The 1,153,433-nt window shown below is 37.4% G+C and overlaps 2 protein-coding genes, 1 long non-coding RNA gene and 3 pseudogenes across 4 annotated transcripts, besides 29 other annotated features; 4 read left to right on the forward strand and 2 right to left on the reverse strand.

Annotated features, from left to right (window-relative positions):
- Positions 32,194-32,909: an enhancer, noted in NCBI's record as "H3K27ac hESC enhancer chrX:95939629-95940344 (GRCh37/hg19 assembly coordinates)". NCBI's record gives its function as "activates a minimal SCP1, AML or CMV promoter by ChIP-STARR-seq in naive and primed H9 embryonic stem cells {active_cell/tissue: H9 hESC(naive and primed)}" and the evidence as "EXISTENCE:reporter gene assay evidence [ECO:0000049][PMID:30033119]".
- DIAPH2 (diaphanous related formin 2) lies at positions 32,406-952,561 on the forward strand. 2 transcript variants are annotated; one of them, NM_006729.5, is made up of 27 exons: positions 32,406-32,754; positions 83,322-83,354; positions 86,150-86,326; positions 105,718-105,822; positions 229,143-229,282; positions 259,892-259,966; positions 260,047-260,116; positions 264,002-264,138; positions 266,073-266,181; positions 278,297-278,407; positions 284,797-284,915; positions 286,830-286,946; positions 289,582-289,700; positions 293,091-293,155; positions 296,499-296,603; positions 305,392-305,712; positions 312,657-312,771; positions 420,505-420,606; positions 422,731-422,825; positions 447,258-447,359; positions 462,290-462,529; positions 489,229-489,358; positions 595,279-595,403; positions 695,680-695,844; positions 731,473-731,608; positions 777,214-777,309; positions 946,817-952,561. In NM_006729.5, exons 1-27 carry the CDS (start codon positions 32,623-32,625, stop codon positions 946,879-946,881), a joined length of 3,306 nt encoding a protein of 1,101 aa, NP_006720.1. In that variant the 5' UTR covers positions 32,406-32,622; the 3' UTR covers positions 946,882-952,561. The 2 variants fall into 2 exon arrangements, with proteins under 2 accessions (NP_006720.1, NP_009293.1); NM_007309.4 differs by lacking the exon at positions 946,817-952,561 and adding an exon at positions 817,258-817,400.
- Positions 32,910-33,623: an enhancer, noted in NCBI's record as "H3K27ac hESC enhancer chrX:95940345-95941058 (GRCh37/hg19 assembly coordinates)". NCBI's record gives its function as "activates a minimal SCP1, AML or CMV promoter by ChIP-STARR-seq in naive and primed H9 embryonic stem cells {active_cell/tissue: H9 hESC(naive and primed)}" and the evidence as "EXISTENCE:reporter gene assay evidence [ECO:0000049][PMID:30033119]".
- Positions 78,530-79,078: an enhancer, noted in NCBI's record as "NANOG-H3K27ac hESC enhancer chrX:95985965-95986513 (GRCh37/hg19 assembly coordinates)". NCBI's record gives its function as "activates a minimal SCP1, AML or CMV promoter by ChIP-STARR-seq in naive H9 embryonic stem cells {active_cell/tissue: H9 hESC(naive)}" and the evidence as "EXISTENCE:reporter gene assay evidence [ECO:0000049][PMID:30033119]".
- Positions 112,563-112,612: a silencer, noted in NCBI's record as "silent region_20912". NCBI's record gives its function as "represses an Ori minimal core promoter by ATAC-STARR-seq in GM12878 lymphoblastoid cells {active_cell/tissue: GM12878}" and the evidence as "EXISTENCE:reporter gene assay evidence [ECO:0000049][PMID:35858748]".
- Positions 112,723-112,772: an enhancer, noted in NCBI's record as "active region_29796". NCBI's record gives its function as "activates an Ori minimal core promoter by ATAC-STARR-seq in GM12878 lymphoblastoid cells {active_cell/tissue: GM12878}" and the evidence as "EXISTENCE:reporter gene assay evidence [ECO:0000049][PMID:35858748]".
- Positions 162,747-163,247: an enhancer, noted in NCBI's record as "H3K27ac hESC enhancer chrX:96070182-96070682 (GRCh37/hg19 assembly coordinates)". NCBI's record gives its function as "activates a minimal SCP1, AML or CMV promoter by ChIP-STARR-seq in naive H9 embryonic stem cells {active_cell/tissue: H9 hESC(naive)}" and the evidence as "EXISTENCE:reporter gene assay evidence [ECO:0000049][PMID:30033119]".
- Positions 163,248-163,748: an enhancer, noted in NCBI's record as "H3K27ac hESC enhancer chrX:96070683-96071183 (GRCh37/hg19 assembly coordinates)". NCBI's record gives its function as "activates a minimal SCP1, AML or CMV promoter by ChIP-STARR-seq in naive H9 embryonic stem cells {active_cell/tissue: H9 hESC(naive)}" and the evidence as "EXISTENCE:reporter gene assay evidence [ECO:0000049][PMID:30033119]".
- Positions 183,318-183,547: an enhancer, noted in NCBI's record as "active region_29797". NCBI's record gives its function as "activates an Ori minimal core promoter by ATAC-STARR-seq in GM12878 lymphoblastoid cells {active_cell/tissue: GM12878}" and the evidence as "EXISTENCE:reporter gene assay evidence [ECO:0000049][PMID:35858748]".
- Positions 183,648-183,767: an enhancer, noted in NCBI's record as "active region_29798". NCBI's record gives its function as "activates an Ori minimal core promoter by ATAC-STARR-seq in GM12878 lymphoblastoid cells {active_cell/tissue: GM12878}" and the evidence as "EXISTENCE:reporter gene assay evidence [ECO:0000049][PMID:35858748]".
- Positions 231,472-233,031, forward strand: RPA4 (replication protein A4). Its single transcript, NM_013347.4, has one exon. The coding sequence runs from the start codon at positions 231,875-231,877 to the stop codon at positions 232,658-232,660; it is 786 nt and encodes a 261-aa protein (NP_037479.1). The 5' UTR covers positions 231,472-231,874; the 3' UTR covers positions 232,661-233,031.
- NDUFB5P2 (NADH:ubiquinone oxidoreductase subunit B5 pseudogene 2) lies at positions 301,203-301,759 on the reverse strand (annotated as a pseudogene).
- Positions 375,013-375,615: an enhancer, noted in NCBI's record as "OCT4-NANOG hESC enhancer chrX:96282448-96283050 (GRCh37/hg19 assembly coordinates)". NCBI's record gives its function as "activates a minimal SCP1, AML or CMV promoter by ChIP-STARR-seq in naive and primed H9 embryonic stem cells {active_cell/tissue: H9 hESC(naive and primed)}" and the evidence as "EXISTENCE:reporter gene assay evidence [ECO:0000049][PMID:30033119]".
- Positions 466,675-467,874: an enhancer, noted in NCBI's record as "MED14-independent group 3 enhancer chrX:96374110-96375309 (GRCh37/hg19 assembly coordinates)". NCBI's record gives its function as "activates an origin of replication core promoter dependent on BRD2, BRD4, P300/CBP and CDK7 cofactors, and independent of MED14, by STARR-seq in HCT116 cells {active_cell/tissue: HCT116}" and the evidence as "EXISTENCE:reporter gene assay evidence [ECO:0000049][PMID:35650434]".
- On the forward strand, positions 538,922-539,059 carry LOC124905287 (uncharacterized; annotated as a pseudogene).
- Positions 547,401-548,105: an enhancer, noted in NCBI's record as "H3K27ac-H3K4me1 hESC enhancer chrX:96454836-96455540 (GRCh37/hg19 assembly coordinates)". NCBI's record gives its function as "activates a minimal SCP1, AML or CMV promoter by ChIP-STARR-seq in naive H9 embryonic stem cells {active_cell/tissue: H9 hESC(naive)}" and the evidence as "EXISTENCE:reporter gene assay evidence [ECO:0000049][PMID:30033119]".
- Positions 548,106-548,810: an enhancer, noted in NCBI's record as "H3K27ac-H3K4me1 hESC enhancer chrX:96455541-96456245 (GRCh37/hg19 assembly coordinates)". NCBI's record gives its function as "activates a minimal SCP1, AML or CMV promoter by ChIP-STARR-seq in naive H9 embryonic stem cells {active_cell/tissue: H9 hESC(naive)}" and the evidence as "EXISTENCE:reporter gene assay evidence [ECO:0000049][PMID:30033119]".
- Positions 599,482-600,305: an enhancer, noted in NCBI's record as "OCT4-NANOG-H3K4me1 hESC enhancer chrX:96506917-96507740 (GRCh37/hg19 assembly coordinates)". NCBI's record gives its function as "activates a minimal SCP1, AML or CMV promoter by ChIP-STARR-seq in naive H9 embryonic stem cells {active_cell/tissue: H9 hESC(naive)}" and the evidence as "EXISTENCE:reporter gene assay evidence [ECO:0000049][PMID:30033119]".
- Positions 636,893-637,454: an enhancer, noted in NCBI's record as "H3K27ac-H3K4me1 hESC enhancer chrX:96544328-96544889 (GRCh37/hg19 assembly coordinates)". NCBI's record gives its function as "activates a minimal SCP1, AML or CMV promoter by ChIP-STARR-seq in naive H9 embryonic stem cells {active_cell/tissue: H9 hESC(naive)}" and the evidence as "EXISTENCE:reporter gene assay evidence [ECO:0000049][PMID:30033119]".
- Positions 637,455-638,015: an enhancer, noted in NCBI's record as "OCT4-NANOG-H3K27ac-H3K4me1 hESC enhancer chrX:96544890-96545450 (GRCh37/hg19 assembly coordinates)". NCBI's record gives its function as "activates a minimal SCP1, AML or CMV promoter by ChIP-STARR-seq in naive H9 embryonic stem cells {active_cell/tissue: H9 hESC(naive)}" and the evidence as "EXISTENCE:reporter gene assay evidence [ECO:0000049][PMID:30033119]".
- RN7SL74P (RNA, 7SL, cytoplasmic 74, pseudogene) lies at positions 688,610-688,908 on the forward strand (annotated as a pseudogene).
- Positions 689,108-689,609: an enhancer, noted in NCBI's record as "NANOG hESC enhancer chrX:96596543-96597044 (GRCh37/hg19 assembly coordinates)". NCBI's record gives its function as "activates a minimal SCP1, AML or CMV promoter by ChIP-STARR-seq in naive H9 embryonic stem cells {active_cell/tissue: H9 hESC(naive)}" and the evidence as "EXISTENCE:reporter gene assay evidence [ECO:0000049][PMID:30033119]".
- Positions 746,005-746,094: an enhancer, noted in NCBI's record as "active region_29799". NCBI's record gives its function as "activates an Ori minimal core promoter by ATAC-STARR-seq in GM12878 lymphoblastoid cells {active_cell/tissue: GM12878}" and the evidence as "EXISTENCE:reporter gene assay evidence [ECO:0000049][PMID:35858748]".
- Positions 829,951-830,620: an enhancer, noted in NCBI's record as "OCT4-NANOG hESC enhancer chrX:96737386-96738055 (GRCh37/hg19 assembly coordinates)". NCBI's record gives its function as "activates a minimal SCP1, AML or CMV promoter by ChIP-STARR-seq in primed H9 embryonic stem cells {active_cell/tissue: H9 hESC(primed)}" and the evidence as "EXISTENCE:reporter gene assay evidence [ECO:0000049][PMID:30033119]".
- Positions 851,768-852,637: an enhancer, noted in NCBI's record as "OCT4-NANOG hESC enhancer chrX:96759203-96760072 (GRCh37/hg19 assembly coordinates)". NCBI's record gives its function as "activates a minimal SCP1, AML or CMV promoter by ChIP-STARR-seq in naive and primed H9 embryonic stem cells {active_cell/tissue: H9 hESC(naive and primed)}" and the evidence as "EXISTENCE:reporter gene assay evidence [ECO:0000049][PMID:30033119]".
- Positions 875,928-912,099, reverse strand: DIAPH2-AS1 (DIAPH2 antisense RNA 1). The gene is made up of 3 exons (NR_125391.1): positions 911,944-912,099; positions 880,876-880,993; positions 875,928-876,630 (listed from the first exon to the last, which is right to left on the reverse strand). It is a non-coding gene; the product is annotated as a DIAPH2 antisense RNA 1 (long non-coding RNA).
- Positions 911,121-911,410: an enhancer, noted in NCBI's record as "active region_29800". NCBI's record gives its function as "activates an Ori minimal core promoter by ATAC-STARR-seq in GM12878 lymphoblastoid cells {active_cell/tissue: GM12878}" and the evidence as "EXISTENCE:reporter gene assay evidence [ECO:0000049][PMID:35858748]".
- Positions 930,823-931,471: an enhancer, noted in NCBI's record as "NANOG-H3K27ac-H3K4me1 hESC enhancer chrX:96838258-96838906 (GRCh37/hg19 assembly coordinates)". NCBI's record gives its function as "activates a minimal SCP1, AML or CMV promoter by ChIP-STARR-seq in naive and primed H9 embryonic stem cells {active_cell/tissue: H9 hESC(naive and primed)}" and the evidence as "EXISTENCE:reporter gene assay evidence [ECO:0000049][PMID:30033119]".
- Positions 931,472-932,119: an enhancer, noted in NCBI's record as "NANOG-H3K27ac-H3K4me1 hESC enhancer chrX:96838907-96839554 (GRCh37/hg19 assembly coordinates)". NCBI's record gives its function as "activates a minimal SCP1, AML or CMV promoter by ChIP-STARR-seq in naive and primed H9 embryonic stem cells {active_cell/tissue: H9 hESC(naive and primed)}" and the evidence as "EXISTENCE:reporter gene assay evidence [ECO:0000049][PMID:30033119]".
- Positions 944,606-945,107: an enhancer, noted in NCBI's record as "NANOG hESC enhancer chrX:96852041-96852542 (GRCh37/hg19 assembly coordinates)". NCBI's record gives its function as "activates a minimal SCP1, AML or CMV promoter by ChIP-STARR-seq in primed H9 embryonic stem cells {active_cell/tissue: H9 hESC(primed)}" and the evidence as "EXISTENCE:reporter gene assay evidence [ECO:0000049][PMID:30033119]".
- Positions 964,173-965,372: an enhancer, noted in NCBI's record as "P300/CBP strongly-dependent group 1 enhancer chrX:96871608-96872807 (GRCh37/hg19 assembly coordinates)". NCBI's record gives its function as "activates an origin of replication core promoter dependent on BRD2, BRD4, P300/CBP, MED14 and CDK7 cofactors, with strong dependence on P300/CBP, by STARR-seq in HCT116 cells {active_cell/tissue: HCT116}" and the evidence as "EXISTENCE:reporter gene assay evidence [ECO:0000049][PMID:35650434]".
- Positions 964,832-964,881: a silencer, noted in NCBI's record as "silent region_20913". NCBI's record gives its function as "represses an Ori minimal core promoter by ATAC-STARR-seq in GM12878 lymphoblastoid cells {active_cell/tissue: GM12878}" and the evidence as "EXISTENCE:reporter gene assay evidence [ECO:0000049][PMID:35858748]".
- Positions 986,789-987,417: an enhancer, noted in NCBI's record as "OCT4-NANOG-H3K27ac-H3K4me1 hESC enhancer chrX:96894224-96894852 (GRCh37/hg19 assembly coordinates)". NCBI's record gives its function as "activates a minimal SCP1, AML or CMV promoter by ChIP-STARR-seq in naive and primed H9 embryonic stem cells {active_cell/tissue: H9 hESC(naive and primed)}" and the evidence as "EXISTENCE:reporter gene assay evidence [ECO:0000049][PMID:30033119]".
- Positions 987,418-988,044: an enhancer, noted in NCBI's record as "OCT4-NANOG-H3K27ac-H3K4me1 hESC enhancer chrX:96894853-96895479 (GRCh37/hg19 assembly coordinates)". NCBI's record gives its function as "activates a minimal SCP1, AML or CMV promoter by ChIP-STARR-seq in naive H9 embryonic stem cells {active_cell/tissue: H9 hESC(naive)}" and the evidence as "EXISTENCE:reporter gene assay evidence [ECO:0000049][PMID:30033119]".
- Positions 1,150,760-1,151,260: an enhancer, noted in NCBI's record as "H3K4me1 hESC enhancer chrX:97058194-97058694 (GRCh37/hg19 assembly coordinates)". NCBI's record gives its function as "activates a minimal SCP1, AML or CMV promoter by ChIP-STARR-seq in naive H9 embryonic stem cells {active_cell/tissue: H9 hESC(naive)}" and the evidence as "EXISTENCE:reporter gene assay evidence [ECO:0000049][PMID:30033119]".

The following is a 1,153,433-nucleotide window of genomic DNA, read 5'->3' on the forward strand; positions in this document are numbered from 1 at the left end:
GAATCAGGCAATAAGTACTCTTTTAGTCTGGATTCTTTCACTCATAATTATTTTGAGATTCATTCATATTGTTGTGTGGATCCATAGTTCTTTCATTTTGGTTTCTGAGTAGTTGTCCACTGAATGGATATACAACCATGTGTTTATTCATTCACTTCTTTATGTATATTTGAGTTGTTTTCAGTTTTGTCTATTACAAATAAATCTGTTATGGACATTCATATACAAGTTTTTGTATGAACACATGCTTTCTTTTCTCTTGGGTAAACACATAGAGATGGAATGGCTGGATTGTATGGTAGGTGTATGCATAACTTTTGAAGAAACTACCAAACTGTTTTTCTGATGTGGTTGTACCTTTTTTTTATCGTTTTTCTTTTTTTCTTTCTTTTTTTTTTTTTTTTTGAGACAGAGTTTCACTCTTGTTGCCCAGGCTGGAGTGCAATGGTGTGATCTCGGCTCAGGCATGGCAACATTTGCCTCCCAGGTTCAGGCGATTCTCCTCCCTCTGCCTCCCAAGTAGCTGGGATTACAGGCATGCGCCACCACGCCCAGCTAATTTTTGTTTTTTTAGTAGAGACATGGTTTCTCCATGTTGGTCAAGCTGGTCTCAAACTCCCGACCTCAGGTGATCTGCCCACCTCAGCCTCCTAAGATTGTACCATTTTATGTTAATGTCAGCCGTGCATGAGAGTTTCAATTTCTCCATACCTTGCCACACTTGGTATGATCAATCTTTTTAATTTTAGTCATCCTAACAGGCATGTAATAGTATCTCATTGTAGTTTATTTTTTTATTGCCCAGACAACTAATCTTATTAAGCAGTTTTTCATGTGCTTACTAGTCATCCTAGTCATCCTTTTATCTTCTTTGGTAAAGTGTTTGTTCAAATACTTTTTCTATTGTCTCAGTGGTCTTAAGACCACCCTCAAGTTCGATAACTCACTAGGACTCACAAAACTCAATAGCAGATTTTATTCACGACTAACATTTGTTAAAGAAAAAGCGTACAGTGCGAGGACAAGGGTAACAAAATATCTGTTGGGTGGAGTCCAGAGTGGTCAGGCACAGGTTACCAATACTTTCCCACATGGGGTCTCAGAGGATATACTTTATCTCTGCTGTGAACTGTATGGGACAAACATATGTGAAGATTCTATATGAGGAAGGCCATTTAAGTCTCAGGATCTGAAGTTTCTATGGAAAGGTGGTCACACAGCACATTCTGCTCTGCAGCCAGCTGTAGCAGTCAAAACTCAAGACCCCAACATGAAATCAGGTTCACATCATCAATCTTGATTTAGTGCAAAGCAAGATGGTATAATATAGTACATTGCTCTAGGTGCATACAATAAAATCCTCAATCGTTAACATGAAGAATCAGCCAAATACCACATTCCCAGAGGTTGTCCAGTGATCAATAACAGCTCCAAGTTCTCTTGGAGGTGTGTGAGAACTGAGCAATGAGACCTACTGGGTCTCGTTAACTCTTTCCTCACACTCATTGTGTTATTGGACTGTGTGTTTACTTATTATTGAGTTTCAGGAGTTCTTTATATATTCTGGATACAATCCTTAAGGACTGTATGATTTCCAAGGATATTCTTCAGTCCTTGATTTGTCCTTTTATATTCTTAAGTGTCTTTTGTATAACAGAAGTTTTAAAAATTCCGATGAAGTCCAATTTAGTTTTTTCTTTTATGCATTGTGCTTTTGGTAATCATATCTAATAATTTTTTGCCAAATCCTTTTAGGTTTTTTTTTTTCTTTGAGGCAGAGTCTCACTCTGTTGCCCAGGCTGGAGTGCAGCGGTGCAATCTCGGCTCACTGCAACCTCAGCCTCCCGGGTTCAAGCGATTCTCCTGCCTCAGCCTCCCGAGTAGCTGGGATTACAGGCATGCACCACCATGCATGGCTAATTTTTGTATTTCTAGTAGAGACGGGGTTTCACTATGTTGGCTAGGCTGGTCTCGAACTCTTGACCTCAAGTGATCCGCCCACCTCAGCCTCCCAAAGTGCTGGGATTACAGGCATGAGCCACTGCACCCGGCCATAGTTTTAGGTTTTTACATTTAGGTCTGTGGTATTTTATGAGTAAAATTTTGTATATGGTTTGACTTGGAGTATTTTAAAGCAAATCTCTGATACCATATCTTTTCACTGAAGTCTTCAGTATATGTCTCAAGCACATGAGAAGCATTTTGAAAACATCATTCTAATACCTTTTTCATAATTATTTACTAGTATTCAGTACCCAACCTGTGTTTGAATTTCCCCAACGGCTCACAAATTATCTTTTCTTTCTTTGAATTAGGATGCAAACAAAATCACCATATTGCATTCTGTTTATTTGTTTCTTAAATCTCTAATCTATAACAGTGCCCTTCCCCCATATTCCCATGTCATTTAAAAAAATTAACTAGGTCTTTTGTGCCATGAAATTTCCCACATTCTAGATTTGGCTAATTTTATCTTTGTGGTGTTTTCAACATGTTTCTCTACTCTGAATTTTCAGTAATGCTTTTTTTTTTTATCTATTGATTTTGGATATTATATATTTACGCTGTGCTGTGAAAGATGAGGATCTGGCTAACAGACTACTCTTCCCTCTCAATAATTATCCATCCAATATCTTCAGAAGTTGAATAAAAATAAAAGATTTTTGAAGACTCAATATGTATACAAGTAAGATCTCACTTCATGTGGTTGATTGATAGGTTCTTGGAACTTTTGACTCTAAGGGAGATGGCATATAACAAAACCAATTTTGCCATAAGATAACTTACATAAACAAGAGTTAACTTCCTATGTCATGTTTCTGGTCACAAAAACAGCATCAGGATTGCAAAAAGAGAGGGCAAGATGGCAGAGCAGATGCAGACAAATGGAATAGCTCTCACAGAGGGACTGAGACAGCTGGCAACAGCTCTTCAGAGAAAAGACACCTAGAGTGGATGGAGGGAAGACACAGAAGCTGGGCTTAAGGAGGAGAAAGCTGGGAACCCTGCACAGGCTATGGTACACTGGGACTCATTTTTGAACCACAACAGCTCCCGGGAACAGGTGAGTTGAACTGGCAAGGAGCAACCGACTCCTTCCATGAGCCTCTGGAACCATCACAGGAGGGAACTCCTCCACCACGGCAGACACTTGACGTGGCAGAGAATGCTGCTTAGAGAAGTGGTGGGGCAGCAAGCCAGCTAATGTGGAGCCCAGAGGATTTGGGGCAGGAGTGTCTACAGTGGAGCACAGCCAAGGACGGCCATCACCCTAGGTTTAATTTGCCCCCATAAGAGACTTTAGCTCTAGGGGAATGGCCTGACCTGATCTCTGCAGGGCAGTCTTGCACAGCAGATAGGCCTGGTCTGACTTGAGTACCCTTTGGTCTGCTGGCCTCTACTGGGGCCCCAACCTGGCACACCTGCTTGCAGGGCAGTCTCGGGTGCCCTGGGGGCTCACAACATAGCTTCTGCGCTGCGGGAGGACGTGTCTGACTGGTGGAGAGCTCCAGCGAGGTGGCCCCTATAGCCACGCACCAGACCACACACTCTCTCCCCATATTGCAGCTTTCCCCAGGCCCACAGCAACTCCCCACACCACTTTGCTGGCTGCACGGTCAGGTTTGGCTTTACTTGCCCCAGAAGCACGCAGGAGTGCATTCCGCCCCCTCACTCCCGCCACTGACTGCCATTGCAGACCGACCCTTGACAGGCACCGAGCCAACAAGCCCTGCGCCGGCCAGCGCCTCACCCTTGCACTAACACTGTGCAGAGAATAGTGGATCCTCCCGCACCCTGAGCGATCACTCCTGCTTGCTGGGCACAGAGAAGGCACCCAGACCTGTGATGGCCAGTACTCTGCCCCCAAGCCAACACCACCTCCAGTGCAACCCCACATACAGTATCCAGAAGGGCCTCACCCCAACCCCTCACCAGCTGTGTTGCCACCGCCACTGTGGTGAATGCCTGCAGGGAGGCAGACACTCCTGTATCCAGCAGCACTCAGCTGCAGCTGCCGCACGTCGGCCCCACCCAGCGCAGTGGACTCCAAACCTCAAGGAGCCAGAGAACAAAGTCAGAGCCCAGTACAAGTCCTCCAGAGTTACAGCACATAGTCCGGGAGTTGGGAGCTAAGCATTGGACCCCTAAAATCTCCCAGAAACGAAGTCAGTCTGCTGAATCCACCTTATACCACAATCAAACCCACAAGGTCATCACATAGGATAAAAGAAAGAAAAAAAACCCATTCAAAGGTCAGCAAGCTCAAAGATTGAAAGTAGATAAGCCCACAAAGATGAGAAAGAATCAGCGCAAGAACACTGAAAACTCAGAAAGCCAGAGTACCTTCTTTCCTCCAAAAGACTGCATCTCCTCTACAGCAAGGGTTCGGAACTGGGCTGAGACAGCTGAAATGACAGAAATAGAATTCAGAATATGGATATGAAATGATCATTGAGCTACAGGAGTGCATTGAAACCCAATGCAAGGAAGCTAAGAATCATGATAAAACAATGCAGGAGCTGACAGACAAAATAGCCAGTATAGAAAAAAAAAACAAAAACAAACCTGACCTGATAGATCTGAAAAGCATAGTACAAGAATTTCATAATGCAATCACGAGTATTAATAGAAGAATAGACCAAGCAGAGGAAAGAATCTCAGAGCTTGAAGACTGACTTTCTGAAATAAGATAGGCAGAAAAGAATAGAGAAAAAAGAAATGAAAAGGAATGAACAAAACCTCCAAGAAATATGGGATTATGTAAAGAGACTGAATCTATGACTGATGGTGTTCCTGAAAGAGATGGGGAGAATGGAATCAATTTGGAAAACATATTTCAGGATATTATCCATGAGAACTTCCCCAACCTGACTAGAGAGGCCAACATTAAAATTCTGAAAATGCAGAGAACCCTAGTAAGATACTTCACAAGAAGATCATCCCTAAGACACATAATCATCAGATTCTCCAAGGTTAAAATGAAAAAACAAAATGTTAAAGGCAGCTAGAGAGAAAGGTCAGGTCACTTACAAAGGGAAGCCCAACAGACTAACAGCGGACATCTCAGCTGAAACCCTACAATACAGAAGAGATTGGGGGCCAATATTTAACATTCTTAAAAAAAAGAAATTCCAACCAAGAATTTCATGTGCAGCCAAAGTAAGCTTCATAAGCAAAGGAGAAATAAAATCCTTTTCAGAGAAGCAAATGCTGAGAGAATGTTTCCATCAGACATGTTTTACAAGAGTTTTTGAAGGAAGCACAGAATATGGAAAGGAAAGACCATTACCAGCCAATACAAAAACACACTGAAGTACACAGACCAGTGACACTATAAAGCAACCACATAAACAAGTCTGCAAAATAACCAGCTAGCATCATGATGACAGATCAAATTCACACATAGCAATACTAACCTTAAATGTAAATGGGCTAAATGCCCCAATTAAAACACACAGAGTGGCAAGGTGGATAAAGAACCAAGACCCATTGGCATGCTGTCTTCAAAACACCTATCTCGCATGCAATGACACACATAGGCTCAAAATAAATGGATGAAGAAAAATCGACCAAGCAAATGGAAAAAAGAAAAAAGCAGGGGTTGCAATCCTAGTTTCTGACAAAACAGACTTTAATCCAAGGAAGATAAAAAAAGACAAAGAAGGGTATTACATAATGGTAAAGGGTTCAATTCCACATGAAGATTTAACTATCCTAAATATATATACACCCAACACAGGAGCACCCACATTGATAAAGCAAGTTATGAGAGACCTTCAAAGAGACTTAGATGCCCACACAATAATAGTGGGAGATGTTAACATCCCACTGACAATGTTAGACAGATCATCGAGACAGAAAATTAACTAAGATATTCAGGATCTGAAATCAGCACTAGAGCAAATTGACCTGATAGATATCTACAGAACTCTCCACCCAAAAGCAACAGAATATACATTCTTCTCATTGCCACATGGCACATACAATAAAATTGATCACATAATTGGAAGTAAAATACTCCTCAGCAAATGCAAAAGAACTGAAATCACAACAAACAATCTCTTGGACCACAGCACAATTAAATTAGAAATCAAGACTAAGAAATTCACTCAAAACCATATAATTACATGGAAATTGAGTAACTTGCTCCTGAATGACTTTTGGGTAAATAATGAAAATAAGGGAGAAATCAAGAAGTTCTTTGAAACTAAGGAGAACAAAGATACAATGTACCAGAATCTGTGGGACACAGCTAAGACAGTGTTAAGAGGGAAATTTATATCATTACAGGCCTACATCTAAAAGTAAGAAAGATCAATTAACAATCTGACATCACAACTAAAAGAACTAGAGAACCAAGAGCAAACAAATCCCAAAGCTAGCAGAAGACAAGAAATAACCAAAATCAGAGCTGAACTGAAGGAGACTGAGACAAGAAAAAACATTCAAAAGACCAAAAATTCAGGATCTGGCTTTTTGAAAAATTTAATGAAATAGATAGACCACTAGCTAGACTAATAAAGAAGAAAGGAAGGAAGATTAAAATAAACACAATCAGAGATGACAAGGGGATATTACCACTGATCCCACAGAAATACAAACAAACATCAGAGAATATTATGAACACCTCTATGCACATAAACTAGAAAATCTAAAAGAAATAGATAAATTCCTGGACGCATACACCATCCTAAGACTGAACCAGGAAGAAATTGAATCCCTGAACAGACCTGTACTGAGTTCTGTAATTGAGGCAGTAATAAATAGCCTACCATCCAACCAAAGCCCAGGACCAGAAGGATTCACAGCTGAAGTCTACCAGATGTACAAAGAATAGCTGGTACCATTCCTACTGAAACTATTCCAAAAATTGAGAAGGAGGGACTTCTCCTTAACTCATTCTATGAAGCCAGCATCATCCTGATGCCAAAACCTGGTGAAGATACAAGAAAAAAAAAAAAAAAGAAAGAAAGAGAGAGAAAACTTCAGGCCAATATCCATGATGAACATCGATGCCAAAAATCCTCAATAAAATACTGGCAAACCAAATCCCACAGCATATCAAAAAGTTTATCCACCATGATCAGCTGGGCTTTATCACTGGGATGGTTGGTTCAACATATGCAAATTAATATATGTGATTCATCACATGAACAGAACTGAAGTAAAAAACCACATGATTATCTCAATAGATGCAAAAAAGGCTTTCAATAAAATTCAACATCCCTTTATGTTAAAAAGTCTCAATGCACTAGGCACTGAAGGAACATACCTCAAAATAATAAGAGCCATGTATAACAAACCCACAACCAGCGTCATACTGAATGGGCAAAAGCTGAAAGCATTTTCTTGACAACTGGCACAACACAAGGATGCCCTCTCTCACTGCTCCTATTCAACACAGTATGAAAGTCCTGGCCAGGGCAATCAGGCAAGAGAAAGAAATAAAGGGCATCCATATAGGAAGAGAGAAAGTCAAACTATCCCCATTTGTAGATAACATGATCCTGTATCTAGAAAACCCCATAGTAACAACCCAAATGCTTCTTAAGCTGATGAGCAATTTCAGCAAAATCTCAGGATACAAAAATCAATGTGCAAAAATCGCTAGCATTCCTGTACATCAACAATAGTCAAGCCGAGAGCCAAATCAAGAATGTAATACCATTCACAATTGCCACAAAAATAAAATATTTAGGAATACAGCTAACTAGAGAGGTGAAAGATCTCTACAAGGAGAACTACAAACCCTAGAAACCACTGCTCAAAGAAACCAGAGAGGACACAAGCAAATGGAAAATCATTCCATGCTCGTGGATAGGAAGAATCAATATCGTTAAAATGGCCCTACTGCCCAAAGCAATTTATAGATTCAGTGCTATTCCTATTAAACTACCATCGAAATTATTCGTAGAACTCAAAAATTATATTTTAAAATTCATATGGGGCTGGGTGCAGTGGCTCACGCCTGTAATTCCAGCACTTTGGGAGGCCAAGGCAGGCGGATCACCTGAGGTCAGGAGTTCGAGACCAGCCTGGCCAACATAATGAGACCCTGTCTCTACTAAAAATACAAAAATTGGCTGGGCATGGTGACATGTGCCTGCAATCCCAGCTACTCGGGAGGCTGAGGCAGGAGAACCGTGTGAACCGGGGAGGCAGAGGTTGCAGTGACCAAAGATCATGGATCTGTCTCAAAAAAATAAAAAATAAAATAAAATAAAATTCATAAGGAACCCAAAAAGAGCCCAAATAGCCAAGGCAATCCTAAACAAATAGAGCAAAGCTGGAAGCATCATGCTACCTGACTTCAAACTATACAACAGGGCTACAGTAACCAAAACAGCATGGTACTGGTACAAAAACAGACACATAAACCAATGGAACAGAATAGAGAACACAGAAATAAGGCCACACAACTACAGCTATCTGATCTTTGACAAACTTGACGAAAACAAGCAATGGGGAAAGAATTCCTTATTTAATAAATGGTGCTGAGAGAACTGGCTAGCCATATGCAAAAGATTGAAACTGGATCCCTTCCTTAAACCATACACAAAAGTTAACTCAAGATGGATTAAAGACTTAAACGTAAAACCCAAAACTATAAAAGCCCTGGAAAACAACCTAGGCAATACCATTCAGGACATGGGCACGGGCAAAGATTTCACGACAAAGACACCAAAAGCAATTGCAACAAAAGCAAAAATCGACAAATGGAATCTAATTAAATTAAGGAGCTTCTGCATAGCAAAAGAAACTATCAACAGAGTAAAGAGACAAACTACAGAATGGGAGAAAATTTTTGCAAACTATGCAACTGACAAAGGTTTAATATCCAGCACCCATAAGGAACTTAAGCAAATTTACAAGAAAAAGCAAACAAGCCCATTAAAAAGTGGGCAAAGGACATGAATAGACACTTTTTTTTTTTTGAGATGAAGTCTTGCTCTGTTGCCCAGGCTGGAGTGCAGTGGCGGAATCTCGGCTCATTGCAACCTCTGCCTCCCGGGTTCAAGCGATTCTTTTGCCTCAGCCTACTGAGTACTTGGTATTACAGGCACGCACCAACATGCCCTGCTAATTTTTGTATTTTTAGTAGAGACGGGGTTTCACCATGTTGGTCAGGCTGGTTTCGAACTTCTGACCTCGTGATCTGCCCACCTCGGCCTCCCAAAGTGCTGGGATTACAGGTGTGAACCACCATGCCCTGCTGAATAGACACTTTTCAAAAGAAGACATACATGCAGCCAACAATCATATGAAAAATGCTCAATATAACTGATCTTTAGAGAAATGCAAATCAAAACCACAATGTGATACCATGTCACACCAGCCAGAATGACTATTATTAAAAAGTAAAAAAAAAAAAAAAAGATGCTGGACAAAAACAGAATGCTTATACACTGTTGGCAGGAGTGTAAATTAATTCAACCATTGTGGAAGACAGTGTGGCGAAGGACCTAAGGACAGAAATACCACCTGACCCAGCAATCCCGTTACTGGGTATATATCCGAAGGAATATAAAGCATTCTATTAAAAAACACATGCACATGTATTTTCATTGCAGCACTATTCAAAATAGCAAGATATGGAATCAACCCAAATGCTCATCAATGATAGACTGGATAAAGAAAATGTGGTACATATATGCCGTGTAATACTATGCAGCCATAAAAAAGAATGAGACCATGTCCTTTGCAGGAACATGAATGGAGCTGGAGGACATTATCCTTAGCAAACTAACACAAGAACAGAAAACCAAATACCACATGTTCTCATTTATAAGCGGGAGCTAAATGATGAGAGCTTATGGACACATAGAAGGGAACAAAACACACTGGAGTCTATCAAAGGGTAGGTGGTGAAAGGAGGGAGAGGAGCAGGAAAAATAACTAATGGGTACTAGGCTTAGTATCTGGGTGATGAAATAATCTGTACAACAAACCCCGTGGCACAAGTTTACCTATGTAACAAACCTGCACATGTACCCCTGAACTTAAAATAGAAGTTAAAAAAATTACCAAATTTCTAAATAAAGACCCAAAATACTTCTTATAGTAAACATTGAAATAAATGTGAGCTACATACACATTTGAAAAAGAATAATGAGAACAAGATAATTACTCAGTTTTTGTTGAATCAGTGAGTGACAATGGTTGTAGTAGTGGGTTAATCAAGGAATAATGATTACAAAGCGAAAATTGGGGTGCACATTTGTAGTCTCAGTTATTTGGGAAGCTGAGGAGGGAGGATCACTTGAGCCTGGGAGGTCAAGGCTGCAGTGAGCTGTGATTGCACCACTGCACTCCAGCCTGTGCTACAGAGTGAGACTCTGTCTCAAAAAAAAAAAGGCAAAAATTGTCAGAAGCACCTGCTACTACCACACAGTTCAAAACAAAGAATAACAAATACAGTAGGCTCACTGAACACTTTCATAGTGCGTCATTTATTGTTGTGTATTTGTATGATTGTATTGTATAACTTACACATTTTTATTTTACAATCATTTGTATTCATTAATTCATTTTGCAACCCGCCTATTTCAGTTCAATGTTTCTGGTGGCCAGAGCTTCTCCCAGCAGCTCAGGGTGCAAAGTGGGAAGTGGACCCAGATAGGTCACCATCCCATCGCAGGGCACACTCACACACACTTCTCCACTCACACACACTGGTACAATTGAGACACACCAGTTAATCTAACATGCATATCTTTGCGATGTATCAGGAAACCAGAATACCCAGAGAAAGCCCACACAGACATGGGGAGAACATGCAAAGCCCACACAGACAGTGGCCCCAGCAAGGAAGCAATTTTTTTTTCTTATCAATGTTATAACAAGACAACATTGAGGCCGAGCATGGTGGCTCACGCCTGTAATCCCAGCACTTTGGGAGGCCGAGGCAGGCGGATCACGGGGTCAGGAGTTTGAGACCAGCCTGACCAACATGGTGAAACCCCATCTCTACTAAAAATACAAAAATTAGCCAGGCGTGGTGGTATGCGCCTATAATCCCAGCTACTCAGGAGGCTGAGCCAGGAGAATGGCTTGAACCCGGGAGGTGGATGTTGCAGTGAGACGAGATCATGCCACTGCACTCCAGCCTGGGCAATAGTGAGACTCCGTCAAAAACAAAAGACGACATTGAATAAAATGACCTTATTGAATGACTTGCTGTAATTAATTTGCCTTTTATCCAGTAAATCATTATTTAGTCTTGGCTGTACCATAAACTACCATATACAATAAACTACCTTTTATCGAAGGCAATAGCAGGGAGAGAGTAGAGAGTAGAGATTTTAGAAATATCTCAGAAGAATAACTGACAGCATTAAATAAATGAAGGAAGAGAGGACTGTAGAATGACTGCTTTGTTTCTGGCTTCAACAACAGTACCTAGTAGTACCATTTACCTAGATAGAGAATAGAAGAGGAGCAGATTTGGGGTAAGGGTTGGGAGCACAGGAAGTAAATAAGTTCAGTTTTGGACATTGACACATGGAATACCTATAAACAATCAAGTGGAAATGTCCAGTAGACCACTGGAAGTATGAATCTGGAGTTCAGGAACAATATGTGCTCTAGAGGTATAGATCTGATAATCATCACTTGTATGTGTTTTAGTTGAAGTCACGGGCATGGATGATATTGCACAGGGAATATGGAAAGAATGAAGAAAGAGGAAGACAACAAAACCTTGAGGAAGACTATGATTTAAGGAGACAGAAGCAAAAAATTAGTATAGTGTATGAGATGATCTGGGATAAATACATGAATGCAATACCCTAGTAACTCTAAATGAAATTGATCAATTTGGTGGGGAGAAGTTATCACAAAAAGTTTCACTTTGAGCCAGGTGTGGTGGCTTATGCCTATAACCTCAGCAATTTGGGGAGGCCTAGGCAGGATTGCTTGAGCCCAGGAGTGCAGACCAGCCTGAGCAATGTAACAAGACTCTGTCTCCTAAAAAAAAAAAAAAAAAGTTTTACTTTGATGTGTGTGTGTGTGTGTGTGTGTGTGTGTGTGTGTGTTTGTGTGTGTATAGGACTGCTTGAGTCCAGGAGTGGAGACCAGCCTGGGCAACATAACAAGACTGTCTCTTAAAAAAAAAAAAAAAAGGTTTTACTTTGGGGTGTGTGTGTGTGTGTGTGTGTGTGTGTATATATATACTTTTATATATACATATATACACATTGATAAAATATATACATTTTATATATATATATATATATATACTTTTTTTTTGAGACAGAGTCTCACTCTGCCACCCAGGCTGGAGTGCAATGGCGCAGTCTAGGCTCACTGCAACCTCTGCCTCTTGGGTTCAAGCGATTCTCCTGCCTCAGCCTCCCAAGTAGCTGGGACTACAGGCATGTGCCACCATGCCTGGCTAATTTTTGTATTTTTAGTAGAGACAGGGTTTCACCGTGTTGACCAGGCTTGTCTCGAACTCCTGACCTCAAGTGATCTGCCCATCTCAGCCACCCAAAGTGCTGGGATTACAGGCATGAGCCACCGTGCCTGGCCTGGGTATGTATATTTAAGGATGTATGAGAGTGTGGCCGATGGGATGAGGAGCAGAAAAAAACACAAACTTACCTGTCTCACAAGGAAAACAGAGGAATTCAAATGAGAACTCTCTCAACCATCCCCCACCCCATAAACTCAAATCCAGAACAGTGTTCCTTCAAGTGTGGTCCACAATTTCCTTCCATGAGAATCACGTAGGGGCTTTACCAAAATGAATATCATGTACTAAATGTTGCACAAACTAATTTACAGTGTGACCATGGAATGTGCAGCCAAAGTGGAGCAGAGATAAAAGGCTTTGGAGTTGATGAGGTCAAAGAATTGTGACCTTCAAGTTGCCAGTTTTAGCAAGAAGGCATAGTGGGAAAACTGGGGGGACAAGGAGGTTTTGCAAGAGGATAATTGACTAAATCTTTTTTCCCTTATTAAAAAGGAAAAATGAACCAGATAAGACTAAAAGTGGAGTAGTTTTCTCCTGAGCTGGTCCCAAGTCAACCAGACAGCACAAATAGTCACCTTGATGAAAAAGAAATAAACGATTTGATTGACTGGATGTGGTCATTAAAAAAACACCAAAAACAACAATGCACCCATGAATTACCCTGATTTTGTTTTCACTTTTCAGCTGGTTATCTGGCACTTTACACTCAGCCCTTCCTAATCAACTGATGGTACCTGAAGTCACTGAATGCTTATAGTCTTTTATTTGATCGATAATTAATTGATAAACGTTGTCCATGTTTCCCATAGTTTTTACTCTAAAAGGAGGAAACCTCGAGTCAAGTTACTGTCTACTCTTAAGTCAGAAAACGTTTCTATGTCCTCATAAAAAAGATAGATGACTATAAGTTTGGAAATACATCATTTGAAGTACATCCCAAACTAGATTTCTCTTGGGAATTAATTCGCCATATCTTTATGGAATCCCAGGCCTGTACTCTCAAACTAAATTTGATAGCTTAAGAATATTCTGCTATGGCTAGAAATGTTCTTCTTCTGATAAATTTGCTAATATGTTTCATTATTATGTTAAAGGAGCTATTTACATGGCTCTCTAGAGTTGGATATATCTTATTAGGAATAAACTATTGGACTTCAAAAGATTGTAACATATTATTTTGTTTTCAGAAAAACTGTTAATTTTCCTAGTCATTCCTTGTAACTTTTCCAGAAAAAAAAAAAACATAAAAAACAATTGCCTCCTTTGAAAAGAATATGATACCAGACCCTTCTTGTGATAAAATTAAGTCAATTCTAATATCAAAATTAAATATGAAGAATAATAAGATTTCTTAAAAGAACTAGCTCTTCTTTTTGTGTATTAATTAATTCTGTTGATCATTCATAGTTTTTTGTTTGTTTGAGACGGAGTCTCTCACTGTCGCCTGGGCTGGAGTGCAGTGGTGCGATCTCGGCTCACTACAACCTCTGCCTCCTGGATTCACGCCATTCTCCTGCCTCAGCCTCCTGAGTAGCTGGGATTAGAAGCATCCGCCACCACTCCTGGCTAATTTTTTGTATTTTTAGTAGAGACAGGGTTTCACTGTGTTGGCCAGGATGGTCTCGAACACCTGACCTCGTGATCCACCCCCGTCGGCCTCCCAAAGTGCTGGGATTACAGGCATGAGCCACCACACCTGGCCTTATCATTCATAGTTTTTTAAGATAAGGTTCCTGTCCCACATATTGTGCTAGTAAATTAATAATGCTGAAGAAGCAAATTATAGTCGCTAGTTAAAGAGAAATTAGAAGATGCTTTAGAAAGTATTAGAGGTGACTGGGAGCGATGGCTCACACCTGTAATCCTAGCACTTTGGGAGGCTGAGGTGGGCAGATCACAAGGTCAGGAGTTGGAGAACAGCCTGGCCAACATAGTGAAATCCCGTCTCTACTAAAAATACAAAAATTAGCTGGATGTGGTCGCACATGCCTGTAGTCCCAGCTACTCGGGAGGCTGAGGCAGGAGAATTGCTTGAACCCACGAGGCGGAGGTTGCAGTGAGCCTAGACCACACCATTGCACTCCAGCCTGGCGACAGAGCGAGACTCCATTTCAAAAAAAAAAAAAAAGTATTAGAGATAAGATGGGGAAATAAACTGTCATTTTTACTGTGATTCTACTCAGGAGCTGAGAGATTATGATGTTAAAAGGGGTGTGGGGGCAGTGTGGTGGCTCATACCTATAATCCTAGCACTTTGGGAGGCTGAGGCAGGAGGATCACTTGAGCCTAGTCCAGCCCTGGCAACATAGTGAGACTCCCATCTCTATAGAAAATTTTTAAAAATTAGCTGGACGTGGTGGTGTGCACCTATAGCCCCAGCTATTCAGGAGGCTGAGGTGGGCTGGATCCTGGAAGATCAAGGCCATAGTGTGCTGTGATGGCACCACTGTACTCCTGTCAGGGAGACAGAGTGAGACTCTGTGAATAAGGAACTGTCAGTATGTGCACAAATTTGTCTTAAGGAAAGACACTAAAGAAAAGAAAGACGCTGGGTCACTATAGTGTTATATTTTCTGTACAGGGGAAGAGACTCTAATATAGTATACATAAATATTCCCATAGGAGCATGAGAATTTTTTCAATCCTACGCTTACCAAAACAATCTTTTAGTGATTTTATTAGTTTGCTAGCTATTGTATTAGTTGCTAAGACAGCTATAACAAAGTACCACAGACTGTGTGGCTTAAGCAACATAAATTAATTTTCTCACAATTCTGGAGGCTAGAAGTCAGTCTGAAGTCCAGGCATCAGCAGGGTTGGTTTCTTCTGAGGCCTCTCTCATTGGCTTGCAGAGATGGCTGTCTCCTTCCTGTGTCTTCACTTGGTTTTCCTTTGTGTGTCTGTGTCCTAACTGCCTCTTATAAGAATAACAGTCATATTGGATTAGGGCCCACTCTAATGACCTCATTTTAACTTAATTACCTCTTTACCTTATCTCCAAATACAGTCATATTCTGAGATATGGGGGTTAGGACTTCAACATATCCATTTTGGGGGGCACAGTTCGGCCCAAAACAGTGATTATTTCAGGTTTCCAAATACATGAATACAAAGAACGTCTCCCGTAAGTATATATCATCTAGTATATATTTGTATTACTCCACTCTCACACTGTTATAAAGAACTACCTGAGACTGGCTAATTTATGAAGAAAAGAGGTTTAATTGGCTCACAGTTGTGCAGGCTGTACAGGAAGCATGGCTGGGGAGGCCTCAGGAAACTTACAATCATGGTGGAAGGGCAAAGGGGAAGCAAGCATGTCTTAACATGGTGGCAGGAGAGAGAGTGCCACACACTTTCAAATGACAAGATCTCGTGATAACTCACTCATGAGTACAGCAAGGGGGAAATTCATCCCCATGATCCAATCACCTCTCATCAGGCCCCTCCCCCGACATTGGGAATTATAATTCAACATGAGATTTGGGTGGGGATACAGAGCCAAACCATACCAACATTTAAAAATCAGTAACTATGAGTTACTTTTCTAAATGTCTTATCTACCTGGAGAATCAACATCTACTTGCTTAATATCTACCCTGTTCCAGGTACTGGTTTAGGTGCTCAGGCTGGAAAGACAAAGAAATACATTTCCTGCCCTTGAGAAGTTTGCACTCTAGAGAAGGAGAAATACCATAAACAACAAATACACTAAAATGTGCTAAGTATTATTAAAGAAGAAATGCAATGTTGAAGGAACAAATTCAGCTAGACCCATGGTGATGCAACCAAGGTAATAAAGGAATATATTAAGCCCCAGAATATTGCTTAATTAACACTACTGCATCAAGTATTGGAGCTTATTATTTTTAAGACTTAATGTACTCATTTGTTTAGTTTTTTGCCTGAAGTCTTAAAACCCAGTTGATGTAGATATCTTTAAAAACATTTTATAAAATGTTGTTTATATTTGTCAAAAAATTCAGTAGAAATACATGAATTTTGTCATTATAAAATGGTCATGACCATTTGTTTAGTTTTTTGCCTGAAGTCTTAAACCCAGTTGATGTAGATATCTTTAAAAATTATTTATAAAATGTTGTTTATATTTGTCAAAAAATTCAGTAGAAATATGTGAATTTTGTCATTATAAAATGGTCATGACCTTGCAGACTATGTTATTCAAATTAAAAATCAGTCTTGATAGGATACTATAAACTAATCATTAACAACAATGCTATATAGAATAACTCAGAAATCTAAGAGCAGTTCAACTATACAGAATTGTTTGCAAAGTTCTAGAACAATCCCTAATAATACATAAGAACCAGAGTAAAAAAGTGGTGAGATAACCCAATTTATAATGAAGTACTGTATCACTTAGATAGCAGATATCTATCTTATAAAAGTTATTCTGAAATTATGATACACTTCAAGAAGCATCCAGTCCATTCTAAAATTATTTTTCATAATACCACCATTTTTCCTGATAACCAAGAATAAAATGATCACCAGTCCCTACATACACCAGTGACTCTTCATTTTAGATCTCTTTTCTTTAGTCTTTCAAAGATGCTATTAGAAACATAAAGTCAGCAAATATCACCAAGAAAAAGTCAGAGACTCCTCTTTGGAGTTGTGTATTCAAAATGGTCCTCTAATATTTGTATAACAAATAAACAGAAATATGGCATGACAAATGCTTACAAAATCTATTTCATAAAGAAACCAGCTTTTGCTTCCTATAGATTTCTTCTTTCTCAGCTTTCATGAAATTAAATACACAACTGTGATTTAGCTTTAAAATTTTTCAAATGAGAAATTTGAACTAAATTATTTTTACGGTCCTTGTCAGGAACTTTGAAGGGTCTGAGATTTTATACTATGTACAAGTTAATAAGTTAGTCAGCCATATAGATGCTGGCAGAATACACAAGACTCTAGGGTCAGAGACAAAGAATAGTTTACTAATACGAGCAACGGCAGTAGCCAGAATGTCAGCATTTGTACCAGTTCCCTGAGCTCCTCTTCCCATAGTGTGACGCAAAGAAGGGCAGAAGATACCTGCATATGTAGTAGGGTACATTATAATAGAGGAATCCTGAATTTATCATTTATAATAGGCAGTAAGCTCTGGAAGGAAACTATCTCTGTTTCTCATGCCTGCTCACAATATATTCTTTAAAAATTGAGATATAATTCACATAACACTTTCCAAGTGTACAATTCAGTAGTTTTGAGTGTATTCACAAAGTTGTGCAACCATCACCACTCCTTAATGCTATAATTCCAAGCATTTTCTATTACCTGAGAAAAAAACCTCATACCCATGGTAGTTATTTCCAATTACCCCTTCTCTAACTCCCTAGGAATCACTAATCTATTTTTGTCTCTGTGGATGTGCCTGTTCTGGACATTTCATGTAAATGAAATCATACAATATGTGGCTTTTTGTGACTGGATTCTTTTGCTTAGCATAATATTTTCAAGGTTCATCAGATATTTATTGCCTGGATCCCTCTGTGCCTTGACCCACCTGCCTGACTGGATACTTTGGCACCAGCTACAGCCTACACAACAGCAGAGCCTGCTAAGCCTTTCTAAGTGAATGACCACCTTCTTGCTCTTCCACCACCACCTCAAGCCAAACTATATAGATGAGTTGGTTCCCAGGTCCTTATTTATTTATTTAATTTAATTTTGTTTTGTTTTGTTTTGAGACTGAGTCTTGCTCTGTTGCCTAGGCTGGAGTGCAGTGGCATGATCTTGGCTCACTGCAACCTCCGCCTCCCAGGTTCAAGCGATTCTCCTGCCTCAGCCTCCCGAGTAGCTGGAATTACAGGCACCCACCAGCACACCCAGTTAATTTTTGTAGTTTTAGTAGAGACAGGGTTTCACCATGTTGGCCAGGCTGGTCTTGAACTCCTGACCTCAAGTGATCTGCCTGCCTCAGCCTCCCAAAGTGCTGGGATTACAGGCGTGAGCCACCGCACCTGGTGCCAGGTCCTTGATCTTAAATACCTGGATCTCTACCAATCCTAGATAGTTTCCTCTCACAGACTTTGTGCTGCTGATAACCGTAAATTCTACTGGCAAGTATATTCAAATTATGACAAAGGCTAGTTTACAACCATTAAAACCATCTTAGTCAGATTTAAATGTATCTACTTTCTTATAGATCCATTGATTTATGTTAGTATTAGAAATTCCATGCCCATTTGAGGGCTATGAATGTGAAATAAGGTGGTTTCATAGACCACGCCCCACTGCTAAATATCAAAGGCCTGGCTTATTCTGAATGTCTTGTTTTTTTCAAGCACCCCCTCAGATAATTTTGGAATATCAATACCAATATATATATCCCTTCCCCTTGACCTCATTCCTACCCTTGGAGCGGCTTGTTCTTCTCTCTGGTAGTGTCAGGAGTGTCAGAGCTTCCCTAAACTATCAGAAGCAACTGATTCACCTCCTTTTACTTATCTACCACTGTTGTGCTTTGTTCTACTCTTGATGGTTCCTGCTGGTTTGAATTAGATTCATCTCTTAACACCATCCACCCCTGACTCTGTTTCTACCTTTGACTCAACATTTGGTCTCCCATTCCACTCCATTTATTGCTGCATTTTAAATGTGTAGTTTAGCCATTTTAAAACATCCACATGGAAGAATTGTTCTTGAGAAAGCAGTCAGAAGGATACTATTTGGTAAACTACTCCTTCAGTATTCCCCTCCTTAATTCAATTCTATCTCCACTTCTGGTATCATGTTTTTCTCTTCTCTGTCCTATAACCCTCCTGCTCATGACATGTTTTCTTCTATTTCAGTCATTTTCAAGTTTTAGTGGGCATCAGAATCAGCTGGTGGGCTTGTTAAGACACAGATTGCTGGATTTCACCACAGAGCTTTTGGTCTAGTAGACCTGGGTTGGTGCTCAAGAATTTTTATTTCTATCAGGTTTTCAAGTAATGCTGATGTTGTTGGTCTGGGGACCATAGTTAGAGAACCACTGTTCTAGTTCAACACTGTTCATATTGACAACCTGTATATTTCCATGGCTTGTCCTCTAGACCCTTTCCTGTGAATTGCCTTGATGTATAGAACTAGCTAATGTAGCTAAGAATTCTCACCTCTGATGGCCACATGGTGAACCCTCTGGATATGCCATAATCACCCAGAGGCAAGTCTCTAAATTAGAATCAATTATCATGGGTCACTCTAAAGTTATACATTTAATGTGCTGCTGTATTAGTTTATGTTCATGCTGCTGATAAAGACATACCCAAGACTGGGTAACATACAAAAGAAAGAGGTTTAATGGACTTACAGTTCCAAGTGGCTAGGGAGGCCTCACAATCATGGAGGAAGGTGAAAGGCATGTTTCATATGGCGGCAGACAAGAGAAGAGAGCTTATGCAGGGAAACTCCCCTTTTTAAAACCATCAGATCTCATGAGTCTTATTCGCTATCACGAGAACAGCACAGGAAAGACCTGCCACCATGATTCAATTACCTCCCACCAGGTCCCTCCCATAACACGTGGGAATTCAAGATGAGATTTGAGTGGGGACACGGCCAAACAATATCAGCTGCCTAGAGGAAAGAAGCTCAGAATCAAGATGTAGGATTTGTATGCTAAAGCTCTTGAAACGTATTTCCAAAGTGCAGCTCACTGCCCAAGTAAAGCTAGTTCTGCTTTCTAGAAGTAACAGAGAGGAAAAATAAATTTAGAAAGTGAAATGCAATCTACTCTCAAATAACCAAAATAAATGTAGTCTCTCATATTCATATTCTCTCTCTAGGTCATTATTAAAATAGGCATGTTTGTATGTGTACATATTAATGTGATAAATTAAGGGTTATCTTCATGTGTAGCTATCTGTGTGCTTTGTATATGACCTTTCATATATAAGCATATATCTAGGAAATTCTTAACTTACTGTAATTTGTATATTATAAGCCTCCAGCCCTTAAAGCAGACTTTCAGCACACAAATACAATTATGGCAGCCAGTCTACTTTCTGATACACTGCAATTACTGCTTTCCTTGGATCCTGGCTTCAATTTGGCTCCTTGGACTAGCCTCTACCCTATATAGTTCCTCTACCCTGTGTGTGGTCAGAGGTCAACACAGCAGAAACTTTCATGGAAACAGAGGGGTAGGGTTAGAACTACTATATCTGGCAGAAAGGGGAGAATAATGAACTAAGCTGAGTAAATGTGAGAGAGAGTAGGGAAGAGCGAAGTGGGAGGAGTATAAGAGAGAAAGAAACCACCAGACACACATGAAAGTCAACAGTGGGGACCCTCTGACGTTTTATTAAGCTGGTGAACTGTCTCTGAAAGGAATTTCAAAAGTGGAGTTCTGAGGAACGTTAGCTTGATTTTAATGTGGGTATGGTCTTCTAGGGGTACATTGTTTCCAAGAAGAAATCTGCTCTTCAGTTTCCTGATTTCCATCTTTAACGTCACCAAAGATCTCATTCTTTCTGACTTTTCTGGCTACCATGTCTTTAAAGTTAATCCATGGCTTTTGTGTTCTTGCACATGAATCCCATCTGAGATGTGTGAATTTTTCTCTCAGCATCCATCCATCCAATACCAAAAATGTTTCTCCTTCTAGATTATTTATCTGCCTTACATATCATGGTATCACCACTCTCCCTGTCACTCAGTACTGAAATCTCAGAATCTACCATGAGTAATAAACTCCAGTAGGCTCTTTCCTTGGATGGTTTATTTTCCTTGTCCACACTTCACATGAGTTCCCACAGACTTCTTTCTTTGATTCCCATAAACTCTACACTCTCCTTTGATGATCTCACCTACTCTCACATCTTCAACTAATACTGTTATGTATTAGGTTGCTGCAAAAGTAATGGCAGTTTTTGCCATAATGGTGGTGATGGTGTGAAGCAACAACATGGTGAGGGATTAAGCATTATTCTATGGATTTGGAATCAAACTCACCCCTGTGTGCCTTTGAATGGAGCCACTATTTTAATCAAAGTTTGGAGACATTTTGATGGTGTGAAATAATAACATGGTGAGGGATTAAAGGAGGAAAATTTTGATGCAGGCCGGGCCCAGGTGGGAGGATCAATTGAGCCCAGGGGTTTGAGACCAATCTAGGCAACAAAGCAAGACCCCATCTCTACAAAAAAAATTTGCCATAATGGCAAAAACTGCAATTGCTTTTGCACCAAGCTAATAATTCTTCATCTCCATCTCCAAACTTTCTCAGTAATGCCAGACCTAATTTCTAAAAACATCTACATTTGTGTATCTTGCAGGCACCTGAAGTGTTGCTTCATCTCTCTCTCTCTCTCTCTCTCTCTCTCTCTCTATCTCATCACATTTTTAAAAATGTATTTCTCTTCCTAGATTTCCAATCTGAATGTAATATAATCACTCCTCCTACTCAGTGTTTAAATCTCAGAATCCTCTTCCACTCTTCCCATTCTCCCATTGCCTATATTAGGTCACCAAATCCTGACAACTTTACCTATAAAATCTCTTCCCATCTTTCCATTCTCTTTCCTACTGCCCCAGATCCTAGTCTCATTATTGTATGTCTGTCATTGAAATATCTAACTACCCCTGGTCCCTTAAACCAGACCAACGTACATATGCATCTCATATCCACCAACATAAGGTCTGGATGCCTCTAGGCTGTTTACCATTCATTCTCTTTCCTTCCTTAAAACACCTTCTCACTTTGATCCTGGCTCCAATTTGTCAACTCTTGGGTCCACAAGCCAAGTCTAATGGAGACTTTAACCTTTTGCACTCTGTTTATTTTTGTTTTCGTTTTTTGACTCTTGGTTATTCTTAGCAGATTTTGTCTCAGCTCACCCTTCCAGGTCCTCCCTCTCTGGACTTCCCTGGATATCTACCCTAGGTCAGGTTCCTGTAACTGGCACCCAGGCTGAACTAACACATATTCCCCAATAGGAGAACGGCTTTTGAAAGGGCTTTCCTAATTCATCTCCCCACCTCCAGTTTCTCAATTTACAAACCATTCTACATACCAATGCCAGAGCATTTTTCCTAAAACATAGGTCTGATCATGTGTTTATCCTTTTCATTTTTTTCTGGTGACTCTCCACAGTCTATAGAATAAATTTGGAATTCATTATGGCATTCAAAATATTTCTGATGTGATGCCACTCTGCTTTTTCAGCTTTATCTCCCACTATACAATCACAACCCCTACTCTTTGGCTCCATTTAGACCACTAATCAAATTCAGCCCACATTTTCCTTTCTCTATGCTGCTGGGTTATACTGTCCCATCTGCCTGAATGCCCTTTTCTCTCACTTCCAACATTTGGGATCCTACTTACAATTAAAGGCTCAGATTTTCTATGAAACCTTCCCTGTTTTCTTTCTCCTGTATGTTTCTGTAATTCTTTTGCAGTTAGTTGCATACTTGTCAGTTGCCTTGACTAGATACTAAGCCTGTTGAGACCATGAATAGTATATCTTTCACTTATCTTTACTTAGCATAATGCCCTGGACATAGTTACTGCTAAATATTTGTTAATATTATTTAATTAAAATTAGATACATAAGTTCTAACATGCTAGATAAAATCTAATCTGCTTTATAATCCTACATCATAGTCATCAAAAATAGCTTAGAATAGAAAAAAACAATCTTCTAATAGTTCTATATTATTGTAGGGCCACATACAGGGCTATGGCTATGATAGAAAAGTATTATTCTATGGATTTGGAATCAAGCTCACCCTTGTGTGCCTTTGGATTTGGCCACCATTTTAATCAAAGTTTGGAGACATTTTGATGGTGTGAAGCAACAACATGGTGAGGGATTAAAGGAGTGAAATTTTGATGCAGGCCGGGGCCCAGGTGGGAGGATCAATTGAGCCCAAGAGTTTGAGACCAACCTGGGCAACAAAGCAAGACCCCATCTCTACCAAAAAAACTAAAAATTAGCTGCGTGTGGTGGTGGATGTCTGTAGTCCCAGCCACTCAGAAGGATGAGGCAGGAGGATGGTTGAGCCTGAGAGTCTGAGGATACAATGAGCTATGATCACACTACTGCACTCCAGCCTAGGTGACAGAGCGAGACCCTCTCTCAAAAAAAAAAAAAAAAAAAAGAATTAAAATGTTGATGCAAATCAGGGTTGGTTCATAGGGTTTAGAGGCAGGTCTGCCCTTATATCAGGTGGGAGGTGAAGCTGCTAATGTTGATGAGATGGCTGCTCAAGTTAGCCTGTTTTGAAGGCAGCAGAAGGCCAATGTTACAGGGGTATTTGAAAAAATAATAAGTACAATGAAAGCAGCAGCAAAATATATATTCTGGCATCTGTTTTTCAGGAAATCATCCAGTGACTGAAGTCTTTCTCAAAAATTTTCTTAAAAACTCATGTGCAAATTTCTTGAAAGAAGGCCTTCCAAATGAATCTAATGTCAATGTAGGTGTACCTTTTAGCTTATAATATGTTAGAATAGGAGACTTAAGAAACAAGTAAGTTAAGGCCTATGTATTCCCTGGTACTATACCAGGTAAAATATAATTTAATATAATTGGTTTCTGAATTGTTCTGTTTAATCAACTCCTAGGAGCTGTTCTGGTACATAATGTATACCTGACTAAATATGGTATTTGTGGTCATTTCTATAAAATGTCAGACATCAGGCCATGGATCAGGAGGAACTTCCTCTATTATATAATTGTATGGGAAATCAAACTCCCAAATCTCTGGCCTTTACCAGGAGACAGGGGGCAAGATTACATGTGTTCACATGAGAATATCAAAACTCTTTGGAATTGTACATAGGCACATTTTGGTCACTGTGTGCATGGCAGGGGAGGGGCTTAAACAACTGATTTGTATCTGTGTCCAAGAAACAGATAATAATGAGCAAACCAAAATTGATGTGGGCTGGATGAATCTTAAAAACATTATTCTCAGTGAAAGAAGCCAATTCCAAAAGACTACCATTGTATGATTCCATTTACATGAGACATCCAGAACAGGCAAATCTACAGACATAGATTAGTGGTTGCCTTGGGCAGTGCATGTGTTGGAGGGGGTGGTTTGGGATGACTGAGGGAGGAGTGACAGCTAAGGGGTAAATGGGGTGGTGATGGTCATACAGCTCTGTGAATATACTAAAAACCATTGAATTGAATTGTACACTTTAAAATAGTAGATTTTATGATATATGAATTATATCTGAATAAAGCTGTTAAAATTGATGTGGGAGAATATATAAAACATAAATAAGGCTGTTTTTAGGCTTATCTGACTAGCGATGCCCAGATATGAAAACATGTTATTTACAGATGTCAAACATGTGTTTCTCAATTTTCATGTAATTAATAATATTTTGAAAAGGTCGTAATAAACACAAACCACAAAATAAGAGACACTAGATTTTAATAGCATAATTTTAGTCTTGCTTTTGAACTCTATGAAAACTCTATTCTCTGAGTACTCATTACTATACCTATGTCTTAGTAACTTACAGGTTGGATAATTACCACTCATGATCTGTTAAGCCATTCTTGAAAATCACTTTGGGGCCTTGGTGAATGTAAGAAAGAAAAGTCTGTTGTTCTTTGTTAGAAGCAGATTTTCCAGATAACATTCAAAGAGTTGGTTTTCAGCATACTATATAAAACTATAGGAGGCGTAATATGTTTGAGGATTCTCAAAGTCTCTATTAGGCTTGACATTTTCCCCAAAAGGAGAAACTGGCACTGGTGTCTCTTAGACAGATTTTCTGGGGCTGTGCTTTAGCTGCCTGGCTTCTTGCCCCCAGCCCTATAATCATCATACCTGAGCCCAGTAACCTTTACCTCCAGGTAAGTGACCATTACTGGTTATTATCGTTTACAGGTTTTTTCTTGTTGTCTTCTTTTCCTCCATTGGAACCAATCCTGCTCCTATTCAGAGAGGATTTAAGGAGCAGTATTTCAGTAGTTTGGTGGCTTGGCATCAAGCGGACCTATCCCTGATGGTCCTATTTCGCTCTCACAGACCATTTGAAGAAACTGAGTATCTTGGGTACCAGTTTTATTTGTCTGTGTCTGCCTCCTTTCACAGACTTCATCTGATGTGCTGGTTCCTTTAGGACCAGTGCTCTGCCTTATTTGACACTCTCTTGACAGACCTCTTAAGGGATTAATCATTTGTTTTTGAATCCCAATCCCCATGACTGGATTGCTGCTCCATACTCTTTGAATCAACCTCTGACTATTGGCTGCCACCAGATTTTCTGGATTCTGTTTTGTCAGCCTGAAAGGACATCCATTGCTGGACTTTCAGAGTCCAGCAGTTTGCCTGCTTATGCCTACTGTTACGTCCCCACCCCCCTACTCCATGCTTTACCAGCTTGACCAGACTCTTCTTGCTGGTGACTAGAGGAACGTTCTTAGCTTTCCTGTCCTGCCCTAATTAGGTTTTTTTAGTTTCTAGGTACCAGGCTCCTTGATCTGGCTTTGCCTGTCAATAACAGGCACCTGCTGACATAGTATCTCCTTGTTTACCACTAGTTTTTTATTTCCTTGGAACAACATTTTGGTAATTCTTGTTTACTCTCTCTTTTCCTTTGTTTCCTGTATATAATCCGTGAGGAGGAACAGTTTATTCCTTTTAAACAGCTCTTGGATTCAACTGTTGCTATTCATTTCCTTTGGGGCCACTCCAGTTCCAATCCTCACAACTTTATCTAGTTTAAGCTGGGATTCAGTAGTGGTGCCTTAAAGGGTTGCCTCAGAGGATGAGAGGGGAAGCCAAGTGGACATGAGCAGTTCTCCACTCTCTCACTGATTTCAAACAGGTCATCTACATTTGTATCTGTTGGGGTTCTATGAAGAGTTTTATTTAGAAAAAAATCCTGTACTCGGCCGGGCGCGGTGGCTCACGCCTGTAACTCCAGCATTTTGGAAGGCTGAGGTGGGCAGGTCATCTGAGGTCAGGAGTTCAAGACCAGCCTGGCCAACATGGTGAAACCCTGTCCCTACTAAAGATACAAAAATTAGCCGAGCGTGGTGGCACATGCCTGTAATCCCAGCTACTCAGGAGACTGAGGCAGGAGAATCACTTGAACCCAGGAGGCAGAGGTTGCAGTGAACCGAGATTGCAACACTGGACTCCAGCCTGGGCGACAGAGCAAGACTCCATCTCAAAAAAAAAAAAAAAAAAAAAAAAAAGAATCCTGTACTAAAGGCAAAATAAGTTTGAAAATCAGTGTTCAAAGTTATTCTGCATACCATTGCCAAAGCAGCTCCCTGAAACATCTTTTGTTTTATAACTTCCCTGCTAAAGATCTGTATCAGTCACTATGTCTTGCATTCAAATGTGTTTACAAACTGGGAACACACTATGGGGATACGCATGTTTCCTACAATTATTCAACATCTATGTTCTCACCATTCTACTCAAGTGCCACTGGCCTCTCAACATTATTGGTCAGTATTGTTTCCACACCATTCCATATGTTGTCTTTTCCTTACTTCCTTTCTTTGCTTTGTCTATTCAAGTCTGATTTCTGCTTCATAGCTTAGCAGCTCAAGTCCTACCTCCTCCTTGAAAACTTTATCTATTCTAGGTCCCACCGATTTCACTCCTTCACCATATTATATTGAATTTAGAGTCAGTATCTCCAAGCTAGGCAGCTAATTTTCTCTTACTGTTTCACACCTTAGTTCTCCTGCTTATTTTCTCAAGATTTTAGGCCTAATGATGGCAGGGATTTTACATTTTACAGTCTGTTTCATTACAAGTGTTTGTGTACCACAAACAGCATATTAGCAATTGGCAAATAGAATAATGTCAAAATAATGTGGCAGTCCAGTTGATACATGTGTGTGAATTTTCATAGCACTTTCTTTTTTTGAGACAGGGTCTCACTCTGTCACCCAGGCTGGAGTGCAGTGGTGTGATCATAGTTCACTGCAGCCTCAATCTTCCGGGCTCAAGCCATCCTCCCACGTCAGCCTCCTGAGTAGCTGGGACTACAGGTGTGCACCACTAGGCCTGGCTAATTTTTTAATTTTTATTTTTAGTAGAGACAAGGTCTCACTACGTTGCCCAGGCTCGTTTCAAACCTGAGCTCAAGTGATCCTCCTGTCTTGGCTTCCCAAAGTGTTGGGATTACAGGCATGAGCCACTGTGCGTAGCCAGCACTTTGTTTTGAAGTGATCAGAAACAAACTTTCTCACAAATAAGAAGTCTTAGCAATATATGAAGACTTTTAAGAAAAAGTGAAGAATCCTGCACAAAGCTCTGCCTTCAGTATAAGTAGTGACTGGTTTAGTGGCTACAACCTCTAAGTTTTCAACAACATTAAACTATCTGGTGAAGCTGTGAGTCCCGTGCTAATGAAGCTGTGACGACCTTTCACCATGTGTTTTTAAAAAGCTGACTACTCCTCAATTAGATTTTTAATTCTGATGAAAATGGCATCTATTAAAAGTGAATGCCCTTGAGGATCCACATCAGGAAGGAGGAAGCATAAAGGCTACCAAGCATTGATGACTGTGATGCTGGGGGCAAAGGCCAGTGGAGATTTATCTGTGGTTTTTATTAGGATGGTTGTTTTCATTAGTGCTCTGACTATAAAGTTGCATTGGATTTAAGTGGTCTTTCCTAACCATATTTTCCCAGTAAGCCCTGCTATTTTAGGTGTGCAATTCTGCAAAACAGGAGATTCTTCAGTAAAGACAATATGACATTATAGTAGAATATCTGGCATTTTTTAGAAACATCTGCAGGACATCTAGTTTGGTGTTAACCATGTAGTATACCTGCTTAATACCTGGTAAATACCTGCTTATTCTTAGGAATCCTTTAATGCATAAACATTTTGCTGTGACCTTGGAGGTGGTTCTCATTTTTTTCAAATCCATGTTTCATCTATGAACGACACAGACTGTTCAGATGAGAATACACTGTAGACGGGAGACATAGAAACTCAGAGGGGTACTATCAGGATGGTCAGAAATCCTCAGGGGTAATAGATGGCTCTAAGGTCAGTTTGAAGACAGAACCCAGTAGCCTTTTATTGGTCTCCCCCAGGACTGGCTTTTAAATGCTGATTGGGTGCTACATTCATGAGAGTCCAGAGGGAGAGACCACAAGGTCAGTGGTTCTAACATACATTTAAGTTTTGATATCCCAATTGATGGTGGTAGCCTCCTTCTTTCTTCAGCATCAGAGAAGAGATGTTCCATCCACCAACCTATTTGTGTGACCCAGGAGGGTAAAAATAAAGGATTACAGATGCAGAGAGATCTGCTGTAGGACCACAATTGGTGAGGTGCTTGGTTCATAATCAGTGGACAAAGAGTCCTTACCGAGAGCAGTGGCTCCTTTCCTGTGTTAGTTTCTGCCAGGCCAATGACCCTGAAGCCTGAAGGAAAGGTTTTTGCTTGTTTTTAAACCACTGTTTACATTAACTAGAGCAAAATGCTGAAAAAAACATCAAGAATTAAGACGGGCCAAAATAACCACAATAAAGTCAAATGTAAGACATATCAGGGACAAACTTTCATTTTTTGCAGAAAAGATTATCAATCTTTTACATGTACTTCTAACTGGATATGACATGCAGATTAACCTGGCCTGAGGATGATGAAACCCAACCTTACATTCAAAATAATATCAATACATTTTCAAGTCTATTTATACGTTCTAAACAGAAGTAATTCATATTACAATGGCCTCCTTATTCTGCTTTTCCACTTTTTAGTTTTTATTTTTATGGAGACAGAGCCTCGCTCTGTCACCCAGGCTGGAGTGCAGTGGCATGATCTCGGCTCACTGCAACCTCTGCCTCCCGGGTTCAAGCCATTCTCCTGCCTCAAGCCTCCTGAGTAGCTGGGATTACAGGCACCTGCCACCATGCCCTGCTAATTTTTGTATTTTCAGTAGGGACTGGGTTTTTCCATGTTGGCCAGGCTGGTCTCGAACTCCTGACCTCAGGTGATCCACCCACCTCAGCCTCCCAAAGTGCTGGGATTACAGGCGTGAGCCACCGTGCCTGACCCCCTTCCACTTTTTAAACAACAGTAATGAAACTTATTAAGTAGGGGGCTTCAATCTGGAAACTCCTTATCTGTTCTGCTGCTTCTCCTGCCAACAGTCTCCCCAGCTCCCCACCAATTTCTTAACCACAGGGCTTCTGCACATGCTATTGTCATTTCCTTTGCCTGAATGCCCTTCACTGTCCTTATTTGCCTTGTAATTGCTTAATACATTTTTAATATCTTTCCCAAGGTTGGGCGCAGTGGCTCATGCCTGTAATCCCAGCACTTTGGGAGGCCAAGGCAGTCGGATCACCTGAGTTCGGGAGTTTGAGACCAGCCTGACCAATATGGAGAAACCCAATCTGTACTAAAAATACAAAATTAGCCAGGCGTGGTGGCACATGCCTGTAATCCCAGCTACTCGGGAGGCTGAGGCAGGAGAATCGCTTGAACCTGGGAGGCGGAGGTTGCCGTGAGCTGAGATTGCGCCATTGCACTCTAGCCTGGGCAATAAGAGTGAAACTATATATATCTTTCCCGATAGCATGAAAGCTCCCTAAGACCAAACCATGTCTGTCTTGTTCACCACTGTACTCATGATGCCTTGCACAGTACCTCACACTTAGTAGGCTGCCAACAAATGTTAACTTGAATCAGACCCTTAAGACTCAGCTCAAACATCATCTTCTTTGGGAAGGTGTCCCTGAGCCTCTGACACTCCGATAGTTACCTCTTTCATGTGCTTCAAAGGCTTCCTGTTCATATCTGTTATAGTGCAGTGCAGTTCTTTAATGGTCTGTCTCTCCCAGTAGGCTCTGAAGTTCTAAAAGGCGGAAACTGTGTCATCTTCATCCTTCTTACTCATGACACTCTGTATCACCTAGTGTACTCTAAGGAGCTGAAGAAATGTCTACTGGGCAGATTACTGAACCATGTTTGCGCTTGGAGGGCCCTCAGCTATGGACCACACCTATGGCACAAACAGGAATTACGCATTGGCTAAACAGGTCATGTCTTTCTGAAGCACCCATTTTGACTCAATTTTTCAGGAGAGGAGACATTTATATAAATTGTGTTTGTGTGTGTGTGTATGTAGTGAGTTGAATTCAAAATATACACTAAACTTTAAGTAAGTAAAACGGGAACTTCAACAAAGCAAAGTTACCATGGGGCTCCTTGAGCACCCTGTTTGGGAGCATGTATTCCCTCTTCTCTGCTGTCCTTTGGTAGCTTGCCACCTTAGGAGTAGAGAAGTCACACCTCCATGATTAAAAAGAAAGTCAGCCGGGCACGGTGGCTCACGCCTGTAATCCCAGCTCTTTGGGAGGCCAAGGCAGGCGGATCACCTAAGCTCAGGAGTTTGAGAGCAGCCTGACCAACACGGAGAAACCCCATCTCTACTAAAAATGCAGAATTAGCTGGGCGTGGTGGTGGGTCCCTGTAATCCCAGCTACTTGGGAGGCTGAGGCAGGAGAATCGCTTGAACCCGGGAGGTGGAGATTGCGGTGAGCTGAGATTGCACCTTTGCACTCCAGCCTGGGCAACAAGAGGGAAACTCTGTCTCAGAATTAAAAAAAAAAGAAAGTTAATGACAATGACAAAGCTAGAATTAAAGCTGTTTTCAGATATCTGGTGTTCTTTTCATTCTACTGCCCAAGTTAGCTGTCTCCTTGCACCTATAGCATGGTCAAATGCATCCTAATGCACTCTCAATAAATATGTTCAGATACAAATTCCATTCAGCATATTAAATTTAGGCCGAAGGGGAGAAGGTCAAAAGGAGTCATAGTCTGGAGATATCTTCAGTAATAGGTGTATGGCATGTTTATAGATTTCATATTTAAATTTACTTTATAGGTAGCTTTCCTAGCATATGTGCTCCTATTCTATGATGGTGGTTCATTCAAATCCTACCCACCCCGTCTAATGTTCTCAGTGTGTACCTTTACTTTTAAAGGGCATCATTTAAAGAGGATGGAAGAAATACAGTGTGGGTACTATATTTTGTCCTGAGGACAAAATGCTAGGTATGACGCAAGGACTTAAGACTATCGTCCCAACAGTGCCCTGCTGCTGCACAAAAACACCTAGCATTTGTCTAGGGATTTTCATTTACAACAAAGCTTTGACACACATGATCTTATTCACTCCCCACAACAACTCTAAACTAGTTCGGGAACCTGAAAATAGCACTCAATTCAATTGCTAGCTGTATGTAAGTGTTTTGGTTATAGAACCTAACAATCCCCTAGGGATTAAGCGGTGGGCGCCTGCTGCTTCAACAACCCTGCAGCAAGGGAATAAAGGAACAACTGTATTTCTTCGGTCACAACGTAATCACGACAACAGAAAGCACTCACTCTTTCCACTCTGACCCACACACAGTCTGTCGAGGCAATTAATCAGCACTCCCGGTGGTTTTCCTATAGGATGCCAGTTCCCTTGCCAATCAAGTCTTTCCACAGACTGTAGCAGGACCACACCCCCGGAGAGGCCTCAGGGAGGGAAGGTGCTGTGGCCCACAGAAGTGAAAGCTGATACTCAGGTTGACCCGCCAGTGAAACTTACAGGCGGATCTTCCCGGGCCTCAGTTTCCCCATCTCTAAAATGGGCTACCCTTCCTTTCTCTTGACTAGTTCCCTCCCTGTTCTCGCTGGGCCACTAGGAAGTGAAATCAGTGCCTAACCGCAGCTGAAAGTGCTCTGTTAGGCTCCAGTCACCGCGCCGGGCATGCTCAGTAGCTGGGGCCGGCTCGGCTGCGGGAGTAGGAAGCAGCTTTGCGCGCCCGGGCGGCCGATGCGGGCACTTTGAAGAATCACGTGTGTTGAGGCCCTCTTAAAGAGATAGGCACCTACTTTTCCCTCCACCCTAAACACCGCCCTGAGGGCGGCGGCGACCGTGGTAATTGCAACTGCTCAGGGGCAGGGCTTGCCCCAGCGCCGAGTAGTGGCAACGGCGTGGTTGCGTCGGGGGTGCCTGGGAGCCTGGAGTCCCGGGGGCCTGAAATCGGCAGCTTCCCGGGCAGACACTCTCTCCCTCAGGAAGAGGTGCCGCCGAGTCAGCGCGGGGCAGTGTGAGCGCCCCGAGGTGCTTTCTCAGTTGAGGAGAGGTGGGGTTACAGGGCACAGGTGACAGGGCCGGAGAAAGATGGAGCAGCCCGGGGCGGCGGCGTCGGGAGCGGGAGGCGGCAGCGAGGAACCCGGTGGGGGCCGGAGCAACAAGCGGAGCGCGGGGAACCGGGCCGCCAATGAAGAGGAAACGAAAAACAAACCCAAATTGGTGAGTGCTCCCGCAGCCCCCGCCGGCCTTAGGGACAGGGAGAGCCCCGGGATCCTCCTGCCATTGAACACGGGGGCACCCGGGGCCCCCTCCCAAGGATGACCGCGACCTCGCTGTGCAACTCGGGGAGCCGCTAAAGGAGTGGCCACGCCGAGGCGCGGAGACGGCGTGGGGGCGGAAGAGCACCCCCTTCTCTACTTAACCCCTTTCTCACTCTTGTCAGCCCGGGAGGCGGTGCGGGAAGGAGAAAGGCCCAGCCCCAACTTGGGGACACCCCGAGTACTGGGTAGGGCTGTTGTTTGTCTAACTTGTGGGCGCAAACCTTTGCGCGATTCCATTCTCCTCCCACTTCTTGTTAGTTGCTGTTTTGCCTCCTAACGCGTAGGGTCCGGGGCAGGGGAACCTCCCTCCTTTTTATTCCAAGTCCTTGGGAGCCCACCTACAGCTTCGCAAATCAAGAAGAACACTATTTATGCTCCCAGTCTTTCTACTTTACCAGAAATCTCAGGAAGAGGCGCCTACGTGCCTTTTTCCTCCTCCTTGCCTCTCTCCATGTGCTCTCCCAAGAAATGTTTCTTTGGAAGGGTGGGGGCGCGTGGGAGTTTGAGGCTGGGTGAGGTACCACCAACTGTCGAGTGTGTGTAATAGGCATAGTCATACAGTACTTCCACTTAGTTGATTAAGAACGCTCAAAAGCAGTAGGCACAAACTGTGCAAATCTCACCGTGCTGATAGTGTGAACCGATGGTAGCAGTCCATTTCCTGCCACTGAATGTGCAGAGGAATGAAATCGATGAGGCCTGGTATTGCATTGGGAAATACTGGAGTTTCCTCAGCTCATCAGAAGGGTTCCGCTTTTTGTAAACTTTCTAATTTGGGTGGTGTGAGGGGAAAGGGTTTTCCTGTACAAATTCAGCAGATACTCCTTAGAGCTGTATTCTTAGTCCAGATCCGAAGCACAAGCCACATGTTGAATGTATAGATTTCAGCTTTAACTACCAACTTGATTATAATAGACAAGGAGAGGGTGACATATAAATAAAGCCGTTTCTTATGGCATCTGGCCATTTGGTTTGGATCCAGTACAAAACTGTGGTTTAATCAGTGATTAAAAATTTAAGTAAAAAGTTAACTGATAGTTTCCACAAATGGTTTGGTACGTCTAGCAAGAATCTGCCACTTTTAAGAAGTATGCTTTCGAGAAAAAAAAAAACACTTATCTCTGTTAGTAGTAACACCTTGATTATATTCTTCTCTTCCCTTTAGCCATTTGTCCTGATTCATCTTTTATGTTTTACTTGCTTTGACAAGGTAACTAGATAGTTATGAGATCGTATCATTTTCAGTTCCTAGCTAACTTCACTGTTCCGGTTCCTAGCTAACTTCACTGTTCCGTGTTGAACATAGCTTGATACGGTAGAACAAGATTTGAATCCAAGAGTTTGTTAATATTAACATGAATTTTCTTTTTTTGCTCAAACATAACTTTTGAGCCTTACGTGATTTTACAAGCAGATGTGTCAGAGTTAACAAAAACAAATTTAGGAAGACATTGTGGCACATTTTAAGGCAAGCAAGTTGACCAAACAGTAAGATTTAGTAAGCTTTTCAGGAAAGAATTCATCTGGGATTCTTAGAAGTTTGCTAGTAAGATACAACTTTACTTAGATGAAATTTTTTTATTTTGAGTATTATGTTAATAATCTCTGAACTAGTCCTTAATTTGTGTGTGTATATGAGTGTAAAGGAGTTGTGGTATGGGATTATAAAAGAGAGCCATATGGTGATAGAAATTATTTGTGTAGGTGATCTTGGGGCATAGGGGTTCTTAAACTCCTGAAATTGTATGAAAATATTTGAGTGTATATGGGTACATTTATTTTTCTGGGCCCCATGGCTTTCATCAGTTTTTCAAAGGCATCCATTACCTATAGAAGAGTAAGAACTATGGCATTACAAAAGATAGAAAGTAAAGGAAAGAATAGTTGATTCCACTCTAAGTTACTGAGTAGGGAAGAAGGGGAAATGGCATTGACCACACAGGTGATTGATATTGAAACGAATTCTTCTAGTGGTAAAAAAGAAGTTAACTACTCAATGTCTACATAGATTAAAATTTCCGCTACAGAGGAAAATTAATTCAGTCGCTCCAGTATAATGGATTCATAAGGTATAAGGCTTGTGTAGTTTGGTTGTTTTCATTTAGTTCCTCAGAATTCTGGAAAAATGGAAATGGAACACATATTTTCTTTTCTTTTTTTTTTTTTGGGACGAAGTCTCGCTCTGTTGCCATGGCTGGAGTCCAGTGGCGCGATCTTGGCTCACTGCAACCTCTGCCTCCCGGGTTCAAGTGATTCTCCTGCCTCAGCCTCCTGAGTAGCTGGGATTACAGGCACGTGCCACCACACCCAGCTAATTTTTGTATTTTTAGTAGAGACGGGATTTCACCATGTTGGTCAGCCTGGAAAGCAGATTTTCTATAGAGAGGAACTGCTTTCATTTATATCCTCAACTTTTTAATGAGTATTAGTGAGAAATTTTTCAGAGTGGCATTTCAACACTATAATGATTTCTATTTAAGATTACTTAAATAAAAATTTAATGGAATTCACTTCAGTTTTTTTCATATAAGCATCCTCATAATGACCCTTTTGTTTTGATTCTTTTAAAATAAGGCATTCCTGTCTTGGACTCATCACATTTTGAATAATGCATTAGTAGTAGAGTTTTGGATTTTATGTAACTATTTTGGTTAGGCCCAGATTGCAACATGTCATCAAACAGCATGAATCTTAGATTAATTTGTAATTTGATGTCAACCATGGAATGCATTTTGTTAAATTGAGTAGAAGAGAAAGCTCTATAAATGTTGTGAAGGAACTACATCTTGAATCCTACTTATTTAAGGCAGTGACTTAACCATTAAGAGAGGCCAATGTTGATGCAGAACACCGCACCCCACACCACACGGTAGTGTAGAGTGACCTAACAGTATTTGATGTTTTTGCATTTTTGACTTTGTGTTCCTGCATAATTTCTGAAGCCTTTGGTTCTTCAAACAGTAAAGTCAAATTAGTTAATTTTTCTGGTTATTATGTAACTTCCTATTTGGTTATTTGTTTACAACTGGATAAATTATGTTTTTATTTATTTATTTATTTTGAGACGGAGTCTCGCTCTGTTGCCCAGGCTGGAGTGCAGTGGTGTGATCTCGGCCCACTGCAACCTCTGCCTCCTGGGTGCAAGCGATTCTCCTGCCTCAGCCTCCCTAGCAGCTGGGATTACAGGTGTGCACCACCAGGCCCAGCTAATCTTTTTTGTATTTTTGTAGAGACGGGGTTTCACCATATTGGCCAGGCTGGTCTTGAATTCTTGACCTCAAGTGATCCACCCACCTCCACCTCCCAAAGTGCTAGGATTACAGGCTTGAGCCACTGCACCCAGTCTTGATTTTTAATGATAAGGTATGAGCAACAATGATTTCATTTATGCAATACAGGTTTACTGAGTACCTACTGTGTGCTAGGCATAATTCTAAGGGTTGGTGATACAAAGATACTTGTAGTCTACTGAGACAGACAGGGAAGTTAATTAATGCTTAAAATGCAATGTGAGCCAGACGTGGTAGCTTGTGCCTATAATCCCAGCTACACAGGCTGCTAAGGCAGGAGGATTTCTTGAGCTCAGGAGTTTGAAGCTGCAGTGAGCTGTGACTATACCACTGTATTACAGCCTTGGCGACAGAGAACCCATCTCTTTAAGGAAAAAAAAAAAAGCAGTGTGATAAGTTGCTATAGGAATATGCATGGTTGGGGGTGGTCATGGAGAGGCATCTACGTAGAATTGCATGCTTGAGTAAGAAAAGGCTTATCGCAGTAGGTGACATTTGCAGCTGAAGGCTGAAGAAAATAGGTGAGGGAAAGGCATTCTAGGTTGAAAAAACAACATATACAAAGGTAAACAGATAAGGGAGCATATCCAATAAAGAAAGTTCACTTAGATGAATATGGCTGAAACAAAGGGTACACATGGTAGACTTGCTAGAAAAGAGACGGGGTCCGGATCATGATGGATCTTGTATGCCATGTTAGAGTTTCAACTTCTTTCTGAAAGTAGGGGTAACCCATTAAAGAGATTAAGGCGGAGAATGACCTGATCAGATTTGGGTTTCAGAAAAAAAAGTACTTTGGAGAATTTCTTGGAAAAGCATGCTAGAATGGAGGCAGGAAGACCATTTAGAAGGAGCAGAGTAGCATAAAAGAGTTTTTGATATTTGGAGACCTGGATTCCAGTTGCAGCTTATCCATTCATTCATTTACCAGCTCATCCATTTACTAGGTGTTTTTCTCTGCACCTCAGTTTCCTTCTGCCACCTCCCTTGCCTCTCCTTAGTACCACACACCCTGAACATCCCCACCAAATCTGAAATGGCCACCCCTTTCTCTTTTATAACTTTCACCCCCTTTCACAGCCCAGCTCATGTCTCAATATTCTCTCACTCTTCCATTAAACACCGATTACTTCAGTTTAGTGAGGGCTTTCCTTCTTCTGGACTCAATAACTGTCATGAGTCTGAATGTTACATGCTGATCTTGTCTCTGCAAATATTTTAAACTGCCTCTGGGAATGGGTCCCATTTTATGTCTATTCTTGAAAACCTGGCAGGCCGGTGCTTGGGTGCAAAACTATTCAGTAAATAATTATTAGCTGGGGATTTTTTTCCCCTATATACCAGGTATTTTGAGAGTGTAAATTGGTGAAAAGAGGCTTTTTAAAAAAATGTTTATTTGTATGTGCCTTTTTTTTTTTTAAAGTATATGTACTCCATCAATTGAACCTATCCATACATTCCTCTTTGTCTTTTCTCCAATTTTGAAACTCAGTAAACTTCTTCAGGGCTGTGAGAACTCTTCTACCCCCAGCTTGTTTGAATTCTTGTGATGTCAGAGCCTAAACTTCCAAGCATGGAAACAGTACCAACAACGATGAGCCAAGTAACATTTTACTCTTATTAGCAGGAGACTTCATATTATTGGCAAAAGAATATGGAACGGAGAGCCAAAAGACCTGGGTTCCAGTGTCCCATCTGTCTTTTATTTGCTTGTGATTTCTGATGAGCCATTTAGCACCAGAAGTTTGAGCTCTTTGATTAATGTTTGCCAGTTGGGGATAATGCTGCCTGCCTGATTTGCTTCACAAGGTGTTTTAGATAAAATACAGTAAGGAATGAGAAAGCATTAGGAAATTCTATATTGTTATACAAATATAGAGCATTTTTATTAACCCCTTATATTACTTGAATCAAATATGATTATGGTTGGATGGTTTAATGTCTTTCTTGCATTTTGACAGCACTAATGTTATTATTGTATAAAGTACCATAATATGGTTATATGTTGAAAGATTCCTTATTCTCTCCCCAATACCATTTGTCCCTTTGGAGGAATATGCATTCTATCCTTTTACTAAGATTTCATTCTGTTGAATGAATATAAGATGTGAGTCTAATTTTTTTCCATGATAATTTTTTGGAGGACTAGTCTACCCTTTTCTTTCATTGTGTCAATTTGAGGCATTAAAATTTTTTTAAACAAAACTTCCATTTGATATCTGTGACATTATGCCTTGTCAGGCAGCTTACTGCCTTTGTACAAATAAAGAAACTGAGTCACTGAAATGTTAAGAGGACTGCTTTAGAGATAAGTTTAAAAGCTACCTCCTCTATTGTAGAAATTATCCGTAGCACTGAGTCATTGTGCTTCAGGGACTCTGAAGGTGAAAAAGTTATTCAATTTTTCTTCTTTTGTTCCTTTTTGGAACAATTCTAATTGTAATCCACCTAGATATTATTAAGCTCTGGCAGTAGCAACATGTTACTGAAGTGAAATCATGTTCTTTTCCAACCTGCTTTCAAAGAACACTGTAAATAACAGCATACATAATATATGCTAATTTATATAAATCAGCACATCTGGTTAAATGTTACTGGGTACCACTAGCACTACAGGGGTTATTGTTGAAGACCCAACTCCAGTCTACCATGCAGAAGAAACCGGTTCCTTCTGCTGGATTTGGGGTGTTTGATACATTTTTTTCCCCTCAAGACAGGAGAAACTATGATGATGTCCAGGTAACTTAAAATATAGTTATTAGCTTGATATCCAAGTGGGCATGTTGTGGAAGACACCCATTGTGGGATACAGCTCAAAACTGATGCATTTAAAGAAAGATTAAGATATATTTTCACATAGCTATTTATTGTGAATGTCAGTAATGGAGAGAAATTAACTCATACTGATTTAAAACTTATTTTCCTCATCAGGTTGAGTCTGTTTCCAAATAATATACTCTGGCTGTAGCTTAAACAGACAACTGAATTCTGGTATTTAACTGACTTTGTGTGAGGTTACCTGGCAGGGAAAGGTATTGGTCCCTTTCTCATGAAAGAATGTAGAAAACAAAATTCTTACTTATCACCATTTGCACAGTCTTTGGTTTACTGAAGATTTTACTGTATTGCTTTAAGGAGAGTAAGCTACATTGCTACAAATACATACCAGCATATTGGCCACCAGCTGTATACAGTGTGGCCTATGAATGAGTGAGAAGCTTCTAGGTAGCTATTAAGGCAGGCCTAGGTAGGAATCCAACACTTTATTAGGAAGGAATTATTCCGAAATGGCTGTTGACTCAATCACCTGGCAGTTCTGGCACTCACCCAAGGGAGAAGAGATTTTGGGTACAATCCTTTTTAAAAAATCTATTTGTTGTTCTGTGATATCATAGACATCCAGGCTTTAAAAAGAAAGATCTGCTCAAAATTAAGAGGAATTTTAACCTACCCTTAATTCGTTGGTCTGTTATTAAGCTAAAAGTAAAAGAAATAAACTTTTAAACTTCATAATATGAGCCAGTTAATGAGACTTTTTTACAAAACTTAAACAAATTTTCAAACGTGCTAAAAAGTAGAATAGTACAATGAACCACCACCATCTATCCATTGCCCAGATATAAGTTATCTACATTTTGCAACATTTGCTTGATCCATCCTTTATTTTTCCCTTGCTAAAGTATTTTAGTGCAAATCTCAGATATCTTGTCATTTTACTCCTACATACTGTCACGTCTTTAAAAATTAAAATTAACATATTCCTTGGTATCATCCAGCATTCATTCCATAATCAAATATTACCAATTGCCTAAAAAAATTAGATTTTTGATCTAAGGTGTACCTAATTGATATACATGTCACTGAACTCCTTAAACAAATACAGCTTTAAATTACTGGTAAAATCTTATTCAGAGTTACTCCACATAAAGTGCTATCATAAAGCCTCAGCCCAAATTAAGTTCACTTCTGTCTTTAATTCTGTAGAAGTATCTGGAAAGGTTGACTATACAAGGGTGGATAGACTCCTTGGAACAGCTGTTATGTACCATCAAAAATAGAACAAATTAGTTTTGGCTTTACTCACTGGTTGGGCAATCACTAATTCTTCATTTTGCAATTTGTGAAGTGGGGTGGGGCTTATGTGTAAGAATTTTCCTTTCAGGGAAATGCTGTAGATAGTTAGGCAAAGGAAAATTATTCTTCATTTCTCTAGATAAAGCGTTCATATGACTCTTTGACATTCACACCCCACCACAACAACTAAGTTTATGTTACTGGCTCTAGTTTTATTTCAAAACAAATGCCGGTTTGGTCTATCTTTGTTTTTCAGCCCCTTTGATATAGTCTAGGTTGCTGAATCTGGATAATTGGGTGAGTAAACCTTTACATAGAAGTTATTCTTATTGAGATGTTTGTGGGCTTACAATTGAAAATCAGACTACACTAATGAGGTGATGGAGCTGGGGATGGGTGGAGTAGGTAAATATGAGAAATCAACTTGGGCAAATGGCCTAGACTCCACACAGATTTGCTAAAGAAATTGTGTAACTATTACTTTCCAGACAGCAGTTTAGTGCTGTTATTGTGCTGAGAGGCAATAGGCAAATAATTTCACTAGCTGTAGACTCAAGTAGATTTAGGCTAGTAATCTGTCTCCACTCTGCAACTTCTAGACTGACCATTTACTAACCCAGTCAGTTGGGTAGTTTTCCTCAAAACAGATAGATGAGTGATAATTGTTGGAGCCAGAGAGCTGGCATTTTCTTCTTTTGTTTGGCCCGGGAGGGAAAACTATGGAGGTGGTGTTTTATGTGCTCTGAAATCAATCACTGATAAAGTCTTAAATGCTTAGTAGTCTATTGTGCTGGCTGAAACTGTTTACAAAGATTCTATATGTAGATAGGAAGACCTTGTATAGGCTGTACACTTGCATTGTGAGCTTTAATAATGTATACGTATAACAGAGACCAGGTCGGTATGTATGGGTGGGCCCTGACCAAGGGTGTGAGACCACAGAGGTCACACCACTTACCAAATCATGTGCCAGTTACAAGACTATGTCTTCCTGGGGCTGCGTTTTCTGATTCACACAGAGGCACCATATGGGCTAGCTAATACATTTAAAGCCAGATGGATTTTAGTCTCATACCTGATAAGAAATTCAGCAAGGATTCCGGGCATGGTGGCTCACGCCTGTAGTCCCAGGACTTTGGGAGGCTGAGGCGGGTGGATCACCTGAGGTCAGAAGTTTGAGACCAGCCTGGCCAACATGGTGAAACCCCATCTCTACTAAAAATACAAAAATTAGCTGTGCATGATGGGAGACGCCTGTAATCCCAGCTACTCGGGAGGCTGAGGCAGAAGAATTGCTTGAACCCAGAAGGCAGAGGTTGCAGTGAGCCAAGATTGCACCATTGTACTCTAGCATGGGCAACAAGAGTGAAACTTCATTTTGAGTAGGGATTTCTTATTTGTCATTGGTTCTGAGAAAAGAATGTAAGATGTATATTTATGTAATATCCTACACCTGATTACTTTTGCTTTTGAATTATTGAAATCTTCAAATGTAGATGGCTGTGCCCTTGAGGGCCTAGGTTATAGTTCAGTATGTTCATTATCTTCCCCAACTTAAGGGTTGAGTTCTGTTATAGCTAATTGTAGATCAATTAGCTTAAGGCTCCTCCCTTTCTGCACTCCTTTCAGCAATTTTCTTGACATAATTGTTTCACAGAGTTTTATATGGTTACGCATTATCTAGGCTGCATTTTTTTTTTTTTTAGATGGAGTCTCACTCTGTCACCCAGGCTGGAGTGCAGTGGCCTGATCTCTGCTTACTGCAACCTCCGCCTCCCGGGTTCAAGCGATTCTTCTGCCTCAGCCTCCCGAGTACCTGGGATTACAAGCATGCACCACCACGCCCAGCTAATTTTTGTATTTTTAGTAGAGATGGGGTTTCCCAATGTTTCCCAGGCTAGTCTCAAACTCCTGACCTCAAGTGATCCGCCCTCCTGGGCCTCCCAAAGTGCTGGGATTACAGGCATGAGCTACCGCGCCTGGCTGCATTGTTTTTTGAAGTTTGTACCATGCTTATTTCCACTTTCATTGCTCACGATACAGGGCAGAACATATAGAAAGTTAAGATGGGTTAAAACAAATTTGGCAGAAGCATTTCCTCTGATAATATGCTCTGCAATCTAGTACCTCACATTACAAAATCAACGTTTTTCAGAAGAGTCAGTGTGTACATAAAATATTTGTGAGTGAAAATAAACTTCTTAGGGTGCCCTCAGCTTGTTTTTCATTGACATTGCATTAGTTTACATTATCTACCTCCCCACCCCCACTTTGGTTGACTAGCTAATGGTCTTTTTTTTTTTTTTTTTTGAGACAGAGTCTCGCTCTGTCGCCCGGGCTGAAGCACAGTGGCATGATTTCGGCTCACTGCAACCTCCACTTCTTGGGTTCAAAAGATTCTCCTGCCTCAGCCTCCTGAGTAGCTGGTATCACAGGTGTACATCACCCCACCCGGCTAATTTTTTGTGTGTTTTTAGTAGAGACAGGGTTTTGCCATTTTGGCCAGGCTGGTCCTGAACTCCTGGCCTCAAGTGATATGCCTGCCTCGGCCTCCCAAAGTGCTGGAGTTACAGGTATGAGCCACAACGCCTGGCGCTAATGGTCTTTAAACAAGCTGTTACAGGGAAGAATAAGTTTATGATTCAAAAATGGCCTGGATTTTATCCATGCTGGCAGTTTAGATTTTCACGTGTTTGTTTTACGAAAGTAGGGCTTCCCTGTATTCTCTTATCTCAAATTCTTAGGCTTCTTCATTACAGCCTATACTTGCTTCATCAAACTGCATTCAGATGGTCTTGTAAGTTCCCATGAGAGCAAAATCCTACATTTTAATATAAGCTGAGTTGGTCTGGGACAAAATACTAGATTTTAAATGGCCATTATCTCTGTATAAAATGGAGCTGAGGTATTAGTTGCACTTTACAGTAGGAACTGTGTAGGGCTCTGGGCCCAATTTTTCACATTCTTCCTATGGGTTCTGTTATAGCTAATTGTAGATCAAGATATGTTACAAATCCCTACTTTCAACCTCCTCTCTCCTCCTTAAATAATGTTACTACTTGCATGTTTATAACTCTGAAGGGCATCTTATTTCTTGTTGTTTTTACTGATTTCTGTGACTATTATCAATGGTGTATCCTATTGTCTGACCACGGAGATAACAGGCAGAAGGATGGCCATTGGATGTTAAATCGATTACTGAACATGACAGAGATTTATTTTAAAGCATTTCCTATCCTCACTCATCACCACGTAGTTATGAACTAGTCAAAACTTCATTTTGATCTTAGCACCACCACTTCATGTTTTTCAAGATGCCTACATTGTATTTTATGGAATCTAAATGTATTTAATATGCTATACAGAGTTGAAATAAGCTAAATAGGATATTTGATCCTATTAAGTGTTTTTTAGGAGTTTGTTTCTGGTTATTTAAAAAGGTTGGGCTGGGTGCAGTGGCTGATGCCTATAATCCTAGCACTTTGGGAGGCCAAGGCAGGAGGATTGCTTGAGCCCAGGAGGTTGAGGCTGCAGTGAGCTGTGATCGTACCACTGCATTCCAGCCTGGGTGACAGAGTGAGACCCTGACTCTAAAAGAAAAGAAAAATTTTAAAAAAAGATCCTGTAGAGATAAGCCGACTACTTTTTAAAAATGTGACTCTGGACAAGTCTTTTATTTTTCTTCTCTCTGGGTGTCAGTGTATTCTGTAAAATAAGGGAATCGAAATAGATGATCTACAAAGTTCCATTTAGCTCTGGCATACTGGGAGTCAAAGTTTATTGAAAGCTGTAATACATCTACCCTAACATAAATACAAGACCTCTGGATTCCAGTTAGACAAAAAGTTGGAATTAGGCTGAATGCTAAAGAGTGAATATCCCAGTTAACTTTATTGTCCTGTTTCTGGAGTCTAGGTTAGCCTAGTCTAGTGAAGGCCACATCAACGTTTCTTTTTAACTATGAATTGTACGGAAGGTAATGGTCTGAGCCCTAGGGAATGCTGGCTTCCTCTGCGTCATCCTGATTCTTGGGAGGATGCTTTGGTTCAGTGACCAAGTACAGTATGCAAGCCTTCCCAGAGATGATTCTCAATAGTACACAATATCATAGGTACCAGTTTTTGTTCTAAGTGCTTTGCGTGTATTTGTTAAGAACTGTGCAAGGTCTGGGATTTTCCCTTACTTACCTACCTGTTAACTGTTTAATGGATGATTGCAGAAGACCCAAAGGACAAAAGACAGTTTATTATTCATTGCAAAAGCAGTAGCCAGAATGTCAGCATGACATGCTGGTTCACTATGACCATAAGTCCCATCGTGGGTAGACCAGCATGATGGCCACAAACGGAGTCAGTGACATTGCAGGAGAGGAACTCTGAGCTTGGGGGTTTGCTACTTTTATAGCATTAAGAAGTCAGCTTGATCTTTGGGGTGGGGAGATATCACCTCATCCTCAAGGTTGTTTGCTACAAACACAGCCATGGGAAATGGCCCCAGTAAAATGCTGTCAGTGCCTTTTAGTCTTGGCATAGCCAGCAAGAATGGGCAGGGGATGCTCAGGGATTCATGGCAGATTGCCTCCTTCATCAGTTTTAACTAATTTCATCCTCACAGCAATCATTTTGTAGGTGAAGAAAACGTCTCCAAGCAGATGAGTAACTGGCCCGAGGACATGCAAAGGTGAATTTAGAATTGAAGACCAATGTGGGGCCAGATGTGGTGGCTCACACCTGTAATCCCAGCACTTTGGGCGGCCGAGGCAGGTGGATCACCAGAGGTCAGGAGTTCAAGACCAGCCTGGCCAACATGGTGGAACCCTGTCTCTACTGAAAATACAAAAATTAGCCAGGCATGGTGGCATGTACCTGTAATCCCAGCTACCTGGGAGGCCGAGGCAGGAGAATTGCTTGATCCCGGGAGGCAGAGGTTGCAGTGAGCCGAGATCCGCCACTGCACTTCAGCCTGGGCAACAGAGCGAGACTCTGTCTCAAAAAAATAAAATATTTTTAAAAATAAAATAGAATTCAAGACCAATGTGACTGTAAAATGTATGTTTTACACCACGATTTTCTATACTGCCTGAGAACCTCAAGGTAGCTCTAAATTGAAGACCTAGTGGTTCTCTAGACTGGTGATGGTGGGACCTAGCCTAGATTTGCACTCTGCTTATGTATAATTTAGAAGACAGAGTTCAGGGGCCATTCGTTTTAGTGCCATTGTCAAAAAAAAAAAAATTCTTTGAATCACTGCCATGAAGTAATGGGTCAGAAATGTGACCACTAAGAAAAAGCCAAGAGGACAAAAGTGATATGGCTGTGGATTTTAAGGCTACTTGAACACAGTTCTTAAAAATACCAGCCTGTGATAGCCCACCACTGGGGAAAAAAAAAATACCTGTCTAGCAGTCTGGCCTTTATTAACTAATTGCATGGCCAGCAGAAGGCCTGTGTACTTTACTACTGTTGCATATTGCATATGATTTTCTTGTTGTTTGTACGTCAGCCTTGCAGAGACTAGCTTCTGAAGAGGTTACATTGCAAGTTATACTGCCTACTTCATGTTTTAGCTTCTCTCTCTCCTCTATTGCCCACTTCCTTTCTGTTTGTGATCTTTTGCATGAAGTAAAAGTGCTTTGGAAAAATTAATGCTATCTCCTGTTAAACAAGTACACGATATGCATTGTTTCTTGTTTAGGGGAGTGCCAAGAACCACCTACCCTCTCCTGCTGCTTCCTGCGTGTGCTTTGCCTAAAGATTGGCTGCTATAAAAGTGTGGTATATTCAGCCAAGTGCTATCTTTTTAATTAGTTTGCAGAAAGTGTTGTGACAAACTATTTTTGTGTTGACTTGTGACGAGTAATAGACCCCTAAACTACGGGCGTTAAGTGCCAGACAATATGGAAGTGCATAATGTAGTTTGAGTTCTAGTCCCCTTAGTTTGATCCATCATCCTTCCCCAAAGAAAAAGCCCCTAATTTTTAAAAATGTGACAGGTAAAATAGATTACGAATATACCAGTATGTGTCTGGAGCCTGAAATTGGCCTATTTCTTATAATTACTAATCTTAAACTTTTTTTTTTTTTTTTTTAAGAGATGAGGTCTTGCTCTGTTGCCCAGACTGGAATGCAGTGGCATGATCATAGCTCACTGCAAACTCAAACTCCTGGGTTCAGGTTATCCTCCTCCCTTAGCATCCCAAGTAGCTGGTACTACAGGCATGTGCCACCATGCCCCACTAAATTTTTTTTTTTTTTCAGTAGAGACAGCATTTTGCTGTGTTGCCCAGGCTGGTCTGGAACTCCTGGCCTCAAGTGATCCTCCTGCCTCAACTCAGCCTCTCACTTGGATTATAGGAATGAGCCACCACACCTGGCTTGATTACCAATGTTAATGAGCTAATATTTCCATATTGGTTCTGTTCATACAACTGTGTACAACACAGCATGAAACTAGAAAGTGAAGGATATCTTAAGCTCTCATAATGATAGAGACATAACTGGGAAAGCTGATAATTAAGCAGACTAAGAATCTTAGTAAATTTTTGTTTTTCAAATACTTCTTATCAATTTTTACAAATTCATATTTTCTCTAAATATAGTCCTGGTTGTTGATGTTCTTTTGTTTTTCACTCCATCTAACCCAAAGGGCTTCGTGTTACGGATAAATATGTAAGGAAGGATATAGCATTCCCATGTCCCAAAAACTGTGTTGTTCTTTTTATTTAGACCAGTGATTTTCAGTGGGGGCTAATTTTACCTCCCAGGGAACATTTGGTAATGTCTGGAGACATTTTTGGTTCTCACAACTGGGGGAGGGTGCTACACTGGCATCTAGTGAATAGAGGCCTGGGTTGCTGTTCTCTATCCTACAATCATAGGACATTCTCTCCAGCACAAAGAATTATTCAGTCTAAAATGTCAAGGTTAAGAAACTCTGCTTTAGACCCTATAACATTTTGTATATTTAGTGTGAAAAACTTTTTGTATATTTAGTGTGAAAAATTTCTGTGGCTCCTCAGCTGTTCTTTACTTTCCATTCTCTCCTTTCCTCTCTATTCAGACAGGGTCAGCTAATCCCTGTCTTCATGGAAGCATGGTTTGTTTCATTGATTCCCGCCAATTTTATTTGCATTTTCTTCTTTTCTGCTACTGGAAATCTGGTGGACTGCACTGTTGTGAACTTTTTAGTTGTCAACTATACCTTTTATCACTTACCTCATTTCTGACATCTAAGGAAAATATTCATTTTCATCGTAGTGAGTTTAAAAGGCTCTTTTTCCATCTGTGGATTCTTTGATACTTCAACAACTTTTGATGCTGGTGACTTTTAACTCATCATCTATATGAATTTTATTTATTTATATATCATTTTGAGACAGGGTCTCCCTCTACTGCCCAGGCTAGAGTGCAGTGGCGCAATCATGGCTCACTGCAGCCTCGACCTCCCTGGCTCAAGCCATCCTCCCACCTCAGCCTCCTGAGTAGCTGGGACTACAGGCACATGCCATCATGCTCAGCTAATTTTTGTATTTTTCATAGAGATGTGGTTTCGCCATGTTGCCCAGGCTGGTCTTGAACCCCTGGGTTCAAGCGATCCACCCGTCTCAGCCTCCCAAAGTGATTACAGGCCTGAGCCATGCATCTGGCCTGAATTTTAGATTCTATGGTACAGTCTTCTCTGACAACTTCTGCCTCTTGATTTGCTGACTGCTAAAGTGCCAGCTTTGTTTGCCTTCCATCTCAAAACTTCTCACTGTTATCTGTTCTTCTCCACATACAATTGCAGGCAATCATATGCCTCTTCAAATACCACCTGGATGCAGATGCAGATGCAGATGATGCCAAACTTTTCTATCTACTTTGACATCTAAGTTTGATACTTTGTCATCATTTGCTGAGAGGCATCTCCTGACTGTGTTGCAGTTCTACTAAAAACTGCATAACACCTCAAATACTTCATAGTGGTGTTTTTAATATTTTTCCTTTTTACAGGAAAAATAAAAATTAACTTGATGCTCTCAACACACATACATACACATACACAGACACACATGGACACACACACACTGTTTATCAGGTTTACCTTTTCAAGCTAAGGTTTACTTGCTTCACTTATCACCAGACTGTATTATTCTGTTGTTAGTCACTGACTGACCTTTATGATTTCTGGTCCAGTTGAATGAAGGTTAACTTCCCTATTTGACCAGTGAAAGTCAGTGACTCCTTCTCATTCAACTCATCAGGTCCCACTGTATTTTTACATTTAGGGCTACTATTAGGCACCTAATTGTATCTTCTTCCTTTTTTAATTTGCTCCCCTTTTAAAAGTTGAAGCCGTTAGGTGTATTGTCTCATATGCCTGAAATAACCTCTTCTTTTTTCTGTTCTCAGTGAATCCTAAGTACTTTCTTTCTAGTTCTTTATATAACTCTTAAACCCTTTATTGCCTACTTGAAGGTGACATGATCATTTCATTCCCCTTCAATTTCCCATAGAGAGCCAGTTCATTTCTGCAGCATGCATGGCCATATTAACAATTGTCCTTATTATAAATGTATGTTATAGTGTTCATTCCAGACACATCAAATCTTTGTTATGTATGGGGCATCATGCTGAGGGTATAAACATAAGTATATACAGGTCTTACTCTTGAGGAGCTCATGGCCTAATGAGAAAAGGACAGATACATATAAAGTAGTAAATTCTATAATAAATAGGTATGAGGAGAACGCTCTTGGGAATGCCGCATACTGTGCTTGGTAGGGAGAGGAAAGACTTCACAGAGGTAACATTTGATTTGGGTCTTAGGGATGAAGAACAGCTTTGTAAGATTAAAAGGCAAGTTTTTTTTTTTAAGACTAGTCGAGTGCAGTAGTGAGAAGTGGGGAAAGAGTAGAACAAGGAGTTAGATCTGTAACTGACTGTGAACAATCATTCGAGATAACTTACTACCTTCAGACCAGCCAAGGCAAGCCATTCTTAATAGTGGGATTATCATGTATGCAAGTTTAGAGTTATGTAAAGGCACATATTTGTTTTAAGTGTCATTGATTTTAAAATATTAAGATCTTAGAGAGAAGGTTGTGACTGAACTTGTTTTATGACTGAACGTAGGTGATCATAGGAAATATTTTTCACCAACTCAGAAGTGGGATAGAGAGAGGGAACTAACGTTTAGTGAGCACCTACAGTATTTCAGGTGTTGTTCTAGGAGCTTTACATCACCATCTTAATTTTTTATTATAAACACGTAGGCATAGTTATTTCCCACATTTAACAAATATGGGAAACGAGTCTCAGAGAGGTTAATTGATTCTGATTCCAAAATACATGATATTTTATGATAGCATTCTGTCTTCTTCTTACAAGTAACAGGCTATATTTAAAATCTAGAAATGAGCTGTAATTTTCTATTTTTTACATAAATATGTTTTATTTTTCTCCTATCGCAGATCCTATTAGGAGTCTAATAAATGTATTTTAACACATTTCCTTTTTGTTGGATTACATTAGTTGAGAAATAATAGAGCTTGAGAAATTGGCTGGGAATTGTCCACAAACATCTAATTTGTAGCTGTATCTGGTTAGTTTTATTACTGATGATTTGGGCAAGCTCCTCAGTTGGTAATATTCTACCTCTGAAATTCTTCATGTTCAATAGTTAATCTAATTTAATAAATGTTTTGGAGAAGCTCACCTCAGTGCTGCGGTAAGCATTATCAGGGTTAAAGTAAAGAACTCCTACCCACTAGAAACATAGAGTTGGAGAATCTGATGTATACAAACCTGTGGTGCTGGGTGGAATGTGATAAGTGCTACTGTAGAAGGAAAAAGTGCTATGGGAGCACAAATCGTGTTAATTCCAAATGAAGTATTAGGGATGACTTCATGGAAAGATAGGCAATAGAAGAGAGTCTTAAAGTGCAGAGATTTTTTTTAAAACAGTTATTGTGATAGAATGGAGAAAGGGCATTGTCTGTAGTGAGAAAAATATGCATATCTCAGTCAGCACAGGCTGCTATAGCAAATTCCCATAGACTAGGTGGCATATGAACAACAGAAATTTATTACACACAGTTGTGGAGACTGGAAGTCCAAGATCAGGGTACCAGCTTGATAGAGTTCTGGTAAGGGCCCTCTTCCGAGTTGCAAACTGCTGACTTCTTGTGGTATCCTCACATGGTGGAGAATGGAGAGCGAAAGCAAACTCTCTTGTGAGTTTTACAGAGTCACTAATCCCATTCATGAAGGTTCTACCTTCATGACCTCATCTAATCCTTATTACCTCCCAGAGACCTCACCTCCTACTACCATCACATGGGGTGGGGGTTCAGTTTCACGGTATACATTTTAGGGGGAAACAGACATTCAGTCCATGACAACGCATAACTGCAAGAGAGCTAGGAAGTTAGGGCATGTTTGAGGAAAAATATGAGTTAGTCTAGTAAAGCCCAGATGTATGTATGAGAGTGGTGGAGGTCAGTCTGGATGGAGAGACTGCAGCTTGATTACATAAGCATTCAGTGCTCACCATAAACAATTTGGAATTCATTCTATAACCCATGTAGAGTATTTGAGCAGGAGATTGATGTGATCAGAGCTTACAATCATATCTTACTTTAGACATTTTACAGTTGGAAATATGAAGTCTAAAATCTTATGTCCAAACTTTCTGGTAATTGGCCTGTTTGTAGTATAAATATAAAGATATTTATTAATTCTGATACCTTTTGGCATGCTTTAATTTGACAGCTTTGAACTTGCAAAATTAAACATGTACTGTAAATAGTGTGTACTTTGATAACTTACTGTTTTACAGCAACTTAATTGGCCCTTGCTCCCAGCCTACTATTCTGTAGATCTGTGCCTCTAAGTCTAAAGATCTTGTTGTTGTTTTTTTCCTCCACAAATAGATCCTACTCTAAAGGTCAGGTAGCTTAGATTACAAGGCTGCTGCTGTCAAACTGAATGTGTTGGGTCTAGGCTGAATTACAGTCTTATAGTCCCTGGAATATTCCAAGAGAAGCTGCAAGATTTATGACATACAAAACTAGGTAAAGTTATCCTCACTAGATAAAGTTGTCCTCAATCAAGTGTTATCATGAATTTTTTTTCCGTTTGCATATATCAATCCCCTATGACAAAATGAGAAGAGATACATTGCTTACAACTGTGGCAAAGTAGTCTTAGGGCTATGATTTGAACTCAAGTCCCCTACTTAAGATAATTCACTTAAATAAGTGGAATTTTTATTAAGAGACTCCCTCCCTCCTTTTCTTTTCTTTTCTGTTTTGAGACAGGGTCTTGCTCTGTCATCAGGCTGGAATGCAATGTTGTGATCATGGCTTACTGCTGCCTCGGACTGTTGGGCTCAAGGGATCCCCCCACCTTAGCCTCCTGAGCAGCTAGGACTACAGGCATGTGTCACCATGCCTGGCTTTTTTTATGCAGTGGGTTGTAGCTATAGAAAGAGGACATTATTTCACAAGGTATAGGCTGGGAAAATGTTCAGGTTCCTTGTGGGGTTACAAAATTATTTTAAAAAGATATAGGTCTTTAGGACATGAATCATCTTTTGGTAGACTACTTTCTCATGAGGGATTTGTGATCCTGGCAAAATCCCTTTTGAGCCTTTGAAACATGAAGAGCATTAACTACAAATGAAGAAGACAGGAACTTCCTGAGTTATAAATACCTGGCCATATGAAAGGCCCTTGGGCAGGGGCTCCCCTGGTATGTTGAGTCAAAATATTGCCTGGCCTTTTTCTCCCCCTTGCTACTGATGTTGCCTTGGGAATTTGAGACCCAGTCACATCAGAGTACTCTTTGTTTATTTCTTTCTCAGTGACCTTCATAAATGTGATAGTGCTGGGAACAATCTTCTGAAGCATCTCTCTTACTTGCCCTACCATATGATTTTTTTGCCAAAAAGGTTGGGGCTGATAGGAGCTTTTACTCTGCTACTGGTCTCTCCTCCATTTTTGCTTAGTAGTGTGGAGCACATTTTCCCATGAACATTATTCCTGTATTTGATATGTATTGTAGTATAGTTCAGTTTCCTAATATGTTTAGTGCTTAAAGATATAGGTCATGAGATACAGGTACTTGTTATCAAGGAATTTACAATATTATAAGGAAAACAGCTGTATATAACCTCAGTATTCGGTAAGTTCCATATGAATGATTCAGATTTAGGAACAGGAAAGATTAATAATTTGGATTAAAATAGACTAGGAACTGAGTCACTGGGAACTTCTCTTCCTCCCTCCACGTACTTACTCCAAGGGAAGAATGCATTCAGAGTTCAAAACAGAGGGTTTTTTTTTTTTTTTTTTTTGAGGTGGAGTCTTGCTCTGTTGCCCAGGCTGGAGTGCAGTGGTGCGATCTTGGTTCACTACAACCTCCACCTCCCAGGTACAAGCAATTCTCCTGCCTCAGCCTCTTGAGTAGCTGGGATTACAGGCACATGCCACTACGCCCGGCTAATTTTTGTATTTTTAGTCGAGACAGGGTTTCACCATGTTGGTCAGGCTGGTCTTGAACTGACCTCATGATCCGCCCGCCTCGGCCTTCCAAAGTGCTGGGATTACAGGCGTGAGCCACTGTGCCTGGCCAAAACCGAGTTTTGAGGCTGCAGTGAGCTATGATCGTGCCACTGCATTCCAGCCTGGGCTACATAGTGAGACCTCAACTCTAAAAAATAAAAATTAAAAGAAAAAAGAAGTTTGTGGCATAGGTATTTCTTGTTTTAAGAAAATATATCAGCAGGAAATTTGAATTAAGGAAGCAGACAATTAATGGGCAATGATTGCTTTTACAAGAGTTAATACAGGGTTACCGCAGCCAACTCCTTTCTTCTTTTAAAATGTTTTATATGCCAAAAATAAATACTACTTTTAAAATAATTTTTTAAATAAACAAAATGTTTATGATTTTTTTAGAAGACCACCTTATATTTTAATGCTAATTATAACCATCTCCACACTATTGATCTGAAATGTGCAGTACATTGAAAAACGTAAAAGTATTTTCAATGCATTAGAAACATAGTTTCCATTTTCCCAAGCTTCTCATTCCCCTTAATCCTGTAGATTCCCTTTCTCACAGATTAAAGTAGCATTAGAATCACTTGCCTCAAGGCCACTGGGAAAGCTTGCAAAAAATATAGATACAGGAGTCCCAATGGACCTATTGAAACAGAATCCTTTGAGTGCAGGCCCTGGGAATCTGCATTAATAAGCTGCCTGCATGATTTTGTACTCTAAAGTTGGAGAACCACTAAACTTGTGCACAGTTTGCAAAATGGCAGCCCTGCAAGTCATACCTGGCCCATAGATTTGTTTGGTTTGGCTTTCAGTATTAGCAATGTGGTTTTTAAAATTTGATTTGTTTGCTAACTCTTAAGAATTGGGAGTTTGTACACATAAATCTAAATTCCTGGCTTCTCTTGAAACATCAGAGTAATTTTTACAGTACTAGGCTCATGTTCTCACATGGCTGGCAGCAATCCACTGTGTCTGAATAAGATCTGTCTTATTTGAATAGGCCATGTGCTCTTGAATTGGCCACAGACCACCCTCCTGCATTTCACCTGGGGTCCAGTGTTAATTGACATTTATTTTTCTATAGCTGGCCTGCATCACTCAATTATATCCCCTGCTTAGAATCCATATACATTTGAGTTTTTGACTCTGGATCTAGAGGTTAAGAACTACACAGAAACTATGGGAAAGAAGTGAGACTGGAAGCTGGGAGACCAGAGAGATTATAATAGTGGAGATAAGAAATGAACCATGGAACTACGGCAGTGGTACTAGGGATGGAGAAGAGGAGGAAGATTAGGATTTAGAAGCTACTAATTGAGTTGGGTTGGGGATCTGGATGGGAGAAGGAAGAATGAGTGTGGTGGAGTTGGGAGAGATGAAAGTAGGTGGGAAGATGAATTTGTTTCTGGATACAGTCACTTGAGGTGATCGTGGGACATCATTGCGAGGTACTGAAGTATAGCTTGCTATGGAGCAGAGACTCTACAGTGTTGGAGAGGATGACTCCTGGATGGAGCATATGACAGACTCCTGGGTGTATGTGTAGACTGAGAAAGCATATTCAGAAGCCTACCATCTTTTCCTAATGCAAGCTGAAAAAAAGTAGAGATCTATATGTACCCTATAAACATGTATGAATATTACATATCAGTGAATGTAGAGATCTACAAAATTGTGGCTAGCATAAATAGCATATCCTCAACTTTAACTAAAGTAGAAACACACACAGAATCTTTGGGTGGAGGTATATCCAAATCTCTGGAGGATAGGAGATTCTTATCCAAATTGTCAAAGATTATTAAAGGTTGACACATTGCAGGTGGGCACGGTGACTCAAGCCTGTAATCCCAGCACTTTGGGAGGCTGAGGCAGGCAGATCACTTGAGGTCAGGGGTTTGAGACCAGCCTGGCCAACATGATGAAACCCTGTCTCTACTTTTTGATTGATTGATTGATGGATTGATTGACTGATGGATTGATTGATTTAGAGACAGAGTCTCGCTCAGTTGCCCAGGCTGGAGTGCAGTGGCGTGATCTCGGCTCACTGCAACCTCTGCCTCCGGGGCTCAAGCGATTCTCATGCCTCAGTCTCCCAAGTAGCTGGGATTACAGGTGTCCGCCACCATGCCCAGCTAACGTTTTTGTATTTTTAGTAGAGACGGGGTTTCACCATGTTGGCCAGGCCGGTCTTGAACTCCTGGTCTCAGGTGATCTACCTGCCTCGGCCTCCCAAAGTGCTGGGATTATAGGTGTGAGCCACCATGCCTGGCCTTAGTAATTTTAATTTTTAGTACAAAAATTAACCTGATATGGTGGCATATGCCTGTAATCCCAGCTACTCTGGAGGTTGAGGCAGGAGAATCACTTGAACCTGGGAGGTGGAGGTTGCAGTGAGCCAAGATCACGCCATTGCACTCCAGCCTGGGAGACAGAGTGAGACTCTGTCTCAAAAAAATAAATAAGTAAAAGAATACATATGTACTCGTCTCAAAAGAAAAAAAAATGCTTGGCACATTGCTGTAGGGTATCACCAAGACACAATGATTTAATGACAACCACTTCTTTCTTGCAAGTGGTAATTTTGGTTTCTTTCTCCCTTTATCTCTTCTGCATTTTAAATTTTGCTCTGTGAGTATTCTTTAGTTCTGCGGATGCTAGGAGCATGCTGTATTCTAAAAAGTGTTTGCAAGGCATTTTTCTTTTTTTATATCTCCAAGAAAATGTTTCTTTGGGAACATGTTATGAATGGAGGTTAGGTTCCCAGGGTAGCTCATCTTTTTCAAATCCCACTTAATCTACATTGCAGATGAGCTGTTCTATTAATAGCATGTGTCTGAGCTCTGGGAGCAGACATGTGCCATGTGGTATAGAAACATTGAAGAAAGTCTCTTCCTCTTTTCTGACCATAGGCTAAATTTGGAAACTGGTAAATTTTATCTTTGGGATGCTCCAAATCCCTTTCTGTACCTCTTTTCCATATAATTGTACCCCTCCCCTCAGGTGACACCCATCCTCCTGTGACTCTTCCCCACCCCCCACCCAGATCATTTTTTTTTTTTTTTTGAGGTGGAGTCTGCTCTGTTGCCAGGCTGGAGTGCAGTGGCGTGATCTTGGCTCACTGCAACCTCCGCCTCCCGGGTTCAAGCAATTCTCTGCCTCAGCCTCCCAAATAGCTGGGATTACAGGCGCCTGCCACCGCGCCTGGCTAATTTTTGTATTTTTAGTAGAGATAGGGTTTCACCATCTTGGCCAGGCTGGTCTTGAACTCCTGACCTTGTGATCCACCTGCCTCAGTCTCCCAAAGTGCTGGGATTAGAGGCGTGAGCCACCGTGCCCGTCCCCCACCCCCTGCGACATCTTTCCCATTCCTCAGTGTACCTACCTCTTCCCAAACTTGATTTCTGTCACATCTCTGCTGAGTGTTAGAATGAACTAAGTTATGCAATTATTTTTGAATGTACTTTATTGTGATTTAAAAAATGATTATTAACATCCATTAATTGCTTGGTGAAATATCTGTCAAGTAGCACAATAAAGTGAATAAAGCCTGGCAGTGCAGTAGAATGTTCTGGGGAGGTAGGTAATCATATAAGCAGTCTTGCTTTGAGGTTCTCCCCTAGGGATAATTGTTTCTACTTTTCAAGTCTTGCCTTCATTCACATATAAGCCTATTTTTCAGAAGTTCTCTTTTTTCATGACTGCCTCTATGAGAGCAGCAGAGAGGCTTCCGGGGTTGAGGGTAGGCAAATAGGGCAAGAAGAGTGGCTGTATGGGATGGGACTTCCGTAAGTCTAGGACTGCCCATATGGCCTTTTGAATGAAGGGAATATTCCATAATGGCTTATTTTAAGCAGTAATTAACAAATGAAAAAAATTTCATATTTCTTCCCATAAATGGTAACATGTAATTTGTAAGCTTAGACAATTTGATCACTGAGGTAAATGATGAATATCATTAAAAGCATTGGTTCCTAATAATTTGTAAAGTACTTCGTTTCTGTTTGTTAATTTGCTTACCAAATCTGTCTATCAGTCACTTGCATTTGTTCCCAAACCTATATATGCCAGTGGTAATTGCTATTGTAACTATATTATTTAATTAAACATGCAATTTGATGAAATGTGTGAGGCAAAAGAAATCTTTCTATGAAAATTGAGAAGTCTTTTGCATAAATTGATAAAGGCGCTAAAAGGATTGCTACTGAATTAAGCATAGGTGAGGTAACTGAAAGCCTAGGAAAAAAATAACAAGTCCAAAAGGATTCATATGGCTTTGCAGGTGTCTCCAGTTTCTATCTTCTAAAGAAAATGAAACTACATATAGTAGAGAATGCATTAAGGGATGGTTTATGAAAGGAAGATGCTCTGATGTAGCTCTACATCAAAATATTGATAAATGTGTATTTTGATGTCATAAATTAAAATGTTGAAGGTAATGTTTGCTTTTAATGATTCCTCCATTACCAACTTTAAAAAAATTAACCACACACTGGACCTTATCATGTCTGTATAATACTTTACAGTAAAAGCTCGTTTTCCATGCTATGAAATGACGTTCTAGTTAACATTTCCCTTCTTTGCCATTTCTAGGTGTAGTGAAGGACCAGCATACCTTCGAATCAAAGTTTGTTGAATGATCATCGTAGTCAAACAGATTTTATTCTAATTATTTAGAATTTACTAATCACAAATTGTTGCTTTGTTATAACATTCTTTCCATGACAGATAAAGGCATTTATTGAATATGGTAATTTTATTTTGTGAACATGATAAAGTAGGGAATGATTTCAGTATATAGTGACTGAGTCCTTGCCATTAAAGATTTTTTCAAGTACGGTACTTATCCAGGGACATACTTTCTGGAACATTTGTGGTTCCTCTTAGGTAATCTTGAGGAATTCTATATATTTGTACCTTGACATTATCTTAGTACTCCTGCTGTTTTTAGTAGGATTTTTGTTTGGGAGGTTGCTAAGTATTATTTAGAAGTGAAATCTGATAAGGGGATTCTAAAACCTTTCTCCTACCACAATAGTTCTTTTCAAATGCAGATAAACTGTCATTCAGTGAGACTACCTAGGCTCAGCCTTCAGGGTAGGATGAATAAAGCAATATATTTGCTGGATTGACTTTTTGTCCAGGCTGTATCGAAAAAATAATGTACTTAGCCACTGACCATTTATGTCTTTTTAATGATTGTATGTATAGTAGTCAAATGGTTAGAATTTATATGCAGAAGGATATACCATATCACATTTTCATTGTAAATTGCTGCTTTACTCTCCTGTCTGCCACATTCTTTCTGGTGATTCTATATTTGTGTTGATTGCTTTTCATGGATAATAAAGAAATTTACATTTTTCTCTTTTTACTTTGTGTGGATTAATGCTCTAGATTTGAATGCCTAATGCTAGTCAATCTTTGGATCACATATGTAATACTCCTCCATAATAGCACCCCCCTCCACTCCCACCATATGATGAGGAGGGAAAATTTTTTCTAAATATTTTATTTTTATTTCAGTAGTTTTGGGGGAACGGGGGGTTTTTGGTTACATGGATAAGTTCTTTAGTGGTGATTTCTGAGATTTTGGTGCACTTGTCACCTGAGCAGTTTACACTGTACCCAATGTGTAGTCTTTTATCCCTCACCCTCCCTCCTGAAAATTCATTGCATCATTCTCATACCTTTGCATCCTCATAGCTTAGCACCCACTTATGAGTGAGAATAAATGATGTTTGGTTTTACATTGCTGAGTTACTTCACTTAGAATAATTGTCTCCAACACTCCACTCAGGTTGCTGCAAATGCCATTATTTCATTCCTTTTTATGGCTGAGTAGTATTCCATGTTGTATACATAACACATTTGCTTTATCCACTTGCTGGCTGATGGGCATTTAGGCTGGTTTCATATTTTTGCAGTTGCTAATTGTTCTGCTATAAACATGCATGTGCAAGTGTCCTTTTCATATAATGACTTCTTTTCCTTTGGGTAGTGGGATTGCTGGATTAAATGGTAGATCTACTTTTAGTTCTTTAAGGAATCTCCATACTGTTTTCCATAGTGGTTGTACTAGTTTACATTCCCACCAGCAGTATGTGAAAGTGTTCCCTTTTCACCACATCCATGCCAACATCTATTATTTTTTGATTTTTAGATTATGGCCATTCTTGCAGGAGTAAGGTGGTATCGCATTGTGGGTTTAATTTGCACTTCCTTGATAATTAGTGATGTTGAGCATTTTTTCATGTTTGTTGGCCATTTGCATATCTTCTTTTGAGAATTGTCTATTTATGTCCTTTGCCCACTTTTTGATGGGATTATTTGTTTTTTTCTTGCTGATTTGAGTTCCTTGTAGATGCTGGATGTCCTTTGTCAGATGCATGGGAGGAAAATTAACAACTGGTTAGAGTAATAGTTTTAGAATTTGTGTATATAGATTGCTGGTACAAAATGATTGAATGCCTATGTGTTATCCTGGCTGTATAGTGAATCAAATGGGTAAACTATTAGAGATAGTATATGAGGTAAAGACAACTTTTTTTTTTACTTTTTTTCATTTTCAGAAATAACTTGCTTTTTCTTTTAGCTCTGCTGTTGCTGTGTTTATCTATATTAGTTTTTAGATGTAACAGTCTATTCAAATGTCATAATATTTGTTAGAATTTTCTGTTCTTGCACAGGGTGGACTTTCTGTAGACAGTAGGTCTGTGGTAAAAAATAAATTTAAAAACCCCTGAACTTCTAAATGGGTGATATCCTTGGCAAACTAAAGTAATCACATGGCTAGATATTGAATTTTTAGAATATTGAACTGTACTAAATAAGCAGATTTATTACAAAGAGGTTGTAAAGGTAGAGTTAGGTTCTAATCTTAACTCCTCTGTGGCTTTAGCTACATCACTATGCTGGCTCTTCTTCATGTTTGTATCTGTCATCTTCTCTGTCATCATCATATATTGTTCTCCCCAGTTGTGTTTCATTTGACTTCATCACGCCTGCCAACCAGGTCCCTAATGTTATTTTTCAGATGTTTTATTCTCTGAAAAACGTTGTTGCTCCTTCTTTTGTGGATTTTTTATATAATTTTTTCATCCTTTTTTTTCTAGAGCTCTACCAGCTTGGCTTTTACTTCCCCTTTTATAATTTTTCTTAAAAAGATCTTTATTTTTATCAAAGTACCATATGTACATAATTAAAGTTAGGCATACAGAGGGCTTGCCATAAAAAGTAACAACTGATGCCCCACCCTTTCCTATTCCTAATGTTGCTCACCCTGTGGCAACCCTGTTAACTCTTTTGTTTTGTCTGGTAGTTTTCTCCTTATTTCTAAATAATATGCTTATAATGTTATGTATTACCTTATCTATTTTAGATATTATCTATTGCCTGCCTGCTATGATAGAAGAAGATTAATCTCACATCAATCTTCATCACCCTGTCCTTATCATCAACAATACAGTTATGATTTTTAGTTTCTCTCGTCTAAAGTAAACCTTCTTTGATCTTTTTTACATAATCTATGAAGAATAATACCTGTAGTCCATCTAGATTTGTTTGTTGCAAATTTTATGCATAGATCCTCTGGTCACTTTCTGATCATTGATTTGAAAAATTAAGTTCTATTTATTTTTTTCCACACTGGCGAAAGTTCTCAGGGAACTCAAAGATAGTTAAACATTTTAACTATCCCTCTTGATACTCTCTGCTTTTGAATTTACCAAGCAGAGGAGAGAGCAGGAGTCTCAATTTTTAGTGGTTCCCTATTTTCTTATGCTATTCGATCCCACTCATGATTTGTCTTGGAATTGGTCTGGCTATCTACTATGAAGAGTGGTATGGTGTATGTGCACAGATGTGCACATACACACTTATGTGCACAAGGCACGTACTAGTACATATTTCCAAACTCATGCATGTAAAAGAGATGATAAAGGGGACCTGGATTAACTCACAGCCTGAACTTGAGCTTGTTTTCTTGTGTACCTTTGTTCCTAATTTTTAAAAAATTTCCTTTATCTTGAGAATGTCTTCCCGAGGTTTTGCAATCAGTGATCTTTGTAGCAGTGTCAACCTAACCTCCTGCCTCAAGGATTGTGTGTGTGTGTTAGTGTGTTTTATTTTTTTTAAGATGAACTCTATTTTTTACAGCAGTTTTAGGTGCACAGCAAAATCAAGCAGAAAGCAGAGTTCTCATATTCCCTCTATTCCCACACACCCACAGGTTACCTGCTATTGACATCCTACACCACAGTGATACATTTGTTGCAGTCAAGGAACTTATGTTGACACATCATTCACCCAGAGTCCATAGTTCAGGTTCACTCTTGGTGTGCCTTGTGTGATTTTAGGCAAATACATAATGGCATGGATTTACCATTATAGTAGAACATACAGAGTAATTCCACTGCCATAAAAATCCTCTATTCACCACCTGTTTATTCTTCCCTCCCTTTAACTCCTGGCAACCACTGATCTTTTCCTGTCTCTATAGTTTTGCCTTTTCCAGAATGACATATAGTTGGAATGATAGAGTATGTAGCCTTTTCAGACTGGCTTCTTTCACTTAGTAATATGCATCTAAGGTTCCACCATGTTTTTTTCATGGCTGGATAGCTCATTTCTTTGTAGCACTGTATGATATTCCATTGTCTGAATGTACCACTGTTTATCCGTTCACCTACTGAAGGACATTTTGGTTGTTTCTAAATTACAGCAATTATGAATAAAGCTGCTATAAACATCCAAGTGCAGGTTTTTATGTGGACATAAGTTTTAACTCATTTGGGTAAATGAGTGCTATTGCTGGATCCTTTGGTAAGAGTATGTTTAGTTTTCTAAGACACTGCCAAACTGTGTTCCAAAGTAGATATATCAAGGATTTTTGCATAGGTTGTTCCTACAGCCTCCACTTTTTTTTCTAATTAGACTATACTCTTCCTTAGGACTTCTCAGCTCAGCAATCTCTCATTACCTCATTGATTTAGTAACTACCTGCCATTATATGCATTCATGGCACATGTATTGCTTCTTTATAGCACGTATCATAAGTTTGTGTGTGTGTTTTTTTTTTTTTTTTTTGAGATGGAGTTTTGCTCGTTGCCCAGGCTGGAGTGCAGTGGTGTGACCTCGGCTCACCGCAACCTACACCTCCCAGGTTCAAGCCATTCTTCTGCCTCAGCCTCCCGAGTAGCTGGGATTACAGGCATGCGCCACCACACCCGGCTAATTTTGTATTTTTAGTAGAGACTGGGTTTCTCCATGTTGGTCAGGTTGGTCTCGAACTCCTGACCTCGGGTCATCCATCTGCCTCAGCCTCCCAAAGTGCTGGGATTACAGGCATGAGCCATCGCGCCTGGCCTGTGTGTAATATGTTAATGTCTAGCTTCCTCATTAGTTTGTAAGCTCTATGAAAGCATGGATCATGTTTCATTTGTTGCTCAGCATTTTACCTCTAGCACTTAGCCTGGTGTCTGGCATTTTAGCAAGTATTTATTAAATATATGTTAAATGAGTGAATGAATGAGTAAATAAATAAATCAATAAATTGTATCAATGTTCTTTTTTTCCATAGTGATTGATAACTATGTTTTGATTTGGCAAGTTTATTTTGCTTGGAGAATTTTACCTATAAGATAGCAGAAAAGCTGGGCAAAATCACTTGAAACTTCATATCAGAAGAGACTAGACACAAAAGTTTTTCAAACCCCATTTTTTGTATATATGTGTCTGTGTGTGTACATATGATTGTGTATGTTTAAGTATTAAAAATGGTGTGTTTTCAAGTGAATTAATTTGTGATAGCTATTGACCTGGCAAGGAAAACATTAGGTAACTTTTTAAAAATTGTTATTATTAAGCAAGGGACATTTCTTGACTTCTCTTAAATGCCATGAATGATTAAATAGTGAATTAGAGAGTTCTGTATCTTTTAAAAAATTACTACACTAAAACTTTGCTTGCATTCTTATAGGATAAATGTATATTGCACACAAAATCACATGTATGATTTAAATCTTAGTGAAGACTTGCATGCAGCTTATTTCTGATAATCATTTGATTACTCCTCAGTCCAAATAAAAAAAAATCTAGGTAGCAAGGCATTTATTCACATCATTCATTTTTGTGCAACAAAATAGTCTTGCAGTTGACAGTGAACTTCAGAATGCAGGTTTTCAACTCAGGGCAATAATTATTAACATGAATATTCACCTTATGAATATTGACTATATGAATATGCAAGCTATTAATGGAGTCAAATGTCTTTGAAAGTCACACTCTAGGGACACTTGTTGCAATTCTTCACTCTTTATGGCTGGATTATATATGCTTTCCCGTGGCAGTATTGATTACACAGTGAAGATTTATTCTCTTTCACCATTGGAGTTACATAGTCCTAGTGAAGAGGAAGTGGGGCACATGCAAGATGTAATGTGCTGCTTTGCCTCATCTTTATTTCTATTTTAAGCTTCAATGACCTAGACTAGAGTATTTTACAAGAAATTTTATGTGTGATTAAGAGTGAGTCTTTTCATGTTTGTTTAATGATGAGAAACGATTAGGGTTTGAGGGAGTGACTGCTACCCAGTATGTATTTAAACATAGCCAAAAGTAGCAGTCTTATCATAGAAATATTTTCATAGACGTAATAGCATGAGAATAAGATGCATTTGTTGTCTTCTTTGCTTTTGGTTTAATCTTTTTTTTTTTTTTTCTTCTTGTCTTGCAGTATCCTTCCAAAACAAAAGGCATAACCTAACACTTTTATTGTGCTTTGAGTACCTCTCCTCTGGACCAGGTCAACCATACAACTCTTTCAGTCATCTGGTTAGGATAGAAAACTTATTTTGCCTTAGTGTTAACACATCTCAGATGACAACGGATAAACTGAGCCTTTAATATAATAAGTGCACAACATTTTGCAGATATGTTTAATCATTGTCCCTTCAATAGGGGTTTGGTTTTGATTTTGTTCTGATGCTGCTACCATTTTAAAAAATGCCTTTAGGATTGTTTGGGAACTGTATTCAGAATTAATTTTGTAAGAAACATGAGAAAGCTATTCTTATGGTCACATTAGTTTTGAGTCTAGGATATACTTGAGAGCCTGCAATAGTAATCAGAGTTTATTGTTTTTGAAAAGGAGCAAGTGATTTGAGTATGTACATTCTAGTGTATTAAAGAATGAATTCAATCCTTATATTATTTTCATACCTTATAATGGAGATAAGTTAGTTACTGATGTATAGTCTCTTATGTATTGTTTATTTCAGCAGCTTTATTATTTAAATATAATTGACATACAGTAAGCTGCACATACTTAATGTGTACAGTTTACTAAACTTTGCGTATGTGAAAACCACCCTCACAATCAAGACAGTGAACATATTCATCACCCTCAAAGGGGTTATACCTCTTGGTTACCTCCCGTCCCTCTCTTCCATCCCCAAACTGAGAATTAGTTTGCATTTTTGTCAGTTTTCTGGAAGAGTTGCCGTAGAATTGATGTTTACTAGAACACCCCAGTAAAGCCATAGTGTTGGGTCTTCTCTCATTGTTTATCAGTTTTATGGATCTTCAAAGAAGCAACTTTTGGTTTTATTTTTCTATATTTTGATATTTCATGATTTAAATTTTGACCCATTATTTCTTTTAGCTTGCTTACTTTGAGTTTCATTTGCTTTTCTTTTTCTATTTGCCTAAGGTGACAGCGAAGGTCATTGATTTGAGTACTTAAGAGCTTATTTTATAATATAGGCATTCATTGTTAGAAATTTCTCCCCAATTACTGCTTTTTGGTGTCCCACAAATCCTTATATTTTGTGATTTTAATTTTACTTAGTTTAAATATTTTCTAATTTCTCTTCTGATTTCTTCTTCTACCGATCGTTTACTTAGAAGTGCATTGTTTATTTTCCAATTATTTGGGGATTTTGTAGAAATCTTTTGGTTTTGATTTCTAAAGACTGCTGTGGTCAGAAAATATACTTTGTATGACTTGAATACTTTTACATTTATTGAGACTTTGTTTTATGGTAAATGTTCCATGTGCACTTGACAAAAAATATGTAGTCTTCTGTTGTTGGGTCGAGTCTTGTTCGGGGCCTCCATATCCCTGCTGATTTTCTGTCTGCTTGTTCTATCAATTATTGAGAGAAGAGCACTGAAGTCTGACTGTTACTGTGGATTTGTCTGTTTCTCCTTGTAGTTTTCTGTTTCTGCTTCGTGTATTTTGAAGCTCTGTTATTACAGGCATAACTGTTTAGGACTGTATATCCTCCCGATAATTGACCCCTTTGTCATTATGAAATGACCCTTTTTATACCAGGTGATTTTTTTTTTTTTTTGCTGTGAAATCCACTTTGCCTGATATTAATACAGCCACTCTAACCTTCTTTTGACTAGTGTTAGCATGGTTTATCTTTTATCCTTTTATATAACATGTCTTTCCCCCACCCGCTCTGGCTGCTTTTAATATTTGCTCTTTATCACACTGGCTTTCAGTAACTTAAGATGTGCCTTGGTGTACTTTTCTTCATATTTCTTGTGCTGGGGTTCTTTGGGCTTTTGGGAATCACTGGTTTATATGTTTTTTAATTTTTGTGGGTATATAGTATATATATATATATATATATATATATATATATATATATATATTCACATGAGATATTTTGATACAGGCATACAATGTATAATAATCACATTGGGGGAAATGGGCTAACCATCACCTCAAACATCCTTTGGTACAAACAATCCAATTATACTCTTTTGGTTTTTAAAAAATATACAATAAACTTGTTGACTGTAGTCACTTGATTGTGCTATCAAATACTAGATCTTAATTATTCAATCTAACTTTATTTTTGTACCAATTAACCATCCCCACACCTCACTCTCCAACTTCCCAGCCTCTGGTAAACATCATTCTACTGTCTATCTCCATGAGTTCAATTGTTATAATTTTTTTAGATCCCACAAATAAGTGAAAACATGCAACGTTTGCCTTTCTGTGCCTGGCTTTTTTTTCACTTAACATGTCCTTTAGTTCCATCTGTGCTGTTATAAATGACAAGATCTTGTTCTTTTTTATGGCTGGATAGTACTCCATTGTATATATGTACCACATTTTCTTTGTTTTTTTTTTTTTTTTTTTTTTTTTTTTTTTTTTTTTTATGGTGTCTCATTCTGTTGCCTAAGCTGGAGTGCAGTGGCATGATCTCAGCTAACTGCAACCTCTGCCTCCCACGTTCAAGCGATTCTCCTGCCTCAGCCTCCCAAGTAGCTGGGACTATAGGCGCGTGCCATCATACCCAGCTAATTTTTGTATTTTTAGTAAAGATGGGGTTTCACCATGTTGGCCAGGCTGGTCTTGAACTCCTGACCTCAGGTAATCCACCCGCCTCAGCCTCCCAAAATGCTGGGATTACAGGCGTGAGCCACTGTGCCCAGCCACCACGTTTTCTTTATCCATTCATCTGTTTATGGATACTTAGGTTGCTTCCAAATCTTGGCTGTTATGAATAGTGCCACAATAAACATGAGAGAGCAGATATCTCTTTTAATATACTTATTTTCTTTCTTTTGGGTATATACTCAGCTGTGGCATTGCTGGATCATATGGTACTTCTATTTTTAGTTTCTTGAGAAACTGCTAAATTATTCTCCGTAGCGGTTGTACTGATTTACATTCCCACCGACAGTGTACGAGGAATCCCTCTTTTCCACATCCTTGCCAGCATTTGTTATTGCCTGTCTTTTGGATAAAAGCAATTTTAACTGGGGGTAACATGATACCTCTGTAATTTTGATTTGCATTTCCGTGATCAATGATGTTAAGCACCTTTTCATATACCTGTTTGCCATTTGTATGTCTTCTTTTGAGAAAAGTCTATTCAGATCTTTTGTCCATTTTAAAATTGGATTATTAGATTTTTTTCTCTATATAGAGTTGTTTGAGCTACTTATATATTCTGGTTATTAATCCCTTGTCAGATGGGTAGTTTGCAAATATTTTCTCCTATACTGTGGGTTATCTCTTCACTTTGTTGATTGTTTCCTTTGCTGTGCAGAAGATTTTTTAATTTGATGTGATCTTATGTGTCCATTTTTGGTTTGGTTGCCTGTGCTTGTGGAATATTATGCAAGTAATCTTTGCCCGGTCCAATGTCCTAGAGGACCTTCCCCAATGTTTTCTTGTAACAGTTTCATAATTTGAGGTCTTAGATTTAAGTCTTGAATCCACTTTGATTTCATTTTTGTATATGGAGAGACACAGGGGTCTAGTTTCTTTCTTCTGCATATGGAGATCTAGTTTTCTCATTACATTTATTGAAGAAACTGTCCTTTACCCGATGTATGTTCTTGGCACCTTTGTTGAAAATGAGTTCACTGTAGATTTATGGACTTATTTCTGTGTTCTCTATTCCGTTCCATTGGTCTCTGTGTCTGTTTTTATGCCAGTACCATGCTGTTTTGGTTACTATAGCTCTATAGTATAATTCGAAGTCAGGTAATCTGATGCTTTCGGTTTTGTTCTTTTTTTCTCAGCATAGCTTTGGCTATTCTGTATCTTTTGTGGTTCTGTATAACAGTTACCATTTAAAAAAAATTTCTGTGAAGAATGTCATTGGTATTTTGATAGGGATGCATCAAAAACAAAAACAAAAGTAAAAAATGAAAACACAAAAACCAGTTTGTGACATGGTTAATTAAAGTGATCGGGATTTTTACAATTCTCTTTCACTTTTCTACCCTTCTACCTGAGCATCTGGTTAATCATGGCTGAACGTTAACCAACCCCTTCCAACTTTCTTGCTTAGACTCCAGGTATAACCTCTTGGATTCGGGTCAAAATTGCTTACTCAATAATTATCTTAACCTCAATCTGACAGTCTCCTTTTATTTTGCTTAATAGTTATTTGGCAATTCCTTTACTGAACTTCATTAGTCCTTAAAAACTGTGTACATATAGCTTCTTTCAGTTTCCAAACATTTTTCCTTCTAATTATTGTTTCTCTGGTCATGTGATGTATCTTTTCCTTGCCTGTTGTTTATTACAAAAATCTCTCCAGCCTTGGTCAAAATTCTATCCTTCTGGGCTCACATACCACAGGCTCCAGCTCAGGCACATATTGTATTTTTATTAAAAATATAGCATAGATACAGAATTTTGGTACTAACAAGAACAATACAGTTTATTACTTACACTCGAAGAGATTGAGAGCATACTTCTCAGTCTCTCTTCTAGGTTTTGCCTTGTCACATGATGCTTAAGGTATTTTCACCCTTGATTATTGGAAAAATTCAGCAAAACCTTATTAGAATACTTTAAATATATATAATACAGTTTGGGGATTATTTTATTAGCATAACTTTGTATGTTCTTTAAGCTAGAACATTCTCATTGGTCATGCTGGCAGGGAAAAGAGAAGCCAGAAGAAAATTCAAGTCACTGTTCCGTAAGAACAAATGTTAACATTTGGGCTGGATGGTCACATCAACATGGATTTTGACAGAAAATGTCCTGTCAATTTGATGGATTTTACTTGTGATAAATATACTTCCAGAGAGCTTGCAACAAACCACTCGGTTATAAATGGGTATTTCTGAAGTAATCCTTTCTGATTTGTTTTCAGTTCTAGTCCCTCCCCAATAAAACTGTACCCTAGAATGATGTAATTAAAACATATGAGATGTAGAGACTAGGAAACTTTTTAGTAACATGTTATACATGTGACCTCATTGTATACTGGTTTTCCTTGTCCTGATTCCATTCAGTAGGACTCTTAGGCCTGTGGTTCTACCTTCTTACTGGAACTGGAGGGAAGCTTCTGTTTGACCAAGCTAGGTCAAAGAAAATGAATTTTTTTGCTGTTGGCTGTCTCCAGAGTTTATCTTGAAATCATCAAGTACCTGAGGGATTAAGTTAATATACTCATTTTGCATGTTGCTGGAACTAAAATTAGGTAGAAGAAAGCAGAAACTGGGAAGTTTTTATGTTTGTTTAAAGATTTATTATGTATTATGGGTGTATCTAATCTTCTTGTCATGTAATTTAAATAAATAGGATAAATATTTTTAATGCAAATCCAAACTGAAAATTCACTTTGCAGAGATCATTAACATTTATTTCATGTCATTGTCCTTCTATAGTTTTAAAATGCAAATACCATGGGAAAATCTTCTGGTATATGCTCATGAGAGTGCATTTGTTGCTTACTGACTGTTTTATATTTTACAGTTGGCTAGTCAAGTGCTGACTAATGAACACAAAGCCTGTGTTTGAAAATAAATTTAACAGCTTTATACACAAGCTAAGTTTATGTAAAGTGATCTAGGAGACACATGACCTTTGTGCTCCATAGCCCTTGCTCAAATTCTGAAAGTAAACTATGTAAATGATCTAACATGTCAGGTCAAACAGTTTCAGTGGTTTTCAGCCAAGGGAACTATTGAATATGTTGAGGTGCTTCCCTCTACTATGATGGGTCATGCATCATACCATAGTACTCTGTTTGCTGTTTACCTTGTGAAGGTGTATTTGCTGCTGGAACCATGATGCTGCATACAGGACAGAGAACATTATATGGTTCTGTTTTTACCTCAGTATGCCTTGGTTTCCTAATCAGAAAAACGGGAATAATAATAATAGCTACATTACAGGTTTGTTTTAGGAATTAATTAAATCAGAGAACTAAAAACAATGCCTGGCACATAGAAGGTGCTCAGTGAATCATAAATAGTAGTACTAATAGTAGTGATGCTCTCTCTTTAGGTCTAGCTTTTCTTTTTTCTTTTTAATATACAAATTATAAATTAACAATTTCCTTTTAGGTATTCATGTCTACAATTTGGCATTTAAAGAGACTCTTGGCCGGGCACAGTGGCTCATGCCTGTAATCCCAGCACTTTGGGAGGCCAAGGAGGGCGGATCACCTGGGGTCAGGAGTTTGAGACCAGTCTGGCCAACATGGTGAAAGCCTGTCTCTACTAAAAGTACAAAAAATTAGCCGGGCGTGGTGGTGGGCGCCTGTGATCTCAGCTACTTGGGAGGCTGAGGCAGGAGAATTGCTTGAACCTGGGAGGTGGAGGTTGCAGTGAGTTGAGATTGCACCACTGCACTCCAACCTGGGCAGCAGAGCGAGACTCCGTCTTAGAAAAAAAAAAAGAGAGACTCTCATTCATTCATTCGTTCCCTCCTTCTCTCCTCTTTCTCTCTTCCCTTGTCCCTGTTTCCTTCCCTTCCTCTACTGTATTTCCTTGACTTGTTGCTGTCTAGCTGCAGCAGTGTAGGCAAACCAGGCAGGCTCTAATGGCTAAAAATTGGTTTGTTTGGGCTACATTTAAAATAATTGGATATGTAGCAATTTGAGGTGGGCTTTGAGCTAATGGGTCTTATGCTGCTGTGAAGAAGTAAACAACATAAGGCCAATATACAGAGGCCATCTTTAACCCATTTATGTAATATATACAAAACTATATAAGACCCACCTCCTGCCTTAGGAAATTCATACATTCTAGTGAGAAATTATCGCACTATGATAAATGCTAAAATCAAAGTTTGAACTAAGACCTTGGGAGTAATAAAAAATTCCACTTTTGTGGTGTTTCCAGGTTTTTTCAAGCATATTGTAGCTCAGGAAGCACTCTACATTGTTGGCTACTGGCGACTGACATTGCATCATAACTTTTAAGTTTTAAAACTGTGTCACCCTTTCAATATCTGTGGGTTACGTGTTCATATTCAGTTATGTTTGTAGCTTTGAGTCTACATACAGTCTCATTTCTGCATTTCATGTGAAAGAAAATGCCAGTCTTAGCACATTCTCTTATGCTATTAATGGAGAGGGGAAGAAGCCATTCTAGTTCCTTCCTAAAAAAAGTGATCACTGTTTAAAGCTCAAGTAGGTGGGTGCTTGTGTATAGTTCATGAAATTTGGGATACTCAGAGCTCAGTGAATACCTGAAAATGAAGAGACCTTTTAACCTGGTGGGTCAAGTTTGACTTAAGTTCTTGAACAAATTCACTGTAAGTACTCTAGAGGCAGTGTTTATGAGGGAATTTAGATGCCAGGATAATTTTTTTAAATAGAAGGAATAAATTGCCCCTTGTTTCCCAATTAAGACACCTAAGAAGCTTGATCTGTAATCATGTCTTCTGTGGTTACTCTCTGAAGTCTTATGTTGAAATAAGTGGCTGTCTCTCTTCTGTCCCTTTATGTACCATCACTGGTATAGCCAGTCCTGCCTATAGAAAGGAAAAATCAAGTTTTTTACACCTCGTGTTAGAATGGGTATTTTCTACAGAAACTGTTTCAAAGGAGAATGGAGTTGGAATACTACTTACTACCAGTGTGACTCTGAAGGTGTATTATAGATTTTTATAGGATTTTAATAAGGTTTTTTAAAGCTGATTTGCGAATTCAACCATCATTGAGAACTTTGTTTCTGTAAGAAAATGTAGTCGCAGAACTAACTCCATATGTTTCATCAGGGCTACGAAGGGCCCATGTATGTAGAAAACTTCAGTAGTATTGATTATGGCTACTAAATAGGTAATTTTGTTGAAAATAAGTTTAACATTATTAGCAAATAGAATGGTAATTGAAGAGAAGTTAATTTAGGAATTTTGTAAAAAACTTGGCTATGATTATGGTACTGACACAGTAATGTGGGGCCAGAACTTATGGTAACCCCATAAGAGTGATTCTATAATTTTTTTTTTTTTTTTTTTTTTTTTGAGACTGAGTCTCATTCTGTTGCCCGGGCTGGAGTGCAGTGGTGCGATCTCGGCTCACTGCAACCACTGCCTCCTGGGTTTAAGTGATTCTCCTGCCTCGGCCTCCCAAGTAGCTTGGATTACAGGCGCCCACCACCACGCATGGCTAATTTTTTTGTATTTTTAGCAGAGACGGGGTTTCACTATGTTGGTCAGGCTGGTCTTGAACTCCTGACCTCAAGTGATCCGCCCGCCTCCGCCTTCCAAAGTGTCGGGATTACAGGCGTGAGCCACCACGCTTGGCTAATTCTATAAATTTTTAAGCGTATCTTTATTTGTTTTTCAGTGATCTACTGACTGTAAATCATTCTGTCAGCTTCATAGTAACATTTAATTTCAACCTACCCAGTCCCTAATTGGCCAAACTGTTATAAAACCAAATTACGCAGCAGTGAGGAAAATAGAAACTTGAATGAATGCTATTAAAATAAGTTTAGACCATCTCAAATTTATCCTCATAATTCAGACTTTCTCTGTTTTCAAAGAAGACGTCTCATACACACTGAGTGTTATTGGCAGATTTGACATGGCTGGAGTCTTATGTGCAGAAATATAATATGTATCTGTCAGTGGTTTTCAGGAGCCCCTATGAAAGGGCTTGATTTTGCTGGTTTGAAGCCTTTGTTGGCATCAGCAAAGTCAAAGAGTTGTAGGCAAGGTTAACAGCCACTTCATATTTAATGGGTTTATGCAAACCGTGATCTATATATTGATTATATAAAATACATCACTGTTGTCTTAACATCCAGATGAAAAGGAAAAAAATGTTTTCTACATCAAAATCTTTAGACTTAAAAATCTCTGTGATTCATAATATTAATTAAAAGAGAAAATAAAAATCTGAATAATTTGCTTTGACCTGTGTATGTATAAGGGTCATTATAAGGGTTAGTGCTTGGGTTGCTTGTGAGTTTTCAGGCAAAGGGACATACAGCTCATCTTTTTTATATTGCAACTGATCAGTGATTAATACTTAAGAGGCTTCAGGGGCTAAGTATAGTTGCTGATTTATTTGCAGCTCTTACTCCACTTCAATTATTTAAATACAGCGAAGAGTCCGTCGTGAGAAACACAACAGAGTAGGAGAAATTTGAGATCTATCAGCATAAACAGATACAAGTGTTGCTTTGCCCCAAATCATAAAAAGTAAAAAAATTAAAACTACCTGTTAATTCATTGTGATATTATTTGTAAAACACAGTGACATAAATGATATTTTCCTACAATGTGTTATTTATTATTTTGACAATTTCTGTCACTATGTTGAGAAAGAATCTCTTATCCAAATTAAAACTAAGTAAAAAACTATTTAAGGAACATTATGAGACAAAAGGTTTTTTCAGTTATCACTACTCAGCATAGAATCTGAAGCCCATTGGGGGAAAAATGAAGTTTATAAAATTGAGTAATTTATAATATTAAATTTTTCCAAAAACACTTTTTAAATTTTCTGAAAATTATTTTTTGTTCACCATATAATCACATTCTGTTTAAGCTTCTACGTTTTAAATATTTGATATAATATTTAGTGATTTTTAAAGTTCTTCCTGTGTGAGTAAATGAGCTGTTTTTGTTTTCCATGTAGAGAAGTTTGTCTGCTTTCACTCTGGAAATGATTTCTTATGGGTTAACGCCTTTGGATACATGTGTTCCAAGAGCTAAACAACTGCTATACAAGTGAATTTTGAGACATGGCCCATTCCTGAATTGGGGATTGTTTGCAAATTCAAGACCATCAGTTAAAAGTACTAATAGTGAAGTTAACTTAAATCACTGTATGACTTTTATGTATTTTTTCCTACAAAAAATATAATAATACCTTATTCACAACTCAGGTATAATTTTCAGTTTTTGGCAATTTATACTCTTGAATTTTTAAAGCAGTGAATCATTTTGTTTTGTCAGATTAATTTTGCAACTACATCAGAAAACTAAATGATGTGGTTATTTGTAAAAGCTGCTTGAAGTAGACAGATAGCAAGTCATTGTGAGGTGAAGTATCTCCAGAGTGATAATCATAGCCATTTAGAGGTTATTTTTGCATTATAAAGATAGTAATCATAACAACAGATATTTAAATTACTCTATTTAATACAAACAGCAATCATATGTCTGGGTACATTGCTTCAATAACAAGCGTTATTTTAAACAAAATTATATATACTAACTGCCTTATCTATTTATATTGCTCCCATCCTAGGCTAAGCTTTTATCATCTTGCAACTGGATCACATTCTCTCTCTGTCGCTCTCTTCCTCTGTCTCTCTCCTCCCCCAGCCCCAATTCTGTCAATCATCACAGGTTTGAGTACTTACTATGTGCTAGAAATAGTGCAAAAACCTGAGGACACAGTGGGAATCGAGAAAAACCTGGTCCTTACTACATTGAGTTTACAGTATTGCACAGAAGACTGATATTGATAGGTAATTAGGATTTGATACGTGGAATGTGTTGCAGAAGGAACCATGGGAGACTATAACAGGATCAACTGTATCCTTAGCTGAGAGCAGAACAGTTGAGTAGAAGATGGCTAGATGATTAAGAAAGAGGTGAGGTGGGATGGAGCGGGTGCTGTAAGCAGAGCAAAGAGCACCTGGAAAGGCCGAGACTGAAAAAGAGCTGGAGCTCTAACCAGTATTGTTATACTGATGAAGACTGTTGCACACAGATTTCAGAATATAGATAGATGTTCTAGAGTGTGTGTTCTAGTCAGACCTGAATGCTAATCTGGACTGTGTAATTTATTATCTTTGTGATTTAGGCAAATGACTTAATGACTGTAAACCTTGATTTCCTGATGAGTAAAACAAGACAGTACCTTCTTGTACATAGGATTATTGTGAGGATTTAAACAAGGCAATGCCTGTAAAGCTCTTAGCATAGTGCCTATAAATGCTCAGTAAATGGTAGCTATTAGTTAGGTAGAATAGACCAAACTTGCTGATCTCTGCAAGCCGCCTTTTTAGCCTTTGATTCCTTCTTTAGTTTATTCTCAATATTACAGGTCCATAACCCTTTTCTGAAATTCTGAAATATGAATGCTCTGAAAACACTCTTATCATTTGGCCACAAGCCCCAACCTTCTTAAGGCCGTATAGGTACTCTTTATTTATCCTGTTTTGTGAAATATCCATGTTTTCCTTTTAAACTTGAATACATTTGAGTTAATGTGTTACCCCAGATCCTGCTTAGTGTGTTTTGTAAGATATGATACACCTAGCATATTCCTTTCTAAAACATGAAACATGCTGAGTTCCAAGACGTGTTTGGCTTGAAAGGTTTCAAATAAAAGATTGTACACGTGTGCCAACCCAAAGTCAGCTTTCTAAAATACCATTTTCTCCATGTCTGTCTTCAAATCAGAAAATCATAAGAACGCCTAGTGGTTTTCCAGTTTAGTTTTGACTATTCCTTGTGGTTTTCAAGACTGCCTCTAATCCACCCTACATATTCAAAATTTAATACCCTTGTACTTGAACCATTTGTTTCATAAGTCTGTTCTCTTCAACTTCCCTGAAGTAAAATGTTAATGCTGCTCCTTTTGTCTGACTTCCCTCTCTTTCTCTCTTTGTGGCTCTTCAGATCCCTACCCAACAATTAGGCCACAATTCTTTGTAGTTTCTCAATGAAGCTATATTTATCTATTTCTTCTCTGAATTCTTATTGTGCTTAAATGAATTTATTTAACAGTATTTGAGCAGATATTATGTGCCAGCTACTGTTCTAAGTGTCAGAGATCTGAAAGTGAATAAGACAGTTAAGGTCTCTACTGTTAGGGAACTTGTTTTCTAGAAAGTAGAAGACAACCTGTAATCCCAGCACTTTGGGAGGCTGAGGTGGATGGATCACGAGGTCAGAAGTTCGAGACCAGCCTGGCCAAGATGATGAAACCTGATCTCTACTAAAAATACAAAAATTAGCCGGGCATGATGGCGGGCACCTGTATCCAAGCTACTCGGGAGGCTGAGGCAGGGAATTGCTTGAATCCGGGAGGTGGAGGTTGCAGTGAGCCGAGATCGTGCCACTGCACTCCAGCCTGGGTGACAGAGGGAGACTCCGTCTCAAAAAAAAAAAAAGAAAAAAAAAAGTAGAACACAAATAAGTGAACAATATCATTTCAGATAACAGTTAATGCTGTCAAGATAAGACAGGAGGATAGTGCCTTGGGAGAAGCGACATACCTGAGAAACTCATAGTTTCGCATTTAGTTATTTTTGTTTTTATATGGTTAGTTTTTTTTTTTTGGTTTGACGGAGTCCCACTCTCTCGCCCAGGCTGGAATGTAATGGCATGATCTCGGTTCACTGCAACCTCTGCCTTCCAGGTTCAAGCAATTCTCCTGCCTCAGTCTCCCAAGTAGCTGGGATTACAGGTGCCCACCACTACACCCAGCTAATTTTTGTATTTTTAGTAGAGACGGGGGTTTCACCATGTTGGTCAGGCTGGTCTCGAATTCCTGACCTGAGGTGACCCACCCGCCTTGGCCTCCCAAAGTGCTGGTAGTACAGGTGTGAGCCACCAAGCCCAGCCTATATGGTTAGTTTTTACTCCCTGGTTAGACTGTAAATGCCTTAAGGGAAGAATCCTTAAACTTCTATGTGCCATAAAGTGTTGGGTATAAAATGGGTGCTTGATTAAGGTTTGGTTGAGAAATTTGTCCTTTTTTGACAGAGAAGGTAAAAATCTATTTATTAAATATAAAGCACTACTTGGCTAAATCATTGATCTAAGAGTATCTGTTATGTACAAAGTACTGTGTTGGTTTTGAAATTTTTGTATTTGTCTAAATCTAGCTTTTTCATTTCTATTGCTTTTTATTCATAGTCTAAGAAAGAAGAACTTTCATGTCTACACAACTTTTTTTTCCCATTTGAAATGCTTTAATATTGTGAACCCCATAAATTTGAGACAGGTCTCAGTTTAGAAAGTTTATTTTGCCAAGGTTGACAATGCGCTTGTGACACAGCCTCAGGAAGTCCTGATGACATGTGCCCAAGGTGGTCAGTGCACAGCTTGCTTTTATACATGTTAGGGAGACATGAGACATCAATCAATATGTAAGAAGTACATTAGTTCCATCCAGAAATGTGGAGACAACTCAAAGTAAGGCCTCCCTACTGGGGGCTTCCAGGTCACAGGTAGGTGAGAGTCAGATGGTTACATTCTTTTGAGTTTCTGGTAAGTCTTTTCAAAAGAGGCAATCAGAATATGCATTTGTCTCTGTGAGCAGAGGGATGACTTTGAATAGAATAAGAGGCGGTTCCCAGCTTGAAGAGGCCCAAGATATTTTCCTTTCACAGTATAAAGCAAACAAACATTCTTTCTATACCTGTAGAGGATGCTACTACTCTAAAAGCTGGATTATTCCTGCAATTGTTTCTGCTTAATTCAGGCACTAAGTGACTTCCTCCAATTCATTAGTGTGAACATTCTTAAAGACCTAAGTGGCAGACATATTTCCTGAACCATTTACCCTTAGTCCTGAAGCTGATCAGGTTTGTCACACACAGACTGCTATAGTCACCCCTCCTGGCAGTTCAAGATTGAGCTTTATGGCAAGACAATTCATTTAAGATTGAGCATAACTTGTTATGACAGATTTATCAAAATTATCCAGTGAAGTAACATAGACTTCTGCTTTGTGAAGAAAACTGAAACCCTATACTGTGATGTCATATTTGTTCTCTTATAGATAAATATTTTGTTCTTTATAAATTGAAAGAGCATCTTGAGAAGAGAATCTCAAAAGGATTTTTTTCTTGTCATAAAAATGGTGGAATGAATTTTGATTTGTAATAGCAAAGAACTCTGGTGGGTTAAAATTTGAGGCTTTTGAATTGACTGTACTTCTGAGATGGTGTGCTTATGGTCACAAAAATACAAAAGTATTGCTCTACTAAAATGATGAAATGGACAGTTCAAGATGTTAACAATGGCAAAGTAAGGTGGAGAACTGGAACTTCATATCTGTAACTTCATCTTCTCAACTACTAGGCTTTTGAGCTTTGAGGGCAGGGCCATATCTCTCTAAATCCCCAGTGCCTCACACACCACCACTTGATCTAGCATCTATTCTTAAGTGCTAATGGTGATAGAGGACTACAGTGCCTAAGATGAAGTGTAGGTGGCTGAAAATGACTCTTACTTTTAGAAAGGAGATGAAAGAATGATTGGGAGTAATTTTAAGTACACGCAGTAAATAGTTCAGTGATTGCAAAAGGAAAAATTTGTTTTCTAAAAGGTCATCTTAGACTCAAGCCTGTACTTTGAGCTTAGTTCTAAAAATAAAATTAGACATTGCTTTCTTGGTGAAATTAAACACAACTGAGAGGTACTCAACTAACAGAAAATCTTTATAATAAAGCATTTGAATGCCTGAACAGAATGTTCAGCTTGGTTACCAGGTGATTGGCCTTGAGTTGTTTGGATTGGCCTTACTGGTTTTTAAAGTTCAGGAGTGAGTATAGGGTCTGAAAAGTTGGAAGGCAGGCCTTTGAATAGTAACTACTTCCCTCTGTGACTGCTGCTTATCTGAATAGGGATTGGGCAGGGATGTCGTCCAGAGAAATCAAACCCTGAATCATTGGTTGATGTTGATTACCTTTCTCAAGGTCCATTCTGACTTGGAAAATATATGGAGATTATAATAGAGTATTACCATATCAGAACTCTCAGAAGCTTTATATTGTGATTGTTCTTTCATTCTTCTGATCTTCAACTAGAGTGTAACCTCCTTAAAGGAAGACAGCATGCTTACCTTGTTTACCACTGTATTCCCAGTGCCCAGTACTGAACAGTTTCACTTATGTCACTCGTGTCCATGTGAAGAGACCACCAAACAGGCTTTGTGTGAGCAACAAGGCTGTTTATTTCACCTGGGCGCAGGCGGGCTGAGTCCGAAAAGAGAGTCAGTGAAGGGAGGTAGGGGTGGGGCCGTTTTATAGGATTTGGGTAGGTAAAGGAAAACTACAGTCAAAGGGGGTTCTCTGGCGGGCAGGAGTGGGAGTCACAAGGTGCTCAGTGGGGGAACTTTTTGAGCCAGGATGAGCCAGGAGAAGGAATTTCACAAGGTAATGTCATCAGTTAAGGCAAGGACCAGCCATTTTCACTTCTTTTGTGGTGGAATGTCATCAGTTAAGGCAGGAACAGGCCATTTTCACTTCTTTTGTGATTCTTCAGTTACTTCGGGCCATCGGGGTGTATAGGTGCAGGTCACAGGGGATGCTATGGCTTAGCTTGGGTCCAGAGGCCTGACAAACAGATGCATAGTAGATGCTTAAATATTTGTTCAGCTGAAGTGAAGGTTGTTTTTTGTGTCCTATTGTACCTGCCATTCTTGGAACGCAAGAAACTTAAGGAAGGTAAAGAGTTGACCCTTCATCTCTATTGTAATGGCCAACTTAATTCATTTTCTTTAAGAGAGAAGAAAATAGTCAAATAGTGCGAATACGTTTTTGAGTTGGTGGTGAGACTTTTGAATTATATGCAACTTAGTTGTCCAATTTCTGTGGTAGTAGAGTAATTGCACGATGTTTATAAAACATTGTATTACCATGTAACATTAGCTATAAGAGAGTTGAATCTTTACATCTTGCTCTTTTTGTTAATTTCTGCCTGATTGAGAAAATTAAAACTTAATTTTCTTACAATAATGACTCTTGCATTGCAATCACAACTTCAGCATTAGAGTTTATAAGTAAGTCAGTCATTTCTCTTAGTCTTAAGGGGTTGAGACTCTGGAGTGATACTTTTATAGTTACACAATATTCATATAATACTGTGCTAAGTTATATTTAATATAGCTGATCATAAATGAAGTTTAATAAACTCTGATTGCTTGACTAATGCACAGTCTTATTGCTTTTCCAGAGTTGATTTTAATGAAAATATATGGTCACTATATTTATTGGTACAATATGCCCTCATTGTAATGAGCATGATCATTAGATTTGCATAATAAAAACTTACAAAAATGACTTTAATCAGTGCTTTTAATTCAGGGGTATGACTCTAATAAAGATTTTTGGGGGGGTCATTTTTGTTTCTGACTTTTTTTAACTCCATAGTAGCTCTGTAGTTTGTACACAGGAATGAAATCCATGTTTACTTGCATGTGGTGTGAGACAGATGCACCCATCCACATAAATGAATTTTGAGAGCTTGTCCCAGAAGACCATCATTATAAATGAAAAAAATTTTTTTGGTGTTTCTGTTGTTATTCTCAAGTCCTTTTATACCTTTCTTTTTTGACTAATATAGAAAGATAATTGTGTAGCAGAAATGATTTCGTTTTGTTTGCAGATCATTTAATTGTAACTTATACAATGATTTCAATGCATGTTTAATGTACAGTGGCTAAAAATTACCCCTTCTGAAATTCAGCCCTTCATATCTGCTTAAAGATTTTCCTTTTCGATAGACCATATTTGTTCTTTTTTCTGAACAGTTATAACGAAGAGCTTTAAATAGTATTATATTTATGAAAGCAGATTTTTACATGAGGGAAATCTGAGAAAATATTCGTATTAAATGTATGTGGTTATACAGGATATCCACTCTAGTTGAATGAAATTTACAAATCAAGAAATCAGGAGTGGGGTGTTTTTCTTTATGTTTCTCTATCACACGTAATTAGGATAATTTTTTACATAAGTATAATTTCCTATGTGCCTTCGGGTACTCTATCATTCTTGTAGATGCCTGTCAGGAAAAAAGAAAATTCTTTAAGAATAAAACAAAGCACAGTCCTTCTCCAGTATTATTTTTGACCAGGGGTCCACATTTGGTTTATCAACAACTAAACTTTCAATTCAAGGGCAGCTCTAGAATTAGAAATGTATATAGCAGAATGGACATTCCAAATCAAAGGGAACAGTAGGGGCACAAAGAGGACATCATGGGAGTATGCATTGGGAAGAGGATTTTAATTTTTGTTTTCTGTAGAATAGGGATCATAAGAGAAGAAGTAGAAGATAGCCCAGGGCTGAATCATACAGGGCTTTGAATTCCATATTAAGGATATTCATCTTTATTCTATAGGTCATCAGGAGGCATTGAATATTTATGAACAGGAGGGAGTATGATAGTCATTCATACTCTTTATTGAGCCTCAATGTGCCAAACACTGCTTTAGGCGTTAGGGTTACATCCCTAAACCAGATGGGCAAAAATCCCTGTCCTTGTGGAGCTTATATTTTTTGTTGGAAAAACAGACCAAGATAATGATAATTAAGTAAATTATAGACTATGTTAGAACGTGCTAAATCTTGTTCAGGAGTGCCAGGAATATGTGGAGGGAGGCAGATGTTTCCATTTGAAATAGGATGGCCAGGGTAGGCCTCACTGAGCAAAACCTTGAAAGCAGGAAGAGGGAGTAAGCCATATGGGCCATGGAGAAAGAGCATTCCAGGCAGAGAGAAGAGCCAGTGCATGTGGCTTATTGCCTCATTGGGGAGCCGTGAAGTGGTCAGTGTGACTGGAGCTGGGGGAATGAAGGGAGAGTAGTAGGAGATGAGGTCAGAGGGATATGGAGAGTGTATAGATCAGTAGGGCCTTGTAGGTCATTGTAATAACTTTGACTTGCACTAGGAGGGAAAATAGCCCTTGGAAAGTGTTGAGCCAAGGAGTGACATGACGTGACTTCAGTTTTCACAGTATCACTTTGTCAGCTGTGTTCAAAATTAACTGTAGGAGAGCAAAGGTGGAAGCAAGGAGATAGATTAGGAAGTCACTACAGAAATTTAGTTAAGAGCTGATGGTGGCTTGAACCACATCTTTGCAAATGGCAGAATGATTATCATGGGACTGGATAGCTGCTTGGCTATTGGAAATGAAGGAGAGGAAGGAGAACAAGATTTGGAAATCTTAAACCTAGACAAGTGGAATGCAGGTGGAGCCACTAACAAATGTTACCCTCTTGTTTGTAAAATGAGAGGCTTTGACTAGATTATCTTGAATTCCATCTAACTTGAATAGTTTCTACCTCTATACTCTGTGGTTTACTATAGATAAAAAGTATGTTAATTCCAAAGAAGAGTACTGAGGGGAAGGGAAGACTTCAGTCTCGTCCCATAGGACCAAGTGAAAATATTGCTAGCAATGCTTTTTTTCTTGTGTCTGTCTCCCATGATTAAACTGTCAACATGTATTCAATTGAGATACAGATTTGAAACATTTTAAACATATGTGTACCTTAATTTAGATAATTTGACTAAAGCAAAAAGTATTTTCCCTTCATTTACATTCTTGCTTTGGAGATATAGATGGGTTTCCAGCCTGGAGTTTATAACCCCAAAAGATGGGAAGAGAAGGAAAGCAGTAGTTGCATGAAGAACTGTATAATCTGTCTCAAAAACACATGTGGACAAGCGCACATAGGGATGGTAGCAGAATTAGTTCAGGCACTTTTGATACTTTGTCATTTTCTCTCTGATTTGGTATTGCAGGAAATCATGAAATTGGCCATTGTGTTTAAAACAGTTTTCTATAACCCACTAGAAAAATTAAGGAGAAAATACCTGGTAGAGAGAGTTGCAGGGTGAATTCATCCTTCTTAAAGTGGTTTCAGTTCTGATATAAATAATTCCCACTTTTTTCCTAGGCAGTAAAGATTGATTGGGGTTTGTGTCAGCAGGATGTGATGAAGACATGGTATAGAGATTAGAAGTTTAGATCCCTGAGGGAATCAGTGGATTAAAAGTAGAAAAGAAAAGAGTTATACATAGAATAGTATATTTGCCCCAGCTGATCTGGGGAGGATGGTCTTTAACAGCATTGGATTGGTGGTATTTGAAGACAATTTTCTGAGATCCAAGCAATTTTCATTCACTTAAAACTCATAATGGAATCCTCCCCACTGTGAGAAGACCCTATTTTTTTTTTAGTGTGCATGACCAAGTTGATATACATTATTCAGCTTCTGTTGTAAGAAATAAATGTATAGGATCTGGCAGAACATTTAATTCAATTTCTAACAGACAATTAAAAAAAATCTGGTTCTTTCCTAATCACACCCCTAATTGGCACTTCAACATATTTATAATAAAAACTATATTTCATGCTTATCATACATTATTGTAAGGTCTTGAACTATCCCGTGAATCATGGAACATAACTACATTATTAGGTATTGCTTTAGTATTGCTGTACTTAAATTCTTCAAATAATGTTGCTCATATATGTTCAATTTTATGTTCAAATAAGTTCAATTTTATTTAGAATATTTTAAAAATATTTCTAATTTATTTATAAGGATAGTTTTTAAAAATAAGTTCAATTTTATTTAGCATATTTATAAAAGTGTCCTTTAAATATCCATCAGGAATAACACAGTTCTTAGGCCAAGCTGTTTCATTATATTTCATTCTTGTTAAATGTGACATTTTTCCTATTGTACGTGGTGTTGTTTTTTAAATTTAGGTATCTTAGCTTGAGGATTCATTTCCAAACTTATATATAGCATGCCAGGGCTTATGATTTTGTTGTATCTTTTCTCACATTTCAGCACTGTGGTAGTGACGTCTGATTTAGATCTGATTTGGGACATTGGGAGCCGTATTTAAAAACAAATATATACACCTTTGCCAAACCTTCATTTTTAATCATTAAAAAGATTTTTTTCTTTAAAGAATGTATTGTTTATATGTTTGAACTTTCTGATTCTTTTTGACTGTTTACAGTTAATAAAAATGAAAATTATTAAATTATTTTATTGTTTGATCTATGAGTTTCTCTTATCTGATGGGTTTTTTTTGTTTGTTTCTTTTTGGTTTTAATAGAACATTCAAATAAAAACTTTGGCAGATGATGTGGTAAGGTGGTCTTAGCATGTTATTACATTACTTATGCATGTTGCCTTTTAATTAAAATGGGTGGACATAAAAGCATTGATATATGTAAGATACAAAATGTCTGGATATTTACAAAGTATAGTAGAATGGAATAATTGTCAATTCAGTGACTTCCTTTTCGAATATTAACACAAACAATTATATGAGATCCCAACAGAATTTTCATATCATCCTAATATTTACCTTAACCAAATGTTTTTTAAAATCTTGTGAATCTAGACTCTGGAAAACACAGATGCTTCCTTTTTTGATGGCCAAATAAATTGTGAATGTATTAAACATTAATATTGGAGGAAATTAATTTCCATTAGAAAGGAAATTAAGTTCACTGTTAGTCAGATGTGTGCTACTAAATTTAAAAACCAGTATTTTAAAGCTGAATTTGTCATAGTATATCTTTTTAAAAGTTATGGGCTCAAAATGTAAATATACCCTTTTATAGCTAAACTATAAAAAATGGTATTTTAAGCCTTGTCAGTTTTTTTTTTCCTATGTGAAATTACCTATTTACAAATAATTTAAAGTAGTGATAGTGCTCAAAGGAGATGAAGGTATGTGGCTTAACTACATTTTCTTTTTGAGACAGAGTCTCGCCCTGTCACCCAGGCTGGAGTGCAGTGGCGCGATCTCGGCTCACTGCAACCTCGCCTCACTGCAACCTCCACTTCCCTGGTTCAAGCAATTCCCCTGCCTCACCCTCCCAAGTAGCTGGGATTACAGGTGCCCACCACCACGCCTGGCCAAATTTTGTATTTTTAGTAGAGATGGGGTTTCACCGTCTTAGCCAGACTGGTCTCAAACTTTTCCTGGTGATCCACCCACCTCAGTTTCCCAAAGTGCTGGGATTACAGGCGTGAGCCACCGCACCCAGCCAACTACATTTTCTTACCAAGGTATAGCTGAAATCAAAAGCTAATTTTCTAGATAAACTGAAAGACACAGTGGAATATCAAATATATATGTTATTAATGCTACTCAGTAAAAAGGCTAGTACTGGAAAAGTAAATATTAAGTGATATGAAGGGAAAGGAGAAGAGATATGTTGATTTAATGGTCAGTTGCATATTTAAATGCTTTCATGTCCACCATATTTTTAGTGAAATTTGACTATTGGATATATCCTCAGCTTATTTTGGATTACTTAACTTTTTTCTTGAGTTGTTTGAAGATATACTATATAACTAAACCAACTTAATTTCCCTCAAAAAGTTAAAAGAAAATGTGAAAATATAGTTCAAGATGATTAGAAGAAATGAATCTTAAGTTAATGTGAAGACTGGGATAGGAACCAGGGGCTGTTGGATTTAGGAAAATCACCTTCTCTGTGAAATGAGGGGATTGGTTTAGATTATTTTTCAAGTTTCTTCTCAGCTCTAAAATACTATGATTTATATAATGTCTTTGTCAGCAACTGTGTACTCAAATTGCTTTTGTAATCCTAAATAAGCTGCTTAAAACTGCTCATATTTCTTTCAAAGTATACTTTTTGGTTTTAAAAAAGTGTTCTTTGAATTTAAAATAAAAGTTATGCTCATTAATGAGGAGTTCACATAATTTTACATAAGCTATGGTAATAACTTCTGTGATGCTCTTTGTATTGTTGAAGTAATTATATAAGGATTCTGGTTACATGGCGGTGAAGATATATTCTCCTGATATTTAACATATCTGCTTGTTTAATGTGAGCTTGATGGTATGCATGTGCTTCCTAACAGAAACCATAATAAAACTGAGTTGCATTCAGTTTTATGCACATTACTAACTTTTGATGTCCCATGTTTTGTGGTTTAAAATAGAATATCCTATTTACATGCAACTGAAGTCATTAACTCACTTTATGTGAAATAGCAAGCTAATTATTAGAGATTTTACATGGAATCAGTGGTTCGAAGTCAATATCCGTAAAATAGCAAGTTTTTCTTAATGATATTTGTAGGAATAAGAAATTTCTGTTTGTTACATTTCCAGTAAATGGAAAAGCCGATGTTTTTATCTTTGTTTTGCTTCCTCATTGGCCCAACATTTTAGGGAAGAAAATGCTGGGGGAAAATAATAATAGTAACAACAATAATAAATAGCAGCTAAGTGCAATAAACATATTAACTTATTTAAATTTCACAGTAACCCTATGGTGTAAGTAATATCATTATCCCTATTTCAGAGATGAGGAAACAGAGAGAGACCAAGTAAACTTTCACAAGGTTACTCAGCTAGTAAATGGCAGAGCTTGGACTGAAACCCAAGTAATCTGTCTTGAGTCCACGCTCTTAACCATTCTACTGCTACACTGACACATTATTCATTTATACTTGTCACAATTTTTGCAACTTTGAAGGAGAAAAACATTACCATAATTTTCTCTTAGAATTGGAAATCAGTAGCTCTTTTTCAGTTTCTTTCTCTTTTTTCATAGTTCTAAAGTTGCCACCAAAGACACACTCTCCCAGAAACAACCAACAGGACTTTGATCCGAGACTTTTTTTTTCACTTATTTACTGTGCAAAACAGAAATGACAAGGGACTAAGTTTTACTTTTGAAGAATACTTTTCACCCCCAGAGTTCTGAGGCTGAAGAGTACTTCAAGGTTTCAAAATAGTACAATCTCTAACTGGAGCTTGCTGCTTAAAATAGTATTTTGTCAGAAGACAATAATGATATGTATTATACTAAGTGCCGTTTTGATGTTTCAATTCTTCATGTTAGTAGTTCTTGATCTTTTTCTCAGGGCTTTTTATTTATTTATTTTTGTTTGCAGCGTGACCGAATTACAAGTTTTAGAAAATCTACTGTCAAAAAAGAAAAACCTCTTATTCAACATCCTATTGATTCTCAAGTCGCGATGAGTGAGTTTCCTGCAGCTCAGCCATTATATGATGAACGATCTTTGAATTTGTCAGAAAAGGAAGTATTGGATCTCTTTGAAAAAATGATGGTAAGTTATACCCCTAATTTTGATGTAATTTTAAAATGTGTGTGCCCAGAATAGCACTGAGTTTTAAGGAGGTGTGTTTGTATGGACAGTGTTTATATCACATAAAGAAGAGACCAGAAACTTGATATAACAAAACTATTTGCAAAAGTATCCTTTTTTTTTCTTTTTTCTTGGCAAAAATGTCCTTACCTGTCTATCTCTTCCACTGTGAGCTCCTAAAAGTAGAGGCAGTTTTATTTATCTTTGTTTTCTACTATTTAGTAGTCTCTAGGACATCGAGTCAGTTTTTCAGTTAACTGATTTGTGTGTCTGTTTCTACAAAGCAAAAGAGGCCTAGGTCCTCTGCTGAAAACATCACAAGGTCTCTTGTTGGGTATATGAAATAGACTTGGGAGGGTAGAGAGTAACAATAGAAGGGACAGAGAAATTAATTCATCCAAGTTTGTTCTATTAGCAACATTCACACAACCTACATTTTCTAGCATGTTTCCTGTGTTTTATAGCTTGTGGCCTAAATCACTGCCTATATTAGATAATGAATACCATATTTTGAGTATTCAGAAGTTTATGGCAGGAGAGGGGAGAGATGAGGAATTAAACCGTATTACATTGTTAATTTGACCAGAGAAGAACTAGAGATCTTGATTTGTGATTCATTCATTCAAAATTATATCCCACATGTTACTGTACATTTTTTGTGGTTGTCTATTTACCTGTAGTTGTCCACAGGAGTTTCAAAGGTCGCCTTACACCAAAATAAAAGGTTAAGGATCAGTGAAATCTAGACCCTACTGTGCCCACTGTGGAACATCTTGTCATCACCTCTCCTGCTACCCTCATGTTTATTTCTCTCCTGCACCTAGAAGAGTTAGTAGGCCTTGAATAAATATTTGTTGGTAGCTGTTGAATGAATCCAAACAAAATTTCCCTTTAAAATTTTCCTTGACTATTCCTTCCATCTAGCCACAACTGGCATTTTGGGTATTCCCCTGAAACGAGTCCTGACACTTTTACCCTTTTTCACTCTTCTTCCTGCTTCTGTGGTGCACCCTTTTTCCTGCTGCTCCTTTCGTGCTATCTTCTTTAAACCATCTTTCAACAACCTTTTCTCTTTTGAAGTCTGTTATTGCTGACCTTCCTTGATGATAGCACCTGGCTATGCTTTTGTCCTTTACCCTTGCTACTCATTTTGGTGATTTCAACTATTACGCTAATAGCCTTCAATACATTTTTTGCTCTTAGTTCCTTGTTTGCTAAACTCTGACTTTTGCATTTATATATTTAGCTAATTATAGGTATGACTGTACCTTGGACTGTGTCATCCTTTAGAATAATTCCACCTCTAAGAGCTTTAACTCTAAAATTTTCCTTAGAAGCTAAACAATTTACACTACCTTTCCAAGACCCTTAATTTTATAGAGCATGTATTGTGTAGTGGTTAAAAACCTGGACTTTGGGGTCATTCAGAATGTTTGTAGTGTTTCTTTCCTTTATCAAATAAGCTCTGTTGTGTCTTTAATTGCTAGTATTTTCTGATTACCTAGATACCCCTCAGTTTATCACCCTGGTGTCCTTAATCACTGAAAACAATGATGACAGCAACAAACACAGAAACATTCCTTGATACTATTAACACTTTTTATCTTTTTAAATCTTTCTTCTCTTTAAATAAAAATTATACTCATTGCTTTAAGCTGCTGACAATTTGGTTACTACCTTTTGCAGTATTGAAATAGTTCTCCGAGTTCATCAGTGGCATTGCTGTATTCAGTTTTTCTACACTGAGCATTACAGGGCTATCTTCCCTTCATTGATTATCTCATTCACTTCTAATTTCTTGCCAAATCCCATTGGTTTTGCTTTTGTAATAACTGTTACATTTGTGTCCTCAGATGTCCTCCAGCTGTTCTTGCCCTACTTTAGATGATAACCCTCTCTAGTTGTTTCTCATGGCTATTAAAATAGCCTCCCAACTGGTCTTCCTCCCATCCTCCAGGTTTTGCCTATTCCAATCCAGTATTGCCCTATGATTTGGACACAGAGTTCTTTTCTGAAGCCCCAGGTGGGCCTTTATGTTTTCAGAGAATCAGTTTATATGTCCCTACTCCGTTCCCTCAACTATGCCCCTAGATGCCTTTCACACCTTTGCTTTTCTGCTCCAACCTCAGAGCTCTTCCCCATCTTTATTCTCTGCTGATGACCTTGCTGCTTAATTTACGAGTAAATTGAAGCATTCAGAAGAGAACTTCCACAGGCTCCCCCCACCACATTTACCTTTTAGTATCTGCATTCATGTATCTGTCTTGCTACCTATCACCATAGATGAAATTTTCATGTCCGCATTCTTCTGCTTGTGTATAAATTTTCATTCCTTTCAGCTACTCACAGATATTGCTTCAATAATTTTTTCTTCTCTCTCCTACCATTCTGAGCAGCATGTAAACATGCGGTCCCATTTTTCAAAAGCCTTCTTTTGACCCTTTCTCTGTTGCTAGCTATCACTCCATTTATTTACTCTCCTTGGAAGCAAAGCACCTCACAATATAATTTTATTCATATGCACTGCTTCCAGTTTTAATCCTCTCACTTTCTCTTCTAAACTCACTCCAACCAGGTTTCCATCCCACCATTCTATCAAAACTGCTCTTATCAATGTCACCAGATATCTTCATGCTGCCAAATCCCATGGTCAATTCTCAGTTCTCATCTTAATTTTTTTTTTTTTTTTTTTGAGACAGGATCTCACTCTTTCACCCAGGCTGGAGTGCAGTGGCATAATTATGGCTTACTGCAGCCTCAATCTCCTGGGCTCAGGTGATCCTCCCACCTTAACCTCCCAAGTAACTGGGACCACAGGCATGCAGTGCACCACCATACCCAGCTAATCATTTTGTATTTTTTGGTAGAGACCAGGTCTTGCTACATTGTCCAGGCTGGTCTTGGACTCCTGAGCTCATGTGATCTGCCTGCCTTGGCCTCCCAAAGTGCTGGGATTACAGGCATGAGCCACCATGCCCAGTCTCTCATCTTAATTGACCTATCAGTAGCATTCTGTGCAGTTGATTATTCTCTCCAATTTGAAACACTTTTTATTTTTTTGTCTCCTCAACATTCATCTTGTTTTCCTCCTACCTCTCAGGCCACTCCTTTTCAGTCTTCTTTGCTCATTCCTCTTTATGTCCTGAACCTCTAAATCAAATTTACATTCAACTTAGTCCTCACATTTGAACTCCAGACTCATATATTAAACTTCATAACCAACATCTTTCCTTGGATGCACAATAGATCTCTCAAAATAACACAACCAAAACTGAACTGCTAATATTCCCCTCCAGACCTGCTCCTACAAAAGTCTTCCCTTTCTCAGTTGACGGTATCTCCATCCGTCCACCTAGGCCAAAAACTTTGGATTTGTCCTTCACTACCCTTTTCTCACATTCTACAGTCAAACCATTAGAAAATCTCATTAGCTTTTCCTTCAAAGTAAGGCACTTTCAACAGCTGACCATTTCTTACCCACCTCCACTGATACCACACTAGTTGAAGTCTCAGCTGGACCACTATAATAATGGTAGGATTATTAGGATTACCACAACCCCTAATTGATCTTCCTGCTTTCACTCATGACCCTCTATTCTTAGCACAGAAAGATTATTCATTTAAAATATGAACATCATGTCACTTGGCTCCTCAAATCTCCACCATGGTTCTCATGTCACTCAGTGAATAAAAGCCGATGTACTTGCAGTAGCTTATAAGATCCTATATGTTTTGACACCCACCACACCTTACCTTTTTGATATCTTCCTCTACTATTCTCTTTCCGCTAGCTCACAGCTTCAGTTGCACTCATGCCTTTTATTTTATTGTAGCTCTAAGGAACAATGATTCCTGTTAGTTTTTCTTTCTTTTTTTTTTTTTTGAGATGGAGTCTCACTCTGTCATCCAGGCTGGAGTGCAGTGGCGTGATCTTGGCTCACTGCAACCTCTGCCTCCCAGGTTCAAACGATTCTCGTGCCTCAGCTTCCCAAGTAGCTGGGATTACAGGTGCATGCCACCATGCCTGACTTATTTTTGTATTTTTAGTAGAGACGGGGTTTCACCGTGGCCAAGCTGGTCTCGAACTCCTGACCTCTGGTGATCCGCCTGCCTTGGCCTCCCAAAGCGTTGGGATTACAGGCATGAGCCACTGTGCCCAGCCGATTCCTGTTAGTTTTTAATTTTTAAATTTATGTACAACATTTACAGTGTTTTTAAACTTCGTACATTTCTATTTTGTGGTTTGAATATCATAATGTTTCATCAGAAAATTACTATTTCCTCTTTATGATTTTTTTTAAAAAAGGATTTGCTTGTTGGATTCATAAATGTGATTTAAAGAACTGTACAACTTTGTGCCACATTTTCTCAAATGGGAATTTTTTCTTCCATGGGAATTTTGAAATAGGATATTAAGAAAATATGTTTTTCAGGTACTATCATATTGTGTTATAATTTTATTTGATGGATCTCTTTTATGTTATGTGACCCACATAATCATTATAGACTTGTATATGCAGATATTAAAATCCTGTTTATATCTAGTAGTGGAATTGCTGGATCATATGGTAGTTCTGTTTTTAATTTTTAAAGGAACCTTCATACTATTTATCATAGTAGCTGTACTAATTTACATTTTTACCAACAGTGTATACAAGTCCCCTTTTCTCCACATCCTGGTCAACAGTTGTTATCTTTTGTCTTCAGTAATAGCCATTCTAAAAGATGTGAAGTCATATCTCATTGGTGTCTTAATTTGCATTATGTTAAGTGAAATAGGCTAGGCATAGAAAGACAAATAGCACATGATCTCATTCCTATGTGAAATCTAAAAATGTTGATTTCATAGAAGTCGAGAGTAGAATGGTGGTTACCAGGGGCTAGGGTAATTGGGCAGTGGGGAGAGGGGTAGGTTGAGGAGATAGTGGTCAAAGGATACAAAATTTCAGTTAGATAGAGGAATAACTTCAAGAGATCTATTATACAACATGGTGACTATTGTATTTTTGAAAAATGCTAAGAGTAGATGTAAAGTGTTCTCACCACAAAAATCACAACCATGTGAGGTAATGCACATATTAATTAGCTAGATTTAGTCATCCCACAGTGAGTATATACTTCAAAACATTGTGCTGTACATGCTAAATGCATACAATTTTATCTGTCAATTAAAAAAACTTATTTATAAATGGACATATATTATTTTTAAATAACAGTATAATATAATAGGATATCAGAGAAATATGGTTTGATTAAAAGTAACAACCAAAAGTTAAACTGAAAACTTTAAAGATTATCTCTCTACTTTGAGAGAAGTCTACTTATACCCTGAATATTGCGTATTTTCTATATTAGTTTGACGGTAATAACCTTACAGTGAACAAATTATTTTATGAATAACTATAGTTTTCATCTACTGTATACTTATGCCTAAGGCATGAAACTAAAACATTTAAGTGTATTATTTCAATTGATCCTTATGACAGTGCCACAAAGTAAGTAAGATTGTTATACCCCATTTTCAGATGAGGAAAGTGAAGCTTAGAGAGAGGCAAGAAAATTGGTTCATTAACTTGACTAAGCTAGTAAGTAGCTGAGCCGAAACTTAAATTTAGGTACATAAAAATCTAAAACATTGACTTTTTGTAACATCTGCCTTTAATAATGCTTCATTTAAACTAAATATAAAATTAGTACATTTTCCTTGCACACATAGTGAGGAGAAGTAGAAGGCAAATCAGAGGTACATTAGAGTGGTAGGTAAAGCCAGCCTGGGATGGATTATTTCCTACTGATAATGGAACATTGTCTGTAATTGCTTTTTATGGAGCATCAATTGAGAAGAATGAGTCCAAAAATCTAGCAATGGAAAACTGTTAAAAATGTCATTATCACAGTTGATTGGGAGAAAGCACTTAAGTCATTCTGTTTCTAAAACACGGAAGTAGACTTCCAGATATGAAATTTATCTTTTTTTATTTCACTCCTTGTGGGTGTCTTTCCTTGTACAAATAACGTAAAAGGTGTTCTTGTCGTATTTGATGGCTCTTATGACAATCTTCCTTCTTCTGGGTCTTTTGATGGTAGCTTTATTGTGCTGTTTCTCTTGATTGGCTTTTCTGACTTTAGAGAACTACAAAGGTTTAGACCATTTGGTTTCAATACTATATATGTATTTTAGGATAACATACTTTGAGGTGTAAAACTTTTTTTTTTTTTTTTGAGATGGAGTTTTGCTCTTGTTGCCCAGGCTGGAGTGCAATGGCGCGATCTTGGTTCATTGCAACCTCCACCTCCTGGGTTGAAGCGATTCTCCTGTCTCAGCCTCCCGAGTAGGTGGGATTACAGGCACGCGCCACCATGCCTGGCTAATTTTGGATTTTTATTAGAGACGGGTTTTCTCCATGTTGGTAAGGCTGATCTTGAACTCCTGACCTCAGGTGATCTGCCAGCCTCAGCCTCCCAAAGTGCTGGGATTACAGGCATGAGCCACCGTGCCCAGCCAAAACGTTTTAAATAATTGCAGCACATAGCATGAGATTATGCACAGTAATAATATATGAGACACTTGACAAGAAATAAATTACCTTACAATTTACTATTTAGAATTTCTGGGTAATGATGTATTGGTGAAACTTTTGGTTAAAAACTTAACAAAAGATAATATTCAAATATAATCCTTTCTTACTCTGAAAATTGAAACTCTTGTTATACCTGAGGATCACATCTATCAACAGCAGTTCTCATTGGATAGGCTTGTAGATGTAGATAATTGAGCTAAATCTAAAATTACTGCAGGATATGTTTTTTCTAAAAGAAGGTAGCTGTTTTTACTTAATTACTAATAGATCATTTCACAAATCACTTGATTCTTCATAGCTAAGAAAAATTGTGAAATGAGTCCAGTTAACTGAAAGATCTGAGTAGTCTGGTTTTACTAGTGTATTAGTAGACTACTAATGTCTCATTGACTCTGGCATCTATTCTGTGCATTGGTGCATCACTTTTCATATTGTGCTTATTCAATGATGCAATTTTAAAGGGACTTTCTAAGTAATGGTATCAATGGCTATTGCTGGCAAGTTTAAAGTTCCAAATTTGAAATAAATATTTATTTATTTTTTTGTTTAGAGACAGGACCTTGCTCTGTTGTCCAGGTTGTATCATGGGTCACAGCAGCCTCAAACTCCTCGGCTCAAGCCCTCCTCCCACTTGAGCCTCCCAAGTATCTGGGACTACAGGCATGTGCCAAATAAACGTGATTTTTTTGTTTATTTTTTGTGGAGATGAGGTTTTGCCATGTTGCCCAAGCTGGTCTCCAACTCCTAGGCTCAAGACATCCTCCTGCCTTGGCCTCCAAAGTGCTGGGATTATAGGTATGAGCCACGGCACCTGGCTTTGAAATTTCTTGATGATTGTTTATTTTATAGAATATAAGCTCTTTATTAAGAGAGTGTCTTTCATAGTTTGTAAAAGTGAATTTTGTATTTAGAGTATGGTTACCAACTACTAACTGAAAATTGAGAAGTGGTTCTTTTACTAAAGTTTTCAAGAATTAAAACCACTGCTTTTATAAGATTGATAAAATTACCTGCATGGGGTAAATCACACTTGCTCTTTAAGATTCTTGTCTCCCTCCCATACCCAGAGTCATGTTTTCAAATCTTCCACAAGTGGGTAAAGGTAGTAGGATGAAAACAATACTCCTTCCATGTTATTATTATTGGTAACTTTTTTTTTCTTTTGTTTTTTTTGTTTGTTTGTTTTTTCGAGATGGAGTCTTGCTGTGTCCATTAGGCTGTAGTGCAGTGGTGTGATCATGGCTCACTGTGGCCTTGACCTTCTGGGATCACACAATCCTCCCACCTCAGCATCCTGAGTAGCTGAGACTGTATGCACGTGCCACCATGCCTGCCTAATTGTTTTGTAGAGTGTGGGTCTTGCTATTTTGCCCAGGCTGATCTTGAACTCCTGGGCTCAAGCATTCCTACTGACTTGGCCTCCCAAAGTGCTGGGGGTTACACTGTACCCAGCCTATATTTAGTGACTTTTAAAGATGACTGAACTAAAGCGGTTCATATTCGTAACTCTTCTCATATTGATCAGAAGCATTTTATATTGCCTCTAATTAGGATTGGATGAAATATCTCCTCAATTCCACTTTAAATGTAAGGAAATTAATAATGCTGTAATTGAGTAACTCTTCAATATTTTAAGTTGTCATAACCTTTGAGCTTGCTGAGAATAACTGATCTGGTTTTTGTACATTGAGTATACTGCTTAGGGACTGTTAAATGCTTATTAGTGTTTTCATCTAGACTGAATTATGCAATTAGAGTTCTTTTTGGGGAGAGGGGTGTTGGGAGAGGGGAGATTTTCATTTTAAGATTAAAAAAGTAAACCCATAGAAATTTCTTGGGAGTTCATGTTGGAATTTGATTTCTATTAGCAGCACAAGGAACTCCCAAGTGGAGGTTCAGGTTGCATTGGCAACATATAGATACGTCAATAAGGACTGTGTTCTGATATAGGTAATTAAATAGTTTGTCTTATGCAAAAGATGAGGCTAGTAATGATTTATGATTAACCTCTAGCCATATTTCATTTCAACCTAATTTGTTAAAGGTAATGTTTAATATATGATTATACATGCAAATTTGATGTTTTACACTCTTTTCTATTCAGCAATTTATATTAATATACTTTGCATTTTTGTCATAATTTAATGATAATAGTTATATGCAATAAATACTAAATTATTCCATCTGCTAGAACTCTCATAAGTAATCCCAAACCTTTTAATTTTTGTTCTCTCACTTTTCTCTTTCATTAATTTAGAGAGAATAGTTGTGCTTGAACACCAGGTGTTATACATTAACCCAAGCATCCTTGTTCTCCACTGACTGCTATTATAGGTTTCTTTCTCACCCAACCCTAGTCTTTTAGAAGTTAGTTAGCTTGGATGAATCTTTTCATGCCCTCAGAATAAGTAATTTTAATTAATAGTTTAAGGTAGCACAAAATAAATTATTGGTAAACTAGGTCTTAAAATCTATAATAAGCCATGGAAATAGTTGTCAGAAATGATTAGAATCTCAGAAATTGTCTAGACAGCATAATATCCATAGGTTATATTTACATTTTCAATATCCTTACTCCATATCATTAGACGGAGATAATGCCAGAAGCATTTCTAGACAACATGTTTTATTTTCTTATAAAACTCCTATGACGAGCTTATAAAAGAGGAGCAAAACTTACCCAGTAAACAGATCTAAAAGGTAACTAAATCTGGGTCAATTTTTAATTTTATTGCCGAGCATGATTTTTTAAAAACTTGGCTCTGTTCTTGATTTGTACAGAGAAATGCTTTCAAAAATATTTCTTCTGTTTTGAAGGATTCTACTAGTATTTATTTGCATGAGTGTATTTAAGCAACTATTTATTCATATGTGCAATGTGCCAGGTAGGATGCTACATGTTGGAAGTGTAAAGATGAATGCAACACCTCCCTTACCCTCAGAGAGCTCAGTGTTTACTCAGGGAGAAAAGTACATAAATTATTTCCATAGCACTAGGATAGCTGTGAATAGGCTACTGTGGGAACTTAGCCCTGTGTAGGGGCTCAGGATGGAAGCAGAGAACACCACCTAAATACACTGTGAAACCCAGTGTTACTTCTGAATTATCCGTCTTTATTTTTTGGCATAAATGTTCTCAAAATTTGAACAGTTTAGTTCATCAAAGTCCCATGCCTTCCATATGCCCAATACTGTTTTAAGGTCTGAGAAGAGAGCAGTGAACAACTTAAAGAAAATCCCTGCCATCAAGGAGCTTATGTTCTGGCAAGGGTGATATACTGGAACATAAGGTGGAGTTATAAAAGAAAAGGAAAAGACAAATATCTGTGTCATGGTGAAGTTTATTTGACAACTCTCTACTGAATGCCAGATACTTTGTTAGGTACAGCAGACATAAAGATGTCAAAGGTACTATCCCTGCCACAAGGTTTTTATTTTGTATATCCTGCTGACTAAGAATGGTTTTATATTTTTAAATTGTTACCCAAAAAAAGACTGTTTCAGGGCACATGAAAGTTATATGAATTTCAGTGTCCACAAATAAAGTTTTGCTGAATGTATCCACGCCCATTTGTTTATGTATTGTCTATAGCTCCTTTGTGCTACAGTAGAGTTGAGTAGTTGAGACAAAGATTATATAGTTTGCAAAACCTAAAATATTTACTGTCTGGCAATTTACAGAAAAAGTTTGCCAACCTCTGGACTAGTCCAAGAGTCTCTAAACCTTTTATTTCCTACCCCATCAGAAAAAAAAAAAAAAAAAATATATATATATATATATATATGTTTGAGTAAGTAGCCCTAATATATTTTAAACATTATATACATGCATGTATGTACTAATATTAATATGTACATTACAAAATATACACAGTAAAAATGAGAAAAACATGAACAAGATTTTAAAATGATTTAAAATTAGTTTATTTCTTAATCATACAGAAGTCTTTGCTGTCATGATTAATAACTTTTTAGTGAGAACAGTGTCACTATGTCATTTTTTTATGTCTTGCTTAAAAATAGGCGGTAATTAGAAAGTTTAGCTCCAAGTTCATTTTATTTTGATATTTGGTTTAATTTCTCTCATAATTGAAACATAAATCTGACAAAGATTTGTAGGTCCAAATCGAACAAATGCACCATTAGCAACTTACTAAATTGTAGTATTAACTTTTATCAGACCAATCCATGAATCAAGCAAAGATTTCCTGCTGAACCATGACTAGTAAATTCCTGTCTTACTTGATGACAGCCAGTTATTCTTGCAACTAATCTGGGGTGTTGCATTTTTATATTTCTAAATAAATGGGTTTAAATTGGACTTTAATAAATGGGTCTTCAACAAGTGCCATTGGGAAGATGGGCTCTTTCCATTTTTTCTTCTACATTATTAATGTGTAGACCCTCATCCTCATGTTTGTGTACTCATGCCTGTTCCAGACAGTACATCTAACACCAGGAAGAAAGAGGAAGTAATTCAAGCAAGGGTGAAGGGGACTGACTTGGAAGTTGAGTCTGTTGGGACTGACTTGGAAGCTGGGTCTGTCTGTGTGGCTTTTCCAGTAAAGTAGGTTTGAAAAGGAGTTACTTTCTTACTAATTGTTAAAACGTCAAGGAATTTCTTCACTTTTTGTAAATGAAAAATGCCTAACTCATGCTATATTTCAAGTTTTTTTTTTTTTTTTTTTTTTTTGAGATGGAAACTCACTCTGTCACCCAGGCTGGAGTGCAGCTGCGCGATCTCTGCTCACTGCACCCTTTGCCTCCTGGGTTCAAGCGATTCTCTTGCCTCAGCCTCCTACGCCTGGCTAATGTTTGTATTTTTAGTAGAGATGGGGTTTTGCCATGTCGGCCAGGCTGGTCTCGAACTCCTGACCTCAGGTGATCCGCCCGCCTTGGCCTCCCAAAGTGCTGGGATTACAGGCATGACACTGTGCCTGGCTAATTTCGACAGTTTTAAAATACTTTATCTTGAAATAACCAGAAATATCTCTGGTTTTCATGTTAACTTCCTATTTCATTTCAAAATATTGTAAATATTTTATTGTATTTGAAATATCTTGCTTTTATTTAAAGAAGAACAATCTTCTTGACTCTGTAGTATTCTGTATACTTCAGTTTCAACTTCTTGCAATGGCCTTGAATTTTACGTGTAGGTTTACCTGACTCAGGAATCCTTCCCTCATAGTTTTTCCACAAAACCTCTTTTTATTAAATAAATCATTTATTTTGGTTATGTGTTTTCTCTGTTAAATTGTTCTAACGGTGACACAAAGAAAAGTAGTTTATATATGTCATTATGGAAACAATCTAGCAAATACTATAAGGTGAGGTGTTTTTAAAAAGGTTATATTTTTATCCAACTGTATAGTAAACCTCCTACACTAATTGCTTAAATACTTGCTTTAGCAAATTTTCAGTAATGATCTATACGTGTCTTCTGATACGTCAGTATTTGCTGACAAAGAAATGTACTTCAGCTTCCTGCCATGTTGTTTTGCATGGATTGTTTCAGCTGCTTTTACCAAGTGTTTCTCTAATGCCATGGTACCTTTTGTCAGTTGTTATTAAAGAAAATTCATGAGAAGCTTCTAAACACATATCATTAAGTTTACAAAGTATCACTAAGGTACTGGATTTGAGTATAACATTCTAATTATTGCGGAGAAAAATGACGAATGACTGAGAATTGAAGAATGAATGAATGAGAATACAAATGAATGAATAGGCAGCTGGTTCAACTTTTGACCTTCTCATTTGATCCTATTCTTATGGCTTCTCAGTAATAGCTTTAAGAATATAATGTTTGCTGAAGTGAAGGAATTTGTCTATAATAGGAAATTGTATCATGGCATATGAGAAGCATAAAAAAATGGTTTAGTATTTACAAATGTGGCTTTAAAAACATTATAGGCTGGGCGCGGTGGCTCAAGTCTGTAATTCCAGCACTTTGGGAGGCCGAGGCAGGCGGATCACGAGGTCAGGAGATCGAGACCATCCTGGCTAACACGGTGAAACCCAGTCTCTACTAAAAATACAAAAAATTAGCCGAGCGTGGTGGTGGGCGCCTGTAGTCTCAGCTACTCGGGAGGCTGAGGCAGGAGAATGGCGTGAACCCGGGAGGCGGAGCTTGCAGTGAGCCTAGATCTCGACACTGCACTCCAGCCTGGGTGGAAGAGCGAGACTCTGTCTCAAAAAAAATAATAATAATAATAAAGAAAAAATAATAAAAATAACATTATAAATGGTCAACTAGACTTCAGTGTTTTGTTTTTTTTTTTTTTTTTTTGAGACGAAGTCTCGCTCTGTCGCCCAGGCTGGAGTGCAGTGGCGGGATCTCGGCTCACTGCAAGCTCCGCCTCCCGGGTTCACGCCATTCTCCTGCCTCAGCCTCCCAAGTAGCTGGGACTACAGGCGCCCGCCACTACGCCCGGCTAATTTTTTGTATTTTTAGTAGAGACAGGGTTTCACCGTTTTAGCCGGGATGGTCTCGATCTCCTGACCTCGTGATCCGCCCGCCTCGGCCTCCCAAAGTGCTGGTATTACAGGCGTGAGCCACCGCGCCCGGCCGACTTCAGTGTTTTTTAAAATCACAAAATACTACATTTTTTCTCATGTATTATAGATATATCAAATGTTAAACATGCTAAAAGCTTGCTTTTGTTTTGAATACCATAAGAAATCAGTATGTTTAGAAATAGTTTCATATTCAATTACGCTGTTTAGAGTTAATATTGAATTATGAATATTGCTCTATTTAGCTTTATTATTGTATTATGGATCTGGAGTTAATGATTTGGAAGTGTTAGCTGCCTAATTAGTAGAATGTATCTTATTTCTATAGAATAAAATGAGTCATTATGGTCTTTTCACATGAATGATACTCATTTCCAATCAACCTATGCAGCAAATTTATAAGTATAAAAAACTGTTGCTGATTCTAAAGCAAGTTAATATATTTAAAGAAAAGGTCTTAAATATCACATTGGTTCAACAAATATTTATTAAATGTTTACTGCATTCCAGGAATTATGCTCTTTGCTAGGAGTACAAAGATAAGTAAGTTCCTATTTTCAGCTTCGAGTTTAGAAGAGATAGATTTATCACATAATTTCAATGTAAGTGACACATAAGGAATTAATATGGAAGACTAGGATAAGGGTAATTATTTTCAAATCAGGTGCTTTAGGAGAAGTCTTCCTGAAAAATTAGTGGTTGAGCACAGTCTTGAAGTATAATAGCCAGATGTGAATTTGGAGGGGGCAAGGATGGGCATTAACAGATGGAGAGGATGGTAAAGATGACCACATTTCAGGCAGGGAGAACAGCGCATCATGAGCAAAATAATGAGTGTGTAACAACACAGTTTATGTAGCAAAACTACAAACAACCTAACATTATTAAAACATAAGGGGTAAGATGAAAAGCGGTTAAAAGGCTGAGGTTGGGAGGTGATAACGCTAATAGCTAGCATTCTTTGAAAGCTAGTTAATATACACCAGGCTTGTCATGCATGATCACACCCAGTCTTGACAACATTCCTCTGAGGTGTATAATCTTACATTGCTCTTATTGTCCTGCCTGCCTCCCTACAAAATAATTCTGTGATGGCGTGATATCAGCAGTGTGTGCCATTAAAAACTGAATGGGTACACGGTAATGTAGAAATGTCACTGGAAGCAGAGAAACTCTCTACCTAGAGACTGCCAAAGGTGACGCCACCACACTCTTAGGCCAGGCTGTGAAGTATACAAATACAGACACTTAATCTTGTCACTGTTCCAGAGTTGATTCTACTTGGAGGTTGCGGATTGATGATAACCACATTTACAGGAGACTGAAATTTAACCAGAATTTTTTTAGGCAATAGAGACATAGCCCAGCATATGTGAGCAGAACATAGGGATTTTGATGAAAACAAAAACAATATGAGTCAGCAGAATGATGTACTTGGCCAGTAAGATAATAAAATCAAGAGGGTGAATTAACAGAGGTGTAAGTATTTCAAGGTGAGGGAGGTGGACATTCTTTCCTACCTTGCATTTGTTAAACCACAGAGTATTTGAGAGAGAGAGAGATGTGGACACCAACCCATGTTACATGAAGATAAGTTGAGTACTTTAGCCTGAAAGAAGGAATGTGGTCTTCAAATAACATTTATGTGGCTCTTGAATTAATTTCCTTCTGTCCAATCTGAGTTTTCTTCTTAGTTCGACTCTTATCTCTAGTCACTTAAATTACTTCAGCCCAAATTATTGAACATAAGAAAAATCCACTCTGGCAGGTTTAAATAGAATATAATTTTAGAGGATATTACGTAGTCTTGAATTAACAGAGTTGCAGAAACAGGCTCTAGATAACATTATAGGACTAACTTCCAGAACCACACAACTGAAATACAGTTCCAATTAAGGAGCTCTTATCCCAGAACTATTTGATCAAAATGTCTTAATGAAAAAGACACAGTTAATGCCATCAGTTCTGTAACAACATCACCTCTGTTGCCACCTACATCAGCAAAATGAATGGCCTATTCGTGGCCTGCTTCCTCACATAGTTCACTTCTAAATCTACACCTCCTATGCATGCATTTTATTGGTGGAGACTAAGCCACATGCCTGCACTCTAGTTAAAAGGGAGACTGACAAATGTAGTTTTTATGGATTCTACCTTTGTCAGGTGGGACTGACAATGTGAGGATGTATTAAATTGTAGAGGGTATGTTCAAGTGATGTTGAGCAGCAAAAAATGACACATGACCGCTAGAGTTTCCTGACCGGTCTCCTTCCTTCCAGTCAGATTTTTTTCATCCTTTGAGACCCACAACCTGGTGAAGACTTCTCTGACCTTTCCATCTGCCCTGTGTTTCCAAAGAATCTGATACATGCCTCAGTTAGAATTATTTGTTACTACTGGACCATAAATTATTTATTCAACAAACATATATAGCATTTACTAAGTATCAGGCATTGTTCTAAGTGCTTTATAAATAATATGTAATTTGAGTATAAAAACAGTCTACCAGATTAGACAGCCTAGCATAGTTTCTGGTGTGTAGTATGTGTTCAGTAAATAAGTGATTCAGAATTTTAAAAGAGAAGAAAAAAGGTCATGCCACCCACCTTAACACACATTATTTTGTTGTACATATTTCATGTCCAATCATTGAAGGAAAAATTTGGCAAAAATTAAACTACCCTAAGATGAGTGGGGCTGTCTGAGGACGTAGGGAGTACACTGTCAGTTGAAATAGATACATATGCTGGGTGTGGTGGCTCACGCTTGTAATCCCAGCACTTTGGGAGGCCGAGGCGGGTGGATCACTTGAGGCCAGGAGTTTGAGACCACCCCAGCCAACCTGGCAAAGCTCTGTCTCTAAAAATACAAAAAAATTAGCTGGGTGTGGTGGTGCGTGCCTGTAATCCCAGCTACTTGGGAGGCTGAGGCAGGAGAATCGCTTGAACTTGGGAAGCGGAGGTTGCAGTGAGCCAAGATCAGGCCACTGCACTCCAGCCTGGGCAACAGAGCAAGTCTCCACCTCAAAAAAAAAAAAAAAAAAAAAAAAAAAAAGGAAATAGATACAGAACATAGATGAGCATCTGTGGACCACATTATGAGTGCTATCCAACCTAGTTTCTGTGATTCTACTGTGATTCAACAATGCCAGAGCCTATGAGAGAGAGATGAAAAAGATGTCTTCTGCCTTCTAGTAAGTCATTAACAAGTAAAATATCCAAATGAGAAATAACATTAGATAGAAAAGTGGGGATAGGGACAGTGATCCAGATAATTAGGAAGAAAGGTCATGTATATATACACAAAATTTATAGGTATTGACTATGAATGAATCATCATAGGAGTTGCTGCAGTGGTTGCAAATATAGATTTTTGCTGTCAACAAAGTTATTATTCAATAGATAGATGCAATTTGTCTACTTTTGAGGATTGTCTTCCACATTCTCACATATGCATCTTTAAAATAACTTTGATGCCAGGCGTGGTGGCTCACGCCTGTAATCCCAGCACTTTGGGAGGTCGAGGTGGGTGGATCATGAGATCAGGAGATCGAGATCATCCTGGCTAATGCAGTGAAACCCTGTCTCTACTAAAAATACAAAAAATTAGCCGGGCATGGTGGCGGGCGCCTGTAGTCCCAGCTACTCGGGAGGCTGAGGGAGGAGAATCACTTGAACTTGGGAGGTGGAGCTTGCAGTGAGCCGAGATCGCGCCACTGCACTCCAGCCTGGGCGACAGAGGGAAACTCCATCTCAAAAAGTAAAATAAAATAAAATAACATTGATACTGTTCTTCGCCAATTAGTTTATTTACTTTATCAAAAAAAAAAATAGAATGCTCAGAATTTCTGTAAGAGTAAAGGGATAAAAATACTGATTTGTTTTCTTAAAAAATTTAGATATGATTCACATACCATAAAATTCACCCTTTTACAATGTGCTCTTTTTTTTGCTTTTTCTTTCTTTCTTCCTTTTTTTTTTTTGGAGACAGGGTCTTGCTCAGATTTCCAGGCTGGAGTGCAGTGACAGGAACACAGCTCACTGCAACCTCTACCTCCTGGTCTCAAGCGACCCTCCTGCCTCAGTCTCCCAAGTAGCTGGGACTGCTGGTGCACACCACCATGTCCAGGTAATTTTTTAAAAGTTTTTATAGAAGCGAGGTCTTGCTATGTTGCCCAGGCTGGTCTCAAACTCCTGGGCCCAAGTGATCCTCCTTCTTGGGCCTCCCAAAGTGCTAGGACTTTGGCGTGAGCCACTGTGCGTGGCCAAATTCATAATTTTTTTTTTGTATATTCAAAGAGTGTGAAACTAGCACAACAACTTTGAGAACAGTTGTATCACCCCATAAAGAAACACCATACCCATAATCAGTCAGAATCCAAACTCCCTCCTCTTCTCCCCTGGCCCTGGCAACCTCTAATTTATTTTTTGTCCCTATAAATTTGCCTATTTGGGACATTTAATATGAATAGAATCATAGAATATATGGTCTTTTATAATGCTTCTTTCACTTAGCATAATGTGATTTCAAGATTCATCCAGGTTATAGCATGTATCAGTACTTCATTCCTTTTTAGAGCTGAATAATATTTCATTGTATGATATGCCACATTTTGTTTATCCATTCGTCAATTGATGGATGTTTGGATTGTTTCTACTCCTTGGCTATTATCAATAATGCTGCTATGAACATTCGTGTGCAAGTTTTTGTATGGACATATGTTTTCATTTTGCTTAGGTATGTAAGCTGGGTCATATGGTAGATAAATCTGTTTAACTTTTGGAGGAACTGCCAGACTGTTTTCCAAAGTGGTTGTATCATTTCTCTTTCCCACCAGCAATGTGTGAGGGTTCCAATTTTTTCAATTCGTTGCCAACATTTATTATTTTCCTCTTTTTTTCTAGTTATCCTAGTAGAAGTGAAGTAGTATCTCACTGTGGTTTTGATTTGCATTTCCCCACAGATTAATGATGTTGAATATCTTTTCCTGTGCTTATTGGCCATTTATATATCTTTTTTTTTTTTTTTTTTTTTTTTGAGATGGAGTCTTGCTCTGTCACCCAGGCTGGAGTGCAGTGGTGTGATCTCAGCTCACTGCAAGCTCTGCCTCCTGGGTTTGCGCCATTCTCCTGCCTCAGCTTCCTGAGAAGCTGGGACTACAGGCACCCGCCACCACGCCTGGCTAATTTTTTGTATTTTTAGTAGAGATGGGGTTTCACCGTGTTAGCCAGGATGGTCTCGATCTCCTGACCTCGTGATCCACCCGCCTTGGCCTCCCAAAGTGCTGGGATTACAGGTGTGAGCCACCGTGCCTGGCCTGTATATCTTCTTTAGAAAAATGCCTATTCAAGTGTTTTGCTCATTTGTTACTGGACTCTTGTCTTTTTATTATTGAGTTGTAAAAGTTCTTTGTATATCTGGGTACACATCTATATCAGACATATGATTTGTAACCATTTTCACCTATTCTGTAGATTGACTTTTCATTTGGTGTTGCATTTTGAGGCACAGCCATTTCCAACTTGGTTTTGTGACCCTGTCAAGGGTGTCTTCATATGTCACAAGGATTACCATGAATTTCAAAATGAAGAAAAACAATTTGTCTAATCAAAGTGTTATAAGTGTATATATCACAAAATAAAGGTAGATTTCCAACTGAATTAAAGTTTATTGAACCTCAAAACAATGTGTTCTTGTAACTGAATACTTTTCCTTCTAATGAGTGACATTTATTACCGCAATACCGCTGTTTCTGCTTTTTTTTCTTTTCCAAATCCAACAACTTCTTGTGAACTTTCTTCAGTGACATATTATAGATATATAGACCCTGACAATTTGCAAATTGTATTTGCTTTCCCAGGTAATAATGATCCTAAGGGAGCATATGCCAAACAGCATTTTGTGTGTGTATTTGCTATCAAGATAAATAAAGAGCTTTGTTAGCATAGATACCATGTATATCTATGTTATAAACTGCCAATTTATTCTGTGGAATAGTTTTAAAAATATTTTTTTCTTTCTGCTCAGTAGTTGGCTAGGTAGAGATGTGAACCGTGAATACATGGTAGAATTTACACAAAACTGTGGTATCTAGAGTGAAAAATAATAGCGAAGTATCCCAAAAAAGGATTTTTGACATTAGTCACCACATGAATTAGTATTTTAAGACATAGAAATTATTAATGTTTACTAATCACTTTTGAAGCTCTTAAGTGGAAATTTATCAATGCCCACAGTAAATGTTATCTCTTACAGGAGGACATGAACCTTAACGAAGAGAAAAAAGCTCCTTTACGAAACAAAGACTTTACCACCAAACGTGAGATGGTTGTCCAGTATATTTCTGCCACTGCCAAATCTGTAAGTAGGGAGATTTTTCTAGCTCCAACAGAATGAGCAATGAGCTTAGCATCATTTTGCTTAAAAATAAACAAACCTCAGCTCTTCAGATTACCTCATTGTACTCATATAGACTGTTCAGAAGACAATTTATATATGTTATACATTTAGTATTAAGTATATATTTTTAAACTATTCATCATTAGAAATGGGACGTTTCCATTATTACAAGCAAGACAAAGGATACAAAGCTCTGAGGTAATCCAGTCCAGTCCTGAGCTTTTGTGTACATACTAAAAATCGACTGCATTTTGCAGATATTCCACCAAAATGTGGTTTGTTAGATGAAAATTTCGGATTTTGAAGAAGGTACAACTTAGTATAGTCACAGCTTAAGTTTACATTAAAGCTACATGTCTGGTGTCTACTTGCATGAAACTTTTAGCCATATTTTTTAATTCGCAGTTAGCTTTTTTCATAATTTTATATGATGCAAACTAAGCTGCCTCATAATTGCTATTGTATAGCTTCATTTAATGTAAAGGATGTCACCTAATAGGAGCTTTAATCAAATCTGTTTGTGAGTCCCAAGACTTGAAAGTAAAGTTCATTGAAAGGACTTGTTGTTATTAGGAAACTGTGTGTTTTAGTGGAGTATTTTGCTCTGTTCTCTTCCTAATGCACTTCCAAATATAGTCTTAAGCTTTGATTTTTTTTTTTTTGGTAAGAAAAAATTGTATTTTTGAAATAGCAAAATGCATCTTTTACATTTCTGTAAAGAAAAAGCTTTTAATACCTAGAGTTCATAAAATCACTGTATGTGTGTATATGTGTGTATATATATGTATACACACACAGTGATATTTTGTGTGTATACATATGCATGTACACACACATACACTATTTAGGTCATGTGTTTTAAATTTCATAAGTTGACCATTGCAGAAAACAAGTCTTCATTGAAAAAATATATTCTAAAGTTATTTGGCTATCCTATTAATGCTATTTCAGTACAGCAATTCCAGTGGCAATTACTAATGCATTTTGCCATGAATTCTACGATTGTATTGATTCTATATTGTACTTGAAACAAGCTAAATCTGAATGCTGAGCTATTTAAACATAACACATTGCAGCTCCGCCATAGCAGAGCAACAGCATGTTTTTAAATTTGCTTCTGGTATCCAAGGGCAGAAATATGTTTCAAGTGATAAGTGAAATTTGCCATGAGCGTCGTTTTCAATAGAATTAGGTGATGCATAGGGTTTTACTTTGAAATTCTGATGAATCTCTTCTCATTTTTGCACTCAAGTTATTGTTCACCATAAAATGCTTTAGGAAATGCAGGATGTACATTCAATGTTATTTTTCAAAGACCTAAAGGCTGATACACTAGTAAATCTATATGACTGAATCTGAGTGCAAAGTACAGATAATAACATATGAATAATCATGTGGTGGTTTTAATGATAAGATTTTGTTAGAGTCTCTGGCTCATTTGTTGTTGTTTGTGTAAGTGGGACTGAATATAATGATTATATGAAACTCTTATTCCTTGACCTTTTGAGTATTACATGATTTCTGTGCAGAACTTGTTTTCATTTATTCTCATATTATTTCCTCTTCAAGTGACCAAAGAAATGCACACTTCAAGTTATATACTGATTTTTCAGATTAAAATGCAAAAAATTGGATAAATATTAGATGAGCTCACTTGAACTGCATTATTCAAAAGATGGAAATTCAATGTTCCTCAAAAGACATGAAAATTCTATGTTTAAGGCATTAGCCTCAAAATCAGAACTACTTAAGGGCCCTTATTTGTTTCATTCAGTGTACATATGAGCACCTGAAATATGCACAGCACTCTGATAAGATTTCCAGGATTATACATATTTTTGCTAATATTTTTCGTGGGCCAGATACTATGATGGAAGAAAGCCTGTTGACAAGCATTTTTGAAGCTTTCTCATCTTGGAAAGACGTTAATTAGTACTATGTTTTCTATCATTAAAACCACAAAAATTAGTTATGTAATTTCCTTTTGAAGGTGAGAGGGTTGGCCTTCAGTGACAAACAATAATCTAACCTTTTTACCTTTTCATTATCACAGCACTAAAGTTTGCATTTAGAGTAGACATGATAGTTACCACTACTTTATGAAAATGCTTTCTAGTTAGTCACAGCTTTCATCTTGAGGTAGCAAAGTTAAGAGCTAGAGTCCCTGGTGGAGAAATGTTTTATAGTCACATGTAAAACATGTGAGAATTGTAGTGAAATTTAAACGTAAATCATACATTTTCCCCGTTTAACACCTGCATTAATCATTTTGTATGGGATCTAAAACCAGATTTTAGATAGAAATGTCTATCATGCTCCTGGGTTCTTGAGTAAGGACATAAAAGTAAAATGAAGCTATACACCAATATGTGGTCAAAACTCGTTTCTAAAGCAAACAAGAGTCTTTTGTCGTATAATTAACTTTGCTAAAATTAGCATGGAAAAGGAGACTATAAAGGAAACCATAAGATAATAATAAAAACTATTGCTTAGTTTTTTCTTCTCGAAGTCCCATAATAGAGAATGTTAAATTGTGTGAATGTTAAAGGAAAAAGTTTGAATAACTCTGTCCATGATGAATGAACTTTAAATAGAGGGATGGAGAAGAACCTTCTTTCTGCATTTTATCCTCCATTGTTCATTGTAGGAAGCGTAGTTATGGATCTGACGTAGGGTAATAGGAATATGTAGATAATTTGACCACAAATAACCTGGAAGAGTCTATATTTTCAAAACACCAGCATATGTTTTCAGAAAATGGAAAACCAAGCTTTGTTAATATTGCAAAAGTTGTCCTACCGATTGGTAATCCTGAAACAATATGTTGGTAATTTAGAGGGGATCTCACGGGCACTTAACAGCACATATAGACATTTATGAGGAAAAGTTATTCACCGAAGTCCCAACGTTAGTTTGTCAAATGCCAGTGTCATTCCTAGAATGTTAAGGGATTGGTTTATTTTGAATTTAAATCATAATCTTTGAAATTTTAAAATATGTAAAGTTATATTTTTTAAGACATGTGAACCATTGAGAGGCAGCATTGGTTTTTTTTTTTTTAATCTCAGTAGGAAATAATTTAAAATAGTGGTGCTAGCTACATCTGCAGATTTGTTAGACTGACCTGTATAATGAGTAGTTAAAAGTTGCAGTATATCTATATGTGTATGTGTATACATGTATTATGGTTTTGCTTTTGTCATTATCAGATACTCTTTCAGCTCTTTTCCAGGTATGATCTGGATATGATCAAACAGTTGAACCCAGACATGGCCAAAATATTTTCTCTTAGCTTCTGTTGGGTACTAAATCTTATCTATTGCCGTTTGTGCTTTAGCTAAATGCAGTTATTTTGCAATGCAAATGAATCATTAAATGGGCCATATTCTGGTTGTTTCACTGAGTATAGACCTGCTTTAATTGTTAACGCAGGCTCACATTCTTTTGTTAGTCTCATGTCTGTGCTAAATAAACAAGGGACAAATACGACCTCTGTCTTTTCGGTGGGAGGAAATAATTGAGGTCAATAGCATATCTTTTAATTCAGAAGACTGTTAATGGCACCAAAGAGGCTTTTATTCAACTAAATAATCACTGCTTGTAAATAGTCTACTGAATGAATATTTAAGAAAGCTGCTTCTGTATTCTGAGATTCATGGATTCTTCTGAAATAATTTACTTGGAAACTGTCATTATCTTTTTGTATTTTATGATATCCTTTTCAACATAGGATTCTTACTGGGGTTTCAGTTAAATTTGATTTTTATTTTTAAAGCACTAGCTGAAAAATAGAACACATTTTGATAATAACTGCTATCGGATTAATGGTTTTGTATTGTGGCTTAGCTGTTTTTTGGACACTGCTTGATATTCAAGTGTGGGAATCTGATAACAGTGATTTGATTTATATTTGGATTTTTGGATAAAATTATGTTTAGGACTATGAGTTTACTTCCTGCTTTCTTAAACACAATTCTGCCTCTCAGAAATTCTTTTATCACTTATCCATTAGGAAAGCTCAGTTGGAGCTGCAATTTTTGAACTATTTCCTCCTTCTGAACATGTGCATGTTTAGATGTAAAATGCTTCTTTGTCTTCACATTATGTAGAAAATTCTGATCTTATAATAGAAATGCTAGGATTACCTAGAAAACTAGAATAATAAGTAATCTATCTTTTTTATAATTTTCAAGTATAATATAAAACAGTATCGTACACCTTAAATTTATAACAATAAAAAATATTTGTTTTCAACCTAAAGTTTACTTCTGAACTTAATGCATGACTTTAAATGTAACATTTATATACTAAAATACCTTAATAGTATACCTGCCATAAGAAGGTGTACTATTTCAACCTTGATAGTATACCTGCCATAAGAAGGAAAGAAAAGAAAAGGCAATATTGGAAAAAACAAAATTTCTATTGATAATTTTTTCAGGGACTATGAGCTGGTAAAAAAATCTGATGCCTGATTACACTTAACATTGCATAACTTGATATTTAGATTATACTATATGAGAAGCCCATTATAGTACATTAAAAAAATCCTCAAATAGTAATTATCACTTATTTGAGAATCCTTATTCTGTAGACTTTACACATTTTTGAAACATAGTAGAAATTAATATTGATGTATCTATTTTAGCCTGTATATCTAAAGTATCAAAAATATAAATAGGGTTAGCTATTTACTAATTTACTAAACACTTAACCTCTGTGAAAAGCTTCTGACTACTAATATTGTTGCTGTTTGTTTTTTTTTTACACCATAACCACTCTTCGTTGACCACTGCATGCAGATAGTTGGAAGTAAAGTTACGGTGAGTACAAAAGATGTGTTTTACCCTTAGATATGAATTTGTGGTTTTGTAAATTGTGATTTTTGCTTGTAGTATTTTATATGTTTGGTTCTTTTGGTATATATTTTACCAAAGCAATGAGATGAATATTATGATCAGGTGATTAGAATTTAGCCTGGACAAGTATTTTTTCTGTGGTTTTTGGGAGATGTTTTAGAACTAGAATATGCTTGTATATTTTATCTTAGAAGTTTTCACCTTTTTTTTTGTTTTTGGAATTATGCCTGTGTCAGTCTTTATGATTCTGATGAAATTGTATGTTTTACCTCAATTTATCAGGAGGAGAATCCTAAAATGTTGGTTTATGCTAACAGGAATTCTTATTAAAATATGTCACTTTGATTTCAGTATGATTGAGCACATAGAGTAATGAAAACAACCCTTTCCATGCAGTCGGGAGGCCTGGGTGCTTGTCTTTGTTGTATGCTACTAATCAGCTTTTGCTACTTTGGGCAAGTCATGTAATTTCTCTGGGGCTCAATTATTAAATGGATAAATTGAAATGATTAGCTGAAATTATCTTTTAAGGTTCTTTCCATGGCTGTCATTTAAAGGTTTTATATTCAAGGCACTATATTTCAGTGCTATAATTACATGATACACTATTATATAACACGCCCAAAGTGGCCCGTACTGTGATTGAGAGCTGTTTGTAATTACCTTATCTTCATGACTAAGCACTCCCTAGAGAACAGGGTGGTAGGAAACATTATCTTTAACATCACCGAGTACTGAGGTATCTAGAATAGTGGATTTATTTGTTCATTTTGCTTTTAAAAATTGATTCCTTCTTTTCATTATCTTACTCTTCTTTTTTTTTTTTTTAAATTCACGAGACATCTAGGGGGAAAAGCCATCATCCTTTCAGGATAATTTTAAAAATCGAATATTTATTTAGTGCTTATTATATGCCAAGAATTATTCTAGGTGCACTGATGACTGGAAAATAAGAATGAGATAGGACCTAGTTGATATGTGTTGAAATAATCAAACCTTAAATTATGCATGCTGACTATAAATGTAATAGGAATTCATAAGTAGGAGAGAGAAGTAAGGTTGGAGTAATTAGAGAAAAATCTGTGTAAATTTCTGCACTTAAATTGGGCTTTCAGGGAATAATTAGTTATGATGGCTGGTGTTTGGCTAGGGAGGAGAGACTGTGGAGAAGCTCTCAGATTCTGGAAGTAATATTAAATGCAAAGGCCTGAAGAGAACCAAACCATGTGTGTGGAGGCAGAGAAGAAGGAAGTGAGAGATGAGGTTGACTTTGTTGAAACAAAGAATGTATATTGGAAAGAGTAAAAAATCAAGTTGAAGGATGGTCTTGAAGTCCAGGCGGCAAATTATAAATTAGTTTGAGCAAGGAGGTAACATGATGGAAGCAGTGTTTAAGAAAAATAAATTCGATAGGTGGATAGGCTGGATTAGGCTAATGGTTCTCAAACTGGAAAGTACATGAAAATGCAAATTTTGTCCTGCTCCAGGAAGATTGTGATTCAGGTGGCCTGGGATATGGCCAAGAAATTTGCATTTTTATCTAGCACCTCCAGAGATTCTGCTAAGGTAGTCTGAGAAGTATACTTCACACTTTAAGAAGTACTGGATTCTGATAGACTTATTCGGGAAGCTACCTAGGAGATTTTTGAGTGATTCAGTGAGGACTTGTATTAAAGTCCTCACTTTGAGGCTAGGTGGGGTTAAATAACGAGTTTGGGGAGATAAGAGATTTTTAGCTTATTTTAATAAGGGCTGGAAGCAGCCTGTATTTCTAGTCTTGGTACCAACTCTCTCCCCTAATTACCCACACTGTTACTTCCTTAGTTCAGACTGTCATCATTTAACACCCCTGTGATTGCTGTAGCCTACCAAGCAGTCTCCTTGTCTTCAGTCTCTCACCCACCCATGCATATTCTACACTGTTACCAGTTATCTTGCTCCAGCAGTACCCTCTTATCTGTGGTTTCATTTTCTGTTTCAGTTACCTGAGGTGCAGCACAATAATACATTTTGAGAGAGAGAGACCATATTCACATGTTTTTTTTTTTTTTTTTTTTTTGAGAAAGGGTCTCACTCTGTTGCCCAGGCTGGAGTGCAGTGGCATGATCTTGGCTCACTGCATCCTTGATCTCCCGGGCTCAAGCCATCCTCCCACCTTAGCCTCCAGAATAGCTGGGACTACAGGTGTGCACCACCATGCCCAGCTAATTTTTGTATTTTTTTGTAGAGATGGGGTTTTGCCATGTTGCCCAGGCTGGTCTCAAAGTCCTGAGCTCAAGCGATCCGCCTGCCCTGGCCTCTTAAAGTGCTGAGATTACAGGCGTGAGCCACCACGTCCGGTCCACATAATTCTATTATAGTATATTGTTATAATTTTTCTATTTTATTAGCTATTGTTAATTTCTTACTGTGCCTAATTTATAAATTAAGTGTTATAGGTTTATATGCATAGGAAAAAGCATACTATATTTAGAGTTTCAAAACTATCCACAGTTTTAGGCATCCACTGGGTGTCTTGGGGCGTACCTCCTGTGGATAAAGAGAGACTACTATATTTCCCTCCTCAAAACATTCAAATGGCTCCCTGTTGTCCTTTGTGATCTCATCCCTGCCTGCTTCTCTAGTTTCATCTCCAGCTTCGTTCTTACTGGTACCTGTCTTCTATCTGCATAGGAACACTTGGCAATTCCTTCATGCCTTATTCTTTAATACCTTTAAATCAAGCATGTTCTATTTTTTTGAGCTGGAATGCCGTTTTCTTCTTTAGTGTGTCCGCCAAGCTCCTAAATATCCATCAAGATTAAGCTTCCTGTCAGTCTTAGAAGAAGCTGTCCTAGGTAACTCCTTCCTTCCCATAGCACCATGTTTATAGCTCTATTGTTATATTTAACATATTTTATTATAATAAGTCATTTATATGTTCTTTTTCCACAATGTACACAGCTTCTGTGTTCAAGAAACTAGGTCTAACGGGGAAGACAGACAGGTAAACAGAATAAAGATAGGACCTGAAGATGCAATATGGTAAAATGGCAGGCCAGCAGGCTATATGTAGTGTATATATATATATATACACATATATATATATTTCCCAGAGTGTTTTGAAAAACAGTATAATGAGGTACGTGTTTTGATCCACAATGTAAACTATTTCATACCCATTGTCTTATCTGTGACCTCCTCACATTTGAGTTTGCAAATCCTGCTATAAAGGGAAGAAACTATAGGAATTAGCTTCTAGAGGAAATGATTAGGGGTTTGTTCTAGAGTTTAGGTGGGATGGTTGTCTTAAGGAAGAAATTTTTTTGTTTGTTTTTTTTTCTGCAACTAAAGGGAATAAGAAAACAATATGTAAGATCACTGGTGAAAACCAGGTACAAAAGGGCTTTTGCATCATGGTCTCAATCTTCAACAGATGGAGAGGTTTATTCATTGATAAAAAGGGCAGGTAGGAAATTTATAGAGGTGTTTCAAAAAGAAATTCTAGAATAATCACTTTAAGTATTGCATTTGCCCAGAGATTACGTACATTGGTCCAAAAATGAGTGATACGAAAGCTAGACTGAAATCCAACAGATGGAATATGTAATGAACTAGGAGGTCGGCATGGGCCTGTTTTGCGTTTGTCTAACCAATGTTGATTAGAAGCAGAAATGGAGGCATTTGAGGCCCTCCTGATCTTGAGCTACCATCAGTCTTTACTTTTCACTATCCTATATAAATTGTACTTTAAAAGTCAAGCCAGGAAACTGCCTGTTACCTGAACAAAACCACCCCCTTAGCCTCAGGCAGTATTGCTTCTGACTTTGCTCAAGGGATCTTTTTTGTATAGAATGTTTTCTTTCCTTTGTCAACATTCTAGCCATCCTCCACAGCTCTTCCATGAAGCCTGTCTTGATCTTGATCCGCTCTCCCATTTCCACCTACAGTAATATATCTGAACTCCTATAGCACTTTATTTTTAACTCTTAGGGAGTCACTCTTAACTTTATCTTATAGTTCCTATTTCTTTATATATTCCTTAAGGGCTTTCAGAATACTCCTATTTTACTTTATGCCTGTAGTAATTTATATCCTTAAATAATACTGTCTCACATACTATGAGTCTTTGTATATCCACGATACAGACTCTATGAAGGAAGGCAAATTTTAGTAGCAATCATGGGTTTAGAGGCAAATGGACCTGGTTTCAGATTCTGTCTCTGCTATCCAAGGTCACATACTAGCTGTGTGACCTTGGATAATTTACTTCTCTGAATCTCAGTCTTTTCATTGATAAAATGAAGAGAATAATACTAAATTTGTGATATTTTTGAAGTATATTGTTTATGTTTAATATATTTAACATGTAAAGAATCTTGCAAATAGTAGGTCTGAATTACATTTTTGTTAAATGTCTTGAATTCTACAAAATGCTTGATATGAAAGACATAAAACATAAAGACTACATGGTAAAATGAGATAAGACTGAGCTGCCTTTTTTGTTGTTGTTCAGTGTTCAAGATGTTTGCTATTTGAAGATTTAAAGGGAAAAATGGGATTTATTCTGGGTCAAGAATGGTGGGAAGGATTCAGCTGGATGCTGGAAGGAGAATGTTTTGCCTGTTTATTGGAAGCTATTTGTTATGTGGTGTGGATTATTGCTGGGCTTTGAGGAAAAAAGTAAAATCATATATGATCTCAAGTTAATATTGACAAGATTATTTTAAAGATTTAATAAAATAGTTGAGGATTTGGTATAGATACTGTCTGTGATGGGAAATGATAAAATATCTTTCTGGTAGATCTCTAGAAATAGCAAACAGAATTTGGAGTAGGGAAGAGATAAAACTGAATTACTTTTTTCAATGGCTTCTCGTTCTAAATAACTGTTGCAGAATTTTGTGAAGCAAAATAAATTGTTTTTATTATTTAGTAACAATGCATGAAACAGATTTAGAAAACAGCTAAAATGATTGATTTTATTTCACTACAAGCCAGGAATAATTTATCCACAGGTAGAAAAATAAGCATTCTTCTGTGACAAAAAGTAAGAATTGATATGATTACATATGATAGTTGGAAAATAGCAAACATTGTAATGACCAGACCTTATAATTTTAAATAAGAGGTAATTTAATAAGTTGGCAGCAGCAACGGCTTTTTGGGAAAGCATTTGTCTCGTCATCAGAAGAGTCTGAGTTTGAATCCTGATTCACTACTCATTCATTCCCTGTGAGCTTGTAAACCTCTCTAGACTCAGTTTCATTCCTTTCTTGAACACAAAGTTACTGGGTACTTATTAGTGCCAGGCATTATTCCAGGTGCTGGAATGATGAACCATACAGATAATGTCTTCATGGAACTTACATTCAAGATGGGGAAACAGACAATATGACACATATAAAATATAATGACAGGTAAGCGCTATTAGAGAAAGCAGAGAGTGATCAGGGTGTGGTATTTTAGATAGGCGAGCTCTTTGGGCAAATGACATTTGAAAGGAGACCTGAATGAAAATGGGAAGAGCCATGCAAATATCTAGGGAAGAGAGAACATCAAGTGCGAAGGCCTTGAGGCAGGAGTGTGCTTGGAGTATCTGAAGGAATAGCAGAGGTCACTGTGCATGGAGTGGGGTGAACAAGGGAAAGTATGGGGGTGTTTAATCCCAAGAGTTAGGGTGACTAAAAACATATGTTAAGCATAGTTAGTGGGTTGTTAATTTGGAAAGGTAAGTTCAGGTCATTTTAGGAGAGATATTTTGAAGAATTGTCACTTTAATAGCCAGCCAGGAGCCCTGGAAGGGTTTGAGCCGTGGAACGACAAAATCCAAGGTGTATTTGGGGAAGAGAAAGGTAGCAGTGGAAATTGGAGAGGTTAGACATAAGGGCAAGGAGATCAAGTTGGGGGTTGTTGCTGTAGTTTAAGTAATAAGGGTGCTGAACTGGAGTGTGGTTAGTAGGAACTAAATGGAGGATATAGATGAGAGACAGAGACTGTGGAAGTAAAATATCCCAGCCTCAGCAAATGATTTTAAAAGGGCAGAAGAGATGTATGAATCAATAATGACTGAAATTTCAAGCATGGGTGACCAAAATGACTTGAGCATTCATAGAGTAGTCAGGGACGAGACCGAGTTTGGAGTAAAAGAAGATTGAGTTCAGTTAGATATGTTAATCAGGGAGAAATTACTAGAATCACAATAGCAGGAGTAAAGGTATCACCATGCAAGAACATTTATTTAGCTCTTACAGCATTAGCAGTATAATTTTATAATTTGGTTCTCTGTTTCAAACTACTGCTTTTACCATTTTAAATGTACTCTCTGTATATTGCTGCTGAGACTATGTTGCTGATCATTCTAATAACATTTACCTGCTTAAAAGCTGAAGCCTGAATATCTTTACTAGGTATTGAAGGCCAAGTATACTTGTAGATGATTCAGTGGACCAAGACAGAGAAGAGTGAATCATTTTGGTGGCTTGTAGTATCATTTACCAGATAAACAATCTGACATAAAATTAAGAGGTCATATTTGTACCTTTTGCAATGTTCCTAATAATCTCAGTCAAAAAAACAAGCCCATAATAGTGAAGGTCAGATACAAATGCATGCTTCTTTGCCCTAATGGAGCATGGGAATCATGAGCACTAACTGAATGACTGTTGCAAGAGTTTTCTCAAAATAGAGCCAAATGAACTCCCACCCGCCAGCCGGCCCTCTTCCAGGCTGACAATGAAGGTAATACTGAGAGTAAGTTTCTGTTAAAAGTATAAACATGGCTGGGCGCCGTGGCTCACGCTTGTAACCCCAGCACTTTGGGAGGCTGAGGTGGGTGGATCACTTGAGGTCAGGAGTTCAAGACCAGCCTGGCCAACATGGTAAAACACCATTTCTACTAAAACTACAAAAATTAGCTGGGCCTGGTGGCAGGCCCCTGTAATCCCAGCTACTAGGGAGGCTGAGGCAGGAGAATTGCTTGAACCCGGGAGGCAGAGGTTGCAGTGAGCCGAGATGGTGCCACTGCACCCCAGCCTGGGTGACAGAGCGAGACTGTGTCTCAAAAAAAAAAAAAAAGGATAAACATATGATCAGGCTTAAAATAATAAATTTAGTGTTATCTATGTATTACTTACTATAAGCTGCCTGATAGTAATATACCTAAAATACCACCAAGTGTGGCAGCATGCTTTGTAGGCTGTTAAGCTGCTACTACATTAATAAATTGAAGTTTTATTAGTTTATTTATAGAATAGTATTTGATAATTACCTCACGTAATATTACACTTGTGTCAGGCCAATTATTTGAATATGTTCTGTGAAAAAAGATTAAATCTTATTTTTCCTTTTTTCTCCTTTTTATAATTGTGTAGTCCAGAAGGGGGAGACAAAACATTGATTATTGGAGGTTGAAGTAGCTGCTTCGTGATGATAAAACATTGTGTTCTTGTATTCCAATTTGATTTTTTTAAATGGGTTTAGAAATTGTAGGATAGTTGCTACTGTAAAATATTTAGTTTTATGGTGGTGATAATTTTGTTAAAAATCTAAATTCAGTCAGAATAAAAATAATGCCATTATTTTAAACTAGCATATATAAAATAGAAAAACTCATTTGGTGATCAGATGAAAATAAGACCTGAAACTATTTAATGATGGTATATTATAAGTGATCTTTTAAAAATAGCACAAACACTATTAAAGTACCAATTTCAGTCTTTTCTAATTTCACATTCATTATATGCAACGAGTAGCTACTTTCCCATTTCCTAATGTTTTAACACTGCAAGCTAACTTGTACATTATACTTATTTTGGATAGGGGTATCTGTATATGTTTTGAAAGGTTTTGTTATTTGAATTTCCCTTCATTTTTGGAACACTATCGTATCAGTTCCTTCCCTTCCCGTGCATTGTCATAAATTGCATTATTTCATCATGCCAGATTAAATTCATTGTTCAATGAATGCTGAAATATAGATTATGAAATATTAACAAGTCATCTTACCTTGGGCATTTGGAAATGTCTAAAAGACAGCATGAATGTTAGTATTATGTTTAGACATGTATTTTGAAAATTGATTATATTAATATTTATGAATAGGGGTCATTATGTTTTATAATCTATCCTGATATTAGAAATGAAAAGATGTATATTTCATGTATGATTTTGCATCACAAATTCATTAGCTGTGCATTTTGATTGTGATCATGTTGGATATTTCTATTGAGGATATTTTTCTGTGTGTATAATCAGGTAAAAGAATCAATTTAAAATCTGATGCTTGATATAAGACATTTAAGACTAGTATAGCCATTATTTTTTGTACTGGATTGGTTTATTTTACTAACAATGGAAAAAATTTTGATCATCTATGTAGAATGAGGTAATTATATGATGTCTTTTTTTGTGTGTTTTTGTTGTTAAGTAATATAGTCTCTACAATATATATCCTTTAAAAGCTCTGTATAAAATTTGCTGTTGCCATTATAAAACTTAAAGTGGCATAACAGAGGGATTTTTTTTATGAGGCAATGCTTCCTCTATCCAGATAGCCTTGTCGGCAGGGGAAAAAGAGGAAACAATCAGATTACAATCAATGTTTAGAAGTTACCTTAGGCTAGATGTAGTTGGCTCATGCCTGTAATCCCAGCACTTTAGGAGGGTGAGATGGGAGGATCACTTGAGCCCAGGAGTTCAAGATCAGCCTGGGCAACATGGCAAGACCCTGTCTCTACAAAAAAATAAAACAATTAGCTGGGTGTGGTGGCACACTCCTGTAGTCCAATCTCCTAGGGAGGTTGAGGTAGGAGAATCTCTTGAGCCTGGAAGTCAAGGCTGCAGTGAGCCGAGATGGCGCCACTGCCCTCAAGCCTGGGTGACACAGTTGAGACCCTGTCTCAAAAAAAAAAAGTTAGCTTAGCTACTGTATATAAAATTTTGGGCCCTTTTCTCATATATTTGATTCCATTTTTCATTTTAGTTAATCAAGTTTCTTCTGTCTGTTTATCTGTTCGGAAAGGACTGTTTGGTTGAACAAACATTAGTTCCTTTGAATAAGTAGAATAAGATAATCTTAAAAAGAAAAAGGCCGCCTTAGATTTATGAAGTGTTTCAGAGTGTTTAAAGCCCTTCATGTATTTCCTCACTTAAGCTACGTGTTATATGTATTTCTGTAGGTTCGTGCATCAGTTTTTCAGAAGACATTGCCTCCATCTCCAAATTCTTGGAGGCTAGTTAGAGTCTGGCCTTATCCCATGGAGATTTTTTTGGCTGAAAGCTATATGGACAGTCTTTTGAGTAGTTTGTACTGACCAAGGTATTTCCTGTCAGTGGTCCACTGATATTCATAACATTTAAAAATGATACATGATATTCATAACTTGTATTAATATCTAGTTTATATGCTTGTATGAAATGCTTTCTGGGTCTGCATTGCTAAATAATGGTGATGTGACCAGTGACATTTAGAGTAATTTTTTGTACTGTGGTCACCATAATTCGGATACCATGATTATTACATTAATTGCATGTGCTTTTATAGTTGCAGCCATAATTACCTATTAAAACAATATAGAAAAAAATGAACTTTAACAGCATCAAAGATATTAAAAGCATTTGGGTTCATTTTTTATGCTGATCTGTTTGTAAATTTTTAGTAACCTGTCATGGTTCTTTTCTTTAATGAATTTGTGATCTAAGGAGAAAATAACTGCTTGTGCAATGTAACTCTTGTGCTTGGAGAACATAACTGCTTTGTATATTTCTGGTAAATCATTTATTTTTATTGATGATTATGATGCTTTTTTGGCAGAGTGCTTATCCACTCAAAGAGCTGTTCTACGAAGTGTGATTGGTGTCTGTATCCAAGATATAACATGTATTCTATGTGTTTATATATGTCTCTCTATATCTATTTATCCATCTTTCTGTCTATCCTCCCAAAGTTAAATGAGCTTAAATAGGTTGCCTCTGTGTTAGAAAGCAGAGAAGTATTACTAGAGAACTGAGGCTCTTCCCCAAAATTATTTCAGATTTTCTTATTGTGTGGAGTGGTTTTGCTTGGAATGAGAAAAGCTATGTGTTACCGGCTGAATTGTTTCCCCCCCCCTCCCGCCCTCCCCAAATTTGTATGTTGAAACCCTAACATATCAGAATGTGACTGTGTTTAGAGATAGGGCTTTTAAAGTGTTAAGTTAAAAAAAAAAAGATGCCTTTAGTGTGAGCCCTAATCCAGTCTGACTGGTGTCCTGGTAAGAGGACATTTGGACACACAGAGAGGTGCCAGGGTTGTGTGCAGACACAGAGGAAAGGCCATTTGAAGACAGAGAGAAAAGATGACCATCTGTAAGCCAAGGAGGGAGGCCTCAGAAGAAACCAAACTTACTGACACTTTGGTCTTGGACTTTTAATGTCAAGAATGGGGAGAGGGGCCGGGTGATGTGGCTCATGCCTGTAATCACCAACACTTTGGGAGGCCGAGGCAGGCGGATCACTTGAGGTCAGGAGTTTGAGACCAGCCTGGGCAGCGTGGCAAAACCCCATCTCTACTAATAATATCAAAATTAGCTGGGTGTGGTGGCACATGCCTATAGTTCCAGCTACTCAGCAGGCTGGGGCACGAGAATCACTGGAACCAAGGCAGAGGTTGCAGTGAGCTGAGATCGCGCCTCTGCACTCCAACCTGGGCAACAGAGTAAGACTCTGTCTCAAAAAACAAACAAACAAAACACAAAACAAAACAAAAAAATAAAGGGACAACAAATTTACAAAAATAAACAAAACAACAAATTTCTGTTGTTTGTGTTCCAGTCTGTGGTATTTTATTATGGCAGCCCTAGCAAACTAATACAGTATGTAACAGTCATTTTGTTGTATTTAACACTGAATAATAGTGAACTTTTAGAGAACACTAAGTGCCAAGAACCGTGCTAGGCAAGCTTCATGTAAAACCTAATTTAATCCTCATAAGAATTATCACCCCCATTTTATAGATTAGGAAAGTGTGGCTTAGAAAAGTAGGTACATTGTTTGGGGTTACATAGTAAGTAAGTGGGAGAGCTGGGATTTGAATCCAGTCAGGCTGACTTCAGAGCTTGGCCTCTTAACCAATAACTAAGTAAGATTTGGTGGATTTCAGGCAGTTGTGGATAATAATTGACACCACAGGTGTTCATCCTCTCTAACACTGTTAATATTTAGTCTTTCACCATGTGCTAGTAGGCAATTCTTATTTTCTGCCAACTGGAGAATACCTACAGTCATACCTACAACACAGAGAGAACCTTGCCCATGGAAAAGCTGCTACATTACAGAGAATTAAAGACCTCTGTGCACGTGTTGCTCAATGGGCCAAAAATGACTCTGCCGATATGGTCTTTGTGGCTTTCATAGCAGATGTTCACGAACAGGTAACATCAATGCAGATAAACCATATACTCAGCAATTTAAATGTGAGGAAAAAGATACATAAATATTAGAAAGAATCCCATTTTTAGCAATGGCCTATAATTCTAAGCCATTTTTCCTGTGTCTGAAATAGATTAACCATTGTGCCTCTTCGAGTTTTTTTTCTATCTGTGTGTTCACCTTTCTTATGCACGCTTGCCTTTTATAATTAATTTCAATTAAACATTAGTTTTGTTTAAATAATACTGTGTAATTAAAATGCTTATGTGCTCTCAGAGGGCAAGGACCATGTCTTAATACACTTTAGACATTTTTAAATACACTAGGCTATAACAGCAATAAAATAATTAAACATCGTTTTGTTCAATCTCTACATATTCACAATTCCTCTGACACTGAACTGTGTATAAACTAAAATCAGAAAGCTGCTAGTTATTTTATAATGCTTCTCAAAACAGAAGTCCTCTTCCATTGGAAATGCAGTCTAGCATCTTAAAATCTTTTTTTTTCTTTCAAGAATAAAACTAAATTTCTTCTATTGTAATTTAGGTCCCTTGCCTCTTGGTAAGTTTTCTATTTCTGCTGAGGACCGTTGTTCATCATCACCCATGCAATCTCTCTTAGAGTACTCATAGGTTTAAGTGGTCCCTCAGCTGCTGCTTCTCCCACTTCCTTTAATTTTTCCATATAATACTGCCTTCTTTTTAATTGCTTTTAGAGTGTCTACAGTTTGGGGCCTCAGAAGTGGAAATGCTACTTGATAATACACCCAATCTAAATGTTCATTCTTATTTTACTCAACGTGTGCTTGTGTGTGTGTGTGTGTGTGTGTGTGTGTGTGTGTGTGTATACTTCCTCAGTTTTGGTGGTGCCTCTTCTATTGATGGTGATTGTTATTTTTTTGTTATACAGATGTGACTAAAATTGAGAGTTTTTTCTCCCCGTTCTCTTCGCATTATCTAGGAAACTCCAAAGATAGCTCTTCATCATACCAACTAGAAACATCTTGAGTGTTCACCTGGAGTTTTTCTCCAGTTGTTTTCGCTTATAGCTTGGTGTGCGAAGTTAATCATACCCGTAGGAAAACCACCACATGAAATGGATGCTTAGAGCGTACGTTAAAACACAGTGAAAATCATAATATTTGGGCTTTGAAGACCTGGGGGTTTAGGTCATGGCTCTCTCTCTTAATGGCTAAGTGATTGGGGGTAAAACACACTCAACCTTTCTGGAGCCTAAGTCTCTTTATCTGTACTTACTCTGTCATCCTAATAGAGTTACTGAATACTTTGTAAACTGTAAAACACAGTACACATTTAAATCATTATAGTAATCAGTTAAGGAAGTGATTCTCATGGTAATTCCTAATATATATATTTTTGAAGAATGTGTTGATCACAACTACTGCCACCTTTTAGTGACACATACATCAATGCATTTGTTCCTTTATTACTCAGTGTTAGTTTAGAAGCCAGTTATAGTTATAAACTTTGTAAAAGCTGACGTCTTCTAAGGTAGCCCCTAGGCTACAGACTACATGTAAAGTTACCCTTTTTATGAAAAGCCACAAGCAACTGTGAAGATTATCCCTAATCTTCCATCTAAATATGAAAATATTTGCATTTTAAGCTGCATAACCATGGTATCCTTTTCTTCTTTTCTTTTCTTTTCTTTCTGTGTTTTTGAGACAGAGTCTCACTCTGTCACCCAGGCTGGAGTGCAGTGGCGCAATCCCTGCTCACTGCACCCTCTGCCTCCTGGGTTCAAGTGATTCTCTTGTGTCAGCCTCCTGAGTAGCTGGGACTACAGGTGTGCGCCACCACACCTGGCTAATTTTTGTATTTTTAGTAGAGACGGGGTTTCACCATATCGGCCAGGCTGGTCTCGAACTCCTGACCTCAAGTGATCCGCCTGCCTTGGCCTCCCAACGTGCTGGGATTACAGGTGTGAGTCACCATGCCTGGCTGCTTTTCTTATTTCATTTGAACTCTTTTCTCCAGGTATATTATATATACTGTATAAATATTATTAAATTAAATATTATTATATATAGTATATAAATTTGGGGTTTAATGACTGTTTCTAAACTAAGATCACATGAACTCAGAAATGGTAAAGTAGTACTTTGAGATTTGTGGTAGTAAAGAATTTGACTTTTTTTCCTCCTAAGTTTACTAAATATTTCAATACAAAAGCCCATATTTCCTTAAAAGATATGATGTAAACCAACTATGCAATTTAAAGCAAATCATTTTTCAAGTTTGCTATTCTCATTATAAGAAGAGTTCAATACATTTTAGAAAATGTGAGAATGCAGTTAAGGAGAAGGAATCAAAACAATTGCCTATAAACTTTACATAAACTATTGTTAGTAATTTGGTATGTTTATATTTAATCGTTTGTCAGCTGTGTAGTTAAACTTTTAGAATTCTTTCTACCACTTTTTGTAGCTATACTTCCCTTTCAGAAATGAATTCCTATTTTATTATAAGGTACACTGATACAGATAATTTTGGTAGATGATAGCTTCTAATAGCAAAGTAGTATTTTAATAAATCCTGGCACCCTCACTTCATTTAATTATAGTCTGGTTACTGGAAATTCAGTATCTAGAAGCATTTTATGCCTTGAATAGTTGTGGCATAATTTTATCTTTAGTCATGTTTGAGTATGTCAGTAGTCATAGGCCATTTTTATGTGTTTTGCTGGATAGCTTTAAAAACCTAATGAAAAATGTTTATGATTTATCCCTTTATCGGATTAAAATTATACACAATTTGCTATCAAGATGTAAAACAACAGAATCTCAGTTTTCTCAGATTAGTAATTATAATGATACATTTTTCTTATTTTTGAGATGGGAATAATTTGGAAAAAATCTAGAGGTGTAGAGTGGATATGTAGTACTAGAAACATATCAACAAGTTTCAGGAAATCTTGTAAACCTCTATTTTCATTATTTTGGGATGGGGGGGTTCTATTGAATTACCATTGCAAATGAAGCAAGATCTTCATTTGGAAAATTTACTTGTATTAAACAGATGACTGGGCTGAAATGGCTGCTAAAACAATTTCATGCTTTTGTTTTTAATGTAGTCCAGTTATAAAATGTCACATCAGATTGTGTGTGAGTACACAAATGCATAATTTTAATTTTATTTCTGAGTTATCACATTTTAGGAAGTTGATTAAAATCACCCAGAATTTTTTCTAAGCTTTTTATATATAACAAATTAACTATTTGAAATGAGTTAAAACAAGATTGATATTTTGGCAGTAATACCTTTATTAAAGAAATTGATCAATTCTTCAGTAGTTACCCATTTTGTCCTTTTTTAAATTTTATTATTATTATACTTTAAGTTTTAGGGTACATGTGCACAGTGTGCAGGTTTGTTACATATGTATACATGTGCCATGTTGGTGTGCTGCACCCATTAACTTGTCATTTAGCATTAGGTATATCTCCTAATGCTATCCCTCCCCCCTCCCCCCACCTCACAACAGTCCCCAGTGTGTGATGTTCCCCTTCCTGTGTCCATGTGTTCTCATTGTTCAATTCCCACCTATGAGTGAGAACATGTGGTGTCTGGTTTTTTGTCCTTGCGATAGTTTGCTGAGAATGATGGTTTCCAGCTTTATCCATGTCCCTACAAAGGACGTGAACTCATCATTTTCCATTTTGTCCTTTTATTTTTGAATATGTAACTCACTGCCAAATTTTATTTGCTCTAATTTCTTATTTTAGAAATGTCAAGCCTACAGAATCATTGTAAGAATATTACAATGAATAGCCATAGACCTTTCACCCATATTTTAAAATTGTTAACATTATGTTATATTTGCTTTATCATTCTCTTTTAAAATTTTTTTTCTTTTTTTGCCTTTTCTGAGCCTTAGTTGCCTATTTGTAACACTTTACTCCTAAATACTTAAGCATGTCTCTCTTACGAACAGGGACTTTCTCCTATATAAACATAGTTTAATTACTAAATCAGGAAATTCATCACTATTATAATGTTGTTGCCTAATATAGAGCCCGTATTCAAATTTCTCCAACTATCCCAATAATGCCCTTTATAACTTCTTGTTTTCTAGAATCTAATCAAGGATTGCACATTACATTTATTTGTCATATCTTCCTAATCTTCTGTAGAACAAGTCCTAGACTTAAAAAAAAATTTCATTTCATTAACATTTTCAAGAGACCAAGACACTTATTTTGCAAAATGTTTCTCAGTGGATTGGTTTCATTGTTTCCCCATGATTAGATTCAGGGTAAACATTGTGGGCAAGGATGCTACACAGGTGATGTTCTTCCTCAGTACATCACATCAGGAGGCACAGGGATATCAGTTTGCTCCATTATTGATGATGTTACATGTGATCATTTGGTTGGAGAAGTATCTTCCCTATTTGTCTTTGTAATTAATAAGTGATATGTAGGATAATACTTTGAGATCATGTAAATAACCTATTTCTCTGAAACATTTCACATGGTTTTAAAATCTGTTGATGAGATTCTTGCCTGAATGAATTATAACTAGGATTGCTACAAAATAGTGATTTTTCTAATTCATTGTTACTTCTGTATTTATCATCTGGTATTCTTCTGTAAAGTAGAACTTTCCCTTACCTCTTTAACCTTCTTTGACTTTTTAAAAGAAATATCAGCATGGACTCACAGATTCTTTATTTAAATTCAATTAACTACCCTACCTTATTGATAGAAACTCTATAAAATCCATTCAATTGTTTACTGAAAATAACACATAAAATAAAGAAATCAAACAATTAACATCTGTTGGTTTTTACTTTATGAGGTAACTATACCCATACTAACTCATTAAGTCTCATCTAGAAGCAGTTCTACTTTTCCCCCTAGAAGAAAACATTAGACAGGTGCAGTGGAATTTGAAGTAATGAAATGTCTGATGTGATACATTTATTCACTGCATTTGTTATATTTAGGCCTTACTTATATTCATTGCTGCATAATCCTTCTGAATATCTTAAACATTAAAATCTACTTTTCTATCTTATCAGATACAAGTCTTACTTCAGATTGCTATTTGAATTAGAATGCCTTTAGCCATCTTCATTTTCAGGCTTCCATTGTTTAAAAAGTCATGATGGCTTATCCTTAACTGTTATCAAGCATGAATCTATAAATACCTACAAATGTGTTTTCTAAAAACAAAAAAATTATGGTGTTTACATATAGAAATGTATGTTGCCATAGTGTTCAATAATCCAGAGCAATGCTTTTCAGCCTATCTTCCTTGTAAAAAGCTGTTCACCTTAGGCTTTTGTAGCGGTGCTTTGTAAGTTCTACGTTTTTTTCCGATTCTGTTTTAGAACTCTATTTATTTTAAAAATTTACAAAAATAGCACCCATGTTCAAAGACCTCAAAATTAGTAACTTGTAAGACCAGATGAATTCATTTTTGTGTACACCCCAGAATGTAGTTTATCTTTGCATCTTTAATGGCAAGGTATTCTAAGACTGCAAGAGATGCTATTTTAACTGTTAAGATTTGTAGATACTTATTTGTGAAAATCTGGATTTTCTTTGTATGATACAACTAAAACAAAATGTGTAAATCATCTGGATGTTTTGTTTAATAGGACTGTAGCTCTTCTATAAAATGCCTGGTGTTAGATGTTAATGTTTATTCAAATAGTCTCATTGTTCTTTTCGATTAACTTATAAATCAATCCCCACTAATGGAACACTACTTTAATATGCTTGAAAAAATGTTTAGTCTTGGGGAAAAAAGCTTTAAAACTACTGATCTTACAGAAAATGTCCATTTCAATATGTAAATTTAGTATACCCATTATTTAAAATGTGTGTGTGTGTGCGTGACACTTTTAAATGCATTTGTATTTGCTATCATGGGACATTGAATCAGGGTTTTATTTTTTTATTTTTTGTTTTTTATTTTTAATTTTGAGATGGAGTCTTGCTCTGTTGCCCAGGCTGGAGTGCAGTGGCACGATCTAAGCTCACTGCAACCTCTGCCTTCTGGGTTCAAGCGATTCTCCTGCCTCAGCCTCCCAAGTAACTGGGACTATAAGTGTGTGCCACCATGCCTGGCTAATTTTTTTGTATTTTTAGTAGAGACGGGGTTTCACCATGTTAGCCAGGATAGTCTCGATCTCCTGACCTCGTGATCCGCCCGCCTCAGCCTCCCAAAGTGCTGGGATTACAGGCGTGAGCCACCATGCCCTGTCGAGTCAGGATTTTAAAACTAGCTCTCCCTGATCTTTTTTTTTTTCGATGAAGTCTCGCTTTGCACCCCCAGGCTGGAGTGCAGTGGCTCGATCTCACTCACTGCAACCTCCGCCTCCTGGGATCAAGCAATTCTCCTACCTCAGTGTCCTGAGTAGCTAGGATTATAGGCGCCCACCACCACACCCGACTAATTTTTGTATTTTTAGTAGAGACGGGGTTTTGCCATGTTGGTCAAGCTGGTCTCAAACTGCCGACCTCAGGCGATCTGCCTGCCTCTGGCCTCCCAAAGTGCTGGGATTACAGGAGTGAGCCACCGTGCCGGGCCTCTGATCTTTATAAAAATAAGATAAATGGTGAAAATTGGGAATTCTTACTGCTCTTATGTAAAAACAAGAATAATTTTAGTGGTCTGAATTGAAGGGTCATGAGAAGCAGCAGGTATACTAAGCTGTAAATCTGTGGGACTAAACTATAAATCGTGGACAAGTGGTCAAGCAGCCTTTAGGAAGGCAACAATATCATGGCAATACTCTATTTCTGAGCTGATGTTAGAGTTTGTATTGTCAATAAGATCATGGTAAAGTTTAACCACAAGTTTTGCAGCCTTTCATGTTTCCTCCATACTCGTGGAATATTACCCTTCCAACACAGACATTTCCCTTTTAATAGAGGGTTATCCTTATTACCTCCACCACATTCACTATCCATTTTATATCCATATCTTGATTTCTGCCCTTCTAATTAGTCTACTTTGAGTAATTAGGATAAAGCATTTCTGAAATTTCATTATATAAGCATTAATTACTGTCTCTTAGGTCTAAAATAATTTTTCGGTCACATTTTCTAATTGCCAAAATTATTCCTTGGATCGACATTCATACTATTTTTCTACAAACATTATATTACATAAATAAAAAGAAAAAGTTTATATATATATATAAGTATTTTATGGATGAAGGTAAAACATGAGATAATTTCCTTATGTATGGAACAACTAATATTAAATTAATTCTTTAAGGTTGTATTTATAGCTCTCTTATGCAAGGAGAATAACTTAAGCAAAATAGTACACCAGATAACTGTTATGTGGTAATAGAGAGATTGAATTAACACTAAAATGTGTTAAAACACATATATTTATAAAATAGACTTAAATTTCAAGAAATAAAATTAATACTGTTGAAAGAAGTGTAGAAATCATATAGTGACTTTAAAAGTACACAAGTTCCCCTCATTTCAAAGGTGTGAATCTTTTGTGACTTTTATACTAGTATTTAATACTATATAAACCTCACTGTTTATTCTAAATATTTTATTTTATTTTATTTTATTGTAGAGACAATGTCTCACTATGTCACTCAGGCTGGAGTGCAATGGCACAGTCTTGGTCACTGCAACCTCCACCTCCTGGGCTCAAGCTGCCCTCTCATCTCAGCCTCCTGAGTAGCTGGGACTACAGGTGCATGCCACCACACCCGGCCAATTGTTTTGTATTTTTGTTTGTTTGTTTGTTTGTTTGTTTGTTTTGAGACGGAGTCTCGCTCTGTCACCCAGGCTAGATGGGGTGCAGTGGCGCGATCTCGGCTCACTGCAAGCTCCGCCTCCGGGGTTCACGCCATTCTCCTGCCTCAGCCTCCCGAGTAGCTGGGACTACAGGTGCTCACCACCACACCCGGCTAATTTTTTGTATTTTTTTAGTAGAGACGGGGTTTCACCGTGTTATAACCAGGATGGTCTTGATCTCCTGACCTCGTGATCCGCCCGCCTCGGCCTCCCAAAGTGCTGGGATTACAGGCGTGAGCCACCGCGCCCGGCCTTGTTTTGTGTGTTTTGTAGAGATGGGGTTTCGCCATGTTGCCCAGGCTGGTCTCCAACTCCTGGGCTCAAGCGATCTGCCCTCCTCCGCCTCCCAAAGTACTGAGGTTACAGACATGAGCTGCTACTCCTGGCCAATATTTCTTATTTATTTATTTAAAATATTTAGTGAGTGCTTACAGAACGTGCCGGCTACTTTTCTAGGTACTGGGGTGGGGGCAGGGAGAAAAAGACCCCTGGGGTATATAGTCTACTTGGGTTAGTGTTAGAGTAGACCATTGATAAATGTATTTGTTTTGTAAGGGGATGGGGGAAGCCACATTTTCTAGTTTTCAATATACCTTTATAAATGGAGCATTTGCTTTGATAAAATTGCAATTCTGTTAACGTCTCTTAAAGTATTTTGTTTCTCCACAAGGGATTATTCAGTATTAATCATTCAATGCGTACGATCAGTGAAATCTTAGCAGGCCAAGGATAACTCTTGTGATACTCGTAAAACAACCAGAACAGATACCACTTTACAAATAAAGGACGGTGTGGGGATCTACTGTGGTGGTTAGAAAAGCCCTGAATATCTGATTTGTGACTAAAATGTGGAGAGGGAGGGGAAGAAAAAAGGGAGAACATGAGGGCCAGCCAGAGTTAAAGAAGACTCTGGAATTACATTTTTAATTGTTAAGTCATTGGTTTAACGACAAGAGAAAAAGGCATGTTCTGGCTGGTAACTGACTTCAGAAGCCTAGGGCTTCTTGGACAGAAGATACAAAGGAAAAAACTAAGAGACCAAGAAGGAAGAGAGTGAACATGATCGTTCATAGTGGTAACATCGATGGCTTGTAGATATTAAAGCCATCACTGGCAGATGCAAACTAGAGATGGTGGTAACAATTTTCTGATGGACTTTAGGAGTAGTGACCAAGCTAGTTGGATGGAGATAAATGTAATGAAGACATATGTAGAAGAGCTCTTTATTTCAGCAGGTCAAGGAGTAACCAGGCCCAAAGGGCAAGGTCACAAGGCATTGCCTCTGTGAGTTTTCAACATGCAGATGAGTGATGTCACCAGTTTGAGAAGCCTACTCACCCTCCTCCCAGTCTTGATTCTGAGGACAGATACTTGTAACTTGAAAAAGTTCTCTCCCTTCCTCCTTTGGGAATCACTCCTCTATTCTGTGGGTTTTCTGACTGTATAGAAAAATCTGCTGGTATCTTAAAATAACTGCTAAGGATATTGTGTGAATGTAGAACCTGTAACACACACTGTTCGGTCATTTGGCCCTAGTTACCATCCATCTGCATCTGAATATCCCAGGCATATCTATAGCAGATTGTAACATGTTCAGATCACTGGGAGGTATAATAGTACATTGTAGACAGACAGAGACATATTTTAACCTAAAATCTTAAAAATAGATGCATTGGAATGGATACTCTGATCTCCCCAGAATATTTTATTTTCCTAAAATGCCTCATTCTTTTCCGATCTTTAGGTAAGGAGGTATTTTGCTTTATCAATCTGCTTTCCAGCTGTTTGGGATTTAATATTCCACATAGATGCATGCATTTTCTTTGTAAATAATGACAAAGACAGATTACATAATTACAGGCATAAAATTATCTCATCTTGCTAAAAATAATACAGTAACAGGATTAGTATGTGTATCATCTGTATGAATTAACCATTTATTTTTATTAAAATACTAAGATCCATATTATGACCACCCTTATGTGTTCATTGTCTACTTGTTTGAATCAAGAAACATTCTGGCCTTTGATTTCTTGTAGTTATAGATATATGGAATTGGTAATGTTGATTGAAATATAACATAGTCCCTTTAGCTTCAGTACTTTAGGAAAAGGTTCCTCTGTCCACTATAACATTTCTCAAACCCATGTAAAAACAGTAGTGTAAATATAAGCATACACAATTAAATGAGTGAAGTAAAACTCATTGGTGTGACTATCAGGGCTTTAAAAAAGTGTGCAGTTTGAAAAAAAATGAAGGTGATTATATAGTAAAACAAACATCTGTCTCTTTCCTACTATCCCTGCACTATGTATAGGACTTGCTTAATTAGAAAGAAGAAGACATGATGGAATATGGTCCAAAAGTTTGAAGAACAGTGAGGGGCATCAGGGCCTGGATGATAAAGCTGGACTTCAGTGGATTCTGTGTTAACTGTCTAGATACTGAATTATTGTGTAGTAAATCATCAATGCAGAGTGGAAACCTTGGAAATGTTGGCTGGACCTTGACTACAGTTGGAGAATAGCAATTTCTGTAAGGCTGGCTGAATCATAGTCAGATCATCTCAGAAAAGATGAGCAGCAGTGGTTAAGAAGGCAATCTCTGGAGTCTGTCTGCCCAGGTCTGAATCGTGGCAGGCTGTCTAATCTTGCTTTTCTCATTTATAAAATGAGATGACAAAAATAGTATTTATTTCCAAGGTATGTTGTGAGGATTAAATGTCAGCCATTGCTATTGTTGTTGTTAGGAGGGGAGTTAAATGGATTTTGGTTTTGGACAGAAAAAATGGATTTGGTTTGTAAAAGTAATCAAATATAAGCAGAAATATCTGCTAAGCTATTGGAGAGACTGAATAGATACTAGGTGAAAGGGAAGAGTAAGAGTTGTTATTTTGTGAGTCCTTGTTTTTGTTTGTGGTTCTATCACAGAATACCTGAGGCTGGGTAATGTATAAAGAACAGAAATGTATTTTCTCACAGTTCTGGAGGCTAGGAAGTCCAAGATGAAGGTGATGGAATTTCGTGAGGGCTCTCTTGCTGCATCCTCTGGAGGGTGCCACGGACAATGCCATGTCCTCAACATGGTGAAAGGTGGAAGGGTAAAGAGACAAAAGGTGGCCAAACTTGCCTTTTTTTTTTTTTTTTTTTTTTGGAGACAGAGTTTCGCTCTTGTTGCCCAGGCACGATCTTGGCTCACTGCAATCTGCGCTCGCCTCCTGGGTTCAAGCGATTCTCCTGCCTCAGCCTCCTGAGTAGCTGGCATTACAGGTGCCTGCCACCATGCCCTGCTAGTTTTTTTTTTGTATTTTTAGTAGAGATGGGGTTTCATCATGTTGCCCAGGCTGGTCTCGAACTCCTGACCTCAGGTGATCCACCCGCCTTGGCCTCCCAAAGTGCTGGGATTACAGGCATAAGCCACCACTCCCGGCCCCGAATTTGCCCTTATATAATGGGATTAGCCTACCCAGTGGGACATAGCACCCAGAGCCGTATCACCTCCCAAAGTTCCTACCTCCTAATACCGCCACAATGGCAACCAAATTTCAACATGAGCTTTGGAGGGGACTAACATTCAAACTGTAGCAGTCCTTATATAGGAGCCACAACCCAAACCTTAGAAAATTTTGAGCTCCCTGGAGCAAATGGAAGAGCAGAGGAGAATGTCCTTGAGGACTACAGGGAACAAGTAGATGAGTAGGGTCAAGTAGAAACTTTCACAAGGTTAAGGACACCTGTGTATGTTTGAAGGTAGAGTTGGAGAAACCAAGGGAGGTAATCCAAAATGTGATTATACCCACAGGCCCTTTTCCACAGAAAGGTACTGAGAGTCCCCTGTTGCCATCAGTGAAACTTTACACTATTATGTAGTATTAAAGTTATTTAGTGCAGTAGTAGTCAAGAATTTGGCAGCTGAAATGAGCTAAATGCCCCCTTGATAACCTGTGAAGATGTTACTATCCTACTGTAAGTGCTCATCTGATTACCAGGGAGTCATGAAGGTACTGTGGAGAAAGGGGCTTCAGGTAATTAGAACTTGGAAGTAGCCATGTCTGTTGTGAAGAGCTGGGATTGTAAACACATTTTGCAACAGTATAAAAACTGATAACAAATATAATTTAGTTATTCTAAATGTAATTGTTACTACAGCGGAGATAACAGATGTATTTAGATCAGCTTCTGTTTGTGTAAAGAAAAATGTAAACTATTGATTCCAATTTAATGAGCACTCACAATGGTTATAGCTGTGTTATTTACATAGCTATGTAACAGAGGAAACAAATACCTAGAGAAGATAAATGAGAGAACCCCAAACTGAAACACCTCTCACTGGGCTTTACTTTCACTGCTGATGACACTAATCCTTTTACTTTACTCCAGCAATAATTTAATGTTTTGTTTTGCATACTAGAATCCTTCTAGTATTAGGAAGAATTCAAAAGGTAAGGGAGAACCCTTGTCAATACTATATAGGTAATTGCTAGTAAATTTTCTTTTAATATTGCCTATGCCAAATTTTAGAAAATGTAATAATCGAAGCTAGTATGCAAGCAGTAGCTTCTGTAATAAAATAACTTTATATTATGTACCGTGATGTAAACCTTATTGCTTGCTTTGATTTATATGCAAATATTTCTTTTTCTTATAGTTTATACTGCTTTCAGCTGCTATCTTAGTTTTTGTGCTCTAGACAGTCTCCATTTTTTCCGTGATTACCACAATAAAATAGGCAAGCAGGAAAAATTATGGCTACTTCCTGTCTAATTTTGTGTATTTGTTTCAGTAGCAGTACCAATCTTTTAGGCAACCAGTGTTGTCGATGCCATGAATTTACAGTAAACCTGTGGAATTCACGTATATAAAACATAGATGTCATGCTGGTGAATTCAACTTACAAGGCATGGAATAGAACTCTTGCAGTGAGGCTATTAGTTTCAGGTAATTTAAATCTCAGTGGGAACCAATAAATGGATTTTGAACTAATATATTTTTGAAGTCTTCAAAGATAGGAGAAGATTGTAATATTCTGAGTAAAGAAAAAAATCATGGGTGATTTTTTTAAGGTAAAGAGGTTTAAATTTAATGAAGTGATTAAAAGTAATTTCAAGCTTTATTTTCCCTCTATAAACATTGTTTTTAGTTGATTTAAAGGAAATTGGTTAAAAAATTAGGCTTCTTTTCAATATAATGCCAAATAGAACTAAACATATCTTTCAATGTTGAGAACTTTTTCTAATGGGAGGAATGTGAAATGACATATTTCTGAGGACCTACACAGAGCCTAATGTAATTTATTCACCAATCCCATTGTTGATTAGGATGGTAGACATTACTCTTTTCTCTTTTTTTTTTTTTTTTTTTTTTGAGACAGAGTCTCACTCTGTCCCTCAGACTGGAGTACAGTGGCATGATCTTGGCTTACTGCAACCTCCGCCTCCCGGGTTCAAACGATTCTCATGCCTCAGTCTCCTGAGTAGCTGGGATTATAGGCACCTGCCACTACGCCCAGCTAATTTTTTTCTTTTTTTTTTTTATTTTTTATTTTTAGTAGAGACGGGTTTCTCCATGTTGGCCAGGCTGGTCTCGAACTCCTGACCTCAGGTGATCTGCCCACCTTGGCCTCCCAAAATGTTGGGATTACAGACATAAGCCACCATGCCCGGCCCTAGAAATTAGTTTTAAAGGATATTTTACACTAGTTTTTCATCAGGAAAAGTATATCTTGATAAAATGTTTTTCTAATTTTAGAACTTAAAGGGAAATGTATAACTACATTAAAGTATAGGTAGTAGTAATAATCTTATAGCTAATTTTAAGACTCTGCCACTAAGGTGTTATAATTCTTAGCTCCTTCTCACACATTTGTTTTCTAACATAAATGATGTGTAACGGCAGAGATCATGAGTTACATGTTCCTCATTTGCCTTGTCATATCACCTAGTGCAAACTTCTCACACCTGTAACCTGGAATGATAATAATTTATTTACTTCTTTGTCTCTTTTAGGACACTGTGGGATATTTGAAGGTTAGAGCTTGGTTTCTATTTCTATGCCAGACAAATCTTACATAGGGTTTGATACTTAGTTGTTAGCCAGTAAAAATCTAGGACGGCTCCTACAAGAAACATTTAAAGGGTTTGGCAAGACCTAGGGCCAACCACCTCCCAACCCGTCCCCACCCTCCAAAATGTTTTGAGGAAAATTAACACCCCTATTATTATTAGGGAAGCATGCAAATTGTGTAAGTAAAATTATAAGTCAGAGAAAATCGAAATGTCCATGTGGAATAGTTAACATCTTTTTGTTTCTGTTATTTCAGGGACTGTCATATCCAAGAGGATAATTTGTTACTGTGTGCATGTTCTATTAGTACTGTAAGCCCCTTTATACAAAGGATGCGTTTAATTTTTATATTCCCATTATGTCTGTTACCTAGCATTGCCAAGAATACAATAGAGGCTCATTAAAATCTTGAATGTATGATCAGTGTATGTTGTTGCCAGCACACCCTCCCAACTCTCCCATTAGATGACAAGCAATTTGAGGGGAGCACCCAAGTATTTGTCATTTTTAAATTCTTCTCTCTTTCACACTCAACACAGTGCCACAGGTATAGTAGGCGTGTGTGTTGAAGGTTTTTAAGAGCATTCCCACTTTGGGGGATTTGTTAGAAGGACTCACAGGACTCAGAATATCATTTCACTAATGGCGAAGATTTATTACAGTGACATAGTAGAGATGCACAGCCAGATCATAGGGGAAAAGATACAGGCGGAGTTTGGAGGAATCTACTGGTGGGCTGCCTTATGCTGTGTCCCTCCCACGAGGGGTCACATAGAACACTCTTTTCCTTCAGCAGTGAAAATGCAGCAATATATGTGTGATGCACCTGCCCAAGGAAGCCCATTAGAGAGTCAGTGCCCAAGGTTTTTATTGGGGGCCGGTTATGTAGACACACTCTGTTTAGCATGTACCAAGATTTCAGACTCCCCAAAGTAAAGCAGATATTCAATATAGACTGCATTGTTTGTACAAACAGGCATAGTAAACCATCCTTATCAGCTAAGGAGCAGTGGGGACACTCCCCAAAATCCAGGTTCCCAGATACCAGCCAAGGGCCAACTTTGCATGCAAGCCTTTCTATAAATAGCAGTAGTAGGCTTGCTATGTCCACTTTTCTGCATAGCATGGCTTTGTATGAATACTGCTTTAGGCGGGAGAAGGAAACTGTATGGCATTTCTTTCAGTACTTAGTCTTAGGCTCAATTTGTTAGGGAGATTAAGGTTTCTTTTCTTTGTTAGAGGTGCTTCTAATGTCTTGGTTGTTTTAAGTGCCTGTTCGTCGACTTGCATCATTGCTGAATTCCTTTTTTGAACTTTATGAATGTACCAAACATACCTGATCCCCACTCCCCCAACTAGAGCTTGAAAGCTTGCTGAAAGTACAGGGCTTAAACTCCACGTCTCCTTGCAAATACAGTATCTAGGCATATTCTCTGTTGATTCCTGGTTTCAGGTAGTTGTTTGAGTTCCATATAATATTATGTTGGCTTTTATTCAGATCGTGCAATTTTCTTTATTTTGGTTGGTGGGCTGGGGTATTCATAGTGCAGGACCTAAGAAAGCAGTAAAGCAAAGAAAAAAGTGAGAATTCCAGAAAATCTGGGTATATTATTATAGTATCACATGTCCTAAAATGTTCAAAATTTAATTTCTTTTTTGTTTTTTGTTTTTTTTTTTTTGAGACAGAGTTTCGCTCTTGTTGCCCAGGCTGGAGTGCAATGGTGCGATCCCGGCTCACTGCAACCTCCGCCTCCTGGGTTCTAGTGATTCTCCTGCCTCAGCCTCCTGAGTAGCTGGGATTACAGGCATGTGCCACCACGCCCAGCTAATTTTTTGTATTTTTAGTAGAGACAGGGTTTCTCTATGTTGGTCAGGCTGGTCTCAAACTCCCAACCTCAGGTGATCCGCCTGCCTCGGCCTCCCAAAGTGCTGGAATTACAGGCATGAGCCACCATGCCTGGCTTCAAAATTTAATTGCTGAGCTGTTTAGATGAATCCCTGATAGCATCTCCATGGTGATTGTTAGAAAATCATCTTTGATTACTGCTTCATGTGTTTTTCTGTAATAACACATTTTCTGATTGTAAAGGTTTCTATCAATTGGTCATTACCTTGTTGCTTTTGGAAGAACAATTATGGCTGTTTTATATTCAACAGAGGCCCCCTTATCAGAAACAGTATTGTCTTCACTTTGCAAATAATTGCAGTATTGTCTTCATTTTTGCAAATAAAGAGGGAAAAAAAATCCTATGTATCTTAGAGAATTGTGGGTGTCAACTCAGGTTCTCACCCAGTTAATTGTACGTTTTGAAAATTTAAAAAAAATGAAAGGGCTATTGACAGTGAGATGTGACAGCTAACAGGAGAAGGAGGAACTATAAAAATATAGTAGTCTTCAGTTGTTTCACAGAGAGGAAAACAGGCCCAGGCTCTTCAGTGGTTTTGGAGGGCAGTGCTGTATGATTGCGCAGAATAGAAATTGATCTTGATGAGGTATTATCAAGAGGAGATTCAATGTACTCCTCATCAGTGCTGTCTGTGTGTAATATTTTCAAAAAGTTTTCATCGGGAATGGTTAGCTTTCTCCCCCCTTTTAGTTGTTATACTTAAAGAGATATCTTTGACGTACACAGCACACATTCATGGATCACTGATTATGCCTGATAAAGGACTCATTGTATTTTGCTCTCTTTATGAAAACTCATGGAAAAAAATAGGTATCTATAACTTATTTAGCACTTAGTATAATCAACAATGTTATGGGTACAACAACAGAGAACTACACCAAATGAAAGAGGGAGTTTCCAGAAATATTTAGTAAAGTTTGGAGCATGTTTTTCATGCTCACCATTTCCCCACATTAATATTTCTGAGATTAATTTCCAAAGAAAATAATTGGTCACCAAATATATTGTTTTAAAAAATGTTTCATGTTTTTGCTGAGGCAAAGAAGTCTTAACACTTTGTGGAGAAAGGGAAGGCAATTAATCATTGAAATAAGATAAAAGATACTTCAGCCACTTGGGAGGCTGAGGCATGAGGATTGCTTGAACCCAGGAATTGGAGGCTGCAGGGAGCTATGATCATGCCACTGTCCCCCAGCTTGGGTGACAGTGAGACTCCTTTTTTTTTTTTTTTTGAGACTCCTTAAAAAAAAGGATTAAAGATGCTTGAACCTTGGTGCCATCCCATGGGGAGGAAAAAACCCCTATTTTTCAGATTTCTGCAGTGCAGTTCTTTGGCTAGCTGGTAGTTGTACTTGATTAAGTAGAAGAGGGATGATGCTGGTTTTATTACATAATGGTCTATTTCTGTCCTAGCATGTTCGGTAGGCAAGCCTCCAATAACGTTTACTGACCACTTACTGTGCTTGCCAGGCAATGTGATAAATGTTTTTTTTTGGATGACCTCATTTAATTCTCACCGTAATCCTTTGGGGAGATCATTTTTATCTCCAGTTTAGGAGGCGGCTGAAATTCAGAGAAGTTAACTAACTTACCCAGGGTTAGTTGTGCCTGATGCTCAACCCTGATGTCTTAATTGCTATACTGTGCTGCTTCCTACCCAAATGTGCTCTTTGAGTTTCATGATATGGTATTTAGTAGGTTTGCCCCAGTCTCTACAGGGAAACAGGGAAGATTGTAGACGTAAGAATATACAAGAAATGCTAAGTGGCTCTTTATTCTTCTGAGAGTTTCTAGTAGGGGAATTTACCTATAATAAATGAAATATAGACCTATCATTCCTTACTTTTATGTTCCAAATTGTGAAACAGAATGTTGTTTTATGATATTTACAGATCTCTATATGGTTTTGTACAGTTATACTTCCTGGATTGTTTTGATACTTTCTTACAAGCAGTCCTTGATTGCTCCTTTTATAGACGGTTTATGTAACCTCCTGAACAAGAATGCATGGCCACCATAATGCTGGAGCTCTCCTTTGTTGTTTTTAGTGTCCTAGTGCTACCAAAGCTGGAATGGTGGTCCTCTGCTCCTGACAAACAACTCCATTTTCAGGGTTTCCTCTTGCCTCCATCCTTCCCTGCCAGCAGTTGCAAGGGGATTCAGAGCTTAGTACTTTTATTATTATGGGAGTATTTTTCAGGATAGCTTTACTGCTTAAGCATTTTATTTAAACTTACTTTTCTTGTGAAATATGTCCCAGAGGGTTTTATTTTTTATTTTTTGCCAACTGATTTACAAATAGACTTTAGAATACAAACCACTTATAAATTGGGACTGCTTGTATAACACATAGAGGTTTGAGGATACTTTTTCTATCAGATTAGATTGAATATTCTTATTAATTTGAATCCTGTGATAAATATGATATTGTGTATGCTGCAGTTAGTTTAACACTTCAGTTGCTATAAAAGCATAATTTCAATAGTATGTAAATTTAATGTAACTTTGGAGACTTAGAGTTGGTTTGTTCATTTTGATGTTAATTTATTTAAATTTTAGATATTTTAAAATAAGTTTGTGTAGGCCTGGTAATGTATTTTATTCCAATGTCATTATATTTTGAAATTAAAGTTACTTTAAAATAGGCTCCAAGGAGGTGTTAGTTAAATTACTAGTAATGCATTTGGATGCTCTGAAAAAAGTATACTTGTCAAGGAATAAACATAATGGGATGGCAGTAGAATCCCTTTATAATGCTGCTGTTACATGGACACTATCTGTTATGAGGACTGATTTTGCTATATCATTTTACTATATAGAGTAATAATTTCAAGAGCAATAAGTTTTTTAATTTTTTATTTTTTGAGACAGGGTCTCACTCTGTCGCCCAGGCTAGAGTGCAGTGGCGTGACCTCGGCTCACTGTATCCTCTGTCTCCCGGGTTCAAGCGATTCTCCTGCCTCAGCCTCCTGAGTAGCTGAGTAGCTGGGATTACGGGCATGCGCCACCACACCTGGCTAATTTTTGTATTTTTAGTAGAGACTGGGTTTCGCCATGCTGGCCAGCGTCGTCTCCAGCTCCTGATCACAGGTGATCTGCCCACCTCAGCCTCCCACAGTGCTGGGATTACAGGCACAAGTGACCGTGCCCGGCCCCCTTCCACTTTTTAAACAACAGAAATGAAACTTATTAAGTAGGGGCCTTCGATCTGGAGGCTGGGAAGTCCAAGGTCTATGTGCTAGCATATTCCTTTTTTGGTGAGGGCCCTTTTCCTGGCTTTCAGACTGTTCCCTTCTCACTGTATCCTCACATATTAGGAAGAGGAAGCTTTGGTGTTTCTTCCTCTTATAAGGGTGCTAATCCTATCTGGGGTTTCCACCCTCATGATGTCATCTAAACCTAATTACTTCCCAAAGATCCCACCTCCTAATACAATCACATTGCAGGTTGGACTTCAACATTTATTTTGCGGGGGACATAAACATAGTCCATAATTGGTGTTTTCATAAAAAGACCATATATCAAACAGTAGTGTGGTGCACAGTAAATAAGTGCCATGGGCGTTCAGATTAGAGAAAAACTATTGAGGTGAGACAGCTAGTAAGGTAGAAAGACAGACAATGTGTTGTTCATTTATGTATCTGGCTTAATCTGTTCAGGCTGCTATAACAAAATACCATACGTGGATTAGCTTATACACAACAGAAATTTATTGCTCAAAGTTCTGGAGGCCAGGAAGTCCAAGATCAGGATACTAACAGATTTGATGTATGGTGAGGACTTACTCTATGCTTCATAGATGGCACCATCTTACAACCTTCTTACCTGACAAAAGGGGCAAACAAGTTCCTTTGGGTCTCATTATGTGGCACTAATTCCATTCATGAAGGTTCCATCCTCATGAAATAGTTGCCTCCCCAACGGCCCTAACTCTTAATACTATTACATTGGGATTAGGTTTCAAAATAAATTTTGGGGAGACATAAACATTCAGACCATAGTAGTATTCTTAGTGCCGAGTACAATGCCTGAAACAAAGTAGGCATTCAAGAAAGGTATGCTAAATTGAAGAATTAAAAATCATGGAAATAGATATTTTGAATTGGCAGGCATCTTACAAATCAGGTAGTCCAAGTTGCCCAGACCATTTCAACTCCGCTAGGAACATTAAAATAACACAAAGCCATTTTACACTCATTAAATTGCCAAAAAAAAAAAAAAAGTCTGATAATACCAGCTCTCATTTTCTGCTCATGAGACTGTAAATAGGTAAAATCATGTTGGAGAGCAAATTGGCATCATTAACTGAAGTTAAAGATAACTCTATCCTGTGATATAACAAATCTCATTTAATATACAGACTCTAGAGAATGTCTCACCTATGTGATTGATTGTATTAGTTTTCTGGGGCTGCCATAACAAACTAACATAAACTCGGTTGCTTAAAAGCTTAGAAATTCATTGTCTCATAGTCCTGGAACCCAGAAATCTGAAATTAAGGTATCAGCTTCCCTCCCTGTGATGGCTCTAAGAAAGAATTCTTCCTTACCTCTTTCAGCTTTGGATGGATCCAGAGATTCCTTGGCTTCTGGCTGCATAACTCCAATCTTTTCTTCCAAATTCGTGTCATCTTCTGCTTTTCCTAGTGTAACTCTTCTCTGTATGTCTTTTATAAGTTTATTTGTCATTGGATTTAGAGCCCATTCAGATAATCTAGGATTGATCTCATTTTGAGATCCTTAATTATATTTGCAAAGATCCTTTTTCCAAGAAAAGTCACATTCACAGGTTCCATGAGTTTGAATATGGACATTTTTTTTGGTGGCCACCATTCAACCCACTATTTCAGCAAATATTTAAAGCAGTGGTCTGTACCAAAACTAACTATGACCTCCCTGTCATTTGTTCTGGTCTTCTAGTTCCTTGTAGGTCACAGGTTATCTCACTGCAACTTCAGTAATAAAAAAATTTGAGGGAAAAGTGATAGTAGCTTTATTTCATTACTTATATATTTCTTGAGACTAGTTTTATGGCCTGGCATATAGTCTATTCTGGTTAATGTTCCAGGTTAATGTTCCAGTTATGCTTGAAAAAAAAGGTATAGTCTATATTTGGTTAAAGCATTTCATAAACATCATTTAGATCAAGTCAGTTGGTAGTGATGTTCAAGTCTCCTATTTTTTTAAAAACTATTTTCTGTCTACTTATTCTACCAATTATTGAAGAGGCACAGCGAAATCCCCAATTATAATTATGGATTTATCTATTTTTAGTTCTATCAGTACATTTGCTTCTTGATTTTTGAAACACCATTATTATATACACATTGAAGATTATGTCTTCTTTATTAAATGATCATTACATAATCATAGATTGTACTTCTTTATCTTTGGTCATATTCGTTGTCCTGACTCTGTTGTGTAATTATTTACCTACTCTAGCTTTTTTATTATTATGATTTGTGTGATATATCATTTTGTATCCTTTTACATTTAACCCATTTTTATCTTTATATTAAAGTGAGTCAGGTAGACAGCATATATTTGGGTAATTTTTTAATGCTTTGTGAAAATGTCTGCCTTTTAATTGATATGGTTAATGCATTTACATTTCATGCAGTGGGCCCTTTGTGTCTGCAGTTTTCACATCTGGAGACACAACCAACGGAGAAATAGTGGATGCAGAACCTGTGGATATGGAGGGCTGACCATGAGGGACTTGAGCATGTGTGGATTTTGGTATCCAAGAGGGGTCCTGGAACAAAGCCCCCATGGATACCTAGGGATAACTGTATAATTATTAATATGACTGTATTTATTTCTAATTTCCTTTTTTTGTTTTTTATTTTTTTATTTTTAGTTTTGTTTTGTTTTGTTTTGTTTTGAGACGGAGTCTCACTGTATCACTCAGGCTGGAGTGCAGTGGCGTGATCTCAGCTCACTGTATCCTCTGTCTCCCGGGTTCAAGTGATTCCCCTGCCTCAGCCTCCCGAGTAGCTGGGATTACAGGTGCATGCCACTGCACCTGGCTAATTTTTGTATTTTTAGTAGAGACGGGGTTGCACCATGTTGGCTGGAATGGTCTCAAACTCCTGACCTCAGGTGATCCACCTGCCTGGGCCTCCCAAAGTGCTGGGATTACAGGCGTGAGCCACCACGCTGGCCTCTTATTTGTTTTCTATCCTATCTGTCCTTTGTTCCTTTAACTCTTTTTTTGCCACATTTGGATTGTGTGTCATTTTAACTATTCCACTTGATCTCATGTATTGGCATATTAGATATGGCTCTTTGTTTAGTTTTCAGTGGTTACTATAGAATTTATATTATGCATCTTAACTTATGACAGTCTAGCTTTATATAGTATTGTATACTTTTTCTATAAGCACCTTGCAATAGCATCCTTATGTTTGCACCCCCATCTTTTTTATTCTTCTCAGACATTTTACTTGTATATATGTTATAGGTCTGACCATACATCATATTAATTTTTTCTTTAAATAATTTGTTTTGGGGAAAAATAGACTGTAAACAATCTCTTATATATTCTCACACTCTATTTCACACACATTTCTGGCACTCTTCATTCCTTTATGTAGATCTCAGTTTCTATCTGATATTAATTTTCTTTAGCCTGAAGAATTTTCTTTAAGTATTTCTTATAGTGCAGGTTTTCTTGCATTGGATTTTGCACTGTATATTTTCAGATTATGTTTGTCTATAAATGTATTTATTTCACCTTCATTTTGGAAAGACATTTTCACAGGTTGCAGATTTCTAAGATGACAGATTTCTCTTTTTTTTTGGTTTGTTTTCTTTCAGAAATTTAAAGATTTCATCCATTGTCTTCTGAGTTCCATTTTTTTTTTCATTTAGAAAAGACATTTGGGCCAGGTGCAGTGGCTCACGCCTGTAATCCCAGCACTTTGGGAGGCCGAGGCAGGTGGATCACCGGGGGTCAGGAATTCGAGAGTAGCCTGACTAATATGGTGAAACCCCGTCTCTACTAAAAATACAAAAATTAGCAAGGCATGGTAGCACATGCCTGTAATCCCAGCTACTAGGGAGGCTGAGGCAGGAGAATCGCTTGAACTCGGGAGCCAGAGGTTGCAGTGAGCAGAGATCATGCCACTGCATTCCAGCCTGGGCAACAGAGCAAGACTCTGTCTCAAAAGAAAAAAATAAAAAGAGGTTTAATTGGCTCTGCAGAATGTATAAGAAGCATAGATACTTCTGCTTCTGTGGGGGTCCCAGGAAACTTTCAATCATGGCAGAAGGCAAAGGAGAAGCAGGTACTTCTTACATGGAAGGAGCAGGAGCAAGAGACGGAGGGGGAGGTGCCACACACTTTAAAAAAATTTACAACAGTCTTTTTTCTTTTTCTTCAATTTTTAAGTTAAAGGGTAGATGTACAGGATGTGCAGGATTGTTACATAGGTAAATGTGGAGTTGCATTGTTTTTGATAAGAAGTCACCAATCATTTTAAACTCTGTTCCCCTCTTTGTAACATGTCTGTCTTTCTGACTGCTATTAATATTGTTTTATCATTAGGTTTTGACAAAGTGATTATGATGTACTTTTGAGGTGTTTTTAATTTTTACAAATGTTTATAGTCAGCTCTCTGTATCTGCATCTGTGGGGTATTGGTGCAGGACCCCCTGCAAATACCAAATTCTGCAGATACTCAAGTCTCTTACATAAAATGGTGTGGTACATTTGGCTCTCCATATCTGCGGGTTTTGATCTGTAGTTGGTTGAATCTGTGGCTGTGAAACCTGCAGATATAGGGAGCCGACTGTATCTCGTTTGGGATTCTTTCCGTTCTTAAATTCGTTGGTTAGTAGTTTTCATCAAATCTGGAAAATTATGGGCCATTATTTCTTCAACTATTTGTTTTGATCTATCCCTTCAACATTTTGGAAATTTTTTCTGTAGTAGATCACTTTATATTGTCCATATGTCACTGAGGCTCTGATAGTTTTTTTAGCCTTTTTTTCCCTCTCTGTGCTTCAGATTGGTAGTTCTTTTTACCATTATCTTAATTTCACTCATCTTTTCTATTGAAGTGTCTAATCTGCTGGTAAGCCATACAGTGAAAATTTCATTTCAGATATGGTATTTTTTTCAGTTCTCGAGTCTCATTTGATTTCTTTTTTTTTGTAGTTTCATTTCTCTTATTTATGTTAATGTTTTGCTTTATATCTTGTATATAATACTAATATCTGTTTTAAAGTGCTTACCTGCTATTCCCATCATCTCTGTCATGTCTAGATTTATTTCCAGTAAGCAATCTTTTTCTGCTTCTTCAATTACCTAGTAATTTTTTGATAGGATGCTAGTTATTAGAATGCGACATTGTTGAATGTTGGAATTTGGTTGTCTTAAAAGAGTATTAGGCTTTGTTCTAGCAGGTAGTTAACTTACATGCAAATCAACTTGATCATATTAAGACTTGTTTTTAAACTTTGCATGAATCTAAAGTAGCATTTACTCTGGATATGGTTTAGTCCTACTTCTAACATGTGTCCTTTTTCTGATTTCCAAATGCTCAATGAAGTCTCTCCCCTCTGACTGATCAGAACTCAAATGTCTCTCGGTCCTGTGTGATCTTCAGTGGGTATTTATTCTTCTCTGGTAGTTCTTCTGATAGTTGTTCTGTGCCCATTCTCGTGGAGTCTCCTCTAAACTTGTACGGATTGATATTCAGCCAGACTCAACTAGACTCCACTGCAGATATCTGGAACTGTTTTTTTTTTTTTCTGTGGGGATTCCTCTTCTCTGGTAATGTGCCCTATAAATCCAAGCTGCCACTGCCTTCCTGATCTCCCATCTCTCTTTTTTCAGTTCTGTAAGCCTGCAGTACTCTGCATGGTTTGTCCCCTCCCTGCACTGTAATGTGTACTTCCACACACAAAGGCTGGGTGGCTATAGGGCTCACTTAATTTGTTTCCTTTCTCTCAGGGATCACAGCCCTTTGCAGCCTGTTGCCCAATGTCTAAAAACAGTTGTTTCATATATTTTGTCTGATTTTCTAGTTGTTTACAGATGGAGGTCTAGTCTAGTACCAGTTACTTCTTTATGGCCAGAAGCAGAAATCTCTAAATGTAGCTTTTATAGATGGATGAGGTGTGTTCGGTTGTCTTTCTTTAGTTAATAGGCCCTTGAATTTGTATTCATTTTTATCTTGGGCACTGCATTTTAAAAGTAACCTTTCTTGGCCGGGCGCAGTGGCTCACGCCTATAATCCCAGCACTTTGGGAGGCTGAGGCAGGCGGATCACGAGCTTAGAAGTTCGAGACCAGCCTGGCTAGCATGGTGAAACCCCGTCTCTATTAAAAATACAAAAATTAGCCGGGCATCGTGGCGCGTGCCTGTAGACCCAGCTACTCGGGAGGCCAAGGCAGGAGAATCACTTGAACCCAGGAGGCAGAGGTTGCAGTGAGCTGAGATTGCGCCATTGCACTCCAGCCTGGGTGACAGAGTGAGACTCCATCTCAAAAATAAAATAAAATGAAATAAACCTTTCTTAATTCTAGAAAATTTTACATATATTATTATATATAAGATTATATATAAAATATATAAATTACCATGGGTTAATCCTATAAGTTTAATCAGTAATGTAGTGATCCTTGTTGTTTCTACAAAATAATTCTTATATGTGTGAGAGACATTTACATGCTGAATTCGTAGGTAGTCTGTTTCAAGTAAAAGAAAACCATTACAATTGTGACCTACTTTTTTCCATTTGATTTTATTCACTAATAGCCATGTGTTTTGATAGTGTATAAAGCAACATTTTATTAGTTTCTCAAATCCCTTGCTATGCTCTTTTGCAGAATGAAATTTTTCACTATTTATGTCATACTGGAGAATATAGAATGTGAAAATATAATTGTCCACTTCTCTTAACTGCAATTATAGTCGAATAGTCTCACAAGATACATTTTTTTTTCCCCAGATGTAAGTGAAGCCTCTTTTGAGTTCAGAGCTAAAATTAAGGACTATTTTAGATTGAGTCCCCAGGACACTCAGTTTTTCATTCTAGGTAGCACTATCTCATTTTTACATTTCCTGTGTTGTCTCTGTAGATGGTTAGAAAAGCATACTTCATCAGAACGATGGGTTACTGCCAGCACCCCTCTGTGAGATGGTTATTAAAAGCATGTCCTTTCCTCTCCAATTCAGAGTGCAAGGTTTTCACTGATGTTATATACTTGAGCTCTTCTGACACAAGGGAGAGGATAGCTAAAACAGCTCTCAAAGCTGGGTTTATAGCCTTTCCTATCATTTGGCATTTCACTGAACTAGGTGAGGTGGTTCTTAATCTTTCTCTACCTCTCTATCATTAACATGGTTGATCGTCAGTGAGAGCTGCAGTCAAACAAAAATGGAAACTTTGTAATTTATGTATAGCTTTAAAAAGGCAAAGAAATGAAGGATTATTGCAGTTGGTGCAATCCCCGATACAATTAATATCAAATGCATATAAATCCTATTAGAGATCTGTCATGGGTGAAAAAGGAATATGAAAAATGCGTGACCTATCTTTATTAGATTCAGTTAGAGAGAGACCATACAGAGCTAAGGAGCTTTACGAACTGCATATTAATCATAACCAGTCTTCTGAGATAAACCTATTTCTTGTAACTTATCAAAGCCATACAGAAGATTAGTCATTCCCTTTGGTAAAGGAATGTTTTACATATTGTTCTGAGTTTTGAACATCACAGCTTTAAAAGCTGATTAACAGATATTTTAATACTAAAATATATCTCATTGAATTATATAGCTTAGGCAGCTATTATCCTGTAATGCTACCTCAATAGGGAGATGGGCTCTTTGTCAAAACCTCTGCATCATTGTTTTGTTGCATATTGAACAAGACACTCTAGGGAGTTGTATTAGAGACCAGACAAAAGAACTTTGCTACAGCAAGCAATCATTAAATCATGCAGAAATATTTCTTTCTTAAATCTTTACTTTAAGCAACAATTGGTAGATGCCAGCACCATTTTTTAAATGTCACTTTCAATTCCTGAAGTCTTTTATCTCTTTGAGAAGGAGGGGAATTAGCTTAAGGGGACGGTTAAGACCATCATGTTAATACACGGTATTACTAAAGATAGGGGATGTATTAACAGCTCTAATCTGACAAAGATAATTAAGATTGTATTTTAAAAATGTGAGAGAGGGTTTCATAAGATTATGAAACTTTTAGATAAAACATAAAGACTAACAGGTATAAAATGGATTTTGTATTACTGTCTCACAAAACTTAGAGATGTTGAGTGATATAAGCATTTAGTTTCTGACCTCCTGTTACCACTTCAGTGCCCAGAATTTATGTCATGTCAATAAAAATACAGAACCATCTCATGATGAAGATTTCTATACTTGATAATATATACCATTTTATATATTTGTTTTTATATTTCTAAAATAATAATCTTGTTTAAAAAGCTAAAAAATACTGAAGTATATGCATTAGAAATAAAATCTCCCCACCCTACATGGTAGAGGTACTACTATTAATAATTTGGTATATAATCCTTCTAAATATTTTTTAAAATACATTTATTGAAGGGATACATACACAGAAAAGTACACAAACCATAATATTACAGCTCAGTGAGTTATCTCAAAGTGAATGCACACATATAACCAATACCCAGTTCAAGAAATAGAACAATACTGTCTCTTCCCAATTCCTACTGTCCTTGTCCTCCCTAAAGACTTCCAGTAATTTGACTTGGAACAGTACAGTTTATTTCTGCCTATTTTTTGAGTTTTACATAAAATAAATCACAGAGTATCTACTTCTACCTATCTGGCTTCTTTCACCCAATCCCATGTTTGTGAGAATCATTCACAGGCCTGAGTATAACTATAGTTTTAAATTTTGTTCTTCTGTAGCTGGGGTTGGGCACCTTATTCTAATAAGCCGTAAATATTTTAGGCTTTGTGGGTCATATGGTCCCTGACACAGCTTTCGTAAAACAAAAACATCAATAGATGATATGCAAATGAATGTGATTTTGCTCTATTAAAACTTTATTTGTAAAAATAGGCTTCAGGCTAGATTTGGCCTATGGACTGTAGTTTGCCATACATGCAATAAATAAATAGAATACTCTAGTATACTGTAGTATTTCATTGTATGAATATATCACAATTAGCTGAGCCATTCAAATATTAGCAGACATTTGTGTTTTTGGTATGAATGCCCTTGGAATGTGGTTTTGTATAAATATGCATGCATTTCTGTTTGGTATATGGAATTGCCTCATGATAGGGTATATATATAGGGTAAACTTAAGTAGTATTGCCAAATGGTTTTCCAAGGTGGTTGTATTAGTCAGCGTTCTCCAGAGGGACAGAACTAATAGGATAGGTGTATACATGAAGGGGAGTTTATTAAGGAGTATTGACCCACATGATCACAAGGTGAAGTCCCGCAATAGGCCATCTGCAAGCTGAGGGGCAAGGAAGCCAGTCGGAGTCCCAAAACCTTTAAAGTCTGGAAGCTGACAGTGCGGCCTTCAGTCTATGGCTGAAGGCCTGGGGGCTGCTGGCAAATCACTAGTGTAAGTGCAAGAGTCCAAAAGCTGAAGAGCTTGGAGTCTTACATTCCAGGGCAGGGAGCATCCAGCACAGGAGACAGATGATGGCCGGACGACTCCGCCAGTCTACTCATTCCACCTTCCTCTGCCTGCTTCTATCCTAGCCACACTGGCAGCTGATTAGATGGTGCCCACCCAGATTGAGGGTGGGTCTGCCTCTCCCAGTCCACTGACTCAAATGTTAATCTCCTTTGGCAGCACCCTCACAGACACACCCAGGAACAGTACTTTGCATCCTTCAATCCAATCAAGCTGACACTCAATATTAACCATCATAATGGTAGATTAATTTACACCCCTACCAGTAGTTATACTCATCATCACTTGATATTGTCAATCTTATTAAAAGATGTTTTCTTTACTAACTTAGATTATACATAATAAATGATAATTTTATTTTTAAAATTAAAGAATGAGAGACCCTATATATCAATTTATGTTTGCCTGCTCAGAAAAATTCATACAGAAAATCTGATATGTTAGCCCCTAATTTAACCAATATGTTAAATCTTAACTAGCCTTTAATCTTAAAATGATAAAGAATCTCCACAGCGTATATTATGTAATTTATATACTGAACTGATTTTCATTCTCAACAGTTGCCTAGTAGTAACATTAGTGTAGCTATGCAGAACAAAGAAAGAATACCTAAGCCCTAGATAACAATTTCTGCACACATACTCTATTAATAGCACTTTCCAAAATTATCTACGATCTTTTTCTTAGAACTCAAATCCAAAGTCCTTTTTTCAAATGTAATCTTCAAACTTGTTTTGGCATTTGATACCACCTACTACCCATTCTTTCATAAAATTCCTGTGCTGGCTGGGTGCGGTGGCTCACGCCTGTAATCCCAGCACTTTGGGAGGCTGAGGCGGGCAGATCACAAGGTCAGGAGTCCGAGACTAGCCTGACCAACATGGTGAAACCCCGTCTCTACTAAAAATACAAAAAATTAGCCGGGCACGGTGGCACGCGCCTGTAATCCCAGCTACTCAGGAGGCTGAGGCAGGAGAATCGCTTGAACCCTGCAGGCGGAGGTTGCAGTGAACCGAGATTGCGCCACTGCACTCCAGCCTAGGTGACCGAAAAAAAAATTTCCTGTGCTTTCTACTTATCTGTACCCTGCTTCTCTGTTGTCTGTGTCCTAGTATCTCATCTCCCTGACCGGAATAATTTTGTCTGTTTCCTGAGTTTTTGTTCAAGGCTGTTTGTTCTTCTCCTATTAAAATTTGCCTGGCATCTTGAGTTCATATTATCAGCCTTATTTGGATGCTCCTAAATTTACATCTTCAATCCAGACTTCTCACCTGCCTAATGGCCTTATATTTTCAGATACCTAGAAGGTATCACCTTTTATCTCATTTTCTCAAATTTAAATATCCAAAGTAAAACTCAAAATGTTGATATTCATTTTCTCTCTCTGCCTCTGCCATCCTCTCTACCACCCTAAAGTCCCAACATTCCCCATTCTCCATTTAGCAAATAAAGATAGTAGAAAGAAGTGTTTTATTAAGCATTGATAAGTAGCAAAAGATAGAATAATTTCTATTGTTGGTTAAATGAAAGATAAGGGAAGGAATGACACATTTTATATAACGCTTATTAGGAAAGAAATGTGCTGTAGTCCAAGTAATATGAAATATTATTAATTTTAATATTCATTCACCAAACACCAATCATTTTACAGTGATAATTTGGGATAGTTAGGCAAGTTAATTTTGGAAAATAGTGCAAAAGTAGAGCTAGATCATTCTAATTGAACAATGATAATAGTTCAGTTCTTTTAGTGTTCCAAAAATAAAATAATAAATATATGCTAAAATTTAAAAATAATTTATTCAGCATAAATAAATGATAACTATCATCTTGAAAAAGTAATTGCTCTGGGTAGTAACAAAAAGCCTGTCTTTCCAGTGAGGCACTAATGTCCTCTGAATCTAAATGGAGTTATTTTCAAACTTTTGAGAAAAGCATATAATTTATCAGGGTGTCATTTTTAAATGTGGAAGCCCTTAATCTCATAAGGAATGAGGAGAGCCACTGAAATTCTTTAATATTCTCTAACATGCAAACAAAAAGTAGGGTAATACTGAGGTGAGTTCCCTGGTGATAACCCTGGCAACTTATTAGGGTTTAATATAGGCAAAATAATGGGAATGCCTAGATGTTCCAGGCATTATTCTAGCAGATTATCAGTACATTCTAGTAGGACAGATTAAAAAAATGTATGTATTCATGCATACATCCATATACATACACATATATATTTATACACACACACACATACACACACATATATATACACATACATATATAATCATAGGTGTAAGTGCTATCCCGAAAAGAAATAGAGCAGAGTAAGGAGTACCATGGGGTGGGTGTTGCAATTTTAAGTAGGATGATCAGGGTGGGCCTTGTGGAGAATGTGATACTTGAGCAAAGATGGGAACAAGGCAAGGTAGTGAGCCAAGAAGATATCTGGTATGGTTATATTTAGTAGGTTTTTTTTTACTTGTTTCTCACTTTACTCCTGAAAGGATTCAGTGCCTGCATTATTTAGGTGGTCAAAACTAAATAAAAACTTGATATATTAACATTTTATTCCTTTGGTAATATAGGGGGACCATGCTAAAGAGAACTTAGTCCACTCTGGGGAAGTGCTACGTCAAACTTTTGTTTGACTGTCAGAGCTCTCACTGGGGTACCTACCATGCTGCCACGGGGTGGAGTATTTCACTGTAATGTTTCTATACCTTATGAAATTGACTTAGATTGAAAATATCCCACCACTTTAGCCCCTGAGCCTGATTCTTTTTAAGTGCAGATTTTCTAATCTAAAAATCAAATAAGAGAGAATATGAGAAGGTTCAATGGAAAATCCTAGGTAATGTATAGCTGTGTAACAGTGACTCTTTGGAAACGTTTCTTCTGATGTTATTATCTATTGAGTGGAATAATGCTGATTATTTCTGGTTAGATAAAGGGGAAGGCAGATAAGACCTTAGGGTAGCCCATAAATCACATAGTATAGGAAATTACCTTTTCCAATTATGTAGAAGCTGCCCTTGTTGCTGACTTTCCCCATTATTCACCATCACTATAATTGGGAAAACCAGAAAGCTTGGCAAGAGAAATTTGAATAGCGAGCTCTTAGTTTGTTATGTTGCTGCTATCACTGGTATAAACACAGGTGTAGTTTTACAGGATGTTTGGTGATTATTCTATGCAGAAACCTAATAGTCGTGTCACAAATTTCTACCTCAGTATCCAGAATCCTATAATCTGTTTTGGGAATTTTCCTTTTACTTATATGTAATTTTACAGATAAATCCTCAGTTTTCTAGTATGGCATTTCACCACTGATGCTGAAATTAGAACATTGAGGGCTTGTAATTTGAAAATGTAAAGATTAGAAATTATATTTCATAGTCGGGTGTGGTGGCTCATGCCTGTAATCCCAGCACTTTGGGAGGCTGAGGTGGGCAGATAACCTGAGGTCGGGAGTTTGAGACCAGCCTGACTAACATGGAGAAACCCTGTCTCTACTAAAAATACAAAATTAGCTGGGAGTGGTGGCGCATGCCTGTAATCTCAGCTACTTGGGAGGCTGAGGCAGGAGAATCACTGAAACCTGGGAGGCGGAGGTTGCAGTGAGCTGAGATTGTGCCATTGCACTCCAGCCTGGGCAACAGTAGTGAAACTCCATCTCAAAAAAAAAAAAAAAAAAGAAACAAAGAAATTATATTTCATTTGTCCTGTCTATATATGATCCAATGTACTTTTGCTTTCTGGCTTCTGGTTTCTGCATTTTTTTTTTTTTTGAGACGGAGTCTCGCTCGGTCATCCAGGCTGGAGTGCAGTGGCGTGAGCTCAGCTCACTGCAAGCTCCGCCTCCCGGGTTCACGCCATTCTCCTGCCTCGGCCTCCCGAGTAGCTGGGACTACAGGCGCCCGACACCACGCCCATCTAATTTTTTGTATTTTCTTAGTAGAGACGGGGTTTCACCATGTTAGCCAGGGTGGTCTCGATCTCCTGACCTGGGGATCCACCCGCCTCAGCCTCCTGAAGTGTAGGGATTACAGGCGTGAGCCACCGCGCCTGGCCCTGGTTTCTGTTAAACTGGACATGCCACTTTAACATTAGCTCATTCTTTATTTGCTTAGCCAATTATATACATTTTTACCCTTGCAACAAAGAAGGATAGGCATAGATGTTCTGGACTTATTGTTGAAGGAGAATCCAGGTTAATAATCTGACTAGGCTAGTGGACAAATTTAAGTAAGGAAAGGAACATAGTTAACTATCATAGGTCTGATACACACGTTTCAGTGTTAAAGAGGAATCACTAATAGTCTATTATTCACAGATAAACTGAGGTACATGAAAATGTTAAAGAGTTTATTTTAGCAAATAAACTCTTGAATCCAGCAATCCCAGATGATAAGTGGCTCAGGAGTTCCACCCAAGAAACATGAGGTGAAGACTTTTGTCAGATGAATACAGAAGCAAGGCAAAGAAAATAGTTTGATTGGCTAACGTGGAGCGGTAGCCTTATTTGGATCATTCAAATGAAAAGTCCCCAGTTAGAGATTAGTTTCGAATTGATTACACTTAATTTTCGTTTTCCTAAAATGTGATTGTTACACTGAGTTGGGTTTCAGTTTGCTTACATAGGATCCCAGGATGCTGGGTCCCCTCAGTCTTATGGCCTCCTGATTAATTAATTTTAACACTAGGAAACTGGGAAACAGAATCTGGGACTGAAGAAGAGGGTCTGAGCTAAGAAAAAAGTCCTAAACAGAGGTCAGAGACACTAGGCAAAGGAAAAAGTGTGCCAGGAATTCAATAAACTTGGTGTGGAGCTAAAGCCTTTACAATTATGGGCTTTCCTACTGATAAGAGTAGATCACTGCAGGAAGGACACTCAGAGGACACCTGGTCTATGAGGCTATTGGGGAGGATGGAACTCCATCTACCACAAGTGAGATTTGGTATTGTAGAAATAGCAAAAAAAAAAAAAAAAAAAAAAAAAAAAAAAAAAAAAAAGTCTCCTTGTGATCCTTAAAAAAAGATTTGAGCCCTGTTTGAGGTTGATCTTTTATATGAATTAAAAGTAATTATATCTCAAAGAATCAGTGTAAAATGTATGTATTGTTTGGTTTCATGACCCTTTGTTATTACTTACCACTCTACCACTGCAGTTCCTAGGTACTTTAATTCAGTTGCCATCCTTCCCACTCTCTCTGAGCTCCATAATAGTGCTGATTTAACAAATACTCACTAAATAGACAAAACCCTACTTACCATTAATTATGAACTGAAATGAAGCATAAATGTGGAATAAATAAAGGATATAATGAGAAAATGTACAAAATGCTTCAAATGCACCAGTACCCATTATATATCACTCTAAAAATTAATCATTATATTAAAGTTATAGTGACAAAATGTTTTTTACTAAGCAGAAGTAAAATTTTTGTGCATTCTTTCTCTATCCCACCTCATATTTTGAATATATCTGCAAAGCTGGTTTAAATCTTGCTTAAAATTTTATGTTAAAAAATGTATGCACATCACATAAACATGGTAATGCTCAATTGTCCATTAAGGAAGACATTTCACATTTTCAACATGAATGCTTTTCTATTCTAAACATTTTTATTAAGCCATTTATTCAACCAGAGGCCTGCACAGTAAGCAATAGTGTAGTTGTTTTTCAACTAGTACTCTGTCAGGAACTTAGATAGAAATACCACATTGAGAAAAAAAGTCTTTAACAGAAATCTAAAAACAATCATTGGTGTTGGACTGTAAAATTAGTTTAGAGTTGGATTTTATGACTTTTTAAGGATACTACCTGTAAGTTCTTTTACTATTTTTACCATTTCTCTTAAATTTTCTTCTATTGATGGTTGTTTTAAATTACGTGATGCCAGAGATTGTATTTGTATCCTTTTTCTCCACTCGGAAATGCTTTTTATACTGCCTTGAATAGTACCATGTATTTATGTATTTTAAAGGTGTTTTAAGACATGCTTGGTAAAGATGTTATTAATTGCTTATGCATATTTCACTGATTGACATATACAATAAAATAGTAAATTATTAAACTTTTTAAACACCCAGCCACAAATATTGTTTCCTTGATATTGCATGACAACTTTGCATAGTGCTCTATTAAGTATTTAATATAAACAAGATATCTCTCTCTCCACCCACTTTTCCTCTCCGTCTTCTCTCCATTGCAACTTTTCTGGAAACTTCTTCCTAGTCCAGTAGTAGCTGGAAGAGAATTCCTCTTATTCCAAAAAAGTAATCTCCCTATTTCAAAGTACAAATAAATCAATATGTTTGCAGATCCCAGCTTCATATTGTATGGCGGTCTTTAAAAAAAAAATGTGGTTAAAAAAAAAAAAACATAACCTGAGATCTACCCTCTTAAGAATTTTTTAAGTGAATAGTACAATATTGTTAACGACAGATATAATGTTGTATAACAAATCTCCAGAACATTTACATCTTGCATGACTGAAACTTTATGCCCATTGCACCACAACTCTTTTTTTTTCTTTCTTTCTTTCTTTTTTTTTTTAATCATACTTTAAGTTCTAGGGTACATGTGCACAACGTGCAGGTTTGTTACACAGGTATACATGTGCCATGTTGGTTTGCTGCACCCATTAACTCATCATTTACATTAGGTATTTCTCCTAATGCTATAGCTCCCCCTGCTCCCCACCCCATGACAGGCCCCAGTGTGTGATGTGCCCCACCCTGTGTCCAAGTGTTCTCATTGTTCAATTCCCACCTATCAGTGAGAACATGCAGTGTTTGGTTTTCTGTCCTTGTGATTGTTTGCTCAGAATGATGGTTTCCAGCTTCATCCATGTCCCTGCAAAGAAGATGAACTCATCATTTTTTATGGCTGCATAGTATTCCATGGTGTATATGTGCCACATTTTCTTAATCCAATCTATCACAGATGGACATTTGGGTTGGTTCCAAGTCTTTGCTATTGTGAATAGTGCCACAATAAACATACATGTGCATGTGTCTTTATAGTAGCATGATTTATAATCCTTTGGGTATATACCCAGTAATGGGATGGCTGGGTCAAATGGTATTTCTAGTTCTAGATCCTTAAGGAATTGCCACACTGTCTTCCACAACGGTTGAACTAGTTTACACTCCCATCAACAGTGTAAAAGTGTTCCTATTTCTCCACATCCTCTCTAGCATCTGTTGTTTCCTGACTTTTTAATGATTGCCGTTCTAACTGGTGTGAGATGGTATCTCATTGTGGTTTTGATTTGCATTTCTCTGATGACCAGTGATGATGAGCATTTTTTCATGTGTCTGTTGGCTGCATAAATGTCTTCTTTTGAGAAGTGTCTGTTCATATCTTTCACCCACTTTTTGATGGGGTTGTTTGTTTTTTTCTTGTAAATTTGTTTGAGTTCTTTGTAGATTCTGGATATTAACCCTTTGTCAGATGGGTAGATTACAAAAATTTTCTCCCATCCTGTAGGTTGCCTGTTCACTCTGATGGGAGTTTCTTTTGCTGTGCAGAAGCTCTTTAGTTTAATTAGATCCCATTTGTCAATTTTGGCTTTTGTTGCCATTGCTTTTGGTGTTTTAGTCATGAGGTCCTTGCCCATGCCTATGTCCTGAATGGTATTGCCTAGGTTTTCTTCTAGGGTTTTTATGGTTTTAGGTCTAACGTTTAAGTCTTTAATCCATCTTGAATTAATTTTTGTATAAGGTGTAAGGGGGGAATCCAGTTTCAGCTTTCTACATATGGCTAGCCAGTTTTCCCAGCACCATTTATTAAATAGGGAATCCTTTCCCCATTTCTTGTTTTTGTCAGGTTTGTCAAAGATCAGATGGTTGCAGATGTGTGGTGTTATTTCTGAGGCTTCTGTTCTGTTCCACTGGTCTGTTTCTCTGTTTTGGTACCAGTACCATGCTGTTTTGGTTACTGTAGCCTTGTAGTATAGTTTGAAGTCAGGTAGTGTGATGCCTCCAGCTTTGTTCTTTTGGCTTAGGATTGTCTTGACAATGTGGGCTCTTTTTTGGTTCCATATGAACTTTAAAGTAGTATTTCCAATTCTGTGAAAAAAGTCATTGGTAGCTTGATGGAGATGGCTTTGAATCTATAAATTACCTTGGGCAGTATGGCCATTTTCATGATATTGATTCTTCCTATCCATGAGCATGGAATGTTCTTCCATTTCTTTGTGTCCTCTTTTATTTCATTGAGCGGTGGTTGGAGTTCTCCTTGAAGAGGTCCTTCACATCCCTTGTAAGTTGGATTCCTAGGTATTTTATTCTCTTTGAAGCAATTGTGAATGGGAGTTCACTCATGATTTGGCTCTCTGTTTGTCTGTTTTTGGTATATAGAAATGCTTGTGATTTTTGTACATTGATTTTGTATCCTGAGACTTTGCTGAAGTTGCTTATCAGCTTAAGGAGATTTTAGGCTGAGACAGTGGGGTTTTCTAAATATACAATCATGTCATCTGCAAACAGGGACAATTTGATTTCCTCTTTTCCTTATTGAATACCCTTTATTTCTTTCTCCTGCCTAATTGTTGTCCTGGCCAGAACTTCCAACACTATGTTGAATAGGAGTGGTGAGAGAGGGCATCCCTGTCTTGTGCCAGTTTTCAAAGGGAATGCTTCCAGTTTTTGCCCATTCAGTATGATATTGGCTGTGGGTTTCTCATAAATAGCTCTTATGATTTTGAGATACATTCTGTCAATATCTAGTTTATTGAGAGGTTTTAGGATGAAGGGCTGTTGAATTTTGTCAAAGGTCTTTTCTGCATGTATTGAGATAACCATGTGGTTTTTGTCTTTGGTTCTGTTTATATGCTGGATTACGTTTATTGATTTTCGTATGTTGAACCAGCCTTGCATCCCAGGATGAAGCCCACTTGATCATGGTGGATAAGCTTTTTGATGTGCAGCTGGATTCGGTTTGCCAGTATTTTATTGAGGATTTTTGCATCGATGTTCATCAGGGATATTGGTCTAAAATTCTCTTTTTTTGTTGTGTCTCTGCCAGGCTTTGGTATCAGGATGATGCTGGCGTCATAAAATGAGTTAGGGAGGATTCCCTCTGTTTCTATTGATTGGAATAGTTTCAGAAGGAATGGTACCAGCTCCTCCTTGTACCTCTGGTAGAATTCGGCTGTGAATCCATCTGATCCTGGACTTTTTTTGGTTGGTAAGCTATTAATTATTGCCTCAATTTCAGAGCCTGTTATTGGTCTATTCAGGGATTCAACTTCTTCCTGGTTTAGTCTTGGGAGGGTGTATGTGTTGAGGAATTTATCCATTTGTTTTAGATTTTCTAGTTTATTTGCATAGAGGTGTTTATAGTATTCTCTGATTATAGTTTGTATTTCTGTGGGATTGGTGCTGATATCCCCTTTATCATTTTTTATTGCATCTATTCAATTCTTCTCTCTTTTCTTCTTTATTAGTCTTGCTAGTGGTCTATCAGTTTTGTTGATCTTTTCAAAAACCATCTCTTGGATTCACTGATTTTTTTGAAGGGTATTTTGTGTCTTTATCTCCTTCAGTTGTGTTCTGATCTTAGTTATTTCTTGCCCTCTGCTAGCTTTTGAATTTGTTTACTCTCGCTTCTCTAGTTCTTTTAATTGTGATATTAGGGTGTCAATTTTAGATCTTTCCTGCTTTCTCTTGTGGGCATTTAGTGCTATAAATTTCCCTCTACACACTGCATTAAATGTGTCATAGAGATTCTGGTACACTGTGTCTTTGTTCTTATTGGTTTCAAAGAACATCTTTTTCTCTGCCTTCATTTTGTTATGTACCCAGTAGTCATTCAGGAGCAGGTTGTTCAGTTTCCATGTAGTTGTGTGGTTTTGAGTGAGTTTCTTAATCCTGTGTCCTAATTTGATTGCACTGTGGTCGGAGAGACAGTTTGTTGTGATTTCTGTTCTTTTACATTTGCTGAGGAGTGCTTTACTTCCAACTATGTGGTCAATTTTGGAATAAGTGTGATGTGGTGCTGAGAAGAATGTGTATTCTGTTGATTTGGGGTGGAGAGTTCTGTAGATGTCTATTAGGTCTGCTTGGTGCAGAGCTGAGTTTAAGTGCTGGATATCCTTGTTAACCTGCTGTCTCATTGATCTGTCTAATGTTGACAGGGGGGTGTTAAAATATCCCATTATTATTGTGTGGGAGTCTAAGTCTCTTTGTAAGTCTCTGAGGACTAGCTTTATGAATGTGGGTGCTCCTGTATTGGGCGCATATATATTTAGGATAGTTAGCTCTTCTTGTTGAATTGATCCCTTTACCATTATATAATGGCCTTCTTTGTCTCTTTTGATCTTTGTTGGTTTAAAGTCTGTTTTATCAGAGACTAGGATTGCAACTCCTCTTTTTTTTTTTGCTTTCCATTTGCTTGGTAGATCTTCCTCTGTCCCTTTATTTTAAGCCTATGTGTGTCTCTGCACGTGAGATGGGTTTCCTGAATACAGCACACTGATGGGTCTTGACTCTTTATCCAATTTGCCAGTCTGTGTCTTTTAATTGGAGCATTTAGCCCATTTACATTTAAGGTTATTATTGTTATGTGTGAATTTGATCCTGTCATTAAGATGTTAGGTGGTTATTTTGCCCATTAGTTGATGCAGTTTCTTCCTACCATCGATGGTCTTTACAATTTGGCATGTTTTTGCAGTGGCTGGTACTGGTTGTTCCTTTCCATGCTTAGTGCTTCCTTCAGGAGCTCTTGTAAGGCAGGCCTGGTGGTGACAAAATCCCTCAGCATTTGCTTGTCTGTAAAGGATTTTATTTGTCCTTCACTTATGAAGCTTAGTTCGGCTGGATATGAAATTCTGGGTTGAAAATTCTTTTCTTTAAGACTTTTGAATATTGGCCCCCTCTCTCTTCTGTCTTGTAGGATTTCTGCTGAAAGATCCACTGTCAGTCTGATGGGCTTCCCTTTGTGGGTAACCCAACCTTTCTCTCTGGCTGCCCTTAGCCTTTTTTCCTTCATTTCAACCTTGGTGAATCTGACAATTATGTGTCTTGGGGTTGCTCTTCTCAAGGAGTATCTTTGTGGTGTTCTCTGTGTTTCCTGAATTTGAATGTTGGCCTGACTTGCTAGTTTGGGGAAGTTCTCCTGGATAATATCCTTCAGAGTGTTTTCCAACTTGGTTCCATTCTCCCTGTCACTTTCAGGTACCCCAAACAAACGTAGATTTGGTCTTTTCACATATTCCCATATTTCTTGGAGGCTTTGTTCATTTCTTTTTACTCTTTTTTCTCTAAACTTCTCCTCTCGCTTTATTTCATTGATTTGATCTTCAATCACTGATACCCTTTCTTCCCCTTGATCGAATCATGTGTTGAAGCTTGTGCACGCGTCACGTAGTTCTTGTGCCATGGTTTTCAGCTCCATCAGGTCATTTAAGGTCTTCTCTACACTGTTTATTCTAGTCAGCCATTTGTCTAATCTTTTTTCTAGGTTTTTAGCTTCCTTGCAATGGGTTCAAACATCTTCCTTTAGCTCGGAGAAGTTGGTTATTACCGACCTTCTGAAGCCTACTTCTGTCAGCTCGTCAAAGTCATTCTCCATCCAGTTTTGTTCCGTTGCTGTCTAGGAGCTGCAATTCCTTGCAGGAGAAGAAGCGCTCTGGTTTTTAGAATTTGCAGCTTTTCTGCTCTGATTTCTTCTCATCTTTGTGGTTTTATCTACCTTTGGTCTTTGAAATGGGTGACCTCCAGATGGGGTTTTGGTGTGGATATCCTTTTTGTTGATGTTGATGCTATTCCTTTCTTTTTGTTAGTTTTCCTTCTAACAGTCAGGTCCCTCAGATGCAGGTCTGTTGGTGTTTGCTGGAGGTCCACTGCACACCCTGTTTGCCTGGGTATCACCAGCGGAGACTGCAGAACAGCCAATATTGCTGCCTGATCCTTCGTCTGGAAGCTTTGTCCTGGAGGGTCACCCGCCTGTATTAGGTGTCAGTTGGCCCCTACTCGGAGCTGTCTCCCAGTTAGGCTACACGGGGGTCAGGGACCCACTTGAGGAGGCAGTCTGTCTGTTCTCAGAGTTCAAACCTCCGTGCTGGGAGAACCACTGCTCTCTTCAGAGCTGTCAGACAGGGATGTTTAAGTCTGTAGAAGTTTCTGCTGCCTTTTGTTCAGCTATGCCCTGCCCCCCGAGGTGGGGGTCTACAGAGGCAGTGGGCCTTGCCGAGCTGCAGTGGGCTCTGCCCAGTTTGAGCTTCCCCAGCCGCTCTGTTTACCTACTCAAGCCTCAGCAATGGTGGATGCCTCTCCCCCTGCCAGGCTGCTGCCTCGCAGGTCGATCTGTGCTAGCAGTGAGCAAGGCTCCATGGACGTGGGACCCACCGAGCCAGGCGCGGGATATAATCTTCTCGTGTGCTGTTTGCTAAGACCATTGGGAAAGCACAGTATTTGGGCCAGAGTGTCCCGTTTTTTTAGGTATAGTCTGTCACAGCTTCCCTTGGCTAGGAATTGGAAATCCCCCTACCCCTTGCACTTCCCAGGTGAGGCGATGTCCCGCCCTGCTTCGTCTCGCCCTCCGTGGGCTGCACCCACTGCCCAAGCAGTCCCAATGAGATGAACCAGGTACCTCAGTTAGAAATGCAGAAATCACTGTCCTCTGTGTCGATCATGCTGGGAGCTGCAGACCGGAGCTGTTCCTATTCGGCCATCTTGGAGAGCTCTCTGTTTTTTTCTTTTTTTTGAGACAGAGTCTCTCTGTCGCCAGGCTGGAGTGCAGTGGCACTATCTGGGTTCACTGCTTCCTCCTCCTCCCACGTTCAAGCAATTCTCCTGCCTCAGCCTCCCAAGTAGCTGGGACTACAGGTGCACGCTGCCACATCCGGCTATTTTTTTTTGTTGTATTTTAGTGGAGACAGGGTTTCACCACGTTGCCCAGGCTGGTCTTGGAACTCCTGAGCTCAGGCAATGCGCCCACCTTGGCCTCCAGTAGTGCTAGGATTACAGGCGTGAGCCACCGCGCCTGGCCTGAACAACAACTCTTGTATTTCTCTCTCACCCCATCACCTGTCGACAACCACTTTGAGTTTTTTTTGATGAGTTTGACTACTTGAGGTATAAATGGACTCATGCAGTATTTGTCCTTAAGTGACTAGCTTATTTTAATTACCATAAAGTTAGCTATGTTCACTCATGCTTTAGCATATGATAGAGCTTCCTTATTTTTTATGACTCAATAATATTCCACCGTATGTATGTATGTATGTTTTCTTTATCCACTCATCCATCTATGGACATTTAGCTTGTTTTCTCCTCTTGGCTACAATGAATAATGCTGCAATGAACATGGGAGTGCAGATATCATTTGGAGATACTGACATAAATTCTTTTGGATCAATACCTAGAAGTGGGTATAAGGATAAAAGGGTCACCATCTTGCTGTTGTCATTCCCTTATTTGTCTGTCTTTTGCATCAGTATATGAAGTAATAGAAAATTAATTGAAGAAGGAGAGAGATGCATATGAAAAGATGCTCAACATCATTGATCATCAGAGAAATACATATTAAAATTACAATGAGGTATCATCTCACCCAAGTTAAAATGGCTTTTGTCTAAAAGACAGGCAATAACAAATGCTGGTGATGATATGGAGAAAAGGGAACCCTCATGCACTGTTGGTGGGAATGTAAATCAATACAACCACTATGGAAAGCAGTTTGGATGTTCCTCCAAAAATTTAAAATTGAGCTACCATATGATCCAGCAGTCCCACTGCTGGGTATATACCCAAAAGAAAGGAAATCAGTATATTGAAGGGATATGTGCACTCCTATGTTTGTTGAAGCACTATTTACAATAGTGAAGATTTGGAAGCAACATAAGTGTTCATGAACAGATGAATGCATAAAGAAAATGTGGTACATATACACAATGGAGTACTATTCAGCCATAAAAAGAATGAAATCCTGTCATTTGCAACAACATGGCAAGAACTGGAGGACATTATGTTAAGTGAAATAAGCCAGGCACAGATAGACAAACTTCCCATGTTCTCACTTATTTGTGGGAGCTAAAAAATCAAAGCATTTGGACTCAAGGATATGGAGAATAGAATGATGATTATCAGTGGCTGGGAAGCGTAGTGATGGGGAAGTGGGGATGGTTAATGTGTACAAAAAAATAGAATGAATAAGACCTAGTATTTGCTAGCACAATAGGGTGGCTATAGTAAAAAATAATTTAATTGTACATTTTAAAATAACTAAACTAACTAAACGTGTATAATTGGATTGTTTGTAACACAAAAGATAAATGCTTGAGGGGATAGCTAACCCATTTACCATGATGTGATTATTATGCACTGCACGCCCGTATCACCATATCTCATGTAGCTCATAAATATATACACCTACTATGTACCCACAGAAATTAAAAATTGAAAAATAGGCACACTTCCAGGATCAAAAAAAGAAGGAAAAAGATGGCTTAATTATTGTGAGTTTCCAAATCATCAGATAAATATGCCATATTTAAATGCAAACAATGTCATATTAACTTTTTATATATTGGAGGCTATTTTCTTTCGGGCTGCTATAACAAAGTTATGTTAATATGTCACCCACCATAGACTGGGTGGCATATTTAACAAAAGAAATTTATTTCTCACGGTTCTGGAGGCTGGAAGTCTGAGATCAGAGTGCCAAGGTGGTCGGGTTCTGGTGGTCTGGGTTGCAGACTGCTGACTTCTCTTTATATTTTCACATGGTAGAAGGAGGGCGAGAGAACTCTCTGGGGTCCCTAATAGGGGCGCTAATTCTATTCATGAGGTCTCTCCACCCTTGTGACCTCATTACCTCTCAAAGTTCCCCCCAATCACATTGGGGGTTAGGATTTCATCATAAGGATTTGGGGGCACACAGGCATTTAGCATTTTTGTAACAAAGGAAAACTATATACTGTATTCCCCTCTGAAAATTAGTGAAGTGTGTTAGCTGTTGAAACTTCTAAGAAGTCTTTGGTTTAACTTTCTTTCTTTTTTTTTTTTTTGCTTTTTTTGAGACGGAGTCTCGCTCTGTCGCCCAGGCTGGAGTGCAGTGGCGCGATCTCGGCTCACTGCAAGCTCCGCCTCGGTTCACGCCATTCTCCTGCCTCAGCCTCCCGAGTAGCTGGGACGGCAGGTGCCCGCCAAAACGCCCGGCTAAATTTTTTGTATTTTTAGTAGAGACGGGGTTTCACCGTGTTGGCCGGGATGGTCACGATCTCCTGACCTTGTGATCAGCCCACCTCGGCCTCCCAAAGTGTTGGGATTACAGGTGTGAGCCGCGGTGCCTGGTCAGTTTAACTTTCTTTAAACCCAGCATTTCTTAAATCTCTAGGATGATGCAAAAGTAATTGTGGTTTTTGCCATTAATGGCAAAACCATTACCCAGCAACCTCTTTTGGGGTTACCCAGGAACCTCTTTTGGGGTTGGGGGAATAGTATCCACTAAGTATCCACTTGTCTTCTGAGGCAAGGCACTGCTTTTCTACTGCCTACAGTTAGGTTAGTGCTGAATGGTATATTTAAGTATAAAGTAACCCCAGGTCACATATGGCTACTTAAATTTAATTAAAATTGATTAAAATTATTCAGATCATCAGTCACATTAGCCACATTTGAAGTGCTCAGTAGCTGCAAGTGGCTAGCGACTATTTTTATTGGACATATCCATAAGAAAGACACATATTGGGATCCGTTTTGTCACCTAACATCCCTACCCCCAAAGAATTTACTGATTTGTTATTTGTTTTTGTGATTTTACATTAACTGAATAATGTTACAAAACTAGTCTTAAAAAAAATCTGTTGCTGCTTTCAATATAACAATGTTGTATAGCAATGGTCCCCCAACTTTTTGGCACCAGTGGCCGATTTTGTGGAAGACAATTTTACCACGGGACGGGCGGGGTGCGGGGATGTGGGGATCGTTACAGGATGTAATTGTTCCACCTCAGATCATCAGGCATTAGTTAGATTCTCATAAGGAGTGCACAACCTAGATACTTTGCATGTGCAGTTCACAATAGGATTTATGCTCCTATGAGAATCTAATGCTGGTCTGACAGGAGGTGGAGCTCAGAGAGTAATGCTCATTGGCCCGCTGCTCACCTCCTGCTGTGAGGTATGGTTCCTAACAAGCCACAGTAGTGGTCTGTTGCCCAAGGGTTGGGGACCCTTGTTGTAGAGGACAGTGTGCACTGTTATTGTGTTTTTTGTATGAAAACTCCTATGAGCCCTTTTATTTGGTTCTAAAAGTTAGAAAATCCTTTGCTTCTTTGAAAAGTAACTGATTATATTTTTATTTCCTTTTATTTGGGCACCAGAAAACAGTTAAATCTTTGTCCTAACATTCTTTTTAATCTCATTCTATTCTGATTTATATTTTTTTCTATTCCTGTTTTCTCTCGATATTTGTTTTCATAGTTTTGCAAAATACTTCAAATTCCATAAGAGCAAATCAGGTATAACTGAACATTAGTGAATTACAGTCTTTTTTCACAATTCATCATAAGTGGTCAACATTCTTGGCTGTCCATTTTTGCAGGGCATTTGATAGTTGAGCCATTTTTCCATTACAAGTGTTTCTAGTATCAATGGTTAAGTTTTCTGTATTGTCTGTAAGCTGTTTCTTGCTCAGGTATCTTATAATCAATAGTACATGATACAGAATTCCTGAGAAGTAGGAATAGAAAATCTATTTGTAGTCTGTGTTTCTCCATAAGGCTTTAGAAGTAGACGAGACTAAGCAGCTTTGTTTCTAATTCAGTATTTGGAACTTATTGTATATTCATTCATTTACTCTTTCATTTATTCATTCATTCAGTAAATATTTGTTGAATGCCTGCTATGCACTGAGCACTTTTCTGGGTGCTGAAGATGTAGCAAGAAGACAAGAAGACAAAAAAAATTCCCTCCCTCAAGGAACTGACATTTTACTGAGATTAAGCTCAAATTCCAATTCATTAAACTCTTAATTTTTGAGATCATTAAAAGAAAAGATTGTCTCTTATTGGCATCTCCTCTCCACGTACACCGAAAGTTATTTCATTTCCATGGCCTTATTTGCTGTGGCAGTAAGAGAGATAAATAGGCCAAATCGAACTGGGAGGCAGGAGGAAGAACTCTTGTCCAACTTTCATTGTATTCAAGAATTCAAGAATATGAGTGAGAAAAGGCTGATAAGAAATATAGTTTGTTGATCCTAGGCTGAGTGCAATGGCTCACACCTGTAATCTCAGCAGTTTGGGAGGCCGAGGCAGGCGGATCATTTGAGGCCAGGAGTTCGAGACCAGCCTGGCCAATGTGGCGAAATCCCATCTCTACTGAAAATACAGAAATTATTTGGGCATGGCGGTGCACGCCTGTAGTCCCAGCTACTTGGGGGACCGAGGTGGGGGGATTGCTTGAGCTAGGGAGGCAGAGGTTGTAGTGAGCCAAGACTGTGCCACTGTACTCCAGCCTGGGTGACAGAGCGAGACTCTGTCTCAAAAAGAGAAAAGAAAAAAAGAAATACAGTTTGTTGATCCTAAAATATTTGGAGAGCAGATTTATGGTCAAAATAAGACATAGTCTCTGAGACCTACTCTGTTCTTAGAAGTAATCAGGAATATTTATAGTTGATTGGTTTTCAAAACAAAAATGCAAAGCAGTTAAATATATATTTGCTAAACTTATTGAACACTTAGTATATGACAGTGTTCTGAATGCTGAAGATAGATCAATGAACAAAACAACAAAACTCCCTGCCTTGGAGCTTGCAGTAAAGAGTAGAAACCATGAGAGCAAGTAATTGACTAAGGAAGCAAGACAGTGAGTGCTGTGGAGAGAAAGTGCTATAAAAAGAATTAAAATGGAAAGATGTGATAGTGATAGACTAACCCCTTTATAGCGATACTTAGAAAAGGCTTTCCTGATGTAGTGATTTGTAACCTGAAACCTGAATGATATGAAGAAACCAGCCACATGAAGATCAGGAGGAAGACCTTTCTAGGCTGAGGGAACAGTTAAACTAAAAGCCTTTAATATTGGAAAGAACTTGGTCTGGTGGCAAAACAATAAGAAAGCCAGTTTGGGTAGGAAGTAGTATGAGCGCCAAGTGATAGGAGAATCGATCACAGAGTGAGGGGGAGGCCAGATCAAGTAGAGCTGTTTACTTATGTTAACTGAACTAAAACTACTATTTGTCTTTAAAGTAAAATGCTTTCTGAGTAGCCAGTCCTGAGTACTTTCCAGCTGCTCATAAGCCAAAAGTCAATCACAATAGTTTAGGCTTCACTTAAACACAGGCAATCTAATGTTCCATTCTTTCATTTCATTTCATTATTTGTTTTATATTCTCCTTCACTCTTTTTTTTCTCCTGGTGAAGCAGCAGAACCCATTGACTTTTTGCTGTACTTTGGATTTCAGTCTCTGACTTCCTTGCACATGTGCACACAGAAGGAAAGAGCTGTGAAAGAGCTTCAGCCAAGGGGTTGGGAAGCAGGAGTCCAGAACTTTCTAGTTTGCTAGATGGATATGCAGTCAGTGATGATCACACCCATGTCTCACTGGTGATTGATTGAATCAACCATTTAACATTTTTGAGGTTATTTAAAAAGTTGGAAATAAAGTGAAATCTCTAAAGAATATACTAATATTTATAATTTTGATAATGAATTTTTTTTGTTCTTTTAAGTTACTTTATGGTTGAAATGCAGCTTTTCAGTCTTAAATCTCATATCAGTCACCTTCCCATAATTTTAAGACTGCAGTATTTATTTGGTTCTATTATATAACTTTTATGGCCTTTGAAAGTAAGAGAGTGAATGTAACTGATAGTTTTCTGTCACTTATACTGGTACTGGATCTGACTTTTAGCTCTTTTAAAAGTTATTTTCACTTTGGAAACACTTTAAAGATGCATTGAACTCTTTTTCTACAGCTCTATAATCCATTTTTATACACAAGACATAGTAGCATAAGGCTCCCACATACAAGGCTCACAACAGGCAAAATTCCATATGTCTGCTTCAGATTTGCCTGCTGAATACATTGTTGTGGCTGCTTCTAAAACATTAAAGACATACCTGCCAGGTTGTGGATTTTTTTTTTTGTCTTGACTTTTTGAAAGTTTCTGCACTATTTTTTCTTAGATTACATATAGAATATAAAGTACAGTTAAGTCCTATGAAAGATGAGAATCTTATAGACCTTCTGGCCACAAGAAACCATCAAATTTACATTAAACTCTACTTCTCTGTATTATCAATTTCTCTCAATAAAAATATGAAAATAATTATTATGGCATGATACAGTAAAACACAGGAATAGTGGATTTAGTTCCCTGAATACTGTATTCCTTTCTTCCTTCCCTTCCTAGTACCCACTGGCTTGCTGTTGGATTGTGCATGAAATTAAAAGAAACTTGAATACATTGTGCCCTGGAATTGTTTGAATGAAAGTGATTGCATTAATTCAAAGGTTTGGATGCCTTTAAGCATACGTTGTAAAATTTTTAACTGGAGAGATAGGTGAATTTTAAAAATTAGAGACATTTCAAATCAGTAAAATGTTACTAGAGCAGTAGACAAAGTGGGGGGAAAAGATAAATTGATTCCCTATATCATACCATTTACCAGAATAAGCTTCAGAACAATGAGTTATAAATATAAAACCATACACAAACTAGGCCTGAATATAGGTAATATTTACTTGAAATAAGAGCAGCTTTGTGAAAATAAAAACAAAAGTAGAAGATAAAAGAATATATTTTTGACTGTACACAAATGAAGAACTTTTATAAATCAAGAACATAGTATATACTATTAAAGGGCAAATGCCGATTTTATAACAATTTTAGACAATTTTGATAATGGATTAATAACTTTATGAGTATTCTTATATAGCAACATGAAACATGTGTATCCTAATAGAAATATGAACAAAGGTATTGAACATAGTATTCATAAAATATAAGTTACATATATGATGTGCATGGTGTATATGGTATGTATGAGTGGGCTTGTATGAATGTGGATGGCTGTGCATATATTCAGCCTAATTAGCAATAGAAGAAATGACTATTAAAAGAATACTGCAGTTTAATAGACAAAAAGGATCTAAAATAATGATCTGATATGTGAGGGTGCAGAGAAGCATGCACTCTCATTTCATGATGGTTGGTTTGTAGAATAGTACAACCTTTCTGGAGGGCAGTTTAGCAGAATGAAACATAAGCAATGAAAATATTTATATTCATGCCTAGCAATTCCATTTCTAGAAAATTGTCCTAATGAAGCAGATGTATAAAAAATATATCTGTAGTATTCACTTCAGAATTATTTCTAGTTGTGAAAAATTAGAGCATAAATGCCCAATAATAAAGGAATTTTAAAATAATTGTATGATAATTTAAATAATCTATATAATTATATGGGAGATGTTTATGATATAGTAAATGATAAAGCAGAATGTAAAAGATATGTACAGCCAATAGTATGACCCCAATTTTCTTTAAGAATATATTGCACATGGGAAAAATGATTAGACCAAGTGATAAAATATATTAACAGTACGTCTCTCTATGTGAGAAATTATGGTGATTTTTAAATTTTCTTCTCTTGCATTAACTCTGTTTTCCAAATTTTTAACAATGAACTTGTATTAGTTGTGAAATGAGGCAAAAGGAAAAAATGATAAAGGAGAAAGGGTTCAATTATATTATCTTTATTCTCTCAGTGTTGCAATTAATGATAGAATTAATAAGCCCTATTTTTGCCTTGTTTACCAACTTTGAGTTTAGCAACAGGAACTATTTGTATTCCATTATGTTTATAAAAGATGGAAATATATTTTCTGTTTTTTCTTGGTGGAAGGGGCAAAGTAAGCCACAGCAATTCTTTTAGTTAGCATTTCTTTTAGATATTCAAAAGGACAAGTATGTTATATACTCTTGATTTGATTAAAGGAAAACATATATAAAGAAATATAAAGGTATATATATAAATAAAGAAATATATATATAAAGAAAGATGTATAAAGAAAGAAAATAGATATATAAATATCTTCACCTTTCCCTCCACACTCTGATCATTCTAGTCACATCTGGTCTTAAACTTTAGACAGGACATCATATTAGTAATTTATTTTCACCACATCTGTAGGGGTCTTTTATTTGTAGATTCTATAGTGATAATTAATTTAATGGGAGTTAACATTTAGAAATAGATTTGTAGCCAGGTTTTGTGCTCTTTTAATGGGCTGGGAAGCTAAAAATAACGCCTTGTAAGGGAAACAATTGCAAACAGATGAAATTTAACTGAGCACCAGACATTCAGAGTTGAAGAGCACACATGGGGGAAATTGTATGTCCTTAAATTATCAACTTACTGGAAATGAAATGCTTTGGTACAGATGTGAAGAGTAAAACAAAAACAAGTCTGGTAGTTGGTTACATCTTCCCGTCTGCTCTTCGTATTACAAGTAGGAGTCCCACTGTCCAAGCTCATGACACTAAGCTCTTAAAAAAAAAAAACAAATAAATGCTTTACAATGTCAGCTTTAGATAATATATTCAGAAAGAGATGATAACATCATGTATAGTTGTAAGGGACAAATATGCTAGTTCAATTTATCTACAGATGTTCATTGGGATGCTTCCCCTCAAAGTGTTTTTGATTTTCTCAAAAGACCAATCTCAGGAGCTATTTAAGAAAATGTCATTTGATTTGCATATGTAAACAATCAGGTCTATGAACCATATGATTTTATCCCCTAATTATTTATGTAAGGGTTTAAAGTGAGCATACATCACCTATCACAAACCTATCCTGCAAATTAGCAAATGCATACACTAACAAAGACAATTGCTCTGCTTAGCTATATCTCTTAAGGTGAGACATTTAATCCCTTGGTAAGTGGTTGTTTATATGTAACTAAAATAAGCTTTTCCCTCCTTCACCAGTATTAATGTTTTTCTTTCTTTTTTTTTTTTTCTTTTTTGAGACAGAGTCTCACTCTGTCCCTGAGGCTGGAGTGCATTGGCGTGATCTCAGCTCTTTGCAACCTCCGACTCCCAGGTTCAAGTGATTCTCCTGCCTCAGCCTCCCGAGTAGCTGGGATTACAGGCGCATGCCACCACGCCTGGCTAATTTTTGTATTTTTTTTTTTTTTTAGTACATATGGGGTTTTGCTGTGTTAGCCAGGCTGATCTTGAACTGCTGACCTCAAGTGATCCACTGGCCTCGGCCTCCCAAAGTGCTGTGATTACAGGCATGAGCCACCATGCCTGGCCGTATTAATGTTTTTCTAATACTTCCTTAATCAGATAAAAATTTCAATTTGAAAAACTTGAAATATTGATGTAAATTGTTTGATTACTACATGTGTTTTCTTTTTTTTTTTTTTTTTTTTACTATTTTGCTAAAGAATATGGTTAGTTATAAGTTGATACTATGTATATCTTCATGGAGATTTTTAAGTAGGTTTTTTTATTGGCCCTGTTTATATGTGTAGGAAATTATGCTAAATCACAAAACTGGAAACAAGAGCTATTTCTTGCTGTGTAAGTCAGTTTATCAAAAATCTAGATAGCTGTAATAATCTTTTTTTCCTTGTTACATGAGAACATTCTGTATTCTCTATCCCTTAATAATGATTATTTTAAGTTATACTTGAATGTTCCACTGGCATTTTACACTTATTATATCTAATATGGACTTTGTAAGTTTTCGTTATTACCTACTCTAGTCACTCCTCATCTGCCTTCTATGTAGTCCTTATTACTGTTAACATCATCATTCACTCAGTTAAACAAATCTGGGTAACCTGTCCCTCATTCCTTCACTCTATTCTCCAGGGTCAACCACTCCTCCTTATCTATCAGTTCCTGAGTAGTTTCCTGAATCTTCACCTTCATCTTCTCTACATCCTATCTCTGAACTCATCCTCCAGAATGCCTTCAGAATTACTTTTATAAAGCTTAGTCTCCTCTCTACCACTTTTAAAAAATATAATTCTTTTAATTTTGTCCAGTGTTCAAATAAAACACTCCTAGAAAGAGTATTTCTTCATGAATTCCTTTTTCTTATATCACTATTTGGCTCATACTTTCACTGCATTTTTGTAATCCAAGTCCCCCTAACACAAAATGAGCTTAAAATATGGTTATTTTGGCCGGGTGTGGTGGCTCACGCCTGTAATCCCAGCAGTTTGGGAGGCCGAGGTGGGTGGATCACTCGAGGACAGGAATTCGAGACCAGCCTGGCCAAAATGGTGAAACCCCATTTCTACTAAAAATACAAAAATTAGCCAGGCGTGGTGGTGCATACGTGTAATCCCAGCTACTTGGGAGGCTGAGGCAGGAGAATCGCTTGAACCCAGGAGGCAGAGGTGGTAGTGATCTGAGATCACGCCACTGCATTCTAGCCTGGGCGACAGAACAAGGCTCTGTCTTTAAAAAAAAAAAGAAATGTGGTTTTAATGGTTAAAGCCATTAAAAAACCCTTAATTATATAAAGCAAATAATAATTACAATTAGGACATCAGAGAAAAATGCACTTTACTATCAGTTACCAATATGTGAATTACCACCCTTTTACGTTATCTGTGAGAGTCAAACTGTATACCACCATGTAAGTTGAATATGTGTACACTTTGCCTTGGGGAGGAGCTCTAGGCTGATGTTTCTAAATGGTGAGGAACACACCACACCTGATTTGTAAAGTCAGAGAAGGCTAGAGCTGGAATCGATCATTTAGTCCAAAACCCTCTTAAAATTTTTTAAAATTTATTTTATTTTTATTTTTTAGAGATGGTATCTTGCTATGTTGCCTAGGCTGGACTTAAACCCCTAGGCCCAAGTGGTCCTCCCATCTCAGCCTCCCAAGTAGCTAGGACTATAGGCTTATGCCATTGCACCTGGCTCAACACTCTTTTTTTAAAGAGGGAAAGGGCAGGGTCTTACCCAAGGTTATATATCTAGTTCTAGAGCTATATTGCTAGTTATAGATTACTTAAATGTACTATGTGAAATTTAATGTTTAAATTATTTGGTTGAAATTATTAAACATTTGAAACACAATTATTTTTAATGAAGTGACAAATATGTATTAAGTTTAAAATATTTTTTGAAACACATTCTTGTACTTGAACACATTTTCTTGATTAAATATTGGTATAAAGCAGGAAATGATCTATTAAAACAAAACATTCTTAGAAAACTTAGTAGCAGTTACTCCATATCAATAGTTGAGCCTAGATTAGATCATAGGTTTAAAGCATACTTCTGATATTATCTGTTATCTATCTAACACTTTGAAATGATCTGAATGTCTTATTGCAAAACACGGGGAAGATATTAGCTAAAGATTTAAAGAGAAAAAGCAAACCAAGGGCTGGAAAATGATTCTCTGAGTAGCAAATTGGCAGAGTTAAGGAGTTTATTGCAAAGAAAAAATTATTATGTCTATTATATAGCTATTAAACCATAGTCCAGGTGAAGAGAGCATGTTAGATTAAAAATAGCATTAGCACCCCAAAAGATCTGGAAGGCTACTTTTCAAAGGATAGCAAAACCAATTGTGTTACAGGGACAAACCTTACTTAGACCAATAAGTTATAATGCCTTTCAAACTTTTTGGTCTTAGGGGCCATTTACACTCTTAAAATTTTTGAGGACCCTGAGGAACTTTTTTGTGTGGTTCATATCTATTGTTATTTTCTGATTTGATTTAAATCTGAGAAAATTGTAAAACATAAGAACAGTCCATTTGCCGTCAGAGTGATGATGCCATTCCAGGTCATGAAGCCTCTGGAAAACACCACTGTACACTTGTGAGAACACAGGAGTGAAACAGACAAATAACTTTTTTTTGTTTTGGACCGAGTTTCACTCTGCTGCCCAGGCTGGTGTGCAGTGGCGCCATCTCGGCTTGCAGCTGGGACTACAGGTGCCCACTACCTCGCCCGGCTAATTTTTTGTGTTTTTAATAGACACGAGGTTTCACTATGTTGACCAGGCTGGTATCAAACTCCTGACCTCAGGTGATCCACCCACCTCGGCCTCCTAAAGTGCCGGGATTACAGGCGTGAGCCACCGCGCCCAGCCTCAAGTAACTTTTAGTCTTGTTACAACAATAGTTTTGAATTTACATACACCTCTGACAGGGTCCCAGGAATACCCTGGAATCCTTTGACCACATTTTGAGAGCTGCTGCTCTTCTCACGGAGGTCAGTGTATATGGACCCAGTAAGGACAGCAGTGAAGCCTGGGACAGGGATGAGAATGGGCCTGTATTACTAGAATTTTGTCATTTTCTCATCTCCTCTTCTCTTAATGGATCAGCTCATTCTCTCCTATTGGAGAGAGGCTTCTTGATTTGGCCGAAGTCTTAGTTATCAGCAGCAATGAGAGCAAACAGACTGGCTGGACAACAATTTCTGTGTTTCAATGCCAGTGCCTAGTGTGATGTTATTTGTCACATATGCATGTGGAAGATGTCTTGGCCAAATAACTTTGGGAAATTTTGCATGCTCTACACCTGTCCCCTCCCTTTGAAGAATCACAATGCACATTAACATATTAAATTATCTGAAATGTCCTATGGTAGAAAAATTAATTACCTTTATTGAACTCACTGTTTCCAAATCTTAGGTGATTTCAGAGCATTTATCATCATCCATGGATACTAGTGTCTCACAAAAGAGTTTAGAAAGTTGGATGTTATAAAATTTTTATTTCATTTTTACATTGTAGAATTTTCTACTCCCCTTTCAATACCAGGCAAATCGATGTGATTTCTGTGAATAAGTAAGCAAGCCATATACATTTATACAAATATGCATCATTTGATGGAAAGGCAGCACATTGTTGCCAGGGAAAATTGTATCTAAATGATGTTTAGATTTTTGTTTGGAATATAAATGGATAGATAAATGAAATTATTCCACTTATACTTTTAAAATGCCACTGACAGAAGAAAAAAAAACCCATATTATCTCAATATGTATTGTCAAAAAGTCCTTGATAAAATTTAGCATGCTTTCCGATTATAAAATTAATACAATAGGACAAGTACTTATTTCCTTAACTGGCTCTTTCTTGTTATTCAGGTCTCAGCTTAAGTATCACTTTGTCAAAGAAACCTTTCCTAACTTCCTGCATGAAGTAGCTCCCACTCCCTATTGTATTAGTCTGATAAAACTATATATTGCAAGCCAAATGGCACTGTTCTGTTTAATGCTAAAACACTTGAAGAATTCCCATGTGAAGAGCCAGACTAGGATGTTCACAATCACTAGTATTTTTTAGGCTTTTTTCCCCATTTTTTAGAGAGGAAGGGGGAGTGTGTATCTGCCAATGCAATTAAATAAGAGAGAGAAGGAAATAAAAAGATTTAGAAAGATATATGTAATTTTTTCACATTATGTGACTATCTGATAAAGTATGTAAAAATCAATAGCATTTACATATATATATGTATATATATATATATATATAAAACAAGGCAAATGATTGTGTGTGTGTGGTTTTTTTGTTTGTTTGTTTTTGAGATGGAGTCTCGCTCTGTCGCCCAGGCTAGATTACAATGGCACTATCTTGGCTCACTGCAACCTTCACCTCCTGGGTTCAAGTGAATCTCCTGTCTCAGCCTCCTGAATAAGTGGGATTGCAGGCGCCTGCCAAGATGCCCGGCTAATTTTTTGTATTTTTGGTAAAGACATGGTTTCACCATGTTGGCCAGGCTGGTCTCGAACTCCTGACCTCAGGCCATCCGCCTGCCTTGGCCTCTCAAATTGCTGGGATTATAGGCGGGAGCTACCATGCCAGGCCTAAATGATTGATAATGGAATAAAAAGTCCTATTTAGTATAGTAATAAGAGAGAGTCAATGACATACCAATATAATTTCAACAGAATTTTTCTTTTTCTTTTTTTTTTTTAAGAAATTGACAACATGATGTGTATTTTTATCTGGAAGTAAACATCTGGGAATAGCCAGGAAAAAACTGGAACGGAAGTGCACTGAAGGGGAACTAGTTCTACCAAATATATATATAAAAAAAGGTTAAAGTTATAGGATTAAAATAGTTTATTCTTGTTTATAACAGAGTCAAATAGTAGACCATAATATATGCAGGAATTTACTGTATGATAGATGAGGCATTTGAATTCAGTAAAGATCAGTTATTCAATCCAAAATTTAATTTGATAAAAGGATCATAAAGTTAAATATTACATTACAGGCTAAAAAATATATTTGCAACACATATGGCAAAGGGCTCATTATCTTAATATACAAAGATTTTTTACAAAATAAATATGAGTGGGCCAGGCGTGGTGGCTCACGCCTGTAATCCCAGCACTTTGGGAGGCCGAGGCGGGTGGATCACGAGGTCAGGAGATCGAGACCATCCTGGCTAACATGGTGAAACCCCGTCTCTACTAAAAATACAAAAAATTAGCCGGGCATGGTGGCGGGTGCCTGTAGTCCCAGCTACTTGGGAGGCTGAGGCAGGAGAATGACGTGAACCCAGGAGGCGGAGCTTGCAGTGAGCCGAGATCACGCCACTGCACTCTAGCCTGGGCGACAGAGCGAGACTCAGTCTCAAAAAAAAAAAAAAAAAAAAAAAAAAATGAGCAAATGAAAACCCCTATTAAAAAAGTGGCAGAGCCCCTGAAAAGGTAGTTCATAGCTACAGAAATACAAATAAGCAATAAAATGCATGAAAAAGGATTTAACTTCAAACAGAATTAAATAATTGGAGATGAAATCAGCAATGACATAACATTTGAAAAAAAAAGTAACAAATTAACAAAGTTTTAAAATGTTCGATAATGGTATAAGAGAGAATATGGAAAGAAAGCTCTTCCTTCTATTGACACAGTTTTTTTCTTTTGTCATCTTTTTGGAGGGGCATTTCGTGATATCTACCAAAATTGGGCCCAGCAGTTCCAGTTCTTGGCACGTATCCTACACGTAATCCTATACAAATATGTGAAGGTACATGTAAAAGAATATCAGATGAAATATTGCCCCTCAGTGAAAGACTGGTAAAATCTGCTGTTACTCTTCCCCTGGCTTAGTGTGCTCCAACCACAGTAGCTTTCTATCTCTTTATGGGACATACCCAGTCTTTTCCACCTTAAGACATTTGTACTAGCTATTCTTTCCTCTTGGGATGCCTTTTCCCTAGGTTTTTTACGTGACTTTTTTTTTCTTGTCATTCAGGTCTCAGCTTAAGTATCATTTCCTCAAGGAAGCCTTTCCTAACTTCCCACTACAAAGTAGCTCCCATTTCCCATCATAGTACTCTGTTTTATTGTCATCATAGTAGCTATTACTATTTAATATTGTCTTCTATGTTTACGTATTATCTGTTTCTCTAGAATATGGAAAGGCAGAATAACTTGGTAATTAAAAGCATTGACTCTGTAGCCATAGCTGGGTTCAAATTTTGGCTCTGCCATTTACAGTCTGTTGGCACTTGGGGACAATTCTAACTTAATCTCTAGTGCTTTCACTTTTTAAAAAAAATCTGTGCAACTGTGATTAAGAATAGAACCTACCTCACAAATTTGTGATAATAAAATGAACTTAACATTTAAAACACAGCACTATTGAGGACATGGTAGACACTCATAAAATACTTGTAGATCAATTGAATTAAATTATCATTTATTCATTTAAAAGAATATTATGAAACCATCTCAGTGAATGAGGTAGATCTGTATGTTCTGATATGAATTTTCTTCAAAATGTAGTGTGAGTGAAAATAGACTGTGAAGGTAACCTCAAAATCTGGGTCTTTAAACAACAGAGACTCATTTCTTGCTCATGTTACATATCTATTATGTGTCAGTGAGGGTCTCTGTCTCATGTTGTCCTCACTAGTGTCCTGGGCTCCACCATATGGCGAAAGGAAGTAGAATATTCAGAGTGGCATTTTAGATGCTTCCATCTAGAAGCACTACCCTCCACTTATCACATTGCATTGGCCAAAATAAGTCACATAGCCACACCTAACTTCAAGGAGTAGGAAAGTACGATCCTACTGTGACCTTCTAAGGAGGAGAACCAGAAATGTTGATGAACAGCAATTATTAATGAGAATGTAATAATTGAGAAAAAAGGTACAAAAGAGTAGGTATAAAGAGAGCCTATTTTTCAAAGATGTGTGTGTACTTGGATTTATATTATAAAAATGTATGGAACAATCTGCAAAACTAATAGTGGTCTGCTCTGGGAAATGGGATATTTACTTTTTACATTAAACCTTTTGTACTATTTGATATATTTTTCAATGTGGACATATATTACTTCCATAACTAAAAAAAAAATTGTCTCCCAACTGCCTCTCACATATACTTTGACAAAGTGCTATTGCAAATACTATTACAACTCAGTAAACATGGGATGGCTTATATTGAGAGAAGGAAACTGATTCACAATGAGAGAAAAGGGGCAGAAATAGATAGGTTATTTTCTGGGTAGAGAAGTACAGAGAGGGGCTCCTAAAAGACCAGTGGCAATACTAAAGTTCTTTATAAACTATCTAGTAGAGAGGATTGTGTGGTAGAAATTTACAAGCTTTCTAGTAACAAAGTTTCCTGGGTAGTTAAGTGCCAGACAGTAGGGGCAGACCACAAAAATATTTTTATATCATTTTGTATTTGGATAGAAGAAACATATTAAGGATAATATATTTCTGAATAGATATCAGTGATAAATTTGAAGATTCTGAACTATTGCAGAAGACTGGGAAAGTTCCCTGAAAGTCTCCATTTTTCCATGATTTCATAAAAGTTGCTGTTGGCAATGATTCCAGGGCTTTTCCCAACTTGGAAATTCTTAGTTTTCAAAGTACTTTAAAAGTAAGATATAAAATTATTTTAAGGGAAAATGATAAGATAATGTTTTATCCAACTCTGCTTGCCAAATTATTTTTAGATATATATGAATATTTGTGTATGATTTGCGAACAATGGAAGAAGTATTGATTTTAGATAAAAATCACTTCTGTTTTAGATTTTTGTTATTTGTAGTGACACCAGTGTGTGTGTGACACCAACACACACATACATACATACAACATAATTAGATATATGTACACCTAATTAGCTCCCTTGTTTTTACTTTTTTTAAAATTCCTTGGAAATGCCTACTTTTTACAGGGGAGGCACAAATATGGAAGTTCTGTATGGAGGCACAGATTTAGCTCTAAAGTATGTGGAATGGTAAATTGAAAGGATTTTGGAATTAAACATTTATTGAATCATCTCCAAAGTAGTATAAGATATTTGTATACAGAAAATGCTGTGAGAGAATTTGAAGCAAAATTTTCTATTATCCCTAATTGCTCTTTGTAATATATTTTAAATATTGATATTAAATATTTATTTTTAATTAGTGTGTATTTAAAACTATAGTTAAGGTAGGAAATTATGATTTAGTGTATTTTAAATATGTATTTTTATTCCTTTCCTCAGCCTTCTGTTAAAATGAGTTGCATAATGCTTACATTTTACATAGGAATGCAAACAGTCCTATTTTAAGTCTGGTCAGAATTTTTAAAGGATTAAATTCAGGTATTTAAAAAAATCATTACGTCATTATATAAAGACAAGTCTAGAAAAATCAGATAGATTCACAGGCCTTTTTACTTACTCAGTCTCATGACTTTTCTCAGGGGTTTATTTTATTTTATTTTATTTTTTGGGACTGAGTCTCACTCTATCACCCAGGCTGGAGTGCAGTGGCTCAATCTCGGCTCACGGTAACCTCTGCCTCCTGGGTTCAAGTGATTCTCTTGCCTCAGCCTCCCGAGTAGCTGGGACTACAGGTGTACACCACCATGTCTGGCTAAATTTTGTATTTTTAGTAGAGACAGGACTTCACCATGTTGTCCACTAGTCTCGAACTCTTAATCTCAAGTGATCTGCCCACCTCGCTCTCCCAAAGTGCTGGGATTACAGGTGTGAGCCACCACCACGCCCGGCCAGGGGTTTATTAACATATATACATACACCATGAGAACACTATATTTTGTATCTCACATTCTTGCATGATCATATTTAAGACAACAGGATTTGTTCAACATTCCTAGACACCTAGTATGTCAAGGAATGTTTCTACATAAGTATTATTTATTGAAATAAGCTGCATTTAGACTATGCTACTCACCATATAAAGGTTGACTATGCCTAATCCAAACATCTGAAATCTGCAATACTCCAAACCTAAAATGAAATACTCATTAGAATATTTCTGATTTGGGAATTTTGGGTTAGTGATGCTCAACTGGTGGGTATAAAGCAAATATTCCAGAATCCAAAAAAATCTGACATCTGAAGCAGTTCTGGTCCCAAGCATTTCTAACAGGGATACCCACACTGGACTCGGGTGGTAATCTGCAGCAGCTAGTGAGGTAGCATTCCTGCCAAACAATTTGAGATACATTTTGAAGTATTTGGAAATAGGTGTCATATTCTCCCTTTCCTGAGTTTCTAGTAATTATAAGCTTTTCACTTCAATAGTTACTCATGTATAATCAGTGAGTTTAAGAAAATTCCAGATATGGTAATTAGATACTAACACAATATGGTGAAAAATAGGAACTAATATACAAACTTGCAGATTCTTTATATATTTAATACAGATGGAAGTCCTTGTTTAAATTTTAATAGTATGATACATTAGGAGAAAAGGACATATTTGGTAAATCTATATCATATATAGTGTCAGATTTTACAGGATAACTTGTAAGGAAGGGATTTATGAGAAAAAAAATGTTAGCGGGGCCAAACAATGTAAATAAATACATGTTGGCAAATGTGCTCAGGAGTATTTTGTAAGGAAGGAGTTATAAACATTGCCTTTACCTTTTGATTGTATTTGCAAAACAATGATTCTTAATGGAAACTAAAATTTAAAGTGTTGAGCCATGAGTGCTCAACTTTCATTGCATACTCTGTCATAAAGCATGCTGGAAAGAAACAAAAACAAGCCTACTAGTTGATCAGTTATTTATTGAGTTTTTGTTATTTACTCAACACTACAATTAAGTGTGGAGAATACAGAAAGAAAGTGTAACATATCTTTATTTCAGTTAAAATTTTACTGTTTGACCTGCCGAGAGAGGTTAATTGGATAGTCAAATTGGACTTTAAAGGATCTTCCTGGGAGAAGACCAACAAGAACGGAATTTTAAAAAGTGGCAGTGAGGAAACTGGCTCAATCCAAACACAGGGCATGTCCTCAGCAAATAAGGGAATAACAACAAAACCAACAACAATAACAATGGTGCTTCACATTAATCGAATACTTATTACCTGCTGAACACTGTTTTGAAGTGCCTTTAGTTCATGAACTAATTTAATTCTCACAGTGCCTCCTTCCAAATAGAGGAAAAAGAGATCTCTCCCCTCTTCCATGGCTACCTGGGCTGACCCCAGGAGGGCATTAAAAGCACCTAAATATTCTTGGGTTGGATGGAAAATCCTTGTTTGGGATTTTAAAGACCTTTCCAAAAGAGGAGTCAGGGGCATTTTGTAATCAGCTTTCACCTTTCCCTACCCTGTCAGGCCTAATGCCAAATCGGAAGGAGGAGCTTTCTATATTTTATACATTGTAAACATTTATTGCCTTGGAAATATATTCTTATAAGATTTTGTTTTAGATTTTATGTTTAAAGGATTTTAAAAATTGAGTAGAGATTTGCTTTTATCACAAAGAATGCTATTTATGTACAAATGCAGTTATCTGTTTAACTACAAAAAATGAGTTCTCTGTGTTGTACATGGGAGGGTGATGTCCAAGTATCACACTTGACCACCAGTCTAGTTTTAATCTTTTTCTTTTACGTTTTTTGAGGCAGAGTCTCACTCCAGTTGCCCAGACTGGAGTGCAGTGATGTGATCATGGCTCACTGCAGCCTCAACTTCCCGGACTCAGGTGATTCTCCCATCTCAGCCACCCGAGTAGCTGAAACTATAGATGCACGCCACCACAGCTGGCTAATTTTTTGTATTTTTAGTAGAGACAGGGTTTCCCCATGTTGCCCAGGCTGTTCTCAAACTCCTGGGCTCAAGTGATCTGCCTGCCTCTGGCCTCTGTCACTGTGCCTAGCCAAGCATGGAATTTTTTTTTTTTCATAATTTACATAGGTTTTTGGAGAACAGGTGGTGTTTGGTTACATGTGTAAGTTCTTTAGTGGTGATTTTTAGTCATTTACCCCTCATCCCCCTCCCACCGTTTCTCCTAAGTCTCTTAACCACAGAGGTGGTAAGGGCCTTGAAGGCTAGGCAAGAATTTATGGCCAAGTCTTTGCCTTATAGGATTATATAATCTAATGATTTAGAGAACTTTTGTTATCTAGAGTTTAAGGTACTCATAAAATGCTGTTTGGTTATAGAATGAATTTTCTCTTGATAAATGACTGTACTCAAAGGCATATTGATTTCCATATAATTATATAGCTAGTTATACTCTATTTTATTAGCAAAACAGTCTTGAATTTTGCATAATTTAATGAATATAATTAATGACTAACTATTCTTCCTTCCTCTGATAGGCTAAGTAATCAGGCTGACCTAGCCCGATTCATTATACTCATTACAGAATAGAAAAAAGAAAAGCTGCAAAATAGTATTTTGCATGATGGCTCTATTTTTCTCAGTTTCCAATCTTAGGGACTTGACTAATTTCATTTTAAAGCAGTACAGGTATATATATATATATATATATATATATATATATTTTTTTTTTTTTTTTTTTTTTTTTTTTGAGACGGAGTCTCGCTCTGTCGCCCAGGCTGGAGTGCAGTGGCGCGATCTCGGCTCACTGCAAGCTCCGCCTCCCGGGTTCACGCCATTCTCCTGCCTCAGCCTCCCGAGTAGCTGGGACTACAGGCGCCCGCTACCACGCCCGGCTAATTTTTTGTATTTTTAGTAGAGACGGGGTTTCACCGTGTTAGCCAGGATGGTCTCGATCTCCTGACCTCGTGATCCGCCCGCCTCAGCCTCCCAAAGTGCTGGGATTACAGGCGTGAGCCACCGCGCCCGGCAGGTATATATTTAATACAAGGAATAGAGACATTCTAGCCAAAATAGTGGTGAAGTAAAATTCACGTGTAAAATATCCCTTTCCTTGCATGCTTCAAAGTAAAGTGGTGTCACTGGAAAGATATACACTGGTGTTTTAGATATTAGTTTTTAAAAATCATTTAATTATTAGGTAAGGGTGTTTTATTTTGTGAAATATGGATAAAAATCTGAAATATAAGTCATATTAGGTAATGACCAGTTCCCAAAGGAACCTTATAAAGAGCTTCATGGATGAATGAGTTTACATCTAATAAGATATAAACTCGCTGATAAGTGGCTTTCTCTCTCTCTTTCTCTGTCTCTCTGTCTGCCTCCTTCCCTCCCTCCCTTCCTCCCTCCCTCTCTCTCTCTCTCTCTCTCTCTCTCTCTGTGTGTGTGTGTGTGTGTGTGTGTGTGTGTGTAGTACTAGTAGTAGTAGAGAGCATAGTCAAGGAAATAACTACAAGATGAGATAGTGAAACCTTTTGTTTGATCAAAAAAAGCAACTCTTTGAGCAATTCAGCTCCACTGGGGCAGGAACTATGTTTTCTTTATTCCTCCCTCTGTGCCTAGAATTGGTAGATATTTAAAAGTTTTGATTGTATCATTGTAAGTAAAAGGGGGACTTGGATTTTGGTTATAAAAACGTTTATGCCACTTTCAGGAACAGATATATTGTATCATAATGCGATAATTCTTAATTGAAATGGCGGCCTTTTTGAACTCTTGTGGGCACATCAGAACTATTTTACTATATTTAGATTGTTCATGTGTGGCTTTTGGAACTTATTTCCCATCGTGTAAATACAGTGTATTCATCTGTTGATCCCCTACTTATTAGGCACCATGCCGCTACTCTTATAGATGTCATCTTATTTACCAGATATCTTCAGTATGTGTCTGAAAGCAGATATTTTAATCTCAGTTTTTCAAATTGGGAGATCGTGACTCAGAATTTAAGAATGCTGCCCAGTAAGTTGCTTGGCAGTAAGCTCTTGGGCTTACATTTGAACTCAGGTTGTGTTTGTCTTGAATATCCTTGATGGTCATAAATCTTTATCTTCTAAGAATGGAAATAATCTTTGAAAATAGCCAAAATTTTCTCCCTTAAATTTGATGAATAAGATGAGTGACTAAATTGATCAAATTCTGGCCTTAAAATATAAAGCAATGAGACGTGTTTTATTATTTGGGTGGTAAACTGTCCCTGAAGGTAATTTCTTCAGAATCAAAACAGGGATATTCAGCAATGTTTTCAGCAGTGGCAGCAGAACTATAGTAAGCATGTGGCCCCTGAGATAACTGTGATAGTCAATACACATTAGGAAGATTAACTTCTGTTTGTTATAAAACAAAACAGAATAGTTATTTTATAGTAACATTTTCATGATGCCAAAATAAATACTTTCATGTCATTATCTAATTGTATACATTGTTTTAAGAAATGTAAAGAAATACTGTATTAGTACAAAATTACACCATTTATGTTAGTGTGGAATGTTTGATCATTTTATTTCTAAGGGAAAATTACAAAACTGTTTAGTTCACCTCAGTTTCTATAATGCAGCCTCTAAAGTCTCATTTCTTTAACAGGGCCTTGTGGGTGTTCTAAAGGAATGATTGAAATGAAAAGAAATGAGAGAGTCAAACAGTGTACCGTAATAGATGAAATGGAAAGTAATTATGTTAATGTTGACTCATTATGAAGCTCTAACCATTTTTACCTGCTCATTTCTGTGTGGAAACCTGTGCAGCTGAGATGCTGAATAAGAAATTCTTGTACAAATGAGCCTAGAGGCATGTTTCTAGTATAGGAGCTAGGTCTATGCAGAATTATAATGAATTTCCCTAAGTCATTATTTAAATATGCTATCAGAGTAGGTGATTCTCCTGCCAGAAAATTTGGCTTCTAATGTTTATCATCAAATTTTTAGATGTATATTTGAATCTTCATTGCTGCATGTAATTCTCATTTGTTAATTAGAGAGAAAAAACCCTATATTCCACAATACATCTATATCATATATAGTGTCAGATTTTACAGGATAACCTGTAAGGAAGGGATTTATGAGAAAAAAATGTTAGCAGGGCCAAACAATGTAAATAAAAACATGTAAGTGCTTAAGAACGTGAGATTTGGAGTCAGATGGGCTAGATTGAAACCAAATCTGTCTGACTCCAAAACTGAAGCTTTTATTCATGGTCAGAAAATTTTGAAAGTGTCACTCCCCTAAATGCCTATACCATTCCCCCCATTGCGCTTAAATGTTTCTTTTTGCCAGTATTCTGTTTCTAAAGCATGCATTTTTCAGTCATAATGTATAATAAAGCTTAATGGTCTTGCCTCCTATGACTAAAATGTCCTGCCAGTATTCTGGAAATAAAATATTATAGAGAATCTCTCTGATTATGTTAAATTGCTAACGATGGCTTAATTACTTGTTAGAAAAATGGTACATTGTCATTTTTAATTTACAGACACTTAATTTTTTCCTATGCTAATAAGTGACTTCTAAAACAATTAAATCCCTGAAACAATTAAATACCTAATTTTTGTTAAATTATATTCAACATTAATTTAAGAGTTTAATTAAAGCTAAAGAACATTTTACCTCGGGCATGAACTTTTTCCCCTTTCTGTCAGATGTGAATGCTTTTAAGTAATAAACTTAAATTTCATGTTCTTAAAATTAATGTTGGTGCTTATAATGTTATTTTGTATTTGGTGGTTTTTAATGGCAGTCTTTTATGTTTGGAATTTCAATTTTTGTATTATTTCCTACAAAGATGCAAGAACTAGTTATACTTTACTTTTAACAGTGAAGTCTTGATAGCATAGAATTATTACACCAGAAGGAATGTAAAAATTTCATCTAGAGCAGAGCTGTCTAGAAGAAATATAATGCAAACCACATATGTAATTTAAAATTTTCTAGAAGCCACATTTAAAAAGTAAAAAGAAACAGGTGAAATTCATTTTAATAATTTATTTTATGTAATCCAATATATTTAGTACATTATCATTTTAATGTGTGATCAATATAAAATTAATGAGATATATCTTTTTATTAACTCTCCATAATATGATGTGTATTTTACATTTATAGCACATTTTAATTCCAACTAGCCACATTTCAAGTGATTGGTTGCCACATGTGACTAATGACTTCCATATTGGACAGTGCAGATCTAGAGTCTCGATTTATTTCCCATCCCTGTATCCCTGATGATATGGCACACTGTGAATAGTGCTATTGGCTTATCAAGTGGTGCATACTTCCCTAGTAAGGGATTATTGGAAAATCCAGGTGAGAGGAGCTGTCTTCTGTAGTTTTGGAGAGTAAATGCATTCAATATGATCCTGATCAGCCCATAACCTGGGGTAGGGGAGCTTACATTCTCCACTGGGAATCACTGATCTTATTTGACCTCTTTATATTCTGCAAGAGGAAATGAGGCCCACCTTCATTCCAGGGTCCATGTTCTGCAATAAGCTTGGCCCTCTTACATTTCTTTCTCTCTTGAAGTAGCCTTTTCCTGTGTTGTTTGTTCATTTTGGGATTTTTTTTTATTATTATTTTTGAGACGGAGTCTGGCTCTGTCGCCCAGGCTGGGGTGCAGTGGCGTGATCTCGGCTCACTGCAAGCTCTGCCTCCTGGGTTCACGCCATTCTCCTGCCTCAGCCTCCTGAGTAGCTGGGACTACAGACGCCCACCACCATGCCCAGCTAATTTTTTTTTTTGTATTTTTAGTAGAGACGGGGTTTCGCTGTGTTAGCCAGGATGGTCTCGATCTCCTGACCTTGTGATCTGCCCGCCTCGGCCTCCCAAAGTGCTGGGATTACAGGCGTGAGCCACCGTGCCCGGCCCATTTTGAGATGTTAATCAGTTTCCCTTCTCTTCTAGTTTTGGATATCTAATGGAAGATTATCACATATCATGAATGATAGTTCTGTTGATGCTATTTCTCTTATTAAATGTTCATTGCCATTATCTTCTTTAAATCTCTACCATTTAAGTCACACTGTTGAAGACTCAACTAATCAGAACCAATTGCCTTGCATTTTGAATGTGAACTGCCCATGAATTCTCTGGATTGAAAAATATTCTCCCTCCCCTCTATTGATTAGTAATGTGTTTTTTGTTCCTTTTCAACATATATTCTAAACGTTTATAGAGTCCTCTTCACTTTCATGCTTATGTTATCCTCTTATTAAATAAAGTAATGCCAAGCCCATCATGTGAGTGTTTCTTGGGAATTGAGAAATTTAGAATTGGGAAAATAGAGAAAGAACTCAGAAATCAAAGGAACCTGGCTCACTGTGTTCAATTTGTTCACATTTCAACCTCTTAAGTAATGAAATATCTTCTGAAATAATTGCCTTCTCCTCTCCATTCCCTTCCCACTTCCATATTTTTAGGCCACGACTTTTATAAGAGCCTCTCAGATTGCACTCCTTATGCCTTGAAAGTGCATCCAGAGTTGTCATTCTAAAAATAAATCTAATCATGTGTTCCTTTTTGTCTAGCAGTCATCCAGCATGGCAAGATCCCCAGGGTTCTTAGAAGCTTGGTTCCAAAACCTACCTTTCTACCAGCACTACCTATCATTTCCTTTTGTTCTGCTACCCATTCCCCACTAACCAGAACACCCAGCACTCTAGCCTGATTGTTATTCATAATTTCCCAATGCACTGTAAACTTTCTGTCATGCGTGTCCCTGTGAAGAGACCACCAAACAGACTTTGTGTGAGCAATAAAGCTTTTTAATCACCTAGGTGCAGGCGGGCTGAATCCGAAAAGAGAGTCAGCTAAAGGAGTTAGGGGTGGGGCAGTTTTATAGGATTTGGGTAGGTAGTGGAAAATTACAGTCAAAGGGGGTTGTTCTCTTGTGGGCAGGGGCGGGGATCACAAGGTGCTCAGTGGGGGAGCTTTTGAGCCAGGATGAGCCAGGAGAAGGAATTTCACAAGGTAGTGTCACCAGTTAAGGCAGGAACCGGCCATTTTAACTTTTGGGATTCTTCAGTTATTTCAGGCCATCTGGACGTATACATGCAGGCTTGGGCTCAGAGGCCTGACACTTTCCTGCCTCTGTTCATGATGTTCTTCCTTTACAGAATGCCCTCCTTCCCCAAGCTACACTAAAGGTCCAGTGCCATTTCTGTTGGTGTAATGTCCCTCCATAAAGAGTAATTAGAGTTACTCTTTTCTTTTTATTCTCCTAACACGTTTTCATTTACAGGTTTCTTGTTTTCCACTTTGTGTGGTAACTTCATGTCTCTTGCTTGTTTGATAGTAAACTCCTTGAGCTGGAAATAAACGTAGCTGGCATTTATTGAACATCTAGGTGCTAGACATCATGCTAGGTATGTTTCCTTTATATTTGCAACTCCAGCATCAGAATAGTTTATAGTAGATGTGCAGTAAATATCTGTGGAGTTATATGTTTGCATTTTTAAATATCCATTGGAATTCCTTTAGGAATCCTAACTTAGCATTTCCATAGGAGGAGGAAAATGCCATGTATAAAATACCTACTAGGTGCTTTACAAATATTATTTCATTTAGTATTGTCAATAACACTGCAGTTGGAGTATCCCCATTTTAGAGATGATTAAATGAAACTAAGTAAAGTGGTCTAATTACCCAACTCTTTCACCTAGTAAATGGCAGAACTATGATCTGAATCCAGGTATGACTGAAGAGTGTCTCCTTAGATTTGAAAGTACAGATGTAGAGTAAAGAAATATACTTTAGTGGGGGTAGGAGGTAACAGTCTTTGCTAACTAGATCAATTGATTCATGCAAAATGGGTATTAAGGTGCAGGCATTTCCATCTGATAGCCTTTACTTCCTTTTCCCAAGGTGCACTAGTTTAGTCATGTTACTTAATGTTTCCATTCACCTGTGTTGGTGAATACTAAATTTTGGGAAGGTTATTATTGGTAACATACTGATACAGTTTGGATGTGTGTCCTTGCTCATCTCATGTTGAAATGTAATTCCCATTGTTGGAGGTGGGGCCTGGTGGGATGTGATTGGATCATGGGAGCGTTTTTCTCATGAATGGTTTACCACCACCGCCCTGGTACTGTCCTTGAGATACTGAGTTCTGTGAGAGCTGGTTGTTTAAAAGTGTGTAGCACTCTCCGTGCCTTACTCTTTCTCCATGTGACATGCAAGCTCCTGGTTCGCCTTCCACCATGATTGTAAGCTTCCAGAGGCCTCCCAGAAGTAGATGCCAGTGCTTTATTTCCAGTACAGCCCGCAGAACTGTGAGCCAATTAAACATCTTTTCTTATAAATTACCCAGTTTTAGGTATTTCTTTATAGCAATGCAAGACTGACCTAATACATGTACACATGTGAAATTTCAGTTAGTAAGACATGACTGTGGAAGGGAAAACTCTTCTAAGTTAGTAAAAAGTCTGAATTATAGGACCTTTTCTTGAAAGTAGAGTGGTCGGGAGTAGGCCAGCATCATTGCTAGCATAGGACTGTTGTAGGAAAAGCTGGGTTCTTGTCACATGACCAGGAAAGGTTAGACTCACAGATACTTGGAAGGGCAAGACAAATGGAATTTATGGGGCGAAAAAAGAAAAAGAAAAAAACTTTAAGCAGTGCACTTAGGAAGCCTGTTAACTACTCTCGCCCCACTACACAGGAATTCAAGAGCCCAGCTCCTCCCTGCGGCAAAAGGCAGGAACTTCCTTGGCTCAACCCTGCTCTCCCAGTATGCATGCTGGTGGAAGATTATCCGTGGACCCTCCCCGTTATCTGCCTCCTGCATCTATCAGGACCTTAGGAAGCCTGTTTTACTGAATGTATGAAAGCTTTTAGTAATTAGCATATCAATTATTTGTCCATAAGAAGGGGCTTCACAAGTACTTGAGGGCATTTGAAAAGGAGTAGAAAACTAGCATAAATTGAGTGGCATAATTTATGAAATCCTCACCCTATGTGGTAGGTTACCAGAGATTTGTAAATAGAGGCTCTAAGAGGTTAAATCATTTGCTTAAATTACAAAGTAAATAAGTGGCGGAATAGCATCCAAATATACATTTTTCTGACTTCCCCAATGCACATACTCTTTCAGATATGCTAAAATGTAATTTCAATATTTTCTCTGTAATATTTGATACTCCATTAATTTCATTAACAAGCATATTTCATAAGTAGTACAAAGATGAATTTCAAAATAGCTCTAGCAATAGGCACCAAAAATCCACATTCATAATTCTTCACTATACATGCTAAATGAAAACATATTTTAACCATTTAAACCACCATCAATCAATTTTTTCTTTTTAGTTATGCATAAGCTTTACATAGGTAAAGTGGCTTATTTTTGTGTTAAACAAACATGCTTAAAAGCACAATTTAAAGGTAATATTCACTGTTATACCTTTAAAGTGAAATTAATATTCTTTACTAAGTCATTAGTTTACTTTTCCTTTATTTTTAGATCAAGTTTTTAATTCAGCTTCAGCCAAAAGGAGATAATATAAAAATAAATTCCATTTAAAAAATGGAAATAGTACAACTTTCATTGATTTATACACAGATTCTGAGGATCTAAATGCTTAATTGTTTTAATCAGTCCAATTTCCAAACCCATCGTAGTATATGGTGATACTTCCGTTTCATATATTTTTGTGGATAACGGTAAACCTGAATGAGTCTAGAAAATTTATATTCACACACAGAGTTTTCAGGGATATTTAGCATATTGCAGAGGAAGTGTTATTTCACGTCAATACACTAAACTTCTCTGAACCCCCCTATTCATCGAAAACACTGAACACCCCATTCATTACACAAGCTAGAGCTCTTAAGAGCTAGAAAGCTTTAACATTCTCCTTATAATTCAGTTATGGTTATGAAATATGAAAAATAATATTTTATGATTTATTTTAAAACACTTTGTTAAGGAAAATACATTTCTTCTTAGTCTATCATTAATCTGGCTTTACATATGGGCTGGTCTCACTTATCCTGGAGGCAGTTAATCATTAAACATTTTTAGTGGCAAAAGCCTTTCCTTATAGAAAGATTTTGTCTTCCTGTCATAAATTTCTCATTTTTCTTCCTGGATTTTTAAGCTAGAAAACACTGTAAATATTTTAAGGTTGCACTGCAATTTTTCTGCCATATTGAAATGATAGCTGTCTGACATCATTTTTCCTTCTTTATAAGTGGCATATTGTTTACTAGTTCATGACGTACGTCTTCAGAGATACTTAGGTACTCAACTCTATGCAAATATACACTGATTACCTTTGCCATAGACACTAGATGACTACTTGATTAAAATAACATTAAGACGACTAGCCAAAACCAAGACTAACTGCTAGTGAAAAGAAGCAGCTATCAGTTAATTGAAGAACATCTATATCTTTATTTCCCTTTAAGTATTTAGAAAGTCTTATTGATGAGGTACCATTTCCATATTCAAAAGACAGGGATCTGTTAACCTTTTAGTGAATGAGACAATTCATAATTTTTCCTTGTTTCTGTCTCTGTTAATCCTAACACACAATTACTCTATGTAGGGAAGCAGGAAACTCCATTTACAATGATTATTTGGGGTTAATTTCATTTAATGGCATTCTTGACAAAGATATGAATATGGCAAGAATATTTTTATATTTTACGTTTAACCTTTGTAATTTAATCTTTCTAATTTCATTTGATATAAAGCGTAAATGAAAGCAAAAACACCATTTATAGTTGAGTGTGAATTTTTTTCTTTTTTTGAAACCAGTCTCACTCTGTTACTCAGGCTGGAGTGCAGTGGCATGATCTTGGCTCACTGCAACCTCCGACTCCTGGGTTCAAGCGATTCACCTGCCTCAACCTCCTGAGTAGCTGGGATTACAGGCACATGCCACCACGCCCAGTTAATTTTTGTATTTTTTATTTATTTTTTATTTTTTAGCAGAGACAGGGTTTTACCATATTGGTCAGGCTGGTCTCGAACTCCTGACCTCAGGTGATCCACCCGTCTCGGCCTCCCAACCAAAGTGTTGGGATTACAGGTGTGAGCAGCTGCCTCCGGCCGAGCAATACATTTCTTTGTGTCTCTGCATTAGCGTTATACTTTTTTTTTTTTTTTTATATTGAGAGGGAGTTTCGCTCTTGTTGCCCAGGCTGGAGTGCAATGGTGCAATCTTGGCTCACTGCAACCTCCGCCTTCTGGGTTCAAACAATTCTCCTGCCTCAGCCTCCGGAGCAACTGGGATTACAGGCATGTACCACCACGCCCGGCTAATTTTGTATTTTTAGCAGAGACGGGGTTTCACCGTGTTAGCCAGGCTGGTCTCAAACTCCTGACCTCAGGTGATCCGCCCCCACTTGGCCTCCCAAAGTGCTGGGATTATAGGCATGAGCCACTGCTCCTGGCCTAGTGTTATACTTTAAATATTTTTATTTGAATACCTATAATTATGAAACCTGCAATATTAAGCATAGTTAAACTTTCAAATAAAGCAAATGTATAAATATATCCAATTCTATTCATATTCACTTAGTCCACTTTCTCATTTCACACATTTAACAAAGCAAGCAATGATAAAATATGCATGTCTTGAGTATTATAATTTGCATTTGAAACTGCAGAATCTTCTGGCTGAATGAATCAATAATGCAAATATCTTTCTAATTAGATATTTAGTGTTTTTTAGTTGTATTTTGTAAAATCTAAAGTTTTGTGTACAAAATAGTTTTTTTTTTTTTTTTTAAAGAAATCTGACAGATCTTTTGGTCCTGTGTTTCAAAGTACATTGTGAATTTTGACTGAAATCACAGTTGTCTTTGGTATACCAAAATTAAGTTCTGCATAGTACCTATTTTAGTGTTACAGTCAGTGTAACTGCTGGAATATTCAGGTCTAGTGGAATCAGTAATTATGTAAGCCTTTCTTGTTAGAGGATTTCTTGGCTTAGATACATCCCTTATATGTGCATTGCCCCTTATTGCCTTATTGTCATTCTAATTACTACCACTCCTTTGTCCCCATCCCCACCCCATGGCCTTCATTCTTTGTTGCTATCTTTGTGAGTAGAAAGACAAACTATAAGGAAAACTTGTATGTGAGCTGTGTGGGGGGAGCGGGTGAGTTACAGTTATTTCTAATATCTAAAGAGTTGTGTAGAAGAATTAGACTTGCTTGATGAAGGCACAAAAGGAATAAGTAGAACCAAGGAATAAGTTGCTGTGATAAAGGCATGAAATAATTGATAACCCAAGATGCCTCGATTTGGACCTGCTGCCTTAAGAGATACTGAGTTGAATGTTAAGGCAGTGAAGTGCAATGGAAGGAATCTGTGAGCTTGGAACCAGGCAGACCTGTATTTCAATTTTGGGTCTACTTCTTAAATAATAGCTGTGTGGTCATGAGCAAGTCACTAAGTGACAGAACCTTGGTTTCTTTATTTCTAAACTGGGAGATGATGCTTACCTTGCAGGTTGTTGTAAAAACTAAGACATGATGTGAGTAAAGCCCCTTGGCACAGTGCCTGTCATGTAATAGGTCTGTCTATTATTGTTGTTTTATTCATTTTTTGAGTGATCAAAGGTTGCTCTTTAAAAAAAAAAAACAACTCTAGGTTTAGTGGTACATGTGCAAGTTTGTTATATAGGTAAATTGCATGTTGAGGGATCTGGTATACAGATTATTTTGCCACCCAGGTAATAAGCAGAGGACCTGATAGGTAGTTTTTGATCCTCACCCTCCTCCTACCTGCCAACCTCAAGTAGGCCCCCTTGTCTGTTGTTCCCTTCCTTGTGTCAAAGACCACTCTTTAGAAATGATGTTGAAAGATTGTACAAGGTAGTGAACTAATATAATTTGTATTATCCCGTTTATCTTGTTGATATGATTCTATATTACTTTTAAAGATATATGGTTGACTGGTAATGAGCATTATCCCCTTCTCTTGTTATTGGTATACTGACTAGGTTAGTAATTCATTTTTATTTTTATCTTTAAAAATTATTATTATTATTTTTTTTAGAGACAAGGTATTGCTCTGTTGCCCAGGTCAGAGTGCAATGGCGCAATCATAGCTCACTACAGCCTCTACCTCCTGGGCTTGAGGGATCCTGCCATCTCAGCCTCCTGAATAGCCAGGAGAATAGGTGCACAACACCACAACCAGGCAATTTAAAAAATTTTTTTGTAGAGTTGGGGTCTCGCTTTGTTGCCAGGCTGATCTTGAACTCCTGGCTTCAAGCAATCCTCCCGCCATGGCCTCCCAAAGTGCTGGGATTACAGGCATGAGCTGTTGTGCCTGGCCAAGGTTAGTAATTCATGGAGAGAAAATGGGATTGATGCTTTGCTTTCCAGACTTCCACAGGCTTTTTAAGTGAAAATGCAAGTTGACATATGGGAATTTTAAAATTATCATTTTGTTATTGATTGCTATGCCAACCAATACTCTTTTGTTTGTTTCTTCCCTTACTAATTTAAGCTATTTGACCTGGAACTATAGTTCATGTAGATCTTGTGGGCATTTTCCAAGTCGTTATTTCTACAATGCCTATTAATATGTGTCTTCTATATCAAGCAATGGCACTTTTTTTGTTGAATAAATGGATACAGGGGTTGAGCTGTTCATAATTTGATGCATTTTCAGGCTGTTGTAAGTGAATTGACCATTTGCTCAAAATCAGTGAACATTAAGCTATTAAAGTAATTTTCATGTCTGCATTACTGATGTTTTTTTTGGAAAAAGTATGAAATTGAGGAGGATCATGATAAAATGCATTTATCTTTATTCTGCCTTTTTGAAGAGAATCTTAAAGGGCACAAGCCTGTTGGCAGAGATATTCTTAAGTGATAAATGATAATGACAAGAGTGGCGATGGTTTTTTCCATCACAGTTTTGGGGATCAAGGTGAGTCAGAGAGAATGATATCCTAAACCTTAGCTTCTTCATTAAATGACAACAAAACTGTCATTTGCTGATTTTTGGCCATCAGAAGTATTATCTAGATCATATTATCTATTTATAACTTTGGGATAATGGGTTTCTGATTTTATGTAATGTACTTCTCAGCCCTTTTATTTATTTTTTTATATAGCTTTGATTCTTTGAAGCTGGTATGTGAAGCACAAGCTTTATTTATTTACTTATTTAGAGACAGAGTCTCGCTCTGTTGCCCAGGCTGGAGTGCAATGGCCGGATCTTGGCTTACTGCAACCTCCGCCTCCCAGGTTCAGGCAATTCTCCTGTCTCAGCCTCCCAAGTAGCTGGGATTACAGGCATGTGCCACCACGCCCGGATAATTTTTATATTTTTAGTAGAGATGGGGTTTCGCCACGTTGACCAGGCTGATCTTGAACTCTTGACCTCAGGTGATCCACCCAGCTTGGCTTCCCAAAGTGCTGGGATTACAGGCTTGAGGCAATGTGCCTGGCCGAGCATTATTTTCAAAGTGTGCTCAACTGGAGTGCTTCTTTCTCCTAGGATGCCCACTATTTGTGTAGGGCCAATACTTAATGATTGTTTTTTCATGATTGCTATTAAAGATACTATTTTTGTTACCCACCCTGATGCTCGTGCTTCACATAACAGCTTCAAAGAATCAGCGAGCATTTGGAAATGTATAAAATGACTCCTGTCTTTTGTCAGGAGTAGAATATACTGATAAAATCCTTTCTCATGAATGATGAAGTTGCCAGAAATTTGGAATACTTTTGGACTGACAACAATTACATGATAAAATATTGTGAAAACTATTTGTGAATAAATAATGAACCAATACTACTTCTGTTCACTCAGAACAAACATAATACAGTGGTTCAGAAGAGCGTAGTAACCTTCATATTGCTTAATAGTTCAGTAAACTTTTAATGCCTCTGAAAATGCATAATAGTTCCTTAAGAAAGCATGGTAGGATAATCAGAAAAGACTTTTTTTTTTTAATTTGACACCAAAGGGATTCATATATGACATCTGTTCATTTTTTCCACTTCCCTTCTTCTAGTAAAATACCTAGAAATAATTATTCCTAGAGACCATGTGATATTTCCACCTTTAGTGTCTAGCCTGCAATTATTTCAACAAAGTCCTCTTGGTACAGTAAATAGTAAACCCCACTGGACCAAATCCTAATAGTATAGTATTGGCTGCCATAGTGTAACACACATGGTATGTTTACATTAAATTGGTCTCATGTCTTAAAAAGCATTTGTCTTTATATTTAGTATAGATACAATCTAGAGATAGATTAACTGGCTAGATGATGATGATAATAATAATAGCTAATCTTTATTGAGCACTTACTATGTGGCAAACATTGTTCTAAGTGTCTTATGTGTCTTAATTCACTTGTTATAACATCCCAAATGAAGTACGTAGTGTTTTTATTCCACTTTATAGAGACCTAAACTGAGGCACAGGGATTTAAGCAACTTTCCCAAGATTACACAGCTAGTTAAGTGGATGTAATCCAGGTAATTTGATTCAAGGGTCCATTCTCATAACCATTATGTGATACTGCTTCATAGCCATTGTGTGAGACTTTAAGAGATGCTGCAGTGCTTTCTCCTTTTTCACTACTTCACTATTTCTCGTTCATAGCCCTTTGTTCACAGGGAAAACATAGGAAGGGAAAAACTAGAAGCTCCTTGAGTTTCACCTGTTTATTCCAGATTTTTATCTCGTGGTGTCTCCCATTGTATAAACTGAGATCAGTAAGAACTGTTATTATGCCATATGTTTCTAATCATAGCAATTGCTTCATTCTCTGAGGCATACAACACATGAAATTATTGTCAGACATACTGATTTTATACGTTTACAAATGCTCGTTTAAATAGCCATTGAAATACAAACTTCAGTAAAGAGAGTAATGTTTGGTTTGCATGATGTCTGAATTCTAAGATTTGGCAATGGAGTAAAGATTTTGCCTAGATCTTATCTTTTTCCCCCCATTCTACAGTGAGGTACAATGATAATTGTTATCATAGTGATGACCCTGGGAGAGCATTAACATCTTTTGTTCCCTAGAATGTACTTATTGAAGCAGGAATGTGGATGATTATGTTTATGTTTGATTTTGTTTGTTTTTGAGACAGGGTCTTGCCCTGTCACCCAGGCTGGAGTACAGTGGTACCATCTGGGCGCACTGCAACCTCTGCCTCCCAGGTTTAAGCAATCCTGACACCTCAGCTTCTGGAGTAGCTGGGACTACAGGCGCATGCCACCATGCCAGGCTAATTTTTTGTATTTTTGGTAGAGACGGGGTTGCGTCACGTTGCCCAGGCTGGTCTTGAACTCCTGAACTCAAGTGATCTGCCCGCCTTGGCCCCCCAAAGTGCTGGGATTACAGGCGTGAGCCACCTTGCCTGGCCGGTTGCTTATGTTTTAGATGTACAGTTGTCCTTAGGTGTCTGTGGGGAATTGGTTCCAGAACCACCCCCCCTTGCCAAATCCCTTATATAACATGGTATAGTATTTGCATATAACCTGTGCACATCTTCTTGTATACTTTGAATTATTTCTAGATTACTTATAATACCAAATACAATGTAAGTGCTATGTGATTAGCAGCTATACTGTATTGTCTAGGGAATAATGACAAGGAAAAGAGTCTGTATATGTTCGGTACAGACAATCATCCATTTGTTTAAAAAATATTTTTGATCTGCAACTGGCTGAATCCATGGATGAGGAACCCACAGCCGCAGAGGGCTGACTGTATTTTTACTGACAAAAGTTTAAACATAAAAGCAATAACCAAAAAAGGTAGTTTAGTCACAAAAAGTTTAAAGTGAAAATTAAATTAACTACAACATACTGTAATTCATGCCAAACAGTTGTTCCTCCTAATCAATATTTGAATTTTGAAAGAGAAGTAATTGTATATATATTGTAAGAATTCCACTGTAGATGAGTCACAGAGCAGATTGATGATCGTATTTTTTTGCTATGGTAGTTAAAACTTTTTATTCAGATTTTTATTTAGTGCTAAATGAGTTCAAAATGTATATTACCTCTCTGGAAAAGCTCTTATGTTAGACTGTCAGCTATCTAGTCCATTTTATATTTTCAACTTGAAAAATGTTTAAAATGTTAATTTATTTCAATTAAAATTTAACAGGTTGAAATAAAATGAACATCAGATTTCTCTTTTGATTCACTCCAATTCAGAAAAACAACTTTTGAAATCTTACAATGTGGTAGGCACTGAACGTTTCAAAGACTGTTAGGAAATGGTTCCTGTGTTTTCAAGCTTTTTCCAGTGGCCAGTTGGTCACATTTATCAAATGTACTAAAACTATGTTTTTAGACATACTCTTTAATATATTCATGTGAAGTTTACAGAATTATGTTTGAACACAATCCTTTTTGTAGGTGTTCACAGTTTCTATGAGGTTTTACTTCACTGGTTTTCATGTTATCTTCATAATAGCATTTTAATGAATATTTATTTCTACCCAACTCCTTACTATTACAGCTGGAGGGAGCTGTGCTACAAAGAGAGCACTCTCTGTTGAGAGAAACTTGGAAAGTTGAGTTAACATATTGGCCTGGGTTGCTAATCCCAAAGAACAGGAAGTCTTAGGGCTAGAGTGAGGGAGGAGATTGGGTGGAAGGGGTATAGTCTGAAGTCTCCAAAGCTTAGAGCTCTGACAGCCTACAGTTTTATTTTGCCCTTCCAATCCATCCAATGTGACTCTTTTGACATTCTTAAAATAATTGAGAAAAAATTTCTGATATAGCTTGTAAATTCTGCTAATTGATCCTTTAGTAAATTGACCATTTGGCAAATAGTCTTTTCTGCGACTACATCAAGAGTCCCTGTTGTCAAAGAAATGCCTTAGCAAATGGAAGATATAAATAATACCTTTACCAAGTTACAGGTAAAAAGGTGCCCTATTAATTAAGTCTGATTTTCAAAATAACCCACTGAAGAGTACAGGGATTATTATCCCTAATTAATATCTGTATTTAATACTGGAAGATTCAGAGAGGCTAAGTGAGTTGCCCTCAGTTAAAAGATAATGAAAATGGAGGAATCAAGATTTGACTCAGGCATTCTGGCCAGTAAGTGTATTTCCATTATACCATTCTGAAGATAATCACTTTGTTTAAATAATTTCATTTTTCACATTTTGAGGGCTAGAGAGATGGGGACGGGAGATGAAGGAGTACTGAAGTTTGCTCACTTGATGACATGTTTATGTATACTTTTCCTGTACTTAGGAAATCAATTTCACAAGACATTGTTTTAAGAAATTTTAAGCCTGTTATTATAGACATGAATTAACTACACACTGTTAATTTAGAAATTATTGTTAGAGCAGTTATTATTTTTGTACATGACAGCATTAGAAAATAATGAAGTTCTAATATTTTGATTTTTATAGCTCACATCCCTATTCTGGGTCTCCTTTCCAAGTTTTCAAACTTAGCAGGACCACAGAATTTCTTGTTTTAGACTGCTAATTATCTTAAGACAAAAAGGGATCATCCTAGGTTCTGCTGGTTCTCACATTAAAGAGAAATTTCCATTTTCCATTAATGTATTCAAATACATTCACTTTAAAGATACCTATACTGTACTGCTAAAGAGATTACCCTCTATGTCTTATTCTCTATTTTAGGACTTCAGCTTTCAGAAACAGCTGTAAAACTTTCTTAAGCATTATGAATATAATATTTCTCAACTCATCTTAAAACACTTACTATTTACTATTTCTCTTATTAGATATGGCTTCTGAAATGGTTTAATTGCACTTCAAAACTATAGCATTTTATTGATTTTATTTTTTGAAAGCTGCTTTATGTTCTGTAGTGTTTAATGGAGGATAAGTTACTAGTCACATATGATACTGTGCATACGCTAGATTTAAATGTTTAGTGCTTACTTTTGACAACTACGTAAAGAAGATCTATATACTAGTTCTGGATTTATTTTTGAAATGGAAAATTGTGCTTTTAAAATTATTATGGGTAGCTTCAGTTTGTATCACAGTATACCAGCACCAATACATTACTGGTGTCATCTTACGTGATGTATGAAAATTTGAGGTACTAGAGTATTGGTAAAATGCTATTTACCCCTATATTCTTACTCATTTAAATCCAAAGCTAAGTCTTTCTACTGGTACTAAATATTTTACATCGCAATGGAAAATTTTAATAACGTTGTACAAAAATATATAGAGAAACTAACAAAAATCCAAATGACCTCATTCATCTTTTAAGCAGTTAAAGGCAGTGGAATAAAGTGTGCAAAATAATGACATGCAAGATGAAAACCACCTAAACCTTATTTTCCTTTCCTAGCCTAGCTTGTTCTATTATGGGTTTTATATGAACATACTTTGAAATGAAATCCATTAGTTGAAAAACAAAAATAAAATTCTTAACCAAGTGGCAGGCATATACAATAGTCCCCCCTTATCCACAGGGAATATGTTTGAAGACCCTCCAGTGGATGTCTGAAACCATGGATAGTACCTAACCCTTTATATACTCTCTCTCTCTTTCTCTCTCTCTGTAGTGTATATATATAAAAAACCAAGACTCTCTCTCTCTCTCATATATATATATATATATATATATATATATATATATATATATATCCATCTGATAGCCAAGGCAGCTACCAAATGACTAATGAGCAAGTAGCCTATACAGTGTGGATACACTGGACAAAGAGAGGATTTGTATGCCAGGTAAAAGAGTGTGGGACAGTGCAAGATTTCATCATGCTACTCTGAATGGTCCACAATTTAAAACACATGAGTTTTTTATTTCTGCAATTTTCCATTTAATATTTTTGGACCATGGTTGATTGCAGGTAACTAAAGCTGTGGAAGGGTAAACAAAACTATGGATAAGTGGGGGGCTACTGTAACATAATCTTTGGTTTTTAGGTATATCTCAGATGTATCTGAAATAAACATTGAGATACTGAATGAATATTTTATAGCAACCATCTTTTCTTTAAATCTAAGCATCCTTCTTAACTCTAAAATTATGAATCTAATTTGTGTTACATTTTATATTGCTAATTTCTTATTTTTTTATTTTATATTTTATGTTCAGTCCATCTTTCCGTTGCTTGGAATATTTTTCTGAGGTAATTAGAAATTTATATCTTCTCCTTAGATTTTTTTCTGAAGTCTTGTTACAGTGTGATGGTTTTTCTTCATTTAATTAATTAGAGAAACTATAGTATAACTAAATTCATGATTGAACACATTTTATACAAATTACAATTGAGAGCCGAGGGACTATCTTCAGCATTAAAAACTCAAACATTCCTAACTTTACTGTAATGCCCTTCAAATTAGGATTGGGTTTATTTAGCATATAAGAGCAAGGGCTATGCAGTACGTAAATACAATACGTACTAAAAAAATGTTTTGTTGCATATTCATTTATTTATTCATATATATTATTACAATTTTATTGAATTTTGTACAAACCAATGCAGCAATAAAAAACTATGGCTTAGTCTATATCCTCATGAAGATGAGGATAGACTAAGATATAAATATAGATATAGATATAAATATAAATATAGATATAAATATAGATATAAAACCAATATTCATTTTAATCATCCTAAGTGCTTAAAGAAAACATCCAGGAGATTAGAGGGACCTAGTTTGGGAGGACAGGGAAGGCTTCCCTGAGGAAGTGATATTTAAGCTGAATCTTTAAACATGAATAAGGATTAGATAAGCAAAGAGAATAGGAAATTTTTTTTAATATGGACAAATTAGAGCTTAATATTTTAAAAATATATAAATCTGAGATTGGATATTCCGAACTAACAATTCAAGTTATTTAAACATTGTGAGCTTTATAACAACATGGAAATAACAATATATGGCAGTTTTAGAACCTTGCTGAAAAATAACCTTGGTAAATCTAAATTTTATTTAAAATGAAGCTGTGTGGCACACATTGATTCAAACTGTCTGTAAATGGAGTATTGAGAAGGAATATGACAGCCAGCAAATGTCAATGGCGACTTTGATTAAGAACAGAATGTTGAAAAACAAATACCTAACAAAAACTAATCAATTAAAGTGTGTGTGGAGTGGAGGGAGGAATAGCTCAAAACACGAAAGATGTTTATAAGGAGCCACTATGATATCTAATTCTCCATGCCATTTAATAAGCAGACTAGCCATGACTGTGTACCTGACCTGTTGACCCCAATAACTCATTATTCAAGTGTTTACTAGATAATTTTCATCCAACAGCAAATTTCACTGTGCCTATTCTAGGTAACTGTATGCTGGGGCCCTCTGGGTGATAAAAGGTGTTTTATTAGCTGCTTCCAGACACCCCAGTTCTCACAAGGTTAAATAAATTGTATGCCTGCTAAATGAGTTAGCAGGAGATTTAAAAATAGAATTCAAGGTTTTTTTTTTTTTTTTCCTTTGTGCTTTCTTACTGTGGTTACACTATCTTTAAAGTTTGTGTTGGTTTTTCAGCAGCACAGGTCTAGATTAGTTGCATTTGTATACTTCCAAAGAGTTGCATATTTATTTGTCCTAATATATATATTTAAAAAAAAAGTTGTTCAGAGATAAAGGGTAAACACAATAAGCTTACTGATCATTCAAAACTGCCTGTACCTACTCATTTGCTCTTTCAGCAAGTGTTTATTGAGTATCTGTGGTGTGTGGTGTTGAAGGGTTATCCTTAGGAAACCCAAGAAAAAAAAATGTGGTCTTGGCCGGGCGCAATGGCTCATCCCTGTAATCCCAGCACTTGGGGAGGCCGAGGTGGGCGGATCACTTGAGGTCAGGAGTTTGAAACCAGCCTGGCCAACATGGTGAAACCCTGTCTCTACTAAAAATACAAAAAAATTAGCTGGACGTGTTGGCTGGCACCTGTAATCCCAGCTACTCGGGAGGCTGAGGCAAGAGAATCGCTTGAACCCGAGAGTCAGAGGTTGCAGTGAGCCGAGATCGATCCACTACACTTCAGGCTGGGAGACAGAGTGAGACTGCATCTTAAAAAAAAAGAAAAGTGGTGTTTGCACTTGAGGAGTTTTTGATATTACTAATGTTATGAAAGGTCTGCATATTCTCACAAGACATGAAGCTGAAAACGTAAAATATCCTTCTGAATTCTGGGGTTTTTTGTTTTAAATTAGGGAGATTTGGAAAATACCTGCTATAGTATTTCATTTCTGCTGTGTTCTATGTGAATATAATGTGAATGCTCACTGAATGTATATGCTATACCACTGGTTGAAACTTCTGCAAGTTTATTTTCACTTTTGAAGGTGTATATTATTTCCATTTTTACAGGAAAGAGGGAGTAAATACACTCAGGACTAATAGTTGCTTATTTACAAAAATGTTCAGAAATTACAAGTCATTACTTTAATAAAAAGTTTATCATAGTACTGAGTGTTTCAAAATATTATTTCTAGAGATATTGTTTATTTTCAGAGAAACAATCTGTTGAAATGTAGATTTCTAAAGTATTTTCTGCATTTGATATCAAGTGTCCATAGAAAAACGCAGTATCCTTTAGGGGTACCAAGCTAACTAATAAGTGTGTTTCACATACATTTCGAAAGTTATGTTGCTTTTATTATAAGTTGGAATTTTCTTCCCATTGGAATAACGAGCGTTTTCTTTAAAAAGGCTGTTAAAGAGAAAAAAACACTGACCCAGGAGTAGCCCAAACACCTGGATTGTGATGCTTTCAGCGATATAGCTGCATGAATTTCAACAGCACAGTCACCTAGCATGAATCTTGTTTTCTTTGTTGTTATCTGCCCTGCATGTCACACATGGTTGTTACGAGGATCAAATGACATAATATATGTGCAAATGCTTGTAAGTTACAACTTGTTGTATAATGTAAGGTACACCTATTTTCTGAAAGCTAAGCTATAAGTATTTTTTATCCAGTAGAGGGAGTCAACCATTTGCATGTTATAAAAACCAGATCTAAATTTCTTCTCCTCTTAAAATAATTTATTCTTAAATCAAAGTAAATATTTGGAGTAAAGTATATGTGTGTGAGAATTCATTTTTATTGATAGAACAGTGATAAAATATTTGATGAATACATGGGTATTTAATAATATATTACATATATTGACAAAACTCATTTGATTCCCTTGAAGTACACTTTTTTAATTTTGTATTCCAGGGTACTAGGTAAAATCATTCATGGTGGTCATTGGTTGTTTATGCTAGATATTGGACTATTTCAGCCTTGATGTCTACTGTGAACACTGATGTAGTGGCCAGTGGTGACAATAAAGTAAATTGACAACCATGAGTCAGAATTTTAGAACTTGGTTGAACCTTCCATGTGGCATGGCTGTAGATGAAATGAAGGCTCAAACAGATGTGGTGAAATGGCATTTTATCTGGCCTATTGACAATATCCAAGGAGTCTGCTCTGGTCATGAGAATGCAGCTGCATGTTCTTTCAGGCAGACCTTTGGCAGAATTGTGGTTCCAGGAGATCAGTCTGGTTTGGAGCAAAAATTCTTGCCAAGCTTTGGGATTCACCATGCAGGATGCTATATTCAATTCCTAGAGGGAAAGGTTAGCATAATGCCAAGTTAGCTAGTGTTCAAGTCAGGTTCCTGGCCCAGCAAGGGACGTTTACCCTAAGTACCTGGGACTCAAGACTTAGGACAGGAAAGATAAATCTAGATGTGACTTACAGGCAATACTGTGGATCCTAACTATTTTGAGTTCCCTTGTCATAATTGAGCCTGCAGACAGTAGGTGTCATTGCCTGGAAGCAGCCATTTGTGAGGCTGGAGGAACATACTAAGAAACACACAGCTGAAATGTGACAGATATGTCCGCTTCTCTCTGCTTCTTTTAACTGATGTGGGAATTTGATTGATACAACCAAGAAAAACTTGTTATTTTTGATACCTCTGAAGACAATCCCTGTATTAGAAATTTAAAAGCCTGGAGTCACATGTATTTGTGTCTCATGTTCCAATTGAAGGTTTGAATTTTGAAAGAGTTTAGGAGGAAGATAAGTCAATGGTTGACTATGTACCTAAATTTATTAAAATTTTAAATTAAATATTTAGTAAAGTGATGTGTTATCAATACCATTTCCTTATAACAATAGTAGCCAGTTTGAGAACATGATGAAAAAGGTCACATTCATAATAGTAAACAAGTATAAGCTGATTTTAATAAGCTTAATAGGAGGGTATATAACCTACATAAATCTACAGCACTTTGAGAGCTATAGAAAGCGACTAGAATAAATACGAAGACAGTGCAATTCTAGATGGATAAAGGCCATAAATATATAAAATTTCTCTTGTAAATTTATACATCTAACATAATTATAAATAAAAACAGGAATTTTAGTTGACTTTATTGAATTTAGCAAGATTATTATACAGATGGAAGAGGAAACTGGCAAGAATGTAAAATGCCATTTTGAGAACCATGGGCAATATTTTGGTGATGGGGGACTAATCCTATAAAAAGATGAAGGATTCACATTTTTAAAAAAGGGAGATATTATAATAGCACACACATTCATGTAAATAAGTGGGAATAGAAAGAAAGTTCAATAATAGATTCTTATTTATTTATTTATTTATTTATTTATTTATTTATTTATTTATTTTTTGAGAGGGAGTCTCACTGTGTTGCCCAGGCTGGAGTGCAGTGGTGCAGTCTTGGCTCACTGCAAGCTCCGCCTCCCAGGTTCATGCCATTCTCTTGCCTCAGCCTCCTGCATAGCTGGGACCACAGGCGCCCACCACCACGCCCGGCTAATTTTTTGTAGTTCTAGTAGAGACGGGGTTTCACCGTGTTAGGCAGGATGGTCTCGATCTCCTGACCTTGTGATCCGCCCGCCTCGGCCTCCCAAAGTGTTGGGATTACAGGCGTGAGCCACCATGCCCGCCCTAGATTATGTTTTTGCATATGTATATTATAAATATGAACTATGTTTTCTGTAAGGATAGAAAATAATGGGGAGGAAATATACATTCCAATACCATTCATTAAGTAATCTGCCTGTAAATCTGGCTCCATAACTCATATTGTGTACCAAAATCATAGACAGATTAAAAGTAAACATTGAAGTGAAAATATTGTAAGCTTTGAATTAATTGAAGTTACAAAAGGACAGATTTACAACTTTGAATAAATAAAAGCTAAACTGTATAGAATGCTGTAAAATATAAAACACTCAGAAAAATACCTGCAAGTTTATTACACACGGGATTAATATTGTTAGTATCCATGCACTGCATAGAATGTGATGGAAGCATCTAGGTTTGGATAGATAAATGTGCAAAAAAATAGACAATACGTATGAGTGGAAATAAAATTAGTAAAATGGGAAAAACTTTAACATACCAATTGAGAAATGCAAAATTTGAAAATGAGGTATCATTTTCCATCTTTTCAATTGGAAATCTTAAAATGGCATTGCCTAATACCATGAAATTTGTGCATTACTGTATTATGCTGGTAGCATTAAATCTGTTTGAAAAGAATTTGACGGAATATACCAATCCTTGTATCTATTGACCCCTGTGATTTAGTATTTTGGACAATTTACCCTAAGGAAATTATCCAAAAGAAGAAAAAAGTATTTATTTGCAGGATTGTTTATACTAATGGAAAATTGGGGTGGGCAGAAACCTTAATTCCAAGAGGGCAATGCTTAATTATGAGCCATACACTCAGGAGTATTATCAGGTAGACACTAGAATGACTTAGATATGCTGTGTAGAAAATGAAAACATTCCTCTGATACAGTGGTTAAAAGAAATTACACGTGTCATATGATGTATGCTTTCAGTTATGTACAATGTAATTATATAATCGTATGTTAGATGACAATGTGAAAACTAAGCTTCTAGTCTGGTGGGATTTTTAATGACTTATAAAAAATTCTCCCCGGACTTTATGGGGTAAAAGGAAAATGAGAATGGCAGAGATTTTTAAGGTTTTAATGTTATGAATGCTAAAGTATTCTGCTAAGTAAAAATGATAATAACTTTTATTGATCATGTTCTATGGACCAGGAACCATAGAGTGTTCTGCATTTATTCTTTCGTTCTGAAATGCTTGAAAACTGAAAAGGAGGTTTAGGCAGGATATACTTGTCTCCATAAGATAGAAGGGCTGTGATAGGATGGAACAATTTGAATAGTCCTTTTTCATTCCATTGGAGGTTAAAAAAATCTATTATCAGTAAAGTAAAAATTATAAGGAAACAGATCTTAATGCTAACAAAACAAAACAAAACAGCAACATACGTGTCCCTTTCTTTGCTTTCTCCACCTCAGGAAATTGACATTGCCGTACTTCCAGATGTCTAAACTAGAAACTTGTGTTTCATACTTGATTCCTTGCACTTCCTCATTCTCTACTTCCAATCTGTGACCACATTCTATCTATTCTAACTGCTAAAATATTTCTGAAACTCATCTGCTCCTTCCCATTACCCCTGTCACCTTTTTAGTTTAGGCCACCATCCTCATCACCTTGATTACAATAGCAGTCTCCTAACTGGTCTCTTTCCTTCCATCCTTACCCCCTTTCTTCTATTCGCTACACAAATCTAAACATGTCACTCACCAGCTTACAAAAATCCTCAGTGATTTCACTTCGCTGGATTAAGTCCAAACCCCTTAATGGGGCTTTCAAGGTCTTCATGACTTATATTTACTTCACCAGCATCTGCTCCCCAGCAAATAAATTCATTCTCCCTTTCCTGCTCCTTGTCCCTTTCCCCACCCCATCTCTCTCAGTCACACACATGCAAATGTACACACAAATACATGTACACCCCTACAGCCATACCGAACTTCTTCCATTTCCATGACTCTGTTTCATTCTCTCTCATCACTGAATCTTCCACGGTGCTGTGCCCTCCACCTGGAACACTCTCCGTTACTTGTCCAACCTCGCCTGAGCTTTCTCTTATGATCTCTTGTTCTTGCTTATCCTTCAGTTTTCATATTAGACATTCCTTCTCCTACAAAGGCTTTTTGGACATCTGGGTTGCATCCTCCTATGTGCTACCCTAATACCCCATTCCATACCCTTTATACTTACATTACTGAAAAATAAGGACCACCTGAGTAGCATTGTACCTTTGGTTTACTACCATATCCGTAGAGTTAGCAGAGTGTCTGGCACATAGTAGATGCGTGCTAAGTATTCATTGAATGAATTTGTATGGTTTGGGCCTGTGTTGTCAACTACTTAAGATTTATATTTTTAACTTCAAATTTGAGCACTGTCTTCTTGGTCATCATATTATTAACAACAAGCACAATGCCAAACACGGTACATTTTCAGTAATGATTGGAAATGAATGAGTAACTCAGTAAGTATTTGAATGAATGATCATTGTAATGGTGACACCTCACTGAGATTAATGAGCATTCATCCTTTCTTTAAGTTCCCTGAAGGGAACTTCATTTGTCTCTGTTTTACCTAACATAGTGTCTTACATGTAGTAGACACTCATTGGATAATTACCTTCAATTCCCAAGACTGACCACTATGTACAGAGTTCCAGCTAGTGCTGGCGTTAATTAGGTGATCTTGACCATATCTGGAATTTGAACTTGAGCTGGATTTCTCTGTATATTTGTGTATGTGTGCCTGTATGCATGGTCATGTCAACATATATTTTTTAAAGACATAGACTGGTTTTGTATTATGTATACAGTGACCATTAAAACAATGCCATCACACTACAACCAGTCAGAGTTCTCTTCTTGTTGTTGGTTGTTCATTTGTTTTACTGTGGTTGTTTTTGCCTTGGACTTTGAGAGAATCCTGGACTGTAAACTTTTAAGGCAAGGTTTAAGTCTTGTCCTAATCATTCACTGTGTAGTCAACAAGAAGGTGTTAGGACTTGAGAAAAAAAATTACCTGAAGGAAATATATATGAGAAACGCTTTATGGGGAAATTTTTTTGTCTTTTCTGCTTGACTGTAGAACTTCAGGTGTTGTGTAATACGTATTCTTTCACCTCCACTTCCCTCTGTAAATGTGCTTTACTCATAAATGTCTGTCTATAAAGATGTGTCCTGGGTCTTTAACAAGTAGGAGGTGGTACATACTTGAATAAACATCCTCTAAGTGGTTGAGGTTGAAAAGGTGCAAATCTTTCCTAGTTGAAGTAGGAGAGGCTGTACCTGCTTTGTTATGAGTCCTTTCTTTGTGTTCTCATTATTCCTTTTTTTTTTTTTTTTTGGTTCTACATTTTTTTCCTGTACTATTTTGTACAGCTCCTTTCTTATTTTTTTCTTTCACCTCTCAACTCTTTCATTATCACTCTTTTTTCATTTATTGAAACCATATATCCATGTTTTTTGAGTGACTTTGACCAGAACAGTTGGTTCAGCTTTCTTTTTAAAATAATATTTAATGTATTTCAATTATAAAAGTAACAATCTTTAATTTAGAAAATCTGAAAACAAAGGAAATTTTAAAGAAGAGAGTATGTATCTAAAATCCTCTTACTTAGGTATAATTATCATTAACATTGCTATAAATTACTATTTAGATTTTTTACCTAATTGAAATCATTCTGTACCTAGAGTTTTTTTTACCTAATTGAATTTTTTACCTAGTTGAAATCATTTTTTACCTAATTGAAACATTAGGTAAACATTTTTACCTAATTCAAATAATTCTGTACCTAGAGTTTTGTATCTCATTTTAAATAATATTGAGTCAAAGATGTATTTCCACATCATTAAAATACTTTAATAGGCCAGACACAGTGGCTCATGCCTGTAATCCCAGCACTTTGGGAGGCCAAGGCGGGCAGACTACTTGAGCCCAGAAGTTCGAGATCAGCCTGGGCAACATGGGGAAAGCCTGTCTCTCTTAAAAATACAAAAAATTAGCCGAGCATGGTGGTGCGCACCTATTGTTTTAGCTACTCCGGATGGGGAGGTGGGAGGATCGCTTGAGCCCAGGAGGTCAATGCTGCAGTGATATGTGATCACGCCATTGCACTCCAGCCTGGGAGACAGAGTGAGACCCTGTCTCAAAACAATTTTTAATGGCTGCATAATATTCCATTTTAAATAGATAAAGCTTACCTCTTTATTTCCCGATATTTGCACTGTTCAATGTATTTACAAGTTTCTCTGATATAAAAATGATGTCATGAATAACTTAGAACGTGAAGTCCTAGCTACAGTTCAGATTGTTTCCTGTGAAAGATTCCTAGAAGTAGCATTATCAGGTCAAAAATAAGTCATACTTTTTGAGGCACTTTTTTTTTTTTTTTTTTTAACCACATGGCTTTCCAGAAATGTTATGCCAAATCTGCTCATTGCTATCAGCATTGTAAAAGAATATCCATCTTACCCCATGGGTAGGGCTTTTTAGTTTCTTTAACGGTATTGTAGTTTCTTTAACAGAATATTAACAGAATACTGTTAAAAATGGATAAAAATGGATAACTGTGTGAACTGTTATCAAATTAATTAAACAAAGAATATTATTTGGCATACATATTTGAATCTTGTTCTGAAGGCAGTGGGTACATGGTGTGTTTTCTTACAATTGGAATGTCTTGTGTGTGTGTGCTGGGTTGTTATTCTCTGAAATTGCATTACTGTGTTAAATCCCCAAACTAAAGCAGTGAATTTTTTTGTAAGTTCTGTATCTTTGTGGCCTTGACAACTGAGCCAGTCCTTTGGAGAATAAGCAATCCTGGACTGCATTTTAGGACAATGAGAACTGCCAAAGTCATGAGAGAGAAAGACGAATGGATAGGACACTGAAGTAGAAATCAGATGCCCTAGGCTTTATTCCCACATCCATTTGTCATTGTGTATCATGGCCAAATTTGATTAAAGAACTTTCCCAATCTGTAAAACGGGGATAATATGTCTCACCTTACAGGGATGGTAAAGGGATTACTGAAATATTTTTTTCTAATTCATTTTGTGTTCTTCCAAAAGAGCTCTAATATTCAGAACCAAATACTGAAATCTATCCAAAATCTGAATGGTAGAAATTAACTATTATACTTTCAAGCATTTTAAACCCCAGTTTATTAAGAACCTAACCCCTTAGTGAAGAGGGACAGATAGTCAACAGAAGAATAAACAAAGAAAATACCAAATAGTAATGAGCCTCCAAAAGACTAAAACATTGAGTGTTCTTTTTTGTTAAGATGCCATTTTAACCCATTTATGCCAGAGGCTGCAGATTTTTTATGTGAACAATCAGACCTTGGCGATGACCTTGAGCAGTAGGATATAATAACTCCCACAAGCTTAGTGTTCCGATACTGGAACAGTAGGCATAAGTGGGTTAGTTGTGTGCTGCATCATATTGGTTGGCCAGAGAAGGCCTGTGCAAAGAGGGGATATTTGAATGATGGGAAGGAGACAACCATGTTCAAATTCAGGAAAGGGGCCCTCTAGGCAAAAAGAAGAACACATGCAAAGGTCCTAATGTGAGAATGGGTTTTGAGTGTTTGAGTGCCAGATAAGAGACCAGTTTGGAAGTTAGTAATTTGGGGCAGGGGAGGGCATCAGATGAAGTTGTAGAAAGAGGTAGGGGAAAAATTACCCAGGGCCTGGCAGGCCCCTGGAAGGAGTCCAAATAGTCCATAGTTTGGATCTCTCATACTTACTAGCTGTGTGACCTCAGATAAAGTTTTTTAACTTGTGTGAATTTTTGTTCCCATTTATAAAATGTGTGTGATTACTGCTTTTCAAGATTGTTTCTAAGGATTAGGATAATAAATTTAGTGAGTAGTACAGTGAATGGCACATAGTACACTCAAGAATTGGATATTGTTGATGATGATGTTTGGACAGGAAATAAATGTCCATTGTGTACCTAACTATGTGTCAGGCATAGGGCCAGACACTTTACATTTATTTATATTTAAATCCTCAAAACAATTCTATAAGATATAATGAAACTGGGAAAAATTGTTACTTGTACAGTTAAACAGTGGTCTTAAGTAGCAGACTACTGGATTCAAATCAAATTTTCATGACTCCAAAATTAGTTATCCCTCACTCCTGTATCATATCGAGGGAGTCAATCAGTTGTAATGTGTTGGTTGCTTTTGTATGTAAATATAATTTGTGACTAGACGTGCTTTTAGAGATGAGGCCAGTCTTTGACCTTACATGAACAGCTCTTGCCAGGTGGGAAGTTTGTGAATGTTCATATTCCTCTCAATGCTTAGGATCATGCCTCGTTCCTCCTAGAATTTCTTATTATATTCCTTGACTAAGTGGATCTGCATAACAATATTAATACTTGCCTGCAACATGCCCCAATTTTTAAAATAACCTAAGGAATATTCAGGTTTTTTGTTTTTGCAAGATTTCTTATTTTTCCCAAAGACATATTTCATATAGCAGTCTTTTCCTTTGAGAGTGTTTTGCCCTTAATTGTACTAGTTGGAAGTGTCAGAATAGTGCATTAACCTACTGAGCTCCAGATGGCTGACTTTTTTTTGTTATTTTATCTTGTCTTGTTTAAAGGAATATAGAATTGGCAGCAGAGCCCACTAACTGATGTCAGATTTGGTTAGCATAAATTGTATGTTTAATATCAAGTAAACATGCACTTAAAAATCATATGAGTTGTACTTTTTATTCTTTGCTGTACAAAATCTTCACTGAATATATTTGATAAGTTGAAAGGCTCATTCATTTTGTGAGAAAGTTTATGAGATTACTGATTATATTACTTATTGAAAATATTTAGTATCTATATCCTACTTTGGGTGTAGAAAAAAGAAATGAAGCCTTTTGGAGGTATGTGTGTGCATGTCTGTTGAATTGTTAGATTATACTAATTTTTTCTCTGAGAAGTAAATGACATGCTAGAATAGTAAATTGTATAATGTGGACCATGAAAAAGTATTATTTCTAAAATAATTGTTTTGAGGAAACAGAAATGTGTGTTTCCTTATATTCAAATTCACAACTTAGGTCCTTAGAGGTAAGAATGCTACCAGCAGAAACAGATGGTTGGTAATCTGTAAAAGTAATGCCATCATATTGGGTAATGCCATACTGCTGTTTCTATTGGCATAACCTCTAACTATGACATGATATATAGCACTTATGGGCCAGAACATTGTTTGTACTTTTATAAAAACCCTACAAAGTCTATACGCTCAAGTACTAGCTCAGTATTCTTATCAGGTTGGGTTTTTGTTTTGTTTTGTTTTGTTTTTTTTAGACGGAGTCTTGCTCTGTTGCCCAGGCTGGAGTGTAGTGGCATGATCTCGGCTCACTGCAACCTCCGCCACCCAGGTTCAAGCGATTCTCCTGCCTCAGCCTCCCAAGTAGCTGGGTTTACAGGCGCGTGCCACCATGCCCAACTTATTTTTTGTATTTTTAGTAGAGACAGGGTTTTACCACGTTGGCCAGGCTGGTCTCGAGCTCCTGACCTCAAGTGATCTGCCCGCCTCGGCCTCCCAAAGTGTTGAGATTACAAGCGTGAGCCACCGCACCTGGCCAGATTGTTCTTTCAAGTTAGGATAGGACTTTGGGGTAAGCAGTATTTCGTGATATTCACTGTATACCATTTTAGAACTGAAATTGGTTCATGCAGCAAAGATGAATTATTTATCACAAAAGGCTTGAATAACCTATACATGCATCACTGCTATAGAAAATAAACACATATGTTTGAGTTTGTTAGGTAAAATTAGTTTATTGAAATGAAATCCCCCAAAATCAACTTTCATATATTTTTTGAATTTATATATACTAATATAAACAAGTCATTCCTCTTTTAAATATTAACCAGAGGAGTATCCCACTAAGATACTATTTGATTTCAAATATGTCAGTGTTAACTTTAAATATTTTAATTATACTGTTTAACTACGTGGCAACATAGGGTACACACTATAGCAGCATCTCTTATACAACTTATCAAATATACATGTTAAATACAAAACCCATAAAATTTAAATTAACATTATTTTAAGTAATAAATCATTTGCTGACTCTAAATTGCCAATTACAATGTGAATATACTACAGTGCGGGCACTTTTGGGTTCTCTGTGCCTACCGTGCCGTAGGATAACCCAACTGTGCCACTAGTGTTCTCTGATCTATGGTTAAATTTTGATTGGTATAGCATGCTGCGATGTCATTTGGTCTTTATTTTGGTACATATGTGTTTTCACACTAAGGCCATCTCATTAGCCAGAGGTAATGAAAGTTGTACTTCCTGGTAACAGTGTGAATATATGGATGCTGAGACTAATTGGCAGGACTTGGTTATAAGGTAGTTATCTAGATGATCCAGCTTATGCCTAGCTTTATCATATTAAGAAATGAAACTTCAGAATTTTAACATTACCTTACCAGACTCAGGGATGATTAAAACTATGTTCAAGGATCCCAGTTTGAGTACCATTGCTGTGAGCTCCAGGTATATTGATCTAACAAATCCCCGAACATAGCATGTTGTATTATGACCCAATATTTATTGTAATTTCTAACTGAAATAGCCTTATCTACCTTTGGTGAACAGTTTTTACAGCTGGGCAGACCTTCTTCCCCCGCATAGAGTCAAGTCCTTTAACCTTCAAACTCCCTTATCACCCCCTATCTATTTTGAAGGCACATATCACATTGACAGTGGTCTGCATGTTGTTGCTTACCATACCTGAATAAGCTCTGCTGGGATGGTGAGGATATATCATCGCTTATCTCTGTACTCTCAGTGCCTGGAACCTCATGGGAACTCAATTCATGCTGACTGGTAATATTCTAATACAAAAATGATACCATATGCACAGTAAGAGATAGATGCCTTGTGTCTCTGTAGTCTATTTTGTGAAGAAACCGAGAATCTGTATAATCAATGTGTGTGCAGAGAATATAGTGAATGTGTGTGCAGAGAATATAGTGTCCAATTAAAATTTTATGCTTTAAAGAAGAAAAGCTTTTGCTTTAGTATGCATATAGTGGCATATTCCAAATCATAGATTCAACAGGGCAGGACCTTTGGGATCATCTAGCTCAGTGGGTTTAAAACCTTATTTTATTTAACATAAGAGCAGCTTATTCATAAAAAATCATATGTGGGATATGAATAAATTAGAAGATAAATGTGTAAATGCCCTCATTTTTGGGGGAGCAGAGACTTGGGAAGTCTCCCCAGGAGCCTTCCTTTTTTGCACATTCCCTACTCACCCTCCAAGGCAACCTGGAAAACACCTCAAGGAATTCCATGGACCCCTGTGAAAATAATAGTCTTCTCAGGCCGGACGTGGTAGCTCATGCCTGTAATCCCAGCACTTTGGGAGGCCGAGGTGGGTGGATCACAAGGTCAGGAGTTCGAGACCAGCCTGGCCAATATGGTGAAACCCCGACTCTACTAAAAATACAAAAATTAGCTGGGCGTGGTGGCGCACGCCTGGAGTCCCAGCTGCTCAGGAGGCTGAGGCAGGAGAATCACTTGAACCCAGGAGGCGCAGGTTGCAGTGAGCCGAGATTCCGCCACTGCACTCCATCTCAAAAATACTGCTACTACTACCACTACTACTACTACTACTACTACTACTACTACTACTAATACTAGTCTCCTACCTAAGGTAAGAATCCTTTTCCAGCATCTCAGACCTAGTGGCAGGTCTTTGCTTGAATAATTTAGGTGAACAGAAACTAATAACTTCATAACATGAGCAGTCAACTAGGCAATTGTTAACGAAAGTACTCACTAAATTAATGATAAAATAATGTATAATGGCACCAAACATTAGTTAAGTGCTTATTATATACCAGACCTTATGTTTGACCAGGATCCTTATTTCACCCTTATGACAAGCCTGAGGAGGGTAGATGCTTTATTGTTCCCATTTTGCCAATAAGGAACCTCAGGCCCAGGAAGTCAAGTAATCACTTGACTAAATTCATACAGCTATTAAGGTAAGGAATATTTCAGAAACTTTTGCCTGCTTTTCCCTTTTTGTTATAATCCTCCTTTGGAAGCAAATTATGCCCCTTTTTAAGATGGTTTTGTACTGTCCTCAGAGGGCGACTCTATAGCCTGGGTTCTAGCCTTGCTTCTGACAGTTAGATATAGTCTCAGACAAGACATGACTTCTCCGTGACTCAGTTTTCACAGCAGAAGAAAAAATGGTTTTAGTAATATTTTCCCTGTTGTTAGATTCAGATGAAATAGTATGCAGGAAAAGTTGTGAAAGCTGTTTTTGCTATAGAAGTTTAAGGTATCCTTTATTTATTTATTTTTTTTCTTGAGACAGAGTCTCGCTCTGTCACCCAGGCTAGAGTGCAGTGGCGTGATCTTGGCTCACTGCAAGCTCCACCTCCGGGGTTCACGCCATTCTCCTGCCTCAGCCTCCCGAGTAGCTGGGACTACAGACGCCCATCACCATGCCCAGCTAATTTTTTGTATTTTTTTTTTTTTTTTTTTAAGTAGAGATGGGGTTTCACCATATTGGTCAGGATGGTCTCGATCTCCCGACCTCGTGATCCGCCCGCCTCGGCCTCCCAAAGTGCTGGGATTACAGGCAATCCCATTCAGTGCTGGAGGCACACATCCATTTATTCATGTGACAATTAGTTACATTTCTTTTTATTTTTCCTTGTTTTCCTATCCTTTGGCCATTTTACTATTGATGCACTACCTCCCATCAGCAGGTAGACAAGGAACTGATAAAATTCAGTGTGTTCATTTTGTCTGATAGCACTTACTAAAATGTTTAGAAGGCTAGCGTTTTGAAAATAATAGGGTAATTTTTTGTTTTGTGGAAGGAATATTTCTTTATTTCATTTACAATGTATAGCTTCATTACCTACTTAAAATGCAGTTTATATCTAGGCTGTAGGATACATTTATAATCTGCAAAAGTATTATTAAACTTGCTTTGTTACACTGTCTAAAGTTACTCTTGGAATCGGATTTACAAAATGGTAAAGCAGAGAGGGAAACCATTTTATTTAAATACCTTCATAATCTTTGCCCCAACACAACAAATGTTGGTAAGTCTTACTGTTGTTCCTATCTTTAAACAGTACAATGAAGAGATTGCCTATGCGAAATACATTGGTTATCCTATTGCACATTATCATTGATCAAATCCTGCCCATTTTTTAAAGTCACTATTTACATACATGAACTTTCTTTATTTAAAATGGTAGTGGGCCGGGCGCAGTGGCTCATGCCTGTAATCCCAGCACTTTGGGAGGCCGAGGCGGGAGGATCATGAGGTCAGGAGATCAAGACCATCCTGGCTAACACGGTGAAACCCCGTCTCTACCAAAAATACAAAAAAAATTAGCCAGGCGTGGTGGCGGGTGCCTGTAGTCCCAGTTACTCGGGAGGCTGAGGCAGGAGAATGGTGTGAACCTGGTAGGCGGAGATTGCAGTGAGCCGAGATCGCGCCACCGTACTCCAGCCTGGGCGACAGAGCGAGACTCCGTCTCAAAAAAAAAAAAAAAAAAAAAAAAAGGTAGTGTACTTTTTCTTCTGTCCTAGGACAGTGGGTGGAGTAAATGCAGTGTAATTCCAAAATAGAGGTAACAGGCTACTAGAAGGGTTCTTACTCATTTTGTGCCATGGGCCCCTCTGAAAGTTGGTGAATTTATGGGGACCTTTTTAGAATCATATTTTTAGATGTAAAACACAAAAGACATAGGATTATAAAGGAAACCAATCATATTAAAATGTACTTATAAAATTGTTTTTAAAAATTATGACACATTCCAGAGACATAAACACATATGTTCACACAAAAACCTGTGCATGGATGTTCATAGTTTTATTCATAGTAGACAAAAACTGGAAACAGCCTAAATGTTCTTTAACGGGTGAGTGGTTAAATAAGCTGTATTATCCATACTATGGGATACTGTATGGCAATAAACAGGTATAAACTATTGATATACACAATAACTTGTGTGCCTTCCCAGGGCATTATGGTGAATGGAAGAAGTCCATGTGCCAAAAAGTTACATATAGTATGATTTCATGTAAATGACATTCCTTTTTTTATGGGTACATAGTAGGTGTATATACTTAAGGGGTACGTGAGATGTTTTGATACAGGCATACAATGCATAATAATCACATCAGGGTAAATGGTACAATCTTTAATTGTACAATAAATTATTGTTGACTATAGTCACCCTGTTGTGCTATCAAATGCCAGATCTTACCCATTCTGTTAAACTATACTTTTGTACCCATTAACTATCCCCATTTCCCCTCCCCACCCACTTCCCAGCCTCTGGCAAGTATCATTCTACTCTCTTATCTCCATGAGTTCAATTGTTTTAAATTTTTGCTCCCACAAATGAGAACATGAGATGTTTGTCTTTCTTTGCCTGGCTTATTTCACTTAACCTAATGTCCTTCAGTTCTATCCACGTTGTTGCAAATGACAGGATCTCATTCTTTTTTATGGCGGAATAGTACACCATTGTGTATATGTGCCACATTTTCTTTTTCTTTTTTTTTTTTTTTTGAGATGGAGTCTTGCTCTGTCACTCAGGCTGGAGTGCAGTGGTGTGATCTCGGCTCACTGCAACCTCCACCTCCCTGATTAAAGCAATTCCCCTGCCTCAGCCTCCCGAGTATCTGGGATTACAGGTGCACGCCACCACGCCCGGCTAATTTTTTTGTATTTTTAGTAGAGGCGGGGTTTAACCACGTTGGCCAGACTGGTCTTGAGCTCCTGACCTCAGGCAATCCACCTGCCTCGGCCTCCCAAAGTGCTGGGATTACAAGCATGAGCCACCACGCCTGGCCCCTGTGCCACATTTTCTTTATCCATTTGTCTGTAGATGGATACTTAGGTTGCTTCCAAATCTTGGCTATTGTGAATACTGCTGCAATAAATATGGGAGTGCAGATATCTCTTTGATATACTGATTCTTTCTTTTTGGCATATACCCAGCAGTGGGAATGCTGGACCAAATGGTAGCTCAATTGTTAGTTTTTTGAGGAAGCTCCATACTGTTTTCCATAGTGGCTATACTAGTTTACATTCCCACCAACAGTTTATGAGGGTTCCCTTTTCTCCACATCCTCGCCAGCATTTGTCATTGCCTTTCTTTTGGATGGATACAAGCCATTTTAACTGGGGTGAGATGATACCTCATTGTAGTTTTGATTTGCTTTTCTCCAACAATGCATGATGTTGAGCACCTTTTCATATACCTGTTTGTCCTTTGTATGTCTTCTTTTGAGACACGTCTACTGAGATCTTTTGTCCATTTAAAAAAATCAGATTATTAGTTTTTTTCCTGTTGAGTTGCTTGAGCTCCTTAAATATTTTGGTTATTAATCTCTTGTCAGATGTATGTATAGTTTGCAGATATGTTTTCCTATTCTGTTGTCTCTTTGTTGATTGTTTGCTTTGCAGAAGCTTTTGAACTTGATGTGATTCCATTTGTAAATGATACTTTTGAAAAAAAATGATAGAAGTGGAGAATAGGTTAGTGGTTGCTGGGGTGGAGGGTTGTGGGAAGGAGATGGGTGTGGTTATTGAAAGGCCAACTTGGGGGATCCTTGTGGTGATGGAACTGTTCCATATCTTGATTGTGGTGTTGGTATACCTGAATTTACACATGATAAAACTGCATAGAAATGCGTATATATATACACACACACACACACACACACACACACACACATATAAAAATATATATACACATGTATATATACACACACACATATATAACACACAAATAAGTACAAATAAAACTAGGGAAATTTGAATAAGATAGATGGGTTTTATCAATGTCAATATCCCAGTTGTGATATCATAATATAGATTACCAGGATGTTACCATTGGGGGAAAAGGGATCTCTGGGCATTATTTCTTAGAACTGCATGCATATTTCCAATATCTAAAAATAGTTTGATTAAAAAATTGAGACACAGTAATTGTAGTTCTTTACAATATTTGTTAAATAACAAGATAAAGTGGCAGGTTGTATAACTCAAGTAATTTTGAAGAAGTGATAAGCATAAATGATAGTTAAGGTATTTTCACAAGTGCACTATGTGTGGTATAACAGGAAAATAAATGTGACTTGGTGACCAAGTTGCAGGGGCTGCTAATACCACTGTAATCTGTTTCCTATATTCATAGTTGAAAGAAGTACTAGATTTAAGTAAGAGGTTACTGAAAATATGTTTTCCTTTCCAAATTCACATACCCCCTAAATTTAGACCCCAGGATAAGAACCCCTGACTTTATATCTTTTTACATTTCATTATCTGTTATATCTCAAAGGCCTCTGTCAAATAAAAGAGAAACATAATGTGTATTTGTTTTGCCTCAAATACCATGGATAATGATGGGGGCTCATAGAAAATACTAGTGGACACACTTCACAGTTTTAATGATTTACTTGCTATTACTCACCCATATGCCCATTGTTCACCAAAATTGCTTAACACTAGTTTTAAAAGAGAAGTATATGTGGATTTTAAGTATAGAATAAACTACACATTATTGATATGAAAAAGAAATATGTCAAATTGATTGCTTATTATCCAGATTGACTAATATTGACTATCATTAAATATTTTAATTTGCTTTCGCTAGGAAATCAGTTAATGATGGTTTAGCCTTCAATTGTCCGTATCTCTGAGAGTATCTAGATCAAATGAGGCTATTGTTTTATAAGAAAGGAAGGTTAGTGTTTTGGGATTAATGTTCTACTTTAAAATATCACCTTTTTGTTTCCTCTAATGTTAAAATCTAAAATTTTTTGAATATTTGAGTAATTATTTGAAATTATTATGAAGTATTTCCTCTATACTCTATTGGTTAAATATGTCTTTCATAACATAAGAAGTAACAATATGGACACAGAATTAAAAACTATGTTTAGAGTTTGTGTACTTGACATTTCTAATACAGGCTGAGCATCTCTAATCCAAAATCGAAAATGCTCCAAAATCCAAAACTTCTTGAGAACCAACATGATGCCACAAATGGAATATTCCACACCTGACCTCATGTGTTGAGTCACAGATAAAATGTGGCCAAAACTTTGTTTCATGCACAAAATTATTAAAATCATTGTATAAAATTATCTTCAGGCTATTTGTATGAGTTGCATATGCAACATAAATAAATAACATGTTTCAACTTGAGTCTTGTCCCCAAAATATCTCATTATGTATTTGTAAAGATTACAAAATTGGAGAAAATCAGAACTCTGAAACACTTCTGGTCCCAAGCATTTTGAATAAGGGATACTCAATCTGTAATACAAGTGCTCAAAAAATCATCTAAATATTTGTTCTGTGATGGTCTAAGAGTCTGTAATTTGGGAGTGAAATGCTTAATTGATATTTAGTAGACAGAAGCTTCAATAAGGGAACAATAAATGATTTCATCATATACAACCTTATACTTTTCTTTCATTAAACATTTTAGCTAATCATATTTTAGTAAACTTATTTAAATTTTTTTGGGAAAAATGGCACATATAATCTGAAGAATTATGATGCTTATACATTGCTGTAGAAAAGCTTTTATCACCCCTGCCCTATAATTTGCGGTATATTCTCTTGTTTTGCCTATTATTTTCATCCTCTGAAAATGCCTTAGTTAGAAACAGTGTTTCCTGCAATGGGAAATGACACAATATGAAGTTAACCTGATGACAGTAATTTTCTGTGTAGGTTTTTTTCTTATAGACTTCAATTGATAATATGTAGTATCTTTTACCCTACATTTTTTTGTGTGGTTAAAAAAAATAAATTAAAAAAAGACTTAAAGGTTAGACCTAAAACCATAAAACCCTAGAAGAAAACCTAGGCAATACCATTCAGGACATAGGCATGGGCAAGGACTTCATGTCTAAAACACCAAAAGCAATGGCAACAAAAGACAAAATTGACAAATGGGATCTAATTAAACTAAAGAGCTTCTGCACCGCAAAAGAAACTACCATCAGAGTGAACAGGCAACCTACAGAATGGGAGAAAATTTTTGCAATCTGCTCATCTGACAAAGGGCTAATATCCAGAATCTACAAAGAACTCAAACAAATTTACAAGAAAAAAACAACTCCATCAACAAGTGGGCAAAGGATATGAACAGACACTTCTCAAAAGAAGACATTTATGCAGCCAACAGACACATGAAAAAATGCTCACCATCACTGGCCATCAGAGAAATGCAAATCAAAACCACAATGAGATACCATCTCACACCAGTTAGAATGGCGATCATTAAAAAGTCAGGAAACAACAGGTGCTGGAGAGGATGTGGAGAAATAGGAACACTTTGACACTGTTGGTGGGACTGTAAACTGGTTCAACCACTGTGGAAGACAGTGTGGTGATTCCTCAGGGATCTAGAACTAGAAATACCATTTGACCCAGCCATCCCATTACTGGGTATATACCCAAAGGATTATAAATCATGCTACTATAAAGACACATGCACATGTATGTTTATTGTGGCACTATTCACAATAGCAAAGACCTGGAACCAACCCACATGTCCAACAATCATAGACTGGATTAAGGAAATGTGGCACATATACACAATGGAATACTATGCAGCCATAAAAAATGATGAGTTCATGTCCTTTGTAGGGACATGGATGAAGCTGGAAGCCATCATTCTCAGCAAACTATGGCAAGAACAAAAAACCAAACATCGCATGTTCTCACTCATAGGTGGGAATTGAACAATGAGAACACATGGACACAGGAAGGGCAACATCACACACCGGGGCCTGTTGTGGGGTTTGGGGAGGGGGGAGGGATAGCATTAGGAGATATATCTAATATAAATGATGGGTTAATGGGTGCAGCACACCAACATGGCACATGTATACATATGTAACAAACCTGCACGTTATGTACATTTACCCTAGAACTTAAAGTATAATAATAAAAAAATTTTTCAATGCAAATTGCATATTAAATTATTTTAAGTTTTATTATAAATTGATTTTAATATATTTTTTATATTTTTTGATACATAAATTACATAACTGTATTACTCTCCCAGTAAGAGATGGCTTTCTTACATAAATGGAGAGAAGCCATCTAAAGGTTCTGCACTATATAGCATTCTCTGTTCAAACCAAATATACCGCTATCAGAATAAATAAATAGATTCACTTGGATAGGGCACTTATTTTGTGTTTCCCTTTCCTCCTTGAACTCAAGGAACTGATGGTGATGAAAATGGCATTTTGATTTCTTATGTTTGAAAGTTATAGGAGCCTCTCCAAGAACAACAGTATGAACCTTTGTAGATATAATCCCAAATATGTTAATCTATAGCATTATATTTTCAGAGAACATGATGATAGATTAGAAACTTATTTGATTAAAATAGCCAAAGAAATGGACTTCATTAGGGTTTGTAAATCATGGTCAATAACACTAACAAAATTACTGTTTTCATGAAAATATTGCCCATCCTATTTGAAGATGACATCCCTGATACTAATTGCTATCTATGTGCATGCTGTATAGCTGAAAAGACCTGTGTACAATCAATAGTTCTGTCTAGTGTCTGCAGCAAGATACCTTTACAGCTAAGAACCATAAAGCCTTTTCCCAAGTTGTAAGTAAGTCTGTTTTTACATTAAAAAATGACAGACCATGCTCAGACTAAGTCCATCTAAACTCAGAAGTGATTATCTCCACTGCAAACTAGAAGTGTTCTTTCTTAGAATATTGCTTCTCTGCTGTTGATTTTAACATTTCATATCAGAGCAAGGGGAATCTGTGACTATTAAACTGGCCCAAACTACCTTTTGATTATTTGTGTACTGTCTTAAAATAATACAAGCCCAGTCACATTGACTAGTATCTCCATCCTAATGATTTTCAAATTAAGGAATGGCTTCAAATTAGGAAAGCTCTTTGTTCACCTAGGTTTGGAATAGCATGATGTATGCTAATTGCTAACTTTGTCTGCATTATTTTTTAAAGATCAAATGGGCACAGTGGTAATTTTCATTAATCTCATACAGAGCAGCTAATTAAAATTTCCATTATTACCCATCCATTATCTAGTTGTTTCCTTTGTTCAGTATCAGAACAGGATGTTAATAAGCCATTCTTGTCTTACAGCCCTATTAAGTATTATGAGAATTAATGTATTGCACTATTTTGTTTTTAGGTGATTTTAAAAATATTTTCTTGCACCATATTGATTATACTGAAGGTACTTTGACACCTTGACATTTTGTAATAGAGATTTCAGAATTAAATACTTGTTGCTTTAACGTTTTATTCAATATTGAGCAAAAGTAGTATATAGTAGAGACAGGAGCTATCCAAGGACCAGAATATTTGTTTTAGTCTCATACTCTTACTGATTATGTGAACTTAGGCAATTACTTGGATTCCTCATTTTTGTAATGAGGATATTAGAAGAACTGATCTTTAAGGGCCAGTCCAGCCTTAGCTTGCTATCATATTTTCATAATTTTCAAATATGAACTTATGTTAAAATCTCAAAGTCCTTCTAAGCTTGGTAAAAAGCATCTGTTCTATAAAGTTATATATTCTCTGTCATGCTCTAGTAGATTGTTTGCTTCCATTCCTTATAACCAGAGAGGATCCTAAATTTTATAATTTAAGCTTGTTTCTAAGACTTGGGTGGGGAGTGAGCCACAAAGTGATGGGCTGGCTCACTTGTCCACAAGGAGTACCTCGGCCATAACCATATGTCCCAATTAGACTAATCCTGTAGGGAATCAATTAGAAAAAGGGAACCAACATTTTCTCAGTAGATTATTCTGTGTCCATGAGATGCCCAATATAAAATACCTCTGAGCTGTCCTCAGCATACCATACAGTGTCTCAGTTTACCTGTTCTATATTCAGCATCTCTGAATATATTACAACTGAAAGTCTCAGAACTATAATATTCTGAAGCAAAACTAAGCTTAGAATCTTCAGCATGTTGAAACTCATCACTCATCTACCCTTTTGTTTATTCTCTATCCATCCATCCACCCAACCATCCATCCATTCATTCATTCAGGAAATATGTATTGAATGCTTACTTAAGCACTGTCTTAAGATCTGAGGATATAGTGGTGAACAAGGCAGGCAAGAATCCTGTCATAAGAGCTTATGTTTTAGCGCAGAAGACAGTAAACAACTAAATTACAAAAATAAATTTTCATAGAGGTAATACTGTAAATGATATTTAAAATGGTGTTGCGATGATAACTAGAATGTGGGGTGGGGAGAAGACTATGGAGCTGAGATTAAAATGATGGGAGCCAGCAATGGAGAGGTTGGGATAAGGGTCTTCAAGGCAGAGAAAACTGCAAAATACAAAGGTCACGCAACAGGGTTAAATTCCATATACAATCCTCTAGGGGAAGATTAGTGGTGCCTTTTTATATATTAATTTAGAAATAACTTTGAGGATTATATGAAAGCGGTATGTGACTACAGACTTGAAAATTTTAATTCGTTTTACTAGTAGTTTTCAGACTGGCACATGTAGTAAATAGATCCCTTGTTACTGATGAACTTTGTGTTGTTGTAGAAAGTGAGTTGGCCGAGCAAAAATAAAACTATAATTTTGAATTTGCAAAATTATGCTTTAAATATTTACTTGCTATTATTCCTTGTGAAATAATAGATGGATAAGGAAGTTACAGGAATATGGACATGATCTCTCGGTGATGGTTTTACTTACTGTGCCATTTAGGTGATGATGATTCATCCAGTATACTTTTTTATTTGTGGAGGAGACGGAGTCTTGCTCTGTGGCTCAGGCTGGAGTGCTGTGGCGGGATCTCAGCTCACTGCAACCTCCACCTCCCGGGTTCAAGCTATTCTCGTGTCTTAGCCTCACGAGTTGCTGGGATTACAGGCATGTGCCTCCATGCCAGCTAATTTTTGTATTTTTAGTAGAGATGGAGTTTCACCACATTGGCCAGGCTGATTTCGAACCCCTGACCTCAAGTGTTCCACCCGCCTCAGCCTCCCAAAGTGCTGGGATTCCAGGCATGAGCCACCGTCCCCGGCCCATCCAGTATATTTTTAACGTCTACTGTGTCTCATAACGAAGCAAGAAATACCAAGTCAGTGGCCATTATACAAAATATGGGAGCTCAAAGTATGAAATCGTATTCCTTGTTCTGCAGTTATTATGGAGAAGTTCAATAATAACACACTTTTATTGAAGCTCACTAAATTCATGACCGGTGTTAGTTATGTGGCATAGATGGAGTTCCCAATGTAGAAGTGAGACAGACACAAATAATGACCTCTACCACAATATTTTAAGTGCTATAATAATTATAATATTGCCACAGCGCTAAGGGAATAGAGTTCCCCTATATGTTATAAGCCTTTATCAGACTTTAAAAATTTAGCATCTAATGGGATTTTTGAAATTCAGAAATTAAGAATGATTAACACTTTCTACATTGAGGAGGCATTCTCAATAAAAACCCAAATAGTGTGAAATCATAGGGAACTCATTTCTCATTATTAACATTTTTTTAAATGTCATATCCTCTAATGATAATACCTCTACCCAATGGGGAAAAATTCCTTTCCTTATGATCTCCTTATAATATTATATTTCCTATGATAGTATATCCTTATGATGTTATTTTATAGTAAGTATCCTTAGATGCTTAGCAGAAACTGAGTGTAATTTTTATGAACCTGTAAAATGGGACTCAAGCTTGGAGTCTTAATTCAGGGATATACATTTACAGTATAGGAAAGGGGCAATTATGATTAGGTACGTCTAGAATGTGAAACTATCAGTTGTTAGTATAGTGAATGTGTTGACAATATTTTCCTCCCAGCCTTTTCCCTGAACTACTTATATAGTTATAGCAAGATGATGAAGTTAAGGAGCTGTGATGAGATGAGTTCTAGAAACAACTCCATCTATATTGAAAGTTAAGTTAAAAACTAGTCACTATCAGATAAATGTATTTAATGACTTTTTAAGATTAATCTACAACCTGAGAGTACCAGAAAGGAATAATTGGGAACTGGTGAATGCTTTCAACTGATTTGATTAATTAACATGCTAATTGGAGACTATATTGTTTTACATTTTAATAACTGTTTTCACTTATTTTTTTTAGAAAGGCTGATACTCTGATATCTTTCAATAGATTTGGGTTATGTATAATGGTATATATTAAATTTTATTTGCTGGATTTTGTGGAATTGAATATACATATCTTAACTAGGAAAATTAATAAGATGATTTTTGAATGCTTATCCTCTGGGTTAAGGAGGACTAGCTAATATTAATTCTAATGCCTGAATTGTAAATTTAAGCACCCCTGTCAATGACACTTTATGTAATTCAAGTTCATATTCTATTCAGGTCATGAGCACCAGCACTGTAATTTTTTTTTTAAATGAGGTTGAGGAAAATGTTGAGATATATACAACACAATTTTACTATATCAATTCTGTGATCAAGAATTTTTAAGTGTGTAGCACTCTGCACACATTTTTATATAACAAAATAAATATTCTATGCATTATTTTACTTAAATTTTTTTTGAAACATTGTCTAAAATGGTCTCTTTGTTTATTTTATAGGGTGGGCTGAAAAACAGCAAACATGAATGCACCCTGTCTTCACAAGAATATGTTCATGAATTACGATCGGGTATATCAGATGAGAAACTTCTTAATTGCCTAGAATCCCTCAGGGTTTCTTTAACCAGCAATCCGGTCAGGTAAGTCGTTCTTATCATTTCGGTATGATTCATACAATTTGTAGTGCATATAATTGTTTGGGAATATAATAAGTTTTGTTATTTAAACCTCAAGATTTCCTGACTAAAAATCTGATGTTAATAAAACAGCAGCATCTGATTGTGAAGTCGTAAACTTTTAAAAATATATTTAGTTAGTTGGATCTCTAGTAATGTACAATTTTAAGAATACAAATGTTAACATAGAGCCAGAAGTTAAATATCCACATTTACATGGAAATCTATTTGTGGGATCAGATAATTATTATATATTTATTTATAAAGCAAATTAAGTATATTTGCTCCATGATTTTATTCTTTTTTTTTTTTGTGAGACAGAGTCTTGCTCTGTTGCCCAGGCTGGAGTGCAGTGGCACGATCTTGGCTCACTGCAACCTCTGCCTCCCAGGTTCAAGCAATTCTTCTACCTCAGCCTCCTGAGTAGCTGGGACTACAGGCACGCACCATCATGCCTGGCTGATGTTTGTATTTTTAGTAGGGAAGGGGTTTCACCATATTGGCCAGGCTGGTCTCGAACTCTTGATCTCGTGATCCACCTGCCTTGGTCTTCTAAAGTGCTGGGATTACAGGTGTGAGCCACCGCGCCCGGCCGATTTTATTCTTTTAAAACTTGAAAGGTATATATAACTTTATGTTCTTCTATAAGTTTTAGATATACTCTTCACATATTTCTGTAATTTTGAGATAGCAAAAAGTGAATTATTTTAACCAGTAAAAGAAGTGAGAGCATTAATAAACTTCTCAAAACTCTACTAATTTAGGCTATTAACTAACTACAAAGGATTGTTATTAGGTTACTTGCCAATGGTGGATTCCAGTAACTGTGGTTCCTTTATTAAGCCTTTAAATCAATAACACCCAAAATAAAATGTTTTATAAAGAAAAATAAAATTTCAATAAAATATCAAAACATTCTTGGCCGGGCGTGGGGGCTCACACCTATAATCCCTGCACTTCAGGGGGCTGAGGCAAGTGGATCGCTTGAGTCCAGGAGTTCGAGACCAGCCTGGCCAACATGGTGAAACCCCGTCTCTACCAAAAATACAAAAAAGTCAGCCAGGTGTGGTGATGTGCGCCTGTGGTCCCAGGTATTCACGAGGCTGAGGTGGGAGGATCACCTCAGCCCGGGAGGTGGAGGTTGCAGTGAGCCCATATCCCGCCACTGCACTCCAACCTGGGAGACAGAGCGAGACCCTGTCTCCAAAAAAAAAAAAAAAAAAAAAAAACAAAAAAACAAAAATCCGGGATCTATTTATGTAACTACTAGAATCTTAAGTTCAGAATTTACTCCATAAGAGTATATAAAAAACTTACTGTGATTTTATCCATGTTTTTCCTAATATATAATAGGTCTAAGTCTTGTACTTTTCTGTCCTGTCCACAGAGCCTTGAAAATAATTTAGAGCTCAGTCATTCAGTTTGGATTTATGTATAAATTGAAATATATTAATTACTTATTTATAGTGCACTTGGCAAAATGCCCAGAAAATTACAATTTTAAAACAACAAAAAATTTTTTAAAAGCCAGTGTTAAGATGTGACTTATCTTAGAGTATGATAATCGTTGAAAGACGATTGTCTTGCCATTTCTTCCAAAATGCTCCTAGGTTTTTTGTTTTTTGTTTTTTGTTTTTTTTTTTGAGACGGAGTTTTGTTCTTGTCACCGAGGCTGGAGTGCAGTGGTGCTGTCTCGGTTCACTGCAACCTCTGCCTCCTGGGTTCAAGCGATTCTCCTGCCTCAGCCTCCCGAGTAGCTGGGATTACAAGCCTGCACCACCACGCCTGGCTAATTTTAGTATTTTTAGTAGAGACGGGATTTCACCACGTTGGCAGGCTAGTCTCGAACTCCTGACCTCAAGTAATCAACCTGCCTCAGCCTCCCAAAGTTCTGGGATTACAGGCGTGAGCCACTGCGCCCGGCCTGATGCTCCTAGTTTTAATGGTTTGAATGAACAGGGGACGTGAGTTCTTGAGAACAGTAACTACGGTGGTGCATTTTTCCCCCCTGCACGTAACGTACAGCACTCTACCGTTTTGCCAAGCACTTTGTGCTCCTAAAATTTCTGTTGCATTGTTGTTTGAATGAATGAATAAATGAGTCTTTTAAAAGTAATTGTAGAAGTTGCAGCATTAAGAAATAAAGAGGGGGGCTAGTAAAAATGCATTTTTATAGAGATGTTGGGAAAGGCTTGCTTGAAATTACACGTGGGACTTTTAATAGATAGGCGCTTTGACCAGCTAAGCAACAGGGCTCCCCTCGTGTGGGACTTTTAGAATGTAGCAACCACTGACACACAGGGAAGGATTATGCGATCAGGTGAGAAGGTGGCCGACCCTGACTGGCTGGAAGCAGATGCATTCTGGTAGTTGATTGGTCCACAGGTAGCGTGACGCTTGTCACGTCCTCAGCCTCCCAGCATTCAATCGTAGCCTTTCGGACAGCTCGAAGCCTTCTGTGGAGAGCTCGAAGCCTTCTGTGGAGAACTCAAAGCCGTCCGTGGAGCCCCAGACGAGCCAAAGCCCACCTTCTCCTCAGCCTGAGCTGTCTTGAAGATGAGTAAGAGTGGGTTTGGGAGCTATGGCAGCATTTCTGCTGCTGATGGAGCGAGTGGAGGCAGTGACCAACTGTGTGAGAGAGATGCAACTCCTGCTATTAAGACCCAAAGACCTAAGGTCCGAATTCAGGACGTTGTACCGTGTAATGTGAACCAGCTTCTCAGCTCTACTGTGTTTGACCCTGTGTTCAAGGTTAGGGGAATTATAGTTTCCCAGGTCTCCATCGTGGGGGTAATCAGAGGGGCAGAGAAGGCTTCAAATCACATTTGTTACAAAATTGATGATATGACCGCGAAACCAATCGAGGCCCGACAGTGGTTTGGTAGAGAGAAAGTCAAGCAGGTGACTCCATTGTCAGTCGGAGTATATGTCAAAGTGTTTGGTATCCTCAAATGTCCCACGGGAACAAAGAGCCTTGAGGTATTGAAAATTCATGTCCTAGAGGACATGAACGAGTTCACCGTGCATATTCTGGAAACGGTCAATGCACACATGATGCTGGATAAAGCCCGTCGTGATACCACTGTAGAAAGTGTGCCTGTGTCTCCATCAGAAGTGAATGATGCTGGGGATAACGATGAGAGTCACCGCAATTTCATCCAGGACGAAGTGCTGCGTTTGATTCATGAGTGTCCTCATCAGGAAGGGAAGAGCATCCATGAGCTCCGGGCTCAGCTCTGCGACCTTAGCGTCAAGGCCATCAAGGAAGCGATTGATTATCTGACCGTTGAGGGCCACATCTATCCCACTGTGGATCGGGAGCATTTTAAGTCTGCTGATTGAGGCAGGGAAAACATCCTTTCATTTTTCGAAGACCCTTGCATCCAGCTGTGAGTAATTTTGACCTGTTGACTTTTTAGGAAGTAGGACTAAAAAAAAAAATCTCAAGTGGCATTCTTTGTCAACTCGCTGCTTTTCTAACTGCTTTGAACTTTTCGGATTTTCTGTATTTGAAGCTCAGAGAGAGACGGTGATGGATAAATTGACAACTCTGTAGGATTTACTAGCAAGCTAATGGAAACATGATTTTCGGGGAAGAAAAACTACAGAAAATGTAGAAATTTATTATTTAATTGTGTTGGAGCTTCTTTTTCCAAAAGAAAAACTAGTTGCAGTCAGGGAGCCAGCGAAAAGACAAAAAAAAAAAAAAAAAAAAAAAAAGTCTTGCTTGTTTTTATGTTAGACTTATTTTCCGTGTTTGGATTTAGCTTATTATAATGATACTGTTATCTCTTGCTCAATATAGTATTTAGTATTTGATTAATTCAAATGAGCTGAAGATACTAATTTGTGAATTCTAATGCTCAGTTCAAACATTTATGTGTGATTTGCTCTTATTACTATGAATTTATGTTTTCTTAAAATAAGATTATACTGTGTTTAAATAAACCATTTTTGCCAGGTTATCTTTGAAATTTTTTAAAATGTGGTGAAGTTCAATGATTATTTCATATATGATGTGGTATTTGGATGAAATTACAATTTATTGTAGTTGTATGGTAAATGGATGCCAGAGTTTCTGTAAGTTTGATGTGCTGGTGTATTATTTATTTTACTAAATGCTCTGTTTTATGTATAAAAAGGTAATTTTTAGGACGTTAGGGAAACAGCTCATAGGAATATGAAACTTACTGAGTTTAACACAAATTTATTCAAATGTTTTATTAAAGTAGTTTACAAAATCTTAACTTTCCTGTGTGATTTTTTTTTCTAAGTACATTTGAAAAAGCCTTTTTGTTTTATATCCTTGAGGATTAATAGTTTCACTTATCCAGAATTTTTTCTTTTCTATATATAAAATACCCAGAACATATGCTATAGCCTAGTTCTAACAATACATTTTAGTGTAGATTATATAAATTATGTGAGACTTTTAAATAATTGACCATTAACGAAAGCCCTCAGTTACCTATACACTAAAGATGGTGTCTTTCAAGATGCTAATTTTTTTACATTAGAGGAAATAAAAAACATATACTTTTTAATGAATATATGTTATATTTTATATATGTATATTCATATATAATATACAAATAGAAGAACATTATTTGTCAAATTGAATCATGAAAACTGCAACAAAAAAAAAATCTCTTAAATGGAACATTGCCAGTACTCCGTACTTTCAGGAAAACTTTCAGAAAATGGCCTGTGTCAGTGGCCATTAGAAAAACCACTAATTCTTGCTTAAGCTTTGTGATGCATATTTTTCTTCCCCTTGAAAGTAAAGAAATTGTAAATGGCACTCTTGAAAAGCACAGATGAATAACATACTATAAACCTGTTACTTAAATTATCAGACATTTTGAAAATTCTGGTCTTCATAAACCTAAAATATTCGGAACCACTTTTTGTTGAAAAAGGTTACCTGTCCTAGGGAAAATCATACTGGGGGAGAGGCAACAAGGGGCATATATACTTGGAATTGTGGAGCTGAAAGAGTCTAGCAGATACAATATTCTTTTGTGACATTAAAATCTGATATTTATGAGTATAATTATAGGTCACTCCCATAATTGCTTGAGCTGATTCAGCTGGCCAGTGGATGCGTAGCCACTTGTTTTTCCTATACTAGGAGCATGCGGAGGGGGAAAAAAACTCTTTTTTTTTTGTTTGGGAGGCCAAACTGCTTTTGTCCCTGCAAACTGATACACTGAGATATGTACACCTGAATTTAAGGCAGAAGACCAACCTCTCTCCCATCCTGTGAGGGGAAATGTCCTCTATCTGTGTTCGTTGGGGTTTTTTTAGGCTTTTAAAATTACTCCTCCCAACGCTTATTCTTCTGAATGGAATCGTGTGCTTTAGTGGATTCTGCTGCAGGTAAGAGATAGCAGTGGAAAAATAGTAAGTAGGTCTAGATATAATGTCAGTGGAAATAAAACACTTTTAGGCAGAAAATCACTGGATTGTTTTATACATGTATATTTAGTCCATGTTAAAGGTAGCAGATTTTTAAAGTTCATTTTGAACACCCACCTGGCATGCATACTTTTTCAATTTTGTTTAGACTGGGAATGACTTGGCTAATATCCCCTTTCTCCAAGGTCCTGCCCTGATAGTTAGCCACACCTTTTGAGGATAAGATACAAATCCTGGGGACATACTATTGACTATTTTGGGCAGGGACATTTAAGCCTGAGGAACCTGAAAAACATAATTGATGATTATAATCCACCCAAGGTTTTTTCCTATGGCTCACAGGCTTACGAAATGTATGTATTTATATTGAGGTTGATTCTAAATTAACTATGAATAAATATATTTGAAAGTGTTTTCAAGGCCAATATAATAATCTTACTATGGTCATAATTATTAGTGATCATTTTGTTACTTTTACCTACTAAATTTAGTAATATTTGGAGTAGAAGCTGAAAAACATAAGTTCTTATATTTTTTCAATTTCTGTTTACTTTTTATAACAGCAATTTAAAAAATGTAACTAGCAAGAATTATGTTTGTTCCTGAAACCTTTATTGAGTTCCTACTATATGCATTTAAGTGTTAACTTTAATTTTGATAAGCTTAAATTTTATTGACTTCTGAAATGCTTATTAAAGATAGTAATAGTTAACATTTTAACATTTATTTAGTATTTATTATCTCCCAAGTACTGTTCTAAGAGTAGGAGTTGTGTGTATGTGTTGTGCGTGTGTGTATGTGTGTGTGTGTATGTGTGTGTGTGTATGTGTATGTATGATCCCTGTGATGCGTAGATTTACGTTTTCAGCTCAGACCTCTCTGTTTCTCTCTCTCTTTTTTTTTTTGAGACAGAGTCTTGCTCTTGTGGCCCAGGCTGGAGTGCAATGTCACAATCTCGGCTCACTGCAACCTCTGCCTCCCAGGTTCAAGTGATTCTCCTGCCTCAGCCTCCTGACTAGCTGGGATTACAGGTGCCCGCCACCATGCCTGGCTAATTTTTATATTTTTAGTAAAGACGGGGTTTCGCCATGTTGGCCAGGCTGGTCTCAAACTCCTGACCTCGTGATCCGCCTGCCTCGGCCTCCCAGAGTGCTGGGATTACAAGTGTGAGCCACCCACCTGGCCAGACCTCTCTTTTGAAATTGAGACTCCATCTCCAAATGTCTTATTGGATGACATATAGGCATTTTTAATACATTAAAAAATAATGAAAAATTATGTGTGATATGTGTTTTTTATATATATATATAACACAGATATATATCTCTATATATGTACACACAGATACATATATCTATATATATACATACAGATATATATATCTATATATATACACAGATATATATATCTATATATATACAGATATATATATCTATATATATCTATATATATACACAGATATATATATCTATATATATATTACCATGTATATACAGATATATATATATCTGTGTATATATTAGTATGTATATGGCATTTACTACCCCTGTGCAATGTTTTAAGACCTTTAAATGTACATATACAATCAGGATAACAGTATTGTTCGTATTTTGTAGATGAACTTGAGGCTCAGAGAGGTTAAGTAATTTGCGCCATATTAAAGTTGCATGCCCAGCAAGTGTCAGTGTTAAGATTTAAACCCAGGCTTTGTATCTCTCGAGAGCCTAGGCCTTTAACAACTGGTTTGTACAGTGTCACAATAAGGAAAGTCTATTAAAATAGTATTCTTTCACTGTTGTTAGTATTCTTTCACTGTCATCACATACTGAATATTTTGACTTTCTTTCATTAATATTTGTCTGATTTAAATGAAAAAGAAACTATGAAAACTTTCAGCAAATGTGTAGAAGATAATATAAAAACACCTTTGTACTCATCTATCAGCTTAAGAGACAAAACATTATTTTTTGCTGTGGTAGAGAACTTAGTTGAATAACTTGGGAGTTTTTTTATGATATCGTAATACCATTTGGGCCTATATTTTCATTGATTTAAAAGATCGTCTGAAATTCTACATTTTCTCTAAATCTATGCATGTAGTTTTTGCAATATAATATCTTAAGAATATATATCAGTGTATTGAAAAGCCTATTTTTTTTTCTGATCACATAGCTGTGTGTAAATTGGGACTTCTTTGCCCTATCCATTGTGGATGATACTTCTAGTAATTCTAACACCATCTCTATGATATTTATTCCAATTTGCCATCATGTGATAAATTACGAAAACAATTTTTTAACATTAAGAGTTAATTTCCTTTGGTAATACCTTAAATTGGAGAAGTTCAATAAATAGCACTTAATATTATGTGGTTTGTTTTTACATATCACATGGATAATCCTACAAAGGAATAACAAAACTAAATTCCCCTTGTCCATATGGGGCTTATATATATGGAGCTTACATTCCAGTACAGGAATTCAGACAATTTTTTTAAAGGTGTACATCAAATATCAGGTTGTAATATGAGCTGAGGAGGAGATGTTGCTATTTTATATTAGATGATCAGTGAAAGCCTCCCTGACTTTAATGACATTTGCACAGAGGTCTAAAGGAAGTATGGCAGTGACCTATGTTCACTGGAGGAGTAATGTTGTTAGAAACGGAAAACAGCAACAGCAAATACCAAAGATGGGAGCATGCTTGGCATGTTCTAGGAATGTCAAGGAGGCTAGCATGCTGGAAGCAGATAATGTAGAGCCTTATTGACCATTCAAAGGACTTTGGCTTTTACTTTGAGTGAGCTGGGACACTGTTAGAGAGTTTTGAGGAATGGAATGGCATGAGATGACCTACATTTTTAAAGGATAGCCCTGGGTGGAAGCAGGGAGAACATGTTGTACATTACTCAGGCAGAAGGTGCCACTGGCCACAGAGGTTTCTAGCTGGTGAAGTGACACCCCAGGATCCTGTGACAATATGATAAATCATTCTAGTTCTTGATCACTCCTCTGTGGTGACCTTGGTCCAGTCAATGGACCTCTTTGGTCCTCAGTTTCTTGATATGTAAATGGGATTGGAGCCTTCCAGCTCTAAGCCTCTGTGTTCTGTATTTTCTTTTGCTTAGTTTTAATCCTCTTACCTTTGCTATTGGAACTAGATTAGTGTTTAGGTATTATTTTGAAGAGTGAGAAGAATGTTCCTCTATAAGGCTAGAGGATTTCCTAATGTTTCATTATTTTTTGTATTTATAAATGTATTTAACCACCCCCAGACAGATATTTATAATTTCCTTTAAATACGGATGAAAGCAGTTCCTAAAACTCTGTTGCATAACTGTTTTTGAAACCTGGTGTTCATTAGAACCCACACCGTTGTCCTCTCGTGGGTAATTCTCCTCCCTACCACAGTTTTAATTGGTTTCTTTTTGTTCAGCCCCTCGTAAAATTTAAAAATATATATAAATAAGTGTACACACACACACATACGTATACATACTAACAGTTTTACCAAACATCCTCAAAACAGTCATTTTGGAATATTAAGTGGGGTCATGAATTTCAAATTCACATGGTATTTAATCACTCAGGTGATAAAGGCTCTAAGAAAGTCATTTTGGTATATTATTTTCTGCTAAAGCAAATACTTAAAAATCCCTTTTATAAGCCCTCATTAACTGGTCCTATCTCAGATCACTCTGTTACTGTACATTTCCCTCAACATTTATTTTTTACTATATACATTTACCTGTGTCTGTTTATACTCTGTAATAGTTTCATGCATGCATGTCTGTTTTTCTCATTTAGATTTTAGTCTCCTCTGGGGAAGGGACCCTCTTACCCTCTTATTTGTCTCGTGGTGGCTGGTACTGTGTAATTTATATATACTAATGTGTGATTTGATGTAGTTATTGACCCACCATCAATAAAAACCTATGCTTCTCCACCAGTGGGAATGAATTTGCATTAATCGGCACTATTTTGTGGCCATGCATTTTTAGCTGTAATCAGAAAAAGAATGAAGCTAACTTCTTCCACATAAGAATGAAACCTTGGTTTGAATCATATTCACAATCCACAGACAACATAGCATGCTTTACACAATAGCCTTGTTACAGTTGCATGGTGAATTAATGAAATTGAATGTTTACAACTCTATTTAACACTCTAAAAATCCATGTGCTTTGACCGTAAAGTAAATCCCAATCTGCCATCACAAATTGCATTAGACTTTGCACATACCATGGTCTATGTGTGATTTAGAATGAGGACTCTGTTATTTAGAGATTTTTGTTCATATCTCTTTACTAAAGTTTATGAAAGGAAGCAGTGCCTGCTGAGAAATGACCAATGAGTTTGGACAGTTTTATTCCCAGCCAATTCATTGCAAGATGTATAGGTATTTGGCAATACATTTTATGAAGATCCAAAGAAATACGTAGCAATAGATCATTGTCACTAAGGTTTCCCAGCACATGACAAAAACAGCAAATATTGCTTTGAAGAATAGTATCACAGAATTGTGATTGCCTAGAATTCTTGTTAGAGTTGTTGCTGAAATTGCCTCACAGCTTTAGGGGTATTTTACCCCACGAGGAAATTGTTTTTTCTGTTTGGTTGGGATCCACTTATCTGCCAAACTCATGGCATAGTGTCTGTATTCACATCCTATGATGATAGCTTCCTCAGCCAATATTTCCAAGCCAGTGAAAACATAAAATATCTTTTCAAGTTGATACATGTGCAGTTATTTGCATTACCTCTGGAATATTTGTGTTTATTTGATGCTATCTTCCCTTTAGATTTAAACATATTTTTCTAGTGTATTTACAAATGTGCATTTTAACATAATCATAATGAAAATAGATGGATCTTGACAACAATACAAATTAGGACTAGAAAGCACTTTCTGAATTGTAGGTCTTAATAAGTATTTAAACAACCTGTATTAAACTTATTAAAAGCTTGGCAAAGCGGCCAACAGTACTTAGAAAGTTAATATAAAGGTAGGTACAGATCAATACTCTTAGAACATTTTGCAGGGGACTAACTATGAAAGATGGAATAATAAGGATACTTTTTACAATGTAGAAATGTGAACACGGCTTAAAATTGTGAGCACATCTCATAAAGCAGCATTATGTGCGGTATTACTAAAGCAGGTTTTTAAATATTGGTATTTGGAACTTCTTTGCTTTCACTTTCAAATCCATAAATCATTTTAGAATAGCACTAGTATATTTATACATACAATACGAAATGGTAAACTCATTGCAGTTGTCAATTTATATGCCTTTTGTTAAAATCTTGGTCAACAATTCAAATTCGTATCAAGTATATTCAGGCTCATTTGACTAAGTTGATACCATATATATTAAGTGACATGGAAATTTTAATTATATACTATTAGCTTCAAAACATAATTCTGACTTCGGCACATGCAATGATATTACCTCTTAATAGAAGCAAAGTAGATTTATGTGTCATACATTATTTTAAAAAAGAATTAGGCACAGCAAATACTCGAGTTTTTGAAGTATTATTAGGAGAAAATGCTACAGGCATTAGGATAAATAGTGGTTCTTGTGTTGGATTTATTTTATTACTATGTAAGCTCCACCAAGGCAATACATTTTCTCGTTTAAATGATGTGTTTTAAACTAGAAAGCCAATTTTTATATAATAATCATCTAAAATAATTAGAAACATGTAACTGGTCATATAAAGGTATGTATAATCTAGCAGCAGAATCTAGGCACACTGATTATATGGATTTCTGAGTAGAAGCCTAACTTCCCTCTTAAAACACTTATATGCATTTTCTACTTATTCAAAATTAGTCTTGGGAAGAAAATGCTTATAAATATGTCATTTGAAATATATTTATTTCGAGTTATATGAACTAATTTAACTAAAGGTCTTGGGCACATACTAGAGTTTTAATACTTCTCTCATTATTTTGAGAATATTGTAAAAGTAGTTGCAGCTTAAAATAAAAGAAGCAGATATTCTACTTCCGTAAGACAAAGGTAAAAATGCCAAGCTCCAATTAAATGAGGAAAGGAGGTGGAACTTTTCCAAAAACTTAGGACAATGTCAGGTAATGATTTGAGTATAATGTAGATCCAAGTTTCTTTGTGTGGAGTGGAGAGGGGTCGGGGGGTGTTTATCAGGTAAACAGTTCTGTCTCTCAGTAAAAGTCTCTCAATAAAAAGAGAGACATAGCTGTTACCTGATAAACGACATTGCATCTCTTTTGTGTTGTTGTTTGTTTGTTTTTCAGGAGGGTCATTCTTCCTAATTCTGAACTCATTTTATTTTGTGGTTCTTTAAATGAGGGATATTGGACAACAACAGTAGAATGAGTCCTTGATAGTTTTCCATAAAGTACAGAAGATTTCTATGAATGTCCATTTCCTGCATTTAGCCAAAAAGTAAAAAAATCAAGGTTATGATATTTCTACAATGACCAGGAATAATAGTACTGGAATGCAGCTTTCTAGTAATCTAACCTGCTACCAAGGTGTACTTGAGAAATGCCCCTGAGGCTCTCCCCTTGGACTGTCTATCATCTCAGCTGGACTTTTGATAGAAGTTGGATAGCTGACAACTCACAATTAAGATGCCAGCTGGCACCTGGAGTGCAAGTAGTCTGTATAGTTGATTGAAAGAAGATCCATGTGCACTAGATAACAGTATTTGCTCTATGACCCCAGCTGTTCGACTGGTGGTAGATAATGGACAGCTAATTTGGGGAGATTTGCCACCTGGTCAGCAAAGCTGTAAGTGTATAGCCTCTCACACCAGGCAGTTTAAACCTGGAATCTTCTGTTAAGATGGAATCCATGAAGGCAGAATATAGAAGATAACATAATGTTATAGTACTTCTAAAAACTAAAACATCTTCAAATGAGACAGTTTTGGTGACCTCTTATATGAATATGAATTTCAAGCCTTTCATATACCCGAAATCAACCTACTCCTGTTAGGTCAGTTCTGCAGCATCCAGTGTTATTGAACATATGCAGATTGACTCTATTTCTATTTTGGAGGATATTGCCTGAGTACTGAGTACTGCTACAGTTTTTTTTTTTTTCTTTTATGTGGTACCATACTTCCCTTGATACCAGCTTCCAAAAGAATTTCCTGGAGATCATATCTTAAATTGGTACGTTCAACATTTATTCATCAAAAACTATTGAAGATTGGAGTGCTGTAGTTAAACACATTTTTAAAAATTGAGTTATAAATTTCCATATGTGAATTAATATCTGTCAAAGAATATCTTGAAGTGGATACAGCACTAAAACTATATTAAGTATTAATGAATTTTTCTTCGATATAGAGAATGCTTAAGAATTTTATAGTGCCTTTGAGGTTCGCATTATGAGCATTTATTAAGATGGTATAATACTTTAAGTGTAAGTGGTGTGGGACATCAAGCTGGGGGTATTCTCTGACCTTGTGATATGCTTTGGATCTTCAAAAACTTTTCTGTCAGTTTATGTGCTTGATGAGCAATGATGTTGCTTTCTCCTGGGAAGGAGATGGGTTATTATGTGGGTTTATCATTAATTTTGGTTTCTGTTACCATTTTTGTATTGTTTGCAAATTATAATGATTTATCTGTTGAAATCATGTGTCTTAATTTGCTGATGACCATAGTTTGATTCAAGTATTCACCTTATTGCATTTCACAATGTGCTTAGAAAGTTGGAATGATAAAAGTTAAGAATAAATCGCTATAGAGGAGTTCATTTGGGGAGCAGGAAAAAATCGCATATACAGATTAGTTTTTCTTAATTTTTTTTTTTTTTTTTTTTTTTTTTTTTAGTTTATTTGTTTGTTTTGAGATGGAGTCTGGCTCTGTTGCCCAGGCTGGAGTGTAGTGGCGCAATCTCGGCTCACTGCAACCTCTGCCTCCTGGGTTCAAGCGATTCTCCTGCCTCAGCCTTCCAAGTAGATGGGATTACTGGCGTGCGCCACCACACCTGGCTAATTTTTTCTATTTTTCGTAGAGATGGGGTTTCCCCGTGTTGGCCAGGCTGTTCTCAAACTCCCAACCTCAGGTAATCCACCTGCCTCGGCCTCCCAAAATACGGGGACTACAAGCGTGAGCCACTATGCCTGGTCCAGACTGGTTTTTAAAATACGTGACTGGAAAGTTCTGAATCATATTGATATAAAGGATATTAGATAAATGTGAATTATCAAATAGCACTGTGGAGATTACAAGCATTATGCTGGACACATACTGCAGAGGTCTATATAAGCATGATATTGGGCTTATTAATCTGTGAACTCACAGCTGATTTGGAATCACATAATAATGTTCCACTATTTAAAATAATAATCCTTAGTATATTCTTTGTCTTAGAAAACTCATCCATGCATTCAGGATCTTGGCTCTGATCCTTGTGTGTATGATTTAGCATCTTTGATATTCCTCGTATGTCACATTTGCTCATTTTTTCACTTGTGATATCTAAATGGCTTTTACATTTCCATTGGCAATAATCTAGCTCAGGCCTCACTCCATTTGGAGACAAAAATTGATAGAGGAAGTGATTGGTCTGGCAAAACATAGTTACTGGGTTTATTGAAAATTCAGTATAACCAAAGTGAATAAGGTAAAGTGCAAAAGGATAATGAAGTCAAGGAAGTTAGTAGGAAGCAACCCCAAAATGGCTGACCAATGTCTTTCATGTTGAGTATGGAAGCAAGGAAGGGTTACCAAGGACTGTTATTCCCAAATGAAAGGCGAGTGGCTTTATTTTTTCAAACTGATTCCTAATATTTGTGAAGTATTTTGTGTCAGACCAAATACCAACTAATAGTTACTACATTTTTTGAAGTGGGTATTTACAGGTATATATCATTGACATGTCTACAGCCAATAGTCATAAATTGTAATATGATAGGGCTCAGTATTTTATCTATTGGTACATGGAAAACAGAAAGAAAGTATATTTTTTGGACATCTCTGATGTTTTTATTATCTAAAGTATCCTGTGCCTTGATGATGCAACCCAAAATTAATAATTAAAAAGATGAAAACCACCTCATTGGTATTGTTTTTACTTCTACATATAACCATTGGTGATATTTTTAATATATTAACTTTTATCCAATATTTGTTCATGAAAGGAAAATAAAATCTTGTAACCTCTAATTAATGATTTTTATGTTGTTGATAATATAGTTTAATGAGAGTATATAAGAATTGAGAAGTGCTGGATTCTATTGTTTTACTATTAGGAAGCTCTGTATTCTAAGATAAGTCACTAACCTTCTTTAGTTTCTTCATCTACAAAATGGAGTAACTTATTTTATTTCACAACCAGAAAAGCTACTCTTATTGGTGTGAGTTCTTTCATGGAGGTTTGTTTGTAAATGAAGAAAAATCCATGTTTTTAATTAAAATTATTTGTTTGTTTTGGCTTTTAACTGTTCCAATTAAAAAGAGAGTCTTTGTTATTTTGAATAAGGCCAAAGTTATTTCAGCAATTAAGACGTGCTTTCTTTACAAAGCATTTATATGTTTGAAAAGCTTTAGCAAGGATAAATGCATATCTTTTAGGTGTAGCTATATTTCTAGAGTTTTCTGAAAATAGGTACAAGTCAGGTTGACAATAACAGAAGGCTGATATCTCTTAGGGACTTTATACTGCATTTAGTCCTACAAATGCTTTGTTTGTATGTCATGTATATATTTGTTATTTTTGTGTTGTTATTGCTTTAGATGGTTTATTTCACTATAATATAAGAAAAATAATAGCAGATTTGGCTTATTTTGTCTTGGATAAAAGCCTTAACAAGTTGTTTAGTGGGGGATTATTAAGGATTTTGAATATTCGTTGTATTTATGTTGGTCAAAGGATACAAAATTTCATTTAAACAGAAGGTGTAAGTTCAAGAGATTCATCGTACATCATGGCGACTGTAGTTAATACCAATATATTGTATACTTGAAAATTGCTAAGAGAAGAAATTTTTAAAAGATTATTTTTAAAATTTCAATAGTTTTGGGGGTACAGGTGGCTTTTGGTTACATGGATGAGTTCTATAGTGTTGAATTCTGAGATTTTAGTGCAGACATCACCCAAGCAGTGTACATTCATTGTACCCAATATGTAGTCTTTTATCTCTCACCCACCTCCCAACATCCGCCCACTTACTTTGAGTAATGATGGTATTTTGATGGAAGTTGCAATGAATTTATAGATAGCTTTTTTTTTTCAAACAGGTCTTAGTTTATTCCAAGTTTTACAAAGTCAAAGTTGCATAAGTCTTACAAAGTCAAAGTTGCATAAGTCTTACAAAATTAAAGTTGCAAAGTGAATAGTGAAGCAAATCAAGAAGATTTTTTTAGATCATATAAGAAAAGGTAGTAATCAAAAAGTAAAACCCAGTTGCTGAATTTAGGTTAGTTAATATAAGGCATGATTATGTAAAACTGACTGTAAAATTGAGATCCAGTTTTTAAAAATCCAAGTTATTTGTAGGCAAATGTTAAACAATTAAAAAAAATTTTTTTTCAATTTTTTTAAATTTTATTTTATTATTATTATACTTTAAGTTTTAGGGTACATGTGCACAATGTGCAGGTTAGTTACATATGTATACATGTGCCATGCTGGTGTGCTGCACCCATTAACTCGTCATTTAGCATTAGGTATATCTCCTAAAGCTATCCCTCCCCCCTCCCCCCACCCCACAACAGTCCCCAGAGTGTGATGTTCCCCTTCCTGTGTCCATGTGTTCTCATTGTTCAATTCCCACCTATGAGTGAGAATATGCAGTGTTTGGTTTTTTGTTCTTGCGATAGTTTACTGAGAATGATGATTTCCAATTTCATCCATGTCCCTACAAAGGACATGAACTCATCATTTTTTATGGCTGCATAGTATTCCATGGTGTATATGTGCCACATTTTCTTAATCCAGTCTATCATTGATGGACATTTGGGTTGGTTCCAAGTCTTTGCTATTGTGAATAGTGCCGCAATAAACATACGTGTGCATGTGTCTTTATAGCAGCATGATTTATAGTCCTTTGGGTATATACCCAGTAATGGGATGGCTGGGTCAAATGGTATTTCTAGTTCTAGATCCCTGAGGAATCGCCACACTGACTTCCGCAATGGTTGAACCAGTTTACAGTCCCACCAACAGTGTAAAAGTGTTCCTATTTCTCCACATCCTCTCCAGCACCTGTTGTTTCCTGACTTTTTAATGATTGCCATTCTAACTGGTGTGAGATGGTATCTCATTGTGGTTTTGATTTTCGTTTCTCTGATGGCCAGTGATGGTGAGCATTTATTCATGTGTCTTTTGGCTGCATAAATGTCTTCTTTTGAGAAGTGTCTGTTCATGTCCTTCGCCCACTTTTTGATGGGGTTGTTTGTTTTTTTTCTTGTAAATTTGTTTGAGTTCATTGTAGATTCTGGATATTAGCCCTTTGTCAGACGAGTAGGTTGCGAAAATTTTCTCCCATTTTGTAGGTTGCCTGTTCACTCTGATGGTAGTTCTTTTGCTGTGCAGAAGCTCTTTAGTTTAATTAGATCCCATTTGTCAATTTTGTCTTTTGTTGCCATTGCTTTTGGTGTTTTAGACACGAAGTCCTTGCCCATGCCTATGTCCTGAATGGTAATGCCTAGGTTTTCTTCTAGGGTTTTTATGGTTTTAGGTCTAACGTTTAAGTCTTTAATCCATCTTGAATTAATTTTTGTATAAGGTGTAAGGAAGGGATCCAGTTTCAGCTTTCTACATATGGCTAACCAGTTTTCCCAGCACCATTTATTAAATAGGGAATCCTTTCCCCATTGCTTGTTTTTCTCAGGTTTGTCAAAGATCAGATAGTTGTAGATATGCGGCATTATTTCCGAGGGCTCTGTTCTGTTCCGTTGATCTATATCTCTGTTTTGGTACCAGTACCATGCTCTTTTGGTTACTGTAGGCTTGTAGTATAGTTTGAAGTCAGGTAGCGTGATGCCTCCAGCTTTGTTCTTTTGGCTTAGGATTGACTTGGCGATGTGGGCTCTTTTTTGGTTCCATATGAACTTTAAAGTAGTTTTTTCCAATCCTGTGAAGAAAGTCATTGGTAGCTTGATGGGGATGGCATTGAATCTGTAAATTACCTTGGGCAGTATGGCCATTTTCACGATACTGATTCTTCCTACCCATGAGCATGGAATGTTCTTCCATTTGTTTGTATCCTCTTTTATTTCATTGAGCAGTGGTTTGTAGTTCTCCTTGAAGAGGTCCTTCACATCCCTTGTAAGTTGGATTCCTAGGTATTTTCTTCTCTTTGAGGCAATTGTGAATGGGAGTTCACTCATGATTTGGCTCTCTGTTCGTCTGTTTTTGGTGTATAAGAATGCTTGTGATTTTTGTACATTGATTTTGTATCCTGAGACTTTGCTGAAGTTGCTTATCAGCTTAAGGAGATTTTGGGCTGAGACAATGGGGTTTTCTAGATGTACAATCATGTCGTCTGCAAACAGGGACAATTTGATTTCCTCTTTTCCTAATTGAATACCCTTTATTTCCTTCTCCTGCCTAATTGCCCTGGCCAGAACTTCCAACACTATGTTGAATAGGAGTGGTGAGAGAGGGCATCCCTGTCTTGTGCCAGTTTTCAAAGGGAATGCTTCCAGTTTTTGCCCATTCAGTATGATATTGGCTGTGGGTTTGTCATAGATAGCTCTTATTGTTTTGAGATAAGTCCCATCAGTACCTAATTTATTGAGAGTTTTTAGCATGAAGTGTTGTTGAATTTTGTCAAAGGCCTTTTCTGCATCTATTGAGATAATCGTGGTTTTTGTCTTTGGTTCTGTTTATATGCTCGATTACATTTATTGACTTGCGTATATTGAACCAGCCTGTTTGGCAGCATGGTCATTTTCACAATATTGGTTCTACCCTTCCATGAGCATGGGATGTGGTTCCATGTGTTTGTGTTATCTGTGATTTCTTTCAGCAGTGTTTCGTAGTTTTCCTTATAGAGATATTTTGCCTCCTTGGTTAAGTATATTCCTGAGTGCTTTTTTGTTTGTTTATTTGTTTTCGTTTTGCAGCTGTTGTAAAGAGGGTCGAGTTCTTCATTTGACTGTCTGCTTGGTGCCACTGATTTGTGTACATTGATTTTGTAACCTGAGACTTTACTGAATTCATTTATCAGATCTAGGAGCCTTTTGGATGAGTCTTTAGGGTTTTCTTGGTATGCAATCATATCATCAGCAAACAGTAACAGTTTGATTTCCTCTTTTCCAATTTGGATGCTCTTTATTTCTTTCTCTTGCCTGATTGCTCTGGCTGGGGCTTCCAGTACTATGTTAAATAGAAATGGTGAAAGTAGGCATCCTTGTCTTGTTGCTTTCAACTTTTACCCATTCAGTATGATGTTGGCTTTGGGTTGGTCATATATGGCTTTTATTACTTTGAGGGAAGTCCCTTCTGTGCCTCGGTTCTTGAGGATTTTTATCATAAAGGGATGGTGGATTTTATCAAATGCTCTTTCTGCATCTATTGAGATGATGATATGGTTTTTGTTTTTAATTCTGTTTATGTGATTTATCACATCTATTGACTTGCTTATGCTAAACTATTCTTGCTAAACTATTCATCCCTGGGATGAAACCCACTTGATTCCGATATATTATGTTTTTGATATGCTGTTGGATTCAGTTAGCTAGTATTTTGTTGGGGATTTTTGCATCAATGTTCACCAGGGATATTGGTCTGCAGTTTTCTTTTTTGTTACGTCCTTTCCTAGTTTTGGTATTACGGTGATACTGGCTTCATAGAAGGATTCAGAGAGGATTCCCTCTTTCTCTTTTGGAATAGTTTCAGAAGGATTGGTAAAAAATTTTTCTTTGAATGTCTGGTAGAATTCAGTTGTGAGTCCATCTGGTCCTGGAGTTTTTCTTGTTGACAATTTTTTTTTATTACTGATTCTATTTCCTTGCTTGTTACTGGTCTGTTCAGAGTTTGTGTTTATTCCTGATTTAATCTAGGAGGGCTGTATGTTTCCAGGAATTTATCCATTTCCTCTAGATTTTCTAGTTTTCGTGTGTAAAGGTCTTCATAGTAGTCTTGAATGATCTTTTGTATTTCTGTGGTATCAGTTATAATGTCTCCAGTTTCATTTCTAATTGAGGTTATTTGCATCTTCTCTCTTCTTTCTTTAATTAATCTCGCTAATAGTCTATCAATTTTATCTTTTCAAAGAACCAGCTTTTTGTTTTTTTAATCTTTTGTATTTTTTTTTGTTGTTTGAATTTCATTTAGTTCTGCTCTGATCTTTGCTATTTCTTTTCTTCTTCTAGCTTTTTGGATTTTGTTTGTTCTTTTCTTTCTGTTTTTTTTTTTTTTTTTTTTTTTTTTTGAGACAAGGGCACCCAGGCTGGAGTACAGTGGTTCAATCTCGGCTCAGTGCTGCAACCTCCACCTCCCAGGTTCAAGCGATTCTAGTGCCTCAGCCTCCCAAGTAGCTGGGACTACAGGCATGCACCACCATGCCCAACTAATTTTTGTATTTTTAGTAGAGACAGGGTTTCACCATGTTGGCCAGGCTGGTCTCGAACTCCTGGCCTCAAGTGATCTGCCCGCCTTGGCCTCCGAAAGTTCTGGGATTACAGGTGTGAGCTACTGCGCCCGGCCTTTGTTTGTTCTTGTTTCTCTAGTTACTTGAGGTGTGACATTAGGTTGTCAATTTGTGCTCTTTCAGACTTTTTGATATAGACATTTAGCACTGTAAACTTTCCTCTTAGCACTGCTTTTGCCATATAACAGAGGTTTTGATAACGTGTGTCACTAGTACCATTCTTTTCAAATAAGTTTTAAATTTCCATCTTAGTTTCATTGTTAACCCAAAAATCATTCAAAACCAGACTAATTTCCATGTATTTGCATAGCTTTGAGGGTTCCTTTTGCAGTTGATTTCCAGTTTTATTCCATTGTGTTCTGAGAAGATGCTTGATCTGATTTTGAGTTTCTTAAATTTATTGAAACTTGTTTTGTGGTCTATCAGATGGTCTGTCTTGGAGAATATTCCATGTGCTGATGCGAAGAATGTATATTATGCAGTTGTTGGGAAGAATGTTCTGTAGATTTCTGTTAAGTACATTTGTTCTAGGATACAGTTTATGTCTATTGTTTCTTTGTTGACTTTCTGTCTTGATGGTCTGTCTCGTGCTGTCAGTGGAATATTGAACTCTCCCACTCACTATGTTGCTGTCTATTTCATTTCTTAGGTCTAGTAGTAATTGTTTTATAAATCTGGGAGCTCCAGTGTTAGGTGCATATAAATGCAGGATTGTAGTATCTTCTTGTTGGTCCTGAGAGAGGAGATTTTTAAGTGTTCTCATAACAAATAAAATCAAGTATGTGAGGTAATTCCTGCGTTAATTACTTTGATTTACCCATTTCACAGTGTATGCATGTGTCAAAACATCATGTTGTACAGTATAAATATATACCGTTTTTATTTGTCAATAAAAATAAATATAAATTTAAAAAAACACATATTTAACCATGGTTAAGAATGTATGTATGTGCACACTGAAGAACATATAATCTCCACGGTATCTTTCTCAGCATTAGGAGGAATGGATTTTAAAATATTATATAAAAACAAGAAAAGACTAAAGCAGTACCTGTTACAGATAACATTCTGAGGAAAAAGAACATTTGGACTTGCTAAAATGTTTTTGACATCTACATTGAGGACCCAAGAAAATGATTTTCTTTTTAGGTTTGGTTTCAGTTATCTTGTGCTAAAAATGTCTGTGAACATTAAATTTCTTTGATCTTTGTCTACGTAGCTATCACACTCTGTAATAAGTCTTTAATTATATGTTTTTGGCACTGCACCTGGTAGGTGAGAAGGACTGTTGCATTTCTGTTGTTCACTCATCAAATAGCAATTACCCTTCAACTCTCCTTACCCCTGTTACTGTGAAAAAAAAAAAAAATTCACCAATTTCTCTGCTGCCCACTAGAATCAGATAGTATAACATACAAACTGGTTTAGGAGAAAAGAATATGTACAGGTGGTATATGCTAATGCCTCTATGTTTCTTCATTGCATTCAAATAACTTCTTACTTTATTCATGACATAAACTTGGTATGAGCTCTGTTTCATTTGCAGGGCTTATGGATTGGGAATGTGATTTTTTGGAATACGTTTACTTTAACAAAATTCCACAAAACTAAATGAAATTGGACATCCTGTGGTGTGCATGATAGAATTTTAACTATATTACTTATCTTAGGAAAATAAACCAATACATTTTTCTTGTGGAAGTTAACATTTTATTATAAGTTTGACTGGTTATGTTACTAAGAAGGCATCTTTAATAAGTGTCCTAACATAATTATATCTACTATTTCAAACATCTGAAGAAGATAGAAAATGTGAGTAGCTTTTACTTGAATATTTGGAATACTCTTTCCCTTCGCTTCCCTTATTGACCGTAGATTGAAGAGTCTATTTTCATTGTCATTCAAATTTTTTGGTAATTTTTTCCTCATCATTACTTTGGAACAAGACCTTCTCTTATACTTTTCTACCAATAATGTTTAAAGGAAGGTGGGGAGGAAAATATTCTTGATTGTTAGCCTGTTAGGCATTCAGATAGATTTGGGCATAAGCCATTTCTTAGACTATCTCCAAAGTAACTTAGACAGCTTATGAAATTGATTTTAATAAATAAGGAACTTTTATCCTTTTAGAGAGTGTTTACTTATACTGTTGCCCTCAAGAGATTTTTATATGTAACTAGAGCATTTAAAATTATTTTGTAAATATGTAAGAGGAATTTGTCTTTATGCAATATAAACAGCTAGAAAGAATGCACATTTCCTACTTTGTAAGGAACTCCTAAAAATGGATGAGAGGCATGAAACATAGTAGGATTTTTGCAGTAAGACTGATAGAATAAACGCAGCCAGAGAGAAAGATGGAATGTCTTCTTTGGTGTTTCTAAGGCAATTGTAATCTATCACAACATTGAAGTCAAAACCACTCAGAGGTAGAACTGGTAAACTGATGCATTCAAACTTTCTATGAGTCACATGAAATAAATGATCAGTGACTGTCAGGCTTCGAAGGTTTATGCACAAATGTCTGAAAATGGTAGTGTTACGTCAAATAGATATTTTATAATTGGTCAGAGATATCTCATGGATTAATCTACTATGATGAATAGTTTCCAAGGACATTCAAATGCCCAAAGCTATTGTGTTTGCTTTCATGTAGAGAAACCTGAGTGGACGTATATGTTTTTATGGATCTAAGACCAAGTCAGTTGTAGTGTACACAAATCCACGTATATATTATACATGTTTATATATTTTTTAGTGGGTATATATATTGACAGTGAAACTGTTTATGATGTTTATTTAGCCGAACAAATTTTCCTTTTAAGATGCGGAAAATACTAAGGTTTACTTGGTTACTGTTTATGCAGATTTGATCCATGGACTGAATATGTGATACTGTTTATGTTGGGCTACATACTGGTTTTAATCACATGGAACTCTTTCTTTCCTTAAGTGTATGCAACTAAAATTTGGTTTTAGTTGCATTAAAAAACATTACAGTAGCAATATTGGTGTTTAAGTGAGATGTTTTCCTATTTTAAAAAAAACAAACCAAAACCCACCACTCAAGATAACATTTAAAGTCTCCTCAACCTTTTGAATTAGTTGTTTCACATGTTATAATTTTACCAAATTTCTGAATTCCCCCAAGAAACCCTGAACTATCATTCATTTTATTTGATGTTCCAGTGATTCAGGTTGTAGTTTGAGATTACACATGGGAATAGAACACCATTAGAGGGAAATAAAATCCTTTGTACAGAACACATAACCCTCTATACTAGCCTTTAGCACTGCACAAACAGTGATAAAGGGATGACATGACTAATATTGGACTCCTTCACATGAGACCAATTGCCTTTACAGCTTATGGGATTCAGTATAGAAGTTTCTAATTTTAGCTTTAACTCTTTTGAAAGAGATGTTAATTTGGATAATCTAATCATTGATGGACATGCAGTCACTATTTTCTATTATATCTTCATTGTATATAGCATACTGAACTCATCTGTTCATTACATCTTTGGTTTTACATTATATTTAAGTGAAATGTAACTAAATAATTCAGAGTCTGAATCTCAAATTTATGGGAGAAAGGTTGAGGTTTTGGGAAACTGTGAAATGTTGTCCTTTATAAGAATCTATGAGGGAGCACAGTCTTATTCCCTCCTTCAATAGGTACATTTATAGAAAATTTTCCTCGTTTTGCTTTGCCCTGAAGAGCTAGAGAGGGGAGAATCTTGCTTTCTCTTAGATTTAGGGTTAATTGAATCTTCTGATACCTTCATTAAATGTAAGATTTTCTTTCCTTTGATCATGCTGATCAGTATAAGTGGGTCCTTTAAAAATAATGACCTTAGAAGTTCTAAAGGCTTGAGATAGGTTTCTGTTTTAAAACTTCAATATATTTTTGATATAATTCTGTCAGGATTATACATGAACTAAAAATTCTCTCCCCCTCACCATTATAATTTCCATATCTATTCTGATGTGAATTGGCCAGCACTAAATACAATTAGAATTAAGTATACACAAAATTGGATAGTGACCAGTTAAAACACATGAGGTTGGCTGGGCGCGGTGGCTCACGCCTGTAATCCCAGCGCTTTGGGAGGCCGAAGCAGGCGGATCATGAGGTCAGGAGATCGAGACCATCCTGGCTAACACGATGAAACCCCATCTCCACTAAAAATACAAAAAATTAGCCGGGTGTGGCGGCAGGCGCCTGTAGTCCCAGCTACTCGGGAGGCTGAGGCAGGAGAATGGGGTGAACCCGGGAGGCGGAGCTTGCAGTCAGCCGAGATGGTGCCACTGCACTCCAGCCTGGGAGGCAGCGAGACTCCGTCTCAAAAAACAAAAAAAAGAGGTAATATGAGTACCAAATATTTAAATTATAAAGTCTGGCCTCAAACTCTTGGGCTCAAATGATGCCCCTGTTTCAGCCTCCCGAATAGCTGAGATGACAGGCATGACACTGTGCCCCAGTCTTATTTTTAAACAAGTCAATAGAGTAAGTTTAGTATAATTTTAGTCATCTGCATGTTTTGTAAAAATTAATATAATTTTCATTAAGTGATTAAAAGTTGTGTTAATACTGTGGAAAAGGATTCTTTAATTTATGCCTAAAATTCATACTGCATTTTGGACTAGAAGATTCAAACAACATTCAGATTTTTGGTTTTTAACATTTTCCAAAAATTTCTTAATGGCTTTATTGTGATGTTTTATATACATTATTTCATTTAATAGTCACAAAGACTTCATGGGGTATAGGTAGTATTCTCATCCCTATTTTGAAAATGCAAAAACAAGCTTAGAAAATTTACGTATATTATCAAAAGTAACACAACTAGAATATGTAGAGATGAGATTAGAACCTAGATCTGTTTTCCTCTAAAGCTTATGCATTTAGCCATGCAGCTATGTGGCCCCACAGCATAATCCAATGATGGATGATGGAATATTTTCTTTATTTTTGGGTGAACTTGGAAAAAAGTCTTTAATTTTTAGCTTTTTGAGCAGCGTAACAGATATTAGCCTCCCTGATAGATACAGCCAAACCTTTTTTACATAGGGTTGGAAGATGCTGTCTCACTGTGATTCAGACCTCTTGTTCCCAATATAAGCTTCCTGGCTTCCTTTTTAGTCTCCAGATATAATCTTGGCTGCTGGTTCACTCAAACATTAATCTTCCTGACTGGTCTATTGTTTTTGTTTGGGTGGTTCATTTGTTCCACTTGGTCTCCTGACATGTGACCACAAATGTCAACTTGGATGTGTAGCATGTTAAGACAGTTCTTTAACTTAGGTAACTTATAACACAAAATCACCAATATGTTAATACCTTAAAAAGTGAGATCGTGGACTTACATAGCCCATCCAAAAAGAAATAGTATAAGCTACATTTTGGCCCTATTCTTTCTGATAAACTACCTTACCTAAATGTTGACTGAAAATTTTAGCTGAAGTCTCCAGTTATCTGTCCTTAACAGTATTTTGTAGATTTCTTATGATGCTCAGGACTTTACTTATCCTATCTAAATAAATGAACTAAGCTGTTAAATAATGAAACGTATGTTTGTCTGTCTAGGCATAGATATGTAGATATAAACCGTTCTGTAACACCACTAATTCTTCTTAAGCAAGGTATTAGAGCTATTAGCTAGATGTTATAGAAAATTGTGTACCGGTCCTCTTTTAGTAATTTCTAAGGATGTGGTTGAAATAAGCATGTGCTTAAGAGTCAGATATGGATTTGAGGCCTAGAACTGCTACTTACTTGTTGAGTGATGTTTGGGAAGTCACTTAACTACTTTGCTTCTCAGTTTCTTTACCTAGAAACAATTTTCAGAATGGCTAAACTTAAAAAGACTGACAAGGATTTGGGGCAATTAGAACTGTGATATTTTGCTGAAGGAGTGCCAAATAGCCACTTTGGAAAGCAGTTTTTAAACCGTTAAACATCTACTTACCATAAGACCCAGCTGTTCCACTCCTAGATATTTTTTTAACAGAAATGAAAGCATGCTTACACAGATAACTTACATGTCAATGTTTGTATCAGCTCTATTCATAATCATCAAAACCTGGGGACAACTGAAATACTCATCAAATAATTAATAGATAAACAAATTGTGGTATATTCATACAGTAACAAGGAATGGAATACTAATACATGCAACGAAATGGTTGAATATCATAGTATTCATGCTAAGTAAAAGAAGCCAAACACAAAATTTGAAAACTGTACAATTCTTTTATAATTATATTCTGGCAAGCACAAAACTATAGGGACCCAAATCAGATAAGTAGTTGCCAGGATGCTGGGAGTAGGGAAAAGGGATTGACTGCAAAGGGGAATAAGGGAATATTTTAGGGTGATGAAAACGTTTTATATCTTATTTGTATTGGTGGTTACATGACTATACATTTGTTAAAATGATAAATTTTACTATATATAAATCATACCTCAGTAAAAAGGAAAGAAAAAATAACTCATGTTTGGGTTGGTTATGAAAATTATTAAGAGTAATTTTCCTCCGTTTTTCCTTCTGTTTGGTTCTTCATTATTCTCTGCCTGTTCTATGTCCCTCATAAATGTAAGGTCCATGAGAAATGTCAGTTTCTTATTTCAGGGCTGAGATAGTACAGAAAAATTTATGTCTTTGTCTGTAATCTCTGAGTAAGATTTTAAATCAGGTCATCAACTGTATTCTTATCATTCTAGATGTTCCAGTTAGTACTAAATAATTCAGAGCTGGAATTTGCATACTCCATGAAATATACCAAATATATCTGTTTCAACTGGATTCCTTTTTTTTGTTTGTTTGTTTTTTTTGAGACCGAGTCTTGCTCTGTGGCCCAGGCTGGAGTGCAGTGGCGCGATTTCAGCTCACTGCAACCTCCGTCTCCTGGGTTCACGCCATTCTCCTGCCTCAGCCTCTCCAAGCAGCTGGGACTACAGGCGCCCGCCACCACGCCCAGCTAATTTTTGGTATTTTTAGTAGAGTCAGGGTTTCACCGTGTTAGCCAGGATGGTCTCGATCTCCTGACCTCGTGATCCGCCCGCCTCGGCCTCCCAAAGTGCTGGGATTACAGGCGTGAGCCACCGCTCCCGGCCCTCAACTGGATTCCTGATCTGTGTTCTGCGGCACTGGGAGGGCACAGTATGGTTGGGAGGGCATGTAAAGCAGCCTTGAGTTCTGAGCCTGAGTCTTGCCTGAGAAAGGCTTCCCCTGCTTCTCAGCAATCCATTGTTCCCTGCCAGTGGTTCTCAAACTTGAGCAAGCATCAGATTCACCAGGAGAATTAGTTAAAACATACACTTCTATCTTCCTCCCAGCTACTGATTCAGTAGGTCTGAGGTAGGGCACAAGCATTTTGATTTCTAACAAGTTCCCAGATGATGTCAATGCTGCTGATTTGGAGTGCACACTTTGAGAACCCTTGATTTATGCTTACTTCTAGTGTTTCAATGTCAGAATTTCTGCCCACATGCTCACATACAGGAGCCAACATTTTGTTTTTAAACTGCCTCCTCATTTCATGACCACTTTTGTATTGGCTGAAATCAGTATACTCTATGTATATGAGAAAGGGAGGCTGGGGGAGGGGGGTGGAGGAGAAAGAGAGAAAGAGAAGCAGTAAAACAGTAAGTGCTTGGCTGGAGTTCACAAAGTGTTTGATGTCTGAAAGGCAGAGAAATGGTGGTGCTGGCAAGAGAAAAAGGAAACAAAGCTATGTCTAGCCACACCTCCTTCCTTTTAACCTCTTGCGCATCGTCATCGTTCGTAATTATTTTATCCCCTTAGCAACGGGCTCATTTCAGGCTCCCATTCTCTCTACTTTAAAAGTTTTAAAGACTCTTACTAGGCCTCCTCTGCCCATTGGCCTAAAATATTCTCATTTAAGACTTTTCCCTGTCTAGCTTGTAATAATAGGTCCTGCCTCCTCACACTTAAGTTGTATGATTGTATCTTATTTTTTTTAAGAAAAATAGTAATTTTCCCTGAATAAAACCAAAGTACCATAAACTGCATCATTTGAAACAGGGGATGTGTGGGCGACTGATTTCAATTGAACAAATATGAATCATGTTCTTGTGAATCATGCTTCCCTACACCAAGAAAGAAATAACCCTAATAATTTTAATAGCAGTAGACATAAAGAGAATATAAGTAAAATTCAGAATTTTAGAAACAATTTGTGGTAAATTTAAAGAAATCATGGATTATTTCATCTTCCCAAATACCAAAGCGGATATTGAGGACTATATATAAATTTGTTCAGAATTCCTATTATGTAAAGGTTATTGCAGGGTACAGTGTGCTGTAGTGATATCTGCTGATTTTTCTCTGTGATAAATTATATATTACATATTATTTAAGTATATTATACTTAAAGCTGATGTCCCTTTATCCCTCTACCACCACCTCACTGATTATCGAGGCTTTAGAGAAAATAGCTGGTTGCACTAGATGATTACATGCCTCAATTGGATAGTAGCTTGTTGCCAATTATCATTACAGTGCCATATTGATTTTTTTTCTTGTTTCCATTATGGAAATTAAAGCAGAATTTGTTTAAAATGAGCTTCTATGTATATTGTGGATGGCGATTGGTTCTGAATATGAGCTATTTTAAAAATATATTTTCTTCAGTGGTGTGATGTCTCTGATATTCCCTTAAAAATTTAGGTCTCTGCTTTGTTGATAAGATTTACCTTAGGTAGCTATGAAATGGATAAAGACTGGAATGGAATGGTTTAAATATAGACAGCATAGATGTTATTATTTCACATAAGTCTATATATTGATTTATGTTTATGATGTTCTTGGGTAGTATGAGATTGCTTATTCTATTAACCATACAGCCAGTAAATTTAATTAAATTTAAATTAGCAAATACTTACTTAGTGTTGGCTCTATTTAATATAAATATTTAGTGGCTATATATGAGCTACCTTGCTAAACACTATGAAACATAGAAATATTAATGAAATGATATAACTATCTTTAGAGAATTTACATGCCAAAGGGGTAGGTAAGACATGGCAAGAATCATTATGATTATGTCAAGCAGTAAGAGATAAATATTACATGGAGATTTTGAGGAAAAGGAACTCATTTGATCGGAGGAATTACAGGGGAAAACATTAATGACTTAAAACAGCCAATTTTAGTTTTAAATAGTTGGGAGAAATGGAGTTGAGGTTACTTTCTGGGAAGAAAGAATAAATGAGCTAACATGAGGAAGTGCAAGGTGGGCTCCAGCAATGATAATTTGTCTGATTTTATTGGCACATGTGTCTTAAGGCCTGAGGCTGGAAAGGTAGATTGAGGCTACATCAGAATGTTGAGCCAAATGATTTAAAATGTATTAAGTAGTCCAGGGAAAATTTTTGGACAGAAAACTTTGGTTGAGGGCAATTTAATCTGTCATTTTATAAAATGATTAAGAGAAAAGAATGAAGTTGGGGAATCACCAATTGGGAGTCTCCAGGCTTATTAAAGGAAAGATAACTAGGACTAAACCAGAATGTTAGCAGAGGCATTGGAAAGGAAGAAAGGGGCCATTTGGAGGAGGCATTCTAGAAGTAGAAGTAGAAGTAGAAGTAGAATATTTGTGAATAATGCTCTACATTAGCAGTGTTTCAGCCTTCTGCCACACAGGAGAATTTATGTCCAGCCAATCTCCTAAACCTGCGTACTCAGCTCCTGCCACATGGGTCTCCTCACAGTTCCTGGAACATTCTAAACACACTAGCTAATGCCTCATGACCCAATTTGCCCTTAATCCTTCTACTTGGAAAGTCCTCACTTTCAGAGTTCTGCTGAAATACCTAACCTTATCAAAGAATCTTTCCTGATCACACAATGAAAAATAGCAGCCTGCCACTCCTTTCATTCTATTTTCCAAGGTTTATTTTTCTTCATTGCATCAAAGCAATTATTACATTTATTATATAGTTAGTTATTTGTTCACTGTCTCCCTATCTCTAGATAGTAAAGTCCATGAGGCTAGTTGCTTAGTTTTGTTGCTTGTTATGTATCTCTCTCACCTAGAACATGCTTGGAACTTTGTAGACACTCGACAAATATTTGTTGACTGAATAAATAGAATAAATGCAAAGGTGAAAGAAATGGGTCATCAAATAATTATGCCAGTATTTCAAGTCTGAAGAATTAAAAGGGTAGTGATGTTATTAATAAAGTATCAAAGAGTGGAAGATAAGTTGACTTAGGGGTATGGAGACAGAGGAAGATGAATTCAGCTTGTGAATTCATGCTTAAGTATGTCATGCTGGTGAAACAACCAAGGCAGTGCTGTGTAATGGGCAATCTAAAATGTGGAGAAGTCTAGGATTGAGGCAAAGATCACTGAGTCATCCTCATAGAGTCAATACTTGAAGCAGTGGGAATTGAAAAAATAATGACAAGCAATATTGAGACAGAATTATCAGATTTGAAAATTAAAATTTTATTTTGGATATTTAATGTTTTAAAATTACTAACTTACTTATACATCTAATTTTTTGTTTATTTCTCAGCTGGGTTAACAACTTTGGCCATGAAGGTCTTGGACTCTTATTGGATGAGCTGGAAAAGCTTCTGGACAAAAAACAGTAAGAATAAACACTGAAATTAAAATCACCAAAGGGAAAATGTTTCAGCACAACATAATATACATTTTTCTTTTATTTAGGCAAGAAAATATTGACAAGAAGAATCAGTATAAACTTATTCAATGCCTCAAAGCATTTATGAATAATAAGGTAAGTAGTATTTATTTCTGCCCCTGTCACAAAAGGTGGGAACTTGCCCAACACTATGAAAGTATGAAATGAACAAAATATTTTTTTATTATTTTTTTTAATTTCCAGGGTACATGTATATAGGCGAACATGTGCCATGGTGGTTTGATGCACAAATCGACCCATCAACCTAAATAATAAACCCGGCATGCATTAACTCTTTTCCCTCATCATCTTCCCCACCCCGTACCTATTTTTTACTTATGTTTCTGCTGTACTAATTAATTGTAGACTAGTTATTACAGGCTTATAAATAATAAGTGTTTATAAAGTTTTACAGTGAGGTTAAATACACATTTGAAACCATATATAAAAGATAAATTTGATGTTTAATTTTCCAAAATGTGAGCTATTGTTAGTTTTCTCGATTTTTTTTTTTTTATTTCTATGCTGATATTTCATTTTAACCAAAGAAGTCCTCACAGCATCCAGAGGATTTCAGGGATGATATAACTTCTGTAGATCTAAATCTTTTAAAAAATGGAGCCCTATTCCAATGTTTCTTCTATTCAAATATATTGCTTTCATATAGGGAAGATAGATAAAACAGTACTTTCCATTGTCTATGCTGCTAATTTCCTCAGGAGGGTGAGCTAGTCAATGAAACAAACAAAAAAAATGATTGGAAAAAGTGTATTTGACTCTTGTCTATAATTTAGAAATGCTGTGTCTGATTCTTATTCTGTTTATTCCTCCAATAATTTCTTTCATGTGAACAGAGGTCTTTTTGATTTTATAGTATACTAAATGTTCAGAAAACATAACAAAAAGAAAGAAATGAACAAAATAGTGAGTGCTTGTTCAGTTTACAAAAGGGTCTTTATGATGTAAATCCTTATAATATTTAAGTAATACTTACATGAAAGTTATACTTTGCTTCACAAAATATTTATTGGTGGGTTTTTGAAATCATGCAAATGAATTAGTGTTGTTCCCAATTTTGGTAATAATGCTTTTTCTTTAATGGTAGTAGGAAAATTTAAATGTCGTTTGTTGAATATGTTTCCACACAGAGAATTTCTGTTCTATTGAAAAGGAAAATTATAGGGATGGGTTGACTTATTTGCTAAGAACATTGTAAGATTGAGATTTCTCTTTCTTTTATGTTTTATTAATGTCAGCAAGTTTACATACATATAAGACATCTCTGAAAAATTGCAGGGCTTTTTATGTATATGTATAATACTAGTTGTATTATAAGGGACCCTGTGAATTTTAGACAATAATTTTTCTTCTAAAAATAGACTTTACTCAGGTTATGAAGTTACAGTATTTTTTCTATAAACTATTTTTTTTACTGTCTTAGAAATGACCTCTTCATACCTATAGATAAAATACTATTGACTAATTCACTTAATTACCTAATTCCCTTTACATAGTATTTTAATAATCTCAAAATAGATAATAGAAATAATTACAACAACAAGTAGAAGTTTGCCAAATGTAAAATATGGCTATTAATAACCAATGCAATAAGATTATATATTAATCTATAGACAGTCTCAAGCATATGGAAATACATATAAGTATTTATATATTATACATACATGTATCAGCAAAGAATGTTACTGTATGAGCATATGCAATGAATGCTTGCTAGTGGACATGAGACTCCTGAATATGCTAGTTGTACTGTTTCTGGAAGTTTCTTACAGAAATATTCCCATCACTACTAGTACAGATTTTCTCAAAATCTGGGCTCTTAGTCTTTGGCTACAAAGTTAAACAGAATCTGATGCCCAACAAGGAAATAATGAGCATTGCTTCTTCACAGCTCAAGATAGATCTCTTTCGTCAATTGAGGGAAACAATGACATAATGGAAAGATAACACAGTTCTAGAATTCAGGAGATATATATAGTTCATGCTTTGTTCCTAATAAGTTGTGTGGCCTTTGGAAAATTACTTGACCTCTCTGAGTATCAGTCCCCTCATCTGTAAATTTAGCTATAGGACACTTTGTTCTAAATTCTTATTGACTCATGTTGTCAATTGTCGTGGCTTTTCAGGATGCTAAGTAATTTTAATCAGGACAGTCACTAGAGAGAGTCATAATAGTAAGATTCTTATAGAGCCCTTTTTTTTTTTAACAGAACATACTTTGATTTGTCAACATTTAGTTTCTTAAGAGTTTGGCAGTTTCGGAAAGCATAATGATTTGACTTAGATTATTCGAAATTGATGTTTTTAGTTAGGCCACGTTAATGTCTTGCACATAGGTGCTCAGAGCATGGATTAATGGATCTTTTGAATTATAGACATGTGAAACAATAGGCATAAAATATGCCTTCAGAATAGAAAATATGCAGTGATCTTTTCACTTCATGTTGGAATAAATTGTCCAGATCAAGGAATTAAGCTTTTATCCAAAATGACTTACACATCAAATTTTTTGGCCCCATGGAGTTTAGATTACCTACTTCAAAAACTCCTTTCTTTTATCCAATACATGTAACAATAGGATCATAAAAAGCAACCCATTGTTTCTTAACTTCCAGTACTATAATATTGCTCTGATGTTTGGATTAATGATTTTCCAGATATATTTTTCATGTCTTCTTTTTTATTTTTGATGTGTCTCTATATATTAAAAACTACTTATAAACATTAAGTAAAATTTTTAAAACCTAATGATTTCACTCTCAGTCTCAATGACTCATAAAGCTATTAAGTTTGGTAATTGCGTGGTCATTGTCTCTCAGTTTTGCAAATGTGTTTTTCACTAATATTCATTACTTTTAATCATCTACTGGCCACCTTTATACATACTTATCTATTTTGTTTTTGTTGCTTCTTTCAAGACTTGTTTCTTGCATTTTCTTTTTTTTTTTGGTCTTATCTCCATATATTTTCCTATTTATTATGACCTGTGATAAACTCACATTTAAGAGCTTTAGCTATGTTCCCCATCTGCCACTCGGAGTTCTTTTAGAAATTAAATTAGGGCTGATGGAACTATTCATATGGTTGGTAATTAACTGAAGTTTAGCTGAAATGGAAATTTTGCTCCGATGAAATATCCAATTTCACCATTAGACTGTAAAATGAAGCAAAAATATTTTATAAGAAATCTGAAAAATACTTTGTGGGACAAAGATAAAATAATATATTGCTTTCTTAATGTAATGAAAACTCAAGTTTTAGACTTTCATTAGAATTTCTTTACTTATTTATTAAGTGCGTGCATGCACACGCATGCACACACATATTCATGCTTAGAAAATAAATGAAAATGGTGTTTTCTCTCCTTAGTTGACTTGTGACACTTAATAAAACCCAGGTGCCATTTCTTTAGGTTCACAGCTTTTGTAGTGCAGCACAGCTGTCTGAATCAGGGAGGATAAGAGAGAGAAGGCATGGGAATATCCATACTGAGGCTTATACTGGCATATAGTATTCAAAAGAGCCTTTTAAAAAAAATTTCTCTTTTTCTTCACCTTAATTTTTCATACAAACATATTGGACAATTTAACCACGAATTCCAGACATCTCCAGGGAGACCCAGTGACATAAGTAGAATCTTACTTTAGAAAATCATATCAGTATGCGCTTTATATGTTATTCTTTGTTGAAGAAATACTGATTGTTCCCATATTTCTCCAAATTTATGGAATTTTTAGGGCAGGCTAATGGAGATATATCTGATCAAGGAGCAACAACTCCAAGATGCAGTGATTTCATATAAAAAACAAAGACAGATAACTGCATTTGAAGAATATTCATATAATTAGGTAGAACCTCATTGTGGGGGTATGGGTTTTTGGAAGATCATTGTACGTTGCTTTTTTAAATTAAAGATATATTCCATAGACATTCTGAATGAAGGTTTTTTTTTTTTTTTTTTAGTTTGGATTACAAAGGATTCTAGGAGATGAAAGAAGTCTTTTACTATTGGCAAGAGCAATTGACCCCAAACAACCCAACATGATGACTGAAATAGTAAAAATACTTTCTGCTATTTGCATTGTTGGAGAAGAGAACATGTAAGTATTGCTATATTATTATATTTGCTGCATGGAAAATGACACTTAAGAAATTAATAAGTCCTACTTTTGTTCTCTTTCTTTGGATAACTTTCATGAAAACAGTATTTTAGATAATTTTTGATTGAAATTTTTATCTTGCCTGTTTATATTTTGGCTTCTTTGTTGACATTATAGAAACTCAGTTTAAACAGATAAAATCCTAGTGGGAAATTCTTGAAAGTTGGATTCAAAGTGATTGAGCAGAATTTTGTTTTGCTGGAGGTACAGCAATCATTAGAAAGTGGACAAAAATCAGAGAGTTATTTTGGCAAATACACACACATACATACACAAATACTGTGCTGCATATCACACAATTTGAATAGATGCCTTTATTTTACATTATCTTATAATAGTATTTTACTTTATATGCCATGGTAAATGAAAATTATTTGTAAAGTGAAATAAACCCACCTGTTAGAAAAAAACGGTTGTTGATAATTATTCAAAGTGTATATGTGCCACCAAATGCAGCAAGTTGTTGCTGAACATGCATTTGATCACATCTTCTTATGGAAATAATATTGAATCAGAAGCAAACTTTCAGATTTGATGACATTAATAAGTCTAGTTTGTAATGAACCCTTGTGATAAAGAATCAAATATCTGCTAAGGACCCGAACCAAAATATTTCCTTGGAACACTTTGCGTGACAGTAATAATGTCAATTTGAGTCAGAACAGGACTATGCAAAGATTTAAGGATGTTGGAATATGTTGACTTTCTCATAACTGTTAGAGTAAAATGAGATGTTGCTTAGTGTTAGCTACTGTCCTCAGAAACCAAAAGACAAACACTAAACAAAAATATTATCATATTAAGTCTCACCTCAATGATAACAAACTGAGAATGAGATAACATATGTAAAAGCAAGGATCCTTAGGATTTTATTTTTTAAAAGTCAGTTTATACATGTGTAAGAAATATTTTTTAATCACTTAGATTTTCAATATTCATAAAATACAATGTAGTCCAGTATAACTGTTATGATTTAATTATAATTTCAGATATAATTTGATAAGAGTAGTATACTATATAGAGATTAATTTGTTTTAGGCATTGTGTGGAGATACCAATATTTTTGGTCAGGTTAATAAGTTTCTTGTGCTAGATAATTATACATTCTTCTTTAATCACCTGGGCTTTCCTTTTTAGAGTCTTTTTTCTTTTTCCATTGTCAAAAAATGTTGATTAAAAAAATTCTTTAAAAAATAATCACTCTTTCCAGAACTTTATTATAAAATTACAATCTGTTTATGCTCCAATAAACTGTTAACAATTATAGGTGTCATATTATGTTTAAGTGATATTAATGTTAACACATGAAATATCAAAACCTGAAAATTTAAATTTTAATGTTTATCACTTAAGTATTCTTTTTTTAATGTCACCCAGAAAAGTTACTTTCCTTAAGATTTTTAAAATCGAATTTTCCTTTTGATGCCCTAAAATTATTTAGAGCTATCAATATTTGCCTTAAAGAAATATACGGACAGGAACACAATTCCTATATTGTAATGGTCTTTCAGTTAGACTGGAGGAATCAGTTCAAGAAATCTATTTTATGTGATAGTGACTGTAGTTAATAACAGTGTGTTGTATACTCGAAATTTCCTAAGAGTGTATGTAGACTTTAATTGTTCGTACCACAAAAAAATGTAAGTAGGCGAGGCAATATATGTTAATTAGCTTGATTTAGCCATTCCAGTATGTATACATATTTGAAAACATACAATTTCCATCAAAAAAGCAAATGATAATTTTTAAAAATTCTAATGGTATATATAAACATCAAATACCAGAAAGAAAACAGGGAATACTGAAAGGACCGGTGCTCATAGTGTCTGTATAAGAAGTATTTCTCATTTCTGTTTCTTCTTTTTTCTCTACAGTCTAGATAAACTTTTAGGGGCTATAACAACAGCAGCAGAAAGAAATAACAGGGAACGATTTTCACCAATTGTGGAAGGTTTAGAAAATCAGGAAGCCTTGCAATTACAGGTGAGTTAGTTTTGTCTTAAATTGCTTCTAGAGTTATATTTAGAGTACTCATTTTGTATGACATCAACTCCATTTTAGCTGGCATTTAAGTAGTATGGAATGTAAAACTAAAATTTTTTCTGTTGCTAGTTTGTGAGAATTGCAATTTGTTTAAAATTAGGAAAAATACTTTTGAATTATTATAAATGTGGCAGTTATGGCTGTCATTGATATTTAGACAAGAATTTAGTAATTAATGTAATAAACCAGGGAAATTGAAGCCTCAGCAGTAACTAAGGTAAAAGGGCAAGCAGTTCAGCCAATGCCATTATCCTAACAAGTGTTAGTGAAGTCGGTGGGCTTGTAGAAATGTAAGACAATTAAACACATCTCTCTTTGTGCCATTCAGACAATATTCAAAGGTGTGACTCACCAGAATAGAAGGGATTGAATTGCAATTCTTAGGTTAGCGTTAATTTGATAGCCCTGTGTAGACACAACTTACTAAATGCCTCCTTTAGAAAATGACAAAACTCACTATCTTTACCTAGATGGTTTCAGGAAATGATCCATTTTATGAATAGCTCTGTTCTTGAGGGATGAGAATGCATATTTATTGGCTGAACTTATGGTATGAAGTCCTGCACTAAACATTTTAATTTGCATATATTATTTGATTTAATTCTCACAACAACCTAGATATGAAGGTATTGCTATAGTATCTTTGTTTTGCTTATGGGACGAATAAGTTGAATGAGATTAAATAACTGGTCTAACGTGACACAGTTTTTAAGTGTCACAGTCGGAATTTGATTCCAGGTTTTTGGTCTCTGCTAATCTCTCTTTTAGACAATGCATACCATTTAATGTACCATGGAAAATTCTCTGAATTTTTTTTTAGTTCTCATATTGTTGTTCAACAAAGAGAAGGTAGTTTCCACATTTAATTTTATCAAGCTACTTAGCATCGAATGTTTAACTCTTCAAATTTCTTGCTTGATGTGAAACAAACACAATTAATTTTTTATGTATTATGAAGTATTTTTTGTATTATGTATTTTATGTATTATGAAGTATTTGTATTTTTGTTTGCCAGAGTTTGAAACGGCATCAGATAGATGAATTGGCTTGTCTAAAGAGAATCTGTAATGTTACAAAATTGTAATACCTCTCCAAATGTTGAAGGATCTTTGTTAATCATGACTTCTACTCCAACTATATTGAAAATTTTGGATCAACTTTTATGGTGTACTTTTATGTCAAATGTATTATTTATTTATTTATTTATTTATTTATTTATTTATTAAGATGGAGTCTCACTCTGTTGCTCAGGCTGGAGTGCGATGGACGTGATCTCAGCTTGCGGCAACCTCTGCCTCCCAAAGCAATTCTCCCTGCCTCAGCCTCCCAAGTAGCTGGGATTACAGGCATGCACCACCAAGCCTGGCTAATTTTTTTATTTTTAGTAGAGATGGGGTTTTGCCATGTTGGCCAGGCTAGTTTTGAACTTCTGACCTCAGGTCATCCGCCCACTTTGGCCTCCCAAAGTGCTGGGATTATATTACATATTTTAAAGATTAGTATATTTTTTCCCAGTGTTTTTTAATAATACATTGTTTCTTATAAAATTTAATCTTGATAAAATTTTATACCTCTACTGAAAGGTTGAAAACTGCCTTTTTTAGATGACTTTGAAAGTTTTGTTCATGTTCCTGTGGTTGGGCTTACCTAACTAAATTTCACTGGTTTTTCAGATATATGTGTATGTTTGTACTTCTCTTCGAAAGTTTGTTGAGTAGGAATGAACTCTTTTATTTATATTCAAAGTTTTCATTACATTGATATATTTTTAAAATCTTCTTTAAATAAATTTTTAGCTACAACTCTGTGAGTTATGTATTATTACCTCTGGTTTACTGATCAGGGAATTGAATTGGTGGAAGGCACTCCAAAATCACCCAGCTGTGTAAGGGATAGAGCTGTAATTTGAACCCATGTCTTTGTGATGCCAGAATTTGAATACGGCATTGCCTATACTTTGAAGGGATGCCTCTGCCAATGAGTAGTTCACCCCAAACAATGAGATGGGAAAGACATTTGCTAGCCTTCAGGAAGCTGGACAGAATGGAATGATAAAGTGACAAATTGTTAACAAGTAACATATGGAAGAATCATAGATGTCTTGTTAAGTATTCAATAAATTGTTGAATACTGATTATAGATGCAAACATATGCAGACCACAATTTAAAATTTCACATTTTAATGAGCTACAAAATTAGTAATTTGTTATATACAAAAACTAGTACTCTCACAAGAATTGTGAAGTGAGTTTGTTTATTTAGACTATTTAATGTGAATGAAAAGATGTCCTCTAAAAGTTCAAAAATACATGCAGAATACAGAAACAAAAACCCAAAAGTTTAAATCTGTTGTTTAAAAAATATAATTAGTGTTGTATTTTAACAGAATGACTTTTCTATTTCTGTAGTATCCTGAGACTTCCCAAAATGTTATTACAGTCTCGGGAAGTAATTTTGTTAAAATACAGGACTAATTATTTTTTAAATAACAACTATATACATTTTCCCCCCTTTTTGGGGTTTTAAAAAAGGTTATTAACTTCTCACAGATTTTTTTTCCTAGCTTTTAAAGTGAAATTTTGTACCTATGATAGGATTTTCATTATCTTCAGGAGTTCAAGAAATAGGTGGAAGATAAATCGCATATCTTCATACACTCTCTCTTCATTGACTTTCCTTCAGCTTAGTAGCATTCTCCGGTCTCTTTTGCAAAGCACAGATTATACACCAGCAGCTTCTTTTGATCTGACTTAACCTTCTAACTAGCCTCTTGTCTCTCTTTTTCATTTTAAAGTCCATGCCTCTAGAATAATCCATATTTGTTTTCTATGTTTTCTAAATTACCTTTTACAACTCTATTACAGTTCTCAAAAAGATTTACAGTGAGTGACTAATTTCAAAATCCAATGGCCTCTTTCCAATCTTGATCACTTGGCACTGTTGATCACCTTCTTCCTTGAAAATTTTACTTCCCTTGACTTTCTAGGCACCATTCTCTCCTTTGTTCTCTACCTTTATGGTTTTTTTTTTTTTTTCTGTCTTCCTAATGTATTTCTCCTCCTCTTACTTCCTGGGTATTTTGTTCCCTATGTTCTATCCGTGGTCCTCTTTTAGTATCATTTTATGTACATACATTCATATGCACATACACGTATCTACATGTACATGTATATACATACAGACACATACTTTTTTAAACAATTTTGTCCATGAATGTTCTGAATTGCTTATCTAGTTTTACAATCCAACTGTGGTAGTGATTCTTCAGATTTATACATCCAGCTCAGTGACTGGTATCATAAAATTAAGAAATTAAAAATAACATTTACAACCCATATGCCGGACAGTGTTTAAAATACTTTAATATGTTATCCCATTTAAACCTCGCAGCAATTGATTGAGAGAGATAGAAGTATTATCCCCATTTTATAGATAATTAAACTGAGGCTCATAAAGGTTAAATAACTTCCCTAGGGTCACAGTGTGAATAGAAGGGAAAGCACAGATTATACACCAGGGAGTCTGGCTATAGATAACGTGCTTTAACTACTAAGCTGTAACTCCTTTTATATTAAAACTTAGCTTATATCTCTTTCTGTTAACCTGATTTTTCCTAAGTCTTCTCTTCTTCCTGTGTTTCCTATTTTCGGTTATAGAGGTATCATCTTCTACCCAATCTTTAATTTTCCTCAACACTTCTTTCTTTTTTGTCCCCTGCATTCATCATCAAGTCTTATTACAAAGTATAGTATTGACTGTGAATCTAACCCATTCTACTTCCACTGCCTTTATCTTCTCCCACCAATATTATTTCAACAATTTCCTAATTAGTACCCATACTGACATGTTTTCTCTCCAGACAATACCCTACACTATTGTCAGTTATCTGTAAAAAATGAGTCCAATTCTAATACATTATCATTCTTAAAAATCTATGCTCATGACCCATTGCTAACTTTTTCATTGTGGTCCTAACTTAATATTCTGGCCTTTGAGCCTGTCATTCTCCCAAATGTACCATATGTTTGCGCCATACTACATTTGGTGTTTCCCAGATATGCTGTAGACTTTTAAATGCTCTCAAACATTTTATCATGCGGAACACTTTGCCTGAAATACCTGTATTTCCCCACCTATATCTGTTTCTTCTGTGTCTTGCATAAGTCTGGGAAGGCTTCAGTAATGAGGTGATATTTTAACTAGGCCTCGAAGGACAAGTAAGCATTTTTCATAAATTATCTTTGCTGATAGAGAAGCAGTACTATGGTAGGATGAGAGGTGAAAAGGGCTTCCAGGAGGTAAAATAGAGGCCAGAATAGTCTGGCAGTCACTTCATAAAAAACAGTGAGGTAATACCAGCATCCAGTTGAAACTGCTTTCTAGATAGCCAGGTAGGAAAACCTAAGGTATACTGAGCATGAATAATGGTTTATAGAACGGGAAAGTAGTATAGTTAAAATACAATGATGTACTATCAAAACAGCCCCAGTCTTCACAGGCTGCTGTTAGTTTGAAAGGTGCCATGTTTTTACAATATTTCAATATATACAAAGAAGTGGAGTAGCATAATTTAATACATTTAAAAACTGTTTTCTAAGATGCTGAAAATAATAATGAACTCTGCACATTTTGTAATTAGATATGGTACACAAAAACAGAGCTGTAAATATGCCCTTTCCTGATGTGTGATAGCTTCACTTACCCAGTCCTCGCCTATTTAATAGATTTGTCCTTTGGAATACAACTGAGAACTAAAAAATAAAACAAAAATTAAATAAAACAATCTGAGCAGCCTACAAATGTCACCAGATCTATCAAGTAAGCCTCATGGTGAGAACGACTTTTTGGCCTTTAATGAGAGCCTATTTATTCTCTTTTCATATGTTATCTTTACGAACCCAATTATCTGTTTTACATCCACAGCAGACTAGAAGTGCAGGTTGGAAGGTTGGGAGAGAGTTTATTCCAGAATCGTACACTGGAATCATCAAGAAGTGACAACTGATAAGCTGGCAGCAGGGGAGGGGTAGATAGAAATGTAATAAAAGACTGAAACTGGAATGCAAATGATAACAATAGACTTCACAGAGCGCAGAGGCTAGTAGCCCTGCACACTTCAGTACCTCCCGAGATACTGAGTTACACCATACCTCACTAACTCACATATTTAGTGATGACCCTGACTCAACAGGAAATTGTTAAATTATATCTAGTTTATTTTGCGTAAGAATGTGGGAATTATATAATTCATTTCAGAGAGTGTCCCATGTGAAACAAGATGTTGATACTTAAATAGATAAACAGATATATGGAACTATCCTATGTGGCTTGATTCTTTCCACAGTGGTTCTTGAGTGTTGAGATTTTACTGCAAGCATACTTGTAAATTAGCCATTAATGTACTCAGACCATCACATATGAGGGAGTAGCTTTGGACAAAGTATTAATCATTTGTCAGTGAAAGTGCATTTATAAGAAAACAAGGCATCGAGGCTTATGAATATGGAGAAAATTTGTGGAAATTAGCATTTATAAAGTGTTGAATGACTGCTTGATATTACTTAGGAAACTTGTTCTATTTATTGACAGTTTTATATTATTGTCATTTAGAAAATAGATTACTATAATGGGAGGTTGTTTAGAGATATTTGTACAATGTAGTCATTTTTGGTATTGACACAAAACTAACTTCTGACTTAAAGAAGGATGCCTTTATTTTAAATCTGTTTCAACACTGAATAATTGTCAAACCTATCATTTTCAGTAATAGAGGGTTGCCAGTGACCTCCATGATATAAAAAGGAACAGGCTGCTTTTGAAGTCATTATATTAGCTTCCTCAGCACTATTTGGCACTATTGATCACTCCTTTATCAAAGCTCCCTCCTCCCTTGACTTCCATGATACTAAACTGTATTAGTCCATTCTCACATTGCTATAAAGAGCTACCTAAGGCTGGGTAATTTATAAAGAAAAGAGGTTTAATTGACTCACAGTTCCACAGGCTGTACAGGAAGCATGACTGGGGAGGCCTCAGGAAACGTACAATTGTAGTGGGAGGCGAAGGGGAAGCAGGAGGAAGAGAGAGAAGGGGAAGGTGCTGCACACTTGTAAACAACCAGATCTTATGAGAACTCACTGAGTATCACAAGAATAGCAAGGGGGAAGACCGCCCCCATGATCCAGTCACCTCCCATCATGCCCCTCCTCCAACACTGAGGATTACAGTTTGACATGAGATTTGAGTGGGGATACAAATCCAAACCATATCATAAGCTCTCCTTGTTTTTCCTTCACCTATGTTTCATTTAAATTCTCTTATTTCTATGCTTGACCCTTAAATTTGCAGATTCCTAGAGCTTGATCCTCAGTCCTTTGGTACTTTGCTTTTCTCATATTGATGATCCTTGGGCAATCGCATCTATCCTCACAGCTTCAATTAACTACCACTCATATGTGATGTCTTTATCTGATCTCTTCTCTTCCTCCCAACTCACAGACCCCATATGTTCAGCTGCCTCCTGACTAGATTTCAAATTCAATATTGTCCTTAAATATACTTATCTTCCTTTTAAAAAAAATCCTTCTCCCTACTCTAATCCTCTCTCCAGCCTTGACCTGCATTTCTCTTGTATTCCCAATCCTGGTTGACCTTAGTATTACCTACCAATTAGCATATAGCAGAAACATACTAGTCATCTTAGAATCTACCCTTACTCCATCTTCCATTCCATTAGTCACCAGATCCTATCAATTCTATATCCTTAATGTTATATTTCCCTTCCTCGACATGGTATCCTTCTCTCTCCACCCTCACTGCCATTTTTAATTTCAGAGCATTGTTACATCTCACTGTTTTATCCTTTCCCTATGTTCTATTCTTCATTATGGCCCCGTTTAAATTATCTTCCCCAATGTTGTCTTTCTGAAATGCTTTTCTCAGAAATGCACTTCAGAATGCTTAAAGTCCAGCATTGGCTTCCCATAGTTCACTGCTTAAAGTCCAACAATGGCTTCCCACAGTCTCCAGAATTGCAGTCTAGTCCTAGCCCAAACAAAATACTTCATCTGGCTGTTGCTTTCTCTTTCGCCTCATATTCCACCACCCTTCTACATATGTTTTTAGTCTAGTCATATTGTGCTTTGTTTCCTATAGATTTTATGCTGTTTTATACCTCTACCTTCATACCTTTGTACATGACTTCCGTTGGCTTGGAAAGTACTCCACTTCTCAATTAACTCGCTCTGTACATTCACATCTTTCTTCTCTCATACTTTGACTTAAATCATCTTTGTTCCTAACTCCTGCTGGGCTAGGATAAAGAAAGACCTTGTTAATGTCAACAGAGTACTTAATAAGGTCAAGTGTGGAACAGTGTCAATAAAATTTTAAATGTACAATTTGTCACAGATAATGGCAATATGGATAATCTGTCTGAGAATGCCCTGGAGTTGTCAATTATTGTACCCCATAGCTCTGTGAATTGTGATTAAATAGATAGATGTTTGTATAGTTTTCAAGCCTGTAAGTTAAAGTCAGTAAAAGGTTCTAGCATTTTTCCAGTAATTTTATGAAGATATTTGTGTTCAAATATTTCCCTTTCTCTGTCACTTAGGTAAACAACAACAACAAAAAAACTTAAATTTCTTTTTGTAATGCTATGTCTTATGCCAATAAAATTGGAAATTTTTAAATGTCATTCACTTACTATATTTTAATTATTTTATTTGGGACAGTTAAGTGTTACAAATAAACCCTAGGCATATACAGATGAGCTTTGCCTTTTGAAAGTTTATCATCTGTTTTATAATATTTCACCCTTTATACCATACCACCCCAGAATGAAGACAACAGCATCTGGTGACTAAAGAATGTAGATGATTATTGTAGAAATAAAATAAATTGTTATAGTAAAGGAAGGATCTTAATGTGGTAGAAAACTGATAATGATTCAGTGTAGTATATAATTATACATGACATAAATGATTGGATACTTTATCACATGCACAGAACTGGTAGTTTTTAACTATGTATGCTTATGTATTCATTTAATAGGATATATATGCATCTCATGTTGAAATCTTATGACATCACTGAATGAAAATGCAAATATAGAAACCAATTGTATTTACTAATTAAACATCAGAATTGTGGCCCTAGCATATGTATTAATAATGGAGAAAATTCACTGATTTTTTGTGACTTTAAAATTTTGATCCTCATGGAAGCTGTATTTGTAACAATAGATATGGCGGACCATTTTGAAACATAGCCATTATAAAGACACTAAGCAACAGAGCAACTCTGGATAATGGACTTTGTGATATTCAATTCAAGGGCATTTGTTTTCTTTCTAAGATCAGGAGAAATGATATCAAGCAAGATTTGTGCGATATAATGTGGTAGAAAAAATGCAAGGCTAAAGGTCAAGAGAGCTGAGTTCTAGTTGTATCATTGGGGCTTATTAGTTATGTGATCTTGGGCAAATCATCCAATCTTTCTAGGTTTTCAGTTTCTTTACTTTTAAATAGCATATTGGACCAGAGTATTTTATGTTCTGTCTAGCTTTAAAATCTCATGATTATTTTCTGTCTCTGGAGTTGAATTTTTTTTTTTTTTTTTTTTGGAAAGCAGATTGATTTTGCATTGTTAGAGGACAATAGAGTACACTCATCTCTTAAAGATTTATATACTTGGAAGTTGAGCATATGAATTTTGAAATTTTCATTATTCAGCAATGAGTTTTGTAGTTCTTTGAAGTGAAGGTTTCAGAGATTAGGCCAGATCTCTTTTTTTCTTTAAAATCTCCAGTGTAGTGCTATTCAATCAAACTTTCTCCCATGTTCTATATCCCTGCTATCCAATGTGGTAGCTACTAGCCACATGTGGCTGTTGAACACTGGAACAATGGCTAGTGAAACTGAGCAACTGAATTTTTAATTTTATTTAATTGTAATTAAATTAAACTGTGATAAGTAGCTCCCATATAGAATAGCACAGTACTGTAGAGCGTGTGTGTGCGTGTATGCATGTGTTCACATGCATATACATGCTGAGTGTGGAGTGGGGTGGCAGAAGTAAAGGAGAGGAGTGGTAGACCATTATTTTGGATGATGGGATGCCATTTATACTTTACTGCTCAGGATGTACATGAAGTGGAATTTAACCCACTCCAAGAACCATTTTCTACTTTTGCTTTTTTTCTGCATTACATTATATATTATGATAGTCACTATGTGTACTAGACAACATATTGTTTATATTATTGTATGTTTTTCTAATTAACCTATAGTTTTAAAGCTACATATCCCCAGTATATTAAGCATGTTGCACCAGTTAAATTTTATCATCTTACCCATCCTTAAAATCTTTTGTTGCGAGAATCTATAAATGGAGTTTATGAGACCTTTGGAATGTGCTGGAAATTATATTTGTAGTAAAATTATATCATTTATAGTCATGAGTTTCCTCCTTGCTGTGTGGCCTTATATAAAGTTATTCTATCTGCTTTGAGCCTCCACTTCATCATCTGTAAAATAAGGATAACAGTAATACTAATCTTGTGTGGTTTTTATGAAGATGAGATTAGATGGTGAATTATGTAAAGGACCTAATACATTGTCTAATAACTAATAATAATAATGGTGATAATAGTTTGGGATTTCGTATTTAGCTATGAATTCAGGATACACAGAATGGGTTTGTCATGTTTATAATTAAGTAGTAATATATTCTTCCCTTTAAGCTAATTTAAATTTAATTTTGTATTTGTAAATAGTGACAATTATTTCAGTTTTGAATTTGAGATATCGTTTCTATTCTCTGAAAAGGGCAGCACTTGTGTAACGGCATAAAGGAATAGCAAAAATTTAGATGACCTTTTTGTTTTCCACATTCATATTACAATATACATATTTCTGTAAAAGAATATTATTTTATCAGCTTATGTTGGAAAATGACATGATAGCATGTTTATTCATCTGTTATTTGTAATTAATTAAATATCTATTAGAATATGATATATAATAAATGGTACATTGTTAAGCCAGTACCTTTACCATTTTAAAACTGACTTCACAATATCTCCTAATTGTTGTGTACTATAGTCAATGGATGGAACGTCTTTGTTTTCATATTAAACTATATGTTCATACATTGTATGTAAAGTGAGTATTTAATATATTGAAACATTATTAAAGTTATATTGATACATTCATTAATTTTATTGACTTTTATTATCTTTATTGTCTCCTGATCTGAATACTTTTATTTGTATAAAGATACAATTGCAGGACTCATTAACTTGTTTCTTACAGAAATGTTCTCTTTACTTGTAGGGTATTAATACAAGCCATTAAGCTAGAATTTCTTCTGGCAAAAACAATCCTAACAGATGGCAACTTTTCTCTCTATTAATTTTGGATTGGACATGCACTTTGGCTTGTTTGGTCATGTCATAGTTGTAACATAACAAGAGTCATTCAAGCAAATACAATGATAATATAGCTGTGGACATGTACAGTATGCAAATTTATAGCCTAGCCTATCAAAACTATTTAAAGATTTACATGATTTCCTGTTGTAAATAGGAAGGTTAAGTAATCCATTAAAGCATAAGCTTCATACTAACTTATCTGGTATGTCTTTAAAGGTAATGCCAAATGTATGGCAAATATTTAGTCAGTTGCCTAAGTGTTTTATCTTGATACTTGAATGTTCATAGAAATTAGACTATATTGTTGTATCATTCAGATATCTGGTCATGTTAGAAACAACCTTAATCAGCCCTTTTAAAGCATGTAACTTTTGATTTTTGAACATAGATGTGAGGCAGATAGGCTAATCTCCCAAAAAGCAACTTAAATATATAAGATACAGATTCAAAAGTAAAGCATACCTTTTAATCTCTTCTCCCTATTTTGGAAAAAATAACTCTATCATAATAGATCTGTAGATGTCAAGTCAAAATACATTTGAAATATTTGTCTTTCGGTAATATATTTTTCCCATGCTAACTATTAATTTATTTGTGTCTGCTTCTATAAATACTTAGTATCTTTATATAATATGTTTTTTTCCGAGGATTCCCCTTGTAGTTTGCCCTTTGAGCACTCTTCTACTCATTGCATTCTTTAAAAATAAAAAAATAATAAATTTAAATGGCATCTTTTCAGTTAAACAATTAGCCAGTTACCTTAGATTTGAGCAGCATTTTCCAAAAATGCTACTTAGGAATAATTTATGGAATACCTGGCACTTAGCATTTTGTTGATTCCCTTCTAGATTAAAATTACCAGCAAATAAGTTCCTTTTTATAATAGGGAATCTCAAAATCAGAAGGTAAGAAAAGCAAAACTCATTTTTCGGTATCAATATATTTAATCAAATACTTTACTTGAAAACAAGCTCTTACATATGCTTTATTATGAAATGTGCATTAGTATTAGTCTCCCAGTGCCTTCTAATTGATCTTAATTCACTTCCATTATTTTTTCAAACCTAGTAAATTAATTCATCTTAATTATATATTTTAATACTTTATATATTTTGTACAAATCATCCCATTAAGAGGATGGAGAGAGTTTAAATCAATGTAATAATTTATCTAAGTTATCACTGTTCCCTGTTTAATATTAGGGTACTTTTATATCTTTGATTTATTTTAGAAGTGTTTATAACCCTGTAGAATTGAGGCCAAGTGTACTGTGAGGACCACTGGACATGAAAGATACATTTTGTGATCTTTTCAAAGGGCTCTGTCTGCCCACTTTTGCAATTTGGGTTTTTCAGAGGGAGTTTAATATTTCTTCATATTATTTTTAAAAGCATAACATACTTGGTCATCACATCTTTGTTAGAATTATTTTGGACATTATACACTTTGTCGTTAATTTTATTGTTTATAATTAAAGTCATAATCATTATACTTCTAGAAATATTTGCATTTCTTATTTTATCATTATGTGTGTATGCCTTTAGTGAATATATTATCTTAATGCATTATTTCATTAATTTAATGTGTTTTTTTAAAACAAAATTTGCTTTCTAATTGCAGGTGGCCTGCATGCAGTTTATAAATGCCCTTGTCACTTCTCCTTATGAGCTTGATTTTCGAATACATTTAAGGAATGAATTCCTCCGTTCAGGACTAAAAACAATGTTACCAGTAAGTTGAATGTATACATTTATTATGCTGATGAATTTTAAAATTTTTTTCACTTCCACAAAAGTACTTGAAGCAGAGTAAATAAATGTGCTTTGCTATTTTGTTTTGTAAAGCATTAGACATTTTGTAAGCTTTTTTGTATTCCAGTAATAGCATTCTCTACATACAAATGATGATTCAGAATTCAGCTAATAATGTACCCAGAAGCGATGTGTTTTTGTTTTTTGTTGTTTCCCTCAAGTCAAAAGGGACTTCTTTTCTTTGAATTTTGAATATTGAAAACATGAGACTTTTTTTTTGGAGTTTCAATTTTCATTTAAAATATTCTGCTTTCCTCTTTGATAACCTAGATTGATTTCATTGGTATTCAGGATAAGCATGCATAGAGTTTTGATTAGCATATGCTAGACACATTGCTTAAGAATGTTACTCTTGTTACAAGGCTATAGGAACTTTTCAGATCAAAAACAATTTGTTTCTTAAATTAAATGTGAATATTTGCTGTAATTATGATAGTGTTAAAAACATTTTTGGAATGATTTTGTATGCTGAATCTGAAATAAATGAGCACACTTATTTTTATAAATACAAATACAACTACTGTGGTTTTATATTTTATTAAGTATATTAACTGAAGAGTGACTATTGCAGACTATGGCATTGTTCAAGACAAGTAAAATTCTGCTAGTGTCTTTAAGCTACTCAGAATATACCTGAGAGACAAGAAGTAAAAGTAAGGAAGTGAGAAAAAAGCACTAAGGAGAGAAAAAAACAACAACAACAAATGTCATTGAATGTGCATGTGTGTGCGTGTGTGTGTGTGCCCATGTGTATGACCTAGTCTACCAGAAATACCCAAATTGGGGACATTTCCTGGTGAGGAATCAATATGTAGCATAAATTTGTAACATATGGTGGGATACTTTTAACTGAAACTAGTTGAAACCCATCATAATAAGTTGTGTGATTGGACCTGTTAAATCCATTTTAATAAGATGTATGATTGGGTCCACCTGGTTTTGGAAATTTCTATGTCAATCCCACCTGAAGCAGTTCTTTCATTCTTGACACTTAAAACCAAGGCATTGGTTGCAGAGAATCAAAGCAACATTTTAAGTGACCCATCTAGAGATTAACTGTGCAGTTAACTTAGGCATATTCACCAATTATAGTTAGTGTGACATGTGATTATTCTTGTTTTTTTTTTCACTAATTTTCTTTTCATCCAAAGCCTGTAGCCTTGGATAGCTAAAGATAATCGTATGGTCTTGATTGTAGTTTGCTTTTGAATTTCCTTCTTGTTGGTTTCCATGCTTGTTTTTACTGGGCTGGTTCTCTGTTTATAGTAGCATCTTTGAAGACTTGCTGGCTGCAAGGGCTCTGTAGCATCCTCTACTCGTTTATTAATATGCCATGTTTTCTGCCATAGTTGTTGCTCTTACTTTTCTCTCTTTCATTCCCCTCTATTTATAATTGAACATTCACTTTCTGCTTTATACTACTGAATGGCTAGTCAAGAGAACTGTGACTCTCATTTTAATTTATTTTAGTCCTCATTTTTCAGAAAAGGTATGGTATTGTAGCTCTTGTCCTTAACCTTTTGCACTTTTGTCTGGGTATATTAATCTCTGCTGGGCTCAGTGGCCTCATGTTATTCATTTGGTTACACAGACAGCTAAGATTATGTGTCTGTGTTTCTAAGCTACACTTTTCCATTGGCCATATAGCCCTATATAAAACTTTTTGTGGTACCATGTGCTTCTTAATTTATATATTCTTTTTTAAAATTAAAAATAATTTTTAATTATGGATATAAAATAGTTGTATATATTTGTGTGGTAAAATTTATATTTTGATACAAGAACATGGTGTGTAATGATCAAATCAGGGTGATTGGGATATCCATCACTTCAAGCATTCATCATTTCTTTGTGTTGGGAATATTCTAATCCTACCCTTATAGTTATTTTGTAATACAAATAATTATGAACTATAGTCACTCTATTGTGCTACTGAACACTAGATCTTATTACTTCTATCAAACTGTATTTTTGTATCCATTAACCATACCCTATTTTCCCCCACACCCTACTACCCTTTCTAACCTCTGGTATTCTTAATATATACTTCCAATTAGACTTTTCTTTATCACATCTCTTCAGTATGCCCTGCTTCTCAGATCTCAGTGATTCTTCAGCAAGATAAAAGTGGGAAGAGAAAGTTTTGGAATAGAACCTACAAGGATTCTCATAATTTTTTTTTCCTCTCTAAGACAGTAGAGCTAAATATGATTAAATATGACTCTGATTCTCAACTAAGAGGTTGGGCATGTCCCCCTAAAATCTTACTGTATTGAGGATAGGGCAGACATATTTGGTTGGGAAAAAAAAAATCCTCCGCAGGTATTTCTTTTCCTTTTCCTTTTCCTTTCCATTTCCCTTTTTCTTTTTTTCTCTTTTTCATTTTCCTTTTCCGTTTTCTTTTTCTTCTTTTCTTTCTTTTTTGAGACAGGGTCTTGCTCTGTCACTCAGGCTAGAGTGCAGTGGCACAATCACAGCTCGCTGCAGCCTCAATCTCCTGTGCTCAAGCAATCCTTCCACTGCAGCCTCTCAAGTAGCTGGGAATACAGGTGTGCCACCACACCCAGCTAATTTTTGTGTATATATATGTATATATATATGTGTGTGTATATATGTGTATATATATATGTGTGTGTGTATATATATATATATTTATATATTTTATATGTTTATATTTTTTTTATTTTATATTTATTTTTGAGACAGAGTCTTGCTCTGTCACCAGGCTGGAGTGCAGTGGCGTGATCTTGGCTCACTGCAACCTCTGCCTCCCGGGTTCAAGCGATTCTTGTGCCTCAACCTCCTGAGTAGCTGGGACTACAGGTGCGCGCCATCATGCCCGGCTAATTTTTTTTTTTTTTTTTTTGCATTTTTAGTAGAGATGGGGTTTCACCATGTTGGCCAGGATGGTCTCCATCTCCTGACCTTGTGATCCGCCTGCCTCGGCCTCCCAAACTGCTGGAATTACAGGTGTGAGCCACTGCGCCTGGCCTAATTTTTACATTTTCTATAGAGACAGGGTTTCGCCATGTTGGCCAGGTTGGTCTTGAACTCCTGGCCTCAAATGATCCACCCCAGCCTCCCAAAGTGCTGGGATCGCATATACAAGAGTAGAATCATTATTCAGGCAGATAGACCTTGAGAAGATTAGCGATCATATATTTAGAACCGTAGATTTCACTACTATTGTTTTAGTTTATCACAACTTGGGAGCAGGACAGAATGGTCATGGGTTAACATATACTACATACCTCACATGTCAACTACTATCTAACCTACTAATGAATGAAATATTTAAATTTAAACCACTGGAATTTATAGTAACATTACATATCCTTTACATATGCAGTGAAGCTTAATAATATGGTCATAGATTGTCTTTAAAATCCTTACGTTTTCTTCTATTTATTCTTTTTTTTATATCCAGTTCTAACAAGAATTCCCTAATATTCTAGAATACAGTATATTCAAAGCAGCAAATTAGATGTGACTAGGGCTAATATTAATTGTTGGTACATGGATGAAAAATTATATGTATCTAGAACCAGTATGAGTTGGGAAAAACTAGTTCTTAGTATTTCAGTAATCCTTGAGATCAACACTGTAGTAGAGTGAAACTTTTTTTCATAATAATTATCAGAATCTTCAAGACAACGAATTTTTAAATTATATTCTTTAAAAATTTATTTTCAAGGTTCCTCTCATCCCTATGGTTAAATTTAGATGTTGAAAAATAGTTTGTATTTCATTTATATGGAATTTCACGTCTGATAAATTTGCTTTAGTAATTTAGAATAAATGAGTTGTTACAAACTCTACAGTGAATTTTAAAATAGGATTTTTTTCTGTACTTAATTTACATTGATTTCTTCTGAAATTTTCCCCATTTGCCTTTTATTTAGTTAAATAAATTAAGAAAATATTAGTTAAATCAGATAAGCGAAGGAAAAACATAGTAAGAAATGGTGTTGGTAGGCAGTGGGCATACTTTTATCTCTTTAAAAGTCTGAGAAACTCTTTCTTGTTTTAAAGACTCAATTTTGGTTGTTTGACTGTTAATCAGCAGTGTACTGGCAATGGACTTTGATTTCCTTTGAAGTGCACTATGTTATAGAAAATTACATATTTCAGGAATTCTGCAAAAAATAATTTTAGATCTATACCGCATGTCTTTTTAAAAAATAACAAGCATAGAGTGTTTCACATAATTAATAACAGTGTGTTTCAGTAACTTTGTGATAGTTCACGTTTTAAAATATAAAACTTCAGTGATAGATTTCCATTTACTTTTATAGGATACCCATCTTATTATTTGTACTATGTAAAAATTTTTATTCAGTAAATGATTATTTTATCAAGAATTTATGAATATTTCAAGGCTTGACATTTTGCTGGAAGGAAGTTTCATAAAGATAAACATATATATGTGTATGTATATATGAATATATATTTACAGTAAGTTCTTAGTTAATGTCATTGATAGGATCTTGCGAACTGCACCTTGAATCAAAACCATATACAGTAGGTCCTTGAATAATGTCCTTTCATTATAACATTGATGAGAAAAGAAAATTGGTTTTGCTATACGTATTTTGCTTCAAGTTGCAGTTTCCAAGAACTACTGAGGACAATTAAATGAGGACTGACTTTGATAGGTCTGGAGCATTATTAATAAAGAATATTTATAAAATACTGCATTTACACATGTCTAAATTTTATATTGTGCTATATGTGCTCATATACTATGTATATTGTATAAATAATGTCTGGGCCTAATTAAGAACTAAATTGCACATTTAACCAGTTATTTTCACTGAAAGCATTTTAATTATGCTGACTGATTTTCATGTTTTGTAACGTTCTATGCTAATTAAATGGCAGTACTTAAATTTTTCTGTTTTTCTGAAATATTTGAAAGTGTTTAAGTTTTATGATGAATTTCTGAGAGAGAATATGTGGTGACAAGAATAAGACATACTGTAAAATGCGTGACAGGTTGTTTCTGCAGTGACCAGTGTATTGGGTTTGTCTGGCTTATGTAATTTTCTAAATAGAGTTCAGAAATCACCTGATAATATGACCCAGCAATGTTAGATGATTTTGCATTCTAATAAATTTCTTCATTCCATTTCAAACTGGAAAACTAGAGCTAAAGCAAGTTATTACTAAAAATGAAACCAAATATAAATACATTTACTTGTTATGTTTTATATGAAATTGTGTAGAAACTAATTATTTTCATATGCTCTGCAGGTAAATTTTCAATAAATTATTATGTATGTGAGTGTTAGAAAAAAAAGCATCTAGAAATTGCTGAAATTTGTTTGGCTTCAGTAATAGCCATTACATCTCTATAATAGTTCTATTGAATAAAGATAGAAACAAGAAATGTATCCCATTTTGTTTTATCGACCTAATTTGAAGTACACCATGCTTGCATTTCCTTTTAGAGTTCAAGCTCAGCTCTGAAAATCCTAGTCCCACTTTCGGTATCACCCTTGAGCATCCACAGTTGTGATTATCGATTTGGGTTTTGAAAGCTGCAACTTAATGGACACATATTAAAAGATATTCCAGGTGATATATATTGAGCCCAACAATCTCTAGTGTGGCATGCTTCTAAATTTTTTATACTATTATTATGAAAATTATCAGAGGTTTGTAATGCATGTGCTTATAATGTATTACAAAAACATAACTTTTATGCCCAAGTTGGTATTTTGTGATTTAGCTAAGCAAAAATATAAGGTGGGGGAGGAGGTTAGATGTACAGCTTAATAAAAAGTCCAAACGCCTTTTTGCTTTAAAATCACAAAATAGCTTTTAAAATAAATGTGTTTATACATCTTTTCAAGCCATACTTGGGACTGTTGTGCTTGAATATATCCTTGCATTTGTTCTTCATTAATACAATTGATTTGTATTTGCATTTTTTGCCAGAGGCATATGTGAATGTTCTGACTGCATGAGTTCTTTTGCAATCTTTGATTAGTGTGTTTAGTCAAAATGACAGCATTTAATTTGGGTTGTTAGCAATTAGTTTTTTTCTGTTGTAGAACTGATCGTTAATTTTTTAATGTGAATAATCAAAATGTAGGGCATGGAAAAAATGAAGTGAATGCAATGAGGTCCTTTTATGTTGAAACAGAAAAATTTAGCTACAATTACTTTCAGAAAACCAAGTGCCCGCATAAATATTTGAAATTGCTTCTGTGTTTATAAATGAATAATTGTGTTCTGCCCTTTATTACCTAAATATGCCGTTGTCAAACTGTTATTCATGTGTTAAATTTTATGTTTATATATTAGGATCTAAAAGAAAAAGAGAATGATGAGCTTGATATTCAGTTGAAAGTATTTGATGAAAACAAAGAAGATGACCTAACTGAATTATCACACCGTCTCAATGACATTCGAGCAGAAATGGAATATCCTTTGACAAACCACAAAACAATTTTGTTTGCATTGTGAGAAAGGGATTTGTGGGCGATTTTGTGGAACATTATTAGAGTTCTTGTCTGCCCTCCCAATTTATATCCATTTATTTATATTAGAACCTTACTATGATGCTGTCCTTGAGATTCATGTTGAGGAATTGTCAGGCTGTCTTGATGATTTACACAGAGTGTATTGAAATCTGCACAATGGCTCACAGTATTATAGATATACTCTACTCAGTGGTCTTGAATAAAGAATAGCATAAGGCAATATATCTTACATGTAAGGATTTTTTTGGGGAAAATTTCACTGCGTTCATATGTGACTATAGGTGAAATACTTATTCAGTTTATTAAATCAAGCTTCAGTGACTTAGAGATAAAAAGCAATTCAAATAAATGTCTTATTCTGTATTCAAATATTTGTGTTTCTTAACAATAACAAAAATGTTTAGATGCAATAGAATCTGAATATAGCAAAGCTATGTGGTAGAAGCATCTGAGTCAAATACAGCTAGCATATAACCTTCCGACGGCAGCAATTTTATATAAAATGATTTTAGATCTAAGAGATGGTTGTCACAGCATTGCTGGCCATTTGTTTCGCACCTGTTATGTTTCTTACTTAATGGATTCTGGTGAACCTGGGAAACATGTCAAAACCAAAGTGACCTTTGAGTTGGATTTTTTCTCAATGATGTTTTCTTCCCTTTCCTACTGCTTGCCCCCACTCCCCAAAGCTGGAAGTAATATTCCCCTCCTTGAAATACCCAAAGTACCTTGTTTGTTCTATTTTATTTATGTACACTTCTGTGCCCCTGTGAGATTGAGGGCAGAAATGTTATGTTTAATCTTTTTTCCTTCAATGCATCTATGAAAGTCTTACACATAGGTATTGGATAAATGTGTGTGCAATGAATAACAATGTTATTATTTTAAGGAATAATTTCTAGTAATTTTTATTCATCATTAGTGGTGCCAGTCTACTGTGGCTTCTATAATATTAAATGTTTTTCATATCAATTAATATCTTGCTTTACATAGATTCCTCTTATAATCAAACTTCACCATAAAACTATTTTTGGATGCATTGTGTAGCCATTTAAGGACCTCATGAGACTTTAGCACAACACTCTTATGTGGGGTCTAAGAAGTAAGCCATCGTATGCTTAATTCTACTTTGGAGAAAATGTTGACATTTCAGGTTATTTTAGGATATTGAATTACATCTTGTCTTTTATCTTTATTTTACCTTGGTTTTCCAGGTCCTCACTTTTATTACAAAAATGGATCCATTTGTGAAATCTGATTTCTAGTTTACTAAAAGCATCTAAATTTCTGCAACTCTATATCTTGTCTCTACTTTCCATTTTTTATCAAATAATGAAATACAAATGAATGCAAACAATAATAATTTCAGATTTAGTATTTCATCTGGATAACATAAAACTGATTTTGTGACCTCTTAGCAGTTTACAGCATGCTCATTTGCCTTCTATCTTATGTGGCAGTGAAAATAGAGTAGTAGTGATTTGCATGAATAATATAGGTCCTCTATCACAACTACAGGGAGATCAAAAGGAAACCATTTTCACTGATGGCATTGCTGTTCCAATGGTACCAGCTATAATCTGGACTTTAAAATATGTATAACGGATCATTTAAGATTTTGACAGTCAAATGGTCTTGGACATGCTCTTGAGGTCTGTCTCTCTAGTTAAAAGATCAAAATGATTCCATAGAATCATTACTTTATGCAGATGTTTAAATACTGGATCATAGAGTTGAAGGTTTAAAAACAGTAATGGAAGCAAGATTATAAGTCAATGTTTTAAAAAGTTAAACTCCTTTGTTATGAATGAGACTTCCATCAAGGATCTTTAATATTTTTCCTTTACTTTCTACTGATATGAATGAAGTCTACCATCTTCTATATAATATGCTGAAGGACACTGCTGCTGAAAATTACTTCTTATCTATTCTACAACATTTTTTGCTTATCAGAAATGATTATTATATCAGGTAAGAGGCAGTTCTGAGAGTACTATATTTATAATTTGAATCGGATATTAAAGGAAAATGAACAATGTAGTGGGGCCTAAGCAATATATGCATATGTGTGTGTATGTATATATATATGTATATATATATGTATGTATATATATATATGTATATATATATGTATGTATATATGTATATATATATATGTGTGTGTGTGTGTATATGTGTGTGTGTGTATATACACACACACACACATATACACACACACACACACACAGGGTATAAGAGTTTGACTCTTTAGGTAACATTTTTTTTTTTTTTGAGACGGAGTTTCGCTCTGTCGCCCAGGCTGGAGTGCAGTGGCGCGATCTCGACTCACTGCAAGCTCCGCCTCCCGGGTTCACGCCATTCTCCTGCCTCAGCCTCCCGTGTAGCTGGGACTACAGGCGCGCGCCACCATGCCCGGCTAATTTTTGTATTTTTAGTAGAGACGGGGTTTCACCGTGTTAGCCAGGATGGTCTCGATCTCCTGACCTCGTGATCCGCCCGTCTCGGCCTCCCAAAGTGCTGGGATTACAGGCGTGAGCCACCGCGCCCGGCCCAGGTAACATTTTTTAAAAGGTGTTCATTTTTTAAATTTGGCCAGAAGAGACAGATGCACTTGTAAAAATGGGGTACTCCAGCGACAGGACTTTGGTAGCAATGAACCCAACAGATTGCACTGGCCCTGCAATGAATTTTCTTTGCTAGATAGTGATATCACAGAAAAAGCACTGAAGATTCTGGGATAGAACTTTAAAGGTTTTATCTTGTGCATATTAAGTAAGGTTTTACTGTTATTTCTCTTTTTACAGTATTTATCTACTAATAAATGTGATCTTAACATCTAAGAAAATAAAAGTGCTAATATTTCAGTTTTATGTCTAGTAGTGTCATCCTTCAAAATAAATGAGTATGAAAATAACCATTAAAGTTAAAAGTTTTAGAATCTAGTTAACTGGGAATATATCGGAAAACCACAAAGTTATGAAAAGGCTTCTGAGTGACTGAAATTATCCACAGACTGGTGACCATGATGTTACATTTAACTGTTCAAGAGACTCTTAGTTGTTCTTCATACTCTGATTTGCGTGAAATTCTGACAACCTAGGTTCTTTGATTTCTCAAAACCTGCTTGATTAAATGGAAAAGGAAAGCTACCATGAGGTCAGCACAGTCTCAACAAAAATTACAACTGTAAAGCAGCATAGAGAACTATTATAGTTCAGACCAGTACAGTAATTTGTTGGGCATCGTGACATTACAGAGAGATAAAAAATGTTTAAAATATTAAATTGTGTGCTGTTTTTTAAGCAACAAGGCTGGTTATACGTTAAAAATTATTGTTGTATTTTTAATTAAGTTCTAACAAATTTAAAAGGGGTACTGTGCCCAAAGGTACTCAGTTACCTGGGGAACATCATTTATGTGAAAGTATCCATTTCTCAGCAACTATGAATAAATAAGAAGTTATCCTCATATGGCATGTTTTTCATCCTAAGAACATCCATGTGAGGCAGAAGTGTGACAAGCATTTTATTCCACTTAGGGATGATTAACCTGGCCCCAGCTGTGTTTTCCTTATTTAACCATTGACTAGACTGAGGTTATAATCCAATATTATTTACTCTAGACCCGAAGATGACTTGAAAAAAACCAGATTTGTAATATGTATTACTATTTATTCTTATTCTTGGGACCAGACCCATTACTAAAGACATAGAAGAGCAATTAGAGTCTATTTGGCTTCATTTACAAACTTTTAGTAGGTTGGCTATTTATCAGCACACTATATTTAGGGAAGTTTATATCATAATTTGTCTATAGTCGTACTTCTTACTACTGATTTTTCTCTGTTGAATTTATTATCCTTTGACAAATACTAAATCTTACCCAAATTTTAATGCAAAAGTGCCTTTTAAAAAATTTTGCAGTATGTGAGTGGTCATTTTTAAGGCCAGAATTACGCTGATGGATTACAGAATTAGGATATGTTTTAAAACCTCTGACACTTTAAACAAATTGAAGCAATAGCCATGCATATTAAGTGTGTATGCTTTTATAAAATGGGTCTTTTAAAATGTGTTGCATAAATAGATCCTTGGATAGTCTTGTAATATAAGTGGCTCTGTCCAGTTTTGTAAGCTGTTATAGCTATCTTGACTAAAAGTGCTGTAGTAAATTCAAGACATTGCTTGCCACGTAATGTGAAGAAACTCATCCCTTATTGAAATTGAGAACCTGTGGATGCGTAGAACCATTTCTGTATCCATGAATGTAGGACTAATGGCTCATTTGTTTTTATTAACTTTAGAAACAATAGCATAAGTAAATAGAAAAGGTTGATAAGTATCTTTCAACACAAGCATGAATCCCTGCAAACTAGATTATGAAGTCACTAGATGTAGTTGATTACATCACAATGGGTTTGGTACTGTAACACCCAGACCATCCTTAAGCTTAGGCATGCTTGTCCTAAGAAAGTGTAGTGGCTGCAGGATTTTTTAAAACAACTCCAGAAAAAAGACCTAGTTCTTCTAATATGTTGAATGTTTTCTAAAGCAAATTGATCTGCATGGTTAGAAAGGCATTCATGAGTACTTTCTCTCCTTTTCAGGCCACAATATTATAAAATAATTGAGGAATGTGTTTCACAGATAGTGCTACACTGCAGTGGTATGGATCCAGACTTCAAATACAGGCAAAGATTAGACATCGATTTAACTCATCTGATAGGTATGTATCATAATCCTCATTGTCCTCTGATTGTGTTTTGTGCCTTCTGTATTATAAGCACTTTTTAAGTGAAGAAGTTCAGTAAGAAGCTTCAGTTCTTACTGAACTTCTATTCATATCTGGTAAATCATTGTGTCTCTGGGCACTCAATTGCTGTAATTGTTAATTATAATGATCATGAGAGTTCTGCCTGTGTGATTAGAAATATTAACCTGTTTAATAAGTTCCAACACTCCTGGAGGTAGTTTAAGCTTAGTGTTCCACAAAAACCCATTACATTATTATAGATGAATGCATTACTATTTAGAAACATGACTCTGAAATCTTTTCATTTTATACTGGTACCTTAGTGGTCTTGTAGAAATCATGTATACAATGGGGTCTCATTATAGTTATGTTATTAATGCCCAAGTTTTAGAAAAGAAATACAGGCTCATTTCAATAGCTTGAGACCTTCTAAGGGTATCAAATGGATCAATTTATATTTTCATAGACCTTAGAGTTAGAAAGAATTTGAGGTGATCATATTCATCTCCTTAGATTGCTGAGGAAATGACTTTATATCATCCTAGACTGGTAGTTAGCAGTACTTTTCAGAACAACCTCTGAAGGATGATCTGAACCTTCCCTTGTGAAATGTGCTATGCTATCTAGCCTTATGGCTAAGCAGTCTTATTTATACTTAATTGGAATCACTATTGTTAAGGTTTAAGCATGAACTCATTTGTCTTATATTTAAAGAAAGAAAACAACTATTATATGCCAATTATATATTATTTTTGACTCCACAGCACAAGGCAGATACACAGTAACATTCAAAGATGGATAACTTATTATTTATGTATTATTTCTGTTTTAAATGTAATGCATACTTATTTCAGGCAATCCAGAGACTTACATAAGTGACAAACCACCAATCACATTCGTGATCGCTCCCTTTTCAGCTTGGTACATTTCCTTATATCTCTTTCTCTATGACCTATCTATCTCTCTGTATGCTGATTTTTCTTGGAACTTTATATTATGAGAGTTTTTCCACATTAACCTTCAAAATGTGACTTTTAATGTCTGTATAATATTCCATTTTGTGAAATACCATAGTCGTTGTAACCAGTCCTTTCTTTTTGTGCGTTCATAATTGCTTTTAGATTTTCACAGTTATAAATGAATGTGCTGTCAACATTCTTGTATATAAATGTTTGGCTTTTTCTCACTATTTCCTTAGGATTGATTTCTGTAAGTGAGGGTATGAACTTTCAAAAAGCCAAATGCTTTTCAGAAAGCTTGTGCCAATTTACCCAGAAGTGATTGTGAATTTTAGCCTCATTGCATATTTTTCAATGAGTTTGAAAAACAAGTTTATTTTGCATTTTGTTGAGGGAGTCATAAGGGACTATTTTCAAATATGTATATTAGCTTATAATCCATTATAGACCATAGTTAGGACACATACACTATTGTTGATTTTGATCTTATTAATCTTAAACATGGAGTCATTGTCACCTCTCACATAATAAACTATAGTTTTTTGAAGTATTTTATAGTTGAAAAATAATTGAATACCTATAAAAAATAATAATTTAGTCAAGTAGTATTCAGTATTCAACAGACGTTTGTTTTGTGTACTGTGTACCAGGTACTTATGATTCTTTACTATTAATCAAAAGTGTTGGGTGAGGAGAGACGAACGGATCAGGTGAGAGAGGATAGTCAGCATCATAAACCCATTGTGATGTTATCCACATGTCATCTCTGCGACTGTGAACAAATCATTTAACTTCTCTAGGTTTTAGTTTCCTCAACTTTAAAATTGAATAAGTCACATATATGAGTGGCTCTTAATATTTTATGTTCAAAATCCTTTGTGAGAAGTTGACAAATACTTGGAACTTTGATTAGAACACACATATGTTCATGTACACAAAAAATTATCAGGTGCTTCAAGAACTTCTAGGAAACCCATGGATCTGTATTTCAAGATGACTTGGACCTGAAGAGATTAGTCTCTTGTAATTTAACAATTCTTTGAGTCTGATATCTTTCATAAATCAGATCGTATCAGATCTCTGCCTGAAACTCTCTGATGCCTTTCCATTGAAATTTAAATTCTAAATCATTACCAGCCATGGCTAGGACAGCTTAGATTCGGCTGTTCTTTGACTTCGTCATTTCCTACTTTCCTCCTCAGTTGCTTTAAACAAACAAACAAACAAACCAGCTTTATTGAGGTACATTTGATGTAAGAAAAACTACCCATATTTAAGGTATACAATTTGATAAATTTTGCTATTAATATAGACACTTAAAACCATCATCAAAATCAAGATAATAATCCTGTTACCCCCTAACTGCATTGTCCTTTTAGTTCTTTCTTTCCATGTCTACCACATCTTCCCATCCTGGGATATTACTGATCTCTCTCTTACTAGTTACATTTTATAGTCTCTCTCATTAGTTGCATTTTTTAAAATTTTATAAAAATAGAAACATACAGCATATATACTTTTTGCCTGTCTTCTTGCCTTCAGCATAATTATTTTGAGATTCATTCATGTTGTTGTATTGCATGTATCAATAGTTCATTCCTTTATATTGCTGAGTAGTATTCCAGCTTATGGATATACCATAGTTTGTTTATGTATACACTTGTTGATGGCCATTTAGGTTCTTTCGAGTTTGGGATTACTATAAATAAAACTGCTGTGAATATTCACATAAATTCTGGGTACTGGTATATGTTTTTATTTCTTTTTGATAAATAAGTGTGGAATGGCTAGATACAGAATAGAGTTTATATATACATAAAATAATGAGAGATACAATATTGCCCAAAAGTTGTTTATATTCTGAAGTGTTTGATTTGACCTGAGAAGTTTGAAGTTAGTTTCCTTATGTACATGATACATTTTGCCCCAGATCAGAAGTTAAGTAAAAATCTTTTCATGAAGAAGCCTGAATTATCGAATGTTATTCTGTCTCTCTCTAGCTTTTTTGTAGGACAATTTTGAATCTTGCTAAGACTATTCATATCTTATTAATATTATTAAGGTTACACATGGAGTCTTTGCCACCTCTCCACCCATAATAAACCATAGGATTCTGAAGTGTTTTGTAGTTCAAAAATAATTGAATACCCATAAAAATAATTTAATGAAATATATTTTTAGATGCTTGGTTTTGTGCCTCCACAATACTATCAGTGAATTCAGTTTGTATGCTAAAGAAAGAATATATGATTTTTATGTTTTATGTATAGTATAGGTCAATTTCCATTTAATAAGGGTTGACATAAAAATGATAGTCTGCATTGCAGAGTTATAGGCTAGAAGACGTCTTTTGTCTAGTGATCTCATGCCATAATTTCGAATCACTTTTGTTTGATCTTAATAGATTCTTGTGTGAACAAGGCGAAAGTTGAAGAAAGTGAACAAAAAGCTGCAGAGTTTTCAAAGAAGGTAAGCTTATAAAATATTAGCCATAATCGTTAGGTTAATAATTTAATCACAGTAATACTCTACCTTCTTTATTAATATGAGGGCTTCTAAATGTTTCATTTATGTAGTACTTTATACTTTTGGGTTCAAACATAGCCGTGGAATATTGATTTATTTCCTTATAAGGTAAGGTTGCTATTGTTCCCTCATCATCATGTTTAATCCATTATGGAAGAAAAACACTAGCCACATTATACTAAAGTGATACATGAAATAAAATTACATTGCTGAAAGGGTATAGTTGGAAGCAATCAACCAAAATAAATTCTCCCTTTGCTTTCTTGCAGCTGTCGCTTGCAATAGGTAGCTCTTTGGAGAACTGTGAGATGTTTAGCTAGTCTTTTCTGTTGTGGTCTTTTATGTCAGTGCTATTGATAGTACCAACATGTTGCAGTGTTTTCTCTCTTTCTCACTCTCTTTCTCTCTGTTTAGACTTAGCTTCTTTGAATTTCATAATTATCATTTTGTAAGTGATGCTGCTACTTCATGTAGGCCTGGTGGAATTTGAGGATCCCTTTTCTTTCTGTGTTAATGTCTTAAATGCCTTTGAGTAAATGCCAGCTTTGTGAATATCCGAATTGTATTCAGATCTAAGCTTGTCTTTTCCTTGTTTCATGGAAGCATAGCTATAATTTTATTAGCTTCTACCACAAGTTTCTCTTTTTTTGTTCTAGAGCCTATTAAGCATTAGTATAGTATTTCTGTCCTGTTGTGTGCAGCCAGAAGGATTGAAGCACATGTCTAAAAGCTCTCCAGTTTTCAGCCTTCTCTCAGCAAGATAATGTGCTTACATATTGCTGTCTCTTCAAAGTTATGACTTACCTTGGAGATTAGATAATCACTTTTGCTATCACTCTAGAAATTATAGAGTATTACTGAAGAAGTTACTTCAGGGCATCTGAAGAAATATCTTTGCTCTTTTAGTTACTAGAATAGATTCTAAGAGCTTGAGCATAAAATGTTTGTGTGGAGCTGTCATTTTTATTGGTGAAAGAAAATGCATGCTTTTTGATTAATAGACCTTCATATTTCTAATGTTCTTGTTTTAAGTAGCACATTTAAAATTCCCTTTGAAAAACCTTAGAATCTCCTTAAGTTTTGGCTGGCACTGTGATTAGACACTGCAAGACTGGAGCAAATTGTGATTATCTGTCTGGTAAAGTTTTTTTGTGAGCATATATATTATGGAAAAAGGAGTCCTAAAGTAATAGAAAAGAAATTTCAGTGTTTGATGCTTTAGTGTCATCACCAACATTTAGAATGAAAACATGTATGGTCTCCCAGTGGTTAGCTACATGCATCCCCTTGTTCTGGGTCATTTTAAGAGGCAGTATAAAGTCATTTTTTAACAAGTACTAGAATGAGAGGCAGTAGTTGTGAGATCTGATCTCAGCTTTTCCACTAATTAGCTGTGACTTTGGGTAAGCCACTTACTCTCTTTAGATCTTAGTTTCTTCATCATTAAAAGGAAAGAATAAAATTAGCGGACTTGTAAGAAGACCTCTTCCAGCTCACATATTTCAGGCTTCTGTGATCCCCGTTTGCTGTGTTTGCAGATTAAGGTAATTTTAAATTAAAAGCAGAAACATTGTGTGCCTCTCCTCCAACATACTAATAAACCATTTTTAGAGGAAAAAATGTGTATAGTGTGCTTGTGTAGGTGCCATGATTTAGAAGCACATAGGAGAAGCTAACTTTAGGAGTGGGGATGGGAGTACAGATTGAGATAAATCTTAACACGGATAGTAGTAAAGGCAAACAAGCTCACATTGGAGGATATCCATCTTCTTAATGAAGTAGGAAAACGAGGTCATTGACTGAAGGATATATGGATCCTTCACTCCAAGGATCTGGGGTAGGTTTGAAATTTAAAGAAATTAGAGAATATTTGGGCCAGGATCTGTGGGACATTTTCCCGGGATTCAAGGAGAGATGAATAAAAGCATTTCAGGTTCGACCCAAACAGTATTATTATCCAGTTTGCTCACCCACTCTTCAGACTTAGATCAGAATGGCATTTTATAATTTCCAAAGGTCAAAGCTACTATGAGGATGAATATTTGTTAACAGTGAACATACTTTTGCATTGTTCCACAAACTCTTAAGATGGTTTTGGGCAGTAGATGTATCACTTTTAGAAACAGAAATAACATTGTTAGAATAATGTATAGACTTCTAAATTGACTTGAAACAACATTGACAATAAAGGGCAAATAAAATGTTCTATAGCCAGTCCCAGGCAGTATTCACTGGAAATATGCAGGCAGGTTTGTGCCTGCTTAGAGCCCTGTCTGAGGTAAGGGCTAAGGCAGGATACAGTGAATAAATATTAACCATTCAGTCTTTTTGGCTTAGCACCCCATATTTTAACCTCTAGTTTTTCCTCTCATAACATGCTATACAAATGTTTTGGTTAACCATCTGAATGAGACTGCTATTAGGGCATCCTACTGTCAGAGTTTGTGAAGTACTGCTTTATGGATTCTAGACAACTAAGATTGTAATAGAAACAATTCCAATTTGTATTAATATACGTACATTTGAGCATTCTAAAAGTGCAATTTCTTTTCAAGATTAAATATAGTTAAGGAGTTGAAACTGCTTGATGGTTTATTTTTAGATTTCATTTTCTAATTCATTAAACTTAAAAGTATGGGATGAGGCTGCACATGGTGGCTCACGCCTGTAATCCCAGCACTTTGGGAGGCCGAGGCAGGTGGATCTCCAGAGGTCAGGAGTTCAAGATCAGCCTGGCCAACATGGTGAAACCCATCTCTACTAAAAATACAAAAATTAGCCAGGTGTGGTGGTGCGCACCTGTAATCCTAGCTACTTGAGAGGCTGAGGCAGGAGAATTGCTTGAACCCAGGAGGTGGAGGTTGCAGTGAGCTGAGATCATGCCACTGCACTCCAGCCTGGGTGACACGAGTGAAACTCTGTCTCAAACGGTATGGGATGAAATATTTTTAAAATTATTAATTCTAAAATTGAATTTTCATTACCAAAACAATAAAAATGTTCATTATGTGTGAAGAGAGACTTTTCAGTCTACCTTTTTGTCTTTGTATTTTTTTTCAGAAGTGAAAATGTGTTTTCTTACCTTGGGTAGGGGGCATATTTCTTCTTTACTACCCCACCTCCACTTGGATACTTAATTGTTATGAAAATAATTACAAGCTGTGATTTTCTGAGTGATCTGGGAATTCAACTAAGTAAAAACCACTCCACTTATTTAATACATAATGTTCTTTAAAGCGTTCTGAAAACTATATTATTAACTGTACATTGATGGTGATCATTGCAGTTCGATGAAGAATTCACAGCTCGACAGGAAGCTCAAGCAGAGCTTCAAAAAAGAGATGAGAAAATCAAAGAACTTGAAGCAGAAATCCAGCAACTTCGAACCCAGGTAATGAAAGAAGATATAGACTTTGTGTCATGTCACAATGAGTTTGATGGTAGAAAATTATCTTGTTATATAGAAGGAAAAATGTGACCAGAAGCAGACTTTTTGGCAGTTTTACATTTTCATTGAAATAACTATACAGATTTTATATTCCAGGGCAATAAATCATTTTAATGCTTGGAAAAAAAATAAAGCATTAGTTGCTCAAATGGCCCTGAATATTTTTAATAGAATATATTACACAAGCAAAAGTGTTTTTGAGATGAAATTTTCGTGATGATTTGAAAAATTGGGTACATGCTATTTTCTTTCAAAAAGAATGTAGAAATAGTCATTAATTGTAATTATCCCAAAAGCTTCTTGAGATCTCTTTGAATCTCAAGTAAATTTCCACCTACATTTCCTATGGTGAAAAGCTCCCATATATACTTAAAATTTCAATTAGGGTGTCTAAACTTTCAAACTGATTGTGTATTCTCCTCAATATACTTTATGTCTTAAATTAATATTAAGAAATTGAAGATGGGCCAGGCATGGTGGCTCACGCCTATAATCCCAGCACTTTGGGAGGCGGAAGCGGGCAGATCACGAGGTCAGGAGATCAAGACCATCCTGACTAACAGTGTGAAACCCCGCCTCCACTAAAAATACAAAAAAAAAAAAAAAAAAAAAAATTAGCCGGGAGTGGTGGTGGGCTCCTGTAGTCCCAGCTACTCGGGAGGCTGAGGCAGGAGAATGGTGTGAAACCAGGAGGCAGAACTTGCAGTGAGCCGAGATCCCGCCACTGCACTCCAGCCTGGGTGACAGAGCGAGACTCCGTCTGAAAAAAAGAAAAAAAAAAAAAAAGAAGTTGAAGATGATGTCTTAACATAGTGGGTGCTCAGTAGATATTTGTTGATTGACTAGGTCTGTTTCCACCAGTCTAGTGAACGATTACTTCAAAAGTCACCAACAAACTCCATAATACCCAATCCGGGGGCCTTTTCCTACCCTTAGCCTGTATTACTTATCTCTAATATTTGATCATTTCTTTTCAATAAATTAATCTCTTTCTCTGTCTGTTTCCCTCCCTCTCTTTTTCTTGGACTTCTTTTTCTACATGTTTGAGAACTTAGTTTCTCCTTATTTTTTCATCCTCAAATGGTGACCTTCCACAATATTCTGTCCTCTGCTCTTTTCTTTTTTGTGTATATTTTTGCTGTACTGTTCCATTCAGTATCATACATTCACATATCCCCTTTTAGTAGGGGTCAAGTCTCTTGAGTTTGTCTTCTAGTTCCAGCTCGTGATTAGCTACCCCCATAGGATGGTCCTGTTGCATGTTGAAATCAAACCCAGTTTTGTGGTTTTGTCTCTTTCCTCAAACCAGTTTGTTGTCCATTTCCTGTTTAAATTTTACTACCAATTTTAAAGATGGTGAAGCTGGAGTTTTCTTTCCCTTTTCCCTGCCCCACCCACTGACAAATTAAGCTAGTCAGTTTTATGTCTGTTCTTTCTTCAACTCCACTCATACTACACCTCTTCGCATCAAACCCCAGAAACCTCCAGGTCCCCTCTCTTATGATGTCTCGCCTGGACTATTACAATTGTTGCCTAACTTTTCTCCCTCCTCAAATTCATCCTTTATGTCAGTGGCAAATTAATCTTCCTGAAACAATTCCCTGATTATTGTTACTCCAGCCTTTAATATGTTCACTTGTTGCCTGTTGCAGACAGGATTAAATAAAATCTCCTTACCAGGAATGTTAAGACCCTCTGGCATGAGTTTTTCCTCCTTTATCTCCCCTTTGCAGCCTAGGCTCTGACTGCTCCCCTAACTACAGCCTCTGTTGCAGCTAAGTCACCTTTCCTCCCTTCACATTTGGAAATTACTGTCTCCATACTTAACCCTTCTGCCAGCATTTCCCAGAGATTAGTTACAGAAATGGCAATAGGTTGTTCATGACGAAAGCATTCCATAGTCCAATAAATTGAGTACGCATGAAATTCTCATCTTAGAGATTCATAATACTCATTAGCATATTAAAGGTCCCAGATATTTTACACTGAAGAAACCTGCCTACCTCTTTTTCATATAGATTTCCCATACTCATTTGACCACAGCACCCTTTATCTCAGAGCACCCTTCAACATCTCCTGGAAATAGTGTTTTCATAGAGCTTAGTTGAGAAATGTTGGCATACATTATTCTCTGTAAGAAATTCCCTCCTTTGCTCATCTGTGTGTGTGAAATGTATCCTTTAAGGAGAAGCTCATTAAGACATCTTTTGGAAAGCTTCACCAAAAACTCCATTAGCGAATTTCTCCGAACTTTCATATCACTTTTCTAGACCACTCATGGGATATTTGTGTGCCTGCTCTATTTCTTCTGCTAGAGCATAGACACCTTGAGGACAGTGTGTTTCTTATTAAAGGCCCCACTGTACCTAGCACAGGCCTTTACCGCACAGTGAGTAGTTGCTTACTTATGGTTAAATTAACTGTAAAAAGTGCAGAATCACGAAGCATTCTCAACTCCTGGCCTCAAGCATTCCTCCTACCTTAGCCTCCCAAGGAGTAGCTGGGATTACAGGTGCAGGCACAGGGCTGTATACTTTCTAGTGTGCCCAAAATAATGTCAAATACTAAATTATTCATTTACCATATTCAATTTGCAATACGATGTGGTAGCCTAATTTAATTATTCAATTCCTAATTGTTCATGGGAGGGAAAGGAAAGGCTGATATGATTTGATTTTTAAAGGCTGGTAGCATTTAATATAAATATTTGAGATTCCTTATTAAATCTGTAAAATATATATTTAACTTGAGTAAAATTTTATTTAAATAATAGCATTTTGTGGTTGTATAAAATTCCCAAAATAAATGTGATCTAATAGAGGTGAAAAATTGACTGATGTTTACAAATGTATATTACTTTGAATTATGTTGTCCATTAATTAAAAAATGGGAAACGACACACATTTTGCCTTTCGAAGTATGAAAAATATCATGTCATACACAAAATTTGTAGGATAAATTACTAATTTTCTGAACCTTTAATTTTGCCACAATTACTTTTATCTCAGTTAAGACTATAAAATGAGACTGTTTTCCATAGTTTTGCTACTTTCAAAGTAAAATTAAAATAATTTTACATATTTTAATCTTGTCTTTCTTTCTAACCTCAGAGAGAAAATTGCATTCCAGGAGAGGATGGTTATTTGCTAAGTATAGAAACACTTTAGTTGTATGTATGTATATACATACATTAACATTCATCTATGTGAAAAAACTAGTGTGAGTGAATATTATGGGTAACCTTTCCATGATCTTGTCTACCTATGAGTGTTAGTTTTAATATTTTTGTAAATAGGTCAGTCCTTTCAACTGGTTGTTCCAAACATTTGCTTCAGCTTACTTTCTAAAGATATTTATGGCTGTGCACAGTGGCTCACGCCTGTAATCCCAGCACTTTGGGAGGCCGAGGCGGGCAGATCACGAGGTCAGGAGTTCTAGACCAGCCTGGCCAACATGGTGAATCCCCATCTCTACTAAAAATACAAAAAATTAGCCGGGAGTGGTGGCAGGCGCCTGTAATCCCAGCTACTCGGGAGGCTGGGGCAGGAGAATAGCTTGAAACCGGAAAGCAGAGGTTGCAGTGAGCTGAGATTGTGCCACTGCACTCCAGCCTGGGCAACAAGAGCAAAACTCTGTCTCAAAAATAAAATAAAATAAAATAAAATAAATGAAAAAGGTATTTATAAATTCAGTTAGAAGAACTAAATAATCCAAGTAGAACATTTATATTAATAATGGTGAGAGGGCTAGGCACAGTGGCTCTTGCCTTTAATACCAGCAATTTAGGAGACCAAGGTGGGAGGATTCCTTGAGCCCAGGAATTTGAGACTGTTCTGGGCCACATAGTGAGACCCCATCTTAAAAAAAAAAAAATTAGCCTGGGGTAGTGGTGCATGCCTGTAGTCCCAGTTAGTCAGGAGACTGAGATGGGAGGATCACTTGAGTCCTAGAGGTCAAGGCTGCAATGCACTATGATTTTGCCACTGTACTCCAGCCTGTGCAAGAGCGAGACTGTCTCTGAATGAATGAATGAATGGGTGAGGACAAAAAGGACACTATCCCAAGAAATTTAATTAGCTTTTTTTGTTGTTCACTGAAAATTTGTTTATTAAGTTGTTAATGTTTTACAGAGTTCGTTCAATATTTTATGGAACTTAAAATCCTGAGTTTCCCCTCAATAATACAGATGTCTGTAATACAGACATTTGTACAAACTACTACAATTACTGATGCCTTATATAATTAGACTTCTATAACTTCCATTTGTCAGGTAAATAAAACACCTCTCAAAGTTACCACAACTTTAGGAGTTCACAAATTCCTATTTCTGCAGTTTTTCATTAGTATATTTTAAACTTTCATAAAAGAGGAAACCAAAACCTCCAAATCAAAAGCCTTAATATGAACCAACATTGAGAAACAGAGTAATGTAAGAAGCTCTTTTATTCATCACGGAGAACAAAAATACAGAATATTTTTACTAATTTATTTTCCACTAAAGAGAATACACTTTGTATTTAGATAAATAAATGTTTATTTACTGGGAGTTGCTTTTGGAGAATGATCCATAATTGCCCTATCAATGGTCACATATTGATACCAGGGTCCATCTCTTCTCTTCCACATTAATCTTCGTACTTCCAGCTCCTTTATCTGCAGTTCAGCCTTTTCAGTTTCAGTGTGAAGGATAGCCATTGTTCTTTCGTAATTATTTTCAGGATCATCATAGAAAGTATGGACAATCCATCTCAATATAGGATGCTTATAATATGCCCATTGTTCTGGGATATAGCCTTCTGGAATTCCTACTAGTTCAGTTTCACCAATGAATACATTCACTAGAGTTTCTCCAATTGCCACTGGAATCCCTATAAACAAAATATAGAATTTCAGTAAATTAAAAAAACACCCATTGTAGAATCCAGAAGGTTTCATGATAAATAGTCTTTTTCCTATGATCTCCACTGTGTTAAACAGGAGTGACAGCTTTAACAAAGCCACGGGTGAGGAAGCCCCTGAATCCCAGTCGAGCGTCAAGGCACTGGCCAGACAGCTGTCACTGCAGTGACTGAGGCCTGTTGCAAAAAACTCATGGCTGCCTTGGCTGCCTTAATTAGTTTTAAACGTTTCATTCTGTTAATCTAATGTCGTATCTTGATTAAAACAGATGTGTGTTCATTGGTAGTGGTTTCATAAGAATGTTTATAATGAACAGCTCTACTTTTCATATATATTTATCTAGCAAAGTGAGCCATTGTGATCAGTACTGGTTTAAGGAAATGGATATAGATTAATCATCTCTAAAAAGAACATGATATGGATTGCAGTGTTCCCTTTCATCTGTTATCCATTGTCATTAGAGAATGAGCTTGAAGTTACTTTCTGATAGAAATGTTATATCCTCCTCATAATCCTATCTATTTGAATTAATTGTCCTCATTGTAAATGGCACCCATTCATGAAAAGACAGTCTTTTATATTGGGATGAGGATGGTATTAGATGTAAGAAGAACCACATTGAAATTCTAATCATGTTCAGACTCTGAAACTTTTGGTTAGTCATTTAACTTTTTCTGCAGCTAACAGTTTCCTCATCTTTAAGCAGTGAAATAAAGGTGAGATAATAATGCCCTATCTGTATTACAGGGTTATAATAAGGATCAAAAGAAATAATAAATGTAAAAATGTTGATAAGCATATATTACTATGGAAATGGATGCTATTTAGTATTTATTATTGGTGTTAGAAGCCAGCTAAGTTACTAGAGCCATGAAACAGACTCTTTGTATGAAGCTAATTAGCCCCCAAGGGAATTTAATCCATAACCTTGTATTTATTATCCCATATTCAAACCAACTAATCTAACTGGCCCAAGCCATACACTGTACTTCTTTTGTACATATATTTATAAAGAAAGTTAATTTTTCATTATTTTAGAGGAGTATTTCACAAAATCTTTGAGGATACTGTATTAGTCCGTTCTCACACTGCTATGAAGAAATACCTGAGACTGGGTAATTTATAAAGGGAAGAGGTTTAATTGACTTGCAGTTTTGCAGAGCTGGCGAGGCCTCAGGAAACTTACAATCATGGTGGAAGGGGAAGCAAACACATCCTTCTTCACATGGCAGCAGCAAGGAGAAGTGCCAAGCAAAAGGGGAAAAGCCTCTTAAAAAACCATCAGATCTTCGGAGAACTCAGAATTATCAATTATTCATTATTCATTATTCAATTATCTCCCCCTGGTCCCGCCCTTGACACGTGGGGATTATTACAATTCAAGGTGAGATTTAGATGGCGATGCAGAGCTAAACCATATCATTCCACCCTTAGCCCTTCCCAAATCTCATGTCCTCACATTTCAAAACACAATCATGCCCTTCCAACAGTTCCCCAAAGTCTTAACTCATTCCAGCATTAACCCAAAAGTCCAAGTCCAAAGTCTCATCTGAGACAAGTTATGTTCCTTCTGCCTATGAGCCTGTAAAATCAAAAGCTAGTCACTTCCTAGATACAATGGGGATACAGGCATTGGGTAAATACACCCATTTCAAATGGGAAAAATTGGCCAAAACAAAGGGACTGCAGGCCCCATGCAAGTCTAAAATCCAATAGGGCAGTCATTAAACCTCAGAGTTCCGAAATGATCTCCTTTGACTCCATGTCTCATATCCAAGACATGCTGATGCAAGAGGTGGGTTTCCACAACCTTGGGCAGCTTTGCCCCTGTGGCTTTGCAGGGTGCAGCCTCCCTGCTGATTGCTTTCACAAGTTGGTGTTGCGTGTTTGTGGCTTTTCCAGGTGCATGGTGCAAGCCATCAGTAGATCTGTCATTCTGGGGTCTGGAGGATGGTGGCCCTCTTCTCACAGCTCCACTAGGCAATGCCCCAGTGGGGACTCTGTGTGGGGGCTCCAACCCCACATTTCCCTTCTGCACTGCCCTAGCAGAGATTCTCCATAAGGGCTCCACCCCTGCAGCAAACTTCTGCCTGGACATCCAGGCGTTTTCATACATCCTCTAAAATCCAGGCAGAGGTTCCCAAACCTCAGTTCTTCACTTCTGTGTACCTGCAGGCTCAACACCGCTTGGAAGTTGCCAAAGCTTGGGGCTTGCACCCTCTAAGGCTATGTCTTGAAATGTACCATGACTCCTTTTATCCATGGCTGAAGTGGCTAGGATGCAGGGCACCAAAGAGACTGCACACAGCGGGAGGGCCCTGGACCTGGCACAGGAAACTATTTTTCTCTCCTAGGCCTCCAGGCCTGTGATAGGAGGGGCTGCCATGAAAGTCTCTGACATGCCCTGGAGACATTTTCCTCATTGTCTTGGTGATTAGCATTTGGCTCCTCATCACCTATGCAAATTTCTGCAGAGGGCTTGAATTTCTCCCCAGAAAACGGATTTTTCTTTACTACTGCATTGTCAGTCTGCAAATGTTTTTAAACTTTTATGCTCTCTTCCTCTTGAACGCTTTGCCACTTAGAAATTTTTTCTGCCAGATACCCTAAATCATCTCTCTCAAGTTCACAGTTCCACAGATCTTTAGGGCAGACAAAATGCCACCAGTCTCTTTGCATTGCAAGAGTGACCTTTATTCCAGTTCCCAACAAGTTTCACATCTCCATCTGAGACCACCTCATCCTGGACTTTATTGTTTATATCATTATCAGCATTTTGGTTAAAGCCATTCAACAAGTCTCTAGGAAGTTCCAAACTTTCCCACATTTTCCTGTCTACTTCTGAGCCCTCCAAACTATTCCAACCTCTGCCTGTTACCCAGTTCTAAAGTTGCTTCCACATTTTTGGGTTGCTTCCACATTTTTGCATATCTTTACAGAAGCACCCAACTATCCGGTGCCAATTTACTGTATTGTTGTTCTCACACAACTATGAAGAAATACCTGAGACTGGGTAACTTTTTTTTTATTTTATTATTTCTTTGAGACGGAGTCTCGCTCTGTCACCAAGGCTGGAGTGCAGTGGCGTGAGCTCAGCTCACTGCAACCTCTGCCTCCTGGGTTAAAACGATTCTCCTGCCTCAGCCTCTCGAGTAGCCGGGATTACAGGCACGTGTCACCATCCCCAGCTAATTTTTGTATTTTTAGTAGAGACAGGGTTTCGCCATGTTGGCCAGGCTGGTCTTGAACTCCTGACCTCAGGTAATTCACCTGCCTCGGTCTCCCAAAGTGTTAGGATTACAGGCGTGAGCCACCGCACCTGGCTGAGACTAGGTAATTTATAAAGGAAAGAGGTTTAATTTACTCAGTTCTGCAGGGTTGGGGAGGCCTCAGGAAACTTCCAATCATGGCCAAAGGGGAAGCAAAACACATCCTTCTTCACATCGCAGTAGCAAGGAGAAGGGCCAAGCAAAAAGGGAAAATCCCCGTATAAAACCTTCAGGTCTTGTGAGAGCTTGCTCATGATCACGATTTGGGTGGGAACACAGAGCCAAACCCTATCAGATACCAACTTTCCTAGCATTTGTGTGTTAACAGAAGTAGTCACTGTCCAGAATTTATAATGCTTATAAAAAATCTACACAGGCCTTTTTCATATACTGTTAAACCCTTAGATCTTGCTAAATATTTAGATATTTTAGTAATATCTAAAAAAGTATATATGATCTTAAAACATAAGATAAATAAACTACAAATATCTATTGATATATATTTCTTCAGTTTTTTCAATTATATTTTATAAGCATTTAAACTTGGATTATTTATATTTCAGGCACAAGTACTCTCAAGTTCATCAGGAATTCCAGGTCCTCCTGCAGCACCTCCATTGCCAGGTGTAGGGCCGCCTCCACCACCACCCGCGCCACCTCTACCCGGAGGAGCTCCTCTTCCTCCTCCACCACCTCCTTTACCTGGAATGATGGGGATACCACCACCACCCCCACCACCACTTTTATTTGGGGGACCTCCTCCACCACCACCCCTTGGAGGAGTTCCTCCTCCCCCAGGAATATCACTTAATCTACCTTATGGAATGAAGCAGAAAAAAATGTATAAACCTGAAGTGTCCATGAAGAGAATCAATTGGTCAAAGGTAATACTAAAACTAGAGTTTTTTTACTTTGTCTAGCTTTTGTTGATCATTGCTATGTGTACACATTGTATAATGTTTGAGAGTATGACTGCTGACTCTTTCCGTTCCTTTGTGGGTTCATCATTTTATGTCCATCTTTCAATTTAGGTTGTAGATAATTGGAAACTCTCCAGATAGTTTGACATTGTGAAGCAGGCAAAAGGAAAATCGAAGTGATGTAGAGAATAATATTTGAAATATACCAACAAATGACAAGCAATTTTGATTCTTTTAACATAGCTTTTCTTTAAAAATTTTTTATTGATATGTAATATTTGTACGTATTTATGGGGTACATATGATTTTTGCTACATGCATAGAATGTGTAATGATCAAGTCAGGGTATTTAGGATACCCATCACCTTTAACATTTGTCATTTGTTTGTGTTGAGAACATTCAGATCTTCTCTTCTAGTTATTTTGAAATATACAACATATTGTTAACTATGGTCACTTTACTGTGCTATCAAATGGTAGAACTTATTCCTTTTATCTAACTATATGTTCATACCCATTAACCTATCTCTCTTCACCCTCCCACCTCCCACACACACCCTTCCCAGTCTCTGGTAACTATCATTCTATTCTCTACCTTCATGATACTCACTTTTTAAGCTCCTATATATGAGTGAGAATATATGATATTTGTTTTTCTGTGTCCAGCTTTTTTCACTTAACATAGTGATCTCCAATTCCATACATATTGCTGCAAATGACAGGATTTCAGTCTTTTTTATAGTTGAATGGTATTCCATTATGTCTCAATACTATATTTTCTTTATCCATTCATCCGTTGATGGACACTTAGCTTGATTTCATATCTTGATTTCATATCTTTGCCATTGTGCCTAGTGCTGCAATAAACATGAGGGTGCAGGTATCTCTTTGATATACTGATTTCCTTTCCTTTGTATAAATACTCAGTGGTCAGATTACAGCATTATTGTATGGTAATCCTGTTATTTAGGAGCATTATTGTATGGTAATCCTATTATTTATATTTTTGAGAAATCTTTATAGTGTTTTCCATAATGGCTGTACTATTTACATTCCTAATAACAGTATATGAAAGTTCCCTTTTCTCCACATCTTTGCCAGCATTTTGTCTTTTTGATAATAGCTATTCTAACTGGCATAAGATGCCAGTAAGATACCTCACTGTGGTCTTGATTTGTATTTCCCTGGTGATTAATGATGTTGAGCACATTTTCATATATCTTGGCCATTTGTTTGTCTTCTTTTGAGAAATGTCTACTTAAATTATTTGTCTACTCTTTAATGTGATTATTTGTTTTGTTGCTATTGTTTGGGTTTCTTGTATTTTTTGGATATTAGTCCATTGTTGGATAGTTTGCAGATATTTTTTCCCATTCAACAGATTGTCTCTTTACTCTGTTAATTGTTCCCTTTTCTATGCGGAAGCGTTTTAGTTTAATATAATCTCACTTACCCATTTTTGTTTTTGTTTCCTGTGCTTTTCAGGTCTTAGCCACAAAATCTTTGCCTATATTAGTGTCCTGGAGCATTTGTCTTGTTTTCTTCTAGTAGTTTTATAGTCTCAGGTCTTATGCTTAAGTCTTTAATCAATGTTGAGTCCATTTTTATATATTGTGGGAGATATAGGTCAGGTTTAATTCTTTTGCAAATGGATGTCCAGTTTTCCTATCATCATTTATTGAAGAGGGTGTCCTTTCCCCATTGCATGTTCTTGGTACATTTGTGCCAAATCTGTTAGCTGTAAATATATGGATTTACTTCTGGGTTCTCTATTCTATTCCATTGGTGTATATATCTCTTTTTACATTAGTACCATGCTGTTTTGACTACTATAGCCTTGTAGTATATTTTGAAGTCAATGTCCTGCTTTGATCTTTTTGCTCAGGATTGCTTTGGCTATTCAGGCTCTTGTGTGGTTCCATATGAATTTTAGGATTATTTTTCCTATTTTTTGTGAAAAAATGTTAATGGTATTTTGATAGGGATTGCATTGAATCTGTAGATTGCTTTGAGTTGTATGGTCGTTTTAACAGTGTAAATTCCTTTATTCTATGAGCATTGTCTCTTTCCATTTGTTTGTGTCCTCTTTAATTTCTTTCATCAGTGTTTTGTAGTTTTTCTTATAAAGGTCTTTTACTTCTTTGGTTAAATTTATTCCTAGGTTTTTTATTTTTTTGTAGCTATTGTAAATGAGATTGCCTTTTTATTTTTTTTTCCAGCAAGTTTATTGTTCAGCTATAGAAACATTAATAAATTTTGTGTGTTGATTTTGTATCCTCCAACTTACTGAATTTATTAATTATATGAGTTTTTTGTGGGGTGTTTAGGTATCTCCAAATGTCAGATCATGTTGTCTGCAAAGAGGGACAATTTGATGTTGTCTTTTCCAATTTGGATGTCCTTTATTTCTTTGCTTGACTGATGGCTCTGGCTAGGACTTCCAGTACTATGTTGAATAGGAATGGTGAAAGTGAGCATCCTAGTCTTGTTCCAATTCTTAGAGGAAAGGCTTTCATGTTTTGTCCATTCAGTATGATGTTAGCAATGGCTTTGTCATATATGGCATTTATTATATGGAAGTATGTTCCCTCTCTGCCTAATTGTTGAGAGTTTTTATTGTGAAGGGATGTTACATTTTATCAAATGCTTTTTCTACATCTGTTGAGATAATTATATAGTTTTCATTTTTCATTCTTTTGCTGTGATGTATCACGTTTATTGAATGGCATATGTTAAACAATCCTGGCATTCATGGGGTATATCCCATTGATTATGATGTATTATCTTTTGGATGTGCTGTTGGATTCAGTTCCCTAGTATTTTGTTGAGGATGTTTATGCCTGTGTTCATCTGGGATATTCTTTAATTGTTGTGTCCTTGTTTGGTTTTCGTATTGGGGTAATGCTGGCCTCGTAGGATGAGTTAGGAAGAATTTCCTGCTCTTTAGTTTTTTGGAATAGTTTGACAAGAATTGGTGTTAGTTCTTTTTTACAAGTTTGGAAGAATTCATTAGTAAAGTCATTAGTCCTGGGGCTTTTCTTTACTGGGGGGACTTTCTTGGTAGATTGTATGTGTCCAGTAATTTATCCATTTCCTCTGGCTTTTCAGCTTGTTAATGTATAGTTGTCCATAGTAGTCTCTGATATCTTTTGTATTTCTGTGCTATCAGTTGTAAGGTCTCCTCTTCCATTTCTGATTCTGTTTATTTAGGTCTTTCTTTTTTTTTTTTTCTTTTCTTGGATAATCCAGCTAGTGGTTTATCAGTTTTATCTTTTCAAAAAAAAAAAACCTAACTTTTTGTTTTGTTGCTCTTTTGTATTATATTTTTAATCTCTGTCTGGCTCAGTTCTGCTCTGATCTTTATTATTTTTTTCCTTCTACTGATTTGGGGTTTGGTTTGTTCTTGCTTTTTTAGTTCCTTCAGGTGCAAAATTAAACTGTTTATTTGACATCTTTCCATTTTTTCGAAGTAGTTGTTTATTGCTATGAACATCCCTCTTAGCATTGCTTTCCACAGGTTTTGATATATTGTTTTTTTAATTTTCACTTACATTAATACATTTTTTAATTTTTTTCTTAATTTTTTAATTGACCCAGTGGTCATTCAGGAGCATGTTCTTTAAGTCTATGTACTTGCATAGTTTCTGAAATCTCTCTTATTATTGATGTCTAATTTTATCCCATTGTGGTCTGAGAAGATACTCGATATGATTTTGATTTTTAAAAATTTGTTGAGACTTGGTTTTTATAGTAGCATATGATCTATCCTTGAGAATGTTTCTTATGCTGATGGGAAGAGTGTTTATTCTGCAGCTGTTGGATAAAATGTTCTGTAAATGTCTTTTAGGCCTGTTTGTTCTAAAGTGCAGTTTAAATCCAATGTTTATTTGTTGATTTTCTGCCTAGATGATCTGTCTAATGCTGGGAGTAGGGTGTTGAAGTCCCCAACTATTACTATGTTAGAGTGTACCTTTCCCTTTAGATCTAATAATATTTTCTTTGTATATCTGGGTGCTCCAGTGTTGGGTACATATATATTTTGACATGTTACATCCTCTTGCTAAAGTGATGCCTTTCTATATATATATACATATATATATACATATATATATATACATATATATATACATATATATATACACATATATATATACATATATATATATACACATATATATATACACATATATATATACACATATATATACACATATATATACACATATATATATACACATATATATACATATATATATACATATATACACACACATATATATATACATATATATATACACACACACACACACACATATATATATATATATATATATATATACCTACTTTGTCTCTTTTTACTATTTTTGACTTAACATCTGTTTGATCTGATATACGTATATTTACTCCTCACTTTTGGTTACCATTTGCAATTTAATATCTTCTATTTTCAGCCTATGTGTGTCTTGCAGGTGAAATATGTTTCTTGTTGGAAGCATATAGTTGGGTCATGTTTTTTAGTACATTCAGCCAGTCTATATCTTCTAAGTGGGCAATTTAATTGGTTTACATTCAAGTTTATTATTGATAGGTGAGGAGTTATTCCTGTCATTTTGTTAATTGTTTTCTGTTCATTTTGTGTATCCGTTGTTTTTTTCTTTCTTTGTTATTGTTTATCCATGTGGTTTAGTAGTTTTCTGTAGTGTTAACATTTGAGTCCTTTCTCTTTCTCATTTGTGTATCTGCTCTACATGTGAGTTTTATACTTTCATGTGCTTTCATGATATATTCTCTTTCAGACACGTAGGACTTCCTTAAGCATTTCTTGTAGGGCTTGTCTAGTGGTGATGAATTCCCTCAGTTTTTGCGTGTTTGGGAAAGACATTATGTATTTCTCCTTCATTTTTGAGGGATAGATTTGTTGGGTATATACAACTGGCTTCTTTTTTTCTTTTTTTCTTTTGGCACTTTAAATATAGTGTCCCATTCTCTCTTGGCCTGTAGCCTCTCCAATATGCTGCACCACGTGTTCCTGGGATGTAGGACACCTTGTGGGCTAGAGTGCTGGGACCTGGTCTCATTGCTGGATCTAGCCAGTATCACACCACTGCAGTCATCTGGGTGGATGTGGGGAGATTTCAGTGGGCTCCAAGGATGTGGAGATAGAGTATCATTCATCCCCAGGGCAGGATGTAGTCTGGTTGGGTTTGGGCTCTCAATCTGTTACCATACTGCACCTGCTTTGGTCTTGGTGGCATGTGTGGGATCCAGTGTGAATGCTCATTCTAGAGCAATGCCATTGCACACACTGCAGCTCGCTTTGTATACTAAAGACTAGTTTCAGGGCCTGTGGAGGCTGAGTGGCTCTCCTATGGCTAGAATCTTCAGAGTTCACAGTGGGAATCTGGACCACTGGGGATATGTTATTTACCCTTTTCCCACATTGGGGGAGCGTCTCTGGGCTCCCAGCTAATCACAGCCAGGCTTGCTGCCTGGATTCCCGCTCCTTCCGTGCCTCAGGTGTTTTCTGTAACTTCCCTGCCAAATTCCAGTGTTTTTACATGTTGTGATTATCTACTCTCTTTTTTGGCCTTTTATGGAGGATATGAGTGCCACCTGCCTCCAGTCAGCTGAAGCCTATTCCCCATTTTTCTTGAATAAAATCCTTTTTATTATTGAGCCTTTTTATCTTACTTGTTTTTCTTAGTGAATGACTTTTTTTTTAATTTTACACTTTCAAATAGTGTGGAATAAGTGACAATATTCAATATTGATATACCTTAATTTTTTTTGATGTATGAAAATACTTTCTTCTGAATGTTGTTTGGCTTTATTATTATTAGAAAATAATATGTCTGTTTTAAAAGGTTATTATGTAGATTGACACAGTCCTCATTCACTGGGAACTAATTTTCTAATGAAAATCCATTTACCCAGACAACCATCTGGGGAAATGTGTCATCCAATAACATATTTACAGTATTAGACAGCATCTATGTAGTAAGTTGGTTTAAACAGAATGATGGTTAAATCATTTTTCAATCTTATGCATATATTTATGCTTTGCTCATAAGAGTAAACTTGGAGTAAATGGTTTTAGAATGTAGTTTTCTTTTTAAAAAATTAAGTACAATTCATCAAAATTCAAGATTACAAAGCTGTTGCCTAGTTATCTTCCTGTGTTAATGTAGTCGTATGCTTCCTAATTTTACAATTTAGTATACGGTGTAATGGTAGTTATACATCACAAAACTTCATGGTGTATTGGAAGATAAAGTTCTAATCTTGGGTAGTAGTTAAGACCACAGTCCTCTGGAGCACTTATCTAGGTTTAAAATCCCAGCTCTGCCATTTACTAATTTGGGCAGCCACTTAAACTTTCTTGGGCTGTGTTTCCTCATCTTTTAATGTAGAGATAATAACAGGTGAAAAAATTATTACGAGGATTAAATTAGTTAATATATGCAAATAACTTAAGACAGTACCTGACACAACGTAGGAGGCGTGTGTCAGCTATCATTATGGTTGCTACCTTAAACCTAATGAGTGAACAAGGGGAATTCACTTTTCTAAGTCTGAGTTTCCCTGTTTTAAAAAACCCAGGAACAAGAAGATTTTATGTGAGTTGGGGTTAGGATTTCCTAAGTTATTTTTAAGACTCCTTCCAGTAGAATAGTTTTTAAGGTGCAATTTGCTTTGTGGTCTATTTCTATTGTTCACCATTTCGTCACATAATTCTGAATTTCCCAATGAATATTTACTTTATAAGTATTATTTAGATACATCCTGAAATTGACTTAGAGGATAGAGGAATAAAGGAACTGTCATTCAACCTTGCTGAAAGTTAGTTCCTTGAAAATTTAAATATGAGGTTATAATTTAGAATCTATTCTTTGTTATTTTTGTTTCAGATTGAACCCACAGAATTATCTGAGAACTGTTTCTGGTTAAGAGTCAAAGAAGACAAGTTTGAGAATCCAGATCTCTTTGCCAAATTGGCATTGAATTTTGCTACTCAGATAAAAGGTACATTTTTAAAAATAAAATATAAGTTCCCGATTCAGGTACAATTTAATTTAGTGCTTTGCTAAAAATTTCTAGTAATGGGTATATGTATACTTTTCCCACACTGGACAGGGTGAAACATAAATAGATTGACATTTAACTATATTTTACCTAGTAAATAAAGAAGGAAATTTATTTTACCTTTGAATTTTATTATACATAAATGTTATTATTCTTCTGAAAATACAGGTTTTATTTTTATTGTTAAATATGTGTGTTGCACTGCTCCATTATAAAATAGTCGTTTTTACTGAGAAGCAGGGAAGATGAATCCGTTGATTCATCATGTAAGAGAAAATAATGTAAGAGAACACTAAAGTCTCAGAATTTTTCATGAAATTGAAATAAGATTGGTCCCATAGTCTTAAATAGTCTTTCCTGTCATGCTTGTATTACTTATCAATTTGGATTCCTAGGAAATGTTATAGTTTTTGCTATAATTAGATATTTTCTATTAATATCAAAATCCAGTACCTTATAAGTATTGTTTACTGATTTGATAATAGAGTGCTTTGTTTATGATTAGATCCTTTATTTATTTGCTTGTGAATTTCACAGATGATTTTGTTACTATACAGGTAGCTTCTCAATCTCATAATAGATCGTTATGGTTCATTAATTTTTGGTATTTTATTTCAACATGATTATTTCACTAATTATTGTAGAAGTGATAGTTTAGTTGAGGATATTACTTTTTGTCTGAATGAGTCCTTGCAGTTGAAAAATGGAAATAATCCATACTCTCATGCCCTTGGAATTAGCACCTTTATCATTCATTTGTCTGATTTGTCACATTATGCCTTAGAATATGAGAATATAAATTTTGGAAGATAGAGAGGTGTGAAAATTAGTTTCTTTTTTTTAGATTATGTACACTGGAGATTGTTGTGCTGTATTTGTTGTTCTTTGTAAATTGAAGTTCATATGCACACACAAATCTGGGGTGATTAGACTATTCTGAAGAATTTTGACATTTAAAAAAAGTTACTACTATTAGGCCTACCTTTCTTTTTTCTCATTTGATATCGCAGACCTCACATTTAAAGAATTTTTCAATGATTCAAGTGATTGCCATTTATTATAATCACTGTTTAACGTTAAAAAATTGCTTGTAGCAAAGTGTTCATGCTTATAGCAAATTATTCATATAGTAAAATAAGGTAGTTTAACAAATGTAAATCTCCCTTCAATCTCAGACTTACAGCATTTTGCCCAGATAAAATCATTAATTCTAATTTTTCACATTTTCTCCTAGAAATAGTCTATGCCTCTCAACACATATGTGCATTTATCATTTTTTGTTTTTTATTCCTTGCTGTTTTCACCAACTGTGCCTAAAGATTATTCTGTAGGTGCTTGTGTTTATCTACTGTGTTCTTTTTACATACTGCATAGAATTTTGTGTATGGGCCTATCTTAATTTAATTAATCCCATATCAATGGCTATTTAGATTAGTTCTAGTCTTTTGCTTGTTTAAGAAATGCTGTGGTGAACATGACTCCATATATGCTGTTTTTCACAAATTCTACAAGTAAAATTCCTGGATAAAATGCTGTGTACATTTACAAATTTTAAAGATAGTATGAAATTACATTCTGATGAGTTTGTATCAGTTTATAATGTCACAAAGAATATATATGAATATCTGTTTTCCCAAAATCTTTGCCCACCTCAGAGGTGAAAATGGTAAATCATTGTTGTTATAATTTTTGCTTTTTGAATATGGAGTGAGATTGAGCACATTTTCTTATATTCACAGGCAATTTTATTTTACTTTCATTTTAAAAAATAATTTTAACTCTTATTCTGTATTCAGGGGGTACATGTGCAGGATTGTTACATGGGTATGTTGCATGATTCTGAGGTTTGGGACGCAAATGATCCCATCATCCAGGTAGCAATGAGCATAGTACTTGACCATTAGTTTTTTAATCCTTGCCCTCTTCCCTCCCTCTGTTCTCTATTAGCCCCCAGTGTCTATTCCCATCTTTGTGTCCAAGAATACCCAGTATTTAGCTCCCACTTATAAGTGAGAACATGCAGTATTTAATTTTCTGTTCCTGCATTAATTTGCTTAGGATAATGGCCTCCAGCTGCATCCATGTTACTGCAAAGGATATCATTTTTTATTTTTATATTTATTTATTTATTCATTCATTCATTCATTCATTCATTCATTTATTCATTTTGAGACAGAGTTTCGGTCTTGTTGCCCAGGCTGGAGTGCAATGGCGCGATCTTGGCTCACTGCAACCTCCGCCTCCCGAGTTCAAGCAATTCTCCTACCTCAGCTTCCCGAGTATCTGGGATTACAGGCGCCCACCACCCTTAGCTAATTTTTGTATTTTTAGTAGAGACTGGGTTTCACCTTGTTGGCCAGGCTAGTCTCAAACTCCTGGCCTCAGGTAATCCACCCGCCTCGACCTCCCAAAGTGCTAGGATTACAGGCGTGACCCACCATGCCTGGCCAGGATATGATTTTTTTTTAATTACGGCTGCATAGTATTCCATGGTGTATATGTACCACATTTTCTTTATCCAGTCCATTGTTGATGGGCACCTAGGTTGATTCCTTGTCTTCGCTATTGTAAACAGTGCTGTGATGCACATAAAAGTGCATGTGTCTTTTGGGGGAAATGATTTCTTTTCTTTTGGATTTGAACCTAGTAATGTGATTGCTGAGTAGAATGGTAGTTCTGTTTTAAGTTATTTGAGAAGTCTCCGAACTGCTTTCTATAGTGGCTGAACTAATTTACATTCTTACCAACAGTATATAAGTGTTCTGTTTTCTCCACAGCCTTGCCAGCATCTGTTTGGGTTTTTTTTTTGGCTTTTTAGTAATAGCCATGCTGATTCGTGTGAGATGGTATCTTGTTGTGGTTTCAATTTTTCATTTCCCTGATGATTAGTGTTATGAGCATTTTTTCATGTTTGTCAGCCTCTTGTATGTCTTTTTATTTTTATTTTATTTATTTATTTATTTATTTTGTGACAGAGTTTCGCTCTTGCTGCCCAGGCTGGAATGCGATGGTGCAATCTCAGCTCACTGCAATCTCCGCCTCCTGGGTTCAAGTGATTCTCCTGCCTCAGACTCCCCAGTAGCTGGGATTACAGGTGCCCGCCACCATGCCCAGCTAATTTTTGTATTTTTAGTAGAGACGAGTTTTCACCATGTTGGCCAGGCTGGTCTCGAACTCCCGACCTCAGGTGATCCACCTGCCTCAGCCTTCCAAAGTGCTGGGATTACAGGCATGAGCCACCATGCCTGGCCCATATGTCTTCTTTTGAGAAGTGTCTGTTCATGTTCTTTGCCCACTTTTTAATGGGGTTATTTGTTTTTTTGGTTGTTGATTTCTTTAAGTTCCTTATAGATTCTGGGTATTAGACCTTTGTCAGATGCATAGTTTGTGAATATTTTCTTCCATTGTGCAGGTTGTCTGTTTATCCTGTTAATAGTTTATTTTGTTGTGCAGAAGCTCTTTAGTTTAATTAAGTTCGATTCATCAATTTTTGTTACAGTTGCTTTTGAGAACTTAGTCATGAGTTATTTCCCAAGGCAGATGTCCAGAATGGTGTTTCCTAGGTTTTCTTATAGGATTTTCATAGTTTGAGGTCTTACATTTAATTCTTTAATCCATTTTGACTTTTTGTGTATGGTAAAAGAGAGGCTTTCGGTTTTGTTCTTCTGCATATGGCTAGCCAGCTATCACAGTGCCATTTATTGAATAGGTAGTCCTTTCTCCATTGTTTATTTTTGTTTGACTTTGTCAAAATTCAGATGGCTGTAGGTGTGCAGCTTTATTTCTTGGTTCTCTTAGTCTGTTCCATTGGTCTATGTGTCTATTTTTGTACCAGTACCATGCTGTTTTGGTTACGGTAGCCTTGTAATATAGTTTGAAGGCAGGTAATGTGATGCCTCTGGCTTTCTGCTTTTCGCTTAGGATTGCTTTGGCTATTTGGGCTCTTTTCTGATTCCATGTGAATTTTAGAATAGTTTTTTTTTTCTAAGCCTGTGAAAAATGACATTGGTAGTTTGGTAGGAATAGTATTGAATCTGTAAATTGCTTTGGGCAGTATGACCTTTTTAATGATATTGACTCATCCAATTTATGAGCATGAGATGTTCTTCCATTTGTTTGTGTCATTCATTATTTCTTTTAGTAGTTTTTTGTGGCTCTCCTTGTAGAGATCTTTCACCTTCTTGATTAGATGTGTATGCCTAGGTATTTCATTTTTTTTTTTTTGGCCTATTGTAAATGATATTGTGTTCTTGTTTTGGCTCTCAGCTTGAGAGTTATTAGTATGTAGAAATGACACTAGCTTTTGTAAGTTGAGTTTGTATTTTGAAACTTTACTGAAATTTTTTATGTGTTCCAGGAACCTTTTGGCAGAGTCTTTAGTGCTTTCTAGGTATAGGATCATATCGTCTGTGAGGAGAAATAGTTTGACATCTTTTCCTATTTGGATATCTTTTATTTCTTTCTCTTGCCTGATTACTCATCCAAGGGCTTCCAGTACTATGTTTAATAGGAACGATGAGAGAGGGCATCCTTGTCTTATTCCAGTTCTCAAGGGGAGTGCTTCCAGCTTTCCTCCATTCAGTATGATGTTGGCTGTGGGCTTGTCATAGATAGCTCTTATTATTTTGAGGTGTACCTAGTTTCTTGTGGATTTTTATCGTGAAGGGATGCTGGATCTTATTGATGGCTTTTTCCATGTCTATGGAGATGATCATATGGTTTTTGTTTTTAATTCTGTTTATGTGATGAATCACACTTATTTATAGATGTTGATAAACATTGAATCCCAGAAATAAAGCCTACTTGATCTTGCCAGAGTAACTTTCTGATGTTGTGCTTGATTTGGTTTGCTGGTATTTTGTTGAGAATTTTTGTGTCTATGTTCATTAGAGATAGTGGCCTGCAGTTTTCATGTTCTGTTGTTTCTTTGCCAGGTTTTGCTATCAGGGTGATGCTGGCTTCATAGACTTATGGAGGAGTCCCTACTCTTCAATGTTTTGAAACAGTTTCAGTAGAATTGGTACCAGCTCTTCTTTCTATGTCTGGTAGACTTCAGCTGTGAAACTGTCTGTTCTGGGTGTTGTTGTTTGTTTGTTTGTTTGTTTGTTTTTGTCATTTTTTTTTAATTTAAATTACTGATTTAATTGTGGAACTCAATATTTGTCTGTTCCGGGTTTCAGCTTCTTCCCGATTCAATCTTGGGAGGTTGTGTGTTTCCAGGAATTTATCTATCTCCTCTATATTTTGTAGTTGGTTTGCACAGAAGTATACATAACAGTCTCTGAGGATCTTTTGTTTTTCTGCAGGATCATTTGTAATGTCACCTTTGTTGTTTCTTATTGTGCTTATTTGGATGGCCTCTTTTTTTCTTTTTTAATCTAGGTAGCGGTCCATTTATCTTGTTTATGCATTCAAAGAATCAACTTTTGGTTTAGTTAATTCTTTGTGTGGATTTTTGGGTATCAATGTCATTCCGTTCTTCTCTGGTTTTATTCATTTCCTATGCTAGCTTTTGCATTGATTTGCTCTTGTTTTTCTGCTTCCTCTAGGTGTGAAGCTAGATCTTTAATTTGAGATTTTTCTAACTTTTTCAGGTAGGCCTATAGTGCTATTAACTTCCCTTTTAATACTGCTTTTGCTGCATCCTCAAGATTTTGGTATGTTGTGTCTCTTTTCATTTATTCCAAAAAAATTTTTATTTTCTGTAAAGGCATAAAATTTCTTTTTCTGTAAACTTCCCCCTCCATTTCTTTGCATATTTTCTATTGAGCATTTACGCTTTTGATTATGGACTTATTTGAATTGAATGCTACAAGAATCATAGATTTTATAAAATTTTAGAGTTAGTCTGGATCTTAGAAGTTATTAAACACAGACTCTTTGTTTTACCAATGAAGAAACTGAAGTAAGAGACAATGAGGTAAGTGTAAAACCCATTAAAGATAGCGTGGTATAGTAGGAAAAGCCAGAGGAAATAAATTCACACATACTTGCATTCCAGCTGTGATACTTGTAACCTCGGAGACTGAATTTTCTCATACATAAAATGAATAGGCTAATGTTTACCTGGTAGTATTGTGAGAATTAAACAAGGTTATATATTTAAAGCACTCAGCACATTGGTATCCCTTTCATTTAACTTGATGCTCTGTGTGTGTGTGTATGTGTGTGTGTGTGGGTGTGGGTGTATGTGTGTGTGTGTCTTAGTTATTGATGCTTCAGTACAACTGTTAATTCAGCAAAATTTACTGCTCTTCTTTTCAGCACTTGGTAGAGCTAATCAGTCAGAATTGAAGCAATTCTTACTGCAGCTGCCAAAACCTAATCAAACCAAATCAAAACCAAACAAAATTCATACAAAACCTCTCATGTATGTATTGCTGAGAATGCTTTATTTTCATTCCTCTTAACGTTGATTCTTTGAATTTTCTCTTTCACGCTACTATGACTTCCCTAATTGTGGATATTTAAGTAGAAATCTGGACAGTATCACCTTTCAGAACCATTACTTTTACTAAAATTTACTTCTGAAAGGACATATACAGGATCAATTATGCATCATAGCCTATTTCAGACATGCACACCATAGCTAAAACAAATTTTAATGATACTAAACTGCCATTCTTTTGTAACACACAGTAACTATTGATTGATGTTACTGTAACTGCTGAAGTTCCTTGTCATTCGCAGTGCCTTGATTCATACTGTGGTCAATAGGTGGCAGGTTTAGTAAGAAATCAGCAGGAGGGTCTGCTTTCATGAAACTTAAACTTCACCGCCTGGGTTTTCTTTTCTCTAGGGCACCTTTTTCCCCCGGTTTGCTGTTCGTTGCAGCTCACTCAGCTGCATTCTGGAAGGAGCATCATTCCTGTTTTTGCTAATAGCTGTTTCAAAACCTCTTAGACCAGTGTTCTAAAACCTCTGATTATTTTTCACTACTGCAAGAACATAGGAGAGCTCATGCCTCTGTCCTCACTACGTGTACTGTAAAGCACTACAAGTCTATTTTTCAGGAACTTGTTTAAGAGCTAAATAGGAGCTTTAAAACACACTAGTTCTCATATCTATAATATTTAAATGTTTAAATATTTAATATGTGAAAGTAGCATAAAATTATACTTCCTATTTAAATTAGTTTTAGAGAAAATTATTTTTAATGTTTTATTTAAAAACAGATTATTTCTGTTGTAGGAAAGAATGGATGTCTTGTTTCATTTAGGTTAAGTTTGTAGAGTATCTATTATGTGTGAGGTTCTATACTAAATGGGAGGGAAAGAAATGAATAAGATCTTGTCCAGGCACCAGGGAACTCACAATCTACTGAGAGAGGTAGGAGGATGCCCAGTATACTTAGTCAAGTTGTAGTAAATGTTAGAGTAGATACTTTTTAAAAAGCTACTGGGGTACAAAAACAAATAATTAATTTTGAGTAGGGTCAATGGAGATCCTAGAGGTAGTATAATTAGAGTTGGGACTTGAAATTTTAATAGAATTTCTATAGGGAAAGAAGGAAGGAAAGACGGCATTCTAGCTAGAGAATACCATCAGTAAAATGTTAAAAGAAAAACTTGAGACAAATCAAATTTTACAGAATTCATTTGAGCAAGGAATCATTCATTAATTGGTCAGCATTCAGAACCAGCAGGATTTCAGTGTGAGCATCAACCTTTCATAGTATGAACATGGGAACAAAGTAGAAAAGTCATCTAATTGTCTACGGATAGTCATTTATCTCATTTGGGCGTGGTGTGATGAGACATTTGCCTTGTCTGGGAATAGGCTCATCCATTGGCTGCCTACAGTTGGCTGAAGTTTCGCTATTTGTGATTGGCTGAAGCTCAGCTGTTTAAAATATACAGTTGGCGTCTCATCTCTGTGTAGGCCTCTGCACCCATGGATTCAACCAGCCATGGACAGAAAATATTTGAAAAAAATTAAAAATATAATACGCTGAGCGTCGTGACTCATGCCTATAATCTCAGCACTTTGGGAGGCCAAGGTGGGAGGATCATTTGGACTCAGGACTTTGAGACCAGCCTGGGCAACATAGTGAGACCCCATCTCTGCAAAAAGTACAAAAATTAACTGGGTGTGGTGATATGCACCTGGAGTCCCAGTTACTTGAGAGACTGAAGTGGGAGGGTCACGTGAACCTGGGAAGTTGAGGCTGCAGTGAGCCGTGATCGTGCTCCTGCACTCCAGCCAGGATGGCAGAGTCTCAAAAGAAAGAAATGTAAAAAATACAGTATAACAACTATTTACATAGTATTTACATTAATAGCAGAAACTGCAATTCCTTTTGCATCAACATAATATTTAGGTATTATAACTAATCTAGAGATGATTTAAAGTATATAGGGGGATGTGCATAGCTTCTATATGAATACTATGCCATTTTATAGCAGGCATTTGAATATTTGCTTTTTTTTTTTTTTTTTTTTTTTTGAGATAGAGTTTCGCTCTTGTTGCCCAGGCTGGAGTGCAATGGCGTGATCTCAGCTCACCTCAACCTCCACCTCACGGGTTCAAGTGATTCTCCTGCCTCAGCCTCCTGAGTAGCTGGGATTACAGGCATGTGCCATCACGCCCGACTAATTTTGTATTTTTAGTAGAGACGGGGTTTCTCCATGTTGGTCAGGCTGGTCTCGAACTCCCGACCTCAGGTGATCCGCCCTCCTCATCCTCCCAAAGTGCTGGGATTACAGGCGTGTGCCACCGCACCCAGCCAAATATTTGTATATTTTGGTATCTGCAAGGGCTCCTGGAACCAATCCTCAGTTGATACTAAGGGATGACTATACTCTTTCTTTAGGTTTCCATTTGTTAAGTTGGAATGTAAAGTTTGGAGACAGTCTTGGGCCAATGATCTGCTGTTCATTTAATTTATTAATAAGGAGGGGTGAAATGCATACTGCCTTGAAGGCACGGGCAGTCAGCCTTGGGTCAGGACTCTGGAATGAAGAGACTTTGTGGCGTAGGTGGCAAGGAAACTTCACGCTGAAGAATTAGGGTTTTATTCTTTAAGCATTAGTGATTTAGTAATTTGGTGATTAGCCCTTGAATAGGCTTTTTGTGGACAGATAGGTGATGGGAATATATGGATAGGTGATGGGAATATATGGATAGGTGATAGATCATTGATTGTGAGTAAATATCAGTAGACTAGGTAAGATATGATGATATCCTGACTAGTATGAATTCTTAATCTGCATCTCTAAGGTCTATTCTAGTTCCCAAATCTTGTACCTTCATGCTTATGACATTTACGTTCTACTCACAAGCCATAATAATGTCATATTACAAAATATGTTTCAAAATACTCTCTGAATTCATGAAATATATATGTTAGAAACAGCTGGAGAATATCCTGTTAGTAGCTTTGAATATGTATCATATATGTAAGTGTTGGAATTTGTATATATGTTCTAGTTTTGTTTATTATTCAATTTGATGATATTTGGGGGCATAGAATCATCAAGGCTAGAATGGTAGTGTCACTCTCCTTTAAAAACTATAGTAATTATAGACAATAATGATATTATATAAGATTTAAAGTAATGATGGTTGATATTAACTAAATTTGAAATAATAATAAAATATGTAGCTTATAACTGCTAATTCTAATTAGAATTTCTAGGGTTCTCTAGAGGCTTCAGGAAGAACAAAGATAGTGTGGGTAGAAGTTGTAAGCAATTTCTTTGCTTTTAATGTTGCTTGGAGGAAATACAAGAAATAAACATAAGAGCTTAATAAAATTTAGCTTCTTTAATAATATATTTCTATAGTGAAATTTAGCTTTAATAATAACAGAAAATTGAGGTGTTATAAATATTTGAAATGCATATAAATGTCATTTTGCAGTGCTTGAAATATTGGACATAGCTTCAACCTTATGGTGTAACTGAGATTGAAGTTGTGTGTATGTAAAAGCACTTTTTCTTTAGGATCATATTTTAATGTGTGTTTCTTAGTCTAAGAATCAACTGGCTGCTTCTGAAGACACCCACCCTTGCTTGGTTGCTCAATACAGTCTTCTATATTTAGTGAACTAATGAAAAGACAAAAGAGTGGTAAAGTGTAATTCATCTTTGCCTTCATAATATAGAAATTCTTGCAATTGACTTGAAATTAATGAGATGTCAGTCTCAGAGTGCACAGCCCTTGTAAGATGGTGCTAACGTGTCCAGAGAGAGTTCGTGTCCTAACAAATAATTTGTCATCTTAATGGCACAACATGCATCCTTCTGTAGTATAAGCTTTAATGTATATGGTAACAAACCAGGAAGGCTTAATTCTTTCAGGCAGCAAACTAAAAACCATACTTAACTATCTTAGTGTGTTTGGGCTGCTATCACAAAATACCATAAATTGGGTAGCTTATAAACAACAGAAATTTATTTCTCACGCTTCTGGAGACTAAGAATCCAAGATCAAAATACTGGTATATTTGGTGTCTTTTGAGGGCCTACTTTCTGGATTATGGAGGGTAGCTTCTTTCTGTAACTTCACATGGTGGAAGTGGTGAGCTGTCTTTCTGAAGTCTTTGTTTTAAGGGCACTAATACAATCATGAAGGCTCTGCCCTCGTGACATAATCACTTCTCATAGGCCCCACCTCCTGATACCATCACCTTGTGTGTAGGTTGGAACATATGAATTTAAGGGGGACATAAACCTTCAGTCCATTGCAATACCTGTACATAATTTCTTTTCTTTCCCTCCCTCCCTCCTTCCCTCTCTCCCTCCCTCCCTCCCTCCCTTCCTTCCTTCTTTTCCACTCTGTAACCCAGGCTGGAGTGCACTGGCATGATTACAACTCACTGCGGCCTCGACCTCCCAGGGTCATGTGATCCTCCAACCTCAGCCTCCCTGGTAGCTGGGACTATAAGTGTGCACCACGATACCTGGCTAATTTTTTGTATTTTTTGTAGAAATAGGGTTTCACCAGGAGGCGGAGCTTGCAGTGAGCCAAGATCACGCCGCTGCACTCCAGCCTGGGCGACAGAGCGAGACTCCATCTCAAAGAAAAAAAAAAACAAGAAATAGGATTTCACCATGTTGCCCAGGGTGATCTCAAACTTCTGGGCTCAAGCAATCCACCTGCCTCGGCCTCCCAAAGTGCTAGGAATACAGGTGTAAGCCACTGTGTCCAGCCCATAATTTCATCATTTTAATTATATCTAAAGTTTTTTGGATTTCTAAATATAAATAATTGTTTTTGTATATCACTTTACCAAAGTGTTTTTTTTTTCATTATGGACATTTTAAGTGTTTCAACTTATGATGACACACATTAATTTCCAGTTGTCATTTTCTAGCATTAATCACCTATTTTATGTAAAAGAAGGAACAAGGGATGTTTCAGCCAGAGATACATGACGTTGTTTAAGTATAAGTCACCAATTGTAGAGAGAAAGAGAGTATCTTCTGCCTTCTAAGCAAATAGACTTCAAAATAGCTCCGTCTTTACATATTGACAATATGTGGTGAGTGTACTACTTCTATTAATATAATACCATCTCTACAACATCTAGTAACAGCAATAATAGTAATAATTATAATTAAAACAATAATAAATTTATTAAACATTATATCCCAAGAGCGATTATAATTATTTTAAATTCATATCATACCAACCTCATACCAACCCTAGGTACTTGTATTGTTGTTTTGTCGGTTAAGAAACTGAGACTCTGGGAGATTAAGCAATATTTTGTTTACATATCTAGTAAGTGGCAAAATGGTGATTTGAGCCCAAGTTTGTTCTTAATCTTAATCACTTCTGTATGCTGTAACAATGACTTTTAATGGCTTCTATGCCCTTAGTAATTTGTGCATTTTGTTGCACTGTTAACTGATCCCTTTTTCATATGGTTAATCATATAGTTCCACATATATTGTATTATCTTGTGAAATATGTAATCCTATTATCCTGGCACTAAAGATAGTTCTTCAGAGCTCAAACCAAAACTAGGAAGCTGTACGTTATCCATGGAAAGAAATAAGGTTCTTTCTATAATTTAGATTTTTTTAGGCATTTTCTATGTAGAATCTGTCAGTGGTAAAACGTTGCCGTGACTTGAAGTCTGTCTTTTCTAATAATGAGGGAAGGAATGTGGTCTTCATGTCATTAGGCATTTGGTAATGATATATTAATATAGTTGAGATGCATAAAGTAATGAAATCAATTTTTCACTTTGACTCTTTTGAAGGTAGCTTCATAACATTACAGACACCTTGTGTTATTTTAATATGACACTTTTAGCTATGAGTTAATGAGACTGCCTTTCCCCATTTCAGTGATTTTTGCTGATAAATATATAGATTAAGCACAATAACAAGTGTTCTGTTAATAGCATTTCTAAGTCATATAGCTTCTCATTCATATTTGGAATCATTATTCTAAGTTAATTAGTTTTTTTTCTTTTTTTTTTTTAAACAAAGTGTTGCTCTGTTGCCCAGGCTGGAGTGCAGTGGCATAATCTTGGCTCAGTGCAACCTCTGCCTCCCGGGTTCAAGCAGTTCTCCTGCCTCACCCACCCAAGTAGCTGGGATTATAGGTGCACACCACCATGCCTGGCTAATTTTTGTATTTTTAGTAGAGACGGCATTTCGCCATGTTGGCCAGGCTGGTCTCAAATTCCTGACCTCAGGTAATCCACCCACCTTAGCCTCCCAAGGTGCTGGGATTACAGGCGTGAGCCACCGCGCCTGGCCAGTAGATTAGTTTTATATTGGCAAATAGAAATTATTTACATTGAAATCCAGTGGGAAATTGTAACATTGCTGTATAAAACTACAAAGAGGTGTGCTTTGTTCTTACTGGATATTAATGGCAGTTAAACTAGTTCCAGAGTATATCTTGCATGATATAAGAAGAATAAGAGATTTGTCTGATTTAAGAAATTAATTTAGAGAGGTTCAAATCTGGTAGCTTTTCTGAAGCATTCTATACAGGTAATCTTCCATTTAGTCAATTAATCCTTGTTGGTGAGAAAAATTTAATGCATTCTTTTCAAACCGTATTTCAGTAATTTGTGTTCATTACTCAGTTTTGCCTAATTTAAGGATAGCCCCATTTATATTATTATTATTATTATCATTATTACAGTAATCACTAATGTTCTTTTTAGAACAATGCTTATCATCTTGTAAAGTAGGTGTGCTGATTGAGCAAGCTAAATTTTGTTATTAGGTGTCTGGCAAACACCTAATGGGAGATGTCCCAGGAAATTCAAAATTATAACAGAAAAATATCTCGTCTATTTTAATGCATGCTTCTAGGAATACAGCTGCACTTGAAAACAGATTCACATTTTGTGTATGACTATTATGTTGAAAGAACTTTAACTTTTTATTTTATTGTTGTGAATAATATTAATTATTAATTATTAATAAATATTAATATTAATTATGGCTGCATAACCCAATATCCCCAAATTTAGCAATTAATAGAACACTCATTTATTTTCTCACAGATTCAGGAATCTTGGCAGATCTCAGCTCAGTCCTCTGTTTCAAAGTTCCTCACAAGGCTGCATAGAAGATGTTGTCAGGGTTGTGGTCCTGTGTGAAGGCTTGACTGGTGAATGATTTGTTCCTAAGCTCATTCATATGATTGGCAGGATTCAGTTCCTCCAGAGTGATTGGACTGAGGGCCTTCATTCTTGGATGTTTGTTGTCCAGAACCCACCCTTGGTTCCTTGATCATGGACCTCTCAGTAGGGCAGCTCATAAAAGTCCATTTGCTTCATCAGAGTGAAAGCCAAGGAGTGAAGACAAAGAATGAAAGCAAGTCATTCATAAGGAAGTCACAGTCTTTTATAGCCTAATTTCGTCATTAATAACATGTAACTAGGTTCAACCCTTACACACTGATAGGGGAATTACTCAAGGGCATGACTACCAGGATGCAGGAAACATTTGGGAGTCATTTAAGAAGCTGCATACTCACATGGATATATACAATTTGATTTTAACAAATGTTATGATATCTCTTTCTTTGATGACTTCAACAGAATCCTAATTGGTCTTTCTGCCTTCTCTCCTGTTTTGTGATAATCATGGCATTCCCATGTTTGGAACATTTCACTGACTACCTCTTCAGGAGGAGATTGAAACTCCTTGTCATGTGTTTCAAGGTTATTTACCTTTTCACTCCCACTAAAATGTACTTAGACTGAACTCCTTTGTTCCTGGAACAGAGACACTTAAAAGACTTGGAGACTTCTCCCTGAACACAGTTTAATTTAACCAATTCTTCATTTGGCTTGTATTTAGATGACACTTCCATCAGAATGCAGCCTTCACAATTTACTATCGTCTTGACTCATTCACCTCCCTCATTAGACACTGAGCTTGCAGGAAGGAGGAAGCATTTCTGTTTACTATTGTTTTCTCGCATGTACCACAGCTTCTGGCAAATATAAGTATGTAACACACAAATGAGTTACAGTTATATATACTTAGTTTCATTGCACTAAGACAAGTACAATAAGGTATGAGTACTAACCCATAATTATTTAGTCACATAGTAATGAAACAGGAAATTTTCCCAGACTCCTTCACTGGCGGAAACTGGAATGAGGGCACTGGAGCTAGCCAGCTGTTTTGGCTGGCTGCAATTGCTTGGATCTGCTGCACTCCACACCTTGCAGGAGGGGGAGCACAGCTGAGTTGGTGCAGGAGCCAGGGTGAGTGCTTCTGAGTGTCAGCAGAAGCAAAACTCTGGTGCGGGCCCTGCAGCAGCATCTAGAGGGGAGTACCCACAACCCCCGAAGCCCCAGAAGGAGTGTTACAGGCAAAGCGCTTATAGCCATCTGCAGATGGCTTAAGTGTTTAACAGCTCAGTGGACCCTGTTCCTTTTCACGAGGGCAGAGAGTCAGTGTAACAGTCTTCTGTAACCTGAACTCTTGTCTGGCATCCAGGAAAAATCAGTTCACACAATTGAATTTAAGGATAGTAAATGTAGGGGATGTTATTGCCAATGGAAGTGGCTCTTAGCCGGAAGGAAAGCTGGGAAAGGGATGGAGCAGGAAGGTATTTGTCCCCTGAAGTCCAGCTGTTTCCAGCTGGACTCTTTTCTAAAGTCCTGCCAATCAAGCCGTCCCTCTGAAGTCAAGCTGCTTCTCTCCAACGTTCAGCTGCTTCTTCTCATCTCCCTTTCTCTGCTCTCAGCCAGTGGAACCTAGGGTTTTTATGGGTACAGGATGGGGGGCAGGGTGGGTCAGAGTTGGTTTTGGGAAAAGCAACACTCAAGTGGGAAAACGGGGATGAAAAGTTTTCACTGTGGGCCATGGTTCCAGGCTTGAAGGTGGAGCCCTCGCCAGGGACCCTGCCCTTTTCTGCCTAGAGCTTATCTGTCTCCTATCCCTATCAGTAGGAACTCACCATCTTTAGTAATTCATTCAGTGTGTGTGTGTATATATCTATGTATATGTATAGAATATGAACCTGTTTCTTGAAAAATCCTTCTCATTACTCATTAAATACCAGAGATCTATATAATTGAGTCTGGCTGTGGCAGTTTGCTAATGTTAATTTGTACACTTATGTTCCCGTGATTTAGTAATTCACTCCATTTGGGTGTTTTTAAAAAAATGTGTACATCAGGCCAGGTGCAGTGGTTCATGCCTGTAATCCCAGCACTTTGGGAGGCCAGGGTGGGTGGATCGCATGAGACCATGAGTTCAAGACCAGCCTGGGCAACATGGTGAAACCCCATCTCTACCAAAAAAAAAAAAAAAAAAAAAAAAATTGGCCAGGCATGGTGGCATGCACCTGTGGTCCCAACTACTTGGTAGACTGAGGTGGAAAAATCACCTGAACCCAGGGAGGTTGAGGCTGCAGTGAGCTGTGATCATGCCACTGCAATGTAGCCTTGATGACAGAGTGAACCCTATCTCGGGAAAAAAAAAAATTGTATACATAATCACATATTTTCTTTAAAGTTTTCAAATGTGAAACTTAGATTTTTTTTTGTTTCAAAAGTGGTTGTGGTTGATTTAGTCAATAAAGTTTTAAAATGTATGGTTGGCCCACTTAAATAAACAACTTTAGTGGGCTGACATATATGTCCATTTCTTGATTTGTTGTTTCATTCTAAGTAAAATTTTTAATTTCTTTTTGTCTGTTTAAAAAATAACTGAAATACAATAATAATCAATAGAATAACTATCAAAAGGTTTTATGAGAATGAAGATAAATATATATCACAGATTCAAAACAAACTGACAATTTCTGTAATTATATGTTAATATTTGTTGTGCCTTCACTATATGCCAGGTACTTTGTGAAGTTTTGACATGGATTATTACATTCAATTTTGTTTTCTACCCTATACAGTAGGTACTGTTATTGAAATCATTTTGCAGATGAGCAAAGTGGAGCTTGAAATCAAGCTCAAGCAGGGTGATTCCGTAGCCTACATGCTACATTACTTTGCTGTGTTTACGACATAAACAAAGACTTGGAAATTGAATGTATTAGCACAATCCTGAATCCACAGCTTGTGCTTTTAAACACTACTGGATCACTCTGTAGTATAACTGTGCCTATGGCTCTACTATCAAAAATCTCACTTCAAGATCCCTTTATCTGCCCCACAGGACAAGGGTAAGGGTATTAATACATGAATTTGTAACCTCTGAAGTACCTTATTCTTGCCTACCCGATTCTACCTAGTTTATGTAGAGTATTAATACATTTCTATTAATTGGACCCAGTAAAAATGTACCCACAAAAGACAGAACTGAATGACTCCATTTGCCCACTAAATGGTTTACAACATATTGAAACATGTCTCTCAATATAACACCAATCTAGAAAGAGTGAAAATATATTGAGGTTACTAACCACCCTAGATTAAGTTTTCCATTGTGTGCCTGGTCTGCCTTTGTTTTATCCATGGCCACATATTAATACTATTCTGATTTCCCCCTGCTTCCTGGCACTGTTTCCTCTTGTTCTTTGTCATCTGTTGATACTGGCTTAAGGATCATTGGATGGCTGTTAATTAAATTAATTTTGTAGGAGTCTAAGCAAAATATGTGATGCATTCAAATGGCAAGTACAACTACTGTGAATTAACAATAGTTCCTCCGTTAGAATGGCTTACTGAGAGCTGACTGTGCCTGGCTTCATGTGATAAGAATAAACTGATAACTTGCTTCTGGCAATGTGTTAGGAATGTGTTGTTTCCTAGCATGTAATTGCTTTTAATAGTAGGTAACAAAAAGTAACTACTCTGTGACATGTGATGCTATTAGGATATTTGTAATTTTCTTTGAAAAGAGAAGCTGGTGTGATTAGGTACCTTTTGTTCTGCTAACAGCAGTGATAAAGATGCTATCACTCCTCTCATAGGTTTTACTTACTATTTGCTCTTGCAGAATCAGATCACATCCCTATTAATTATTGGCATTTTGGTTCTATTTTACATGCTTTTGTTTTCTGAATGCTGACAATTTAAGCATTTTAATGATTGACTGCATTAGCAAATATTAATATAGCTGCATGATAGATCAGCATATGGTTCTGAAATCTTTGTAATATAGTGTATAGACATTCATTTTTAACATTTTCGTAATCCATTTCCGGGCATAAACTGAACACATACACAGACTCATCAGAAATTTCTTAGATTTGAGGCAGGGTTTTGGGACACAAGCGATTTTTAAATACTTCAGACTGCGGCAAAATTTAGCTAAGGGATTCCTTGTTTTTTAGCAGTTCCTGAGAAGACTTGCAATCAGCCATATTTTGGGGGGAGTGCGGGTTCACTTATATTCTATGAAAGCAATGGGATTTTTTTTCTTTAGTGTTTTCTACTTGAAGGTTTTTTGGTCTGCTAATGTTGTCTATTATCTTTATGTAATGATGATGCCACCCCCTCTAATTAGTAGAGCATAATACTGTTTTGATTTTTAGTAATAATGTTTTTTTAACTGATCATATCATCCATATTTGCTTAATATTTCCTGTAACTAGTGACACTTTTTTTATGATGACAAGGGGCTGGGATAGAGTTTGTGGCCATGGTGCAAAACAAAGCTGACTGACTCAGTAAGCATTGAATTCATGACCTTAGTGTTATCAGCATAGTGCTCTAACCAACTTAAACAATTGGCCACAGGTAAATAATATGTGATGACAAAAATAGCTAAAGTTTTCAGCCATTTTAAGCTGATAATATTTGCTTTCTGCAGTAGCAGTGCCTGAGGCAGCTTCATATTATAGCTCTCTTAAATTGTTTAATAATGAAGACTTTTGAACATGCTTTTTAAATTTAGTGCCTACCTATATCACAATATAACAATATATAATTGATCTTATATTTTTTTCAAAAGGCAAGTCAATAAGTTGTTGATTTTGTTATTTTTAGGGACACAACTAAATATATTTTAACTAAGGTTTATTGAGAGAGAGAGAGAATTACTTGTACAAAGTCTTTTCTGCATTGTATCAATATTATGGTGTCATTTGCATTTTGTTCCAGTGATAGTCTCCATTTCCTCCAACCCTCAGAGACATTAAGGCAATTATTTATTGTAATCAACTCTTTCCAATTTAATAACGTTTTTGAAAATACCATTATCACTTTCCTTGGTGGGCAGTTTATATTTGTGCCTCAGTGTTTATATATTGCATAATATTTCCCTGAAAATTATTACCAAGAACTAAGTTTAATTAATTAGGATGGACCCTAGTTAGAATCTAATAAAGTAGTGGTCTTAAGAGTTTGTTCTGGTTTTTATGAATTTTGCAAATGGTTATAAATGGGTAATCTCTTTTTATAATTTAGTATTTATGTGGTATATGTAGCTTCTTTCAGTTATCTGTTTTAATAGAGGGGAACAAATGTACAGAACTTTGAAGGTATATGTGGAAGGGAAAGGTAATTAAATGTTTTTATGGTAATATTATTTTTGTATTTTAGTATCTTTAGCTCAGATCTATTTATGTTCCCCTAGACTAGGAGTAAGAAGCAAAAGGAGTAGTGAGAACAATCAACCTCTGGTCAGATATTTAGGGATTGTTTAGAGATCTTTTCAAAGATCATCTGTACCTTTTGGCAGCAAAGCAAAAAATGGGCTCTAGGCCTTTGGGAAATTTGCTATGTAGGTCCATTCTTAGGCCGTAAGTTTCCTCTGGGCCATATGTTAAAGAAAACCCAGTTATCTCGTATTGAATTCCTTTACGGTCAAAAGAATTACTAGGGACTTATGCTATTGGGGGTGTAATTTTAAGTTGTGAAACTCTTTTTGTTGATTGTCTGAATTCATTATCTCCATTATTTGTCTCTTGCAGCAACAGTGATATTGCTGGTCAGGGTCCAATGTCTCAGGATTAATATGGTTAGAATTGCAACAAATATATATAAAATGAATTAATTCATAAGCTGTGCTAGATTTGTTTTGGTCTGTGGTCATTCTGTTGACTGGTTGTTGAGGGTTCTGCACGTTCCTTAGCCGCTGGGCAATGGCCAACCAGAAATATACATGTGAGCTGGAAATTCAGCTGTTTATTTAAACAGGAGCACAGATAGCATAGACAGAAAGGAGTTGATTCATATGGTATTTGTTATATACTGTACATTCTTCTGAACATTTTATATATATTAACCCATTTAATTAATTCTCATGGAAGAAAACCTGTACGACAATGTTGTTATCTTCAATTATATAGGGGAGATAACTGGGTCATGGGGAGATTAAGTGACTTAGCTAAAGGTTACAAGCGTAACAGATAAGAAAGCTGAGTTCCCACTCAGTGCTCTTAATTAGTATACAAACTGCCAGCTTCCAAATTCATTTACACGATGTCAGTTGTATAACTGGCAGTCTAGATTCCTTTTATATATTTATGAAGTATATACCATATTGTAGAACTGTAGTCTTATTTCACTGGCCTTATACATGCCCTGACGGGTCTAAAGCTTATCTGAGTACCAGGATGGGTGTGACAGCAGGGAAGAGAATTTGTCTGGATCAGTGATATAAGCTCCAGTAGAGTTTCTAGATTATCCACATTTCTGTCTCTCTGAGTTGCTTCTGAGTCTGAGTAGTATTACTCATTCTTGGCATCTAAGGGTTCTTTTTGTAGAATCAAGTCTTGAAGATGACATTTGCAATTTTGGAAGGACATGAGAAACCCTAACAGAAGTTGCTGCTGCTGTTTTAACCCCTCCAATTTTGTGTTTGTACCAAACACAAACATTTTTTCAGTCTTTCCTATTGATACGGCTATATAAACAGATATATTCCTTATATACTGTTATATAAGGAATGATTCAGAATTCCTTTATAAGCAATTGCTATGTTTTGCAAGTTTATTTCACTATCATGTAAAAGGCCGAGGATTCTAAACCAATATTACTGTCTTTCTTTTGATATGTGTATTGATCATTATTCCCTACCATCTACCCTTACTGAAAGGAGGGGCCATATGGGATTAGATTGTCAGTAATGTTTTTATATCTTCCTTGAGGCCTCTAGTTCATATGACTCTTAGAAATGCTGTAACCTAAGTACCTAAATTATATTATCATGCCTGTTATGTAAATATTAATGCTTTCCTAATAGTCTTTGAAGTGTGGGGTTTTGAGTTCCAAGGTCATTTTCAAACATCTCCTAAGAGGTGACTGTTAGCAGGGGCAGGCATGACAGCATGCTTCTTTGACTGAAAGGAATCGATATGTCAACTTATCAAAATATGTTTTTTTTAATGCTGTTTCAAACAGATTGCTTTTAAAAGGTCTTGAAAAAATATAAACCAATTAAAAGTTGTGGAAAGCTTAATTTTATAATAATTTTTGTCAAATTCGTTATTAAATTGAAATCATACTGTGTCACTTTTATTTTTTGCATGAAAAACACCTACTTATTTATAAGAATCATTTTATTTAATGCCTATCATACTGGCTCACTAAACGTTTGGTGTTCATAGGCTTTCTTTTCTAATTTTTTGCACTTTCCAGTTTTGAATTAGAGTCAGGGATTATATGAAATATTTTAAATTTGAGTAATCAAAAAGGAGGTTATATAAAAGGACTTTGATGCATGGAAATATTAACAATGTGCATGTATATTAATTGTTGAACATTATGAGTAATTAAACCTATCAATAGTTACTTAAAATTTGTTTGATTTTAATATTTCTGAACAAACTTTAGCCTGACCACTGCCATTGAGGAAGTTGACTTTAGGACCAACCAACTTTCCATGTAGGAAGTAACAGAGTTACCAGGACATTAGAGTTTGTGACATGACTGTTTATAGAATGTCAATATTTTACTTATCACATTGAAATTCATCACTGATATCTTTGTAGAGGAAATGAAAATATGCCCTGCTTTATTATTCATATTTACATAACAGAAATACAAGATTTAAGGCATAAATGTGTTAATAATGCCTTGACTCTTAAGGACATGTACCCTGAAATTAATAGGACTAAAGCAACCTCTTTCCCTTACCATGTAGAGATTGACAATTGGGGCACATGAAATATTAGACATCTCTTTGCCAGTCAAAATACACAATACTTTGATGTACTGATAACTTTTAATGAAGGCACCAGCTATGCGTTAAATAAACCATTCAATAGACTTAATACTAACCAATGTTCAGAATTTGCTGGTTGTGGAAAATACATTTTTCTAGAGGTATTTAATGCTAATCTCCTTTACTAAGCAGTGATTAAAGATTTTTTGAGACCAAATTTTAATCAAAGATAAAATTTTTTTTACAACCCTTTCAGGTAATATCATAAGCCTAAATTCAGTGTAACTGAACTTTAGAAAATAGTCCTTTTGCCTATTTCTTTCAGAAATACACACCTCCCTTCTCTCACCAGACCCAGACACCTGCATAATCAACATAGGGATAAATTTACTTTGTTTCACAAATCTTATATCAATTGATGTTTGGGTATTAGGAGCTACATTTCTGTGTATAGGTGTTAATAAGAAATGATGGCCTACATAGAGACTAATTTGCTGTAGAAATGAGATAACAGCATTATTCTAGCAATTCTTCCAAGCGGCCATTGAGGCTGTCCTCCTCATCTTATTTGCTCATTCAACAAATATGTATTGAATTTCTATCATATGCCATACACTACTAGTTTTTACAGAATGGTTATTACTCCATTAGACCTATGACCCATGGAATGAGTAACTCTGAATTCTCTGTGGTAGAAATGGATTTTGTTTATCTTGTTTTGCCATGCTAGTATCTCTTTCTTTCTGTATTTTAGGCCCTGCTTGCTTACTTAGACTCAAGATAACTATTTCTTCCTCCTCCTTTCAGGAATCTCCTAGGATCCAAATTTTGTTTTGTTGTTATTTAGAGATGCTTAAACTGATGTGTATTAACTGAATCATTGTGTACTATGATACACAGTGTTTTCCAAAGCCCTTCTGCTTATTGTCTTATTTCTAGCCTGTTTTTATCTGAGTCCTCTCATTGCTTTGTAAACTCAAATATCAATATGATCAAAAAGATCCAGTCAACTTTGGGGTCACTGTATCTTGAAGTTTAGAAATGGGAATAGAGAAGACAACAGTTGAGTATCCAATAAGAGAAAAACCAAGATAGTGATAAAAAGTATTCAGAGTAGTGGAATATGCTTGCCACCTCAGTAGGCATTTGGTTTATAGAATTACTAATTAATTTTTTGTTGGAGAAAACTGCTTATATTTTCTTGGAAATGTATTTTTTATTTTCAAGAAGTATGTAGCAAACAGTCTTTCCAGAAAGTATGGGTTCCTTAATAATGTTCAGTAAATTCATTATTCTATACATTCTTATATTTAGAAATATATATATATATTGAGGATCTGCTCTGTGCCAGATGCTAGTCTAGGCCTTGGGGGATATAGCTGTGATTAAGGCGATGTGATCTTGACTGTTTTAGAACTTAAAGTCTAACAGTAAAAATATAATAATAAACATGTAATTATATTACTGTGAGTTTCAGATAGTATTGGTGCTCTAAAGAAGATAAAATACAGTAATATGATGGGAAAGTACTTAGGTGGGGGCTTAAGTGTGATGGTTATGGAAAATAACTTTAAAAGCATATGAGTTGGGAAATTTGAAAAACATACCCTCAGAAGCAGAATCCAGCAGGACTTGTTGACGGATTGGATGCAGTACTTTTTTTTTTTAAAGCAAAGAATCAAGATCTCTTTTAGATTTGGGGCTTGAGCTGAACATAGTACTGTCCAATAAGTATCTTATTGTAGCCACTGAATCAGAAAAGGCTGAAGAGGATAGTGTTGACAGAAAAAGTGGTCAGAGGATTAAAACAATGTGATCATCTAGAAAAACCATCTGTGGATGTACTATACCAACATTTTCAAAGGTAAGAAATACAGTGAAGCTCGAATTAGTTTAGTGTTGGTACATGGAAATAAATTGTATGGCTTTATCATTAACCTTTGCTTCAACTCTAGGGATTTGTGCTTTGTTTGATTGGACTGTAGAGACAATCTTTACTTTTCTGTCTATGTTTAACTATTTAGTCAAATGAATATTGCACCTCTAAGTGTTTCTTTTGATTTACTGTAGGCTGAGGTCATACTGTGTACTAGGCGTGAATTAATTACAAATTGAACAACTTTGCTCTAGTGAAGAGAGAATTTTATTCTCATTCCAACTAAATCTATGATCCAAGAAAGATCTTTATATTCTTTGTGTGTCCGAGGGGGACTGAAAGTATACTCATAAAAACCTGTTCTGATTTTAAAAAAAGAAGAAATGACCTTCATTTCTTTTGGATCTTCTACTAAATGGCTTTAAAGCATCACATCACAAAGTCCTCTTCCCCATAGAAATAATATTCTCTATCCAGGAAATTTTAAAAGGTTTGCATTATCTTGTTCTTGTGGTTGATAGTAAATTTAGCATTTATTAATTATTGACAAACTGCCAAAATGGATCATACATATGTTACAAAAAATCTTTTGTATAAATTTCAAAGTATTCTTAATGTGGCTTTATTGTTATTTATGATAGATCACTAAGGTCTCTCTCACTTATTTCTTCGTGCTCCATTCTTAAGCAGCCATTTCTCTAGGAACTTAGTCCTACAGAATGAGTGGAATTGGTAAAGTAATTGTGATCGTTGATGATTTCCTCATCTTTTTAATCCAGAAAAGTTAGCAACAAACCTGAATTCTTAGTGGGTTGTCTGAGCTTTGCAACTTTATCCAGGACCATGGAAGAATATTCCAACTGTACTATTTTACTGTATTTCAGTTTGGCAGAGAGGTATTTTAGCACCATTATAATAACCTCATTTATGAAAGTGTTGGAGAATTGCATTCTATAAGATAATGTAGCTTCTCTGTATGATAATGTTTTCACACAGTGTATTAGTGCATGTGGAAGTATATTGGAATTGAGATTTGCTAACCTGCATCTAAGATAGCTTAGTTTATTTGATTAGTGAACTCCAAATAAATTATTTTGGAGGGCCCCTGGGAAGTATATAAGAAATTTAAAAACCAACTCCTTCAGACCACTAGTTTCCCTTCTGTTTATGATGTTTATCACTTCACATTTTTAATTAGTAAAGTATAAAATGAATCATACAATTATAGTAGTGGAGTTTTTTGTCTTCTAGAAGTGACATCGTAATAGTTATTTTAAAACATGTAGAGAGTCATGCATATGTATGTGGAAGGGTAATCAACATTGTTTTAATGTCTTATGCTAAGTTGCACATACAAACACATCTTTTAATTTATGGAAGTTACTTACATTTCTACATAAAATCTCAGCTGTTTGTACATGTCCCAGACTATACTGGATTCTGGTTTGCTCAGTTATTCCTTCCTTATTCTGAGAGTTTAGCAAAGGGAAAATGTCAACCTCACCCTAGAGAAAGTAGAGAGCTAAGCAGTAGAAAAAGCTATTTGTGCCAGGCTTGGAAGACCCCAGTCTTTCCATTTCTGCCTTTCAAAGAAGCTCTTTCTAGGGGCATAGTACTAAAGATTGAGCCAGGGCTTTTGTTCTGGTTATTCATTGCACAAGGGTGCCTTGCTGATGGTTTGATTAGGGGCTGAAATTTGACACGGGTTCTACTTGTCAAGCTGTGTAGCCACAGGCCTATTTCCAACTAGAGTGCGCATTTCCGATTTTCACAACAGTATCATATAGTCTGGAGACAGCCCAGGCAGGCCATAGTATAGACAGCCACTGCACCTGGCTCTTATTCTTCATAGCTCCCTCAAAGTGTTTTCTGCAATACTTCCTGCTCTGTGCTCCTCTACCCTGTTTTTTAAATTTTTTTTTCGAAAAAGTTTTGTTTGTTTTTTATTGATACGTAATAGTTACGCATATTTTGGGGGCTACATCTGATACTTTGATACCTGTATACAGTATATAGTGATCAAATAAAGGTAATTGGGATCTTTCTTTTTCTTCTGAGCCTTTTCTTTGCTGAGAGGAAGCTAATACCACTAAGGGTGCTTAATTATTTATCTTTGTTGGAATAAGGTAAATGTTACCTTGAAGAGTTATATTTGCTATCATTATCAATATCACTGGAGTCTGGAATATATCTTAGTACTTTCTCTCTTTTCTCAGTAACCCCTTCCTTCAAAATGCAGCATCTTAAATGGTAGTTTGTGTACTTTCTGACTTCTCAGTGAATGATGTAATTTTGTTCATTAAAAAAAAATTCAATTTAAATAAACTTGCAGGTGGAAGGTGGAAAATAAATCATGATAATGGCTCACACATAGCATTTACTCTGTGCTAAGCATTGTTGTAATTGTCTTACATGCATCAACTCATTTTATCTTCTCAATAATCCTTTGAGGTTACTTATTATTAGTCCCTCTTTTTTTTTTTTTGAGATGAAGTTTCGCTCTTGTTACCCAGGCTGGAGTGCAATGGCACGATCTCAGCTCACTGCAACCTCTGCCTCCCAGGTTCAAGTGATTCTCCTGCCTCAGCCTCCCAAGTAGCTGGGATTACAGATGCACGCCAACATGTCTCGCTAAATTTTTTTGTATTTTTTGTAGAGAAGGGGTTTCTCTATGTTGGCCAGGCTGGTCTCAAACTCCTGACCTCAGGTGATCCACCTGCCTCGCCCTCCCAAAGTGCTGGGATTACAGGCATGAGCCACCGTGCCTGGCCTATTAGTCCCATTTTATACCTGAGGAAAATAAGGCAAAGAGAAATTACATAACTTGCCCAAGATAACACAGATAATAAATGGGGACATAGTGATTGAAACCAAGGTATCCTGTTTTATGGTGTTTTTTTTTTTTTTTTTTACTATGTTATAATTTATGAATTTGCTAATTGCTTCAATATTATTTTCTCTTTAACTTTTCATCAAGCTTTACAGTAAATCATTGCTTATTTGTTTTCCTGCTATTCATTGAGGATAAAGTAGCATCACATCAGTAGCTTTAAGAGGTTTGCCGTTTAATCTGTATTGCTTTTAGAGGTTAGCACGTTATAAAAGCCCCATTTCCATAATGGATGACTGGAAAAACCAGGTTGCTGTATATATGTGAACACATATATAACTAACAGTTTGTTTTCTCTGTCTCTAAGCTTGTGGGGTGGTATAAACAAACTTCAGTGTACTTTAAGTGCAGTTACTGTGCTTCAACTCATAAGCATTTCTTTAGAAAGAACATATACTCTGAAATATCTAGCATGCATTGATGAAGTAATCAAAATCTTGATCTCTAATATCTTTTCAAAGGGTTTCCTTCACTGTCTCTTTCCCCTGGAATATATTATGCATCTCTAGGTGGTCAAACACATTGAGACCCATACCCTGACTAAATTTTCATAATCCCTGGGGTTCACAATTGTTATTTAAAGTTCATAGATGTATACTTCACAAGTATAGGGGAATATCCTTGATATGCATACTGCTAGACCACTCTCTAGCCTGAAATGTTAATATGATGATTATAGAGGAGTTGGATCCATTTAGAACTATTAGGAAGATTATTGACAGTAATATTTTGACTGGTTAGTTGGCATTAAACCTCAATAGAACTGTGAAAAGGTGATTGGGCAAAGGGCAGTGATAAAACCAAGATAATGAAAGCACATAACAAAAGAAGATTTACCCTTTGTCTTTTTAACACAAGCCATGTTATTTGTCATAGTCCCTTTAATACTTTAGTACTTGCTCCTAATTAAAAGTATTTCTGGAAAGAGATCTGGAACAGAGCTTTCCTGACAAAAATCAGATAATGGATGATGTTTTGTAATACTGAGCATATTATATCTCATACCAACATATTTCTTTCTCTTTTAAGCCACAGGCATGATATGGAATGACCTGCCCATTCTCTCCCTGCTACTTCCCCAAATAGTTTTCCTATTCCTTTTATTTAAGGTATTATTCCGATGTTTGTGTTAGCAGGCAATGTGCCTTTGCTTTGCATTTTGTATATCCAATTAATCCATGTGTGATGATCACAACTGATTACAGCTCAGGGAATAAGATGGGGTGATGATATGACTAATGCATACAGGTAGAATTAACAAGAGACTTTTCTAGAAGGTGTTCAAAGGGCAGAATAAAGAGACTATCTTTAAGTGGGGAATCAGTAAAGAAGTCTACAAACTTGCTTCTAGCTGAAAAGATGGTGTAAGTGTCAATTCTGTTGTGTTCTCTCTCTCCCAAAAGACCTGGTGGGATACAAACAAGTTACAATGACTTCATTCTAGAGAAAACATGGAATCCACTTTGTTTTGTTAAAAAGTTCTTGAATCAAAAATTTCAACAAAGTATTTACAAAAATAATATTCTGTGTCTTACTTTAAAACTGATGATATCAATATCACACCAGTGTGACAAGACACTCTGATTGTGGTCCACTGGAGAATGTTCCATGTTAATCCAGAGGAAGAATTACTTCTTGTCATAGGATTATTGGTGAAGAAGGCCAGTAGACCAATATCTTGACTTTTTGGGAGAGAGTTTTATACCTTAGGCCCTCTTGGCAGCTAGAGATACTAAGATGAATAAGATATGGTTTGCATCCTCGAAGAGGTCCTTATTTTCAAAAGAGAGGATGTGTATTAGTTCGTTCTCACACTGCTATAAAGACATATGTGAGACTGTCATTTATAAAGAAAAGAGGTTTAATCGGCTTATGGTTCTGTGGGCTGTACAGGCTTCTGCTTTGGGGAAGGCCTCAGGAAACTTATAATCATGGCAGAAGGCACAGTGGAAGCAAGCATATCTTGACATGGCTGGCAGGAAAGAGTGAAGGGGGAAGTGCTACACACTTTCAAACAACCAGATCTCGTGAGAACTCACTATCATGAGAATAGCAAGGGAGAAATCTGCCCCCATGATGCAGTCACCTCCCACCAGCTCCCTCCCCCAACACTGGGGATTACAATTTAAAATGAGATTTGGGTGGGGACTCAGAACGTAACTATATCAGGCAGATATATAAAGTAATTGCTATACTACAATGTGGTAACTTCTATAAAGAGGCATGGAGGAATAATATTATTAAAGAATAATTAAAGATGAATTGAGATGTTTGCAGAGAAAAATAATATTTGAACTGGGATTTCAGGGCTATGTAGATTTTTATTTCCAAAAAACAGAAGGGTCTTCAGGGCAGAAGAAACTACATGGACAAGGGTATGATAAAGTGTCACATCATGGGGAGTAAGGCATGGAATGTTTGGTTGGAGAATGTGGTATGAAGGACAGGAGGGAGGTACATTGGAGACAACTGGTAAAGGATCTTTTTACTGTAACCTATGGGTAACCTTAAATGTATTTTTAATCAGGGTTTTGTGATGGTATGATCAAATTGCATTTTAGAATGATTGCTTTTGGTAGGAAAGTTTAGGATTGATGGGAGAAAATTAGGAGTTTTTTAAACAAGTCTCAATTGGACACTGTAATGACTTGAACTAAAGCAGTAGAAGTGAGGATGTAAAGGGGGAGCTAAATATTTAGAAAGTGAACTTAACAGTTAATTAGTGACATATTAAACTTGGGGAAGTGAGAGACAAAGGGGAAGCAGAAGTCTAATATGATTCCCACGTGTCTTGCTCATGCAGCAAGTTGGATGACAGTGCTACTTACTGCGATGAGGATGAATGGGAAAAACAAAAGTTAAGCTTCAGACATAATACATTTGAGAAATAAGATAGTTAAGTGGCTATAGGCTACTGTCTTGTAGGCAGTCATGTGTAGAAAGTTTGTAGCTCAGAAGAATATATGGCTTTGAGGGAGAGGTTGGGAGTCCATCCACGTATGTATGGAATTTAAAACCATGAGAATGTATAAAATTACTGTATTAGTCCATTCTCACATTGGTATAAGGAAATACATGAGACAGGGTAATTTATAAAGGAAAGAGGTTTAATTGACTCACAGTTCAGCATGGCTGGGGAGGCCTCAGGAAACTTACAATCATGGCAGAAGGTGAAGGGGAAGCAAGGCACCTTCTTCACAAGGCAGCAGGAAGGAGAAGTGCCAAAAGAAGCAGGAAGAGCCCCTTATAAAACTATTCAGATGTCATGAGAACTCACTCACTGTCATGAGAACAGCATGGGTGAAACTGCCCCCATGATTCAATTACCTCTACTTGGTCTCTCAGTTGACACGTGGGGATTATGGGGATTACAATTCAAGATGAGATTTTGGTGAGGATACAAAGCCTAACCATATCAATTACCTGAAGAAGAACTGTAGAAAGAGAAAAATAAAGAGGGCCCAGGATTAATTGCTGAATGCTAACATTTGAAGGGCCAATGGGAGGAAGAGCAGCCAGCAAAGAAAATGCCAACAAAGAAGTGGCAAAATGAAGAACAATATGATATAATAAATGCCGGGAGAAGAAACTGTTTCAGGAAGAAAGGAGGGACTAGTTTCGTCGTGTAGATTATTGCTTAAAGTCAGATAAAGGCAGCAAATATATTTTAGGTTTGGCAGTATCAAGAATGTTATTGATCTTAATGCATTATTTTCTAACACTTAGTGTAGATGGAAGCCAGATTGGAATTCTTTGGAGTTTAGGACCATTGGAGGTATCTGTTGATGTCAGTCATTGAGATAATACAGGAGGAATGTAACGTTTGTTAAGAGAAAGAAAGAATGAATTGTTAAATCCTATTGAATATGATAAGCAGCTGGAGATGTTCAGCAACTAGCAAAGCATATGATCTGGAACTCACAGACCAGTCTGGGCTGAGGCTAAGGATTTTGAAGGTATTCAGTAGTTGAAGCCTCACTGGGTATTCTCAGCCACATTTCAAAATAAAATTGGGTCCAATTTATTATGGAAAATTGGCAAATTTTATTAATATATAATACCTTACAGCAGTACACACATCACAGTTTACAAAGGAGACAGTTGACAAATGAATGAAATGTGTTAGTTTAGCCCTCTCTAAAGATTAATTATTTGAATACACTCTAATATTGGTTAAGGCAGTTAATACCTGAAGAGTATATTTTCTTTTTTTTTTTCTCAGTTAAGTGGCTGTAGGCTACTGTCTTATAGGCAGTAATGTGTAGAAGATTGTAGCTCAGAAGAATATATGAAGAGTATATTTTCTGAGTCTGGGATCCTAGTTAATATTAAAAAAATGTGACATCAGGCATTCATATAAAATCCAAACCTAATCAAAGCAGATAGTCCTATTTAAATAACTAGGCTTGAAAAAAAGAAAGGGTTAACAACTCAAATCTTGAATTTGTTTCCATTGTATTTACACCCTAGATTTCTATGAAGTGCCACATTACATTATATGCTTATTTATCTCTACTCTTCACCTAGAGATAAAATACAGTCAGACAAATAGCTGAGAATCTGAAATTCAAAGCAGTTCTTTTGAAAGTTAATTCTCCAGTAAGTTTCTCCAGTAAGTTTCATCCTCAGATTGCTTCATTCACAATGGAGTATAATGGTTGGTTGGAAATGTGGAAATGACCATTTTTGATTTAAATTACTTTTGTCACACAGTTTTTGATACTAGCAAAGAAAACATTGAATATGATTGACCTAGTTAATTTTAATTTCATACAATTCATAAAAGTTATGTTAGTAATTTTACAGAGTAAAACCTTTATCCATTTATGCTTCTGAAAAATGACCTTGTAAAATGTCAGAATTGCCATGGTATGCTTTTGAAAAATACTTAATGATTTGTGCTTGATGCATTTAAACTCTTTATTGAAGGTCAAGGATTCTATTAGGGCATTTTTGTCAGTAAAATGTTGACAGAAATGAACTAGGTAGTTGAATTCTCACTGACAATACTGTCACAATTGTTAAGAAATTGTCTAATGATAAGGCCAGATTTTGCTCATTATTTTTCTTAGTAACTACCACTAGTTCATTAAATATTGCCTTAATTAGAGTGTGTGTTAAGTGTCAAAACTTAATGGTCACAGTCACAATCCTTATTTAATAGATACTTAGTTTGAATTGCTATAGTTATATTATTCTCAATGACTGTGTATATATGCCATGCATTTGGATGAGATGGAATTGTGTGGGTATTCCAAAAGCACTGATGATTATGTTGATTTCAGTGTATTTTTGATATTCGATATTGAGCTTAGATACCCACAGTTTGATCTGTGAAATCACATTCCAAACTAGTAAAGCCACAAAATAAAAGCAATGAAGTAAAGCTGGGATATATTCTTATTTTCTTATTTATAACTCTTTCCTATCACCTAATCAGTGCAGTATATTTTGCGAACAGTCAGATTTGTTGCCACCTAAAATAAGAGTTGCAGTTGTTTCATGGTGATAGTTTTTCTCACCTCTGACCTCGTTAAGGAGATGGTTATAAACACAATTGTTTTAAAGGCCTAATAAGACATGTGAATATAGTGTAAAAAAAATCTTGGGATTATCTCTTTTATTTATGTCAGTGATTACTTGAATGGAAAATTCCTAGGTTAGTCTGTACAAAGATCACATTCCTCTGTGTATTTTTGTTATCTATACTTAGAGGTGCACATATTTATGTTCTGTTGATATAGCATATTGAGAAATGTTTTTAAATGTATGCATCCTAGAGATGCTATCGTTGTAGTATCTAGGAGTTGTATAAGTATGGTGAAATTAGCCCTCAGAATTTTTTTGCCTCAGTGTGTAAGATAAGCTTGGATGGTATGTACAGCATCATTCCCCCATACATCGTGCTCCGTGGTAAAAATGACCTTTTAACTTAGGTTTTTGAATCACATTTAGCAAATTGATGCATATCCTATGACTCCTTGGGTTTTTGCCAAGATTTTTCATTGTAGTATTCAATTCTGTTAAACTTTGTATGGCATACAAGAGTCATGCGACTTCTGGTTACTAATGATTATAGATATGTCTCAGTCTCAAAGCTCTGAATACAACTGTTCTTCATCTTATGAGATTTTGTGAGTTTCATAGGTCTTATGGAAGACCTTAAGTCGTCATTGCCCTTTCTCTAGGCAGGACTGTATTCATACCTCCATCTCAGTAATCATCTTCATTTTGTTAAGAATCTTCAATGTCTTGTGTACTTTGTTGGATTTTCTCATTTCATCAGATGATTGTGATCACGATCATTTTGATTATATTAAATGTCACACTTTTAATATTCCTTATTTGAAAAGATATTTCAGTGGATAGCATAAACATTAAAGGTGAGGTGGTGAATTTAGTGCAAAATGTGTAAGGTAGGCAACCAGCTATCATTTGTATAATTCATGCTTTTGTTACAAATGCCATTGTCCACTAATGCTGACTTTTTATCAGCTTAAATTGTGGGAGGCTATATTCGTAGTTAATTGACAGAATTTTATAGAGGCAGCAAATGCTTTTTATTTAAAGGACATCCTTAGCTTCTATATCCTGTGATATAACTCGTGTATTTTGCCAGTCAGTAGAAGTAGTAATGCACTGAAGAAATGTATATATTGTACCTCAATAAAAATAGTAATTAATATTTACCTTTAACTTCTGTGGCATTTTTTAGGATATATTAATAAACTCCATGTCACTTATCACAAAATAAGGAGAAAAAATACCTAAAATCTATTTCATATTTTCTGTCATAGTTTACTGAGCAGATTTTTGAATTGGGGGGAGAAATGACAGTTGTATTAGAACAAACTCAATTTAATGATCCCTCTATTTTTCTTTCTATAAGAAAAAAAATGATAATGCTCAGTTTATGGAGGACACATTAATCATTTTTAGTTTGAAAAACTGGATTCTTTTCATATTATTAAAACTTTTTGATGTTGATTGAAGCCAAATACGTTTTTTAATTGTCTTTGATGATCAAAATGAGGGATTCATGTACCTGCATTTCTCTGCCAAACGTAGCCCTTTACTATAGAATATATATTAGTGAACTTCACTTGCTTTATTTGTTCTTTATGCTGATCTGCAGGAGGTCATTATAAAATGTGAACCAAAGACCCACTAGCAAATAGCGCTGGGTTAGAGAAGCAGGATTAGAGATGCAGGCTCTGGAGCCAGACTCGTTGGGTTCAAAACTCACTTAAACCACTTCGTAACTGGTCTGATCTTGGGTATGATGTCATATCTCAGTCTCTTCATCTATAAAATGGGGATAATAATAGTATGTACCCTTTAGGATTATTGACAATTGAGTTAATAATTGTAAAATGTTTAAAATGGTACCTGCTGCATATTACAGATGGTATTCGTTGTAATCGTTTTTATCACTGTCAATAATGTCCACTTATTATAGCAGCAGATATTTTTGAATCCAGGGATGTAGTCAATTCTTTGTCATCTGTCTTCAGGGACTGTGACCTACACCTTTGACAATTTTGACAGTATTACTACCTGCTCAGCTTCCCTATAGTGTCTGTGAGCTGGCTAGCAATTTAGTACACTGATCTTATTTGGTAGATGAGGAAACTGTGGGCCAGTAATAAATTTACTTATGGTTATAAAGCTGGTAATTAAGAGTCTAATTTCGATTGGCTGGGCACGGTGGCTCACACCTGTAATCCCAGCACTTTGGGAGGCCGAGGTGGGCATATCATGAGGTCAGGAGATCGAGACCACGGTGAAACCCCATCTCTACTAAAAATACAAAAAATTAGCCTGGCGTGGTGGCGGGCGCTGGTAGTCCAGCTACTCGGGAGGCTGAGGCAGGAGAATGGCGTGATCCCGGGAGGCGGAGCTTGCAGTGAGCTGAATTTGCACCACTGCACTCCAGCCTGGGTGAAAGAGTGAGACTGTCTCAAAAAAAAAAAAAAAAAAAAAAGAGTCTAATTTCGAATATAGCTCTTCTGATGACTTGTGTGGTAGTACTTGTACTTCATGGCTTAAGTGTGTCTATGTATTTTTCTTTCATTTTTGAATAATGAGTTCCTTCAGGGTAAGAACCATGAAGTAAATGTACAAAATGTTGGTACATGTATCCATTGTTTTTGGTTTTCCAGGGGGCTAAAATTAACACTGAAATGCAATTGATATAGTTTGGCTGTGTTCCCACCCAAATCTCATCTTGAAATGTAGCTCCCATAATCTCCATGTGTTGTGGGAGGGACCTGGTGGGAGGTAATTGAATCATAGAGGTGGTTTTTTTCCCATGCTGTTCTCATGATAGTGAATAAGTCTCACAAGAACTGACGCTTTTATAAAGAGCAGTTCCCATGCACATGCACTCTTGCTTGCTGCCGTGTAAGACATGCCTTTGCTCCTCTTTTGCCTTCCACCATGATTGTGAGGCCTCCCCAGCCATGTGGAACTGTGAGTCCATTAAATTTCTTTTTCTTTATAAATTAGCCAGTCTTGGGTATTTCTTCATAGCAGCATGAAAATGGACTGATACAACAATTTATGGAATTATCTTTCTATTGATATCTGTTATGAAACTATGTATTTATACACCTAAAATGTGATAAAAGTCACACTCGAGAATGGAAGAGAATAGGGTTAATGACAAACAAAAGAAAAAGACGCAGGCATTGGCTTTAACCACTGTGAGTACAAGACATAGGCTAAAAAAGAAATCAGTGATAGGAATACATTATTTCCCAATTGTCCACTTTCAAAGTAAAGGCCTGGCAATTGTGGAATTGAAATTTCTTTTATCTTCAGTAAACAGAGATGGCTAAAATTTTCACGACTCATTTAATCCCGCAGCTTTTAGCTAAATAGTGTTCATTCATCTCTCTTGATTCTTAATTTAGTGATTCAGATTTCCATAAACATGAGTTTCTGTAAAACATTTATAATATTTGCCCATGTGCCAGTAGTCCTAGCTACTCAAGAGGTTGAGATGGGTTGATCGCTTGAGCCCTGGAGTTCAAAACCAGCCTGAGCAACATAGCAAGATGCCACCCCCACATACAAATGAATACACACACACACACACACACACACACACACACGTATGTCTACTTTGAGTTTTGTAAAATTATATTTCCTTTAAATGAAAAATGTAGCACTAGTGATTATGAAAACAAAAATTAGTATTTTCCCAAAGATTAATCTGCCATTGTTATCCATCAGTTCACCATCTAAGCCCCATTGCTCTCAAATTCAATGTTCAGTGTGTTTGAACTGTACCCTTGCTTCAACCAGGCCAATTTGTTTTTTCTCACTTATCCACACTGTCACACTGTCAGCCCATGTGCCTGTCACATACCACTTCCCCAAATAAAATTTCTGATACATTTGACTCAACTAATCACTGAACTTACTCCTTTACAGTCTCCTTTATTTCTTCTAATTATTCCTGATACCAGCTTTGAGAATACTGAAGAGAGTTAACTATGCCTGAGTGGAGCCTTTCATTTTCTTAATATGCATTCCATTAACATGAGCATTTTGTTCCTAAATGCCCTTGAGTTACTTTTAAATGTTCCCTTTGGTGTCCTCAACCTGTTTCTAGCTTTTTGAAGGTAAGAAACAGGTCATCTGTTTGTTTTGTTCCCTTCACAACACCAGTGGGTGTTTTGTTCAAGCTATTTCCTGACTAACTTCCTCAGTGGGGAAATGTTCAGGGTATGCAAATTTATTTTCAATTAACTTACATAATACAAAACTGGGTAAATACAGGAGTTGAGGTGATTTATGATTGCTTTAAAACACAAAGCCAGTCCAGGTGCGGTGGCTCACGCCTGTAATCCCAGCACTTTGGGAGGCCAAGGCGGGTAGATCACGAGGTCAGGAGTTCAAGACCAGCCTGACCAACATAGTGAAACCCTGTCTCTACTAAAAATGCAAAAAAAATTAGCCAGGCGTGGTAGCAAGCGCCTGTAATCCCAGCTACTCGGGTGGCTGAGGCAGGAGAATCGATTGAACCTGGGAGGCGGAGGTTGCAGCGAGCCTAGATCACGCCACTGCACTCCAGCCCGGGCAACAATGTGAGACTCCACCTCAAAAACAAAACAAAACAAAACAAAACAATAAAACACAAAGCCAAGTGTATTTATTATTAGTATGGAGTGTATCAGTGTTGAATTCTCTCTGTATCTTTTTTTATTTTTTTATTTTTAACTCTAATGGAAGAAGATCCTAGAAACTTTAAGGATTGTAGATTATATCTGTAGCCTTGATTTTTTTTCCACTTTGCTTGACAAAGGTAATCCTATTTAGCAATGTATTTAAGTGCCTCTGCATTTGAAAGAATGTTGATTTTTCCAAATAGGGTACGATATTTTATGAAAGTTTTTTTTCTTGAAAACAGAATGAGCATCCCAAGATCAGACAGAGAAGTAATATATAGATATAATTAGCTTTTCTGTTTAAAAAAAAAGGTGATGGACAAATACTGTCTTGATAATTCAAGTCAATAATCCACAAATGTATATTAGTCTCAGTGGCTGAGAGTCTGTGAGTCTGTTGTCACTCAGTAGGTCAAATCTAATCCGTGTATCTATAGTCTCTTAAATACTCATTTGCACATTGGATTAACTGTGTGTATTTAAGCATTACATGTTTTTATATAGCTAAGCTTGAGTATATTATTAAAAGTTTTATCCCTTTACTTTGCAATGAAAAGAAGTGATAATTTGTAATGAATATATATATATATACATATATATGTTTGCATCAGTGTCATGTGGCCCATCCCTATATAGAGTGGAACACGTATGATCAAACTATCTGAGTGCAAAGCCTCAATTTCATTTACTGTTGTGACAACTAATGTTTAATGTTAGCAAAGCAACAGATAAAATTCACATTTTACTAAAGCAAGACCATATTGATTCATAGAAGACTTTAGTTGTTAATTCTTAGGTCAAGATCTAAGTATGTTTCCCTTTTCCTTATTATTTTTACTTGCTGTATCAGACTGACCACTTCTCAGTATATTATTAGTTATGAGATAGAAAAATGAATTATGTTCTAAGTTTTCTTAACATTTCTAATTCTTTTTAATTTTTATTTTCGTGGGTCCATAGTAGGTATAAGTATTTATAAAGTACATTAAATATTTTGATACAGGCATACCATGTGTAATAATGACATCAGGGTAAATGTGATATGCAACACCTCAAGTATGTATTCTTTTCTTTTTGTTATACACAATCTAATTATAATCTTTTAGTTATTTTAAAGTGTAAAATAAATTATTGTTGACTATACTCACCCTCTTGTGCTATCAAATACTAGATCTTACTTATTTCATCTAACTATACTTTTGTACCCATTAACTATGCCTTCTCACTAGACACCTACCTTTCCTAGCCTCTGCTAACCATCGTTCTACTATCTATCTCCATGACTTCAATTGTTTGAATTTTTGGCTCTCATGAATAAGTGAGAATATGTGAAGTTTCTCTTTCTGTGCCTGGCTTATTTCGCTCCACATAATGATCACCAGTTCCATTCATGTTGTTGCAACTGACAGGATCACATTCTTTTTTTTTTTTACTGGCTGAATAGTACTCCATCATGTATATTTACCACATTTTCTTTATTTATTCTTCTGTTGATGGACAGTTTGTTTTGTTCCAAATCTTAGCTATTGTAAACAGTGCTGCAACAAACATAGGAGTGCAGATATCTCTTTGATATACTGATTTCTTTTCTTTTGGGCATATACCCAGCAGTGAGATTGCTGGATCATATGGTAGCTCAATTTTTAGTTTTTTAGGAACCTTCAAACTGTTCTCCATAGAGGTTGTACTAATTTACTTTCCCACCAACAACAATATACAAGGCTTCCTTTTAATCCACATCCTCTCCAGCATTTGTTATTGCCTGTCTTTCAGATGAAAGCCATTTTGGCTGGGGTATGATAATATCTGATTATAGTTTTGATTGGCATTTCTCCGATGATCAATGATATTGAGCACCTTTTCATATCCCTGTTTGCTATTTGTATGTCTTCTTTTGAGAAACGTCTATCCAGATTTTTTGCCCATTGTTTGATTGGATTATTAGATTTTTTCCTATTGAAATGTTTGAGTTCCTTATATATTCTGGTTATTAATCTCTTGTCAGGTGGGCATTTCACAGATATTTCCTGCCATCCTGTGGGATGCTCTTTACTTTGCTGATTGTTTCATTTGCCTTGCAGAAGGTTTTTAACTTGATGTGATCCTTTTCGTCCATTTTTGCCTTAGTTGCCTGTGCTTTTAGGATATTACTCAAGAAATCTTTGCCTAGTCCAGTGTCCTAGACAGTTTTCCCAATTTTTTCTTGTAGTAGTTTCATAGTTTGAGGTCTTATAATCTATTTTGATTTTTATATATAGTGAGAGATAGGGGCTAGTTTCATTCTTCCACATATAGATATCCAGTTTTCCAAATACCATTTATTGAAGACATTGTCCTTTCCCCCAATGTATGTTCTTGGCATCTTTGTCAAAAATGAGTTCACTGTAGATGCATGGATTTCTTTCCAGGTTCTCTATTCTGTTCCATTTTTCTGTGTGCCTGTTTTTATGCCAGTACCATGGTGTTTTGGTTACTATAGATCTGTAGTATAATTTGAAGTCAGGTAATATGATTCTTCCAGTTTTGTTCTTTTTACTCAGGATGGTTTTGGCTATTCTCAGTCTTTTGTGGTTCCATAAAAGTTGTAGGATTTTTTTCTTGGTAGGTTGTATGTGTCTATATTTGTGAAGAATGTCACTGGAATTTTGATAGGGATCACATTGAATTTGTAGATTGCTTTGGGTAGCATAGGCATTTTAACAATATTGAATCTTCCAATCCATCAACATGGAATATATTTTAAATTTTTTTTGGTGTCCTCTTCAGTTTCCTTCATCGATCTTTTAGAGTTTTCATGGTAGAGATCTTTCAGTTCATTGGTTAATTCCTAGATATTTTATTTTATTTGTAGCTGTTGTAAATGGGACTACTTTCTTGACTTATTTTTCAGATTTTTCGCCATTGGCATATAGAAATGCCTCTGATTTTTGTCTGTTGATTTTGTGTCCTGCAACTTTACTGAACTTGTCAGCTCTTATAGTTTTTTGATTGAGTCATTAGGTTTTTCCAAATATAAAATTATATTAACTGCAAATGAGGCTAATTTGACTTCTTCCTTTCCAATTTGGAGGTCCTTTATTTCTTTCTGTTATTTAATTGCTCTAGCTAGGGCTTCCAGTATTATGTTGAATAACAGTGGTGAAAGCGGGCATCCTAGTTGTGTTACAGATCTTAGAGGAGAAGCTCTTAGTTTTTCCCCATTTTCAGTATGATGCTAGCTGTTGGTCTGTCATATAATAGCTCTTATTGTGTTGAAGTATGTTCCTTCTGTCTCTAGTTTTTTGTGGGTTTTTATCATGAAGGGATGTTGAATTTTATCAAATGCCTATTCAGCATCAATTGAAATAATAAGGCTTTTATCCTTTATTCTGTTGATATGTTACATCACATTGATTTGCACATGTTGAACCATCCTTGCATCCCCAGGATGAATCCCACTTGGTCGTGGTGAATGATTTTTCTAATGTATTGTTGAATTCGGTTTGCTGTTATTTTGCTGAGGATTTTTGCATCAATATTCATCAGACATATTGCCTGTAGTTTTCTTTTTTAATGTGTCCTAGTCTAGTTTTGGTAATATTGGCCTTATAGAATGAATTTGGAAGTATTCCCTCCTCCTCTATTTTTTTTTTTTTTGAATATTTTGAGTATGATTGGTATGAATTCTTCTTTAAATGTTTGGTAGAATTTAGCAGTGAAACCGTCTCTCGGATTTCTTTACTAGGAGACGTTTTATTTTGGCTTCAGTCTCATTACTTGTTTATTGGTCTGTTCAGGTTTTGGATTTCTTCATGATTCAATCTTGGTAGGTTGTATGTGTCTAGGAATTTTATTTTATTTTTTTGGGGACGGAGTCTCACTTCTGTTGCCCAGGCTGGAGTGCAGTGGCGTGATCTCGGCTCACTGCAAGCTCCGCCTCCCGGGTTCACGCCATTCTCCTGCCTCAGCCTCCTGAGTAGCTGGGACTACAGGCACCTGCCACCTTGCCCGGCTAATTTTTTGTATTTTTGGTAGAGATGGGGTTTCACCGTGTTAGCAAGGATGGTCTCGATCTCCTGACCTTGTGATCCACCTACCTCAGCCTCCCAAAGTGCTGGGATTACAGGCGTGAGCCACCACACCCAATCACTGATTTTAGTGGTTTGATCTTGCTTTCCTAGTTCATTAAAATGCCTTGTTATTTATTTGAAGTTTTTCTTTTTTTTTTTTTTTTTTTTGATGTAGGAGGTTATAGCTCTAAACTTCTTTGTAGTACTGCTTTTGTTGTATCCCATCAGTTTTGGTATGATGTGTTTTCATTTTCATTTGTTTCAGCAAATTTTTAAATTTTCTTCTTAATCTCTGTATTAACCAACTGGTCATTCAGGAGCATATTGTTCAATTTCCATGTTTTTGTATAGTTTCCAAAATTCCCTTTGTTATTGATTTCTAGTTTTATTCCATTATGGTCAAACATTCAAGTTTTTTTAACGTTTTAAGACGTGTTTTGTGGTATGTCCTTGAGAATGATCCATATGCTGAGGAAGAAAATGTGTATTCTGTGGTCCTTGCATGAAATGCTCTGTAAATATCTATTAGATCCATTTGGTCTATGGTGCAGATTAAATCTGATGTTTCTTTGTTGGTTTTCTGTCTGGAAGATCTGTCCAGTGCTGAAAGTGGAGTGTTGAAGTCTCTAGCTATTATTGCATAGGGTTCTATCTTTGTCTTTAGCTCTAATAATGTCTGTTTCACAAATCTGGGTGCTCCAGTGTTGGCTGCATATATATTTTGAATCGTTATATGCTCTTGCTGAAATGACTCCTTTAACATTTTATAATGACCTTGTCTCTCTCTTCTTACAGTTTTGAAATCTATTTTGTCTACTCCTGCTCTTTTTCCATTGGCATGGAATATCTTTTTCCATCCCTTTATTTTCTATGTGTGTCTTTATAGGTGAAGCGTGTTTCTTGAAAGCAACAATGCATTTTAATGAACTATAAAAGCAAGAGCTTTTTTTAAAAAACATTTAACCCCTCTATGTCTTTTGATTGGAGAATTTAGTGCACTTACATTCAATGTTATTATTGATAAGTAAGGACTTACTCCTACCATTTTGTTATATTTTTCTGGTTGTTTTGTGGTCTTCTCTTTCTTCTTTCCTTTCTTCCTGTCTTCCTTTTAGAGAAGATGATTGTCTCTGGTGGTGTGTTTTCATTTCTTGTTTTTTATTGTCTGTGTATCCTTTGTATGTTGTTTATTTGAGGTTGTCATGAGGCATGCAAATAATATCTTATAACTCATTATTTTGAACTGATGCTAACTAAACACTGGTTGCATAAACAAACAAGCAAAGAGAAAACTAATAAAAACTCTACACTTTAGCCTCATCCCCTTGCTTTTTAACTTTTTGTTTTTTCTCTTTATATCTTATTGTACTATGTCTTGAAAAATTGTTGTAGTTATTATTTTTGATCTGTTCATCTTTTAGTGTTTCTACTCAAGATATGAGTAGTTTACACACCACAATTACAGCGTTACAATATCCTGTGTTTTTTCTGTGTACTTACTATTACCGGTGAATTTTGCACCTTCAAATGATTTCTTCTTGCTCATTAATGTCCTTTTCTTTCTGATTGAAGAACTTTCTTTAGCATTTCTTGTTGATGAAATCCCTTAACTTTTGTTTATCTGGGAAAGTGTTTATTTGTCCTTCATGTTTGAAGGATATTTTCTCTGGATATACTATCTCGGATAATAGTTCTTTTTCTTCAGCACTGTATATATGTCATGCCACTCTCTCCTGCCTGTAAGGTTTCCACTGAGAAGTGTGCTGCCCGATTTATGGGAGCTCCATTGCATGTTATTTGTCTCCTTTCTTTTGATGATTTTAGGATCTATTCTTTATCTGTTACTTTTGGGAATTTGGTTGTTAAATGTCTTGAGGTAATCTTATTTGGGTTAAATCTATATTTATATTCTATATTTCTTGTATATTGGTATCTTTCTCTAGGTTTGGAAAGTTTTCTGATATTATCTATTTGACCTTTTAAGGCTGTTTTCTTTTTTTCTTTTTTTTTTTTTTTTTTTGAGATGGAGTCTTGCTCTGTCACCCACGCTGGAGTGCAGTGGCATGATCTTGGCTTGCTGCAAGCTCCGCCTCCCAGGTTCACGCCATTCTCCTGCCTCAGCCTCCTGAGTAGCTGGGACTACAGGCGCCTGCCACCACGCCCGGCTAATTTTTTGTATTTTTAGTAGAGATGGAGTTTCACCGTGTTAGCCAGGATGGTCTCAATTTCCTGACCTCATGATCCGCCTGCCTTGGCCTCCCAAAGTGCTGGGATTACAGATGTGAGCCACTGTGCCTGGCCTTAAGGCTGTTTTCTATATCTAGTAGGCATGCGTCATTCTATTTTATTCTTTTTTCTTTTGTCTCCTTTGTGTATTTTTAAATAGCCTGTTTTTAAGCTTACTAATTGTTTCTTCAGCTTTATCATTTCTGCTCTTAAGAGACTGATGCATTCTTCAGTATGACATTGCATTTTCTAACTTCAGAATTTCTGCTCGATTATTTGTAATTATTTATGTCTCTTTGTTAAATTTTTCTGCTGGGATTCCAAATTCCTTCTCTGTGTTATCTTGAATTTCATTGGATTTCCTCAAAACAGGTATTTTGAATTCTCCATCTGAAAGGTCACATACATATTTTCCTCTCCAGGTTTGGTCCCCGATGCCTTAATTCATTTATTGAGGATATGTTTTCCTTAATGGTCTTGATTCTTATGGATATTCCTTGGTGTCCGGGTGTTGATTAATTAAATATTTATTGTAGTCTTGGCACTCGGGGCTTGTTTGTACCCATCCTTCTTGGGAAGACTTTTCAGGTATTTGAAGGGACCTGACTATTGTGATCTAAGTTTTTGGTCACTGCAGTCGTATCTTCACTAGGGGCATCCCAAGCCCACTAATGCTGTGGCTTTTGCAGACTTGTAGGGGAACTGCCTTGGTGGTATTGGATAATATCTGGAAGAATTCTCTGTATTGTCAGGCAGAGACTCTTGTTCTTCTTCCTTACTGTCTCCTAAACAGTCTCTATTCTGTGTGCTGAGCTACCTGGAGCTGGGGAAGGGGTGATGTAAATGCTCCTGTGGCGACCACCACTGGGACTGCGCTGGGTCAGACCTGAAGGCAGCAGAACACTGGTTCTCATACAAGGCGTATGGTAAACACTGCCAGGCTATTGCCTGTGTTTGCTCAAGGCCCTAGGGTTCTACGGTTAGCATGTGCCAAAGCCAGCCAGGGTTGTCTTCTTCCCTTCAGGGCAGTGAGTACCCTTTGGCCTTGGGCTGATCCAAAGATGCCATCTGGGACCCAGGGCCTGGAGTTGGTAACCTTAGAAATCTGCCTAGTGCTTTTTTCTGAGAGCCGAGCTGGGTCCCAAGCCACAAGACAAAGTCTGTCCCACACTTCCCTCCCCTTTTCACAAGCAGAGGAGGTTCTCCGTGTGGCCATCACCACCCCAGGCCTGCAGCAAATACTGCTTGACTACTTTGATGTTCATTGAAGGCCGAAGGGCTCTTCAGGCAGCTTGCGGTGAATGCCTCCTGGCCTGGGACTCACCCTTCAGGTGAATGTGCTCCCCTCTGGCACAGGGCAGGTCCAGAAATGTCATCCAGGAGCCAAGGCCTGGAATCAGGGACCACAAGAGCCTGCTTGGTGTTCTACCCTGCTGTAGCAGAGCTGATACCTAAGCTATGAGGAAATTCACCCTTACTCTTCCCTCTGCTTTCCTCAAGCAAAACTAGTGTCTCCCTGTAGGCATCAAAGCTGTGAATGTATTGGGTCACACCTGAAGCCAGCATATCCCTGACTGTCATTCAAGGCCCACAGCTAGTATTTCCTGGCTACCACTGCTAACTACTTAGTCAGTGCCCAAGGGCTCTTTAGTAAGCAGGTGATGAATCCTGCCAGGAGTCTGTCTTTCCCTTCAAAGCAATGTGTTCCCTTCTGGACCAGGATATGTCTAGAAATGTCATCTGGTAGTTAGGGTCTGCAGTGGGGGCTTTAGGACTCTTCATGGTGCCCTGTCCTTCTGTGGCTGAGCTGGTATCCAAGTGGCAAAACAAAGTCCTCTTTACTCTTCCCTTTCCTCTCCTCAAGTGGAAGGAAGGGGTCTCTACCTAAGCTGTGGGCTGCACTGCCTGGGTGGTGGTGGGGGGCTGACACAAGCACTCCCTTGGCTGACCCTAATGGTATCTCACTAAGTTATATGCCCCCAACCAAGTCCACTGACTCCGTGCCCACCACACCAGGAGGAGTTGCCCAGGAATGGCAGTTCTTGTGGCCGAGACTGTGTTATAAGTTGATTTAGGACTGCAGAACACTTTAGCCTGTGGTGGTGAGGTTTGCAGTGAATCAGGTACAAATTGCTGGCATATGCCCTACCTCTCTTGGTTAGGGCTTATCTAAATGTTCCCTCTGTGGGCACTGGCTGAGTTCTACCCCATATTGCTTTCTGCTATGACATGTCAGCATTGGGTTACAATGCAAAGTCCCACAATCATTGTGCTCTCTCTTCCCAAAGTGCATAGAATCTGTCTCCATGCCATGTGGCCACTGCCAGGAGGTGTATGTTGGGGGTGGGGAGTGGTGGGATAGGGATGGGGGGGATGGTGTTGGTGATTCAAAATGGTCTTTCCTACCTTCTTCACTGCTTCTTTTCAGTGGTATGAATTTAAAACCAGGTACTATGATAGCTTACCTGATTTTTGGTTCTCATGAAGGTGATTTTTGTGTGGATGGTTGTTCAATTTGGTGTTCTTGTGGGGAGGATGATCACAGTAGACTTCTATTTGGCCACCTTGTTATGCTTGCCTCCTGTAATTCCTGTTTCAGTTTATTCATCCTGAAATTAAGAAGTAGAAGAGAAGAATGGCAGATAGTGGCTTTCCTAGAGGAAAATTTTATATGACGTTTCAGAACATTATTTTTATTGTTATGAAGGAAATTTAGTACTTGTAAAAATTATCATACTGAACAGTTTTAGATCAAACCTAGGTACAACTACGGTATGATCTAAGATGACATATAGATCTTTCCCATTGTACTTTTCCAATGCAAACCACACCTCTTTCCTGTCTTTATTTTTGTTTCTACATTTTCCTTTCCCTTTTATTTCCCGTTTCCAGGCTTCTCCCTATCTTCTCTTTTTCCTTTAGTCTGTTCTACACAAATGTGTGCTTAGCAGAAAATTACAACCTATACTGGAGAAGGAAACAATCTAAATCTTTATATCTTTCAAAAATTTACCCCACATAATATTATTCATGATCATGATGAAATTTTCAAATGGTTTTGTTTTACTTCAAAAAGGAAACTCAAGAAAAGAAGCAAACTCTTAATTAATTGCTGTAATTCCCATATTTGCCTACGTGTATATGTTCCTGTTATCCTTTTAAATTAAACACATGAATATGTGAATTACACTCAAAGTATTCTTCTCTGTAAAAATTACAGTAGTCATAACTATTTATAAATGATAACCTGAAGCCCAGTTACTTCATAGTCCTTTAAATTCCATTTGATAAGCATGTTGTGTATTGTTTAGTCCTTGCTCGCTTCATTTGTTCATCAGCCATTCATCCAAAAAAATTTTGAGGATCTGCCATACGTTATGTTCTGTTTGGGCTGGGCTAAGACAATGAATAAAATGAGATTCCTGAAGTGGAATTCACAGTCCAATTAGAGAAACTGGTGTGCAGATGAACCGATAAGTTATACTGTAGTGTGGTAAGTATTACAGTTGAGGTGCAAGAAAACTGCCCTGGGAATCTTAAATTTGCCTGTTAAGATCAACATTTGAGAATGTTTTACATTGGAAGCAATTTTGTTTTTCAAGAATGAAGAGGGATTTGTGGCCTGTTGCAGTGGCACATGCCTGTAATCCCAACACTTTGAGATTCCAAGGCGGGTGGATCACTTGAGGTCAGGAGTTTGAGACCAGCATGGCCAACATGGTGGTGAAACCCCATCTCTACTAAACACAAAAAAAATTAGCCGGGTGTGCTGGCACATGCCTGTGATACCAGCTACTTGGGAGGCTGAGGCACGAGAATCGCTGGACCCTGGGAGGTGGAGGTTGCAGTGAGCCGAGATCGCATCACTGCACTCCAGCCTGGTTGACAGAGCAAGACACTGTCTCAAAAAAAAAAAAAAAAAAAAAAAAAAAAGAGGGATTTGCTAGTTAGAGAAGATAGTAAAGGGTATTTCCAGCAGAGGGATTTATATATGCATGTAAGGCACTGTTAGAGAATGATGTTACAAAGTTGAGTAAGATGGTTCCTGTTTGGAAGGAACCCTTCTTGCCACTTGGGAGATGGACATGAAAACAATTAGCCACCACTCATTTTGGATAGTGATATTGTAGGTTAAGATTCTACAGGAACATAGGGAGATAGTATTTCTCAATTTGTCTCAACTGGAAAAGCTTTATAGGACATACAATCGTAGTGCTGAACAAAATAGTTCCTGAGGTGAATGACCTCAATGATCACAAGATAATAGCCACTAACATTTATTGGAAGGTTACTCTGTGCTAGCCACTGTTCTAAACACATTACATGCATTCTCTGATTTAATGTTCACAACCATCTGAAGTAGATACTATTATTGAAGCCTAGTTAAGGGAAAAAATGTTGAAGCTCCAGATGGTTAAATAACTCCTCTACTCTCTCATGGAAATGACAGAACTGGGTGTTGAGCTGGGACAGTTTGACTCTAGATTCTTTGTCCACATGTATATCCCATGAAAATGGAACTTATTAAATGGCATATTGTCATTTTATATAAAATTTGAACAGTTTTATCCTCACTTCCATTTGTCACCTCTTTAAGTACATTTCTCACTATTCTTCAGTGTACATTTTCTAATCCAAACTGACTAAATTGTACACTCTTTTCCAACGTTATCTTTGTAAACTTACTACCTCTGTGCATTTAATAGTAAACAACCTAAAATATCAAGTTCTTCAGTATTTTGAATAGTTAACTGTACACATTTCTTTATATGGGTGTGGGATTATAGAAAATTTAACATTTATTGACTGTCTCTCCTAGCAAAGGAACCATAGTGGGTGGTTCTTCATCACAACATTGGAAAATACATATTATTAAAGAATGTTATAGCTAAGAACAGTGCAAATAAACCATTTGTCCAAGTTCACACAGCAGAATCTACATCTACAGTTTCTTCACACCACTTTTTATATTCTTTTCCTTTGCATATCCCACCTCTCAAACTAACTGGAAGCCACAGGCAATCTTGCTGCCTCTCTCAACTTAGCTAAGTCTCTCCCTTGCTGTTGCTCTTGTTTGCCTGCTGATGCTGGAAGGTTCAGGCATCCACACTAATTCAGTAATTTAGAAATGTATTTAATTCAGTAATTAGGATTTCTTTAATGCCAGCACTTAGGCCTCAACTACTGAGGTATGGCGTGTTCACTGACAACCACATGAAGTGACAGCTGACAGCAAGGGAGAAGACAAAATACCTATAAAAAGCAGACAGAAAAACTATTAAATGACAGCAGACTGGGACCATGAGCCTTTCCTGGTATTCTCTCTGTGCATTTCTCTCCAACTGAAAACTGACAAGCAAGAGCAGAGCAGCTGTCCACCCCCTTTTCTCCATGACTATTTTCTGCTCATTGAACACAGAAAGAAAAAGTGGGGGAGGGAGAGTTATTTCTCCAGGCCTTTCAGTTTGCTCTGTGTTTAGTCCATGACTGCTTCTTTTTCCTTATAAAGATGGCTGTACAACAGACCAAGGCAATGCTCAGCTCTCAGCAACTTTGTTAACCAATTCAAGGTGGTTTCCCAAGGAGGCTTCCTTACGGCATCATTCTGTTCTTGCAGACTGCTTTTCTGCAGTGAACTCTTATTCATTCTGCCAGGTTCAAAGGCTACTTTTTCCCTGTTGCTTTCCCTGGTCAAATGGGTCTTCAAAAACAAATTCTGGAGATGAGATCTCTGACTAACATTAGGAAATCTTGGTGCACTTGCAGGGTGATGTTTGAGATAACAAATCTGGCACCTGGACATGGCACTGGAGTGGGAGAAGTTTGGGGCAGGGGCATGAGCTATATGACTGTTTTAGCAACCAAGAAGTAAGATAACTAAAACTTAGAAACTATTAATAGCTATGGACATACAAGGGAAGGAAGGCGGAATCAGTGAGCATTGATGTTGGAGTCAAAGGATTGACTGGCTGATAAGCCTAGGAAAGTAGAGAATGGCTCTGATGATAGAAAAATAGGAAAGAGCCTCTTTGTGATGCAGTGTATTATTTCTATCTTTCCCATGTTTATTTTCATGACACAGTGGGATGTATAAGTAGTGATGAGTTTTAAGCAACAGAAATATAAATATGGAAAGATGAGCTTTCTAAGATTGTCAGTGAGGAGAGAGGAACCAGAAATACATTATTGCACTATGGGGTTAATGACAAAAGAAGGAAGAGGTAGAAAAGAAGGGATGGTGATCATTGTTTAAGTAATAGTTCAGGAAGATGGATAATGGAAAGGAATTCGGGGGAAATTTACAGGCAAAGTGGGAATATCTGCGAACCAGGTTGTTGGGTCCTAAGGAGGGAATGTGATTTGTTTCTTGGCTTTGTTTCTTAGATTTTATTTTCGTAAAATTTGCCTTTTTGTTTTGGATTTCTGGAGTTAATACTTCTGTTGCGTACTTTTCTTTGCCTCTATTTCTCCTCATACTTGTTTTCCACTCTTCCTCATGAAACATAATGTTTTTATCTGTTTTTCCTAATCCCAGTATAAATCTTGGCATCCACCTTTACAACACCTTGAACCAGATAAATTCTACAGCTTCTACTGCTCTGAGAACTATAGACATTTGTCAGAAACTGCCTGTGAGAGACCATCAGCTTTTTTCAGAGTGGGTAGGAGAATCTGAAGCTCTAGTGTGGTGCTTAATGGCAATGAAAACGCGTCAGTGTGCTTGATTTGGAAACAGGCACTGCCACTTACTAGCTAAGTGACCTTAGGAAAGTTATCTAACCTCTTACATCTCAGGTTCCTTATCTGTTAAATAGGAAGGACAATAATATTACCTCATAGGGTTTTCATGATGGTAAAAATAAAGAAAATATTTAGTGGTCTAGTCCATGGTAAATGTTATATGAGTGTTTGGTGCCATTATTATTGTTATTGTGTTCTTGTTATTCTGATGTATCAGTATATAGAGTTAAAACATGTGTATCGCTTAGGAATATATCCAACTTTTAGACCTAATTTTATTTTTTAGTATATTTGAGAAAGTTATCCTTAAAGCAGTTGCTTTTATTTTAAAAATAAAATGTTTAATTCTGTCTCTGTAAAGAATGGATAATGATTACATGAAAACATATTTCAGAAAGAATGGGGATAAGTAGCATTGTTTAAATCTAAAAATTATATAAATAACATGAAAGATACATGGGGAAAAAATTAGGCTACATATAGTGTTACAGTCATCAAAATGTACCATATTTAGCTTAAAATATTCTGCAATACTAACTGTTATATGGGAACCAATTAAAAAGGCATTCTTGAGGATATTTCATTTCTTATCAGGTAAATAAATGCTCTGCCCTCCATAAATCTACCACTATTTCATTTTGGGGAAGGTCTTGTTTTGATTTTCATTGATGCACAATAAAAAGTGACTCAAGTCAATTGTTTCCATTGTCTTTCCTATGTGTATTCATTTGTCATTTATTCTTTAAGTGACCTGCCTTCTGACAATCCTTCCAAGCTTCTTATAGTAGCAAGTATCCAATATGCTGACCTTACATCAAAGTTACTTTTTCTATTGTTTGATGTTATTATCTGTGCTTAAAAAATGACTCGTGTAAATATGTGTCGGTGTACATGTTAACATGGCATTTTCTAAATTGGGTGGCTTTGTAACACATCTTCCTCAATTTAAGCAAATACTGCCTCAAAATATCTTTTAAAAAAGCCTCATGTATGGAGGTTGCAGTGAGCTGACATTGAGCCACTGCACTCCAGCCTGGGCGACAGAGCGAGACGCCATCTGAAAAAAAAAAAAAAAAAAAGCCTCATCTAGCAGTTTACAGCAGATGATCTGTGTAAGACAAAATTAATAGCTGTATCTGGAGTACTCTAAATGTGGATTTATACACTAACCTATATATTGATCAATTCCTCTATGCTTGCTTTGGTTTTGAGCAAATTATATTTAAATAAGTTTGTTGCTAGGAATGTCTTAAAAAGCTACTCACCCTTTTTGTTAGAAGTAAGTAAAATGATTATGTCAGGACCTGCCATTAACTTGGTATAGTACGAATATATCCTCAGAATACTGATAAAATGGTATGTCTTGAAACAAATCACAAACTGTCAATATGTTGGTGATGAATTTCTTCTGTTTTCATTTGGATCAGTAGGTGGGGCAGTTCACCAAGTGTGAGATCGACATTTAATGTTTTCATGAAATGCAAACCCATCAGTGGCTAATTTGTGAAAAATAGATGTTGGGCTTTTCTTAAGGCTAAATTGTTCCCATTTGTTTTAGAGAACAACTCACTTAGCCTATGAGTTTATGCAATTTGGCAGAAAGTGAAAACATATTTGGAAGTATTGAAAGTCACTCATTGTTGATCTTTTATATTGGAATGCCAAGGTTGCATCATCAGAGTGTCGTTATGAAAAAAATCAAATAAAATTAGAAGAAAGAATCAGCCTTCTTTATAAACAGAGAGATACTATATATTTTAGGCTACTGATCTTTACTGTGTCTGTATAAAACGTTGGTCATGTTGATGGAGTTTATGCTTTCTCTCTTCAGGTTCATTCTGACATGTCAGGATATGGAAAGTCCTTTTTTCCCCCCTTAATAGTTTGAGACTGTAGCCACTGTTTCCAGAATGGAGTGCTATTGATACCTTTGACAAGTTGCTTGCCACAAAGAAAATTGCTCAAAAGGAGCTGCCCAATTCTTAGCTGCTATGTATTTAACTGTTGTCACGGCTTCTGTTGTTTCCAAGCTGTCCCACCATAATGTAATTTGTTTTAATCTCTTAAAGTATATCATTGCTTACATCATTATGCCCATCTACTTTGTTTATAGCTGCCTCAGCTCATGCTGCAAGTCTTCATGGTTGTGTGATAAGAAAGAGAATATATCAGTTTCACGGAGAAACGTGGTGGTGGTCTAGTCTTGCTGGTTAATGTTGAATGTGACTATTTTTTAAATCCTTGGCACGACTGGCAGTCTGTGAGGTGTGTCACGGGCCTCCATCATGGTGGTGGGTATGAAGCTGTGCACTACTTCTGTTTTTAACACCTTCCTTGGAGCTGCCTGAAGAAAATTGCAGGAATTTTTTAGGCACATCTACTGGAAAGTGCTTATTTTAATATTTGTCAACATAATTACCAGAAAACATTAACCCTGAAGTGTGTCTCTCAATACAAACTTGATAATCACTAAATATTTTTAATATAGGCCTTTGAGGAAAACATCGTAAATATCATTAGTCTTATTTTTCTCTATGAATTTTATTTACTATACATTAGTTGTTTAGAATTATCTTTTTTCTCCTTTGTTTGATGGTAGTGAGAGAAGAACACTACTTTTTGGAAGATTATAAATAGTACATTAAGTGAAAGGTCATAAATACTGTAAAACTTCAATAAAGCACTGGGCAACAACATGAATTCACATATGCATTGAATGGGGAGGAAGAGTTAGGAAGTGACCCTCAAGAATTTGGGACCTTCTTTGTTCATTTTACAGTCATATATGTTCAATGTAAGTTCCACTGTCCTTGTTTTAATGCTTTCATGAGATGATATAGATAAATTGAAATATATGGTTTTTAACTAAATTCAAGATAACACAAGTCTCCATTTTATGTAATTTAATTTTTTAGACTCCACCTGTGATCTTATGGCGCAGCTCGATGGCAGTTGGAGGTGCAAGTGATTCCCAATAATGAATCACCTTTCAAATGTTTCAATGATGATGTGATAGAAAAGACAGCTGCAGTAGTGTGACTTAAAAAGAAATTACCTGACTGCCCTTTTTTCCCAATTACTGGCACAATCTTCATGAAATCCAAATAAACTTAATAGAAGGAGGAAAAGCCATGTGAGTGGAGCTGACCTGCCACAAATTAATTATACTTAGTACTTTGTGCCAGCATGGCATGGTGGAGAGCCAGGACTCGAGAGAAACACATAAATATAGCAGGATCTTAGTTGCCTAGGTGAGCAAGGAAATTGCTGCTTGCAAAACATGTTGGAAGTTATTAGTTAGCATAAGATGTTTTAGCATTTGCATTTATTAATCTGACTTATGCATTTAAAATATGTTTCTGTATTTTACAAGACCAGATCTGGAGGAGGCTAAATGCCCCAAGTTTCCTTTCACACCAACATCATATGCTCATATATATTCAGTTGATTAATTATTTTAAATAAAGTGCAGCTGTCTTGTCATGTTAACAGGCCTCTAATTTTATTTGCCTATTCATATGTGAAACAGGAGAGGCTAGCATCTTAAAAATTCAGTGTAAAAGTTTATATGTACATGTTTATTTTATAACATTTTGGGGTGATTTTTAAAAATTATTTTTCAGACATTGTCAAATAAGGTAGTAAAACAAGATTCAGGTATTATTGGTTCTTCATTTTTATTTTTATGAGAAGTACTGCATTTGCTTTGCTGCTATTGCGACAGCATTGCCAGTAGACCAACATATACCACATATACTTTTGCTTTTAAATCCTGCTTAAGATACATTGATTTTAATAGAGGAAATTAGTGATATATTAAAAACCCATGAGCTTAATTAGCCATTCACGAATGACTAGTGCTATATTCTATTTGTTATTGTTTTAATTAACAGACTACTTTTTAAAGAGCATTTTAGGTTTACTGGAAAATTGCATGGAAAGTCCTATGTATATGCTCATCTCCTCCCTGCTCTCCAGTTTCCCCTATTATTATCTTGTATTAGTGTGGTACATTTTTTACACAATAATCAATATTGGTACATTACTAAAGTCCATAGTTCAGAGTTTACTCTCTGTGTTATATAGTTCTATGTGTTTTGACACATCATGTATCTACCATTTTAGTATCTTACAGATGGGTTTCACTGCCCTAAAAATCTTCCGTGCCCTACCTATTCATGCCTTCATTCCTCCCTCCAAACCCCTGACAACCACTGGTCATTTTTCTGTCTTCATGGTTTTGCCTAAATCTTTCCGGATTCTTTCACTGAGCTTCTGCTTCTTTCACTGAGCATTTAAGGTTGTTCCATGTCTTCCAATGGCTTGAAATCTCATTTCTTTTATCGTTGAATAACATTCCACCGTGTGGATGTACCAGCACCTACCAAAGGACATCTTGGTTGCTTCTAAGTTTTAGTAATTATGAATAAAGCTGCCATAACCGTTTGTGCTCAGGTTTTTCCTGTGTGTGTGGATATAAGTTTTAAACTCATTTGGATAAATACTAAGGAGTATGACTGCTCAATCATGGTAAGAGTATGTTTATTTTTATATGGCTGGTGCTACTTTATCCCTATCCCTCCAGTTTTATTTTGTTTTGTTTTTTGATATCGGATTAATAGAATTGAACTAATCACAATCCCTTTGTTCTTAACCCACTCTTATCATTGATTTGAGGGTGACTTTTTATTTAATTAGTTATTTATGATAATATAGTAAGTACTTCTGACCTCACCACCCAATACAAAATCTAGATCCTTGACAATCACATATTTCTTAAGTGTGTGTACTCCTTTGCATATTCCTTGCCTCCCCTAACCTGAGGCCAGTGCTATTTTAGTTTTAAATTTAATAATGTTTCCATATATATATTCTACATATATGGATGGAATTCTAATATATATACGGAATATATATATTCTAAGAGTTCAATGATTATTTAAGACATACTTCTCTAGAATAATCATCCAAATAATTTAAAACAAGATTTTGCCTCTGAATATGTAATAGGCATTAATAGATTTTCACTTGGATTTTCTAACATTAGTTTTTATCCATTTTGATGCCATTCCTAGTATTAATGATAAATTTTTCATTGGCAATATAAAAAGAAAGTCTTCTGCTAAAAAAACTAAGGCTGTTAGTGAAGTTATAAAAATCACAAAAGACTAGGATTGTCGCATCATTATGTGAAACAGATCCTTGGGGGAATACATCAGATTGTAATGCCACGACTCCTGTATTTTAAATCTACCTGCACCCTAAAGCTAATGGCAATAATGCCATTTCAACTGAAACATCAACTGGATTAAAAAAAATCCTAAAGGACAAGGAAAATTCAAGCTCTTGGCTATGCAGTGCTGCAGTTGACCCATTCACTTCTCTGTTCAGGTAATCTAGTTAACACAGGCTTCAGTATCAATTCATTTTAACAAAGGATGGTTAATGTCATTGTTTGTAACATTTTCTAGTGAGAATAAACCTGAAGCATACTATATAAATAAGCCCTTGCTTGCGCTGACTCAGGAACACAATTCTTAATTTACTTAGTGCTCTCTGCAGCTACTTGTGTATGTGTGTGCATGTGTGTGTGCATGTAGGTATATCTTATGGAACTTGCTTCTAATTAACAATACATTAGTCCTCGCTACTTCTAATTAGCAATGCGGTAGCCCTGCCTTATCCACAGGGGGATATAAAACCCACAATGAAACTGCGGATAGTACCGAACTCTGTAAATACTATGTTTTTTTCAAATACGTATGTATTTACAACAAAGTTTAATTTGTAAATTAGCCATAGTAAGAAACTAACAGCTATAATAATAAAGTAGAACAATAAAAACAGTATGCCAGCATCACTACTCTTGTGCATTAGGGCCGTTATAAAATAGGGTTACTTGAACACTAGCATGTTACCTCTACAGTTGATTTGATAACCAAGACAACTACTAAGCGACTAATGGATGAGTAGCATACACATTGTGGATATGCTGGATGAAGGAATGATTTATGTTCCAGGCGGGATGGAGCAGGACACTGAGAGATTGTATCATGTTACTCAGAGTGGTACACAATTTAAAACTTATGAATTGTTTATTTCTGGATTTTTCCATTTAATATCTTTGGACTGCAGTTGACCATGGGTGACTGAAACTGTAGAAAATGAAACCATGGATAAGGAGGGACTATTATAGTTAACTTTTGGACATGTGGTGTTTGTAGTAGCAAGGTGATTTTGCAGTTGTACTCATTATCACCTACTGACAAATATTATTATATATAAGGAAGATTATTTAAGCCATCCAAGAGGAAGTTGCAAGTAAGATGGACATTACTCTTGGTTTCTTCAGATGTTCTTAACTCTTTGAGAAGTAAAAAGTCTGTCTTTACTCCAGAAGGTAAGATCTTGCTGGATGGGGACCATCTTTCATTCCTCTTAGTGTCCTTAGGGACTTATGCAAAGAAAGACTTTTTTTTTTCCTTTTTGAGAGGGGATCACACTCTGTCACCCAGGCTGGGGTGCAGTGGCACGATTACAGCTCACTGCAAGCCTTGACCTCCTGGGCTCAGGTGATCCTCGCACCTCAGTCTCCCGAGTAGCTGGGACTACAGGTGCATGCTACCACGCCCTGCTCCTTTTGGTAATTTTTATAGATTTGGGTTTCACCATGTCACACAGGCTGGTGTCGAACTCCTGGCCTCAAGAAATCCACCCGCCTTGGCTTCCCAAAGTGCTGAGATTATAGGCGTGAGCCACCAGCAAGAAAGTCTTAAGTATTATTGCTGTATGAATGGATGTTGAGAGCTTCGAGTAATGTGTTTAGACTTAATATTACAAAAGACTCTCCTAAAGAGCAAAGAATATAATGTGAATGACGTAAAGGTGTATAAATGAAATTAATAATTAATAAATTAATGAAAAGTATAATAATTTTGAAATATAAGGAATAGTTAATAAGTAGAATAGTAATAGAAATGATTAGGGAAAATAAGTCATTGGTTATTAATATGTGAGTACATTTGATAAAGAAACACGCTCTGAGGCTTGGTGAGTGGAATGTACTGTATGAATTTACACTATAGTTCCCATTCAGGAAACAGTGACTAAGCACTTCCTTTGTGCGGAGTACTTTCCCTTGTTCTGGGGTTACAAAGAGGAAATTATATGATTATTGTCATCAGGAATCTTATAGTATAATAGATCATCGTGCCTATAAAGAAACAGTCTAATAAAACAGTTGTTATAATGGAAGCATTTGCTAAGTGTCAAAGCAATGGGAATAACAGGGAAAGAAAACCTAAGTCTGCATTACTGGAGGTGAAGCTGTGAACTACTGATAGAGAGTAGGATCTATTACTGGACTGGGAATCAGAAGACCAATTTATAATCCCAGCTCTGTACTTTCTAGCCCTGACATCAAGCAAGTCAATTTACTTCTCTGAACCTTTTTCCTTCAATGTAAAGTAAGGATAATAATATTAGGTCTATCTAGTTTTAGGATTATATTCAGGATAATGAGTAACTGTGAAAATGGTTAGCCTATAAAATGCTATGTGCATTTGCATATAAGCTGCTTTCACTGTTGACAGTGTGTGGTGTTGTCCAACCTGACCACCTTTGTTTGGAAGATGGCGTGGTACTATTTTTCTTCTGGTAGGTGGAATAGTAAAAGTTCAGCTGTGAAGGTTAATTTTTGGGGAAGAAGACCTGCATTAATTCTCCAGGTAGATGTCTATACACAAATGTAAGCTTTTTATTTACAATGTAAGTTATTTACATTGTTAGCTTTTTCTCTGAAAATGTTTCAAAACTATTGATGAGCATTTTATTTTTAGTAAAGTTATTTCATTATAAAATTAATACTTAGTTGTGGAAAATCTGGAAATATCATTGGCAAATTTGGAAAAAAAAATTGTATACATCAAAAAATTATTGTCATCTGGAATTCTGACATCCCAAGATAATTATTTTTAACTTTTAAATAATATTCTCAAAATTCATCTCATCAGAGAGATTTATGTTCCTTAAAATGTTAGTATGTTGCTGGGCATGGTGGTTCACACCTGTAATTCCAGTGCTTTGGGAGGCTGAGGTAGGAGGATTGTTTCAGCTTAGGAATTCAAAACCAGCCTGGGCAACATAGGGAGACCCCATCTCTACAAAAACTTTAAAAATTAGCCAGGTGATGCACGTCTGTAGTCCTAGCTACTTGGGAGGCTGTGGCGGGAGGATTGCTTGAGGCCAGTAGTTCAAGGCTTCAGTGAGCTATGATCACACCACTGCACTCCAGCCTGGGTAAAAGAGTGAAACCCTGTTTCTTTATGTACTATAGGGATATGTTAAGTATTTGGCAATTACAAATTTTATTCACATCTAGACATTTATTTGATAATTTGGGTTTCTAACTCTTATTAGTAGTTTGAAATTATTTATTATAATGTTTTGTCATTGGAAATAATGCAGATTTTATTTTCAGACTTTAATTACTTTATCTTGGATATTAGACTTGCTATTCTTATTCTTTCTTTGTTTCTAATATTTTCTTTCTGTTTAACTTCATTCAAAATTTCATGGTTTGGGTATCATTCTGTACACCTATGAATTGATTTAGATTATTTTAAAGAGTATACCAATAATACTTACAAACACATATCTAGTGCTTGCTATGTACCAGACACTGCTCTAAGTGTTTAATGCACCTGGACTAATTCTAACAGTAACCCAATGAAAACTAATATTTTCCTCATTTTATAAATGAGAAAATCGAAGCGTAAAGAGCTTAAGTAAATTAACCAAGGTCACACAGCTAGTAAGTGGGAGAGCTAGAGTTCATACCCACACTGTCTGGATTCATAGCTCAGACTCAACTCTTTCATCATAATGCACCTCTTGACTTACAGGACATTTCGTTAGTGACAAGAATTTCCAAATGTGGCATTTCATTTTCTGTTCTAAGTATTTTTTAGGACAGTATATTGGAAGCAGATTTGCATTCATACCTATAGAAGTAAGAATGTAGTCATTAAGGGAAAAGATTATACCATGTTGCTATAAGAGATATTTTAGATTCCGTGTTTTCTTTGCAATTTACCTTTTACCTATATAAATAGTTCAAATACCTTATCTTAGCAGTGATGCTACACATAAAACATGTTTTATTAAAACATAGCTAAAGATGACAAACCTGCTTCAATATTACCAAAGAAAATCAGATTACATTTGGAATAAATAATCAACAGGCATTCAAAAATATGTAAGTACATAGTTCAGTCTTGCAAGTTATAGTCTATCTAAAAATATATAGGTAAGTAGTAGTCTGGGAAGAAATTATAGCCATCTGCAATACAGTGAGATGGATACTAGGGGTTTTCTTACATATCAACTCATGCAAGAAGATACTGATATTGTTTCTTTAGATTATATGGGCTAATCAAAGCAAATTAGAAAACTTTACACTTTTAATTTACATTTAAGGTATTTTACCTGGAAAAATATTTCGATTTTATGTGTAGATTTTGCTAAAAATATGATATTGCATTTAATGTTATCAGTTAATGTTACCAAACTCTTCTAAATGGAGAAATTCTGTGAGATCCCTGGTGTCTCTAAAACATTTGGTAATACCTTCAAATGAACATCCAGCGTATTCATATCTACACATATTCCAGAGCCAGTGTCTCTAAAACAGATAGGGATTCAGATCATTCCCACATCAGAGAAAGACATGCTTTAGTCTGTGTAGGTTAGGGAGGCAAGAGTCACCCTCTTTGTGTGTGTCAGTGATTTATCACTCTTCCACCCAAAAGAAGGCTTGTCCTCTTTCCCTCAACCCTGTTAGTGCTTGGGGGTTTGTGTTCAAACATAAATTTTGTCATAGCTATACTATAGTAGCAGACATGAATAGATTCACTTATATTTCCATTTATTTCTCCTGAGTATGATCTGATTAGAAGAGGTAAAGAAACAAAGCAACTAGCCAATATGAAAGGCATATCATTAAAGCCAGAATAAAATCTGACTGTTCTTGATTTCCATCTCAAAATAACTGATGTCTTTCCTAAGTTGAGAATGACCTGATCTGTTAAAAACAGATTAACTCATCAATTCTGACCAAATCTTCTTAAGAAGGCTAATAGGCTTCTGTTGACTAGACACCATTCCCTGTTTCATTTTTCTGATATCCTGGATGGGGGTCGGAGTGTTGTTATTCCTGAGAAAATCGATATATCACTGTATTGGAAACGTTTGCTTGTGGTAGCAACAGTCTTGATGTTTGATCATGTTAGGTTTTATGAAGTGTTGATAGATTTAGCTCCAGACTTAAGAGTTACCTACCCAGGCTGGGTGCGGTGGCTCACGCCTGTAATCCCAGCACTTTGGGAGGCCGAGGTGGGCGGATCACTTGAGGTCAGAAGTTTGAGACCAGCCTTGCCAACGTGGTGAAACCTGTCTCTACTAAAAATACAAATATTAGCTGGGTATGGTGGCATGCACCTGTAGTCCCAGCTACTCCTGAGGTTGAGACAGGAGAATCGTTTGAACTCGGGAGGCAGAGGTTGCAGTGAGCCGCGATTGAGCCACTGCACTCCAGCCTGGGTGACAAAGCAAGACTCTGTCTCACACACAAAAAAAGAGTTACAGCCGGGCGTGGTGGCTCAAGCCTGTAATCCCAGCACTTCGGGAGGCTGAGGCGGGCGGATCACGAGGTCAGGAAATTGAGACCATCCTGGCTAACACGGTGAAACCCCGTATCTACTAAAAATACAAAAAAAATAGCTGGGCGTGGTGGCGGGCCCCTGTAGTCCCAGCTACTCGGGAGGCTGAGGCAGGAGAATGGCGTGAACCCGGGAGGCGGAGCTTGCAATGGGCCGAGATCGCGCCACTGCACTCCAGCCTGGGCGACAGAGCAAGACTCCGTCTCAAAAACAAAACAAACAAACAAACAAACAAAAAAACAAAAAAAAAGTTACATACCCAGAGATCAATTGAGAATGCAATAATCTCTAAAATAAATCATTACTTTTTAGTAGTCTAGAAATCATGTGGTAATATTAATTTTTATAAGTGGTAGAACAGAGTAATAAACAGTTTCAGCCATCTTTCTCCTAAGTCTCAGTTAAGAGTTTCTCCTCCATTGTGAAAGCTGAAAATGGGAAAGAACCTATTCTTCCTGTCTAAATGTTGATATCCTTGGACTCTAGGATCCAGTAGAGACTTAGGTATCAACACCAAGTATGGCATTACCTTACAACACTCCAAACAGACCCTGATTCATAATAGTCTGTGCTCTTGCCTGAAAACTTTATATATGAACATGGATATGTTTATTTGAAGGTATGTTTAATATGGGCCATGAGGACATTATGGTTACCTAACTGAGGATAGAGATAATAAAAGCATTTTAGAATCATTGTAATCCAAACTTGAAAGTAGAAACTTCACTTTAAAAAGCAAGATAGTTTATATTTTGATAGTGCTCCCAAAAGTTGAAGATTGTTCTTATGGGGACTCATATTGTTGCATAGTTGTTAGTAAAATACCATTTATAATACAAGTTCTGTTGCCATTTGGTTAGGAAATAAAAAGTAACCAATGTAGTAAATGCTCAATAAATATATTTTGATTATTTGTTGAATGCATTAACATATAATTGTAAAAAAAGTAGAAAGCACAAATCTTAGATGGAAAGGATCATAGAACTGAAAACATAATATAATTATTTTGCAGTACATCTGAGTTATATTGTGATGTACTTTCCTAACCAAGTCCAAATTAATCAGGAGCTCTGGGAGAATCATCCCTAGAAACAATGCCTTTAAATAGAGGGTCAGAGGAATTTTCGTATTTCTGGATTTCAAACTGCAGGTGGCTCTCTTGATCTTTCAGTTCTGAATTTAGGTTAAAGACTGCTGTTCTGCCTTCTTCCTGTCCTTGTTACATCCAGACTATCAGACTTCCTGTTGAAACACTGATAATTGTCTTATTATTGGATTGTAAGCAACATCGCTTTTTCTCACATGTAGAAGATAGAGTTTTTTTTGTTTGTTTGTTTAACAAAATATATTGCTTGGCCTTCCTTTAAAATGGCTCTGATTTGCCTTTGCATGTCTTGTGTGAGGAGTTGCTAAGTATCAATGGCATTGTTGATAATGCTTGTAAAATAGCATATCAGTATTCTAGCATTATTTTAAAAGAACAAAAAACAGGTGATTCTAATCATTTTCCTTCCTCTCATTTTCTGGGTAGCATTGCTGTTTTATCTCATAATTTATTTTGTACACATCTGGTACTACAGGAATTTTAGGAGTCCCAAAATGAATATGAAAACCTGTTGATACAACTTTAGGTGGAAACCTAAGCCTTATCTGTCCTTTTATTCATTCTGATGGTTATTTTAAAGAAATTGCTGGATACCATTGAAGTATAGAGATACAAATATTTTTATAAATTATGTGCCGAAGTAAATTATAAATCACATGGCTTATAGTGTGGATTCTTAAATTATCAATCATATCACTTCATATTTTTATAAGCTGAATATCTAATTCTTTTGCAAAGTAAGTTACGTGCAACTGCTACCTTTTAAAATAATAGATAAATCTAAAATATGGTGGGTGATAAAGTGCTAAAAAGATACTTCTTAGCAATACTTAATTGTGTTACAACTGTAAGCACCAACAGCCAAAAGATTGTTTGCAATAAAGACCTTATACTAAGACATTCATCAAGTAATAAAATATAACCTCAAATGTCTAATTCTAAGTGATATGTGCCTTATAAATATACTTGTAGTAGTGCTACAAAAAAGGCACAGATACCAAACTGACCTTAAAAGTGGCACATGTGGCGTTACTGCAGCTGGGCTATTGTCTTGGAGATTCACAGAGGAGGCCTCCCAGGAATTATTTGTATGTTCCTTTTGTGTAAAGTTTTTGTCTGGAAAGTCGCTGTGCAAACAGTAGCTGTTCCATAGCACCTGCTTCTGTTGAGGGAGAGTGAGTCTTTTATTTAGAGAGCATCGGTAGCCATTTCATTCATTACTGCACAATGGACTTACATAAAGAGCAGCATTCCAATGACGCCAAAAGAAACCAGAGCTTCCAACACGCTGAGGCGCTTGTAAACATTGAGTCTCCCTATGTTTCTTTCTAAACTTTTCTTGCAATTACATCCAGGTCTTTATTTTGAGGAAAAAAATAATTGATTCAGAGCAATAATAGGAAAAGTTATAAACTGCAATTTTTAATTTAAAAAGCTGTATTATGTAAAATGCTGTGGCAATGTCATATATAAGCTTGGTCATTTACATAATTATTGCTTTAATCTTCTTAAGGTATTAGAAAATTAATTGCATTATAGAAATAAGGATGCCAAAATATTTCATAGAATTTTTTTTAATGGTCATGGAATTGTTTTCAGTGTGCCTATCTTCCTAACATTTAAATGATTTTATTATTTTCGTGGCCAATCATCTTCAATATGATGTCAATATCCAGTGCATCTGCTACTTTCCAGCCCTTTCATTGACCCCTGGCAGTGTGGTACCCATGTTTGTTACTCTACTGAAACTACTCTCTCTATTGCCTCTAGTTCCTACCTTCTAACCTTTTCTCTCAGCTATTATCATTCTTCATCTTTATGTTTGATAAGACCTTCCTGATACATCTTCTCTTGGTTTTGTTTTTGTTTTTCAAGAAACCTGTACCCATTAGCAGTCACTCCTCATCTTCCATCCTCAAACCCCTGCCCCTGTCAATCACTAACCTATTTTCTGTTTCTATGTATTTGTCTATTCTGGACATTTCATATAAATGGAATTACATAATCTGTGTTCTTTTTGTCTGGTTCCTTTCACTTAGCTTATGCTTCCAAGGTTCATCCGTGTTGTAGCATATATCAATACTTCATTCCTTTTTATGGCTGAGTAGTATTCGGTTGTATGATATACCACAGATGGTTTATCCGTTCATCAGTTGATGGACATCTGGGTTGTTTCCACCTTTTGGCTATTGCAAATAGTGCTGCTATTAGTGTTCCTGTACAAGTACTTGTTTGAATGTGTCTTTTGAATTCTACTGGGCATGTATCGGTATATATCTAGGAGTGGAATTGCTGGGTCATATAGTGATTCTGTGTTTAACATTCTGAGGAACTGTCAAACAGTTTTCCAAAGTAGCTGTACCATTTCACATTCCCACTAGCAATGTAAAAGGGTTCCAGTTTCTCCATATCCTTTGCAACACTTGGTATTGTCTGCTTTTAATGTTAGCCATCCTAATGAGTATGAGAATATTATGGTTTTATTTGCATTTCCCCAGTGGCTAATGATTTCGAGCAGCATTTCATTTATTTATTGCCTATTTGTATATCTACTTTGCAGAAATAGCTATTGAGATCCTTTACTTTTTTCTTTTTCTTTTTTTTTTTTTTTTAGTGAGACAGGATCTTGCTCTGCCACCCAGGCTGGAGTGCAGTGGCACAACCTTGGCTCACTGCAACCTCCACCTCCCAGGCTCAAGTGATCCTCCCATTTCAGCCTCCTGAGTAGCTGGAACTACAGGCACATGTCACCACACCTGGCTAATTTTTGTATTTTTTGTAGAGATAGGGTTTTACCATGTTGCCCAGGCTGGTCTCCAATTCCTGGGCTCAAGCTATCCACCTGCCTCAGCTTCCCCCTTTACTCATTTTTAATGGGGTCATCATTTTATCATTGAATTGTTGCAGATATCTCCCATTCTCTGGGTTGTGTTTTCATTTTCATGTTAGTGTCTTTTGAAACACAAAAGTTTTAACTTTTATTAAGCTAAATTGATCTGTTTTTTTAATTGTGCTTTTAATGTCATATTTAAAAAACTGTTGCCTAATCTAAGGTCACAAAAATTTATACCTCTGTTTTCCTCTAATAATTTCATTGTTTTACCTAACTTCATTTTTTTTCCATGTGGCTATCCAGCATCCCTGCACCATTTGTTGAGTCTATTCTATTTCATAATTGTCACCCTTATCCAAAATTCATTGACTGTAAGAGATTATTTCTGGATTTTTATTTTTATTCCATCAAACTGTATGTCTATCTTTATGGCAGTACCTCAATGTCTTGATTACTATAGCTTTATAGTAAGTTTTGAAATTGGCAGGTGTGTGTCCTCTACTTTTTTCTTCTTTTGATACATACTGACCTACTTAGTCTTCTGCTTTCTTATGATGATCAGCTTTTCTTCCCACTAGTTTGTGACTCAGGTTCCTTTTTAACATTCTTCAATGGTTTCCATCACACCAAGCACCGACCACCATTACCTTCTCTGATGGTTTCATATGATCCCATTTTCTTCACTTAGAAAAATATTCACAGAGTCACAAATCCTGTCTAATTAATTCATATTTATTAGATGAGGAATAAGAAATGGAGGAAAAAGTCAAAAATCTTAACACAGTTTTTAACCACCCCTGGGTTGCCCACTTAACATCATTCAAATCTGCAGCAAAACCATAGAGGAGACTAAGGTAGTAGGGATGGAGAAGAGAAATTTTTGAGAAATCCTCAAAAGGTATAATTAACGAGACTATTATTGATAGAGAAATAATTGGGTACTGGAGAGAACAGTAAAACAAGTCCATTTTGCTATATTTTGGCAAAAATTATAATCACAGCTATTTTCTTTTTTTTCTACTAATAATTGGATGGTTATGTTTAAGAACAGTATGACAAAATATCATTTTAGTTGAAAGTGCTAAAGGATGATACAAATATTTTTGATGGTTTTGTTATACTTACTAGTAATCTAATATGACAGTATTATGCGTACATGTACCATGCCTTCTCGTGGGATACAAGCTATATTTGGCAGCAGGGGGAAATAACAAATCACAAGAATAAAGAGCTCATATTTTTACATTCATATTTTCAGAATGACTTTAGTGTTTCCCCTTGTGTTTCCCATGTGTGTTTCAAATCACCTTATTCAATTTTGCTATCTCTGACTCAGATATAGTGTACTATACATATATAATCTGTCATCAGTTTCATTTTTAAGTGGAAAATTACATTAACCTCTGGATTTTCAGTGAAATGTTTTTCATGGCACTATGAAAACACAATAGTGTAAATTGTACCATGTTGACATAGCTAATTATTCAAAACTGGGTCATGGCTTAAATTGTAGTGAGTAGAAACATACGCTTAAAATAATTGTAAGCCAATAACTATACTTTAGAGACTTTGTGCCTTTACTTGTCATATTTTTGAGACTCGATTTGATTTCCTGTTTAGTTTAACAAATTATTTTACTCAGGGCTTTACAATATCTGTCCAGCTCATTAGTTGTTACTTCTTTTACCCTTTTTATACTTGTTCTGGCTTTTCAAGGCTCACTGATTAACCACCCTTTGCAGCATTTCTCAGCCCTGGTGTGTTAGCTGAAGTCATACTACTTAGGGAGATTTTAGGTATTTTCTGTAAGTGATGTCCATGGGTGACTTTAGGGGAGCCATTTATGTATGGAGGCCACTGGCTATTGGAGCCTGACAAGAGGTCTCCATAACTAGTTTTCATCAGAATGCAAAATGATAAAATTTTGAGGAATAACCTTAGGCATTCATTGGAACCTATGGGGCGGGAGGGGGGGGGACATCCTAAACTGTGATAATAAAATACAGAAAGTTGGAAAAATAATGGAAAAATCTATAATTCTATAAACTTTACAGCCTACCTCAATGCACAAAAGGTGTTTATTATAGTATAATGTATTCCCATCTTTTGTTCAAGCATCATTCCATCAAGGGAATGCCCACTGTATTTAATCTTGTTAACAGTATGTTAATTGCAAGTGCTAGTTGTTTTTCTGCTTTCTTTTGTCAATTCACATTTATTAAATGCATACTTATTTTCTAGGCACTGTGCTGAATGCTAGGGGTACATAAATAAGACTCTGTGTCCTCGGGGAATGCAAGGATAGTGGGGAAGATAGATAGGTAATCAATTATTATCATAACATGTGTAAATGCCAGAAAAGAGAAGAGTAGGATATTGCAGGACCACAGAGGGGAGAAGGCCACCGAACTCCGATGAAGGGAAGTAAGCAAGAATTCCCAGTAGATGTTGATGCCAGATCTGAATTTCAAAGTCAGAATGGGAATTAGCCAATTGAAAAAGGATTGCAATAGCAAAAAATTCTAGACACAATGAGAGTACACATTGAGGCATGTGTTAAGGTTTGAGAAACTGTGGTGTTTTCAAGAAACTCTAAGTTGTTTGGTGTAAGTGATAGGTAGTGTACTTTTAGGGAAAGTGGTAAGAAATCAGGGCATAAAGGGATGAAGTTACCTACTCACTAATGGCCTAGCTTGCAGTATTTAGGAGTTTAGATTTTATTCTAAAACTAACATGGAATGAGAATATGTTAAGCAGAGAAGTAACACTCTCAGATTAAATAATTATAAAGATCACTCTGATTATGGTCTGAGAGATGTTTGGGACCTGGTTGGGGATGGAGAAGGGGCCATTTGGTCTTGAGGCAGAGACTAGTCTGGAGCTTCTTGCAATATAAATTGAGGCAAGACATTGCACATGTCATAAAGTAGTGAGAATAAGAGCTTTGTACATATTCTATATAGAGAAAAAGTACAAAATTTGGTTTTAGAACTTGATAAGGGCTATTATTTTACATTACTCAAATTACTAAATTACGGTTCTATTTCCTGAATTTATCCTTGTCATTTTGATTGGAATTTTGAGTGTTGGTTAGGCAATTTAGTGCCAGATCTTTGAACTGATCAGTTTAATGCCACTAGATAGCTATTAATAATAATAGCCATTATCTGTAGGCTTTTTTCTATTCTAATTTCCCTAATTTTTAAGCTCTTGGGGGGCCAGTGTGTTACCTCATTCTTGTCTCTTTTTACATCTATTACTGCTATGCTCCGCTTAAAAAAGCACTCAAGTCCACAAATCTTAGTGTAAAGGAAGTATTTCAAAGAGATTATCTCAATTACAAAAGAACTTGCATAAGTTTCCTGGAATATTTTTAAGAGAGTATATTATGAAAACTTAATTTTATTTGCACCCTTTGCCTAAAGGATGTACTGCTTTGTTTCAGAGAGTCTGACTTATGTGACTAACTACTTTGGCTCTTTTAAGTTTTCAGTTTTCCTCGAATAATTCAGTATCTCTATTGGGATCATTAACTGTTTACTTCACACAACCATTTACTAAAGACCTGGTCTACTCAAAGGACTATAATTCTAAGTAAGACAGTATGATGCCCTTAAGGAACATGTGTAAACCATTGTATGGTATCCTTCCCAAGGGTTCTGGATTCTGTATTTTGAAAGTCTCAAATTCACTGCCAGCCATCTACAAAGAGGTTGCTTCTTTTTCTGGTAGAAAAACAATTCCTAATATGCTATAAAAATTTTGTTGAGAATATTTGATCTTCAGATATAGTTAGGTTTCCATAGATACATCTAGACTAGATATCCATTCCGTGTCAAGAAATGAAAATGTGAGATTTTTATGAGCAAGATTAGCAAACAATTAAAACCAGTTTCCAACTTTAAATATTTGAAATCCTCACATTCACAGTGTACTTTTTTTCCTAAGTAAGATAATAGCGTCAGAGATCAGAAAGATGCCAGATCTAATAAACTAAGTCAGCTGCATTAGAATGCTAGTAAATGTCCTTTTGAAAGGTCATCTCCATTAGTCCTTTTGTTGCTCTCCTTATAGGGTTTTTCCCCCTCTTTCTCTCTCTTCTTTTGAAAATGGTCATAGCTTACTTTAGCTAAATAGAGAATTTTATGAATTATTTAAAGTCTCTGTATTTAAACAAAACAAAGCAATAGAGAATGTCTAAATAGTATAACAACATAAGTAAACACTTTCTTTAAAGATGTTTGAAAGAAAAGAGCTGGAAAACCAAAGTTACTGTCACAAGGATTGGTAAATTCCCTCAGGATAAGTTACTTTGTGGTACATATCAGTAATTTCTTTTTAAAGAGTTGCTGGATCAGTGTAAATTTTCAAACTCTAAATAAAACTATATATGTTCCATCTATGTCTTGATGATGATAAAGTTATGAGTAGATATTAATTACAAGCATCCTCAAAAGAAAATATACACTGGTATAAAGGGCCAACATGATTTTAACTTGCTCTTTTGATGATGACTTCTAATACTTCATGTCTATGTTGTTCCAGTAATTAGCATGAAGGAACTGCCCTGCCAGCTGGGAATGTCTTAAAGCCATCTTCTTATTATCTTTTAAGTTATTGATAATGTAACAGAGATTTTGAATTTAAAATATATAAATTCTGAAATCATTTTTTTTTGTAGAGCAGACATTGTTAGTGTGTGCATTTTTTTTTTTACTGTGACACTGTTTTATGAATTAAACTTAATAAAGGCAAGTACTTGTATTACTGCTAAAAATGAAAACCAAAAGGATCCAGATATTGCCAGATAGGATTTGGTCAGAATTATTTGTTTATAGAAATTAGGATTTTAAAAAGTCAATGAAAAATATAAGTGTTCCAACAAGCATTGTAGTCCACTTTTATTATTATGTATGTAGATAATTAACAGTTTCAATCATATTGTGAGTAGAAACGTATGTATGATATAGAGTGATCTTTAAAATAATCTACATGGTATATACAGAACAGATTTTTTTTAATGTTGTTAGCCTAAGGTTCCAAAAAATAGGAAAGTGGAAATCAATGTGGAATTGTCAAGTCTGCAAAATATCTTTCCTTGGGATTGTACAGAACTCATTCTAAAAAAAAAAAAAGTCAAAAACTTCATCCTGCAGCAATGTTCTTTCATGACTTAGGACTAGAAGAAAGAGAGAAATCAGACTACCATCATGTAACGATTTAAAAATTAATCCATACTTGAGACCCCTGTACCACTGAGTTTTTTTTAACATAACCTCCTCTTTTCTCGTATAAAAAAACTAGATTCAGAACATTACAGTTGAGGAGGAATATATTACCATTGTAACTACTGAACACTCTCTATTACTTAATTTTTTTAAAAGTGTGTATGTGTGGATTGGATACAGTAATCTAGGAAAGTCTCTGTGTAACAGTGAGCATGGTATTTTTCTAGACATTGTTGGTCTCAGAGGTCCCCATTAAAAAGAATAAGAGTTGCTACTTCTCAAACCTTGTCAGATACTGGGCATATTACCTGCATGCACAATGGAGGGTTTGAGGATACCAGTCTACCTTTGTGATAACCTTGTTTATACACTTACAAAACATATCGGCTAGTGTATGCATTATTTCTACAACACTACCACAGCTTTGCTTGTAAGATTTTGTAAGAAATACACAAGAGGAAGGAATCATAGGCCTTGGATTCTGAAATGTCTAATTCAGTCACAGTGATGCAGTGCTCAAATGAACTATAGCAGATTTAATGAGCAATCCAGGACAGAGACACATGTACTGGACACACTAGGGAAAGAGATTACGTGTACAGGGGCTAATTAGCATGAAATATGAATACATTCATATAAGTAGTCTTGATCTATGGGACGCCTTCATTATTGGGAATGATTTTTGCATGAAGTTAATGAAGAGAAATTCAGGAGTTATGCTGTATAAAGAATTTTAAAATAGTATTTTAACTTTTTGATTCTGCAAAGTCTCAATTTCTGGAGCAAAAAAGAAATTGCATATCATGAAATAGTATGAGCAAATGAATGTGGATCTATTTTCTACAGTGTCTAAAATATAACAAGGTGGGGAACAGTAGCTATCCTTCATTTAACTGATTAATCAACAAATAGACTTCAATCTCTTGAATTAGATATGTACAAGATATTGAGTGTCAGTTTGATATTTTAAATAAGGGAATGTGGTCATAGTGTATTCCAGAATATATACCTCTAGCCAGATAGTTGAAAGGCTTGGATTCAGTTTGTTGGGTATTCTAAGCATCTTTACCAAAGAAATCAGTCTTGAAGCAGGATTTAGAGAAAGAATGGATTTCGACTGGACATGGTGCCTCATGCCTGTAATCCCAGCACTTTGGGAGGCTGAGATGGGCGGATTGCTTGAGCCCAGGAGTTTGAGGCCAGCCTGGGTTACATGGTGAGACCCTGTCTCTACAAGAAATAAAAAAATTAGCTGAGCATGGTGGCATGCGCCTGTTGTCCCAGCTACTTGAGAGGTAGAGGTGGGAGGATCCCCTGAGACCCTGTCTCCAAAAAAAAAAAAAGATTTCATTTGTTTTAAGTTTGGTTAAGGCTTATAGGAAAAGGAGCCAGAGAAGTGAGAAGAATAATATTTGAAAATAGACCAGGATTGTAATATTAATTTGAATATCAGATACTTTATTCCATTTAAACAACAGTTTTATTCTAATTTGAGGTTTGAAATTTAACATATGAAAACTTGGAATTTAAAAGAATTTTTGATAAATGTTAAATATTGGAAGTTTGAGAAATTAAGCTGATTTTTGCCACTGCCCTTCAAAAAAGTTCAACATTGTATTGCTTAAATATGTGGCTATATTTATGTAAAATACACAATTAATATTAATATTTTATTATTTCGTATCTGACTTCAATACATTTTTATGTGCTTCCTGTTTGTGGATATCTTAGAAACTGCTACAGAAGTCAATATTCTTAGAAAATTCAGTAATTCAGAGATGTGAAATTAGAACAATAACAGCTTAAGTGGTTTATAAACAAAGATTATTTGCAAGAAATAGAATATTTCTGTGTAAGTTCATTGGGTTATGTGCCATCTAGCAGAAAAATAGGCTGTGTATGGTGTTTATGTTCAGTGTTCTCATGGTTGCCCATGGTACTGAACTCACACCTTTATATGTGCAAAATGTGTGTAAGTGAAGCAAGGAGTTAGTGGAGCTGGTAATCAGAATAGAATAGGAATGGGAATAAATTTAGAAGTGACCATCATTCTCTCTGTCCCAGCTTTGAACAAGTCAAAATGCACATGATTTTGTACATTTCATTATCAGGGCACCTTTTGAGAGAGAGAGTCGATTGACAAAAGATGGGTCGTAAATCAGACTAATTCTTTGTGTGACTGCTCTTTGCTTTATGGGAACATGTTTGACTTTAGGGACATAAACTTCAGGGAGGTGCAATAGGTAGATGACAATCATTAAAATAGCAGAAGACACTTGCTGAGTGTTGAGCATTTAAATTGTGCTAAATAATGTGCTGGATGAGTTTACCTAAGTCTCCTCATTTAATGCTAGCAGATTCCTTGTAAGATATAGGTACTATTTTTTTTTAATCTCAGATTTATAGTTGAAGAAACAAAGGTTTAAGGAGATAAGTATTTTGCTTGAAGTTACACAACTTTTAAGTGGTAGATCCAGTATTCAAATCTGAATCATTCATACAATTGAATGTATACCTCATTTAATTTAGTAATATATTATTCTTAAACATTGAGAGTAACAAAAGTTCCTTTTGAATCCGTTTTTCTATTTAGCTAGGCAATAAGATGGCCTCATTTCATCTTTTGTGTACTTTACTGTAGTACAGCTGTGAGAAAATCATACTAGGCTTTCTGCTGGTTAGATCTCAGACATATATGTATATTTATCTCCTGCTGCCTGTCGAAGCACTTTTTGCTCTTGCAAATGCCTGTAATCTGGCCTGTATGTCCTCTGTCACTGTAGGTTCCACAAAATAGGGTCTCTTTCCTTCCTGCAAGCATTGCCTTGGGGGATATTTTCATGTTTCCTTTTGTGTTCATTCATGGCATGTATGTTCATTTTATACCATTTAGGAAGCATGAGAGATTTTAAAAAGGTCTCTTGAATTTATATGACGCAATTGCAATTTAGAAGTAACCATCATTCTCTCTGTCCCAGCTTTGAACAAGTCAAAATGCACCTTAACGTTTTATTCATTTTGCTATTCTTTCAGTGATGGTTTCCCTATGTCTGCGGTTTTTCGTTTTTTACTGTGTGTGTATCCTTATATTTTTATAAGTACTTTATTCTGGTATGTAGTATATACTATAACCTGCTTTTTGAATCTAATATTTATTCTTGGAACATAAACTAATATTCTGCAAATACATGATTTTATTGGCTCTATAAAACTCCCTTGTAAGAATATACTATGATTTATTATCATTATTTTTTAAATTTCAATAGCTTTAGGGTAAAATTGGTTTTGGATTACACGGATGAATTACATAGTAGTAAAGCCTGGGCTGTTAGTATATACATCACACAGATAGTGTATATTGTACACAATAGATACTTTTTCAGCCCTCATCCTTCTCCCAACCTACCCCCTTCTGAGTCTCCAGTGTCGATTATCCCAATCTGCATGCCCCTGTGTACCCATAGCTTAGCTCCTACTTATAAGTGACAACATGCAGTATTTGGTTTTCCTTTCCTGAATTACTTCACTTAGGATAGTGGCCTCCGGTTCCATCCAAATTGCTACAAGAAATGTTATCTTGTTCTTCTTTGTGGCTGAGTCGTATTCCATATACACACACACACACACCACATTTTCTTTATCTGCTCATCAGTTGATGGGCACTTAGGTTGGTTACATATCTTTGCAATTGTGAATTGTGCTGTGATAATCATACAAGTGCAGGTATCTTTTCGATATGACTTATTTTCCTTTGAGTAGATATCCAGTAGTAGGATTGTTGGATCAAATCATAGATCTTTTAGTTCTTTATGAAATCTCCATACTGTTTTCCATAGTCATTTTACTAATTTACATTCCCATCAGCAGTGTAAAAGTATTCCCTTTGTACCACATCCATGCCAGCATCTATTGTTTTTTGACTTTTTTTTTTTTTTTTTCTTGAGACGGAGTCTCTCTCAGTCACCCAGGCTGGAGTGCAGTGGCGTGATCTCGTCTCACTGCAACGTCTGTGTTTTTTGACTTTTTAATAATGGCCATTCTGACTGGGATAAGGTGGTTATCTCATTGTCGCTTTAATTTTCATTTTCCTAATGATTAGTGATGCTGAGCATTTCTTCATGTTTGTTGGCCATTTGTGTATCTTATTTTAAAAAATGCCTGTTCATGTGATTTGCCCACTTTTCAATAGGTTCATTCATTTTTTTCTTGCTGATTTATTTACTAAGATTTATTTATTTCCCTGTTGTTCAATATTTAGATTGTTTCAAATTATTTGATATTATTATGCCACATAGAATAGTCTTGTATATAAATCCTTTTGTAAATTTCTTATTGAAATTACTGGTGGAAGGATATGAGTTGTTTTGAACTCTTGTTATGTATTGCAAATTTGTTTCTGAAAGGCTTTCAAATTTAGATTCCTACCAGCCATATGTGAGTAGCAATCATTTAGAACACTCACAAATACTGAGTGTCATGATTTTAAAAAATATTATATTTGTTAAATTGATGGGTGAAAAACTGTATCTTATTGTTTTTATTTATATTTATTTGCTTACTCATGATGTTTAAATAGCTTTATTACATATTGACCATTCGTTTTCGTCTAATTTTTGTTCATATAGTTTTACTCATTTTTGTTTTACAAGTATAGTATGTTTCTTATTTCTTTAATTATATTTATATGTTTATATTAACCCATTATCACCATTTTTGCAGTTTGCAATTTTTTCCTGAAGTTTTCATTTGCATTTTAATTTTGTTTTAAAGTATTTTAAGATAACCTGTAGTTTTTTTGTGGTTGTGGTTGTTGTTAAAATTAGTGGGACCGTTGAAACTAGAATTTCCCTTTTAGATAAAAATTTTGCATTAGTTACTTCAGGGAAACAGAAGAGTATAATAATTGTGATAGGGACTCAAGAGAAATTATACAAGTGGTGCTATTCATTATCATTGGCTTCCATTCAAATGGAGCTGGATTTGTTATTTTCCTATTTCTCTTCCTGAGTCTCCATTTGTGACAGTCTCTTGGCAGGATTTCAGTCTACTTCTAACTTTTATACTTGTGGTTGGAGCCCAGCCAGCTTCTCCTGCTTTCTGGGAGGAGCTCACTCTCATCGTACATCTATTGACTTGCATGTCTTGTAATGGTAAAGCAATACGTGGAAGGTATTCAAGTTTCCTGAGACTAAAGTGGGTCATATCTCTGTCCCAAAACTGAATCATTTGAAATCTGAAAGTGACTTTAAAGATCATCGTTTAAAAATCTCACCATGTAGATGAGTCAAATCCAGAGACACTGCTTTTGCTTGCTTTCTCAGGCACACAGACTTCACTGAAGAGTAGTAAGCTTGATTGATTCTCTGACAGCTACATTATATTGTAGAGAACTTTGTTGTTATTGATCTCATTTACACATTTAATTCCTACTCTGTATGTGGGAATATAATATTTTACTGATTTAATAAACCAGGCATGATTTCTTATTGTGTGATTTATTGTGTGGTTCTTTTTTGTCACAAACTTTGTAGGTTGAGACTTGGCAAGTAACCTACCCTTGAGGGTTTTTTTTTTTTTTTCTCCCAGATGATGGTATGTGTGGTAGTCTCTCTAAGGCATTATTATGAAGACATTTATTAAATCTCGGTCTATTTGAGTGCCACCTAACGTCTAGATCTCTCAACAGTTTTGCCTAGCCATCATTTCTCAGCTTGGGATGGTGTAGAGAAACATATTATTCCCACCTGAGCTTATAGAACTGTAGCTAACATCATCAGATATCAGGGCTTTGAGCAAGCCTGCTTGTGGGTGGTTTATCTTTTCCAGTGATTTGAGACTTGTGTTGCATTGAATATACTTTGAATTTCACGTGTATCTCTGCTCTATTAGTCTGTATTTGGGTTGTTTTGAAGGATTTTTATTTTAATATGTAGACTGATACATTTTTGTATATGTTGCTGGAGGCGCTTTTGCACTGCTATGTTTTAGAAATCAAAATAATAAATAATGCATATGGTGTTCATTGTTTTTCTCCTCTGTCTTTTGATGACTATTAAGTTTCATTGGAAGTGTTAGTAACATTTCTTTATTTTTATTTTTACTATTTTAAAAATAATAGTAATAATAATAATAAACGTTTAGCTTTTTAGCCAGGTGTAGCATTTCCTAATTTGAAAATGTGCTATTCATTTTTTAAATAGACTATTTTGTAGAGCAGTTTTAGGCTTACAGAAAAAATTATGCAGAAATCTCAGAGTTCCCATATAATTTTCCTCTCCTTCAGAATTTCTCACATTATTAATATCTTGCATTAGGGTAGTACATTTTTTACTGTTGATGAAACAATATTAATAAATTATTATCCTTAAAGTCCATAGTTTATATCATGATTCAGCCTTTGTGTTATACAGTTTTATGGGTTTTAACAAATGTCTTGTCTACTATATACTGATATTTGACTTATCCTTTGATGACAGTGTAATCATTCCTTACATGGTTCATTCATTCATTTCCTCATTTCATATATTTTTTCCTGTAACTATTTATTGAGTACTTCTTGTGGTAGGCATTCTGACAGATGCTAAAGGAAATTGCCAACCTACGCACACCCGATGATGATGTTGAGGTCATTTGTGAGAAAAGGCTTTAAAAGGGAATAACCTTTGCTGACAGAATGGTATGATAATCAGAATGGTACTGATTACTGGCTTAAAATTTCTACTTGTGAAGTGTTTCAATTAAAATAGGAGTAGCATGTTCCAATTATGCTTCAGACATTTATTTGCAGAGAAGTGCAGTGTGGGAGCTATGTTAACTGGTGGCTGTACTGGGTATTTCTTTATCTCTTCCCTATTTTTTGTTTGTGATGAATATTTCTTTATATCTTCCCTGTTAGAAGCTGTCAGCGGTATTCAAAAAAAGCAGTATTTTTCCTTGGAACTAACTATTCTGGGACAGTGTAAGCCAATGGGAAATTTTGACTTAATGAATTTCCCATTGTAAACTTTCGGCATTAAATCTGTTGATAGGTGCAAAAAAATTGTAATATTTACATATCTTTGATGGGGAAAACAGGGTTGATTTCTTTTTACCTAAACCAAGCATTCCAAATAAATAAATACCAGTAGAAATGAAGAGTATAAATAGAAAACAATAGGAAGACTTAATAAGACTTAATTGAGTTAATTCATCTTTCTTTCTGGTTCTGTCATTCCTTTTCTCTTTAGTTGTAAGATTATACATTGACTAGCTAGCAGTGATGCCTTCAGGCTAGACATTAGTATACGTTTTTGGTAGGTTCTTATATAATCTGCCAACTATTACTCTTGCAGAGGTTATTTATTATTATTTTTTGTAACAGTTTAATTGAGAGTATATTATTTGAAGCTAGACTATCGGAGTTTAAATCCTGGCTGCCATGCCACCAGGGGCAGGTGTCTTAACCTCTCTAAATCTCAGTTTCATCTGTCATTATAATAATACTTTTTTAACATGGATGTTAGTATGATTAAATTGATGTACATGCAAACCAGTTCCATTAATCACTGCTTAGAATTTGTTGTGATGATTATATTGTAAGAGACCAAGTTGAAGTTCTTCTTGATCTATAAATGTATTTCTAATGTTTCTTAGATGAATTTGTTGAACATTAAAGAGATTTCCTTTCATGGCTAATGGCTGTGCTTTGAAAATTTTCATATTAAATGTAGAACTATAATCCTCTTTCTGTGTAGATTGTGAAGCTAGTACTTTATTTTCTTTCTCTCAGGCTTCTGATTTATGTTTTCATTGAGTGAATATCAGACCATTGCTAATGTCATAAAATAAAATCCAGAAAATAGATGAGTCACTCATTGAAAATAAAATCTGATCAGAAATCCTTTGACTGTGTTACATTTTAAGATAATGAATGCTTGGTTTTTGAGTTTTACTATCATACCAACTTTTCCCATGTGTGCATGTGTGTATACATGTGTATGCATATCAGAAAAACTGAAATACTATTTCTGCTCAATTCTATTTTGTGAAGTCAATCCAACTTTTATAGTCCCATAAATATCAAATAAATGAAATAATTATTGTCACTAAAGTGGAGAAACTATTGCTTCTTCTTATCTTGTTTATTTTGTTTGCTACTTAAATTGACATTGAGGCAAATTTTAAGTGAGTTTATGTTGTGAAACCCTGCTAAAATTTAGAACTCACTGTAGTTTGTTAAAATATGTAAAAATCCATTTTAAGTAAGTATGAAATCCATTGAAGATACTTTTATTTTTTAAGCAACCTTGGAGTGTAGATTTTAAAGAATACTTGTCTGGCAATATCCATAGCTTAAAATATGTAGACATGAATACCGATAGTTGAAAATTAACTTATTTAACCATTTGAAAATGAGATTTATTTTGTTTTATCCAGTGAAAAATACAAAACCAAGTAGACATTGTTTTTTGGTTAAAAAGGTCACAAATTTATGACTGTATATGTTACTGGGATTAGAAGTGTTTTCCCTATTGGTAGTTTATCAAGTGAGTGAATACCTTTCTGTGAATGTGAACAAGCTTCACCAATTTTAGCAGTTCAATTTTAGAGAAGCTGTGATGAGTTATTTTGCACAAAAGGCTTTATCTTTCAAACTGCTTTGCTATCTTTGCTTGACAGAGAGAGGATTTGATGACTTTTTCAAAACTCCCCTTTACTGCTTCACCTGAGTAATGTTTTAGTTGCCGTGTAATAAAAATGGAGCTGAGAATTGAAAGGCCAAAGCAGAGGGAGTTTTATAGCTTGGGATCTTTTAAGTTTCATGGATTTATTTTGTATTTATATCCTGGGGGGGATGTACATTCTGATATTGCTCAGTTTTTGTCTGTTGGGGAAGTCAGTTGTCCAAAATAGCACTGTATTTTCTAATATAAAAAGAGTAATGATTTGCCTTTTGTGAGGGATAATTTTAATGGTACATTGCAGAGATTTAGTTGGGGAGAAATTATAGGCATTATTTTAATATTTATAAAGTATTTTGAGGGCCATGCAAGAAGGCTGCATGTAAGTACACTACCAATAAAGTAACACCACTAATACAATTGAGATACTAAAAAAAGAAAAAATATATACTTACCATCTAGTGAGCAGAGACTTTCTTTCCCTAATTTGCATTTAGAAAGCTCTAAATTAAAATGCTAAAAGGAAGACAAACAATTTCAGCACATGCTGCTGGTTTTGTAAATACAACTTGCTGACTTGATATAATTTTAAATGAATACTCTTGACATTAAGACATCATGCTTTCTGATCATGTATTGGTAAGCCACAGAACAACAGAAATAAGCTTGAAATGGGCATAGTTTTTACCATAGTGTAACTTTAATTGCATGCTTTTATATCTTCAAATTAATTTTTGACATCGCTATACAGAAATAGACTTGTACAAAGAAAAATGAATAACTTGCTTATCTACAAGAGTGTCATTTTACTTGTGAACCATTGTAACAGGTTTTTTGTTTGAGCATACAACAAACAAAATATGTAATGTTGTTTTATCTTCCAAAAATACATTGCTGTATAATAAGAAATTGTCATTTTGCAATAAAAGAAAAATCCACCAAACTGGTATATATGTGATTTATTTTTTTTTTGGTCAAACCCTGTAAGTGACAAATTTGACATTTAATGCTATATTGTAAACTATCAGGTATCTTTTTTTCTTGCTTGTTAACATAGCTATTTCTCACGTTTTCTCTTCTTCAACTTCTTTCATGCCTCACCTCTAAATCCCCAAAGTACACACCACACAAACACTTAGAGAAACATAAACATGCACATGTTTGATGACCTACCTCATAATTCATTAACAAATCTAGAAGCACTCCATCAAGAGCCCCTTCATATTCCCTTGCAAAATCTATCAAATTGTCCTGTATCTTTATTGATATTATTTCCTGTTACCATGGACAGAAAGAGTCCCTGTACCTATGGAAGAGCAATCTGTCCACTTGTGCCCTGGTTCCCATTCCTCAGTGATTTAGCTCCTTTCTCCATGCCATATTTATTTTCTCCTTCTCAACTGGGGATCATTTTCAGCAGCATACTAACATGCTCTAGTGTCTCTTCTCTTGATAGAAAGAACCACTCTCGACCTCATAGCTCACTCCAACTATTCCCTATCTCTCTGCTTCTCAGAGAGCAAAGCCCCTTGAAAAATTTCTCTATTATTCTATTAGTCACTGTCTTACATTGTCATCTCACTCTCAGTCCCTTCCGATTGAACTTTCATGTTCATCATTCCACAGAGTCTACTCTTCTTAAGAACTCCAGTGACCTTCCATGTTTGTGGCTCAATTATTATTTTAACCTCTCAGCAGCATTTTATATATTTGACCATTCCCTCTTTCTTAAAGGAAACTATGATATTGGTTCTCATGACTTCATACTCTCCTGGGTTTCCTCCCTCACTAGCCCACTCTTTCTCAATTTGCTTTGTTCACTGCTTTAATTGGTTTTCACATATGTTTTGGAGATGGAACCAATAATACTTGCTGATGAATTGGATTTGTGCGATAAAAGACAAAAAGGAAGCAAGAAAGACTCCTAATTATTTGGCCTAAGCAACTAGTTGATGGTACCATTTATTGAGAAAGGAAAAACTTGGGTGGTGTCAGGGTCAGGGGTCAAGAATAGAGAGTTATGCCTTGGCCATCTTACATTTGAGATTTTTTTTCTAGACTGAAATCATGTTGGAAATGTTGTTTGGTAAGTAGTAACTAGTTAGAGTTGGAGTCTAGAATTCCAGGGATTAGTTATAGCTAGAGGTATCAATTTGAGATCATTAGCACATCGATGGTATTCACATAATACATCGGGTTGAAATTACTTTGTGAAAGAGTATACATGGAGAAGAGAAAAAATTACAGGATAGAAGCCCTGATGCATTCTATCATTTACAGGCCTAAGAAAGGAGGAAGATCCAGCAAAGCAAATTGAGGAAAGTATGACCAAAGAAAGTAGAACACTGTGAGTCATAGAACCAAAATAAGAAAATGTTCTCAGAAGGAGAGTACGATCAAATGAATCAAATGCTACTAAGAGTTTGAACTAGATGCCATGTTGGTGTGAGTTGAAGAATACAGTTGGAGGTGAGAGAGTATAAGCAGTTTGGCTAGACAATTCTTGAAAAGCTTGGCTCTGGAGGAGCATGGAGAAGGTGGTATGTGGGAAGGGTATGGTATTAGGGTATTTTAGGATTTTTTTTTTTTTTTTTTTTTTTGAGACAGAGTCTCTATAGGCCAGGCTGGATGGAGTGCAGTGGTGCAATCTTGGCTTACTGCAACCTCCACCTCCCGGGTTCAAGCGATTCTCGTGCCTCAGCCTCCTAAGTAGCTGGGACTACTACAGGTGCACACCCCCATTCCTGGCTAAATTTTGTATTTTTTGGAAGAGACAGGGTTTTGTCATGTTAGCCAAGCGGTCTCGAACTCCTGACCTCAGTTGATCTGCCTGCCTCGGCCTCCCAAAGTATTGGGATTACAGGCATGAGCCACCGTGCCCAGCCTATTTTATGTGGTTTTTTTTTTTTAATGGGAAATATGGAAGCATCTTTGAATGCTAATGAGAATAATAGTGTTGGAAAGAAAAAGTTGAAGTTGTAGGAGAGAGAGAAAATAAAAAGTGAAAGAAATAAAAGGGAGGAGTCCTAGATCTACAAGTGGAAGAACTTACCTTTGATAGGAGGATCCTTTTCTCCTTTGTAATGGGAAAGATGAAGATGGTGTAAATGCAAGTTTATTTGCTGGTGGCATGATTATGGGTGGGGAGGTGCCATTTGATAGTTTCTATTTTCTCATTAGTTAGGCAGCAGTGTCATCACCTAACAGTTTAGCAACAGTGTAGTATGGATTGATGTGAAGTGAATCATTTGAAAAAATGTGAAGTAATTATCGGTATAGTGTTGCTGTCATTGCTGGATAATAGAAAGTGTTCCCTTGAAATTGATTATTATTACTTTAGAGTGATATTACTCTTCCCAATTATGCTATTTTCTAAGAATGCCATACAAATGCAGGCCTGCAAAAACATATAGAAGCATTAAGGGGAAAGTGCATTAGATAATGATTACTAATGTCAAGGAATACATCTTGGACCATGGAATTTAAACTAGACAGGGAGGCAAGTGAGGACAGGAGAGGAATGATGGATGGTGGGTCAAAGAGCTGGTGGCTTCATTGACATTTAATAATTGGTTCAGCAGGGTTACTTGATCAACTAAACTGGACCTATAGAAAAAAAGATCATCAGTTATGGTGATTGAATTGAGATTTGGGAGGTTGTGTTACTTTCGGTGGTCGGGGTGTGATGATCACAGGATTGAATGGCAGAGGCTGAATTCAGGAAAAGATGGAGAAGTTAAACTGAGAGACTAGAATAGGTCTGATGCAGATGATGAAGTCACTGAAAACAACAGAAGTTAGAGTGAACAAAAAGACTGAGTCAGTTGCTACAGTCTTTAGTAAATGACAGGGGAGTGACTAGGAGATCTGAAGATTAAATGGAAAAGATGGAGTAGCTGAATTATGCTACCTAATACTTATTTCTGTCAACAGGATCATATGAAAATGAAATATTGGCAAACCAATTACTTTATAGAACGATGACTGAATGAAAATCACTTCATGCATTGTTAGAGATAGCCCAATGAAAATGGATTCCGTTGTGTTTATCTAGTTCAGATAGTACATTTAATGAGAACAGTTTAAGTGGAATGACATTTATGGTGGTTAGCCATGATTATAATGAATTTTTGAAGCGTAGTCAGTTAGGCATATATAGTACCCTTTATCTATAAATTCATGTTTTAAAATAAATATATATATATATAATTATAATCTGTGTTAAACACTTCAGATATACAAGTTAAAACAGCTTAAGGGATAAAATAGGCTTTTTTTTTTTTTTTTTTTTTTTTTTTGCTGTGTTCATAGTAACACTATATAAAGGATTTACTTGAAACATTTCAGTTTGCTCAAGTTAGCCAAGTATATACTTTGGCAGGTGACAAGGCTCAATAGGAGTCCTTGTGTTTTAAGTCTTGGTTCTCTGTGACCGTGTGACCTCAGTTCCATAAACCAAAAAATCAAATGGTTGTATTAGGTACTTTTAAGGGATCCTCTGACTTTGTTCTATGATTCTAACAAAAAGAAATTTGAAATATTTGTGTGGAAATTGTATCTTAGCTTTTATCATTGACATCATAATATTATGTGGTATATATCTCTGTACCCCCTTTATATAAGATTCTAAGCTATTGGTGATGGTGTGATTTAATACTTCCGGTTTTCCTTTTATTCTGTAATATAATTTAAATAGGTATTAAATAGGTATTCAAATGATTTCCTTTCAAGCAAGACCAGGAAAACAGCATAATATAGTACACTGAGAAACACCAAGAAAGACCAGTTATACATTACCTTGTATTTGTAAATCATTTCAAACCTACAGAAATTGCAAGATTAAGAATACTACAAAGAACACTTGTATATATCCTTTACCCTACTCAACTACTGTTAAGCTCCTTTTTCTCCTTCTCTCTTTCCCTCTTCCTTAACCCTCTTCCCTCTCTTTTCCTGCCTTCTTTCCTTCCAATCTCCATCTCCATCTCTATTTCTTCTTCAGCCTCATTTAATGTGGAACATTTCCACAGCCATTCTTTGTCTTTTATGACATCAACAATTTGAGAAATATAAATCTCCTTTTTAGAAACATAGCATTCCTTATGATTAGATTCAGGATATATGTTCTTAGCCAGAATTCAGCATAGGTGATACTATATGAGGTATACACCTGGAGGTACTCACTATCTGTCCACCTCTCATTGGAGAAGTCAGTTTTCGATTAAGGTATTATGTAATTTCTCTAGTGTCTAATTAACTCTTTTTTTCCTTGGAATTAATAAGCAGTCTGTAGGAAGACACTTTAAGACCATGCACATATCTTGCTCCTCATCAAAATGTTCCCCTAGGTTATCTAACATTTATCATAATGGTTGTAAAATGATACGTGGCCAATTACAGTACTCCTTCCACAAATAGCGGTTGGCACTCAGCATTCTACTGTAAGCAAGACCTCTCCTTTCTCATCTATTATTTTTACTTATTGATAGATTTATTATTAGTATGAACTTATAAATTCCCATTTTTCAATGGTTTATAGTTCGTTACTGCAATGCATTACTTGGTGCTAAATTTTTGCCAGATTTAGCCAGTGAGAGCTCCCTCAAGCTGTTCCTGTGAAATGCCTACATTTTTTTTTTTTAGCACTACCTTACTTTTTGACATACAAAGACATTTTAGTTTCATCTTGTAGCTACTCTCGCACAATCTTCTTTTTTAGTGGGAAATTGTACCTGGATGCTAGGTGTGTGCTCATTGCTACTGGAATGCAAGGAAAGGCAAGTTACTTTTAAGTTAACAGACAACAAACATTAAAAATGTAATTAGGGCATGACTTTTTAGCCATATCATAGGATTGTACTTTTATATATGTCTCATCGGTTTGATGCAGGTGAGAGGTAATTTTGAGCCCATATATAGTAGCCTAATTATAATTAATAATTTTAATTTTTTAAAGTAATAATGTGTGAGGTGAAGGAGTAGCAAATACTTACTTTCCCTAACATAAGAAAAATACCATTAATTGATCTAACGGCCATATATTCATACTCTAGTTGAGTTGCCTCAGTGACTCACTTAATAAAATAAGAAATTAAAATGTCAAATAGAATTCGACAAGAGATTTTAAGGAGAAAACAGAGTCTGTTTCTACCTCAGAAAGTTAGTTAAACAGTAGCTTCAATCATCTGCTATGGAGTACTACAGGTGAAGAAAACAATTCTTGATATTTGTTTATATTTTCAACTTTAAAAATCAGATTATGGGGTTTCATAGAGTTTACTCAAGGTGTGGTAGTTCTTTGATGTTTTTAAAAATATATCTTTATTGTAGTTGGGACATAATATTGAAGAAACTAATTTCTACATGTTCAATGAATTGAATAATTCAAAATTCAATTCAGAACTCATACACTCAGTGTTCTCCTTTATTTTGATATCACTCATGTTTATTTTAAATCCTTTTCTCTTCCTAAGCATCTAATTTTTTCCCTTCATTCTTGTATTACTTTATAAGTGATCTTATTACAAATAAGCATACACTGAGTCATTGCAACAGAAAAGTGCTTCATATACTGAGTTGCTTTCTGTTGCACTTGATATATTAATTGTGCACTTACTATATATGCAAGCACTGTGCAGGCAGCTCTATTTCTTTAAAAGTTACTTAAATTACTGGTGCTTCCAATGAAGCTGGTGGTAGGGTCTGTTCCCTATCTCCAAACTATTAGACCAGCTTGTCAGATGTATTACTCATTAGGTTGCTAAGGCGTAAAGTCAGAATTTCAGATTTATAACATGGTGACATTTGATGTTTTTCTTTTGTTTATTATCAGTGCTGTATCTGATGGTGGAAACAACTATACTTTTAAATCTTCTGTCTCAAAATGTATTCTTCCTAAAATTTCATATTTTTAACCATTAAATTTTCTCTAAAATATATCTTAGAATTGATGGTATACCTTTCCCCCCTTTATCATGACAGTGATGATCAAATCCTTGCTTTGTGAAATATTTTCTTGACATATTTGAACTGGGTAGTTTTTTTAAATAAGTGCTGTTTTTTGAGTCATCTTTTCCTTTTGTTGCCTTTTGCTTTATGAATAATCATGTATTCTCACTTGGTTCATTAAGTAGTAGTAGCATAATGATGAGAGTATATTAAAAGAATTTATTTTAGATTGACCCAATCTATGTGAGACATCAACAACACACAAATAATAGAACCACGTTTTTTTGTTTTTTTTTTTTTTTCCTCTTCTGGAAAGAAACTACTCTTACTACTAACATTGAAACTAGAGTCATCCTTGGACTTTATTCAAATGTGTCAGTTTTGGAAACCATACAAAGATGTTCGCTTTAGCTTAAGGGAACAGAAGAACTTTGTTATGCTCTTTGAGTGTTACATTAAACTAGATCATTGCCTGAGGAGCCTATTTAATATGTCCATCTGATTTATGATTTTTTTTGTAGTCCTTTTTCCTTTGATTTGTCTTATCTTTGGAAAAGTTGGCATTTATTTCTCTTTTATTTTTTACATGCTCTCAATGAATATCTATACATTCATTACTTTCAGAAATATTGCTTGCTGAACTTAAATTATTTGGAATATTGTGTTTTGAGTTTGCAATCACGGAGTGAAGGTGGTAACATTGTTTCTAGGTTTACAGAATGATTTTGTTAAAAGTATCACTTTCTGTAAATACCTTAGATACCATATAGAATTTAGCTTTTGGTCTTATATAATAGTTAGAACACTATAAATGTAAGTAAGTTTTTATTCTCATTGTTATTATTGATTCAAAGAGACTTTAAATTTCTACAGCAAATCACATTTTATCCCTTTCTGGACATCTACTATCATTAAGGTGATATCAAAGACTGAATAAAATATTTAAGTCATTAAGATTTTAATTCTTAATTATGCAATCTCCCTTGCCAGGGCTATTAACTTTTATAATACAGGGAGGGTAGAAATTCAGCAGAGACATTCATTTATTTTCTTTTATGAACAAGGCTGTATAGTTTGCATTTTTTCCAGGTGGTTTGGGGAATATTTAAATAGATCACACAGCTGCTGGCTTGGTGGGTTTGGGGGGTGTGTTTAGCAGATGCTTCCAGAATCTGGAATTTGAAGTATTCTTAATTTTATCTAGAGATGCAGATATCTATTCTCTGGTTTAATTTGTCAGGGGATGACTACTTCTTTGATGTCTTAGTGATATATAACTGTCTTGCTTTGTTTTTTTTTCTTTTTTTTTTTAATTGGCCACTCACCTCAAGCAATTTTAACAGCTCAGAGGATATATTTACTATAGCCTTTAATAATTAGATGGCTATTCCTATTAAATAGCTGAATGTATTTTTAAGGATAATGTGGGGTTCTTTAATTAGCTTGATAGTTTACCTATAAGAAGGAAAATGAAAACTGCAGCCAGCTGCATTTCCACAGCTCATTTCTGTGTAAGAAGCACGTATCTGGGCTAAAGAAGTATCACTTTCTTCATTTAATCTGAGATGAGACAACATGTGAAGAACTTGGAGCAATCTGATTTTTTGAAAATCTTTTCTCTCATTAGCTGTTTTGCTCAAAAATAAAAGCTGTCAAACAGCAGGAATTTGAGATGCTCATGATTGTGTTTATAGGCCTTCAATATAGTATTTACTGAATATAAGTGCTTGTTAAAGCCAATTTATCTGTTAATTCAAACAATTTATTGAACACCTATTATACAAAAGATACTTTGCTAAGTATTTTTGAGGACTATAGATGACTAAGCTAGACTTGGACCCTTACATGTAGGAGCTTAATGTTCAAGAATAAGACGTGTTCAACTATACCAAACATGAAAGTCCTAAAAGTGAAATAGAGATGAAGTGATACTGATTTACAAGGAATGAGAGCAGGGAAGACAAGGAGAGACATGGGCGTCATCATGGAAGCAGAGGTAATTGAGCTGTGCCTTTACAGCTGAGTAGATTTAGACATTTAATACTATGTTTGAGGGTGGGGGAAAGATATTTTCAGCAGAATAAATTGTATATTGAAAACCCTGGTGCTTCTAATGTCATATTCCCAGGCAATAGTAGGTATATAACATGTGGGTAGACTACAAGGTTCGTGTTGGAGATGGGGGAAGCAGGGGTACCTTTAGGGGAAATGGCAGAAAATGGTGTTAAAAAGGCAAGATTGAGCTGGATTATGAGGTCCCTTAAATGCTAGTCTAAGAAATTCAGACTTTAATTGTTAAGAAATTTGGAAGCATTGAGGGATCTTAGAAGCCAGACAGGAGCAGAGCTGTATTTAAGGAAGTCAAATGGAAGAGTATAAGATGAGAGGGCCTGAGAGTCTGAATAGGCATAATGCCTTTGGGAATGAAGATGAGAAGAATAAGAGCACAAATGCTGAGTTAGAATCTCTAGGAGTAGGGAATTTATTATTGTTGTGCAATAGGGTATAGGGAAGAGTTAAATATGATTTTATATTAAACATGCTTATTATTTCTTGTACATTTATCTGTGGGACTATTTTAGGGCCTAGCATGAGGGTTGATATCCTTCAGAGGAGATTTATGTTTGCTTTTGCTGGGTTGCAAAACCAACCTAGGCTGATGTTAATATTTTTGGCTTAAGGTTTTCTTTTTTTTAAAGACTCTTGAGGAGCTATGAATTCAGGCTGCATGAAGGCTGGCTTTGGACTAGGAAATTATCAGAGAAGATTTTTACTTTCTCCATCCAGCACCAAGGTTTGTTATGGGCAATTTTCTTTTCAGGCCCCATGAGAGATGAGCAAGTTTATTTCTAATTTACTGTTAAACTGAGGTGTGATCCTCTGGGGTTTGTAGGACCATTACCTATTACTCTTTCCACTTTGATTAGGCCCTAGGCTTGGTTTCTATTGCCCCATACTTGAGGCCTTGAAAACTGATGCTCAAGTTCATCTGGGTTCAGAATATTCACTCAAGGTCAAAGCTGACTCCACTGATATTTATCTCTCTAAGTTTATCTTTCACTTAGTTTTTGGCCTCCAGGTATTCCTTACTTTCTTGCCAGGTTATCTGTACGTTTTAAATTATTTTTTTAAATATTCATCATGTTCAGTTCTCTTCACAGGTAGTTGATATCAGGGTACATATTCTATCATACTTTCAGGAACAGAAATTAAGGTGACCCCTTCTTACATGGACATGTGACATCTCAGAATGACTTTATTCTTGTTATAGTTTCCTAAACATGAGATATTGGTACTAGAATACAGAAATTATGGTACCTGGCCTTTTCTGATGTAACTTAGTTTTTTATTAATACTCATTTTTAGAATAGGGAAACACGCTATTATAACTACCTATTGAAGAATCAGAGTGATTCAGGAGGTGATTTCATGGGCAAGAACTATGTTCTGTCGATAGTTCAAGTTTCCAGTCCCTCTTTCACACAATTCTTCCCTTCTCCATTCACAAAAGAAATACCTTAAAAGAGAAAAGTCTAAGAAAAAAATCAATACAGTCTACACAGATCATTATCTTATTAATGGACCTTTAGTAATGAATGTACATGTGCTTTGTGTGGATATATGTGATTTTTGATTTTTCAGTTCAGGACTAGAGGGCATTGAATGAAAGCTGCCTGCATGCAGTCACTTCAGGCTCTAGGATCACCCACAGTGGCTCTGCTTATCATATAGAGTGACTTGACATTGTAGGATTTTGCCATAGGAAAATCTGTCTTAGTTTTATCTGCCACCAGTAATGGGTTTTACCAGGGAAACACATATGTCAGCTGTTAAGTTTCATAGTAGTGATGGAAATTGAAAACATAATCATAGATTAGCCATTTTTAAGTGTAATATGCACCAATGAATGACTGTGACATCTTAAATGCATTTTGTTTATAGATATAGAGGTTGAAGGTCAATAACTGGAAAGGCTGGCCTTTAATTTGTTAGATTAGGATACAATTTAGTTTCTAACATGTATAATTTAAGAATTTTTACAGTTTGGCAATATAGTTCTTTCACTGAATTCAATAAGCTTTATTTTCATTGTCTACTATGTGTCAAATTGGTACTACTTTCTAGTGATATAACGATGATCAAGATATTGCTGATGGCTTTGAGTGACTCACACTTAATGGAGGAGCCAGATATCTAAACTAATGATAGTGCAGTATATTAAGTGCTACATCCAAGATAGGGAGAAAACTCTGTAGAGGCCCAGAGGAGGGAATAATTAATTCTGCTTGGAAGAGTTCAGGAAGGCATCTCAAAGGAGATGGCATTTTAGCCTAGCCAAATGTGTTCAGGTTGAGAAGGAATGGAATATAAAAAACATTCAACAAAGGTATTCCGCAAAGGTATACAGCCTTGGGATGTCCTGATTTTGTCTAATAGTGAGTAATCTGGTTTGGGTAGAGCATTGGGACACCAGGGTGCTATTAAGTTAATTTGGAGCCAGATTTTAAAAGGTACTAAATTCCCTACTTATTACTTAAGCTTTATCATCTACATAGGGAGAAAAAATAAGGATAAGTAATAATATCTTAACATTTTAAAAAGATAACCCCAGTAATGAATGTGTAGAAGAAATTGGAGTAAAGGGGAGGAAAAAAATGCAAAACAAAACAAAAATCGGAGTGACTACTGTAATTTCATAGCTCTTCTATACACCCTAATACATTGTTATAGCTGTTCATTTGTCCATCTGAAAGCAAAGACTGTGCTTTAATCTTTTCTTTCTTTTTAATTTTATTTATTTATTTATTTATTTATTTGTTTATTTTAGCGACAGGGTCTTATTCCGTCACCCAGGCCGCCATACCTGGCTAGTTTAATTTTTTTTTTTTTCACTTTTGTAAACATGAGGTCTTATTCTGTTGTCTGGGCTCAAAGGATCCTCCCGCCTCGGCCTCCCAAAGCGCTGGGATTACAGGTGTGAGCCACCACACCTGGCATTTAATCATTTTTGCATTTACATTGCTTGTATATGATCATGCGTGTTATAACTGTAGAATAAGTGAATTAATGAATGAAAGATCTAAGCAATAATTATTGAGGGCTCTAAACAGGGCAGTAGAAATTTAGGCAGAATTTTGCAGGTAGAGGGCAGGCTTAGGGAGAGAAGATTCAAAAATGGCTTGAACATTTCTTATTTCTATGCTATATATTTTGTTATGATGCCTTTCACTGGAGTAGGGAACAGACACAACACTTCTCAGGTAACTGAGAATGAGTTCATGTTGGAGCATATTTATTTGGAGGTCCTGTGGAAGAGATAAGAGTTGGATTTATGGGTCTGCAACCCAGAGGGAAAAACCTGGGCTGAAGATACAGATGCAAGAAACATAAGCACATAGATTAATGATTGAAGTCAGGGTAGTGGATTGCACAGGGCAAAAAATATAAAGTAAAAAGGCTAGAGCATGGGGACTTTGGGGTCACTAATATATAAGGAGTAGGTAGAAGTAGAGAATACAATATGGAAAACAGACTAGTCAGAAGCATAGGATTGTTTATCAGAGAAGTCTGGTCTTTGAAGTCATTGAGAAGAAAGTTTCAAGAAAAAAACTATTAGTAATTTAATAAATTCAGTAGCTTCCTATATCGATGTATATACATATAGGTAAATATGTAACATACTTATATTAATACAGAGTTGAATGATAGCAAGGTCACTCCTATCTGTTGTTATCAAATTTCAGATCTTAAACCAGTAGGACAATTTCTAGGAAGAACACTTCATGATTCATTTCTCAACTAAGAGAATAGTGCTCTTATTTTTCTAGTGATCAGCTTGAAGTAGTTTTTTTCATTATGTGTGTTTATGCCTTGCAGTTTCATTGATTACATACTTTAAAAGGTTTTAATGTGGCCAAGTATTGAGGATGTAGCTGTAAAAGCCTTTATGTGGTGGTAAACTCCAGCATTTAATAACTGCTAGAAATGCAACATCTTCTCTCTTATTGTATTTGACAGTTTTTTTGTTATTATTTTGATACTCTTTATTTTGCCAAGAGTTAACTCATTCCTAAAGGTATTTTATGCCAGGGAAATTTCATTCCACTTTGTATAGTAGGCTAGGTTTTATATTAACCTTTGAGTGTGCATTTTTACTGTGGATTATACATTACTGGAATTACTTAAGCAAAATTCATACTGAGATTCTTTATTTTAAAACTGATAATGACCATACGTATTAAAGGGCTAGCTCAGAAAACTGCCAGCAAATAATCATCTTTGCCTTTGGGAAATAATGAAGTCATTGCATCGTGCTTGAATTACCATAGACTATATCAGCAGATACACTCATTGATTCATTTCTGTTCTTTTTGTTAAACCAAATTTTTCTTTCATCGTTTTTAGTAATGTAATTTTCTATGTCTGGTATGCTTACCTGTAATTTGACAGAACCCCATTTCTTTGTATATCTCACTCTATTAGACTACATGTAGTGCAGTGTTTGTAGAGGGGGCCATTAACTAGGAATTGATATTTACAAAGGTGCCTATTAAGTGCCAGTCACTCTGCTTTGTTTTAAACATAGTTCACTTAATGAAATGATAGGCAAATATACTAAGGGAGGGAATTTGTTGTAGTGGAATGAATATGCATTGAAAGCATAGGTTTGATCTAGGTTTGAATCCCAGATCTAATAGTCATTTGGTGGACGAAGTCACTTCACGGGTCTGAGCCGAAGCTTTTGTATGGTAAAAATGGGATCCTATCTTGAAGAGTTATTATGATAATTAAATTGTTGAGAGATACAATCTAAGATATTCATTAAATAGAAGATATATAATAACATCATTGATAATTACTATTAGAAAGGAAATTAGACGTTTGCTTTGCTTTGAGTGCTATTACTAAATGATGAGTCGTATGTGGCAAAAGGAGATGTGGAACGTACAGGCAATCGCCTTTTAAATAAAACCTGAAACAAAAATTATTTGAAATGTTAGTTTGGCAGTTATGTTGGATTATATACGTTTCTTAAGGCTAGTGACTTGTTTCCTGGAATTCTTTCACTTCATAGGGTAACACCTTGCCCCCTACTAGGAACTTAACTATTTCTTTAATTTTATTACATTGAAGCTGCTTGAGGAAGCATGCTTTTTTCACTAAAAGGACCCAGCAAATTTCATTCTTTCATTGGAATATTTTCTCTTAATATGACTGCAAATGCAGTTAGTAAGTTGAAAAAGCCACCTGTTGTCGTATTGGCAGGCCACCTAACTGGTCTGTCTGTACTTGGTGTGCAGGGAAGCTTGAATAACTACCATTAGGCCTGCACAGTGTCAGATTTCACATACTCATGACACCGTAGGTAATTGGGTGACAGCCAGTTTATTTCAATCAGCTAATGTTATAGATAAATACTTCATATTTTAGGTTAGCCCTGATATCACAGAATGGAATAATGTTCTAATCCTCATTAGCAGTTTGTTATGCAGCAACTTTTTGTATGCCAATAAAAATGGCATAGGCTGCTGCTTCGGTGGCATTTCCCCTTGAACATGCCATTTTATTCATTTGTTGACTCAGATAGATGGAGTTGTCATGTTTCTTTGTTGGAAATGTTGACAGAACCTTGTGGGCTGTGCTTGTATAAACGTTTGGTTCTCTAAACAATAATTTTCAGTTTAGCTCTGTTGCTACTGCTACATGCTATTTTTCTCTTTCTGTCACATTGGGAAATTCTATTTTGTTGTCAGTAAAAAAAAAAAAGGTGTGGTACTTGCTTACTGTCTATGTAGACTTTATTTTGCTAGTTGATTTCATTAAAGAGTGATTCCAGGAAGCTTTGGGTCATTGTATCACCTTGTCTCATTCCATTATATGTATTGATGCAACATGGATCGTTGAACAGTATAATCTCTTTTGCACAGTTCCTATTGATTTTATCCAGTAAATCATTGTCTGCTGGGTTTGTTCTGAAATCATTTTGTGCATAAAAACTATTCGTGAATTTGACAATCAGGTGCCTTCTTGTAATAGATAAACTTACACAAAACTGGAATCCAGTCACTTTTTGTCTCCTTCACACTATATAGTTATCTTTCCTACTAAACTGATCAAGTGAGTGATCTCTATTCAGCAAATGTTTCTATTCCCTTTCTCATTTCTTGTAATATGGCTTCTCTTATCATTGCTCTTTTGAAATTGCTCTGTATGATCTGAAATGGCCTATTTTCTTCTGGTCTTTTTTTTTTTTTTTTTAAGTATTTAGACTATGCTTGACCTTCCTGCTACTTTTGACACTGTTGATTACTTTCTCTTATTGAAACATTTTCCTTTCTCACTTCTGGGACAATGAACTCCCCTGTTTCTCATACCTTTTTATTGTTCTTTTTGTCCTCTTAATTGGCTGTTCTGTCTTCTCTGGGCTCAACACTTCAGGCATCCTCACTACTTAGGCTTTAGTTACACCTTGAAGACAGAAGATCATCACTTTCACATTTATATTCCTGTACCCTCATTTTTCCACTCTAAAATTTCACATATTTTATTCTCATAATATTTCCTGAGCATCATTTTCTACATACCATGAGAGGAGGGATTGATGTGGGAGATAAAGTTGTACCGTGAATGTTCTCTTCCCTACAAGTTTATAACTTAGATAAGTCAATAAGATGCATACATGAAAATTAATTAAGTAGGGCAGCATGTGGAAAATACCTTTTCAGTGCTAAAGGTAGATGAAGAATGTAGTGGTAATTAGAGAAGATTTCATAGAGAAAGTGACATTTGACTTCGGTCTTAATGGATAGATAAAGGTTTGACAGCAAAAATGTGAAGGGAGATGAACTGAAAATATTTTACAGTCATTCAGGAGTCCTGTCATACTTTTGCTATCTTAGCTACTCTTGTCCTAGTAGACTATAGGCAAAAATCACTTAAAATTAGAAACTGTAATCTCTCCATCTATATTAGGCACACAGAATAACAGTGTACACAATAGCTCATGTCATATCCATAAGATGTTAAAAATGTGTATATTTTGGAGGCGGGACTTCAAGGATGATGCTACCTAGAAGTAACTATTTTATTTTCTGTACTCACTTATACCTATTACATCTTATGTGCTTCAGTTTTCTTTAAATAGTGCACCTGGTATCAGATATAATCTCTGCCTTTTTGAGTGTCTTATCAGATTCAGTTCCACGAAATCTAAGTGGAAAGCTAGATATATAGTTGACCCTTGAGTAACATGGAGATTGGGGTGCCGACCGCCCGCCATGCAGTTGAAAACTCGAGAATAACTTTTGACTCCCAAAAAACTTTACTAATAGTCTACTATTGACCAAAAGTCTTACAGGTAACATAAACAGTGGATTAACACGTTTTTGTACTTTATATTGTATTTTACATGTGTTACATACTGTATTCTTACAATAAAGTAGGACAGAGATGAAAACGTTGTGAAGAAAATTTTAAGACAGAGAAAATATATTTACTGTTCATTAAGTGGAAGTGGATCACCATAAAAGTCTTCATTCTTGTCATCTTCATGTTGAGTAGGCTGAGAAGGAAGGGGAAGAGGAGAGATTGGTCTTGCTGTCTAGGGTGGCAGAAGAGGAAGAAAATTTGTATAAGTGGACCCTTGGCTGTTCAAACCTATGATGTTCAAGGGTCAGCTGTATTCTGCCCTTTTTCATTCTTCTTCATGGATTGTCACAGCCAACTCTGGAATCTATGTTTTTTAACTGATATTTTAGTAAAATTTTCCATTAAGAAACAGGAATTTATTGTATCTTATAAGCCAGTTTGAATTTTTAATTTGATTTTATTACAACACTTTTGTTCCAAATTTTACGTATTTACTTCCTGCTCTGTCTCTGTAGTTATAACCAGTTCTTAAGTTCAGATTCAAAGCATTCTGCGCTAAAAGCAGAGGCACACTTTGGTGGCAGCCATGAGGGAAGCAACAATGATCCCCCACAGTGATAGGACTGAAGTGGCTGGGGTGAAGTAAAGGCCAGCCTAATGGCGAGCACAGCAGGTTTGAAATAGTTTGCTAGGAAAAAGAGTCAGCAGGTTGCTGTCCTGATCCAGTCAAATACATATGCTGTCTGCGACTATTAGCAGTTGCTTCTTACCTGGCTATTATCTTCAATAAGTTTCTAGTAAAACCTTCAATTTGTAGGATTTCTGATTTTTTTTTTTTAACATAAGGCAGATTTCATTCTATTCTTTATGAGATGTTTTTTATTTTGTATGGTAATAGCTCTATCCGCAGTCTACAGATTTCAGAAAACTAGTAAGAATCTTAGGGGCCATATATTGAGGATCCACCGTACATTTGAGTTTTGCTTTGCCTTCAGATTTAGTGTTTAATCTTAAACATTGCATTCATCTTATATATGCCTTTATAAACAGTATAGGACCCTCTATTATCTAACTCTTGGCTACAAAATTAATAAGAGGTGCACAGTGGGCAATTACCCATTATTTTACTATAAATGACTAGTCTTATGTTTTTGTTCTATATTGTTTGCAGTAATGTTATGAATGCTCTACAGCACTGAATATAGTATTAAACGGTAGTTCTCACAGAAGACGGAGTTTGTCATAGCTGAGCTGTTATCCAACAATTTTTTTTTTAAGTTCTTAAAAGCTTACAGTCCAAACTGTTTCTGGCATTTAGTTGAATAAATACCTCATGGAAATTCACTGTTAAACTGAAACTACCTAAGTATAATATATTTCATGATACACAAACGCACACGTGCGCATGCACACACACACACACGCAACAGTTGTGATTGTCAATATTAAAAGTAAACTCAATATTAAACTGAGTTTACTTTTTGGATAGGTTTCATAACAAGTTGACTCCATTTACTTTGATAAATAGGTTACATGTTAAAATCAGGTTTATTTTCATAGATAGTATCAACATGCTACTTGCTAACTGAAACGGACCTTGACGTAAAGCAGAGTATTAGACTCAGGAATGTGCACTTTCAGTAGAATATGGTTTCTGAGATCTGTTGCTCTAAGGCCCACAAGCTTTAAAATGACTACATGGTGTCCAAAAGCAATGAAACTAAGCTATGATGTGCTTGCTTAACATTTTGTCTAGCTCAGTTCTGGACTTTTATTAGATTGAATTTTCTCTCTTTTGAAGACTCCAGTTTTTAATTGAATAAAAATTTTTTTCACTTCCTATTTTGCATATTCCAAGTCTTTGCCTGCCTTGATTGTTTTCAGTGACCTGGCAGAATAGGTGTGTGTGTATAGCAAGCAAGAATACACTCATTTTTGGGCTGGACACAGTGGCTTACGCCTGTAATCCCAGCACTTTGGGAGGCTGAGGCAGGTGGATCACGAGGCCAGGAGTTCGAGACCAGCTTGACCAACATGGTGAAACCCCATCTCTACTAAAAAAAAAAAATACAAAAATTAGCTGGGCATGGTGGAGCACGCCTGTAATCCCAGCTACTCAGGAGGCTGACACAAGAGAATTGCTTGAACCCAGGAGGCAGAGGTTGCAGTAGGCCGAGATCGCACCACTGCACTCCAGCCTGGGCAACAGATTGAGACTCCGTCTCAAAAAAAAAAAAAAAAAAAAAACGCTCATTTTTAACTGCTTTTGATTTCCTTTTCAACAGCAGATTATTATTATTTTTTCTTTTCCCGTCTTCTCTACCCCTGTGACACCTGTACCTATAAAAGGGGAGAGAGGCAGTGGTATCTTATATTCATTTTAGTATTTATTATTTACATAAATAGTTTTAATTAATGCATTTTATGCATTCTTATTCTAACTTATTCTAAGAACTTATATATCCCTAGCACAGTGATAGATTTTACAAATATGTGCAAGATCCTTGCCCTCAATGATATATCTAGTTTGTAATTGATTTAAAAATTAACGGAGTGTACCTTGAGGATCCTTTGTTCTTTCATAAAATCTCATTATTTGTCATTCCTATGAGACCAATGGTTGACCAAGTATTGCCTTCAGTGTTAGATTCCAAGATTTGGAAGATATTATAAAGAGGGCTTTCATGGGTTACTGTTAACAATATTTGCACTTTTCTATTTGGGAAGTATTTATTGAGCTATTATAGAGTGTTGTGTTATGTACTACAGAGCAGATTTTCTAAACCTTGCTAATATTTGGAATTACCTGAGGAGCTCTTAAGAGGTACAGGTCCTGAGGCCCTACCTGCAGAGATTTCAGCATGCTAATTCAGTAGGTATGAGTGTGTTAGAATTCAGATCACAAGTAAATGAGAGAATAGGAGGGAAGGACAGGGAGATGGTGTCAGGCATTCTTCTGAGATGCTTGGTAGTATAACAGGATAATAGATTGAGGAGGAAGAGGGTAGTGAGTCTGTTCAGGAAACAAGAGAACTTAAAGCTTATTTGAATTTTATTCTCGTATGTCTTTTTACATTTCCAAAATGGTCTCAAATATTACTTTTCTGCTTTCAAATAGAATGTCACCAACAGACTAAACTTGACTTAAAAAAAGAAACAAGGAGCCAGGTGTGGTGGCTCATGCCTGTAATCCCAGCACTTTGGGAGGCTGAGGTGGGTGGATTACTTGAGGTCAGGAGTTCGAGACCAGCCTGGCCAACATGGTGAAACCCAGTCTCTACCAAAAATGAAAAAAAATAGCCAGGCATGGTGGCAGGCGCCTGTAATCCCAGCTACTCGGGAGGCTGAGGCAGGAGAATGGCTTGAACCTGGGAGGCAGGGGTTGCAGTGAGCTGAGATCATGCCACTCCTCTCCAGCCTGAGCAATAGAGGGAAACTCTGTCTCAAAAAAAAAAAAAAAAAAAGAAGGAAATGAAATCTTCAGGTCCTCCCTATCTTACTCTTCTCAGAATTATTCTAATGTTTTGATCACCTGCAACAGTATACACTGATGTGGTTTCTGAACTAAAGAAAATTACTGCTGAAAGATAAAATTGAAACCAGTTGGAATCCAAATGGGGAAAACAGGGACAGTCTAACTTGATGTTTCCCATTGAGCTCAGCCAGCAACAAACAAATTGAGAGACTCAGTAATATTTTTATGTGCATAGAATAAGAACTGTATTATATGAAATACAAAAGTCTGATTTATGTGTGTGTGTTTGTTTTTACAGAACTTGCTCTTCATTTTATTATAAACCAGTATGTCCCAAGTGAAACATTACCGAACACTGTAGCTGCTTATGAGCTCTCATTCAACCCCAATAAGGATGGGATGGTAGAAACTAATTTTTTAATTTTATTAAAGTTGAGCTGCGTTTTCAGTCATTTTACATGAAAACGTATGTGAGACTATATGGGGAATAAAATAAAGGACAGTTACAGTTTTTGATGAGATAATTGATCCCTGTAGGAATGACACATTCAAAAACCATGAGGAGTATAAATGTGTTTGATTATGTGTATCCTACTTGAAAAACAGAATGTCAACAATTATAGCAAGGAGCTTCTAGATCCTAATTTGCAGGGGTAGTGTTGAACATTTTCTCATATTTGCAAAAGTGGAAGCAAGTATAAATTGACCTCAGTTGCAGAAGGAAGGGGATAAGGAATCAGACATTTATTGAACATCTTGTTATGTCAGGGGTTTGGAAACTATGGTCTGCAGGCCAAATCTAGCTGACCAACTATTTTTGTAAACAAGATGTTATTGGAACACTTCCATCCTTATTTGTTTACTTAGTGTTTCTGGCTGCCTTCACAATACAATAGCAGAGTTGAGTTGTTGCAACAAACATGGTATAACTTGCAAAGCCTGAAATATTCACTATCTAGCCTTATAGAAAAAGTTCGCTGACCTTCTTTATGTTACTGGAGCTTTTACATGTATGTGCCATTTCTTTCTCACAACATTCCTATGAAGCAGGTGTCATCAGCACATGGTATAAATAATCTAAATTTCCTATACTTCAAACCTGACGAATACATTTTTAATACCCACATTTTCAAAGTCCTGAATCCCTACTTACATGATATCTAAAATTTGTCTCAACTGCTTTTCAAAGACTCTCCTGGTTGATTCTGGGAGTCTTTGGGAATGGAGGTGATCAGAAACTAATCAGCTAATGTTCTTTGGCTTTGGATTCTTCCTCTTGCCTATGCCTTCTGTGAGCATATAGCTCCACTCTACACAACCATTTTTTTTCATCTGGCAACTCCTCTGAGCCCTTGGATTCCTGACATAATCTCCAACCCTCTCACTCCAGTTCTTTGTACATAAGTTATATGGCTGGACTAGATAAGTATGGAACACATACCCCACCCCCCTCAACACCATTGTTCCATCTCTCGTCTCTAGTCTTTATCTTCCCCTGCAACCATAAAAAATTAATAACACCCAGCACCTCCTGCAGCAATCACCAACCATCAAATTCAGAATTATATTTCAGGCAAATAAGGATACCAAGCCATGTATAATGAGAAGAAACCACAGCTTTGAGTTAATATTCAGGAAGGCACAGCAAAACACTTTGATTAGGGCCACAAGGAAGAACTCTATGAGGAATATTAAAGTGCGGGGTTATGCTCAGCATCTCCACGGAAGTTTTTTATCTCAAATTATTTAGTAATAATATGTAGGAGGCAACTGTGAGTCTCCTAGTCTGAAAAGTCCTACATTGTCAATTTGAGATTATGGCTACAAATATTTCAGGGTGTTACTTTGTTGAGTCTTACTCAGCAAGGTTAATGTACGTAGCATTAAACTGAATTGTGTGTAGGATCTGCACCAAGCTGAGATGGACCATATCAAATCAGAAAAGCCTGTGTGTGATGAATGCCCAGACTGTATTCTCAACAAGAATTGTCCTATTGGCCTAGTGATACTGGTTTTTGTAGCATCGCAATTCCTACAGATATGCCTTTCTTAGTACTTTGTTTGATGCACTTAGCTCTTGGAGTTGATTGCTGGACTCACTGATTCGTGACAGGAATTCTGACATTTAAAATAACAGGAAGTTCTCTGAATAAATGGGATAGCCAGAAAAATGTCAGTTCGTACTTAGAAAGCCAGAGACAACCAGTGGGTAAAGTGACTGACTTGAGCTTGAATAAGGTAATTCATATAGGTTAAAGGTTAACAGGAAACCACCTTGACAACCTCATTTGTCAAATATAGTCATGTACCACAAAACGATGTTTTGGTCAACAATGGACCGCTTATATGATGATGATTCCATAAGATTATAATGGAGCTGAAAAATCCCAACTGCCTAGTGACATGTAGCCATTGTAACATTCTAGTGCAATGCATTACTCACATGTTTGTGGTGATGTTGTTGCAAACATACTGTGCTGCCAGTAATATATAAGTATAGCACGTACAATTGTGTACAGTACATAATACTTGGTAATAATAAACAACCATGTTACTGGTTTATGTATTTACCGTATTTTTCATTGTTATTTTAGAGTGTACTCTTGTTAAAAAAAAAAAAAGTTAACAGTAAAACAGCCTCAGGCAGGTCTTTCACATGGTATTCCAAAAGAAGTCATTGTTATCATAGGAGGTGACAGCTCCATGTGTGTTATTGCCCCTTGAAGACCTTCCAGTGGGACAAGATGTAGAGGTGGACGACAGTGATATTGATGATCTTGACCCTGTACAGGCCTAGGCTAATGTGTGTGTTTGTGTCTTAGTTTTTAACAGAAAGGTTTAAAAAGTAAAAATTTTAAAAAAGTTGAAACAGGAAAACGCTTACAGAATAAGGATATAGAGAAAATATTTTTGTACAGCTTTGCAATGTGTTTGTATTTTAAGTGTGATTACAAGAGTCAAAAGTTTAAAAAAAACAAAAAGTTTATAATTACTATAAGCTAAGTTTAAGTTATTATTGAAGAAAGAACATTTCTGTGAATTTGGTGTAGCCTATGTGTACAGCCTATGTCTATAGTGGTGTACAGTAATGTCTTAGGCCTTCACATTCATTCACCACTTACTCACTGACTCACCCAGAGTACTGTCCAGTTTTGTAAGCTACCTTCATGCTAAGTGCTGTATGCAGCTAAACCATTTTTTATCTTTTATATCATAATTTTACTGTACCATTTCTATGTTTAAATATGTTTAGATATACAAATACCATTTTGTTACAATTGCCTACAATATTCAGTACAGTAACATGCTGTACAGGTTTGTAGCCTAGGAGCAATAGGCTACTAACCTGTGAAGTAGGCTATACCATGTAGGTTTGTGTAAGTGAACCGTATAATGTTCGCATAATGACAAAATCATCTAAAGAAGAACTTCTCAGAATGTATCCACATCATTAAACAAGATGTAAGTGTACTACTTTGAGGTAAAGACCATACTTCAGTTTTGGTATTTAAGTTACCACTTCAAACAAGGGAAATTCTTCCCTAAAACCTCTAAGACAACTTTATTTGTCCTTCCTAAAATATGCATTACCTGCTGAGTTATTGAGGCCCATTTGAAAATACACAACATTAGCTATGCACGCTGTTAAACATAATGTTCTGGTGACATTTAGCAGTGTTCAGTAATTGGCTTAATGAACAGGTGTGCAAGTATATTAGTTATGCAGATGTTAATTTGCAGTAACATGTGCTTCCTGATTTGGGGTGTTCTTGTATAAACTACAACCAGTAAGATTTGTTCCTTAATTAGGAAATCACTACAAAGTATGTCTGTGTTATCCCTACCATTACAACCATTAGTCTTGTTTAATGTGCTCTGAACTTCAGAAACATTCTTAGTAATGCCATTCCTATTGCTTCAGGTACTATGCAGGTGTCAGAATGAAATCTACCTTTCTGTGGGATGCCTTGGTTAGTGTGCAGCTGTAGGCAACATGGAGAGGGGAAGCTTCGCAGCTGTAATATGTAGCATGTGCAAGGAGACAGAAATGGAATCTCTTCCTGCCTATTGCATCAGCTTTCCCTCCTAAGGTTTGGTGAACACATGTGTTATTCCTCACAAAACAGACTCGATAACAATTGAACACAAAATAGTGGTTCCTTACAAACAGATTCATCTTTACCAGCATTTTTAATTATTCTTTTCCATATTGTTTGTAATTCCTGTCTACACTTGGCCCTTGGGATTTCCAAGGTTAACAGTTTGTAAACTATAAAAATGGATAGGAATGTTTGTGAGATTTATTCATATGATTTTTATTTTTATGTCAAAAAATAGGAAATTACAAAGGCTAATTTAGCAAACGCCCATCTACCAGCCACCCAAAATGAACACATGTTAACATTTAGTCATATTTACTCCAGGTCTTTGCTTTTAAGGAAATAAAACATTAAAGTTAAAATGGAAGTTTCCAAGGTTCTACCTATTCCAGCATTAGATTCCTCCTCTTAGGCAACCACTGTCATTAACTGGTGAATATCTAGTCTATGTTTTTATAATTTTGCTACATATATACTCATCCATCAACAATACGCAAGATTAGTCTCCGTTTTATTTTTAATTTAGATGAAAATTATACTGCATGTACCATTTTCCATAGCTTTAATTTTTCCACTCAGCATTGTATTTGGCATCAATCCTTGTTGAAATATATAGCTGTAATACAATCACTGTAAATGCTGTGTGATATTACATTGTATTAATATGCCACAATTTATCCATTTCATAACCCCTGGGCACATGGGCTGTTTATAACTTTTCTACTGTTATAAACACTGTTGAAGTGAACATTTTTGTCTCCTTGACCACTTGACCTACAAGCAGAAATGTTGGGCTATGTTTATGACAAGCATACCTTCAAATATATTAGATGTTGATGCATGCGTTTTTTAAGTCATTGCTGAATATTTACTGTCAACCATTGGCATAATCAAATTCTTCTTCGTATCTTCATCAATACTTGGTATTGTGAGACTTAAAAAATTTTTCAATTTGATGACTGTTAATGGTATTTCTTCAGTTATTTTCATTTGCATTTCCCTGATCACTAGTGAAGTTGAGCATGTTTTCATTACTAGCTATATGACCTTGGGCATATGATCAAGTTTGTCCTTGATTTCCTCATTTGTAAAATGACAGTGGTTAATACCTATCATATAAAGTGGTATAAAAATTAATGCCAGATACAGAGCAGATATGTAATAAAAATTTGATTTTTGTGGTGCTTGTGAAGATTGTATTGGTGGTTACCAGTAGTAAAACTACTACTACTGCTGTTATTTTTGTTTTTTAATACTCTCATCTGTTGTGTATTGCATATGTATTTATCTATTGATCTAATCTTCTTTGCCCTTTTTTTCCATCAGGTTCATGTGATATTTCCAGAAATGCATAGATAAAGGTGATTCAGAATACAGTAGAAAATAACAAAAAAAATCATTAAACCTGTCACATGCAAAAACCAGAGTAGATTTCCCGTACCTTTCATTGCCATTCTTGCACTCATTTTAATATTATCAAGTCATTAATTGAAATTAAAATATTGTATATTTCAACCAATATGTTAAAAAATTATTTCCATGTAGCTGGAATCACCTCTGGAATTGTATCCACATGGATAAAATATGTATTTAAGTATATATGGATCACAATTCTTATATTTGTATGTTATATGTAAAAGAACAATTGGCATTTACTTGTTAAATATACAAATATGTATGCGTGAAGTTACATAAATATACAAATATGTATGCATGAAGTTACATAAATTTTCAGTGTGTTTGTTGACACTACTATTATTAGCTTTATTTACCCTGGCTTTGTATATAGTGTACTTTTTTGTTAGTTTGTTTTCCTGAGACGGAGTTTCTCTCTTGTTGTCCAGGCTGGAATGCAGTGGCGCAATCTTGGCACACTGCAACCTCCGCCTCCCGGGTTCAAGTGATTCTCCTGCCTCAGCCTCCTGAGTAGCTGGGATTACAGGCGCCCACCACCACGCCCGGCTAATTTTGTATTTTTTAGTAGAGACAGGATTTCACCATATTGGCCAGGCTGGTCTCGAACTCCTGACGTCAGGTGATCTGCCCGCCTCAGCCTCCCAAAGTGTTGAGATTACACCCAGCCTGTATGTAGTGTACTTAATAGGAAGGGACATCCTTTTAATTCTCCTCATATTTCTTATAATATGATGCAACACATAATGTGATGCTGATTCAAAGGTATGATGTTCCCTATATAGAACTATGCTTGCACTAAGAAAATGAGAATTTACTGAGTGGTATACATGTATTCATCTAAGCTATATTTTGTGGATATTTTATGGTACCTAAGCTATATATTTTATGGATTCTTTATAACATTTATAAAGAAAATTATAAATGTTAGGTACCTTTTGGGGATACTTCCATAATTAGTGGTTTACATATGACCATGCAGTATGAGTAGATATTTATGTGTTGTGTACCATTGTATGCTCATGCTAAGCTAATTCATAGTAGGTGCTCAAGAAATATTTGGTAGATTAATGAATGTGATTCTGGCCATAGAAATCAGTCTTTCTCACTGAAATTTTAAGATAAAGTAGTTATACAAATTTTACTGTGATTCATGGTTAGTTATCACTATGTAAATCATGCAATGTTGCCTATTTAAAATATCTTAATACTTGCTACAAATTATAATAACTTGTCACATGTTCTGTGTATCCACTGGGATATCAGAAATTAATAGGAGATTCCTGAACATTGCCTATATTAAATTGGGGAAAGAATATAACCATGTTTACTTTATTTATGCTGATGAGCATTTCTCAGTTGTAAAGGAATACATTTATAGTACAATTGCTTGTAAAAATCCATGTATTAAAGGAAATATAAGAATACTCAGTGGGCATTTTATCTTAGATAATGAGTATCTTGATGTTAACATATCTTTAATAATAATATAAATGTCTTCATTATTAGGATTATCTTCCTACAGACAGTATTTTATAATGTTTCATTATTATTCTATTAGCAGTGCCAATTTACACACTCAAATTAATTCAATATATTGGATTCAAACCCATTTGCAATATGTTTTTTCATTTGTACGGGGAAGGTCTCGTTTGACTGTGGGCCTCATTATGAACCTGAGGACCATAGGGCAATTGATGATAAAATCAATTCATGAAGTTTTTGTATCAAAACTTAAAAAAACTTTTTAGTTTCATCCAAGTAACTTCAAATAATTATAGAATTGCTATTTATTTAATGTTTTGTAACCATTAGAAACATACAGAATAAAAGTATCCTAGGATAAGTGACATTTTGAGGTCACTATGAAAGCAGGCAATTTTTAACATATGATGTGTTGAACACTATAGGGATATTTGATGTCTCATTGCTGTTCTTTGAATTCTCTATTTATCTAAGCCTGTGGTCATGATCCCTAAGGAATGCTTTTAAAACAAGAAGGCCAAAGGCAATAATAGCCACTGGTCTGTAATTATTTATCATGGCAAAAATATGATTAGTTCTGAAAGCCTGTCTAGTTAGAGAACTGTTCTAAACTTGTTTTTCTCTAGTGATTCTCAGAAAAGCAGTGCCCACTCATGGAACTCTTATCACTTTTCGAACCCAGGATTTAAGCCAAGTTATATAACACAAGGAAAATATGTTGAGATTCAAGAAAGAAAACTATGAACTATAGATATTTAGGGCATCTAATCTTAATTTTAAACAATTTGTTCACTTGAAAAGGGGAGAGGCTAGACCATATTTTAATTAAAAAATGCAAAAATATAAAGTCATTAAATGAGCATTATCTATTCCTGGGTTAGTCAGGATCCTGTTAGTTTGCAGAACCATCTTTATAGGTCCTTCATGGCACAACATGTTTTTCTTATATGTACTTGGCTAATTAGTCTCCCATAGTGAATTTTAAGGCATATTGAGATATTAGGAAAATTTTCTTGACTATTTCCTTGACTGGGTTCAAATTAGTGAATGATTCTAGAAGTAATTTCAATATGATTCAGATATTTCACATTTTATAGACAAAGGGAATGACTATTGGACTGTCATTTTCTTGTATACAATTGTCTTAAGCTGGAACTGGCTTGACAATTAGAATAAATTAAAATGTTGATTATTGCATATGAAAGACTCTATGCTCTTAGAAAGATCCTTTGAAGAATATTTGAGATATGTTTTAATGTATTTTAAAACATATTTGGAAATATATACAGATAAATATCAACATAAAATATATTCTTTTAATATATTTTAAGAGAAATACATTAAAAGTCACTTTTCTTCCAGTAGTAGCAGTGACTATTATGTTGAATCCACATGGCAAACTGCTTGCCATGTCTCATAAGATCATAATTTCTAAGTATAATTATCCATTCTCCTTAGACTGCACATAACTTTAGATTGGCCAGTCTGGTAAAATTTAGCACTGTTAGGAGTTTAGTTATCCAGGTAATTTATTTTATTAATATCTGGTATTTCTGTAGCATGCTCATTTAATTTTTCTGTATTTTGTACCATTAAAACAAAGGAAGTCTTAACGGACTTCCAGTATTTTGATGAATTCTGTAGAATGTTGCTTCCAAGATGGTAACATCTATGAACATATTGCCTAAGTAAAAGTGTACTGTGGTTTTATGTTGCTTTTTCTCTAAAAAAGAAAATCAATAATGCATTTGTGGTCTTTTTAACAAAGATTAGGTGAATTAAAATAATATCATTATTGCCTCAAAATGAAGTTATCTTTTTAACATTGATAAAGCAGCAGCATGATTATGGTCATATATGAACCAGTGATGTAATTTAGCAGCATGAATTTGGGGGCAAGGACCTAACACTCTACTTGACTGAAAAAGTACTAGCTTTACTTTTCTTATATTTTCTGATGGCCCCATTACTTACAACCCTGTTTTTATATTGGAAAAGGTAAACTGCCAACACTTGAGTACAATGGTAGCTGTAAAATTTCTATACCGGAGGGGTTTGGGGATTTAACTTAATGCTTTATTTTCATAGCAGACAGCCACATTGTTTTTTGGGCCGGCCTACTTGGGGAGTTGGCTGATGGAGGTTATGGAAGGCTAAAGCCACTCCTTGGCACTGCTACTCCTTACCCTTTCAGTCCTTTAAACTGTTTTTAATTATACTGTTACCTTCTAAAGAAAGCAAAGTAAATCTTCTGTTCTAAGGAAGCAAATAGTATTTTTCAAATAGCGAGGGATACAAAGCTAAATTACTCAAAAGAACACATTGCTGAGTCTGTTTAATTACATGTATGCAAATGGTGCTACTGTTGTACAAATTGCAAATGGTTCATAACTATTCTTCAAAACAGTCTCAGCAGGAATTTGTATATGGCAACCTGTTTAGCAGTTAAACTTACCTTAGGTGCTTTAAAGCAATTTCACTGAATTGTTTAAATTTTAGCATATTTTGAGAGAAATGCATGTCTTCCTTTTCCCTCAATTAGTTCAGATTAGTGAGGTTGTACTATATATTTAATTCCAGTACTGCTGTAGGTACCTGGTAAAGGAGTAATTAATGTTGCGTATTAGGTAAGAAGGAGCAATTGATTTTTGGTTCATTTGGCTTATCTTTTCTGCTTAAGTGCTGATATTTAATTTGTAGTGAAAACTCTAAACAACTCTGTATTTTTATGTTTATCCTCTTCCTTGAGCTAATGAAATCAACACATTTATTGATTTCAGAATGAGCTTTATTAATGTAGTTAATATGCCTTACTAATGTTATTCCGTGTACTTGGATTAGTACCCTTATTGTTTATGAATCAACATTTTTTCTTTCAGTTCAAAAGAACGCAGAAGCATTAGAAGAAAAGAAGACTGGGCCTACAAAGAAGAAAGTGAAAGAACTGAGAATTTTGGATCCCAAAACAGCTCAGAATCTGTGTATGTAATATTTTCTTCGTAGGATTGGTATAGGTAACGGTGAGAGGGGTGGGAGCTGTTTAATGTATTTAATGAAAGTTGTAACCTTTTTAAACAGGCATATTTAGCATCTTCTAGAAACAAAATCCTGTGTAAACATGATTTGGTTGCCTTTTTGTCACTTAGCCAGTAAGGAGAAAATTCTAATTCAACCTCTGTCAGGCCAGATGAAACTTGGGAATAGTAAAGATTTGGAAAGTAATGATAATAAAACACTGTTGGAGGACATAGTGAAACATAAGGCAGAATTGACAAAAAGTGATTTTTTTTTCCTTCTCTCTAGACCTGGGATTGATAGTTTTAGAGTATTCACTAGTTACATTGGAAAAATCCTTCTACTGCTATTCCTTTATGTCTGAAGTAATTGCGATGTGAGCTACTTAAATTGTTAACCTTAACTGCATTTAAAAACTGGTTAGTGAATCTTGAAGCCTTTAACAAACCAGTCAGCCATTAAGTATACCTTTTCTAAAGCAGATGGACAGTTAAACCCATCTTCATTTATGTAAGCCTTTAAGTTTTAACATACTCTTCCCTCTGTCTTGAAATCAGAATTTTTGGTCTGTCACTACAGTAGACTGTGTTTAGATTTTGCTGATACAAAAACACTATGCATCAGAGATTTCCACACATCAAGCATGTCTAATTGCACAAAGTAATACCATGGGAGCTTATTTTGTTAAGGAATGTGGTATAGGGAATCATTACAATAAACAAAACATCATTCTCATGTCAGTAGAAATGTTGCTTTCAGAGAAGCAGTTTATCAGTAGCTGTTGTGAATGTGTACATTGCTTATTTGATAGTACATTTTCAAAGTTGACGTTCAGTACTTTTCTTTAAAACACAGTAGGATCTCAATTGCTGGTTGATTTCTGTCAACATTATTCTTTTAGATTGTGGAGATCTCATTTGGTCTTATGTATAAGGTAATCATTTGTCTATAGAGTGAGGATTTTGTTTTCTTTTGGTATGGCTGAAGGCATATAGACCTTTTCATGAAAAAAAGAAAACAAAATTCTTAGAAGTGTTCAAGTTCTGCGTGCCGGGCGCGGTGGCTCACGCCTATAATCTCAGCACTTTGGGAGGCCGAGGCAGGTGGATCACCTGAGGTCAGGAATTCAAGACCAGCCTGGACAACATGGTGAAACCCCGCCTCTACTAAAAATACAAAATTAGCCGGGCGTGATGGCTCATGCCTGTAATCCCAGCTACTTGGGAGGCTGAGGCACGAGAATTTCTTGAACCCGGGAGGCAAAGTTTGCAGTGAGCCGAGATCGCACCATTGCACTACAGACTGGGCAACAAGAACGAAACTGTCTCAAAAAAAGAAAAAAAAGAAAAAAGAAATGTTCAAGTTCTGGTGATAAGAACACATCTGTGTTCTTTAAAAAATATGTTTAATGGAACATGTTGTTGCAAGTACCTTCTGAATAATTGTTAGCTATTCTAGGTTTAATTTGCTGAATTATTCCAATATGATATCATAGATTTCCATTTAAGAAAAAGTTGGCAGGGGAAATTGTGAGTCAATATATAAAGTAAGTAATAGTGTACCACAGGAATATAAGCAGGAATGCAGAGCACACTGATGATTTAGGCACTTTAATTTTTTTCTTATGTGGGAGAATTGCAGAGTAGATGGATATGATTTTTTATTTGGTTATTTTATTGTCTTTCCTGAGAAATACTGTGTTGGGTGCATCTGACAATCTCCACACTAAGTTCTTCATTGAATAAAAAGGTCAACTTGAAATAAAATCTCTTAAGTTTTCATGGGTCATTTTGTGTTATCATCCTAATCTAAAAGGCATAAGCATGTAGTCATGAATGCTATTAGTAGGAATTTTATTTTGTGTGTAAATATGCACTAGCTATAAACATTACAGCCCGAGAAAATATGCCATTTTGTCTAGATGGATAGAGTGAGTAGTCCATCAAATGGAACAACTTTTGTTTGTTCATAATTCTGTATATTAGTGACAAATTTCATATTTTGAGTCTATGAAATGAAAATCAGACGTTTATTAGGACTTTAACATGTTGATGCTGTTATACTTTTAATAAAATCAAATTTTATTTTAGCCATCTTTCTGGGATCATATCGCATGCCATATGAAGACATAAGAAACGTTATTCTGGAGGTTAATGAAGACATGCTGAGTGAGGCTTTAATTCAGGTAACTTGGATATTTTCCTTTTGAAATTCATTTTCACAGATTTTTTTGGACTATTCTCTTCTCAATGGAGTTGTAAGAAAATTCTCTTCTATAATTAGATTTTTAAAAAGACATTGAATAGTTTAATAAAATCAGGAATATCTAGCTGTGTTGATAGTAAGGGGACTCAGTATAGAAAATCTAGGTTCTAATTCTGTTTCTGCCACTTATAAGCTATATATCCGTTTCAGTATAAGCATATGCATATATAGACATATCATTGTCCATTATTCACTGTACATACAATTACATGTACTTCATCACCAAAATGGCTGCATTAAGTGTATATTGTTCTTACCATTTTATGGGTGAAAAACCTGAGGGGTCAAGAGGTTAAATAGCTTGCTGAAAATTAGTGGGTATTTAACATACCCATTGTTAAGTTGAGTATCTAACTTTTACCCAACTCTGTTTGGGTACATAACATGTATTGCTGATTATGGCTAGCACTTTCTGTATTTTTTATTTCATTGAATCCTACAGTAATCCTATGAGATAAGCACTATTATTCTCATTTTACAAATAAGGAAACTGAGGTTTAGAGAGATTGCCCAATTTCACAAAGCTTGTAAGTGGTGTAAGTTGCAAAGTACCAGAACTAGGATTCAAAACAATGTCTGTCTTGACTCTAAAGCTGTTATATTATTCTGCTTTCCATGAACAAACTGTTTAATCTTTCTAAACCTCTATTTTCTCATTTGAAATTACAGGGTCATTGTGAGGTTTTAACCAAATAAAGTGCTTTGTATGATAAAGGACTATACAGAGCTGACACATTATTTGAATTCTTGGTATGTCTGGCCCTGTCTGGTTTAATTTTTGAAAGGAATAACTGTAAAGATTTCTGTGGAAGGGTATAGTCATTGTAGTTTTTTCTGTTTTTCTTTATTTTGTTGTTTTTTGTTTTTGAGCCATGAGTTGGTTTTGAGTTTTAGAAAACATCAAATAGGGCCAGGCATGGTGACTCACGCCTGTAATCCCAACACTGTGGGAGGCTGAGGCAGGCAGATCACGAGGTCAGGAGATCGAGGCCATCCTGGCCAACATGGTGAAACCCCGTCTCTACTCAAAATACAGAAAAATTAGCTGAGTGTGGTGGTGCGCATCTGTAATCCCAGCTACTCAGGAGGCTGAGGCAGGAGAATCACTTGAACCTGGGAGGTGGAGAATGCACTCAGCCGAGCCCATGCCACTGCACTCTAGCCTGGAGACAGAGCGAGACTCTGTCTCAAAAAAAAATGAAACAAAACAAAACAAAACAAAAACATCAAATAGTTAAATAGCTTATGCTATAACTTTAACAATTTTGCCATATTCCCTGCAAACTCTAAATCTCAGAGAACCTGCATATATAATTTGAGCAAGTGATGTCTCTGTGGAAGCTCTTCTATTTTGGATTGTAGGCTTACATTAAAGTTTACCTCATATATATGTCTTAAATCTAGGCGTGATTTTTAAAAATAGGACTCAGGTGTAATAAGATGACCTATGTCATCTCTTCCTTGTTTTTAGACCTCCATTCCCTTTTCTAAGCCTTTATCTCTTTATCTTTTTCATGTATCTGTATATTTTACCCATATCCTGCTTTACCCACCAATTTTGTGCCTTCTGTTTGCTGAGGACTTTTTTAAAGCCAACTTGCTTTCCTTCTCAGTACCAGATACTCTGAAGTTTCTTCTCAATCCTTACCCTGTTTGATCAAAACCCATTTTCTTAGTTTTGCTTGTGGGAAGAAAACAGTTTAACATGTAGTATAATGTACATAATTGGAATTGTGCTACTTGGGTACGGGTGTAGGGCCTAAGTGGCGAGTAACTTACCTGAGTTATTAAGGTTAGTATTGCTTTTATCTAGACAAATCAAATGTCTGAGTATCTTCTGGTAAGGAGGATGGATGCTCCTGGGTAGAAATAATTACATGATTTTCTAGTCCCCAAGAGAGATGACTTCCCTCTGTCAGGAGAAAAGACTATAATCACTAGCACCTTTTTCTACCCCCAATTCCAGAACATTTGTTTCAGTGATGGAAAAGTAACATCAATTTGCCATTCATTTGAGCTGTTTACCATTTATGTCTAATTACCATGTAGCACATCGATAATGCATGGCATTAAATGTGTATCATCAGATTAACTTTGTTGTAAGTTCTATTTGATTACAGTGCTAAACTCCATCCATGCATAATTATTGTTTTTTGCTCATGTAGCATGGTTGTCTCCTCATAGCAACAAAAACAACAAACAACAATTAAGGATACATCACTTCCCAGAACTTGAATTAACAGTAGTAGTATTTTCTCTTCCAGTATGGGTCAATAGGCTCTTGCTGGGCAGACAACTGATAGAATTTAGTTAGTTGGCAGGATAATTGTCTTACTTAAAAAACAAAAAACAAAAAACAGAAAAACTTTTATTTAATCAGCAAGATCCAGCTCTAAGTTGAAGCTTATTAATAAATATCAATTTTCATTTTATTTCAAAATATCTAAATTTAAGCTAGAAAATGAGTTCTCTATGTGGGAAAAATTGAAATGGCCTAAAATACTTGCAGTAGCACGTAGAAACATTTAAAAGTACACCATATCCTGAGGTTGTTGAGGAGTTTTTAATACATGTAATTATGAGTTACTGTCAAATAATGTGTACTAAATTTTGGTGACTTTTAGAATCATTATTCTAGCCTTCAAAATTTGTTTCAGTATAATTGAATTTGATCTATTGAGAGAAAAATCTAAGACCAATCAGTCAGTGCTTTTTAGGATATCAGTGGTAAAACAGAAATATGTATAGACACACATATAGAGCATTGACAGAGTAATGAAACGAGCGGTTTGAAAAAAGTGATGCATGTGTGAAGGGAAAAATAAAAGTATGTTCTATTTGAGATCCTTAGTGCATGCAAATGATTCTAGGTAGGGAGTTTATACTTATATTCTTAAGGAATATGTGAAAAAAAGATGATCAACATAAAAGATAGTGTATTATTACTGCAGAATAATTTGTAAAGATATGATAAAGCATAGGTTGGTAACCTGGAGTTCAAAGCCCTCTTTGGGGACCCATGGAGAGAATTCAGGGGGTCCTGAACTTGTATGCGAAGAATATTACATCTTTATTTTCATTATCTTCTAATTAATATTTAGCATATTATTTAAGAGTATAGGCAACAGACCAAAGTAGTATTAACAGTACCTCTAAGTTTTTCACTAATAGAAATAATAAATATTTTCATATCACATTATAGTTGTGGCAGAGATCTTAAAATACTGTTACAGTCATTAATGCTTCAAAATTACAGTACTTATTAGAGCTGCGACTAGAAATTATTTTTAATGCTTTAATCAAGCACTTCTATCATTATATCACTATTTTGGTAAATATGTTGATAACTATTTAAATGTAATTGGTATTTTATATAATCCTATTTATTTTATTTTATCCTGATATAGAGGTTCACAGAAGGTGAACTGTAGGGTAGGGTGGGCTGTGGTTAAGGTAGTCTTCCTGGAAGAAGTGTTCTAGACTTTGAAACACTAGTAGGATTCAGTTAGAGAGGGCTAGGATAGGAGAATGGTGGCCAAAGGCTTGAGGTATATAAAGGATACTGTCTTTATTTTTCTGGTATAGATAAGCCGTCATATAGGGTAGCAATGAGAAAGAGCGCATAAAAGATTAGTAGCTTGGTGGTGGTCATATTTTAGGGGCACACAGATAGCAAATTGGTGACTCACAGGCATTCACGCTCTCTACCTCTCACTTTCTCTCCCTCACTTCTGTTTTATTTGGCCTTTCTAGTGCCTAATCAGTGAAATTTTAATGTCACACACTCTCCGGTTTGCCACAGGTGCCACCACTCCCTATTGCATTTTACTTACTCTGACTCATTCCTAACCCCTATATACACCAGAAGTTTTGATCCCTGGTAGACAACATGAATGCTGAGCTATTGAGTTTGGTCATGGTCAAATTGTGTGCTTAGGAAAGGTACTCTTAGCTGCAGTACATCAGATGGCTTGATGTAAAGAGACTTGACATAGGGAGATCATTGCAGTTTCAAGCATAAGGTGTAATAAAGCCCTGAATATTTCAGAAGTAGGAGAAAAGGGAATTTGGGTAAATAAGGAATTTTTAAAAAAATTATTAATTGAAAAATCCTGGTGGTAGAGACAGTGGTTGTAGCCCTGACACAAACAGGCAAATCGGGTAGGGGAGAAAATACTTTCAGGGCAAGGGAGAAAAATTTTACAAAAAACATTACATTGGAAAATGTATTGGAGGTCAGAATAGAGGCTGAGACTGAAAATAAGGATTTTTGGAGTCATTTACAAAGAAGTGATTGTTAGAATATCAGGACCAATGGAGTTCTTAAGTTTCCTCATGAAAAAAGTAACAAATGGAAAGTTAAGGACTGCATATCTGGGGACTATACATGTCAAGGGGATGGGAGCTATTAGAGAAATCAGAGCAAAAGGAGTCAGCATATCAGAGAGATGGCCAGGATGCTATAGTGTATCATCAAAGCCAACACAAGAGGCTTTTAAGGAGTGATGAATAAGAGAATGAGATTGGGAGAAGAGATATTTCCTTCGATATGTCAGATTATAATGACTTATTTAGTTTAAATAGTTATTTTTCTATAGTTTTTTCTTGAAACAATCTACACTATATACCAGACACCTGTATTCCTTAAGCAACTGTTCTGTTTATTCATGGTATTTTGGTCTCTGTCTCCCTTATAAGGGACATCTGCATTCCTACTGGGCATGCAACTGTCTGGTGTCCTATCTATTGTTCTTCTTCCACTTGTATTGTTTTTTGTTTGTTTGTTTGTTTTGTTTTTGACATTTCCTTCCTTCCTTTCTTCCTTCTCTCCCTCCCTCCTTCTTTCCTCTCTTCCTGCTACTTTCTCTTACATTCTTTTCATTCCCTTCCTCCCTCATTCCCTTCTTCCTTCCCTCCCTTCCTCCTCTCCTCCCTCCCTTCTTTTCTTCCTTCCTTCCTAAGTAAATTCTTTCTTTGATGAAAGACCTTAATTTTCCTTAATAATACCTAAGGTGAAATACAGCTCCTGGATGCCTCCATACCTGGAAACTACAGAAATACCTCCATAGATGTTTCTCTACGATGCATACATGGGACTATGCCAGCTTGCTTCTATCCCCCACAATCCCCCTCCCCCGCCCCACCAATAATTTCTACATATATTGGCTGTTTTACTTTTCTGAAGCCCATTTGAGTAACCAGCACTGTACTCAATGTGTGGTATTTATAGGTTGCTACACGATTATGTTTTCTCAAATGTGATTTTTATCTCAAAACAGATTATATGATCTATATAACTTATTATTGGATACCGACAGAATAATCAGAATGACACGAAGATCATCTAGTCCATTCCCCTGATTCCAGGCAATGCTACACCTAAGTCATCAAAGATAGATGGGTATCTATTGATTCTGCAGGGAAAAAAGATTCTTCAACTTCCCTCAATTAACCAGTTCTAGAGTATAATTATTCTTATAGTCAGGAAGCTCATGCATGTGTAATAGTAGAGCTCGTTTTTGTCTCCTCAATCCATCTTTGTAATCATTGATCTATTTACGTGGCTATCGACCATCTGTATTTTATGCAGGCTTGTGAGTCTGCATGTGTGCGTGCACTTTACGAGGGTTGATGACTTTAGAAGACTACAAGTATGTCAATTAAGGCTATAATGGCATTAGTATTGTAGAATTTGAAAACATTTTTCTCTTAAATAACAACTTGTATTCACCATGTTCATTTTCATAATTCTTTAGGGAAAATGAAACAGTAGCAATGACAGTAACAATCATAAAACATTTCTTTCTTATTTCTCATCATGGTGGAATAATTATGGCATGCTTTTGCAGTCTGAAAATTCTTTTATCTATAAGCTGCTCTTCTTTCACATCTTTGGCTCTTAAATAGGTGATTAAAAATTTTTTTTTGTTTTTTTCTTTTATTGACGTTTCCTTTGACCCTTGTTTGCTACTTTCAGTCTATTATTATAATTACACATATTCCAAGCAAATGTTATCGCTGCTTATTTTTATTCTCTCTATGTCTATTATTGATTAATGCCAGTATTTTCATTTGTCACCATCACCAGCTGTGTTGTTGTTCACAGAGAAAGAAAAGGTAGCTTTAAACAATTAATTTTTTCTTGTACTAATTGGATTGTGCAAAATGTTTTTAAAATATAAAAAATTGAGCCTATGGCCGGGCATGGTGGCTCACGCCTGTAATCCCAGCACTTTGGGAGGCTGAAGCGGGTGGATCACATGAGGTCAAGGAGTTTGAGACCAGCCTGCCAACATGGTGAAACCCCGTCTCTACTAATAATACAAAAATTAGCCGGGTGTGGTGGTGCACGCCTGTAATCCCAGCTACTCAGGAGGCTGAGGCGGGAGAATCACTTGAACCCAGGAGGCAGAGGTTGCAGTGAGCCGAGATCGTGCCATTACACTCCAGCCTGGGCAACAAGAGGGAAACTCCATCTCCAAAAAAAGAAAAAAAAAATTGGCCGGGCGTGGTGGCTCATGCCTGTAATCCCAGCACTTTTGGAGGCTGAGGCGGGCGGATCACGAAGTCAGGAGATTGAGACCATCCTGGCTAACACGGTGAAACCCTGTCTCTACTAAAAATACAAAAAATCAGCCGGGCACCTGTAGTCCCAGCTACTCGGGAGGGTGAGGCAGGAGAATGGCTTAAACCCGGGAGGCGGAGCTTGCAGTGAGCCGAGATCGCGCCACTGCACTCCAGCCTGGGTGACAGAGACTGTCTCAAAAAAAAAAAAAAAAAAATTGAGCCTATTTACATTTTTAGCAAAACGTAAGTCTCACTAACAGTTCAGTAAGATGCGATCTCAGAAATCATATTTTATGCTGCCTTGGACACTTTAAACCATGGTAGAACTTCATTAGAATTTTGATTCTTTCATACTATATCCATTGGGTCTATTGAAATTAGACGATGGTCAGGGTAGAACAGGAATTTCCTCATAAGTGTAAAACTAGGGGCCAGGTGCAGTGGCTCATGCTTGTAATCCCAGCACGTTGGGAGGCCGAGGAGGGAATATCACTTGAGGTCAGGAGTTTGAAACCAGCCTGACCAACGTAATGAAACCCCGACTCTACTAAAAAAAAAAAAAAAAATACAAAAATTAGTCAGGTGTGGGGGCGCACGCCTATAGTACCAGCTACTCGGGAGGCTGAGGCAGGAGAATCGCTTGAACCTGGGAGGTGGAGGTTGCAGTGAGCCAAAATCACACCACTGCACTCCAGCCTGGGCGACAGAGCGAGACTCCATCTCAAAAACAAACAAACAAACAAACAAACAAAAACAAGTGTAAAACTTGGTAAGTGGCCTCTTTTTCCTTATATAAACTTCCAAAATCTGAACTGGGAAATGAAAAGCAAGGTTATACCATAACCCCTCCTCTAAGTACTAGCTGTGAGGCTACTTCCAGACAAAAAGCATTAGACACTTAGCCTAAGAGATTCAGGGTACAGGAGTCAAGGCTATAATGTCCTTGATGGAATTATCAGAGAGATAGAGAACAATCATGATTTCCTCCCCCAGCTAGCTCCCTATTCATTTTTTGTAGCATACAAATTTGTTTTAAATCCAAAGCTTATTGGCTAGTCATATATTTAACAAATTATACACTTTTGTAATTGATCATATCTATAAAACCACTTTCTCTTATGTACTAAAGAGGTAATCAAAACCTTTCCTTCTATACATAAGGAATAAATCTTTACATTCTTTTTGCAAGGTTCTATTATAATTCTAGATATCCTCCTATGTAAAATAGAAATGTACCTAGTTATTAAATCTTTTAAAGACTTGTGATAGTTATAGTATAATCTAACATAATATAAAATTTAACATGCTATGGCACACTTTAACATAGTATAATAACGGGTATAACGTAATGGTATTTTAACTAATCTCTTTAAAATATTTTAGGAAGGCAGGAAGGAATACACAAGGGAAATTTAAGTCTTTTAATTTCTTAAACTCAGTGGTAGACACGTAGATTCATTGTCTTTGTATCCATCTTCGTGTCTTAAATATTACACAATGAATAAATTTAAAAGTATTTAGCAAGTGCTGAAAGCGTATGCTTAAATCAGGTTTCCTCTACTTTGGCACTACTGATGTTTTGGGCCCATTTTTCTCTCTCTCTCTTCTTTTATTTTTGACTACTGTCCTGTACATTATAGGATGTTTAGCAGTATCTGTGGCTCTACCCACTGGATACCAGTAGCAGCTCCACCACCAGTTGTGACAACCCAAATTGCCTCTAGACTTTGAAAAATCTCTGGGGTGCAAAATTTTCCCTGGCTGAGAACCATTGTCTTAAGAATTACTTTTATTTCTGAAGTATATGTAGTAAAGTTTCAGAATTTAATACGTTCCCAATCATTTGCTTTTATTTTCCGTGTTTATTATAAACTTCGTGACAGGTTTTGGACATTTAATTAGTATAGGTCCAAACAAAATGATACCATACATTTACAAATTCTATATCCCAGGAATGGAAAGTACTCATGTTAAGCTCTGATTCTGACAGAATGCATTCCTGTTACGTTGCAAATACCACTAGTCAAGCATTGCTTAAAGTACAGGTCATAATTGTTTTCCACCTGTGAATACAGGCAATCATATCAGTGTGAATAGGCTTTTTTTTTTCCTTTACCACATAGTATTTACATTTATAGTTTAATAGTGCTGAGCAATTCACTTTACACCATTTTTAAAAGCTTATTTGTTTTTGTTTTGTTTTTTTTAAATATGTCATTTAGATAAATCAAATAATATCATGGTAACGACTTCTTCTCTGAAGTGAAGAGAGCTGGGTCTGAATCCCAGCTCTGCCACTCACCAGCCATATGAATGGGAGAAAGTTACCTAACCTCTCTGAGTCCATTTTCTTTTATCTTTTAAATAGCTAGTAAGTTTATTGAACGGATCAAATTAAATAACACATGAAAAAGTCCCCTAGCACATTGCTGGTTACATGATAGGCGCACAAAGAATGTCTTTTCCAGTGAGTAGGAACAGTACAGTTACAATTGGTATTTTGAAATATTTTCCTTCAAAACTTACAATTGAATAGTCAGCCCTCAGTTTTCTATGTTAATGGAAAGAATTATCAGCAGGGTGATAATTCTCCTGGGGCTTCTTCCTTTCTCTGTACTGTCTGAATCCCAGAAATAGAGATATCAAATAGGGACAAAGGAAGTATCCAGGAGTAGTGTACTATTTTTGAGGGGACTATTCAGAAACCTCACTTTAACCCCTTTGATCTTTATTTTTCATGCTTTATGTTGTATTTTAGTTCATTTGCATGCTGACAAGAGAAACGTAGTCTTCAGAGTAGACAAATATAATTGAATGACAATAAACTAGTAAGGGGCCTCTAGATAAAGAAATCAAAGGAATGTGAAAGCAAGAGCTGCTTTGGGGGGACTGCAGTAGGTGAGAATGAGGACTCCAGAATGCCATCAAAACCTTTTAATATTTATACATATTCTATAGATTTTTAAATATTCCACTTAAATAAATGAAACAAAAGTTTATCCATCAATTGTTTCCAACAGCTTTAATGTGTTGTTGGATTTATATTACTGTAAATTATTCATGTCTTTGGTGTTGTAAAATTTAGCTTTCAATGCTTGTATTATTATTAAAAACTGAGATGAGGCTATCATAATTTGAGGTCCTTAAGGCAAGTGATCTGAAAATGTTTTAGGAACCTGGTGTTTTTGTAGTTGCATATTTTTTGTTTAGATTTTGTTTTATTTTAGTATACTGAGTGATATTAGAATCATATATTCTATATTTAGAATCATTTAGAATATATGAGAATATTTGAAATCATAGCTATATAAAATTATCAATATCTAATATGAATGAAATTGTGTTTGTTTAGTTTGAGTATTGCTAGAAAACATTTTGTAGAAAACGAAGTACCTAAAAAGTAACAACATGACCTTTTCTGAAGTTTTGGCAGTAGAAGAATATAGAAATCAAAGTACCTAAAAGTAGAAACATGACCTTTTCCAAAGGTTTGGCAGTAGAATAATTTTTGTTTGTTTGTTTGTTTGTTTTTTTGAGATGGAGCCTCGTTTAGTTGCCCAGGCTGGAGTGCAGCAGCACAGTCTTAGCTCACTGCAACCTCTGCCTTCTGGGCTCAAGTGATTCTCCTTCCTCAGCCTCCTGAGTAGCTGGGACTACAGACCACCGCCCGGCTAATTTTTGTATTTTTAGTAGAGATGGGGTTTCGCCATGTTAGCCAGGCTGGTCTCAAACTCCTGACCTCAGGTGATCCGCCTGCCTCGGCCTCCCAAAGTGCTAGGATTACAGGCCTGAGCCACCGCGGCCGGCCAAGAATTTGTCATATTAAATAATTAATCAGGAATGGTGTGACCCATTCAGAATAACTAGTTAGGATTTAATATCAACTTTGAGTATTTGTTCTAATAAAGAATTGCAAAATATACTAAATACTTGGGGACTAACAAAGCTAGATGGCAGTGCTAAAATGTGGCTTCAAGAGTGTTTTCAGTTGATCAGAAGTAGGAGAATGGGATTAGTATATGACAGCAGGCAAAGGGGAGAGTTGTTAGATGGGAGTAACCTATAGAGGTATCACTTTACAGGAAAGACCGTAAGCAGGATTCCCTCCTAGGAATGTCTAGAAAGCATATGGGTGAAAGCCAATATGATAGGGAGAATTCTACCTGATGGAATGCTTAAAATATCTTTTTTTTTCTTCTCTTCAAATTGTGGAACCTTTCATCTATGAAGTACTTACTAAGGTGTGACCATTCCCTTCAGCCTTATACACATTGTGCTCAAATTCATAGTATGTACATGTTGGAACACTATTCACCCTTTAAAAAGAAGGAAATCTTTGAACCTGCAGGACATTGTGCTAAGTGACATAAGGCAGACATGGAAAGACATATACTGTGTGATCTCATTTATACAGTATATAGAACCTAAAAAAGTCAAACTCATAGAAGCACAGAGTAGAGTGGTGGTTACCAGGGACTAGAGGTGGGAGTGGGGATTGGGAGATATTGATCAAAGAATATGAAATTTCAGATAGGAGGAATAGTTCAGGAAATTTATTTTAGAACATGGTGATGATAGCTAATAACAGTGTATTGCAGCTTTGAAAATTGCTAAGGTCTATTTTAAATGTTCTCATCACAAAAAATTAAGTTCGTGAAATAATGGATATGTTAATTAGCTTGATTTAGTCATTCCACAGTGTATACATATATCAAAACATCATTTTGTACACCATAAATATATCCTTTTTGTCAATTAAAAATTATTTGCCTTTGTATCTCTGTCAGAATCAGAGGCCACCAAAATTAAAACTAAAGTAAGCTTTATAAATTATTCATTTCCCTTATTTCGCGGGAGGAGAAACCAAGGCTCAGAGAGGTTTACATCACATAGTCAATCTGGGATCACAACTTGGTTCATAAGATGCTCAATTTATTGATTTTTTTAAAGCCCATTGTTTGACCTGTTTTTCCTTGCTGTGGTATGCAGGTGGGCGAGCGGGTTGGGGAGTTTACTGCTGGACAGCAATAAAAAGTAGTAACAGAAAGTTTACTAATTAAAAACACTTAGTGCAATCTCTGTCATTGGAAGTCAGAGTAGAAATTAAATTATCCCTTGAAACATCTTCTTCCAGTATTAGATGACATTATAAATGTCTTCATTGACATTCATTATTGTTTGTGTTGTGAAATATATAATTAGGTGCCAAAAAATACTTAATTTTACTTAATGCAGTATAAGGGGCATTGGATTCCGTTTCTGCATTAATAAGCAGCATTTTAGTAAAATGAAAGGGTAGCTCAATTACTAATAAGACCATCATTTATTTTATCCCATATGAAGGATTCAGAGTGACAGAACCATTTAATGAAGTCTTTCAGCTTTGTGAGAAAAATAAGAGTACATATTTTGGCCTTCATTTCATAATTTTTCTTCAGTGTATATAGCTGAATAGTGTTGAAAAATTAGTTGCTTCTTGGGAAAAGCAAAGAAGGTGTCTGCTTTTCTTCCTTGAGTGCTATGACTAATTGCTACATTGTCTCTTTGGAGTTTCTACTCTTCGGCGGTTTATACTTAAAATACCACTCTCAGTGTAGTGGAAAAAAAATTCTTTTGGGTTTCAGTCCTGTATTCTGTATATGACCTTGGGCAAGTCACTTTTCTTCTTTTAGCCATATAGTTTTTGCCTTTAGAAGGGGGGAAATGTATACTTATAAAAATTGGTTATTATACAAATTAAATATGAGCATATGTTAAAAACCCTTGCAAACTATAAAATACTACACAAATTGAACACACATAGAGATTAGTATCTTAGACATTTATTTAGCTGTAACCTGTCACTCTTTCTGGCCATTTATCTAAAGAGAATTAACACTTAAACATTCAACTATTACTTGAAAGAGTATCCCAAAAAGAACTCATAGTCTTCATCCTTCCCCCAAATGAAGGCCTATATCTCCTGGAATTTTTTTCATCCCCTCTCTCTTCTTTGATCCCAGCTCATCATGCATTCTTACTGATTGAAGATTTTCTCACCTCCCATGCCCATAGGACTAGACTACTATTGTTTTCTAGTTGGTCTTTGTCTCTAGACTTCCTCCAGTCTAGCACATCACATTACTTGATTCGACTAGGCATTCTTTTTCCTCCATCAATTCATTTTCATTCTTAAGAAGTGATTGCAATGATTGCCACCTGTTTTCTTCTGTTTTTAAATGCTGTAATGGATCTCTAGAAATTGGAGAGTTTCTCAGAGTCTTGATTTTGAATAATCTGTGCATTACGTTACTTACATTTGCTCTTCTCCATGCCTTTGCACCTGTCCTTCCATCCTTTAGGTGTCTTTTTTATCTTTTAAAATATGACTTAAAACCTACTTTCTCTTGGAAATACTCCCTATTCTGTAAACTAGACTGAACATTCTCTCCATTCTTCATCTGCTCATTTCTACTGTGTTATTCTTAATCTTTTGAAGTGATTTTTGAAAAAGATGTTTGCATGTGATGCAGACATTCTGAGCTGTATCATAAGCATTCTTTGTATTGGTCATTCTTTTTACTTGTTTTCGAATCAGATGCATGATACAGAGTTTTCTTTATATGATAATGTTATATCATGTGATTTGGTGATATTTTCAATTAGATATTTTGAGCCTGTTAGGCTAGTCCCCTCTACAAGGCTATATTGAATGGGTGAGCACTCTATATTAAACTGACTTTCAGATTTACAGATTTCCCTTTCTTGAATATTTAGGGCTGCTTTATCTCTCAAAGATTTCTGAGAATTATAAGAACCACCCAATGTCCTTTATTGAATAAAAGGTCTTCATGAAAGTAAACATAAAAATTCCATACAATATCAAATAAATATTTACATAAGGTTTTGATTAACGCTTCGTTCTAAATATTTCTGTCATAGATGACTTTGAAATTTCTTGTGCATTGAGAGATGAAACCTATCCTCATCTACACAGTTTCCCGGGTTTCATCTGCCTATTTTGGGGGCTTTGGTTCACCCAAGAGAATACTGATGGTCTTCATTAGCCTAAGTGCATGCAGTCAGTGTGTTCGGTACACTAGATCCAAACAGAACAGCCACTTGGTTCTGTTTATGTAGGTTCCATGTTGTATATAATTTTAAAAATGAAAGCGTGACTACTTCCAGATGAAGAGATTTTCCGTCAGTGATGAGTAGCATCGTAAATAGGGAAGCTTTGTTTTTGGCTGCCCTAAATCCATGAGGAAGATTTGAAGTATTACAAAGACAACAGATGCTAAAACAGTATGCTTCTCATGTGAAGTTGTGCTTCCCCTTTGGACCGGAGGTGTCACAGGTCTAGAGAAGAGTTGAGCTTCCCTAAAGGAGAGCTTGGGAATGTTAGGCATCCTCCTTAGATCCTGAAAGCATGGGCTTATCTGATCTTAGGGCCAAGTCTCCTCAGAAGAGCCAACAGGTTAAATGTCATCAAGAGGGTGGACTTTCAGAGGATGAGTAACTAGTTGGTGGCACAGTAAGCAGTCATATAGAAGTGACTGCTTAGAGTGGGACTACATCTGAATAAAGCCAGGATAAACTCTGCTCAACCAACATAAAGCCAGTCATTGGAAAACAAATGTATTGGGTCACCATATATTGTCATATATGCTACTTAATCATTTTATTTTTATGGAATGTGGCATATGTTCTAGATCATCTTTACATATGATCTATCTCATTGCATTTCATTTGATGGTAGAGTGGTGGTAGAGTTTGCCTGATGAATGTTTATAAATAAACACGAACACATATTGCTAGTTGGGAAAATAATCAATTATTTTATTTTATTTTTTTTTTGGAGACAGAGTCTTGCTCTGTTGCCCAGGCTGGAGTGCAGTGGTGCCATCTCGGCTCAGTGCAAGCTCTGCCTCCTGGGTTCACGCCATTCTCCTGCCTCAGCCTCCCGAGTAGCTGGGACTACAGGTGCCCGCCACCATGCCCGGCTAATTTTTTTGTATTTTTAGTAGAGATGGAGTTTCACCGTGTTCGGCAAGATGGTCTCGAACTCCTGACCTTGTGATCTGCCCGCTTCAGCCTCCCAAAGTGCTGGGATTACAGGCGTGAGCCACCGGGCCCAGCCCGAAAATAATCAATTCTTAAGCATTGGAGTGAAGACTGTTATTTGCTTTATATCTGTTAGAAACAGTGTCCCAGGCCAAATACACTTATATAGGTTATATGTATAGATAATTTGAATACTGCTTCAAGGGGAAAATATTTCAAACAAAACTAGATTTGTAATTGTTGTAGGATTTCTTTGATTTCTACTTGACTAGCTCCCCTCAGTTCATGGTACAAATGAATGACTAAGAGTAAGAATTGTTCGTGATCCTCTGATTGTCTCTGATCCCTTTTTTTTTTTTTTTTTTTTTTTTTTTTTTTTTTTTGAGAAAGAGCTCTGGGGCAGTGGGCTAGAAAGGGGTGCTCCCCTAGGAAACCCCCAGGCCACCGCTGCCCGCCACGCCCGGGCCTAATGCCCAGGTGCCCCAGGGCTCACCGCCTCTCCAGTCCCTGTCCCCCTGATCTCATTCTTTCTACACTCAGTTGATGATTCTCTTTGTGAAAATGTATGGGATGTTTGGAAAGGGTCCCCAAAAAGCCAAAGCAAACCCAGGAGTGTGTCTATACATTACAAAAGTGAAGGGTCAGTATCTAGATGATGGTGACCAGCTGAAAAATGTCCCTGAATGGCTCATCAAAAGAAATCCATATTGAATTGGATCAGATTAAAGGAAGGCTAAGTCCCAAATTGTAAAATTTTAAGGCAACAATGTAAACTCTCCCAGAGTAATCAAAGACTATCTGAGAACAGAAGGTTGAATTAAGATTAAGAAAAGGGTCATTTGAGATACGTCTCTAATATTTAGGCTGTGTGTGTACAGTTCAAAGCATAGTATTAATAAAATGTAACCATGGGTGTGCACGTTACCATTACTGTGAAGCCATTGTTTACCCTTCTCCCCAGAAGAAACCACTATTCTGAATCTGAGGCTCATCAACCCCATGCCTTTCTTTTGCCATATATGGATGTGCCCCAAAATATATGTTATTTAGTTTTTTCCTTTGTTTTTGTTTTGAGACAGGATATTCGCTCTGTTGCCCAGGCTGGAGTGCAGTGGCACAATCTTGGCTCACTGCAGCCTTGACCTCCCAGGCTCAAGCGATTCTCCTATCTCAGCAACCCCACAACTCCCTGCTTTCCACCTCCTGTTCCCCACTTAGATTTACTCACATATTTAACTTTTTTGTATACCTTTCTTCTTATATGACAAAACTTCCTTCTAGGATCATTTTACTTCTCCCCAAAACAAGTCTGTTTATTTTATTTATTTTAATTTATTATAATTATTTTTAGAGACAGGGTCTCACTCAGTTGCCTAGCCTGGAGTGCAGTGGTCCAATCCTACGTCGCTGCAGCATCAGTCTTCTGAGATCTTCTCACCTTGGCTTCCCGAGCAGCTGGGAATACAAGCTTACTACCATGACCAGCAAATTTTTAAAAGCTATTTTAGCGATGGGGGTCTTGCTGTGTTGCCCAGGCTTGTCTCAATCTCCTGGACTCAAGCAGTCCCCTATCTCAGACTCCCTAATAGCTGGAACCGAAACAAGTCTTTTTGAAAGACTTTTAGTGAGATTCTGGTCATAGCAAACACTGCTTTTGTTTCTCTAATTATTTTTTTTCACCCTTGTTCTGAAAATATATTTTCACTGGGTATATAATTCTAGCTTGTCAATTATTTTTTCTCAGCACTATGAAGAGATTATTTCACCATATTCTGGGTTCAGTTGTTAACTGAGCTGTAGTCTAAATTGACATTCCCTGGGAGGTAATCTTTCTATTCTACCTAGGAGTACTACCAAAGAATAATCACTTTAAATATAAATTATCAGCATATATTTTTACAACTAGGTAGTTTAAATTCTAACCCAAAACTTGCATGGTGGAGGGCGGGGGTGTTGCCTTGTGTTTAGAAGTTTCCAGCAGAGAAGCCCCTTATCTCCAATCCCAGAGTCAAGGCAAAACCAGACACAATTCTTTACTGTTTTCTTCTCTAGGCGGGCTTTGTTTTTTCTCCAAAATAACCCCTTTTCTGGAGGTATTACCTTTTGGGGTTCTGTAAAAGCTCTAGACCAGTAGAGTTTGGTAGATGTTCCTACGATAGTCTTGGACTTCAGTGTCTGGTTATGTGTCTGGATTAGTGCTTTCTTTTTATTTTTTTTCCCATTGGGGAGTTTGGGGGGCAAGTAATGAGAACTTTTTAAAAATGTCTTGCCAAGTTAGCTTTTCATCTGAAGATATTTTTAAAGAAGTCTATTCAGCATTTTAGGTGTTCTGTAAATTGACAGTTCCTCTGGGTAACTAATCAGCTATATTGCTGGAAGCAGAAGTCTATTCTAAAGTATCTCTATGACTCTGTTATTGGGAAGTTGAGAGAAACATTAGATATTGATAATCTGCCACCATGTTCAGGTTAGTGTATTTAAAGTTCTGCAGATGACAAGCGTTGTTTCTGCTTAAAGAAAAAAGTGTTAGCTTGCCAGATGTGTCAAAATGTCCAGGGTATTATGGATGCTCCATTTTGACTTTGTATTTCTTTAGTCTAATGGATAACTTATACTTTGTTTTCGATACAGGCACCTTTAACTAGTACTTAAATGAAAACAGAGAACTAAATAATGATAGCCGATCATCATGTATGGCAGTTTCTATTATAAATATTTTGAACTAATTGAAGTGATTTATTTGGTGCTGTAATGATAGGGGTCTTGAATATGAGGATAGAATTCAGCTTTGGAAGCATCTGCATGTACTATTTTATAATAATGAATCCTAGCATTGGTTTGTGGCAGTTTGTCATGGCCGTGATAGGATGATATCTAATGAAAGCAGAATATAGCGTTAACAGGGTATCATATATCTGTCAACCTATTTTGTCTGTTAAAAATCTATTCTAGGCCAGGCACAGTGGCTTACACCTATAATCCCAGTGCCTTGGGAGGTGGAGGCAGGAGAATTGCTTGAGCCCAGGAGTTCGAGACCAGCCTGGGCAACATAGTGACACCCTGTCACTATAAAGAGTTTTTTAAAAATCAGCCAGGCCTGGTGGCATAAGCCTGTAGTCCCAACTGCTCGGGAGGCTGAGTTGGGAGGATTGTTTGAGCCCAGGAGATTGAGACTGCTGTAGGTAGTGATTGTGCTACTGCACTCCAGCCTGGGCAACAGAGTGAGACTGTGAAAAAAAGAAAAAGAAAGAACGAAAGAGAGAGAGAGAGGGAGGGAGGGAGGGGGGGAAAAAGAAAACCAGTAAACCAGTTAGGAAAGGGTAGGTATATGTAAAATAGGTGAAGGATGGATATCAATCAGAGGAAAGCACGCCAAACAGAAAGACAAGTTCTCAATCCTGCCCAAGGATTTAATTTGCAGCTTGGCTTTCAAGCTATAAACTGTCTTCGGCCTGGAGTTGGGGAATTGGGGTTTCACCAGGTACCCACCCGCGTCTGCCTAAGCATTTGGCTGCCTCCTGTTGCTATCATTACATTTAGACATGGGCATACATACTTTGGATGCTGCTATTCAATACTCATAGTCATTAATTTATTCTATATGTCCTACTTTTTAATGCTTAATATCACTTTTTATGTTTAATATGGTTTATAATTTTTATTTTAGAGTACAAAATAGGACATAAACAAAATAAAAGGTAAATAGCATCAAAGGAGTACTTTTCATAATTATCCTTTATACTGTAAATCATAAATTATGTAGAAAGCAATACATGTATTTTGCAAATAGGATCATGACATTAGTGGGAGTAGAATTTTTTACATATAATCACTATTTTTTCTATTATAGTAGTAAATATATCTGTGATCTTCACTGATCTACTTAGTACAGGGCTAGAACCCCTTGAATAGTTTAATTGAATTTAAAATAGGAAATGTTTAGCTACCGTGTAATTTCCCTAGCCCAGATTTTTGGCTGTGGAATGGAAAGGAAGGGTTGAACCTGAAAGAGATTTTTTTTAGGAAAAATTGTCAGAAGTGTGACTGAAAGGTAATTGCCAGTTTGAAAGCTTAGAAGATGAAAAGGATGCCAGTTCTGTTGGCAGAATGAAGCCATTAGGAGACGCTGATAAGGTGTAGGGATGGGTCAGAGTGAGGATGAGTTCTCCTTTAGATTTGTTCAGTTTGAGTTAATGATGGGACATCTGGGTGGGAATGTCAGTTAGAAACATGGAGCTTGAGGATGCCTAAGAGTAGTCAGGGCTGGAGACGTTCATTTGGCATTATCAGCAGTGAGGTGATATTGATCATGGGAAAGTCAATGCGCCTTCTAGGGAACTGAGTATAATCTGAATGTTAAATGTCAGAGTTTCAAATCATTTCTTTAGGATATGTTTCTCTGCCTGGGCTAGATTAAAGATTAGATAGGAAACCTTTAAATCCCCGATTATTTCTAAGACACACTTGTTACTTCAAGGTCAGGAATTTTCTCATCGATTTTCAATGCTTGTGTGTTATTTTATTAACTAATGTGTTTTTGAAAATAGTGACTGCATGTTGAGGGATTGAAATGCTCCACCCCCAAATACTTTAGTGGTAATCAGCATTTTAACATACTTCAGTATGTATGTCGATTCTTGGAGTCAAATGCAAGAGTTTTGGAAATGTTAGGAATTTTATATCAAAAGGAGAAGATTGTACCATCACCACCTGACAGAAAATGTATTTTGGATCAAATGGAAGGCAAATTACTCAGTCATATGTTGATTGTGTTCCATTGTGTAAACAAGAACATACACAGCCCTTTTGGCCCTGTCATCTTTATGAGGGCAGAATCTCCAGAGGTTAATGTGGTGGTAGTCACGTGGTAGACATCCAGTATATATTGGCAGAATGGATGAATAAAACAGAAAATAAGTATAGAACCAAGTACTGGCATGAAACTGTCATTTCATTTGAAGAAAAGTAAAGGAACACATGATTTAAGAACAGTAAACACATACACAGTGATTTAAGCCATATACCATAAAAAAGTTCTGAAAAACATGGGTAAGGAATTGTGTTTTCTGACCAAGCAAAATGGGGAAAAGATGTGTTATGATGATAGAGATTTAGCCAAGGGACTTTTAGGGAAATGTTTCTTTTTCTTTTTTTTTTTTTTTTTTTTTTTTTTTTTTTTTTTTGAGATGGAGTCTCGCTCTTTCACCCAGGCTGGAGTGCAGTGGCGCTATCTTGGCTCACTGCAAGCTCTGCCTCCCGGGTTCACGCCATTCTCCTGCCTCAGCCTCCCGATTAGCTGGGACTACAGGTGCCCGCCACCGTGCCTGGCTAATTTTTTGTATTTTTAGTAGAGACGGGGTTTCACCGTGTTAGCCAGGATGGTCTCGATCTCCTGACCTCGTGATCCACCTGCCTCGGCCTCCCAAAGTGCTGGGATTACAGGCGTGAGCCACCGCGCCCGGCCAAGGAGAACGTTTCTTATCTAGATTTTTAAAAATACACAATTGTCAACATAAGTTAAAGTAAGACATTACATATATATATAATATATATATAAATACATTTTTTATAAAGAAATATTAGCCCCAATCCGTTTATGTGGAAAATGATAGTCTTAATCAAAATGAACCTAACGCAGTTCTTCTACTAGTAAAGTGACTTAATGAGATAGAAGACAAAAAAGAAAGGTTATGTTTTGGCAAGAAGGAAAGGGCATTATGGTTCAATACCTTTACTTAACTAACCTTTAAGTGTTCAATTAACATTTAAAGGAAATAAAGTTTTGGAAGTATTACAGAATAATTGCAGAAATGTAAAAAGTAGTTAAAAGCGTGTGGTCTATTCGTAGAAATTCCTTCACTTAACACTGACAATCATCAGAATGTAAATTTGTGATGCGTAAAAGATGAAGAAAACTCTGCTCAATCAATGACATAGTTGCTGCTTTCTCTTTTGCTGTTTTCTTTGTGAACTTCAGTTCATTGACATTTTCTAGGATAAAACCTTCATACTTATCCAGAATTGATCTTTTAAACACAAATCCTGAAATATTTGAAAAAAAAATATGCACAGTAGTAAGCAGCAGCAGGTGGGGTTGGGGGACGGCGGAGAAATTGAAGGGCTTGTGCCTTGAAACTTTCCAGGATATTTGCCTATCAACTCACAGTTTGTAAGAATCTGTTGTACTTAAAAATTTATCACTTCTAGCCTTTACTACTATGAACAGTTTTTCACTTATAGCGAGCATAGAGGGTAGTCTTCGACTATTAACTCACCTTTGCAGTTTATTTAGAGAACAGAAGCAATTGTAGTATCAAGGAAGCATTAAATTCAAAAGCTATTTTAATTTTTTTTAAGTACAGAGTTTTGGGGCAATATGAATCTAACAATTTTATTGCCTAGCCTGATCTGTGTCACTTCACCTGTATTTTTCTTGCTCTTGCTCATAGCTGCTGTTGCAGGACCCTGATTCTTATCAAAAGTCTCAACATTAGATGTTTCTAGAGGTCTCAGGAAATAGCTTACACATTCTCTGAATTAATTTTGCCAGCTTCCATGTGGCAACTGTGGGTTCTTGTTTTGATCCTCTCCCCTGGGGACAACTGTGTGTGGGAAGAGGGGAGGAGTTTCCCACGGGGCACAGCTGGTGGTGTATTGAAGCCTTCTAGGTGCCAAGGGTGTGGGGTGTTCTCTGGCAAAGTATGGGAACATGTATTTTTTCCCTGCTTTCCTTTTTAAATGTACTTGATTAGAGGAGTACCAAAGCAGTGCTCTTCACACAGTTCTCCTCTCCACAGTACTCAGACATCTGACCACGTTGGGGATGAATAGTCTGGGCCTGGAATCACATCCAAAAAACAACTACAGTGCACTCAGAATCACCCTAACTCTTTCCAAATTGCAGGTTTTCTCACTGGACTAATCTTGTCTGCTTGCTGCTTGACTTCTCTCCCTTTACAAAATGTCTTTCCTGGGAGCCCCCTTAGTCCACTACACAAACAGACTTCAGGCTGATTCCGAGGACTCTGTATATCAGTGTCAAGCTGTGCCTTGAACCCCTGCCTTTTTTCCATATTCTCTGTTGGTATGCTTTTGATGAGTAGGTGAAGTGGAGGTAAATGAGTACCATTACATCTCTCTCTCCTCTGTATTATCTTCCTTCCTCTTTTATTTAGGAATTTATGGGAATGAAAAAATACTCCTATCCAACCTTATACTACATCTTTGTCTACAACGTTTAGTATGTACATATATAAAAAATCAGATATGTTTAGGCATTGACTACAAGGACCACTTGCAACATGAGATCCTACAGGTAGGTGACTCATAAGAGCAATATGTACTATTGTAGTAGTCTGCATCTGCCGCACATTTGAGAGTGAGTTTTATTCTAATTCGCAAGTACAACTTACTAAACAGTGGCAGTTACATAAGCTTAAAACTCATAAGATGATATTCAGAGTCAGAATACATCCAAGGCCACTAAATGTGTTAAATATTTCATACAGCTGAATAGAGAAAAGATATGTCACCTCCCACTGTGGCGCCTTCATTCTGAAAATAACAGGTTACCTATAGCTAGGAGAAAAATAAAATAACAAAAGTTTCACATTCCAAGCTAAAATTATATTTTAGGCTTGATTCATTCCACAATACTTATTTTCCCAGTTACAGCTTAAAATTGAGGTGGAGATTTTTAAATATGCAGAATTGATTTTAAATAATTTTGATTATCTTAATCTTTCTAATTTAGTTTCACTGTGGTGAAAATTATTCAAGTTACCAAACTGAGTCTTTGTTTTTCTTAATAACATACATACTTCACACAAAAAAAAATCAATAGAAACAGTTTTTAAAAACAATTGAGTAATTTCCATGCATCAAAAATATTTGAAAAAATGGAAATAATACCTTGGTATTTACTTACCTTCTTATTCTATAAAAGAAAATAATACTAATGGAGCAAAATAGTGGATTCTCTTGATTTCATTTCAGTATTCATATATGTGGTTATATCCATATTTATATTTTAGTCAAAGGGTGCGATATTTTAAAACTTGGGTCTCATTAATTAGATGATAGGTGCCATTGCAGGCCCAGAGTTTAATGGAAAGGCAAAATTGAGTGGGAGGAGGGAAGAGACAAATGGGGAGAACAAAAGGGTACTTATAGTAGGGGTATAGTACAGTTGTTTTCCATGAGACTTATGTTCTGTGTACCCTACCCTAGTTATCTTTTCATTGTGGAAAAATAGGTAACATAAAACTAACCATTTTACCCTTTTTACGTGTATAATAAAGAAGCATTCATTACATTTATGTTGTTGTACAACCATTACCACTATTTCCAGAACTTTGTCATCATCCCAAACAGAAACTCTAAACCTATTAAGCAATAACTCCCCATACCCTTCTACCCCCAGCTTCCGGTAACCTCAATTCTACTTTTTGTCTCTAAAAATTTGCCTGTTGTTGATACTTCATATCAGTGGAATCATACAATATTTGTTCTTTTGTATCTATTTTGTTTTACTAAGTGAAATATTTACACATATTGTTATCTATGTTATGACATGTCAAAACTTCATTCCTTTATGACTAGTAGCTGGGATTACAGGCATGTGCCACCACGCCCGGCTAATTTTTGTATTTTTAGTAGAGATGGGGTTTCTCCATGTTGGTCAGGCTGGTCTCGAACTCCTGACCTCAGGTGATCCACCTGCCTCGGCCTCCCAAAGTGCTGGGATTACAGGCATGAACCACTGCACCCGGCCACTGGCCTCTTCTTAAGAGGGAACTAATCATATTCGTGAGGGCTCCACTCTTATGACCTAATTGCCCCTCAAAGGCGCTGCCTTTAAGGATAATCACGTTGAGGATTAGATTTCAGCATAAGGATTTTGGAGGGACACAAACATTCAATTCATAAGAATCATCAAATTTGAGCATGCATCAGACTTCATCACTTTTGCTTGATTCTCCATTAAAAATAGGATTGTATTGTGTACTTAAATATAGACATTGTAGATAATGGGAGATGTTGTACAAGCCAGGTGTAATTTATAAGATTGAAGATTATTCCAGGTTTTGAAAAATTATGAATGGTAGAGTTGATACTTTCTTTTTTAGTATTATTGTACCTAAGCAAATTCTACATAGTATTTTTCTGTTTTTAGTTTAGATTGACTAATTATTGTGACTGGAAATAAAGCTTAAAAATTATTCTAAACACGGTGAAACCCCGTCTCTACTAAAAATACAAAAAATTAGCCCGGCATGGTGGCGGGCGCCTGTTATCCCAGCTACTCGTGAGGCTGAGGCAGGAGAATGGCATGAACCTGGGAGGCGGAGCTTGCAGTGAGCCGAGATCGCGCCACTGCACTCCAGCCAGGGCGACAGAGCGAGACTCGTCTCCAAAAAAAAAAGAAAATTATTCTATATGTTTAAGTCCCAGAATTTTACTCGGTTTTGGAATACGATTTATTCTTATGTGATCTTTTATTCAATATGTATATACTATATTGTACAAAAACCAAACAAGTTTATACGTTTTATTCACAATTTATTGTAGTTCATTTTTAGGTCAAATTTTGGAGGGGCGGGGAAGGGCGGATACTCTGGTACCATAACAGAACCACAGTCAGAAATGTACTGTCCTAGTTAATCACTTTCATAATTGTTAATGCATGTTTAAAAATTCTAATACTAAAACACTAAACTTTTATACTTTTATTTCTTTTTAGAACCTTGTGAAACATCTTCCTGAGCAGAAGATACTCAACGAATTAGCAGAGCTTAAGAATGAATATGATGACCTCTGTGAGCCTGAACAATTTGGAGTTGTGGTATGTATCCAACATGAGGGACCACAAACTCAGCTGGGAGGTTAACACTTGCCAGAAACAGTGAAAAGACAAACATTTCAGTTGTCAATTATTTTTTCATTACTGTATTGCTACATAATTTAATATAATATTGGCTGTCAGAAAAAAATACTTTTTTACCTATTATTATTTGTCATGGCATTGAAAAATAATAAAATATTCGCATTCATAAAATACTTCAAAATATCTCAGGGGATCTTTTGAATAACAGTGCCAATTTTTAATTCTATTAATATATGCAAACAGTATACATTATTATTATATGGGCTATTTTTCTTTCCATTTAGATCTTAATGTTAGAATTTGGCCTCCAAAAAGTAGGTTAAAATAAAAGGATAATTACTAGATAATTAGCAAAGTACTAGAGACTCTTTTTCTAGGGTATATGTCGTGTCAGAAAAAGCAAAAGGATTTTCAGATTTCATATAGAGTGTCATTAATTGATTTAAAGCTTAAAATGTGCTGTTTTAGCTGGGAAGAAAATCTTATACATCATGTCTTTAAATCATCATGTAGTTAAATTATTATTGGAATGAATTATTTTTTCTTATTCCACCCTTCATATTAAGGGGTACAAAGGATGAATAAGTATAAATTTTGAATTCAAGATTATAGTTATATTTTAAGTATTCCCCAAACTGACTATTCAAATAGTTGACAAAAAACAAAAACAAAAAAATGGCAGGAAAGAGGGCATTATGATTTATTTAATTTCTTGGAGAAAAAGCTATTTTTTACTTAGGTGGTCAGTGCAAGTTTGTTTGCTGTATGAATAAATAGTTCCATTATGGTCACCAACTTTACCCTGGCTCCCTGAACATTTTCCATTTGCATACTAAAATTTTAAAATTACCATTGAACCTAATAGTCAAACATTTTCAGCGTTATCCAAAATATTCTATAAGCTTTTAAATAGTATAATATGTTAGAACTGATCCAATTTGATACCTTGCAGTTTAAAAATCCTGTTTAAAGTCAAACTGTGCTAGATGGGACTGAGCATGTTCCTTTTGAACATGTGCAATAAATGCTCACCCATATTTAGAGTTTATTAATTTTGAGACATGGCATTGACTGCACTTATATAGAAGGATTCTGTCAAATTCTTGCAAAGAAAATCAGGAATGTATGTTTGGGATCAGATAGAGCATATAATGGTATCTGAGAAAGGTATTTCTCTTATTTTTGAACAAGGTGAATTAATCAACTAAATTCGATAGATATCATTTGTTAACTAAAAGCAATTTAGCACAACATTGAGTAATACAGTTATTTAGATCAAAGTCCACACTTGAAGCCTAAGCTGCTTGGATTCATATTATAATTGAAGCAAGGGTATATACCCTCTGAGAATTCAGCTGTGTCATGATGGTTATGAGTTTTACAGTAGGTATACTACACAATTTCTCTGAAGCCATTTTTTTTTTTCTGAATGCAGTTTATCTTGGAAGATGTATTAGTTTGCCAAGCAAGTCCTTTCAAGAGGCATATCCTTGGTACCACACTGAGGAAATGAAGTTTGGGGACGTAAAAAGCAATATACCTTCTGAACTAAAAGCAAAATAGAAAATGGAAGAGATTTCTTGTTTATGCACATAACCATAAATAATTCTGAGGCTGTGCATACATGAAGTAACCTAGTCCCCGTATTTACTTTCACCATTCTTAGCTACATGTCTGGGGGTGGGGGGCGGAAAGTCAAGGACATTACAAACTAGTTTACACTATGTAAATTACCTAAGATAGTATCAATCAGGATTTGCCCAATAAAGTTTAGCTGCATTCACATCAAGGAAATATTTTTTAAACAATGATATACTTTAGTTTGTTAAACGTGTACTTTGCAGTGTTTAGAACAATATCATGTATTAAATAGACAGTAAATAAATGTTTATGGAATTGAATTACAGGACAATTATTAAGCCTAAGTCCGAGCCTGAAATTAGAAAGTAGTATGATTTAAATCTGTAACAATAGAAATTTTGCTAAAACATATTTCTCTAGGTGTATGCTGAAATTCAATTCACTTCTGTGTGTATACATCCAAACACTTTTTAACCCTTAAACATATATCAACAGCCTAATGTGAGGACAGTTTTGGAAATTGTTTAATAGAATCATCTGCAGTAATGAGAGAGGCTCCAAACTGGAAAGGCTCATTGCCTCTGCTCACTTCTCTTGTTAACATTATTAGTGTATTTATCACATGATTTCTATATGGAAAACCTCCGGTGTCTCCCTGAATTTACAGAATGAAGCTCCTTCGCATTCTCACTGTATCTCTGACTGTCTTGCTTTCTTCCTTTCTGCTCCCTTTGGTGAAGTGAGTCAATTGGTATCTTTTTGACATTTTAGCCTTTATTTCAATCAGACTCTCACTGCCGTTTTAACAGCTATTTCACTCGCTCCCTATTCTGCGTCCTTTCATTTTTCCATAGTGGCCATACCATACCTTTCCTTCTCTCCTCAAGTCTTCTGTCTCCTCCCCATTCTTTTAACTTACCACGAACATCCTAACCTGTTACTTGCCAGAGAAAAAAGAAAGCAGTTTGACTTCAAAACCTCCAATATTTCTTCTACCTACAAAGTTTTCTCTAGCTATATACCTTTTACTTATTCTCTGTCAAGCCTCAGAAAAAGAGGAGCTCCATTATCATTAACATTATTGTTGTTGCTATTAGTATGGATAGAAACAAAATAAATATTGAGGACTTAATTTGTCAGATTCTATGAGAAGCATGTTTACTTCCACCAACTTATGTATTCCTCATGACAAACCCTACGAGTTTGGCACTATTAATGGCTCCATATTAAGGATGAGGATGCCGGGCGCGTTGGCTCATGCCTGTAATCCCAGCACTTTGGGAAGCCGAGGCGGGAGGATCACCTGAGGTCAGGAGTTCCAGACCAGCCTGGCCAACATGGTGAAACTCCATCTCTACTAAAAATACAAAAATTAGCTGGGCATGGTGGCGCACGCCTGTAGTCCCAGCTACACAGGAGGCTGAGGCAGGAGAATCGCTTGAACCTGGGAGGTGGAGGCTGCAGTGAGCTGACATCAGGCCACTGCACTCCAGCCTGGGCCACAGAGCAAGACTCCGCCTCAAAAAAAAAGAAGGATGAGGAAACTGGGCCCAAGGAAGACTAGTTTACTTGTCCAAGGTTACATAGTAACTAGTAGTCACAGAATTCAAATGTTAGCAGTCTGAATTTGTAGCCAGTGCTTTAACCACTGTGCTCCTGGGTTGTGGGTATGTGGGTGTGTATGTGATGCTCTACCACATGCTAATCTTCTCACTTCAGTTTTGGGCATTGTTATGCACTGCCTACTTTAGGTGGTAGTATCTCTTGCCTGCTTTCCTTCTGTTAGTTATTTTATTACTTCCTCAATTTGTCAGTTTCCACTCTGCCCTGCTCTTCAGAAAAAAAGAAAATCTTCAGTCATTTGCTGCCTGGAAAGGAGTGGATAGATGGGTGGATGGATGAATAAAAATCCTTCCTGACTGAGGTTTCTGCTTGCTACTGCCTTCTCTCCATTTCCTAGCATCAGTTTTTTTCAAAGATCAGTCTCCTTTTTCTCTCTGCTTCCTTAACTCTCATTCACTGTTCAACCAATGGTGATCAGAATTCTGCCTTAAATAATGCATTGAAATTGAAATAAGAAAGGCCCTTAAATCCTGTTCACATCCAAAATACACATCAAATATACTCACTTCTCTGTCTCCATCACCACCACCTTAGCCCAAGCCAGAATCATCGTTTCAATTAACCATTACAATATACATTTATCTTGTTTTTCCCGCTACCACTTTTGCCCTTCTCCAAATCCGTCTCGGCACAACCCTTAGTAGGATGTTTCTAGAGTGTATCTGTATTGCATCATAATTTTTATCTGCTTAAAATACCAGTGCTGTTCTATAGCACTAAAGCTACAGCATTAACTTCTTACCATGACCTAGAAGATACTATCTGGTCTGGCACCTGCCCACCTCTCCTACTTTCATCACCTGCTATTTGGCCTCTTGCTCATTATGCCTCAGCCACATTTTATTTTTGAACTTACCATGTTCTTTCCTGCTTAGGACCATTGCACATGCTGCTCCTTTACTCCTGCTTGCTGCCTCCCTCTCTTGTTTATACTTCAAGTCATAGCTTAATTTTTGCTTTCCCAGTGGTACCTTCATTTGCCTTTCAGTCAGAAATAGATCTTCCTACTAAACTCTCCCAGATTACCTTTTTTCTTTTCCTTTCTAGAAATCATCCTGGATTTTAATTAAATGTTTATATATGAGGTTACTTCTTGACTGTCTATAATCCCAACTATATTGCAAGTTCTATAAATGGATGAACTATGTTGATTTTATTCACGTGTGCTTAACAAATATTTCTTGAATGCATTTGCATGAATGGAAAATCAAGTGGACTCTTTCAGTCCCATCTTATTCTGTATCTATATGGCATTTGATAACATAAAAGAATTTAAGCTCCTTTTTGAAACCTTTCCTCTCCTTCTTAAATAATAAATAGTATTTCCTGATTTTTTTTTTTTAAGAGCTGCCTCTTAAAGCTCTTAAAGAAAGTTCTCTCTGTGTCCCCCAGGGTGGAGTGCAGTGGCGAGATCATACCTCACTGCAGCCTCGAACTCCTAGGCTCTAGTGATCCTCCCACCTCAACCTCCTGAGTAGCAAGTTCCACCATGCCCGGCTAATTTTTTTAAAAATTTTTCTGTACACATGGAGTCCCACTGTTTTGCCCAGGTTGGTGTTGAACTCCTGGCCTCTAGCAATCCTCCTGCTTCAGCCTCCCAAAATACTGGGATTATAGGTGTGTGCCACCATACCTGGCCTTATTTCCTGATTTTAATACTCTAACCCTGTGTAGTGCCCTATAGAGTTTCCTTGATTATATAACTTCTTAGATGATAAAAACAAAATCTCATCAGTTAGGGGTGTAAATATGCCAGAAATTAGATTACTCTTGCAGTATTCATTAAAATAATGATAATGAATAATTAACAAATTGGCTGGTCATGGTGGCTCACGTCTGAATCCCAGCACTTTGGGAGGCCAATGCAGGCAGATCGCTTGAGCCCAGGAATTCGAGACCTGCCTGGCCAACATGGCAAAACCCCGTCTCTACAAAAAATACAAAAATTAGCCAAGCATGGTGCTGTGCTTGTCCAGCTACTTGGGAGGCTGAGGTGGGAGAATAGCTTGAGCTCGGGAGGCAGAGGTTACAGTGAGCCGAGATTGCACCACTGCACTCCAGCCTGGGCAACAGAACCAGAACCTGTCTCAGGAACAAAACCAACAACAAAAAAACACAATAAAATTGACAAAACTGGGGGAAATTGTGAAAGAAAGAAACTTATCTAAGGCAGTGACTGGGACACTAAGCTTTCTCTAACCTTTTGGGTTTTTTTAGCAGCCACATCATTAGGTTTGCTTATAATCATGTGCAACCAGTTGGAAAAAAGAGAAAAAAAAAGAAATAGAAAAACCCAGAGACTTTTCCTCTGTCTAGAGACAGATCCTGGTAAGGGGGACATGCTCGCTCCCACATATTGTATGATCAATAATCTTGTTTAGGGGGTAGATTGGCTGCATAGCTTCCCACTGACTTGTCCTCCAACCTACCTCCCACAGAATTGAATTTGGTACATCATTGTAATTATGTGCTGTACCTTTACTAGGGAAAAAAGCACAGATTTTTGAAAGCTCTGGCAGTTAGAACCCTCAGCAGGAGCTTTTAGACTCTTCTGAGTGTCTTTGCAGCTCAGCTGTTCTCAAACCTCAGAGCAATGGAAGTTCCCACTTGTCTTGCACAGGGGATGGAGACCCATACTGTGTGTATCTATTAAACTAACACATCTTCTGAGGAAAAGAAGGCAATAATTAATTCTCTTAGTAATCGTACTTTGTTTTTCTGACTTCAAAATTATCCATATTTTTCAATTAAAAACATCCTAAAGCTATAATCTAACAAAAAATGTTGAAATTGGCTTGGGCGTAGAAATCTTCATAATAGGAAGCACAGATGATGTGATATTGCGGACAGCACATTTAAATTTTTTTTACACAAATATATGAAGTTGGGAGGAGAGGATTTATGCATATAGTTGGAAGTACAACTATAAATTTACTGTGCTTTTTAATTTTTTTAAAGCCTCATAAGAGCTTATGAGCTATAAAGATAGCTTAACCAGGTGAAAAGAAAATTCTTAAAAGCTTTTTTTTTCCTTCCACATATCATCAAAGGCAATTAGTTTGGATAGAAAATTGTAAGTCCTCTGTTCCATTAATATCAAATCATTTTTCACTTTTGCATATTCAGTGTGAAAATTGCATTTTTCTTTATTTTATATGCCTGCATTTGGAGTATTAAGTGTTTTGATTTGTAATGCCCTGATTGTTTCTATTTTCATTACTTTTGTAAATATTAGTGCTAGTTCTTACTTCTAGATATATATTCATTTTATCTGAGGAAAAAGCTGGTTTAATAATTTTGAGATCAGGTAAAAGAAAACTCACCATGACTCATTCTCAAATACATGTATTTATATTCTTATCCCTCTTACTAACTTCTTATAATCATTTTTTTGTGACAGAATTTCTTATTTCCATCAGCTTTTGCAATAAAACAAGGTAAAATAAAACCACCTGAAAATTGAATATTCAAATTAGGTCAGTAGGTGTCAATTAATTTTGCTATTGATTGGTTTTCATTAAATTTTTTAAAAATCAAAAGTTAACCCTTTCATTTTTCCCCTCCACATATCACTAATTCCTAACACCACCATAGAAATTTTTATGGCTGTGTCCAGGCATGGTGGCTCATGCCTGTAATCCCAACACTTTGAGAGGCTGAGGCGGGTGGATCACGAGATCAGGAGTTCGAGACCAGCCTTACCAACATGGTGAAGCCCCGTCTCTACTAAAAATACAAAAATTAGCCAGGCATGGTGGCGGGTGCCTGTAATTCCAGTTACTCAGGAGGCTGAGGCAGGAGAATCGTTTGAACGTGAGAGGCGGAGGGTGCAGTGAGCCAAGATTGTGCCACTGCACTCCAACCTGGATGACAGAGCAAGACTCCATCTCAAAAAAAAAGAAATGTTGATGGCTGTTCTTGGCCTCAAACATGTTTTCAGAAAGGTGTTTTAAAATTCTTGCCTAACTTTTTAGTGTGATTCTTCTGAGTTTATAGTGCCTTTTGGGACACACAATGTTATTGTATTCTGTTCTAGACTAAAGACAAGTGAATGGTTGTTGATGGGTAGTTTCCACATATTTTTATCTTTGGGGAAATATTCTCTACCAGTACATCATTATTTTTCTTTTTTCTTTTTCTTTTTCTTTTTTTTCTGAGATGGAGTCTTGCTCTGTCTCGGCCTCCCAAAGTGCTGGGATTACAGGCGTGAGCCACTGCACCCAGCCTACATCATTATTTTTCTGATGTAGAATCAGTTTTCAACACTCAATTTTTTCAAGGCTTCAATTCACAGATTAAGTATGGCCCTTTTCTCTCATGACATCTAATGTACGAACATTTGGCATTGACTCCATATAGTTGGTACACTTGTATTGATTATTTTTTCCAGGCCTGGTACTGGATTTGCTACAGAAAGTATTAGAATGAGTATAAGTAGGAGAGGTTCTGCCCTGGAGGAGGTTGTTGTCTCAAAGAAGATAACAGTCTTTACTTTATAAGGTGTCATAAATGCCCCTGCCTTATTTCCACAACTCCAGGCAGAAATCTGGTCAGTATTGACTCAATCTCATTTCTGTAGGCAGTTCTGCCTTCTATTAAACTTAAGTCCATTCTCCTTTAATGTGGTTTCATGATCATTCTTTTTGTTATAGTCACAGATACAAAAGGATTCTGTATATTCAATGGGCAATGGATCAAAAGAGTAACTATTTGGAAAAAATACCTTGTAGCAAATATATATTTGTTACAAATTTTTCTGTTAATTCTAATGAATTCTTAACATTATATTTTGAAGAGACGGGGGGATCAGTTTTTCTCCCATATGTTAGGCCTTAATGGAATATGTCTTAGAAGTGAAAAGGAAAGATGATAGAAATAACCCTAAAGGCCACACCTGACCATAGGAGTGCCATGTGGCCATCTCCTTTTCCGTCACATATGATTTTTACATTTGTGCTCTTTTCCTTTCTCGGTGGATTCGTAGGTTAGTTGGGTAGTAGATCAATATTCATGAGCTGCGTAGGTACTGAAGTGTGTAAAATTCAAATTATATAAACAAAACTGTGTCTAACTCTTTGGGGAAATAACCCACTTGTAGTTGCTCTCACTAAAGCTGTCAATGCACTTCTTTTATTTTTTTTTAATATAGTGAAGATCAGCTAAAGAAATGAGAGCCACTTGATGTGATTTGATAGACAAGTACATCGTAACACAAATAAATCCCCTACATAATACAATACCCTGGTCAGCATCCCACAGCACTTCAAGGAATGAATTATAAAACAAAGGATGCCAGTCAACTAAAATGCTGCAAGGGACCACAACTAAATACAAACACAAATTTCAGCAGAGTTTTTATTTTATTTACTTATATCACTTAGGTGCACTCAAGTGCCTTTATGAGACATGAGCCTTTTAATAATTGTATCTGTGGCTGGGGATGTTGCTCAGTGCTTCCTACTATTTCTAAGCTTAGTTATCTAGGACATTTCCTTCCATATCCAAATCCTCTGATGGAGTTGCAACTGTTTCTATCAGTGTACACTGGTCTGATCGTAAAAATTCACACTTATGGTTGCAAAAATTCTGTGGTTATGATCAATATGTACTGGTTTGTGGCTTTTGTTAAGAGATGCACATGTATAGCTTGCCTCCTACATCATCTCTTGATTTTGTAATAATACAATTTTAATAATGACATTTCTAATAGTAGATGTATATTATGAATTAAAAATAGCTAAATAAAGCATGATATTTACAGTGGATAATGAGAGCTGTTCTTCACTGAGCCCTGGAAATATATTTCTTAATTTTGAATGAGAGAAATTTTACGTTGGGTTTGGGGGAAAAGATAAGGACCCCGGTTTCTTCATACTGACAATTTCTGAAGATGAATAAAGAATGTAATAACAACAAGAACTATTGTTTTAGGGTGTTTACATCATGTCAGTTACTATGACAGGAGTGATACACATAGTATCACATTTAAGTTCTAATGCATCGTGTATAGATGATTTAATGAATACATTTTCATGATGAGGAAGTAACTTAGAAACTCCAGGTAACTTGCAGTAGGTCATACAACTAGAAAGTGAGGCCCAGTGAGGTCACTTACATCTGAAATCCCAGCACTTTGGAAGGCCCAGGTGGGCAGATCGCTTGAGCCCCAGGAGTTCAAGACCAGCCTGGGCAACATGGCACAACCCCATCTCTGCAAAAAAATACAAAACTTAGCCAGGCATGGTGACATGTGCCTGTAGTCCTGGCTACTCGGGAGGCTGAGGTGGGAAGATCGCCTGAGCCCCGGGAAGTCAAGGTTGCAGTGAGCTGTGATCACCCTACAGCACTCCAGCTTGGGCAACAGAGTGAGACCCTGTCTCTAAAAAGTAAAGTGACAGAAGTGTGGCTCAAACCTATGTCTGTGTAACTACAGTGTCGCTGTTTCTCCTACTGCAGCTTACAGTATGGGTCTGGAGAATGCAGATAATTGTTTCCCCCTCTTTCCTGGGTTTAGAGAAAAAAATTCTCCTAAATCCTATTCTTTAAGAAAAAGCTGTATGGGGCTCTGAATTTGGGCTAAGATTGGGCCTTGGCGGTATTGTTGGGGTGACCTACCTGGAAGCTAATGAATGACCTTACATGTACTTCCTCTTTCCCCACATCAGCCTGCTGTTATACCTCTTGAAACTATATGTCCTCTTCTTGACCCAGCATTTTACTGAATATTATGTTTCCTATTTATATGAATGAAGCCATTCATTCATTTTACGATGGTTTATTTTCAAAATCACTTTTCATCTTTATCATCTGCCATGTATCAAACCTTGTTGTAGGAGATGAATCAATGAAGAATTTTTGCCAGATCAAAGGGCAACTTTGAACCCCTTACAGTATACAACTTCTTCTGAAAAGCAGGCTGACTCATGATAGATTAATATCTAGTAATACTGGTTCAACAAAGTTAATTCCCTAACATTTCTGGTTTGACATTATAACTGAAGACATTATTTTGTAGAAGTAAAATATTACTGTCAGCTATTAATTTTGTTGAATAGACAATTGTCCTACTTGGGAAAAGATCTGGAAAATAGTCAGCTAAGGAGTGCTTTAAAAATCAATCAGCACATATTGATATACTCAAGACTCTGTGCTAGGTGCTCCACAAGATGCAGCTTTTGACTCCTTTCTCCTTTTTTTTCTCTATGCAGTCTCTGTATCAATGACCTTACCTCCCATAGCATCTATTCAGATAACTCCCAAATCTGCCAACTCCAATACTTCTAACCCCTAGAACTATAGTTTCAAATCCTAGCAGATATCATAATAATAACAAAAACTCAACATGTCAATAAAGCAATTTTATTATTTCCCTATCATGGAGGTATCATTTTATTATTTTTTAGAGGATTTGAGAGGGATCAAGGAGAACATTTAGTCTATGTTAGTAATCCAAGCTTGAAGTACATAAAATTATGAGTTTCTATATGGTGAGCATGGAAAATAAGGGACGACTCTCAGAAATTCTGCAGGTTAAAATATTGGTAAGGATTGGTATTATTATAAATAACATTGTGTTTACTGTGACTTGAATATCACTTCAAGATTTGGGGTCTTGAATGGGAAAATAAGAGCATCATTGTTAGAAGTAAGATGCCCTATTTGCCGGGTGCAGTGGCTCATGCCTGTAATCCCAGCACTTTGGGAGGCTGAGGCGGGTGGATCACAAGGTCAGGAGATCGAGACCATCTTGGCTAACACGGTGAAACCCCGTCTCTACTAAAAATATAAAAAATTAGCCGGGCATGGTGGCGGCTGCCTGTAGTCCCAGCTACTCGGGAGGCTGAGGCAGGAAAATGGCGTGAAGCCAGGAGACAGAGGTTGCAGTGAGCCAGGATTGTGCCACTGCACTGTAGCCTGGGCGACAGAACGAGACTCCGTCTCAAAAAAAACAAACAAAAAAAAAAAGATGCCCTATTTGATGTCTGAGAAGATGGTCAGCTGAATTTACTTAAATGCTAATACAAATTTTTCGTAGCAGCCAAGCAATACTTTTCCTTTATGGAACTAGTGCTTTTTACTCTACCTTCCCACAGCTGTAGAGGCAGAGCCTAAAAAAGAAGAAAGTAAACGTATGGATCATTTATTTTGACTCCCTTCTTTTCATCAAAACAAGACCGCTTTACAGGAATTTCTCCCACTTTACGATGGGGAAACTAAGACCAGAAAATTAGGCAGACTGTTTTCACACAGTCAGCTCACATGACAGTTTCTAAATTCAGTCTCATTTGACTTAGTTGCTGCTAAGCTACACCTACCTGCCCCTGCTGCCTTAGTCCCTGATTGGCTTACTGGAATTTAAGTAGCAGCAGGTCAGGGAAAGCAAATCCATCTACTCTCATTCTCTGAAACAAGCAAACAACCAGGTGACAAACTGTACCAAATTAGCACATCCTTCTACCTTCATTATTGCCGGCAGACTTCAAACTTTGGAGCCATCTTTGACTTTCTCCTGCTATAACTGGTCGGTTACTAAGTCCCATTTATTCTTCCTTAATTCTATCTTTTATATCCATTGTTTTCTTTATCTTCCTACTGTCAACATGCTACCTCATTACCTGTTTCTTACACCATTTTGCTAACTTCCTGATGGTCTCCCTGCCATTAATCTCTCCTTCAACCAATCATACTTACTGCTCCTAATAAGACTCAAGAGGCAGTGTGGGGTAGCGGTTGAGAGTCTGGGGTCTGTAGCCCAAAGGCCTGCATTCAAATCTTCAGGTTTCCAACATAAAATTTGATTTTGTGCAAGTTACTTACTATTTGTTTCACTTTTCTCATCTTTGGAATGAAAATAACGATAACCGTTTCCTAGGATTGTTTTGAGAATCAAATCAGTTAATATATAAAGCAAATGTTGAAAAATGTCTGGCACAAAGTACTTAATAAGTGTTAATTGCTGTTAGCATTGTTACCATCATTATCAAAGCATACTTTGGTTATGTAATTTCAATTGGAGCTGATATTTTTATAAAAATATCAAATCCATGTTCTCTGAGTTTGTAGGCCAAACATTGTAGGTTAATACAAAACATGGAAAGGATAAGAATATGATTGCAGGCACATGATATTGGGACCAAAGAAGACTAAAAGCCCACATATGCCTAAGGGTTTTGTTCCTTGTCCATCTGGGACCAAGGGCACCCTGGTGAACATGGCCCCTATAAGCTCTGCAAAGTATGGCCAGGAGAGCAAGTGCATGGTCACTAGTAGCTGCTCAAAGTAGCTCTATAGCTTTTTTAGTCATCAGGGAGACTAAAAAACTACTCCCTAAACGTAAAATGATAGAAAACCTGCTTCAGTGCTAGTGATGGCCAGTTACCAGTAAAAGGAAAGGAAAAATAAAGTGGGGAGGGATTTGGAGACAGAGGTAGAGGCAGAAATGAAGGCAGAAAAATATATAGAGAAACTCAGAGTGATTCCCACACAAACATACACAAAGAGACCTGCAAATTCACGGAGACATAGACTTTGATGCGATTAGCTTCCACTTCTGCGGCCTTTACCTGGACTCTTTAGATACATTGTTTCCAATTCTACCCCTAGGTATGTATGTCATATATACCTAGCCTATAAACCTTTTCTCACACCATTCTCTCTCTCTTTACTTTTCTCACACCATTCTCTCTCTTTACTCCCTCCTTCCTTCCTTCTTTCCCTTTCTTTCTTTTTTTTTTTTTTTTTTTTTTTTTTTTTTGAGACAGGGTCTCACTCTGTCGCCCAGGCTGGAGTGCAGTGGCACAATCTCGGCTCACTGCAACCTCCGCCTACCAGGCTCAAGCGATTCTCCTGCCTCAGCCTCCTGGGTAGCTGGGATTACAGGCACTGTGCCACCACCACCATGCTAATTTTTGTATTTTTAGTAGAGACAGGGTTTCGCCACGTTGGCCAGGCTGGTCTCAAACTCCTGACCTCAAGTGATCCTCCTGCCTCTGCCTCCCAAAGTGCTAGGTTTACAGGCCTCAGCCACCGCGCCCGGCCACTTTTTCCTTTTAGTGTCAGTTCTATGTGTGCTTAAATTTACACATGCATGCACACACCTATACATATATTTTTTCATGTGTATTTCCTCTACTGTGAAGCCTTCATTAATCACTGTAATCATAAGAGTTTAAAGTTTTTTCTTCTTCCAGTGAACACCTCCAGAACTTAATTTCTTTTTACCTATCTAAAATCATGTGCTGGCTTTTTCACCAGCAATAGTTTTCAAGGTTCTATGTTGAGTTTCAGACTATATTGTAAGCTTTTTGTGAATAGGTGGCGTGTTTTATAGTTGCCATGTGAGTACTGAAGAAATAGCAGTACAATTTGTATAATAATACCCTGACCAGATAAAAAAAAGTGAGTCATAAGTGATGAGACCTACAAAAATACAGTAACAGGTAGATATTTCATCATACTTTTGTATATCTGCCTGTGAAAAGCATGAAAGCATATAGGAGGATTAGTAGAAGGCAGAGGTTCATATTTGGAGAGGCAGATGTTCATGGTTAATGGGCAAATTCGAAGAAGAAAAATAATGGGCTATGTCTTGATTCTGTATTAGAGTAGATATGGTCTGCCCAACAGCTCATCTGCTGCTTTTGAAAGGTACTTTGTGGTTTAAAAACTTTTGTTTATGTCGTCAAATTCTCTTCATGTTATCTGCAGATATGTTGGTGTCTAATCTGTACTTGGCATTTGTATTTAAGGAAGTAGGCTATATATACAAAACCAAATATAATTAGGAATGTTAATAATTTATTTTCACTGTGTGCATGTGTCTGTGTGCGTTCATGTGTGTCTACCTCTCCCCGACCTCCCTCCCAGAATTCATTTTGTGAAGGAAAACTAGTTGAGTAACTTGGAGCTATAGGAAATTAAAAACTAAAACAATTATTATCATAGTAACTATACCAAGTGGAATATTTAATGTGCACCAGTGCTATGAAACAAGTAATTAAAACCAAAGTTGAACTGTATTGAAGAAAACCAATGTAGAATTCTTGCATAATGTACTTGAAAGTAAGTTCATGTGATTTTACTATCATCTAATTACTTAACAGCAGCATCTGTCAAGTAGGTGAAATTCTTTAGAAATTCTTTAGAGTATATATAAATAGTATATTTTATGAATAGAAATCATAAGTTTAAAAATTATTAAATGCTCAATCAGAGCTAGTCTTCTGATTTCAAACAGCATAGTAATAGGTAATTTCTTAGGAAATGTTCCAGTTATATTTTCTGTCATCATGTACATCTTTTATCTGCGGCCCAACTATTCACTCAACTCAATTTCATGTTTATAAATTTTCCTAGTTCACCTCAGGGACAGATTTTGGCAGTTTGAATGCTATTGATGGCTAATGATTATGCAATTAACATATAGCAACTGTTCAGCTTCTATAATATTTTATTAATGCCATAAGGATGATTTATTTTTTTAAAAACCTGTATAGCCAACTGCTTTTTAAACTTTGATAAACTATTTCTTTGGAATGTTTAAAACAAAAAAGATTTTTAAAATCCCAGAGCAAACTGACTTTATGCAGAAATGTTACAGTGTTGTCTATGAAATTATCCCCACTAAAGAGATAAAATAAGAGGCATTAAATGTATATTCTCATAGGGTATTTCTTATCTTACAGATGAGCTCTGTGAAAATGTTACAGCCTCGTCTCAGTAGTATCCTGTTCAAGCTCACATTTGAAGAACACATAAACAACATCAAACCAAGCATCATAGCAGTAACTCTTGCCTGTGAAGAACTGAAGAAAAGTGAAAGCTTTAACAGACTTTTAGAGTTAGTTCTTCTTGTTGGAAACTACATGAACTCAGGCTCAAGAAATGCCCAGTCTTTGGGATTTAAGATCAACTTCCTTTGTAAGGTAAGATGACATTTTATAATGCTAATTTACAACAATAATCTTCTTGTCTATGAAAGGTGATACTGCAAATAGCAATCGTACATAAACCACAAAATTGTATGCTTAAAAAGGGTGAATTTTCTGGGATGCGAATTATATCTCAATTCAAACAAATAATTTTTTAAAATTTTAGTAAAATCTAAAAGACTTGAATATTCTTTTGGAATACAGTACTTAACATTTGCTGATTACATTTTACTGAAGTTTATAGACAAAAAAATCCCACTTTTATAAACTAGATGCAGTATTGGCCAGGCGCGGTGGCTCACACCTGTAATCCCAGCACTTTGAGAGGCTGAGGCGGGTGGATAACCTGAGGTCAGGAGTTCGAGAACAGCCTGGCCAGCATGGTGAAACCCCGTCTCTACTAAAATTACAAAAATTAGTGGGGCGCGGTGACGGGTACCTGTAATCCCAGCTACTCTGGAGGCTGAGGCAGGAGAGTCGCTTGAACACGGGAGGCGGGGGTTGGAGTGAGCCGAGATCATGCCACTGTACTCCAGCCTAAGCAACAGAGCAAGACTCTGTCTCAAAAAATAAAATATAAAATAAAATAGATGCAGTATTATATTTCCTTTACATTATTACTTATATCGTTCTAAAAAGTATCTGACAAGCTAAATTTAATGAGATAAATAGCCAGAAATTTATTTTTGAATATAGTTTGCTTATTCTACTCTAAGATAATAATACTCTTCAATGTCAAGTAGTGTTGTACACTGGTATCTGGTGCATTAACTAAGAGGTAAAAAAGAAAATTGAATAACAATCATCTTGTTTTGATTGGATCATTTAATAATATTTTTGAGACTTATGAAAAGCAAACAAAGAAACAGAGAAGCCCAAAAGTGCTTGTATATGTCCATTTTTAGGCTAGAGCAAACCACCTTATTCAAAGAAAAGATCTGTCTGTTATAGAAGCCTGAAAACACTCTGAGGTGAAGGCCTGTAAGAAAGCTAGAGACGAAAATAAATCTGAAAACAAGCAATCTGTCTTTGACAACTCACCATTCTTTCACTCTTTTTTTTCTCTCACATCTGAAAATATTGCAGAACTTTGGTTAGTTCTTGAAGTATATTATAATGAGAATCCCAAATCTAGCAATGGATATGAATTTCTTTTCTATACATGCATTAAATTGATGTTCATTACATATACATGGACTAGCACTTTGATATGTATCAAAAATGATTTGATCTTGGTAGTTCTAACCCAAATAGACATAAAGAATAACACTTATAGATAATAATAGGATGTACAATAGAATTGTGAACATCTGTTTACTCCTGATATATTTTTGAGGGCTGTAAGGAAAGAGAACAAGGAAAATACAGAAGATTATCTGGAAATGCTGGATTTTGTGAAGAAAACATTTTTACCCCCATCTTCTTGTGATATTTGGGGACATGTAAAATCATTTCATAATGCCAGAGGGAATAAGGCAGTGCTTGTAATAAACTGTACTAAATCATGCCAGATTTATAGGATGAAATAAAGTATTTAGGACTTCAGCATTGTATTGCATACCATATCCCCAATGTTAATAGAGTCATCTCTACCATGGTGCTACTTGCCTAGAGTATATGCTATATGCACACTGAGTGAATCTAAAAGTGTTCTTGCTTGACAATTATAAAGAGATTATAAGTTAAAATATCATCAGAAATTTGTATTAGATACCTATTTTGCATTTAATTCATATAAAAATATTTAAAACCATTCTAATTTGAAGAAATATGTACCTTATAAGTGTCTTAATTTCACACTATTCAAATTAATTACATGAACTGATTTCTTTGAAGCAAGAATGAATAAGTCATTTATACATAGGAACAAAAGGTTACGTTAATCTCACCGAAGGATTTTACAGTTACATCTTATATTTTGGAGAGAGGCTTCTTTCTGTCATCTACCTGTCAAATAAAAGTTCTTCTACACAACGCTGATCTGACATCTATCACTAGAGGTATGCTCAAAGGATTCAGCACAAAGATTTTTGCCAACTTCAAATAAAATAAAAAATAATCTTGCGGGAAATACTATCATGTAGCAATAGGTGTTCCAAAAGTGAAAGAAGTGAAGGTTTTAAAATCTGTCCCCCAACTCACCCCCCACTTTTCAGTAAGATTTTTATCTTCTGGGAAATTTTCTAGGAAAACAGTTGTCATTTAGAAAGAGAAATATCATACACATGCATGATATTCCCATAATGTATAGGATTCGAAGGATGTTCCTGGAATACAAAGGATTGTGAGTAAATGTAAATGTCTAAAATGACAGAAATTTTCTGAAGCACGTAGAAATAGTTAGCTTAGTTCTGTATTATGTTTGAAATAGAATTAACTAGCTACTGATGTATGATTAGCTAGAATTGCTGTTTAATTTCAGTTGTATTATGAAAGATTACTTCATTGATTTTTCTTAGTGATTGCCTTCTTAAAGAAAATAGCAGGGGGAATTTCCCTCATAGAACACTGATTATGGTTTTAAAATGATACCATTTACTCTCCTAAATTTTTCTAATGATAATTTCTTTTCTCAGTGATTTTAAAACTAATCCAGTGCTTTTAACAAGAAGCTATAGAGTATGTTAAAATATTCACCTAGGTAAAAAGGAGGCATGTGGTTAAACTTATCAGATGTATCTTGTAGTAAGGTAATATAAAAATTTCAGATGGTCACAGTTGGCTGTTATGGTATTTGGGAAGAAAAGGAAAACAGATGGATTAACCAAAATGTCAACACTAAAGGGTATCATTATTGTAATTACTACCTTCACCACAAAATGCTTTGTTAATTTGCAGCAGTGAATTATCACTTTGTGAGTCACCAAACCAGTGTGCTGAACTGTAATAAAAATCATTTCAATGAAGATGAGCTCCCAATGTTAGCTTAGCCTGTTGGTTATTAAAATTCTAACCAATAGAAATGCTACACTTCAAGGCCATTTGTTTGTTGTTTTTTTTTTCAGTACGAAATAGCATATATAATCTGCATAAGGACAAAACATTTTAAAATACTTAGCATTCCCTATATACTAAGCTTTGTGGGTTTATCAAATAAGGATCTTTGTTTGTAAGTATCAGAACGTGACTCTGCCTGATTCAAGCAAAAAGTGAAACTTGCTGGAAGGATATGAAGTAACTAAGCCAGAAACTGAGGAAAGACTAAAGAACTTGCCCTTTAAAAGAACAGCAACTGTGACAGCTTTGAGAATTCAGGTAGCAGGAATGAATGAAAAGTCTTTTTAGGATGTTGCCTTTGGGATATATCAGCTCCAACCATTTTCCTTCTCCTTTCCCTATGTTTGATTCAAATTCAAATTATGAAGAGAGCCTAATGAGCCCGGTGTGGATTATAAGAACACCCCTTGTTCAAGGGAGAGCAAAAAACCCTGATTGACAGTGCTACCAAAACTACCTGCCATGGAAGATTGGTTATGCCCTAAAGGGTGCTGTTACCAAAGATAGGGCTACCAAAGGTTAGGAGCAGGTAAAGGGATATCAGGCAGCTCTAAACAAATACAAAATAAAACAGATGATCTATTCATCAGAGGCCTACCAACAATAGAGAAGATACACAGAAACCTCAAGAAGCTTGTGGTACAGTTGAGCAGCCAGGAAATATACATACACAATATTATGTAATGTCACAAGGTACACTGTCAATGAGGGCAAAAATAAATGGCCACTGAGATTAGCAGTAGTTCAGGGGAGGAAGGAATCTTTGGTGATTGGGCAGTGCTGGTAAATTGAAAAAGAAGAATCTTGAAGGATAGGTAGGATTAAGAATCTATAACTTTACAAAAGGGGAGAACATTGTGGCTTGGAACCTACGTTTTAACTTACACTTTTGTCAATTACTAGCCAAATTTTCCTGACTAAGTCACTTACCTTCTCTAAATCTCAATTTGAGATTGAATATTTCTTGAATATTTCTCCCTTCACTTCTTGTATCTTTTTTTGGATTTCCTTGCATTGGGCTTCACCTTTCTCTGGTGCCTCCCTGATTAGCGTAATAACCAACATCCTGAATTCTTTTTCAGGTAAATCAGGGATTTTTTTTCTTGGTTTGGATCTCTTGCTGGTGAGCTAGTGTGATTTTTGGGGGGGTGTTAAGGAACCTTGTTTGGTCCTATTACCAGAGTTGGTTTTCTGGTTCCTTCTCATTTGGGTAGGCTCTGTCAGAGGGAAAATCTAGGGCTGAAGGCTGTTGTTCAGATTCTTTTGTCCCATGGGGTATTCTCTTGATGTAGTACTCTCCTCCTTTTCCTATGGATGTGGCTTCCTGAGAGCCGAGCTGCAGGAGCTGCAGTGATTGTTGTCTCTCTTCTGGGGTCTAGGCACCTGGCTCTGGGCTGGTACTGGGGGTTATCTGCACAAAGGCCTGTGATGTGAACCATCTATGGGCCTCTCAGCTGTAGATACCAGCACCTGTTCTGGTGGAGGTGGCAGGGGGGTGAAATGGACTCTGTAAGGGTTCTTAGCTTTGGTGGTTTAATGTTCTATTTTTGTGCTGGTTGGCCTCCTGCCGGGAGGTGGTGATTTCCATAGAGCATCAGCTGTGGTAGTATGGAGAGGAACCGGCGGTGGGCAGGGCCCTAGAACTCCCAAGAGTATGTCCCCTTTGTCTTCAGCTACCAGCATGGGTAGGGAAGGGCCATCAGGTGGGGCAGGTCTAGGCATGTCTGACCTCAGACTCTCCTTGGGTGGGTCTTGTTGCGGCTGCTGAGCGTGAGATTCCCAGCTCAATGGAGTTGTGTACCTACCGTGGATTATGGTTGCCTCTGCTGAGTCATGCAGGTTGTCAGGAAAGTGGGGGAAAGCCGGCAGTCACAGGCCTCACCCAGCTCCCACGCAATCCAAAGGGCTGGCCCCACTCCCACCATGCCCCCACTAACAGCAACGAGTCTGTTTCCAGGCAGTGGGCAAACAGGGCTGAGAACTTGCCCCAGGCTACCCACCTCCGAGCTGTGAAAGAAAAGGGCTTTAGTTCTTCCCCTGCCTGTAGAGTCTACACAGCGGATTCACGCCCTCCACTGAGTTCTGGCCAGGAGGCTTCTTGACCACTTCAAGTTGTTACAAAGATCAGCTGGAGACTTTCTTCTCCTTGTGGCTTTTCCCCTTGTGCCTCTGGCTGCCCTCCGGAAGGATCCCTATGGTGCCAGGCAGGAATAGCCTGCTTGGGGACCCAGCGAACTCCCAGGGCCTTTCCTGCTGCTTCCTCTACCCCTGTATTTTGCTTGGCTCTCTAAATTGACTCAGCTCCAGGTAAGGTTGGAAACTTCTCCCTCAAACTAGACCTTCGGTTTCCCCAGTAGGGGTGTGTGTTCGGTGGTGGAGGATCTCCCTTTCCCACTTCGCAATTTGGGCACTCACAGTATTTGGGTCCTGCAGCAGCAGTCCCCTTCCTTCAGAGGGTCTGTGGGTCCTCTCGGGATTCCTGGTTTATCCCTGCAGTCGTTTTGGAGCTAAAATTCACAACGCAAGCCTCCGCACGCTTCTCTGTCCATCCGAGTTGGAGCTGCAATCTAGTCCTGCTTCCCGTCTGCCATGATCCTCCCACAAATTCATAAACTTTCTTAAAACATTATGAGAGTTTTTTGTGGGTTTTTTTTTTTTTTTTTTTTTTTAGCTCATCAGCTATCATTAGTGATAGTATATACTATATATAGCCCAAGACAATTCTCCTTCTTCTAATGTGGCCCAGGGAAGCCAAAAGATTGGACACCCATGATCTAGAATATCTATAACATGTAAAGCCTCATCTAGAGGCCATTACATGGTATTAGTGACAAAGTATCATACCAACTATACAAAGGAAACATCCATCTCCATCCATTTCCCCCATAGAAGTTGTTAGAAGGAAAGTAAAATAGGTTCAGCTTTATTGTGAAATAGAAAATTACTGCAGAAAATATGCTTTGTAAAGAAAAGTGACTGCTGTCTATGGTAGTAAAATTTGGAAATCTGTAATCCACACACACAAAAGAATCTACAAAAGACCTTAGAAAAAAGTCATATGTAAGTACACGCAAAGTTTTGCAGTGTCTAATCATTTCTAGCTAAAATAATGTGGACTATGTCCATATAAACTCAGAATGTCAGCATATGAATACATCCAGTCTAACCTCTTCAGTCCACAAGTGAGAAAACTGATGCTTGTAGAAGCAAAATACTTTAGTCAGTGTATTGTTCAGCTTGGACTGACATAACAGAAACCAAAGGCTGAGTGGCTTAAAGAGGAGAAATTTATTTTTTCACAGTTATAGGACTGAAAGCCTAAGATCAAGATGCCAGCAGGGTTGGTTTCTGGTGAGGTCTCTCTCCTTGGGTTACCATATGGCCACCTTTTCACCGTGTCTTTACTTGACATTTAATTTACTGTTTTCTTCCCCTTTGTCCTTCACAAGACTCAGAACTCGTCAAATTTGGATGTATATTTTATTCTGCATTATATCTCCAGTGTCTATTATATGTGAAGCTCTCAATATATTACTACAGATTGAAAGTCAGACAATTTGATTAAATAGAGGATTTGTTATTAATACTCAGCATGTGTTAACTTGTTTTTTAAGTTAGAACATTTTGTTCCTCACAGATACAAAGGGCATATTTTTGCCAGCAAAACTGTTGAATATGTAACTGTAAGATTTTTTATGCTTTATTTGTAAAGACGCAAAAATGTGTTGTTTGCTGTAAATCTAAATCAGCAACTCATTATTAAATATGGGTTATTAAATAAATTAACATGAGACTATTAATTTAAAACCAAAGATATTTTAGAAAATAATCACTATAGGATGTACTGAAAGGGAACCTAGCAACGATCAATAAATCCTGGTCAACAGTCCATGCATTTGTTTGCCTGTGTTTTTATAGTTTATAAAGTGTTTTCCTTGTGATTCAGGGAGGTTAAGTATTATTGACCCCATTTTGCAAATTAGAAAACTAAAGCCCAGTGAGGTTATATAATTTGTCCAAGATTCAAAAACTAGTAAAGGTACAAGTTGGGGCTTACATACAGGTTTTCTGTTTACAAAATTGTGTAGCACCCTGCCTCTTATTGCATTGTAACAATGTTTGGTTATACTTGGCTCATTTCAAGGAAGCATTATAGAACCAACTCTGGCACTTACAGTATTCTGAAAATGGGGAAAACCTCATGTGAATTTTCTTGGCTCTCTGGCATGAAACTTGGAATCCATCTTTTTTATTTTAATTCAGCTTGGTGTAACTGTAGGCCTATCAATAGGAAGTTTCTCATCTTGTAATAGATTTTAATGTATCCAAGCAGCAGAGCCTATATATTTGTAATAAAATAGCATCTAATAATTTGAATAATTGTGGAGCTATCCCTTGGTGTTGTATAGACTGTCAGAGTATTTTAGTTTTGTGTAGGCAAGGTTGACTGCTGTTTTCAATATTTTACAAATGAGGATCTGCTCTCCAGAGAGATGATCTTTACCCAAGATCACTTAGTGATGAAGGCAGAGTTAGGATCCAGCTTTTCCTGGGACTCAAACAAATGATTTCAGTGGATCATGCTATTTTCAGAATTTTCATTGACTCTTTTGCTTCACTGAAATATACTTTTTCCTATCAGACAATATTTAGCATTAATTGAATTTGAGGGAGATGTGGTTGATAATTTGCTGAGAAGAAAATGACTTTGTGGGTTATAATTTGTCTTGAAAAAAATTATGTGAAAGGGAAGATTAGACTCTCGATCATTTATGGAGGGGGATGAAATGTTAAGCCCTATTTCCAAACTTTTATTTTTCTCCTTGGGGGTCCTTTAAACTTTCCTTTCTGTGGAGCTATTTGTGGGAAAGAGTTTTCATTTGGTGATCTCTCCTAGTCACTGGTTGCTAATCAGTGATGCAAGATTCTATGCTACACCAAATGCAAAGGAACATATTCATGGTATTTGCATTTAAAAATGTCATCATATAATATAGTGACATGCTGTACCATTTGTTCATAATTCATTACCAGTGGATACAAACATTTCAATTTAAGGGTCTGTCTGTGCCTCATTATATTACGTTGAAGCAAGAATATTCGCTATAGTTTAGACCTCTGAAATAACTAAGCACCATGGAATGACACAAGAACAGGATATCATTCTTAATTTTAAATAGTTTCCTTTGTTCAGCTTATGTGATGGTTGACCTTTATTTAAGTCCATTGTGTTTCATTGTACTGTGCTTACTGAGCTCTCATCATTGAGAACCACTGAATAGTTTCTTGAGCTTAAAGATGAATGTTACACTGTTGTGATACTATGTCAGTGGTGACATTCTGGATTCAGTTTTTATAGTTGTGTCATGGGTTTTTGTTTCCTACACTTTTTCATGTAAATCAATACACCAAAATATGTAATTTTTCAAAGGCAACCATTAATACTACTTAAGTTAGTAAATCTAGAAGTATTTAAATGTATAGAACACTAAATTTTTTAAAGGAAAGAATTCTCCATAAGGTCTTTTAATTGCTGTATGTTATTCATTGTGTATTCTAATGCACATGCCGTTGATCTGTGCATATGGACTTGTGCACGTAGGCAAATGGTAATAGTAGAAGATTGCTTCAGTCATCTGATTTCTCCACTAAATCAAGATACTTGGATACCAGCTCAGAAATCCAATCCAAAGTCCTCACCTCTAATGCCCTTCATTGCCATTTAAAATCTGAACCAAACACAGGCCACTTCTTTTGAGTTTATCTTCTTTAAAATGCAGCCCTCTAAGAGTTGGAAACAGACTATCATGGCTCCTTGATTTTGTAATCCTATGAATACGCTACTGTGTGCTTTGAAGATTGTCCTTCAATTAGCAAGTCAGTGCTTTATCCCACTTCTAAGATGTCAGCTACCTGGTCTCCTTGTGTGTCTATATAGTATAGTGGTGCACATACAGATTGACTACTTAAGTAGAAAGAAAACTTGATGAAGGTAATATGTGTCTCTGTCTTATGAGGTGCCATCTTCTAAAATGATAGCCTCAATTTTTCCAAATGGTCATACATCTTCTAGATTTATATTAATGTGGAGATGCATGATATCTTTCTTGTTCTCTGTAGCCTACATTAAGAAATTGAAATGAGACAAAACACTAACTTTGTGGTAAGCTAATTACAGCAGAGGGAAAAATATATGATCATGTCAGGCATAGGAATTAACAAAGTTTATAGATGTATTTTAAAAATTGCTATAGTTCTAAAAGCTTATGTGTCTCAAAATATCTTTTTGAAAACTTGAGCTCTGAGTGAAAGAAACTAACTCACACCTTTATTCTCCTCCTTGCCTCTTAAAATATAGAGGTCCCGTGAGCTTATTTAAAGATCTTTTTCTCTAAGTTGAAATATTCATTAATTTACATTCATTGCTGCAAATTAGCTAGTACTTTAAGTGTAACACTTGTTTGTTTTCTCAGAATTTGATTACATCTGTTTAGACAAAATCATCACATTTACAATACTATAGGTTGTGTGAAAACTTGATTATACTCCAAAATTTTCAGTTTGTTAAATTCTCTAGAGAACAATAGTTTGTAAATGTAATTTGTCTGATGCAGACTTGATTAGTATTCCTTGTCAATACTGACTGCTTTGGAGACTCATGGGATTTTTTTCTATTATTCTTATGTATGTTAAAATTTTCTGTTGCCTATTACACACACACACACCTCCCTTTACCTGTGATTATTAATATCGTGAAGCCTATGCTGCTATCTCTGATTTTAACTTATATGTTACAGTTATGTCTGCCTCCTAGATATCTAGATAACTTGCTGTGAGGTGTATATATGTATATACATGGGACATACTTGCCTTGAGTACTAGTAATGCCTCGTTATTATACACCCCTCTGCAAACACATGACCTTTTTGTTATGGAAGAGTTTTCAACTTTTGAAAGTTTTGTATTAGGGGAAGGACCAAGGAAAATAAAATAAGAGCCAGATGAAGCCAAAAAGGGTGTGTGTGCATATGGGTGTTGAGTAAGAGAGACAGGGAGATAGACAGAGACAGAGAGATTGAGACACAGAATGAGAGAAAGATAATGAAAGAGTGAGAAGGGTTGGGGTGATTTTCACAATTGGATAATCAGAGAGAAACAGGATTGAGTTAAATGTTCCTTTGTATACATCAATTGACTCATAAAGAGCATTGAAAAATGCAAACTGGCCGGGCGCGGTGGCTCACGCCTGTAATCCCAGCACTTTGGGAGGCCGAGGCGGGTGGATCACGAGGTCAGGAGTTCAAGACCAGCCTGGCCAAGATGGTGAAATCCCGTCTTTACTAAAAATACAAAAATTAGCCGGGCGTGGTGGCGGGCACCTGTAATCCCAGCTACTTGGCAGGCTGAGGCAGAGAATTGCTTGAACCCGGGAGGCAGAGGTTGCAGTGAGCCAAGATCATGCCACTGCACTCCAGCCTGGGTGACAGAGAGTGACTCCGTCTCAAAAAAAAAAAAAAAAAAAAAAAAAAAAGAATGCAAACTAAGAATTACCAAATTATATTCCTTATCTTCTACCAATAATAAGCATTAAAAAGTCAACCATATATATTTGTGTATAGAACTGTAATGAAGGGTATAATTTGTTTTCTGTAGAGAACTCACCTGTGGCTTAGTTTTTGACTCATTAAATACAGATACATTTTCAGGAAATAAGAAAATTAATGCATCTGTATTTTCTTTCATTTTAAAAAAATTATCCTTATAGAGTAATACAAAAAAAGTAATCAAATTAATGCTGTGTCACAGCTATACTTGTTGAAGTCGTTGTGACTAAACAATAATAGATACAGTTAATGGTTGAATAGTATAACTGGCAGAGATGAATACTCCTCTAGTTAACAAAAATACATTTTTTTTGTTCTTGATGAATACCCCATATATCAGGAGCAGCAATAAGCATTTTCAGCGCTAGAGCAGACAAAAAATGATGATTTATGGAACTAGCTGTAGGTCTTACTTAGTTCGCCATGAAGACTGTTTTCATAGAGGATTTAAATGAACCCAGCTGGCTTCGTATTCTGTGAATTGCTATAGTCGTTTTCTGAGTATAATCTTATGACTGATTTTGTAATTCTCACAGTAGGGGAAAGTTGACAACATGAATGGCATTTAGTGAATATAATTAGTAAGTCTGAAAACAAAGGCTTTTTTATTCTATAAAAGCTCTGTTCGAAGGAGATTTTGACCCTGTATGAGACTGTTCCAAAAACATAGCTACCATGACTAAGTTTGACCAGTCATCTTACAAGCTGATTTTCCTGTTAAATGAAGCCTTCCTAGTGAAGGCATTGCACAACCTTAACAAGGAGAGCTCATGTCCATGGAAGGAAGTTTATAAAGTAGCAGTTGATACTAAAATAAAGCTCTGTGATAATTTTAGAGAATCTAAGGATTATTTATATACATTTAACGACTTTTTAGTGAGTACTTGTGCAGCAAGTTGGCCACATTTATTGAGCCTTTACCCTCTGTGGAACCTTGTGCTAGATGCTTTGTGGGGATAAAGAGAAGTAAAACATACATCTCCAGTCCTTGAGGAGCTTATGAGCTAGATGCCAGATATAGAACATTGTAATGCTAAAGCAAGAGACAGGGAGAAGTGTGTGTGGGGACAGGCAAATGGATTTTATATAATAGCACACATGAAAAATAAATTATGTTGCTCATAAACACTGGCTAACTAACCACAAGACAAGAAAGCGCATACTCTGTTAGATGATATCTATACTGTAAAGCTGCTCCACTTCTTTGGAAAGGAAGGAAAAAACAATTCCAGCCCCATTTCCAAGATGTACTTTTCTTCTCTTCCCCAAACAATGTCTTCAGTTTTGCTTTTCCTGCCTTCCGTCATGGGGACAAGCACAAAGCCTTGCCATTCATTATTTTCTTATCTTTTAGTCTTTTTTGAATTTTAAATCTGAATTATCAGAATGCTCTCTTCCCTTTTATGCTACAATAAAAGTATCTTTAAAACTGCTTCTCAAGTTCCTAACATCTTTCTACATATAGTTAAATATTAGTATTTTAAATTTTTTGGATAAAATCAATACCTGTTCAAAAACAATAGTATAATGGTACTACTTATAACTATTGTATGTCTGTACCCCTCCCAATTCACTAATTAGTCACAAAAGTCAAATAATTTCCTTTTGCCAGAGGATATCATGAGATTGTCTAGATAAATAAGAATGAAGAAACTTGTTATTTAATGTTCAGTATGAGGGATCACTCCAGGATGCAAGTAACCTACTATGAGGAAATATAAGCTTTTCAGAGGCTATTTAGGGAAAGGATCTCAATATTTCAGATTTAAGCAACTAGCTAGATACACATATTAAAACAGAATCCTCTACTTAGAAACCTGTGCTGAGGGAAGTGGAAAAGTATTGTAAGTTATATTCAAAGACTTGGGGACAGATGAACATGCTTGATTCCAAGGATATTTCATCAATCACAGCCTGGCCCATTCAGATCACTTTATGCTTCCAAATTTCAGCTTTCAAAAAGTGTACGAGAAAGGCTAGGGTTACTCGTTGATTTCTTAAAGCATCTTCTTAGGACTTTGTTTGTTGTATTGTTATTTTGTTAGAAGTAAAATGTATTCATGGCCAAGAGAGACTTGAACCTAACCTATAATTTCTTGTAGTAACTTTACTGAGGTTTTTAACTGACATACTATAAAATTTACTCATTTTAGGCCAGGTGCGGTGGCTCACGCCAATAATCCCAGAACTTTGGGAGGCTAAGTCAGGCAGATCACTTGAGCTCAGGAGTTCGAGACTGGCCTAGGCAACATGGCGAAACCCCATCTCTACCAAAAATAGAAAAGATTAGCTGAGTGGGGTGGTGCGTGCTTGTGGTCCCAGCTACTTGGGAGGCTGAGGTGGGAGGATTGCTTGAGCTTGGGAGGTGGAGGTTGCAGTGAGCCAAGATCGCGCCACTACACTCCGCCTCAGAGACAGAGTGAGACTGTTACAAGAAAGGGGTCCTGATCCAGACCCCAAGAGAGGGTTCTTGGATCTCGCACAAGAAAGAATTCAGGGTGAGTCTGCAGTGCAAAGTGAAAGAAAGTTTATTAAGAAAGTAAAAGAATAAAAAATGGCTACTCCATAGACAGAACAGCCCTGAGGGCTGCTGGTTGCCCATTTTTATGGTTATTTCCCGATGATATGCTGAACAAGGGGTGGATTATTCATGCATCCCCTTTTTAGACCGTATAGGATAACTTCCTGACATTGCCATGACATTTGTAAATTGTCATGGCGCTGGTGGGAGTGTAGCAGTGAGGACAACCAAAAGTCACTCTCATCGCCATTTTGGTTTTGGTGGGTTTTGGCCGGCTCCTTTACTGCAACCTGCTTTATCAGCAAGGTCCTTATGACCTGTATTTTGTGCTCACCTCCTATCTCACCTGTGATTTCGAATGCCTTAACCATCTGGGAATGCAACCCAGTAGGTTTCAGCCTAATTTTACCCAGCTCCTATTTAAGATGGAGTTGCTCTGGTTCACATGCCTCTGACAAGACCCCATCTTAACAAAAAATTTACTCACTTTAGGCATACAGTTAGATGAACTTTGTTGTTTGTATACAGCTTTGGAACCTCCACTGCAATCAACCAGTGTGGTTTCCTCATGCCCCTGTGCAGTGGATCCCCACTCCTAGCTCGAGACAACTGCTGATTTGTTTTAAATCACCATGGTTTCGCCTTCTTCTAGAATTTCATATGAATGGAATCATACAGTAATAGAGCCTTTGTGTTACTTTGTGTTGTTAGTGACTTTTTTCACTTAGTGTAAAGTTGTGGCATGTATTGGTAGTTCATTTTTATTTTGAGGTAGTATTCCATTGTATGGCTGTGCCACATTTTGTTCATCTGTTCATCAGCTGATGGACAGTTGGGTTGTTTCTAAATTTTCTATTATACTTGTTGCTATCATCATTTATGTATAAGACATAAATTCATTTATCTTGGGTAAATACCTAGGAGTGGGAATCCTGGGTCATATGGAAAGTATAGTTTTAATTTTAAGAGAGACTGTTTTTCAAAGTGTCTATACCATCTTTTCTTTTCTTTTCTTTTCTTTTCTTTTCTTTTCTTTTCTTTTCTTTTCTTTTCTTTCTTTTCTTTTCTTTTCTTTCTTTTCTTTTCTTTCCTCTTTCTTGTCTTGCTCTGTCACCCAGGCTAGAGTGTAGTGGTGCAATCTGAGCTCACTGCATCCTCTGCCTCCTGGGTTCAAGCAATTATCCTGCCTCAGCCTCCCGAGTAGCTGAGACTACAGGTGCACACCACCGTGCCCAGCTAATTTTTGTATTTTTAGTAGAGATGAGGTTTCACCATATAGGGCAGGGTGGTCTCGAACTCCTGACCGCGTGATCCACCCACCTCGGCCTCCCAGAGTGCTGGGATTACAGGCATGAGCCGCTGTGCCTGGCCATCTACCATTTTTCATTCATACTTATGATTAAATTAAACCACAATGATGGATTTCATATTTGGAATATATGAATATATATGAAAAGATATCTCATATTCATGAGACTGGCAAAAAATGTTAAATTCTGTTAATATAAAGTAGAGGTAAGAATAAGGGGCAAAGAGAACTAATGGTGAGAGTATAACTTGCTAAATTCATTTTGGAAAACAATTTGGTACTATCAAGAAATGTTAAACCATGCACAGAAATGCCCCTTCTAGTGTATACACTAGATAAACTCTTAGGTAAGGACCCTGGAGACATATACAAGAATGATCACATAATCAAATAACACTATCAACAGAGTGAAAAAAAGGCAACCCACAGAATGGGAGAATGTATTCGTAAATAATATATTTGATAAGTGATTGATATCCGTAATATATAAAGAACTCCCACAACTCAACCACAACAAAACAACTCAGTTCAAAAATGGGTAAACAAATTGAATAAATATTTCTCCAGAGAAGATAAACAGATGGCCAATAAACACAGGAAAAGATACTTAACACCACTAATCATTAGGAAATTGCAAATCAAAACCACAATGAAATACCACTTCAAACATACTATAATGGCTACTATCAAGAAAACAGAAAGCAACAAGTGTTGGCAAGGATGTGGAGAAATTTGAACCCTTATGCATTGCTGGTGGGAATGTAAAATGGTGCAGCCAATGTAGGAAATAGCATGGCAGTTACTACAAAAATTAAATGGAATTACCATATGATCCAGCAATTCCACTTCTGGGCATATACATAAAAGAATCGGAAGCAGGGACTACAGATGATTGCATACCAAATTCATAGCAGCATTATTCATAGTAGCCAAAACATGGAAACAACCCAAATGTCCATTGAGTGATGAATGGATAAACAAAGTGTGGCATATATACAATGGAATACTGTTCAGCCTTTAAAAGGAATGAAACTCTGGTATATGTTATATTATAATATGAATGAATCTCCGTGATGTTATGCTACATGAAATAAGCCATATGAAGAAGGACAAATACTATATATTCCACTTATATGAGGTACCTAGAATAGTCAAATTTGTAGAGACAAAAAGTCTTTGTTTACCAAGGGTTGGGGGATAAGGCAGATGGGGAGTTAATGTTTAATGGGTAACAGTTTCAGTATAGGATGATTAAAACGTCCTGGAGATGGATAGTGGTGATGGTTGCACAACAGTGTGAATGCACTTAACCTCACTGAACTGTGTGCTTAAACATGGTTAAAGGCAAGCATGGTAGCCCACACCTATAATCCCAGGGCTTTAGGAGACTGAGGCAGGATTGCTTGAAGCCAGGAGTTTGATAGCAGCCCAGATAATATAGCCTGTAATCTCAGCACTTTGAGAGGCCGAGGTGGGCGAATCACTTGAGCCCAGGATTTTGAGACCAGCCTGAGCAACATGGCAAAACCCCATCTCTACAGAAAAATACAAAAATTAGCACGGTATGGTCGTGGGTGCCTGTAGTCACAGCTACTCGGGAGGCTGAGGTACAAGGATTACCTGAGCCTGGGAGGTTGAGGCTGCAGTGAGCTGTGATCATGCCACTGCACTCCAGCCTAGGTTACAGTAAAATCCTCTCTCAAAAAAATAAATAAATAAATAAAAAAGTGTTCACAGCAGCATTATCTGTAATTATATCCAAAACAGTGATTCCCTCACAAAAAAAAATGGAAACCAGATATTGAAAATGTTCGATGAGATAATATGCCTAAAATTTATAATATTTATATGGTCAACTAATATACAGCATGGATGAATATAGCTAGAAACATCAACATGGTTAAATACCTCACTCTTAAACAGCTGCTCTTCAGTGCTGAATTCTAATTACGCTTTTGTAATATTCTGTGTCTTAGACCTTCAAAGTTTTTCATAAATAGCTAAAATCACTAATGTTAAGTGCCATTTAATGCCATTTATTAAAGGTTAAAACCTTTAAATGCGATTTATTATTTATCTACAGTGTATAGACAGAGCGAATGAGTCCTATGGACTCTTTTGGTGCTAGTGACAATCTGAAGCTATGTACATAAAAAAAAATATTCCATCTACTCTCAAACCTCATACATATAAAACAATTTAAGTAAAATGCTCATGACAATAAAAGTTAAAAGTTTTAGTTACGTGCTTAACCCATGTCTGAGAAGAAACCATCTAACACCAACAAACATTCATACTTGTAAACTATTTCTATACCAATTTAAATAATTTGATTTTTATTAAAACTATTCTCAGAAGAATTTTTATTTGGTAAGCCAACTATAGACAGGATGATTAAAAGCATATGAAAGTACCAGAACAGCTTTTCTTTGCATAGATATATTTCATTAATTCATTCTGGCCTTTCCTAAAACCAGTGAGTACAAATGATGGTTAATTTGCCACTGGTCCTGGCAATGCAGGCTAATGCACATGCAGGTCATTCTCCTTGGATAAGTGGGGCTAGAAGGGAAAATGCTGAGAAGGGGAGCAGGAAGGACAGGAAACAGAATTTGTCTTGTCTAAGAAACTTAGCAGCACAAATGCCCTGCTGGTCCGGAAGGTGGCAATTGAGATGAATCCTTATTCCATTTAATGTTGTTACGGTTTCAAGTTTCAGCTCTCCTTTCACAGATTGCTACCATAAATTAGGCTAACAAGTGTGAAACTTTTAATTTGCTTGACTATACAATTGATATTATCTGTTTCCTTTTGGTTGGAAATATCATTATAATACCAAACTAAAGGGTGTAAAAAAGGGACTATCAGGCCTACATAAAGGATGAAGACCTCTTTCCACCGTAAATTACATTTGGCTGAATTAGTGTCAGCCCTAGTCATGTAGTGCCCAGAAAAGCATTTTTGGTGACAGATTTAGAAATAAAGCTGGGAAAACATGTATTAAACCTGTCCGGTCATAGCTACAGAACTAATGTCTTTATGGTAATTGCAATCTTTAAAAATACATTATCTTTTTCAATGTTACTGCAGTGTGTGGTGGTATTAAAGAAAGCAATAATTTGTAAACAACCCTTGGCAGAGGGCACAGAACTTAATTTTGTTTAAATAAAGGAGACTAACATTAGAATTCTTGTGCTGTATCAAGACTGACAAGCAGTAGTAGCTGTTTTGATATGTGCACTGGAGCATTCATGATTGCTTAAATATTAACTGTTCCATGAATATACAAATATAATAGGGAAAAAGGAAGCCATGATTAATGAAAATTTTCACTAAAAGAAATAAAGTTGAATTATATGACTGTACTGGTGGTTTAGATGGTTTTATTCCATTGACTCAACCAGATCTCTTCACTGAGTTTCAGTATTTCTTTTCAAGGACAATTATATATGTGTATTGTGTGATGTTGCTATGTGTTAGGAATGTTTCCTTGACACAGAAGGATTAGGCAATTTTTTTTTTTCCTGAGTACAGCACCTGTTGATAAGTTTGCTGAAGTTCATGTGGCCATTCATGTAAATCCAAAAGGAAAGGGGGGAGATCCAAAAGGGCTTCCTTCAGATACTCTAGAGATTTGAACTTTTATCTCACATTTAAGTTTTAATATGCTTTAAAGATAGTCTTCCGTTAATGTGTGCAGAAACATTTCCTTTAGTGATATCCACGCTGCTTTACTACTTCATTTCTTATACTCTTTATGCAAAAATCAGTTTTTGTCTCAGAGCAGTTTACACTCTACAGCAATTCATGCAAGAAAACCAGGTGCTCCTCCCACACATTCTTGCATGTTTCCAGAAGAGAACTAACTGTTTTGTTTTTTCTTTTTTCTTTTTTTTTTCTTTGAGACGGAGTTTCGCTCTTGTTGCCCAGGCTGGAGTGCAGTGGCAGGATCTTGGCTCACTGCAACCTCCACCTCCCGGGTTCAAGTGATTCTCCTGCCTCGGCCTCCCAAGTTGCCAGGATTACAGGCATGTGCCACCACGCCTAGCTAATTTTGTATTTTTAGCGGAGATGGGGTTTCACCAAGTTGGTCAGGCTGGTCTCAAACTCCTGACCTCAAGTGATCCACCCAACTTGGCCTCCCAAACTGCTGAGATTATAGGCGTGAGCCACTACGTCCGGCCAAGAGAACTGTTTTCTGTGCCACTCTGCAACTGAGGTCAGGATTGCTTTGGGACAGGGAGCCAAGGTCCGCTGCTTTGTTCCTATATAATGTATGGTAACATATGAACCTAGCCCCATTCTCACTCTTGGTCTTCAACCCGAAATGAGTATGATGACAAATGAAATGCAGTATCAGCATATGCCAGGGCCATGGAGCAGGAATGAAGCTTCCTTCCTTGATTGTCTTCTTTACATACACCCACCATAGTCTGATTTCATACATGTAAACTGTTTGGCATAGAGGTCAAGCAAGGCATTAGGTTATTTAGATACAAGAACTTTTATGGCAAGCACTGAAACCCGATGTCTGCAACTTACAATTTCAGAATCTGATTCAAACTTTCTGAGTAAATATCTAAGCAACAATGCAGATTTGCTTGAGCAGGAGTTGGAAGGCATGAATAATCTGCTAGGTTATCTAGTCCATCACTCTGATGATACGTAGTAGACAAGACATACTATAGCAGCATTTAAGTATTTTTTCAATACAGTTTTAGGTGAAGGATGAAGGACAGTTTAGAACACTGAAGAGCAATGTATCTGGAATCTTCACAGCATGGAGCATACTGTTTGTCTCATCTACTTTTGGATAGGTAGCTGATAGGTTATGATACCAATCAGTCTTATTTTTATGTGAATTAATCAAGAACACTTAGAGCAATTCTGTCCTTCAGATGCCACAAATTGCTAGATAATTTCTCTCTTATTTTAAATTGACACTAAGCATTGAAAACACGTTGACACTTCAACTTTTTATATGTAAAAGCAGTTGTGAGAGGACCTAGGCAAGCTGTAGACAATTGCCAAGCATCTTCTCCCCTGGAAATTTATTTGAAAGTAGCCTAGTGTCTCCCTAGTGGCATGCATCAGAATCACCTAGAGGTGATATCAGAAGTTTTCCCCTAGTATATTCAAACTCAAATTGCTGGACCAAACCCTCAGAGTTTCTGATTTAGTTGATTTGGGGTTGGGCCCCCAAATTTGCATTTCTAACAAGTTCCCAGGTGATACTGATATTGCTGGTCCAGGGACCAGGGATTGAGAACCAATAAAGTAGCAAATGCTCATGAATTCTTGATTTTTCATTCTTATTTCTTCCGTTGCCTGATCCCTTCAAGCCTAATTATGCTGAACTTATTCGGGACAATAATTAGAATAATTTTTGTCACTAACCTCACCATTTTCCAGCTGCCAGCTCTGCTACCTCCTGTATTATCTGGTTATTATCCACAGTCAATATTTGGAATAAATTATTCGTTCACATTACCTCTTTTTTCTGACTACCCATTCCTTTTAATTTTGAATCCTTTGCACTGTATTCTAACAGTGCTTGAAGGTCACCAAAGATTAACATCAAGTCAGCCCTAATTATTTTTGGCCTGTCTAAAGAATTTATTCATTCAACATTTACTGAATAAAATTGATATAGTCCTCATTTTTAAGCAGTTCACAATCTGGTGGGTGAGACTAGTTGTGTACACAAAATTATATATTGTGGAATAAGTGCTATAACTAGAGTATATAGAAACCGCTATAGGAGAACAAAGACAGAATTTAGTAGTTTTGCTTTGTTTTGTTTTGTTTTGTTTTGAGACAGAGTCTTGCTCTGTCACCCAGGCTGGAGTGCAGTGGCGCAATCTCGGCTCACTGCAACCTCCACCTCCTGGGTTCAAGCAATTCTCCTGCCCCAGCCTCCTGAGTAGCTGGGATTACAGGCATGTGCCACCATGCCCGGCTAATTTTTGTTTTGTTTTGTTTTTTTGTAGAGATGGGATATCACCATGTTGGCCAGGCTGGTCTCAAACTCCTGACCTCAGGTGATCCGCCCCAACTCCTTGACCTCCCAAAGTGCTGGGATTAGAGGCGTGAACCACCACACTTGGCCTAGAATTTATTAATTCTATTCAGGGAAGTTGAGAAAGGCTTATTACTAGTAACTACGACTCTCCTCCCTTTCCACACGCATACCATCTTCATCACCCATGACAGTTCAATCCAGTAAGTATATCTTAAATTCCAAGTGTGCATAAATTGCCGTGCTTTGTTCTGGCACCAACACCTATTGAGTGTGGGAACTAGATCAAACAACTTATGAGCTCTATCTTATCTATAAAAGTGGCATATTCGTAACTAACTCACTGAATTGATTTTAGGATTTAAAAAAAAGCACTTATGAAAGTGCCTGAGTTATAGGCACATGATAGATAGGCAACAAATGTTGGTTCTCCTACCCCTTAAAAGAGGAATAGGATATTATCACCTGATGAAGGAAGAACAGTATGCCGAGGTCAGGAGGAACATAAGTAAATGGGTAGAAATCTTCACCCATTTGTGCAGTCAGGAGGAACATAAGTAAATGGGTAGAAATCTTCACCCATTTGTGCAGTCAACAAATACAGATAGAGTGCCTATTGTATGCTACCCACTTTTCTAGATGCTGAGTATATAAAAGTGAACAAAGAAGACAAGAAAACTCTGTACTTGTGTCCAGCATAGCTGAAGTGAGTGTGGGAACTTGAGAGAGGATAATAGCTAGAGATAAGATCACAACAGAGTAGGAGCCAGAGGGATTTTTAGTTTATAGTGATGGGAAGCTAAGGTAGGCTCTCAACACTTCTTATCTGGATGATGATGGTACCCATGATAACATGCTATCTTATTCAATTCTGCAAACATGTCTGTGAACATAGGTGCTTATCTAATGCTCATTTTATAGATAACAAACCTGAGACATGGAGTATTCATGTAACTTGCCCAAGGTCATACAAGTAGTAAATGGTAGGGTCAAGGTTCGGACCTGGTTCTGTCTGAATCCAAAATCTATGCTTAATAATTATTCTGATTAGAAATTTGAATTTTATTACATGAGTTGTAAAGAACCATTTACTTTTTTTAAGGAAGGGAGTGACATGATCATATATATGTTTAAGAACCATAATTAGGCTAAATCATATAGGATAAAATGAAGCAAAGAGAATGGAATGGTTATGACCATCTTTTCATAGTGTATTTTCACATAGCTAACACTTCTGTTTAAAATTTGAGCTGCCATCCTTTTCCTAATGCCAGTTCACTCTAGAGTTATTTCCCTCATTCTGGACATGATACAACATTCTTTTAATCATCGGGACTTAAAGCTTTTGGAGTCTTTGATTTTTCCCTTTCCCTCATCTTAATATTCACTGACTAAATCCTGTTTTTCCTTACAATCTCTCTTGAATTTGCCCTTTTTTTGTCTTTTCTACACATACCCTAGTTATCATTTTAAGTATATCAGTCTTTGACATTTGCCACCAAATTATTCTCCTATGTCGTTTCTTTTCTATATCATTTTGTATTTTCTACTAAATTCTAAGCTTAAGGCCTTAAAAGTACCATGCATCATTTATCTCTTATCCCTGGTGTTCAGCATAGTCCTCAACTCACGGTGGATTAAAGAATGTACTTCTCCATTCATATTTGCTTTGCTCCTAACCTGCCTCCCCTAAAAAAATGTACAGTGCTACATTTCCTGAGTGACAAATTATAACTTTATTCTGGCATTCACTTGCACCTAACTCTAGCAAATGTGTGTTCTGGAAAAGTTTGGCCTTTGTAGTCAACCTCTGTGTGTGTGGTGGGGTCATATATAAACGCAGTTATACATATATATATATATATATATATATATATATATGTATAGAATTAAATTTAGGAGTATTGCTCTATAGCCCAGAAAAGTTGGAGTTTAGAGAAGAATCTGCATTCGGAAACATTTATTGACTATCTAGTATTTTCTAACATCCTCCTAGGCACCATGGATTCAAAAATATTACCAAAGCAAAGTCTCTAGCCATGTAAGAGCTCATATTGAGTGTGAGAGACTACTATGTTGAAATGTTTACAGTGAATGAAGATGGCCAAAAAAAGTTATTAATTGCTTCTAAGATAGAGAAGTCTTCAGAAATGACATGGGAGTTGAGTAGTCTGAAATGTGAGTAGGTATTTTCTTGGCGGATAAAAAGGAACAAAAAGGAAGGGCGTCCACACAGAGAGAGCTGTTGGTGCAAAAGCACAGTGGCATGAAACTGCATGGTATGTTTAAGCAGTTGTAATCAGGCAGACAGCAGCAGGAGGCAGGTTAGAAAGGTAGACAAGGGTCAGCTCAAGGGAGTGTCTTGTATGCAAAATCAAGAACTTTTCTTTTCCAGCAGATGACAGGAGCCTTTGCAATGGATCTTTTGAATGGACTCTAATTACCATTGAGAAATTAAACATTTGAAGAATAACATCTATGCGGTTAGGTTAAATTAACTGCAGTTGTTTATTTGGAGAACAGGACGGGAATGAGAAGGGAACTTTCACTCTGTGAGAGGTTGTTACGTACAGCATAGTGACCAGTTATTTTCAGTTCCCACTGAGGACAAAGCAAGAAGAAATAGGCTTACATCTCATCAGAAGGGAAAATTACCTACAGAAGGGGTCCTTCACAGAAAGATTGAATGTGACTGACGTAGGTCATTAAAATGTTGTCTGAGGCTCTCTGGCTGTGTGCTGGTTTCTGTGTACTCAAACAGCCCAATTTCAAAGACATGGCAAGACTGAAGGTTTTGAAGCTTGAATGAGGATATTTGGAATAAAGAAATTTCTTATGTGTCAATTAGTTATTGAGAAATTTTGCTATATACCTAACTAAATTTTGGAGATGTACTTGAACATATAAAATATATGTAGTATCTTTCATAATATAACGTTTGTGTGTACTAGGAAAAAGAAATGATCAAAATCAGCTGTAGAAACACGTGTCCTATTAAAGGTATTTTGTATTCATGTACCATTTTAGAAAGTTATTAAAGATTAGGTAGATAGAATTCAATTAAATTCAGTTATTAATCTTTATGTGTAACATTTATTGGTCAGATGATTAAATTAAAATTGCTGTATATGGTTTATTAACTGATGATTGCACCTGATCAGTTAATACAGTGACTCACTCTTGTCTTATTTTCATTATCATCCAGTGATAACTGCGCTTATTAAAATAATATAAAACTTATTTTAGCTTTTTCAAATATTTCCCATTTCTAGAACTGCTGTTTGTGTTATTGTTTGAAGATATATAAAAGAAGATTGTAGAGTGACCATTTTGTTCATCCTTTTGCATCTTATAAAAATAAGTCATATATGTCTCTCCCTACCTGTCATGGCTGGAGAGAGGAAAAACACATACAGGGATGCAAAAAGGCACTTTGCTTCTGGCTAGAGCAAACCTTGAAATGCATACAATATAACCACCACTAAGACTTAGGCAATCTAGGCAACTATTAATTGGATATTTCATGTTAATGTAAAATTTTAATATGATTTCATATTAAACAGCTATCAAATGGAAATCAATTCTATTTCTTAATAAACTAACTCAAACATTTTGGAAATGACTTGTACATAATCAGATTAGATTACTCTTGTTCTACCCCAAGAGATGTGTATATCCAACTAGTACACTTAGAAAAGCAAATTATTGGATAAATGTCTTTAACCAGTAGAACTGATGTTCTTAGTTGCCTTCTGTGCTGACATTGAACAACACGATAGGGCCTGAGAGAGATACAATGGCTAATGTGTGAATGGCATAGACTTGGTAAGAGAGACTGAAGGCATGATATAAAGTAATTAAGCTTCAATAAGTAAAAAATATTTTCCATTATATTTTAATATTATATATATATATATTTTAAATAATTGGTCTAAGGCCTCTCACACATAGAGAAAGGTTTAAAAGACCACCCATTTGTCGTGATTTCCTGCCAGTTTGAACCATTAAAATGGTCTCTGTGTGTTTTTTTTTTTAAAAAAAAACAACAAATATTGCAATACATTAAGCAGCTTGTCTCCCAGACCAACTAAGATACTTCTCAACTTGACAAGACAAACATTTGGCCATGTTTGCCCATGCTTTGAAGGGAATATTATGATTCTAAAAGAAATACATGCATAGTCTGTCTAAAAGTCTTTTATCATTTCATCAAAGATACTAATACATTTAACTGATGTTGTGCTTTATTTATCTTTTTAAAATGTAACCATTAACTCTTCTAAATTTTGTAACAAATTAAATTGTTAGTGGACCAGATACTGAATAAATATTTATTAATAAATACAATTTTTGAAAATTAAGCACTTATAAGTATGCATGCCAAAAACTGAAATGTTTTTTAATACAAAACAATCTAACACATGTGACAAAGAAAAAAAATCACCCATAAAATTGACATATGAGCACAGTGCTATTTTTCTGTTTTTATATTTCCTTTCCAGTGTTAGCCATGTGCGTTTTATTGTAAACTATAATGTACTTGTACAATTTGATGTCCTAAAAAACTAGGTGGGTTTTTGTTGTTTTGAATTGTGTTCTTTTTTAAAAAAAAAAATTGTTTTTGTCTCCATTTATGTTATGACTCCAAAGAGTCCATAAAATACATAGGAATTTCCTTTCCTTTGGGAAGATGTACCTGCAATTTTTTCTAAGCACTTAATGTTTCCAGAATTTTAGGATTTAGGTAGTTAGTGAACTTCTAAGGAAAAAGAAAATGTTAATTTCCTTTTTATTTGGAATATCCGGCATACTCTTAAAAACGATGCACTTTGTAAACACATCACACAGTAATCCCAGGTAAAGACCTCTCTTTAGGAATGTGAGCTTCCCATTGATTCCTCTACAGCTGCTATCCTTACTTAAGGAAAATTGCCCTTGAGGTTTGTGTTGCTTTTTGTTCTTTCAGCTTGTCCTTGAGTTGTGTCATTTCTACCTTAAAGTACTTAAAAGTGTTTAGTGGATCAGCATGATAATGTAAAATTTTAAATATTTTTCCTATGTGGGATAAAGTAATCCCCGAAATTTTGAAAGAAATCATTGTGACCTCTTGAACTATCAACATTATGCCTCCTGTGGCTGTTTGGTTGTTTGGAACCTTGAGACTAATATTTCTTCTAAGTTGTTTACATCACATTGAGATGCAAATGGTTGTTAAAAACCTGTAGAACAAAACAGATCCAGTGTGGGCCTGATTTATTAAATGCTATGTTTTTCTTTCTTAGTCACTCAAACAATAAGGATTAATTTACTCTGTTACCTAAATATCCTGTACAGCCTTTTCATAAACCTGTTTGTGAAAAATACTCATTTATTCTAAACAGAGTAATCCTTAAAGCTAAAAATTCCAAATCAGTATGAACATCAGTGGACAAACCCATCATCTAAGGATTATAGAATTATAACATCCAATAGAATGAGAAAACTTGATACTTTATGCTGTATTTATGCTTTGTTTCTAAGTAAATCCTTGATTTTATTTGCAGCTTAGTCTAGTATGAGAATTATATTGCAGCACTAGATTTTCTTTTTTTGTGTGTCCTATGCTTTAAAGATTTTTACCATTCTAACTGTGGCATCTCTTTTGTTGTGTGTCTGAAAAGGAAATACAATATGTAAGCAAATAAAATTTTTCATATTATCAGGATTGTATGGTGAGATTTTTTTTAATAACTCAGTATAAGCACAACCTTGAGAATTATTTTCTGATGGTCCATGCAAGTAGAGGAGGATAAAATGTGCTTGCTCCTTTACATTAATTTACATCAACAATGGCTAGAAATAAATATAATCTCACAAATGAATCTAACTTTTAAGAACATATTTTTGTAATAAAGCAAAGAACAGAATGATGATAAAATAAGCACACAGTAACTTGGGCTATTATCAATACTTAAATGGATGTTCTTCTCTCATGAAAAGAATAGTTCATTTTGCCACAATAATTTAGACATTTTTGAAAATACAGATTAAGGTTTAATTTGGCACTTTTACTGGTCATCTTACTTGCTTTTAAAATATGGAGCTCCTTTTAAAATCTAGAGCACCGCTACTAGACCACATTAAGAACCTACCCCAAAGTTTTAAAAACATTTTAAATGGGTTATAATAAATTCATTCATTTCACTTGTTTAAAAAAGTATTTACTAAAAAATTACTAAAAAATGTGTTGTTGTTTTCTCCCAGATCAGAGATACTAAATCAGCGGATCAAAAAACAACCCTTTTGCATTTTATTGCCGACATTTGTGAGGAAAAATATCGAGATATCCTAAAATTTCCTGAAGAACTGGAACACGTAGAAAGTGCAAGCAAAGGTAATTGATTTATAACTACTTTGAGATTATCTCTTGCCTATATGGTTTAAATGGAACAATTAAAGAATCTGTAAACATTATTCATAAAAGTATTTTTTGTTTGTTTACTGATAAAAGAAAAGCAGGAAAATAGTTTCCATTAGCTTATATTTGACAGCATACTACATTTTAATAACCTATTTTGTCTTACATCATTTTTTTTACCACTGCTACGTTATTAAAGCTTTCATTTCTCTGATCAGATAATATGTTTGTACTTTCATTTGATAAACATTTAAGTGGATATTGTTTGCAAAGGAACCATACTATAGGGCTCTTGGTTATATGACAATGATTGTGAGAGTTTTTGATTGAGTGTGGTTAAAATATAGTAAATGAGAAAAATGTGTGTATATATACATACACACAAATGTGTTATAAAATAAGGATGCATGTGAGAAATGCTGCAGGAAAAGATAATGTCCTATAGTTGAGATGAGGAGGAAAGTACTCTTGAATGGGTGGGTAAGAGAAGGCTTCATGGAAGAGGTCAAAGGTGAAATATGAGGTTAGGGTTTTACAGACATGGAAAAGAGGTTTGCTTTCCAGAGAGAAAACAACATGAGCAAGGCAAAGTGGCAGAATGTTTTAGGACAAGTGAAGGGAATGGTTGACTCTGAGGCTGGAGCAGTAAGGTAGGTATCTCTGAGACTTCAGTGTCAGGCTAAGGAGTCTAGTCTTGATGTGGTAAGCAGTACAGCATCATTGAAGGGATAGAATAGACAAGCCATGGCTCCTGTGAGGAACAGGATGTTTGAAACAAAAATGTCTCTGAGATTTTAATTCAGGGTAATTAGCTTTGTCAGTAAGTATTATCTACTTTTGCAAGAGGTTGAAAAGTGAAAGAAAAGAAGATTAAGGAAACATTTGCTGAAGGTGAGATTATGTGCGAGAAGAAGTGCATTTTCCCTCTTAGATAAGAGAAGTACACCATAAATCTTATACTTGAAATTACGCTGAAGTAATTTCATTCTGTAACTCTGAGGACTTTTGGTAAGGACTTCATATATGTTTCTCAAGTTTATTACAAACCATATAAACCTGTTAGTTTCCTTTTAAGTTAAAAATAGTGAATCTATAAAACCCAGAATATTCTTTGAATAACATTGTGCAGTGGTCATCTCAGCCAGTTGGGTATTGTCAATCAAATCCTCAACATATTTCTTTAATTTTACCGAGTTTGTATCGTTTTGTGGTCCAAGGAGCAAACTAACACAAAAAGACAAACTATGATTGTATTGTATTATTTATTTTCTTTCGTTGTTTTCAAAAAATTGTGAAATATGATGGAAAATTACACAAATTACAACTATAATGGCAACTTTCTGGTAATAGCTCTTCTAAAGAATTTATCTTTGGATTTAAAAATACAGCTTTCTGACTAGAAGCATATTTACTAACATGTGGCTAATGTGAAATAATAACATTTTAAACATTTGTGTTGTAATTTGAAATGTATATATATATATAGCACAAAAAAGACCAGTTATTAAATTAGCTCATTTTGTTGCTATTAATACTTTTTGATTGCCTTCTACCAGAATTTTTTTCTAAGTTTTCTTTGTTCAACATGTATAATCAATTTTTACAACATTTTGGAAAGAAGTATGTCAATAATATATCTATATATACACACACAGTGCCACACATGAAAATATATATATTTATATGTAATATATTTACTATACATAAATAAATATGTACCACACACTTATATCAATCAACAGGTATTTATATAAACCTCAATCAACAGTTATATATATGTTATATATAACCATAGGTATTTACATGTGATCCAGCAGTTCCACTACTAGGTATTTATCCAAAGAAAAAGAAATCAGCATATCAAAGGGATACCTGTACCCCATGTTTATTGCAACACTGTTCACAATAGGTAAGATATGAAATCAGCCTAGATGTCTATCAATGGATTAATGGATAAAGAAAATGTGGTGTATATACACAATGGAATACTATTCATCTGTAAAAAAGAAATAAATCCTCTCATTTGAAGTAACATGGATGGAACTGGAGGTAATTAAGTGAAATAAGCCAGGCACAGATAGACAGATATTGCATGTTTTTACTCATATGCAGGAGCTAAGAAGGTTGGTCTCATAGAGATAGAGCGTAGATTGATGCTTACCACAGGCTGGGAAAGGTGAAGGGTAGGGGGATGAAGAGTGGTTGGTTAATGTGTACGAACATACAGTTAGGTGGAAGAAATAAGTTCTGGCCTGGTGCAATGGCTCACACCTGTAATTTCAGCTAGTTGGGAGGCTGAGGTGGGAGGAACACTTGAGGCCAGGAGTTTGAGACCAGCCTGGGCAGCATAGTGAGACCACCCCCATCAGAAAATTTTAAAAATTAGCCAGTTTCATGCTACTTGCAGGGGCTGAGGCAAGAGCATTCCTCGAGCCCAGGAGGCTACAGTGAGCTATGATCACACCATTGCACTCTAGCCTGGGCGACAGAGCAAGACCCTGTCTCTTAAAAAAAATTAAAGAAAGAAATAATACGTCCTAATGTTTGATAGCAGAATAGATTGACTGTGGGTAGGAATGATATATTGCATATTTCAAAATAGCTAGAAGAGAAGATTTGAAATATTCCCAACACAAAGAAATGATAAATGTTCAAGGTGGTAGATACGCTAAACACCCCAATTTAGTCATTACACATTCTATGCATGTAGCAATATATCATATGTACCCCATAAGTATACAAATATTATGTATCAATAAAAAACTTAAGAATATATAGATATTTATATATGTGTATATAGCGTGTATATATATATATATATTTTATATAGTTATGTAGTGAGACATTCAATAATCTTGTACACTTTAGCCACTACTGCTACTGACAAAAGTAGATTGTAGAGCCCAGCCTTTTGGGTTAGACACTATAAATTTCTTTCTTTCTTTCTTTCTTTCTTTCTTTTTTGAGACGAAGTCTTGCTCTTTCGCCCAGGCTGGAGTGCAGTGGCACAATCTTAGCTCACTGCAACATCTGCCTCCCGCGCTCAAGCAATTCTCCTACCTCAGCCTCCCAAGTAGCTGGGATTACAGGCGCACGCCACCATGCCCAGCTAATTTTTGTACTTTTTTAGTACAGATGGGGTTTCACCATGTTGGCCAGGCTGTTCTCAAACTCCTGACCTTGTGATCCACCCGCCTTGGCCTCCCAAAGTGCTGGGATTACAGGCGTGAGCCACCGCACCAGGCCTGACACTATAACTTTCTAATCCTAGCTCTACTACCTATTAGTTCTATAATTTGAGCTAATAATTTAAACTTCTAAGATTTTGTTTACTCATCTGTAAAATGAGAATAATAACAGTGAGATTAAATTAGTTAACATAGGCATTGCATCCAGTAAAATGGTATAGTTTATAGTATATGCTTGACACATAGTAAGTATGCGGCTGTTGCTGAACTACTACCAGTAGTAGTAGTAGTAGTAGTAGTAGTAGTAGTAGTAGTAGTGGTAGTAGTAGTAGTATTGATATACCACTAAGGATATTATAGTTCTTTCTTTTGTCTTATTAGAAGGGAACAATCATAAAATATCTTATAGTTCCTCCAGTCTCAGTAAGTATGTATTATATTCAATTCTATTTGTTTGTTTCCTATTCCTGGGCTTTTGGTAAATCCTTTTATATATTTTTTTCTTTATTTTATTTTTCCTTTTTAATTTTTTGTATATCACCAACTTCCTTTTTCCAATCCATTTCAAGAGCGAAATCTCTCTGCTCTATTTTGATCATTCCTGATTTTGTGCATTCTTCCTGCCAGTGTATTCAAAAGACTGTTGCCAAAAATCCTCTTCTTATATCACTGTTTGGGCCATATCAATCCCTACTCTCAAATTATTTTGACTAGTTATTTTTCTTTCCCTATGAAATTCAGACTGAGAATTCTCAACTCAAAAAGATCTTACGCACATTCTGCCTGCTTGCATCCCTCTTTCATTTCCTCCTAGTTCTCATTTCAGTATACCCAGACATATAGTCTCCTGAGCCATTTTTATTCCTTTATAATAATCCTGTCTCTGTGTACGATTTCATGCTGCATCCTCTGGCTGGAAATTTCACCTGCCCTGTACTCTAAGACAACTGACTGTCATTTGCCAAATCTCTGTTCAGAATCTATTTCCTTTTTCTTCTTCCTTTTTTTTTTTTTTTTTTTTTTTTTTACTAAAGCCTTAGGAGAAAATACTTTTTGTATTAGTCTGCAGGAAGAAACAAAGCATTGTAAAAGGTCAAGCCAATTACCTCTTATTTATATTTAAATACTTTTCCTTGGTATTTGAGTCTAACTTGTCTTGTTTACTTAATGTACATTTCAGCCCTGTTTGAATCACACTTTATCACATTCAGGACTGTGTATAACATAGCAAAAAACAAAAATAGGTCAACACTATATAATTCATTTTATTTGATGATGGACTATCTCTTTGTAAAATGATCCCGTTCTCTTCAAAAACAAAAACAAAAGATTGTCTTTTTTTTTTTAAACTGGAGTGATATAGATAAGAAAAAACTAATTCAGTTAATGAATTATATAGCTAATATTGAAAGAACAACTTGATTACTACCAATATCTTTTTTCATATTTTTGTGTTATTAGAACGCACATACCTACTTTGATAGAGTAAGATCTTTTCTGTGTGGTATAGCAAATACCAAATTTATTTTAGTTCAGTACTAAAATTCCAGGCATCAACATTACTGGCAAAGGGGAAAAAAATCACCTTGAAGTGAAAGGCAAACAAAAAGAAAGAAGTATGTGGGTTCCATGGAAAAAATCATCATAATTACATTTATTCCTTGTAAAGCTAAGCTGCTAAAATTGTGTGCTTCTTGGAAAATGCAAAACTATGGTATAAACTTGGCATATTTTTCTAGACCTCTGTAGCTCAAAGATAGTGGGGAAAAACACATCATTTTTACATTAAAACAGATATGTATTATGGAGTAGAATTCAAAATCCACATTAATTTTAAAAATAAAACAGATGACTTCAAAGAAATTTCCCACTTGTAGCAGATCCCTACAGGATTATTTTCAGTCTTCTCTTCCATTAGGGGTACTTTGGTGGGAAAAGTTTATGAAGCATTGCCTGAAGAATTAGAGAGCAGTTTTGTTTTGGGTTAAGTTTACGTATTTATTTATTTAGTTTGTTATTCAGTTAGTTAGTGACTATTGCAGGGAAAAGGGAGGAAAGTAGGCAAGGTGAGGGAAGAGAGAGTATATCACTTCCTTTTAAACATTGTCATAGGCCGTATGAAGTTCAGAAGCAAATTGTATAATGTAACTTTATTACCAGTAAAGTTAATAAAATAACATTGCTCTTGTCATTTTATTCTTGGTTAAATTATAAATCTGTGGGTCATTTCATTCAAGATTGGCATACCAATTAGTCTTTAGAGAAAGAAAATGGTTGTTACAGAGACTTTGATGCCTTTAAAACATTGAATTTTTTTTTTCTTTTGGTGAACCACAATTATTTTTTTCCCCAATGATTAATTTTAAAGTTTATATATATGTATGTATATGTACATATGTAAACTTATATCTAATAGATATATATTGTATAAAACATTGCTGGTTTACTAGACATATTTGATGTCTTTTTTTCCCCCTGTGGCTATCACTTTAATTTTCAGCTTTAAGGATTTTTTACTGTTTGATTTAAAACCACTCCTGTTTTATAGGTTGACTCCAGGTTTTAAACCAAATGGTTAGTAAAGTTTAATTAAAGCTATTTTATTCAAAAGGGGGAAATTATATTAATGTATTTGAAGGTATTATTTATCCTGAGGTTTGCATAAATCCAAAATGGGTTTCACTTCAGTTAAATTGGTGCCATCCTACAAGATAAAAGCTAGTTAAGTTTCTTCTGAACAGTGCTAACTTTTTTATGAATTAAATAAATTATTATAATTTTAACAATCAACTATACCTTTTGATATCTGCCATGTTTCCATGTCATGTTAGTTACCGATTAGCTGTTTATCCACTCTGACTTTTTCACGGGATTAATAACAATGGAAGTTCTGATTAAAGGCAATGTTATAGGGGAAAATCTATGGATTCATTCCATAGTAGTATTTCTTTTTTATATAAAAGAAAAAAGTAAAATAATAGCAAAGTTAAAAAGTTTGGGGGGAAGAAGAAAGATGAAACAATTCCAGAAACTCCACAGCTGGTTGAAGCTTTAGAGATTATCTAGTCCCTGCTAAAAGGGACCCAAGATGACATTTCATCCAAACTTATTTTATAGTTGAAGAAACTGAGATGCAGAATGATAAAGGACTTGCCCACGATCACATAGCTGGGCAGTAGAGTCCATGTACATTTGGAGACCTTGTTTAGAGTTATTACATATATTTCATCCACATTTTTACCTCCTTTGTGGTCGAAAATATGCAACAAAGACTCATGCTCACATACTGGAAAACATATAGAAAGTAGATGCTGACCAAATAAAAAACTTACTGGAAGTATAAATGCTACTTTCTCTGTAGTTGTCCATAATCTTTCTAGCTCCATTTTGACAGAATTAACCATTCCTTTCTCTGTGTCACAGCAGCCCTTTAGCGTTATTGGTAATAGAGCACATACCACATTTGCACTTTTTATTTAATTATTTGCTTCTATCTGTACCTCCTCTTGAGTTTCTTAGTAACAAAGACTGTATTCTTTTTGTCCTTACAATCTCGGTGCTATCATAGCACCTCAGTCGGAGGGGCTCAATCTATGGCCATACCAACCTGAATGCACCTGATATTGGAAGCTAAACAGGGTCCTGCCTGGTCAGTTCTTGGAAGGGAGGTAGAAGTGCTTAATAAATGCTTATTAAATTAATTGCATATCATTTTAGTACAGCAGTCATATTTCAAAATAAGACATTGTGGGAAGTTGACAAATAGAGAGTAACAGTCTGAAAATTACTGTTCACTGTAAATTTGAGAGGAGAAACAAGGTAAATTAGAATAAGGAGGACACCGGTATTTAACAATATTTCCCAGTCCACACTTTGCTTCTTCAAGGGAAATGGTGAAATTGGAAACAATTTGTTAATAATGGAGAGGACCTAAACTTATGGACGCCACCAAACCACAAAGGTTTATGGTGAACAGTAAGGACCAAGTCATAGGACCTAATGGGAGTGACTGTCTCAATGTGAAATGTAACTAACTGCTGAAACATCTATGTTTAATACCTGAAAAAAAAAATTGCATATTGTCTGCTATTAGTTTCATTGAAAAATCTTTGAGTTTTTTAGTAATCTATTAAAGAAAAATCTGTGGAACAAAATCCTGTTTTTAGAGTGTTTAACTTTTACTTATAGTGACTTATAGGACCTAAGATGCAAGAAAGTATTAAACTAAGGTTTCCTAACAGATTTAAACTTTGAGTTATAATCTAACTTTTTAGAAGCACAGAATGATAATATACCAATGTGACAAAATGTTAGTAGAATTGACCTTACTTAAATCTTAGCAGCCTGAGTAAAACTGAGTATACATATTACTACATTATTTTAATAAAAATGTTAACTTGTTTGTTCAGCTTGGTTTGGATTTTTTTCATATATAGGATTTCAGGCCGGGCGCGGTGGCTCACGCCTGTAATCCCAGCACTTTGGGAGGCCGAGATGGGCGGATCACGAGGTCAGGAGATCGAGACCATCCTGGCTAACACGGTGAAACCCCATCTCTACTAAAAATACAAAAAAGTAGCCAGGCGTGGTCGCGGGCACCTGTAGTCCCAGCTACTCAGGAGGCTGAGGCAGGAGAATGGCGTGAACCCAGGAGGTAGAGGCTGCAGTGAGCCGAGATCGCGCCACCGCACTCCAGCCTGGGCCACAAAGCAAGACTCCATCTCAAAAAAAAAAAAAAAAAAAAGGACTTCAAGTAACTTAAACAATTTTTGCTGAACGAATTGTACTCTATCAATAGCAACACCATAAATATGTTATAAAATTTAGGGGAACGTTGTTAAATGTTAGGGAATCAAATACATATTTATCTACATAAATTTTCCAGTCTGTAAGACTTCTTTCTTCCTCACTCTCACCAAGTCAGTCCTAATTTTTCTAAACAAATGACTGTCTTTAAAATAAGAGAAAAAATAAGAGGTCTAAAACAGTCACAGAATTTTTTTTTATTATTATTTTTATTTTTGGTAAGAACACTTAACATGAGATCTACCCTCTTAAATTTTTAAGTGTGTAATACATTATTATTGACTATAATTACAGTGTTGTACAGCAGATCTCTAGAGCTTATTCATCAGTTAAGGAAGATAAGCTCAGGAAAATGTATTTTTAATGTGAAATGTCAAAAGGACTTAGGAAAGAAAGTCATGTTTTCTTCTTGCTGTTCAGTAATCTAGTCATTACCAAACAATGTTATCAATGCATAACATATAAACATTTCATAATTCATTTTCATTTCTAGAGGAAACTAGTGAGTAAAAACAATATCTTCAGGTAGCAGTGAAAGGAAGCAGAGATCATGGCCGTTTGGATTTGAGTGAATTCTTTCAACACAAATCAATGATTTTATAGACATATATAGGTTTTTGTCAGGGTTCCTTAGCTTTTGCATCTCAAAATCTATTTTTGCTAGGGAACTGTATAATAGCTCATCTGTCTTACCCTCCTTGTCTCAGAGCCCAGGCTTCTGTGCCTTTTCCAATCTGAAAAGCCTCCTCCTTGTCTCTGTCCTTTTGAGCCTCATGTATCTTTTTAAAGGCCCACTTTAAATTCCACCACTCTATAAAAAGCTTCTCCAACTATTCTACCTTTCAATGGCTTCTCAGTTTCCTCCATAATACTTTGAACCTTTTAGCTGATCCTGTACTCTCTTGCACTACAGTGTAAAGGTTTCTGTATTTATGGCTGCATACTGGCATGATGCTTTCTCAGTTATGTATGATATCATTAGTCTGCTTTTTCAGGACAAAATCTGTGTCACAGTGTTACAGACAAAATCTATAACACAGTGTCGGCATAATAAATTCAGCTCAGTGAATGCTTATTAAACATTAACGTAATCCTTGTTGCTTTCTTTATTCAACCCTACAGTGAAATTTTCTGGGTGCTTGGAGTAACTAAAATATATTTGCAGATATTTAATTTCAACTTCTTACACATTAAACAAGTAGAAAACCATGTCTTCAAAAACATATTCTTTAAAAGTGATTGCTTAGGGCAAAAGTAGTCTATGATTTTAGAATTCATTATAATAGTTATTCTTAGGGTGGGTTCATGATTGGAATGGAATATGTAGGGGCTTCTGGGGTGTTGGTCATGTTCTGTTTCTTAATCTTGATGCTAGTTACATGGGTGTGTTTAGTTTCTGCAGATTGATTCAGGTGGCCACTTATATGCACTTTTCTTAATGTATGTTTTACTTCAACCAAGCGGTTTTTAAAAGCCAGTCATTCAGATTTTTAATATGTGTAATATGAATAGTGAGGATGGTACTACATTTTAATTCAGAAGGTCCTCTTGCTTTTACCCATGCTTAGTTATAGTGATCACATGCATTGTATAAGTGTAAATAGGCAGCTGCTGTCAGAGTTAATCTGATGTTATTCTAAATAATTATTGTTAGGAAGTTGTATGTCTCCTAAAGATTTTATCCAAACACCTTTTTTTTTTAGTCTAAGAGTGGATAGGTGTACTTTATTTTAAAAAAAGAAAGAAAAAGAGCCACCAACCACATTATGTACCACGTGAAGATCATGGTAATCTATATCATACTTGTCAATATTATGCTGTCTTATATGTCATTGAATCCTTGGCACTTACTGACCTAAAATATTCACCAATAACCTGTCGCTGCTGTCATTTTTATTATTTTATCTTTGCTTCAATGTCAGTAAAAAGAATATATAGGAATATTAGTCAGCTTTAGCTCATTGTGGATTTAAGCTTGTTAGTTAAAAAGTGAATATTCGTATATCAAATGTTCTAATTTGATTGACTCCTGAAGTAAAACACAGGGACATACTTGATACAAGAGGTTGAAGTACTGATACTGAGTAGTATTGTCAAGGGGGGAGATGTGAGAGTAAGGGAAGAAGGAAGAAAGACAAATGAAGAAAGAACTAGCTTTCTGCTGCCACAGCAGAATCATAAGAAAAGCTGGATCATGCCCTGAATGGAGACTCCCTTGTACTACTATGGAAATAGGTGGAATCCAGGAATCAACTTGGTTACCATTATTGTAGTTTTCATCACCACCAGTCCCTCTGATATATTCATCAATAAGGATGAGCCTGCTTAAGAGATGTAGGGCTTAGGGATTGGGGAGGTTACCAAACAGTATCAGAGCTACCTGAGCAACACCCCACATTTTCCACTTTTTACACGTTTTGAGTGTAGCTTGAACACAACCAAGTCATGGGCAGTACCATTGCTGTTGTGATTTCTTGAAATTAACTGGCATCTTTTGCTGGAATTTGGATTCTACAAGTTGATGAGACAAATTTAGCAAATATAACATTTCCTTGTGCCAAAGTTATATGACTCAAACTCCTTAACAGTATTTTCATGTAAAACGATCAGAGGGGAGGTGGCAGTTGTAGCCAGTTTTGCATTGCCATAATAAAATACCACAGATTAGGTAATTTCTAAAGAAAAAAATTTATTTCTTACAGTTCTGGAGGCTGGGAAGTCCAATATCAAGGTGCTAGTACCTAGCAAGTGCCTTCTTGCTCTGTCATCCCATGGCGGAAGGGTGGAGGGGTAGAAGGGTCAATGAGCATGGATGAGAGAGAAACAAGAGAGAGTACAACTCGCTTTTATAACAAATCTAATCCTGTGATAACAAATCCACTCCTGTGATAACCATATTAATCCATTTTTGAGGGCAGAGCCCTCATGACATAATCACCTCTTAAAGGCCCTATTTCTCAACACCTCCATGGTAGGGATTAATTTTCCAACTCATGAACTTTGGGGGACACATTCAAACAACAGCACTGGCATTTTAAGTTTAAGATTCATTGAAGTAGTGAGGAGAAAACCCTGACTTCTACTGGAAACTAGTAGCTCTGTGGCAAAAGATTCTGGTATAGTCATAATCTGAAAGATGTATTCACTGGAAATAATATGTCCAGGGATGAGAATCAGGACACACACATTTGAGTTCCAGCTTTGTTACCAGCTACTTTTTTGGACATAGTTTGGCCATATAACCTCTCAGTGCCTATTTCCTCATTTGTACAAAAATTTTCTTAATTTGAAAAATAGCAATGGTAATATCTAGGCTACTTATCCCTCAAGGTGGTTATGCAAGTAAAATTAGATATGCAATATGAAAATGCCATATGAAAAAGGTGTTACATATAAAAAATTATTATTCAAGCTAGTATGAGGATATTAATTCCAGTTGATTTTGATTAGATTTTGTTTATTCAGTCCAGTTTAAAAAATGAAGGTCAGACCAGGCGCTGTGGCTCACACCTGTAATCCCAGCACTTTGGGAGGCCGAGGCGGGTGGATTCCCTGAGGTCAGGAGTTCAAGACGAGCCTGGCCAACATGGTGAAACCTCGTCTCTACTAAAAATACAAAAAAATTAGCCGGGCGAGGTGGCAGGCGCCTGTAATCCCAGCTACTTGGGAGGTTGAGGCAGGAGAATCACTTGAACCCGGGAGGTGGAGGTTGCAATGAGCCGAGATTACACCACTGCACTCCAGCCTGGGCAACAAGAACGAAACTCTGTCTCAAAAAAACAAAACAAACAAACAAAAAAATGAAGGTTAGAATTCACAAGTTAAAATATAAAGCTTTCTGAAATGATGTATGATTTTATTAATTTTAGTTTTTCTACATATTCTTTTACTCTTTTCCATTTTGGACACTTTTAAAAATAAGACTAAAAACATAATCATGAAGGCTCATGTTATTTTAAATGACATCTCTAAGCTTTCATGGAAGAATCATTGTCCCCCATTTAAAGGTTGATCATAAAATTTCCAATATCCTATTTTGTTAGGATATCTTTTTCCTTAGCATGTATAAACATGGAAGAAAAGATAAAGCATATAGTATTAACTGAATAGCCTAAGTAATTGATAGTAAAAGTTTAGGGGCAAATAAAAAAGGTATGAATATAAAAGATTATTATAATAACTAATAAAGATGATAAATAAGTAGAAAGCCAGGTCTTCAAAAAAATTTTCTTTTATGTGCATTTTAAAGGAGTAGATTCTGCTTGAATTTGTAGCAGAAAACCTGAAGCTAATGTTTATGCTCGGCACTGTTTCTTAATTATGCATTTGCTGATACCTAATAGTGATTATAGTAACCACTATCATTTATAAAGGGCTAAGTGCCAGGAATTATATTAAGCATGGTTTTATAGAAAAGGAGACTGAGGCTCAGAAACGTGAAGTAAAGTGCACAAGATCACACAATGAATAAGAGCGAATATTTTTTCTACTTCCGTGTCTCTTGTTCTTTCCACTATAACATGGACAATAATATCAAAAACATAATTCAAAAGGATATAAAATATGAAAATTTTAGTTATAAATTTAATATAAACTGATAAAGCAGTATAAACCTTGGTAATGTCCATATTTTAATGGGAAGGTCAATTATTATAATTAGAAATATCTAATCACATCATATAAATACTGCTTTGTTCTAAAACTTCAGTAAACTCTTAAATATATAAAAGTGCTATCTTTAGAATTTAGGGTTTTACTCAATTGATTTTTCCTTCTACGTGTCCACAGAGAATAGTAACATACATTATGATGAGGAGAAAGAATAATCATCTCTGTTGCACACCCTTTTTGAGGGGTGTGGTCCTCAACTAACCACATCTTTATTTAACGCTATTCGTATGAGGAACTGCGGCTGCTAAATTGTTCATTTGTATCCCTTGGTTTAAATGTGTCAGTTTTCTTCAGTTATCTATTCTCTGGAAGTAAGTGTATGCTTTAAATTAATCTGTGCACTTATTCATGTATCTTTTACCATTAGAAAACACACTGAATAGATATTCTTCGGAGGAAAATGAATTGTTGATATCTCAGCTTACTCAGAAATTCAGTAGAAATGATTCTTAACTCTTAAATGGGAAAATGGCACATGGATAGAACATTTTCGTAGGAAAAACATTCCAAACGTATTTAGCCTCACCAGTAATGGAAGAAGTGCACATGAAACAATAAAATATAAGTTTCAGCTATCAATTTGGTAAAGGTTAAAAAAATCAAACTATATCGTATTCTCAGCAGTAGTACAGGTGGTATAGGTGAGATGCTTATGTATTAATTATTTGCTTCTCTATATAAATTATTGATTATCACAAAATCCCATACATAACTATTTGGAGATTAACATGTGAAATAGGCCGGGCTTGGTGGCTCACGCCTGTAATCCAGCACTTTGGGAGGGTGAGGCGGGTGGATCACGAGGTCAGGAGTTCAAGACCAGCCTGACCAACATGGTAAAACCCCGTCTCTACGAAAAATACAAAAATTAGCCGGGTGTGGTGGCACCCACCTGTAATCCCAGCTACTCAGGAGGCTGAGGCAGGAGAATCACTTGAACCCGGGAGGCAGAGGTTGCAGTGAGCCGAGATTGCACCACTGCACTCCAGTCTGGGTGACAGAGAAAGACTCTGTCTCAAAAAAGAAAAAAAAAAAAAATGTGGAATATTATACAGTGTTCCAGGATTTAGAGGACCTGGAAGTATGCAAAGATTTATCACCTTGAAATTTATGTGTTTTTGAATGTATGTTATTATTTTTATTATTTACCTTGTGAATCTTTGCTACAATAACTTGTAGTCAGAAGTCTGAGAATATTGGCATCCTTATGAAAAATGCACTGAGGAAAACAGACACCATTTTTGCAGCTTTGAGACTCTGCTATGTGCGTCTCACCATACTTCTTGGTAATAAAAGTCTCTTTAAAACACACTCAAAATACCTACTTGTAACTAGCAGCTTTTTTTTAAAGAAGGAAGACTGATGTATATGGCTGTATTTTTATTATATTTGCATGCACTGAAATATAATTATTCTGAAGGGAATTAAAACAGGCAAGTGATTTCAGGAAGTGGATAGAGTTTAAACATGGGACAGATCAAATGTATAGGAAACAAGTGGTTTGTGGTAATGATTGGTGTTACATCTTTCAAGGCCTGATACCATTGACATGTGGCGGTGAGCAGCATATCTCTGACACTTTTGCACAGTTAGCAATGATGTTAGACAGCAGTTCTTCCTGAAATAAGTGAGCCAAATGCCAGTGCAGCTAATTGGTTTACTTGGGAAATGCTATTCACCAATATAAAGCCTAGAAAAGTGAAATTTCAGTATGCACCTTATAAACTCCATCGGCATGTAGATAACCAACTAATTTTGAGTTACAGTTGGTCCAGTACCAGAAGTATTGTATGGTTTATCTGAAGGGACTATACAGAATTCATCACTGATATTTAAATTTTTCTCTATGATTGTTTTATGAAAGCAGCAAGGCAGGTTATAGAATTCTCCGTATTGACAGATCTTTAATAAATAAACTTTAATAAATGAATCAATAATTGGCATAGAATTAACCTCCAGAAAGACACATATTGCTTAGCCTTAAAAGACATTTTTGAAAAAATGATTTACGGATACAATTTTAACTCTTTCATTGTACTGTCAAACCTTATTTTATAATTAAAATCCTCCATGATCTGGAATCTCCCTTTTATTAACAGTGGCTAAGGAGCCATAGCAGTGAGACTAGAAAGGAGAGAAAAGATTCTGGAAAATGTGGGACTTAAATATGTGTGCATTGTGACATAAGTAGTGGATGAGGGAACCACCGATGGGGAGAAAAATTGCAAAAACAAGAGTAATATTTGTATGCAGATATCCACCTATACAATATATGTGATAATTTGAAATTACCTATATCTTTTTTTTTAACCACACATGATTCCCTGAGTAGATTTCATTTCTAGTATCAGCAGTGTCATACTATGAACGCTCAAAAGTAAAAGTTTTAGAATAAGCTGTAATTTCAGATCCAATAATCTCAGTTAAATTTGGAAGAAAGTGTCAGAGGTATTTGAACCAGAGCAACTCCATTTTGAATGAGGGCTAGGAAAATGAGGCTGAGACTTGCTGGGCTGCATGGTTAAGGGAACAAATTAATAATGTTTACTGGCCGGGCGCGGTGGCTCACGCCTGTAATCCCAGCACTTTGGGAGACCGAGGTGGGCAGATCACTTGAGGTTGAGACTTCAAGACCAGCCTGTCCAACATGGAGAAACCCCATCTCTACTAAAAATACAAAATTAGCTGGGCATGGTGACGCATGCCTGTAATCCCAGCTACTCGGGAGGTTGAGGCAGGAGAACTGCTTGAACCTAGAAGGCAGAGGTTGCGGTGAGCCAAGATCGTGCCATTGCACTCCAGCCTGGGCAACAAGAGCGAAACTCCATCTCAAAATAATAATAATAATAATATAATAATAATAATAATAATGATTATAATAATATTTACTAAACAGACCCAGACTTGGGAGTGTCCAGATGTCCTGATATCTGGAGAACAAAGGCATTCCTAATTTTGCTTTAAAGATAATAATATCAATTCTTGCAAAATATAGTAATTAAGAAAGTTAATCCTGTATCACAAACCCTTGTAGCAAAGCACATCTCCCCATATATATAAGCGTTGTACCTACGGTAGATGCATTCCTCCTCTTTTGGGAATGTCCTACTCTGTCTATGGAGTAGCTGTTCTTTCACCACTTTACTTTCTTGATAAACTTGCTTTAACTTTGGACTGCGGACTCACCTTGAATTCTTTCTTGCGCAAGATCCAAGAACCCTCTTTTGGGGTCTGCATCGGGACCCCTTTCCTGGAACAGAAGTACATAGAAAGGAAATGTTTATTCTGTCAGTCCAGATTTCAAAACAAAGTGTCTAGCAGAATCAAACCATTATCATATTTGTATTTTGTGTTCTGTCTATATTTCTGTTCTCAAAACTAATTATGGCATTTGATATAGTTAGCGCAGAAAAGTATACGCCGAGCCTTACTCTGATGTTAAATGCTTGTGGAGTTCAAATATTTTGTAAAATACTATTTACCTTTCTACAGATATTAATCAAGGTAGAATTACCTCTCTCTAAATACAGTCTTGTCTGAAGTAAAATCCCAGTCAGTTTATTATATATCAAAAGAAGTAAACAGCTTTTTTGCTTGCTTCTCTAAGAACCATAATCAGTTAGTCATCTTCATTCTATTGCCTTAGTCTGGTCTTCCATGATCTTAAAAAATGGGAAATGACTGTGATTAATGAAGCTATTTGGACGATGATATTTAAGATGATAATTGCATTTAAATGTTATATTGTTTAAATTATATGCAAATATCTGAGATCAAAGGAAACATAAAGAGCTCTATTGTCCCATAAGTAGTTTCCAAATTCTGCTAGAAACAGTTAATATGTTTGATCGGTTCTATTGTCTTGTCCAGATTCTTGAATTCTGTTTGTGCAAACTGGACTTGAGGGGAGTATCTACAGACAGAGCAGCATTTCTATCACTCCTCGGCAGTGTTCTCTTCAACAGTGCTTATTGCCAGCTATCGAAATGTGCAGTGTGTGTATGACTAAGAGTGGATGAGTACTGTAACACCTTAATTACAAAATAAATAGTGACTGTCACTGTTGCTTTTTATAGAGCTTTCTGACTCAAGTGCTTGGTTTCCTCTGATTTTTTAATTATTTGCATGAAAGAAAAAAGAAATCACTCCTTTGACATTCGATGGAGGGAAAAGGAAGAGCTAATTAAACTGTTGTGGAACATTATTATCCTCTTTAGTTTTACACTGACAATTCTAATGCAGAGTCACTTTAAATGGCTTTGCAAATCGGAATTTGCTGGGCCCTTTATTATTTCTCCAAATTCACTGAACAAGTCCATTCACAGGGATATTGAAAATGCAAAGTAAGTCCAGACTGAAATATCATTTATTTCATGAAACATTCATTAGCACTTTCAGTAGCTGAAGATAAAGGAAAAAATGTTTCACAGGGAGTCATGAGAGATTAATATATACAGATTTTTAAAAACAAAACACAGAAGTTTGAAAAACCATCAGGTATTGCTTTGAAAGGAATATAGAGTTATATGGATTTTGAATGTGTTGAAAAATGGCTTAAATGTACTGAGCTATTCACAGCCCTTGGCTTTTACTTTTTATGTGAGTTATATCTGAACAAAAATTTTATTATAGTCAGTGTTGTTCATGCTGCTATAGTTAAGGTTGTCAGCATTTCCATTACAAACCCACTATTTCAGTTGGGGTTCATAACTCAGCTTTAGAAGTCACCCTGGGCTAAAGGTTGGCAAATGCCTTTTCAACCTGTGGTGGTAATGATGGGTATGAGTGTGGTTAAATATGTAGTAAACATTTAAATTAACATATATTACTTCTTATGTTATGAAATATTTTAATTGAATAATATATTATGGTTCTCTGATTATAGAAACTGTCTGAGGAATGTTAGCTTTGTCAGTATAATTGATTCAGGGTTAAAGAAAACTTTTTTTCAATCTAATTAGTCCTTGTAGCCAAGAAACTCTGAACATATCTTGGAGCCATTAGCCAAACACTTCCTGCTACCAATGAGCGATGGCTTGTAAAAGGCACTCAGTAATATACTAACATTACTGCCAAACAACTGGTTAATTCTGTCCAAAGATTAGTGTGTGCCACGAGGATTGAAAAGTTAAACTGACAAGTTTGAGATTTTGCATACAACCATAGCCACATACGCAGGTAGGTAACAGATTTTTTAAAATGAAAATCGGTTTCTTTTGAATTAATCTCATTTTTCTGGTTATAAAATTAATTATTTTTCCTAGTTATGAAAATTAAAATATTTTAGATTACTTAGTAAAAACGGAAAAATTAAAACAGAGTAAAGAATAAAATAAATTACCTATAATTTCTCAAACCAGTAATAACGACTGGTAACATGTTGATGAATGTCCTTCTGATCTTTATATTATACATAAACACAGATATGCTACAGGACTGCCAGCTTCATATGCCCACTGTGCAGCAGCAGACCAATACACTGACTGCAGGGTTGCAGCAGAGGAGTTTAATCACAAGGCGCCAAGCAAGGAAATGGGAGGAATTCTCAAGCCTTGAATTTGTTTCCTTGAGGGATTCTGGGCAAGGGTGTTTAAGGGGATTCATAAAAGACGGGGGCGGGGCGGGGTGGGGGCTGGAAAATTTGGTGTTGTGATCAGTGGGGGCAGGGAGGATGAAATCATAAGGATGTGTAACTGCTTTTCTCCAAGAGTCAGCTTCTTACTGGGTCCACCAGACCAGCTTGATTCCCTAGTTTTGTTGATATGCAGAACCTCCTAAAGAAGCATCTCAGACAAAAGGCTTATCTTCTCACAATGTCTGAGATTTTATCTATAGAACCGGAAGAGAACAGAGAATCTTGTGACAAAGGCTATGTTATCCTGGGGTGGTAAGTAGAAACCAGTTACAAGGAAGTGGGCCAAAGGGCAAGCTGGCTTAATGATTGCTGCTGCAAACCTAGTTGGATTTTATTTTATTTTATCTTATTATTTTATTTTATTTTTCTTAAACAATTTCATTAAATTATCTTGGGAACAGTGTCAGATATATATATATTGCTAAGGCATACTTTCTCTGGCTGCCCAGTATCCCACTGTATGAAATGTTTAACTTATCACCTACTGTCGTGGATTTCGAAATCTGGTTAATGATTTATCTTAGTTAATCTTAGTTACTTTGGAATAAAAATCTGATGAAACCTTTCAGCAGCTAGAGTTTGCTCAGGATCTTGGTCTTAAGTCTGGTTTTAGCCATTTTTAGGTATGCTAGTTACTGTATCCTCCAAATGTTAATAATTTATAATTTTGATTCCAAAAATAGATTAAACACATAGAATTTATTATATATTGATCACAGAGAGATACCATATACCAAACACTTAAATTCCATTGGCATGGTTACATATTGAAGCTTTTAGTGTAAATGGAGCAGACTTTAAAAATTAATAAATTTGGAACATATGGAATGATCATTTCCTTTGAATTCTTCTTATTTTAACTTGAAGAGCAAGGGAAAAACTTTCTTGCAAACCACATTTTTCCCTTTAAGGTTTTTGTTTTTTGTTTTTTTGTTTTTTTTTTTTTTTTCCTCCCTAGGGAGGATATAGTGGCGGGATGCAGCCGGGGACTCTCTGTAGGAACAGAATATTATTTAATACAGAATTCCATGATCCGAAAGACCTGGATTTCAATCTCAACTCTGCTTTCTAGTTATGTATGTGATTTTAGGGAAGGTACATGACTTATGTGAGCCTTACTTTTCTCTTCCTTATGATGTAGATAATACTTGGGTCAATGGTGTTATAAATATTAGATGGATTATATATAAAAATTTACTTATTTGTTGATTGGCATATAGCTGGTTCCAATTAGGTAAAAATGATGAAACTATGTTATACTGGACTTCAAAAGTTTTTTGTGGGTTTTTTGTTTTTTTTTCTTGAGAAGTCTCACTCTGTCACCCAGGCTGGAGTGCAATGGCACGATATTGGCTCACTGCAACCTTCACCTCCTGGGCTCAAGCAATACTCCTACCTCACCCTCCCAAGTAGCTGGACCCACAGGTACATGATGCCACACCTGGCTAATTTTTTTGTATTTTTGGTGGAGAAGGGGGTTTCGCCACCCAGACTGGGAAAAGTTAAATTGAGTTTAGATTCATGCGTTAAGGCTGGGAAGCCATTGCCTACTCCTGAGCAGGAGAGTGATTTAATGAAAGTGCTATTCTAGGAAAATTATTCCAGCACTGATATCAAAATATCTTTAAAAGGCAAGCAGTAGCTGGGGGTACATTGCTTTTGTCTTTCTCTAAAATTCATGATTATCAATAAAAGAAGACTGTCTCATTACCTCTGTTTTAGTTAAGAAGCTGCCAGGGTTTTACCATTATGTTGCAGTTTTTAATCTTTAGGACTCATGTTATTCTTTACTTCTGTAACATTATAGTCTCTTCATCTGTAATTTTTATAAGAGATATTTGGAACCTTCTCATTCTGTCCTCCGAAGTTTAACTTTTCCTTCTTGTATGCATCTCTTAGTATCTCTTTATTATTGCTTTTTATATGACTTCTTAATAGCTCTTCTTAGTATTTCTTCTTAATATCTCTTAATATTACCTTAATATTATCAATTTCTTGAGAATTATCTTCCAATGCACTAATTCTCTTTTTTTCTCCCCACTAATTCTCTCTTTACCTGTATCTAGCAATCTTTTCGAATCATCTATTAAGAAGCAGTATAGTGTGGTGGTTAAAAGCAAAGACTTCGAAGCCAGACTTCCTAGATTCAAGTCATTTCTCTGCCACTTACTAGCTGGGTAATGCTGGTCTAGTTTCTTAACCTCTCTGTGCCACAATTTCTTCATTGTCAAAATGGATATAAGAGTAGCATCTGCCTCATAGGTTTATTTTAGTATTAAATGAGTGATGAATGAGTTTAGAATAGTACCTGTCATATAGTAAATTTTGAATTTTTCTGTTTTTATTGAGGTTTTATTATTGTAGTATCTATATTTTTCCTCTCATCCCCTCCCCCTCTCTTCTTCTCACAGAATCTCCCTCTGTTACCCAGGCTGGAGTGCAGTGGTGCAGTCACTGCTCATTGCAGCCTTGACCTCCCAGGCTCAAGTGATCCTCCCTGCTTTCGCCTACTGAGTAGCTGAGACTACAGGCGTGTGCCACCACACCCAGCTAATTTTTGTTTTTTGTTTGTTTTTGGTAGAGACAGGATTTCGCCATGTTGCCCAAACTGGTCTCAAACTCCTGGGCTCAGGTGATCCACCCGCCTCAGCCTCCCAAAGTGATGGTATTACAGACATGAGCCACCGTGTTCCTTTTATTGATCTATTCATTCTTTTTTTTCCCCGTCTATTTCTTGCTTTATGGTGCCCCTTTCTTTCTTCATTTCTTAGATCCTTATGAACATATTTAAAATATTGTTGTTCTGATATTTATTGTTTCTAAGGTATGAATTTCACCCTTTGTTATTTCTGCTGACTTTGTATCATAGTGGTTTTTAATGTTCATCTGATTCGCAATTTCTTCACTGAGAGCTCACCTTTAGCAGAAGTTTTCTTTGGAAGTTTCAGATGCTCTGGGTTGTAGAGGTACCATATGGGATGGTTTCAATTTTTCTGTCTTTCCTAAATTTTACCAGTTTTTACATTAATTTTTATCTTTCTATTCTTTTCCTTTCTTTTCTTTTTCTTTGAGACAGGGTCTCGCTCTGCCACCCAGGCTGGAGTACATTGGTGCAATCATGGCTCACTGCAGCCTCGAACCCCCCTGGTCTCAAGAGATCCTCTACCCTTCAGCAACTGCCCCCACCCCTACCTCGCCATAGTGGGGGCTACAAGCACATGGCACCACGCCTGGCTGATTTTTGTATTTTTTTCAGAGCTGGGGTTTTGCCATCTTGCCCAGGCTAGTCTCGAACTTCTGGGATCAAGCAAACTGCCCACCTTGTCCTCCCAAAGTGCTAGGATTATAGGTGTGAGCCACCAGGCCTGGCCTAAGTTTTCAATACATGGTCTCCACACAGGTTGGTAAGGCATTGAAGTTTCACCTTTATACCCATAGACTGATGTGGCTAACTTTTTCCCTGCTATCTTTCAGGAAGTGACTGAAGCTTTTCTAGACTTAGTTTTCCAGATGAGACCACCCTTCCAGGCTCTTAGCTTTGTGCAGGGATCTCAGTTCCAGCTCCTCATGTACAAGAAGCTTGTGACATAAATTCTCTTCCCTATGCAGATATTAAAACTCTAGTCTCTATGCTTATATTTAGTTCCTTATTCCTCTTAGCCTGTTGCCTTTAGCTCCCTAACAGAGCTTTGACTTTGAATTGCTACTTTCTGTCTGGCCCCTAGGAATTTGCCATTCTTAATTTTGAGCTTGGCTTTTTTCTTTAAGTTTTATACAGAACAATTTGACTAGTAGTAGCTTTTCACATTAACTTATTCACCATTGTGTTTGGTAGAATATTGTCAGGAATAACAATGTAAATTTACCAGAGATATTTCTTTAATGAGTAAATTGGCTCAATGTATGCATTAATTGATTCATAAGTCTTTGAGGATCTCTGATATCAAACAAATAAGCAAGAGTCACTAAAATCAAGAATTTATTGAGAACCTACTTTAACCCATTTTTAAGGTCACTACTGTGTCAGTTCCATTTCAAAGCTAGTCTCAACCTTTAAAATACTTATACTCTAGTTAGAGGCAAGGAATAAATACATGAAGTACAATGAAAAGAGCTAAGTGACAATGCAAAACAACCAATCCATAAAACTGTAGATCAGAGTCATCTGGGCTGAAGTACCTTGTTCTGACAGGTCATACAACTGTACTTATCCCTATAAATACCTAAGGCAAAAATACCTATTTCTTACTTCCTGCAAAGAAATTATATAAAATTATCTTTCCCCCAATCTTTACTGTCTGTCGGCAAAAGTGAGGCAGACTTATGGTTCTGAGTGAGCACTACCATTTAAAAGAAAAAAAGAAAAGAAAAAAAGAGTGTGAATTGCCTTAGGTAAACTGAAATTGTCAACTCTGAGCCAAAACAATGCATCAAATTTAGAAATGTATGTCTTCTTATACATTGACTTTACTATTTTCACATGTGTGACTTTTAACTTTTCAGATAATGTATACCTATTATCAGCTTTCTCAGTAAATTGTTTACATCACTGACCATTAATTCTTAGAAGTCCTTATTGCTACTTTTTTTGGTGTTCAGAAATAAATTAAAATTCTCTTCTTTGTTCTTTTACCTAGTAGTGTTTTACAACTTTTTGAAACATGAACGATGGGTTAGGATTTTATACAATGAATGATATGAAAGTTGGCTTGAATATATACACCACAAGGTTTGCCGTATGGTCCTCTGTCAAATATCTGTTCTCAAGATGCCCCAAGGCATCATAAAAACAAAATGGAAAACTGCAACAGAAGACCAAGAAAGAAATATTTTCAGGTAAATGGTAAAGCAGGGAGATGACACATTTCGTGCATTGTATTTCACTCTTTCAACAACTATGGATTGAATGCTGAATTTGTGCCAGGTATTTTATAAACTGGGCACTTGTCATACAGTGGTGATCAAAGTGGATGTGATCACTACCCCTTGTCACAGTCTCATAGGAGAGACAGACAATTAATTATATAGCTCTAGACTTAATATGCTAGGAAAGAAACAGAGTGGATACAATAATGGGTAATAATACTATATGGTGGGTGCAGGGAGAGGGCTCCTTCTGATAGTGTGTTCAGAGATAGCTTCTCTGAAGAGTGGCCATTTAGGTGGGGACCTAAAGGCTGAGTAAGAGGTTGAAGTATTTTCTGTTGGCAGGGTTAGAGTTTCTTGGGAGACATAAAATAGTTTCAAAAGAAGCATTACCAAAATAAGAGTTTTTATACCTTCACCTGTGAATTATACGCTTTTGTTTGTTTGTAAACATTTTATTTTACAACTCTACATACTCTGATGCAATTCTGTATTTTGGAGTTTTGTTTGTTTGTTTGTTTGTTTTTGAGACAGAGTCTCGCTCTGTCACCTAGGCTGGAGTGCAGTGGCGCCATCTCGGCTCACTGCAACCTCTGTCCCCCGGGCTCAAGGGATTCTCCTGCCTCAGCCTCCCAAGTAGCTGGGACTACAGGCACGTGCCACCATGCCCAGCAATTTTTTTTTTTTTTTGTATTGTTAGTAGAGACGCATTTTCATTATGTTGGCCAGGCTGGTCTCAAACTCCTGACCTCAAGTGATCCTCCCGCCTCGGCCTGAGATTACAGGCATGAGCCACCATGCTCAGCCCTCTGATGCAATTTGAGAATAAACAAGTATAGCAAGTATAAGCAAAAGGCACAAGGTATTCTGCATAGTTAAAAGTGCAGCTGCTTAAAAACCATCCCGTCTTCTCTACTCTCTCTCTCTCTCTGTCCTCCTCCTCCTCTTTTTTTCTTTCTCTCATATTCGTCTTACAGAATATTAAATCTGTTTCCATATTGCTTGGTCCCTTCCTTCATCTTAAGAGAGATGTTAATACTGTGCGTTCATTGAGAATAACCAAATGGATGTTAGCATTGTTCTTTATTTAATCTTAAGTAAAATATTGTTTTTTTCTTAAAAAAAATACATTTATCAAAATTTATCTTACCCTTATCAATCTCAATACAGTTGTCTTTACATTAACTTCTATTAGTTGGCTATTGTCCTATGTTTTATATATTCAGTAATTATATAATATGGAACAAAAGTAAGATATCATTGCTGAATGCTGTTTTATGGAAAAAGAAAAGCCTTTGGCATTAATGTAATATATACTCCTGTTGATTAATACTTTGAATGTCTTTCTGTGAGATATATACAATAATGCCCATAAAATGATCAATTTTGATACCATTCTGATGCATTAAAGATGGTGAAATAAATGTTTTAAAAAGACTGGGAGATGCGAATACCTATTTTTTGAAAGCAGGTTAGAATGTAATGCATAAATGGGCAAATGAAAATAAAAGCATAAACACATAGAACTACCAGGGCTGTTGAATAGTACCTGACTCAGGTCTCTTCCCTCCAGAAAGACTATAAAAAAACTTCTAGGCAAAACAGTTGTGTTTCATATTTTTTAAGTGCTGGTTAGTAAAGACTTTAAAAAACTCATTACAAAGTATTTCATGATTACAGAAGAACATGTAATAGATAGTATGTAAGGTATAAAGAATAGTGATAATTTAAAATCCCACGAACTTAGCACCCAGCTAAAGAAATACAACTTTATCAGTGCTCTTTAATGCCCTGTCTGTTCTGAGATCCTGTATTCCTCCCCCTGCTCCAAACGGAACTACTATCCTGAACTCTGTGTCTGTTGTCCCTTTGTTTTTCTTTATAGTTTTACTGTATATTATGTATACATAAATAATCTATTGTCTACTTTTCCTCAGTTTTGAATCTTTACATAAACAGAATTGTAAAATATGCCTTATTCTGCAATTAGTTTTTATTTTTCACTAAATCTTGTGTTTCTGAGATTAACTAATATTGGTGCATGTATCTGAATCCAATTCCTCTGCCACATAGCGTTTCATTGGATGACTATACCACAATTTACTTAGCCATTCTCCTGTCAATGTACTTGTGGTCGCCCCCTCCACCAAGTCTTTTGTTAATATAAACAAAGCTGACGAGAACAATGTTTTATTTTGCTTCCTGATGCAAATATGCAAGAGTTTCCTCTAGGGCGCTATTCTGAAACTTTTTTTTTTATCTTAGAACCTCTTTACTCACCTAAGAATTGAGGATACCAGGAACTTTTGTTTACATCTGTTAAATGTATCAGTATTTATTCAATTAGAAATCAAAACAGATCATGTTAAAGCATCAGAATATATAAGCACACATTCCATTAACCATCAAAGCAGCGGTGGGCACTTGAAACATGAGTGGCATTGGAAAGTTTTGAGATAGAGACTCTGGAAACTACTGTACACTCTTTCAAGAATGAGAGTACAAAAGGCAGATTTCTTAGTACTATTATGAATGTAGTTTTGACCTCATGGACCTGCTGAAGGGACCTCAGAGACCTGTAGCTTTCATAGACCACACATTGAGAACTATTGTTCCAATACAAATCTAAGGTTAGAATCATTAGGTCATTATGTCTCTTCAATTACTAGATAACATCAAATATTTTTCTAAAGCAGTTGTACTGTACCAATTTATAATATCAATAGCAGAATATATAAGTACTTCCTTTGGTACACATTCTAGCCAACATTTGGTCCTGTCAAACTTTTCCATTTTTGACAATCTAGTGGTTTAAGATGGTGTCTCACTGTGGTTTCATGTTACATTTCTGTGATCACTAATGAGCCTCAAAATTTGTATTGGCCATTAAAAAGACTGTTAGGTCTTTTTCTGATCTTTCTTTTGGGTTGTTTATCCTCTTTAAAGAAAATTCTTTCAATTAGTTATTGAAATATTACAGATACAAACCCCTTGTCACTTATATGTCCTGCAGATATTTAGAAACAGTTGTGGCTAGTAGTAGTATTACTTTTAAAAATGTGCCTTTTAATGAACAAATGAACAGAATTTTAAAATTAGACAGTCTTTTTTTTTTTTTTTGATGGAATCTCACTCTGTCACTCATGTTGGAGTGTAGTGGCATGATCTTGGCTCACTGCAACCTCTGCTTCCTGGTTTCAAGCGATTCTCCTACCTCAGCCTCCCGCTGTAGCTGGGATTACAGGCGGGTGCCACCACTCCCAGCTAATTTTTTTGTATTTTTAGTAGTGACGGGGTTTTACCATGTTGGCCAGGCTGGTCTCGAACTCCTGACCTCAAATGATCCGCCCGCCTCAACCTCCCAAAGCGCTGGATTACAGGTGTAAGCCACCACGCCCAGCCTATATAGTCATTTTTATCAGTCATTTCCTTTAGCACTTAGACTTTTTGTATTTTAAGTAACCCTTTCTACCTTCAGTTCATGAAGATATTTTTCTGTATTTTCTTTTATTCATTAAAACAACACTTTTTGATTACCTACTACTATCAGACACAGTTCTAGGTAGTGTGGATATGGCAGTGAAAAAAATACATTTAAAAAAAAACCCTAGACTCTTAGAGCTTACATTCTCGAAGTGGGGAGGAAAACAATAAACACATATGCAAGTATCTCTTAGTCTCTTCAGACTACTGTTACAGAATACTATAGACTGGGTGGCTTAAACAACAGAAATTTATTTCTCAGAGATCTGGAAGTTGGGAAGCTGCAGATCAGGGTGCCAGCATGGTCTGGTTTTGGAGAAGGCCCTCTTCCTGTTTTATGCATGGCCGCTTCTTACTGTGTCTTCACATGTCAGAGAGAGCAGACAGGAAGCAAGTGCTTTCATGTCTTTTTATAAAAGGCTTGCATCAGGTGGTTGGCAATAATGAAAAATGTCCAGATTCTTAACGTGAAGTTAAAAATTCACAAATTGATTAGAATCCACCCTTATGATCTAATTATTTCCCAAAGGCCCTATCCCCAAATACCATCACACTAGGGACTAGGGTTTCAACATTGGAATTTTGACAGGACATTCAGTCCATAGCAGCATGATTTTGTATGAAGGATAGTGATAAATATTATGTAGAATAATAACGTCAGTGAGAGTGCCAAGTGGTCAGAGGTGGGGTTCTGTAGGACAGAACAGCAAAGCACAAACTTCCCAAGGCAATTAATGTACTTGGAGAGTTTGAGGAAAAGGATGAAGTCCAGATAACTAGAATGGAGTTAGCAAGAGGAAGCGTATTAGGAGATCTGGTTGATAACAGAAACCCAGATCACCTAGGGCCTCCTAGGCCATTTTAAAGGCTTGAGCTTTTACTTTGAGATGGTAAGGCGATGGAAAGTTTTGAGAAAAGAAATGGCAGGTTTTTAAAAGATCACTCTGTCTCCTGGTTTGAGATAGTCTATATGCAAGCAAGGGACAAAACTAGGGGAACATGTAGGAGGTTGTTTCAGTAATTGAGGCAGAAATGATGGTGGCTTGCATCAGGTGGTGGCAGTAGTGAAAAAATGACCAAATTCTTGATATATTTTGAAGCTTTTATTTGCAATTGGCCAGTCACAGTGGCTCCCACCTGTAATCCCAGCACTTTGAGAGCCAAGGTAGGCAAATTGCTTGAGCTCAGGAGTTTGAGACTAGGCTGAGCAACATGGTGAGACCTCCTCTTTACAAATAATTTTTTAAGAAACGAACAGGGAGTGGTGGCACATGCCTGTGGTCCCAGCCACTTGGGAGGTTGAAGTGGGAGGATCACCTGAGCCTGGGAGGTCGAGGCAGCAATGAGCCGTGATCGTGCCACTGCATTTCAGCCTGAGTGACAGAATGAGACTCTGTCTCAAAAAAAATAAGACAAAAGTACCCAAAACAAACAAACAAAGATTTGCAAATTGATTAAATATGGTTTGTGAGAAAAACAGAGTCAAAAATGAGTAATTCCTTTTTTTGTTGTTTTTTGTTATTTTTTGACATGAGTAACTAGAAAGACAAAGTTGTCATTTAGAGAGATGAGGAAGATTGTAGGTGGAACAAGTTTAGGTACAAGAGTAAGAAGTTATTTTTGAACATGGTAATTTTCTTATGTCCATGTTCACCACATAGGGACACCAAGAAAGCAGTTAGATATATGAGTCTGGACTTATGGGGAGAAGTCCAACCTGGACATGTAAATCTGTGAGGCATTAGTGCACATAGTCTTTGAAGCCATTAGACTGGATGAGATTACCAAAGGATTGATTATAGATAGAAAAGGGAAGGGGCCTGGTGTGTGATCCATGACATACTATAATGTTTAGAGTTCTAGAAGATGAAAAGGAACCAACAGAGGGGACTAAGCAATGACCGGAGAAATAAAATGGTATTTAAATCATATCCTGCAAGCCATCTGATAAAAGTCTTTTGTAAAGAGAGTGATGAAATTTCTTAAATAAAATGAAGTCAAGTGAAATGAAGACAGATAATTAAACATGAGGTCTGACAACATGAGCCTGACAAGTCCTGTTTGGATATAGTGTTGGGGCAAAGAACAAGATTGGAGGAGATTGAAGAGAGAAGGGAGGAATTGGTAATAAGAAGTATTTTCTTCTAAAGCTCTTAAATTTTCAACATGTTCTTTAAATACATTGCTTTTTACCTGTTACAAAAGTAATAGTGTTCATTGTAGATAATTTAGGAAAAACTTAAGAAAATATTTTATATGGTCCAAAAAACTAACTATAACCACTGTAGATATTTTGGTTTATAGCATTGGAGTCCATTTTTTTCTGTGCATTTTTATAAATTCATTTTCTAAACAAAAAATACATTATAGACATATTTACATGATTTTCTTTTTTAAAAAATTATTTATTTATTTATTTATTTTTTTGAGATGGAGTCTCGCTCTGTTATTTAAGCTGGAGTGCAGTGGTGCGATCTTAGCTCACTGCAACCTCTGCCTCCCCGGTTCAAGCAATTCTCCTGCCTCAGCCCCACGAGTAGCTGGAATTACAGGCACGCACCACCACACCCGGCTAATTGTATTTTCAGCAGAGCCCGGGTTTCACCATATTGGCCAAGCTGGTCTTGAACTGCTGACCTCAGGCAATCCACCCGCCTCGGCCTCCCAAAGTGCTGGGATTACAGGCGTAAGCCACCGTACCTGGCCTATTTACATGATTTTCTCACGTAAGAATGTACCATGTTTGTCTTTCCTTAGTATTTTTAATGGTAGTGTAGCGTTATATTATGTATTACGGTTTATATGTAGCCAATATCCTATTATTAGGCACTTTTCAACATTTTCTTTTAGAAACATTGCAGTGAGCATTTCAATATGTAATTATAGTCTTTCATTAGCATATTCTTAAAGATTTTGACAATTAGCCCACTGGGATATGTCCAGAAGAGAAATACTCTGATAATGGTCGGTCTGCAAACCTTATCATACATACAGAGGGCTTAGGAATAGTTGTCCACGTTGCAAAAATTGTAAGGGTTCAGTGGAAGAGGAAAGCTGCCCAGCAGCAGAAGGTAGTCCTTATAGGGAAGGGCAGTTCTCTGACAGAAGAGGCCTTGTCCATAGAAAAGATATGGGTAGAATTGCAGCAGTTGTTTGTATGTGCAGCAGTTTTTTAAATAAGAAACTTTCCGGGCTGGGCGCGGTGGCTCACACCTGTAATCCCAGCACTTTGGGAGGCCGCGACGGGCGGATCACAAGGTCAGGAGATCGAGACCATCCTGGCTAACACAGTGAAACCCCGTCTCTACTAAAAATACAAAAAATCAGCCAGGCGTTGGGGCGGGCGCCTGTAGTCCCAGCTACTCGGGAGGCTGAGGCAGGAGAATGGCGTGAACCCGGGAGGCGGAGCTTGCAGTGAGCCGAGATCGCGCCACTGCACTCCAGCCCGGGCAACAGAGCAAGACTCCGTCTCAAAAAAAAAAAAAGAGTAACTTTCCATATTTTATTGAATTGTAGGTCATGTAACGAAGGTTTTCCATATATCTCATAGGCACAAATATAAACATTGTATGCATTCTAAAATCAAATAAACACAATCTCATTTATATATGTCTATGCATGTCTGTGTTGTAGTTGAGGAACTTTAGTTTATATGTTATACTAATAGTTTACTGAATATAAGTTTGAAATATTTTTCTAGAATTAAGGAGTATTTTTAAATCAACTTAGAATTCTATTTTCTGCAATAGGAATATGACAAACATTTTCTCTTTTTTGACCATAAACTACTTGAACCCTGTAGTTTTCCATTTAGCTTACTATTTTAAGGAATGTGATAAATCAATTGCGAACCTTTTTGTTTTCTTTTTCTTGAGGCTTCTGTTGTGATTTCCAGCAAAAAGGTCGATGTAGACGGCATTTTACCTGATGTTGATGTTGCTTGGGATCAGAATTGACAATCAGGAGTAGTCTCTCAGTTTAGATTTACAAAAGGCCAGATAACTTGGATATCACTACTGCTTATAGAAACATCTCTATCTCTCTTCTTCCTTTTCAAATATTATACTCACTAGATCATTAATAAGTAAGATAAAATGTTCTTTACACTTTCACATAGCCTCTGAATTTTTCCCATTTAAAATGCACTGCTTGAAAAATCAAGGGGAAAACAAAGGTTTAAATTTTCTTTACATTTTAGATAATGAAAAGAGGGCTCAAATGAAGAGTTTAACAGAGGCACCTGATGGGACTCTTTTTATTGCATATAAATAGAACTATTCGTGCTGCTATTTAACAATCAAAATCTAAATACTTCAGACTGAAGATCAAGTCCCCTACTTTCAAACTATCTCCCAAAACTTCCCATTAAGGACTGTATACTCTAGGTGAACTGAATTACCTTCCGTTCACTATGCCCAGAATACAGTTTTCTAGAAACTCTCTGTCTCTGTGATATTCACGTCATGTAGGTTTCCTATGTCCACGACTTTGAAATTCTAAATCTAATCCATAATTTAAGGTTCAGTTAAGTTGCCACCCTCTTCAAATAGGCTTCCTGGAATACCACAACTAAAAGTAAAATCTCTGCCATTGAACTTTATTTTCATATACCAAGATTCTACTACAGTGCTAAAACATAATTATGACTATGGGCTAGTCACAGGGGCTTATGCCTATAATCCCAGCCCTTTGGGAGGCCAAGGTGGGCGGATCATTTGAGTTCAAGAGTTTGAGACCAGCCTGGGCAACACGACAAAACCCCATCTTGACAAAAAATTAGCCAGCTGTGGTGGCGTGGGCCGGTAGTCCCAGCTACTTGGGAACTCAGAAGGTTGAGATGGGAGGATTGCTTGAGCCCAGGAGGCAGAGGTTACAGTGAGCTGAAATGGTACCACTGCCCTGTAGCCTAGATGACACAGAGAGACCCAGTCTCAAAATAATAATAATAATATTTATGATTATGTTTAATTTTGATTTGTTCTGTTGCACTCTTATGATGCATGACATATATAACAAACAATTCCTAAATATGAGTGTTCCTCATGAAAATCACTAGCATATGTGGATGCATACTTATATGTATTTTTGGCCTTTTGATTGAGTATTCACAAATCATAAGTGTTCCGCTTAGGAGTACTTTTAAAAAGTGAAAAAAGGGCTGGACCTGGTGGCTCAGACCTGTAATCTCAGTACTCTGGGAGGCCAAGGTAGGCAAATTACTTCAGCCCAGGAGTTTGAGAGCAGCCTAGGCAACATGGCGAAATGCCATATCTACAGAAAAAATACAAAAATTAGCTGAGTGTGGTGGCATGCTCCTACAGTCCCAGCTACTCAGGAGGCTGAGGTGTGAGGATCACTTGACCCTGGGAGAAGCTGAGGCTGCAGTGAGTCATGATTGCTACTGCACTCCAGCCTGAGTGACAGAATGAGACCCTATCTCAAAAAAAAAAAACAGTGAAAAAAGGAGTTAAATAGAATAGTATCTAATGGTATCTAAAGTAGCAGTTAAGCAGTAGAGTAACAGTTGCATTTATTAAGGATTTAGTATATAATAATTTTTATTATATAAAATTATTATATAATAAAAATATATAATAATTATATTATATAATTATAATATATAAAATTGTTATATAATAAAATATATAATAATTGCATATGCGCATGATAATTTTTATATGCACTCATCTCCTCTGTACTTCACATAAATCCTGATAGGTAAGGTACTATTATTATTCTTACTTTACAAATGAAGAAGCTGGAACTTGGGGAAATTATGTAACTTGCCTAAGTTCTCATATATAGTCAAAGACCCCCAAGCCTTTTAACCACTTTACTATGCTGAAAAAAGTCAGAAGACGTAGCAAGAATGTAAAGTTTTGAAATTAAGTCTTAGGACACAGAAATTATGTTAGAAATTATACTTGGGTTTCAGGATTACATTCTCGTGTGTTGGCAAGGAGGACGCTACTAGCTGAGTAAGAAATGATGTGTGTGCTTTATGACTTTATTATGTGAAAGGGTACTAACCATAGTAGAGGGTTACATTAATGTATCTTTAGTTGTTGTAGATATTAATGGGAGAAAAGGATTTATAAGAGCTTTCATAAAACAATTTGATTCCTTTATGCCTCTAAAGCTGTTTTCCCAGGAAACATTAAAATTGTAAATAATGATTTATCCTACTGTGGGGTTCTTCGGAAACTTAACTCTTGGGGTTAGATTTCTACTGGTGTGTGTGTGTTTAAAAGAGCTATTAATAAAACTGCATATACATTATTCCATTGTGGTGTTTTAATTATTTTTGATTGATCCTGCTTTCTAAGCTCCAAATTAGAACAACCCCTTTAAACATTTATTAGGAAGAAATATCTGAACCAGTCTGACCTGACATTTGTAGACATCATCTTAGGGCTGTTCTCCCCTTAGAGGATAGTAACTTAGGACTATATCAGTTACGTCTGGTAACGATATGCCATGTCTGTGATACTAGCATGCATTTCTATAAGGAAGGAAGAGATGGAGGGAGAGAGGAATTTGTTTTGAATACTCTGAAAATGTCTAGCCAGTGGATTATAATTACCATAATCACAGTTTTTGGCCATTTGGATGAAAGAATGTTGTTCATGCCCATACTGCTAGCTAAGACAGTCATGTGCATACTGCATTATGAACCTATTTCCAATAGATTAGGAAAATAGTTACAACAGGTTTGAGGCTTCTGTTTTGCAAAAACCTTTTATAGCGTTATGGTCTCAGAAGGAACCATTGAAGAAAATAATCATTAACATTTTCTCGAACACTAAATCCTCCGTTCTGCTCCTCCAATATCTCATAGGCTGTCATCTGATATCAGCACTTATGTAATGTCACGATAGGTGGTGCCATAGTTCTATACTGCCTTACATTATAGGAAAATATAAAGTGTTATTTGACCAATTGAATAAAAAGAAGAAAAAATGTAAAAAGTTTTCTGAACCCTGGTTTTAAGAAATTTATGAACAACTAAAAATTTCTCAAAGGACTGCATTTTTCCATTCTCTGTTAGTAAAATATCTCAGCTGCCTTTTGATTCTGCTAGCTGCGAGAATGGCAGAATGGGGCCTGAATGGCAAACTATATTATTTGTAACATTAATGCCAGCCTGTTTGGAGATTAATTACTATCTTTGTATTAAAGTACTGGTTGTGTTGGAATTGCTGCCTTTTTAAACTTCCCCCCAACCCTTGGTCATTTCTACTGATGATTTGCAGTAAAATAGCTGACAACTGCCTATGATTAGTTTAGCCAGATGCTACTTGCTCTGGTAAATTCATTTTAAGCATTTGACAAGACTGCAAAGATTAGTGCCAGCTGAGCTTAAAATATTTTTACAGACGAATGATACGTGAAAAGTCAGTTACTTTTCAGGTATATGATGACTATGTAAATTAACTGACAACATATCTTCTTTGGTGTTTATTTGTGAATCATTTATCTACTTTATAGAACAATTGGTAGAGTTATCCTTCACAGGTATATTCAGAAGATGTCACCAAATGGAGTGCTTTCAAGTTTTTGTATGTTATTATGTTGTCCTATGAATTGCCTGTGCTCCAAGACTTATAGAATTGCAGGGTAAAGTTGGGAATCTCTGGATTAGAGAATGAAAATAAAAGTGAGAAGTCTTTTCTTTAGCTACTTCTACCATTCAACATCAAGAAAGAGGCTCTTACTCTCAAAACATTGTTCTTAGGAATGGCCATCAAATAAATGCCTTAGTTACAGATAACATTGAACAATGATGAGTAGTTTATTGGTTTTTCACCTTTCTTCATTCTTTGCCCTCTTTTATTATTATATCTTTACTCTTTCTCTTATGCCCTTTTTAAAAAGCATGTATTATACTATAGAAATGTTTCCTATTAGTGATTAATGTGATAAATTTGATTAGTTGAATAAAAGCAAACTTTGATTCTAGATTTTATCTATTTCTTGGTATCCGGCACTGTCAAATACAGTTGTCCCTCAGTATCCATGAAGGATTGGTGTTTTTTTGTTTGTTTTGTTTTGTTTTGTTTTGTTTTGTTTTGTTTTTTGAGACGGAGTCTTGCTTTGTCGCCCAGGCTGGAGTGCAGTGGCGAGATCTCGGCTCCCTGCAAGCTCCGCCTCCTGGGTTCACGCCATTGTCCTGCCTCAGCCTCCCGAGTAGCTGGGACTACAGGCACCTGCCACCATGCCCGGCTAATTTTTTGTATTTTTAGTAGAGTCAGGGTTTCACCGTGTTGGCCAGGATGGTCTTGATCTCCTGACCTCGTGATCCGCCTGCCTCGGCCTCCCAAAGTGCTGGGATTACAGGCGTGAGCCACCGCGCCTGGCCGAAGTATTGGTTTTAAGACCTCTGCAGATTCCGAAATTCGTGGATGCTCAAGTTCTTTATTTAAAATGGTATAGTATTTGCATATAACCTATGCACATCCTCCCATATACTTTAAATCATCTCTAAACCACTTATAATACCTAATACAATGTCAATACTATGTAAAGAGTTGTTGTACTTTATTGTTTAGGGAATAATGACAAGAAAAATAGCCTGTACATGTTCAGTACAGACACAACCATCCAATTTTTTTCCCAATATTTTTGATTCGTGGTTGGTTGAATTTATAGATGTAGAACCCATGGATATGGAGGGTGGAGGGCCTACTGTATAGTTATCTCTATAGGTTTTGGGTAGTTTCCTGTCCTTCACCCAGCTGAGTGTGACCTTGTCTATTAGAATCATATATACTGTTCTGGAATAAGCTTGAGATGTTATCTTTTCTAATCTCATTTTACCAATGAGGAAACTGAGGTCCTACAATTTCAATAATTAGTCAAATAGCACATGGCAAAAAAAGTGGTTTATATAGGATTGGACCCTAGTTTTCTTCACCTTCCAGTGTTCTGTCCACTTTTTGGACTTCGTACATTTGAATTTCTTTATACTTTGCTGATTTCACTCACCAAACTTACTGACTTACCTGACTTCTGAATTATACTCAGAACAAAACACCTGTATGAAAGTCTTCAGTGGCACCCCATTTTCTTTTCCAGTTTTCCTTCCCTTCTTTCATCTCTCCCTCCCATAAGGTCTTCCTTTTTCCTTCATTACTGCATTTTTTAATTCATGTAGAATCTACAATTTTCACTTGTAGTTTTATTTCAAAATTTGTTAATTTTTTCTACGTCTCTTTTTTGTTATAGCTCTGAAAAGCCTACTTAAAAAAAAAAAAAAAAACAAAAACCCTGCTAATTGGCTTTTCTTCCTGGTCTATTGAATAAAGCACTAGATAGGGAATAAGAAAACCTTGATGCATTTTCTTACCTTGACCAGTGACATGCACACTCTGTGCTCTAGTTTTCTATTAATATCAATAAAGCGGTATTTATCTGTACTGCAGAGTTATCAACCTGATTTAATTAAAAAATCTAGATATGGGCCAGGCACGGTGGTTTGCCCCTGTAATCCCAGCACTTTGGGAGACCAAGGAGAGCGGATCACTTGATCCCAGGAGTTCAAGATGAGCCTGGGCAACATGACAAAACAGTGTTTCTACAAAAATACAAAAAAAGTTAGCCAGTTGTGGTGGTGTGTGCCTTTAATCTCTATAATCCCAGCTGCTGGGGATGGGGGGCCTTGGGGGGAATGCTGATGCAGGAGGATCTCTTGAGCCCTGGAGGTCAAGGCTGCAGTGAGCTGTGATCACACCACTGCGCTCCAGCCTGGCTGATAGAACAAGACCCTGTCTCCAAAAAAATCTAGATACATTTGGGGCTTTCTCAGAGAATGGTGCACAGAAAATAGAAAACGGTATTAGCGTTTTAAGATATGGAAAAAAAGATAATTGTTTTGATATTGATGGTTATTATTACTAATTTTTAAAGACTAGTATACTCCTAGCTTTTCAAGACAATGATGAAGCAATCCTGTACCTGTGACAGGCCTATATTTCTCTTTTTTTTTTTTTTTTTTTTTTTTTTTGAGACAGAGTCTCGCTCTGTTGCCCAGGCTGGAGTGCAGTGGCACAATCTCAGCTCACTGCAAGCTCCACCTCCCGAGTTCAAGCAATTCTCCTGCCTCAGCCTCCAGAGTAGCTAGGATTACAGGCGCCCACCATCACGCCTGGCTAATTTTTGTATTTTTAGTAGAGACGAGGTTTCACCATGTTGGACGGGTTGGACAGGTCTATATTTCTTTCCGTGCTTATTTTACAACTGGTATGGTCTGAATGTTCTCCAAAATTCATGTGTTGAAATGTAATCGTCAATGTGATAGTATTAAGAGGTGAGGCCTTTAGGAGGCGATTAGGTCCTGAGGGCAGAGCCGTTAAGGATGGGATTAGGACTCATAAAATGGTTTGAGGGAGTGGGTTCATTTTCTTCCACTCTTCTGCCATGTGAGGACACAGATTTCATTCCTTCCCTAGCATACAACAATAAGCCACCATTTCTTGGAAGCAGAGTAGCCCTCACTAGATGTACAATCTGCTGGTGCCTTGATCTTTGACATCCCAGCCTCCAAAAGTGTGAGAAATGATTTTCTGTTGTTTACAAATTACGCAGTCTGTGGTATACTGTATTAGCAGCACAAAAATACTAAGACAACCATCCTATGCTTTAGATTAACCAGTATTTACCATATAACTTGTAAATCGGTGTTAGTGGTGGTAATGGGATTACTAATGTGCATGTGTTAACATGTTCATTGGTTCAATGCGAGGCTGTGATCCTGTACTCTGAGTGTGCCTTTTTTTTTTTTTTTTTTAATTACTTTAAGTTCCGGGATATATGTGCAGAACATGCAGGTTTGTTACATAGGTATACATGTGCCATGGTGGTTTGCTGCACCTATTAACCCATCATCTAGGTTCCCTCCCCTCACCTCCCCAACAAGCCCGTGTGTGATGTTCCCCTCCCTGTGTCCATGAGTTCTCATTGTTCAGCTCCCACTTATGAGTGAGAACATGTGGTGTTTGGTTTTCTGTTCCTGTGTTAGTTTGCTGAGGATGGTGGCTTCCAGCTTCATCCATGTCCCTGCAAAGGACATGACCTCATTTCTTTTTACGGCTGCATAGTATTCCATGATGTATATGTACCACATTTTCTTTATCCATTCTCTCATCGATGGGCATTTGGTTTGGTTCCTTGTCTTTGCTATTGTAAATAGTGCTGCAGTAAACATATGTGTGCATGTGTCTTTATGGTAGAATGATTTATATTCCTTTGGATATATGCCTAGTGTATTAGTACATTTTCATGCTGCTGATGAAGACATACCCAAGACTGGGAAGAAAAAGAGGTTTATTTGAACTTAGAGTTCCACATGGCTGGGGAGGCCTCAGAATCATCACAGGCACTTTCTGCATGGCAGCAGCAAGAGAAAATGAGAAAGATACAAAAGTGGAAAACCCCTGATAAAACCAACAGATCTTGTGAGACTTATTCACTACCATGAGAACAGTATGGGGGAAACCACCCCCATGATTCAAATTATCTCCCACCAGGTCCCTCCCATAATACATGGGAATTATGGGACTAGAATTCAAGATGAGATTTAGGTGGGGACACAGAGCCAAACCATATCACCCAGTATTGGGATTGCTGGGTCAAATGGTATTTCTGGTTCTAGATCCTTGAGGAATCAGCACACTGTCTTTCACAACGGTTGAACTAATTTACATTCCCACCAACAGTGTAAAAGCATTCCTATTTCTCCATAGCCTTGCCAACATCTGTTGTTTTGATTTGCATTTCTCTAATTATCAGTGGTGTTGAGCTTTTTTTCACATGTTTGTTGGCCGCATAAATGTCTTCTATTAAGAACTGTCTGTTCATATCCTTTGCCCAGTTTTTGATGGGGTTGTTTGTTTTTTTCTTGTAAATTCCTTGAAGTTTCTTGTAGATTCTGGATATCAGACCTTTGTCACATGGGTAGATTGCAAAAATTTTCTCCCGTTCTGTAGGTTACATGTTTACTCTGATGCTAGTTTCTTTTGCTGTGCAGAAGCTCTTTAGTTTAATTAGATCCCCTTTGTTCATTTTGGCTTTTGTTGCCATTGCTTTTGGTGGTTTTGTCATGAAATCTTTGCCCATGCCTATGTCCTGAATGGTATTGCCTAGGTTTTCTTCTAGGGTTTTTATGGTTTTGGGTTTCACACTTAAGTCTTTAATCCATCTTGAGTTAATTTTTGTATAAGGTGTAAGGAAGGGGTCCAATTTTAGTTTTCTGCATATGGCTAGCCAGGTTTCCCAGCACCATTTATTAAATAGGGAATCATTTCCCCATTGCTTGTTTTTGTCAGGTTTGTCGAAGATCATATCGTTGTAAATGTGTGTTGTTATTTTTGAGGTCTGTGTTCTGTTCCATTGGTGTATATGTCTGCTTTGGTACCAGTACCATGCTGTTTTGGTTACTGTAGCCTTATAGTATAGTTTGAAGTCAGGTACCATGATGCTTCCAGCTTTGTTCTTTTTGCTTAGGATTGTCTTAGCTATATGGGCTCTTTTTTGGTTCCATATGAAATTTAAAGTAGTTTTTTCTAATTCTATGAAGAATGTCAATGGCAGTTTTGTTGTTGTTGTTGTTGTTGTTGTTGTTTTTGATGGGTTCTTGCTCTGTTGCTCAGACTGGAGTGCAGTGGTGTGATCTCGGCTCACCACGTCCTCTGCCTCCTGGGTTCAAGTGATTCTCTTGTTTCAGCCTCCCGAGTGGGGATTACAGGCATGTGCCACCATGCCTGGGTAATTTTTGTATTTTTAGTAGAGATGGATTTTTGACATGTTGGCCAGGCTAGTTAGTCTCGAACTCCTGACCTCAAGTGATCTGCTGGCCTCGGCCTCCCAACATACTGTGATTACAGGCATGAACCACTGTGCTAAATATGTATCTAAGGTGGCATGAGTATATGTGTTGTTGTTGTTGTTGTTGTTTTGTTTCTTTGAGACGGAGTTTTGCTCTTGTTGCCCAGGCTGGAGTGCAATGGTACAATCTTGGCTCACCGCAACCTCCGTCTCCCAGGTTCAAGCCATTCTCCTGCCTCAGCCTCCGGAGTAGCTGGGATTACAGGCATGCGCCACCACCCCAGCTAATTTTGTATTTTTAGTAGAGATGGGGTTTTGCCATGTTGGTCAGGCTGGTCTTGAACTCCCGACCTCAGGTGATCCACCCGCCTCGGCCTCCCAAAGTGCTGGGATTACAGGCGTGAGCCACCACGCCCGGCCTAGAGTGTGTGTTTTTAACAAAGGCCTTCCTTGCCACATCCTCATTCCAGTCCTAGTTTAGTTAATGTGACAATAGTAGTCTTTTGCAAGATAAAGATTATAAGTAGGTAACCATTTTAGCATTTGATGCACTTTACAGATTGCAAGCAATAATATGCTATAAATTTAGTTTTTATAATAAGATCATGGTGTGTTAATAGATCATATTCTGTAGGATAGTTATAGAAAGTTTTTAAGTACTCTTTTAAGGCCAAGATTCATCAACCATTTGCTTATCCTCTCACTATTTGCTGTAATTTGTCAGTATCCTTCACAATAAAAATAGATTATGACATACCTTGGGGGTTCAGTGAAGGTTAGGACAAGTTAGGGATCCAGGTAAAGCTTCAGAGAGGTGATGTAATCCCCTTGATGAGATTCCAGTAGATTAAGATCTTAGTATGGCTTGTGGGGGCTAGGCATGATAGGAGGAAGAGAAGAGGTTGGAATTCTAGGTAGAAAAAAACAATTAAACTGAGATATAAGGTAAAGAAAGTACAGAGTAAAGTACAGAGTAAATTTGAGGAGCAATAAGTAGTCCATCTTGGCTGAAGCATAGGATATGTGTATAGTACTGAGAGAAATCCTGTGGTGGAAGAAGTTTGAGACTATATCATAATGGCCTCGAATGCCATGTTAAGGATTTTCAATTTTATTTAGAAGGCTGAGGGGAGAGGATTGAAGAATTTTGAGTAGCAGAGGAATTTTATCAAGAGGTTGTTTTGTGATGATTGATAGGAATCATCATCATCATGATATGAATAAAATGGATAGAGTAAAAATTGAAGGTGGACCCCACTTATTATTAGGTTACTGCAGTAGTCCATGAAAGAAGAACCTAAACCAGAGTAGATGCAACTGACATTAGGAAGAAAGACTCAACAGTAATTTATATTTTTATGTGGCCAGGATATGATCAAAGACAATTCTGAGCCTGAATAACTTGCTGAATAGGGATGCATTTTTTGCCTTTTTTAAAAAGAGGAGAGCAGTAGATTCAGAGAAAGGTTCCTGGCTTGGGGAGAAATTATTTTTGAACTTCTCTGGTTTGAAGTATACATTGAGTATATAGCTAGAGTTGCTTAATAGGGAGATGAACATATGGTACTAGAATTAGAAGAAGGGTGGGTATCAGTAATTACCTATTTTTGCAACTGTATCTACAAAGATAATAATTAAAATGATGAGATTAAAAGAGATCACTAGGGCAGAGAGTATAAGAAAGGAAGAAAGATAAGGAAAGAACTTTGGTGAATACCTCATTTAAATATAGAAATAAGAGTTATCAGAGAAGCTGGGTGGGGTATTTATGCCGAAGCAGTGTTTAGAAAACTTATGGAAGAGAAAATTTCAGGAAAGAAAGGGTTAATCAGCAATCTAAGTTTTTAAAAACTTTTGCGAATTTGTTTTTATTGGGGTATAAGACATGGGTTGGAAAATGTCAGTTTGGGGTATGCACTTGTCTCCAGGAAATATCTATCCTCATCTTCCCGGGATGATTTTTGGAACTTTTTCTCTTTAATGGAGCTGCTCTTGCTGCCAGCACAAGTTCACTGCTGGCTGGCTCCTCCTTGGAAGATAATTTTCTCCTTTGTTTTGGAGACACTTAACAAGTGGATTAAGGATTTAAAAGTAGGTTATTTGATTTGTTGGCCTAGGTTATATTGCTGATGCTGCAAGAATAATTTTAATAAAGTGGAAAGGACAAAGTTCATATTGTAAGGGGTTAAGTAGTTCCTAGGTGATAATTAAATGTAGTCAAATTTGTATAGATTGCAGTCTTTTCAAAAGTTTAACATTGCTTATTTTTGTCTTCATAATATTAAACCAGGTCTATCTAAAATTTTAATATCACATGCAAGAAGCATTATCATTTTGTAGCAGATTTTTAAAGCTGTTATTTCAGATTTTGAACTGATCAGCATGAGACAGATTTTCTTTAGAACCATTTTTGTTCTGGACAAAATTCAAGCTGGATATTACTGATTACTCTGAAATGCAAATAGTGCTATTTTGTTTTACAGCTATCATTTAAAAAGCCATGTACTCATTAAGATAAATATGTGCAGCATGAACAACAAAAAAATGAGAAAGAAAATGGACATTATTTGTATTTTGTAGGCTCTCTGATATGGAACTGAATGCACTAATCTTCAAATACTAATGAGCAGCAAAAAGCAATTTGCCAGTGCACAATTAACTTCTGACTGGCTTCTGTTGATATGTAGTGCTATAACCCCACACCAGGTGAACTTCCCATTTTTTGAGATTTTATTTGACCAGTATTTATAATTGTGGCCAAATAATGAGATGATTATTATGAAATAATGTTATGTTGGAGTAAATCATACTTACATGGAGCTCTTATTATAGTTTCTCTATTTAATTGTCTGCCACCAGGGCCTTGAGCTTTTATTTTCCTCTTTCCCCTTCTGCTCTTCTTGCCTTTTCCCATCATTGAAGAAACAAGGGCCTCCCTCTCAATTCTCAATTTGGAAACCTGCTAGTGGCATGTCTTAGTTACAAACACTGTGTTTTATATCATGTGGTTATGTTCGTCACTTATCTCTTCTTTCTGTTAACTTTTATTCTATTACTGTGTCATGTCATTTATATGTATGTACGTGTAGATACATATACATGCATATATATTTACATTCAGATATATATGCATCCCCCATGCATGCATACATATCATACAGTAGTGGAGAGGAGGTTGTAAAGCATAAAGTTTACCTGTTTTGCTCATGGTTTATTGAGGCAGATTTTGTCCCTTAGCTCAGATGAGAAAATCCCTACTCCACAGTCATAAGCTGAAATTCTCAATCCAGCCAGATATTTTGCAAATGTGCCTCTGGTGCCTGGGGAGATTGAGTTAAAGCATATATGGCTCAGTGAGACCAATCATTGTGATTGGCAAATGAACTCAAAACACTATCTTAGTAATGTTAAGGCAGTTGGGAATTTTATTTCCACAACATGCAAACTAATACTCTGAATGAGTAGCAGATTGGAATATGGTAGGAAACTTTGAAATTGTGATTCTCAAATAATTTAGCCTAATGCTTGTTTCATAGAATTATGAAATCTTGTTTATTGTAAGGAACCTTAGAGGATCATCTAATTTAATCACTTTTTCTAATGCAGCGGCACGTTGTATAATACCCCTGAGAGGTAAATGTCCAATGACATGGAATTCCTTACTTTGTCTGGGCTCCTGCTGCATTGAAAATATATTCTTTGTACTTGGCTGGATGCGGTGGCTCACGCATGTAATCCCAGCACTTTGGGAGGCCGAGGCAGGTGGATCATTTGAGGTCAGAAATTTGAGACCAGCCTGACCAACATGGTGAAACCCTGTCTCTACTAAAAATATTTAAAAAAACAAAAAAAAAGAAAAAATGACCCAGGATTATAGGCACCCGTCACCAATCCCAGCTACTCATGAGGCTGAGGCACGAGAATCGCCTGAACCCAAGAGACAGAGATTGCAGTGAGCCAAAATTGCACCACTGCACTCTGGGAGACAGAGTGAGACCCTGTCTCAAAAAAAAAAAAATATATATATATATATATGTGTATATATATATATGTATATATATATGTGTGTATATATATATGTATATATATATGTATATATATATGTGTATATATATATATATGTATATATATATGTATATATATATGTGTATATATATATGTGTGTGTATATATATATATATACACATATATATATATATATATATATATATATATATATATATATATATATCTCACTTCTTCATACTGAATTGAGATCTGTCCTCCTGTCAGCTCTCACTCAGTTCCACCATGGGGGCAATACAGAATCTGAGATTTATCTCTTCCTCATGACAGTTATTTAAATATTTGAAGCACTTTCCATTTTGTTTACTTTTCTAAAGTACTTTTCTATGGTACCTATGCATACTTTGTTAACCATTTCTTGATTGCTGACTCCTCCAGAATGTTGGTTATTCTCTCTTACTTATTATAATTTGTCAATGCCCCTTCTAAAATGTCATATGTTATTTAACCTAATGCTTCAAATAAAGTTTTACCTTTGCATGATACAATTGAACAATGCCTTATACATTGTAGGTTCAAAGGTCAAATCTTTGAAGTATAGGTTCCCATCCTAAATTATTGATGACAGTTTTTTAGCTTTTATAGTAATTGCATCTTGCTGTGAATGCATGTTGACTCTGTGGTCAACGAAAAACCTCATTCCTTTTTTTCTTTTATTTTTATAAACACAAACTGCAGTCAAGTTAGATTATCCCAAATCCCGGACCTATATAAATGATTTAAAAAAAACTAATTGTAAGATTTTCATTTATCCCTGATAAATTTAATTTTTGTTTGGTTTCAGTTCAGCACTGCTACCCATTACAAAATTTTGAATCCTGACTCTATCATCTAGCATATTCGCAGTCCCTTTGGGTTTTGTGTCATTTGTAAATTTAACAAGTATACCTTCAAACAGCTTCTTTTAAGTCACTGATTTTTTTGAAAAAGGAACAAGAAATGCCTGCAACTAACTACCATAAACCTCCTACTGGTTGACACCAATCTAATTATTAATAGCCTTTTAATTTAATTTTTAAACCAAATTAAAATCTACCCACCTGTACTAATATCCAGTTCTTATGCGTGTTCCTTTCCCACAATGGTATCCACAGAGAATTTACCCAAAATAAAAATATGTTATGCATTTACTTTCCAGTTGATTTTCTCTAAGAAACAGTTGCCAGTAGTTTGGCATCAGTTATTTTACATAATCCATGCTACTTCTTGATTTTTAGCATGATGATTTATAAATTTATGAAGACTTTGGGCATACCCAAGCATGAGGCAGAGTTGGGAGTGCTTCATTTTCTTTAACACAATTGAGAAAAGTTGATATTTTTATCAAGACATTTGTTAAGGAAGAAACAGGGAAGGTATAAGAAATCTAAATAAACTGGCTTGCATACTACAGGATTCTAATCTCCCTCTAGCTAATGCAGCCTACAGGGCCTAGCCCATTCCACATAGAGACCTATGGAAAGTGAGGGGCTTTGCCTTGACTCCTCATTTCCACTATTTTGGTCTGCTTCCATGTTTTGAGTGTCATTTGATACACATCATCCAAGATAATCAGTCTGGATTTTATGACTGTTGAATATAGTACAAGAAAAGTTATGTCCTTTTGCCTGTTTACGTAAGGACCACTCTCTTAATTCCTGTTTCTAGAATGAAAGAAATGCCTTTTCTCAAGTTGATTGTTACCAGGAATGACTTCATATTGTTTGCGAGATTCCACTCTATCCATATGCTTGTGGCCTTTTCCCATACAGAGTCAATAGTATAGTAACTTAATACAACCTACTATCATGGAATTCATTTAGTAGGAATTATCAGTTTGTAATAACAGGGAATATGGGCACAAATTGCCACTTATTCTGGAGAAAGTGATGAGAATGTATTAGAGGAAGGAGTAGGGATTTAGGGATTGAAGACTAATTAAGTAGCCTTTTTTTTTTTTTTTTTTTTTTTGCAACTGTCTCTCTCTGTTGCCCAGGCTGGAGTGCAGTGGTGCTCACTGCAACCTCTGTCTCCCGGGTTCAAGTGATTCTCCAACCTCAACCTCCCTAGTAGCTGAGACAACAGGAGTACACCACCATGCCCAGCTAATTTTTGTATTTTTAGTAGAGACAAGGTTTCACCATGTTTGTCAGACTGGTCTTGAACTCCTGGCCTCAAGTGATCTGCCTGCCTCGGCCTCCCAAAGTGCTGGGATTACAGGCGTGAGCCACCATGCCTGGCCTAAGTACCTATATTATCTTCCATATGAAATGTGATGAGTACCTTAACTAGTTTGTAGCAATGTGATTGAATTATAGACAGTTCGCTGGTAAAAATAGGCAAATGATAAAATATAAGAGACTGGGGAATATAATAATCAATATAAGTAAGGAGTTTTTGGAAATCAAAAATTAAGAGAACTAAAGTGTTTGTGTTACACTTGGGATCATATAAACAGAATGCTAATGAATGAATTGTAGGTTTTTAAGGGTTATTTTCCAAACTTAGCAAGGTAATTAACATATCATGCTAATACAAATATTAATAGAAATATAGATATACTTTGAGCAGCCTGCAGCCTACACCTACTTTCCTAGAGCTATTGAGGTTGGAGAGCAAGGTGAAAATGATGGGTTTAGATTTAGTTCTGGATTACTCTGGGTGAAGATTTTAAGCATGTAGTTAGAAGTTTTACCTGGAGAGATATTTGGAAGTTGCCAAAAAGATAATAGGTAAATTCAAAGAAAAGTCTTTGGAGTAGAAGACGAAGATTGCAGATAAAATCTTAGAGAATAATGCCTACCTTTAGGATGGAGGTTGAAAAGAACTTGCCAAGAAAGAGTTACAAAAGAAAAGGAGGATAACCAAAATCTGTGCTTTATCTCAGGAGCCAAGAGAAGAAAGCATTTTTAGAATACTAGGGAGTAAAACAACACCATCAGTGTCCACAGAGAAATTGAGAAGAATAAGCTGCTATCAGGCCTTTAAGTTTGGTGGTGACATAGTTATGGAGATATTTCATAGAAGAGGTTGAGGAGACTGGGAAAGGTAGATTGGAAGGGCTCACTTAATAGAAGCAGTAGTGGAGGAAGCAGAAGCAATGGACCGTCCAATACGAATAGTCATGAAGGTAAGGAAAGAGCTTTACTGTTTCTTCTTCCCATTTAACTGATAGCTCAGTAGATAAAAAAGGAGAACAAGATAAACTTATTTGTTGAAAAATTACTAGAAGTTTGTTATATTGTTTAAATTGATTTCAACTTCAGACTGTTTAATAATAAGTACATAGTTTAACCACCATAGGAATGAATTTGAGTTCTTTGCTCTGTATAACTTTAATAACAGACAGATGTTAGTCTTTCAGCAAAGAAACAAAGGTTGTTCCCTAAATTACTTTAGATTTACAATGCAATAGAGCATTTTAATTACATTCATATGTGCAGACTTTTAAAAAATAATTTTTAAATGGTTTATTATGGTAATAGAAGCACATTTATGCCACATCATGCAACACGGAAAGCATATTCTCTCTGTTGAGTGGTGTAAAATGTTTGTGGCTTTTGCATCTCACATTTCTTGCTTTAGAAGTGCTACTGTCATTTACATTCTCTAGTAATCCAATTGTGAATTTTATGGATATATATGAGCATGTGAGGACAGGGTGCCAGTGGAAAGCTAAGAAAAGGAGAAAGGTAAATAACAGCCAGAGAAGTTGGCAAGATTACTTTTTCTTCACCGTGCCAAGACAGCTATTTTAGCTGAAAATGAGGAGGATGGGAGGTGCACAGGAATTTAGTTAGATATAGAAAGAGAAAAGCTGGGCAAATAATTCAGGTATGTAAGCAAGTTCAAGAGATGAATGAAGACATTATTCTGATGTCTGAAGAGCGGAGGTTAAAGGAAAGGTTGACTAACCAAAAAGCCTTATGTGAACCCAGGGTAATCAATAACTGCGCTTGATTAGAGGTCTTGTAGCAGTGGTATATAGAAGAACAGAAGAAAGATGTGGCCCCCAAGGTCGTATTTACCAGAGAGAACAGTCTGAGAAACAAGCCACAAAAGAATTGGTCTATGAAGCTTTTCTCAGAATCAGTCGTCCCCCCCCCTCCCTCCCTCCCACCCTCCCTCTTCCCTTGCTAAGTAATGGCTGGACACTACAGAAGTACTGTATATTCCTGGGTTTATCTTAGGATATGGATAGTGAATTACAAATGATATTTTAACCCATCTATTGCCATTGATATGTAAAACCATTTTCTTTATTAAAAATTGCCAATCCCTATGTCCAATATTATAAAATTAATGTCTCTACTAAATGAAGAAAAAGGTTAAAAAATAAGAAGCAATTTTTAAAAAATCCCTCTTTTTGCCTAGCCAAAAAGAAAAAGAAAACAAAAAGTGAGTAGGATTTATTGTGAGAAAATGTAACCTTTAAAGCTGGCATGCTGTTTGAGTTACCTGCCTCTGAAGGGCAAGGCCCTAGAGAGATGCTTAACTAGGCAGGTATGATGATTGCAGTGCCCTTAGGGCAAGAGCAAAGGCAGAGATTGTCAACACATAGGCAATAAAGGCTGCCTACTCAAACTCTGGGCACTCTTACTTGGCTTGTTAAGTTGTATCCTACGTGCATGAGTGTTTTGGCTCAGGAGAAAAACTCTAGTGCTATTAGAAAATGTCTCTTTCACATAGACAGTATCAAAACGGCTTTATTAGTCTTAAATAATGAAAAAGTAGCAGAAACAGATTTAGAATTTAATCTCTTGGTTTCTAGGTTTCTCGTCACTTGCTTCACCACTGATGATCTGCTCTGTTTTTCAACCAAATTCTTTGTGAATTCATGGCATTGGTAGCCCCATTCTTTGTGTTTGTACAATGCACTAGTCTCCAGAGTGTGCATTCCTTGAATGATAGAGGTTTTTAGTTATAGTGGCATGGGCCATCACTAGGGTAGATGAACAGATTTGTGATTCTAGGATATTACGCCAGTCCAGATTGGGAAAAGTTTTCAAAGGTTTAAAGGTTTTTCTGCGGGCTGCCTTTGTTTCAGCAGAGTGGAGAGAATTTAAAAACATGTACCCTTAATAGGACCAATAGAGTTTAAACTATATATTGTGTAACTTTTAGAAACTTTTCAAAGTACATATCTTAGCAACTTCAGAAGGATGACATAAGGGTCAGCCTCACTGGGGATGCTGTCCCATGTTGCTCCTTAGTTAGCAAGACATTGTAAATCGGCCAGGCATGGTGGCTCACGCCTGTAATCCCGGCACTTTGGGAGGCTGAGGTGGGTGGATCACGAGTTCAGGAGTTCAAGACCAGCCTGGCCAACATGGTGAAACCCCATCTCTACTGAAAATACAAAAATTAGCCAGGTATGGTGTCAGGCGCCTGTAATCCCTGCTGAGGCAGAGAATTTCTTGAACCCGGGAGGCGGAGGTTGCAGTGAGCTGAGATCATGCCACTGTACTCTAGCCTGGGTGACAGAGTGAGACTCCATTTCAAAAAAAAAAAAAAAAAAAAATTCATAGGTACTGGACTCTAGAAGGTGAATCACTGCCAGTCCTTCCCCCAGTTCATTATCTGAAGTCACAAGGCAAAGTTCTTTCTCCTAATCCCATAAAGTCCTCGTCCTTTCCCCACCTAATTCTGTGTGCAGTAGCCCCCTCTTTCAAATGCTAAGTGGACCTGACTCTCATACAGAGAAATAAAAACGGGCTGGGCGCAGTGGTTCACGCCTGTAATCCCAGCACTTTGAGAGGCCCAGGCAGGCGGATCACCTGAGGTCAGGAGTTCAAGACCATTCTGACCAACCTGGTGAAACCCTGTCGTTACTAAAAATACAAAATTAGCTGGGCTTGGTGGCTCATGACTGTAATCCCAGCTACTTGGGAGGCTGAGGCAGGAGAATCGCTTGAACCTGGGAGGCAGAGGTTGCCGTGAGCCAAGATCATGCCATTGCACTCCAGCCTGGGCAACAAGAGGGAAACTCTCTCAAAAAAAAAAAGAAAAAAAAAAGAAAAATGTATTGCTTCTTGGCCTTTTGGCTAAGATCAAGTGTAGAAATAAAAAATTACACATTTGTTGGATTTGTTCCTTCAGAGTTCTTCCTTTTAAAATCTCTAGTGGGATAGATACTGAGAAAGCATTTTGTATCTTCCCTGGGAAGCAGGCTTAAGGAGAGTAGTCTCACTCTTCTCTCAGCTCTAGGAAAGTAGGTGTAGGCTGCAGGCTGCTCAAAGTATATCTATATTTCTATTAATATTTGTATTAGCATGATATGTTAATTACCTTGCTAAGTTTGGAAAATAACCCTTAAAAACCTACAATGCATTCATTAGCATTCTGTTTATATGATCCAAAGTATAACACAAACAAGATACTTTTTATACTTTAGTTCGCTTAATTTTTGATTTCCATAATATCGTCAGTTTATACTTAAATCTTAGGGAGACAAGGTAGAAGAAAGAAAAGTGACTGGATAGCAGCATGAGCTTTGCTGCCCTCCAAATAAGTGCTGAAAAGATGAGTATGAGTCTACTCTAATCATCTCAAAAGGAAGCAGTGAAAAACTGAACATTAGCATGTTCATGAACCTAATAGTAAAATGGCCACACTGAAACAAGAATTTATCCCAGACAAGACTCTTTGCCTTACCACAATGAAAAATAAGTACTTTTGCTGAGTGCAGTGGCTCACACCTGTAATCCCAGCACTTTGGGAGGCCAAGGTGGGCAGATCACGAGGTCAGGAGTTTGAGACTAGCCTGGCCAACATAGTGAAACCCCTTCTCTACTAAAAATACAAAAATTACCTGGGCATGGTGGCTCGCACCTGTAGGTGCTCGCAGCTACTTGGGAGGCTGAGGCAGGAGAATCACTTGAACCCGTGAGGCAGAGGTTTTGGTGAGCCAAGATTGTGCCACTGCACTCCAGCCTGGGCAAGAGAGTGAGACTCCGTCTCAAAAAAAAAAAAAAAAAAAAAGAAAAGAAAAGAAAAGTACTTTTTCAAAAGTAGAAGTTCTCTTTATCTCTACCCCTAATGCCCAGTAATACCCTTAACACTAATACCTGCTTTTTAAATCCGTGCATATACCTATTTTGTAAAGCAAGAGAGTATCTAAATAGGAGTTGAGCCATAGAATGTAAGAGCTAGATGCGCCCTTAGATTCCATTTGCTAAAACACTGTTCTGTGAACCAGTGTTAACCTGTGAAGTTTTCATCAGCCTGTAAATGATAATTTAAAACACACAGAAATTTAAGCTCAATGTATTCAGTATAAAGAACTACTCCTTTATTCTGAGATTATTTCTTTTACATATTTTTTCATGATAAAATATCCTACTTTTATGAGATGACGGTGATGATAGATGGTAGGAATTTTCCTCTTAAAATAATAGCCTAATTTGGCAGTATAAAAAGTGCCTCCCGATTTTTTGCAGTTTCTGAAACCCTAACACCTGAGAACAACTGGTCTAGTTTGATCTCCTTATTTCATATTTGAGAAAAGTAAGGCCTAGGAGAAGTTAAGAGAGTTACTTAAGACTCACTACTAAGAAATCATGGAATTAAAACTAGAACCTACACATTCATATTCCTAGTCCACAGCTCTGAATAAAGCAACAAATTCCCTCTCTTTTTCCTAAATAATACATTATTTCTTTCTTTTTCTTTTTCTTTTCTTTTTTTTTTTTTTTTTTGAGACAGGGTCTCTCTCTGTCGCCCAGGCTGGAGTGCAGTGGTGCCATCTTGGCCCACTGCAGCCTCGACCTCCTGGGCTCAAGCGATTCTCCCACCTCAGCCTCCTTAGTAGCTGGGACCACAGGTGCTCGCCACCATGCCTGGCTAATTTTTTGCATTTTTTGTAGAGATTGGGTTTCACCATGTTGGCCAGGCTGGCCTCAAACTCCTGAGCTCAAGCAATCCTCCCGCCTCAGTCTCCCAGTATATTGGGATTACAGGCATAAGCCACCGTGCCCAGCCCACATTTCTATTCTTAAATTAACTTGAACTTTGTCAATTTTATTTTTCTTCTTTTACCAGATTTATACTTCCTATATTTTGATGTGCCAGTACTTCATTGGGTTACCTTCATTATGCAGTTAATTTAGTTTCTCAAGCACATTTTAATTATTGATTTCTCTTATTTTATTAAAGTGAATTAAAGGTACATTTGTCTTGCCAAAAATTTAAGGCCTTTTATTGTCCTTGTACTAAGACTAAGTTATCTCCCAGTTGGTATCATTTAATAAAGACATTGATTGCATTCTACTTGGTTGCATTCTACTGGTGCTGGAAAAGCGATTTCATTTTCTGGTGAAGTTTATGCTGACAAGTTGAATGGAAAATATACTTGTATAATACTTTTAATTACATGTTATATGCATTTATTTATTTTGCTCTTTAGCAGGATTTTAGCATCCTCACAAAATATTATATGACTCAAGGAACTACCTACTCACTTTGCTTTCTCTGCTGGAAGTAGGCAATCAAGCCAATTGGAAAATTTAAATCCGTGGATTATGGGTTCTAATTTCTGGCCTATAAATAAGTTAGTTTTGTCATAATATTATATATTTGTATAATACTTTATATAATAAACACTTCTTTATTTCTTTTTGGTATTCAGTGTATCTTTTACATACATTGTCAGGCTTTGTTTTTTCTGAAAACACTGTGAGGACATATTTGCTCACTCTCATTTTGTGGATGACAGACTGAAGCTCAGATGCCTTAAGTAATGTGCCCAAAACAGCAGAACTAGCTAATAAGTCGCAGAGTCAGATTTAGAACCTCAGGTCATATGACTACAAGTCTTGCATTTGCTCCATATCTCTGCTCTACGGTAATGTTTCTCTTTGCATATTAGTATTAAAAATGGCTTCTCCCTTCCCTACCAGATAATGGTATGATTCTTAGTAAAACATCCCATTTCCATTTTAATATCCTAGAAATTTTTTTTTTTTTTTTTGACGGAGTCTTGCTCTGTTGCCCAGGCTGGAGTGCAGTGGCGTGATCTTGGCTCACTGCACGCTCCGCCTCCCGGGTTCAAGCCATTCTCCTGCCTCAGCCTCCCGAGTAGCTGGGACTACAGGCACCCGCCACCAAGCCCGGCTAATTTCTTTTTGTATTTTTAGTAGAGACGGGGTTTCACTGTGTTAGCCAGGATGGTCTCGATCTCCCGACCTCGTGATCCGCCCACCTTGGCCTCCCAAAGTGCTGGGATTACAGGCGTGAACCACTGCACCCGGCCCCTAGAAATATTTTCAAATTGTTGAATTTGTTTTAGTGATTTCACCTGTCCAGATAACCTACCTTAAACATCATGATGAGAGGGGAGGGGAGAAAATAAATAGTATTGTTATAGAGTTTAAGCTAGAATTAAGTATAAAATCATAAACAATTAAATGTGATTAAATGAACCATTTTATAGCTTAACAGTATACAGGCACATATTATTTATGTCAGCAAGAGAAAGAGCCCACATTATTAGGAAAGCCTATTTTTTAGATCATTCAAAATTGTTTCCTAAACTGTATAACTACCTTCCTCAAGGATGGATTTACTTAATCAACAGTTCTGTAATAATTGGTTAAACCATTTGGTTGGGGAGTATGGTCCCAACCTTACCATATTCTAAAATAAATTTTGTAATGATTAAAAAAGCAAAAGCTAATAAAATGAATCAATAAAGGACAACAAAACCTAGGTGGCTATTGTTTAGTCTTAGGATAGGGCTGGGCTTACTGAGCATGAAAGTTTAGGAGAAAACCTCATGTAAATTTTGATAGATATGTGTCACTTGATCAATTCCGTAATTTAAAAAAAGTTATAAACAAAATTAAAAAGTAAATGATATCTTCTAGGAGATAGCTGAAATATATATAACATCAAAATATATTGTATAATCATACATTTGGGGCATCATAATGAATTTTTAATTAAATATTAAAGTGTAACTTCAGCATTGTCCCTTGAAGTATAATTGGAAATTGCCATTGACTAGTCTCACTGGTAAAATGAGAAATGATTAAAAGTGGATAGATTAGGCCAGGCGCAGTGGCTCATGCCTGTAATCCCAGCACTTTGGGAGGCTGAAGCGGGTAGATCACTTGAGGTCAGGAGTTCAAGACCAGCCTGGCCAACATGGTGAAACCCCGTCTCTACTAAAAATACAAAAATTAGCTGGGCATGGTAGTGCACACCTGTAATCTCAGCTACTCAGGAGGCTGAGACAGGAGAATCGCTTGAACCTGGGGGGTGGAGGTTGCAGTGAGCTGAGATCTCGCCACTGCACTCCAGCCTGGGCGATAGAGCAAGACTCCGTCTCAAAAAAAAAAAAAAAAAAAGTGGATAGATTGCTAATAAATGGAAAGTAATACAAAAAGTCTAAGCCCGCACTGGCCTACCATGTTACAAATTTTTAATGTTGAAATATTCTGTTCGACATATTAAAAAAATAAAAGGGAAGCAAATAACATTATGTTGTTAAAAAAAAAAAAAGAAGAGTAAGCATCCATGGGGCAGTAGTAAACGTGATTGTTCATAGAGCAGAAAAGCTTATCAGTAGCTGGGTAGTTAACTTAGAAGCAAATAAATAAAAATGTGTGTGTAAAGAGAACACAAGTTAATTATTTGACATGATGCCATTGTTTTTCAAAATAAAAGCATTCTTTGCAAGATTTAATTGCAATAAATGACTAAAATCATAACTGTATTTTCAAATATGAGAAAAATATGAAAGAATATGACAATGATATCTTCAGAAGCTACTAATTATTGGAAACACATGGGGACAATTACACAGGCTAGCAAAGCTCGGTAGCTTATCACTGGATCCAGAACTCAGAATCAGAGTTGTAGTGATACACATACACACACACATACATACACACACACACACACACACACACATGCACATACGTGTGTATAGTTTTGTTGTATTGCAGTATATAGAGAAAGAACAATAAAAAGGGATTTTTGGTATTATATCTTACCTTTGCTCATTCAGTTCCATGTTACTGCCTTCTTATCTGCTCTGAAGCCAAGCAGGATATAACAGAAGATTGTAGGCATTAGGACATCATCAGATGCTAACAGAAATTTGTTGATAGAAAATATGGTTCTAGTGGTATAAAATCCACAAAACTAATAACGGGATTTGTCATCAAATGTTAGTAAACACAGAAATGGTAGAGATACCAGGAAAGAAATAACATGAAATGCTTCAATTATGAGCTAGTACTGGAAGTTTGTTAAAGAAAAAAAGGGAAAATGTTCACTCTGACCTTTACCAACAATTTCTTTCTAGATTGAAATATAGGAAATGAGCCAGGTATCACTGTATAGTTATTTTAAACGCAATTTCTATATTGAGAGTGTATATTTGCAGCTGGTACATATCTGATTTTCGTTTGGAAAATGTAAATGAAAAAGGGTTTTTATTTCTTTTTTTTCGGTTTTTTTTTTTTTTGAGATGGAGTTTTGCTTTTGTTGCCCAGGCTGGAGTGCAGTGGTGTGATTTTGGCTCACTGCAACCTCCGCCTGCCGGGTTCAAGCGATTTTCCTGCCTCAGCCTCCCAAATAGCTGAGATTACAGACATGTGCCACCACGCCTGACTAATTTTGTATTTTTAGTGGAAATGGGGTTTCACCATGTTGGTCAGACTGGTCTTGAATTCCTGACCTCAAGTGATCCACCCGCCTCAGCCTCCCAAAATGCTGGGATTACAGGTGTTAGGAAGTTTTGAGGAAATACATAAAAAACAATAATGTGTAACTGGTAAAAGAAAATTAAATGAAAGGTAAATACAAGTGAAGGCCAGTTCTTGTTCTGCCATTGCCTGGCTGCTGTACTCACTATACTCATATACTATCTCTATTCCCTCTCATGTGCCAAAAGAAAAATGGTAACTTAATTCATAAATTTATAGTGAGGACTAATTGTGTTCCCCATGAGATGTGTTCTGAGTCACATGGAAGGTTATCTGTACATTCATGTACATAAGTATATACACATATAGACACAAATCATAAACAGAACTTCCTAATACTAAAGAAATTATGTGCTTACATTTTCTATATATGCCTCATTTTAAGAATAGTGCAAATTCGAATATCTTAGGACCATAAGAAGGAGAAACACTGTGTGATTCTTCATCTCATATAAGGTAGAGTGTAAGTTATTCTTATAAACTTCCTTCAGACATCTAACAATCGATCACATATGTAAGAAATTTAGTTAGCCTATTTTACTGGAAGATAATTCTATAGTAGTTCCTGAGCTATATCTGCATTTTAAAGTATATTTACTGTGCCTTGCTTACTATAGATGACATTTGTTTCAGTTCTCTTGTTTACCAGGGGCATGGTAGGGTGATATTTATATATTTGATTTGCAGAATTAGTAGCTTCAGCTTAACAAATGGCTGCTCTTCAGCCTTTTCCCAAGGTTAAGTTTGAAGTGTTCAGGTCATTTTATGATTTTCCTTGACCACAACCACGTTGGCTGTCAAGGGCTAAGATTTTACTAATTTGACCAGGTTGTTCTTTAAAAACCAGTTATTTTAATTCTTTTCTCTATTTCCCCAGCCTTGTGTATTTCCAGTTGAGTAAAAATAAATAGAAAATGCTATTCAGTATTCTAAAGCAAGCCAGTTATGTTTGCATCACTTAGACAGCTTTATAGGACTCAGAAAGAGAGACTGTCAGATTCATGAGAGTCAGCTGAAAACTATTTGTTTCTTTCAAAAGACAAGGGGAATGAATGATTCTGGTGCATGTCTCATGAATGTTGAGAAGCTCATCTTATGGTTAAAAAGAAAAACTCATTAGACGACTCTAGAGAGATATATAAGAAACCTAAGGATTCTGTTTTATTTACCTAAAACGTTCCTGGTCAAATCAGTGAGGTATACTAACAACAACAACAAAATACACACACACACACACACACACACACACACACACACACATATGTGTATATACATATATATATACACGCATATGTGTGTATATATATATTAATATAAGGACCATCAGATTTTAATATACCCTTTAAGCTAAACTTGTCCATTGTTACACGTGGTCACAGAAGTTTTTCTATGAAAACTTACGAAGTGGATGAAACTAGGACTTATTTAATTTGAATATGCATATTATACATATATAGGCACAAATGTATTTTAATTTGTACTTAATGTATTTGCAATTATAATAAATAAAAGTTCATTCCTATGTAAAATATTATGAATTTACAGAATTACCAACAATGCCTTAAGTATATTATTTCTTCTGATCTTTTATTCCATTAAAATTATAACATCTTTAAGCTAATGATCCATGCCAGCTACTGCATTTTTTATCAGTTAGCACAGTGCTGACTATAGACAAGTAAGTACCTGATGGGTTTAATCACATATATTGAACTTCAACTACATAGTTTAAGTAGTGTGGTCTTCTGTTATCGTAAAGTCACAGTGATTTTCCAGCACATTCATTTGATATTTTCATCCCTGTCAGCTCACAAATCCCCTCATACTTTGACAGCATTATACTTTGTTAAGAAAGGAAAGCAGGAGATATCCTTTATATTTCAAATATATTAGGTTGACATGTGAGCCATGGCCAAACTTGATTAAAGGTGAGGGGAAGTGAATGTAGAAAGAAGAATTCACAAGCAGAGAAGTAAGTGCTTTGGGAGGGTGGGGTCAGGGCAGGCAGTGGATGGGAGGAAAAGCACCTAGCCATAAGCTAAGGCATGTTTCAGAGGAAGGCAGTGCTGAGTTTTTCTCTTACCCTATTTTTTATAATCTCCCCTTATAATAGTTAGCCACCCTCAATCTAAGTAATCTTCCCATAAGGTGGTTTTTTTGAGGATTATATTAACATATGTATATGTGTGTGTGTGTGTGTACGTGTGTGTATCTGAACATAAAAACTGATAATACATTTCTTATAAAATAACTTGCTTTATCATGTTGTATAGCTTAAATTGCTTTTATTCCATATATGTGTATGGAATATGTGTATACATGCATATGTACATGTACACATGTATATGTATATGTGTGTATCTGTATCTTTTTATTAATATTTGCCAATGGCATAATTCTACACTCCAGTCTCTCAAGCAAGCATTTATGTAAAGCTTGATCCAGGGATATTTCTTTCTTTACATCATGTTCCTTGCTTCTTTGTTGAAGCAATTTCTATTTTTCCTTCTTTTCTGATCTCCCGCAATGTTCTAGTTCTTGTGAAATATTAGTTTTCTCAGCACTGAAGTTGAAAACTTTCCATATACCAACTGCTGTTTTCAGTTCTGATTTCAACCAGGGCTTGGTGGAGGAGTAGGGTAGGGAAACTTCCTGAAACCTTGTTGATATTAATAGCAACTTAATCCTTTGGCTTCTACTCAGATTTCGATGGACTGTACATTCATGCTCTTATCTTTGAATCATCTGACACTTTTTCAGCCATGAAGAAATCAGAATATTTGGTCTGTTGTATTTCCTTTCTAAGTACTTTTTAAAGGTTACCTACTTTTAAAAGAGCTAGACCAAGTATAGTAAAAGTATACACCTTTTCATTTTGGGGATGGAGGAGCCAAGATGGCCAAATAGAAACAGCTCCAGTCTGCAGCTCCCAACGAGACAAATGCAGAAGGGAGGTACCTAGTTGATCTCATTGGGACTGATTAGACAGTGGGTGCAACCCAAAGAGAGTGAGCACAAGCAGGATGGGGCGTCGCTTCTCCCAGGAAGGCCAAGGAGCCAGGGACCTCCCTCCCCCAGCCAAGGGAAGCAGTGAGGGGCTGTGCTACCCGCCCCAGATACTACGCTTTTCCCACGAATTTTTGCAATCTGCAGATCAGGAGATTCCCTCGTATGCCTGCACTACCAGGGCCCTGGGTCTCAAGCACAAAACTGGGCAGCTGTTTGGGCAGGCACCCAGCTAGCTGCGGGAGTTGTTTTTGTACCCCGGCGGTGCCTGGAACACCAGCGAAACAGGAGAACCATCTACTCCCCTGGAAATGTGGCTGAAGCCAGGGAGCCAAGTGGTCTCGCTCAGCAGGTCCCATTCCCACGGAGCTCAGCAAGCTAAGAACCATCTGGAGTCGAGCTGGGATGATCAAGCTTGGTGATAGGGAGGGTCATCCGCCATTACTGAGGTTTTAGTAGGTGGTTTTCCCCTGACAGTGCTGAGACTGACAGGTTTGGACTGGGCGGAATTCATCACAGCGTGGCAAAGCGGCTGTGGCCAGAATGCTTCTCTAGATTCCTACTCAGGGGCGGGGCCTCTCTGAAGGAAATGCCACAGCCCCAGTCAGGGGCTTACAGATAAAACTCTCATCTTCCTGGGACAGAGCACCTGTGGGGAGGGGCAGCTGCAGGCGCAGCTTCAGTGGACTTAATCTTTCCTGCCTGCCGGCTTCGAAGGCAGCAGCTGATCCTGATAAGGGGGATTCTTCCAGCACAGCGCACCAGCTCTGGTAAGGCTCAGTCTGCCTCCTCAGGTGGGTCCATGACCCCCATGCCTCCTGACTGGGAGAGACCTCCCAACAGGGCTTGACAAATATCTCATACAGGAGAGCTCCAGCTGGCATCAGGCCGGTGCCCCTCTGGGATGAAAATTCCAGAGGAAGGAGCAGATAACAGTCTTTGCTGTTCTGCAGCCTCCACTGGTGATACCCAGGTGAACAGGGTCTGGAGTGGATCTCCAGCAAACTCCAGCAGAACTGCAGAAGAGAGGCCTGTTAGAAGAAAAACTAACAGAAAGCAACAACAGCATCAACAAGAAAGACCCCCCCCCCAAAAAAAACCCCATCCAAAGGTCATCAGCCTCAAAGATCAAAGGTAGATAAATCCATGAAGATGAGGAAAAACCAGCGCAAAAACTCTGAAAATTCCAAACACCAGAATGCCTCTTCTCCTCCAAATGAACGCAACACCTCTCCAGCCAGGGCACAAAACTGGACGGAGGATGAGACTGACGAATTGACAGAAGTAGACTGCAGAAGGTGGGCAATAACAAACTTCTCTGAGCTAAAGGATCATGTTCTAACCCAATGCAAGGAAGCTAAGAACCTTGATAAAAGGTTAGAGGAACTGCTAACTAGAATAACCAGTTTAGAGATGGACATAAATGACCTGATGGAGCTGAAAAACACAGCACAAAATCTTTATGAAGCATACACAAGGATCAATAGCTGAATCGATCAAGCAGAAGAAAGGATATCAGAGATTGAAGACCACCTTGCTGAAATTAGGTGTGCAGACAAGATTGGAGAACATAGAATGAAAAGGAATGAACAAACCCTCCAAGAAATGTGGCATTATGTGAAAAGACCAACTATGATTGTTTGGTATACCTGAAAGTGATGGGGAGAATGGAACCAAGTTGGAAAACACACTTCAGGATATTATCCAGGAGAACGTCCCCAACCTAGCAAGACAGGCCAACATTCAAATTCAGGAAATACAGAGAACACCACTAAGATACTCCATGAGAAGGTCAACCCCAAGACAAATAATCATCAGATTCTCCAAGGTTGAAATGAAAGAAAAACTGTTAAGGGCAGCCAGAGAGAAAGGTTAGGTCACCTACAAAGGGAAGCCCATCAGACTAACAGCAGATCTCTCTACAGGAACCCTACAAGCCAGAAAAGAGTGGGAGCCAATATTCAACATTCTTAAAGAATTTTCATCCCAGAATTTCATATCCAGCCAAACTAAGCTTCATAAGCGAAGTGGAAATAAAATCCTTTCCAGACAAGCAAATGCTGAGGCATTTTGTCACCATCAGGCCTGCTTTTCAAGAGCTCCTGAAGGAAGCACTAAATATAGAAAGGGAAAACTGGTACCAGCCACTACAAAAACGTACCAAAATATAAAGACCAATGACACTATGAAGAAACTGCATCAACTAATGTGCAAAATAACCAGCTAGCATCATGATGACAGGATCAAATTCACACAAAACAGTATTAACCTTAAATGTAAATGGGCTAAATGCCGCAATTAAAAGACACAGACGGGCAAATTGGATAAAGAGTGAAGACACATCAGTGTGCTGTATTCAGGAGACCCATCTCACATGCAAAGACACACATAGGCTCAAAATAAAGGGATGGAGGAGTATTTACCAAGTAAATGGAAAGCAAAAAAATAAAAAATAAAAAATAAATAGCAGGGATTGCAATCCTAGTCTCTGATAAAACAGACTTTTAAACCAACAAAGGTTAAAAAAGGTAAAGGAGGGTACTACCTAATGGTATAGAGATCAATGCAACAAGAAGAGCTAACTGTCCTAAATACATATGCACTCAATACAGGAGCAACCGGACTCATCAAACAAGTTCTCAGAGACCTATAAAGAAACTTAGACTCACACACAATGATAGTGGGAGACTTTAACACCCCACTGTCAATGTTTGACAGATTAACAAGACAGAAAATTAACAAGGATATTCAGGACTCAAACTCAGCTCTGGATCAAGTGGACCTAATAGACATCTACAGAACTCTTGACACCAAATCAACAGAATATACATTCTTCTCAGCACTTATTCTAAAATGGACCACATAATTGGAAGTAAAACACTCCTCAGCAAATGCAAAACAATGGAAATCATAACAAGTCTCTCAGACCACAGTGCAATCAAATTAGAACTCAGGATTAAGAAACTCACTCAAAGTCACACGACTACGTGGAAATCGTACAACCTCCTCCTGAATGACCCCTGGGTATATAACAAAATGAAGGCAGAAATCAAGAAGTTCTTTGAAACCAATGAGAACAAGGAGACAGTGTACCAGAATCTCTGGGACACAGCTAAAGCAGTGTTAATAGGGAACTTTATAGCACTAAGTGCCCACATCAGAAAGATGGGAAGATCCCAAATCAAAACCCTAACATCACAATTAAAAGAACTAGAGAAGCAAGAGCAAACAAATTGAAAAGCTAGCAGAAGACAAGAAATAACTAAGATGAGAGCAGAAATGAAGGAGATAGAGACACGAAAAACCCTTCAAAAAAATCAATGAATCCAGGAGCTGATTTTTTGAAAAGATTAACAAAATAGATGGACTGCTAGCCAGACTAATAAAGAAGAAAAGAGAGAAGAATCAAATAGACACAATAAAAAAAGATAAAGGCGATATCACCACTGGTCCCACAGAAATACAAACTACCATCAGAGAATACTGTAAACACCTCTACACAAATAAACTAGAAAATCTAGAAGAAATAGATAAGTTCCTGGACACATACACCCTCCCAAGACTAAACCAGGAAGAAGTCGAATCCCTGAATAGACCAATACCAAGTTCTGAAATTGAGGCAGTAATTAATAGCATACCAACCAAAAAAGCCCCAAACCAGATGGATTCACAGCTGAATTCTACCAGAGGTACAAAGAGGAGCCGGTACCATTCCTTCTGAAACTATTCCAGACAACTGAAAAAGAGGGACTCCTCCCTAACTCATATTATGAGGCCAGCACGATCCTGATACCAAAATGTGGCAGAGACACAACAAAAAAAAGGAAACTTCAGGCCAATATCCCTAATGAACATCAATGCAGAAATCCTCAATAACATATTGGTAAACTGAATCCAGCAGCACATGAAAAAGCTTATCTACCACGATCAAGTTGGCTTCATCCCTGGGATGCAAGGCTGGTTCAATATATGCAAATCAATAAACATAATCCATCACAAAAATAGAACCAATGACAAAAGCCACATGATCATCTCAATAGATGCAGAAAAGGCCTTCAATAAAATTCAACGTCATTTCATGTTAAAAACTCTCAATAAACTAGGCATTGATTGAACATATCACAAAATAGTAAGAGCTAATTATGACAAACCCATAGCCAATATCATACTGAATGGGCAATAGCTGGAAGCATTCTTTTTGAAAACCTGCACAAGACAAGGATGGCCTCTCTCACCACTCCTATTCGACATAGTATTGGAAGTTCTGGCCAGGGCAATCAGGCAGGAGAAAGAAATAAAGGGTATTCACATAGGAAGAGAGGAAGTCAAATTGTCTTTGTTTGCAGATGACATGATTCTATTTAGAAAACCCCATCGTCTCAGCCCCAAAACTCCTTAAGCTGATAAACAACTTCAGCAAAGTCTCAGGATACAAAATCAATGTGCAAAAATCACAAGCATTTCTATACAGCAATAATAGACACACAGAGAGCCAAATCATGAATGAACTCATATTCACAATTGCTACAAAGATAATAAAATACCCAGGAATACAACTTACAAGGAATGTGAAAGACGTCTTCAAGGAGAACTACAAACCACTGCTCAAGGAAATGAGAGAAGACACAAACAAATGGGAAAACAGCCCATGCTCATGGATAGGAAGAATCAATATTGTCAAAATGGCCATACTGCCCAAAGTAATGTATGGATTCAGTGCTATTCCCATCAAGCTACCATTGACTTTCTTCACAGAGTTGGAAAAAAACTACTTTAAATTTCATATGGAACCAAAAAAGATCCTGTATAGCCAAGACAATCCTGAGCAAAAAGAACAAAGCTGGAGGCATCACACTACCTGACTTTAAACTATACTACAAGGCTGTAGTAACCAAAACAGCATGGTACTTGTACCAAAACAGACATATAGACCAATGGAGCAGAACAGAGACCTCACAGTGTAACCCCACACATCTAAAACCATCTGATCTTCAACAAAACTGACAAAAAAAAAGCAATGGGGAAATGATTCCCTATTTAATAAATGATGCTTGGAAAACTGGCTAGCCATATGCAGAAAACAGAAACTGGACCCCTTCCTTACACCTTATACAAAAATTAACTCAAGATGTATTAAAGACTTAAATGTAAATCCCAAAACCATAAAAACTGTAGAAGAAAACCTAAGCAATACCATTCAGGACATAGGCATGGGCAAAGACTTCCTGACTAAACTGCCAAAAGCGATGGCAACAAAAGCCAAAATTGACAAATGGGATCTAATTAAACAAAGAGCTTCTGCACAGCAAAAGAAACTAGCATCAGAGTGAATAGGCAACCTACAGAATGGAAGAATATTTTTGCATTCTACCCATCTGACAAAGGTCTAATATCCAGAATCTACAAGGAACTTAAGCATATTTACAAGAAAAAAAAAATCAAAAAGTAGGCAAAGGATATGAACAGACCTTTCTCAAAAGAAATGTGGCCAACAGATACATGAAATAAAGCTCATCATAACTGGTCATTAGAGAAATGCAAAACCACAATGAGATACCATCTCATGCCAGTCAGAATGATGATTATTTAAAAGTCAGCAAACAATAGATGCTGGTGAGGCTGTGGAGAAATAGGAATTATTTTACACTATTGGTGGGAGTGTAAATTAGTTCAACCATTGTGGAAGACAGTGTGGCGATTCCTCAAGGATCCAGAACCAGAAATACCATTTGACCCAGCAATCTCATTACTGGGTATACACCCAAAGGATTATAAATCATTCTATTATAAAGACACATGCACAGGTATGTTTATTGCAGCACTATTTACAATAGCAAAGACCTGGAACCAACCCAAATGCCCATCAATGATAGAATGGATAAAGAAAATGTGACACATTTCCACCACAGAATACTATACAGCCATAAAAAAGAATGAGATCATGTCCTTTGCAGGGACATGAATGAAGCTGTAAGCCATCATTCTCAGCAAACTAACACAGGAACAGAAAACCAAACACCACATGTTCTCACTCATAAGTGAGAGTTGAACAATGAGAACACATGGATACAGGGAGGGGACCAACACACACTAGGACCTGTCATGGGGTCGGAGTCAAGGGGAGGGAGAGCATTAGGACAAATACCTAATGCATGCAGGGCATAAAACCTAGATGATGGGTTGATGAGTGCAGCAAACCACCATGGCACATGTATACCTATGTGACAAACCTGCACATTCTGCACATGTATCCTGGAACTTAAAGTAAAAACAAAAATAAAAAAAATTAAAAATGAAAGTATACACCTTTTTATCAGCATTCTTTAACTCTGTCTCTTCCAAGCTACTTCTAAAAATGACATGTTGTAAAAAGACCAATTTATTTAAATATTGGAATGATTGTGAATATAGTTATCATGAGGTCCTAAAATGCTGTTTCATTTTGATTGTGGAGGTTAGTAGGGAAAATGGATACTTATGTCATAGGATCTTTTACGTTGAAAGACTTGGATCATACATGAAAACATATATAGAGGCATACATAATGCATATAATCAGATGATCAATTTATAATATCCTTATATCTTAGCCATATCTATTGTAATGCTGAATGATAATTAAACATTCATTTAGCATTTGACACATCTTACGCTCTGCTGAGGTTATGCTAAAAGAAATTTTTTTTAAATTGATGAAGATAGTATGTTTGACAGAAAAAAATCAATATGAGTGTACCTATCAAGGGGCAGGCAATGCTTTTAAAATGCTGTGGGTCAGGAACACTCAGGCGTATATACTTGTGACATATTAAAAGCATCCTTTCCAGTAATAATATCGTTTGGCAGAATTATTTTAATGGCCTGTGATCCTGATTCTATAATTCTATTACCAATTACCTTGACTCTGCTTTCAAAAGATGCTTTAAGTTTTAGATTCTGGTATTCTGATCTCAGTATCTCGTAGTGACCTCCTGTTATCTACTCACTTGCTACTGCCAGTGTCATGGACCATGAATTGAACCTACTGTTATCTTATGGAATTTTGGCACTCTTTCTAATCAATCCTTTGTCATGCTAACAGTATCTTTATTGTTGTTTTTGGCTAAATTAATAGCTAAACTAGGTATTTGCATGTTTTGTCTAATCGCTTATGAAGAAAGTACTTTACCAATATTGTGAAAAATGTTACCAGTCGTATAGCTTTAATGCCATGTAACAATGTTTACAGCGTTCAATTGAAGCACTTTAATATTTTAAACCCAAGTTAGATTGAAAGTACTCATTCAGCAAGCATTTTAGGGATTTTATGGACATCTTTTAAGATCGTCTGTGGGACGTTTGTAACAACAGTAATCGCAAGAATGGCGATGATGATGATGATGATGGCAGCTCACATTTATTAAGCTCATAGTATATGTCAGACTCTATTCTAAGGACTTTATATGAATTAATTCATTTAATCTTTACCAGAACCTTATGAGGTAAGAACCATCCAATTTTAGAGATGTAAATACTGAGGTACTAAGCAGTTAAGTGACACGCCCAAAGTTAGAAAACTAGGAAGTGTCAGAGCCAAAATTGGACCCCCACTTTTTTTCATGCCTCTGATTGAGATAGTAAGATTTTGTCTTACCTTCTGCCCAGTATTTGATTAATAAACCTTATGGAGCTTCACAAAAGTAATATTTTCATTAAGTGTTGCTTGTCAGTCATGATCCATATATGCAGAGGACTAAAGAGTGTGCAATGATGATTGATTTTTGTACTGAAATTCTTTCTTTTATTTTGTCAAATGAAGAAATTTGTCACAAGAGTGAACCGGGGCCAGGTGCAGCAGCTCGCGCCTATAATCCCAGCACTTTGGAATGCCATGGTGGGTGGATCACGAGGTCAGGAGTTCGAGACCAGCCTGGCCAACATGGTGAAACCCTGTCTCTACTAAAAATAGAAAAATTTCCCAGGCATGGTGGAGCACATCTCAGGAGGCTGAGGCAAGAGAGTCACTTGAACCTGGGAGGCAGAGGTTGCAGTGAGCTGAGATCATGCCATTGCACTCCAGCTTCAGTGACATAGTGAGACTCTGTCTCCCCCCTGCAAGAAAGAAAAGTGAATCAGCATGGAAATGAAAACGTTCTAGTGTCTTTTCTTGTAATTATTTTTTATATCCATCCATCCATCTGGAATTCACTGTGTGTCCAATACTGTAATAAGTGATAAGAATATAATAGTAAACAAGACATGGTCCCTTTTTCAAAAAACATAATTGAACTCAGGAAGAGAATAGAAACCCATTTATCCTTGTTGATTATATATTCACCTACCTGAAGGCAGATTAACTCTGAAGGAGTCAACCAGTTCTGCAATTTAGATTGTAAGAATAAATTTTGCTTCAAAATAGAATTTAATTTGCTTAATTTGTTTCAGTCTGTTTTCAGATTAACTTGGATCTAATTAATGCATTAGCTACTATTAGATAAGGAGTGCTTTTCTGTGTTCGCTACTTTTGCCAAAAGGGAATGACTGACAAAATCCTATATAAATTTAAGGTAGAAAATAGTCTATTTTCTGTGGCAATATATATTTAGAAAGGAATGTATAGACTTTCTGGGTGTTTTGAGATAATAAAATATTCTAACAAATGTTCTTACAAAAAATATCTTTTGAGTAGGATGCTCATTCTGTTGGCCCAGAATTAAGTGGACTATTATGTAAGCCTTTGCATTATTTCAATTTTTATCACTTATTTTTTAAACAACATTAAGGCAACAAAAGGATGTTTCTGATATCCCTCTCCCAGTAATGTAAGGCAGCGGTGAGGGGTTTTTTTTTGGTCATTATTTTAAGGTTCTTTTCCCCAGTCTTTATCAATAGGTAATGTTTATAGGTCTTCATTTGCATTTATTACCCTTAACTTTTTAAAGTATGATACTCTTTCTATGTTGCTACCCTTACTACATAATCATTTCTAATTATTATGTAATCCTGACTCAAATTGATGTACCAAAATCATCAATCAGTCTTCTATAGAGCACAGAGACCTCAAACCTTTCATTATTAAACATAACTTAACATTTTCTGTCTTCATGTATCTTTTTATCTCCTCCCTTTGATTATTTCCTTTTAGATGTACCAAGATCTGTAAACATTTTTCTACTCTTCAATTTTCTAGAAAAATTGTTTTCCAGGAAGATTGTATCAATGTATACAATCATCAGGAATAAATAAGCATATGAGTTTCATCACAGCCTCAAAAACAGTAGTTTTATGTATTTTATGTTACTTTGACTTCCAAAGAGGGATAGCAAGAACTGCTCATAAAAACAAGCAAATGCCCAAATTCAATAAAATATAAAAGTAAAAATGAGACATTTTAAAAAATTGTGCCAATACATATAAAGTGGTAAGCTTTTTGTTATAACTTAAATTCCTATGACTCTGAATGAAAAATATTTTCCTTTTTTAATTAACTTTGTCACTTCATTTGTGAATCGACTTCATATGTCCTTCGTCTATTGATTAAGATCAAATTTTAACCCTTTATGTAGCTTGAATTCTTTATATAACAAATATTTGTTGCAAATGTTTTCCTATTCTGTTTATTTTAATTACAGTTAATTATAATTATCAAGAATTATAACTATGACTTGATATGTTTGTATGTTGAAATAGTAAGGTACTTATTCTCACTTAATTTTTAAGTGAACTAATTGTTTTGGAATCATATATATTAATTGAGTCTATCGGAACTGATACTCTATACTAACTGCATTTTATTGTTAGGACCATTTATAATCCTCTTCTTAATGATTTTAACGGAAATCACTTCTTTTTTTTATATTTATAAGCATTTAGTATATTAATCTGAATGATGAATACAAATTCTTTATTATTCTGTATACCTTTTGCACATCTGAAACATAGTATTATAAAATAAAACCTTAGCTTTCAAAGTCATTGTCTCTGTTAAGGGCTTGACAATCCAAATTTGGAGGTCAACAAATAAGCATTGACTTTTCACTCTTCTTTGTAATTATACTATAATAATCTCAATTTATGTCAAGGAAGTGTGGATGACTCTAACTTTTGGAAAAACAAATTACCAGGTAGTATAAAGTGTGCAAAAGAAAAACAGATTAATGTTTCAAGATATTATTTGACCTCTTTTACACATCCCTTACTACTGTTGACACACTTGACTTTGATATATTTCTTAAATCTTTCTTTCAGAAGTAATCAAGTTATTTAAGAGGAAACCTTTCGATGATAGTGTTTGTTATCTCTGTGTTCATCTATTTATCAGGAAATCACTTCTTAATTAGTATAGCTTTTAGTATATCTTTTGGACATGTCACCTTTATTTTCATTTCTGTTATAGGAAAATGTCTTGAGTTAAGTACATACCCGAAGCTAGAAATGTCTCCATTTAAAAAATGTATTCTCTATTTTGTTTTATCCAGCATTGTATTTTCCCTGGCTTTGTTCATTCTGCTGTTTCACAAACACTGTGTGTTTTTATGTGGTTATAACAATGATGAGACATTGACTTATGGAATTAACATAGACACATGGAAAATATTTTATGGTACTGACATAAAAAGAAACCAGTTCTGGGCCATGATTGAGACCGGGAGCTACTGAGGTTCAACAGTTTCTATTCCACAGAGTGCCATTTTGTCCCAAATGATTGATGACATTCTCTTGCCCTATTCTCCACAGATTATAAGAACACTGTTGCAATCTAGAGCTTCTGTAGATACCCGCTTCATTAAGCATGATCCCAAAATGTCATTTAATTTATTTCTTAGATTGAATGTCTCATTAAACTTTGATGAGGCCAGGAGCTACTTTGGGCTGGACTTGTTATGAAGCACTCTTATCTTAAAATTTTGTTCTGTCCCTGTTGGCAAAGGAAATGGACATGACAGTGAAATCAATGCACAGTGCACTTTATCTTTGACAAACTGAAATATTGTTTTGCTAAAATAGGCCCATGGGGTAGGGAGATTAAAATCACACATAAAGTAGATCAGCATAAAGAGTAAATATACAAACTTATACAGTCTTTGGTGTAATTTTATTTTGTTTAAACTGACTTTGCCCCATTTGGACAAACATAACACATCTACTTGATTAAACAAGGTACTGATCTCCCTCAGCCTCATTTGAAAAGAAACATTTTCTTCTTTTTAGTTATAAGAAGTGAATATATATAAGATGAAGTCAGGGCATGAGTAATGTTCTATCAGTTTTTAGTAAGAGGTATGTCTCAATAGTTGTGTTACTCACCTTGTGGAATAGGTTGTGTCAAAACAAGAAAAAAAAAACTAATAGTATTTGTATTTTCCCTTTGGTGTCCATTGTAGAATCAGGAGCATAGTCATAGATTGGTATAGGCGGGAGGTGGAGAAAAGCAGGTGATTCCTTCAGTAGACCAAAGTGAAAACAACATTCCTTGCAAAAAAGGAATTTAGACATTGGCCAGCCCTAGGTCATGCTGGGCATTGGAGTATAATTTTTTGATGCTTCCTTAGGTTTGGAATCACCATCTTGCAACTGATTTTTCTCTCATGGCTCCTGCATCCTGCCATGTTGCCACACTGCACACTTAGAACATGAGTTCCACCCCTGTGTATGCTTCCCTTGATTCCACACCAGAATTTGCCAGCTCTTCTTTGATCTTTCCTGAGTCTTTATACAGCATATTAAAGAGCTGCTCTGCAGTCTAACTCTGAAAATCAGTAGTGTCATCTAGCATATTTTATACTGTTGCCTAAGATGTCTTGGGTTCGAAGGTTCTCACTTTGTTAACTGCCAGTTTGCTACCTAATCAAATTTGCAACTTTGAAGATTGCCCTTGTGTACAGGGTTAATGTCAGATTTTTAGTATTAAAAAGAAACGACTAAGAAAATCACAAAACAGATACCTATAATAAAACAATTGTCCTAAAGGATTATCAGCCTACCTCCATGTCTGATAACAGGGCAAGAAAAGAAAATCTGAGACCATTTCAATATGTATTTTGCTAATATCTTGAGATTCCACCTTTCCATGGAATGATAAATTTTAGTTCTAAAATCATTTAGAATTATTAATGTTATTTGAGACAATATGGTATGCTCTTCTTTATTGTGCCTTCTATTGAAAATAAAATATCCCTTCAGCATCTAAAATGTCACTTGAATTAACACTGTGCAATAGCAATAGGAGTAGATAAAACTGTCAGAAAATGACTGGGCAATGAGACAATTATTGCAGTTTATTTTATCAATCTTTATTTCAGAGCATGTAAAAGTAAGTAATGATTTTGAGTCTCCATTTTGTGGGTTATTTGAGAAAAAGATATGTTAGAACCTTTCGGTTTGTGTTTTTGGTATAATCATAAGCTGCATGATTTGCAATGCCTGATTTTGGTTCTACCTTGTTTAAATAGCTTAGTTTATATTATATTAATTTTAATGTAGCCTCAACCAAGATCCTATTCTTACCTTTCTCACTAAAAAACTGTATAGTATTAAATAATGTGAATCTTAGGGTTTTTTGTTTTTTTTTTTTTTTTTTCAAATTGTGGTTGCTAAAAGATACAAGCAGTGTTGGGTGAGTCAGGTCATCCATGGGATTTAGTCATAGAAGGACCTGATTTTTATTTCTTCCTCTGCAAGTAACCAGTTATGTGATATTAGACATGTTTATAACTTCTTGAGACATTAGTCTCCTCCCATAAAATAACTGTAATTGTCAAAATTGTTCTATTTAGGGTGTTGCTAAAATTAAATGAGGCAATCTGCATAAAAACCGTGCTTTTTGCATACTCAGGAGTATGTGATTTATCACATTTATGTAGCTTTTAAAATTTGTATGTAAGAAGTCATTGGTTAAATAGTTGAAGTTTTGGATATTTTTATCATTATACAATCATTATTATGGTTTAATTTTGTATATATGCTTTAAAGGAATGGATGATATGTGTAGAAAATGCAGTTTCAGTTTGTGGAACTTAGAATTGTTTTTAAAATGTGGAATTCACATGAAGATTTGATAATAGATCAATGTTCTGTTCTCTGTAGAAATTACATCATTATAGGGAAAGGAATTGCACTTGTTTTTGTTGTTTGAGTATATGAACTTTAACAAGGCAACCTGAGACTAATTTCTAAGATATGAGATGAAAATGTGTTAAAATAATAGACATATTTCAGACTCTGACTTCAGTTGAAAACATAGATCCCATTTTTATTTCTCCAAACCAGAGGAGGAAAGACTGCTTCTTTCCTATTTTTTTCCCTTTCTATGCTATTCATCATAGCCTCTTAAAAATGCTTCTGTTTTCACTTGTTCCCAGATTAAGAAATGTGTTTTCATTGAAATGTTAAAATATGCAGTGTGTCACATTTTGGGTTAATATCATCAAGACAAACAACTAAGCCAGTTCTTTATTTCCTGTCAAATTGCTGTTAGTTACCAAAGCCAACTAAATACTATTATATGTCATGTTTTAGAATTGTGCTTTGCTTTATCAGATACTAAGATGCAGCATACTGGTTTGCATCTCTTAGCAATGTTTCCAAAACCGTAACTGTATTAAATATTAGTAAAGGGCTGAATGTACTTAAGCAATATACAAATGTACTCTTGATTTACTGTAGAGAATAATTTTGTTAAAATGGTTGTATTTTCATTTTTATAGATTCAATAGATAAACAGTTATTAAGCATCTATATATCAGACACTTTGAGAGTACAGATAATTTTGTGTAGTACCTGCCATTCAGTATCCTACACATAGTAAGGGAAACAGAAATCTGAAGAAGTAAATTACCATATAGCATATTCACTCATATTAATATTAACCTCAGTGCTATGGAGTACAGTGGACATAGCAACCACCTCTGCCTGTTCAAGTCCAGGAAATCTTTACTGAGCAGCTGGTTTTAATCTTGATCTTTGAGGATGAGTAGGAAATTGCCCAGTAAAAAAGAAAGTGTAAGGGCGGGGAATTGCATGTGCAGAAAATTGGAGTAATGAAAGGACCCTAACATCCATATACTAGGGAGTAGCTAGTTATAGGGGCATAAAATCAAATCGCTGCTACTTGATAACTTGAAGACCAATCTTCTGTTCTGACATTCCATAGATCAAACTTATATAATTGTCTAATTTGAAATTGTACAATTGTATAATTTGAAAACGACATGTTTTCAGTGAAAAGTAAGAACAAAAACTATTTGTTTTATCTGTGTGTGCATGTGTGTATAGTGTTAAAAGTTGTAATGTCAACAGGTCATGGTGGCACGCACCTCTACTCCCACCTACTCAGGAGGCTAAGGCAGGAAGACTGCCTGCGCCCAGGAGTTTGAGGCCACAGTGAGCTACAATTGTGACACTGTACTCTAGCCTGGACAAGAGATCTCATCTCTAAAAATTAAAGAAAAAAAAAAAAGTTGTAATGTCTTCATATTTAAAATTTTCTTAGAAATTTCCTTTAAAAAAAAAATGGGTCCTGGCTGGGCACGGTGGCTCATGCCCTGTAATCCCAGCACTTTTGGAGGCCGAAGTGGGTGGATCACCTGAGGTCGGGAGTTCAAGACCAACCTGACCAACATGGAGAAACCCTGTCTCTACTAAAAATACAAAATTAGGCGGGCAGGGTTGCGCATGCCTGTAATCCCAGCTACTCAGGAGGCTGAGGCAGGAGAATTGCTTAAACCCAGGAAGCGGAGGTTGGGGTAAGCTGAGATCGCACCATTGTGCTCCAGCCTGGGCAACAAGAGCAAAACTCCGTCTCAAATTAAAAAAAAAAAAAAAAAAAAAAAAATCCTAAATTTTAAAATGACGATTATAAACTTGAGTATTGATTTTCTGTTTTCCTTGAGTTAGACAGAGTTTTTTTCTGACAATAATAGGTACAGTTTAGATAAGAAATGCTTAACTTAGTCAAATTTTAGTAATTTCAGTAATGAAAATGATGGAGTTGGTTTAGTCTCCTATAATCTTGCTTAAGAAAAAAATCCCCTGGTATTCAGTTTATATATAGCATGCAATCTAGATGAATAGGTTTAGGTTTTGTTTGGTTTTTAATAACAACATGCATAAAGGAAATATAATGATCTCATCAAATCTGTCTCCTTCTGAGAGACAGTAGCCTACTGGTCTGCCTCTCAGGATCCTTCTAATATAGTTTTCTTGGATATTAGGTGGTTTTGTTTCATTGAATCTCAGCAGTTTATTGCTTTAGAGGCTTTTTACTGAGTTGGGTCAACATTCCACATTGAGGAGATTTTTCTTTCTAATGCAAGAATTCAACTGTTATTAACAGTGGTATGAATCATTCATGTACACTAAGAAGGAAATAGGTTCCAGTTGTTTCAAAAACTGTTAATTTCTAGTTCTAACCATCGGTAGCTTTGTGAAGTGAATCATATCACTGTCTGTGGAAAAGAGAAATGGGAATTAAGTTATTTGCTCACCATCAGCCATGTCATTATTGAAGATGAAAGCTAAGGAGATAAATCCTCCACTCAGTTTTCTGTCATTTATCCAATAGGTCTTCATATGCCCCTTTAGCCATGAGACTGCAAGGTGGTGTGGGAACCTCCGTACTTTATATTAAAGTCTGTTAGAGAAATAATGGGAGTTTGGCTACTTGTTTGTGCCATTAAGACACTGCTACCCTCTGCTGCCTAAGTTAATTACATTCCAGTAGTGGGAAAAAAATGCATTTGCCTATATAGACACCAATGGAAATAAACATATCGTTCATACACTTACAGAGAATGTACGTGTACTGTTGAGAGTGAGGAAAAATTGTAGTTTATAGCTGACATACTTTAAAATGCTTTGTTTCTAAAGATGCAAGTGCGAAATTGATCCAATATGTTCAGCAGTCAAATATTGAGATCAAAATTGCTCTATTTCCTTTATTCGTGTGTCCGTTAACAACCCTTTCTGATAATGTCAGAGACTTATTCACCGGCCTCAACTGCCGAAAGAATTTTAAACTAACAGCCGATGTATCAGTCTAAGGACTGGTAGATTTACTTGAGAAATGTTATGTATGGTGTTTCTTAGCTATAAAAAACTATGTATCCTGTTATGTAAATACAGATACTATTGAGGCCTTTGAGGCCTCAATTAATGAATCTTCTGTGGGAAACATCTTTTAAAATGATGGTGACTGTTGAAGATATTTCTTATACAAAGGAGTGTCATATGGATTATACGTAAAATTGTTAACTCATACTACACATTTTCTTCGTTTTTATTCTTCATTATTTTTGAGACAGTGTCTCTGTCTGTTGCCCAGGCTGGAGTACAGTGGTGTGATCACAGCTCACTGTAGCCTCAACCTCCTGGACTCAAGGGATCCTCCCACCTCAACCTCCTGAGTAGCTAGGACCAGAGATGTGCACCACCATGCCTGGCTAATTTTTTTTTTTTTTTGTAGAAACTGGGTCTCCCTATGTTGCCCAGGCTGGTCTCGAGTTCCTGGGCTCAAGTGATCTTCCCGCCTTGGCCTCCCAAAGTGTTGAGATTACAGGCATGAGCCACAGCACTGGGCCATATTTTCTTTAAGAAAGCAGTATATTTTTGTTAAGAGAAGAAGGGGGTATATAGGAAAGAAGAATCAGCATGTAACATTTGTATGATCCTGACAGAAGAATTACGTGATATAGGTAAAATATACCCATCCATTAAGCCCCTTCTCAAATGCTGGCCCTTCATTGGCAATACTCCTAGTGGGGGCAACAGTATTTTCTTTTGAAATGTCAAACACTTTTATTGTAATTCTGCTGTGGCACTTATCGATTTTCCGCCTTGAACTATTTGTTTGCTTGCCTTGTCTCAACTACTGTATTAGAGTCTAATTTCAGGAAGGAGGAATGTGGAGAGATGTAGGACAGAAACTTCTGCCATACCTAACATAGTATTTCTGTCACATAGTAAACACTTAGTACTATGTATGGAATTGAATTTAATAATATTAATTGGTTTAGCATGAAAAAAATTATGCTATAGTGTGAGTTAAAGAAGCTAAGAAGGACAGAAATAAAATAGAAGGAGAAATATATTTGATGCTGGTCTTCCAAGTTGCAATAAAAAGAGCTGAAATTATGCCCATCACCATTACCTTCCCTGTGCCACTCTTGTGTTTATCAGTACAGAGGGTCAAGGCCACATTTAAAACTATGGGACTGTTGCGTCTCACTTCAAATTCATCTGGTTTCCTTGGGCCGAATGGGAAAGATTGGTAGTTTAACTCACTGTCATACAAACTCCAACCCCTACTTAATTCCGTTGGTCCCCTGCTTTGGAAGCTCACCTGCTGCAGTAAGAAAGGAAAAACTGTGCCTCTGTTCCCCAGTTTTTTGTAGATACTTAACCTGCCACCCTCATGATCACATTCTAAAGCTGTTCTGCTGGCAGTCCTCATGTTCTGCTCTGAATCTGCCAGCTTCATCACTCCCATTACACTCTCCCATGTTTCAGAAAGCCACTATTCTGTCCATGCCCTGAGGGAAGGAGAGTTTTTTTCCCATCATTTTATTCTTGTCCCCAAATAATCAAATATTTCCTCACAATTTCACATAGGTATTCATTCATACATTTTAGAAATTTAAAGGCCGGGCGTGTTGGCTCACGCCTGTAATCCCAGAACTTTGGGAGGCAGAGGCAGGCGGATCACGAGGTCAAGAGTTCAAGACCAGCCTGACCAATATAGTGAAACCCCGTCTCTACCAAAAATACAAAAATTAGCTAGGCATGGTGGCAAGCGCCTGTAGTCCCAGCTACTCGGGAGGCTGAGGCAGAAGAATCGCTTGAACCCAGGAAGCAGAGGTTGCAGTGAGCCGAGATCGTGCCACTGCATTCCAGCCTGGGCAACAGAGCGATATGCCATCTCAGAAAGAAAAAGAAAGAAAGTAACAACGCAAACTTATTTTTTGAAAAAGAAATTTAGAATTTCTTAAAATTTAAAGCCAAGACATGCTCTAGGAATACAAAGAAGAGAACTCCTAATTTCTCCTGTGAAAATTTAGGACATGCTTTTCTTTTTTTTTTTTTGAGACAAGAGTCTCGCTCTGTCACCCAGGCTGGAGTGCAATGGAGCAATCTCGTCTCACTGCAACCTCCGCCTCCCAGGTTCAAGCTATTCTCCTGCCTCAGCCTCCCAGGTGGCTGGGATTACAGGTGCCTGCCACCACACACAGCTAATATTTGTATTTTTAGTAGAGACAGGGTTTCACCATGTTGACCAGACTGGTCCCAAACTCCTGACCTCAGGTGATCTGCCTGCCTCGGCCTCCCAAAGTGCTGGGATTATAGGCATGAGCCACCGCGCCCAGCCAGGACATGCTTTTCATGTGAGATGACATTTGAGCTGGTTTTGGAAAGTAACACTATAAAATGCACATGTAATGAACACATATGTAACAAGTTATTGGAATGATCTTAGTTGTTACTGAGAAATCTCAATTATATGCATTTTATTCAACTGATTTTTATTAATTTTAGCATCTTGATCTAGTAGGAAAAATCAAATACTGCCTGCTAATACAAGAAAAAAAAAATCAAACCAAATACAGTTGTCCTTTTGTATCCTTGGAGGAACTGGTTCTATAACTGCTGGAGATACCAAAATTTGCAGATGCTCAAGTCCTGATATAAAATGGCCTAATATTTGCATACAATCTAAGCATATCCTCCTGTATACTTTCGACATCTGTAGGTTACTTATGATACCTAATGCAATGTAAATGCCATGTAAATAGTTGTTATATTGAGTTTTAAAAATGTGTATTATTTTTTATTGTTTTGTTATTTTTATTGATTTTCAAAAATATTTTTGATCTGCAGTTGTTTGAATCCATGGATATGGAACCCATGGATACAGAGGCCTGAATGTAGATATTCTAACAGTAAATTTTCTTATCTGTGAGATACTATAACTCATACTTAAAACAATAAGTTATCTGGGCCCTTACAAATACAGACCTCTGGTAGAGAGTCTTTAGAGAAATTATTAAACCTTCATATAATTTGTTGAGTGTACCATGAATATGTTTTGTGTGTATGAAATTAGCAGAGTAGCATAGGCTACGTTGTGGATGAAAAATGTTTTATGTGCTTAGCACATTCCTCTGAAAGCAAGTCATGGAGAAAGAAATATAATTATTTCAATAGAAAAAATTTAAAACTCTGCTATATTTTAATATTTTAGTGATTTATATGATATAAGCATACATGCACTTACGATTTTGCTTTTTTATTTCTTTTCACAAGATTGAGAAAATGGAGCAACACTTCACTATTTTTCTTATAGGGATAATATGGGCAAATTAAATGTAAATTGTTGACTCTGAAGTGAGGGGATTATTTTTGTTGCTGTTTCAGGGAAAACATAAATAAAAGAAAGTGAATAGATGTTATTTCCTACTTTAGAAAGTTTGAAAAGTAAAGATAAAAAAGGAAAATTGTACCTATATCCATTAAGTTTTATAAGTGCTATAATGTTGCCATTTTTTTCAGAAAATCATATTTTAAAGCCACATCTTAATTCTTAGGAATTCTCAGGTAAAATTATAATAAAATTCATTGAATAAATATGATTAAATACACTAGCTTCACATGTTCCTTTCTTCAGGACTATCAATAATAAAATAGATGGAAGTACAGCGCTGAAGAGAAACTACCCTGGCAAAAGTATATGCTTACCCATAGTTGTAGCTTTATTGTTTTCCCAAGATAGACTTTTCATATTTCTGCACCTTCATTTTTCATCTTACTCACCAATTGCATATCTTTTATAGATGTCAGAATGATTAGATTTAGCGTCTGCAAAATACTCATCGTTGAGAATTATAGACCACTTAGAAGATTGGCAAGGACAAGTTAAAACTGAAAATAGGCATCTCAACAGGCATGCAAAATCATAGCAGTGATTCAGTAAATTCTCAGAGATATTTCCCTTTTGTGATAGGAATGGGGGGATAGTTTATATTTTGAGATTCTTTGCAGAATAAACACTGGGAGCAGAAAATTACACCTATATTTATTGCCAAGCTGCATTTGTTATATAATGCATTTTCCTCCTCCCTAGATGTACCCCACCTTCTGTCAAAATGTTATTTCTTTGGCTATTCTTTGTTGCATGTAGTTCAGTTCAGGCCTGACTCCTAGGATTCTGCAGGTTTTTTTGTTTGTTTTTTTTAACTTCCCACCCAGGGAAGTGAAAGTTCTGTTTTAAAAATTCCTGAATGTGTATAAATTTCATTCTGACAAGCCCACTTTTTCAGTATGATTTTATCAGTGCTTACAAGTTTTAGAAAAAAAAAAAAAAGAAAAAGAAATCTCAGATGACCTTTAATGTCATAACTGAACTTGGGTTTTGAGGAGAGCAAAGAGAGCAACAATTTGAAGATGTAGGTTTACTAGTAAACACTTCTGTTCCACCATCTGCTCCCCCACCACCCCATCGCAGATTACAGTGGAATGAGATACCAGGGTGGGGCCAGAGGGGCCGTGGTAAAATGGGGATGAGGTGAGAGCAGGGAAGGTGATGTGGGAGCAGATGGCAGCTGGTGAAAGAGGCACTCCATGGCACTGTTGGCATGGTTACAGAGAAGTAGATGTCCTAACATGCTGTGCCAATTTTGGAATGTTTCAAACTCTACTTTGTAACTTGTGGCCTCAAACTAAACTCATTGGCTGTGTAGAGCTTCTCCTGTGACAAGCAGTTCCTATAAAAGCATTAGTTTAGTTATATTGTCTAACGGCTGCTTAAAATATATTCGTGTGTGTTTGTGCGTGTGTTGTAATTAATCTATGGAAATGTAAAAATAAAGTATTTACTGTCCTTGGTCTCCAGGTGAATAATAATTACTACATATTAACAACCCTGATAATAATATATATGTAATAATGAAACAGTTTTGCTGTACCATCTATTTGTGTAACAGGAGCAAATATTGTTAAAAACAGTTCATTGGATTTTGTTGTTGTTGTTGTTGCTTTACATCAGTTTATAAAAGTCATATGAGCATTTGCCTGTCTCATCTTTAGATGAATTTTTGTTTTCCATTAAACAAAAAAAAAACCGAAATGGCCTAATTTAAGTTGAACTAGGTCATTGACTAAAGTCTTATTTTTGTCTAAAAATGCATCCATTGCAAATGTTACTGCCATTTCTAGTGTCTACAGTGTCCTTAGAGGATATGCATAGTGAGTTGATTTGAAAAGTTTTTGGCCATATGGCATGGTTGAAGCAAAAACGTATTGTGTTAGGTCAAACCATGTGTAATTGCTGATGCCACACAATTTTTTTAAATATAAAATATAAAATAGCATTTTTTTGTGGTTCAACCTGATATATACATTTTTAAATTCCTTATTCTGAATTTGGGTAAAAATAAATAATAACTTATAAAACACGTGTATGTATATTTGGTCTTGCAGCTAAATAAGATTATATATAATTTTCCAAATCTTCGGAGAGTCCAGCTTAATTAAAAATACTATTTGCACAAATGTTGCGGTTTGTCTCTGTAGAAGCTCTGAGAGCATTCATTTAATTTATTAACCCAAGTTTCTCTTGCTAATACATTTACTCAGAAGTAACTCTGCTGTACATAAAAATAGTTGATTCAATAGAGAAGTAGCTAAACAATTTTTTGTTGTTGTTGTTAAGTAAAGGGATTAATTCATGTTAGTCACTGGAATGTCTTGCTTAAAATTTCCTCCAAAATTTTTTGTTCAAGTTTTCATTACACTTTTCCCGCAATTTAACAAAAATGATTTTGCTCCTTCTTTTTTTTTTTCCTGAAACTGTTTTTAGAATGGAATTAACTGATTCTATAAAGTACACAAATGATTGGTATTAAATGTCTGTCTCTTTAGTCCACAAGTGTTTAGTTTTTTGAACAGAGATGAAAATTGAATTGGGCTTTGTACCAAAGATTTATATTTAGATAAAGTTATTCCAATGGTATTCAAAGTGTTAATTGTATTTCTACAGCAAACTTCATCGTATTACACCAAAGCAAATACCATATTTGAGATGCATCTCTACCACATTTAGTCTTGTTCCTTCATTTTGTTTATTTCATTATTTGAAGTATAAAGGGAGGGTCTAGATGATGATGATGATGATGATGATGATGATGATGATGATGATGATGATTGAGATGGAGTTTCGCTCTTGTTGCCCAGGCTGGAGTGCAGTGGCATGATCTCAGCTCGCTGCAACCTCCGCCTCCCAGGTTCAAGCAATTCTCCTGCCTCAGCCTCCCGAGTAGCTGGGTTTACAGGCATGTGCCATCATGCCAGGCTAATTTTGTATTTTTAGTAGAGACGGGGTTTCACCATGGTGGCCAGGCTGGCCTCAAATTCCTGACCTCAGGTGATCCACCCTCCTTGGCCTCCCAAAGTGCTGGGATTACAGGCATGAGCCACCATGCCTGGCCCAAGTCTAGATTATTGAATAGAAAAACATGATCCTGAATGACAAAATGTGTCTGACCAAAGTAGATTTACCCATGCACAGAAATCGAAGTCAATTTTTAGTGATAAGACCCCATATTAAATATGAATCATGTCTTGGATTTCTCCTAAATTCGCTTTAACATATAATGTGACATAATTGTTAAAGGAAGGTCTGAAAGTCATATAATCCGTCTTTATTCATTTTCATGCTTAAACTAACACACAATGCTAGTATAATGTGACCCTTTAATTCTGAGATAATTTTCTGGAGATTATAGTTTGGTTTGTGGTTTTTGTTTTGTGTTTTATTTGTTTTGGGGATGGGATCTCACACTGTTACCAAGGCTGGCATGCAGTGGGATTATCACCACTCACTGCAGCCTCAACATGATTGGATCAAGGGATCCTCCTATCTCAGTCTCCTCAGTAGCTGGGACCATAGACCTGTGCCACCATGCCCTTAAGCTAACATTTTATTTATTTATTTGTAGAGATGGAGTCTCCCTATCTTGTCTAGGCTGGTCTCAAACTCCTTGGCTCAAGCAATCCTCCCAACCCAGCCTCCCAAATTGTTGGTATTACAGGCTTGAGCCACTGAGCCCAGCTTGTTTTGTCTTAAAGTACAAAAGGATCTCTTGTCCTTAAGTGTTCCTTAGATCTGAGTCCAAAGCAAATTTTCCTTTTTTCATAATGTTTATTTTAAATGAAGAAATTTGACTGTTATATATATGGCTCAAATTTTTACTCTAATTTCTAGATTGTTTACCTAAGTATCCTATCACTATTTGCAGATTCACTTCTAACTCTCCCTAAATTTCAGGCCACTAGTAGTGTTTTTCATGTTTTTTCAAATAGGAATGATTCAAATCGACTTATATCAGCTTATGGTTTTTTGACTGTTTTTAACCCCCCACCAGTTTTTGGGTAGAAAATGGTAGATCATTCTATACCATTTAAATTCAAACATTTTTAATTTATCTTAGTTTCTGATATGTTTTCATTTACTCGATTACATATTTCTGCAAATATAATTGAATATAAGTCAAAATATCATTTTTCATACCTTTTATACTTCCTGTCTCTATTTTTTGCCTTATATTTTCTAATTTTCTATATTTCTAATTTCTAGGGCAATTGATATTTAATAAACATTCTCTATTGTGTAGTAAAGCTTGTATTTCTACCGATTTAAATTAGTAATATCCTATTAGTTTAAACAACTTTAAACCATATCTCAACTTTTCATAGTTAGTTGTTTTGGGGTCAACTATGAATGAATAGAAGAATCTTTGTATTAGCAATTCAAGAAGCAGCAATTATGTATTTCTGAGTTTTTTGTTTTTGTTTGAGTCTAGTTCAAAGTAGAGAAAGTTATTGTTTACTGTTTTTTTAGTTTAAAATTAAATGAAAAAGATGGATATGTCTTGAATATCAAGTGGAGTAGCATGTACTCAGAAAAAGCAACCATTTCCTGACCAAATTAGACCCTTATTAACGATAGCACATGATGCTGTTTAATTTGTTTGGGGTATGCTCTTACCCCAATTGTTAATTGTCAGTTTCTGAAAATAATCAGTTTTCAACATTTCACGGTTTTTCAATTAGGCTATGGCAACAAATGCCATTGTTGCTAATTGCCAGAGTTTAGTCAGTAAAATTATGATATGGTCTTTCTTTAACTATTATCAGGTCACTTAGTATCTGCTTCATCTTTTTACGCTTTAATAAACTAAGCAGAAGATTGAGATCATTAGATATCCAACTGTAATTTAGCACTGTCAAGATTAAGGAGGGGATTATGGTCATTAGGAGCAAAATGGTTTCATTTATGGACTGAGAACAATGAGGCCCATCAATAAACCACTTTCTGCCTCTAATGATCTTACTTCTCTCTAATTGTGTGCTAATCTAACAACAAACTCATTTTCTTCTTTCATTCTTGAGGGAAAGATTGCTAAACAGAAATGCTTTGCATATATGTTGCTTTTACTTCCTTAAGTTTTGGTGTGTGTTCATGAATGCAGTAAATTATTTCTAGGTGAACAGATATGTCTCTTAAGGGAAATATGCTATGTTCTCTTCTAGTTTATCAACATATTTTTGACAGAGGAATAGATTTTCTGTGATTAGATGTGCTTTATTATTAGTACCATCTTAATCCTTATTTGAGTCATTCATTGTAGAAAGAGATCTGTCTTATAAAATTACCAACTCAAAATATCTAAGTGTGCTAAGAATCGAAAATGATCTCAGTAAAGTGGGTCATAAGGGATATATCTCTTATTGGGCTGTCTGCCATTCTATCACCTTTATGATAGAAGTTCTCTAAACCCACCTCTTTGTAGCCACATTCCTTGAGAAATCAATGCTTGCACTTCACTGAATTTAACATGTTGACTGAGGCCCAAGGCACTCTGACTGTTTGCAGCTAGTAGAGGATCCTTGAGTACACCCTGGTACTTCTGCTCTCAACATTTGAGATTTTGGCTTATCATGAATCAATTGTGCTTATTCTCCAAACCTCCCTTATGTGGCAGTTGTACTTTTTGGTGCAGTTATTTACTCTAATTAAATATTATGTGAACCAAGAAATGGTGCTTAAAAAAAAAACCTTGCCATTTATGCAAAAATGATGTTGACTGCTTGAAAAATACTTGCTAAAGTCATTTTAAATTTACTCTCTAATTAGGTGTGCGTAAACAAACTTAAATGATAGGAACTCATTCCAAAAGCCTTCTCTAATTAGATTTCTTCATGAATGTTTAAATTCTAGAAACTTAATTCTAGAAATCAATCTAGAAACTGGTTTAGAGGGTACCCTTCGTGTATGGGTTATATGCAAGGAAGGCTCTGCAGATACCCAACTGGAGCCTAACTCACATAGGATACCTCAGCTCTACATCAAAAAGGGTAGCAAGTGAATATTATTTATACTTTTTCATTTAAGATTTTAACATGTATATCATGTCTTCTGGATACCTACTTTAACTGACCTCTTTGATTAATTGACCTTGCGTGATTTTCTAATTATATTTATTAGTCATGCTTAGTGTATTAAAAACTTTACTGCTGCTCACTCATATCCACTAGAAATGTTAACTTCATGTTCTGAGTCCATCATTTCTCTCCTTTCTACAACATAGAAATGGACCTATTGGGTGTTTATATATTGAAATTTTTTTTCTCAACATGACCTCAACTCCCATAAGCTATTGTCATTTTACCCAATTAATGTATTTTTAAGAAAAAAACCTAAATAATTGAAAGCATCTGTCTTGTTTCTGTTGTAAATATTATGTTATCAATAGTACACAGACTATCTGCAAAAGAGAATCTGATGATGACCTGCACATAATTTTGTTGGCAATCTTAATTTTAACATCAGAGATAAATATGGAGGGCTTCTGGTGGTGCCTAAGCATAGTAGGTCCTATGAGAAAAAATATTACACAGCTGCTCTAGAGGAACTTACATGCTTATTGAATAGATAGGATTAACAGATAAGATGTACTTAGCAGGATAAGAGACTCAGATCCTTATGGTGCAGGGCAGACTATAGATTTTTTAGGCACTAAGAGAAAGAAGAGCTAAAACGTGTCATTATAGTACCACCTCCCAAATGTTACCCATATCTAATGAGTGAATGAAAGAATGGCCCAGGAAGACTTGGAAGTCTGTAGTTGTTATTAATGGAATGTTCCTTCCACTGTAAACTGGAGTGTAAGATTGTAAAAAATAAATACGGCATTAGGAATTACATAATATGACTTGAAACATGCCAGGACTTGTTTCTGAAGATTGAGGAATGAGTATACGTTTTTTGTTTTTTGTTTTTTGTTTTATTTTGTTTTGTTTTGTTTTGTTTTGTTTGAGATGGAGTCTCACCTTGTTGCCCAGGCTGGGTGCAATGGCGCGATCTCGGCTCACTGCAACCTCCACCTCCCAGGTTCAAGTGACTCTCCTGCCTCAGCCTCCCGAGTAGCTGGGATTACAGGTGTCTGCCACCAGGCCCGGCCAATTTTTTGTATTTCTAGTAGAGACAGGATTTCATCATGTTGGCCAGGCTGGTCTTGAACTCCTGACCTCAGGTGATCCACCCGCCTCGGCCTCCCACAGTGCTGGGATTACAAGCATGAGCCACCTCACCCAGCCGAGTATATGTTTTAAAGTATGTAATGTAAATACTCAGGCAGTCAGTGGAGTCACAGGAAAATTCCCTCAAGGACTTTAATCAGCAGAAATGTTTGTGTATTTGTGTGTGTGTATATATATGTATATATGTGTGTATATGTGTATATTCCAGTAGTTACAGTTAATGTATATGTCATAACAATACAGAAAATGTTAATATTAAAATTTATGTCACCTTTATTCATTCACCTAATATAATCAGAATTGACAAAACATGTTAGCTATTCATGGCACTGAATGGAGTATTCTGAGCACAGTAGGAAACTCACAAAATTGGCCAGGTGCGGTTGCTCATGCCTGTAATCCCAGCAGTTTGGGAGGCCGAGGCAGGTGGATTGCCTGAGGTCAGGAGTTTAAGACCAGCCTGGCCAACATGGTGAAACCCTGTCTCTACTAAAAGTATTTTTAAAAATGAGCCGGGCATGGTGGCAGGTGCTGGTAATCCCAGCTACTCGGGAGGCTGAGGCAGGAGAATTGCTTGAGCCGGGAGGCAGAGGTTACAGTGAGCCGAGATCACGCCACTGCACTCCAGCCTGGGTGACAAAGCAAGACTTCGTCTAAAAAAAAAACTCACAAAATCAATAAAGCAATGTGGGTCAACAGGATATGTGAATATTATAAGGATATTTCCCTATTCTATTCATTTATTATTTAGTACTTCACATAGTTTATTCTTAGCTGATTAGTGATTAAACCATTAGATAGTAATATGTTTGTTCATTTCACCCAATATATATTTACTCCTACTTTGTGCAACACAATATACTAGGCCCATTGAGAAGTACAAAATGTACCCCTTACCTTCAAGGACGTGACAGAAATATAACTTTTTTGATAAAATGATTGCAAAAGATTTAATCAGGGTGACACTAAGAGAATGCTTTTGAAGACTTATCTCAAACAGGTCTTAGTTTATTCCAAGTCTTACAAAGTCAAAGTTGCATAAGTCTTACAAAGTCAAAGTTGCATAAGTCTTATAAAGTCAGAGTTGCAAAGTGAATAGTGAAGCAAATCAAGAAGATTTTTTTAGATCATATAAGAAAAGGTAATAATCAAAAAGTAAAATCCAGTTGCTGAATTTAGGTTAGTTAATATAAGGCATGATTATGTAAAACTGACTGTAAAATTGAGATCCAGTTTTTAAAAATCCAAGTTATTTGTAGGCAAATGTTAAACAATTAAAAAAATTTTTTTTCAATATTTTTGAGACAGGATCTTGCTCTGTCACCCAGGTTGGAGTGCAGTGGCACTATATGAGCTCACTGCAGCCTCCACCTCCCAGGTTCAAGTGATCATCTCACCTCAGCCTCCCAAGTAGCTGGGACCACACGCATGTGCCATTATGCTATGCTAATTTTTAAATTTTTCATAGAGCCGAGCTCTCACTATATTGGCCAGGCTGGTCTCGAGTTTGTGGGCTCAAGCGATCCCCCCGCCTCAGCCTCCCAAAGTGTTGGGATTACAGGCATGAGCCACTGTTTCTGGCCCTTAAACTATATATATAATTAAATCCTGCCCCTGATTTTATATTAGAAAATTCAGCAGGTGCACGCAGCAAATCTTAGGGGGAAAATGGTAGTTTTCCTAATACTTAAACTTTAGCTGCAAATACATGAGGCCCTGGATCCTAAAATCATTGGGGTCATATGCTAGATTCTGTGTGTATGGTAGAAAATTTGAAAATACTATTTTTGTGGGGAGAGAATTCATATAGAAAATGAAGTCTGTTGACGTATGGTAAGTAAGACAGGCGAAAAAAGTGTTTTGCAACTTCGCTTGTTGCTCTGATACTACTCATTAGTGTATGCTCACTTTTTTCTTTCTAAGATCATACCCTTTATTAGGCAGCAATATTCTTCTAATGGAGAAAAGAAAATGAGCAGTTTACAATTATGTAAATAAGACATAGTTTTTTCTATTTCTGAAAAGTAATAGAACTTTTTTCCCCTAAATGAATAAAATCTCAAATAAAATTAGAATCCCTGTACCTCACTACTCATTAAAGGGTGACACTAGTAACAATTTGTAAAGAGGAAACTGTAGAAATGCAATAAAAGAAGATTATCTTAGCAAAATTGAGATTTCTCTCTGTATGTCATGCTAAAAATGTAGCTGAGAGCTGGTCTTTGCAAGATCAATGTGGGATCTATGCATGAAATGTGATTTGCATATTTAAAGAAACAGTTTAAATCATAGCTTATAACCCATGCCACAGAGAGAAAGAAGTAATGTAATGCTGTTGTACCCTTGTCCATCTATGTATAGCTGAGTCCATGTGTGTGCCAAAAGGGCACAGGTGCACTTTTAATTCCCCAGAGACAATAAGGCTGGTATGTGGGGTTTATAAAAGCTTTTCCTTTTCATGTTCACCATGGCGATTGTGACTATTTTTTATATTTGGGATAGCACTGCCATTTCCCACTAATTTGTATTAGTTAAATGTGTTCAATTCTAAAAACCTCTTGATTCATGTTCAGGATGTTAGTCATATTCATTAGTTTCTAATTGCATTCTGTAACCTATGGTAGCTCTGGGGACTTCAAATGTAATTGAAGGTTTTAATTTTAACTCATTGAATCAAGTAGTGATATGGTGACATCAGTGTCTTAAGAATTTTTTTTTTCTGGAAGCATTATGTGATATGGATTGAATGCATGTAGAACAGTTGCAGTGTTCCAACCTTTAGGTGAGATGCACTTCCTAAAAGTGGCAATTGCAATGCACAGACAAAGGTGGATGCCAAAGGCATTTTGAAAATGATTGATGAGACTTGGTGACTGGCTGGTTATGGTTAATACAAAAGATAAAGAGTAAAAGCTAACTCTGTGGTTTTAAGCAGTGACAGCTGGAAGAGTAGTAATGCCACTGGGGAAAACAGGATAATCAGAAACAGATCTGGTTTCTGGGAGAAGGTGGTCTGCTCAGGTTTGGATATGATGCTTATGAAGACATGGGACACTCAATTACATGTTTAATTTTATGTGAGACTAGAAGACCATTCCTCAAATAAAAGATTGGGGTTTGGGTATAGAGATTTGGGCTTATATATAATAACAATATAAGATTTCAGCTTATATATAATAAGATATAATATATTGTTATTATATATAATAACAATATTACATCTTATTATATATAACATATTATATATTATATATAATAAGATGTAATATTGTTATTATATATGATAACAATATATAAGATTTCAGCTTATATATAATAGCAAAAGCCTTGATGTAAGAGCAATGCATTAAGACAGGGTTTATAGAGAAAAAAACGCGTTTATAGAGATCTTGGGGAATGCTTCCATCTGAATGGTGGGAAGGAGAATAGAATGCAGCAAATGAAACAAAGGAAGAGCTGTCATCTTGCTCTATAAAAGTATTTAGCATGAAAGAGATCTCTATTTGGAGTTAAAGCAGTATTATGGTATTGGCCTCAAACAATTTTTCCATGTGTCAAGTAGTAATTTCTTTTCAAATATTGATAAGAAATCTTCACAGATATTACAATAAATGTATTCAGAATTCTTATATACTGTGGGTCTGAAATCAACCATAATTATTTTTATGAGTTGACAAAATTATAATAAATGCAAATATCCTTTGCTGTAGATTAGAGGCATTTTTGGAAAGTTTCCTATGAAAAATATTTTCCATTTACTGGGGTTTTCTTTCTAAATATTCCCTTTATATGTAGAAACTTAAAAGGAAAGAGCCAGAGATCTCTTTTGGCTCCATCCTCCTGCCAAGCACAATTTTCTTATTGCAGCATTTATAATACCATCAACTAAAGATTTTTATATTAAAAACATTTTACAAAGAGTCACAGACCCATTTGTATGTTTTGTTTTGTTTTTAAACGGAGTTTGGCTCTTGTTGCCTAGGCTGGAGTGCAATGGTGCAGTCTCAGCTAACTGCAACCTCTGCTTCCCGGGTTCTAGAGATTCTCAGCCTCCCAAGTAGCTGGGATGACAGGCGCGTGCCTCCACTCCTGGATAATTTTTTGTATTTAGTAGAGAAAGGGTTTCACCATGTTGATCAGGCTGGTCTCAAACTCCTGACCTCAGGCGATCCACCCGCCTTGGCCTCCCAACGTGCTGGGATTACAGGTGTGAGCCACCAAGCCTGGCCAGTTTGTATCTTTATAATGACCCCACCAGATCAGAGAGGCAGGTGATATTATTCCTGTTCTACAGGTATGAAAACTGAGACTCAAAGTGGTTTAGGTGTCTTGCCCAAAGGCATATGTAAAGGAAGCGGGAATTGGGTCTTCTGACTCCAAGACCAGCTTTCTTTTTGCTGTTACTGTGCTGTCTCACATTTGTTATACATTCCCTGAAGACTCCTGTGAGGGAAACTTTAGAATTTCATCAAAGCAAATCCTAAAGGTACATGATAAATTTGTTGTCTGTTTTATTGAGTAAAAATCTGTCTAGTCAGCAGTCCATACGTTAGGTCAGAGGTCTAAAGTAATTGTTTACTGGGCTTTTTTGGATACATTCTGAGGCATATTAATTCTTTCAGGCTTTTTTTTTTTTTTTTTGAGTAAATTACTCTTGAAAGGGTTCTTATTGGTACCCTCTAGAGGTTCAGAAGAGTTAATTGGCTTACAAAACATATGTGGATCGAACTTGGGGAATAGTTCAGTCATCTCTTAACATCTGGATGTACTGTTTTATTATTTTACCATTATGTATTTGTATCTGAAAACTGCAGCCATTTAAAAATAAATATGGTAAGTAAACAGTATGTATATAATTAAGAATAATTCACTGTAGCTCTTCAAGTTTACAGCACTGTTAAAAATAACCTGGTGTATCCATGTAACTTATGAATTCAATGAAATTTAAATAACTGAAAAACAATTTTTACAGTAACATGCCATTCACATTTTGAAAATATTACCAATTATTTTAATATTATCTACTTTGAAAATATGGGAAACAAAATTGTTCATGATGTTTGTGTGCACATCATTCAAAGAACCAAAACAAAATTTTTATCAATCTGCATTCCCTCAGAGAGATAAAATATTGCTCTGTGAAAATCTGATTTTCACCATATGCTAATCATACCCTCTTCCACAGACCTCTTCTCTTACTTCCTCCTGAACATAACCTTCCATCAAAACAAGAAACAACACAAAAACATCCTCCAAGAAAAAAAGAAATTACAAAATACAAAAGCAATTCACAAAGCCAGAAATAAATGTTTATTTAGTTAAAAAAAATAAAAAGATGAATGTTGATGACTTCACCATTGAAAATGATGCCTCAATATACAACTTGGCTTCAAAGATCCTTAGCCTTGATTTGGTCATCACGAGTTATTCTCTCCATTTCAGCTTCCCCCATAGCATGTAAACATCAGACTTTGTCATCACATATGACAGTGTAGCTACCACCAAGATCTCAAGCTCTGAATGTGTCCTTGTACCCACAACCATCCTCACATAGCCCTTGCCTCTGGCGCCTGTTTTTCTGTTGCCCTCATTATGACCTTACCCTTACCCTTCCTCATCTTATTTATTTATTGTTAAGACAGAGTCTCGCTCTGTCACCCAGGCTGGAGTGTAGTGGCGTGATCTCAGCTCACTGCAGCCTCCTTCTCCCGGGTTCAAGCGATTCTCCTGTCTCAGCCTCGCAAGTAGCTGGGATTACAGGCGTGTGCCGTCACACCTGGCTAATTTTTGTATTTTTAGTAGCGACGGGATTTCACCATGTTGGCCAGGCTGGTCTCGAACTCAGGTGATCTGCCTGCCTTGGCTTCCCAAAGTACTGAGATTACAGGTGTGAGCCATCGCACCCGGCCCCTCTTTCTTTTCTCCCAAACTATTTGCTCCCCTCAAGCTGCATTTGCCATATAACCTACACACTGTCTAGCACTGTAGAATCCTCATACTTGCTTCAAGCTCCCCTCCTTTAGCCTTCTGCCGTCCACACCCTGATATTCCTGTTGCTCTGATCCAATCCCAACTCCCGCATACATGACAGAAGTCACACAGTCTACCTGATGGGATCCGTTGTTCCATCATTTCTAACCTTAGCCTCCTAATGGAGTTGGGGTAGCTTTTCATTTAACTCTAATTCTGTCTTTTTCCCCACAACAGCAATTCCAAACTAGGTTTGTTCTCCTCAAATCCCTGAGTCTAGCTACCATATTCCCAGATAAACATCTCTTCTCATTCTTGACTGAAGATGAAAAAATATTCTTTTCATTTACTGCCACATATCTCAAAGAAGACATTACATCTCCTCCTGTTTACAAATTATTTTCTTCCTACTAACTCTTCAGTGTGTTATCATCTGACTGATACTCCCATCAATTTATACGTCTTTGTATTTGGTTGTCTTAACCTCCCTACAATAAAGCTCCATGGGGGCAAAGACAGTGGTTTGTTCCCCTCACTTCCTTGTTTGCTATTGCAGTGCTATGCCATTAGCAGAACTATGTGTTAACTTTCAGGGCCTAAAAGAACTTCAGATACCAGGTTCACCTTGTACTTCCCATACTTGGAAATACTGCTGAACTAAATCTTGCCTTATTCTCAGCAGGCAGTAGAGCATGTTGGTTAAGAACACACATGAGACTTCATAACTTCAAATATTGTCTCTGCCACTTACTAGTTACATGACTTTGAAGAAATTATTTAATCTCTCTTTGTCTCAGGTTTTTCATATGTAAAACTGGCATAATAACAAGATACGTTTTATAGGATGAAATGAGTATGTGCATGTGTGTGTGTTTGTGTGTCTGTTTATACAACACTGGGATTTGTAACTTGGCAACTTCCTGGAATGTACTGGAGTATCATTTTAAAGCCCATGGTAATGACAAAGAGATCAGTTATTTAGGATGCGTTTTGGTCAATTCTAAAAGGAAGCTATAAGATGGGATAATGGAGAATTTCATTTGGACTCCTCCGTGTTATTTTCAGAAGTGATAATTTGGCCATTGAGATTGAATTTCATGTTGCTTTATAGTGGCTGATTTTTCCTTTTATACTGACTGGGATACAGGACCTGGCTTTGAGTTTCTGCATGTGTCTGTTGCTTTTATATTTTATTTATTTAATTTGGGGATTTACAAAATAAATTTTGCCAGCCTGCTTTGATCATAGCTGTCTGTGGCATTGTGCTAACTCAATTAAAAAGTTTTTTTTTCTGTCCTGTTAAATTAACATTCTATTGATACATTCAACAGAATAAACTTATATAATCAATTCCACATTATAGAATTCACAATATACATTTTACCCTCAGAAGGATGCAAAGAATTGTTGTAAGGAGACTCAGTTGCATTATGGTTATAGAGGCATCAAGAAATCCAGAGGCACAGTGGCTCACGCCTGTAATCCCAGCACTTAGGGAGGCTGAGGCCGGTAGATCACATGAGATCGGGAGTTCGAGACCAGCCTGACCAACATGGAGAAACCCCGTCTCTACTAAAAATACAAAAAAAAAAAATTAGCCAGACATGGTGGTGCATGCCTGTAATCCCAGCTACTCGGGAGGCTGAGGCAGGAGAATCGTTTGAACCTGGGAGGCGGAGGTTGTGTTGAGCCGAGATCTCGCCATTGCACTCCAGCCTAGGCAACAAGAGCGAAACTCCATCTCAAAAAAAAAAAAAAAAAGAAAAAAAGAAATCCAGAGGCCTGGTGGTGTATACCTAGGCAATCCACTTTTGTTTTCTCTCTGTTTCCATATCCTCATGAGAGATCTGGACTAGGAAATTGCTGATATCCCTCCCCAAGGGGGCATTTTTGTTAATCTAGAACATGGATCAACAAACTTTTTCTGCAGAGAGCAAGATATTAAATATTTTAGGGCTTACGGACCACACACAGTCCCTGTCACAAGGACTCAGGACTGCCTTTATAGTCCAAAAGCAGCCATAGGCAATATGTAAACGATGGACCTGGCTGTTTTTCAATAAAACTTTATTTATGGACACTGAAATTTAAATTTCATATACTTTTCATGTGTCACAAAATGCTATCCTTCTTTTGATTTTTTTTTCAGCCACTTAAAAATGTAAAAAGCATTCTTAGTTCACAGGCCATACGAAAACAGGCAGCCAGCTAGATATGGCCTGCAGACAGTAGTTCACCAATCCCTTATCTAGTCTAGCCAAGCAATGTATACATATGTCTATTTGAGGAACTTCTATATTGAAGACATTATCTCATAGTACTTGTATTAGTGAACATTTTCACTTTCCTTTCCCTTGTTTCATAAATGATCACTAGGCATTTGAATATTTCAGAGCCTTTAGCCAGATTGCATGTGTATTTGTGCTTGTATATATTTTTGCCAGAACACTTGAAAGTCTCTGGGCCTTTTATTCATCTTTGCTTTGCCAAATATTTTCCCACCTGTATAGATGAATTAAAATTTTCAACAGCCTTTCTTTGAACATGACTTTTGAGACCAGTTGCTATTTAAATTACACAAAAGTATATTTAGCCCTTCTTTGTGTTTTATTCCCTTTTTGCCAGGGTGGAAGGACTTTTCAGGAACATATTTGAATAGATGGAGAATTCTGAAAAACATAACCCAGATATTTATTTGGGTCTCAGAGAAGAAGACGTTTTGAAAACAACCTTTGTGGCTGGGCACAGTGGCTCATGCCTGTAATCCCAACACTTTGGGAGGCCACGGTGGGTGGATCATGAGGTCAGGAGATGGAGACCATCCTGGCCAACATGGTGAAACCCCATCTCTACTCAAAATACAAAAATTAGCCAGGCGTGGTGGCACATGCCTGTAATCCCAGCTACTCAGGAGGCTGAGGCAGGAGAATGGCTTGAACCTGGGAGGCAGAGGTTGTGGTGAGCCAAGATCGCACCAATGCACTCCAGCCTGTGGGATAGGGCGAGACTACGTCAAAAAAAAAAAAAAAAAAAAAAGAAAGAAATTTTATCAATTTATCCTGCTTGAAGTCTTTCAGCGCTTTCTCACTACACTTAAGGTGAAACCCAAATTCCTTACGGTGTCCTACAAGACCCTACCTACCTCTCAAACTTCATCTCAAATTTTTTTTTAAAATCCATTATTTTGTTAGTAGACAAAACTACATAAAGTATAATAAATTTATGACATGATAATGCCCAGATAACTAATCAAGACTTGCTTTATTTAGGGACTGCTTTCAGTAGTGAGGAACTTAAAAACATAGTACAATTATATTATCTAATTGCTTTAGTTTGTATTGCCAATTTCTTATTTCAGGGCATATAGTAATCCTATTAATATCCACAGTTAATGAATAAGGAAAATACAACCATAGGCTTACTATATCCTTTGAAGCATCTTTTGTCTGACCTATAACCCTATTACCCAGGAGAAATATTGCTAATCCAGGCAACACTAATGTGGAATGGACTCTAATGGCTTCAGGACTATGACCTCAGCACTGATCTCAACAACCTGCATTCAGTTTGGGTGAAAATTCGTGGCTTTGTATATGTTACATACCTGTGGACTTCATGCATTAAACTTGTTCCTCAAAAACTCTGTGAAGTGCAAGAATCTGCATATAGTCCTATTAATTTCCCTGAAGAGTTCAGGAATAAAGTTAATGAAAAATTTACCCATGATCACAAAAATTACACTCAACAAGGCTAACATTATTTTAATACAGCATTATAGCTTTATGGAAACACTATTTATGTGTACTTAATTCTTGCCAAATAGTAATGTGGAAGACAGTATCTATTCAAATGGTTCATCAATCTGTATGATCTTTTCACAACTTATTGAAGATACCATTTACCAGAAGTAAGGGTATATATTAGTAAAGTTTTCTTTTTCCTTTTTTTTTCATTTTCATTTTTTTTTTTTTTTTTGAGATGGAGTCTCGCTCTATCGCCCAGGCTGGAGTGCAGTGGCACAATCTCGGCTCCCTGCAAGCTCCACCTCCCGGGTTCACGCCATTCTCCTGCCTCAGCCTCCCGAGTAGCTGGGACTACAGGTGCCCGCAACCACGCCCGGCTAATTTTTTGTATTTTTAGTAGAGATGGGGTTTCACCATGTTAGCCAGGATGGTCTCGATCTCCTGACCTCGTGATCCACCCGCCTCGGCCTCCCAAAGTGCTGGGATTACAGGCGTGAACCACCGCGCCCGGCGTGTAAAGTTTTCATTAAGTGATTGCTCAGATAAAAGCATTTGTGAATGCTTATTCAAGAAGCAGGTAGTCGTCTTGTTGTGAAACAGTGTTCATTTATCGCATCTAGTTTGTCAAAACATTGTTTGACAGTATTGAATATAAATTGTTTTCTACCTGTTTGTTCTTCGTGACCTTTTTGCAGTACTATTTACTCAATTATTGTAGTTCACAACTAAACACACCTATAAACATATACTCAAAATTCCAAATTTTACAGACTAGTAATTTCAGATTTCTTAAACTAGGATTTTCTTCTTTCTAGTTTTAGTCAACACGTCTACATTCTTCATAGCCCTTGCTTTTCCATGATTTTACTAATTTATTTTAAGCCTTTCTATTGTTATATTAAGTAGCCTCCTTTGACAACCTACACTTTTATCATTAGTGTTCTAGTTCCAAGGTTAAAGAAGAATGCATTACATAGATTGGACAAGTGAAGACATTAGTATGGGATTGTCATAAAGGATTTATCAGCATTTGAAGCTCCTGACAAGCTTTTTTTTTTTTAATTTAGAAGAATGCCATTCCAGCCATTTAAATAAAATCTCCAGGAGAAGACTATTCAGGTTAGACCAATATCAAGTCGAAAAGACTTGACCTATTAAAATTATTCCAGTTTGAGTTGTAGGTGGGTGGGGCATCTTTTATTACAAAACAACCAAATGAGTTTTTAAAAAGATTTTTCTTTTTCTTTTTTCTATTTTTTTTTTTGAGACAAGAGTCTCTCTCGCTCTGTCGCCCAGGCTGGACTGCAGTGGCGCCATCTTGGCTCACTGCAAGCTCCACCTCCCGGGTTCGCGCCATTCTCTTGCCTCAGCCTCCCCAGTAGCTGGTACCACAGGCGCCTGCCACCGCGCCTGGCTAATTTTTTGTATTTTTAGTAGAGACGGAGTTTCACCTTGTTAGCCAGGATGGTCTCCATCTCCTGACCTCGTGATCCACCCGCCTCGGCCTCCCAAAGTGCTGGGATTACAGGCGTGAGCCACCGCGCCCGGCCCGCAAAAAAAGATTTTTCTTGACGAGAACAAACCATTCCACCAAGACTTTATCCAGCATTGCTTTATTACTTCCTAGTCCTGGCCTTGAGCTAAGACTGTCAAGAAAGGTAGGAGATTTCAGTTTGTTTTTTAGCCTTTGATTTAAAAAATCACGCATAGTATTTGCTGCAGGCAGAATAACACTTGCAGAAGAGACAGCAGGGGAAGGGACTGGGATTCTTCAAGGGGCAGCTTGACTGTCTGTCCACTACTGTTGGTTTGGTGCTCAGGCTTCAGAATTTTCTTATTGCAAATTATTACTTAGACAGTTTCAAACTTTCCCTTCCTCCTTGTTTTCTTTTTGTTAGAAGTCTCTCTTTATTTTTTCAAACATGCAGTCAGACTGAGGTTTTCAGGCTGAGAACTTGTGCAAATGTATGAACTCAGACATTGAAGTGTACTTAGCGAAGTTTTAAGAGTTAAATCATAGAATGCAGCTTTCATGTTTTCTTACTGGATTTCCTCTGCTATCAGCATCAGTTCAGACCACATTATGAATCCAGTTGAGAAAAACTGCACTTTCTTCCCAAGGGCACATGTTAGAGGAGTAAATGATGGTACTTAAGAACACATATTTAGAATGCACATTTTTAAGTTTTATGGAATAAGAATTCTAGTTGTGTTTTCTGTGAAGGTGACTTTTTAACAGGTTTTTTTTTTTTTTCCCCCTAAGAATGAGTCATTTTCTCACATTTTTCTTCATTATAGGGATTTTTTATTTGGGTACCATTTACCGTTTATTTTCTTTAAAGGCCAAAGAAGCTCACAGTGATGAGCTTTTGCTATTGTTACTGTATAAACACATTTGCTTCATTTCCAGGTACAGCGTTCATGTAAAATGAAACTACCTTATAAATGCACTTGAGAAAGAATGCAACAGTGTCTATTGTTCAGGATGCTTGTAATGTTCCTTTTCTTTTTTACATATGCTTTCCGGATGAGTCACTTTAATGGTATGCCGTTCCGCTGATAGTAATTCTTCAACTAAATATATTCAGTTAAGGAAAATTACAGGGTACTTATATAATCATGTTTGGGCCTATTCACATATAGACTTGCAAGAGTAAATTCTTACTTGGTCTTTCTTAGAGCAAAGATGTAAGAAGTGCTCCGTTAATTTGTCAATGGTTACAATGAATAGAAACATTTAATTCAGAAAAAAATCCACAAATTCCTGGAAATGCTTTTATATTTACATAGAATTACACATTCTTAATATGGTCTAGACAGTGTCACTGGAATACTGTGATTTTTTTTCTTGCATGCATATCTGTTCTCTTATATACTGTGTAATTGAAGAGTCCTTCCGTTCAAACTCTTGCTTAAAATATGTATCTTATACTTTACCTTAGGATTATGTATTAGAGAAAGTCTGTCATTTAAAATGTTTTGAATGAGGATCAGGCCACTATCATATATTTGCTTGAAGCCAGGGAAAAAGTATATGTATATTTTTCAACTGAAGCAAGTAGATAAATAAGATATGTGAGGAAAGTTTCTCCTACATATAACTCAAGAGAGTACACTAAGCTTAAAAGGTTATTTATGGAGTACAAGGAAGAAAGCTATAATAAAGAACCCGATAGCTATAATTTAATTTTTTAGTGTTATAATTCAGATTCAGTAATTCAGTAGCAGATTTAAAAAATGAAATGAGAGAAAAAAAATTAAAGTGCTACCAGACTGACTAATCAGTCATTGAAAATGCCTGTAGTGGGAATTTACTCAGATAGAAAATGTTTGCACTGTCATTAAAGACCCCCTAGTTTATATTAGTGAACTAATATAATGACAGGCACAAAAATATACCCTGAGGCTGAGGCTGTGCAAAGGCAAGCATTTCTAACCCACTCTGGTACTTAAATATTCTTGGCACTACAGGTACCATCATCACCCTGCAACCTCTAGTAAAAATCTCTCTCTCTCTCTCTCTCTCTCTTTCTCTCTCTCTCTTTCTCACACACACACACGCACACGCACATGCACCCCCTACCTGAGAAATATTAGAAGTAGTGTAGGCAAAGACCTAGTTAAATATTTAAATAATCATAATATTAATTGATTGCCAACTCTTAAGATTGAGGCAAATGTGTTCAAGGCAATTAATGAGGCAGGTAAACACATATTAATTCTTTTCTAATACTTTTTTTTTGTCTGTTACCTTTTAGACAAGTCTAGAAAGCCAAAGTGATGAACTTTTAAATGCCAAGGAAATACAGACTATTGCATGGGTTTTAATTTCCAGAAATATTATTTAAATTTGGAACTTGCTAATAAGTCTGATAAATTGGCTGTTAGTTAGTGTAATTGTCACTAGTTCCCAAACCTAAAATTCCATGTACCCTGTAAAATCTAAACACAGAAAACACAATCTAAATTTAGTTCTCTTTATTAAAAAAAGACCAGCTGGGCGCTGTGGCTCGCGCCTGTAATCCCAGCACTTTGGGAGGCCGAGGAGGGTGGATCACGAGGTCAGGAGATCGAGACCATCCTGGCTAACACAGTGAAACCCCGTCTCTACTAAAAATACAAAAAGTTAGCCGGGCGTGGTGGCGGGCGCCTGTAGTCCCAGCTACTCAGGAGGCTGAGGCAGGAGAATGGCGTGAACCTGGGAAGCAGAGCTTGTAGTGAGCCGAGATTGTACCACTGCATTCCAGCCTGGGCAACAGAGCAAGACTGCATCTCAAAAAAAAAAAAAAAGACCAATATTACGTTAAATTAGGCCATAGTAGGGATAGCAGGTTGGAAATGTCTGCATTTTTTTCCCGTAGATTACATCTAAATAGTTGTTTAATTCGTGGTAGCATGTATACAGTGGGAATGTGTATGTTGGAAGGTAGGGTGTAGGAAAGAGGATAGTGAAATATAAAATGAATATTTATGTACTAGGTATAATAATAAGTACTTTATCAAATCATTTAACCTAAATGACTACCCTTTAAGGAAGATATTATCATCATCATTTTGCAAATCAGGAAATGAAGGCCTAGAGAAGCTAAGTCATTGGCTTAAGATAACCTAACTAGTAATATGTATGGCTGAGATTAGAACCTAGGTCTGTCTGATTCCTAAAACCATTCCTACCCCATCCAATTCTGCCACAGCAGCATATATAAGTAACATGACCTTGTGCCAATGAATGATAAAGAGTACAGGTTTTATTTCATGATGCTGGCCTTCCAGGCTCCAGAAATACTGCTTTACATTTACAATTTCCTGAGATGACATCACTTATACCCCTCCTTAAGAGTAGTGCATACCTTATAGAATTTTTGTATTAGATAAGTTAATACATAAAACTACTTAGAATAATGTCTAGCACATAGTAAGTACTCAGTAAATGTTGGTTATTACTTAAGAACTTAAGTAATGACTAATTCTTTTTTTTTTTTTCCCGAGACGGAGTCTCGCTCTGTCGCCATGCTGGAGTGCAGTGGTGCGATCTTAGCTCACTGCCACCTCCGCCTCTTGGGTTCAAGCAATTCTCCTGCCTCAGCCTCCCGAGTAGCTGGGACTACAGGTGCCTGCCACCGCGCCCTGCTAATTTTTTTGTATTTTTAGTAGAGATGGGGTTTCACCATGTTGGCCAGGATGGTCTCGATCTCCTGACCTCGTGATCCGACCGCCTCAGCCTCCCAAAGTGCTGGGATTACAGGCATGAGCCACCACGCCTGGCCAGTAATGGCTAATTCTTACACCACAGAAGGACTAGTTGAAGGAACTGGGTATGTATAGGCTGGGTAGATTAAGAAGATTCAACTGATACATTTCTTGTAAAATAGGTAGTAGACTTGATCAGTGCTACTATGAGGCAAAATTAGGAGTAATAGATAAGAGTTTAAGTAGGCTGATTTTTTTTTTTTTTTTTTTTTTTGAGACGGAGTCTCACTCTTTTGCCAGGCTAGAGTGCAGTGGCGCGATCTAGGCTCACTGCAACCTTTGCCTCCCGGATTCCAGCGATTCTCCTGCCTCAGCCTCCTGAGTAGCTGGGATTACAGGCGCCCACCACCACGCCTGGCTAATTTTTGTATTTTTAGTAGAGACGGGGTTTCACCAAGTTGGCCAGGATGGTCTCGATCTCTTGACCTTGTGATCCGCCCGCCTCGGCCTCCCAAAGTGCTGAGATAACAGGCGTGAGCCGCCACACCTGGCTAAGTAGGCTGATTTTTCTTATGAGTAAATAAAAAAATTCTAGTGATATCAACTGTCAACAATTGAATAAGGCACTTAGGATGTAGGGAGTACTCTGTTTTAGATCTAATATATGCAACACCCCAGATTTACTGGGCACTCCTTTGCCATCTCCCACCTCCAAACCCAGGCTACTCATTTCCCAGCCATAGTGGGAAGTTAACATTGCTAGAAACAATTTCACCAATGAAGGAACAGGAGATGCTAAGGAGTAAGCAGGTAAATGAATTGCTCATTGTCTCCTCTAAGCAGCTCTTTTTTTTTTTTCTTGAGACAGAGTTTCACTCTGTCGCCCAGGCTGGAGTGCAGTGGCACGATCTCGGCTCACTGCAACCTCTGTCTCCCAAGTTCAAGTGATTTTCCTGTCTCAGTCTCCCGAGTATCTGGGATTACAGGCGGGCACCACCATGCCCAGCTAATTTTTTTGTATTTTTAGTGGAGACGGGGTTTCACCATGTTGGCCATGCTGGTCTCAAACTCCTGACCTCAAACGATCCACCCGCCTCAGCCTCCCAAAGTGCTGGGATTACAGGCATGAGCCATGGCACCTGGCCTCTAACCTACTTTTCTAAGTTACATTTGTTTTATCTGGAGACCAGGACTGACTAGATAATTTTTGGGTCCGGGTGCAGAATGAAATGTGGCACCCCACTGCAAATTTTTATTTTATTTTATTTATTTATTTATTTTTTTGAGGTGGAGTCTTGTTCTGTTGCCCAGGCTGGAGTGCAGTGGTGGGATCTCAGCTCACTACAAGCTCCGCCTCCCAGGTTCATGCCATTCTCCTGCCTCAGCCTCCCGAGTAGCTGGGACTACAGGCGCCCGCCCCCACGCCTGGCTAATTTTTTGTATTTTTAGTAGAGATGGGGTTTCACTGTGTTAGCCAGGATGGTCTCGATCTCCTGACCTCGTGATCTGCCCACCTCAGCCTCCCAAAGTGCTGGGATTACAGGCTTGAGCCACCGCACCTGGCCAAAAAGTTATTAAGAATTTCAAAATGACAACAAAGTATTAAACAAAATGCAGGGCCCTTTGCAGCATGGGATCTTGTACAACTGCACAGGTTGCATATCCATGAAGTCAGCCCTGACGGAGACAACCTGAGACACTAAACAACCAGCATTTTTTTTTTTTTTTTTGTAAAGCTATGACAAGTTCTGGAACTTACCCTCTTGTATTTGCTGTCTTTCCCTCATGCCTGCTTCTCTGGGATTATATCCCGCTCACCCCAACAAGGCCTTAAGAAGTAAGCTCTAACTTAGGCTATGTTTTGCAGGGACTCAGACTGTGATACTCTGTAACCTGAGTTTTTCAAATTTAAGAGGCTGGTCCAAATCTCCTTTAATGTCACTTTTACCTCAAAGGTAACATAATTCCCCCATGCAAAGATAAACACTTTACATAATGGCATTGTTTAATGCAGCCATAAATTTCTGTATAAGCTAGAATTCTCAGATTATTACATCTCCAATATTTTATTCTCTTTTGTTCAGGCATAATATAAATAATCCATTAGAGGGGAAGAATGGAGGAGCCTAAGAAAGAAAGGTGCCCTTTACTTTTTTTTACTTTATCCGCTTTCCTCACATTCCCATTTGTCTAAGCATCTCCCGAACCACGTCTATATATTGTTAGGCAGATTTCAAGTCCCTGCTCTCTTTCTCTACTTATATAATAATTGGTATGGTAACTTCAAATCATTATGATTATATCTAACCTCTCCCTGTACTTTCAGTTGTGGAAGTAGACATAAATTTAAATGTGAACCAAAACTTCTTGAAATGTACATATTCATCAATAAATATTTATTGAGTGATAAATACTGAGCACAGTGATAAGTACTGAGGGAAAAGCAAAAAATCAAATATAGATCTTACCATTAGGCAGCTTGGAGTTTTATAAAGGAAACTGTTGTTTATGTATATGAGATAAAAGACAATTATTATTCAAAGCAGAAGGTGATAGGTCGAAGATCACTTAAACAAACAAAAAGTACATATGAAATGGTAGAGAATTTGGAGTAGAGCTCTGGAGAGATTTATAGAGGACTAAAGATTATACATGTGAAATTCGGGAGGACAGATGTTCAGAAAAATATTGATTTATTCAGAATGCAACTTTAGAGTAAAAGTAATTTCCCTGGGTTAAAAATATTCTCACTTATTACTTGACATATGTAGACTGCTGTGTGCATAGCAATTTGATTAGGCTAGTTTTGTATTGAATGATTGGAAGATGAAGTCATTATCATCATCATCCCCTTTTTACTAGTGCCATTACTATTGTGACCTAAACCTGGCCTTTTAGCACATTTTATTTATTACAGAAAGTTAGGGAGGAAAAATAACTTTTCCTTTTCCCCATTTTAGGTTCATTGGCCACGGTCTCTATACCAAAAGGCAGATTAGCAAAAGAAAATAATGCAGATTTATTTAGGTTTTACATAACTTGAGAGGGGAGCATTCATAAGGAAATGAAGATCCAAAGAAACAGTTAAACCTGAGGTTTTCTATAGTATGTTTGATGAAAAATGGAGAGGTGTGGAAAAATATGATAGGGAGAAGGAAAAGTATGTGCTAAGTATAATAAACTGGGAGAAATTTAACAAGACCTATTTGTTCAGATTTCTATGTCCCTTTATTTTCAGAGATAAGGATGTTGGTTTCCTCAGGGTGCATATAGCAAAGTTAGCTCTCAGGCCGGACATGGTGGCTCATGCCTGTAATCCCAACACTTTGGGAGGCCGAGGCGGGTGGATCACAAGGTCAGGAGATCGAGACCATCCTGACCAACATGGTGAAACCCCGTCTCTACTAAAAATATAAAAATTAGCTGGGCGTGGTGGCACATGCCTGTAGTCCCAGCTACTTGGGATGCTGAGGCAGGAGAATCACTTGAACCAGGGAATCGGAGGTTGCAGTGAGCCGAGATATCATGCCACTACACTCCAGCCTGGCGACAGAGTGAGACTCCGTCTAAAAAAAAAAAAAAGCCACATGAGTTTTTGTTTGTTTGTTTGCTTTTGTTTTTTGTTTTTTTCTTTAAGAGAAAGGATCAATCTGTGTTGCCCTGTCTGGAGAAGAGTGGCATGATCATGACTCACTGTGGCCTCGAGCTCCCAGGCTCAAGCGATCCTCCTAACTCAGCCTCTTGAGTAGCTGGGACTAGGCACATAACCACCGCACCCAGCTTGCTTATTTATTTATTTATTTATTTATTTAAGGCAGGGTCTCACTCTGTCACCTAGGCAGGAATACAGTGATGCCATCATAACTCATTGCAGCCTCAACTTTCTGTGCTCAAGCAATCCTCCCATCTCATTTTCTTTTTTTTAAATTTTTTGTAGAGACGAGGTCTAGCTATGTTGCTTAGGCTGCTCTCGAACTCCTGGGCCCACGTGATCCTCCTGCCTCAGCCTCCTAAAGAGCTGGGATTACAGGTGTGAGCCACCACACCCAGCAGAGCTTATTTTTGTATTTTTTGTAGAGATGGGGTTTTGCCATATTGTCCAGGCTGGCCTTGAGCTCCTGAGTCCAAGCAATCCATCCACTTTGGCCTCCACAAGTGCTCGGATTACAGGCATGAGCCCCCATGTGGGGCCTACATGAGGGTCTTAAGACCTGTGCCCAGGAAAGATCAGATAGTCCTTCCTGCAGGTGTCATTTCTAAAAGTTCTTCAGCTTAAAATACTCAATATGCCAAGGCACCATATTTTTGGGTAATGTGCCCTGAACTTCACCATGTCCGTGTAACCTAAATAACATAAGTGACTGGTCAATGTTTTGTCTTCACTTTTTTTTTTTTTTTTGAGACGGAATTTCATTCTTGTTGCCCAGGCTAGAGTGCAGTGGCGGGATCTTGGCTCACTGCAACCTCCACCTCCTGGGTTTGAGTGATTCTCCTGCCTTAGCCTCCCGAGTAGCTGGGATTACAGGCACCCACCACCAGGCCTGGCTAATTTTTGTATTTTTTTTTTTTTTTTGGTAGAGACAGGGTTTCACCATGTTGGCCAGGCTGGCCTCAAACTCATAACCTCAGGTAATCCGCCCACCTCAGCCTCCCAAAGTGCTGGGATTACAGGTGTGAGCCACCGCGCTCGGCCTGTCTTCACTTTTTCAATCAACCAAGTGGGGAAGGAGAAACCTTTTGAATAATTGGAATACAGCAGAGAAACCTAAGTGAAAAAATTCAATTTTAAAATCAGAGAGAATTATTTCTTCCATAGCAAACTCATCCTTTAAATAAAGCAAGCAATGATTGGTGAACCATTAGCAAATTTTTGGCAAAACTTTCTTCTGCAATAAAGAATAATTTCCAAGCTTGTCAGATCTAAACAAATGGAACTAAATTGGACAGAGCTATTTAAACTGACAGATTAATAGAAAAAAAATAGTCTTTAGTGTTAGTGTTTGATTTTTAGTCTCTTGAACTTCCATGTATATTTAAGGTGATTTCTCCTCATTGAGTTATAAAGATGTGCCCATCAACATGATGAATTTGTATCTGAACAGTTTGGCTGAAATTTGCCAAGGGGTTGATTTTGGCAGTCTCTTAAATTTTTCATTGTAATGCTGATATGTCTCTGCATAAGACTAACTTTGCTTAAAAATAAGAAAGAATCATAGTATTTTTCTATTTGTGTTTCATGGTCCTTTAATGAAAATAACAGTATTTCAGAGGCCTGGATTTAAAAACCAATGTCACAGGCTGTCCATCAAATTATAACACTTACCTCATCTTTGCAACTAGAATCTTGCCAAATGCTGTTGATATTGATAGAAGTGTTTTCATACATAATTGGCAGTTATGCAGCAATAGAGTATCTATAAAATAGTTGAAAGTTAAAAAAAAATTACCTGGTAAAAAGAAGGTCTCCTGACAGATCTGAAAAATGTGCATGTATTTAGGAGCAGTTTGAATACAATACATAAAATTATTAGTTGTCAATGAGAGCAAAAGGAAGGTGCAGAGAATGTTAGGGGTAATTACAGCAACTAATGATAGTGTTTGAGGGCAGGCTGAATCTTTGTGGGTATGTACGTTCATTTGTGTTTGCTGGGGTTTGCTCTAAATTATCTTTCTGTATCAACAGTTATTTTTCACATCTCTTTGAAAAATACTAGAGATGGGAACTTTTACCATAGATATTGGTTTATAAAAATCAGGATATTCCAACAAAAGAAAAATATTTGATCCTTTTACATAATTTAACCTTAAATCATTTATAGAGCTACTAACGTGCATTAATAACATCTCTTTGAACCTTAGTTTTTCTTTAATCTTCAAATTAGATTTTAAAGAATGAAATGTTAGGAATTCCGTCAATAAATTTAAATTGAAATGGATTCATTTGAACTAATGGCTGAGTAAAATGGTGACATTCCCATATTAAACATGATAATTTGGTATACTGTATTACACATTTTCATTTATTTCATGGAGAGTAGAATTTTTATAAGCAGTAATTCAGAAAAATGTGAGTTGACTTCATGGAACTATTTCCCACATTTAAAAAAAAAGACTTTAACTGATAATGTCTCCTTTTAGATGTTTTGTGGAACACTTGGTAAAATATTCTAAATCCTTTGCACACTGTTCTTTAGTTTCAGCTCAAATTCTCAAGAGCAACCTTGCATCAATGGAACAACAAATTGTTCATCTGGAACGTGACATCAAGAAATTCCCCCAAGCAGAAAATCAACACGATAAGTTTGTGGAAAAGATGACCATATCCTTTATTTATTTAAGCATTTTGTCTAGTTTTTAGTCTCTATGTCTGTCTGTTTACTAACTGTGTGGTTAGTTCTAGATTTACTAGTCTTTTCACACCATCTGGATGAATTTGTGTATATGCTGTTTTTCTATTAGTAGCATAAATTTTGTTTCATGATGTTTTCAACCAGTAGGCAAGGGAACAATTAGATTTTTTTTGAAGGCTATTTCTCAAAGAAGAATTCCATTTGAAAGCCCACAGGATATGCAAGGTAAGTCTTAAGAGGTTTGATGAAACCTAAACAAAACAAAACAGAATGTTCTTATATAACCAAATGTTTAAAGTAAATTATCAACAGAAGGTTTTTTTTTGTCTGAGATTTTGTGTGTGTGTGCATACATTTTCTGAGGGCATGTGTGCATTTTCAAGGACAATAAGAGGATAACTAATATCACTAGACAGAAAGGACTGTGAAGGATAAATGGATACATGGTTGGATGGATAGACGAATTGATTAGTAGATTATATATTTAAATAAATTGTAGTAGATATCTGTATAACATTAAGCATTTCTTGCTAAATAAACATTTTTTGAAACTTCTAGTTTATAGCAGTATATTCATATAAATCATAAAAATATATAAAAGGAAAACTTGAGAAATAGCATTTAGCTTGAATTGTTTAATGTTAAATCTGGTGTCTAAAGATAAACTACATTAGACCTGATTTTTTTATAATTTTCTATTTTAGTTTTCAAAAGTTAAAGCCATATCCTCCTCCTCTGGGTTTAAATAAGTATCTTGAACTGCAGATTGATTCACCATTTTATATCTTTAGAGGGAATAAATACTGTAAATTCTTTATCTGATAATAAGTAAATTCCTTCAACAACTATTTGGCAGTCACCTTGTTTCAAGGTTAAATCTATTGCCTTTTTCTTCTGTGATATGCTTTATTTTTTGCCCAACTTGGAAGTTACAGTGCTGAACTCGAATTACTTAAGAATGGCAATTTAGATTTATGTTAAAAAAAATTTTAACTCTCAGTGTTTTGGTTCATTAATGAATACTGTGTTTTGTATGGTACTTTAGTGATTCTGAGTACCTTCATGAATACAAATATTGGCAAAATAAGTTTGTGATTGATTGGAGGCAGGGAATCCACAAAAATAACCTTGGGTTGCATTACTGGCCACGTTAGGATACCTAATGTGAAGGTTTCACTTTATTGCTGATTACATTTTTTTTTTTTTTCAAATATGTTATATTGTCCTGTGCCTGGAAACACCACCTCCTTTTTCACCTTTTGATTTTGGTTCTTGCCTCATATATTTGAATTTAATTCCTTATCCCCTTTTTCTTTTGAACATTTTCTTCTACTGTTGGCTTATAGCCACACAACAGCTTGCAACATTGAGTCTTTGTTGCTCATTTAGAAAAAGAAAAGTAATTTCAAACCCTCATGAACTTGGCCTGGACTCCTTATTTTATTTCTCTCTTTATGCAGGTAATTAAGCACTTTAAAATGAAAATCCAGAGCCTTCTGTATCTGTATGTTACAGATGAATGGTTATTCTTCATTTAAGTGGCACTAAAGTGTGACTATTTGTCCACAAGGGGATTGAAAACTGTATTAAAATGTATGGGGCTGTTACTTTGCATATCATATTTTTTAAAGAAACAAAATAAAATACACAGCAATTTATTTCAGAGAAAAAATTAGAATATTGAGTTGGGTTGGTTAAAAACTATGAATTAATGGATTATAAAGATAAAACTGTGGCTCAAGTTATTCTTCCTTTGAAAGACTTCTTGGTCACCCATTGAGAGTTTCTATCTTCTAGAAAGAGACGAACGAAATGCGTAATCATTATATGTATGTATATGAGTTCTGGTGCCTACCTAATATATATATTTTTTACCCTTCTGGCAATGCTAAAAGAGAAAGATATTTTATTGTGGGATACTTGATCCTGTTTTAAAAATAGAACCATGAGCCAGGGGTGGTGACTCACGCCTGTAATCCCAGCACTTTGGGAGGCTGAGGCGGGCGGATCACCTGAGGTCAGGAGTTCGAGACCAGCCTCAACATGGAGAAACCCCGTCTCTACTAAAAATACAAAATTAGCCAGGCATAGTGGTGCATGCCTGTAATCTCAGCTACTCGGGAGGCTGAGGCAGGAGAATTGCTTGAACCTGGGAGGCAGAGGTTGCGGTGAGCCGAGATCGCGCCATTGCACTCCAGCCTGGGCAACAAGAGCGAAACTCCGTCTCAAAAAAAAACAAAAAACAACAAAAAATAGGACCATGATTCCATTTCTAGTATAGGATCCTTTGTACTAGATGATCTTTCCAATATTTCCATCCAGTGCCAATAAATTGTTTTGCTTCAAGTCACTGGCCCTTTAAATTGAATAATTAGGGTCACAAGTATTGGAGTAGTTTCCATGGAAAGTAACTTTAGCTACTTAAACAGTAATCTGTCTGTGAGGACTGAGTTCACAAGCTGAAAAGCATTCGTATGCCTCTGGACTTCAGAACAGCAACAATGCTGTAGTTAGCAGCAATGGCATGATGGCTTCAGGGCAACTGAATATGCAGGTTGGATCTTCAAGTCAGGCTATGTCCTGGAGCACCCTATATTTACCCTTACTCTTTCCCAATTTTGATTGAACACTTAAAGTATGCTAGACATTGCCAGGCATGAAAATTGAACAGTACACAAGATGATAGAAAACTTGACCTCAGGCTGCTGACAGTCTGACATTTGTATGTTCTCTGTCTTGCTGTTCCCATGGCAGAGATTATGTATGGTTTGTTAATTACTATATGCCTACCACCTAGCACAGTGTAGGCACTCAGTAAATATGTGTTGAATCACACGGTATTATAGCTAGAGACAGTGAAGATCATCTAGTCCAAGCCCCTGCCTTTACTTAGCACTTCAAAACGATACTGTCAGTGTTAGGCTGTGCTTATATTTATAAAAATTTTCTTCATATATCTCTCACAAATGTATCATTGAATCACCTTTATAGAGCATGCTGTAATGTATAATCAGTTTTAAGAGAGAGGATCCACAGCTTTTAAAGTAAACATCAGAAAAAACATAGACAAAAAACAAAAACAAAAACAAAAAAACCTCTCCTTTGAATGGAGTTTCCAAGGCTATTTCTAGCCTGCTGGGGCCAATGGCTTTAGAAGGAAACTCATCACCTCTTTCTTCCTTTCTCTACCCAAAATAGGTTGCTTGTTCTGACTCAGAAAAAATTAGATGGTATAGGAGAGAAAAATCAGTCGTTCTTGACCCATTCGAAGGTTCATGGCTGACACCCTATAATACCATATTAACAAGAGCAAAGCATACAAATTTATTTAATGTGAGTTTTATGTGACACAGGAAACTCCATAAATGAAGACTCAAAGAAACAGGGAAAAACCATGTATTTTATGGGCAGTTGTGCAGAAGTATGACTGGTGGATAAAAGGATATGATCTAATGGTAATAAGCTGGGGGCAACCCATGAAGGCTGGTTCAGATTATTTTCTGTATCTCTGTATGACAGTCTTCCCCCAGGTATGGGGAAAAGACACCTGTCATGTGAAGGTCTCTTTTTTTTTTTTTTGGAGACGGAGCCTCACTCTGTAACCCAGGTTGGAGTGCAGTGGCGCGATCCCGGCTCACTGCAACCTGGGTTCAAACGATTATCCTGCCTCCGCCTCCCGAGTAGCTGGGAATACAGGCACACGCCACCACGCCCAGCTAATTTTGTATTTTTAGTAAAGAAGGGGTTTCACCATGTTAGCCAGGCTGGTCTCGAACTCCTGACCTCAGGTGACCAGCCCACCTCAGCCTCCCAAAGTGCTGGGATTACAGGCACGAGCCACAGCGCCCGGCCTATGTGAAAGTCTTTGGTGAGGAAGGACAGAGCTCAGAAAGTGATCTTCCTAGGTTTTATGGCTTCTTTCAAGGGAGAGGAATTCTAGTTTCTTTGACTTGCTTCAGGAGACAAAGGAAGGTACGAAGGAGGGAGGGATAAGTTCAGAGACACCTTCTTGCTTCTGTGGTCCTCCTGGTGTCCTTCAGCTCAAAGTATTCAGCATGCCAAGGTAGCGTACTTCCAGATATTGTGTTCTGAACCCCAACACTTTACTTTTTTAAAAAAGTCAAAGCATCATTTTTACTTACCAATCCTTGCTTCTTCTGTCAGAAAAGAAACCCATTCTTAAAAGAGGACTTCTTAGACTTTTAAATATGTGTTGTGGTCCATTCTTAACATCTTAAACTATCTAAAAAAGCACATCAACCACGATGTCGACCTTACTGCTTATATCCAGTTGACAAATTCCTTACCACATTTACTTGCAGAGATTTTGTCAATGGCAGGGTTTTCTGTTGCCCAAAATCAGCTTAGCTTTTTGATTGACTGCTGGTTAAATCATTTCCCCAACCGGAGGACAGAGAGTGACTGAGCAGCAGGGGCACCATTAACACATTGACAAGAAGAGCTGACAGAATGTTAATGACATTAACACCCTGTCAACTAACTATCAACACTTGGGATTTCCTCATAGTATGAGGGAAGTCATTTGAAGTGGTTACAAATCAAGTTACTGAGAAGGCACATTATCCTTTCCAGATAATTCAAAACAGATTTGGGGTCTTCACTGCACTGCCATTATGTTAATTGTATTCCACCTTTATTTATTAAGATAATAATTTTTAAGTAGATGAAAAAACTCACAGAACCACCAGTGACATTGATCACCTTTGAGAACATGCCAGTAACAGGTTTCAGGGAGATGATAATCCACACTTTGTAAAGCAAATGTCATATAAAATTGACAAAATAGAAATGAAAGCAAAAACAACCCTCAAGAGCAAAGCTGTTGTGTTTTGTTTTGTTTTGTTTTTAATGAACATAGTAATTCAGGTCATTTTCTGGTGCCTAAAGAAAAATTGAGAACTTCAGATTAGGCTGGAGGGGGGAAGTTCATCACCTCTGACTCTCTCCTTACCCTCACTGTCTGCTCCTCTCAAATGCAGAAAATTAGAAAGTTCAATGCAAACATTTATGAGACTGTTCAGGGAGAGGAGGGTACAGGATTTAAAAGGGGGCATTGTCAGTAATACAGATAATGCATACATTGAGAAGCAAATTGTTTTAGAAAACCACAAGGGGGGCCGGGTGCAATGGCTCACACTTGTAATCTCAGCACTTTGGGAGGCCAAGGCAGGTGGATCACCTGAGGTCAGGAGTTCAAGACCAGCCTGGCCAACATGGTAAAACCCCGTCTCTACTAAAAATACAAAATTAGCCGGGCATGGTGGCACAAGCCTATAATCCCAGCTACTCAGGAGGCTGAGGCAGGAGAATCACTTGAACCTGGCAGGCGGAGGTTGCAATGAGCAGAGATTGCATCATTGCACTCCAGCCTGGGCGGCAAAAAGAGTAGGACTCCGTAAAAAAAAATAAAATAAAATAAAATAAAAAAAGAGGAAAAGAGTGCTTTTTAAAAAAGTAAGATTCTTAGCATTTTTTGAAATATACTCTCTTGACAATGGTACTGGTCAATGGAATTTTTAGTTTAATTGAATTTAAATAGAAAGTATTATCATTTATGATAATAATAAAGTAGTAGGCCGGGCACAGTGGCTCATGCCTGTAATTCCAGCACTTTGGGAGGCCGAGGCGGGTGGATGACTAGGTGAGGAGTTCGAGACCAGCCTGGCCAACATGGCGAGACCCCGTCTCTACTAAAACTACAAAAAAAAATTAGCCAGGCATGGTGGTGCACGCCTGTAATCCCAGCTACTCAGGAGGCTGAGGCAGAAGAATCGCTTGAACCCGGGCAGCAGAGGTTGCAGTGAGCCGAGATTGTGCCACTGCACTCCAACCTGGGCAACAGAGTGAGACTCTGTCTCAAAATGAATAAATAAATAATAATAAAAAAAACAGTAATAATAGTAATAAACTGTTATGAAAGAAAATCAAAGCCAGAAAGAAGTTAAAGTGGTAAAGGCCAATTTTATTCAGCAACTATTGCAATAGGAGAGAGACCTTACTATACAACGAGGCTGCATTCTGATACAACAAAGGCAAGTGGGGATTTATAGCCAAGAAGCAGGGTGGAAGTCAGGCAATGGAACATTACTAGAAGGAGATATCAAAGATAAGGGGATTCCCCCTAAACCAACTTGATAGGATTCTTGCTGAAGGCAGGCAAGGCTAATAAGATATGAAGAGTGGAGGATGAGGAATTTGACCATATATGAAGGGTGGAGGATTTTTGCTAAACAGACCCAGTAGGATTCTTGCTAAAACTGGACTGTCAGGGCCAAGGACTGAGCCTAAGAATGAGGCCTAGTCAAAAAGAGGACTCAAGGCTGGGCGCGGTGGCTCACGCCTGTAATCCCAGCACTTTGGGAGGCCAAGGTGGGTAGATCACCTGAGGTCAGAAGTTCGAGACCAGCCTAGCCAACATGTTGAAACCCCATCTCTACTAAAAATACGAAAATTAGCTGGGTGTGATGGCAGGCGCCTGTAATCCCAGCTACTTGAGAGGCTGAACTAGGAGAATCACATGAACCCAGGAGGCGAAGGTTGCAGTGAGCTGAGATCACACCATTGCACTCCAGCCTGGGCAACAAGAGCAAAACTCTGTCTCAAAAAAAAAAAAAAAAAAAAAAGGACTCAGAGGAACCTGACTAAAATTTGGTTCAAGAGAGAGTCTTTGTCACTGTTTAGTTAATGTCATATGCCAGCCATTATGCTAGGAATATCTATATCTATATATCTGTCTATATATTTTCCTAAGTGACCGCCAAAGCAATACTATGAAGTAGGTACTATTACTAACTTTATTTTATTTTATTTATTTTATTTTATTTTATTTTATTTATTTTATTTTATTTTTGAGACAGAGTCTCGCTCTGTTGGCCAGGCTGGAGTGCAGTGGTACAGTCCCGAGTTCAAGCCATTCTCCTGCCTCAGCTGCCCAAGTAGCTGGGACTACAGGTGCTGGCCACCACACCTGACTAATTTTTGTATTTGTATTTTTAGTAGAGACGGGGTTTCACCATATTGGCCAGGCTGGTCTCGAACTCCTGACCTTGTGACCCACCCGCCTCAGCCTCCCAAAGTGCTGGGATTACAGGCATGAGCCACTGCACCCAGCCTTAACTTTATTTTAAATGTGATAAAATTGAGGCTATAGAGGTTCAACCATGTACAGGAGATCACATAGGTAATATGTGTGGTTCATGAGGGTCAGAATTCCAATTTTGGTCTTTCCGACATTAAACCTTGTGCTTCTAACCATGGTATTGTGCTGCCTCCGAGGTTAGACCTGTTTGAAAATCTGAGATAAGTTCTACATTTGTTCCCTGTGAAACTGTTTTTTTGCTTCCTTTTCAATCTCTCTCAAATGGGAAAAAAAATGTTCTTTTTGAAAGGATTGTAAACTGATTTAAAAATTAGCTGCTCACTTATACCATCTCCTCCAGAAAGCCTTCCCTAATCATAGCAATCAAAATTAATTTCCCTATTCCCTGTATTTTTATAACATTTTAATACTTTGATTATTGTACTTGCTGGTTTGCCTGTACTCTGTTCATGTACATGTACATATCTATTTTGCATACTGGTTTATGTACTCTTTTCAGATACAGATTCTGATTCATATTTTGAGTACTTCACAACAAGCCTGTAACAATGCTTTATAGAAAGTCAAGTGCTTAATAAATGTTTATTTAAATAGGTTAGAGTTTATTATATAATTAATATAAAACTTAACATTATGGCCAGTAAACAGAACATTAGCTTGTTTTTCTGGCATAGCCTCAGTTTAACAGAAGAAAGGAGTCTAACATGTTTCAAATGTTATTCTTTTATCATGTCTTGATTTAAAATGCAGCTATTGAAAATTATGTCTTAACAGATTTTAAGATAGAAATCACATTCTAAGACCCTGTCTGAATGGAGCATATTTTTAAGGGTCCGTTAGCACAAAAATTTTCTCTTTGAAGAGTTTTGCTTGCTTGAAATTCACCCTGAAATTACGTACACTATGAGCTACATTTTTCAAACTTTGTTCAGGGAATTGATAGACATTTGGTGCATGATGCTAATGGTGAGAAGAGAATATATTGCTCAGTTAAAGGATACATAAACCCTTTCAGGCCACAAGAGACTCATCTGGGAAATCATCTTTTTCAGAACATAAAACGGAACTTAATTTGTCTGAAAGAGTTAATGTACCCTCAACCTGACAAATTCTAATCGCTCTCACCAGAAGCTAAGTTTTAAAAGATGTAAAAACCTTTCTGTGGGATTTATTCATATTGAGTAGAAATAACACAAAAAAGAAGCTTGAAAGAATAAATTACCCAATATGAATGTGGTTTTTTGTGTGTGTATGCACATAAGGAACATGTAGCATGTGCACATGTCTATTCGTAGATGTAAAGCCATTTTGGTATTTATAAGACTATAAATTGGATATCATACCAATGAATCTGTGAATTTGTTTTCTTTGCTTTGATTTAAAATTTGGTAAAAGTTTTCAATTATGAAACACGTGGTATCTTAAGCATACATAGTTTACAGGTAATAATAGTGATGTTAGTATAATTCCTCAAGTAATATACTCTGGTGCAAAATCTCAATCATGTACTGTTTTCATAATGCAGAAAAATATATCAGTATGTTTTTGTATAATAAAAGTGTGTTTACTTATTTCTAGTTAGGATGTGTTTGACATATAGCTTATGAAAAGTATGGCAAGTAAACTTGGCTTTTCATTCAGTAATCCCTGCTCTTTTCTTCTGTTTTTGTTTGTTTGTTTGTTTGTTTGTTTGAGATGGAGATTCTTTCTGTCACCCAGGCTGGAGTGCAGTGGCGCCATCTCGGCTCACTGCAACCTCCGCCTCCAAGGTTCAAGTGATTCTTCTGCCTCAGCCTCCCGAGTAGCTGGGACTACAGGTGCATACCAACATGCCTGGCTAATTTTTGTATTTTTAGTAGAGACGGAGTTTCACCATATTAGCCAGGCTGGCCTTGAACTCCTGACCTTTTGATCCGCCTGCCTCAGCCTCCCAAAGTGTTGGGATTACAGGTGTGAGCCACCACACCCAGCCTTTCTTCTGGTTTTAAATTGCTTTACAAGATGAAGACTGAAAAAAAAAAAAAATACAAGAAAGTATAGGAAATCATTGTTTAATAATCATGTAATCATGCTGTCTTTTATGTTGCAAATGTAAGATAGGATAATAATGTAGTACATTGTCTGAATTAATTAATGAAGTGAGGAATGGAAAAAAATATATGACATTACTGAAAATTATCTAATTGAATTTTAATAATAGGATTGTATGTATACCTAGTAAGACATATATTTATAGAACTATAATCAATTTGAGAGGATCATATCTCAGCTACTTATTTAAGGCTAAGGGATTCACTAATGGTAAGAATGGAAAAATCAATGAAAAATTTAAAAAGGCCGTGTGGACAAGCTTTGCAAAGATCATCAGTGAGGAGAATAGGACCTAGTCACAAACTGATGATGTCTGAGGAGACAAAGGGCATGAGTAACTGAGTTGACAATGGTTCTGAGAGGTAACGGTAACAAACCCTCTTTATCGTATCGAAAGCAAATATCTAGTAAGTGGCTTTTCATATCTGCTAAGACATTATCAAATTTGTGCACAGCAACTCTGTTCAATTACTGATCTCTAGATGCCTTTATCATAGGCCTGACTCAGAACCTATATATAAAAGTACCTTCAAACTTTAGTGTTCTTTCAGATGCCAAGTATTTTACTTAATCCATGTGAATGAAAAGATATTTGGACTGGGTATCCATTGAGTTAAGCTCTAGCCTTGGTATTTGTGAACTTAGGAAAGACTGTTTACCCAGTCATAAAATTGAAAAAATCATACTTGGCTTGCCTACTTCATATAAATTGTTATTAAAATTAGGTATAATAGAGTGACTTTTAACATGCCTTGCAAAATGGAAAATGCTTTGTAAAATAGAATAACCATTTAAAATTGTCATTTATGTATCATTCTCCCCTAAACCGCACAAATAGGAAATAATTCTATCCCCCAAGGAAAATGTTCTTTGTTTAAAAAAAAAAAAAAAAAAAAAAAGGCCTCTTTTTTCCAATTTCATTTTATCTAACTTTAAAAACATTTTTAAGTTCTAGCTAACTTTGCTTTTTGTATGTAGACCAGTAAAGGGCACATTTTTCAAAATGTAGTGAATGCTTGTAGAGTAAGCAGGATGCTAACACCTCATTATTCAAGGAATATCCAGATGTTCAGTGTTAAACTTTGATTCCTTACTTTTTTCACTTTGGTAGGAAAGAGGAAGATGGAGCAATAGAGTTTGAAAATTCTTGCATACTTTATGAATGATGACATTCTATATGCTATGACACCTATAAAATAAAGATTAAGGGGGCCAGGTGCAGTGGCTCATACCTGTAATCCCAGCACTTTGGGAGGCCAAGGTGGGTGGATCACCTGAGGTCAGGTGTTCGAGACCAGCCTGGACAACATGGTGAAACCCCGTCTCTACTAAAAATACAAAAATTAGCCAGGCGCGTGGCACGCGCCTGTAGTCCCAGCTACTCGGGAGGCTGAGGCAGGAGAACCGCCTGAACCCAGGAGGTGGAGGTTGCAGTGAGCCGAGATCATGCCACTGCACTCTAGCCTGGGAGACAGAGCGAGACTCCGCCTCAAAAAAAATAATAAGAGCCAGTCACGGTGGCTCACGCCTGTAATCCCAGCACTTTGGGAGACTGAGGCGGGTGGATCACGGGGTCAGGAGATCTAGACCATCCTGGCTAACACAGTGAAACCCCGTCTATACTAAAAATACAAAAAAAATTAGCCGGTCGTGGTGGCGGGCGCCTGTAGTCCCAGCTACTCGGGAGGCTGAGGCAGGAGAATGGCGTGAACCCGGGAGGCGGAGCTTGCTGTGAGCCGAGATCACGCCACTGCACTCCAGCCTGGGCGACAGAGCGAGACTCCGTCTCAAAAAAAAAAAAAAAAAAAAACAACAACAACAACAACAGAAACAAAACAAAACAAAGAAAGAAATGATCTTCCTTCCACTGCTCCAAACTTCTAAGACAATGTATGTGAACGCTCAACACAGACAGAAAACCTCTACTGATATCTGCCTGAGGCAGGCAAATCACCTGAGGTCAGGAGTTCGAGACCAGCCTGGTGAACATGGTGAAAACCCGTCTCTACTAAAAATACAAAAATTACCCAGGCATGGTGGCACGTGCCACCATGAGTAGTCCCATGAGTAGTCCCAGCTATGAGTAGTCCCACCATGAGTAGTCCCTTGAGTAGTCTCATGAGTAGTCCCAGCTACTCAAGAGGCTGAGGCAGGAGAATCACTTGAACCCAGGAGGCGGAGGTTGCAGTGAGCCAAGATCCTGCCACTGCAGTCCAGCCTGTGTGACAGCATGGGACTCCGTCTCAAAAAAAAAGATCAAAAATGTTCTGAGAAAACATCAAGTAGACCTCTTTGGCTGGAAGTAGTGAGAGCTGTTACTAAGAAAGAGGGTAAAAATCAAATTCTAAATAATTAATAATATTGGTCTAAGGAGTTTGAACAGTATTTGGTGGGTTATAAATTGCTGAAAGGCAAGAAACTCTTGTTCCGTCTTCTCCCTGCTTCCAGCCACCACATGGTATTTGCCTGAGAGTGATACTTGCTACCTGCCAACTACTGATCCAAGTAAGTACTAAAGTCAGAATTGTTTCCAGTATTAGAAAGGTATGTGTGTGCACCCAGACTCATGTGTCTGATGGGGCAAATGGTTATTTCTTTGTCTTCAATAATGCATTTAACTGTTCTGTGGTTGAATTTGTAATACAGTTATAATAACTTGCATTTATATAGTGTTTTAAAGCTTGAAAAGATCTTTTATCTTCTCATGTCTAACCCTAAATGTTCTGTAGCAAAAATTATCATATTAAGTTTTGTTTTGTTTTGTTTGAGACGGAGTCTCACTCTGTCGTCCAGGCTGGAGTGCAGTGGAGTGGTCTCGGCTCACTACAACCTCTGCCTCCTTGGTTCAAGCAGTTCTCCCTGCCTCAGCCTCCCAGATAGCTGGATTACAGGCGCCCGTCACCACTCCGAGCTAATTTTTGTATTTTTAGTAGAGATGGGCTTTCACCATGTAGGCCAGGCTGGTCTGGAACTCCTGACTTCAGGTGATCCACCCGCCTTGGCCTCCCAAAATGCTGGGATTACAGGCCTGAGCCACCACACCCAGCCACATATTAAGTCTTGCACCTACTTGATGTTGTTGAGGATTCATCCATTTCACAAATATTTATTGGTTGATTACTCACTGTGTGCCAGGCACTGTGTCAGATAGTTGGAACACAGTGGTGAACAAAAAAGATACAATGCTTACTGTCAAGGAGATTTTACTTTGCTAAAAGAGATAGACATTCAGCAACTACATAAGCAACTATGGCAGGTGATAAGGAAGAGATTTATAATGCCATGCCAGTCAACAACCTAGTTACAAGGACTGCCCTCCAGAGAGAATAATACTTGAGCTGAGATCTGAAAGATGAGTAAGAATTAATTCAGGGAAAAGGTGAAGAGGAATCTTTACCTCAGCCTGTTTATCTACAGGTGTTTCAAATGTTTGACAGTTTGGTACCTTGGCGATGATTTGGTTAGTTTCTTGTTTATGGTCTTACTGGATTTACAATCCTAGTGGAGTTTTAAAGTTGGAGTTAGAAATCTCTCAAATTGAGCCAAATCCTGAGGACATTTTATGTTTAAAAAACCCTCTTAACTTTTCTCCCCCAAAAGTTGCTTTTTTACTATTGGCTAGGGATTGAGTATGGATATTTTTGAAAAGCTATGTCAGATTCCGTGGAAAACCTAAAGCTCTGTGAACCTTGTGGGAGCTGGAATTTTTCAGCTAAGAGGTTCGAATAGATTTAGGTATTTATCCAAACCGAACTTTTAAACCACCAGAGATTTGCCCATTACTAGTTTACATAGAGCTTAACTACAGTGGTTTCCTCTTTCAACATTTACTTTTTTTATTTAAACAGCTTAATCGAGAGCTATAAAAACACTGGATCAGTCTTTTCAAATAAAAATGAAATGCAACTGCCATGCGTTAGTCTTTTAGAAGAAGCCCTTCTGCCTGTAGGCAGTTTAGGTGTTAAAATGATGGCTTTTTCAATACCAAAAGATCTAGTTTTTGTTTGCAAGGTCATATCTTTGAATTATTAGTTTATAAAAACCTGGCATATCTTCGAATTATAAGTTTATAAAAACCTGGCAGTTCTTTTGATTTTAGTTACAAGTGCACACGTGTGTGTGTGCACGTGTGTGTGCATGTGTGTGAAACACCAAGAGTCATGAGATTTACATTATTGGCTTGTTAATTAAGGGAAGAATTCCATAATTGTTTTAAATCAATCACACTGCACAGGGGACATTTTGCCTATTTGTTTTTCTGCACATATTTTATATGTCATTGTTTATGTTTGCTTAAAATGCCAAGATGTGCTTAAGTTAGTAATGCTAATATTGATCCAAAACTCTCAATTTATGACTGATTCTTCATTTTTTTCTTTTGTAAGTCATTGCTTTGCTTTAACTCTTAATGTTATCGGGAATAAGGTATTTTAATACTCATTTCCTTTAGAGGAAATAAAAATATCAACTTTCTTTTTTTATTTTTTATTTACTTTATTTTTATTTTTAGAGATGAGGTCTGGCTATGTTGACCAGGCTGCTCTCAAACTTCTGGCCTCAAGCAGTCCTCCCATCTTGGCCTCTCAAAGTGCTGGAATTACAGGTGTGAGCCACCACGCCTGGCCTCAACTTTTCAGTAAATTAACCTGGAACACAGAAAGTCAGAGAAATGAAATAATAATTCCAAGTTATGCAAATAAGTACATTTATGTACAAAGGGATTGTATTAGGTGATCTTGAGCATCACTTTCAGCTCTAAAAAGTTCTTATATTGCCAAAGCTAGGTAGTACGTTCATCCTTGTTCTGCTCAAACATTAAATGCTTAAATGTTGAATTAATTTCTTCTCTGATTCATCACACCAGTATTGATATTATAATATTGTGACATCATTCCTACTGGTCACAAATTCATCTATTCATTCAACAAATATTTATCAAAAAAAAGTTTATCAGATACCTACAATGTGCCAAACCCTGTTTTTTTCAGTGGAGATTCAGTGATGAGAAACTAAAAAAAAAAAAAAAAAAAAAGAAAGGCCTTTGAGCATATATTCACATATATTCTAGTGTTGTAGAGCATCAAAATAAATATGTAGTATAATATCATACAATGATAAGTGATAAGGAAAATAAAGGTGAGTAAAATAATTCATTAAAGAATGATAGAGACACTTGTTTTTAAAGTTGGCCAGGGCAGGACCCCTCCAAGGGAGTAACATTTAGGCAGCTGTTTGAATCAAGTGAGGAGACGATTTGCGTGAGTAACTGAGGGAAGAGCTTTCCATGAAGGAGGAACAACTAGTGCAGAGGCTGTAAGGAATGAGCATGAGTACAAACACACGTAAGGTATAACAGGAAGAGCAAGACCAGTGGCTGGATTGCAGCAAGTGAGGGAGAACGTAGAAGGAGCAAGGATAGTTCTGATGTGAAATCATGGAAGACATTGTATAAGGGAAAGTCATTAGAGAATTGAAAAGAGATAATGACACAGGGGTGAGGATGACTGGATGAGGAAGAAGGGAGGTTGTCGGGGTGATGAATCAAGAGTTTGGTTTGAGAGGTGGGAAGTTTGAGACGCCTATTAGGCATCCAAGTGGAGATGTAGATATGTGAGCCTAGAGTATAAGGGGAAGGTACACATTAAAGACAGAAATCTAGGAGCCATCGCCATGGAAATTGTGTTTAAAGCCATTAGACTGGTTAAGGTGACCTAAAACACATGAACAGACGGAGAAGAGAGAGGTCCAAGGACTCAGGTCTGGAGTACTCCAACGTTTAAAAGTTTGGAAGATGAGAAGAATTTTAACGAAGGTGTAGGGGAACTTAAAAGGTACAGCCTATGTGGTAGGAGGAAGCCAGAAAATTCTGTTGGCCTGAGAGCCAAATGACAAAAATGTTTGAAGAAGGATCTTTTGACTAGGCTCTGTGCATTGATTAAAAAGGTATTATATGTAAGGCATTGAACACAGACAGCAGAGAGGAGCTAGTGACTTCAGAACCCTCTAAGTATTTTATTGAGAAAATGTAGACTCATATCATGCATCTATTCTTTTACTTTGTTATTTGTTAGGATAGCACATGCATTAGATTTTTTTCCTCTATCATAGCTGACTATTTCCAGATCAATCAAAATGTCCCTATTAAGTTGTCAGTTACATCACAGATAATTGCCATAAGCCATTCATTTCATGTTTTTAGTATCCTGTGCAATAAAACGCTGTGAAACACTTTGAACAGTTATTCAGTGAAATCTCAATTATCTGGAATTCTAGTAAGCATATATCTGTTTATAGATAACCAGGATTTTCCAAATTTGAGCATTAACCATTTGAATGCTAGAATATTTTTTTAAGGAAAAGCCTTCTAAAGTGCATTATTATATTGAGCACCAGCCATGTGCTAGGCGTTTTATTAGGCACTATAACTATACATTCTTATAGCTTATGGACCTTTGTAAATAGGATGTTCCAACTGTTATTTATTTATTTATTTATTTATTTATTTATTTATTTATTTATTTTTGAGACAGAGTCTTGCTCTGTCAGCCAGGCTGGAGTGCAGTGGCACAATCTCAGCTCACTGCAACCTCCGCCTCCTGGGCTAAAGCGATTTTCCTGCCTCAGCCTCCTGTGTAGCTGGGATTACAAGCATGTGCCACCACGCCCGGCTAATTTTTGTATTTTTAGTAGAGACGGGGTTTCACCATGTTGGCCAGGCTGGTCTCGAACTCCTGACCTCAGGTAATCCGCCCACCTAGGCCTCCCAAAGTGCTAGGATTACCGGCGTGAGCCACTGCGCCCAGCTCCAACTGTTAGTTTTTTATTTATTTATTTATTTATTTATTTATTTATTTATTTGAGATGGGGACTCACTCTGTTACCCCAGCTGGAGTGCAATGGTATGATCACAGCTTACTGCAGCCTCGACCTCCTGGGCTCAGGTGATCATCCCACCCCACCCTCCTGAATAGCTGGGACTACAGGCACATTGCTACCACGCCCAGCTAAATTTTGTATTTTTTGTAAAGATGGGGTTTCGCCATGTTGCCCAGGCTGGCCAACTGTAATTCAACTACATCTTAATGATCTTAGATTATCATCAATTCCTCTCAGCTGCTGTAGAGATATTTATCTGATAATGCAGTATCATATGCCTAGAAGGCTTTTTTTCTCTATCCTTCTGAAACTTTATTTCATTTTTTGCTTTAAGAAGGTCACATAGGTGCTCTATAGGCACAGATGATTGTTTGGCCCCTTGTGTGTGAATAAATGCACATATGCCTCTTTCTCATCGTTTTCAGTCATTCTGTGTACATATATGTCTCACAGAAATACTCATGCATAGACACACAGACACACACACACACACACATGCTATACATTTCAGGGCACTATATTGAAGCAAATATGACTATTCATTTTCTTGCTCACACATACACACACATGTACACATGTCTCTGATGCCACTGAGGCACCTGGCCAAGTGGTTAATTAACCTTTGCACAAATATATTTTAGAAAAGTTATGTGGCATCAAGGGCTACATTACTGTTGGTCCTCACAACTTCTTACCCTCAAGGAATTCAGGGATGGTCAATCTTCTCCTTAGAAATGACTTTATTCGGCTGGGCGCAGTGGCTCACGCCTGTAATGCCAGAACTTTGGGAGGCTGAGATGGGTGGATCACGAGGTCAAGAGTTCAATACCAGCCTGGCCAAGATGGTGAAACCTCATCTCTACTAAAAATACAAAAATTAGCCGGGCATGGTGGCGGGCACCTGTAATCCCAGCTACTTGCGAGGCTGAGGCAGAAAATTGCTTGAACCCGGGAGGCGGAGGTTGCAGTGAGCCAAGATCACACCACTGCATTCCAGCCTGGGTGACAGAGGAAGACTGTCTCAAAAAAAAACAACAACAAAAAAAAGACTTTATTCTCTGTTGTCAGTGTATGTTAACCCTTTTATTGCATTTAATTTCTACAGGTGTTAGTCTACTATTATTTTTGTTCCAGTATCTCATCAAGTCAAATAAGCACAGAGTAAGAATTTCAAAGCTAGAGAGGGCTGACAATAATAGAAAACAGAAACATACTCAATATATACTCCTCTCTCACTATGAAGCTGGGGCATTGCATGACCAGAGGAGTGGTACTTTAGTAAGATTGCTCTGCCAATCTAGTCATTGCATGCAGAATGAATAAAAAAAGGGAGAGACTGAAAACAGGAAAATCAGTTAAGAGAGTCAAATATTTCCTATGTGCCGCTCAGTGTTCTGGGCCTTCAGTCTCAGAGAGTAATGAAACGGATGAGGTGCCTGCTCTCATGGAGCTAAAATTTACTTGGGCATGGAATGGGGTTTGGGATTCAGTGCTATGTTGTGCTAAGTGCTATGGAAGGAAATAAAACCAGGTTATGTGATGGTGACTGGGGAGCCACTTTAGGTTAGGAGGGCCTTTTTGTCGTGGTGACGTTTGAGCTGAGGCCTGAAATATAGAAAGATTCCAGACATGTAAAGATCTAGTTAAAAGCATTTTAGGCAGGGAGAATAGCTTGTTCAAAATTGTATGGAAATGGACATAAACTTAGCATATTCAAGAAACAAAAAGAAGGCCAATATGGCTGGTTGTGTGGTTAACAAAGGGGAGATTAGTATAAGATGAAAACTGAGAAAAAGGTAGGGACAAATCATGTAGGTCCTTGTTGGCCAGGATAAGGAGTTTGGAGATAACTATACTAATCCAAGTGTTCAGTAAATATTATTATCACTATTGAGTTGAGTTTTAACTAGACAGTTCTCTAAATGAGTTAGTCAGTGTTTAGGAATAACCCATGCTCACAGCATCATTAAATGTTTACTGTTAATTCTCACTGCTCTTTCTCGGTTTCTTGCAAGGCATTGTTGCAAAACTAATTTATCACATACGTTCCTAGTTGGGGTTCTTAAAAGAACATTTCTTTTTCTAGTATGACAGTACAGAACATGTGTGTGTATATATGTATATGTCTGTGTGTATACTTGCATATACTATGTCTGAAAAATACTTTTATTCTGATTGACCCTTTGTACATTTCTCAAATAATATAGTTTAACTACCCTTGAGCCAGAAACTGTGTCAGATGCTAGAGATCTAATGGCGAATAAGTCATAGTACTTGTCCTAAAGATTACAGTATAAATAATGTATTCTTTTGATCACAAGAAAGCTTCGTCCACAACTTTGAAGGAACAAGTACTGGCTATTCTCCTTTATTATTTTATGCAAATTATTATGTTTCATAAGGACTCATTGCCAGCATTTATTTTGTTTATGGACTTTGAAAGTAGGAGTTTCATTAACTCTCAGTTTGGACAGTATTATCTTTACATGCAGTTAGTGCAGTGACTGTCATCATCCTTATTAGAATACCACCAGGACATCTGGCAAGATGTCTAATATAAAGCAGCTATGTTATCTATTTCCAATCAAATGATTCTTTGGTGCTTCGATGTCCTGTAACTTCTCCACTTATGTAATTCTCTGCCATAATCTAATTTGTAAAGTGGGGTGGGAGTAAAAGAAAATTTAGAAAGAAACACAGAGCACAAACCCTTTATCCTGGTAAAGCATCTCATGTTTCAATTTGCAGTTGTTTTGGTAAAGTATAAAACAAGAAATATGATTATAAATATAGTTTTTATTTTTTACTGTGGGTAGGATGTTTTTTGACTAACACATGCTTTTAATTGCCTAATCTATTTTGGCTTTACCTTTAGAGAAAAATTACTGCACTTTGCTGCATCTGTCAAAAATGACACGATAATTCTTTGAGTCAAAACAGGGTACATGAAATGTGATTTTTGTTTATTTTCTGAAGAATAGCAGAACTCATTTTTTGACACATCCTTTACTGTGGTTAAGACTCCATGGCATAGAACAGACTGCTTATTTTGAGGTTGCAAAGTACAGCTAACCTACAAGAATAAGCTCTCTAATATCTTCTATCAAACCAAGAAATGATCTGTTTCACATGCACATAGAAAAGAATTGATTTTCTTACACAGGATGCTGCCACTTGGACTGTACATAGAGTTGATTTGTAATATAAATTAACTCACCAATTATCGATTGTTCCATCTGACTTTGAACACATTAAGAATCTGCAAAAAGTTTCTGAGTTATCAATAATAAGAAAGCTGTGTATGAAATGTAATGGGGTGCGTCAGCTGGATCCGAGTTAGATATTGCTGTAAATGTTGCTTAGCTTTGCCATCTGTCACATACTCTTTTTGCATAATATTTTAATCCATTAAAATGTGTCTTTTTCTTTTAAAAAACATTAGCTTACTTAGGTTACAATGAAAACCCTTTAAGAAACAGTCAGTGACCACTGACCTTTCCATGTCTTAAGTTACTTTGTAACTGTTTTTGCCTTTGTGCCCCCTCATTAAGATGAATAATGACAATCCTTAGAAACAGGAAATGCCAAGCTCCCAGTTGCAATGCTAACAAGTAGGAAGTCCCATTAACTTTTCAACTTCTCAGACAAGAAATAAATTTGGACATGAGACATTATTTCTGAAACTACTTGTCCTCAGGAGCAGTGATTGAATGAACTAAGGACTTGCTTTCACTAAGTGGAATGGAAAACTCATGTCACAGCATGTCAGTTTCTGCTTAATGAATGAGATATTCCCTGGGGAATAAATTAGGCGCCTCACGTACATAACTCTTTTAGGGTACCCAGACCTCATTGATTTCCTTTTGTAGAATAGTACCCACGTGACTTATAAGACTCACTGTACAACTAAACTGACTGACTTTGACCCTCATGAATAGTTTTGTCACCTGGGAGGGTTTGGTTAGAAATGGTCTCCACCCCTTAATAAGAAAGTCAGCTCTTTGCTCCCTGTTGGCTCACTGCTCTCAGGCCACTAAATGAAAGGCACTTGGGTGTCATTTAGAGCCATTTACCAAATGAACTATCTTGGCCTGAGAAAGTTAAGCACTGTTGGGCCTGGCAATTTACCATAATCAAAGAGCTAGAGCAGAAAATATGCAAGATCTGATTTCTGGCCAATTTGTGTTTTTCCCGTGTTGCTCTTGGCAGATCTCTGTTTTGAGTAGCCCACTCTTCTACTTCTCTCCATGTTATTAATTTGTAAAGTGAAACAAATTACTGACCCTTGAATTGTGCTATTACACATGCTTGAGTAATTTTATTTCATTTGCAGAGAATTTCATTTCATTTATGTATTATTTATACTCTACCTACTTCCGAAACAATGTGTACTGGCTTATTTTAATTGTAATTCAAATCATCTGAGTATTTTTCCAAGTCCTGTCCTGAAGAAGACTTGTGTCATCACACATCATTTCACATTTACTGTGCTATGGTGATATATTGGTTATGATGCAATTTCTCTGGCCACCTAAAAACGACTGTATTAACAAAACATCATGCCTGCAGTCTAATGTAACTTCTTTTGTTGTGGTGTGGTCTATTGGGAAAGAACATGCAACTTACAGTTATGTGCTTAGTTCTACCATTTATGTGACCTAGGGAAAGTCATTTGCCACATCTTGCTCAAGTTTACTCAGTTTTAAATGTAGTTGTTAATGCTTACTCCCCAAACCTTTCAAGGTTATGGAAATCAATGCAGTAAATACTGCATATAAAATGTCTGTGAATTCCCATATTTCTCCAGTTAACACCAGGAAGAATAATTGTCAGCTGAACTGAAATGATCAAGCAGCGTTCTTGTATTCAGGCACTGTTCTTTTTTTTTTCTTTTCTTTCTTTTTTTTTTTTTTTTTTGAGACAGAGTCTCACTCTGTTGTCCAGGCTGGAGTGCAGTGGTGCAATCTCGGCTCACTGCAACCTCCGCCTCCCAGGTTCCAGCGATTCTCCTGCCCCAGCCTCCTGAGTAGCTGGGATTACGGGCACTCACCACCACGCCCGGCTAATTTTTGTATTTTTAGTAGAGATGGGGTTTCACCATGTTGGTCAAGCTGGCCTCGATCTCCTGACCTTGTGATCCACCCGCATCCGCCTCCCAGAGTGCTGGGATTACAGGCGTGAGCCACCGTGCCCGGCCTCAGGCACTGTTCAGACAAATGAGGGATGGAGATGTGACAAGAGAGAGTTCCTATTTTGAGGAGCCACAGTGTTGTGGTGAAAAAGGCCCAGCACACAAACAATTATAAAATTCCCAATGGGATAAGTGGCACAAGTGAGGTATGCAAAAGTGTCATAGCTGACAGGAAGAGGAAGCAATGAACTCTGGCCAGGAAAATGGGAACTAAGTGAAAAATTAGGGTAAAACAAGATAACGTGTGGGAAATTCCTTCAGAAACACTCTGTGGATACTAAGACACAATCTTATCAATGTCATTTATTTAACAAGCATTTATGTATTATTTACAATTTGCCAGACAATGTTCTAAATGTCTTACAATAGGAAATCATTTAATCCTGTTCATTCAGGTCTGTTTGCTGCGAAAAGGAATTCTAGAAGCACTAAGGAAATCCTAGATACAGAGATTCCTTTGTCTTCTAGTAAGGAGGAAGCATACTGGGTCAGTTAACATCCACATGTCTGTGAGGCAAATGGTTAGAAAAGTATATACCAAAAATAAATGAATGAATGAACAAACTAAGGAATAAAGACACAATGAAGGAGATACTATTTTTATTTTTTTTTTTTTTTTTTGAGACAGAGTTTCAGTCTTATTGCCCAGGATGTAGTGCAATGGCACTACCTTGACTCACTGCAACCTCTGCCTCCCGAGTTCAAGCGATTCTCCTGCCTCAGCCTCCCGAGTAGCTGGAATTACAGGCATGTGCCACCATGCCTGGCTAATTTTGCGTTTTGTTTTGTTTTGTTTTTTGAAATGGAGTTCCTCTCTTGTTGCCCAGGCTGGAGTGCAGTGGCGTGATCTCGGCTCACCACAACCTCCGCTTCCCAGGTTCAAGCAATTCTCCTGCCTCAGCCTCCTGAGTAGCTGGCATTATAGGCACCCGCCACCATGCCCCACTAATTTGTATTTTTAATAGAGACGGGGTTTTTCCATGTTGGTCAGGCTGGTCTTGAACTCCCAGTCTCAGGTGATCTGCCCGTCTCGGCCTCCCAAAGTGCTGAGATTACAGGTGTGAGCCACTGTGCCTGGCCTAATTTTGCATTTTTAGTAGAAATAGGGTTTCTCCATGTTGGTCAGGCTGGTCTCGAACTCCTGACCTCAGGTGATCCGCCCGCCTCGGCCTCCCAAAGTGCTGGGATTACAGGCGTGAGCCACCATGCTCGGCCTTGAAGGAGATACTATTAACCTCATTTTACATGATAGGAAAACTGTGGTACAGAGGGACTAAGTTGCCCAAGGTCACACAGCTACTAAGTGGCAGACCTGAGTTTGAACCAAATGAGTCAGGCTCTAGAGGTGGCAGCCTTAACAAGGATGCTATACTGCTTCTCCCATCACCCATCAACACAGAAGTGGACATCTTTATTGCTGGAATCCAGCACTGGAATCCCTTGGTGGTCCTTTTGATCTCTGTTTCAGTACCTATAGAAACGACAAGGACTTAACCAGCTCTTGAAACAGCTGACTACATTTTTGGACAGTTGTAATTACTAGAGAGTTCTGAATTTGAGCCAAGATCTACTTTTCCTGGAACTTCCACCCATTGATCCTATGTCTGCTTTCTGACACTACATAGACTAAACCTTCTTCCACATAACTGTAAAAGTATTGGAAAACATCTCCCATGCCTCCTGCTTGAATTCCACATTCCCATGTAAAAAGAAAGTGACATTTGAGAGCAATTAGATTTCATTATTCCATTGAGCATTTATTTATGGGGTGCCTATTGTGTGCAAATTGTTATACAGTGTGCTAGCAATCGCAGAGAAAATGAATAGCACCAGATTCGCATGTACAAAGTATGTACTCTGCACTAAGCTATTCCACTGCTACCCAAAATGTGCAATTATCATTTAAGATACAAACTAATGAATAGAATTATTGCCTGCACTTATTTAAATCAGGGTTTAAATAAGCAGTGTCTTGCTGGGTGCACCTGTATACATGCCTTAATTACCCCACAGGATTACAAACCTGTGGGCAGAAACTGCTAATACAGCCTTGTATTTCCTACCACACCTAGCACAGGTTCTTTGGCAGAGTAAATGAGCAATAAATATTTTTGAATGAGTGAGAGAAATGCTGTATTCATTAATGCTGTCCTTCAGATAATTGCTCTAAATGATGTTCACATGTGATCATAACAATAACAAATACAATTTTACTTTGCTGTTTGAATTTCTTCAAGTTTTGTGTGCCACATTAAATAGCACTAGAGAAGCAAATTTTCCCAGAAGAAATGTCGTAGTAAAATGTTTGAAAGACAGCAAGGTAATTCAACAGCCAGAAATACAGAGCTTTATAGTACTGATCAGTCTTCAACTCTTTTTGAAAAGATTCACTGTTATCAACTGAGAACCTCTCCACCACCATGTGAGCCCAGTAAAGGCATTTTCTAGGTTACCATCCTGGGGTGCTCCTTTGGTACCAATTGTTCTAATATTATTATTATAGTGGAAAATGCAACAACATCATTGAACCTGTACCCTGACCTTTCAGTTGGCCTTGGTGTAGAGCATCACACAGTCAAAGAATCAAGTTCAGATCAGATTTTAATCCCACTACATTACTGTTTGCTCTGCTTTTTGAGGAGATTGCAATGACTATATATATATGCACACACACACACACACACACACACACACACACATGCGTACAGACATACATATATACACATATATGTATACACACTGTATTTTATATATCTATGGAAAATATGTATTTCCATTCTGTAGTCTATGAAAACTTGTATGAATGGGGCAAGGTACAATACACAATAAAATAATAATGCCCATGTTAAAAACTTTTTTTTTTCTTTAAGATGGAGTTTCGCTCTTGTTGCCCAGGCTGGAGTGCAATGGCATGATCTTGGCTCACTGCAACCTCCACCTCCCGGGTTCAAGCGATTCTCCTGCCTCAGCCTCCCAAGTAGCTGGGACTACAGGCATGCACCACCACGCCTGGCTAATTTTTGTATTTTTAGTAGAGACGGGGTTTCACTATCTTGGCCAGGTTGGTCTCGAACTCCTGACCTCATGATCCACCCGCCTCGGCCTCCCAAAGTGCTGGGATTACAGGTGTGAGCCCCCACGCCCAGCCTGTTAAAAACTTTTTGAGTGCCTATTTGTGAACAAGAAACCTTTCTGCTGTCTCATCTGGCATAACCTTAACATCACGCATTTATTTGTGCTACCTAACATAATTAGCCATGATAGAAAACTTTAATGTAAAAGAAAAGAAAAGAAAACTTTAATGTAGCATCAAATCTTGAAAAATCATTTTAAGATTCAGTTGATTATTTTATTAGCCAGGACCTCTGTGAAATGACTCTAGGATGAGAACTAAAATATAATGGAATGGGAGAGGTTCATTCATTATGTTAGAGATTTGGATAGTGCTAGGCCTTTAATTAATTAACATTTCATTAATAATCTGTAAGGAGTACCAGTAAACAGCACTTTAATTAAGTTCATGGGTAATACATTAATAGGTATAGAAAATACCAATGAAGACAGGAAAATAATTCAAATAGACCAGATAATTTATAAGATATAGGAAAATAACAGGAATTCCACTGGCCGCATGCAGTTCCCTACTCAAGCAAATAAAAGGCAGTATTCACTGCATACATTGGGGTATAGAAAATAAACAAGTACAATAAGTAAATATCCTTGTTGGCTGAGCGCAGTGGCTCATGTGTGTAATCCCAGCACTTTGGGAGGCCGAGGCAGGCAGATCACCTAAGGTTGGGAGTTCGAGACCAGCCTGACCAACATGGAGAAACCCAGTCTGTACTAAAAATACAAAATTAGCTGGGCATGGTGGCACATGTCTGTAATCCCAGCTACTCGGGAGGCTGAGGAAGGAGAATCGCTCAAACCCGGGAGGTGGAGGTTGTGGTGAGCCAAGATCGTGCCATTGCACTCCAGCCTGGGCAACAAGAGCGAAACTCCATCTCAAAAAATAATAATAATAAATAATAAATAAATATCCTTGTCAACAATATAATGGCTACAAGAAGCAAAAACTTTTGTTTCTGGTGGGGCCTCTGAATATATTTCTACATATAGAAATGTAAGAATACAAGAAATACATACAAGAAATATGAATAAATTTTTATATATTTTGGCTTTATGCATCTTAGAAACAAAATGATTGTATCATCTGAATGACAGGGCTAGTAAAGAACCTACATTTACTGAATGCAAACTACTGGCCAGTTCCTGTATTTAGGCATGATAAATACATTGTGTTTTCTTTAATCTTGTCTCTTTTTATAAGTTCAGATACATGAAAATTAACAAGGTTTCATATCCATTAAGTGGTAGAGCTTGGTTTTAACCCCGATCTTTCTATGGTACTTCCAATAATGATATGGACGATTGCATGATTTTATGTGTGAGCACATGTGTGTAAAACAGGTTTGGATACATTTACCGTCAACTAAATGGTATACTAATCAGTGATACTCAGATATTTTTCAGTAAGTTTCAGTTTAGGGGGGATTTGTACATGTAAAATGGCTCCAGGAGTCTGTTTGACTAATTAGGCCACCTGGGGTCTCATATAATAGTTATTTTAGGTTTCCACTGAGTCAGTACCCAGTTATACATGTTGTTTGACATTGGTCATTTTAATGAATACTTGAGCCTTAGGAAACTTTATCCATTATGGCAATAATTTTATATATTTACTCTTGGCCTTGACATCATTCCCAGGCAGAAGTAGAAGTGGTCATCATCATTTTCCTTCTAATGACTTAAACCAAGTCATTTGCTGTTGAAACTTTAACAGCAAATAAAACTAGCGGTGTGTGTGTGTGTGTGTGTGTGTGTGTGTGTGTGTGTGTGTGTGTGTATAGAGAGAGAGACAGACTGGAATCCGTTTTGTTTTTCCTATCTCTAAAGTGCATGAATTAAAAAGATACTAAACATACATCTTTGAGTTTATCAGTTCATCAGGAACACATTTTTGAAAACCAGAAGGACTCTGGATAAGTACAACTTGTTTTGGTTATAAGAAACATAACTAGCCAGGCACGGTGGCTCATGCCTGTAATCCCAGCAATTTGGGAGGCTGAGGCAGGCAGATCACGAGGTCAGGAGTTCAAGACCAGCCTGGGCAGCATGGTGAAACCCTGTCTCTACTAAAAATACAAAAATTAGCCTGGCATGGTGGCACGTGCCTGTAATCCCAGCTACTCAGGAGGCTGAGGCAGGAGAATTGCTTGAACCTGGGAGGCGGAGGTTGCAGTGAGCCGAGATCACCCCACTGCACTCCAGCCTCGGCAACAGAGCGAGACTCCATCTCAAAAAAAAAAAAGAAAAGAAACATAACTAAAAGTCATATATCTTGTTGGCAGTGAATCAGTAGAATCATGTCAACATATAAAGGACTATTTTTTACTGTCATTTTTCAGCACAAGTTTTTTTTTTGTTTTTTTTTTGTTTTTTTGTTTGTTTTTATTGATCATTCTTGGGTGTTTCTCGTATAGGGGGATTTGGCAGGGTCATAGGACAATAGTGGAGGGAAGGTCAGCAGATAAACAAGTGAACAAAAGTCTCTGGTTTTCCTAGGCAAAGGACCCTGTGGCCTACCGCAGTGTTTGTGTCCCTGGGTACTTGAGATTAGGGAGTGGTGATGACTCTTAACGAGCATGCTGCCTTCAAGCATCTGTTTAACAAAGCCCATCTTGCACCGCCCTTAATCCAATTAACCCTGAGTGGACACAGCACATGTTTCAGAGAGCACCGGGTTGGGGGTAAGGTCATAGATCAACAGCATCCCAAGGCAGAAGAATCTTTCTTAGTACAGAACAAAATGGAGTCTCCCATGTCCACTTCTTTCTACACAGACACAGCAACAATCTGATTTCTCTATCTTTTCCCCACATTTCCCCCTTTTCTACTCGACAAAACTGCCATCGTCATCATGGCCCGTTCTCAATGAGCTGCTGGGTACACCTCCCAGACGGGGTGGCGGCCGGGCAGAGGGGCTCCTCACTTCCCAGAAGGGGCGGCCGGGCAGAGGTGCCCCCCCCACCTCCCAGACGGGGCGGCTGGCCGGGCAGGGGCTGCCCCCCCAACCTCCCTCCCGGGAGGGGCGGCTGGCCCGGCGGGGGCTGTCCCCCCGCCCACCTCCCTCCTGGGTGGGGCAGCTGGCCGGGCGGGGGCTGCCCCCCCCACCTCCCTCCTGGGTGGGGCGGCTGGCCAGGCGGGGGCTGCCCCCCCTTCACCTCCCAGACGGGGCGGCTGCCGGGCGGAGACGCTCCTCACTTCCCAGATGGGGCGGCTGCCGGGCGGAGGGGCTCCTCACTTCTCAGACGGGGCGGCTGCCGGGCGGAGGGGCTCCTCACTTCTCAGACGGGGCGGCTGCCGGGCAGAGGGGCTCCTCACTTCTCAGACGGGGCGGCCGGGCGGAGGGGCTCCTCACCTCCCAAACGGGGTTGCGGCCGGACAGAGGCGCTCCTCACATCCCAGACGGGGCGGCGGGGCAGAGGCACTCCCCACATCTCAGACGATGGGCGGCCGGGCAGAGACGCTCCTCACTTCCTAGACGGGATGGCGGCCGGGAAGAGGCGCTCCTCACTTCCCAGACTGGGCAGCCGGGCAGAGGGGCTCCTCACATCTCAGATGATGGGCGGCCAGGCAGAGACGCTCCTTGCTTCCCAGACTGGGTGGCGGCCGGGCAGAGGCTGCAATCTCCGCACTTTGGGAGGCCAAGGCAGGCGGCTGGGAGGTGGAGGTTGTAGCTAGCCGAGATCACGCCACTGCACTCAGCCTGGGCAACATTGAGCACTGAGTGAACGAGACTCCGTCTGCAATCCCGGCACCTCGGGAGGCCGAGGCTGGCAGATCACTCGCGGTTAAGAGCTGGAGACCAGCCCGGCCAACACAGCGAAACCCCGTCTCCACCAAAAAAATACGAAAACCAGTCAGGCGTGGCGGCGCGTGCCTGCAGTCGCAGGCACTCGGCAGGCTGAGGCAGGAGAATCAGGCAGGGAGGTTGCAGTGAGCCGAGATGGCAGCAGTACAGTCCAGCTTCGGCTCGGCATCTGAGGGAGACCGTGGGGAGAGGGACAGGGACAGGGACAGGGAGAGGGAGAGGGAGAACAAGTTTTTAAAATAACTTTTTTTTAATTTTTATTTTATTTGAGTTCATTCCTAAAACTATATGTGGTAGTAAATTTGTAAACAAAGTCAGGACTTATTTTGCTAAGTCACCGCAGTGAGTTCCTTACATAAATAAGGAAGACACCTGTTTATTAGTCACAAAGTTCCAACCACATCTTGTTTTGCACTTCTAAGAGATGGAATACCCCCAATGAGTTTCCTTTGCTAAGCACAGAGAAGGAAACAATGCTGATTTCTAGACTTTATAGCTAAGCAACATTTATGCTTTCAGAAATGACCTCAGAATCCTCCTCAACACAGCATTCTAGGCAGCATTTATCAATTGCTTTGAGTTGTAATGCAAGCCGAAACATACTTATCTCCTCCAGAGTTTACCACTTAAATGGCTCATCATGAATGAGAATTGCCTTTAGTCATGACTCAGTGTGACATTAAGTAGTTTGGACATAAATTATTTGGAATATGATAGATAGCCTTTATATGAGAATTGTACCTGATATATATAAATTTTGCTAGCTGCATTCCATAGAATAAGAGAATAAGGTGACTAGATCTTCAAGGTACTGAAGTTAGAAAAACTGATTGAAATGAAACTGTAAGAAATGCCTAAGTGGTACAATCTATGATCATCTAGAACTGTTTCTGCTAGTCAATGTTAGATACTTTATCATGTGATTAACTGAAAATGTTCTTTAAAAAATGCCACAACTAAAGAGGCATGTGGGGCTGGGAGCGGTGGCTCACACCTGTAATCCCAGCACTTTGGGAGGCCAAGGTAGGTGGATCACCTGAGGTCAGGAGTTTGAGACCAGTCTGGCCAACATGGGGATAACCCCGTCTCTTCTAAAAATTCAAAAAGTAGCCAGGCATGGTGGCGTGGACCTCTAATCCCAGCTACTTGGGAGGCTGAGGCAGGAGAATTACTTGAACCCAGGAGGCGGAGGTGGTAGTGAGCAGAGATTGCGCCACTACACTCCAGCCTGGGCGACAGAGTGAAACACTGTCGCAAAAAAAGAAAAAATTAAAAATAAAAAAAAAGACACTGCAACGGGGTGCCTTTCAAATATTAGCTGAAATGCTAGAGGAATATATCAGAGGAGAGAAAGCTCACCCCTAGAAGAAAATGTTAGGTATGGCTTCATAGAGAAGGTTGCATTAATTTCAGGCCTTGAAAGATGGGTAAGATGGTAGGCAGAAACTGGAACAGGGTCCACATTCCAGCTGTACAGACTGTATAGAGTTTCTTGAGCCAGGATAATGAATCTCAAGGTATGTTCCCTGAAGACCTAGCTGAGTTAAGAGTACCTGGTAAGTCCAGCTAAATCCTCTCCCAACACCCCTTCCTACTGGATTTGGGAGCTATCCTTATGCCTCCCATTCTTACCCTGTTCCTCAATCTGAATGTTGATTGTCAGGGAACTTCAGTATAATCCACGCTATTACTTAGCCCAAGTGGGAATAGTTTGTAGAAATGACTATAGCCGGTTGAACATTTCCATTCCAAAAATATGGATTAAGGGCCATGTTTCTTTATTGTTAGCATTCTCGCTCTGTTGCCAGGCTGGAGTGCAGGGGCGCGATCTCGGCTCACTGTAACCTCTGAGTCCCTGGTTCAAGCGATTTTCCTGCCTAAGCCTCCGGAGTAGCTGGGATTACAGGCACGCGCCACCACGCCTAGTTAATTTTTGTATTTTTAGTAGAGACAGGGTTTCACCATGTTGGCTAGGGTGGTCTCAATCTCTTGACCTCGTGATCCGCGTGCCTCGGCCTCCCAAAGTGCTGGGACTACAGGCGTGAGCCACCACGCCCAATCAAGAAGAGCTTTTTAACTAGAGATTTTAAAACAAATAGACTTTAATTTTTAGAGAAGTTTTACATTTACAGAAAACATGAGCACATAGTACAGAGTTCTTATATCCCTTCTCTACCTTTCAGTTTCCCTATTATTAATATCTTGCATTAGTATGGTACTTCTGTTGCAGTTGATGAACAAATATTGATATGTTAACAAAAGACTATAGTTTATATTTGGGTTCACTCTATATGTTATACATATATGGGTTTTGACAAATGTATGTCATGTATCCACCATTATAGCATTATACAGAATAGTTTACTGCCCTAAAAATCCCCTATGCTCTACCTTTTAATCCCTCCTTCCCTCCCCCTAACCCCTGGCAACCACTGACCTTTTTGATGTCTCCATAATTTTGCCTTCTTCAAAATGTCATACAAGTTGGAATTCTGTAAAAGAAGATTGCCTTCTTTTACTTAGCAATATGCATTTAAGGCTCTTCCATGTCATTTTGAGGCTTGATGGTTCATTGCTTGTTATTGCTTAATAATATTCCGTTATCTGGATGCCTAGAAACAGCCATGTATTTTTGAAAATAGCTCCAAGACATGTTTCTATTTGGCTTTGCCTCTGGCACAGGTTGCAGCATATCAGTGTAGTACAATACACTGTTATAAGAATCACAGACACTGAGATAAGGAAGGGTCTGCACCACTGGTTCTTCCAACAGCATGTGTGTAGAAGGATGCGAGACAGGCAGGCTTTCAGGCACCTGAAGGACATGTCTGTGGTTTGCAGCTTACTGCGTGCCTTTAACAAAGCAGTTCACCTCTCTAGACTTTGGTTTCTTCATCTTGCAAACAAAGGGATGTGCTAGATGAGTTCTGAAGTTTCTCTGAATTCTGAAATTTGATCATCTGCTCTCATCTCCTTGTTTAAAAGTTGAGAAAAGAAAGCCTGGGGAAATTAACTGATCTGAATAAGAGGAAATAGCAAATTATTAGCATTACTTGGACTAGAAATCTAGTCTCTAGATTTGGTCTAGCATTTTTTCTATCATTTCAACCTTTATGTCCTGATTTTTCATGTAAGAACTTATTTTTCTTAAGAACTCCTGATTAAACTAAATTGATTTTTTAAAAAAAGAAACATAGATTGAAAGTCACTGAAATTTTTTTTTGAGACTTTTTTTTTTTTTTTTGAGTCTTGCTCTGTCACCCACGCTGGAGTGCAGTGGCGCAATCTCGGCTCACTGCAACCTCCACCTCCCGAGAGTGGGGCGATTCTTCTGCCTCAGCCTCCTGAGTAGCTGGGATTACAGGTGCCCACCACCATACCTGGCTAATTTTTGTATTTTTGGTAGAGACGGGATTTCACCATGTTGGCCAGGCTGGTCTTGAACTCTTGACTTCAAGTGATCCACCAGCCTTGACCTCCCAAAACATGAATCTTTTTTTTTTTAATTTGAGCTTTGACTGCATAGAAAATGTCCATCCAGTCTCTGTTTCTAAAACATGAAATTCTTTAACGTTCTTAAGGCAAACAATTTTTGTAAAACTTTTCACCACTGATGGGGTTGCTCCCCCTTACCACACCAGATTTAAGAGGATAGTGAATATTTATGTCTATAATAGCATGTGAAGAATGTGGCTGGTGAAAATAAGTGGAAGAATATACATCTCGGGCTGTTTCTTCAGTTTCCGGGCAGGCTGCAACACTTTTAACACTGCTAGTGAGAAGAAAGGTGAGAGAGTTAGCTTTCCTCTTGGCTTGGTTGCAGTTAAAGTGGATTCCCGAATCTCCCATTTTCTACATTATAAATATTGAGAGGGACATAAATATAGATATATGGATATGTTTGTTTGTTTTTCTCCCTCCTGTACTTAACAAGTGTAAAATCCTGGAATTTTCTTTTTCCTTACTTATCACAAGTTTTCTTAGTCTCAATCCTTTGTAGTATTTAACCTTTTAGATAGGAGAGGTAAATAAGCCCACACCAGATAAGAGTTACATCACAGTAGCTATAATTAAGGACCGGCATGGAGACATTTTTAATAATAGACTTGCAGCCGGGCGCGGTGGCTCACGCCTGTAATCCTAGCACTTTGGGAGGCCGAGGTGGGTGGATCACGAGGTCAGGAGATAGAGAGCATCCTGGCTAACACGGTGAAACCTCGTCTCTACTAAAAATACAAAAAAAAAATTAGCCCACCGTGGTGGCGGGTGCCTGTGGTCCCAACTACTCGGGAAGCTGAGGCAGAAGAACGAACCCGGGAAGTGGAGCTTGCAGTGAGCCGAGATCGTGCCACTGCACTCCAGCCTGGGAGACAGCGAGTCTCCGTCTCAAAATAATAATAATAATAATGAAATAATAGACTTGCTAAATCTGAGGTTAAAGTGAACATTTTTAATAATCAGTCAAGGTTAAAATATTTGTTTAATATGGTAGTCAATGAAAAAATGTTCTAAATGAAAACCTGGTACTAAAATTATTATGTCTTCAGGTTGCCTAGAGAAGCTGGTGAGGCACTAGATATTACACTGTTTCTCCTCTTTGGAATCATATAGTTTTGATTTAATTAACAGAGAAAGTCTGCATATACAATAGGGGATAGAGTGTGGATTTTACTTCTTTAATGGTTTGACAAGCAGATTGCAACAAACAAGGTATTTGGAAGCCTGCTAGGGTCCCAGAGGCCTTATAAATATGCAGTGCACTTCTCTGCATTTCCCCGGGTCCCTGAGGTAGAGATTTGATGAATAAAATTAAAACCACCAGATCTTTTTGTATAGCTTTTAGCTATCACTAATTTAAACTGAGTAATGACTATTTTACAGGTATACCTTCAGCAGTTTAAAAAGCAAAGGAAGTGAAATGTGAATGTGTTTTGACTTTGTATTAATTTCCTCTTAAACTGAAAGATTTTCTACTTTTTGCATCATGATACGTTTTCTTTAAACCTAATTTCAAGAGTAAAACTCTTTACGCCCCTGTAGGATTGTTTTATATTTAATAGTGCTATTGAGACTGGCATGGGACAAAACATGCAGACAAAGAAAGTATTTCTTGAAAAGTGATGTGTATTTATATATAAACACAACGTTGGAATAGCATACTCCATTTGGAACAAGGTCTTTAGAATTAGATTTTAATAGATTAAAACTCTTCTTATTTACTGTATTTGTAGCTCTTAATGATTGAATAGATCTCTGTGGTTCCTTTTCAAGGATTTCTTGAAACATACTGAAATTCATGGGTAGATCATTTAAGGCTCCTGCGCCCTTTAATATATTACCTAGAAATGGTAGAATATTTTAGAACACATACAAAGAAGGAGGCCGGGCGCAGTGGCTCACACCTGTAATCCCAGCACTTTGGGAGGCCGAGGTGGGTGGATCACGAGGTCAGGAGATCGAGACCATCCTGGCTAACATGGTGAAATCCCGTCTCTACTAAAAATACAAAAAATTAGCCGGGCGTGGCAACGGCCGCCTGTAGTCCCAGCTACTCGGGAGGCTGAGGCAGGAGAATCGCTTGAACCCAGGAGGCGGAGGTTGCAGTGAGCCAAGACCGCACCACTGCACTCCAGCCTGGGCAACAAAGTGAGACTCCGTCTCAAAAAAAAAAAAAACACATACGCAAAAGGTTAAGGTAAAACACAATTCATTGTATATACATTTGCAACAAAGTTCATTAAAGTCTGGGGAAAAATTGTATAATGTAAAGCTCCTTAGCTTGATGTATAATGAAAAAATGTAGATATTACGTTAATAATAAATAGCGTGAATAATATTGGCACTGGGTATACACTTACTGAAAAGGCTGGGCTTTTCTAATGTTAATCCTGAGGAAGAGGAGAGTCTCTTGCTTAAAAGTCAACACTGGTATGTTGCTTTCAAGAAAAAAAGAAAAAAAAAGCATTGATGAGGGTATGAAATTTATTTACTAAGTATTCAGTTGTGAAGTTTGAGGAGTGGAAAAACTAATTTGTCAAATTATACCCTCAGAGTTCAACAGTAAACTAGATGAAGTCTCCCAGGCTTATAACTAGCAGAAGGCACCTATGTTTTGTCTTTGTGTGCCTATGGCTTCACAGCGGCAACTGAATCTCACCCAGAAGTGCTAAGTTGTAATTCCCAGTAGCCACTTTTAGTGCTTTTTGTTTTGCGTTGTTTTGTTTTGTTTGAGACGGAGTTTCGCACTGTCGCTTGGGCTGGAGTGCAGTGGCGCGAAATTGGCTCACTGCAACCTCGGCTCACTGCAACCTCCGCCACCCAGGTTCAAGCGATTCTCCTGCCTCAGCCTCCCGAGTAGCTGGGATTACAGGCACCTGCCACCACGCCCAGCTAATTTTTTGTATTTTTCATAGAGATGGGGTTTTACCATGTTGGCCAGGCTGGTCTCGAACCCCTGACCTCATGATTCGCCTGCCTTGGCCTCCCAAAGTGCTGGGATTACAGGCATGAGCCACCATGCCTGGCCTTTAGTGCATTTTTTAAAGAATGTATCCAAATAACAGACAATTGAATTAAGAAAAGCACATTGTCATCTTTAATCCTTTCCATTTATTTGCCTCTTGATAGATGACCTTTATATTTTTGCTTTTTGACAATTTCTACCTGAGGCATGATGTAACTAAAATTTCTAACATGATAGTGGTAGTTCTCTGGATTAATTTATGCTCATGGTTTTGCTTTGTTTCTCCCTTACCAAAATGCTCTTTTCAGTATTACACAAGAAAAAGATCATGATTTGCATCATGATGTACATAGCAAATTTCATGTATGATCGTGTTTCCTGTTCCATCACATTTCTGGCATTTTTTTTAACCCACTGGGACATTAGGATGTCATAACATAATTGGATGTTAGACATAGGTTGAGAAATCAAGGGTAGTGGTAGATGGAGGCTGACAGACACCTTCCAGATCCACTTTAGAGGTACTGAGTATTCCTAAACCAGTTATGTAATTTGCATGTGGTCATATAGCTAGTTGGTGGCCAAATCAGGGATACAACATGTATGTGAGTATCATTCTATCATCTATCTATCTACTTATTGACAGATAAGAATATACTTGCTTTGTGTAAATGATTACCCTTTGATTTTGTGGTTGTCACAAACACATGAAACTATTCATGGATGGACCTACCTGTCTGATGATGGTGGTAGTGATGATGATGATGATGTTATCCTAGGATATAACCACTATTCTTTAACCCTTGAAACTGAGGTGCATAAGGTACAATAATTCGCCCAAGCTCACATAGATAACAAGTTTGCAGGGCTAGAAATCTTACTGAGTTTCATCTGAAATGCAGACTTTCAGAGAGAGAGAGAGAGGATGCTTAGTGTGCCATATCTTACGTCTAACAATGGCTAATGAATCTTTAAAGAGAGGACTACTCCCTAGACATGAGCGTGTTAGGACTCTGTTCCCATTTCTACACATTTATGCTTATATGAGGGCCATTGATTGGCCAATTTTAGCATTTCTTTGTACTCGTGGGATGATATTTAAAATATTTAACAACTGCCAGGCACGGTGGCTCACGCCTGTAATCCCAGCACTTTGGGAGGCCAAGGCGGGCGGAACACCTGAGGTCGGGAGTTTGAGACCAGCCTGACCAACATGGAGAAACCCTGTCTCTACTAAAAATACAAAATTAGCCAGATGTGGTGGCCCATGCCTGTAATTCCAGCTACTCGGAAGGCTGAGGCAGGAGAATCACTTGAACCTGGGAGGTGGAGGTTGCAGTGAGTCGAGATCGCACCATTGCACTCCAGCCTGGGCTACAAGAGTGAAACTCCATCTCAAAAAAAATAATAAAATAAAATAAAATATTTAACAACTAATATGTCATGAGCATTGACCAATCAAAATAGATGCAATCGTAGGCTGAACTGGAGTCTAAGAGGCCCTTGCTTTGCCAGGTACCTTTTAGCTAACAGGTCACGAGTATGTCTGGGGAGTTCTGGGATGAGGGGCTAGTGCAGCTAGGACAGAAGTTATTTACCAACTTGTATGAAAATATTTTTTTAGTATTTTAATAACCAATGCAGCTATCCTAATGTAATCTGACTAAATATTAGCACAGCATCTTGCCCAGCAAGCCAAGACAACAGTGGTTGTTGTGATGTTCATAAGGACATCTCTTCTTGGTGTTTATGCATGCAATACATGAGAGTTACAAGATTCCTGGGCTAGGCACAGTGGCCCATGCCTGTAATCCCAGCACTTTGGGAGGCTGAGGTGGGTGGATCACCTGAGGTCGGAAGTTCGAGACCAGCCTGACCAACATGGAGAAACCCTGTCTTTACTAAAATTACAAAATTAGCCGAGCATAGTGGTGCATGCCTGTAATCCCAGCTACTCGGGAGGCTAAGGTAAGAGAATCGCTTGAACCCGGGAGGCGGAGGTTGTGGTGAGCCGAGATCGCGCCATTGTACTTCAGCGTGGGCAACAAGACTAAAGCTCCGTCTCAAAAAAAAAAAAAAAACAAAGAGTTACAAGATTCCCGATAAGTGAATGAACATGTTATTGAGTCATGGTGCAAAGGCAAACTATATGCATCAGGCACATTTTTTTCTCTCGCCAGCCTCCCAGGAAGTTCTCAAATTGTGAATATTTGGAGTTAGAGAGAGAGAGAGAATGCTTAGTGTGCCATATCTTACTTGTGTATCTATCTCTTTTCTAAGCTATGAATACCTAGAAGGCAAGGGCTATAACCTCATTTCTATCCCAGTCCCCTAGCACAGTATGTGGCACAGAGCACTCAATAGTTATTGAACAAATAAAAGCATTCAACCCCACTGATGAAAAGCCATTCTATTTGTAATCTAGAGACATAAATTAAAGATATCAGTTTCCTAATCTTGCAGAAGTCATTAACCTAGCTGCAAGATTACTTCTTTATAAAACAATGAAAAACAGTACAGTGTCACCATTACACCAAGTGTGAGGCCAACTGGAAAATGTTTATAACAATCAGATTTGCAATGAAAGAAACCTGGAAGCAAACCCAGTTATTTGAATGAATTATTCCCCTTCCACCTTTCTTGTATTTTATGCATAATGACATGAACCTTTCAAATTCAGCTTTCTAGAATGCCTGTAAGATTCAGTTATGGGGCCGGGCGCGGTGGCTCATGCCTGTAATCCCAGCACTTTGGGAGGCTGAGGCGGGTGGATCATGAGGTCAGGAGTTCAAGACCAGCCTGACCAACATGGTGAAACCCCGTCTCTACTAAAAATACAAAAAAAAAAAAAAAAAAAAAAAAGATTCAGTTATGGTCAGGCTGGCAGTCTGTATAATTGTTTCAAATGCTATGTTGCATCTTTTTGCAATAGTACATCAATATGTCAGGATGGATACTACAAACTTGGTTATTGCTATAATCCTGAACTTTTAACCTATATGTAGGATGAGCATAACCCGTAGACTAGGATCAATACACAATTGTGTCTCCTGTTACTTTTTTTTTTTGAAACGGAGTCTCACTCTGTTGCCCAGGCTGGAGTGCAGTGGCAGTGATCTTGGCTCACTGCAACCTCCGCTTCCTGGGTTCAAGTGGTTCTCCCACCTCGGCCTCCCGAGTAGCTGGGACTACAGGTGTGTGCCACCATGCCCAGCTAATTTTTGTATTTTTAGTAGAGACGAGGTTTTACCATGTTGGCCAGGCTGGTCTCAAACTCCTGACCTTAAGTGATCTGCCTGCCTTGGCCTCCCAAAGTGCTGGGATTACAGGCGTGAGCCACTGTGCCCAGCCTCCTGTTACTTCTTTAATATTTATTTTGTGGGGATTACCTTGTCCTACACCTAGATGAAAATCTAGGCCGTTTCCATGACTTTTCTGCTTGCTTTTAGGTCTCTAAAGTTTCTGTGAGTTGCTAATACAATCTCAGCCCAGAAACTTTTTTTTTTTTTTTTTGAGATGGAGTCTGGTTCTGTCGCCCAGGCTGGAGTGCAGTGGTGCGATCTCGGCTCACTGCAACTTCTGCCTCCCGGGTTCAAGCAATTCTCCCGCCTCAGCCTCCCAAGTAGGATTACAGGTGGGATTACAGGCACACACCACCATGCCCAGTTAATTTTTGTATTTTTTTAGTAGATACGGGGTTTTACCATGTTGGCCACGCTGGTCTCAAACTTCTGACCTTGTGATCTGCCCGCCTCAGCCTCCCAAAGTGCTGGGATTACAGGCATGAGCCACCGCGCCTGGCCCAGAAACTATTAATAGAATGCTACCCTCTAGCATGCTAGCAATAGTAGCAATCTAAACTCTCGGGTTTTAAGTTAAAAGTAAACTGTTTTCTGCTTCCAAGCTGGGCTGTTGCAATGCTAGAGGGGGCAAGGTACTTTTCTGCTTTGAGACCCTCCTCTGCAATTCCCTTAATGTGGGTAATATATTTCCTTCAGCTTGCCACTTGCATGTTGTCCCAGTCTTCTCAGAGCTCCATGCCACACATATTTTAACAAGGATTCTCTGGCGGAGTACGCCTGAACTCCCAGATGTTCCTCTTGGATAGGACTGAAATACGGGCACCTCTCACTCCCACGTGGCTCACTTCTAGTCCATGGAAAACACTCATGCAGGTCTTTGCCCTGAAAAACTCTGAGACTACAGAGATCGAATCCTGTCTGTATACCACTGGCATGGGGCACCTTGGCCTCTTCAGGAATGACCCAGATACCCCTCTTCTGGGTCCCGCAACTTCAAGGAACACATTCCTTTTCTGAATAGCCTGATCAATGTCCCTTCACTTCGCTCAACTTGAAGAATGTAGCATCTCTGTCCACATACTTGGCAGTGGGGTAAGGAGCAAGATGGAGCAGGTGTTATCATGGCAACAACTTCTTCCAAAGAATGTCTTTCAAAATCCTCTTTTCCTCCACTACATTTACCCTTTCATATTTGTGAAATGGATGAGCAAGCTTCCAACAAAGGGAATATGAGAATTATAAAAATGATTTTAAGAATTTTTTGGAGCCTGGACAACATGGTGAAACCCCGTCTCTACTAAAAGGACAAAAATTAGCTGGGTGTGGCCATGCGTGCCTGTAATCCCGGCTATTTATTCTCTGGCATAAAAATCACTTGAACCTGGAGGCAGAGGTTGCAGTGAGCCAAGATCATGCCACCGAACTCCAGCCTGGGCAACAGAGTGAAACTCCGTCGGGAAAAAAAAAAAAATTTGTTTTGGGGAAAATTCTGCATATGGAAATCTGTCTTATACACACTTTTCTATGTACTGTTTAGCTGATACACGTTTTTCTATCTACTGTTTATCTGATATTGCCAATCACTGAAAAATGCGAAGAGTCAAATTTTAATATCTAGTTACACACAGGTATGCTTTTGTTTTGTTTTATACCTGGAATGCTTTATATATCAGTAGGCTATATAAAATTGTCAAAGGCATTTATGTACTTTGTAGTGATTTTAGGTATGGGTGTTGGGTGCTTTCATTTGTCACCACAAACAAACATATTACCACAGAGTTTAGATGACACAGTATTAGAGTATGGAATCAAGCTCTTGTCTTTTGAAGTTGATGTTGTGACCTGTGTAAAAAGAAGTTTTAAAAGTCAATTATTTAAAAAAAAAAAAAAAAAGTAAAGAAAAGAAAGAAACCAGCCTGGCCAACTTGGTGAACCCTGTCTCTACTGAAAATACCAAAATTGGCCGGGCCTAGTATGCACCTTTAATCCCAGCTACTCGGGAGGCTGAGGCAGGAGAATCACTTGAACCCAGGAGGCAGAGGTTGCAGTGAGCCAAGATCGCACCACTGCACCCCAGCCTGGGTAACAGAGTGAGACTCTGTCTCAAAAAAAAAAAAAAAAAAAAAAAAAAAATTAATGCCTTCACAAAGACAAATATCTTGTTTATGGTGAGGAAGACTTAAAAGCAAATCTGGATTTTCTGTTTGACTGAAAGAGTCTAGATACAGGATTTTAGAACGATGGTGATTTTGGAGTATTATCTGTGCAGCAAAGGAGGAAAAACAAAACACATACAAATGAAAAGTGCTTCTAGATGATGCTGAGGGCTTGGCTGAGGTTGGTGAGTATAAATTAGTATTGTTGCTACTTTATAATTCTGTGATTTCCTTCAGTATCCTGCAGTCACCCTAGTATAACAGCAGAGATAGTACTTGAAGTATTTGGTCCAGAGTTAGAGCTTTACTTGGCAGACGTGGAAGCAGTAAGGTTAAAGGAAATTGACAGGGCTAGTAATTATATAATTTAAATGATGAACTGTGGGGCCATGCTAAATTGTGAAGGAAGGGAGGCCAGGAATCAACTAATAGATGGCTTAAATGAAAAGATTTCTGCAGGCCGGTCGCAGTGGCTCACACCTGTAATCCTAGCACTTTGGGAGGCCAAGGTGGGTGGATCACGAGGTCAGGAGTTCGAGAACAGCCTGGCCAACATGGTGAACCCCATCTCTACTAAAAGTACAAAAATTAGCTGGGTGTGGTGGCACATGCCTATAGTCTCAGCTACTTGGGAGGCTGAGGCAGGAGAATCGCTTGAACCTGGGAGGCACAGGTTGCAGTGAGCTGAGATCACACCATTGCACTCCAGCCTGGGTGACAGCGCGAGACTCTGTCTCAAAAAAAAAAAAAAAAACACCGATTCACTCTAAGAGCACTTTCTCATAACCTTGGAAAGCCAGCCAATTAGAACTGGTTAAGCTCCTCATTTGTCCTCCTTGATTACCTAGCTCCCTCATGAACTTAACGTGTCATATATTTCAGGTGCCCCATTTTAAATTTTATTGTGAGCAACATTCCTTCTCTTGTAACAACTTTATTTTCTTAGTTAACTAATGTTTTAATATTGATGAATTCTTCCCGTGTATTTTCTAAACTCACCAATTTGTTTTTGTCCAGGGTGTTGCTGCTTCTATGGTTATTTTGAAGGTGCTTTTTGCTCAAATGAGTTATGGACTCTATCAACCAAATACGGGATTTTTGAGACAGAAATCTGACATTCAGCAAGGGTACAGAAATCTTGCTCTCTAAATTGATGTTAAAACATAACATGTCCATAATTAATGTATTATAACATTTGTCTATAATCTTCCCAGGTGTTGAAATGGTAGTTTCATACTGCTTGCCTTTCAACATATATGGACATTGTTTAATCCATTCAGAAATTCAGAAATATTCAAGATAAATCACAAATACAAAACATGCTGTAATGCCACTAATCTTTTCTATTAGATTTGCTTTAAATGGTGTCATGTTTATGTCTTCATTTACATTGTCCATTTAATAGGCTTCCCCAGCAGTCCTGCTCTGGTAATTAGCTGGCTTATTTATACCTCAACACCTTGAGCTGCTACATCTCATTTAACTTACTGCTCTTTAAAGTTCTTGTATCTCAGTGGTTCTCAACCCTCAATACACATTAGAATCATCTGGGGAACTTTTAAAAAATACTGATGCCTGGACACCATCCCAGATCAATTAAATCAGAATCTGAAAGTTGTAGCTCTGAGAACCATGGGTTCCTAACCTTTGACCAATGCCACTGCAAACACTGTGCTTAAGGTGAGGTTGAAGCAGTAAAAACAACAATCCAATTTTTTTTTTTTTTTGGTTTGTTTTTTGACCCAGGGTCTTGCTCTGTCGCCCAGGCTGTAGTGCAGTGGTGTAATTTCTGCTCACTGTAACCTCTGCCTCCTGGGTTCAAGCGATTCTCCTGCCTCAGCCTCCCGAGTAGCTGGGACTACACGCGTGTGCCAGCACACCTGGCTAACTTTTGGCATTTTTAGTAGAGACAGCTTTTTGCCATGTTGGCCAGGCCAGCCTCAAGTGAGCTGTCTGCCTTGGCCTCCCAAAGTGCTGGGATTACAGGCATGAGCCACCGCATCCAGCCAGCAATCCACTGCTTGACCTCATCCCTTCCACTCTTATTTTCCTTCCCTTGGCAGTAATTTAAATATATATATATATATATATATAATTAGATATCATCACATTCATGGGTTATCAAAACTTAGTATTTCTCCACCAACCCTAAAATGCCATTGGAAAATGCAATAGAATTCTGGAAGTAAGATTGTATTTGAAAATTATAAAAGAGATCCATTTGCTTTGCTTTCATTTTATTGTAATGCAAAGAGAAACAGAGCAAGGAGACTATCAGCAAAGACAAAGGAGATTGAAAGAGCATAAGACATTTAGGAAGCTAAAGGTTGTTTAGCATAATTGAGCCTTAGAATAGTTTCCAAGGGAACAGGGCGGGCAAAGCTGGAGAGGTAAGCATGATCCACATTCTGAGGGACTTTGGATCTCATTTCAAGGGGTTTCATCATGACTGGTTACATAACTTGTGTGGCCACAAAAAGTATGTAGCCAGTACAATATGAAAATGTGGGGCCCTTGTTAAAAATCATTGAGAATTTCAAGATGTCAGCATAAGAGTATTAAACCATGCACAGGGCTCTTCTAAACATTGGCCTGTGTGTGACTGCACAGGACTTATGCCCAGGAAGTTGGCCCTGGGTTTAATTATATCCTGAGGGTGATGTGGGACCTAAAAGATTTAGGCAGTGACTTGAGGTCATTGTAAAGATTGTTCTGACCTTGGTTGGAAAATGGATTGTTGGACCCAGAGAACAAGGTTCTACAATGGCTTTAAGAAAGCTAGTGTATCTGTCTTGGCCGGGCTGGTCACGCCTGTAATCCCAACACACTGGGAGGCCGAGGCAGGTGTATCACTTGAGGTTGGGAGCTTGAGACCAGCCTGGCCAACGTGGTGAAACCCTGTCTCTACTAAAATACAAAAAAAGAAAAAAATTAGCCAGGAGTGGTGGCAGGTGCCTGTAATCCCAGCTACTGTAGAGGCTGAGACAGGAGAATTGCTTGAACCCTTGAACCCGGCAGGCAGAGGTTGCAGTGAGCCAAGACCATGCCACTGACTCCAGCCTGGGTAACAGAGCCAGGCTCTGTCAAAAAAAAAACAAAAAAGCTGGGTGCTGTGGCTCATGCCTGTAATCCCAGCCCTTTGGGAGGCCGAGGCGGGCAGATCACCTGAGGTCAGGAGTTTGAGACCAGCCTGGCCAACATGGTGAAACCCCGTCTCTACTAAAAAATACAAAAAAATTATCCAGGCATGTTGGCACGTGCCCATAATCCCAGCTACTTGGTGGCTGAGGCAGGAGAATTGCTTGAACCTGGGAGGTAGAGGAGACAGAGGTTGTGGTGAGCCGAGATCGCACCACTGCATTCCAGCCTGGGCAACAAGAGCAAAAACTCTGTCTCAAAAAAATAAAAATAAATTTTAAAAAGCTAGTGTGTCTATCTCCATATTTTTTCTGTGAATTTTAACTATTGTGATGGTAATATTAGTGATAGGACCAGGAATAGCTTCTACTAATACAACAAGTAAACAAAGTAAACACTTTTTTTTTTTTGAGACAGAGTCTCACTCTGTTGCCAGGCTGGAGTGCAGTGGCGCGTTCTGGGCTCACTGCAACCTCCGCCTCCTGGTTTCAAGCGATTCTCCCACCTCAGCCTCCCAAGTAGCTGAGATTACAGGCACCCGCCACATCTCCCGGCTAATTTTTGTTTTTGTATTTTAGTAGAGATGGGGTTTCACCATGTTGGTCAGGCTGGTCTCGAACGCATGACCTCAGGTGATTCCCCCACCTCAGCCTCCCAAAGTGCTGGAATTACAGGCATGAGCCACCGGGCCCAGCAAGTAAACACTTTCATATACAATACTGTCATTTGATCCTTCAACTATCTGGTTGTCAGGCAAGGCATATGTTATTATCCTTAGTTTACAGATAAGGAAACAGTTAAGTCACTTGCCAAAAATTACATGACTAGTGATTGATGTATACAGGATTTGAATCAGCCCTTCTGACATTTACACTACTGATATTTCTGCTCTATTAATACTGCTAGTTTTATTAGCTACTTATAGAAGCAATTTTTTTTTTTTTTTTTTGAGACAGAGTCTTGCTCTGTCACCCAGGCTGGAGTGCAGTGGATCCTCCTGCCTCAGCCTCCTGAATAGGTGGGACCACAGGTGCATGACACCACACCAGGCTAATTTTTTAATCTTTATTTTTGTAGAAACAGGGTCTTGCCATGTTGCCCAGGCTGGTCTAGAACTCCTGGGCTCAAGCAGTCCTCCTGTGTCACCCTCCTAATATAGAAGCAATTTTTAAAACATCCATTTGTACAGTATTTAGTAGATTTTATTAAATTGTAACTGAAGTTATTGTCTACTGTGTTTTCAAAGCCTCTCATTACAGAGATCCACATGATGAAATTTGTACTACCAGAAAGATCTTTATGTAGAAAGATGTCTGTTTTCTTTTAATCAGATGTTAAAAATTATGTTACATGCATCACTCTTTTAGCCTAGCTGCCAGAGAACCTATGTGCCAATTTAATACCCAATTTTTTTTTTTTTTTTTGAGACGGAGTCTCACTCTGTCACCAGGCTGGAGTGCAGTGGGGCGATCTTGGCTCACTGCAACCTCCGCCTCCTGGGTTCAAGCGATTCCCCTGCCTCAGCCTCCCGAGTAGCTGGGACTACAGGGATGTGCCACCATGCCCGGCTAATTTTTAATATCCAATTTTTAAAACTAGCTCATACAGCTCCTCAACTCACTCAAGAGCATGTCTACTATTGTTATCGTTGATAATGCTATTTTCACATTATATTTAACTTTCTTATATTAAATGTTATAAGTTGCTTCAAATATATTTGGAAGCGGTCAGGATATAAATTCTTAATAAACTAAATAATAGCCATTTGGAAATTTATGCAAAAGAAAAAAGCAGTGTTTAAATGGCTGAGCAATAGTATAACAGACTTACCCACTCAAGCTTATTAAAGCCAGAATTAACTGACAAGTCAGATAAGCATTCCCTAATTAAATGAAAGAGGAGAATGAATAATAACATGAAAGTGAAAAAGGATGTGTGAGCCTACAAAAGACTTAGGCCAACAAATCTACTCTTAGAGATTTTCTAATGTCACTATAAATTCTAGTACCTCTGTGTCCTACTCAATATCTCTCGTGTTTTTATCGTCTTCCATGCTTAGGTCTTGTTTTTATTTTAGGCCTGTCTTTGTTGATATTTCTTTCTTTTTTTTTTTTTTTTTTTTTTTTTTGAGACGGAGTCTAGCTCTGTCGCCAGTCTGGAGTGCAGTGGCACAATATCTTGGCTCACTGCAACCTCCGCCTCCCAGGTTCAGGCCATTCTCCTGCCTCAGCCTCCCGAGTAGCTGGGATTACAGGCATGCACCACCAGGCCCAGCTAATTTTTGTATTTTTAGTGGAGACGGGGTTTCACCATGTTGGCCAGGATGGTCTCTGTCTCCTGACCTCGTAATCTGCCCACCTTGGCCTCCCAAAGTGTTGGGATTACAGGCGTGAGCCACTGCCCCCGGTCTTTGTTGACATTTCTTTATTATTATTTTGTGTATGTCATGACTAGGGATTTAGATATTTGAAGGCCTTGTCTTTTATAATAGATATAACAAGTAAATTTAGGAACTTTATATTTTATAAATAGTTGATTATTTTTATAGACTCACTATGTTTAGATTGTTTTAGGTGTTTATTTCTTTTTGTAATTTAAGCACTTAGACTTAGTTACACTCCAGGGAAAAACAACATTCTTTTAATAGTCTTGGTTTCACATTTTCTTGATTCTCTTGTCTATCTTTGTTTGTTCCTAATTTGTACATAAATAGTGATTAAAGTTCAGAGTGGCTACTGCAAAAGATAATGTTTGAATTTCAAAACTTACCTTATTTCTTTTATGATATTAATATGTTCGAAGTATCAAGTAAAATTTTAGCATTTGAGACCATGTGGAATATAAGCTTCTATGTATAGGGGAGATCTTATAAAAACAGCTTGAAGGAAGGTGTTCAGCAGAATTTATTGGCTGGATTGAATATCTAGTCCACCATTCACCCCTATATTTGAATGGATTCCTTGCCTTCTTATCCTGGGTAGGTTCGTAGTTTATCTTGTCACATGCCAGCCGTTGTTGTCCACCCTGGACTTCGCCTCTTAAGTAATAGACAGCCCCTGACTTTCACCCATAAATTATCTGATGGTGACTGGTTTGCCTCCTTGGTTTTCTTTCACTGCCCAGTGCCAGCCTATCTAAGCAAGATCTCTATAAAGATAACATCCTTATTTATTAGGACTGGAAAGTAATTTAGAAACATTCCAGTTCGTTGGTCTTAATTTATGGATGAGAAAACTGAGACCCAGAAAGAGGAAGTGACTTACATCTGTATTGAATAACATTTTGTAACATATTGGAATCCAAACATGCAGATTATTTCTATAGCACTTTGTCTAGTTTTTTTAAGAAATTATATTTCTCTTTGAGTTATTCAAGTTATATTTGTGCATATTAGTTACAGGAGGCAGATTAGTCTTTCTTACTTTATTTCACACAGATGATTATAGGAATGTAGAGCATCCACAAGAAAAAAATCAATAGCACTTAATATAACAATTTAGATATATCATACTCTATTGAACTTTGAAGCTATTTGTTATACACTATCATCATCATATTTTTTTCTCTTAAACATATGTAGGTCATAAAATTGAATTGTAAAATTGCGAGTAATTTTTATAATTTAGCAAATATTCAACTAATATTTACGGAGTTCCAGGTATGTGACATTACATTTGTGTTTTCTTTACGCCATCACTACTTGATCTTGCTTTTGTGTACGAAACACTTCATCTGCTTTTATAATTTTCCTCTATTTTACCTTCTTTCTTCATTTCCCTTGGCTGTCTTCACTAGTCCCAAAACTTTAATCAACGCTTTAACATGCAGGACTATTAGCTTTATGTCTCCCTTTTTTGCTCACTCTTTGACACACCAGCCCTAATCTTCTAACCATTAACTCCATGTTTCTACCTAGATATAGATCCTTAACCCCCGAACTCAGTATATTTACTAATAAACTCATTCATCTTCCTCTGGAATCTATTTCTTTTAATGTTACCATCACTTTCCTTAGTTATACAGGTTTATCACTGGTGGTTTTCTTGATACCACTCTCTCTTGCCTCCCACATCCATTCAATAATTATCATTTTTACCATTTGTTTAGCATTTACCATGAGCTTTTGGAATTCAAATATTATCTTTTGCAGTAGCCACTTTGAACTTTTGTCACTATTCACGTATGAATTAGGAACAAACAAAGGTAGACAAGAGAATCATGAAAATGTGAAACCAATACTATTAAAACAATGTTGCTTTTCCCTGGAGTGTAATTAAGTCTAAGTGCTTAAATTACGACAATGAAATAAACACCTAAAACAATCTAAACATAGTGATTCTATAAAAATAATCAAATATGTGCCAGGCCTTTAACATTTCATCCTCAGAACTATCCTATGAGTTAGGAGTTACTATGGTCTCCATTTTACAGTTGGATCAACTGAGGCACAGAGAAATTAGGGACCTTCCTAAATTCAGAAGACTAGTAAACAGAAGAGTTAAGATTCAAATCTACACAATCTGACTCTATAGTTAAGGCTCTTAATCACTGCATTCAGTTGCTTGCTAAATTAATACATGCTGTATTTTCTTCTTTTTTTTTTTTTTGAGATGGAGTTTCACTTTTGTCGCCTATGCTGGAGTGCAATGGCCTAATCTCAGCTCACTGCAACCTCCGCCTCTCAGGTTCAAGCTATTCTCCTGCCTCAGCCTCCTGAGTAGCTGGGATTACAGGCGTGCACCACCATGCCCAGCTAATTTTTGTATTTTTAGTAGAGACAGGGCTTCACCACGTTGGCCAGGCTGGTCTCGAACTCCTAACTTCAGGTCATCTGCCCACTTCAACCTCCCAGAGTGCTGGGATTACAGGGTTGAGCCACCATACGCAGCCATATTTTCTTCTTTTACAATGTATTTGTTCCCATCTAGTCACTTTCTATTATTACCTTGGCACAAGCTCTCATTACTTCTTGCCAGAACTATTGCAGTAGTAGTCTAGCCAGTTCCCCCGTCTCTACCTCCCTCCAGTCCATTTCATATACTTTCCTGAGATAAATCTTTCCCAAGCATGGCTAGGTGTATTTAGCTGTCCTTAGCCTAGAGAAAAATGGAGTGGCTCCAAACTAATTAGGCCCTTGAATAATATAGGAATTTTCCCTACTACCCTTCATTTATCTTGTGATCTAAGCAAACTTAATTACTTCCTGAAACACCATTCTCTTTATGTATTAATTTATCTATGCCTGAAGTTGTCAGCTTTATGTTCTTATTTATGTATATTATTTTATAATTATCCATATTATACATTATCCTGTGTACATGTATCTCTGGGACATATAGCTATTGTATATGTGTATTGCTTGTTTTCCCTCTGAGATCTTTAAATTCTCTCACATGTAAGCATATGTTGTTGATGTATTCTGAAAATGTTTTTTATGTGTCATTGGCGTGATTGTGATTTTACACCATAATTTCCCAATGTTTATGTAAACATTATAGGAACTCTGTATTTGAATATGAAACTCTTTATGCCATTAGGGCATTTGCCCCATCTATACCTTTTCTGGTTCCTATTTTAACCAGGGACATGAATTTGTAGCCTGGCCAGCTATAGTTATAGGTATTGGCTACAGAACTTTTTTTTTTTTTTTTTTGAGACGGAGTTTTGCTCTTGTTGCCCAGGCTGGAGTGCAGTGGCATGATCGCGGCTCACCGCAACCTCTGCCTTTCGGGTTCAAGCGATTCTCCTGCCTCAGGCTCCCAAGTAGCTGGGATTACAGGCATGCGCCACCACGCCCGGCTAATTTTGTATTTTTAGTAGAGATAGGGTTTCTCCATGTTGGTCAGGCTGGTCTCGAACTCCCGACCTCAGGTGATCTGCCCACCTCAGCCTCCCAAAGTGCTGGGATTACAGGTGTGAGCCACCAGGCCTGGCCTTTTTTTTTTTTTTTTTTTTTTTTTTTTTTTTTTTAAACAAAACTAACTGGCTCTTACAAGAATCAGACTCATGACCTTGGCCTCATTAGCACTATGAGCTAACCAAGTCTGACATATAGAAATTACACAAGCGACAACTCATAAGAGAAACCAGAACTGTAAGATGGCCTTTTGGAAATAATTTTCTTAAAGAGCATATCCAAATGGAGACCTTCATTTAGCAGCTTATAACAAATTCTTGATCGCAGAGTTGCTTCATTTTAAGAGTGAAAAACAATATAACAATAGCAGTAGAAATTGAAAGCAGGGAAGTTTTCCTGACATATTGTTTTCTTTCTTGTATAATGTAGATTTATTTAGAACAGGGGCTCTAACCACCTGTCAGTAATATGTTTCTGTCAATTTTCCTGTAGATTTTTATTCATGGAAATAGCACTGGTGGCAAACATGAGCTAGTGAGTGAAAGTATCCTACACAATTCCCCAAACGCCTCTGCCAGTTTATTTTAGTGTTAATTTTTAGTGCACTTTTTTTTTTTTTTTTTTTCAGTGTGGTTGGAGCAAAACAGAGATTAAGAGAAAATTGCTATGGTTCTACTGGTTTGGATAAATGGGACAGGTGCCAACAATTACCACTGGTGTGACTTTTCCCCCCAATATAAGCATTACTATTATGACTATTTTGTTTCCTCCTTTTACAAAATGCCAGGTGGAATTTATAGAGTTCTTATTGTGAAAACTAAGACCTATTCCTGATTCTTTTCTGAATTTCATGACTTTGGGAATATCCTTTAGTTTATATACTACAGTTACCCCCTCCATAATATGGGGATACCATGGTGTTAAGATTGATGTAAGAATTAATGTGTTTACCAGTCAGTCTTCTAGCCAAACAAAAATAAGACACATTTGCACAGCTTTAGTTGTCAGAGAGGTCTGGAGCAATTGTTACATCCTATATATACTTCTGCTTGTGATTTTGAGGGCTTAGGGTATGTTGCTTCAATCATATTTATAACTAATGCTGTATTTTTTTACTATTTCTGATTGCTACCTTAACTAAATTAATTTTTTCCTCATACCCTGATACTAGGCATTTGGAATTTAGTAAGTAGCTGAAATTTGAATAAATAGCAAAAACGGTATAAGTTTTTCAGGTTTTTTTTTTTTTTTTTTGAGCTGGCTAGAACAGACACATGGATTGAACATGATATCTGACATTGTTGATAATATAATGAGTAATATCAAGGAACGGTGAAGGAAGTGTTGTAGTTTCTAATTTTTTCAATATGGAAGTGAATCTACTCTATGATAAGTGCAACACAGCTTATCTAATGCTACTTAAATTGAAAAAAAAATGAGAGTTCCATGATAAGATTTAAAAAGTCATGTTTGCAAAACTCATTTGAATAGTCAGAAGTATAGAAAGTCGTCATTAGGCAGCTCTTCATATATTTGTTACTAAATCATCTATGCAGTTACAGATTTTATATATGTGTTTTTTTCACATTTACCATTAAGGGACTCTTAGTCCTTTTTTTTTTTTTTTTTTTATTGAAACGGAGTCTCACTGTGTTACCCAGGCTGGGGTGTAGTGGCGCGATCTTGGCTCACTGCAAGCTCCGCCTCCCGGGTTCACGCCTTTCTCCTACCCCAGCCTCCCAAGTAGCTGGGACTACAGGTGTCCACCACCACGCCCAGCTAATTTTTTTTTGTATTTTTTAGTAGAGACGGGGTTTCACCGTGTCAGCCTGAATCGTCTCGATCTACTGACCTCGTGATCCGCCCGCCTCCGCCTCCCAAAGTGCTGGGATTACAGGCGTGAGCCACCGTGCCCAGCCTCTTAGTCCTTTTCTTACCTGTGTGAGTTTATCAGTGCTACACAAACCAGGAAGAATGTTAATTTGCTGGCTGCCTCCCTTGAGCTGTTTACCACGTTTTTGAGGCAGAATAGAAAAGGAAAGGAACTTAATTGAGTGTAATAAACTTTAAAAAATCTTTCCAGGCCAATTGAGCAGTCATTTCATTACTTTTAAGACAAGCAGGGAATGATCTATAAAGAGGGAAAATAAGAGGAACTAGCTGTGAGGACTAAATGAAACAAAGACATAAAGAGTACAGCATAGTATAAAGCACATGGTATCCTCTAAATAGTAATAATAATGGTTATTGGTAAGGCCTTGAACTAAATTATGCTTGAACTAAATATACCCAAAAACATAACAATTCAGATTTAAAAATGATGAATTGCCCAGTGACGTTTACCATCAACCCCTATGGATAAGATGTTTCATTTTAGAGAGTGCTTGGTAGAAAATGCTAGATGGAAAAGTCAGAGGATTCTTTGTTACAGACTACATAGCTTGAAATTTATCTTGTAATAATGCATTAATGGAAAAATAGGAAGACCTCAATCATAGATTCAACTTTTAGCACTGGGTGCAATGTCCCTCATTTTTGAGATACTGCGAGATTCAGATGATTTGCCCAAGGTCATACCATTTGTTAGTGACCAAAGAAGATCTTGAACCTCAGACATCTGATATAAAGTTATTCCAGTGTTCTTTTTATTTTAACAACCTGACATCAGGATGGATATTATAAAAATAGCGCCAAATGTCAGTCTAAAGCAAAATATTTTTGTATTTCAATAAAAAAATGAAAATTATACATTGGATGAAATGTATATGACTAAAGTAAACAGGCTTTTGAAATTTAAATCAAGGCTCTTTCATAGAATCTGCATAATAAATGCCATTTATAGTTAATTTATTCTATATGTCATATATTTAAAATGCATTCAAAATCAAATATCAAGACTAAATTGTACTCCAGTTGAAAATCCATGACAATTTTCTCTTTGTCTAAATCCTAGCTGATATTTGTTTATTGCACCCCTTTCTTTTAGAATAATAGAAGCTTGAGAACTATGCTTGGTAATATAACAAGAAAGCATGATTATAGATATAAATGATGTAACAAGAATTCTATTCCCAGTTGTGCGTTGTAAGACTGACAAACATTGGATTAATGTTGAATAGGTCATTTGCAATTCTATGCTGTTTGTAGAGAAATCATATTTTGCTATTCTTAGGAACTTACATATGAGTTTGTTTTGGAGGTTTTCTGAAACATGAAAGACATAAAAAAGACAGACTTTTCCTGTAGCAATTCATGGAATACGTTGTACATTGTTCTTCCTAAACTACGTAACTCTCTATGTGAATAAGACATCATATCCTACAAGCCTTACAAACTTTGACTGTCCCTGGACCTCTTGTGAGAATAAATTAAAGATGTCATGTCTCATATATTTTGTTATCAGTGAGGAAAAAGAAATAACATTTTCTTTTTCATATTTTGGTAGAGAGTGCATATGATTGATAGTGAAATACATGCCTATAGTAACTATTTGTAGTTATATATAGATGGAACAATTCAGTGACGCTTTCCAACTTTATCAGGACCTAAGACTTTTACCTTTCCAAGTCCAAAGTGACTAACTGTAACTCTACTAGTAATTTTTTTAAAAAGCTTATTTAAAAAAAAAAAAAAAAACAAGAAGAATGTCTCCGGCCGGGCGCGGTGGCTCACGCCTGTAATCCCAGCACTTTGGGAGGCCGAGGCGGGCGGATCACAAGGTCAGGAGATTGAGACCATCCTGGCTAACACGGTGAAACCCCGTCTCTACTAAAAATACAAAAAATTAGCCGGGCATGGTGGCGGGCGCCTGTAGTCCCAGCTACTTGGGAGGCTGAGGCAGGAGAATGGCGTGAACCCGGGAGGCGGAGGTTGCTGTGAGCCGAGATCACGCCACTGCACTCCAGCCTGGGCCACAGAGCAAGACTCCGTCTTAAAAAAAAAAAAAAAAAAAAAAAAAAAAAAAAAAGAAGAAGAAGAATGTCTCCATAGTTATTCATAACAATTGTGAAAATTTAAGTAATTGGCCGGGCGCAGTGGCTCACGCCTGTAATCCCAGCACTTTGGGAGGCCGAGGTGGGCGGATTACAAAGTCAGGAGATCGACATCGCGCCACTGCACTCCAGCGTAGGCCACAGAGCGAGACTCCGTCTCAAAAAAAAAAAAAAAAAAAAAGAAAATTTAAGTAATTGGATGAGTTGTTTTCGTATAAATTGGATGTATACGTTTGATGTCCTCATTGTGTTCAGCAAGCTAAGATGTATATGTACAGTTAAACATGAGTCATGCCCTCTATGATGAGTTTAAACATTTAAACCAAATATTTGTTACATATGATACATTAAGTACAAATGTTTTTTATCTATGGTACCTTAATTTATATAACATATCTTAGGTTATAAACTGTTTGTTTATAACAACAAATAAAGCGAAGTATTCAAAATGGCTTGTAGCAAGGTGCTGAGACATGTGAAGGAGTGCCAGATTGTTCTTGATAATTTACTTCCCACCTCTGACTCACTTTTACATGGTCAGCTTTCAGAGAATAAGCACAAAGATGTTAGCAAAATTAAGGGCACTTTAAAGTTTTTGTTGAGATGTTTTTAAGTCTTAAACAAAATTTCAAATCCAGAGATTTGTGGGACCAAAATGATGAATTAAAAGAGAAGGATTCAGTGTATTTTCTGAAAAATTATTCATTACCTATAGCTGATACGACCAGTGCCAGCCATGAATTACCTAGTCCCCATGCATTGACAGCTGATTTACATTCTTGCGCCAGCTCCTTATCTCATAGTAGATCAGGCGTTTGAGTAGCATAGCATTAGCTTATCTGTTTTTTTAAGATCAATAGAACTCAACAAAGGACGATAGAACTGTATACCCCAGTCAATAAGTTAGACACTTATTAAACCTTTTATAAAAGTATTGGATATGGCCGAGCACAGTGGCTCACGCCTGTAATCCCAGCACTTTGGGAGGCCGAGGCGGGCAGATCACAAGGTCAAGAGATCGAGAACATCCTGGTCAACATGGTGAAACCCCATCTCTACTAAAAATACAAAAATTAGCTAGGCATGGTGGTGCGTGCCTGTAGTCCCAGCTATTCAGGAGGTTGAAGCAGGAGAATCACTTGAACCCGGGAGGCAGAGGTTGCAGTGAGCTGAGATCGCACCACTGCACTCCAGCCTGACGATAGAGCAAGACTCCATCTCAAAAAAAAAAAAAAAAAAAAAAGTATTGGACACTCAGCCAGGCATGGTGGCTCACACCTGTAATCCCAGCACTTTGGGAGGCCGAGGTGGGCGGATCACCTGAGGGCAGGAGCTCAAGACCAACCTGGCCAATATGGTGAAACCCTGTCTCTACTTAAAAATACAAAAAATTAGCCGGGTGTGGTGGTGCATGCCTGTAATCCTAGCTACCCAGGAGGCTGAGGCAGGAGAATTGCTTGAACTTGGGAGGCAGAGGTTGCAGTGAGATGAGACTGTGCCATTGCACTCCAGCCTGGGCAGCAAGAGCAAAACTCTATCTCCAAAAAATAAAAATTAAAAAATAAAATAAAATAAAATAGTATTGGACACTCATCCTCTGAGGAGGCAGTGTAACTGGGTGAGAAAAAACTCTCTTATATATCCTTTAGGTACAGCTCTGATTTCTGATGATAAGCTTGCTATAAAACAATCTATTAAAAATGATTCTGGCTGGGCATGGTGGCTCATGTCCCAAAGTCATCCCAGCACTTTGGGAGACTGAGGCAGGCAGATCATCTGAGGTCAGGAGTTCAAGACCAGCCTGGCCAACATGGTGAAACCCGTCTCTACCAAAAATACAAAAATTAGCCGGGCGCGGTGTCGTGCGCCTATAGTCACAGCTACTTGGGTGGCTGAGGCATGAGAATCGCTTGAACCCAGGAGGCGGAGGTTGCAGTGAGCCGAGATCGCGCCACTGCACTCCAGCCTAGGGGATAGAGTGAGACTCTGTCTCCAAAACAAAAGATATCTCCTATACCTTGCATAAGCAAATGATGTGAGGAAAACTTGCTTAATTAAGATCCCAATTTTGTTTTGGTGCTTTTGACACTCTTCATGCTTGACTAAACTTTTTCATTATGGATTTGCATTTCTTTTACTTTTTCTTTTCTTTTACTTTTCATTTCTTTTACTTATATGAATAAAAGGTCTATTCCCTTATTGGTTTGAATTTGGGTTACTTGGTGTCTTTGGTCAGTAAAGAGAAATAATTTGTTTTAGCATCCAATGGATTATGGTCTGCTTCCCAATTGTTTTTGTTTTTCAATTCCATCCTGATACTGGAACAACAGATCATCTTGTTTTTGCTACAAACAGGTGACACCCAACTATAGTTTGTGTATATTGTAAGACATACAGAGAGTGTTACAAATTCCCAGTGTTTTCCTCTGTTTCTTAGTCCTGTACTATTCAGGAATTGTTTCACACGAGCCTTGATAAACTAGCTTTCTCAAGAAAGAAGGTTATGATATGTTGTTGTTTTGAGATGTTGAAATTATGTTAAATTATGCATAGGAGGTATTATTTATTTATTGAGTTTAGTGCTCCCAAACTGTATTCTACAGAATATTGTTCTACAGGATGTTACAATAATGTTAAAAAAGGGAAAGAAAAAGTATGGAGGTAGTCAAGGGGATCATCTGTGGCAAATAAGTTGTGAATGTGCTGGGTTAAACAAAGACAAACAGATCTATTTTCTGCAGAACTTCTCATGACTTTTAATATGCTATTTTTATTGTAAATCTATAAGGGGCTATACTATAAAACATTTCTCTAACTTATTTAGCCATGGGGTGTGTGTGTGTGTGTAATACTTTTTAACATCTCAAGTATGGCACACAGTTTGGGAAAAGGTGGTCTAGCTATTTGTTCTTGTATGCAAAAGGCATGGGTAAAATGGACACAGGACAAAATTGTTAAAATGTTGTTTGTAACATGCCTACAGACCTTGTTGGCAAAGCTTCCTGATTATAGGAAATCCCCATTGAAATATTCAGGGGGAGAAAAAAATCAAATAGGATTATTTTTTAAATGCATTGGCTATAACACCCTGTATGTTGAATGTGGGAAATAGACTAATTTTAGCTAATATATAAATAAACAGTATGGATTATATCAAACCCAGGACTTCAGAACATTATGAAGCTGTGCATAAGTGCAAGCCTGAGTATTGTTAATTAGTAAGGATGTGGTTTTCAGATCATGTCATCCAGTTATAACAACATACCATAAACACTGTCCAAGCATTGTCAGTTTGTAAACGTATCATTTGCTGTGAGTTACTTAAAACATTCAAAAGGTGTTTAACAACAGTAATAGTTGATCTGAGAAGAAATCACAGTGGTCGATCTTGAATAATTATAACAGCAGTATTAAAACCATGGGACTGCAGTGAAGCTGTGATCATGAAAGAACCTCATGTTACAACATAAAACTCTCTGTGAACCATTACTGAGAACAGAACAACACTGAAAAAGGCCCGGATAGATATATTGCTAGAAACAGTTGCCCTAGTTATTTAGTTTCAAAATGAAGTAGCAGAGAATCCCATATGGGAAAAGTACTTGTACATATCTCTGTGATGGTGTTCATCTCACGATGTTTGATTCCATTTTGATGGGTTTGTTGATAGCATGATTCCTGCTGTCACTATGATTTGTGTTTATTATAGCTGTTTCCTTTTTAATAAAGGATGCTGTTGCATATAAACACTGACATGAAGCTATCTTTTCAGAAATTGCATTCTGTATGCTGATATAGTCATTGCAATGTTGTAAAGTGAGTATTTTGCTACCAACAGAGTTGGATTATATATTTTAATATATCGATTAGTGTATTTTGTTGTTTCAATATAAGAAAGGACCTATAGTTATATTTATTTTGCATTTGTTCTTAGGTAGTATACACACTTTCAAGGAGAGATAGCACAGTAGGCAATACAATGTGGCTGAAGCACACCTTGATAGAAGAACAAATAAAGGACTGGGCAGAGGTGAAAATGATTATGTAGGAAGTAGGAGAAAGTCAGATTCACCATAGTCGAAGAGTCATGGCAGGAGACCATTGAAAGTCAAGAGGCACCATCTGTCCTAAGCTGAGCTGAGGCAGTGTCTAACTGCCATAGCCAAGAGTAGGAGCTAAGAAATCTCAGACCGAGAAAATAGCCAAAGATTGAGGGGCTAGGTTGGGCGCGGTGGCTCATGCCTGTAATCCCATCACTCTGGGAGGCCGAGGCAGGTGGATCACCTGAGGTCAGGAATTAAAGACCAGCCTGGTCAACATGGTGAAACTCTGTCTCCACTAAATACACAAAAATTAGCTGGGCGTGGTGGCGGGCGCCTGTAATCCCAGCTACTTAGGAAGCTGAGATAGGAGAATCACTTGAACCCAGGAGGCAGAGATTGCAGTGAGAAAAGATTGCACCATTGCACTCCAGCCTGGGCAAGAAGAGAGAAACTCCGTCTCAAAAAACAAACAAACAAACAAAAAACAACAATAACAACAAAATTGGCTAGGCGCGGTGGCTCATGCCTGTAATCCCAGCACTTTGGGAGGCCGAGGCAGGCAGATTACCTGAGGTCAGGAGTTCGAGACCAACCTGGACAACATGGTGAAACCTCATCTCTACTTAAAAAAAGACAAAAATTAGCTGGACGTGGTGGTGCGTGCCTGTAATCCCAGCTACTTGGGAGGCTGAGGCAGGGAGAATCACTTGAACCTGTGAAGTGGAGGTTGCAGTGAGCCAGGATCATGCCATTGCACTCCAGCCTGGGCGACAGAGCGAGACTCCTTCTCCAAAAAAAAAAAAAAAAAGAAAGAAAGAAAGAATGGGAAATGGGAGGCAAGAAGGTAGGGAACTGTCACTAGGGCAGTTCAGCTGGTTGTGCTGAATAGTGTTTTTCTCACCTAGAGCTGCTTTTAACAACCTCATACCTAATGGCATTTTAAATTTTATGTCTGGCCCCAGAAAAAGGTTTGCCTGTAAAATAAATTGAACATGATTGAATAGAAAGTATAAAGAAAAAAAAAAAACCTTCCGTACATCTGGTTTAATTAATTTACAGTCCTCTAGCAAAGTGTCATTAAAGGCATTTCTGATCAGATCCAGATTGGCAGCAAATCCAAACCCATCATTTCCTCTCTCCTTTTTTGCCTCCCCGCATCTCTCCTTCTTAGGTTAGAAAAGGATCTGTTTGAATTAGCCAAGGATATACTACGTTGTAGATGGTGAGGGCAGAAGTACATTAAGCAGAATTCAGCATAACTCTCTTTGGCCCCCAGAGTAGCTTCAGGGGGCAGGGCCATTGGTGGTGGTGAGGTTGTGGGGAGGGTTTGTGGTATGTAGGGATAACCTTCCTGGCCCCTTTCTGTAAGCTGTCACCAGATCTGGAATGTTCAAATCTTGCTGTATCACTGCTCTTTTTCATACAGACCTATCATTACCATTCAGGAAGAATTTCTGCAATCTATATACGTTCTCATTTAATGGGATATTTACAAATTCTGAGCCTTCCTTATCTCTGAACCAAATTCAGCATTACCAATACTGCCAGGTATCCTGGAACAACATCTCGTTTTCCATTTCCTTGCAATCCGTTTATCATTTTCCTTCTTCTCCACATGCCAATACACTCTCTAATTTCTTTGTATCTGGGTGGTTATGATACTGCCCTGTTTTTGGAGGGCCACAGTAACAAATTCATTTCCTCGTGAGTATTTGTTCTTACTTATCCAAATTAGCCTTATGGAAGCACTTGTAACAGATAAACATTTGCTTTGGAACTTTGTGCTCTTACCTTAAAGGAACTAGCTTTAAGCTTTGAATCTGAAGTAGGAATAGAGATAAGAAAAAAAGACTTTCCACACTAAAGAGACAGTTAACAAAGGCTGAGAAGTGGGAAACTCTGAAAGGTAAGGGGCACCGAATTGTTACATTTAATTGGATTATTGGATAGATAATGAATTGTGAATGGGGCAGTTTAAGATAAGACAGAAATGTCTATTGAGACCAGACCCCTCTGGGTCTTGAGTACCTAAGGAAGAAGCTCTTATTATATGTATAAATAAGGTTTTTGAGTAGAACCCCACTGAAAGGCTGCTTGCTGACTTGAATAAAAAGCCACTGTTGAATCACCAGGATGATCTTGCCAGTTACAAAACCCTTGCCTTGTGAAACTAAAAGTTTATTCCTATAAAGTAGAAATAGTCATAGCTGACTCTGTATGGGAAAAAATGAAATGAGCATTTATGCAAAAGCTTGAAGCATGCACCTGCCTTTCAGGTTTAATCCTTGTGTCTCATTTGGCAAACCAGTTGTACCCTTTGTCTGAAACACTCCTGCACTTCATCTGAATGGAAACCCTTTCATTTCTGTTATGAGATTGAATAACCAGGTGATTGGAGGAAGACTACAGTTAAGTGTGATTTATAGACAATAGATTTTGCCAGAGGAGATTTTGAAGCTATGTAAAAATTCTTTTTATTTTTTCATGATATTTACTAAGGTTTTATCGATTTCAGATTCAGTCTCAATATAAAATAGTAATAACATTAGTGGTACAAATTTCATTAGCACATACTTAGATGTAAGAAATCATAGGCTGGGTGCGGTGGCTCACTCCTATAATCCCAGCACTTTGGGAGGTTGAGGCGGGTGGATCACCTGAGGTCAGGGGTTCAAGACCAGCCTGACCAACATGGAGAAACCCCATCTCTACTAAAAATACAAAATTAGCCGGGCGTGGTGGCGCATGCCTGTAATCTCAGCTACTCGGGAGGCTGAGGCAGGAGAATCACTTGAACCTGGGAGGCAGAGGTTGCAGTGAGACAAGATTGCGCCATTGCACTCCAGCCTGGGCAACAAGAACAAGACTCTGTCTCAAAAAAAAAAAAAAAAAAGAAAAAGAAAAAGATATCATTACTATAGATTAGATTGGCATGACTCAACCTTCTTTAGAGGTTAGTTGTTTCTACTGAGTATGTTTGCCATTTGGAGATCTGGCATTTGGGGAGTATTTGTGCTTCAGGTGGTTTGAAAGGCAGATCTTATAAGTTTATAACATTGTCATCTATTTTCAATAGGTTTTTGATATTGAAAGGAATCATTTCCAAACAGTATCACTACTGTCTAAACACTGAGTAGTTACACATACATATTAGCAATGACTAAAAAAATACTGTTTGCAGCAAGGTTGGAAAGAAATAGAATGATCTAGGCATAAACCACATATCTTCCTAATTAAATGAAACAGTATTTCATTGCTGCTTAACCTACTCTTGTCTTACAGATTGACCTTGACTCAATTCCAGGTCAGAAGTCTTCCCACACTGTGCTTATTAAGGTCTCTGGCATTTGAAATGGCAGAGCTGCTCTAATCTTCAAATCCCATCGCTTTACTTTGCTTGCTATACTCCCTTTTCCCTCACTTCTGTACAGCCTACAAGTCTTATGTGTTAAAAAGCCTCTGCTAAGGCCAGGCGCGGTGGCTCACGTCTGTAATCCCAGCATTTTTAGGAGGCTGAGGCTGGCAGATCACCTGAGGTCAGGAGTTCCAGACCAGCCTGACCAACATGGTGAAACCCCATCTTTTTTTTTTTTTTTTTTTTTTTTGAGACGGAGTCTCGCACTGTCGTCCAGGCTGGAGTGCACTGGCATGATCTCGGCTCACTGCAAGCTCGGCCTCCCGGGTTCACACCATTCTCCTGCCTCAGCCTCCCAAGTAGCTGTGACTACAGGCACCTGCCACCACGCCCGGCAAATTTTTTTGTATTTTTAGTAGAGACGGGGTTTCACCATGTTAGCCAGGATGGATGAAACCCCATCTTTACTAAAAATTCAAAATTAGCTGGGCGTGGTGGTGCATGCCTGTAACCCCAGCTACTTGGGAGGCTGAGGCAGGAGATGGCTCGAACCTGGGAGGCAGAGGTTGTAGTGAGCTGAGATCGTGCCATTGCACTCCAGCCTGGGGAACAAGAGTGAAACTCCGTCTCAAAAAAACAAAACAAAACAAAAAGCCTCTGCTAGCAGATTTTTGATCAACATTTTCTTTTATCAGTGGCTTGCTCAATTTTATTTATTTATTTTTTTTTTGAGACGGAGTCTCGCTGTGTCATCCAGGCTGAAGTGCAGTGGCGTGATCTTGGCTTACTGCAACATCTGCCTCCTGGGTTCAAGCGACTCCTGCCTCAGCCTCCCGAGTAGCTGGGATTACAGGCATGAACCACCACACCTGGCTATTTTTTATATTTTTAGTAGAGACGGGGTTTCACCATACTGGCCAGGCTGGTCTCTCGAACTCCTGGCCTCAGGTGATCCGCCCACCTCAGCCTCCCAAAGTGCTGGAATTACAGGCATGAGCCACCGCGCCCGGCCAATTTTACATTTTTTATACCCAATTTTCATTGATGCATTCTCAAGACTTAAATAATAATGAAGTGCCTGCCCATATGTAATATTTCCTGATACTCCATGGGCTTTAGCGGTAAGGTAACTTTGTCATATAAGAACCTAAAATAACTGTAGTTACACTTTTAAAATAGCTTGTTTTGCTAGTGTTGCTATAGAAAATGCTTTATAAATAACATTTCAAGAACTGTGTTTCTCTGAATCTCCTTATCGTTGCCAGAATGTTTCCCAGTAACTTATCTGTATCTACAAAGAAAGTGCTATGTTTAGATACTGGTCAGTTCTAAGTCATTTTCATTGATGACAACATTAAATATAAGTTATACAAAATAGTAGATATTCCAACTAAAATTTTATCTCTTCTTTGTGAAGGATCTGTTTCAGTCCTTAAGAAATAGAGTCATTTGAATGGGAAAACCTAGAAACAGTTTTAAGGCCCAGGGTATGGTGAAGTCACCAACCTGTTTCTTCTCTGCCAGTTCTAATCTTGACATAACAAGAAAGTTACTGGACAATCAATCATGACCTTTAGGGGTGTGGGGGAAGGAAAAGAAAAGACAAGTTTAGGCAGCTCCTCTATTTCTAAAGAATGTCATAGAGAAATTTAAAGAAATCCTTGCTATACTTTACCTGGCCCCCTCCTGGATTAACTCATGAGGCAAATGAGATTTCCTCACTCTGAATTTGCAAAGCGACAAAATTTCCACCAAAGAATCAGCATGAATGGGATTTGAAGAATGGAATAAAAAGTGAATTAAATTACTGATCACCCTAATTTTCAATACTCATTCATTCATTCAGCAAAAATTTATTAAGTGCCTCCTAATCTGCTAGATAGTGTTGTAGGTTCTGGAAATACCATAGTACACAGATAAACATTTCTGCCTTCCTGGAGCTTATGTAATAGTAAGGAAAAACAGATGAAATAAAGACATTGCAAAGTATGTTCAAAGGCGATAAATGCCATAGGGTATAAAAGTGAAGAGGGAGTTTGGTGGTATGTTCGTATTTTAGATAGCACAGAGGGAAAGCCTTATTGACTTGGTGAGTTCTGAATAAGGATCTAAAGAAAGTTAAGTCATGCAGATATGTGGGGAAAGAGCATTCCAAGCATTCCAAATGCAAAGACCCTGAGGCAAAAAGCTGGTGTGTTCCAGGAAAAGTAAAAGTAGTGAGTCCAGTTGCCTGAAGCTCATGAATGAGAGGGAGAGTCGTAGAAGATAAGGTAAGAAAAATTGTGAGGGGTGGAGGGAGTTGTACACCCAAATGATATAGAAACTTATGGATCTGCCGGGTGTGGTGGGGTGGCTCGCGACTGTAATCTCAGCGCTTTGGGACGCTGATGCGGGCAGATCACTTGAGGTCAGGAGTTTGAGACCAGCCTGGCCAACATGGTGAAACCCCATCTCTACCAAAAAATATAAAAATTAGCCGGGCATGGTGGCAGGCGCCTGTAATCGCGCTACTTGGGAGGCTGGGGCAAGAGAATTGCTTGAACCTGGGAGGCGGAGGTTGCAGTGAGCCGAGATTGCGCCATTGCACTCCAGCCTGGGCGACAGAGCGAGACTCCATCTCAAAAAATAAAAAAAAGAAAAAATTAGAAAAAGAAACTTGTGGGTCATAATAAGGACCTGAGCTATTATTTAAAGATGAGAAGCCATTGAAAGGTTTTGAGTGGAGGAGAGACATGCACTCAGTTAGGTACAAACAGAATCACCCTGAATAATGTGTTAAGAACAGACTGATAAGCAAGGCAGATGGGAAGCAGGGAGACCCATAGGAAGTAATTGCAATAATCTAGGAGACTATTGCAGTAATCTAGGCTAGTATTAGTAGAGGTGATGAAAAGTAGCCGAATACCTAGATATGATGTAAATGCCCAGTGGGTTCACCTTGCCAGCTACCTAGACAGAGCTGATTTATCAAGATAGGACAGTTGCAATAAAGAAAGAGTAATTCACTCAGAGCCAGCTGTGCAGTACACCAGAGTTTTATTACTCAAATCAGTCTCCCTGAGCATTCGGGGATCAGAGTTTTTAAGGACAACTTGGTGGGGGGAAGCCTGTGAGCCGGGAGTGCTGATTGGTTAGGTCAGAGATGAAATCATAGGGAGTCAAAGCTGTCTTCTTGTGCTGAGTTAGTTCCTGGGTGCGGGGACACAAGATCAGATGAGCCAGTTTATCTATCAGGGTGATGCCAGCTGATCCATCAAGTGCAGGGTCTGCACAATTTCTCAAGCACTGATCTTAGGAGCAGTTTAGGGAGTTTCAGAATCTTGTAGCCTCCAGCTGCATGACTCCTAAACCATAATCCCTGGCTAATTTGTTAGTCCTACAAAGGCAGTCTAGTCTCCAGGAAAGAAGGGAATTTGCCTTGGGAAATGCCGTTATCATCTTTTTTTTTTGGGTGGGGGAGGACAGAGTCTCGCCTGTGGCCTAGGCTGGAGTGCAGTGGAACAATCTCGGCTCACTGCAAGCTCTGTCTCCTGGGTTCATACCATTCTCCTGCCTCAGCCTCCCCAGTAGCTGGGACTACAGGCGCCCGCCACCAAGCCCGGCTAGTTTTTTGTGTTTTTTAGTAGAGGCGGGGTTTCACCATGTTAGCCAGGATGGTCTCGATCTCCTAACCTCATGATCCGCCCACCTCAGCCTCCCAAGGTGCTGGGATTACAGGCGTGAGCCACCATGCCGGCCTATCATCTTTGTTTTAAACTATAAACTAAGTTCCTCCTAAAGTTAGTTCAGCCTACGCCCAGGAATGAACAAGGACAGCTTGGAGGTTAAAAGCAAGATGAAGTTGGTTAGGTCAGATGTCTTTCACTGTCTCAGTTACAATTTTGCAATGCTAGTTTCAATGTCAGTTTGTACCATATGAAATTGCCAATATTTGATCACTTTTGATCAATAGAATCCTTTTTTTTTTTTTTTTTTTTTTTTTTTGAGATGGAGCTCTGTTGCTCAGGCTGGAGTGCAGTGTCATGTTCTCAGCTCATTGCAACCTCCTCCTCCCCAGTTCAAGAGATTCTCCTGCCTCAGCCTCCCGAGTAGCTGGGATTACAGGTGCCTGCCACCACGCCCGGCTAATTTTTATATTTTTAGTAGAGACGGGGTTTTGCCATGCTGGCCAGGCTGGTCTTGAACTCCTGATCTCAGGTGATCTGCCGCCTCAGCCCTCCAAAGTGCTGGGATTACGGGCATCGGCCAGTGCACCCGGCAAGAATCCATAATTTCTAGTGGTTCTTTCTAACTTTTTGAAAGTAGAATGGATAGAAGTTTACTAAAATTATACACTAGATGTGTGGGATATGAGAGGAGTGAAGGAAAATTCCCAAGGCTTTTGAGCTAAGCACATGGTAAGAATAGAGTTGTCATTAACTGAGACAATGGAGAGCCCATGGCTATTAATTGGACACTTCTGAGCTAGTCAGCTTTAGTTTACCGAAGTCTAAATTCAGGCAGCTTTTGGCTGGGCGCGGTGGCTCACACCTGTAATCCCAGCACTTCGGGAGGCTGAGGTGGGCGGATCACGAGGTCAGGAGATCGAGACCATCCTGTCTAACATGGTGAAATCCTGTCTCTACTAAAAATATAAGAAAAAAAAATTTAGCCGGGCGTGGTGGCGGGTGCCTGTAGTCCCAGCTACTGGGGAGGTTGAGGTAGGAGAATGGCGTGAACCCGGGAGGCAGAGTTTGCAGTGATCCGAGATCGCGCCACTGCACTCCAGCCTGGGAGACAGAGTGAGACTCCGTCTCAAAATAAAATAAAATAATAAATTCAGGCAGCTTTTTTGTTGCTGTATACTAGTGGTCACAAGTGAACACTGGATAATATGCACAATTCATTGTAGATCCATCCACATTGCTGGCAAAAATAATCAAGCTTTCCTGTTACACTGATTGATACTGGGTCTGTGTGGTCATCTTCTTATAAGAAATATGGTCATCTTCATAGAAAAATAACTTTATATCTTTTATATAACATGGTTTGAAAAATGTGATTTCAACTTTGTCATCGTGCTGCTTCTTTCAACTTTTATTGTCTAAGCTCATTTTCTTCATTTTATTATATTCTTTCATGACTTCCTCTCACTCTAAATCAGTTAAGATTCAGCTAGAATATATGTTGGTACATACAATTTGGAAAGATTGTCTTTATGTTCTGTGATCAAATGTGAAAAATAGAACCATGGAGTCAAAACAGAGTAAGGCTTTACTGTTTTTTTTTGAGACAGAGTCTCCCTCTCTCGCCCCGGCTGGAGTGCAGTGGTGTGATCTCGGCTCACTGCAACATCCACCTCCCGGGTTCAAGCGATTTTTCTGTCTCAGCTTCCCAAGTAGCTGGGATTACAGGAGTCCACCACCATGCCCGGCTAATTTTTTGTATTTTTAGTAGAGACAGGTTTTCACCATGTTGGCTAGGCTGGTATCGAACTCCTGACCTCAAGTGATCCACCCGCCTCGGCTTCCCAAAGTGCTAGGATTACAGGCATGAGCCACCGTGCCCGGCCTGGCTTTACTGTTTTGTAAAACTGCTTTCAGGAAGTAATTAAGGTAGATACACACAAGCCCAAGTTGAACAACATTATATCTCACTTACTTTGAATGGCCTAGTCAGGAATATTGTATATATCCATAAACGTGAAAGTAAAACATTTGACGATGTATTTTCTTTAGGTGTATTAAGATATAAGGCCAGGCTGGGCATGGTGGCTCATACCTGTAATCCCAACACTTTGAGTGGCTGAGGTGGGAAGATCACTTGAGCCCAGGATTTCAAGACGAGCCTGGGACACATAGTGAAACCCTGTCTCTACAAAAAAAAAAAAAAAAATTATCTAGGTGTGGTGGCGCACACCTGTAGTCCCAGCTACTCGGTAGGCTAAGACAGGGAGGATCACTTTAGCCCTGAAGGTTGAGGCTGCAGTGTGCTATGATCATGCCACTGCACTGCAGTCTGGAAGACAGAGTGAGATTCTGTCTCAAAAAATAATAATAATAATGGTATGAGGCCAGTTCATCACAGTAAAAAATAATATTGTGGAAAATCTATAGTGTTGAGTTAGATTCAACTTAGAAATTAGCAAACACTGATAACTACTTGTCAAAAATGCTGATAATGTACTTTCAATAGAGGTCACAGTATTTGTCTAGAATGAGTTAAAGATAAGAGTCTATACCTTTGCTGTGACTTTATCTTTTTGCCTGACTAGTGTCTCTTTGATATATATCTTTCTATACTGTAGGGGCTGATTTCTTCTGCGTTTGAATTTATGAGGCAAATAGAATTGGACTGAAAAGGTGTTAGAGAATTTAGAGAAATACTTAAATGAATCACTCAGTTTGTTTAAATTTAGAAACAATAAAAGCTGTTTGTTCAGGCTACTATTTTCAAGATACCATGTTGTGTATGAGCATAAATAGTGCCCCAGGTTGCTGGAAGGCAGGCTTGGTTTTGTTTTTGAGAAATGTTTTAGTTGAACAATTTTTAAAAGAAGAATTGATCCACATGTTTAACATTTCACTCCCCCAGACCAGCCTGGGCAACATGGTAAAACAGGAAAGGAAGATGAGAAATAATATTCTCCTATTATTATGGAAACATACCTTTAATATATGGCCATTGACTGAATGCTTAGTTTTACTTATCATTCTCCTTTTTTGTTAGACTCTTAGCCTTCTTCTCCCTGCCCTTAAAGACCCTATAAGAGAGAAAAACAGGTATACAAGTCAGTTGCCATGGTGCACAACTGTAGTTTCAGCTATTCAGGAAGCTGAGGCATGATGATTGCTTGAGACCAGGAGATCTGGGCTGCAGTAACGATCATGGTGCCTGTAAGTAGCCACTGCACCCTAGCCTTGGCAAGTGAGACCCTGGCTCTTGAAACAACAAAACAAAACAAGTACACAAATAAAGCAAGTAATATAAGGCATGATATGGCGTAACAGAGATGCTTTTGTGTTTTAAGCATTTTTACTGGAGATTAATGAGTGGATGTGAATTTTAAGGTGTGCTCCAAGGTACCCAAGGGGTTTCCATCAAGATGCATCAGAGGTTGCTGATGGGATTGGAAACTTATCCCCTTTACCCCCACTCCTCTACACACATGCTCACACAGAGCAGCTCCACTTTTATCTGTTTTATAAATTGGGTTTTTGTGTAGCACTGTGAAAAGAAAGTGTTCTTTTTGTTTGTTTGTTTTGGGTTGGGATGGGTTTGAAAGTGTTCTTTTAACCATTTTTTTTTTTTTTAAACCACAGCTGTAATAGAAAGAACACGAGCTTTGGAGTAAGAAACATCTGAGTTGAAATTTTAGTTTTGCTCTTAGATGATGCTTACCTCATCCATCACCATAAGCTCTTCCTTGTTTCTCAATTTTGATCTTCATTTTGAGTATCAAATGAGAGATGTGTAGAGTGCCTATTGCATTGACTGATCAAGGATTCCTGTTAGATTGGAAAACTGTGAGTTCTATTAAACTATTTTTTATATCATAGATATTATTTTAAAACCTTGAGAAAAGCAGGTTCACATATTTATTAAGCCGATGATTACATTTTTTAACTTAGCCCAAGTTTCTTTATGTAATTTGGCCTAAATATATCTGAGATCCTTTAAGCCATCTATCGATATTTGTACTTGATCATCGCATCATAGTGATCTCACGATGTTGAGATGTTCAACTCCTGAGCCCTTGGGGTAGCCAGTGCCCTCTAGCGGGTTGGTTTGCCTTAGCAACCTTGAGCAGCCTTGTCCGTTTACCCTAGTGTGCCATGTAAATAATATCATTTCCTAAATATGCCGTGAAGACATTGATTTAAAGAAGCATAGATGATCCTTCCTGTTCTGTTTTTCTCCTCCTCTGTTCTTTCTCTTCTCACTTTCTTGTCTTCAAATCCCCTGGTTTAAGGCCAAAGAAATCAGTAGACTAGCCGAGCGCAGTGGCTCAGGCCTGTAATCCCAACACTTTGGGAGGCCGAGGCAGGCGGATCACGAGGTCAGGAGTCCGAGACTAGCCTGACCAATATGGTGAAACCCCGTCTCTACTAAAAATACAAAAAAAAAAAAAAAAAAAAACTAGCCGGGCCTGGTGGCGCGCACCAGTAGTCCCAGCTACTCGGGAGGCTGAGGCAGTAGAATTGCTTGAACCCAGGAGGCAGAGGTTGCAGTGAGCCGAGATTGTGCCACTGCACTCCATCCCGGGCCATAGAGGGAGACTCCGTCTCAAGAAAAAAGAAATCAGTAGACTAGAGGGTAGGCAGCATAAGCAATTTGATGATGGGAGACAGTCCATTTCTTTTTCCTGTACCTCAAGCCCTATTTAGATAGACTTTATTTACATATTAAGGAAAAAAAACATGTTTTGACAAGTTGACTAGTTTCCTCCTGGGTTTCCATTTTCCTTGAGCAAAATCTGCAACAGTCTCATGTAGATGGGGTAAATGGGTTTATGTGTGGGGGTCCATGCCACATGAAGAAGTTAGATGTGCACTAGCTTCCATAATAGGAACAGCAAGAATTGAAACAGAAAGGAAATAGAAACCAGTGCAGGGTGTCTAGGCAAGATGAGAAAGCAAATTGCTTGGAATATGAATTGCATGATGACTATTGTAATGCTTCTATTATTTTCTGAAAAGTAAGAATGTCTTTATGTTGAGCTTGAACCAGAAGGATTACTGAGTCCATTCTGTGTTCAATCTGTAAAGAAATAAACTAAAACAGGTGAACATTGAAAATGTTACAATGTCATAATTTGTTTTTTTTAGCCCAATCACCACTTTTCTGATTGCAAAGTAAGTCCTTCAGTCAAATCCATTGTTTGTCTGTGGTTCTTATGATTAACTTCCTTAAACTCAAATAACGTTTGAAACTCAACATTTTAAGGATGTTTTTAAATAAGCATTATTCTAACGGTGCAAGGACATTTTTTAATGCCTTGCCTTCTCTTGCCTAGGAAATAGAAGGCAGAATTAAGACTTGAAACATCATTTTCCTTTCTTTTAAGTGATGATTCAGTATTTTAGTTGATTGTAAACAGACATTCCTCTTTTGCTTATGATTACCTGATGATAATTCAAGTTAAATCATTGAGATAATAAATCTCATACATTGATTTGATGAGAGAAATCAGTGTTAACGCCAAACCATGTTGAAATTGGTCTTAGAGATATAAGCCATTTTGCAGGAGTGTGTTTTTGACTAATCATGCCAGAGAGAAATTAATCGAATTGTGGAATATTACACTTTGCATTCATGAAAGAATGTGATAATGCCACTACTCTTCAAATGCATGAATGTGACTGAAGGGAACAGTAATTATCTGCATTCCTTTCTACTTTAGGAGCCAGTGTATCCTGACCTTGTCCGTGATTGTAATCACCGTAACTTGATTAGAGATTTTTTAAATTATTTTTCAATTGACACATTTTAATTTATTTATGGGGTACAATCTGATGTTTTGATACATAGCTATATTATGATACAACCAGTTTAGCTAGTGTATCCATCACCTGTGCATTTATCATTTCTTTGCAGTGAGAAATTATATAAGATACAATATTTTACTGTTAAACATAGTTACCCTACTGTGCAATAGAACACCAAAATTTATTCTTACTATCTAATTGTAACTTTGTACCTATTGACCAGCCTCTCTCCATCCTTCCCTTCCTCTTCCCCTCTCCAGTCTCAACCACTGGTCTATCCTTTTTTGTTTGTTTGTTTTTTGAGATGGAGTCTTGCTCTGTCGCACAGGCTAGAGTGCAATGGCGCCATCTCGGCTCACTGCAACTTCCGCCTCCCAGGTTCAAGCGATTCTCCTGCCTCAGCCTCCCGAGTAGCTGGGATTACAGGCACCTGCCACCACACCCGGCTAATTTTTGTATTTTTAGTAGAGACGGAGTTTCACTATCTTGGCCAGGCTGGTCTCCAACTCCTGACCTCGTGATCCACCAGCCTCGGCCTCTCAAAGTGCTGGGATTACAAGCGTGAGCCACAACGCCCTGCCGCCCACTGGTCTATTCTTGATTACAGTTTTCTTTTTTTTTCTTTACTTTTTTTTTTTTTTTTTTTTTTTTTTTGAGATGGAGTTTCTCTCTTGTTGCCCAGGCTGGAGTGCAATGGCATAATCTCGGCTCACTGCAATCTCTGCCTCCCGGGTTCAAGCTATTCTCAGCCTCCTGAGTAGCTGGGATTACAGGCACCCGCCACCATGCCTGACTATTTTTGTATTTTTAGTACAGACAAAGTTTCACCATGTTGGCCAGGTTGGTCTCGAACCCCTGACCTCAAGTGATCCACCCGCCTTAGCCTCCCAAAGTGGTGAGATTACAGGCATGAGCCACCACGCCCGGCCGATTACAGTTTTCAAGATGTCATGTCATCCTTGCTGTTCTAAACATCACCCAAAATTGGAGAAAGAATAGTGGTAAAACAGTAGCGACATTAAACTTAGGTAAAGCTTCTCAGTGATATTATTAATAGAATCAGAAATAAATGACGTTTTCTTATAAGGATTCAAACACAGAAAATCTTCAAGAAATACCAGTAGCTGTATTTTTTTTCCCTTCTGAGCCAAAGGTTAGATTGGGAGGACTGTATTTTGATAGACTCCTTACGACATTTTAAAATAAATTCTTCAGATCTAGAAAGTTGACTCTGAATATTTTCCATTCATAATTTTGAGAATTTTCTAAAATTGATGAGCAAACAGTTATGCAGTAAGAAAAAGATTGTATAGAAATTGATAATTTGTTCTCTTTCCATTTATCGCTGATGCTCCCTTTCTCACTTCTACAAATAAAAAGTTTCAAATCTTTGTTCTTTGTCTCTTCCATGGCAATATAGAAGTTATAAGGTAATAAATCAAATTTGGAAAAAGATCTTTTTTCCTACTCTAATTGTAGGGCTTTAACTCTTATAGAGAATCAGAACGTTAAAGTACTTCTCATATAAAATTCCCCTTTTTTTTTTTTTTTGAGACGGAGTCTCGCTCTTTGGCCCAGGCCAGACTGCAGTGGCGCTATCTCGGCTCACTGCAAGCTCCGCCTCCCGGGTTCATGCCATTCTCCCCTCAGCCTCCCAAGTAGCTGGGACTACAGGCGCCCACCACTGCACCCGGCTAATTTTTTGTATTTTTAGTAAAGACGGAGTTTCACCGTGTTAGCTAGGATGGTCTCAATCTCCTGACCTCGTGATCTGCCCGCCTCAGCCTCCCAAAGTGCTGGGATAACAGGCGTGAGCCACCACGCCCGGCCAAAATTCCCATAATATTATTTCAAAATAGAATTAGTGCCTAGTATAACACCTAGTACTGAGTAGGCACTCAGTCAGTATCTGTGTAGGAAGGAATAGATGGGACATGATAAATATAATTGATAATAAATATTGGCCGGTTGCAGTGGCTCATGCCTGCAATCCCAGCACTTTGGGAGGCCGAGGCAGGTGGATCCCCTGAGGTCAGGGGTTTGAGACCAGCTTGGCCAACATGGTGAAACCCCATCTCTACTAAAAGTACAAAAAATAGCCGGGTGTGGTGGTGTGTGCCTGTAATCACAGTTACTTGGGAGACTGAGGCAGGAGAATTGCATGAACCTGGGAGGCGGAGGTTCCAGCGAGCCAAGATTGCGCCATTGCACTCCAGCCTGGGTGACAGAGTGAGACTCTGTCTCAAAAAAAAAATATATATATATATAATTGATAATAAAAATTGATAATATTAAATAATAATAATATTAAATATACTCTTGAAAGACTATGTTTTTCTGCTGCTAGACATACTACTTTGTAACCAAAAAAGCATACTTATTTGTTTTTGTGAAACATTCACAACATAAATGGTTAAACAGCATAAAGGACCGTATGTTTGAGTGTTACCTCTAAATTAACTAACTGTAGGCACTGAAGGATTTCCATGAACACAGGACTTTTAGTACTAAAACTAGGGGGTCTATCCCAGGCAAACTAGAACAAACTGATCACCCTTAAAATTATCTCTCAATTTGGCCAGGCGCGGTAGCTCTTGGCTGTAATCCCAGCACTCTGGGAAGCCGAGGCGGGCGGATCACCTGAGGTCAGGAGGTCGAGACCAGACTGGCCAATTGTGGTGAAACCCTGTCTATACTAAAAATACAAAAATTACCCACACGTGGTGGCGGGCGCCTGCAGTCCCGGCTGCTCAGGAGGCTGAGGCAGTAGAATTGCTTGAACCCAGGAGACTGAGGTTGCAGTGAGCCAGGATGGTGCCACTGCACTCCAGCCTGAGTAACAGAGCGAGACTCCGTCTCAAAAAAAAAAAAAAAAAAAAAAAATCTCTCAAGTTGAGGCTGCCTTGAATGTAGGTTAAGCTTTCTGGATAACTTCTTACATTAAAATTTTTGGATAATTTACATTACAAACTGAGTCAAATGAAAGATCTTTTATTTTACTTGAAATATATAACATATTCAGCATAGAAGGAGTAAAAAGAAAAGTATAAAAAATATTTTCATTAAAAGCTATGTCTTTAATTTCTGATGGAATTAGTAGAGATTTTATTACTAATTCATTTAGTATTTATGAGTCCACTATGGTTGTCAGTTATCCTTTATGACATAATTTATAAGATTACTGATAGGAGCACATTTTCTAAGCTGAAACATTTAGAATACCATTATACAATTCTTTAATAGCTGGAGACGGAAAAGAGAGTGCTAGATGGAGAATTAACCTCTGAATCATGTTATGCACTAGGGACTTAGGGTTACTTTTGGAGTAGTATGGAAACAAATTTAAGAATAGAGTGTGCAGTATAACTTTATAACACGGCTCATTTTCAGTGTCAGAGATCAAATAAATAATGTGAAATATAGCATTACTGTGCAGTAGAAATCCAAAATAATGCAGGTAGCATATGATATAGGCATTATCATACCCCTTAACGCACAACAAAAGGTGTTTATTATTATCATAATGTTATTTTCCCTAATATTTATTTGCTTTAATAAATTATTATTGCAAAATAAGTAATATAAATTAAATGAATTTACATGTCATTGCATTCAGATTTACATATATACATATGCATGTACGTTCACATACATTCACATATGTATGTGTTTTTGTTGTTGTGTTGTTATTTTTTTTTTTTTTTTTTTTTTTGAGATGGAATCTCGCTCTGTCCCCCAGGCTGGAGTGCAGTGGTGCAATCTCCGCTCACTGCAAACTCCGCCTCCCAGGTTCATGCCATTCTCCTGCCTCAGCCTCCCGAGTAGCTGGGACTACAGGCGCCCACCACCAAGCCCGGCTAATTTTTTGTATTTTTAGTAGAGACGGGGTTTCACCATGTTAGCCAGGATGGTCTCTAGTTCCTGACCTCATGATCCGCCCGCCTCGGCCTCCCAAAGTGCTGGGATTACAGGCGTGAGCCACCGCGCCCGGCCATGTATGTGTCTTAAATGGCTATTTGCCAGATCTTTAAAGTTGCCTTCCAATTTTGGCTGAGAATCATCTTAGAAACTGTTTTGATTTCAGGCATATATATACAAATGACATGCTAGTTTATACCTTTAAAAGTATATTTGCATGTAGCATAATTTGGAAGGACGTATTTTTATTAAAGTATTTGGATTAATAAATGTTAATGTCAAATCTAAAAGCCCACAGCAATGGAGTTGAAAATTTAATTTTAACTAAATTTTAATGTATTCATCAAATATGTGTTCCACAGTATTTAATGAAGATATATTGTTTATAATTCACACTTTGCAGACCCCTTTGAAGACAATAAAGGCATACTTTTAGGACAGAAAATATTCTACATAGTTTGTGAATTGGAGCCAATGTTCTCTTGAGTTTATTCTTCTTATTTTTAATGCAATTTAAAAAATGTATTTAGGGCACATTTCTGTAAGTTTAAGCATATGATTCTTTATGGGAGAGTAGAAAAAGAAATCAAATATATTTTGCGAGGTGGAAGAAAAGCTGAACATAGGATATAGAAGGGGCAATGCCAAAAGGAAAGGAAATGAGGATGGGGAAGGGCCATATTTTTAATTACTTCCAAAGGGCACTGGTGTATGTTTTATAACCATTCATCTCTGTTTTTATGAAGCACTAACTCCCTGAAGCACAAAAATTACATGTGTGTGCCTGAAGGCATACACAAAGAAAACACCAGAAACCATAGCTGACTCTTAGTCACTGGTTTAATATGTACAGTTTTGGAGAGGTCTGGGAGTCTATCTGAATCTACTGATTTTGATTAGTTTTTAAAGAATGAAAAAACAAACAAAAAAAAACCCTTTCACATGAAACCTACCACTCAAAATTTAAGTTGGATTAGAGATAGTGCTTTGAGATTTCCTTCCTGACTAAAAAGTAGGTTGTTGATAGCAAAAGATCTTTTGCAACTCTAGTATTTGCTGTAAACTATGATATATTCCTACAAGTACAAATAGAAATATTTTAACATTTATTCTTAAGTTTATCCCAGTTCTTTTTTTTTTTTTTTTTTTTGAGAGAAGTCTCACTCTTATACCCCAGGTTTGATTGCAATGGCTCAATCTCGGCTCACTTCAACCTCCGCCTCCCAGGTTCAAATGATTCTCCTGCCTCTGCCTCCCAAATAGCTGGGATTAAGTCGCCTGCCACCACGCCCGGCTAATTTTTGTATATTTTAGTAGAGACGGGGTTTCCCCATGTTGGCCAGGCTGGTCTCGATCTGCTGACCTCAGGTGATCCGCCCACCTCAGCCTCCCAAAGTGCTGGGATTATAGGCATGAGCCACCGCACCCAGCCCCTGAGCTTACTTTTTAAGAACTGGCATAGGCCGGGCACAGTAGCTGGGATTACAGGCGTGAGCCACTGTGCCCGCCCTATGCCAGTTCTTAAAAAGTAAGCTTGGCCGGGCGCGGTGGCTCACGCCTGTAATCCCAGCACTTTGGGAGGCCGAGGCGGGCGGATCACGAGGTCAGGAGATCGAGACCATCCTGGCGAACACGGTGAAACCCTGTCTCTACTAAAAATACAAAAAATTAGCCGGGCGTGGTGGCGGGCGCCTGTAGTCCCAGCTACTCTGGAGGCTGAGGCGGGAGAATGGCGTGAACCCGGGAGGCGGAGCTTGCAGTGAGCCGAGATCGCACCATTGCACTCCAGCCTGGGTGACAGAGTGAGACTCCGTCTCAAGAAAAAAAAAAAAAAAAAAAAAGCTCAGGGACCGGGTGCGGTGGCTCATGCCTGTAATCCCAGCACTTTGGGAGGCCGAGGTGGGCGGATCACCTGAGGTCAGGAGTTCGACACCAGCCTGACCAACACGGAGAAACCCCATCTCTACTAAAAATACAAAATTAGCCAGGAGTGGTGGCGCATGCCTGTAATCCCAGCTACTCAGGAGGCTGAGGCAGGAGAATCTCTTGAACCCGGGAGGCAGATGTTGCAGTGAGCCGAGATCACGCCATTGCACCCCAGCCTGGGCAACAGGAGCGAAACTCTGTCTCAAAAAAAAAAAAAAAAAAAAAATAAGTAAGCTCAGAAAAAGAGGCTCTTTATAGGCTAAATCAAATAACTTGTTGAACCTAATTTTTAAATTTGGCTCTTATTTGTGTACTCAGTATTTAGATCTAATTTGACTCTGATAATAACCAACTTTAAGTGAAGCAGCTACCCTTTGGTGCCTACAGATGACTCTCCTTTCAATAAAACATATTTAAATAGATGACAGTGATATTTTCTATGATATTCCCATTCGAGAAGCCCCTTGCTGTGGTTCTGGCAAGGCTTCCACAGCAGGTGATGTGGGGCTCATGAGAGGAGTGCCTTACTTACTCCTATAGAAAGCTATAATAAAAGGAGCAAATAAATACCTCTTGTAGCTAAGAATCTGATGTACCACTTAATATTTTCAGGTGGCAACTGCACTGTCATTTCATATAAAATTCCTTTCATTAGCTATAAAAAACATTGCCTGCCTGCCAGCTGTTTGGAAAGCATCGTAAGATCAGGAAAATGACAAAACAGCCCCTCATTCGCAGTAGATACAATGAACTAGTCAAATAGTACATTTTTAAAATCTATCTTTTGCAAAAAGAATTTTTGCTTTTCATCTCATGCGTTTTTGTTTTTAATGACGGCATCTCAATTTTTGTTCTTGTTTTTTTCTATCTAAGCTAATAAACAGATTGTGATAGTCTGTACTCAAACACAAAGGTTCAAGAGATCTGGAAGAACCTGCATATAGTAGAGTATAAAAGGCCTGTGCAACTTAGACTCAAATGTATCAATGCCTACAGGAAAACACCACAGGTCAGCTCTTTGTATATTCTCTAGTCAGGTAATGATAACCTAAACTATCTCTATGAGACTGCTGAAAAGTTATCGAAGTAAATTATTTTTCTTGTCTTTTTTTTTTGAGATGGAGTCTCTCTTGCTCTATCGCCCAGGCTGGAGTGCAGTGGCATGATCTTGGCTCACTGCAACATCCACCTCCTGGTTCAAGCGATTCTCCTGCCTCAGCCTCTCGAGTAGCTTGGCTTACAGACACCTGCCACCACACCCAGCTAATTTTTGTATTTTTAGTAGAGACGGGGTTTTGCCATGTTGGCCAGGCTGGTCTCAAACTCCTGACCTCAGGTGATCCGCCCACCTCGGCATCCCAAAGTGCTGGGATTACAGGCATGAGCCACCTCACCCGGCCAATAAATTATTTTTCTTAAACATGTATCATTCATCTTAGAGTGTAGAAACATTGACCCTGGTGATGACCATTGTTATTTGTGCACATGGCTGTGGATGAAGAGGTAAATGAACAGCCTCCATTGTCCACTGCCTGCGTGTGGAGGAGGCTCTGTGGTTGGCCTTATGTCTGATGAGTGCAATCTGCATCTGCAACTCTGCTTCTTATAGCCATAATTTGCCTAATAGTATTGCTCAAGGAGAGAAAATACATATCCATATCTTCAGGAATATAGGACCATCTGGTGAGAATTACTTTTAATGGCTACATTGAATATTAGTAGTTGATTGTTAATACAGAGAGTAGGAAGGACATTATAATGCTCAATAGTTGTCCAGTCTGGGCAGTTACTCAGCTGTCTTAGACAAGACCAAGTTTTGCCTTTTTTAGTTTTTCATCTTAATGTTATTTTATTTTATTTTATTTTATTTTATTTTATTTTATTTTATTTTATTTTGAGATGGAGTCTCACTCTGTCGCCCAGGCTGGAGTGCAGTGGTGTGATCTCGGCTCACTGCAAGCTCCGCGTCCCGGGTTCACACCATTCTCCTGCCTCAGCCTCCCGAGTAGCTGGGACTACAGGCGCCCGCCACCGCGCCCAGCTAATTTTTTGTATGTTTAGTAGAGACGGGGTTTCACTGTGTTCGCCAGGATGGTCTCGATCTCCTGACCTCGTGATTCACCTGCCTTGGCCTCCCAAAGTGCTGGGATTACAGGCGTGAGCCACCACGCCCGGCCTAATGTTATTTTAGGTATTTTAGGTGTGGTGCCTAGTTTTCAACTCTTGTTAAATATTTCTTAATGCATAATTCTAAGAGGTTTCATTTAAACTTGATCTACTTTATTTAATCTAAGGCATTTGCAGTATTGTTTCTGTTCTTTAATTTAGTAAAAGGAAAGTTAATTATTGTATTCTTTGGAGTAGGAAGTCTTTGTGAATTTAAATATTTGTCGTATAGAAGTCTAACAAAAAATATTCTTTTTAAAATATGGTCAAATACAAATTGAAAGCAACTATATCTGTAGAAAATTTTTCATAAAAATCATTGACTGAAGGAACAAAAGCATGTCATTGTATATACCAACCCTTCTTTATGCATTATCCACTAAAATGACATTTCAAAAGATTCACAGTGGGTAGCATATGGAATACTCCATAAACACTGATTAGATTTAATAATGTTTGTATCACTGTTTGGGAACATGTACAAGGAATGCGACCGCCATATATTATTAACATCAAAATAACTCAGAAGAAAAGCTCCTAATTAAAGCAGGGTTGGTTTAGAGACTTAGCAAAATTGCAGCCAGAAATAACCACCTACCCACCTGCCCGGGACTTGGGGCTTGCTTTCATGCATGCAAAACAGACTTGATTCTTAGAGCTTCAAGATAGCTGCTATGAAAATTATAATGGGCTGTGACAATACCATTTTCAGCCCGTCCAGTTCTGCACCAAACCTAGTTTCAGAAGGACAACACTACTGCTTGAGTTGAGGTTTCAGCCAAGTAGCATCAAAGGAAAGCAAGTTTGTGGTTTGCAGTTCTGCTGAGCTGCACTCAGTGACTCTGCATGATTGATTAGTATCCTTTTGCTTTGCAAATGTGCATATATTAAGTTCAGCATTGCAGTTTGCAAAGATTCACTCATGGCCTGCCATGGTAATTGATGCACACCTGTCCTAGGGAGCAATGTATGAGTTTTTTTGTGCTTTCACATAAGAAGTCTCTGGAGTATTTTTAATTGGTCATCTCTAGAAGAGGGAAACAGGAGCAGATTAAAAGTATACAGGAAAAGGAGGTTGTTCTACAAGCAGTTTAAAAATCTATTTGAAAAAGATCCCCACCACTTATAAGCTGAATAGTTATAATTAATTTGTATCCCTGCATTCTAAAATAAGAGTACTCAACAGGTTTTATTTTTATGGACAAGTATCTGTGGGCTTAGGAAATTTCTTTCTTTCTTGTCTTTTTTTTGAAGATGGAGTCTCACTCTGTTGCCCAGGCTGGAGTGCAGTGGCGCCATCTCTGCTCACTGCAACCTCCGCCTCCTGGGTTCAAGCAATTCTCCTGCCTCAGCCTCCAAAGTAGCTGGGATTACAGGTGCCTGCCACCCCGCCCGGCTAATTTTTGTATTTTTAGTAGAGACAGGGTTTCACCATGTTGGCCAGGCTGGTCTCAAACTACTGACCTCAGGCAATCCGCCTGCCTCAGCCTCCCAAAGTGCTAGGATTACAGGCATGAGCTACCGCGCCCGGCCTAGGAAATTTCATTGTTATTTATTGTTGTTTTTGTTTTGTTTTTATTTTTGTTTGAGACAGTCTCGCTCTGTCGCCCAGGCTGGATTGCAGTGGCACAGTCTTGGCTCATTGCAACCTCCGCCTCCCCAGTTCAAACAATTCTCATGCCTCAGCCTCCTGAGTAGCTGGAATTACAGGTGCCTGCCACCACACCTGGCTACTGGCTAATTTTTGTATTTTTAGTAGAGACAGGGTTTCGCCATGTTGGCCAGGCTGGGCTCGAACTCCTGACCTCAGGTGATCCACCTGCCTTGGCCTCCCAAAGTGCTGGGAGTACAGGCGCAAGCCACTGCACCTGGCCTAATTTTTGTATTTTTAGTAGAGACGGGGTTTCACCATGTTGGCCAGGCTGGTCTCAAACTCCTGACCTCAGATGATCTGCCCGTTTCTGCCTCCCAAAGTGCTAGGATTACAGGCGTGAGCCACCACACCCAGCCTGTTATATGTTTAACCCTTTTTCCAAGTTGACATTTCCCTGATACTTTGGCTTTTTAAATAGCATACCCTTCCCCACAATTCATTTAATGAATCCCTTCTTAATTTACTTAAAAACAAAGATGTTCCTCCAGAAGCAACCAGTTTTTTTCTGTATTGTTTAGGGATTGTGTTTTCTGGTTTTGTAATAGTATCAGAACATATAGGTAAATATTATTTTGGAGTCTAGTTTAATCAGATCACTCTTTTGCTATAGAAATATGTTACTAGCTTCTTAACGGCCAGGCGGAGTGTCTCATGCCTGTAATCCCAGCACTTTGGGAGGCTGAGGCAGGTGGATCACTTGAGGTCAGGAGTTCAAGATCAGCCTGGCAAACATTGTGAAACCCCATCTCTCCTAAAAAATCAAAAATTAGCCATGCATGGTGGCGCACGCCTGTAGTCCCAGCTACTTGGGAGGCTGAGGTTGGAGAATCGCTTGATCCCGGGAGGCAGAGGTTGCAGTGAGCTGAGATTGCACTACTACACTCCAGCCTGATACAGAGTGAGACTCTGTATCAAAAAACAAACAAACAAACAAACAAAAAACAACTATGTTATTAGCTCCTTAAATTATAAGTCATTTCATTGCTTTCTCTGGACCTAGCATCTATCATTGCTCTTGTTTACATCTCAGTAAACATCTCAGTTTCAATCTGATTTAGATAAATGTGATTTTTTAAGCTGAAATTCCTAAATCAGTAGTAAGTGTGCAAATATTTTAAAGATTATTTGCCATATGTTATTTTAGATACTTATCCCTATTTTTCTGCTTTTAATTAGAAAAAATAATTTATAAACTGGATGATGTTAAAATATATAAATAATTTATTAATTTCATTCATAAAATGAGCTCTAATATATATACTTCTTATATTTCTAGACTAATATACAGCCACATTCATCATTTTTTCCTAGTACATTAGTATTTTTATCTAAATTAATTTTCACCCGCTAATGAATATTAGGAAGCACTATACATCATTAAAAGTATTTATTCCAAGATGATTTCCCCAAATGTGTTACTATGTAAACATACTCTGTTTACCCCTCCCTTTCCATCAAAAATAGCCTTAAGGCATCATGATAAAAATGATACTGTATTTATGGACAGGATAAATCAAACACAGTGAAGATGAAAGAATCAGATTAGGCATTCCATTTGCTTACTCAGTATGGTTTCTCTTATGCCCAGGTTTCCATCTTTACAGAACTTATTGGGCATGTTTCACCCACACTGCAATGTAACTGATTTTCTTTTCTCTGCCATCTGCTGTTCAGTTAATATGTGTTTGGATGTGTGTTTTATGCAAAATAACTAACAGTCTAACATTTTGGCACATTTTGCTCTTATGTCTTGACAATGTCTGGGCATTTGTAGATAAAAGAGATATATTTTTGTTTTACATGTAAGTGAGTGAAAATCACTTTCCCCCACCCACCTCTCTAAAATGAGAAAACACTGAGAGGCTAAAAGGAAAGAGCCCACATTTAAAAAAGAAACAAACATTAAATCTTATTTCAGAGTGATTCAAATATTGATATCCAGTAGAAGCATATATGAACAATTAGAGTGTCTTGGTTTTTATTTTTTTGAAACTTCACTAAACTGGACACTGGTGTATATAACCTGTTCTATCAGTTGTTGGAGATTTTCTCTACGTCTGAAAGTCTTTAGACCAGCCAATGACTACTTTCAATATTCTGAGGGAGTAACATGTCCTCCAAGGCACCAGGACATTACAAAAGGGAGAGCACATGTGAGGGAACGAGCCGGGTTCTCCACTTATGGTTGGCTCAATCATAGAACTTTTCTCTTGTAGTTAATACCTCTAATTCCATTGCTGTTTTCATAGTAACTCTGTGTAACACTTAGAAGCCTTTGCTCGACATTGTCACAAAGTAGCTCTAAAATGTGGATCTCATAGTCTATCTGGGCACATCTATTGGCATTTTTTCTGCCCTCCCTGCATTCTTAGACACACACACACACACACACACACACACACACACACACACACACACCCCACATGCTTTCTCTGGGCTCTAATCAAAGCCTTTGTATAATGAATTGCCTAGGGGAGAAGGAGAAAGTCACTGACCCCTCTCTCCTGAACTTGCACAGAGCCATATGACTACTCAAACATAGAAATAAAAATTTAGATTTGGTGTTTGTGTGTGTGTGTGTGTGTGTGTGTGTATGTGTGTGTATGTGTGTGTAGAGTTAGTGACCTAAATAGAAGTTTGCCTATTTCTTCCTTTATTGTGGTAAAAACACATAATGTGAAATCTACCCTCTTAATAAATTTTTGAATGTACAGTACATTGTTAATAATAAGCACAATGTTGTACCACAGATCTCTAGAAAATTTTCATCTTGCATAACTGAAACTCTACACCTACTCAATAGCAACTCCCCATTTCCCTCACCCCTCAGCCCCTGGTAGCCACCTACTCTCTGTTTCTATGAGTTTGACTACTTTAGATACTTCATATAAGTGGAATCATACAGTATTTGTCCTGTGACTGACTTATTTCATGGATCATAATGTCCTCAAGGCTCATCCATGTCGTAACATATGACAAGATGTGTTTCTTTCTTTCTTTTTTTTTTTTTTGAGACAGAGTCTTGCTCTGTCACCCAGGCTGGAGTGCAGTGGTGCAATCTTGGCTCACTGCAACATCTGCCTCCCAGGTTCAAGTGATTTTCCTGCCTCAACCTCCCAAGTAGCTGGGATTACAGGCGCCCGCCACCACGCCCAGCTAACTTTCGTATTTTTAGTAGAGATGGGGTCTCACCATGTTGGTCAGGATGGTCTTGAACTCCTAACCTCAGGTGATCTACCCACCTCAGCCTCCCAAAGTGCTGGGATTACAAGTGTGAGCCACTGCACCCAGCCTTTTGATGTCTTTGTTTTTAAAGACTGAATAATATTCCATTATATGTATAAACCACATTTTCTTTATTCCTTGAAGGACATGTAGATTCTTTCAACTTCTTGGCTCTTGTGAATAATGCTGCATTGAATATAGGAGTGCAACTATCTCTTCAAGATCCTGCCTTTTTCTTTTTTTCAGTCCAAGAGCTGGCTTTGAATAACACATTGACATTGAAATATATATGGTTCCTAAGATCATGTAATTTTTTGAGATGTCAGAGACACCTAGAGACAGCAAACACATTAAAGATAGATTCACAGTTCTAGTTTATATCCATGTCACAAACTGAACACTACTGAAGCTATTTTGTTATTGTTTGTTTTCCTCAAGCAGAAAATTTTCACAGGGCACATTTTTGTCTCTAACAAAGGAAAGAAAAGAAAAGAAATGTGTTCTTTGGAAGTAATGCCACTGTATTCAAATAGCTTCTTCCACATAAAGCTAAAAATGTCTTTCAGAGTTAAATAATGCAGTTTCATATTTAAGACATACATTAAATTGATACTAGGAAAAAAACACAAAATCCACCAGTGACCCAGTAAAATTAGTAAATTCTTAATGTATGTATAAGTATATACACATACATACCTACACGTACACAGAAATGCATATATTTTAGGGAAACCTTAAAAGAGAAAAGGAGTTGCTGAACAGCTTAGGAAATACAGTACAAACAAAAAGCAGTATTGTCTGCAAAAAAATTTTTGTTGCAAAAGTAATATTTTCCTTGTGGAAATTCTGGTCCAGAGTTGGGCTATTACCTATATTGAATAAATTCAGGGAAACATTCTGAAATGTTTGACTGCTATGATTGAAGTATTATATTAAAGTACTTTATATCGTGAAATGCACTTGTTTTCAACCATGCAAACAGTTTTATTAAGTAGGAGGATATCAGGGTTAAGGTTAGGTTTACATGACCATATGAGAAAATTTATATAAGGTGATGGCATGAATGGATTCTGATCTTCAAACTAGACAACTAGAAGTTGGAATTCTAATGTCAGGGGTATCAAACAGCCCACATGGAAAAGAAATGAGAGTCTTTAATAAGCAATTGGGTTAGAAAATATATAGTATTTCAATGTCATTATTTTATTTCAGAGTAACATGTCTGTCATTGAGATAGTTTACTGTAGGTTAAATTCAGTATGAGGTTGCCATGTACTTGCAAGGTTCTTAACCCTGTTTTAGAGATCATAAGACATAAAAGTGTGCAAAATATATTCATTCTAGAATAGGGAGTTTCCTACACTAAACAACCAGCTTAAATAATATATTCAAGTGTTTTCATGAGAAAAAAATCAAAATACTTTTTATCAAGATGTTAGTGCTTTCATTTTACCTGAATACTTATAGAATCTAGCATTATACAGCTGGAAGGAACCTTGCAGAATTTCTACTCAAATTGCTTTATTTTGTATCTGCTGTGAGGGATGTAAATTCCACAGATCATCTTGTATATATATAAAAAGGGCTAAATCTCTTGCCTCAGTTCATAGATCTTTTGAATGCACAGAATTGGCTCTTATCTTTATTAGTAAACTTGATTTGGAAGACATTTCCTTTTTTGTTGCCACTTCTTTACCTCATTGGTGATTTTAGTTAAGTAAGCAAAGATAAACAAGAAGTGGAAAAGCAGTATCAGCTGAATTGAAACCACTACTTAGATTGAAAAAGCATGATTGGACACTATCTATAATTCAGTATAATTCTCAAACCTAAAATGGGACATTTGAAAATAAGTGTAGGAAAAATACTTATAAAATGGGAAAAATGGAAATAAAATGTCCAAAGAATTCAGAAAATTATACTAAAGGGTCCAATCAAACCCAAATATGTACATATTCATTCCAAAACAACAGACATATCAGAAGTACCTGGTACCATAAAAATTAAAATACACACACACTCACAAAGACTGCACAATATAATGAGAAACATCGTCTCAGACACTTGGCATCACCATTTCTAAGTAATTTCATAACTGTATCCAGTTATTCTTGAATCTGTAGTAATATTTCTTAAACTCCTTTTTGCCCTAGCTCTGTCACTGTTCAATAAAACTAGATTCCCCAGGGACCTTCCCTTTGGCAAAATTCACACTGAGTACAGTTTTTGTTTCATTGATATTTGTAGTAAAATCATCCTTTATAATCATTGAAACTGTTAGCACAGACTGCAGGATCTGATAGTTTGCTCTGTAGTTAGATATTTCCAGAATATCCTATATTTGGGGGGAGTATATCAAGGCCAAGCATATTCGGACTAAAGGAATGTCCACTGAACCAACAAGAATGTTAAGGGAGCCTTGTTAAAGTACTGTCCTGATCTCGATCCGATTGGCTAAGAGGAAGTCTTCCTGTCCTTGCTCCTTGTACTTCTTACTGCTTTGTACTTCTTACTGCTGCCATGCAACCTGATCTCCATTTTATCAAGGAGCCTATATACTTCAACTGCCTATTAGATTTCACTATCCCAGTATTTCACAGATACCACAAACTCAATTTGTCTAAAACTAGTCATTATTCTCTGCCCCCAAAATAGTGCTCCCTTACTTGTTTCTCAAGTTCTGATAAAACACAAGCTCACACAAAACATACTAAGAGTCACCCAGGCTGTAAAACTCAAGGGGTATTGTCAATATTCCCCTCTCTCTAGCCACTAATATCTAGTCAGTCACCATGTTCCATGGATTCTACTTCCTTCATATTCCTTTTTTTTTTCTTTGAGATGGAGTCTCACTCTGTCGCTCAGGCTGGAGTGGAGTGGTGTGATCTCCACTCACTGTAACCTCCGCCTCCCAGGTTCAAGCGATTCTCCTGCCTCAGCCTCCTGAGTAGCTGGGATTACAGGCATGCACCACCATGCCTGATTAATTTTTGTAGTTTTAGTAGAGACGGGGTTTCACCATGTTGGCCGGGCTGGTCTCGAACTCCTGACCTCAGGTGATCCGCCCGCCTCGGCCTCCCAAAGTGCTGGGATTACATGCGTGAGCCACCGCCCCCGACCCATATTTCTTATATCTATCCCCTGCTTTCCATTTGCAGTACTGTTCTGTTAGCTTCCCAGATGCTCTCCCTATGTCCAATCTCTCATCTCTCCAAATTATCCTTCTCCTGTTGCCAAACTAGATTCCTAAAAACAGGTAAGGTCATGTTACTCCTCTGATTAAAAATATTGATAACTCATCACCTGCAAAGGAAACTTGAAAACATTAACATGCATTTCATTCCTTTTCAGGCTTATCCCCTCTATAGCTCCCTGCTTGTGCAAGCTACCTTATCTCAGAATAGTTCCAGTTCCTTAACAGTTCTAGATACATTGAGGCCGGGCACAGTGGCTCAAGCCTGTAATCCCAGCACTTTGGGAGGCCGAGGCGGGCGGATCACGAGGTCAGGAGATCGAGACCATCCTGGCTAATCCGGTGAAACCTCGTCTCTACTAAAAATACAAAAAAATTAGCCGAGCGTGGTGGCGGGCGCCTGTAGTCCCAGCTACTCGGGAGGCTGAGGCAGGAGAATGGCGTGAACCCGGGAGGCGGAGCTTGCAGTGAGCCGAGATCGCGCCACTGCACTCCAGTCTGGGCGACAGAGCAAGACTCCGTCTCAAAAAAAAAAAAAAAACAAAAAACAATTCTAGATACATTGAGACCTTTGCTCATGCTATTTTCATTGCCTGGAGTGTCTTCTCTCTGGATAGAAAAATCCTTTCCATACCTCAAGATGGAATTTGGAAGTTACTTCCTTGTGAAACTTCCTAATGATTCCAAAGTCAGGCCTTTCTATGTGAAATTTATTTTACCACATGCTAGTTTAAAAAAACAAAACAAAACAAAAAAAAAAACAGAGCAGGCACGGTGGCTCACGCCTGTAATCCCAGCACTTTGAGAGGCTGAGGCGGGTGGATCACAAGGTCAGGAGTTTGAGACCAGCCTGGCCAACATAGTGAAACGCCGTCTCTATTAAAAATACAAAAAATAGTCGGGTGTGGTGGCAGGCGCCTGTAATCCCAGCTCTTCAGGAGACTGAGGCAGGAGAATCCCGTGAATCTGGGAGGCGGAGGTTGCAGTGAGCCGAGAACGCACCACTGCACTCCAGCCGAGGCGACAGTGCAAGACTTCGTCTCAAAAAACAAAAACAAAACAAAAAAAAAAAAAAAAAAGAGGAAGCAAACTATGGGCTAAACATGCTGGTTTAAAACAGTTTTGTCTGAATCCACCACATACTATCTAGATGGCGATGAAAAAGTTAGTTGGTCTCCCTGAGGCTAATTTCATCATGTGTAAAATGTAGTTAATAATAGCATATATAGGCCATTGTGGGGGTTAAATAAGACAAAGCTTGTTAAGCATTTAGTTCAATGCCTGCTTCCTTGTAAGAGTTCAATAAACATTAGTTTCTGCTACTGAGGCTCTGCTGTTACTTATCGTCTCCTAACACTAGTTTATAAATTCAGTGAGGGTTAGGAACCATGTCTTATCACTTTACTTTCTTTTTCTCTATTTAATCTCTAGCAGTTTCTTATATATTATCGCAGCATGATAAATGATGCTGAGAACTGAGTGTGAGGTAGGGCTTGGGGTAGGACCTTATCTAATTAACATCTGTGTATGCCTACCATGAATATTAAATAATAATACTGACATTCCAAAATATACACATCAATCTCAAAAATGTTTAACCATAACTCCTGTATTCCGGTAAACACAACTATATGGCAATCTTAATAGTTATGTATTGCCTAACACCTGTTATTTTTTAACTGCCTTTGATTCTGTGTAACATTCTCAATAATTTATCAAATGTACTTTAATTGGATATTTACATACTGCATACTCTTCTCATTAGTAGGAACTAGCAAATAGACTTACTATCATTTAGATTGTATTCTATGCTTCATTTAAATTAGTCTGAGAGTTTTTGGTTGTTGTTAGTGTGTATGTATGTGTTTTAATTTAGGCACCATTTTTTATACCTTAAGCAAAGGAAATCTGATCCTACCACTTCTTTGTTTAAACCTTGTCAATGACTTACGTTTTGGGCAAGAAAGAGTTTTAAATGCTTAATAGATCTATAGAATCTGGTTCCTGCTTACCTCAGGAACCATCTCCTTCCTCACTCCCACTTAACTCCGTAGTCTCTAGTATTCTAGGCCTTTTTCATCTTCTTTGTGTTCCTAGAATATTTAATATCCTTCCAAGCCTTCCCTCATACTACCACAATACTCCTTGTGGCTCTTACCATCCAGGTTTGAGTTTTAGTGCGTCATCTTTCAAGAAGCATTTCCAGACTCATGGCCTACCCCTGTCCCCCACAAGTCTATTAAGTCTCCCAAATATACATTCTTATAACAACTTAAGCTTTGCAGTCACACTTTTCTTTTCTTTTCTTTTTTTTTTTTTTTTTTTGAGACGGAGTCTCGCTCTGTCACCCAGGCTGGAATGCAGTGGCACGATCTTGGCTCACTGTAAGCTCCGCCTCCCGGGTTCACGCCGGTTCTCCTGCCTCAGCCTCCCGAGTAGCTGGGACTACAGGCGCCCGCCACCACGCCCGGCTAATTTTTTTTTTGTATTTTTAGTAGAGATGGGGTTTCACCATGTTAGCCAGGATGGTCTCGATCTCCTGATCTCGTGATCCGCCCGCCTCGGCCTCCCAAAGTGCTGGTATTACAGTTGTGAGCCACAGCTCCCAGCCTGCAGTCACACTTTTCAAATTGCAATTTAAAAAATGTTTTGTATTTGTTTAATGTATATTTTCCCCACTCAACTGACATCTCCTTGGAAAGCAGTAACCTTGTCTGAATATTCACTACTCCGTCATCAGCACCTAGAAGATACCTGGCACATAGTAGGCATTTAATCAAAATGTTTGAATAAATGAGTGAAGAAATCACTCTGCTGGGTGACTAAGGATGCAAAGCTAAACTCTGTCTTCGAAGGAAGGATAAAAAGACAGACACATAAAAGACAAGAGAGTGAATAAAGAAAGTGGGTAGAGAAAATTAAGAGTGCTGAGTGTACTTCTTATCTCTCTAATAACTACCACATTTGTGACTTTAACAGGAGGCTTATTTAAAAGCATTTTTTTTATCCTAGCTGACTCAGACCATTTATGGAAAAGTGGGGTCATTGCAGAATGTTTTTATCTTTCTGGTAGCATAATTACCTCCTCTATGTTAAAAACTGAGGACTTTGGTTCAAAATACTCACCACTGACTATACTATCTTTGTTATATTATTTAAATGTCCTATGCCTCGATTTTCTTTCTTTCTTTTCTTTTTTTTTTTTTATTTTAACAAGATCTACTCTTTAGGTAGTGAGAGAGCACTAAGAAAATGGCTACTCCAATGGGGCAGGAGGTAAAAAAGAGAAGCAGGGGTACTTGATATACTTCGGATAGTACAAATCTGGTGATTCTGATCCCCAGAAGGGATTATGGACTGATATGGTTTGTCTGTGTCCCCACCCAAATGTCATCTTGAATTGTAGTCCCCATAATCTCCACGTGTCATGGGAGGGACCCATTGGGAAGTGATTGGATCATGGGGACAGTTTCCTCCATGCTGTTTTCATGATAGTGAGTTCTCATGAGATCTGATGGTTTTATCACTGTCTGGCATTTCCCCTGCTGGCATTCATTCCCTCCCCTGCCACCCTGTGAAGAGGCGCCTTCCACCATGATTGTAAGTTTCCTGAGGACTCCCCAGCCATGTGAGACTGTGGGTCAATTAAACCTCTTTCCTTTATAAATTACCCAGTCTCAGGTATTTCTTCATACCAACATGAGAACAGACTAATACATGGACGTAACCCCACATTGGGTGTCAGAATAACGGAAAAGGTGTAAAAGTGAGGTGACTGATTCTCCTCTGGAAGGTTTGCAGGGAGGCTGTCCTAGTGGGCTGCCACCAGGATAGTTGCTACTCACCTGTGTCCTGGCCTGGTCCTGGCTGAGTCCTCACCCAAACTGCTCTGATGGGTGGCAGTAATGATAGCCATGCCTCAGTTTTATAATCTGATTTTTTTTTTTTTTTTTTGAAACTGAGTTTCGCTCGTTGCTCAGGCTGGAGTGCAGTGGTGCAATCTCAGCTCACTGCAACCTCCATCTCCTGGGTTCAAGCAATTCTCGTGCCTCAGCCTCAGAAGTAGCTGAGATGACAGGTGTGCGCCACCACGCCTGGCTAATTTTGTATTTTTAGTAGAAATGGGGTTTCGCCATGTTGGTCAGGCTGGTGTCAAACTCCTGACCTCAGGTAATCTGCCCGCCTCGGCCTCCCAAAGTGCTGGGATTATAAGCGTGAGCCACCGTACCTGGCCTATAATCTGATTTTTAACAGAATTTTTTTAGTCTATATCTTGAACTATTTTAAAGTATTATGTTGAACCCAAATGAAAATTAATACATGCATTCCATATTATCCTTGTTAATGCTTCATATTTGTAAATACTTGTCAATGCATATTCATCACATAATGTGTGGTTTGTAAGTTTCACATATTTTAATATTATTTTTAAAGTACATTTCTTTGAAATGTTAATAATTTCTAACTAAAAATTATCCAAATTAAATGGAAAAATTCATGTTTTGTTTTTAGCATTAAGAGGAATCTTTTCTGACAGGTTTTAAAAAGTGGAAATGCTGTCTATATTTTAATAGATTGTATATTTGTGACTTCCTTTTATTTAAATGGGTAATTATGCCAGGTTGTTAACTAAAGCTTGTGTGAAGGTTAAGTGGATCTCAAGTTGATTTTTCCATGTTCTTCAACAATCCAGCAGTAATGATATTTAATATTTCAGGCTTTTAAAATGAAAATTATAAGTAACTAAGGTACTACCTATGAAGATGAAAAATTGTAGCAACTGATTTGACTCAAGTATCTATGAGCTCTATAAACTCTTCATTTCCCAGTGCTCTGCTAATGCTTATTCTAATTCTAATGGAACATGTTTTTTGTGGTAACAATTACTCCTTACATCAAAATTAAGTAAAATGATAAACAGTTTTCTACACATAGCATTGATGAAGTGATCCTACTTTACCAATAGGATCAGTTAGAGGGCAAGGGGGTATAACACCTGCCTTCAGCTACCTGAAATAGTCAAAACCAATATAAATGTACATTAAAGTATAAAGGAAATAACTTACTTTCTATTTTGGTATAAGCTTATGGAGGAATTACAACTATCTCAGGTTGAATTTTAAGTCCATACTGTTAGTATATTACTAAGGAATATAATCTAGAAATTCATATATAGTCACACAAAAACATGAGTGATAAAAGCTTTAAGAGAATTCTATATAGTGCATAAATACCCCAGTAATTCTGATCACTGCTTCCCTAGATGAGATTCCCTAGATAAAAATGCTTTGTGGGCTGGGTGCAGTGGCTCACTCCTGTAATCCCAGCACTGAGAGGCCTGGGTGGGCAAATCACTTGAGGTCAGGAAGGAGTTCGAGACTAACCTAACCAACATGATGAAACCCCATCTCTACTAAAAATAAAGAAATTAGCTGGGCATGGTGCTGGCCACCTGTAATCCCGGCTACATGGGAGGCTGAGACAAGAGAATCACTTGAACCTGTGAGGCAGAGGTTGCAGCGAGCCGAGATCACGCCACTGCCCTCCAGCATGGGAGATAGAGTGAGATTCTATCTCAAAAGAAAAAAAAAGGAAATAAAAATGCGTTGTGGGACTTATGATAAATGTTTTATAAATTAACTTTCCAGATTCATGACTGAGACCAAACTGATTTCAAATTAATAACATTTTCAAAACATTAGCATTTTACCTTGCAGTGTTTTAAAATGCTGCACACATTTTAGTTTATAAACCCCACAAAGAACACTTCTGTTAGGGAGAAGATGATGTGATTTTAGCTTACAGTTATCTTAAATAACTTCATGCTTGAAAAATCAGAAATATTTGTCTTTGTAGAACAAGGAATTTGAAAGGGGACTAGTAAAAGGAAAATTGCATTGAATTTCTTATTTTCCTCTCATACTTGCCAAGTTTATATGTATTAGATATGTCCCACTTCACTGCCATAAGGTTATATTTATTTTAGGTTATAAATTACTCTGAATTACCTTCATCTTGGAAGGTCCATTGTTTTCCCAGAGTTCTTCTCTTTAAATATTTCAAGGACTTCCAAAGTTGCTTAAACAGATGGGAAGAGGTCACTCTACATTTTGATCCTGGAATAGTCTAATCATCCTCCCCAGAGTGTCCTGTTCTTTGAAGCTTTTGTAGTTGTTGTCACTCTCTCCTGTGGCACCAAATGCCAGGAAATCTGGGTATTCAGGAGCAAATGCCCTTTGGCTGCTGATCGTACCAGTGCCTTCAGTAGTTTCTCAGGGAACTGTGTTAGGAGAGGTTCTAGCATTAGTTATATAGTGTGTCCATAACCAGCTTTCCCGTGTCACCCTAAATATGGCCATAGGCTTCTCCCTCAGTGCTGCCAAAACACAACTAAGGGCAGGCTGCCTGGCCGAGTCACACCAATCATAATGGTCTACAATACACTTTCTTAAGTCTCAGTTATATTCAGTCTTAACCCCAAGTGAGGAGTAACAGTAACCCAGATCAAATCTCTACTGATGAAACAAGCTTTCTCCTCCTTCTCCATAGACAAGGTCCTGTTAAAGATATACCCACTTTATATTATAAATAGAAATCTACAGGTAGCTGTAAAGATACCTTGTATCTCTACGACATGAAAATGTCATTCTGTTTCTAGAATCAAAACTGCCTGTAAGCCACCAAATAGCCTTGCTGGTTTTTTGTTTTATTGTTTTTTTTGTTTTTTTTTTTTTTTGAGATGGAGCCTCGCTCTGTCGCTCAGGCTGGAGTGCAGTGGCATCATCTCGGCTCACTGCAACCTCTGCCTCCCGAGTTCAAGCCATTCTCCTGCCTTAGCCTCCCGAATAGCTGGGATTACAGGTACCCTCCACCACATCCTGCTGTTTTTTGTATTTTTAGAAAAGATGGGGTTTCACCACATCCAGGTTGGTCTCGAACTCCTGACCTTAAGTGATCCACCTGCCTTGGCCTCCCAAAGTGCTGGGATTTCACGCGTGAGCCACTGTGCCCTGGCAATTAGCCTTTCATAAAATGCATTTTATAGTAAGTTTTTTTTTTTTTTTTTTTTTGTGAGGCATCCCACTACATACATTTAAGTCTTATTTCTACTGGGTATGGTGGTAGATGCCTGTAGGCCCAGCTACTCAGAAGACTGAGATGAGAGGATTGCTTGAGCCCGGGAGTTCTGGGCTATAATGCGCTAGGCTGATTGGGCATCTGCACTAAGGTCCACATTAACATGGTGACCTTTCAGTAACGGGGGACCACTAGGTTGCTTAAGCAGGGGTTACCTAGCCCAGGTCAGAAACAAAGTAGGTAAAAACTCTCATGCTGATCAGTAGTGGAATTGCACCTGTGAATAGCCACCACACTCCAGCCTTGGCAACATAACAAGATTCTGTCTCTTAGAAAAAAATAAAAAGACTTATTTTCTTTAAACCGTATTCTTAATTTCTATTCTCTAATATAGGAGATAAACAAAATGGCCAGTTTTAAATTTTATCTATTGTATTAGGGTTCTCCAGAGAAAAAGAATATATATATATTTCTTTTTTATATAAAATAAGAATATTTTATACATCTATATATAGAGAGAGAGAATTATGGAGGCTGAGACATCTTGTCATCTAACCTCCAAGCTTCTGCAAGCTAAAAAACCAGGAAAACTGATGGTATAGTTCCAATACAAATCCACAGGCCTGAGAACCAGGGGAGCCAATTGTTTATGCCCCAGTCCCAGTCCCTTGGCCCAAAAACCAGGAATGTCAATGTCCCAGGGCAAGAGATGATAGACGGCTCAGCTCCAGAAGAGAGAGAGAGCATTCACCCTTCTCCACTTTGGTGTTTTATCTTGGCCCTCAACAAATTGGATCATTTCCCACCCTCATTGAGGAGGGTGATCTTCTTTACTCAGTCTACTGATTCACATGCAAATTCTTCCAGAAACACCCTCACAGTCACACCCAGAGACAATGTTTCACCAGCTATCTGGACATCCTTTAACTCAGTCAAATTGACATAAAATTAACTATTACATCTACTAAAATATCTACTAGAGCAACATTCAGGTCTAAAGACACAAACTTAATTTAGGCTGACCATCATTCTACTGATAAACATATTCACTATTACATATATAGCTTTAAAATAAATATGATTGAAGCCAACCTTGTTATTAAAATGTATTTAAGATGTTCAGATTGATGAAACGAGGGGATTAAAATGCGTTCTCAAATACAATGAAATAGTACTGTAAAAATATTCTCAGTAAATGAGTTTTGCTGTGAAATTGGTTTAAGATTCATAAAAGGGATTTCAGGTTTTTAAGTACTCAAGTCAGCCCATGACCCAGCCTTCAGTGGTGTCATCCTATGCAGTGTTAGAATGAGCCTTTACTCCTTCAACAAATATTTCTTAAGAACTGTATAGCTTACTGGTTAAGAACATGGGTTCTGGAGGCACACTCAGTTTATTTCCATTTTTGTGACATACTAGCTGTGTGACCTTATGCAATTATTTTTTTATCTCAGAAAGCTGTTGTGAAGATGAAATGAGTTAGTCCATGGGAAGTCTTCCACAGCGGCTCACACAATTTATTTTTTAAAAAGGTTAGGTACAGTTACATTGTCGTTATTGTTGATTTTCATTTCTTTTGTTACTGCTACTATTTCTTCTCTGTGCCAGGCGCACGTCTAGGTGTTGATGAGTCAGTGATCAGAGAAGGTCTACTTTCATGGACCATATTTTTAAGTAGGGAAAGGTAGGCAATAAACAGATTGAAATAAGAAATAAGAAAAATAGACAAAAGAGATAATGTCAGATAGTGATTAAGTTCTCAGATGAAATAAAATAGGTCAGAGTAACAGTGATGGGGATGGATATTTTAGATTGGATAGTTGGGGAAAGCCTCTATGAGGAAGTGGCATTTGAGCTGCGACTGAATGGCTTGGTGGGAAAGAAACAGTCTAGGCAGAGAGAACAAGTGCAAAGGCCCTGAGTTGTCTGTGACCTTGGTATGTTGAAGGAACAGAAAGAAGGTTGATGTAGCCAGGCATAGTACTTTAAAGGGAGAATGGCATGAGCTTACATTGCAGGGATGGGTAGCGGACAAATCATGTAGAGCCTTGTAAATCATGGGAAAGACTTTGGATTTTCTTCCAAGTGTTGTAGAAAGTTATTAGAGGGTTTTCAGAAAGGAATTTACATTTGAAATATCAACAGATACCATTTTTTAAAAAATTCAAGTAGAGATGATATGTAGACAGTTGATTATGAAAGTGTGTGTCTCAGGGGAGAGATTGGGATAGGAGAGATATAAATTTGGGCGTCATCAATATAGATGATATTTAAAGCTATGTGAATTGCTGAAATCAACTAGACAGAGAATGTAGATAGAGGGCTCAGGACCAAGCCCTCTACTCTAACATTTTATAGAAGTCGCCAGAGGAATCCAGGCATGGTGGCTCACGCCTGTAATCCCAGCACGTTGGGTGGCCCAGGCGGGTGGATCACCTGAGGTCAGGAGTTCAAGACCAGCCTGGCCAACATGGTGAAACCCCATCTCTACTAAAAATACAAAAATTAGCTGGGCATGGTGGCATGCGCCTGTAATCTCAGCTACTTGGGAGGCTGAGGCGGGAGAATCGCTTGAACCCGGGAGGCGGAGGTTGCAGTGAGCTGAGATCATGCCACTACACTCCAGCCTGGGTGACAGAGTGAGACTCTGTCTCAAAAAAACAAAACAAAAGAAAGCAAAGCAAAAAAAAAAAAGAAAGAAAGAAATTATTACCAGAGGAGAGGAAGTGAGAAAGAAAACTTTTCATTTCTGTGTCACAGAAATTAAGAGAAGTAGCTAAATGTGTCATATGCTGCTGAGACCTAAAAAGAAAAATAAAGGAGTTAATATTGGATTTTGCCACATGAAGGTCACTATTATTGTAAACAATACACTGCTATATGAAAAGAACTAGATATCATGCCATGGACTATTACAGTGTCTACATTCTAACCCTAAATGGATGACTGCCTTTTATCTAGCTCCCACAACTCTAAAATTTGAATGGTAATATTGCTCTGCCTTTTTGAAAAGGTTGTTATAAAGAATATGGGATATAATGGAAGGAAAGGTATATAATAAGTGATAAAGTCTTATACACATGCAAATCGATGGTGGTAGAATTATTTGTACTATTAGATTATAAACTTCTTCAGGGTAGAGATTAAGGCTTTAATGATCATTCTATCGACCACAATGCTTAGCATGATACCACCCCAGTATCTTGTATTTAGTGGCTTAAAAAACAAAATAAAAATTTCCCACATGAAGCCAGGTGTGGTGGCATACATCTGTAGTCCCAGCTACTTGAAAGGCTAAGACGGGAGGATGGCTTGAGCCTGGGAGTTCGAGGCTGCAGTGAGCTATGATTGTGCCACTGCACTCCAGCCTGAGTAACAGAGCAAGATCCTGTCTCTAAAAAATAATATAGATAATTTAAAATAAATAATAAGTTTTTAAAATTCCCACATTAAATACAGGGATGATATGGAGTGATGTTGTCCACTTCTTTTCTTACCTGCAGTCCCATATAGGATTTGGTGACATGGTTGCAATTGTGAAAAATTTCAGTGCTGACTCGCCAGCCATCTATCCCTTTTACAAAGTAATCTCTTTGAAGATAAGTGAAGGATTTAGAGATTGGGCTGCTTTCCATTTGTTATTTTCAAGATAAACCATTCTCAGAATTTTTCAGGTTTCCTCACTTGGGTACGAGACAATTTCTGAAATCAGTTTTTGTTCTATAAGAACAAATTTATGAAATTCGGTATCACTACATGGACATGTTTTAGCTGGTGAAAAATTGTGTTATGATAAATGGGGAACATACAAATTTTCCCTTTTTTGTTATCTTTGGCTTTTTCTCTGTGTTATACAGATGTTGAGCTTTCTGCAATATGCAAACAGTTTAGTAATTTGCATTGCAAATAGATTACAAGTAAGTGACCTTTGCAAAGTGCTTCTGCCTAGCGAGTCCCTGGAATGAATCTGTTTTATTTAGGGAAGAGAGGCTAGAAAACAGAAATGTCACTTTCATTCTTTGCTAAAAAATGAAGAGTCTTCTTTCTGCTATGCTTAAATATGATGATAAACATTTTCTTAAAAACCAATATATATATGATGACAGTCTCAAAGGTAAAAATCAGAATGTTTTTATATGAAGCATTACGTGTACCCTTCCATTGCTAAAAAGGAAAGTAGAGTCTGTCAGAAATGTGTTTGTTTTTTCGGGTCTATTGACACAAAAATGGGCTTGAGGACTAAAAGATTTAATGTGGCTTGTCAGCATGAAAGAGGCTGTTGTGTTGTTAATGTGAATGCTAATACTTACGTAGCATAAAAAAAGAACATAGGAAGTGGGCATCTCACTTTTAAAATCATGGTGTATTCCATAAGTGTCAGCTGCAAAGTAACTTTCCAGAAATGGTCTGATTTCCCCATTGACTTCCATTATAGAACTAGAGCTGTGTTCCCATGGAAAATAAATTTGGCCCCAGGTTATAATAAAACACAGTGAAGAATTCAGAAAATCTTATAAAGTCAAGTTTTTCAAGGCACAATTATCAGTACTTGATAAAATAATAACACCACAAAATATTAATACTCTATAGTAGATCTTAAAATAGTATGCCCCAGACTGCACCATTATTTTTCTATACAATTCCAAGTCTATTACTTTTGCATCTAGAGAAATTTTACTTCTGTGATCATTATTAATTTTTAATGGATTTAACTCTAATTTAAACTGTTGATTTTGTTTCCTTTTTTCTTTATGGTTAGTCCACTTACCTTTTTCTAAAACATTCTTATCTATGACAATCAAAAGTTACTAGCCATAGAAGAAAGACCAGAAGGAAATGCTCCAAAATGTTCACAATACTTGTTTCTGAGTGGGAAATTTTAGTTGATTTAAGTTTTTAATTTCTAAGTTGTAAAAAAGGGCCATTTATATCTTCTATAATCAGAAAAAATGTATTATAATTTCTATAAGTATAAATTTATATATAGTGAGATATCTTTAGTAGGACACATTTATATATTTGGTTCATTTTATGATTTGGTAATGGTAGTTGTTAAGATCATTTATTCCTTCAAAATTTTTTTAAAACTGGTAAAATTAGTTTCTGGAGATAATAGCTTCTACTTAATTTTCTAGAACATACTACTCAAAGTGTGGGCCTGGACCAGCAACATCAGCATCACTTGGAAATTAGTTGGAAATGATAATTCTTAGGCCCCTGATCTGGGGCCCCAGGAAACAGCTATTTGTGTTTTAACAAGCCCTTTGGGCGATTAAGGTTCTAAAGCTACAGAAAATTCTCTCTAGAGCTACAGCAAATTTTCTTTACCTCTCTCTCCTTCTCCTCCCTCTCCCTCTGTGTCCCTCTCTCCCTCTCCCCTTCATCCTCTCTTCTCCCTCCCCCCTTCCCTCCTTCTCCGTCTTCCTCCTTTCTTGCCAGGCCACTTCCTCTCCTTTATAGAGGAAAAGTAGTTTCTCTTCTCACCCATTGCTGGGTTTGTAGCTGAGACCTCTAAAACAAAAGACAGATTAACAAGAGGAAAACTTATGGATTTATTTAATATAAGTTTTATGTGACACAGGAGCCCTCAAAAATGAAGACCAAAAGAAATAGGGAAACTTGTATATTTTTATGATTAGGTTTGATGAAGAGTGGACAGTAGGGAAATATAATCAGGCAAAGGGGGTATGATCTAATGGTAATGAGCTGGGGGAACTTAGCAAGGCATATTTGTTCAGATTCTTCTCTGTGTCCATATGTCTCCAGAGATAAGGACATTCTTTTCCTTCAGGTATAGGAGGAGCAGCTCTGAAATGAGGGTCTTATAACCTACTTCAGAGGCAGTTAAGAGAATCATTTTCTTGCCTGCTTCAGGAGAAAAGGATTAGAAGATCAGAGAGAACTTCCTGCTTTTGCTGATTTCTCAAATGCCAAGGTGCCATATTTTGGGGAAGTGTGTCTTGAACCCCATCACCTTCTTCCTTCTCTGTTTCCTTTCCTCATGTGGGTTATGCATATATGTATACACACACACATATATAACACTCATATACAGAATTCACTATAACCTCTTTTTTTTTTTTTTTTTTTTTGAGACAGAGTCTCACACTGTCGCCCAGGCTGGAGTGCAGTGGCGCAATCTTGGCTCAGCACAGCCTCCACCTCCCGAGTTCAAGCAATTTTCCTGCCTCAGCTTCCCGAGTAGCTGGGAGTACAGGCGCGTGTCACCATGCCTGGCTAATTTTTTTGTACTTTTAGTGGAGACGGGGTTTCACTGTGTTGGCCAGGCTGGCCTCAAACTCCTGACCTTGTAATCTGCTCACCTTGGCCTCCCAAAGTGCTGGGATTACAGGCATGAGCCACTGCACCTGGCCTCACTATAACCTCTATCTCTACTTATATAGAGATGTATATTAAAAAGAGAGAAAAAAAAATATATATATAGTTTTTTCTTTAAGTTTTTTGCCACTGTTTTCTACCTTACTCATAAAAATATATGAGGCCGTTTTCTGGTATTTATGCCTATATGCTTTCATTTAGCAAACATTTTCTAACAAATGTTCCGTGTGGCTACATATTGAATAGTTCTGCCTAATTTAAAGATCTTCAAGTCTCACTAACCAATATAATGACTCTATCAAGTTATTTTGGGCTAAAATGTGTCTTCCCCAAAATTCATATGTTGAAGTCCTAACCACCATGTACCTCAGAATGTGACTATATTTGAACATAGGGACTTTAAGGAAGTAATTAAGTTAAAATGAGCTGATTAGGGTGGGCCCTAATCCAATATGTCTAGTGTAAGAAGAAGCGATTAGGATACAGACAGGGGAACGACTATGGAGAGACCTCAGAAGAAACTAAACCCACCAGACCCTGATCTCAGACTTCTAGCCTCCAGAATTGTGAGAAAATCAGTTTCTGTTGTTTAAGCCACCTAATCTGTGGTATTTTACCATGGCAGCCCTAACAAACTAATACACAAGTATTTGTGCATTACTAATGTATTTATAGAAGTGATGATTTAATTTAATCTTAACATCTAGTGATTGATTGCCTTTAAAAGGTACTGTTGAGCCATGTTCCTTAACAAAAAGCTACAGCTTTACAAAGACTGCCCGAGAACAGTATGAAAAACTCTCCACCATGCACAACAACATGATGAAGCTCTATGAGAATCTTGGAGAATACTTCATTTTTGACTCAAAGACAGTGAGCATAGAAGAGTTCTTTGGTGATCTCAACAACTTCCGAACTTTGTTTTTGGTAAGTAATACATCTTAAAGCATTGCAAGACCTGTTGCTTATATTTCTGAATGTTTTCCTTCTATTGTCATTTTATGTTCCTATTGACTATATTGATTTCATGTGACATTTTTTTAATAAGAATTGACAGATATTTTATACCTGTGACATGGATAAAAATTAAGTTATAAGTCATGGCTGGCTTAACATAATGTGGACCTAAATGAATCATCTTCAATGTTAAGTATACATGGGAAATGTTTTACTGAAATTTTATAGGAAATGAATGAATTGGTACTTAAATAACCCCAATTTTTATATAGCATAATATTATAATTTCACGTAGCGTAAACATTAATATCTAGAACTTTTCACATAATAAATTCAAATGCTGTGATTTATAAATAAGTTTCTTTCACAGCCTAAATGAGAAACTGATTTTGAATTGGACTGTGTAAATAACATTGAATACCTAAAGTTTCTTTCACAATGTGGGCTCTTGTTTTAAACTGGAACTCTTGAGGATCACAGTAAATATTAGCATTAATTGGGGGTGGCAATTAGGGTACAAGTTATGATGCTAAAAGGAATCAAAGGCTTTGCTATATAAATGCTATGGAAATACACGTCCTCTGCATCTAACAAAGGAGTAGCAGGAAGAGCACAGACTGATTGCAATAGTAACAGAAAGATATGCATAATAGTTGATATCAAACAGGTAAAGGTGTGTGTGTATATATATATGTGTGTGTATATATATGTGTATATATATGTGTGTATATATATGTGTATTTATATATGTGTGTGTATATATATATATATATTTTTTTTTTTTTTAATTTTTTTTGATATGGAATCTTGCTCTGTTGCCCAGGCTGGAGTGCAATGGCGTGATCTCGGCTCACTGCAACCTCTGCCTCCCAGGTTCAAGTGATTCTCCTGCCTCAGCCTCCCGAGTAGCTGGGATTACAGGCACATGCCACCACGCCCAGCTAATTTTTGTATTTTTAGTAGAGATGGGGTTTCACCATGTTGGCCAGGCTGGTCTCGAACTCCTGACCTCAAGTGATCCACCTACCTCAGCCTACCAAAGTGTTGGGATTACAGGCGTGAGGACCTCTAGCAATAATCCCCAACAGGAAGATCAGTTAACAAACAAATTCATTCCAGTGTGAGGTATTCCCAAAGCAGTACTTTCTTTGTATTCCCAAAGCAGTACTTTCTTTGTCAATGCTGTTGCCCTGTGAAATCATTTGATTTTGGTGTGACTTCATCTGTGAGATATGAATATGCTTGTGGAAATCAAATTGCTTTCATCTCCTAACCCAGGGCCTATAACCCAGAGCATACCCGAACAGTTAAACAAGCAGCTTTAGTCACAGAAGTTAATCCACAAACTTCCAGAAGTATGATCATATGTCTTCTTTTTTGCTGAAAATATTAGTTGATTTTTGTCTTTGACCCTTCATAGAGACACATACTTTTTAGCTAACCCATAACTAGTAGAATGTGTTCTACTGGCAATGAGAAGAGGGCTAAGAGAAGTAGTCAAATCATTTTCAAAACTTAAAAGCTGATTATATGCTATGAACACATAAGCGCACAGGTTATATCTACTTGGATTATTTTCAAAAAGGACAAAACAATGAACATTAAAAAGGAATGATGACCAGAAAATATACTTTAGTTGACACACTGAAATGATAAATCCAATAATTTTTTTTGTAACAATGTCTGTGGGTGAATGGATATATAAGAATATGTATGTGGCTAGGCGCGGTGGCTCACACCTGTAATCCCAGCACTTTGGGAGGCCGAGGCGGGTGGATCACCTGAGGTCAGGAGTTTGAGACCAGCCTGGCCAACATGGTGAAACCCTGTCTCTACTAATAATACAAAAATTAGCCGGTCGTGGTGGCGGGTGCCTGTAATCCCAGCTACTTGGGAGGCTGAGGCAGGAGAATCGCTTGAATCTGGGAGGCGAAGGTTGCAGTGAGCCGCTGGAGACAGTGAGACTCTCTGTCCCAAAATAAATAAATAAATAAAAGAATATATATGTAAAATATATAAGAATACATATGATTAATATTGTTGATCTCCATTTAGATCCTAAAACACTGTCTGTCTTATTATATGTTCCCTTACCTCCCCAATACACAGACACAGAGTAGTAGATGGTGTACTTGCCCCCCCATGTTGCAGCATTCTTCTAATAATTCCAGTGTTACAGCCTGTGTGTACTCATATTAGCCATATGCCTAGAAGGCTAAGAACTCTACTTGTATCACTTTTCAATCATAACTTGTTTTTTAAAAATGTAAGAATATTATTGTTAACGAGACCTGATTTTGTATCCTGGTACTGCCACTAAAAAGCTGTGTGACTTTGAGTAAGTCATTTGTCCTTTCTAGCTATCCATTTCTGTCTGTCTTTTGTAAAATGAAAGAGTTAAAGGATTGATCTCTAAGAATTCTTTTCCCTGTTAGTAGTCTGAGTCACAGTTCGAATTTCAGAGATGGCAGAGTCATATATATTACATACATATGTAGGATATGTTTTATGTCTTTCTGCTGACTTCACTGCACATGTAGCTTGAGTACAGAGTAAGAATTTTTCATATATTGTCACTGAATGTAAATAATTTGATATTCTTATGTCCAGTTTCATGTCCATTTAAGTTAATTTCTTGAGAACCTGTTACGATTAACTTTCAAAACAAGTAATCAGATCCTAAATGTGTCAACCAATCTGAAACACTTACCTAATGCACTCCTGACCAGCCATTGCTATCTTTGCCTTATATAACAGTACTGCTACCACTTCTATCTACAAATCTTTATCAACTTGCTGCCATGAGAATTAGGTGTGCAACGTATTAACTGTTTTGAACGTGGGTGGGACATATAACCTCTCTGGGCATTTGTTTCCTTGTCTATAAAAGACGGAAAATAATTTAAGCCATGTCTTCCTCACTACTATCTGAAAAGACCTTGAAACCTATGCTATACAGATGTAGAATATTATTAGCCATTCTCTGACTATCCTTTCCATTAACTACTGAAAACCAACTTGATTTTGGTAATGCTCTGGGTCACAGATAAAAGGAAGAGAATGGTTTCTCTCTATCCATGAGTGGGGACAGACAAACAAATGCAATATAATTTGATAAGTGCTGCCATAGAAATATGTTAAGGTGCGATAATAACATAAAGGAGGAACTGCCTAACTCTGCCTGTGTTGGCCAGAGAGGCCTTCATAGAAAAAGTGACATTAGGGCCCGGCGCGGTGGCTCACGCCTGTAATCCCAGCACTTTGGGAGGCCGAGGCGGGTGGATCACAAGGTCAAGAGATCGAGACCACGGTGAAACCCCGTCTCTACTAAAAATACAAAAAATTAGCCGGGCGTGGTGGCGGGCGCCTGTAGTCCCAGCTACTCGGGAGGCTGAGGCAGGAGAATAGCGTGAACCTGGGAGGCGGAGCTTGCAGTGAGCCAAGATCACGCCACTGTACTCCAGCCTGGGCGACAGAGAGAGACTCCGTCTCAAAACAAAACAAAACAAAAAAAAGTGACATTAGGGCAGAGTCTTGAAAAATCCATAGGCGTTTGACAAGCAGGTTTGAGGTTTTTATACCTGACCTTTAAGTCGAAGACTCCTAAATCAACATCACCAACTTCAGTCAATCCTTTGTGCTCACCATGTTCCTGTTTCATAGTGAACTTGAAGTGATTTCACTCTCCCAGGGGAGGGAAGAACCCTGAAAGATTGGCAAAAATTGTAATCGCCAGAAGTTCCCATTTTCTTAGTGCTTTGTGTGTTTGGCCTCAGGGTTCTTAGCACTAAAAGCATATTGGACTATAGATGGAAGCAATAAAATACCAGTAGTGCTGAGAAGAAAATAAGAGTTCTGATGCATGTGCTACCAAAAATTACTTCCAAATGAGCTCAGAGTTTCATCTTGGGAGATCTATTTGGCATATGTAGCATAAACAAAATGCACATACCAAAAAATCTTCCTCCGATAGAGATATCCTCTAAAAGATGGGGCAAATACAAATAAAAGAATTTGACATTATGGATTAAGATCTTTTTGAAAGTAAACAATTCAAATGAATGAAAGCAGAATTGGATAATGTCTTTGGAAGACTTCTATTAGTTAATATTCCTATTCTATATTACTCAGCTAATGAGGATATCAAAGGTATTCCAGATGAATGTACAATATATTGGTATCAAGGTATATATAATTAGAAACATTTCTAAATTCAGAATTGAGACCCTTTCTAGTTAGTTTCTCAGAGATTTCATGAGTTTAAAGAACAGCATACAGGCCAGGCTCAGTGGCTCAAGCCGGTAATCCCAGCACTTTGGGAGGCCAAGGTGGGCAGATCACGAGGTCAGGAGATCGAGACCATCCTGGCTAACACGGTGAAACCCCGTCTCTACTAAAAATACAAAAAAATTAGCCGGGCATGGTGGCAGGTGCCTGTAGTCCCAGCTACTTGGGAGGCTGAGGCAGGAGAATGGTGTGAACCCAGGAGGCGGAGCTTGCAGTGAGCCAAGATCACGCCACTGTACTCCAGTCTGGGGGACAGAGTGAGAATCTGTCTCCAAAAAAAAAAAAAAAAAAAAAAAGAACAGCATACAATATAGACAAAATTAATAGCCCCTAAATTTAAGTTGCATATTTTGTGGAAGAAAATCAAATTCCATGATACACAATGGAGACTCAGGAGGGTTTTGTGGTAGGAGGGGTGTGGATAATGAGAAAAATTACTTAATGGGTATGATGTATGTTATTCGGGTGATGGATACCCTAAAAGCTCTGACTTGACGACTGTGCAATCCATGCATGTAACAAGATTGCACTTGTACTTCATAAGTGTATACAAATAAATCAAATTCCATATTTATGCAATGTCTAAACATCTTTTTTGCTTATTCTCCTTTCTATGCTTCAGTCATTCTTTTAGTTCAAATAGTTGACTGCACAAATAGTCTTTTTTTTCTTTTGAGATATTTTGAATAGAATATTCAAAATCGGTGAACCGTATATGTTTCACCACCATGCAGTATCTTGCTTAGGCATAAAAATTAATTTCAGCTGTTGGGAAAGTGTTCACGGCAAGTATTATACTTCTATAACTTTCACAGCTCCAAATAAATTATAGAAAATACTTCTTTTCTGTTTTAAATCTGTCAGTTTCCTGCTGCTTCTGTGTGTTTTTGTTTTGCTTTTTTAAAGAACAATATGTTACCCAGGCACTCCATAAATATTTGTTGTGTGTGTGTCCTCATTCTGTACCTCATATACCAAATATAGGAATAAGGCTTTGCAGAATTATTAGATTCATTGACATAACTTGAAAATGTTACCGTTGCTTTTAATCATGCCAGCCAATTTCCCCTCAACAAAATCAGTATGTGCTACTGTTCATTTGATAAACTTTGGAACAGCTCCTAGATGAGCATTAAAATAACTAAGTGTTAAGATGCTAAATGATATCAAGTAATCATAGCGTTTTATGCCATTATTCAGGCTTGCTGCTTCTACTTCCCAGATTGACTGATTGATTGAGACCGGGTTGCTCTGTTTCCCAGGCTGGAGTGCAGTGGTATGATCATAGCTCACTGTATCCTCAAACTCCTGGGCTCAAGTGATCCTCCCACCTCAGCCTCCTAAGTAACTAGGACTACAGGCATGCATCACCATGCCTGGCTAAATTTTTAATTTTTAATAGAGATGAGATCTCGCTGTGTTGCCCAGGCTTATCTTGTTTTCCTGGCCTCAAGCAATCCTCCTGCCTCAACCTCCCAAAGTGCTGGAATTACATGCATGAGCCACTTTGCCTGACCCTAGATAACTTTTGAATCCATCCATTTCTCTCCAAGCCCACTGACACTATTTGAATTCCTGGCTTCAACCATCTCTCGTCCGGACTATAATAATGACCTCCTGACTGGTATCTGTGTCTTCTTCTCTTACCCATTTCCATTTCCTAATCCATTCACCCCATTTTAGTCAGAATAAAATTAAAAACAAAAGAAACCAAACAAGATAACCTTAGTTTCCTGACTTAAGATTCTTTCATAACTTCCCTGTGGCCTCAGGATAAATCTGAGCTTTTTTTTGAGATGGAGTCTTGCTCTGTCGCCCAGGCTGGAGTACAGTGGCTTGATCTCAGCTCACTGCAACCTCCACCCCCTGGGTTCAAGTGATTCTCCTGCCTCAGCCTCCTGAGTAGCTGGGATTACAGGCACCCACCACCACGCCTGGCTAATTTTTGTATTTTTAGTAGGAGACGGGGTTTCGCCATGTTGGCCAGGCTGGTCTCAAACTCCTGACCTCAGGTGATCCACCTGCCTCGGCCTCCCAAAGTGCTAGGATTATAGGCGTGGGCCACTGCACCCGACCAAATCTGAGCTTTTTAAACTAAAATGGTTTACAAAATCAAAAGAGCTATGGTTACTTTAAAGGCCAGACCATCTATGGTTGGCTCTGAATGGGCCGCAGTCACTTAGATTGAACTCTTCTCCCAAATTGGGAAATGTTACTTCTGGAAAGTAGAAGCAGTAGAACAAGATAATAGCAAGTTCCTAAGAGGAACTGTGTCTCTCAGAACAAAGAGAAACTTTGGAAGCACCATATGAAAATTCAAAAAAGGCTGAAAGGCCAAAGTATGATTGTCATTATGCCTTTATTGCTCCCATAGCTGGTGTGACATGGAGAGTTATAACCACTGAGTTCACTCTTACGTTAATTCTCAGGGATGTTCTTCCTTCTATCTTAAGTAATTGTTCTTTAAAAACCTAAACTTGTCTGAGAGCTCCCTGTGTAGCCATGTTGGCTTATGGAGATAATTAATTTTGAAAATCTCTCATCTCTCTTAAGCTATCTTCCCTTTTACAAGGCCTCAGTCATGTCTAAATCTAAACTATAATTGGAAAGTCAATGAGTATATCTGCATTTAGTTAGGCTTGAAAGACTAAATTGATAATATACAGAAAATTTGATTCATTTATTAATGGTAATTTACCTTTAAAGAAATGAGGGTGAATTTTTACATGAAAGGATTGTGTATATAATCCCTGATCCAAAATGACTTAAGTTGTTTTGACACATTTTTAAACCAAGCACTTGACATTAAAAAAAAAAAAAACTTCAGTATTATAAAAATGGTAGGCTTATGTGAGAAACCAAATATATTGTTTAACAAAGTAGTGTCTTAATCAGTAATGTAAATTCTGATATCTAGAATTTCATCATCCAGAAATTTCTATTAGATGCCTCATAAGTTGGTGCCTCTTTGCTTTGCCAGTAAAATGGTAATATTCTGAAAACAACCTTAAGAAGCTGCAAGACCGTGATGTGCTTCTTTAATGATATAGTTTTTTTTGTAAACTAGATGTCTCCAGGTCTCTTCATTTATGAATTCAGAGGGGGTGTCCTTAGTAACAGTAATCCAAATATCCCAGTTATCTCCTCTTTTCCCCCACTGGCAGGACTCAAGCTCTTTACAAAGTCTTTACCCCTAAAAGTACACCTGGAGTCATTTCATGGGTGCTGAAAACGTCATCTGTAGTCACCAGTTGAAATTTGCTCACCAATCAGCAACTGAGTGCCTTTATTCTAGAGTGATGAAAATATAGCAATGAACAAAACAGACAAAGCCCCTGCCTGTCCTGTCTTGCTGTAGCTTCAGCTCCATTCTGCTAAATGCTTTTTGCAGGCAAAACTGCTTGGGGTTGCCTTTAATGAAAATGCCTATGTGTGGGCCAAGGGTACAGTTTCCTACTGCTCCAATTTTGTCATCAATCTTGAAGTACCATTGTGGTATTATGTTCAGTGCAGAAGTAGCCATGTTTCACAGGACACTTCATAAAAACAGTTCATTTTGCATCTCTTCTGATCCCTTTCTCCTTGGAGACTAAAAACTGTTTCAACTCCTAGAGACCTGAAGGGAATCCTAAAATCTTAAGCCCCTCCATTGCCCTCCTTCTCCCCTTTTGTTCAAGTGCCTAGGCATGTATCTTCCTTTTCCTAGGAGCTGGGAATAAATAAAATGCCAGCATAAATCGTTTCATGCAAATAGAGCCCTAAGGGCCCACCAACTCTCTCTAGTTAATCATATACACCCAGATAATTCCCTTTGAGCTCAGCTGGGACCACCCTGGGTATATAGCCTTAGGTTTATTTTGATCTGTTGCAACTCTTTGAAAATAGGCAATCCATGGAAAATATATGGTAACTCTATTAAGCAGAATATTTGACCGGAATACCTCATTCCCCAGCTGTGCCAGAGAGCAGACTTTACTGTATTTTACAGATATCATTGAATTCTTCTTTAGAAAGAGATGTCACCTATCAAATGTTGTATTCTCTTTGACTGTTTACTTTGGGCCAGAAGTGGATGTCCTATTTCTCTTATATGATTTTTCCTTGTATAGAAAAGCTAAATATCATATCATAGGGAACTAAAGGAATATGTAATAAGGGAAGACATGGTTTAAGGAAAACTCAAACTCCCTAACATGATAAAAAAAAATACCTACTAGTATGGATGGTTTTTAAATATGTATGCATTTTAGATTAATATTATAAAACTAAAAAAACAGTTTTTTCTAAAAATATTTATAAAAGTTGACAGAATTGTTTATGACAAGCTGAATTTTACCCTTTAAAAATCTGACAATATAATAATTAACAATGAAAATATTAACAAAATCAGTTCAATGCCACCTTTTCCTATTAAAGTCTAATAAGAACTAGAATCAGGAAACAGAATGTAATATCTTTAGTTCCAGCAACAACGCCTCATGCAGAATTTTTCACAGAAGTGTTCCCTATAAATAAGTTATTATTGAATTATGTCCAAACACCAGGAAGTGGGAAAGTGTAAGATAAGCAATATGGTATACAAGCTGACCTTTTCCAGAAGTCTTGAGATTGGCCAGAGGTATTGATTGTGATCAGAGCATGCCTGTTTCAACCTAAGCATGAAGATCCCTGAGGTTAATACTACTGGTGGCACCCTCTCAGCTGGCTGAATTTTTCTTCATTCTGCTTCATCCTGTTTTGTTTGTCCATTTGCTAATTAATCTTCTGTCAGAAAAGATGCCGTCACCCCTGAATAAGGCAGTAGAAGGGAGGACTTCCCCGGAATTGTGCCCATTGAGCTCCTTTGGTATGCCTGCCCCCTCTTCTTCTCCCCCCTCCTTCCAGTTGCCTACCAACTTGTTCAAGTCATTTCCTCTAAGAAGCCCTCCCTAACTTCCATTTCGGTGTAGATTACCCTTCTCTGTGCTCTCATACCTCCATCTTAGCACATTTTACCCTGTAATATGTTTATCTCCATACCCTCGTGATTAATACTATAATTAGCCTACTGTGGGTCAAACACAGTGCTGATCTCGAAGGATATGTATGAATGGCTTAATGAATTAATAGAACAATGAGTGAATCAAACAAAAAATCAAAATATTTGCTCTCCAGAGCTCACATTCTAGTGGGAAAGGCAGTGAAAGAACAAATAGTGGTAATGAAATATAATACATATGTACAAAGAGCTTGTAAGCACAGAGCAGTGAGGCATTTCTTCTGTCTGATTTAAGGAAAGCTTCAAAGACATAGAGATATGTGAACTGGGTCTGATCATTGTTTTGCTACTATATGGCCTTTCATGTTTTAAGGAGCACTTTCCTTTTTGTTCTCCCCCACCTCATTTGGTGTTTAATTTTAATGGTAAACATACATTGTCTCCTAGTTTTCCATGCTGAGTTCAAAGTGGAAAAACAGCTATTTTGTTGCCAGAGAAGCAGTTACCAGCTAATTATGATGATCTAAAGGTTATCTGCCATATGCTTAGATGAGCAGTAACCAAGCTTCAGTTACTTCTTATGACTGACAGTTGTCCTGAGCAATAGGACAATTGATGCAGATTATCTAGGGCAAAAGCAACTGCTTAAAGTCTGACTTGCCTGGTGTTAATTTAGGCCAGTGGTTCTCACCCAAGAGCGATTTTGCCTCCCAAGGGACATTTGGCAAGATCTAGAGACATTTTTGTTTATCACAACTAAGTAGGATCTGCAACTGGCATCAAGTGGCTGAAACCAGGAACACTGTTAACCATCCTACAATGGACAGGAGAGCCTCCCACAATAAATAAATATTCAGCCCAAAATGTCAGTAATGTTGAGATTGAGAAACCCTGTTTCAGGATTACCTGCAAAAGATTTTTTAAAAAAAATTATAAAAAATCAGTGGAAAACAATGTGCAATAGTCCAAATTAATAAGCAAAATCTACTAGATAAGTTAATATTATATCTATCATATTGATGTAATATTTTAATAATTTCAAATGTTAATTTGATCACTGTATTGTTACAGTTACTACTTTTTTCTATAGCTTTGAAACATCCCAGTTTATATGGCTTGTAAAATTTTTTAATTACCAATCATGCATGTAAATTGTAGAAAAATTAGAAAATATAAATACCAAAAAGAAAAAAAACTGTCGACTGCAATTCCACTATCCAGAGTTAATTAATATTAATACCTCGGTACATATCCTTCCAGGCATTTTCCTATGCATGTACATAAGTATTTAGATTGTGAATTTGTTTTTCTTAAAATAATAATAAAAAGACTTCTGAAAATTTAAGTTTTAAATTTATATTTTCTTGTAAAAAGGCTAGTGGATCATGCTTATATGGATATGTCCATCCACATTCAGTGTATAGTGCCGTTGGTTATGTCTTCAGTTGTGATTAAACATGTTAATTGGCTCACTTCATGATGCCCTTTTACAAACACCTGGTCTTTGGCACCATGCTAACAATCATGACTACTGTAAGCCATCTGTAAAGAGATCGGTAGAATCTTGATTTCTCTTTTTGTTTTCTACATAATACCCTCATTAAACTTCCCTGTGTCAAGGGGCCTTAAATCAGTAATTGGTGACTGTCCAGTTAGGCTATTCACACTAGTGTTTCTTAAGCACTTTGCTGTTGTTCTCTGCTGTGCACTTTGATTTAAGAACCATTACTTACCTAAACTAGGGTGTTCTTTTTTAATCATTGCAAATTGTTAATAATATAATGATTTGTAATCTAATCACAAAAATTCTTAACAAAAGCAATGTTACGATTTAAAATGAGAGTAAGTGTCCTATATATGTCCTATATATGTGTGTGTGTGTGCGTGTGTGTATTTTTTTCCTTTGTTTCTGTCATCCTCTTCTTGAATCAAATTTCATTGTCATGGAATACAGTCTCCTAAACTGCTTTTTAAAGATCTGAAACATGGATAATCTTTTTTTTTTTTTTTTTTTTTTTTATGATACAGAGTCTCGCTCTGTTGCCCAGGCTGTAGTGAAGTGGCAGGTCTCGGCTCACTGCAACCTCCGCCTCCCAGGCTCAAGCGATTCTCCTGCCTCAGCCTCCCAAGTAGCTGGGATTACAGGCACCTGCCACCACGCCTGGCTAATTTTTGTATTTTTAGTAGAGATGGGGTTTCACCATGTTGGTCAGGCTGGTCTTGAACTCTGGACCTCGTAATCCACCCACCTCAGCCTCCCAAAGTGCTGGGAATACAGGCGTGAGCCACTGCGCCCGGCCATGTTATAATCTTAATAATGAGGCAGCTACTATTTTTGCTCATATCCATTTTAATTTCTGTTTCTGCAAACATACGGTTTTGGAATATTCAGAATTTCCTGACATTGTTCATGGGGTATTGGGCAAACCAGAGAATACATAGTATTCCTGAAAAGCTAATCATCCATTCAAATCTTGACATTTTGAAATGGAAGATGCTCTATTATTCTTCAGGGATCTTATATATTTTGTGCTCAAACTACTGGATTACTCAGTATGACAGTGTAGTTGAAGTCATTTTATTTTATTTTTTCAAATTTATTAATCAGGCACAAAAGAGCCAAACTTCATACTGGAGACACTATAGTTTAGAATAGTGTATTATTTGTTCGTGCTCAATTGTCTTTGGTCTAGTAATAAAAAACTAAAGTCTCATATACATTGGGGACATATAAAACAGCAGTAATTAACAAAACAGTCTGGGTGCGGTGGCTCACGCCTGTAATCCCAGCACTTTGGGAGGCCAAGGCGGGTGAATCATGAGGTCAGGAGTTCGAGACCAGCCTGGCCAACATGGTGAAACCCCGTCTCTATTAAAAATACAAAAAAAAAAAAAAAAATTAGGTGGGCATAGTGCCGGGCGCCTATAATCCCAGCTACTTGGGAGGCTGAGGCAGGAGAATCACTTGAACCCGGGAGGTGGAAGTTGCAGTGAGCCAAGATCGTGCCTCTGGACTCCAGCCCAGGCGACAGAGCAAGACTTCATCTCTAAAACAAACAAACAAACAGATGATTATGTAAAATGGATGAAATCGCAAATATAACTGTATTAAACAATATAACCTCTACATGGGAGATATGGGTTGGTGTTCCCCAAAAACTTGAAACTTTATTTTGAATGTTAATTATTTTTAGTGTTGTGAGCAATCCTCCTTCATCAAATGACATCTACGAGATATTATTTGTGAAAGTATTTGCTCCTTTGTTTAAAATATAAGATTTGTAAATAAAAATTTAAGATGAAGCCTTTTTTAGGTGACAGTCTCCTTCTGTTGCCCAGGCTGGAGTACAGTGATGCAGTCATAGCTCACTGTAGCCTCAGACCCCTGGGCTCAAGCTATCCTTCCACCTCAGCCTCTTGAGTAGCTAGGACTACAGGTGCACACCACCATGCTCGGCTAATCTTCTTCTTCTTCTTTTTTTTTTTTTTTTTCTTTTTTAGAGACAGGATCGTGCTATGTTGCCCAGGCTGGTCTTGAACTCCTGGCCTCAAGCAGTCTTCCTGCCTCAGCCTCCCAAAGTGTTGGAATTACAGGCATGAGCCACCATGCCTGGCCAGAAGCATTTTTTAATACATCCTAATTATATGGTTGTTATTTCATACTATATTAAAAGTTTTAGAATAGAATATATTCAAATAGATAGACTTGTTTCATGTGAGCATTATTTAGGCAAAATATGTTTTAGGTAACTCTTTAGGTAACAGTCTTTAATGAATAGGCCAAATTAATTTTCAATTATTACTATAAGTGCTTGTGTATGTAGATATTATTGCTCAAGTTTTTCTGTAAGTACCTGAAAATAATTGATTTAACTCTGCTTTTGAACGCACTAGCATATTTTGATGTTTATTCTTTTGTATAATGTATTAGGATGCCTTTAGCTGCCTAGTGACATAAAACATAACTAAAATTAGCTTAAGAATATGGTTTTACTCTCTTACATCACAAGAAGTGTAGAGGTAAGGCAGTTACAGGGTTGGTTAATTCAGTAGCTTAGTAATATTATTAAGGACCCAGGATATTCCAGATATTTCTGTTCTGCCATCCTTGGCATGTTGGCTCTTGGTTGCACAATGGCTGTAGTTGTTCCAGGCATCACATTCAAATATGGGGACGTCTAACAAAGGAGAGTGTGTTGTCTCTATGAAGCTTTTTTTTCAATTAGGGAGAAAAGCTTTTCCAGCAGCTCCTGGGCAGATTGATTCCTTCACATTTTGTTGTCCAGGATTGTGCCACATGCCCATCCATCCCTAAACTAATCACCATCAAGGAGAACCTTAGATTAATCCATGGCTTTGCCAGCAAGTAAGATGGCTGGCATTGGCAGCGCGCGGTGGCTCACGCCTGTAATCCCAGCACTTTGGGAGGCCAAGGCGGGTGGATCACTTGAGGTCAGGAGTTCGAGACCAGCCTGGCCAACATGGTGAAACCCTGTCTCTACTAAAAATACAAAAATTAGCCGGGTGTGGTGGTGGGCATCTGTAATCCCAGCTACTTCAGAGGCTGAGGCAGGAGAATCTCTTGAACCCAGGAGGCGGAGGTTGCAGTGAGCCGAGATGGTACCACTGCCCTCCAGTCTGGGCGACAGAGCAAGAGTCTGTCTCAAGAAAATTAAAAAAAAAAAAAAGACTGGCATTGCATGGATTGGGACATGCAACTAAAAGTATCAATATAGCACAAAAGTAAATTGTTGCTCAGTATTATTTGAATTGTCAAACGTTGCAAATTGGCAAAAGAAAAATAAATGAGATGTTATCTGTGAAATATACACTTGTGTTCAATTAAATAGTTTTTAAAAATCTTAGAAAACAGAAATGTAAATAGAAAACATTACCCATTTATTTTGAAGTTATCCTTCACTGTTTGCGTTCTGTCTTTCGCTAGAATATACTTACACAAGGACATTCTGCTTTTCTAATTTGCTTGAAAAGCTATTAGTTTACTTGCTTTCTTTTTCTCATTCATTCATTCAAGGATTATTTATTGAGTGCCTATTAAACAGTGGACACTGTTCTAGCCACTGGCATTGTTTGATTTATTTCAGTAAACTAAAACAGATTTTAAAGCTCTGCCATCATGGAGCCAAATGTGGAAAATGAGAAAATAAACTATAAACATAATTATTGGGAAAATTATATTACAAGTTAGAACGTTAAGTGCTATGGAAAGAAGAAATCATACCAGTGGAATGGCCACATGACAGTGGCTAAAAGGTTTCAACAATAGTTATAAAGTTCCATTGTGCAATCAATTTCTTAAGCTAAGATTTAGATTTTAACAGTGTAAATGTTTCCTAAAATTCAGGGATCACTGAGTTGTCCTATTTAGAAGACTTCACTAGGTACAGTTAGATGATTTTTATACAAACCCGAACTATTTCATCAGCCATGTATCCTTATGTGATGTAGAAGAAATAAAAATTAATTCTGTCCCACTTTACAGAAAAAGTCTTGCCAAGGGCTTTATTGTTTCAGTTAAATAATTGTAACATTATCTTCTGGAATATGGAGGATATACAAATAGAGAACTTTACCTAGAAGCCCGGCATATTGTCTACTTTTAGACACAGATCAAATTTAAAAATTAAAGAGGAAACACCTGAGAAGAAATCTGTCCTTTTCCTAATGCCATTTCAAAATCAATGGCTCTTGCCTTTGTTAATTAAGCAAGTTAAAACCTTTCCTTGTTCAAGAGAAAACAAAGCAAAACAGTATTTTTGCTATTAAAAACGCCAACTAGGCCAGGCGCAGTGGCTCACGCCTATAATCCCAGCACTTTGGGAGGCTGAGGTGGGCGGGTCACTTTAGGCCAGGAGTTCGAGACCAGCCTGGCCAACATGGCAAAACCCCATCTCTACTAAAAATACAAAAAAAAAAAAAATTAGCGTGGCATTGTGGCTTGCACCTGTAATCCCAGCTATTTAAGAGGTTGAGGCAGGAGAATCACTTGAACCTGGAAGGCGAAGGTTGCTGTGAGCCGATATCACGCCACTGCACTCCAGCCTGGGTGACAGAGCGTGACTCTGCCTCAAAAAAAAAAAAAAAAAAAAAAAAAAACCTAACAAATACAGATTCAGTCTCAGTCACTACTTCTTCCTCAAGGGAACTCGGATATCTTATTTAAGAAGATAGACAATAACATCCCGAAATGGGTTTCTAGACAGGAAGCTCTGACAAAAGGTGAGATGTATAGCAAAGCATGTAGTGAAGTAAAAGCATATTTTTAGTGCCAAAAATATGAAAAATTATAAGGAACTTACAAAGACATTTAGTTCATCTTGGATTCCTTTCCCCTGGTCCTTGTTCTCTGCCAACTGTCAGCTAGTTGATCTGATAAACTAATGCAGTACTAATGTGTCACTCATTCTGTATTACATACATGCCCTTTAAATTCAGGACAATGCCTTAATTCAGCAGAGCAATTCTGCTGTCAAGAACTTCTTGCAACATGGCTAGCTGATAGAGGAAATATTGGAGGGAAAGACAGCCTTTCTTGTACCTCTGAAAGAACATCATATATGTAGCTGCACAATCTTCCTGGGTCTAGAATTTTTCCCCCCACCTCACACCCTCCTCCCAAGGACATTTCACAATTTAACCTGTCTGTTCTGGTGTCATAATATAGCTTTGTCAAATTGGCATCTTCCTGGGAGTGACCTCCCCTTCGACATGGATCAGAGAATTCAGGCAACCCAAAACCCTGATCCAGCCCACCCTGTCTTTTGAGAGGCTGGAAACTCAGGAGTTTCATTGGCAGAGATGTAGTATCAACTCAGCTTTGATTTTCCCTTTCTTTCTGGGTGACATTTACTTTTTTATATATTGTCCCTTAGGCAGAAATACTACACTCACCTTGTAGGCTTAGCAGGATGTCTACAGGGGGTTACCCCAAGCTTACTGTGTGAAACCCAAGCCATGCTCAGCTCACTTACTCAGCCACGGAGACAAAAGACAATTAGTGCCTTATGGTATAGTAGGTACAAAAGAAATGTTTTATACTCCAGATTTCCTCCCTACTCTACCTTATGGTATGGTACATATACAGCCTGATCACTAGAATAATCCTTTGTCATAATAAAGGCGGGATTTCTTGGTTTGATTTTCAGTAAAAATGTCTCCTGGTGTTTTTTTTTTTTTTTTTTTGGATCTCCTTCCTTCAATCTTAAATAAAGCATTTCCAAAGGTCTTACTTTTGGTCCTGCATATTTTTCTTCCTGGGTAGTTGATATCTATTCCAATGGCTCCTACACTTTCCTGAGTTGTGATTTTATTATTCAGCTCTAGACCCAAGTTTATTTTCTGTTGGATGCCTCTAACTAGATTTGCCATAACTACCTCAAACTCAGCATATTCAAAAGGGAACTCATTACATCCTTTTCAACTTTCTCCCATATTCTCTTTGGCTGATGGTACAACTTGATATCTTCTTTTCCCTCGCTATTTACATCTGTTCAGTCTCCATTTCATACCCAGCTTATGCAGTTAAAACTCAAGAGACTCTATCTGTTTTTTATGATTTCCCCATCAGAATCTTACCAAAGCACCGTTGTTTGCATGTTCTATATTAAGTCTCAGCAAAGAAAAAAAAATCTTACTTTCATCCTCACTTTAACGGCCCAAGTTTCAGTGTTTGTCCTCTCTCCTTCCCATGGACTACTGCAGTAATCTTTTAGTTCTCCTGAGCTTAGTCTTAGCACTCTCTAAACTGTATGCTGCTGCCAGATACTGTTTTCTAAAACGTAGGTTTCATTGGGACATTCACCTTCTCAGAAACCTTCAGTGGCCTTCCATGGGTGACAGTAAAGCCTAGACTAGCATTTGGAAACCCTTGGTAATCTAACTCTCCCCAGCCACTACCCTTTTTCTCTGATTGGAATACAGTCACACGCACAGTCTCCCTTCTACCTGGTGAAATTGTTTTCAACTTTCAAAACTCCATTTAGTGGCTACTTTCCCTGTTATGCCTTTCCTAATACCCCCTGCTGAACTCCAGGGAAAATTACCCCCTATTTGGTATGCTCATCATATTTTTCTTTTTCTTTCTTTCTTTTTTTTTTCATTTTTTTTTTGTTTGTTTTGTTTTGTTCTGTGATGGAGTCTTGCTCTGCTGTCCAGGCTGGGGTACAGTGGTACAATCTCGGCTCACTGCAATCTCCACCTCCTGGGTTCAGTTCTCCTGCCCCAGCCTCCCAAGTAGCTAGGACTACAGGTGCACACCACCATGCCCAGCTAATTTTTGTATTTTTAGTAGAGACAGGGTTACCATGTTGGCCAGGCTGGTCTCGAACTCCTGGCCTGAAGTGTACTACCCGCCTCAGCCTCCCAAAGTGCTGGTGTGAGCCATCGCACCCGGTGCTCATATCATATTGTTAATGTGGCTTTTGTAATATTCAACTAATTGGTGATGTACAGACCTGCCTTCTTTGTGCTGTGAATTCCTTTACAGTAAATACGTCTCACTTATCTTTGAATTTTTATTACACAACAGAGTGTGTGGCACATAAAAGTAACCAGCAAATATTTATTGATTGGTAACCATGTTTGTAATTGGTAATCATGTTCCTACTGTTCTAGAAATCTAATAATAAATGGTCTTTTAGATTAATATTTCAAAGCCCTCTAGCTGTCTCTCTCTGCCTCTCTCTTTCTCTCTGCCACCTTTTCAAGATCTTTCATTATTTTAACGACTCCTTTTACTCTTCGTCAACATTGATTTAGCAAATATTTGACTCAAGTACTTAAACTTGTCTACTTTCACTCCATCACTCTAAGTTGTGAAATCCCAAAGTGAGCTATATTTTCCTGGTATAATTCTTGAGCAGAGCTAATAATAGGCACAGGAAGTACCTCATGTTTACTCCATTTTATTTCTACATTCTAGCATCAAACCTCTCATTTGTCAGCCTTTGTGATTTACTGTTCACTTATGATTGACCGTGACCATTTACATCTTCATTATTTATCCATAGCCAGCAGACACCTGCTTATGTCACTAGATTTTTTTTTCTCTTTATGATAAAAATCATTAGAGAAGGACTATTCTTCAAACATACCTTCAAACATCTTTCTACTTTCTCTAAGTCTTACTAGCTTCAAAGATCCTTTGAAGAAAGAATTGAAAATTCCAACTTCTCTTTTCTGGGGAGTTGCTATACTTTTAAAAAGTGTAATAATTCTAAGTTTCACGGGATAAAATTTTGTCATTTAAAATTTCTTAAGTATATTATAGTGTCATATTTTATTTTTATGAGTGCTTAAGTATAAGCACAATATGCAAAAAGTAACACAGATTTCATTGTACTAGAGTATCCATGAGTCAAAAGGGCATACAGAAGTTTACATTGAAAGAAGTCAAGTCTAACACATGACATTTATTATTGCAAAGTGTTGTATAGGAAATAAAATTCAATGTGTCTGTAAATGCCCTAAATCCTCTTATAAGTTATTTGTCCAACATGTTAAGCCTAATGGAAAAAAATCCCTTTATACCAATAAATAAGGCAACTTAAGCAGAAGATTCATGATGAAGCCAGAAAAACTCTATAAATAATGGGGTAGTACCCAGGGAGGAGGGAGGTAAAGGAAAGGGCAGTAGATCATTAGCACAATAAGGAAAGGATATTCCCATCAGTAAGTAAGCAGTGATATTTGGCCAAATCTAGGTCATGATCAAGGATATAATCACAAGTGAGATGTTTTACATTGTGCAATGTAGCTGGCATACTCATCTACAGATGGAATGGCTTGCTTCCCAGAATGCAATCACTACTATATAACAGTGTCCTTATTATTTCCAGTTTGGAAAAGAGGATTGTAAAGCAGAATATCTCTGGTTCCGACCTGTATCCCATTCAAACATGATCCACGCTATTTTGTTTTCAGATATTTTTACAGACCAACTCTCTGCTGTATCATACCCAAGATTTAGGGTGTCAAAGAAAGATATGAAATTGTATATTCATTGTATTTTTTTGTTTGTTTTATAAACTAATGACTCAGAAACATATACCTATAGAGCCAGAATAGCCTAGGATAGAAACTAAGGAATTCTCTATCGGTAAAATATCTTTTTTTTTTTTTTTTTGAGATGGAGTTTCTCTCTTGTTGCCCAGGCTGGAGTGCAATGGCACAATCTCGGTTCACTGCAACCTCTGCCTCCCAGGTTCAAGTGATTCTCCTGCCTCAGCCTCCCAAGTAGCTGGGATTACAGGTGCTCGCCACCAGGCCCAGCTAATTTTTTTTGTATTTTTAGTAGAGATGGGGTTTTGCCATGTTGGCCAGGTTGGTCTCGAACTCCTGACCTCAGGTGATCCGAGTGCCTCGCTTCGGCCTCCCAAAGTGCTGGGATTACAGGCGTGAGCCACTGCTCCTGGCCCTCTATCGGTAAGTTATCTTAATAACTCAGGCTCCTGGCAAGTTTTGCCTAACCCTTCAGCAGCTAACTAATCTTTCAAATAGTTTTCTAGAGAAAGTAGTTTCATAACTTGACTTGATTCCATTGCTTTGCCATCCTTAATGTAAACTTCTTTTTAATTATCAGAGTTTCTCTTTTTAAAATTTAAATTCAGGTCCTATTATTTTGACGTGGGAAACTCTGGAAGATATCTAATAAGACTTGTTCTTTAAATACATATCCACTTCATGTCTATGGATATAGTTATATCCCTTAATTCAATCTTCCCTGAGCTTAATTATCCATCTTTTGTTCATGGTTTGGCATTTCCCAAACGTTCAGCACTTCTTTTATTCTTCATCGGACATCAGGTTTTTACATATTCTTTAAACAGTGGAGGATCCAGATTTGTGAGGCTGTATTTTGTATAATTTGGGAGCAGCCATTTAAGAAAAGGAATTTTTTTTTAAAAGAAATCTTTTTTATTTTTAAATTTTAGCAAAACACATGGCCAAGTGAGCACATTGCCAGTGCCCCTCCCATGCAAGTTAGAAGTCCTAATGCTTTTGCTCATTAGCTTCATGGTGAATCTGTCTCTGCCCTTTGAGTCGTTCATCCCATAAATTAACCACAGCTCTTTTAAAAAGGCCAAACTGTCAAAAAGTATAAGCCCAAGTAAGATATTGGCTATCACATATGCATGCTGGTCTGGTATTTACACTAAATTAATCAGCATTGTCTTCATTAAGTAAGAAATAGTTATTGCATGCCTCTTTTGTATTAGGTGCTGTAATAGGCTTATAGTTAAGGGTGCTTATCTTAATAGAATATCACACCTGAAGCAAACTAAACCAACAGAGTCTACCCTTTCTTTTTTTTTTTTTTTTTTTTTTTGAGACGAAGTTTCGCTCTTGTTGCCCAGACTGGAGTGCAATGGCACGATCTTGGCTCACTGCACAACCTCCACCTCCCAGGTTCAAGCGATACTCCTGCCTTAGCCTCCCGAGCAGCTGGGATTACAGGCATGCACAACCACGCCTGGCTGATTTTTGTATTTTTATTAGAGACAAGTTTTCTCCATGTTGGTCAGGCTGGTCTCGAACTCCCTACCTCAGGTGATCCGCCCGCCTCAGCCTCCCACAGTGCTGGGATTACAGGCGTGAGCCACCGCGACCAGCCAGAATCTACCTTTCAGAGGCTGTTAAACTAAGCCAACACCGAAGCAAATGTGCATAAAGGATATCTATGAATATCTGAATGCATGTTAAATACATAATGGATATATTAACATTATATATAAAATAGGGTGAGTGCATCTTGTAGTGATGGTTAGTGAAGCAGCCCTTGAAGTCTCCAATTTAATCTGAGGGAGGAGAGGTTTAAAGGTATGCTTGCTCTATAACTTCATTGCCCTTACCAGCAATATTACCTAGTGGCGTGAGGTTAATTTAAGGACCACCATGACCACTAAGTGCTATGTTTTCATACTTTTCCACACCTCATCAGTGCTCCTTTTTTTGTTTGTGTTGCTCGGTTTCCATTCATTTTTGATGTTTTATATATATATATATTTCTCTACATATAAAGATTACCCTGAGTTTTCAGACAACATCAATAAAGGGAAAGGTGCTACCCCATAATTACTGAAAGGACATCTTGCTGTCAATATCTTGGAAGATAGGACAACAAATCATCAAACAATCACTTTCTACTTACAAAAGCACAAGGTTCTGACTGGCAATCAAGAAGGCTTTGTGAAAAACAAATTGAGCAAAACCATCTTAATCTACTTCTTTGAAAGAATCTGTTCCCCATACTGCAAAAAAAATCTCTCTGTTCACTAGGATTTTTATTCCCTCCCATGTGACAGTCATTCTCAATGATTGAAAATAATAAGAACTAGACTTTAGAGTACGATTTTAACTGATAGTAAGACAGTGCTCTAGGTGGGTCTGGGACATAGAGCAAAAGTAGACTAACCCTCTAGTGCTTCTTTTGATGATCCCTAAGAGCCATGAGTGAAAGAGGCTTGTTTGTGATGCTTATTATTGATTCCCCAGGGACTAGAACGGTATGTGACAGTTCATGCTGGATAATGAATGAATGAATGTTTCCTGCTTCTCAATGAAGGCATAAGTCACTGGATATTAATCAGCCTACTTTTTTCTTACCTTTATTGCTTCCCTGCCCTCTTCTTCCTTTCCCTGTCCCTCTCATCACCCAAAGGACAGATAAATTTTCAATGGCAGTATGTCCAGAGAGATTTCTAACACTTCATTAAAAAAGGAATTTTATTGGCTGTGTATGTTCCCTCAGAAATAGGATCAAGCTCAGTTAGGAATTAGTAAGATATAAATTAAGGGCACCAAGCAGGTAGCATGCAGACAAGAACATACATAAATTCACTGGAAAAAGATTCTTGATTTTTAGTGGAACAGTACAGTACTAACCATGAATTAGCAGTATATGAGGTGTAACTGTTTTTTAAAGAAGACAAATCAGAAATGTGTAAAGTCAAAGAAATTTTAAGCCTCTTGTTATCTTAATTGAAGGATAATGATATTACCCTAAATATTTTGGGAACCCTTATTTTGGATTTCCCTAAGAGTTATGCAGCATGTGCTTTAGGTCTTTCCAGGAGTACTAAATATTTGTAATCTGAGGGTGCGCTTGATTTTTGGAAATAGCCGGAAGTTACATCAAGCCAAGTTTTATCAATAAGATACATGATCAAACTGAGTAACAAAATATGTGGTCAAAAATATTGTGAATATAAAATAATGAGACTAATTTCATTTGATTCAGAGGTTAATTCGGAACGAGGAGTTTCAATTACAGTGTAATAGCCCTCACCAACACAAGTTTAGGACTTCCAAAGGTGGCTATTTGTAGGACAGGATTCAGCAGATATATCGGAACCAATCTTCTAACTTTACAGTTGCACTTGAAAATGTTACAAAACAAATGCTATAATATTTTAGAAGATTTAGAGCATGAAAAACTGGTAGATATTGGATAGCACATCTCTTAGAGTATTGTTTCCAGCTTTGTCCTCTTCTTTTTTGGGGAGGCAGGTGAGGATGGAGAAGTCTATAATTTAAAAATAATATCTAACAAGTAGAGAACACCCAGAAGAAAACCTAAACATTATTAAATGTAGGCAAATTAGTCTCTATGAGAAAGTTATTGTTCAGAAAATGGTATTGATTGGCTTAATTTAAAGTCCCAACAGTTTTTCTCAAGGGTCTCTTGGATCCCATCCTTCCCCCAGTACTCTACAAGCTAAGAAATTCACCTGCGTTGCATTTAGGGATTAGTTTCAACTTTGTGGAATTCAGGCAATATGGCGGTTCCTGGGGACAAGCTACACCTCCATGAAAAAGTTTTAAGGAAGATATTGACCAAGTTTCTATTTCACAGAGGCCAACAGACAAGACGTGGGCTTAAAAAACTGACAGCTTTTAGCGAGGCATAAGGAAATATTTCCTTTTTGAGGAGGTTAAGTATCAGAAGAGGTTCCTGAGGGAGATCATGGAACCCTATCCACAGGCAGAACATTAGAGCAAGCATTCTTCTAGAGCCCTTCCTGTTCTGTGAGTCTATAATTCTACTTGTCAAGGTAATTTGATATTCTTATCCAAGTCTCTAAGGTGCTTTTGCCACCACCTAAATTGGTCTCATCAAAAACCTTATTGATTGTGCTGCCTCTCCCATCTTCTAAGATGGTGACAGTATTAAGGCAGTAAACTCAGATCTCAGACCTGTCACATACCACTTGTTTTGTCATTTCCCTCCACCTATACCTCCCCAAGATGTTTTTTCATTAAAATATTGTTACCAGTCACTTTAGAATTTCATTCTGTTCCTTTGGTTCAAAAAATTGTAATTAATTTCCTATAGTCACTTAAAGCACTTCGTAGATTTTAATCAACAGAGGTCTACATTGGCATGTTGAGCTCAGTTGTTTATCCCTTCCAGATGGAGATAAATATTCTCAAATACCTACTAAGAAAAATATGTCTGCAGAAACCTGCAGCATTAGAAAACCTATTCTTTGCTGCAGATTGCAGATTAACTTCTAGCTAATCAGAGTTCAGCATTCTAATGGACTGTGACGGGAGAGACAGTTTTTCCCCCAACTTCAGATCACATGTTTCTGCAGTTGTAAGGCAAATTTTAAAAGGCCTTGGGGATCACAGCCAGCCTTCATTATCGGTGCATGACCGCTTTGTAACCAACTGTAAGTTTAATATCCAAGGAGATTTGCACATAACAGTCTTTTTTCTTTCTTCTTGTTTTTAATAATTCACCTTTGAGATTCTCTTCACCACCATGCTGGTGTGCAAAGATCTGTTTGTCTGTCAAACCTACAGATATGTAGCGCATGTGAAAGCTACATTAATTTTTTATTTGTTTCCTAAGGAGGCTGAACAATAAGCTGGTTTTGCTGAATACAAGAGGGCTACTTCAGTGAACACATACTTGAATTCACTTCAGCTGGCTCCCTCACCTGCAGCACAGCAGTTTCTCCTATGATTCTCCCCTCTGCCAAAAGGGAGTCACTTATACAACTAAACTCAAGGACTTTTTGTATAAACCATCCACCTGAACCTGAGAAGGTTTTGTCTGAAACCAAAAGATTACTAGAAAAGCTGTGTAAAGCAGGGCGTGGTGGCTCAGGCCTGTAATCCCAGCACTTTGGGAGGGCAAGGCAGGCGGATCACCTGAGATGGGGAGTTCGAGACCAGTCTGACCAACATGGAGAAACCCTGTCTCTACTAAAAAAAATACAAAAAAAATTAGCTGGGCGTGGTGTCGCACGCCTGTAGTCCCAGCTACTCAGGAGGCTGAGGCAGGAGAATCACTTGAACCCAGGAGGCAGAGGTTGCAGTTAGCTGAGATTGTGCCATTGCACTCCAGCCTGGGCAACAAGAGCGAAACTCCGTCTCAAAAAAAAAAAAGAAAGAAAAGCCGTGTAACACTGTTTGTGGATCCTGCAAGTATCTCATTCAAAACAAATGCCTCATTTTCAAAATTAGAACACTTCTTTTAACTTTGGAGACTCAATGTAAACACTAATCTCTACACAAGTGAATTTCCTCAGCGGAATATTGAGCTATGTCAGTGTGACAAATGTCATGGATATCGGGCCTCTGAAACGCTAAGCACTGGCATTTTTAAGAAAATAAATGTAGATGTCAGTGAACCATAACCTATAGATGATTAGAAAGAAACTTACCATTCGAAAGTGGATGTTTTCTTCAAGGCTGCTAAGATTTTCTACAATAAAGAAATATGAGGTGCGTAGGGAACTATGTGTAGAGACGTTCTCGGTAATTTAATGTTTTGAAAACTCCCAGGCTGAAAACTATTATTATGTAAATCAACTAGCTCCAGCTGCTAATTCTTAGAAAATGGAAAGAGTATCTAAAGTTTAACTAGATTTTGACCTTTTATGTTATGAAGACTACAACAAGGAAGAAAGAGGAAGTTTGTTAGGGGGTTATTTTTTAAGGTGGTCAGGGAAGGCTTCACTCATAAGACAGACATTCAAGCAGAGACTTAAGGGAGATACTTTTTTTTTTTTTTTTTTTTTGAGACGGAGTTTCGCTCTTGTTGCCCAGGCTGGAGTGCAATGGCGCGACTCGGCTCACTGCAACCTCCGCCTCCCAGGTTCAAGCGATTCTCCTGCCTCAGCCTCCCGAACAGCTGGGATTACAGGCATGCACCACCATGCCTGGCTAATTTTGTATTTTTAGTAGAGACGGGGTTTCTCCATGTTGGTCAGGTTTCAAACCCCTGACCTCAGGTGATCCGCCTGCCTCGGCCTCCCAAAGTGCTAGAATTACAGGCGTGAGCCACTGTGCCCGGCCTGAGGGAGGTACTTAAGAGCAGAAGGAACGCAAGTGTAAAGATGAGGAGCGAGGGAGACCAGTGGGGCTGGAAGAGAATAGCTGAGGAAGAGATGAGGACAGAGAGAGGTAACAGGAGGTCAGATCACATAAGGCTTTATATGCTATTGGAAGCACTATTTTTTTTTCAACTATGAGTAGGAATAGATGGCCTCACTGCCAGAAAAAAAAGAAGGGAAGAGATGAGGACAGGGCTTCAGGGGAAGGTGAAAATTAAAGGGTGGGACAGGGAAGTATAGTCTAGAATGGATATGGAGGGAATGCAATGCTGTCTGTAGGAAGAAATGAACATAGTACCTCAGGAATCAAAGAGGGAAGAAAATTTCTATTTTGTTTGGTTTAGCAGATTACCTATGGTCTGTTATACTTCTGTGTTTCATACCATATTTACACAGGTTAATAAGCATGCCTTTAATCCCTGTCTAACTACAGTATCAATACATTTGTTCAGTGTCTGTTACTGAGGCACCTAACTACTTGAGCAAGCTAATCAAGGTTTCAATTACCCCAGTGAGAAAGAAGTTCTACTTCTCTGTTGCAATCGTAGTTGATTGGTTGATGAAGTATTTATAAGATCTTTCATAAGAGGAACTTTAAAGGTCACTTGTACCATAATAAGTGGAAATCGCTGGGAAAGAAAAAGTTTAGCAGTATTATAGTGCTGATAAAGTCTTCAGAGGTACTGACTCTCAGAGTCTAGTTACTGCAGCTGAAAATTCTTTGCCCTGAGCATTTGTCATGACTCCTTCAATCCAATATGCCCTTTAAACACAGTGAAACTATAGAAAAGGAATATCTAATGTTGTTGGGTGTTAATTAAGGAGTAGGCTTCCTTCCTTTCCTTAATGGAAAGCCTTAATTTGTCTTCAGTTGCAGCTGAAAATTCTAAAGACTCATTTCCACCATCTTATGTAGGTTTTTTCTCTAATGATCAGGTTGTTCAATTTCTTGTTCAGATGCTGAAAAACTCATCTTGACTCACACTGTATCTTCCTACTTGTAACCTGATGTGATCATTCTCAAATGGGAGTGAAAAAGACCTGTACAACTATATGAGTCCTGATTTACTTTTGATATTCTTTAAGATTTTCACCCACCTTTACTATAATAACAAATAAGGACCTCAGCCCAAGCTACAAATCAGGTAGAGGTAACATACATTGGGATCTGTGTTTCCTATCACCTCTTTTCTCCTTGGTTCCAGGCAAGTGCAACAAAAGTGTCAATAGTATAGGCCAGGTGTGTTAGCTCATGCCTGTAATCCTAGCACTTTGGGAGGTTGAGGCGGGTGGATCACCTGAGATCAGCAGTTTGAGACCAGCCTGACCAACATGGTGAAACCCCGTCTCTACTAAAAATACAAAAATTACCTGGGCGTCGTGGTGGGCACCTGTAATCCCAGCTACTCGGGAGGCTGAGGCAGGAGAGTTGCTTGAACCTGGGAGGCGGAGGTTGCAGTGAGCCAAGATCGTGCCATTGCACTCCAGCCAGGGCGACAAGAGCACAACTCCATCTCAAAAAAAACAAAAACAAACAAACAAAAAAAACTGTCAGTAGTAGCCAAAACAATTCAAGCACAGAATATGTTAACTATATGAAGTAGAGGAAAAGGGAAGAAGAATTTTTAAAAAGAAAAAACTTTTTGGTAAAATGATGAAAAGTTATTGCATATAGAATTGCCTTTCCTGTTTCATTGTCATGTTTAGGACATCTTTGGGACAGGGAAAGGAAACTGCTGCTATAACCTTACCTAGTTCACTGGTCTGGACAACCTGTCCATTGCTACCTATTTTGCCTCCTGTTATGACTGGAATGAAATGAGAACCCCACCAATAAGCAAAAAGTTTCCACCTTTCATCCTATCTCCTACTTGCAATCCCTCAGTAGTGATATTCCAGCACAGCTAACAGCCTCCTATCAGTAAAGATGGGAAAAGTATCAGAAAGCTTAGCAAGGCCTGGGGTAGGGAACCAAGTGTGGGCTAATTCTCCTGGTCCTTCCGTAAACATTAAGGCAGACTAAGTGAATCCCTCATTCTAAGACAAATGTTCCCTAAAGAAGTAAAATTAAACTCCTATTTTCCAAAGCAATTGGACTTTTATTGTACTGTGTGCTTTATTTTCTGAGTGAGGTGACAGAACTAGAGATGTTTAAAAAAAAAAAAAACAGTAATTCCCCTCCAAATTTACTACCTTTCCCCAGGAACCTTCATCACTCAGTTTTTGCTACAGTCCTGTAAGGCATGTTGAAACTTGAGTAAAATGATGCATGAATTTGTTAGTCAAAATAGCAAATTATTCTATGACCTTTATTATTTCTTAGATTTGTCAAATATGATATCCTAACACCAAGAATTTTCCCCCAAAACCTCCTGTTTATTTTACCTCTATCTTTTTTCTCTTGGCACAGAAAGACGAGTCCTATTATCTGTTCAAAGTTGGTGGCTTAGAGAGTGTGTGGGTGTTTTGTTTCTTCAAATTTTTACCTGATGTTGCAAGATTTTCATATCAAAAAGAATTCTTCTTTCTCCCCAGTGTGCACGCACATATGTGGACATGGTCCTGGATTGGAGGAAATGGAGTACAGACCCTGAAATGCATGGGACCTTTGTATTGCCCAAATGTGGAATAATATAATAATAACCACCACCATTTATTGAACATGTTTTATGTGCCAGGCACTGTTATTAATAGCTTTATATGTGATTCCTCATTAAATCGCAAACCAACACTGTGAAGTACAGGTACAATCATGTGTTGCTTAATGACAGGGATACAGTCTGAAAAATGCATTGTTAGGTGATTTCATTGTTGTATGAACATGACAGAGTGTACTTATACAAACCTAGATGCTATGGCCTACTATACATTTAGACTATACGGTATACGTAAGCCTGTTGTTCGTCGACTACAAACCTGTACGGCATGTTACTGTACAGAATACAGTATGTAACACATTGGTAAGTATTTGTGTATCTAAACATCTAAACAGAAGAGGAACAATAAAAATACTATATTAAAAATAAAAATGGTACACCTGTATTAGGGCACTTAGCATGAATGCACCTTAGAAGATTGGAAGTTGCTGTCCTCAGACACAAGCACACACATTAGCCTAGGACTACACAGGGTCAGGATCATCAGTATCACTGTCTTCCATCTCCATGTGTTACCCCACTGGAAATCTTCAGGGGCAATAACACACATGGAGTTGTCATCTTGTGTGATAACAATGCCTTCTTCTGGAGGACTTGAAGGACCTGCCCGAGGCCATTTTACAGTTAACTTGTTATAAGTAGGTGTACACTCTAAATGGTAGAAAGTATGGTATAGCAAATACGTAAACCAGTAACATAGTCACTTATTATCAGTATCAAGTACTGTGTATTGTACATCATTGTATGCACTATACTTTTATAGGACTGGTAATGCAGTAGGTTTGTTTATACCAGCATCACCATAATAAGTACATGAGTAATGTGTTGTGCTCTGACATTATGGTGGCCGTTTCCTCACTAGGTAAAAGGAATTTATCAGTTCTGTTATAATCTTATGGGACTGCCTTCATATATGTGGTCCCATCTGTTGTACTACATGTCATTATGAGATGCATGACTATATTTCACAGATTCAGAAAAGAGGGTTAGCTCAGTTAAGTAAATGGCCCAAGGGCATAAAGCACTATGGTCTCTAGAGGAGCTTGGATTTAAACTAGATCTCCCAGCCCTTCAAGGCCATCCTGTGTTCATTATGATATGCTGTTTTACTTAGAAAGTTTGGATTATGGATCCCGACTTAAAATGATCCATATAAAGAGGACAATTTCCTATTATTTTTACTCTGGCCATAAAATTACAGGTAAGACATTTAAAAAAAATCTTATCAAGATGCATAAAATTAGAATTATACTTATCTAGGAAATATGGAAATGGATGGTATTCTGGTCAGGGGTTATTTAATAAAAATTTTAAGTGTTTTATTTTTAAAAGAGGCGACTGAAAGAAACAATTTAAAAATTCTTCAGTGTCTAGCAAAAAAAAACCCAGAAAACTTAAAAAAAAAAATCTAAAAGCACAGTCTGAATTAAAGCAAAGAAAGAATCAGTTGCTCAGAGAGTTCAAGATTAAAAATGTGAAAAATATTTAAAAATTAGCTGGGCTTGGCTGGGCACAGCAGCACACACCTACAATCCCAGCACTTTAGGAGGCCAAGGCGGGCGGATCACTTGAGGTCAGGAGTTTGAGACCAGCCTGGCCAACATGGTGAGACCCCGTCTCTACAAAAAATACAAAAATTATTTGGGCATGGTGTCACATGCCTGTAATCCCAGCTACTCGAGAGGCTGAGGTGGGAGAATCGCTTGAACCCAGGAGGCGGAGCTTGCAGTGAGCTGAGATCGCGCCACTGCACTCCAGCCTGGGCGACAGAGTGAGACTCCGTCTCAAAAAAAAAAAAAAATTAGCTGGGCTTGGTGGTGCAAGCCTGTAATCTCAGCACTTTGGGAGGCCGAGGCAGGAGGATCACTTGACTTCAAGACCAGCCTGGGCAACATAGCTGGGCTCCATCTGTAGAAAGGAAGGAAAGAAAGGAAAGGAAAGAAAAAAGAAAGAAAAGAAAGAAACTTTGCCAGGCATGGCAGCTCACACCTGTAGTCCCAGCTACTTGAAAGGTTGAAGCAGGAGGATCTCTTGAGCCTAGGAATTTGAGGTTGCAGTAAGCTGAAATTGTACCACTGCACCGCAGTCTGGGTGACAGAGGGAGACCCTGACTCTAAAAAAAATTGTGGAATTTCCCCTATTTTGTTGAGTTTTCATTAAAACTACTATCTCAGTGACTCATATTTAGTGTATAAAAAGATTTGCAATATAATACACACCACGTTTCTTTATATTGTTGCCAAATCATTTCTCTCAGTATCATTTTCAAATCCTTCCAACACCCCTGATCAACGAAGAAATACTCCTCAGTGTGATCACAGTATTCCTCTGGCACCAGAGTTACCAATTTGTTCACCATGACATTTCTAATTTACGTAATTTTATGGTTATGTGACTCTACTATCATACAACTTCTGATACTGTAATGAACTGAAAGTCTTGCCAACTATATTCACGCGGGTAACCAGAATGATCCAAAACTCAAAAGAGAAAATGAATACATTCCTAGTATTTTTTTTTCTTTTCATGAGTGCCAAGTTACAGTGATATATATGGAATCGTAGAATTACCTTAGATGCCAATATTATGGTACAGTTGAAAATCATATTCAGTATAGTTATGAGGGTAGATAGTATCAGGTTGGTATATTTCCAGTCATAGATTATGTCCTCATAACTTCCCCAAAAAGGGAGGAAGGGGGTTTGCAAAATAAGTCATTGAAAACAGATGTGGTCATTTGTCTGTCAATGACTGAATTCTTGCTGTTCAAACTTTTAAATGATTCTGTTATACATAATAATCACAGCTACTATATAATAAGCATTTCCTCTGTACCAGGCTTTGTCTTAAGTGTTTTATATAAGCATTATTTCACTTAATCTGTTCAACAGTCCTGTGATTTAAGTAGTATCTTGATTCTGCAGATGTGGAAACTAAAGCTCAAAGAGATGAACTAACTTGTTCAAGGTCACACAGTTTTTAGGATAAGTGATGGAGCTTTGATTTGAAACCAGATTTTTCTGATTCCAGGATCCTTACTACCAATGGTTTTATTTCTCTGTCCCTGAAATATGCCTTCAGCTTTCAGTGATCTCATGGTGCTTGTAAAGTACTTGAGCAGTCAGTCATCTCTGGAATAGGAAGCCATTAGAAGCCATGAAAGTAAGGAATTGTTTGCTGTAATGGTGGTGGTGGTGGTAGTGGTGGTTTATGTTTTCAAATATCAAGGCAAGGTTGGAAGATGCTTGCTTCGTGTAGACCTGACCTGAATGAGGCTGGCATCTGGGCTCCTTGGAATTTTCTGAATCAGTTTCATCCATTTCTTAAAGCTTAATTGAAATAAATGAGAGGTCTTAGCATTTACGTGAATTTCTTTCTTTTTTTTTTTAGCATATGACATTTTTAGTCTGTAGGTCTTATTTAGTGATTATGCATAGCAAGGGAAATAAGATTTGTAATTTATTCACTTTTTTTTTCAGTAAGGCAATAGAGGTTTCAGTGAGAGATTTTAAAAATTAGGTTGGTGAATATTTCGTAGTAAATCCTAGATACATTTTTCATTATATTTTACTCATTTTGTACCTTTTACCAACCCTTAACAGATATGCCAGTAAAACTGAGACTTTTTTCTGTAAACATATTTCTTATCTTGTATGAGGTTAGTACCAAAACACTTTTTCAATTAGCATCCTTTTAACAGAACACTGTCCTGTACAATGACAGAATCTAATCAGTTGGCATTTCCAACCCTGAGAAATAATGATTAATGCTTACTTGAGAATGATCTTTAAGTACTCATGAGTTAGTGTTTTAAAATGTTTAGTGAGGCTTGACAAGTACAAAGTAATGTTAATCAGTCAATTATTTAGGGGATTTTCTTAACCTGACCTTAAATTTGCTCCTACTGCTTTTGTTCTTTTGATTATTTGATTTTTATTTTGTAAGAATTAGGATGATGAGAATACATCCCATCCCTCAAAATAATTTTTTTCTTCACCAGCTTTTACATTTTTAGAAGGGTTAAACAATGTCTTAAAAACTAAAGATTATTGATATGAAACTGTCTTTAAGATTTCCCTTTCTCTAAGCATGCATTTTCTATCCCTAATTTCCTAAAGCCAGAGCCAAGTAAAAACACCAAGAGGAATATGTTATTCTTTTCAGCATGAGGCCTTTTCATGAAAACAGCACTAGTGACCAGAATCTTATTCTAGTCTGTGTTGCTTGAAAAATATATGCCTTTGTAGATGTTTTCATTTACTGTCAATAATGCCAAACCACAGAAATGGTTTTTTTAATTCTGTTTTGGCCTCTTAAAGATTACACATTGCCATTACAAATTGTGATTGTTTTGTAGTTAAATCTATTCCTGAAACATTTCAGATATAAACTGATAGACCTATTACTTGTTCTGTTTTATCCTTTAGTAGATCTACATTCATGTTGTTTTAGTGGTGCCTTTTGCAAGCTTCCCTCTCATATAAAAATTTAATCTCTAGCCTTATTTTCTTCTATCGCAAATTGTATCACTTTGATTTTTATATGAACTTTTTTTTTAGTTTTAGCATATTTTCCAGAAATAATAAATACATGGAGAATGCTACAGAAATAGCATGATTCAAGTTCATGTACAATATAATGCCTATCAATAATCTGTATCAACATTTCTATTTTCAAAATGTGGTTTTGATTTGGGCGTTTCTTTTTGTAATCATTTCTACTGTCTTTATTAGATGATCTTAGTCGATCAAAGGATGCTTATAAAAAATCAACACAGTCTTGGGAATCGGACTGCCAGGTTTATGAAATGAAAATATAGGATTCCCAGTTGAAGCTGAATTTCAGATAATGAATAATTTTTTAGTATCAATATATCCTAAATATTACATGATTTTTTTTCTATTTAAGTATGTTCCAAATATTATATGAGACATACTTCTACTAACAAAAGTATTCACAGTTTATCTGAAATGTAAATTTAACTGAGAAGCCTGTATTTTATCTGGCAACTCTATTTGGAAGGCATCATAGTAGTGAAAATGAACATAGAGGCTAATGCCAAACAGTCCTAGGTGGTTGTGTTACTTAAGAAGCTGTGTAGCTTTGGGTATGTCACTTAGCCTACCTGAACCTAAATTTCATGTATAAAATGGAACAAATAATACCTACTTTGCAGGTTTTCTATAAAGATTATAAAGTATGTATTTAAGACTAGATAATGTTTAAAACTCCTGGTACATAATAGATTTCCCTTAAAGAGTAGCTGTTATTATCAGAACAAAGAAGAAATACAAATGCAAGTAACCAGCCGTTTTTTTTCCCTCCATCTTAATAAACTATGTGAGGAATCCTAATGGGAGCACTCAGCATGTAAACAACCCATTAGATTGATAATATAATAGTCCACCCAGATCTTGGTGACTGTTTACCAAATTAGAGATTTGACCACTAATAAAATATATACAAGCATTAGCCTTCTTTCTTTCCTCTGCTACTTGCCTCTTTTCATGTTACTTACCAAACATTATATAGCTTATTAGTATCAGGGCCTGAATATGTGATGCCTTTTCACATTGTTTTTTCCCTTTTGAGTTACAATTTTACTTCCATCCTGTCTTTCTTAGACATCTATTTATTAATGTGATTAATTTTTATTGAGATAATTTACATACCATAAAATTTACCATTGTAGTTTATATAATTCAGTGGTTTGGCCGGGTGCGGTGGCTCACGCCTGTAATCCCAGCACACTGGGAGGCCAAGCCGGGCTTATCACTTGAGGTCAGGAGTTCGAGACCAGCCTAACCAACATGGTGAAACCCCAGTTGTCACCACTGGAGTGGGATCATACTGGCATCTGGCAGGTAGAGGCCAGGGATGCTGCTAAACATCCCACAACGCATAGGACAGCTCCTACCAAAGAATAATCTAGCCCAAAGTGACAGTCGTGCTGAGGTTGAGAAACCCTGCTTTAAAATTATGATTCTAGTATGCCAGTTTATTTTTAAGTGGTAGTCTTTGAGTTCATCTACAATAGCCAGGTACCTTTGTGCTCCTAGCCTATTGCTATGGAGTCTAAGAGCACAAAAACAATGACAGGAGAAAGGGGAGGTACCAGTGAAGGTAAAATCATTTAGATTTTGTAGGAAGAAATCAATTCTTGCAAGTCAGGAGAATTTTGAAAGTGTTTTTAAGGCTATTTTAAACTGCTGTGTCTTTTAACATAAAGAAAAAAATTATTTCAATATAAACCCCTCCAGGCAAAGCCTTGTAGACGTATTCTCGTTATTGAGTCTTTTTCTTTAGGGTTTCTGGAACAAAATAGTTTTTGTCAAACAGCTTGTACATGCTATGAAGTATATTTAATCAATCATAATAGAAAAAAGAAACAGAGCAGCTTGATGGAGGGAACTTGTAGTTGATATGTCTCTGCATTCGTGATTTACCTGAACTCAAAGGAAGTTGATATTCCAGCTGATCACATTAATTCAGCTTTGTCTAATACCAACTACTGGAATGTACTCATTCACTTATGTTCCACAAATAATCTATCCAAAATAAAACAGACAATAGCTTGAAATATGTTTCAGCATTTCTAAATATTTTCACAAGTAAAAAGCTGTCATATTTGAAGGTATTTCTTTTCTGTGATAATACTGTTGATTGTTTCCTGCCCTGCATGATTAGATGTAATCATTATCACCAGCACCAGGACCACCATCATCGCCATCATAGACTAAAATTCCTTGATTATAATATATCAGGATCTATTCTAAGCACTTTATGTTTGTATCATTTTTCCTCACAAAACTCCTATAAGGTAGTTTTTTTCTTAATCTCAATTTTGCAGATAACAGAAAAGTACACAATAAAGGGGATAAAATACTTGCTGAGTCATATTTCCTTACTATGTCTTCTCATGTGTCAAACTAGTTCATATTTTAACAATACATAAAGTATACTTATTGTTAAATCTGTAACATTGATGTCCTTAATTTTCTGGCACCCTAGATAATGGCAATTGAAGACTGAGTTATTTCTAAATCTTTTTTCAAGAAGAGATATTTTACAATTAATTGTCTCTCTCAAAAGTATATATATGCACATTCAGGCTGCTGTAATACCTTCCCATCTCTGCATATTTATATAAATTTAAAACTGTGCAATTTCTCCATTATATAAGTAATGGAAAGGTTTTTGTTTAACTTTGTTTATATGTATAGGAAGCAGTGAGAGAAAATTCAAAACTGTGCAATGTCTCTATTATATAAGTAATGGAAAGGTTTCCATTTAACTTTGTTTATATGTATAGGAAGCAGTGAGAGAAAACAATAAGAGAAGAGAAATGGAAGAGAAGACCAGGAGGGCAAAACTTGCAAAAGAGAAAGCTGAACAAGAAAAGTTAGAACGCCAGAAGAAAAAGAAACAACTCATTGATATAAACAAAGGTATGAAAATATTTCCAATTTTTACAAAAATGCAAGAAGTACAAAATAATTGCAGTTATTTATTTTTGGATTATAAAGTAAATTTTCATAGAAAATTCACAATAGTATTAGTTACTTGTGCTAAATTTCTCTCATGATGCTATGTGTGGTTTCCTATCTCCCTACGCTGAGCATTCAGGATTTTTGATAACCAATGCAAGATGATATTTTGTTGAGATAGTGTTTTTCTCCCTACTTTTCTTGCCATAGTATATTATATTCTGGATGAGGCAGTGGGGAGGGAAAAAGTGGGTGAGATGAAATGTGAAAAACGGGTATGGGGAGATAAGCCTTAGCTTTTAACTTCATTTTGTTGGCACATGTCTGTTGGCAGTGCAGTAACAGTTAACAGTCTTCCTTGGAAGCTTGAACATTTTAAGTCCTAAGAAATATTGACAGCACTATTACAAGTTGAATAAAATAGGGAAAGGCATCTTGCACAGCTATAAACCTAAGTACAAGATGCTGGCATGTCCATATAGTTTAAAGTAAGTTGTTTGAGGCCGGGCACAGTGGCTTATGCCTGTAATCCCAGTACTTTGGGAGACCGAGGCGGGAGGGTCGCTTGAGGTGAGGAGTTCAAGACCAGCCTGCGCAACATGGTGAAACCCATCTCTACAAAAAATACAAAAATTAGCCAGGCATGGTGGCAGGCGCCTGTAATCCCAGCTGCCCAGGAGGCTGAGGTGAGAGAATTGCTTGAAACTGGGGGGCGGAGGCTACAGTGATCCAAGATCATGCCACTGCACTCCAGCCTAGGCAACAGAGCGAGACTGTATCTCAAAAAATAAATAAATAAATAAATAAATAAATAAATAAAGTTGTTTTATTGGTTAGCAAGAGTGACTGTATATTGTTGGTGAGTTGTTTGGTTTGGTTGGTTTACTTTCTAAAGAAGAGAGGGCAAAAAAAGAAAGTGATTGGTATCAGGTATCTGCACACTGAAAATTTAGGAATAAAAAAAGCATGCATAGTCTTTGTCACCTGAGGTTTAGAGAATTTAGGAACAAAACAAAACAAAATCTGAATAAGATACAAGGTAATATGATTAATATGGACCATGTATTACTGAAGATAACAATAGTAAAAATTGCAAGCACTCTATAATATTGACCACATGCCAAGCATGGTTGTAAGACTTTTACGTATTTATTTATTTATTTTTTTGAGTCAGAGTCTAGCTCTGTCGCCCAAGCTGGAGTGCAGTGGCTTGATCTCGGCTCACTGCAACCTCTGCCTCCTGGGTTCAAGCAATTCTCCTGCCTCAGCCTCCCGAGTAGCTGGGATTACAGGTGCCTGCTACCATGCCCAGCTAATTTTTGTATTTTTAGTAGAGACAGGGTTTCACTGTGTTGACCAGGCTGGTCTCGAACTCCTGACCTCGTGATCCACCCACCTCGGCCTCCCAAAGTGCTGGGATTACAAGCGTGAGCCACTGCACCCGGCACTTTTACATATTTTAAGTCAATCCTCACACCATCTCTATGAGGTAGGTACTATTATCATCTCATTTTACAGATAGAAAACTGAGGCTCATAGAAATTAAGGAACTTGGCCAAGGTCACACAAACAGGAAGTACTAGCACCAAGATTAGAATCCAAGTCGTCTCACTATAGAATCTTTCCATTTACCTATGCCACTGTCAGGAGAAAATGATAACAACAACAACTAACATATAGCACTTGCTATTTACCAAGAACTATTCTAGGAATTTTACATTTAGGAACCAATTTAATCCTCATAGAACCCTATTAGGAAAGTACTACTATCTCATTTTAAAATGACAAAACTGAGGCACAGAGAAGTTAAGTAACTTGCCCAAGGTCACAATGATAGTGAGAGGTAGAACCAAGATTTGAACCCAGGCAGTGTGTAACCAGAGTTAATTATTATTATGTGTTTTTAAGTGTAATTATTAATTATAACAATCATTATCAAGTATTTTGCAGTAATGTCTTAATGGCTAATCTTCTAAAGTAATATCCGTACTGTTAAGTTTAGTCTTTGTACTTTTAAAATATATAAACATTTTCAGGAATTGACTATAGTTTATATCTTCCACCCAGGAAACAAATATAACATTTTAACAGAAGAAAAAAAGTAATATTATGTAAAAAGCTGTGTTAAAATAGAATAGTATCAACATAATTTAGCAAACGAACTTCATAATTAGAATCAGGAAAACTGGTCATGACTGAGGTCACTCTATCAGGAGGTAAGCACTAGAGTACAGCATGGCAATATGTGTTTATAGGAAGTTATCATTGAAAAGGTGAAGAAGTCAGTAGAAAAGTTCTGAAAGTGGCTGGGCATGGTGGCTCACGCCTGTAATCCCAGCACTTTGGGAGGCTAAGGTGGGTGGATCACGAGGTCAAGAGTTCGAGACCAACCTGGCTAATATGGTGAAACACCGTCTCTACTAAAAATACAAAAATTAGCCAGGCGTGGTGGTGCGCACCTGTAGTCCCAGCTACTCGGGAGGCTGAGGCAGAAGAATCGCTTGAACCCAGGAGGTGGAAGTTGCAGTGAGCCGAGATCTCACCACTGCACTCCAGCCTGGGTGACAGAGTGAGACTCTGTCTCAAAATAAAAAAAAAAAGAAAAGTTCTGAAAGTTAGCTCCTTTATGTGCAGGGAGGAGTAGTCGGAGAAGAGGCCAGAAGAGATAGTAGGGGACAGGGGACAGATTGTGAGCTCTCTTTCTTTCTTTTTTTTTTTTTTTTAATTATACTTTAAGTTCTGGAGTACACTTGTAGAATGTGCAGTTTTGTTACATAGGTATACACGTGCCATGGTAGTTTGCTGCACCCATCAACCCATCATCTATTTCTCCTAATGGTATCTTTCTTTCTTTTCTGCTATGCCAAGGGTCTTAATGCTGAAAGCTATGGGAAGCCCATGAATGTTTATAAACTGGAAAATGATGTACATAGTCAGGATTCTTAGATCATTTTGTTTTTGTTTTGTTTTGTTTTTTTGTTTTTGTTTTGTTTTTGTTTGAGACAGGGTCTCACTCTGTCACCCATGATGGAGTGCAGTGCCATGATCTCAGCTCACTGTAACCTCCCAGCCAGAAAGGTCATTTTGACAGAAGCAGAAAGAATGTATTAGAAGGGGAAAGCCCTAAGAAAATAGAGGTTATGAGGATATTGTCATAGTCCTGACAAGAGATGATGGTGGCCTGAACTAATACAGTGACAGTGAGATTTAAAAAGCAACAAGAGGTGTATTAGTCAGAGTTCTTTTGAGAAACAGAACTAGTAAGATGTGTGTGTACACAAACACATATACACACACAGATTTATTTTATGGAATTGGCTCAAGTGATTATAGAAGCTGGCAAGTTTAAAATCTGCAAGGCAGGAGGACAGGCTAGAGACCCAGAGGAAAGCCAATGTTACAGTTCAAGTCTGAAAACTATCTGCTGCAGAATTCTCTCTTGCTTGGGGGATGTCGGTGTTTTTGTTCTAGTCAGGCCCTCAACTGATTGGATGAGGCCCACTCACATCATGAGGTACAAACCGCTTTACCCAAAGTTCACTGATTTAAATGTTGATCTCATCCAAAAACACCCTCACAGAAACTACCAAAATAATGTTTGACCAAATATCTGGACATTGTGGCCCAGCCAAGTTGACATATAAAATTAACGATCATGAGAGGGTGTTAAAGGACAGAATTGACAGGTGCTGATGATTGATTGGATGTGTAAATCAAAGGAGGCAAGTGTTAAAGAAGATGGTATGCTTCACAGAGAAAGCAAACTCAGGAATAGAGCACATTTTCTCAGGAGAGTTACAATGACTAATATCATTTTAAACATGTTTAGTTCCACCTTGTAAAGATGGAAAATGTCTAAGAAGCCATTGTATATGTGATTGTGAAACTCAGGAAAGAAGTCTAAACTAACCATATCGGCTTGGGGATCATTGGTTTTTATTTGAACATTAAAGTTACAGTGTACTAGTTTGCCAGGGCTGCCATAAGAAAATGCCACAAGCTAAGTAGCTTAGAACAACAGATACATGTTGTCTGACAGTTCTGGAGGCTAGAAGTCCAAGATCAAGGTGTCAGCAGGGTCATGCTCCTTTTGAAGAGTCTACGGTAGGATCTGTGTCAGACCTCTCTCCTAGATTCTAGTAGTTTTCTGCTTTGTCACAGCATAACTTCAACCTTCAAATGGCATTCTCCCTGTGTGCATATCTGTCTTTTCACATGGTGTTTATTTTATAAAAATACCAGTGATATTGAATTAAAGGCCCACCCTACTTTATTTTATTTCTTTAGAGATGGAGTCTCACTCTGTCACCCAGGCTGGAATACAGAGATGTGATCATAGCTCACTGCAGCCTCAAACTCCTAGGCAGAAGCAATCCTCCTCCCTCAGCCTCCCATGTAGCTGGGAATATAGGTGTATGCTAACATGCCCAGCTGCTCTTAGTTACTGTTTTTTTTTCCTAAAATAAATATTTTAGAACAATCACCTCTTAATTACATAGTTCAACTTATAGCATGTGTGTTTGAATGGGATCACCACGGTAAAGTATAAATCAGAGGTTCTGAAACTATTTGATCTCAGAACCCATTTACACTAAAAATCATTGAGGACCCCAAATGCCTTTTGTTTATCTAAGTTGTTTATATTGACATTTATCATCTTAGAGTTGAAACTGAGATAATTTTAAAATTATCGATTGATTCAATTAAAATAACAATAGTAAACCTTTTCATGTTAAAATAAATAACCTTTTAAATGAAAACTACCTATATTTTCCAAAACAAAAAAAGAATTAGAAGAGAAAAAGAATAATGTCATAAATCTCTTCACAGTCTGACTTAATAAGACAGCTTGATTCTCATACCTACTTTTCTATTCAATCTGATTCAATATCATTCTTCATGTAACTTCTGGAAAACTTCACGATACACTCAGGAAAGAATGAGAAATAGAAAGGCAAAAAAGTGTCAGTATTATTATGAAAATAGTTTTCACCTTGCAAATCCCTGAAATGATCTTTCGGGGCCTCCAGGAGTCCCCCGCCACACTCCAGCATTGCTGGAGTGAACAATGAAAAGAGTAAGTGGTTAAAAATGGAGCCTATCGGCCGAGTGCAGAGGCTCACACCTGTAATCCCAGCACTTTGGGTGGCCTAGGCGGGTGGATCATGAGGTCAGGAGTTCAAGACCAGCCTGGCCAAGATGGTGAAACCCCGTCTCTACTAAAAATACAAAAATTAGCTGGGCATGGTGGCAGGTGCCTGTAATCCCAGCTACTCGGGAGGCTGAGGCAGAGAATTGCTTGAACCCGGGGGGCAGAAGTTGCAGTGAGCCGAGATCACGCCACTGCACTCCAGCCTGGGCTACAGAGCGAGACTCTGTCTCAAAAAAAAAAAAAAAAAAAAAGGAGCCTATCCAGTTTTGTTCTGAGAATGTAATCTTTCTCCCACACTACAGCAATTCCTACGCTCCTCCAAGTGTTTATTAACCTTTCACTGTTCTCCTAAAAATGTGTCTATAACAGACAAAGAAAGAAGGGCTTATTTTGATTGTGTCTAGTTGTTATAGGACCAACAAGTTTGTATGCCTGCTGCACAGTAACAGACCAATACCCTGAGACAACTGGGATGCAGCAGAGAAAGACATTAATGATTGCAGGGCACCAAGCAAAGAGATGGGAGGAGACCCTCAAATCCATCCCCTCAAGGAGTTCTGGGCTGGGATGTTTAAGTGGATCTCGGAGAGTAGGGGGCTGGAAAATTGGAGTCATTGATTGACCAGGGCAAGGGGGATGAAATCATCAGGATGTGGAAACTGCATTCTTTGGTGAGTCAGCTTCTTGTGGGATCCTTCAGACCAGCTGACATCAGTAGTTTCATTGGTACACAGCACTGAAAGAATAGCTCCAATGGAAAACTTAATGTTTTATAATGTTCAAGTTGTTATCTACACAGCAGTTAAGGGGAACTATAATCTTGTAACAGGGTCTGTGTGATTTTGAAGCAATAAGTACCGAACAACTATGAGGAAGCAGGTCAAGCCGGTCAGAGAGCAAGCTGACTTAATGATTAACACTGAATCACTGAATGTACCACAAGCTTGGTTTATCTTTTTCCCTGCTTTCTGTCTTTTTTTTTTTTTTTTTTTTTTTTTTTTTGAGACAGGGTCTCACTCTGTTGCCAAGACTGGAGTGCAGTGGCGCAGTCTTGTCTCGCTACAGTCTCTGCCTCCCGGGCTCAAACGATCCTCCCACGTCAGCCTCCCCAGTAACTGGGAATATAGGCACACACCACCATGCCCAGCTAATTTTTGTATTTTTTGTAGGTGTGTGGTTTCGCCATGTTGCCCAGGCTGGTCTTGAACTCCTGAGATTAAGCGATCTGCCTTGGCCTCCCAAAGTACTGGGATTATAGGCGTGAGCTACTGTGCCTGGCCTATTTTCTTTTCTTTTCTTTTCTTTTCTTTTTTTTGAGATGGAGTCTTGCTCTGTTATCAAGGCTGGAGTGCAGTGATGCAATCTCAGCTCACTACAACCTCTGCCTCCTGGGTTCAAGTGATTCTCCTGCCTCAGCCTCCCAAGTAGCTGGGATTACAGGCATGAGCCACCACGCCCGGCCTTGGCCTATTTTCATTTCTTTCTCTCCTTTCTTCCCTGATTAATTTTTAAATTTTTATAGGGATGGTTTCATAGTCTGTATGTATTTTCATTTGCTAATATTTAGTTAATTACCTTTTCAAATGTCATTGAGACCGTAAGATAAATATCCAAATAAGTTTTTATGCATATGCTCAGCTGAGTGATTTGAGCATGAAAAATAAATTTTTAAAAATTGGATTTATTTTTTATGTTTTAGTACCATAGCTCTATTTACGTATCAGTCAAATAGTAAACTACTGTTACCTTCTTGACTCATGGCCCATGTGTTACAAATATTATTATTATTTATTGTAATGTTACTTTATACTTGGACTATATGTGCCTTTGTACTTATAAATATGTTTCAAAAACAGATCCTTCCATTGCAAGTGTGTAGTTTTAATTATGAAAATGAAAAGATGCAGGAAAGAAAGAGTAAGAATAATAGAGTTGGGTGTCTGTCAAGATGGAGCTCACTGTCTGAGTTTCTCAGAGAGTGTCTTATGAAAGATGCTCTTATCAACTAGATGGAAGGCAGTTGTGAGCCTTCTGAGAGCTGGGAGGAATCATGATGGAGACATATCATATGTGAATCCATGGGGCGTGAAAGCCTATGGAAGATGTGAGTGAAGTGTCATCAGAAAGTGATTTATATAACTTTAAATATGTCCAATTAGAACATTGTAATCTTCTCTTCCACCGAAAGAGAGATGATATAGAACATTTCATTGCCATTGCGAGGTATGTAATATATAGTACATAGAGGTATTTCATGCATGGGACCAAAGATACATACCATTGGAACCATAGGATCTTACCTGTAACAAAAGTAGAGAGTTCCCTGGATAAAGTAAGTCACATTGGAAATTACAAATAACTTTTTAAAAAAGTGTACACTTTCCGTAAAGCTTCTATTTCCTATCAATGTAGCAAAGGACAAACACTTCTCCCCCAACCTTTTTTTTTTAACACATCTATTGCTTAGTAGATGTAACTTAGCAAAAGTAAGGTATCTTTATGTGGCATGCAAAATTATATACATTCATCAAGGAGAAATATTTGAGGATTTAATTATTCAGAAAAATAATAGTATAAAGCAAACACAAAGATTATTTCTGTAATCTACATTTGATCAACTGAGCTCAGAATTAAGTAATGATATCATGAAAACCAAGCAGCCAGAGAATTATATCTTTCAAGTTAAATCCATAAAAAAATACCATGTACCAAGGCTATATTTTGAGAGATTTGGAGATCAGAAGGCAAATGCCATGATAAGAAACAGTTTTTTTAATTGTAAAGGAGAAAATAGATATGATTAAATATTAAAGAGACAGGCATTTTATAAACATTAAGTGGTATTACTAAAAATTTAAATTCTGTGTGTTCAGAAGTGAAGATCAGTCTTAGCTCTGCTACCTAGCTTTATGACCTAGTTCTGTTGCCTTATCTCTTCATGCCTCAGTTACCTCATGTGTAATATAGGATAATGACATTCACCTCTTATAGTTTTAGTGAAGATTAAGTGAGATAATTAAGTACAGTACAAAACACAGGACCTAGAATATACTTGCTGCTGCTGACACGATGAAAGAGTCATTTTTATGCTTCTTGAAGAATCTAGTAAAAACTCAAGAAATAGTCTCCACCCTTAAGAAGTTTTCATTTTTGTCAGAGAAATAAAATAAAGGTGACCTAGCAAACATTAAACTGTGTGCTGATACATAATAGAGATTATTTGCTCTTTAACTCTATCTAAAAAGGGAAATCAGTGAGGTCTGGTAAAATTACATAAAGTTTCATGGAGAAGGCTAAATACAGCCTCTGAACATACCAGTCAAGCTAGACCCTGAAGGATGGGTAACATTTGGCTGAGCAGAGGTGAAACTATCCAAGTAAAAGGGAATAACATCAGCAGTAGTGCACGTCAGCACATAAGGCAGCATGCTTTATGTAGGATATGTGTATAGCCCACAGGAAAATACATCAAAACGATTAAGAGAATGGGTCCTAAGTTCAAGTCCCAGCACCACAGTTTGCTAGCCATATAATCTCTGACAAGGTGTTTCATCTTTCTGTGCCTCAATTTTTTCTTCTGTAAAACCAGAGACTGGTGTTATTTATACTGTAGTCTGTTTATTGATTATACGTTAATGGCATTTGGCCTATTACCAGTCCCTGATAGTTAAATGTTCAGTCAGTATTTTCTGTTGGTGTCGTTTTAGTGAAGGGTTTGATTTGGAAAATTGTTGGAAAGGTAGGATGGAGCCGGGCTGTGAAAGAGCCTTCCAAGTCAGGCAGGGGAGTTGTGGCATGATGAGGTAGGAGAGCTAAGGTCATTATGGGAATTCATTTAGGGATTTTCAAGAAGTAAGCCAGAAGCACAAGAAAGGAGAGGAGACTACAAGGAGGATGTAGCTGGAAAAGAACAGTGAAAGGTGATGAAAAGGGAGTGAGCTCATACCTGATTCTCTCTTCAAAGGAGTTTAAACCTGAAGCAGTTTGAGAAGATGGTAACAGGAAGGAAAAAATTTCATAAAGGAGATTTTAAAAGCAGTTGGAAGTTGCAAGCAACAGATTGACTGATGAGCAAGAGACATCTTTTTAAAAGAACAGCACAGTTTTACCAGTAGATAATTATATATTGATATATTTTGGCACATTAGGCTATTTGATCCATCCAATCAACGTTTATTGCACCATTTTCCAAATAATTATAATTAGAGCATGCACAGTAATATACCACTTATTTAAATGTAAAATTGAGAAAGCTAATTTAAATGCAACAAAAATATGCTAAGTCAACAAATGTACTCTAAAATGCGTGCAACAGTATGCAAACTATGTAAAGTACTTGGTCTAATCTATGTTCTCCAATGTTTGGCTATATTGATATAGAGGATAATTATGTTAGGGACCACTAAAAAAAAGATTAATTAGTTCTGTAGGTAGAAGAGAAAAAGCTTACCAAATATTTGTAAATAAATCTCTTTCTTTTCATGTTTATGGAAGTCAGCAAATTAACTGCAAAATCTTAGAGGAAGCAATAGGAAAAAGTATGTTAAAATGGGTATTTTGAAATTGCAAACTATAAGCATGATTCTTATGCAAATATTAATTTAATCAGGAAGAGTTTTACTCCTCCTTGTATAAGATTATATGGAAATCAGAATTGCCTGTTTACTTCTAGTGTCATGATAAAGAATGAGGTACCTTAGATTTGATGAAAAATCAGTCTTCAGAGAGTTGATGAGCAGTTTTGCCAAATAAACCTAAACATTTAAACTCTGGTTGATAGCAATTTTGTTTTTATCTGTTTTCCTAGTTGTAAAATAATTACATCTTATAAGTGAATAAACTCATTTCACATTATATTATTTTGATCTGAATAGGTCAATTTATGTTTCTTACTGTCATACCCCAGACATTAAATTATAGTCACCAAAATTATAGATTAGAAAACTCACAAATAATGGAATTGATTCAAGTAGCAGTAAATCACCTCCAATAATATAAATTAATGAGGCAATATCGGTACTATCGTTCCGGCATATTTTTACAACTGCTAATAAACAGCTCATAGATGCTAATACAAAGTAAAACAAGTTTGTATGCTTGGTGGACCTAGAAAACAGTCTTTGGCCTAGCAAAGCCTTACCTATGAAGAGAAAAAGTGTATCTGGCTGATACTATGTTTACTTTAAGTTACCTAGTTTCCTACCTTAGCAAAGATTTCAAGAAATCTATGTTTATATAAAGATCAGAATTTTTTTCTCTTTGTTCTCTAGATTTGATTTTTCAGTGAAAATTTGGGTTTTGTTTCCCCAGATAAAATTATTCAGTACAGTAAAGACTTACCCAGGTCTTTGGAGCTTCTCACACATTAAGATGTTTAGTATGAATTCGTGACTTTGTTATTTTAATGAAATATCTTTAGGTCCATGTTAAGGCAATATCGTGTCATGCTGCTGCCATTCAGTCAACATTTGTTGAATTTCTAAGTTCAAGCATTGGGATAAAAGATATTGAGATGCAAAGAGGAGGAGCTCCCATTGTAGCAATCATCAAATGATAAACCACACCCTGCTGGTTGAATCTGCTGATCCCCAGTGACATGTAATCTGTCAGATCTCTCCATCATTGGTTTAGCCTGTGATTGAAATGAGTTTACCCCTCTTGCCTTTGGAGCCAGACAAAACCAGTTCACATCATGGCCCTGCTCCCTACATGGTGTATCCTTGAACAACTCATCTAACCTCTCTGATCCTCGAGGACAGAGAAAACAACAGCATCAACCTCGTAGGATTTTCATAAGAAGTAAATGAGAGGATACATGTAAATCTCTTAGTACTTGCCTGGCACATGGTTAGCATGTAATAAGTGTTAAATGTTATCCCTTTGATAATAATAATTATTTAGTGAACATATCAAGGAAAATTATCAATGGCAATAATCATTACAATAAGATCTTGATTGACTAGCCTAAAAGAAGTGGAGTTTTGATTAATCTGACTTTATAATTATATAGAAAGCTGTTTATGCATCAGTCTTTATCATCTGAAATCTTTCTCAACTCTTTGTACAACTCTCCTCGCACTCTCCCAACCACCTCCGCCCACAAAAAAATTTTGGCTTTACATGTTACACAGGTGAAAATGTGCAGCAGCATGTGGCACATAGATATAATTTTGGACATGTAGCCAGCACACAATATACATTTACTGGTAGATCATTAGGATTTCGTTATTGTCTCTGGGCCATTATTCAGAGCATCAGTGATCAGTATACACTAGCATTGGAGCATGTGCTTTATCTGTACTATTTCCAGAATACACTCTAGATTAATTGAAGATTCTAGTTATTTTTTCCTGTAGCCTATTTGAGCCACTTATCACTAGTAATTTTTTTTTTCTGACCCCATACTAAAATAATTACATTTCTGGCTTCAGTTCTCGGGAAATAAGTGCTAAACTCTCATTCTATCTGCCTTAGCAGTAAAACAAATTTCTACATCTACTAAAAATATTCTTTTAAATGAGAGACAAAAATAAATATGTGAAACAAGATAGGTAATATACTTTAGATCTCATTAAGAGTTCTTACATTCTAAATGCAGAAACTCAGATTTGCAAAAACTGTAAGAGCTGTCTTCAGTGTGCTGAACATTTAACAAGATTTCATCAATTTGTATGTAGAAGATGAGTAACACTGGCAGTTACAAATTTGGCTTTTCTCTACAATATATGCTTGTTGCTATATATGATTTATGCAACTTTACTAGGCAGAAATCTATGAAAATATTAGAGCAGGTAAGTGAAAACAATAAAACTGACTATATAAGAAATTACCAAAACACATTGTAGGTGGCCTAATCATTTATTAAAAACATGCTTTGTTCCATATTTTAATATTCTAATTCTTATTACAGAAAAGTGTCAAATGAATAACAGCTGTTATACAGCAACATTGCAATTAATTTTGCTCTGTTCTCAGTCAAATGCACTTAGATTCATGTCAGTAATTACACCTAACAGATTCACAGAACCAACAAACTGCACTGAACCCAACTGAGTCTCTAATGACTTTTTTTTAAATTATATTTGGTCCACCCACATTGAATTCCCGAGCCCCTGGGCTGCTTTAGAATCAGGACAAAATCTACTGTTACACTTGGCCGGGCGCAGTGGCTCACACCTGTAATCCCGGCACTTTGGGAGGCTGAGGCGGGCAGATCATCTGAGGTCAGGAGTTCGAGACCAGCCTGGCCAACATGGTGAAACCCCGTCTCTACTAAAACTACAAAAATTAGCTGGGTATGGTGGCGGATGCCTGTAATCCCAGCTACTCGAGAGGCTGAGGCAGGAGAATTGCTTGAACCCGGGTACTCCAGTCTGGGCGACAGAGTGAGACTCTGTCTAAAAAAAATAAATAAATAAATTCCGTTGTTACACTGAATGTGCAAAAGGATTATGGACAAAAACCTTTCAGTGATTGTTAATTTAATTCCACAAGTATTTATTCAGTGCCTACAGTGTGCTGATCTGTGGTGACATATCCTAATCAAAGTATGATTGACTGATAACTTAGCACTATTAACCTATTTCAGGGGTTATTAACTATCAGCCTTTCTCCCTCTCTTATGTGTGTCTGTTCTGTAAGAAATAATGGTTGTTGCTTCATGTAGTCCCATAGGTGTATGTATATACTCACACAGGACCGTATGTAGCATATAATATTTTTCACATATCATATATAATCTCTTAAAATCATCTATATTTCTTTTTTTATAAATAGTCAATCCTCAGTCCTCTGTTACACCCCTCACACATGAACAACCTATAAAGTATATAGTATCTTAACTTGTTAGTGGGATAAAATGGAAAAGAAGACATCGTTTAAGAAAGCAATTATACCTTTGTCACAATGGTATTAGGAAGACATTAAAACCTAAACTTAGAATACCTGCTTGTCATATATATCAACAGTAGGTTTCATATGCTATTTCGTAACAGCTTAGAAGATGATGGTATGATTCATTTGAAAATCAAAAAATAATTATCCTTTTAAATGTGCAATTAACTATGGATGGCATAATACTTTTATTTGTTTGAACCAGCACTGGAATCTACTTTAAATGTACTTTAAAAAAAAAAATTCTTTTTGTCAGACTAGATATTTCAGAGCTCCTGTATTTGATTTAGCCTTTTCTATTTGCTGAGCCCTGGAGAAAGTTGCGTAGGAATTATTTGGGGCATCATTAAATAGGATGGATGCATATAGGTCTAGGAAGACTCAGGCATAGCCCTGCTGAGGATTGGACAGGGTCCAGGAGGTTCCTTTTACATCCGTGTGGTTCTGTGGTATAAGATAACCACATTCTCAGAGTATGCTGGTTTAGGCTGTGTTGTAATCTGTAAATCATAGTGTCTTGTTTTGTTTGTCTCTTTAGTCCCATATTTTTATAATGTAATCCCTACCCCAATTTTTTAGCTAATAATTTTACGCAGTTGAGTGTTTGAAGTTGAAGAAGTTTTCCAAATTTCCTGTTGATCTCACCAATATCTACACATTCTTGGTTGAGTCACTACCTTGTCTGATTTTCTAGAACAGTATTTCTGTGAAAGGAAAATGTGTTCCCTCTAGTCCTCTTTTGTCAAAAACCCTTTGCACTTGCTTTCTTTTGCCAATTGAACCTTTTTTGAAATGCATCAGTAGGGAGAGCTTGCCTAGCCTTTGCTAGACAGGAGTAGCTGTAGGTGCATTTAAACAATCCAACTTGAAAAGGGGATTTCTCTCTTTCTATTTGAAAACAATTGAAAATGAAAAGTGTATGTCTCAGGACAGAGTGCTTAACCGACCTCATTCTACTGAACTTCAGCATGGTATATGAAACTACCTCCCCTGTGTCTTCCCCAGTGTTTTAAAAAGATGCTTAACTTGTTTGAGGCAACTGGTTCTGAGTCAGAGCTCTCTATCCAGCATCACCAGAATCCATTATGTTGTTAGGTCTTGTTATACCGTTCTTTGCATCTCTTTTTTCTTCACTCAAATAGTCAATACAGCTTTGTTCTAAGGGCTATCTGATCATGTTTTGAGGGGAAATCGAGATTGAGCTATAGAGATGAACTATGGTTACATTAACCTTTAAATGTAACCACATTCCTTCCCCCACAGTACATTCACATGCAGCCTGTACTTTTAAGTAATCCTGTAAGCTCCTGTGGCTAAAGCATGTTGAAAGTATCTATTTTCAACTGAGTAACCCTGACAGTAGATGAAACCTCCAAAAGATACCTCCCTCCTCAAGGGTGGAAGTGGGGGTAGGGGCAATGGTTGGCAGTGCAGTTTTCAGCCTATTCTCCCTCATCCTCTCTCTTTTTTTAAGACCCTAGAGGAGCAAGGTAAACATCTTTATAAGGAAATGTATGAGTTAGCTCTTTTAAAACCACAGATAAGTATAATCTTAGGAAAAGAGATCATGTGCCCTAGACTTTAGTAGTTAACATTTCTTCTGAAGGATGTGATTTTTTTTTTTTTTTTTTGTGATGGAGTCTTGCTCTGTCTCCCAGGCTGGAGTGCAATGGTGCGACCTCAGCTCACTGCAACCTCCGCCTCCCGGGTTCAAGCAATTCCAATTCTCTGCCTCAGCCTCCTGAGTAGCTGGGATTACAGGCACCCACCACCACGCCTGGCTAATTTTTGTATTTTTAGTAGAGACGGGGTTTCACCATCTTGGCCAGGCTGGTCTTGAACTGCTGACCACATGATCCACCTGCCTCGGCCTCCCAAAGTCTGGTATTATAGGCGTGAGCCATTGCACCCGGCCGGATGTGATTTTTTTTAAAGACAAAGTAACTAAAGACTAATTGATGCTGACATACCAAAGTAAAACCAGAAGTCTGTATTGAGGAGCCATCTCAAAAATTTACTTTAAGACAGTATGTCTTAAAGAAAAAAATGTATTATTTAAATGGAAAGTAGGACCATATGCCAGGTTTTGTTTGTTTTGTTTGTTGTCATATTTTTGTTGTTGTTTGAGATGGGACATAAGAGACTAGTTGCTTGTCTCACAGATATGGTAGGGAAAGGAAACCTTTTGGTGGAAGTTAGCCATCTCTTCAATCTCTGATATTCAAGGAGTACCCAGTTTTGGTTCACCAAATGTAAGTCCTTTGTTATAAGCATCCTCTTTTATGTTGGTTTGTTTGGCCTGTAGACAGTTTCTGAAACTAATTTCTTATTTGCATGTAATGCTTTCATATAATATTCATCTGTAAAACCATTTGGATTTTTCGAGTTGATACATTTTTATCATTCTGCTGCACCTCTCTCCCCTCCTTCTTTGGGCTTGTTGCACTGTCATGCTCCTCCTGATGCATTGCTTCCTGGTGGGTGACATCATGATTTGTGAGCAACCCGATATATAAATAAGGTGGTGAGAACTGCCTCAGCAATTCAGTTTCTATTTGAAAGGCATTAAGCAGCCTCTTTCTGTTTTCTTACATTTTTCTCTACTTTGTGTTTTCACAGTTTTATTAGGCACTGTAGAAGGACCTGTTTTTCTCTTTCATTACATTTCTGAAAATCATTAGGTTGATTCAAAATCTTTTGGAAATGTAATGCCCCCTTATGCTATAATATACCTCTCATACTGTATACATTTTGGTCACACCCAGATGTGGAGTTTAGCAATAACTAACAACTACTAATTTTTAGGAGCATCCTAGGAATACAGATGCTTTCAGCAGTATGTTTTTATTTTCACTGATATTAAAGGAGTATTTATCTTAGAAGAGTGGTAGGAAAGCACACATGAATTTGGACCTTAATCCTTGACTATGTAGACATTGAATATTCATAGGTGTTTTGTGTGCTATGGTAGGTGTGGAAATATATGTGAGATCAATATCACTTCACCTCAATATCTTCAAAAGTGAATATGGATATGGTTTTGTTAGCTGAACTCATTAGCAAAGATGCCTTTTAAAAATAGCAAAGGTTACAGTATATATAATGTATGTGTGAATATCCACATATTATTAGATAGATTCCAACATGAGTATTTGTATGTGTTTCTGTTAACAATATAATTTACTATCACAGCTTATTTTTCAAAATTCCATTGAAGTATAAAGCTGGTTAGAAAGATATACGGCATCTTTTTCTTTTTTTCAGCTCTCCTAAGGTATAATTGACAAATAAATTGTACATATTGACAGTGTACTATGTGATGTTTTGACATATGTATACATTGTGAAATGATTAAATCAATCTAATTAACATATTCATCACCTCATATACTTTTTTGGTGGTGAGAACATTTTAGATCTACTCTCTGAGCAATTTTTTAGGGTACAATACAGTATTATTAACTATAACCACCATGCTGTACAATCAGTCTCCAGAACTTATTCATCCTGTCTAACTGGAACTTTGTACTCTTTAACCAACATCTGCCCATCTCTTCCCCCAGCTGTTGGCAACCACCACTCTTTCTGCTTTTATGAGATTGACTTTTTTAGATTGCACATCTAAGTGAGATCATGCAGTATTTGTTTTTGTGTAAACAAGCATACAGTATTGATGTCAAGGTCTTGTATTACCCACCTTAGAACAAGACAGTAGGATCATTATTTTTATTCAGTTAATGTTCATTTATACTTACCCACATATTATTCATTTTTTTTTTTTTTTTTAGACAAGGGAGTCTCACTGTGTTGCTCAGGCTGGCCACGAACTCCTGGGCTCAAGTGATCCTCCTGCGTCAGCCTCCCCACTAGCTAGGATTACAGGAGTATACCATGGCCCTAGCTCCACATTTTACTCTTCATTCTTTTTTAGCATTTCAGAGCATCCATCTGGAATTAACTCTTTTTGCCTGAAATACTCTTTCCTTTGGGCAATGATAGCAAAGTATTTGGGCAGAGCTTCTTCAGGAACTTTCTGAGTCAAGTCAGACCCAAGCCTTGTCCCACCCCTCCCCCAAGGCATGGGACCTTTGCCCTTCTTGTTAACCTCCTATGATCTTTCATTCCTATTGTCCCATCTCACTAACAGTGTTCCTCGTGTGTTCTGACTCATCACTTTAGCTGATTCTCTCTCATCCCTTAGTTTACCTGGTTTCATTTTCTGATTTAGGGCCTTGCATAGTCTGATTGATTAGTCTCAGTTTCAAGTCATAACCTCCTTGCTTTCTCGAGGTTCATCCAGCCCCACTCCCCTCACCCCACCCCTTGTTAATTAGCAGGCCAATGTACTACCATCTTTCAGCCTGAGTTTCTTCTGAAAGAACACTGCTGTTCTCTGTTGATACTGTAGCATCTTGGCAGGTGCCTCAGGAACCCTGCTACTGTGGGTTTAGTACTTCAGATTCTTGCCATGCTGCAGCTTCAGCATAACCTGGGAACTGGTTAGAAATGCAAAGTTTCTGGCTTCACTCTAAACCCACTGAATAAGAAACTGGGTGGGGGTAAGGGGACAGCAATCCATTTTCTAACAACCTCCCTAGGTGATTCTGATGTACACTAAAGTTTAAGAACCCTAGAGCCCAATGACTCATCTTATTTCACAAGTGTGGCAACTGAGTTACTCCAGGTCCATAAAGCCAGTTTAGTGCTAAACAGTAGAGCCAGGAGTAGCCTACTTCAGCCCACCACCTTGTCTACTAGGCTTCTCTATGTTACTTGTGCTGAACATTGTTTTTAGTTAAATATTAGAACTGAGTCATGACATTGCTGTACATTTGCAAATGAGAGGCTTGTCCTCTAAGCTTTGCATTCCTTCTGCCAGTGACAGTATCAGTCAGAATCAAGTAGTTCTCAGTGACAAAGTGGGAGGATACCCTTGGCATTGGACTCTTTACAGGGAACTCAGTAGAGTCTTTGTGTTGTTCATTATGGCTTTGGTTGATGTATAATATATTGCCATGTTCTTAAAACTAAAACATGCTAGAATAAACTCAACAAGTGATAAGGAATGATCATTTGCATCGTGTGTGTGTGTGTGTGTGTGTGTGTGTGTAGATGTATTAATATTTAGTTTGTAAAATGAATTACCAGAGAATTTCTTAAGTAGCAATGTCCCTGTATATTAAAATGTAACTCTTTGAAAGTGGGAAGGAGGTAGATAATGAGTTGGATAACTGTTCAGGAACACATCTACTGAAGAGCACATTTACATTCTCTTAGTTCCTAATATAGTATTAGTATACTTATTCAATAATTGTCCTTGTTTGTATGTACTTTAGAACATTTTGTTCACCCTTGCTGGATGTTCTCATATCTTCTTTAGATAACAAGTAAACATGTCTGAGAGTTTCCATTTGTTTTAGTTTGACATCTTTGCCCTATAAACCCTCATGTATCTGAACTTTAGAGGAAAGGAAATCTGAAGCTACTATTTCAATCTTTTCTGCTTTCAATTTTATTTTTAACAACCAAACAGTTCTTTCTGATGATAAGGAATCAGAGCATTGAGACCATTTTCTTACTAAATCATGCTTATGTGGATGGAAAAAGTTAGTGCAGCCTCTAACGGAAGTGACTTAACCAGTGGGAAATTCTTCCTTTATATGATTTTATAAATACAAAAGTAAAATCGCATTAAGAAATTATCAGGAATAGTAACTACTGCATAATTTTGAAGACCCTGTAATCTTTCAGATGTTATAAGAAACTTGTGAAAAATGGACAACCAAGATAGTTTATGATGTTACAGATGAGTTTTGTTTTACCATAACTGGCTACATAATTTGTGGAGCTCCTTGCAAAATGAAAATGTGGGACCTCTTGTTCAAAGATTATTCAGAATTTCAAGATGGCAGCAGCAGAGCAGTAAACCAAGTGTGAGGCCCTTCTGAGAGCAGGGCCCTATGTGACTGCTCAAGTTGCACACCCATGAAACCTCTGTGGTTTACCTAATTGAGACAGTTAATGAGAGAAGCAAAATGTGCACCACTTTGTTCCTGGAATAAAATGAATGTTTTGACTTGAATAAAAGTGAGAATCTTTTAACAAAAAGCCACTTCTACAAAAGGCTCTTCCTGTAAGTGACCTCTTTTATTCATTTCAAAATGTCTTTTTCTATCAATTCCAGCATGATCTTTGTCACAAATAAAAAAGGGAGCTTTCCCCATGAGAATTTCTGTCAAGAAACAATCTTCTTCAACTCTCTTCTGATATGTGAAGAAATAGTTCTTATCTCTCTTAAAGTAGGTTTGAACCTTATTCTCTGATGAATACTTTACATACTCTAAGCAAACAGCTTCAAATTTCTCACAGATTTTGCCGATGAGATTCCCATTTCTCTTTTTTAGTCCCTAATGACTGAAGGTATCGTATCTAGGGATAGTTTACACCACATTCTCTATAAGTAATGTAATAGGACTTATAGCATTTCATTTTGCAGCATATCTTTGGGTCTGTTTGCACTTAATGTGGAGTTCGCTTTGAGTAATATCAGTCCTTTGAATTTGTTTTATGTGATTTGGTTTTTATAAAACATTAGGATGCTCTCTAGATTATCCAGCCCAGTTCCCTGCCTCTAGGTGTACCTGAATGTAACTCTGTAAGACAAATGGTTATACAGTAAGTTTCTAAATGTCCCAGGAAAACAAAAATGTAATGGTACAGATAATCCTTTTTTTTTTTTTTTGAGACAGACTTTTGCTCTTATTGCCCAGGCTGGAGTGCAATGGCTCAATCTTGGCTCACCACAACCTCTGCCTCCCTGGGTTCAAGCGATTCTCCTGTCTTAGCCTCCCGTGTAGCTGGGATTACAGGCATGCACCACCACGCCTAGCTAATTTTGTATTTTTAGTAGAGACAGGGTTTCTCCATGTTGGTCAGGCTGGTCTCGAACTCCCGACCTCAGGTGATCTGCCAGTCTCAGCCTCACAAAGTGCTGGGATTACAGGCATGAGCCACCACGCCTGGCCTCAGATAATCCCTATATAGTGAGGGATGTTCAGGGAAATACCAGCTGTACTTGTATTCCTGGCAAGTTCCATTATTCTTGAATGTAATCATTATTCTTTTTTTAATTGCAGTTATTTGATGTGTCTTATTCCTTTACTTCAGTGAAAGTTTTATTTGTAAACCTAACCTTATTTATATTCTTGGCCGAGAAAATAGAAAGCAGACTTTTCTACCCAGTATAGTCCACTGTGTAAAACTCTTGAAAACTTTCTCATCACATTTGTCAGCTGTCTCTGATACATAGACAGACCTGAGTTAATGATTGTTATTGTTTACATTTCTTTTTTCTTTAATGAAAAACTATTGAATTATTCAGTTTTTATTAAAAGTTCAATGATTTTTATATTTCAGATGCTCTTTAGTATTCAATATATTCACAGCATACTCCAAGTCTCCCTCACTGGTCCACTGGTTCTAATATTTACTAGAATAATTTTATTTACCATATGCTTGTGTCATATTGGAAATGTTAGGGGAAAAATTGAATTTTGAATGTGAAAGGTCCTTTCTTCTTTTATCAAAAGGAAAAAAATGCATTCTCTGACATTAATAAAAGTCATGCTGACGTTCTCTTACAAGAAACTCACTAAAATGACAAAGAGCATGAAAAAATGTAATTAGGTGTTTGAGCTGAGTTGGTTGGTTTGTTCTCCTACCTGATAAATTCTAATACACAGAAATAAAATTCCAGTTAATGAGAAAGTGCAAACATGGCAGATATATCGATATTCTAGATAATATTGTCATTATTTCATGTGCTTACGATAGAAAAAAATAAATTTGACTTTTTTGCAAATATTGCTGGGTTTTCCTCTGAAAAGCACTATAATGAGTGGATTTATTTATTCAATTCTCAGTGAGTTACTGGCTGAATCAAGGTTTTGGAAAAATAAACATGTATTCTCTATCTCTAAGTATATTAACTAATCTATAAAGGCTTGACATTCATTAATGCTTGCTGAGGGAAAAAATGAGTTCTAGAGATTGTGTTTTGCTCAGTACTGCATAACTTACTTTCACAAGCTCTGCTTAAGCTTTGATTTCTAAATCTCTCCCCAGTGAAATCATACCTCAAAGATGTTTCATTAAAATGACAAGATAAGCTCCCTCGCATCCCTATGCTGGAGTGGGGGCAAGGGACAGAGTTTTGGGAGATCTTGCAAAACGGTTCCTAAGCTTTAGGGAAAGAAGTGCAAATTATTGACTTCAGTGAAAAATTGACAACATCTCCATGGTGAAGACAGTAGCCAAAAGGGTGGGCCAACTGTGTGCCAAGCCTCCGCTTGTCTTGATCTTGTTCTCATGGTTGTGCTGATGACTCATGGGGGTTGGATTTGTGTAATGTAGGAACCATTAGAAAATCCATGCTTTTCAAGTAATGCATTTTAGAAAAATATTTTTAAATGCATATTTTCATTGTCATAACCTGCATTGTACAATCTTCCACTTTTCGTTCCCTACCTCTTTTCTATTTGGAAATATTTTCTCAGAGTGTTGGTAGTAGTTCACATGGCTTAATTATGTCTCTAAATATTAGTTCAAACCATATGAAATTGTTGCCATTTGACTGTTTTTTGCCTACAAAATGACAATGTAATATGGTTCAATCTAATAAGAAATATATAATTCCCAAACAGAAAGGTAATATCCTAGTATTACTTAATCACTTTTTGTTGTGGATGAAACTCAGATTCTACCTTAGTTGATCATTTTCTGGCTGTGAGATAATTTTCTCACAGATTGTTGGCATTGAAAGAGAACTCTTAAATAGGAAAACCCTCTCCCTGGGCATCCAGGGCCACCCTGGAAAACAAGCCTTAATGAAGTCACCTGATCAGTAACCTGGTCTCCTGTGGATATAGTTCTCCTGTTTGCATTGTACATCTTTAGGGAAAAAATGCAGTATAGTTGGTTAATTTATCAGTCTTTATTTTTGTTCCAGTGAAACAAAATGCCCTGGCCATTCTAATTAGATCAAGAGTCACTGTGATGTCTTTGATAGAGCTGGGTGTTAACAAGGTTTTTCTCAGCTACCAGTTTTCAAATTGTTTTTTAAAAATGGATGATTAATCCATCCAGCACTTGTTGATTTCTCCCGGTTTGACTCTGAGGTGGAAGTGACATCTTCCTCACTTTACTACCCAATTCAGAGTGTACCTTAAAATAGCTTCCTCTAAACTGGATATAAAGATGTCAGCAATGTGTAGATTCTCTAAATATGCTTTTCCTTCTTTGTTCAAGACAGTGCTAATGTGAGTGCTTAGTTACTAAAACAAATATAATGACATTTTTAAAGCCTCACACAGTTGGATAATTGCTTTAAAGAAATCATGGTACATTTTTTTACTTCCTCTTCCTGAAATAGAAATCATAGTCCTATTGAAGACCCAGGATTCCATACGTCGTAAGAGTATAAGTAGTGTATTCCTTTTAAAGGATGGGGATAAATTTCCCCTATACTAAAAATCACCAGCTGCCGTAGAAGTGCTGAGTGAAAAATGGTTCTTATCATTTCTTTGTGGACTGCAATTTCCCCCTGTTGATATAGGCTATAAATAGGAAATAAACAGCCTTGAATGAAATCAGATATAGTATGCAAAGATTTCACTGATGAGTTTAGGTGAGCAACTCATAAAAAGAACAAAATATTGCCTGGTCCTAAATCTTTGCCAAGGAACCTTTAGTAACCTCCTTGCTCTCAACCATTTTGGCAAATACCACTTTTTAACTCCATTTTTTGGAGAGTAACAGATATTTGTTTTTGAATTTTTTTTTACATAAAAAAGAGTAAAAATAATTAAGAATATTAAAAATTATGACTGTTACACGAACAAGCAAAATAAACATAGTCTTGAATATCTTTTAATATAATTAGCAGTTTCTCCCTTTATGACATTTATCTGAGATAATTTATCAGCATTTGGACTATACTAAAATGAATTGCTTTTCTAAACAGTAGAAACTTGGCTTCTGTAAATACCTGATCCATGCCGAAAGTATAATGTAGAAGTAGGCTTTTCTATTAACTATTGTTTGAAGAACCAAAAGTCTATAGTATTTTTCTGTGTTCTTCAGATATATTACATATCAAACAAGTAAAGATTTTTAAAGAATATTTCATTTTACTTTATTAGCAAATAATTCTCTTTATGATTATTATTACTGGCCATGAATTCTTTTAATCTCCAAATTAGCCCACATAGAGGAAAAAAAAAACTACACAATTTGCCTATTTGGAAGATACCTTACAATTCTCTCTTTTACATAGTGCTATCTATTGAGTAAGTGCCCAGTGGTTATGCATTGATAGTTTGAAAGAGTTAATTGGAAACTACGTAGGAGTTTGCTGAAAGCATGATTGAAGCAGTGATGATGAACTGTATCTAAGTTTGCCCTGCTTTCCTCTCTGGAGCCCACTGTTCCAAGAAGAGACATAGTTAAAAACAAATTTGAAATTGTAAATCTTTTCTAGTTAATCCCAAGCAAGAAATTAAGTGCCTATTTGCAAGTCTGGCTCTGACCATACCTCTATTCATTTTACTAAAATATAATGATATTTGCAGACAGTAGTGACACAACAGTAACTAGATGGCAACATAGTAACTTCATAAAATAGCATATGATATAAATCATGGAAGTTTTTGAATTAAAAATATCAAAGAACTGCAAAGGTCAAGTAGACACATCAACTTAAAGCACTTATGAAGTTAAGCTCTAAGGAATGACAGTCTTTTAATGCCACTATTTTCTCTGGTTTTACCAGCTTTGGGGAGGTTATTTAAGCATAATTTTTATTCATGACTTTATTTTAAAAGAACCACATGATGTTCAGAAATTGATATAATTATATCTCTGAGGTATTGGTGCAGAATTTTGTAATTCTATACCATTTTCTTACAAGTGATCAACTCTCATGTAATTCAATGGCATCCATATTATTTATTCAGTAATCTGTAATTATAGATTTCCTCTAATGAAGCACCCTATGCTTTATTGCCCTGGGTTCTCAGGAGCTCTGTGGGTGTCAATTTTAGAAAATTTGAAATTGGGAAAGCTATATTTTCCCAGATGAACATTATAAAGTAATGAAGAGGTTAGTAAGTGTTGCCTTGATTGTTTGAAACACCAAAAGGCAATACCACCCAATATACAATTATCATATTACTTTTAGTATACCATCTTCTTTTTTTAATTTAAAGGTTAGATTCAATTAAATGGTAGTAGCAGTATGTTAAATTTACTGTGAGTATATGCCTTAGGAAGTTATTTATCTATTTATTTTGAAGTTAATTTTTTTCTATTGGAGAACAACTTCTCTTTTACGAAGTAAAGTATGTAATTAAGGTCTACCTGAATTTTAATTATTAGAACAGAATATTATTAATATGTATTTATAAAAATTGTCTAAATTACCTGAATTTAGAACATTTAAGTTTCTAAAGCACTCATTCCCTCATTTGATTCCTTGAATAGATCTGGTGAGCTAAAGTATATTTATGTGGTAGTCTTTCTAAAAGCAATATTCATTTAAACTTGGCAAGTGTAAAGTATCTAGGCTTGGTATTTTTTCTTTTGCTATTTTTTAGAATTTATGTGTATCTTTTCTTTCCAAAATTAAGCACATGAGGGAAGATGTATAGGTGTGAACACTCAAGGTATGTACAAAATGATAAAGACAAGTAGCCTAACGGGGAGTTGAAGAAGCCAAAGAAAAATTTTTGGAAGCAACTTATAAAACCATTGTAGATTGGATTGGATCTGATACACATTGAATCTTAGAAAAGAGGATGATGTTATTAAACTTATAGTTTAGTAATGGGAGAGACTAGAAACAGGGAATTCAACAAGTTAATCCATGTAGTAGTAATCCAGGTTAAGGGTTGAGTGATAATGTTGGAGAGGAAACTCTGATTATGAAATATTTTGCCTGTGAAGAAGTGGTATAGCTGAGTCATGTTTTAAATTTGGAGATGAAAGAATGTCAAAGACCATGCATAGATTCCAAGCCTGGGGAATAATCAGAAATGAAAAAATTGGGATAAGAAGTCATTAGGGGTATGGTTGGGTGGGGAATTTGTCCACGATTAAATAAGTCTTAGACATGCTAAATCTCAGATGATGGGAAATCTTGTAAATAACATTGTTTGAGGGTAGCTGATAATTTAGACCTGAAATGGGACTGAGCATGAATAGTGAGGATGTGGATTCCATTCCAAGATGGCCAAATAGGAACAGCTGCAGTCTGCAGCTCCTAGAGTGATCGACACAGAAGATGGTGATTTCTGTGTTTCCAACTGAGGTACCTGGTTCATCTCACTGGGACTGGTTAGACAGTGGGTGCAGCCCACAGAGTGCGAGCCGAAGCAGGGCAGGGCATCACCTCACCCGGGAAGCACAAGGGGTCAGAGGATTTCCCTTTCCTAGCCAAAGGAAGCCATGACAGACTGTACCTGGAAAATCGGGACACTCCCACCGAAATACTGAGCTTTTCCAATAGTCTTAGCAAATGGCACACCAGGAGATTATATCCCGTGCCTGGCTCAGCGGGCCCCACGCTCACGGAGCCTTGCTTACTGCTAGCACAGCAGTCTGAGATTGACCTGCAAGGCAGCAGCCTGGCAGGGGGTGAGGTGTCCACCATTGCTGAGGCTTGAGTAGATAAACAAAGTGGCTGGGGAAGCTCGAACTGGGCGGAGCCCACCTCAGCTCTGCAAGGCATGCTGCCTCTGTAGACCCCAACTCTGGGGGCAGGGCATAGCTGAACAAAAGGCATCAGAAACTTCTGCAGACTTAAACATCCCTGTCTGACAGCTCTGGAGAGAGCAGTGGTTCTCCCAGCACAGTGTTTGAGCTCTGAGAACAGACTGCCTCCTCAAGTGGGTCCCTGACCCCCGTGTAGCCTAACTGGGAGACACCTCCCAGTTTGGGCCTACTGACACCTCATACAGGCGAGTGACCCTCTGGGATGAAGCTTCCAGAGGAAGGATCAGGCAGCAATATTTGCTGTTCTGCAGTGTTTGCTGTTCTGCAATATTTGCTGTTCTGCAGCCTCTGCTGGTGATACCCAGGCAAACAGGGTCTGGAGTGGACTTCCAGCAGACTCCACCAGAGCTGCAGCTGAGGGACCTGACTCGTAGAAGGAAAACTAACAAACAGAAAGGAATAGCATCAACATCAATAAAAAGGACATCCACACCAAAACCGAATCTGTAGGTCACCAGCGTCAATGACCAAATGTAGAGAAAACCACAAAGATGGGGAGAAACCAGAGCAGAAAAGGTGAAAATTCTAAAAATCAGAGCACCTCTTCTCCTCCAAAGGATTACAGGTCCTCTCCAGCAACGAAACAAAGCTGGACAGAGAATGACTTTGACGAGCTGACAGAAGTAGGGTTCAGAAGGTCAGTAATAACAAACTTCTCCGAGCTAAAGGAGGATGTTCAAACCCATTGCAAGGAAGCTAAAAATGTTGGAAGAAGATTAGACGAATGGCTAACTAGAATAAACAGTGTAGAGAAGACACCTGATGGAGCTGAAAACCATGGCATGAGAACTACGTGATGCATGCACAAGCTTCAATAGATGATTCAATGAAGTGGAAGAAAGGCTATCAGTGATTGAAGATCAAATTAATGAAATAAAGCGAGAGGAGAAGTTCAAAGAAAAAAGAGTAAAAAGAAATGAACAAAGCCTCCAAAAAATATGGGACTATGTGAAAAGGCGAAATCTACATTTGATTGGTGTACCTGAAAGTGACGGGGAGAATGGAACCAAGTTGGAAAACACTCTGCAGGATATTATCCAGGAGAACCTCCCCAACCTAGCAAGGCAGGCCAACATCCAAATTCAGGAAAAACAGAGACCGCCACAAAGATACTCCTCAAGAAGAGCAACCCCAGGACACATAATTGTCAGATTCACCAAGGTTGAAATGAAGGAAAAAATGCTAAGGGCAGCCAGAGAGAAAGGTCGGGTTACCCACAAAGGGAAGCCCATCAGACTAACAGCAGATCTCTCAGCAGAAACTACAAGCCAGAAGAGAGTGGGGGCCAATATTCAACATTCTTAAAGAAAAGAATTTTCAACTTAGAATTTCATATCCAGCCAAACTAAGCTTCATAAGTGAAGGACAAATAAAATCCTTTACAGACAAACAAATGCTGAGAGATTGTGTCACCACCAGCCTGCCTTACAAGAGCTCTTGAAGGAAGCACTAAGCATGGAAAGGAACAACTGGTACCAGCCACTGCAAAAACATGCCAAATTGTAAAGACCATCGAGGCTAGGAAGAAACTGCATCAACTAACAGGCAAAATAACCAGCTAACATCATAATGACAGGATCAAATTCACAAATAACAATATTAAGCTTAAATGCAAATAGGCTAAATGCCCCAATTAAAAGACACAGACTGGCAAGTTGAATAAAGAGTCAAGACCCATCAGTGTGCTATATTCAGGAGACACATCTGATGTGCAGAGACACACATAGGCTCAAAATAAAGGGACAGAGGAAGATCTACCAAACAAATGGAAAGCAACGAAAAGCAGGGGTTGCAATCCTAGTCTCTGATAAAACAGACTTTAAACCAACAAAGATCAAAAGAGACAAAGAAGGCTGTGACATACTGGTAAAGGGATCAATTCAACAAGAAGAGCTGACTATCCTAAATATATATGCACCCAATACAGGAGCACCCAGATTCATAAAGCAAGTCCTTAGAGACCTAAGAAGAGACTTAGACTCCCACACAATAATAATGGGAGACTTTAACACCCCACTGTCAATATTAGACAGATCAATGAGACAGAAGGTTAACAAAGATATCCAGGACTTGAACTCAGCTCTGCACCAAGCAGACCTAATAGACATCTACAGTACTCTCCACCCGAAATCAACAGAATATGCATTCTTCTCAGCACCACATCACACTTATTCCAAAATTGACCACATAGTTGGAAGTAAAGCACTCCTCAGCAAATGTAAAAGAACAGAAATCACAACAAACTGTCTCTCAGACCACAGTGCAATCAAATTAGTACTCAGGATTAAGAAACTCACTCAAAACCACACAACTACATGGAAACTGAACAACCTGCTCCTGAATGACTACTGGGTACATAACGAAATGAAGGCAGAGATAAAGATGTTCTTTGAAACCAGTGAGAACAAAGGCACAACATACAAGAATCTCTGGGACACATTTAAAGCAGCATGTAGAGGAAAATTTATAGCACTAAATGCCCACAAGAGAAAGCAGGAAACATCTAAAATCAACACCCTAACATCACAATTAAAAGAACTAGAGAAGCAAGAGGAAACAAATTCAAAAGCCAGCACAAGACAAGAAATAACTAAGATCAGAGCAGAACTGAAGGAGATAGAGACACAAAAAACCCTTCAAAAAATCAATGAATCCAGGAGCTGGTTTTTTGAAATTATCAACAAAATTGATAGACCACTAGCAAGACTAATAAAGAAGAAAAGAGAGAAGAATCAAATGGACACAATAAAAAATGATAAAGGGGGTATTACCACTGATCCCACAGAAATACAAACTACCATCAGAGAATACTATAAACACCTCTATGCAAATAAACTAGAAAATCTAGAAGAAATGGATAAATTCCTGGACACATACACCATCCCAAGACTAAACCAGGAAGAAGTTGAATCTCTGAATAGACCAATAACAGGCTCTGAAATTGAGGCAATAATTAATAGCCTACCAACAAAGAAAAAGTCCAGGACCAGACGGATTTGCAGCTGAATTCTACCAGAAGTACAAAGAGGAGCTGGTACCATTCCTTCTGAAACTATTCCAATCAATAGAAAAAGAGGGAATCCTCCCTAACTCATTTTATGAGGCCAGCATCATCCTGATACCAAAGCCTGGCAGAGACACAACCAAAAAAGAGAATTTTAGACCAATATCCCTGATGAACATCGATGTGAAAATCCTCAATAAAATAGTGGTAAACCGAATCCAGCAGCACACCAAAAAGCTTATCCATCATGATCAAGTTGGCTTCATCCCTGGGATGCAAGGCTGGTTCAATATATGCAAATCAATGAACATAATCCATCACATAAACAGAACCAAAAACAAAAACCACATGATTATCTCAGTGGTTGCAGAAAAGGCCTTCGACAGAATTCTACAACCCTTCATGCTAAAAACTCTCAATAAACTAGGTATTGATGGAACATATCTCAAAATAATAAGAGCTATTTATGACAAACCCACAGCCAACATCATACTGAATGGGCAAACTGGAAGCATTCCCTTTGAAAACTGGCACAAGACAGGGATGCCCTCTCTCACCACTCCTATTCAACATAGTGTTGGAAGTTCTGGCCAGGGCAATCAGACGAGAAAGAAAAAAGGGGTATTCAATTAGGAAAAGAGGAAGTCAAATTGTCCCTGTTTGCAGATGACATGATTGTATATTTAGAAAATCCCATCATCTCACTCAAATCTCCATAAGCTGATAATCAACTTCAGCAAAGTTTCAGGATAGAAAATCAATGTGCAAAAATCACAAGCATTCCTATACACAAATAACAGACAAACAGAGAGCCAAATCATGAGTGAACTCCCATTCACAATTGCTACAAAGACAATAAAATACCTAGGGATCCAACTTACAAGGGATGTGAAGGACATCTTCAAGGAGGACTACAAACCACCACTCAACGAAATAGAAGAGGACACAAACAAATAGAAGAAGAATATTCCATGCTCATGGATAGGAAGATTAATATTGTGAAAATGGCCATACTGCCCAAGGTAATTTATAGATTCAGTGCCATCCCCATCAAACTACCAATGACTTCCTTCACAGAATTGGAAAAAACTATTTTACAGTTCACATGGAACCAAAAAAAGAGCCCGCATTGTCAAGACAATCCTAAGCCAAAAGAACAAAGCTGGAGGCATCACACTACCTGACTTCAACCTATACTACAAGGCTACAGTAACCAAAACAGCATGGTACTGGTACCAAAACAGAGAGATAGCCCAATAGAACATAACAGAGGCATCAGAAATAATACTACACATCTACAACCATCTGATCTTTGACAAACCTGACAGTAACAAGAAATGGGGAAAGGATTCCCTATTTAATAAATGGTGCTGGGAAAACTGGCTAGCCATATGTAGAAAGCTGAAACTGTCCAGGCATGGTGGCTGACGCCTATAATCCCAGCACTTTTGGAGGCCAAGGCAGGTGGATCACGAGTTCAGGAGATCAAGACCATCCTGGCTAACATGGTGAAACCCTGTCTCTACTAAAAATATAAAAAATTAGCCGGGCATGGTGGTGGGCGCCTGTAGTCCCAGCTACTTGGGAGGCTGAGGCAGGAGAATGGTGTGAACCCAGGAGGCAGAGCTTCTTGCAGTGAGTGGGAGATCACGCCACTGTACTCCAGCCTGGGCGACAGAGCAAGACTCTGTCTCAAAAAAAAAAAAAAAAAAGCTGAAACTGGATCCCTTCCTTACACCTTATACAAAAATTAATCAAGATGGATTAAAGATTTAAGTGTTAGACATAAAGCCATAAAAACCCTAGAAGAAAACCTAGGCAATACCATTCAGGACATGGGCATGGGCAAGGATTTCATGACTAAAACACCAAAAGCAATGGCAACAAAAGCCAAATGGGATCTAATTAAACTAAAGTGCTTCCGCACAGCAAAAGAAACCACCATCAGAGTGAACAGGCAAGCTACAGAATGGGAGAAAATTTTCACAATCTACCCATCTGACAAAGGGCTAACATCCAGAATCTACAAAGACCTTACACAAATTTACAAGAAAAAAACAACCCCATCAAAAAGTGGGCAAAGGATATGAACAAACAGTTCTCAAAAGAAGACATTTATGCAGCCAAAAGACACATGAAAAAATGCTCATCATCACTGGCCATCAGAGAAATGCAAATCAGAACCACAGTGAGATACCGTCTCACACCAGTTAGAATGGCGATCATTAAAAAGTCAGGAACCAACAGATACTGGAGAGGATGTGGAGAAATAGGAACGCTTTTACATTGTTGGTGAGAGTATAAACTAGTTCAACCATTGTGGAAGACAGTGTGGCGATTCCTCAAGGATCTAGAACTAGAAATACCATTTGACCCAGCCATCCCATTACTGGGTATATAACCAAAGGATTATAAATCATGCTACTATAAAGACACATGCACACGTTTGTTTATTGCAGCACTATTCACAATAGCAAAAACTTGGAACCAACCCAAATGTCCATCAACGATAGACTGGATTAAGAAAATGTGGCACATATTCACCATGAAATACTATGCAGCCATAAAAAACGATGAGTTCTTGTCCTTTGTAGGGACATGGATGAAGCTGGGAACCATCATTCTGAGCAAAGTATCACAGGGACAGAAAACCAAACACCGCATGTTCTCACTCATAGGTGGGAATCTAACAATGAGATCACTTGGACACAGGGCAGGGAACATCACACATGGGGGCGTGTTGTGGGGTGGGGGGCAGGGGGAGGGATAGCATTAGGAGAAATACCTAATGTAAATGACGAGTTAATGGATGCAGCAAACCAACATGGCACATGTATACCTATGTAACAAGCCTGCATGTCGTGCACATGTACCCTAGAACTTAAAGTATAATTAAGAAAAAAAAATAGTGAGGATGTGAATTAAGACATCACCACCATGGACAGGAACTAGAAGCTTTGAAACTGAGATAACTTCCCAGAATCCAAGAAAGCAATGGCCACAGACTATCCAGTGACACCTTGGCCTGTTTTCTGAATAATTATCTTTCAGCAGCTTGTTTCAGTTTTATCAACAGACAGAAGTAAGTCTGCTAAGAGCACAAATATATTCTAGTTAATTGAGAAAGAATCCAGAGTCAGACTGGCTATTTCCTGGAGCAGATTATTGAACTGCCCTTAAGAAATTATTGAGGGATTTAGATCAAGGCTTAAAGGTAAATCCTTCCCCCTTCCATCTTGTTACATCAAATGTAAATTACAATATTGAGTTATGATAATCCATATCAGAAGCATATACCTTCAGCTGTTTTTCTGAAGCTTGTGACAAGAGACAGGCTTTTATACATTGCTGACCATGTTTTGTACCATGTCATCCTCCACTACTTTCACATTAGACAAGAGGTTGATTCTTGACCCAAAGACAGCCTACTTTGGCTGCTCTACTTTGTAAAAGATAGCCTGTAATATACACCTCTTCCAAAAGGCTGTTCTGTGCTGGTTGAATCAATTTGATTATTTTTCTTAGGGAGTTTGGACTCAAAGACACAAAGATAGAAAATTAGTTGGTAAATGGCAGAAGAGAAAATTAAAACAGATACTAAGAGTTAGGTGTACATGAGTAGAGCTCATGAGTAGGGGAGAATGGACACCAAGATACTAAAGTCGTAACATTAATGAGTCACTAGGACTATTGTGCCTGGAGGGAGAGTTGTGGTTATATCTTGAATGATCCTTGGGTTCTTTGTGAGGCCTGACCATGCAGCTGCTGAAACCTGTTTCCTTTTCTTCTTTACTTCTGCATATATCCTTATACTAACCCCTCATCTTTGTTTTCTTGCAAGCCATATAACATGTTTATCAAAAGGGTTATAGCAGTAGCCAATTAAGTAACAGACACTCCCTCTTTTCCTTCTCCTTCTTCCCTGCCCCAAGCCACTAGTGGATCTAATTTCTCTAAGGAAAAAGAGGGGCAGGGGAAGTGAGTGGTGCCACCCATTTGCCCCTTCAGGTACCTGGGTCCGAAAGACAAACCAGCAATGGAGGAGGGAAACACTTTGAAGCATATGTAAGATTAATAATTAAACTACAACCAGAAAGTTATGGAATCTTCCCAAGATGTTATTACAGGACTTGAAAGGAAGATTTGACATTGTATGTCTGGGAGCAATGGTGAAGAAAACCAAAAAATAATTTTATGTTCATACCCTCACTGAGGTGAGACTTCTCAATAAACTAGATATTAACAGTTATACATGCCCTTTTTCAAACTACTTTTGCTTTTTTAAAAAAGCAAAAATATATAATATCATCATATAAAAGGAAAGGATGATACACTCCTCAATTTGAAAAGGGTGGTTGTAATAAGGACACATAAGTTTGCAGCAGTGTGCATTCAAAAAATAGGGTGGTCACACATACACACACACACACACACACACATACACACACACACACACGAGATTTATTGTACTTTAAAAATAATGAACACCGGATCACCTGAGGTCAGGAGTTTGAGACCAGCTTGACCAACATGGCAAAACCCCATCTCTGCTAAAAATACAAAAATTAGCCTGGGCGTGGTGTCACCTGCCTGTAATCCCAGCTACTTGGGAGGCTGAGGCAGGAGAATCGCTTGAACCCAGGAGGCACAGGCCACAGTGAGCAGAGATCGTGCCACTGCACTCCAGCCTGGGTGACAGAGAAGGACTCTGTCTTAAAAAAATAATAAATAAAAATAAGAAACAGTTAAGTTCCGGCGTAAAAAATAGAATAAAGTTGTTACAGTAACCCCCACTTATCTGAGAAGGATACACTCCAAGACCCTGCCCCTCTGCCCCTGCCCCAGTGGATGCCTGGACCCTGTATACAATGTTTTTTTTTTTCTCCATACATACATACCTATGATAAAGTTTAATTTATAAATTAGGCACAGTAAGTGATTAACAACCACAATAATAAAGTAAAACAATTCAGCAAAATAGGGGTTACTTGTAAACAAGTACCAGGATACCATGACAATTAACTGATCACTGAGATGGTGGCTAACTGACTCCTGGGCAAGGAGCATCTGTAGCATGGAGACACTGAACAAAGGGCACCATGCTACTCAGAAAGGCATGCAATTTAAAATGTATGAATTGTTTGTTTCTGGAATTTTCCATGGAATCTTTTCAGACCATAGTTGACTGTGGATAACTGAAGCCATGGAAATTGAAGCTGGATAAGGTGGGATCTACTGTTTTGCCTTCCTGCAGTTATGCAAGGAGTTGGCAGGGGAATTGATTCATTATTTAATTTTATAATGAAAGAAAGAAGAACATTAGGATTCAAAAGTTGGATTACCAAATGATGACTTGTCAACTCATTCCCTGCACTCCAAGTATCAGCAAATTAAGAGTACCAGTTCCTTCATTTGCCACATTTTTATACTCCGTGGGCTGCCATTACTATTCTCATGTGTCACTTGTGTTACAGTTACCTGACTGCACTCTCATAAGGACAGTTCTTGAAAAGCCGCTTCCATACCATACTTGCTTTGTGCCTGTGCTTGGCACTGAAGAAGACACAGATACACATTTGACCTCCTGATGGTGCTCTGGAAGCCAAAATGATTCCTTTCCCTCTCACCTTCCTGATTAGGCTTGTGTTTGTGTGTCTTATGAAGATGGTTAGCTATATTTTACGGTGTTATATTCTGAGATGGCAATCTAGTTGAAGTCCATAGGTAAGGAGCTAGGTCTTTTGTAGAGAAGCTGAGTTTATTCAGTGTTATTCAGAGGCAGTCTCAGACAGCAAAGCAAAACTTGAAAAGCAGATTTCCCCTTGGCTTTTGAAAAACCTCTCTTCTCTTTTTTGTGACTGTTCTTTTGGAACTGGACTTTATGGGCTCTAAAATGTAAATTCAGAAAGAAATGAATGTGTAATTGTTGCTTCATTATCTTGTGTCATTCTTGGCTTTGGCTCTCCAAAATTGCTCTCTTCAATTGCAAGTAGACTTATATTGAATGTTGATGTTCTTTCCCTCCTTCCACCTGTGATGAGGCCTTGTTTTACTGATGTGGCTGGTCCTTGCCAAGGTCCTTCAGCACCTCAAAAGCAGATTGTGAGATCCACACATATCTGTACCTAGCATGATTTTTTTTTTTAAAGACACAGCATCTCACTATGTTGGCCCACACTGGCCTTGAACTCCTGAGCTCAAGAGATCCTCCCACTTTGGCCTCCTGAGTAGTGGAGGCTACGGGTGCACACCACCACATCCAGCAATTAGCATATGCTTGTCGTTGACAGTATATGCTCTAGAGCAGGGGTTGGCAAACATTTTCTGTAAAGGGCCACGTAGTAAATATTTTAGGCTTTGTGGGCCATAAGGTCTCTTACTGCAACAACTCAACTCTGCTGTTGTGGCATTAACACAGCTATAAACTAAACATAATGAATGATCTTGGCTGTGTTTCCATAAACATAGGGACTAAAATTTGAATTTTGTGAAATTGTTATGTAGCACAAAATATTATTCTTTTTAAAATGTCAAAATCATCCTTAGCACATGTGCTGGTAAAAAACCGCCAGTAGGCTGGATTTAATCACAAGAAATGTAGTTTGACTTCCTCTACTCAAGGCGTCTCGGGGTCCTAAAGCTGGTTCTGTCACTTCACAACTATGTGACCTTGAACAAGTTAATTCACCCAAATTACCCTCAGTTTCTTTACCTGGCCAATAAAATAGGTTGGTGTGGAAATTTCAATATAAATCTCTTCGAACACTGCCTGCCATATAGTCAGCATTCAATAAATGGTAGATATTATTAATATTCCTACCTCCAAAGACATCTTTGTTTTATCTTTTCAGAGATTAAACTCAGATTACTTTGGTACATCATTTTGAATTGAGTTAGATTTGTTCTTTTTCCAAATTTGTTTTTTACTTACTTTTCCCTTCACAAGCCTTCCATGCTCTTAGTAAGTAAATGATTCTGATAAGACACACGGAGTATTTCAAAGCTCTCTTTGAAATATTAATTATTTAAAATATCGAATGTGAGATTTTTTTTTCCAGAGGCATAAACTGGTTTTTCTGGTAAGCGTTAACATTTAGGTTTATTGGGTGCTTGTTTATTTATAGAATGTGTAATTTTCATCTCTCAATCTTCTAGCATATAGGTAACTGGGAAAAAATGAATAAGCATAAACATTTTTTTAACCACCATTTGCTATCAAACTCTCTCACCTTATGCAAAGTGTCAAAATGTGCCTTTGGCTGAAATGTTTCTTCACTGAAACTCTACCATTAGAAATAACAAGCTTCTCTTTAAGATATACATACATTAGGGAAAGTTAACTCACCAATTCAGTTCCCCTAACAAACTTTTAGGTAACACCTACCATGTAGACATTTTGGGAGAAATCACTTCATCCATCCTTCATCATTTATCAGTTTGGGGTATAATATCCACTTATGACCCCTAATACAGTATTTATTCCATGGCAAAATGTACCTAAAACATTAATTTTAAAAGTATTTAGGAACAGTAGTATTCACTATGAAGTTTATCTGGGATTTGATGATTCACCTCACTATAGGAAACTGTTAATTACCTGTTCTGGCAAGGAGATGAGATACTAGAATGAATGAACTCTCTAACCGACATTTTCCCCTATGGTTTTAACTTTAATTGCTCTGAGATTAATTTTCTTTTTAGTGGATACCACTGTGCAAGGCCTCAACCTGGGAATGTAATGTTTTTCTGTTTTGTTTTACAAACTTTCGACTACCACATCATGTAATTACTACACTGCCCCTAGCTCATCCTGTGGATTCTAGTAATTTCTTCTAAGCTCCTGTGTCCTCTTTTCCATCTTGAAAGTTTTCTTCTTTTGAATAAGAGCATCTGCCTTCATTATTTTCCATAGAACTTTATACTTTCTATTTATGCCCTCTTCTAATCTCTTTGGAATATCTTGATTTCCTTAAACACTTTCTGGCTGTAAATAACTTCATAGACTATTATCTTAGTTACCATCTGTTGATTTTCCAAGTCACCATTAACTCCATTCTTCACTCACTTCCAATTAAACCACAAACTAACAAAATCCTCTTGTCGCCTAAAGGCTTTCTAGGTGCTTGTGGACTGAAATATAAGTTGCTGAGGTTTTTTTGATGACTATTGACACAGTGCTTTGCCAAATGGTTTGATTTCTCTTATTTCTGATTCATTTATGGTTTTACTATTACTCTTACTGATAGATATTAAAGTCTTGCAGAACGATGTGTTATTTTCACCATATTGTGGTAACCTTTTACTTAGTCTTTATTATCTCCTATTGTTTCATGTTAAATTCTGAGAGTTATTTGTCAGCCGTGGGCCTTCATGTTTGTTAGATCTCAGAGAAGGGATTTTTATTTTCCTCTTCTTTAATAAATGAGCAGTCTTCAATTTTGTGTTATCTACAAATCTGTATAACTTGCAGCACGTTCTTAATCTGGACCATGATAGATACCGTGAAAAAGATTGAATCTAGCACTGGTTTTTCTTGCACTCCACTTGTCATCGCCTTCTTATGCTGTCAACTTCCATTTACTACTGCTGATGACCTTGCTCACAAAACAATTTTGCGTTTCTATTTATTCTTTTACCAATAATGACCAAATTGGCCATCTGACTGTACCTAGAGTTCTATGCAGAATAATATTTGTCACTGCAAATCAAATTGTATTTGTCATATAATTGATTTCTCTCCCAATCTGGTCCACTTTGCATGCTACGGTGAGGCTGATCTTAAATGCCACCTTTGTCATGTCACTGTCCTGTTGAAGATCAATCAGTGGGTTTTTAGAGTCCACTGAAGCACATTCAAGTTTCTTAAAATGATATCCAAGCTCCTTTAGAACTTTGCTCTGATATTACCTATCCAACTGTAACTCCTGTATCTTTCAACTCTGTTTCTCTCCTCATGCTTTATCATGGATACCATCCATATTTTATTTCAGGTGGCTATGCTGATTCAAAGTGGCCTCAACTCTTTTTTACCCCCTTAAAATTATGTGATATAAATAGACAAAACTAATATATGATGATAGATATTCAGACATATGTTTCCTCTGAGTGGGCAAAAGAGAATTTTCTAGAGAGTTGGAAATGTTCAATATCATGATTGTGGTGGTAGTTACATGGATGTATGCATTTTTCAAGACTCTTCAAACTGTACAATTAGTATCTTTCCATTTCAACATTTGTAAATTTACACACACACACACACAGTGCACATGTATGTGCACTAGGAGTTCAGATATTTAGATTTTATTATCTGTGAACCAGTATGATCTGTTTTTTTTTTAAATCTGTTTTTGTGTCTTTTACATGAAATTATAATAAAGTGCTCTAGAAATGTAATGTTTTCAGAGGCTTAAGTCCCATTTCTTCCATGAAATCTTCCCTAACTCCTCAAGCCCACAGAAAGCTTAGTTTTATTTTTAAAAATGATTTCATATGTGCAAGTATTATCTCACATAAAGAAGGGTCCTACTTTCAGTAAGAAGCCTTTTGCTTCTATGGGATCATTTAACAGTGATTGGTTCATAGCAACTTTTTTCAACTTTGAGCAGCTCAACTTTTGCAGAAAACTTTAATTATACAATCTAGAATTCAAGGAGGCTATAACAGTGAATTAAAACCATTATGCCTCGGTTAAGATTTTAGGAAATGATTTTTATAGTATTGGCTTTACTTCAGTAATTTTCAAGGTGTGATAAACTGGAATACAGTCTTAGGAAATGAGAGAGTCCAGGGCACTTGGTGCTTAAGTGCCTAGAGGAGTAAGGGGTATTCTAATTAATAATGTTTGATAAAAAGGAAGGAGAGCACAGAGTAATTTCAAAAACTATGAAGGGTCAGAGATTTTGCCCTACTTGCATGCCAACAAGTTAGCCTGCTGCAGTTTCAGCGATGCTGGCAGAACACACAAGACTCCTGGGTCAGAGACACATAACTCTTGTTATTCATTCATGATACAGCAAGCAATATGAGCTTCACGTTCACATTGTTTTCCTTTGCCCTCCAACCCCCAGAGTTGGAAAGCAAACCTAGACCAGGGTTGGGAAGGCAAACCTAGGTGGATGCTGCACTCACGGTGGGTTTGTGTCATTGCTGAGGAATCCCTGCTTAGGGAACCCAAATCTTTTATAATGGACTGAACACAAACCTGCCTGACATTTTTCCTAGAGGGAGATATAACCTGTCTGCAAAGCAAATGAACCTGTCGTCTTCTCTAGAGGAAGACACTGTATCTTCCAAGGTTGTTTTCTGTAAAAACATCCTTGAAAAGATAGTACAGAAAAAGGCCATCAGTGCCTCTGTTCACAAAATGTGCAGAAATGTGAGAAACCCATAGAGAATTGTCTGTAAGTAAGTATGTGCTAGCCAATAGGAATAGGCTTGCACAAAGGTATAGCAGAGGTAATTCATTTACCTAGTGCTAATTGTAATCTGTATCATCTCCAAACCCTTTTGTGAAAATTAAGACAACACAACACAAGTAAATGCTGATACTGAAAATTAAGCAGCAGGCATTCGGCATCTACTAAATGACAAATACTAAGGGAAACATGAAAAAGAAGGTACAACCCATACCTTTTATTTGATATGATGATAAGTAGCTCACACAAAGCCCACAGATGCATGCAGCCCACCTAAGTCCTTAGTAATATCTGTGACTTTCAAGCTGAGTAGAAAGTTGCTTCTAAAGTGTTACCTCTCAGATATGCCCATAAGTTATTATTTTAGTGGCTAAAAGCATTACAAAATTTTCCCTTGATATTCTTTCACTCAGTTAAATAGGTATTGTATGTTGTAAAAAACACATTTTTTGCACGTGTTCAATAAAGTTTTTGTCTTTTTTAATGAAATAAACACATAAACAATTTTTTTTCTTGAGGTTGAACTCGTAGACCAAAAAAAACCCTACTCACTACTAATTACATCTAAGTAAGAATTAATGGTTCTATGAACTTGGAAGTTCTAAGTGAACTGTCAACCTCAAATTAAATCACATACAAAATTTCACTGAAATGCATTCAAAATGAAGAGTAACTTCTTTCAAAGGATCATGTTGACTTCCATTTTGTTTTAGGAAGACTAACTGAAATATAATCAATCCCATGATTATATTCATAAAACCTTGATTCAGTAAGGTTAGACATTTTATGAAAAATACTCAGCTTCTTTGAAAGTTATCGTGGAGCAAAAGAAAAAGTAATGGGGGACTGAAGCCTACATTTCTTTCCTTTAATACATCAGTGATATTTACAAAAATTTTTTTTTTAGCAGAACTATTTGGCATATATGTTCTCAGAAGGGACAATATTACCCCAAAAGGGATGAATACTGGTTCTTGGGAATGTGGGTGGAAAAACATCTTAGATATTGCAATGGTTTGTAGCCTTCCAAAGGACCGCGGTACATAAACAGACGTACAAGATATCTGTGGCATTAAATGTTAACAATAGGGGTCATTAGAAAAAATATCTAAAAAGACTCCCAGTGGGAGGAAGACAATAATGAAAAAAGGTTGAGAGACGTTGCTCTAGCATAATATTTCGACAAGTATAGTGAGGTAGCAACTACTAAATTAAGCAAAGGTATTTATTTTTATTCCCACTTGACTTTATTTATTTTGAGACAGGGTCTCACTCTGTCACCCAGGCTGGAGTGCAGTGGCATGCTCATGGCTCACTGTAACCCCAACCTCCCAGGCTCAAGTGACCCTCCCGCCCCAGCCTCCTGAGTAGCTGAGACTATACATGCACATGCCACCACACCCAGCTATTTTTTTTTCTTTTGTATTTTTTGTAAAGATGGGGTTTCACCATGTTGTCCAGGCCAGTCTCAAACTCCTGAGCTCAAGTGATCCTCCCACCTTGGCCTGCCAAAGTGCTGGGATTACAGGCATGAGCCACTGCACCCAGCCTCCTCTCAACTTTTTGTCATATTTGTTTTTCCATCTTTTTATCTAATTACAATATAATAGCATTAAAGAATTTTAATAAAACAATATCTATAATGTTATACATTTTTATGTTTGCATATTATTTAGGTAAATCATAAATATATTTTTTCAGTAATTTACATATATTTACTTTTCTACATAGTCTTTATAATTATCATTTTTGTAAGGATACATAAAATTTCACTTGTGCTGTTGTCCTCACCTTCTTGTACTTATATATCTCTAAAAATTCCTTCCCTGTCTTCTTTGCAATTCTGCTTCTCCTGACTGCCTGTTAAAAGTTGGGTTTCTCTGATTCTGGGGAGGGGATTAGGAAGACATTAGTCAAAAGACACAAAATTTCAGTTGGACAAGAGGAATAAGCTCAAGAGATCTATTGTACATCATGGTAACAGTAGTTAATAACAATATATTGTGTATTCAAAAATTGCTCAGAGATTTTAAGTGTTCTGACTACCAAAAAATGGTGACATATGTTAAACAGCTTGATTTAGTCATTCCACAATGTTTACATATATTAAAACATCATGGTAGGGTGCAGTGGCTCATGCCTGTGATCCTAGCACCTTGGGAGGCTGAGGTTGGCTGATCACTTGAGGTCAGGAGTTTGAGACCAGCCTGGCCAACATGGTGAAACCTTGTTTCTACTAAAAATACAAAAAAAAAATTAGCTCCCGCATGGTGGTGCACACTTGTAATCCCAGCTACTTGGGAGGCTGAGGCAGGAGAATCGCTTGAACTTGGGAGGTGGAGGTTGCAGTGAGCCTCGATCACACCACTGCACTCCAACCTCGGCAACAGAGGGAGACTCGGTCTCAAAAAAAAAAAAAAAATCATATACTGGGTGTGTGTGTGTATGTATATGTGTGTGTGTGTGTGTGTATAATTTTTACTTGTCAATTAAAAATTCTTAAATATTTTTTAAAAAGTTGAGGTTCTCTGGAATTGCATCTTCTATTCTATCCTTCTTCTAATATACTTTTTCAGGGTAGGTAATCTCATCCACCATCCAATGACACCCAAATCTTTAGCTCCAGCCCAGAGTTCACTTTTGCATTTCGGACCCACATTTCCAACTTCTTTTTCATTATTTCTACTTATATATTTCTTAGATATATAAAATAGATCACATTTTCTCATACTTGTTTATCCCTGGTCATCTAAACTCCTCTCCTTAATCTCACCCTCCTTCTCTTGCCTGCTAAGTCCTATTGACTGTATTAATGCCTTCAAAATATCCATCCTCTCCATTCACTTTGCTCTCTGTTTAGTTCAGGATATGTGTTATTTAGACAATTATGCTATGCACCTAAAAATTTCCCTGCCTTTTTTTTTTTTTGAGATGGAGTCTCGCCCTGTCACCCAGGCTGGATGGAGTGCAGTGGCGTGATCTCGGCTCACCACAACCTCCACCTCCCAGGTTCAAGCAATTCTCCTGTCTCAGCCTCCCGAATAGCTGGGATTACAGGCGCCTGCCATCACACCTGGCTAATTTTTTTTATTTTTAGTAGAATCGGGGTTTCACCATGTTGGTCAGGCTGGTCTTGAACTCCTGAGCTCAAGTGATCCTCCCACCTTGGCCTCCCAAAGTGCTGGGATTACAGGTGTGAGCCACTGTGCCCGGCTAAAATTTCCCTGCCTTTTGTCTCACCATCCTCTGAGTCATTCTCCACAATGCTGTCTAACAAGTCTTTCTAAAGAATAAATCTGATCAGGTTACTTCCTTTTGTTTATAGCTGATATGCCCAGTACAGTAACCACCATCTGCATGTAGCTATTGAGTGCCTGAAATGTGGCTAATCTGAACTGACGTGTGCAGAAGTAAATATGTACTAGATTTCTAAGAGTTAGTCTGATAAGAAGAATGTAAAATACATCATTTTGAAAATACATTTGGTTGAATGTTTACTTAATGTACTAAAAATCAATTTGGCCAGGCGCAGTAGCTCACGCCTGAAATCCCAGCACTTTGGGAGGCCGAGGCAGGCGGATCACTTGAGGTCAGGAGTTCGAGACCAGCCTGGCCAACATGGTGAAACCCTGTCTCTACTGAAAAATACAAAAATTAGCCGGGCATGGTGGCAGGCGCCTGTAATCCTAGCTACTTGGGAGGCTGAGGCAGGAGAATTGCTTGAACCCAGGAGGCGGAGGTTGTAGTGAGCAGAGATTGCGCCACTGCACTCCTGCCTGTTCAACAGAGTGAGACTCTGGCTCAAAAAAAAAAAAATCAATTTTACCTTTTTTTATTTTTTAATATTACTACTAGAATATTTAGCATTATTTATGTGGTTCACATTTATGGCCTGCATTTTATACCTAGTGAATCCTGTTAACTTATCGAATAGTGTTCAAGCCCCATATCATAGAATTTTCATCTTTCATCATCTGGGCACTAATTCCTAGTTCATTTCAACTTCTTCCAGCTATTGAGCAAAGAGCACTGGGCTTGGTATCAGACTGATCTGAGTTCATACTTGGGCCTCTCCACCACAGTTGAAATACATATAGTTCTTATCTCAGTATGTTGTGAGGATTAAAATATCTAACAACTGTAAAGTGTCAACTGCATATAATTTAATTCTCCCAGGTACATTCTAGCCATACCAAACTACCTTCAGGTCTTTTTTTTTCTATTGAAAAGAGCAGGTGATACTTCAGATGTGTCTGTGAGCTTAATGAATGTTGTTTTGTTTGTTTTGTTTTTGTTTTTGTTTTTGTTTTTGTTTTTGTTTTTGTAGATGGAATCTCAGTCTGTTGCCCGGGCTGGAGTGCAGTGGTACAATCTCAGCTCACTGTAACCTCTGGCTCCCGGGTTCAAGTTCAAGTGATTCTCCTGCCTCAGCCTCCCGAGTAGCTGGGACTACAGGTGCCCACCACCATGCCTGGCTAATTTTTATATTTTTAGTGGACTCTGGGTTTCACCATGTTGGTCAGGCTGGTCTTGAACTCCTGACCTCAAGTGAGCCACCTGCCTCAGCCTCCCAAAGTGCTAGGATTACAGGCATGAGCCACCACGCCCAGCCTCTTAATGAATGTTACAACTACACAATCCCCTTTCCATGTTTACTCAATGGGCTCTACTTCATTTTTCCTGTTTTCACCAAATATTAGACCTGAGAACCTCAGTGTTTCTCTTCATTTTTTTTTTTCATTCAATACCCCATCCTAGAGAGTTTATTTTAAAAGAATAAATTATTATAACATTGGAGAAGTTTCAGATCAAATGCAGAACATAATCAAAAAATATTTTAGCTTGCTCTTGTCCCATAAGAAAATGTATTTTCAGCTGGGCGCAGTGGCTCACGCCTATAATCCCAGTACTTTGGGAGGCCGAGGTGGGCGGATCACCTGAAGTCAGGAGTTCGAGACCAGCCTGACCAACAGGGAGAAACCTGTCTCTACTAAAAATACAAAAACTAGCCAGGCGTGGTGGCGCACGCCTGTAATCCCAGCTACTCAGGATGCTGAGACAGGAGAATCGCTTGAACCCCGGAGGCAGAGGTTGTGGTGAGCCAAGATCACGATCACGCCATTGCACTCCAGCTTGGGCAACAAGAGCGAAACTCTGTCTCAAAAAAAAAAAAAAAATGTATTTTCATTTGTGATCTCATACCCCATAGTTAATTTTTTAAACAAAGTAGGATTTAGATTTAACTTTGGAATAGCATCAGAAACAATGTCCTTTCCCTCTTCCCTCCTTCTTCTCTTAACCCTCTTGCCTGCAAATTGTCATCTACCTCACACTCACACATTTAGCTACCCTCAAGGTAGCCACCTATTTAGGGTCCTTTTCATCAGCTAGGCCAGTTAGGAAGAGCAGGCTGAGCTCACTGGGGATTATGCACAGTGTAATAGAGACTTTCTGGCCATTGACACCTTGAGACAAACACTCTAACAAATCTTTAAAGTGTTTTTCATGGCTAGAGTTGTCAAAGATAGGAGGAGGGTAAAATGTTTTAAATGCTGTTTCTGTTAGGAATTTCCACGAACATCTTCTGAGCATCCCACTTATGGCTCCTTAACAGTTCTTTCCCATAGGAAAAGTTTAGACACACAGCAGCATTCTAAAAAGGAAGTGGGACTCTGGCTGATGTCCCTAAAAGTTAAAATGTGGCCTTTCAGATAATGTGGTCACCTTTTTCTTTATACAGTGTTAGCATCTCAAAATGGTAAAGGATATGGATTAGGTAAGAATTGAATGCAAATGTGTTTTGCAAATAGTGTTTTCTAAGATAATCGCAGATGATGGTTGAATGCCGAAAGTATTAATACAATCAGTATTTAACCTTGTGTAACTCCGCTTCATCAAATCACGCCCTGCACATTGATTGCATTAAGCTGAGTCAGTGGTTTCTTGGTTAGGAATATCTTATAAGAATCTTAACAGGAAGGCAGCAGTAGCTGATCAGCTACTGTTTATTTGCATACTGAGCGTGTCATCAATAATACAAAAGACAAGGTCTTTAAGTTGAAAGAACAGTGGGATTGGCATGAATTTTTCTTAATGGTGCATAATAAGCAAAGTAGTCTGTGGTGCCAGAAACTGACAGGATCCATTATGTTAAAACAGATATATGTCTTTAATTTAGGGGTATTATGTAAATCTGACAGGAGTTTTTCCCTTTATTTTCCTGTAGTTTAACTTTAATTGCTCCAAGATTAATTCTGATTTCTCCCTTTCTCCAGAGGGTGATGAGACTGGTGTGATGGATAATCTTCTAGAAGCCCTACAATCAGGTGCAGCATTCAGAGACCGTCGAAAGCGGATTCCAAGGAATCCAGGTAAAACACATTCCACCTCACATAGTATTGTAAAATATGAATGTTCAGAGCAAAGTAGCAACACCAAAAAAAAAAAAGGAAAAATAAAAATACTTCCTCATGAAGACTTTTTTTAACAGTTGATCTCAGCTCATGTGTGAAATCTCAGCAGGCATCTACATGATTGCAAGTTTCAACTTGGTAAATGTATCTTCAAATAACTGTAGACTTTACAACAAAAATCAGAAACAAGGACTCCCACTGTGTTTAATATTAAATATTTTAATTGTTATTTTATGAGCATGTGGTTTAGGTGGAAAGTAGTTTAAAACCATAAATGTAATTAAATCATTAAAAGTAATTGGCCCTAAGGAGATCACATTAGCTATTCACAGGTAAGGAAACTGAGACAATGCTTGTTTCTAGAGACCGTTTTGGTTTTGCAGTGCAGTCTGTTCTCTGTGATCCATGTTAATAAAGGGAGGAGAGGAACAGATACTCCAAGATCCCCTCAAATCCCAAAGTTTTTGTTTTTATATTTGATTAGTAACAGTTAAAGCCACACTATGAAAATAGATCTCAGGGGAAGAAAAATCGTAAAAGAAGTAAAACAACCTCCCTCACCCAAGTGAACTGGAAAGTTGTCTACTTTCTCTGTTCATACCCTATGGTAGAAGTAAATAATGTAATAGCTCCTCTAAGGATAATCCAAGTAGGCTGAACTGTCTACCTCCTCTCAGTAAAGTTTTCTATTTGTAGCTCATATCTTTCTTGAAGTAGAGAAAGAAATTAGGTATGTTGATTTTAAGACTCCTCTTCATGGGCTGTAAAGCTATATGGAGAAGTAAATGAAAAATGGAAAATTAATAGTCAATATGTAAACTCTACTTCATTTAGATTAATAAGATTTGCCTTAAATAGCCTGCAATTCCAAAAATATTCTCTATTTGGACTGGAAGTTACCATGTGTCATTTAATGGAAATTAGTAGCTCTCAAAACCATTGTATTGCAACAAACGAGTGAGAGAAATGGGGCCCAGAACATAGTTGTCCAGGAAAGCTTTTGGCAGTGATGACCTTGATGGCAGAAGACAATATATGTTATATTCATCTTTTTCACATTTGGGTGAATCCTGATGGATATTGGATAACATTCTGCCTCTGCTATTTATGGATGGTCCCTGAGAGATTAACCTAAAGATAAGATTTGATTGAGAGGAAACAAGTGTTTTGGTTGGAGTATAAGACTACTTTTATGTATATGAATGCATCGTAGATGGCCTACAAAAAGGGTGGAAGACTGGACGAAAAAAAGAATGGAAGTCTGTATTTATAAGTTCATATTCATTTTGAAGGTAATGCTGCATGGCAGAATACTAGGAGCACTACTCATCTATAACTATGAGGCAGCCATTCCACTTATCCGCAGCCTTTGTCTGTAAATGAGAATGTTCTACCATGCCATCAAGCCCCTATCACCTCTTAAGGAAAATAAAAACCTTCACTGCTCTTTCTTGAACTATCAGAGCAATAGTAGTCAGTGAAAGGTGAACTGAAATCATTTTTGTATCAATTCATTTCTCTGTTAAGCAGCTGATAAGTGAAAACATGTTATTCTGGGCCATAAAAGAACTGCCATAATTTTTCTAGGCTGTTTATTTTAAAAATGCACATTTGCTAAAGCCCTTGTCTGATTAGTCTCACACCTCATACTGATTCCAGAAAAACTGTACTTGGAGAGAGAGATCATTCCATGGGGTTTCTGTGAGTTTGGTACTCAAGGGAATATAGTGTTGTCAACTGTGAAACACCAAGAATATATTCACAAACTGCATAATTTTATAGTACTGATTCCAAGTAATCTAAATTGGGATTTCCTTTGGTTTGTAGCTGGAGTGCCTCCATGAACACATAGGGTTAAAAATATCACTCGATTTAGCTGTGGCAGTCATTCCAAGTGGCAGCAGCCAAAGCAAATGTCCAGAGGTAAAACGAAACTCGAATGCAGACAGTGGCAGTGGTTGGGAAGCACCTTGGTCATCAGTAGAAGAGCTGGAAGTGAGGGAGTGGGGACAGAAGGCACAGAGTTTACAAGTCTGCCAAAAAACTCTGTCTGCCTCTTTCTGGAAGAAGCAGAACCGGGGACTTTTACAGATTTCCTCCTTGCCTCAGCCCTTCCTAGCTAGATCATCTTTTCCTGCTAGTCCCGTTATTTTTACTTTCTTAGGCACCTGATTTGTTTCCTTTCCAAGATCCCATTGACTTGGTATTGTTATACTTTCCCTGTTCAACATTGACATTCTTGATCTTTTCCAACAACCTCCACTTCAGCATGATGAGATAAAAGCAGAAAAGGCTAATTATAAAGAAGGCTATCTTCCCCCAAGTAAAGTAAAATAAAAGGAAAATCCAAAAAACACTAAAATCAGAGTCAACCACAATCAGCGGAGATGTACTTACTGCTCTGCTTGCCATTTTCATTACCATCGCTTATAGATGGGTATTACTGTTATGTAAAATACAGAGCTCTACCATTGTGTTTCTAATTGTAATCTTTTTATTTATTTTTTATTTATTATTATTTTTTTGAGACGGACTCTTGCCCTGTTGCCCAGGCTGGAGTACAGTGGTGCGATCTCGGCCCACTGCAACCTCCACCTCCTGGGTTCAAGAGATTCTCGTGCCTCAGCCTCTCCAGTATCTGGGATTACAGGGACATACCACCATGCCCAGCTAATTGTTGTATTTTTATTTTATTTTTATTTTTATTTTTATATTTTGAGATAGAGTCTTGCTCTGTTGCCCAGGCTGCAGTACAGTGGCATGATCTTGGCTCACTGCAGCCTCTACCTCCCAGGTTCAAGTGATTCTGCTGACTCAGCCTCCCGAGTATCTGGGACTACAGGTGCCCGCCACCACGTCCAGCTAGTTTTTGTATTTTTAGTAGAGATGGTATTTCGCCAGGTTGGCCAGGCTGGCCTCAAACTCCTGACCTCAGGTGATCCGCCCACCTCGGCCTCCCAAAGTGCTGGGATTACAGGCGTGAGCCACCATGCCCGGCCAAATTGTTGTATTTTTAGTAGAGACTGTGTTTTGCCCTATTGCCCAGGCTGGTCTCGAACTCCTGACCTCAGGTGATCTACCCACTTGGGCCTCCCAAATTGCTGGGAGTAGAGGTGTGAGCCACTGTGCCCGGCCATCTAATTGTAATGTTTTAAATTTTATATGTAAACAAGATGAGGTGATAGTCTGTATTCTTCATTAGAAAATCAAAATGTTAATAAATGATATGATTAGTTGCCTAAATTATAAATCGCCCACTCTGAGCCTGTGCCCCCTACCCAAGACCTACCATATTTAGTAACTCAGAAGGAGCTTCCACATATTGCCTCCAGCCCATTCAGCGGATGTGCTGTTTCAGTTAAGTACCAAAAGGCATTTCAAGGTAGACTATCATATCAGTAGTGATAATTGAAAATATTTTTTTTTAATAAAAAACAAAAAGGCTGGGCGTGGTGGCTCATCCCTATAATCCCAGCACTTTGGGAGGCTGAGGTGAGAGGATCATTTGAGCTCAGGAGTTTGAGGACAGCCTGGACAACATAGCAAAACCCCATCTCTACAAAAAAATACAAAAAAAAATTAGCCAAGCATGGTGGCATGTGCCTGTAGTCCCAGCTACTCAGGTGGCTGAGGTGAGAGGATTGCTTGAGCACGGTAGGCAGACGTTGCAATGAGTAGAGATCGTGCCACTGCACTCCAGCCTGGATGACAGAGCCAGACCCTGACTCAAAAAAAGAAAAAAAGAAAATATTAACTGGTGTATCACAGGCCCCAGATAGTCGAAATGTACACAGGTGATAAATAACGACTCTGGTTGTACTGGTGCATACTAGCTGAATATTAACCCAGATCACAAGCTTTGCTGATGTCAAAATCAGAGATTAGGAAATGAGCCCCTAAATATTCATTTATTGTACATCTGCTGTGTAAAAGGTACTATGCTGTACATGATGAGGGAAGATGTAGAAATAATTAAGATAAGATTTCCTTAGTTATAAGACCCTGTGTATTATAGGAACGATAAAAAGCACAGAAAGACTACAGAATAAGGCAGAAGATAATAAGTATCATACAAGAGGTGTTAATAACATACTGTGTGACTTCAGAGAATGGGACTTGCATGCATTATCAGATATATCAGAAAAATAATAATGGAGGAAAAGACTGAAGGATGAGTAGGGATTCCAACAGTGAGAGCTGGAGTTAGGGATAGTGGGCATTTTAGTCAAAAGAAATGTCATTAAGAAAAACAGAGGCAAGAAAGTTCAAAGCATTTTTCAACAATGGCAAACAGTACAGTAAGAAAATAGGATATATATAGCATAGAAGTATAGGGGTAATTCTGGAAAATTAGGTTTGCTCCATATCAGGGAGTGCTTGAATGAGAGACTAAGGTGTTAACTTACAATTCTCTAAGCAATGGGGATTTATTGAAGGCTTTTAAGCAGTGGAGGAACACAAGTTACGCATTAGAATATTTAAAGGAGTATAAGTAATCAATTAGGAGTCTATTGTCATATTCTTATTTAGAGATAATTTAGCGTGAGAGGAGTAGTCAAGAGGCAAAGATAACCCTATGGCTTTGAGTATGACTGGCTAAGAAGACATTTGGGTTACTAAACTTTTTTTTTTTTTTTTTTGAGAAGGAGTCTCACTCTGTCCCCAGGCTGAAGTGCAGTGGTGCGATCTCCGCTCACTGCAACCTCCGCCTCCCAGGTTCAAGCAATTCTCATGCCTCAGCCTCCTGAGTAGCTGGGATTACAGGCACACGCCACCGCACCCAGCTAATTTTTTTTTAATTTTTAGTAGAGACGAGGTTTCATCATATTGGCCAGGATGGTCTCAATCTCCTGACCTCATGATCCGCCCGCCTTGGCCTCCCAAAGTGCTGGGACTACAGGTGTGAGCTACCGCACCCAGCCGTAAGGTTACTAAACTATTAAGATCAAGAAAAGGAGTGGTGATAGTAGAAGAAGGTAAATTCAGTTTTGGATAAGTTAAACTGAAAGTGATAGCAGAACACTGAGGTCAAGATGTCCAGAAGATTTTTGGAAATATAGTTACAGATTTCATGACAAAATGAATTCTTGAGTGTTCTGGATATAGTGTGGATAGGGGAAGGGATTGTTATAGGGATTTTTAAGAGAAAAGAAAACCAAAGACAGAGACTTGGAAACACCTTCACTAAGGGGCTAAAAGAAGATAGACAAGGAGCAATTGGGCAGGTAGGAGAATCCAGACATTATTGTCCTAGAAACAAAGGAAGAGGGAAGTCCTAAGAAGGGAGGAGAGGTGAACATTTTTGACAATGACATACGCTCTGGTGGAATAAAAAAGGGTAAAAAACCGATGATTTGCTATTTGGGAGCTTTCTAATGACTTTTTGAAGAGCATCCTTTCAATATTGTGATGGAACTGGGAAGAGAATACAGAGCTATGCAGAGTAGATGGTGAGGCTATAGGGAAAGATCATATTCATTCAACAGTTGAGCAGTCTTATTGAATGCCTCCTCGGTGCATTATACTGAGTTAGGTACTGAGGATACAAAATCAAACGGGAGCCTAGAGGAGCTCACATACTGTTTGGGAAAACACGAATATAAACCATGTGATCAATTTACAATGCGGTCTTCTATATGCTGTAATAGAGATAGGAACAGTAAGCCTGTGCAGCATAGGAGTTAGAGTAACCACTCCCAACCCCCCACCTCTCTCCTTTGTGTCTGTATAATATGGGCTATTCTTTCTAGCAGTTTGGTGGGTGAAAGGTACATCTCATTTTTCCTTCACAACCTAGTATGGATTTATCTTCTCTGAATTTTGCTAAATCTTTCTTGATCCTGTGTTGTTACAGCCTTTGTTACCACATAAGATAATAAGTTGCATACATTTACCATCTACTTTGTAAAGAATTGCCCTGGCTGTGTAATTGTAAGATCAAAGATAAGCTTTGGAGGAAAAAGAAGCACATAGAGAGACACCTTGCAGGAGTGAAAATGACTCTTTTTTTTTTTCTTTTTTTCCTTTTTTTTTTTTTTGAGATGGACTCTCACTCTGTTGCCCAGGCTGGAGTGCGGTGGCGCGATCTTGGCTCACTGCAAGCTCCGCCTCTCGGGTTCATGCCATTCTCTTGCCTCAGCCTCCCAAGTAGCTGGGACTACAGGGCCTGCCACCACGCCCGGCTAATTTTTGTATTTTTAGTAGAGGCGGGGTTTCACCGTGTTAGCCAGGATGGTCTCAATCTCCTGACCTCGTGATCCACCCTCCTTGGCCTCCAAAAGTGCTGGGATTACAGGCGTGAGCCACCGTGCCCAGCCAGAAAACCACTCTTAAAATACAAATACACAACTCCACATCTGTTTTATTGCCAAATAGCTATAGATACTTAGAGCTTGCTTCTCTTTCTTCAACCAACCCGACTTTTTTATTCTTTGCCCACTGTAAGTAAATATAAATGGGCTTCTCAGCAATAGGTGGATATCTAACTTAGCATTTTGGCTATGACTGGATTTTGATATATAGTTCTAGACATTAAAAAAACACACAAGAGAAGCATTATGAAGAAATGAAACCAGGAAACAATAAATGTATTTTGGTTTTAGAACCACACGGGGCAACCAAGAAAACTAAATTTCAAAAATCAGGAGCAACTCAGGAGACACATGATCCTAGTTTTATGTGTCAGCAAGATAACAGTATAAATGAGAAGGTATAATTTACCATTTGAGAACAGATAGGGGACAAGAAACAATGTTATACAACAGAGAAAAAGAAACCTCCGTATGTATTAGGGAAGAATAATTTCACAGCAAAACAAAACCCACATTTCCCCAGGCCTCACTGCCTCATGTAAATAAGAAAACTCAAATTTTGCTGGCTCTTGTCTCTACATACACATTCAGCACCTCATCTGCTATAAGGGATCTATGAAGCATTTCTGGGAGTTATCAGGGGGCATTTCACAGAAACAAGCAAACACCACCGTTCCTCCACCTCTGCTATAATATCATGCATTTCTACGCTTGCTGTCTTCTGTAGCAGCAGGGACTCATGGCTTCACAACGCCAGAGTTTGACAGTCATCATTGACAAAGTAGGGGGGAAATGCCTCTCTCTTTTCCTTTAGTGCGGCACTCCACCTGTGTACCAAGTAGTACTGCTTATGCCTCAGACTATTACAGATAATTTTAGAGAAAGAGCTTTCAATTTTAAATGACACCCTCCCCCGCCCACCATCACAGAGGATTTGACCCAAGATGGCAAGAGCCAAAGACAAGCTCATAACAGATCCCACGTAATACTCAGCATCATCTTGATGACCAAGGTCTATTGTGGTTTTGTGCTTGTTTTGTTTTATTATTACTAGGTCTTGCTGGTCGTTCATTCCAAGCTGTTTACTTCTTTCTCCCTGAAGATAAGTTCTTCTTCATGAACTTTCTCAGTCTCTGTTTTATAAATGTCAGAATCTTATACTACCACACTAAGCCCCATTTAGTCTATAATACATTCATTATATTGTAATATACAATTAAAATCTGGTTTTAGAAAGTAATGCAAGGAAATAAATAAAAGCATGACATTCATCCAAGTAATACTTATTAATCAAATACTAGGGGCCAGGCAGCAGTGCTAGGGCCTTGGAGTACAAATATGGGTCTTGCCCTTAAAAACTCAGAGCCTCATGGGAAAGACATATGATATAAATTTCATAATATAAGTGTTCAAAAAGTGCTAAAAAGAGCAACTAACCGCCTGGAGAATTCAAGAGAGGCTTCATGATGAAAGTGGCCTTTGATCTATGTTTGGAAGGATGAGTAGTAGTTTGGGGGAAAACAAGAGGAATAGGCTTTTCAGATAAAGGAAATGACAAAAACATGTGATGGAGATATGAAGGAGTAAAGTGGCAATGATGAAAAGTTAGTTTGTTGTAGCAAAGAGCCAGCAGGGGGTTTAAAGTAAAGGATTACATGATTTTACACACACACACACACACACACACACACACACACGTAAATGAGTTTGAGGCTGGAGACAGATTTTGGGGACATCTGCACATATATATGTTTATTGAAACCTTGGGATCACCCAGAAAGGACATCTCAAATGAGAGGGTTGAGGATGGTACATTTGGGAATTATAATATTTAAGAGGTAAATAGAGAAATCAACAAAGGATACTCAGAAAGAAAAAAAAATTAGGGAAGAAGAGAAGCAGTAAAAAGTGGTACCTAAGAGCTGGGCATGGAGGCACGTGCCTGTAATCCCAACTGGCAAGAGGAATACTTGAGCCCTGGAATTTGAGACCAGCCTGGGCAACATAGTGAGACCCTCTCTTTAAAAAAAAAAAAAAAGAAAAAAAAAAGTAGTACCTGGAAGACCAAGAGTAGAGAGAATTTCAGAATGGAGAATTAGTCAACATGGTCACATCCTATAGAAAAGCTAGGCAGAATGACAACTGATAATTGACCAATGGGTTTTTCAACTAGCAGATTACACCTGACCTTTTCCCATGTACTTTCAATGTAATTTTGAGGGCCAAGAGGCAGCTTCTTGTTTTTTTTTTTTGTTTGTTTGTTTTTTTTTTTTTTTTTTTTTTTTGAGACAGGGTCTGACTCTGTCACCCAGGCTGTAGTGCAGTGGTGCGATCACCACTCCCTGCAGCCTCAAACTCCCAAGCTCAGATGATCCTCCCACCTCAGCCTTCTGTGTAACTGGGATGACAGGTGCATGCCACCACGCCCAGCTATTTTTACTTATTTATTTATTTTTTTTGTAGAGATGGGGTTTTGTCATGCTGCCCGGGCTGGTCTTGAACTTTTGGGCCCAAGCCATCTGCCCGCCTCAGCCTATCAAATTGCTGGGATTACAGGCATAAGCCACCACGCCACACCAAGAGCCAGGATATAATGCATTAAATAATGAAGAATATATTTTATACCTTGAATGCTGAGATTTGAGGGAAAGAAAAGTAGTTAGAAGACAATGAAAAGATAAATTGTGTCTCTTTTAGAGATTCTGACAGGAAACGCTAGACACACCAAAGATCTTGAATGGAATTGTCAATCACTAATAATTATGCCAAATTTTACTTTCAAATATGTGATGCCCCCTGCTTAATTCAGTTGCATTTGTTGAGCATATACTGTGTGATTTAGCTAAACTACCTTAGCATGCCTAGTGATTTGTAGTTGTGTGATATGTAATTCATAGCCTCCAATGTAGAGTTTTACTCTCATAAGTTAAAATGAAGAACATTTATGGCTCATACAAAGAGGGACTGGATTGAGGGTAGAGGAGAGATATTCTTGAGTTAACAGGGTAGAAGAGGGTAGGATGGAAAAGGTGCCAAAAATGAATAGGAGTTGGGCACAGTGGCTCACACCTTTAATCCCAGCACTTTGTAGAGCCAAGGCAGGAGGATCTCTTGAGCCCAGGAGTTCAAGACCACCCTAGGCAACACAGGGCGACCTTGTCTCTACAAAAATTTTTATTTGAAAATTAGCCAGGGGTGGGGTGCGGTGGTTCACACCTGTAATCCCAGCACTTTGGGAGGCCGAGGCAGGGGGATCACAAGGTCAGGAGTTCGAGACCAGCCTGGCCAACATAGTGAAACCACATCTCTACTAAAAATACAAAAATTAGCTGGGCGTGGTGGCACGCGCCTGTAATCCCAGCTACTTGGGCTGAGGCAGGAGAATCGCTTGAACCCAGGAGGCAGAGGTTGCAGTGAGCCGAGATCGTGCCATTGCACTCCAGCCTGAGCGACAGGGCGAGACTCCGTCTCAAAAAAAAAAAAAGAAAAGAAAAGAAAATTAGCCAGGTGTGGTGGTACACACCTGTAGTCCGAGCTACTCAGGAGGCTGTGGTGGGAGAATCACTTGAGTCCAGGAGGTTGAGGCTGCAGTGAGCTGTGATCGTGCCACTGCACTCCAGCCCAGGTGACAGAGCCAGACTCTGTCTCAAAATAAAAGAGGGGCGGGGGGTGGGTGGGGCCACCTTAAGAAAATCTTTGTCAACTTCAGAATTAACTGGTTTGCAAAGGGTGAAAGTCAGGAGCAGGTGGGTGGTAGTACATATGTAATTCTCTTGATGGGAGGGAAGCAGGTGGTCGAATAGGGGCAAATCAGATATCCTTATGCTAGCCACTTAGTTTTCTCAGCAGCATGAGTCCAGGAGTCTCGGAGAAATGATAAACATCCAGGTGATAGTTAATAACATGAGGGTGGGTCAGATAATCTCTGGAGAATGAGTAGAGCAGTGATCCTAAGACAGAACCCTGGAGAAAAGAAACATTTATGGCAGTGATTCTCAGCTCTGGCCACACACTGGTATTACTTTGAGGTACTTCTAGGAAATACCCACGTCCAGTTCCTCTCTGAAGCAATCAAATTGAAATCTATAGGATTGGAGCACAGATGATAGCATGTTCAAAAATTATTTAGCCAATTTTAATGTGCTTCCAAAGTTGAGAACCACCAATTTATGGGACTAGCTCGGAATTTGGAGCCTATGAAAGACAGCATGGGCCAGGCGCAGTTGCTCATGCCTGTAATCCCAGCACTTTGGGAGGCCAAGGCAGGCAGATCACCTGAGGTCAGGAGTTCGAGACCAGCCTGGCCAACATGGTGAAACCCCGTCTCTACTAAAAATACAAAAATTAGCTGAGTGTGGTGGCAGACACCTGTAATCCCAGCCACTCGGGAGGCTGAAGCAGGAGAATCGCTTGAACCCGGGAGGTGGAGGTTGCAGTGAGCCGAGATTGCACCATTGCACTCCAGCCTGGGGGACAAGAGTAAGACTTCGTCTCACAAAAAAAAAAAAAAAAAAAAAGAAAGAGAGAGTGTGAAGGTATTGATTATGGAGATATGGGGAGAAGAAAGCTATTGTGGTATCACAGGGGCCAAAGGAGTAGAGCTTTTCAAAGAGAAAGAGCTTAATAACATCAAATATAGCAGAGATTACATGGACATAGAGTGTGGAATAATAGACATGGGAGACTCAAATGACATAGAGTGTGGAATAATAGACATGGGAGACTCAAATAGGATGTAAGGGTAGGAGGGGGGTGAGAGATGAGAAATTACTTAATGGGTACAATGTACATTATTTGGATGGTGGTTACAATAAAAGCTCAGACTTCACCACTACAGGATATATCCATGTAACAAAACTGCCCTTGTACCCCTTAAATTTATACAAATTTATAAACATGTACCTGAGAGGATGACTAAAATAAGGATTGGAAAGGATCCACTGGATTTCACTAATAGAAATTCATTGGTGACCTTAGCCAAAAGAGTTTCAGGAGAATCTGTTTGGAGGGAGGCGATAAGAAAGGGGTAGAAGTAGGCTGGGCGCAGTGGCTCACGCCTATAATCCTAGCACTTTGGGAGGCTGAGGCCGACAGATCACCTGAGGTCGGGAGTTCGAGACCAGCCTGACCAACATGGAGAAACCCCGTCTCTACTAAAAATACAAAATTAGCCGGGCATGGTGGTGCATGCCTGTAATCCCAGCTACTCGGGAGGCTGAGGCAGGAGAATCGCTTGAACCTCTGTCTAAAAAAAAAAGGAGTAGAAGTCAGATTGCATTGAGTTCTCAAGTGCTATTAGAGACCACTTAATTTAGTGTCTTTTTTTCATCACTTCATATGAATCTTCTGATGAAGTGTGTACCTGTATTGGCTATGTAATTTTTGTTTGTTTCCATTTTCTTTTTATTTTTAAATGAAAATTAAATTTTACTTTTGGGGCCAGGCGCAGTGGCTCACGCCTGTAATCCCAGCACTTTCGGAGGCTGAGGCAGGCGGATCACGAGGTCAGGAGATCGAGACCATCCTGGCCTATATGGTGAAACCCTGTCTCTACTAAAAATACAAAAATTAGCCGGGCGTGGTGGCACATGCCTGTAATCCCAGCTACTGGAGGCTGAGGCAGGAGAATGGCTTGAACCAGGAAGTCAGAGGTTGCAGTGAGCCGAGATCGTGCCACTGCACTCCAGCCTGGCGACAGAGCGAGACTCCGTCTCAAAAAAATAAATAAATAAAATAAAATAAAATTTACTTTTGGGACAGACATCACATGTATTGGCTAATAAGATCTAGCTTTGCATTAAGGAAGCTAGAAACTGAAGATTGCTATGTAGTCTATCCTTGATCATTCCTTGACAATTAGAGAACAAATTGAGCATGGACCATTTATCCCCTATTTATATGCAAAATTGTTCTAAGTAAGTATTGATGATGTTCTCTATAGAAATTTCAATCACTCACTTCCTTGTCTGTTCTCCTACACAATATTATCAGCTCTGCTGCACATTTCCTCATTGGTGATCCCTGCAGGAAAATAGGAGATAAGGTCAATTCTAGTTGACTTTTATGAGAATATGATTATAGCAGGCTTTCTTTAGTTATTGGAATATGTGATAAGTTAGGACAAACAATTATGCAGCAATAAATTTATCTTGGTTGTTTTAAGTTCATGTCAAAAATTCAGACATGCTAATGTTGGTAGCTAAGCTCACACAACTACCTGCTTATTTACAAACTTGCAATTCAGGAATAAATGATTGGGATCTTATATGGCAAGTGCATGATGCCAGTCTAACAGGAGCAGACGCTCTGTGCATTTGCAACTACAAAAAACAAAAAGATACTCAACAGGTTGTCATAAGTACCTTAAAATTTCTAGAAAATTAAGTGCTTTTACAACTAAAGGAAAATAAACATTTATTCTAATTGGTGGCCTTGATTATGGGAAAGTTTCTCTCATACAGGCTCATTTCTATATTATTAAGTATTTTCCTAAATAGGGATAAGAAATTTTAAGCTCTGCTTGCTTTACAGCAGAATCCATCTGCTTTCCCAGTGGACATCCCAAGACAACCAGATTTACCTGGACATGAATGTACTTCTGACCCTTCAATTTTCATTAAACCTTTAGATACACCTCTTCTGTGTATTAAAATTTGAACCTTACTCCTGGTAGTTCCTTTTCTTGTTGCCCATTAAAATGAGAGGAGTGGAAGCTGAAAGAAGGAAGGAAGAAAGCAGTAGGTATCTTAAGCGCCACAGTTGTTTTGTTTTGGGTTTTGTTGTTGTTGTGATTGTTTGTTTTGAGGTAGGGTCACCCTCTGTCACCCAGGCTGGAGCACAATGGCATGATCATGGCTCTTTGCAGCCTTGACTCTCATGGGCTCAAGGGATTCTCCCCCACAGCCCCTCAACCCCACCCCCAGCCTCCCGAGTAGCTGGAACTATAGGCTCACAGCACTGTGCCTGGCTAATTTTAAATTTTTTTGTAGACAGAGTCTCACTATGTTGCCCATGCTGGTCTCGAACTCCTGGGCTTAAGCAGTTCCTTTGCCTCGGCCTCTCAGAGTGCTAAGATTACAAGCGTGATCCACTGCACTCAGCCCACAGAACCCTTTTGAGATTTCAGTTCTTCTATTATTTCTTGGTATCTTTTGCATTTGCAAAATACCTTGAATCTAAGATAGTGCCTCACCTATTCCGGGAAGCCTTTTAAAGTTATGCTCAAAGTCAACTCTCTTAAAGATATATTGATAGATGATACAAAGTATAAAAATACTATGCTTATAACTATATTCTGCTGTTAAAAGATTGTGATTTATTTTTAGCATCTAGCACATAACTCATAGCATATGCTTTTGATACCTGCTTGTTGAATACTTCACAATTATTTTAAAAAGATTGAATCTACACAAAAGCCTGTTTAATATATTATACCTAAAGCTGTCTCTGAAGTTTGAAATTTGAGGGATGGAGGAAATAGAAATTGTATTCTACATCACTGTAAATGAAATCCCATTAAAGCTGAGTTTTTATGAGCAAGCTCGCATGTCCTATGTATGTTACCTTCACGTGACCTTTCTACTCAGTAATGTTTATGCTTGACAAGTAAAGAAAAATGCCGACTTTATATAAAAAACACAATGTAACTGTATGCCATTATTCTTATTCTTACATTCATTGTGTTTGCATTTGACTGCTACCCCTATGTCATTCTCAACTCAAATCATGGTTTGTTCCACTCCCACATGGCTACTTAGAGGGCAAATTCCTAAATACTGCCAGAGAAAATAAGAATAGAGTGACAATAATACCCTTTTGTTTCAGCTTTACATATGTTCTCGTCAGTCTTTGCAAATACTGTGATGCTCTATAAGATGGGGAAATAGAAGTTAGTGAATTTCTTTAGAATATCAGTAAGTAAATAATTGCTTTTCCAACTGTCACACTTATTTGCTCAGAAGAATAGATCTTTCTCGTTTAAGGGTTTTATTCAGTTCTACGTAATAGTATGTAAGACTGTTATAAGGATTTGATCTGTTTGTTTGAGGGACTTCTGGAATCCAGGATGGTATTTTCCCTTTCCACTTGGGAAGGTTTTAGCTTCAGATTTTAGGTTTACTGGTCTGTTCTATTGTTTGTCTAGCATAGATACAGTATACCACAAGCAATACAATACTCTCTGGGCAATGAACAGGAATTTTTTTTTTTTAATTTCATACATTATTCACAAATCTGCAGTGGTTTCAGAAAGTCAGTGTATATCCTGGACACAAAGAAATGAAAAACAAAAACAAGGGTATGATTTTCATATAGTTCTTTGGAAAGTTAATGCTATTGTGCATGGATTTCATTTTTATTTCAGTTATAATACCTGTTCGAGCTTTAGCAGCCTTATAGTTATTAATCAAAAGTGTACATGTTTATCTTTTTTCATAATAAACCGATAGATTATCTCCAAATACTTGGAGCTAAACTATGAAGGAATGTTTGTATCAGGAGGGGTAAGCAATATGATTTTCTGTGGATAATCCAGTGTTTATTTTAATTATGTTTGTGACATCATCTCAGTTGTCTATATCAGTACTACCTTATGTGGAAGAGATAATGAGAAATGACAGCGCTTTGTACATAATATTTGTGGATTTAATTCTATTGTCATATCATCAACCATAAACAATCATGAATTGAAAAGAAAAAGGACTTTAAAAAGTACTTTTCTAGTACATAGATTTTACTTTATGGTCCAAATTTAAACAAACTCTTTTGCACCTGGAAGAACATTATAATAAGCTCAGTTAGTAGTCCTAAAAACCCAGAACGTGGAAGCACCCAGATGATGCCTATCCTTAGTGACTGGGTATAATAAATTAGTGAGTAATTATTAGAAATTATTAGAAAATAAATTTAGAAATGAAGTTCCAACATCATGTGTTTCTAGGAAATTATTAGAGAATCTTTTAAATGTTGAATTTCCATAGGATACAGGTTGGGAAGGACAAATGGGAAGAAAAATGTCACATCTAACAATTGAAATAATGTTTTTTTGTTGCCATAAACAGTATTGATCAGTTTGCATGGCTTATTTAGAACTGAAACTTCCTGGCAGAGGAAGATGCAAAGCACTGAGAAAATATTATGGGCAAGTTGAATGCTGTCCACACAGATTGTAAGCATTATAGATTATCCCTTTTTCACTTTTTTCCTGCTTCCCGTACTTTATGGTCCTGAGGCTTTTTGCGCACTACTTTCCTCACTTTGTTCTCCTGATTCAGAAGAATTTTGTTTTATCTGTTTATCTCCCTCGTAACACTGTTTCTTTTTTCTTTTTCTTTTTTGAGAAGGAGTCTCGCTCTGTTGCCCAGGCAACAGAGTGCAGTGGTGCGATCTTGGCTCACTGCAACCTCTGTCCCCAGGATTCAAGAGATTCTCGTGTCACAGTCTCCTGAGTAGCTGGGATTACAGGTGCCCGCCACCATGCCCAGCTAATTTTTCTTATTGTTTTTTGTTGTTTTTTTTTTTTTGTATTTTTAGTAGAGATGGAGTTTCACCCTGTTGGCCAGGATAGTTTCAAACTCCTGACCTCAGGTGATCTGCCCGCCTCGGCCTCCCAAAGTGCTGGGATTACAGGCGTGAGCCACCACACCCAGCCCCTCACAACACTGGTTTTCACCTCCATTGCCCCAACCTGCTATTCTACACATTAGTTGTGGGTAAGAAAAACTGGGGGGAAAAATCAGGAAAATATAGGTGTCTAAGCATTGTTTCAAGTCTTTTATCTGTCTTAAGTCTCAGCATTCTGTCTGGTTTATGGGGGGGAAAAAAAACCAAGAGCGACGATACACATTACTCCAAATAAACCCTCTCTTAATTTATGTAAAATTGTTCTAATCTTGGTGGGGGTGGGGGAAGAAGCGTTTAAAAGGGATAGATAAAAATTCCTGGATGAAATTCTTGGTTGCCAGCCTTTTTGGAATTATGACCTCATCACCACTGGAATTTACAAGTGTTTGTGATAGTGAGTAAGGCATCAAGTAGATAATTAACCTTTTGTATTTCTATATTAATGATTTCATCAATTAGTATACACAATTGCAAAATGACTACATAATTATTTTGCTCTCAAAAAAGTCTACACTCTTAAAAAAACTTTAAAAGGAAAAAATATCTTTTCATAAAAGTTCCTCAAACTACAGTGCATATTTATTTACATTTGACAAGTGTGAATGTGTTTAATGAAAAGGAAAAAATTCTGTATTTCAATATGTAGAACAGGTTGGTAGGTTTAGCATTTTTTATTTTTGTCTCTCCAAATTCAGTCAAAATAGTTCTTACTAAAACAGGTCATACTTAAATTCTACTCTAGGGGGAGTTCTTTATTATTAAGGCATGTAAAACAAAGAAAAAAATAATTTAAAGCACTTTCCTTATAACCTAATTGATATGTTAATGTTTTTCTCTAATATTTTGAAAATATACACCTATGTTCATCCACGTGTTTTTGTTTTGTTTTGTTTTTTAAACTTGGAGGCTTGCTCCAATAAAAGTAGGACTCTGTAGTGCATGTGTTTATCTGTTTACCTAAACTGAAGTATGGCCCCAGGAAAATAGTATATTTGATTGATTGTGTGTGGTTTTTTTAAACCAAATCATGCAAATCATTTTAATTATGCATAACTTCAAACTACTACTTAACTCCCATTCTTGACAATTAAAGAGGTTTTGTTCTCCTAATTGGGTGGGTTATAAAAGTTAAATGTTGCAAAAAAAAAAAAAAAACTATGAAAGAAGCTCAATTTCGAAGTATGGCTTCTTTTCTGGGCCCTATAATATGTGGTACATGTCCTGGCATAATTGAAGGTAAAAAGGGTAGTGGTTAGGTGGAATTCATCACAGAGTATCTCTTCCTCTGTCTCCAAAGCTGCTTTTGCACCAATTAGCTATGACCTTTTCTTCTAGCCTTGGGGTGTAAGATTACTAGGGGCAACAATTTCTGAAATATTTTCTTTCTAATATTAGTTTAAGCAAATTTCCTTGCAGAGCTGACTATTCTTTCATGGTTTCTGGTTTTCTTTTTCTTTTTTTTTTCTTCCGTCTGCTGCTTCTTTCCACTAAGCTGCTAAATCTTTCGCTGAGGAATTAAATGTAATGTTTCTAGAAACATTAATAGCTTGTGCCCTTTTCTGAGTGTCCTACTTCAGAAATATTGCAGCTGCAGTGGTATTACGGGCTATCATTTCTTCCTGTTTCTCTCAGCAGGGAAGTTCCAGCTTTAAGGTAGATCTGAGTTCTTTTATTCCTGGGCTAGGTCTCGGAGATTTTCTTTTTCTCAATGATGTGAATGCCTTAGTCAGGGTTTTAAAAGCCTATTGCTTCTTTGTCAACTTATTTCACATTGGTTCACTATGCAGCTCATAGTAATAATGGAGACCGGGCAAGAGTATAAATGAATAATTATAAATCAAACCCTCCTATTGGAAAAGCAACCCAAAGCAGGGGGCTGTGTGGGTACTGTCATGGTAACCTCACCTCTAGAGATGGTGGGTGGTGCGTTAGCTCTGTATGTAACAGGGAAAATCCTCCACAGGCTGTAAAATGTTGAAAGCACGGTTAAAATAAAAACAAACCACCGTTACATTTTTTACGGTAGTTTGGGTTATAGGACTACAATGTGGCCAAATGAAAAGGTTTTTTAATTTGACTTGCGTGTGGGGCAGAGAATGGCAGGGCTTTGTTGAGGCTCCCTCCCTTGTTTATTTCTTCCCCTCCAAAGCATGCCTGTTAGATGGTTCTTCTTTCTTATCCCATTTCACTTGTCATTTTATTTGTTTTCAATTTAAATATCACGCTATTTAAGAAATAGTCACTGCTTTTGAAGTTTATTTTACAGAGCTGTAAGTTTTATTGAGACAAAATAATTTTCTAAAAATATTAGTTGAGAAAATTAGCTAAATCCTTTTCAAATAATAAAAGAAGGCAGATTTAACTTATTCAATTTTGACATCTAATTTGAATCTTTTGTGCTTGTTGTCCTAAAAGCTACTACCACTTGTTAAATTTGAACAAGTGGAGAGAACAAAACAGACATAGTAGAATATTCTACTTAACTAGCTTTAAATTAATTTTAGATTACACAGAACCACATCTTCATTATTAAAGTCAGAAATTCAATATATATTCCAAATTGTTCTACTCTTCTAACTCCTTTAATAATGTCAAGATTTTGTAACAGGAAAACAGGGAATTAATATTTTGTTATGGTATAAATGTTTTTCTTTCTAACCTAACATGAAACTAAAAATTATTTTTTCCCACACTTATGACTCTTAATAGCTAATTGAAACAGAACTCACATGAGTAATTTATATTACCGACTACCTGCCACTTAAGCGTTAATAGAGACTGAGCAAGAATATAAATGAATAATTACAAATCAAACCCTCCTTTTGGAAAAGCACCCCAAAGCAGGGGCTCTGTGAATACTGTCATGGTAACCTCACCTTTATGGAAAGAGAAATAAAGTTTTGAAATAAAAGGAAATAAGCCTACTTTGAAAAGATTGTATATCATTAACAATTTTTGTGGTTTATATTTTCCTGAATAAGCTAGTTTTAAAACATATAAACACATTAAGTTGGAAGTGAATCTTACTAATGCCAGCACTAGTTATAATTCATGATTAGCACTGGGGCAAGCTGATAATTTGAAAATCTCACAGATTTTTACTGCTATTTGTACCCGTCTATGTTAACTGTACCAATGATAAAATAATAATCAAAGGACTGATGGCTTAATATAATAGCTATTGTGTTCTAAATATCTTTTATGCTTTGACATTAAATGTCTCTCTTGCTTTCGTATCTGCTTTCAAAAATCTACTACCCATTCCTGATAGTATTTAACTGGAGTTATTAGTCCTTTGACAGTGCTGCATGCTATTGACAGTATCTTTTAATTTGCTTAATTTCCTGACATTTGCTATGTTAATTTTTTACTTTGGGACTTTTTAATGCCAGATTTGTGCTTAAAATAGAAAAGCCCTCTACTAATAAGATTTAGTCATATCACCTAAGTACTACAGAGTTGTCCCAGATGTAATAGGGAGAGATAAAGAAGGGATCACAGATAATAAGTTTTCTCTGCTTTCCCCACAAAGTTATTACTACAAGCTTTAAGTCTCAGCTTTTATTGATAAATATAAGTACAGGTTATCTAAGGAAAGCCTATGCCTATTTATAATAGCATTCAAATCTGGTGTTAGTAATTGCTTTAGGCCACACCACTCCATAAACAGTCCCAAGGCAATTTGAAAACAGGTATTTGTTGCATAATCTGTTTTTATTACAAATGCCTTTTGTTTTATGATTTTTGTATTAAAGTAATGAAACTAAATAATACTTTCTGGTTAACTAGCAGGTAAACGACTTTATGCAATATAGATGTATTATATTTTGTGAAACTACCGATGGTCATTCAAAGGGAAGATTGTTGGGAAGGGGTGGAGGAAGGTAGTATTTTCAATTGGTTACCCGGCTTTTAACAAAACAATTCCTATTATAATCCCAGGGAATTTCATCTGACTAAATCTCCACTCAGACGACAAGCAAGGAGTGAGAGCTGCAGCCAAAGGGACAAAGAGTGGGGGGAACCAGTGGCTGAATGAGTCCCACCATGGTGCCCTTTAGTGGGTCCCATTGTGCCGTGGGTTAGCACTTCTCACCATTGCTTATGAAAATACTCAGCATTGAATAATGCTGTATGTCTTACATTCTACTCACTAAAATTGCTTATGCAATTTCAATTGGCTATGGTATTTATCATTTACTGTCCTCTGCATTATATAGCATGGTTAAGCCTAAGAAGCAGCTGCCTTTTTTTTTTTTAAGTGGATCAAGCGATTGTTATGTATTGTGTGAATATCAGTTCAAGTTTCTTGAGTGCTGTAGCATCTAGATGAAGGGTAGTAAATAAACATTAGGCTCTTAAAATAAAAAGACTTTTATGCGATTCTTCAAATTCTACATTGCCTGGAAATAAATAGTGGCTATTGGTCCCTTTTATTTTAATAAAATTTAGATATATCCACCAGCTGTGAGCACATATAAATCTGCACTTTAATGTTAATGGAAGTTAGGCATGGGTATCAAGAGGTAAAAATCCTAGAAGATATTATAAAATCATGTTATGTAGCTCAGTTTTTACAGTGGTTCGAATGTAAGGGGTATTCTACATGCCATAAATTACTATGTATACAATCTTTAACCTACAACATCCTTGAATAAATAGCTTTAGAATCATAAGCTTGGTTAGTTTCTTTTAAAGTATAGGGAGGCGGTGAATGTATTTTAATTATAAAAGCCTCTTAGAAAATCTGACATGGTAAAAGGAGCTATATTATGTGTACACGTATGTAGCTCCTTTGGTGTTTGGTAAGAGCACTAGTTGCCACTCTAGTATTTTTTCCCATTGTCTGCTCAGGCTGTTTTCGGTCTGAGACTTTCTCATCCCGCAGCCCCCACCTCTGTATAACTTTTGCCCTGAGTCCTTCAATTGCATAGACTCTTTTCTTTCTCTTTTCATTTCTGAGGTGAATCTGGGAGCCCTTATGTCCCACAATTTACTGAAGTGCTATAATTATGGCCTTTATCTTTTATTAACATACCTACATGCTATGCTTTTCTGTGGTAGCCCAGAATATTAATGCAATTAGCACCCTTCATTAAGATGTACTGTCCATTTTGAATGACAGCTTTAAGTCACAGGATAAGCCTCCTATACAATGGGCTACTTTTTTTTTTTTTTTTAAAGGAAGAAGGGAAGATTTGTAATTTTTAAGAAGTGAAAACTTCTAGAAAATCTTTCATTGCTAATCCTCCCAAACCACCCAAAAAAGAGCAAGTTTTGACGTTGAAACTTCAGGAAATCTTCATACTGATAGGATCTTTTCCACACTTTAAAAAGTTAATCCTTAAGTTAATCACAATGAAGACACCCTGCTTATTTCCTACAGTGGCTAAGAAGATAAAGTGAGATGGTGAATGTGAAACTTCTTTGAAACTTTTAAAGTGTATTTATTTAAAATTTGAATAGAGCTTTAAAGTGTTTAAAGATTATTATCAATACTATGTTAAATCAATGCCACTTAAACCCTTCAGTATCTTCCCATTTCTTCTAGGAGAAATTTAAATTTTTTACAGTAGCTCAAAAGGCTCTGTGTGATCTGACATGTATGTACATTACCTGCCGCATCTCCAACAGTCCAACGCTGTGAGAAAATGTGATATCCATTACATTTGAACCACAAGACTGTTGTTATATTAGAAAGGGAAGCATTGTTTTGGTGCAGATATCTTCTAGTATTCATCTCTCAAATAAGTCTTTTTGGTAAAATTAAGCAGGATTTTGACATTAGAAGACATGATGCCGAATTTAAGTTGTATGATGATTATTTTGATGTTATTATGAAAATAAGTGCAATGTTATTGGTTTCATTTATTTCTATTATATAATTGATTAAAATAATGAACAATTAAAATGTAAGCAATGATTTATGGGGTGCTTAACTCATAGCAGTAAATATAGTATATTGAACTTACAGTTGCATTGCCTGTTAGACACTATCAATATAGAATAAGTCTGATATTTTCTAAATGGAACAATTAGAACAAACCTTATTTTAAAGTGTGCCTTTCCCCATACTCCATGTTCCAAATAATTATAAGAAAACCTACTGCTTCTGTTATTACACGTTTACAAAGCAATAGAAATATTGCCTGTAACCTGGCCTTCATAGTTCAACTTTAGACTTCTTTTTTTATGACTACATCTATACTGTGGAAAATGTTTTATTTTCCTAGGTAAGCTATGCTATTGTAGTAAAATTTTTGAAAGGAAAATTATTTTGGATCAAGGACAAGCAACTCTAGCAGTTCAGTTGTTTTTTTATCTCATTATTTTTCAATCTAGGAAAAATATTTAAATATATAACACCAATATTTTGCTTGGATAGATTGAAGCTTCAGATGTTTTAGTTAGAAATGGACTGCAAAAATAATATCTCTTAAAAAAAGAAACGAATATAGTCAAATATGTGTCTAAGAAATACAACTTGTGCATACATCCTATAGTATCTCTATAAAGATTTCATCTTGTTTTTCTGATTGAAGTGTTCATTACTAGAGACAAATGTATTTTTAAGTCTTGTGATTAGAGGGGGCCACAGCCATCATAGCTCTATTAGAGGCAGAAATATAACATTAATATTTTAGTGTTTCATTTGCTTTCATGAAACTTATGAACAGAAGCTATCAGTGTCTAGGGTTTATCTTCAAATGACAAATTTAGCATTCTGTAAAAAGTGATACTAGGACTTCCTGCTGAGGTCATCTAGAGTTTGACCATCCTTAGAAATGACTGTGGGTAGATTCTTATTCTCAAGTGCTAGAGGTTCTTGTTCTCTTTTTACATTGGATTTTGATGGTGACCAACATGACTGTGAAAAGGAATTGTACCACATGAAGAGATACACTTATAGAATTACAAATTGGTCAGTGCCCCTTTTCTAGTATTCCAGAATTATCTGACTAAAATGATTTTGTTTAGTTCCATTTTCTAAAAGTTAAAACACAAAATACAATGGACGTAGGCTTCTGAAGTGTTCTGAGTCACCCACGTGAAAAGTCATGGCTAAGATTGTTTATGTCCCTGGCACATAATATGTCGTCAGTAAAGATTTCTAGAATGAATAAATAACTTTTCCAAATAAATGCTCTGTTTTATCAATTACATATCCCTCTTGTCTTCCTTCTTTTCTTGGCCAACTTCTTTGAAGTGTACTGCCATCATATATTTTTCTCTTTTAAAATGTTTTCCATTATTAAAGGTAATGTATGTTCATTGTAGAAAATGTGGGAATGTGTAAAATATAAAGACAAAGGAAAATGCATAGTCTCAACATCCAGAAGCAACCACCTTTACATTTTGTTTTTTTCTTCTATCTTGTATTTCTATGCATATTTTACATTGTTCATATTATACTGTATACAAAGTTGTATATACTACTTTTCCACCTAAATTTATAAGCATTTTTACATTAATGAATATCTTGATAAGTCTCCTTTTAAATGGTTGTATATTATTTGAACGTAAGAATGTATGATATTCACTCCATCCATCCCTTAAATTAGAAATTGAATTTGTTTCTTTTTTTTTGCTACCATAAATAATGCTGTTGTAAACATCTTTCTACATATAGTACATATACTATATGTAGAAAATCAGTACAGCTTTTCCCTAGAAGAGATTCAGAAAGTAAATGACATGAGGATTTTTTACTACTTACTAGATGCAAAGCATGATTAACTTGGGTCAAGTCAGTGCATAAAATCTGTAATCACTGATTTGAATATACTATATTTACATTCTTTGAACAAATATTTTAATATTTATTATAGCCAAAGCCTGATGGTACAAAGATGGACCTTACCCCAAAGGAATATACTGTCTAGTATGAAAAGAGAAACACAATAAATTAAACTGTTAGGTTGAGCCATATGACGTTGTTGTTTGACCTATGAAAATATTTATTTCATGTGATTCAATTTAAAATAATATAGGATGATAAGGATAATATTGAAGCAAGTACATGGTGGCTTGGGAACACAGATAAGTAAGTAATTAGATCTTCCGAAGAGAGATAACACAGATTATTGCTGCTTATTCAGCAGAAATAAATTTAAACGAGGGAACTTTTATATCTGTGTAGGTGTGTATTAGAAAGCTGCTAGGTCAGGCTCATGCATCAGATTTATGGTATTCTGTAACATTGCAGCACAGGAACACTTCACCTCTCTGAAAGTCCACTCTTCCAGCAACTGTACCTACCTGGAAATGCTATCTATCTCTTCAAAATATGGCAGTAAACCTGAAAGTAAGCAAAAACAAAAATATCCCTCAACAGGCGAAAGGAATGTGATCAAGTCCTTAAAAAGCAGCATGTAGACTTTTATCAAAAGAGAGTCTTCCAAGTACCTTACTCAAAATCTATTTATTATGTTAGACATAGTTCTATCAAATTGGATTTTCTATTTTTTTCACCGTCCAGCAAATGGGAAACAGCATACATACCAGGATTGAGAGGTAGACAGATACTTTAAGACTCACTGGAAGCACTAAGACGTGATAGTTAATATCTTGACTATAGTGGAAGAGATGAAATAATTATCAAAGCAGATAATATCTTAAAAAACAAAAAGCAGAATACAGACTGTATAATTGGTCTCAACTATGTAAAAAAAAGAAATAGGTATATATATACGCAGCTGCTAATTAAAAAATTGGAGTGAAATACACCAAAATATTAATAGTCTTTGTGGCTATACCATGGTATATGAGTGATTTGTACTTCCTTCACATTTTTTACAATATTCTTCAGTGACTCTCTGCTGATTATATCATTAGAATAAATAAAATAATAATTGGCTGGGTGCGGTGACTCACGCCTGTAATCCCAGCACTTTGGGAGGCCTAAGCAGGCGGATCACGAGGTCATGAGATCGAGACTATCCTGGCCAACATGGTGAAATTCCATCTCTACTAAAAATAAAAAAAATTAGCCGGGTGTGGTGGTGCACGCCTGTAGTCCCAGGTACTCGGGAGGCTGAGGCAGGAGAATCGCTTGAACCTGAGAGGCGGAGGTTGCAGTGAGCCAAGATTGCACCACTGCACTCCAGCCTGGTGACAGAGTGAGACTTCGTCTCAAAAAAAAAAAAAAATTAAAATTAAATTTGTAAATGAAAAAGATCTTTGAGCATAGAACAGTTTTGGTCTATTTAGAGAAGAAACAAATAGACACACCTCAAATATGCCCTACAGACCTTGTAGGTACAGCACAGCACAGTATTTGATGTTCATGATAATTATGCGAATTAGCAAAAATGTATTTTCAATAGATTGTCCTTACGGAGGCAGCAAAGTGTACAATATATCTTCAAAATATTTCTATACAAAATGGCTAAGATAAAAATTGTTGCTATTTAGGACGTATAGACTCTCTGCTATCCAGATCAACTCACTGTGTGAGGTTTCTGGATAGCTGAGATCCTATTTTAGCTTTTCTATTTTAAAATGAAATTACTCAACAGCTATTTGTCCTATTAAATTATGCAATATTATTATATCTAAGCTTCCTGTTCTAAGTGTCCATAGCTATTTGTTGAGGCATTATTCTCAGATGGGCATGGAAACAAATATTTATCTGATTATTCTTTTGTAAATGGCCCAGTTATATGTTAAAATATATCTTTTTTCCTCAAATGTGATGTTTCTACCGTTTGATGTTGCCTTTGTTCGTTGACCCTTGCTTTTTTCAGACTTTCACTAAATAAGAGACTATTTACATATTTCCAAACGATTGCAAAATATTAAAATCAAATCATAAATTATTCAAGCTATTGGGGAAGTTTCCTGTGAAAACATATACACCATAAAGAATAATGTATTTAGAATATCTCCCTGTTGGTAGTATTACAATTGAAGCACAGTTGTTGTTACTCATTCCTCTCCTCTTACATGTAATAATCAAATAATACAACAACAAAACCAAATATAGTAAAAATAAATTCACTGCCCGTGGGGAAGAATCTTAAATATTACCTTTATTGTATATGTTTGAAGTATGTTTGTAGCTTTAGTTGCATCTTCATCACTCCTTAGCAGTCTCCTTGTTCATTGTTTACTGAATCATATGCCTCTGCTATTCTTCCAGATTTTCTCTATTCTCTGTAGTCCCTCAAACTGAAACTTGCACCTGACAGTTTTAGTAAATGACCATCTTTTTCAAGTTCCCTTCATTTCCCTCAGTGTCACTTCCCGAGGCAAACTTTGTGCTCCTAATCTCATTCCTCTTACCTCCTTCAGAATCATGCTTCTTTCCTTCTTAATGTCTTTCTTTAAATTGACTTCTTTCTACAGAAATGCTCATGTCCTCCTTGAACTTAAAAGCAATCCTCAGGCCGGGCGCGGTGGCTCACGCCTGTAATCCCAGCACTTTGGGAGGCCGAGGCGGGCGGATCACGAGGTCAGGAGATCGAGACCATCTGGCTAACACGGTGAAACCCCGTCTCTACTAAAAAATACAAAAAATTAGCCGGGCGTGGTGGCGGGCGCCTGTAGTCCCAGCTACTCGCAAGGCTGAGGCAGGAGAGTGGCGTGAACCTGGGAGGCGGAGCTTGCAGTGAGCCGAGATCGCGCCGCTGCACTCCAGCCTGGGCGACAGAGCAAGACTCCGTCTCAGAAAAAAAAAAAAAGGCAATCTTCAGTGATAAACCAAACAATAAATAAACAGAGTATGTCCCTAAGTTACTATCCTATGTCTAGCTGGGGAGAAAAGACATGGACACACCAAAGAAGTAAGAGATAAGATATGTATATAACAATATTTGTGTACCATGTATGAATTTGCAGGCACTAATACCCATTGATGAGCTCTATTTGGCTATTGGGACTGTGCCTCTCCTAATTGTGTGGCTTGGTTGGAATTGCTTCATCTGATGTGGAACCTCAATAGTCAGTCAATGATTTGTTGTCTCTTTACTTATTCACTCTTTATTTTGAAATTTTCAAGTATATACAAAATACAATAATATAAAAAAAACTCATGAACCCAGCTTCCACAATGATCAATTCATGATCAATTTTGTTTTCTCCATACTGCTACTCTTGGATATTTTGAAACAGCTCTCAGACATTATGTTTTTTTCATCTGTGAACGTTTCTGTAAGCATCCACAAAAGATGAAGACTATTTCTAACGTAACCAAATACTATTATCATATCTTACTAAGAAAAAAAATCCTTAATAACAAATATCTATTTAGTGTTTACATTTCCCTGATTATCTGCTTTGGTTTTTTTGTTTTGTTTTGTTTTTTTGTTTTTTGTTTTTGAGATGGAGTCTTGCTCTGTCACTCAGGCTGGAGTGCAGTGGCACTATCTCGGCTCACTGTAACCTCTGCCTCCTGGGTTCAAGCAATCCTCCTGCCAAAGCCTCCCGAGTAGCTGGGATTACAGGCACCCGCCACCATGCCTGGCTAATTATTGTGTTTTTAGTAGAGACGGGGTTTCACCATGTTGGCCAGGCTGTTCTCCAACTCCTGAGCTCAAGTGATCCACCCCTCTCCCAAAGTGCTGGAATTACAGGCGTGAGCCACCACGCCCAGCCAATTATCTACTCTTTTTGGTTAGTATGAATTGGAAACCAAACAAAGTTGATTCATTATTATGGTTCTGTTAAGTCTCTTTTTAACAATGGAATCCCCCTTGTGTTAATTATCAATTATTCATCAATTGCTGCATAACAAGTTACCTTTAAAACGTAGAAGCTTAAAACTACAAATGTTTATTATTTCATAGTTTCTGTGGGTCAAGAATTTGGGAGCAGCTTAGCTGAGTGATCGTTTCAGTGTCTCTCATGAGATTGCAGTCAAGATATTGGACCGGGCTATGGTTGTCTCTGGGTCTGAGGCTAGAGGATCTACTCCAAGATCAGTTCTTCACTATACGGGCCTCTCTATAGAGCTTCTTGACTGTTGCTATGGTCTGAATGTTTTGTCCCCCCAAAATACATATGTTGAAACATAATCCCAATGTGATAGTATTAAATGGTGAGGCCTTTGGAAAGTGATTACCCTTATAAAAGAGGCTCAAGGGAGCATGTTTGCTCCTTCAGCCATGTGAAGACACCTAGAAGGTACCTCTGTGAAACAGGGAACGAGCCCTTATCAGATACCAAATTTACTGGTGCCTTGATATTAGACGTCCCAGCCCCCAGAACTGTGAGCAATAAATACCACTGGGTATGTTGTTATAGTAGCCCAAATGGACTAAGACAAGCATCTTTACAACATGGCATCTGGCTTCCCCAAGAGTGAGTGATCTAAGAGAGAAAGCAAAGAGGAAACCACAGTGCATTCTGTATCCTAGTCTTGGAAGTGATATAACAATACTTCTGTCATATTCTGCCAATCACACAAACCAACCCAGAAACAATGTGGGAGGGAATTACACCAGAGTATGAATACCAAGGGGTTGGGATAATTGGGGGGATTCATCTTGGAGGCTGACTGCTCCACCTTTTCATCTATCTCTCCTTTTTTTCTTGTAATTTTCAGGGGTTTTTTTTCCATTTTCTTTTTCTTTCTTTTCTTTCGTTCTTTTTTTTTTTTTTTCTCAAAATCTTGAGCTCAAGCGATTCTCTCACCTTGACCTCCCAAAGTGTTAGGATTACAGATGTGAGCCACCATGCCCAGCCCAGTTTTTATTGTTGAAGCAACCAGGTCATTTGTCTGATTGAGTTTATATTTTGTTCATTGCATCCCACTGTGTTATTTACCTGTTTCTTTGCCTGTCCCCCTACTCCATATATTTTCTGTAAATTTATAGTTAGATAAACCAAGCCACTCTAAAGCTTGATCAGATTCAGGTTTTGTCTTTTTGTCAAGATGTCCTTTTTTTGTTGGTGTTGTGAGGTTTTATATTGGAGCACATGATGGCTAGTTTACTCTTTTTGTTATATTAGCAGCCACTGATGATTCTCTAGCTCCATTAGTTCAAAAGAGTACTATTCTATTATTCCTCCTTTAATTAGTTTGATTACTTCATAAAAAAAATGCCCCCTCATCAACTATTTGATTACATGAAGGTACATTTCATATAATGAAGGGATGAGAAGTACTTCTCTCTTTTTGTCAGTAAGTTGTTGTCTCTCTAGAATCCTCTAAAGGTAACAAGTGAGGTCTGGGAACCAACATGGGTATGCTGAAGCAGAGTCTCCAGGGATAGGTGCTGGTCATGGGGATCTTGAAAACGCTTCCTATGTGATTCTAATTTGGTCCTCTATTAACTTCTACCAATCTCCATTCCCAGAGTCTGACTTAGGTATGGGAGGGGGCCAAGGATTCTGTTTTTGTTTTTTCTTTTAATCTCTAGATACTCCTCTTCAGCTGACAAGTTTGGGGAACACTACACTAGAAAACACCTTTTTAAACTTACTGTGGCTATATGCATCTATGCTATTCTCACAGGCCATGGGTGTCTCAAGTTTACTCTCAAGCCAGCTGCCATGTTGTAAAGATGCTTGTCTTAGTCCATTGGGTTAAGGAGAGTTGAGAGTCTCGCTTAGTGCTATAGTTATAGCAAACACTATGGAGTTAGACTGTGTGGGTCTAAATCTTGGCTCTGCCACTTACTAGCTTTGTGACCTTGGGGCAGTGAATTACCTTTCTGCCTCAGTATTCTCACATGTAAAATGGAAATGATAGTAGGATTTTCCTCGTGGGTGTTTTGAGAACTATATGAGTTAACATTGTGTTTAGAACAGGGTTTTGTAAGGATTTCTTAAATACATAATAGAGTTATCTCCCTCTGGGAGCACTTCCTTGGAACGTTTTATTGATAAAAGCCAAATGTGGTGGTTACTAATCTCATCATGATAACATTGTCATTTATTGGATGTTTATATATGCCAGGCATGATGGGTTATGTATATTCTGCAGTTCACATAATCCTCATATCAATCCTACAAAATTAGCAATATTATTTTAATTTTACGTATCAACAAACTGAGTCTCTGAGAAGTAACTTGCTCAGTGTAATAGAGCTCATAAGTGATGGTGTAGATATGACATATATTAAAGAGGCAGCATGATGGTTAAGAGCACAGAATCTGAAGCTAAGCTCTCTGGGTTCAAATCCTGGCACTACCACTTCCTAGTTGTGTATCTTGGGCAAGTTATTTAACCTATGTATCAGTTTCCTTATCTGTAAAATGAGGATAATAGTTATACCTACCTCATGGGTTATTATGAGGATTAAATGAGTTAATACTTTCTAAGCACCTAAAATGGTCCCTAGCACAAAATGTTGCAGAACTCTTCCTTAGTTCAGCTAAAGACAGAGTTCTTTGTCCCACAGCCACAAAAATTCAGGCCCGCAGACAATTTGAATGGTGAACAAGCAGGGTTTTATTTGGTGAAAAGGAAGAAAAGGGGGAAACATCCTGCTAGAGCAGGATGTTAGAATCCCAACTTCCACACAGGAAAAGGAGGGGCCAGGCTCCTCCCCAGTGTAAACTTAACGAGGCTCCACCTTAGTGGGCAGGCTGTTTGGAGTTTCTCCAGGGACCCCCTCCCACCTGACTGTCTCAATAATAAATACTTTGTATGTACTAGCTCGTTATTATTACTGCTATTATTATTTTTATTAGTTAGAGTTTAAAGAAAAAGCAGCAGTAAAAAAGGAGAGACTGAAGTTGCCAATAAGGAAGGGAATACATGTATTTCAATAAATGCCTTAATAAATAAATAAATCTTCAGGAGGAGAGAAAAGGAGAGTTGTCTCGCCACAAAGATGAGCAGAATAGAAAACAGTTGATTTCTAGGCGAAGGCAGATGATTAAACTCCTGGGAGATAGATTCATTTTTACAAGGTAGAAATCAAGCTAATCCTTTAGAAATGAAGAAAGGAAGGTAGAATTGGAAGCCTGTGGAGGCAGGGGAGGTCTGGGGACACTTGGGGAGTCAAACCACAGAGCACGCACTAGACATAGCCAAGTTGTGTTTTGTCAATGCTTGATCATGGCTGAATTCCTTGTGGCTAAAAAAAATTATGCCTGGTGGAGGGGATAGCTCAGCAGCCTAGTGACAGCAACAAGTTCAGACATGGTTGAATGGGATGGTTATGATGGTAAGTAGAAGTGAAGGAGCGTGGAACAAGGAATCAGGAGACTTGGATTCATTTTTTAACTTTAGTATATCAACTAGCTTGTATGACCTCGAATAGTTCGCTTGACCTTTGGATCTCAGTTAATTCACTTGTGAAATAAGAGAGCTACATCAGTTTATCTCTAACATTACTTCTAATTCCAGAATGTATGACCCTACAGGGCCGATTCTAGCATCTAGCTGCACCAGAAAGGAGTCAATTGAAATGGCAAGAGTTAAGAAAGTAATGGGAAGGCCCAGGGAGGTTGGGATGCAGGTTCAATAAAAGTGAAGGTAGATGAGGGAACTCGTGTCAGTCTCTCAGTCTTTCTGCCTTTAAGATTTTTCTTTTCTGCACTCAAAATTCTAAGACTAGTTTGTCTTTTTTTTTTTTTTGTAGCAAATATCATTATGGCTATTGTGAATTTAATAGGCTATGTTTGACACACACAAGAGTAAATGTTATTTTAGTTTTACATATCTAAAATGTTCATTAACACATCAGAAATAAACAGTTCACTTGTAGGGAGTTATTTTTTTTCTTTTAAACAGAACATAACAAAAGAGTATTTTATGCTTTCCCGTGCCCATAATAACATTACATTTTGGAGTAGCTAACTAGGTTGCTTGAACACGCTGTTACAGAACTGGTTAATCCATAATTCAGCAGGTTCTTGGCTTCCAAGTTGCCTTATTGACAAGCCTGAAGAAAGTGGATGGAACTAATTAGCACTCAGCATTATAAAATAGGAAGAATTAGATAAAGCAGCTTCAATATTAAACTCAGACCCCTATGAAGATATTCCCTTTAGTTATGGGGATTTTGAAATGATGGACAGGCTAAACCAAAACTCATAATCCTATTACAGTCTCCTACACCCACCTAATAAGCTTCAAGAGCCGTTTCCTTGGAGTCTGGGATATTGCCATCTTCCTCTAGGCTTTTCTGTATATAGCTTATAAATTCTTTACTTGTTTCCACTAAATACTTTGTTATTTAAAATAGCATAAAAGAGAGTATATAAGTATATATACATATTGAGGTATTTTGACTGTAATAATACCCTTGGCCTGTAGGGAACTTCAAATTATTAATAATTTCAGAGGAAAGCTTTTTAAGAAAAAAGCTCCAGGCTTAGCTGTAATGAGGCATTTGAAAAGGAGGAGGGGTTATGTTTATGTGCGTAATGAAAATATTGAACCCTTTGGGATGTTATGAACCATGGTGCACTAATAAATGATCTTCCCATTTCAGTGTTCCAGCAGACATCTTTGTACCCCTGATGTACTCTTGCAAAATGCCTATAGCTCACATATCCTTTTAAATATTTCTATCTCCTAACATTCGTTACTGTGGGTGGGGGTGCAACAGGATAAATCTGATGGAGAAAGGAGGACAATACAAGAAGCAGACAAAGTTGGTGGTTTAGAATAATGAGCCCATTTTCAGCTGAGCTGTGTAGTTCATATGAATTAATTAACCCCTTACAAACATTTGTCTGACAATCCAAATTCTCATTCAGTTCAATGGGTTTTATAATTATCATTTAACTAAATAGCACTAAGAACTGTTTATATCCTGACATTAAGGAAGCTTTGTCGAATTCTTTTTCTGTAAATCATCTGAAGTTGTTTACAATTTGCAGTAGTCTTGGTTTGTGCTCAGGTTGCTGTTTTGCTGCTTTAAAAAATATTTTCAGGGTGCTAATTATAGAATATGCTCTAGAGTTTGGTTAGCTTTGTAAGAGTAGAAGACCTTTGTAAAGAACGTTTTCACATTTTAATTGGAAGAATGTAGGCTTAAGCTATTATCTGTCATGTTAAACAAAAGGAATCCGATGATGCTCAATGGATATAGAATGATTAATTACTCATTCTTAAGACCTGTGCCATTTAGTTCCTGGTGATAAGATGGTGATAAAGCACTTTTTACCCAGAAAGAGAGAAATGAGAGTATTGTGATGACCATGCTGCAACAGAGTGTGAGAACACTTAAAAAAAAAAAAAGTTTGAAATGAGAAGCATCTGGGACCTCCCTTCTATGCTGTTGTGTATGTAATTGCTTTTAATTTTGTACAAAAAGTTAAGGTACTATTAATAAGCATTTTACTTCATTGAGTGTCTTCTGATTACAAGGAACAAAAAGCTATTTAAACTGGGTGTTCATTGAACAGATACAGAGAGGCTCAAGGGAATTCAGGGCAGGATGTATTATACACCTAGACCTAGAGCCCTGGAAATGGGATCTTTGCTCTCCTTTCAAGGTGGCTCTGTGGTCCTTCACATCATGAGTTCATGGGCCTTTAATCTAGTGCTTGAAACGAGACTTCACTTATCCTCATCTAACTGCTCCTTCTACCTCCTGACAAAGATTCTTGGGTCCCAATTCTATGTTCCTGTGACAGGAATGTTATCTGAATCCTTTTTTTTTTTTTTTTGCACCAGGCCCCAAGTCTTTGACAAGCCTAGGATGGTTCCCCTGTAGGTCGGGGTCCTTCCCTGATTCAATCAGCTATTACCATTTTATTTATTTGTTTATTTTTATTATTATTTTTTTGAGACTGAGTCTCACTCTGTCACCAAGCTGGAGTGCAATGAGGTGATCTCGGCTCACTGCAACCTCTGCCTCCCGGGTTCAAGCGATTCTCCTGCCTCAGCCCCCCAAGTAGCTGGGACTATAGGCACACACTACCACACCTGGCTAATTTTTGTATTTTTAGTAGAGACAGGGTTTCACCATGTTGGCCAGGCTGATCTTGAACTCCTGACCTCAGGTGATCTGCCCACCTCAGCCTCCCAAATGCTGGGATTATGCTCCCGGCCTCTACTATTTGTATTATATAATAACAAATTTAATCCTCACAAAAATCCTATTAGGTTAAGTACTATTACTATATTCCCTTTTATAGTGGGGGAAACTGAGGCAAGGAGAGGTTAAGTAACATTTCCAAGGTTATGTAACTCCAGGGTCTGTGATGAGTTAGGAGATCTGGTTTCTAATGCTTGACCCATCACTGTGCGAATGACTTGAAGTGAATCACTTAATCTCCCTGGGCATTCAGCCATTCCATGAACAGTTTAAAAATTGTTTTTCTAATTTTTTTTATTGACAAACTAAAGGGAGGAATCAGGTCCACTGCCACATTGTCATAGGCACTGCTTGGTTGTATGGAACAGAAATCTACATAAGGTAGCTTGAGTGAAGGGGTATTTATTTAAGGATGTGATAAGCAACCTTGTGGACATCCAAGGATAGGAAACAACAGTGAGACCACAGAGTGTCTTAGGCTGGAACCAAAATGGAAAAGTTAGAAATATAAGTTGCTCTCAGGCCGGGGGTGGTGGCTCATGCCTGTAATCCCAGCACTTTGGGAGGCCGAGGCGGGCAGATCACAAGGTCAGATCGAGACCATCCTGGCTAACACGGTGAAACCCCATCTCTACTAAAAAAAAAAAAAAAAAAAAAAAAAAAAAATTAGCCGGGCATGGTGGCACACACCTGTAGTCCCAGCTAATCAGGAGGCTGAGGCAGGAGAATGGCATGAACCCAGGAGGCGGAGCTTGCAGTGAGCCCAGATCGCGCCATTGGTTTCCTTTGTTTGAACATGACTGCCACAACTATGATACAGTATGTTGCTTACTTCAAGTGCCTATCTTTATGTGACATGGGTCTCTCCAAGTTCAGATTCTTGTGACAGAATCTGACTGATCCAGCTAGCCTGTGAATTTGTTTCCCTTAAGTCAGGTGTTCATTCTGTGGCCAATCAGCCAGAGCAGAGATAAGATCACATGGTGATAGGACTGTCACCTTTTCCAGGCACTTGATGAAAGAGCAGATTCTCTGAGAAGGGTATGGGAAGGGCTGGCAAATAGACTGATGTTTGCTACACCCATAATCCTAGCACTCTAACACAATTTTAAAGCATATTGTGTATTTCTCCATAGATCATCATTTTGGCTACATAAATATATATATATGTATGTTTTTGTTGTTGTTGTTTTGTTTTGTTTTTGAGACGGAGTTTTGCTGTTGTTGCCCAGGCTGGAGTGCAATGGCACAATCTTGGCTCACTGCAACATCTGCCTTCTGGGTTCAAGCAATTCTCCTGCCTCAGCCTCCCAAGTGCTGGAATTACAGGCATGCACCACCACGCCTGGCTAATTTTGTATTTTTAGTAGAGACAGGGTTTCTCCATTTTGGTCAGGCTGGTCTCGAACTCCTGACCTCAGGTGATCTACCCTCCTCGGCCTCCCAAAGTGCTGGGATTACAGGCATGAGCCACCGCGCCCGGCCATGGCTACATAAATATTTTTTAAGCACTTCACTGTATACCAGGGACTTTACTAGGACTACACTAGCTTCAGGCCCTCCATTTCCTAATTTGTAAAATGAACTATCCTGTCTTGCTTTAGAATTCACCCACACACACACACACACACACGTTTATGCGTTTATCTATATTATACTGAATACAATTGTCCTTTCATATCCGTAGATTCTACATTCATGGATTCAATGAAAGGCATATCGAAAATATTTTTAAAAATGACATCTGTACTAAACATGCACAGACTTTTTTCATGTCCCCTAAACAATACAGTATAACAACTTTTACATAGCATTAACATTTTATTAGGTATTTTAAGTTGTCAAGAGATGATTTTAAGTATACGGGAGGATGTACATAGGTGATATGCAAATACTATGCCATCTTATATAAGGAACTTGAGCATCTGCTAATTTTCTGGTTTCTGAAGGAAGTTCTGTAACCAATTCCTCATGGATACCTAGGGATGATGGTATATTGCCTTTGTTACCAAACCAACCGGAATTTTGTTTGTTTGTTTGTTTTGAGGTGAAGTTTTGCTCTTGTTGCCCAGGCTGGGGTGCAATGGTGCAATCTCGGCTCACTGCAACCTCCAACTCCTGGGTTCAAACGATTTTCCTGCCTCAGCCTCCCAAGTAGCTGGGATTACAGGCATTCACCATCACACCTGGCTAATTTTGTATTTTTAGTAGATATGGGGTTTCACCATGTTGGTCAGGCTGGTCTCGAACTCCTGACCTCAGGTGATCCACCCACCTCAGCCTCCCAAAGTGCTGGGATTACAAGCATGAGCCACCACGCTTGGTCCCAGCCAGAATTTATTTATCCAAATGAATGTTGTGCAGTACCCTGAATTTGAGCTAGAGAAGAAATTCAGTATAATTTCTTCAGTTACATCTAGTGTTTAACCAAACTTTAGTATTACCCAGGTTACTTATTGATTTGGCTCTGAAATATTTGTTTTGTAAAACAAATCTATTAAAAGTCAAAGACTTGCTGTCATCAAAACTATTTAAAAGGCTGTGAGGCCTACTGTAAAGATATCCCAAAGAAGGACTTCACAAATGTTTTTTGCCAATGATAGAATCATTCCTTAATTCTGTAGCTCCTAAAGTAACTACCTTGAAGAGCACGGATCTTACCAACATATGTAGGTTGTTTAAAAAATCATTCATATTATGTACAGAATCAAAGATTTAAAAAAGTATACAAGATACAAATACCCAGTTAAATCTATAGTTAGGCATTTGAGACTTAAAAAACAATTTGGTGGGACTCTTTACTGAAGTATTAAAAAACAGAATTCTATCTCACATCTATTTCACCTACTGTGACCCAGTATCTAAATATGTCAGTATACTTCTCTTCTTATGCTCACATAGGAAAAAATTGGATTGAAATGCTTAGGACACACTGGAAACTAGATGAATTTAGAGCTTTTAGAGGAAAAACACCTTGCCACAGATCTCCCCTGAACCAGCCAAGTTAATTAATCTTGGTTTTTGTTGTTGCTCTTGCTGTTGTTTTACCATAGTTATGCAAAAGTAATGCTGCAAGTACAGACCAAAGCCCCAGAGGAGGTAGTTGAAGTTCAGCAAAATAGATTTACCAAATCCATTTGTGTTTGCCTGGTTTTATGTTGGCATTTAGAGTCTATCTTTATTTTGGTAGCTTTGTAGCCTGAGAGTGAGAGAGAATATATGTGTATAGGTATGTTTATATGTATTGCTGACAAATTCAAAGACATTTGATTAAATATGCTTTATGTAAGAAGTGAAAAGTATTGTGTATATTTTTTCTTTTTCTGTGGATTACAATATCTTCATTTCTGTGGTTACTTTTTGCAAAAGATTAGTCCAGATTCATCACTCTAGTTTCTAAGAGGAATGAAAGACAATTTAAAGCTAAATTCAAATTCTATGTAAGTAGTATAATCTGATGAACACACCCTTTTATCCCAAATTTAGAGCAACAAATGTTTTATTTAATTTGAGAATATGAGATAGGAAAAGTCCATCATAAAAGTGGTTTCAGAAGCTCAAAATGTTAACTATAGCTTCCATGCGTTACAGTCCCGTGATGCTCATTTAATTCTAAAGTAAGTCACTGTTGTTTCTAGAAAACTAGTCATAGTTAGACTAATTCCTTTTTGTTGTTGTTCAAAGATTTGAAATAAATGCACAAAGTCTTCCTTCTTTGTAGTAGACTAGTATCCTGGTTTCTGCATTTTTCCTGAGGAATTATACTTTAAGACCTAAGATAAACAATGTAGAAGAATCCTCTAAATGTGACTTGTGGATTCCCTTTGTACAGGACATATTCTTTGGTGTTAATCATGATCCTGAATCATTCCTGCCCCAGCCTTTTGTCTCATCTTCCCTATTGTACATTTACAAATTGGCCCTAATGGGTAAGAAAGAAACAGACAACTAAAATAGCTATAAGATGAACAGCAGTTTTTTAAAAAACTTTAAAATATTTTTCACACTCTACAGGGGAATAAGCAGATAATTTGCATATACACTTGTGGCTCTGTGATGTTTTCATATACCAGAATTTAACACCTTTGCAAAATCCTAGCAGAGACCATGGGGATACACAATTAGATGCTTAATCTAAACCTGGAACAATGTGATTTGGGCTGATTTGCAGAGAGACTGTAAAAGCTGAAAAATCAGTTTGACAACGTTCCTGCTGGGATTGGCCTGCAATAAATGTTTGCAGTGGTATTTGGAGGCCATGCCAGTTTATTCAGATCACTGGGGCTTAGGAGATGATGCCTACAGTAAAACTTGAGTTCACTGCTTATCAGGGAATGTGTGAAGGCTCCCAGGCTGAAGGTTCATTAGGTCAGTATGTAAGAGCTGTCAATCAGACCAAGCTGTCAGGGGAATACTTTTTTAAAAAACAAACAGAAGTAAAATTTTTCTACTTAGGATTTTTCCACATTGCATCCCTTCTGCCATCATATCGTCCATACAAGAGACAGCCCTTGTGAGAGAGTAGAATATTAGCCCATTGTAATGTTCCGAATGTCAGCCTTTGGCCACCATCACCTATGAGCACGGCTGCTGCTCTTAGTAATCATTGTGGTCACTTAGGATGAATGGGATAGAATGGTTGTCCAAAGTACATAAGTCTTTAAGGAGTTAAGGACTTGCATCATATTCATTAGCCCCAGTATTTTACCACTGTGATGGAAACATAGAAGGTGCTCAGATGTTTATTGATCTCAACATCAAGAACAGAAACTACTATATGAATCTAGCATACATATGGCCTTTACCGCCCCATTTCCCATTCTTGGCTTTAACAAAATTTGACAAAATTATTTCCTGTATTTCTTCCATATTGTCAAGCGTGTATTGTTTTATAGCTAGAAAACCTATTATTTAGGTTTGATTTTGGTGTATTTACTGATTGAGCATGACTAGAAGAATATTCGAAAGGTCTTTGTGAAAAAAAAAAAAAAAAACATCGTATTACTTGTAAAGGAAGCCAAGAAGGTTTGGAGGTGCACCGTTTATTAGGTTTTGTGTGAACATTTAACACTAAAACATTAGTTAATATATATTAACCATTTAGATGATTGTAAAACATTATATCCATGTGGCAAGTCACTAAATCAAAACACAGGTAACTGGAACAGACTGACAGAAAACACAGTTGGCCTCATCAGATACATAGAAACCATAGTAGGATGACCAAGATAAACAGTATAGCTATGAAAACATCAAGTTGATGATAGCATAGACTCTAATTATTATCATCGATAGAATGTGAATGTATAATAAAGTGAATTATATAGTTTTTGTTTAACTCTTGTTTTAATTAGCACCAGATTCAGCTACAGTTGTATTTATGAATCTATGTTAATTTCTAATAATTAGAATGAATTACTTCTTCCTAAGATAATACTCTTCCTAGAATGGAAATTTAGAAAATATACTCTATTAAATATCAGTTGATTTTCTTTCCAGGTGGCATCCATTAGGACAAACATTATGAAAAGGCCACTGACCAAAATGTTGATTTCCTAGCTGACACCTGGAAGAAAAATAAACTTATGTTTAATGGAATAGACTGTCTAAATCCCTGTTTTGAGAAGAGTTCACATTCATGAATATGTATTCATTGCTGAATTCAATAGATTCGAGTAGTGAAGGACATCCGTATCATAGAAAGTCGCATCTATTCATTAACTTACAACTTTCCAAAGAAACAAGCAAGAATGCAGCTTGAGATGGAGTGCTGGCAATACGCAGTTCATTCCTTTATTATGTGACACGTTTATCATGACCTGCATGATAACTAATGAAATAAATATGAGATTTGTGTATTATCTGTGGCCTAATTTGTTGAACTTCTCATTTTAAGTTACAGTAGCACAATCCTAAATCAGTATTATAAATGAGCTGTTTATGGTTTTGTCTTATTCAGTGTTCTAGGTGCATTATGTTTTTTTATTTATACATTTCAAATAATTTTTCTCTTTATTTCTTCTTTTCTGCAGTGGTAAATCATCCCTGTGCAACAAGGGCTAATCCAAGATCAGCTACATAAACGGCCTGAGTGCTGTTTTAAACAGGATTGGGTGATGGTACAACATGACTTTTTAAGATAATCAAGTAGTAAAAGTTTCTAGTGGAAACATGATATTCATTTTGTCTGGTGCTCTTTTCTTTCTGCCTAAGGCTTTCTGATAAAATTTATGCTATATGCCCCTTAATACCGATTTCATGATGGTTAACCATATCTATGCCTGGAAAGAAAATATAGACTTGGGAAGAAAACAGATATATAGTCTACAATGAATATTTCTAGCTTGCATTCAAGATGACTGTGTTGTGCAGAACATTCTGCCAGGCATTAAGTGGGATACAAAAGCAGTCTAACATATGATCTCTGTCCTATGAATGTGTTTTTAAAATGTATACTAGTCATTATTGGAGTGACTATTATATAAAGACAAAAGCCACTAGGGTAGCCATGGTTTTTTGCCAGTTATTAGCCATATATAGTGCGTGCATGCACACATACACACACACATACATATATGTAATATATAATTTTAGTATATTTAAATTAATCCATATTTTCAAGAACTTCATTAACTTGAACACTCAGAAATACCCTGAGTGTTTTAAGACATAATTGCAAATAACTCATGTAATGCGTATATTTTTATATCTTTGCATGTATGAAGTTTATACATTCAGGCTTGTGCAAATGTGTTTATATCATTTGCCTAAGCCCTTGATTATTTACATGTTCCTATGTGGGATCACAGTCCTTCAGATATGAATCATAGCACAGTGATTTCTTTACATATTCGTATTCTACTATTGAGATACTTTAAGAATCCTGTGAGTTGTGTACCTGGAAATATAAAATTGATATTATTATTAATCCATTCAGAAATCATATTGGGCAATAGCACTACTACATGTACATTTAGTAGCAAACATAGATAGAATATTTGGAGATAATGAAGATTTCAATACTGTGTTAAGAAAAAAAAAAAAAACAACCACGCAAGAGACTCGGCTCTTGGCTCTCAGCTCCAAAGCATGTGAAATATTCAACTTAATAAGAACATAACTGCAGGAAGCACTTCTAGGTCATGGGAGTTGCTATGCACAAAAGAGGTATGGTTGTTCTAGCTCAGAGAAGCTTCCACATATATTATTTATTGAGGAAGCCTCATTTTAATGCTGTATAGAGAAGCCCGAATGACATACTCTTCACAAGTGGCAGTATTGGTATTACAGCATTCCAAGGGTGTGAGACTTAGTTTGGAAATGAACTGAGAAAAAGCAAATAATATTTCTTAACTATTGTAGAAAATGGAGGTGTCGCTAGGAAAATTATATTTTCCTCTGGTCTTTCTCACCATTTATTTATTCCGCTCACCAAGGACCCTGGCTTTTGAGGAGAGGTCCATGGCTGAGAGAACATTAAAAGGAAAGAGTGAAAGTGGAGAATGCAGATGCATATTTGGATTCAGGAGGAAGGGGAGGTTCAACAGGTGCCTTCTATAGCAGAGTTGGTTGTTAAGTCACACTACCCACAACATGCTACCCACAATAACCACAGAAGAAAGGTTACACATACATAGGTCTGTTCTCCCTTTTATGCTCACTTACCACACAAATGACATCTTTGTGCCTGTTGTTCGGGGTCATTGCCTAAAAAAGTTGAGTTGAAACTGGCAATGAAGAAAGAATGGGCCGGGCATGGTGGCTCACGCCTGTAATCCCAACACTTTGAGAGGCCAAGGCGGGCGGATCACCTGAGGTCAGGAGTTCAAGACCAGCCTGGCCAACATGGTGAAACCCCGTCTCTACTAAAAATACAAAAAATCAGCCGGGCGTGGTGGTGTGCCTGTAATCCCAACTACTCGGGAGGCTGAGGCAGGAGAATTGCTTGAACCTGGGAGGTGGAGGTTGCAGTGAGCCAAGATCGCGCCATTGCACTCCAGACTGGGCAACGAGAGTGAAAATCCGTCTCAAAAAAAAAAAAAAAAAAAAAAGGAAAGAAAAACACAGAAAGAGTGGAGGACTTTAACATTTCTTGAGTACCTATTGTTTTCCTGGCATGTTCTAGGTGTCATATGTACAGCATCTCATTGCATCTTCACAACATTCCTGAGCATTAGGTTTTCTTTTCCCAGGTTTACAGGGGAAGAAATGGAAGATTAGAGAAGTTAAGTAGCTTGGGCAAGGTCGCAGCTGGTGAATGGCTGAATCAGAATCTGAACACCAGTTTGTCTAATTCTATCCTGCATGCTATTTCCTTACAATGTTCCCTTTCACTTAGGGGCTCATGCAAAAGATTTATGATTTCCTTCAGATTTTCTTTGGTCATAGTGCTCTAAACACTTGTAGCTGAATTTTTAGTTCTTACCTCAAATAAGTCTGATAACACTACTACATTTTTAAAAAATGAGTGATATAATTTGTAGAAATAGTCACTGGAATGCTTTTAAGAGATTTCAAATCATAGAGTTGAAAATTCATGCTGTGCTCTAGGCATTATTGATCCTGAGCCATCTCATGCAGGTAGATATAAATCCTCTTCTTAAAGATCTCTGGTGAAAAAACACTTTCAGGCTTTTCCATAGTAATTTACCTCATTGCTGAAAATGTTTACAGATAGGTGTATGCACATTGTTAGGACCAATGACATAATGCCCAGTTGCAGTGAATCAAGCTAATAAAATAATAATCCTTTTTAAAATTATAATCTTCAAAGGGTTTCCGAAAATCACTTATAGGAAGTTTATGTGATTTTGCTGTTTCTCTAGGAAAGGCAGTTACGTTTGAATATTTAAATGATCAGGCCTTGTGTGGGTCACACAGGGATTTTTATTTTGCATTTGGATTCCCTTTATGGTTTAAATCACAGATCTCTACCTTAAATGCAAATGAATGGAGTGTTGAGAATTGACATAATTTTTTAAATTGCCATAGTTATTTCCAGGGAGCTTTATACCTCAGTATAAGTATCTTATCCTGTATTATAATTGCTTGCTTGTTTGTCCTTCTAACAAGACCATGAGCAATTGGAGGACAAGGATTGTGCCTTACTCATCACAGTATCTCTAGTGTTTAGCATAATGCTTGACACACAGGAGTGATCAATAGTTATCTATTGAGTGACTGAATTAATTTCTCCAATTGATTCTGCTTAGACAGGCCTTTCTCCTACATTCCCCCAAATGCAACCTGCTAATTCACATTTCTCTATCCTGGTTTATGTTATTTCTCTCAACTGGAGTGCTCTTTCCTTCTTTTCTCCACTTATATAAGTCCACCTAGTTCTTCCTGGTACAACTAGTTGCTACATGAGTCCTGTTCTAACTATTCCAGATCTCATAGAGTCATGTCCTCCTCATGCCTTGACTCTTTTAGCCTATGGGATGCCCCACACACTTTAGCCCTTTATTATGTGCAGCTTTATATTATTTGCCAATTTAAAAAATATTTTTGTCTTGTTTTCCCAACCATTATGAAAAGTAGCCATGTGTTGTATCATTTTCTCTCCCCTTCATAGTGACTTAAGTGTGGAAGAGACCGTTGGATAACAAACTATGGCCTATAAGCCAAATCCAGTCCAAAACCTAAGAATATTTCTTTTTTAAAAAATTAATTAATTAATTAATTTATTTTTGAGACAGAGTCTTGCTGTGTCGCCCAGGCTGGAGTGCAATGGCGTAATCTCTGCTCACTGCAACCTCCGCCCCCTGGACTCAAGTGATTCTCCTGCCTCAGCCTCCTGAGTAGCTGGGATTACAGACGCCCGCCACCATGCCCTGCTAACTTTTTGCATTTTTAGTAGAGACGGGGTTTCACCGTGTTGGTCAGGCTTGGTCTTGAACTCCTGACCTCGTGATCTGCCCGCCTTGGCCTCCCAAAGTGCTGGCATTATAGGTGTGAGCCACCACGCCCAGCAAGAATATTTCTTATGATTTTAAATGGTAAGAAAACAATCACAAGGGCTGGGTGTAGTGGCTCACGCCTGTAATCCCAACATTTTGGGAGGCCGAGGTAGGTGGATCACTTGAGGTCAGGAGTTCGAGACCAGCCTGGCCAACATGGTGAAACCTGTCTGTACTAAAAATACAAAAATTAGCCAGGCGTGGTACCAGGTTCCTGTAGTCCCAGCTACTCAGGAGGCTGAGGCAGGAAAATCACTTGAACCCAGGAGACAGAGGTTGCAGTGAGCAGAGATCATGCCACTGCACTCTAGCCTAGGCGGCAAAGGGAGACTGTCTCAAAAACCACAAGAAAAACAATATTTTGTGACATGAAAATTATATGAAATTCAACTCTCCATAAATAAAGTTTTTTGCAACATTGCCACGTTTATTCATTTACACATTATTTATGCCTGCTTTTGGGCTACAGCAGTAGAGTTGAGCAATTGTGACAGAGACTCTGTGGCCCACAAAGCCTAAAATATTTACTATCTGACCCTTTACAGGGAAAGTTTGCCGACTGCTGGAGTAGATCATCAATGAGTACTTACTGGTTAAATAATTCATTGTCTTATGACTCTATTCTATTATGAAACAAGATAGTCTGAAAGTACTGTTAATTATGCTGTCTTGCCTTACATAAAGAAAAATAGTAATAAAAGCAACCTCTGGAGAACAGATTATTTTTATCTTTTAGTTGGTGAAGTATAAAAATTTTCATTTTCTCATTCTCTGGTAAAGTGACTTATAGTGCCCTTATTAGTTTTAAACCTTTTCAAATATGCAGAACCTCTTCCTGCAGAGATTTTAAAGAACAGGGTAAGGCCAGGCATGGTGGCTTATGCCTGTAATCCCAGCACTTTGGGAGGCCGAGGCGGGTAGATCACCTGAGGTGAGGAGTTCGAGACCAGCCTGGCTGACATGGTGAAACCCTGTCTCTACTAAAAATACAAAACATTAGCCGGGTGTGGTGGCGGGTGCCTGTAATCCCAGCTACTCGAGAGGCTGAGACAGGAGAATCCCTCGAACCCAAGAGACAGAGGTTGCAGTGAGCAGAGATCGTGCCACTGCACTCCAGCCTGAGTGACAGAGCATGACTCCATCTCAAAAAAAAAAAAAATTAATAATAGTAATAATAAAGAACAGGGTAGATGATTATCGTTCTGGGATGGACTAGATAACTTCTAGTATTGTGCAGCCCAGTGATTCCTTGAATCTCCTCTAAATGTAAACCTTGCTTTATTAGAAATGAGAAATCTGATTTGTGGATATGAAGTCTCCGCATCCCCCATAACTCCTTGATTCTCCTTTGCCAGGACCTCCCCCCACCCTCCACTTTTGGTTTAATCTAGTTCTTCTAATTAAATATGAGATAATTAAAGTTCACAGAGTTTAAACCCAGCAGGTTTGATTTAATGATAAAAATCTTGGTTTGTCAGCTTTTCAAGGCATAATCCTGGCTGCTGCCTTATCTGACAGGTAGTCAGCCTAGCAGGTCTGAGGATGAAAACCAGAGCATCTCATCTTTTCAGGCATGACTTGCTATTTATCTTCTGAGGCATAATTTACAATTGCCCTATAGAAAATGGGTAGGGTTAAATAAGTAGAAAAGGTCTCCTTTTGCTTTGGCTCAATTAATTCATTTCCTATGCGGTTGTCGATGACTAGGCTTACAAAGTAGACAGATGTATTTCAAATGAGGAGAAAATGCCCCAAACATAGCATATTTGATTATTGTAAATTATTCCTTTACTCACTGAATATGTAAAGTATGTAAATTTAGTCCTGCTGTCAAAAGGTAGCTCTGTACCATTAGTTTCTGCAGCAGACAAGGCCTGCTGCATCCTGTACTGCATTTTCAGAGAGATAATTCTAATGACAGCTTGAGCAATTGCCTTAATGAGCCAGAAAGGTGTTCTTTTTTATTCGTGTTTAGCTGCTTAGAGTCATCTGAAATAGAGATCATCTGTAGATATTACAGAGTGAAAAAAGACATGGGTTATCTTATTAATGTGTTTCTCCAAGCATGCTAAGAATGAACCATCAATCAGGTATTTGCCAAGAAAATAGCTTGTTGTCAGTTCTGTATAGGTGATATGGCAACCTGAAATGCAAGTTTAGGTTCTAATTATCATGCTAGCTAAGTAAAAGAGTTGTCAAGTTGCATCTATAAGTCATTTTGGGAAATATTGTAGGGCTTACCAAATTGATCACAAAATAGCATTAATATTGTAAACCTGAAGTGAACAACATAACCAGTTTTTTAAAAATAAGGCACTCTACTTGAGTCATCAGGAAAACATTAGAAATCTACCTATGTGCATCATATTATATGTAAAATTTAGTTTAATTGGAGCTTTGTGTTGTTAGAACCCAACACATTAATATTAACATTTGAGACAAATTTCCTATCATCTGAGTCTTTCATTCTAAGTGAAATGTCCATATTTTCTCATTAATTTGGGTCTATTTAAAGATCAGTCACATCACAGTAACATAAAGATTGGAAAAGTAATGTTCACATTTTAGTTAAAGTCATGAAATATATACCTATAATTGACTATGGTGTTTTGATTTGGTTATAAAGTATAGCTGTACCTTCCACACGGAGTTAAGAGAAGTCCTGGCTTAACACATTAGTGGTAGAAAGTGTAAGTTTACACTTAAGCCACTCCCCAGCCAAGGATTTGCATAAAAAATGAGTGAAGTTCAGCTTGGGTTTATGTTAGCAAAATGGCAAATGTAGAGGCACGCTAAAGGTCCTTTCTGCCACCCTTGTATACAATACATGTCTGCATCTTGCCTAATCTTAATTAAATGTCTTTATTAAATCTTTATTAAATTAATAAAATGTCTTCTGGGTCTGAGGACTGAAATTCTGAAATGTAACCAATATTTAAGAGCTTAAACAGTGCTTCTGTATAGAACTTGTAGTATGAAATATGACTTCAAAAAAGCCTGAGCTGTAGAATTAATTTTTTCAATTGAATGAGTAATACTGCTTTAAAAAATATACATGGCCGGGCGCCGTGGCTCATGCCTGTAATCCCAGCACTTTGGGAGGCCGAGGTAGGGAGTTCGAGACCAACCTGACCAACATGCAGAAACCCTGTCTCTACTTAAAAAAATACAAAATTAGCCAGGTGTGGTGGCACATGCCTGTAATCCCAGCTACTCAGGAGGCTGAGGCAGGAGAATCGCTTGAAGCCGGGAGGTGGAGGTTGTGGTGAGCCGAGATTGCGCCATTGCACTCCAGCCTGGGCAACAAGAGCAAAACTCTGTCTCAAAAAAAAAAAAAAAAAAAAAAAAATATATATATATATATACACACACACACACACACACACACACACACACACACACACATACACACACACATCCTTTTTATGGCCTCGTGCAGTGGCTCACCCCTGTAATCCCAGCACTTTGGGAGGCCATGGTGGGCGGATCACCTGAGGTCAGGAGTTCAAGACTAGCCTGGCCAACATGGTGAAACCCCATCTCTACTAATAATACAAAAATCGGCCAGGCATGGTAACTGGCCTCTGTAATCCCATCTACTTGGGAGGCTGAGGCAGGGAGAATTGCTTAAACCTGGGAGGTGGAGGTTGCAGTGAGCAGAGATCGTGCAACTGCACTCCAGCCTGGGCAACAGAGTGAGACTCTCTCAAAAAATATATATAGGCCGTGTGCTGTGGCTCACACCTGTAATCCCGGCACTATGGGAGGCCAAGGTGGGTGGATCACCTGAGGTCAGGAGTTCGAGACCAGCCTGACCAACATGGTGAAACCCGTCTGTACTAAAAATACAAAAATTAGCCAGGAGTCCCAGCTACTCTGGAGGCTGAGGCAGGAGAATGGCTTGAGCCTGGGAGGCAGAGGTTGCAGTGAGCCAAGATTGTGCCATTGCACTCCAACCTGGGTGACAGAGCAAGACTCCGTCTAAAAAAAAATCTATCTATCTATCTATATATATATATGTGTGTGTGTGTGTATACATGTATATATATACACACATCCTTTTTAGTTTAAATAATCCATTGTATTAGAAAGAAAAAGTTACACTAGTGAATCAGCTCTACAGTTTTCAGAAGGTGAATCAAATAATTACTAAATTGAAGTACAGTAAGATGAACTATCATGTGAAATTATATTTCCCTATAAATTTCTTATGAAATCTTGCATTGATTTGTGCATGTGTGTTTGACTAATGAAGTGAAGTGTGGGACTACTATAGAATTTAGATTTAATGCCTAGGTAATGGGTACTTGTCCAATTACAGGTCTTCATGAAGTTTCTAATGAAAAAAACACTAAAGAGCTCTTCTTCTCAGCTGTATCATAAATGACAAAAATCTCAGCTCCCCAGGCCTAAGTCAGTAATAAGTGGAAGAGTGACTCTTCTAGTTACTAATTCATTTGTGGAGTTTTCCAAAGTTAGCTTGCATTGTAAGTTTCTTATAAGGAGGATCATTTCATGAGAGTTGGTTTTTTGCTATTGTCACAATTGTGTAATCGTCCCCATAGAAGCATGATATGCATACACTTAACACATTCAATTTGTAATTCTTCTTGCTAGTAAAGCCAAAAATTCTATCCCATGCTTAGACATCCATGGAGGTGATCATTATAATGCATTATTTGTCAAATTTTATTCTTTTTCAAAACTCCAAAGAAAATGTGACATTCTACTATGTCTTTGAATCTCTGATTATATACATTTGTTTATGTTAATCTATAACATGTTACTTGGTTTCTTTGAAGCTCTGTTTTCTAGTTGATGATGCTAAAATTTATGTTAATTCACATCTAGGTGTACTTGAAATCACCTAATTTGAAATTGCAGTTCTTAAACAGCTCTAAGAAATATAATTATGTAAAGAATATTTTGAATGAAATTTTGAATAAATTGGTAGAAACATAGTTAATTGTTCGCTGCATCCCAAAACAGTAGGCTTGGAAAGTGATGCTTTTCTACTTTAATTTTAAATCTTGTACATTTTATAAGAAAGGAGTAAGCCTATCCCCATATTAGGCAAGTCAGATTAAATGTTAGTTCCATTAATTCAGAGAAAATAAGCTCAGTTAATGATGATTCAATGCCAGTTGAAAAATAAACAGATATGCAAAATCTTGGTTTCTTCCTGTAATTTCTTACCATTTTTTTCAGTTTCTTTGTTGTTCTGTTAAATCTTTAGTTAGGTTATGGTAGAATGCCGTGGTACCTCATTGTTCTTTAACTCTAGTGATTGGTTGTTTTTAATTACATTAATGGTAGTTTTTTGTTTTTTTTGTTTGTTAATTTTTTGGTATATCAAACATTTTCTGTTAAAGGAGAAAGGAAAGAAGAGCTTTGACTTACAAACTGACTTGAAAGCTATTCCAGCAATTGGTTGTCTTTGAAGTAGGCAATTTACCCTTTTTTTCCCTTCAAAATCAGTTATACTACATATTTCCTTTTTGAAGCAGGAAAGAATGAACTGTGCATCACAGTTCTGTTATCTATAGCAAATCTGTAACTCCTGAATCCTTTCTTCCCGACCCCACCCACCCTGGGGGCTACTTCTCTACCATTAGTTTATGGTCATCAGAGAATTACAACAAGTAGAGCAGCACAGCCTTGTGCTTTCTACTCTAAAGGTATTGCTTCCCCAGACAACTGAAACTTGAGTTAAGCCCATGCCCCAGGAAAAGAAAGGTCAGGAAGTTATTTTGCTTTCTGGAAGGCTACAGAGATGAGAGCAAAGGAGATGAAGAGCCTTGGCATCTACTCCAGAATTGCTTTTGACTGCCAGACTTCGATCTAATCTCTATGGCACATCATCAGCATTCACTGTGTACCTCATACACAAAAGCAGAAGAGTAGCTGGATTTCTTTAAAATTGTGCCCTTCATTTGTTTCCCTTGCATGTTCTATTTCCCCAATTAACTTTGTGAGCCCTGGGCAAATTAGTTAACCTCACTGGGCCTCAAAGGCCTCATCTATAAAATGAATGGTTTAGAATAGATGATCTTTGATCCCTTCCATTGCAAGCATTCTATGCTGTGAAACCTCAAGGCTGTAAACTATATGAGAGTAGGAGCCAATTTTTTTTTTTATCATTTTTTTTATCTCCCCACAGGGCCTAATGTAACTTTGACTGTACTACCTTGCTTTCACTATGTGAAGTAGATTTTGAAGACAGCTCTAATATGTACTAAACTCGATTAGAAATTAGACATCCCATTTTAGTTGAAAGTCAGCTTATTAGGTAGATGTTATATGAACTTGCTTATTTCAAAAGGAAAAAAAATTCTGGGAAATGAATCATTGGGATGGAATTAAGTAATCCCATTTAGGAAAATAGTACTTTAATAATAGGCTATGAAAGAGTTATGGGTTGAATTGTCACCCAAAAAGGTATGTTTAAGTCCTAATCCCCAGTATCTGTGAATAGGACCTTGTTTGTGATTGGAGGCTTTGAAAATGTAATCAAGTTAAGATATGGTCATACTGGATGAGGGTGCACCCTAAATCCAATGACTGGTGTCCTTATAAGTAGGCCATGTGGGACACAAAGACACACAGGGAGAATGCCACGTAACTGTGGAAGCATAGACTGGAGTGATGCGACTGCCAAGGAATCCCAAGGATTGATGGCTACCATAAAAAGCTAGGAGAGAGAAGTGCAACAAATTCTCCATCAGAACCTTCAAAAGAACCAACCCTGCCCTGTACCTTAACTTCAGAATTCTTGTGTCCAGAGCTGTGAGAGAATACATTTCTGTTATTGTAAGTCACCCAGTCTGTCATAATTTATTATGGCAGACCTAGGAAACTAATACAGAAGATGTGGACACTGGCCTAGGAAAAGTCCCCAAAGAATACATAAAGCTCTGGACTGGAACAGTCATAGCTTGCAACTACCGTAGGACATCTACTTTCAGCCTAGGATGTCTTCATATTTTATAAAATATAAATCTAGATAGTAATAGAACATTAAGATCTTTGGAGCAACTCACCATTCCTTACGAGATCAGGACCGATCTTATACAAACCCTGATCAGCTGAATTAGGATCACATTTGTTATAATTATTACCGATCCCTTGAGAGCCACCTTTGACCCAGCATATCATACCCACAAGCCTAAGAGTAAGCTGCAGAAAGACTGTTTCTTAGAATGGTTGTCCATTATTGACTACCCTCTTCTACCTTATGCATGTTTCTTTTGTCCTTTTTTCGTTAACCATTTATAAAGTTAGATGCTAAAGAATATTGAGCTCAGAAATAGTATTTCCAAATAAACAATGTGTAAATCAATTTAAGCTGTTTACTTCCCCATTGGGAATAATCTCTCTTACTTTCTACCTATGAAAACTTCACCCAGGCTTTCACCATGCATAGCTCAGATCCCATCTACCTCATCAAGGCTTCGTTGAATTCCCCATTTGAAAGTAATCTGCTTGCTGTAATTACATAACTTATACTCTCTATGTAGTTCTGTTGACACTTAGCAAAAAGTACCCTATATTATAGTTTTGTTTTTACATCTCTGTGTTTTATTGTTAAAGAAAAAATTATTCTGACACTTGTTAAATATGGTAAGGCTGACTTCATTCAGAGGGACTACTACAGTGGAATTTTGTAGTACGGTAGTGAGATTAAGCCAAACTCCACACACAAGAAGTACCAAGTGGACATTTATAGCCATGAACCAGGGTGGGGGTCGATTGATGGAAAATTACTAAGAGGAAACATCAGGCCTAAGGGCATTCCAGCTAAACTGACTTGACAGGATTCTTGCTGAAGTCAGACCAAGATGATAAGATATCCAGAGTGAGGAATAAGGAATTTGATCAGATAATCAAGGGTGAGGGATCTGCACTAAACTAACCCAGTAGTATTTTTGCTAAAACAGGACTAAATGAGCCAGGGACAGAGCCTAAGTTTGGGTCTAGTTAAAAAGGGAGCTCAGAAGAATCTGACTCAAGTTTGGTCAAAGGAGAGAGTCTGTCATTATCTCCTCAATGAGATTCTAGAGAATAGGAATTATAATTCATACTCTTTTGTATCTCTACTCCCTACTGCCCCCACCCCCATGAAAAACAGTGTATGCATGTCATAAAGTAGTTTGTAATTGAGTATTTTTCATTGATGGTTGACTAATTTTGACAGAGCCGACACCTTAATTCACCAGTTAAATTGGCTCTAGGCACAGCCTTGCACAACTCATCATTATTTGACTAAATGAAGACAATATATTCTAAGACTCTGGTACAGAATTTCTGGTTAACAGTGGTTGGCATAATTTATTCTCTTGCCTGCCATTTTCAAGTGATGTTACTGCTTTGAACTCATTTTTTAAAGTAATATTTATAAATATAACTGGTAAAAGTGTGGCATCTTTGGCCAATGAAAAGAATTGCTGTCAGCTTGAGAAAAGAAACGTAAAGCACTAAGTATACTAGAAATTGCAGACATCCTCACAAAAGTGATGGATTAATGACCACATACAGCATTATGAAAGCTAGTTATGGTTTGCTTAAACCAGTCTCTCTCTTTATGGCATTCTCAATCTTTTTAAACAGCTAGGATATAATAACATTTTAAAAATTAAAGTATTTCACATAACCAAGAACTTGATATGAAATGAGCAACATTAAGCACAAAACAATTGAAGCTTCAAATACTGGAGCAGGCAAGAATTTTAAACAGCCCGAATGAATAAGGATGCAACATTGTTGTGCTTCTTCAGATGCAGGAATAATCAGGCTCAGAGGTTAGCAGAAAGAGATTTTATAGCAATAATGGCTCCCCATACCATTTTTCTCTTGTGACTTTGACTCACAAAGGTGAAGCTTTCATTTGAAGATTTGATACAATGCAGCTGCCAACAGCAGGGGGGAGAATTTGGCCAAATGGCTGGACTCTCTCAAACATCTGTGAGGGACAGAGATTGAGAGGGAGAGACAGGGAGAAATTGAGAGAGATATAAAAGGAAAAGAGGAGGGGACCAAAAAGAAAAAAAAAAAAAAAGATTTGCATTACCAATGACAAATCAAAGTTGAAAGTTTGCCTTTCCTGTTGTCATTCATTGCCATTCATATTTAGAAAGCAGACTGCTGTGATAATTGATTTGATGGTCCAGCTTGAGTGGAAGCACTTCTGGGCATAGCAGCCTCAGAGATGCCAAAAAAGAAGAAAAGGTGGGAATGAAATAATGCACTACTTTCTCCTCAGAGGCATGTGGCCCAGTTTTTAAGAGCAGAAAAACATGCTCTGGGGTGGGGGGAGTAGAAACCTAAAGAACTTAGTAATAAATACAAAAATGACCATATAGCTCCAGTCAGATAAAAATAGGCATTCAAACCAAGACAATGAGAGGACATATTTTACTGACAAGTGAATAATAGGGGAGTGTGGTGGAAATAATCTGATTTTTAACAGACTCTGTCCTTTGGGAGTACCTTTTTTGCTCTTCTTTTATATAGAGACAAAAGTGATTTCTTTTCTAAAAAGCCTTTTAATTTTTAAGCTTTTCATACTAGATTGATAGTTCAGAAGGAGAAAAAGAAAACAATAATTGAGACTGAAAAGCTATATATGTGCCCGGATTATGTAAACATCACTGAATTTCCTTGAAGCAATAGGTAATAATGAAGCTTGTCCTTAGATTTGTGAGTAGAGGTTGGTGTTCAGCCATTGCTTCCTGCTGATATGAATAAGTTAGGAAACTAAAGTGCCAGTTGAAGGGGGCAAAAGAGAGAGAGAGAGAAAGAGTTTTTTAAAGTACTGAATTCACTGCCTGACCTCTTAATCACAACTGCCAATTGGATTGTATGCCCTGTCATTCCATTTAAGAACCTAAACAAACCAGATAAAAGACATAGCTGTCAAAACACAAATTTTAATCAGAACCTGTTTGTCTTTTGAGAGAAATATACTTGTGTTCAAAAGTAGATCAGTCCTTTAACTTTGTTACCTTTCTCTCTTTTCTTCCCTCTCCCTTCTATCTTCAGTTCTCCTTTCTTCATTTACGTACCTAGCTAGCTGCCTCTACTTATACCTACAGAGAAAGCCTGTTGTTTGGCCTCATTGAATGTGTCATACATATGCAGCTGTTATGCAAATATCAATACCGTCCCATCACAATTTCTGTTTTCCTGGTAAGGTTCTCAACTACAGTGAGACATTAAATTTTCTGAGTTAAAACAACAACAGCAACAACCAAAACCCTCAAATGTATGACTTATTTTTAAAAGATTCATCCAAAATTAATATGGAGGAAACAGTGTTAGCTGTCAGTATAATGTATGACAGTATTTCTGAAAATCTTTTAAAAAAATCATGAGAATTACCTGGGAAACTTACTAAAATTCATTATACAATGTATACCTATATCAAAACATCACGTTGTACCCCATAAATATATATAGTTATTATATATCAATCATAAATTGTTTAAAAATTTAGAGTATCAGACCATACCCCAGGTCTTGAATCACAGTATATAGTGCTCAGGAATCTACATTTTAACAAGTGCCCAGATCATTTTTCTACATACTACTGAAGTTTGAATACCAGAGACATAATAGTTAAAGAGCAATATTTAATTACATCAACTGGAATCTAATTCCGTTTTTACCATTACTAGTTGTGTAAACTTAGGCAAATTATCTAGCCTTTCTAAAACTTAGTTTCTTCATCCATGAAATGTATGTAACAATGCCTACCTAATAGGGTTATTCTGAGAATTAAATAACATAACGAATATAAAACACAGCACAGTAGCTGGTGATTCTAATATCAATACATAGTCAATATTATTGATATTGTTTATCTTTTATGATTTAGAAATAGGTTCTTTTCTATGGGTTGTTCATATTGCGCCCTTGTAAATAATAGTTTCTATTTCCATTTTATATTAACATAGACGGTACTTTTCCATGTCTCAAGGATGTATAAGATTAAACATCAGGCCAGGTGTGGTGGCTCATGCCTGTAATCCCAGCACTTTGGGAGGCCGAGGCGGGCAGATCACGATGTCAGGAGATCGAGACCATCCTGGCTAACACGGTGAAACCCCATCTCTACTAAAAATACAAAAATTAGCCAGGCGTGGTGGCACGTGCCTGTAGTCCCAGCTACTCAGGAGGCTGAGGCAGGAGAATCACTTGAACCTGGGAGGCGGAGGTTGCGGTGAGCGATATCACGCCACTGCACTCCAGCCTGGTGACAGAGCGAGAAAAAAAAAAGAAAAGAAAAGATTAAATATCATCCCCATCACTTCATCTTACCCAGTGGGGAAACAAACTATTTTAAACTAAAGTAGTAGCACATGCTTACTGGCATAGAGCAGAACATTCTTATTAATACCAACTCTATGTAAATAACTAGATATATACATTATTCACATCTGAATGTGTAATTAAAGACCATTTAGGTACTGAACTTGATGAATGAGAGGGAAAAATGTCTGGGATGTCAATGTGATACTGTAAATACCGAAGGCAATTCACAGTGTGACTAGTAGCACCACCTGTCTCACACCCAAAGATAATTCATCAAATAATACCACGTCTAAACTGGCAGATTCTTTGTCTTCATAGCCTAAAATAGAGAAAAGATCACTAGATTTTTTTTTTAAAAATCTAATCCCAAAACTTACCAGCTCTGTTACTTCAGACAAACCTCTTAACCCTCAGTGCCCCCATCTATAAAATAAGGATAATTATATTTGCCCCACCTCACAGCCTTGAAGTGAAAAGAAATGTGGTAATGTATCCAGGAAGCATTTATAAACTAAATGCTATACAAACAAATGGTGTTATTTCATACCTATTCAAATGGACTGAAAGTCATTTGAAAATGTTATCAACTTTTGACCGTGATTGTATTCTCATTTTCCAAGGAAGTCCAAAAGATAGATTAAATTTGAATTCTTCATTGTTGTGCCTTGCTGATTTTTGCTTGAGGTGATCACACTGCATTGATGCATTTTTACACAGCTTTTGTTGAATATTCCTTGGTCCAAAAGCTTTCAGCTTTATGGCTTTGAAGCTCCAATTCCCTGATCAATGTCTGAACTTGTGAAGCTTGAAATTTGTCATTTGGCATTGACTTATGTGTAAATCTGAGTCAAAATTCAGTGTCCTTTAAACATCTCGGGGCAAATTTTCAGCATGGCCTCATTTTTACTGATATGATCATGTATTTGTAAGTACAGATTGCCACTTTTGTCCTCAAGAGAGCACAAAGTGGTCATTGCACCTGCCATGAGGTAATTGAAGGTGCAAAAAATCCCACTTCTACAAAAAAGTCTTTATAACACTCCCTTCCTTTACACCCCTCCCTTCTGTTCCTCTGTGTGTACCGAAAATAAAAAAAAAAAAAGAAATAATGCTATTAGCAGGCTATGAATAGAGATCAGCATTTCTTTTCAAGAAAAATAAACTGCATTTAATTTGGGCTTCTCTTAAAAAAATAAGATACCCGGTGTAATTTAAAATAAAAATATTGATGGAAATGGCAATGTCTTTCATAATTATTATTCAATTGCAATGTTATATACTCCATAACTTAAGCAAATGAGTAGTTTTGACTACTGGAAAATAGCATTTGAAAGTCAATTATGGAACTTCCAGCACACCTATAGTTTTAGTGTCCTAAACTTATCCTCTAAAGTTACTCTAGACCAAAAGAGTAACATTTGTTTTTGATACACCCTTCTTTGTGCCAGTGTTCTCTAAGTACTTTTTGGATTCTCGTGCTAGAGAAAAAGAGCTATAAGAAATGAAAGATAAACCTAACCTAGGGTTTTATCTGTTACCAGAACAGTATATATGTTACAAATGACTTATAAAATTACCCAGGCAGTGGGAGCACTTCCTAGCCATTTCCTGGTGTGCTACCTGTGGCCATTCTAAGCATTGACTAAAAATTATTCACAGACCTTGATTTTATTGCTAGTGATATATTTACACATACTATTTAGCCCAGATTATTCATATACTACATATATGCCTACTAGCCCAGTGCAAGTAGGTAGTCACTTGTTTACCTCTCAGAAACAGCAAGCTGTTATTTTTCCTTTTTAAAAATTTGGCTATATTTGTTTTTTGGTTGTAGGAAGAAAACTTAACAAGAGATCTACCCTCTTATCAAATCTTTAAGTGCACAATACAATATTGTTAACTATAGGCACTATGCCATACAATAGATCTCTAGAATTTATTCATCTTGCACAAATGAAACTTTATACCTGTTGAACAGCAACTCCCCACTCCTCCTTCTCCCCAGACCCTGGCAACCACCATTCTACTCTGTTTCTGTGAGTTTAACTATTTTAAATAGCTCATAAACGTGGAATCCCGCAGTATGAGTCTTTGTGTGCCTGTCTTACTTCACTTAGCATATGTCTCCAGGTTCAACCATGTTGTCACATATGGCAGGATTTCTTTCTGTGTTTAAGGCTGAATCATATTCCATTGTACGTACATACCACATTTTCTCCATTTACTCTATTCATTCACTGATGGACATTTGGATTATTTCCCTATCTTGGCTGTTGTGAATAATGCTGCAGTGAACATGGGAGTGCAGATATCAATTTGAGATCCTGCTGTCAATTCTTTTTTTTGTTTTTTTTGTTTTGAGACAGAGTCTCGCTCTGTCACCCATGCTGGAGTGCAGTGGCGTGATCTCGGTTCACTGTAACCTCCACCTCCTGAGTTCAAGCAATTCTCCTGCCTCAGCCTCCTGAGTAGCTGGGATTACAGGCACGTGCCACCACGCCCGGCTCATTTTTTGTATCTTTAGTAGAGACGGGGTTTCACCATGTTAGCCAGGATGGTCTTGATCTCCTGACCTCGTGATCCGCCTGCCTTGACCTCCCAAAGTTTTGGGATTACAGGCATGAGCCACCGCGCCCGGCCTCAATTCTTTCGGACATATCCCCAGAAGAGGGATTACTGGATCTTCTGGTAAGTCTGTTTTTAATTTTTTGAGGAAGCTTCATACTCTTTTCCATAATGGCTGCATCATTTTACATTCCCACTAACAGTTGTATAAGGGTTCCAATTTCTTCACATCCTTAACAGTGCTTGTTACCTTTTCACATCCTTAACAATGCCTTTTACATTTTTTTTTTGTTGTTAAATAGTAGACATCCTAACTGGGGTGAGGTGACATCTCATTGTAGTTTTTGATTTGCATTTCCTTGATTAGTGATGTTGAGCATCTTTTCACATACCTGTTGGCCATTTGTATGTCTACTTTGGAGAAATGTCTATTCAAAACCTTTCCTTATTTTTTAAACTGGCTATTTGGGAGCTTTTTTGTTTTTTATTTTGTTTTGTTTCATTTTGTTTTTGAGATGGCGTTTCGCCCTTGTTACCCAAGCTGGAGTGCAATGGCACAATCTTGGCTCACCACAACCTCCACCTCCCGGGTTCAAGCGATTCTTCTGCCTCAGCCTCCCGAGTAGCTGGGATTACAGGCCTGCACCACCATGCCTAGTTAATTTTGTATTTTTATTAGAGATGGGGTTTCTCCATGTTGGTCAGGCTGGTCTTGAACTCCCAACCTCAGGTGATCTGCCTGCCTCGGCCTCCCAAAGTGCTGAAATTACAGGCATGAGCCACCATACCCAGCTGTTTTGTTTTTTTGATCTTGAGTTATTTGAGTTCCTTACGTATTTGACACATTTTGCATAGTTAGCCCTTTATCAGATATGCAGCTAGCAAATATTTTCTCTCATTTTTGTAAATTGCCTTTTCATTTTGATTGCTTGCTGTACAGAAGCTTTTTAGTTTTATGTAATCTCACTGTGTTTTTGCTTTTGCTGCTTATGCTTTTGGTGTCATATCCAAGAAATCATTGCCCAGACCAATACCATGATGCTTTTCCCCTTTGTTTTCTTCAAGGAGTTTTGTAGGTTTAGGTCTTACGTTTAAATCTTTAACCCATTTTTAGTTGATTTTTATATATAATGTGGGATGAAGGTCCAATTTCATTCTTTTGCATGTCCATATCCAATTTTCCCACTACCATTTGTTGAAGAGACTTTCCTTTTCTCATTCTGTGTTCTTGGCACCCCATACAAAGATCAGTTGACCATATATGCATGGATATATTTCTAGGCTCTCTATTCTGTTTCCTTGGTCTACATGTCTGTTTTTATGTCAGTCCCATATTTTTTAAATTGCTGAAGGTTTGTAATATATTTTAAAATAAGGAAGTGTGGCGAATCCAGCTATGTTCTTCTTTCTCAAGATTTCTTTGGCTATTCATGCTCTTTTGTAGTTATGAATTTTACGATGGGTTTTTCTATTTCTCTGAAAAATGCCATTGGGACATTTAAAGGGATTGCATTGAATCTATAGATTATCTTAAGTAGTATGGACATTTTAACAATATTAAGTCTTTCACTGAATATCTTTTCATTTATATATGTTGTCTTTAATTTGTTTCATCAACGTTATGTAGTTTTCGCCGTACAAGTCTTTCACCTCCTTGGTTAAATGTATTCCTAAGTATTTCATTCTTTGTGATACTATGCAAATGGGATTGCTTTCTCAGTTTTGTTTTCAGTACTTTATTGTTAATGTACAGAAATGCAATTGATTTTTGTATGTTGATTTTGTATCGTGCAACTTTGCTGAATTTTTTAATTAGTTTTAACAGTTTTTTGTGGAATATTTAGGGTTTTCTCTATGTAAGATCACGTGTCGGCAAACAGAGATAGTTTTACTTCTTTTTTTTTTCCTCCCAATTTTAATGTCTTTTATTTTTCTTTTTCTTGTCTAGTTGCTCCAGCTAGAGCTTCCAGTACTATCTTGAATATAAATGGTGAGGGTGGGCATTCTTTCCATTTCCTGATATGAGAAGAAAAACTTTGTGTTTTATCATTAGTTTGATATTAGCAGTGGGCTTTTCATATATGGCCTTAATTGTGTTGAGGTAAATTCCTTGTATGTCTAATTTATTGATAGTGTTTATCATGGAAAGGTGTTGAATTTTTTCAAATGCTTTTTCTGCATCTATTGGGATGATTGTGTGATTTTTATCCTTCATTCTATTAATGTGGTGTAGCACATTAATTGATTTGCATATGTTCAAGCCATCCTCACATATTAGGGATAAGTCCCATTTGATCATGATGTATGATTTTTTAGAACTTAGTGTTGAATTCGGTTTGCTAATATTTTCTTGGGAATTTTCACATCTGTTTTCATCGAAGATACTGGTCTGTAGTTTTCTTGTAGTGTCTGTGACTTTGTATTAGGGTAATACTGGCTTGATTGAATGAGTTTCGAAGTCTACTCTCTTAAAGTCTTTAAAAAGTGTTGGGGTTAATTCTTCATTAAATATTTGATAAAATTCACCACTGACACCATCTAATGCTGGATTTTTCTTTTTGCAGAGGGTTTTGATTACTGATTCAGTCTCCTTGTTTGTTATTGGTCTGTTTAGATTTTCCATTTCATCATGATTTACCCTTGGTAGGTTGTATATTTCTGTGAATATAACCATTGCTTCGAGATTATCCAATTTGTTGGTGTATAATTCTTCATAGTAGTCTCTTCTGATCCTGTTTATTTCTGTGGCATCAGTTCTAATGTCTCATCTTTCATTTCTGATTTTGAATCTTTTTTTTTTTTTTAGTATAAGGATTTTTCCATTTTGTTTATATTTTCAGAAAAAAACAATTTTCTGTTTCACTGATTTTTTTTCTACTGCTTTTCTGTTCTCTATTTCATTTATTTTGACTCTAGTCTTTGTTATTTCCTTGCTTCTGCTAATGTTGGGCTTCTCCTAAATTTGTTCTTTTTCTGGCTCCTTGAGGTATAACATTAGATTGTTTATTTGAGATCTTTCTACTTTTTTAATGTAGGCATTTTATCACCATAAATATCCCTCTTAGAATTGCTTTTGCTCTATCTCGTAAGTTTTGTTATGTTGTATTTTCATTTTTGCATGTCTTAAGATATTTTCTAATTTTTTTTTTAATTTCTTCATTGGCCCATTGGTTTTTAAAGAGTGTGTTGTTTCATTTCCACATATTTGTAAATTATCCAATTTTCCTTCTGCTATTAATTTCTAGTTTCATTCCACTATAGTCAGAAAAGATACTGTGTAGGATTTCAGTCTTAAATTCGTTGAGACTTTTTTTGTGACTTAACACGTGATATATTCTGGAGAATGTTCCATGTGTGCATGAGAAGAATGTGTATTTCACAACTGTTGGTTGAAATGTCTTCTGTATGTCTTTTAGTTCCTCTTGCTCTTAGTGTTGTTCAAGTCTATTGTTTCCTTATTGATTTTTTTTTTTGCCTGGATGTTCTATTCATTATCAAAAGTGGGATATGAATTATCTTACCAATACCATAGTGCTGTCTGTTTCCTACTTCAGATCTGTCAGTGTTTACTTTGTATATTTAGATGCTCTAATATTTGGTGTATATATGGATTTATAATTGTTATATCTTCCTGATGAATTGCTTTCATTATTATGTAATGACCTTTTTCGCCTCTATGTCGGTTTTTGACTTATAGTCTATTTTGTGTCACATAAAGTATAGCCACTCCTGCTCTCTTTTGGTTACCATTTGTGTGGAATATCTTTTTCTGTCTCTTTACTTTCAGGCTATGTGTGTCCTCAAAGCTAAGTGTTGTCTCTTATAGGTAGCATATAATTAGATATTGTTTATTTATCTATTCTGCCACTCTGTGTCTTTTGTTTGGGGAGTTTAATCCATTTGCATTTATTTATTTATTTTATTTTTTTTGAGACAGAGTCTTGTTCTGTTGCCCAGGCTGGAGTGCAGTGGTGCGATCTCGGCTCATGGCAGCCTCCGCCTCCTGGGTTCAAGTGATTCTCCTGTCTCAGCCTCCCAAGTAGCTGGGACTACAGGCGTGCACCACCACACCCGGCTAATTTTTGTATTTTTAGTACAGACAGGGTTTCACCATGTTGCCCAGGATGGTCTCGATCTCCTGACCTCATGATCCACCCAAAGTGCTGGGATTACAGGCGTGAGCCACCGCACCAGGCCTCCATTTACATTTCAAGTAATTATTGATAGGGAAGGACTTACTATTGCCCTTTTGTTGATTGTTTTCTGTTTCATAGTCTTTTTGTCCCTGTTTTCCTCTCTTGCTATCTTCTTTTGTGATTTGTTGATTTTTTGTAGTGATATGCTTTGGTTCCTTCTTCTATTTCTTTTGTGTATCTTCTATAGTTAATTTCTTTATGATTACCATGAAGCTTGCATAGATTGTCTTACAGTTACAGCAGTTCTATATTAAGCTGCTGACAACTTAACTGCACTCACATACAAAAACCTTCCACTTTTACTTCTCCCTCACCATACTCTGTTATTGATGTCATAGTTTAAATCTTTTTATATTGTGTATCCATTAACAAATTTGTGTAGTTATAATCTTAATATTTTTGTCTTTTAACTTTAATAGTAGAGTTTAAAGTTATTTACAGTCCACCATTATTGTAGTATCCGGGCTGGGCACAGTGGCTTCTAATCCCAGCACTTCAGGAGGCCAAAGTGGGCAAATTCATTGAGTCTAGGAATTCAAGACCAGCCTGGGCAACATGGCAAAACCCTGTCTCTATTAAAAATGCAAAAAATTAGCCAGGCATGGTGGTGCACAATTATATTCCCAGCTTCTCAGGAAGCTGAGGTGGGAGAATCAGCCGAGGCTGCAGTGAGCTGTGATCATGCCACTGCAGTCTAGCCTAGGCAATAGGAATGAGACCCTGTCTCAAAAAAAATTATCTATGTCTATATCTATATTATATATATATAGTATTCTGTGTTTGTCTGTATGCTTGCCCATACCAGTGTGTTGTATTCTTTCATATGCTTTTGTGTTACTGTTTTAGCATCTGTTCATTTCTACTGGAAGAACTCCCGTTAGCATCATGTCTAGTGGTGATGAACTCCCGTGCCTTTTGTTTGGAAAAGTCTTTATCTCACCTTCACTTTTGAAGGACAATTTTGCCAGATATAGTATTCTTGATTGGCATTTTTTTTTCTTTCAACACTTTGAATATTATAAGCTCACTGCCTTCTGGTCTGCAAGGTTTCTGCTAAGAAATCCACTGATAGTCTTATTGAGGACTCACTTTACATCACGAGTCACTTTTCTCTTGCTCCTTTAAAATTTTTCTTTGACTTTGTGCAATTTGATTATATTGTATCTCAGTGTAGACTTCTTTGGGTTTGTCTAATTTGGCATTCTTTGGGCTTCATGAATCTGGATATCCATTTCCTTGCCCAGATTTGAAATGTTTTCCTCCATGAGTTCTTTATATAAGCTTTTTCCCCTGACTATCTCTCTTCTCCTTTGAGATTCCCATAATGAATGTATTGGTCTGCTTGATGATGTTCAGTAAGTAGCTTAGGCTTTCTTCATTCTTTATCATTCTTTGCTTTTTGCTCCTCTGGCTACATAATTTGGATGACTTGTCTTCAGTTTCACTGATTCCTTCTGCTTAATCAAGTCTGCTGTTTAATCACTGTAGTGATTTTTCAGTTCAGTCACTGAACCAGAATTTCTGTTTGGTTATTTTTATTTATTTATTTATTTATTTATTCATTTATTTATTCATTTATTTATTGAGACGGAGTTTCACTCTTGTTGCCCAGGCTGGAGTGCAATGGCACAATCTCGGCTCACTGCAACCTCTGCCTCCCGGGTTCAAGCTATTCTCCTGCCTCAGCCTCCTGAGTAGCTGGGATTACAGGCATGCGCCACCATGCCTGGCTAATTTTTTATTTTTAGTAGAGACGGGGTTTCTCCATGTTAGTCAGGCTGGTCTCAAACTCCCAACCTCAGGTGATCTGCCTGCCTCAGCCTCCCAAACTGCTGGGATTACAGGCGTGAGCCACCGCACCCGGCCTGGTTATTTTTTTTTAAATAATTTCTACCTCTGTTAGGGCCAGATGTGGTGGCTCATGTCTGTAATCCAGCACTTTGGGAGGCCAAGGCAGGTGGATCACTTGAGGTCAGGAGATCGAGACCAGCCTGGCCAACGTGATGAGACACCATCTCTACTAAAAAAAAAAATTACAAAAATTAGCCAGTTGTGGTTGCACATACCTGTAATCCCAGCTACTGGGGAGGCTGAGGCAGGAGAATCTCTTGAGCCTGGGAGGCAAAGGTTGCAATGAGCCCGAGATTGTGCCACTGCACTCTAGTCTGGGTGACAGAGTGGGACTCCATCTCAAAAAAAAAGAAAAAGGCAACTCAAACAACAACAAAAAAACCAGCCTGAGCTGGGCATGGTGGCTCACACCTGTAATCCCAGCACTTTGGGAGTCTGAGATGCGTGAATCACTTGAGGTCAGGAGTTTGAGACCAGCCTGGCCAACATAGGGAAACCCCATCTCTACTTGAAAAACATATTTATATATATGTATGTATATATTTGTGTGTATATATATATATTTATATATATGTATATATTTGTGTGTGTGTATATATGTATACACACACACACACAGAAAAATTAGCCGGGCATGGTGTCCCATGTCTGTAGTCCCAGCTACTCGGGATGCTGAGGCAGGAGAATCTCTTTAACCAGGGAGGCGGAGGTTGCAGTGAGCTGAGATTGTGCTGCTGCACTTCAGCCTGGGCAACAGAGCGAGACTCTGTCTCAATAAATAAATAAATACATACATAATTTCTACCTCTGTTGACATTCTCATTTTGTTGCTGAATTATTTTCTTAATGTTGTTCAGTTGTCTATATTCTCTTGTAACTCACTGAGCTTCCTTAAGATGATTATTTTGAAATCTTTGTTAGCCTATTCATAGATCTCCATTTCTTTAGAGTTGTGTATTACGATTTAATTTGTTCCTTTAGTGTAATGTTTCACTGATTTTTCTTGTTTCTTATACTTTTGCACTGGTGTCTGCACATTTGAGGAAGCAGCCACCCTTCCCATTCTTTCTGGACTTGTTTAGACATGGAAAGAGCTTAACCAATTCACTAGGCTAGAGATTCTAGGAGCCTCTCAAACCTTTTCTATGAATGTGTCTTCTCTGGATTTGTGTGGGAGGATTCCTAATTAGATGGATTTACCCCTAGCACAATTCATAGAGCCATGCTAATGTCTTCTGAGGCAGGACAGAATCCAGCCCGACCCTGGTGGTTCACTGAGGCCAGATTGTTGGGAACATGTTCCATTTCTCTCCTATCACAGTGGAAGAAGCATCAGGCTCTGTGCCTTCTCTCAATCTTGTAGAGCTATGCTCACCACAGTAAGCTGCCTGCCCTTTTTCCTTTGTTCTTAATTGCCCTGAAACATCCAAGCTATTTCTTTTCTATCAGTGTCCCATGTGAGGTGAGATAGAAACTAGCCCTTCAGGCAGTGCACCAAAAGGCTGGTACATTGGAAGCATTCTCTACTCTGTATTTTCCCCTGAGAAAGAAACTGTGGGCCAAAGTGATATTTTTCAGTGCTGAGCTGTGATGGCTTGGGGGAAGGGGCTAATACTAGTAAAGTGAAATTGCTCCTTACTCATTTCAGTAGAGTTTTTTCAGTTTTGTGTTTCTCTGGTGTACTGCAACCTCTTAAAAGGATTCTGGTCTTCTCATAAAGGTATTGTGGTCTACATTGTTAAGTTGGTGTTTCTATGGGAGAACAAGAGATGGAACTTTCTATTTCACCATTTTGATGATATCAGCAAGCTATTATTTAAATGAGAAGTTTCCTTTACTTAGATGAGCAATATAATTTAATGCAAGTTTGTCTATGGATTTCTCCTTGAGTGACTACATTACAAAAGGCCATCTGGAATTCCCTTTCTACACATCACTGTTAAAGCAAAAAACTATATTTAAGTGGTACCAAGGTATCAGGATTCCCTGCAGACAGTTTGAGATCTAATATAAAATCAAAAACCCCTTATAGGCCACTGGTCTAAATGATGACAGTAAAAAATTCCCAAGACTATTAAGTTTTATTAATGAATATGATGGAAAATAAGATCTTGGAATGTGAATTAAATGTTTTTAAGGTGATGAGTGGGTAAGAAAGAGAGGTGATAAAAGTTTTTGAAAACTTGTTTTCAAAGCAATACTATTACATATTAAATATACAGTTTAAACTTTTCTCATCCTGCTGACAAATACATACCTGAGCCAAGATTACTGTTTTGTTTCATTTTAACCATTCCCCTACATGGTAATATCTATAGTGAATGACCATTTCTGGAGAGTTTTACTTTGATATGTTAGCACATCATTACCTGTTAGGTAGCCCCAAAATGTAAATAAATTATACCTCATTCCATATTGTCAAAACATAGAAACAGCAACAAAGATACCTAAATGAAAGAAGCTGTGATTGTTTTTCAAAACCAAAGAAGAGAAGTGTAAGAAAAGCATTGAATTTAAGGGGCAGAAACTATCCCAGAAAGTTACTGCTAGAATTCAAATACTAAAGAAAGTAATAGAATTATACCTTTATAAAGATCAAGGGTAACAAATTTGAATTGGTACCTTTTTTTTTTTTTTTTTTTTTTTTGAGAAGGAGTTTCGCTCTCGTTGCCCAGGCTGGAGTGCAATGGCGCGATCTTGGCTCACCACAACCTCCATCTCCCGGGCTCAAGAGATTCTCCTCCCTCAGCCTTCTGAGTAGCTGGGATTACAGGCATGTGCCACCACGCCCAGCTAATTTTGTATTTTTAGTAGAGACAGGGTTTCTCCATGTTAGTCAGGCTGGTCTCAAACTCCTGACCTCAGGTGATCCACCCACCTCGGCCTCCCAAAGTGCTGGGATTACAGGCGTGAGCCACCACGCCCAGCAAGTACCATTTTCATTCTTAAATTTGTTCATATGTTAAAAAAAAAGAAAACATAAGCATGCTTTAGTTTTCCATCTTCACATTAGGTAACACAATGAATGAATGAATATAGTTATTTTCTAATACTCTCACACAGATTGGTTCTTCCATGGGTAAATAGTTCTCTGTAGCCCTGAATTAGATTTTTTTTTTTTTTTTTTTTCCGAGACGGAGTTTTGCTCTTGTCACCAAGGGGGGAGTGCCATAGCACTCACCATGTCTCACCATGTTGGCCAGGCTAGTCTCGAACTCCTGACCTCAGGTGATCCGCCCACATCGGCCTCCCAAAGTGCTGGGATTATAGGCATGAGCCACTGCACCCAGCCATGAATTAGATTTTGATTGATGAAAAGGGAGATAATAATTCCAATAATCTTATGTTCCATAAATGAAATTTTAAAACTGATACATTTTTATATTTAAAAACTTCAAAATAAATAGAAAAATACAACTTTGAGTTGTAGTTTTTTTTAGTGGTCAATCTGATGAGCTTGGGCCCGTATAAGGTATGTTGGACAAGAAAACACTATCCTAATCAATGTTGACTTAACTGAATTCATTCAGATAAGTGGAAATATTGTTAGATTTGTTGACTGGAAGGAAGTCTGAGTTTGATTAGTCCAAAGGTGATTTGAGGAAAGGTGGTAAGCTGAACATGACCTCCCCTGAGTATTACTGAAAGGAAGGAGAATTTGAACCAAATTTTAAGATTTGGCCAGGACCAAATAAGATATCATTGCAGAAAATCTGTGCTATATGTCAATGACCCTTCAGAAAATAAAAAGTAAAGATAAAATGGAGTTGGCACTCCATCTCTGGCCTGTGTGTGCTGCCCCCACCCCCACGCCTCCCTTCTGTCTCTCAAGTTTTGAGATCACCCCTGTTAACCTCCTCTTCTCTTCCCTGGCTCAGCCAATTTGTAAGCTCTGATCACATTTTTTTTTTTTTTTACCACATTCTCTTTGTACCCTATCTTTTGCTTTCTTATAGTTGCTTAATATTGTGTAACGGAGGCCAGGCACAGTGGCTCATGTCTGTAATCCCAGCACTTTAGGAGGCCGAGTTTGGCGGATTACTTGAGGTTAGGAGTTACAGACCAGCCTGGCCAACATGATGAAACCCCATCTCTACTAAGAATACAAAAATTAGCGAGGTATATTGGCACATGGCTTTAATCCCAGCTACTTGGGAGGCTGCAGCAGGAGAATTGCTTGAACCCGGGAGTTGGAGGTTGCAGTGAGCCAATATCATGCCACTGGTATATTGGAAGCATTCTCTACTCTGTCTTTTCCCCTAAGAAAGAAATTGCGGGCCAAAGTGTGTAAGGGAAGGGTTAAAATGAGTGAGTGAGTCTCTCTCTCTATATGTATATATATATCATATAACAGTCTTTTTCTAATTCCAAGGAATAGAGGCATGCTAAAGTTTTTAAAGGTAATATAGGGTTAAGAAAATATGAGGAAGAAATATCACAGTGGTCTCCCAGCCATGGCTCATCAAAACTAGAATGTTCTGACTACAACAGTGGCTCTGGAAGTCTGACAGCACCTCTGACATATTGACCACCCTGCTGGTAGTCTTCCTTTAGGAGCAGGTTTGTGCTTGATTCCAGTTGTAACTTACTAATCCTTCTATTCTTATGATTTGCCATTATGGTGTCTCAGCTACTGCATTTTTATTTTTCTGTCTATCTAATTCTTCTTTTATTTCCTTAACAATGAATGAACTCTCTGTTCTCCTTTCTATATCAGGGTATCTGCTTATTTATGGTTTCTACTGCCATGTGGCTTTTAACATCCTCTCTCTCTTAGCTTCTGCTTCTGCCTAACATACATATCCGTTTCTGCATGTGTCTCATTAAGTTACCCCAAGAAAAATTTGGTTTGTTTGGTTCAGAGCAGAGATTTTCTGCTGGAAAAATCTCTCATGGCAATCTATAGATAGTTTTCTTTGGTACGTACTCATTATCTAATCTCTTATGATTGGGGTCATACGAAACCAAACATTGTGACCTATATGTAAAGTACCTCTTTAGCAGGAGACTCTAAGGTATCTCAGAAGAGAGTAGTACAACAGAGATATTATTTACAGAATATTCTGTATATTGAGCCCTTACATCAGGAGACTTGAGGTACTAGATGTTTACTTTTACTATATATCATTGAATCAAAGATAGTATCAATCATAAGATATTACATTAATTTATTTACCATTGAGAAAGGAAAAGATGCTGCCAATGAAATCACAGCACACCAATGATTGTTAGATGCATCTCAGTCTCAGAGATGTTAAAATGTGAAAAAAGTACATTTTTAAAAGATGTAATGTGGTGTCAGTAGCATATCTGAGATTGTCTGAGGATCAAAGCAGGTATAGTGAACCCCCAGAGAAGTTCCCTGAGGACTGACTCCTAGAGTGGGGTAAATGCTAAAGGTTACAGGTTGGATTACTAATCTGACAGACCAGAGGGTAGTGTCTAGAGACTAGATAGCCAGCTATCTGTCTGCAAGTGGAGAGGAGGCCAGTCACTGGTCCAGAGTGTGGTTTGCCTCAGGGACTTGGCAGATATCAGAAGGTAGATCCAAGGAGAAGGTGAATTATTCCTGTATTGATTTAAATGACATGAATATATTGGGAATTTCTGTTTCTCTTAATTCCTCATTTGTGTTCTGGGATCAATTCAGTTGTGTCTCTTATCTTCTAGAATATCTCCTTGTTTATTACTTGTACATTAACTATATCTCTGGATGTAGGGTCATTTTATAAACCAAATGCTGTATTTTGTCCATGAGGCACCTAAAATAGCACAGCCAGGGATAGCTAAGCTTACAGTTGTGATACATTAATGAATAACCTCTGGTTGTTGACTCCCTTTTTGTTATTGGGAGAGTTAATGTAGCTTTTTTCAAATTTTTAGATTCAGCGGGTACATGTGCAGGTTTGTTGCATAGGTATATTGAATGGTGAGATTTGGGCTTCTAGTGTACTTGTCACTCAAATAGTGACCATTGTACTTAATAGATTTGGAGATTTCTCAGAGAACTAAAAATAGACCTACCATTCAGCCCTGCAGTCCCACTATTGGGCATCTACCCAAAGGGAAAGAAATCATTCTATGAAAAAGACACCTGTACTCATATGTTTATTGCAGTACTACTCACAATAGCAAAGTCATGGAATCAACCTAAATATCCATCAACAGTTGATTGGATAAAGAAAATATGGTATATGTACACCATGGAATACTATGCAGCCATAAAAAAGATAACTTTAATTATAATTATGAATCAACATGTCTTTCTTTCCATTTCTACTATGTAAATAGAGCAGAAATCCCACATTAATGTGATTAGCATAGAAGAAAGTCCTCACTGAATTCCCCTTGCTCTCTTACCAACTGGCTGGACATGGCATAGGTGGTTATCTAAGAATACTCCCATGAATCTTCACAGCATTCAGAGATCAGTTTACTCTGGGTTTGTTAGATATGCGATATGGGCTAGCTGTTTGTTAGAACCACATTTCCCAATGTGTTTCCACTGAACACTTATTTTTTCTGATGTTGCTACATGTCTTGTGTAAAAAGCATTGGGTAAAAGTGCTGGGTAAGTTAAAGGGCTCTGATAACTCTATATAATGTATGTAGATTTCTGGCTGAATCTTTGGGTGTTTACTGCTCATGGGTTCCACTGCTATTACAGCCCAACACAGCTGGTATGATTTGCAGGTTGGTCTCTTGGGGCCCTTTCACCTTCTGAGCTCTGAAAGCCTAAGATAAGCAATTTTTCCTTTGTCCTTCAAGATGACTGTGGTCTCAGCTTAGACTCAAGAGAACTCGTTTGAAATTGAACAAGAGCAAGCCTAGCTCAAGAGGATAGCAAAGTGCCTAGTTTTATTTGTCACTGCACTAGAAACTTCCTAAGGAATAATTTTTAAAAGGGGGCCAGTTTTGTTTCTGAGACTCAACTAGACTTTCACTCATGCTCTGGGGGAAGGAATTCAAGTCTCCAACATTGTCCTTATTGTACACCTGTAGGGCCAGACTGATTATCCTAAATTTTACATAGCCTAAGAATGAGCTTAGATTTCAAAATAAAAAGCTTTCTCTGCTTTTGCGTAGAACATTTCTATCTATTATTTCAGTTAATTTATCCTTGTTATCAATATTGAAGTACCGCTTGCTATACATATTCTAGACATGGGTAACAATGTCTAGAAGTACACTCTGATTTCACAACAGCCATTCAAGGAGATATATATATATATATATATATATATATATATATATATATCCTTGCAAGTGCATTCTAGGGCTGCTGGGACATGTGTTCTTAAATCCTCCTTTGCCAGTTCTCCAAATATGCCAAATTGTTTTGAAATGGCATTCTTGTCTTGTCTTGTTGAATCTACACTTCTATTCCTTCCTTTTGCTTTTTATTCCAACCTTCCATTTTCTATCCTTTAATTAAAAAGATGGCTAATATATGGGAGATGTTGTAGTCCGTTGTTGTCTAAAATGAATTTAGCAGACACTCCCCCACCATTCCCCCTCCCCAAGTTCAGCATCAGGAATAAAAGTCTCATCAGTCCTTTTGGCAGCATTTAAGTGAATGGCCCCCAGTGGCTTTATGCTTGCTAATTTGAGTACTCTTTTTACGTACAGAGCTAGTCAGATTGACAGACCACACTGTACGAAGATATATACTAGTCTTTGAGTCATAGATTTTGTAAATAAACTGAGAACAGTGGCTGAAAATCAGATTACCTGAAAGTCTGGAAGGAAAAAGGCATAGAATGACCTCATCTAGTCTCTTTTCAAAAGCACTATATATATTTCAAATTTTAGAGTTTCTAGAGACAATTAGCAGGCAGTAGTTGCAAGAATAGGCAGAACCCCTGTGAGATGTATAAGCTGTATGATCTTCATTAACTTATATCTAAAAGTTTAACAAACATATACTGACATTATTTTTAAAAGACAAGTATGTTAAGGAATTTGTCTTCTACATAGTGACAGGTATCAAAGTGAAGAATATGGCCTTTTGTTTTTTTCTTACTATATACTAAAATGTTGCTTTATATTAAAAGATCGTAATTTATTTCCATGAATCAAATTCTGTACTTAAAACTGACTTCTGTTTATTTATATACTGTTGTGTGATAGAAATTCTCTTGGGGGAGGCAATAGAAATATTACATGCCTTTTAATAAAGCGGGCTTTTAAAATAATTTAATTCAACTTTTCACCTCTTATGAAATTTTTGAAAAGATATTTTCTAATTTATTTTATTTTATTATTTTTTATTTTTGAGACAGAGTCTCACTCTGTTGCCCAGGCTGGAGTGCAGCATCGTGATCTCGGCTCACTGCAACTTCCGCCTCCTGGGTTCAAGCAATTCTCCTGCCTCAGCCTCCCGAGTAGCTGGGATTACTGGCATCCACCACCAAGCCCAACTAATTTTTGTCTCTTTAGTAGAGACAGGGTTTCGCCATGTTGGCCAGGCTGGTCCCAAACTCCTGACCTCAGGTGATCCACCCACCTTGGCCTCCCAAAGTGCTGGGATTACAAGCGTGAGCCATCGTGTCCAGCCTTATTTTTTTTTATTTTAAATAGAGCTCTCCAAATAATGTCTGTTTTGTATTGAAATGAATGAATTCATGAACTTGCTTTCTTCGCAGCATGAGGGACTAACAGCTAGAATAAAAATAATCAACCTAATATTTCTTGTTGCTGGAAAATAATTATGAGAATATTACACAGAGGAAGCCATGCTTAAAATAAAGGCTTCATATTGCATTTAAAACTCAGGCGGGACTTTCAAGGATTCTGTTTAGTAGAATAATATATTGATGAACCCTTGGAGAACCAATTATGTTGTTTCACATGAATTACAAATGCATCATTTAGCTGTATTATAGTCTTACATGTGTCCTTTACAATTAATCACCATTAAATGTTAGAAATGTAAAATTTAAGAGGCAAAGAAAGCATACTTCTTTAACAAAGTGGCCCAAACAAATACCAGTATTTTAATTTGAGGTCTGTAACAGGTCTACAGATTTTATTTTCTCATTTTGCAAGATCAGTGTATGAATCTGAGTTCTTTTAATAGATTTTTCTTGCAAAATCTTATTGTTAATTGCAAATGTAAGTTGTGACAGTAATTTTTAGTATACCACTTTAGACTTACTTCTGGAATTTGAGCAACAGAAACATATTATTAGAACTTTTTATTATTTCTGTAGCTATCTTTTCAAATATTTCCAAAACGTATGGCTTTTTAAGCCTTTGCCTCTGCAAGTCACAATTTCAAGTAGGCGCTGAAATTCTAGTAACGTGAGCAGTGCAACAGTACATTGAGTCTTACCAGTAAGTTTTAGTGAATTATTTAGGAAGTGAACGTTGATTCCCTTATGAGTCAGTCCAGCCTCTTTCTGAAAATAGTGTTGTTCCCATTATGTGTACCATTTTGCAGGAAAATATTGTATTCCAAGGAACTGGGTGTTATCAGTAATTAAGTAGGCAGAACCCATAGATATTGAATAGTTTAAGTTGTAAATGTGATAAACTTCTATAATACAAATATTTGTGGACAGAAAATGCTGTGAGATATGGAAGCACAAAGTAGAAGTAGCATTTATGAACTGTTACTAAGTTCCAGACATTTTACTAAGTGCTGAGGATACTGAGATAAATAAGAAATAATCCCTTTCCTCGGGAAATTATACCAGTGGTAGAAATACTCCAAAGGGCCAACAGTGAAGGAATCACAATGAATTGACATATTATGTACTAAATAGATCTGCTCACATCCTGAGGTCTCCAGGCAAGGTTTACATGCACTTGAACTGCCCTGCATAATTGCTATTCTGCTGACAAAAGTATAGGTGTGGTATGGTAGAGCTCAAAGGACTCTGAGAAGTCATATAGTCCAAATCCTTCATTTTCCAGAAGAGGAGAACCAGGCCCAGAGAGGGTGAAGGGATTTTCTCCAGGTCATGTAGCAAACTAACGACAGTTGGGACTATAATGCAGATTTCTTGATCCTCAGTCCAATCTTTCAAGTGGAGATAACCTCAAACCTTTTTGTTTCCCCATTCTCTACTTTAAGCAATGGCACAAGAAGTCCATGGGAAAATGAAATTCCCTAAATGGGGAAAAGAGGACCTTGATAGAACGCTCATGAGATCAATAAAGAAATTAAAGGACAGGGTGAAAAAATGTTTAAAAGTATGTAGGGAGCACATATAGACCAGAAAGAAAATTAAGAAAATCCCAGTGGCAAAAATAAGAGAATTGCAAAGAAAGGGCTGAAATAATTATCCAAAAACAATTCTTTTTATGGGTAAACAGGCTAAAATGCCATAGGTCTAATTTTATGCATTCAACCTGCTTCAGAATTTTTTTTCAAACTAAATAGTCAGCTATGTTAAGTAGCCTCACATTAAATGGAAGAACTCTCTATTATTTAGCACATTTGTATAGTTGCAACGTAGTGATGAGTGATGTGTCTAATGATGGCCCCAAGACAGTGTAATGCCCCAATGTACCTTTTGAGCTATTGAAAAATATTTCTATTATGTTCAGCCTAGTTTTATTTTTAACTATATTTAATATTCAAAATCTTGGAAATGGGAGCTATGTTTATAATATCTCTGGCAATTATCTATAAATACATCTAAGTTGATCGCAGCACTTCATATCTTAGATAGGCTGTATAGTAGAGACTTTACTGTAACGAGAAAGATCCTGAATTGTTACCCTACTTGTCTTCCCAGATGTTTTCTTTGTTAGGCTTTTTGGGATTTCTGATTTTTCTTGCTCTTTTTCTTATAAAATGTGAAATATATAGCCTGTGATAATGCTTGGCTGCCCTGCCCAATTATTGACCAATGTCGATCCAATTATGCTTTTAAAAGTATATATTATGTAAATAGATTATTTTACCTTCTGCTGCCTTATAAATCTTTTTTTGTACAGCAGCAAGGGAAGATTATAATGTCATTGGCTGTCAAAATGCCCTTTTCATGTAAGTCAGCTGCCAGGCAAGGATCCTACATCTGTTTTCTAGCATCCATATAAATGTCTGTGATAAATAAGTCATTGCTCACTGGAGCTGCCTTTGTGAAGCAGATCCTGTACTTACTGTTTCTTTCACATGCAAAATGACAGCAGTCAACCTAATTGACTATTACTTGGTCAGTTTCTGTGTCAGAAGTGATGCCAGGTAAGTAGGAGAAATCCAAACTTAATGCATTTCTGTTTAAACCCAGAAAGATTTAGTAATAGAAAAAACAGCACCAATTTCAGGTTTTTCAGAGATGAGTGTGTTCCCAAAGGATGAACTTGACACTACTGCATTCTTTCTCACAACCTAAACTGGATTCTTCTATGAATCTCTGAGTGAATTCTTAGTAGACACATTGACATGGTATAAAATACATCACACGGCTGTAATAAACATAGGTTAGAATTGTGGTTCAGTTTTCAGCCAAATGCCAGGATACCATTTTCATATGTAGTCTTTCCTAATTGGAAATCTAGAGGATGGGGTACAAAATAGTCATCCTAATCTGTTCAAACATCAATGGACAATTATGTCTCTAAAATTCTCAATACTTTGCAATTAAAGAGTTTTTGATTCCTACATTGCAGAGCAGGCCTCTTCTTCTGTGACTGATGCTGCCCTCTCTTTTCTATGTCATCTCTGCTTTGGAATCATCATCATTACGGGGCATGATACCAGTCATGTTAGGCCATGCTGCTGACAATGGTTACTTTCAACAAGGGGGAGTAACCAGGGAAAGGACATCCATCATTATGTAATGTAGGGGAAAAAACCCAAAGACTCAGAAGCCATGTTAACAAACACAGCTGGAAGCAAGGAGGCATTTGAGTAGGATTACAAACATCTTAGATTGTGCAGATTAGTACTAGATTTAGGGAAAACATGAATTGAACAACCTCTTTTGCACAAATGAGCAACCTGGAGTTTGCAGTAATGGAGCCAATAGCCTCATCACATTTTGAATCCATTTGGATGTCATGTAAAGAATGAACATATGCAGTACTTAATAAAGAAAGGTCAATTCTGCCATGGTGATCACTGAAGCATAATGCAGCAAATGAGGTAGGGCTTTTTTTTTTTTTTAACTCATCAATCCTAGAACATTTAAATTTATCTTTTCAGTAAGTTGAGGGATTTTTTTAAATCTCCTGCATCTGTTATAACCTAAATGAACAGCAGTTCAAAGCCAACTCCACACCTGTACTGACATACTAAAAATGTCAAATAATTTGTATAAAAATGCTGAGATGCAGTTTCACTAACAGTCTGTTTTGTCAGTGTCCTCCCTATTTATCAGATTCTAAGAGGATTGTTGGGTTGATGTGGCTCTGTATATTTCCAATTCCCTCCTATTTTTGGATTGTACTGCTTTGATTATAGTTAACAACCAACCTTGCAAGAATTCAAGATTTGTCATAGCTACAATACTTTTTCCACCTCATAGCTTTAACAGTGGCATTTGTATGTTACCCAAACCAAACCACTGAGTTCATCATTTTCATCCAAAGAAGAGTAGCTTCCTTGATTTTCAGCATAATGTTTCTGGCTATCTAGTGCCTTTTTTTTTTTTTTTTTTTTTTTTTTTTTGAGATGGAGTCTCATTCTGTCGCCCAGGCTGGAGTGCAATGGCGCCATCTTGGCTCACTGCAACCTCTGCCTCCCAGGTTCAAGCAATTCTCCTGTCTCAGCCTCCAGGGTAGCTGAGACTACAGGCGCACGCCATGAAGCCCGGCTAATTTTTGCATTTTTTAGTAGAGATGGGGTTTCACCATATTGGTCAGGCTGGTCTGGAACTCCTGACCTCAGGTGATCCGCCCACCTTGGCCCCCGAAAGTGCTGGGATTAGAGGCGTCAGCCACCATGCCCAGCCCTTTTTTTTTTTTTTTTTTTTCAGATGGTAAACTAAAAGGAAATAAAATTGTAACCTCAGCTGGTGCCATAATTCTTTCTTGGCTTATAGTTTCTGAAAGGTGTTGAAACGATTACATATTTATCCATGAGTTCCAAAATTGCCCCTCTAATTCAAGTCATTAGAACCTTCTTCCACCTACAACTCATTTGAACTGTTTTTCATTAAAAGTCATGTCCAAGAGTCAGTTCGAGTGTCACGTTATTTGGTCATTCCAGCTTTCCTCCTGAGTCTTGTAACCCTGACTATCATTAGTGCTGTATATAGTTCTGTCCACTTGTCTCCTTTTCTTATCCAGTAGTTCTTGGAGGGCATCAACTATGCTATCTTTGTTGTTTTCACATTGCTTATACATTGTGGAGATTGAATACATTTTTGATTTTTAACAAACGTTCAATGTGCTCTTACTAAAGCTTGGCAATGACCTAGATCAGGGGTTTGCCAACTATGGTCAGTGGGCCAAATCCAGCCCATGGACTAGAGCTAAAATGTTGTTTATATCTTTAAAGAGTTGTAAAAACAAAGAAGAATATACAGCAGACACCATATGTGGCCCACAAAGGCTAAAATATTTGCCATCTGGCCCTTCACAAGGAAAATGTTGCTGGCCTTTCTTCCAGATGCTGAGGATACACCAGTGAACAAAACCGACAAAAAAAAAAAAAAAAAAAAAAAAATCCCTACCTTCAGAGAGCATAAATTCTATTTTTTTACAACAATTTTATGCAGAATACGCATCTTATTTTTGTAAATATGCACAATATTTACATATAGTACATACTCAATATTTGTGAAATGAATGAATAAGTCATAGAGTCCATCATCCAATATTATATAATATTGGCAAATATTTCCATATGATGTAATAAAATGTTGCATTTTTTAAATCTTTATATGAAGAATTTTTCCCTAGATAATTTTTAGACCAAAAACTCAAACACTACTTACTTGTCAAGACATTTTATTCTGGTACTTAGTAATGATTTCCCATCTTAATGTAACTTTTATTCATGATGAGGTCCTGATTATCTAGCCTCCTTATGAGAGGTAATCATAATTATATTTGATTCTGAAAGCTTTCTGAAATGGTGATTCTTTCATAAGAGATCATTTTGTATACGTGACAGTTAAAACAATGAGTTAGTTTTTCAGAGTTTCTATCCTTGAATTCTACAAGTTTGTGATGTTTATAGCTTGAATTCAGATAAAACCATTTTGCTCCACATTTGAAACGACAAATCTTTTGCATTAGACTCAGAGTTGACTAAAACTATGGCAGCTTTTCATAAAGTCAGGCTATAGATGTCCCTAATTCCCCCACAGAGCCCACAGCCCTTTGAAAGTGATGATAGAATACTGGGGATGGATCAGAGAGTGCTGAGAGGAGAGTGGAAGGGAAGAAGGGACAAAGGGAAAGGAATCCAGAGTGGGAAGAGTTGGATTCGTAGAGCCAGCAGATGGTGTTGGTGATAAAGAAGATTACGTGACTCATTTCTGTAACCCATGAGTGTCAAAGTTCTCCACTCAGTGCCATGTCTCCATCCCATTACCCCCACCTAAATAAGTTATCTGTTCTAACACCCATCTGTCCCCACACCAAACCATCATTACCAGCAAGCAATTTCTTGTACTGTCCTTTATCTTTTAAATATTAAAAATTAGAAGTAAATGAGATGTGAGATCTAAAAAAAAAATGACATGACCTTTTATTTATTTCCACTGGTCTTTTAATCTAGGCTGCCCTTACTCCTCATAGACTATACACTGCCTCTTAGATACTACACTGCTATTAGTCTAAATACTTTGCTTTATTATGGAACTGCTCATTTCTTATTCCTTGCATAGATTTAGGGTTGATAAACTGAGAGTTTAAAATGCAGTAATGGAGAATCTTAATTATAAATGAAGGAAATTGAAACATACTACTGTATGTGCTGATTTACTTTCAGATTCTTGACCTTTGTCAAGACTAATGAGATTACACATCTAGTATAGAGAATGGATAGAAATTTTAATAGACCTGCCTAATTTACATTGTTAGGAATTCTGTAAAACTGAGAGTTATGCCAGCAAACCTACATGTGCTGTCTTTTTAATTGCATTTCTCCCCACCACCAGCCCACCCTCATTCCCTAATATCTGTGGTTAGTACCTATGGAGTCATTACTTACATTATGAAGTGACAAACATAGGAAAGCATGGCTTTGTTCTCTGAATGCAGATAACTCATATCCATCAAAGTTTCTAATTTACAGAGCTTTCCTTTGAAGGAGGCTAGAATGCTGAGTAATGATGAAAAAGCAACATTTGTTAAATCTGATTTGGCGCAGGACTTCTTTTTCTACAAAGCAGTCTTTCATAATACCAGCTTGAATCTAACTATTTCTCTTACGTAGTATAGGGGGAAAGAAATATCTTTTCTTCCCATCTTAGATTCATAGCTAGGACCCCTTAACAACAACAATAACAACAACAACAAAAAAAAAACAGATTACCCGACTACCAAGAGAAAAGCATACAAAGTTATTTATTTATTTATTTATTTATTTATTTATTTATTTATTTATTATTTTTTGAGATGGAGTCTCGCTCTGTCGCCGAGGCTGGAGTGCAGTGGTGCGATCTTGGCTCACTGCAACCTCCGCCTCCCAGGTTCAAGCAATTCTCCTGCCTCAGCCTCCTGAGTAGCTGGGATTACAGATGTGCACCACCATGCCTGGCTAATTTTTGTATTTTTAGTAGAGATGGAGTTTCACCGTGTTGACGAGGCTGGTGTTGAACTCCTGACCTCAGGTGATCCACCCACCTTGGCCTCCCAAAGTGCTGGGATTACAGGCGTAAGCCACTGTGCCCAGCCCAAATTTATTTAATATACGTAAATTTTATGTGACACAGGAAATTTAATTAGGAAATAAAGACCCAAAGAAACAGGAAAACCTGTGTGTTCTTTTTTTTTTTTTTTTAAATTGGCATTCATGTTGCTTTTTTTTTTTTTTTTTTTTTTTTTTTACTATTAGGAACTTTTATTATTATTATACTTTAAGTTTTAGGGTACATGTGCACATTGTGCAGGTTAGTTACATATGTATACATGTGCCATGCTGGTGTGCTGCACCCATTAACTCGTCATTTAGCATTAGGTGTATCTCCTAATGCTATCCCTCCCCACTCCCCCCACCCCACAACAGTCCCCAGAGTGTGATGTTCCCCTTCCTGTGTCCATGTGTTCTCGTTGTTCAATTCCCATCTATGAGTGAGAACATGTGGTGTTTGGTTTTTTGTCCTTACGATAGTTTACTGAGAATGATTATTTCCAATTTCATCCATGTCCCTAAAAAGGACATGAACTCATCATTTTTTATGGCTGCATAGTATTCCATGGTGTATATGTGCCACATTTTCTTAATCCAGTCTATCATTGTTAGACATTTGGGTTGGTTCCAAGTCTTTGCTATTGTGAATAGTGCCGCAATAAACATACGTGTGCATGTGTCTTTATAGCAGCATGATTTATAGTCCTTTGGGTATATACCCAGTAATGGGTTGGCTGGATCAAATGGTATTTCTAGTTCTAGATCCCTGAGGAATCGCCACACTGACTTCCACAATGGTTGAACTAGTTTACAGTCCCACCAACAGTGTAAAAGTGTTCCTATTTCTCCACATCCTCTCCAGCACCTGTTGTTTCCTGACTTTTTAATGATCACCATTCTAACTGGTGTGAGATGGTATCTCATTATGGTTTTGATTTGCATTTCTCTGATGGCCAGTGATGATGAGCATTTTTTCATGTGTCTTTTGGCTGCATAAATGTCTTCTTTTGAGAAGTGTCTGTTCATATCCTTTGCCCACTTTTTGATGGTGTTGTTTGTTTTTTTCTTGTAAATTTGTTTGAGTTCATTGTAGATTCTGGATATTAGCCCTTTGTCAGATGAGTAGATTGCGAAAATTTTCTCCCATTCTGTAGGTTGCCTGTTCACTCTGAAGGTGGTTTCTTTTGCTGTGCAGAAGCTCTTTAGTTTAATTAGATCCCATTTGTCAATTTTGGCTTTTGTTGCCATTGCTTTTGGTGTTTTAGACATGAAGTCCTTGCCCATGCCTATGTCCTGAATGGTAATGCCTAGGTTTTCTTCTAGGGTTTTTATGGTTTTAGGTCTAACGTTTAAGTCTTTAATCCATCTTGAATTAATTTTTGTTTAAGGTGTAAGGAAGGGATGCAGTTTCAGCTTTCTACATATGGCTAGCCAGTTTTCCCAGCACCATTTATTAAATAGGGAATCCTTTCCCCATTGCTTGTTTTTCTCAGGTTTGTCAAAGATCAGATAGTTGTAGATATGCGGCGTTATTTCTGAGGGCTCTGTTCTGTTCCATTGGTCTATATCTCTGTTTTGGTACCAGTACCATGCTGTTTTGGTTACTGTAGCCTTGTAGTATAGTTTGAAGTCAGGTAGCGTGATGCCTCCAGCTTTGTTCTTTTGGCTTAGGATTGTCTTGGCAATGTGGGCTCTTTTTTGGTTCCATATGAACTTTAAAGTAGTTTTTTCCAATTCTGTGAAGAAAGTCATTGGTAGCTTGATGGGGATGGCATTGAATCTATAAATTACCTTGGGAAGTATGGCCATTTTCACGGTATTGATTCTTCCTACCCATGAGCATGGAATGTTCTTCCATTTGTTTGTATCCTCTTTTATTTCATTGAGCAGTGGTTTGTAGTTCTCCTTGAAGAGGTCCTTCACATCCCTTGTAAGTTGGATTCCTAGGTATTTTATTCTCTTTGAAGCAATTGTGAATGGGAGTTCACTCATGATTTGGCTCTCTGTTTGTCTGTTATTGGTGTATAAGAATGCTTGTGATTTTTGTACATTGATTTTGTATCCTGAGACTGCTGAAGTTGTTTATCAGCTTGAGGAGATTTTGTGCTGAGACAATGGGGTTTTCTAGATATACAATCATGTCATCTGCAAACAGGGACAACTTGACTTCCTCTTTTCCTAATTGAATACCCTTTATTTCCTTCTCCTGCCTAATTGCCCTGGCCAGAACTTCCAAGACTATGTTGAATAGGAGTGGTGAGAGAGGGCATCCCTGTCTTGTGCCAGTTTTCAAAGGGAATGCTTCCAGTTTTTGCCCATTTAGTATGATATTGGCTGTGGGTTTGTCATAGATAGCTCTTATTATTTTGAAATATGTCCCATCAATACCTAATTTATTGAGAGTTTTTAGCATGAAAGGTTGTTGAATTTTGTCAAAGGCCTTTTCTGCATCTATTGAGATAATCATGTGGTTTTTGTCTTTGACTCTGTTTATATGCTGGATTACATTTATTGATTTGCATATATTGAACCAGCCTTGCATCCCAGGGATGAAGCCCACTTGATCATGGTGGATAAGCTTTTTGATGTGCTGCTGGATTCGGTTTGCCAGTATTTTATTGAGGATTTTTGCATCAATGTTCATCAAGGATTTTGGTCTAAAATTCTCTTTTTTGGTTGTGTCTCTGCCAGGCTTTGGTATCAGGACGATGCTGGCCTCATAAAATCAGTTAGGGAGGATTCCCTCTTTTTCTATTGATTGGAATAGTTTCAGAAGGAATGGTACCAGTTCCTCCTTGTACCTCTGGTAGAATTCGGCTGTGAATCCATCTGGTCCTGGACTCTTTTTGGTTGGTAAGCTATTGATTATTGCCACAATTTCAGAGACTCTTATTGGTCTACTCAGAGATTCAACTTCTTCCTGGTTTAGTCTTGGGAGGGTGTATATGTCAAGGAATTTATCCATTTCTTCAAGATTTTCTAGTTTATTTGCGTAGAGGTGTTTGTAGTATTCTCTGATGGTAGTTTGTATTTCTGTGGGATCGGTGGTGATATCCCCTTTATCATTTTTTATTGCGTCTATTTGATTCTTCTCTCTTTTCTTCTTTATTAGTCTTGCTAGTGGTCTATCAATTTTGTTGATCCTTTTAAAAAACCAGCTCCTGGATTCATTAATTTTTTGAAGGGTTTTTGTGTCTCTATTTCCTTCAGTTCTGCTCTGATTTTAGTTATTTCTTGCCTTCTGCTAGCTTTTGAATGTGTTTGCTCTTGCTTTTCTAGTTCTTTTAATTGTGATGTTAGGGTGTCAATTTTGGATCTTTCCTGCTTTCTCTTGTGGGCATTTAGTGCTATAAATTTCCCTCTACACACTGCTTTGAATGTGTCCCAGAGATTCTGGTATGATGTGTCTTTGTTCTCGTTGGTTTCAAAGAACATCTTTATTTCTGCCTTCATTTCGTTATGTACCCAGTAGTCATTCAGGAGCAGGTTGTTCAGTTTCCATGTAGTTGAGCGGTTTTGAGTGAGATTCTTAATCCTGAGTTCTAGTTTGATTGCACTGTGGTCTGAGAGATAGTTTGTTATAATTTCTGTTCTTTTACATTTGCTGAGGAGGGCTTTACTTCCAAGTATGTGGTCAATTTTGGAATAGGTGTGGTGTGGTGCTGAAAAAAATGTATATTCTGTTGATTTGGGGTGGACAGTTCTGTAGATGTCTATTAGGTCTGCTTGGTGCAGAGCTGAGTTCAATTCCTGGGTATCCTTGTTGACTTTCTGTCTCGTTGATCTGTCTAATGTTGACAGTGGGGTGTTAAAGTCTCCCATTATTAATGTGTGGGATTCTAAGTCTCTTTGTAGGTCACTCAGGACTTGCTTTATGAATCTGGGTGCTCCTGTATTGGGTGCATATATATTTAGGATAGTTAGCTCTTCTTATTGAATTGATCCCTTTACCATTATGTAATGGCCTTCTTTGTCTCTTTTGATCTTTGTTGGTTTAAAGTCTGTTTTATCAGAGACTAGGATTGCAACCCCTGCCTTTTGTTGTTTTCCATTTGCTTGGTAGATCTTCCTCCATCCTTTTATTTTGAGCCTATGTGTGTCTCTGCATGTGAGATGGGTTTCCTGAATACAGCACACTGATGGGTCTTGACTCTTTATCCAATTTGCCAGTCTGTGTCTTTTAATTGGAGCATTTAGTCCATTTACATTTAAAGTTAATAGTGTTATGTGTGAATTTGATCCTCTCATTATGATGTTAGCTGGTTATTTTGCTCGTTAGTTGATGCAGTTTCTTCCTAGTCTCGATGGTCTTTACATTTTAGCATGATTTTGCAGCGGCTGGTACCGGTTGTTCCTTTCCATGTTTAGCGCTTCCTTCAGGAGCTCTTTTAGGGCAGGCCTGGTGGTGACAAAATCTCTCAGCATTTGCTTGTCTGTAAAGTATTTTATTTCTCCTTCACTTATGAAGCTTAGTTTGGCTGGATATGAAATTCTGGGTTGAAAATTCTTTTCTTTAAGAATGTTGAATATTGGCCCCCACTCTCTTCTGGCTTGTATGGTTTCTGCCGAGAGATCCGCTGTTAGTCTGATGGGCTTCCCTTTGAGGGTAACCCGACCTTTCTCTCTGGCTGCCCTTAACATTTTTTCCTTCATTTCAACTTTGGTGAATCTGACAATTATGTGTCTTGGAGTTGCTCTTCTCTAGGAGAATCTTTGTGGCGTTCTCTGTATTTCCTGAATCTGAACGTTGGCCTGCCTTGCTAGATTGGGGAAATTCTCCTGGATAATATCCTGCAGAGTGTTTTCCAACTTGGTTCCATTCTCCCCATCACTTTCAGGTACACCAATCAGACGTAGATTTGGTCTTTTCACATAGTCCCATATTTCTTGGAGGCTTTGCTCGTTTCTTTTTATTCTTTTTTCTCTAAACTTTCCTTCTCGCTTCATTTCATTCATTTCATCTTCCATTGCTGATACCCTTTCTTCCAGTTGATCGCATCGGCTCCTGAGGCTTCTGCATTCTTCACGTAGTTCTCGAGCCTTGGTTTTCAGCTCCATCAGCTCCTTTAAGCACTTCTCTGTATTGGTTTTTCTAGTTATACATTCTTCTAAATTTTTTTCAAAGTTTTCAACTTCTTTGCCTTTGGTTTGAATATCCTCCCGTAGCTCAGAGTAATTTGATCGTCTGAAGCCTTCTTCTCTCAGCTTGTCAAAGTCATTCTCCGTCCAGCTTTGTTCCGTTGCTGGTGAGGAGCTGCGTTCCTTTGGAGGAGGAGAGGCGCTCTGATTTTTAGAGTTTCCAGTTTTTCTGCTCTGTTTTTTCCCCATCTTTGTGGTTTTATCTACTTTTGGTCTTTGATGATGGTGATGTACAGATGGGTTTTTGGTGTGGATGTCCTTTCTGTTTGTTAGTTTTCCTTCTAACAGACAGGACCCTCAGCTGCAGGTCTGTTGGAGTACCCTGCAGTGTGTGGTGTCAGTGTGCCCCTGCTGGAGGGTGCCTCCCAGTTAGGCTGCTCGGGGGTCAGAGGTCAGGGACCCACTTGAGGAGGCAGCCTGCCCGTTCTCAGATCTCCAGCTGCATGTTGGGAGAACCACTGCTCTCTTCAAAGCTGTCAGACAGGGACATTTAAGTCTGCAGAGGTTACTGCTGTCTTTTTGTTTGTCTGTGCCCTGCCCCCAGAGGTGGAGCCTACAGAGGCAGGCAGGCCTCCTTGAGCTGTGGTGGGCTCCACCCAGTTCGAGCTTCCTGGCTGCTTTGTTTACCTAAGCAAGCCTGGGCAATGGTGGGCGCCCCTCCCCCAGCCTCGCTGCTGCCTTGCAGTTTGATCTCAGACTGCTGTGCTAGCAATCAGCGAGATTCCGTGGGCGTAGGACCCTCCGAGCCAGGTGCGGGATATAATCTCGTGGTGCACCGTTTTTTAAGCCCGTCGGAAAAGCGCAGTATTCGGGTGGGAGTGATCCGATTTTCCAGGTGCCGTCCGTCACCCCTTTCTTTGACCAGGAAAGGGAACTCCCTGACCCCTTGCGCTTCCTGAGTGAGGCAATGCCTCGCCCTGCTTCGGCTTGCGCACGGTGCGCGCACCCACTGTCCTGCGCCCACTGTCTGGCACTCCCTAGTGAGATGAACCCGGTACCTCAGATGGAAATGCAGAAATCACCTGTCTTCTGCGTCGCTCACGCTGGGAGCTGTAGACCAGAGCTGTTCCTATTCAGCCATCTTGGCTCAGGAACCCAAACCTGTGTATTCTTATGCTTAGGTTTGATGAAGAAGTGGAGGGTAGTGGAGAAATATGACTGGACAAAGGGGATATGATCTAATAATAATAAAGTGTGGGGGACTTAACAAGGCCTGTGTTTTCTGATTCTTTTCTGTGTCCTTGTATCTTCAGAGATAAGGATGTTCCTTTCCTCTGAATGTGGGGTTTGGGGGTACCTCTGGAATGAAGGTTTTATGGCCTGCTTCAAGAGAGAAGGGCAAGGGGAAGGTGAGAGTGACCTTGCTTCTGCTATTTTATCAAATGCCAAGGTGACATACTGTTGGTAGCGGGTCTTGAACCCCATCAGTAGCAAAACAAGGGACTTCTCACTCTGAAAAGCTGGTAGATTAGTGAATTCTACATCTGAAGGATTATACTCATAATAATAAACATATAAAATAAGCCATAAGGCCGGGCACCGTGGCTCATGCCTGTAATCCTAGCACACCGGGAGGCGGAGGCGGGCGGATCATGAGGTCAGGAGTTCGAGATCAGCCTGGCCAGTATGGTGAAACCCCATCTCTACTAAAAATACAAAAATTAGCTGGGTGTGGTGGCACACGCCTACTGTAGTCCCAGCTACTCAAGAGGCTGAGGCAGGAGAATCGCTGGAACCCGGAAGGTGGAGGTTGCAGTGAGCCGAGATCGCGCCACTGCATTCCAGCCTCAGCGACAGAGCGAGACACCATCTCAAAAAAAATAATAAATAAAAAAAAAGCCATAAGGCCATGAATGTACTCCATCAATAGGTATTTACTGAAGAAATACTATGTGCTTAGTACTGTGGGAAATATAAATGTAGAAAGCTTGCTCTGTTTACTTGGGTAATCAAGACTTATAAAAAATAAAAGAATTATATGCAAAAACAAATATGTACCAAAATGATGTTCTATAGGTTTCATATATCCTAGAATTTTCAAAATAATCAAAATTCATTATCACATCACATGTTTACATTTTTAGTGCAAAAAATAGGCTCTGTGGCAATAGGACCTCAGAGAAGGACAAGATCACTATAGTTTGTGATACTCCAAAAAGTCTTCACAGAGGAGGCAACGCAGCTTGTTTATCCTACAGATATTGTGTCATCTCTTTTCAGATAATTGTCTGATTATACCTGTGGCTATTTCCCCCTGAATTTCTTACTAGTTGGTTTTTGGTTTTGTTTCTGTTTTTCAGGATAAGGTCTTGCTCTGTTGTCCAGGCTGGAGGGCAGTGGTGCAGTCATGGTTCACTGCAACCTTGGCTCAAGTGATCCTCCTGCCTCAGCCTCCTGAGTAGCTGGGACTACAGGCATGCGCCACTGTATCTGGCCTGTTTTTTTCTTTTATCTTCTTTTTTACTCATTCATAATAATGCAGAATTAGAAGCAATCCCATGTCTTTGTTTTATCTTTATCGAGGTATAATTGGCAAATTATGTATATTCAAGGTGTACAGCATGATATTTTTATATGCATATACATTGTGGAATGATTTCTACAATCAAGCTAATTAACCTGTCACCTCACATAGTGATGGAGTCCATAGTGATGGACCTCACAGGTTTTTTTCGAGTTAATTTTTGCATTGCTTCAACACTGCTTCTACCAGAGTCCCCATTCAAACACATATCACTATGGTAGTTCACAGTAACATGGAAGAAATCATTACAGAGCATTTGAACTGGATAATTTTATTTATTCATTGTGGTCAGACAGCAAGTCTAATTCTGTTGTCATTTTTATACAGGTGATGGTTTAAGAAAAAAAATTATTTACAGACCTCAACAGCCTATCTCGATTTCTGTATTTTTCTTATCAATGAAATAATAAAGATGAGCGCTTCAAACTATGCCTCTCACAACTTTCACAAAGCATGGCAATAATCTATAATTTATGTCACTCTCACCTGTAAGGCTGAGAATCATTGACAGAACCTAAAGGGAGGGAAAAAAGTCATCTTTCTAGATAAAGTGATGATAGTTTTTCCCAGCTTTTAAAAAAATATATGCAAGGAATTTGTGGTGAAATACAATAGCATTTTAATAAATTGTTATTAACTTGTATTACTAATAAAAATTTAAGCCTATTGATCTCACCTGAGAAGCTTAAAACATTGACCAGCTAAGGCTTTAGTCACACATATTCTTAGAGTTTCTGAGAAACCAATAGCTTTTATGATTTTAAAAAATCTATTTACAAACATCATCTTCACATTCCTCTAGCCCTGCTTTTTTTAAAGGAAACCCTACAGGCAAAAATGCAATTTTTCCAAAGTTGGACATATGGCTGATGTCAGAACCAGCAAAATCATGTTATACAAAGCCAAACGCTGAGTTAAACCTCCCAATGCTGATGTTCATCAGACCCCAGAATAGGTGTCTGTTACAGGATGAGCAAGATGTTAGTCATAGAAGTAGAACTCTGTGGAGATATAACTACTCACCTGCAAAATCAGGTGGCTCTGAAAATGAATAGCACTGTAGCGTTGGGCCAATTCCTGCTGCCCTTGGCACTGGGAATGCAATCTTGTATGGCAAATCAAATGAGCAGAAGGCTTGGGGCCAGAATACTATCAAGCTCTTCTCAAACTTTAAATGGATGAGAAGTCCTGCTCACTGCCATGGAACATGGCATGGATTTTAAGTGCCTAGTAGGCCATTTTATTTTGTTCTGTTCTTTCTTATTTTTGGTAAGCAGAGCTGGCAGTATGAGATAAACTTACATAAACAGTGAGTTCTTGATTTTTATATTTCTCATATAGATCCAAAATCAGCAGCTTCATTTACACGTAGCTGTAAAACTAGAGGAGATAAAGTAATAGCGTAGGATTATGTTGAAAAATCAGGATGGGGAAGAATCCCCAGAAGAGCTTGACATTTTATTAATCCCTACTGAAAAACATGTTCCAAAATTTTTAAAAATGTCCTTCTAATAGCATATATATATGTATGTATGTGTGTGTATGTGTGTATATATATATATGTGTGTGTATATATATGTTTGTGTGTGTATATATATATGTGTGTATATATATATATAGTTTTTTCCATCTAGTTTTCTCTCAGTAGTGTCTATTTAATCTAGAAAGCTTCTCAAGCCATGAACTTCTCTATGGATTAGATTCTGTGTATTAGAGCGCAAGTGAGTATAGCTTTAGTCCTTGAATGAGCAGGGAAACTCCTCAATGAGAAAATATGGGATTTTCCAAGAAATTCCTCCAGGGCCCTTCCTATTCTTAATCTTTTCTCTGTAGCTGAGGATAATAGCTGCATACCTTCTAGCTCCCCCAATTCTAGAAACAAGAATAATAAAGCCTTGACAATCCATGAGAAGACTTTAATCTGCCCTCAGGATTCCCGATTCCAGCTCAGTTTCTAATGTTCCTGGATGGTGACTCATATCTCAAAGGCAATTTTGGATTTAAAATGGTTTTCCAAATCTACATAAAGAATTTCTGGATTGTTTGCTGTTTTAAATTAGCCAAACCACCCTTTCTCTCTAACAGCCTGTATAATTGAGAGTTGGCTATACATTGTTTGATACCTGTAAAAAGTAATTGAACATTCTGAATAGTGTATTTTGATGACTGCAATTTCAGGTGCCCAAGCTTGACCAGGTTGCTTCGTTTTTGCTCACAGTGGTATTCAGATATGCCCCTATTTAAACAACCCAATAAATGAAAATAATATTTTACAAGATTGATAAATGAAGGTGATTTTTTTCCCCTCAGAGATCTCTTACTTTTAAAAGAGATTCATTGTATTGTTAGTCATGTCCTCCGTTGCATTGAAAACATCTGTTTCAAAAAAAATTCACATTTATGGGTTATTTTCCTCAAATTATTATTTTCCTCATATTGTAAGTCACCTGGATCTACAAAAATAGGCTAAAAGACAGTTATTACCACGTGTCATATTCACCAGTTCTCTCTTTTCTTTAAAAATGCTTAGATGTCTTTAAAATGGTTTTTAAGTGTTTAAAGGAATAGTAGTCCATGCATAGCCCTCAGTATACCTAAGAAGATGAAGTATACTTGTGACTCTGATTGATAAGAATGCCTGTAATTTTCAACAGAGGTTACTGTTTCAGTGGTGGCCCAGATATCCATCTGTCAGTCTTTGTCAAATAGCTTATTTGTTATTTTTCTGTAGTCTCTTAAACTGTTATTTTTTATTTATTTTTATTTTTTATTTTTATTTTTTTTGAGATGGAGTCTCACTCTGTCACCCAGGCTGGAGTGCAGTGGCGCGATCTCGGCTCACCTCCTCCCCCCAGGGTCAAGCGATTCTCCTGCCTCAGCCTCCCGAGTAGCTGGCATTACAGGCGCGCTGTAATTTTTGTACTTTTAGTAGAGACGGGTTTTCACCATCTTGGCCAGGCTGGTCTTGAACTCCTGACCTCATGATCCACCCGCCTCGGCCTCCCAAAGTGCTGGGATTACAGGCGTGAGCCACAGCGTCTGGCCCCTTAAACTGTTTTTGTTCTTTCCATACATTCATTCCCTACCCCCCTGCTTTTTCCCAATGTTCCATTCTAAAAGTGAATAAAAAAATTCACCTACCAAATCTGGATAACAAGAATGTTATTTCATTTTACTTTAATCTTTGCTATTCTTAGACCTTCTTTTCTTCTTCATCTTTTCCAATTGAAATAAAAAAGATTTTTGATGTATGTACAGGCTATGTTTTTTTAAAAGAACTGTTAAAATTGTGCAACTTCAAAGCGTTTCCAAATGTTGCATTTTCAAAAATGTTTTATCATATTTTTCTTTAAATTTCCTGTTGCTGTGTAGTCTCAATGATGGCTGAAGGCACTGAATTTTACATTCTATATTGCTTTTTGTGTTCCACATCTAGTTAGTAGTTATAACTTCTCCCACACAATAACAGTGCTTTTGTGGAAATAATTACTCAAAGATGATTTATTTCTAATGATTTTTTCATATCATGATTTTAAAATATCTTCTAATTTCCACTTACATAAATGTTTTCCTTCTCTATTTAGATAGAACACAGATACATGTTGATTACATCCTAATCTATCCTTCATCTACTTCCCAGAAAGATTTCAGGTGGTTTTTGCAACAAAGGCCCATTAAAGTTAAATTAAAAGTTAGAGGGAAACTTTTACACAATTATTCCAAATATGTAAATTAAGGCTAGTTACTATTATTGAGCATTAAATTTAGCTCTGAGCTTACTGGAAGCCAATACAGAAAAGAAAACATGTTATGTTTTATAATTCTTATTATCTGACGAAACACAGACAGTTTAAAATGGAAGACGAAGTACAACATTGTCTTTGGTAATAGTTTTAGAGATGATCCAAGAACGTTCTTCATGATCACTTGTTTCATCAACGAACCACTTTCATACTGCCTTTGTGTTCATTTATGAAACACAATTAAATATTGCTGTTTTGGTCTAAATGTGTCTCCCCAGAATTTGTATGTTGAAGTCTACCCTCCATTGTGATTGTATTAGAAGGTGGGGCCTTTGGGAGTTGATTAGGTCATGAAGGCTCTGCCCTCATGAATGGAATTAGTGCCCTTACAGAAGAGGCCTGAGGGAGCTTGTTTGCCCCTTCCACCATGTGAGGGCACAGTGAGAAGGTGCAGTCTATGAGGAAGCAGTCCCTCACCAGACACTGCTGGCACCATGATATTATTAGACGTCCCAGCTGCCAGAACTGTGAGAAATAAATTTCCGTTGTTTACAAGTTACCCAGTCTATGGTATTTTGTTATAGCATTCCAAATGAACTAGACAATTGCATTTATGGAATACAATTTGCAACACATTGTACAAAATGATGTATATTCTGGAATGAGTCCTCTTCCCACTCCTTACTCCCCTTTCCTTACATACACATTCCTTGCCTTTCCTCACCCCCAACAATAGTTCTGGGACAGGAAGATTTTCATTTACTTCTAAGGAGGTATAAAATCTTGATATGGTTTGGCTGCCCACATCTCATCTTGATTTGTAGTTCCCATAATCTCCATGTGTGGTGGGAGGGACCCAGTGGGAGGTAATTGAATCATGGCGGTGGTTTCCTCCATGCTATTCTCAGGATAGTATGTTCTCAGGAGATCTGATGGTTTTATAAGAGGCTTCCCCCTTGGCTCTGTTCTCATTCTCTCTCCTGCTGCCCTTTGAAGAGGTGCCTTAGCCACAATTGTAAGTCTCCTGAGGCCTCCCCAGCCTTGGGGAACTGTGAATCAATTAAACCTCTTTTCTTTATAAATTACCCAGTCTTGGGTATTTCTTCAAAGCAGCATAGGAATGGACTAATACAAATCTTAATTCTTCTTGTAAACATTTATTGAACACCAACTTTGTGCATCTTTCTCTTTTCAAATTATAAATTATTTCAAATGTACAGAAAATGTTATCCCTAGAACTCTTACCAAACAGACTTTATAGAAGTTTGTGATTAGTAACTATCTGCCAATAGAAGTCATTTGCACATAGGTCCTAGAATCATAGAATTTTAAAGGTGAAAATGAGGTTAAAGAACATTCGCTAACTCCTTCCTTTTACATAAACATTAAGGACTTATATAGGTTCTTATACCTAGTTAGTAGAAAAGTTGATGACAGAACTTACGTCCTCTAGTACTTTTTCTACTATACCATAATATAGATTTGCTGGATTATATATACATTCAAACTGTGCTTCTATTCCTGTATGTGATAAACCCAAGCCTCGTGTGATCTTGTTACTCTCTATACAGAACTTACATCCTTGATTAGTATGTAGACTATCAGTTTGTTTATTTTTTTAAGAGATGGGGTCTCGCTATGTTGCCCAGCCTGGTCTCAAACTTCTGGACTCAAGCAGTCTGCCTGCCTGGTCCTCCCACAGTGCTGGGATTATAAGCGTGAGCCACCACACATCTGGCCCAGACTTTCAAGTTTCATAGTGAAAGTGTCTGGCAGATTAATGAGTTGTTGATGCATTCAGTCAAGAAATACTTCTGAACTATGAGGTTCATAATTTGAGGTTTATCTGGTTAAAATCATGACTGCTTTCATTAGTGCTTTAATTAGTTGAATTCTGTATTTCAGAGAGGCAAAACTAGGAACTGCATTTTACTGATAAAATTGAGTTATACTATGCCTTTTAGGCAAATGGAACCCTCATTTTTTTTTGTCCTTATGGTCATTATTAATATTTTGTTTGTTCTTATTTTTGCTTGGAGAAGGAGAACTATCATTGCATTACTGCAAACAGTATATTTATTTACCTCCTGCCCATGAACACTTCTTTCCCTATTTGGAGAAATAAGATACTGTTTGTTCACAGACCTCCCTAGTGGTCTGTCTGTTAAGCAGCGGCAGTCCTGAACTAAGGGCACAAGAAAATGGAGCTGGTAATCACAAGCAAATAATGCAAGACTTTTAACACTTTACATGACAGATTCAGGTGGGGCTTGCCTACTTTATTATCCAAGGTGTTGCTATTTCCTTTCATGCCTTTGGAGATCCCAGAAGAAGGGGAGCTAGCTGAGTCAAACCTCTGTCTCACAGGGCTTTCATGAACAATGACAATTCATTTCAGCCTAGAGGCAAAGAGGGTGCCTTTTCTTACGAGACTTTTGTTCTTATTGCCTGGTGAATTTTTAAATCAAATTGGTGGAAAATTGGAATGTTTTCCTCTCTTTTGTCCTTTTGCATCTCCATACCTCCCTCCCTCCCAGTATTTTTGAGACCAGATAGAAGCAGATAGACTCATGGGGGATTCCTTTGTCCCTAACTCCTATCTAGAGTACTTCCTTTTCCTAATATATATAGAAATGATTTGAAAGAATTCTAACTAACCTCAGATATGGAGATAATGACCACGATTAAATGGACTGAACATCTCATTCTTATCAATTCCAATTCATAATCCTATTTTATTTAAGTGGTTATCTTTGTCCTTTGGAATTCCAATCAGCCAAAGGATGCCAGTACTGTTAATAATACCGTATGCCAAGGGAAATTATTTCCTCTGCTTCCACGACTACCAGGGTTCACTTTGTGGAAGCTGTGTGATAACATAATCCCTCTTACCCACCACCTCTTTTGGGCAATATTTGAAAAATGAAAAAGGGAAAAGAGCTGGGGGAGAAATCATTCAAGTAAATTTACGATAGTTTCAAAACCAGATTTGCTCATTAAAAATAGTACTTGAAATAGATAGCAGCTGTGGTTTCCATTTTGTAATTTTTTTATGATCTATTTCATTTCTGTTTTCTAAGCTACTTAAAACTGTTGTAAGCTATTGATAATATAATTTTCCCCAAATTATTTGGCTCCTCATTTCATTTTCCCTGCTGTGTTTTATAAAATTTCATATCAGAAATAAGAATTAACTAGATATTTTTGAAATCATGAGTAATTTTTATTCACTGTAGAATTAGATTTCTTTTAAGAAAAAGAAAGCTAGTACAGTAAAAATCAGCATTTCAGATGTGGGTGGCAAGAATTAACTAGATTTTAGAGTAAACCGTAGAATAGTACCCTCCTCTTTGCTCCTTACCATACTTTGTTTTCTGAGCATTTATCACCACCCGTCATGTATTTATTTGTTCATCATTTGTCTTCTGCTCCCCACTGAAATGTAACCTCCATGAGAGAAGATGCTTTAACTCCTCTAGTTACCCAAAGACTCTCCAGTGCCTAGAACAGTGTTTGGCAAATATTTATAGTAGTTGCTCAATATTTGTTGTATTAGTGATTAGCCTGCATGAGCTATCTGGCTTGCCCATTTCAAGTGCTGTGATGAATATTCTATGCCGGAGAAATCATCCTCCAGACTGGATCGTTACCATTATCTTCATTTGGCATTTTATTACCAACAAGATAGTACCCCAGGTACCATAGTAAAAATGACTTAAGTGCTTTCCATGTCCATGTGCCTTTATATTTTACTTAACAACATATATTCTTCACATTGACATACATTCATTCAGTAAATATTTGTTGAAAACTTACAATGAGTCAGACACTTACTTGCCCAGAAATAGAGGCATAGATAAGATATTGCACCTTTACTGTAACTCTACTAGAACACAACCCTAGAAAAAATTCAGAATCTGTCATCTCCATAGTTGTGGATTTCTCTACAAAGTTGAAATTTATTGTTGTTTTTGTGACAACAACATACGTTTCCTGATTTTTCTGATACCTTTTGATTCATCCTCATCATTGATGTTTCTTTTTCTCCTTGTACATTAAATGCTTTTGTTCACCAAGGTTCAACCCTCACACTCTACACAAGAATCTTTCTGTGTGATTTCACCCACTCTCATATTTTTAACTGTCTATATGCAAATCATTTCTAACTCCGTAGCTATAGCCTACAGTTCTTCCTGGAACTTAAGGCTTGCATAATGAAATGCCTGCTGGACAATTCTACCTAGATGTTCAATAGGCACCTTCAGTTCATGTCAAAATCTTAACTCTGCTTTTTCTTCTAAAATCTATTCCGTTTTTGATTCTTTGTAGGCGGCACCACCATCCAGCTACTCACTCTAGCAGGGAACTGGGTGTGAACCTTGATTCTTCCTTCTCTATAAATCTCCACATCTCACAATCTCTGTATCCTGCCCGTTTTCCTTCCTAAATATTTCTTGAATGTGTCACCTCTGTGGCTTCCTAACTACCATTGTCCTATTCCCATGTTTTACCAACTGTTGCTGAGACAACTGCAGCAATCTTCTAAATGGCATTCCAGCTTCCAGTCTTGTCCCCCTTCAAATCCCTGCATTCTTTTATAATTTTGCCCACTGTGTCCCCCTGCCTGGACTGCCCTCCCTTGTTCTTTTCATTGGATGAACTCCTGCTCATCCTTTTAAAACTCAATTCGGCCCCATCACCGGGGGGCTATGAATATACTTTCTCAGTTCTTGCATGGTGCTTTCAGCATGTTGTTCCCACTGAATTCCCACACTGCTTTGTCTTTGTTTCTTTACCTGCCTGTCTTTCCTATTAGATAGTGAGCTCATTGGGAGCATGTCTTATTTATCTTTGTAGATCCGGCATTAAGCATGTCATTGGGAACTTAATAGGCCCTTCAGACATTTTTGAATAAATGAGTAGATGAATGAACAAAAGAACAAACAGCAAACAAAGGGTAGCCTTGAGGTACAGTATAAGTATATCAAAGAATACAATATTCTTTTACTTTAGATATCAACCTTATAATTTATTAGGAGAAATAAAAACACAAAAGGGCAGTAATATACCAGCCCACATGTAGTCTCATATTCCAGTACAGTTTTATCTGACTTTGCCTTTTTGATACTGATGACACAGGGAGCATCTGGGGCTAGATAAACTGCTCATGCTCTGAACTATATGTTGAATATTTTGATAGAAACTCTTTTTGCCTGTGGCTTATTTGTCATATGCCGCTTGAGTGTGAACTTAATTTGCATGACTGCAATAAATGAAAAGTGTTTCTTATTTCCTACTTTGAGTACATAAATTTGACCTTGATCAATGTCAGCAAACCAGGCCTCTGGCAACCACTTCACAATTTTGACTATCCAGAGAAGTTCATCATCATCTTTAGACAACTTTACCCTGGAATGGCAGGTTTAGTTAGTATCAGTGGAGTCTTGTCAGACGTGTTTCCTAACAAAAATGACCTCAAGCAGGAGTGTGTGGTTTTCTCTGAGAAAGCTTTTCTTCCCCTGAGCAGATCATAGCCTCCACAAATGTCTTTGAAACAGGCATGCAAAGATTGCTCTATACAGAAGATTGTGACACCGAACATGAGGTTGCTTCGAATGGTTATCCTAAAGTGACCTGCCAAACTGAAGGGCAAAAATGCCACTGCTCTTGAAGTCTTAAAATAGTATCTCTTCTTGTTGAATCCATGGGAATAGAAAAAAGAAATTGTGGTCAGGCCATATGAGAAGGAATGCCAAAAAAAAAAAAAAAAGTCACCAAATCCATTTAGCACTTGGTAACAAAAGGTAAGAATAGACATTGAATACTGTACTATTTTTAGTATCCATTCCAGCATAGTGCTAAGTATGTCTTGCCTCCAAAGTGTGTTACTCCTTCTACCTTCTCCATCTCTAACAGTAATAAGCCCAGTCACCTAAGTTCAAACTCTGAGTCAACTTTGACTCAAGCTTCTCATTGATTCCCTAGAACCATTGGTTACCAATTTAGATTTCATTATCTCTTGAAACTGTTGTACCTCCAAGTACTCTAAAATTCTCTTATTTGAACATGTCCACTTCCTTCCACCTTTCCTAGTCCACACCCACTCTGCTTCTGCTTTTCCGTTTGGTATTCTACAAGCCTTTTTCCCATTCAACTTTTCCATCTATCTCATTTCTGTCCCTACCCAACTATGACTCTGCTGTCCAACATGTCAGTACGTACTCAAAAGCACTCCTCATTCATTCTCTACCCAATTCTCAGCTGCTCCTAGCCCCAACCCTGCAAATAACCATTGTCCATTTTCTCCTCTACTGTTCCCGGACTAATTAATGCTGGTAGGCAACGACATATAATAGTAGCATGTTGATCAGGCCCACTGCAAGCGAAAGAAAAATTCTAAATTCATTAGTTAGAATTTTGAAAACAAAACATCTGTCCTAATACATCTACTTGGTTCTGAAAAACTGTGATTACTGTAGTTATTGAGAGGTTTCTGTAACCCAAATACTTAACTGGGTCGTACATGAAAATTATTTTTAAGATTAAAAGTAGAGCATATATTGTACTGACAGAATTTTCTTTAGGATTTACATGAGTCTAATCTGATAGAATGGAGGAATGTAATTGAAAACTAGGAAGAGAAATCTAGGCATGGAACTTCATCATCCAAACATTTTTTTCCCTGATTAAAAGCAACATATCAGCGTGTGTTTTTCAAATACAGGCAGTCCCTATCTTACAAATGGCTGTAGACAGATGTAGGGCATATTATTGTTTGAATCCTGATTACCCAAGTGGGAAAACTTTGCTTTAGATGTCAGTTGTTTGGAATCCAGAAAGCATTTTCCTACCAAGGCAGTGTTATAAATGGTGGTTGGGCTCCCCTAGGATAGCCAATAATGTTACTGAAATACTATACATTTGCAGTGAAACAGTAGTGAACACATTTATCATATACTACTAATTAAACAAAAGCAATAACGTTGAATAAGATCATTTTATATTTTGGGCTTCAATGGTGGTGCTTGAGGAAAAACAGGTTTAATTATAAGAGGATGAAAAAGTAGATGGAGACTGTGTGAAATCTCAAAATAGGGCTCATGAGCATTTTTGAAGACTTCAAATGACACGTGTTCTTTATCAAGTCTAACTGATTTTAAAACTTGTGAACTTTTACTTCCCTTTTTGTGGTTCTAAGTGTTTTGTAGTACAACTGTTGTGCTATGATTCTGGTCAGTTTTTGACTAGTGATGAAAATAAAACAAGGGAAGAGGATAAAGGAAGAGGATATGGTGCCAGAGGAAAATTTTGAGAAGAGGGGGCTTATATGCAAATATGAGGATTAAAAAAACAACTTTATACTTTAGCACCACAAGCATTCCACAAGCACCAGCAACCAAAGGAAAAGGAGTTCTTTCTTGCTTAGTTCTTAGGCCATCCTATATAAATGTCCTAAATAGAGATAAAAGTTGCAATAAGTTAAAGAGGCTAAGTTGAGCCACACTATAAGGAGATGATATGTAAACCGCAAAGCTTGCATGAGCTGAGGTAGGAAGAGAGTTATTTATTTGCTTTTGTTGTTGTTATTTGTTTTTTTGTCTTCAGTTGTGTCTTAATCTGTTTAGTGTTGCTATAAAGGAATACCTGAGGCTGGGTAATTTATAACGAAAGGAGATTTATTTGGTTTACGGTTCTGCAGACTGCACAGGAAGCACAGTGCCAGCGTCTGCTTCTGGTGAGGGCTTTAGGTTAATTCCATTTATGGCAGAAGGAGAAGGGGAGCTGGCATGTGCAGAGACCAAATGACAAGAAAGAGAGAGGGAAGGGAGCTTACAGGTTTTTGTTTTTGTTTTTAAACAACCAGCTTTCTCAGGAACTAATGGAGCAAGAACTCACTCATTACCACAAGGAGGACATCAAGTCATTCATGAGGGATCCACCTCCATGACCCAAATTCCTCCCATCGGGCCCCACTTCCAACATTGGGGATCAAATTTCAACATGAGGTTTGGGGGATAAACATTCGAACTATGGAAAGTTGTATGGACTATATCTTGGAAGACGGAAGGATATGTTGGAAGTGTGCTACCTTCTAAGTGTCAAAGGTTGAGTCAGAGAAACATAGAGAAAAAAAGGCCAAGGTGGGCAGATCACAAGGTCAGGAGACCAGCTTGGCCAACATGGTGAAACCCCATCTCTACAAAAATATATATATATATGCTGGACATGGTGGCACGTGTCTGTAATCTCAGCTACTCAGGAGACTGAGGCAGGATAATCGCTTGAATCCGGGAGGCGGAGGTTGCAGTGAGCTGAGATGGCGCCACTGCACTCCAGCCTGGGTGAAAGAGCAAGACACTGTATCAAAAAAAAAAAAAGATTTTAGTTCTGTTGCACATTATAAATGGAATCCTCCTTTGATATCCTTGGAAAGGATTTGGTAACTACTTATATTGTTTTTCAGTCATGTTTTGTATTCACATTCATTTTTACTTGGATATGACTCTGTACTGGTAGGGAACTATGAGGCAACTTGGCTTTATTCAAGTTATATAGGTGTGATAGATTTCCCAAGATCACATTAATTGAGCTGTCAGTGGGGGACAAAAGAGTATGATTACTCTAAAGAGGAAGAATAGAGGAGGTAGAAGAAGACAGATATAGAGCCACATAGTTAATTCTCTTTGCTGTTTACCAGCTGATGAACCAACAATTATTCAACAATTTTTTACTGTGCTGTGTTCTAGGCAATGTGCTAAGTGCTTAGAGATGCAGTGGCAAAGTACTTGGAATACAGTAGTACACATGATATTACATCTGCCCTCATATGTTTTACAGATAAGGGGACGGTACAGATAAGTAGATAAGGAATTATAATGAATTATGTTAAGTGCTAATGTGGAGGTACTGTTGGGTATTAAGGGCATATATAGAAAAATCACCTAAATCTGACTTTCAGAATTAGCACACATCCTAGAGCATTCTAAACTGATATAGAAAGATGTGTCAGAGTGAAACAGGAAAACAGAAGTTAGGCAAGAGGCAAATATTCCTGAAAGAAGAAATAATGTTTAAGATTCAATCATACAACAAGAAGCCTAGAGAGAGTACTGGGAAAAAAAAATAGCCAAAGAGAGATTTCTACTTCTGAAAATTGTATAGTAACTTGTGGCAGAACAATGCTCTGCCAAGAATATCTACATAAGCCAGATAACAGACAAAAAGTCTGTTTGAAGGCATTGGAAAGTAGCCAAGACAGCCAGGGCTTGAGAAGTTAAAATCTCAAGCAAGGAAAACTACAGAGAAATGAGGCATATTTCCTTTTGGGGCATTTGCCAATTCTTACAGCATGATACAGAGAAGTCACCAGAAGTTCCAGCTATCTTATAGGCTTAGAGAGAGAGGAAAACATTGAGGGCTGTCAAGGCAGTCAGTACTGAAGGGGGCCAAAATCCTGAAGAGAGTGGATGAGTAGAGAAATGAACTTGCACTCAGTAGTTTTAACCTCCAGGCATTTGCCAAATCCTTAAGCTGTTCATGGGATGAAAAAGCCTAACCCGTCAAGCAGTAAGTGACTGAAAAGCAGAGTGGAGCTTTCCCACTCATAGTATAAAAGAAATAGAAAATAATGTTCAGGGCCCTCCACAGAGGAGCAGCCCCAAGAAACACCCCAGCATTTCATTTGGGACTCTTAAAGAACCTACCCTTTAGGAATTGGTATGAACTAAATATAGACTGAACTTTTGAAAGACTGCAACTTCACCTATTTGTTCGTTGATTCCTTGATTAGATTAAGGTGATCTACCTCTACTCCAGCTGCCTATAAATGATAGAGAGAACCCTCTCTGGAGGAAAATATCATCTAGTGGCTCCAAGATTTCTGCAAACAAAATGTCTATATTTAATCATGCATTAATTGGCTTATGAAGAAACTGAACCAAGGGAAAAATCAGACAATAGAAATAGACCTACCAATGAGTCAGCTGTTGACATTCTCATAGACTTTTAAATTAGCATGATTTTTTAAATTACTATGATTAATAAGTTTGAGAAAATAGATGACAGTATTGAGAATCTCTCCAAGGAACTGGAATCCATTAAAAAATAATAAAGAGGTAGGAGGACAGTGACAATTAGTGAAAACTGTTTCAATAAGGAAAGAGTAGCTGATACTGACTTATACTACAGTGAGGTCCTTTGGATATAGTAACAAGGAGCACAGGTACTAAGAAGTCCTTTGGGTTTCATAGGTAGATCGTTGGTGAGTGCAGGTTCAGTGGAGTGGTGGGTAAAGAGGCCATGATGGTGATAAGGTCAGATTTGAGGTGAGTAGGGAAGGTGACTATGGAAACATGAAAGGTATGATGGGCTTAAAATTTTGGTCCATTAATTTGTAGTGTCATAAATCTATTATATACGACTCTTTAATTTTCTCTAGAAACACTCATCGACTTGATTAGAAATAATAGAGATAGGTTGTATTGTTCTCCTTCCGTCTTCCCCCTTTCCCATTCCTTCCTCTCCCTTCCCCTTCCTTCTTCCAGTCGTTTTCCATTTTTACTTCCTTTTCCACTACTATTTTACATTATTTTTCTTTATTCTTCTTTCCTTTTCTTCCTTTCTTTGTTTTCTAATAGAAGAAATAGAAATAACATTTGTAGATTGAGGAGAGAGAGCTTGTATATTGAGAGACCTCGTTAGACTCAAAGCATGCCATCATAAATCTGAGATATTTAGAATATGTATTCCAGTAAAATCGGCTAACTAACTTAATTTTTACAGACATAGCATACATCACAGTTAAAATGCCTTTTAGAGGCCCATTCTGTTTTACAAGACCAAAATTAAATGTATATATGCTTATATACATACTAATGTTTATCTGTTATGTGCACATATCTGTGTGCATCCATGTATGTAACAACTCAGTGTTTTACTGAAGTAAATTTTTAGGATTGAAAGAAATAGGTTTCTCTAGTTGTATAGACTGCTTATGAGAACATTACAATTCGATATGTAGAGAGATGATGATTACAATTTATTAGTCCATCACCATTTGGAACAATAGATGGCCAAATGTAATTAACCATTGAAAGAAATACATTTTACGTGTCCTAAATTTCATTTCTAATTACTTGTAACTGAAACTCTCTAGAATCTTAAAATCCATTTTGTCTTATGAAAGGCTTCATTGCTTATCCCTGTTGTTGCACTATTACTTTAGATTAGAGTAACTTCATTTTAAAATTACATGTCAAATATAATTTGCTATTAGTAACGTGGAATGTGTGGCTTCACTCTGAGAAAAAAGCCTGTTCAGCATTTTTTAATATCATATACCTAAACAGAGCTTCCACGATGATTAGATCACATCTGGCACAATGTAGATCTATTTGTACTTGCATAATGCATGTGCATGTACACACTGTGATATTTTACGACTATTTGGGTACATTGATTTTTCTATAAAGAGAACTATTATCCACATCTTTTTGCACAGAAGTACACTTAAATATTGGCATAGGTAAACAACTTACTAAAATAAAACTCGTGCTTGGCACAACTATTACTGGTGTCACAGATTTTACAACTATAATATTTCTGAAAAGCTAGCTTGAACGCTTTGGAACATTTTTTTCTGAGTGAATGCAGAGGCAGTTTGGTGAGCTGTAAAACTTCTACTTTTCATTTTGTATTCTAGTCTAGGCCAAATCTTAAGTGTCACTAAATCTGATTCTATCTTGAATTGTGGCCCAGTGTCATCCCCAGAAGGAGGCTTCTCCCCAGCACTGGCTAGGTAAGCAGCCTATGTGAAACAAAGGAAGCGGCTTTGCCAGCAAGCAACTATTAAGAATGGGAAAGAGTTTGAAATAGGCTAACGAAATGCAAAAAAGTAAATCCAAAGTCCAAAAGTAGAGGCAGCTTTAACTCTGCACTATTTTTATCTTGTGATCCTGTTTGAAGAAATGTCTCAATTCATTATAACTGAAGTAAAAGTCACTAGCATAATATGGAAACAATCTTAAACTGGTAAATATTCCTTCTCCTTACTTAACATAAAATAAAACCCATATTAAGATATTAGTTCCTCCTCGTCAGCAGGGGAAGTCTCTGTATAGACTGTCTGAGGACATGGCAGTTGACTGACACTAGAGTGGGCAATCCCAGAGACTGGAAATTGATGTCAAAAAATTTGGTTTTGCCCGCTCTGTTTAATCTGTAATTAGTCAAATTTAATCTTAGTGGATAAGGTATCTGAATTGGGTTCCCAAAACTCATCTTTATTTCTATTTTTTTTTTTACATTTTGCAATAATTATGAATATTTTGAATATTTTTGAATTTTGAACATAAAAGTTGCAAGAATAGTACTTGGAAATCCCTGTATACCCTTTGTGCAGATTCACCATTTTAAACATTTAGCCACATTCATTTTGTTATGCCTCTTAAATTTTTAATACTTCAATTACTGTTTCCTAAGAGCAAGATTATTCTTGTAGGTAACAATAGCAAAGTTACCAAATTCAGGAAATGTATCATTAATGTAATACTTCCATCTAATCAACCATCCATGTTCCAATGATGTTAACTGTCTCAGTGATACCTTTTATAGCATTTTCTCCTCCAATGCAAGATCCAGTCCAGAATCACACATTGCATCGAGTTGTTATGTCTTCTTAGTCTCCTTTAATGTGGAACAGTTCCTCATACCATTGCATACACTGTTAAATATGAAGAAAACTGGTCAGTTATTTTATAGAAGATTCCTCAATTTGTATTTACCTCATGATTAGATTCAGGTTATGTACTTCTGTCCTAACTACTAGATAAGCAAAGTATGTCCTTATGGTTCACATCTGGAGGCACAAAATGTCTCTCTGTCCCTCACTGGTAATGTTAACTTCGATCATCTGGTCAATGTGTTGCCTGATACCTTCATTTTATAGGTATTATTTTCTCTGTTTCAACTAATAAGCAATCTGTGGAAAGACACTTTACGACCATGTAAATATATTGCTCTACATCAAACTCCCCCTCTAGCCTTAACTACTATTGATGATTCATTCCTGAACCAATCTTTACCACAACAGTTGCATGTCATCTTGTATTAATTTCTTTTGGAATGAGAAGAAAAACAATAATTTACTCTGGTAATTTTCTGAAGAATACCGTTGATTTCCTTTGACAATGTTCTAATAAAGGAAATTGCTCTCTATGGAATCGTAGTGATCTGTATCCTCTGAGTAGTTTACTCATTCTAACTCAACCAAAATGAGCAGAAATTAAAAGCAAATGATTTTTGCTCTAGAATCAATACTTATGTTCACAGTCAGTATATATGCTCTGCAACAAGTTGTACTCTGGGTATACATATACAAAATTTCAGTGTTGCTTAAAAAAAAAGCATTTTTATTGACTTAAATGGAAGAATTCTATAGTTTTTTAACTACTTTAGTTTTCTGGAATTTGTTTACTTTAAAACTTTTCAGCCTTTGCTTTTCCATCTCTTTAACAAATTATCACCTCATTCATTTAGTCATGTTCTATTTAATTTATATATTTTTATTCTTTTGCCTTTCCACATTGCCTAAATCCTTGTGGCTAGGATTACTTAAATTTTTCTACATGGTTTTCATTCACCCCCATTCTTATAAATTATGTGTATCATTTATTTACTAAATATCTTGGTCATGTTCAAGAATTGAAGATGAGAGTTTTCAGTTATCACATTGAAAAAGATTAAAATTTATTATATACATATAAATATTATACTATAAAAATCCTTATGTAAGTTCTGCAAATCAGTATTTTATATATTTAGTGAACTGCACAAAAGGCAACTTCTATTCAGTGTAATAACCCTAATTTTATTTCTTAATTTTAAAATTTTAATCTTTTCTACTTAACATTCTCCATAAATAGCTTATTGTAGTGTTACAATGAAAGAAAAATTTTAACATCCTCATGAATCCTGACTACTTAGTATATACATATGTAAGGTGAAATAGGTTAAATAGCTTATGTGACTATTTTCTAGTTACTTCATTAAGTCTCTAATGCCTTTTGGATAAACAAAAATGATGAAAAGTAGGTCAATTGGCTACCTCAGCCAGGTGATCAAGATCAACATCATTAGAGATAGTGATAAGACAGGTAGATAATATGTTCTCTTCATGCAATGAGAATGGCATTTTGCCTCTGTCTTCCCCGAGAACATATAACCCCAGTCTAATTATGCGGAAATTGTCAGACAAACCCAAATTGAGGGACATTCTACAAAATACTTGACCATTACTGCTCAAAAGTATCAAGGTCATCAGAAACAAGGAAAGTTTAAGAAGCTGTCACAATCTAGAGGAGCCCAAAGAGATGTGATAGCTACATGTGATGCTGTATACTGGCTGAGATCCCGAAACAGAAAAAGGATAGTATGTAAAAACTAAGGAAATTTGCATAAAGTATGGACTTCAGTTAATGATGACTTATCAATGTTGGTTTATTTGTTTGACAAATGTAGCACACTAGTATAAGATATTTACAACAGGGGAAAGTGGGTACAGAGTTTATGAGCACTCTTATACTATCTCTGCAATGTTTCTTTAAACCTAAAATTATTCTAAAATAAAATTTTATTTTAAAAGATATGTGTATTGGGAAAGTTAAATGTTATATGAACAGTGATGTTGGATTCTTAAAATCAGAAAGTCCCTGAAAGTATACCATAAAATGTTTTTTTTCTAATTGTATTTATTTATTTTTTTGAGACAGAGTCTCACTCTATCGCCCAGGTTGGAGTGCAGTGGCATGATCTCGGCTCACTGCAACCTCAGCCTCCTGGGTTCAAGCGATTCTCCTGCCTCAGCCTCTCAAATAGATGGGATTGCAGGCACGCGCCACCACACCCAGCTGATTTTTATATTTTTAGTAGAGACGGGGTTTCACCATGTTGGCCAGGCTGGTCGAACTCCTGACCTCAAGTGATCCACCTGCCTCCGCCTCCCAAAGTGCTGGGATTACAGGCGTGAGCCACTGCACTCGGCCAAATGGGGTTTTTAAATACTTGGTAAAGAATAGATCATGCCCAAGGTCACTATCATCTAGCTTTATATTTTTTAAATAACAAAGTATACAAATATATACTGATTATTGTTTCAAGTACTATATGTTATAGAGAATAAGAATAGGAAGTGATTAAAAGACTATGGTCCCAGTACATGGTAACATTGGTGAACACAATTTATACAAACAACAGAGAATAGAGTCTTCATTCCAACCTTTTACACATCCTTAGGGAAAGTGCTATGTAAATGATACAATTGCTTTATACTTCATAGGGATACCACACAAAGGGAACACTTTTAATATCAAAGGATTCTAAGAATTTCAAGAAGTTTACTAAATGAGGAATTAGAGGAAGATGCAGGTAAGTATATCATAAGGAAATATAATTTTAAAAGCTTATCAGTGCTAACTCAGGCTCAGCTATTATAATATGTAGCATCTTATGGACAAGGACAAAATAAATCTCACTGAAAACTTAAGACCATTTTTCACCTTGAAAACTCAATGTGGAATTTTCCATGAAGAGCCCTTGTCATCAAAGCACTCAGATATAGTATTGACCATATGAAGCCACACTAGTACTTCTGGCTCATTGGAATGAAAATATCATATGAGTCAGCTTTTAAATTTTTTAAAAATTCTATTATTCTGATCTTAACACATTATTACTACATGAAATTTATCCTCAACATTTTGACTAGCTCTTTTTAAGTAGACTATTGTACAGGTATGACAAGTATATTAAAATACACATAACAATTTCATATTTGTATCAGAGTATATCAAATTACCAATGTCTTCAAATATTCCATGCTAGAAATACCTGTTTGTAGAATTTCTGTACTGGATCACTTACCTCTTCTTTCTATAGCATTTTGGCTTCACACCTTTCTCCCATAAATCCAACAGTTCAGTTACACTTTTTTCAAGTATGTTTAAATATTGGATTGAAAATCATGTACCCTGAAACCTCATAAAACTCTGTCACCAAAGAGCATGTCATCAGATTGAGTGGGATACAATACAGACCTGGATTATATAAAAATTATACGAAATTGTACACAAGCAATTAAGTCTAAAATACATTTCTTTACTGCTGAATTATAAGCACGGTATTGTGCTAGGTACTGTAAGGGTTGAAAATAAGCTGAATAAACCATAATCTCTGTTTTCAAGGACCATATAGTTCATTGGAGGAAGCAAACATATATATTCACATATTTTTATTACACTATATATTCATATTTCACAATAGAGGTAAAACTGAATTATATGGACATATGGAGGAGAGAAGGATTGAATTTTACTAGGGACATCTCAGAAGCATTAAGGGCAGAAAAAGTATTTGAATTGGGCCCTAAATGAATGCAGGAAACGTCAGTAGGTAAAAATGGGCTAGGAGGATAGGGAGGTATTTCAGATAGAGGGGGCATAAAGATGGAAAAGCATGCAATGTTTACAAGTAGCCCAGTGCAACTAGAGTGAGAAGTCAGATCCTGGAAGGCCAAATATATGACTGGGGAGTTTGAACATCATTCTGTATTAGAGGTTTTTGAGTGGTAGAATTTCAAAATCCTATCTTATATTTGAATGTCTATTGGGCAATCATGATAGACGGGAAGAGACAGAAACCACTTAAGTGATGCTATAATAAGGCTTGAGTTTATTTAAGTAGATACGTTCACTTAATTTTAACAGGTTAGTTAGGTGTGGTAAACAGCCTCTAAGATAGTTCCGAATGATTCCTGCCTCCTGGTATTCATGTTCTTTGAGTTTGGGGTTGGCCTAGTGACTGGCTTCTAACAATAGAAGGAGAAATTGATGGGATGTCCCCTCTGAGATTAGGTTATAAAAAGAATGTGGTTCCCTTCCATCTTCTGTGCTCACTCTCTGTCTCACAGATCATGAGCTTCCATGTTGTGAGGACACTTAAGCAGTTTATAGAGTGGGCCACATGTCCAGGAAAACCTGGTTGCCAGCAGCCATGTGAATGGACTTAGAAGAAGGTCTTGCCCTGGTTGAACCTTATTTGAAATCGAAGCCTTGATCAGTGGCTTGACTATAACCTCATAATAGACCTTGTGCCAGATACACTACTTAAGCTAAGACTAAATTCTTTTTTTTTTTTTTTTTTGAGACAGTCTCGTTCTGTTGCCCAGGCTGGAGTGCAGTGGTGCGATCTCGGCTCACTGCAAGCTCCGCCTCCCGGGTTCACGCCATTCTCCTGCCTCAGCCTCCCCAGTAGCTGGGACTACAGGCGCCCGCCACCGCACCCAGCTAATTTTTTGTATTTTTAGTAGAGACGGGGTTTCACCATGTTAGCCAGGATGGTCTCGATCTCCTGACCTCGTGATCTGCCCGCCTCGGCCTCCCAAAGTGCTGGGATTACAGGTGTGAGCCACCGCGCCCAGCCAAGACTAAATTCTTGACATATAGAAACTGTGAGGTAATACATATTTATTGTTTTAAGCCATTAAATTTTGCCATAATTTATTAGGCAGCAATATGTCATTAACAGAAGTCAAATCCAATATCTAGCCTGGTTTATCTTTGTACTAAATTATTGAATATTTTATTTCTATCATTTCTATACATAATATGGCTTAAAGATTACTGAATTATAAATAAAATCTAGAATTTTCTCCATATTGCTTAGTATAATCTTAACTATTATATTGTGAAAGCTTTGTGATCCCTTGCATTTACAGCTTTTAGAGAAATGAAAGATACAGGATTTATATGTAAGAGAGGTCTTAGAAACCTATTTTGAAATTAAACATTTTTAATATTTTCTGTTAATCCTTTTTAGGAAAAAAAAATTTGTTTATAAAGTTTTTACTAAAGTTAAAGAACACTAACTTTATGGATTCACTGCAGCTTTGATAATGAAAAAACTACTGGAAAAGAATTAAAGAAGTTGCTAATCAGTTCATTAATCAAGTGTATCTGCTGCACATTATACTGAAACAAATTGAAAAGGATGCTGTGCTAGCCAGAAACTCCCTCTCAAATAAAGTCAAAAGTGAAGATAAACTAAATTGACTTTTCGTTTGTGGTTGATTTCTATCTAAGTAGATCCATCTCTAAAACACTGAATAAAGAAAGTTGCCCCATACATAGATTCAAGACTCCACTAGGATTCTGTATCTTAATACTACTGAGAATAACTTGAACTATATTTAATCAGTCTGTCTTTAGTTTTTGTTTTTCGTTTTGTTTTCATTTACAACCCACAGACCACTTTCATTTTTAAATGTTAAATATACTTAGAAAGAAGAAGAAAAAAACAACATCACCTTGCTCACTGCATTAAGACAACTGGTTTTGTAACCCGATCAAAAGAATTAAATAGCTTTCTATATAGCTTACCCTCCCACAAAATCTTTCAATGCACAAAATATTTGTCAGTGGTCAGAATGATTCCAGTCCATCCCACTCTCTGTGGTGCCTTAACTATAAAAATGGCAGTGAGGCATTGCAGCTTGAAAAAAATACAGTCAGATTTTCAATTATGATTAGAGTAGATCTCCCAGAGAGGTCTCCACAGAAGGCCCAAGGTTCTCTAAAGGGTAAAAGGAGTGACAAAATTCTGACATAAAACAATGTAGTCTTTCCTCTCTTTTCTTGATACCGACCTTCAAATATTTTGGGGTTTTTAAAAGCCAAATTCTAGAAGAAATTGAAGGTTCAAAATTGGAATTCGCTTGAGTTTCATTAGGTTTAAGCCAGATACCAGCCTATGTCATTTTCTAAAAGCAGAATAATTTAGTTTTAAAGCAATAGTACAAGACGAACAAACAGGTACCTGGCAATCACATTAAGACTCCCTTGGTGTAGACAGATATGTATAACTTCTTTTGACAGGTTATTTTGTTTATTCATTCATTTAATTTTGGCACTTAATTTTAAAAGAGCTTAGAAATCATAGTCTTTTGATAGATATAATTGGTATGAATCTGAAATCAGTAAACTAAGATGCATAAGAAATGTAATTTTCTTTATTTTCTTGTAACTGAATTAATTCTATCTTAAGACCCTATTCTACTGGAAGGTACCATGGAAGATAAGAAAACAAACCACAAAAAAATACACAAATTTATACTTACTTCACATACTGTCCCCACCATGTTATAAGGATATAATACTCATCCATTAAGACATGAGTTGCATGTTTACCCCATTATAGATTATTTAGGATTATGCTGAATTTACAAGTGAAGGAAATGAGCAAAGAAATGCCACTGGATAAACAGTGTTTTGCTTTCCAGAAGCATTAATTTAAGTGACTGGCCCATGATTATCCATCTGCTCTATCAGTGAAAGATCCCTAAAGACAATGCTTGTCTTCTATCCTTGTCATACTCAGTACACTGTTCACATTAGCAAGTATTTGCCCAAAATTGCTCAATTTGGGATACAGAATAGAAATATATGTACAGTAGTGAGTCACTGATAGGATCTGAGTGAAAATTTTTTACATTTTTTTAAGGCTTAGATGAATGGACACAGTTTTCTATTGTTTTGTTTACCTTTGTCTGGTTTCCCTTCCCACCCCCATGCACGTGCTCATGTGTGTTTAATTAAACAAAGAAGAGTTCCAGGAAGTTGGGAATGTCAAATGGGAACAGACACCTTCGCAGGAGCTGAGAAAATATGCTATATCATTTATCCTTGTGGAAACATGCAAACCAGATTTGAATAGTTTTTAATTGATTTGCAAACTTTGCAGTAGAATTTTCTGGTAATTAGCAACTTGCTGAGATTAAGTGAAGTCATAGTTAGCTTCACAGTGGTTTAAATCATATTTCATTGTTTTGCATGTTTTAAAAGTCATGTTGTAAATTAAAAACGCAAAGAAAAAATCACCAACTTATTAATAGAGAATTGATCATTATGCAACCAATTAGAAGATATAAATAAATATACAAATCAATCACGTATAAAATGGTAGGTGCTGCAGAATGTTAACACTGTACAGGCAAGTGCTTGACAAATAATAATGAGCTATAAAGATAGACTAGAAGCAAAACAGTAATGTGGCAGCTTTGTTGGAAATATTTTCTAGAAATGAAGATGCATGACCTTCCGTACCTTTGTTAATCATCAGTTATAGATAGTTAAAATGTTATATTTACAATAATTCTGTGACTTTTAAAGTAATTGTTTATACAACTACATTGAGCTTACTAGTGGCAGTATGTTCATATGTACATGTGTCTCTCTTGAGCTCTCAGGAGAGAGAAAAAATCTGAGGAAGTGCTAGCAAGCATAAGCAGGGAGATAAGAAAAATAAACTATCTTATAAGTACAATAAAAATCACCCATGCCTCATGGATAACCTAACTTCCCAATTAAACATGACGTTTCCTCCAAAATATTAAGCGACAAACTAGAATTCTGTTTCGGAAGCCAAGGAAATTAAAGAAAAATAGAGTCAAGGGTTAAGTAGAAGAGAAGAGACTTAATTACATTTAGCAAGGGTCCCAATCCACTTAGATACTTACTAGGGTACTCAGCACTTGTTCACTGCAGCATTTGCATTTAGCACTTTTAAAATTGGGATGAAATGAGTTTTATAGATACTAGAGGAATCATTATGAGATCACAAAGAAGTACTGTGATACCATAACTGAAGCTAGGAGAAGGGAAAGCAAATTCATATCACAGAGGAAAGCAAACTTCCATCCTCTCAAGTTATCTTTCCAGTCAACATTGCCGCATATCACATATGGTGTGCAAAAGGGGACAGATTAATGAAGTACTCAACAGGAAGGTATAACAATCCAAAATATGTCCTTTGTGACTCTCTATCCATTTCTGCCATATTCCAAGGAAATGCAGATGTATCTTCATTTCTATGCCATGATATACTTGGGCTGGGAATGGGGGACAAACCCAGAGTGATTGTTCTCTTTTCCTGTGTTCATAGTGTATATGTGCACACACATGTGAGGGTGAGCCTACACCTGTTCATACCCCATGGCAGTCTGACTTCACTGATTACTTTCTAGAATCTTTTTTCCTTTATGTGCCCTGGACAAGAGAGTGGACAGGAAACATGGTAACAAAAACAAAGATAAACATCCTTCTATAATTCTAAAGAAGCATTTTTCTGTTTCCTCCTAGGAGAAATAAAAATGTATAATTTAAATTACCAATTAGGATCATGTTGGGCTTTAAAATTTTTGGGGGGTAAATTGTATGAGGGTTGCAAAAAAGTCATGCAGAGAAAGATACTGAAATCTCCTAATACAACATGTTGAGAAGAAAGTTAATGATCAGTTTTTCTGGTAGTTTTTGCATATAAGCCTACTTGGAAGCACTGTGTAGGCCTAACTGACGTTAGTGAATCAGCAGAGAGCTGATTTGAAATGCATTATCCGATAGGCATGAGATTAAGCAGTTTGATAGGCATCTTAGAGCTGTTTCCATGGCCTTATTAATTTGTAACAGTTGTGTGGTAAGTTATGTCAACCTCCCAGTCAGAAAGTCTTCAGTAAGTTTTTCAGGCTCCAAGTTGAGGGATGGGTAAGACCCTGGGACAACACCCTAGTGGAGGCTTATAGGAGAGTTTAAGCATTTCTGAATGCTTAAATTCTGGATGCTACATTCTGGATGCTACAGGCCCAGAATTCCACACTAAAGTATTTGTTTGGAGAACTCAAGTATATTATGGGTATCTTATTTGTATTATGTGTAAGTAAATATCAACATAGGTTTGATCATTTAATCCCATATCCTGATTTTGCTCTAAGCGAAGGCAGTTATTTGAGTGCCAGCTCAGAAAAGGTAATTCACTATTACCTGTTAAGTGTGATGAAACAGGACTTCTCAGCATATCTTTCTTGATGGTATTTTAGGTTCAAAGCTGATGGATTAGCTTTTTGCCCTTTCACACATTCTACCTATCAGTGACACCATGGCCAAGGGAGACAATCCAATTCACTTCCCTGACAGAATTGTGGGTGATGGTTATATCATTACGTATCCTGGAATGCAAGACTCTGCTTGTATTGATCTTAAACATATAAGCTAAACTCAGTAGCAAAAACATAACCGATATATGGTGGGGAAAACGACAAGGGAGTGTTTTCTAAACCCAAGAAATACTCAATAAATAGGCTAAGACCAAGATGAAAAGTGCAAAGAACCAACAAGACAAGAGTAGAAAGAATGCGGGGCTCAATAAATGGTATTATTCTCAGAAAGTATATTCCATTATCTGTTGTTGTAGAACAAACTACCCAAAACTTAATGGCTTAAAATCATTGTTCACGATTCTGCAATCTGGGCTGGCTTCAGCCTGGCAGTTCCTGCCACTAGTCTCATCTGAAGTCACTCACAAAACTGCAGCCCATTGGTCCAGGGTAGTCCCATTCATATGTTTGGTGGTTAGTTGGCAATGTCAGCCCAGCATTTCAAATTTCATGGCTTCTCCAGAAGGGAGCTCAGGCTTCTTACATGGCGCATGTAATGTTCCAAGAAGTCAAGAATGGAGACTACACAGTCTCTTGAGTCCTAGGTCAGAAGTCACACATCATTACTTGTACTGCATTCTGTTGGTCAAAGGAGTTCACAAGGCCAGCCCAGGTTAAAGGGGTAATGAAATGGATTCCACCTCTACATGGAAGAAGGTGCACATAGTATGTGTCCATATTTAAAATGTCACAGAATTTACAGGAATATGAAAATAATCATGGCAAATGTGGTGCATTCTTAGGAAGAATTTTTTTTTCTTTTTTCTTTTTTTGAGACAGAGTCTCACTCTGTCGACCCTGGGCTGGAGTGCAGTGATGCGATCTTGACTCACTGCAACCTCCACCTCCCAGGTTCAAGTGATTCTTCTGCCTCAGCCTCTCGAATAGCTGGGATTACAGGTGTGCACCACCACACCCGGCTAATTTTTTATATTTTTGGTAGAGATGGGGTTTCACTATGTTGGCCACGCTGGTCTCAAACTCCTGACCTCAAGTGATCCGCCCACCTCAACCTCCCAAAGTGCTGGAATTACAGGCGTGAGCCACCATGCCTGCCCAGGAGGAACTATTTTTAATGTCCACCATTGTATAGTGCTCCCGGTACAGCCTCTATTTAACAATTTTTAAAATGTCTCTACATATTTTGACTCTCTTAAAAGTTAATAATAATGAGAAATATTTACATTGTATTCATTCAATAAACAAGTACTATGATTTCTCTATCGCGCTCAGATCTATCAGAAACCTTAAATGTAAATAGATCGTTTGATGCTTTATTATAATAATTGTTAAACATTCTTCCTAAGTGCATTATTGACCATTGATAGAAAAGAAATTGCTTCATGTTATACTTATTCATCAAAAGCACAAGAAGTGCCCTTCCCTGTCAAACTCCTTCAATTGTCACCCCAGCACTTCACTAGAGATACAAATAATAGCACATGAAATTGTAGCTGGAAGGGAAGGGGAAGACTGGTAAGGCTTATTTAAATTGCATTCCAAGCATAGAAAACATATCTTCTTTCCAAAAAATGAAAGCTAGTACAATATTAAATCAGTAATATACATACTTAAAGGCATATTATTTTATGTGATATGTTAACCATGACATAGAGTATCTCAAACCAAAGTGATTCAATTGTCATTACCATCAACAAAATGAAACTTATAAGTGGATTGTTAGCAGCCTCTTTTTAGTTTGTTGTAGAGTGTTCCTCTAAAGAGAGGAGAGGCCAGAAATCATCTCAGTACACAGACACAGTGTTGCTGCATCTCCATTTTTCCACACCGATTTTAGTCTTGATATTACTTCCCTGTGGAGGCTGTCTGAAAGCTAAAAGCCTATACAGAAGTAACTTAGGCCAGGTCATTTTTACTTACTAAAAGTCAGTTTTCCTATAACATGTACCACAAGATGTTACTTTAACAGTTTTGGTTCAAGGGTCACCAGACTGTACAGACTACCAGAGCTTCAGCAGTGGCATTCTTTCAGGTGGCACTCTATAAGTTGTCTGAATCATTGGGTTAACATTCTCTTCATGTTTTCATCTTAGAAAGGCAAGTTAACGTATTTTTAAAGAGGTTTAAGAAGGCTTAAGAAAAAGTAAACTTTTTTTAATGCATTGAAAAAATAATTTTACAATTTATTCAATTCCCAGAGTTTTTATTACAGACCTACTATGTACACAAGCATGGTGTACCCGGCAGCTGTGAGAATAGCAAAGACACAGCCTCAGCCTCCCAAAGTGCTGGGATTACAGGTGTGAGCCACCGCACTGGGCCCCAGTAGATCTTTTCTGTGTATATTTTCCCCTACTCCTCTCATCTACCCTTTACTCCATCCTAAGTGAATGATGCCCTTTTCTCTGACTATATCTTACCTTTCCTACCTCTATGTCTTTGTTGATCACTTTCACCCTAGCCACTCTTCAAGGCTCGTTTCAAACACAGATTTCTTCATGAAGACTTTTCTCCTGAATACACACACTGCTACCTCAAATCCAAAGCTATTTCTCCTTGTTTATCTCCCATTGCACCTTAATTCCTCTTTGGGCTAGAGTTGTCTCTGTATCTTGTCTCCACCATCCACCAAATTTTAAGACCTGAAAGTAGAGACATCATTTTGTTCTATCTCCTAACATACTTTGCAGTTAATAAGAGGCAAAATAACTGTTTAGTTGAATTAAAAATGAATGTGAGGAAATATTGTGGCCATCTGCTAAAATGCATAGGTAACAATGTTGGAAAAGAAGTGGCTCTTTTTTAAGTTTGATGAAAAAAAAAAAATATATATATATATATATATATATATATTCTTAAAAAATTAATCACTTGTCCAAGATTTAACAGCTAAACTAACATTTACTGTATGTTCATTATTCTGCATAATATGTTTCTCATATATGTAAAAGCACATTATTTAGTCAAAACTATCATATTAAATTTCTCCCGTAATTCCTAAGGGCTGTCAGCTGCTCATTAAATCTTGATTTTCTGTCAGGAGGAATTAATAATCTTGCCTTTGAGTGAATTTAGAAGCAATGAGGGATTGAGCAGGAATATTTGAATACCCTCTCGGTGGTAAATTGGATATCCAATTTTCAACTTAGTCTTAATGGGAAAAAAAGAATAAATTGAATTCAGAAGCTGTTCTTTACTTTTTAATATTTCCTCCCCACTTTTAACTGAGTTAAAATGGAAGGGTATAGTTCTTTCTCAGTGGTGGGGAAAATCAACTTTCATTCACTTAGAAAAGTTTGTCAAATTCGAATGAGACTTAATATATGGACAATCTATATGACTAAGTCTATAAGGTGATCCTTTGGAAATCATAGGAAAATTCAGTACAATAACACAAAAATTGATTTGCATGAGGTTTAAATCGTGTTTTTCTAAAAGCAAGGAATCCTGCTCCTCCCTCTCCCCAAATGAATTTTGTTGTCAAATACTGGTACTAACAATTATTGATATCACAACTCAGTCTCTAAAAGCAAACTGTCCTATTATTACCAGAGAGGTGCTAACTCACATTAACCTAATAATATATAGCTCTTAATTTTCAGTTTTCATCTTTCATCATTTTTTAGCTACTCATGTCTTAGATTTAAAGTCCCTTAAAATTATAAAAGGTTGAGAGACTGATAAACAGGCATAAAACCTTGTAGATTTTTTTCCCCTCCACTCTTTTTTTCTAACTAAGCTACACAGTACCATCACGTACCATCCATCAGTACATTTAGCTGTCATGACGCTGCCAATAGAAGTTGTCCATCCACTAGGCAGTATAAAATTACAATCACGATCTTCGCTGGGAGTGGCAGCTCACGCCTGTAATCCTGGCACTTTGGGAGGCTAAGGCAGGTGGATCTCCTGAGGTCAGGGGTTCAAGACCAGCCTGGCCAACATGGCAAGACCTCGTCTCTACTAAAAATACAAAAATTAGCTGGGCGTGGTGGTGCATGCCTGTAATCCCAGCTACTCGGGAGGCTGAGGTAGGAAAATCACTCGAACCCAGGAGGCGGAGGTTGCAGTGAGCCAAGATCGCGCCATTGCCCTCCAGCCTCGGCGACAGAGTGAGGCTCTGTCTCAAAAAAAAAAAAGTTACAATCATGTTCTCAGTGAGGCAGTAAGGTGGAAGAGTGTATTTCTTTCTGTGTAGTATGACTATATGACCTCATGTGTGTCACTCACTTGCACTTATTTTCAAATACCAGGCAGCAGTTTGCTTGAAGTTAACTATCTGTTTTATCATGCAACTTAAGAAGAAGTTGTAACACATGCAACTCCAAATTATTCTTATTCATAACTCTGTTCTATAGTAAGCATTTGAATATGGATGCAGCTCATGTGATGAGCATCATTCTACTTGACATGAAGGAATGAGATCCAACTGCGAGGACCCCAGTCAGAAAGAGCTGAAGGCCCATTGATGCCTCACCTTTTCTCCCTGCTTCCCCCACTCTTGCTAGGGATCATTGGCACCACCACTCAGACTGATGGTAAAACAAGAAATTGTCTTCTGTCTAGCTCAGACACATCACTTGTCCAACTCAACCCCTGCTTTGGGTACAGGAAGTTTTAATCTGGTTAAGTTGAATAGAGTTTGTCTTCTAGCTTTTGCTGTGCTAAAGCAAGAGAAGTACAAATGTCAACAAGCAGAATAAGAAGAGTATAACAAGAAATGGTAAGAAGTCAAGGCCAAAATCTAGATACTGACCTGTGGATAATTGAGAGGTGTCAGCAACTCTCTTCTAACATCAAACAGACATAATAAAAACCTAACAAAAGATGTTGAAGTCTGACCAGCATACCTCTTACTTTGCATAGGTGCTGTTTGGATTTCTATGCAAGCCTGTGCTTAAAATCAGCCTTCAGATTGAATGTTGATAACCTTTCCTTTTTTACATGCCTCATTTCAGTTTATGGCATTCCAACCTTTTCTCCCTCGTGACGAACACTTTTTTGTATCAATGTGAGGCAAGCTCTGTCAATTCATCTAATCCTCAAAGAATTTTTGCAGAATAAGTATGATTATCCCCATTTTATAGATGAAGAAATCAAGGCCCAGAGAAGTTCAATTAGTTGCCTAAGGCCATACATCTGGCAAATGATAGAGTTAGGAGTTGATCCCAGATCTGCCTGATTCTGAACCCTTTGTTTGATCTTTGTGTTGTTCCATATCATTTCCCTATTTAAGAAACTCATTTATATTTGCACTCCATAAATATCAAGCCTGTCGGGACTAAGTTGTAATGAGTTCAGCATCAATTCCTGTTTACTGGTCTGGGCTAAACAGTGCTGATAGTAATGCTCATGTGACCACTGGGAAAGGTCCAAGTTCATGCTCTAATATCTGACAACAGAAACTACTCCCTTCTAGAGAAAAGAGCAGACCTGAGGATACCTTGTGCAATCCAAAGTCAAATTCCCTATTCATTCATTCATTCTTATTTTGTGTGTGTCTCTCTCTTTCTCTCTCTTGTGCACCTATGCACACACAATTTTTGGTCGATGCACAATTTTAAGGTCATTTTTAATCTAAAGAATTTGTTCCCCTCTTCTTTCCTGATTACATGGCCATACAGCCTGCCCCAAACAGTATGACTCACTCTCCATGACTCTTCTGCGGCTCTTTGTTGTGAGTTTTCATTTTGTGCCTCATTTCTGAATATGCTCTAAAGAGCAGGGATGGCCTTTGGCTAGAAAGAATGGCATGTCAGGAGGGTTCCACAAGCCATGTTGCTTTTCTGAATCATGAAAAGGCATCAGCACTCAGTGACATGGCCCAGTTTTCTAATCTAATTTAATTGAATGTACAATGATGTGGGCACTGGAGATTAAATACAACCCCACTTCTCTGCAAAGTTCACATTGCCTTTAAAGCAATGTAATATTTTTTTCATTTCTTATGAATGGTTCTGTGTATGTGTCATGTATACTTTTACTTGTATTCTCTGTGCAAAGTGATACCTTAAAAATTATCTGTAAAAAGTCTAATATAACTTGGTCTTCTGGAATATGGCCTGATTTAATTAATTGACCAATATTACTTTAAACCATTATATTGCAGTGAAAGTTTTTTCTTGTCACAGTAGGAACTAGAGACGTGTCCTAACAAAGTACTAACTTATTTGCAACTGATATAAAGTGAATTAATATATTTGTTACTTTTAAAAGAGAGTGTATTTTGGAATTTTGCAGTTATTTGTATATTAAGGCCCACATTAAGGGCCTGCCCATTTATAAAATGACGGGTAATTTTCCCAAGTGCTGATAAAATATTTTATCATCTAAATTTGAAAAGAAAAAGAAACTAATTTTAAAACATTTCTAATTTATAACATTTTGTGACTAACTTACTTTTTATTTAATTTATTTCCTTTCATTCCCCTCACTGTGATCCAATTTGTAGACAGGCAGGCTTGCTAAATAGCTTCAGCATTTGGGTTTGATTTACTGTGAAGTAGATCTTAGAAATTAAAGTTTCAGGTTGAAATTTGCCTTTCAGATCTCCTTGCCTAAATATACATGTAAATTTGGGAGTAATCTAACATGTGCATAAACACATTCAAACTATTTTATAGCTTTAAAAAAATTATATTGAAATAATTTTAGACCTACAGAAAAGTTACAAGGTTAGTCCAGATTTTGATACCCCCTTCACCCAGATTCCCCAAATATTAATGTTTTACTGCATTTCCTTTATTAATCTTTTTTCTAGAAACACATACACACATTATTTTTTTCTGAATGTTTCAGAATAAATTGCAACATGATGCCCCTTCACCCCTGAATACTTAAGTGTGTATTTCTTCAAAATAAGAACATTCTTTTGTATAATAGTACATTTATCAACATTGGTAAATCAACATTGATAAATTACCACTTAATCTATAGACTTTATTTAAATTTTATCAGTTCTCCCACTAATATTCTCTATAGTAAGAGAAAAAAAATCCCAGCCCACATGTTGCATTTAGTTATCATGGCTCTTCAACCTCCTTTAATCTGGAACAGTTCCCCTGCCAAAAATGCATATCCTGAATCTAATCATGAGGAAACATCAAGCAAATCCGCATTCTACAAGATAATTTACCTGTACTCTTTAAAAATATTATAGTTTTTAGAGCTATAGTACATCTCCAAGTAAGCACATAGGCATATCTACATTTTTAATTTTCTCTAAGAAAGAGCAACAATTCAAAATAATCCCCAAGTATGTTTTAAAATAAAGGCTTCTTTTTGAAAGTCAAAGACAAATGCTCTTAGCCTAAGGTTTCATTTAAACATAGAATGGCTATTTCAAAAAACAGTATTACATAAAATATGGGCTGGGTGCAGTGGCTCACGCCTGTAATCCCAACACTTTGGGAGGCCAAGTCAGGTGGATCACCTGAGGTCAGGAGTTTGAGACCAGCCTGGCCAACACGATGAAACCTTGTCTCTACCAAAAATACAAAAATTACCTGGGTGTGGTGGCGGGCGCCTGTAATCCCAGCTACTCCGGAGGCGGAGGCAGGAGAATCACTTGAACCCAGGAGGCGGAGGTTACAGTGGGCCGGGATCCTGCCACTGCACTCCAGCCTGGGCAACAAGAGCGAAACTCTGTCTCAAATAAATAAATAAAAATAAAATATGTATTATATAAGTTAGGGACAATCTGGTCTTTCATATATAGACTTCAGACAATTGGTTGTTCATTCTGGAGTTGAGCACTATTTCTCTCATGGGCTCTTAAGCTAAGAACATTTAGCTACATGTCGGGTATGTTTCTTACATTCTGCCTCATGACCATCTCCCACTGCCATGCATATGACAAAGACACTTAACTCTGAGCCCCAAATCTAGAGGAGAGATCTAAATGTCACGTGAAGTTCTTAAAAACCTTTCTTCTGAGGAGTTAACAAGGGATATTAGGAAGATTCCTCTGCCCAAAAGACCTCCCAAATAACCTCTGCCAACTCAGGCTGCATTAAGTTAAACCAGATCTGTCTGTAAAATAGAAATGAGAATAGCTAATAATATCAATATTTCATACCTTTATTTTAACTACTCTTCTCTGGCTACTTTGTGGGTTGTGAGGGAATGGAACATTTTACTGAGGAGCCAGGTGAATGAAAGAAGACATGCAGAGCAAGAGGTCTTTGGTGAGAGGGCCTGTTTGAGCCCCTACTCAAGGGAATTAGGAGTAGCATGAGGGCCCTGTATATCCACAGAGGACATTCATTTTTAATTTCCTCTAAGAAAGAGGAACAATTAAAAATAATGCTTAAGTATGTTTTTAAAAAGACTTTTTTTTTTTTGAAAGTCAAAGAGAAACGTTGTTAGCCTAAATTTTTATGTAAACATAGAAGGTGATTTTAAAAAGCCATTAAGGAGGCAGGGGAGAGGTATGAAAAAATAGATTGAAGGCCACCTACTTTACAATTTTGCCTGGTAACACCAAACTAGGCAGCCAAAGCCTGGCTTCAGGTTTGTCACAGCTATCGGTTATGATAAACAATATTACCATCACTTCCTGGTTGTAGTCTGCATGAATTTGAAAACTAAAATTTGCAGTGTTCGGGAGTGGTGGCTCATGCCTGTAATCCCAGCACTTTGGGAGGCTGAGACAGGTGGATCACCTGAGATGAGGAGTTCGAGACCAGCCTGGCCAACATGGTGAAAACCCATCTCTACTAAAAATACAAAACTTAGCTGGGCGTGGTGGCGCACACCTGTAAACCCAGCTACTCGGGAGATTGAGTTGGGAGAATTGCTTGAACCCGGGAGGTGGAGGTTGTAGTGAGCCGAGATCGTGCCGCCATTACACTCCAGCCAGGGCAACAAGAACGAGACTCCGTTTTTTAAAAAAAAAAAAAAATTAAAATTAAATTTAAAAATTAAAATTAAATAAAATTTGCACTATTATGATTCAGTAAAGCAGGAATGTTATAATTGGTTGTTTTCTCCTTTTTTCCTCTGTAATACTATTTTTAGGAGGATCTAGGTAGATATCTCACTCTGATTATTCCCGAAGTATGAAGTCTCCCATACTGGCTATTTACATATAACTTAATTCATAAGACTTTTAAGAAATCTCTTTTTGCCTTCTCCTTATTCTCCAGACTGGCATTGTGAAGATGAGAGCCAACAAATTATACCTCAAAGTCTGGAAAATTAGTCAACTGTTCCACAGTTGTGCATGAAACATTTCTGACTTTGTGATTTGTGAAAGTAGCACTGACTCAGCTAAGGATCATGGAAAGAGCATAGACTTAGATCAGAAGACTCATTCTAGCTGGTAACTGTGTGATCGTGATCTGATCACTAAGACTCTGCGAGCCTTAGGAGTCTCCCCTTGCATGAAATGAAGTTGGTGAACTAGATGATCTTCGCATTATCTCCTAAGTTGTAAACTCAATGATTTTGAGTATAGGAATTAACAAAGCCACTTAAGGGGAAAAAAGTTCCCTTCATTTCTTGATGAAATACTTATTGAGCTATGTACCATATTCCATAGAAAGGAAAAACTAGATATCTTAACCCTACTAAGTTGTTTAGTGAAAAGAACATGAAAAGTTCAGATGAAAAGTCAAGAAGTCAACATAGGAAAAAACAGATAAACTAATAAACTGAATAAGTAAGTAATACAGCTTCAATTAAGTACTGGACTTCCAAATGGATGGAATCATACCTTTCAGGGCTAAATTGTATTTGAGAATACCTACTCTGAGGAATAGGTTTTTATGCTCTGGAATCAACACCTCAAAATTCAACATTTAATTCATTTCACTCTTCACTCATTACTCTTTTGTTTTTGAATATACACATTTTTCTTTTTTTTTTTTTTCCTTTTTTTACTATAAGATAAACCAAAAATAAATGGCTAGGTAGATGGCTGGAGTTTGCTTGTTTGTTTTAATGATAGTATAACTGCATATAGAAAAGCAATATATGTGTTCCTATATGAACAACCCAAAAGAAAAATAACTTTTAAGTCATAGAACTTTGAAGGTCTGCAAATAGTTGTTGACTTAGTTATTACTACGTGTATTAGTTTGCTAGGGCAGTTACAATAAATGCCATAGACTTGGTGGCTTAAGCTGGATAAATTAATTTCCTCAAAATTCTGGAGGCTAGAAGTCCAAAATCAAAGAGTCAGCAGGTTTGGTTTCTTCTGAGCCCTCTGTCCTTGGCCCTTCTCACTGTGCCCTAATGTGACTATCCCTCTGTCTCTATGCTCTGTGTACTAAGGACACCAGTCAGATTTAACTTAATTACTACTTTAAAGGCCCTATCTGTAAATACTGTTATATTCTGAGGTACTGCAGGTTAGGACTTCAACATATGTATTTGGGGAAGACACAGTTCAGCCCATAATACTGCATTTATCTTTATAATAAGGAAGAAGGATTTATATTATTCTACTGTTTTGTGTGCTGAATGTATTTTTAACTTTGGTTGTACAATTTCCCTTACACCTGCATCAGCTTATCACATTGTGCCAAGGATGTGAAATGAATTGCTTCAAAATACACCCTAATTAATTAAATATTCACAACATTTTTATAGCATTTGATTTTTTTCCTTGTTAAACATAACAGAGAATTGGATGTTGTTCACATACCACAGATAAGCCAATAAACCAGACATTTTGTCATACTCTGTATTGATAAGAATTTTTTTGGCATGGAAATGATGTATTTTATTGCCTTTAACTTCTAATACCCCCTTAATTACAAACATAATGGATGTTTTACTGGGGATATTGTATATGCAGCAGTTGTTTAAACCTGAAATAGAAATGCTAAGAGGGAAAAGTATTCAAGTCCAGTGTAGCCCAATGCTGAAAGATAAAATTGCAGCTTTTGACATTTTACCAAATTATTGATTGTGTTCTCTGGCTGGCTTTAAAAAACTTAATGCAGTGAGTAGGTTAAAAAAAAAAAAAAAAAAGAAGAAGAAGAAGAAAATGGCTGGGAAAGCATAAAGGCAAAACAGTTTTAAAAAAGTATGAGAAAGCTTAAGGCCTAACTCAAATGATAAGCAGTAGATTTTATGGCAATGGTGCCAGACAGCCGGGGTTTGTATCTTGACTCTTCCTACTTAATAACTCACTATCAGGCTTGATGTGATAATAAAATAATTCATGTAAAGCACTCAGCACATACCTGGTTTATACTAAACTCAACAATTTCTAGTTATATACATAGATAGACATACACTAGTACATGTGTATATATGTATATGTACCTTGTATATGTATGTGCATATATTAATATATGTATGTATGTATTCATATACATAATATGTATACATATTCACATTCATTTTCATATTCTCCAGCCTCCGTTTGGTACACTACAACAGTGTGTGTAGTTGAACTAACAGCTGGTTCTGCTGTCATGATGGCTAGAACAGCAAAGTCAGCCAGAGAAACCAGCCTCAAATGGTACATCTTTCTGTAAGCAGATATATATGATCTATAGCAGCACGTCCAGTGATTGCCTCACAGATACTACTTCTAACCTATGGGGGAATTTTTGCATAGAAATCCAAATCCCCTCCTACCTCTCCTCTCAGTGCTTGAGCAATCTCTTGATACATATAAAGCTTTGTAACTATCCTTAAGTTTTTCTCTGGTCTACATATGGCCTTTATGCTTAACTCATTGTTAAATTCTCACAGGACAAAGGCTACATACATTCCATATATAACTTCAGCAGCATCTGCTATAAGCTTTCCCATACCTTATACACTGAATAAATCATGAAGGCTGATGGAATCCTGAAATGAACCCATAATCCAATAAAATGAGAAAGGCTAAAGACCTAACCTGCTCTGGACTCACATTAGTCTAGAAGCTTCAGGAACTCACTGAAAGGCAAGATAGAATAATGGTTAGTATATGGACTACAGATTCAGGAATACCTACATTTGAATCCTGGCTTTGCAACTTATATAACTTGGGCAAATTATTTGACCTCTCTGTGCCTCATTTTCCTCATCTGTAAAATGATAATCAGATTATATGTTTCCCAAGGTTATGAAGAATAAGCTTATTCATATTTGTTATGTGCTTAGATTAGTTCCTGGTACAAAGTAAGTGATAGCACTTACTATAAGTGTGTACTACATAAATAAAATAAAATAATGCCTGGTGTCTCAACGCTGGCCCACAAACTAGTCTACTCTACACAGGTCTTCCAGACCAAGAGTGACTATAAACCTAATAGACATCTCTCAACAAGGCAGCTGTAGGTCTTTACTGTTCATGTTGGGTTTTGCCAGCAGACCAAGTGTTATGAATTGGCTTTAGCCAAGGGTTTCCTGAAGAGATTAAAAAAAAAAAAAAACAGGCTGGTGGAACATTTGGTATGTGTGTTTCTTTAGTGGTTTACAGTCTGTGTTTCTAGTGTCTGCATCATTAATATATTTCTCTTTCTGGATTTAGACCCTGTCATTACTCATCTGTGTCTGTTTTGACTTAAACCCATCACTGGAAGAAAGAAAGAATATGGGTCTCAATGAGTTCTATTGCTTCATTATGGTGATAACTTTAGTGCCCACAAGGAAATAGTTGCATACCCACTGGCTGCAAACTAGGTCTGCATTCTTCAGGAAAGATGTTATATGGCAGCCTTTAAGAAATGCAGTCTTCTTTTACCTTCAACTTTGTGTCTTATTTCACTCTACAGTTTTTAAGTGAAGGAGATAAGAAGAAAGAGCTAGCTGCAAAGGTGAGAGTTGAAATATTTTTACAGAGACATCATTATAATGAACATGATGGACTGTAGTTGTAAATAGGGTGAGTGGGAGAAAACTTGAAGAAAGTTAGAAACAGATGAAGAAAAGGATTTCAGATAAAAATCAGGGAAATCAATGTCAGTATGGGAAAAAAGATAGTAAGGTAGAAAAGGAACTTTTAAATGAAAAGAATGAGTAAAAGATGATTTTATACTGATTTTAAATAAAACTCTGTGTCAAAGCCTTTTGTAAATAATAAGGTTATAGATGATTGTCATGGTGGTTATGTTTGTTTAGCAAAGACTACATTAATGAAATGGCTAAGAAGCAAAATCTTACCAGGTTTTAAATATGAGTACACTGTGTCTATTGCTCTAATTTTTGTTACAAACTTACCCTAAAATAGGTCTTTTAGGCAACAACAGTAATAGCGCCAATCGCAGTTACTCTACCATTCTACCACAGACCGGGGAACATTCTCATGAGGACTCCAGCATTAGATGGCCCATTTTAGGGCACAACACTTCAGCCAAAACTTTGGTAGAGAAGCAGTTTCAGTGAGTCATTCATGATCCTAAATCTTTTGGCTGTGGCCTCAAGATCTCCCCTCTGTTCCCAGTGGGAATTATGGTAGAGAGACACAGTTAATTGCCTGTGGATTTTATGACTGTCCCCTTCCCTGCAGCCGGAATCATCATGGAATTAAACATGCAGGGAGGTTATCAAGGGACTCTCTCTTATGCGGACTGAGAAACTTAGGTTAGACCCTTTGAAGAATTCACTGGACTGAACATAGAGTCTCTACTGAGTAAAAGGATCTCCTCTGTTAAGTTGTTCATCATCCATTTATTTATTCATTCAATAAAAATGTATTGGGTGCTGTATGAGTTTCCTAGAGCTGCTGTAATATATTACCACGAACTGTGTGACTTAAAACAACAGAAATTTATTCTCTCACATTTCTGGAGGCTAGAAGTTTAAAATCAAGTTGTCAGCAGGCTTGATTTCTTCTGAGGGCGCTGAAGGAGAATCTGTTCCATGTCTCTCTCCTCTCTCCTATCTTCTGTTGGTTCCCAACAAACCTTGGCATTCCTTGCATTCCAATTTCTACCCCCATTGTCACATGGCCTTCTTACCTCTGTGTGCCCTCTGTGTCTCCAAATCTCTCTCCCCTAATGACACCAGTCACTGGATTAAACTTATTTCCAAATATGGCTACATTCATAGGTAACAGGGGTCAGGACTTCAACATGTATTTTCGGGGGACACAGTTCAACCCACAACAGGTACCTTTTTTGTACCAAATACAATCCTAAATGCTGGGGATAGAAAGATGAATAATACGCGGTCTCTGAACTCAAAAACGTCATTTAAATAGGGGTAGACATAAATATACAATTATAGTGTCACAAATATTAAATTATATGTCTCAACAAAATGCTATGGGAACACAGAAAAACAGGGCAACTAACATTGTCTCAGGAAGCCCAAAATGTTTCACTGTGAAGCTGCCTTTTGAGTTATAGGGTAAAGGATATTGGAGTTCATCGATTAATTCATAGTTGTGAGTATGCAAAGGGCATTGCAGAGGAATGGAAAAATATGTATAAAAACATGGTATCATGAAAAGACTTTGTATCTTTCAAGATAGGGAAGGAGTTGGTGTAACTGGAGTCTAGGGTTAGTTGTAGGGAGCGGCAGAATACATAGAAGAGAATAAACAGGAGATGGTAGACGGCAGAGGACCTGTACAATTTCATCTCAAAGAATTGGGGCTTTAGGCCAGGCACGGTGGCTCACACCTGTAATCCCAGCACTTTGGGAGGCCGAAGTGGGCAGATCACCTGAGGTCAGGAGTTCAAGACCAGCCTGGCCAACATGGTGAAACCCCATCTCTACCAAAAATACAAAAATTAGCTGGGTGTGGTGGCAGGTGCCTGTAATCCCAGCTACTCGGGAGGCTGAGGCAGGAGAATCACTTGAACCTGGGAGGCGGAGGTTGCAGTGAGCAGAGATCGTGCCACTGCACTCCAGTCTGGGCAACAAGAGCGAAAGAATTGGGGCTTTATAACATAGAATGTCTCTGCCAAGACTCTTGGGGATGTGTTTTAATCCTTAAAGTAACAATAAATGTATTTAAGTAGTAGTATAAAACGAAGTGAAACAGTAGTTAATAAAGCATCTTGCAAATTTGGAAAGGCCATTTTGATTTTGAGAAAATTATTTGAATTATAGAATAATTTTAAGGAAATGCTTTTTAATTTATTTTTAGGATGCATAGGAGCTCAAACTAAGTTAACAAGATTCAGTCATCCAAACCATTGCCTAGTAGGTGTCCTTAAGGACCCAGTCTTAATAAACAAATACAGCTAAATTATAATTGGCATATCAACTGTATGTAAATTGAAGCTTATAAAGTACTTGAGGGGATTTGACAAGTTTGTTCTCTTAAGCATTTTAAATATTACTCATGTTAGTTATACTATTTATTATCTATGGGGAAGGAGTTTGCTAAACCAAGGTAAATGTCAATGCTAGTTCCTAGACAACTATCATGAATTCTGAATTAGTCACTTTTTATTTATTCAACAAATATATATTACTTAACATCTACGAACGAGATTATGTCCTAAGTAGCAGGAATTCAAAGACATGACAAGGGCACATTCATGTCCTCTTATAACTCACAGTCTAGTTGGGGAGACCAAGATGGAAACAAAGAAACACATTAAAGTTTGTTGAGTTAGATAATGGTGGTGCATACAGGGTGCTTGGGTGAATGCAGTGGAAGACCCAACTCTTTGTTGAAGAAGGCTTTATATTTAGCTTGCGAACTTTGAAGGATAAAAAGTGGTTTTCCTAGAGGACAAAGAAACTGGACAGTGTAGTGAGGATCCAAGGGATCAGGCACAATGCTTTAAAAAGTTAGGAGAAATGAAGGCTAAGCCAAAGTCCCAGAACTGCAAAAAATTAAGTCCGTGTGGTTTTGGTTAGGATGAGAGGAGGCAAGGTAGGAGATGAGGCTGGGGGGTTGGCCAGCAGCCAGTAAGGGGTCTCATACAAAGGAGTTAGAACTTTTATATGATGTACGATCCACTGATTTAAGCAGAAGAGGGCCATGATGAAATTGGGTTTTAGAAAGAGACCTCTGGGAACAATTTGGAAGAAGAAATTAGAGCAGTGGTTTTCAAACATTTCTCTTTTTTTTTAACACAGAGAAAACTTTTCTAAAGAAAATCTTACATCTAACCAAGATAGATAAAATAAGAGTGATATTTCTTTCAAATAAATATTATGCAAATGAAAACAGGCTACTTCAAACTCAAAAGTGTCAAATTGGGGGTTATAGACTACAGCACCTGTGTTATATTAGACTCAGTATCAAAATTATATCTGTACACAGTTAGTTAGGAATTATGATGGTTCAACTATTTTTCAACTTTACAATGGTGTGAAAGCACTATGCATTCAAGTAGAAATTGTACATCTCTCATCATGCTGGGTAGCAACATTGAGGCTTAGCTCCCAATCAGCTACACATTTTCAGCTTCTGTTGGGTTTATCAGGGCGTAACCCCATTGTAAGTCAAGGAGCATCTGTATTTATTACCGTACTATATTGAGACAATTCTGATTTTCTGTAATAAGTTGTAAACAATAACGGTTCAAATGACTCTCCCTGTCATGTCATGAAACCCTTCAGTTGCATTGGTCTAGAAATATAAAACAGTCCGGGTCGGGCATGGTAGCTCATTCCTGTAATCCCAGCACTTTGGGAGGCCAAGGCAGGTGGATCATAAGGCCAAGAGATCAAGACCATCCTGGCCAACACGGTGAAACCCTGTCTCTACTAAAAACACAAAAATTAGCTGGGCGTGGTGGTGCGCGCCTGTAGACCCAGCTACTCGGGAGGCTGAGGCAGAAAAATCGCTTGAATCCAGGAGGCGGAGGTTACAGTGAGCTGAGATCATGCCACTGCGCTCCAGCCTGGCGACTGAGTGAGACTCCGTCTCAAAAAAAAAAAAAAAAAGTCTGATAGTGGGAAAAAATCCCTAACAAGAGTCACCACAACTCACAGTCTTTACTGTAAATATAGGCATTCAAAACTTTCTTAAAATGCTAAAAGCATTCATAGTGTAGTCTTACATGTCTATTTTATGTGTTCACTTTTCGTTTCTACGTACACGGTAGACATGGTAAATATCTGTTGAATTAAAATGATCAAAAACAAAGTAAAGATTTAACCAAAAAAATACAGACAATATAAAACCATGAAGATTCAAAGTCAAAAGTAGCTATAGTCTCTAGCAAGGCAGATGTTCACTGGCATTTGTCCTCTGGTCTGACTTCCAGCCCCAATTTATATAATCCTGACCTACCAGAAATTGGGATAGGTATCACTTCATGGAAAAAGACATCATGCTTTAAGAAAGAAGAGACACATATAAACTTGTATGGGGTTAGAGGAGCTATGTCCCTCTCTAGTTCCATTAGAAATTGCTGTTAAGAAGGGTTGGGAGCAAACCTCTTCCAATCCTACCCACGTCTCAAGGCCTAGATCAAATTTCACGGTCTCTGTGTGACACACTGATATCTCAACACTTCCTGAAGGTGACCCATATGCCAGGAACAGCACTAGATCCAGAGATACAAGTATTAAAAAGATCCCTGCCACCTCTCATCTACATTTCTAGCATCTGTTTTTACTCATTTGCCATTTGATCATTTCCCATCTGTATACAAGACTTTAAGGCCCATGAGAGCAAAGTTTCTGTAAGTTTAATTCAACCTACTTTTTTTGGCCACAAGCTTTGTGGCAGGCGCCATGTTAGGTATTAAGAAATACAAAGATATAGAATACAAGTCCTCCAGTAGCTTGCAGTATACCATGTATAAACCTCAGATGGCTACTACCGTATACCCCTCAACAGCCAGTTAGCTGTGAGAGTAAATTGTAAATTCTTTCATGCTCTGGCCAGATTTAAAAACATATTAATGTGTATATTCTTTTCCAACTGTGTCTTCTTTTTTTTTTAGATGGAGTTTCACTCTTGTCACCCAGGCTGGAGTGCAATGGCTCAGTCTCGGCTCACTGCAGCCTCTACCTCCTGGGTACAAGCTATTCTCCTGCCTCAGCCTCCTGAGTAGCTGGGATTACAGGCACCCGCTACCAGGCCCAGCTAGTTTTTGTATTTTTAGTAGAGACGAGGTTTCGCCATGTTGGCCAGGCTGGTCTTCAACTCCTGACCTCAGGTGATCCGCCTGCCTCGGCCTCCCAAAGTGCTGGGATTATAGGCGTGAGCCACCGTGCCCAGCCCAAATGTGTCATTTTAGATTTCACTTTCTTCTTGAGACCATGATGATGCCACATGAGAAATCCTTAAGTCCAGCTCCAATTATACTGCATATCCTAGAATGGACCATTACATTAACAAGAATTTTCATATGCTAACCATGACATGTACTTCATATCATGAATGTAGATGGCTAATTTTCACACATTACCATGCATTTCAGCATTCCCTAGAGTTATCTGAAGCATCTGGGGGGAAGGGGGAGAGAACCTTTAAGTTTTCTGCTTCTGAGACTATTTTGTTGTTATTGGATATCGCTTTGACCCCCTTCTTTTAGTGCTTATCACTAGGCATCTGCCGTATTTAATGATGTGTGTCATTTCATTTAGTATCACTGACTTGGATCAATTCCTCTTCCAGGTTTCTGTACTGTCTTGATACATGTATTTGTTTTGCTTTGAAAGAAAAATCAACAATTGAATTGCCAGTGATAGACATATGAGTAGGACCATTCTTAATGGATATGTAGAGATAATTTCTCTTCCTTTAATGTCTGTGAATTATCATCCACTGTGATGCATTTAAAAATGCAACTCAACAACAGTAGTCTACTGACAAACAGGTGACTGCTGCCTGTGATGTGTTTTCAGTTGTTGGCTTTTCTAAGTAGTTACTTGTCAGAGAGAAAGGAAAAAGGATGAAAATATCCATTTTGACACCTCTTGAAATGTGTTTGTTGACTGTCTCTCTTTTAAATCGCCCTGTACCTATTTGGCATCACTAATCACAATGCTAAGTGACTTTTTACTTTACTAGGCATTAAACTTGTGCTGCTTAACCTTTGAGCATCAAACAGGCCTTTCCCCAGCACCCTGCTGTATCTTTAGTACAAAACTCCTGAATCATTATCCATCTTGAGGATCTGCCTTGCCTTAGAGGTACTCTGACATTTGCTAAGACTTCCCATTGGACCTTGCAGACATTTCCAGATCATGACAGTGTCATTTGATATTTTGGTTTTAAACATCATCAGAGTGGCTTGTGCTGAAGAACCAGAACTAGAAAGAAAATGTAAAATGAAAAGAAGGCTATTGCCTCTGTGCTGATTGTTAAGATGGCATTGGAAACATTTTTGTTTTTACTATGGATATAGTCATAAAACCATGAATATTTTTCAAAGGATCACAGTATGAAATACAGAGCCAACGGTAGAATATATTAAATTAGCCCATTTGAAAGAGGGTCTATCTGTAAATAAACCTTGCAGTTAAGAAAGCCAATTATGATAAAACTGTATAGTTACCTGGTAAACTACTGTTTATAAACTACTTTAATTTTACAATATCTTATTTGAACCTTACAAGAAATGTGTGAACATAGTAAGGTAGGGTTACTCTCCTCATTTTGCAGGTGAGGAGACTGAGAATTAGAAAGGACATGTGATGGCCGGGCGCGGTGGCTCATGCCTGTAATCCCAGCACTTTGGTAGGCGGAGGCAGGCGGATCACCTGAGGTCAGGAGTTCAAGACCAGCCTGGCCAATATGGTGAAACCCCATCTCTACTAAAAATACAAAAAAAAAAAAAAATTAGCTGGGCATGGTGGCGTGCGCCTGTAGTCCCAGCTACTCGGGAGGCTGAGGCAGAAGAATCACTTGAACCTGGGAGGCGGAGGTTGCAGTGAACCGAGATCGCGCCACTGCATTCCAGCTGAGTCAAGATCCCGCCACTGCACTCCAGCCTGGGTGACAGAGCAAGACTCCCTCTCAAAAAAAAAATTAAGAAAGGCCATGTGACTTACTCCTAATTTCCTGGCTTGCATGAGGCTGAGCCAGAATTTGAGCCTAAAGCTTCTCTGAGTCCAAATTTGGTGTTCTCTCCACTATATCGTGCTGCTTCTACTTATGGGATTGGGAAATATTCGGGAATTTTAATTGACAAAAGTGAACTGTGTTCAGGACAGAACTTAAAACTAAGGTAGATATTAAGGGAACACCCTATAGTTCAATGGGTGTTTTTCTAGGCTATAGATGAGGAGAATGCCAAGGTTATTACCTACTCCAACACCACCACTTTGTGGTACAAATTAACAAAGATACCCCCCAAATCTATGTATGGTTGGCTTGCACAAATTAACTTTGTATTTGGCAAAAATAAAAAGCCCTCAGGATAATATTTCCCTTATGTAGTAAAATAGCTATAATAGAATTTCACAATCTTTGTTATTTTCTGTTGAAATGTCCACAGGAAAATTAGAATTCTGCTAATTGATTTTTTTTCTGTATTTATAATAAGCCCTCATACAATTGAAGCATATCTGAGAAAACTAGAAATCTATTTTATTTATCTTGTAATCTGAAAAGGGAGTGTTATAAAAATTAATAAGGTTTCCTAGAGTAGGAAATAAAAATTTTAAAAATGAAGTAATGATAAACATTAGGCTCTTTAAATATATACGAGGCATATAGAATTACAAATCAACCTGGAGAGACCAATTGGAGGGAATGATGACAATGAAAGTAGATGCATTTTAGGATGTTTGGCAGATTAATCCTTCAGTTTTATCCCTTCAGAGGTATGAGAGGTCAGTAGCATGTCTAAATGTAGGCTTATGTTATTTACTTTTCATCATCACTGTGAGGAAGGGTGAATTTTTTAATAAAAAGAAAAAAACTATCATAGCATGGAGCTTGCTTTTTTTAATTGGCAGATAATTTTACACTTAATATTTCTCTCTCAGCTCCATACGTTATCAGTTTAATTACTCTGAGGCCTCAATAAAAAAATTAAGGAAACTAAAGTAGGAGAGTTTGCAGTTTACACTCAGCTGTTCTGAGTTCACTGAAAGTGAAATGCCAAGCTGCCAGGGATCTACTGCATGAAGCTCTCGTGAGGCTCCTGAGTGGGCCGAGAAGTGGCAGATGAGCTTCGTGTGGATACGGTAAAGCATTTAGTGAAAAATGAAAGTGAAAGAAGCTAGGCTGCATTCACAGGCTGGCAGGCTTTGCCTTCTCAGTTTCAAACTTGAAAAAGGGATCTAGGAGTGACTGGTAACCATTCTGTGAAAAAAAAAAAATTAGCTCAGGAAGGTGTTGTAATCACAATGGTCCACACTCTGCAGATCAGTCTCAGGAAAGAGATTGGCATCCTAACAGAAGACATTCTACTTCCTTAGTACAAGATTAGGGTCCTCCAGACAGGATGAATTATTGCAAGTAATTCTGATTGCTGCTTCTGTTTAAAAACAGGCTGCTGCATCAGGCTAGAGAAGGCCCTTTGTAATGAAGTAAAAATGGGTGAAAATTCCCTGTTATGAAAGACCAAAACAATTAGTGCTCTTCTCTTGGAAAATATAATAGTTGAGTGAGAAGCTTCAAAGAGCTGCCTGGCCCTTCCACTCCTTTTGCCATGTGAGGACACAATGTTCATCCATTCTACAGTGTAAGGATGCAGAGGCTATGCTCAGTGTTTTTGAAATCAAGAAATCATAAACATTTGGATAGGATAAATGCAAACCTATTTACCAAACCCAAGCATGTTGAAACCTTAATCTGTTCAGGCTGCTCTACCTGAGACTGGGTAATTTGTAAACGACAGAAATTTATTGCTTACATTTCTAGAGGCTGGGAAGTCCAGGATCAAGGTGCTGTCAGATTTAATGTCTGATGAGTGTTTGCTCTCTGCTTCCAAGATGACACTTCTTGCTGTATCCTCACATTGTGAAATGGACAAACGCTGTGTTCTCGCATAGCAGAAGGAGTAGAAGGGCCAGGGAGCTCTCTAAGGCCTCTTTTGTAAGGGCATTAATCCCATTCATGAGGATAGAACCCTTATGACTTAATCACTTCTCCAAAGGTCCCACCTCTTAATACAGCTACAGTAAGAATTAAGTTTCAACATAAATTTTAGAGGACTACAAACACTCAAACCATAGTAAAGGGTATCTTTGAAGCATTGCAGAAACAAATGGGGAAAGGGAAGTACCATACATGACTCACAGAACAACTTATCCTGGAAGTTCTAAAGAAATAGCATGTTTAAAAAGTGAAGTGATTCAGGTCAACTCATGCACTATAGATACATGGTTGCTTTGTAAGAGAAACCAAGGAGGAAAAGCCATCCTTTCTACAAAGCATCCCTTGGTGACTCCCACCAAAAATAGAATCACAAGGCTAAATTGATCATGAATTTGGTATTCTTCATGGCTTTAGTTTTAAAAATATTTTTAAAGTATTAAAAGGATTAGTATTGAAGATAGTAATACTGGTAATGGTTTGCAAAGCTTCTTGTTCTTGTCCTACTTTGGACTCCACCTGCATTTACACAAAGTACCTTCCTGTCAAAGTCATGGACCTAGAAATCCAGGCTTAGTGCTTGTGGATGCCATCTGGTATGGGGGTCAGCTTACGGACTTTGAAACTCCACAGATGTCCACCACTTATTAACTACATGATCTTATGCAAGCTTTTTAATTTCTTGGAGGCTTACTCTTCTCATTTGTAAAATGGTTTTATAATACCTATCATACGGGATCCTTTTAAGAATGATTGACGCAATATATGCAAGTCACTTAACACAGTGCATGGTATCCACTAAATGCTAAGTAAACAGCAGCTCTTACTATTGTTGTGAGCTAAGTGAGCTATTTATACAACCCTGGATTCAAAAAGTTGTAATAAATATGGTGGATAAGGTGAGCCCACATTTTCCTAATAAAACTTTAAAAAAGTTTTATGACCATTTTGAGTGTAGCTGGACTTTTAGAAATGTAGACGAAACAGTGAAATGTGTAGTTATGAAATTTAATTTGTTTAGTTATACAGATATATTCAAATTGTAGATGATGCAGAATAATCTCTTCAGGTATGATACTTTGCTTTTCCTCCCCACTATCTCATTTTGTAAAACAATTCTATTGAAACTTCACGCGTATCTCTGACATTGGTGTTTCTAGAAGCACTGGAGCTAATTTTTGTGTCATCTAACAGTTTTCCAGAGCATATTACATTCATGTCCACCTAAGTTTTTAGAGATACAACACTTTAATCTGTGTATCAGAGTATCAATGTCAGGCTTTTTCCGCAAGCCACAAATACTCATTTGCATACCACTAGGTCCATTGGCTTTTCCATTCATCTTGCATGTGTATATTGGTGATCTTCGTTAGGTATTTACTGCAGGGAAATCTTAAGTAATCTTTCAAAGGCTTGTTTACAATGATCTCCAACACTTAGTACTATGACGTCACACCCTGTAAACAATTAATAGGTCTGTGTTAAATTTCATTATCTTAACTGCCTTCCCCAATTTTGTACGTTTACATCATAAGCATCTAAAACCCATATTAAGTTGTTCCAGACTAATGCGTGTTTTCCAGAGAGTACATTATTAAGAATAATTTGGAAAATGTCCCTTGGAATTAAGCACTTGAATGTAAGACATCTTCCTCTTTTTTTCTGCGAGATAACTTGTAGGGAGCAACGGGAAGGTATGCTTTATATTTGTGAGGATAGGAATAGAGATTTTCTTGAAATATTTATCCAATTATATGACTTTAAAATCATGCAAGTTTCTTATTTTTATTCATCGTATATATGTATTAAATGCCAGGATGATCCAAACACATAGAAGGTGAAGTTCCTGCCATTATAGGAATTTTTGGACCTTAGAGAATATCCAATTCCAGAACAATGCATGGAATACTTTGTGGAAAGCATTTGCAGAGAGAAAGCTGTGAGTTGCAGCCCTTGTCCTCAACAACTGACAGCAAATTTGTCAACAAATTTAATTATGTTTATATCAGGCAGAATGTGTTTGAAGGGCCTGCACACGTTTCACATAGGGAAAAGAAAGAGGTGAAGAGAGAAATGTTACATGTAAAAAATTTTACATAGTAAATCATCACATGGAAAAACACATTTTTCACTGGCAAGTAAAGAAATACAACAACAAAGTAACAGGTAGCGACATATATGTATTGTGATGGCTAAGCACTAAGTGAGGTGTTGGAGAAGCTGTAGAGAAACAGGTACAATTTCAAGGTGGTGCCGTTAGGTGACAATTCATGGAAATGTATACATAAAACAATGTTAAGTGAAAGAATTAGATCACAAAAGAGTATATAAACGCTGATTATATCTATAATAATGTGTGTATGTTGACATCTATTGAAAGAGGATTTGAAAGAATGTAAGTTTAATGTTGATTTGAATTTTCTCTCTGTAACAGTGATTTAAATGCATACTAATTTGAAAAGAATACAATGAAAAATGACTCCCCATCACACCCCTAAAACACATAATAACTACACACATCTTGGTAAATAGATTGTGGTAGAATATGATGTTCATTGTTTGTGATGTTGCAACATTATCTATAAATCAAGGACTTAATTGAAGTTGTACTTCCCTTCTTTATCTACTGTAAGTCTGATGAAGCATTTTTTGATCACTGTTTATTATAGTAATGAGAAAAGAATAAATCTTTTCCTTATAAATCCTGACAATCTGCATTTTAAATCCTTGCACAACCTGAATTCTTTGTCTCCACTAAATGAATACAGAAAGTTTAAGCCTGTGATTGCCTTATTTATTCTGCCTCCCTACCTTTCAATAGCTACTCAATAGCTCTTTCTTGACCTTTACCTGTCAGTTAATAGTTGGTACATTGAGATGTGTTTATTAAGTCCAGGCAGCTAAGATTCAGATTTATATGCAGCTAATATGCTGAATGAACTGAAGATCTACTATGTACCACAGATCTTTGCCTGGTACTCTACAAAGGGGACTTCACTTGATCTTGGTAGTAACCATCTGAAGTCTGAACTATTATCCCTATTCTGATGTGACAAAACTAAGCATCAGTTCAGCAGGCAGTCCTCTTCCGAGCCCAGGACAGTGGTCCTTCCCTTGTTCCATTGTGCCTTTTAAGTGGCTAGTCTCAGTGTGTTATAGAGAATAGTATAGTTTTAAACATATAAAATAAATTTGTAGGAAGCAGCATATTTTTAAGGAAGATCTTTTTAAAAAGACAAGTGTGTTGCTTTTTTCCTCATTTAAAAAACTGTATATTGTTGCTATAAAATTTATTTATAAGAGTGGTTGGAGGGAGGCCGAGGTGGGCAGATCACCTGAGGTTGGGAGTTCGAGACAAGCGTGACCAACATGGTGAAACCCCATCTCTACTAAAAAGTACAAAAATTAGCCGGGCATGGTGGTGCGTGCCTGTAATCCCAGCTACTCAGGAGGCTGAGGCAGGAGAATCGCTTGAACCTGGGAGGCGGAGGTTGCAATGAGTGGAGATTGCGCCATTGCATGCCAGCCTGGGCGACAGAACGAGACTCCATCTCAAAAAAAAAAAAAAAAAAAAAAAAGAGTGGTTGGAAATTTTGATACAAAGCAATTCAAAATTATACAAACAATTTGAGTAGAATCCAAACATGAAGCAAGATTTTCTACTACTTTAATAATTTCAATTAAATAAAAGTTAGGAGCTGATAAAACCGTTTGAGGGTTTATTTAAAGGGGAGCATGTTATTGGCATGCTGACCAATAACACTGGGAATGTAATGTATCATGACATGTCAGATAACACAAACAAGGACAGTTTTTGGAAAATCATAAATAACAAAATAGAAGGAGTGTAAAATGGAAGAAGCATCAAGGGGTGGTTGGTACAATAAGATATTAACTCTGAGAAAGTTTTCTAACTCATCACTTAACATTATGAATACTGAATTGGGATGACCACAATACTAGCTTCTGTATGACTCCTTAAATATTGATATTGGAAATGTGCACCACATGATAACCAATATTTTAAGGTGGGGGCAAAATAGCTGCTGGTATGAATCTCTAGAAAGATTAACTTGAAAACTGTCTTGTGTAACAAAAGGAAAGGAGAACATCTGGGAGGAGAAAGGAAATTTCCTAGAAATGGGAAATGTGGCCATAATGTGATTTCTTTCTATAACCCATGTATGCAAAAACATTTATCTCCTTTTACTCTAGTCACACTATGTTTGTGGCTTGCATGAGTAAGAAAGCTAGATGAGGAGATAATTGTTCAGCAAAAGAATTATAGAGTTGAAATCAGTGAAGTGAATGGTATTTTATAGCAAAGAGATCCCTAAAAGTAGGTGGCATAAAGAATAGATGCAAAAAAGTATTGCTTTCTCTTCGAGTTCTAAAGACCTCTGTTGATGACGTTTTGCTCATTTAAATTCCAGAGAATAATTGGAAACAGAGACTTTATGCGACAGAGCTTTCATTTAACTTGTTCACCTGACAGTTGGCTTTGAATGATATTTTATTACCAATCAACCTAAATTAAAATACCCAGCTCACTGTAAAACCCTGCAGACAGTGTCTGGAATGCTAAAACACATACCATATATAAATAAAATTAAGGTAAGGACAAAGATTGACAAAAGCAATGACAGTGAACATTAACATGATATCAGCAGCTTTGAGCTTCTATCAACAATGTGGACCATGATGAAGTTACCAGAGAGGGCAGTATAGATGGATTTTCTAACTTGCATTTATCAGAAGAGATTTTCACTTTTCAATCTTAACTATGTCTTATACCTTTTAATAAAGATGTGGTATCAAACATCGAACATATATGTCTGTACCTACATGTAAATATATATGCATGTGTGTATATGCATAGCCATAGCTATCCATCCATCCATCCCAAAGTTCATCTCTCCAAGGTGCTAGTCCACATAATTGCGTTCAGTTCTTCTCTGGTCTTTGTATAAATGTGTACTTAAGGACTTTGTGGATAGTGCGTGATATAAATATGGTTCAGGCCCATCAAAATGCAGATTATAGGATCCGGTGAACTTTTCCTTACCAAATAACTGAATTCCTGAATGTTGTATTATTATAAAATTACAAAAGTTTCAAACTTACTGCTATTCTCTAATTACTTCTATAGAGTGATTATTATATGGGATCACCAGATGATCATGGTCTGTCATGCTATTGCTATCTTTCTTCATAAATATATAATTTATCAAAGCTTAATTATATTATTATCCAATAAATGAATGATAGAATAATTATGGTTATGTGGTTCATTACGTTATGTCCCATTCTCTGACTGAAGCCTCTCAGTTTCATATCTTTGTTGTGTAGACTATTTATGACAAGTTAAATCTGTTCTCTGGAACTTAGTGTCATCGTCTATTAAAATGAAGGGTTGGATTTCAATTAAATAATTCATAAATTTCCTGTCAGCTCTAAAATTCTATGTTCCATTGATTATCCTCAAACTATTATACAAGTTCATAAGGCCTTCTAATATATATATATATATATATATATATATATATATATATATATATATATTAGAAGATAGATAGATAGATAGATAGATAGATAGATAGATATACTAGAAGGCCTTATGATTAGAAGGCCATATGTGTATATGTATATATACACACACACACATATATATATGTATGTATAGTGTTCAGTTCTTCTCTGGTCTTTGTATAAATATGTTTTATATATATATTTTAAAACACTATATTAATGTGCATGAATTGAGAACTGCTGTGGTATCTAAACTCCTTTCTGCTTGACTCTATGATGAGAGATGAATGAATTTGGAAATATTTAGTCCAAGAAAAGAAAAAGTGTGGGGATAATCAGTCTTCAGGTTTATGATGAATTGTGACTAGCTTTCACTCTCTTGTAAATGATAGACAAAGAGAGAACAAACTGTACCAAATCTCAGAATGCATAATGTGATAGTGCATTAAAAAATGCTGTAGAAGCTGGAGATACTTAGGGAAGGTAGTCATTTGATGCAAAATATCAGTTAATCTCCTCTCTAGTGTGCTTTAAAGCCAGGGAATCTAAAATGGGGGAAGCCAAGGAGGAGTAGAGTTGTTTCTCACTGTTCAACAGGAAGGCACTTTATGTATTTTCTTATATATTAATTATTTCTGAGCTATTTCTCCTAAGAGAAAACCCTTAGATTTGGCCTACAGAAGATGTACTTATCATTGGCCTTTAATGATACAGACATTGCCATTGCTACCAAAGTTAGTTTATATGTACAAGGTTATATTTAATTAGCTTATGTAGATCAAAATGCAAGGACAGAACCTAATCCCTCCTCTTCCTCTGTACTAATCAATTTATAATCTGAATGTGTCAGAATTCAGATTATGAATTATGTTGTATCTATTAATCCTTGTAACCACAGCACATTTTATAAAAATATACATACTTTGATTCTAAATGATAATATAGTGCACGTTCAAAACCGAGTAAGTCACAGTTGGTGGGCACAGAGACATTGGTAATAATGGGATCCTCCAGCTAGCACCAAGTCTCTGTTTTTTCTTTAATGTTATATGATGAAGGTAATAATAGGTGGCCAGTAAGGATAAAAAGCCACCCAAGAAAGAACCAGTCTTAAACTTGGCTCTTTTGCTTTTTTCAAGTTTTCTCATAATATATTCAATTCCATGTAAATATTGCAAACAGCTGAATTGCACACATTAACCTAAACATGAATAAAAAATGTTGATATTTTATTTAACCTAAAAATAGTAGTTATGGATAGGCTGCTTTTATGATTATCGTCTTTAAAATATATCATTTTACATTGGGAATATAGGGAGGATTGTCACCGTTATTGTATAATAAGAAAATTTGTTTTGAGTACATTAAAAATACAGTAGATGATTATTGCAATATAAGGGGAAAAGTTGTTTGCTTTTGACAGTCTGTCAGATGTAGCCTAGGAAGACAAGTATGGTAGCTGCTTTATATAAAACAGTAGGAGAAGGACACAAGCTCAAAGAAATTTTACCTAGCTGCTGTTATTAAAGAAATTCTTTTATAGAATAGAGGCTGGTTTTTTTTTTCATCTTTCCGTTTTTGCTTCCATCTCTGAATCCTTTGCTTTCATATGGCATGCAAAGCGTCTGTGCATGGCAGCCTGTAACTTCTGTTATTTAAACTGCCAACTGTTAAAATGGATTGAGTTGAACCAGAGGAGGAAAATAGCCCCACTGAGGCAAATGCATTTTTACACCCTTCTTTAATAAAATATTGTAAGGTATAGCTAGAAAGTTTCCCCTTGGACTTTCATCTAAAACTGTTAGATTGTAGCTTTGTGAAAGAATCATTGTTGACTCCTGTCAGACAGTTTTGGAGAGGAGGTGAAGAGGCTTGTCTTCTGACTTTCTGTGCACTTTGTCAAATCAGGTACTTTGAGCAGAAGTACGAAGTGAAGGCTGATGTCAGAGAATGCCTTGAAGCAGGAACTTGTGCTAGTCTCCTGTGACTTCCTTTTTTTTTTTTTTTAAGGAATCAGATTGGATTGTAAAATGATGGGAATATGACTGGACATAAACACGTTCATTGCAGGCTCAGCAGCCGTTACATATCATTAGTGAAGGGAGGCAAGGGGCAAGGGGGACCATTTTGATGTCAGTTTCATTCTTTTTAAAGACAAATGCATTCACTGATGAGAAGTAAACCAGCATCTGTAAAATTTTACAGACAAGTAATATTTTAATGCCTTCTTTTCCTGTAGATAAACGTATAACTTTTCAATAATCATTAATATAAACTGAAATAATGAGTAATTGTGTTAAATACCCATAATGTTGGAGCTGCTTTTAAGGAAACCAGTTATGAAGCAACTGTAACATCAAGATCAGTATATTTCTGTTCCAAAATAGTCTGTTTCATAGACTCAGTACATAGCTTGCTGTTATGCCACTTCGGCCACAGTTAATGCCAAAATCTAAAATTTTAAAGGTGATAATGCTTTTTAATAAGAAATATAATTTGGCCTTAACTTTCCCCTTATAAAAGGCCATATTCCATACACATCAACTCAAAAGTTTGTCCCATTTTCTGACTTTTCTTTTTCTTTATTTGCCAAAGAATCTCTGTAATTGGCTTGCTCTGCAAAGCATTTTATTTGCCCTTCTGAACATTAACTATTTTAAAGATCCGAGTGTATTATGGCAGGGAACACAAGATTTTACTTCAACCCCTTCTATGCCCTCCTCTCTACTAAATTAATTATTTCTGTTTTGAGTGTTCCAGGGAAAGAGTAAAATTGTTAAGGTATAACAGGTACCAACGAGTCATCCAAACAGAAGTGCCATTCCAGGAAAGTACAGTATCTGTGTGCCCAGCATGGATCTTGGCCCTGCCCTACTTTTAAGCTTCTAACATATCTTCGTAGTCATTTCTTCTGTATTGTGATTTTTTTTTAAGTGAGCACTTTTAGATGTCCCATATGGTTTAAACCAAATCAGAAATTCATGTCCTTAATGTTTCGTTAGTCAGAATAATTAAGTTGATAGTTCGGGGAGCAGTTGAAGCAAAATAATGGGGTCATTGAAGCAGTCAAGCTCTAATGGGAACCTGAGCTCATTCAGATACCAAATCTAATAATTGTTCTACACCTGTATGCCCAGTCCCATTGAGCAAATTCACATTAAAGGTTTAGTGGAACAGTTTCAATGCTGTGGTCCAAAGGGACTTGCTACTGTTTTCACAAGAAAGCACTGAATATTTTTTGGCAATATATATATATATTTTTTGTGATGTGTTAACTAAGCTCTGTGCATGTATGTTGGTGCCCTATCCCTACCTAGAGAGGAAGAAAAGGGAGAGATGTATTTTCAGGAATGTTTTTCTTACCATTTAGGGTTAATAAAGATACTCTCAAGCATTTGCCACCTGGAAGCAATAATATGAGATGATTAAACTCACTGGATAGTTTGGGGAGAGGGGGAGTTTGGTTAATCTATGCAACCAACTAGAAATGAAGTTCACTTAACCCTTTTTCTTCATAAAATAAAATGGTATCAAGGTATCAAGCATGTTTTTTTGGGGTTTTTTTGTTTTTTTTTTTGTTTTTTTTTGAGGTGGAGTTTCACTCTTATTGCCCAGGCTGGAGTGCAATGGTGCGATCTTGGCTCACTGCAACCTCTGCCTCCTGGGTTCAAGCGATTCTCCAGCCTCAGCCTCCCAAGTAGATGGGATTATAGGTGACCGCCACCACACCCTGCTACTTTCTGTATTTTCAGTACAGACAGGGTTTCACCATGTTGGCCAGGCTGGTCTCGAACTCCTGACCTCAGGTGATCCACCCACCTCGGCCTCCCAAAGTGCTGGAATTACAGGCATGAGCCACCGTGCCCGGCCATCAAGCATGATTTTGGTTATTGAAGTAGAAAGTAGCAATTAAGCATTGTGTAGTAATGCACTGTTTCATTTCTCCTGTGTCACTATATGACTGTAACAACAAACTGACTGCCTTTGATTCTCCTGTAAGATATCTAAAGAGAGTTGACAAACCTAAAAAAATTAAAGGTCTAAAGAGTGGAACTATGAATTTAATTCTGCCGTAAACTGACCATTGAACTGACCTATCTCCAATAGAACTCCCTCATTGGAGGATTCAAAGCACACAGGAAAATTAAACGATTTGCAATTTACCTTTAACAACTATGAAATACAGATCTGACCAGCTTTCTTTATCAAAAAAGGCAATCAAAGCTGAATTCACTTACCTAAAGAATAGTTCTAATACACATGAAGGTATTCATTCAAATGACTCTTGTGCTCTAATATTTTTATTTCCTTTGGGGAATTCAAAAATCATTTACCAAATGTCTCTTATATTACAGGTACCAAAAAAAAAAAGATTTAAATTGCAGTTGCTGCCTTTCCAGAGCTCACGATAAAATGGGGGAAGATAGATCGCACAGGGACAATCACAGTATAAAGCTCAAGCTGAATCTTAACAGATGAGTAGGAGTTTCTTGGGTAGGAAAAGAAAAAGGAAGAGAAGCATGATCCAAGAAAGGGAACAGCATTTATGGAGGCAATAGGAGAACACAGTATATTCAAGGAAGAGCCAACTGTTAACATTGCTGGAACATAGGTATGAGAGGCTGGAAAGATGAATAGTCATGATAGGCCATGTATAATTAGTTCGATTATTTTACTACATGGGTGATAAGGAGCCATTTCAGGCTTAGACTTATGGTAGCATGGCTAGATATACATTGTAGAATGATTATCTTCTAACGATATAGAAGGCTGATAGGGTAAGGGTGAGGCTAGAGACAGGAGAAATTCAATAGGGATCTATTATAAGAGCCTAAGCAACAGAAGCATAAGGCCTGCACTAGAGCAGTGACAGTGGAGATAATGCAGAATAAATAGATGCAAAAATGATTCAGGGGTTAGAATTGACTGAACTTATTGAGCAACTGGATATGAGGATAAAAAAGGGAAGGATTCTCGGATGATTTATTGATTTATTTTATGATTGCTATATGATAGCTGTAGTAATTTTATTAGGGCTGCTGTGACAAAGCACCACAAACTGAGTGGCTTAAGCCACAGAAATGTATTGTCTCATAGTTCTAGAGGCTACAAATCCAAGATCAATGAATGGGTTGGCTGTGCCACGCTCCCTGTGAAGGTGTTAGGGAAGGATATGGCCCAGGCCTCTCTCCTAGCTCCTGGTGGTTTTCTGGCAATCTTTGGCATTCTTTGGCTGGTAGAAGCATCACGTTGATCTCTGCTTTCATTTTCACATGGCATCCTCTCTTGGTGTGTGTTTGTCTCCAAATGTTTCCTTTTTCTAGGGACACTAGTCATAAGGGATTAGAGCCCACCCCAATGACTTCATTTTAACTTGGTTACCTCCATAAAGACCCTATCTCCAAATAAGGTTACCTCATTCTGCTGTACTGGAGCTTCAGAGATCCAATATATGAATTAAGGGGGACACAATTTAACTTATAAGATGGCTCTAATCATCAAAGTTAGGATATATAAAAAGGAGGGAATAGGATGAAAGGAAATGAAATCAGTTTAATTTGGATCTGCAGTGTGAGGTAGCTTTGGAACAATCAGGAGAAATATTGAGAAGGTGATTGAAGCTGTAGCTTAGAGCCTGAGAAATGCAGAGTTGAGATCCATTAGCATGCAGGAGATAGAATAGTTAGAGCAGTTAAGTTTGGCAATTGGATGAGCATACCCCTGGGAAGTAGCTCATGGAAAGTATAGAGTTAAAATATGGGAAAGGGCAAAGAATAAAGTGCTGAAAATTACTAACACGTTGTGACCAAACCAAACTGTGTCTGTCTGCACACAAGCAATGGAAAGCCAAACACCAAAGCACTGTGTTTTTGCAGTGAGAAAGTTTATTGCCAGGCAGCCAAGCAAGGCGATAGGAGTCAGGTTCAAAGCTGTCTCCCATACTAGCCTTGCAGCCATGGATGGATTTAAGGGAGAGATTTTGAGGCTGGGATCTGGGGGCTGGACAGTGATTGACTGTAAGGAAAAGGGGGTTGGAAATTCCCTTGGGCATGAGCTATTGACCATGCACGCTTCTTCATGGGTCTTATGTTCAGAAAATGATCTGAGGGTGGAGATTTTGGCCCTCTGACATCAAAAGGTCACTCACCAGGCAAGCAAGTCTATTCTGTGCAGACTGCAGTCAGACACATTAATGGGTTCCAACTTGTCCCAGACTGTAAGCCAGTTTTGTTGCAAACTAAGGGAATTGTAACAAAGTGTTTTGTTCTCTGTTCTCCTGCAAGACAAGCTCAAGAAATTTTGCTACTTACCAAATTCTCAAGGAAAAGGATAGTAGCATAGAAACAGAGAAAGATTAAAGAAATAATTTGAGAATGAAGAAAGAATAATAATATACAAGCTAAAAGAAAAGAGAGTTTCATGGAAAGAATAATTGTCAACAGTGTCATGTGCTACAGAGAGGTCAAGGAAAATGAAGACTGAAAGAAAAAAATGTTAATACTGACTGCAGAATGTGATATTGATTCAGGATAGGCCAATTCATAAACAAAGTAATCATGGAACATACCCTGTATTTTCAATAGAATTTCACTCTACTTGTTACTAGAGAAAAGAATGAATTTATTTATATAGTATAAAATTTTTATACTTATAAAAATTATATTTTTTCTAGATCATGTAGTTTTTCTAATCCATAAGAAAGTCATATCTCCTATTTTACTGTCTTTCAAAAGGTAGTTAAATAATCCTGACAAAGGGAATCGTTTAGAAACAATACATACAAATTCTGCCTTGGTCTTGAAATTTTGATATTTATGGTTATGGTATTTTGCGACTAATGTTCAGAATAGGATAAAATAGGGCATCTCAGAATAAGATTATAATGTGGTTGGTCAGAAGAAAGTCTTCTAAGGAAGTATCTTTCACTTCAAGTCATTGTCTGTTTTTTATGTAGTTAATGCTGGAGCTCTCAGGGCTGCTAAATGTCATTTTATGTACTACTTCACAATCTAACCATACATATTAACCTTTTCCTTCAACACCCCTAAGAACAGAAAGCTGTCTCTAGAACCAGCTTTAAAGATTCACAGTTAGACCCAGAGTAAAAGAACAGATTGAAAAGATAGTTTGTAAACTATTTATTGTCCTGCACGAATATGTATATATGGGAACAAATGACATATTTCTATGTCTATAAATCCTTGTAAAAGTTTTATTCAGAGAAAGAATCAGCATGTATTTACTACATGGCTATTTAATATCGAGAAAGCTAATAAAGAGGTAGAAGAGGCTCATTCTCTGCCATCCCAGAACTCTCCTCTTAGAAAGGCAATATCTGAAATGATAGTGAGCAGTACGAAATTGGCTATAATTGAAAGCTGAATTGTGTGAAACAAGCTAAGTTTGTGCTATTGGAGTCGAGAGGAGAGAAAGATCAGCGAAGGCTAGAGGGATCGGGAAGGTGGGATTTGAGTTGGGCTTTGAAGGATAAGTAGTCTTGAATGGAGGGGAAGGAGAAGGCAAAGTGGGTACATAAGCACAAATCTGGAAGATATATAGATGTGTTTGTGGAACAGTTGTGAAGCCAACCTAACTAGATTCAAGGGGGAATAGTAGAGAATGGGAGAAAATCTGATTGGATAGAGTGGGATCTGTGTAAAAACAAACAATTTTTAAAAACCCAGAAAATATGTACTCCATGAATCTCTCCTGTACTTTTTTAGCTGCCACAAATTTTGGGGCCAAATTTATTACACATGTATTCTAATCTGCCGAAGCTACATCCTTTAGTGTGAATCTGTTCACTTTTATCTTCATATGTCTTCTCTTGCAGTGAATTTTAATCTGAGTCCCTGAAAGTTAACTTGTTACCATTTTTATTGTTGTTTTTGTCTTTTCTTCACCACTTCAAATTAGGATTGAACCAGATTAGTCTTGTTTTAAATCCACTGCAGCCTTTTGAGCTGGGGAGTACGGTCTCTTTGAGAAAACTGTTTTCTTTCTTTTTTTTTTTTTTTTTAGAACTAAGCATTTGTTGCAGTTTATTGGCACTGCATATTTTTATTTTTATTTATTTTTATTTATTTTTATTATTATACTTTAAGTTTTAGGGTACATGTGCACATTGTGCAGGTTAGTTACATACGTATACATGTGCCGTGCTGGTGTGCTGCACCCACTAACTCGTCATCTAGCATTAGGTATATCTCCCAATGCTATCCCTCCCCGCTCCCCCCACCCCACAACAGTCCCCAGAGTGTGATGTTCCCCTTCCTGTGTCCATGTCATCTCATTGTTCAATTCCCACCTATGAGTGAGAATATGCGGTGTTTGGTTTTTTGCTCTTGCGATAGTTTACTGAGAATGATGGTTTCCAATTTCATCCATGTCCCTACAAAGGACATGAACTCATCATTTTTTATGGCTGCATAGTATTCCATGGTGTATATGTGCCACATTTTCTTAATCCAGTCTATCATTGTTAGACATTTGGGTTGGTTCCAAGTCTTTGCTATTGTGAATAATGCTGCAATAAACATACGTGTGCATGTGTCTTTATAGCAGCATGATTTATAGTCCTTTGGGTATATACCCAGTAATGGGATGGCTGGGTCAAATGGTATTTCCAGTTCTAGATCCCTGAGGAATCGCCACACTGACTTCCACAATGGTTGAACTAGTTTACAGTCCCACCAACAGTGTAAAAGTGTTCCTATTTCTCCACATCCTCTCCAGCACCTGTTGTTTCCTGACTTTTTAATGAGTGCCATTCTAACTGGTGTGAGATGGTATCTCATTGTGGTTTTGATTTGCATTTCTCTGATGGCCAGTGATGGTGAGCATTTTTTCATGTGTTTTTTGGCTGCATAAATGTCTTCTTTTGAGAAGTGTCTGTTCATGTCCTTCGCCCACTTTTTGATGGGGTTGTTTGTTTTTTTCTTGTAAATTTGTTTGAGTTCATTGTAGATTCTGGATATTAGCCCTTTGTCACATGAGTAGGTTGCGAAATTTTTCTCCCATTTTGTAGGTTGCCTGTTCACTCTGATGGTAGTTTCTTTTGCTGTGCAGAATCTCTTTAGTTTAATTAGATGCCATTTGTCAATTTTGTCTTTTGTTGCCATTGCTTTTGGTGTTTTAGACATGAAGTCCTTGCCCATGCCTATGTCCTGAATGGTAATGCCTAGGTTTTCTTGTAGGGTTTTTATGGTTTTAGGTCTAACGTTTAAGTCTTTAATCCATCTTGAATTGATTTTTGTATAAGGTGTAAGGAAGGGATCCAGTTTCAGCTTTCTACATATGGCTAGCCAGTTTTCCCAGCACCATTTATTAAATAGGGAATCCTTTCCCCATTGCTTTTCTCAGGTTTGTCAAAGATCAGATAGTTGTAGATAGGCGGCGTTATTTCTGAGGGCTCTGTTCTGTTCCATTGATCTATATCTCTGTTTTGGTACCAGTACCATGCTGTTTTGGTTACTGTAGCCTTGTAGTATAGTTTGAAGTCAGGTAGTGTGTTGCCTCCAGCTTTGTTCTTTTGGCTTAGGATTGTCTTGGCGATGCGGGCTCTTTTTTGGTTCCATATGAACTTTAAAGTAGTTTTTTCCAATTCTGTGAAGAAAGGCATTGGTAGCTTGATGGGGATGGCATTGAATCTGTAAATTACCTTGGGCAGTATGGCCATTTTCACGATATTGATTCTTCCTAACCATGAGCATGGAATGTTCTTCCATTTGTTTGTATCCTCTTTTATTTCCTTGAGCAGCGGTTTGTAGTTCTCCTTGAAGAGGTCCTTCACATCCCTTGTAAGTTGGATTCCTAGCTATTTTCTTCTCTTTGAGGCAATTGTGAATGGGAGTTCACTCATGATTTGGCTCTCTGTTTGTCTGTTGTTGGTGTATAGGAATGCTTGTGATTTTTGCACATTGATTTTGTATCCTGAGACTTTGCTGAAGTTGCCTGTCAGCTTAAGGAGATTTTGAGCTGAGACAGTGGGGTTTTCTAGATATACAATCATGTCATCTGCAAACAGGGACAATTTGACTTCCTCTTTTCCTACTTGAATACCCTTTATTTCCTTCTCCTGCCTAATTGCCCTGGCCAGAACTTCCAACACTATGTTGAATAGGAGTGGTGAGAGAGGGCATCCCTGTCTTGTGCCAGTTTTCAAAGGGAATGCTTCCAGTTTTTGCCCATTCAGTATGATATTGGCTGTGGGTTTGTCATAGATAGCTCTTATTATTTTGAAATATGTCCCATCAATACCTAATTTATTGAGAGTTTTTAGCATGAAAGGTTGTTGAATTTTGTCAAAGGCCTTTTCTGCATCTATTGAGATAATCATGTGGTTTTTGTCTTTGACTCTGTTTATATGCTGGATTACATTTATTGATTTGCGTATATTGAACCAGCCTTGCATCCCAGGGATGAAGCCCACTTGATCATGGTGGATAAGCTTTTTGATGTGCTGCTGGATTCGGTTTGCCAGTATTTTATTGAGGATTTTTGCATCAATGTTCATCAAGGATATTGGTCTAAAATTCTCTTTTTTGGTTGTGTCTCTGCCCGGCTTTGGTATCAGAATGATACTGGCCTCATAAAATGAGTTAGGGAGGATTCCCTCTTTTTCTATTGATTGGAATAGTTTCAGAAGGAATGGTACCAGTTCCTCCTTGTACCTCTGGTAGAATTCGGCTGTGAATCCATCTGATCCTGGACTCTTTTTGGTTGGTAAGCTATTGATTATTGCCACAATTTCAGATCCTGTTATTGGTCTATTCAGAGATTCAACTTCTTCCTGGTTTAGTCTTGGGAGAGTGTATGTGTCAAGGAATTTATCCATTTCTTCTAGATTTTCTAGTTTATTTGCGTAGAGGTGTTTGTAGTATTCTCTGATGGTAGTTTGTATTTCTGTGGGATCGGTGGTGATATCCCCTTTATCATTTTTTATTGCGTCTATTTGATTCTTCTCTCTTTTTTTCTTTATTAGTCTTGCTAGAGGTCTGTCAATTTTGTTGATCCTTTCAAAAAACCAGCTCCTGGATTCATTAATTTTTTGAAGGGTTTTTTGTGTCTCTATTTCCTTCAGTTCTGCTCTGATTTTAGTTATTTCTTGCCTTCTGCTAGCTTTTGAATGTGTTTGCTCTTGCTTTTCTAGTTCTTTTAATTGTGATGTTAGGGTGTCAATTTTGGATCTTTCCTGCTTTCTCTTGTGGGCATTTGGTGCTATAAATTTCCCTCTACACACTGCTTTGAATGCGTCCCAGAGATTCTGGTATGATGTGTCTTTGTTCTCGTTGGTTTCAAAGAACATCTTTATTTCTGCCTTCATTTCGTTATGTACCCAGTAGTCATTCAGGAGCAGGTTGTTCAGTTTCCATGTAGTTGAGCGGTTTTGAGTGAGATTCTTAATCCTGAGTTCTAGTTTGATTGCACTGTGGTCTGAGAGATAGTTTGTTATAATTTCTGTTCTTTTACATTTGCTGAGGAGGGCTTTACTTCCAAGTATGTGGTCAATTTTGGAATAGGTGTGGTGTGGTGCTGAAAAAAATGTATATTCTGTTGATTTGGGGTGGACAGTTCTGTAGATGTCTATTAGGTCTGCTTGGTGCAGAGCTGAGTTCAATTCCTGGGTATCCTTGTTGACTTTCTGTCTCGTTGATCTGTCTAATGTTGACAGTGGGGTGTTAAAGTCTCCCATTATTAATGTGTGGGATTCTAAGTCTCTTTGTAGGTCACTCAGGACTTGCTTTATGAATCTGGGTGCTCCTGTATTGGGTGCATATATATTTAGGATAGTTAGCTCTTCTTATTGAATTGATCCCTTTACCATTATGTAATGGCCTTCTTTGTCTCTTTTGATCTTTGTTGGTTTAAAGTCTGTTTTATCAGAGACTAGGATTGCAACCCCTGCCTTTTGTTGTTTTCCATTTGCTTGGTAGATCTTCCTCCATCCTTTTATTTTGAGCCTATGTGTGTCTCTGCATGTGAGATGGGTTTCCTGAATACAGCACACTGATGGGTCTTGACTCTTTATCCAATTTGCCAGTCTGTGTCTTTTAATTGGAGCATTTAGTCCATTTACATTTAAAGTTAATAGTGTTATGTGTGAATTTGATCCTCTCATTATGATGTTAGCTGGTTATTTTGCTCGTTAGTTGATGCAGTTTCTTCCTAGTCTCGATGGTCTTTACATTTTAGCATGATTTTGCAGCGGCTGGTACCGGTTGTTCCTTTCCATGTTTAGCGCTTCCTTCAGGAGCTCTTTTAGGGCAGGCCTGGTGGTGACAAAATCTCTCAGCATTTGCTTGTCTGTAAAGTATTTTATTTCTCCTTCACTTATGAAGCTTAGTTTGGCTGGATATGAAATTCTGGGTTGAAAATTCTTTTCTTTCTTTAAGAATGTTGAATACTGGCCCCCACTCTCTTCTGGCTTGTAGGGTTTCTGCCGAGAGATCCGCTGTTAGTCTGATGGGCTTCCCTTTGAGGGTAACCCGACCTTTCTCTCTGGCTGCCCTTAACATTTTTTCCTTCATTTCAGCTTTGGTGAATCTGACAATTATGTGTCTTGGAGTTGCTCTTCTCGAGGAGTATCTTTGTGGCGTTCTCTGTATTTCCTGAATCTGAACGTTGGCCTGCCTTGCTAGATTGGGGAAATTCTCCTGGATAATATCCTGCAGAGTGTTTTCCAACTTGGTTCCATTCTCCCCATCATTTCAGGTACACCAATCAGACGTAGATTTGGTCTTTTCACATAGTCCCATATTTCTTGGAGGCTTTGCTCGTTTCTTTTTATTCTTTTTTCTCTAAACTTTCCTTCTCGCTTCATTTCATTCATTTCATCTTCCATTGCTGATACCCTTTCTTCCAGTTGATCGCATCGGCTCCTGAGGCTTCTGCATTCTTCACATAGTTCTCGAGCTTTGGTCTTCAGCTCCATCAGCTCCTTTAAGCACTTCTCTGTATTGGTTATTCTAGTTATACATTCTTCTAAATTTTTTTCAAAGTTTTCAACTTCTTTGCCTTTGGTTTGAATATCCTCCCGTAGCTCAGAGTAATTTGATCGTCTGAAGTCTTCTTCTCTCAGCTCGTCGAAGTCATTCTCTGTCCAGCTTTGTTCTGCTGCTGGTGAGGAGCTGCGTTCCTTTGGAGGAGGAGAGGCGCTCTGATTTTTAGAGTTTCCAGTTTTTCTGTTCTGTTTTTTCCCCATCTTTGTGGTTTTATCTACTTTTGGTCTTTGATGATGGTGATGTACAGATGGGTTTTTGGTGTGGATGTCCTTTCTGTTTGTTAGTTTTCCTTCTAACAGACAGGACCCTCAGCTGCAGGTCTGTTGGAGTACCCTGCAGTGTGAGGTGTCAGTGTGCCCCTGCTGGAGGGTGCCTCCCAGTTAGGCTGCTCGGGGGTCAGGGGTCAGGGACCCACTTGAGGAGGCAGTCTGCCCGTTCTCAGATCTCCAGCTGCATGTTGGGAGAACCACTGCTTTCTTCAAAGCTGTCAGACTGGGATATTTAAGTCTGCAGAGGTTACTGCTGTCTTTTTGTTTGTCTGTGCCCTGCCCCCAGAGGTGGAGCCTACAGAGGCAGGCAGGCCTCCTTGAGCTGTGGTGGGCTCCACCCAGTTCGAGCTTCCTGGCTGCTTTGTTTACCTAAGCAAGCCTGGGCAATGGCGGGCGCCCCTCCCCCAGCCTCGCTGCCGCCTTGCAGTTTGATCTCAGACTGCTGTGCTAGCAATCAGCGAGACTCGGTGGGGTAGGGCCCTCCGAGCCAGGTGCGGGATATAATCTCGTGGTGCGCCATTTTTTAAGCCCTTCGGAAAAGCGCAGTATTCGGGTGGGAGTGACCCGATTTTCCAGGTGCCGTCCGTCACCCCTTTCTTTGATTAGGAAAGGGAGCTCCCTGACCCCTTGGGCTTCCCGAGTGAGGCAATGCCTCGCCCTGCTTTGGCTCGCGCACGGTGCGTGCACCCACTGACCTGCGCCCACTGTCTGGCACTCCCTAGTGAGATGAACCCGGTACCTCAGATGGAAATGCAGAAATCACCTGTGTTCTGCGTCGCTCAGGCTGGGAGCTGTAGACCGGAGCTGTTCATATTCGGCCATCTTCGAGAAGACTGTTTTCAAAGCTGGATTAGAGATTGACTAGAAAGGAAGAAAGCCTGAGTATAGTGATTAGTCTACCCAATGCATTGTTTCTCAAATTTTAGGTGTAGTAAAAGGGATCTGTGGATACATTTTAATGAGAACCTAATAATTTTGGGTCCCCAGTAATCGACTTAGACTTACTTTTAATATATTGTTGCTTAAATATAAAAATAGGCATAAACTCTATATGCTTTAAGAATTTTAATAAAACAGATAAAACTAAAATTAATGTTCACTTAATGTGCCTACTGATTCTAGATTTAATAGTAGAGCTTCAGATCCACTTATACCTTTTTTTGACCTTATCATTACAAATGCAGAACATCCCTGTTGTATAAGTAGGCTGAACAAAGTGGTACTAGTACCATCAGTCAACATTTTGTGATAGAATTCAGGGTCATCAGACTCCATACCAAATGAAAATTTTGGTAGAGAGCAACTCTCAAATTCCAGTTTTAATAGGATGTCTGCTCCAGAACCTTGTAAAGTTGTGTTGCTCACATGAAGAGAAGGCTAGGATTGGAATATAACATGGGTATTTAATCCATTTACTGCTGGAATCAGGAAGCAAAAAAGTATTCAGTACATATTTACCACTCAATTTTTAGATAGTGAACAATTGCAAGTTGGTCCACAAGGATTACATCCGTATAATACAACTGATCATGTCCTGAAGACGGTACTGACTGTTATGTCACAGTTCTCATATGTCCAGCTTGCCTAGACTGTTGTGTGAAAGAGCATTGCACCCTGTGATGACTCAAGTCTCTGAAAAATTTTCTCTCTTCAAATTATCATGAAACCTTCATTAGTACAGTGCACAATAATGTTGCTTGGCTTTTACGTAATATAAAAGCAAATATATATAAGCCTTTTTGTATATCAGTGATCAGTACACTAGTCACTCATAAGGTGATGATGCAGGGTATCCTTATGTAAACACTTTTTACTGTACCATAAAGTGAAAACACAAAACTGTAAATATACCCTGTTTTAAGAAATAATGCCCTAGTGAGCTCCACTGACTTTTTTTTTTTTTTTTTAATGAAATTGGCTGCAACATTGGGAATTACATCATGTAATTAATATCTTTGTTACATTGGGCTCTTTTAGAACAGAAACTTACTCTGGACCCCTTAAGAAACAAAATGAATTTTACTTCCTTCTGTGTGTCTGTTCTTTTCTATTTATCTTTCAACTGGCTTACTGCCCTATTGAGTAGTGCCTTTCATCACAAATCATGCCATGTGTTACCTATGAATTGGCTGCCCCTGAAGGAAACTGATGTCCATAATGGTCCCTTCATTGGCCACTGTTGAGGGGGAAAAAGCCTATTTAGTACTGCTTTCCTAAGTAAAAAAAAAAAAAAACTATTGAGGGTGATGGTTTCAGCTAGAAGTGGTGTTGGGTACATCGGGCACAATGACCTGAGGCAACTGTTTGCACTCTAAGAAAATATCACCCCTTTCAGGGTCATGGGAAATCCAAGTGTAAGTTATATTCATTGCCTCCACTTACTCCTCAACCTTCTGCAATCTGGCTTCTGCTCCCCTTATTTCGAACTGAAATTGCTCTCATTAAGGTCTCTAATGACCTCCATATTTCTAAATCTGATAGTTTGTCTTTATTTTACTGCATCTTTCTACAACATATGATATTATTGCTTATTCCATTTTTCAAAATATCTACTCCCCTGAATTCCATAACGTGTACTGTAATGGTTCTTTCTATGCCTCTCTGAATATTTGCTGTTTTGTTTCATGGACTCTTCTTCCTATACTTATCTCTTAAATGTCACTGTTTCCCAGGATTTGATCATTAGCCCACTGCTTTTCTCACTTTACGTACATTCCTGAATGATGGCTTTGATAACCATCTACCATCTATTACCCAAATCTCTCTCACTCTTTTCAGGCCTCTCCCCTGAACCTTGGTCTTGTAATATTTGTAACGGCCTGCTGGGCAGGTCCACTCAGATGTTTTAAAGGCATACAAATTGACAAATCCCTAACTGAACTCATCATCACCTGGAATGCACCTTTTTCTCCTATATATTCTTAGATGATGGAACCACCATTCTCCCAAACATATAGGCTGGAAATTTTAGAGTGATCTTGGACTCCTTTTCTTTAATTTTAGAGTGATCTTGGACTCCTTTTCTTTCCTACATGTCCAATGAATCCCTAATTATTGTCTTGTGCTTATTAAGTTCACCTACTGCATGATCACCAAACTGAACTGTCTTACCACTTCACTCCCTATTGCATATCTGAAGTTCAAGAGCCTTAAAATGACACATAAGCCCAATCTGTGTTCTAACCATCATCCCCTGCTTTTAATCAATACTGATTTTGTTTGTCATCTTCACACACACTTTTTTTACCTCATATTTTCTCTTCCTTTCCTCACAGCATCTCCTTTTCCTGGAATATACTTTTCTTCCAGGATAATTCATCCATATCCTTTAAGAATCTACAACAATATTGCCTTCTCTAGAAAGTCTTCCCAAAGATGCTTCCCCTAAGGCTTGGCTGAGTATTTAATTTCTGTACTCCTGAACAGTATACCCCTCATCATAGCACACACTATAACTCTCTTCTCATTATCTTTGTATGCTAACCGCATTTGAGAGAGAACACCATGAGGCAAAGGGCTGAGACATTTCATTTTGGTATCAGGGGATCCAATATAATCTAAGTTCTCAAACTGACTCACTGAGAACTATATAACAGAGTAAAGAGAAAGCCTTAATACATTTCCATTAGACTAATTTTTAAACCAAAATGCCACAATCACTACATAGTACCTGCCTTGAAAGACTGGCTCATTTATCTCTGTATCCCTCTAGCACTGTGCCAGGCACATAGTCAATGTTCAAGAAAAGATGGTTGAAATAAATTGCAGGCCAGTTTTTGGACAGAGGGAAATATGCCTGACATTGGAACAGACTCTGCTTATGACAGCAAGGCTCCTCCTCTTTCGAGTGCATAAGTCTACTCAGGAAACCGAATTGAATTTCAGCAGGTTGCCTGGTAAATCTGCTGTCCTAGAAAAAAAAAAAAAAATGAGTGACCGGTTTTGCTAGATGCATCATTCAAGCCAGGCTGGAATCTCTAGAAATAATCTCTTTCTACCCTAAAGGACAAATCTGTCCAGACAACTGGAATCCTAAAGCAGCGAAGTAATAGAAAGCAGTCTGGCAACATTTCTATACCCACTGGATGACAATAAGAAAAATAAGTAAATAGTTATGAAAGATTTTCATTGCTTCTCAAGGGCATAAAAAAAATACCCTCGCCTATGATGACTTGTGAAATAGAGTTAGAACCTTGATAAATTCTGACTTCTGGCTGATCTTTTTAAGTCTTTGTTTTAATAGGCTAATCTGAAAAATACTTCTATAAACATCTGTTTGCATCTAATCTCATTGTCCCAAAAGTGACTAAAAAATGTCATAGTACCATAATGAGGCTGTCTAGACTTTGAAAAGTGTAATATGATCGTGATGCTAAAATCTTTGGAATTTGGCTCTCACAATATCTAATATTTAAAATGTTCAGCTTTTTCTCTGTATCGGGTGCCATTCTGGTCATTTTACTTTATTGTTTCATTACTAAAGTCTTTGTAACTGCCCTGTTAGGTGGGTCTTTAATATTATTTTTATGTTCACAAGGGGAAATTAAAATGAGAAAAACATAGCTCTTAAGTGGCAGAACAAAGATGTGAACCCATATGTATGGCCATACACTGAGAACTTTGACCTGTCACGCTAAATTGTGACTATCCATTGTAAGTAGAAACAGTTTTTTGCTTGAGGCTTGTTTATTGATTTGTGTGCATGCTCTTCACATCCATCAGAAGATTAGTATGGGCCAGGTACTAGATTACCTCATTTAGTTCTGTTAATACTCTTCAGTGTAAGTACCATTATTATCCCCATCTTACGAATAAGGAAACTGCTGTTTAGAAAGGTTCATTTTGCGAATGCATAAACGCAAAGTGGGCCTAATTGGTTAGGAAACAAATGAGTCTAGTAGTCTACATTAATAAGTTCAAAGACTACACATAGCAGTTAGCTTTACTTTGCTCCATTGTTATAAGTGGTAAGAAAGAATATAATGCTTAGTGCTAAGACTTCCCTTTCCACCCCACACTGCCTGCACTAGGAAGGGAAAATTAACCCGGAATGCATGCTTTACTAAACATCGGTCAGTACCTTTTACCATCAAAGGACAGACTTTTTTTTTTTTTGAAGTCTCATGTGATTTTTATCATTGAAGTAAAACTCTCTCCAGGTGATGTAATGACATACCTCCTATTTTTTCTGGATTTTTACCCATCTGTTTGGAGAGAGTCAATCTTTTAGAGAGAATGACTTTTTAAGACTTTAACTTTTAGAATTTATAATCTAAGATACGTGAAATACCTTTATAAATGATAACTGTGTGGACACAAATTTATTCATGTTCTAAAATTTGTAAGCCATGACTTTCCCATCAGGGAACATTCCACGGCCCTTACTGAAACAGGGCAGAAAACTGGCACCTGTTTTATATCCTTTTTTTCTTTCCATTATAGTATACTTAGTGATGGTATAATCAACAAGGAATTAGTTTAGAGATTATTGGATCCTATGCTACTCTTTCTTAAAATTGAAAACAATATGTACTTTGTAGCTAAAGACTGAGAATTTAACATCCTATCTAGATTTTGTTCTCTAGTTTGACAAATTAATCATGCTCAATGCCAAAAATTCAGATATTATAGAAATATATATATATATATATATATATATATATAAAAGAATCAGATGGTTGCGGTGGCTCATGCCTGTAATCCTAGCACTTTGGGAGGCTGAGGTGGGTGGCTCACCTGAGGTCAAGAGTTCAAGACCAACCTGGCCAACATGGTGAAACCCCATCTCTACTAAAATACAAAAATTAGCTGGGCATGATGACGGGTGCCTGTAATCCCAGCTACTCGGGAGGCTGAAACAGAAGAATCGCTTGAACCCAGGAGACGGTGGTTGCAGTGAGCCAAGCTCGCACCACTGCACTCCAGCCTGCACGGCCGAGAGAGACTCCATCTCAAAAAAAAAAAAAAAAAAAAAAGAGTCATCCCACCATTCATAGATAGCCACTATTTTTTATTGGTGTATATCCCTCTAAACTTTAAAAATTATAATATTATAAATTATATTTTTTTCAAAAAGCAGATTATGACATACTCTTATAACTTGCCTTTTTCACCTTATCATATGGACCTCTTTTTATCAAGTACATGTAGATCTATGTAATAGTTTAGATTGACTGCATAGTATCCCAATGTTTGTAGGTTCCCTGTTTTGTCTAATCCCATGATGGACATATTGGTTATTTATGATATTCATTAGTATAAACAATGCTGCAAAGAACATCAGTGTATGATGATCTAGCTTTATACATTTATCCGATAATGTGAGGACTGGCTTTGTCCCAATAGATGTAAATGTCAGGAATGATTCTTTGAGACATCTTATATGAGAAGCAAGTTGCTAGGTTAGTAGCCATTTTTATTCATGTATAGGCTCAGCCTGGCACTCAGGTTGTGCATGGATTGTGTTAGACACTAGAAATATAAAGGAACTTGTGCCAATTATGAATATGGAATCAAGAAGCTGTGTTTTAACTGTGTCCTAATTGTTCATATTTAAAACAACTTTTGACTGGCTTCTACCTTAAGGGACAATTTGTATTTTAAAACAATGGCACCGACAGCTGTTAAAGTGTGTGTGATATTAACCATACAGGTTGCCTTTGTTCATACAACTGGTTAAGTAATTAAGCACAGGCTAGCATGGGGAACATTGCTAATGGGAAGCACCTGTTTATAGACTCTTGCATTGTAAGCTGTAGGTTAAGTATCTTTTATCAAAATCATAGGCAGTGGTATATTTCTGTGATCTGGTTCTTTGGGAAATGGAGACATCATGCAGGGTGAATGAACGACTGCCATTTCTGCCTCACTGCTGAAACTAGCGAGCCTGCATATCAAGGGTACCTGGGCTTACTTAAGCTGGGGAGTTGGACTGACTACCCTAAAACTTCCATCATCAGCAAGAAATACGTAGCCCAGACCCAAGAGATGGGTTGCACATGTTAAAAACAAAAAGAGTAGATACATGGTCTTAGAGTGATTCAGAAACAAAGGCAGATGACAGGTAAGTGTATTCTAAGTCAGCATATCAGCAACAAAGTTCAGGCAGATCACAAACAACTGCCTCAGAAAATGACAGAGGATTGTCCATCATGTGCTCAAAGTTAGAGAAATGGCTGATGCCTACTATTCTTAGTCATAGGCATATATGCCACACATGGAGTAGAAAGGCACAGAGATGACAGGTGATAGTAATGAATTGACCTTGTAGCCACCATGCCGTTTAACAGCTAGTTTATTCTCCACCAACCCAAATGGCTGCTTGAGCTCTCACCCTGCCAAACACTCCTGGCCCAGGTTATTGCAATCTATGCCTTCATCGGCTTTTCTACTGTCACTCTTGATACTATCTAGGATATCTAGGCTTCAACAATAGAACCTCTTCGGAAGATTTCAGAGAGCCCATTTCTGCTCACTTTTTAAAGCAGAACTCCTGTTTTCTATGTAAATGCTTCAAGACTGTTTTTTTAAAAAAATAGAATTAAAATTAAAATTACATGTTTATTGAAACAGCTGTCACTGTCTTAGTTCTAATAACTACAAGTCCAGTCAGTATATTTTATTTCATTATTTTCTTCCTTAGAAAATAAAGGTTAAATATGTATAGACATTCTGGTTCTTCCTTTATACATTCATTGCTTTTCATACCCTCTTTGCAAATAGGAAACATTTAGTCATTAAATAGCAATATTCGAGAACTAGAATTCCCTTTTTCTGCTAATCAAAAATTAACAGCTATCTTTCTGTTTCTTCTTGTTGAAATCCCCCTATCTTTTAAGGCTTAACTGGGAAGAAGTTGTCCCTGACTCCCAGCTCCTGTACTCAAGGGATATGATTTTTCTCCACTTTGAACCTCCATTGTACTTAAAATGTAATAGATGCTACAAGAGACAATATAGTTAGTTTCATGTTCTAGTTGTTGGTACATTTATCCTTTCTACCCTCATAATGTGCAAGGGTGCCTGTTAAGGTACCCTGCAGATAGCTTATGCAGTAACAACGTGTGGATAGACAGACAGAAGAAAGCCTTTCCTTTCCTTGTATTAATGTCAAAATACATTCCCTCTGTGAAAGCAGCAGAGCTGAAGGTGAATTCAAGGATCAGTTTCTGATTTGATGCTAATGATTGGATGATTATTTAATCAACAGACAAGTTTCTAGAAACTACTATGTATAAGCCACTATCATAGACACCTTGAGCATCTCTGTTGTAGTTTGTGTGGTTTCTGTTAGCTTGCTCTTCAATATGTTTCACATATATAACTTCCTTGGAAGCTTTACCAGCTATTGCCTAACTTTCTTCATATATTTATTTGTCACCTTTTTCTGTATTTTCTAGATATGCAGGCATCCTCATCAGACTTTGAACATCATAGAGAGAAAATCTGTCTTACGACCCAATTGCATTCTCTAGTAAAGAAGCAAACATAATGCATGGCTCATATACAAAACCAAGGACATTTAAAAAAATCTATTCACTAGCTTTGACATTGAGTCCAAAGATAATCAATGGCAAGGTCTGTGGCAGTTGAAATACTGAACAATATACTGATGTAATTTTTTCTTAACCATACTTTTCTAAGATTTCTTGAAATGCCCATGTTATCAATTATGTAAATGCCAGTCATTCAGAATCCCAAGAGATTGGCTGTACATGTTATAAAAATATCATGTTTATGGTAGATAAAAGTAAGTATTGCATATTTTCTACATTTGTAGTTTAATGTGGATACATTTTTAATGCCTTGAATTAATATTATTGTACTATGTGATTTTACTTTTATCAGGTATTTCAATCTTCCTAAAGTTACTATAATTGAGTTTGTTTGATAATGTACCTTTACATTAGTACGAGACTTGATAGTTTGCAAAATATGAGGTTCATAATAGAGATGGAGAGTAGAGTTACTACCTGGCAGGGAGGATAAGAAGAAAGTGAAATATAGAAAAGTGATTTAATCTCACTACTGCAGTTTTGTAAAATCTAATTTGTTTTTCCCCTAGCACAGCAGAGTTTCATGTTGATAACAAGCTACTGAATTAATAAATCCATTGCAACTATTGAGATTTTTCCTTTAATAACATAACGAATGCTGAGCATTAAGAAAAGGAAAGGCGTTCTTTGCACAGAAGTTACCTCTAGCAGATCTACATCCCTATGCATAGGAACAATACCAACATCATACCGTGAACAATATCAATGTGAAAGTAATTTGTGCATCTCAATTAGAATACTGTATTTTCTACACAAAAGCACTCTGTTTCATGGAACACATTTGCTTATTTTCCAATTGGAAAGACATTTGGGGGTCTATTTTGTTATCATTACATGTGCTTAACTCCAATTACAGTTAATGGGAGTCGTGTGTCTATAGTCACAGTAGCCTCTGAACTATTTTAACATTATTGCTTTCCATTACCATCCTCGTTAAAATAACTTTCATCTCTTCTACCAACCTGAACTACCACAGTAATCTAGGTTTCTGTTTTCTTTGCACGGATTTATTTGCATGTAATGAAGGATACAGATTACACAACATGACCTGTTTCTAGTTTGCACATTATAATGTCATTGAGATTAGAATAGGTCTAGAACTATTTAATTGCTAAGTGGAGGTAATCGATTGGCTTCTAGACGAGTACCCATTGGGTTTGTTTATCTAGCTGTGTTATTTTTAAGTTGTTTTGGGATTATAGCATGTAGAGTTCTAAAATGTGTCCTAAAAAATACATAGTTTAAATGAAAATATGAGTAATGGAGGTTTAACTCCACCAGATATTAAAACATCTCATGAGGCTGAAATAATGAAATCAGGAGCTATTGGCACAAAAATATGGAATAATCTCAATGTCAATGGAACAGAAACCCGAGTATAGCAATTTATATTTGATAAAGGAGGTAACATGAATCATTATAGAAATTCATGATTATTCAACAAATAGTGCAGGAACAGCCCATCTCCTCTTTGTAAGAAAAAAAAGAAACAAACTGGTGTGGAAACTTACCTGACATTGTACAACAAAATGAATTATAGATAATTTAAATAGTTACATGTAAAAAAAAAAAACAAGTTAAACCTTAAAGAGCAAGAACTCATATAGTTGAATGTTTGTCACATGTCTCTGGCTAGAGAAGGACTTTCTAAGCTTAAAAACAAAGAAACAAATCACAGTGTAAAAGATTGATAGATTTAGTTTCATAAAAACAGCAAAAAATGAAACCATATATTCCTAAAAACCTACAACACAAAATAAATAACAATCAACAAGCAATCAACAAACAAAGGAAAATATTTCTAATAAATATTTCAATTGTTTAGTATCCCTAACATGTACCATTTAAAATAAAAACAAAAGCAGAAACCTAAGATCCCAATAGATAAATGGGCAAAAGACATGATCAGTATAGAAAGGAAGACATATGAAACGTTCCACCTAATTAGTATTTGAATAAATGCAAAAAGAATGAATCAGATGCAATTTTTTCACTTTTTATATTAGCACATTTTTAAAAAGATTAATACCTAACAAAGAGATAAGATACACAAATTCATATACTGCCAATTGGATTTAAATTAATACAACTATTCTGGAATACATTTGGACTTACTTTTGCATACCCTAACAATGCCACTTCTACATATGGCATATGTAAAGATGTAACTGTCATGTTCCAGAAGTTTAATGACATGGAAAATTTCTACAATACAATATTAAATGAAAAGGTAGAACACCAAACTGCATATGTAGTTTGAGCTCAGTATATATATATATATACGTACACATACACAAAAGACACTATTCTGGTCACAGTGAGGAGAAAGAATCTGGTCAACTAGTAGAGCAATTGGCTGTCCCCCACAAAGAGATTAGGCTCAAGCCTAATTTGGCTGCCACCTTGCAGTCATTTCTGGTGAGTAAAAAACTATTTCCAAGTCAGGATTTCTAAAATCACAGAGAAAAGCATAAATAAAACCATTTTGGACACAAGGGGGAAAAAATGTAAGTCCATATGAGATGATTTCAGTATAACAGTCCAAAATAAATCATCTTTCTCTCATCAGTGCTTGGGATGCAAATAGCTACTCTATGGACATTTTTGGAAGCAACATAAAAAGTTTTCTTGGTTTCCTTAGCCTAAGCTGCAATAGACCCAGACCTCTACTTGCTCTCTTTGCCAGAAACAATGCCTGACCACTGATGGTAAATCTGCCACATTGTCACTTTCAAAGGGCTTTGGAGAAAGCAAAGCTCATTGTAAATTACAGAGGGTTTCTTTTACTTTGTTTTCTAGCCTACTAATTGGCATTAAAATGGGATATTTTGTAACACTATGTATATAAGGGTCATAGACTTCGTTTATGTTATCCTGCTGTGAGGGACTAGTATATAATGTTAGGTCAACACTGGTATCTCTACATGCCTATGAAGCACCATAGGGAAAGAAACAGCCTTCCCCTAGGCAACAACAGATGGACGCCTAACCTTGTGGGGAATGAATAATGGACGTGGCCCTTTTATAACAGTTTTTTTCAATCCCAAGTTTACCGCCTCATGCCATATTCAAGATACAGCCTTGTACTTTTGGCACTCGCTCACTGTGTTAGAGGATTGTTTGCACACTCCCAGGTTACATAATGCAGCTCGAGTCCTCCAGTCTATCTCATGTCACATTGTGTTTAAGCTTTATCTGTATTGTGCTTATTCCCCAGTTATTTCACTTGACAAAGTCTTCGGTAAGAAGGAAATTAATGATGTAGATTTAGGTGTGGATCTGAAACTTTGTGACATCCAGGTATTTTGTGGATGATGTGCTTTGTACATAGTTGCTGAATAAATGATTGCATGAATGAATTCTGAAGCAATACTATAATGGGTTTAGTCCATTTACTGCAGGACTCAGTTAAGAAGGTTTTGAGATGAATGCCAAATCAATTTATGCTTAGAAAAGGCATAAAGCTTCTTACTCATATGACAGCAGGGAAAGCCTTGACATCTGTTTGAGCTGGTTAACCTGATATTCAGAAGCTGCAGAACCATGTTTAAGCTGGGCCATGGTTTTATATTCCTTTTTAGTGAAAGATTTGAATATTACTTTTGTTTTGGCCACGCTTTCTCCATAGGATGCACATTTTCTTTTCTTTCTTTCTTTTTCCTCTCTTTCTTTCTTTCTTTCTCTTTCTTTCTTTTCTCTTTCTTCCTTTTTCTTTTCTTTTTCTTTTTTCTTTTTTGAGACAGAGTTTCACTCTTGTTGCCCAGGCTGGCAATGGCACGATCTCTGCTCACCACAACCTCTGCCTCCCAGATTTAAGTGATTCTCCTGCCTCAGCCTCCCGAGTAGCTGGGATTACAGGCATGCGCCACCATGCCCGGCTAATTTTGTATTTTTAGTAGAGATGGGGTTTCTCCATGTTGGTCAGGCTGGTCTCAAACTCCCGACCTCAGGTGATCTGCCCACCTCGGCCACCCAAAGTGCTGGGATTACAGGCGTGAGCCACCGCGCCTGACCCAGGATGCACATTTTCATATAACTATGTTCCTGTCTTCAACCTTATGCTTTAACCAGGTCACTCTTCATAGTATCAGAATCTATTCACCTTCACATGGGGCACATTTCAAAGCCTTTGATGAACAAAAAGAATCTGTTAGCGCATGCATAGCCGGCTCTGGTAGATTTGGAAGGTCCATTTTGGGATTGATTTCTCAGGCTTATTGCTGCATTAAGGCTCATGTTTACAAACATTAGAATCCCTTAATGAATTCTTAGACCATAATGTGTTAGTCTATGAATTAAGAAAAATGAAGCAGATGAAGAATATGACAAATCATGTTACCCCATCCTCCAATCAAGCGTGTTTTTCTGTATTTCATTGCACAATGTCCCCAACAAGCATATATACACAGACAGACCCTCCTCTTCCATTTTTCTCTCTTTGATTTCCAAAAAGATAACAGGCAGATTGGAAGGGATACCACTACTTGTTAACAAAGCCCTCCATATAATCTCAGGTAAATACATGTGTTGTCAACTATTGACTTTTTGAAGGAGAAGCCTGTATTTTTTTCACTTAAACTATACTAGTATTAGGAGAATGAGACTAGTTAGAAAAGTGAATTGGATTCAGGCTGGGTCTCATGGAGCTCTCAGATCATATCACATGAGCACCCAGTTTCTCCACCTGTTTCCAAAGAGGACATACAATCATGGCCACTATCACCCAAATTAATGTATATCACCTCTGGCAGCAATCATATCTAACATTTGTCCTTTCCTCATAAATGTGATGCCAACTATGAGTCCTGACCTTATAAGGGCCAGGCCACTGCTTTTTCCCCATTCGTTTTTAATACTATAAATATAAAAGTTGTATTTCAAACAATTGAGTGATTTTCAATCTCTGCTTAAAAAACATGACTCCAAACGTGGAAGTCGTCATCATTAGATTGCTAGCCACTAGAATGTGAAGATAAATGAAATCAAATTTACACACACACACAAACATGCAGAGTATAAGAGTATATATATGTATATATATTTGTTGGTTTTTAAACTAAATTAGTTTTAACATAAATACAGAGAGTTGGAAATAAAAGATCCAGATCAGCCATTGCTGCTATTGTTTCTAATGATATTTTTTTCATAAACGTTGTAGGTTGACATTGTGAAAATGTAAGTGGCAACTTTTACAGAATTGCTTCTTATAATTATCTCATTAATATTGGGACAAATTAGGCATCCAGAGAGGTGTGGGAGGTGGAGGCAAAGAAGGAAAGGAGAAAGGAATAAAGGGAGGGAGAAAATCTAGAATAATTCTGTTTTGTGCATGTCAAAAGCTGGATTTAGGCCCTGAACTCAATGTTTATCCTGCCTTGCAAAAGCTTCCATGTCTTTTCGTCAGTTTGTTTTGACCCGAAACTTTGTTTTCTCACACCAGATGACACCAGTAAGTTGCAGGTTGATGTGAAGCCTTACATCCCATCATTTATTGCTGCAAAGCTGGGTTTTTGGATGTGGTACTTGTCTTGGACCCAGTGGGTAGTGAGTGATGGTGTGGGGTGCCAGTAGCATTACTGAAGTGAAGTGTGGATGCCTGTTGACCTTAGTGTGTAGGACCACCAAGGCACAAGCCTTTTTTCAAGTCAGCATGATCCTCTGGGAATGCTACCGTCATTCTCACGTCTGGTAGCTTTAACACTGAATACTTTCATGCTAGCAATGCGGTGGGAACCATTGTATTGTAATCTCATTTTTAAATGTTTTCTAAGAAGTAGAAAACCAATCTGTATGCAAACCAGTGACATCTAAGTAATAAGTCCTTTATTCGGGAATGTTATCTTCACATTTTTAGCTGAATTGTGATCCATATCTCAAACTAAATAATGGATTTTTTAATGGTATCTTCAAAAGGACACCCAAATAATCCATCACTCAGATATATCTCTGAGTAGAGAAAATGCCTCTTTCTTTCTCACCTCTCAGTGATATTATTGCATCATGAAGCACTCAGTATGCTTTAAGTTTATGGCTGGTTGGCTCAGGACACATACCGTGGTGTTAATGAGGCTGGGGTCATGGAGGCCCGTTAGCTTTGCTCTGTTTGCTGACCACAGACTACCGGGAAATCAGTCAAGAGATGCTAGCACAGACAAGAACGGCACCATGGCAAAACCTCAGTAGTTCTCAGTTTTTCCTCCCCATACAACAGGCAGGATGTGTTAGTTGGGCGTCATCATCTCAAGGAGGAAATGAGTAGCAGCTTGGGAGGCCCCAACCTTTAACTCTGAACAAAGCAGGCCTGACATTTAGGCATTAACTTTGCATTATAATCCCCCATCATACCATTGATTTGCTGTGTAACCTTCATCACTAAAGCAGAGATAATAGGATAGAATGAAATGGGCTTACCTCCCGGAGATGTTGTGTGAATTAGCAAATTAACGAGTGTAAAGTGTTAGCATTTATGTAAGTGCTGGTGGTTGTCATTATTTCTAGGGACCTAGTCTCATTCTAAATAGAGAATCTAAGTATATTATGCTTTTGTCAGAAAGGGATTTTCACCCCACATCAATTGCATTTAAGCTGAGCATAAAACAGAGGTGATAATAACATAGTAGTGATCATTGCAATGCAGAGCTGTAAACCTTTTCCCTATTAAAGCTAGAACTATTTTCAGCAACTTTCAATGCTTTTAAACTTTGTTTTCCAAGTTTTGTTATCTCTATAATAATTATTCTTCCTGTGATGGGTGGTGGGAATGGGACCTGGAATAGGTCCTATTCATTATTCATTCCCATGATGACTATATAATATATTGAATTTTTTTACATCATACAATCAAGCAAATTTGGTAGCTAGTGTGATTGCCACATATTGCAATCATTGTAAAAAATAAAAACTCTTTTCTGCTCTGCCTATGCTGGTGTCCTCTAGAGGTAGCCAACATACAGATTGAAAACTCATGGGGAATTGAAGTGCTTTCCAACAAAAGGTGCTGTATATAGATCTTTTCAATTTAACATCTTTACCAAAGAATTTTGTTGTTGCCTGCTATTTCCAAGGGGACTGTGCTTGAGAGACTGCTTCCATTTCTTTTATCACTCTGACTTCGCTTACCAAGAAAAGTCATTTATTGCTGATTGCAGAACTCTTGAACTCAGCCGGGCAGCTGCCGCATGAACTCCTCAGATCTGAGTTCCTTGTTACTTATTTACATTTTCATTTGAAGTGATTTTTCAGGACTATTTGAAAACCTTTCTCAACCTAACATCATGTAATAGCAAAGATCTAAAACTTACCATGCTTTTGGTCCTTTTTCTGTTTGTCTTACAGATAACAGACGAGTACCTTTGGAAAGGTCACGCTCTCGCCACAATGGAGCTATCTCATCTAAGTGATTCCTGATGCCAAAGAATATGAAAATATTTAAGTAAAAACAAAATGATGCATTTTGAGAAGAACAAAGTGTGCACTCAGCGGCTGGAAAGGAAATAAGTGCATTTCTGCAAAGATCAAGATAAGCTGGATGAAGTAGTGTGCATTTGTAATACTATTGCAAGACTCCTCCCACAATTATTCTAATCTGAACACAGTTATCAGGATTACAAAATGTGTTCCATTTTAGTGTAAAGATGTGTATCATTTGTAATTGTGTGTGACCTGACTGTGATGATGGAAGTGTAAGAAATTGAAGAGTTCTAAGGCTTTCAAAAACACTCAGTCAAAAATTTAAAATCTTAAATGTGTAAGTCACCCCCACCAAAAACAAAAGAGAAGAAAAAGAATAGAAAGAATTATCCAGTGTCAGCTTCCAATCCCTAGTACATATATAATAGAAAAGGGCCAAGAAAAATATGCATCTTGATTTGGAGAGAGGCTAATATTATGCACACTGTAAGAGAAGCCATTTTGGAAATTCACGAAAGTACTGCTCCACCCCAGTTGAGTTATTTAGAATTTTATCTCAAGTGAAAGCTGATGGATTCATCTGCTTTGGCTGAAATTAAACTTATCATTAGTCTAGCTAGCATTTCAGCATGATATTGCAAGCACTTCTCATTGCTAAAAATAAATAAACCAAAGTTTAACCGAATCAGTTAGGGAAAGTGATTTAAACTTTATTTAAAGAGGTATTTTCTAATTATGCACAGATATCTACTTTATACAAATACTTTATATGGCTATTTTTGAGAAAACCCTCACATTTTAATGTTTATGCTAGGGATGAACCTGAAAATTCTATTACGTTTATTTAGATTTCAAAGGCAAATATTGATTCCTATGCTCTGTGGTTTATTTCTTTTTTCTATTGCTTCTTTCTCCCTTGAGTCCCTTGAAGGCAGGGAATAGACTTCTAGAAAACCTGAGAGGAAAAAGAATTCTTTTTACAGGAGGCAGCAGAAAACTGTCTGAAAGGTCAATTGTTTTATCTCCCTTTCCACTCTCTTTCCAATTTCACTTTGGTGGTCTGAAGAAGAAAAAGAAATTTTATGTATGTATGTGTAAATATGTGTATATATTTCTATCTCTTGCTACAATAATTCCAACTAAGTGAACTTCTCAATTATCATCATACTTACTTACCTTATATTAACAAATTAAGATGATGCTGCCAAAACAAGTCTAGCAGGGAAAACAGGTTCTACATTTTTCTTAAATAAATTAGGGAGTAAAAGTTATACTTAACTTGTCTGTCTATTATTTTAAAATATGCATTGAAATAATGTGGTATAACTTCTCTGGAGTGCAATTTTAAGTCTAATTCATGCAGATGATTGATTGTGATTATTGTAAGAAATTTCTTACATGTATATTTCTTATGTAGAAAATACTGTTTCTACTCATTCAAAGCACATTGTAGATATTCAGAGAGAAGAACAAATGGCTGGCTTGGCAAATCCCCATCTGAGATAAAGTAAACAAGTGACCAGCAGCCCACAGATGATTCCTTTATATAGATGTATAATGATTCAAACTGCTGCCTTTGCCTCCAGTGCATCCTTACTTAGGTATTATACTTCTTTAAAAAGCTCTGAAGCTGCTACAATAGAAAAATCAAAAAGGGTAACAGTATCTGAAATTTCACAGTCCTATCCGATCTGAAAACACACATACACAAATGCACACACATGCACACACACATTTAAGGGACATAGCAGTAACACTGTTTTTTAACAACAACAAAAGTTTAGGTTCTAATTTATGTAAATACCTAGTATGTGTATTTTTGACTTTACAAAGTCTTTCTTTTCTGAAATCTTCGTGGTATGGCTTTTTTAATTCTTTTGACAGCTTATCAGTCTGTAGGAGAATGATCTTGAAATGTTAACCCTGACTAAAATTTGGGAGCATATGCCTTGCTATATTATCAAGCTGGTCAAGGTAGAAATACTGATATGTATCATCACCTTTTCCAGATACAAACTTGCCTTATTTTCTAGTTTGTGAACAAGAACGAATGAAGTACTATTATTGATAACTTATATATTTTTATTTAGAGCAATCCCACATGCTTTTCACAAACATTAAAAAAAAAAACCTTTCAGGGTCTTTCATGAAGTTCCAATAGTTGAGTGAGTTAAAAGGTTTGTTTCCCAGATTTGTAATGGTCCTGCTCTAGCCATTTGCAGTTTTGTTTTAGATGATTGGAAAGTATATCACCAAAAAAAGTATATAGTGACATTTTTAGTATGAAACCAAATTACACTAAGGTCTTTTGTTGGCCATATTACTGCCACACATGAGAAGCACCATTTATGCAGATTTTCTTCAGAATATTTTTAAAAGGTACAGAATCCTTAAAATATTAACAACTAATTGCATCCATCATCTCCTTTGGCTGCTGTAACAAATTACCACCAATAATATGATGGCTTAACACAACAGAAACTTATTTGCTTACATTTTTGAAGGGCAGCAAAGCCATGCTCCCTCCAGAGGCTCTAGAGGAGAATCTTTCCTTGCCACGTCCACCTTTTGGTGGCTATTGGCATTTTTTGGCTTATGGCCACATTTCTCTTTCTGCTGTGTCTTCACATCACCCTCCTCTGTATACCTAATCTGCCTCTGCCTCTGTTTAATAAGGATCCTTATGATGACTTTTAGGGACTACCCAGATTACTCCAGGATAATCTCCTCACCTCATGAGTCTTAACTTAATTACATCTGCAAGGCCCCCTTCTCCAAATAAGATAAATTCATGGTTTTGGGGATTAGGATGTGGCTATGTCTTTTAGGAAGCCACTCTTAGCCCACCAGAGTCTGCCCTTTGGCCCAAAATTTATGTCTGTCTCATGTGTAAAAGACATTCATCCCATCCTAACATTACCAAAAGTCTCAACCCATTATATCAATCCTAAGTCCAAAATTTCATTCAAATATCATCGGTTCAAAAGTTCCAAAGCTTATCATTTAGATCATCTAAATCAGGTATGAGTGAAACTCTGGGTATGGTCTTTCCTGAGGCCAAATTCCTCTTCCTCTGAGAACCAGTGAAACAGAAAAGTTAATCTGCTTTCAAATTACAATGGTGGGAACAGGCATAGGATAACAGTTACAGACATTTCTGTCTCAAAAAGGAGAGAATGGAAATTGGAATGGAGTCTCCTGTCCCAATCATTTTCAAAATCTAGCCAGGCAAATTTCTGTTATATTTCAAGGCCTGGCAGTAATCCTCTTTCTCAGGGCTCCACCCTTTGGGCCTGTAGCTCTTCTTTCTTGGACTATGGATTGGGCCTCTGCCTCTGTGCCTATGGGTTGCACTTCTTCCTCTGTTCCCACACTTGGGCCTCTGCCTCTGTACCTGCAGCTCTGCTCTCGGGATGGTGCTTCCTTTATCTTGAAGGGTGGCACATGTTTGCAGCTGAGAAGTTTTATCAACGGGTTTCCTACCTGTAGAATTCTGGCAGTCTCACAATCTTCTTTCATTTTTTTCTGTCTCTGTCCCTTTTAGGCCCAGTTGGAAGTGTTTCTGATGGTAGAACATTCTCAAAAATCTTGTGGGTCTTCTACGTATGTCACATTGATTCACACATTCAGAAAAGAGGGTCCTCACAGATTTTTCCTGAACAACCCCATCTCTATTCTTGGCTTCTGTTGAAACAGTCAAATAAATCCACAAGTTAATGCCTAACCTCTTCAGCACTAGCCAAAGGTTGTCAAGACACACCCTTGGGCTTATCTACAGAGCACACTTTTCTAACAGTGAATCTCCTAATTTTAGCATCTTTTTTTTTTTTTACAATCATTCAGATTGTGAATTCAGGCTCAGAATTTACCCAGTCATCAGATACTGATTCCTTTTGTCCACTTATATAGTTATTTTCTCTTTAAAAAAAAATTTTTTTTAATGTATTAGAGATGAGGTCTCACTCTGTCACCCAGGCTGCAGTGTAGTGGTGCAAACATAGCTCCCTGTAACCTCAAACTCCCAGGCTCAAGGGATCCTCCTGCATCAGCCTTCCAAGTAGCTGGGTCTACAGGTGCATGCCACCATGCCTGGCTAATTTTTTGCATTTTTTTGTAGAGACTTGATCTTGCTATGTTGTCCAGGCTGCTCTCGAACTCCTAGCCTCAAGCAATCCACCCATCTTGGCCTCCTAAAGTGCCGGATTACAGGTGTAAGCCACCATGCCCAGCCTGTTTTGTCAATGTATCTGTTTTCTGTCTTATTTTACTATAAGCACTAAGAAGAAACTAAGCTATATCTCTAACACTAGACTTGAAAATTTCCTCAGCTAAACATCCAAGTTCATCATTTATTCAACTTTTCACACTACTGTAGTAGACAATTTAGATAGATAAACTTTTTGCCACTATATGACAAGGATTCCCTTTCTTCCATTTTCCAATAAAATCTTCATTTCCTTCTAAACCATCACTAGAAATGCCTTTAACATTCATACTACTACCATCTGGTAAAGGCAATCTAGTTTTTTCTATCACAGCCACCAAAATTCTTCTAGTCTCTACCCATTATCCAATTCCAAAGCCTTTTTCACATTTTAAGACATTTGTTACAGAAGTACCCAATCCGTCCCAGTTCCACAATCTGCATTAGATTCCCATGGCTGCTGTAACAAATTACCCTCTAGCCCAGTGGCTTAAAACAATAGAAATTTATTATCTTGTTGTTTTGGAGGCCAAAAGTCCAAAATTGAGGGGTTGGCAGGGCTGAACGTCTTCTGGAGACTCTAAGGGAAACACTCTTCCCGTGTCTTCCAGTTTCTTGTGGCTGCCATCATTCCTTGGTTTGTGACTGCATCTCCCTCTCCTCTGTCTTCACATCACTTCCCCTCTGTATATATAATCTACCTCTGCCTCTCTCTTATAAGGACACTTGTGACGGGACTTAGGGCCCATCCAGATTACCCATGATAATTCCCTTATTCCAAGATTCTTAATTATATCTGAAAGGACCTTTTTTCCAAATAAGGTACTATCACAGGTTCCAGGGAGTAGGATATTGAATATCTTTTTTGGGGAGGGGGCACCATGCAGCTCACTACACTATTCATTGCACACAAATGAATTTTTCACTTTTTAAGATGCATTCTTGGTGCTCAAACCAGATCGAAGTTTGTCTCTAAAAGCTATTGTCTGCACAGGCTGCTGCATGCTCTGTTGTTAAATGGATGGACAGGCTATTCTAAATTTTGGTTGATACTTTTGCTACTATGGGCAATTAACTTGAAAAAAATAATCGATCCCAACTCTGTGCTCTGATGTACCTCTTCTGCCCCTTTTATGACACCTTTGACCAAATGCCTTCTATGGTTCACAGTGCAGGCACAAAACTACCTCTGATACAGAAGGGTTCTTTACAAGCTTATTTTACATACCGTGAATCCCTCACCTAAAGGGAGAGGTGAAAGCAAAGACTGCTTTGAATGGGTATTGAGGGAGATTGTGTCCATACCAAGCCACCCTGAAGAAGTATTTCACTTGCAGTAGAACTGTGGATTTGTGCTGTCATTTCACCTTGGAATAAACACCTATCTCTAAGCAGGACCAAGAATGACTTGCAATCTATATGTAATGGCTACTTACTTATTCAATAAAGTTAAGATATACGTTAAATGTTGTGCTGCCTATGATAATTAAGATTAAAGACAAGTGAAAAGGCATGAACTATCGGGGGGGAGAAGCTTCAACCAAACAGAAGTGCAGGAGTGCTTTTGTATGTGCCTGGTCCAGTGGAGATCATGGGATCATATTAAAAACATACTTGTAGGAATCATAAGGTTTTCTTTAGCACTGCTTGCCAGAGTAGTGGAGATATGGTACAACTGAAAAGTTTAGAAACATCAGAAGGGTGATTTACACGCTCCAGAGAAACTGTTTCAACAGAGAAGTTTTTCGTTTTGTTTTGTTTTTTGTTCTGTTTTGGTATTGAGTATAGAATTAAGCAAGTGGGCTTCAAATGCTTAGAAGGGTAAAAATCTGGAATGAGTAATAAAAGGACTGTAGATTATTATTTTCTGGAGAGCCTTCAATAGAATAGCTCATCATGGGTGGGGTGACTTGAAGATGAAGGTCTGGACAACGTAATAACCAGGTCTATAAATAATACAATCAGAAACATTTGTTTCCAAGGCAAACCAAAGACCATTGTTTCCCTTGGAATGGTTTACATCAGGAATCAAATACATTGGCTTTTTCTCCCCCATGAGACCCAAATAGGCAAATTCCTTAATAGGAAGTCTGAAAACGTTAGTATCCACAACTAGGAGAATTTGAGCTTAAGGCCAAGAGCTCAAAGGAAAAATGGAAATCCAGAAATTAATATACATGCAATGCATGTAACATGCTATATAGTTTTGATGATTTATAATAAAAAGAAAGCTATAGCCAAATATCTCATTTACAGACTGAATTTATTTAGATGTCCAGAGTCCCAGTGGCCACAAATAAAATATTATTACAGTTAGTGTCCATTTCAGAAAAAACAACTTGCAAATATATGAATTATGCAAATCATAACTTTGTTCCTAGTTCTTGGAGATGAGCCAGAGTTCAATCTTTAGCCATGATGACCTTATATCTTCGATAATAGCAGTTCAGCTAATATTTTCACCTATATCTTGGCTAATTGAGGTTCAGCCATCACCTTTTGATGTTTATGAGCAAAGTGTAAACACTATTATCCTATTATTTGACATAATAATAAATAATATAAAACCCCTCGACTTCTCTACTTTGTTAAAGTCTGCCCCCACCCCCACTCCCCAGTGGGGCTGTTCTAATCATTGAGTGTCCATTTGATGCAAGCTGCTTTTTCAGGACACAATTATGAATTAAACATAGCTCCTGGCTTCAAGATCTCACAGCCTAGTGGGAGATGGGATATGTACAAACAGAATTGTAATCCAAGGTGGAAAGAAACTGATTGATGTTGAAACCGATATAAGGCCTGTGGAGGTTCAGAAAAAGCAAGAATTTAGTTTTAGAGAGGTGGGGTGGTTATTGGGTGGGAAGCTGGTATCTGTGTAGATTTTGTGGAGTGGCTGGCATTTAAACTGAAATTTAAGAGGTAAGTAGATTTGGATCTGTGACACTGTCATTCAGTCAGTATTTACTGAGCACCTATTGTGTGCCACACACAATGCTAGGCTCTGAGACTATGACAGTGAACCAGCTAGACGTGGTTCAAGATTCATGGAACTGACATCTTTTTGAAGAGGGAGGGAGGGAAGGCATGAGCCGAGGTATAAACTTGGAACCTTGGTGCATATGCAGAGAATATTGAACAATTCTGTTTCACTAGAGTGCAAGGTCCATGAAACACAGCAGTGGATGTGTGGTTTGGGCTTCTTGATTCAGTACAGGATAGGGAAATATTGAGGAGTTTTGAGCAAAGAAATTATTTGGAGCACTGAAGGAAGATGACTCTAGAAGCTCTATGTAGGAAAGGTAGAGTGGGGAGAGGCCACAGAAGGCCAACTTTGTTGGAGGTTACTGCAGTAATACTTATGAGAAATGAGGCCCCAAACTGGGGTAGCAGTTGTCAGTGGCACCACAGATACGCACAGCTGCAGCTCTGAGGCTTGCTATGATCCTTTTTTTTTTTTTTTTTTGAGATGGAGTCTCGCTCTGTCGCCAGGCTGGAGTGCAGTTGCACGATCTCGGCCCACTGCAACCTCCACCTCCCGGGTTCAAGCAATTCTCCTGTCTCAGCCTCCTGAATAGCTGGGACTACAGGCGCATGCCGCCACACCTGGCTAATTATTATTATTTTGTTTTTGTATTTTAGTAGAGATGGAGTTTCACCATGTTGCCCAGGCTGGTCTCGAACTCCTGAGCTCAGGCAATCTGCCCACCTCGGCCTCCCAAAGTGCTAGGATTACAGGCGTGAGCCACGGTGCCCGGCCGCTATGATCCTATTATCTGTACTGTTGAATGGCTCATGCAAGCCTTATAAGCAAGTAGCATCAAATCATAGAGACATGAAGCAGACAGGAGAACATGATTTCTGCACAACTTATTCAGTAATATTATAGTGATTATGGTAATAAGAGCAAGGGTAAGATCTCTAGGTTGCTTTCTTTTCCTTTCCTTTCCTTCCCCACCCCCTTTCAGTTCCCTTCCCTTTTCTTCCCTTTTCTTTTCTTTTCCTTTCTCTTCCTTTTTTTAAAACAACACTGAAAGCCAAAACATTGTATGGCTGTTCAAAGAAAGAAAAAACTGACAAAAGACTGAGTGCACATTAAAATATACTGATTCAGCTTTGGTTTCATACCGTCAGGAAAGAAAGATATTTAGATAAAGTATAATTTATGGGGAAAGCTTCAATTAGTTCATAGCTAGGCCTTCTTAAGTGTCTGGTTAATATTTTAAGCTGTACATTTAAGAGGTTCTTGAACAATTATTATTTTCTAAAAGAACAGCAGATTCTCTGTTTTACTATGGTCCCAGTAATCTCTTAGACTTTCAAACTGTGCCCAAGTCTATTCCCTTTATGCTAAATGTCTTTCTACTCAAATAACTCTAAGACTTCCCTCCTAGGACATTCAGATGCCGGGTCATGTGACACTGAATGGCTTTATTTTGGCTAATATTGTGTTATTCCAGAATGAGGCCTGTTTTATGAATCTGCTCTATCTCCTTCCACCCCAAATACCTTGTGTTGCCATCCCTCCATTTTCCTACAAAAACTCAAATATCACAATGGGAATTAAATTGAAAATACCTAAGTACTATGAATTTTCTTTTTGAACAAGTCTCGGAAACCTATGGCATATAATAGCACAGTGGCCTCGACTTTTGGACAAAAATCGAGTAATGGAGTGCTTTATCTGGCTGAACAACTGGTAGCACTTAATGGTGGTGCTTGAGGGAAAGAGGGAGGGGAAATGAAAGGGGTCATGTACTAAGGCCCCTAGCAGAATTCAGTATAACGATAAAAATAAAAACGTCTTCCAGATGTCAATGACTTTTTTACTTCAGAGCATCTGTGATAACAAAGCTGACTTGCTATGACCTTACATCTTGTAGTACTTTGTATTATTGTAAGGACTTCACTTTTAACATCCATTATCCATCATCACATTTCCTCTCAGTCTACAAACAAACATCTTTAAGGTTCCACCATACTATTAAACAACAACCTTCAAGCTGTGACTCTTCTTCAAGGCTACCAATGACCCACCTAACTGCCAAATCCTACGAATGCTTCTGAATCCTCATCCCACTTATTTTCTCTCATGTCTTCCACCAAGTGTACCTAGCCCTGTCTTCCCCTACCTCTCAGAAAACTCATTCCCCTTTATCAGTGGTTGTCTTCAAATGACCCCTAAATATAGGCATTCTTTTATTTTATTTCACTAGGTTTTGGGAGAGCAGGTGATGTTTGGTTACATGGGTAAGTTCTTTAGTGGTGATTTCTGAGATTTTGGTGCACGCATCACCCGAGCATTGTACACTGTACCCAATTTGTAGTCCTTTATTCCTCACCCTCCCCCCACCCTTCGCCCCAAATCTTCAAAGTCTATTATATCATTCTTATGAATAGGCATTATTGTTAGTTGCCTTCATTTGTGTTCTCTTCACCTTCCAGGGTCATCTTAGCCATATCCACAGCTTCAAGAATTTCTTTCATGGAGATGACTCTGAGATCTCTCCTGGACCCCAAAACCACCTTCCCACCGAAAAGGATAGCTCACACACTAAACTCCGTATATTCCCAACCAAATATGTTCTTCTCCAGCAAACTTATTTTTCCATCCAGGTCAGTCACCTGTCTCAGTATTGGCATTAGCCTTTTCCCAATTTCTATAGCTAGAAACTCTGGAAGCATTTTGTATTATTCCCTCTCCCCTAATATCCAGCCAGGCACAGAAGTTGCCCTCCCTGTTTCAGTCTCTTACCTCTTCAACCCATTCTTCACACTCTAGAGAGAGCATCCTAAAATGCCTTTCTTGGCCCACTTCAAAAATCTTTGATTGTTCTCCCTAATTAATGAAACCAGTGCAGCCTTCAAAGGTCTCAGGAGCAGACCCAAGCATAACTTTGACGCCTCTTCTACCTCATTCCTTAAGCCATGCCACACAGGAGTTATCATTGGAAAATGCCAATACTAAACATATGATTAAGTCACTGACTGTGTATATACCTTCATGCCATTATACACACATGCACTTTGCTCTGACTGTTATGGCCTCACTGCCCAGCCTCACCCTTTTTCTCCTATCAATCCTTCAAGGACCAATGCTGCCTTTCTGAAGCCTTTCTTAATTTTTCTTCCCCCACTAAAATAAATTGTGTTATCTATGCTCCCACAGCAATTTGTTCATACCTCTATTCTGGCCTTTGTTTCATTCTGCCTTCTACTACAGTTGTCTGTGTCCTTGACTAAAGTGTAAGTTCCTTGATGGCAGTGACGGTCTCATTCATCTCTGGGCCTTTACACAAAGCAATTGCTCAATGAATTAATGTGTAGTGTCAACTCTCAGGGAATTAAACAAATGAAAAGGAATGTTTGCTACAGGTAATGGAAAATCATAGCTAATTTCCTCATCCAGGTGAGAACATAGCCTTCATCACTGTCCTGGGAACTGAGGACCTGCCTAAGGTCAGCATTAAGGACAAACTCCCCGAACTGTGTTTAGCTGGAAGTTGACTTTAGAGGAGTACTTTCAGGAGGTGAGGAAGGATTGAAGACAAGTAGGAAGTTTTTTTCCTCCAAGGTCAAGCTTTTAACAAGTGCCTGCAATGTACACTGAGGGATTTGGCTGTACTCCAATTATGCTAATATGTTTTATATATGGGCCTCCAGCATCCAGGAACCACCTCCCTCAACAATTTAATAAGTGTAAATATCAAGGCAGAGTTGTAAATGTGGAACTTATTTGTAATGTACCAACCTTGTTATTATCAAATGTCACAGGGTATAAGTCATGGCAATTATGCTGCCTGCTTTTTATTACATTTATTTTACTTTTTAAAAGTGCAGTATATCCTCATAAGCTTCTCCTATTCTGCCCTACCCAAGGAACCTAGTGTGCCTGTGTGTTCTGGAGTCACAGAAGGCAGAAAATTTAGAGTCACAGGATTAATGGGCATCCCTAGTAAGAAAGCGACCTCGTGAATCATTGACTCCACGCACTGACACCATACCTCTACATTAGGCTTCACTGTGTATTTCAACAATTCAAGTTGTGAGACCTTGTGAGTTTCTCCATACAAGAGATTTCATGATTTAAAGCACAGAATTGTTCCTTCCTCCAGCTTCCTACCATCTGAGTGTGCAGATGTGTGTGTGTGGTCCTGTCATGGGAAAGTTGGTCATTTTGCACAAAGCCTTCAAACTCGATCGGCCAGCTTGGTGTGATACAGTTCAGAGTCACCTCTTCAGTGTTCTGTTGGCAGGTGAAAGTGAGGGGAAGTGGGCCTGATTTTTCTGGTTAGGACCAGAAAGGTATCCACTATATCCAGCACATAATTCCCATTTCCCAGTAGTCTCTTTCTCCTCCCACTTCTTACTAAATTGCATCAATCACTCAGAAGCGGAAGGGTGGGTGAATCTCTTCCTCCATATAACTAAGCATTCTGTGGCAACAGTCCTTTTTTCTTATAGAGGAGTCCTAACCTATCTGCAGGCTTTAGCAGGCTTCCCTGGTATCAGGCAGAAAACCTGCCAAGCCATAGAAATCTGTTGGCAAGTAGATCTGTTTTTAAGGGGTTTGAAAAGTGCCACTGCTTTCGAAGTTTCCTCGAAAGAGAAGGACCAAAAAGAAAAAAGTAATACTTCATCCTTGCACCTAGGAGGTACTTTAGTAGTCATATTTCCCCTAAATCAAAGCACCCTCCTTTGTTTTTGGTTTATGATCCAACAACCTCATAAACAAGCTATTCATCTCTTCATCATTCATCCCACAAATATTCATTGAACATCTACTGCATGACAGGCACTATGCTAGGCACTACATACCAGCAAAAGTAGACGTGTTTTAGGTCTTCATGAGCTTAGTCAAGTGGAGCATGCCAATGGCAAACAAATCAATATGTGATTACAGTTGTGTTTAGTGCCTTAGAAGGAAAGACTGCAGATATTGTAGGAGAAAATAATGGTGTGAGAGAGAGTGTGTGTGTGAGTGTGTGTGTGAGTGTGTGTGTGTGTGTGTGAGTGTGTGTGTGTGTGTGTGTGTGGTGGAAAGGGAAGGGGCCTAAGTTAGATTGGGTGGTCATGAAAGTCCTCTCTGAAGAAGTGATATTTAATTAGAGACCTAAAGGATGAGTAGGAGTCAGCCAGATTAAAAGTGCGTAATTGTGTAGTCAATGCAAAAAGGAAGTAAAGTCCATATCATGGGATAGTGTATTTGTCAGCTTTTGCTACGTTGTATGATGGTTAAAAACAACCCCCAAACCTCAATTAGCAAAGGTATGCTGTGGCAGCCACAGGTCATCTGTGGCACTGCTTCATTGTGTCTTCTTCATTCTAGGATCCTGGCTGAAGGAGAAGCCCTTTTTTTTGGACACGCCAATCTTACGGCAGAGGGAAAAGAGCAAACAATGCTGAACCTTGCCACAGCTTTCAATCTTCTGATCATATGTAGTGGAAGTCACTTTGGCTCACATTCCATTGGCAAAAGCAAGTTTTATGACCAAGTTCATGTCAATTCATCAGGGCACGTGGCAGGAGGCAGGAGGAAAAAAGAATCTATAGAAACAATAACGCAATCTGCCACAGCCCTTGTCTGAGTTCCACCTATACCTCTTACTAATAGACGTTACAAACATTTCACTAACTTCTCAGGGCCTCAGTTTCCTCACCTCTACAAATAATGTTTAAAACAACTGAAGAGAACCTAAGATGGTTTTTCAAGGGTTAGAGCTAGCCCTTAATTTAGGAAGCAACTTGGGGGAACTGAAAATATATAATCTGGAATCTAAGATTTCTCTACATTTACCCGCAGCATTTTCTTTCAATTACAATGATACAAGGAAGGCGAGTTTTAGCACGCTACCTTGGCCACTAACTAGCTATGTGATCTTGGGCAACTTACTAAAACCCTGTGAGCCTTGGACTATTGTAAGGATTGTGTAAAGTAATATATAGGATGAGTACATTTTGTGTATTATAATGGCATAAACATACTAATCATTATTATAATTATCTGACTGCCATGATCACCTCTACTAAGATCCAAAAATCTGCCTCTCGGCCAGCCACGGTGGCTCACACCTGTAATCCCAGCACTTTGGGAGGCTGAGGTGGGTGGATCACCTGAGGTCAGGAGTTTGAGACCAGCCTGGCCAACATGGCAAATCTCTGTCTCTACTAAAAATACAAACGTTAGCCCGGCGTGGTGGTGGGCGCCTGTAATCCCAGCTACTTGGAAGGCTGAGGCAGGAGAATCACTTGAACCCAGGAGGCGGAGGTTGCAGTGAGGCAAGATCTTGCCACTGCACTCCAGCCTGGGCAACAGAGCAAGACTCAGTCTCAAAAATAAAATAAAATAAAATAAAATAAAATGAAATAAAATAAAATAAGATATTAATAAATAAATAAATCTGTCTCTCATACTCTCAATCCCACGTTTCACCCAGCCACCTCAAGCTCACCATGTCAAAAATCAAACTTCTTTTCCCTCTCAGGCAGTCCCCATTCAGTTCCCTCTCCAGACTTCCTGATGTTGATCACTGGCACTGATGTGCTTCTAATCACCAAGGTCAGAAAACTTCAAGTTATCTCTTGACAGCCACACCCCTACTCAGTTCTATCACTTCTCCTTCCACAGTATAGTTTACATTTCTCTCTTTCTGATTTCAAAGCTACCACCTAAGCCCAGAACCTAGCACCTCACTCCTTGATTACTACACTAACTACTCTTACTCCCTTTACTTCACCCCAGGCCAAAGCAGCCTTTTGATTATCTGATTCCCGTGCTCAAAATCCTGCAGTGGCTCACCAGTAAATAAAAAAATAAAGTCCAAACTCTTCAGCTGAGTGGCCGACATCCTTCAGAATTTGGCCTGGCCCACTTTTTCCAACCTTTCTTCTCACTCTTACCCATATACACCTTCTGCTGCAGCAGTACTGACCTAACTCACCATTCTCTGAAAATCTCCAGGATCTAGAATAGCACCGTCCGGGAGAAATCTAATGCAAGCCATGACATGATTTTAAATTATGTAGCAGCTGCATTTTTTAAAATGAGAAACAAGTGAAATTCATTTTAATGTTTCTATTTTCCAAATATCATTTTAACATGTAATAAATCTAAAAATTAATAATGAAAAATTTTACATTTGTTCATACTATGTCTTCAAAAATCCATAAGCATTTTACACTTGCAGCGCGTCTCAATTTGCACACACTAGCCACATGTCCAGTGCTCCATAGCTGCACGTGGCTGGGGCTACAGTACTGGACGGCAGAGATCTATCCCCCACCTTGTGGCTCAAGGCAAGCTCCCACTCGAATTAGCACCTGTGGAAATGCTGCCTTTCAAAGACCCAGCTTCATAGCCTCCAAGAAGTCTTCCCAGATTCTCTCAACTGAAAGTCATCTTTCCCATTTCCATGCTATACCATACACATTATTTTAGTATATTAATACATTTTCAAATGTTTTGAGTAGATAACACATTCATTTGTCTCAAACTCAGAGAGGGTACCGAAGGATATGCATACAACATTCCCAGCCCGTCCCCCTTCCTAGCCAAACTAATTCCTTTCCTTAGAGGCCACCAATGTCATTTGATTTTTGTATGATTTTGCAGATAAATCTTACATACATATACACATGTATGTAAACACACATTTCTTCCATCTCTTTTTCAACAAATGGCGGCAAAGTAAACGTGCTGTTCTGTACCTTACATTTTTTGCATTTACTAGTTTACCGTAGTGACCATTCCACATGGAACGTACAGTACATGAAATGTTTCATTGAACTTTCCACTGCGCATTAAAGATCATTGTATTTGTGTCTGTCTCCCTGACAAGCCTTTTAATTTTTGAAGGGTATACATTTTGTCTTCTTTTCCGTATCCTCGCAAAGCTCTGCATCCTGGACTCTGGTGCTATACACAATACTCAATAAATATTTATTAAATTGCTCAATCAGAATGATCTTCTTAAAATGCTCTTTTGCATTTGACACTCTCACCCCCAGGAAAATAACATTAACTTCTAATTGCCCACAGCATACTTTCTTTCTTTCTTACTTTCTTTTTTTTTTTTTTTTTTTTTTGAGACAGAGTCTCACTCTGTCACCCAGGCTGGAGTGCAGTGGCGCCAGCCCAGCTCACTGCAACCTCCGCCTCCTCGGTTCAAGCAATTCTCCTTGCCTCAGCCTCCCGAGTAGCTAGAATTACAGGTATGCGCCACCACGCCCGGCTAATTTTTTTGTATTTTTAGTAGAGACAGGGTTTTGCTATGTTGACCAGGCTGGTCTCAAACTCCTGACACCTTCACAGTCAGGCCCAACTTTCCTTTCTAGACTAATCTTTACTCCCCAGAAACACACTCTTTGTTTTAAACAAGTCTCCTCACTGGAACTTTCCCACAGTTGGTATGTATGGACCTATCTACTTCTCTCTCTGTGTGTATATTTTATTCTAATGTCTTCCCAACTAGACTATAATCCCCTGAAAGAGAGGCAATGTCTAATGCCTTTATTCATCCCAGGACAGTACCTACAACTCCGTGATTCTCATTGCATGCTTGATGGGCTCGTAAATATCTTTCTCTAGGATTTCTTCCCTCCTTTCCTTTCCCTTGGGCCTGGCCTGCCCCAGGCTGGATGATAATTACCCCGATTGTACATTTCCTTTTGGCAGAGACAGAATACAGTTTGTTTCTCTAGTTCATTTTTATTTTTAAATCATTCTTTCCTCATTCAAATGATTCTCCAGCCAGAGAAGTTATAGGCAGAGGCAGTGACAAAGGTCAAAGCACATAATAAGTGTACTTTCTGAGAGGGAGTTTTTTTTCCCCATTTTAACATTTTTGTCTTGAATTTCAATTACTTAAATCCAAAATCACTGCCTTTTCCTATGTCTCAAATAATGGAAGCTGCTTTGAGATTCACATCAAAAGCCAACATGGCACTATAATGGCTCTCCAGCGCTTGAATAAAGCCCAGTAGTACTTATAACAGTATCAGCTCAAAAATGGGAAGCGTTACAATAGCTACCACTTAATGAGCACTATGTGGATGATACTATTCGAAAGCTTTACACCCTTCATTTTATTTAATCCCCACAATCATCCTGAGATAAACTCTATTATTCATATTTTACAGATGACTCAACTAAGGCTCAGGGAGGTAAGGTAGCATGATCAAAGTGTCTATCAGAAAGTGATAGAGATGGAACTTGAACCCAGGCAATATGGCTCCAGAACACATACTCCAACCCCTAGGCATATTTTCTCCCTTAGCTTGTGAGAGCCAATGCCTTTCCGGTGTATATTGCTTGAAATCTATTATATTTGAACCCCTCAGGAGCACAGGTGTCATCAGCCTCGTCTCTGCGTCCCTATTGTTTCCTCTTCCCTTCACTTGGTTCAAAAAGAACTGTTCTGCTTTTCCACTAAGCCTCTTCACCATTTGACTGCTACTATCTGGGGAAGCCTCTCTATCTGCACTCTGTATCTAGAGTGTTCCTTGCTGCTCGAAATATACTCCACGGTCCAGCAGCATCAGCATCACCAGGGAACTTGTTAGAAATGAAGCATCTCAGGTATCACCCCAGACTACTGAATCAGAATCTGCATTTTAACAGACTCTCAGGTGATTCGTGTGCACATTGAAGCTCGAGAGCAGCGCTCTCCATCTTTTGCAGTACTTACTCCCTTAGTAATTCCTTGCTGGAGTGTTCCGTACACAGAAGTCTAAAATCTATGGCTTGAAAGGGAGGGAATCATTTAAGCTGTTCCCTGTTCTCTGGCCTTTAGGAGCTCCAAAATCAGTCAGAGACCATGCTAAGAGTAGATCTTGCTGTCATTAGACTAACAAATATGTGGACGAAATGAAAAGACAGCCACGTTAGCCATGATTTCCTTTCCATATTTCATTCATGCTCTCCCTGTATCTCACACTGCCACAACACAGATGCTTTCTTTTATATCATGGGAACATTTTTAATTAAAGCATTGGAACCTTTGAGAATAGACAATCCTTTAAAAGTTAAGTTTATCTGTATTTACAAGCCTCCATTTATTTGGCAGTGACAATAGGAAAAAAAAACTGCTGCTAAAGGCATATAGAGGAATGATTAAGCTAATTTACAATAATTGCTTTAATCTTGACATATTGAATTGTAGTGTCTAACTCTTTGAGTTCTCTCGGTCTGAGGTAAAGGAAAAATATAACACTGTGTTCGATATTGTACCTCTGAAGCACAATGGAAATTTTGCCCTACAGTGCCAGCCTGTCACCCATGGTGTCCATGTGATAGAAGGGGAGAGATCACCCGCAATGTCTAATTGCCACTGTACTCACTCCTGTGCTTTAAGATAGAAAGCCCATGTTCAGAAGCAAAGCCATTAGCAGCTATTAATTGCTTAGCTCTAATAAATTGTCCAGACCAGGACTTAATTAGGGAAGACATTTAGGAACAGGACACAGGACAAGAGGACATAAAGGAGAGCCAGGAATGAGATGAAACCTGAGCAGCCAGGAAGGCCAGGAAGGGGCCCAGGATGGAGAGAGGGTAGTTGAGATATCCGGATGTCAACTTTACTTACTTTCTGATCGCGTTTCAAGACAGTCCGGCTGGTTGCTTCTTCTAAAGACTCCTATAGTTTTGCATCTATACCTCTCCAGGAAGCACCTGGAGTAGGAAGAGCCGTGGTATCTAAGGTGATATGAATGGTTTCTTTTTGCTCTTGGCAGCTCTGCTCACCCCTGCCTCCCCTGAAGCTGTCTACTTCTCTGCTTGATGGGACTGGCTGGGTCAGGCCTGGTTTTGCTTTCTGACTGACTCAGGTCTGAGTCACTGATCAAGAGGAGGAAGTCCTAATCATGGGTGCAGCCCTTTCAAGTAAGAAACATGGAATTTCATCAAAAGGGACTGTGAGCTCTCCGAGACATTTGGCTGACAGTTATTGTCCCATTATTTCACTTTTAGAGAAACTACATTCTTCATCTTTGGCCCTTCGTGAACTCTGCTCCACCAGTGATTTCAATCTCAAAGTTTCCTGAAGGGCTTTGGCCAGATGTGACCAACAGCTCATCATGAGCTGATATCTGGTATACGGCCTCAAACAATAGGAAGAAGATGATCATTGTATTCATGCAACATTTATATAGGTGTCTCTCTCCAGATTCTGGCAAGAAATTGCAAAAAAATGAACTATTGCTTTTGAATTGGAAACAAAGTACTTGGCTGCTAAAAATGTGGCACTGCAGCCCACTTACAACAGTTGAGGGCATTACAACAGTTGGACTCTCTTGGTGTCATTCCTTTAAAGAAAAGCATTATCAGCAAGAAGCAAATATGGGTCATTCTTATTAATATTTCCATACTCTAACTTCCTTCTGAGGGGCTTGGTGCATTCTAACTCAATTATCTCACTTATCTTTGAGGGCTTTTGATTATCTTGGGTGGGGTTGTGGGACAGGGAGGGTCGACACACAAGCACATATCCTTTAAGAGCTCACAGATGCTTTTACATCTAGCAACTTGTTTGAGCCTCGTAAGTCTATGAGGTCTACAGAGATGATCATACCTTATTTGTGAAAGAACCATGTTTGAAAGCCAGGGCTTCCAGCACTACATCCCAAATACCCCGAGAGCTGTGGCTCTCAGCACCACTGTTGCTGTAGACAGCATTCACTGTTCTTTAACTTCCAAGGATGTCAGGGTAGCCGTGCGCTTGCAAAGAGGGGGCACCAGGGCTTTTTTCTTCCCCTGCTTCATTTGCTCTTTATTTCTTACACTCTGACTCCTTATTGAAGGTTTGTGGCCCTAAATGCAGTTTCTTTAGCTGTCTCTTTCCCTCCAACCCCAGGTAGTATTTTAGCCTGGATAGTTCCCATAGGTATTTCTTTATACCTAAATTCAAAAGTGTTTCTTGACTTCCTTAAACCTATGCCCTTTTATGATCAACATCTTGCATGTCCTACCATTTCTCCCCCTCCCCTGACCCTTGCAAAGACACTGGAATGGACATTCATCCCCAGTGGAGAGTTCAGGCTCCTGGTTTCCATAGCCTTCATCTTATCCCTACCAGCAGCCACATTTTTACGAATCTTTATTTCCTGTTTTAAGAAAGCAATATGCCTATTTTTTCTCTGCGATATAAGGTAGCATAATATTGATAGGATCTTTCAAACTATTTCTCTCTGGCCCTGGTTCTGAAACATATAGCCCCTTGAGAAACATGGCTCTATTATTACCTATCAAGTTTTATTATATTTAAAACTGTTTCCACATCTGTTCCCCTAAACCGTGACCTCCTTGAGGATGGGGATATAATCTGGTTAATCTTTGTATCTGCAAATGCCAAGCAGAGTGCCAGGTACATAAATTGTTGAACGAACGAACGAATGAATGAATGAATGAATAAATAGTGCCAGAAGAAGACAATGCTACTCCATCATTTCCCCCATGTCTTGCTCTGTTTTTAGCCAAAGTACAAACTGGAAGTGTCTAAGATATTTTAACACCCAACTATGAATAGTGTCAATGAAAATGACAATAGTTCCCTTCTCTGTTCCCCCATTCTGTCTATTTTCCCATAGAATCTTTACTGCTCAGGTTCTATATGCTTCTGCTTGACTAATTATACACTTCTTTCTTTCTTCTTGAATGTTTAAACTGACAGTAATTGCCCAGAACTGAATGCATGACCTCTAAGAATCTAATACTACTAAAAAGGGACTGGTTTCACATTCTAATCTGGCTGTCATAATCATCCTCAAGAGGATTGATTCAGTAACTTGGAAGAGGTTGCCATGTCAAAATAAAGGTTCAGCTCAGCTCCACTGGTCAGCCTACCAGCTGCACCTGAACTTGAAAATACCTTTGTATTGTTAGTTGTTCACATTTCTTTTTATAATCAATAGATCCATGCATCTGGAGTGAAGAATCAAGTATTTTGTTTTGTTTTACTTCATTTCAATTTTTAATCTATCTAAGTTTCTGTAAAATATAATAAAAATAAATTACTAGATAAATATAATGGAAAAAAGTCATGCAAAATAAAAGCTCCCATCTTTTTTAGAGTCAACAGACACCAGAGTACTCTGTTAAATTGCTGTAAGGTTCCTGAATGCTTACTCTCAACAGCTACGCTTACCTCATCTCACCCCCCTCAACCCATGATTCTGGGATTACATCAATCTGTAAAGCAAGAAGTGAGGAGTGCTGCATGAGACTGTGTGCTTATCTAGGCCTTAACCAAACCTTATTAAGGCCTGAATTGTCCTTGAATCCCCAGAGCCTAGCCTCCATTATACCTAGTGGTTATTGTGTCCAAGTGAATGCCGGTGCCCTTCTTTAAAGGTCTATCCACCTTGTGAGTGTGAGTTAGAATTGATGTAAATGATTCAGCACTGTAATTAAAGGTGCAATCTCTAGAGACAGACTCAGTTTTAAACTTCTGGTTTAGCCACTTACCAGCTATAAGACCTTGAGCAAGTTATTTAACCTCTCCGTGCTTCAGTTTTTTTTATTTATAAACTGGGGATAATTATAGTATCTATCCCATAGTGATGTTGTGAGGAATACAAGATGTGACGCATTTAAGATACTTAGCAAACTGTCTGGCACATAGTACAAACTCAGTAAGGTTGGCTATTATCTCCACGTGACTGCCTTAATTCATTCAGGCTGCTATAACACAATACCATAAACTGGGTGATTTGTAAACAACAGAAATTTACTTCTCATAGTTCTGGAGGATGGGAGGTTCAAGATCAAGGTGCTGGCAGATTTGGAGTCCAATGAGGGTCCACTTTCTAATTCATAGATGGTGTTTTTCTGTTCTCACATAGTGAAAGGGGTATCTCTTTTGTGAAGGCACTAATCCCAATCATAAGGGATTCCACTTCATGACCCCATCACCACCCACAGGCTCTGCCCCTTAATACTATCACCTTGGGGGTTAGGATTTCAACATGAATTTCGGGGGCACATAAACCTTCAGACCATAGCAATGACTAATAAATGGTGTTAATGTCCCCTTCATTTCATAAGAGAGTGAAATTCCAAGTTTACAGTCCTACAGGCCCCTCAACCCATGACTCTGGGATTACAGAAATTGCTCTAAGGCATGCTGTCCCTTCTCCCTTTTTTCTACTCAGAGTAATGTCTCATTCTCATTGCTCCCAACAAGGCTCCTGCACCCTGGCAAATCAGTTTACTTACTATTGTTCCCTTATACTCAGCTAGCTAATTCTCACTTGTTGACATTTTCCCAGGACCACCATCAACCTGGATCACCCTCTTCTTTCATCTCTGTTATAGTCATTTTCCTTGTTCAAAATCAATCTCCAAAATAGCCTCCATAAACAGTAGTTCTCAAACTTTAATGTTCATCGCGATCACCTGGGGAGACTGTTAAGCATGCCCTTTCCTGAGCTCCACCTCAAATTCTGATTTACGAGGTCTGGGGTGAAGCCCAGGAATTTAATTTTTAAAATAAGGCCTCCCTCTGTCTACCCCTCCAACTGCCAGGGGACTCTGAGGCATTAACTTTTTTGGGTCATAGACTGACAAAAAATGTTTTATAAGAAAACATGAATTAACACCACTTGAATCAATTCTTTCTCTGAACTTTCTTAAATGCTAATACTTTTAATAAAGTAACACCATATTAATTCAGCTTCATTAAATTGGAAGTCTTGATACTTGGACAGAAGCTAGGCTGCCAAAAAGAGAGGTGGGAGGCTGAGGATGAATCTCCCTTCAAGATGATAAGTAGAGCTAGCCATGCATATTTAGATAGGTGCCAATTAATTCTTTGCTGATTTATTCATTGACAAAATTCTTTGTTTAGTCCACTCAAGGTCTCATCTACTATTTCTCTCACTTGGATTATTGCCCTAGTCTCTTACCCAGTTCCCCACTTCCTCTGATGCTGCCCGATAGTCTATTTTCCACATTCAACAGAAAACAATTGAAAGGTTTTATTCAGGTGAGTGATACACTAGAATTTTATTTTTTAAAGATCACACCGGTGTTTATCGTAGGATAAGGGCCAAAAGCTTGATTAGGATCTACAAGGCCCTGCATAGTCTACTCCCAACTACCTTTCCAGCCTCATCTTGTTTTATATGCCCCCTTTCTTTCAGTTCCACGATTAGGAACAGTTCCTTCTGCTGCAGAACCTGTGCATAAGCTCTTTCATCAATTTGGAATGTTCTTCTCAGCATCCCCTCCTAACCCCGTGTACCCACTCAGACACACACTTAGTTAACCCCTACTTATCTTTTGAATCTTAGCTCAAATGTCTCTTCCACAGAGATATCTCCCTGGCTTCCCACTCTAAGTCAGCTTTCATTGCTATATGTTTTCAGAGAATCATGTTACTTTTCCTCAGAATACTTGTATCGGTTTGTGATTACACAGTCATTATTATTACTGTAATTATTCAATCAATGCCCATCTTCTCTTGTAGATGGCAAGCTCCCTGAGGACCCAAAGCATATCTATTTTTGCTTGTCACTATATCCTCTGCATCTAGCATAATGATCAGCATACAGCAAGCCCTTAATAAACGTATGTTAAGAAATGAACAGGATGAATCCCTTCTGTTCCTTCCCAGAGCAGACCACAATGATCTAAACTTCTCTAGTTTCTTCCCAAAGCTAACACTGTCTTGACTGTGTAGGAGTGTGTGTGTGTGACATGAGTTCAAACTCCCCTAGAGGGAAAACCCCGGTCAAGGTAATAGGACTCAAAACCTACCCACTTAACCTTTAAGCTTTTGGCCAGCTCCATCCGCCAGGGGATGAGACAAGCCTGATCCTGATGGCTCCTGCCCATTGGCCTTTGCACTGAATAGTTAGCTTGTTTCTAGAAGTCACCCGGGCATCATGGTAAAGATGGGATCCTTGTTCAAGTCATTAAGTTGCAGTTCAGCATTATCAAATCTTGTTAGCTATCACCTTAACTAGCAAATGCCTTCTATATTAAACACTGAGTAATTTTACTTTGATTAAGTTATCCATCCCACTCCTTCTGATATGCATGTAATTATAGTTCTTGAAGTGAAATCGAGGAGGAATGGTAACAAGATATTGCTGGTGACAGTGATGGGGGGATGAATGGGTTGCTAGTGTAGTGTGATGTGTCATTTCTTAGCCCAGATGCCATTCAGAATTTCACAAGAGTGGTGCCACCATTTTACATAAAAGCCACATCAACAACCTGGAAAGCTTCAGCTAAAATCACATCTGAGGTTCAAGAGTTGAAGTATATTGACTCCTTGTCCCTATTGCTCCCAGCATAAGTAAACTCCACATAAATCCTATGACTCCAGATGGATAGAGGCATAACATACTAATGTTTCTGTCAAAAAAAAAAAAAAGCCTTAACTACAGAGCAACTGGACAATTCAAATGATTTTCTAATTGGTCATAATTTTCCAAACATTGTAATATCACATACTGACCATATAATCCACCTGAGAAAAGGCATGCCGCAGGAAGACCATAGGCATAACTGGCCTCACAATTACTCTGTCTAAATATTCTGCTAATTGGATTTTTTTTCAATTGTGACTATTTTAACTGTCCTTTCCAATGATGTAATAAGTGATATTCTTCAACACGTGAGATGCTGTTGGCAAGCTCTGTGGATCTGAGTAATTTGAGTAGCTTTCAGCAGGTTTTGCAAAGCCATTTTATTTTATTTATTTATTTATTTATTTATTTATTTATTTATTTATTTTGAGACGGAGTCTTGCTCTGTCGCCCAGGCTGGACTGCAGAGGCGCGATCTCGGCTCACTGCAAGCTCCGCCTCCCGGGTTCACGCCATTCTCCTGCCTCAGCCTCCCCAGCAGCTGGGACTACAGGTGCCCGCCGCCACGCCCAGCTAATTTTTTGTATTTTTAGTAGAGACGGGGTTTCACCGTGTTAGCCAGGATGGTCTCGATCTCCTGACCTTATGATCCGCCCGCCTCGGCCTCCCAAAGTGCTGGGATTACAGGTGTGAGCCACCACACCCGGCCTAAAGTCCTTTTAATACAATGATTTTTTCAAATGAGTATGCCTTGTATGTATGTGTTATGACTTTTCCTTTTTAGTTTTAACTTGTAAATGGAATAAAATTCAAACAAAAGTAGTGTTAATATGAAAGTATAAAAAGAAAATATCCAAAGTGCCATACTTTTCAGATAATCTCAACCCATCCTCTGTTAACTTGTACATATGTCCATTAGTCTCTGTGATTAGGAAGCATATTGGAAAATTTATTTCCTTGGTGATACCCAGGTTTTGTTCAATATATAATTTTAAGTTTCTCAATAAGACCATCTGTTATGTAAAATAATCTCTTCATTTCCTGAAAATTCATTTACAAAATGTTTGGAAAGTGTCCATTTGATATAATTATTCCTTGCCTACTCTCTTTTCCCAATCTCCATTAAAATATGCATGAGGATTTTTTTTTAAATGAGGTAATCAGTGAGATCAGATGACAAGTTACTACAGTACCCAGCTCCTTTGCCATGGATAACTGGACTGTGGATAGACACTAGACCCAAAGGCAGTATTTATAGGCTGACCAGTGGCCTATGGGGTGGAGCGGCATAAGAATTCTAACCAATCAGATCCTCACTCAAAGGGATTTTCAATTTGAGACTCAAAATATCAGCCCATTGGTCAGTAGTCATAGAAGTAAAAGCAGAAACAGAATAGCTGAGCTAACCTAATAGCAGAGCTCCTTGTGAGAGGACAGCTTACTGTTGTATGATGAACAGTGGTGAAGTTATTTAGATGGCTTGTGTAGTTTATTTAAAATAAACTTTGATTGACTGAGATGTGCTGAGCATGTCACTATTCTGTGTAACTTGACTGTGCCTAACACATGGATCAACTTTTTAAAATGTTCTGAAGTCCAGTTGTCAATGTAGAGCAAATAGAGGCTGAACAAAGATAAGAAACCAGGTCTCTTCATTCCTAGTCTAATGATATTTACAAGATCAACTTTACTTTCTTTCAGAAAAGCTTTAGACCTCAATGAGATACTGTTATTTCTTCAGACTTGCTGCTATCAACTGCATCAACACTATGATGCTATCTTATGTATAGGAAAGCCTGATGACAATCTGTGAAAGGACAGGCAAATTTCCAGGTGATATATGTAAAATATTTGATTGACAAAAACGTCACTGCTAGGAATTAAAGAAAAGCTACACGTAGTCACTCAAAGCTCTGGTGAGGGAAACTCGCACCCAGAACCACACTTAACTCTTCAGTTGGAAAACAATTTTTGTCAAATGTTTCAGTAGAAGCCTTTAAGTATGCTTTGTATGCTCAGATGTGATTAAATGTACCTCTTCTGAGTAAATCTGCCTCTACACCAGATCTGTTCAAAGTTTGGGGACAGTACCACCATTTCCCTTACTTCTTGGGATAGTATCCCCCAAGATTCAACTTTCTAGCAGTTATTATTTCAAGGCCAGGAAACTTTACCTAAATTAAGCTAAGAAATATAATGTCTCATGCTGATTTTTCAAAATTTAAATTCTCCATCTCTGAAAGATTTCTTTGTATTATGAGGTATCTGGACTGGTGAAACCTAATTTGTAAGACTTTCCAAATATTGGTAGGTTCAGCTGATCTACAGAATCAAAGTGGCTTAAAAGAAACTTTGACTCTATTTCTTTGAACCTCCATGGCCACATCTGTAAAATGAGAATGATAAAACTTGCCATGCCAATATAACCCTCCTGAATTTTAGAACATGAGAGTTGGAAATGCCTCTCCCAAGTGATCTCATCCATCCTCCCTGCTTTACCCTGTGGTTAAGGTATGAGCATCAAATGAGATAACAGAGATGCGTTTAGAAGAATGCTACAAGGTATTAACATCATCACTCTTTGTTTTTATTTGAGTGATGCCATTACTAACTGTTCCAAAGGAGCTTCTTGGCTCTTTATTTATTGGTTATCTTGATTGAAAAGACCTCCAGACTAGCTAAAGTCCTGGACATTAGCTCTATGCAGAATAACAGCCAGTATTTTTTTTTTCTGTCTGTTCTCTCTGTTTCTGTCTCCACCTTTGATAGTTACATCTAAATTTATCCCCAGAAAAACCAACATATATTCTTAACCAAGACAGCACTTCCTAATTTGTCCTGTTCAGGTCTCATCCTCCTTGTAGAAAACCAGTATGTCTTAGCTGAAAAAGCTTTGAGACATAATCTTGTCTAGAGACTCCTTAATGCCAGTCTGCAAACCAGCTGCATCTGAATTACCCAGGGGACTTTTGACAAATGTAGACTTTTGTTTGTAGTTTTGTTAAACTCTTATTACAAAAAATTCAAACAAACAAAAAATGACAGCCTGTCATGAAGAACTCTTAGATACTTACCACCCAACTTACACAATTAACCACCCATGTTTAATCTTATTTCATTTATATTTCATCCAAATCTCATGTATAAATATTTCAAAATGCAAACATATATATTTCATTTTTGTTTTTTCAAATAAAAGTTCCTGGAATTCTGATTTGGTAGTTTTGGTATAGGGCCCGGGAATCTGTATTTGTAATAGATGAATCTGATATGCAATTTTCAGAACAGTTGTGTTTGATTCTCCTTCTCATACATAGAGAAATAGAAGCTAAACAAGGACGTCATTAGCTGAAGTTTACTCCATTGCTTTATCCCAAAGACGGGTTACTGTTTTGAAAGGAGAAATATTCTAAAGACCATTCAGAAGAAACAAAAACAAAAACAAAAACAAAACAAAGCAAAAAAACATTATTTGAGTGGTAAGTGCTTTGAAAATAACAGGCTAATACCAGGAGGCAAGGAAGCAACTTTCTGAGATGTCAACTAAGCAATGAAGCCTTCGCAGTCCACACTGAAGTCTCATGCCTTTGAGCTCAGCCTTCATTGACTGGACTACTCATTTGGAAGTTAATCACAGGCAGCCTTGTGACAGCTCATGTATTATGGAATCGATTTCACTCTTTTTTTTTTTTTGAGACGGAGTCTCGCTCAGTCGCCCAGGCTGGACTGCAGTGGCACGATGTCGGCTCACTGTAAGCTCCGCCTCCCGGGTTCACGCCACTCTCTTGCCTCAGCCTCCCGAGTAGCTGGGACTACAGGCGCCCACCACCACGCCCGGCTAATTTTTTGTATTTTTAGTAGAAACGGGGTTTCATCATGTTAGCCAGGATGGTCTCGATCTTCTGACCTCGTGATCCCCCCGCCTCGGCCTCCGAAAGTGGTGGGATTACAGGCGTGAGCCACCGCGCCCAGCCAGATTTCACTCTTAAATTGCCTTAACTCTCCAACCAAATTGTAAGCCTATGAAGGGTAGGGACCTTGCCTGATTCAGCTTTGTACCACTCTTCTCCCCACCTCCTAACAAAACCCCGTTTGGTGTCCTGTCACATGTGATATTTTATTGCAGTGCATTACTTCTTACTTTATATCACTAGGAGATTACTTCACCACATTTCTATGCTGATGTGCTAAATGTAGAGAAAAAGTGAGTGTGTGTCATAATGTACCTAAATACAAGGACTATGTATTGTGATCTATGTGTCGTGATTCAAAAGGTTCTGTTGGAATGTCCTGAACCAAATTCATTTCTTCAGTGGCTCACCATATTGCCTGGAATTGCTACCCTTTATCATCTCTTTAAGTGACTGGATTGAAACCCTAAAGTTCACACAGGAGTTAATCCAGAAGCTCCTTAGCATAAATTAGCTGACAGAGCTGATTGCATTTATGATGCAGGTCTCTTTGATGTCATAAAGGGATCATAGGCTTCAGGTCGATAGCTCAATTAGGATTCTCCAGTGGAAGTTAAGGGGCTCTTGGGTACCCCATGGGTGGAACTACGTTTGCTGAAAAGGGGCACAGTGGTTGAGAATGCAGGTTTTGGAGTGAGATGGATTTAAATCTCAGTCCTGAGTCTACCACTGACTAGTTAGTTATGTGACATTGGAGTAGTCACTTAACTTCTCTGACCCTCATTTCGTTCATCGGTAAAACAGAGGGTTAACAATAGAACTCAATTTCATTTATTCAACAAATTTGAGGGCCATCTATTTGCTAGGCACTGTGCTAGGGACTGGGGATACCAGATAACAAGGCCAGGTAAGGTCTCTGCAGTCCTGAACTTTAATTCTACATTTAAAATTTTGCTGAGGCTAACATGAGATAATGCCCGTGAAGAACTTAGCGTGGTGGTTGGATTTGGGAAACACGACAAACATCACTTATCTTCATGGTTATTATTATCCAGGAAAGAAGGTGAATGGCACCACGGGAAAATATTTCACAATTTGCCCAAGACTCATGCTGGTAAAGAAAAAATTTGGCTCAGATCCCCCAAGCCTATGAGGAGGCTAGAAGCAACCCACAAAAGGACATTTGAGGAATGGAGAAAAATCTCTCTCAACCAAGAAGATATTCTTATTTCTGCTTAAAACCACAGCATACCAAAAGAAGCGCTCTTACCACAGCAGCCAATGCCATGTTGGGGTCTACTTAAGCCAGAATGTTTTTATCACGTGGGTTTGCGTGATAGCCAGAGCAACAGAGGTATTGATAAGATTTGGCTGTGTTGCCTACAAAATCTCACCTTGAATTGTAGCTCCCATAATCCCCACATGTCATGGGAGGGACCTGGTGGGAGGTAATTGAATCATGGGGGGCAGGTTTTTTCCATGCTGTTCTCATGATAGTGAATAAGTCTCATGAGATCTGATGGTTTTATAAAGGGCAGTTTCCCTGCACACGCTCTCTTGCCTGCTGCCATGTCAGATGTGCCTTTGCTCCTCCTTCGCCTTTGGCCATAATTGTGAGGCCTCCCCAGCCGTGTGGAACTGTGGGTCCATTAAAACTCTGTTTCTTTATAAAATACCCAGTTTCAGATATTTCTTCATACCAGTATGAGAATGGACTAATACAGGTATGGTGAGTGAGCTTTTTGTAGTTGAGGCAAACACCCTGTGTACTTTAATGTTTGCACAATCACAGTCAGAGAGGGTGCAAATTCTCTGTGATGAGCATCAACAGGCCTGATATTAGGAAATGATCATTGATCTGGTGAGAACTAGTATGAAGTTCAATACACAGAAAATGAAGAATAGCTACAAGACAATGAAGAGATAAATGATAATGCAAGAGGAGGGTACAGGGCTTACCTCTGAAGACATGACTTGAAACTCCAATGTAAAATATCCAGGGAGGCAGGCTGACCTTGAGCTTGGTTCAGAAGGGAATTGAGAGGGGAGAGATGTAATCTGGAAGGTAGGGTAGGGAAGCAGCACCCAGATCTCCAAGGGTCATGCCCAGCACGCAAGATAATGGGTCTAGTCTAGGAAACAACAATAACTTTAGTCCCCATCTACTAATATGGTTGAAACTTCCAATATATTTTCTGCCCTGGTCAGGACTAGCTTAATCACTTGGCAGGGCTGAGCCTGTAGACACCTTACATTAGTGACTCCAGCTGAACAGGCCTGACATCAGGTGTCTTTGTTTTATTTGTACCATAATAGAAAAGGAGAGATAAAACTCACAAGCTACAGGGTTAAGCTTAGCAGGTGTGTACAGAAACATCTGAACACACACAGCAGGATTCTCACTTAAAGATCCAGACCCAGATATACAGACTCATATTCAGATCCACATTTGAGAGTCAATATTCAATCATTTTTCAAGTGACTGCTTATTCCTACCTTACCTTAATTTATGCAGAAAGCTAATACTTATGCATTGTATATATTCACGGCTTAAAATAAAGGGCCGTTGAATAAATCTAAAGATGAGTTTTGAACAGGTCTTTTGCCTGTGTTCTCTTTTTCTTCCCGCAACTGACTAATGCTAGATTCCAAAGGTCACTTGTCTTTAGCAATTACTCTGAAGCACTACATCCTACCTGCAGCCTTTTAAACATTCTAGCCTAAAGAGGATTCATTCTATTTTCTTGGAAATAAATGTGAACTGTCAATCGAATGCCACTAATAAACGTTTCTAATTGATGTTTGAAGAGGGGGATTTTTTTCCCTTAGGCAGGCTGCCTTTTATCTTAGTCAGTGGCCTTGTTGTTTATAAAAAAATTATTTGTGCATTCATAAAGCATAGGATGAGAGTTAAAGGACAATACTTCCCTTTTCTGTTTGTCAAATTGGATAAAGGCACCATTAGTACTGAAGGGTTTTTCTTTTCTCATGATTTAAGGCCAGTATGTTTTAACAGCCAAATCAAACACAGATTCAGATATCAGTTTCACTTTCATGAAATGAAAATATCTACCCCCATCAAATGCCTGAGGCCAAATCATGTGTTGCCAAGTTTGAATTTTGCTCCCTCCATTCCCTACTTCAGTGCCCCATCATTTTTTTTTTAATTGTAATATGGGGATTACAGTAGCTACCTCATAGAGGTCCTGTGAAAATTAGGGTAAATAAGATAACCATTGTGGTTGTTGGAGGGAGAAATAATATCTGATTTCAAAGCTAACTGAGAAATAAGATACAGGCTTAAGGCAAATGAAGATGAAAATAGCCTTATTACTGATAACACTGAACTCAATGGTATAACTTTGATATGCAGCCAAATGGTTTTAGTTATTTTCTCCTCTTCTCCTCTAGTCTTTAAGATGATTCCTCTGAAGGAATTTGGGTCTACAGAGCAGACGAACTTACCCATAATGTCCTCTTAGCTCTATCTAATTGCAAACCATGGACCAATGGGCCGGTTCAGATAATTCACTTCTCCTCCCATGGGTAGGATTGCCAGATTTAAGATATAAAAATACAGAATACACAGTTAAATTTGAATTTCAGATAAACAATAAATAATTTTTAGTGTAAGTATGCCCCAGGTAGTGTGTAGGGTATACTTTTACTATCAACATTATCTATTATTTATCTGAAATTCAAGTTTAATGGAGCATCCAGTATTTTATCTGACAACCCTACGCATGGGATGAAAGTGAGTAAGGTTGGGAAGAGAATTTCAGAGTGTTACCATGGCAGAAGGAATGTTACTCATGAGACCATGGGAATGGAAGGTCCTCCTAACAACCACACAGTGTGGGAGCACAGTGTCCAGCACAAACGGCGTGCTAAACACTTATTTATTGCTTTCCTTCATGCCTATAAGAACCCTTGTAGTAAACGAACTCATTTATTCCGAGGCATTCGATTCTTACTATGATGCTCTTCTAAAAGTATTTTTACTTTAAATGAGGTCCAGGAGGAGATCAATGCTTAACTCACAGAAATTCTTCTCTAATGATTGATTTTCAGCCTTGACCGAGCATCATAATGCCCTGGGGAGCTTGTTAGAAATACAAACACCCAGAATTCCCCTCCCCAAGTTTGATTCCGGGGTAGGATCTAGGCATTTGTATTTCTAACAAGCTTCCCCAGGGATTCTGACACTCAGCGAAGTTTAAAGCACATCATTCTGACACATAAGTGCAGTGTCTGCAATGTCAAGGAGCAGGGGATTGGTGTATTCAGGGAAAGGTGTATGCTTCTACCCAACAAGTTAGCTGAGAAACTATTATGCCAGTGCAGAGACCATTGGTTTAGACCCAACGTTCAAGATCATGGACAAAGAGAAGCATGCCTTCCTTCCAATCCTAGTAGCAATAGGCCAAAGCTCCAACAATAAATTTATGAGCATTGAAGCACCTGAGTAAAGCTCATTTTAATTAGAGGTTCCTTCCTGTGCTCTTCAGCTGCCTTAGACATTATGTGTGACTGGCTCTGAGAGCAGACATGGTCAACTATACCATCTCTTCTCACTGCAGATTACAGTCCCATGTGAAAGGGCTACAAGAGAGGCAAGTACAGGGAGTAGAGGGTCAGGAAGGAGTAGGGAGGGAGTGTCAAGGAAAGCTTTAAGGGACAGTGAGTATTGTCCTTCAGTCCTTTAAAGGTGGGTAGAAATTCAGCAAGGGGAAAGAGCAAAAAGAAAGATACATAGAGGATAGCAGACAAGAGACTACTAGAGCCAGAGAAAAACTGAGACAAACAGTTATATATTCTAAAGCTAAGAGAAACCTTCATAATGAGGCAAAAATAGGCAGACATAAGGCGGAGAAAGAAGAGAAAGAAAAAAGAGGAGAAGATAAACACACACACATTACACATACAAACACTGTTGCATTCACAAAGAAAGATCCTCGGGAGATGGAGAAAACAGAAAAGGGACAGAGAGAGATACAAATCCAGATTATAAAAATAATTGCGATCACCCTTGCTGTAGGATTTTCACTGTTGTTTAAACATGATGAAACAAAACATCCGATATACATATACTTTCTCAGAAGACTATCTCATGCTGAATGTATAGGAAATGAACACCACATTTGCTCATTCTTGATGACATTTGCTGCTTACAAATGGCTGTTTTCAGGGGAAATATTGATTATAGTTCTAAAAGTAGGTGGATACATCATTAATATATTTAATAATTAAGAGTAGAATCATAATACAGTATTGAGAAGTAAGGCAGCCTTTTTCCTGAACTTGATCTAAAAGTAGACTTTCTAATAGCTGCCATTGCAATTCTCCAGTACTGCAGTGTGTCTCCCCCCGCCCCCCCAATTTTTATTATTCGGATTCATTTTGTTGTTGCTATGAAACTTTTGGAAAGGCCCTTTGCAGCTGATGAGCCCAACCGTTAAGTGTAGGTGATTTGGCTTCTCTGGGCGATGTTGTTGAGCACACCAGCTTCCTGGAAGAAACACAGTAGAGGGAGATCAATTTTGCTTCACGGTGCTTAATATCACCTCAAGGTCTTTTCCCTTCTGTTTCTTTTTCCTTTTTTTTTCTTTCTTTTTGGAGTCATACGTTCAAATAACCACATGTTTGAACATTCAAAGGAACATGGCTCAGCATGTCTTTGTAAAGGTACAGAAGGCAATATGGCATTACACACGCTCAATATGCTGTTTTGAATTCTCTAGAACTTTGTTGCTCCAAAATCAAATATCTTCAGATAAAGGGAGAGTATGTTGCTCAGTCAGAAACATGTAGGTGCCAGGTTTGATTTCTCTTCTGTATCTTTAGCATTTTCAGCATCTACTTTGTAACCTGAAGGGTTTTTTTTCTCTCCCTCTCTCTCTTTTCCATTTGTAGTTTAGAAAATAAGCACCAGATGAGGAATCACTGTATCTGGGGAAGGGTACCAGGTGATTTCTCTTTGAAAAGCTTGTATTAGCCATGGACATGAACCTAGGATGCGACTGGACTGGGTGATCTCTGGTATGTACATGAGAGCTCAATGGACAAAAGAGGATAGGCAAGCAAGGAGGGACTGCCCATCTTCTTCACTCCTTTGACTTGGGGGAAGTGGTCACTGTATCTGTGGATGCGAAAATGGAATTAAGAATGCCCTAACAAGAATCATAACTACAAGAATCTCCCACTGTTTCCCTGTCACAAAAACACATTATTCATTTCAGAGGAATGCAAGCAGTTCCAAAAATTAACAGCCCTTTTCCAAATGCTCCCAGTGGCTTACAGTTTCTGCTGCAATTGCATTAGCATTTGCAATTCTTGTTTTTGATGACGACTGAGCTCATGATTGGTTTCTCTGCCACTGCTACAGCTGGTGTCTTTGCCCTGGCACAGGGGCACTCACTGGTGCCCTTATTCCCTTGCTTATGATCTACTTCTCCTACTTATATTCTTGTTCTGCTGCTCTTGATTCTGGATGAGAGTTTTTCTACCATGTGGTCAGAGCATTTTTCAATGTCCTTAGGTAGCCCAAAATATCAATTATGACAATTCTTTTTATCCCCAATCCAAAGTACACTTATTCCTTCAGGTTGATGATTCTCTAAATATTAGATCAGCTTCCTCTAGAGAGGGCCGTGAAGTACTTGAGTAACTTTTGGCATTTCTCATTGACTGTTAACCATTCTGCCACGATAAGGAATATACCAGTACTTCTCTACCTTCCTTCCCATAACACATCCTTTATTAACAAATCAATCACTCACCAAATGTTTACTGAGCACTGTGCTAAGTACTGGAGATAAAGTAGTGAATGAGACATAGAAGGCTCCTACCCTCACAGAGATTACAGTTTAGCAGAACAAGAAGCAAGTAATTACATAAAAGTGTAATAAGTCTTATGCAAATGAAAGCAGATTTGCAGTTGAATCCAACAGTCTTTCTGAGGAAGTAACACTAAATACGAAATATGAACGCATTTGCCAGGAGGAAAAGAAGTGGGGTAGGAGTGGAGATTGTTCCCGGAAGCATATATAGAAGTCTAAGGGAAAGAGAGAACCTAGCAATTTTGCAAAGCTAAAACAACAAAACAAAACAAAACAAAAACTTAAACATAGCTGGAATACAGAGTACAAAGGGGAGTGTGGTGCAAGAGAGATAGGATAGGTTAAAAAAAAGTCTAGACGATGGAGAACTTTGTAATCGAGTCTAGAAACTTTAGACTTTATCATGGGTAGCAGGAAGCCACGTGCAGGATATAAACAAGGGAGTGACTTGATCAGGATTGCACTTGGGAAAGCCCAGTCTGACTGTAGTGTAGCAGAACCAACTGGAAAAGGATAAGGAGGGGAGAAAGAAAACCAATTAAGAGTTTGTTCTTGTAGTAGGCCAGGCTACAAGTCGTGGTGGCCCAAGCTAGGGTAGTAGCATGGAGATAGAGCAAACTGGGCAGATTTAAGAGGTAGAATTTACTCAATTTAGAGGTGGGAGGATAGGGAAAAGAAATAATCAAGAGGGTACCTGGTTTCTGGCTTGTGTAACTTACTGGCAGGGGCGGTGGTGATGTCACCTATTAGGATAGGAAATACAAAACAAGTAGCAGGTTTGAGGATGAAGATGATTTCAGTATTGGAGTTTGGAGTCTGAGATATCATTAAGACATCCAAGTGGAGATGCCAATTAGTCAGATACAGAGGATCGAAGCACAAGAGAGATCAGAGATGAAGCTAGACTTTTTGTGGGCATGTGAGTCTATGAGCTAGTTCAAAAGGAGCATGCAGAGTTAAAAAGCATAAGACCTAGGATATGGCTTTTAGTATCACCTGCCTTTAAGGACTGGACAGAAGCAGAGAGGCTTGCAAGAAGTCTGGGAAGGAGTGGTCAGGTAAGTAGAAGTAAAGCTATTAATAGTAGAGGGCAGCGTAACAGAAACCAACAGAACAGAGAATTTCAAGGAGGAACATCAAATGTCAAGTGCTAATGGGTGGTCAAACAAGACAGAACAAGACTCAAAAGAGTGCTTTGGCTTTTATTATACACAGGCTACTGGCTACCATGTTTAGGACAGCCTCAGCTGAGCTGTCTTAGTGGGGTAGCGGGTGGGAGACGTAGAGGTTGGAAGCAAAAACAAAATGCAGTAGTTGAGGAGCAGCAGGGAGATAGGCAAATGGAGACAGTGAATCTAGACCAGACCCTCTTTTGGGGAATTTGGCTGAGAGATGAGGAGAAAAATAGAACGGTATCAAGGGCAATAGACTGCAGGGAAAGGTTTTGTTGTTGCTACTACTGAGTGGCTGGCTCTGTAGTAGAAGTGAATATTTTGATATCTACTCATTGACGATGACATGGAATTTATCTTGACTGCAAATTCCTTCTCTTGGGGGAATGAATCCTAGGGTAATACAGGAAGAAAAGAGACTTGAGCATGTTTTAAAACACAAGAGTCTTTGTCCTGAATTTCCCAGAAGCAAGTCAGTCCTGAAACGCTTTCCTCATCTCTCCCATGGGACCACAGGAACCTCATGCATACAGCAGTTTTGGTGATATTCCTTGCCACCTCAGAGTCCCTGTGGTGAGTAAATAAATGAGACTCCCCCCACCCCAACCACCACCACCACCACCACACACACACACACACACACACACACACACACGCACACACGCACACACACCAAACAGGATGCTGCATTATTTATTAAAAAATATTCTAGCAATCTTCTTTCTCCTTCTGGGAGGATAAATCATTTAAAAGCATTATTTCTGTTGCTAGTTGTTCAAGTTTTCCATGAAGATGAAAACACACGTTTACTCCTATTTCTGTATGACCTGAGGTTTCACGCTTCCAGGAGAGGGAATTCATGGTCAACATACATTCCAGGTCATAGTTGAGGATTAGAAATAAAGTATCTATTTCCTTTCCAGAGCCCTGTGGAGGTTCACTTTCCCTGTTAAAACCCCAATTAGAAAACTATTTTTGAGTTAGGAAAATGCAAACGTGTTTCTCATCAGCATATTATCTCTCCTCTGATCTCTATGTCAATTTTAAGACATTTTTTCTTCATCTATCTGCTAACTTGGCATAGCAATTAGCCCTCAATAAAGATTTGAAATGTGTTAAATTTCAGGCTTTCTGAGATTTAGTTTAATATAATCAATTGAAAATAACTACCTTCTTAGTGTCAACCTTTTCTATATACTCAAATTGCTAACCCACTTTGACATAGAAACTTGAATATTAAAAAAGAAGATACACGCTGGGTGCGGTGGTTCACACCTGTAATCCCAACACTGTGGGAGGCTGAGGTGAGCATATTACCTGAGGTCAGTCGTTAGAGACCAGCCTGGCCAACAGGGCAAAAACCCTCCTCTACTAAAAGTACAAAAATTAGCCGGGCATGGTGGTGCATGCCTGTAATCCCAACTACTCGGGAGGCTGAGGCAGGAAAATCACTTGAACCTGGAAGGCAGGGGTTCCGGTGAGCCAGGATCGTGCCATTGCACTCCAGCCTGGGTGACAGAGCAAGACTCCATCTCAAAAAAAAAAAAAAAAAAAATCTTTTCCCATTTCACTCCCAGCGTGAGTGTTTATCCTCTTAAGTTTACCCCCTAAGGAAGTTTTCACTGTCTTGCTCCTCCCTCTTTGTTAGGATGTGAGATAATATGTTTCTTCTCTGGCTTTTTCAAAGGCTCCAAGCACCTCACAGAAGAGAGAGGAGGGGAGGGGAGGGAGAGAGAGATTGATGGCACTCAAGGACAGCACTGTCTTTTGTTTGGCAGTCTCAAAATGAATTTTCCATCATCCTCTCAGTGTTTTCTATTCACCACATTTACCATGCACACTCCAACTCCACTCTCCCCAAACTCCAGGGCTGAATTAGAGCATACAACAGACAGAAGCAGTGGCTACCCAGGTCACTGCATAAGCAGGCTATTGAATTGACTCATGATTAGCTGGAAGTGCCTCGTGCCTGCCTCCTACCCTGATCTGGACATTGCGTTTCTGTGCCCAGACACACTGGGCAGGCCCTGTAGGCTTGTGCCTGGGCCCTGACCCTCTTCCTTGGAACAGCCTTGCCTCTTCAAAAGAAATTCCTTTTTGAGCTACTTTATCCATCATAAGATTAACATGACACCTCCATACGATCTATCACAGATGCTGACGCACTTGCTTCCAAGTATAAATTAGGTGTTGGGCAGTGCAGAATGCAGAGCTGTGGCTAAGAGACCCCATCTGCAGCTCACAAGGCATGGTTGATATTGGCTCCGGTAGTAAAAACCACTTTTCTGGATGGCTAGTAAATTGCCACCATAGGAGATGATAATATTTGGGAACCTTACTAACAAGCTTGAATTCTAACATAAGGCAGTTCATTGTTATGCTGCAGAATGTGAAATCTTAATGCTTTTGCTATTCAAACTCATTTTACAACATGATTTACTGCAGCTCGAAGGATGCAGCAGAAGGGAAAAAAACAGGGAGGTAGGAGGAAAGAGATAGTTGGGAGTGGAAACATGGATGAGTCCAGCTTTGTGAGCAAATTTCATTGCCACTGATAATGTAATATTTTGCTTTGATTAATGTTCTTTCTTTTTGAGTGTATGCTGCGTCCCAATAACTGTTTCTTCAGCCCAGTCACTGATTTTTTTTTTTTTTCCTGGATTCTGCTTCCAAACCAGGCATTGTGGTGTGTGCAAACCTAGGGAGAAAAGAAGGAGGAAACAATCCCTTGAGAGGTATGCTTCTGTCCAAAGACATGCTGAATATATTTGCCTTGCCAGATTCATTTTCTCCTGCCAGAAATTTTCAAACAGATGGTGGAGGAATTGGTGTTTGACCAAACAGTTGGGCAATCAACAATAGAAACTAATTGTCATAGAATTCTGCTAATGGTACCTATGCTGATACTTGCTGACAAAACGTAAGTTTTTTGGTACTAGTATCAGGGATTCTCTTCAGGAAAAATAAGTTAAAAGAGCTAAGTAGTCAAGACCAGCCTGGCCAACATGGTGAAACCCCGTCTCTACTAAAAAAATACAAAAATTAGCCGGGTGTGGTGGCGCATGCCTGTAATCCCAGCTACTCGGGAGGGTGAGGCAGGAGAATCGCTTGAACCCGGAGGAAAAGAAAAAAAAAGAGCTAATTAGGCAAATGTTTCTAGGAAATACTGACTCACTTCAGGAGGACATTATTTTAAATACAGTCCAGTGTGGGTACAGATAGTTCACCCTGTACCAGGGGACTGGCATGACTGTTGATAGCGTCTATGTGAAATAAAAACTGGCCTTAAACAGTTATTTTGTGGTCATTACACTGAGATCATTTTTACCTCTAAAGTCCTGGGTCCCTGGGATAACTCTGAATGACCAAACAAACAAAAAAAAACCCCAAGGTGTCAAAATAGGAATTTTTCAAGTTAAATAATGTGCTGAGAACTACTGTCTTCCTTAACATTGATTGTCAGAATTTTCGATTTAGCCTGCAGTCAAGTTTAGTGGGTGTGTCCCTCCACTTATATTCCAAGTGCCTATTTTCTTGTGAGTATGCATTTGAATTGAGCTCAGGGAGTCAAAAAAAAAAAAAAAAAAAAGAAAGAAAGAAAGGCAAAAACAAAAGCAAACAAACTTCTGGTAGGGTTGGTGGCATTTCCAGAAGCTTCCACAATATGGTCATGAGATGAATCTCGGTTAACTCTGAAGACAAAGAAAAACTTCATTTGAGACTATTGTTTTTCAGATAAATAAAAGGCAAGGTTGCTGGGTGCTGCCCTTATAGAGTTTTTTATTTAAACCTTCACTTGGTTTATAAAATAAAGTCCATCTGTACACTGAGGTAGCAGGAAGAGGGCAAAAGGAGACCCGTGTTTCTTGAGAGGGGTAAATACATAGAAAATCACGTTTTCCCTGCTGCCTCCTTGTGAAGAAAAACAGCTTTGAATGTATCAGCCTGTGCATCTGGACTCTCCTGAAAGATTAACTAGAAAGCCGCCCTTCCCATTTCACTTTTGTGTCTCTAGATGTGACAAAGAAAACTCACTTATGCCTTATTTGTCACCTCAGACAGTTGACAGACACTTTGCCAATGTCAGATTATTTCAGTATCTCACTACTTGTGCAAACTGGATCAAGGAGGCATTTCAGAAGGCAGCAAAAGAGAGGCCTCTAATCTTTGCCTGAGTCCATTCTACAGCTGAATGGTTCATCTACCTAACAACCTACATTGTCTGTATGTAACTTTACCCCTTACATTAAGATGTGAACGTTCATGCAGCACTGCACTATAATTTGATTTCCATAGATAGTTAGAAATAGGTAAACCCTTTGTACCGACTGGTAAGTATTCATTATGTGCTTTATCAGAGTTATAATACTGTGTAACACAATTTAAAACAAAACGAAGTATATGCACAATGAGAAAAGAAATATCCAAAACAAATGTTACTGTTTTTGGTGCAAACATTATATACAGGTTATTTTTAAAATGCAACTTTGCTTGTAAAAAAAGAAAAGAATATTAGCAAGTATTTTATTTTAATAATGGGGAATCTTAGAACAATTAATAGCGTATTGCATTCTAACAGGATTTTTATAATGAGCAGCCTTTGTACTATGTCACCTTATAGCTTCCTTTTGAATAGTGGGATCAAAGCTAGTGTGTTATTTGTCCCTGGTGAATGTAGTAGAAATAGAATCTGTGATACAAATGTTAATAACTCAACAGGCATCCCATCTGTTACAAAATCCCTTTGTTTCTTGTCCACTTCTTAGAACTCTGCCACAGACCCATCAACTTCTTGTAAGTAGCAGAGCACTTTGCTGTGATGACAGTAGTTTAACAGCAGTGAAGCAGAGGGTATCTTTTTGTGTTTATTCCACCCCTTCCAGGCCTGAACAAAAGCACCTGGCTGTGCTAGTGAACAGAGAGTGCTGCTTGCAGAGAGGGAGGAGCCCGAGGGAGTTTCAGTGGTCCGGGAGACAATGGCATCAGGGACCTCTGCTGCTGCCTACAGATTCACATGCAGTATTGGCAATCTCAGGTCGGCTGTCGGTTTCACAGTAAGTAATGGCATGAGGGTAAAAGAGAGGAAGTGGCTGAGACTTGAGCTGGAATCGTAGGGCTTAAATAACTTAAAAACAGCCAGGATGCACAAAACACTTATGATTTTGCCTCAGGTTTGTTATCACATCCGTTCTCAAGAGACTCACTAGTGAGATTCAGATCTTTCTTTGTGGGCAGCTGGTAGAGGTCTTATGAGCCCTAATTCCCCCAGTAATCTTAGAGGGGGATGTCTGGCCAACCCAGTGGAGAACCTTCGAGTGAACTACAAAGAATACAGCAGAGGAGGGAGAGCTTTACTTGGCTGTCAGCTTTGCCACCTGTTTATTATAAATTGCTGACCATGTAGCCAAGAGCGTGAATTTTGTCATTAGCCAGACCTGGGTTCAAATCCTAACTTGGACACTTTCTCTTGGGCAAGCTGCTTAACCTCTCTAAGTGTCACTTTTCTGATTAATATATCAACGTAAATCACCCTGGGATTGTTAGGATTAAACTAAAAAATTGTGAAAAACAGTCAGTAGACTAACACATACTAAGTGCCCAATAAATGGGTATTTTATTATTATTATGAATGAAAATTATGTATCCCCTGTATCAACTGGGGTAAGCAGTATTACTCTAATTCAATATCTTGCTCTAGGAAACAGGAAATTTTTTTGAGAGTAGCGTAAAGGGCAACATGCTGACCTGTCTTTACTGAGAGTTTGAAACCTCTAAGTGGAACACAAAGTGAAATAGTTTGCAGGGATTCCATAACGCTGGTCAAGTGAGTGTTTTCAAAACACCTGGGAAGCTGTCTTTTTTTTTTTTTTTTTTTTTTTTTGAGACAGAGTCTTGCTCTGTTGCCCATGCTGGAGTGCCATGGTGCGATCTCTGCTCACTGCAACCTCTGCCTCCCGGGTTCAAGCAATTCTCCTGCCTCAGCGTCCCAAGTAGCTGGGGTTACAGGTGCCCTCCACCACGCCCATCTAACTTTTTTTTTTTTTTTGTATTTTTAGTAAAGATGGGGTTTCACCATGTTGGCCAGGCTGGTCTGGAACTCCTGACCGCAGGCGATCCACCCACCTCGGCTTCCCAAAGTGCTGGGCTTACCAGGCGTGAGCCACTGCGCCTGGCCGGAAGCTTTCTAAAAATAAATATTCCTGGGACCTGCCTCCAGATGATCTAACACAAAATTAGACAAAGAATGTCCATTTGTAAGAAGTTTCACTAAGTGCTTCTAACAAAACTAGACTGGAACCACTGGTTGAGGGTATTTGTCCCAGGATTTCCAAATATGTAGCATGAAGGACAATAGGCCACGGTAAGAAACTTGATGCGAACCTGGAAGTGGGCAGTAGTAAAGATGGCAGACAGTGGGTGGGAGGCTGGCAAGATACTGGAAAGGAGAGGGATAGAAAGCAGATAGTTAAGTGGTGATCTGCAAGTTAAGCAAGAAGGCAGTCAGCTAGCCTATGAAAGGTGTCAGGGATTCTGGAGAGTTGGCAGAGCATGGTCAGCCAGACCCATCAGAGGGCTACCTGTAAACTGAGGCTCAGAGATAAATTGTGCACATACTTCCGCCAGAAACTAAAGGCCCTTATAGGATGACATTTTTGGATCCTCCCATTCAGCCAGCCTAGCCTTAAAGGGCTACTCCTCCTTTATTAATGCTGGTCCTATATAGGTCCTGACACAGAGAGAAAAAACACCACTGCAGAAGATGAATCATGAGGGAAATCAATAGATTTACTTTTTTTTTTTTTTTCGGTTTAGGAGAAAGAATTATTAAGCCCCCTTTACTTACACCTAAGACAATTGACTTTCCCCACATTCCCATTCCAATAGATAGAAATTGCCCTATGAAACTCAGACTCCTCAGGATATCCACACTGTGAATTGCCCTTGACAATTCTGCAGAGCCAAGTGCTAGGTTCAATAGTATCTATTCAATATTTAGAAGGTATTCACTGAATGGATCTTATATATTGAGGTGGTGCTTATTTCTTTGTACACTAGAGGCTATTTGTGGGATACTTACATTTTCTGCACAGTGCATAGTCAATAACTCATGCTGATTGACTGAGGCTAAGACTATATAGGTCCATCTGATTAACCATTTACAGAATTGATCAGTGCTTATTATCTTATATACACAACCTGAGCAAGAGTCTTTTTGCTCAAGGCCTAACTTGGCTACTTAGTATCTGACTTTCACCATGTCATAGCTCTCTAATCCTAGCTTGAACAGCTGAACTACCAGGAAAATCCATTTTATTTCACATATGAGTGTTAACATTTGAAGGTACCTGTGTTATGAGGCTCAAAGTTTCCATTACAGTGGGTTGCATCAAAATTGTTTCATGCACTAAGGGACCCCACAGCTTCCAGTTCTCTCCATCTTCATCACCATCACCCTAGGGTAAGCCATGATCTCTCACCTCAACTACAATAGCCACCCAACTGGTCACTTCACATGCATTTATGCCCCCTCCCCAAATCTGATATTCACATTCCAGGCAAAGTCATCTTTTCTAAATGCAGATCTGATTATGTCAACCTACTTTCCCTCCTTCCAGATGCTGTGCTAAAAGCTTTAAAAGGTTCCAATAGTATTCAAGGACAAAACTTCTTACTATGACTTTCAGTGCTCAGCAGGGTCTGTCCTCTGCCTACCTGCGTCCCAAATGCCATCATGAACTGTGATTTTCCTCACTCTCTGAGCATCAGCCACATGTAAGGTTTTAGTTCCTGCTAACTGTGGCCATAACTTAGGGTGCAGATACAGATTCATGCTCATTCCCAGCACAGGGCATTTGCACATGCTATTCTTTGTGTCTTTCATTTTTATCAGTTACATTTTGTTGATATATGGTTATTCTTATGATAATATAGATGACATCTGTGCTCCCCACTAGAATACAAGCTTCACAAAATTAGACACTGTGTTTGTACCTCTAGGGCCTAGCACAGTGCCTGGTACATAATAGACAGTCAACAATACTTGTTAAATAAATAAATTAAGACTGTACACAATCACCACACATTTTCTTGTTAACCTTCTTCCTCCAACTTCCTGCAACTTCAATACATAACTAAGCACCAGTATTCTCAAGCAGGTTAGACTACACCCTTGTATGGCATATCCTCTGTGGGCATCATTCCATGTTCCAGAGCTCCCTGCTCCCGAATGAGAATATACCTACTCAGTGTCCTATTTCCTTAATACTTTAGTCTTGAAGCGTTAGAATAACTTATCAAGAGTAACACTTAACTTGCAATCCTAAACAAAAAGAACAAAGCTGGAGGCATCACATTACCTGATTTCAAATTATACTACAAGGCTACAATAACCAAAACAGCATGGTACTGGTATAAAAGTAGACATGTATAATAATGAAACAGAATAGAGAATGCAGAAATAAAGCCACATACCTACAACCAACTGATCTTTGACAAAGTCAACAAAAACAAGCAATAGGGAACAGACTCCCTACTGAAAAAATGATGCTGGGAAAACTGGCTTAACCATATGCAGAAGAATGAAACTGGACCTCTACCTTTCACCATATACAAAAATTAAGTCAAGATGGACTAAAGACTTAAATGTAAGATCTCAGACTATAAAAATCCCAGAAGAAAACCTAGGAAATACTCTTCTGGACATCACCTAGGCAAATAATTAATGACTAAAACCTCAAAAGCACAGGTAAGAAAATCAGAAATAGACAATTGTCACTCTGTGCTGTTGATTATCTGCTTATAAGGGCCAGGGCAATATCTCAATCACTGCTATATCCCCAGCACCTAATAAAGAGTAGTTTCTTAATTAAGGCATGTTGAATGAGTGATTGAAGGAAGAGTCCTTGCAAGTAGCTCTGGTCTAACAATGGAACCTTCTTTCCCAAAAGACAATCTCCTTTACCTTCTAGCTTTATTGAGGTATAATTGATGACTAAAAATTGTATATATCTAAGGTGTACAACATGATAATTTGATATATGTATGCATTGTGAAATGATTGCCACAATCAACTTAGTTTACATATCCATCTCTTCACATAGTTACCACCTTTGTGTGTGTGTGTGTGTGTGTCTGATGAGAACACTTAAGGTCTACTCTTAGCAAATATCAGGTACACTGTACAGTATTACTAACTATAGTCACCATACTATCCTTTGGGTCTCCAGAACTTATTTATCTCATAATTTAAAGTTTGTACCCTTTGACCAACTTCTCCCTGTATCTCCACCCCGATCCCTTCTGCTCTCTGTTTCTGAGTTTGACTTTTTCAGATTCCACATATAAGTGAAGTAATGTCGTATTTGTTTTTCTGTGTCTAGCTTATTTCTTTAGCATAATGTTTTTCAGGTTAATTCATGCTGTTACATATGGCAGGACTTCCTTCCTTTACGAGGCTCAATAATATTTCATTTTCTTTATCAATTCCTCTGTTGATAGACACTTAGCTTGATTCCATATCTTGGCTATGGTGAACAATGCTGCGATGAACACAGGAGTTCAGACATCTCTTTGAGATACTGATTTTATATCCTTTGGATGTATACCCAGAAGTGAGATTGCTGGATCATATGGTAGTTCTATTTTTAATTGTTTTAATGAACCTCCATACTATTTTCCATAATGGTAGTGCCAGTCTACATTCCCATGAACACTGTACAAGGGTTCCAATTTCTTCACATTCTTTCCAGCCCATGTAATCTTTTTACTTTTTGATAATAGCCATTTTAACAGGTGTCAGATGATATCTTATTATGGTTTTGATTTGCATTTCTGATGATTAGTGATGTCCAGAATGTTTTAATATACCTGTTGGCAATTTATATGTCTTCTTTGAAAAAAAAGTCTATTCATGTCCCTTGCCAATTTTTATTTTATTTATATATTTATTTATTTATTTATTTATTTATTTATTTATTTTTTGAGATGGAGTCTCACTCTGTCGCCCAGTCTGGAGTGCAGTGGCACGATCACGGCTCACCACAACCTCTGCCTGCCTGGTTCAAGCAATTCTCCTGCCTCAGCCTCCCGAGTAGCCAGGACTACAGGTGCGCACCACCATGCCCAGCTAATTTTTTGTATTTTTAGTAGAGACAGGGTTTCACTATGCTGGCCAGGCTGGTCTCAAACTCCTGACCTTGTGATCCACCCACCTTGGCCTCCCAAAGTGCTGGGATTACAGGCATGAGCCACTGTGCCCGGCCGTCCCTTGCCAATTTTTAAATAGGGTTATTTGGATTTTTGCTGTTGTTGTATGAGTTCCTTATATATTGTGGATATTGACTCCTTATCAGATACATGGTTTGCAAATATTTTCTCCCATTCTGTGGGTTGTGTTTTTTGTTCATCTATTGCTTCCTTTGCTATGTGGAAACATTTCTGTTTGGTATAGTCCCACTTGTTAATTTTTGCTTTTGTTTCCTAAGCTTTTGGTGTCATGTTTAAAACATTATTGCCAACACCAATGTCATGGAAGTTTTCCCCTATGTTTTCTTCTAGGAGTTTTACAGCTTCAGGTTTTACATTTAAGTCTTTAATCCACTGTTTTATATATATATATATATATATATATATATATATATATTTTTTTTTTTTTTTTTTCTGTGTAATTCTGTCTTCATTGAATGAATGTTCCCTTCTCTTCTATTTTTTGGAAGAGGTTGAGAAGTATTGATGCTAATTCTTCTTTAAAAGTTTGATAGAATTCACCAGTGATGTCACCTTGTTGTGAAATTTTCTTTCATGGAATTTATTATTAACATTATTACTGGTTCAATCTCTTAAGTTGGTGTAGGCTTATTCAGAATTTCTATTTCTTTCTGAGTAATTTTTACTCTTTTATGTGTTTCTAGAAATTTGTCTATTTCATCTAGGTTATCTATTTTGTTGACATACTATTGTTTATAGTTTATGCCTAAAACCTCAAAAGCACAGATAACAGAAACAAAAAATAGACAATTGTTACTCTCTGTTGTTGATTATCTGCCTCTTATAACTCTTTGTAGTTTTGTAAGATCTGTAGTAATACCCCCACGTTTCTTTCTAATTTTAGTAATTTGAGTCTTCTCTTTTTTTCTCGGTTAGTCTAGGTGTAGGTTTGTCAATCATGTCTTTGACAGAACACACTTTTGATATTCTTGATTCTCTCTACTGTTTCTCTTTTCACTATTTAATTTATCTCCACTCTAAGCTTCAATATTTTCTTCTTTCTATTTGCTTTTGGTTTAGTTTGCTCTTCTATCTCCACTTTCTTAAGGTGAAAGTTTAGGCTACTGATTGAGATATTTCTTCTTTTTTCAGTGTAGATGTTTATAGCTATAAATTTCCCTCTGAAAACTGCCTTTGCTTCATCCTGTAAGTTTGGGGTTTTTTTTTGGTGTTGTTGTTATTGTTGTTGTTGTTGTTTAGATAGGGAGGTTCTCACTCTGTTGCTCAGGCTGGAGTACATTGGTGCAATTATAGCTCACTGCAACCTCAAATTCCTGGGCTCAAGCAATCCTCCCCCTCAGCCTCCCAAGTAGCTTGGACTATAGGCGTAAGCCACCATGCTCAACTAATTTTTTAATTTTTTGTTAAAAATGAGGTCTTGCTATGTTGTCCAGGCTGGGTTTGAACTCCTAGGCTCCAGTGATCCTCCTGCCTCAGCCTCCCGAAGTGCTGGGAGTATAGGCATGGCCTACCATGCCCAGCTGTATGTTGTGTTTTGTAGTCATTTATCTCAAAGTATTTTCTAATTTCTCTTTTAATCTCTTTGACTCATTAAAGTGCGTTGTTTAATTTCCACATATTTGTGAATTTTCTAAATTTTATTTGCTTTTTATTTTTAATATCATTCCATTGTGTTTGGAGAACATACTTTCTATCTCAATCCTAAAAATTTATTGATATTTATATTATGGCCAATCATATAGTGTAGCCTGGAGAATGTTCCATGTGCACTTGAAAATAATGTGTATTTTGCTGCTGCTAGGTAAAAAGTGTCCTATAGCCGTCTATTAGGTCTAGTCAGTTTATACAGTGTTAAGTCTTCTATTTCCTTCATGCTCATATGTCTAGTTGTTCTACCCATTATTGAAAATGGGACATTAAAGTCTCCAACTATTATTGTAAAACTGTCTATTTCTCTTCTCAATTCTGTCATTTTTGCTTCGTGTGTTTTAGGGCACTCTTATTAGTTGCATATATATTTATAAATTGCTATGTCTTCTATATAGATTGACCCTTTTAGCATTATATACTGTCTTTCTTTGTTTCTAGTAACATTTTAAACATTTTTCTTTTCTTTTTTTTTTGTTGTTGTTGTTTTGAGATGAAGTCTCGCTCTTGTCCCCCAGGCTGGAGTGCAATGGTGTGATCTCTACTCACTGCAAGCTCCACCTCCCAGGTTCAAGCCATTCTCCTGCCTTAGCCTCCCGAGTAGCTGGGATTATAGGCGCCTGCCACCACACCCGGCTAATTTTTGTATTTTTGGTAGAGACGGGGTTTCACCATGTTGGCCAGGCTGGTCTTGAACTCCTGACCTCAGGTAATCCACCCGCCTCAGCCTCCTAAAATGCTGGGATTACAGGCGTGAGCCACTGCGCCAGGCCTCTTTGTTTTATAGAGATAGGGTCTCACTATGTTGTCTCAAACTCCTGGGCTCAAGCAATCCTCCCACCTCAGCCTCCCAAAGTACCAGGATTATAGGCATGAGCCACCATGCCTGGCCTATGTTTCTAGTAACATTTTTTGTCTTAAAGTTTGTCTGATATTATTGTAGCCACTTAAGCTCTTTCTTGGTTATTGTTGTATGGGGTATCTTTTTTCATCATTTTGCTTTCAACCTATTTGTATCTTTGTATCTGAACTGTCTCTTGTAGACAGAGACATATAGTTATATTATGTTCTTTTAAAATCTGCCAAATTCTGCTTTTTAATTGGATACTTTAATCCATCTACTTTTAAAGTAATTACTGATAATGAAGATTTACTTCTATAATTTTGTCATTTGTTTTCTATGTCGTATTTTTTCTGCCTTAATTTCTTCATTACTGCCTTCTTTTATGTTGAGTCGATATTTTAGTGTACCCACTTTAATTCCCTTGTCATTTTTTTTCACTGTATGGTTTGAGTTGTTTTCTTAGTGGTTTTCCTGGGAATTACAATTAGTATCTTAACTATAAAAATCTAGTTTCAATTTTTGTCAACAATTTCAATAATATACAAAAACTTTGCTCCTATATAGTTTTATCTTCCTCTTTATGTTGTTATTGTCACAAATTACATCTTTATACATTGAGTCCATCAATATAGATTTATAATTATCATTTTACACAACTGTCTTTTAAATTAGACAGGAAAAATACCATTAACACTGACTTTTATATTAATCTGTGTAGTTACCTTTACCAGTGTTCTTTATTTCTTTGTGTGGATTCAAGTTACTCTCTAGTGTCCTTTTATTTCACACTGAAGGACTCCCTTTGGTATTTCTTCTAGGGCACATCTACTAGTGACAAATTTTGTCATTTTTTTTTGGTTTTATCTGGGAATGTGTTAATTTCTCCTTCAATTTTCAAAAGTAGTTTTGCTGGATGAGCATAGTTGGTTGACAATTGTTATTTCTTTCAGCACTTCAAAATAGCATCCCACTGTTTCTGGCCTCCATAGTTTCAGATGAGAATTTAACTATTAAGCATATTCAGGATCCCCTGTACATGATCAGTTGCTTTACTCTTGCTGCTTTCAAGATTTTTCTCTTAGTCTTTGGCTTTTGACAATTTCATAATGTGTCTTGGTGTGGATCTCTTTGAGTTTATTGTACTTGGACTCCATTTAGGTTTTTGGCTCAGTAGATTAAACTTTTTAAAAATCAAAAATTAATTCAAGATGGATTAAAGACTTAAACGTTAGACCTAAAACCATAAAAACCCTAGAAGAAAACCTAGGCATAACCATTCAGGACATAGGCATGGGCAAGGACTTCATGTCTAAAATACCAAAAGCAATGGCAACAAAAGCCAAAATTGACAAATGGGATCTAATTAAACTAAAGAGCTTCTGCACAGCAAAAGAAACTACCATCAGAGTGAACAGGCAACCTACAAAATGGGAGAAAATTTTCGCAACCTACTCATCTGACAAAGGGCTAATATCCAGAATCTACAATGAACTCAAACACATTTACAAGAAAAAAAACAAACAACCCCATCAAAAAGTGGGCAATGGATATGAACAGACACTTCTCAAAAGAAGATATTTATGAAGCCAAAAGACACATGAAAAAATGCTCATCATCACTGGCCATCAGAGAAATGCAAATCAAAACCACAATGAGATACCATCTCACACCAGTTAGAATGGCAATCATTAAAAAGTCAGGAAACAACAGGTGCTGGAGAGGATGTGGAGAAATAGGAACACTTTTACACTGTTGGTGGGACTGTAAACCAGTTCAACCCTTGTGGAAGTCAGTGTGGCGATTCCTCAGGGATCTAGAAGTAGAAATACCATTTGACCCAGCCATCCCATTACTGGGTATATACCCAAAGGACTATAAATCATGCTGCTATAAACACACATGCACACGTATGTTTATTGCGGCACTATTCACAATAGCAAAGACTTGGAACCAACCCAAATGTCCAACAATGATAGACTGGATTAAGAAAATGTGGCACATATACACCATGGAATACTATGCAGCCATAAAAAATGATGAGTTCATGTCCTTTGTAGGGACATGGATGAAATTGGAAATCATCATTCTCAGTAAACTATCGCAAGGACAAAAAACCAAACACCGCATGTTCTCACTCATAGATGGGAATTGAACAATGAGAACACATGGACACAGGAAGGGGAACATCACACTCTGGTCTGGGGACTGTTGTGGGGTGGGGGGAGGGGGGAGGGATAGCATTAGGAGATATACCTAATGCTAAATGATGAGTTAATGGGTGCAGCACAGCAGCAAGGCACATGTATACATATGTAACTAACCTGCACATTGTGCCCATGTACCCTAAAACTTAAAGTATAATAATAATAAAAAGAAATCATTACCATTATTCATGAAATTAAAAAAAAATCAAATTTGGGAAGTTTATGGCCATTATTTCTTCAAATATTCTTTCTGTTCCTTTCTTTCTCTCTTTCTGGGACTCTCATTATGCATATTTGGTATCATGGGCAGTGTCCCACAAATCTCTTAGGCTCTTTCCATTTGATTTTTCCTCATTTTTTTTTTCTTTTGGTTCCTCAGACTGGAAAATCTCAATTGATCTATCTTCAAGTTTACTATATGGTTTTGAGTTGTTTTCTTAGTAGATCTTAGAATTCTTAGTAGATTTCTTAGAATCTTCAAGTAGATTCTTTCATGTGCCAGGTTAAATCTGCTAGTGAGTGCCTCTACTTGAATTTTTCATTTTATTTATTATACTTTTTAACTCCAGAATCTCTGTTTTTTCTTTGTAATCTATGTCTCTTGACTGATAGTCTTTATACAGTTCTCATGGTTTTCTTAAGATTTCTGGACAAAGTTTCTTTTAGCTCTATTAGCATATTTAAAATAGCTGACTTAAAGTTTTTGTCTAGTAAGAACAATGTTTCACCTTCCTCAGGGACAGTTTCCATTAATTGCCTTCCCCCTCCCCCATGTATTGGCCATATTTTCTTGTTTCTTTGTATGCTTCATAATATTTTTGTTGAAAACTGGACATTTTGAAAATTATGTGGCAACTATGGAAATTAGATTCTGCTCCTTCCCAGGAAATGTTGTTACTGCTTATTGTGATAGTTGTTTGTTAGGGACTTTCCTGGATCAATTTTGTAAAGTCTGTATTTTTTGTTGTGTATGGCCAGTGAAGTCTGTGTAGTGATATCCCCTCTTGTATCCTTGATATTGGTAATTTGTGTTTTATTTTCTGTTGATCAATATTGCTAGGGCTTTATTAATTGTGTTAATCTTTACAGAGAACCAAATTTTGTAGTATTGTTTCTGTTGTAGCCCACTGATTTCCCTTCTTAGCTTTATTGGTTTTTTCCTTCTACTTATTTTGAATTTATTTGGCCCCTCTTTTTCTAGTTTTTTTAAAGTGGAAGTTTAGATTATGGATTTTAAACTTCTCTTTCTAATATAAGTCTTTGAAGCCTTAAAGTTCCCTTTAAGTATTTTCTTAGCTTCATCCTGCAAAGGTTTACATGATGGTATATTCATTATAACACAGTTTGAAGTATTTTCTAACTTCCTTTTTTTGATATATCACCTAAATGCCCTAGACTTGAGTATGTTTTTAAACTTCCAAATATTTGAGCATTTTTTTCTATTTTTTAGAATTATATTTTATGCAACCTATTACATATTCTTTTTTTTACAGCTGTATTGAAGTACAATTGACAATTAAAAATTGAATATATTTACTATATACAATGTGATGTTTTGGGATATGTGCACACTGTGAAATGATGACTACAAGCCATGGAATTAACCTATTCATCACCTTGCATAATTTCTTTCATTTATTTGTGGTGAAAACATTTAAGATACACTTTCTTAACAAATGTCAAGTATACAACACAGTATTGTTAACTATAGTCACCATGCTGTATTCATCTCAATAACTTATTGATCTTATAACTGAAAGTTTGTACCCTTTGACCAAGATCTACCCATTTTCCCCTCCTATAGCCCCTGGTAACCATCATTCTGATTCTACTTTTTTTTTTCTCATGAGTTCAACCTTTTTCGATTTTGCATACAAATGAGATCATGCAATATTTGTCTTCGTCTTATTTCATTTAGCATAATGACCTCAACTTTTTTTTTTCTGGTTGGTCATTTTATTTTACTTATTTTTTATTATACTTTAAGTTCTAGGGTACATGTGCACAATGTGCAGGTTTGTTGCATATGTATACACATGCCATGTTGGTGTGCTGCACCCATTAACTTGTCATTTACATTAGGTATATCTCCTAATGCTATCCCTCCCCTCTGCCCCCACCCCATGACAGGCCCTGGTGTGTGATGTTCCCCACTCTGTGTCCAAGTGTTCTCATTATTCAATTCCCACCTATGAGTGAGAACATGCAGTGTTTCGTTTTCTGTCCTTGTGATAGTTTGCTCAGGATGATGGTTTCCAGCCTCATCCATGTCCCTACAACGGACAAGAACTCATCCTTTTTTATGGCTGCATAGTATTCCATGGTGTATATGTGCCACATTTTCTTAATCCAGGCTATCATTGATGGACATTTGGGTTGGTTCCAAGTCTTTGCTATTGTGAATAGTGCCACAGTAAACATACGTGTGCATGTGAATGACCTCAAGTTTTTAAATTTGATTCCATTGTGGTTAAATAATACAGTTAAAATTTTTGAAATTTATTGACATTCTATGGTCCAGTACACAGCCTATCTTGATGAACATATTATACATGCATTTGAGAATGATACGTATTCCTTATGTATTGTTCTAAAATTATCAATTAAGTCAACTTGGTTGATAATATTTTTAAAATATTCTATGCCCTTACAAATTTTTTCTCTAGTGTTTTTATCAGTTATGCCGTAGCAATATTAAAATATCCAACTATAACTGTGCATTTGTCTATTTCTTCTATTAATTTCATCAGTTTTTGCTGAAATAGTCTTATTAGCTAAACAAACAGATATGATTGTTATAGCTTCCTGATATATTAATCATTTAATAATATGAAGTGTTCCTCTTAATTTCAGGCAATACTCCCTGTCTTGAAGTTTATTTTGTCTAATAATGAAATAGACACACAAGCTTGCTTATGCTTATTGTTTGCAGCATATAACTTTTTCTATACTTTTATTTTCAACCTGTTTGTTGTTGTATCAAAACACATTGCTTGTTGTAGCATAGAGTAAGATCATTTTTAAAGCCTGTCTATAAATCCCTGTCTTTTAATTAGAGAGATTAGTCTAACTCCATGTAAAATAATTATTGACATGTTTGGATTTAAGTCTGCCACTTTGCTTTTCAATTTATATTCTATTGGTTCCATTTGATATTTTGTTCTTCTGCTCCTCTTTTCTTGTCTTCTTTTGGTTTAGTTAATTATTGTTATTATTATGTTTTAGAGACATAGAATACATTCACTCTGTTGCCCAGGCTGGAATGCAGTGGTGCAATTATAGCTCACTGCAGCCTTGGACTCCTGGGTTCAAGTGATCCTCCTGACTCAACCTCCTGAATAGCTGGGAGTAGTTGTGCACCACCATGCCTGGATAATTTTTCTCTTTTTTTTGTAAAGACTGGGTCTTGCTATGTTGCCCAGGCTGGTCTTGAACTCCAGGCTTCATGTGATCCTCCTGCCTCGGCTTCCCAAAGTGTTGGGATTATGAGTGGGGCACCATACCCAGCCTAATTAATTTTTTTTTTTTTTTGAGATGGAGTTTTGCTCTTGCTGCCCAGGCTGAAGTGCAATGCTGTGATCTTGGCTCACTGCAACCTCTGCCTCCCAGGTTCAAGTGATTCTCCTGCCTCAGCCTCCTGTGTAGCTGGGATTACAGGCGCCTGCCACCACGCCCAGCTAATTTTTTGTGTTTTTAGTAGAGATGAGGTTTCACCATGTTGGCCAGGCTGGTCTCAAACTCCTGACCTCAGGTGATCCACTAGCCTCGGCCTCCCAAAGTGCTGGGATTACAGGCGCGAGCCACCGTGCCCAGCCCAGCCTAATTAATTTTTTAAAGTATTTCATTTAAATTTCTCTAATGACTTTTAAATTTGTCTTCTTTGTATTATTTGCTAGTGTTTGCTCTAGGGATTTTGATATGCATTCTTAAGATTTTACAGTTTACTTAGAGAGTTAATATTGTAAAACAAGGATATCTACCTTTATTTTTTAAAAATTTGATTATGAGGTGCCTGTTTTTGTCATTGCTGTTGTTTGTTTTATGTATTTACAGTGGAGTTTGTGTAATTCTTAGAACTGTACATTGATGCATTTCACCAAATTTGAGAATTTTTCTGCCATTATATCTTCAAATGCTTTTGTGCTTCATTGTCTCTCGCCTCTCCTTCTAGGAATCCAAATGCATGTATGTCAGATGCGCAGTCTTATTTGCATGAGGTATAGATTGGGGTAGGCAAATTATTGCCTGCAGGCCAAATCTGGCTTGTTTTTGTAGGGCCCTCAAGCTAAGAATGGTTTTTACATTTTTAAAAGATCATAAAACACAACAAAAAGGAAAACAAAAAAGAATGTACAGTAGAGAATTTATGTGGCCTCCAAAACGTAAAATATTTATTATCTGACCCTTTACACAAAAACTTTGCTGTCTCCTCTGTTAGAGAATGGTGTTTGGGGCTGCTATAGTGACTGCAATTTGGAGGGGGAAATCCTAGAAAAGAGGGAGCCATAGATGGAGGGAGCTTGCAAATCTGCTTGCAAACTCCCCTCTACCCCCGTGATGCTCAGACTAGGTATTGGTGTCAGGGAAAAAGGTGTATAAATGTGATCCTCAACCAGCATGATTTCCTTCTTTCAAGGATCAAGGCACTTTCTATTTTCTGATAGTATTTGTTATCTCTCCAGTTCTTTCAAGTAGCAGTTATGTTTATATTTTTCCCAGAGTTTATAATTGTTATCTGTGGGAGTTTTGAGATACAAGCCACTGTTCTATTCCAGAACTTGCCAGACTCATTTTTAATTAAATAGACTATAAATTAGTTTAAAGGGAGTGATAAAATGGGGAAATCAATTAATGCTTTATACTCAGTTTATTCACCCAGGTGTTTTAGTATAGAGTTTGGGGCTACATTTTGTCACCTCATGCAAGGAAACATCTTTTAATTTGCACCTGTATCTATGGAAGAAAACTGCCAAAATCATTAGGATAAGGCTATGCCCCAAATATTCATATTTTAAAACTCTGCCTCAAAATTACAGAATCAGAAAGCTGGTATAGACCTCGGAGGATACACTCAATATAGAAATCCTCTTTACAGCATCTCTGATGGGTGGGCTTTCAGACTCTGATTAAATTCTAGGAATTAAAAGCGTCACAGTTTTTATATTTTCTATAATATATCAATGCCTTTTGATTCAAAATGTTTCTTCCACATCATAAGGTGGCTGATGTAATTAGACTCAAGATTTAGGAACTGCTGAGCTATGGATCAAAGCCAGTTTTCTTCCATCTCTACTGAAATGGGTTTAGTTTTTGCCCTTGGACTATGGAGGCAGCTCTGGCTCAGAAGTGAACATCCCCTTTTTAAAAGAAATGTGAATGGTACCCAGGAATTCATGGCCATGTTTGAGGGCTGTTCTAAGTTCTGAGCTAAATCCCTCCAGGCAATCACTGCACTGAGGAAGCAGCTCACACTGGATGCCCAGAGAAGGCAACAGATGCACTATTTTTCTGACGTACTGTTCTCCAGTTTAATATTGGGCTGGAGTACCTGTGACATGTGGGAAACCATAGATATCCACTTACAAAAACATTCTCCAGTAAACATATTCATTTATGTGTGGCAAATGCAGTTTTCAAAGATATTTGCAAGATGGCTGTGATCTTCCTTTTCAGTCAACTGAATTTTAAGATTCAAATTAAAATAAATATTTTCAGCATGAATTAGCCCCTTCAATGGAAATCTTTTAACCACTTGACAAGATGCGGAGCTATGTACTTTAGTTATCCTGTATTTCTGTCTACCTACTGGTATCCATGTACTTTAATGGGTAAACTGGCCATCAAGTAATAATTTGTGGCCCTCATTTCATGTGCAGGCTCATGCTGTTGCTCTAGTATTATAATTTTACAGATAAATAAAGACCATATCTTAATATTTGTTCTCTAATTTCATTGCAAGTTACAGGGAAGTCGTTAGTCATATGAAGATTTACAACTTGAAAATATAGTTTCCAGCTAAGGCAATTTATCACCCACAAGAATTCTGGGGAAGAATACTATTTTCATCTGTGTTAATTACTGTGCTATCTTACTTTCATTTCCATTTATGTGCTTAAAAGATTTGCTTGCCCACAATCTCATTCTATTTTCTGTATCTACAAATAAGATATCTCAGGGATGTTCAGGCCCTATATTCCTCAAGTGAGAAATTCAAAGATAAAAGAGAGTTTTTGGTTAAAAATAAAATACTTAATCCACATTTTGGGGCTGAGAGAGACAGAAATCAATCATAGATCTTAGATTTAGAATACCCTAAATCTACCACATCTAGGTTATAAGCCAGAGAAACTTAAACTTCATAAGATTCTCTTCTTTCCAAAAAGTGAGAGGGAGAGATGGGGGAGGGGAGTGTGGAGAAGAGCGAGAGAGGGAGAGACAGACAGAGAGAGAGAGAGGTTTTTGTGTCTTGCTAAATAGCATATTTAAGACATAAATGCTAAAACCATAGAAGTCTCTTGAAAATTCTTTTTCTAAAATAGAATGTGGGAAGAAATCATGTTTCTTTGAACCTTTGCCAATAAAAGGGTGTGTGTGTGTTTGTGTGTGTGTGTATGTGTTTCTGTGTGTCTGTGTGTGTTGTGTGTGTGCACACAAGCATAGGTCAGGGCCAGACCAACTGGACATTTGTCCCATTTCTCTCATCAGTGTTGTCTGTAAAACTCATACAGTGTTCTACAAATGAAAGAAAAAAAATTAATGCTCCTATTATTACGACATTCAAACCACTCCTCCTAGTGCTACATTAACAAGTCTTTGCACGTCAAGGAGTAGGGCCGGTGGTGGTGGTGGTGGGGAAAAATCAGGTTCCTGATCCCTATGGCCACTACCAATAGAAATAAGATTATTTTTAGCAATTATCAAAATACAGTAACAGCATCTTTTAAAATTTGTTCTCAATGCTCAATTTCACAGTGACTTGGCTTCACTGTTCGAACTTTATAAGATTTATTCCCACCATTTGCTTTGTATATGAAGTTCAGGAAGCAGCAGTAGAGACAGTTTTTTTTGAGGTTCAGTGGGACTGGTTCCCCCGGCTGTGATATTATTGCAGATGCTCTGCTAGTCACACACACTGACATCTCCTCCAGCACACGTCCACACTCCAGGAAGCGAAAAGGGAAGCTTTGTGTCTTAAGGATGGTGTAGTTTTCTGTCAAGCTTCTCTAACTTTATAGAAATAGCTGCTTCTTAAGCAGCCCCTGTAAGATCTGAGGCCTAGAGATCAACCTAGGGGCTAGTTATTGGTTGCATACATACTGATTCAAAGTTGTGCTAATTCTCAAAGGAATCTTTATAGAGAATTGCCAAGAACTGTCAAAACTCCATTAAATATGTTATTAATGCTAACTAAACTCTCTATGCTTACAGGAGATGCCCCAAAGACATTAGTCACCCAGTAAGTCACTGGTTATTGAACATTAGCCAAATGGCCTAGTCTATAATCATTATGTTGGGCATAAGCTGAGTGCTTTAGTCTCCTTAAGGAAATATTTCTCTTCTTCCCCAACCACGGGCAGACCCAGATCATACTTGCATTGCAAGGAGTAAGAGGGACTAGACATCTATTTACTCCTTAGTTGAAAAGACCAAGGGGCTTCTTTGCTTGAAGTCCAAAATATTTAGCTGTGATGAAACCTTACTTAATAAAATGAATGTTGATTTATGCCATTTTCATGATAGCCTCCAGCTGACATGTACCATTCATAGATTGGCATTTAAAATAGATGAAGATGGACAATAAGTAGACTTTAATATTATTTCTTCAAGGGCGTGGATAAAACTAAATATTTTGGAGGCCTTTATGCACACACAATTGAGTGGTTCTTACAGCATTATTAACATATGAAGCTCTTAGTGCCGGTTTTCTCTCCCAAATGTGTGCTGCATTTCACCACAGGCACTGAAAAATCTGTTACGTTTTATAGGCCGGGCAGACATTGGAACTGCAGTAATACATTTTTTTCTATTTAGGTTGCATTTGTGTGTCACTCATCTATAATAAGAATCTACCCATTAGTATCTGTTTTCATTGCCAGTAGATTTCTTTCTTTGTCTGCTCCCCAAGGTGGTTAATAAAATGATTTTTACAGTGAAACAATGCTAGATTTAAAAAAGTGTAACTTAGTGATCGGATATGAAAAGAAAATTCACTCTCTACCCCCATTTTAAAGAGGATTTAGTTAATACTTTTAAGACATCTGAGTAATTTAATTTATATAACGTTCACTCAGATAGCCCATGTCTCAGAAATCATCCCAAGAAAATAATAATGGTTGTGCACAGTATGCATCCACAAAGTGCTCATCTCACTGCTGTTTTCAATATCACAGTACTGAAAACAACCTAAATGCCTCACAATAAGACATTGTGTCAAAAAAAATAAGGGTGCAAACGTACCACAGAATACTATTATGAAAACAGTACAAAAGAAACCAGAGAAATACATTTTCTGACCAGGAAAGAAGCTTAAAATTGGTACACTCATATGTTTTCAACATGAGTGTGTATGTGTGTTTGTGTGTGTGTGCGCACACACACACATTTACCCGTGTAACACACAACTTATATAAATTCACTATTGGCTTCCTCTGAGTGGAAGGATTTTGAGTGATGAGTGATTTCTGTTTTCCTTCTCCCACCCACCTCCTCAAACAACAACTATTTACTTAGCTAAAAAATATGTAGGTCAACAATTTCGGCTGTGTTCAGCTGGGTGTTGCTGCAGATCTGTGTCAGGCTTGGGATTTTTGCTATGACTCTTGCCTGTATCTATGATTAGCTGCTGGTTGACTGGTGGCTGGTTAGCTGTTTGCAGAGATGTGGTCTTGCATCTTCCAGTAGACTGCCTTGGGCTCATTCACACCATGGTGATGTTCCAGGCCCAGCACGCCAGTAAGCCTCAACGCACAAATGCTTTCCAATCTGCCTTTTCTTCTATTAAAAAAAAATTTTAATTTTGGTTTAAAAAATAAAACGTAAAATAAATTTTACCACCCTATTCATTTTAAGTGTCCAGTTCAGTAGTATCAACTGTATTGACATTGCTGTGTAACAAATCTCTAGAACTATGTCATCTTGCAGAACTGAAACTCTATACCCATTGAACAACATCTCCCTTTTTCCCTCCCCCAAATCCCTGACAACCATCACTCTACTATCTGTTTCTATGAATTCAACTAATCTAGATACCTCATATAAGTGGAATCATAAAGTAATTGTCTTTTTGTTATTGGCTTGTTTCACTTAGTGTAATGTCTTCAAAGTTATTCCATGTGGCATATGATAGAATTTCCTTCATTTTAAAGGCTGAATAATATTCCATTGCATGTATATATCACATTTTTTTAATCTATTCATCCATTTATGGACATTTGGGTTGCTTTCATCTCTTGACTATTGTGAATAAAGATGTAATGAACATGGGTGTGCAAATATCTTTGAGATCCTGCTTTCAATGCTTTTGGATATATACCCAGAGGTAGGATTGCTTTATTACATGGTATTTTTATTATTAAATTTTTGAGGAACCTCTATACTGTTTTCTATAGTGGCTGCACCATTTTACACTCCCACCAACAATGCACAAGGGTTCCAATTTATCCATATTCTTGTCAACACTTGTTATTTTCTGTTTTTTGGATGAGAAATTAGTGGCCCATTAGTGGCTATCCTACTGGGTGTGAGGTGATATCTCATTGCAGTTTTGATTTTCATTTCTAAGTATTAGTGATGCTGAGCATCTTTTCATATGCTTTTGGCCATTTGTATATCTTCTGTGGAGAAGTGTCTATTCAAGTTATTTGGCTCTGTGTGTGTGTGTGTGTGTGTGTGTGTGTGTGTGTATGTTTGTTATATATAATTTTCTGTAATGAGCACTTATTTTTGTATTGAAGAAATTATTAGAAACAATAATAATAAAAAAATCAATGTATCAAGCAAGTTGTTGCAGTAGGTAAATGGGCCAATCTTGAGTGGTTAGTTGGGATAACTTAGGGGTGGGGCCACTGTCTTTACTTAGAATTAAACAATTCAAGAACACTTAAGGCAACACATACAAAGGCAATTTCATTCTAAACCAAGTCCCCTCTACCTTTTGCGGATCAATTAGCTCAAGTGACATAAAACAGGGCAGGCAGGGGATTAAGTAAATGAAGATGAGCTGGCAATGCAGCCATGAAGCAGCAACAGTCCGTGCCCTAAATCCATGTGAAATACCTGGTGATCTTGTATACAAAGTCTTGGTCTGGATACTGCAAATGATTGTTCTCTTGGGGATTTTGATATTTAGGAGAAAACTTTATTATGTAGTCAAGGGTTATAGCTTTTATCTGACCAATTCAGAAGAGGTAACTAGCTAAATCACCAATAATTTTGTAATCTGGGTTTCAAGAAATGCTCTGCAAGCATTTTAGGGTGCAACTTTGTATAAAATAAAGATAAGCAAAGAAAAGCTCATAACAAGCTTTGAACTTTAAAAATTCTATCAAAACTTTAAAGCTCCAGACTTAAATGGTGAATGAAGTGAATTTCCCAAAGGTCTGGACTGGTGACTACTAGCAAACCTGCTGAATGAAATAATTACCTTGAAAGAAAATAATGAGGGATAATGGCATTCAAACCTGTTAACTGGGAATGTAAGCTCTGTGATTTTCTTGGTGGACAGGCTAATACGATAACAGAGTGATCTGAGCAGGTGTGAACACATTCATTCTGCAGAAGCAAATACAAACTGAACATGCAAGGTAATTATGGAGAAGAGATACTGGATTCAATGAGCAAACCATATGTAAAAATAGCTCTATTCCTGCCTTTGAATTCTTTCTTTATTGGAGTCCTAGACAGCATGCATGTCAAAGTCCCGTACTTGGTCTTATTACACCACAAATCTCTTCCAGTAATGTCCTGCCCCTCACCCTCAGTATCATCTCATTTTCTGTACCTCTTTCTTTCTTTGTGTTAAGGTTCCATTTCTCTCTTCCTTCACATTCTAATACCTAACTGAAACTGCATATTGGACCACATTACGTTCTCTCACTGTCCACCTCCTCTGCATTTCACTATTTCTTTCTCTTTTATTCAACCTGATAAGCAGCACTTTATGACAGCTTATTATCTTACAGCTGTTAATGTTCTATATCATTTTCAATCATTCCCCATAGTTTTGACTACATCGTGTCTCAGCTCCTGTGTTTTGGTTCAGCAACAGTGGTTTGGTATTATAGTGTCCATCTACCTACAACATTAATATTACCCACCTTCTCTTCCTCCTGACTTATTTCCTCTAGGACAAGTCCATCTAATTATCCAGTCTTCTCTCTTGCTTTCTGTGCCACAATGCTCTCTACTTCCTAAGATCAGTGTCCTATTTCCTTTCTTGACAGATTAGCTTGTTTTTTTTCTAGCCACAGAGCCTTACACTACATTTATTATATGGTTCATCCTCGTCTTCACTCAGCCTCCCACCTCTAGTCGCTGGTTATGGATCACAGTATTCTATTAGCTTCTGATCATTTTTTAACCTTCTTCTTCCCCTCCTCTAGCATATATAAGGTGATACACCCCTGAAAGATATTTTCTTTCTATTATTCCAAAGTAAGAATGAACAAACATGAAATAATTTATCATTCTATAACCGTCCTCCACCCCCTCCCTTCCAAATTCAGGTCTCCTTTTTCTCTGGTGAGTTCAAACTGTCATATGTTTATTTAGCACATTTTCACATTCAAAGCATTTAAGGAGCTAATTAATCCTTAGAGTACCCTTCTGCAATGCACCTAGGCTATAGAGGCAGTTGACATTAAGGTGGGAGCAAAGCTCAAGAATTTCTGTTTTCCAAATCACTGTTCAGACTACATTTTCTTTCACTCTGTCTCTCTGTGATTGAAATAAGTACCATCATGAATAAATTATGTTGATTAATTTATAAGGAAGCTGCTAGAAAATGGGTGACTTTCCTGGTACTCCCAATTTTTCTATCAGATCCATGTTAGTCTTCTATGAGCAGCTTTGAGGCAGCTGGGAATCAAACCACAGAACAAGATGAAAACATACCATGTTTTTCTTTCTTTTTCATCCAGAAAGACAGAATTATTCACCTATATCTGTAATTACTTCAAGTCATTTCCAAGAATACAGCAAGAAGATCATGTATGTGGATGTGCGTACAAGTGTTGACAAAACGTGGATGATGAGGGGAAGAGGACTACGTTGTAGTATAGTTTTATGTTGGTCTGGTAGATCACATTATTACAGACACAATGAGTGAGAGGAAAGAGCTCCCTTATCCCCTTACCAGGATCTCTTTGCTTTTTTCATAAAAGAAAAAGAAAATACACTCTTTCAGCCCTATGGCTTATATGCTATATGAGGCCATTTGGGATTTATAGTTTGGCTATTAAGGAGGGAAACGAGTTATTGAGTGCCAAATCACTGTTTTATCTGGCTGTTATTATTATGTTACCAAGCAGTAAGGAAGGGCTTTTGTATAATGAGAAAAAATTACTAGCAATTAAATGATGTTCTTTGTTCTTTTTTTCAGTTCAAATGCAATAGGTAATTGTTTAACTGTTACATCCAAATTGTGGAGGCCATTGGTGATCATTAATAAATAAACTGTATGTGCAATTGCATACTGAAGAAGCCAGCTCAGTCAACACTTTTTTGATCAGATAAAAAATACAGCAAACAATCTTAAACATATTGGGCTCAATTACTATTGCCTTGCCCTGCTGTAGACATTGCTCTTCAACCCCTTGGGTAGAATACAGTCATAGTTGAAAGAAAAGTCAGATTAACTGAAACTTTTCCTGTTCATGAACATTATTCATAGAAGAATAGACCATTTCCTTTTGAGAGGTGAAGGGCTTTTGTGGTGCTTATTGAAAGATGCAGGGAGTTTGCCATAGCTATATTGGTGCAATTTTTTTTCAACTAATAGGTCAAATAGTCATCTTAGTCAGTTATACTTCACATGGGTTATCTCATTTGATATTCATTTATCTCCATTTGCAGATGAGGTAACTAAGCTTGGGGGATTAAGTGACTTGGAAAAATTTATATATCTAGGAAATGGTGGAGCTGGGAAGTAACTTCAGAAAGATCGCTCCTGACTATTATATTGTATCACCTCATCCCAGGCTCAGGCATGGGAGAAGGCCCAGAGTTGTGTTTTAAAACTGTAATTGCTAATAAAACTTTCTTTGAAGAATGCAATTGAATGGTTTTCCTTTTATGACATATAAAAATGTCCCCAAGTAAAACAAACACACAAAACAAACAAAAAATATAAAGTACCACCCTTTAAAATTGCCATAAATTCTCATCTATTCATCTCTTTCCCAAGGCTCAAATCTTCACATCTACCTGGCAATGATGATTAGAAAACACATGCACTGTAAAAAATGCTATTCCATTAAAATATTACCTGGTTAACAGAATGCTATTTGTAAAGTCAACAAGATAGTAACAATTCATTTGTGATTTGCTATCCACCTAGATGGAGTGAGCATGTTCTTCAGACCTGAGCTATAGAAATCTCACTTTCTCTAATAATAACAATGCAAAAACCAAACCAAATCAATGTATTGCAATTATAATATGAAGGTAGCCATGACAGCTTTCACTGAATTTCACGCTTCAGATTCATGGCAATTCAACATCACTAAAACCAAGCAAGAATTTCTGTTCATTAAAAGCCATAAAGAAAATAAATGACAAACTATAATTTGGAAAAAGATATTTGCAACACATATGACGAACAGAGGATTAGTATCCAGGCTTTACATGTATACACAGACACACACATACACACACACACACACACACACACACATATTTTTATGTATCCTTTAAATCAATAAGAAAAAGAGATAAACTCATAGTAAAATGAGCAAAACACATACAGTTGGAGACATGGACAAGAATGTTTATAGAATTGCTGTTCCTAAACTTCTTTTTGTTATAAATTACCCAGCCTCAGTATTCCTTTACGGCAACACAAGATGGACGAAGACAGTACCCAAATATCAGCCCTGAACTGGTACAAACCAAAGTTGTATTAATAGTGGAATGGATTGATAGATTGTGTTATATCCTCAATACTACATAGCAGTGAAAGTTAGCAAAGTACATCTTCACACCACCAGTCAGATGATTCTCAAGACGTTGCATGAAAAAAGCAAGTGGAAAAATAACATGTTCTTGTTTTTTAAAAACTATGCTCCAAATCATACAAAACTAAACAAAATGTTATATGGAGCTATAAATTTATGTGACAAAACTATGAAGAAATGCAAGAGAATGCTAAACACATGATTCAAAATAGTGATTACCTCTCAGGAGGATAGACAGGCATAGGATCAAAGAAGGGTACTCAGGAGACATTGAAGTTGACAGTCATTTGTTATATTTAAAATTAGTTGGTAGTAGAGACACATGTTCATTGTATCATTATTCTTTATAAATGTATTAACATTTCATGAATATTATTTTGTACCTCAATATTGAGTATATATATTTTATTTATTTATTTATTTATTTTCGAGACAGAGTCTTGCACTGTTGTCTGGGCTGGAGTGCAATGGCGCGATCTTGGCTCACTGCAACCTCCGCCTCCCAGGTTCAAGTGATTCTCCTGCCTCAGCCTCCTGAGTAGCTAGGATTATAGGCACCTGCCACCACGCCCGGCTAACTTTTTGTATTTTTTAGTAGAGACAGGGTTTCACTATGTTGGCCAGGCTGGTCTCGAACTCCTGACCTCGTGATCCACCTGCCTCAGCCTCCCAAAGTGTTGGGATTACGGGCGTGAGCCACCACGCCCGGCTGAGTATATATATTTTAAAGATGTGATGTAACATTGGTTAAGATAGAGAGATCTAACCCAAACTCTGTGGGCCAACATATTTTGAAAAGGAATTTGTGATGCTGATCTATTCCTTCATGTCAGAGTGCTTCCTTATCCTACAATGCAACCATCTAGCCATAATATTCAAAGATGGGGAATACATCACCCCTCTTGACTGGATCTTCTATCCAAGGGAAAAACCAGAGCCTTAGACAAGCATATGTAGAGAGCTAAGTGTGTATTGTGAAAAGTGGGACAAATATTAAATTGGGTTTATTCAGACCTATGGAGTGTCCATTGTAGGCCTCTTAATTGCATTTCCAGACTGAATTCACAGCATGTATTCCTTCACCTATTCCACCCCAACTTTTTTTCTCAACTTCAGGCCCACACTGTTTCATCAACGTATTCTTTTATTTACAATTTGTTTTCAACAGATTGAGGGGGAATGGACACGAAACCAACAAGCAGGCACCAATCTCAACAGTTAATGAGGCAGGGAGGCATAACAAATCCCAAAAATTATTTCTGAATTGCAAATTTGCCATGAAAGCTGAAAAAATGACTGGCTTCCTCTGATAGACTTGCATTGCCATAAATGATAAATGAAGCACAGATTTCATTATTCATTTTTTAAAGTGAAATTAGCTTACACTACTACATAACATTTATTTAACCCCTTTTAAAATGCATTCATTTAATAGCCCCAGAAATCATCAATAAAGAGGAAGGTTACTACTACCTAGCCTATCTTGGAGCAATTTAAACTCCTGTAGGCAAACTTCCTCATTATCACACAGCCATAACGTGACCTTGGGGGGATAGGTGAGGATGTCACTCTGTATTTCTGTACTTGGACTTCACCATTTACCTAAGACAAATTTTTAGATTTTTTGTCCAAAATGTTTCTTACCTCAACATGATATAAGTTGTCAGGCAAATATGAATTTATCTACATATCTCATTGTGGGGCCATAAGCATTCCAAAAGCATGTGGTCCCACAGAAAAGAGGAATGAAAAAAAATGGTATTTTTAATACTCTGATTAGTAATAAATACATCCTAAGAAAAAGTCCCAGATACGGGGTCTCTAGATATGAAGGAGTTAGGGGTAGCAATGAGAGGGAGGATGAGAAAGCAGAATGAAATGAGGAGCTCTCAGCAAGGCAAAGCCTGGTGGCAGCAGGTGCCCTGCAGTGTACTCTAAATTAGTGGTTAGCAGCTTTCCTTTTTCCAGTTGCAACATACAAGAAGGAGGATGTTGAAGTCTAATCTCACATCTTTGAATATGCCCAGAGTTATATGAAATACTCCATTTCCTGTGTGTAACTCTGCCCCTTTCTCTACCACCCAAGAAAGCATTAATGGAACGTGAGTAAGTCAAAGTGATGCCCTTAGGATAGCTTTGATTTCATGCTCCCTTTCAAAAAATTAAATGATAACTGCTATAGTTGGGATGTTTGTCCCCTCTAAATCTCATGTGGAAATGATCTCTGATGTTGGAGGTGGGACGTAATCGGTGGTGTTTGGGTCATGGGGGACCCGCCCCCATGAATAGCTTGGTGCCCTCCCGGAAGGGTGAGTGAGTTCTTGCTCTATTAGTTCCCATGAGAGCTGGTTGCTAAAAAGAGCCTGGAACCTCCCTCTTCTCTCTTCCTTGCCTTCTCCCTTGCCATGTGATCCCTGCATATGCCAGATCTCCTTCGCCTTCTGCCATGAGTGGAAACAGCCCTGAGGCCCTCACCAGATACACATGCTGGTGCCATGCTTCTTGTACAGCCTGCAGAACTGTGAGCCAAATAAACCTCTTTTTGTTATAAATTACCCAGCCTCAGGCATTCCTTTATGGCAACACAAGGTGGATGAAGACAATACCCAAATATCAGTACTTAAAGTATTATTTTCATCAAATTCCTTGTGACATCCCTAACAACTTATAGATATACATACCAGTTAGTGCCGCTTCTAGTTGCACTCTGTCATCTGGCAAATTCTACACCTTAATTTTTATGGCTAGAGTCTGAATAAGAAGTGATCTCATTCTTTTAATTTCTCATATACCCCTGGGTCTGGTGCTGTAGGTAATGCAATGATAAATACTTCTAAAGAGAGATTGGCAAATGGTTTATACAGTGTTCTTAGAATAAGATGCTGAGGAGGAAGAAATACTGCTTTTTGAAAGGTTTGCCCTTCCATAAGAGACAACAAAGAATGTGCTTTGTTGACTGACTCTAGACAGATTTTTACCCATTTTGTTATTTTGTTCTATTCCACTGTTGCTGTATGTTTTTCTAACTTTTTTGTTTGGCAATTGTGATCTATGAGTATGTCTTTAAAATCATTGAAATACTATTTGAGCCTGGGAATTTCTTACGTGTATACAATATGTTGTGGCATATGGAGAGTCTAGGTGGCAGGCAATTTGGATAGTGGCCACACTCACTAATCAGAAGACAGACTTCACATGTGCTTACTTTGGAAGGTACTATTGATCCCACAGTGACCTTTCCAGTTACACTCACACACAGTTCATAACGGGTTTTCAAGTAGTGTCAATGCATAAAAAGGTTAACTGAGATTTAAATACTGTGTAATGGTTAAAGGCCAATGACTGGGGAACCTCATTGGCTAAGCTTGTTACACCTCACAACCAATGGGACTGTGTGTCATTTTAAAAGTTGTTGAGTTTTGTTCTATTGCTACATAAAGTCAGCAAATATTATCACTATTAATGACAGCTATAATGATGATAATATTGCCCAGGCACCTTGCTAAGCCCTTACTCTTGGAGGTAGGAAGAATATTCTTTATTTTACAAATGAGGAGACCGAATTACAGAATCCTTAAGGTACAAGTAAAAAAACTGGTGTTTGAACTATGTTGTCTTGTATTCTTAACCAAAATGAAATACTGCTTCCCCAGTGGGCCTTTCTTTTTATTTGTTCATTTCATATGGTAGTCTGAGCATCAGCTCGGTCTCATCTTTATTAAGAATGTGATTTTTTTTTTCCCCAACGCATTTGCAACTTTCATTAAAGCACACTACTTGAGCCCCTAACATTTTTAAATAAAGATAACTTACCTGTGATTTTGGATACTCCAGAAGACACCTACTTACCTGCCTATCCTATCTACCATTCCAGATGCCCCTGGTTGTCCAAGATGAGTCTCATGGAGACCTGGAGCCCCAAAGTATCCCTAAACCATGTGCCCAGGGCCCAAGATACAGTACTAGGGTCACTGGGCTCCCCTGGGATTGAAGACAGTCTTCCTTAGGAATCTTTTATTAGGAACTAAGAATTCCCATTTGTTTGATGAGGTTTGTTGAACACATCTTTAGAAATGAAGAAATCTCTAATAAAGATGATTCTCAACCTGTGAATTAGCTATGTTTAATGACTCATCCCAGACCAGCTTTGCACAACTCTCTATTTTATGCTTCTTGACTGTTTCTTTGACTGCCCATCTATGTGTGCTGAGGGAATACAAATTTAAGTTTAGTAGGAGCCTGAGCAAAATGTAATTGAGAAGGTAACTTCCCTCCAAATAATATTAAAGGTAAAATAGAAATGATTTAAAAATTATCAGTGTTACATTCATTGATGTGAATAATCAAGAAATGACTATACAGCCTCATATTTTGGGCCCCAGTAATTCACAATTTGTGATTAAATTCCTGCGCAGTTCCTGTTCAAATTACCACTGCACTATCTCTGAATGAATGGTTAGCTAAGCAAAGTAATAGTGTAAACAAGTTTGCAAAGGGGCATGTTTAACTTGGGAGGGATCGATCTCTTTTTAAAGGCTTTGATACATTAATTATTTACACTGAAATTTTGTTTTTGTAGAACTGATCAGTCCAGTTACAAACTGGAGTAATTAGGTATATTTAAAACAACTAAAAACAACCAAATAACATTCATAATACATTTAATATCAATGGCTTTTTGGTAAAGTAGATCATGCAATTTCATGAATTGCTTTATTATTAAAGTTCCAAGACTTAGTCCCCTGGCTTACCAAACTGAATCTTCGACTCTGGGCACATGATTTAGGGACACCTTGAGGCTTCAGGTTTCTGTGAGCCTCCCCATTGACAACCAGGGGCATCTGGAATGGTAGATGGGATAGGCAGGTAAGTAGGTGCCTTCTGGAGTATCCAGAATCACAGGTAAGTTATCTTTATTTAAAAATGTTAGGGGCTCAAGTAGTATACTTTAATGAAAGTTGCAAATGCATTGAAAAAAATCATATTCTTAGTTTACCAGAGTAAGGGTGAGACAGAACTGATGCCCAGACTCTACCATATAAAATAAGCAAATGAAAAAATGCTTTGAAACCATTTAGGGGAGAAACTCTGATGTTACATATGCCCCCTTACCCTTCCTTTGGCTTTTTCTAGGTGTTTTTTTATTTCGTTTCAGTTGCCAGAAACATTTTAAATGGGTTGAGACAAGGGGAAACAAGGAGTGTTTGATACATGATGGCAGGGGAAACTAAAAAAAGCTTGACTTGGTTATTTTCTCCCCACCTCCAACATATACACAGTACCTGGGACAGAGACAGCCAGTTGACACTCAATAGCTGTTCTCTCCATTTGTAATAGAATCCTGAATTTAGCAGAAAACACGCTTAATACTACATTTCCCAGCCTTAGAATTGTCACGTGGCTAAGGTCTGTCACTAGTGTATAAGTTAAAATTTCACATGTGACTTCTGCAGTGTCCTTAAAGAAAACTGATGCACTGTGCTTTCCTCTCTATTCCTACTGCCTGGAGAGGTGACATGATAGCCAGAGTTAAAGCAATCATCTTGGGTCATAAGCATGAGAGACACACTCTAGGGATGATGGAGCCTATGTACCTGGTAACTACGTGGAACTGCCAAGCCATCCCTATATTGTCAACCTCTAGATTTCTCTTGTGGGCGGATTAAGCTTTGTGTGTTTAAGCCACTGTTAATTTGGGTTTTCTGTCACTCACAGCTGTACCTAATCCTAACTGATACAGCATTTAATCAAGTTCTTTCCTAATAGAGGGAATCTATTGCATGGACAAAGGGCAGAGAAGGCCCTTTGGAAGGGGATTATTTCTTGGTGATTTTATTGACACCAGGTCAAAGCAGTCTTGTGTTTATGAAACATATCATGGGTTGTGGAAATGACTGAGGCACTTAGCCTCTTTGTGTCAGTAGCTTCACACTGCCAACATTTTGCCTTTGTGCGTACCACTTGCTGGTTTGCAACAACAGATACAACTATGAATCCTTCTCGACCTATATATTAACTGTCTGAATGCAAACTTAATACAAACCGGGTTATTCTCTAATGATTGCAGTCAAGATGGGAAGAGTGGAATCTTGGCAATGCAATCTATCACTATGCCAAAGACCCTATGATTGCCTGTTTCAGTACCACACACTAGAAATAACCTGTAAGAGAAAGGCAGACCTACTTTGCTTGCAAATTGCTAAACTCCCCTCCTCATGTCACCATTCTGGAACTGTTGAATTACATCAAAAGTTTACAACCCAAAATTGATCACCTTGGCCAATTTACACAAGAAGGATCAATATAATCAGTTCCCCCCTCTTTAAATGTTAACAAATTCTTTAACATAACACGCCTGACCATGGGATACAGATTAAAATTAGATACAGAATTAAGTTCCTTCTTCACAGTAAAAGAGTCGATTTGAAAATCCTGATAATCAGCCCGAGCTGCCCACAAGGCTTGGCTTTATAGCATTTAATAAGAAAGGAAGCTTGCTTCCCACAAACGTAATGATTTTTGTTTAATTCAGTAAAGGGAAAGACAGAAACAATAAGTGGGTTAGGGATTCTCCAGTTAATGGTCACTATTCCATCCAAGGAAGGAACAGCTTTGAGCTCTGTATGGCAGATCCCTGTCCCCATCCTCTGGGAAACACCTGTCAAGGAGAGTGTAAAGGTCCCCATTCATCTCCTCCTTCTGCTGAGAGAAGGGCTGCATCGTTGTCAAGGGTATGCTAGACTAGCCTTACCTAGAAAGGCCACTTCTACACATACACACAGCAAAGACCATGATCATCCTCAGACAGGCGTGACCGAAGTCAAGCTCAGTGCAACTTCTGATGGAATGATGCATACCCAAAAGCTTCAACATGGGCCTATCTACTACTTGGAGGCAGAACAGACTTGTGGGAAAATTGTAAAGTAGTGCCCTCTTCCCCTTCTTCTGCTTGTGATATCTCTAACAGAGGCCAGTGCCTTCCAGATCCCATTGTTCTCTTTCCATTCCAGTCACACTTTATGTGAGCTGTGATGTTGGATAGGTGGTTACAAGTGAACTCACACTCATTAAGTTTGCATGTTAGGCGTGGCGTGGTGGCTCACGCCTGTAATCCCAGCACTTTGGGAGGCCGAGTGGGTGGATCACTTGAGGTCAGGAGTTCAAGACCAGCCTGGCCAATATGGTGAAACCCTGTCTCTACTAATAAAATATTAGCCAGGTGGGGTGGCGCGTGCCTGTAATCCCAGCTACTCAGGAGGCTGAGGCAGGAGAATAGCTTGAACCTGGGAGGTAGAGGTTGCAGTGAGCTGAGATCATGCCACTGCACTCTAGCCTGGGTGACAGAGCGAGACTCTGCCTTAAAAAAAAAAAAAAAAAAAACCAGGACCTTATAAATGAGTCACAAGGGTGGGAAGGCAGATCATTGCTGGGGAGGCTGAAGTAATGAATGACAGTTATTTTCTGGATTACAAAAGGCAACGTTATAAAAGAGTCTATGTTTCTGGAGTCCTTGCACCAATGCTTCCCTATATTTGCCCTCCTTCACAAGCCTCCCTCTGGCTATAACCTGGTTTTATTTTTTTCTAGCTTCTCTTTTCAATACCAACCACCACCACTTATTGCATGTATGCTTTGTGCCAGGGACTCTAATATACTTTACACACACATGCACATAGCTCATTTCATCATTAAATGAACCCAAATGAGATAGGTACTATGTCATCTCCTTTTCACAAGTGGGAATGATGTGACAAAGAAAGGCAAAACAATGTAAACAAATACGCATTCAACTAAAATACGAACTCTACAAGTGTCGGGATTTTTGTGTTTTTCACACTGTATTTTGTACATCTAGAAACAATGTTTGGCACATAATAGGAACACAATAAATATTGTACCTACCTGTAAGAAGTAGTATTTTTGTCTAGAGTCAATTATTTAAAAACAAATAAACCCACTCAAGCTAGGTTAGGCAAAGGGGGATTTAGGTTCAGGAATACAGGAAACTTTGCAGACCCCCCCAAGTGACAGGAAATACAGCCAGACTACACGGATACTAGGAAGTGTTGAGGCAGATCATTTGTTTCTGTCTGTCCCTTTGGGGCCATGAGGTCTCCCATACATGGTGCGTCTCTGTTCCTAATTTCTTTTCTGCAGATAGAAGCTTCACTGCAAAGTTTACAGCTCCTCTTTCTTCACATAAGCTTGCACATTAATTTGGTTTGCTGTAATAGTAACTCTGCCTTCAATTTCACAGATACCAGGTAAAACGTTGTTTCCCCTGCCCATTTCCATAGGCAATTGGGCCAGGTTTCCATCCCAGACCGTATTAGCTGTGATCAGTAGGCGGAGTCATGTGAGCCACCCGTTCCAACCAGCGGATGGATCAGATTTCCTAAAGAGGTTGTGTAGGCAAGGCAAATATGACTGACATCTCTCAACTAGGCAGGTGGCCAGAGACCCAGAGTCGTGTTAGAAGAGATATGCTATATGCCAGAGGCTTCTAGGACAGAAGTCAGCACACTACTTCTGTAAAGGGCCAGATGGTAAATACTTTAGGTTTTGCAGGCCAGACATGATTGCAGTGCAAAAGCTGCCATGGACAATAAGTAAAAGAATAGGTGTGGTGATGTTCCAATACAAGATTACAAAAACAATATAACAATATAAAAACAGACAGATGGCTGGATTTGGCCTGAGGGCTGTACTTTGCAGACTCTTGTTCTAGGACAAAGGCCTCATCAGTAAATAGAACACTTATCCATATTGCTAGCAAACTGGCTTCAGGTTCTCTGAACAAACGATATTATTTTGTTTTTACTGATTTCTTCTTGTCTTTAATCATTAATGAATTGCAGTGACCTTGCTGTTATGATGTAGAACATCCTGCTAAACAGGGAATGTAAATACTTTGCTATATGATAAGGAGGGTGCTTGAAGAACCAGGTTATACCTATCAGAGCCGTTTAAATGGGAGTGAGTGATTATGCTACCTATTGCTAAAGTGGTGTAATTATCCAAGGACAAAGGGCTGTTTTTGTGGAAACAATTCATTGCCATCCCTCCCCACCTCTTGCCAACCCTCTATCAGGATCTTAAGTGAGACATATATTTTAGTGGGTGCTGTGTTCTCTCACTCATTTCATAGGGTACCTCTTTCCAAGGTCTCTTAATATAGCATGAGAAATAAAATAAGGGTCCAAAAAAGGATCGGAACTGCAACCAATGTGTGTCGCCATTGACTGCATGGATTGTTTGTCAAGTAGAAAGGCAGAGTTTTAAATGTAGTTTTATTTTAAAGAGTCGGTGTTTGTAGATGCAGCCCATGTAGCTGGGCTAAGCTTGTAATAACTTCGCAAGTGCTGTGAAGAAGCCCCAATTTCTCTCTGAAAGTGGTTTTGTCATACTGTAATATAAAAGGATAAGGGAGTAATCTTACCGTGTGTTGCTGGGTGGATGCTGTTCCTGCAGTTTATTATATTTAGGTAATGCTTAACTGCACACTTGATAGACATTACTTTTATGTTGTGGCTCCTGGACTGTTTTATGCTCCCCGGCCATTATGCTAAGAAATGAGGTTCTCTTACCTTTCAGAGTTAAAGTCCCCTGCTCCTACCCCATGTCCGAATAAAAGACTCTGACAGTGTAACTATACAGGTAAGCTCTCACTTTCTCAACTAAAAAAGAATGAGTCTACTCTGAAAGTCTTGGGGCCCTTAAAGTGGACGGATTTGTCAGTAAAATAACAGGGAGTCAGTTGAGTCAACACATTAATTAAATGCCCTTATACAGAGCTGTCCTCAAAATAAGGAGCCATTGCCCAGCCACTGGTGGTGGATTGGGGGGGGAGGAGAAGGCAATGAGGGTAGCTGTGGTAAGCACTAGTTCCTAATTATACATCTCTTCAAAGCTGAGGTTGAGCTGCCCACTTCCACGTCACTCCTCCCTTAGGCAGCATTATGCTTCCCTGACTTCTCCCTTGACCCCCACCCCCACCTTGGTAATGAGCTATGTTATGGGTAACTTATCCCAAGAAAAGAAAGATCATGAGGATAAATGATAGATCTGGCCTTTACAGCCAAAACAGTTTCTGCGATCCAATTCTCTTAAGTCTGGTGTTGCAGAATGACATTTTAAACACTTGAAGAATAGCACCTTCAGTAAATTGGCTTTAGGTTTTTTGTTCTTTGTTTTTAATAATCTCAAACTTATAGAAAAGTTGCAAGTATAGTACAAATGAAATGTTTCCCCCTGAACCATTTAAGGGTAAGTTGATGCCTCATCACCCCATAATACTAGTTTAGTGCATATTTCCTACAAACAAGAACACTGTCCTACTTAACCACAATGCTACCACCCAAATCAGGACATTAATTATTACTATCTCACCCTCAAATCCCATTCAGGTTTTGCCAGTTGTTCCAATAATGTTTTCTATAGCAAAAGGATCCAGTTCAGACTCAGGTGTAACACTTGATTGTCATACTTGAGGGTAAAGGGGGCCATGACTGTTTACCGTCCTTTAGTCTAAGATGTTTCCTTAATTTAATTTTGATTTTCTTGACCTTGACACTTCAAAGATTATGGGCCAGTTGTTTTGTCACTTGTCCCTCATTTTGGGTTGTCTGTTTCATCCTAATTAGGTTCCAGTTATGGACCTTTGGTAGGAACGTCCCAGAAGTGCTGCTGGATCTTCTCACTGCATTCTATCACGTGGCATGTCATTTCTACTTGTTTCATTCTTGTTGATGTCCACTTTGATAACTTGAGTAAGATAATGTCTGCCAGACATCTCTGATGTAAATTTAATCTTTCCCCATTTATCTCATTTTGTAATTCTTTAGTTTAAAATAATGTTAGACTTACAGCAAATATATAGCACAGAGAGTGTTATATACCCATCACTCAGTTCCCCTAGAGTAAGCATCTTCAATTACCATATTAATATTTTGGGAGAAGGTACATTGAAGCCACGTAGAAATCCGTTCCTTGTCAAGCTTTCAACATATTCATTTAAAAGTGTATCTCACCATAAACTCATGGTTTCCTATTTTCTCCAAAAGATAATTACCATTACCATAAATAACTATTTATTTATTTTTATTGAGGTGGAACTCACATAACATAAAATTAACCAGTTTAAAGTGAATAATTCAGCAGCGCTTAGTACATTCATGATGTTGTCCCACTACTACCTCTATCTCGTTCCAAAGCATTTTTATGACCCTAAAATAAAACCCTGTACTCACTAAACAGTTTCTCCCCATTCCCTTCTTTCCCTAGCTCCTGACAACCACTAATCTGCTTTCTGTATCTGTGAACTTACCTATCCTGGATATTCATAGAAATGGAATAATATGTGACATTTTATGTCTGGCTTATTTCATTTAGCATATTGTTTTCAAGATTTATCCATGTTGCTGCATGCATCAGTATTTTACTCCTTTGTATAGCTGGGTAATATTCCATTATATGTATATATTACAACTTGCTTATATATTCATCTCTTGATGGACATTTAGGTTGTTTCCATATCTTGGCTATTGAGAACAGTGCTGCTATGAACATTTGTGTATGAGTATTTGTTTGTACACCTATTTTCCATTCTTTCGGGTGTGTTTTAAATGTAGCTTTATTTTAAAGAGTCAGTGTTTGTAGATGCAGCCCGTGTAGCTGGGCTAAGCTTGTAATAACTTCACAAGTGCTGTGGAGAAGCCCAAATTCTACCCAAGAGTAGAATTGTTGGGTCATATGGTAGTTCCACAGTTAACTTTTTGAGCAACTACTAAACTGATTTCTAAGCAGCTACATTCCCATCAGCAAAGTTTGAGAGTTCCAATTTCTCCATATCCTCACTAACGCTTTTTATTTTCTGGGTTTTTTTTTCTTTCTTTTAATTCTAGACATCCTAGTGAGTATGATGTGGTATCTCACTGGGGTTTTGTTTTGTATTTCTTTAATGATTAATAATGCTGAGCATCTTTTCACATGCCTATTGGTTATTTGAATATCTTCTTTAGAGAAATGTCTATTCAAATCCTTTGCTCATTTTTTTAATTGAATTTTTTTGTCTTTTTGATGTTCTTTATATTTTCTATAAGAGAACTTTGTAAGAGTTTTTTAAAAATATATTCTGGGTAATAGAAAATATATAATTTGCAAATATTTTATCCCTTTCTGTAAGTTATCTTTTTACTTTCTGGATAATATTCTTTGATGCACACTTTTTATTTTGATGAAGTCCAATTTACCTTTTGTTTGTTTTTTGTACTTTTATTTTCATATCTAGGAATCGACTATCAAAAATGAGGCCATGAAGATTAACCCCTGTGTTATTCTTCTAAGAGTTTTGTAGTTTTAGTTCTTTATTAGGTTTGTTGATCCATTTGGGGTTAATTTTTATATATGGTGTGAGACAAAGGTCCAACTTCATTCTTTTGCATGTGGATATCCAGTTGTCCCAGTGCCATTTATTAGAGAAACTATTCTCTCCTCATTGAATGGCCTTGGCCCCCTTGTTGAAAATCAATTGCCCATAGATATATGATTTTATTGCTGGACTGTCAATTCTATTCAATTTGTCTATGTATCTATCTTAATGCCAGCATACGGTGTTCTGATTATTGTAGGTTTGCAGTGTTTTGAAATTGGGAAGTGTGAGTCTTCTCACTGTGTTCTCCTTTTATGAGGTTGTGTTGGTTTTTTTTTTTTTTTTTTTTTTTTTTAGCTATTCAGGGCCTTTGCAATTCCATATGAACTTTAGAATAGGCTTTTCCATTTCTGCAATAAAAGGTCTTTGGAAGTTTGATAGGGAATTCACTGAATCTATAGATTACTTTGGGGAGTATTGCCATCTTAACAATTTTAAATCTTCCAGTTCATGAACACGAGATGTCTTTTCATTTATTTATGTCTTATTTAATTTCTTTCAACAACATTGTATAATTTTCAGTGTACAAGACTTGTGCCTCTTTGGTTAAATTTATTCCTAGATGTTTTATTCTTTTGGATACTATTGTAAATGGATTTTTTAAAAAAATGTCTTCTTAGATTGTTCATTGCTCTTGTATAGAAACACAATTGTTTTTGGTGTGTTGATCTTGTACATTGCAGGATTGCTGATTCTTTTGTTAGCCCTAGCAGTTTTTTGTGTGTGGGTTTACTGGCATTTTCTACATACAGGATCATGTTACTAGAAAATTCAGTATTTATTTTGATGCTTAAATTGTCCCAGATTTGGCCAGTGGGACACTCTTTCAAACTTGCTCCTGTGTCCCTTAGGTACATCCTCATTATTCTGGGTACCTCCTTGCTTTCTAGCATAATGAGATATTCCATGATGACTTTGTATTCTCCCTGCTCAAGCTCCAGAATTAGCCCTTTCTCTACAGAGTCATGGTTTCTTTTACTGGAGGAGGATATTGAGAAACCAAGGTTTGAATGGTAGATATGGTCATTGCTATTGGGGTGTTCCCATGGCCTCTCCATGAATAGAACTAGGGAATATATGTATGTATACTATACATGTGTATATATATATTATATATATAATATATATACACAAATTCATATCTATATTTATTTTTTCTATTTATATATATTGTTTACATTTATATATATTGATAACCATCAGTTTACACTAATAACTCTATCCCAATACCATAGGGATCATTCTAGTTTTTTCTTTTTCCACAGTTTTGCTTATCTCAGACAGTGAGAAACCTTGCTTCTATTTTTTTTTTTTTTTTGACAGAGCGTCTCACTCTGTCACCCAAGCTGGAGTGCAGTGGCATGATCATGGCTGACTGAAGCCTCAACCTCCTGGCCTCCTGGGTTTGAGTGATTCTCACGACTCATCCTCCTGAGTAGCTGGGACTATAGGTGTGCGTCATCATGTCCGGCTTATTTTTTATTTTACTTTTTGTGAGACAGTGTCTTCCTATGTTGCTCAGGCTGGTCTTGAAGTCCTGGCCTCAAGTGATCCTCCCACCTTGGCCTCCCAAAGTGCTGGGATTACAGGTATGAGCCACTGTGCCAGGCCCCATCATTCTTAATGTATTTACTTATTTGATAAATCATCCTGCATGCAGTAATTTCTCATTGTTGCCTCAACCCCCTTACTGGGAAAGTATGCTTCTTGCCCTACTTGGACTGTGAACTCCGTGCCAGGCTGTTGTCACTGCCTGCCATGTGGATTCCTTCTAATCCCACTTATGGCCCCACAGACCTTCCCAGCCTGTCCCACCATGTGGCTCAAGTTCTGACACCCTTCATTAGGCTACCTCTTGCTTGGCTGTCCCTCCACAGGTCACCCTCTTCACCCAATTTTTGCTCTGTTACCCCTTACTAGGCCACACATATGTGTGGATGCCCCCCTCATCTTGTTTTGATTCTAGCATCTTTCTGTAGGCTGGTAAAGGAGCCATACTATATACATATTTAGCACAGGCAAATTTAACTATAAACACTTATACCAGAAAGGAGGAGAAAAGAGGAAGAGGAAAGAAAGAGGTGAGGAGGGAGAGGAAAAGAGAAGGAAAGGAGGAGAAAAAGATGTAGAAGGAGAGAAAGAGGGAAGAGAGAGAGAGAGAGAGACAAAGAGAAACACCACTAAGACAGTGCAGTTGATTTTACTCACCTTTGCACTTAATGGGTATATGCCCTTGACTGAACATTAAATTATTACAGTACTCTTATTAGGTAGCCACTATGTGCCCCAATTTATATATGTGTCAATTGAGGCTTAAAGAGGTTAAGTGTTGCCTCAGTTCACAAAGCTAGTATGTGTGACAGAACGGGGATTCTAAACTGTCTGGCTGACTCAAGAGCTACGCGTTCCTGTGTCCAGGGACGTGAAACCCATTTCCTGCTGTGGCAGCCCATTCCAGCCTTGCATTACCTTGACTATCAGAATGTTTTGTCCTTTTTTACAATTGAAAATCTGTCTCCCTGAAGTTTTTCCACCCATTGGTGTTGGTTTCACCCCTTGGGGATATATAAAACAATTCTGATTGCTCTTCCACATGACAGCCCTTAAAATATTTGTGGACAGCTCTCATATCCCCTGAGTTTTCTGTTCTCTAGGCTAGGCATTTTTAGTTCCTACAACTATTCCTCTTATGAGTGGGAAAATGTCTTTCTTCTAGCTTGTTATACTGCACTAATCTTCTACGGTAAGAAGGATTCAGTTCATGCCCCAAACATACCCTATTATATTCAGGACAAAAGGAGAGTCTGACATTTGCTTTTCAATTGAAGTGGCAAATATGGAATTCAACCTGCCTTCCCCTGCAGACGTTTATTAGTATATGAGACATAAGTGCCACATCCTCTTTTTCACATAAGCCTTTCTGTACATAAGGTTAAACCATTGGTATAGACCCCATTTTTTTTTTTTTTAGGAAAGTTCAAGAATTTTCATGGACTATTACTCCCATCCATATGTCATTAGGAATATGTAGTATTACAACTAGCTCAGTACATTTCATAATTACCTGGAGCTCATATGTCTGATCTAGCATCCAGAATATATACAAAACTCCTACAACTTGACAACAAAAAAGACAAACAACTCAAAAAAATGGAAAAGGGAGTTGAATAGATATTTCTACAAAGGAGATATACAAGTAACCAACAAGCACACGAAAAGATGCTCAACATCATTAGTCATTAGGGAAATTCATATCAAAACCACAAGGGGCTACAACTTCACACCCACTAGAATGGCTAGAATTTTTAAAAAATAAACAGAAAATAACAAGTGTTAGTGAGGATGTGGAGAAACTGTGTAATATTGTATCATGCTTCTCTGGTAGGAATACAAAATGGTACAGCTACTATGGAAAACAGTTTGCTTCTTGCTCTAAAAGTTAAATGTAGAACTACTATATGACCCAGCAATTCCACTCCTAGGTATACACCTCAAAGAACTGAAAATAGGTGGTCAAACAAAAACTTGTATACAAACGCTCATAGCAACACTGTTCTCAATGGCCAAAAGGTGGAAACAACCCAAATTTTCATCAACAGATGTAGGGATAAAAAAGTTGTGGTATATACACAAATGGAATATTATTCAGCCATAAAAAATGAAGTACAGTGGCCGGGTGTGGTGGCTCACGTCTGTAATCCCAGCAATTTGGGAGGCCGAGGCAGGCAGATCACGAGGTCAGGAGATTGAGACCATCCTGGCTAACACGGTGAAACCCTGTCTCTACTAAAAACACAAAAAATTAGCCGGGTGTGGTGGTGAGTGCCTGTAGTCCCAGCTACTCGGGAGGCTGAGGCAGGAGAATGGCGTGAACCCAGGAGGCGGAGCTTGCAGTGAGCCAAGATGGCGCCACTGCACTCCAGCCTAGGCGACAGAGTGAGACTCCGTATCAAAAAAAAAAAAAAAAAAATGAAGTACTGTTACATGCTGTAGCATGTGTGAACCTTGAAAACATTAAGTGCTTAAAGAAGCCTGACACAAAAGACCACATGTTGTATGATCCATTTGTATGAAATATCCTGAATAGGTAAATTCATAGAGACAGAAAGCAAAGTGGTTGCTATGGGCTGAAAGGAAGGGAGAATATGGAATAATTGCCTAAAGTGTATGGGGTCTCCTTTGCAAGGGATGAAAATGTTTTGGAACTGGATAGAAGTGATGATTGCTTAACATTATAAATGTACTTAATGCAACTTAATTTTACACTTTAAAAAGGTCAGTTTTATGTCATGTGAATTCTACCTCAATAAAATTACCTGGAGCTCTCTGGAAGGTGAGAGGATGGTGGGGAGGGCAAACAAAATGTTTTCCTTTATTTCTGTCATTCAAGGTTGAGTTACTTGTTTCAAAAGATGTTTTAAAGAAATGAATGAAGCTGAAGCTGAAAAAAAAAATCATGCTAGCTTAAACCATGGCAACTGTACATTATCTGAGTTAGGGCACGTGTTTTCTAGCCAGATTATTCTAAAAACCATGCTAATTAAGTAAAATAATGGCAATTATAATGAAATGACAACCAACATCGGGCTTCATGGATGAGTATACTTATCACTTAAACATACAGTTGTTAAATCAGGGCATTTTTTCCATTACGTACTATTTTGGATGGTACCAATCCTTATTTTCTGGAAGAAATCAATTTTAACTAGAACCATTGCATTTTAAATTTCCATGCAGTGTAGGAATAAGTTAGTATTCATTAATATTTTCCATACGTACTTTCACTTGCAAGGTGTTTTCTTTCTGGATTCAACAGTCTATCAGGGAGCTATGAAAAGGTATCATCAAAGAGGCAAAATCCCAACTGCCTCCAAAACAGGCAAATTTTACTTCTGCTACACAGCCCTTGAGTGTATCTCAAATATCTTTCATTGTTAATGAGCCAAATTCTCCAAGGGCTTCCACTTCTCCCCAGGGGAAAGTTAGACACGTGGAGAAACTGCATCAACATACAAACCACCAGGGTGCCATTTGGCAAATTTCAGCTTCCATGTTCTGGGACCCTAGAGGAGATTAATATTGTTTCCCAGGCTGTCAAAGTTCTTCTCACGTGTAGTTGGGAAAATCAATTAAAGTATTGAGTAAAATTTGCACGTACTATTTAGATATGCCGAGACAAACATCTAAAACTAGATTGCCATCCTGGAAATTAGTGGATGAAATAATGTTCTCTGAGTGCTCTGGTTTGGGTACTTAACTATGTTTTCATTTATAAAAAATCAGGGAGAAAGTTGGAGGGTTCCGTGAAAATTATTTTAAATATTGTTCAACATCACCTACAGCAAAGTCAGTTTTTCATTCACAAATCTCACTGTGCATGTTTCTCCAGACCTTCATCTTCCTCTGGTTATATAGAGCACATTATGCCAGTATCCTAGAAAGAGGGATGGCAATTAACTGCATGGGTAATTTGCTATCTAAGTCAATCATTTTGTAAGGGGTATATGAGTACCAGAAGAACTTACAGTAACTGTTAAATCAGTTAGTAAATTAGCAGGATAAGCCATTATATCGAAATTGATTTTTTCTCTTCTTCCTTTTCCTTCCCTTCAATTGTCTATAAGTGTATTGTTTGTAATTATACATCACTACAGACTGACAATCATTGAGTAACCAAAACAATTCCACCACCATATCCATCATCTGGCTCATTACCACCACATTTCACATATGGGAGCAATGGCTACAGAAAGCACTAAATAAACTGGTGTTAGTCTAAAGAAAAGTTACATTTACTTTTTAAAAGAAAGGCTAGGTTTGGCCGGGAACGGTGGCTCACGCCTGTAATCCCAGCACTTTGGGAGGCCGAGGCAGGTGGATCACTTGAACCCAGGAGTTCAAGACCAGCCTGGGCAACATGGCAAAACCCTGTTTCTGCTAAAAATACAAAAATTAGCCAGGCGTGGTGGCGCATGCCTGTAATCTCAGCTACTCAGGAGGCTGAGGTGTGAGAATTGCTTGAACCCAGGAAGCGGAAATTTCAGTGAGCCGAGATCACACCACTACACTCCAGCCTGGGCAACAGAGTGAGACTCTGTCTCAAAAAAAAAAATAATAATAATAAAAATGTTTATTTTAAGAAAAAATATACAGCTGAGAATAATGCATTTTCTCATGCTCTTTGCTTTGAAGTTTGATCCTCAAATATTTTTGTTTGCTGGAGTGTTTTTCTTTTTTTCCTTTCTTTTTTTTTTTTTTTTTTTCCAGAGATGGAGTCTTGCTTTGTTGCCTAGGCTGGAGTGCAGTGGCCCGATCTGGGCTCACTGCAAGCTTCGCCTCCCAGGTTCACGCCATTCTCCTGCCTCAGCCTCCTGAGTAGCTGGGACTACAGGCACCCGCCATCACGCCTGGCTAATTTTTTTTTTTTTTTTTCGTATTTTTAGTAGAGACGAGGTTTCACTGTTTTAGCCAGGATGGTCTCGATCTCCTGACCTCATGATCCACCCGCCTTGGCCTCTCAAAGTGCTGGGATTACAGGCGTGAGCCACCACACCCGGCCCGCTTGTGTGTTTTTCAATAACTCTGATATGACTTGTAGAATGGCATCAAGAAAACTCTGTTACTACAGATGTTGAGGTTATTCTTCCTATTCTAGTTACCATTGCTAAGGAACAAACCACTTCAAAATGTAAAGGTTGAAACCAGCAGTCATTTTATCACCTCTCCTGGTTTCTGTGGGTCAGGAAGTTGGGGAGGGTTCATCTGGGAGGTTCTGGCTTGGAGTCCCCCTGCAGTCCCAGTCAAACAGTGGCTGGGGCTGGAGAGTTGTGAGCTGGAGCAGAAGGGGCTTGCAAGGCATCTCTCTCTGTTCATGCAATTTTGGCACTTCTCCATGTGGTCTCTTCACACAGGCTAATTTGGACTTCCTCAGAATGTGGCAGACTCAGGGCTGTCTGAAACCTTCAAGGATGATTATTCCAGCAAACAAGGCAGACACTCTGTCACCTAAGACCTAGCCTCAGAAGTCTTGCTGCATTATTTCTACCTCATTACTGATTGCAAGCAAGACACAAGCCCAGACAGATTTAAGGCGGGGTGGGGGTTGGGGTGGGGTGGGGTGTGGGGAGAGGCGGGCCTGGGAGGGAGGGGCCAACTGCATCTTGAAGAGGGAGTGGCAACTTTCTAGAGAGCATGTGGGGTGGAAGATATTATTGCAACCACCTTTGGATAATATAATTTGCCGCACCTGGTTTGATCACAGCTTTTCTGTTATTTTGCTCTCCTCTAAGTTCCTGGTCAATTGAGGTTTTTCCTTTTGGCAATCAAATGCAACATCATGATTATGTTTTTATTAGGTTCTGTCATATATATGGTGCTGTGCCAGACACTTCAGGCTTGATACAAAAAAAATCATGGTCTCTTCCCTCTGAGAGATTATCTTCAAATGAAAAGAATGTAAACAGATAAGTAATACACATTTTATTCTCCCCTTTTTGGTCAAATAAAAGAAAATGGAAAGAGTAATAAAATAAACTTATTACATTCTCAAAATAACACCCCAAAAGACCCTTCCCTTTAAGAAAGAGACTATAAATGCATTTTATGTTACTAGATACTTCACTTAGGAATTCTTTGTTTGAAAGTAATGGAATAGTAACTCAATGTAGCTTAGGAAAAAAAAGGAGGGATCATAATAAGAATAGAAGAGTATCTCAGAAAGCCCAAGGACAGAAACGTTTCTGGGCCTCGAGAACAACCTGGAATGAGAACTCAGATGTCATTTGAGATTTCTTTATTGTTCTCTGCAGTCCAGCTTTCGCTGCTTCTTTTATCCACGTCATAAAAAACACGGCAAATTTAGTGCTTAGGATTCCATGTACTTGCATAGCCACTAGAGAGAAACTATTTTCTTTGCTATCTCCATATCCAAATGGGTTCAGCTGACCCATGGTTTCACAACAAATGTGGCTAAGGGCTGGAGTGGCAGTATGTGACTATGACAGCTTCACTGTAATCGTGTAGCTCTAAAGAGGGGTCAAGGCTCAGAAAAGGCGTGCTGAGGAATTAATCCAATAGGTGTCTACTAGACCAAGATTGGGGAACATACAAAGAATTGATGCCGTGCATAGATAGAATAAGAAACTGACCACCTGATACTTTTTAAAAGCTTGTTAAAGGCCCTATCAGATCCAAACATCTCTCTCAATAATCTATCAAAATGTGACTCTCTTCTTTCTCATGTTCCCATAGTTATTTTGGAGGAGAAAATGAAGTCAGCTCAACATTTTATTTTTAATCAAATGTTTTATCCTCAGATGCACTGGTTGACATATTACATATGTCAGACCATGACCAGAATAGTGGACTCAAGTGTCTTGACATATTGGTGTGTCACAGTCAGTTGTGCGATATCACAAGCCATATGATGGAGTCAAACATTCTGAAGTTTAAAAGACCTACTTCAAAAAGAATATAAAATTACAGCAGACTCAAGGATAGTCCTATAATACCACCATTTCTAGTTTCTAGTCCTATGCTTTTTCTTTTTGTTCCAGAGACACCCAGGCTGGAGTGCACAGTCACAGCTCACTGCAGCCTCAACTCCTGGGCTCAGGCAATTCTCCCACCTCAGCCTCCTGAGTAGCTGAGACTACAGGCGTGCACCACCATGCCCAGCTTAGTTTTTATTTTTTGTAGAGATGGGGTCTCCCTACATTGTCTAGCTTGGTCTTGAACTCCTGGCCTCAAATGACCCTCCCACCTCAGCCTCTCAAAGTGCTGGGATTACAGGCATGAGCCACCATGCCTGGCCAATATGATTTCTTGAGTGGACAAAAATTACAGATTGTGCACAAGGCATTGCATAAATGCTGGCATGTTATAGGAGCTGGGTCATAGATGTAATATCATCAGAAACATGCATTGCCATGGAAATCAAGTTTAAAAACTCCTGCATTAAGAACCTCGAAGAGCTTGAGAAAAGGTATAGGACAGATTAATTTCAATTTGATTGTGGGACTAGGGAGATGTTGTGAGAGAAGCTCTGGGCAGGCTCTGCAAAAGGTGTGGGTGGGAAGCTATATCCTGGACAGGAAGGAGAGAACCAGAACAGGTCCTTGGAGAGAAGGCTGCTAAAGTAGATATGAGGGAAGGGGAAAGAAGGCAGGGCATGGAAGAGAATCTTCACATATCTTATAATTTTGCCCAGGACAAGTCCTGTTTGTGCAACCTCATTATCATATACTTAACATTTTTTCATCAGGACAAACTTTCTGTAATGAGATTCCACCTGTCTCATTAACAAGTTAATCAAAGCATTCATGAGCCATACACAGAAACCCACAAGCTCATCTCTTAACACTTGGCAATCTGTACAGCACTTGAGGAAAAAAAGATTGAATACACATGCCAAGGCCAATTTATCTCAAATTAGCAACCAAGAAAATAAATGTAAGAGTAAATGGCAGAAAGGGATCATGATAGTCCATTTCCGTAGGGAGGTGGACTAATAGACGCCCACAGATGAGCTCTAAGTACCTGAATAAGTATTGTGATATTTTCTGTCCTTCATATTTCTAGTTTGCTGTTTTGACCTTCAAGGGAATATTCACAATGTTAAAATGAAAAGGAAAAAAACTTGCACATCCTCAAATTAGGTATGCTGCCACCAGGTGGTTGTAGTATGGCACAGCCATGTCGTCCAGGCAATTAGCATACAGTATAAACAGGTGTCTTAGAAAGAGGATTAGCACACTATTCCCATATTCTATTTTTAAAAAGTTATTACAACGAAAAAGCTTTGGTTAAATGTATAAGGAGATAATTTGCTTATAGATTTTAAGATTTTGCTTTGTTTCAGTTTTGTCTTTGTAAAGAAATGTATGCTTATGTACAATTTGGTATCAGTTTTACTAATCTTTAATTTTGTGATATCACTTTGAATTATACGTTGTAGTCAAAAAGCCACCCTGTAGGCTGGGCCTCAACCTCCTGTAACTTACACTGGATATCAAAATGACCAGGGTACTTATCTCTCAGTGAGGGGCCTACTCTTTTGTCTTTTTGTAGGTAGCCAATTCAACTTGCCTAACTGGTCTGAGATAAGTTCTTTTTGACTTTTCAGTTTACAGAAGCCCTTCTTCTTTTCTCTAAACCTAACCAGGGAATAAGTTAAGAAAAGCACCTTGCTATTTAGACCAATAGTTTGTGTTCTCCATGATGTTATTTGCCATATTTCATCAATAAAGTGTATTGAAGGGAACACCATGGATTTACTAACACTTTCTTTATGGTGTGAAAAGTAGGGAGAAATGTACTCATTCATTATATGAAAAATCCCAACTGGAGATGCCTTAAAATGTGCAAAATATATATTAGTTAGAATTGATAAAATAAGGCAGTAATCTCTCTAATAGACCATTTAATTGCTTTGACTAAAACTACAAGTTCCTTGATTTGCACAAAAAGGTCTCTGATTTGCTTCGCATATCACTTCTAGCTATGTAGTTGAGAGAGTGGCCAGAAAGATCTTTCCAAAACTGGGTTTTTAAAAGGCCAATATTCCATGCTTAAAACAGAATATTCTGAATTAGAAATACATTGGTAGAAAAATTTGTATTGATTATACCATAATATGTCCAACTCTTACGTTTGGATTATGTGAGATTAATATCATCATATCATCATCATCATCATCATCATTGCCATCCACCATTCAGCTATTTCTTGAGCAATTACTACTCACCAGGCTCTGTGCTAGGTGCTGCCTATTGTTACAACAGAACTCAACCAAAGATATCCTGTCAGTTATTCACAAGCCCTCTGGCAACACCTTCTTCATGCTGCAAACCCACATGCACTGTATTTTCGCTATAGCTTTCCATGAAAGAGCAGATGTTATAAAGATCACCCGAAAGTGAATCAGAAGAGTCACAGTCTTTGATGCAACATATAGTAGCACATTCAGGACTCTGTATTTGGCTATGTGAAATTGTTTGGGGAGAATCAAATCTTTCTGGAGCCTTGACTTATCTGTACTTTTATCGTGCCATTTTATGTGTCTTATCTCATATAGGCAATTTAAGTAAAATGACCCATTTACCTGATGTGGCATTTGTTACAAAGGTCATTTCCCACTGTGCCATAGTGAAATAATTAGCATGATGATGTGATGTACGTCTGTTTTGGTATTGTTCTGAACACAGATAATTTATCCCAAAGCATTGTCTTTTGGCACCAAGACATTTATCTGTTCTTCAAAGGTACTTCTGCAAGAGATGATATTATGAAGATAATGAAAGTATGTCCATTACTTTCAGAACGAGTCATTTAGCAAGATGACAAGTGTTGTCCAGGCTTTGTTGCCGGAGTTCTCTGTCTTTTGGGTTCTGACAGTCAGACCACAGGAAAGTGAGCAACTTTAGCATCTGTTGTTGCTTCCTCCTCCCAATCTAAAACATTATTTTTATATAGGGAAAGAATGCAAATTGAGAAACACTTTAGTTTTCTATAATATCATTTATGTACACAGGGGGTTTCGACACTTTTTCTTACCCAGGAATTACTTCCTCATTGTCCACCACCACTATAAGAATGAGAAGGTAGATGTTATCATGTCAGCTTAAAATTCACAGGCAGTTTTCACAAAAGAAGAAAATGGGTTAGGCATGCAGGAAAGAAAGGGTTTCATAAACTATTTGCACAAGAAAAATAAATGATGTTTCCAAAAGACACAAAAGAATGACAGGTAAGATTGCCAATTCAAGATGGCAGATTTAATGAAAAAATTAGCCTCTGATTTCTCCTACAACATTACAAAAATTAAAATAAAGGGATACCATAAAAGGCATAAGCCTCCAATGGAAAGTAAATATGAGAGGTGAGCAGGTAATATTAATAAAATTTTGGGAGCTGGAAAGCTTATGGCCAAGTAATACGTGATTTTAAAATAAAATAAAAAAAAGGCCTAATCCTAAACTGGCAATGGGAAAAGAGAAACAATTTACATTGGCAAATTTTATATTAAGAAACAATTAACAGCCTGGGCAACATGGTGAAACCCCATCTCTACAAATAATAATAAAAAAAAATCAGCTGGACGTGGTAGCGCATGCCTGTAGTTCCAACTACTCAGGAGGCTGAGGTGGGATGATCACCTGAGCTTGGGAGGTCAAGGCTGCAGTGAGCCGTGATCGTGCCACTGCACTCCAGTCTGGGCAACAGAGTGAGACTCTGTCTCAACACAGACAAACTGAAAAACAATTAGATCTAACAAATATCCTCTTCTTCTGAATGCATTGGAGAACCAGCCTTCCTACACCTTGACAGAAGATTGTGAATTTATTTTCTGCAGAAGGTAAAATAGAGGTTCTGGGAAGGGAATGCCAGTCACAGTGGAGGGTTGGGTACTATACTGAAAACAGAAGTATTAAGTCAAAATGTACACTGGGTACTGTAATGAAAACAGGAGTGTTAGTTGAATCTTGAGATCCCCAGCCGTCTCTCCCAACTCCTGTCTCAGAACACCATCATCTAGGCAAGAAATCTGAAGTGCTTTCTTTGGTGAATCTAACTCACATAACAGGAAAGACCTAAAAATACTGAAATCAGTTATTCCCCAAAGAAATGACTCAACCAGAGTACCCTACAAGGAAACATACAAGCTCAGAGCTTATAATTGGCTTTTCAGTTTCTCATTCTTCAATATGAGCAGACAGCCAAGGATGACCAGACAAATGAGGAAAGTCTCAAATATGAATGACAGAGACCATAACAACAAACAAGCACATATATAAAAATCAAACAAAAGTAACCGGGTAGGAACAGACTATGCAGTGAGATATATTATATGAGAAAATATCCATGAAATAATAACAAGTTTTATACACATACACAAACATTCAGGAAATAAGGAAAATATCCTAGAAATTAAAAATATAGCAGAAATACACTCAAAAGATAAAGTTTTAAAGATGAGTTTTAAAGATAAAGTTTTAAAGATAAAGTTATTGGAAAGCAATTAGGAAGTAGAGCAAAAAGAATGATAGAAACAAATAGAAAATTAGAGGATTATTACAGGAAACTCAACATTATAATATTAAGGAGTTTCAGAAAAAGAGGACAGAGAAAATGTAGGAAAGAAGATCAAAGGAATAATTCAAGAAAAATTTCCACTCCTACAAGGCATAAATCTCCATATTGAAAAGGCCCAGGGCTAAAGCACATCACTATGAAATTTCAGGATATCTGGGACCAAGAAGAGATACTACAAACATTCAGGAGGATGAACCAGACTCAGAATGGCATAAAACTCAATTGCAATATGGGAAGCTAGAAGCTGATGGCACAAACTTTCAAAATGTTAAGAGAAAATTATTATCGACCTAGAATGCTATACCCAGCCAAACTATTAATCAATTATGAGGGCAAAATAAACAAACTTTCAGATTTGAGAAATTTCAAAACATTTTCCCCTCTCCCCAAGCACCCTTTTTCAGAAAATAACTAGGGCATATCTTCCACCCAAATAGAGGTGTAAACCAAGAAAGCGGAAGGCTTGTAATAAAAGTCACATGGGATCCAGCTTAGAACAGGGACAAAGGGAATCCCCAGAATGATTTCTTACATGGGAAAGAATAGGTACATAGAAAGCTAAGGGAACAAATAAAGACAACTATTAACTATCCATGTCGGTTTAATCAAAATAATATAATTATATAATTATAAGGTAAGGATGGGAAGACAGGAAAGGAATATGTGTATATATTTGTATATAGTTGGAGACAATATAAGTTAATAAGTCTTGTTTTCAATAGTGGAATAGTGATTGATTATTTCTAAAGCCAAAAAATAGCAAAGTAACAATGTAATCATATTGTTTAGACCTGCATTGCTAAATACAATAGTCACTGCCACATGTGGCTATGGGACACTTGACATGGGGCTAGTGCAACTGAGAATAAGTTTTTCAATTTATTTAATTTGAACTGATTAAAGTTTAAAGATCTTATACTCAATTCAGTTATTGGAAAGCTTTTAAGTGTTTGGAACAATTTATGTATATGAATTTTTTTTCAAATTATAGGGAAGCTACACACAGATCAAACATTTTTGATGAAAATTTTACATCCAAATTGAGATGTGCTGTTAATGTAAACTGCATACCAGATTTCAGAAACTTAGTATGAAAAAAAGATGCAAAAGATCTCACTGACTTTTTATATTGAATATATCTTGATATGATAATATTTGGGGCATACCCGGTTAAATGAAATTTTTTTTACCTTTTTGTTTTGACTTTTAAAATGTTGCTACTAGAACATTTACAATTCACATATGTGGTTCTCATTATATTTCTAGCAGACGGTGCTGATTTAGACTAATAGCATTACAGCATTAAATATCAAAAGATCCACTAAAATAGATGAAAGTCAACTTCAGGGATCAAGATATAGGGCATGGAGGAGGTCAAAGGGCCACTGTTTGTCATAGTACTATAGAATCATATTCTATGATATAATAGAATTATTTTTATTGAGACAATAGTTGTACATATTTATGGGGTACATGTGATATTTTCATATATTTAGATCTGAGCAATGCAGGTCTAAATAATATGATTACATTGTTACTTTGCTATTTTTTAGTTTTAGATATAATCAATCAATATCCCACTGTTGAAAACAAGACTTATTCTTTTTTATTGTACCCAACTGCCTACAATGTGTAATGATCAAATCAGGGTATTTAGGATATCTATCACCTCAAACATTTATCATTTCTTTGCGTAGGGAACATTTTAAATCTTCCAGCTATTTTGAAATTAGAATTATTGTTATATTACTATAGAACTGTGTTTTATTACTTGACTCCTTAATCTTGTGTATGTACAATTTTGACAAAGAAAAAATACAGGATTGAAAAACCAATTTCTTAATATTCTTTTGGCTTCACAAGGCTACACCTATTTTCATTTTCACTTGGTGGTTTCCTTTGGAGGAAGAGTAATATCAGAAATAATGTTTTCAAAAGAACCAAGATGCCAAGAAACTCCCCAGTACTGATATACCATGTGTCCACCCTGCCATCTCTGTGTGTGCATTAGCTAGCAAGCTGTTCTTTAAGCAGTATTTTTTCCCCCATAGGAATGGGTTGAGGCTTAGGAATGAAAGGTACAAAAACAATAAAAATTCAATTTTCTGAAGGATTCAAGCTGTATAAATAAACAAAACCCCATGACGGGTTATCATTAAGGTATGAAACCTCCTTTATTACCTCCTCCAACTTACCCACTCTCTACAATTCTGTTCAGGGAAACCATAGCATATTTTAAAAAATGAACTATTGTTACTAATCAAAAAAGCAGATAGCAACCTTAAGGCTCTGTCACTCCAGTGAGAAATAAGGTTGGGTTTATGATGTTTCTGGTCAGTTTCAGTACTGTAGTAATTAGAAATGATTTTCTGGATTTTTCTTCAGTCTTACTAAGCAGGAGGACTCCCAAGAGAGAAAGGTGACAATTTGCAGTTCAGCTAACAGGCACGACAATGCATTTGAAATAGCAGTCTCCTAGAGAATTGTCAGGAGAGACTGAAAAAAAATTCATGTGGGAAAATGGAGGAAAGCATTAAAAAAAAAAACAAAAAACAACTCTTCTCTTCACTCTCCTCTTCTTGCCAACTCCAGTGTTCCATTCAAAAGCATTGTTATAATAAAGAGAAAAGGCTTATCCTTATCATTTTTTTGTGTGTGTATTTGCATTTGAAATAGATTTTTATCTAAAACCCATTTACATTTCTGTAATCACTTTAATAGTTGACCTGTATACATTCAGAATAATTTTAATACTTAAGAGGGACAAGAAAAACTTAGAGGTCCCAAAGGAGAAACAAGGAAATGACTAAAAAGTAAAAACAATAAAGCCTATTCAGGCTAGCGAAAAAGATGACAGAGGGCCAAGTGAATACTGGCTTTCAAAGAAACAATCGGCTTAGGATTAGTGCAAATGAAGGACAGAGGATCTATCAAAGGGAGATTTCTGATCAGTGAAGGTCATTAGTGCCTGGAATACTTTATTACAGAGGTTGTAAAATGTCCTTCTTTGATAGCCTTTGGCAAAAGGATAAATATGTATTTTGTACAGGATTTCATATAGTTTTGAAAAAGTTAGGGAAATTAATCATATGGCCCTTTTAAGATATTTTTCAGCCACTGGAGTCTCTAATCATTTACTCATTTGAAACGACTTATTGAATATCTACCATAGACCAAACACTGTGCTAGGCTCAGAAGAGACAGCAGTGAACAAGAAAGACATCCCCATACCCCTGAAGCTTATTAAATGCTTCCTTCACCATTGAATGCGAATTTAAAGTCCAGCTTTATGAAGGAGCTGGGCTGAGTAATAGCCAATATTCCTTCAGTTTGAAAATTCAAGATAAATTGGCAAGGTCATTTTTCATCAATGGCAGAGGGGGCAGCAAAACCCAGAAAAAGCCAGTTCTGAGGTTAAACAACAAGCTAGATTTTATTAATTGTAATTTCTTAATTTCTTGAGGTCTTTTTCCAAAAAAAGTCTATGCTGGGAAATTTTTTCAGGTATGACATTTAGAAATCTATATGTCAAATGATAAGCCAGGATCTTATCATTTCAAAACATTTAACAATCATGAGTTTATCCCCCGAACATGGAAGTATGTAGCCCTTGGAAGCTACCGACAAGTATTTCTCAAAATCATCTGGTCATTGGTGAAACACCTGCTTAAAACAAACTTCTTGTAGTTAAGACATATGCAAATTTCATCCTGGGAACTACATTGCTCTTCAACCTCCAGCTTCTGAGAAAGAAAGCAAAGAGATTTTACTTAAAACAGTTCTTTAGGAAGGATGAAGGCAGCCAGAGTTGATAACAATCAGCTCAAGTAAGTCTGAACAAACAAAGCAGTATGGGACCTATTCAGAAGTCAGACAGACCTCCATGATATCCATCTCTTCTAGAAGTATAGTTTTCCAAAGTTTCAGGCCACCTTTACTCTCCGCTCTGATAAAGATAATTCTCACCTTTTTTTCTTGTCCCTAAATGATAACAGGAAGTGAGATAACTGCTGAACATGCCAGCCACTGGAGGTCTTTAGGAGGCCTGAATTTCTTACATTCCAGACGGAGGCATTATGATACAAGAAAGATGGGGTTGTCCCTCAGAGTTATCCTCTTCCAGGGAATGCTCACTCAGTATAAACTATTGTTTGGGTAAACAGATTGTATTCTCTTCGTATCCTTTTTTCTTTTGAGACAGAGTCTTGCTCTGTTGCCCAGGCTGGAGTGCATTGGCGTGATATTGGGTCACTGAAGTCTCTGCCTCCCGGGTTCAAGCAATTCTCCTGCCTGAGCCTCCCGAGTAGTTGGGACTATAGGCGCATGCCACCACACCAAGCTAATTTTTGTATTTTTAGGAGAGACAGGATTTCACCATGTTGGCCAGGTTGGTCTCGAACTCCTGAGCTCAGTCAGGTGATCTACCTGCCTCGGCCTCCTAAAGTGCTGGCATTACAGGCGTGATCCACCACACCTGGCCTTTTCTTCTTATCCTCTTCATATACCATGTTCAAAAAAGTAATAAAATTCAGTTAGGAATAACGGTCATAGGTTTGCCTCCTTCCCACATAGAATGAGAAACTGTACAGAGAAACCATTTTACTAAGCGCATTCATGGACGGGGCTGGGAATCCCCACCTTCTTGGCGTACAAGGCACTATAGTGTAGTGGGTAAAAGTGTTTTAGCTCAGGAGTCAATTTCCTGGGTTCAAATCTCAACTCTGCTCTTACAATTGTGTTGCTTGGGACAAGTGACTTAATCCTCTGGTGTCTTCATTTCCTCTTTTCTTTTCTTTTTTTTTCTTGAGATGGAGCCTCGCTCTGTTACCCAGGCTGGAGTGCAGTGGCACAATCTCGGCTCACTGCAACCTCCACCTCCTGGGTTCAAGCAATTCTCCTGCCTCAGCCTCCAGAGTAGCTGGGATTACAGGCGCACACTGCCACACCCGGTTAATTTTTTGTATTTTTAGTGGAGACGCAGTTTCACCGTGTTGGTCAGGCTGGTTTCAAACTCCTGACCTCAAGTGATCCGCCCGCCTCGGCCTCCCAAAGTGCTGGGATTACGGACGTGAGCCACCATGCCTGGCTCATTTCCTCCTTTCTAAAGCAAAGATAATATGGGCTGAACTGTGTAACCCCCCAACCCAAACTAATATGTTGAAGTTCTAACACACAGTACCTCAGAATGTAAACCTATTTAGCGATAAAGTCTTTAAAGAGATAATTAAATTAAAATTAGGCCATTAGGGTGGGGCCCTCATCTAATATGACTGTTGCCCTTATGAGAGGAAGAAACCTTGAGCGGGGATGGGAAGGGTATGATGGCACAGAGGAAAGTGCATGTGAAGTGGCAGCAAGAGAGTGGCCATTTGCAAGCCATGGATTGAAGCATCAGAGGAAACCATCTCTGCTGATACCTTGAACGTGGACTTTCAGTCTCCAGAACTGTGAGTAAATAAATTTCTGTTGTTTAAGCCACCTAGTCTGTGGTATTTTATGACAGCCTTAGCAACTAATACACAGCACTTATCCTTGTAAGACTGCTGTGTGAATTAAATTAGTTAATTCATGTAAAATGCCTGAAATGTAGGCTGGCACATAGTTAACACTGTATGTTCATCAATGGAACAACAAAAAGGGACTATCTTTGCTGTATGCAGTTTAATTTAAGGCCAGCAGCTCATTGGTCCCTGACCTTACTTGGGACTGGGGGTCAGACCTCTTCCTGTTCTTTTTGCTAAAGACCTGAATAAAAGTAGACACAGATTCTTCCTTGAAGGGAATTCCAGATTCTAGGCCACCTGATAGGAATGTTGTAACTGGCTTTTTGGTGGGCACAGGAGGACATGTTCAGCCTTCCCCTCTGGAACATCATTTCACTAAGAAGTTTGCTTTTTTTACCCTATGGCTGTGAATCATTCCTATGAACATTGGTTTAACTTTATTATGCACCATCACAGCCTATCAGTTTGTAATAACACAAGTTTTATAGATTCTATATATCAGACACTGTTGAGTATAAAAACATAATGATTTTAGCACATGTGAATTAATTTTTTCTAACTCTAGTAGATTAAAAACGCACTGGGCTAAGCAAAAAATAGGTTAGAGTTTCACAGGAGAGTATTCGTTTTAATGAACGAATTTGCTTATTATTCAGGATCAAGTGATGGTGCATACTTTCAACTAACCTAAAGAAGTTGCTTTATATCTACTGCATTTAGTATTACTGATCCCCTATAATGATACTTTCTTTCTAGAGACCATTAAAATGATTGTTTCATACCTCTTAGAAGTCTGACAATGGGATGGCAAGTCCTATTCTGATTCGATGAGCATGAAATGGTTGCCTATCCTCAAATGTTCCTGGTTTTCAGCCTGCCAAAGTGTCTCGAGGATAGCACTGCTAATAGAACCCTCTATTTAATTGCAAATAGATAATCTGGGTTTCAAAGCACTTAATGATCATGAGGTGACTCATTATCACCTCAACTCTCTAAACATCAATTTCCTTAACTAAAAAATAGACATGATAATCCCCACCTTGCACAATTTAATGGCTTGTTTACAAAGGACAAAGTGCAGCTAAGCCTTGAACAATGCAGGAGTTGGGGTGCCAACCCCGGCACAGCAAAAAATTTACAAGTAACTTTTGACTCCCCCAAAACTTAGCTACAAATAGCCTATAGTTGACTGGAAGTCATACCAGTAATGCAAACAGTCAATTAACACATATTTTGTATGTTATATGTATCATATACTGTATTCTTACAATAAAATAAGCTAGAAAAAAAGAAAACGTTATTAAGAAGATCATAAGGAAGAGGAAATACATGTACAGTACTGAACTGTGCTTATCAATATCATAAATTTACATCACCTGTTTACAAAATGAATTGTCCCTCTGAAATGGCGGGCAACCACAAATGCAGATCTCAATCTATGGTACATATCAAGCAATTCAACTGTTTCTTGTAGTGGCATGACTTTTCTCTGCTTCTTGGGACCACTTTGTATGGGTCCCATGTTGTTATTCAAGGATTATAGTATTGCCCTAAACATGATGAAAAATACGCAAGAACTGAGAGAGATCACTTCTTACAGTGATACACAATTTACTGGAGAGACAACTGCTCATGCAGAGATGACTAGCATCTCATGGCCTTTTAGGCAGATACTCGCAACACTTGAGCTCATCGCAATAGCAACAGGAGGGGGCTAGAAATTATTACAGTAGTACAGTATATAGAGTTAATGTTAAATAGTCATGATTTAATACTGCATCTATACATTTGTTTACATTTCTCTTAACTGCAAATGATGCCATATATGATCTGTTTGTGTGCATATATTTTAAAACATATTTTAAATCTATTTTTTATAATAGATTTGTGTATATTTTATAGTAGTAGATGATAAAATACATGAGTATCTACATTATATTTTATGCATTCGTGATGTACATTTTCCTTAATTTTTTTTGATATTGATATGGACAGGAGACAGGGAAATACTGGGTAGAAGAGGGTGGTTCCCTGTCAAAGGCACTACCCTCAAGCCTGGATACCCGTGGCCTAAGTGAGAACTGGCATTCCTGTTTTTGTGCCCAAAAAGTTACCTTTTGACCCATCACGCCCCCTATCCTGTACCGATATAAACTTTGAACCCCAGGCTCCAGAAGCAGACGAGGGGAAGAGGAGAGAAGCAGACAAATGGCAGACCAGTGAGGCAGAGAACAAGACGGGGACAGTCAGAGAATCAGCCACTGTACGGCCAAACTCCAGGGCAATATCATCTTCCCACTCCATCCCTTGTCTAGCTCCCCATCCATCCTGCTGAGAGCCACCTCCATCATTCAATAAACCCCCCCACATTCATCCTTCTAGTCTGTGTGTGATCTGATTCTTCCAGGATGCTGGACAAGAGCCTGGGGTACAGAAAGCTGTCATGTTTACCCCCTGCCCTTGCAAAAGGCAGAGCCCACTGGTTAATCCTTAAGCCATCTGCAGGCAGCAAGGCTAAAAGAGTGCACTGTAACATGCACCCACTTGGGCTTTAGGAGTGGCAGACACCCATCCCTAGATGCTGCTGTGGGGCTGCAGTCCAAAAATGCTCGTCCTGGTTCCTGTACCTGCCCATCTGTGTGCTTCCCATCCCATAAGGGGTTTGAGCTTGCGGTGGCTGAACAGAGAACCACACCCCTGTCACACATCCTGCAAGCAGAGCCAGGGAACTCTCCCATTTCAATATTTCTGGGTTATGCATTTGGTCTGCAAGTTTTTTCAAATTGTCACAAATCTTCAAAAATTTTTCCAATATATATTTTGAAACAAAATTCTGTATGAGTGAACCCATACAGTTCAAGCCTGTGTTGTTCAAGGGTCAACTGTATAATCATAGATAACCACACACTATTCTTTGCTGAGCACTTATGTATTAAACTTTGTGAATAATTCTCTGCATGCATTACCTCATTTAAATTCTCAAAATGACACCATGAGGTAGATATCATTATTATACTATTACATATAATCCACATTTTACTTAGGAATAAACAAATGCATAAGTTGACTAACTTGCCCAAGGTTCACATAACTAGTGAATGGCACTGCACCAAGACTAGAATTCAATTCTTAGCTCAAGGGCCATCATCTCAAAGAGACTTTTCTTGACTCCTCTTTGTCTATTTGAGTTGATATAGTGGAATAACAGAGACTGGGTAATTAATAAAGCACAGAAATTTATTTCTTACAGTTCTGGAGGCTGGGAAGCCCAAAATTAAGGTGCCAGCAGATTTAGTGTCTGGTAAGGGCTTGCTCTCTGCTTCCAAGATGGTGCCATGTTTCTGCAACCTCTGGAGGGGATAAATGCTGTGTCTTCACGTGGCAGAAGGGACAGAAAGACAAAAAAGGGCCAGACAGCTCTCTGAAGCCACTTTTATATGGACATTAATCCCATTCATGAGGCTGGAGCCCTCAGGATTTAATCACTTCTCAAAAAGCCCTGCCTCTTAATACCACCACAATGAGAATTAAATTTCAATATGAATTTCAGAAAGACACAGACATTAAAACCATAGCATCCCCTAAACTAAAGTTGTCATTCTCTGTCATATCACTCATCATTTTGTCTTATTTTCTTTTTAACACTCATCATTATCAAAATTAGTATTCATTTGGTTTCTTGTTTGCCTCCCCTTCCCCAGTAGAATGTAAGCTCCATGAGAGCAGGGAGCTAGCCTGTGTTGTTTACCCTAAAGTCTAGAACAGTGTCTGGCACATAATGGGATAGAATATTTGTTGAATGAATTGATACTTGTCTGAACACAAAGCTTCTTGGTAAACTGGAAAATTCTGTCCCTTCTGCTATGTGAAGACACAGCATTCATCCCCTCCAGAGGATGCAGCAACATGGCACCACCTTGGAAGCAGAAAGCAAGCCCTTACCAGACACTAAATCTGCTGGCACCTTAATTTTGGACTTCCCAGCCTCCAAGCCTGCAAGATATTGCCATCATTGCCTGATCTTGGTTTGTTAATCATAGTGAGCTGGGCCTGGGAAAGCCCAGGGAATGTTTTAACTGAGGAAAGGGGTTTGATACACTTCCCTAGTGGGTAACCCAAGTAGGATTTTGCAGTCAGGGCAAGACAACTCCTAGGAGAAGTGTTGAAAATAAACATTCGACTATACTTCAATTTTCTGTATGACATGTGCAAAGCACCCTTAGAGGGCCCTTTATTCTGGTGAGAAACATGACTATGAAAGTAATCATAACCTCTGTGAACCTCAGAAATGGCTTAATTGAGAAAAAATACCTGCCCTGTAGAAATTCACAGAATCAACATAATCAACATGAAGACAAAATGAGATGATGCATATGAAAGTGCTTTGCAAAATTTAAAGTTCTGTGATACAAGTGTAAGGTGGTATTATTATGTTTATTTGATCAACTTAAATTTCCATTTCAATGGCTAACATATAATTTATTTACTGGAAAGTATTCCCATAATCATCTGGTTATGGAAACTCTCCAAATGTTTCCAGCTCTAAGTTTATTGCATCAAACTTAGAGCTAGAAACATTGGTCTTTGCAAAGGAGCAAGTGGAAGAGATTTAACTGTGGTGCAGGGAACCTGGGAAAATGAGGGGTAGGGTGTGTGGATAATCCAAGGTAGAAGGCAGACTTACTTCTCATTGTATAGTTATTTGTAGTGCTAGAGACTTTTAAAAATTAACCATTTATGGGCTTGGCTTTGCATTTACATGACAACAGAAGAGCAAAAGACAAATGGGACTGGGCACGGTGGCTCACGCCTGTAATCCCAGCACTTTGGGAGGCTGAGGCAGGTGGGTCACCTGAGGTCAGGAGTTCAAGACCAGCCTGGCCAACATGGTGAAACCCCGCCTCTACTAAAAATACAAAATTAGCCAGGCGTGGTGGTGCATGCCTGTAATCCCAGCTACTTGGGAGGCTGAGGCAGGAGAATTGCTTGAACCCGGGAGGCAGAGGTTGCAGTGAGCCGAGATCACGCCACTGCACTCTAGCCTGGGCAACAAGAGCAAAACTCTGTCTCAAGAAGAAAAAAAAAAGTAACAATTTACATTATATCTTAAGGGAAACAAATGAAACAAAGAAGCAATAAGATTAATTGTGAGCAGAAGCATGATGATAGATATCTAAGCCAAGAAGCTTTCAAATGAAAGGAGGTACCAACTCTTGCTCTCTTTTCTAGTCGGATTGGCCTGCTTGGTATCCCCTGAATGCTCCATGCTCATTTTTGCCCTGGTACTTATTAGTAGACACTTTGTAGTGCAGCTGCCCTGCTCATAATTTTCCTTTCTCTGAAAATGACCCTGGATATAAAGCAGTAATTCCTGTCTTCTGCTCATAGTTGATTGGTTTAGGAGTAGGTGTTAAAATTGAGAAGCACTGCCTAGAAAGAAGATTCATGAAATGCCCAAGATCTCTCTGTAGTTACCTTGGTTCCTGACCTCTTTGAGTTGGTTTTTCAAGTTTCAAGAAAGATTCTAATAACATTTCAACAAGCACAACCCTCTACTGCTCACTATTTAAGACAGCTGTAGGTGAGTGAGAATGAGATGTAGTATTTTTTAAGTCCCCCAGGTGATCCCAATATGCACTCAAGGCTGAGAACCGTTACTCTACCCCAATGATACACAAACTGTAATGTACATATGACTTACATAAAGATCTTATAAAAATGCAGATTCTCATTCAGTAGGTCTGCGGTGGGGCCCAAGATGCTTCATTTCCAACAATTTCCCAGATGATGTTGATTCCACTGATGTAGAGATCACATCAGAGCAGCAAAGCTCTGTGTGGTTTCTGTTGCTTGAAACCAAAAGAACCTTGATTAAATACAGTACCTTTTCTCAGGTTGCAACCCTATCTTGTAAGGCTCTACCCACTTTATCTATTTGGATCTTACTCATCATTCAAGAGTCGATTATAATCTCATTTCCTTTATGAAGTCTTCCTTAAGTCATTGCAACCCTCTCTTTCCTTGTTGATTGCCCATGGTACATATAGCCTCCATTACATAATAAGTCATTTAATTGTCTTGGATAGAGTTCACTTACAAATGTTGGTAAATGTACAATTATTTCCTGTGTAAATCTCATCTCTTCCCAAGGAGTCCGTGTTTATATTTCTTGAAGTTTTATATATATATGTATGTGTGTGTGTGTGCATATATATATATATATATATATATATATTCTCTAATATATATATTAAAGATTAAAAAAAGATTTTTAAAAGTTTCCAGCTGTGGATTCATTTCTGCATGTTGGGTACAAATAATACCTGAAAATTAAGTGATGGCCATTTCATTTTACAGATAATTGGGGAATCTTCTCTTTTATGTATGTGTGTGTGTGTGTGTGTGTGTATATATATATATATATATATATATATATATATCTTTAATCTACCATGACCTCCAATCCAGTAGTGGGAACATGGCAGGTATTTAATTAATACTTGTTGAATTAAAGGCATATGGAAAAGGAAAGTGTGACTACCACCATTACCTAGGATATGTAAAGCTAAAAACAAACAAAAAAGTAGAAGAGGTCACAAAACAGATTGAAAGAATGACCTTACATGGCTTATGGTCATGGGCTCAGGAGGATAGATATATTTGCAGAGAGTTTTGGCTAGGGTGGGGTTCATGGCCTAGGGAAAAAAAGTGGATCTGAAATGCTTACACGCAGGTCAAGCGTGCAGAGCCCCACTGCCTCGTATAGCCCAGATGCCTTTTGGCACAGGTACTAACCAGACATTCCCCTGGACTCGGTGGGTTTGTTTCAAACCAAAGAAAGAAAAGAAGAGAAATGAACACTAGAGCTAAAAAGCTACTCCAGAGATCATCTTTTATCCAGCCTTCTCATTTTAAGGATAAGGAAGCTGAGGCTCAGAACTTACCATGTTACAGATGAACAAATCTTTTTTTTTTTTGAGACAGAGTCTTGCTCTGTTGCCCAGGCTGGAATGCAGTGGCACAATCTCGACTCACTGCAACCTCCACCCCTGGGTTTAAGCAATTCTCTTGCCTCAGCCTCCCAAGTACTGGGCTTATAGGTGTGTTCCACCACAACTGCCTAATTTTTGTAATTTTAGTAGAGACAGGGTTTTGTCATGTTGGCCAGGCTGGTCTTGAACTCCTGACCTCAGGTGATCCACCTGCCTCGGCCTCCCAGTGTTGGGATTACAGGCGTTAGCCACTGTGCCAGGCCAAGATGAACAAATCTTGGCCCAGAACGCAGGTCTCTAATTAGTAGGACAATGTTGCTCCATGCAATAATGGAACTTGTGAGAATTTTTAATCTTCATAGAAATCCCCAGTCTCATAGTATCTTTTGTTACTTTTGTCAGGGCTGGGGGATTCTGATATCTTAATGAAAGAGCTGTGAAATGGCAGAGGTAGTCAGGCCTTGCAATATGTGGGGAAGAGAGTGCAGCATGAATGAATGTAGCTTGCTGAATACTGCCTTCTTTTTTTTTTTTTCACTACAAAATAATTTATTCGAACACACAGCTACAGTGGGAGACTCCTGTGTACAAGCACATTGACGCTGCTGACCACCCTCAACTAGGGGACCCTTTTCTTCCCCCTTGCTGTGCCTTCTTAACTCCAGTCCTCTTTTTAGTCTCAGTGAGCCCCGTTACCTTAAATGGATTCAATTGAACATAATTCCCTTGCTAGGCACTCATTTTGGTATGAGTAGAGTATAGATTTTCTCAAGTATGAAAGATTGAAAAAATGAAAAATTAAATGAGAAAATTCCTCTTGAATGATGAGGCCTCTCCTTCTGGAGACCACCAGTCCTTCACCACTCTCTTTCTAGTGTGCTGCTGAGTGGGTTGACCAACTAATATGGGGTCCTAATGCCTTCATGCTACTTCATGATTCAAAGTAATCTCAGAGCAACTGGGTCCACTTCCTTGTGATGCAGATATACAAAGCCCTTTTAGAAAGTCTATGTATTGTTAAGAGAAAGCAGAAGGGAAAAAAAAGTTTCCAGCTGTGGATTCAAATTCATTTCTCATGTTGGGTAGAAAAAATACCTGAAAATTGAGTTGGCCATTTTGTTTCAGAGAGAATTGGGGAATCTTCTTTTTGAAGCTTTACTGTATTCTGCTTTAGCAGAAAAAATAAAAGGATGAGAAATTGAGCAGAAGGACTCAAAGAGAAATAAAATTTTGATTTTTCAAATAGACACGGGCCAAAGATAAAAGGCCAACTAGCTTTCTTTTCCTATACTTCAGTTTGTCTTGTTCTCATATTAACCCATGTATTGTTGTGTTTAGCTTAACCCCACAATAAGTAGCACCAATGTTTACCAACAAATCAATACTTTTTGTGGAAAAACAAGAGTCATTAGGGTGAGCTAGAATAAGGGTGGTAGCTGATTCAATTTCCCTAAAAATCTGACTCAGTTTCTTTATTTTAAAAAAAGACAGGGAAAAAAGATTTCGTGTGTGCTAGTGTGAACAATTTTGCTATAGTGTACCACTACTTAGAAAAGATGGCAACTCAATGTTTAAAACCCAAATAAATGTTATAGTCTGCCTTTATAAAACACAACCAAAGAAAAATAAACAAAAACACTTGCTGTCCTCTAGAATAGTTATTTATGTAGTAAACACACTTTTGCCACAACAGGGCACATTAGAGAATAATTAAACTCACTGGGTCATCTCCATTTTGAAGCCACCTTGATTTAACACTGCACAGGGAAGTAATTAGATGAATTTGAAACCATAGTCTTAGGGGAGAAAAATAGCCCAGAATGTATTCCAAGGAGGGATTGTAGGCAGCCTCAGCTACCATTATTATACAGAAGATTGTAAAAAATAAAAGTGGAGAACAGGTTGTAGAGTACTTTGTACTCAGTAGCTTCCAGCCTGGCTTTTTAGCGTCTAATGTCTATGCTTGCAAGTTCTGGGAATTCTCTACCCTCAGAATCGGGAAGTGCTTTTCAGAGAGCCAAATTCTAAGTTTCCACAGCTGAATCTCTAAGAGAGATTGTAAACCTGGCTTGATAGGGCATTGATTTTAATCTTTTTTTTTTTTATTACCTTTCCCTTCAGTATCCCCTATGTCCACACTCCTAACTCAAGTTTAGAATGTGTAAGTGGAAGGATAAAATAAGTGGAAAGTTCACATTTGGAAATAAGCAAAACTCTAAATGTGTGGGGATAGTAACAGTACAGTGGTTAAGAGTTCAGGTCCTGAATTCAAATAGACCTGGGTTTGTGTCCCTGATCTACTGTGTGCCACTTGGATTTATCTCCTACTTCAGCTCCCCATTTAGCTCCTCTCTAAGTGTCATGGAGAGCAGGGGGTAGGGTATAAGTAAATACTAAAATCACCTTTTTACTAAAAACTCTAACATATTGGCACAGAACATGACATTCCTAGCTTAAGCAGGTGGGAACAAGAAGCAGAGATATAGGCCATTGCCATTAAGTGACCTCGTATGTACTTGTAGTATCTGAGACATGGGAAAATTTGAATATGGGAAACTTTTCTTTCTAGCTTTCTCTCCTCCTTGAGGGCAGGGGCTATGTCAAATCACCCTTTATAGGCTTGGTAGTGCCTTGCTACAGTGCCTGGCATTCAACAAGGGAATGAATGAAGCACAGTGTATGCGGCAGAAAGACATGATTTCCCAGGAGACAGAATTGGGCTGTGTTCCCTGTGTTCTCCAAGACATAATAACTGAGGAGTGTGGGGCGGAGTGCCGCTGTGGAAATACTACAGGGGTCAAAGCAGGTTGAACCCGGAGACAAAAATGCAGTTGCACGTGGCACTGCCTATTAACATACGTGCTCATGATTAAAGTAAACATGGGACAAAGTTCAATATGTCCTAGGGAACATGAGAAAAAAACATGCACCTTCTCAGGGAGCCACTGTCACCTTGGGTTCTCTGGAGCATTCTTTTTTTTTTTTTTTTTCATTTGCCCCACTCTTCCCTCCTGGTCAATTTTCCTCAAGCCTCTGGAAGGCATTTCTATTTGTACCGCTTCTTTGGCATGAGGAGAATGGCTTGGTGACCTGTGGATCTCTCCCTGACCCAGAGCCTCTGGACTCCTCTGAGGAGGATAATTATGTTTCAATGGGCAGGTGCTGAAGCAATGTTGGCATGCCAAGATTGAATCAGCAAGAACAGCTATCAAGGATGGGACTGTGCAGGAAAAGCAGGATTTTTTTTTATGGTTCTATGCACCTGCTAGCTGCCACTTATTCACCTGCTCATTGGTGTGTTGGCTGGATTTTTTTTTTTTTTTTAATGAGACTTTCCCTAGGTGTATTTGGCAAATGATGTGTTGAAGCTATTTATTCTCTGCCTCCCATGGACCCTCAGGCTCACCTCAAATCATCCAGGCCTTGGCTGTTTTCCCCTTATTTCTTATTTCTTGCCACCTGGTGTCCTGTCAGGCCAATTTTTGGCTGCATTGGTTTTTGTCTGCTGAGTTGTGCTTGGCAGAATTACCTCTCCCAGAACAGCTATGCACTAGAGATAGTTACATGGCCATTTGGGCAATGGGCTGTAGGGGCCATAGCTTGGTCCTGAGTGGAATGCACAGGCAGTGAGGGCACAAAGCTCAAGTGCTGCAGTGTATGGCTGGGACAGTCTTCGGCATTGGCAGGCCTGCAAAAGTGGCCCCCCAACTCCATCCCCCATACCCTACACACAGGCTATGTCATGTACAGGTTGGGAATGTGGGTTCTGGTATCAGACTATTTGACCTCAAATTCTAATTCTGCCTCTTATTAACTCAATGACCTTGAATGAGTCACTTGACATCCCCCAGCCTGAGTTTCCCTGTTGAAAATATGGAAGGAAAATATAAGAGTGACTACCCCCTAGACTGTTGTGGGCATTACACTGGATAATCCACGTAAAGCACTTGGCAGAGTGCCTGGCAAATAAGAAGTGCTCTACAAATGTCAACCCTTATTTTAAAATTCATGGAAGTGTATTTAGACTTTGGGGATTTCATTTCTGCTTCAAATTTGTGCTTCCCCAGTTGGTTTTCTTGGCACAGGTCTCTGGGGAATGGAGCATTTTAGGCAGAGATATGGGAGAAGTGAGGCAAAACTACTGGAACCTACTCTGAGGCCTGAAGTAAAACCTTCCAAGCTGGAGGCGTAACGCTGGGGGATTAGGCTGCTTACAAGCTAGGAAATGATGGTCTCTGGGCTCTGCCAGAATCTCCTTTAGGCAGAGTACTCTGTTCTGCCTAAGGCCTCCCCTGGCTGTTAAAGCATCTGCTTAGACTGTATTTGTTTGTATAACTGCCAGATCCTGGGGCACTCAGATGCTTATGTTCATCTTGAAGCTGTTTTAGTATTTACTAGCTTAAAAAAAATCCTTGGAATTTAAATATGAAAACCAGCAGTAAAACAAGGGTAATGATCCAAAATCAGGCATGCAAAATCAGGAAGCATCAAACTTATAACTATGTACCAAAACAAATATTTATAAGTTAAGGTAGCAATAGAAAATGCTACAGAATGAGCCAATTAATGTTGCCATGGTTAACAAATTGTAATTTTGACATATCTCTAGGATAGCTTTATCAGTAATATCAGTATTATGCTTTTAAATGTTGAGTTTTATGGGTAATGGGTTAATGTATCATTACTTCCTTTCTTGGGGTAAATCAGAAGCTCTCCCTTACTTTGGTCATTGTTTCGGAAAAACTTACTAAGAATGGATGTTATGAGTAGGATGAATAAATTAATGCCTTTACAGTATAAAGCTTTACTTTTGGCCAGGAGCGGTGGCTCACGGCTGTAATCCCAGAACTTTGGGAGGCCAAGGCGGGTGGATCACAAGGTCAAGAGATTGAGACCATCCTGGCCAACATTGCAAAACCCTGTTTCTACTAAAAATACAAAAATTAGCCAGGCGTGGTGGCGGGTGCCTGTAATCCCAGCTACTTGGGAGACAGAGGCAGGCGAATCTCTTGAACCTGGGAGGCAGAGGTTGCAGTGAGCCGAGATCATACCACTGCACTCCAGCCTGGCAACAGAGTGAGACTCCATCTCAAAAAAAAAAAAAAAAAAAAATCTTTACTTTCAGTACTCAATGATCTATAAGTTTTTGGGATTCAAAGATCTTTTCTGGATCTCCTTATTTATTTATTTTTGGTACAGGGTCTTGCTCTGTTGCCCAGGCTGAAGTGCAGTAGCAAGATCCTATGGTAACTCACTGCAACCTTGAACTCCTGGGCTCCAGTGATCCTCCTGCATCAACCATCTGAGTAGTGGGGACTGCAGGCTGTGTGCCACCATGCCTAGCTAATTTTCTAATTTTTTGTAGAGATAGGGTCTTGCTTTGTTTCCTGGGCTTGTCTTAAACTCCTGGCCTCAAGCAATCCTCCTGCCCTGGCCTTCCAAAGTGCTGAGATTTCAGGCATGAGCCACTGAGTCCAACCCAGATCTCTTTCAGATACCTAAGAAACCCTAGAGAATGTTTTGCAATTTGCCAAGGAGTATGGAAAAAAAGAGCTCATCATTTTGGCACCTGCTTTAATGGCAGAGGTGACACTGATGAATCCCTAAGCTGCATAGGTCTTTGAGATGGAGGCAGGTTCTAAGGTAGAATGGCCTGATGAACAGTGAGCAGACCGTTGGTATGCCAAACCTAGAGCCTTCTTAGGAAGTCCTGAGTGGCTCCAGATGGCTCCCAGGAGGTCATGTTATTTTCAGGATCTCAGATAATGCAATTACTATCATTGGAAAGAAATGTTCAAGAATGTTAGACATCTAGAGATAATCAGAATTTATTGAAATGGATTTAGAAATTAAACAACATGTTCCTAGATGGTACATAACAGAGAGGCCTTGGCCCTTGAATCTTATAGGCCTTGGGCCCACTGTTTATCCAACCTGCCCTCAGAAAGTAGGCTAAACTCAGGGAATATCCACCTCTATCATCAGTCATTATGTCTGTGCTGATCTCCAGTGGTTGCTACATAGCCTTTAGCCAAGACCTGTTTAGAATCACCCCATTTACAAGAAGGTAATCTCAAGTTTTACTATCACTTTAACTCTAAATTTTGACCTTAGGGTTACCCCAGAAACTTCAGAGAAGCCATGAGTTTTAAATATCATCCGGTCTAAATCTTTTTATTTTATAGATGGAGAAATGCAGCAAAGAGGAGAGTGATTTGCTCACGGTCACATAGCTAGAACACAGAAGGGCCTTCACTAGAATCCAGGTACCCTAACTCCCTATTTAATATTCTCTGAAGTCCCCTTAAAAATAAGGTTTTGCAGCCTCACCAGCCCAGACTGTTGCTTTGATTGTATGCAAACAAAGCATGGCTTTTTTTTTTTTAATTTTTTTAATTTTAATTTTTTTTTTCTTTTGAGACAGAGTCTCGCTCTGTCGCCCAGGCTGGAGTGCAGTGGCGCGATCTTGGCTCACTGCAAGCTCTGCCTCCTGGGTTCACGCCATTCTCCTGCCTCAGCCTCCCGAGTAGCTGGGATTACAGGCAAATCCACCACACGCGGCTAATTTTTTGTATTTTTAGTAGAGATGGGGTTTCATCGTGTTAGCCAGGATGGTCTCGATCTCCTGACCTTGTGATCCGCCCACCTCGGCCTCCCAGAAAGCATGTTTTAATGGTTTTGAGGAATTATAGAGAGTACTAAACACATTTTAGGATGGAAATGAAGTCTAGAGTATTTTGATAAAGTCGCCACTTTGTTTTTCCACTAAGGATTTGCCTCTGCAACTCTCTCAAGGAGTTAAAATTCTCTACAGTTGTCAGTAATTGTGTGTGTGCATAAATAGGCAGTACAATTCAATAGAGGAGTTAAATATGTGATTAAGAGATATCTTGCAATCAGTGGGAAACTGTTGTAGCTTAGCACAAAGAAGGCCGTTTTTTGTTGTTGTTGGGAGAGACTTGTTTTCTTTTAGTCTTTTGATGCTTTATTAATTGTGATAAGGATGGTTAAAAATGATATTTTCCTCATAGGAATAGCATAGTCTTAGAAAATTTCAGCTTGCTCAACACTCAAAGAGTTTAAGAATATTATGTATGACATTGAGATCCACATTTTGTTCTTATCCTAACCTTGACATGAGTTCTGAGTCTAGTAATTTCTTGTTCACTGTGATGTTACCAAAATATGACTCTAGAAAAATTTCAAAAACTATATGCCTTGTGAAAAAAAGGAAAGCTAATAGAAAGTAGGCCCTTAGAAAATGAGGCAATTATTAAGCCAGGCATGGCAGAGCATGGTTCTCTTACCCAAGTCTAGGACTTGTAAAAACACAGATGGCCGGGCATGGTGACTCACATCTGCAATCCCAGCATTTTGGGAGGCCGAGGCGGGTAGATCTCCTGAGGTCAGGAGTTTGAGACCAGCCTGGCCAATATGGTGAAACCCCATCTCTACTAAAAATACAAAAATTAGCTGGGTGTGGTGGCAGGTGCCTGTAATCCCAGCTACGTGGGAGGCTGAGGCAGGAGAATCACTTGAACTAGGGAGGTGGAGGTTGCAGTGAGTCGAGATGGTGCCGTTGCACTTTAGCCTAGGTGACAAGAGCGAGACTTCATTGCCGGAAAAAAACAAAACAGAACAAAAAAACCAAACACAGGTTACTGGGCCCCTCCCTGAGAGCTTCTTTTTTTTTTTTTTTTAATTTTCTTAAACATCATTTATTTATTCATTTTAATCCACAAATAAAAATTGTTTATATTTATCATGAACAACATGTTTTGAAATATGTATACATTGTGGAATGGCTAAATTGAGCTAATTAACATACGCATTACTTCACATACTTATCACTTTTTTGTCACTTAAAATCTTCTCTCTGATCAATTTTCAAGTATACTATACATTGTTATTAACTATAGTCACCACATTGTACAAAAGATTTCTTGAACTATTTCTCCAATCTAACTGAAATTTTGTATCCTTTAACAAACATCTCTCCCGCCTTCCACTCAAAGCTCTAGTAACCACTACTTTGATGAATTCAACTTTTTTAGATTCTACATATAGGTGAGATCACGCAGTATTTGTCTTTCTTTGCTTTACTTATGTCACTTAACACAGTGCCCTCCAGGTTCATCCATGTTGTTGCAAATGACAGAACTTTCTTTTTTTAAGGCTGAATGGTACTCCATTTTGTATCTATACCACATTTTCTTTATCCATCTGTTGATAAACACTTAGGTTGATTTCATATTTTTACTATTGTGAATAGTGCTGCAATAAACATGAGAATGCAGATATCTCGTTGACATACTGATTTCATTTCCTTTGGATTTATACCCAGTAGTGGGATTGCTGGATCACATATAGTAGTTCTAGTTTTAGTTTTTTTGCAGAATTTTCATACTGTTCTCCATAATGGCTGTACTAATTTTCATTCCCATCAATAGTGTAGAAGGGTTTCCCTTGCTTCATATCCTTTCCAGCATTTATCTTTCATCTTTTTGATAAAAGTCATTTAACAGAATAGGTGAGATGATATCTCATTGTGGTTTTAATTTTCATTTCTCTAAGAAATACAAGGCATCCAAGTAGGAAAAGAAGAAGTCAAGCTCTTTCTCTTCACAGATGATATGATCCTATCCCTAGAAAACCCTAAAGACTCTGCCAAAAGGCTCCTGGAACTGATAAATGACTTCAGTAAAGTTTAAGATACAAAATCAATGTACAAAAATCAGTAGCACTTCTACACAATAGTAAGGTTCAAGCTGAGAGCCAAATCAAGAATGCAATCCCATTTACAATAGCCACACACACACACACACACACAAAAAAAAAAAAAATACCTAGAAATACATCTAACCAAGGAGGTGAAAGATCTTTACAAGGAGAACTACAAAACACTGCTAAAAGAAATCACAGATGACACAAACAAATGGAAAAACATTCCATGCTCATGTAAACTACTGTCATTTTAAACAGAAGTAGAAAAATCTTTTTTTTTTTTGTCAGAGTCTTGCTCTGTCAGGCCTAGGCTGGAGTGCAGTGGCGTGATCTCTGCTCACTGCAACCTCTGCCTCCTGGGTTCAAGCAATTCTCCCGCCTCAGTCTCCCAAGTAGCTGGGATTACAGGCGCCCGCCACCATGCGTGGCTAATTTTCTGTATTTTTTTAGTAGAGACAGGTTTTTACCATATTGGTCAGGTCTTGAACTCCCGACCTCAGGTGATCTGCCCACCTTGGCCTCCCAAAGTGCTGAGATTACAGGCATGAGCCACTGTGCCTGGCAAAAAAAAAAAAAAAAAATTAAATTTCACATGTAACCAAAAAAAGGGCCCAAATAGCCAAAGCAATCATAAGTAAAAAGAACAAAGCTGGAGGCATCAATCACATTACCCAACTCAAACTATACTATAAGGCTACAGTAACCAAAAGAGCATGGTACTGGTACAAAAACAGACACATAGACCAATGGAGCAGAATAGAGAGCCCAGAAATAAAGCCATGAACCTACAGTCATCTGCTCTTTGACAAATTGAAAAAAAAAAAGGAATGGGGAAAGGACTCCCTATTCAATAAATGATGCTGGGATATCTGGTTAGCCATATGCAGAATAAAACTGAACCCCTACTTTTCACCATATACAAAAATGATCTCAAGATGTATTACAGATTTAAATGTAAGACCTCAAACTATAAGAATCCTAGAAAAACACCTAGGAAACACCACTCTGGACTTGATAAAGAATTTATAACTAAGTCCTCAAAAGTAATTGCAACAAAACCAAAGATTGACAAGTGGTACCTAATTAAACTAAAGATCCTCTACGTAGCAAAAGAAACTATCAACAGAGTAAATAGACAACCTACAGAATAGGAGAAAATATTTGTAAACTATGCATCTGATGAGGGTCTAATATCTAGAATCTATAAGAAACTTGAACAATTCAAAAAGCAAAAAACAAATAACCCTATTAAAAAATGAGCAAAGGACATGAACAGACACTTCTCAAGAGAAGGCATACAAGCAGCCAACAAACTAATGAAGAAATGCTCCACATCACTACTCATCAGAGAAATTCAAATCCAAACCATAATGAGATACCATTTCACACCAGTCAGCATGGCTGTTATTAAAAAGTTAAAAAACAACAGATGCTGGCGAGGCTGCAGAGAAAAGGGAATGCTTATACACTGCTGGTGGGAATGTAAATTAGTTCAGCCCCTGTGGAAAGCAGTTTGGAGATTTCTCAAAGAACTTAAAACAGAGCTATCAGTCAACCCAGCAACCCCATTACTGGGTATATACCCAAAGGAAAATACATTATTCTATCGAAAAGACACATGCACTCATCTGTTCATTGCAGCACTATTCACAATAGCAAAGACATGGAATCAACCTAGGTGTCCATCAATGGTGGATTGGAGAACGAAAATATGGTGCATATACACCATGGAATACTACACAGCTATAAAAATATAAAAGCCTGTTCTTTGCAGTAACATGGATGCAGCTGGAGGTCATTATCCTAAGCAAATGAATGCAGGAACAGAAAACCAAATACTGCATGTTCTCACTTATAAGTGGTATAAGTGGGAGCTAAACATTGGATACTGATGGACATAAAGATGAGAACAATAGACACTGGGGACTACTAGAAATAGGAAGGAGGGAGGAGGGCAAGGGTTGAAAAACAATTGGGTACCATGTTCAGTACCTGGGTGACAGGATCATTCATACCCTAAATCTTAGCATCACACACTACACCCAGGTAACAAACCTGTATATGTATCCCCTAAATCTAAAATAGAAGTTGAAAAAAATTTTCATTTCTCTGGTGATTAGTGATGTTGAACATTTTTTCATATACCTGTTGGGCATTTGTATGACTTCTTTTGAGAAATATCTCTTCAAATCCTTTTCCATTTTTTAATTGGGTTGTTTTCTTATTATTAATGCAGTTTCAGATCTAACAAGTTCCCAGGTGACGCTGATGCTGCTGGTCCAAAGACCACACTTTGAGAACCACTAATGTAGTTCATTCAAAAAAAAAAAAAAAGTAAAGAGTACTTACTATTTACAGAGTACCTTGAGAATCGCACTGTGCTGAGAGAGCTGATGGAGGTACATGGTCCAAAGTCAAAGCAACAGGATCCCTGTGTGCCATGAACACGGGCCCATGACCTAGACCATGAACTGAAGTAGTGAGTTATGAGCAGGGATCACATTTTGAGGACCTCTGGTATAGAGAGTGCAGAGGCAAAGTGTTCCTCAGACATAGGTAAGGGACCAGATGACTGCAATACAGTGTAATAATAAGGTGATGCTTTGGGTATATACTTTAGGCAGAGACTTTCATGCCATCATACTTTCATGATATTATAAAGATAGTATGAAAGAAATAGCTAATATTTTGAGTACTTTCTTTTTATCATAGTATATATCTTGATAGTATGTTAAGTATTTTACATGGATAAACCCATCCACTCCTCACAGCAATCCTGAGGTAGGCACTATTATTATCGTTATTTTACAGATGAAGAGACTGAGACCCAGAAAAGTTAAGTGACTTGTTCAGGGTCATATATCTAGTAAGTAGCAGAGGTAGGCTTAGAATTCAAATCCAGGTCTGTGCCCTTAGCCACTATACTACATTCTCAGAAGAAAAGTGTGATTAACTTTCATGGGTTGAGAGAGAGAGAGAGAGAGAGAAAGGGAGAGAGAGAGAAAGGTGAGCAGGGAAGGGCTTCTAAAGATGACATCTAAGGTAGGTATTAATGAAAACATAGAAAATGGAAAACTGTGTTAGAGAAGGGAGAGGATCATTCCAGATATAGATGGCAATACACTGAATATGTGCTCTTCCATTTGGGTTAGCAAGTGGAGAAGATAAGGGTGGAGATAATAGGGAAGAAAAAAATAAAAATTTCAAAGTTCTAGTGCAGCCTGGCAGAAAGAGGAGTTCCTGGGTGCCAAAGAGAACAGCACGAAGGCACCTGGGCGGGAGGGTCAAGGCATTACAGAGACGGAAGGCAGTGGCAGATTTGAGGAGTCACCTGCATAATCTCTGGAGATAGACAGTTAATTTGCATGTCTGCCACTTACAAGCTATGGGGCTTCGGCCAATTTCTCCAAGCCCTTTGGGTGTTAATTTCTTCATCTGTAATTAGGTACTGATCACAGTACCTTCTTCGGAGAATTGTTGGGATGCTTAAATGAGACAATACACATAAAAGAATATGAACAGTACCTGGCATATAGTAAATGCTTAATAAATTATATTTGTTTTACTTTTGCAAAATAGTAATTCCTAATTTAGCATATGCTAAACATCATAGGAGCCTGGTGACTCTCAAAGTGTGGTCACCCAGTAGCACTGGCATCATCTGGTAAGTTGTTAGAAATGCACATATGCACATTCTAGAGATCCACCTCAGTCCTGGTGAACCAATAAGCCTGGGAGTGGGACCCAGCAGTCTGTTTTAGCAAGCTCCTCCAGATTATCTGATGTGTGAGAAAGTTTGAGAACCATTATTCTAAGCATTTCACATGAATCAAATTCATTTATTCCTCATAACAACCCCTTGTGAGTGAGGTACTATTATCATCTCTATTTTACAGATGAGGCACAGAAAGGTAAAGTCCAGGATCACCCAGCTAGTAACTAGTGGAAACAGGATTTGTACCCCATTTAAATTTTTTTTTTAATTTCAAAAATCTTTTAGCACGAACCTTTCTGTGTTTCTTTTCACTTCCTTTTGGTTTCAGATCATATCATAGCCTTTTCCCTTCTATCCTGATGTTTTTGGTATCCTGCACGAAAAAGAACCAGCTATGGCTTTCTCTACACCCTTTTTGACCCATTGCTCTCTAACACCCATAATGCTTTGCATGGGGCTGGTAATAGACGAAAAGTCAGGTATTGTTTAGGCCGCTCCACTTGAATGATTCTGTGTATTGCCTGCTGAGATGGAGAAGTCTGATGTAGAAAACACCATTGTCAGCAGTGTCAACTTAGATTAAAAAGGACAGTGACTGTTTGGGGAACCATTAGACAAATTGTTTTGACTCGCTCTAACAATTTAAATATCTTTCATTTTATTTTGCATATAAAAAGATTTGAATTTCATGACTTGACCACACCACCAAATCATCTCTGGGCAGAAAGTGCAATCCTGATTGACCTTAAGTGATCAGGCTTTTTTATCAATATGCTCCTAATCAGCAGGCATATTAAGGTCTGGATAGCATGAACTCTGCAGTCTGAAATTGAAATGGTGCCTAGTCTCTTTTCTTTAGTAGGCATACCTAACTTTCTTTATTTCTTAGCTACATTGATGGCATGTTTTCAGGAATGGCTGGTATATCCTTAAAAAAACCCAGGGCCGGGCGCGGTGGCTCACGCCTGTAATCCCAGCACTTTGGGAGGCCGAGGAGGGCGGATCACGAGATCAGGAGATCGAAACCATCCTGGCTAACACGGTGAAACTCCGTCTCTACTAAAAATACAAAAAATTAGCCGGGCACAGTGGCGGGCGCCTGTAGTCCCAGCTACTCGGGAGGCTGAGGCAGGAGAATGGCGCGAACCCGGCAGGCGGAGCTTGCGGAGAGCCGAGATGGCGCCACTGCACTCCAACCTGGGCGACAGAGCGAGACTCGGTCTCAAAAACAAAACAAAACAAAAACCCAGAACAGAACATGCACTTATGCACTTTGGGCCAGATCTGAAAGATTCTGATAATTCTAACCCCTACTAAAATCTAGTTCTTCCTGAAGAATTAGAACAAATACTCCACTAACTTTGGCTCTTAAATACTCAGATTGTAACCATGCCTGATCTCTATACAAAGGGATAAGGATCTTATTGCTTTGGAAGACCTAATAATATTCAGGGAATGGATATTTGGTAAGATTTCTTGCTGATTATGACCTTTTTGGAGGGAAATCTAAATGATATAGATGTATAGGAAGGTATCTTATATTGTCATATGAAGCAAAAGAACTACAAGGAATGATGGGGATTATAATTACAAGAAAACAGTTCTCAAAAGGCCACGTTATATTCTAAAATGTATTTTTACCTTAAAAATGTCAGAATATCCTACAAGCTCTCTCATGACCGATTTATTTTTAGACAGGGGTGTGGTAGTGATTAGGTCTTGTCATAAATAATTTTTTTTTATTAAGGTGAAATTCATGTAACATAAAATTAATCATTTTAAAGTGAATATTTCAGTGTCATTTAGTACATTCCAATTCAACCACGACCTCTATCTAGTTGTGAAATATTTTCATTACTCCCCAAAATAAATCTCATATTCATTAAGCAGTTCTTCCCCATTACCCCATCCCCCAACCCCTGACAACACCAGTCTGTTTTCTATCGCTTATGGATTTACTTATTCTGGATATTTTACATAAATTGAGTAATACGATATGTGACCTTTTGTGTCTGGCTTCTTTTACTTAGTACATTTTCAGGGTTTAACGACATCATAGCATGTATCAGTACTTTATTCTTTTTATGGCTAAATAATATTCCATTGTATGTATATATCAGAATTTGTTTATCCATTCTTCAGTTGATGGACACTTGGGTTGTTTTCACCTTTTGGCTATTGTGAATAACGCTGCTATAAATATGTGTGCATATGTGAGTATTTGTTTTCAATTATTTGGGGTATAAACCTAGAAGTGGAATTGTTGGGTCATGTGGTAATTCTATATTTAATTTATTGAGGAACCTCAGTAGCTGAACCATTTTACATTCTCACCAGTAATATATGAGGGTTCCAATTTATCCACATCCTTACCAACACTTGTTATTTTCCACTTTCGTTTTTGTTATTAAATTCTAGCCATCCTAGTGGGTGTGAAGTGGTATCTCATTGTGGTTTTGACTTGCATTTCCCTAAGGACTAATGATGTTGAGCATCTTTCATATGTTTATTGGACATTTTTATATCCTCTTTAAAGTAATATCTATTCAAATCATTTGCCCATTTTTAAGCTGGGTTGTTTGGTTTTTTTGTTGTTGAGTTTTAAGAGTTTTTTACATATTCTAGATACTAGATCTTTATCAGATATATGATTTGCAAATATTTTCTCTCATATAAATTGTCTTTTGTCATAAATAATTTGATTTTCTTCTCTTTGTCATAAATAATTCGATTTTCCTCTTTTCAGTTACATTATACAACTGCACTTCTCCGTCACCCCTGCATGAGAGAAGTAGGGACATGCATCACTTTTAGGCGGAAGCTCTGAAAACTAGCATGCTATTTGATTTAGGTGATCCCAAGTTAATTCCCCAGCCATGGGTAATACTCCAGATCATAGCTGCTCTGTCAGCTTGCATCTTAGAATGAGGATGTCATGTAGCAAAGTCTACCAGTTGACTCAAGATGAACATGTATCACAAAAAACAAACTTTTGTTGTTTTAAGCCATGGAGGTTTATTGTTGTTACTGCAATGCAATTTAGCTTTTCCTGCCTAATTCAAAGGGTCAAGTAAATCACTAACACGATTATCATAGGGAGTAGTTACTGCATTGCACAGTGTTTCCTACAAATGAAATCATAGGGAAGGAAAGTTGTGAATTGCACACTAACTGGGCAAACTGCTTTTGTTCTTCCTCTTCTCCTGAGTTTTTATACAATAACTGGTGTTAGTTTTTAGGAACCATAAATCTGATTAGGATATGGGTTGAGCAACCTTTATTTAAAATGCTTGGGACCAGAAGTGTTTTAGATTTCAGATTTTTTTTGAATATTTGCATATGTGTAATGAAATGTCTTGGGGATGGGACCCAAGTCTAAATATGAAATTGATTTATGTTTCATATATACCTTATGTACATAGCTTGAAGGTAATTTTATAAAATATTTGAAATAATTTTGTGCATGAAACAAAGTTTGTGTCAGGTATTTATATGTGGAATTTTCCACTTGTGGCATCACATTGGCACTCAAAAAGTTTCAGATTGGAGCATTTCAGATTTCAGATTTTCAGATTAGGATTGCTCAACCTGTATTATCTTGCTCAAAGTCCTTTTGTGACTTCTAATTGCCCCAAAATCCTTAACATGGTTCAAAATCTTTAACACAATCAACAAAGCCCTTCATGACATCACCCTTGCCTACCTCTTCAGTATAATCTCATGTCATTCTTGCTTTCTGTTTCTTGGATTATTTTGGTAAATACATATTTTCCTAGAAAATCATCCATTCCATCTAAAATTCAGTTGTTTTCCACATTTGTTTCTACCTCAGGGGCTTTGCATTTGTTCCCTTTCCTAGGGATGTTCTTCACCACTACCCCCACCACCTCTCCACCTCCTTTGCTGCTGGGTCAACTTCACCCATCTCATGAGTATTAGAATAATTTCTTAAGGAGGACTTGCTTGATTTGGCACTCTGGGTTAAATATTTTTTGTCTGTGTCCTCACAGCATTCTAGTCCTTTGGCTGGCCCATCACTTGTATGATAATTATAATTGCAATGAATCTGATTACTTCTATATCTTACTCTAATAGAATATAAACTCCTTGAGGGCAGAGACCTTGCTTATATTATTCAATGTTGTATTTCTAGTGCTTTGAATCATGTCTGGTGTGTGGTAGGAAGGAAGAATGACTGAATTCATTTTTCAGCCATCTTTTACAAAATCAAGGTAGAGCTAGGGCTCAGTATTCAATCATATATTTGACATCATGCTAGCTTTACTACCTTTCATGAACCAGTCTTGTAGTCTGGAATCACAATTCACCTTCTGTTGTAAGCATTTTGAATTTATGAAAAGGCTGCATCTTTCTGATATTGATAGACTCTAAGTTTTTTTAAAGTCTCATTTTCAAGAAATAGAGTTCAGAGTTGCCTTATTAGTCTGGGGCAGCTCAAGCATGCTTAAATCTCTGAGCCTCTTATGAAAGTGGCTATGATTACAGATCAAGGATGTAGTCTACTTTAATAGTCCTGATGTGTACTTTTAACAACAAAGATGCTGTTCTAGTTTCAGTTATTTGGGGTTTATTATCATTTTACTTTCATCTTTTATATATGAGGACAAATAAATTATAAGAAGTAGAAAATATTCTGATTTTTCCCCCTTAAAGAATTAAGCAGAACATTCAATTCTATTCTATTGCCCAGCTAGACTGTATTACTTTTATTCTACATTCACAAGCATTTATTGAGGAGCTGAGCACTTAGTCTTCTTCTGGGTGGGGCACACAAAGTAGAATAAGATATGGTCCCTGTCTTCAACAAATTCATTATTTGGGAAAAGAAATCAGGTGCAACTTCCTAAGTAAATACTTTCATACTTTATATCTACATAACACTCTTACCCATCAATATAGATTAAAAAATCTGCTGTTATTACAATATGGTCCAGTAATGTGATTGATGGATATGCATTTAAAAGATGTTCAGTTTATTTAACTACAACAGATATAGAAACCCATCCATTCAGAGACTACTGCATAAAGCTGAAGATAAAGCTGCGTGAACCTGAATGGATGTATTGACTTCTCAGGTCTCCCAGAGTTTTCCATAGTGACTTACAACTGCTGATGACACATGGTATGAGGAGTCTGCCAAGTGTAAGCCACTCTTCTTTGTTAATCTCATGGGTGGTTTCCATGTATTCTTGTCCCATTCATTCTCTCTTCCACCAGCTGTTAGAGACTATAGCTACTTGTGTTCATGCTCACCAAGTACAAGTAAGTGGGGCAAAAAATCTCATTACATTCTGATTGTTTACAGTAAGGGCAGGAAATTCCAGGTCAATTTCCTAAGTGTAGTAACTCTCAGCAAGACAGGGCCTCTGTGTTGTCTAAGTCAGAGGATGACATTTTCTTTTAAATGAAGGGAAACAGTAAATATTTTCAGATTTGTAGGCCATATATAAATGAATGAGTGCATTTATTCACAAATGAAACTTGATTTACAAAATGGGGCAGTTGGCTGGATTTGGCCTATTAGCCACAGTTTTTCCATTCCTGGGCCCAGTCAGTGGGGCATCATTCAATAGCAGTATGCAACCTGTGAGGCTCTATAGAACAGTCCTGCTTCAAGCCTGAGGTATGTTCTAGGAAAAATGATTTTAAAAACTGTTGAGTTATCCTCATCCCTTCCACAAAATTGCATTGAATCTACAAAATCTATATAGATGCAACATTTCTAATGCCACTTATATAGATCAGGAAATTATGTTTAAGATGAGAGGTGAAAGATAAACAAAATTAAGTGAGGTAAAGAGGTAGGCAAAGAGTATTCCAGGCAGAGGAAATAGTACGTGCAAAGATCAAGATTTGAGAAAGGAGGTAGCATCCATGGTAGGCATTGTTGCCTCCTGAACATCCATATGCCCTTTGTTATTTTTAATGGGATTTCAATTTTATTAAGATATCCAATCCTATCTCTGGATGTAAAGGGGAATACTGATAGTTTAGACTAATAAATGTGCAGCATTCTCTTGGTGACTGTTATTTGTCCAGCAGTTGGCACCTGACCTAAGTTAGCCTAATAAAACATAGAACAAAGTACCTAGTCCATGTTTCAAGGAGAAGAGATTTTCCCCTCTCTGTCCTCCTGGATATGATCAAAAAAAGCTTGAATCCCTTATTTCCATTGCCAATCATCTTGCTACATAGAGGCTAACCAGCTTTAACATGCAACCAAACTGTGGAGAGCTTAGCACAAAGCTGAAGGGAACTGATTTCTATCATACCTAGAGCCTGCCATGCTATTGAACCTTCAGTTTTGAGTTAATAAATTTCCTTTTTATTTGAACTAATTTGAGGGAGGTTTGCCTGTTACCTACAGTCATAAATATCTTAAGTGATAGCATATTTGATAAGGTGAAAGAAATTCTACCGAGATCTATAACTATATGTAACAAAACTATTGAGTGGAACAAGGTGAGGCTGGAGAGGTATGCAGAGGCAAAGTCTTGTAGGCCTTGTTTCTCCTGGCAACGTACACTAGTTTCAGGGCATCCATACAGAAAGAGTCCTTCTCCCAAACAGGCAGACAGCAAAAGATAAAAAGAGAAGGCATGCTTATGATACTTAGAACTTTATTTGTATAAACACCATAGCTCAGTCCGTTTAAGCCCTATATATTTATCACTGCTTATTCTTGTGGTTTAACTAGTTCCATTTTATCTACATCGATTTCACATCAGAGATGTTAGGGCCAAGCAAATGTTTTTGAATACAGTAAAAGATATGAAAATAACATTGGAGGGCTTCATGTTGTTCCCTGTTTAAGTGTCAGAGTCAAGTCCTAAAAGACTTTATAAAAAATTATTCCAGAATGAAAAAAATGTAATAAGATATGGAGAAAAGATCTAAGAGACTGAAACTTTCCAATCACATGAAGAACAGATTAAGTAAAAGCAAAAACCAAAGTTGAGAAGAAAACTTTGAGCTGAACAGGGTCAATATAACGCAAAATAAATGAGGCAAGTAAGACCAGACATTTTCTGGTGAAATTTTTATAATTGAAAACATAAAAATAAGTCCTACGAACATGTAGGTATATTAAACATTACTCCATTTACACTAGGGACAGTGTAGGGGGAGAGGAGAGACCAAGGAATACTGTTTCATACTTGACTGTGAGAAGACAAAAAAAAGGTACAAGATTTTAAACCCAAGAGTAAATTAAAAACGTGGCTATTTTTTTCCCAAGTAGCTAAACAGAAAGCAAAGAAAAATATAGTACATAAAACAAACCAAACAGCAAGAAAATATTAAATAGTTTCAGACTTAATTGACAAAAGAAAGACACAACTATTTGCAACTTATGAGAGACATTTAAAATAAAGCGAAAGTTAAAAATAGGCAAAAATATAACAAGGTACAATAAAAATTGTGGTCATTAAAAATAAAGTAGAATTCAATAAGTGAGACAGTATCATTTTATATTGGTAAAATTGCATATGGTCAATGAAAATAAGAGGCATGGCCTTTATATAATAATGAACAATGTGGCCAGGTAATGCTACTAAGTAATTAAGTAGCACCATATGTATTACTTAATTTAATGTTCAGAATAATATTATGTGGTAGACGTGGTTATTATACTCATATTACAGATAAAACAACTAAACAGAAAGAGATTAAATAACTTGCTCAAGGTTCTTACTGTTAAGGACATAACTGGAATTTGAACAAGGGCCTTTCTGACTGAAGAATCTGTAAGATACTACACCAGTGTTATCTGAAAGATTAATCTGACATCAGAATTACCTGAGGTGTTTACTAAAAATGCAAACTCCTGGCATCACCTCAGATATATTCTAGAGCTTGGAAATTTGCATTTTAACAAGTATTCTACTTGATTCTTATGCATGGTAAAATTTGAGAACCACTGCCTGTGGCTGTCTTGAAGAAAATGAGAGAAACACAACTGAAGTGGAAAGTTTTAATCCACCTTTTCTAGCTTAGATTAAATAGAAGAAACAATAAACAATTTAAATATTAATCAGAGTGCCATAACAAACTTAAAACAGTACAGAGACTATGCATTACTTTCAAATATGCATTTTACATTTTCAAAATTGATTACATATTAGATCCTAAAAGAAAATAAGTTCCAAAAAACAAGGATTGTAAAGATCATAATATTTCATCATAATGTGATCAAACTAAAATTTAACAATTTAAAGAAAGGGACATAACCAATACCTTTCTAAATAACTATTTAATCAAGTAAGAAAATTTATAGCTGTGACTATAGAACTCCATTAGCATAGTGTATATAAAAATTTATGAGCCCACCCACCAGAGTATCTAAAATGAAATACAAAATAACAAGTTTTTTTTTCTCATTTTAAAATTATTTTTAATTTTTGTGGGCATATAGTAGGTGTATATATTTATGGGGTATATGGGAATATTTTTATAAAGCATGCAATATATAATAATCACATCAGGGTAAATGGGGTATCTATTACCTCAACCATTTAACCTTTGTGTTATAAGCAATCCGATTACACTCTTCTAGTTATAAATGTATATTGTTGACTATAGTCACCCTGTTTTGCGATCAAATAGTGTGTCTTATTCATTTTTTCTAACTATTTTTTGGTACACATTAACCATCCCTACCTCCCACTGCAGCCCTGCACTACCCTTCTCAGCCTTTGGTAACCACCCTTCTACTCTCTTATCTCCATTCAATTGTTCAATTGTTTTGATTTTTAGATCCCACAAATAGGTGAGAACATATGATGTTTGTCTTTCTGTGCCTGGCTTATTCGGTTAACATAATGATCTCCAGTTCCATCCATGCTGTTGCAAATGACAGGATCTCATCCTTCTTCATGGCTGAATAGTACTCCATTGTGTATAAGCACCATACTTTCTTTTTAAATTTTTTTTATTATACTTTACATTCTGGGGTACATGTGCAGAACCTGCAGGTTTGTTACATAGGTATACACATGCCATGGTGGTTTGCTGCACCCATCAACCCATCATCTACATTAGGTATTTCTCCTAATGCTATCCCTCCCCTAGCCCCCCACACCCCTACAGGCCCCCGTGTGTGATGTTCCCTGCCCTGTGTCCATGTGTTCTCATTGTTCAACTCCCACTTATGAGTGAGAACATGGCAGTGTTCGGTTTTCTGTTCTTGTGTTAGTTTGCTGAGAATGATGGTTTCCAGCATCATCCATGTCCCTGCAAAGGACATGAACTCATTCCTTTTTATGGCTGCATAGTATTCCATGGTGTATATGTGCCACATTTCCTTTATCCAGTCTATCGTTGATGGGCATTTGGGTTGGTTCGAAGTCTTTGCTGTTGTGAACAGTGTTGCAATAAACATACGTGTACATGTGTCTTTATAGTAGAATGATTTATAATCCTTTGGGTATATACCCAGTAATGGGATTGCTGGGTCAAATGGTATTCCTAGTTCTAGATCCTTGATGAATTGCCACACTGTCTTCTACAATGCTTGAACTAATTTACACTCCCACCAACAGTGTAAAAGCATTCCTATTTCTCCACATCATCTCCAGCATCCATTGTTTCCTGACATTTTAATGATAGCCATTCTAACTGGCGTGAGGTGGTATCTCATTGTGGTTTTGATTTGTGTTTCTCTAATGACCAGTGATGATGAGCTTTTTTTCATATGTTTGTTGGCTGCATAAATGTCTTCTTTTGAGAAATGTCTGTTTATATCCTTCGCCCACTTTTTGACAGGGCTTTTTTTTCTCTTGTAAATGTGTTTAAGTTCTTTGTAGATTCTGGATATTAGCCCTTTGTCAGATGGATAGATTGCAAAAATTTTCTCCCATTCTTTAGATTGCCTGTTCACTCTGACGACAGTTTATTTTGCTGTGCTGGAGCTCTATAATTTAATCAGATCCCATTTGTCTATTTTGGCTTTTGTTGCCATTGCTTTCGGAAGTACCATATTTTCCTTATCCATTCATCTGTTGATGGACACTTAGGTTGCTTCCAAATCTTCACTTTTGTAATTACTGCTCCAACAAATATAGGAGTACAGATATCTTTTTAATATACTGATTTCCTTTCTTTTGGATATATACCAAGCAGTGGGATTGATGGATTGTATCGTACGTCTATTTTCAGTTTTTTGAGGAACCTCCAAACTGCTCTCCATTCTGGTTGTACTAAGTTACATTTCCATCCTAATTTGCATTCCCATGAGAAGTTCATGAGGATTCCCCTTTCTCCATATATTCACCAGCATTTGTTATTGCCTCTCTTTTGGATATAAGCCCTTTTAACTAGGGTGAGATGACATCTCATTGTAGTTTTGATTTGCATTTCTCTGATGATCAATGATGTTGAGCAAGAAAATAACAAGTATCGACAAAGACATAAAGCAAATAGTACTCCCACCCATTGCTGGTGGGAGTGAAATAGGGACAATCACTTTAGGGAATGGTTTGGCAGTATCTGATTAAGCTACCAATATGCCTCCCCTATGACATATGCTCACCAGCCCCCAAATGTAAACTTCCTATATACTCAATGTAGAATGCATAAATAAATTGTGGCATACTCACACAATTGAATACTATATAGTAGTATTCACAGAACAATCTACAATTATATAAAACAATATGGATGAAACTTATAAATATAATGTTGTGTGAAAGAAACCGGACACAAATGCATACATTCTGTATAATTTCATTTACGCAAAGTACAAAACAGTCAAAAGTAATCTATGATGCTAGAAGTCAGAATAGTGATTACCTTGGTGGTAACGACTAGAGAGTATCATGAAAAGGGCTTCTGGAATACTGGTTATGTTCTGTGTCTTGGACTGAAAACTGATTACATAAGTGTGTTGAGTTTATGAGAATTCGTCAAGCTGTACATTTATAATCTCTGCACTTATGTATGTATATGATATTTTGATACAAAGTTAATTAAAAACTTATGACTAGATTGACTATGCTTCTATGTTTATCTGAGACAGATTTGAGAAAGAAAGAAATAGAAATTATGCAAATGAAAAATAAGATACCTGAACTTAGGAACTTAGGAGCTTGATGGACAGATTATCTTATAACTGATAAGAGAAAACTACATGTAAAGCTTCATGGAGAGATGAAAAATGGTGTGGTGGGGGGAGGTAAAAACATAGAGGGTAGAGTGGGAAACTCTATTATATGTTTAACTGAAGTCCCAGAAGTCTACAGAGAAAAACGGAGGACAGAGAGAATATTAGGGGAGACCTTAACAGAGAATTGTTGATAATTAACTGAAGACATCAAACCACAGATTGAAGCATCCAAACTAATCCCAAATGGGATAAATGAAAATAAATCCATGCCTAGACACATGATAAGATTGTGGAATACCAAAACCAGTCATTAATCAGAGAAAGGATATGTTACTTTCAAGGAACAACAGATATGTCGACGTCTGAATACTCAAAGGCAACAATGGAAGTCAGGAGTCTGTGTAATAAAGTCTTTTATGAGATAAAAAATGTAACTGTCAATTATAGAATTCTATATCTAGCTAAAAAGAAATATCCTTTAAGAATGAAGGCAATATAAAAAACAGCCTGAGATAAATGAAAATCTCGGTGAGTTTGTCACAAAGAGAGCTGCAGGAAAGGTAACGCTAAAGCGTGTACTTTTGTGCAGCAGAAAGATGATCCTAGATGTCAGGTCAGAGTGGATGAAAGGAATAAAGAGCAAGGATGTTAGTAAAACCTGGATAAATATAAATAAACATTGACAGCTTAAAATAAATAATTATTATATAATAATGCCATAGTAAACAACTGAAAGCCAGTATAGGCAGGAAAGCATTAGTTAAGATAAAGAGGGCCACTTCATGATGATAAATGACAATGTTTGCTTTATATATTTTGATTCCATGTTACTGGACTATACAGTTTTAGACTTATTATATTTTCCTGGTGGGTTAAACCTTTTATTATTATGAAGTGACATATTGCCAGAGAAAATTTACTAAGTACAATGATAGGGATGTGCAGAGAATACAAGGCAGCCTAGAGAGGTTCAGGAAATGAGGGATGGTTAAAGAACAATGACTGGTCAGCCTTTCTGAAGGAAGTTATATCTGAACTAATTCTCAAAAGATCATAAAGGAGTTAGTCAGGCAAAGTAGGACATGCCAAACAAAGATGATAGCATGAGCAAGGCATAAATGCAAGAAACAGCAAATTTGCTAGGAGCGTGAATTGTGAGGAAGGAAAGAAGGAAGGAAGAAAAAAAGGAAGGAAGGAAGGAAGAGTAGGATATGAAAGCAGATAAATAGGAGGAAACAAAATATAAAAGTTTTATGTCAATCTAAGAACCTTGGAATTAATCCTGTAAGCAATAGAAAACCATTTAATAGTTAACATGGTGGGGATAGGGTGGGGGCAGAGTGACAAGGTCATACTATATTTCAGAAGGATCACTATAGTAGTTGTCTGGAGGACAGAGTGGAGTAGGGCAAAGTAGACACAGATAAATTTGTTTTGGAGACATTGTAATTATTCTGACCACAGATGATGGTGACATGAACTCAGGTAGTATTAGTGAGGATGAAAAGAAAACACATACAAGTAAAATTATATAGGCATTCACGAAATATTTTTTGAAAGAATGGATGTGATTATCTCAAGCAATATCCCCCTAAAACAGTTCATTGGATAATTCCACTTCTAAGAATTTATCCTAAGATTAATTAGAATTATTCACAAAGATTTATGCAGAAGATATTCTGTGTAAACAGTGCCGAATTAGATTTTTAAAATATTGAAAATAACCTACAGGTCCAACAGTAGAAAAATGGTTAAATAAATTACAGTAGAGCCCTAAAGTTAAATATTATGTAGTATTAAAAAGGGTTTTCAAAAGACACTTAATGACAAGGAGAAATTCTTAAAATATAAGCAGAATGAAAGCAAGACACAAAATTGTTTATAATGCAGTATCAATTTTAGAAAAGATACATTTTTGAATATACGTGAAAACATTTGTGTGGTGGGCAGAATAATGCCCCCCTTCCCAAAGATGTCCATGCCCTGATTCCCAAAGCCTGTGAATATATTACCTTACATGGCAAAAGGAACTTTGCAGATATGATTATGTTTAAGGACCTTGAGATGAGGAAATTCTCCTGGCTTATTTCTGTGGGTTCAATCTAATTACACTGGTCCTCACAAGTCGAGAATCTTACCTGGCTGTGGTCAGAGGGAGATGCTTCTATTGAAGAAAGTCACGGAAAGTTGCAGCTTCGCTGCCTTTGAAAATAGAGAAAGGAGACTATTAGCCAAGGAATGCTTAAAAAGGCAAGGAAATGAATTCTCTCGTAGAACTTCCAGAAAGGAATGCAGCTATGACAACACCTTGATTTTAGCCCAGTAAGCCCTCCATCAGACTTTGGACCTACAGGACTGTAAGATAATAAATTTGTGTTGTTCCAAGTTACTAAATTTGTGGTAATTGGTTATGGTCTCAAATAGAAAACTAAAGTACTTTGAAAAAAATAACACCAAGAAGAGTGTTACTGGAGCGACCGTCTCGGGGTGGTAGAATTCTAGGTGATTTTTACTATAATGATAATGGTTTTGGGTATGTTCTTTATCATCTAGAGTGGAAGGGAGGGACAGAGGGAGAAAATTGGTAGTCTTCTCTAATCTTGTGTATAAAATCTTATGCACATTCAATTATTTCCTCTACATGAATTTCTTGAAGTGGAATTACTGAGTCAAAGGCTACACACATTTTTAAGCTCCTTGAAAATTCAATGGCAGATTCCTTTCCGAAATATTGTACCAATTTGTACACCTGACCAATATTTCTTTTCCCTGAAATTTTGGTGAATTTGTCATGCTGGTTTTCTTTTATTCACTTTATGACCCCCAAATAAATAAATTAATTAAACACTACTAAATACAAAGCCAAGAAAAAGGAAGCTAAACCTGAAATACAAGTTGAATACTGTATTTTCAAGTTACCTTGTAACATGCATACTTGGGCCCACTTCACCTTATAGAGCCTGCTCAGCGGTACTTCTTAAGCCACTCTAAGTTCTATGACTCCAGTTCATTATTACTTGCTTTCTCATTACTCTGTTGAAATTCAGAAGGGCCAACAGCTTCTTCAAGGTTTAATAGTCATTCTGGAACACCCTAAAGTGCCCCTCCTTCTAAAGAGACATTTCTTTGGCATAACCTCCCTTGTAGCCTTTTTTTCCCTTTCCTGCATCACGCCTCTCTCCCTGAGATTCTCTCTGTAACACGTTTCCAAAATAAGTGTTTAAGTACCTGAATCTTTAACAAGTCTGTATTTTGCTAGGATTGAATCTTCACTTTGCCTGTGGGGGGAGGACATCATTCTTCAGCTGATTCCAATCAAGACACTCAGGCTGGTAAATAACATTAAGGTGTGTCTTTAAAGGACAGATTAAATTTCAAAATAGAAACAAAATCTATGTGACCCTTATTATTTGCTGCACAGTGTTCCTGAAAACTATTATAAACTGAATTAAATTTTTTGTAGAAACAATTATTATTGGGTTCAATAACTGCACTAAGGATTCAGTAGCTAAAAAATGATAGCTTTAAGCAATGATATATAATAAATATTTTTGTCTTACAAATGTTTTCTAAAACATGTATTTAACACGCAAAAAATGCAGCTTCACTATCCTATGTCAATCAAAGGTGTGAAAAATACATTACATATTCCACATTTAATTAATAACATTTTCATGTCTTTTTAGAATTCAGAAGACACATAAGGGAATGATTTAGATAACCCAGTTGTCTTTTAAAAAGCTGTCCAAGTAATTTTTAACTGATGTCTTCTTTTTCTCTTGATATATCTCCCAACACGAAGCAGTGACATTTAAAATCATTCCTCTGACCTTAGAACTACTCTCAAAGTACTAAGTACTCAACAAATGTTTCTTGTTGATGATGATGATTGCATTCATCAGACCAAAAAACATTTTCAAGCGTAAGGGCTGACCCACCATTTCTCCCTTTCACCCTCTCTTACCTCCCACAGTTTATTCAAAGCTACAGACAGAGCTAGTCAACCTTGGAGTGAAGTAATATCACGAGGAAGCACAAAGTGTTGTTAAGTCATTTCTTTTAATCACCCTTTGCTGCCACAGTGGTAGATTGCCAGCTCTATTCAATGTGATTATTTCGGCCTGACTACCCTACTATAGAAGATTTGAGCAGCCTACCCTGTAACCTCTGATCTTGTTCCTCTCTGAATCTCAATCCAGAGGAAACCCCTTTCCCTAAACAAACAACAAACAAAAACAGAACACTAGGTAGACTAGCTGTTAGCAATCTGAGAAATAGAAAATGTTTTCTATACAACCATCATTGTTAATTGATACAGTCCAATGCCCAATAACTTACCCATTTATGAGATGTTTATCAACAAGCTACTATGAAAGATACAAAAACTGTAAAATTATTTTTTAAGATGCATCCTGAGCAATTCACATTTTGTTAAGGGTTTTTTAAAAGCAAACAAACCAATCTACCAGGTTATGAGCATCATCTTTTAAAAAGGCGCTTTCAGCATTGTCTTATTTGAAAAGACAGGCATAAAACAGTATCTGATTGTGCTGGAGACTGTGGAAAACACTGAATAAGGGGATAAATTTGAGCAGAAATAATGTTTGAGCCTTTGAAGCAAAGGCAACGTTGAAAGAAAGAGGTAGTGCATTGTACAACTTTGAATCCCACATCTTCATCCTCTTAGCAGATGCCTTGATTCCTTGTTTTGTTAAATAAAAGTAAGCTCTCCCTTGTCTCTGAAATTTCTCAATGTCACCCATTCAATTGTCCTTCTTACCTACTTCAATGCAAGAAAGAAGCCCATCTCATTCAATTCCACTCTTTCCAGAACTATGGAAATTTGTCTACTTCCATTTCACGCCCACATTTCCTACATCTTCAATCTCTTCCCTGCACTAGCTTATTCTGCTTAGCTTTTAAGCATGATCAAGTCTTCTCATATGCTAAAAAACAATAAAACACCAAAATTCCCTATCTTAATTCTGTGACTTCTTTTAAGGTGCTTATTCTTAAGCTAGAACTTACTGAGCTCTCACTATGTTCCAAGCAACTGTTCCTAACTCAAACTCTTTACATGAGTTATTTCATTTTATCCTCACATCAACCTTACGAGGTAAGTAATATTATTCCCAATTGACAGAGCAAACTGAGGCTTCTGAGCTTAAGCAACTTACCCAAAATCATGCAAGTATTTAGTGGTGGAGTTGGAATTTGAATCCATAACTAACTCCAAATTCTAAGCTCTTAAGCTCTTAAACACTGCACTGGGATACATGTGCTATTTCTTTCTCTCTCTCCCCCTCTCTCTCCTTCCCTCCCTTATGTCCTTCTTCATTCCCCCTTTTCTTTCATTATTCTCTTTTTCAAAAGAATACACATAGCCTCTATGCTTCCCTACCTCACTCATTACGTTCTGGCAATGATTTTTGCTTCTACAACTACATTACAATCACTCTATCAAATAATCTTTTAATCATCAAATTTGACCTTTTCTTTCCCTGTCATTTTTCAGGACTCATCTTTTACCTTTCTAGAGCATTTAACACAGATGAAAATATCATTGTTTTTCATATTCTTTTTTCCCTTGACTGCAGTAACATTGTACAATCCCAGCCCTAATTTGACCTGTCCAAAAATTCATTTGTTCATTCACTTATTCATCTACTCATTCATTCAATAAATATTTATTACAAATTTATCTTGTGTTGGGCCTTGTTCTGTGTGCTAAGAATACCACCACGTAGAAGACAAAGTTTCTGCCCTCAGAGAGCTTACATTTTAGTGGAGGGTGAGAGGCAATAAACAAAATTGTTAAAAAGAGTGTATTAGTCCATTTTCACGCTGCTGATAAATACATACCTGAGACTAGGTAATTTATAAAGAAAAAGAGGTTTAAATGGACTCACAGTTCCACGTGGCTGGGGAGGCCTCACAATCAGGGTAGAAGGCAAAAGGCACGTCTTACATGGCAGCAAACAAAAGAGATTGAGAGCCAAGTGAAAGGGGTTTCGTCTTAGAAAGCCATAAGATCCCGTGAGACTTTTTCACTACCACAAGAACAGTATAGGGGAAACTGCCCCCATGATTCAGTTATCTCCCACCAGGTCCCTCCCACAACACGTGGGAATTATGGGAGCAAAAATTCAAGATGAGATTTGGTTGAGGACACAGCCAAATCATATCAAAGAGCAAAATATATGATGTGTTATTAAAAAAGAAGTGTGTCTGGGCTGAGGAACTGCAAATACAAAGTTTTTGACGTAGAAACAGCATGGAAGCCATTGTAGCTGGAACACAGTAAGTGGGAGGAGAGAGGTAGGTCAGTGGCCAGAGAGGTAAGCTGAGGCCAAATCATGTAGGGCTTTATAGAACATATGAGGAGTTTGGATTTTGCTTGGGGTGAGATGGAAAGTCATTGGAAGATTTGAGCAAAGTAGTAAACAAAATATGACTTTTAAGTAATCACTTTGTCTACTGTGTTGCCAACAGACTGAAGGAGGACGAAGGTAGAAGCAGAAAGATCAATTCTGTCATAATAATGTCAGTGAGGGCTGGGTGCGGTGGCTCACGCCTGTAATCCCAGCACTTTGGGAGGCCAAGGCAGGTGGATCACCTGAGGTCAGGAGTTCGAGACCAGCATAGCCAACATGGTGAAACCCCGTCTCTACTAAAAAATACAAAAAATTAGCTGGGCCTGGTGGCGGGTGCCTGTAATCCCAGCTACTCGGGAGGCTGAGGCAGGAGAATCACTTGAACCTGGGAGGCAGAGGTTGCAGTGTGCTGAGATCGTGCCATTGAGCTCCAGCCTGGGCAACAAGAGCAAAACTCCATCTCAAAAAAAGAAAAATAATAATATCAGTGAGAAAGGATTATGATTTGGAATGTGTTAACAGTGGAGGTTGTGACATGTGACTGAATTGGAGATACAGTTTGAAGGTAGTCCTAGTAGGGTGTACTAACAGATCAACTGTGGAGTATGAGATGAGGAGAGAAGTCCAGAGTTTTGGTCTGAGTTTGAGGAAATCCAGGTGTGGTGGAAACTGAAAATTATACAAGTTGTGAATACAAAATTACATATAAAAATAAAGTATGAAAGTAAATATTTCTTTTGAATGTGTAGTGGCCTGCCTTCCAGATGGCCCCTAATGATCTTGACTATTCTCTCTCATGAGAGATCCTGAGCTGAAACCACCTAGCTAAATCATTCCTGAATTCCTGACCCACAAAACTGTGTGAGATAGTAAATGTTTATATTTTAAGACATTACATTTTGGAGGAGCAATGTTTTTTAATGCAAGAAAATATATCTAGAAAAACTTTTGGTGCCAGGAATGGAGTGCTACCATAATAAAAACTTAAAATATGGAGAAGCTTTGGAACTAGTAGTGAGAAGAAGCTGGAAGGATTTTGAGGAGATGTTAGTAAAGATGTAAGGAACATGAAAGAGACTTAGCAGAATCTTGATGGACATTAAGGAAGCTGAAGATGAGGTCTTAAAGGAAAGTAGGAAAATGTTATTGAAAACTGGAAGAAAGGGGATCCTTGTTATACAAGTGTTGAAAGTTAAGCAACACTGTCACCTATGTAATGTGGAAAGTAGAAAATATAGTACCTGAAGAACTGCATGATCTAGCTATGGAGATTTTCAGGCAGAATGTTGAGGGGGTCTCCTGGTTTCTTCTTGCTGTTTACAACAAAATATGAGAAAAGAGTGGTAAGCTTCAGGAAGGACTGTAAAACAAAATGGAGCCAGGCTTGCTGGTTTTGAAAATTTCCAGCCTCTCCAGATGGCAGACATTATTGAAATTAAGAAATTGCTTTGGGGCAAGTATCAAATCCAGGTCACAGTCAGAAAAACAGAGTACAAAAGAAAAGCTCAGAATGTCTGTAAAATTCTTTAAGACCTTAAAAAAATGCAAAATAGTGCCTCAGAGATCCATTTAGTTAAACAATACGACTTCCAAGAGGTTGAAGATTGTTGTCCCTCGAGAGTCTCAGTAGAAGCTCAGGGTAGAAAAAGGCTTATCTTGAGGAGATTTTGTTCCATGGAGTGAACCCCCCAAAATATTCATAGGATATATGCAAAGTTTGAAAAATAATTATTTGAAAGAAACACTGCTAGCTTGCATTTAAAGGGACAGAAAGCTACAAAATGAAAGGAGGACTTTGGACCCTAAAACTTTTTTTCTATTTTTTTTTTTTTTTGAGACGGAGTCTGGCTCTGTCGCCCAGGCTGGAGAGCAGTGGCGCGATCTCGGCTCACTGCAAGCTCCGCCTCCCGGGTTGAAGCCATTCTCCTGCCTCAGTCTCCCGAGTAGCTGGGACTACAGGCGCCCGCCACCACACCAGGCTAATTTTTTGTATTTTTAGTAGAGATGGGGTTTCACCGTGTTAGCCAGGATTGTCTCGATCTCCTGACCTCGTGATCCGCTGGACACTAAAACTTCTACAGACAGGGAAGCAGGTTGAGAAAACTGTGCAGCTGAAAACATGGACTCAGGGCAGAACCAAGAGCACAGGAGGCAGAGCCAAGGGCCGTGCCAAATAATTTCTGGGCGGGAGTAGCACCAAAGCCTAATAAAGGAACTTCCAGCATTTGCCCAGCTACATTTCAGAATTTCTTTGGACCAGTGTACCTCCTGTTTTCCTCCCTCTTAAGCAAGAGTGTCTGTAGTGGCTATCATAGCTATGCCTCTCCCACTATTGTACACTGGATGTGTGGAGGGCAGTTATATGGTTTGGCTCTGTGCCTCCACCCAAATCTCATCTCAAATTATAATCCCCACATGTCGAGGGGGGGACTTGGTGAGAGGTGATTGGTCATGGGGGCGGTTTCCCCCATGCTGTTCTCTGATAGTGAGGGAGTTCTCATGAGATCTGGTTGTTTGATAAGTGTCTGGTACCTCCCCTCTTCGCTCTCTTTCGCTCTCTCTCGCTCTCTCTTTCTCAAAACCTGAAAGGTGTTTGCTTACCTTTCGCCTTCCACCATGATTGTAAGTTTCCTGAGGCCTGCTAGTCATGCTTCTTGTGGAACTGTGAGTCAATTAAACCTCTTTCCTTTATAATTACCCAGTCTCAGGTAATATTCTTTATAGCAGTGTGAAAATGGACTAATAACGGCAGGTAGGTTTTCTCTTTAGTTGACAGGTCTTTGGAGCAAGAAAAAGTATTTACGAGGGTCTGTACTTAAGAAACTGTAATAGAGGAGCCTCATCTACACCAGGGCATGATTTAGATCAGGTGATTCCAGGCTCTGAGCTAATGTTGGAATGATATTATACTTTTTGGGACTTGGGAGAGAGTGAGTGTATTTTTCATATGGGAGGGGCATAAATCTGTGGTGGCCAGAGGGAGGACTGTGGTAGCAGGTCTCCAAACTGATCTTTAGTGATTCTTCTGTCCTGGTATTTATGCTCTAGTGTGGTCCCTTCACACCCTGAATAGGACTGGTCTGTGTAACCAGTACAATAGTGCAGAAATGACAGTATGTGACTGCTGAGGTTAAATTATAAAAGACATTGTGACTTTTACCTTGCTATTTTTGGGATCTCTCACTTTTGGGGAAGTCAGCTGTCATGCTGTAAATAACCCTATTGAGCACTCCACATGGGTAGAAATAAAGATCTCCTACCAACAACCAGCAGAATTTGCCAGTCATGTGAATGAGTCATTGTGGGAGTGGATCCTCCAGCTTCAGTCAAGTCTTCAGATAACTGCAGCCCGGGCCAACATCTTAACTGCAGCCTCGTGAGAGACTCTGAATGAAAACTACCAACTTAAGATTCTTTGAAATTCTTGATCCACAGATAGCATAAAATAATACCTGGTTTAGTAAGTTAAAACACTAGATTTTAGGGTAATTTGTTATACAACATGAAACCTTAGGTGGGTCCGTGAAAGTAATTTGTGATAGACAACTGTTACAGAATGACACATGATATCAAAATAAATCATTTATTTTTAAAAAAGCTGACACAAATCTAAGAACATAACATAATACTTTTATTAATTAACTGCCTAGTACACCAGTATCCTATTTTTTTCTATAGTTTTTGTCTGCATATTCTTTGAAAAAAAGACAATATTCTTTCTAGCATGGTTACTCAATTTTTTATTACTCAGTTTTCACACTTTTTTTTCAGCTTCACAACATGTTATTGGTAATGTCATGTACAGTTTCAGCATTTTTGTTGAATTTGGGAAACCTATCAAATTTATTTAATTTATGTGAAGCATGAGTTCAGAGTACTTCAAATTTTTTTTGTACAGTGAGTAATATTAAATATTATATGAATAGATGATACTCATTAACCAGTTTTGAGTCAATGTGCTTGTTGTAGTGGAACTATTATGAGTTTCATATTATCTTCATCAATGACAGTACATTGTGTCAAATCAGCAAGAAATTTGAATCTTTTTCCAATTTATTCATATGATTCACTTCTCTTCACTATTTGGATTCTTAAACACTCCAAGAACCTATTCATTACTTCTATTCAAAATGTATCTCTTCTTAATGAATTACTGCTTTTGGCATAATCTGGAAAAATGTTTCATTTCTCAATGTCAGAATAATTTTTATTGATTCAATCACTCATCTTTATCACTTTTGCTTCATGTTTCATTAATTTTTTATCTGAATTTTCTCTGTGCTTTAATAAATATACTTAAAGATGACAAAAGAAGTACCTTTCGTATTCGGCCAAATCAGGAGTCTGTAAATTTTCACTTGTTTTACTGAAACTTTCTGTGATGGTTAATTTTACATGTCAACTTGACTGGGCTATGGGATGCCCAGATAGCTGCTAAAACATTATTTCTCACTGTGTCTGTGAGGGTGTTTCTGGAGGAGATTAGCATTTGGATCAATAGACTCTGTAAAGAAGGTCTGCCCTCACCAATGTGGGTGGACATCATCTTATCCATTGAGGGCCTAAATAGAACAAAGCTCTCTCTTCTTGAGCATGGACATTCATTTTTCTCTGCCTTCAGATATCAGAGCTCCTGGTTCTTAGATCTTTGGACTTCAGGAATTATATGGATGACACACCTCCAACCTCAGACTGGGAGTTACACCATCACCTCCCCTGGTTCTCAGGCCTTTGGATTCAAAACTGCATTACACACCACTGGCTCTTCTGGTTTTCTAACTTGCAGAGGGCATATCATGGGACTTATTGATTTCTATAATTGTGTGAGTTCAGTTCCATAATAAATCTCCTCATATATACCTATATATATCTTATTGGTTCTGATTCTCTGGAGAATGCTGACTAAAATACTTTCCAAAGAATATTTTCAAGTCATCTTTACAACATCAGAATAATTTGTGTCTTAATAAATTTTACAAAACCATACGACTATGTGAATACATTGATAAGACCCACATTTAGAGTATTGTAAGGGCCCATAAAAATAAGCAGCACAAAGTCTTTATTAGCTACACGGTAAGTCCACCTCTGGTTCTGAGAAATTACATGAATAGTGACGTCCTTTACTAAGATGAAGAAGAGTATAGGAAACTTAAAAAAGAACAGCAGGAGTTCATTTTTGAACATGTTCAATTTTTGATATCTACTGGTAGGGTTAGCATATAATTTCTTGTCCAAACCATTACACTTTTGAGTGTGAAAAAGAGCACTATTTCATAAACGATAGTTTATAAATTGGGACCATTCCAGACAAATTGAGATGTATAATTACCCTACCTATTGAGCATGTAAGTAGAGATATCGAGTAGGCAATTGCTTACAGAAGGTTAGAGTTCAGGAGAGAGTTCTGACCTGAAGTACAAATTTGTGGAGGGGACATTAATATTTAAGTGCTATTTAATGTCATGAAACTAAATATAATCATCCAGAGAAGGAATGTAGAGTAGACAAGAATGCTGAGATCTGAGCTTTGAAATGCTCAACATTTTAGAGGTCAGGAAGACAAAGATTAACCAAGTAAGAAAAGCCAGTGAGATAGAAGGAAAACCAAGAGCATGGTATTTATGAAACCATGTAAAGAAAAAGTTTCGAGTGTCTGATCATGTGAGCCAAATGTTGCTAAGTCTAGTGAAATGAGAATTCAGAAATGATCTTTGGGTAGAACCAGCTGTATAATTTGCTGGGTCCAGTGAAAAAATGAAAATGTGGGACTCTTTGTTCAAAAGTTATTAAGAATTTCAGGATGGCAACAACAGAGCATTAACCCAAGCATAAGGCTCTTGTACGTATAGGGCCCTATATGACTGTGTAGGTTACATGAACACCATGAAACTGGCCCTGCCTTTGGGCCTTACAACCTGGGGGCCACTGATGACAATTACAAGAACAGTTTTGGTAGAATTATCTGAGTAAATGGCTAATTGATTTTTAGTGTTAAATCAAGTTTAGCCTAAATCGGCCTCCTGACATATTCTAAGTTTGGCCTAAAGGTTTCATTGTACATAGCATACTGTAATTTAAATGGAGATGTAAATAGATTATAACCTACTCTTGTGCCAATCTCTGAGATTTGGCCAATCAAAGGGGGGCAACTGTTCAAACTGTGTTCAAATAAGGCAAATGCCAGGCTATAACCAATCTGGCTGTTTGTGTACCACACTTCCGTTTTCTGTACGTCACTTTCCTTTTACTGTCTAAAAATCTTCTTCCACTATGTGGCTACCCAGGAGTTTCTCTCTGCCTACTCTGGCTCAGGAGGCTGTCCAATTCATGAACGATTCTTTGCTCAATTAAACTCTGTTAAATTTAACTTGGCTAAAGATCTTCTTTTAACACTGGAAAGAATCGAAAGAGAAGTATAGGTACAAACATAGATAACTGTCTTGATGTTCTTTTTTTTTTCTTAAAAAATTTTGACCTTTTAGCAAGATAAAATGGGATGGTGGCTGGAGTGAGTGTTAAGCTCAAGGGAATGTTTGCTTAAGATGAGAGAAGGACAGAATATTTGTATGCTGCCTAGAATGGCCCATTAGAGGGAGAAATTTTGATTATGCAGAGTAGTAGGATGATTACAAGAGCGATGTCCTTGATAAGGTGATGAGATGGGATTCAGAACACATGTGAAGCAACAGACAGGTCTTTCCTTTTAACAGGAGGAAAGGCAGAATGTATAGTAGAGGATGCAGGGAAGTTAGTAGACTTGGAGGTGAAATTGTGATGTAGTTCTCTTCTGATTGCTTCTGTTTTCTCAGAAAATAAGAAGCAAGACCATGAGTTGAGACCAAGGAGGAGTAAGGGAGGTTGTGTTGGAGATTTGCAGAATAAGGAGAAGGTGTCTTTTGTTTACTGTTGTACAACTTATATTAGCATGGTATCTGGTACATATTAGTCACAGCTACAGGAGCCCTCCAACTCTGTTCTTTCTACTCTCAGGATATCTCTTGACCCTGTTCCTTTCTTCACATTCTCAAACTACCCACACTGTTTTACGTCTGCATGATTCCTTGCTTAACTGGTTTTCCACCTTTAGTTTTTCTTTCCTCCAAATTATCCCCCACTGTGGTATTAATATGCCTGTATTCCTCAATCAAAGAATGTTGGGTGAATAAATCAATAAACAAATAAATGGTTACACAAACATCAACATTTGACAATTACAAACAAGATGAATTTTTTTTTTTTTTTTTTTTTTTTTTACAGAGGAAAGCTAAACATAAGGCGAAATGTGTGGATCTCAAGCTTGGGTTTAGAGAACTCCTACGGATAAAGGTCATATACCTTGTCAAACGTAGAGAGAGAGGAGAAAAAGAGAGAGAAAGAGAAAATAAAAAGTAAAATTATATCACTCTTGGCTTTATGTCAGAGTAACTTTTGTCTCTCAAAAAATAAAAGAAAATGATAAAAATAAGTCAACAGTTATGTTGCTTGTCTGAAAATAACCAGAAGTTTTTAAGACTTTTAAAAAGTGTTTGTTATTGTTTTCTAATAGCAAATCAAATACATGCTCATTGAAGAACATTTGAAACAAACAGAAAAGTGTAAAAGACAAAATACAACTGCTGCCCAGACATTGTTAACATCACCATTCATTTTTCTGGTCGTATATTTTAAATTGACTTCATACTCTTCTTACAGTGTATTCTGCTATTTTTAGTCATTTATAAGCATTCTCACTGTTATTAAATATTCTTCTAAAATATTCATTATAATGGCTGCAGTAGATTCTATCATGTAGGTGTACCATAATGTAAGCATTTCTTTATTGTTGATCATTTATGTTTAGCTTTTCTTTTTGAGTAAGCTAAAACTATCATGAGACTGAAGTATGATCATGATCATTATCTTTCCATTTTGATGAGTTCAGAGGAGTGAGATCCAGCAGGCAATTATCAGCTTCTCTCCCCTTCCTTGATCTTTGTCACATCACTTTATATTCTCTATCTAAACTAAAGTTTATACCCTTCTTTCTAAAGAATAATTCCAGGGAAGCAGTCCACATTTTAAAAAACATCTGAGCTCTAGAGCAGACACATTTTTGCTACTGTCTTTTTTTTTTTTTTTTTTTTTTAAATCCTTTAAGATAACACAGCAGGGACAAAACACTTAAAAGAAACATACTGCTATAAAAGCTACACAATCTCTCTTAGATAACGCTGCTAGACCTCTTTTGAAATTGGACTCTACTTGTAGTTTACATTTTGTTATAGCTGAATTTATTAAGATCCCATGAAGATGGAAGTAGTGTGGGGAGCTGAGAGTAGATGCCTCCTACTTTGTCTCTATTCCTATTTGCAGGTGACTTGGAAATTCCCAAATTACAGAGAATAAAAAAACTTTGTAATTCAGAGTTTGTGAAATTCCCAGAACACCTGTTTTAAAGGCATGCTGCTCTGTTGATGAATCACCCAAGCTTTATAAAATGATTCATCATTAATCATTACAAAAAATAAGCTTAACAATTCATAAGCTCAAAATAATGCTATATTATTAGCTTCATATTTATTAAAACCACATTACTTTGACTACATTTGGAAACAAAGGAACTTCTAAAAGTTTACTCCAAAAAATGACAGAACTTTTCATTCCTTCAATGTTCTATTTAGCCATATCCATCAAAATGACATTTTTTAGCAGAGGAAAAACTTGGTAAATTACTTTTTTTTCCTAAAAGGGGAATAGTATTTCTAGGTCTTTGGTCTATGTTTCTGCATAGATCATTGAATAGAAAAAAAACACAGTTTTTTTCTCTTACTATACTTTCAAAACTCAACACAGAACACTTCTGTGAACAAATATGTGGGTGCCTCTCCCACAGCAAGCAATTCTCTGACACTAGCTAGGTATCCCACAATTCAAGCTGACACTGACCAGAGTTAGTGCAGACCTCACAGGTTAAGGGTTCAGTCCCATAAGACTTCCCTCACCCAACTTCAGAAACCAATGACAGGTAGTAAGTTTTCAAGTTACCTACAACTTCTGTCTGACTTGGTAAAAATCAGAGGTTTGCATGACCCCATTTTCAGGTTCCATTTGCAAGAGCAGTTCACAGACTCCAGGAAAAGAGTTTACTTACTGTTACTTATTTATTACAAAGGATATTGTAAAGAATGTAAATGGAAAGCCAGATGAAGAGATACATAGGGCAAGGTTCAGAGAGATCTTGAGCACAGGAGCTTCTGTCTCTGTAGAGTTGGGGTGCAGCCACCCTCCCAGCATGCTAATGTGTCCTTGCTCACCAACCTGGAAGCTCTCCAGAACCGCATACTTTTGGAATTTTTATGGAGGCTTTGTCATGTAGGTATGAACAATTACTAACTCAATTTCTAGCCCCTCTTCCCTCCCTCTCTGGAGAAGGGGCTGGGAGTGGGGTTGAAAGTTCCAAGCTCCTAATCATGCCTTGGTCTTTCTGGTGACCAGCCCCCATGCAGGAGCCCACCAAGACACCTCATTAGAATAAAAGATGCTCCTGTCACCTGGGAAATTACAAGAGTTTTAGAAGCTTTATGCCAGGAACCAGGGACAAAGACTAATATATTATTATTTCACAAGCACATACTTACCTCTACACAAAACTATGTGTTGTTATACTTAAAGTGTGAGAGTCTGGGCTCTGGAAATTTCCTGTCACTTGGCTATGTTTCCAAGTATTTGAAGTCTCCATTTCTAAGTCACGGATGAGAAAACTGAGGCCAGGATGGTTCACTAGTAAGATCAGGGTCACATCTGTGCTCAAACAAAGCTTTAAGGAGAACTAACAACCCCTGGGTTTCCAATCTATTGCTGAACCAGTGAGTGAATCTGTCTGTGTTTTCTAGGCACAGTTTAGTTCAGCTCTGCTTTTCCACACCTGCCTGGGGCTTTTCCTAATCAGCGTCAGACCAGGAGCCTTAATTGTGATGTCTGTAGACCGGTCTCTGTCTTTCCTTATGTGCCTTAAAAGCATGTATATACAGGGGAAGCTTATACTGGGAGTGGATGAATACAGGGGACTCTATATGCTTTGGAACCACATTGGAGAAGCTCTACTGGGGCAAATCACTTAACCTATTTGAGCCTTTATTGCCTCATATTTAAAATGGGATTGTCTTAGTTCCTATGTTTGAGGATTTTATAGTATTTAATGAGTTCACTTAACACCATGCTTGGCACAAAAAAGGCACTCTATATTTACTCTAGAAAAATAGCATACTACTGTGCTGGCAAAGCATTAGATTGTGGATCCATCTTTTTTTTTTTTCTTTTGTTCTGTGAATGAAGCTATGAAGCTTGCTCTGGTGTTTTCTATCATACACATGGATGAAGCACTTAGTTCCAGAATTAACATGATAAGAGTAAGACTCCTGATGTGGTTTGGCTGTGTCCCCACCCAAATATCATCTTGAATTGTAGTTCCTATAATCCCCAGGTGCCACGGGAGGGACCCAGTGGGAGGTAATTTAATCATGAGGGCGCTTACCCTCATGCTGTTCTTGTGATAGTGGTGAGTTCTCATGACATCTGATGGTTTTATAAGGGGCTTTTCCCCCTTTTGCTCGGCACTTCTCCTTGTTGCCATCATGTGAAGAAGGACGTGTTTGCTTCCCTTTCTGCCATGACTGTATATTTCTGGAGGCCTCCCCAGCCATGTGGAACTGTGAGTCAATTAAACCTCTTTTCTTCATAGAAGCCTGAGAACAGACTAATGGAGTAAATTGGTACCACAGAGAGTGGGGTGCCACTAAAAGGATACCGGAAAATGTGGAAGTGACTTTGGAATTGGGTAACAGGCAGAGGTTGGAACAATTTGGAGGGCTCAGAAGAAGACAGGGAAATGTGGGAAAGTTTGGAACTTCCTAGAGACTTGTTGAATAGCTTTGACCAAGATGCTGATAGTGATATGGACAATGAAGTCCAGGCTAAGGTGATCTCAGATGAAGATGAGGGACTTGTTGGGAACTGGAGTAAAGGTCACTCTTACTATGCAAAGAGACTGGCAGCATTTTGCCCCTGCCCTAGAGATCTGTGGAACTTTGAACTTGAGAGAGATGATTTAGGGTATTTGACAGAAGAAATTTCTAAGCAGCAAAGTGTTCAAGAGGAAGCAGAGCATAAAAGTTTGGAAAATTTGCAGCCTGATGATGTGATAGAAAAGAAATACTCATTTTCTGGGGAGAAATTCAAGCCTGCTGTGTAAATTTGCATAAGTAATGAGGAGCCAAATGTTATTCACCAAGATAATGGGGCAAACCATCTCCAGGGGATGTCAGAGACCTTCATAGCAGCCCCTCCTATCATAGGCCTGGAGCACTAGGAGGGAAAAATGGTTTCCTGGGCTGGGCCCAGGGCGCCCCCTGCTGTATGCAGCCTCATAGCATGGTGCTCTGTGTCCCAGTTGCTTCGGCTCCAGCTGTGGCTAAAAGGGGCCAACGTACAGCTCAGGCATTTGCTTCAGAGGGTGCAAGCTCCAAGCCTTGGTGGTTTCCATTTGGTGTTGAGCCTGTGGGTGCACAGAAGTCAAGAATAGAGGTTTGAGAACCTCTGCCTAGATTTCAGAGGATGTATGGAAATGCCTGGATGTCCAGCCAAAAGTTTGCTGCAGGGGTGGAGCCTTCATGGAGAACCTCTGCTAAGGCAGTGCAGAAGGGAAATGTGGGGTTGGAGCCCCCACACAGAGTCCCTACTGGGACACTGCATAGTGGAGCTGTGAGAAGAGGGCCATTGTCTTCCAGACCCCAGAATGGTAGATCCACTGACACCTTGCACTGTGCATCTGGAAAAGCCACAGACACTCAATGCCAGCCCATGAAAGCAGCCAGGGAGCAGGGGAGCTGTACCCTGCAAAGCCACAGGGGCAGAGCTGCCCAAGGCTGTGGGAGCCCATCTCTTGCATCAGCATGACCTGGATGTGAGACATGGAGTAAAAGGACATAATTTTGAAACTTTAAGTTTTAATCACTGCCCTATTGGATGTCGGACTTGCATGGGGCCTATAGCCCCTTTGTTTTGCCCAATTTCTCTCATTTGGAATGGGTGTATTTACCCAATGTCTGTAACCCCATTGTATCTAGGACATAACTAACTTGCTTTTGATTTTACAGGCTCATAGGTGGAAGGGACTTGCCTTGTCTTAGATTAAGCCTTTGGACTTGGACTTTTGAGTTAATGCTGGAATGAGTTAAGACTTTGGGGGACTGTTGGAAGGGCATGACTGTGTTTTGAAATATGAGGACATGAGATTTTGGAGGGGCCAGGGGTAGAATGATGTGGTTTGGCTGTGTCCCCACCCAAATCTCATATTGCATTATAGTTCCCATAATCCCCATGTGTCATGGGAGGGACACTGTGGAAGGCAATTTAATCATGGGAGCAGTTACCTTCATGCTATTCTCATGATAGTGAGTGAGTTCTCATGAGATCTGATGGTTTTATAAGGGACTTTCCCCCCTTTTGCTTGGCACTTCTCCTTGCTGCTGCCATGTGAAGAAGAACGTGTTTGTGTCCCTTTCTGCCATAACTGTAAGTTTCCTGATTTTAAGTTTCCCAGCCATGCTGAACTGTGAGTCAATTAAACTTCTTTCCTTTATAAATAACCCAGTCCTGGATATGTCTTTATTAGCAGCATGAGAATGGACTAATGCAACTCCCAAATGCAGTTATTTGTCCAGGACCTTAAATAATGTTGCAATTTTCAAAAACTACTTCAAAGTTACCTTGGAAAAAAATAGTAATGGGCAGAGCTTCCTTCTCATGCTTCCATTTCATTAAGCATGAAAATAGAAATATAAGAAGTGCTAAGAGAAATTACCTGCCCATTTTATTGAAGGTTTCCCTCCCCCAGGATGGCATCTAATTGCTTCTTGAATAGTTCTAGTGAGTTGCTTTTAAAAATGTGTCTTTTTGTTTCTAAAAGCATTTTCCATATCTATGACTTGGAAGGATATGAGGTTACATCAAATTTATACTTGCTCTTTGGCTTAAAATACATGCTTTGTATACAACAGACTAACATACATTGGAGCAAATAACAGGTCCCAAATCAGAAAGAACTCAAGCACTTTATCACTACACCTTGTTGTTAGCTGCCTTGGACCCTGGGTAATTTCTCTTAAGGGAGAAAACGTTGGAGCTGCAAGACATAGGATTAATTACTTTAACCTACTTCTATTTACGAATGTACAATTCCTGTGGATCAGTCTCAAGCTCACTGCTTCTGAATAACAAAACAGCATAATTTAGGCTCACCCACTAAGGTCCTGTCCTCATTACTGCAAACTAGACCCAGAACAATCTCTTTCCTAATGATGGCCCTTTTCTGGCCATTTTGGCATTATTTCAAGATCATATTAAGACAGTTTTTCAGTAACTACCAAAAGACAATTATTATTTCAAAAATTAGAGCAATAAGAGCATATCAAACTCTTCAAAGGAAAGAAACCCTAGAATATATAGCTACTGAAGATATAAATTAGTGAGTACATGAAAGTGACAAGGAAAACAATTCTCCAGCCAAGAAGAAAATGAGTTGACTCTCATCTTATGTGACATGTGTTTTCACTCCTTTTGCCTGAACAATAGCCAGCATCAGCAGAATCCAGATTTTATTGTGACCACTGGAAAATGCTTCTTTCCCTGAAAAGTATGGGAAAGATATGTAAGGAAACGGAATTTAAGAAAAAGTGTAATGGGAAAGTGGGGTGGGAGAATTTGAAGTCCCAAGGCTCTACCAAATAAAGAAGCCTTCTCAACCCTAAACTGTCAAGTGGTAGGTTTGGCAGCAAGTCCCCACTCTGTAGGACCTTTTGCTGAAGTCCCAAGTTCCATCAGGAGTAAATAATTTCTTTTGGTTGGGGGATTGTCCCTTATTCAAATGTAAGTCCCCTAAAGGATTAAACTCAAAAGTTGTCATTCCTAGAGGAATTAAGTTACTAGGCACTTCCCAGCAAGGTGGAGAGTGAAAAGAAGACAGAAAGGGATGAAAAGGAGGCTTTGGAGGGTGCTAAAACAAACTGAGAAACTGAATGGTGAAAGATTCTTCTTCCTGTAGGCTATGAAGAAAAGGTCTAACTTTATAGCAGAAACCAAATGTTTCAAAAGAGCAAGTGCATTTTGGATGGGAGAGGGGGCATGCGAGCAAAGGGAGAGTTGTGGAGGGGTATGGGTGCACACAAAGACAATGCAGCCTTGGGAGCTGTTTTTATATTAAACAAGATTAGATATGTGTACATATGTGTTGGGGTGAGGGTGCGGTGGGGTTTGGGTTCCAGAAGGAATGGCTGGAGAGTTAACATTCCATGTGGCCATGTGGTTAGTTAGAAGCCTAAACTCTTTTTGAGGCCAAAGCATGTTGAGTTGTAGTTCTCTATACTTTGTGCTTTGTATGCTAGTATGAGGAAAAGCTTTACCAACTGTAACCCAGTTGTTCGTTGACTCACGAACTTCCAGCTGCGTAGAAGCAGAGTCTCAGCCTTGCAACCTGCAAATGTTCCCCAGTTATTTCTGAGAGTCCCCAGAGGAGTGCTTCATATGTGCCTATAAACTAATCGATTGGTTAGTCCCACTGAGTGGAGTCTTCTATATTTTTCTTCTGTTCCCATCTGTCTATATCCTCTCCCCTTAAAATATCCTTTAGGGACTTCACTGCTGTTATAGACCATAATGATAAGGCCATTGTCTATGTCAAAGATGTTCCTCATCTTCTGCCTCTAGCTTCCTTTCTATATAGGAGCATCAAAGCCAGTCCAAAGAACACAGTGCAAATGGAGCTCATTCCAGCTCTTTGGGTCTTTCACTATAGTCCTCCCCAGCACCCCTCTCCCAATCAAACCTTTTTCTTTCTTTAACCAATTGCAAAACAAAAGCCCTGCACATATGACTGGAAGCCATTCCCTGTATTTTGGGCAAAAGTGAGCATACAAATGTATGTGTATTCATGGGTAGGTGTGGGTGAAGATGTGATGGAGTGTGAAGGAGAGGTAAAGATGCCAGTGAGTAGGTGCCACCCATTTCTTTGATGGCCTGATTATTCCAAATAAGCAGACTGGAATGGATGGATAATTACTGGGTCCTCCATCACAGCAGGGGAACAGCTTCCACATATTCATCTACAATTGGATTGTTACCAGTGGAAGTATCCGAGTTACCAGTGGCGAATCTGTATGGGTCTGCGGCAACTTTAATTTTTGCCACTTCAGAAGAAAGAATTCGACTGAGGGTCAAAAGGCAGAAAAAGAGAACAAGGTCAATTTCAGAGCAGGTGTGGATGTTTATTTAAAAAGGCTTTAGAACAGGAAAGAAAGGAAGGTACGCTTGGAAGAGACCCAAGCAGGCACATGAAGGTTAAGTGCCTGAAGGTCAAGTGCCCTGTTTAACTGTGATCCTAGGGCTTTATAGGCTCGCCTCTTTCCCATGCTTCTTCCCTTAGGGTGGGCTGCCCACGTGCGCAGTGCCCTCCCTATCCTTGGGAAGTGAGCACGCGCAGTGTGTTTAGGAAGTTGTACACATGCCCACCTACCTGAGGCTTCCTTCCCTTTTCCGGTGGAGTGTCTCTGGAAGGTCATACGTCACCATTTTATCTCTTTACGCACATGCCTAGGAAGTAGTTTACCCCTGGTGCCTGCATTCAATTAACAATTTAATGTTAGCAGCTGTGGATCATCAGGAGATTGTCTCTTCCTTGCATCCTGGTACCCGCTGCTGAATTATCATTTTTAGAGAGGCAATGTGATAATTGTCGGACCATCACCTGACATTCCTAGTGGGTAGGGGGGAAGAGCCCTCTCCTGCCCTGCCCCGCTCATGCCTATCTAATTACCTGTAACAGGATGGCTCAGGTTAATCAGGGAGATGGTGGTCAGGAAATACCAGCATTTTCACCTTCCTTCGGTTTGTTGTTTAAAGTAGCTCAGGTCTTTTGTGAGCCAGGCTTTCTGTGCCCCCTCCCCAAATGTTAGAAATTATCTTTGTTGAATAGAAAGACATAAGCAAGATTAACATTGACTTTTCAGTCAAATTTGAAGATCTGAAAATTTCCAACAGCTTCTGTGTTTTCTAGATGAGGAAAATGAAGCCCAGACTTTTCCCTATCTTTTTTTTTTTTCTTTTTTTTTTAGACTGAGTGTTGCTCTGTTGCCCAGGCTGGAGTGCAGGCTGGAGTGCAGTGGCAAAATCTCAGCTCAGTGCAACCTCCACCTCCCAGATACAAGCGATTCTCATGCCTCAGCCTCCCGAGTAGCTGAGATTACAAGCACATGCCACCATGCCTGACTAATTTTTGTATTTTTAGTAGAGATGGAGTTTTCCCATGTTGGCCAGGCTGGTCTAGAACTCCTGACCTCAAGTGATCCATCTGCCTCGGCCTCCCAAAGTGCTGGGATTACAGGCTTGAGCCACGATGCCCAGCCTCCTATCTTCTTCATCAGTGTTAAAATATCCTCCAGGAATTAGATGGAGCCCATGTATCCAGTTAGAGGCACACAGTAGGCACTCAATAAATATGTGTTGAGCCCAGTTACATCAGGGGCCTGGCATGTTGCTTTTTCTCCAGGATGTTAAGCAAAACAATTCATGAGCTCAGGATATGACTACTATGGATGCATTTATTCCACTTGCTTAGCAATTGAAAATGATGAAGCCATAGACTTGTCCAAGGCAATATCGCAGAAATGTTGATGGAGTACAGAAGATTGTATTATGTTTTCTGAGTAGAATTCAGTGGTTTTGGAGGTGGCCCTTGCTAAAGATTGGAAGCAGGACATGCTCTTTGTAATGGTCTTATCAACTCTACTAGCAAAGGATGCAGATGCTTCAAATTACAGAGGCAATTTTTACTTTCCAAATGATTTCAAGACTGATGTTTTAAGTGGCTTTAATAGAGGAGAAGCTGCACAGAAAAGGTGATCTTTGTCTACCTCGTCAAATAAAGAAACAAAATACAAAATAAAAGACTCTTAAAATAAGCAAGAACTTCTTAAAGGATTTTCTAACACAACCACATACATGCATAAGAATTCAGAAGTGCAGGAAGCCACTGTTTTTAATACAATCAGGTTCACAGCACCAAAGCAGTTGAGTAGAAAGAATAAGCAAGGATGTTTGTAGTGATATTCAGAGGTTAACAAAAAATTAACAGAGCCAGACTCCAAATGAAATGGTTATGGGCCAAGAATAACTAGATGTGTGGGAGTGGAAAAAGGCTTTAAAACGCTGAAACCTCAATAAAAGTTCAGGGCAAGAAGATTGAATCCAAAGTATTAACACCCACTGAAAAAGAAAATAAAGTTGTGTGCACTAAATTGGAAATGCTTGAAAATCGAGATTTCACTGAAACTTTCTTCTGGAGAGAACCATTGTTTCTAACTTTCATAAAACAAAGGAAAAAAATGTTTAAAGAGGGGATCATATGGACATATCATTATGGTACTACTAAATTGGGAGAAAAATACAAAGCAAAGTGTATGGAAAGGTAGCAGCTAAGAAATGATTGCTATTCATTTACTTTTCATAATTAATCCGTTGCTGACAAAGAAAAAAATTCAATTTTTTTTTAAACAGGATGTCACTCTGTTGCCCAGGTTGGAGTGCACTGGTGTGATCACAGCCCACTGTAGCCTTAACCTCCCGGGCTTAAGTGATCCTTCCACCTCAGCCTCCTGAGTAGCTGGGACTATGGGAGTGCACCACCAGCCTGGCTAATTTTCTTTTTTTTCTAAATAGAGATGAGGTCTGACTATGTTGCCCAGGCTGGTCTAGAACTCCTGGGCTCAAACAACCCTCCTGCCTTGGCCTCCCAAAATGCTGGGGTTACAGGCCCCAGCCCCTGCATGTGGCCTACGAAACAAACTTGAAAGAGATGAAATCTTGGCCAGATGAGGTGGCTGAGGTCTGTAACCCCAGCACTTTGGGAGGCCAAGGAGGGAAGACTGCTTGAGCCTAGACGTTCGAGACCAGCCTGGGAAATATAGCAAGACCCCATCTCTACAATAAATAAGTAAATAGATAGATAAATAAATAATATCTAGGGAAAGATAATGCTGAAAAACTGACTGGGTGAAATGGGCTGAATTTCCTGCCATGCCACTTAGATGAGTGTAGGGGTCAAGGGAGAGCTTCCCCTTCACCTTCTGAAAGTTTGCTGAAAAGGAACTGACAAAAAGTAGATTAAGGGGAGAAAAAAGACATACAGATTTATTTTAATGTGCATAGCATAGAGGAATCCCAGTGGGGTCCAGATATTTATGTACCCTTCTTCCTAGGGGAAGGGGAGATGGTGGTATAGGAGTAAATAATTTTTGGGGGAGAATGAATGAACCCGGGGGCAGACATCATTTTGTGAATGATTCTCTTTGGAAATTGAATGGGACGGGAAAACAAGCAATGGTTTGGGATAAAGTTTGCTGGACCCTAGGTGTGGTGTTTAATTTTCAGTCTCTGTCTTTGTGATATGAATTTTAATCTTCTCTGATTAATATAATTTCAAGAAAAGATCAAAGGCAATTGTGTTTCTCTTTGGTGGTTCTGGTGTCTATATAGATAAAGGAACTTCAGAAAACAGCCACATCCACATCCTGTGCTTTGGAAAGACACATGTGAGGGTAGCAAGGGTTGGGTGTGGTGGCTCACGCCTGTAATCCCAGCACTTTGGGAGGCCCAAGGCAGATGGATCACCTGAGGTCAGGAATTCGAGACCAGTCTGGTCAACATGGTGAGACGCCATCTGTACTAAAAATACAAAAATTAGCCAGGTGTGCTGGCATGCACCTGTAATCCCAGCTACTCAGGAGGCTGAGGTGGGAGAATTGCTTGAACCTGGGAGGTGGAGGCTGCAGTGAGCCGAGATCACGTCACTGCACTCCAGCCTGGGTGACGGAGTGAGACTCCGTCTAAAAAAATAAAATTAAAAAAAAAAAAGACGTCTGTATAACAAAGTGGTTTCTATTTTTCATAAGATGTTCAAGCTAATTTGATGTTATGAGAAGTTGTCTACAACAAATAATTCTATACAAGTGCTTTTTCTACACTTTACATTTATATTAATTATCCTTTGTAAAGAAGAGACTATATTGTGGGTTTTCATATTGTCTTGTGGGAAAGTGAGGAGACAGCTTAACTGTATTTTGTTGAGCTGGGATATATAACAAACACTTGCCCTTCCATTCACCTCCTACATTTCCAATAGCCTCATAACCAGTTTCCTCCAGTTCAGACTCCCCTTATTCATATACCCTTCTTACTGCTGCCAGAATAAACTCTGTAAAACGCAAATCTGACAATGTCAATTCTTTGCTTGGAACTTGTCAATGACACCGAAATTGCCTTTCCAGACTCATCTCCAGTTGCTCCCCTTAAGCACACTTCACTTAACTGTGTCAAATTACTCACTGTTCCCAAAGGGAGGAAGCTGCACAGTCTTTGTGCGTCCTATTTTTCATGTCCAAAATGTCTTTTCCCAACTTTTTTTAACCTGACAATGTCATCTTGCCATTAGCTCAAATGACACATCCTCATTGAAACGTTCCAGAGCCCATCAGCTAGAATCATCATGATTTTTTGTACATCTTTTCAGAGTAATATTTTTGAAATCTGGATCTCTCTTATCAATATGTATATTTATTATGGTGGTGATCCCCCACTCTACTGAAACCTGTTATTCTATAGTACATCTCAGAATTAAGGAGCCATTAGAGTTGTTTCCTCATCTTTGTTACCGTAGCACTGGCATTCATTCATTTAGCATCTCTTTAATTACATGCCCATGAAGTACCAGACACTATGCCAGGTTCTGGGAATATAATAGTGAAAGACACAGACAAGTCATTGTACTCAGTACATTTTTGTTTGAGACACTGACCAAATAAACAAAATAAACACAAAATTAGAAAAAAACACAACAAGTAAACCTCAAGTTAACCAACAAATAAAGTCATGGAATTTCCTGATAGTGTTACGAAGTAAAAACAGGTGCTGCAATAGTGCATCATTTTGGAATGTGTTTCTTATTTTGATTGTGTCAGGTGCAAACTCATTTCCTTTCCTTTCCTGGGCATATCACTGGCCTACGTTTCCTAGCCTTCTTGCATCTAGGTGGGGCCATGTGACTAGTTCTTGCCATTGGAATGTGAGAGGAGGCCAGATGTGTCACGGCTTGTCTGAGGCAGGTAAGAACAGGTGAACCTTTTCCATATTCTCTCTTTTCTCTTGTCACCCAGCCAGAAACAGAGGTTACAGTGGAGGTCTCTGAGGCACTGGGGATGGCAGATCACATCGTGAGAGAAGTCTAGACTCCTGAATGGCACTGTAGAATGCTTCCCACCAATCACCTACTTGGACTATGTGGTAAATAAGAAATAAATCTTTATTCTGTTTAGGCATTGGTATATTGGAGCTCTTTGCTACAATAGTTAGACTGCCTTGACTTAGCAGTGATCATAGCCTCCCATGGCCCAGGGGTCAACATAAGAATTTGAGACAGCAACATGGGTATCTCCAAAAAGCATTTTTCCCCCTCCCTCTTGCAAGCTGTCACAAAGGATCTTGATCCCCACATTCAACATGTAGGTAATTCAACTCTTCCCATCACATGCCCATTACTCAATCAAGGAAGTGACATTAACAGCCTGCCAAAGCAAAAGAACCCTAACCTATCCCAGAGGAAAGCTTCTTAGTTAGGCAAGCAAATTTTCTAATTGTCTTTTGTTCTTCTGATGTATAGTTAGCTAATTATAGACAGTCCCTGACTTGCCATGGTTGAACTTCAGATTTTCTGACATGAAAGAGATATGCATTCAGGAGAAACTGTACTTCAAGTACCCAGACAACCCTTCTGTTTTTCACTTTCAGTGCAGTATTTAATAAATCACATGAGATATTCAACACTTTATTATAAAATAGGCTTTGTGTTAGATGATTTTGCCTAATGTAAGTGTTTTGAGCTTATTTAAGGTAAGCTGGGCGAGGCTATGATGTTTGGTAGGTTAGCTGTATTAAATGCATTATGGTATTTTCTACTTACAATGGGTTTATTAGGATGTAACCCCATGGTAAGTTGAGGAGCATCTGTATTGCTATAGACACTTTCTATAGTGCTTTAATCATTCTTATAACCATGAAATAGTATCATATGTCAACTGGAAACTTGAAGCAAAACAAGATGAAAGATTTGACCTCTGTCTTGATGTGATGACCCATTGAACACACACTGCTCCAACAAGAACTAGAATGTGTACAAAGGCATATTCTACCTGTCAATTAATTAAGCCCATGCTTTTTCAGTAGTCTTGGTTCATGACATACAGGCTAATTTGGTCAAGCATTATCAATTATAGAGAAACATTTGCTGAGACTGGGGCAGAGATAATGTGGTTGCTTCCAAGTGAAGCCACACATGGCTCTAGAAATAAAGAATGCAGAATATTGTCTCTAACCTACTTTGCCTAGGCTGGGTCATTTTTGCTGAAAAGGAAATAAGGGATAATAATTTCCTTAAGTTCCTGTGTACCTACTGGGTCATGTTAAAAGAATGGACAGATTTAATATTTAATGTATATTATTCAATTCAGCGTTTGAGAATATGGATGGGGATGATGGTGGTCTTAATGTGAATAGGGAGGTCATGTGGGCTATTCAGGTGAAAGAGGCCCAAATGGCATCAAAGCTTTCAAATTGCTAATGCAGTTGAGAATGTAATATTTAGAAATTTCGTGAAAAACCTTACAAATGAAAATCTGTAAGCTTGATGAGAAATTGATGAATAGAGACGTGATTGTTTTTTACTCATCATTTTATTGGGAATAATGTGCTGCTTGGAATGCTCTAAGATCATTCCAAAACAAAGCCAAGCAATGTGGTATGACTGCAACTGAGAGGAAAAACACAGTACCTGGCAGCCAAGTTTGACAGGATGTCCATGGCTCTAAGGTGCAGAAGAAGGGAGCAGTGACAGATTCTTCCAGACACTTGGCTACAGACATTTACCAAAGGACCAAATTTCGAATGGATTCGGTATACAGAGATTTATAGGTTCTATTCTGGTCATTCCAGGCATCTAAATGAAAGGCAGCACACTGCAGAATAACAGCCTGAATAATGAAGTAAAACTCACTTGTTTGAATACTGGCTATATCAGTTACGACTATGTGACCATGCACATATTACTCAACCTCTCTGAGCTTCAGTTTCCTTTATCTGTGAAATGGGGATACCTATTCGATGAGTATTAAATGACATAATATGTGAAAAAAACATTTATGTAGCACAGTGATTAACACATTTTAAGAGTTTAGTAAATGGCAGGTATTAATAATACAGCCTTGAAAAATGAACTTCTTCCACTTCTACTCTCAACCCTCCCCCCATTCTCAATATGCATGATATATGCATGGGTAGATTTGGCAAATGGGCTAAGCAGGAGTACTGTGAAGTAGATCCACAAAGTTAAGTTCTAACAATTTCATTATTTCAAAATATTTCAAATCAATGCCAGAAAGGGAAATAGACATGTTAGCAATTTTGATACAATAAGATTTTGTTGATGAGTAAATTGTCTTCTTTCACAAAAGGTAAACCTGTCAACTTTGGTCTTGAACAAAATCATAGATGTAATTAAAAACCTCAGAGAATAAGTGGAATTATTTAAATTAGATTCCATAACTCTATATTTTATAATTATGGGAAGCTGCTTATTCAAAATTATGTGTAAAGGCATGATTGTGGAATTTCCTTGCTAATAATGGTAAAATACTAATAAAAAAGTCCGTTTTTCATCAGTTCCATGGTGCTTATCATGTAACCAATTTCAGTAGCATTATTTCATTAATACTAATTGAAAGGGGAGCAAACTTTTACAGTTCAGGTTTAAATTACGCGAGAGAGTTAAAAATAATGGTTGTAAGAAACGAACTGCTGTTTTGTTTGTCACTACAATATAAAATGGTTTAATAATTTTTATTGACAGGTCTTGTACAGGGTATATTGGCTGTTTCTTATGCACCACTTTGAATCTTCTGGTTTTGTCTCCCAACAAGTCATACCTGTGTGACTGAGCAGGCTTTGAGCAGCTTTGATGAAGGCGCCATCAAACAGTGCCTTATCTATGGTCAGCCACAAATGCCTCTTACTTCTCTGATTCCTTGGTGAGGAATGCTCCAACAGTGTATTTGACATTCAAACAAGAGCAACCTGGAAGTAGAGTAGGGTAAATTAGTACCCTGTAAGGCAATCTTTAGCCAATGGAGGGCAGAGCTGTTGGTTAAATGCTTTTCCCTTCCTTTTAGGTGGATGGTCTTGGGTTGCATTTCGTGAAGCTAATTAGATAAGCCTACATGATTGAGCACCCGTAGTGGTGGCTCAGCTGGTAATGTGTACTTGAATTGGTTCTCTCTCCTTCCTTGTTTCATGCCCCTGTCCCTCATTCCTGCTCTTGGTATCACTTTCCCAAGGAAACTTACTCACATATAAACTTTTCTTTTAGATTTTGTTCCTGGGGGAACCCAGGCTAGAGAATTGGTGTAGATACCTTTAAAGCAATTCAGAGTCAATAAGGAGAAGGCCCAAATACTGTGCGTATTTATCTCTCTTCTTTACGTTACTCAAAAATAAAGTAAATTTGTTATGATTCATTTAGTTTTATCTGTATTTAACATTTGAAGTTTGCCTTTTTGCTCAAGGATGGAGATATAAAATAGAGATTTATAGCAGAGCACTGATACCAAAAAGCTCAATGTTCTAAAATCAGTGTCCTTTCTCATCTTGCATAGTCACCATGGTATTTCACCTAAATCAGGAATAACTGAATTAGGCGCCTGGCTAAGTCTACGGGTCAAGACAGCCAAGTTCTGGTAGCATTTTGACCCCATATGACAATGGTTAAGATTTAACAATCACTTTTTAGGAAAAATTCAGCTTAAAGTGAGGGCAAAAACATGTTTGGTGGCGAAGGTGTCTTTGGAACTGCTTCTAATTATCCAAGTCATCTTTCTTCTGAGGCCCGCTTAGCTCTGAAACAACAAATTAAACTGTACTCAACTGTAATAGTAATTGCATTTCAAATATTATAAACACTGAAGTTGGGTTATGCTTATGATGTCTTAAGGATGTGGATGACAAATACATTTTCTCATAAACCAACCCTGAATGCTTGACAGTGCATTCCTGGGGCCCTGTGTTGAAGGTTTCTGGTGATCAATGAGAAATAATCCATGATCAATTGGCCCACTGAATGTTTTCTACCCCTGATTTAGGGGTTTCAGGTTGTCATCTGAAGGATTTTCTTGCCACTGACATCTATCCAATTTACGAAAGTCTTAATATAAGTTTGATATCTTACAAACTCTGGCAGGTTCATCATTACAAAATCCAAGTAGGATGTATTTTCTGAAAAAAGTGACTTGCCCAAATTGGGGTCATCTTCAGAGAGTATGACTTTAGACCTTATTCTCTACTCTGAAGCTTCCTCTAAGTTTTGGTCCAGAAAACCCCATAAGAGTTACAGAGTTACTAAATGAACTGTACTGTAAAGTCATATGTGTGTGTCAAATGATTTTTATCAGCTTTTGGGTGTGTTACTCTATTAATCTGACTTACTCATTAGAACAATTGAAAATTTAGATGAACTATTTTACATTTGATATCTTTTAACACATGAACACATCCTAAAGCTCAGAGAAAATCACAAAATTTAGTTAAACTTTAGTTATCAAATTATATTATCTCCATTTGCCTCAACCTACATCATTTGGATCAAATAGAATGCAAGTGCCATAACACAGATCCTATGGTGCTATATTTATTTCAGATATTCCCCATAAATTATTTATTGCAAATTTAAAATATTGGGAAAATTTGTAGCGCAGATAGATTATCCAGGAATCCTTGAGTAAATCCTCTTTGCCTGTTAAGAAGTGCTGAGAAAAGCTGATCTAAATGTTTCCTCATATTTTTAAATTTCACTAATGACTTTAATGCAAGTTCCTTGTAGAGAGGCAGTGGTTTCTCTCTGCAAGATTCATGACATGTTTACTGCCTTTTTTTTCTTCCTGATGGACATGTCTACACTGCAAGAGACATAAGATCCTGGGTATTTGAAAATTAAAGAACAGCAGCAAAAGGCCAGATGCCGTAGTTATAAAAGTTGCAAAAGTATCATAAACACCAGGTGTGCCATATAAATGCACAGGTTTTTTTTACACTGCCACACTATTATCATATGGTTCCAACATCTGTTCGTTCCTGTCCGGGCTTCCCACAGACAGTATTTATTAAAATCAAATACGCACTAACTCTCACTTATGTGCCTTGAGCAGGAAGTGCCACAGTGGCCTTATTATGGCATGTAAGTGGGCCAATAAAAATTGATTTTTATCAGTAAAGTTCCAATTATCCTTACAAGCCAATATAGTATCGTCTGTATGCCTTGTACTTGCTAATGACTCTGTGGTTTCTATGACAGTGGGGCCAATACAAAAGTTTTTGTTACTAATTCCAAATAATTGGAGGATGAGAGGAGAGGCCAGTTTAGCTTTGTAAAGAGTCTCTATTAAAAATTATTACTTAAAAAATGTTATTTTCTGATTTTCAACTAGAGGACATATTCGAAATTATAAATGAATGTAAAGAAGTAAATATTTTAATGAAAGTATTAAAAGGCTTCACGAATTTATATCATAAAGTGATACATTAAAAGCAACCAACCTAGCAAAGAGAAAATGACACTGGTCTGGAAATCATGAACCTTATGTTCTGGTTCTTAATCTATCCCTACCACTCTTTAGGTCTTAGTTTTCTCATCTGGGAAAATGAGCAGACTGGAAAATCTGTACTATGTTCCCTTCCTATTTTGATTATTTATGACTCTAATGATAAAAAAAATTCAGTGACAGAAACTTTTTTCTTTAGCTCTTGATTTAATAAATTCTCCCGTTTTTTACAAAAATATTTTCCTGTTGACTTAATAGAAAATATCCACATTGTATCTGAGATATCACAAACACCAAACCAGTAGATTTCAAATTAATGAGTAGTTTGACAGGGTTGTTTTTTGAACAAAAAGAAAATATTAAAAAGAAATGAGAAACAATGTACTACCAAGTGAATGTTAAAAGAATTGGGTATCTGGCCAGGTGCGGTGGCTCATGCCTATAATCCCAGCACTTTGGGAGGGTGAGGAGGGCTGATCACCTGAGGCCAGGAGTTGGAGACCAGCCTGGCCAACATGGCGAAATCCCATCTCTACTAAAAACACAAAAAATTAGCCAGATGGGGTGGTGCGTGCCTGTAATCCCAGCTACTTGGGAGGCTGAGGCAGGAGAATCGCTTAAACCTGGAAGGCCGAGGTTGCAGGGAGTTGAGATTGCGCCACTGCACCCCAGCCTGGGTGACAGAGCAAGACTCTGTCTAAAAAAAAATAAATAAATAAAAACAGAATTGGGTATCTGTTTATTGGGTATCTGTTTAAATAGGAATATTAGAACCCCCACCTACCTCATATCATACATAGAAATAAATTCCAGAAGGATGAAAGATTCTAAATATTTCTTACAAAACCATACAGATATGTGGCGAACACCGAAGAACTGTTAAGATGTCTCTTTGATGAAGGACTTACTGCCCCAGCTGCTGAGAATGCTGTTAGTAGATGGTCTTCAGAAGATTCCGGCCCCTTCAGTGATTGCCTCAGCTGCAGAAAGCTGCCTCTCCCAAGGTCACACCCCTTCCCATGGGAGCAGTCCACATCCAATGACTGATCACATGCAGGAATATATAGGCATGGCCATCTCAGTTCAATTAAAGAGCTGCCCATGAGGTAGGCTGAGGTTGTCATTGGCTTAGCATGGCAGCTCAACTTCTGCCTCTGACTAATTGTTTCCTTTTCCTTCAATTTACAGGTGTTGATGCCAAGAACGCTAATAAAAATCCAGAGGGCTAAAGTTTGTCTCAGATTCTGCATACGGAGGAACTCAAGCTGTGACAACATGTTAGAATAAAATGTAAAAGAATACCTATCTTTTTAAAAAATTTAATTTAATTTAATTTTAAGTTCTGGGATACATGTGCAGGATGTGTAGGTTTGTTGCATAGGTAAACATGTACCATGGTGATTTGCTGCACCTATCAACCCATCACCTAGGTATTAAGACCCACGTACATTAACTATTTATCCTGGTGCTCTTCCTCCCCCCGTACCCCCTGACAGGCCCCAGTGTATGTTGTTCCCCTCCCTGTGTCCATGTGTTCTCATTGTTCAGCTCCCACTTATAAGAAGTGAGAACATGCAGTGTTTGGTTTTCTGTTCCTGTGTTCATTTGCTGAGGATCATGGCTTCCAGCTCCATCCATGTCCCTGCAAAGGACATAATCTCATTCATTTTTATGGCTGCATAGTATTCCATGGTGTATATGCACCACATTTTCTTTATTCTGTCTATCACTGATGGACATTTGGATTGATTCCATGTCTTTGCTATTGTGAATAGTGCTGCAGTGAATATATGTGTGCATGTATCTTTATATTAGAATGATATATATTCCTTTGGGTATACACCCAGTAATGGAATTGCTGGGCCAAATGGTATTTCTGGTTCTAGATCTCTAGATCTAGAGGAATCATCACACTGTCTTCCACAATGGTTGAACAAATTTACATTCCCACCAACAGTGTAAAAGTGTTCCTATTTCTCCACAGCCTCACCAGCATCTGTTGTTTCTTGACTTTTTAATAATTACCATTCTGACTGGCGTGAGGTGGTGTCTTATTGTGGTTTTGGTGTGCATTTCTAATGATCAGTGATGTTGAGCTTTTTTTCTTGTGTTTGTTGACCACATACTTGTCTTCTTTTGAGAAGTGTCTTTTCATGTCCTTTTTCCACTTTTTGATGGGGTTGTTTGTTTTTTTTCTTGGAAATTTGTTTAAGTTTCTTGTAGATTCTGGATATTAGACCTTTGTCTGATGGGTAGACTGCAAAAATTTTCTCCCACTCTGTAGGTTGTCTGCTCACTCTGATGATAGTTTCTTTTGCTGTGAAGAAGCTCTTTAGTTTAATTATATCCCATTTGTCAATTTTTGCTTTTGTTGCAATTACTTTTGATGTTTTTGTCGTGAAATCTTTGCCCATGTCTATGTTCTGAATGGCAAAGAATATCTATCTTTAAAATAATCTTGAGTGTGGGAAAGTGTTCTTAAACAGAATATAAAAGCCAAAATCCATAAAGAAAGAAATGGAAAGATCTGACAAAATGAAAAGTAAAAGCTTCTTTCAGCATTATGAAAGACATCCTAAGCAAAATTAAAAGGCATTTTTTGAGGAAATATTTTTTAACATAAATAATAGACAAAGTTCATATCTGCAATATATAAAGACCTCCTACAAATAAATAAGAAGCCACCGTCTGCCCAAAAAAGGATAATATATATGAGCAAGAAATTTTTTAAAAGAGATGTTGTGGCCAGGCGCAGTGGCTCATGCCTGTAATCCTAGCACTTTGGCAGGCCAAGGTGGACAGATTGCCTGAGCTCAGGAGTTTGAGACCAGACTGGGCAACATGGTGAAACCCCATCTCTACTAAAATACAAAAAAAAAAAAAAAACAAAAAAAAAACCAACAAAAAAAACACAAAATAATTAGCCGGGCGTGGCGGTGTACACCTGTAGTCCCAGCTACTCAGGAGGCTGAGGCAATTGCTTGAACCCGGGAGGCAGAGGTTGCAGTGAGCGGAGATCGTGCCGCTGCACTCCAGCCTGGTGGCAGAGCGAGACTCCTTCTCAAAAAAATAAAAAAAATAAAAAAAAAATAAATGTTGCCAATAATGTAGGAAAGATGTTCTCAGCCTTTCTTGCAATCAAAGAGAGAATTGTCAACATAGAGAATAAGCTAACTTGTAAAATGAAAAAGGTTGATAGTATACACAATTGGCAAGAGGATGGGGGAAATGGGTACTCAAGATATTTGTGGAAATGTAAATGTTATTTTGAAAGGCATTTGGGCAGTAATTTCTCAACATTTTAAATGTGTATGCTCTTTGATCTAGCAATTTTTCTTTTAGGAATATATGCTGCAGAAATATTAACACATGCACACAAAAAGGTGCATGAGAAGGTTTATGCAAGACTTATTTTTAATAGGAAGAATTGGCTATCTATTTGAATAGGAAAATCAGAACCCCTATCTATCTCATATCATACATAAAAATAAATTCCAGAAGGATGAAAGATTCTAAATATAAGAAAACAAAACCACACAGACGTGTGGTGAACACTGAAGGATTGCTTAGATGTCTCTTTGGTGAAGGACTTTCTGTCCCAGTAAGTCCTTTGAAACAAGCATCCCAAAAGAGGGGACAACTGTTTAAAAATATTGTGCATTATTAAATGCTATAGATATGCTAAAAAGAGTGAGCTTGATCTATGTGTATTGTCATGGAAGGATATTTGTGTCGTGATATATTGCTAACAAAAGAGAAGTTGTATAAAAATGCATAACACACATATGCATACATGCATGCATTTTATAAGTGCATAGGGACATTCTGGAAAGAAATGCACACGAGGAGAGGGAAGTTGGTTGTGGTACTGTAGAAAGACAACATTTACTTTTACTCTAGATACCTCTGAATTATTTAATACTTTTACATGGAACTTGCATTACTTTTGTAATTGAAACAATTTAAAAGAGAAGGAATGAAATGCACTAGAGGAACAAACTTGATGCTTTTTCTTTGTTTGGCTTCACCATTATTCATATTACTACTACCACTAGAGACAGTCACTTGGAATTTTCTTTTGTCCAAATGCTGTATAATGTATTCCATCGTATTCCATTTTTCTGAAAATGATCTAATTTACATGATCAAATAGCACTTGATTCTCATTCACACAAATGTCTTGAAAACCAGGTAAGTGAAGTGAGCTACTGACATTTATAGAATATAATCTATATATTAAAATTTCTGGATTCAAGTTCACAAGATTCATTTTATTCCCCGCAAAGGCTGTGGTCACCTAAAAGGGAATGAAATATCTAAGAAGGGAATGAGCTCTGAAAAGTGGAAAGTAGGGTTTCAGAATATGAGAACATCCCTGAGGCCATTTCTTCACAGAATAAAGTGGAGTCAAAATTTGGAAATGCCGGTGGTGAACTGGAGATGTGCCAACAACTTTGTGCTGTGTAAACCAATTTAAAGAAAGTTAGTGTTGGGAGGTGAGGTTTACACCTTCATCCTTTGCTGGCTGATGCTAAGTTAAATCCTTCACCCTCCACTCCCGCAAAAACCCCTGCTCCTTTGAAGTTCTTGCCCTCTAGCTATGCCACCATCAGTTTCTCTTCAGCTCCCTTACGTATTGACTTTCTCCTCACTATCTTACTTTCAGTGAAGACTTTGATTTCTATTCTTCCCAAATTCTGCTGTCATCTGGAGACTTCGGGGTTTGTTCGGATAATCCTTCCAACCTCAGGGGTTTCCAAATCAGTGTGCACTGGAAACGTGTAAAAGTTTTTCAAAGTGTGTATTTCTGAGTTTTGCCTACTACATCAGAATCTCTCAAGGTGGGGGGGCCTTAGCTTCTGGAATGTCTAAAACCACCACAGATTATCATTCTAATACAGTCAGAACCGCGAATCACTTGCAGCCTTGCTCTTTGTCTGCCTCAACCTGTAACTTTGCATTCAACTTTTCTGGCTACGTAGTAGACATTTTCATTACCGTAGCTGCCCAACAGGTTCTTCCTTCCAGCTGCTCAGATAGAGTCGATTTATCAAGAGAGAGGAATTGCAATAAAGAGTTTAATACATATAGAGCCAGCTAAATGGGAGACTAAAGTTTTATTATTACTCAAATCGTTTCCCCGAATATTCAGAGCCTAGGGTTTTTAAAAAATAGTTCAGTGGGCAGGTGGCTAGGGAATGCGTGTTGCTGATCAATTGGGGATGCAATCATAGTGGTGTGGAAAATGGTCTGGGTGGAACCATCCAGTTACCAGAAATGCAAAAGTCTGAAAAGACATCTCAAAAGGCCAATTTTTTGTTCTACAATAGTGATGTTATTTACAGGAGTAACTGGGGAAGCTGCAAATCTTCTGACCTCTGGAATAATGGCTGGTAATTGTTTAACTATGCCTACATCTTATCAGAATCCAGGGCCCTCTCATTCTCCTAACCTGGTGGCCTTTCATTAGTTTTACAAAGGCAGGTTAGCTCTTTGGGAAGGGCTACTATCATTTAAACTATAAACTACATTTCTCCTAAAGTTAGCTAGTCTCATGACAAGGAGTGACCAAGGGCAGTTTGGAGGTTAAAGGCAAGATGGAGTTGGTTAGACAGTAAAAGATCTCTTTTACTGTCAACAGTTCTCTCATTGTTATAATTTTTGCAAAGGCAGTTTCATTTCTTGAAACCTCACCACCTATGAAATCTTAAACTCCAAGAATCCATTCTCTGGTTATGACCTCAAGTTTTCCAACTCACTCTCCTCAATTCTACTATAGCTAGTCTTCACTGTAGTGAGATATCCACTACCTTGAACAGCTCCAGTTCTTGTAGACTTTTTGTCCCTTACTGGCTTCTCAAAGATCATGTAATTTTCCCTTCTGCTGTACCAGTCCAGCATAACTCCAACCCTCAGGTATACAAAATTATCTTTACTCTCTGCCTTTGCCCAGTCTCATTTATTCTCTACATTGCAGGCTGAGTAACCTTTTTAAATGCAAATTTAACCACAGGAACTTCCCCCACCCCTCCAAATTGCCTTGCTTAATCCTTTAAATGGCTCCCCATAGTTCTTAGGATAAAGTCCCAATTCCACAGTATGCCATATAAAATCAGCAATAATTTTTGCCCTGTGTGCATTTGTTTCTGGGCTCAGTTCCTACCTCTCTCTATTTCAAAATCTATGCTTCATCTACACTGAGATGCTAGTACCTTCCCCCACACTCATCATGATGTTTCTTATTTATGAGCATGTCCTCTCTGTCTGGAATGCCCTCAGCCCTCTTTGCAAGCCTAGCTCCTATTTATCCTTTAAAGACTCCTCTCAGGAGGCATCTCCTCCCTGATGAAATCTCAGAGGTGACTTAGTTTTTAAAACTCAAATTCTCTAGGCACTTTATATTTGGTACCTAGACCCAGGGTGATATTAAAATATTGAGCAATCAGATACCAGTGCATGCTGGTTGTGCATCAAACCTGCTCAGGCAATAAAATACTGTAATATTTAAAGAGTCTCTCTCCTTTCCTGTCTCCTCTTTCCCTCATTGGTTCCACTTATCAGCAAAACCCTGGGCAACTGAGCTGGGGCAGAATCAGCAGCTGAAACTTTCATTGTGTACCAATAAAAATGTCATTAGAAACCTTGAGGCTTAACTTTTTCCATCCTCATGCGTCATTGCTAAGGGATTCCTTCAGACCACTTCTATATTTCTGCCTGCTCCACCCTGGTAATCAGTGCCTTACATACAATGGTAGGCTCTGGGTTAGTAATAATATCTTTTCAAGAAAGGTGACTGGTAAGAATTTCTCAGGGACACACCTAAATAAACCAAAACCCAAGGTCAATATATTACAGTGACAAAAAGGAGATTTGTTGGATTGAAAGAAAACAATCCCAAGTTAGAGATGTGTTTCACTTTCTCTTTTTTGATATGAATAGTTTCTATATATAGTTGTCACACCTATGAAGAATGTAATTTTTAGAGGACCAGGCCATATTTATCTATTTGCCATGTTTAAGATAGTGCTAGAGATATAATAGTTATTCAATAAATATTTGTTGACTGACTCAATGAATGAAAGGATGGATGTACCATTCTTTAGTAGAGATGAGCAATTATTACTTGGTAAAAGAAAGCAGAAACTAAGAAGGATGTTATACTTCTACTAAGAATACTTCTACTAAGAAAACTACAACAGTTGGAGGGAGCAATTTAAAGTTGAGCTGAAATTCTTTAGTATTGTTATCTCAAGTGCCACAATAAGGAATTCATTCTTTTGTACTGTGAAAACTCACTTGTGTGATACCTAGCATGTAATGCCAAACCATTTGCATGCTGTTCAAAGAATTGTTCTGCATATAGATTGGTTTGTGTACCCATATGTATAAAAATTCAATTTAAAGGAGCAGCAGAATTAGTCAATGAGATTGAAGTTTCTCTTCAACATTCACTGTAGACGAAAGAGGTGCCCATGCTTATTTGTATGTTTAAGGAGGGAAGCTGGAGGAGGTATCTGATGCATGTCTTGCAAAGAATAAACAATATTAACATTTTTCCTGTGTATCATTGTTTTCTCTCTTGCTTGCTCTCTTTACTGCAGATGTTGTGGCTATTTCTTGATGGTTTTCAGGCTCCAGTTCATTAAGATTACTGCAATTGGTGCCTCTGCTGAGGATTTCACTACTGTCTTTCACCAGCAGGTACACAGCAACATGAATATGCTTCTAAATCACATTTATGCTTACTTCAAAATTATAACAGCTGGATTATCTGACTCTGTACTGTCGCTCTTGTCAAATAAATAAATTAACCCCTAAATCTCTTCTAGAGCAAAGCCAAAATCAGTGTTCCTGTAAACTTTCCAAAGTTAAAATACAGGGGTTTTTCTCCTGTATTGTTTTAAGCAGGGTAAAAATACTGAATTTAAAATATTGGAAAAATATTAGATAGACTCAACCATGAAATAAAACTGTTTTATATTTCCCCATAGCTATCTTTTCACATGCAGGGTAGGTCTCTCTTCATTGATTGGTTTCCTTTTATTACATAGTGTTCTGGGAGAAGCAAAGTAATCTTGAGCACCATAAGTGTAACCACCCAAGGGGTTCACCTTGCCCGCTGCCTAGACAGAGCCAATTCATCAAGACAAGGGAATTGCAGTCAAGAAAGAGTAATTCACGCAGAGCCAGCTGTGTGGGAGATCGGAGTTTTATTATTACTCAAATCAGTCTCCCCGAGTATTGGGGGAGCAGAGTTTTTAAGGATAACTTGGTGGGTGGGGGGAAGCCAGTGAGTCAGGAGTGCTGATTGGTCAGAGATGAAATCATAGGGAGTCGGAGCTGTCTTCTTGCCTCTGAGTCAGTTCCTGGGTGGGGCCATAAGATCAGATGAGCCAGTTCATTGATCTGGGTGGTGCCAGCTGATCCATCAAGTGCAGGGTCTGCACAATTTCTCAAGCAGTGATCTTAGGAGCAGTTTAGGGAGGGTCAGAATCTTGTAGCCTCCAGCTGCATGACTTCTAAACCATCATTTCTAATCTTGTGGTTACTGTTAGTCCTACAAAGGCAACCTAGTCCCAGGCAGGAAGGAGGTCTGCTTTGGGAAAGGGCTGTTACCGTCTTTGTTTAAACTAAGTTTCTCCCAAAGTTAGTTCAGACTACGCCCAGGAATGAACAAGGCCAGCTTGGAGGCTAGAAGCAAGATGGAGTCAGTTAAGTTAGAACACTTTCACTGTCTCAGTCATAATTTTGCAAAGGCGATTTCATAAGGGTCAAAGAAACTGTGAACTTGTGGATTAAACTTGCAAAAATGCTTTCTTGATGAGGACTGTTTGTCTTTCTTGTCTTCTGATATATATCAATTTGCAAATTAAAATAGAATCTTTAAGGCCTCTCTGATTTCTGTTTGAATTTGAAATGGGATACAGCTCCCAGATTCCTTTATCTGACATTCTAACTCATAGGGGTACTGCTCAAAGCTGCCAGAACATGTTTTTCATTCCGTAAGTGTCAACTGAGCCCTTAATCCTCTTCAAGTTGGTTAAATAAGTTAGTGCGGGAAGTTGTGTCATGAGAAGGAATCCCACAGACTTGGAACTAAAAAGATTTAGGGGGAATTAGTTAGGTCCTCTTGAGATAAGGCAGGGTTGCTTTATCTAACTGGTCACTCCTTTTACATGACTGATAGAGGATGAAAAAAATGTCTCTGAACTTCTCAATCTAGATTTATTTTTGCAGCTTAACTCAGCCTTGGCTCATGTGCCTGCCCATCTCCATTATTAGAGTCAAAGAAGGGTTTTTGGTGTGTGAATTTTCCTCTGGAATCAGATAGAGAAAGATAAGCAGATGAATAGAGCTTTGCATTTACATGACAACAGAAGAGCAAAAGACAAATGGCGCCAGACATGGTGACTCATGCCTATAATCCCAGCACTTTGGGAGGCCAAGGCTGGTGGATCACCTGAGGTCAGGGGTTCGAGACCAACCTGGCCAACCTAATGAAAACCCGTCTCCACTAAACATACAAAAATTAACTGAGTGTGGTGGCACACACCTGTAATTCCAGCTACTCAGGAGGCTGAGGCAGGAGAGTCACTTGAACCGGGGAGGCAGAAATTGCTGTGAGCCGAGATCATGCCATTGCACTCCAGCCTGAGTAACAGAGCAAGACTTTGTCTCAGAAAAAGAAAAAGAAAAAAAAAAAAGACAAATAGAAAGAAAAGACACCCTGTGCAATTGTGTCTTTCTTTCAACAATTTGTCGACACATGTGTTTGGATTGTACTCATCATTGGTTTATATTGGACAAAGAATAACCCTATCAGTTCCTGTGTTGAAAAGAGGGCAAATTCATGTGAACTGGAGCAATCTTTACATGGAATAAGTGCAAAAGGAGACCTTGGCTACTTATGATACAGAATCTTCTACCTTGAGGGTCAGCATACTGGGGTCTGCCTGTTCTGGTAAATAAAGTTTCATTGGAACACAGCCACATTCATTCATTTATATGTTGTTTATAGCTGCTTCTAAGTAGTTGTGACAGCAGTTGTATGACTCACAAAGCTTAACATAATTACTGTCTGGCCCTTGACAGAAAAAGTTTTCCAACCCTGTTCTACCCAACACAGATCAGGAAGAGATGCCATGGTCCTGAGAGGTGGTCAATAGATATGATCACTTTTTGGGAAACATTTATAGTTTAAAGTTTAAAAATGTTAGTTGCAGACAATTATTTAGAAATTATAGCAGTATATCAGTTAATTGATTTGATAAAATTAATATATATACTGTTTATCAATATAAATAATTTACATTATGGACTTGTTTTATTGTATTATTCAGACTTTGTAGTCACTGGAAAGGTATAGAAACGAAGGCGCTATCTAAAATGATAGTAATAATTCATATCAGTCAATAGCATTGATTAGGCACTCATGTGGTACAGAACTCTATTCCAGGCCCAGGAGGAAGAAGGGAAGAGCCCAAAAGAAACAGATGCTGTTATAACTGAGGATCCTACTAAATGGTCTAATTAAGAAGCTGTTGTATATTCCTGCAGTGATTCCAGAAAACTCATAAAGTAATATAAACCCATGAAAGCAAATGAAAAGAGCTCAGAATCTAGGACAGAAAGATAAGGGATGAATTCCCTGTATGTCAGTCACCTAGATGCTTCTTCAGGCCTTCATCCTGTGGATTTGCCCTGATTCTTTTGGTTGTTCAGGAATTTGTTTAAACATAGATTTCATACTTTGGCTTTTGACTTTCATCTTGCTGATTTTTGCCCATTGATAAGTATATTGAGATTATTTTGGAACTTGTATCTGAAGTTGAATGTAAAGACATTTTATTCTGACATTTCCTGAAAAATATATGCGTGACTTGTTTGTCTTCATCCAAGTGATAGAGGCACAAGAATCCTAGAGGTAGCTGTGACCTTAGAGGCGATCTACAGCAAAGCTTTCTCAAACATTAATTTTCATCTGGATAACCTGGGGATCTTATTAAAATGCAGATTCTAATTCAATAGGTCTGGAGTGGATCCTGAGAAGTCTGCAGATGAGACTTTGAAGAGCAAGGTGCTAGAGGATCAGCTGGTAAGAATTTGTTCTGCAATATCTCTGAAGATTTTCACTAGCTTCATTGTGAATACTGTTAAGGTACACAAAGAACTCACAACCTTCAAGGCAACCTGGTTCATCATGGAGAATTTTAATGCTTAGAATATCTTTATGTCGTCAATATTATACCTTGCGAAGTTTTTTTTTTTTGTTTGTTTGTTTTGAGATGGAGTTTTGCTCTTGTCACCCAGGCTGGAGTGCAATGGTGCAATCTCGGCCCACTGCAACTTCAGCCTCCCAGGTTCAAGCAATTCTCCTGCCTCAGCCTTCCGAGTAGTTGGAATTACAAGTGTGCACCACCATGCCTGGCTAATTTTTATATTTTTAGTAGAGACAGGGTTTCCCCACATTGGCCAGGCTGGTCTCAAACTCCTGACCTCAGGTGATCTGCCTGCCTCGGCCTCCCAAAGTGCTGGGATTACAGGCATGAGCCACCATGCCCGACCGTGAAGTTTTTTACGATGAGTTCAATTTCTTGTAAATTTAATAATGGTTGCTATTGAATTGCCACTTTTGAGATTATCAGCCAATTCTTTCTTCTTGGCCAAATTTAAGCCCTCTAGGAGACTCTGTATTATAAGTGGGTTGTTGTCCAAGGGAAGTAACTAGTGATGAGAGATTGGATTTGGAGCTTCACTTAGTTGCTGGCTGACTACTTCGCTTTCCCTATATGCTTCCTTTTCTTTCTCCTTCTCTCCAGTCTTCTGAACTGAACACACATCATACGTACAGTTTATCATATGTACACACATCAATACCAATTGGAGGTATTCAAGCCCCAGGATAGTATGCCATCTGACCTCAGTGGTGTGCTGGTAAATGATTAACAACTGTTTTTGGGGGTGAGGGTGTGGAATGGTAACACATTACTATTAAAGTTAAATGCTTGCCAATTTCCATGGTGTAAATACCCCTACCATCGCTTATTTCTAACTAAAATTCCTAAAAATTTAATAGCCAGTAAGAATCTCCAGCACAGCTCCATCTGACCCCTCATAGTAAATAACAGTTAACAATTATAGAGCACTTACTATGTAAGAGGCAATATGTTACACATTGTACATCTGGCCTCTAACAAAATTAAAATGAGACCCTATTTATTCATTCAACAAGTCACAGAATTTCCTTCATGGTAGGTGCCAGAGAAATAAAGATGAATGGGAATCAACCTCTGCCCTCAACCTATTCATGGAGTCTAGTGGGAGAGACAGATACATAAATAAATTACAGTGCAACATAATAAATAATGGGACAGATGGTGAAGGTAACTGATTTAGTACCCATTTTGGTCCCTGCTGGGGGTAAGGGAAGTGGAAGAGAGGCCATTTTCTTTACCTTCTTGCAAAAGCCCATGCTTACCATGTCAAAATATCTTTTGTGAATACATTTTATGTAGATATTCTTTATATCTAAGGGAATTGAAGAGCATATCAGTTTCTTTAAAAAGAAAATTTTTGACATGCATGTTACGTCTTGGAATTGGGTCTAAATTATCTGTCATATAGGCTTCTGAAAGAGAATATGGAATACAGAGAAGAAACCTTTTGAGAAGTGACAATTTGCAGACCTCAGGAGTACTATCCTTATTCAAATTCAATTTCATTTTAGAAAGCTTGAAGGCATTGGACTATTACAGAGATAAAAAGCCAAGTATTAATCTTTTGAGTTAGTATCTTATTCAAGATGTTGAACCTGAGAAGAGTTTGCAGAACTCTAATTCTTTTAAAACTAAAGATCAAGCAAAAAAAGTTTTAAGAAATGGTGACTTGATGGCTACTTCTTATTTGATTGTTGCTAACAATTAATGTAATTTATTACAACCACTGACTGCTTATTTATTTTATTGCCTGAAGTCCTTATGGAAGTAGGATGGGCCAAAATAATAAAATACTATTTTATTTTGCTTCCAAGCTTCTTTGCCTCAGTACTCTATTTGTCTGTCACTTTTCTACTGGCTTACACAGGCCAGAATTATATTTTAGCATTGTGATCGGAGTGTGAAAACAGGGTTTGGGGTATATCAAAAACCAATCTTGATGTGCCAGAATGGTGTGCCAGAAAACAAGGTTGTTATGCTTCTTTCTCTTCTATCTGTCCTATGTGGACCTAGCATGAGTGATGTGATTATTTAGTGCAGAATTCTTGATATTTCGCGAGGAACCCTACTAAGCAAGCTTGCTTTGGTTTCTCACAGGATTAAGGAAGACAGAATAAAGAATGATGCTTTGAAAAGAGAACAGTGAGGGACCTAGGAACCAGTCACAACCTCCTAATTCCCTGCAAGGCCTTGGGGATGCTGTGCTGAAATTTTTAAATACAAAACGGCTGTAAAGGTTTACATTTTACCGAGTTAGTATGAAGGGGAAAAAAGGTAAATGGGAAAACTCAATAATTGATGATCAAGTTCATTAATTGGATATATTTCTATATTATTAAATGATTTACTTTTATGTTTATTTTACATAGCTTTTCATTTGGTTTTACTTTTCTATAGGCCTTTGTAGATGAACAAGTCTCTCTGGACTGTTACCCAAAAGAGGAATTTATTGACATTTTAATGTTGGCTTTTTTTTTTCTGCCGAGTAATAGTCAAATGGGGAAGCTACTACAAGTTAGGATGACCAACAAATTTACCATTCAAACCAGGACATTCTTGAGAATGAAAGGAGGTGCTGTTATTAATATACTATAATAATTATTCTGGTAGATTAGGAATAAACAGACTGTCAATTAGCAAACTGGAATGTATGGCCATCCTAACTGTGGGTCGTTTAATCACTGCCATTTGGTTGCCATTGGATTTCTGTTTTTTTTTTCTTAAGCTCCAACAGAATAAATGCCATGGGATTTCATTGAAACATCTGAAAAACATGAAGCCATGCAGTTTTTACAAAATTGCCTGGGATTCGCATATGTTCCTATCGTGGAAATTAGAATAGGGTCAAGAAATAGTAATTCTCTCCCTTATGACTGAAACAAGAGAGTGAGAAGAAGGCTTCCAAAGTTAGATGATCCTTTTTCTAGGTCATTACTTCCCTGAGCTTATGTACCTGCATTCCACAGGGCTCAGAAAGCTTTCGCTACTCTATATTCCTGTTACAAATGTTGCCTGAGCCCAGATTTTTCTCATATCTCACCTGGGCTATAGCAAAAATCTTCTTACTGATCTCCCTGCCTATAGTCTTTCTACATGTCAAATCCTTTCTCCATATCATAGGCAGATTGGTTTATCTAAAATGTAAAGCTGACCATATCACTCTCTATTTCAACATTTTCCAGCAGCTCCTGTTCCCTACAGTACAAGATCAAAATCACTTTGCAGGGCACACAAGACCCCCCATAAATTTATTCCTGTCTAATTCTTCAGCATCACTCTTTAGCAACAATAAATTGTTTCAATTTCTCCATACACACCATGCTATCTTTTACTTTTATTCATTTTTGAACTTATCTTCACATGTAGAAAACTGTGCAAAGGGAGTCTTCCCCCACAGGAGGAAGGATAGTGTTTGACTCTGAGAATATCTGAATTCATCACTTGTCATTTATCTTTTATTTACATACAGCAAAATTCACTGCTTTTGGTGACTATTCTATAAGTTTTGGCAAATATACACAGTTATGTAACCACAACCACTACAATCAAGTTCCAGTTTCATCACTCTCCTCTCTTCCCGCAAAATGATCTTGTTTGTTACCTTTGTAATCAAGCCTTTATTCCCTGGCAATCACCAATCTGTTCTGTACCCTTATAATTTTGCCTTTTATAGAATATCATGTAAATGGAATGATGCAATATATATGTATTACTCAGCATAATGGAGACTCATCCTTGTTGTTGCATGTATCAGTATTTCATTCCTTTTTATTGTTGAGTAAATGTTCCATTGGATGGATGTACCATATTCTGTTTATCCATTCCTCTGTTAAGGAACATTTGGGTTGTTTCCAGTTATGGGTAACTATGAATAAAGCTGCTATGAACATTTTCAAACAGATTTTCCTGTGAACACAGGTTTTTATTCTGCTTAGACAGAAGCCCAGGAGTGGGATGACTGGGTTGTATGGTAAGCGTATGTTTATAAGAAAACTGCCAAACTATTTTCCAAAGTGGCTGTACTGTTTTGCATTCCCACAACCAATATATGAGGGTTTCTGTTCCTCCACATCCTCAACAAAATTTGATATGGCCAGTAATTTTAATGTAAGCCATCCTATTAGGTGTGTGTAGTATAATTTCATTGCGGTTTTCATTTGCGTTTTTATAATGACTAATTACACAGAGCATCTTTTCATATGCTTTTATGCTGTCTGTTTATCTTCTTTGAAGTGTCTGATCAAATATTTTACCCATGTCTTTATTGGATTTTTAGTGTTCTCATTGTTAAGTTTTGAGAATTCTTTATATATTTTTAATGAAATTATTTTGTCAGAAATATGATTTGCATATATTTTTTCCCATTCTGCGGCTTCTTTTCTATTCTCTTAACAGTGTCTTTTGTAGAGCAAACATTTTCAATTTTGATTAAGTTTATGAATTGTTTCTTTTAAGCATCAGGCTTTTGCTGTCATATATAAAAGTTGTCTGTCTAACCCAAGGGGTATTAGTTTGCTAGGGGTGTTATATACCACAGACGGGGGTGCTTAAACAACAGAAATTTATTTTCTCACAGTCTGGAGGCTAGAAGTCCAAGATCAAGATGTCAGCAGGTTTGGTTTCTCCTCAGGTCTCTCTTCTTGGCTTCTCTTCTCACTGTGTCCCACATGGTCTTCCTTTTGTTAGTGCATCTTCGTGTTTGTGTATTAGTCAGTGTTTCTTAGAGAAACACAACTAATAGGATAAATATTTATATATAATGTATAATATATATATATATATATATATATATATATATATATATATATATAATGTATGATTTATTATGAGGAGTTGGCTCATGCAATTATGGAGGCTAAGTCCCACAACCTGCAGTCTGCAAACTGGAAAGCCATTGGTGTAGTTCAGTCCAAGTCCGAAGATCTGAAAACCAGGGAAACTGATGGTGTAAGTCTCAGTCGAAGGGTGGAAGAAGACTGATGTTCCAACTAAATAGGCAGAAGGAGCAAATTCTCCCTTCCTTCAACTTTTGTTCTTAAAAGATTGGATGATGCCCACCCATATTGAAGAAAGTAATCTTCTTTACCGAGCCCACCAATTCAAATGCTAATCTCATCCAGAGACACCCTCACAGACACACCCAGAAATAATATTTAGCTAAATATCTGAGTACCCCGTGATCCAGTTGATACATACAATTAACCATCACAGTCCTAATTTTCTCTTCACACTCTTCTTAAAAGGGTACCAGTCATATTGGATTAGGCCCCATGCATATGACATCATTTTACCTTAATTTGCTCTTTAAAGACCCTATCTCCAAATAAAGTCACATTCTGAGGTACTGGGGGTTAAGACTTCAATGTATGAATTGAAGGGTTGTCACAATTTAACTCATGACACAGGTCAAAGATTTTCTTTTATGTTTTCTGCTAAATGTAAATTATTTTAGTAGAGAAATTGTAAAGTTATTGGTGAGGACAGAGACTGATTTGCTGAATGCTGTACTGCGAATGCCTAGCACAATGCTTGGTATACAAAAATCCTCACCAAAAGCTTGTTGAATGAATGAGTGAATGAATGTGGATCTCATTCATTATTCCATTTATGCTCTTCGAATCTCAAAAAACGCTTGTAGCTGCCCTGCTGGAGGACCTTTATTGTATTTAATGATTCAAATTATTGCCTGATAACTTAACAAGAACTATTCAAAATTGCCCCAAATGGAAATATCTACTAAAGACAAACATGAGCTTACTCTATGACTCATCAGTTTCATTCCCGGGTATATACCCTACAGATTCGTATGTATGTTCACCAAGACACAAATACAAGAATGTTCAAAACAACACCACCTATAAAAGACAAAACTGGATGCATCCAGAATGCTCATCAACAGAAAAATTGATACATTTTGACATATTCACAAAATGTGACACTAGACAGAAATGATACTATGGTTTGGATGTCCTCTCCAAAACTCATGTTTGAAATTTAGTTTCCATGGTGACAGTATTACGAGGTGAGACTATTAAGAGGTAATTAGGCCATAAGGTGCCTACCTTCATAAATGGATTAATACTATTATTGCAGGAGTGGGTTAGTTATTGAGAGGGTGGGCTTTTGGTAAAACGATGAAGTTCAACCCCCATCTTTTCTCTGTTTTATGTGCTCATTTGCCCTTCCACCTTCCGCCATAGGATGACACAGCACAAAGACCTTTGCCAGATGCCAGCATCTTGATATGAACTGTCCTAACCTCCAGAACTGTGAGAAATAAATTTATTTTCTTTATAAATTACCCAGTCTGTAGGATTCTGTTACAGCAACAGGAAACAAGCTAAGAAAAATAACAATAAATGTATTACTTATATATGCAACAACATGAATGTATCTTAAAACATTGATCAAGCACAGATAAAAAGAACACAAATTTCATTACTTCATTTATGTAAAGCTAAAAAACAGGCAAAACTTACCTATGGTTATAGAACTCATGACAGTTGTTACCTTTAGGGAAGAGGGAATTTGGAGAGAATATTAGGGGGCTTCTGTGGTGCTGGTAATGTTCTATTTATTTACATGGGTGGTAGGTACATGTAGGTTCACTTTGTAAAATATAATTGAACTCTGATTTATTATTTGAGTTTACTTTTAAAAAATTATGCCATATGGACATGACCTTGTTGTTTCTGTACAAACTGTGAGAAGACCTGGGAAGGTATTTTACTGAGCTTTATTAAAAAACAAAGCAAAATAGAATATAGATTATTTTCCTATTATAAAATGTTATCTGTTTCTTTTTCCCTTCTAAGTTTTTTTTTTTACATGTGTTCAACATCAAACTTCGTTGGCTGTGTGCATACAAATCGGGAAAAGGAAAAGTATCAGCACAAAAAGGGAAAGCTCCTCTTGGGGAAGTTCTGAGGAAACACTAGGATCTGGTCAAGCTTATATGGTCTTATCTTTTGAGTGCCCATAGCCTAGTCACAAGTGGCAATTCAGGTTATCACACAAAGTTGAATTTGTCATACCAGCTGCCTTTCTTATTAACAGTAAAGCCACTGAACTGTATACTTTTTCACTGTTGATCTATTTGTCATTTGCACTCAAATTTCACTAGTGGGGAAATTTCTTTATAAACAGGTGCTCAGCATCATGTTTCTGAAATGTTAAGATATGTTGTGCAAATTGCTACCCACCTAGAGAGGTGGTACATGCTAATTTAAAGTTGCCTATTATAAAGTCATTATTTCTTGGTACTCTTAGGGCACAAGTGGAAGTGATAACTTTTGAAAAATGAGGTTGTTGGCCGGGCGCGGTGGCTCACGCCTGTAATCCCAGCACTATGGGAGGCCGAGGCGGGCGGATCACGAGATCAGGAGATCGAGACCATCCTGGCTAACACAGTGAAGCCCCTTCTCTACTAAAAATACAAAAAAGCCGGGCGTGGTGGTGGGTGCCTGTAGTCCCAGCTACTCAGGAGGCTGAGGCAAGAGAATGGCGTGAACCCGGGAGGTAGAGCTTGCAGTGAGCCGAGATCGCGTCACTGCACTCCAGCCTGGGTGACAGAGCGAGACTCCGTCTTAAAAAAAAAAAAAAAAAAGAAAAGAAAAATAAGGTTGTTGAACATCAAGAGATGCCCTGTGTGATGTGTGTGTGTGTGTGTGTGTGTGTGTGTGTGTGTGCATGTTTTGAAAGACAAGAGCATTAAAATTAATGTCTGTTCTAGGAGTTCCTCACTTTGATGGATATATCTGGAGCAATTAAGGAGATTTGTTCTCCTTAATCGAAATTTTTACTCAATTATCCTTTTAAATTAATCCAAAGTTTTACAAGAAAGACAGGAAAATATAAAATGCTGATGAATAGTATCATTTTCTTTTCTTTTTTCTTTTTTTTTTGAGACGGAGCCTTGCTCTGTCGCCCAGGCTGGAGTGCAGTGGCGTAATCTCAGCTTACTGCAACCTCCGCCTCCCAGGTTCAAGCGATTCTCCTGCCTCAGCCTCCCGAGTAGCTGGGATTACAGACACCCCACCAGCATGCCTGGCTAATTTTTGTATTTTTTTAGTAGAAACGGGGTTGCACCATGTTGGCCAGGTTGGTCTCGAGCTCCTGACCTCAGGAGATCTGCCTGCCTCGGCCTCCCAAAGTGTTGGGATTACAGGCGTGAACCACCGTGCCCGGCCCCATTTTCTTATCAGTATGCTTTATCATATATTGTAATCTACTTTCCAAATGCCCATATGAAATTATCTCTGGGATGATCTAATCAGTATTTTAGCAGTTGGCTGTTTCTGTGGCTATTGGAGAAAAAAAATCAAAGATGGACTTGATGTTCTGTGATGGTATGCCAATAAGTGAACATGAAAAAAGTCCAATAGTCAACTTGCTATCAAACTACCTAGTGACTACATTGAGCCCATAAGTTCCTTTTAGACTCTTTTCAAATACAGAACTTCCAGTAATGACGACAAAGTGAAGTGGTTGTGTGAAACTTTGTACAGTTAATAATTATAAAATCCAGGAAAAAAAAATCCCAACAGTTTAATTTACTGGAAGGTATCTAAGAGCAGACAGAACAGAAGAAAGAGAAAAGCTTACTCTTGAAAAGCTGCAATTAGAGGGGGAAGAACTGCAAATTTGTGACTTTCTTTTCTGAGGATTTCCCCTCTCTCCATGGCTACAGCAGAAAAAAAAAAATTCACAGCATTATGACAGCAGGAAAAAATCCAAAGCTGGAAATGCAGGTATAGATTTAAGGAGGGAAATTTTGGAAGCAAAGGAGTGAAACACAAAATCTGAGCACTAACTCTACCCTAAAGCTGGCTGATTGTTAAACTATGCATATGTAGGGGAGATACCAGGGCATCTGTTGGAAAAAACAGGCAAGGCACAGAGAGGAATTTACCCCAGAAAAGCAGCTGCACTAGGTGAGATCTGTGTTTTCTGTTTTAAAAAAAAAAATCCAAGTGTGTTTCCCAACCTATGCAGGTGGCTGAATACTGAAGTTTTACTGGCTTGATGTGTCAGAGGACAGCAGAGAAATTTAGGGAAAAAATTCCATAAGCAACAGAACTAAACAGAGGGCGAACCCCAATATCTGAGCGTAAGCTATGCCGAAGTCCTTGGCTGACCAACAAGATATTCAGGTGCAGGTGAACTCCCAGGAAGCCAGGGTAAAAATAGTAGCATCAAGAAACTGTAAGAACTGAGCAAATATATCAGCTGCTGTACACCACAGGAGAGACAGAGTTTGCCATTTGAATTCATACAATTTACCTATAGAGCAACAAAAAAACCATCCTCAGAACACAATATAATCCAGAATCACCAGAATGTATCTATAATGTCCAATTTTAGCACAAAATTATAGATATGCAAAGAAACATGAAAGTCTTACCCACATTCAGGAAAAAGCTATTCAATAGAAAACAAATGCATCAGAATGGTTCTAAATGTTGGGTATAGCTGACAAGGTTTCAAAGGTGGCACTATAAATGTATGCATAGAGTTAAAAAGAGAAATGAAATTAGTGGGTGAACAGAGAAAGAATCTCTGAGAGAAATGAAAAACATTTTAAAAATGAAAATTCAAGAATTCAAAAGTACAATACTGGAAATGAAAATTCACCAGATAGGCTCAAGAGCAGGTTGGAGATGAAGAAAAATAATAGTGAACTTGAAGACAGATCAATTAAAATTATACAACTCAAAGAAGAGAGAGAAAATCATAGAAGAAAAGTAGGTGGAGACTGACTTTTGAGACAAAATCAAGAAGAGAAGAGATACTTTAAAATGTAATTTAGTAAGAATTAATTTAAATTAATTTAATTAATTTTAATGTAATTGTTTTAAATGTAAGTGGACTAAATATTTCTATTAAAAGGCAGACATATTGTGAGACTGGATACAAGAAAGAACTATGTACTGTTCAGAGGAGACACACTTTAAATAGAAGGATATAAGTAGGTTGAAAGATAAAGGATGGAAAATTATATATAAATCAAACTGTAAGTATAAGAAAACTGGTGTGGTTAATTTAATGAAGTAGATTTCTAGACAAGATGCATTATTAGCTTCAAAAAAGAAAACTTCATAATTATAAAAGTGTTAGTATATCATGAAGATATAACAATTATAAACATATAGGCACCTTGTATTAAAGCTTCAAAATACAGTAAATGAAAACTGGTAGAGGCAAAAAGAGAAATAAATGCACAAACATTTAGAAGTTTCAACATACCTCTTTCAATAATTGGTAGAACAACTGGACTAAAAATAAGTAAATATAAGGAAGATCTAAGTGTCCATTTTAATTACCTTAACTTAATTAGGACTCATGGAACATTTCCCTCAACAATAGTGCAATTCCCATATTTTTCAAGTGCCTATGGAACATTCACCAAGCTAAGCCATATACTATGACATACATTAGTCTTAACAAATTTTTAAAAATTGAAATCATATACAGTGTCTTTCCCACCATGAAAAAATTAAATTAGAAATCAACAATATGACATCTTACAAATTCTCAAATATTTGGATACTAAAAATTGACTTCTAAATAACCCACAGATCAATTAGAAATTTGAAAATGTTGTATGCTGAATAATAATGAAAACATATCATTGCAAAATTTATGGGATACAGCTAATATAGTGCTCAGAGGAAAGCTTAAAATGTTTGCATTAGAAAATAAGGAAACCCTAATATCAATACAATTTTATTCTACTTTCTAAAGCTAAAATATGCAGAAAAATTTAAACCAAAGTAAGTAAAAGTGCACAAATATTAAAGATGATAGATGTTTTAATGAAATGGAAAATGGATAAGCAATAGAGAAAAATCAATAAAACCAAAGTTTGGTTTGTTGACAAGGTCCAAAAAATTGGTACATGTCTAGTTAGACTGATTTAAGAAAAAAAAGAAAAGATACAAAGTATATTTTCTTTGGAATGAAAAGGGGCATCACCATAGACCTTTCAGACTGTAAAATAATAATATGAGAATGTTATAATAAATTAATGCCAATACATTTGACAACTTAGGAGATATGGAAAAACATATTAAAAGGCACAAATGATCAAAATTGATGTAAGAAGAAATATAAAAATCCAAGTAGCCACATCTACTGAAAAAATTGAATTTGCAAGCAAAAGTCTTCCTACAAAGAAAACTCCAAACCTAGATGGTTACATGGATGAATTCTCTCAAACAAGTAAGGAATAAATAACATCAATCCTTTAAGGTAGGTCAGCTGAGATTATCCAGTCTAAGGAACAGAAAGAAAAACAAATGAAGAAAAAAGACCAAAACCTCAGAGACCTGTGAGACATCAAATGTAACAACAGATGCAAAATGGAAGTCCCAGAAAAAGAGGAGAAAAAGAGAACAGTTAGAAAGAACTTCTGAATAAATAATGGCTAAATTTTTTTTTTGTAATTGATGGAAAACTTTAATCTCACATGCAAGAAGCTCAATGAATTCCAATTAAGATAAACTGAAAGCAATCCACACATCATAATCAAACTGTCAAAAGCCAAAGACAGAGCCCACGAAAGCAGCAAGAGAGAAGGCAACTAATCAAGGTATCTTCAATAAGATTGATAGATCAGAAACCATGGAGGCCAGAGGCCTTGGGATGAAATATTCAAAGTGCTAATAGAAAAAAAAAAATATGCCAACCAAGAACTCTATGTTCAGCAAAACTATCTTTCAAAAATGAAGGAGAAAGTAAGACAGTCCTAGATAAGCACAAACTGAGAGAAGTCATCACTAGCAAACTTGCCCTACAAGAGCTAAAATGAGAACTCTTCATGCTGAAATAAAATAAAACTAGAGAGTAACTTGTATTCACATGAAGAAATGAAGAGGACTGGTAAAGATAAATACAGAGGTAAATATTGAAGAGTATAAATATATATTTTGCTTGGATCTCTTTCTTTTCACCTTTCTGATTATAAAAACAATATAATGCAGTAATTCGAAATCTGTATTAATGGGCACACAATGAATAAAATATAATTTCTATGACAATAGCAGCACAAAGGTTGGGGGAAGGATAGGATCTATGTAAGAGCAGAGTTTTTTGTATACTATTGAAATTAAGTTGGTATTAATCTGAGCTAGATTGCTGTATGTTAAGATGTTAATTGTGGGTGGGCGTGGTGGCTCACGCCTGTAATCCCAGCACTTTGGGAGGCCGAGGTGGGCGGATCACCTGAGGTCAGGGGTTTGAGACCAGCCTGACCAACATGGAGAAACCCCATGTCCACTAAAACTACAAAATTAGCCGGGTGTGGTGACACATGCCTGTAATCCCAGCTACTCAGGAGGCTGAGGCAGGAGAATCGCTTGAACCCGGGAGGCGAGGTTGCAGTGAGCCGAGATCACGCCATTGCACTCCAGCCTGGGCAACAAGAGTGAAACTCCGTCTCAAAAAAAAAAAAAAAAAAAAAGATGTTAATTGTAATACCTATGGCAACCACAAAGAAAATGACTCAAAAAATATAGTAAAAGAAACAATAAAGGAGTAAATATGATACACAGTAAAGTGTTTACTTCGCACTAAAAAACATAATAATGGAGGAATTAAGGAACAAAATGACAGGACATATAGAAAACAAACAGCAAAATAGCAGATGTAAATACTATCTTATCAGTAGCCATATTAAATGTAAATGGATTAATAACTCCAACTAAAATATACAGAGATAGGCAGAATGGATAAAAAACGATGCAACTATATTCTGTCTATAGGGGGTACACTTCATATTCAGACATATATAGGCTGAAAGTAAAAGGATGAAAAAATATATATCATGGAAACAGTAAACAAGAGCAAACAGGAGCAGGTATATTAATATCAGACAAAATAGACTTTAAGACAAAATTGTTATTAGAGATCATGAAGATTTTAGTTCATGATTTTAGTTACTAAAATGTCAATCCATCCAGAAAACAACATAATTATTGAAATGCAGGTGCCTAACAACGGAGCCCAAAAATACATTGACTTCAACATTCAAGTCTTATTATTTGAGCAAAAAAAAAAAACAGATTAAGTTGAAGAGACATATAGGCAATTCAGCAATAATTATTGGAGACTTCAATGCTCAACTTTCCATAATGGATAGAGCAACTAAAGAATAGTAACGAACTAGAGACTTAAACAACACTGTAAACCAACTAGACTCTGTGGAGCGGAATATAGTAACAGTGGAATATATATTCTTTTTCAGCTCACATGGAACAGTCTCCAGGACAGACCACATAATAGGCCACAAAACAAGCCTTAATCAATTTTGAGAGATTGAAATTATACAAAGTGTGTTCTCTCCCACAATAGAATGAAATTAGAAATCAATAGCAAAGGAAATTTGGAAAATTTACAAATATGTGAAGTTAAAAAACACATGCCTTAATCACCAATGGGTCAAAGAATACATCACAAAGGAAATTAGAAAATATTTTAAAATGAATGAAAATAAAATACAGGCACATCTTATTTTATTACATTTCATTTTATTGTGTTTTACAGATACTGCTTTTTTTTTTTTAACAACTTGAAGGTGTGTGTCTCTGTTTAACATTTTGGTAATTCTCAAAATATTTCAAACTATTTCATTATTATTATATCTGTTATGGTGATCTGTGATCAGTAATCTTTGATGTTACTATGGTAATTGTTTTGAGGCACCACAAACTCCTCCCATCTAAGACAAAAAACTTAATCGATAAATGTGGGTGTTCTGCTCCACTGACCAGCTGTTTCTCTTTCTCTCTTCCTCTCTTTGGTCCTTCCTATTCCCTGAGACACAACGATATTGAAATTAGACCAATTAATTACCATAAAATGACCTCCAAGTGTCCAAGTGAAAGGACGAGTTGCACATCTCTCACTTTAAATCAAAAGCTAGAAATGATTAAGCTTAGTGACAAAGGCACACAAAGCCCATAAAGACTGAAAGCTAGGCTTCTTACACCAGTTAGGCAAGTTGTGAATGCAAAGGAAAAGTTCTTGAAGGAAATTAAAAGTGCTACTCCAGCTGAAACATGTATGATAAGAAAGTGAAAACAATCTTATTGATGATATGAAGGTTTTAGTGGTCTAGATAGAAGATCAAACCAGCTACAATACCCTTAAGCCAAAGCTGATTCCAGAGAAAGGCCCTAGCGCTCTTCAATTTTATGAAGGCTGAGAGAGGCAAAGAAGCTGCAGAAGAAAATTTGAAGCTAGCAGAGGTTTAAGGAAATCAGCCCTCTTCACAGCATAAAATTGCAAAATGAAGCAACAAGTGCCAGTGCAGAAGCTGCACCAAGTTATCCAGAAGATCTAGATAAGATCATTGATGGTGACTACACTAAGCAACACGTTTCTGTTATAGACAAAACAGCCTTATTTTGGAAGAACATGCTATCTAGGACTTTCATCGCTAGACAGAAGTAAATGCCTGGCTCCAAAGCTTCAAAGGACAGGCTGACTCTCTTGTTAGGGGCTAATGTAGCTGGTGACTTTAAGTTGAAGCCAATGTCCACTTGCCAATCTGAAAATCCTAGGGCTCTCAAGAAATATGCTAAGTCTACTCTGCCTGTGCTCTTGAAATGAAACCACAAAGCTTGAATGACAGCACATCTGTTTACAGCATGATTTACCAAATATTGAAAGTGTGCTGTTGAGACCTACTGCTCAGAAAAAAAGATTCCCTTCAAAATATTACTACTCATTGACAATATAACTGGTTACTCAGGGCCTCTGATGGAGATGTACAAGGAGATTAATGCTGTTTTCATGCTTGCCAACTAAATATCCATCCTGTAGCCCACTGATCAATAAGTGATTTCAATGTTCGAGTCTTATTATTTAAGAAATACGTTTCAAGAGGTTGTAGCTGCCATTGATAGTGATTCCTCTGATGCATCTGGGCAAAGTAAATTGAAAACCTTCTGGAAAGAATTCACCATTCTAGATGCCATTAAGAGCATTTGTGATTCAGGGGAGGAGGTCAAAATAGCAACATTTACAGGAATTCAAGACGTGGATTCCAACCTTCATGAATAACTTTGGAGGGATTCAAGACTTCGGCAGAGGTAATAACTGCTGATGTCATAGAAATAACAAGAGGAGTAGAATAATGAGTGGAACCTAAAGATGTGACCGAATTGCTGCAATCTCATGATAAATTTGAAAGAGATGAGGAATTGCTTCTTATGAATGAGCAAAGGAAGTGATTTCTTGAGACGGAATTTACTTCTGGTGAAGATGCTGTGAACGTTGTTGAAATGACAGTAAAAGATTTAGAATATTAAGCCAGGCACAGTGGCTCACGCCTGTAATCCCAGCATTTTGGGAGGCCGAGGTAGGCGGATCACGAGGTCAGGAGATTGAGACCATCCTGGCTAACATGGTGAAACCCCGTCTCTACTGAAAATACAAAAAATTAGCCAGGCTTGGTGGAGGGTGCCTGCAGTCCCAGCTACTCGGGAGGCTGAGGCAGGAGAATGGCATGAACCCGGGAGGCGGAGCTTGCAGTGAGCCGAATTGGTGCCACTGTACTCCAGCCTGGGCGACAGAGCCAGACTCCGTCTCAAAAAAAAAAAAAGATATAGAACATTATGTAATGTAAACTTAGCTCATAAAGTAGTGTCAGGGATTGAGAGGACTGACTCCAATTTTGAAAGAAGTTCTCCTGTGGGTAAAATGCTATCAAATGGCATTGCATGCTTCGGAAAAGTCTTTTGTAAAAGGAAGAGTCAATCAATGCCACAAACATCATTGTTGTCTAATTTAAAAAACTGTCACAGCACCCCAACCTTCAGCAACCACCATCATGATCAGTTAGCATCCATCAACATCAAGGCAAGACCCTACACCAGCAAAAAGATTATGAATTGCTGAACGCGTGGATGATCGTTAGCATTTTTCAGACAATAAAATACTTTCAAATTAAAATATGTAATTTTCTTTAGATATAATGCTATTGCACACTTAATAGACTATAAGGGCCACAGGGACATTTGCCAGTATAAACAAATTTCCTATATGAGGAACTCCTAGTCTTGGGATGGACATCTAGGCACTAGGCCTTTCACCAGGTAAAAGAAGTATCCTTGGGCCAGGCGCAATGGCTCATGCCTGTAATCCTAGCACTTTGGGAGGCCGAAGCCAGTGGATTACCTGAGGTCAAAAGTTCGAGACCAGCCTGGCCAACATGGAGAAACCCTGTCTCTACTAAAAATACAAAAATTAGCCAGGCATGGTGGTGCGCACCTGTAATCCCAGCTACTCGGGAGGCTGAGACAGGAGAATCGCTTGAACCCAGGAGGCAGAGGTTGCAGTGAGCCAAGATCGCACCACTGTACTCCAGCCTGGATAACAGAGCAAGACTCCATCTCAAAAAAAAAAAAAAAAAAAAAAAAGAAGAAGTATTCTCTGCAAGGCACACTGTAAACACTCATGGTCTGCTCCCCTTTCTTTTCTGTTAGCACAGGACTGCTAGCTGCTCTGGTACTGGAATCCCAATTTAGCTGAGGGCTCTCACAACAGCATGATATAAAGTTAATATATAAAAATCAATTGTGTTTCTATATGGTTGCAACAAATGGTTGGATAATAAAATAAAAATATAGTTTATTTTAAAATAGCATCAAAACCATGAAATACTTTGGGATAAATTTAACAAAAGATTATATGGCTACTGAAAACTTTAAAACAATTTTAAAGAAATTAAAAAATACCTAAATGAAATGAAAAAGTACCTAAATGACTTAACATTCAAATATGGGTAAGTTCAATATTACTAAGATGCTAATTTTCCCCAAGTTGATGTATAGATTCAACCCAATTCCAATCTAACTTTTAGCAAGATGCTTTATACAAATTCATACAAGTTAATTCTAAAATTTATAAGAAAATACAATGGCTTAAAAGGATCAAACAATTTTAAAAAGAATAAAGTTGGGCGACTTATGCCACCTGATTTCAGAACTTATAAAGCTACAGTAAAGAAGATAATATTGTTTTTGTGAATGGATTGACATGTATATTAGTAAACAGAAACAGCCCAGAAATAGAGTCAGTCATATATAGCCTATTGATTTGTAACAGAGGTGGCAAGGTAATTCAATGGTGGAAAGAAAAGTCATTTCAACAAACTGTGCTGAAACAACTGCTTATCTGTATGGAAAAAACCCGAATATTTACTGCTACCTAAAACCATACTGAAAAATCTAAACAAACCATACAATTAAATGTAAGAGTTAAAAGTATACAAATTCTAGAAGAAAATGTAGAAGACATCAGAGTAGGCAAAATTTTCTTAGAAAAGAAGCATAAACCACACAAAAACAGAGACCTTGGAAAATGTCAAAAGCTTTACTCTTTGAAAGCTATCATTTAGAAATGAAAAGGTAAGCCACAGAGTAGAAAACAATAATCACAAAACATGTCAGACAAATGGCTTTCATCCAGAAAATATAAATAACTCTTATAACTCAATGATAAGAGGAAATTTTAATATAAAATGAGAAAAATGTCTGAATAGACACTTCACAAAAGAATATATACCAGTGGCCCAAAACACATAAAGAGATGCCCAACATCTTTAGTTATCAGGAGGAACATGCAAATTAAAATGACAATGAGATATTACTATATCCCCAGCAAAAAGGCTAAAAATAAAATTGCAATACTAAATATTGGAGAGAATGCCAGAGTACCTGAAATTCTCATGTACTGCTGGTGAGAATATAAAATTGTACAAATATTTGGTAGTTTGACAGTTTGTTTTAAAGTTAAGCAGTCACCTTTCATACCTCCTATCTAGTCCATTCCTAGATATTTATTCAAAGAAACAAAAATGTTTATTCACATTAAGACTTCTATATAAATGTTTATAGTAGCTTTATTAATTGTAAAAACAAGAAGCAACCCAGATATACCTGAACTTGGAAACGGATAAACAATCTTAGGTATATCCACACAATGCTATACATAATGACCAACAAGAGAGAATGAGCTATTAACACCTGCAACAATATGGGTGAATCTTCAACACATGCTAAGTAAAAGAAGCCATACATAAAACAGTGCATATATTATGTTTTTATTTATATTAAATTCTGGAAAATACAAACTGATCCCTATTGATAGAAAGCATATAGGGTGGTTGCCCGGGTTTGGGGTGGAAATGGTAATGAACTATAAGGGAGTATGAGGGAACTTTTTTTTAGGGGTCAAAGAAATGTTTTTTTATCTTGATCATAGTAGTGGTTGCACAGGTGTATATATTTGTGAGTACCTCCTAAAACTGTACACTTAAAATGAGTAAGTTTATTATATGCACATTATATCTCAATAAAATTGCTCAAAAATGAAAAAATACTGTATGATTGAAATAGCTATTTTTATCTGATCAACTGATAATGAGCATATTATTAGGGTAGTTGTTTTCATGTGCCCAACATCCTTTTGCTCTTCTTTTAATAACAACAGCTTCATATTCCTTTAGGTAACTACCCTCCAGCAACACTTTCAATCTTTGTCATTTTAATTGGACAGATTCCATCTTCCAGATTACAGATTTGGGAAATGTGATCCTGTGGGCCTGGTAAATCAGAGTCAAGGTAATTAGGTCAGCATGTGCCTGTGACCCAAGGATGCGATAACTACCAAAATTTTGCTGGGGCTGTTGGGAACAGGTAATTCTTTTTCCTCCTGGTAGACTGTGAAAGCACATCTGAGTCATTAGAAGAAATTGAGTTCTGATGATATTTTCGGAAGCCCTGAATCTAGCTATGCTTGAAGTAACACACCTGTTGCAAGATACTCTAGTTATTTGGGCCAATCAATTTATTTCTTTGCTTAAATTTATTTTTAAATGTGTTGCTGTCATTTTCAATAGTTAATACAAAAATGAAATCAGTTCTATGAGTTTTGACATTTGTTACAGTTGTAAATTGTCAGATTTTGTAGAGATGACCTAAATTGTATTGACAAAATAATCTCTGCTCCCGCAACCTGGCAGCTATGATGTACATGAGGAATTTATAAGCCTACAAGAAAAATAGGGTTGGGGAACCATGGTGATCTATAAAAGCAATTATGAATATTTTTAAATGTATAAAAATAAATTTATCAGTATACTAATGACTATATTAGTGGTAATTTATACTGTGTAGTAAAGAATTTTCCCTTGCCTGAAGAGGTCTGGCCTTCGTTCCTGTCTCCTGGGGAGGTAACCTTTAAACCCTTGCAGTTCCTTAAAGTGATATGAGTATGTTTGTTATTCATGGTGGGGCCCTCAGATCACACTTGATAGTTTATGCAAATGAGGTGACTCATCATGGGTCCATTAGACCATGTGGTATCAGTCTGATCTCCAGGAAGTTGCTGGAAATTGAGTTCAACCACATGGGCAACCAACCAATGAATTATGCCTATATAACGAAATCCTAATAAAAACTCTGGACACCAAAATTTGCCAGGCATGGTGGCACATGTCTGTAATCCCAGCTACTTGGGAGGCTGAGGCAGCAGAATCGCTTGAACCCAGGAGTGGGAGGTTGCAGTGAGCCAAGTTAGGGCCACTGCACTCCAGCCTGGGTGACAGAGCAAGACTCCGTCTCTAAAAAACAAAATAGGCCGGGTGCGGTGGCTCACGCCTGTAATCCCAGCACTTTGGGAGGCCAAGGCGGGGGTGGATCACCTGAGACCAGGAGTTCAAGACCAGCCTGGCCAACATGGTGAAACCCTGTCTCTACTAAAAAAGTACAAAAATTAGCTGGGCGTGGTAGCAGGTGCCTGTAATCCCATCTACTCAGGAGGCTGAGGCAGGAGAATTGCTTGAACCCGGGAGGTGGAGGTTGCAGTGAGCTGAGATCGCGCCACTGCACTCCAGCTGGGCAACAAGAGCAAGACTCTGTCTCAAAGAAAAAAAAAAAATTCTGGACACCAATGCTCAGGTGAGCTTTCCTGGTTGGAAACACTTGGTGTGTATTATCACACATCTACACTGGGAGGGTAATGCCTACTGACTACAATGGAAGCTTTGTGTTTAGGACGGTCTCATACTCTGCACTATGTGTTTCTTCCTTTGTGTCTGTACTCTTTTCCCTTAAAAACTGTAACTGTGAGTATAATAGCTTTCAGTGAGTTCTAAGAGTCCTTATTGTGAATTATCAAACCTAAAGATGGTTTTGGGAAACCCCTGAACATGCAGCTGATGTCAGAAGTAACGACAGTCTTGGGGACCGTGCCCTCTAACTTTGTAGTTATACACTAAATCCTTGAAGTTGGTGTCAGAAATCTTGGGCAGAATAGGCAGTCTGAAGGCTTGGGCCCTCAAACCTCATGGTTTGTCTAACTCTGGGTATACACACTTAATAGTAAATGGTTCTGTACAGTTAATTTAAATTTATTATTACTTACTTCCTGGACATGAAGGATTACCTTCCTCAGAGGTGAATTTACCATGAAGCTAATGTAGCTTATGCTTCAAGGCCCCTCATTTGCAGGAGCACCTTCTAAGGCTTGAGTGTTTACATGACAACGTGTTCACATGGTCATATGTTTTTGTAAAATTTGTAAAACTTGCAAAAGTAGGATATTTAACCTCATTTGGTTCAGGCTACCGTGCATTTTGTGTCTAGTTTTATATTTATAATTTTGTGTTCTTTTCTTAAAAGAGAGCCTTCCAAACTTCAGGCCAATAAAATTTGATCCATCCCTGGTCTTCTCTCAAAATTATCAGACAATGGCAAATTCATTTTGCTCTGTTGTGGATAATATGCCTACTAAGTGACAATTTGATGTGTGTGTGTGTGTATGTGTTTCCCTCCATACTGAAAAGTACTTTTCTGATTTTAAGACTCTAAATATCAGTGTAGTGCCTTTCTATTTTCAGATAGCATCATGATTCCAGAAAACATTTCATGTGTCTCAGTCCTTTTCTTGCTAATGGATGCAACTCCAAGGTCAGGGTTCATGTTCTTTCTTTTATGGCTGTATTGTAAAACCATTACTCTTCCTCACCTATTTGCCAATCTTTCCTCAACCATTTGCCTTTTTTTTCTCTTATCAAATTCCCTTCTTTTTAAACTACCTCCAACAGAAGTAACCCATATAACTAAAACCAAATTCTTGTGGCTGTAGAAATTATGCCAAAGTAAATTCTTGCATGGTAGAATTTCACTTAAGGAAAGTTTGTGGTTGGTGAAGGTCTGTATTATCTCTCTCTCTCTCTCTCTCTCTCTCTCTCTCTCTCTCTCTCTCTCTCTCTCTCTATATATATATATATATATATATATATATATATATAGTTGTTATTGTTGTTGTTGTTGTTGAGACAGAGTCTCGCTCTGCCACCCAGGCTGGAGTGCAATGGTGCGATTTCGGCTCACTGCAACCTCTGCCTCCTGGGTTCAAGCAATTCTCTTACCTCAGCCTTCTGAGTAGCTGGGATTACAGGCGTGTGCCACCACACCCGGCTAATTTTTGTACTTTTAGTAGATATGGGGTTTCACCGTGTTGGCCAGGCTGGTCTTTTGAACTCCTGACCTCAAGTCATCCGCCTGCTTCAGCCTCCCAAAGTGCTGGGATTACAGGTGTGAGTCACCGTGACTGGCCCCTCTCTCTCTATTTTTAAACAGCTCTAATTTAACCTATTTTATTTTTAAAATAAAGGGAAATTATTTTATTTTCATGCTTTTGTAAGACTTTTCACATAAATACAATGATGAATTGGAGAAAAATCTTTTAACACACTATATGGCTTAACGTATAGTTGAAAAATATGATATCTTAACACCACATTTTTGTGGGTAAATAATGCTCCACATAAATGATCTGTTCAACAGATACAAACACACACACACAAACACACACACACACACACTCTCTCTCAAATTGCAAATCAGTAGGCATGTTATCCACAAGAAGGCAAAATAAATTTGCAAGCTTCTGGTAAATATAGTTTTTACCATATGCCAGGAGCTGAGTTATTTCTTATAACTGAAGTTTATTCCTTTGAAAGCCACAAGCTTAATTTTGGGGGAAGAAATATTTCTAAAATATATGGCATGGAGAGACGTCTTCTTAAGTAAAAGCCACTGAACATAATTTAGGTTTCTGATTAATCAGGCTCATCAAAGTGAATATCAACTATGGTGCTAACTTGTACATGTTACACTGCTTTCAGAGCCAGTTCATGTATTTCAGACTCTCTGGCCCTATGATAATGCTGTGGTTTCTGAGTTCCTTTCTCTTCTCTCTATCTCTCTCTCTGTCTCTCTCTCTCCTTCATTAGTGCCATCCACCACTGTCAACTATAACTTCCTTTTGTGGTCAGCACTGCCTCATTCTAACAATACCGCCTTCACACACACTTCCAGTGTACTACTTCTAAACTCTTATGACCTAAGAAATCAGAACATCCTTTTGTTTGAATTCTGTGTAAAATAGGAGTAAACAGCTCTAAGGACCTAGGGGGAGGGAGGTCCTCTGACTAAATCAATGTATATTCTTGCAAGAATTTCATTATATATAATTGGGCTTCATAGAAAATATTTTAGTTTCTTCCTGATTTTTATCTATACTTTGGATTGAGTTGCCAAATAATAATTCTTTAGATAAGAAATATATTCCTGAAATTGAAAATATTCTATGTGTTAAGTAGATTACATGCCAGTGCAGTCATATATGCTCTTCTTATTCACAGTACATGAGTAAGGCTATAAATCATCTCACACAAACCTTGGAGATTAGGAAAATACAATTGACTTCAAATATCAAATCTTTGTAAGACGGTATTTGATTAGCTGTATGTGGACAAAGTAAAAAGTTGTTTATGAGTTCTAAAGAGTTTGGGAAGATCCGAAAGTCTAATCCAGGTGAACTAGGTACAATCTCATAAAGGTAGGACGAACACTGGGATTCAGCAAGTGAACTGAACCCTAATTTTATTATCTTGTAGCTGAGAATAGCAATTCTCAACCTCTTTTTGCCTCAGGATTTTCCACACTATCATGAGTAACCATAGTTTGCTAGAGATTCTACTGGGGAAAAAAGTATCTTTCTTATGTCAGAATACTTTTTGTAGCAATTCATCCAACTCAAAGCAATTTAAATAATGAAGATAATTTATAATCCTATATAGCTGAAAATTCCAAAGTAGTTTTAGGTAAGGCTTGATCCTGCAGTTCTATCAAGTCCCAGAAGACAGTATTTCTTTTGATGTTTCTTCTGTCTTCCTTGATTAACTTGTCATCATAAGACTTATTTCCCTCATAGCCCCATGATGGCTGTCAGCAGCACCCCAGCATACATGTTTCCTTTTTCATATGCAGCAGAAAAAAGTAAGCATTTTTGCCTTAGCATTTCCAGCAAAACTCCTCAGATTCACTAACTGCACTGGCTTCACTCACATCACCCATCGAACCAATCTACATGGGTTGGGGGAAGGAACGAGCTTAATGGTTTCACATGTAGTTTTCCTTTCTAAATGTATCAAACTCAAATGCCTATATAAGCCAGAACAAAGATATAATTAAAGAAAATGGGCCTGATGTGTACACTAATATATTAGAGAGTCTGTGTCCCATAGAAAAGACTCAGATCCTACTCAGACCCTTGCAACTGATGCCACAGAAAGAAGAATCAGTGTTGGTGGGTATTGTGGCTTTTCAAGGGAAGTTGGAAATCCAGATTTTTATGTGAAGTTTTAGAATTCTTTATTTAATTTCAAACTCCTTATATACTATACCACAGGCCTACAAAAAGCATCTGCAGATTGAATCCAGACTATCAGGATGCAACGTATGTCCTAAAGAACAGAATGCAATGACCTGCTGTTGCAAGGATTCTGGTCCAATGAATGATTGTCTTTCTCATTGTCCATTAATCAATTGGCATTTTAGTTTTCTGTTTTAGTCTCTGTGAGCTTGCTTAATGGGAATCCTTCCCTGAGGGACAAATCCTTTCTTAGTGCACCAACCAAATCAAATTTCTAAACCTACCAGGATGAGAATCAAACCCAGGAAGTAATGAAATTACTAAAGCCTTTACCATCTTTCATGGATCATGAAAGCCAGCCCAATATCCCTCCCTGATTCACTGTGAGTCACTTGCACCTTTCTATCCAGGTTGTAACACCTTTCCTTCAAACAAATAAACTGTACTATGAAAGACCCCCCAACATGTCTCCTCTTAGCAATGTGTTATTTTTGCTACAGTATGATTTGATTCATAAAATGTAGATTTACTCTGAACTTCTGAAAAAGGCACCAATTATATAAAACAAGGTATACTTCTAGATTTAATTTCTTTTTCCTAAGTAGACATGGAAATGTGTAATTTGGGAATATTTTGGTTGCAAGTATCAGAAGTCAAATGCAAACTAACTTAAGCAAAATAAAGTGGATGTAATGGGGAATGTACCTCTGAAGTCAGAGGGGCATTTCATTAGCTGTAGACACAGCTAGATCTAGAAGCTCCAATTCTTTCTCTACCTGCCACTTCTACTTGTTTTCATTCTCACAGAGCCCCACCCCCACTCCCCATAGAGGCACAGGAGTGAGAGAATGTGACCGTCAGCCACCCCAGAGGTGTTTTGCAGCAATTTCAACAGAAATACTGTGGCTAGCCTGACTTTAATCATATGCTCATCCCTGGACCAATCATTGGGGACAAGGAAAAGGGGTACTTTGGCTAGATCTGGGCCATAAGACCACCCTTGTCTCATAAGACCACCCTAAGATTAAAATAATATAAACTGTGTTTCCCCATAGGAAAGAAGGGTTCTACTCCCAAGAGAAAGAGGTAAAGTTTGTGGACAGACAAAAGCAACACAAATCCACTATAACAATTTACAACCGGGGGGAGGGGGGAGGGATAGCATTGGGAGATATACCTAATGCTAGATGACGAGTTAGTGGGTGCAGCGCACCAGCATGGCACATGTATACATATGTAACTAACCTGCACAATGTGCACATGTACCCTAAAACTTAAAGTATAATAAAAAAATAAATAAATAAATAAATAAAGAAAAGCAGGAAAAAAAAATAACGTATATCCACATAAGAAAAAAAAAAAACAATTTACAACCTTTGGAATTAATCCTTTGCTTTATCTACTACAGATAGAAACACTATTCTGCTGATGAAGAGGACACATTCAAATAAGTTCTATATTAAATCTAATTAAAACACAATAAAAGAGAATCTTCTACAGTAATGTGAAATTCCTTGGAAAGTACAGTGCTACTTCATTATATAAAACACAGAGATGGAAGAGACCCAGCAACGATGCAGGCCATCCATCAAGTGGTGTATTTTAAGCCTTTCTCCTTCCCAGGCCAGTCTAGCCGGAGTGTCAAATTATGCCACTTATGCCACATTTCTTAACTTAATAATCCTCTCAGTCAGGACATTTTGGGCTGATTGAACATCATTCTAAGCTCATGTGAGTCCACAGCAAAGTGAGATCTCAAAAAACCGTTAAAGGACTGGGAGGGAAAGTATAAGTGGTACATGTGGATTCTTACATAAATCTGAATACAATTTTGAGCATTTAAAGTTGTGTACTGCTACGCTATGATGCCAGGCCTTCAGGAAGTGCTCTCTGTAAGCCAGGATGATGTCTTTGAATTGACAAGGAGCAGAAGAGGCTAGTATGAGGCACTGCTACGACATCTGGTATTCTCTGGTGCCATTGACCAGTTTGGGATTTTGGGGTAGCAGTTTAGAATCACTAATGTGGTCAACTGAGAGCTATTGATGGTGCTCCTCTTCCCCTCAAAAGCTTAGCACTCAGGTGCCTCAGTGTTGAAAACTCTAATTTTAGAATTTGTGTGTTTGGTTTATGCATCTTTCTTTTTCCACAGTCCTCTTTTAAAGTGATCACTCTCCCCATTCCAGAGGTAACATATTAAGTCATTCTGTATATAAATGGTGTCTATTCTATTCTGTTTTCATCTTGCAGAAGGAACACTTACATATTCAGAGACCTCTTGGAACTTGGAGCTGGGGGTGGCACAAAAAGAGTGTCAAGAGCAAAATTTAAAACTGGCCAGCTTGCCAGAGTCTGGCCCTATTGCCCATCAGTTTCATAGCCCCTCAAGTGGAGGAGGTCTCTTTAGCTCCACTACAGACTCTTCTAGGAAGCTCCTGATGTGTTAGGGCTACTAGACCTACAGGCTTTTCCCTATAGGAGTAGAGGCTGCAACTCTGGAAAAGGCGTAAAGGTTAAACAGCCACACTGGCCAGGGAGTTAGGGGGAGTGTGGTCCAACAAAAGGATAGACCCTAGAGCAAGACTCGGCCGGTTTTGTTTCCGGGGAAGATCAGTAGAGCATATCCCTTAGGACAGAAGTTGGATACAGTATGCAGAGCAGGAATGCTTAGGTTGAGTTATAAGGAATGAGAATTTGGTCAATTACATTCTCTTAATGTCTAATTATCCCTCCTTGGTCTTGCTTAACAAATTCCTCCTCTTCTTTTTAACATACGATTTAAACGTTTGTAAACTGTTATCACACCCTTGCTTAATGACCACTTAGCAAAGCCGCATTTTAAATCCCTTTCATCTTTTACTGTAAATCAACCCCTTTCTTCAATGGATCTTTTTGTTCTCTCATTGCTGGTAAGCCTTTTCTCTTTTCTCTTTCCTTCCTTCCTTCCTTCCTTCCTTCCTTCCTTCCTTCCTTCCTTCCTTCCTTCCTTCCTTCCTCCCTTCCTTCCTTTTCTTTCTTTCCTTTTCTTTTCTTTCTTTCTCTTTCTTTCTTTCTTCTCTCTTTCTCTCTTTTCTCTTCCTCCCTCCCTCCCTCTCTCCCTCCTTCCTTCCTTTCTCCTTTCCTTCCTTTTTCATTTTCCTTTTCTTATTCTTTTTTCTTAAATCTTATTCTGGAATTAAAACATTCCAGCCTTGTTAATTGGTCCTGGGCGATTACCTGCTTTGGTCGAATTCTCCTTCCACTTTTCAGCACCTTTTCTTTATCTACAGAACTGCTATAGGAGTGGATTCCATATTCTTCAATAATTGCTACAATACAGCCCTGTTTCTCAAATTTTATTGTACATCAAAATCGCCTGGGAGTGTTCCTTTAAAATATAATTTATTTTGTTCCATTTTCCTGATGAAGTAGCAATTCATTAATTACTTCCCCAGTTTTAAAAGAAGTACCCATAGGTAATTGTGATGCAAGTGATCCAGAGGCTACACCCTGAGAAACACTGCTATAGACCTTAGAGGAACCAGAAACCATTCTCCATTAATCACCTATGCTAGTGCTTTGCCAAAGGTGGTGGTGGTGCACAAAATAATTTCAGGTGGTCCACAAATGCTATTGATATTAAATTATACAGGATTACATAATGAGAAAGCTTTGCCTTTTACATTCTTTTTCCATTCTCACTTTAGTACAAGTTTGTTTTGAACATTTACCTGACACTTTCTAATTAAACTTTTCACAAAGGAAAAACAGATCTCAAAGCCACAGGCAGCAAAATTTAGCTAGATTTTAAGAATATTGTTTTGTTTTCATTGCATTTACTTTTACTCTTGCCTTCCATTTATGGCAAATGATACTGGTTTGCATTTACTGTAATGAGGTAAACTCTCCTTTTCAAATAAATAAAAACAATTTAAGTAATTTAAAGAAATAATGTATTAAATAAATAATAGTAAAATTAGCATGTGTATAAAGCAAAAATTGTGAAGGAAGCTTTTTGGTGGTAAAGAGAGATAATAAACTTGGGAAGGTGATTCACAGAAATCTCAAGTGTGAGAACCAAAGCTGTGCCCAGGTAAAGCCATTAGTTTGACCTTTTTTTTTTTATTTTGCTGAATCATCTGTTGTCATTACCAATATTTTCGAGTAGGAGATCAATTGTTGTATTGTTGTCTCTTGGTAATATTTATAATTCACCAAAAATCACTTGCGCTGTTTGACTTACACTATCAATTTTTAATAAATCCAATCTTTTCATGGCTGTGAGTTCACAATTTTGATATTTGAGTTTCTACTATTGAATGAGGACTCATTTCTTTCCTTCTTCTTTTGGCTATCTGTGAGTCACTCCTATTTGCATAGAACACAGTGCTAGACACTGTAGTATGGAGAAAGAAATGTAAGAACCATCCTCTAGGACTTTAAAATCTAGTTGGAGAGTCAAAAGGAAAACACATAACAAAAGCTAGTGAAGGGGATTAGAATACGCCATCCCAAAATATGCCACTTTTGCATGAGGCTTATTTAGAGCTGAAAGCAATTGAAAATCGACTGAGGAATAAAAATGAAATCCAAAGCCCCCCAACTGACTGAGGAGACCCCAGAGAAACCTTGGAAGCTATTCCCAGTCATGATGAGATGGGAGGTTGGACACACCTTGTTATATTCCAATCCTCACTAATGGCCATTAGGCTTTCTTCCCTAAGGGCTAAACAAAGCCAGACCCTTTGAAAGGCTCTACTGCTTATGTCAATCAACGGTCTATGTTGCCTCACCCTTTTCTGGTTTTGCCACAACAATCAACCAGCATTCCTCCCTGATAAAAGACCACTGTCCACGGAGTGGTTCTGGCCTATCTGTGGAGAATGTGCAGTGACAGTTTTCATCATTGCTTCACCTTTTGATGTCAGAGGGCCAAATACTCCACCCTCAGATCATGCTAATGCTGCCACTTTTTGTACATGGGACTCATAAAGGGGCATAAGGCTCAATTGTGCATGTGCACGTTTTTCCTTTCATAAATATTCATGACTCCTCCTATAGCTTATTAAATATGGATATTTAGCCACCCTGCTCAGTGTAAATTCTTGCTCCCTTTGCCCCTCTCTCAAAGTGTCTGTTTCTGGCCAGAGGCTATGCTTCCCCGCCTGTCAAAATAGCCACCTTGCAGGCTGCAACCCTTTATGAGAAATAAAGCTCTCATTTCTAAATCTGTGAACCTCATCATTCTTCAGTTGAAACAACAAATGCAGGAAGAATTCTTTGCTCTCCCTTTATCTGCATAAAAGCAGGGCATAAATTTCCCTTTGTGATGGTGTTTTCTCCCTATTCCAGGAAGGGAAAGAAGAGTAACTTTTATCATTGGAGATGGAGAGTCCATACCAAGATGAGTTTGCATAAACAGACCTTACTAAAATAATCCTTATCTTTTATTACATTCCCATTTTTTTTATTATACTTTAAGTTCTAGGGTACATGTGCACAATGTGCAGGTTTGTTACATATGTATACATGTGCCATGTTGGTGTGCTGCACCCGTTAACTCGTCATTTACATTAGGTATATCTCCTAATGCTATCCCTCCCCACTCCCCCCACTCCACGACAGGCCCCCGTGTGTGATGTTCCCCACCCTGTGTCCAAGTGTTCTCATTGTTCAATTCCCACCTATGAGTAAGAACATGCAGGGTTTGGTTTTCTGTCCTTGCGATAGTTTGCTCAGAATCATGGTTTCCAGCTTCATCCATGTCCCTACAAAGGACATGAACTCATCGTTTTTTACGGCTGCATGGTATTCCATGGTGTATATGTGCCACATTTTCTTAATCCAGTCTATCGTTGATGGACATTTGGGTTGGTTCCAAGTCTTTGCTATTGGGAATAGTGCCACAATAAACATACGTGTGCATGTGTCTTTATAGCAGCATGATTTATAATCTTTTGGTATATACCCAGTAATGGGATGGCTGGGTCAAATGGTATTTCTAGTTCTAGATCCTTGATGAATCGCCACACTGACTTCCATAATGGTTGAACTAGTTTACAGTCCCACCAACAGTGTGAAAGTGTTCCTATTTCTCCACATTCTCTCCAGCACCTGTTGTTTCCTGACTTTTTAATGATTGCCATTCTAACTGGTGTGAGATGGTATCTCATTGTGGTTTTGATTTGCATTTCTCTGATGACCAGTGATGGTGACCATTTTTTCATGTCTATTGGCTGCATAAATGTCTTCTTTTGAGAAGTGTGTGCTCATATCCTTTGCTCACTTTTTGATGGGGTTGTTTTATTTTTTCTTGTAAATTTGTTTAAATTATTTGTAGATTGTGGATATTAGCCCTTTGTCAGATGGGTAGATTGTAAAAATTTTCTCCCATTCTGTAGGTTGCCTGTTCACTCTGATGGTAGTTTCTTTTGCTGTGCAGAAGCTCTTTAGTTTAATTAGATCCCATTTGTCAATTTTGGCTTTTGTTGCCATTGCTTTTGGTGTTTTAGTCATGAAGTCCTTGCCCATGCCTATGTCCTGAATGGTATTGCCTAGGTTTCCTTCTAGGGTTTTTATGGTTTTAGGTCTAACATTTAAGTCTTTAATCCATCTTGAATTAATTTTTGTATAAGGTGTAAGGAAGGGATCCAGTTTCAGCTTTCTACATATGGCTAGCCAGTTTTCCCAGCACCATTTATTAAATAGGGAATCCTTTCCCCATTGCTTGTTTTTCTCAGGTTTGTCAAAGATCGGATAGTTGTAGATATGCGGCGTTATTTCTGAGGGCTCTGTTCTGTTCCATTGATCTATATCTCTGTTTTGGTACCAGTACCATGCTGTTTTGGTTACTGTAGCCTTGTAGTATAGTTTGAAGTCAGGTAGTGTGATGCCTCCAGCTTTGTTCTTTTGGCTTAGGATTCTCTTGGCAATGCAGGCTCTTTTTTGGTTCCATATGAATTTTAAAGTAGTTTTTTCCAATTCTGTGAAGAAAAGAAAGTTATTGGTAGCTTGATGGGGATGGCATTGAATCTATAAATTACCTTGGGCAGTATGGCCATTTTCATGATATTGATTCTTCCTATCCATGAGCATGGAATGTTCTTCCATTTGTTTGTGTCCTCTTTTATTTCGTTGAGCAGTGGTTTGTAGTTCTCCTTGAAGAGGTCCTTCACATCCCTTGTAAATTGGATTCCTAGGTATTTTATTCTCTTTGAAGCAATTGTGAATGGGAGTTCACTCATGATTTGGCTCTCTGTTTGTCTGTTATTGGTGCATAGGAATGCTTGTGATTTTTGCACGTTGATTTTGTATCCTGAGACTTTGCTGAAGTTGCTTATCAGCTTAAGGAGATTTGGGGCTGAGATGATGGGGTTTTCTAAATATACAATCACGTCATCTGCAAACAGGGACAATTTGACTTCCTCTTTTCCTAATTGAATACCCTTTATTTCCTTCTCCTGCCTGATTGCCCCGGCCAGAAGTTCCAACACTATGTTGAATAGGAGTGGTGAGAGAGGGCATCCCTGTCTTGTGCCAGTTTTCAAAAGGAATGCTTCCAGTTTTTGCACATTCAGTATGATATTGGCTGTGGGTTTGTCATAAATAGCTCTTATTATTTTTAGATACATCCCATCAATACCTAGTTTATTGAGAGTTTTTAGCATGAAGGGCTGTTGAATTTTGTCAAAGGCCTTTTCTGCATCTGTTAAGTTAATCATGTGTTTTTTGTCTTTAGTTCTGTTCATATGCTGGATTACATTTATTGATTTGCGTATGTTGAACCAGCCTTGCATCCCACGGATGAAGCCAACTTGATCATGGTGGATAAGCTTTTTGATGTGCTGCTGGATTCAGTTTGCCAGTATTTTATGGAGGATTTTTGCATCGATGTTCATCAGGGATATTGGTCTAAAATTCTCTTTTTTTGTTGTGTCTCTGCCAGGGTTTGGTATCAAAATGATACTGGCATCATAAAATGAGTTAGGGAGGATTCCCTCTTTTTCTATTGATTGGAATAGTTTCAGAAGGAATGGTACCAGCTCCTCTTTGTACCTCTGGTAGAATTCAGCTGTGAATCTGTCTGGTCCTGGACTTTTTTTGGTTGGTAGGCTATTAATTATTGCCTCAATCTCAGAGCCTGTTATTGGTCTATTCAGGGATTCAACTTTTTCCTGGTTTAGTCTTGGGAGGGTGTATGTGTCCAGGAATTTATCCATTTCTTCTAGATTTTTTAATTTATTTGCGCAGAGGAGTTTATAGTATTCTCTGATGGTAGTTTGTATTTCTGTGGGATCATTGGTAATATTCCCTTTATCATTTTTTATTGCATCTATTTGATTCTTCTCTCTTTTCTTATTAGTCTTGCTAGTGGTCTATCAATTTTGCTGATCTTTTCAAAAAACCAGCTCCTGGATTCATTCATTTTTTGAAGGGTTTTTTGTGTCTCTATCTCCTTCAGTTCTGCTCTGATCTTAGTTATTTCTTGCCTTCTGCTAGCTTTTAAATGTGTTTGCTCTTGCTTCTCTAGTTCTTTTAATTGTGATGTTAGGGTGTCAATTTTAGATCTTTCCTGCTTTCTCTTGTGGGCATTTAGTGCTATAAATTTCCCTCTACACACTACTTTAAATGTGTCCCAGAGATTCTGGCATGTTGTGTCTTTGTTCTCATTGGTTTCAAAGAACATCTTTATTTCTGCCTTCATTTCGTTATGTACCCAGTAGTCATTCAGGAGCAGGTTGTTCCGTTTACACGTAGTTGAGCAGTTTTGAATGAGTTTCTTAATCCTGAGTTCTAGTTTGATTGCACTGTGGTCTGAGAGACTGTTTGTTATAATTTCCATTCTTTCACATTTGCTGAGGAGAGCTTTACTTCCAACTGTGTGGTCAATTTTGGAATCAGTGCGATGTGGTGCTGAGAAGAATGTATATTCTGTTGATTTGGGGTGGAGAGTTCTGTAGATGTCTATTAGGTCTGCTTGGTGCAGAGCTGAGTTCAAGTCCTGGCTATCCTTGTTAACTTTCTGTCTTGTTGATCTGTCTAATGTTGACAGTGGGGTGTTAAAGTCTCCCATTATTATTATGTGGGAGTCTAAATCTCTTTGCAGGTCTCCAAGGGCTTGCTTTATGAATCTGGGTGCTCCTGTATTGGGTGCATATATATTTAAGATAGTTAGCTCTTCTTGCTGAATTGATCCCTTTACCAGTATGTCATGGCCTTCTTTGTCTCTTTTGATTTTTGTTGGTTTAAAGTCTGTTTTATCAGACACTAGGATTGCAACCCCTGCTTTTTGTTGTTTTCCATTTGCTTGGTAGATCTTCTTCCATCCCTTTATTTTGAGCCTATGTGTGTCTCTGCATGTGAGATTGTTCTCCTGAATACAGCACACTGATGGGTCTTGACTCTTTATCCAATTTGCCAGTCTGTATCTTTTAATTGGAGCATTTAACCCATTTACATTTAAGGTTAATATTGTTATGTGTGAATTTGATCCTGTCATTATGATGTTAGCTGGTTATTTTGCTCGTTAGTTGATGCAATTTCTTCCTAGCATCGATGGTCTTTACAATTTGGCATGTTTTTGCAGTAGCTGGTACTGGTTGTTCCTTTCCACGTTTAGTGCTTCCTTCAGGAGCTCTTGTAAGGCAGGCCTGGTGGTGACACAATCTCTCAGCATTTGTTTGCCTGTAAAGTATTTTATTTCTCCTTCACTTATGAAGCTTAGTTTGGCTGGATATGAAATTCTGGGTTGAAAATTCTTTTCTTTAAGAATGTTGAATATTGGCCCCCACTCTCTTCTGGCTTGTAGAGTTTCTGCTGAGAGATGCACTGTTAGTCTGATGGGCTTCCCTTTGTGGGTAACCCGACCTTTCTCTCTGGCTGCCCTTAACATTTTTTCTTTCATTTCAACTTTGGTGAATCTGACAATTATGTGTCTTGGAGTTGATCTTCTCGAGGAGTATCTCTGTGGCATTCTCTGTATTTCCTGAATTTGAATGTTGGCCTGCCTTGCTAATTTGGGGAAGTTCTCCTGGATAATATCCTGAAGAGTGTTTTCCAACTTGGCTCCATTCTCCCCATTACTTTCAGGTACACCAATCTGACATGGATTTGGTCTTTTCACATAGTCCCATATTTCTTGGAGGATTTGTTCATTTCTTTTTACTCTTTTTTCTCTAAACTTCTCACTTCATTTCATTCATTTGATCTTCAATCACTGATACCCTTTCTTCCACTTGATCAAATTGGCTACTGAAGCTTGTGCATGCTTCACGTAGTTCTCGTGCCATGGTTTTTAGCTCCATCAGGTCATTTGAGGTCTTCTCTACACTGTTTATTCTAGTTAGCCATTGTCCAATCTTTTTTCAAGATTTTTAGCTTCTTTGCGATGGGTTCGAACATCCTCCTTTAGCTCGGAGAAGTTTGTTATTACCGATCGTCTGAAGACTTCTTCTCTCAACTCGTCAAAGTCTTTCTCTGTCTAGCTTTGTTCTGTTGCTGGCGAGGAGCTGCATTCCTTTGGAGAAGAGGTGCTCTGATTGTTAGAATTTTCACCTTTTCTGCTCTGGTTTCTCCCCATCTCTGTGGTTTTATCTACCTTTGGTCTTTGATTATGGTGACTTACAGATGTGGTTTTGGTGTGGATGTCCTTTCCGTTTGTTAGTTTTCCTTCTAACAGTCAGGACCCTCAGCTGCAGGTCTGTTGGAGTTTGTTGGAGGTCCACTCCAGACCCTGTTTGCCTGGGTATCACCAGCAGAGGCTGCAGAAGAGCAAATATTGCAGAACGGCAAATGTTGCTGCCTGATCCTTCCTCTGGAAGCTTTGTCTCAGAGGGGCACCTGGCTGTATGAGGTGTCAGTCGGCCCCTATTGGGAGGTGTCTCCCAGTTAGGCTACTCGGTGGTCAGGGCCCCACTTGAGGAGGCAGTCTGTCCATTCTCAGATCTCAAACTCCATGCTGGGAGACCCACTACTCTCTTCAAAGCTGTCAGACAGGGACGTTTAAGTCTGCAGAAGTTTCTGCTGCCTTTTGTTCAGCTATGCTCTGCCCCCAGAGGTGGAGTCTATAGAGGCAGGCAGGCCTCCTTGAGCTGCGGTGGGCTCCACCCAGTTCAAGCTTCCTGGCCACTTTGTTTACCTACTCAAGCCTCAGCAAATGGTGCATGCCCCTCCCCCAGCCTCACTGCCGCCTTGCAGTTTGATCTCAGACTGCTGTGCTAGCAGTGAGTGAGGCTCCGTGGGTGTGGGACCCTCGGAGCCAGGCACAGGATATAATCCACTGGTGTGTGGTTTGCTAAGACCATTGGAAAAGTGCAGTATTAGGGTGGGAGTGTCCCGATTTTCCAGGTACCGTCTGTCATGGTTTCCCTTGGCTAGGAAAGGGAATTCCCCCACCCCTTGTCTTCCTGGGTGAGGTGATGCCCCACCCTGCTCCATGGGCTGCACCCACTGTCTGACAAGCCCCAGTGAGGTGAACCTGGTACCTCAGTTGGAAATGCAGAAATCACCTGTCTTCTGTGTTGCTCATGCTGGGAGCTGTAGACTGGAGCTGTTCCTATTTGGCCATCTTGGAACCTCTCCCATTTGTTTTGTAGTCACTTTCTCATGATTTACCTTCCCTTGAGGCCTGTATTAGGCTGTTCTTGCATTGTGCTAAAGAAATACCTGAGACTGGGTAATTTATAAAGAAAAGAGATTTAATTGGCTCACCATTCTGCAGGCTGTACAAGCATGCACTGGCATCTGCTCAGCTTCTGGGGAGTTCTCAGGGAGCTTTTACTTATGGTGGAATGTGAAGGGAGAGTAGGCACATTACATGGTGAGAACAAGAGCAAGAGAAAGTATTGGGGAGGTGCCACACACTTTAAAAAAACCGGATCTCCCAAGAACTCACTCACTACTATGAGGACAGCACCAAGTCATGAGGGATCCACCCCCATGACCCAAACACCTCTCACTAGACCTCACCTCCAACATTGGGTGTTACATTTCAGTATGAGATTTTGGTTGGGACAAATATCCAAACTATATCAAAGCCCAACCCCCATTTCCTTTGTTAAAATTATATATAAGCCCCTGAGTCTACTTCTTTGAGTTTCACGTCTTTTCTGTGAACTCCCTTGTACATAAATATTAATGAAAATAGTACTCCTCTCCTTCTGTTAATTTGTCTTTTGTTAGTTTAATTCACAGCCCCCCAGGCTCAAGAAAATTTTTTTCTTCCATCTATTAGTATTTATTGAGCACTTCTTAGTTAGCACTTACTATACAGAGCTAAAAGCTCTTCATTCATTATCTCATTTTATCCTCACAATGACCTTCTGAAGTAGGTATTAAATACATATTTATTGAACTCTTACCAGGTGCTTCATGTATGTTCTAAAATTCTCACAATGACCCTGTAAAGTCATGATAATGATCAGTCCCATTTTAATGAGGGGATAATTTTGGCTCCAAAGCCAAAACTCTTTCTGCCTTGCTGTAATCCCAGTTTTACAAATGAGGAAACCGAGGTTTAAAAAGGAAAAAGTAACTTGCTCCAGACCACATGACTGGTAAGTGACAGAACTGGGATTTAGTTTGACTCTAGGGCACATGTCCTTAACCCTTAAGGTATACTGTCTCACAAAACAATGCGCTAACAATGTAAAAGAACAATAGAGCAATGTCATATGGCAGAGTGTGGCAATGATAAGTTTAGCAGAAGAATTTCCAGACATTGTCTTTTTTTCCAGGAGAAAGCTTGTAAAATGTGTATTGTTTTCAATTTCCTTGTACAGTGTATTTGCTTTTATACTTTGTTTTGAGGTTTGTTTTTTTGTCAAAATTAAAGGGCAACTAGTTCAACACCCAGACTCCTCAATGCTTTGGGCCAATTGTCTTGCTGCTCTGATGATACAGATATGCTCCATTTTCTTGTGTTCTATTTGCTGTTTTATCGATACAGTTATGGATAAAAGAAAGCTCTTTGCCCAGATGCATTCTTTGGCCTTAAATTGGCTTGACGGGTGGACACTACCTTTGGACAATTAACCGCTTTAGCAGCAAAAGTCTTTTCAGATCAGCAGTGCTCATAGTCTATTGATGTTTAAATCTCAAATGCCTCGAAATTAATCTTTTCTCCAGCTTTTGAATACAGCAGCTTTTGAATATAGCAGCTTTTTGTTTTTATTTTTGCCTGAGAGGTTCTACATTCTGTTGATATCATGGCTTTCTCCAGTTAAATCAATTTTGTCACTCCCTTTCAAACAAACAAACAAACAAACAAGTAAATAAACAAACCTGTTCCAAATAAAGCCCAGGAAGAAGTTAGGCCATGAAAGATGAAGAGCACTTTGACCTGCAGAAGTGATGATTGTGGTGATGGTGGTGTATAGATGAACATGTGGCAGAGGGAAATGGAAATAAAAAGAA

The sequence above is a fragment of the Homo sapiens genome, chromosome X, assembly GCF_000001405.40.
Source record: "Homo sapiens chromosome X, GRCh38.p14 Primary Assembly".
Lineage (NCBI taxonomy): Eukaryota > Metazoa > Chordata > Mammalia > Primates > Hominidae > Homo > Homo sapiens.

What these genes read in the sequence shown, in the direction of transcription:
- DIAPH2 (NM_006729.5), top strand. Translation starts at nt 32,623, where the DNA reads ATGGAGCAGCCCGGGGCGGCGGCGTCGGGAGCGGGAGGCGGCAGCGAG. An exon ending in CGAAAAACAAACCCAAATTG is followed by an intron (nt 32,755 to 83,321) that starts GTGAGTGCTCCC and finishes TGGTTTTAATAG; the next exon opens with AACATTCAAATAAAAACTTT. An exon ending in GCGGATTCCAAGGAATCCAG is followed by an intron (nt 777,310 to 946,816) that starts GTAAAACACATT and finishes TTTGTCTTACAG; the next exon opens with ATAACAGACGAGTACCTTTG.
- RPA4 (NM_013347.4), top strand. Translation starts at nt 231,875, where the DNA reads ATGAGTAAGAGTGGGTTTGGGAGCTATGGCAGCATTTCTGCTGCTGAT.